At 39.8% G+C, this 992,729-nt stretch overlaps 7 protein-coding genes, 1 long non-coding RNA gene, 1 other non-coding gene and 3 pseudogenes across 21 annotated transcripts; 4 read left to right on the forward strand and 8 right to left on the reverse strand.

The window, feature by feature from the left end:
* Window positions 1–117,309: 117,309 nt before the first annotated feature.
* PIEZO2 (piezo type mechanosensitive ion channel component 2) lies at window positions 117,310–567,350 on the forward strand. Of its 4 annotated transcripts, XM_064379449.1 has the most exons (56): window positions 118,285–118,355; window positions 197,124–197,219; window positions 273,551–273,676; window positions 342,697–342,739; window positions 377,879–378,041; window positions 392,299–392,509; window positions 393,915–394,128; window positions 437,313–437,475; window positions 440,566–440,685; window positions 443,929–443,967; window positions 444,886–445,024; window positions 447,893–448,041; window positions 449,786–450,016; window positions 453,779–453,902; window positions 456,504–456,793; window positions 458,959–459,107; window positions 461,143–461,316; window positions 464,932–464,973; window positions 473,648–473,680; window positions 474,056–474,273; window positions 477,200–477,360; window positions 484,074–484,250; window positions 484,545–484,670; window positions 486,044–486,244; window positions 487,246–487,450; window positions 487,572–487,673; window positions 488,522–488,687; window positions 492,590–492,833; window positions 495,231–495,327; window positions 496,785–496,944; window positions 501,168–501,257; window positions 502,787–502,908; window positions 503,937–504,008; window positions 508,326–508,432; window positions 509,713–509,811; window positions 513,218–513,332; window positions 519,833–519,892; window positions 522,623–522,789; window positions 523,552–523,718; window positions 530,083–530,247; window positions 532,737–533,147; window positions 533,853–534,111; window positions 536,279–536,461; window positions 539,227–539,479; window positions 540,454–540,586; window positions 541,793–541,940; window positions 542,042–542,256; window positions 544,864–545,022; window positions 546,008–546,155; window positions 553,167–553,355; window positions 553,710–553,802; window positions 555,070–555,242; window positions 559,828–559,956; window positions 562,358–562,437; window positions 564,695–564,878; window positions 565,816–567,350. In XM_064379449.1, the coding sequence occupies exons 1-56, from the start codon at window positions 118,292–118,294 to the stop codon at window positions 566,066–566,068; spliced, it is 8,601 nt and encodes a 2,866-aa protein (XP_064235519.1). In that variant the 5' UTR covers window positions 118,285–118,291; the 3' UTR covers window positions 566,069–567,350. The 4 variants fall into 4 exon arrangements, with proteins under 4 accessions (XP_064235518.1, XP_064235519.1, XP_064235520.1 ...); XM_064379450.1 differs by lacking the exons at window positions 509,713–509,811; window positions 530,083–530,247; XM_064379447.1 differs by lacking the exons at window positions 464,932–464,973; window positions 473,648–473,680; window positions 530,083–530,247.
* Window positions 567,351–570,417: 3,067 nt separating this feature from the next.
* LOC110567613 (uncharacterized) lies at window positions 570,418–623,878 on the reverse strand. Its single transcript, XR_010343651.1, has 6 exons — window positions 622,916–623,878; window positions 606,737–606,890; window positions 605,923–606,102; window positions 604,573–604,711; window positions 593,348–593,637; window positions 570,418–570,979 (listed from the first exon to the last, which is right to left on the reverse strand). It is a non-coding gene; the product is annotated as an uncharacterized LOC110567613 (long non-coding RNA).
* Window positions 623,879–628,480: 4,602 nt separating this feature from the next.
* On the reverse strand, window positions 628,481–692,477 carry ANKRD62 (ankyrin repeat domain 62). Its single transcript, XM_064379454.1, is given in 16 exon segments — window positions 628,481–630,057; window positions 631,729–632,667; window positions 633,774–633,933; window positions 635,264–635,477; window positions 646,652–646,793; window positions 647,068–647,101; window positions 654,038–654,189; window positions 654,191–654,202; window positions 658,138–658,208; window positions 672,271–672,324; window positions 673,637–673,704; window positions 676,079–676,216; window positions 677,890–677,996; window positions 680,579–680,752; window positions 680,903–681,017; window positions 692,191–692,477. Coding segments are annotated over 16 exon segments (2,796 nt in total). The 5' UTR covers window positions 692,415–692,477; the 3' UTR covers window positions 628,481–629,865.
* On the forward strand, window positions 654,896–655,925 carry LOC135276043 (PHD finger protein 20-like protein 1; annotated as a pseudogene).
* Window positions 674,718–674,824, reverse strand: LOC135276108 (U6 spliceosomal RNA). Its single transcript, XR_010343677.1, has one exon. It is a non-coding gene; the product is annotated as a U6 spliceosomal RNA (small nuclear RNA).
* Window positions 692,478–714,201: 21,724 nt separating the features above from the next.
* On the reverse strand, window positions 714,202–752,658 carry CEP76 (centrosomal protein 76). Of its 5 annotated transcripts, none has more exons than XM_064379445.1 (13): window positions 752,223–752,376; window positions 750,697–750,852; window positions 749,586–749,661; window positions 748,424–748,648; window positions 746,196–746,381; window positions 744,279–744,376; window positions 740,982–741,110; window positions 736,007–736,195; window positions 731,881–732,047; window positions 729,647–729,980; window positions 726,565–726,782; window positions 725,418–725,533; window positions 714,202–714,404 (listed from the first exon to the last, which is right to left on the reverse strand). In XM_064379445.1, exons 1-13 carry the CDS (start codon window positions 752,283–752,285, stop codon window positions 714,385–714,387), a joined length of 1,977 nt encoding a protein of 658 aa, XP_064235515.1. In that variant the 5' UTR covers window positions 752,286–752,376; the 3' UTR covers window positions 714,202–714,384. The 5 variants fall into 5 exon arrangements, with proteins under 5 accessions (XP_064235515.1, XP_064235516.1, XP_012327952.2 ...); XM_064379446.1 differs by lacking the exon at window positions 714,202–714,404 and adding an exon at window positions 715,700–716,012; XM_012472529.2 differs by lacking the exons at window positions 714,202–714,404; window positions 752,223–752,376 and adding an exon at window positions 752,589–752,658 and having other exon boundaries at window positions 722,643–725,533.
* A 56-nt stretch (window positions 752,659–752,714) lies between these two features.
* PSMG2 (proteasome assembly chaperone 2) lies at window positions 752,715–776,276 on the forward strand. Its single transcript, XM_012472532.2, has 7 exons — window positions 752,715–752,886; window positions 756,221–756,392; window positions 763,850–763,908; window positions 769,727–769,845; window positions 771,592–771,765; window positions 774,942–775,062; window positions 775,977–776,276. Exons 1-7 carry the CDS (start codon window positions 752,830–752,832, stop codon window positions 776,067–776,069), a joined length of 795 nt encoding a protein of 264 aa, XP_012327955.1. The 5' UTR covers window positions 752,715–752,829; the 3' UTR covers window positions 776,070–776,276.
* A 711-nt stretch (window positions 776,277–776,987) lies between these two features.
* On the reverse strand, window positions 776,988–777,105 carry LOC135276169 (5S ribosomal RNA; annotated as a pseudogene).
* A 48,911-nt stretch (window positions 777,106–826,016) lies between these two features.
* LOC105730962 (peptidyl-prolyl cis-trans isomerase A-like) lies at window positions 826,017–838,904 on the reverse strand (annotated as a pseudogene).
* Window positions 838,905–854,351: 15,447 nt separating this feature from the next.
* PTPN2 (protein tyrosine phosphatase non-receptor type 2) lies at window positions 854,352–971,271 on the reverse strand. Of its 5 annotated transcripts, XM_064379451.1 has the most exons (11): window positions 971,107–971,271; window positions 941,858–941,948; window positions 910,971–911,071; window positions 906,704–906,802; window positions 900,246–900,380; window positions 891,771–891,980; window positions 889,199–889,351; window positions 870,488–870,669; window positions 863,311–863,412; window positions 862,407–862,495; window positions 854,352–854,717 (listed from the first exon to the last, which is right to left on the reverse strand). In XM_064379451.1, exons 1-10 carry the CDS (start codon window positions 971,173–971,175, stop codon window positions 862,411–862,413), a joined length of 1,227 nt encoding a protein of 408 aa, XP_064235521.1. In that variant the 5' UTR covers window positions 971,176–971,271; the 3' UTR covers window positions 854,352–854,717; window positions 862,407–862,410. The 5 variants fall into 5 exon arrangements, with proteins under 5 accessions (XP_064235521.1, XP_012327942.1, XP_012327941.1 ...); XM_012472519.2 differs by lacking the exon at window positions 862,407–862,495; XM_012472518.2 differs by lacking the exons at window positions 854,352–854,717; window positions 862,407–862,495 and having other exon boundaries at window positions 862,604–863,412.
* LOC105730981 (ribosome-recycling factor, mitochondrial-like) lies at window positions 872,214–873,171 on the forward strand. Of its 2 annotated transcripts, XM_021670086.2 has the most exons (3): window positions 872,214–872,732; window positions 872,765–872,767; window positions 872,828–873,070. In XM_021670086.2, the coding sequence occupies exons 1-3, from the start codon at window positions 872,266–872,268 to the stop codon at window positions 872,967–872,969; spliced, it is 612 nt and encodes a 203-aa protein (XP_021525761.1). In that variant the 5' UTR covers window positions 872,214–872,265; the 3' UTR covers window positions 872,970–873,070. The 2 variants fall into 2 exon arrangements, with proteins under 2 accessions (XP_021525761.1, XP_021525760.1); XM_021670085.2 differs by having other exon boundaries at window positions 872,217–873,171.
* LOC135276044 (ubiquitin-ribosomal protein eS31 fusion protein-like) lies at window positions 953,120–953,657 on the reverse strand. Its single transcript, XM_064379003.1, has one exon. The coding sequence runs from the start codon at window positions 953,616–953,618 to the stop codon at window positions 953,148–953,150; it is 471 nt and encodes a 156-aa protein (XP_064235073.1). The 5' UTR covers window positions 953,619–953,657; the 3' UTR covers window positions 953,120–953,147.
* Window positions 971,272–992,729: the final 21,458 nt, after the last annotated feature.

The raw sequence follows: 992,729 nt of genomic DNA on the forward strand, positions 1-992,729 counted from the left end.
GGGCTTGAGTTTGTCACTAAAAATAGCAAATAGGATCAAATGATTAAATGAGGCAGAATATTATCCTGTGATTGTTATCGAATCCATCCATACAATTTGTTTTCACTCTGGCATTTACAAAATAAGGAAGCATAATCAAAAAGTTCGAATATGTACTAAAATCTTACCATTTTATGTCAAACATTTATTTTGACATCCTGAAGACATGATGAAAGCATGTTTCACTCCAGGACTCACAACCACTGCCCACTGTTCATATTTCACTCTCCCTCTCATCCACTTCGATTGGAATTAGGGAAATGATCATTTTCCAAGTCTCGAAATGCCAGGAATGCTAAGAAAAATCTCAAAGAGATTTTCTCCAAGAGAGTATCTTAAAGAAATGGATCCTACTGGTGGAAGATGATATTAATTTATCTTCATTTCACCATTGTGATTGGGCATTCAGTTGTCAAGGATGTAAAGAAAGAAGTCTCAGAGTGGAGAAAAAGCTGGAAAACATTCATTTATTTCCTTTCTTTGATTTTGTAGATAGTACAAATCAACTATATTCTAGAAATGTCTTTCTAGTGTAGAATCAAAATTCATTCTTGACATTTTAAATTGTAGGAGCAGGAGATAGAAAAGATTGAAAGACATGGCCTATAATAGTCTGTCTGGCAAGATGAACATAATGCTTTCATTTCATCAAACTTGGGGTCCTCTGGCTAGGATGTCACAAATGTTCTCACGGTTTTTTGATTGATTTTTTTTGTAAAAAAAAAAAAAAAAAGGAACACTTTTAATCACAAGAATACATTTCTATAATAAATATGGCTTATATCATAATGGGATAAATTTTAAGTGCTTTAAAGATAAGTAATTTAACATGGCTCAAGACTTCAGACCATTTATAAGACAGTCCCTCACTGTGGCTGACTTATTCTCCAATGTGATTCTAAGATGTGAAATACCACAGAGATGATTGGTATCTACTTTATGAAAGGAATTTCATATACAGGGATAATTATCACTATTCAAGAGAAACCACATGGTTTATTATCCTGTAATTAACCTGTAATCACCTGTATTCACATACAGGGATAATTATCACTATTCAAGAGAACTTGCAGTGTTAAGTACCCTGTAATTAACTTGTATTCACCTAATTATCCCTGTATGTAAATTTTGTCCTGGGTTAGTTATGTCACCTCTTGCTCTTGCCTCAGTTTCTCTGTCGCTCAGCTAGGAAATAGAGGTGGTGTAATTGGAGAACTGGCATCTGCTGGTGATATTCGGGGTCATGCTTCTGGTAGAAGGGTGTTACTGATCAGATGGCTCCAAATTTGGCTCTTATAAAATGTATTTTTTGGGGGGATGGAGTCTTGCTCACCACACTAGAGTGCAGTGGGGTGATCTCAGCTCACTGCAACCTCCTCCTGCTGGGTTCAAGTGATTCCCTTGCCTCAGTCTCCCAAGTAGCTGGGATTACAGGCACGCACCACCACATCCAGCCTTTAGTAGAGACGGAGTTTCACCATGTTGGCCAGGATGGTCTCGATATCCTGATCTCGTGAACTGCCTGTCTCGGCCTCCCAAAGTGCTGGGATTACAGGCTTGAGCCACTGCACCTGGCTATAAAATGTACTTTTAAAAAACATTACTTATGCAGGAGATCCATACTTATTTGTGCTAAGTTAATATCAAAAGATTTTTTTGACCACTTTTAATACATACTGGAAATCCAGTGGGTGGCAGTCACTCAATTGGGGGTCGATAGTAATCCTCACTTTTCTAAAAGAAAAGTCTTATTCTTTGAGCACCTTTATCAACATAATTATTTTCAGTTCTGAGTGATCCAAGAATGTGGAACAAAAGATCTAGACAGAAAGGTACAATAGGACAATATTACTAGTTCAACTCTCACTTCCGCATTAGTAATAAAAAATTGATCTGTGAACTTTTGTTATTGAATGCAGGACAATAAATTGTGTTTGGTACAGATACATTTATTTTCCATTATACATTTTAACTGGTAGCCCTAACGTTAAATGTTTGAAAGAAGGGGAGTTTTAATCCCTTCCTGTGCAGACCAACTCAACCCCATCCAGAAGGCTGCATGTCAAGCAAAGGATCTCTTTGTTCCACCTGACTGATGGTGGTAGAGTACAAATTTAAAATAAAGTTCAACGTCAAACATTCCTTCGGGGTTAGGGAAGCCTACCGGTCTTATCTGTCCATACATACAGGAGAACTTTTCCATAGTGAAGAGATGTGCTTATAACATAACTCTTGTCAGGCCGGGCGCGGTGGCTCAAGCCTGTAATCCCAGCACTTTGGGAGGCCGAGGCGGGTGGATCACGAGGTCAAGAGATCGATACCATCCTGGTCAACATGGTGAAACCCCGTCTCTACTAATACAAAAAAATTAGCTGGGCATGGTGGCGCATGCCTGTAATCCCAGCAACCCAGGAGGCTGAGGCAGGAGAATTGCCTGAACCCAGGAGATGGAGGTTGCTGTGAGCCGAGATCGCGCCATTGCACTCCAGCCTGGGTAACAAGAGCGAAACTCTGTCTCAAAAAAAAAAAAAAAAAAAAAAAAAAGATAACTCTTGTCTATACTTCTGGAAGATAGATGGAGAAATAGATGGATGGATGAGTAAAATTACATAGATAGAAGTAAAAATCATTCAATAGTTTCAAATAAATGTATAGGTATTAGAGGTAACTGGATTAACATTGTCAGAAATCTTAGGGATTTTAGACGATTTCATTTGAGGTGACTAGATCTGGTTGAACGTAATATTATATATGCAATATACTTAATGCTACTGATGCTGAAATGCATGGTGATATAATGTCTGAAATTCGGAGTTCTAATCATACCTGTCATTTGAAGACCCTCTCAAACAGACTCCGAACTTGGTCCTGAGATTATGGTGGGGTTGCCCTAGCTACATTTCTGACGGGGAAGGTATAGATCTCAAGACTTGTTTTTGTTCATTGTTTCTTCTTCAAATTGCAAGGGTTCGTTAAAATATGCACTCCTGATATGTAGATTTGTAGCACAGACCTCAATAAAAGGCTCAGTACAGTGCCTTTCCTGTTCAGCAGGAGTGGCTCCAGTGTCCCGCCTGGTGGGGCAGCATAGCTATGCCTTGTGAGGAACAGTAGCGGTGCCTCTGCACGGCCACTCCTCCTTCCCACCTGCCACTCCTGTCAGACCAGAGACACCATGCCTGGGACTCTGCTCCCCACATCTTTCCCCATTATTTGGCTCCTACACGTCCTTTGCTGGGATGCATCTTCCCCCTCTAAGTGTCCAGCTTTTTCCCACAATGTGGGGCTCAGCTAAAATCTGCCTCCTAAATGAAGCCTTGCTAAAAAGCTGGCAAGAAGTACTTGCTCCTTCCTTTGGATTCTTTTAACTCCCCCGTTGCTCTAGAACTTGTCCTCATTTATTTGGCAACACCGAGCTTTATTTATCTCTTGTGTCCTATTATACTCAAAATTTCTTGACAGTAAGAACTACATCTTATAAGTAGGTTTTTATCTCCCACAAAGAACATATATTTGGGAGCATTTTAAGGGGATGCTGACATGTTTTGTGAATTCCAATCACTATCAGGTAAAGGCAGAATAGTTTTTGTTTTCCAAGTTACTAAACTCCAGTTCAATGTAATGTCCACACTCACATCCCGATTCCATTGGCACATGAGGCCAAACTCACCCTGGGAAGCCTGCAGTAGGAAGGGGTCAGCGCTGGTAATTTTTCTCTTTCTAGCCTCACATCCTCTTCTACTCATTGCTGCTTTGGAATCTGTCCAAGATTCTGGTTGAGGGCTGGGAAGAGAGGTAAGGAAGAGGAACTATCTTACTTATCTGGGTCTTGTGGATTCTAAGAGTTGGATTCTTTCTTTCTCAGGGGACCTGCTGAATTTTTTATTTGAAGACCAACTGTATCACTGGGTTCTCTTTTCTTGGGTGTGTCCTTCCTTCTCCAATTGGCTGCCTTTGATGTCTTTGTAAGACTTATTTCTTATGGTTTATTCTTTCTTGAATTAAACTCATCCTCCAAGCAGTCCGCTTGGCTGGAGTCTCTCTCAAGAGGACTCAGACTCTGCAATGGAGTTGGCCTCTTGCCCACAGAACTTTTGCAAGCTTTCCTGCTTAACACTGCCGTTACAGTTTTCCCCGCCCCTCACTCTGCCATCCCCAGGCAGCCAGCCAACACCCCACCTTTACAGTTCTCTGGTATGATTACGATAAAAGTACTTGCATCCTTTGTGTTCTAGGAAGCAAATGCCAAGCTGTTCCCTGTATGCCACCTTCGCTTAGATATACTTATCCCTCTGCCTTTGAGACAGGAAAACACAGGGCATAGGAATATTGATTTTCAATGGAATCCCAATTGCTGTTCTCTTCAGGCTCCATAGTGAATAATTTACCATTTCTTGAAATCTGGAGGTTAGTGATCGGCTGGTGCTGTAAGGACCTATTGTATAATTTCTTAGCAAGGTACTCATTGATGGTCTAGTGGCCTCTCTTATCATGTGATCAGACTTGGCAGATAATGTAATGATTTTGGGGTCTTAGCCAAAACCTCATACTTTGGGCCTTAGCTGAAACTAGGACAGCAGGAAAAATAATTTTAAATGTCTCCTTAGACCTGCGTCTCTCCCCTTTCTGGCTGAAAGAGCATGGTTTTGTTCAAAATGGTTCCCTCTGACCCCTGTATATCCTCTGTGCTTCATTGTGTGAATTAATGATCTTATGAGATGACCCTAAGTCTGATAATAAAAATTATATTCCTATACTCACAAATAGAATATATCACCAGATTAAGCCTGCTCTTAACATACAATGTTATTCACCATGGTTCTGCCATCATGATAAAATTTCTGCCTCACCTACCTCTATCTTTGGATGGGTAAACTGTGGACAGAGAAGATTTGATGGAAACTACTTCAGCAACTGAAAAACAGGAGAAGGAAAAAGTAACTATTTCAGAAATCACAGACACTTTTATCTCTATTGGCTTTCAGGCATACTTTACAAAATAACCATGAAGTCAGCTTTTTGGGTAAGATAAGAAGAATTTAATGAAGTTTTAGACAAAATATCCAATGGGTCTAGGGATCAAGGGTTAGCATTTCCCAATGAGCTTCATTTGTTTAGCATTTTTTAAGTTATTAATTTTAAATACACTAATGATGTAGACTAGTGCTTTCCAAGGCATGCTCTCTAGCCTGCATATGGGAATGGATTCTTTGCCCATTGTGTGTATATGTGTGTGTGTGTGTGTGTTAGGGGAAGTAGGGAGTGGTATAAACTAGGTTGAGGGAGGAAGCTAAAGCATAACTAACGATGCACCTTGATTACATCTGTGACACACAGAGGTAGACACTATTTTGTCCTAGATACATCAATAATTACTATAATTTACCCAGCATCCCTTTCCAAAAACTTCTCTGCTCAATCTCTATTCATGTGACTATTGTTGGAATCGCCATAAAAGTATGATAACCTCACTTTCTGGTTATTGGTTATTTGTCCAAGTGTCGGCATGAAACCCAATGTGGGTTAATGAAAATCCCCCCTTTAGAAATTTTAGGACAGAAAAATTAGGATCAGTCTTTTCTGGGTGCTTCCATCTTCTGATATGAAGGTCAGAAAGAGATGGTGGTGCAGCATACCCAGAAGCAGAGGGAGCTACCTGTCCTGAGGGGGAATCTCCTGCGTCTGAATGCAGGGAGAGGGAGAGAAAATCCTGCTGCTACCTGAGCCAGGGACCCAGCCACAAGCCTGCCCTCAGTCTCTGACCTCCCAATTTCTTCATCGTAAGCTTTGCCTTGTAGAGTTTGAGGTGAGTTGGTATTATTTGAAAATCTGAGTCCTAACTGATGCATTTATTTCAACAAATGAAATAATATAATCTTCTCGACCTCACAGATGCTCTTCACACTGGGAAGTCAGGGCAGCTGTGGCTCTGTGCACTCCCACGGGAAGGTGGAGAGATCAGCACACCCACTTGTGACCTGCAGCTTGTATTCTTTCCCGTTTAGCCTGCCATTTGAATTACATGCCACACGGAAACAAAAAGAAGAATTCCTAAATGTTCTCACATGCAAGAAATTCATAATTTGAAATTTCCAGAAGCAGATAGAGAACAGGTACAGGAGGCAGCTTCCTGCGTGGGAAAGACGGGAGGGGGAGAGAGTTAATATGTGACAGAAGTGAGTGCTCTAAGAGCTTAACACAAAGGCAGAGCCCAAGAAGCACTGAACATTTATGACTCTTGGCTAAAGAGTTTCTTGGACTTGATAAGTAAGAATTTTTCAAAATAAGCATATTTGCCAAAAAAAAGAGCATTTAAAAACCCTCAGTTAAGAACTCAAATTAGAGGCCCCCAAACAAACGGCAAATTTTTGGCAAGAAAACTGGAGTGGGAATGAAGAGACATCTCAACAATGTAAAAAGAGAGGGTGCCAAGCTCAGATCTCAGCTCAAAGGCAGAGGCTACCTTTAAGTAGTGACACCCGCTCATTCTGCTGTTTAAGTCCGTCTGTGTTACAACTTCATACCGTGGTTGTTTTATGGTACGTGAATGTGTCCAAAAGTGGTGACTTTGCTGATAACTACAATGTTTCCCAGGAAATAGAGGGAGAGAAAGAGAAAGAGAGAGAGAGAGAGAGAGCGAATGTGTGTGCATGTTTGTGTGTGTGTGTGGTGGGGATTTCACACTGGTGGTAGTGAGAGGTGTTGAGCTCACCAAAGCTCACTGGTTTAACTGGATGATGGATAAATTGTTCCAGCCATCACTTCTGTGAGTTTTCTGGTTAAAGGCAGAATATCCCAGGTTTATAGAATGCCTCTTCCCAAGTGATTCTCTTTGTGCAAAAAATTCCACTCCATCCTTCACTCAATTACTCAGTCACCATTCATGGATTATCTAATTTGTTGAACACTGAGTATGTGCTGAGTTCTGGAGATAAAGACAAGGCAGAGAAGAAAACCGGCAAGTGAACAAGATGCCCACCCCCGCCCCACCAGTCAAGGGCTCTTGCAGACCCATGCACAGGGTTCTATGGAGGGGCCTCACGTGGAACAGGCAAGGGTGGATGGAGATTGTAGGATGTGACTAGGAGCTCTGAGGATGACAGAGAGGCACCCAGGAGCTGTGTGAGGACAGAGCACACAGGCAAAGGCAGAGGCACCCCTAAGCCTCAGGGTGAGGGCAGCTTGGCCCACAGCATCAGGGGCACAGCTGCAGTGTAAGGAGTGTAAGGAGAGTGAGTGTGTGTGTGGCCTGTGAGAGTGTGGAGTGGGTATGGTGTGAGGAGTGTGTGTGATAGTGTGTATTGTGTGTGGAGGGGGTGAGGTGTGTGAGTGTATGGGCTGTGGTGTTGGTATGGTGTGAGGGTGCATGTGAAATTGTGTATTATGTGGTGTGAGTGATGTGTGTGGTGTGAGGTGTGTGTATGGGTGTGTGGTGTTGATATGGTGTGAGGAGTGCATGTGAGATAGTGTGTGGTGCATGTGATGTGTGTATAGTGTGTGGTGCATGTGACGTGTGTATAATGTGTGTTATGTGTGATGTATGTGTGGTGTGAGGCGTGTGTGTGGGAGGGTGTGGTGTTGGTATGGTGTGAGGAGTGTGTGTGATGTGTGTGTGGTGTGAGGTGTGCGTGTGGGAGGGTATAGTGTTGGTATGGTGTGAGGAGTGTGAGTGATAGTATGTGATATGTGTGATGTGTGTGTGGTGTGAGGTGTGTGTGTGGGAGGGTGTGGTGTTGGTATGGTGTGAGGAGTGTGTGTGATAGTATGTGGTATGTGTGATGTGTGTGTGGTGTGAGGTGTGTGTGTGGGAGGGTGTGGTGTTGGTATGGTGAGAGGAGTGCATGTGAGACAGTGTGTGTAGTGTGTGGTGTGTGTCAAGTGTGTGTAGTGTGTGGTGGGGATGTGTGTGATGTGAGGTGTAAGTGTGTGGGGTGTGGTGCTGATATTGTATGAGAAGTGTGAGTGATAGTGTGTAGTGTGTGGTGTAGATGATATTGTGCGGTGTGAGGTGTATGTGAGTGTGTGTGGGTATGTGTCTGTGTGAGGTGTGGGTGCTGCATGTGTGAGAGTATGTGTGTGATACTATGTGCATGGTTTGGGCATGTGTATGTGTGTGTGGTGTGTGGTGGGTGTGATATGTGTGGTGTGTGAGTGTGTGAAAGTGTGTGGTGTGAGGTGTGGGTGTGAGCGTGTGTGGTGTGAGGTGTAAGGTGTGTGTAACCATGTGTGAGGTGTGTGGGCATGTGTGTGGTGTGAGGTGTGTGGGCATGTGTGTGGTGTGAGGTGTGTATGTGTGTAGTGTGAGGTGTGTGGTGTGGTGTGAAGTATGTGTGTGAGCATGTGTGTGATATGAGGTATGTGTATGTGTGTGGTGTGAGGTGTGTGTTTTGACAGGTGTGAGGTGGGTGTGAGCATGTGGTGTAAGAGGTGTGTGAGAGAGCGTGATATCCAGGTAGTTGGTTCAGAGGAGCTTGCAGAGAGCCACAGGGCTGGTTATGATTGGCCGGGATGTGGGTCTCCCAGCCACAAGTAGCTCCACAATAACTGTGGGCTTTTTGGTAACCATGATCTCATGAATCCCCTCTATGCTGTAAGAACACAAGAAAATGCATGGTTTGCATTTCACAGATTACTGTTAACATTTTACAGATGAGAGCTTGGAACAGCAGGAAGAGGTGCCGACATAATTTACCGTAATTTCGCAGTGGCTCTCTGCTGGAGAGTGGAAGGCAGACTCGCCTTTGATTCCTTCAAGTAATCTCATTGCTCATCAGTGCCGCTGCCAAGCTCCTGGAAGAAAGAGCCGATACTGTAAATGGAAGATGTAGGGCTTCTCATTGTGCACTCGATGAAGGGCAATGACTTGATGGTCATCGATGTGTGCCCCTAATGACGGGGTGTGTCTCAGTACCTTAGAGGGCTTTTTGAGACAAAGTTAGTTGTTGTCTAGTAGCTTATGATTGTGGGACTGAGCAAAAATGCTTACATTATTAATTCTTGACCCTTACTACCTAAAGCTTTGATGGCATTTCAATACTCTCCAAATGTAATTTTGTAGCCAGTGCTTAGTAATGAAGGGTATTCTCTAGGGACTCCAGTCCCTTTGCCTTTCTTGTTTTCCCCTCCAAAATCTCACCCTTTGTCCGAGTCATCACATTACATCATTCTCAGAAGAGGCAAGAGCAGGGAGAAGAAACAAAACTCAAGATGGCCATTTTGTTCTCTTCAGTAGCTCTCAGAAATGATTTGATGGGACACGTACTCACTGGCTAAAATGCATTTCAGGGTTCACGTTTATGCATATGACTCCTTCATAGCCATCGTCTCTTCCATCCCAGACGTTCCCATGACCACCCACCACACACACACACAACCACAACTCTGCACACATTTCTTAGCAATATACAACTGAGGGTAGATTGTGGTTATCTAGAATTTATTATTAAGAAAGAAAAAATTAAGAGAAACATACCATATAACATACCATAAAAACCCTCTGGACTCAGAGTATGTTCTGGATCAACCACTAATGAGAAGAAGTTTGGCTTTGGGCATATAACTCACTGTCTCTGAGCCTCATTTTTCTCCTGCAAAGCTGAGAATGTTGGTTTAAATGCTGCTTAATTGCCTTCCAGTTCTGTGGAATTCACATGAGTAAAAGGAACTTTGCACTCCAGGACATGAGGAATATTCATCCGATGCTTAAAGTTAGAGTGTTCTTTCTTTGCTGTCCAACAGCTGGAGATAATTAATTGCAAATAAAAAATGGTCTGCAGCTCAGCTTTCAAGATGAGATACTTTGTCGATGTTATTTCCATGAACTTTGCAAGATGTATTAGTTGTGGAATACAGGTGGCTGAAATTGCCAGAATCAACGTCAAGGGTGGGATGGAAGCAGTACTTACAGAGGACAGACCTACCTAGGAAGTGATGTGTGATGATCGTAAGAGAGCTGGAATCTCCAGTTTTAATTGTTACAGTAAAACCAGTAGAGGTATGACCCACGAATTAAGCTAAATATTAAGTTTTTGATTTGAACTTTTACCAGAAATGGAAAAAAAAAGTTTTTCATTTTCAATCAGTTTTATGAAGTTATTTGGACATACTCAGATCTTTCCCCCATCTTTCCAGGAGTAAATTTAATCTTCAATTCCACATACAGGGAATAGCTCTATTCAACAAATTAGGCAAATTACAGCTGGAAAGTTGAGGGGCAAATAAATAAAAGCACATTCTTCAGAAGGGTGACTAGAAATACTCCTTTACAATTATTATCTGCCATTACTTTATTTTATATTAATGGCAGGGATATTATTCCAGACTACTACTTTACCCTCAGTTGATCTGGGAATAAAGTATTGCCTGGACTTTTAGGCTGTGTTTATACAAATATTTAGGAAAAACGTTAAGTAGTCCTTAAGTACGTAGATCTAAATTTCCTGCTATACAGCTCTGTTCTACTAAATATTTCACATTTTAAATGATCACATAATGATGGGGAAAATACGTGTGTGTGTGTATGTGTGTGTGTGTGTGTTGGGGGATGTCTTTGTGTGTGTGTTTGTGTGTGTGTGTTTCTGCTATACTTTGAATGTCTGTGTCCCACAGAAATGTATGGCAAAACAGTGCAACAGTGTTAAGAGGTGGGGTCTTTTGGGTAATGATGAAGCCACAGGGGCTCTACCCTAGTGACTGGAATTAATGCCCTCATAAAAGAGGTTTTAGAGTGTTTCCTGGTCCTTCCATCTCTTCTGCAATGTGAGGACACAATGTTGGTTCCTCTTTTTTTTTTTTGAGACGGAGTTTCGCTCTTGTTACCCAGGCTGGAGTGCAATGGCGCGATCTCAGCTCACCGCAACCTCTGTCTCCTGGGTTCAGGCAATTCTCCTGCCTCAGCCTCCTGAGTAGCTGGGATTACAGGCACGTGCCACCATGCCCAGATATTTTTTGTATTTTTAGTAGAGACGGGGTTTCACCATATTGACCAGGATGGTCTTGATCTCTTGACCTCGTGATCCACCCGCCTCGGCCTCCCAAAGTGCTGGGATTACAGGCGTGAGCCACCGTGCCTGGCCAATGTTGGTTCCTTTTGCTGTTCTGCCCTGTCAGGACCCAGCAAGAAATTGTCATCAATGTGGAACAGGCCGTCACCAGACACCAAGTCTACTGGTGCCTTGACCTTAAACTTTCCAGCCTTTAAAATTATAAAAAATAGATGTTTATTATTTATAAGGTATTTTGTTATAGCAGCAGAACTGGACTCAGACAGCTTTCATGTCTTTTTCTTGAAAGAGATTGGGAGGAAAAGGGAAGAAGCTGTAATTGTTGGGTTAATTAAGATTGGCTTTCTGCATCCTTAGTGAAGACTTTGAATTTTTTTTGTTGGTCCATTATCTAGCATGGTCCTACCATAAAAAAGAAGTTCTTCCTAATTTCAGAAATGACTTTTTATTCAATTATTCCATTCAATTATGTGTCAATAATTGAATAAAGATAGTTTTACTATTCTTTACTCAAGCATATTTTAGTAACTTTAGTATCAAGACGTTTGCAATAATTACATCAGTTCTTTAGCTTTCATAATGAAGTGACAAGCAGGAGAACGAACTGCAGTGGTCAAATGATAACTTGGCTTGGCATCCCTTACTTGGAGAAGAGAAGTGGTAAGACGGACAATATTGCCTAACTTCCTGCTAAGCTTCTGAAAGTTCCGTTTCTTGAGTGGTGACTACCATTTTGCTCATACAGAGCTTTCGTTCATTGAAGGCTACAAACAAATGTATTGGAGGTATTCCCCTTTGGTTCAATGACCAACTTCATGAGCACTGTCTCTCCTTGTTCACTGATGCTAAAACGTTCCCAGCTTCATTCCCTCCCAGAGTCAAAACAACTGCACGAGTTTCCTTACCGGTCTCTACTTTCAAGTTCTCTCCAATTTACTTTCATGAAACGGCAAAGTAATTCTTCTAACACACACTATGATCAAGTTCCCATCTGAAATGACCCAGTCACTAATTTTGTCTCAAACCCCGATTTCTATAGCAAGCTCCAGACTCACAAATCCCACTGCCTACTTAGCATTTCCTCATGGATGTCTCATCATCATCTCGTATTTAAAGTAGTCAAATTGAACTCCTGATCCCTCCAAACCCCTCTCAAATCATGCCCCATTTCACTAAGTGGCTCTCTTTGGCACCCTGTTACTCCATCTCCAAACCTTGAAGTCCGCCCCTGCCACACAAGCCACATCCCATTTCACGGCAATTCTCTTGCATCTGACTTTGAGGGGCATCCTAACTCAACCCCTTCTCAGGACTTGCTCTGCTCCCACTCCAGTACAGGCCACAGCATCTCTCTGGAGGCTCCTGAGACCGCCTCCCAAAGAATCGCTCTGTTTCTCCACTTACTGTCTTGGATATTCGTGTCTACACATTATGCAGAATGATTCTTTCAGAACATAACTCAGACTCCATCACTCCTCTGCTCACAGCCCTTGGTGGTTTTACCATATCACTGAGGGGAAGCTCTAGCCTTCACGATGACCCTTCGGTGCCTCCTTGATAGGATGCCTACCTCATCCCTGACTTCCTTCCCTACGGCCCCTTCACCCACGCTGCTCCAAACTCACTGACCTCGGTGCTGGCAGGACTTGGGGGGCCCGCAGTTTTATTTTTTTGCAGGGTAAGGAGTTTTCCTCTTGTTCCCCAGGCTGTAGCGCAGTGGCGCGATTTTGACTCACTGCAACCTCCGCTTCCCAGTGCAAGCGATTTTCCTGCCTCAACCTCCGGAGTAGCTGGGATTACAGGTGCACGCCACCATGCTTGGCTAATATTTGTATTTTTAGTAGAGATGAAGTTTCACCATGTTGGTCAGGCTGGTCTTGAACTCAGGTAATCCACCTGCCTTGACTTCCCAAAGAGCTGGGATTACAGGCGTGAGCCACTGCGCCCTGCCAGGCCCACAGTTTTCTGAAAGCTTTTGGTGTTTGTTCCCTCAGATAAAAAATCGCAACTCCCTTGCCCCTCCTGCTGGCTTCACTTAGGCCTCTTCTCATGTGTCCCCTTGTCAGATTGACACATCCAGAGCAGAGATCACTCCCCCAGGAGCACTCCACACCAGTGACCAAACCACCTGCCCATTTCCCTCTGTGTCCCTTACTCTGCTGGGATCTTCATAGCACATTTTCTCACCTGCACCATGTTAGACAAGAGCCCCCAAGAAAGGGACTTTATTTTACTCACTGCTCTATTCCTGGTACCTGGATTATAGTCTGGAACACAGTAAGTGCTCTGTAAATATTTATTGAATGAATGATTAATAGGGCCATTCCAATGCCACTAACACTGTCAGCTGCCCATTCATTCTTGGTTAGATGAACCAGGGTCGTGATATTTTTCTTTGTTCCCTATCTCCTTTGTCAATTCATATAGTGTATGTTATAATAAAAGTAATTTTACACCCTCATTACTCTCCCTAGTTATCTTCCTGTCCAGACTATTCATAAAAACAATGCCTTTCTGTCTGAATACATGCTTTTTATCTATTTACCTAATGAAGGCAACAGGTGGGTTCTACAATTTCTGGTATTTAAAAAATTATTATTTTTTTAAAATTCACATAAAATATACTCTATTGGTGTACAATTCTGAGTTTTAACATACATATACATTCTAATAACCAATGCCCCCATCAAGATACAGAATATTTTTATCATCCCAAAAAGCCCTCTCCCGGTAGGAGTCCCTACAAAGTCAAATCCTTCCCCACCTCAAGGCCCTAGCCATCCCCAGTCTCCTTCACTATAATTAGTTGTGCATGATCCAGAATGTCACATGAATGGAATCATATAGAACATAACCTTTAAATTGGTTTTCTCTCCATTTAGCATATTTTTGAGATCCATGCATATTCTTTTGTGCATTAGTTTTTTGATGTCATTTATTGCTTCATGGTATTCCATTATACAGATGTGCCACAATTTGCCCTTTGCTTATTGAAGGACATTTGAGTTGTTTCCAGTTTTCAAAAACTATGAATAAGGCTGCTATTTACATTTGTGTACAGATTTTTGTGAGAAAGTAAGTTTTAATTTATCTATGGTAAATGCTTGTAAGTGGAATTGCTAGTTCTTATGTTCAACTTATATAGTGTTTTGTAAAGACACTGCCAGACTTTCCCAGAGGAGCCCTACCATGTTGCATTTCAACTTTCCCGGAGGAGCCCTACCATGTTGCATTTCCATCAGCAATGTATGAAAGTTCAATTTCTTCATATTCTCAATGGCACTTGGTGTTATGATTTTAAAAAATCGTTATTGTAATAAGTAGGTAATGATGTCTTGTAGTGATTTTAGTTTCTGTCTCCCTAATGGCTAATAATGTTAAACATCATTTTATGTGCTTATTTGCCATCTTTATACCACCTTTGGCATCTGTTCAAATGTTTTGCCCATTTTTATTGGGTTATTTTTTTCTTATTTATCTTCAGAGTTTTTTCGTTTATTCTGGATATAAGTTCCCTGTCAGACATGTAATTTGCAAGTATTTTCATGCTGTCCGTAGTATCTCTTTGTTCTCTTAATGTCTTTTCAAAAAAAGGCATTTTTTTCATTTTGGTAAGTCCAATTTGTCTTCTCTCTCACTCTGTTTTTTTGTTTGTTTGTTTACTTTTATCGGTTACACTTTTGGTGTGAAATCTAAGAACTCAAGGTCACATAAATTTTCCCTAGTTTTATTCTAAACATTGTATAGTTTTATGTTTTACATTTACATCTATGAGCCACCTTGAGTTAACCTGAAAAATATTTTTGCATACAGTTGTACAATTGTTCAAAACACTAGTTGTTGATAAGACTAATCTTAGTCAATTGAACTGCCTTTTTATTTTTGTCAAAAAGTAGGGAATATTTGAATTGGTCTATTACTAAACTTTGTATTTTATTCCATTGACATACAGAAAGTATGACTATGCGTTCTCAAATAGCACACTATCTTGATTGGTATGACTTTGTTTTGTCTTAAAATAGAGTGAATTCTTCAATCTTACTGTTTTTCCAAAATTGTTTGCTTATTCTCATTCCTTTTTCTTTACATGTAGATTTAGAATCTGTTTATATTTGTAAATAATCCTCTTGGGATTTTGATTTTGATAATAATAGAAAAAACTGGAGAGAATTGACATCTTAAATCTAGTCTTTCAATTCGTGATTTATTTAGGTTGTTGATTTCTTTTATCAGCTTTGCATAATTTTTACTTTACAGATCCTGAACATGTTTTATTAGATTAATACTCAAATATTTTTTGAGAACTACTGTACGTGGTATTGTTTTTCAAATGTTGGTTTCTAATTGTTCTTATTATATAAAAATACAATTGATTTTTGAGAAATGGCCTTGTAAAACTTATTAGTTCCAGAAGATATTTTTTGTAGGTTCTTTCATATTTTCCAGTAGAAATTGTGTATTCTATGAATACTGACAGTTTTTGTTTTTCCTGTACAATATTGCTTTTTCTTGCCTTATTGCACTAAGACTGTGGTTACAGTGTTTTGTGAGATTAAACATACCTGTCTTCTTCTCAGTCCTGGAGTGGGTGGTGGGGGAGAAATATTCACTTAGATGTGGGCTTTCAAAATGTCTTTTTTTTTTTTTTTTTTTTTGAGACAGAGTCTTGCTCTGTTGCCAGATTGGAGCACAGTGGCACAGTCTCGGCTCACTTCAACCTCTACCTCCCGGGTTTAAGCGATTCTTCCATCTCAGCCTCCCGAGTAGCTGGGACTACAGGCACCTGCCAAACGCCTGGCTAATTTTTGTATTTTTAGTAGAGACGGGGTTTCACCATGGTGGCCAGGATATTCTTGATATCTTGACCTCGTGATCCACCTGCCTCGGCCTCCCAGAGTGCTGGGGATTACAGGCATGAGCCACCGTGCCCGGCTCAAAATGTCTTTTAAAAAATCAAGTTAAGGAAGTTTTTTAAAATTACTGCTTTGCAGAGAATGTTTATTATGAATGGATATTGGCTATTTTTAAATCCCTGTTCTACCTCATTTGATGTAATGTTATGTTTTCTCTTCTTTAGACTATGGATATGATGAGTTACTCTTTATTGATTTTGAATATTGAATAACCTTGCATTCTAAGAAAAACTGTACTTCTTAATGATGTATTTTTGTTATGTATTGGTGAACTTGACTGGTTAATACTTTTTGTGTAGTTATCTATGTCCATGAAGTGGTATTGGTCCATAGTTTTCTTTACATGAAATATCCAGTGTGGTTTTTATATCAGGGTAATTCCATAGTCACTCAATATACAAAATATAAAGAATTCTGACTTTCAGTTTATTTGAACATCCATTACTAAAAAGCACACTTCTCACAGCATTTTTGTTAAGAATTTCAATAGTTATCTTAAAATTATATAAACTCTAACATAATGATAACTGGAAAATCTCCAAATACTTGGAAATCAAACAGCAATCTTTAAAAGAAAGAAAGAAAAAAAAAAAAAACTTATCAGTCAAGAGGAAATCTCAAGGGAAATAAGAAAACATTTAAAATGAATAAACTGTTCCCTTCTCTTTTACTCTTAAACAGATTTGAGTAGAATTGGTGTTATTACTTCTTTGAAAGTTTGATAGTATTCCTGAAATAGTCTCTACATAGATGTTCTTTTTGCTAAGATTTTTAACTACAAATTTAAATTCTTTAACAGATATAAGACTATTTGAGTTATCTATTTCTTCTTGGGTGAAGTTTACTTTGCTCCTTTGTTACTTTTCCGACTTTTAAGGAAATGGCTCATTTTTTTCTAAATTATTAAATTTTTATGTAGAGAGTTACTGGTATAATATAATAATATAAAAATTAAGAACAATTAGAAACTGATATTTGAAAAATATCATGCACAATGGTTCTCAAAAATATTTGAATATCTAACAAAACATGTTCAGGCTCTGTCAGGTAAAAACTATGCAAAGCTGATGAAAGAAATCGAAAACCTAAATAAATCAGTGAATTGGAAGACTAAATTTAAGATGTCATTTCTCTTTAATTTTTTCTATTGATTTTCCCTTATTATTCTTATAATATCTATGAGTTTGTAGTGATATGCCCTCTTTCATTCCTTTTATTAGTAATTTGTGTCATTTCTCCTTTATATTTGTAAGTCTGCTAGAGGTTTATTATAGCATTATTAATCTTTCAAGGATTGCTGATTTCCTTTATTTTTATTGTTTTTAATTTCATTTATTTCTGCTCTTATTTATAATATTCATGTTTTTCTGTGAGTTTCGGGTTTATTTTCTTCTGCTTTTTTTCTGCTTTCTTGGTGCATAAGCTTAAAGTACTGATCTGAACTTTTCCTTCTTTTCTAATGAAACCACTGAGTGCTATAAATTTTCCTCTAAGTATTGCTTTAGCTATATCACACAAGTTTTGATAGGTTATACTTTTATTTTATTAAATTCAAATATTTGTAAATTTCCCTTGAGACTTTATTTTGACCCATGATATATGAAGACTTTCAGTTATTATTTTGTTAGAGTTCATATGATTTTAACATAACCACTGAAATTCTTAACAAAGACACTGTAGAAAGAACGTGTTCATTTGTTCAGAATTTCAGTGGTTTCTTTACATCCCTTTTTAATGTCTGCTATTCAGTTACTTAAATAATTTGAACCTTTCACTTATTTCCCACATCATTTCTGACTCAGCTACCCTTGCCTATTTTATTCTCTTCTGCAGAAAGTTACTGGATATTACTGGCCATTTGATTCCTTTCAAATTGTCCTATAGTCATGTGTTGCTTAACTACTGGGATACATTTGGAGAAATGTATCATCAGTTGATTTTGTCATTGTGTGAACATCACAGACCACACTTATACAAACCTAGATGGCACAGCCTACTACACACCTAGGCTGTATCGTATAGCCCATTGCTCCTAGGCTACAAAACTGGACAGCAGGTTACTGTGCTGAATACTGTTGGCAATTGGAACACAATGGTATTTGTGTATCTAAACACAGAAAAGGTGTAGTAAAATGTGGCATTATGGTATTATGGGACCACTGTCATATAAGCAGTCTGGCATTGACCAACACATCCTTTTGTGATGCACAACTGTACATCCACCACTCCCAAATTATTTCATATTCTTTTCTATGAAAACTTCTACTCTGTGTAAAATGTTCCTCTCTATTCTCAGTTCTCTAAAAACAATAGGCTGCAAGTCTGAAAATACTTGCCTTTTTCCTGTGCCTTAGCTCTTACATCTGCTGACAATTTGGTGCCCTTATCCTTTTTCTCCCTTGCCTATGTCCTGCCATTCTTTCAGAGACTAATTAATATTTTATCTTCCCTTCCCAAGTCCCTTTGACATTCATGACTACCCCTCAATAAACATTGTTATACATTAATGCAAAATGAAATTTCCAAACCAGATTATGCAATCCTTAGATGCTGGAGGATAACAATGTAATATTGTGCCTCTCAGTACTCTGCGAGTAGAATTCACTGCACATAGTAGCTTCTCAAAGTCTTGCTCTTTTTGCTCCTTTCTACTGGCAATTTGGTGGTGAGTGCTCACTAGGAAATAAAACCTAGATAATTCTTTAACCACAGAGTCTTTACCCAATAACACAAAATAGCATTTCTCCAAATGTGTGTAGGGGTACATAAGAGGTCAATTCCAATGCGGTAAAAAAAATTCTTTTCAGAAATTGTCGGGAAACTATGTGTGCCGATCACCTCCTATTCACTCCATTAATGGAAGAGGGACTCCCCACTTTAAATAGCACAAGATGGCCAAGCACACAACACTCAACACTGGGCAGATGGACTGCGCATCCATTTATTAGTCATACATGCTCACAGCCAGGGGAGGAAGGCATCACACACTGTGATGGGCCACATGAGAGCTGCATTCAGTGGCAGAGGGAGTCTGAGGGGCTTTGGGAAGCAGATCCATGTATACCAGGAAAGTGAGGCGACCTCTGGTTCCCATGAGAGGATATAATTGGCTTGTTTAATTTTACGACTGGTACGGAGCTGAAGCCCATTAGATTGAGGACCGGAAGAAGTGCAGTTGGCCCAGTTGATAGGGGAATTAGCTAGGTGGGGAGCTTATCTGATGATAATGGTCGGGGAGTGGGTAGGTGGGAGGTTAGGCCTTTGGGACCTTAAAGACTCAAAAAGGTCAAGTTAACACTTTTAAATTGATAAATAATGCTAAGCAGATTTGCATATTTACAGGACTTCTTAGAACCCTAGTGTGCTAATGTCAATGTACTTTCAAGAAGGGTTAAGACATGTGGTGCTCTGCAAACCTATTTATGCATGGTATAGTTGCCAAAGAAGAAGATTTTGTGGATTGGTGTTTAAGAAATTCATTTTGAAAAATCCTACTTTAGAACATTGATATATCCAACATGGTGGCTAAAATAGTTATGACTAAAGTGATTGTCCATTTAATTAACTTTTATTATAGGAAGTTGTATGGGGAAATAGAATGCTATCAAGTGCGTATTAACTAAACTAAAATATTTCTGTGTGCCTTTGTTTCATTTGAAAATTCCTGTTCTTATTTATGCTCAACCTGAATTTGTCTTTAGAAACATGTCGTTTCTATTAAGTGGTATTACTACACTACACAAATATTTTATATACAGTTTTATAAGATCATGTTTCAATTGTATAGTATCTGTAAGTAAAATTACAGGCTTTTTTAGAGGAACAAAGACCATGAGTAAAGCCTCATATTAACTTTATGGGATGTTCCTGAACACATTCAGCCCAGCCGAGGTCTAACATACATTCAAGGTAATTGGGTCCAAGGTAAAGTAGCAAATAGCTGATGTATTCCAATCTTCTCTCAAATTTGTTCTATCTTCACACACACAAGGTGCCTCATCCCCAGCCATTCCATTCAAGGCAGCTGCTGCTTTATAGTTTGCAGAAATCTTGTTGTAATCCTGAAGAAATTGACTATATAAAGGACCAGAATTGTGATTTCCTTCTAATATTGGCGTATGGAGATGGCAAAGTATCGAACACTGTTCAAAATGGCTTCAATGACTCCTTTCTATGCATCTGTTGTGCCATCTTGCTTTTTCCTACCTTTCTGCCTCAACTTTTCCAAATTCTATTCCCCGGGCTTCCCTTCTCCTCTTTGAAGAGTGTCTAAGTTCTGGTGTTTATGAGGCATCAATTCATATTTTATTTTTTCCCATAAATTGTTTCTTGACAATGCACAGATGTCCTCAGTAGCACTTATTAGTATGCTGAATCAAATTGTTTCTTTATTTATGTTGAGACCAACATTTTTGTTTTAGAGAGTCATTTATGGAATATAATTGTAGCTCATATTATGCTATAATTAAATATACAAATATTACATAAATATATTTCTGATAAGATCATTCCTGTGTTAAATAGCAAACACACCAAGATTTGGAATTTACCATCACTACTGTGGTTTAGAAGTCACATAAATATTTTATTAGTATTTTTTCTATTATAAGGAGTAAGGCCAGGCACGGTGGCTCATGCATGTAATCCCAGCACTTTGGGAGCCCAAGGCGGGCAGATCACCTGAGGTCAGGGGTTTGAGGACAGCCAGGCCAACAGGGTGAAACCCTGTATCTACTAAAAATAAAAAAAATTAGCTGGGGATGGTGATGGGCACCTGTAATTCCAGCTACTTGGGAGGCTGAGGCAGAAGAATCACTTGAACCCAGGAGGCAGAGGTTATAGTGAGCTGGGATCACACCACTGCACTCCATCCTGGGCAACAGAGCAAGACTCCATCTCAAATGTAATAAACTTAGACAGTGTTCTTCTTGATAGTAATGAAAAGTATAAATTTTTTTTCCTTTAAAAAATTATTTGTTGCCACAAAGCCACAAGTAGTGCATTGTTTTATAACTCATGAAATTAATCCAAATGTAAATCACACTAGAAAAAAATGGTGTAAATCATGGCAGAATGAGTAAAAGTCAACAGGTCCATAAGTATCAGAACAACCTGTGAAAAATGAGGTCAGGTGAAGATAACTCCCTGCAGTGCTAAGGGAGCCCTGGGCGGGGAGGAATAGGAAAGACAAGGGGTCCCTGGGAGTCACTCTGTCTAGTCTCAGGATCTTGGGAGACACTCGTGGTTTCCTGGGCTTTCCCCAGGAATTTGGCATTGAACTTGATGTTAGTCCAAGAGTTTCCAGTCCCTGACTGTAAGGCAGGATTAGGACATGTGGCCCTGAGGCTCAGGGCCTGTGGAGAGCTCAGGGCTGTAGGCCGACAAGGAGGTGGCCCCTCAGAGCCTCAGGGGCCTCATCCTGTCCAGAGCTCCACATGAGGTGACACCCTGCAAAAGAAACCTCTGACAAATAGGAGGGGCCTCATGTTGCCCTGGTGGATGGAAATGAACATGAGAGGCAGCATGAGACGCCTAGGATAGGGTCCCGCTGGGCCTGTCACCTCCTGGCTGAACTTGAGCAAGGGCTTGGCTTCTCCCTCATCTTTAAAGGGGATGATGCTACGTATTGTAGATGTGGAAGTGATGTGAATAAACCTGGCACATAGGACGCACAGGATTTATGATTGTTTTATTTTCTAAGTATTTATGGCTTATCACATCCCAAAGCTGCATGAAAGATTGCCAGGGAGTAAATATACAAAGACCTGTACAAAATTATGCAGACCTAGGAGCAGTGCGCCCTCTTCTAGGGGAAGAAAGACACCCAGTTGGCATATCTGGGCTGATCATGTAATTTAGAGTCCCAAGGGGAATTAGTCTGAAAGTGGGAAAGTTAGAGAGCATTAATTATGCCACCATAGTATATGCCAGAAAGGACTGTCCTAGCAAGCTGTGGTGTGTGGCCACCCTAAGCCTCAGCCAAGGATTCCTGGCCTCCTTGGACAAGGCTGGGCCTCTTGCCAGTGGCTTCTGTGACATTCTGCTGTCTCCATCAACACCCTAACTAAACCGTGTGGAGGTTATTAAGGCTCTGTCACATTAACCCAAAATAAGCACTTGCTTAGGTGTCAGATGAGGTGCAATGTTGGGGTCAGGAATGTGTCCATTTAGATACCTGGTTGAATTTTAATATTTATCTGTTGAATGATTGCAATGCTAAAGGTAGCTGGTATCTATAACTTTTGTAATTCAGAACTCAACTACATTATATATGTGTATATGTAATGTATATATATCATATGTGTATATATACATTACATATATATAATGTATATATGTAATTTATATGTAACATATGTAAATACATTACATTATATAATGTATATATACATAACTACAATACATATTATATATAAAATCTAAGCATGTGCTTTTATATAAAATGGAATCTATAATAGTATGTGTAAAATAAATTTCAAAATGAGTAGTACATTTTTTATGCTATTGAACAGAAGCATTTATAGGCTTCAGTAGTCAAGGTAGGATTATGAAGAAAATGTAAACTTTGTGCTAAAAAATGAAAAATGATTACTCTTCAGCCTTAAAAAAGAAGAAAATCCTGTTACTTGTGACACCATGGATGAATTCAGAAGATATACTAAGTGAAATAACCTGAGCATAGAGAGACAAATATGCATGATCTCACATATACATGGAATCTAAAAAAAAACAAACAAACTTATAGAAGCAGAGAGTAGAATTGTGGATACCAGGACCTCGGAAAAAGACAGGAAAGGACACTGAATTTCAATTAGACAGAAAAAATTAGAACGTTCTGCAGATCTATTATACAACATGGTGCGCATGGTTAATAACGTGTTGCATACTTCAGAATTGCTAAAAGAGTGGCTTTTCAAGTTCTCATTACAAAAGAATAAGATGTAAGGTAATAGACATGTTAATTTGCTTGATTGAATAATCTACAACATATACATATACCCAAACCTCTCATGATATACCATAAATATGTACAATTTTTGTCAATTAAAAGTAAATAAATAATAAAAATGGGGAGAAACGTTAATCTGAAAATATATGAGATAGAATGGAGTGTTTTATCCTGTGTGTTTTGTTTTGCATTGTTTTATTAAAAAGTCAATATTTTTCTAACTTAAAATATATTCCATGTTATAGTAGAGTTAATGAAAGTAATTATAGAGATTTCATCTTCATCTCTGTTGTTTTAAAAATAAGAGAGCCTTAAAATTATACTTCTTGTCTAGTTTGCTGCTTCACCTTTGTTGATATGATTATGGAGGATATTTAGATCCACTAGGACTTCTTTCCAGGGTAGAAATGTTTGTTTTTATGGTGCATTGAAGATTTTTGCATCAGGATTAGATTACACAGGACATATTAGAGTAAGTTTCCACTCAGTAGGAGACTTATTGATGCAATTTTTGCTTTGAAAGACATTAGAGTTATGAAAAGAAAGGTCCTCAGGTCATAGTAGTCATTTCTGATAGTAAAATCAGTTTTAAATATATTTGCATCAAGTTGGCAGTCTCTTGAATATCAAACTTCTGTTAAGTTTCACTAGTTACTCATGACTTAATCTTTTATTGTGTAGCAAATAGACAGAATACCATTTTTCCTTTAAAAAGTATATAAGATGCACATGATAGCAAAATGATTCTCCTGTATCCTTGATGGTTGAAAACACAGCCATTGCCTGTTTTATTACTCTAAAAATTTCCATATTTTTTTCTAGATGTTACTTTCTGATTTTCTTCTGCCTTCTTTCTCATTTAGTCTTAAGGCATAGACAGCTTCTGTATTTAAAAGCTATAACTGAACGTTTTTATTAATAATCTAAAAATAAAACTTATTTATGAAGTATGTGAAGAATTTATAGGAGAATCTCAGTACTTTAATTTTTACTGTGACTTGTCTCCAGTTGCTGCCAATTTTCTTTTAGAAATTGAAACAAAATAAAACCACAAATAATATAAAAATACTTTTTTATTTTAAGACTCACTCAATTTTTACCTTGGATTTCAACAGTAAATTCCAGTTACTGGACAACTTATTTAATTTTATATGTCTATTATACTTGATTTGAAAAGCAAAAGAACATAAATTCAAGTTGTCAAGTGAGAAATAAGATTGAAATTCTATATAGGAGGATTTTTGTATTGTTTCAAATTGGGTTATACATAGTCTACTATTTGTTTTTCTTTTTCCTATCATTTTGAAGCATGTAATTTAATTTTTTGTTTGTCCCATACAGTATTTTATTTTACTGTGATAAACTCCAACTGAGTATTTCACACTGTGTCCTATTTATATTGACTTTGAGAAAACGTTTATTTATGCATTGCAAAACAAGTCCTATGTAAACAAAGTGCCTTCTGTGGATCAGGTATTATGCTAGGAGCAGTGGATACAAAGATGTAAAAAGATGGGCCCCCTCCCTATAGGAAAAAAATAATAGGTCAGCAAGTGGGAGAGAAGAGAGAGACCCTAAATCACCAACCATAGCACAAGTGATACAGTTCAAAGAAGAAGAACATGCAAAGAGCTGTGGCAAGCTTGAAGTGTGGTCCCCTGAATTACATGATTTTGTGCATTATGAAGGTGTGTCTATAACTTGTCCTCCTTTCTTTATAATTTTGAGCAAACCTCTTGTTTTCTGATCTTTAGATTTAAAAATTCTTGGAATTATCATTAGGCTTTGTCGTATAAATATACATCAAGCTGTATTTGTTAGGGTCCTCCAGAGAAGTAGAATGAACAGGATGTATGTATGTGTGTGTGTGTGTATATATATATATATATGTGTGTGTGTGTGTGTGTATAGACATATGAACACACACATATATACATATATATGCAAATATGTACATACACATAAATGTATACATGTGTATGTTTATACATATATACTATGTACATACATGCATATACATATATACATACATGCATATACACATATATATCTGTATATGCTTGTATGTGTATATCTGCCTCTGTGTGTATTTTTAGAGAATTACGTTATACACACACACACATTAAATTGGAGACATATATATATATCTCCAATTCAATAAAGAATTGGCTCACGTGAATCTGAAGACAAAATCTCTAAGCACTGTAGTCTGAAGGCCTGAGAACTAGGAGATCCAATGGTGTAAGTTTCAGTCTAAGTCTGAAGGCAAGAGAAGACTAATGTCCCAGCTTGAAGACTATTCAGGCATAGAAAATGAATTCTCTCTTGCTCAGCCTTTTGTTCTATTCAGGACTTTAAGGCAGCGGTCCCCAAACTTTTTGGCACCAGGGACTGGTTTCATGGAAGACCAAGTTTCCATGAACTGGGGGCTGGGGGGCAGGGATGGTTTCAGGATGAAACTGTTTCATCTCAGATCATCAGGCATTAGTTAGATTCTCATTAGGAGAATGCAACTTAGATTCAAGGCATATGCAGTTCACAATAGGGTTTGTACTCCCATGAGAATCTAGTGCCACTACCCATCTGACAGGAGGAGGAGCTCAGGTTGTAATGCTCACTCACCAGCTGCTCACCTCCTGCTGTGTTGCCTGGTTCCTAACAGGCCATGGACAGGTACTGGTCCATGGCCTGTGGGTTGGAAACTCTTGCTTTAAGGGATTAGACGAGGCAGACATAATAGGGAGGCCCATATGCTTCACCTACTCAAATGTTAATCTCATCCAGAAGCAGACACACCCAGAATAATGCCTGACCAAACATCTGGGCATCCCACAGCCCAGTCAAGTTGACACATAAAAGTAATTATCACACTAGCCTATATGTGTAATGAAATCTTTTCAAAGAGGGAAATTACGGTAAATTATGTTTGAACATAAACAGGTGAATACCAGTCTTTTGGTCATCTTCTCTTTACTAGTCTTCCCAAACTATGCATTATTCAAGATTGTCCTTACTTATTCATATTCTTTTCCTGTATTTTAATTCTCTTTCTACTCGACTCCATCATTACTTGCCTTCTGCTTTTTTTTAGCAAATATAATGTATAACAGCCCTGACCATAATTGTCTAAAAAGCATAACATTTATGCCCTGCTAAAATTGTATTTATATTACTTGGTTTTGTTTTTATATACTAATGGAGATAGTTATCACAATCATACAATATCCAGGACTGAAAAATCACACTCCAGAAAAGCAATTAAAGTGATAGCTTTCAGATTATATTAATAATTGATAAAGTACCATTAAAAATGCATGGATTTGTGCATGTATATGCTCTCACACGTAGACACATGTGCACACCACCATGACCTATTTCTAAAAGAGATATAGTCCACATACGTAAACTCACTTTTAATCCTCTAACACCCACCTCACTTTATTGCCCTGCAATTACTTCATTTGATTCCTCAAGTTCTACTGTAGCCTTGATATAGAGAAAACAGAGAGAAGGAGGAGTCCTCTGCCTGGCATGTAAGATCCCATGGCTACTCCTGGTGCTAGAAAAGTTCCACTTTGCTCCTACCTTCCCAAATTGCTTTATTAAAAAAAAAAGAAAACAGATCCCATTATGACCTAAACTTATTGATAATTGAGATCCAACATACCAACATTCCAAATAGGCTGCGTCATTGATTTTCTTGTTTTAAAAGTCAATGTTACATGATTGCCAGTGGATAGTATATTCTATTTGAAGGTCACATCAGTAGAAGAATTAGTCTGTTTTGCAAACTGTTGTGAACTTATTTTAAAAAAATATGTATCAGGGTAGTTTTTAGGTTTACACAACAGTGCAGAGAGTTCCAGTATATTTTCTCTTCCCTGTCCCCCTTCTCCTCCTGTTTCCCCTACTATGAACAGCTTGCATTAGTGTGGTATATGCATGATAACTGATGAACCAGTATAGATACATGGTTAATAGCTAAAGTCTAAAGTTTACACTAGGCTGCATTCTGTTACATAAATCTATGGGTTTTGGGAAATGTGCATGGTCATGCATCCACCATTCCAGTATTACACAGATTAGCTGCCGGCATCACCCCCAGTATCCCCTACATCCCATTGTATATCCTCTGCATCCTTTCTCTAAACTGCTGACAACCACTGATCTTTTTACTATCTCTATAGTTTTGCCTTTCCCATAGTGCCATATGGTTGCAATAATATAGTTAGGTCTTTGATTTCCTCCATCAGAGTTTTTATAGTTTTCCTTACATAAATTTTTATACATATTTTGTTCAATCTATACCTAAGTATTTTGTTTGTTTGTTAATGCTAATGCAAAAGGTGTGGTGTTTTAGTTTCAAATTCTAATTGTTCATTCCTAATAAAGGGGAAAGTAGTTGACTTTTGTATATTAATCTTATATCCTACAACACTGATATAATCACTTATTGTAGGAGTAGTTTTTCTGATTCTTTGGGATTTTCTACGTAAATAGTTACATCATCTGCAAGCAACGTATGTTAATTTCAATCTTTTGTTACATTTCCTGATAACTGAGAAGCCATCCCTATTCACTTAACTGCCATAGCCACCTACAATGCTAGCTACCATTAATTTAGTTTTAGTGATCTATTAACTTTTTCAGCCATCACCATATTTGGTTGTGAATTAAGGAAAAAAGATTTCAGAAAAGGAGGGATAATTCGAATGTGATCACAGTGCAGGAACAATATTTTGTGTGTGTGTGTTCACAATGGAGTTTGCACTTCTATGAGAATCTAATGCCACTGTTCATGTGACAGGAGGAGGAGTTCATGTGGTAATGCTCACTCACTGGCTGCTCACCTCTTGCTCTGTGTGTGTGTGTGTGTGTGTGTGTGATCAATTCTGGTTTCCTCGAAAATGTTTGGCACAGAGATAGGGACAGAGGAGGAGGAGATTAGGCCAAGAAAGGGATATAAAAGAAGAGTACAAGAGGTAAAGATGAAAGATAGCAAATATGTATACATATACACATACATTATATATTACATATATATAATGTCTATGATATACATTATATATTACATATATATAATGTCTATGATATACATTATATATTACATATATATAATGTCTATGATATACATTATATATTATATATAGTGTATATATTATGTATTGTATATATTATATATGCTATATATTATATTGTATATATTATATAGTATATATAGTATATATATTGTATATAGTATATATATTGTATATAGTATATATATTGTATATATATTTTATATTATATACAGTATATATTATATATAGTATATATTATATAATATTTATATTGTATATATAATGTATGTATATATATACATATTTGCTATCTTTCATATATAATATACATGCAATATATATTATATATATGCAATATATATTATATATATGCAATATATATGTATGCAATAACATATGTATATTATTTACTGCATTTGTTAATAACAAACTCTTGCATATGACTTTACAGCATTCTGGGTTCTCACTCTTTCTTCATGAAATTTGTTTTATATTGAATTCTTCAAACATTTTATTGATTTAAATAAAGTAAAAAGCAAATACTGCTACTACATCGTGCTTAAGATTATAGAAATAATACATATGTTCAAGTAAATTAAATAATTATTTACCAAATTTTTATATCAACAGAAATTTTAACCTTCTATATAGCCCAATGTCCTTAGATTATAAAACACATACTTCTTAGTAAAATTGAATACTGAGATCTTACTAAACATAAGTTAAAATTACATGCTTTTGGCCAGGTGCGGTGGCTCACGCCTATAATCCCAGGCCCTTTGGGAGGCCGAAGCGGGTGGATCACGAGGTCAAGAGATCGAGACCATCTTGGTCAACATGGTGAAACCCCATCTCTACTAAAAATACAAACATTAGCTGGGAATGGTGGCCCGTGCCTGTAGTCCCAGCTATTCAGGAGGCTGAGGCAGGAGAATTGCTTGAACCCAGGAGGCGGAGGTTGCGGCGAGCCAAGATCATGCCACAGCACTCCAGCCTGGGTAACAAGAGTGAAACTCCGTCTCAAAAAAAAAGAAAAGAAAAAAATTACATGCTTTTACTTATTTTCATGTGCTATAATATCCTATTAATAAAGCCATTTCTGATTCCACTCAGGACGGAAGTAAAAGGGATGTATGTAGCTGTGGAAAATAGTGTTCTGTGCATTTACTAGCTTGGCTCATCTGCTGAAATACACACAACAGATATTTCTCAATTTCTACCACCCAGTTTTTTTCTTGTAATAAGAGTTAGTTTGCTTTTAAGTTATAACCTGTACTGGTAATTGAGACTCTATTATGAGGAATATTAATGGAGAAATCTAACTGTGCAAGTAAGGGCTACTTTTTTTGTTTAATATGTTCCTCATTAGTAAGTTAACAAGAATTTAGAAGAGTTATGTCATTAGGCTATTCCAGAAAGTTAGATAAGAGTAAAAAACAAAATCTGAATGCATATAGAAAGCTGTAGAAGGTTAGCAAATAATTTGTTTTGATTTACAACAGTGAATCTGAAAGATGCAATAAAATATATTAAAATTTTGCCAAAGTTGATCAAATTTTGATAGATTTAATCATAAGGAGATGAAAAAGTCCTGTGGAACTTATACTGCCAAATATCATTACGTTAAAACTTGGGTTTCTCTCTACTTAGATGGTCAATTCTTAGACACCTTAATAAGATGTATGAAAGATTTTTTGTTTTGGTTTGGTTTTTAACCTAACAGACTTGGTAGGAGAGATTCTATATTTCACTAGAATAATAGTTTCTTTTTTTATTATTGTATTTTAGGGTTTTGGGGTACATGTGAAGAACATGCATACTTGTTGCATAGGTACACACGTGGCAGCGTGATTTGCTGCCTTCCTCCCTTTCACCTATATCTGGCATTTCTCCCCATGCTCTCTCTCCCCACCTCCCCACCCCCCGCTGTCCCTCCCCTATTTCCCCCCAACAGACCCCAGTGTGTAGTGCTCCCCTCCCTGTGTCCATGTGTTCTCATTGTTCAACACCCACCTATGAGTGAGAACATGCGGTGTTTGATTTTGTGTTCTTGTGTCAGTTTGCTGAGAATGATGGCTTACAGGTTCATCCATGTCCCTACAAAGGACACGAACTCATCGTTTTTGATGACTGCATAATATTCCACGGTATATATGTGCCACATTTTCCCTGTCCAGTCTATCATCGATGGGCATTTGGGTTGGTTCCAGGTCTTTGCTATTGTAAACTTTGCTGCAATGAACATTCGTGTGCATGTGTCCTTATAGTAGAATGATTTATAATCCTTTGGATATATACCCAGTAATGCGATTGCTGGGTCAAATGGAATTTCTATTTCTAGGTCCTTAAGGAATCACCACACTGTCTTCCACAATGGTTGAACTAATTTACACTCCCACCAACAGTGTAAAAGTGTTCCTATTTCTCCACATCCTCTCCAGCATCTGTTGTCTCCAGATTTTTTAATGATCGCCATTCTAATTGGAGTGAGATGGTATCTCAATGTAGTTTTGATTTGCATTTCTCTAATGACCAGTAATGATGAGCATTTTTTCATATGTTTGTTGGCCTCTTGTATGTCTTCTTTTGTAAAGTATCTGATCATATCCTTCACCCACTTTTGAATGGGCTTGTTTGTTTTTTTCTTGTAAATCTGTTTTAGTTCTTTGTAAATTCTGGATATCAGCCCTTTGTCAGATGGGTAAGCTGCAAAAATTTTTCCCCGTTCTGTTGGTTGCTGATTCACTCTAATGACTGTTTCTTTTGCCGTGCAGAAGCTGTGGAGTTTGATTAGGTCCCATTTGTCTATTTTGGCTTTTGTTGTCAATGATTTTGGTGTTTTGGTCATGAAGTCCTTGCCCACGCCTATGTCCTGAATGGTTTTGCCTAGATTTTCTTCTATGGTTTTTATGGTGTTAGGTCTTATGTTTAAGTCTTTAATCCATCTGGAGTTAATTTTAGTGTAAGGTGTCAGGAAGGGGTCCAGTTTCTGCTTTCTGCACATGGCTAGCCAGTTTTCCCAACACCATTTATTAAACAGGGAATCCTTTCCCCATTGCTTGTTTTTGTCAGGTTTGCCAAAGATAGGATGGTTGTAGATATGTTGTGCTGCCTCTGAGGCCTCTGTTCTGTTCCATTGGTCTATATCTCTATTTTGGTACCAGTAACATGCTGTTTTGATTACTGTAGCCTTGTAGTATAGTTTGAAGTCCGGTAGTGTGATGCCTCCTGCTTTGTTCTTTTTGCTTAGAATTGACTTGGCTATGTGGGTTCTCTTTTGGTTCCATATGAAGTTTAAGGTGTTTTTTTCCAGTTCTGTGAAGAAGGTCTTTGGTAGCTTGATGGGGATAGCATTGAATCTGTAAGTTACTTTGGGCAGTATGGCCATTTTCATGATATTGATTCTTCCTAACCATGAACATGGAATGTTTCTCCATCTGTTTGTGTCCTCTCTTATTTTGTTGAGCAGTGGTTTGTAGTTCTCCTTAAAGAGGTCCTTTACATTCCTTGTTAGTTGTATTCCTAGGCATTTTATTCTCTTTGTAGCAATTGTGAATGGCAGTTCATTCTTGATTTGGCTCTCTTTAAGTCTGTTATTGGTGTATAGGTATGCTTGTGATTTTTGCACATTGATTTTGTATCCTGAGACTTTGCTGAAGTTGCTTATCATTTTCAGGAGATTTTGGGCTGAGACGATGGGATCTTCTAGATATACAATCATGTTATCTGCAAACAGAGACAATTTGACTTCCTCCTTTCCTATTTGAATACCCTTTATTTCTTTTTCTTGTGTGATTGCTCTGGCTAGAACTTCCAGTACTATATTGAATAGGAGTGGTCAGAGAGGGCATCCTTGTCTAGTGCCAGATTTCAAAGGGAATGCTTTCAGTTTTTGCCCATTCAGTATGATATTGGCTGTTGGTTTGTCATAAATAGCTTTTATTATTTTGAGATACGTTCCATCGATACCTAGTTTATTGAGGGTTTTTAGCATAAAGGACTGTTGAATTTTGTCGAAGGCCTTCTCTGCATCAATTGAAATAATCGTGATTTTTGTCTTTGTTTCTGTTTATGTGGTGAATTACGTTTATAGACTTGCGTATGTTGAACCAGCCTTGCATCCTCGGGATGAATCCTACTTGATCATTGTGGATAAGCTTTTTGATGTGCTGTTTCAATCGGCTTGCCAGTATTTTATTGAAGATTTTTGCATCTATGTTCATCATGGATGTTGGCCTGTAGTTTTCTTTTCTTGTTGAGTCTCTGCCGGGTTTTGGTATCAGGATGATGCTGGTCTCATAAAATGATTTGGGAAGGATTCCCTCTTTTTGGATTATTTGGAATAGTTTCAGAAGGAATGATACCAGCTCCTCTTTGTATGTTTGGTAGAATTTGGCTGTGAACCTATCTGGACCCTTGCTTTTTTTGGGTGGTAGGCTCTTAATTGCTGCCTCGACTTCAGACCTTGTTATTGGTCTATTCAGAGTTTCGACTTCTTCCTGGGTTAGGCTTGGGAGGAGGCAACTGTCCAGGAATTTATCCATTTCTTCCAGGTTTCCTAGTTTATGTGCATAGAGTTGTTTGTAATAATCTCTGATGATGGTTTGAATTTCTGTGGAATCTGCGGTGATATCCCCTTTATCGTTTTTTATTGCATCTATTTGGTTATTCTCTCTTTTCTTTTTTATTAATCTGGCTAGTGGTCTGTCTATTTTGTTGATGTTTTCAAAAAACCAGCTCCTGGATTTATTGATTTTTTTGAAGGGTTTTTTTTTGTGTCTCTATCTCCTTCATTTCTGCTCTGATCTTAGTTATTTCTTGTCTTCTGCTAGGTTTTGAGTTTTTTTGATCTTGCTCCTCTAGCTCTTTCAATTTTGATGATAGGGTGTCAATTTTAGATCTCTCCTTGTTTCTCATGTGGGCACTTATTGCTATATATTTTCCTCTAGAGACTGCTTTAAATGTGTCCCAGAGATTCTGGTATGTGGTGTCTTCTTTCTTGTTGGTTTCGAAGAACATCTTTATTTCTGCCTTCATTTCATTGTTTATCCAGTCAACATTCAAGAGCCAGTTGTTCAGTTTTCATGAAGCTGTGCGGTTCTGGGTTGGTTTCTGAATTCTGAGTTCTAACTTGATTGCACTGTGGTCTGAGAGACTTGTTTGTTATGGTTTCCATTCTTTTGCATTTGCTGAGGAGTGATTTACTTCCAATTATGTGGTCAATTTTAGAGTAGGTGTGATGTGGTGCTGAGAAGAATGTATATTCTGTGGATTTGGGGTGGAGAGTTCTGTAAATGTCTATTAGGTTTGCTTGTTCCAGGTCTGAGTTCAAGTCCTGGATATCCTTGTTAATTTCTGCCTCGTTGATCTGTCTAATATTGACAATGGGGTGTTGAAGTCTCCCACTATTATTGTGTGGGAGTCTAATTCTCTTTGTAAGTCATTAAGAACTTGCCTTATGTGTCTGGGTGCTCCTGTATTGGGTGCATATGTATTTAGGATCGTTACCTCTTCTTTTTGCATTGATCCTTTTACTGTTATGTAATGTCCTCCTTTGTCTCTTTTGATCTTTATTGCTTTAAAGTCTATTTTATCAGAGATGAGAATTGCAACTCCTGCTTTTTTTTGCTCTCCATTTGCTTGGTAAATCTTCCTCCATCCCTTTATTTTGAGCCTTTGTGTATCCTTGCATGTGAGATGGGTTTCCTGGATACAGCACACCAATAGGTTTTGCCTTTAATCCAATTTGCCAGTCTGTGTCTTTTGACTGGGGCATTTAGTCCATTTACATTTAGGGTTAATATTGTTATGTGTGAATTTGATGCTGCCATTTTGATGCTAGCTGGCTGTTTTGCCCGTTAGTTGATGCAGATTCTTCATTGTGTTGATGCTCTTTACCATGTGGTATGTTTTTGGAGTGGCTGGTACTGGTTGTTCCTTTCTATGTGTAGTGCCTCTTTCAGGAGCTCTTGTGAAGCAGGCCTGGCCGTGATGAAATCTCTGAGTACTTGCTTGTTCGCAAAGGATTTTATTTTTCTTTCACTTATGAAGCTTAGTTTGGCTGGATATGAAATTCTGGGTAATAGTTTCTTTCTTTACAGGCCTATTGGGCATTAATCAATTTTGTGTCTAAGCCAGAAATCTTATCGTCTCATAAAGTGCCTTTGCTTCTATAATGCTTTTGGAAGTGGTCATAACAACTTACTGGCTCCCCTTTAATTAATGAGTTTGAGAAAACATCTTTGATGTGTGCTTATTTTGTATTTGCCTGAGAATCATGATTTTGCATTTTTGAAAAGTACACTTTAACATTTTATTACTAATAAAGAATTAATATATTGATTAAGAAAGAATTAAGCTCCTGATTTTCTACATGAGTGATGGGTCATAGCCTGAGCCTAGGTTTGGGCTGTGTCCTATCCTAGGCAGAGGGCTGGTGAGACAGACAGTCCAGCAGATGGAGCAGGAGACGCCACAGCTGAGACTTGGGTTGTGGAAGTGTGAGCACGTGGGGAAAGATGTGATGGGGTGGCAGTTTTGGCTGAGACACCCCCATGGCAGATGGAGTCAATGACAAAAAAGTTACTCATCAAGTGAAAACTAAGCAGACTTGTGTGTGAGGACCTATCACACAGTCCTGAGCCTCCCAGAATGGTTCAAGTAAATTTTATGGAAGCTGGAATCTTCCAAATTGCTAGTGAGGGTGGGCCAAAGAAATGTTACTTCATAGCATTGTTCTTATCCTTGCTTACTCCTAGATTGATGTAGACTGAAAGAGGACCCAAGTTAACGACAAGATTTTTGTAATCAATTCCTTGACAGGAATGAAAACAAAATGTACCCTAGGTCCTGTTAAGGGCAGTGGCTGGAGTACTGGGACCTAGTGTTAGCTCCTCTCAGTAGCTGCTAGGCTTTAGGCAACACTTCTTGTGACCCAGTTTCTCATCTGTGCAAAATGGACCTGACTTCCATGACCGCCACAGGATTGTTACAAGGATCACACAAGTACACATGTGTTCCATGTCCAGTGACAGCCCATATTTCCATCTCACCCCCTAGGAACTTGGAGCTATGCTGAGTGTTTTTTATACAAAACTCATTTAATACACACAATTGAGGGTTATGAGCCCTAGGAGGATGAAGTATTATTGTCGCCACGTTATAGATGAGGGTACTTGCCCAAAGTCATGCAGTTTTGTCCTGGTGAAGCTATGTTTGAAACCCAGGAAATCTGTCCACAGTCCCTCTGCAGCTACCTGTTTCAGCATGCTAAATTTAGCAGAGAAAGCTCTTCAACACCTTGTAAAACTCTGTGTGAATGTAGAAAGTATTATTTTTGCTGTTATCCCTGTCCTCCAGGAATTCTCAATCTTATGGAGTGGGAAGATGGAGAATATTGCAACCAAACAGATGCCATTACAAAGAAAGCCAAACGTAACATGGTTCACCTTATCCAAATCTTCTTGTCAAAAAGGTTTTGTTAACTTTTATTTTCTGCCATTGATATGATGACACTAGGCCTTATAATTTTTTCCAATATAAAATTGCATGAAATTGAATATGCTTTTTCAAAGACAGAGGCCCCATCCCTAGGAAAGGATCAACCCACTTCTGCACTCCTGTAGAGAAGCAGCCTTTTAAATAAGTGCTCGCATGCAATTTCGGCTTGGGTTGAGAAGAGTAGGCAACAATGTGAAGTATTTCAGAATAAATAATAGCCCTGCATTGATGCCTACACGTGTGCAGTTCTACTTATATCATCATGCACTCAAAGTGTGTATCTCTTCTGAAAATTAAAACGTGGCATGCATGCACTTTTGCAAATGGCCCCCCAGATGGGAATGTTGGCACTTCAGGATGGGCTTCACATTTCACTGTAGAACTGTTGTTTTGAGGCTCCAGCAGTGGTATTTGGCCAGCCCTTTATCTGGCATACACTCCAGTCCAGTGCAGTTGGAAGAGGTCCAGAAATGTGGAATGCTTCAGTCTACTACCACGTGCATGGCCAGCAGCTGGCTGCAGACATGGTGGAGATGAACGGAGAGATGACCATGATCTTGCTACATGTGCTTTGCTTCAAGGATCCCGTTGTATGGGAGGGATTTTATGTTATCTTTTCTTTAGCCATTCTCTGCATTCCTACTTTTTAAATGCATACATTAAAAGTAACCTTTTCTCCTTTAGTTCAAAAGATACTCAAACTGTCATCGTCATCCTCCTGAAGGTGGGGACTCCTTGGACTTCAGCTGTAGTCTGAATGTTGCCCCCTTTCCTGGCTCCCACACACAATATTCAGGACCACTGGCATCTTACACAGGGAGCTGTGAAGCAGCTTGATACAGAATCAAGTCCCTTGGGATATGCGTTCTTCCATGGTCTTGGGATGCAGTTCTTACAATTAGGCTTTTGCCTTAGCAGTGGCTGAATCCATCTTTTGTTCATCTATCAATTCAGGTCCTTTAGGAGTGGATCTCCCCTTTGTTCATGAGTCTTGCCAATGTCGCCACCCCATCCCCACAGGACTCTAGGATTCTACTACCTTCTATCCAGCTTCTCTAACATCACTGCCTGACTGTTCAGACTCTCGAGCTTTGCCTACCCCTAGGTTCTCTGTCCCTCACTGTAAGAAGGACTGTCCTGGTGTGTTACACCCCCATACACCCCTTTACACTGGGGTGGTTCTTATTGGCTTCCATCTCCTTATGGTTCCAGTTTGACTTACATTCAGCTTTGGCAGTGGAAGCAGGCCCAGTGTGGGGATCCAGTAATTCCATTTTCCTTAACTGCACCACACCTATGGCTATATATCCCCTCATATGATTCAACTTAACATATTCAATTGATTTTTAAAGTTCTTATAACACATTCATAATTTTATTACAAAATTAATCATAAATTACTATTGAAAGATCTAATCCCTGCTTTATACCATTGGGAAAAAACAAGCTACCATAATTGCACATGAGATATTTTCACTCTTTCATTCCATCATCTGTGCTTTGGGTGAGGAATTTTGATCATTTTTCATGCTCTCTCTGAAGCTCTTGTTCCCCTAGCAACGGCACTCCATGATGGAGCAGACACTGGGGCAGGTGCAGCTCACATTTCAGATTCTGCCCTTCTCTTCCATGTGGTAGATGTTACTCTTTCTATGTTTCATGGAAATAGGGAATATCTTATTCTAAATATTTGACCTCTTAGTACTGCTACAATACAACTGAAATTTGACATCTGCACCCCATACTACCATTTCGTGGAGGAAGACATGCTGGACCAGAGAACCTTAATGGCAAGTATATCAAATAACAACAATATATTTTTATTTTCAAAAAATATTAGTAATACATAAAGAATAAAATAAAAATTAACTATAATTATAATTTCACATTCACAGATGATTATTGCTCCATAGTTTGATATATGTTTATTTCAAAAGTGTTTTTCTACAAGTTTACATGTTATATTTCTACATAAATGGCATAATCTTATGCATAACATTTTTTAAAACTATACTTTCCTTTAACAATATAGCCTAGATATTTTTATGTAGAAATCCACATCATTACATTGTATAAATACACAGCATTTAAAACAATCAACTCATTTTCATAGATGTCTATCCTGTATGGAGTCTTCACTTTTATAAGCAGTGAGTGCACCACTGTATTGGCACTGCTCCTTTGTCACTGGTTAGTAAACTACATTTCTGTGGGTCTGTTTCTTGACTCTGCGCTCTGTTCCACTGGTACACGTAGGCATTCTTTTGCAAGTATCATGGTGTTGCCTTGATTACCATTGTTTCATAAGTTTTATTTATTTTTTTTTTAAAGAAAGAAAAAAAAATGAAGAAGAGGAAGAAAAAGGAAGAGAAAGAGAGAGAGAGAATGGGCGTATTGCTTTCTTGCCCAGGCTAGAATGCAGTTTAGTAACGGGTATTGAAAACCTCTTTTATACCAATAATTATACTTGATGTAGACAGGAAGGAATAAGGGAATAAAATAACAAACAAGCAGCCAACCAATATTTCATTTAAAACCTATGAAATGCTATGCGATTACTAAGGAGTGATTTACTTCCAATTATGTAGTCACTTTTAGAATAGGTTTGAGGTGGTAATGTATGTTTTGTGTATTTGAAGTGGAGAGTTCTATAAATGTTTATTAAGTTTACTTGTTCTGGATCTGAGTTCAAGTCCTGGAGGTCCTTGTTAATTTTCTGTCTCGTTGATCTATAAAATTGTTAGCTCTTCCTGTTACATTGATCCTTTTGCCATTATGTAATGTCCTTCTTTGCCTCTTTTGATCTTTGTTGCTTTAAGGTCTACTTTATCAGAGGCGAGAATTGCATCTCCTGTTTTTTGTTTATTTGTTTATTTTTACTCTCTGATTGGTTGATAAATCTTCCTCCTTCTCTTTGTTTTGAGTCTTTGTGTATTGTTGCATGTGAGATGGGTCTGGATGCAGCATACCGATGGGTTTTGGCTTTTTTATCCAATTGGAATATATATAAGTTTAATACTGGCATTTGATGCTAGCTGGCTGTTTTGCCCATTAGTTAGTGTAAATTTTTCATTGTGTTAATGCTCTTTTCTTTTTGATATATTTTTGGAAAGGCTGATATTGGCTGTTCCTTTATATGTATAGTGCTTCCTTCAGAAGCTCTTGTAAAGCACGCTTGGTGGTGGTGAAGTCTCTAAGTACTTGTTTGTTCGCAAAAGATTTAATTTTTCCTTCGCTTATAAAGCTTAGTTTGGCTGGATATGAAATTCTGGGTTGAAAGTTGTTTTCTTTAAGGATATTAAATATTGGTCCCCACTCTTTTCTGGCTTGTAGGGTTTCTGCTGAGAGATCTGCTGTAAGTCTGATAGGTTTCCCTTTATGGGTAACCTGACCTTTCTCTCTGGCTGCCTTTAGTATTTTCTCCTTCATTTCGACCCTAATAAATCTGGCGATTATGTGCCTTGGGGTTGGTCTTCTTGAAGAATATCTTTGTGGTGTTCTCTGTATTACCTGGAGTTGAATATTACCCTACCTTGCCAGGTTGGGAAAGTTTTCCTGAATGATATCCTGAAGAGTATTTTCCAACTTGGATTCATTCTCTTTGTCACATTCAGGTACACCTATCAAACATAAATTAGGTCTTTTCACATAATCCCATATTTCCTGGAGACTTTGCTCATTCCTTTTCATCCTTTTTTCTCCAATCTTGTCTTCTCATTTCATTTCACTGAGCTGGTTCTTGACTTCTGATATCCTTTCTTCTACTTGATCAATTCGACTGTTTAAATTTGTGCATGCTTCGCGAAGTTCTCATGTTGTGTTTTTCAGCTCCATCAATTCACTTATATTCTTCTCTAAATTGTCCATTCTCGTTAACATTTCATCAAACCTTTTTTCAAGGTTCTTAGTTTCTTTGCATTAGGTTAGAACAAGTTCTTTTAATTCACAGAAGTTTCTTATCACCCACGTTTTGAAACCTGCTTCTGTTATTGGAACACACTTGTAATCTATTAAGCCTTGTTCCATTACTGATGAGGAGTTGCGATCCCCTGTAGAGGGAGAGGCATTCTGATTTTGAGTATTCTCTGCCTTTTTACACTGGTTTCTTCCCTTCATTATATATTTATCCTTCTGTCGTCTTTGTAATACTGACTTTCTAACTAGGTCTCTGAGCAGACGTCCAACTTGTTGATTCCCAGCGCCGAAATCTGAGCAATCCACTGCGCCGGCCAAAACAGTGGTGTTAAGATTGAAGGTCCTTTTCTGCCCGGGAATCTCCGGACTCTGAACCACAAACTGGCATGCTAAGGCACCGGCAAAATTGCCACGCCGGCCACAAGAGTCGCCCTGGTGACCCATGGGGCTCCTCTGCTGGGAATCTCCTGGTCCGTGAGCAACAAATATTCATCTGAAAGTGTGGCGTCCTCTCGTTCTCTGCACTTTCACTGGGAACTATGAGCCCAAGCTGCTAGTGATCAGCCATCTTGGATCTCTCTCCATTTCATAAGTTTTAATGTCAAGTAGTGTTAGTGTGCTGAATTTATTATTTTTCAGTATCGTGTTGGCTATCTTTTTTCTTTTACATTTTCATATAAACTTTAAATTCATTTTATCAATATCCACAAAATAGCTTGCTGGACTCTTAATTGGTATTGCCTTGAATCCACAGATCCTGTGGGACAGAATTAACCTGTTGAATATACTGGGTTTTCAAATTCATGAGCATAGAATATATCTCCATTTAATTAGATCCTCTTTAATTTCTTTTATCAGACTTTTATATTTTACTGTATATAGACCCTGTACATATTTTAATAGGTTTGCACTTAAAAATTTTATTTTTTGAGCAGTTGTAACTGGTTTCATGCTTTAATTTCAAATTGCAATAGTTCATTGCTGTATATAGGAAAACAATTGACTTTTGTATGTTAACTTTGCATTATGCAGTCTTGCTATGATTGCTTATTAGTTCCAGGAGGAGATTTATTTTGTCAATTGTTTGTGATTTCCTACTTAGGTACTCCAAGTTTTCTGAGTTTTTATTATTAAATGATGTTGGATTTTGTCAAATGTTTTTTCTTCATCAATTATTTTCTTGCTATAATAGATTATATTAATTGATTTTTAAATGTCAATCCAGACTGGCATACTTGGAATAAATCTCACTTGGTTGTGGCATGTACATTTTATTTTATTTTGTTTTTTGAGACAGAGTCTCACCCTGTTGCCCAGGCTGGAGTGCAGTGGCACTATCTCAGCTCACTGCAACCTCTGCCTCCTGGCTTCAAGCAATTCTCCTGCCTCAGCCTCCCAAGTAGCTGGAATGACAGGTGCACTCCACCATACCAGGCTGGTATGTACATTTTAAAAATACATTGTTGAATTTGATTTGTTAAAATTTTGTTGAGAATTTTTATACATCAATGTTCATGAGAGAGTTATGGTAAAGATACCTAAAGTTGTTATTAAATTTGGGTGAAAAGCGGAAAATAAAATAAAAGTACACTCATGCATTGCTTAACAACAGGGCTGTGTTCTAAAAAATGTGGCATTAGGCAATTTCATCATTGTGCCAACATCATAGGGTATGTTTTTACAAACCTAAATGGCAGAGCTTACTGCACACATGTTAAACAATGTAGCCTATTGTCCAAGGCAAATCTGTACAGCATGTGACTATGCTGAATACTGTAAGCAACGGGAACACAATGGTAAATATTTGTGTATCTAGACAAAGAAAGTAAAAATATGGTCTTACATTCTTGTGGGATCCCTTTCGTATATGTTGTCTGTCATTGACTAAAACATCTTTATGTAATGCATGACTGTATTAAAAGAGAAGGACGTTTAAATAGTCTTGTGAACTAGATAGGTAAGTAAGAGATTAACAGATTCACTAAATGCTGTTTTATTTTATTTTCAACAATTTTTCTTTTCTTTTTCTTTTTAAAGTTCCACACATCCATCTATCTAGGTAACTAGCTAAAATCAATATACTGTATTCCAGTTCCAATCTCTATAAAATTGTTAGAAATCTTAATGCTCTTAATCACCCATCTCCTGCATGTGGCCTAGCCTCAAGACTCAGCTCATTCCCCTACAGCCTGCTCTTGTTTAAAGGAGTCTTGTATCTGATTGTTTCTCACATGAGGTGGTAAAGTGTTCTTCAGCTCATTATCACTGACACGCTTCTTTGTGTCCTTGCCTGCTGCCTGCAAAGCTGCTTAAAGGAGCCTACTGCTTCTTTGGAGGATACCAAAACCCCCAATTTTTGAGTTTTGTCTACTTATGTTCCCCAGCCTCCATTTTGATTTGCAAGATCAGATTGGGGTCTATGCAGAAATGTAAAAACGACACTATCTCAAACTCTGTTCTAGTTCTTCACCTAGATGCCAACACAGTTCTACTTTTATTCAATTTCAAAAAGCATCTTCTGGAAACAGTTGATCACCCTAAAGATTTAAACCCAGTCCATAAGGCTAGACAAGGAGGGATGACATGCCATCTCTCAGCTCTCCAAAGCCTCGGATTCTTAATCCGCATAGGAGTGAGATAATCTCCACTCCAATAGGTTTCGGTCACTGTGCAATCTCAGTCCTTACCTAGAAAAGATTTTACCTCAAATGCTAAAGCTTAATCCAAAGGTTTATCCTCAGGTTCTTAAAGATTTGCATGAGGATGTTCTAATTTTTGTTTAAGCTTTGATTATTATCTAAACTCAATGATATATACTTAATCTGGACAATTGCCTTAAAAATAAATGCAGATACTTAACTTCAGAGCCTGGGTTAGCATTTCTGTTAAGATTATGTTTGATCAGAGAAAACTAAGTTGTACCAAGGAAGATTTTACAATATTTCAAAAAGAAAAAACATGACAAAAATTGAGTCACTGTTCAGAACACCAGCTTCTTAGTTTATTTAATGGAAAAGATCCTAAGCTATAGAGGTCAGCAACCTAATCATTTGGCTATGGAGATAGTGTATTGATTGATTGTTTCTTCTTAAATACCAACTTGAAGTTTATTCCCAGTAAGTGTAGCTATAATTATATAATGAAGAATATTTTTCTGTTTACAATTCTAGAGATAATTATATGCAGATTTCAAAAATTCCATAATGCTATCTTTTAAAAATAGCTTTCCACAACAATAGGAACTAATCTGTGTACAAATATTTCATTTGATTCTGGGAACAACTTATGAAGTAGTTTGTTCTCTTAGTTTATGGACAAAGAAATAGGGAGAACTGCTTTCCAAGGTCACGTGGGTGGCAAGAGAATAGTGCTCCTGAATCTTTCTTGTTTAGCAGAATCATATTCCTCATACTGCCTCCATAGTTTCCAAGGATGTTCCTGGTTTTCTTTTATTTAACATTCGCATCAACTTTTACAAGAATTTCTCATGATACGTTTAAAAATATACAACTGTGTATGTGATTAGCCATGATTTCATGGACCACTACCTTGCACAGTGTCTTTCATTCTCTGCCAACATCAGATTCAGTTGAGAGAAGAGATCACTCAGCCAAGTCCCCAGAGGCCTCATCCTTCCAAGACATCTGTCCTGTGTTCCTTGGAGAGGCTGGAAACAGCACTAGGATACCAAAGGGATTATGGATTCCTTCTTAGTATTTCAAAATACACAGGCTACCTGCTATTCCTTGTCTCTTATTTCTTCCAGGGGAAAAGCTCTGCTGCTTTGCTTAATGATGTGAAGTTATAATTCGAGAGTGGGGGAAAAATAGAGTTAATGTATTCTAAAGAAATGTATAAGAGTGGAAAAGACTTTGGTGAGATTTCCCCCATTGATGTGTATTTATTTGTATTGTATTATAAACATGATGAGAGGTTTGAAAAGCCAACTCCTTATTTCATGGATTTAGAAAAACTTTTTTTGTTAATTCATATTTTAATGTGGAATGCTTTTCCCTTGGACTGAATAACCCAGTTTGTCGATCACAAGATGATCTGGTCTAAGGGCCTGTGGTGTGATTGGCAAGATGTCAGGTAATTGATCTTTGTCCCAGTTCCCCAGCACAGAGCTCAGGGATGTGTTCGGATCTGGAGAGGCTGAGAGTGCCAGATGTAGCAAGACTGCAGTGCACTGTCTATGTCTGAGATGAGTGAGGCACATATGGCCCAGGTCAATTGATCTTTGGCATGTAACCACATGGGGCTAACCCAAGACAGATGATTTGAAGAGGATTATGTTAAGTTTGTCAGTCACAGACACAAGAAGCAAGAGTGACATGGTGCACATGACCCCAGAAGACCTCAATTCTAATTTAGACTTTGCCAATAGTGAGCCATGGACAAAAACAATAGGGAGCACTACTTTCCAAGGTCATGTGGGTGGCAAGAGAACAGTGTACATAATTCAACCCCTCACTTTCTTACCCAGACCTACACCTCCGCCTAACTCACCCCAAAAACCCTGTTTTCTTCCAGGCATCTACACTTGAAATCTTGGGTCACTCTGAACTCTCCTGTATACCTCAGCCCCATCACCCAATCAATTTCTGGCCTCGGGAAAGATTCAGTATCTATTTGTGTTTTTAAAATTATCCTCAAATTATAAATCACATTCTGCTATTTTTTTATTCGATAAAATATCCCCCCCGCCAAAACCCGCCCCGTCAACATCGTAAAGATGCACTTCCTTACATTTATCTGCCCTGGTCTTCCATAATACGTATACATCACAGCTTACCACCTATCTTATTGTTGGTTTTATTTTATATTGCTATTTATTCAATTTCTCACTTTTATGAACAATGTTGTGACATACCCTTTACATATTTTTTTGTGTGTGTGTGCATGTGTGAGCATTCCTATGAATTAGATCCAGGCAAGATAAATTTCTGCGTTGGAGGATATGGCTGTTTTAATGTAAACAGGGACTGCAAACTCCCTGGATGTTTGTGCCCAATTATACCCCTAAGAATACATCAAAGCCACTAGTGTCTCCATATCCTTACTTGTACCAAAGTATCAAAGTTTTAGGTTTTTCAATCCGGTAGGTGAGAAAAATAGAACCTTCTTAGGTTAGTAGGCATTTTATTTTTTTTTTTGACTGGTGAGTTCAACATATGCTATTTTGTTTGCTGGTTATTTATATTTCTTCTTAAGTGGTCCTCCTCTTCATAAACATAGCCCATGTTACTATTAGGTTATTGACCTTTATTTTAAGATTGAATTGTAGATTTCCCTTATGTATTCTGATCCAATCTTTTGTGTGTTTTCTATCATATTCTCACTACTGCTCTCTTTTTGTGTACTATTTTCTCTTTGTGTTGGACAGAAACAAGGTTAACTCTTGGGAAAATAAAGAAGCTGATACACTCATTGGGACATATTTTTCTTTTTAATGTACAAATAATGAAAAGCTCCCGAATGGCACTCTATAATTCAGAACTCTTTACCTCAAATTCATGATATGCTGGAACCCTATAAAAAAGAGTGTGCAAAATGTGGGTCATTTACATTTCTGTTCTTCCCTTAAATATAGGAATGGAAATCATAACAGATACTCTGTTTAAACCAGTTTAAAGAATGTGGTTGAGCTTGAATTGTTTATGACAGCATTTGCAGCACACAAACAAAATGCAATATGTGGTTTTTAAAAGCACTGAAGTTGTAGAAAAGAGATAGGCCTTCCAGTTGCTTTCATGTGCTCAATGTGTTGAGAAAAGGGGCTTAGGAAAATATACTAAGTGGACTTTTGACATAAAGCATATAGTTGAAACGTAGTCCAAATCGAGCCCATAAGTGGAATTGGCAAGAAGGACATGCAGAAGTGTCCTATCAGCAAAAGTGGGCACTTAGCCTGTGGCTGTCAACACTCTGTGGGCATTGGAATCTCCTATGATGCATTCAAAAATAAAGAGTCCACACATGGTCACAGGGAGGGGAGCATCACACACTGGGGTCTTTTGGGGGGAATGGGGAGGGACAGCCGGGGGGTAGGGATAACATGGGGAGAAATACCAGATATAGGTGATGAGGAGATGGAGGCAGTAAACCACATTGCCATGTATGTACCTATGCAACAATCCTGTATGTTCTGCACATGTACCCCAGAACCTAAAGTGCAATAAAAAATATATATGTAAAAAAAACGAAAACAAAGAGTCCATTGCCTGCTCCAAAGACTCTAACTCAGGAGCTCATGTTTGGAACACAAACATCTGCCTTTGGTGGAAATAAAAATCTATGCCTCTAGTCAAGGCTTATCTCCCAAAGTTCTAACCAGCTACTATCTGACTATTCCCATATGATGACTTTGTTGGTGAATGAAGTCAATATGTACATAATTCAATCCCTCACTTTCCCACCCAGACCTACATCTTCTCCTAACTCACTCCAAAAAGCCCTGTTTTCTTCCAGGCATCCACACTTGAAATCCTGAATCTCTCTGAACTCTCTTATGTACTTCAGCCCCCTCCTCCAGTCAGTTTCCGGGCCACTGAGAATTGTATCAATAACATCTATGCTTCTGCTTTTCCTGTTCCACCAGAATCTTAATTTATACTTTCAAAATATGGCCTCTGGATTACAAAACATTGGTCATACAAGATAGTTCCCAAAAGTTCAGCTTGAATCACTTAAATTTTTCACTCTAAAACTTTCACTGGTCTCACGTAACCTACAATTGAACAACAGTTTCTTTGGTCTGGTGCTGGAGGTTTGCTGCAGTATCTGTCGGATGAGCTTTCTGGTCTCATATACCACTGCTCTTCTGTGCACATATGTCACTTGCTCTAGATGAGTTGGATTGTGAGCTACCCTCAGAGTCTGTCCTCACTGTCGCAACAACTGGACTCATGCTGTCCTCTATTGGTGAACTGTCTTAAACCCCACCCCCTCATGATCACTCTGATCCTTGAAGGCCCATCTCTCAGGCACTCCCTCACGTAAACACTTTCCATTATTCCCAAAGCCAGACAGCTTCACAAGAGCAGGAACTGCATCTGTTTGCTTGCCTTTATACAGATGGACTTTCAGAATGTGGTGATAGGAGGTTTTTATACTATCTTAGCCCTATGGTTCTTTTATCCTCTCCATGACCACAAAGAAAATAACAATCACATCTCTTTATTGTCACCAACCCTGTATTTCTACTGTAGTTCCTCAAAAGGCAAGAAATGGAAAAGTGAAGGAGGGCATTTAATTTCCACTGTTGCATGAACATCATGGATACCATCTAAATCTATTCCATTCCTTCCCTGATCAGTAACATAGTTTGAATAAGCAGCTTAAACTCAAGGAGCAAGCCTGTTGCCAGCCCTCTTGTCTTCAGCAATGATTGTTTGAGATTAAGCATGCTGCCCCATTCTGGTCAAAGATGGGAGTGCTTTGATGGAAACTTCGGAGAAACATCTCTCTAGACACAAGCCAGACTCCCTGTCCCATTCTTTCCCTGATCTGGGGCTATCTATATACAAGGAAGCATGAAGAACCAGTCTGCTGTCTTATGACCATAAAGGAGGAGAGGTTTAGGATGATGCTGAGGCTGTAGTTGATAGACCAGACGGGTAGAAAGCCCTAGGTCCTAGACATGATGATTGAACCAGTAAATCAGTAACTCTGAAGACCAACTTGCTTCTGGATTCCCCAGTTGGTGAATAATAACATTCTTAAGTTGTGGCAACTAAAACTGGTTTTCTGTCACCTGCTGAAAACATCTTGTCTAAAAAAGGTGGCCGGTCATGGTGGCTCTTATCTGTAATTCCAGCACTTTGGGAGGCCGAAGCAGGTGGATCGGATCACCTGAGGTCAGGAGTTTGAGACCAGCCTGCCAACATGGTGAAACCCCATCTCTACTAAAAATAGAAAAAATTAGCCGGACGTGGTAGTGGATGCCTGTAATCCCAGCTATTCAGGAGTCTGAGGCAGGAAAATTGCTTGAACCCGGGAGGTGGATGTTGTAGTGAGCCCAGATCATGCCACTGCACTCCAGCCTGGGCAACAAGAGTGAAACTCCATCTCAAAAAGAAAAAGGTATGTCTTCTAAAACTATGTTTGGTACTGGGCTCTTTAAGATATGCAAGGTAGAAGCTGGGATTCCTTTCCAGAGAGAGATACCTTGAACCCACGTTCAAGGATCTGTTCAAGCTGACACCCCATGCTGCTTGTGTTCATTATCTGTTTATGAGTTCTTTAAAGAGTGTAGAAAACTTACAAGCTGTGGACAGATGGTGATTTCCCACTGCTGAGATGGGTACTGATGGGACCAATACTTCAAATACGTACTTCTTTTTTTGAGATGGAGTCTCTGTTGCCAGGCTGGAGTGCCGTGGTCAATCTCAGCTCACTGCAACCTCCACCTCCCAGGTTCAAGTGATTCTCCTGCTTTAGCCTCCTGAGTAGCTGACTACAGGCGCACACCACCATGCCCAGCTAATTTTTGTATTTTTAGTAGAGACAGGGTTTCATCATGTTGGCTAAGATGGTATGGCTCTCTCAACCTTGTGATCCACCCACCTTGGCCTCCCAAAGTACTGGGATTACAAGCATGAACCACCACGCCCAGCCCCAAAATATGTACTTTTGTAACCAATACAATCTGAATGTTTGAGATAATACCATCACCACCAGTTCTCACTTCAACTTAAAATATAGCCAACCAAACACCAACAGTTTTTTTTTTTTACCACCTCTGTTCTATATTCTCCAAAATTGTTTTGTCTAAATTTACACCTATTTTATATTGCGCATATAGTGGCCCCAAGTTTGTTTCCAGTGCTGCTTTTGAACACTCATGTGATCTGCAGTTTAAGCACCACATCTCAGAGAAGTTTTCTTTTCTTTTTTTTTTTTTTTACTTTTTTTAAATTGCATTTTAGGTTTGGGGGTACATATGAAGAACATGCAAGATTGTTGCATAGGTGCACACGTGGCAGTGTGATTTGCTGCCTTCCTCCCCTTCACCTATATGTGGCATTTCTCCCCATGCTATCATTTAAAAAATACAGACATCCAAGCCTACCCCAGACCCTTAAATCAGCATCTCTGAAGGTTTACCTAGTTATCTATGTTTTTCAGAGCTCCATGGGTGGTTTTGATGCATGGATGGATGGGTGGATGGATGGATGGATAGATAGATGGATATATGATTCTCCTCCAAATTCATTTACCTACTATAGATTCTTGTATTTTTCTTAGACCACTTGGCAACCCCGTCAGTTCTAGTTTTGTTGTTGTTGCTATTTTCTTTATTAAATGTTGAACTTCTTGAAGGTAGTAATTGTGAGATAAAATTATTTGGAGTTTTGCAACTTATTCAGTGCCTTTCATTAGTAGGTGAAGAAAGCACATTCCCAGGAATATAACACTTCTGTCTAGCATAATCCAAAAGTCTCTAGCTCAAAAATAAAAGGTGTGGCTACTTCCTAATGCTCTTGTCTCCTTCCCACTGGCTCTTTCAGTTTTAATGTGGCATATCCTGTCTTCTCAACCACAAATGGGGATGTGTAATCGAAGCAAGAGCAATGATAGTCTTAACCTGCAAGCCACACAGTTTGGTCTAACAGGTAGACATGTAACCTAAGCCAGGACAATGGTAAACTTCTCTGGAGTATTTGTAACTGGAGCTGGTGGAAAGGGAGAGTAGAGTTTTCCCTCCCAGGCCTGCATAAGTTAGAAGAATGTGAGTTTAAAGTTTCTTGCAATGCACTGTCTACTGCGTGATGCAGGTCTGTCTGCAAGAACAAGAGGAAAACTAACTCAGAGTGGAAAGCCAGAAAGAGAGCAAGAGAGACTCTGAGGTGGTGAGAGCGCCTGGTGAAATTGCTCAGTGCCAAAGAAGAGATTTATGCAGCCAACAAACATATGAAAAAATGCTCATCATCACTGCTAATTAGAGGAATGCAAATCAAAACCACATTGAGATACCATCTCACACCAGTTAGAATGGCAATCACTAAAAAATCTGGAGACAACAGATGCTAGAGAGGATGTGGAGAAATAGGAATGCTTTTACACTATTGGTGGGAGTGTAAATTAATGCAACCATTGTGGAAGACAGTGTGGCGATTACTCAAGGACCTAGAATTAGAAATTCCATTTGACCCAGCAATCCCATTACTGGGTATATACCCAAAGGATTATAAATCATTCTATTATAAAGACACATACACATGTATGTTCATTGAGGCACTGTTTAAAATAGCAAAGACTTGGAACCAACCCAAATGCCCATCAAGGATAGACTAGATAAAGAAAATGTGGCACATATACCCCATGGAATACCATGCAGCCATAAAAAAGGATGAGTTCTCGTCCTTTGCAGGGACATGGATGAATTTGGAAACCATCATTCTCAGCAAACTGACACAAGAACAGAAAACTAAACACCGCATGTTCTCACTCATAAGTGGATGTTGAACAATGAGAACACATTAACACAGGGAGAGGAACATCACACATGGGGGTCTGCTGGGGGCTGGGGGTATGGGGGAGGGATAGCAGGGTGTGGGAAGGTTGGGGAGGGAGAACATTAGGAGAAATACCTAATGCAGGTGAGTGGGGGATAGAGGCAGCAAATCACCAAGGCATGAGTATACCTATGTAACAATCCTGCACCATCTGCACGTGTATCCCAGAACTTAAGTATAATAATAATAATAAAAGATAATAAAGGAGAAAAAAGATAATAAAAGAAAAAAGAAAAGAAAGAAATTGCTCAGTGCCAGCTCCACCTCTGTTGGCCTATGGTTTTGGTAAACTCTCTCCTTTTCACACTTGTGTCAATTAGGCTCTGCTACTTATAAACAATACTTTCTGACACAAAACCTGAAAGGAAACCGGGGTCAGAGGGGCTTTTTCTCAGCTGATTCTTTTCTTCAGACAGAACACTGAGGGCATTCTGATTTTGAGCTAAGATGGGGGCATTTGTCTAATCGCTAAGCCACACATGTAGGCTTGATGCTTAACTCTGAATCCTTTATTATACCAGTTTTTAAGAAGAAAGTCCATGTTAGCATCTGTCCTTTTCTCTCTAGTGTCTACCTTTATTCAGGGGTGTAATTTTCACTATAAAATGCACCAGAAATGCATGATTCTATTTGAGAGATTCTTATAATGCTGTGAACAATTACATGACATTTTATTTTGAGCATGATTGAATTAGGGCCTATAAAATAAGGTAATGCTTCTATCTTGGTATCAGGTTGGTGAATTAAAGGTAAATGTATTGATAAGCACACACTTGCGTATTTTTCACTCCTTAAGGGCCACAATAATCTCTTCCATATGGGATGTAGTGGTGTTTATAATTTATTATTTTGCTGCAGGTAGAGGCTGCTTCAAGGGCTTCAACAGGAAACAAAAGGAAAAGAAAAGAGAAAGAAAATAGCAGATGACAGTGAACCATTGCAAACTTAATCAAATAGTAGCCACAATTCCAGTGCTATCTGCAAATGGCATGGCAGCAGACCAATGCAGTGTGAGGCTACTGAGGTCATGAGTGAGTTCTTTTCTATCTCCATCTGAAAGGAGAAAAGCCCTTCTGAACAGACAGCAATTGCAGGACACATTCCCAACCTTGTACCAGGGCTGAATCGAACTTCCTGCTTTCTTTCACAATATGCCCACTGATGATACATGCAGGTTGCAGAGTCAGAAATGAGCACTACCAAGTTTAAGGCAGCCGTCACGTCAGTGAAGTCTAGTCATATGGGAATTGTCAGGAATGTTCTTCCAAGGGGAAGAATAAGTTATTGTACCTTGCATCTTCTTCCACTAAGACAGAAACATAGTGCTTGGAGAGCCTTTTGGATTTGGGAGGCAGCATATACCACTTTGTAATGTGCTTCAATTCACAGACCAAGTGACATGAAAGGCTGCCAGTTTTAAGTAGAATCTATAAAAGAAGGTTCTGCAGCAGAATCGTGCTATGATGCATATACCCTTGTTACTTGGACCATGTGACCTATCAGATACCACAATACCACGGAGATATCCATGGTACATGAAGATGCCTACGGATTCTCTTGTGAACCCTATTAGGAGAGTCACAGTGCTGTTCATTGGGGTTCTGCAGCAACACCCTGCTATCTACTGAAGAGTATTAAATCCCTGCTGAGCAGAACTTCTTGTCATGCTATTGGGCTCTTGTAGAAAAGGAGCATATGGCCATGGGTCAATTCTAAGTGTCTCTGTGGTGAAAATCACTCATCAGGAGTTGGGTAAACATCTTCATCCTTCCCCGAAATGTCCTTGGACTCCTTTGAAGTCCTCCCACTTATCCCTTCCCTTTCAAGGGACAAGCACTTACCTTCTTTCTGTCACCCTAGATTAATTTGCATTTCCTAAAATTTTACACAAATTAAACCATATGCAGATGGTCCCAGACTTACAATGGTTTAACTTACAATGCTGCAAAAGTGATACACATTCCATACACACCTCAATTTATGATGGAGTTATGTCCAGATAAACCCATTGTAAATTGAAAATGTCCTAAGTCACTTTTAATGTAAGGTTTTGACTTAGGTGGACATAACCCCATCATAAGTGGAGAAGTATCTGTAGCAAGACTCCAGTTCTTCTGACTTTATTCACCTAGCACAATATTACTAGATCCATCTGTGTTGTGTGTATCGCTGGTTCACTTTCTTTTTATAGCTGTATGGAGATATCACCATGTGTTTATCCATTCATTTGTTAATGGATGTTTGGATTGCTTCCAGTTTTTGACTGTTACGAATAAAGCTGCTATCAATATTCTTTGTATGAATATGCTTTTATTTCTCGAATCAACATCTAGAATTGAAATTGCTGGTTCATATGAAAGGTGTAGGTTTAGCTATTTAAGACACTGCCAAATTGTTTTCAGAAAGTTGTTTGTATCACTTTAAATTCCCACCAACAGTGTGTGAGAATTCCAGTTCTTCCCCACCCTCATCAACTCATAGATGGTCAATCTTTATAACTAGACACATTCAAATAGGTGTGAAGTGGTATTGACATCTTCTTCGGCGAAGTTTGTTAAAATATTTTGCCCATTTTTATGGGGTTGTTTCCTTGTTATTCACTTTTAGAGTAGTTTACAATTCTGGATACAATTTTTTGTCATATATAGGATTTAAAACATTTTATCCTGGATTGTCTCTTCATTTTTGCTTTAATAAAGTTAAATTTATCTACTGATTTATGGATTTTGTTTTGGTGTCATGTCTAAGAAATCTTTGTCTAAATCAGTCACATTTTTCTCTTGTCTTCTTCTAAAAGTTTTATAAATTTAGATTTTGTATGGATATCATAGATTCATTTGAATTAATTTTGGCAAAGGTCATGAGGTATTAATTGAACTTCACATGTTTTAACTTAAGGATATCCAGTTATTTTGGGGGTCATTTATTTAAAATGACTATCCTTTCTCTACTGAATTCCCTTTGCACCTTCATCAAAAATCACTTGTCTATAAATAAGTGGTCTATTTCTGGACTTTCTACTTACTTCACAGTTTTAAATTGTCTGCTGAAACAATAATACCTTTCTGTCTTGAATATCATAGCTTTATAATAAGTTGAAATCAGATAGTGTTATTACTCTAACTTTTTTTCTACTTTGATGTTGTTTTAGCTATTCTAAGTACATTGTAATTCCACATGAATATTGAAATCAGCTGTTCAATTTTTTAAAAAATAAATGCTTGCTGTATCTTTGAAATTTCATTGAAGCTATAGATTAATTAAGGAGAGAAGTGACATCTTACTAATATTAATTCAGTCTTCTTACCTATGAACATGGTATATCTCTCCATTTATTTATACTTAGGCCTTTAATTTCTATCAGCAATATTTGCTAAGGTAGAGTGAGCAGGTCTTGCACATCTTTTGTAAGATTTATCCCTAAGTTTTATTGAATTTAATTTTTAAATGTGTATTTATAATATCTAGAAATACAATTGACTTTTGTATATTGATCTTGGGTCCTGCTACGTTGCTAAACACATGTATTAGTTCCAGAATATTTTTTGCATGCTTTATCAGATTCTCTAAACAGGTGTTCATGTTGTCTAAAAATAATTTTGAATTTTCCCATCCCAAACTTGATGCCTTTTATTTCTTTTTCTTGCGTGTTTTCACTGAGTAGACTCTCCAATATGATGCTGACTAAAAGTGGTGAGAGCATGTACGCTTAGGGGGAAAGCATTCAGCCTTTTACAATTGTGTCCGATATTAGCTTTAGGTTGGACATAGATTTTTTTTCAGATGGAAACAGTTCTCTTTAATTTCTAGTTTGCTGAGTACTTTTATCAGGAATGGATGTAAGGCTTTTTCCAAGTACTTTTTCTGCACATGTTAAGAGAATAATGTGGCTTATCCTTTTCAGTTTGTTGGTAGGGGAAATTATATTGCTGGATTTTCAAATGTTAGATCAACTCTAGAATCCTGAGACAAACCCCATTTGGTTGTGTTGTAGTATCATTTTGTATAATTGAAGTGGATTTGCTGGCACTTTGCTTACCATTTTTACATCTATGTTCCTGAGGGATATTGGTCTATGTTTTACTTTTTTGTAATATATTTGTTTTGTTTTCATATCAGAGAGTAATGCTGGCTTCATATGTAGATCTGGGAAGCATTGCTTCCTTTTCAATTTTCTAGAGTGTTTCTGTAGAAGTGAATCATTAAATTTTAATTTTTTTTTTTATAGATACAGGGTCTTGCTCTGTTGCCCAAGCTGGAGTGAAGTAGCACACTTGAACTTCTGAGCTCAAATGATCCTCCTGCCTCAGCCTCTTGAGTAGTTGGGACCACAGGTGTACATCATCATGTCCAGCTGCTACGTTTTTTAATAGTTCATAGAATTCACTAGTGAATACATCTGTTCCAATATATTTCATTGTGGAAATGTTCTCAATCCAAGGGTCTATATATATATATGTAGGAATATTTGCATAATCTATTTTTTCTTGAGTGAGCTTTGAGAAGATAGCAAATAATTTGTCCATTTCATATACTTTTTCAAATCTATTGGCATAGATTTTTCCATAATATTTCTTTACTATTCTTTTAATATCTGTAGAATTTGTAGTGATGACATCTTTCTAATTCCAGTTATTGAGAATTGAATCTCTTTCTCTTTATTTCTGATAAATGAGCTGAAGGCTTATCAAAATTTTTAATATTCTCACCACATCAGTTTTTTACTTTATTTTCTCTATTTTTTGTTTTCTATTTTATTTATTTATGGTTTGCACTTTATCTGTATTAGTTTTCTATTGCTGCAAGCCAAATTGCTAAGCTTACTAGCTTAAAACAACACAAATTTATTATTGAAGTATTTAATAAATGTATTCTTTATTATAATTTTTTCATGGGTCAGAAGTCTGGGCATGGATCCTTGTATAAAGATCTTACTATGCTGAAATTGAGATGTCATTTGGGCTGTGAGCTCATCTGAGGCTCAGGTCCCCAAGCTCACAAATTCAGAAACAAAAACAAGAATTCAGTCTCTTAAACAGCTGTAGTTCCCACGTTCTTGCAGGCTGTTGGCCTAGGGTCACTCAGCTTCTACGTGACACCTGTCTTCATTGTAGTTCACAACATGGCTTTGCTATCTTCTTCAGGCCAACAAGAAGCTTTTTCTGATGCTTCATCTTCTTTTAAAAGCTCACCTGATTAGGTCAGGTCCATGCAGGATAATCTTCTTCCTTTTGATTAACATACAGTCGATTGACTGGTAACCTAATAACATGCAGAATTTCTTTTGCCACACAAAGTATCATAATCCTAGAAATGATAGCCTATCATATTTATGGATCCTGCCCACATTCAAGAGGGGAGTTTTCTACAGAGCATGTATAACAAGAGGCAAGATTTCTGGAGGCCATCTTAAATTCTGCCTACCACATTATCATTTCCTTTTTTTCTTACTTTTGATTTAATTTGATTTTCTTAAAGTAGAAGGTGAAATCATTAATTTGAGATCTTGCTCTTTCCAAAACAGCGCTATAAATTTTCCCCATGTACTGCTTTAACACATTCCACAAATGTTGATACCTTATATTTTCATTGAGTTCAAAATATTTTCCAATTACTCTTTTGGTTTCTTCTTTAACCTATGACTTATTTAGAATTGTGTTATTTAGTTTCAAAATATTTTGAGATTTTCCAGAAATCTTTCAGTTATTGATTCAGTTCCATTACAGAGAACATGCTTTGTATGATCTGGATCTGTTGGTTTTAATTTACTAAGACTTGTTTTATTACCCAAAATGTCATTTACCTTGGTAAATGTTTCAATGTTCTTGTGCACTTGAATTCAGCTATTTGGCTGTTGTTGGATGGAGTGTTCTAGAAATGTCAATTAGGTCAGGTTGATTGATAGTGCTGTTTACATCATCTATATGCAAATGGTTTCCTATCCATCTGTTCTATCACTTATTGAGAGGGGATATAGATATCACTTATAATTGTGGATTTGTCTATTTCTTTTTGCAGGTCTGAGTTATTGCTTCCTGTATTTTGAAGCTCTGCAATCGGTATATAAACATTAAGGAATGATATGTCCTTTTGATGAATTGGTCTTTTGGTTTGAATTCAATATTTGATATAAAACAGACCCCTTTGCCTCATTCCTGATAGGTTTTGACATCCCACCATGTGGCTACTCTTTCTCATGATTACGACCGTCAGTGTGTTGGCAATGGCAGTAACTGCACAAGTGCAGAGAGAGGAACTGTGAGAACAGACACCTTAGACTCTAGGACTACCAGAGTGTGATCTCCCCTGAGAGGTCACCTGCGATACAAAAGCTTAGCACTTTTATCACAAATCTCTGATGTATGTAGGAAGAAAAAAAAATAGCATTTATTGAGCACTTGCCCTGCTCCAGGCATAGCAGTCATACTCGCATTACTTCTCCCCTTACTAATAATGATATGATTTGTTAATCTCATCAATTGTCAAGCCACTGTGGTTTTTTTTGTTTTTTTTTCTTTGAGATGGAGTCTTGCTCTGTCACCCAGGCTGGAGTGCAGTTGCATGATCTCAGCTCACTGCAACCTCCACCTCCTGGATTCAAGCGATTTTTCTGCTTCAGCCTCCCGAGTGGCTGGCATTATGGGCACCCGCCACCATACCCAGCTAATTTTTCTATTTTAAATTGAGACAGGGATTCACCATGTTGGCCAGGCTGGCCTTGAACTCCTGACCTCATGTTATCCACTCGCCTCAACCTCTCAAAGTGCTGAGATTACAGGCGTGAGCCATCGTATCAGGCCAGCACTTTTTACAGATAGTCTCCTATAGTCTTCATGGCAATTCTGTGAAATATATCTTAATTAGTTTCATTTTACAAAAGAAAAACAAGGTCAAGTTTCATTGAATTTAATGGATTAGTCAAGGACTACTTAGTTTATAAATCAGGGTTACACACATGAGTGGTAGGCAGAATCCTAAAGATACCCCTTCAAGATTCTCCTTCCCTGTTCATTCTATCAAGCAATCTGGTACTACTGTGGAGACATTTTGCAGATGCAGTTAAGGTTACTGAACACAGTAGTTGGCTTTAAGGATAGGAAGTGTATGTTGTACTATTCAGATGGGCCAATTGCAACAAGTCCTTAAGAGCAGAAGAGGAAGACAGACAAGTCTGCCAGAGAAAGGTAGCAGAGAGAGGTCAGAGAAGTTTGAAGCATGAGAAGGACTGAACTTGCTATGGCTGGCTTTGAAGATGAAAGAACAAGAGTGAGCCAAGGAGTAGGAGGCCTCTGAAAGCTGGGAATGAATCTCATTTGACAGCCAGCAAAGAAATGGGGACCTCAATCGTAGGACGATATGAAACTGAATTCTGCCAACAGTCTGAATGGCTTGGAAGCAGGGTCGCCCCCAGAGCCTACAGTTAAGGAGCAGAGCCCTGGGGATAACCTGATTTTGGCCTTGTGAACCTCAGAGCAGAGCAGCAGCTCAGCCGAGCTGTGATGCACACTGACTGTGAGATCGTAAGTGGGTGCTGCTTTCAGCCACTTCTCTGGTGGTATCTGTTAGGATAATAGACAAAGAACATGCATCTCTGCATGTCTCCGAAGTCCACGCCACTCCAGGGATGAAAAAAATAAATGTCTGAAAATTAACTTCAGTTATTCAAGAATAAACTGTATTTCATGTCAGCCCTACTGATGTCAGAAAGCTCAATTCAGATAATAATATGATTTAAAGAAATATTGATGTTCAGTATAAATGTGTACTTTTAACCAACAACTCTAAATTCAAGAGAGCTTTAGTGCCTTTTATTCATTAACATACAGAAACTAACATGAGAAGTTTGTTACGCTCACTTTATGTGGGAAAAATAGATCTAAACAAAGAATCCAAGTGTGATAAAGAGAGCAGAGAAATAGTCTCCCCACGCCCGTGTTCTGGCTTCATTTCACTTTGAATTTATCGTAATCCGTGGTTAGAAGCATGATAGTGAGTAAAAGTGCCACATGGGCAAAAATTGATTCCCTCTTCATTCCTATCTCCCAGTCACAACTCAAGACAGCCTCACCTGTTTACACTCATACCTCATGTGCTCTGCTTGGACCCAGTCATCATAGCTGTAGACCTGGCAGGGACATGCCAGTCTAGACTACTGAGGAAGGAAAACTTAAATTCAAAGTTTTTAAAGGGAAGACCTGTCCCTAATGTCTGGGCTTGGATATCACTTCTAGGTGCACTCCATAGGACAAAGGACACGTGTTTGAGAAATAGAAAAGGATGGTGGTTTTGAATCTTACTTAGCTCATACCCTTACTGGATGTATAGTACGGAGAATTATTCTATCTTCTTTTGGTTGCATTTCCTAATCTATAAAATGTGTAATAACAACTATAAAAAGTTTTTTAAAACTGTTCTTTGTAGCTACCATGTATGCAGGGCCTGCTTTTGGCCAGGCCACCATGATGTCAGGTGGCTACACTTGAGATAAACGCCCTCATCTCCTCTTGTTCCTGCCTGCTCCTCCGATTCTGCAGCCCAGGCTCCCGCTGCTCTTCCTCACTCGGTGCTCACGTCATCATGCACAGCATGAGCCTCAGAGCCTGTCTCCCTGTCTTAGACAGTGGATGTGGGGCAGACATGCCTGACCAGCAATCATTAAAGGACTGGCAAAGCTTAGTAAGTGAGTACAAAACACTCAGCAACTGTTATTATATGCAAGCTGCAAAACTCACTTTATCAGTTAAAGCTGCAAGTGAATTCACTGAAGGGTCTTAGCACACCCAGACTCTCTGAGATGGCCAGAGCTGAGGGCCTAGAGGCACCACAGCCAAGGTCCTGTCCAGACATGGCTCTACAGCCCAGACCTGAGGCTCACAATACCTGTATTGGGCTATAAAGCCAGAAACTCTGCTGCAACAGCCCCCCACACTCTGGTTGCCACTGCCACCACTGTCATCAGAAACAGACCCCGCAGGCTCCCTTATGGCCCTGTGCTCTGCTTTGAGGTTTCTTGCTGGTGCTTTCAGTTGAGATGGCTTCACCACATGCTGGCCCAGATCCAGAGGGAATGTGAGGAGGTGAATCCCCGGCCCTGTCTTGGAGATGTGGGGCTTGTAAGGTAAGAAATTCCTGAAATGTCAGATGATTGTTCAAATAATAGTGGGAAACTTCAACACATGATAGATGTTCTCTAATTTAATAACTAATTTAATTAGATGTTCTCTAATTTAAAAATCTGTATGTGCATTTGGTGTACTATGGAATGGAGGCAGTTCCGTGCTGAACATTGGTGTCAGGGGAATAAGAAAATACATGATAGAGTAGATTTCATCAAAAAAATGGGATCCTTTGTCCCTGCTGAGGCTGACCTAGCAAGCATGCAAGCCAATGTTTCTGCAGCGGGGTGAGACTGTGGCATGCACACAGACACTTATTTCCTCCTTGGTATAGATGAACAATACGGGCAGCTGGCACACTATTTGGAAAGTGAGGCCACAATGACACCTTCATCCTCCAGACAGCCAGGCTTCTGGCAGAACTTGTGATTTCAGAAAGAGCTCTTCAAATATTCAGCATAAACAAAAATAGAATGATAGCCAGATTAATAAAAAAGCATAAACAAAAATAAGAATGATAGCCAGATTAATAAAAAAGAAAAGGGAGAAGAATCAAATAGATGCAATAAAAAATGATAAAGGGGATATCACCACTGATCCCACAGAAATACGAACTACCATCAGAGATTACTACAAACAGCTCTACTCAAATAAACCAGTAAACCAGGAAGAAATGGATAAGTTCCTAGATACTTGTACTCTACCAAAACTAAACCAGGAGGAAGCTGAAACCCTGAATAGACCAATAACAAGGGCTGATGTTGAGGCAGCAATCAATAGCCTACCAACCAAAAAAAGTCCAGGTCCAGACGGCTTCACAGCCAAATTCTACCAGACATACAAAGAGGAGCTGGTTCCATTCCTTCTGAAACTGTATCAAACATTACAAAAGGAGGGAATCCTCCCTAACTCATTTTATGAGACCAAAATCATCCTGATACCAAAACGAGGCAGAGACTCAACTAAAAAAGAAAACTTCAGGCCAATATCCATGATGAACATCGACACAAAAATCTTTTTTTTTTCCAAGATCCTTATAGTTCTTTTTTTTTTTTAATTGCATTTTAGGTTTTGGGGTACATGTGAAGAACATGCAAGACTGTTGCATAAGTGCATACGTGGCAGTGTGATTTGCTGCCTTCCTCCCCTTCACCTATATTTGGCATATCTCCCCATGCTATCTCTCCCCATCTCCCCACCCCCCGCCGTCCCTCTCCTATTTACCCCCAACAGACCCCAGTGTATAGTGCTCCCCTCCCTGTGTCCATGTGTTCTCATTGTTCAGCACCCACTTATGAGCGAGAACATGCGGTGTTTGATTTTGTGTTCTTGTGTCAGTTTGCTGAGAATGATGGTTTCCAGGTTCATCCATGTCCCTACAGAGGACGCGAACTCATCATTTTTTATGACTGCATAATATTCCATGGTGTATATGTGCCACCTTTTCCCTGTCCAGTCTATCATCGATGGGCATTTGGGTTGGTTCCAGGTCTTTGCTATTGTAAACTGTGCTGCAATGAACATCCGTGTGCATATGTCCTTATAGTAGAATGATATATAATCCTTTGGATATATACCCAGTAATGGGATTACTGGGTCAAATGGAATTTCTATTTCTAGGTCCTTGAGGAATCACCACACTGTCTTCCACAATGGCTGAACTAATTTACACTCCCACCAACAGTGTAAAACTGTTCCTATTTCTCCACATCCTCTCCAGCATCTGTTGTCTCCAGATTTTTTAATGATCGTCATTCTAACTGGCATGAGATGGTATCTCAATGTAGTTTTGATTTCCATTTCTCTAATGACCAGTGATGATGAGCATTTTTTCATATGTTTATTGGCCTCATGTATGTCTTCTTTTGTAAAGTATCTGTTCATATCCATTGCACACTTTTGAATGGGCTTGTTTGTTTTTTTCTTGTAAATCTGTTTTAGTTCATTGTAAAATCTGGATATCAGCCCTTTGTCAGATGGGTAAGCTGCAAACATTTTTTCCCATTCTGTTGGTTGCCGATTGACTCTAATGACTGTTTCTTTTGCCATGCAGAAGCTGTGGAGTTTGATTAGGTCCCATTTGTCTCTTTTGGCTTTTGTTGCCAATGCTACAAAAATCTTCAATAAAATACTGGCAAACAGATTGCAACAGCACATCAAGAAGCTTATCCATCATGACCAAGTAGGCTTCATCCCGGGGATGCAAGGCTGGTTAAACATATGCAAATCCATAAATGTAATCCATCACATAAACGGAACCAGAGACAAAAACCACATGATTATCTCAATTGATGCAGAGAAGGCCTTCGATAAAATTCAACAGCCCTTCATGCTAAAAACTCTCAATAAACTAGGTATTGATGGAACGTATCATAAAATGATAAAAGCTATATATGACAAACCTACAGCCAATATCATACCGAATGGGCAAAAGCTGGAAGAATTCCCTTTGAAATCAGGCACTAGACAAGGATGCCCTCTCTCACCACTCCTATTCAACATAGTACTGGAAGTTCTAGCCAGAGCAATCAGGCAAGAAAAAAAAATAAAGGGTATTCAATTAGGAAAGGAGGAAGTCAAATTGTCTCTATTTTCAGATTTGGAAGATAGGGTGAGTAAACGTTAATGAATAGGAAGTAGAGATGCTGCCTGGAAAATCTATGGTATTTTGTTTTTAAAGTCATTCAGAAAACCTCAAATGTGTTATCAAAAGCTTAACATGAGCCTTTGACAAACTGAGAGTATACTCAAAAGACAAAACCCAGGAGGCAGAGATTGCAGTGAGTCAAGATCACACCACTGCACTCCGGCCTGGGTGAGTGAATGAAAAAAAAAAGGAAAAAAGAAACGGATGGTATTGGTTGCTAATTTAATCATACCACAATCATATTGTTTTATGGAACATCAGTATCTTAATCTAAAATAATAATCATAATAAAAATCTCAGGGATGATTTTGGAGCCCTCAGCCTTTCAATAGAAATGCTTTCAACAGAAAGATGCCTATGGATTGAGCCAGCCCTGTTACTTGGCTGGAGATTCCATTTCTCAATCAGATAGAGACCACTTGGAAAGGAATGGAACTGTAGGGCTCAGTTTGTTCTGGGTGGGACAGCTAGAGTTTTCCAGCAGGTCATAAACAAGGGACACGGGTATAAAAACACACACACAGATGCATGCGCGCACACACACACACACACAATGCAAATGTTGGCTTTCAAATGATTTCTATTTTATTTCTCATTTGAAATAAATAAATTAGATATTCATTTGAATATATTTTCTTAATTGAACTTATTAGCTAAACACTAACTTAAAATAATTTCAAAGAAGATACATATTTTCTCAACAAAAAGGCATCCCCTCCTTCCCATCCCACCAGACTTACAAGTGCCATAACACATAAGAACTTGGGGCCTGGCAGTAATCAGCGGCTGGAAGCCAAACTTCTGGCAAGGTGCATGTCTGGACATTAAAATTACAGCAGCAATATCGAGCCCCTTGGTTTGGATGTCTTTTGTTTAGACTTTTTTTGTTTGTTTCTTTTGCCTCAGGATAAAAAGAAAGAAAACTCTGCCTGAGAATTGTTTAACTGGCTTTGGCAGACGTCTCCAATCTGTATATATATATATAGAGAGAGAGAGTCTTATAACTCTGACCTAATGAACTGTACAATGACATAAATGCTAACAAGAAAAAGGCAGTAGGGGTGAGAATTGGTGGCAAAGAAAGATAGAACATGTCTCTTTTCACTTCACCACACTTCATAACTGTACCAAATGGTAGACATGAGGCTGAGAAGACATTCAGGGTGGGGTGAGGGACGCAGGGAGTCTGTTCTACTCCAGTGAGAACCGAGTCCATTAACAGAGTGTAATCAGATTCAGTTTTCCTAAGCCAGTGACTCTCAAGGTGGGATTCAAAATGTGGACTCAGGCTTTCTATAAATTTGTCAAGGGATTCATGCGGTCAGAGCTACTTTCATAATAAAACTAAAATGATATTTGTCTTTTCACCATATTGACATCTGTCTTAAAAGGATGAGAAAAAATGCTGGCATTTGAGCATGAATCAAACAAATGGCGAAAACTGCTCCAAAAAAAAATATTATGGTGAGATTCATGGCCACACAATCACAGTTAAGAAAAGAATGTCAGTTTCACTTAAGAATGCCATTGGTGAAAGAGTATTGATTACATAGTGACTTGTTACTGTCTTCTTAACATTTTGTGGAGAAATGGTGTCTGCTGCATGCTCAAGTAGGATGGACAGGTGCCCTGTGCAGCTCCTGTGACCACTTCAGTTGCAATAAATGCAATTGTTATTGAAATAACAACCAACAAGCTTCTGTTACTCAGACAGGTTTTGGCCAAAAATTTCCTCACAAAAATGAAAAGAGTCTGTTGCTTTAAAGAAAATGATGGGGGCTGGGTGCATTGGGCTCACGCCTGTAATGCCAGCACTTTGGGGGGCCAAGGCGGGTGGATCACGAGGTCAGGAGTTTGAGACCAGCCTGACCAATATGGTGAAACTCCATCTCTATTAAAAATAAGAAAATTAGCCAGGCGTGGTGGCAGGCACCTGTAGTTCCAGCTACTCGGGAGGCTGAGACAAAAGAATTGCTGAAACCCAGGAGGTGGAGATTGCAGTGAGTCAAGATCACACCACTGCACTCCGGCCTGGGTGAGTGAACGAAAAAAAAAAAAAACGGAAAAAGGAAAACGGATGATATTGGTTGCTAATGATAAAAGTTTTGAGTGAATATTAGAATTTTCAAAAACTTACAACCATCATGATGAACCTGGCGACTTCCTAGTTTTAAAGTATTTATAAGATATGTGGTGAAAATAACAATTGCAAATTTCTTTATATGGTATAAGGAAAGGTATCAACATTTATAAAATCAACATAAAGCTTTGAATTGATATTTTCCAAATGATAAATGTGTCATGTAACACAATCATGCAAAGATACATGATTCATTCCAAATGAAAGTTAGAACAATGAATTTCATGTAACAAAAATATTTCATTGATTTGGATACAGACTTCTCATTGCAGTTAAACTTTAAGAAATTTTCATTTGTCTAGTTTTGGTGTACTGTCAATGAAGAATATATATAATAAATGGAAAACTATTAATGTAATCTTTTATTTTCCAGATACATTGTACATCTCTGTGAGGCTGGATTTTCTTCATCTACTTCATCTTAAAAAACATGTTGCAACCTATTGCATGTGAAAGCAGATGTGAGAACCCAGCTGCTGTTTATTAAGCTATGTGGCTACACAGGGAGGGGGAACCCAGGGAGAGCCTGGTGGACTCCCTGAATGAAGGGATAAAATTAAGAGCTTGGGGAGGGCAACACAGCTGATTTCACAGAGAAGGAAGACCTAGAGAAGTGTTTCACACAAACAGTGAGCCCTGGAGATCTTTGCCCTTGAGTGTTCAGCTAAGTACTGATCACTGCACACACGTGAAAAAATTACCAAATGCTAGGGGGGAAAAAAACCAAAAGGAAAGGAGGAAATGAAGCAGGAGCTCACAGCAGGTGGGAATATTTCCTGTTCCCAGTAGCCAGGGTGAAACACCTCATAATTCATGGGGCATCGGGTGGAGTACTCAAATGTCCACACGGAACACTTCCTAAGATTGACCATGTTCTCAGCCATGAAACAAATCCCCCAGATTTAAAGGAATCCAAGTCATACAAAGTATGCTTTTTGCCCTCAATGAAAACAATTTAAAGGTCAAAAACAGGAAAATATCTGGAAAATCCCTAAATATTTGGAAACTAAGTAGCATACTAAATAGCCCATGGAAAGAAGGGAAAATAGAAAGTATTTTAAATTGAATGACAATAAAATTAACAATCACCTATTCAGACTGATAAGCAAAAAAGAAAGCATACAAAATGTACTAATATCAGAAGTGAGCGAGGTGACACAATAGACTACTGATGCTGAGAATAATGAGGGAAACATGGATAACTTATGATAAAACAAAATTAGTAATGAAGATAAAACAGAAAAGTCCTTGAAAGAGACTCCCTAACAATGCTTACTCAAGAAGAAATTGAGAAATTGAATGCCACTATATTTATTAATATAGTTGAAAAGGAAGCTCCAGGCTCAGATGTCTTCATTGGCTAATTCTACTAAGCATTTAAAGAAATAATAGCAATTATATACAGTTTCTTCCAGAACTTAGAACATTAGAGGATATTTTCCAATTCATTCCATGAGGTCAAAATTACTCTGATAAATATTCCTCAAAAATGAATAAAATCTTAATAAATGACATTCAATCATACATAAAATGGTAGCCCATAGCATAAAAATAATAAACACAGGGATTAATCTGGAAAAGGCTTGCAAGACTGACACACAAAAAAGTACAAAACATTGTGGAGAAAAAGTAAAGACAAAAATAAATGAAGATATCGACAAATTTGCAGATGAAGACTCAATACAGTTAAGATCTAAATTCTTCCCACACTGATCTATAAATTCAGTGCAATCTGTTTATAATCCCAGAACACTTTTTTGTAGAAATAAAAAAGCTGATTCTATAATTCAGATGGAAAGGCAAAAGACTGGGTAGCCAAACAGCTTTGCAAAAAATGTACAGTATTCAGGTCTCACATTACCTGACTGAAAAATCTCAGTATAAAGCTACAGTAATCAGTTGAGTATACTATTGGAATATAAATAGACAAATAGATTAGTGAAGTAGAATATAGAGTCTTGAAATTGACCCATGACATAGATAGTCAACTCACTTTAATTAAAGATACAAAGGTAATTTGGTGGAGAAAAAATAACTTAGTCAATAAATAGTACTGAGATAACTGAATATCTACGTGAAAAAAAAACCAGTGTGATTCAAATCTCACCGTTTGTCTAAATATTAACTCAAGAAGAATAATAGACCTAAATATAAAGCTAAAGCTATGAAACTAAAACTCTAAAAGGAAACAAAGGACAAAGTCTTTGTGACATTAGGTTAGGCAGAGATTCATATGGATGTATGTTGTTATTTCTCTTGGGTAAATACCTAAGAACATAACTTCTGAATTATATGATATGTGCATATTTCATTTTCCATCAATGACTGGACTATAGTATAAATGAAGAAATTATAAATTGTTATAATTGGTTTATATTGTTCTATTGATGAATTCATTGACAATTTTGGGTGTCCTTTAGTGACATGCCACAGCACTCTGCTCTGGAAAACTACAGAGGGTGCTGTCATGTCTTTGGCTAAGCACAGTTAATGAATGCATTAGAGGAAACTTCTCTTGACTAAACTAGGACAATCCAAATGAATTATCCAGATGAACAATCCAAGCAAATGGAGCAATCCAAACCAATGGAACAACCCAAACAGTTCCCTGAGGGCCAGGAATGGGTCCTGTTGTCAACAGCCAGAGTGGAAAACTCAAGGAAGATTATGGCAATGGATTCCCTGGGTTTTCTTTTCTTCTCCCAAATATCCCAGACTAGGTGCTGGAGAGATTTCCAACTTAGAATTACCAACAGGCATAGACAAAAAAAAAAAAGCCCAAGTAGAGTCTGGGCCAAAGGTCTGAGAAAGGATGGCCCAGCCAAGACAGCCTGTCCTGGCCCTTACTGAGCAGAAGGACATGCAGGCCCACACCTCCTACAATGCCAGCAGCAAAGAGAGACCATATTCTCTCTTTCCCAACATACCTCATCTGCCTCCCATAGCAGAAAATGGCCCAGCTAGGTGTTCTCTTCTCCAACAGCACTGCCAGAGATTAAGCTGGCTGCCCCCTGGAACCAAGTCACCTGGAGAACAGGCCCAGTGACCCTCATCCCTACCTGGAGGCATTGGGAATAGCAGGAAGCTTCTTCTGTCCCTGGGGGTGACACCATCAAGGATTGAGTAGGAGCCCTGTCAGCTCCTACTACCCTGCAGGGCTAAGTTCTCTCTACCTGCATCTTATATGTCCTACTCAACAGTAACAGGCCAGGGGAAATGCATTCTGCATTAGAATTATTCTGCAGATAGAACTGTCAAGGTCACCACATGCAGGGGTCTGTCCTGCAGACCCTGACTCAGTGACAAATGAATAAAGTAATTGACACACAGATATTATGCTTTTCCAATTCAGCTGAGGGTCTGTGGCTGCTTACAAACTCCCCAGAGAGTGCTGTAAACAGTTGCAACTGCCAGCCCCCACCAGCCAGAGAGACTTGCATTTATTTAGTAAAGTTTAATTGACAAAGGTTTGAGTCAATACCACTAGAGCAAAGAGATTAAAGGATAGGTTCTGATGCCCAAAGCAAACACCACTAGAGGATAATATCCCTGGTCAGCCTCCCCATGAAAGGGCCATCTGGCTCAAAGGTTAGTTTTAAGACCATATGAGTAAACAAGTTATTTAGGTAAACTCCCCCATATACCCTATTTGTTTTACTTATTAACTAAATGTAAAGGGGATTTAGGCTGCCTTCAGCCAAGAACTATAGAAAAAACCCTTAGGCCTTCCAAAAGGGTTTGAGACTATATTCTATGACTTTCTCTAATATTTTTCCCTTAATATTTTTGCCACCATCCTGAATGAATTCCCACATAGAACCAGCAGGGATTAAATGGTAGCCCCAGTGGGGCTCGGTGAATGAAGCTGACCAGAATAGAAGGGCAACAACTCTGTAAGCTAAATTATAATTGGACCCACAGCCCCAAAAGTCAGACCAAACCTATATGCTAAACCTAAACAGAGAGAATGCATGCTAAAATAGAGGAATTAAATAGGATCTAGATTATCCTAAAATAAAATCCAAAAATGCCCAGGATATAATTTAAAAATTATTTGTCTTAACAAATATGAAAAAAAAAATCTTACTGCTCTAAAAAATAAAATAGGGTGTGGCAGTGGCTCAGGCCAGTTGTCCTGGCGCATGAGGAGGCAAGGCTATGCGTTTGAGGCCAGCCTGGGCAACACAGAAAACTCTCATCCATTGAAAAATAAAATAAAATAATTTAAAAAAAATTTAAATCACAAAACTATAATCAATCAGGTGTTGGGGGTACCTGACAACTATTTTAAAGTAAGCATTATAAAAATGTTTCCATAAAAAATTGAAAAATACAAAATAACAGCAAAGAAATAAAATTATTAAAAAGAATAAAATGAAAATTATGTGAAAAATACAAAATAACAACAACCAAAAAAAAAAAAAAAAAACAAACCCTCACTGGATGAGCTCAAAAGAAGACTGGAGATGACAGAGGATAGAGTTACTAAATATGAGGACAGATCAATAAATAACTTAGTTAAACAATAGCGAAAGAATGAATAAAAAATTAGAGATTTTCAGATATCCACAGACAATAATAAAATACCTAACACAGATCTTATGGTCATTATATGGTCTGAGTCTCAGAAAGGGAAGAGAAAGAGTATGAGACTGAAAAATTATTCAGATAAATAATGGCTGGAAACTACCAAAATTAGGCAAACTATCTAAACTATATGTAACCTACAGATTCAAAAAGGCAAATGAAGCCAAAATAAGAAAACCAAAGAAATCCATGACAAAATGTTTCATAATTAAACTTCTCAAAACATCTTAAAAGAAGTCAGAGAAAAATGATGCATTACTTACAGGGAACACTGATTTGAATTACAGTTGATAATTCCTCTAAAACCAAGGAACCCAGAAGGAAGTGACAAACATATCTCAAGTGCTGAAAGTACTGTTAACTGCAAATTCTCATTTCAGCAATATGATCCTTCATGAAAGAAGGAAAATAAAGACATCCACAGGTAAAGGAAAACCAAGAGAATATTTCTCTTTATTTTAGTTCTCTTAATTTTTAAAATTAGAAGAATTACCAGCAGACCTACCCTTAAATAATGGCCAAAAGAACTTCTTTGAACAGAAAGTATATGATAATATAAGAATTACTGGAACCTCAGAAGGAAAAGAACAACAGAGGCGTAAAAATAGGAATAATAGAATATTATTCTCTAATTAATTTATGACATCATATTTGATGATTGAAGCAGAACTCATAATGCCATCTGACATTGGGATATATATATACACACACACACATATTATATACATATGCATATATACATATACATATATATGCATATATATATATATGAAGTCCTGAGACAATTATATTTTAAAAGTGGGGAAGGCAAAGGGAACAAAATGGAAGTAAAGGTTCAACACTTTATTCAAAGTGTAAAACATTAATACCCATAGGCTGTGATAAGTTCTATGTGTATGTTGTCACACCTAGAGAAACTGCTAAGAACATCATACAAAGCAATATGCCCAAAATCGGTATAAAGAAAACACAATAGAATCCTTCAAAATGTTCAGGTAACACACAGGAAGACAGGAAAAGAGAAACGGAGGAATTGAAAACAGAGAAAAAAAAGCAGAAAACATAAATAGCAGACATAAGCCTTAACATTTCCATAATATTCTTCTACTTTAAGAATAAATTGGCTAAACACACCAATTTAATACAGAGATTGGCAGAGTACATTAAAAACATCCCATGACCAAGCAATATGCTGTGTGCATTGAAGTCACTTCAAACATAACAACATCGGTAGGTAGAAAGTAAAGGGAAGGAAAAAGATACAGCATGCTACCTATAATAAGCAAATACAATCAACCAACTGAATCTAGATAACATGTATAGAGGAATACGCCACTGCAAAACAGCAAAATGCACATTTTTAAAGCATCCATGAAACATTCATCAAGATAGCCTATATCCTAGAACATAAAACAAACTTCATTAACTCAAATGAGTGTTAATGTCTACCTGGAAGTGAAAGAGTACTAGCCTAGATATAGCAGTATGGAGGCAGGGAAATATTGAAATCCTAGATCCAGTGTGCTGTGGTTCAAGTGGATAAGGTAAGTGAGGGGAAGGGATTTCCCGAAAAGCATAACGTGGCTGGGGAGTTGGCTTACATTGACATCTTCAGAATGAAACTGGAAAGATGTGAGAGGAAGATGAGTTCAAACATGTAAGGAGCCCAGGACAGTGCAGTAGGTGGGTGATGAGGGTCTGGAAAGGATGAGGGTAAGTGGGTGGATGAGAAGCCCAAGAAGTGGCTGACATTAGATACCTTAAATGTAAGCCCAGGGTTCTTTGGAGACAGGGATGACTCAACGTCTCACGTTGTTTCTGGCCTGATGTTAAAAGAAGAGTGAGATTGTTTAAAATTTACAGAGGGTTTCTGTGGTCGGTTACAGGGATGACTACTTCATGGACCTTAGTTCACCCAAAGAGCAAGTCCTCTGAGGAATAAGAGTCTGAGGTGTGTCCATGTAGCTGCCTCTTAAACATGCCTCCACACACAGAAAGTTCCCACAAATGATGCTTGCCATGATTGTCCATTACATACCAAGGTGGAATCTTCCCAAAACAAAGACACTTACTTTCAATACAATCCTCATTAAAAATGCGCATGCTTATGGAATAATTAAGAAACAAAATTGAGATATAGAATAAACTTTGGCAAAATAATGTTTTTAAAAATCAGATATTATTTTACCCATCAAAATGATTATACATGTATAGTAATTATGAAATGTATTTAAAAGTAATCTCTATATAGTGATATTTACCATGTATACATTCAATGTAGAGGTTTCAGATCAATTATATGTTCTTTAAAATTAAACTACAATAAAATTAACTTTATGGCACTCCAGATGTAATGGATACAGAACATTTGATAAAGCTGATTAGCAGTCTACAGAAATTTATAGACAAGCTTGTCAGATAATTTAACATTGCCAATGCTTGGGAGCTCTAAAGTTGCTGGGAAATCTTCGTTGAACAATTGACAGAAGCTGCAAAGCATTTTATTTAGCTTTAGGCAGAGTATTCACAATTGCTGACAAGGCTCCTATTTGGGTTTTTTATCCCGTTAACCTCCTAGAATTACTGAAATTGAACTTGCGAGTTCTAACACTAAAAGCCTCTTTATTTTCTTGATCTCATAATGTAATATTCTTTCCTCCCGAGGAAGATGAGCTAAGCAGTGGCTTTCTTTTATAATTACATTTTTGATGCAAACATTTTAGAAGTAGATGTTGCATGGGAAACAAGCCTTCTAACCATTTTCCTAAATATCTTAGGACTTTCTGTAGAGCCTGCATTTTCAGTCTCAAGGATGATGGCCCTCCCTATGATTCTGTCTGCCCTTTAATTGCACAGTCTCCTGAGCTGAGGTGTCTGGGCAGCGAGAGCTCGGGGATCCCTCCAGTCCCTGCCCCATCTCCCACACTGCCAAGACGATTTGCACATGGGCAGGCAACAAAAGTTAATTCTCTTTTCCTCCTTAAATCTGCCAGCAGTTTGGACCTTTTTCATAAACATATGGTATGTTTTTCCCAAAAATAAATTTAAAGTCACCACTCTTTTTCTTACTCACTTGCCTAAATTTGGGTATCCAGAGCAATTATGAAGTGTTGTGTGTGTGTGTATGCATGTAAAGCATAACACACTTTATAGATTAACTTCCAAGGGAGAAAAGTAACTATCAAATTATTACTTATATACACATGCATATATGTATACACACATAATTATACTTTATATATATAGGGAGAGTAAACATTTTCTTTTCATTGGTGGCATAACCCCTTTGAAAAATGACACTTTGCTGCCTCAGCAGAAGGAATGCATAGTACTGGAAACATGTAGCATAACCTTAACGAATAATCTCTAATATTTATTTTTGGGGGAAGCTATAAATTTCTTGGTAGAAACTTCCCCTGTATGACCAAGGTGCTTTTTCTTATTTAAAATGCTTAAGCTTATATTCTCTAGGATAAAAAAAATCATGCCCATGATATTCTCCCATTCCTACCCTCTGATACAGACACCCATTTTGTTTTAGTAATGTGTTAATTACAAATGTAGCCTTCTTCTTGCCGTAGTCAAATCTCACTAATCTGAATTTATCAAAATATGAGTTTTCAAAAAAAAAAATAAATAAAAAGCTTAGTGAACATAAAGTTCCATGGTGATGTTCTGACGTGATTCATGGGTGTGCAGAATGAGAAAGAATTCTAAATGCATTCTTAAAAGATAATCCCTTGTGAACATTTGTGGTCCTTTAGGAAAAAACATTAAGCCCTTTCAGAGAGTCTGCTAAAATTATGCTTAGTGAATTTACTCACTAAATCTTTAAAATTATGACATTGAGTTACCACAAATTATTTTGGAATAAATATTGACATAAATAAATATTACTATACTGTGACATATTAAGCTTAAACCATTTTTTCTCACTTGAACATGATGAAAAGCAGAAACTTGACAAGCCAAAATTCTCTACCATCATTGCTAACGCTGTATAAGAGCAAAGCTAGTGATTTTGCCAATTTAGCATTTGCTATGAAATAGCTGGGTTTTCTTCCACTAAGTGATGCCCTTTCTGGTTAGAAACTGGAAAGCATTCTAACTATCATGTCTCTGCTATATTGTGAACATTGCCATATTAAGTAAACGAGCTACCTAATAATACATGTAAAATCTCTTTTTTTCTGACCCAATTTTCCTCCTCACTTTCAAGTAGGAATAAAGTCAAGTATTACAAGCTTAGGTGAAGTTCAATAATTGCCAAATTCACTGTGTGTAGTTGTGTAGAAACAGAACTACTTCCTATGGCAAGCCTTGAGCAACTCAATCTGCCTATAAACAAACTTCACAATTCATGCAGAAGACAGGGATTTTAGATGAGATGACCTCGAGAGGTCATCCAGGCTTATGTTTGGGACACATATACAGATTTCATAGGCTCCAGTATTCAGTAAGCTCCCTAGCACAAGAAGTACTTGATAAATGTTTGTTGAATATATCAGCTGCTACTAATTACAGGCTGTTGGAGAGCTTGGGTGTTATCTTTATTGGATTATTGCTATATTCCTGTTACCTGAAATAGTGCCTGGCACATAGCTGGTGATCAGTAAGATTTGTTGGTTGATGAATTATTTGGCAAATGTATAAACTGCTGACTGTGCAGAATCATGGAGTGGTTGATTTGAGAGTATCAGCTCAATGTGCAGGTGTCAGGGTGCAAGTTGCAGCCCAGTCACTTAACAGGTATGTGTCCTGGGACCAAAGGCTACCAATGAGCCCAAGTTTTCATACAGATTAAATGGGAGCAGTGTTTCTACCTATCTTATAAGGATACGGGCAGAATTGATAAAGCAGATGGGAAGGAGAGGATGGGTCTCTGAGGCTTGGAGAAGCAGGAACCCTCCGTGGAATTGCGTTGGTGTCAAGGCCTGACCTCTCCAGGGGGTTGACAGGATGGTTTCCGGATGCCAGGAGTCCTGGAGGGCTGACCCTGAGGAAGAAACCTCAGGTGGAGTCCTGGGGAAGCAGCATGGGATCCCAGCCTCAGTCCTGCCCAAATGGTGTTTGGGATCAAGACGATCACACCACACCCAAGAGCAAAAACCTCACAGGAGCTCACTGTCCTGCAGGACGTGTGCAGACCGACATCAAAGAAGATGGTTCTAACTCCTCCCGCCCTCTCTTCTCATTGAGAAATGTAGCCACACCATGACACAGGCTTGGAGAAGAAGCCGGGAATGGGACTTAGCAAGGATCTCTGTCACTCCAATGCTGGCCTTTCTGGCCAAATCATTCGTTCAGCACTCCTTCCCGGATGTCCATGGCAGTGGAATTCTGCTGTATCATGCCTGGGCTCTGGCCTCTGCTCTGTCCTCTCTCTTGCTCTGTCTGCCATGTTTCTGAGGCGCCTACAGGCTTCTTGGTCTGGCTCTGTCTTCAACAAAGAACACTTTTGAGTTCGTCAGGGAGAAACTTTATGGAAAAAAAAATAGATGGGAAGGATACTGCGGTGTCCAGTGCATAACAAGCACTCAGTAAAGATTGCTATTATATGAGTCTGTTCTGGCTGCTACAACAAAAAGCCATAGACTGAGTGGTTTATAAACAACAAAAATTATTGCTTATCTGCCTCCATCATGGCATTCTGGAGGATGGAAAGAACGAGATCAAGGTGGCAGCAATTTGGTGTTTGGTGAAGATTCGCTTCCTGGCCCATAGGTGATCCCTCATCACTCTGTCTTCACATGGTGGAAAGGACTAACTAGCCCTCTGGGGTCTCTTTTAGAAGGGTACAAATCCCATTCATGAGAGTTTCGTTTCCATGGCCTAATCACCTTCCAAAAGTCCCACCTCTTACTGCCATCATCTGCCTTCATCATGGTGTCCGCCTCCTCCATTCTTCCTGGGCTTGCTGGGAACAGCAACAGTGACTCTTTGATTACATATTTGCTCCTACCAACTAAAAAGACTTCATACTTCATGACGTTTGCTGTTTGCAAAGCTGAAGGTCCCTAATGTAAACTATTTATTTGACAGATAATAGAACTGGATCGCAAAGAGATTTTTTGACTTTTGCCTCTAGAAAGCAGACCTACTGCCCGTATTAGATTTTTTACTGCTGCTGTAACATGTTACCATAATATAGATGCTTAAGACAAGGAAAGTGTATTAGAGTTGTATAGTCCAGAAGTCTAACGGGGGACTCCCTGAGCTAAAATTAAGGCATCAACAGGGCTGTGTTTCTCTCTGGGGGCTCTGGAAGAGAATCCATCTTCTTGACTGTTCCAGCTTCCAGAGGCCCGTCCTCCATCTGCCGAGCTGGGGACACCACATCTCTTCCATCCCATTGCTGTCGTGACTGCTCGTGCTGACTCTCTTCTTTGGCCTCCCTGTTTCACTTTTAAGGACCTTATGGTTACACTGGGCCCACACGGATAATCCAAGATGATCCCCGTATTTTAAGGTCAGCTGATTAGTGCCCGTGCTTTCCTCTTTCCCGTTTAACCCAACATACTCACAGGTATAGGACATAGGCATCTTCGGGGGCCATTATTAAACTTGCCTGGCAATTAGGATTTAAGGGCCCAGTGTTCTGACTCTAAGTCTAATGATTTTTCAACAGAAGTACTATTTCCAAATTAAAGATCTGCTTAACAGCCATCATGCTGTACAATTGTAGCCTACAGGTAAATATAGCAAATCAGGTGGACTCGAAATGGAACAAAAGTTCCAAATTGATTATGTGGCAGAAAGAATAAAGGAGGTTGTCTCTTGCCAGTTGTAGCTTTTGACAAAATAATTCTGGAGAAATTTGAAAGACTAGAGTAGGCTCAGCACTGGCTTTCTTGTTAATCCGTTCCTGCAACATGGCTGTGTCCTCATAAGTTACTTGGGGAGGAAAACCATCTCAGAAGATGCCACTGTGTACACACTCTCGAAGGCCCAGGCCATGCCACGTGTTCATGGTTTCATAGCTGTAAAGGGCAGCAATCCAAAAAGTGCTGCTCAGAGCCAGCGCATTTGGTCCAAGGGCAGACAGTCAAGATTTTCACTGCTTCGTGAAGAACTTCATGAAGTGAGTGAGCCCGAAGAGGACGAGGGGAGGAAGAAAGATATGACATCTTTGAAGGTGCTCATTTTTGCCTTTATCACTGTAAATTTTTCTTCTTTGATAAAACACAGAATTTTTGTACCATTTAACCCAAGATTTCTTTATAAATATCTCAGTGTAAACTAATTATGGGATGATATTAATATTGTATATTAGCACATAGTTTTTCTGGTACAAAGAATAACTAAATATTTGAACATTGTTTTCCTCAATTTGGCATAAATAAGATTGTTTTCATTAGAAAAGAAAACAAACAAACAAAACCCAGCTACCTAAAGGGTTTCTTATGATGCACCCCTCCCTATGCTTTGCCCAAAGTAAACAAAAAGTCTCTTAGATTATTCAACACTTAGGCTGTTGAATTATTGTTATAATTCTCTTCACCCCTATCCCCCAAAGTGAATTAAAGGCTCCATAGATCTGAATTTCATGTTGATTTGCTGACTTTGCAGAGCTCTGTGTAAAAAACTGGCATAGGCTGACAAAACATCCTGATCGAACAAAGACAATGTATTTTTATGTATTGACTTTTGTGTGATTCAATTTGCAGTAAGTATGAGAGTAATCTTTATAAACTGCCCTATGAACTTAAAAGCAAGTTTGCATTTTGTGGTTAACTTTTCTTTTACTGTATGACTTCCAAGCTGATGACCTAGCTTATGGGAGTTCTTGAAACCTTTTAGACAAGTAGTGAAAATGAATGGTTTTCCAAATGCTTAGAATCATAATCTAAAAGTTAGGTAGACTTTTGGGAAGGCAGACTTTATTAATTTATAATTGTTATAATTAAGATAAAAGATAAATTGTACTTTAATTGTTTGCATAGGAAGGCAATGAATGTTAATCTGCAATTCTATTTATATTTAAACTTTATTTTTAATTGACAAATAACATTTAGGGGTACAATCAAAACAAGGGGATGTTTTAACATATAATAAGTATGTAAGGGAATTGATTTGGTAATTAGTGTGATTAAATCTGTTCTTCTAAATGAAGTAATGGAGTGCTCATTTCCATAATAAGTAGGTATTTTTTATTTAAAAAGCCTATACTAGCCATTCAAAGCATACTGGTAATTTTTTTCCTTTTTCCACATTAGCAATATGTACAATTTTATACACATTTTCATCAGATTATTAAGCATTGTTCAAATTGTGTTCTGAGTCAATATTTCCTCTTTACTAAATTATGAATAATGCTGGAAATAAGTACCCATTCTAGGCTTTTAGTTCTATTATTTTCATTCTATTTCATGAGTTCCCTCTGGCCTAGTACAGATTTATGTGGAAACTGTGGGACTTTTCCTACTGAAATTTATTATTTTTATAGTTGATGAAACTAGTCTTTTTTAAATTATAGCTATTTTCACTAAAATTAATCAAAACATTATATTTTATTATTAACTTCCTGATAATACGGCACTTTTAGAAGTATTTCCTTATGTAAACAATATACATGCCTATATACTGTCAAAGGAATTTCTAGTTTAGTAACCTTGATACACAAACATATTCTTTCTACTTTCCATTCAGAATATTTCTGAAGCCAGGTGTGGTAGCTCACACCTGCAATCCCAGCACTTTGGGAGGCTGAGGCAGTAGGATTGCTTGAGCCTAGGAGTTTAAGACCAGCCTGGACAACATAGTGAGACCCTAGTCTCTACAAACAATACAAATATTAGTTGGGTGTGGTGGTTACACAGCTATGGGCCCAGCTACTCAGGAGGCTTAGGCAGGAGGATTGCTTGAGCCCAGGAGGTGCAAGCTGCAGTGAGCCGCCTTGATCGCACCACTACATTCAGCCTGGGAAACAGAGTGAGACTATATCTCAAATAAAAAAAAAGAAAGAAAGAAAGAAAGAAAAAGGAAAAGAACGTTTCCGGAAAGTTACAGTGTGGCAATTGAATAACCTGTACAGATAAAATGTTTTATTTAGCTTTGGGTAGTTTTTCATGAAAACCAAATTAGCAATAACCTCTTTTCTTATTGTCATATTTCTTTTGTAGTTATTTTAAAAAACAAAATCTCTGCAGTGAAATCTTTAGGAGTTATCAATTAATTATTAGCTTTTAAATCACTGCTCTGTTCTTAGTTTTATGGATGATTTAAGGATTATGTATAGGACCTGGAACCCATTTGGAATCAAGAGCTCTTTTTAACTGGCTATGTGGTTGCCTAATTATAAAACATGAAAAGTATCATGGATGTTATTACTATTACTATCACTCTTAATTAGAAAAGTTAAAGTGAGGCCTGGCATGGTGGCTCATGCCTGTAATCCCAGCACTTTGGGAGGCCAAGGCAGGTGGATGACTTGAGGTCAGAAGTTCAAGACTAGTTCAAGACTAGTTCAAGACTAGTCTGGCCAACATGGTGAGCCCCCATCTCTACTAAAAATACAAGAATTAGCTGGATGTGGTGGCATTCGGCTACAGTTCCAGCTGAGGTGGGAGAATTGCTTGAACCTGGGAGGCAGAGTTGCAGTCAGCCGAAATCACACCATTGCACTCCATCCTGGGCAACAAGAGCAAAACTCCGTCTTATGAAAAAAAAAAAAAAATTTAAAAGTGAATTGAATCAGTTAATTAGTGCATATTTGCATATCTGTTTCTGAACATTTGGTGTATTACAATTATTTAGCAGAAACTAATATACGGCAAGAAGATAAATTAGGCATTTAAATTAAAGATGAGCTTTAGAGACCAGTCCAAAGTGGTTTCATAAGTGTGGCTTATTTCTTGTTTTACTTTATCTGAGACTGAATAGGTCTACTATGTATTGAATAACAAATTTTACTCTTGCAAAAATTTCATTGCCATTCCTTAGGAGTTCAAAATATACAATTTTATGAAGGATAATCAAAAAAGTAAAATATGAGTGTGCTTTTCTATTTTACTGTACTAATCTAAAGGAAAATGAACATGATTACCTTGAAACAGATCATTTCTAGGATTTATTCTAAGCTTTACTTAACATTTAAAGATTTCTATGGTACACATGAGGAATCATTTCATTGTTTGAAATATTTTTATATCAGCCTTACCCAGTTCCTTTTTTGGTCATTTTAAATATTCCAAGACTCAGAGATCTTAGAAATATAAGTACCTAAAGTACACGTCATATTTAATATTCTTCTAAACAATCTGCCTCAATTATTTTCTATTTTAGTCATTGGATCCATGGCATGACATGTGCTACAAACTGAAACTTATAAATCATTCCCTCTTCTGTACAACTCTATTGAAAATAGAGAAAAGATAAACTCTTGCCTGTGCACACTGAGTTACATACCACATTCTTGGCTTGAATGATAGGTGAGCAGAAAAATTGACTGAACAATTTCCAATAAGTGTTAGTGAGGTAGGGAAAAAAGTAATAGTTATGGTTACAATGTGTCATGGTAGAATGAGATGGAAGAAGTTTGCTCATTACAATAAACTCTCTGAAAGTGACATTAGGAACATATGTTATTATCTATTGAGCTGGAGGTTTCAACCCATTAATGGGTCACAACCAAAAAAGTTGTTAACAAAGTAGAAAAAATAGCAAATAGACTACATCATATATAGTAAAAATAAATATCATTCCGCAAAATTTTGTTTCTGGTTTCACACATATGTATGTATGCATGGTCTAGAAGTAAAATGTATTTCTTCCAGTGGGTTGTAGTTTAAAAGGCTTGAGGGTGATTACCCTAATTCAGAGTTTCCTAACCATTACAAAATTAGCCTGAGCTCTTTTGCAAAATAAAATACTTGAGGCCCGCTTAGGCTCGTGGTGGTGGTGTTTTTCTTCAACAGTCTTTCCCAGATAATACCACGTCCAGAATATAAATTAACGAGATTTTTCACTCTTGCAGAAGTGTTTAGAAACAAGCAGTAGCTGGAGTGTGGGGTAAGAAAGTAAAAGTGCTCCTCAGACACCACAGGTCTCCCTTGGGCTCCTTCTCTGCAGGGCTCTGATCCTTCAAACCAGTGGTTTCTCCAAGTCTGGTCAGAGGAGAAGGACTCCACCTGCCCTCCCTCAGCTGGGATCCAGTTTATCTCCAAAGAAGACTCTATTTCTGAAGCATCTTGCTCTGAATGTATGAATATGATTAGTGTAACAGGTTGGATGAAAGCCCAATCTTTTCTAACAAGAAATTAGCTACATCAATAAAAAGTCTAGATTTGCTAAAGAGCAAACACAAGGTCCTCTGTGAGATCCTGATTGTGTCTCCTTCACAATCACTTTCAAGGAAGGTCGTCTGTGATCTGGGTGGAGAGAGGAAGTCCCTGCAAACAAATGCAGTCTCATAGAGTAGATATTCCTGGCATTGAAAAATGTGTGTGTGTGTGTGTATATATATATATATATATATGTATATGCATTTTTTCATATAAGAAATATATGCATATATAAATATTATTTATAAATCATTCCAAATCTTTGTTATTCTTCACATGTAATATGATAATAGACTCTGAAGGTGATTTTTCTAATGGCAGAAGAAAATCAACAAATTCCTCCTGAGCCTCCATTTGTCATCAATTATACCATCGATTTATTCATGTATTTTCACAGTTTTATTAATCTAAACATACAGTATGGGCAAGGGTGTGTGCTGATGGCCAAAAAAGAATAGGGCAAATAGGGTCCCTGCCATCCTAAAACTGAAAGTCTAACAGGAGCAAGAGGCATTAGAAATACCATTTGACCCAGCAATCCCATTACTGGGTATACACCCAAAGGATTATAAATCATTCTACTATAAAGACACATGCACATATATGTTTATTGCAGCACTATTCACAATAGCAAAGACTTGGAACCAACCAAATGTCCATCAATGATAAACTGGATAAAGAAAATGTGGCACATATACACCATGAAATACTAGGCAGCCATAAAAAAGGATGAGTTCATGTCCTTTGTACGGACTTGGATGAAGCTGGAAACCCTCATTCTCAGCAAACTAACACAAGAACAGAAAGCCAAACACTGTATGTTCTCACTCATAAGTGGGAGTTGAACAATGAGAACACATGGACACAGTGAGGGGAACATCACACACTGGGGCCTGGCAGGGGATGGGGGGATAAGGGAGGGATAGAAAAAGGGGGTGGAGGAATTGGGGAGGAATACCTAATGTAGATGACAGGTTGATGGATGCAGCAAACCACCATGGCACGCATATACCTATGTAACAAACCTACATGTCCTGCACATGTATCCCGGAACTTAAAGGATAATTTAAAAAAAGAAAATAGAAAGAAATAGATAAACAAATACAAATACAAATAATTAATTACTTAGTGCACTGAGGGAAAAGCACATTCACTTCTTGTCTGTGAATCAGTCTTCCAGCTCAATATTTATCGGTGTCATGCCAGGGGGAAAATGAAATGGGACAGGATGGAGATAGAAGTGCCTCTGCTTCTCAGCATTTCCCAGCCCCTGTGGTTTCCTGTCCTGGTCCCAGCTCTACGCCCAAAACCTCACTAGGCCCCCAGACTTGCCACTGTTTTTACTGGCTAGAGTTCCCACATGGTAAGAGAAGTCATCACCAGAGTCTTTCGGAAGGTTCGTCATTTGGCACAAATTGGTCACCCAGGGTCAGTTACCATGCAATGAACTGAGGAGTTGGTGGAGGTTGCATTTTCCCCACTAATATCCAAAGCTGTAACCTGGTCTTTGTAATAGAAAGATTGTTCTAAATGGTGCTTGGATCCAAAAGTACTATAATTTAGTTGTATAATAGATTAAATCATGCTGAATTAATCTATTACTTACTGATCTAATTGTAACCCACCTCTTTTTATTCTGGATTTAAAGGAAAAATAGCAGAAATATCATTAAATTTTTGGAACACATACCATCCTGCCAATGAGACTTCTTCTCTTAGATGTTTGAGATGGATTATTCTCAAGAAGAATATCACTACTGATGGAATGTATGTTTGTAAAATGAATGGATTTATTGTTGTGTTCCATAGGCTGACTCTTTTAAAATCACTAAAGACCTTTGCCATCTTATTTGTCTTTTAAAGCAAAGCATATATTATGAATGTATATAAATTTAATAATATCCCTATTAAGTTACTCCTATATTTTGGTAACAATGATTCAACAAAATTGACAAAGACTGAGTTCCTCAAAAATGAGTTTGTTTTTCTAAAACTGAGCAAGTCTGGATGAAAAATGAACCAAATATGATCTTTAAAACATTTGATTTACTTTATTTTCTGAGTCAAATATAAAGTAAACTCAAAGAGGAATGACGGCTTCAGAGTTTACTGCTATTGACTGCGCCACGCTCAACAAAGAAGGCCTGTGAGCCCACGGAGGGGCCTGAGAGCCGTCCCCACGCACCCCTGCCCAGCATTCATAATAACGACTTATGCACTCTGAGATGCTGTGCCCTAAACACACCAGAAAGCTGCTGAGTGTTTGACAGATCCATAAATCATCATGCCCACTCAGTTTTGCACCCTGTGGAGTCACTGGCCCTGGGGTTTAAGCCCTGGGTTTTGTTGCCTGCTTTAGAAGGCGAAGCCAGAGAATCTCTTATGGATATAACTGTGGCTTTCTTGTTCATGAAGCCTACGGCCATCTCATGCCAACCTGGTTTTTCCTATGGCTCTCTTGGACACTCGTTCCTTGAGCCATAGGTGCTGTGGCATGAAGATTTTATTCTACAAGTAATGCAGCCCTTCTCTCCTTGTAACTATGAGCTTTAAGGAGAGAAGTAAGGTTTCTAAATGGAAAAGAAAATGCAGAATGACCAGTTCCTACAAAAGGGGCATATCTTTTGAGCTTTAAGGAGAGAAGTAAGGTTTCTAAATGGAAAAGAAAATGCAGAATGACCAGTTCCTACAAAAGGGGCATATCTTTTCCTTTTCTTTTATTTATTTATTTATTTATTTAAGGGGCAAGTTCTCTCTGTCACACAGGCTGGAGTGCAGTGACATGATTATGGCTCACTGCAGTGTCAACCTCCTGGGTTCGAGTAATCCACCCACCTCACCCCTTCAGTAGCTGGGACCACAGGCACACACCACCATGCCTGGCTCACTTTAGTATTTTGTGTAGAGATAGGGTCTCCCTGTGCTGCCCAGGCTGGTCTCAAACTCCTGGGTTCAAGTGATCCTCCCACCTCGCCTTCCCAAAGAATTAGTATTACAGGTGTGAGCCGCTGCACCCAGCCTACTTTATTTTTATTTAATTCACAAAGCTCTACTTGGTACTCCTCAGGCCCTGGCATTTGTAAGGCCCCACAAAGGGTCATATGGACCATACCCTGGGTAGTCCCCTACGGTTCTCACCTTCCACACTCCGACTGCAGTCCTCTGTGAGAGCTGCCACATGGCTTCTCCTGTCTGCACCGAGCAGAGGTGGTGATGCTGGAGAAATGCCCACCCAGACCTCAGTTGGCTCCACTGTAAAACCATGTCTCTGACTTCAGCTGGTACCTAGCTGTGGGCATTCATGCCATCGCTAACCCCAGAGGAGAACTCTAAATGGTGACTGGAAGGCCTCCTGGGATTCCAGTGAACTGAACGGGAGGCTTTTGCCTGGCCTCACTGTCCTGAGATAGCAAGTTAGTTGTGAAAAGGCACCAGGCCCCAGAGGCACAAGAAAGGCTGCATTTAACCAAGTGTGTATTTTCCTATCTCTGCTGAGTGCCAGTGTGGCCAAAACTTGTCTGTTTCTCACATTCCAAAATCCCAAATAAGCATTCTATTAGGCCCCTTAAATTAGAAACCTCATCACCAAGACATTCAGCCAGCAACCTTGCCATTGCATAACAAGGATGGCTAGCCACTGACCCTCCTGCTCCATGGAACCTAAACCCGGCCAGCTGTGGGTTGTGCTGGGCAGAAATTACTGTCGGTTACTCTTGCTGTTTGATTGATTCTCCTGGTTGATTCAAGTCAGAGAGCACTGTGATAAAGCGACAAGAGAATGACACAAAGGACCTGGATGCAAAACCCGCTAGACCACTTATGTCATCAGGGATTTTCTGCAGCAGTGAATAGGATGGACTTGGCAATTCCCCTTGGGCCCCTGGGGCCATTGGCAAACCCCTTAATGAGGAAAATCATAGAATAAAAATACAATACATATGTTAATTCTTCAAAAAATTATCTGATCACACAATTTGATTTACCTACCAAGCTTTTCAAGTCCTCTGCAAACAACCTCTCCACGTCTTCACTGAAATGCAATCATCCTTAATTCTCTGCTCCTCACTCCCACATTCATTCATCTTTCTTTCCAATTTTAACCAGAATCTTTTTGATATTCTGTCTCCAGGATCAGTCCCACTCCAGACAGTTGGTAGAAAAAGTATTCTGAATCACAAATCTGATGAGGTTCTGCCTCTCTGCAATCCCCTTTAGGGCACCTCTATCCACCAGAGAAGCCGGGCTCCCCCTTCAGCTCCCGGGCATCTGACCCTGGCCTTCCGAGGGCAGCTTGACTTCAGCCAGCACCACCTTGTGTCCTGGGGTCTTTCATGTCTTTGCAGATAATGAAGATCAGCCACATTCTTCCACTCTCTTTGTCTCTCACAACTCAGATTAAACCTTCTCATCCCTCTCTCCCTCCTCGTAACTATAAGCAATGAGATCCACCACAGCCAGGCAGAAGTCAGGGCAAAACATGTCATAGCTCTCGGCCATTTTGGTCGCCTGTGCTTTCTTTCTGCTAATTCAGCTCCTTGAGGACAGGATGGGTGAGGTCTATGGCACCAGAGAGATGGGTTTCTGCTGTTCTCTGGGCTTGATTGTGGCCATCTGTCTTCTGACCTCTTTCTCTTTGAATAACCTCCTCTGTCAGCCGGAGATGAAGCCACCTGCCTTGCAGAGTTAATTTTAGGATTAAATGAAACAATGTAAAACCATTTCTAACACAGTGCCTGCAAAGCAGCAAGGCGCAAAATGATTTCTGTGTTAACGTCCTTATTCCAATAGACTGACTTCAGGAAGACCTGACAAGTTCTCCATTTAGCATTTATTCAGTCAGCAGCTATATATATATATTGTGTACCTACTATGTGCCAAGCACCCTACTGTGTTCTGGGTACACAGAGTTGAATAAGACACAGCCTTTTACCATCAGGCAGTGTAGAATTTCCTCTCGGGTGACAGTAAGGAAAGAGGCACTCACCATTGGGAGTGATAAGTTCCATGATAAAGATCATCATGTGATGCTTTCTGGACACTGTGCATATGACTAATGTTTTCATCAAAAGAGCAGGACAGGAGGAAGGAGGCAGGTTGCTTGTGGCTTTGTGGTGTTGCTAACTTGGTATCTTTTCAGTTTCTTCTTGGGGGCAGTCCAGTGTTTCTGTTTTCCAAGGTGTAATGCCTGTTTGATGCTTCCGAGGGGAATTGCCTGACCCGTACACTCAAGGTTATTTCAGGACTGATGTTCCAAGGAAAATGCATTATCACCTGATGGTTCTCTTGAGCTTTATTCAACTTTGCACTGCCGTCTGATGTTTTTGCAGGAGATGTCGGGGCCAGGGATGATCTGAGTCATATGGAATCACTTCAGACGGCAATCCTGAGAGCCTTATAGAGGGAGGGGGTGGATAGACTTTGCCAAATCATCATGGAATTTACCAAGTGGCATACCCTGAGAAATGCAAACATTCCAAGAGACACTTAATATTACTATCCTAGATAAGGAGGCACTTGCCAAGCTATGTCTGGGGTCCAGGTTGTAAATCTTAAGTTGCTATTACAGGTGTAAGATATTATGAAAAGAGAGTCTGTACTTGGACAGTGACGCTGAGAGATTCCCAAAGCTCTTCATGGTAGGAGCTTAGTTATTGCTTTGGAGCTCTGTCTCTTTCCTTTGTTGCTAACGTATCTACATTGCAATTTTTGCTTTGCATTTAATACACATATGATTATGTGGTTTCCTTTACTTTTCAAATAACTTTAATCCTGTTATAGAACACAGGACACCTAGAGGGAATTTTTCAATGCATTTTAGTTTCAAAGATTTCTTCATGCCTGCCTTCCTCAGGCTGGTCACTCACTCTAATTTCTGAGTCTGTCCAGGGCCTTGAGGGATGAACGGAGGCACAGGCCCAGGGTTCCAGGGTCCATGATGTACTATTTGAGCTCAATGATACTGTATATTGAACTGAAAGTGACAATGGGGCAGCAAAGGAGGCAAAGAAAAGGAGAGGGAAAGAGAGGTGGGAATACAGATGGAACAAAGGACTGCTCTTTCACCAAGAGGATGAAGGGGGTGGCCCACGGACTGGGCATAAAGTGGCAAAGAAACCTGTGCTGACCGAAGTGTGTGTCCTGAGCCCTGTTTGTCTTTGATCTTCCAGAAATATTTTTTTCTCTCATTTTTTCATAGGACGATCTCAGTCACTTTTATCTGTTCCATTCAGTTTTGAAAATGCTCCAGAGTAACTGAATTTGAAGGAAATAGTGAAAACTGTGAATTGGAAAAAGAAAGGAGAGAGAAAAGGAAAAAGTGTAATGGAGAATTATGTGAACATTTTACAGCAAGGCCTTTCAAAACCAGAAAGATCTATTTTTTATATTCATTTGAATTTGCAGATTCATATTAATTTAATACAATGGCTTCATTGCTGTTCCATTCTTTCTCTTAGCGAAAAGGGGTAATGAAAAATGGTTTGCTACTTATCCTCTTGGCTGCAGAATACAATTACAAAACTGTAAAAATATGATGTTAAATACCATAGCTCTGTAATTACCAAACCAAAACACTAGGTGCATACCAAGCTACACAGTCACAACATTGCTGCATAGTTCTCAGAAACTTCACAAAATCTCTCAAAATAATCTTAATCTTTTCCATTTTTAAAGTGTTGAAAATCAGAAGCTTTACCTGTGACACATATGAACAATCTTAAACGCTAAAGTCATTTAAAAATGCATACACAAAAGTACATAAACTGTTCAAAAAATAGAAGTCTTTTTGCTTTCATACTTTTTTTTTTTTTGAGACAGTCTCACTCTGTTGCCAGGCTGGAGTGCAGTGGTGCGATCTCGAGTCACTGCAACCTGCACCTCCCGGGTTTGATCAATTCTCCTGCCTCAGCCTCCAGAGTAGCTGGGGTTACAGGCAGTTAACTTTTGTATTTTTAGGAGAGACAGGGTTTCACCATCTTGAGCAGGCTGGTCTTGAACTCCTGAACTCGTGATCCACCCGTCTCATCCTCCCAAAGTGCTGAGATTACAGGAGTGAGCCACTGCACCCAGCTGCATTCATGGCTTTCTAAGGTCTAAGTATTTATGAGGCATAATTTTCTCAGATAATCTAATCCTATTAGCAGTTTTTCCCTTGGAGATAAGTAAATTAAAAGGATTATCTTAATGTCAACAGAGCTTTATTGAGCATTTTCTACATATTTGACAAAAAAGCATTAGATTTTTCCATTGTTTTGAAATTGATACTTATATTTTTTATAAACCTTTCAAAACGTTTTATTTATACAGAAAAAGTTAAAAGATAGTACAATAAACACTTGTATGTCCTCCATGCACATCCAGAAACTTTTAACATTTATTATATATGTACATATGTTTCCTCTCCCTCTGTTTCTGTGTCTCTGTCTCTGTGTATGTATACACATGTGATTATATATATTATATATAATATATTTGATGTGTGTATATGCACTATTTTTACTGCCTTAAGGATTTAAAAATAGATTACAGACATCATGAAATTTCACTCCAAAGAGTTCAGCAGGTATGTCCTAAGAATAAGGCCCTTCTGCAACAATGCCATTAATATATCTAATTTAAAAACTATAATTTAAAAATATAATTTATATAATATAATTTAAATATATAATATAATTTATATATTATATAATTTAAAAATATAATTTAAAAATATTCACATTTTCTCCAAAGCCCCAAGAACGTCTTTGTAGTGTGTTCTTTTTTTTTGATCCAAGATCCAAATCAGTGATTGTTCTTGTTAATGTTCAAAATTCCCAAAGCTCACCTAGGCAGATCCCTTCCAACTGTCTCCTGGGTTATTTAAGCCAATCCCTGTCATACTCTGATCCTTTGTTTTCTGTGACAAGATGTCAGAAGCTTACTTGGTACTTTCTTTGTCCCAGACCTGGGGCAGCCATTTCTCTTCTGAGTCTGAATTTCTTCATTTACTGAAAAATAGTTCTTAGAAAGCCAAAAATGGCACTGGTTTTCTAATTGCTACTCAGACATTATTGCTTCTTGACCCTTTCAGTGGAGAGCTATAAATACACATTTTTTTAAATTATGATCTAATATTGATGTTTGCAATTCAAATTTAGCACTACTGTTTTTCTTAAATGATTTTATTTTATATTTGAACTTATTTTTCTCACACTAAAGTTCTTGATTTTTAATAGTTTAATATTTATTTTTATTGTTTAATAAATAAAAATAGTTTCAAGACTGGTACTAATAATAGAATACTGAAAGAAATGTGCAGGGGTTTTTTTGCCCAGAAGGAAGTACATTTAGAATATGGTATTCAAAGCTTTCTTAAAAGAATTCTTTTCACTGTGTATCTATAAATTTCCTATAAAGTTAAGTTCATTTTTTTTCAGTTTTAAGATTTTCTTTTTTATCTCTTTTTAAGTAATTTTACTTCTTTAAACATATAAAACAATCACATATTCTATGTATATATCAAAATTATATAAAAATGTACACATAGAGAAGTCTTGCTCCCTTTCCACACTCTCCATCCATTCTCTTTCAAAACTTGCAACCATTAGTTTCTAGTTATTCATCATGTATTGTTTTTACTTAAATAAACAAACACAAACACACATACACACACTTCTTTCTTTCACAAAAGTACACTAAATTAATTGTTCTACACCTTGTTTCTTTTTTAACTTACCAGTACATATACTCTCATCCACTGTTAAACTGAACTTACTATTTAGAATTCTTTACTAAAATACAATCTTAAATATAATTTTAAAATGCAAGTTTTAACAATTTTTTACTTATTGGAACCTACTCTATGTAATACATTCATATAGTTCAAAAATCCAAACAATATCAAATTCATGTGTAAGAACACCTTGTTTTGTGTTGATTCACTTTCTGAAGCTTTGTGGATACCTTGTTTTTCAAAAATGAAGGTTTATGGCCCCCCTGATCAAGCAAGCCTATTGGTGGTGTTTTCCCAATAGGATGTGCTCATTTCATGTCTCTGTAGCACACGCTTTGGTAATTCTCACAATATTTTAAACATTTTCATTGTTATTATATCTCTTGTGATGAGGTGATCTGTGATCAGTGGTCTTTAATGTTACTACTGTAATTGTTTAAATGCCGTGAAGCATGCCCACCTAAGATGGTGAACTTAATCTATCCACCTTGCATATGTTCTGATTGCTGCACCCACCAGCCATTCTCCTGTCTCTCTCCCTGTCCTGAGGATGTCCTATTCCCTGAGACACAACAATATTGAAGTTAGGCCAACTAATAACCCTACAATGACCTCTAAGTATTCGAGTGAAATGAAGAGTCACAAGTCTGTTACTTTAAATCAAAAGCTAGAATTATTAAGCTTAATAAGGGATGAATATTGAAAGCTAACATGGTTCAAAAGCTAGGCATTTTGTGCCAAACAGTTAGCCAAGCTGTGAATGCAGAGGGAAATATCTTGAAGGAAATTAGATATACTACTATTTACAATAGCAAATACTTGGAACCAACTCAAATGCCCATCAATGATAGATTGGATAAAGAAAATGTGGCACATATACACCATGGAATACTATGCAACCATAAAAAAGAATGAGTTCACGTTCTTTGCAGAAACATGGGTGAAACTGGAAACCATCATTCTCAGCAAACTAACACAGGAACAGAAAACCAAACACTGCATGTTCTCACTCATAAGTGGGAGTTAAATGAGAACACATGGATTCAGGGAGGGGAACATCACACACCGGGGCCTATTGAGGGGTTGGGGACAATGGGAGGGAGAGCATTAAGACAAGTACCTAATGCATGCAGGGCTTAAGACCTAGTTGACAGGTTGAAGGATGTAGCAAACCACCGTGGCACATGTATACCTATGTAACAAACTTGCACATTCTGCACATGTATCCCTAAATCAAAGCCTAATCCAGAGCAAGGCCCTAATTCCTTTCAATTCTATGAAGGCTCAGAGAGGCGAGGAAGCTGCAAAACAAAACTTAGAAGCCAGCAGAGGCTGGTTGATGAGGTTTAAGGAAATAAGCCATCTCCGTAACATAAAAGTGCAAGGTGAAGTGACAAGTACTGATGGAGAAGCTGCAGCAAGTTATCCCAAAGATTCAGCTATGATCATTAATGAAGGTGGCTACACTAAGCAACAGACTTTCAGTGTCAATGAAATAGCCCTCTGCTGGAAAAAGATGTCACTGGACTTTCATAGCTAGAGAGAAGTCAATGCCTGCCTTTGTAGCTTCAAAGGACAAGCTGACTCTCTGGTTAGGGGCTAATACAACAGGTGACTTTAAATTGAAGCCAGTGCCCATTTGCCATTCTGAAAATTCTAGGGTCTGCAAGAACTATGCTAAATCTGCTCTGCCTGTGCTGGATCAGTGGAACAACAAAGCCTGGATGATAGCACATCTGTTTACAGTATGATTTACTGAATATTTTAAGCCCATTGAGAGCTACTACTTAGAAAAAAATAATTCTTTCAAAATATTTCTGCTTATTGACAATGCACCTACTCACCCACCTAAGAGCTCTTATGGACATATACAAGGAGATTAATGTTGTTTTCATGCCAACATACGCATTCTGTAGCCCATGGGTCAAAGAGTCATTATAATTTACAAGTCTTATTATTTAAGAAATACATTTTCTAAGGCTACAGCTGCCATAAATAGCAACTCCTCTTATGGATCTGGGCAAAGTAAATGGAAAGCTTTCTGAAAAGATTTCACCATTCTAGATACAATTAAGTGACTCATAGGAGGAGGTCAAATATCAACGTCATGACAGGAGTTTGGAAAAAATTGATTCCAACCCTCGTGGATGGCTCTGAAGGGTTCAAGACTTCAGTGGAGGAAGGAACTGCAGATGGGGTAGAAATAGCAAGAGAACAAGAATTACAAGTGGAGCCTGAAGAGGTGGCTGACTTGCTGCAGTCTCTTGATCAAACTTGAACAGACAAAGTGTTGCCTCTTATGGATGAGCAAAAAAAGTAGTTTCTTGAGATGAAATCTATTTATGGTGATTTTATGAACATTCTTAAAACGACAACAAAGAATTTAGAATATTCCATAAACTTAGTTGATAAAGCAAGCAACATAGTTTGAGAAGACTGACTTCAATTTTGAAAGAAGTTCTACTGTGGGTAAAATCCTATGAAAGAGTATTGAACAATGAGAACACATGGACACAGGGAGGGGAGCACTACACACTGGGGTCTGTTGGGGGGAAATAGGGGAGGGACAGCAGGGAGTGGGGAGTTGGGGAGAGAGAGCATGGGGAGAAATGCCACATATAGGTGAAGGGGAGGAAGTCAGCAAATCACACTGCCACGTATGCACCTATGCAACAATCTTGCATGTTCTTCACATGTACCCCAAAATCTAAAATGCAATTAAAAAAAAAGAGTATTGCATGCCTTGGAGACATCTTTCATAAAAAGAGGAGTCAATCAATGTGGCAAACTTCAAGGGTTTGTTTTAAGAAATTGCCACAGCCAGCTCAGCCTTCATCAACCACCATGCCGATCAGTCAGCAGCTATCAACATTGAGGCAAGACCCTCCATCAGTAAAAAGATTATAACACAGTGAAGGCTCAGATGATCATTAGCACTTTTTAGAAATAAAGTATTTTAAAATTAGGTATGCGCATTGTATTTTAGACATAATGCCACTATACACTTAATATGCATACAGTGTAGTGTACACAGTGTAGTTTACACATACAGTGTAGTGTAAACATAGATTTGTATGTATTGGGAAACCGAAAAAGTTCATGTTACTCACTTTATTTTTGATAAACAATAGTTGATAGTTACTTTATTGTGATGGTCTGGAATTCAACCCACATTATCTCCAAGATATGCTTTCATTAAAAATTCTCCCCCTCACCTCCGTTCCTTCCACCTCACATCACCATCTCTGCCCTCTTATGGGCAAGCCTTTTCATATTTTTTATGAAAATATGCTGTTATATTATAAATATATTATTTGGTCCACCTCTATACACAAAATGTATCATTCTATATGCATATTTTGCCCTTTCCTTTTTTCATTTAACATTATGTGGGAGATCTTTCCAGATTAGTACATAGAAATCCTCATCTTTTTTAATAGCTCCAAAGTGTTTTTTTCCTAACGTGTATTGGCAATACCAAAATCAGGAAGCACAAAGAGCAGAAGAGAAACCAGGAAGCTATGGTTAGCAAATTCCTAGCTGGCTTCCTTAGACATAGTGCATCCAGGGGAATGAGAGGAGCAGCAGAATTTGTGAGGCCAGAGACAGAGGGGTGGCTGCTCTCCTCTGGGACCACAGTCAGCATTGATAATTCTTGCCTGCTGCCAACCTAAGTAGACTTTTTGGCTGTAGGAGCTATAAAGCATCTGTTTTGTGTAAAGAAGCTGCCATCATTGAGTGTAAAAACTCCTAAAATATCCTTCATCTACTGTTGAAGGTTTCTACTGAAGTGCACTAGATACTGTGGTACCACTACAGACGATCTTTATTGGGCTGGGACTCCCATCACCCACTTGGTCTTGCTGCTCTGACTTCTCCAGGGAACTACCCTTTGTCCTTTCCTGATAGGATGCATCTATAGCCTCTTTCCTCAAGGGAGAACAACTCAGTAATGCAATACATGTTCCACAACTTGTCTGCCCCAGCCTGTATGTTGAATATTGTCAAACACTTTTTCTGCATCTATTGAGATAATAATAGGATTTTTCTTTGTTTGTTTATTCTATGGTGAATTATACTGACAGATTTTCAAATTTGAAGCATCCTGCAATCTGGAAATAAACACCATTGGGTTTTGAGTTATTATTATCTTTCTATATTGCTAGATTTAATATTTTGCTAAGAATTTTAACCCACATTCCCTGGGAATATTAATCTGTAGTTTTCTTTCCTGATAATGTTGCCTTTGCTGTTATGATAATGTTGGCCTCACAAAATCACTGGAAAAGTGATCCCTTTTTCACTATTTTTTTTGAAAGTCAACATGTAGACTAGGTATGATTTCTTCCTTAAATGTTTTATAGATTTGCCAATAAGACTATCTAGAAATACAGTTCTCTTTGTGGGAAGGTTTTTAGTTAAAACACAATTTTTGTAATGAGTATGGAACAATTCAGGTTTTCAATTTCTTCCTGAGTCTGGACAATTTTGAATTTTTTTAAAAAAATTGTCCTTTTTTTCTAAGTTGTCAAATTTTGGCATAAAATTCTTTATTTTCTTAATTTGCTTTTGATTTCCATATTATTTGTTGTGATTTCTTTTTTTATTCTCAATATTAATAATTTGTGTCTCTCTCTTTTCCTCCCTTGCTCACTTACTCTTCTTTCTTTTCAGCCTAATTAGAGGTTTATTCTGTTTTAAAAAATATTTCAAGGCAGCAGCACTGAGTTCATAACTACTTATATTTTTCTACTTCATTGATTTCTGCTCTTATACTTATTTGCTTCCCCTCTGCCATCTTTGAGTTAATTTGCTCTTTTATTTCCAGCTTCTTAAAATGGACACTTAGATGGCCGATTCTAGATCTTTCTATTTTCCTAGTATATATCTCAAGCTATGCAGTTCCTCCTAAGCTAAACTTTAGTTGCATTTCACAATGTTTTGGTATGTTGTATCTTTATTTTCATTTGATTCCAAATGTTTTCTGTTGTGATATTTTCTTTGTTCTGTGAACTATTTCAACATATTTGGGTATTCTCCAAAACATCTACTATGATTTTTAATTTATTAAGATCAGAATATGTACTCTGAGTGATTTCAATTTGTTTATATTTATATCAAATAATACTTTATGGCTTATAATATGATCTGTGATTGTTACATGTGAACTAGAAAAAGATGTGAATTCTCCAGTTGCTTATTACATCCTTCTGTAAATCTCAATAAGCCTCAAATAGTCTATAGTGTTTTACAAGTCTCTCATATCCTTACTGAGTTTTTGAAAACTTTTCTGTTGATTACTAGAAGGTGATGTTAAAATCTCTAAACATAACTGTGGCTTTCTCTATTTCTCCTTTTATTTTTGCTTTATGCATTTTGATGCTCTGTAATAGGGGCATACATATTCTTATTTTCTGTCTTCTTGATGTATTAATCCTTTTATCATTGGTAAATGTACCTCTTTATCCTTGGCAATATTCCTTCTTCTAAGTTGCCTGGTCCTTCTAGCCTATATGAGTATTTTTACTTAAAATAGATTTCATGTAAACTGGAGATAATTAGATCTCATTTTTTGTTCAGTCTGACAATATATAATTTTTAATGGGAATGCAAACTATTTACATATAAATATAATTATCAATATGGTTGACTTCAGATTCTACCATCTTGCTATCTGTTCTTTGTTCTGCTTTTGTTCTTTTCTCAACTAGCTCTTATAATGTGATTAATTTTTAAGATTGTATTTTATATCCACTATTGGCATATTAACCATACCTCTATGTTTTATTTTTTATTAGAGCAGTAGAGGTTATAATATGCATCTTTAACTTATCAAAGTCCATCTTAAAATAATATTACACTATTTATGAATTACAAGAGGTTATGAGTTATATGAATGTATTTCCATTTTCCTGCCATTATTTGTATTGTTATGTCATAATTTAATTTTGCATATGTTGCCTAACCCAAAATACATTTTTTTTAGCTTTAAGGAGTCAAGTGACTTTTTAAAAATTGAGATATAATTCACATATCATAAAATTTGCCCTATGAAATTGTACAGTTCAGTAGTTTTTTAGTATATTCGCAAAGTTATGCAACTACCACTGCTATCTGATTTCAGAATGTCTCACCATCCCAGAAGAAACCCCATACATATTAGCAATCATCCACATTCATCCCTTCTCCCACCCCGGGAAATACTAATCTACATTCTAACCCTATGAATTTGCTATTAAGGGTATAAGAGTAGAAGTACATTATCTGTGGCCTTTTGAGCCTGTCTTCTTTCTCTTAGTCTAAAGTTGTCAGAGTTCATCCATGATGGTGAATGTATCAATACTTTATTATTTTATGGCTGTATGAATGTATAATTTTGTTTCTGCTTTAATGAAATGATGAACACATGAGTTATTTCCAATCTAATGATGGACATTTGGGATATAAATTTAAAAATGCTATGAACATTCAGGATGAGTTTTTGCATGGAGATATGTTTTTAACTCTCTGGAGCATACACCAATGAGTAAAATTGCTGGTTCTTATGGTAAATCTGTGTTTAAAATTTGAGGAACTGTCAAACTGTTTTTCAAAACTGTTATGCCGTTTTTCAACAGCAATGTGCATTAATTCACATTTCTTCACAGCGCCTCATCATTTTAAATTGTGTCTTTTTTGTTCTTGAGATGGAGTCTTGCTCTGTTGCCAGGCTGGAGCGCAGTGATACAATATTGGCTCACTGCAACTTCCACCTCCCAGATTCAAGCAATGCTCCTGCCTCAGCCTCCCAAGCAGCTGGGACTACGGGCACATGCCACCATGCCCAGATAATTTTTTTTGTATTTTAGTGGAGATGGGTTTTCACCACGTTGGCCAGGATGGTCTCAGTCTTCTGAACTCGTGATCCGCTTGCCTCAGCCTCCCAAAGTGCTGGGATTACAGGTGTGAGCCGCCACACCCGGACTAAATTGTCTATCTTATTACATATAGCTATCCTAAGGTGTATTTGTACTTTTCAAATTACTAATGATGTTGATCACGTTTCTCATGTGCTTATTGGCCATAGCTTCTTTCAAACATGTTTATTCGGAGCTGTTGCCATTCTTCAATTTGATTATATTTCTTTTTTATTACTGAGTGGTAAGAATTCTTTATATATTCTGTGTAAAAGTACCTTATCTGATATGATTTGAAATTATTTTCTCCCTCTCTGTGGGATGTCTTTTCATTTTCTTAAGCATGTCTTCTTAGATATGTTTTTTTTTTTTTATTTTGAGGAAATCTAACTTTTCTATTTTCTGTAGCTTTTGCTTTTACCTACATGTCTAGGAAACTTGCTTCATTCAAGATCACAAGTATTTATGCCCATGTTTCTTCAAAGAGTCTTAAAGTTTTTAACTCTTACATTTCAGATTGAAATCTATTTTGAGTTAATTTTTGTATATGGTGTAAGGCAAAGGTCCAACTTAATTCTTTTGCGTGTGAATATGTAGTGGCCTCAGAACCATTTATTGAAAAGACTATTTTTTCACCTATTGAATGGCCTTAATACCCTTGCCAGTAATCAACATCAATTGACCATAAATGTAAAGATTATTTCTGGACTTTCAACTTCATTCCATTGATCTATATGCTATCCTAATGCCAGTACCATACTCTATCGATTACTACGGATTTCTATTATGTTTTCATATTGGGAAGTGTGAGTCTTCCAACTTTGCTGTTCATTTTCAGAATTGTTTTGACTATTGTAAGTCTCTTGTATTTCCATTTGAATTAGGTTCAACTCATCAATTTCTGCAACAAAGGCAGTGGGATTAATGATAGGGATTTGTTGAATCTGTAGATAAATGTGGGGAGCACTGCTATTTAACAACAATAAATCTTCTAATCCATGAACACTGAATGGCTTTCCATTTATTTTGGCTTTCTTGAATTTCTCTCAATGATGTCATGAGAAGTACAAGTTTTATATTTAAACTCTGAAATACTTTTTTATACTTAATTTTTTCCTAAGTATTTTATTCTTTTAGATACTATTAAAGATGGTATTCTTAAAACTTCATTGTTATTTTCTTCATGGCTAGTATATAAAAATACAATTTTTTTTGTATATATTAATTTGTATAATAATATAATTTGTGACACCTTGATGTAGCCATTTATCACATCTGAAAGTTTTCTAGTAGATTCATTAAGACTTCTGTATACAAGATCATGTCGTCTGTAATACAGTTAACTTATTTCCCAGTCTGAGTGCCTTCTGTGTCTTTGTCTTTTCTAATTGTCTTGGTTAGAATCTCCAATTGAGTATTAGTAGAAGTAGTGAGATTCAGCATCCTTTCTTATTCCTGACCCTGGGTAATAAAAATGTGTTCAGTCTTTTGCCAGTAAGAATGATGTTGAGTGTGAAATTTTCATAAAGTACTTTATCATGCTGAGGAAATTTTTTTCAATTCCTGTTTTTTTTCCATATTTTTTATCATAAAAGCTTGTTGGATTTTGTCAGATACTTTCTCTGAATCCAATACAATAAAGTGGTTTTTGTCCTTTATTTAATTGATATGGTGTATTAGATAGATTGATTGATTATTGTATGTTGAACGAACCTTGCATTTGTGGGCTAAATCCTACTGGGAGATGTTGTATAATTCTTTTAGTATGCTGTTGTATTCAGTTTGCTAGAATTATGTCAAAGATTTTTAGTTTTCTTGTGGTGTGTTTGGCTGGCTTTTGTGTCAGGGTAATACGGGCATTATAGAATAAGCTAGGAAGTGTTCCCTTCTCTTAAGTTTTCTGGAAGAGTTGGGAAATCATTGATGTTAATTCTTCTTTGTTTGGTAGAATTCACCAGTGAAGGCATCTGAACCTGACTTTTCTTTGTTGAGAAGTTTTTGATTACTGATCCAATCACTTGATTGAATATCCTGATTGAAAAACAGTATGCTTAAGTCATCATTTTAAAGTCCATATCTAGGTATCACAAAAACAGAAAATATAACAGTGATTACTAGACACTGGGAAAGGGAAAGGGGAGAGGAGGATGGGGAGAGTTTGGTCAACAGGTACTAAGTTACAATTAGAAAGGATAAGTTCGATGTTTTATTGAACTTGGGATGACAATGGTTAAATGTAAGGTATTGTGTAATATATTACAAAATTGCTAGAAGAGAAGCTTTTGAACATTCTCACCACACAAAAAAAATGATAAATGCATAAGGTGATAGATATGCTAAATACCCTGATTTGGTCATTATACAACATATGGATATGAAAATATCAAACTGTACCCCATTAATACATACGATTACAATGTGTCAGAAAAATAAAGTGCATGTGTACTCTAATATCACGACTTTCATATCTGGGTCCATTTCTACTGGTTTCTTCCAGTATTGTGTCATTTTTTGTTGCTTCTTTGCATATGTAGTAATTTTTAATGCATATTGCATTAATCTTATTTTGCAGAGTGCTGGATTTTGTTTTGCATTTTTGTTTTCCTTCCGAAAGTGTTAAACTTTGTTCTTTCAGATAGTTAAGTTACTTAAGGATAAACTTGGTTTCTTGGAGGCTTATGCTTGAGCTTTGTACAGCTCTAGAGTAGCTTTTACTATGGTATAAGAGAGCCTTATTGCAAAGTCATGACCATTCTGGATTCTCTACTGAATGCCCTGAGTGCTCAAGGACTCTTCACTGTGGCTTGACCAGAACTTAAATGTCTCCCAGTCTCGCATCAGCTATGGGAATTTCTTAGCTGACATTTTCATAGCAGTACTTCATCCAACCTCACGAAGTTTTATCTTCTGCCTGTAAAGCTAGTATTTGACAAGAGACTCAAATCCACACAGATTTCTGGAGTTTTCCATGCATGGCGACCTCCTTTTCAGTTCTCTGTTTCCACAAATCTAGTCACCTCATCCTCTCTGAACCGCTTTTTCTCCTTAAAATGCTCCTCCCTCTATAGCTATCTGGAAAGTGTCACTAGGAAACCTCTAGGGTAATCATAGGACTGACTTAATTTGTTACCTTATTTCAGTCCTGCACAGTTATTTAATGCCTTCTGTTCAGTTGTTTGATTGTTTATAACAGGAGGGGAATTCTGGTTCCACTAATTCCACTGTGGTGGAAAAGAGAAGCCTAGAAATTTCTTTCATCTAATCTGTTTTTGTTGTTAATATTGCTTAGAAATATTTCTAGGTGTCTGAAGCTAAAAGCTGGTTAGGTTCATTATTGTTTTACTGACCGGTTCACCAATGCACAGCATGGCTATACTTCATCCAGTCTTGATAACAATTTTCTAATTGCCTACTGGCAAGCTCCTGAGACCCTGCTTCATGTTTATGAGGGGCTTTGTTATAGAAGTATCCCACTTCCAGGTACTAATTTTTATTTATATCAAGATAGACTAAGTTATGCTATGGTAACAAACAACCTCTAATCTTTGTGGTTTTATTTAAATGGCAAACATTCATCTGTTTTTTTACACATATGATGAATCCAATATGGATGGACAGGAGTCTTGGCACTTTCTAGTCTCTTAGGTGAACAGGCTGCTGAAGTAGCCACCATCAAGAACACGACTAATCACCATGCAGGAAGGAAGGAGAGCTACCTATGTGCTCACACTAGCGATTCAATGCCCTGCCAAGCAGCGGCACACAGCACTCTTATTAAACTTCTATTCACAACTCATTAGCCAGAACAAGTTTCGTGATCCTGCACCACTACAAGGGGGTTTAACCAGTTGAACCCTACAACATACCCCGAAGAGAAGAGCCAAGTGAACAGTCTGAGAGGTTATTACAGGTTGGACATAAGAAACAGGTAGTAATTGCTTAGCTTAGGAGGATCTGGGTTGTTAGTGTGGACGGCTGGGAGTTTCAAATTATGTACATCTCAGCAAAAAGGACTTCATTTGCTTCTTTCATTGACTATAAAATGAGGATAATAATTCTTATGTCATATTACTTATAAGGATTAAGTAAATTCAAAGTTGTGTAAAGCACTCAGCATGGGATCTGCACATAGTGCTAAATAAATAGTAGCGGTTATTATCGTCGTCACTGTGATCATCGTGGGAATGAAAGCCACTCACTGCCCCTTTGGGTGTAAGTCCAGCTGCCTAGGATGTTATTGATCTCCTCCAGGGTTTGGGATCTGCCACAGAGATCTCCTTATTTCCTTGTAGTAAATAGGAATTTAATGTCAGCATATTTCTGTAGGCCCAGCATAGGAGGGTCCAAAGACATTTGGGAATTTCTTTGCACAAACATTTCTTTTTTCTTCCTCCTCTTCTTTTTCGATTTTACCAATTGAAGCATGACTCAGTTCTTTGTATCTTTAGCTGAGAGAGGAGTACTAAATCTCAAGGACAGATAGTGCTACTCACAGCATCCACACTTCTCTCACTGGCTTTCGAATCCCCACCTGCCTCTTCCCTCCACTGGTAATCCAGTCATTTTAATCAACCTGAAATTCCCTAATATTACCAAATTCCTTCCTGCTCCTGTTTGCTTGTACACATTGTTCCCTCAGTTTGGCCTGCCCTGTCTTCTTTTCAAGGAGCTCATCTGAGTTAGTTGTTGATCTATGAATTTATCCAGGGCAGAGACTGAGACCCCATTGATCTTGGTACTCTCAGTCCCTATTACAGTGCTTGGTAAAGAGTTGGGACACAATAGATTGGGACCCTTTGCAGACTTGACTGGTTTGATTCCATGAGATATTTATTAAGCAATGTCACTAGTATGGCAGAAATGAAAAGATAAGAGAAACCTCACCCTACCTTCAACCTTTTCGATCTGGTGAGAGAGCTAGGTATACTATCTAGAATCTAGTGAGAGAGAGCACTATGCCAGGATAGACATCAGCCATTGAACACAGGGGAGACCAGAGAGATCAGGAGCAGGGTTGACACTTTCCGTAAAGGGCAAGATAAATGTGTTAGGCTTTGTGGGCCATACAGTCTCTGTTGAAATAGCTACTCAACTCTACCATCCCAGTAAAAAGGCAACCACAGACAACATGTCAACAAATAAGCATGGCAGTGTCCCAATAAAACTTTATTGATAAAAACAATCAGCAAACTAGATTTGACCCATGGGGTGCAGCTTCCTGATTCTAATTTAGAGATATGGCTTTTTCGTTCTTATTTAATAAAGGAGAACAATTTTGGAAGGAATATACAGGTGACTGGAATGGGTCATTCTGCAGAATAAGCAAGTATGTGGGATGGGGAGAGGAGGCAGAGGGGGTGTGAGAGGAACAGGCAAGGAGGTCAAAAGTTAGAGTGATGGAACAGAGACAAGGTCAACCTTGCAGTTTTCCGCAAGGGTCTCTTATTAACCTGTGTGCTGGGAGCACTCCACTCCCAGTTGCCCACAGCCGAGTTAGTTTGTCTCTATTTCCTCTGCTCCAGCTGAGCTGCTAGCCTACTAGGGTCAGTGTCTCCCTTCAGGGAGAATGATGAAATGGGCACTAAAAAAAAAAAAAAAAAAAAAAGGCCGGGTGCAGTGACTCATGACTGCAATCCCAGCACCTTGGAAGGCCAAGGCAGGTGGATCATTTGAGATCAGGAGTTCGAGACCAGCCTGGCCAACATGCTGAAGCCCTGTCTCTACTAAAAATACAAAAATTGTCCAGACAGTGGTGGCATGTGCCTATAATCTCAACTACTCAGGAGGCTGAGGCAGGAGAATCGCTTGAGCCTGGGAGGCAGAGATTGCAGAGATCACTGCAGCCAGGATGACACAGCAAGACTTTGTCTCCAAAAAAATAAAAAGTAAAGCTATGAGAGGAACATGTCTACACTTACCTCCACCCGCCCCGCCCCACCCTTCTTGATGATTCTTTGTGGGGGATCCCCATGCACATAGCCTTGAAAAGTCTCCTCAGTGAGCACCGGCGTTTCACCTGCTCTGCACAAAAGGCCTTCGCAGGATGACTCTGGTGACCTGGCATGCTCAGACGCAGGCGTTCATCAGAGCAATCAAAATTATGTCTCATCCAAGGGACTTTGTTTAAATTCCACCAGTATTTTTTAAATTTACAAATACTTCTTCTCAAATCAAGAATCTGAAGTCTGCCCATACATAAGCATGGAAAAGTCATTCATGAAGACAAAATGATCCATCTAAGCAAATGATTTTAACAATTTTAGTGTGGGCAAATTCTCCCATTTTCTGTTTTCTCCTTTGTAGACATCTAATTTGAGCCTATTTTGATTTCCTGGATGATCAATGTCTTGTGGGCTGGAATATTTGTGTGTATGTGTCTCCAATAAATGTCATTTCTTCTTTGTGGATTACTAAAATAAGTCATTTCCCTTAGTCTTTCCTTTTCCCATTTGCAAAGACTTGTTTCCTTTGTGTCTGTGTTTATCAGAGTCTTGTCTTGCGTTTGGCGTTTAGGGTGAACATAAGTGGATGTCCCCATCCAAGGAGTGCTCAGCCTCCCGGGCGTTAGTGACGCCTTAAACGTGCGTTAGTGAGGCCCAGGCTGTTTGCTGGGAGCGGTGCACAAGCCCCTGCTCCGCGGGGCCCGGGGTGTGCCTGCGTCTGCCTCGCTTCACCTTGCAGCGCGGCCAGCAGGGGGCGCACCCGAGAACTCCAAGAGTTCTCGTTTTCACTTCCCCGCAGGGTGGAACCGGATCATTGAAGTGCAAACGAAGCAAACTTGGAGAACTTCAGAATAACAGTGAATCTGTACAGTTGTCATTCTGATTCAGTGGCTTCCTCTTACTGTAGCTATTCCTATCTATCACACCATTTCACAGAGCTCTACATATTTTACCTCTAAATCCAAGCTACAGACTAGCTTACATTCATTAAGTACTTGCCATGTGTCAGGTACTTATCTAAGCACTTAACACGAAGAAAAGCACTTAAATATCAGAATCACCCAAAAATAGAGGTACTATGCACATTTCCATTTTATTGATGAGGAAATTCCGGCTTAGAGGGATAGATGGCCACATAGCTAATATGTGGTAGTCCAGGATTCAAACCCAGGCTCACTCACTCCAGGCCCCACACTCTTATCCCACCCCACACTACCTCCTACATATTTAGCAAGTGTGTTTTCTATGTTAGGTACTCTGCTAAAAATTGCATATGAATAATGAACAAAATGCACGGGGCTTTCAGTCTGTAGTGACAGACAGAAATGAATAAACACACACACAAATAAAATTTAAAATAGTCATAAGTGTTAGGAGGAACATGAGCAGGGCACTGAGAAATGGAACAATGGGAGGAAGAGGGGGAGGGAAAGGAAGCTAAAAGTTCAGTTGCACGGTTGGAAAAGAATTCTCTCGGCCCCACCTGGTGCTGCATTCCAGACCCCCTGTAGACAGTGTCGGGTCACAAAGCCAGGTGGTGACCTAAAGGTGAGACGGAAGAATGAGAAGACAGGAAGAAAGAGCTCTCTGGGAAGAGAAACCAGATGTGTGAAGCCTTAAGAAAAAAAGAAAAGGAAAGAAGAACTTGATGTTTTCATGTGAAGTGAAATCAAAACCATTTGACCAGCTACAAGTCCAAGGTATTCAGCCAATATCAATGCCCACTTCTAATCCTTTTTAATATAGAAAGTATATTAGAAGTAAATGCTTGTTGTCTTTGGCCTGGATCTATGACTACTCTGCAAGGAAGGGTTGTCAAACCACATGTGGGCCACCCTGTGATTGTGATTAGCTGTGAAACAGGATTTGCTGCAACACATTCAATCAGAATGACCCAGCCCACATATCTGTCTAAATCTTGCAAGCGCTGCACAGCAGACCTAATGGAAGACCTTGCCTACATTGGGCGAAGGCCACTCAGTGCGAGGATTCTCAAGAGGTGCAGTCATCTGCAGGAGAGAAAACCCTGGCTTTGTGGCCCAGCACTTTCTGTGGTGGGGCCCGGAACCCTATGCCAGCTGGTGCTGAGTTCTTAAAGGTCCTACACTAGACTGGATATGAGGACAGGTGCCGTGGCTCCATTATTTACCAACATGCCCAGAGCCAAGAACTGTGCCTGAAATACAGTAAATGCTCATGAGAATTGTTGGATAAGCTGAAGAAAGGCATTTAGGCAAGTGGACAGAAGGAAAAGGAATAGCTCAGCCATTCTCCTTGGAGAATAGAGGGACTTTCATAGCTTCTACTGAACATCTTGTTTCACAGGATCAGTTAATTTATTATTTTTGTGTATTAGTTTGTTTACGGGTAGCTTAAAAGAGAAGGGAATGCGTTTGGATGAGGAAAGACTTCCCTGAAATGTGTGTTCTGGGAGAAATCATCAATGTTTTAAGTTGTCTGGTCACTGAAAAGAACAAAAAGCCAACCTCATAAAAGTTCTTGGTTCTCACCTTTGTGCCTTTCCCAGGCATACGATGAGCACTGGCTGATTGTGGTCACAGCTGCCCTTCTCAGAGCATGGCGCTTGGTTGCACTGAGGGGGGACCTCTCCAGAAAGGCTATGACCGCACCCCATACCCTGGGCAGCTCTTGACCAATAACTGACTGACAAAGGGGCACAAAAGCCTGCCTCTTTTCTCAAAGTGTGTCCATCTCTGTAATGTCTTTTGCATTTCCAGGTGCTCTCTGTGACCAGACCGAGGCTCTCATCTCCATCACACTCCCCATCCCTATTTAGCTTTCTTCCCCTGCCCCTCTGCCTCCCTCGCCCCTCTTCTCCTCAGCTCTTCCACCAGTCAATCACTTATATAAGAAGCCCCACTCAGGACCCTCACTGAGAACCAAGAACTTTCACCAGGTTGGCTTTTAGGGAACCTGAGTAAGGCTGGCAGGGTTCATCGTTCTTCCAGATATTGCTTTTCTTTCTGTCTGAGCTGATCCCCCAGCTGGGGATCCATTTCCCAAACTCTACAGGCCCGGGAACCTCCTGCTTACCCCTTATCTCTGTGACTATGGATGCCTGTCAAGGGAAACATTTTCTCTAGGAACTGCCTTGCTAATGGGATAAAATATTGGCGATCAAGTCTCCTTTTCTGTTGCACAGTGTTTGTTTGGTCACTGGCAAATACTCCTTCCCACTTCCCATACTTTTTTTTTTTTCATTGGCATAGTATTTCTTCAGATTTGTTAATATCTTAAATGGGAATAGTCAGACCATGTTGGCTCGTGCCTTATTTTCTGTCCTTAAGGTAACTTTGCATTCTGACTTCACCAGCTTTATGTTGATTTTATAGCTTAGTTCTAAAAGTACAATCATACTCCAATCATTGCCATGTGCTGGGGGATAAATCTCACATTTATTACACTAAATTGATGAAAAGGTTTGAATTTCAATTTGTCCATTTCACTTCTGGGAGTGAAACTCCATAAATACTTTCATTTGTCAAGAAATCAAGAAAGACTTTTATTACAATGACTTACTTTCTGGAAGGTATGTGTTATTTTAAAGATAACAAGAATCTGCAAATTAGTGTTCCCTAAATATGACTTGAGTAATATAGTAGTTTCTGTTTGCACAGAAGGTGTCAACTTTTATGGAGAGGATATTCCAACTTCTGGTTCTTAGTAAAGTGGTAAGCTAGAAACTTTTGTCTGGCTTCATTCCTATTTAACTCCCAGGAATGATTTGCAAATTCACAAGGTAATGTCTGAGAACCACTCTGTGCTCTTAAGAGAAAGGAGCCAGATAAATGCAATGTATCATCATTAGGGTCACTGCATTTTGCTTGATTTACACACTTCTGGGAAAATGATTAAATGACTTGGCTTCTTCCTTTCCCAAAGTCCTTTACACAGGTGGCCTATCCTTGCGGTAACAACTTTACCATTTTTTCTGTTCACACTTTATCTTCTTTATTTTAAGGAAAACAGAAATACAAAATGTTAGGTAACCCACCTTAGCTAGGACAGGTCCTGAGTGCAGAGGCTGGGATTTAAACATGTAATGCCTCCCCACTACTCATACACTTAGATTTTTTTTTACTATAGAGGATAAGAGCTAGCTTCCTTAATCTCAGTGATTTCATGTACTGAGAAGCTGAAAGAGGTTAAGGAGATTGAATGACACTGTGGCAGGTGCACTCATCTTGTGGTAAGGGATTAGGTACTAAGCATTCTCATATCCCAGTCATTCTTAACAGTTTCTATAGTCCCTTCAAAGTCCTGCTTTCAAGAACCACTGTAATCACAGTGCTCTGTAAATGTAGGTCATGGTGGATCTTAAGGTTAGTCCCAGCCAGGACATGGGTGCTGAGGGATAGGAGCACAGCCCGGGACCCCTGAAGAACACATGTGGTGCTGCACTTGGCATATATCAGTCTGCTGTCCTAGGCCGCTGTGGGCAGTGGAAAGGAACTCAGTCCAGAGTCTGCCTGCCTAGCTGCTGGATCTAACTCTCCCCACACTTGCTGTGAGACCTAGAGCAATTCATAGACCTCCATGCAACTCAGTCCCACATTAGTTGGGAATGAGGCAAAAGGTAGTTTGGAGGCAATCTTTTAACCTCTTAACAATCTCCTCAAAATGCAACTGGAACATTCGAAGCACTCAGTGAATATTCTGCTCTCTTGTCACTGTTCTCTTCCAGCTTGGAAAGTAGGCTTGCGTCTAGAGGTGCAGCTGCCATCTTGCACACAGGAAGGCCATCATGAGGAAGAATGTCAGTGATTCACGATGACAGGACGAGGGGACTAGAGCAGCTTGAGGCCCTGGGGGTGTTCTAGTGCTGCTGTGCCAGCCTAGGATAGCCCAGCTCTGCACACCTGGCATGAGAGGAAAGCTCATTCATATTTGTTTAGGCCACCATAGCAGGTTTTCCATAAAAGCAATGATCATTTCATCATAACTAACAAGAATTAGAAATGTCAATACTATCAAGACGTATTTGAAATATGTCTTATTTAATGATGAACCTTGCCTGTGTGTGGTGTGCCTTGATTTATTAGGTAATAATAATGATATATATATATACACACACATATATATGTATGTATATATTTATGTATCTCACTATTTTATATATATATACTCATATGTGTGTGTATATATCACATCCTATATTATAAACATATAATATATATAACTGTTACCAAGTATAGATAACATATAATCTTATATATCTATAATTTATAACTTGCAAGTATATAATTACTTGTTTGTTGGAGCTTTTTCTGATAGGTGTGTGTGATCCAGAAAGTATGGAGAGCATTTCTCACAAAGTCTCTAAGTGCCATGCTGACAGTTACACAAAGCTATGCAATATATAGGGCACATGATCTTTCTAACCATCCTGAGAAATAAGAGTTATTCATATTAATGCTCAGAGTTTATAGATGCTTAGTTCAGAATGTTTCCATATCCCTCTGCAAGGGAGCCACAGAGGCAAGCACCCTCCCACACCTTCTGAGATTTCAGCTCACAGCTTTGTCTGCTCAGCTGTGCCACTTTTCCATTCTGAATGGAAACCTCTTTGTGAAATTACTAGTGTTAACATACCTTAGAGATTATCTTCTGCAGCCCATCGTCCACTCCACAGAGAAAAGAAATGTCCCAAAGGCAACTCACCTTGCATCCAAGCTTCTACCAAATTGTCGAATCTGATAACGTCTGCCCATCTAGAGCATGAAACAAATGGAATTAAATCTCATGGGGAAAAATATGCACAATATGTGTTATTGGTTGGAGAATTCCCCTCAAAGTTGATAGTTTAAAAATAAAAACATTAATAATTATAATAACGATGATAATATTACATAGTTTGTGTAATATTTCACAGTTTGCAGGTAATGTTGGTCCAAATGTCTCATTTTATTTTTACATCAGTCCTAGATGTGAAATTGGCTTGCATAATTATGAATCAGTGTTATCATGTAACTACTATGAGAAAATTCAATGGTATAGGAACTTACACACAAAAATGGTGATTGCCCAGGAAACACTGTAAAATGTTGCCACAAGCCAAGGGGAAATAAAGGGTGAAAATGCTAAAATCCACCATTCACTGTAACAATTGGTTCAGCATCATATATAATGCAATCATAGCTTAGGGAGAATTTTTTTTTTTTTTTTTTTTTTTTTTTTAACAGAGTCTCGCTGTGTTGCCAGGCTGGAGTGCAGTGGTGTGATCTTGGCTCACTGCACTCTCTGCCTCCCAGATTCAAATGGTTCTCCTGCCTCAGCCTCCTGAGTAGCTGGGACTGCAGGCAAGCACCATGACATCCAGCTAATTTTTGTATTTTTAGTGGAGATGGGGTTTCACCACGTTGGCCCAGGATGGTCTCCATCTCCTGACTTCGCGATCCACCTGCCTCAGGCCTCTCAAAGTGCTGGGATTAGAGGCATGAGCTACCGCACCCGGCCGCTTAGGTAAAACTCTTTAACCTTACTTACCAGAAACACCTTGCTACTGATTATTTTTACAATTAAAATAGTTAATATTACACTATGAATAAACTATAAGTGAAATTTGTTAATCTATTTCGTAAATTCTAGATAGTCAGGTTATTTCTAATTTTTCCACTACTATCAAAAATGTTTTAGTGAAGATGTTATGACTAAAATTTCTTCCCTACTTTGGATTAGTCCTTTAAATAAATTTTTAGAATTTATTTGGGACATATTTTCCCACGTCTTTATAGAAGGAATCTTCAAATGTACTTTAGATGCAACAATAGATAAGTGTTTCCATGTCACCATAATTTTGCCAGCATTGATTATCACTTTTAAAGTTGCTAATAAACCATTTTGTGGGTGAAAAATTGTACTTAATTTTAGATTTAATTTTTCTAATTTTACCTTTTAGTGAAGTTATCTTTTCATGTGTTAGTTTATTTTTCTCTTAGGTAAAATTCATGAATTATTTAAACAATATGAATAGCAACTGCAACATTGTTGTGAATATTATCCTCAATCTGTTGTTTCTGTTACAATTTCAGTGTATATAATCATGATGATAATTCTTAGTATATGCTTATTTTTGTTCTTGAATGTTTAAAATGTGAGGATATTGAAAATTTTCTGAACAGTTTGTGCAAATCTAGCTTTTTATAGGTGTGTGTTGTGGGGTATGAGGAGTTTCTGGGGTGAGGGACATAAATAGGGACCAGGAGGATATAATTTTCTAGGGGCCAGTCATGTTACCAGGGAAGACTTGATACACACATACTTATCTTGACAGTTTAGAGTGGAACCTGGAATTGCATAGTTGGATTCTAAGGCGTACAGGCAATTGTACTGTGCTAGGTTTTAATTACATGAGTGTTTGGAATTCTTCTTGGAATCCAACTAGATGTCCAGGTGAATCTACACAAAGGACGCTGCTTAACACACAGCTGGAGCAAGAACGTCTTCCTGGGTACCTGGGGAAGACCACCTCCTCCTCCAGGGCTGACTTTATGGCATGCAGCCTGGCAAGTCACACAAGACCATGGCTCAGAGGACGCTGCACTTACTTTACTGCTATGCTCTTCCTGGCCTGAAAATCTGAATAATTTTACCTTTGAACTTGTGTTTTGCAAGCGAAGTCCATAGGACAATGGGGCGTGCACAGACCCAGAGGTGCACATGCAATATGCACCTGTGGTGCTCTTGCTGCGCCATCTGCATTTGGCTTCTAGATGCAGGTGAACGCAGAGCTATTGTGGAGCCCCTATGCCTGCAAGTTCAAGGTAAGCATATTACTTGTGACTGAGTGAGATGGGGAGCAGTAGTGATAGCCCCTGGACACCATGTTTTCCCTTTGAACAAGCATCTCTTCAAATGCAGAAAGACGACAATGGCATTCTAAGAATCACTGATGATCAAAGAAACCTATCATATACTTTCTTTTTAAAAGTTGGTATACAACAGTTGTACATCTTTTCAGGATGCATGTGACATTTTGGTACCTGCACATGGCCATACCGTCCTGAATGCGCCTGATCTCCTCATATCCTTTCTTACTCCTGTTTCTAATAGCATACGTGTTAGCCAGCCACTTATGCTGAAAATGATGACATGCAAGGAAACAGGAGAAAGGACACCCCAGTTCCTTTCCCTGTCAGCCCACTCTTACTCATCAGTATCCAGAGGCAGAGAACACTGGAAGAATGTGAGTATACAGAGAACTGAAATAAAAAGAGTTGAGTTTGTTCCATGCAGTCTGTCAACTGTTTTGCTAAAAACAAAATGCATGTGCCTGTACGAGCTACACAATACAAGCTGTGGATTTCCACAATGCTGCATATGAGTTGAATGCTCTTACATTTGCATTTAAAACTGACATTGTAGAATACAAATATTTTTGGTTAAATTATGCTAATAATTTAAGTAATTTTAACTTTCATTTAGAACATTAAATGGCAAAATAAAGTGCTATGGCAGATTGAGAGAGAGATTGTAGAAGAAAGGGAAAAGCTTTATATTTAAGGACTCTGAACGGCACTTGTTTCCTGTCTTTTGAATGAGGACCCCACATTTTCTTTGCACTGGAGCACACAAATTTTGCAGCTGACCCTAGACTCGTCTGAAGCGGGAGAGAAGTATCTTACGGAATCTCAAAACGTTGTCAGTGTTTTGAGATGTATAACACCAGAAACTTGAATTTTGGAGAGACATTTTATACAACTGGGGTTCATTCACCTCTAATTTTGTAGCATGTTTTGTTTTTTAAAAGGCTTGCTTTTCTCAGCTGTATTAACAGAATACAAGAAAACTCATTTTCTCCTTCTTCAGAAAGAGGGAAGGAATCTAGTGACAGTGATAACCCAGGCAAGGGGACACAAGGACTTCATCTCATGGAGAGGATTTTGATTCCAGAGGTTTTGCTTCTCAATTGAGGGGAAGGACTCTGGTGTTTTCTGCTTATTTCAGTTAGGGGACTGCTATGTCAACTTGAATGGATTGAAGGATGCAAAGTATTGTTCCTTGGCATGTCTGTGAGGCTGTTGCCAAAAGAGAGTAACATTTGAGTCAGTGGACTGGGAGGGGCAGACCCACCCTCAATCTGGGTGGGCACCATCTAATCAGCTGCCAGTGCAAGTAGAATAAAAGCAGGCAGAGGGACATGGAAAGACTAGACTGGCTTGGTCTCCCAGGCTATATTTTTCTCCCGCACTGGATGCTTGCTGCCCTAGAACATCGGACTCCACGTTCTTCAGCTTTGGGACTCTTGGACCTGCCACCACAAACTGAAGACTGCACTGTTGGGTTCCCTACTTTTGAGGCTTTCAGACTCGGACTGGCTTTCTTGCTCCTCAGCTTGCAGACAGCCTATTGTGGACCTCACCATGTGATTGTGTGACTCAGTACTCCTTAGTAAACTTCCCTTTATATATACATCTACCCTATTAGTTCTGTCCCCCTAGAGAACCGTAATACAGGGGCCATGTCCTCACATCCCAATACAAACAAGCAAAACTCTTGTGTGAAGGACCTAGAAGAATCTTAGACGAACTCACGATGTTTATCTTATCATTGGGCAAGTCAGAGAAAGTGTCACACTGATCCACGGAGAAAAGCTTTTCAGAGTCAGGAAGTTCACCCTCAAGGTCTGCTTTCCCGTTTGGGGTGTGTGGCTGAGCGTTTGCTCATGCCCGCAATGCCCTCCGTCTATGGAGGAGTAAGTGGATCAGAGGAATGTGCTCTTGGCCAGAGAAACTGCATCTCACCGGCTACAGCACTGCTGCCGGCCCAGAGGGCACATACACATTTGCTCTGCCTGTACAAAGATTTTAAAGAAAGCAGACTGAGCACACAAAAACCCCAAAGTGGGGAAACCCACAAAACCCAGAAAAGTCAAGCAATTTATTTAGCAGCATTTCAGCAAGGCGTTGCCAGAACTGAAATGACTCAAGTCTCTCGACTTCCTGCCAGTGCACTTTGGGTCTCCCATCTGGGAAGCGAACAGCAGCATGAAGACAAGACACTAAGGACGGTGATCTCCAGGTTTCCTGTGCGACGGTCCTTATTCCTGTGATCTATGTTCTGTCAGTGTCTGTTATTTTGCTTGTATTAAATGTTTACTACTGTTCCAACTTAATGGAAAATAGAGTAGCCTATAAATTGGAAACCATATGACCTGGCAAACTGTTTAAGCTGTGTGGGACGCCTAGTTGACGGAATATGGAAATTTACTGTGAACTGCTCTTAAATCCTTTAACACATAGTACTCCCTGCCACCTCTGGGATGTCGTCTGTTCTTTCTGCCTGGGAACATTATTTCTTCTCTTCTCACCTAGGTAACTCCTTTATTCATTCAAGAAATATTATGTGGTCTGTACTACAGGCCCCATGCTGTTTTAGGTCCTGGGGATACAGCCATGAACAACAAAGTCCCTCCCCCTTGGAGCTTACATTCTGGTGAATCCACACTCACCCTTCAAAATGTGACACACACCACCTTCTCAAGGGATCTGTCCTCCTGTGCCTCCCCCAGAGGGGGTTGGCTTCTCCATTTGTACTCTCCCATAAGGCCCAATGCTTCTTCATAGTTCCTTGCACACATGTACTATTTTCTTCATTATTTATCTATATTTGGTTAATGTCTGTCTTTCCTTGCTGGATGGTCACTTTATGAAGGCAGTGGTTGTGCTGGTTCTGCCCACTGTATTTCTGAGCCCATCAGCCTGCAATATGGGCTATAATCAGTTTGTTGATTGTGGCTAACTGCATGCTTTCTGCTAAAAGTACTTCTATGTTTTCAATATACTTCTAGCCAAAAGGTGGCACTGCAGGAGAATAAGTGAACAAAGCGTCAACCTAGTTAACTCCAGTCATTGCATGGGATCCACTAGTCCTAGTTACAGGCTAATGTTAAAACTAGAAATAGCTGATTTCAAAACTTGTACACACTCATATCCATACACATATTTGAAATCTCAATTAAACCAATGAACGAAAGTCACCTAAGCTTACTAAGAATATTAACATTTCTATGACCATTGAAGAGATCCAGATGTAGTTATAAACACAGCTAGAAGCCAAATTACTCTGATTCATAAACCAATAAACATCTACTTAGGACATGGACAAGTTGAATTTTTTTATTTTGGTGGTTACGAGTAAAGAAAAAGAACTGGTAATTTTTTTTTTTGGTTAGTACCTTGTTTTCACTTACTATATTTCACAGCAAAATTATCCTCCAAATTCTAGTTCCCTTCCATAAACGCTTCATAGAGTATGATAAGCCTTTCTGAAAAAAATGATATTACAACCAGCAGCCTCTTCAAAGGCTTCAAGAGAAAATACACAGACAGTAGCTAGACAACCACTAGATAAAAATCTGCTCATGATGTTGGCTGTAAATAATGAATGCTGGTTTCCATGTTTTAGCATCGGCCACCTGGGTGCCTGTGGTGCCCAAGGCAAGTCATCAATTTCAGCAGAGCACCCTCCCCCACAAATTTGGAATCTCTGCCTTTATGTGTTTACCTTCAAAAACTAAATACAAGTTTACATGCTTCTTTTATTTTCATATTAGATATTTCTTTCTTTCTTTCTTTCTTTCTTTTTTTTGAGATGGAGTCTTGCTCTGTTGCCAGGCTGGAGTACAGTGGCATGATCTCAGCTCACTGCAATCTCTGCCTCCCTGGTTCAAGAGATTCTCCTGTCTCAGCCTCCCAAGTAGCTGGGACTATTGGCGCACACCACCATGTACAGCTAATTTTTTTGTATTTTAGTAGAGATGGCGTTTCACCATGTTGGCCAGGATGGTCTCGATCTCCTGACTTCGTGATCCGCCCACCTAGGCCTTTCAAAGTGTTGGGATTACAGGCGTGAGCCACTGTGCCCAGCCTCATATGAGATATTTCTGGTGTGATTATGGGTGAGAGTGTGTGTGTGTGTATGTGTGTGGTTGTGTGGACATGCCTCTGTGTGTGTGTATGTGTGTGTGTGTGTGTGTAATGGAAATGTCTAAGTAGAATGATTCACTTGGAAATAATATTTTGCTTTATATCCTCTTTATCGATGAAATTTTATTCATGTCCTCATCCTACAAGCTAGTTGGAAAGATAAGGCCTAAACACACATCAGTTAGCTGCTTTTTCAAGGTTCTTGAACAACAGATACAAATCAGCAGTGTGCTTCAGATTCGGCATCCATATTACAATTCACAAACTGCAGTGAAAGCTATGATATTCATTTGAGATAGCCTTAGCAGGAAGATTCCATCAAAGGGCCAGATGTCAGAGACAGTGAATTTCACTGTGCGTTGCTCTGATGAAGGATAACTTCTTTAGCAGAAGTATAACCAGACCATGTCTCCAACACATTATTAGAAATTGTCTAGGTCTTTGAAATTTGGAGACTTCAAAAATACTTCTGCTGTAAACATTAAATTGATAGCTTTTTAAAAATGTACAACCTCAGCATATATTAGCAAGAAGAAGAAAGCCATTCAGCTTCCAAGTTTTCTTAAGAATGATAGCCCAAATCTCTGCGACCTCTAACAAAAATAACTTCTAAATAAATATTGTGCCTTACGACACAATGATAATTATAAGACAGAAGTAAAAATGTATATATTTTAAAATTTTTAATTAACATGTTGTAAGAAAAACACAGGTGACCAATGCTAGAAGACGTCCTCCTTAATTAAGTTAGTAAGAGGCACCACATTCTCCACAGGCTGGATGGCGTCAGTGGATTTTGGCAGATTTCACTGAAGGAAGAAAATGCCAGGTTGACAAACTTTATATTCCTTGTGGGAGACATTGTTTTGTAAAGTTCTCATTTGGGACAATATTCATCTCTGACATCTTTCAAAGGAAGCTAGCAAAGTATCCCAGAGTATAATTGACATACAGCTAAACATGACACAGAGATACACACATTATCTGTGTTTCCCTAGTAAGTGTGATACCAAAAAAATGGGACAAAGATGGAGTTTCTGAATGATTTTGTCAATCAGTACAATATTAAACCAAATTTAGAAAAGGTAAAAGCTAGGGCCGGGCGTGGTGGTTCACGTCTGTAATCCCAGAACTCTGGGAGGCTGAGGTGGGTGGATCACCTGAGGTCAGGAGTTCCAGGTCAAGTTGGCCTGTCTCTAATAAAAATTAAAAAACTAGCCAGGCATGGTGGTGTGCACCTGTAATCACAGCTACTCGTAAGGTTGAGGCAGGAGAATTTCTTGAACCTGGGAGTTGGAGGTTACAGTGACCCAAGTTTTCACCATTGCACTCCAGTCTGGGCGACAAAAAAAAAAAGAAAAAAAAAAGAAAGATAAAAGATAAACAGGTGAGATGAAATGCACACAAGGCACAAAGCCTTCTTCATAGAGAAAACCTTGAAAACTTAGGAAAATGTTGATCCGTTCTTAAACATATTGCTGGAAGCATAAACAAATTGCTCTCGTCTCGCAGCAGGTCACTTTGCTTTCACATAATTGCTTCCTAAATGTAGAGTTGGTTCTTGTTTTCCAATAACAACAATAATAGGAATAATAGCAGCCAATATTCACTGAATGATTACTATGCACTGGGCATTTCTCTAAGAACTCTGTAAATTGTCTCTGTGTAGGCTCCATATTGGGTAGGTTTTACTGCTTTCCTTAACTTTCAGATGAAGAAACTGAGGCACTAAAAGTCTTAATAGTGATAAAAAGAAGTCTTTGTTTGTCACTGTGGATACAGAGAGGCATAGGGTGTCTGGTGCTTAATTCATTACCAGGGCTAAACTGGTGATTATATACATCAGGTACTCATGAAATACCAAAATAATATGCCTACGAGTATTTTACATGTTTGATTTTCTCCCCAAAGCATTTTAAAACTCATATACTCTTTGAGATTTTGGGCAAGATCAGGCTTAGTTTGGGAGTAAAATTTGCCAGGCAAGCAGAGCTCCCAAACGCAGTGATCAATACCCTTATGGGCTGGTAAGTCATTAAAAACTAACCTGTCTAGACACCAGATACTGCTCCTAAGAGAGTAGGGAAAATTTAGGGTAAAACAGCCCTTGTAAAAACAATGCCACTGCTATCAATACGTATGCTGAAGTCCAGTCCAGTGTGAAAATACAGCTTCAGAAAGGTGGATGAGGTTTGGAGATGCTGGTTTGAAAGCCAATGGATTGTTTTCTGAATCTGGTATGTGAATGAGGACAGCAATCCTCACCCCTGACTGCATATTAAGAATCACTTGAGAACTTTAAAAGAAATACTGGTGTGGGGGCCCCATCACAGACCAATTAAATCAGGATTTCAGGGAGTGTGGAGACTGAGCATTTTTCAAAAGCTCCCCAGGTGGCTGCAACATGTAGCCAGGATGGAGAACCCTATATCAGATGTAGTCTAGACAGCTGAAACGTCCCCTTGAGTACATATGGTAGAAATCTCAGAACTGGGATGTAGTTGTTAAAATCTCTAAAGCCTGAACAGCCAAGTTGGTACACACTGTGGCAGAGAAAGCCTGAAGTGTATTTGGTAAGACCACCTACGTGCTGATAACCATACGCCTCCCAGCTTATGTTATTTTGAAAGATAATTATTGTGAAAAAGTCTAGACAGTTATTATTATGGGAAGCCTGTTAAGAACACAAGAAAATATTCAGAGAAAACAGAATTCATGTGATGACACAGTATCTTAAAATTCAGGAGTCCTTCCTCACCTATTAGCTCCCAAGCATGTGTTGTACAGGGGGTGAGGTGGGGAGGGCATGGATGTGAAGACAGACTTATGAACATCAAAATTAGTGGTAGATTTATACCAGGCTTCTACGAACAGGCTACACAAACCATTTCTTGGTAGCATTCAATGACTGGCTGCTAGTTTAAGTTCTATCCTCTCCTGTAGGTCTGCTGTTGAGCTCATGACTACACCAGGGTTTAGGTGCTATCTAAGCTTCTTAAGGATGGCAGAGCACATGAGTGATTTAAGTTTCAGGAAGTCTTCACAATATTCCAATTGTCTTGAGTCTTCATTCAAAAAGCAATGGTTCATAGTTTCTCTGTAATTCTCAGAGAATTTGTGAAGGCACCTGAGCTCAAACCACAAGCTTACCCTACCTCAAAAAAGGGACGTCCACGAAAGTGCTTCAGATGGCTAAAAAGACAGGGGTTTTCATGGTTTTCTTCAGCTCACTGCTCCATCCCCTCCAAAGAATGCAACTCAGGAATGCAGGTGTGGAAGGGAAGACAGGTCCTTCCCAGTGTGTCTTCCTGATGGAATGCCAGTCCTGAACAGTCATTTCTACAGATGCTAACAGCTTCTTCCTCCAAGTCGGGAAAGATCCCTTCTGTGCTCTAGCAAGTCTCCTCCACTCTTGGATAACAGGCAAAGAAAAGACCCAGGCACACTGCAGTCTCCCAGCTAGAGCCAGATTTCCCTAGAACTTGCCTAGAAAACAGGCAAAAAGGCGTCGGGGGAAAGGGAGAATATTCCCAGTGCCAACGCTCTCTTTCCCCAGAGCCACGACAAGCAAGGAGCAAACCTGAGGTGAAAACAAGAGTTCCCCCAAATGCACAAAGTGGGTGCACATCTGTTGGGAAAGACCCTGGATTTTCCAGAGCCCATTCAGAATGGAGAGTTCCTGCTAAGAGAAACATGGGCAGGGTCAATGATGTGGATGAATTCGGCTCTATTCCTCCTAATGCCAGTGCGAAGCCGGGGTCGCATAGTGCTGTTCAAGCCTGCGGCCTGTGCCTTTCTCTCGGACCTTAAGCGGTTCCCTGGGTTTGGGCAAGCTCAGGGCCCGGCCGGGTGGACAGGATGCCAGAGTGCACCACCCGAATGACAGGACCGTGCAGAGCCGCCGGGCTGCGGGAGGCAGCGGGCTTGGGTGCCCGCGGAGGGCTAGCCAAGGCGCGCAGCCCACCTGGCAGGCCCGGCCTCTCCCTGGCACAGGAGCCTCGGGTGGGGGTTCGCCCTCCAGGCCAGTGCCAAAGCTCCCGCTTCCCCGCCGCACAGGGGCGGGCTCCGCGCGCGCAGGCCCGGGAGCCGCAGTCCCATTGGCCGCGGGACACGCCCGTTCCCGAGTGAGGGCTTCGAAACTTTCATTGAAGGTGGAGAGGCGCGCGCCGCCGGGAAGCCCCGGCTGCGCCGCGAGAAAGAGGCTGCTCGGCGGCGGGCGGGGGTCGCGCTGGGCATCTGGACGGCGCTGGTTTTTCTCTTGAGTTTTACATTGAGGCGGTGGAGGAGGGAGTGGGAGACCCACCCACCCGATATGAGCTCTCGTCTCCATTTCTGCCTACGCTCGCGCTGTTCCTTCGAGTGAGGAAGGGACTCGCAGCGCCGCCCGCGGACGGGACCCACAAGGCGAGCCCAGTTGTGGCGGGGATGGTTCTGCGCGCCTGGCAGCTCCCGCCTGGGTCTCTCTGGCGCGAAGTAGCGGGGCGCAGGGGCTGAGCTGCGCCGCCGCTCGGGGATCTGCCGCGGGCCGCCCAGGAGCTGAAGGGTGAAACTCGGAGCCCGCCAGGCAGCTCCTAGAGCCGGAGCCGAGGCCAGAGCGCTGCAGCCTGCGTGGGCAGCGGGACAGAGGCTAGACAGCGGAGACGCGGTGGCTTCAAAGGGGCTTCCGCGTAGAAAACTCCCCAGCAGCCCCTGAACGACGTCCCGGGAACCAGGCGGGAGCACAGCACGCCCTTCTTGCCCCAGTTCCTTGCCGCGCCTCCTCCCAGGACCGTCCCAAAGCGTCCCTTTCCACGGCCCCGGCACCAGCTACCCCCTGAGGAAGCCGCCGCCGCTGCCGGATTCAGGATCTACACTTCATGGGCCCGCCGCAGGGGGTCGGGCGCCGGGCTAGGTGGCCGCCAAGAGCCTGGTGAGGGGCTACCCAGACCCCGGTGGGCTAGGGGCTGCCGAGAGCCCAGGGAGCGCGCCCTCGGGGCGGAGAGCGCAGCGGCCGGCGCCGAGGAGATGCTCGGGTGGCTGCGAGCTGCCGGCGGCGCGAGGCCATAGGCGGGCATGGGCCTGGCGTCCCAGCAGCCCTAGGGACCCTCGAGCCTCGCCCCTCTACTCCGACTCGCCGGACCGACGCGATGGCCTCGGAAGTGGTGTGCGGGCTCATCTTCAGGCTGCTGCTGCCCATCTGCCTGGCAGTGGGTGAGTTGGTCCGCTCACCGAGGGCACTTGGGGAGGACGCGGGTCGGGGGGGTAGGGGGCGTTCGGGTGGGGTCTTCCTAACCAAGTGAAGGGCTCTGCTGCTCTGGGGTTTGGTTCGGGAGGCCGGCGGCGTCAGACGCGCAGTCCCTGGTGCACAGCCGGGCTCTCTCACTTCCCACTCAGGGGCGCGCGATTAGGGTCTCTCTTAGCCGGATGCTTCGGATGGGTATGTGCTGGAGACTATTTTTGTTGAATTTAGTTACACATGGATTTTCTTTCGTGGAGTACTGACTTGTGCACGAAGGGTGGCCATTGCTGTGGCTGGAAGGCGGCTGCATCCCCATCGTAGGTACAATCAGGCTCCTACCTGAGTCCCTCGCCCCAGTGCCCCCTCAAGCACAGCATGCTGTGCATCCAGACGGCGCGGAGGCCATCTCTCTCAAACCCCAAGTCCCAGCAACCGTGAAGGAAGAAGTAAAGGATTTCGGTCATTCAGAAAAGAAAAAAAGGGACGAGGTACAGGGAGACAGTGCCTTGAAGTTTGTGACTTATTTTTTAAACCTCCCCAAAGACGCTACTACAAAAGTTCTGGATGCTAAAGCCCCCAACACCTAGTCCCGCCTCCCAGTGGCCGCCGTCTCCAGATTTTAAAGGGTTAGAAAGCAGGGTTGGAACTCCTTGGAACTGGTCAGGGCTCGAGGAGGACCGCACGGGAGCCTCCTCGACGCTCAAACAAGCACTGCACGGTTTCCACAGGACTGACCTGGGGTGCAAAGCAACTGGGTGCTGCGTTCTGGGAGTGGGACCATTTCTGAGTTTCTCCTCAAGCAGGCAGTGCCTGTAACATTGAATTCCTCTCCAACGAATGCCGGACCCTGGCTCCTTGCTCTCCCTGTCCCCAACAAGAGTTAGGAAGTAGAGCCCTTATCACCAAGTAGTAACCGTATTTGCAGAGGGCGTGGCCTTCGCAGAAAAGGCCACCTTTTTGCCTCTTGCCGGAGGTTGGTGACTCTGCATCTTGACAGAGGTTGATCACACCTGTGTTAAATGTTGTCTTTGTGCGAGCAGTCGAATGGGGGCTCTAGCGTGATTGGTGAGTGTCAGGACAGTTACTCGGAGAGTTTTGTAACACACTTCGTGACTGAAGTGTCTGGGAGGCGTCTTTTCAACAAATCTCAGCGGAAAACCCAGGAAGGAGCTCCGAGTGGAGGGAAAGCGTGGCCAAGAGGGGTCCCCAGGCAGCAGGAGGGACCCGCGCATGGATGCTGGCGTCGTTCTCTACTTTGCAGTTTGAGTTTCCATTTTGCAGGGGTCTAATCTCACTCGCGTAGATGAAGAGCTAAGCTTCCATAAAGCGGATATGCACCTCTCTCCTTTCCAGCTTGAAAAGCGATTTGGGAAAGGGATTCTTCAGGTGCCTTACACACAGAGAGTGTCACTGTTCAGGGATCATCTCTGTATCCTAAGCGCTTGGCACTGTGCCTGGCACAGTTACTATTGTGAATTGGAAGCTAGTGGCCGAGTTAACAAGGGGCTTTTATACTGAAGCGTGATTTATGGTCCTCAATGCAGACCGGGAAGGGGTCCTGGGGAGTGGCACTAAGGTTAAAGGCCACTCTCTTCCCTCTCAGTCCCTCCATCTCCCCTCCTCCTCACCACTGTTCCTGGAGGATGGACATCCTCTTCCCCATCCCTGCCCCCCTCTTCACAGGGCAGCAGCTCACTGTGAGTGTTGGGAGAGTTAGGCAGGTGGTTCCCTGAAGCCAGCTCTGTCCACTCTGTGACTTGCACCAGTGGCTGAATAAAATGCCAGCAGCGATTGCCTGCGACCTCGCCCTTAGCGTAGGCTCTTGCAGGTTGGGCTCAGCTGAGCTGGGATTGGGCCCCTGTCAGTCCTACGAAAGGTTGGTGGCCTGTGCTAAAAACTCCGTCAGAAGGGCTGTAGTACTCTGCCCTCCCAAGGGGAGGTGTCCTGGCTCAGGGCACTCCCAGCTTGGGTTGCTGGCAGGGGCGTGGGGTGATAACTCTGCAGCCGGGGTGGAGGTGAGGACTGGGGTCAGGACTCGGGTCTGGACTGGGGTCTGCCCTGCCTCTCCCCACTGGGACCCCCACCCAGCTTCTTCTGTGGTGCCAACACACTGTTCACCTCCTGCTGACTGGCTTGTGCCCCAGGGCAGGCTGGGGGCTCTGGATGCCTGATTCCACTTTTACCCTGGACTTTCTTGGGAGGAACTGGGCTTCTAGTGGTGCCAAGATCGTAACCTTGGCCAACCTGCAAACTGCTTCCTCCCCAGGGGACAGCTGAGTCTGCCCAGGAGATTCGGGGGGCTGCCTTCCTTGACCAAATCATTCTTAAGGACTCCCACACCTCTCTGGGTTCAGGGAGACTAACTCGGGTGTGTAAGTGTGTTGTTTGACTGTGTAAGAGGTTGTGTGAATGTGAATTTGAGTGCATGAATGTGAGTGTGCATATGTGTTATGAGTATGCGTGTGAGTGTGTAGGGGTTAGAGGGTAGTGATCCCCCTTGCTCAGCCTGAAACCTGTTGCTTCCCCCACCCTAGGAAAAGCCTAATTCAGGAGAAAGCAGAGGAGATGGACTGGCCCCTGGCCAGAAGAGAGCCTGAGCTCCCTGGGAGACCTGACCCTAGCGAGCCCCTTACATGTTGGCTGCTTAGGAAAGATCACGTGCATTCTGGAAAATTACTGACACCTTCTAATCATAATACTTACTTACAGGGACAAAAGAGGGCTGAGCAGATGCCACCTTATTGGAGCATTTGATTCTCTTCTGCAAGAAGTAGAGATTTCCAAGGTTATTGGAGAGTTTTCAGGTCTGCCTACTCCCAAGGTGCCACTAAGTCAAATATTCAGGTTTCTCTTCTGGGCATGGTGAGTGCAAAGGTCTGCTTGTCATTAAAATTGATTTTACATTTTAGCCATCTATTTTTGTATCTGGAAAAGGCAGCCTTCAAAGCTGAGCCTTTGCAGAAGCTCACAGAAATTTTTCTGCACAGAGATTCCTAGTCTTTTTAGTTAATGATAGATGTTAAAAATTAACTATTGTGTTCAATCTGATGCTTACAGATTTTTTTTTCTTTTTTCTTTTTTTTTCTATGAGAGAAATCTTAAGTGATAAGTGAAATCAGGCTTCTTTGACCCAGGTGTTATGTGATTCTTGAGTGTTAAAAGCAAAACAAAACCATAGTAGAATATGTTATTTACCATCAAAAATGAACATCCAGTGATAGGTATGCATATAGTTATAGCCACCAAAAATTTTAAATGTCTCCCAAATTATCTATGACTAGTTGCTAGCCATGTGATTTTTTTTCTTACACATAATACACAAAAAGGTAAAGACTTTCTATATTATGCAGTCTTTAAAAATTATAATGATATCTGATAATTGTTGAACATTTCACAAGTATTTTACATTTATCTTCTTTTAACATGATTCTACTATACCACCCATCTTTAGGTCTATGATTTGAGTTGTTTCCAGAGTCAAGAATGCACTGGCGTATTTGTTTTTAATTCATGATCTTGACCATTTGTTCCATCTTGCTCAGTGTTGCCTGGAGTTCCCTAATGTCTTGCCTAAAAGAAATGACTTACACATTTTCAGAGGTAGGAAAGGGGAAGTCTCGCTTGGGAGAACAGGGGATTAGAGACCATGGTTTTTGTGTCCCCTGAAACAGGCAACAAGAGCTCAGGAAAGAGCAGAGCCAGAAAGGGGACTGTGTCCCACAAAGAAGAATCGACTAATTAACTAGTACTCTGAAAAACAATACTCAAATCCGGGAAGAATCTCTAGAACTTCCTTTAAGAATAGTTGGATTGAAGTGTGAGTAAAAATATGGGCTCACTTTTGAAATATATATAGATATGGCTATCTAATCACAATTTGATCTTTATAGCCTGGTATATTTTCCCTGTGTAATAGATATCGTTTTGAAATCACAATTCCACACAGTCCAAGAATTACAAATGAAGCTAATGTTTATGTGATCAGCATTGGCCTCCCCTATCGCAGTGGCTGTAGCTCTCAGTGGTAGGTGATTGCAGCTGCCAAAGGATTCATGGAAAGCATTTTTATTAGCACCTTGCTTTTCCATCATGCTTTCTCAGCCTTATATAAGTAGATACTATTTATCAAGTTCAAAGATGAAAAAAGGAATAGTGGAAAGGATCGGAAATTTAGTTTATTTCTAAAATAAAATATTTCATCCACATAGAACGGCGTGAGCATGTAGTCAGTCTCCTGAGCTACGGGGGCTGGAGCTGTGTGTCCATCCTGTTGCTTTGCAAGTGTGTGTGTTTCTCTACAGGCGATGTGTGTTTGTTCATAGTCAGAGATAAGCAGATGGTTTTGGACTTCACCTTTGAGGGAGGATGGTGTTGTCACTGGGCAGTTTAAGAGACTCTCATTGACATCACAGGTCTGCCCTTCACTGTGTGATTGTAGAGTTCCTTTTGTTTGTTTCTCTTTTCTGTCTGTAAAATGGAGATGTTCATGTCTCCCTCCTTGGGTGGTTGTGAGATTGTGTGCAGAACACACCTTGTATAAAGCCTAACACACGGCAAGTGCTGCATTACCTTTATGAAGATGAGTAGAGAGCAGGGATGCTCAGGCGATGTCTCGATGTGTCAGTCAAAATTAATAGACTAGGAGGTAAGAGCATGGGCCAGGAGAAGGCTGAGCTGAGGATGTGGGGTTCATGGGAAGGCAACTTAGTGCCTTCCTAGAGCCAAATTATGTGAAAGTGTGTGTGTGTGTGTGTGTGTGTGTGTGTGTGTGTGTATGTATGTGGAGGATTTTTAATTATCAGGATTTTTCTCACCAGTTTTACTCAATATTCCAAATCTCTGCTGTTGCATTCTTCTGATTAATAGAATTTTAAAACAATATTGAGAACAATTAAATATTGCTGTAACGAGAACAATACTGATAATGTTTACTTTTATCTTTTAGGATCATTTTTGTAGTCTTTATTTAATGTGATTTTATTTTTAGCATGTCATTTTTTAGGGGTCCTTGTGCTACTAACAGTTAATTGTATGTGAAGTTACACAGTAATTATGTGTATAATATTGTGCTTTTTTGCATAAATATTCAGGAGAACTTAAATAGCATAAGCCCATCTGGATATTGACGAACAATTGATAAAGAACAATATGATGATACCATGTGTATAATCTACAACATTAGATCTTGTGATTTTTGATTTAAACAGTTGCTTTGAGGACATGGAATCAGTCGAACAAAATTTTAAAAAATACCATTGAACTCAGGCTAAACACAAAAGTATTAGAAAACATTTTATTTTTTGTTTTTGAGACATAGTCTTGCTTTGTCGCCCAGGCAGCAGTGCAGTGGCATGATCTCGGCTCACTGCAACCTCCACCTCCCTGGTTCAAGCAATTCTCCTGCCTCAGTCTCCTGAGTAGCTGGGATTACAGGCGTGCACCACCATGCTCCACTAATTTTTTGTATTTTTAGTAGAGACGGGATTTCACCATGTTGGCCAGGCTGGTTTTGAACTCCTGACTTCCAGCGATCCACCCACCTCAGCCTCCCAAAATGCTAAGAGTACAGGTGTGATTTTTTACATGTTTGGCTATCAGTCAAGGTTTGTCATATTCCTCAGAGCTTCCACTTGACCTTCCAGACCTGTTTAGGATGTGGCAAAATCAAAGTGATGAGAAGTACATACTGAACATCATGAAAAGCCCATCGGATACACAGTTTCTAACACATAATTTCTGAATGGTCTAGTAATTATCTAATAGGCATAGAACATTTAGCTAAATTGTTTTCAAAATTTAAGAGCAACATATAGTTTTGCATTTTTTTCAATGTATTGGTGGGTTTTTAAAAGAAACTATATATAACAGTTACCAGCTTATAAAATGTTTTCATGGCGCCTGCAGCATATACATATAATTTTTATTTGCCCTGCTTTATCATATGGGACTGTGAATTTTTCTGATTATCACTTGCTATTTTCAAATTTCCTTTCTGTGCTGTACTGTTTGGGCATAATTCTACATTAAACTAGGATATTGTGGATGGAAATATTTAAACTCTTTTTGTATATGAACCTGCAAATTATAAGTATATTTTATTAAAAAAGGGAATGGATTTGGCCTATCTGTGAGGTTAGTTCTGCCAGAAACTACTTAGGCTTTCTGTGGCCATTTCACCAGTCACCTGGAGGGGGCTGCTTTTGCTGAGACCTTAACTGCTCTCTTTTAGAGTTAGTTTATTCTGCAACCCAAACTCAGGTTATTGTCTCCTCAGTATTGCTGCCACCTCTGAACTCTCCACCCTACTTTAGATTCAACTTCGTCAACACCAAGCATCCTGTCTCCCCCCGGGGGCCTTGTCTGGTGTGCTCACAAGAATTCTAGGTCAAGTGAACAAGCCATCCCTCTGCTTCTCAGCCTGCACATTTGTGACAAGACCGTGGGTGTCACTGCTGCCTTGGGTGCAAGTGCTGTCCACACCAAGCACCTTTTTCCTGGATGCTCCTCTAAGTTTTACCCTCATGCTTTCCTCTCGGTCCACATACGTGTTGCATGGCTCTACATCCTGTGTGCCCCGCAGCATGGAGAACCTCAAGCCTCCATTCTGGCCTCTTGGGCTCATTCCATCTTTACGCTGTATGATGCCGGATGTGCCTTCCCCTGCCCTAAGCCCCCCAGAATCTGTTCTCCTGAGAAGGGTACTTAAGGCTTTTCTCAGTGGTCAATTACATTCCAGCCTTTACCTTGGTCAAATCAGGCAATTCATTGTTACCATTCTCCCTTAAATACACCACTTGGTCATTAGCCCAACAGGCTTGTAGTCCTGACTGGTAGCAAGTAGGCGCTTTTCTCCAGTTGATAGAAGGCCCTGTCAGCCAATTCTAAGAAAAGACAATTCTGTTCTTCTTGAGTTCTCTTTTCCATATAGGTTTCTCAGCATAATGATGCTTAGATAAGACAAACTTAGTCTCTCTCCTGTGATAGTCAAGATGTAGGTGATTGAAGCAGGTTTGTTAACTCTGCTCAGTGAAATTTCCCGGGGCTGCAGCCCATGTTCTTCTATCCCACATGGGTTGCACTCATCTGCATGGTTCAAGACAGCTTGTTGTCAAATCCACATTAAGCTGAAGACTGGAGGAAGCAGATGCAGAAGGGACAGTCCTTCCCCACCCTCTATGGGTACAGCCAGAAAGCTGCAAGAATCACTTCTGCTTACATCCTGTTAGCCTGAGTTTAGTAATCTTCTCCACTTGCCTAACTGCAAAGCAAGCTGGGAAATGTCATTCTTATTTTGGTTGATAATGTGCTCAACTAAAATGGAAAAAATGGGTCTGTGCCCATGACAGGGAGTGGATATTAGCATGCAATAACAATATCACCTGTGGCTCCTGTAGGTGAAGGTAACTTAGTGTGCCTTGCAGACACCACTGACATTTTTCTGAGGATCTACCCCAACACCCCTCTTTGCTTCTAGACCTGTAGCTACACTCAAGTCCCTGCAGGCCTCTAAAGATGAGGCACAAAGTATGACCCATGAGATGCACTCTACTCCAACATAACCTGATTTTCTCAATTTAGACAGAAATCAGAGGAACGTGTGTGGAAATGGGTATTGAGGTATGGAATAATGATGATGCAAGGAACATGAAGTTGGATCGGGTCAGTGTTGTACCTTCAGGGATTAGAAAGGGCTCTGACAGTTTGGATAGTGGCTGAAACATGCACCAAAATGTGGCCTACACTAAATGAAGTTGAAATGGCAGCTGCCTTGGTATGCTATAGCAGAAAGGATGCAAGGGCTTTGGGAGATTGGGATTTTATAGTGGATTTATCATAAAAGATCTGCTCATCCACCTTGGGAGGTTACAGAGGACATGCTTCCACCACAAGTGTGGGGAAAAATTTGTGAAGGGAACCTCGGGCATTCATGAACAGTTCTGGGGCTGCTCTTCTCTGCAGGTCAGAGATTGCAGTGGAAGCTGCTGCCACTGACTGGGGGTCCTTAACTGCAGTGGGGATGGTTGGATCCCAGGTGGCAGGGGCCATGTGATCACCAAAGACCAGATGGACACGATGCCATCGTGGGGGACAGCAGAGTCAAAGAAGCAATCTGAACAGTCTGACTTGAGACTGTTTCTGCAGCATTGGGTAGGTGGTCGTAGTGTCCCTAGAAGAGAACTCGATGGGAGCCTACTGAATTCTGACTTGATCTGTATAAGCCGAAGAATTCTAGGTCAAGTGAACAGAAGTCTAACTTGAATTATCGAAAGAAAGAGTCATGGTCCTTCAATCAATTCCCTGATTTGAGTCCCAGAACCCCTTAAAGGAAAAGGAGGCCAGTGACCATACTCCACTGATGATGACATTTTTATTTTACTTCTCCCAACCCATTTCTTTGAGTAAAAGATCTCTTCATTTGAAGTGCAAATATCTGTGGAAAGGTAAAATGGGCCATTTATAACCCGTATATTAGGTCAAATAGCTTATTTGCCCCCATCATCTAGTTGAGATGGGATGGACATTTCAAATAAATGGGAGAGTATTTAAATTGTGGGTACAGGTATGATCTACATGTCCACACACTTTTTAGGTGGTCTTAATATTACTGGACAATTAGAGGCTGATCAAGAAGGCTTCCAACACAAAAAGTAGCACATCTTTCTCAGGGCCATCTCTACATACCAGAAACAGTACAAAAATTCTTTATCTTCCTCCTTCTTTTATTTGCATTATGTGGTTTCTGATGTTAAAGGTAAAATGTACCATCTTGATTCAGAGCCTCAGCTCTAAAGCCAGATTATTTGAGTACTGATCTTGGCTCCGTCATTCAGCTGTGTGACCTTGTTCAAGTTGTTTAATCTCTATTTTTGAGATATTTCATGTGGAACATGAGTTGATAATAATAGAGCATAGCTCAGAGGATTGTTGCAGAGCTTAGATGTCAGTGCTTATAAAGTGCTTCGAGCAGTGCCTGACGTACAGTAAATACTCAATAAATAGTTGCTCTTATGAATAGCTCCAGACTCAGAAGTTAGGCATGATTATGAGTAAAACATTGGCTAGTGTGAGTTCCTTCTCATCAAAAGCAGCACAGTTTCAGTGGCAAATAGTTTAGAGAACCAATCAACTTACAAGCAGCTTTGAAACATGACCTGTTGAAAGTTGAGAATGATCTTGTGTTTGCTCCCTTCTCCCCAATCAGATACATCAGAAAACCTCTGTGCTGTTTTTCAAGGTTACCTTTGAAACAATGTGACATCTATTCTCCTTTAATTCTTCTTCCTAGCAGAAGGATTTGTTCCCTCTGCGTTCACTTGCAACTTTGTTCATACTCATTACAGAGTGTTGTATTAATACGTAAGTTATAGGATCACTCTCTTCCCTTCTACGTGTCTGTAGATTTAGAGACCTTGTATAGTCCTTGTTGATATCCCCATCATGGAACTTACTCCTCAACATATAGATAGCAGCCATTTCAAAACATATCTTTTGAGCTGGGCACGGTGGCTCACGCCTATAATCCCGGCACTTTAGGAGGCTGAGGTGGGCGGATCACCTGAGCTCAGGAGTTCAAGATCCTGTGCAACATGTTGAAACCCCATCCCTACTACAATACAAAAAATTAGCTGGGCGTAGTGGTGCACGTCTGTAGTCCCAGCTACTCAGGAGGCTGAGGCATGAGAATCATTTGAGTCCCAAAGGTGGAGGTTGCAGTAAGCGGAGATCGCACCACCGCACTCCAGCTTGGGTTACAGAGTGAGACTCCATCAAAAACCAAACCAAACCAAACCAAACCAAAACACATCTTTCAGACTGTAGGTTTTTCAGATTGTGAACATTACATCTGATCATTACACTTCAGCTGCCCAGCAAGGGCTGTAATACACAGGAACACTGAAGAAATATTTACCAACTGATTAATTAAAACATTCACTGCCTAAATTTTTTTTCTTGAACATCTCAGAAGTCTGAAAACAGAGTTAGGTCTAGCTTCCTATAACAATTGGTTTTTAAGTCTTTGAATATAAAATTTATAACAGCTTAATGTATACTCTGTGACTTTCATAAATGTGAATTATATCAGGATGGCAATTAACACCTTTTACTTGCTTTGCAGTGAACAGAGAGGGAAAAACCCATTTGACGATGGTAAAGCTTGACCGGAGTCACATCCGTGAAATGCATATTATTTTTTAAAATGTTTTTAGCTCTCCTGGAACCACACAAATCGATCTGTTTTCTCTTGTGGTCAAATCCTTTAGGTCAGCAGTATTGGCCACAGGTGCAGAAAAGGAGGAGATGGGCAGAGTTGGGGGTGTCTCTGCTCCTGCCACATCCTCCCTCCTGCTGCTTTCCCTGGACTGTCCCTGCCGGGCAGCACCGGCTTTGGCATTGCTGCAGGAACACGGACCCCTGCTAGGGAACCTAGACAGCACTCGTGTTGGAAAGGGCCCTGGCCTAAGGGTCTAATGAACAAATCTGGATCCTGTTCATAACGAGCTATGCAACTTTGCCAAGTCACAGAAACTCTCTATTTTTCAATTACATCATCTTCAGAATGAGGTGTTCAAGGCTAAGAAATATTTTCACGATTCTCAGGGTAATATTTGTGCACATGCCTTTTTAAATATTAAAAGTTATGGCCATAAATCACTATATTTTAAACTACATGCCAGAATTTTTATATCTAAATTGCTCTGGCCTCCTTAATAACCATCATATGTACATACTTAGGGCTTGCCCTCAAAGAAAGTTAGGAACTGCTAAGAACAATAATTTTTTTTACTATGTTAGAGATGTGGTTCAGGATTTTACAGAACAGTTGGTTATGAAGGAGAGACATTCTAGTTTAGGCTTTGCAGTTCTGATATTTTGATGATCCTCCCTCACTTGCTCCTAATAGAGTATCATGCAGACTGTACACACCAGTGATGGTAATAGCATGAACAAGATGTGTGAGCATGTTTAGATTCCAACTGGCTTTGTGTATTTGCAGAAATAAAGGAACTTCACCACCCATAGCTCATTATTAGACATGCCTTCACAGAAAACCAAGCTACATTATAGTTATTAATTGAAGCTAAACCATTCTATAGGAACATAGGACAATATAAACAATATATGAATCAGAAAAAGATACTGAGTAAAATACTGAATGTAATCAGTTGCAACATTACAAGGGCATTGTAGACTTTAGAGATCTCAGGTAGATAATTCTATTATCCATCAAAGGAAAGGGAAGGCCACATAGACACCTCAGGTGTGTGTAGGTCAGAGACTCACACTGGGGGCTTCCTACCCAGGTGTTGTTGTCATGGCTCCAGCACTAGCTATGGGCGTGTGAGCTTCCTGCTCTTCAACCCCCCTCCCTCTCATCACTTTCTTTTTCAAACTAAATATTAGAGCTTGGTCATGCCTAGTTATCCCTGACTCCTGTTGGCCTTGGGGCCCAAAATCAGTTTGGCTGGTAAGCAAAGAAGTACTCTTAGCTGGAGCCAGGCTTGCGTTGCAGGCCAGACAAGACTGCTATAGCCCACAGCCTCTGGCAACTCAGCCTCAGTCACGAGAGGATGAAAGGTCAGATTACAAGGCAGTGGGAAGAGGGATCCTCATAAAATGGGCTTTGTTTCTTGTCAGTCAGTGTTTTCTAGAAGCCTCCAGCTTCCTAGGATTTTTCATTAACAACCACAAACCTCTTTAGCAATAACTTTCAAAGCATGATCAGTTTTGCTGCAAAGCATCATTGTGGTTGCCATTGCATGGCCTTAGAGCCACACTGCATTTCTGATCCAAGGTGGCACTACTCGATGCCCATGCCTCATTCGCTGGACTCCACTTATCACGATATTGGGCTATTTTCAAACATTAAAAGCACCATCGAGTGCAACAATTTCTCACCATATAGGTTATTTTAAAAGATGTAACACAGTCCCTAAAGCATTTCTTAAATTGGGTATCAAACTTTTTTGAGCAAATATGTTTAGAATAAGGGTGTATCCTCCCAAAGTTACTACTTAGAAGAAAACAAACCTCAGATATTATCTCATCCTTGTGACACCAGTTGGTTATCTATTCCAATATATCCATACTCAGATTTCCAAATGGGTCTAATTCCAGGATCTATGTTGAAAATGCAGTGCTAGTCTTCCAAGGAAAGAGCAGTAGTTCAGTCAAACAAGCTCTTTTTTTAAAAAATTGTACTTTGGGTTCTGGGCTACATGTGCAGATCATGCAGGATTGTTGCATAGGTACATACATGGCAAGGTGGTTTGCTGACTCCATCCCCCTGTCACGTATATCTGGCATTTCTCCCCATGTTATGCCTCCTCAACCTCCCCACCCCTTGTTGTCCCTCCCCTTGCCCCCCAACAGACCCCAGTGTATGATGCTCCCCTCCCTGTGTCCATGTGTTCCCACTGTTCAACACCCGCCTATGAGTGAGAACATGCGGTGTTTGTTTTTATGTTCTTGTGTCAGTTTGCTGAGAATGATGGTTTCTAGATTCATCCATGTCCCTACAAAGGACATGAACTCATTGTTTTTTATGAATGCATAGTATTCCATGGTGTATATGTGCCACATTTTCCTTGTCCAGTCTATCGCTGATGGGCATTTGGGTTGGTTCCAGGCCTTTGCTATTGTAAACAGTGCTGCAATGAACATACGTGTGCATGTGTCTTTATAATAGAATGATTTATAATCCTTTGGATATATACCCGGTAATGGGATTGCTGGGTCAAATGGAATTTCTATTTCTAGGTCCTTGAGGAATCACCACACTGTCTTCCACAATGGTTGAACTAATTTACTCCCATCAACAGTGTAAAAGTGTTCCTGTTTCTCCACATCCTCTCCAGCATCTGTTGTCTCCAGATTTTTTAACAATCACCGTTCTATCTGACATAGATGGTATCGCAATGTGGTTTTGATTTGCATTTCTCTAATGACCAGTGATGATGAGCATTTTTTCATGTTTGTTGGCCTTATGTATATTTTCTTTTGAAAAGTGTCTGTTCATATCCTTTGCCCACTTTTGAATGGGTTTTTTTTTTTTCTTGTAAAGCTGTTTTAGTTCTTTGTAGATTCTGGATATTAGCTCTATGTCAGATGGATAGATTGCAAAAATTTTTTCCATTCTGTTGGTTGCTAGTTCACTCTAATGATTGTTTCATTTGCTGTACAGATGCTCTGAAGTTTAATTAGGTCCCATTTGTCTATTTTGGCTTCTGTTGCCAATGCTTTTGGTGTTTTAGTAATGAAGTCCTTACCTATGCATATGTCCTGAATGGTTTTGCCTGGGTTTTCTTCTAGGGTTTTTATGGTGTTAGGTCTTATGTTTAAGTCTTTAATCCATACAAACTCTTTTTAATATACCTTTGCTGGCTGAGGTGGGAGGATCATGAGGTCAGGAAATTGAGACCATGTTGGCCAACATGGTGAAAACCAAAAATTAGATGGCATGGTGCCTTGCACCTGTAGTTCCAGCTACTTGGGAGGCTAAAGCAGGAGAATCGCTTGAACTCAGAAGGTGGAGGTTGCAGTGAGCCGAGATCACGCCATTCATGCCATTGTACTCCAGCCTGGGCAACAGAGTGAGACTTTGTCCAAAACAAAACAAAAAAAACCTTAGCAATGTTAGCCACACTGTAATGTTTTATAGCTTTGAATATGCATATAATGCATTTTCTTTAAAAGAGCATATTTGAAGTGTAGCTTTAATAGCCCACTAGTGATTTTGTCTTTCAACTGCTTTTTAAATCATACTCTGATTTAGCTCAGTTTTTTCTGCTCCTCTGCAATGAGATCTTGTACATTCCCCACCACTACCATATGGTCATTCAAGATGTTTACGCACCCAGCCTTTCCTACCTTAAAATAGCCATGGCTTTTGTTTACTCCAAAGTCAAAGAAAATTCACGTCTGATTTTTTGCTGATCAGTATCTCTTTATCACTTTTCGACATTACTGCTTTCTAGGTTTCTTTTTTGGCTCTTGTCCAAAGGGAGTTTGAAAATTGTTTAAAATCTTATTTTGAAAGTCTCTAAATGTTATTTATGCTTTCCTATTTGTGTATTCTTTATACAATTGTTGGCACTTTGTCTCCATCTCTTTCTTAATAGAAACATAAAAAATGTTTTTTGTTTTTTTGTTTTTGCTTACTTAATTTCTTCTTTCCCTTTAACAAACAACATGGTGGGGGGGGGGTGTCAATATAGAGGAGTTCAAAGTTTATCCATGGTTTCCATAGTTCAGTGCCTATCCCTCTTTGGTACGGATTTTTTATTCTGTTTTCTTCACCAAATCATGCTTTGTTCTTTCTTCCCATGGAACACCTTGAATTTTATGATGTAATTCCTGTTGGGAAACATTTTTATTTATTTTTATTTACATAGACTTTAAGTGTATTCATCCAGTAATTTATGATAGTGAGATATTGAGTTTCTTGATTAGGTCTTTTTGAGAAATGCTGGACTCAAAGTTAAACGTTATACATGGCAAGACTGTTCAGAGCTTAGTGTCTACTACAAATGGTGAATTTCAAAGAGTTTAGTACAACATGCAGCATTTCCCAAACTTATCTGACCACAGAACCCGTATTTCTTCTCCTTGGCACCGATGTTCAGGAGCACACATTGGAAAATTCTAGACTTTTGGACTAACTAATAACCAATGAAAGAGTGTATCTTGGGAGGAGGGCCCTTTTAGAAGACCAGAAATCTCACTTTTCAGGTGTGAGCATGAAGCCAACACTGACTGGTGGTCACTGTCACAGCCATGAGAGGGAAAGACAATCAGGCCTGCCTTTTTCTTATGTGTGCTTGTGGACTCAGGTTTGTACTCTTTATTTTAGAAAAACAAAGTAGCCAAAAAGAGAGAAATGATCTTAGAAACTAGCTATTTTAGCAGCTGTAGAATGCCAGAAAATAACCAGGCTACACACATTTCCAGGTCTAGCAGCAGCATAGTGGAAAACCAACAAGGGAGTTAAAGTAAGTCACACAGCATACTGCACAACGCCTCGTGACTAGACTGCCACAGTGGCCTTCTGAGGGTCCTCCAGTTTCATATCCCCCTGGAATGTCCCTCCTCTACATGCTGACCACATGGGTCTTTTCAACACTGAAGTCAGATATTATTCCTCTGCCTTAAACCCTCCAGCAGTTTCTTGTTGCACTTAAAAAGCAAACCCTAAATCCGTAACTTGCTCTATAAAACCCCTGACTCCTGCACCCTCTAACCACATTGGAATTATTTTTATTGCTCAGTGAATTAGGGTTCTCTTAGAGGGACAGAACTAATAGCATATATATGTATATGTGCATACATATATGTGCACATATACATATATATTAAGTATATATATATAAATTTATTTAAGTATTAAATAAACTCCCCTCTCTCTCTATATATATATATGTATGTATGTATATATATAAAGAGTTTATTTAATACTTAAATATATATATAAAAAAAGAGGAGTTTATGTAAGTATTAACTTACACAATCACAAGGTCCCACAATAGGCTGTCTATAAGCTGAGGACCAAGGAGAGCCAGGTCCCAAAATTGAAGAACTTGAAGCCCGAAGTTTGAGGGCAGAAAGCATCAAGCATGGGAGAAAGATATCAACTGGGAGGCTAAGCCTGTCTCTCCTTTTCACATTTCTCTGCTTGCTTTATATTCACTGGCAGCTGATTAGATTATGCCCACCAGATTAAGCTTGAATCTGCCTTCCCCAGCCCGCTGACTCAAAAGTTCATCTCTTTTAACAACACCCTCACAGACACACCCAGGATCAATTCTTTATATCCTTCAATCCTATCAAGTTGACACTCAGTATTAACCATCACAAGTCCACCCCTTGTCAACTTGAACCCATACACATTTCCTGACATCTTCAAATAAAGGCAATAATAAGGTAATAAGTACACCTAACATAATACAACTATCCCTCGTACAACCGGAAATGCACCAATCCCCAACCCAAATACTATAACATAAAGTTAACAATACTTAAATGCTGATAGAAATCAATAAATCTTATGATACATGATTAAAAAGGGGATAAAATGAAGATTTTTTTTTTTTTAGTACAAGTGTATATATGCACAAATATGTTTTTAGAAAGGAAGGAGGAAATACTCATAACAGTTATAGTCCTCATTTTTGTAGCAGGTCACATGGTCATGGCTGGTATTGATGACTACCTTTTTCTATTACGCATTGTTCATTCCCTTTGCCTTCAGCAAGTACTCAACAGGTTGTAGTATTTTTCCTGGTGGAGTGACCCCAACCTTTATTCCTGAAGAGTCTGGGTCATTTGTAGTCCTGCCTGGATTGGGCTGTTATAGTTTCCCATTGACCTTAATCACAGGGCATGGTAATACTAAGAGATGCCCTAATGAATCTCCTGTGTTCCATGCATACTGGAGATGACACAGTGATTCCGGGTCAATCACCCCAGCCAACATTGTAACTCCCTTCTTAGCCTGTTGACTTAAAGGCAGGAGGAGCCAAAGTGTCCAGGTGGCAATCTTAGCTTCCAGTTTCATGGAATCGTTGTTGTGTCTCCTGGTGGCAGCATTCCTCCCTCTGGAACTAAGACCTCTAGGCCAGCAGAATGTAATATCATGGGAACAGGAAGCAGAAATTTTGCTAGTGGATCACTAGGGGTGACAGTGAATCACTAGAGGTGACAGTCACTTCTACTTTCACCTCTTGATCCCTGGACCTGTGAATCCTGGCTATGGGAGAAACAATACCATATACTGGATGCTGATTCAGAACATTCATGGCCTTCTGGAGAACTTTGCCCCAGCCCTGCAAGGTATTGTCACCTAGTTGGTGTTGTAATTGTAACTTCAAAAGGCCATTTCACTGTTCTATCAATCCACCTGCTTCAGAATGATGGGAAAACATGGTAAAACCAGTGAATTCCATGAGCATGAGCCCACTGTCACACTTCTTTAGCCATAAAGTAAGTGCCTTGGTCAGAGGCAATGCTGTATGGAATACCATGTTGGTGGATAAGGCATTCTGTGAGTCCACGGATGGTAGTCTTGGCAGAAGCATTTTGTGTAGGCTAGGCAAACCCACATCCAGAGTAAGTATCTGTTCCAGTGAGGACAAACCTCTCCCCTTTCTGTGATGGAAGAGGTCCAGTATAATCAACCTTCCACCAGGTAGCTGGCTGATCACCCTGAGGCATGGTGCCACATTGAAGGTTCAGTATTGGTCTCTGCTGCTGGCAAATTGGGCACTCAGCAGTGGCTGTAGCTAAGTCAGCTTTGGTGAGTGGAAGTTCATGTTGCTGAGCCCATGTATAACCTCCATCCCTGCCACCATGGCCACTTTGTTCATGGGCCCATTGGGTGATGACAGGGTGGCTGCAAAAGAGGCTGGATGATGTCTACAGAAGAGTAATCATATCCACCTCATTATTAAACTCCTCCTCTGCTGAGGTCACCCGCTGGTGAACATTCACATGGAATACAAATATCTTCACAGTTTTTGACCACTTAGAGAGGTCCATCCACATACCTCTTCCCCAAATATTTTTGCTGCCAATTTTCCAATCATGCTTCTTCCAAGTCCCTGACCATCTGATTAAACCATTGGCTACAGCCCATGAATCAATATGTAATTCACAAATGGCCATTTCTCCTTCCATGCAAAGTGCACAACCAGGTGCACTGCTTGAAGTTCTTCCCACTGGGAAGATTTTCCTTCACCGCTGTCCTTCAGGGATGTCCTAGAAAGGGGCCATAGTGCTGTAGCTGTCTATTTTCACATGATGCCTGCCTATCGTGCAGAACCATCTGTGACCCAGGTCCTAGTCTTCTCTTCCTCTGTCAGCTGATCATAGAGAACTCACCATGAGGCCATCAGCACAGGCTGGGGGAGAGAAGGCAGGGTGGCAGGAATGGAGACCACGGGCATTTGAGCCACTTCCTCATGTAACTTACTTGTGCCTTCAGGACCTGCTTGAGCCAGATCGTGTATATACCACTTCCATTTGATGACAGAATGCTGCTGTGCATGACCCACTCTATTGCTAGATGGGTCTAAAAGCACCCAGTTCATGATAGGCAATTTAGGTTGCATGGTGACTTGATGACCAATAGTCAAATGTTCAGTTCCCACCAAAGCTCAGTGACAGGCCAAGAGCTGTCTCTCAAAAGGAGAGTAGTTATCTGCAGAAGATGTCAGGGCCTTGCTCCAAAATCCTAGAGACCTCTTCTGTGATTCACCTATAGGAACCTGCCAAAGGCTCTAAACAGCATCCCTATCTGCCATTGACACCTCATGTACCGTTGGATCTGCTGGGTCATATGGCCCAAGTGGCAGAGCAGCTTGCACAGCAGCCAGGACCTGTTGCAGAACCTTCTCCTCTTCTGGACCCCCACTCAAAACTAGTAGCCTTTTGAGTCACTCTATAAATATCTTGGAGTAATATACTCAAATGAGGAATGTGTTGCCTCCAAAATCTAAATAGGTCTTGTGCCTCTTGGTTGTAGTAGGGGCCAAATGCAACAACTTATCCTTTACCTTAGAAGGAATATCTTGACAAGCCCCACACCACTGGACCCCTAGAAATTTTACTGAGGTTGAAAGTCCCTGAGTTTTAGTCAGATTTATTTCCCTCCTCTGGCACACAAATGTCTCACCAATAAGTCCAGTGTGTTTGCTACTTCTTGCTTACTGGATCCAATTAGCATAATGTCATCAGTGTAATGGATTAGTTTGATATTTTGCAGAAGTGAAAATCCATCAGGGTCTCTCTGAATAAGATTATGACACAAAGTCGGAGAGCTGATATACCTCTGAGGTAGGACAGTAAACGTATATTGCTGGCCTTGCCAGCTGAAAGCAGATTGCTTCTGGCGGGCCTTATGGACAGGAATGGAGACAAAGGCATTTGCCAAGTCAATGACTGCATACCAGATACCAGGAGATGTGTTAATTTGCTCAAGCAATGAAACCACATCTGGTACAGCAGCTGCAATTGGCATTATCACTTGGTTAAGCTTGTAATAATCCACTGTCATTCTCCAGGATCCATCTGTCTTCTGCACAGGCCAATGGGAGAGTTGAACTGGGATGGGATGGGAATCACTGCCTCTGTGTCTTTCAAGTCCTTAATGGTGGCACTAATCACTGTAGTCCCTCCAGGGATTTGATATTGTTTTTGATTTACTATTTTTCTACGTAGAGGCAACTCTGATGGCTTCCATTTGGCCTTTCCCACCAAAGTAGCCTTCACCCTACTAGTTAGGGAGCTAATGTGGGGCTTCTGCCAGCTTCTAAGTATGTATATGCCAATTATACATTCTCCCATTGGGGAAATGACCAAGGATGAGTCTGAGGACCCACTGGACCCACTGTAAGTTGAACCTGAGCTAAAACTCCATTAAGTACCTGACCTCCATAAACCACTACTTTAACTGGAGGACTGTTGATGATGTATTGGGTCTCCCAGAACCAATGTCAGCTCAGAGCCAGTGTCCAGTAGTCCTTGAAATGTCTGAACATTTTTCTTTTGTCAATGTACAGTTACCCTGGTAAAAAGCTAGACGTTTCCTTGGGGAAGAATGGGAGAAAGATTCACCGCATACATTTTCAGTAATGTAGTGGGGTCATTCCTCAAGGGGACCCAGCTTCCCTTTCATTCAAGGGGTTCTGAGTCTGTAAACTGGCTCAAGTCTGGAAATTGATTGAGGGACTGTGATTCTGTTTTTATAATTCAAATTTGTCTTTTGTCCATTTGACCTAGAAGTTTTCTGTTTGTATAGTTGAAGTAAGAATGCAGTAGGCTTTGATTAATTAGCCAATGCCAGAGCCCTACACAAGTGAGACTATTCTGATTGCTGCTTTGCCTCTGCTATACATTATGGTAGCTATGCCCACCTTGCCTTTGACAGTTGAGTGCTGCTGCTTGGCTCCTGCCACCTCGGGATTCAATTATTCTCATTGTATTTAAATTTTGCAGTTGAGTAACTGTGGTTCCCATAGTTAGAGCTGACATAAGCTAACATACAGAGAAGAGCAATTACAGGGCTCTTCAAAGATGCAGGTGCTGCCCTCACAAATCTGTTTCACAAGGCACTGGGCAATGATATATCTTCTGGCCCCTCCTAACTGGGATGAGTAAGTCTAGAGTGACTAATCCACTCCACCATCCAAATCTCTGAGCTTTTTGGTCCCTTCCTGTACATTAAACCAAGGGAGATCAGGCATTTCCAGCTCATTCATAGTGGGTCATCTTTTAATCCATATTTCAACAAACCAAGCAAATTCGCTATTAGAACCTTTTTTAACTCCCTGAGCTGCAACATTAAATGCAGAGTCCCTATTTTGTGGACCCAAATCAATAAATTCAGCCTGATCCAACTCTGTGTTCCTTCCCCCATTATCTCGTACCCTTGATATCCATTCCCATGCCTGTTCTCCAGATTGCTGTTTATATAAATTAGAGAACTCAAACAGTTCTTTTTGAGTGTAGTGCACCACCTCATGGGTCACACTCTCCACCTCACCTCTAGGAACCTGCTAGGACTTTAGTCTAGTTCTAGGTCTAGAGCAAACAGAGGTGTTCGGGCTGGCTTCTGAGGAGAATCAATATTATCTTGCCTGGCAACTGCCTCAGGGGAGGCTATCACTGTTGCCTTCAGGCAGTGCAGGGTTTATCTCCTCAGACAAGGGTGGAAAGGCTGATGACAGCATGGTTCAGGGAGGGGATGTTGCCACTACTGGGGATGGGGAAGCTGTTCCTTCTTGCAAAAAAGGTTCATCAAGGTTTACAAACTCTGTGTCTCTAGCTTTATCAGGGTCCTCCCACACGTCCCCATTCCAAGCTGCAGGGTCTCATTCTTTAACAATCAATGAATGCCCTCACTTTAACAGTAGACATCTGGTGAGACTGTGCATGCATCTTTTGTTGCAGGTCAGCCACTCACATGATAAGAGCTTGTGTCTGTTTTTCCACAATTTCAGCTCTTTCTCTACAGAAGATAAGACGCTTACTCAGATTTGAGGCTCAGTATGTGCTTCTGAAGCCTGGGGACAGAATCCCTGAGTTCATCATTTTCTTTCATCATTTTGTCCACTGAACTTAGGAGCAAATAAACAGCTTCATTATATTCCTTGGTTCTCCACATATGGTCAAAGGTATTACATATAGAATCACTAAACTCCTTGCCTCTCATGAGCAGTCAATCAGGAGTGTCAAAAGCATTTATTTTGCATAATTCTCTAAACAGTTCATGCCAAGGACTATCAGTGTTCTCCATACTGTTAAAAGTAGAGTCCTTAATCCTATTAAGCAGCCATTCCAGAAACCCCAAAACCAACGAAAGAACTGCATTCTTAATACTCTTGTTCCTCTAGAACCACTCCTGGTACCAAAATCTGCATTAATCAGGGTTCTCTTCATAGGATGTACATATATCCTATTAGTAAACTTCCATACATATGTTATAAGCTAAAGTATTTGGCAAAGCTCCCTTATATATATATATATGGACGTTTACTAAGTATTAACATAATCACAAGGTCCCACGATAGGCTGTCTGCAAGCTCAGGACCAAGGAGAGCCAATCCGAGTTCCAAAACTGAAGAACTTGGGAGTCTGATGTTGGAGGGCAGGAAGAATTCAGCACAGGAGAAAGATGTAGCCTGGAAGGCTAGCCAGTCTCTCCTTTTCAGATTTTTCTGCCTGCTTTATATTCACTGGTGGCTGATTAGATTGTGCCCACCAGATTAAGGGTGGGTCTGCCTTCCCCAGTCCACTGACTCAAATGTTAATCTCTTTTGGCAACAGACACACCTAAGATCAATACTTTGTATCCTTCAATCCAATCAAGTTGACACTCAGTATTAACCATCACACTCAGGTGCAACTAATTTTGCTTAAAGGCTGTTGCACTAGCTGTGTACTCTGAGGAGCATTTTCCCCTAGATCCCAGCCTAAATGTCACCTACTCAGGGACCTCTTTCTGCACCCCTCAAACGCTCCACCCTGGTCACTTACCATCACACCACACTTCTGTCATTATCTCCACAGGACTTATTCTGTCTTAATTCTTTCATGTTAATTAGTTTGGTTAGTAGTATCTGCCTCCTGCCTCATTCCATTTTCTTCAACTAAAGCATTTGTTCCAGGACAACAAGCTCCCACTCTCTGTATTATTCCCTGCTGTACCCACCGCATCTCGGGTAGGGACTGACCTGTAGTAAGCACCCAACAGTTAAGTGCATTGCCTTACATGTTCACACAACAGCAATGGAAATGACACTAGTATGTTCATTCATTCCTCCATTCATTTCAGTCTCTGTTTCCTCATCTGTAAAATGGAGGTAATAAAAGTAACTACCTCATAGGGTCACCAGGGCTTGGAAAAAAAGAAAACTGGTGTACTTAAGGTACTTTTACACAGTATCTGGCATATAGTAAGCATCTTATAAATATAAATTATGATTGTGATGTTGATCTTTCATTGATTCATTCAACAAACATTTCCTGATCTATCAATATGGCTTAGATTATGGGAATACAAAAAAAAAAAAAAAAAAAGAAATGTGTAAGGCATGGCTTCTGCTCTTGAAATCCTTTTTAAACCTTGTTGGAAGAGGAGTGCCTTTTGCCAGGCCTAGGGACCAGTAGGATGGAACAGTTGTCACTGTGGCCATGGGTGCTCAGGCTGGCACAGTGCAGTGAGATGGGTCCTAGCATGCGCACAGAGAGGACAGAGGGGGGTGATGCTGGGCAAGTAACAGACCATTCCTCAACACCACAACCCACTTCTGAAAGATAATTTAATTTAAAAAAAAAGAACTATGGCAGTAAAAACTTCATGTCAAACCTACTGGGAATATTGACTTTAAAAAGGGGAGGCAGAAACTTTAAACTAAAGCAACCAATCAATCTGTATGCGAGAGGGTGGCGTTTGGCTCAGCTACCTGTGCTGCAGGCCTCTGCGGGGCATGGGCAGGACTGCCTACTTCTACTTGCAAGGCAGGTGTAGGGGTAAGTACAGACTGAAAGTTAACATATTTGGGGACATAACTGGAGTCATTATGCATGCTTTGACAACACGCTGGATAAAATCATAGTCATGTGCTACTTGTCTGTCCACTTTCCGGCAGGCGCGGTTCTTCCTCTGCAGTTGTGCATGGGAGCTGCGCTGGCAGCCCGCCGGTTAGCAGGTGTGAATGACTCTCTGTGTATTTCTCTTGCCCTATCTTATCTCCGATTCACCCAGCCACTTCATACTTCAACTTCATACAATCAAATTGATGAAAGCCAAGGCTGGCAGGGACCTCCAAACACTTTGGAAAATTTGGCACTGCTAAGAGAGAGGATCCTGAGTTGCTGCAGTGGGGGCTGGAATGCATCCTGCCCTGAGCTAAACTCTCTTTTCCTGGCATCGAGCTACGCAATCCTGGCTTTGAAGTTTCCTTTCCTCTTTCATTATGCTTACAACAGGACTTCATAAAACCAGAATGCTCTTCCCTGCAGGGTAATCTTTATTTGGAATGTAGTGTGTCTTGGTTTCCGCAGATGTGTTGAGGAAACAATCCAACAATGTAATGAAGTGTGCTGGACTCTCAGCACTATATACGCCATTTGTCAGCTAAACAGAGGATTCTAGTTGTATATGTGATAGGAATGACTTGGTTTCTTTCTCAGGTATCTTCAGATAATGGCAAAAGTTGTATTTAAAAATTGCTGGAATGCCTCATTCAACATTGTAAGTGCTGTAAGAATGCTGATGACTTAATAGCAGTGTCCTTTATTTGTTGGACACATTGTAGTTTTTAAAACATATTTGCATACTTTTTGAATTACCAGCTCAAGAAGGGCTTATAATGGTTTTCTTGCTTATTACAGTATCCCCATCTGCCTGGCAGACGGTGTGTGTATTTTTTGTGTGTGCATGTGTGTGTGTGTGTGTGTGTGTGTGTATGTTCTTTTTCCCATTTAATACTTGCAAATGCTCTGTGAAATGAATATGACGCTTTAGATTTTACATGTGAGGAAATGAAAGGAGGAAATGGGTTTTACATGACAAAATAGAAACTCAGAAAAATTATCTTTTAGTTTGTGGTCAAATATCAATAAGGTGGTAGATTTACACCTGGACTTAAAGTTTTTTTTTTCTTTTTTAATTTGAGTCTTGTATACTTTCAGGTACAAAAAAGGTTTTCCCAACAAGTACTGACCTTTATAGTGCTCCGTAATCTGGCTCTTTTAATCTGTTTTCTCCATTTCTGCCAGAGTGATCTAAAGTGAAAATCTGACCATATACGATCCAGTGCTTAAAATGGAGCACTGCCAGTTAAAGTGTATTGCTTATTCTGAGGGGCAGGTAAAGGGCCAGGGTTCCCTGCTGGGTTTTTCCTGACTCTACCAACAGGAAAGATGATCTCATAATCTCTCTGAGGGTCTCATCCTGAGGCTTGAACCCTTCCTAGAATTAGGCTTCTGCTGGATACCAAGACACAGGCCTGCTAGTCTAGAGGGGCAGGTGGTGGTGGGTGAGTGGTGCTCCCCAAGTCCCCACAAAGGAGCTATCCAGTTTTGGGAACCCTTAGTTTTAAGTGCAAAGGTTTAAGATACTGAGCATTCTGTGCATATCTTTTAGAGGAGATTTGTGCATCAATGCATATCTGCAGGTATTTTCAAGTGGCATTTTGGGGTTCTTTTTACTATTGCACAGTGCTATTGTATTTCTACGGCTTGACACAATAAACGATTGCTCCCAGGCAAATATCAGTTTCCACCTCCTGGGTTCAAGCAATTCTCCTGCCTCAGGCTGTGGAGTAGCTGGGATTACAGGCATGTGCCACCATGCCTGGTTAATTTTGTATTTCCTTAGTACACACAGGGTTTCTCCATGTTGGTCCCAAAACAAATGCTGGGAAGGACAAGGAAGAAATCATTCTCTTCATTTCTTTTGAGTCTTTATGCAGTAACCATTGTGATCCTAGAGGAATGGAAAGTAGCCAAATGATCTGATTGCAAGTGGCTCAGTCTCCCAGGCAAATATTGAGCAACTCACATTTTCAACTGCAGGCTAGCCTATATTGTCTCTTATTGTATTTCATTCATTCATTCAATACATATGTGTCAAATACCTATTATCTGCCAGGCACAACATTACATATGCTTACCTAAACTCTGGTTAGTTTAGCTTTTTGTATTTATTGATTTATTTTAATTGACAAGTAAAAATTGTATGTGTTCTTGGTATGCAACATGGTGTTTTAATATAAGTATACATTGTTGAAGGGCTAAATCAAGCTATTTGACATTATCTCACATACTTTTCCTTTGTGGTGAAAACACTTAAAATCTACTTTTTCAGCAACCTTAATTTATCTTTATAATAAAGAAGACTGCAGCTCTCTGCGATGTACAGAGATGAACTTAAATCAATTTATGTTCTTCAAAAGGAAAGAATTCATTCCTAAAAATACTATGGTCACATTTCACATGAATATAGAGTGATCTCTACTAATTTTTTTTTTTTTTTTTTTTGAGACAGAGTTTCACTCTTGTTGCCCAGGCTGGTGTGAAATGGTGCAATCTCGGCTCACCTCCACCTCCGCCTCCCAGGTTCAAGCGATTCTCCTGCCTCAGCCTCCTGAGTAGTTGGGACTATAGGTATGCGCCACCACGACTAGTTAATTTTCTGTTTTTAGTAGAGATGGGGTTTCTCCATGTTGGTCAGGCTGGTCTCGAACTCCTGACCTCAGGTGATCCACCCACCTCAGCCTCCCAAAGTGCTGGATTACAGGCGTGACCCACAGCACCAGGCTGATCTTTACTAATTAACTTAATTTAGTAATGTTTTACTTGTCTAGAAATTTAACAGCATATGGCAGATTTTTCTTTGCTGAAGTTAGCATGTCTTCATTTCACTGGAAAGCATTAGTAATTGTAGCATCTACTTTACCTGCCCTGTTTAAATTAGCACTTTATTGGACGCAAAAGCTAAGTGTAATTATGTATATCTAGAAAGATTAATATTCCATTTAGTGCAAATGTGTATGAACCCCTATACATAACTCATAGTTAGCTTTTGTGATCTGTTGGGACACACTTTTCTCTACTTTGAGTTTCTCAGGAATCAGAATTATTTTAGAGTTGTTATAGTTAGCAGCATTTTCTTAGACTAGTTTAATAGATTCAAATATGTTCATTCCAATAGTTTAAAAAAGTACAATCCTTTTGAAATATATTATACACATAACTTTAATTCTCAGGGAAGTAAATGATAAAGACTTGTCATCTTGTTTGCTTTGAAACTTTGATGTCTAATGATTTTATAAAATTAAACTATCAGCCTATCAGAATGACCATTCTAGCTGCATATGGATAAAGAAAATTTTATCCACGTTTTTTATAGATAAATCTTAACATAGTCAAGGACTAGAACGCTGAGACTATCTCTCCTCAATAATGTTACTGAGTTTCACCTCGTTTTTTAATTAATAGAGATACCTACTTGTGAATAATGATTTTGAAAAGTTCATTTCAAAACTTTGGTTTGTTTTCTATGCATTACTGCTACTAGTTGTCATGTTGGTAGATGAAATAAAGGAAATGACCATATCAGATGGAAGATATTGTGTCAAGAGTTATTCTCAGGTCAGAATTTAGAGGAAGGAAAATTAACATTTTAATTTTTCAGGTAAAATTTGTGGAATAAAATTCTTAGTGATGATATTTATTGTCATTCACAACTCCTGAGGAGGTTACAAAAATAATTCCAGGCTAATTGTTTAAAATGAGACTGTTAAAAGGTAAATCTTGAAAATGTCTGTGAATGGCCTTGGGAAAGTTAAAAAGTTCTAAATAAGATTGAAAGAAGTCTTCTAATTTTGGTGCATGATTTTTATAATGAAGTTTATAAGTAGAATTCACATGATAATTGAACTTGTTAATTGAGCAGAGAACAAGGACAGCTTTTCTACAGATCAAAGAGAGGTTGAATGCACCTATATTTGGTCATGGGAATATGTCCTCTCATTGCTGGATTTGATAGTGTAATAGAGATCATTTTCACTGCTTAACCACATTTGCTATCAGAGAAGACTTTGACCTTTCAGACTAAAATCTTTTTGAATTCAAATGAAAGCCTTACCAAGAGATATTCGAGAACGCTGGGGAGCACTGCAATTACTGGGCAAGCTGAATTCCTCAGATATGTGAGAATGAAATCATGCTCCATCAGCTTTAAAATTGTTTTAAAACAGGGTCTTGCTCTGTTGCCCAGGCTGGAGTGCAGAGGTGCAATCATAATACACTGCTTTCTTGAATGCCTGGAATCAAGGGATCATTATATCCCAACCTCCCCAGTAGCTGAGACTACAGTTGTGCACCACCATATCTGGCTAATTTTGAAATTATTTTTAAATTTTTTTTAGAGACAGCGTTCTACTATGTTGCCCGGGCTGGTCAGGAACTCTTGGCTTCAAGTGATTCTCCTGCCTTGACCTCCCAAAGTACTGGGATTACAGGCATGAAATACTGTGCCCAGCCAATTTTTTGCTTGTTTGTTTGTTTTTGAGACAGTCTTGCTGTGTCACCTAGGCCGGAGTACAGTGGCACAATCTTGGCTCACTGCAACCTCCATCTCCTGGATTTAAGTGATTCTCCTGCCTAGCCTTGCGAGTAGCTGAAACTACAGGAATGCATCATGAAGCCCAGCTAATTTTTGTATTTTTAGTAGAGATGGAGTTTTACCATGTTGGCCAGGCTGATCTTGAACTCCTAACCTCAAGTGATTTACTCACCTCAGCCTCCCAAAGTGCTGGGATTATAGACATGAGTCACCGCACCCAGCCAATGTGCCCAGCCAATATTATATTTTGCAATAAAATGATTTGCTCAAATTAAAATGTGATTTAATTTACATATATTTGTGACTTAAAAAAAATTGCAAGTAAATTTAGGAACAGGAAAGATATATTCTTTCTCTGACCACAGGTCCCAGATCCATAGCTGCAATAGAAATAGTAATACAACCTTACATAGTTAGGTATTCAAGTCATAGTTACATGAATATCCTCAAAGCCCTGTAGCCAACATTACAAAGATATGTCATTAGATTTAGAGTTGATTGAATAATTAGAATTTTCATAAATTGATGGTACTTCTTTAAAGCTTCTTTTTTTTATTTTATTCTTTTTATGGTTTTGGGATTAGATCAGAGACTACTTAGTAGTCTTTTAACTCCATGGTATGTGGAATCATTTTCTTACTTGGAAACCATCTCTTTCCTCTCTTTCCACCTTTGCTCCTACCAAGGAATTTTGTAACATAGCAGCTGCTCAATAAAACCTGTGTCATTGTTTTCTTTCTGCCAATTTCTGCATTTGTCCTATTTAAATGCTAAAGTGACTAAGTTCCCTCAGGATGCAAAAGAGACACCAAAGAAAATTTAACTAACAAGGCAAATCAACAAACCATATATTTTTGAGAATAAAACCTATTTTGTGGTAAATATTTTTCATGCAAAAGATGCCACCGAACTTGCCCTTGAGCCATGGCAATATAATTTTACTAGTGCTTTGTAACAGATGAGAAGTTTCAAAGAAGACTGGGTGATTTATTAACCAAGTATTATTATATGATGAATTCTGGACTGGTGGTATCTGTGGCTGGTGGTCATTTTAGGGACAGATAGGTTTTGAATGCTGGTTGGCAGTATGATTGCAACACTGCCACATTGTTGAGGGTTTTGGTGCTCTGTGCTATTCTGATTGGTTCTGATGGATGTAGTCTGATTATTCTGATTATCTTATAACTATTCCAAGTTATCACATAGAGGTATGTTGATCTCTAAAGCTTACATTTGGGTACAAAAACCATTGCAATTGTATGAAGTATCAACTAGGTAATAATTTCAGGTTGCGGTTGATTTTTCATTGCTCTCGTATTCACACTATTGTTTATTTACTGTTCGAAACTCTGAACCTAATAGTTTAGGTATTTTAAGCCATGGAAAGGAAAGCTATTTTGCAACAGTTGCCTCCGGCATCTATTCCTCTGCTGTGATCTGGCACTGGCTATGACAAGAGGCAGTGTTCAGATGGAACAAAGGGCTAGATTCAGCTTCATGCAGGTGGTTCAAGTGCTGTATTTATACTCCAGAACCAAGTTTTGTTGCCTTCTCCCTACTCTACAACCCCTGCTATCTTCGTAATATTTCATTGTGTTAATATAGCTCATAAACCTAAATTAGCTTTTAGCAGAGAAAGTCACAAACACAGTTCTTTTAAAGTATAATTAGACAAGGACAGTTATCAGTTGATATTTTAATTGAGGCATAATAACTTGGTTTCATTTGTAATCATATGCAAGTATTTGTTCTATTGCTTTTCTTCCATTCACCCAAAGAACTATTCTTTTATCTTTTTAGTATTATTACAAATCAATGAGGGTGTAGATTCAACTCTCTTATTTTCCTCCTCCCAACCAATTCATATCCTTTTAGAGGTTCTACCAGGCAAACTGCAAGAGTAATGCAACTACACGATAGGTTATAAGTGTCCCTAAAGATAGATTTTCTATGCTCCAGTTGCTTTTAAGATGAAGAATTAAAAATTCTTCAGTAGAATTGTGTCTGTATTTCTTGCCTTGGGTCTAACTGTGTCTGCAACCATATCTAAGGTATTTACTTGTACTACAAATTTTTCCTGCAGAGTCAGAGGCTTATGTCTCTCTCTCTCTCTCTTTGTTGTAATTAATCTGAAGGATGTGATTTTCATTTGACCAATTTACTAAGTTAAAAACTCATTGTGAAACAATATTCTCAATCAGAATTTGTATCATTGATTTATCCTTAGGAAATTATTTTACAATAGATCGGGGCATGTAAAAAGCTTCTCATACTTTTCATTCCACTTCTTGATGGTATGTTGTTTCTTTTTACATTATTTCTGTTATGAAACATTCTAGCATTGATTGGCATTTGAATGAGATCCAAAGGTTAGATGCAATCGATCCTGCCTTACTATTTTGTCTAATGTTCTGATGCTGCTTGGAATAGTTTGTTCTCATCTTAGGCCAATTGGAAAGTAACGATGCTAACACGTCTCCGAGTTGTCACTCCAGGCATCCCAATCAGTTGTGCAGTGGAATAAAAAGGAAATAAGTATGAAAGAAGGGCCAGTCTGGGACAACACCTGTACTCCCAGGGCCCCTCCAGGTCATAGTGTTGGAGAGGCAGATTGTGTGGAAGTCAAGGTGCACTGTGGAACAAGACTGCTTGGATTTACATCCTAGCTGTGGACCGTGGGCTGTTTGCTTCAGCAGTGCATCACATGTGCCCATTTTTAGAGATATCTGTACCTCAATAAATCATTTACACAAGTCAAATGAGCAGATAATGAACTTAACAGAGGTGGATGCAAATGCCAACTCTATGGAATGTGTCAAGAAGTTTATGGGGATTGAAGGAAACATAAAAATTGTTACATGTGTGCTGACAACATAAACTTTTAGCCATTCAACTAGTACATAAACAGAAAGCTTAATATTCTTAGTCAAAGTAATAAAAGCCAACATGTTGATCTTAGGACCCTCTTTCAATGCAGCTACTGTATCCCTTGGCTTTCAAGCGACTATATTTGAGTGTGACTATCCTTGAGGAATTCAGTCTGTTGGAAGCAGAAGGCACTGACTTCACACCCCTCTGTGGCACTCCATGCTCCTGCTGAAGACTGACACCTAAAAAAGGGCCCTATTGATTTCATAGCCTCTCCCACTCATCATGTTTTAAAGGTTAGCTGGATCTTTCGAATAGAGATCACATTTTGATCCCATATACAAACATCCAAAGGGACATTTTCTGTCTTTCTCCACTAGAAATACTTAAATTCATAGCCTTCGGAAACTTTAAGATTTACTGATGTAGGAGCTGAGTAAAAGTTTGGGGAAACATTCTAAACAAACTTGCTGTATTACATTGAATTTATGTAAATCAGTACAGGATCTGTTTCTCCTTAGACAGAGAGAAAAGTTGCAATGACACCATTATTTGTGCCTTTGAGGAATTTCATGACTAGTTGGTAAGTGCTTTTGGAGTATCATGTTGAGAGTCCCAAAGGCTAGAATGTGTGCTCATCAACTAGTCAGACAGATCCTTGGTGCTGGTTATTTACAAATCAAATTGTGAGATCTGTATACTAGAATGATTTTGATTTATTTGGTTTTTTATTGATATATAATAATTGTGTATTTTCATGGGGTACAGGTGATATTTTGATGCAGGCAAATAATGTATAATGATCAAGTCAAGGTGTTTAGGATATCCATCTCCTCAGGCACTTAGCGTTTCTTTGTGTTGGAACATTTCAAATCTTCTCCCTTAGCTTCTTTGAAATATACAATAATTTTATTTTGAGACAGCGTTTCTTTGTGTTGGAACATTTCAAATCTTCTCCCTTAGCTTCTTTGAAATATACAATAATTTTATTTTGAGACAAATTATTGCTCTGTCGCCCAGACTGGAGTGCAGTAGAGTCTTGGCTCACTGCAACCTCCACCTCCTGGATTCAAACAATTCTCTTGCCTCAGCCTTCCAAGTAGCTGGCACTACTTATGTGTGCCATCAAGCCTGGTTAATTTTTGTATTTTTAGTAGAGAGGGAGATTCACCATGTTGACCAGGCTGGTTTTGAACTCCTGACCTCAAGTGATCTGCCTGCCTTGGCCTCCCAAAGTGCTGGGATTACAGATGTGAGCCACCGAGTCTCGCTGAAATGTGCAGTAAGTTATTGTTAACTATAGTCACCCTATTGAGCTATACATTAGCTGGAATAACGTACAGTTAGATGAATGGAATGACTTCTGTAGTGTTCCTAGATGGTATTGTAATTTTTCTTTCCAGGTGCTCAATAAACTCATAACTTGTACCTTTAGCCATGTTGATTATTTTCCTTAATTTGGCTTGTCTGCATCTATTTAAGCTTGAATTCTGAAGATTTTCAAGTTTAAGATTTCCTTGAGATTTAACCAGAACTCTTTTAACTTTAGGTATCACATTTCTTTCTCACAGGAGTAACTTTCGCTTTCATACTGTTGATGAGAGAGGGAAGTTTGCAAATTTTATTCTTTCACACCCAAGAAACATATCACTCAAGCATTGTAGAGGTGCATTTCCACACCGTTGGGCAGCTTCCTCCTCAAGATCCCCTTGTACATCTTCTATTAGAGGTTTTGGGGCTCAGAGAAACTCTGCCCTTCAGGGTATCCCCAAGCCCCTAGACATTTCCAAAATCAAATACTAGATAGTATTTGTAAAGCTGGATATTGAAGCCAGTGGGCATAATATGAGCACTGGTCATGTTTTTACTTGCATAATTGTCTTAAAATCTTTTACGGTGGATATTGGGAAGTAGCAATTATAGCTGCTGTATCTTTATATAGTACTGTATGAAGTTTATTATTTAGCTCTAAACACTGTGAAAAATACCTTTCAATTACAAATGTTTCCTCCTAAAACATGTTTGAGAAGTTTCTCCCAAACCAATTAAAACTTGAAAAAATAATCTATTAATATTTACATTGCTTTTCAAAATGTTTGTAGGTACTTGTATTTTATGTTGTTTATATTTTATCATTTAAGGAATAAAGCTTCTCTTCATAGGCTGTGACATTCATCCGTGTTTCTGTCTCTCTCTACTGGGACACAAACTTGTTAAATATAGCCCTTAGAGCATTTTATTTCACATTTTATAATACAGTACAAGAATTTTGTCTAATATTATCATTGTCAGATAAAAATACAAGATTCCCACTTAAATCTGAATTTCAGATAACAATTTTTTTAAAGTATAGCATGCTGCTTGCAGTATTTTGGACACTAAAGGTTACATATGTTCTCCATATTCATATATTTTTTGTTTAGGACTTTATACACATGTAAAATTCTGCATTCTTCTCTTACTAGTATTATATCATAATATTTGCCTCAATACATAGGCTTTATAGTTATTACTTGAATGACTGTATGCTATCATTATGGAATTAAATCTATGCTTATCTAACATTTCTCTATTTCGGACATTTAGGATGTCTCAACTATTTTTACCTACAGCAGAAATTTAAAACCTATTCTTCTTGACCTCAGAAGAATTTAGAAGGTGTAGATAGAGATGAACATAAAACAAGGATTTTGGTTCTTTTGTAATGTTTTCTTAATGTAATTTTCTTGTAGATTATTTTAAAGTTAACCATTTATAAAACTCAGTTTTCATTTAGCAAATGTGTAGCAAATGTACATATTTATTTACCTCAAACACTTAATATAGAAGCATTTGTTTCTGAATTCCATGTTTTGATGAATACTCATTCAATCTATAACTAAAATGTCATTTCTGAATAGTTGTCTAAATGTACCCAAAACTTCAAAGCCCTTTAAAATTACCTAGAAAACAGTAGAACAACCTGGAAAACATTATATTTGGGGAGAGACAGAATAAAAGAAGAGGAACTTAGTACTTAGGAATGTTCATGTTGCCCTTATTTATAATCAGATGTAGAAAATATCAACACTCCTCACCTATTTAGTTCAAAGTCAAACAAATTGCTCCTCTGTTGTTAGTTACCTGATTAAAGGGCTAAGTCAATGGAAGTATTGACATTCAGAAATGGCCTGTGAGCTCTTCTCTGTGTTTCTTTGATGATTTAGAAGCCCTCCAGCCTGATCTTACTCTTGGAGATAATTCCTGACAATCTGTGAAAATTTTGAGTCCTGTCCTGTTAACTATAGCTCTGTTTAATATTATAAGAGAGCTGTTGGCATCAGCTCTCTTTTCAAATATGTTGGGGGTGGTTGGGGGTGAGGGGAACACCCCAGCTGTCTTTTTTTTTTTTTTTTTATGAGACAGAGTCTCATTCTGTCGCCCAGGCTGGAGTGCAGTGGCTTGATCTCAGCTCACTGCGACCTCCACCTCCCAGGTTCAAGCAATTCTCCTGCCTCAGCCTCCTGAGTAGCTGGGATTACAGGCATGCACCACCACAACCAGGTAATTTTTGTATTTTTAATAGAGATGGGGTTTTGCCATGTTGGCCAGGCTGATTGTGAACTCCTAACCTCAAGTGATCCACCTGCCTCGGCCTCCCAAAATGCTGGGATTACAAGTGTAAGCCACCTTGCCCAGTCTTTTCTGCTAACTTTAGAATATCCCTTATTAGTGAAGACAGTTGTACATGCCTCTTTCTTGTCACTGTAAAGAGCTCTATCTAGTGTCCTAGGTAGATAAACTTGAAAAGTCATTTGAGAGGAGGTTTCTGAGAGTCTTGAGTGTCAGACTCAAAAATTTGGAACTTGTGCAGAGAGGCGCCATTACACAAGTGATAGCATCTCCCTAACCTACACATTTAATGTGTTTACATTAAGGCTATGTAATGCAACCAGACTAGTGTAATAACTAATTAAAAGAGGCATATAGTTTTTGAAGATTATCAACGTGGAATGATATTTGGTCAATTTAGTGCATCCATTACATCAATGTAGTGAACTCCACTATATATCAACAATGTTACCATAGACTTGGCTTTGCCATAGCTGTTGAAACCACATGAATATTTCATCACAGTCAGGATAGCACTGTGATAAATATTAAAAGAGGACAACACTAAAAAGTTACATCTGAAAGGATTATGTGGTTGAGAACACACCAAGAAAGCCAGGACACAAAGGTGGGCATTCTCCACTTCTGTCCTTTCTTTCTCGTCATGCCTCAGGAGCAGTTTTGGGGAATGGTGGCCAGAAGGGCCTACGCTGTCTCAGAGAATGTGCTAAGGGGATGACCTACTTGCTCATCTTTGAGTAGTTCCTTTTGTCAAATAAAAAATGAATTCAGATTCAGGTAAGGAGAGTCTTCTGACAAGACTACTGTGGTAGAGGGAAGGGTTGTGACCATGATACCTGCCAGGGCCTCCAAAGTCTGTAAGAAAGGGCTTTTCTGTGATACGGAGGAGTGCAGGAGTAAAGAAGGCTGTAAGGGTAGGCAGAGCAGGCAGCAGGATGGGACGGTGAATCCGCTCATCCCTAGGGTTTTCCCTGAGGTCGGTGGATCCTTAGGAGGACCTTCAGGAGGGGTGGTCTGTTGCTTGCTCAAGGGGGAGTCAAGGTCTTGATTAAAGTTTGGTCAAGTTGTTAGTGGATATTTTGTCCAGATTGGTCAATGGAAACAAACAGTTTGGCTGATAATTTATGAGACAAAGATTGAGTACATGGAGGGCCTGCCTGTGTCTGGCCTTGTAGGTAAATACGGTGTGCCGCTGTTAGTCCCATCTAAGTCACATGGGGAAGGGTGGTTCTTTGCAGTCAGCAGTTTTCTGGAAGACAAAAGGGTTTTTGGGGTTGGAGTGGGAGAGGATCTTAACTGTTGCTGTTTTCCAGGAGCATAAAGCTCAGGTGAAATTCAACATTGCTCCTTTATACCAAATGTCTATTTCTAGGATTTCATGATTCAATCAACCAGTTCAAGTCAACAGTTCTTGAGGGCCTACATTGTGCTGGGCACTGAGTTAAGTACCAAAACGTTAAGCACACCAGGACCTTTATCCTGTAGATCTGAATCTAGAGAGCAGATTGAACCTGAGAAAACCCTGGGAGGCAGTCTTAGATGGACCCAGAGACTGTCTGAGAGAACCTGAGGACCAGGATATTTGAATTCTGCACAGACTGGCTTGCTCCTTCTCCGTAGTGCCTCTTCCCCTTGTCGGTGACCTAACCGCAGAAGGAGAGAAGGAACCCACATTTCCAGTTCAGTCCTGGGGCATTACGCATTTCTCAGTAGACAGTAGAGTGTCATGTGTCCCTTGCATTATTTTCAGAAAGTTACATAGGTTTGTTTCTGTGCCTAATTTGGCAATTGTTGACCTACAACTAAGTGTGTAAATTTTCTTCACAACCCTGGTGAGCCTCTGACTAGTATGCAATGTTTATGTGGTTTCAATAGCTGCTCCAAGGCCAAACTGTGATAACTTTGTGGAAGTACAGAAGACTTATCAATCAGTGTAAAATTTGGAGATTTGACTGTCAGTAGCTCCACGTAAATAAATGATGGAGTTGGAGTACGTATTTCGGTCATGACACTTAGAAACTCCATCTTTAAAGTTTAATCATTCTAAGAAGTCTTAAAATCCTTTCAGTTGTGAAGTCATTAATATAAAGGAGTACAACACTTCATTCATGGCTCCACTACTGTTTTCCCTCTAAAGCCAGAACTGCAGAGGATTCAAGAAGACTCATGAAGTGGCCTGCCTAAGATCTTTTCTTTGAGATCTTGTGTTTTATCTTAAAAGAGACACATTTTTATTTGACTTCATAATCTATCAATGGTTATTTTGATCTAAAAATAATACATTAAGTTGCTTCTCATCAAGAATAACTTAACCAGACCCACTTTGGTGCCCCTCTTTCTGCAGAAGAGAGAGCTATTCTCTTTTCTCTTCCTTTCACCTATTAAACCTCACCTCTTAAACTCAAAAAAAGAAAGAAAAAACAAAAGAATAACTTAACCTACAACGAGCCTCCTGGAGGGAGCCAGTCTTCTGCTGTGCATGGTTTGGGTGCAGACTGGTGCCTGGCTACGGATTCTCTGAGGGCGTGATGGTGTCAGCTCAAGAAGCCTTGTCAACTTCTTAGATGCTATGTGAGCACAGAAGAGAGGAATTAGGGGGTGGCAGGAGAAGAACCAAATCAGGACTCTTAAGTTAAAGTCCCCACAGGGTTCCAGTAATGGTGGGCCCTGAAGAAGGTACAGAGAGTGGCCATGGCATCACAGATTTGGGGGTCCCGGGACACTGGCGGGTATGTGCTTCTTCAGAAAGGGCAGCCCATTGTTGCCATGTGCCACATGAACCTAGTTTTGACAGATGGTATAATTCTTTAAAAAGAAATTGGAGGCCAGGCACGGTGGCTCACACCTATAATCCCAGCACTTTGGGAGGCTGAGGCAGGTGGATCACGAGGTCAAGAGATTGAGACCATCCTGGTCAACATGGTGAAACCCCATCTCTACTAAAAATACAAACATTAGCTGGGCACAGTGGCGCGTGCCTGTAGTCCCAGCTACTTGGGAGGCTGAGGCAGGAGAACCCAGGAGGCAGAGGTTGTGGTGAGCCGAGCTCGCGTCATTGCACTCCAGCCTGGGTAACAAGAGAGAAACTCAGTCTCAAAAAAAAAAAAAAAAATTGAAAATCTAGGTTTTTATAAAAAGTCTTATACCAGTTAAGGACTTGGTTAGCAAAACAGATGCCACTGTATAGAATCCACTTATAAAGGGTTTAAATAGAGGAAATTGCAGGCTATACCATTGTTGAAAGGGATGGGAAATGAAGGCCAGGGAAGTTCTCACAGACCCCAGAGATCTCCGTCTGTGGGACTGAGGTGCCGCCAGAGTCCTGGACTGGCCTCAGAGCCCTCTGACACTCCCCGCTGACTGTAGCAGCTGGCAGCCCCAACGATCCTGCTCCTGAGTCTGAAGAAGCAACTGTAGGCAATGAGGTGGGCACATCCCTAGTGCTTGGGGAGGCTCCCTGTCTGTCCCTGCCCTGTCTGCCCTGTCTAGCCCTCTACCTTTCTGTCCATTTGCAGCTGCACTGAAGCATTTCAGCTTCTCCTCCTTTCCAAAGCCCTGCAGGGGCTCTCACGGTGGACTCTGATGCAGACCACGTGGAGGGGAGTGTGCCAGGCACAGCATCCTGGCCTCACTCGTGTGCAGAGCAGACCTCAGGAGGGGGTGGCAGTGACCCAGTGGACCACAGACAATCCAGCCTGCCCCTGGACTTCAAGTTTGAAACACTGTGCTGGCCAATGCTGTGTGTTCCAAAGAAAACACACACGTGAGCCAGAGCTGCTTGCGGTCAGCCTGATGGCGGCAAGACAGGAAGCATAGGACCAGGCGTCAGAGGGCGGGGAGGGGCAGAAAGGACAAGGAGGCACCATGTTAGATGCCACTGACTTGCTGGGCTGGCCTGGGGCTTCTCCCCAGCTCCATCTGCTCCCCTGCCCACCATTGCCAGCCTCTGCAGGAACAGTGGGCAGCTCCCCCACCCAGCTCTGCCATGTCTTTGTTGTTTGAGGAAAGCCCCAGACACTGACCTCAGGTAAACGAGTAGACTGAAGTCACATGGGGACCCATGGGACTTGTGAGGAGTTAAGGCTGCAGCGCCCATCCTAAAGCCCTGTCAGCCAGAATGCTGGGCAGGGCCAGCTCCCAGCATGGGCTGATCTTTCTATTGTCTTTTTAAATAAAATGATGTTTTTGGAGAGGAAAGAACAGAATTGAGATTTACCTTTTAAGACATTTTATGTGTATGTTTATTAAAAAATGAGGAGGCTTGCACCTTAGTCCTAGCACTTTGGGAGGCTGAGGCGGGAGGATGGCTTAAGGCCAGGAATCCAGGATGCAATGAGCTATGATCACACCACTTTACTCCAGCCTGGGTGATAGAGCAAGATGCTGTCTTTAAATAAGAATAACTTTAAAAAGAAGAGGACAGGCTGAAACTTCCCAACTTGTAATCTTGGGAAAATGAGGGCATTCCAGTCACTCCTGAACCTGCCATCGTCCACCCAGCGTGGAGATGGAAAAGGAAGGAGCATCTTTTCAGACTCACATAACCAAATGTTAACTTTCTCCCAGTTCTAGCCCTCTACCTTTCTGTCGGACTTCTGATTAAAAAAGAAATTCTTCCATTCCACTTTAAATGACTACAATGAAGTCAAGTCTAACTAGAAATTTTAATAAAGGAAATGCAAGAAAAGGAAGATCTGTAGAAAAATCTGTATATCTATCAGCATCTTACTTGTATCCAGAATTGACAATCACACATTTTTGCTTCTTCGCATTAAAGATTCTGTTTCTAGCACTTTTTTTTTTTTTGAGACAGAGTCTCACTCTGTCACCCAGGCTGGAGTTCAGTGGTGTGATCTCTGCTCACTGCAACCTCTGCCTCCCAGGTTCAAGCAATTCTCTTGCCTCAGCCTCCTGAGTAGCTGGGATTACAGGTACATGACACCACCCCCAACTAATTTTTTTTTTTTTGTATTTTCAGCAGAGACGGGGTTTCACTATGTTGGCTAGGGTGGTCTCGAACTCCTGACCTCAAGTGATCCACCCATCTCGGCCTCCCAAAGTTCTGGGATTACAGGTGTGAGCCACCATGTCTAGCTTGTTTCTAGTTCCATATTGAAATCAGAGATACACCCCCAACTCCCACCTGCCACCCCATCAAATAAATAGCTAAAGGAGAGGGCCATTAAAATACATGCCCAGTAATAGTGATTTTCATAGCACAGAGATTTGCTAAGGAGGTTTAATTCAGCAATTCCTTTGACTGGAGCTTTTACGTTCCTTAAATGATCATGTGGACCATAAAGTGCTAATAAAATCTCCAGCTGCATTTCCGTGAGGTTATGGACGCAGTGGAGTTGTCGAGATGTGTGGTTTGTAAGCTGTGCAGACTGTTTACTCAGTGTCCTTAGGAGAGGGATGCATAGATCCCTGACATGATGTCACCCTTTGCCCGGGTGCTGGAGACAGAGGGGCCTCTGGCAGCTGTAGCTGTTGGTGGGCTGGGCTCGCCCATACCTTGGTGCTGGTGGTGCTGACAGGGGGTGAGTTCTGCCCAAGGAAAGAGAACCTTGTTTTGTTGAAAATCTGTTGGAAAGAGTTCCTATGCAGGATGAAATCCACATGACTGTTTAACACCTCCTTTGGTGTTATTTATGTATTTTTTTACTGATGTGCTGGAGGGGCAGTGTGAACAGTGGAAGGAGCTCTGGTCCTCGGCTTCTCAGCCCTGAGCTCTGCTACAAACCAGCTGTGACATAGGCATTTCCCTTTGCACCTCAATTTTCCCTAACATGAGACAAACAAGACCCACCACTGAGTGGGTGTGAGAATAAAATCAGACAACGTATATGAAAATATGTTACAAGCTGTAAAATCAATGTCAGTTGTTACTCCTACACATGTTACATTTAACAGCTTTTCCTGCTCAGCTGATTATATTATGATCTTTCCCTTCTAAGATTTTGCAGGTAGAGCCTGGCTATTTTTTTTTAGAACAAAATATCATGCTTTTTAATTTGAGGCACATTTTTTTTGTTTTTGTTCTGTATTCTTCTTTGAATGAATGCAGAGCATACTGATGTTATTCACTGGATATAGAGTTCCAGCGAACATTTTTTGTAAGTAATTTCAGTGGTAAACAAGTAACCCTAACTCCTGTATTAAGTTAATATTATAACAAATACTAGTAAATGAGAATTTATATGTATTACTTGTTTCTGGGGAACCCAGTTGACTTTGATTTTCTCCCAGCTCTACTTTACTTGCAGGTAAAAATCAGAACAAGTGAATGTAAAGAATGTAGGTTTAGTAATGTATGTTGTGTACTTAAAACTGTTGTCAAGTTGCAAATCTGTGCTCTGGATTTCTGTCATTTTGCAGAAATGCTGAGAGAGGAGGATGTGTTTCCCTTTGCTGCAGGCTTCACTTTTAGCTTTCATAATTAAATCATACTTCCAACCATCTCATCCTAATGTAAAATTACCTTATGATTTATTAAAAGAGAAGGTGAAATTACAGGGATTCATAGTGGCCTCTTTGAAATTTATTAAAAATTTTAGGCAGGGCCAACATTTCAAACTCATTAATATTAAATGTGAGTCTCAGTGTTTCGAGTGTTCTTTAATGCCATCATTCAGAAGAATGTCTATAAAAGAAATCTACTATTTTCCTGTAAATCACATAGTACTGTAATAAAATTTTAGACATTTCTCTTGTAAAAACAGATTCAACTGAGTTTTTTAATATCTTGCTTTGGAGAAGCAGAAAAAGTTCTTTGTGCACTAAATTATTACATATTATTTTATTCAAATGCTTAAATTTTATCTGTTTATTTTCAGTTTACTGTTATCACCCCAGAATTCCTGATTGTTGGTAATCTGATAACACCCTCTTTCATATTTCCTCACACTTTGAGAACAAAGGAAGCTTATCATGATATTTGAAGTACAATAAGCGCAAACACTTCTATTTTATTTGTTGCATGCTATGCACTGTTCTAAGTCCTTTACATACATTTAATCCTCACAACAACTCTACGGATGCATAATATTGATGTGTACCTCATCTATCTTTAAAAGGATTCAGACAGCTTTTTAATCTATCTCTCCTTCCCCCTGCTAAAAAGGGTGTGAAAAATTGCTATCATTGAGTTCAGAGAAAAAAGCACTGTGGGGGGTCCAACAAAAACGTTTTTTGTCAAACTGAAGCTTTGCTTAGTTTCTAGTCAAGAGCTCTACTATCTGCTCAGGGCTTAGGGAAGTCCCTGAGTTGATTTGTTTCTCAGCTGAACTGCCTCAATTCCAGTAGGGAACTGTGGCAAGCCCTAGAGCAGTGACTTACGTGTTTGTAAGTGGCTTAACGTCCTAAGCCATTACTTCCCCAAGAGGTCTCAGGGAAAGGAGCATTGCTGGTCTCTCTTTGTGAAAAGATCTTTATTTGTGAAGACATTCATTGTATGCCACTGTCCTTGATATAGAGGGCAGGAAGGCAATTGTTCAGTGGCCATGAGGAGATGGCCTGTTGATAATGGCAGCTGCCAAGCTGAGTGTGGTGGCTCACTCCTGTAATCTCAGCACTTTGGGAGGCTAAGGTAGGAGGATCGTTTGAGCCCAGAGTTTGTGATCAGCCTGGGCACCATAAGGAGCCCTCCTCTTTACTAAAAATTAAAAAAAAAAATAGCCTGGTGTGGTGATGTACACACTTCTGGTCCCAGATACTTGGGAGGCTGAGGTGGGAGGATCCCCTGAGCCCAGGTGTTCACGGTTGCAGTGAGCTATGATTGCACCACTGCACTTCAGCCTGAGCAACAGAGCAAGACCCTGTTTCAAAAGAAAAAGAGAGAGAGAAAAGAAAAAAATGAGAAAGAAAAAAAAAATGGCAGCCCAGTGGGTTTCGGCCTAATGTAGCATTTTCAGGTATCTTTAGATAACAGCGACCAAAATAAATTTTAAGCATGTATTCATGATTGACTTTTCCGCCCATACCAAAAAGTGAAAGCTGAACATTTCAAATAAACAGAGAAACCCTTAGAATGACCTAAATCAGTCAGATAACCCCACAGAAGAAGGACTAGATTGTTTGGGAGTAATTGTGGCCCATTAAGCCAGTAATCCTTCCAGCTGAATCTTTCCTGGAGGAATCAATGTAAATGTGCTGCTGGTTGTTGTCCAACATGATTTTGCTTATCTTTTCTAATATAAATTTTATGCGGTTACAGAGCTTTACAGTCAAGCCTCAAGCAGCACCAGCATTCATGAAACATTCCCCAGCTCAGGCCGTCACAGGACACGCGATGTTGAAATATTGCTGTGTAGCAGCTTCCGGTCTTCTGTGGGACCATGTGGTCAGACTCCAGCACTGCGCGGGTGATTATGGTTGTACAGATAAGGGATGAGTATGTTCATTTTGTCAAAATCTCACACCTAAAGCTTTCTGAGCTCATAACAAGCAGGAAAGAATGAGATAGCCTGTGCTGAGATTCTCACCACATGGTAGTTTGAAGTGTGGAACTGTGTGGTGGTGATGAAGATGTGAGGTGCTGGAATGCATTTCTGACATATTACATATCCATAGATGCATCACAAATGGGGCATATTCTTGTCAATTTAAAAGAGTTTAGTTGTGTGGTTTATAGGCTAGAGGAATAACTGATTTTAAGTGCCCTTTCAGCCAAGACACTGAGTGTCAAATGGGTGATGTGAGTCCCTATCGGTTTGTAGTGTTGGGCTTATAGCTCTTTTTGGTTGCAAGTTTCAGAAGCAAAGCCAAATCTTGGTCAAAGAAAATGGGCAATTGATTGGTACTTCCTCCATCATAGAAAGGCCTGGGACCCAAACCTCACTCCCCTTTTCCATTTCTTGGCTGTATTTTCTTCTGTGGTGGTGTCATGCTTAGTCAAGCTATTCTTGCCATTTCATAGTAAGTGGTAGGCTAACAGACTTCAAGCTAGTGATTCTTATGACAAAAGTATCTCTTTTCCATTAGCTCCAGTGAAAGTCCCAGAGAGGACATGTTGTAGCCTTGCTGGGATCCCAGCACCAAACATTGCACCTGTGGAGGGGGCCTCATTAGCCCAACCCAGTCACACCTAGGACTGGAGTGGTTCAGCCACTCCTGGACCCTATCAGGCTTGATGGAAGAAAGTGGTCCCCAAGAGAAGCAGGTGCAGTTACACTGCACTGTAGTTATGTCCCAACATCTCAGTGGTTTGCAACAACAAAGGTTTTCTGTTGCCTGCCTTGTGTGTTCATGGCAGCTTGGCTGCAGCCCGGCCCCAGACCTGTTTGTTGTAGGTAGCCTGGGAAAGCAGCCGTCCCTGGGCACTGCCTGTCTTGTGACATGGGGAGAAGAGAAGGTGATTGACCATGTGGTAGCCCTTCTAGACAGTCTGCTTGGGCAGGACTTCAGACTTCTCCAGGCCAGACTTCAGACGACTCCAGACCAGCTTTCTCTCCCTCCCAGGAGCCTGTTGCTGCCCCACCCCTAGAGAGAAGGGGCAGCTGCACTCATTGATCTCTGTTGCTGATTCAGAATCCCTAGTTGGGAGAAAACTAGGGAAAACAGTGTCTCCCAAATCCAAAAGACACAAATCAGACACTGTTGGTCTAGGAGAAAGAGCGCCCTGCCCTGGCTTGAGGTGGGGTGACTGGGGCTAACAGCATAGCTTTCTGCATAGAATTCGTCCTCACAATATTCTCCCCACAATGCCCCCTTTTACATTCTCAAAGTATGTGAAAAGCCTCCAAATTCAGGGCTCCAAGTGTTACATATACCATCTCCTGTTGCATTGTGCATTTGCAGGGTCTGTCTCATACTTTGGTACTAGACATATAATCTATTGCCATGACAGTGAAAGCTGTGATAATAAGAATCCAATTTTAACATCCTATTACATGATTGTCTTCAACTGGAAATGAAGACATGAAAACTAGTAACTTTCAGTGATCTGAAAGTGAATTAAAAATATGACCACTTAGCTGGGTATGGTGGTGCGTGCCTGTAATTCCAGTTATTCAGAAGGCTGAGACAGGAGAATTGCTTGAACCCAGGAGGCTGAGGTTGCAGTGAGCTGAGGTTGCACGACTGCACTTCAGTCTGGGCGACAGAGCGAGACCCCATCTCAAAAAAAGCGCAAAAGTATATATGTGTGTATATATATATATATATGACCAGCATCTGTCTTTGTTAAGAAAGGCCATGTGCTTTTAAAGTTTGTTGACACCCATCCTTTGCTTTCCTTATTTGTGCTTGGTATTTTCTCTAGACCCAGGGGCACAGAAGCAATGGAGAGTCACAGTTTTCTATGACCTGTCACTGATTATGGTCACACTGGAAACTCTCCATAAGGAAATGGAGCCAATTGTTATAACGGGCTTAAGTCTTCATTTTCCAATATGTATTCTCCACTTGAGTTAAACTGAACTCACAAAGAACAGTGTTCTTTATAAAATCATTTTTTGTTGAAGTTCAAATTCTATCTGATATAGCAGTAGAAGCACATGATTTGACCATTTGGATGGATTATGAATGAATGGACCTTGCAAATCATGTCTCCATTACTGTTTTTCTTTTGTTTGTTTTTTTGAGACGAGTTTTGCTTTTGTTGCCCAGGCTGGAGTGCAATGGTGTGATCTCAGCTCACCACAACCTCTGCCTCCCAGGCTCAAGCAATTCTCCTGCTGCAGGGCTCCCTAGTAGCTGGGATTACAAGCATGTACCACCACACCTAGCTCATTTTATATTTTTAGTAGAGGCGGGTTTCTCCATGTTGGTCAGGCTGGTCTCGAATTCCCAACCTCAGATGATTCTCCTGCTTTGGCCTCCCAAAATGCTAGGATTACCTGTGCCCGGTTCCATTACTCTTAATAAATAAAAATTGAGTGTCAGAGATGATCCAAGACAGAGAGGCAAAACCAGCTGGCATGATCCTCCACCCCTGATGCTCCTGCTCCCCATTGTCCCCTCCCTCTGCTCTGCCCAAGGTGGGGGAAGGAAAGAGAATAAGGGTAAAGGCCGGCCACCTGCCACTGCACCAGCCTGATGGGGAAGAAGGTGAGATTTGATCTTCAATCAGGTCAGGGTTTTGTCCACTGACGGGATAAGACCACTCTACTTTGTAAATTGGGATTATGCTGGTAACTTATGACTAAAAACTGTTTGTTATCTAAGAGAGAGCAGAAAAGTCATGGGATATGCCCGGTTTTTATCTCAGGGAAAGGGAAGATTAACCTCACTTAATACATTTTAAATTAGACTGTATCTTTCATCTTATTAATTTAGAATAAGGTGAAAATAAAATCACATCTTGAAAACACCCCACAATTTGTGCTTGTTCAACCAGGGACTATGGAAGATGGTCACTCTGTGTTTCTTAGTTTAGAAGGGCTTCGGTCTATTGAAGAAAGATGATTACTATCAAGTTTTTAAAGTAAGCTATCCTTTCAGCATTTTCAAAAAGGGAGTACAGTAAAGGCATAGTTGAATGCTTAAGTCTATAGCCTCCAAATCAGGGCCTCAAGATCCCCAGGCACACAATCACCTTTTATGTTTCTTGGTCCATCAGAATGTACAGAGTTAGAGCTTTAAAAACTAAAAATATCCAGAAATGTTTACATACTCATGTTACAAATTAGTGTGTGGTTTCAAATTTGATAGCTTATAATTAGTATGCCAAGTACAAGAGCTTGTGTGCCCCCAAAATTTAGCTGGGAGTAGCAGAGGCCTTCTGCCTGGTTGGGTTTACAGTTTTCCTCGGGATTTTATCAATCTAGCATTTTTAAAAATAATAACCTAAGAGAAAATTGACCATCTTGACTTAAATATTTTAGGAAATTCTTTGTGGGGATATAAACACTGAACATAGTCATATATTTTTCAAATTGACAGGTTTGAGAAATAAAATGTCATGGGGAAAATGTCATATTTTCTTGCTTGAAAATTTCATCTACTGTAAATTAGAATGTCTTTTTAGAATTATTGATACATTAAATTTTGGGGCACCTTTTTTTCTCACTGGTGCATAAAAATAATGTTGTGTTTTATAATAGATGGTCACTTGTATAAAATGATACATGAATGAAGGAATTTGCTGAAAATAGACTTCTTTTTTTATGTTGTCCTATAACTTTAAGATAACCACTTCCGTTTCTGTTCCCGGGGCCCTCTGAGAGTGCTTCATAGGGCCAGCAAGTGGCGCATGGGGACCCACATACAGCACTCGGGGCCTCCGAATTGACTCTCCATTGAGTCCCAGAACTCCAGAGGAAGTTTGGAAATCGTAAGGAATGTTCTTGAGGATTAGGGAGGTCAGTAAAGGGCTTGGGCTAGCCCAGTTGGAAGGAGCCAAAAATGGGCTTGAGTGGATGAACCTGATTTAGGACTCCACTTAGCTGTGGGGAAGTTCATGAAACGTCTGAACCAAACTCTGGCCATATGGGACTCATCTGTCCCCTGGGGAAGCCATGCCCATTAAACACTCTCCGAAGCTGAATCTCCAGTGGGAAAGCCATTCCACCCACTGAATTCCTTGAGTTAACTCTGGCCCCCTGAGTTTAAGTTGGTCTTTGCCCTTCTTGGTATGACCTCAGGAATCCAAAGGCATTTGTTTAAGAATTATAAAAGTGAAAACGTGGTGAGCATGACCCTGAAATTAATCAAATAGAGCATCACGAGAGATAAGGAAATACCTTTTGAAATGGTGCAAGTTGAGGTTGTTAATGGGGAGATAGTCTTTTAAAATGTGGTGTCCTTGGTGTTTACTGTGGAGTTGGCTAAGTTCCAGCCTGTTAGATCTTCTCCATCATCACTTTAGTGTCAATGACTTTTAACTCGAATACATGAATATTTTTATGATAATTAATTCTACTGCTTTTCAGAAAAGCATTCAAATGAAAGAAAAAATCAAATGGACTAGTCTGTTGAAACATCAATTATTTTAGCAAGAGAATCAAGTGATTGTGGATTGAAGGCAATGAGTGTATTTAATTAAAAACCTCATTCTTTGAATAATTGTAGAAAACCCCTTCCAAGTCTAAACTTTTAAATCTGTCCTGTAGAGTATTCCACAACTTCATGTACGTTCAGTGAGAAAACAATCTGTCAATAAATTGATGCTTCAGTTTTCCATTTTATACATAATTATTGAAATCCATAATTTTGTTGATGTATTTTAAAATACACTTACTTTAATTAATATAAAAACAATAATTAAAAGTTTTTTATGAGGAAAGACTATAAACAAACTATAAAGACAAATGACATACTAGGAGAAAACATAATTATGTAATTAGCAAAGGCTTGCTTTCTATGATACATAAGAGACAATTCAGCTGGAATAAAAGAGAAATAACCTATAGGAAAACTAGAAAATAGTATTCATCAACAACTTACCAAAGAAGACATAAAAATCACTAACGAGTCAAATAAAAAGATCAACTTCATTAAGAATCAAGATGTAGGCCAGGCATGGTGGCTCACACCTGTAATTCCAGCACTTTGGGAGGCCAAGGCAGGTGAATCACCTGAGGTCAAGAGTTCGAGATCAGCCTGGCCAATGTGGTGAAACCCTGTCTCTACTAAAAGTACAGAAATTAGCTAGGTGTGGCAGCAGGCTCCTGTGATCCCAGCTACACAGGAGGCTAAGGTCAGAAAATCATTTGAATCCAGGAGGCAGATGTTGCAGTGAGCCGAGATCACGCCACTGTAACCTAACCTGGGCGACAAAGTGAGACTCCACCTCAAAAAAAAAAAAAAGAATAAAGATATAAATTAAAATGATAAGAAGAACTTGGATTTTGCCTGTTAAAAAACAAATGAGAAAAATAAATAAACCAATTTGGTATTGAGGGTGCATTTAGCAAGGAACTTCTATATGAGATATATAATTTTCAAAGTTTGTTTTTTGGAGACAAGTTTGATGTTCTCTGTCAAAATTTAAAGTATGCACACTTTGTGATCCAATAGAATGTTAACCTACGGAAATACTGGCACAAATGTGCGGAGATATGTGTATAAGACTTCTGAATGCAGGACTGTAAAAAATAGTGAAATGTCAGTCCAGTCAGGGGATTGATTGATTAAATAAATCAAGTTAACTATGAAAAATATGCAGTCTTTTAAAAGGCCAGGTGCAGTGGCTGATGCCTGTTATCCCAGCACTTTGGGAGGCCGAGGCAAGAGGATCTCTTGAGCCAGCTAGTTTGAGACCAGCCTAGGCAACATAGGGAGCCTCCGTCTCGACAAAAAACAAAATTGTTTTTAATTATACAGGCATGGTGGCACATGCCTATGGTCCCAGCTACTTGAGAGGCTGAGCTGGGAGGATCACTTGAGCCTGGAAGTTCAAGGCTGCAGTAAGCTGTGATGGCACCACTGCACTCCAACCTGGGTGACAGAGTGAGACCCTGAGCCATAGAAAATACTTAATTAATTAATTAATTAATTTAAAAGGAACTGCAATACATATATATGTACTAATATAGTAAATAGATTGTTTAGTTAAAAAGGCAAGCTGTCATAACAAGCAGGCTTTCATAACAAATTCCTTCTGAGATAACAACATTAACGCATTTATGGAGGGGGAGCTCTTAGGCCCCACCTCCCAACACTGCTGCATCAGGGATGAAGTTTCTGACACTTGAACTTTGAGGAACACATTTAAACTGTAGTGCACACAGTACATACTAATGGATACTTTTGTGGGAAATGGAATTAAGATGGGGGTGGGAGAACTTTCTTTTTATTTTATGTTTTTTAATTTTGGAAAATGTTATGAAAAACATGTATGACTTTGTGAAGAAAAAAATTAGAAAACTGGAAAATAAAGAAACATAGGAGAGAAAATTGTTACCATAGTTCCACCACCTAGATATAACCATTATTGACATTTTAGGATACTTCCTTTGCATGTTTATTTTTTCACGTGTTTGTGTGTGTATGTATCTTGCTTCTGAATTTTCCAATATATCAATATTTTTTGAAAAACATAATAATAGCTTTACAATATTCCATTACTTAAAATGTCATAACTAATTTAACTATTCCAAAGTATCTTGTTTATAATTTTTAAGTATTACAAATTTTGTTGAGATTGACATCCTGATACCCAAATCTTTGTCTCTGTTTCTGGTTGTTTCCTTAAAATAGATTCTTAGAAGTGGGTTTACTGGATTAAAGTATATGATCATTAGTTTTTATTACTAATTCATTTTTAGAGATGAGTATATTTTAATCTTAAAAATCATAGTATGGAAGACTATGAGGCAAAAAATAAAAGCTTCACAGTTTTTCTTTGTTGCCAACATGTAGCATTTTAAATTCTTTGAATAAAAAACAAACACAAAAGTCCACAGAAGTCTTTAGAAAACAGCCCAGTGGGTAGACCTTTTCTGACTTAGGAATATACATCTACCATACAACAGTATTTCCATATATTTCATTACAAAGTAATCTTTCTAATGGCTAATCAAGTGTTCATAAAATAAGTATATAGGAAATATAGTCAGGTTAAAATCAACTAAAGAGGACTTGAAATGAAACTAACATGGGGAGAGGAGCAGCCAGGTGAAGACAACTTGTTTTGGGGTGGTGATTAGGGTGTACTCCTCCAAATAGCTTTTGCTGTCTTCAAACTGTGAAGCAGTATGGCCAAGCCCTGTATTTTCTGATCAGAGGACTCCCCAGTTCAGGGCTTTCTCTGTACTAAATTCTGGACTCAATCTCTCTATGTCTGTGACTAGCAAACTTTTTCTGTGACGGACCAGACAGTTAATGTATCAGGCATTACATAGCATGCCGGCTCTGTTGCAACGCTGAGATATGCTATCAAACTGCAGAAACAGCCATAGAAAACACTTTAAAGAAGGAACCTGGCTGGGCTCCAAGAAAACTTCACTGATGGAAACTGAAATTGACTTTCATATAATTTTCATATTTCATGAGCTAGTCTTCTTTTCACTTTTTTTTCCCAATCATTTAAACATGTAGAAAGCATTCTTAGCTTGTGGGATGGGATTTAGCCAGAGGGACGTAGTTTGCAGACACCTGTTTGCAGAAAACGGAACGGGAACAATTTCCAAAGAGAGGATGAAATTTCCTTGGATACAAAAGATCATCCTGCACGGGAGACAGATTTAACTCATTAGCTGTTTTTATCTGACAGTGTCCTAGAGAAAAAGCCTTGCTGGCTTTGGATATTTAAATCCTTCCTAGACAAAGCAAGTGAAAATCCAGTGCCAGCTTCCTTTTCAAGGATGGGGATTGGAGGCCTGCAGAAGAAAGCATCCACCTTTGATGATTCTCTGCTGCTGTGGTGCCACCCCCCTGAAGTCCATGTTGTTCCCATTTTTTCTGGCAATGGGCAGCAGGGAATGCAGAAGAATGAGTGCTTTTATGTCAATGTGGTCAGCCTGAGCTACATAGGCAACTCACTGTCCCTTCTCTCCTAATGTCTCCCACTTCCACAGTTTTTAGACATATCTCCTTGAATGACAGAGGTAGATATGTGTGTGTGTTGGGTGGGGGAGATGAGGATGAAGGGCAGGAAATAAACCATAAATCTGAGAAATTTAAAGGTCAACCATTTCCTGTTTCTCTTGGAAATCCTTGCAGAAAAGAACAGGGAATGGCCACAGAGAATTCTTAGTAAAGCGTCTTGTTTCAATTTTATCAATGAGGAAACCAAAACCCAGAAACAGGGAGGCATTTGTTCCTGAGAGCTCTTAGGAGACAGAACCAGACGTGGAGCTTGGGACTGAGCTCCTGGATTTCTGTTCCGACCTCCACCTTTGTAAGCCTGCTGCCTTTGGACCGGGTTCAGCATTCAAAGCCAAGCAAATGATCATAGAAGCCAATGAAATGGTGTTTGGTAGCAGGACATGGCCCTTAATGCTTGGGCCCACAGGTTCCATTGGGTGGACAGGTTTGGTCTGGCAAAGGGCACGTGGTCCTTCTCATGGCTTCTTCACTCCAGGGCTCTAGATGACCACACCTCACAGGCAGGCTGGCGGTGTCTCAGCCACCTTGGGGAACAGAACAAGGGCTCCATGTGGACCGGCTTAGAGAGTGGAAGCCTCACTGGGACAGCTCCACTGGTTCCTAGCTCTTTCTATGCAATGGAGCAAGGCTGCCTCCCTCTCATAGTCTTTCATTGGGCACACACACAAGAAAGGTTTTTCAGTGTTGAATTTGGAAGAAGTAATATTTCTCCCTCCCGGCTTCTGAATTTAATTTATAGTCTTCTCCTTCAACTAACTACAAATAAACTTAAGGTCTTACTGAACGGCTGGGCCAGAGTATTATTTTTGGAAGTCATGGGGACCAGTAAATGGAAAGGGAAATGGATTCATTTCTATCTCTCTGATCATCTGCATTGGGGGATTTCAGGGCTCTTTAGACAAAAGCTTCCAAATCAGTTGAAGCCCTGAGTTAGGATCTAGGAATCATATGAAGTAGGGGTTTGTGTTGAGGTTATTAACTTTTATAAACCACAAAACAGGATATGCCTATTTATCTCCCACTCCCTTTTGATCCTTGCTTGGTATGAATAAAATAATTTTCACTAGTGTTAGATGACTTTGTTATGTATTATGCACTGTTCAGAAATATCTTTGGCCAACATATTGAATTAACTCTACAAATGGGAGGTGAAGCCAAAGTGTGGGCTGCGATGGAAGCAGAGCCAATGTTGACCTGTGTTCTAACTGAGCTCTAACCTGGAGCAAGTCACTTCATGTTGCAAATGAAAGCTGCTCCAGTGTAGTGCATGGGGTCTCTCTTAGGTTATGCACACTGTGATTCCAAAACACAGAATCAATGGTGTCTTTCTTCATAAGTAGTTTGTGTCTTCTTGGCATGGCAAGAAAGGGAACATTATTTTTTTCTCACTGGATTCCAAGAGAAAAGAGAAGGAAGCCAATGTCTAGACTTCAAGCCCGAGTGCTGATAAGGTTTATGCTTATATCTGTGACCTATAAATGGAATATGAAGTGTCTACCTGAGTTCTGAGTCCCAGCAATTAATGGCCATTTTCACTCATTCCATGTAGCAAACTTGGGAATCTCTCCATCATTCAAAAGAACTTAATCAGTGTCTCCCTGGCATGAATGGGAGCCCCTTGATGTGGGGCAAGCTTTGGCAGTGGACAGGGCTGCAGCAGTCTCCTTCCACCTCCCACACTTGGTGGCATAGTTTCAATGGTGCACTGAAAGTGGCCCTGGGCCTCCCCTTCTGGAGGTGACTTTTGGAGCTGTAGGAAGAGGGGACAGAGCTCCTTAGATGGCTTTCAGTCAGGCCATCCCTGTGGTGTCTCACTGAACATTTTATTAAGTGCTTCTAAATCTGCAGGCTAATGTTTACAAAGGAGAGACATTTATATGAGAACTGGAAAATGATCCCAAGCAATGTTTAAAGATATTTTATAATTTATGTAGAATAATCAACTCTTCATCCAGCTCCCGTTTTTCTTTCCTCTTAGAATCTGTATAGAAAATTCAAAAGGAATTTTTTCACTTTATTGAGAGAAGTGGAAGAGCAGCTGGAGTTAGGTAGGAAGGGCCAGGGTGCTGTTGCCATCTGTCTTCAGAGAGGTGGCAGCGGGGATTCTGAGTGCCTGCACACATTAATTAGTGACTGCTTTTGGAGAGTTGCTGGCTTGCTGCTGTAACTCTCAGGCACCTACAACTGTCTGAGTCTCCTGTATGTTGGTACTATGTCTTTAAGAGAAGTAAGTTGCTTTACTCATGAAGGCAGCTGTAAAATGGGGAAAAGTCATCAACTTGAGTCAAAGCCCTGATTTTGAGTCCTACTGAAGCTACTTTTCTCTTTGTGACACTGAGAAAGTCACTTTGCTTCAGCTTCTCCAGCTGTAAAATTTCAATGATAGATGGCTTTCCCAGTGGGTTGGGAGGATTAACAACTATACATATGTTCAAGCTGGAACATAAAGGAGCTAATCAAATTATCACAGTTAAGAGACCAGCCTGGCCAACACGGTGAAACCCTGTCTCTACTAAAAATACAAAAATTAGCCAGGTGTGGTGGTGAGCACCTGTAATCCCAACTACTAGGGAGGCTGAGGCAGGAGAATCACCAGAACCCAGGAGGCAGAGGTTGCAGTGAGTCTCTATCACACCACTGCACTCCAGCCTGGGTGACAAGAGCAAAACTCCTTCTCAAAACAAAACAAAACAAAAATCCCAACCATTTATCACAGCTGAAAATGTGAATAATTTTAGCTATCCAAGACTTATGCTGCTCCACATGTAATGTTCAGTCACTTATTCAGTGCTTACTGTGTGCTAGGCTCTGCCATAGGTGCTGAGGGGATGGGGTGACCAGAAAGGATACATTCCTTACCTTCATGATTTAGCCCACTGAAGCTAATAATTTGAAACTTTTAAAGTTTCTTTTAAGATAGTTTAAGATGCTGAGTGAATGGGCTAGATGTCAAGGAGAAATCCATCTTTCAACACGACAGAATTTGTAAAGAAAAAAATTTGTAGAACAGAGTAGTGAGAGTCCCAAACTGAAGTTGACTATGGTCATCTGATCCCATCATCAGAACAAGCTTGTTTTCTTCTTGCTGAATTTATATGGAGTCTGAAGACGATGGAAAAAATATATTCTATTATTGTTTCTTAAATTTTAAACATTGCAATGAAGTGATTTTAGAACTGCTTCGAGATATTCCTATTAGATAGACAGGTTCGCCATGCAGGGTGTTGGTTGGGGATCTGGCTTGAGGAGTGTGTCTAGGTCACTCCACCAAATGGCTGGCTCTGCTTTATCCAGGATGCATAGGGTTTGTGGAAATGACAGGTTACTATGCAATTGAGAGAGAAAAGGTACTGTTTTTAGCTAAGCTACCTAACAATCTACAGCATATTGTTTTTCCCGTGTATTACTCGTAATCAAAGCTGCTAAAGCTGCAGTGTTTCCAGAAATCATTCTCTTCTATGAAAATCTTCTGAAAACCAAATGGTCCTGACCTTAAACACACGCGATATTATAAGCTTTTGGGCTTGTTAGGCTTTGGGGTAAGTGAGAATGGTTTGGTTTAAAAGAACACCTTACACACATATTAAGCAAACTTTCTGAGAGGAGCAGTTCTTGAGGGGGACTAGCAAGAGATGTGAGAGCTGGCACTTGCTCCTTGGACAGATATGTGGCCCTGTGAGGGGACAAGGGGGCCACAGAAGCTCCTCACACCATAATGTTCTTAGTTCCAACCCCCAATCACTCAGGCTACATTACTAAAAGGCAAGGCTGAAACTCATTTGTGACCCTCTTTCTTGGTTTTACAAAGCTCTTTTTGTTCACATTTCTTTAGGATCCAAGGTTTGGATCAGGTTGCCCTGTCTAATTACGTTTATTCTTGGTTGTGTAAAATTGTGTCTAGGTTTTTTTCATGGGAATTAAAAAACAAAATCACATAGGATATAGTATTTTTAGTTTTCTATATTTATTTTATTTAACGATTTACTGGCAAATATTCTTTGTCAACCTAATTTCAAATGGATGAACAGTATTCCATAATACGGAATTTTCTTAGTATCATTTTCTTAGTATTGCCAACTATTTTCCCATCGTTATTTCATATTCTTTGATTTTGTAAATAGTCCTTGTAATGATGTGTTCTCGATCTTGGACCAGAATATGTTCCATTAATCTCTGTCCTTAGATCTCTTTCTATAGTCAGGTAACAGACAACCTTTCAAAAAATACCCTTTTAGCCACCTCTCTGAGTGAAATTAAGCCTTGCATCAAAGACCACATTTGCCACACCCTCCAAAGAGTCTTTTATTGGGATACTGGCTATGATTCACTAATAGCTTGGGGAAACCACGGTCTGCCTTTTACTGACTTGTGTGGTAGGAAACACTCTGCTTTAGGAGGTTGCCATGTGAAAGCAGAGCTCTGCCCTTGTGCTGTGTCTGAGTGGTGAGACTTGACTTGTGATCTTGAGTGGGGGCTGCTGCCATTGGGGTTCAGTTCCTAATCCCTGATTCAGAGAGTTGAATCAAAAGCTGGCAATGAGCAAATCTTCATCCCAGAGAACATGTTTCCAATAAAAACAACAACATTATGAACAAGAACAAACCCCTTTCTAGTGCTCAAGATGGACAAGCCCTATACCAGACATGTTCACGCCATCTCATTTAACCCCCACCCCGTCATCCGTGAAATAGTTAACCTTCTTATCCCCATTTTGTAGATGAGATAACAGAACCAGAAAAGTTCATACCAAATGAGGTTCTGCTCAATCACTTGATTGTTAAATAATTGTTGTTTAGAAACAATTTTTCAATGTAAAAATCTTTTATTAATGCCGGTGCTCAAAAGCTACTGTTCTTACAGCTTTTCTTCATTATACCTACACATTTAGTAGAGAATATTTCTTATAAAATTTCCAACAGAGGTTAGAGAGGTGACATTTCATGCATGCTAGCATAGCGATCTTAGAAGCACTGTGTTTGTGACTTTCTTAACTTTACAAATTGATCTTCTCTATGTAAATATACAGTGCTGCTTTTTAAAGAGCAATGTGCCCCACACCTACTCTTAAAGGAAGTGGAGGATGTGTTTGTGAAACTCTGATTGGAAAGATAAAATGGTTTTGCATCTATTTTTTGCCTTGTATTTATACGTTAAGCTTATTGGGCAGTTTGCCTAGAAGTAATTGACTTCCCTCGCCCTCTTCCTCTCCCCTGGCCACCCCTGACCCTTTCAGTTTGGAAATAGGTTTCCATAACATTTGGTCAGTCTGGTCAGTGGGTATTGTAAAGCCATTAGACTGTATCAAATTTGGTGCATCCTGCATGGAATCGTCTCTCATTCACTTCTATTTCTGAGCTTAAAGCCAAATATAAATACTAATGTTTCACTTTGGTTTTTTTTTGTTCAGTAGTTTGTATTCCTTTCTCCTTCCCTCCCTTTATTCCTTCCATCCTTCTCCCCTCTCTCTTTCTCTATTTCTTTCTTGTCATTTAATCTGACAAATAAAGCTTGGCAGCCAGCCTATCAAAGGTCAGAGGGGACCCCCATCTTCTGTTCCAGGAAAGAACACCATTACAGATGCTCTGTGATGGAGAATCCATAGAAAAGAGGAACCTTGGCTTGCAGAGCTGAGCAAGAGGCACACATACTGGCAGAATCCAGCATCGGGGCTGTTAGGCTTCCGGTTCACCACTCGTACCTTCTCTTAGAAGAGCTCTGCCAGCTGGTCATTACCGTGAGACTCACTTTAGAATCTCTAAACTCTCATGTACTTCCCTTCTCTGTAAGGAGAAGAGTAATTAGAAATGCATGAGATCAATTGGTTCTCTTCATAGGACTCAAAATGACCTGGACTTTTATCAGAGGCTAGGTCAGGGCTGCAGGGAGGGGCTAAGACAGAAAATGCTCGTTGGACGGAGCTGGAAGAGTTTGTATTTCACTTGTACTCACCTCCTCAGACACTGTAGCTGTGGAGAGTCTCCTTTTCCTCCTGAGGACCTGTGCAAAGCATTTGTGCATCAGACAGAATGTTAAGGAGATGGACACTCTGTCTGTCAACATCTTGTGCTACCAGCTGGATAAACTGTGTGCTCAACTGGAAAATGCTCTAATGGAGTTGATGGGAATTTAATGTGTACCTACCACACAGTGTTCAGAAATGCCAGTTGGAGGTTTTATTCCTTGAAAGAGGAATAGCTACCCTCTCTGCCTCTCTTCATTTGAAACTCAGTTATACCAGCTTATCTCTTAAAACAAATTTCAAGAGTTTGGGCAGGCACATTTCCTGTCATCACTCCTTGGATGCTTATCTTTTGGTGAAGTGAATGATATCTTGAACTCAATTATTAAACTCAATTACATCTTTTCTGTTGAAAGTGCTTGATGACATATTGATTTCTCCTATGTTAACCAAATGCAGTAACAGGTTTTAAGTCTTGCTAGATAAGCCTAAGCATTCTGTTGTGAAGACAGATTTAAGATGAATTGGGCTCTGAGAGCTTAGAGGGTGGTTATCAACCATGATATACATCTAAATTGCCTAAAATGCTTTGGAAAAATATAGTCATTGAGGTTCTGTTACTCCTGGGGATTTGGACTCAGGCAGTGTGGAGGGGACTGCCCCAAAGATTCTGACCTGTGGCCAGTTGTAAGGACCCCTGACTAGTAAAGAGTGCACATGTGCACATACGAATCCTAGGCAGACTGATAACTGCTGTTACTGACAGATACACAGTACACTAGGAGAGTGGTTTCTGTGATTATTTAAACTGTACTTTGCATGGTTAGCTGGCTAATTCCCATGTGGAGTCCACTCTTTACACCTCCTGGTCTACATTAAGTCTCAGGACTGTGGTTGGGTATTTTCCATTTGCTTCTCCAGACCATGAGCCACCCTTGTGTGAGTTAGGAGGCTGGCCTGTGTGGGTTCACTAAGATGCCTTCCTGCCTCCCAGCTTCTGACTGGATATAGCCATGGGGGTGGATGGGAGGTAGGGTGCCAATGGCTGCCACCATTGATAACCCTGTGGTTCTCTGGTGTCCTTTGCAGTTTCTTCTAAACCTGGACTACACCAATCAGTATCGCCCTTTCATTATACTCACTTCAGTCCCACAATTTGAGGGAACCATCTGTGTTCTGCCTGGGTGTGAGAAATGGTACATTTGATAAAGAAAGCAATTAATACATTAATTATCCTAGAGATCAAAGAAGTTTAAAAACTAGAACATAGGAAAACTCATCAATATAATTCAAGCAGAGCATGTTAGAACCTTAAGAGTTTCTCCTATGAAAATCCCTTATTTCTGCATTGCAGAGGTGAAGTGTTGTTTAAAATACAAATCCAATGAAGAGAAAGTCACAGAGAATGTTCTGAATTTCTCATTTAAGGAATGTGCTGTGGCACTTTTTTTCATCTGTGTTTCCTTGGTAAAGCAGCCTTTAGAAGAGAATCAAAGTGGGAGCTCTGTCCTCTGCTTACTGACTGGGTAACCCACTTTTCATGCGTTCCTTTCAGGACCTCCTCTGCATTAAGTTCCTGGGGAGACAGGGATGAATAGATCATAGTCTCTGCCTACAGGGGCTTACAACTGTGGGGGTGGGGAAGACTTGTAACCAAATAGTTCAAGTGTCGCAAGTATACACTAAGGTCTGCCTAAGGTCCAGGGGGAGCAGAGACCAGGCAGTGCCTCCCTCAGCTTCCTGTCCAAGTAGTGACTTCTTGAAGGAGATATCTGAGTGGCAGCATTCTTTATACAAAGATGAATAGAGAAACAGAAAAGAAGCAAAAGCAGCAGGGACTGCAAGCAGGCTGCTGTGCCTGAAGTTCCGTGAGGAAAGGCAGGCACTGTGGAAGGTGGCAGGAGGAAAGGCAGGCACCGCGCTCAGGCTGTGCAGTGCACGACAAGCCCACTTAATTGGCATGCCTCGATTCAAACGCGGGAGTAGCTTCCCTTGGAGAAAGTTGAAAACTTTACGGAGGTAGATGAAAGCACACATGAAAATCTGAAATGAGGATTTTAGTTGATCTTGATGAAAAACTGGAAAGAATGAGGAAGGGAAGGGAAGGGCAGGGTGATGAGGTGATGTTAAGGGACACATAAACAAGGTGGGAAATAAAATTATCAGTGTATTTAGATTGAAATGAAGAAAAGCCAAGTGCATTGCTTGGGAGAGAGATGCTTGTGTTACAGGGGATGCTGCCTGCAGAGAAGGTAGACTGGCCCTGTGCTAGCAGAAACCAAGCTCTGACAGTGCTCAGGGCTGAAAATGACAATGAGGGTGGTGTCACAGTCTGTTCCTGCCTCTGTACGTAAATTTCATAGACTGAGCAGCTTATAAACAACAGACATTTATTTCTCACAGTTCTGGCTGGGAAGCTTGAGGTATAGACACCAGCGGATTCAGTGTCTGGGGAGAGCCCATTCCCTGGTTCACAGACAGCCCCCTCTTGCTGTGTCCTCACAGTGTGGAAAAAGGAAACCCCCAGAGCCTCTTTTATAAGGGCATGTATCCCACTCACAAGAGCTCCATGCTCATGACCTCATCACCTCCCAACAGCTCCACCTAACACCATCACTGGAGATTAGGATTCAACATAGGAATTTTGGGGGGATACAAACGTTGAGACCATAGCAGGTGAATTAGATCAGTTTCCTGCCATGCTACACGTGGGATTGGCCACTCATTTTAATCTAAAGCATACACGAGAGACATTTTGTTTTCTGGGGATGGGAAAAAAACCTTGGAGGTTGAGGAACAATTTTGAATTAAAAATCCTGCTTCCTTTAAATATGGCATTTTTAGCTCTCTTACCTCTTCCCCTTAAAAAAAAAATCGAAATTATTTGTCTCTTTTTTTATTGTAAGAAAGTTTGGCTGGAGCATCAAGGATCCATTATAACAATAGAACAGTGTTTTTCATTATCTATCAATTCCTTCAGAATAGTTTCTGACAAATTTGTAAATTTGTGTGGATATTTCATAACAATACCAGATTCTCCTCCTGTATGCTATTCACTTATTTATCAGTCTCATTAGCCTGCTTTGAGACTTCTTCTTCTTTCTTTCTTTCTTTTTTTTTTTTTTTTTTTTTTTTTTTTTGACGGAGTTTCGCTCTTGTTGCCCAGGCTGGAGTGCAATGGCGCGATCTCAGCTACCGGCAACGCCCCCCGCTCCTGGGTTCAAGCGACTCTCCTGCCTCAGCCTCCAGAGTAGCTGGGATTACAGGCATGCGCCACCATGCCCTGCTAATTTTGTATTTTTAGTAGAAACGGGGTCTTTCCATGTTGGTCAGGCTGGTCTTGAGCTCCCAAACTCAAGTGATCTGCCCGCCTCGGCCTGCCAAAATGCTGGGATTACAGACGTGAGCCACCGCACCCGGCCCTGTTTTGAGACTTCTGTGTTGAATTTTCATATCATTAGGATAAATAAGATGCCGTTTTAAAAAGTCAGCTTCCCACTAAGTTAATTTTTATGGCACCAATAATGTTACTATTACCCAGTGTATATATATCAGTTTTTTAAAATCTGTGTATGCCATTATAAATATAATTTCTGTAAGTCATGCCAATTCAATTAAATACAACATATATTTATTGATCACTCACTTTGTGTCAGGATATTGAACTTGATGCTGGAAATGCAGGAGGATTAATTTATAGTCTCTGTCCTGGGTAGTACACAGGCTTCAGATGACCACATGTACCATTAGGGTTTCCATTATACTCCCTACTTCCCTTTTTTCTCCTGCCCCTCCCTCCTTTTTTCCCCCTTTCTTCCCAAAGTAGCATTTTTTTTGAGTGTCAGTAAGCATTACAATTTAAGTAAGCTTTTTTTAATTTAATTTTTCCATATTTTCATAGTGATATCTGCTGTTCCATATTTATCTTCCAGTTAATGTCTAGGAAATTGCAGCCTTAATAGAGTTGGGAGAAGGGGACTCAGGAGGAAGGAAGGGTAGGAGATCCATTTCATAATTGATCAAGATAGGAGTACTGGCTTTTAGTTTATTGCCAATGAACAATCTAAACATCAAACACTAAAACTTGAGTGTACTAAGAGCCCCCTAAATAGGGGTTGGATGTGGAAAGGACTGGGTGGAGAAGCTTGGTCAGCAAATGGGCTTGGAGCTGCATTTTGCCTGATACATTACAGGGGGAATGAAGAGGAGAAATATTCCAGGAAACTGGGTAGCATATTAAAAGGAAAGAAGGAAGGAAAGATGTTGGAGTGTCTTAGGAAGCTCAAGCAGGTGATGAGTCTGTGTTGTGATGAGGCCTGATGCATGAGAGATGAGTTGCCCAGATTTTAAAGTGTCTGGAATGCTGGGGCTGGGTAGTTGGGGTGGGGGAGAGTCACCGTGTGGAACCAGGAGGAGTCTGAAATTAAGACAAGTTGGTCCAGTTTTGATTCTTGGGACTGTAATCTAGGAGATCTATCTACCAATGATACTTAGGTCAAAATATGTATCCTCTCTGAGTCTTATTATGTTCATCTTGAAAATAAAAATGACAATACCTTGCGGAGCGTTGTGAAAATGAAAAAAATACATTCATGTGTTAATTTATTCCATTATTCACTCATTTACTTAGCAGCTGTTTTTCACATGTCTGCTCCATGGCAGCCACCTTCCAGGTGAAGGAGGTGAAGCAGATGAACCAAAGAGCCAAATTGTGTGAAGTGTCTGGCATAAGGACAGCTAATAGGTAACACAATAGATTTACTGCAATAATTCTTATTGCCATTAGTCTCTAACAACTTGTTGAGGCAAAGGAAAGGCCTGGCCACACTTGTGCACTAGAAAGCTGATTCTGGGAGCAGTGTTTCCTTCCATTGTGTCTCATACCTCATCTGAAATTCACAACTGAAAAGCTCAAAAGTGCTGGTGGGATGATGTCTGGTGGAGTTTCCATCATCTCAAATTATTGAAATGGAGTTATTGATAAAGAAAATAGCAAAGAAAACGAAGATCAAAGTTGCTAAGGGTAAATAAAATCAAATCATGTGGGGATTCACACTCAAACCAACTCCATGTATTCAAGCGGGAGGGATGGCAGAGGAGGAAGCTGTGGGAGGTGAAGAAAGGGGGCTCCTCCTGGCATCACTTGATCTCTCTTATCTCCTGTTTCTTCCTTCCCTGAAAGGAGAATGATGCCGATTCCGACTTCACAGGTCTCTGCTGCAACTCACCTGAAAGAAGGGCTTGTAGCCTAGCAGTGCTAGCAGATTACTGTCCCTGGCACTTGGCACATGCCCTACAAAATTTGACTGATTCAACAAAAGATGATAAAGAGAATATTTAATTCCACCAGGTATCAAATATGTAGGATCCCTTTCCTACCTCTCCTTTCTTTTCTTTTCTTTCTTTTTTTTTTTTTTTTTGAGACAGAGTTTCGCTTTTTCACACAGCCTGAAGTGCAGTGGCACCATCTCGGCTCACTGAAACCTCTGTTCTCTGGGTTCATGTGATTCTCCTGCCTCAGCCTCCTCAGTGGATGGGATGGTAGATACCCATCACTATGCCTGGCTAATTTTTGTATTTTTAGTAGAGACAGTGTTTCTCTGTGTTGGCCAGGCTGGTCTTGAACTCCCGACCTCAGATGATCCGCCTGCCTCAACATCCCAAAGTGTTGGGATTTACAGGTGTGAGCCACTGTGCTTGGCCTTCTTCTTTAATTGAATTGATTGATTATTTAACTAAAATTAACTAAATAGACTGGTTGTTTTGATATCAAACACGTATACAGCTGGCTGTCACATGAAGCTTTCCTGTCCCTTGAACCTCAGTTACAGAGCCTGAGAGAGCCCAGAGATCTCAGGACAATTTCTGCAAATTCTCAAAGTCTTCTGCCTGAGGATTCCTACTAAATGTCCTAAAAGATTCTGCTTCACATCAGCTTAAACGCAAAACTCAGTGCCTTCAGACTCTTGCACCAAGCCTTTGATGAGTAACTCTCAAAGTTCTGCATGTCACAGAAAGAGCTCACATAATGCCCTGCAGGACTGGAACCATCTGAGTGGCTTCCCCTTTGTGTGCAGGCTTCTCCTCTCTCTGGTTCCTCTCCATTTCCCGAAGCCACAGCCAGCATCATTCCCTGGAGGAGAGCATTTCGGCCCTTATCTGGACTCCTTGGGATCTCTCCTTCTACCCCAAGAATTTACCAAGGAAAACATCCAAACAAATATAGTTCCTCTTCTGAGAGAAATTCTGATCCTGGTTTCTAAGTGAATACAAATATTTCCCTCTTATCATAAAAAACCACAAAGCAGCTCTTTAGAGTAGCTGGACATAAAATGAAGTTAAAACACATAAGTCATTTGGCCCTATGGTCTTCATCTATAAAATCAGCATATTCACATTATAAGCTTCATCTGTAAAATCAGCATACTCACATTATACCAGCTGCAAGCAAGGTATGCAAAGGTAGAGAACAGTGATGGATGCTTAGGGTGGGAATCCCATGGGCCACTCAGAACCATAAGCAACTGCCTAAGTGAACTCTGCAGAATAAACAGGTGACATCCCCATTCACTAGGGCGACTTCTGTGAAAAGCGGTGCCACCTCCGATTCATAGGATGCTGCTGATTCTATCAGTCAGGTGTGGTTGGCATTCCTGCATCCTATGTGTTTGGTGTAATATAATAGAATCAAATTGTAGTCTTTTCCTTTGAAATGTCCCTCATTATTACAGTCTGGAGAGAGGCATTTTGGGGTCCCAGGGTGTATTTTTAAAGAAAAACAAGAGGCTAGAGTTTGCTTTACTTTGGTTTCCGGGTTGTAATTCTGGGCAATCTACAACAAAAATTAACATGTTTCAGATGACAGCAGAGGAAATACACACTCATGCATACACACACACACATATACACACACTCACACACACATACACACTCTCTCACACACACGCACACACACATAGTCTAATTTTTTTTTCTGAGAAAAAACATTAAGAATTATTTGTTTCTCAGGATTCATTTGTTCCAGGGAAGGGCTACCCAAGTTTAAAACTATGTGAAACAACTTCAAAATGGTATATATTCAAGTAGAAGAAAATTAGTATTTGTCATACATATTTCCTTTCCTTTGCCATCCTAAGTTGTCACTATATATAAAGTCTTAGTTAGATTTCCTATATTAGACCTTACTGACAAAGTGACTGCATGCAATTTACCCCAAACTGTTTGTCTAGTTTTGAAAGTTTCCTCCCCATTTTTATCTGTGGGAGAAAGAAAAAGAACTGAAGTTGAGGCCGGGCATGGTGGCTTATGCCTGTAATCCCAGTACTTTGGGAGGCAGAGGTGGGTGGATCGCCTGAGGTCAGGAGCTCAAGACCAGCCTGGCCAACATGGTGAAACCCCGTCTCTACTAAAATTATAAAAATTAGCTGGGTGTGGCAATGTGCACCTGTAGTCCCAGCTACTCAAGAAACTGAGACAGGAGACTCACTTGCACCTGGGAGGTAGAGGTTGCAGTGGGCCGAGATGGCACCACTGCATTCCAGCCTAGACAACAGAGAAAAACTCCATCTCCAAAATGAAAAAAAATAAAGTTGAGTAGGGTGTGTGCTTTCAAATGGCCAATGGGAAACTTTTGGTCTTAGTTCACAGTTCATCTTTGCTTCCTCTGCACAGAACACCCCCAAGTTAGACATCCAAGCCTGGCCCACAGATCATGCTGGCTTAGTGCTGGGAACTCAGTCCCTCTGGCTGTGATGTGGACCCAGCATGGCTCAGGAGGCCAGTGAAGTTATGGCAGTGCATCCCATGTGTTAGTTAAGCACTTCTGATGGAACTAGCTTTTAGTAACATTTAAACAGTTACACATGGTTTGGTTCCATTTTTGTGAAGTCACCTTGAGGCTTAAGATATTCATGGACTTGATTAACACAGCTTGACTGGGATTACAATTTTGATATCCTCTTCTCCTGGCTGCCCAGTGGGACTCATGCCACGAGGCTCAATATTTCCTAATGATGAGCATTGGAAAGTGTATTTTTCCACTTTCTTTGTATATGTGATTAATAAATATCTTTATTACCCCTGCAAGCTGACCAAAGCCTCAAAGAGTCCCTGTGGTTAAATAGAATTTGCATTGAATATATTTGTAAGAAAAACATGGTTAAGGCATGGAGCTTAGCTCCACACACGTTTTCCTTTCAAAAGAACCTCACTGGGCTTAAGTTCTTGTGATAAAAAGAGCTTCATGACTCAGGAAACTTTCTTGTTTCTTGCCTCTTTATGGATGCCTAAGTAGAAATTATTATCCAGATACTGTTTTTCCAGGACTTTTATCAAATTCCTTTTTAATATTGTTAGTGTAACCATGTCATTATGTTAACCAGATAGAATGTTGTGGAATAACCAAATTGGTGAAGCTTTTGGATATTGACTCCATTGGTCAGGTGTGACAGCTTTTGTCTGATGCCTCTGTGTTTTTTTGGTTTTGTTTTTTTTTTTTGAGATGGAGTCTCGCTCTAATGCCAGGCTGGAGTGCAGTGGTGTAATCTTGGCTCACTGCAACCTCCATCTCCCGGGTTCAAGAAATTCTTCTGCCTCAGCCTCCTGAATAGCTGAGACAACAGGTGGGCACCACCATGCTCAGCTAATTTTTGTATATTTAGGAGAAACACAATTTCACCATATTGGCCAGGATGGTCTCGATCTCCTGACCTCGTGATCCACCTGCCTCAGACTCCCAAAGTGCTGGGATTACAAGAGTGAGCCACGTGGCTGGCCTGATGCCTCTGTTTTTAAAGGCCAAGAAAGGTAACCCCTTTATTTCTATATTCATTCTGCACTGTCATCACATGCTTATTATGTGCAAGGCACTACACTAGTTTCTCTGAGAACACAACAATGGCAAAGCCCTACTCTTAAGGGGCTTACAGTCTGACCAAGGAAGTAGCATGTGTACACAGTGAAATTCTACAAGGCCAAATGTAATGCTGTCACAAGAGTGTTAAAACCAAAATGCTATGGGTATTCTGAAGTGGAAGAGACAACCTTTTCCTTAGATTTAATTTTATTTTTTAGATACAAAATATACACACAGACATCACGAAAAATTTTAACATGATAAAGATAAAACACCACAGTTCTCCCTCCTTAAATTCTTCTCAGAAGCAACTACTATTGATAGTCTGTTATTTTTATAGGTGTTTTCTGTGTAGATGAGAGAGGTAGCAGAGCGGAGTGGTTAGGAGTAGGGATCTTGAGATCGCTTAACTGGGATTAGTTTCCAGTTTTTCCTTGACACTGGACAATTTATGCATCCTTCTGAGCCTTACTTCCTCTAAATGGTGGATATTGACAGTATCTACCTAATAGGTTGGTCCTACTATATACAATTTGACAAGCTATTTTTTTCTACTTGTTGTATTGTGAATATCATTCCATGTCCACGCACATTGCAACAGTCATTCTTTGTGACTATTGCACAGAATTCCATTGCGTGATAACCCTTACTGAATTATTTCTTTATTGCTAGAAATATGGTTTTTTAATTCAGAAAATGTTACTTTTCTTTGAGGTTATGAGGGCATTCTGAGGGAGGAGACAAACATTTGAGCTAATTTGAAGGATGCTTATGAATTTGTGGTTTACTGTTAGGCAGAGGGCATTCCAGGTTGGCAAAGAAAGAGGCAGGAATTAATTTATTCTTTCAGTAAATATTTACTGAATGCTTACTGTGTGCAGAAATGAAGTAGAAACTAGAAATAGAGTAATGAACAGGAAACAGTCCCTGTTCCAAAGTGGCCTTGGGCCTGGTGATATACATATTTGAGGAATCGCTAATAGAAGAGTGTGGCTAGAATCGGAGGTGCATTTAAAAGAGAACATTGTTGCTTGACTTTTTCAAGTGATAGGCAAAGAGCGGTGTGTTCTGCAACCTCCCTGTCCCTCAGTAAAAATTTGCCAAGTCATCTAGCAAAGATATTTGTGGAGGTAACTTAGCTCCTGTGGAATTTTGACATAAACCAGCCATCTTAATCTCATAGGGGCTCCTGAGTCATATCTACTCTTTGGAGGTAGACACTGATACCAAAGCAGCCTCACTTTAGGAGAAAAGAGAGAGAGTTGTGAAATATTATGCATCATTTAAGTAAATGTATGGCAGAACAATGGGACAGGGAAAGTGAAACAGCATCTATGCCTGGGTTGAGGAGATCTGAGATTTTTTTCAATCTAGTGATCACAAAATCAAACAATCTCAAGTTCATGAGCTGGGGGAAACACTGTAGTGAGCTCAAAAATGTTTTTGGAATACTTACTCTGATTTTCTGAATAAAGAATGCCACCAGCAATTTTTTAACTACCATTACTTTCTAAGGTATGAGAGTGTGGTGTAGACCGAAAAGAAGGGTAATAGAGCAGAAGGCTGAGGCAGCCTGGGAAACATCTCTTTAGATTGTTCCCTGCACGATTTCTTTTTCACCCTTCTCCATCCTCAGTAACACAGACCCCGTGATTCGATGAAACGCAAGGCCAAAGACACTGAGTAGGTAGAGACTGCTTGAAGAGATCTGGCAGAAGAGGTTCACTTTGAGGCATTCATCCAATTCATCGCTATTTGGATGTGGTTCTGGGAGCAAGGCTTTCACACTGTGGTCAGAGGCCGCATGTGTCTCATTAGTATGGTATCATAAGTGTAAATCCCAGACATAGTCCAAGGCTGAATTCATGCCATAAAAGGTGTGTCTACTTCTCTAGCAACAGAAATATTTGAAAGCAATAGCGATGGTTCCATATATGTCAAAGAAGAGGATGTTCCCAGAAAGAAGCAGACAATGTCAAAGTAAACTTATCAAGATAAAACAGTAATTTAATCAATTTATGGCCATATTGTTAAGATACGATGTTGGATAGCATCGTCTGCTGGAGATGGAAGAAATAGGACTTCATTACAGTTAGTTGAATTGATTTCTTTTCATGTTAATGCACACCTTAGTCCAAGGAGCATGCTGCCAAGAATAATATAGAATATTCTAAAGTCTACGGTAAAAGTCTACAGAAATTTCTATTTTTACTAAGTTCTTGAAAGAAGGAAACTGTGGCAGGCAATAAATTAATCCTGTTATAAAAAGCCACTACCACTTACATAAAGCCTGTACAAGTGTGTGTGTGTGTGTGTGTGGTGTGTGTATATGTGTGGGAGGTGTGTGTGTGTGGTGTGTATGTGTGGTATGTGTTTGTGTATATGTATGTGTGTGTGCATGTGTGTGTATGTGTATGCATGTGTGTGGTGTGTGTATATGTGTGCATGTGTTTGTGTGTATATGTGTATGTATGTGTGTGGTGTGTATGTATGTGTGGTGTGTGTATGTGTTTGTGTGTCTGTGTGTATGTGTTTGTGTGTTTGTATGGGCATATGTATGTGTGTGCTTTGTGTATATGGGTGCTTGTGTTTGTGTGTATGTTTGCGTGTGTATGTGTGTGCATGTGTTTGTGTGTGTGTGTATTCTGGCCTTGGCTGTCACCTCTTTTTCCAATGCTGTTTCCAATTGCTTAAGTGTAGCATTTGAATGTTAGGGGACTGAATAAGATTGAAACTGATTTCTCTTGTTTTTGAAAATAAAAAATGATACTTATGCTCTACTTTGTAACACAGTCTAGTAAGCCATTTCTGCTTTATTTTATGTTGAACTGAACGTGTTAATATCTACCTGTTTTCGACATATAAAACTACCGAGGTCAGTGGTTCAAAGTTTAAAAGTACTAATATTAATGAAAATGGAGGGACAACTTCCCAAACTTGAAATCTCTATGAATCTATAAATAGAAACCTTTGGAAACAGACTGATTAACAGATCCATGGAAGCAGAAGCCCATCCTGAAACCTGGCCTTACTTTGAGGGTCCTAGGCACTTTTAGGTTTTTCAGAGAGCCAATGACGCAAAGATCAAGCTATCATGAATTTTTAGTATAATAGAATTTATATGTATCAAGAAGAGAAATTAACCTCCAGGAAAATTACAGATGAGTAGAGTAAATTAAAAATAAGATACAGTTCATAAAGACAAAGTTAATTAAAAATAAAAAACTGAGGCCGGGCGCGGTGGCTCAAGCCTGTAATCCCAGCACTTTGGGAGGCCAAGGCGGGTGGATCACGAGGTCAAGAGATCGAGACCATCCTGGTCAACATTGTGAAACCCAGTCTCTACAAATACAAAAAAATTAGCCGGGCATGGTGGCGCGTGCCTGTAATCCCAGCTACTCGAGAGGCTGAGGCAGGAGAATTGCCTGAACCCAGGAGGCGGAGGTTGCGGTGAGCCGAGATCGCGCCATTGCACTCTAGCCTGGGTAACGAGAGCGAAACTCCGTCTCAAAAAATAAAATAAAATAAAATAAAAAACTGGAAAAACAAAGTTAAAGCTTGTTATATAAAAATAAACATGATTGTTAATTTATTTTAATTTTTTTTTTTTTTTTTTTTTTTTGCTGAGGAAAGTAGGTTTTAAATTCTTCAAGAGTAATTGCATTTTACAGATTACAGCTTAATGGTAATTAATAATTATGGAAAACTAAGAGGTTTTTCTACATTCTTCTGATATGAACCACTAAAGAGATACAGTGAATCACAGTTATGTAAATTGTTGAATTATTTAAAAGTGACAAGACTAATTTAAAAAGTACAGTTTTCACATGAGAATAAATGATTAGTGATTCCCACCCCCCACCCCACCCCCCCGTTTTTTTTTCTTTGAGGCAGCTTCTCCATTGCCCAGGTTAGAGTGCAGTGGTGTGATCATGGCTCACTGCAACCTTGAACTCCTGGGCTCAAGCAATCCTCCCACCTCAGTGTCCCAAGTAGAGTAGCTGGGACTACAGGCATGCACCACCATGCCCAGCTATGTTTTTTATTTATTTGTGGAGATGGGGGTCTCACTATGTTGCCCAGGTTGGTCTCAACTTTCTGGTCTCAAGCAATCCTCCTATCTCTGCCTCCCAAAGTGCTCGGATTGTAGGCGTGAGCCACCACTCCTGGCCTGATTAGTGATTTTGAAATCAGCAAATACCATGACACAAACCAAAGCAACTTACCAAGTCCTTCAGTCTACAAATGCTAACTCTTCACTTTCATAGAAGACAAAGCCACTAAGATGAGTGGGCTAAGAAGCAATTTTAATGTTGGACCTTTTCTTAGCTCCCACTTGGCCCCCTAATTATTCTTATTCATTATAATGGTAAGGGAGCAAGTTTTATTTTGGTAGGCTTAGGAACCGTGGATTTTAATGCAGGGCTCTTTATACTCATAATGAAATAGATCTAATTTCTAGTATAATTTGTCAGATAGTTTAAGAAATTATGTATGAGCATAAAAGCTTTATTTCCTCATGTGCAATTATGAGAGGCAATGTGTGGTGTTACTCTCTCAGATCAGAGACAATTATGGAAGATAAACATGGTCAAACTTGAACACAAGGATTTGGGTTTTAAGTACAACTTTATATGGGTGTATTTGTAAGATGATGAAGAACATATTAAAAGATATTTTAAAGGAGGAAAACATTGCTATTCTTTCTCTAGAATTCAAACTGTGTTCAGTCAGGATGAGTGTAGAAAACTCAGTGAAACTTTTAATACTGTTACTAACATTTGATATGACATACTGTTTAATACTGTTACTAATATTTAATATGAAAATATATATGTACTATTACTAATATATAATATGAAATTACATATACTGTTTAATACTCTTACTAATATTTGATCTGGTATGTACATATGGTAACATAGATAACAGAATTCTACCTTTGTATACTAAATTAAAAGGCAATGAATTTTTAAACTAATGGCTAAAAAACCAAACTAAGATCTTATAATCATCTGCTCCAACTCATAGTTTACAAATAGTATTTCCAGTTGTTTGGAGAAAGCAGAAAATTCAGACCAAAGTCTTTTTTCCTTTATAAATAAGATGGTTTTGCCAGATTTTTTCCTTAGATTGGCTTCAAATTTTAGTAAACTGAGTAGTAGTTATGATTTTCTAATACAAGTCCTTATAATCTGTTACCCTGTAAAAGTCTGGTTTTCTTGAGGCTTTACCCTAAAATCACATTCTTTTAAATAATTTATTAAATGAAATCAATGTAGAATACAATGTTTCTGTTTCTGTTTCTTGAAGTGTGAGGAATACTTGACTGATGAATTCAGCGTTGTGCTGACACACTGCAGCAATGTCAGCCTTCACACATCTCAGGATAAAAATATAATGTTAAAACATGTCTAAATGGGAGAGCATATTTTCTTACTTGAAATGTATTTCTATTAGCCTTTCCTGTCACAGATATGTGAGCATGTTTTGGTGTGCTTTAAGAATCTAATACAGGAGCTACGTGAATAGAATAGGTATGTAAGCATATGTCTTGCCTTTCCTAATGGTGATGGGAGAGACTAGCATCATCCTTCTTGAAGAAATAATTTTTCTTCTACTTTTTGAAGGAAACACCTGGGACAAGACCTCTAGTGGGTGCGGAGGTGAGACTAGGGGGAGAGGAAGAGAATGTTCTTGTCCCGACTGTCTGCTACTCTAAAGCATCACTGGTTGAGACATTTATAATTTCAATTGGTTGTAAAACACAGAGTAGATGATGGGGGAAAGAATTCTACATTAATAGACAATGAATCGGGTGACATAACAGCCTTTTTCCTGTCTCTGATTTCTTTGATAGATTTACTTCCTTAGGAAAAAAACCTACAGTTGTTTAATTTTTTTCCTGCTCTATTGTAAACACTTTCCAGCTGTTTCTCTTTTTTTTTCCGTTTATAAAATGACCATATTTTTGAAAGAATGTCCTCTTAAAAGCAATCAATTGCTTCAGAGTACAGAAGGAAAATTATTAAAGATACAAACAATTTCTAGAATCACTGGATTGACAGAACTATTTTGTCACTTGGCATTAAAGTTTCTTATTCGGAGTAATGTTTACCCATCTACTGCTGTGGCAACTGTTAAAATAAACAAAGCTCCTTGAGGCAATAAAGAGCATTTAAAATATACTTAGTAGAAATGGAGGTTCTAAGCATTTAAGGCACTGTTGCCTAGGCCATTAATAGTGAGACCTTGTTTGGCCTTGCTCAAGGGATAAAGGAACTGGGAGGGCACATCATACAAAAAATTCAGCTCTGAGAGCACTTACCTTTAATAGCATCATCTAAAATTACTGCCTTGAGCTACTATAGAATGGCAAATTAAAGTGCGTAAACCTCTCTGTGATCATAGTGCAGTAATAGGAAAATTATTCTATATATATTGCAACACAAGTATTTTTGCAAATGTTATGTGGCCACCTTAACCATTTCATATTTGCAAGAGATTTTCCCCCTTTCTATATTGATACATTGTAAGTTGTTAAAGTCAAATTGATCATTTTTCCTGCTTCTAGAGTTTTTTCCAAATTGCATACCATCTTTCATCTTCAGAAAATAACACTCATGGGGCTGGCTGGGCGCAGTGGCTCATGCCTGTAATCCCAGCACTTTGGGAGGCCTAGGCAGTTGGATCACGAGGTCAGGAGTTTGAGACCACCCTGGCCAAGATGGTGAAACCTTGTTTCTACTTAAAAAAGAAATTAGCTGGGTGCGATGGTGGGCGCCTGTAATCCCAGCTACTCAGGAGGCTGAGGCAGGAGAATCACTTGAATCTGGAAGGCAGAGGTTGCAGTGAGCCAAGATCTCATCACTGCACTCTAGCCTGGGTGACAGAGCAAGACTCCATCTCAAAAAAAAAAAAAAAAGGAAAAGAAAAGAAAATTAATGAATGAGGCAGTCCAAATGTTTACAATTCACATGGCAGTATTAATATTTATAAAGCAGGTCACTTGATAACTTGTTATCTCAGTTTTTGATTGTGAGCTCTTCAGGCCTGGTAAGGTCTTTTGTTTGGAGAATTACTGTCAACTAGTTGTATTATTTTGGATGGTTAAAACCAGGTAGAAATAGTGGAAATGACAGTATTGAAGCACCTTAGCTAAAGCAAATAATCTTTTTCCTTTGAACACATTGGCCTGAATTTTTGTTGTTCTGTCAACAGTAACACTGTTGCTGCCAGAGGATGGTGGTACAGCTCCCTGAGAGGCCACAAAAAGGTAGGGTATCAGGACGTTGTGCAGCAAGAATAGGATCCCTCCTTATGGAAACGAATGAACGTGCTTTAAATGTCTCCAGGTCTTGAACAAAGGCAGTATGACACTTGATAGAGAAGCAGTTGTTATTTGCCTTCTAAGGCTTTTCTAGCTTGAGTGTGCCATATTGCCAAGTTCAAAGGCATATTTTGCCCTAGATAGAGATAACTCACTTAAATAATAGCATTTAAAGTCCTCGTAGATTTGGATAACTCCTGGGTAGCATCTTCTCATACAAGTAAAGCAGAGAATTCAGCATTGTGACTGTCATCAGTCAAATGGGATGATTTCAAATGAAAAGTACGTGAAGCTGGAGTTTTGGAGGTGGTTTGTCTTTTATTTCTTTTATTTATTTTTTAGTTTAGGCATTAGTTATCTATTGCTGCATATAAACTGCCATATACATTTAGCAGTTTAACACAACAAACACTCTCAGAGTTCTTAGGAGTCAGGGCTCCAGGTGTGGCTTGGCTGGATCCTCTGGTGCCGTGTCTCTCCCAGTTGTAATCCAGGGACACCCAGGTGACCACGATGTCAGAGCGGACCTGCCTCTAGGCTGACTCGGGTGGCTGTTGGCTGTAAACCTCAGTTTCTTGCCACACGGTCCTTTCTTTAGGATACATAGCATGGCAGCTGGCTTCCCTCAGGGTTAGCAAGGGAGAGGGACGCTCAAGACAAGCCTCAGCCCTTCTGTAGCTTAGCTGCAGAAGTGCTACCCCAATACTTTTACTGTATTCTGTTCATTAGAAGTGAGTCTGTAGGTACAGCCTACACTCAAGAAGAGGCAGTCGAACAAATGACCACGCTCCACCCTTGTCCTCTTCATAGCTTGTTGGACTTTGCTATAAATAATGGTAACTAAAAGGTTGTGATGTGGGAAACCAAGACCAGTCTCTGTTCTTCCACCTCCCAAGCTAATCACAGGAAATCTTCCTTTTAATATACGTATTTTGATTGCAAATAATATAAAGCCTTACATAGCACAGTTATAAAACTTTGAAACAACAACATCCATACAGAGCATTTGCCATCATGTTCACAGAAGGCCCTGTGCTAAGTGCAGAGGGTGTGCGAAGGGGTCTGAGGCAGTGGGCCCGGCCTCGGCCTTACTGAGCTCTTGACATTTAACTGGGGAGAAAGATACACAGAGTAACAATGTGTATGGTGATGAGGTCATGCGCTTCTTGATGATAGCACAGACTCAGGGTACCAACTGCAGGGGCTGAAACCTAAACCAGGCTACATAGTTGTACCCACTGGGCCTGCTTCTTCACATGTAAAAAGAAATGACAGACTCTGTAAAATGAGGATAATAATTACAAGAGTTAATGGACATGAAATGCATAGATCCAGACTTGACACACAGTAAGCACATTAGTATGAGCTATTACTAACATAAATGAATAGATACATGCACTATGCATGCTCTTTAAGAGGGTAAGATCAGACAAGTAACTTTTATTTTTCTCTTGATCCAGAAATTCACAGAATTAGATAATTTTATTGCCCAACATGGATTAACATTTAAAAATCTCACCTAGGCTAAAAAAAAAAAAGAGAGAGAAATGTTCCCATTTATTACATTTTTATTTGGGGTCCATGTCAATTGGTATGTTGTTATTGCCACCAGAAATTCTGCATACCTTGATACCCTGTGGCATTTTTTAAGACGTCCTCAAGTTGTTTTCATTCATTCATTCATACATTTTGTAAGCATGATTCCCTACTCTGGAGCAGATACAGTAATGGGTATGGAGATGACAGAGATAACAAAGGTTCTACCCTACCCCGAAAGGCCTCACTGACGTAGAAGTACATGCAAGGGGTGCTGGATGAGATGTACACTTGAGGGGGCACCGGGGAGTAAGACATCTCATTGGAGGAGGATATGGTCCTGGTTAGCTTCCAGGAAAGGAAACGTGAGCTGTGCAGGAAAATGCCTGATGCAGAAAGGACAGGACAGACTCAGGTGATGTGGTTTTGCAGTAGCATGGAGAGCAAGATGGGCACAGGTGGGAAGCTGGAGCTGCTAACATAGCAGGAGCCGGGCAACCCCAAACACAGGGAGAGAATGATTACTTCCATGGCCACTCGGAGGGAAAACCAAAGTCCTCAGAGCCCTCGCAAGGCCCAGCACGGTCCGGCCTCCTGGAGGCCTCTGTTTGCACACTGGGCTCTCTGGGGTTGTCTTCGGCAGGTTAGAGTGACCAGGCTTGCTTCCACTTTGCATGAGTGCTTCTCCCACGAGAATTGACAGGGATTACCTCCCTCACCTCTGGGCTTCAACCTCACCTTTCTCTGTACACCTCCTTCACTGCTCCTGAGGCAATGAAGCCTGCCTCCCCTCCCCTAGGCTGTGGCTTTCCCTTCTCTGGCTGGACTTCTTGTGGACATAGCACTTCCTTTCTGACATACCACATGCTTTGCTATTGACTATGCTCATTATTTACCACTGTCTCCCCACCAGAACGTCGGCTCCCAAAGGCAAGGTACATTCTGTCATTTCCGTTTTGCTCTCTGCTGTAGCCCAAATGCCTAAGACAAGGCCCTCCACACCGCGTGTGCTCACTACATGTTTGTTGGCAGATGAATGACCAAATGTCTCTACAATGTTCTGTAAGACACTTCAACTCTGGATGAGAAATAAGAAGCAGAAGGGGAAAAGCAGCTGGAAAGAGAATCCGAGCTTGTGCTCTTGTTGTAGATTGCCTGTTTTAGGTGTTTGCCTGTCACTCCAATCTGTGGTGTTGATTTTGTATTTTGCAACTTTACTGAATTAAATCTTTCTAACTGTTTTTTGGTTGAGTCTTTAGGGTTTTCTCTATATAAGATTATGCCATCTGCAAACAGGCAAATTTGTTTTGCTTCTTCCTTTCCAATTTTCATGTACTGATCTCTTTTTCTTGTCTAATTTCTCTATCTAGGACTTCCTGTATCACAATGAATAGAAGTGTCAAGAGTAGGCATCCTTGTCTTGTTTAAATTTTCATTGCTGAGTGTGATATTAGCTGTGGGTGTGTTATATATGGCCTTTACTGTGTTGAAGTCCATTTCTTCTATGCCTAATTTGTTGACAATTTTTACCATGAAGGATGTTGAGTTTTGTCAGAGTTTTTCTGCATCTTTTGAGACGATCATATGGTTTTTGTTCTTCATTCTGTTAATGTGGTGTATCACATTGATAGCTACAGGTGTGTTGAACCATTCTTGCGTCCCTGGGATAAAGCCCACTTGATCATGGTGAAGGAGCCTTTTAATGCATTGTCGAGTTGGATTTGTTTATATTTTGTTGAGGACTTTTCCATCTATGTTCATCAAGGACACTGGCCTGTAATTTTCTTTCTTTGTATTATCCTTGTCTGGTTTTGGTATCAGGGTTATGATGACCTTATAGGATGAGTATGGAAGTATTCTCTTTTCTTTAATTTTCTTGGAAGAATTTCAGAAGAATTGGTATTATTTCTCTTTAAATGTTTGATAGAATTCATCAGGTCCTGGGATTTTATTTATTTATTCATTTATTATTGAGGGGAGACTTTTTATCACTCATTCCAATCTCCTTACTTTTTACTGGTCTGCTCAGGTTTTTTATTTCTCATGATTCCGTCATGGTAGGTTGTATATTGCTAGGATTTTATTCATTTCTTCTAGGTTATCCCATTTATTGATGTATAGTTGTTTATAGGAATCTCTTATAATTATTAATGTGATATCAATGGTAATGTCTCCTTTTTCATTTCTGATCTTAATTTTTTGCATCTCCTCTCTTTTCTTCTGAGTTTAAAGTTTGTGGATTTTATTTCTTTTCTAAAAACCAACTGTAGTATTGTTGGCCTTTTCTATTGGTTTTCTAGTGCCTATTTTATTTGTTTCTGCTCTGATCTTCATTATTTATTTACTTCTACCAACTTTGGGCTTAGTTGCCTTTTCTTTTTCTAGTTCCTTGAGGTGTAATGTTAGGTTGTTTGAGATCTTTCTTATTTTTCATGTAAGCATTTATTGCTATAAGCTTTTCTCTTAGAACTACTTTTGCTGCATTCCGTAAGTTTTGGTATGTTGTGTGTCCAATTTTGCTAATCCCAAGGTATTTTCTAATTTCCCTTTTACTATCTTACTTTCTTCTTTGACTCATTGACTGTTTAGGAGCATGTTTAATTTCCACATATTTGCAAATTTTCTGAAAATTTTCTTGTTTTTGATTTCTAGTTTCATACCATTGTGGTTGGAAAAGACACCTGATATGATTTCAGTCTTTTAAAAATTGTTGACACTTCTTTTGTGACCTAATATATGTGCTATTCTGAGAGTCATCCATGTGTGCTTAAGAAGAATGTGCATTCTACTATTGTTAGATAGAATGTTCTGTATATGTCTCTTAGGTTCATTTGGTCTAAAATGTAGTTTAAGTCTGATATTTTCTTATGAATTTTCTGTCTGGATGCTCTGTCCATTTCTAAAAATGGGTATTGAAGTCCCCTACTATTATTACATTGTAGTCTGTATTTGTTATATCCATTGATATTTGATTTATATATATAGATGTTCCAATGTTGGGTGCATATAATTTACAACCATTACAATTGATCCCTTTATCACCATATATTGACCTTCTTTGTCTCATTTTACACTTCTTAAAGTCTATTTTATCTGATATAAGTCTAACTATCTCTGCTGTCTTTTGGTTTTCATTTGCATGGAACATCTTTTTCCATTCTTCCACCTTCAGTCTCTGTGTATTCTTAAATATGAAGTCAGTTTCTTGCAGGCAGCATATACGTGGGTCTTTTAAAAAATTCATTCATTCATGCTATGTCTTTTGATTGGAGAATTTAATCCATTTACATTCAAGGCAATTTTTTTTTTCTTAAAGAAAGTATGCTTACATTTGTCTTTTACTGCTAGATTTCCCCATTGACCTAACCGGACCTAATGAAGAAAAAAAGTTCTTTTTTATTTTTATATATTTAGTTGGTACAAGTGCAATTTTGTTACATAAATATATTGCCTAGTAGTGAAGTCTGGGCATTTAGTGTAACCATTACCTGAACAGTATACATTGTATTAAGGTAATTGTTGGCAGTTAAGGACTTACTATTGTCATTTTGTTTATTGGTTTTTGATTGTTTTGTACTTCAGTTTGTTCATTTTTTTTCTCATTTTCTGTCTTCCTTTGTGGTTTGGTGATGTTCTCTAGTGGTATGCTTTGATTTTGTACTTTGGGTCTTTTTTTGTATCTACTGTAGGTTTTTACTTCGTGGTTACCATGAGGCTTACATAAAGCATTTCATAGTAGAACAGAGTATTTTAAGTGGATAACAACTTAACTTCAAATGCATATAAAAAGTCTGCACTAGGCCAAGCATGGTTGTGCTCGCCTGTAATCCCAGCAATTTGGGAGGCAGATTACTTGAGGTCAGGCGTTTGAGACCAGCCTGACCAACATGTTGAAACCCCATCTCTACTAAAAATACAAAAATTAGCCTGGTGTGGTTGCATGTGCCTGTAATCCCAACTACTTGGGAGGCTGAGGCAGGAGAATCACTTGAATCCAGGAGGTGGAGGCTGCAGTGAGCCAGGATTGTGCCACTGCACTCCAGCCTGGGCAACAGGGTAATATTCTGTTTCAAAAAAAAAAAACAGTCCGCACTTTTATAATCCATCCCCAATGACATTTTATGTGTTTGGTGTCACAATTTATGTCTTTTTATACTATGTATACCTTAAATTATTGTAGCTATTATTATTTTAAATAATTTTGTCTTTTACTTTCTTCATATTTCTTGGTTAGATTTTAAGAGCAGTGATGATGTATTTTAATTATCTGTTTCTCATCTTGCCCAACATAGTGAGGAACATAGAATAAATACCCAGTTTATTACTTTTTAATTGATATGTCTATTTAGGAAGTGACACTGATCCAGTGACATCTGATACCATCTTTTGTTATGCACCCCTGGTTTTGTCAACCTGCCTTTGTTAATAACCTTCTCATTCTCTTCTCTCTTTTCACCCACAGCATGTGCATTCCGATACAATGGTCTCTCCTTTGTCTACCTTATCTACCTCTTGCTCATTCCTCTGTTCTCAGAACCAACAAAAACAACGATGCAAGGTAAGAGACTTTTGCTATTCTATACCACAGAGTTATATACAGTCTGAATGCATTTTGCTGGGCTCCCTGGAATTGTCATTATCTAATGGCAGAGATGGTATCTGTCCAGCAGGGCTAGTACGGCATGGAGTGGATGTCAAACATTTTAACAGTTACACTAAGTAGAGCTGTATAGAAGTTGTTTGTGATGCATGTTTTTGTCACTTACTTACACAGTTAATAAATTCCCTCTTAGGACTTCATAGTAAACATGGCAGTATCACTGGAATGTTTTGGCTAGTTAACACTAACTCAAAGTATTGTCAATAAAATAAGACAAATTGGATGAAAACATTGGCACATGCATTTGTCTGTTGGGTTGTGGAGAGAATATGGTGGCAATTGGAATAGGCAGAGCAGTATTTGACGTTTCTGAGCCACTTACCAGGAGAAGGACATGGGAAGCCTGGTCCCAGCCGTAACTTCCTACATTAGTTAAAGCTTCTTAAATAAGTCTCAATAACATAATGAAAGAGAATAATTTGATTTGGAGATGTAGTTCCTTAGGTGTGTTTCCGCAACACTTTAGATCCTATTCTGGTTACTCTATAAGAATCTCAAGGCATAGAATACAGAGTAGTGACTATAATTTTTAAGGTTCTAATTAGGAAACATGTTCTGGCTTGTAAATTTTTCAACTTGAAGTTTTTCACAAGTATTAAAATTAAATGATAGTGAGTTAATTTAATAAATTGTTGTTCTTCAAAACACCACCATTATGAGAAGTATGGCCTGTGCCAAATGTCTTAGGTGAGTGCAATGGCCATATGTTTACAAGAAAGGAAAAGGAAGTTGTTTGACCCCATCTATGGAGTGGTGTGGGAAAGGTCATTAGTGATTTCCTCGTTAGTAATGAACTCTTTAGAAAAAGAAGTGAAACCCACAGTGTGCACAGAACAACAAATTATGACTTAATTTTTCCCATTCTCCCTGATTCTCTGTAAAATTCATAAGGCATATTATGATCATTCATCATAGTAGTTATGACTGCAGATACCATGTTGATTTTCATGTCTCTAGATAACAGTATTTCTAAGTCACCTAAATCCATAATACACAATGTATATAAAGGGTAGAGACATACGAGTTTATGCAAATCCTTATAAAACAAACATACATTGTTAATTGGACCCCACCCACCACAGCCTCATTCCTAAAGGATTCAGCATAAACAGAATAGTTTCTGGCCTGAAACAAGATGATAGCATACAGGCAATGACTATTCTATGGTTTGGAGCTCCTTTTTCAAAGAAGGTTGTGTGTGTATTCACAATAAAGTGCTTTAAAGGTGAGTATCTTTAAATATCCAGTTAAGTTATCTATCACTTTTACATCAATGTGGCTCTTTATTGTTTTACTAGGAAATCAAGTAACTGGGATTTCCCCTTACATACTTCTGTGATGACCCCTGACTTTTTCTTTTTCCCAAACTAACCAACCCTGAATATGCAGTAATGTTAGACATGGCAAACAGTTTACAGTTTATGGACATCAGTTCATACTGAGGTATGCCAGGGACTGACATTATCAGGGAGAACATAGGTGAAACATAAAATCGAAAGAAAAAAATGAATCCTCTCTGCATAAGGAAATATGAAGTAACAAAATGTTACAAGGTCAGTGCACAAATAGGTGCACAGGTGTCTGCTGGCCTCCTCATGATAAGAGAGGAGGGAAGGAGTTGGAAAAGGAAATCCACACACATCCTTCCAGTAAGCATCTGAAAGTAGCATTCAGATGACTTATTTTCCTTTTTCTCCATTTTAGCACCAAGAACCATGACTGACATGCAACATAACCTCATTTATGTGTTTGTTTATATAATTGCAAAGGGACTCCAAGTAAGGATATCATAATATTTTTTTCTGAACACATAGGATTCAGAATCCATGCATTTCTAAATCTGTGTTTTGAGACATCTTATGTTAGACAAAGCTTGTCCAACCCATGGCCCATGGGCCACATGCGGCCCAGGACGGTTTTGAGTGTGGCCCAACACACATTTGCAAAATTTCTTAAAACATTATGAGATTTATGGGAGGACTTTTTTTTTCCTCATCAGCTATCATTAGTGTTAGTATATGTTATGTGTGGCCCAAGACAATTCTTTTTCCAATGTGGCTAGAAAAGTTAAAAGATTAGACACCCTGGGTTAGACATTACTTGTGGTGCAAGGTCCTATGTGGAGTCAATGTATGTGAGTGATGGATCTGGAATAGTGAAAGAAGCATGGCTTTCTAGGGAAACTCAGGTTCAAACATACTCAGACTTTCCAGTGTGTGTTAATACACATTTCTATAAATTGTAGGAAAGTACATTGGCAAACTGAAGGGACTGTCAGCAAGTCCTGCCCTCCCTGCTTTCAGACAGCCTGCACCTGAAACAATAAGTTTGAATTAGCCTTAGGAGCCTGTTAGGCCGCCACATATTGCTGGCAGGGTGTACTAATGCAGACTCCACCTGAACTGAAGTGAGATTCATACATGTAAGCGTGGCCCCATGGCCCACTGCCCTCCATTTGGTCTGATGAGGTTGTTTTCTTGTGTGACTATTTTTCCAACATGTATATCCATAGAGGTAGGTGCCCAGGATGTGGAGAATGTTAGTGTCATAACTTGGAAGGCAGTACTTTGCTATCATTCTTGAGGTGGTCTTAAACATAAAATTCCAGTCTCTCCACTATTCTGTAGACCAGGGTTGTCTACTGTTTTGCTCTCAGTGCCATCAATAGGACAAAGAATATCTGAGTATGATTAGGTGCTTTCCGTTGCCTATGTTTAAGCTGAAGATTTGTTGCAAAGCCTTATATACTACTGTGCTGTAGAAGAAGGAAGATGATCAGCAGTTATATGATGAAATGTGAAAGAATTGTTTTTAAAAATTAGGGTGATGAAAAATGCTTGGAGGCTCAGTACACTTAACTCCTGGATATTATCTGATTAGTGAGGGCTGCAACTTATAGAATCATGGATTTCTAAAGTTGGAATAGCTTTTAGAAGTTATCAAGCCTATTCCAGTAACCAATGGTAGAATATTCTACAGCAGCCACATTGGGGGGTCACATGGTTTCTTCTCAGATGCTAATGGTGCCAGGGAGCTATCTGCGGCCCTAGGAAGTCTATAGTATTATCAGACAGTTGAATACTGTCTGAAATCCACCTGATTTGAATCAACCTGAAATCTACCTCCCTGCAAATCCAAGCTATTGTTTTCAATTTAAAACAGCAAAGAAAGAATTAACAGAGAACCAGAAAATCACTTTATAATACTGTTGTGAAGGAAATTATCAAAAGATTGGGATTTGACTAAATGACTTCCTGTTTTTAGAAATCTAGGTTTTTAAAATTCTTGATTTACTATTTCACATCATAACGTGTGTAATTATCTCAGTAGGTAAGTCCCCAACCAGAAATCAGGACTCATTCTAAGCATTTTAAAAAGAGAACATTAAACAGAGAGGATTGGTTACTGAAGGGGATGGAAGAGCCAGGAAACCAAAAGGAATGTTGAAATGACTGGAACATCAGCAAGGCAGGAAGGCTGAGAGAAGCCAGTGGGGCGGCATGAGCAGAGCTCAAGAACAAGGGTCATCCAGGAGCGCTAGACCCTCAGGAGAAGGTCCAGAAATGGCTCTATGTGCAACCAGGCCTTGCCTGGGCCTCTTCACTGTCAGCTGTGGCCATCAGCTGTGGCCATCCCAAGCTAGTCATCAAGTACCCATCACTTATCTAATGTCCTCTGCCTTCAGTCTCTTCATTCAATGCACAGGATATTCCTAGTTACTAGTGGATGGGATTTCTGGACTGTCTGATAGTGGTTACTGTTGAAACCAATTGAAAAGGGCTATAGACTTTGGACAATTTCAGAATCAAAAACTAAGAGTTTTTTATTTCATGCATAACTGAAGGAAGCACCTATCACAGATTTGTGGGTCGGACCTCCCATGGACACCTGGAAAGGCTGATGGACACAGCTGACAGGGAAGAGGCCCAGGCAAGGCCTGGTTGCACGTAGAGCCATTTCTGGACCTTCTCCTGAGGGTCTAGCACTCCTGGATGGTCCTGGAAAGGCTGATGGACACAGCTGACAGGGAAGAGGCCCAGGCAAGGCCTGGTTGCACGTAGAGCCATTTCTGGACCTTCTCCTGAGGGTCTAGCACTCCTGGATGGTCCTGGAAAGGCTGATGGACACAGCTGACAGGGAAGAGGCCCAGGCAAGGCCTGGTTGCACGTAGAGCCATTTCTGGACCTTCTCCTGAGGGTCTAGCGCTCCTGGATGGCCCTCGTTCTTGAGCTCTGCTCATGCCCCTGCCTGTCCTGCCTTGCTGATGTTTCAGTGGCTTCAACATTCCTTTTTGCTTCCTGGCTCTTCCATCCCCTTCAGTAACCAAGCCTCTCTGTTTAATGTTCTCTTTATAAAATACTTAGAGTGATTCCTGATTTCTTGTTGGGGCCTTAACCTACTGAGATAATTACACACATCAAGATCTAAAATAGCAACTCAAGAATTCTAAATGTCCAGATTTCTAAAAACTTAGTTCCATCCACACTGACTTCCTCTCAAGGCTCTTCTCTCTGTGAGAATCTCTTCTGAAGAGCTGTGCACAGTGTATGCTGTGGTGTGAGTTGGGAATTCCCTTTCAGGATTGAGCCTCCCATTCCAGCAGCTGGAAGGTGCTTCTTTGACCACTCTCCACAAAACCCCTCCCTGGGGATTGGTGGTGGCTGAAGGGTGCTGCTTTTTTTTTTTTTTTAAATAAGAGATGGGGTTTCACCATGTTGGCCAGGATGGTCTCAAACTACTGACCTCAGGTGATCTACCCACCTCGACCTCCCAAAGTGCTAGGATTATAGGCATGAGCCACCATGCCCAGCCAGGGAGCTGCTTTACACAAACTTCACCTCACCAGCCATAGGCAGCCTGGACCCAATGACTGCTCAACACAGAGTGCCGAGACCTCAAAGTTGGAAAGTCTCTGAAGGGCTGTGGCAACTCCAGAGCATCCCAGCAGCTAAGGCCCCCACTGCAAGTATAAAACTACTACACAAATAGTCACTGTTATTAGTTGTAGAAATCACCCTGGTTTGAACTGACACCTCTGTGCTGTCACAGCTCCCTTTGCCTGAAATTCTCTTCCCCAGATTTTGAATGATGGTCTCTTCCCAGAATTCAGGTTTATCTTAGATGTCCCTCCTTAAAACCCTCTTCCCTCATCCCCTTAACTAAAGCTGTCTTACCCTAGACTCATTTTTATTTTTCATGCCATGGACAGGTTTTGTTTTTCTTGGTATTTATACCTTTCCAAAATTATTTGTGAGACAAATCCTTAGCAAGAGCTGGACTTGCAGACCCTGCCACTCAGCTCTTCTATTTCTCCCCTTGATTCTTCCCACAAACCTCCTCTATGGCGCGACCCTGCCCCTGCCCCTTCTTGAAATTCTAAGCAGTCCCCAGAGCTCCTGCCCTCCTTTCTCAGGCGGGAGTGCCTCATCAGTCTAGCAAGTCCCCCAAACCCCAAGATCATCTCATCATGCTCCTCTCCCCGGGCTTGGCGTTCTCTCAGCTGTATCCAACTCTCAGCTTCCCCAACACTGATTCTTTCATATCTCCACTCGGTGGGGGCTACAGGTTGAAAATAAATGTTCTTTTTCACAGTATTCATTGGAGAATGAGGGAGTGTTTGGCAGGAAGCCTTGGTTCCTCAGTCTTTTAGGAAGGTCTCACTGTAAACCAAGTCAGGGTTTTATGTTAATACATTTATGTAGAGTGTCTTTCCCTTCTAGTATATAAATATCAAGATGGCAAGGATATGTGTTTTTGCGCAAAGGGTGCCAGATGCATATAGCAGGTGTTCAGTAAACATTTGTAGAATGAATGAATTTTAGTTCCAGTGTCTAGAATTTTAGATGAATGTATAAACCTAATTCTTACGCTTATATCAATCTTCATAATAGCAAACATCAGAGAATAGTTATTGCATGCAGCAGTCCTCTGGAGACAGAAGCTTAGGGTATCATAAGCCATGAGATTTGGATTTAGATTTAATCAGGATTGCAGGATCATGAGTAATTAAAGAAATCAAGACTCTTAAAAATGTTTTATGCTTTCACTTACAAGAATGGGCATTTTATTTAAGTATGCAATACTGTAGGGAAGGAAATGAACATTTTCTTATTGTTCACAAACTGTGCTTTGCATTAGGATTGAGACCGTCCCGCATTAAATTTGTTAACTAATGTATAATTAACTTCAGATCGCCCACGAATTGCAACTAATGAGGTATTAAGTTTTTTTGGTTAGTTTGTTTGTTTTGTTTTGTTTTTGTTTTTTGGGGACAGAATCTCGCTCTGTCGCCCAGGCTGAGGTGCAGTGGTGCAATCTGGGCTCACTGCAGCCTCTGCCTCCCAGGTTCAAGCTATTCTTTTGCCTCAGCCTCCCAAGTAGCTCAGATTACAGGAGGCACACCACCACGCCCAGCTAATTTTTGCATCTTTTTTAAAGTAGAGACGGGATTTCACCATGTTGCCCAGACTGGTCTCGAACTCCTAACCTCAGGTCATGCACCCGCCTCAGCCTCCCACAGCGTTAAGATTACAAGTGTGAGCCACTGTGCCCAGCCCAAGGCATTGTTTTTTAACCCGATATATTACAGATTCCTTATACCTTATGATATAGTGAGTACCACATACTGGACAATATGGTAGAAGAGTTTGTATTTTGTTTGCATGGAGTATAAATATTAAAACATATGCAATATGGCAGAAGGTCACAATAAGTGCTCAGTAAATATTGGCTAACATGCCGAACACAGTGACATGTGTCTGTAGCCCCAGCTGCTTGGGAGGCTAAGGTAGGAAGATCTCTTGATCCCAGGAGGCCAGTCTAGGCAATGTTGCAAAACCCTGTCTCTAATAAATTTTTAAGTAGGCTGTTATTATTATTATTTTGAAGCACAACATTGTTACCTTGAATGTCAGAGTTAGAAATGCTAGACTTAGAAATCTCATTCTCATTTGTGTGACTATAGCCAGTCTTTACTGGAGAATTTTACTAGCACTCTCTAAGTATTAGTGAAGAAATATGTAATTTCCAAGGTTTTTTGGTATACTGCTCCAAGATACAGCAGGTATGTCTAATTTTTTATTACATAATATTTAGGTTGGTTGACTGATTAATAATAAGCCAAGAGCCCTCTCTACTAAGTTCTTATAATTATTTACATGAAATTATTAATTTAATTTTCACAACAAACTTTTAAGTGAGATGTTCTTATGATCAATAATCCTCATGGCACAGACAAAGACTGAATTCCAGATGGGTTCATAGCAAGCCACAGGACACCCAGGTGCTGCGTGGGTGAGACACACTCTTAGCCACTGTGTTGTTCTGACTCATGCCCTTGACAGAGCTAAAGACTGCAAATTTGCAAGGGAAGAGGGAAGCCTAGTCACTTAATAGATACTTGTTGGCTGACACATCACCAAGATCAGGGAACAAGGGTCTGGAGAGGTAATGTGAGTATACTTAAGGGAGATATTTTAATATGCATTGGTATAGATTGATGACATACGTGTATGTTACATAGAAAATATATCATATTAAGTGTGACCCATTATTTCTTTCACCAAATAATTTTTGAAAGATTGTTCTTCACAATAGACTATATTTGGATTTGTGGAGGATAAAAAAGGTGGAGAAAGCACTGCTCTTAACTAAAGTCACTTCTTAAAATGTTTATATTGGATTTTATGTATCTTATGGAGTGGTAACTCTGTCAATATAGCAATCTTAGAAAGCCACCTACTTATTCCAGTGATGCTGTTATTTCTGTAAATTGATTAAATTTGACTTGTCAAATTAAAAAAAAAGACTAGTATAAAACAAAGAGTTCAAAAGTGACTCCTTATCATGAATGTGGAGGCTTGAGGTTTATTTGAATGAGAACAGCCTGGCGAATACAGGTTGAGTAACTATGTAGTTTTCCATAAGGAATATATATGATCTCACACGTTGTGAAATGAGACACCCAGGTGAGAAGGCAGCATCCTGAGGAGGTGTCAACTCACTGGATTCATCCTGGAATCTTGACTATAAAAGTCAAGCAGTATCCATGTGGGAAAGCCCAGAGTCTCAGAGATTCATCTGGAGAGGTTCTTTATCCGAAACACCGACTTTTATGTCACATTTCTATGTGCCAGGTACTGTTCTAAGCACCCTCTGTACACTAATTTTATTAGAGAATAGAAAAATCATTTATTGCAAAGGCAGAATCTCTATTCTGAAATGGAAAAAAAATGTTAATTGGAGTAAAAGTCACTTAAACTAAGAATACCACATAAGGAGGCACTGCTATTTATGCTCTTCCCTCCTATTAAAAAAATGAAACTGCCTCAGTGAGACCTGGTACACTTTGGTCAGCCTACTTTCTGCTTTTCTTTTGTGGCTTCACTTCACCAAGCCTTTCCAGATGTCCATGGAGGTCCTACCCACAAAGCTGCATAGACGCTTCCTTTGGTCATGCACCAGATCATAAATTCTCAGTTTTTGATTCTGAAATTGTCCAAATTCTTAGTGTTTCATTCTGAAATTGTCCAAAGTCCAGAACCCTGTTCAGTTGGTTTCAACAGGAACTACAGAAACATCCTCCCATTTACTCACAATAATTGATAGTTCTAATATTATCAGTAAAGTACCCACAGTCTGAGATATGAGACACGCATCCAGCTACAGTGTGACATTTGCTCTTTGCTGCAAATTGTTTCTGTTTGCTTTCTTAGTCCTGCTGACAAGCTATCTTTGTTAATATGTGCTCTTGCAGGCTGTAGTAGATAGACAGGTCATATCCACTTCTTTATAGAGAGAATCAGTTATTTATTGGGGGCTAGTTGAGAAGAAATATGCTCCAAATTACAAGACTACAACACTTCCTGGGCACATTAGTCATTGGTCTACAGCCAGAATATTTTAGAAGAATCATCATCTAATCAGTTCATATATGAAATGTTTATGTTACACACACACACACACATCCTAAGTGATGGTTGCTGTCTAAGGTGTGTTGATTATACCTAAGAATAAAGTTGTCTTCTTATCCAAGAACCCATCCTCAGTCTGAGAGCCTTTGTTCTGAACGCTCTCTAAGATGGGACAACGCTGTAATAGATGAGAACAAAACCCTCACTGGTAGGTGAAAGAGAACGACTTCTGTTGCCTGTGCAGGTCTGCTGGGTTGTGATGGCTAGTTCCCCTGGAGCAACCAAAACACAGATGGTGGGCCCAGTGTTTTGCTGAGACCTATAAAATGGCCACAGGAATAACAACAGAACCGCACACTGCCAGCCGTTTCAGGCTTTGCCCCCAAAATATTTTTTCAATATGTGCTTTTGTAGAGACGATTTTTCTCTTCCTTGTTTGGAAAGGAGTAGGTCTCTAACATATCTTTTGAGGTCTTTTTTTTTTAATTTTTTTTAACCTGGTAAATTTTGCTTTGTTATTTTGAGCATGGCAGCAATTCCTCTGTTATATTTCCTTGCATTTATACTCAAAAGTTATATTAATTATATACACTTTTTTAAGGATCTTTTCCAACATTTGGAGAGGCAGAATTAGAAAGGGGTAGGTAGGGAGGGGCTTATTGTGCTTTGTTGACAGTTGTGACCAAGTGAAATTTTTAGCAGATCAATTTAACTTTTGTAACCTGTTGTCAAAGTCCTAAGAAGATAGAAAAGCATATTTTATTCTATTCTGCTCTGAACAAGGGTCCTACTTTAAAAGGAAGCTGTACTAATCCTGTAAGTAATCACATGTGTGTGTAAAATAAACACCAAAAGCACCTTATCCTGAGGCTCTGACCCAGCATACACTTTGCCAGATCACTAATGGTCCCCTGAGAAAAGAAAAATGATGCTCCATTTGCCTGCATGAAGAGGCAGTGCAGTCTGTAACTTGTAAAGACATGTTTAGACATCAGAAAGGAAATAGTAGCAGATATTTAAAACTACTTGCATCTGGTTTTGGTTAAAAATAGTCCTTATGCCATTAGGCTTATTATTATGTTTTACTATTTCATAATAAAGCAAAACACAGGAAAATACTTAATTGAGTGAATTATTAGGTGTTTTATTATCAATATCAGCTCGCCACCAAAAGGAATGCTAAAAAAATTAGATGCCTGTTTCTTGAATTTTTAAAAAAATTAATGTGTTTAATTTTAGTTGTTCTGTTTTGAAATGGTACAGATTTCATATCCCATTGTTGCCTTATACTGGGCATACACTATTCAGTCAGACAGAGAGAGAGTTTCAGGCAACATATAATTCTCAGTCTAGGAAACACTAAGTCATATTATGTTACTAAAGAACATATTTCGGAAGCCCCAAGCTTTTTGCTTTATTTGGCTACGATAAGTTTATCTAAATTATGATTTCACCTTTTGTATTAGTCCATTTTCGTGCTGCTGATAAAGACATACCTGAGACTGGGTAATTTATAAAGAAAAAGAGGTTTAACAGACTCACAGTTCCACTTGGCTGGGGAGGTCCTACAATGATCTACAATGATGGTGGGAGGTGAAAGGCACATCTTACATCGTGGCAGACAAGAGAAGAAAAGCCAAGCCGAAGGGGAAATGTCTTATAAAATCAATAAATCTTGTGAGACTTATTCACTACCATGAGAACAGTATGGGAGAAACCATCCCCCTGATTCAATTATCTTCCACTGGGTCCCTCCGACAACATGTGGGAATTATGAGAGCTACAATTCAAGATGAGATTTGGATTAGGATGGAGTCAGACCATATTACCTCTTATTTAAATGCTGCCCTGTTATTACAGTTGAGTCAGTTCACTTGAGTTGGTATCAGTTTGTTGATCAGCTCTTCAAGTTACCATTCTTTCATTTATTCATTCGACAAGGATTACCTGGTGCCTGCTCTATCAGGCCTTGTACTAGGCAGTTGGACATACAAAGGTAAAGAAGATGGGCCCTTGGTCCCCTGAATAGGAATCTGATTCTGCCATCTATTTACTGCGTAATCTAGGGCAAGTTGCTTGAATTCTCGGATTCCTGCTTCCTCGAATGTTGAGTGCTTCACACTGGTCCTGGAAGGAACATTGAAGGGCTGACAGTGCTGTTGTTCACAGGAGCTCATCAGGCCTGATACGTGCTAATGAGATGGATAAAGTGCTCAAGAGGAGGAAATCATAGCTCCTCTTACTTCTTAGGCTATTTTCCCTTTAAAGGTGTTTACCTGAGGCTGATTTGTTTACATATATTTTTTTTTAGTCAATTGGTTTAGTTTTTTTGAAGCTGGCTTGCTTCAAAGGCTGGATGAGACTAATTGCTGATGGACTCATTTATTAGAGCATCTGAGCTTTGCTTTATGTGTAGCTATTTTGCCTAAGCAAACCCACTTGGACTTGTATTGATCCATGGGAAATAGCCTTTTGATATGAAAACTTACATTTAACTTTCAAAAAGTGCTGATTATTAATTACAAGAAGAATAAACAGGAAACACAGTGCTAGCTATATGTCAGGCAACTATCCCAAGCTTTCTACATAGTAATTCATTTAATGCTTCCATACCCCATGAGACAAGTATTGTATTATTTATGTTTTACAGATAAGGAAATTAAGAAACACGCAGAGGCTACTGAATAATTCCTCAAACTGTCAGTTTTAAAAATTGGTTCAATGAGTGAAAGCTTCTGATATAAATAATTCAGTTTTCTATATAAGCATTTCCCTCATTCTGCTATATCTTACTATAAAATTAATAGTCAGGGAAGATAAATGTAGAGATTACGCATGTTGTCCACTTGCCGTCCAACATGTAAGTAGACAAAAACTGTACTTTAAGCTGCCTTTTAGTATATTTCTTCAGCATTAAGTAGGGAAGACAAATAAGCACACTGAGAATACTGGTACAAAATACACATTCATTTCCTTCGGTCACTGAATAAGCATTATTGCGTGTCTGAAATGGGCCAGGCAGTCCACTTGGCACCAGAGCCACAAGTAACTGTAAGACACGTCTTTTCAATCTTATAGGTCACCATTTAGTCCTTCCTTCTTTCCCTGTTCCCTTTCTCCATTTTATAAAAAGTTAATTTTGGATAAATTTATTTTCTGCATTTTAGCTTGCCAATATTATGTGCACTTAAGGGGTATTGGGGAAAGACACTGGCGGTCTCCTCGGGCAGTCAGGAGTGGGAGCTTTCAGACTTGAAGAGGTATCACATGCTGTTGTTGGCAGTGGCTACCTCTGTGCTCTTTACTGTCTACGCTGGCTCTAGCAGGTGGCATGGGTGGGTTGGCCTGAAGCCACTTTCAGAGCTGCAGACCTTGCAGGAGAAAGGCCTAGAGTACATGAGCATGTGTGTGTGCAGGATTGCTTGTGGATTTCACGTCCTCAAGATGACTCTTTTTCCTCTTTCCTGGCAACCTGGCTTGCCATTAACTCTTACAGATCCCTTTGCAATTGGGTCCAAAGGAATGTCACTCTCAAACATCAGTGTCGCCATCATTATATTCCCATTCTCAGGGGTCTAACAGCATCTACAGAATGATAACTGCTCTTTTAGGATGTAGGGTCACCTGGCAAAGCCATACTCTGGTTGCTATGGAAAAATGCCCTAATTCCCATTGTAGTGACTGCTGTAGTGCTCTCCCCAGACTCCCCCACATTCCCCTCCTTAGGACCAAGACTTAGATTCTCCCTATTGCCTAGAGTTTTGCTGAAAGCTCATAACTGTGGCTGTTCTCTGAACTGTTCTCAGCTAAAAGGATCTGCCTTATCCAAGCTTTGCCTCCTCTTTGTTGTGAATGTGGCTCCCATTTCCAAGAGTGGTCTTTGTGGGATGGGAAGGGAGGAGAGGAGCCCCTGTCCCCTTGCCCTTTGCTCTGTTCTAGAACAACTCCGCAGGGCCATCTTGTGGGATAGGCAAGAGCCTCTGCTGCACTGCGCTGCTCCCTGACTCCTACTCCATTCCAACCTTGCTCCCTACTCCCATCCCACTGCTGTTACTGAATACTCACCCAATGAATCATCCACTTGCCAGTCTCCACCACAGTGTCTGTTTCCACCACCTTAGCTGACCATCAAATAGCTTTGACAAGTTTGCATCCATCCTCTGAGAGCAAGGGCAGCAGCAGCGGGAGGGGAGGTACCATGGAGTAAGGGGGACCCCGGGGAGGCACATGCAGAAAATGGGCTCCTGAGTGTGGCTGGACAGGCTGCGCCCTGCACAGGCCCCCACGAAGAGGATGAGTGAAGGCGGAAATCTGGTCCTTGTTTCTATACCAAAACCTAATACTGTAGTTCTGAGTTGCATAAATTAGAATATTAAGGAGTCCCATGAGTGAGCTAGCAGTGGCCCTGCAGGAAAAAGTAAGAGAGAATATATCAAACACAAGTTTTGGAGCAATTCACAGCTTCCTGAAGATGAGCTCTGCCTCCCCGAAGATGCCCCTGTAAATTTCCTCTCCCACCTTCCTCAGCCCTCTTCTGTGGTTTTTCTACAGCCCAGCTCCTGCAGTGCTGCACAGTAGATCGCATCTCTCAAGTCCCGGCCTGCCTTGGCCTCCTTGGCATTACCTTTCCATGCAGAACTAAATAGTCAGCATGATTCCTAACTGCTTTATACTATATTGAGAGTTAGAAAGGGGCCAGGCCCTTAGGAGAACAAGAAACAGAGGGAGCCCAGAAGGTGGTTCATACAGAGGGAAGACCTGAGCGAACACCCAGTGGAGCCATAGAGCAAAGCAGCATCTGCCATGTAGCTGTGGACACTTGCTCTCTTTCACTTCAAGTACTTGTTAGCTGACTGTGCAGTAGGTGAGGATTGATTATTTATTTATCTTCGGGCTCATTCAACAGCCAGGTTATTAAAAGGGCATGATGAAGGATGCAGGCTGTGCTGACCACTTTTTCATAAAAAAGGGAATTCAGCCAACACATGTCCCATAGGAGTGAGACATGTGACAAGGTGCTGATTGGGCTGCATCTGTCTTTGAATAGCAGTAACTGATTCTATCATTCAACCATATGTTGCTCATCAAATATTCAGCAGCCAGAGCTTTCACAAAGGCTTTTTGAAGGCCCACGCACATGCAGCAGGGAATAAGGAGACAGGTTTCTGAAAGCTGGGCTGGGCTGGGCTTTGTGTTCAGAAACGGGGGACGAGCTACTTGAATCGGGGAGGAAGTTAGGGAACAATTGCCTAGGAAATTTTTAAATAGTTGGGTCCAGAGTTTTGCTGAATTTTGACCTTCCATGAAAAACTCTAACAGAATCTGAATGAGCAAGTCCTGTACTTTTATTCATAGGACAACCTATTGCATAAAGGTAGCACTACACTGAGTATGGACTGTGGGTTGATTGATTCATACAACAGCAAACAAAACCAGACATAGCCCCTTTCAGCCAGAAATGGACTGTCTAGTTGGTGATCTTACACTTTAAGATCTTACACTTTAATAGTACTGAGTATATTCTAAAGTCTAAATATTGTTAATCCTCATTATTTACAGATTCTGTATTTGTGAATTCATGTCCCTGCTAAAATGTATTTGTAATCCCCAAATCAATACTGTAAGTGCTTTCAAGGTTATTCGTGGGCATGCACAGACCACAAAATATTTGAGTTCCCTGAGGCCTATGTTCCCAGCTGAGGTGGTACAACGTGGCACTCTGCTCTCTTCCTTTAGTTCTTATACCATAAACAAGTGTTCTTTCATCTATTTGGTGCCACAGTTTTTACATTTTTTTGTGTGTGATTTGTTGGTTTAAAATGGCATCCACGCATGGTGCTGAAGTGCTATCTAGGGTTCCCAAGCACAGGAAGGCTGTGATGTGCCTCATGGAGAAAATACATGTGTCAGATCGGCTTTGTTCAGGCTTGCCTCATTGTGCTGTTGGCTGTAAGTTCAATGTTAATGAAACAATGTATGTGGGATAAGTTATCTTTAAAAAAAAAAATTTAGAGATAAGGTCTCACTGTGTTGCCCAGGCTGGTCTTGAACTCCTGGTCTCAAGCAATCCTCCCACCTCGGCCTCCCAAAGTGCTGAGATCACAAGCATGAGCCACTGCAGCCAGCCAATACGTTTCCTTTAAACAGAAACACCCATAAAACAAGGTTAGGTATTGATCTGTGGACAAAAATGTTGTAACCAGAGGCTCACAGGAATCTAACCTTGTATTTCCTCTAGGAGCAATGGTTCAGTGTTTGCTAATTCTGTGTTCATAGCAACATTATGGATATAATGACCATGAATAGCAAGAATCAGCTGTATACATTTCCCTGTAGAATGTGAGGGTTAGATTTGCAGTGACACAGGCTTGCAAAAGGAAAGTATGACTATCATACTGTTTGCGAGACATTTCTTTAAGGTAGTTATGTATTCATAGCTTGCAAAATAGTATGGCCTAGGAGAGCCTCCATAAAATGCCTACAACTTCCTCTTTAGTGAAATGTTCTCTGTATTTGATTCACAATCAGTGGTAACTTTTCTGAAATGTTTTTTAGAAGGCCTGGAACTTTAAACTTAAGACTCAGGTCTACATCTGAAAGTACCATACTGTGTTAGATGAGTGTTATACTTACAGGTGCAAAGAGGGAGTGTGAAAGAAACTTGCACTTGTGTTTTTATTTTCAATGCTTAAATTATTATTAATATTTGTTTTCACATTTCACAAAGACTTTTTACTTTCATTATTTGTTATAATACAATAATATCCTGAGGTAGTGTTATTTAAATCTATATGTATAGTATAATATATACTAGAGTAGCATATGTATATATATATTTATATATATACATATATATACAGTATATTAGTATACACACACACAAAGAAATTTTTCCTTTAAATTTTTGTGTCTCAATTTTGGATTCTAAAGTATCCCAGTTATTGAAATGCATGAAAGGAATAATAGCGTAAATCTCAGAGAATGTCAGTACTAACATACTGATGAGATCATTTTTACTTATAATAGTATTATTTTTAAAAATGTCGGCCAGACGTGGTGGCTCACGCCTGTAATCCCAGCACTTTTGGAGGCTGAGGTAGGTGGATCACCTGAGGTCAGGAGTTCATGACCACTCTGGCAAACATAACAAAACCCTCCATCTTTACTAAAAATACAAAAAGTCAGCCAGGCGTGGTGGCGCGCACCTATGGTCCCAGCTGCTCAAGAGGCTGAGGCAGGAGAATCTCTTGGAGGCAGGAGAATCTCTTGTACCCAGGAGGCATTGGGTTCAGAGCAAGATTGGGTGACAGAGCAAGATTCAGTCTCAAAAAAAAAAAAAAAAAAGACAGTAAGCTGTAGCTCTATGTGTATTTTGGAAAGTGTATATGTTTAGGGAGAATACAGATACTTTTTTTCCAGTGAATTTCATGCTTGTTTTCTTACTCTCAATTCTTGTTTTACTAATAGATTTGTTGTCTCTCTCTTGCTCTCTCAACCTCTCTCTCTTTTACCCACACAGACAAAATTTCCAAAATTAACAAAAATTACTATAGTCCACACACCTATTATTACATGTGCTTGTGTTGTAGTTATGATTGCCAGATAAAGCACAGAATGACTAGTTAAATTTGAATTTCAGACACACAACAGGCAATTTTAGCATAATCATACATGGGACATATTTATACCAAAATAACAATTATTCATTTGTATTTCAAGTTGAAATTTAAATGCATGTGCTGTATTTTATTTTCTAAATATGGTAACCCTAATAATCATACATATATGTTCTCTGAGAGTGTGTGTGTGTGTGTGTGTGTGTGTGTGTGTGTGTAAAAGGAGGAGATATTTCCTCTTTTTTCAAATTACCATTTGCTTGGCCCAGTTTGGGCTCCATATAAGCATTTGTAGACTCCAGTCTTCAATTTAATGCAAAATGTTGACCTACTCTACTAAGCGTTCATTTATATAGACATCATATGTTAGCAACAAGACATATTAGAAATTTGATCAGACTGGGATTATGGTTAGCCAATTAGACTTATATCTAGAGTACCCCTCTTTTCTAGGCCCAAACAATTTTTTTGGATAATATATTTTTGTCCTTAGAGCCAAATTCCTCATAAAACCAGTAATTATCCTCAGATTCTTCTTTGAAGTAGTATTTTCTATATCTCACTTAACCATAAATTTAATTCAACTTGGAGGTTGGTTAGCATCCCTGAGTTATTAGCTTGAGTTACATATTGACATTTTACAATCTACTTAATGTGCTATGGATTTTATTTCTGGCATTTCTTTTCCTGCCCCCCAAGGGTGCATGACATCTGAGCAAATCTGAGACTAAGCATGCTGGTCTGGTGACAGTGACAATTAACTTTCTAATGGGTAGCCTCCTCTCAGGCACTCAGACGCAGTAGCATGTACAATGGAAAGAGTCCACATCTGTGCACAGGTCACCCTGCTTTCCAACCTCATCTTACCCCTCTGCCTCCCACCTGAGCGAGTCTAGCTCAGACAGCATTATCTCAGGGCATCACTGTTTTGCAGACAAGAAACTGCCCGGTCACTGGTGATGTTTATTCATTCATTGGTGAGCCTTTGAATGCTTTTATTGATAAAGTAGTCAAAATTTCTCTTCTCACACTGGATATCTAAAATGTGGCCAAACAAGGGTCAGAGAGGACTGTGTGTACGAAGTGCACATAGCCATTCCCAGCCTGCAGACATGTGTGGGTGGGATCTGACCCTGCGTGACTGAGCTGTGACGGCTGCTCCTGGCTCCCCATAGGAGCCCTCCTCCTGAGACTGGGGGGATGAAGGCTGGAGCTGAGATTCAGAGCCCATCCTCCAAGAAGTCATCTCTACAGGCAGATTTCTTAGTGTCTCTCATTGGCAGAGGCAGGCTTTTCCTTGTGTGACCTCAGTGAAAGCATATTTGATCATCCTTAAGGGAGATGACTAGATTATGGTGCTCCATATTGTCTCTCCCCAGAACACTGCTGAGAAGCAGCATCTTTACTAGAGAGATGATTTGGACTTCAGCAAGTAATCTGAAACAGAAGTGATGAATAGAAGATGCTAGCCAACTAGGAGCTCAGAGAAGGTGGTCATTTAGACAGAGATACCTGGGGCATGGTAGTCCTGGAGAAAAGTCACTTTCACTCTTTTTGCTCAGTCTTGGAGATAGTTTTTAGTGCCACTGCATTTTGTACTAAGTGGTAATATAGATTATTGAATGAATGAATGTTATTCTGTTAGAGATTTCAATAAAGAAAGAACAAGTGGATTCCTTGTTGGGTTTTACTCAATTTTCCAAATTAGTATAGCATTTACATTCATTTACATTTTTATAAGTTGTCTTCAAGCAACAATAATTTGTATTTTTTTTACATTAAGAAGAACCATACAAATTGGCATCACAGAAAAATGATGAAAAAATTTTGTCTAAACAGTAAGACCACAGATGTGGAGAGATAATGTGGTGAAATAAACAATGACTAACATCATGATTTCCTTCATTTCCAACTCTTTAGTTTAAAACCCGCTGACCTTTAAAAATAATGAAAGTGGCTGTGTGGAGCACAGGATGGATTCTATACGGCTGAGTTTGCTTTGAAATTCATGAACTTGGGGCCGAACTGCCAAGGTCACTCTTTCCTCCAGTCTGCACAGACTTTCACAGCTTCTGAGCTCGGTGTTTAATTGCCCTTTCTCTTTATTCTTAGGGCTCTTGATTAAATTTGGGGAACTTGTGAATTATGTGGTCCCATCTACTTAGCAGCTGGAGGGCAGCTTCTCTGAACTGAATTTTGCGTATTTTGCACGTATTAATACATGACTGTTCAGGGTTCCCTGGCAGCTTATTCCAAAAACTTTTGAGCAGTGATTAGAACAGTTTAATTCAAAGACAAACCATTTGATAGTTCGAGTTTTAGAATTCATCTGTTCTCCCACCTGCTTCAGACTGTCCGTTTTCAGAGGAGGCCCTAATTTTCCATGTTGTGCCGGGTCTCACGGGTCTCACCCAGAGAAAGGGTTCTGCTTCCACCAGAGGGAGCTGTTTTGTAGAAAACAGTCCAATGTGGCATTTTAAGGACTTTCAGACCGTTCCCACTCACCCCATTTAATTGGCCTCATTCCTAATTTTTTTAGAACAATTAAAATTTTAAATGATCTTTTATTTTAAATGTTATTTGAGGTTTGAATTGTGGAAAAAAGTAAGAATGTTTTTCAGGAAGAAGACTAATGGAATACAATTTCATGAAAATCAAACTTAAGGGAAGAAAAGTGGCTCTAAGAACTGACTTAATGTGAAGCCAAAATATCCTTTTTTTCACCCACATTGAGGATAATTATGGGGCTGAGGATCAAAAGATAGGAGAAAAGACTTCAGAAAGAGATGTCTCTACTCTAGGTACAAATGCAGCTAATATGCAGGTACATAGATCATAGTAGTATATGTATTTTCTATATGAACAATATAATCCTGAAAATTACATAGCATTCACATTCCAAGCCAACTACTTCTGTGCTGTCATTCAAAAACAGCAACAAAACATCCACTAATGTAGCTTAATTTAATTATACCACAGAAATGCTTTATTTATCAATAGTCAAGATGACAGTTATAACCCTGATTATGTTCTCATCAATTTACTCATTACCTCCCCAAACTTTATTGGAGATTTTCTTAGTTAGGACTTACAATAGAAAGAAAAATAAATGAAAGAATGTCTCTAGACTCAAGGAGTTCAAAATCTAATTCTGAGGTTTTATTTAGAAATAATGTTAAAGGAGTAAGCAGAACGTGTCAATAATAATAATAGAAGAAGTAGCTGAAGTTTATTGTTCTAAAAGGAAAGAGGATGGACTTGTTGAAGGGGATCTGCTGAAAATTCTGATTTTGGTTTGACGTAACTAACAAGAAGTCTTTTTTTTTTTTCCAGATGGTATTTAGCCAACAAAAACTCTATCATTTTTGAGGCTTTTCCTGAAAAGCTAAAGTAGGTCCATGTCATCTGTAGAGGTGTATTTGACTCTGGACTACAGTTTAGCCAAAGGGCTGTTCCAACTTGTACAGCTCTCATTTAAAAGCAGAGTCTGTGTGTCTATATGGGAGGGAAAGGGTTGGCAAACTTAATGCAATTGTATTTCCTTTTCATAATAATGCATCAGGAAGATGCATTATTGAGGGTATCTTAAAATATCAAATATTTCAGCTTACTCTGTTAGTTTTTAATTCTGAGGGTGGTGACGGAAAGGGGAAGACTGTGTGTGTGTGTGTGTGTGTGTGTGTGTGTGTGTGTGTGTCTATTTAAAATAGATCCAACTTAAAAAGTGAGGTTATATAGGTTAATGGGATGACATCTATTATCATGCAGTCAACCAATAAACATATGGGATAATATATGTCATCCCATTGACCTATATAACCTCACTTCTTAAGTTGGATCTATTATGTATGGATCATATATATATATATATATATATGTTATATGACATATATAGTTTATGTATATGTCAGTTAGAGGAGAATGAGAAAGGAGTATTCAGGATATTTGCTTGAATGTTTGACAGGAGAGCACCATTGTTCTGTGACATAAAGCCAGAAAATGGAGCATAACAAAAATATTCCTCAAAGCAGGCTAGTTTAAGAAGAACTCTGTTCAAATGATGTTTATAGTATCTTGGAGCCTGCAACAGCTTCCCCCCACCTTTCTTCCTATAGAATGTTCCATTTGTCTGCTGCCTTTTCTCCTCTGTGCCTGTAGAATGTTCCATGTGTCTGCAAAATTAAAGTCAGTGCATGTGTGTTATCTTCTGCGAAGAGTGTGCTGCTGTCACCCAATCGCTTGTTGAGTCCAGCACTGCAGGAGGGATTTTATGCAAGCAGACCATGCTAATGAATTTCTATGTATTACTTTAAGCTATAGAAGTTGTATACTCCCATTCTATTCTTTCCTTTCCCTTCCTTTCTGTTCCCTTTTGTTTCATTTTCAGCATGGGATCTTACAGGCTGCCTGAGCTTGGTTGTTAAGACTAGTTTTGTGAATTAGACATACCATAAACAGTATCTTTTCCTCAGTTATTTTGCTTAAGGACATATCTAACACCAATCCACCTATCTCTAGTCAAAGCTACAGTGGTTTCAAAATCATGATTCTTACTGTCTTCTCTATCTTTTATCTTAAAGAACTTGGAAAAATTGAAAAATTCAAGCATAGCCCTTTATAATTTGTTTAAGTTTCATATGTTATCTAATTTGTGTCTCACCACTTTATCTACAGGTTGTATACAGCTGATTTTATTTGTATGTATGCATGTATTTTTGCATTTAATCAATGAAGAAGTTGAAATGTTGAGAAGCTACATAATTATCCAAGGACACTTATTAAGCAAGTGGTAGGGCCAGTTGAGGAAGACACATTTCTGAGCTCTGATAAAACGCTCTTTCCTGACTACCATGCTGCCCCTCAGCTGCACTGTGGGGTGTTGGGGTGTTCATAGGCCCCGGATGCTTTCAGTCTTCATCCAGGGGGTTTGCAGAAGGAGTACCGCCTCCCACATCTCCATGGGTGTTGGAAAACGATGAGTGAGCAGAAGAAACTGCATTGGACCTAAAACTTTTGGAATGGATGCAAATTCTTAAATAAGGGCCTCTGGCTTACACTTGGCATGGGAATGGTTACCTTTTAATTTCCTGTCATTGAGTAAGTTTGAGTTAAAAATTAAGGAAGGAAAATACAACTTAGAAATAATATTGCTCAGCTAAGCAGTTTAAAGATTTGTGGCTTTTTCTTGCAAGCAATTTATATTATCCAAGCAGAATATGATGAATTATATGTGAATGGGTGGTATTATTTTTATGGCTGTTATTGTATAGTGGTTATGGTGACTGGGACCTAAAGAAAATGAGAAAAGTTATAAAGACTCTAGTTTTACTTAAGTTCTCTTTAAGTGTGCAGAGCATCTTTTACAATGTTTCGAGCCAGTGAAAAACAAGTGTGACTTCCTCTATCTTATCTTCCATCTCTCCTACTGTTGTTTAACTCAGAAGTCCAGGTGGATGTAAATGCATGCATGTGTGTGTGTACCAATGGGGTATTCAGGTTCTTACTCTGAGTCTTATTTGGTCCAGAAGTGTTTTTGATATGGAGAAAGTCATACCTGGAAAAGAAAATTAGTTTGCAGAAATAATTTAAATGCCTAACAAGCTTATGTGGATGGAAACATTAAGAAAACTTTGCATATTATAGCCCCTGTTACTTTGACATAGAATCATAATTCTGGAAGAAATCCACAAAGGTCAGCAGGATTTTCTTTGTTTTTCTTCGGTAAGCACCAAGTCAAACAGACTGTCAGAGTCACTGGCCTGTTATTTCACATGCTTTTAACAGTGAAGTGGTATTCTGGAAGGAGGGCTGGAAATAGAAAGAATACTTTCAGAAATGGCACAGTAGGTTACCTTCTTTTATGAAGTTCCGTCTTATTCCAATTCGTAATAATCTCTCTCTTCTGAACCCATATAGGACATAAAGTCCGTATTTCACAATTTAGGATTCATAATCTACTCTAATTGCTCAGATTTTAAAAAGATAAGTGTGAATTGTGCTAAACTGGATTGTATTTTTCTTCTAATCTATTTCATAGAACATAGAATTGGAGCTCAATAACTATTTTTAGTTTAGCTTGTTTGCAAACTGATCAATACATTATCAATGAAAGTTTTCACTTCCGTTTCTTCTCTCCTCTTATGTGCCATACAATTTCTAGGATATAGCTTTCAGTTGGGATAATGAATTGTTGTGATAAATATGTAAGTTATCTGTAATAAATATTGCAAAATAAATTCCATACTATACTTTTCTGTTTTATAAGCTACAGGCCAAGAATGCTTTAAAAAGTTCTGACTGGCTAACATGGTAAAACCCCATATCTACTAAAAAAAATACAAAAATTAGCCAAGTGTGGTGGCGGGCATCTGTAATTCCAGCTACTTGGGAGGCTGAGGCAGGATAATCGCTTGAACCCAGAAGGTAGAGGTTGCAGTGAGCTGAGGTCGTGCCATTGCACTCCAGCCTGGGTGACAGAGTCTCACTCTGTCTCACCAAAAAAAAAAAAAAAAAAAAAAAAAAAAAAGTTAAGGGAAAAAAAAGTTCTGAATGCAAGTATGAAGTGCCTGGGTCCAAGCAGAGTTTATATCTATTGCAATATATTTACGGGATTTTAACACATCACTATCAATCAGAGGACATAACCATTGTCAGTACGTGACCTGGTTTGGCATGCAGATACTTACCAATTAGGAGAACAAGTCAGTATCAAGGAGATATCAAAGTAATTCAATTTTATTATGATTTTAATGGTACTTTCTCCAAATTTATCCCATAACACAAACTCAATAGAGCCATATAAGTTAGATTGGTGAAACCAGTTTTAATTATTCAGTGCCTTCAAGTCTGTCAGAGTTTTACATAAAATAAAATATGTATACATTTTATATCAAATCTAAATATTTGATTTCTTTATGTCTTATTTTATTCCACATAGACTGTAAAGTGGCTTACAAAAATATATGCAGCATAACATAAAGCATAGCACGGGAATAAAGATATATCCAAGGATAAAATTAATACCCACAATTGTACAGCTTTACCAGAGGGAGGTTTGTCAGAAATTCCAAGTGTTTTAGCAGCCAAGTCAAAGAGAGAAATAGTTATGTACAGAATTCAGAGTCCAGAAAATGAAAAACATTAGGTTTTTCAGCAGTGTAGCAATTCTTAATGTTATGGCCTGGAATCAATTCTGCTTATTCATTCCCAGGAAAAGGACACAGTGAGATGCTGTGAAACCACATTCTTATAACCTCTTCAGCAAATAAAATAACCGAAGCTATTTTCTTGCTTACCTTAGACCTAAGATAAAATTCAGGAACTCCAAGGGAACAAAGGGCTGTATTTGCTTTCAGCCAAGGGGTTCTCAATGCTGCAGGCACATTAGAATCTCCTGTGAACTGTGACCTGGGCCTCTAATTATAGGGTCAGAGTCTCTGGATGAGGGACGGAGGCCTTGCTTGTGTTGACAGATCCCAGGTGACTCCATGGTGCGCCCCCAGCTGAGCACCTGTGCTTCAAGCGTGCTCCAGGGGTGGACTTCTTGCTAACAAGCAAACATAGGAAGTGACAGATCTGGAGTTCATTCCTCTGACAAATATCTGGAGTACATATATTATTTGCTGTTCATTAGGGGAGAAACCCATGGGCTTTAAGAGTCAGGGTTTCATATTATTTTAGGGGTTAGCTTATTTACAAACGTGTGCTGCACCTGTTTAGTACATTTTCCCAGAGGTAATTAGTTTTGTGGAATAATAATTTCATCATCGTAATCATACTTTCCAACCCTCTGTGTACTATTTTTCAGGGGTAAGCGTGGCTTCCTATGCATACTAGAGCTCTTTGCTCTTTTTTCTTTTTTCTGATAATTAGCCTGCAGACCCTCCTCTGTGTGGTAGCTGCCAAGTAAGCTGCACGTGTCCCCGTCTCACAAGACGAGTTGTGTAGCCCATTTTGCATTGCTCTAAAGGAATATCTGATGCTGGGAGATATGGAATTGAAAGAGGTTTATTTGACCCACAGCTCTGCGGGCTGTGCAAGCATGGCGCTGGCATACTTCTAGTCAAGATCTCAGGAAGCTTTTACTCATGGTGGAAGGCAAGAAGGGGGTAAGCCTGTTGCATGGTGGCAGAGGGAACGAGAGGGAGAGAGGAGGAGGTGCCAGGCTCATTAAATAACCAGCTCTCCCTGAACTAACAGAGTGAAAGCTCTCTCATTACTGCTGTGACCAAACACCTCCCACTGTGCCCCCACCTCCAACATTGAAGATCACATTTCAACAAGAAATTTGAAAGAGGATGCTATACAAACCATCTCAGGGATCGAAGCAGCCCTCAACTCCATCGCCGTCTACACACTCTATAATAAATTGCTTTCGAAAGTGAATGAGCTTGCCATGTATTTTGGAACTGGGGTTGCTTCTGCTTTGCTCTGCAGGCTAAGAAGACCTTGAGTTACCTCCTGACTCATTCCTAGAGTTGGTGAAAAAGAAACCTGTCTGGCAGTCAGGAAGTTGGGATCTTGTGAACACATGATACACAATTTAAAAACGATTATGATGCTGGATACTTGATTCTTGGAGAGTCTTTCACACACACAAAAGCCTATGTGTTTGTTTTAGTTCCACCAATAGGTAGTGGTAGGAGGATCTGTTAAGATCAAGTGGAGACAAGACTAAGAAATGATACATTTAATTTAGTAAATAGACCTCCCTTCTCACCCATTTTTTTTTAACAGAGAAAATGACATTGCTTCTGTTTGAGTCAGAATGGAGTAAATTAAAACTTCTGACTGAACTGTTTTGGGTACAGGAACAGCACAGTATGAATCTGTTGAAGAAGTGTACAAAGATAGGTAGGAGCACTAGCGTCCCGTGGGAATTCGCACGCATAGCATCGGGCGAGAAGAGGCTGCCAATGACGTCCAGCCAAAGCTTTTGGACTTTTAAAGACTGTTGACACTTTTTAAAAATCTGAGATTTTTTTTCTCTTCAGTTTCAAATCAGCACAACATTAGCTCATATAAGTTTTTCAAGTATTAAAGTTATAACCAACCCGGTAAAGTCTGCAGAAATTATTTTGGGGGGAAAGTTAGGAAAAAACGTTACTTTGTCAGCTTTGCACATTCTTAGCAGTCCGTGATTATGCACTCCATTATTCTGAGCATCCCAAACTTGTTTGGTCGGATGCCAATTTTAAATCAAATTTTGACTTCCTCCGAGAGCGACTGTTTTGAGCGCAATATTTCTACTCTTGGTGTGACTGGTTCACATGACAGAAAGTGCTTCATTTCTGGCGTGTGCTATATATGTCTGACTCTTGTTATGTGGTTTATGTTTTCAGACTAGCTTTTTTCAGTAACATGCAGTATTTTGACATTCAGCATCAGAGAAGGTTTCCCAGAGTCAAACGTGTCATGCAATGTGTCCCTTGGGTGTGTCTTGGAAGCAATACTGTAAAAAACATGGCAAAATGTCACTTTCTTTAAATCAACGTTATGCTAACTTTGACATTAATTGCAGTCTAAATACAAATCCGTGACAGATAGAATGCTCACACAAATCCAGGGGTGTGTCTGCCTTAGATGGGCAGGAGAAACCTGCACCAGTGAGACTCTGCGCTCTGGCTGTAGTCCTGCCCTCAGTCCTGGTGGTCTAGTGTCTACACCCAGGAATGATGTGAACTTACAGTCAGTCCTGCCTCCTCCATGGGCCAGCCTTAGGGCTTTAGGTAAGTCACTTTAGGCCTCTCAGTTTTACTCCCCTCATGTGTGAAATGAAAGTGAGACTAGCGCCCACATCTGTGTTGTAGAGAGGACTCAGTGATGTAATGTGTTGGGCTCAGTAAATGTTCAAAAGGTGCTCTCTATTATTATTATTTCTCTCCACTTGACCATAACTGACAAGTCAGAAAAGGAATATCTGGGCGCCAGCAGATTCTGGAACTCTGTCTCTGTATGCTTGCCCTGGAAGACAGGGAGGCAAAAGCCAACCTCACTCATTTCTCATCTACCTTGACTGTGCGTCCAGTGCCATCCATGGCTAGGAGGGTCTCATCAATGCTCTCCTCTGTCTTCTGAGCCACCCAAATATTCCATTCATTATGCCTGTTATATGCTTAGGGTGGGTTACTTAAACAGGCGAGGTCCAAAAGAGTTCTTATAGATCTCACTTCAAAAGCTTTTAAGAGGAGTTGGGAAACGTATCCTTCCTCTAGAAAGTTCTACATCTGTATGTGTGTACATATTCACACACACACATGCATAGAGAGAGATTTCTGCTACTGTGAACAGTAACATTTTAAAATTGAAAGGCATTTGTCTTATTGCTCAGAACATACCACCTTTTGGAAAGGCACAAACCCATCATTTGTATTTCAAAATCTCCAGAGATATTTGTTGTGCTTATGCTTGTGCTCTTATGACCAGAGTAGTCAGAATCCCCACCCGTCATCGATAGCCAGCCAGACTGGCTAACACATTTACACTTACTAGAGAGCAAGCCAAGAATAGCTCCGTATTCTAAGAGAACAAGAGCTGAAATTCAGCAAATCTTTATTCCCAGGTGAGGTAAGGATATAATGGAGAGATGCTATTACCTTCTGTCTGCAGACACGGAAATGAATGTCCAGGAGTGGTATAAATGTCACTTACTCCTTTGCAGAAATCTCTATGGTCCAGTTAAGATACCACTGAGTAGCATTTGTTCCAAATGCAGTCCTCTGTCTTGTAGAACACACTGGAGATCTGAGAATCAATGCTGGGACATAAGGCTCTCTGCTGCTGTGTTCATTTGGGTTTTGATGTTTTGCCATTCAGCAGCATTTCACTTCATAGTTTGTTGCTCAATTTAAATAGCACGATTGGGGCCATGTAGCACATGTTTTTGTACATGGCAGGTCCTGAAAAATGGCAGCGCTTGTCATCATTACTTTATTGCCATCATCATTGGAATCAGCTGTAAACATCTGTGTGTGTGCATATGCGTGTGTGAGAGAGACAGAGAGAAACGGAAAAAGACAGAGAGAAAGAGAAAGAATTTTGTCTCATATCTTGGAAATGTGATGGTGAGAATAAAGGGTTGGGCTAATATTCAGCAGCCAAATGAGTTATAAAATATTAAAATGCACCCAATAGATTAATAAATAACCACTGCCCCGAGCTTGCCAGCACCTCACGCCCCATAACCTAATGTCTCAGTTCTCACCTTCTCTCCCAGGGACAATGGAATCAGCTTACAACACAGCAACCAAGAGTTATATCTGGCTCCTCTGGAAGCCTCCAGAATGCTGCCCTGGGATGCTAGCATTAGTTATGAGTAGCTGGTGTCTATATTAGACTGGTGGTTAAATATGTTGAGTATTGTACCTGGGTAATTATAAAAATATTTTAAAAGTATAATTTGAATATAATCTCTGTGAAGATTATTAAATTATCAAATAGTATAAGTCCTAGTGTTATAAAATTCAGCTATTTTGAAGAAATAACTAAACCAAAATGAAAACTCTCTAGTAGTGTTCACCAATTTTTTTTCTGTTGTAAAATGTAAGAATTAAGAGTGGAGTATATTTTTAAAAGTCATGATGTAGGAAATGTATTTTCTTGGAGACTAAATATAAGCTTACGAACGGTCCTGATGGGCCTATTAAAAACAATTCCAGAAGCAAGTTTTCATTGCAGTGAAGTGGTCTACTTGAGATCGCTTTGCAAATCTTGCTAATCTAATCGTATAAATACATTTTGCGGAGACTAGTGCTAAACCTGAGTGAATAAAAATATGATTATTAAGTGAAATGCTTTTTGTCTAGAGGCTTGTTTTTATAGCTATACTTTATCATCTCAATCAACGATTTCTCTTGGATGCTCCTAGCCTGGAATAGGTCTTGCCAGGAATCTAAGACTGGGCAGCACCATCCCCTATGGAGGCCTGGGGTCCTTGTCCTATATGTCGAGGGACCAGCATTTCTAGCTCTTCCCTGGAGCATGAGCCAAGCTGACATTGTTTTGGCTTTCGGAAACCAGGACAGAAGTAAAACTTGACTACAATATCAGGTGAATAAATGCCAGAGCTTTCTAATCACTCCTCTCAGTAACCACTATAAGGTTGTCTGTCTGACCTTGGGCAAGTCACTCCTTTGGGACTCAGTTTTCTCATCACTAAGTAAGGGAGTTGGGCTTAGAGAATACTAGCGACCCTTCTAGATAACTAAATGAAACGTGGTCCCCAAACTTTCATTTTATAGAGAATAATAAAAAGCAATACTCTCTTTTCTTGATTATCAGGTATTCTACCCCTTCATTTTGGCATTTTTTAAATTACTAAACATCTTATAATTGTGGAGTAAGTTGCACTATAGTTGTCATTTCCATCACATCTGTGAATGTGGCCATAAGTAGTGAGTGTTTATTCAAACAGTTGGCACCTTAGTTGTATTTATTTCCATTAGTAGCACTACAAGGGGTTGGCTTCATGGCTAGAATGTAGATGGTAACCTGACTTTTAAAATTCTTTAGGAAGGTCACAGTATGAGAAGCATTCAAATAAAAGATGTGTATGCAGAATATTGCCTTCTTATATTACTTAAAGGGAGTAAAAGTTGCCTACTTTTTCAAAAGAGATAAAAAATATTTTCCATCTAGTGAAGGTTGTTCAGATCAATTCATAGAGCTTGCAGTTGGGTGGGGAACTCAGATGATAACAAAGGAACATGGCCATGGTGGAATTACAGGTTGAATTAGCTGCTGTGAAGACAATGAAGGGGGCTGTATGGGAAACAGGTGGTGGAAGGGTTCACCTTCTGGAGGGGTCAGCAAGACCTCTCTGAAGAGGGAAGAGCAACCACATGAAGAACGTAGAGGCAGAGAGAAAGAGGGGTCTTCAAGGCAGAGAGGATGGTAAGTGCAAAGGCCCAGAGGCACAAAAAACTTTGGCCGGAGGAAGAACTGAAGGAAGAACTACCTGAGCAGACAGAGGCTGAAGCTATAAATAGTGGAGGGGTTTGCTTTAATCTAAGTACCGTGGAGAACCATTAAGAGATTTTAAGCAGGAGAATAGCATGGCCTAATTTGCTTGTTTGAAAGACCCATCTGAGCCTGAGTAGCAGGAGGGAACCACCTAAGGAGGCTACAGAAGTGAGTTGGAGCAAGGACCAGCATGGAGATACAGAGATAGAGAAAAGGGCACACTTCCCACATCTAATTTGGAGGAAAACCCAGCAAAATTTGAAGATGAATTTGATATGGAATGTGGTAGGGAGGCACTGGGAGAGATTAAGGAAACGTCCATGATTTCAAGTTTTAGCAACAGGCCGGTGGTGGTGACATTTGCTGAAATGGGTAGCTGGGTCTGGAGCAAGGCTGATAAAGGGAAAACCAGAGCTGTTTTTTGGACGGAATGTGTTTGCATTGGCAGGAAACCTGCCAAGTGGGGCTGTCATGAGAGCACAATTCAGATGCATTCTTAAATTGAATATGAAGAAGGCCTACACTGAATTTTAACTGTGACTATGAAAAGTTAATGTAATTCCCAGTTAATTTTATGCTATTACAAACTAATAAAATGTTTACAGCAAACATGATGTTCCCCTAAATTTTTATTTAAGTAATTGATGGTGCAGCTTAAAAGCGGTGTTGTTTAAATGCAAGGTTAAATGTTACATGTTATCTTGTCTAAAATGTTTTTCAACTGTTTCCTATGACACCAAATGTATTCTTTGGCACAGGGCAATTGATGACTATTTGCTGAAGAAGTGAGCCAATAGACCTACCTATAGAGTACCAAGCACAAGAAAGACCAACCCTGATGAGCTGGGCACCATGGCCAACACTGGATGATCAAGTATTATTTAGACCTGATCAGATTCTTGCTTTTTTCTCCCTTCAGAATATGTGAGGATCCATCTAAGGAAACACATATCCCTAATACTGCACAGTTTTACTGTCCCCAACTCCATTTAGTCACACATTGTCACAGGGGTGTTCAGGTAAAGCTCAAGGACAGTGTCAGTGACCATAGAAGATGGCCATGTATGTGGACATCTGGGCATGGTGGCTCATGCCTGTTATCCTAGCACGTTTGGAGTCCGAGGCTGGCATATCATCTGAGGCCAGGAGTTTGAGATCGGCCTGGCCAACACGGTGAAATCCTGTCTCTACTAAAAGTACAAAACTTAGCCAGTGTGGTGGCACATGGCTGTAATCCCAGCTACTCGGGAGGCTGAAGCAGGAGAATGATTGAACCCGGGAGGTGGACGTTGCAGTGAGCTGAGATCGCCTCATCGCACACTAGCCTGGGCAACAGAGTGAGTCAGTCTCAAAAAAAAAAAAAAAAAAAAAAAAAGACCATGTACAGAAAAGCCTAGCTTCCTTACTTGCATTTGGTACTGGAAGAAGAACTCGAGTTATAGTTTGTAGAACCTGCAGCTAGTGATGCCACCTCATGCAAATCAGAAAGTGAGAATCGAGATCTATCAACAAAAGCAACTACTGCTTGTCCCTCTGTGGCAGCACTTGGACCAGCCACGGGGACACTTAGCGGGTTACCCTGCACTAATCATAATAAAAGGTCTTCCTGGTCTGTGAGATCATTCTCAGAAAAAGTGTTTGAAGAATTTATCAAAAGAATACTCTATGAAGGCTCTTCTAGTATATTTAACAACTGTTTCTTTAAGCCTACTTTTGCTGTTAAAAGCAAAACAAAACACAAAACTCTCAAATGGAAAAACCACTCAGTCAGTTCAGTACTGAAATTTCAGTCATAAAATTCAGTGTGTGCTGAATTAAAAAAAATAAAATTCAGTTTATGACTGAAATTTCAGTATTGAACTGAAACTCTAAATGATAGATCAAGATCATTATGAATCTCGGCATTAGCGTGAATGGCTATTTTCAGTTAATGCTAATGATTTTTACATTTATTTATACAACGTAATTGTGAAAGAAGACCCCAAATGGAACTTAAACCCCACTGAACTCCCATTTGTTCATCAACCAGTTACCTAAGACAGTTATTTAAATTACATTTTCTACAGTTAAAAAAAAATACAGATAAATTGTGGAGTTAAAGATTATTGCAGATGACTTTTAGGTATAACTCTCATGCAAAGCCTATATTATCTTGAAAATTAAATTTTAAATGATTATATTTCCTGCTTCATTGCCAATTTGATTGCTTTCCTTTTGACCACTGGTACCTTATTCCCAGAGCTCCTCAGTGTGCCCCCTTTGCTCTGACCAGGAGGTCCCTGCTTCACTTTACTGGTGAATTGACTGTCGCAGTCCTTCCTTTATCACGCACATGTCCCACATAGCCCGGTTGTACCCAAACAGGAGCTCAGAGTTTAGGAGTCACGGCTCATGCTGTTCCTTTGTCACAAATGCCGTTTGCTTTCGTCTCTCCAAGTTTTACCCACATTCTGAGGTCTCTTCAAATTCCATCCCCAAGCCCCTTGGATTCTGGCTCCTACTTTAGTTTGTCCAAATCGCTCTCTGTCATTTAAGTGTAGCTGTGTGCACACTCATTCTTATACTGTTCAGCAATTGACTGTTCTGTGACATTTCATATGCATTGGCTTATAAAATACTTTGGGGAAGAGCCTTGTCTAATACGCATAAATCCTGTGCGGAGCTTGGAGGGGAGCTCCCATTAGTTCATGTGATGTGATAGATTGGTAATTTGTTTCTTTTTCTCTTTTTCCTGTGTGGTTCAGTCCCACACACATGCCTCTTTTTTCTGTCTTCCTATCCGGGAGCTAAATATACAAAAATGAATGTGATCTGGTCCATATTCTAAGCCACTTATAGGTTAATTGGATGACAGATCTATTAACAGATAATTTAATGCATGATAAAAGTGATACAATTTTGAAGAGGGTGCTGAGGGAATCAGAAACTGGGCATTGGGTCCCTTGGGAATTTAGGGACAGACTGAGAATGGCTCACAGAGAGCAGTGGAAGGGGCATTCAGGCCGAGGGAGCAGCCCAGCAAGGCTGTGCGATGGTTTAGTATCTGTATCTCTGTCCACCCGGAGTGCAGGCCAGTAGCACCAAGAGCACAGTGCATCAGTGTCAGCACCTGGTGCTTCGCTTTCTTTTATTGCTTCCTAGAAAGTGTAAGACAAGGAGTTACAGGTGGCGGAGACATGGATGGGATTAGAGTATGGATGGTGCTGAGGAGCCTGCAACCACTCAGGGCCCCGGGAAGTCACAGAAGGGACCAAGCAGGGTGCAGAGGGCTAACTTTGTGTCTGTGGATGAGACTGAGGCAGGGCTGGGGGCGAGGCGGGGAGGCGAGCAGTTTCTGTCCTGGCTCACTTTGTACTTGTGCAGTTGTGGAGTTGACTCTATGCAACTACAATTTTAATATATTAATAAAAATAGAAATGATGTGTGAAAATGTGAAGACAGTCACCCAGAACCACTCCAAACTACCTCCCTCTTCGTTTTTTTGCTGACCATGAATATTGACATTGACCTCCGGTGCAACTCAAATGCATGTTTATAAAGGTGCCGTTCAGCCTCCCCTGGCAAACCGGCAAAGCAGTGCATGCTTCTGATCTTAATTACCAGTTCAGGAACAGTCTTCACTTCCTACTTGTGATGATGCTGACCGGCTCTGAAAAGGGGGCTTCAAAAGGGACTCCTGAGAATCAGGAGGCTGAGCCTGAGGACTAGGTTATTCCCGCGGCTTGGTGCTGCTGCCGCAAAAGAAACCCAGAGCTGACAGTCTGCAGAGTTAAGCTGAACTCCCTCTTTCACCCTTACTGACTCAGCAAGAGTTGTGCAATACCCACATCAGGGCAAGCGAGGTCTTCCCCAGCCACTCAACCGGCAGAGGAAATGATGAGGGGTGCTCTCATTTTCTGGACAATTGTCATCATGGACTCTGAGTAACTTCAAGGACGGGGCCTCTTCCCGTATCTGTGTCCTCAGGGCCTTACTCATTGTATTGAACATTCAGGAAATGTCTGTGTAAAAAACAGAGAATCTTTTTATTACAGAAAGGCACAAAGCACATCCGTCCTGAGACAGAGAGGAGTTGGGTTTCCTGAGTTCTCTTGCCAGAAGATCTCCAGGATAATGAAATGGGATTGCCAGTGCACTGGGCCCTTTGAAGCCCAGGGTTCCATTCAGAGTATGCTCTGCACTAACTGGGAAGACCATTTGGAGTCAGGAAGCTGGAATTCTGGCCCAGTCCCCACCAGGAACTTGCTTTGCATCCCTAGGCAATTCATGGAAACACTAAGCATTTCCCATCAAACAAAAAATATGGATATCTGCCCTGTTTACCCAGCATCAGATTTGTAAGGATCAAAAATAACAAGAAACATATATGAATCACTCACTATTTAAAAGACACTGTTTTCAGAGGGTTATATATTTTAATTGTAACCCCAAATGTAGTGGCTATTGTTATTTTCATCTCCATTTCCTGGATGAGAAGGCAGGGCAGAGAGTGTGTTGAGCCTCACCACTTTGAAGTAAAGGGGCTCAGAGATGAATGTAGGCAATTTGGCTTGAAAGCCTACATTCCTAATCAATGCATTCCACCCCTGAAGAGAGAGGATGCCTATAGATATGCTTCCATGTAAAATGCACTTCCATTGCATGCAGGCTGTGTACTACATTCAACTTGGAGGCAAAAATCATGTTATAAATATTATTTAAAAAACAAAAAACCTTGGCCGGGTGCGGTGACTCCTGCCTGTAATCCGAGCACTTTGGGAGATTGAGGCAGGAGGATCACCTAAGGTCAGGAGTTCGAGACCCTCCTGGTCAACATGGTGAAACCCCATCTCTACTAAAAATACCAAAATTAGCCAGGCTGTGGCAGTTGCCTGTAATCCCAGCTGCTCAGGAGGCTGAGACATGAGAATCACTTGAACCCAAGAGGCAGAGGTTGCAGTGAGCTGAGATTGCACCATTGCACTCCAGCCTGGGTGACAAGAGTGAAACTCAGTCACAAACAAAACAAAACCTTAAACGGACCTTATATCTTTTTATCTTCCCTTCTACTCTCCCATTCTTTCCTTTTTTCTTGTTTTTTTTTTTTTTTCAGCAAAGTATAGATATTTGTGTAATCAAACAGTACTTTGCACTATCATAGCCTAGTGTTCTATGCACATGCAAGGTCATACTATTTTATAGTAGTTATGAACTGAATTCTGTCTCCCTTAAATTCATATGTTGACATCCCAACCCACAATGTGACTGTATTTGGAGACAGGGCTTTTAAAGAGGTGATTAAGGTTACCTGAGGCCATAAGCCTAGCACCCTAATCCAGTAGCACTGGTTGCCCTATAAGAGGAGGAAGATAGCAAGGATGTGTGCACCCAGGCCCATCTGCACGCCAAGGAGAGAGGCCTCAGGAGAAACTAACCCTGCCAGTACCTTGATCATGGACTTCCAGCCTTTACAACTGAGACAATCAATGTCTGTTTTTGAAGCCTCCCAGTCTGCAGCGCTTTCTTTCCTACCACGCCCCCAGCAGGCTAACTAGGTGTATGCCTCATGTACTGCCTTGATCTTTATTGATTTTGCTCCAAGTGTAAATTTTTTTGAGTTCATTTTTTTTTCTCAGAACAAGAACTAAACAATTTCCTTACAGACGCTGCTACTGTCAAACCCCTTCCAAAGGTGAGGCCTGCTCAGTGATAGGGCTGTGCCACTGCACCTGGATGTGCATGAGAAGGTGCAGCTTCTACGGCCCATGGCATGCCGGCTGAGGCTTTGGCAGCATCTATCCTCTGTACCACCACCCCTCATAGTCCTTATTTTAGGCAGTGTCCATTTGTTTGAGTGAGTGTAGGCAGAGATCAATTACAAGGTGTTTCATGTCTGGCAGCTGTAGGAGATTACAACCACAGGCGCATGCCTGGGTTTGTTCTTGAGAGACTCCACTGCAAATCCCCTTCACACTTGGTGACCCTGCAAGGGACACAGGGATTTAGGAACAACTAGGAAAGGGAAGTTCAAGGGGTGCCATCAAGAAAAGACACCATCTGGATTCTGTCATTAAAATATAGAAGAATGGAACTGCATTGGAGCTGGGCATTTTGCTGGTTTAAATCTGCAGTCCCCCAGTGTCTAAATGATGCCTCACACACTGCAGGTGCTCAGACCCATACACTGAATAGAGTGAACTTGTGAAGGCCTGAGCGGGAGGGACATGGTTTCTCATTCATTCCATCAGTGCAGTTCCAGCATGAGCTGTGTGTTGGATCACCAGATCTGTGAGATTCAAAGCCCCCCAGGAAAACCGCTTGGTAGTTTTCATCCAAGATGGTGACTGTGTCCCTCCTCACGAATGCACAAGGAGACTAATAGCCATTGGAGACTGAAGAAGGAGAGTCTGCTCAGAAGCTCAACTCACGTTTCCGATTTTACCAGCAAGAAAGCATTCACATGGAGCCCTTGCAAGGGGGGAGGAGGACGGAAGGAAACATTGTTTCAGAAACACCCAGATTGCATTGGAATACAAGCTGTGGGATGCCTTTGTAGAAGGAAAAAGAAAATGTTTTCTTCAGAATAGAGGAGATTAGGAAACAGAAAGTAGGAACATCACACTGACTGTGAGTCCATTGAAAACCAGTTTGGGAGTTCTTTCCAGGGGGCTTAGCCATCTCCTTGACACCCGTGACTAGCACTGTTGAGTTGGGTTGTAACTTAGAGCTGGTTGAGATGGTGTGGTTTGGAGATCAGGTGGAGATGATTAGAGTTTCTTTTGTTATGTAATGGAAGAGAATCATAGTCCAGGCCCCTGGAGTTTGCATCTCTCTTCCTAGCTCCAGACAAGTCACTTCCTCCAGTGACCCTATGAGGGTTGGTGCTTTTCTGCTGAGCAATAATGTCGACTTCAGGCAGTGGAACAGCTTTTAAGCCCCATCTGCATTTCTTACCTTTCACCTTCTGTATTTATTTGATTTGTAGGGTGAAAGGCGTTGTTTATTTCTTGAGTTTTTCAGTTTGGAAGATAATTAATAAATAACTTTAAGTGTAAGATGAAAGAGCATAGTAGCAGAATAGTAACTTCCATATAAAACAATGAATGTCAAGTATTCTGAAAACTGTCTGCCAGCCTTCAGGTTTCAGCAAAGTATTAGCTTAGTGAGACCAGCCAATTGTTTAAAAATAAAGAGCTCACTCTGAAAAATAGAAAGTGTCATTTTGCCTGTCCCTTCCACTTAACTTTTATTTAGTGGTTGGCAAAAGGCTAGTGGCATGTAATTTTCATATTTTGAGAACACTACTGTACAATTACTGGGGAGTTTAGGCAGCAGTTGGCTGCTGTGATCTTGTCCACAACCCCAAGAGCTGTGAGTGTTTATTTTTCTAGAAAAATCCATCAGTAAAAATCCATCGGTGCCAGGTATTGACAGGAAAACAATTAGTCTGCAAATGTGCAAATCAGAAATACCTAATTTTGCATTTTGCCTTGAACTAATGATGGGAAATAATTGTACCCCAGGTGCCAATTCAGTATAAGCAAGCAGAAAAGTCATTGCAGGAAGTCATTTGGTAAAGACTGTGAAATCAGCAAGAGCATCAGAGGCGTCAAGCTGGGATAGTGATTCCGAGATGTTAATGGAGCCTATCAGACAGACAAAAGCTGAGATCAAGTATTACAAACTATGGAATTACATAAAACATAATTAAAAGTCACAATCTTATCTTTTAAAAGTGATCTCTTCTGTGTTGACTTTTCTTGCTGTGGAAACAATTGTGTGTGTATTTTTTTAAAATCACTCCCCATTAGAAATTCGAAGCTGAAGTTTCTAATTTGTTTCATGTAAAATATTTTCTTAAAAGAGAAGATTTATTGGGTAAGATGAAGAATAGATAAAATCAGCCCAAGAGAGTTCATGCACTCATTACACAAACACTTATTGTACATGTGCTCGGGACAGTGTTCAGTAGTGGAGACAGACAAGGTGCTGATATGCCTCCTGTCTCCATGGAATTATTCTGTAGTGAGTGCTAACAAACAATCAATTCAATAATTTCATTACAGATTGTAATTAGTACTATTAAGAAAACAAACAGGATGATGAAATAGAGTATATCAGTTGCCTTCTGCTTTGTAACACATAATCACAATATCTCAGTGGCATACAAAAATCTGTTTTTATTGCTCCCTCGTGTCTTGGGGTAGCAGAGTAAGTGCACTCTGTCCAGCCTGAGGATGGCAGAGCATCAGTGTAAAACACTGCCACAAGGGAGCCCTGAGTGGAGCCATTCAATAGGTCACAAGAGGAACTAGAAAACTGTCTTCTGCGCAGGAGTTCTGGGAGGGCTTTCTGAGTAGGAGACACCTCAGTGGAAATATAAAGGTGTAAAAACAGCCAGTCATGTCGAGAATTGGGGAGATGAGTTTACATGCTGGAAGTACAAAACTCCCAGGTGATAGCAAAGAGTTACCTGTTCCAGCATTCTGAAAGGATCCCAGTGTGAATGGTAGGGGATGAACTGAGATCAGGTTGGAAAGGTAGGCAGCCTGGGCCTTGGCGGACATCATAAGGGATTTTAGTTTTCATGCTAGGAGAAGCCCTAAAGCATTTTAAATAGCGCATTTAAAAGACATATTCTTTAATATGTCTTTTAAGACATATTATGTGTCACATATATGTCTTATGTGACAAGACATATTATTTAATAGATTTCTCTGGTACCCATATGGAAAGTGCATGACAAGGAAGGAAGAGTTACAAGGAGGACCCTTAGATGGCTGCTGCCTTCTGCGGTGCAAGGTAGAGTTGGGGGAGGCTTGGACCTACATCGGTGGAGAGCGAGAAGGGCTGGATTGGACGTAAGTTACATCGTGGAGGTAAAAACCAGCAGAGTTTGCTGGTGGATTGGATGTGGACTAGGAAGGGCACAAAAAAATCAAGGCTCCCTCCTGAATTTTCGGGTTGATCACACACACACACACACACGAAACACCATGTGATGGACTGTGGTGACATTTACTGAAGTGGAGAAAAATAGGTGAAGTGTTTTGGGATAGAATTAAGAGATTCATTTTAGACATGTTGTGGTTGAGATACCTGTTATGGGTAGAACTGTATACCTCAAAAAGATATGTGAGTATGAGTGAACTCTACTCATCCCTAAAATAAAATGAGATTTCTTCATGGAGTTCCAAAAGGAAGGAGATATCATTTCTGTTCCTTGTCTCAATAATGCATCTTCCACTTAATGACAGATGTCAGATTAAATGGACAAGACAAAATAGAAATGTCTTTATTAGGAGCAAGCTGCTTGTGTCACCAGGTATGCACGTGTGTTCACAACCGTTCAGTGGCTGCGGGCAGTTCTTCAGTGGGATTCACATTTTGGCCATAAATGAGACACCACAATTATGTCAAACTTTGATTAATCTTCCTGCCAACAGATCAGGAATTACATGTTAATCCTGATCCAAGCTCGTGTTCTTCCTTTATTTCAACACACACACACACACACCAGCACCACACACACACACACACCAGCACCCCTCCCACAAACACACACACGCACACAAAAGATATGTTGTGAGTCCTAACCACCAGGATCTCAGAATGTGACCTTATTTAGAAATATGGTCTTCGCAGATGTAGTCAAGTTAAGGTTATACTGAAATAGTATGGGCCATCAATCCAATATACCTGGTATCCTTATAAGAAGAGAGAACACACACACACACACCCCACCATCACCACCACCACCACCAGCATGTGATGACTGAGGCCAGGACCGGAGTGATGCAGCTGTAAGCAAGGACCACCATGGATGAACAGCCGCTACCCAAAGTCAGAAGGGGCAGGGAACAATTCTACACTAAAGCCTTCACAAGGAGCAGGGCCCTGCTGAAACCCTAATTGCAAACATTTAGCCTCCAGAACAGTAAGGCAATGCATTTCTGTTTTTTATTGTTTGGTTATTATTATTATTACTTAATAGAGACAGGGTCTCACTCTGCTGCCCAGGCTAGTCTGGGACTCCTGAGCTCAAGCCATCCTCCCATTTTCTCCTCCCAAAGCTCTGGGATTAGAAGTCATTTCTGTTCTCTTAAGCCACCCAGTTAGTAGAAGATTATTAGAGCAGCCATAAGAAACTAATACAATGCCTAAGCACTTGATCAAGATATGAATCTGAGCTCAGAAGAAGAGGTCTCTATCTGAGGATAAAAATAGTCTATCATTGAAAAGACCCTGAGGAAGAATGTTCCAGACAGAGGGAAGAGCATGGCTGTTTTTAGCATGCTATCTCTTTTATACAGAAGAACCGTTCTGCAATACAACACCCATAAACACTGATAAAATAAATGGGTATGAAATTGTATAGCATGATTTCCATCCCTGGAATGATTGAAATAGATATTACCTGAATATACTATGTTAGAAATTATATTATATATACTCAGTAAAAAAGAGCGAAACCCCGTCTCAAAAATGAAAAGTATTCATGCTTTCATAAAGATTGTGTTTCTTGTAATGAAATGTGTTATGGTGAGAGTCATTTGTGGTTATTTAGAGTATTAAAAGTATCATAGATTTTCAGAATTGTAAGGGACATTAGAGGTTATGTCTTGAAGAACTCTATCTTAATGCTCAAGTTTTCTACATTACCATTAATAAGATATCACTTAATTTCTGCTAAAATACTTCCAGTAATATAAGGAGCAGTTTGAATTCCAGGGCAACCCAACCAATTGACAATTAGAAATTTTGACCATAGAGGGCAAAAACACATCTTTGTGACTTTATTAGCTTGTCCAAGTTATGTTCTTTGAAAAAATCTTAAAGTTAAATCTCATCCCTCTAAACTGGAAATTCTTTTAGATGTTTGAATGCTCAAACCAGGGTCTTGTGACGGTTTTCTCCAGGCTGGTGGACCTGGTTCTTCCACCTGAGCCTGTTTTTAACCCTGACCCATCAATCCTGTGGTCTTCTCTGACCTTCCCTCAGCTTGTCGGTGTCTCTCCCAACTCCCTGTTTAAACATCACCAGGACAAAGTAAATAATGCAATAAACAATTGTAGAAAGCAATAATTAAGGGAGAAGGAAATAACAAAAGGATGAAGTTTTTCCAACAAGAGCATTAAGAAGAAAAATCTAAATAAATATATCAAATCCACATGCATGGGGATGAAAACTGGGAAGGAATTTGCCTCCAGTGAAAAGACATTACATTATGTGATAGAGTACCAGCTCTTGTGCATTTTTGGTTTTGTCTTTTCTAGGGTTGGATTCAGAATCGCAGCATTTGTTTCCTTTTCACCTTGAGTTATCACTTGTTTAAATGAATAACTTGTTACTTATTTTTGATGAATGAATTGCATTTCTCAGGCACTCCTCTTTATTAAGTACCTTGACCCCACCCCCTTCATGTCCATCTCTTGCAGGGGGTTCTCAGGGGTTCACTTTCTCTCTGGGGCCCCTGAAGGAAATTGTCTGGGTTTTGGTTCCTTTGTGTTGTCAGTGCCCTCCAGCCTCCTTTCTGCCTCTGGATCTCGACCCGTGTCCTTGCTCTGTGCCTGCTTTTTCCCTCTGACCCTCTCTACCACCACATTCTGTGTCTCTCCCACGATTCTGCCGACAGTCATCCCATTCTCTTACCTACTCCGCCCACTCTTGGCTGGTTTCTTTCCCTGTCGAGTGACAACTACAAAGAGAGTCAGGACTCAGTTCCTTCCCTCTTACCCACAGTACAGATTACATTTGCTAAATTGAGGTATTGATAAGAGGTCCTGTTGTTGTTGGTTTGGGTCTACAGAAACAATGAGAAGGAAGAAGAATACAGCGGAAAGAGGCCAGAGTAGAAAGGGAGAACAAGGAAAAGGGGAGAATGTCACCAGAACTGCCTAAGCTATTTCTAACTGATGTGCAGTTGATGGGCAAATTGTGACTGAAAAAAAGAAGCATTACAAAAACACTTGGAAAGTTTTCATTTTCAAAATAATGTTTAAAACATGAAGCTGAACGTGTGTGCATGTGATCAATTTCAATTTAAACTGTCAGCCTTAAAGAGTTTTTTGTTCATGTTTATTATTTTCCATAAGAAATTCAAGTCTACCATAGAGCGCTATGCAAATAAACAGATCTTTACAAATACCAGGGCTGCAAGGATCATTCCTGTTCTGCAGCTTAGTGTACATAGAAATGAGTTCCTTCCCTTACAGTCAAACAGCCAAGCAAATGGAGTGGGAAAGGGGCCCACTCCTTTAGATCTGACCTTACCTTGGCATTGATTATCAGGGCATTCTTTTAAAACATGATATTATTGATATATTCTAAAATTTTCAGATTAAGTATTTTATTTATTTAATCTCCATAATTTGTCAATATATTATTTTACAAGGCAAAAAGGACTTTAGAGATGTAAGTTAATTACCATTCACTTCCATCTTTATTGCCACGAGAATATTCTCTCTTGAGCCTTCTATGAAATCAGGGAAGTTTGGTGAAGCACACAGAGAAGGAAGACAGAAGGAAGAGCCAGCCAAGGTGGCATGCCCCACATTGAGGAGTGAAGGGATCTCGGATTGCTGTATCACCCAGGGCGATGTGCCTATCGCTGAGGAATGAGGGGGCCCCAGATCACCATCCCACCCAGGGTGATGTGCCTGCCACTGAGGAATGAGGGGGCCCCGGATTGCTGTCCCACCCAGGGTGACCTGCCCGCTGCTGACAAATGAGGGGGCCCCGGATCACTGTCCCACCCAGGACAATGTTCTTGGTATTGGGAAATGAGGGGGCCCTGGATTGCTGTCCCACTCATGGTGATGTTCCCGGTATTGAGAAATGAGGGGACCCCGAATTGCTGTCCCACCCAGGATGACATGCCTACTACTGAGAAATGAGGAGGTCCCCAGATTTCTGTCCCGCCCAGGGTGGCGTGCCCACCACCAAGGAATGAGGGGGTCCCAGATTTCTGTCCCACTCAGGGTGGCATGCCCGCCACTGAGGAATGAGGGGGGCCCTGGATAGCTGTCCCACAGGGTGGCATGCCTGCCACTGAGGAATGAGGGGGGCCCTGGATTGCTGTCCCACAGGGTGGCATGCCTGCTGCTGAGGAATGAGGGGGCCCTGGATTGCTGTCCCACTCAGGGTGGCATGCCTGCCACTGAGGAATGGGGAGGACCCTGGATTGCTGTCCCACAGGGTGGCATGCCTGCTGCTGAGGAATGAGGGGGCCCTGGATTGCTGTCCCACCCAGGGTGGCATGCCCACAACTGAGGAATGAGGGGGGCCCTGGTTTGCTGTCATTTGGACTTCGCTAGCTCCTACAGCAGGTACAGGTGCCTTAGAACTGTAATGGTCAGCAGATGCTGCAGGGTTACCCAGGGACTGGGTAGATGGCCTCTACATTCATGACCCAGCAAACCATCTCTTGGTTTCTCAAACCCCACTGCAAGGTCCCTAAAGTCCATTAGCTTCCTTGTATTCCTCAATAATGCCTTGACTGAGGATTTTGGAACTTTATGTTTTTGAGCGACCTCTACTTTAGGAGAAATGACACATTTGAGAATTAAAATAGTACAGTCTTTGGGAAACACTCCAGCTCATTAAAAAGCCTCTGTAATGGGCATCTCCTAGTTTCCCATCTCACCACATAAAAGGACCATTTAATTTCTGATTAGATCTTACATGAGACCATCCAGGTGGACTCTAAATGTTCCTAATGAATTAGAAAGTTGCATCTCATTTTTCTCCATCAGGGAGTGAGCACGGGAACGCTGATAGGGCAGCTGCTGGTCCACCTGCTCTACCATAGCCTTCCAAATTGTTTTAAAATTTACATTTTTCTGGTATGCGGATGACCTTTGATTAGTAATTCAAGTTAATAGAATGGCAAAATCAAGATCAAGTGTTGATGAGTCTTTACTGTATACTTTCCTATTGCTGCTGTAATAAATTACTACAAACTTGGTGGCTTAAAACAATACAAATATATTATCTTATAGGTCTATGGGTCAGGAGTCTGAAATGAGCTAAAGTCAAGGGCTGGAGTCCTTTCTGCAGGCTGTCCTTTCCAGCAGCCACCTGTCTTCCTTGGTTCCTGGCCCCTTCTGTCTTCAAAGCCAGCAATGACTGGTCTAGTCTTCTTCATGAGGCCACCTCTCTCCTGCCTCCTTCTTTCCCACGTAGGTACCCTTGAGATTTCACTGGGCCCGCTTGGGGAGTCCTCAATCATCTCTCAATCTCAACATAATGAACTTAATCATACCTGCAAAGTCCTTTTTGCCTTGTAAAGTAACATATTCACAGGTTCTGGGAATTACAGAAATAAAAAAATAAAATATTTAATCTGAAAATTTTAGAATAAATAACTTTTTTTTAAAGACAGGGTCTTACTCGGTTGCCCAAGGTGGAGTGCAGTAGTGCAGTCACAGCTCACTGCAGCCTTAACTGCCCTGGCTCAAGCAATCCTCCCACCTCAGCCTCCAGAGTAGCTGGGACCACAAGTGTGCACCATCACGCCTAGCGAATTTTTAAATTTTTTGTACAGATGGTTCTCACTGTGTTGTCCAGGCTGGCCTCGAACTCCTGGGCTCAAGTGATCTTTCCACATTGGCCCCCCCAAAGTATTGGAATTACAAGCATGAGCCACTGAACTAGGCCTAAATGAATAACTTAATATCTTTAAAGAATGCCTTGATAATCAGCACCAATGTAAAGTCAAATCAACTATTACATTGGTTTACAGACTAGTAGATAGAAAAGGATGGCTGCCTATTTTCTGGTTTAAAGATACTTTTATTCGCATAGTCTCATAATGAGGGGTTTTTAAAAAATCGCCGAAATCAGTACCTGAGCTGGTGCCCAAGAATGTACAATGAAAACCAGACATTTACATTTAAATTGTCCAAAGAGGTGTTTACATCTATGTAATTATTAAATGGAAATTAAATTTGATTAAAAGTTATTAGAATCCAAAGAACTCTGGTGGGCTTCTTACATTGTCTTTGTGGAGGTTAAGATACTTGATCAACATTAAACTGCTCTAAGTGTCCCATGTGCTTGGAATTTAGATTGTTTCTTATTTTAAAGCTATTCCTCTAGTTTATGGAAATATTGTACACGAGAAAAAAAGCTACTCATTAGACACTGTGGTAAATACTTTAGCTGATGTTTAGATATCATAATGGAGCACTTACAGAACTTAAAGGGGATGCTAGAAATGATTTTTGAAAGCTATTAAGTAATAATCACACAGGTTTATATACCCTTGAAAATATTTTGCCTTCAAAGATAGGGCACAAGTTGCTAAATTCTCCCCTAAAACTTTTTTTTTCTTTTGCAAAAAGATAAGACAATAAACACCATTGATGACCTACCTTTCTTCAGTTATGTAGATGTTTGTATTTTTTTTTAAATTCTTTTTAGAGTTAGGATCTTGCTCTCTTGCCTAGGCAGAAGTGCAGTTATGTGATCATAGCTCACTGCAGCCTCAAACTCCTGGGCTCAAGTAATCCTCTCACCTTGGCCTCCCAAAGCACTGGGATTCCAGGCGTGAGCCACTGCACCTGGCCATGTGGTTTTGGTGGAACATAGCTATGTAAACAGTTCTGGAAAATATTAATTTTCCTTGGGAACTAAAAGTCAAGTGGCAGCTCTGTCTTTTTGGTGGCAATTTCCTCTAAGGGATTACAATGGCTTCTCCAGGTGTGGACATTTTTTAGAAAGTTATAGCAGTTGAGAGATAAAACGTAAATATGGTAGAAAAATACACATATAAAAAACATTGTAAAGCATTATATTCTATTTAAAATAGGATTCTAATCAATTCTATTTAAGAATATTAAAGCAATATTATCCAGCATATTTAAAGTATAAACATCACCCAAATGCATTTATTAATAAGGATTTTATTAGCTATGGTAGCCTTGGGAGGGAAGATATTAAATATTTGTAAGTGTAAAGGAGAACGATTAACATGCATTTTTGCTTCAATTTACAAGAGAAATAAAAGTCAAACATGGCATAGTAGATTTTAATTACAAGGGGAGACTAGCTCGATATTGATATTTACAACCTTAACTCCATCATATTTTTTTAATTTTTGGCAACATAATTTAATTGGGACCATTTTTTAAAATACAGTTGTAGGACACAAAGATCAAGTGTAAATAAATCTTGTTGAATAGATGAATAAATAAGGAAAGAAAAGATTTTATCTGAAAACTAAAATATCAAAGAAAGACACAAATATTTTAAAAGTTTCTAGGTGTCATTTCAGCCACTAGGAGGCTGTTGATGTGTTGTGACTAAAGGACTGGATTGTAACCAACTATAGAGTGGTTAAGGGCCAGCCATGCCTTCTTTGTGTTTTCACACCACGTAGCATGGCATGGAGCCTTGTGCTTGGAAAATGTGCAATGAACTGTTGTTGCATGAACACATCAATTCAGTCCATTGAAAAACTAATATAACATTTAACTAGGAAGCTGAAAGGCAGTAGATTCACTAAGAAGGTGTGCATACACTAATATAATTATTCTTTTAACAAATATTGACTGGGCTTCCTCTCTGAGCCATATAATTCTCTGGGCTAAATATATAAATATGTACAAATAAACATGGGCCTCATCCTCATGGAAGTTGCCATGAAGGGCAAAGTAATGGTTTGACATACTCGGATTCTTTTATTGTGTAATGACACTGGATGTTCCTGAATATTTTTGCATATCCCATTTTCTCAGAGTCCCCATTTCAAGTTGGTGAGTTTTTCAGAAAAAAAAAAACAAAAACCAACCAGGACTAGAGGATAAATAAGGAGCTTAACCAGAACCCACCCTTTGAATGAGTGACTCAGTCAGGTGCACTTCCAGGGCAGATGTGTTTTGTTGCTTCGTTTCTATTCCCAGTAGTGTTGTGGACCCACATGAAGTTTGCAGAGTCAGACTTGGCTCTTAGAGGGTGTGATTAGGTGTCTGTCATTCCCAGGTTTTGTACAGTGCGTTAACACTTCTCAAAACATGTTGAGTGCATTAAATCATCATCTGCTCACAGGGACCCTGTGGAGCGTACAGGCAACATTTTGGATGGTACTACTTTACGACTTTGGAACCCAAAGGATGAAGTGATTGTGCTTTAAAGGTCTTAATTTCCCTCTGGTTTATGTGTTACTCAAAGACAGGTGCTATCCATAAGCATCTAGCACAATACCAGTACCTAGTAGGTGTTTGGTACATGGTTATCAAACTAAAGATACACAGAACTTTGAAATGTGTCTTTGATTAGGTTAAGAAAATCTTGAGGTTTCAGGAGCTCCTTCACAGTTCCGCCTTTCTTTTCATGCAGTGCCCTTACATACTCATTTACTCTCGCTGCTGTAACAAAATGCTCTCAACTGAGTGGCTTCAACGGCAGACATTCATTATCTCACAGTTCTGGAGCCTGGATATTTGAGATCAAGGTGTCTTCAGGTTTGGTTTCTCCTGAGGCCTCTCTCAGATAGCTCTCTTCTTTCTGTGTCTCCCTGTTGTCCTCCTTCTGTGCCTGTCCGAGTCCTAATCTCCTCTTCTTATAAGGGCAGCAGGCATACTGGATTAGGGCCCACCTCTATGACCTCGTGCTACCTCAATTACCTCTTTATCTCCAAAGACAGTCACATTCAGAGGTACTGGGTGTTAGGACTTTGACATATGAACTTAGCATATGAAGGGGACACAATTTAACCCACAACAACACATTTATTTTTATAGTACCCATATATATTATTATTCTGCATGATACCAAACAAGTGTAATGATCTTGAAAAAGTGAGACTCACTTAAGTGTTTAGTAAGAAGAAGGGTGCTGCTACTCTCATATGCCGCTCTCATGCGCTCCTCAAGCAGTTCATGAGCTGAGCTGGGCTCAAGCCCCCTTCAGCCAGAATCTCCAGCACAGGGTTTCTCAGCCCTGGCTAGCTGTGGAATTACCAGGGGAAATTTTATAACATACCCATGATCTCACCCCCACCCTAGAAAAATGAAATCATAACTTCTGGGGGTGGAGTCTGGATATCTATCCTATTCTTAAAGATTCACAAGGGGCTTCAATGCACAACAGGGTTTGTGAAGCCCAGCACTCTTCAGAGACTCAGTAATTAATTTAAAATTATTTAATGAGGGTCCTTGGGATACACTGCCCAGATAAACAACAATGACCCCACAAAAGCGACCTACCAGGATTCCTACCCTGAGACAATTGCCAATTGTATGTAGCAAGAGAGTAAGTCACAGAGATTCTGAGGACTTAAACTATCACATAAGTAGTTAAGTAACAGAATTCAATCTTCAACACAGTACAAAGGATAATATGAGAAGTCAGTAAAAACGATTTTTATTGTATGAAAAGATTTCTTTGTCTGTTTCCCCTATTGAATTAATCAACTGAAAGATTTATTATTATAGATGGCAGGAGGACTCCAAAATATTTATAATCTTTATTGCTGCTGTAGAGCAACACACAATTCTTGGAACCTTAAGTCTTTAGAACACCCACGTACCATTAAATCAACTAGCTGGCCCGTCACCCCCTCTGAAACTTGAGGGCGTCCAGTGCAGGGACTGGGTGTTGTTTTGCCTCTGTTACCATAGCAAGTAACATAATTCTGGCATGTAGCATGCAGTCAGCAATTGTTACAATGGTCAGGAAGTGATTAAGAGATATGCAAAGGATGGAACTTTGGACCACAAAAGCAATTTGGAATCTAGGTAGTCAGAGCTAGAGGTCCAGAGACATCAGATACTAAGGGTCAGAAGCCGAGTTATGTTTTGGAAGCCAGAACTAAATCAAAGAGTGAGCCAGTGGATAGCCAAAGACAGACTGATGCAGGCAAGCAATCTGGGAACTGGGGAAGTTGTTGCTGGTCCATGACATGTGCAGTTGGCCAGGAAGTTGTCTTGTCCTGAGGATTAACTAGCAGCTGACCATGTGAACTAATTAAGACAAGGGTGTGTGTTTGGGATTTGCTTTTATATGTCTTGATTGGACACTAACTGGTGCTAGGGTGTTGTGGGCCTGTTTTCAATTCAGAGACAAGCATCTTGCATGATTAGCACCGAGGTTGCTGCTGTGGCTGGAATATGAATTGCTGCTCAGAGGCAAAGGTAGTTGGTCATTGTCTAGACAACTTAGCAAAAAGATTTCTTTTTAAGACAACATTTTGAAATTCAATGAATTTGCTGCCCACCAAGTGATTGATGGGAAAAAAAAAACTGTTTGTAAAAGGATTCCCAGGCTTATATATTCCTACATATATGCATATGCATATATATGTATATATGTCAAATACAGAAGTCCCTCTCAAGTGAGGAGGAACATGTGCCTTTTTGAAGGAGGTTGGGAGCCAGTGGGACTCTGCCTGACTTCAGCTGGCGGGGCACACGTTTTATATTTATTCACATATTTGCCATTTCTGTGCTCTTCTTTTCTTCCTGTAGATCAGAGTTACTATTTAGTGTGATTTTCCTTCCTGAAGAACTTTTAGCATTCCTTTCGGCTGTGAATCCTCTTGGATTTTGTTTGTCTGAAAATATATTTATATTTACCTTCATTTTCAAAGGATAATTTTACTAGATATAGAATTTTTGGTTGAAATTTTCTGCTACTCCCCTCAGTTCAGCATTCTTACCTGTTGTTCCAACATCTCCTAGCTTCCATTGTTTTTGATGATTTAAGTCATCAATTTTTTCATTATCCTCCCTTACTTAATGTATTCTATTTTTCTGACTTCTTTAAAAACTTCATTTTAATCTTAGACTTTCAGTAGTTTGACTATAATGTATCTGCGAGTGATTCTTTTCTTTGTGCTTATGATACCTAGGGCTTACTGATATCCTTAAATCTCTGGAAGAGGTGAGGACTGAGTGAAAGGCATATGAGAAACATTCTGAATAATGTAAATGTTCCAGATCCCGATTCTCATGATGGAATCCTAGATGCATAATTTGCCGAAACTCATTGAATTGTACACTTAAGATCTGTGCATTTCAACTTATTTAGCCTATATTTTCTGCTGGAAAAGAGACTTGAAGCATTAATGTTAACAAATGTAACTTTATGAAAGCTGTATTTATTAACTTTCCTTAAATAAGTCTGTTATGACTAAATCTGGGAATTCGATTCATCATTGTTTCTGAGAATACTTTTTAAATCTCACACACTTTTCATCTTCTAAATGATAGAAGCCCTGGTACAAAAATACAGTTAGATGGAAGGATTAAAATCTAGTGTTTGACAGCAAAATAGGGAGACTATAGTTAACAATAATTTATTGTATATCTCAAAATAAATAGAGGAACAGTTTTGGAATGTACCCAATTCAAAGAAATGATCAATGTTTGATGTGATAGATCTCCCAGTTACCGTTATTTGATCACTACACATTGTATGCTTGCTTCAGAATATCATATGCTTGATAAAAATGTCAAACTATTGTGTACCCATAATAATTAAAAGTAAAAATATAGGTAATATAATAAAAAGAAGGAAAATTTATGATCATTTTTTAGACTACTAGGGAATAATTTTTATACTAAGAACATACTGCATAGTCAAATAATAGATAAGACAGAAAAGTATGCACCTGAAGATTCATATACCAAGGAAGGGAGGGAGAGTGTGAGGGAAGGAGAGGATGAGGAAAGAAAGGAAAGAATAGACTTGAAGATGATGGGAAGGAGGGATTTGTATCCTTGGGCTACTCTGTTTCATAGCAGATGTGGGAGTGTAAATGGAAGGCTAATAGACCAATACACGATGAAGTTTGGATCTCCACGAATTTAACTCTGAGAAGGCAAAGACTGCTTGTTCCCTTCTTTTCCATATACTAATATTCTGCTTTCTTCAGTCTTTTCCCCCCATGAGAGCTAAAGATTTTACATTGTGTTTCCTAAGATCCTAAGCCTCAAGGCTGTGCTGATTAACATATGACTTATAAACTTCACCTGATATATTTCATTCATTTGTTCAATTATTCAGTCAATATTTACTGTATGCTGCCTCCTAAGCCCTTTACTATGCATTGGGAATTCAATGGTAACCAAGAAAGACAAACAGAATCCTTGCACTTGGGAAACTTACATTTGAGAGAGTAAGCAATTAAAAAAAGGATAATTACAAGCAGTGAAGTGGTGAAGTGTACAAAACAGGGTATTGTGTGATAAAAAGCAGCTAGGGAGATGGTTCGAATTTTAGATTGGATGACTGGGGGTCTTCCTGAGAGGTCCAAGTCTGTTCCAAGACCTGAGCCAAGGGAAAGAGATAGGCATGTAAGATCTAATGAGAGAAATTGAATTGTCTTCCTACCAGTTGATAGGTAAATGAAAAAATATCATTATAGCAATGAAGACAAATTAATAAGAAGGTTCGTTTCCAAAAGTGTGATGGAACGAGAGGTAGAGGATAATCTAAGCCTTTTATTGGAGATTCCCTTTGCAGATGAGTCACTTCTCTGTTGCGTGTGCATACAGACAACACACAGAAGACCATGCAGGCTGACAGCTGCCTGGCCTGGCTTCCAGGGCATGAAAGCACAGTTCAGGGTTAAGGAGAATAAACACAGCAGGTCACAAGGCAGTTAGTCATAGTAACCTGGTGTGTGTTCTCTGTGGGAAAAACAAGAAGATAATAGCACAAAAAGTCCCTCCTCCTGGCCAACTAAGCTGGGCCTCTCACACCACTGAGAATGCATAAGTGAAGGAGCTTAAAGAAGATGGGAAGCAGGCTGAAGCACATCAGCAGTCACTAATCTATACCTGTCTTTGATGAGCACCCTCGCAGGTGTGTAATGACACCCTAGCACCCCGGATACAGCTTCTTGATCAAGGCTCTGAACCTCAATCTAATCTATGTGAACTGGAGGCAGGAAGTCCTTCTTTCTGTAACTGCTCAATTCTGATACTCAATACATGTTGAGCTAAACTACACTTCTTACAAAGATAATGTCAAAGGAAAAAATAAAAGACAAATACAAAGTTATATTGGGCACAAGAGAATGAAGTGTAGCACAGTAGAAACTTTTTATCAGAGTCAAATTTATTATTTTCCTAAAGGAACTGCAGGATAACTCTGTACAGGAGACATCTCTAGCTAATTGCTGGAAGAGTGCTTCATGGGAAGAAGTCTGCCATGAAGGGGAATTGACTTAATAGCCTAATTGTTTTTCCCCCATTGATAACCATTTTTAGGTCCCTTCGGGCAGAATTTGGCAAACTGGATGAATAAAATAACAAGAAGTCTGAGGACTTCTTGTTGGCTGGAAGTGAAATGTTCTTGCCAACATATATTGAAATTAGCACGTAGAGATCACCTTTACTCATTATTGTGATTTGCATTTATTATGATGGCCTCTCAATCAGCATTTAATGTGATATCTTATCACATATGTGCAAAGCCTCATGCTAGACTCTCAGGAATGTCCAGAGAGGCATGGCACTTGGCTCCGGCTTTCAAGAAGCTTACAGTCTGGTCACAGTAGGAAATGCATAAATCAATTACCTGAAATAACATGGAAAGGACTTCTCTGACAAAACTGCATTTTGTTGAATGTCATGACAGTTCACTTTGGGAAAATACACATTTTAGTAGGATGTTTTTTTCCTCCTTTGAACAATGGATTATCAAGAGAATTGAAGTTCTCAGAAATGAGACCCATTAGCCTCAAAATTTCTTCACAAAAGAGTCTCCCTTCTGATTTTGACAGCATCATCAACAAAGCAGCCCTTTCTTGTGTATTATTGGTTGATTTTGCATTTTCTCCCTTCCTTATCCTTTCTAAACTAATTCCCGAAGGTAACTGGGTGGAAAGCAACTGTGTGAACATTAAACCATACTTTTCATTTTCTGAATCATCAAAAAAATGACTCAGATCTTTTCTTCCCACATGGCTACTCCTTGAGACAGATGGGTTGATATGTAGTCCTTTGAAGAGAAATATGGGGTGGCGGGGAGTGGGAAGGGTGGCAATGCAGTCTGAAAAATGTATGAAATCCCAGAATCAGAGATGGGAGTAGGGCTAAGCCCCCGGTCTGGAAATTTTGAAGCCATATCTGATAAATATCTACATTGATTCCTCTCTCTTCTGTTCCTCTCTGAAGTCTGCAGGATTTCTATCCAGGGGGATTCAGGAATGATATACCTGGACACCCTCACAGTCCTCAGGGGTGCCACTACTCACACCTCTAACCCATGCACTTCTCATAGATCCCTGGGAACGAACAGGGTATGAAACAGGAAATTCCTGCAGTAAGGAAATGTCTGCAGTCAGGGAGTTTCTGCAGGCCCACGCTTACTCCCTACCCCTTCTCAGGCCTTTGCAGAAAAACATGGAAACCATCATTTGTTTAGGGTCAAAGTTGTGGAAGTCATAACATGGGTTAGAAAAAAGTAAAATCAACAAAAAGAGTGACTATTAACTCTCTTCCCTCAGTCCTATTTAGCAGGTCCTTGAATAATGTGGTTTAATGTTGTTTTGTTCTAACATTAATGAGGGGAAAAACATCGCTTTTCTTCCACCTACTGTCTGTGTGGAGTTTGCTTGCTCTCCCCAGGTCTGTGTGGGATTTCTCTAGGTACTCCGGTTCCCTCCCACGCCCCAGAGCTGGACATGTTCAGTAAATTGGTGTGTCTACCTGGTCCCGGTCTGAATGCCAGTGTGTGTGTGTGCCCAAGATCAGATGGCGTCCTGGATAGGACTGGTGCCCGCCTGGTGCCCTGAGTTTCCAGGTTAAGCTCCAGCCACCTGCAACCCTGAACTAGAATAAGCCAGTGAATTATCATCTGACTTGCTTTTATCAATCTTTCTTAAATGTACATGTAGTTCACATTTATTTCAGTGTTTAATAAAGTGTTTTGTCCTTATTTAAAAGTTTGATGATGTCTTTGTGACCAGAAATATGCCTTAGTAATTCAACTTGACTATAGTTAAATTGTTTTCGCTATACATTATTTTACTTAAAGCCACAGTTTCCAAGAACCTACTGATGATGAGTGAGGACTTACTATGGTTTGTTAAGTGAATTGGAAAAAAAAAACAACCCCTAGATCAGAGGTTTTTGTTTTACATGGAAACTTATCTCAATGCCCAAGTTAATACCACACACATCCTGGAACCTCACTGCATCACACAGCCTCCAACTACCATCCTGGCTACTGGAGAAAGACCCAGGAGGGCAAGACAAAGTCATGTCACTGGTACATCTCTTAGGTTAGAATCTCCCTTTGCTTAAGCCTATCCTTGACTTCATGCAAGGGACATTGGTCATTCAAGGAGGAAACCTCTGGTAGCTGGAGCGCCTCTTGCCTCACTTCCTCTGTTTGAGTGGGACTGATTGATCAATTGATTCTACTAAGTAAAATTCTTTACATTCACATTGGATGTTTGTATTGGCCTGTTCTGTGCTAAACCTGCCCGTGGAGGACCATAAGAATGTGCAAGGAAAGCTATTTTATTAGGGTGTTTGAAACTGGATTATCCAATTTGGCCTGTTTCCCACAGTTCAGCTTTTCAGACTTTAGCAGGGAGTTGTGTGCTTACACAAGGTTCTGTGTGGACTAACACATCTCTGCCTGAATGTCTTTTTCCCCCCTCCAATAAAACATTGCAACAAAGCAACTGCCTCATAATATTAAGAATATTAAGCATATCTTTACAAATTGAGCTCTGATATGTTTTCCGATTTCCTTCTGGAAATGGTGAAATTAGAGAAAGTGGAAGTGTGTGGGGGGTCTTCTCCAGGGAGCTGAGCCCTATGAATGCACACAGTGAGTGCTGGTGTTTAAGAAGTGCTGCAAATGGGTCAACACTGTGCTTTGTTTGCTCCGCTTAAGTGAGGACTGACTCTCAGATATCATCAATGGAATGCCTCCTAGGCAATTTCTTGAATATCAAAGCACAGTCCTTTTTGTTTCTTTTTACTGATGAACATTTTACTTTCAAGTATGCTTTCTCTAGCAAGAGTAGGGGGTCAGCAAATTGCAGCCTGCAGGTCAAACCGGCCTCTACTCACCACTGTATTTTGTATGACCCAGGAGCTAATAAATGGTTGAAAAAATCAAGAGAAAAATATTAATTATTTTGTGGCACATGAAAATTATCTGAAATTCAAATATCAGTGTCCATAACTAAAGTTTTAATGGACTAAAATCATTATTAATTTGTCTATGTGTTTTTCTATGACTATCTGCTACAGTAGCAGAATTGGGTCATTGTAAGAGATTATATGTCCCACAAAGCCTAAAATATCTACTCTCTGGCTCTCACAGGTAGAAGATCTAGAATTTCCAACTCTGCTGCATGTTTTGGCTCCTTCCTAGTCTTTCTTTCTTTCTTTCTTTTTCTTTTCTTTTTTCTTTTTTCTGAGATAGAATCTCGCTCTTGCTCAGGCTGGAGTATAGTGGCTTGATCTCAGCTCACTGCAACTTCTGCCTCCCAGGTTCAAGCAAGTCTCGTACCTCAGCCTCCCAAGTGGCTGGGATTACAGGTGTTAGCCACTACGTCTCTAGTTTTAATTTTTAGTAGAGACAGAGTTTCACCCTGTTGGTTAGGTTGGTCTCCACCTCCTGACTTCAGATGATCTGCCTGCCTCAGCCTCCCGAAGTGCTGGGATTACAGGTATGAGCCACTGTACCCAGCTTCCTTCCAAGTTTTGTAGCTGGGACTACAGGCATTTGACACCACATCTGCCTTATTTTTTGGATTTTTAAAATAAAGATGGGGTTTTGCCATATTGCACAGGCTGCTCTTGAACTCCTGACCTCAAGTGATCTTCCTGCCTCAGCTTCCCAAAGTGCTGAGATTACAGGCATGAGCCACCATGCCCTGCCTGACAAAAGATTTTAGAGGAGCAAATCCTTACTTCTAATGTTTGGAAAATGTGCACACGCAACACATAACAAGAAACAGCTACATAGGTGAATGGAGGATAATCACAGTCCTGAATTTCACTGTCTCACAGTGAAGTCATCTCTAGCAGAGTCAAAGAAGACCAATAGCAGAAAGAACTTACACTTTCACTGTGCCTTGGGGTGACTGGTTTGCTTTAGAGATCCCTGGAGGAATCTCTTTTTCTGTGGTGCATGCCTAGCAAGACGTGCTGACTTCTGGCCTTCTCTACTATCTGCTGAGGAAATATGGCCAGATGACCCATGCGTAGAAATCCACCATTAGCCATAAAGTACCTTCTAAGCTGGAGACCATAAGCTAGACACAGCCCTGCCTTCAAGAGGCTTATGCCCTACCTGAGGACGATCAATGTCCAAATCAACATGACCGAAACAGCTCTGTGGTGTGCCACCCAATCCCCTCCATGACCAAGACACATATTCTTTCAGGTTCCAGGGGTGGTTGACTCATGCCTGTTAACAGCTGACTTCCTTCCCAATTGTTATTTGTCTTTAACTTGTTAATTGTCTTTAACTGTAAGAAGCTGTCTTGCCCAGGTAACACCCATGTCTGGGGACAGCCCATGTTCAATTTCTGGTTAGTGCTGGGGGTGGTGTTGGGTACAGAGGCTCAGCACCCTTGTCTCAATTCTAGACAATTCTGAAGTCTCCAGAGCTCCCTGAAGGACTGGCTGAGGACTGTGTTCCCACTGCCTCACGTTCAGCTTCTGGTTTGGCTCAGTCTGCTCCCAGAACTCTCCATAGGTGTCTCTGCTGGGAGCCACACCAATGACTTCCTGCACTCAGTCTCCATCTCAGAATCTGTTTCCTGGTAATCCAGCCTAGGACAGACACCAACATTACATGTTCCCAAATGTCAGATACAGTATGCAGTGTAGGAGTCAGAAAGAGATCCCTTTGGTTCAGAGTTGCAGGGGACTATGTTGTAGAAGCAATGAGCTCTGCTCATGAAGACACGTTCAGAAGGAGGAAAGGAGAGGCAACTGGTGATGGTGGCAGCTCCCTGTCCTCTTCCCTTGTCCCTGAACTGTCCTGCTTCTGTACTCCTACAGCACTGTCTTCCTCTCTGGTTATATCAGTTTCATTGTGAGGTACATTTTCAGATTTTACAGCACTTTAAAGTGATTAAATAATTGGATATAAAGCCAGGGTAATAAACGATAGATCCAAATGGGAGGGAAGAGGAAAAAACCTACTTTCTTTTGGCTCCATAGTATGCCAATAAAAAATTGGAAATAGAAAACTGAACTTTTGCAAGGAAGGATTTAGAGGTGGGGCACAGTGGGGAATTCCATATTCCACTTGAAGGCATGCGGTGGAAACTTTCAGTCCAGTTTGTGAAGGTAGAAGGATCTAGAGGGGAAATGATGCTGTCATTTATTCTTCCATTTGCTTTTGTGATGTTCCCAGAACAATTCTCTGTGATTCACTCCTTTTAGCAAAAATGGATTTTGAAGCATGCTGGAATGAGATTTCCAATGGAATAGAAAGTAGACATGTGTTCTTTCTCTCCAATTATATGTGTTCTTTCTCTCCATTTATATTAGTTTGATACCAGTGAAATGGCCATTTTTATAAGTCAGCATGGTTAAGTACTAGCAACTTCATGTACTCGACCTACAAGCTTGACTGCTTAGTTTATTTCAAAGTCTCCAGCACATTCTTCCCAGCTCATAGGTGTCTGTATTTAATCTCATTAGGAATTTAGAAGAAAACCCTCAGTTTTATGTATCAATTTGCTTTTAATTTGTTCCACCTGGAGCATAAAATTGTGGGAAATCCCTTAAATATAAATACTTGCTTTCCAAGATATTTTTTTCTAAATGCAAGGTATTTTTTCTAATGTAGTCCAAGTACATGAAATACACAGTACAGTTGTCCCTCAGTATCCATGGGTGATTGGTTCTAGTATTCCCCAAGATGCTAAAATCCATAGATGCTCAAGTCTCTTATATAAAATGGCTATTTGCTTACTTATAACCTATGCTCGTCCTCCCATAATTTAAAATAATCTCTACATTATTTATAATACCCAAAACTACATAAACACTATCCAAATAGTTGTCATACTATCTTGTTTAGAGAATAAGGACAAGAAAAGGAAAGGTCTGTGAATATTCAGAACAGGCTAAAGCATCTTTAAATAAAAAAAAAACATTTCATCCACAGTTGGTTGAATCTACCGGATATGGAGTCCACAGATGTGGAGGGCCAACTGTGCTTTTCCTAGGTTTTTCTAATTGAGCAGTAAATAAATGATCAAAATATCAACTTGGAGGAGCTGAAGAAGACTTTCAAATACATATAGAACTCTTCAAACTCTATACAGATTTTGGTATTTAATACATTAACTAACCTATAAACTAATTTTGTTTTCTATTTCCTTTCACTTGAGGAGGCTCAGAGTTCTCCTTTAAAAATTTCTAACATTTTTTGGCATGGATTGTTTCTTAAGTGGAAAATTTCAAACTTAGTTTTAAAAATTGGCACAATCTGAAGAACCATGGATCCTCCACATTTGCATGCTGCATTTAAATCATTGAAAGCTACAGAATGGGAAATGTTGGCTAAGGAAATAGCCTCTGAATTACTTTCAGAAGTAGAGTAAATGAGGCATTAGATTTATACCTTTGTTTAAATCCCAGTTCCTGACTGGAATCTATGTGGTGATAATAATCTTTTTTAATTTTTTGCTGTATTTGAGAAAATATATCAGAAATAAATGAAACGTATGAGTAAAACAAGTTAAAATTTATTTAAAAACTCTACTTCCTTTCCTTCTTGTTATTTTTCTCAGTTAATATTAATATCAAATTTCTTCTGTTTTGTCATTCTGATAATCACAGAAAAATTGTATATAAGCATACAGTTTGGTATTATGCCATTTTAGCCATTGATTACTTATTTTGCAAATCTGTTGTCTGGGTTACTTTTGGAAATCATTTTAAAGTTAGCATGTGTATTTTCTATCCTTTTTAATATATGCCAATTTCCTCACTCATATTTCTAATTATGAGTGAATATTTATTAGGTGACACATGTTTGGAAACTTTGGATTTAAATATACTCATATTTCTTATATAAATTAGGGTGCTTAGTTAAAACACGTGGGCAACATAATATACCCTCAATTATTTCTGTATACACTGAGTATTTCCAAATCCAAAAAGAGAGAATTTTTTTTCTAGAAATTCCATGAATTAACTGGAGTAAGGCTGTAATTAATGTGGGATGTATGCGTGTGTATATATACGTATATGTGTGTAAACAAACATCCTTTCTTTTTTTTTGAGACAGAGGCTTGCTCTGTTGCCAGGAGTGCAGTGTTGTGATCTCAGCTCACCGCAACCTCCATCTCCCAGGTTCAAGCAATTCGCCTGCCTCAGCCTCCCGAGTAGCTGGGACTACAGGCGCACGCCACCACGCCCAGCTAATTTTTGTATTTTTAGTAGAGACACGGTTTCACCATGTTGGCCAGGATGGTCTCAATCTCTTGACCTCGTGATCTGCCCACCTCAGCCTCCCAAAGTGCTGGGATTACATGCGTGAGCCACTGCGCCTGGCCAACAAACATCTTTTTAATCCAATTCTGTTGTTCTTCCTCATTTCATGAATTCCAAGTGTTCCTTTGGTACCATTTCTCTTCAGGCTGAAGAACTTACTTTAGCATTGCCTTGAAAGCAGGTCATAGTTTTCCTTCCTCTGAGAATATCTTCTTTTTGCCTTGATTCCTGAAGGATACTTTCACAGGATATAAAATTCTAAGTTTAGAATTATTTTCTTTCATAAGTTTAAGATGTTGTTCCGCTGTATTCTAGTCTTTATGGTTTGTGATGAAAAATATGTGATCTTTAAACAGTTATCTCCCTACACATAATGTGACATTTTTCTGTCTTCACTTTTTAGTTATATTAGTTTTTCAACAGGTTAGGTATGTAGCTGGGGGTGGTATTTTTGGGTTCATCCTACTTAGGATTTGCTGAGCTTATTGAATATGTACATTATGTCTTCACCAAATTTCTGGAATGTTAAAATACTGTATTACCCAAATTTCTTTTCTGAACCAATCTTTGTTCTCACCTTTGATAACTCTAATGATACAAATGATAGATCTTTTTATTTTGTCCCTTAGATCTCTGAGGTTCTATTGACTGTTTTCAATCTTTTGGTCTCTGTTTTTCAGATAGAGTAGTTTCTATTCATTTCATCATCATCAGTAGCTCATTTTTTTTTCCGTTATTTCCACTATGGTCTTGAGACCATTAGGTGAATTTTTAATTTCAGATACACTATTGTATTTTTTTCAGTTGTTAAAATTTTTATCTGATTAATTTTTGGTAGTTTGTATTTCTCTGCTGACAACATTTATCTTTCTATGTATTTCAACATGGTTTACTTTTACATCATGGAGCATGGTTATAATGGTTTGTTTAAAATCTTTTTTTATTAACTTCAACAGGCGTGTAATTACAGCATTGGCATTTGTTGATTATCTTTTCTATTGAGAATTGATCAGATTTTCCTGGTTCTTTGTATATCAAATAATTTAGGATTATATCTTGAACATTTTGAATATTATGTGACACTGGGTGATATTAAAATCTTCTGGAAAATGTTTATGCTTTCATGGTTTTTTTTTTCTTTTCTTTTTGTAGGCAGTCAGTCTGGTTTGCCTTAGGCTGAAAGTTTTGTCTTACTCTCTGAGTAGTGGTTCCAATGTCAGTTCGGTACTGAAAACCTTTAGCATAGTATTTGGGTCTCTCCTGAGCATGCTTCATTTAATTATCAGTTTGGAACTTGGACAGTTCTTTATGTCACAGTTCAGGTTTCAAAGCTTTTTGAGGGCTGTTCGATGAATGAATAATTTGGGGCAACACTGGGACTCTTATTGATTTATAACAAATTAGATGATATCTTTTCTTGCTCTCTTCTCATAAGTATCTTTTTCCTTAATCTTTAATTCTTTGGACCCCTCTCCATGGTTCCTTTGGTCAGAGAGATAAATTTGGGATAGGGGAGTTAGATGCCTTCAAAGCAGCAGAAGCAGTTCACTTTTGCAACTGGAACTGTCTTTGTGACAGGATAACAAAAAGAAGGAAAAAAGATATTGAGAGAATATGTCATTTGATAGGTTACTCCAATCAATCATTCCAGCCTTATTCTTATTTCCCAGGACTAGATATACACACACTATATATATATATATATAGATATACTCACACTATAGTGTGTGTATATCTGTGTATATATATATACAGAATAAAAGAAAAACAAGTCATAATACAAAGTGTTTTGAAATGAAAAAGAAGACATCAGTGAAAATGGCAAAGCAAGTAGCTCCAAGAGCTGTCCCTCCACAGAAACATTTAAAAATCAAGCAGTACAGCTTGAAAAATTCCTAGAAACACAGAAAATACTAAAATTGACACAAAAGGAGAGAAAAAATATGATTAGACTTATAAAGTAAAGAGGTCAAATAAGTAATTAAAAATCTTCTAACAAAGAAAAGTTCTTGACCAGATACCTTTACTGGTAAATTCCACCAAACGTTGAAAGAAAAATTAACATCAATCCTTTTCAAACTTTCCCACAAAAGTAGATGGGAAGGGGACACTTTCTGTGAGCCTATTCTGTGAGACCAGTGTTACCCTGATACCAAAGCCAAAGAAAATACAAGAAAACAAACTACAGACTAATGTCCCTTATAAATACAGATGCAGAAATTCTCAATAAAATATTAGCAAGCTAAATTCAACAGCACATAAAAAGGATTGTACATTGTAACCAAGTGGGATTTATCCTACCATGCAAAGGTGGTTCAGCATAAGAAAATCAGTGTAATACACCACATAAAAAGAACAAAATTTGAGAAAAAAATTTTCTTAATTGATCATCTCAATTGACAAATAAATAACATTTGATAAAATCTACCACACTTTCATCATAAAGGCACTCAGAGGACTAGAAATAGAAGAGAAGTTTCTCAGTACAGTAAGAACAGTAATGAAAAACCTTCAGATAACATCATACTCAGTGGTGAAAGGCTAAACACTTTCCTTCTAAGATCAGAAACAAGATCAGCAAAACTGACAAATCTTTGTCTGCTGTTGTGGTCTGAATTGCGTTTTCCCAGAATGCAAATATTGAAGCCCCGATTCCCAGTATACCATAATGTGACTTATTTGGAGATAGATCCTTTAAAAGTATAATTAATAATGGCTCATGCCTATAATCCCAACACTTTGAGAGGCCGAGGCAGGCAGATTGCCTGAGGTCAGGAGTTTGAGACCAGGCTGGCCAACATGGTGAAACCCTGTCTCTACTAAAAATGCAAAAATTAGAGGCTGGGCATGGTGGCCAAGGCGGGTGGATCATGAGGTCAAGAGTTTGAGACCAGCCTGGCCAACATGGTGAAACCATGTCTCTACTAAAAATAAAAATAAAAAAAATTAGCCAGTTATGGTGGCCTGTGCCTATAATCCCAGCTACTCAGGAGGCTGAGGCAGGAAAATCACTTGAAGCTGGGAGGAAGAGGTTGCAGTGAGCCAAGATCTCGCCACTGCACTCCAGTCTGGGTGATGGAACGAGACTCCGTCTCCAAAAGAAAAAAAAAGTGTGATTAAGTTATTAGGCCATTACAGTGGATCCTAATGCAATCTGACTGGTGTCCTAATAAAAAGAGGAAATCTGGACACACAGACATCAGGAATCCACATGCATGAAGAAAAACCAATGTGAGGGCACCGCAAGAAGGTGGTCATCTGCAGGCGAGGAGGGAGACCTCAGAATAAACTATCTGTTAACACCTTGATCTTGGACGTTTACTCTTCAAAACTGTGAGAAAATAAGTTTCTGTTGTTTAAACCACCACCTATAGTACTTTGTAACATCAGCTCTTGCAAGTGAATCCAGATTTTGGTATAGGGAGGTAGAGTGTTGCTGTAACAAATACTTAAAAATATGGAAGTGGCTTTGGAACTGGCTAATGGGTAGAGGCTGAGATTTTTGAGATATATTTATAAAAAGCCTAGATTTCCTTGAAGAGACTTTTGATAGAGTTATGGATATTAAAGGTGCTTCTGGTGAGGCCTTAGATGGAAATAACTTGCCTGAATTGTGTTCTGCTGTTTTGTGGAAGGTAGAACTTGTGAGTGATGAACTTCGATATTTAGCAAGGGTGATTTCTTCCTCTCCTCTCCTCTCCTCTCCTCTCCTACTCTCTCCTCTCCTCCCCTACCCTCCACTACTCTCCTCTCCTTTCTTTTTCCTTCCTTCCTTCCTTCTTTCCTTCTTCTTTCTTCTAGAAAAGACATTTCTTACTGAGACTATAAATTTGAGGCAGCAGGTGGGATGGAATTTCTCTCTGTCCTCCTGGGCCTGGATTCTGACTTCCTCATTTTGGGGCTCCTTCTTGCAGAGCACCTTAGACTACAGGTAGAAGGAGCCACACATGGATTTATCATTCACCTTGCATAAGTATTCAGAGTTATTCTGGACCTTCTTGAAGCTCAGCTTGGAGATGTTGGGACCCTGCTGTGCCTCTTGTAGGCTGACGCTGGAGAGGTTGGAAGTAGATGAAGACTGGCACATTCCCAGGCATCGGCTGCTAGCCAGCTGGCTGCAAACTTTTGCCAAGAGGCCTAGATGAAGGCCCAGCCCCACCATCTGCACCCCCATCATGGCAATCTGGGCCAGGCACTTGGCCATGGTAGCTGCTCTGCCTTGATGGCATGGGCTCTGGCTTCCTCTATCCAAGGCCCCAGCCTAAGGGCAGCTTGTAGGTCCAGCAAGGGAAGTTTCTAAGCATAATGTTGAATGTGAGGCCTGGTTTCCTCTTACCTCCTATAGTGAAATGCAATAAGAAAAAGAGAGATTGAAGAATGATTTGATAAGCAAAAAGGATCCAGAACTTAAGGATTTGGAAAATTCTCAGCCTATCCATATTTCAAAAAATGAGGAGGTGTGTTCTGAAGAGAACACCAGGGGTGTGAACAGACAATCGTATGAAAAAGACATTATGGATCCAATCAACAATCTTAACAGAAACACTGCTAACTTGTACCAAATGGAACAGAGAAGGGACAAAATTAAGAGAGCCTGTCAAACTTCTGGATTCTAAGTAGAGTTCTCTGGTTGAAAATATGCATTATCTTTCAAGAAAAGGGAAAAATAACCCAAAGGCAATTCAGAGAGTGGCAGAGCTGCCACTGTCACTACAGGCTTCCAGGGTACAACCCTGTGAGTGGGGACATCTACTCATTGATTCCAGAGGGCAGGACCACCTCTTCAATTTTAGGGGCTGAGCTGCCACCACCTGGGGTTTCAGGGTGACACTGCTACCCCAGTGGACTTGGAAGGCAGTGCATTAAGCCGGAGATGATTATTCTTGAGCCTGAAACTTTATTGGAATTCGCCTTGCTAGGTTTTGTACTTGCTATATACCTATGACTTCTTTCTACTTCCTGATTTCTCCCTTTTGGAATGAAAATGTCTATCTTTGCCTGTCCCACCACTGTCTTTTGGAAGCAGATAACTTACCTGGTTTCACAGACTGACAGCTAGAAAGACATTTTGCCTCAGGATGAATCATACTTCACTTCTCACCCACACTTGGTGTAGATATTTAGATGAGATTTAGGACTTTGAGTTGATGCTGGAATGGGTTAAGTCTTTTGAACTTTTAGGACGCGGGTGAATGCATCTTGCCTGTGAGAAGGACATGGATTCTAGGGTCCCAGAAGGTAGAGTTTTATGGGCTAAACTATGCCCCCACCAAATTCATATATATGATTACCTACTACTCAGCCATAAAAAGGAATGAATTAATGGCACTCACTGCAACCAGGATGGGACTGGAGACTATTATTCTAAGTGAAGTAACTCAGGAATGGAAAACCAAACATCATATGCTCTCACTCATAAGTGGAAGCTAAACTATGAGGATGCAAAGGCAAAAGAATGATAAATAGACTTTGCGGACTCAGAGGGTAAGTGTGGGAAGCGGGCAAGGGATAAAAGATTACAAATTGGGTTCAGTGTATACTGCTTGAATGATGGGTGCACCAAAATCTCACAAATCACTATGAAAGAACTTACTTGTGTAACTAAATACCACCTGTTCCTGAAAACCTATGGAAATAAAAAATTTTAGGTCAGGCACAGTAGCTCACACCTGTAATCCCAGCACTTTGGGAGGCTGAGGCGGGCGGATCACAAGGTCAGGAGATCGAGATCACTCTGACCAACATGGTAAAACCTCGTTTCTACTGAAATACAAACAATTAGCCAGGCATGGTGGCAGGCACCTGTAGTCCCAGCTGTTTGGGAGGCTGAGACCTTGAACCCAGGTGGCAGAGATTGCAATGAGCAGAGATCACGCTATTGCACTCCAGCTGGATGACAGAGCAAGACTCTGTCTAAAACCAAAAAAAAGTTTAAAAATTGAAAAAAACAGAGACACTCAGTAGTCTATTAGAAAAAAAAAAGAAATAATGTAAGTTCTTTTTAGACATGTATGTGTGTGTGCACATGTACATATTTAAATATAAAATTATATCATATACATATATTTAGCACATATTTTAAGTTTTAAGTAAATATGTAATATATTTATAGACATATAAATCTATAGATGTATAATAAAATTATCATTTATATACTTGTCTTATAAATAAATTTTATATGTAAAATTTTAGTTTCAAGAGCTTAGAGCTTGTCTAATTAATACCCCAGCGCTGCATGGGAAGGGGCAGACCAAGGCCCAGAATGTTCAGTGTGTATCTACTCCTCTCCAGCTTTGAGTGAAGAAAGTTGAAGCAATTTACTGTTCAATTCGCAGAATAGCTTTATTAGAGGATTAACTAAAGAGCTTGTCTTATTTACTTACTCTTATTTTTTCACACCCAGTTCTCACTCTTTTTTCCTGTCTCCCTATATGAAATTAATCAAATGTGTCTGATATACATTTAAAATATACATAAAAATATTTTTGAGATACAGATTATGTTATTATGTCCATATCTGTGTACTGAATTTGCCGAAATGATTTTGTGCTATGTCTCATTTCATTTCTTACCATTTTAACATAACATTTTTCAAGAAACAGCTATGTTGTTTGATGTTCTGCTTTAATGCCTCTAATTGTTAAAAATATTTCAAGATGCACATTCACCACATTTTTACATATTCATCTCTTCAGCAATGGAAAATTAGTGTATTTCTGATTCCCTGCTCCTACACACGATGCGATGAATGTCATTACTCATCTCCATGTAACTCTGCTGTAAAAATTTCTCTGGAGTTTATAACTAGGAGTGTGGTTACTGGGTCAGAGAATTTCCAGAAAGGCTGTACCAGTTTTACTCTACTACCAATATGTTGTTTCTCCCTACAAAAACTCCCTGTTATGATTTTTTTCTAACTTTTGCTATTCTGAGGGGTGTAAAATGTCACTCATTTGTGATTTAGTTATAAGTTCTCTACAATAGCTTTAGCCTCTCTGAATAAACATATTGCCCCCTCAGATTTTCTCCTGTGAGCTGCTGACTTAGATGTTTTACACACATTTTTGTGGGTTGACCTGTCTTCTTGTTGACACACAGAAGTTCCTTATCTATTCTAAATATTAATTTCAGGTACATTTTAGATGCCCCAGTTATTCATCTGTCCATAAATATTATGTATGTTGGCATTTGTTGAATCTCCAGTTTTAGTGCCATCAAATCTCTCTCTCTCTCTGGTTTTTTTTTTTTTTTTTTTTTTTTTTTTTGCCTTATAGCTTATGTTTTTAGGTATTGTTTTAGAATTCAATCATCACTCCAAAGTCACATTTCATATTTTCATATTTTTATCTATTAACTCTAGAATTTAATCTTTCAGATTTAGGCCTTTATTTACCTAGAGACCACTTTTGTGGCAGGGATCCAGTATTTTTTTTTCTATATGTATTGATCTAGTTTGTCTTCTATATAGCCTATCTTTTTCTTTTTTAAACTGCTTTATTGAGGTATGATTCTCATAGAAAAATCTGTACATAATGTAAACATTTCAATGAGTTTTGATAAGTAGACACCCATGAAATCATTGCCACTATCAAAGCCATAAACATATCTGCCATCCTACAAAGTCTCCTCCCTCTTCCTTTATTGTTTTAGTGTGTTTTGTTGTTTGTAAGATCTCTTAACATACGATCTCCCCGTAGGAATTTTAAGTGTACAGTACAGTATTGTTATCTTTAAGCACTATGCTCTATAGATCTTCAGAACTTCCATATCTTGCACAACTGAAACTTTGTACCTTTTAACAATCACCTCCCATTTTCCTGCTCTACACCCTCAGCCCCTTATAACCACCATTCTACTCTCTGCTTCTACAAGTTGGAAAATGTGGAATATTTTAGATTCCACATATAAGTGAGATCATGCAGTGTTTGTTCACGTCTGGCTTGTTTCTCTTAACATAGTGCCCTCCAGCTCTAGTCATATTGTTGCAAATGGCAGGATTTCCTTCTTTATTAAGGATGAATAATATTCCATGTATGTATATACCACAATTTCCTTATCCATTCTTCCTTCAGTGGACATTTAGAATGTTTCCATATCTTGGTTATTTTTCATAATGCTGTAGTACACATGGGTGTGCAGATAGGTTTTTGAGATCCTGATTTCAGTTATTTTGTATACATACTTGGAAGTTCGATTATATAACAGTTCTATTTTTAATTTTTAAGAACCTCTACTATTTTTCTTAATGGATCTACAAGTTACATTCTCACCAGCAGTACATAAGAGTTCTCTTTTCTCCATGTCCCTGTCACGAACAAATCTTTTGATTTTCAATAATTGCCACCTTAAAAGGTGTGAGGTTTTTGTAGTCATTTGTGCTACTATAATAGCACCTTGAGGATATTAACAGCACCTTAAGGATATCACAGCCTGGGTAATTTACAAAGAGCAGAAATTTATTACTCATAGTTCTAGAGGGTTGGAAGTCAAAAATCAATGTGCCTCCAGCTTTGGTGTCTGGCGAGGGCCTGGTCTTTCTGCTTCCAATATGGCACTGTGTTGCTTCATCCTCCAGAGGGGATGGACACTGTGTCCTCACATGATGAAATGGCTGAAAGGGAATGAATCCACCTTCTCAACACTTTATATAGAGACCCTAATCTTATACATGAGAGCTCAACCCTCATGTCTTGATTACCTCCTAAAAGTCCCACCTCTTAATACTGTCACATGGGTAATTAAGTTTCAACATATGAATTTTGGGGGTCACATTCAGACCACAGCAGAGGTGGTATCTCACTTGTGGTTTTGATTTGCACTTCCTTCATAATTAGTAATATTTAGCAGTTCTTTGTATATTCACTAGTTCTTTGCATGTCTTCTTTGGAGAAATATCTAATCAGGTCCTTCACCTATTTTTTAATGTGGTTATTTGTTTTTTCATTATTCAGTTGTTCCTTATATATTTTGGATATTAACCTCTTGCCAGATACATGGTTTTCAAATATTGTCTCCAATTCCATATATTACCTTTTCATTTTAGGGACTGTTTCTTTTGCTGTGCAGAAGTTGTTAAATTTAATGTGATTACACATATTTTTGTTTTTGTTGCCTGTGCTTTCGGTGTTATAACCAAAAAGTCATTGCCAAAACCAATATCAAGGAGTGTTTTCCTTGAGTGTTTTGTAATTTCATATATTTAATACATTTTGAGTTGATTTTTATATATAGTGTAAGATAAGGGTCCAATTTTATTCTTCTGTAGATGGTAATCCAATTTTTCCAATACCATTTACTGAAGAAGCTATCCTTTCCCCATTGGGTATTCTTGGAGCCCTTATCAAAAATTAGATGACCGTACATTTGTGGGTTTACTTCTCGTGTCTCTATTTCATTGTTCTATGTGTCTGTTTTTATGCAAGTATCATACTGTTTTAATTGCTATAGCTTTGTAGTATAATTTGAAATCAGAAAGTGTGGTGCTTTCAGCTTTGTTCTTCTTGCTCAAGATTACTTTAGCTATTTGGGGGTCTTTTGTGGTTTCATACATATTTTAAGATAATTTTTTCTATTTCTGTGAAAAATGTCATTGGAATTTTCATAGAGATTGCATTGAATCTGTAGATCCCTTTCGTCAGTATGGACATTTTAAATACATTAATTATTCCAGTCCATGAACATGGAATATATTTTTTATTTATTTGTATTTATTTTAATTTCTTTCAACAATGTTTTATACTAATCAATGTCCAGATCTTTCACCTCTCTGGTAAATTTACACTTAAGTATTTTGTTCTTTTTGATGCTATTGTAAGTTGTTTTGTTTATCTTTCTCTGAAAAACTCACTGTCAGTTTATAAAAGCACAGATAATTTTTATATGTTTATTTTATAAACTGCAGTTTTATTGAGTTTTTTATTAGTTTTAACAGTTTTTTTGGTAGATTTTTTAGGTTTTTCAAAACATAATATTATATTATCTAAAAACAGAAACAATTTAATGTGATCCTTTTCAACTTAGATGTCTTTTATTTCTTTTTCTTGAATAACTTTTCTGGTTAGTACTTCCCATACTATGTCAAATAGAGGTAGCAAGAGTGTGCTACTTTTCCTGATGTTAGAGAAAAAATTTGCAACTTTTCACCTTTGAGTATGATGTTAACTGTGGTATTATAATATATGGTCTTCCTTGTGTTAAAGTACATTCCTTCTATAGCTAATATGTTGAAAGTTTTTATTATGAAAAGATGTTGAATTTTGCTAAATGTTTTGTTTTGCATCCATTTTGATTTTTATCACTTATTCTGTTAATGTGGTATATAACATTTATAGATTTGCGTATGTTGTATCACCCTTACAATCCAGAGATAAATTCTGCTTTATTTTGGTGCATAATCCTTTTAATGTGCCATTGAATTCAATTTGCTAGTTTGAGAACTATTACCCTTATGTTCACCAAGGATATTGGGCTGTAATTTTCTTTTCTAGTAGAATTCTTTTCTGTCATTGATATCAAGGCAATGCTGGCTTCACAATGAGTTTGGAAGTGTTTCCTTTTCTTTAATTTTTTGGAGGAGTTTGAAAAGAATTGCTGTTAGTCCTTCTTTAAATATTTGGTAGAGTTCAATGGTGAAGCTATCTATTCCTGGGTTTTCTTTTGTGAGAGTTTTTGACTTAAAGTGTATTTTGTCTGATATAAGAAAAGCCAATCCTGTTCTCTTTTGATTGCAGAAATATCTTTTTCCATCCCATTTTCAGCCTATGTGTGTCCATAAAGTGCGTTTCTTGTAGACAGTGTATAGCTGATTTTTTTTAATCTGTTCAGCTACCCTGTATATTTTAATAGGAGTATTTAATCCATTTACATTCAAAGTAAATATTGATAGGTAAGGACATATCATTGACATTTTTGTTAATTATTAACTGACTGTTCTGTAATTTTTTTCCTCCCTTCTTTCTCTCTTGCTGTCTTATTTTGTGATTTGCTAATTTTTGTAGTGGTATGCTTTGATTCCTTTATATCTTTTGCATATCTACTACAGGTTTGTCTTTTGTAATTATCATGAGTCTTACATAAAATGAACCACAAAAGGCCCCAAAATAGCTAAAGAAATCTTGATCAAGAACAAAGATGGAAGCATCAAACTTCCTGATTTCAAAATGTATTACAAAGCTATAGTAATTAAAACAGCATGCTACTGGCATAAAAAACAGACATGTAGAACAATGGAATAAAATAGAGACCTGAGAAATTAATCCATACATGTATGGTCAGCTAATTTTTGTCAAGGGCTCCAAGAATACACAGGAGGAAAGCGTAGTCTCTTCAATAAATGGTATTGGGAATATTGGATCACACATAACAATCTGTTTTAAGTTAATAGGAACTTAATTTCAATCACATACGGAAAGTACCTATTCACTCCCATGCATTTTTTATTAGTGTCACAATTTACATCTTTTCTATTTGTATCCATTAGCAAATTATTTTAACTATAGATATTTTTAATACTTTTATATTTTAACTTTTATATTAGAGTTCAATGTGATTTACGTATCACCATTACAGTATTCTGAATTTGAAAATGGACTTATTTCTACCACTGAGTATTATACCTTTATATGTTTTTATGTTGCTGATTAGTGTCTTTCAATTTCATTTTGAAGAACTCCCTTTTGCATTTCTTATAAGACAGTTCTAGTGGTTATAAATTTTCCAACTTTTACCTCCCTGGGAGTCTTAGTTTGTTCTTCATTTCTGGAGAACAGCTTTGACAGGTGTAATATTCTTAGTTAGCACATATTTCCTTCAGCACTTTGAATATCTTATCCCACTCTCTCCTGGTCTGTAAGATTTCTGATGAGAAATCTACTGATAGCGTGTTGAAGGTACTCTTGTATGTAACAAGTTGCTTTTCTCTTGCTGCTTTCAAGATTCTTTGTTTTAGACTTTTGACAATTTCATCATGATGTTTTTCTATAAAGACCTCTTTTTACTCAACCTCTTTGGAATCCTTTGGGCTTCCTGGATCTGTATGTTTGTTTCACTCTACAGAGTTGTAAAGTTTTCTGTCATTATATCATTAAGTAAGCTTTCTTCCCCTTTATCTTTCTCTACTTCTTCTTGAGCACCAATGTTTATATGGGTTCACTTGATAGTGTCCCATAAGTCCCATAGGCTTTTAAAAATTGTTTTTCATATTTTTTGTGTGGTTGTTCCTCTACTGGATAATTTCAAACAATCTGTCTTTGAGTTCATAGATGTTATTCTGCTTGATCAAGCCTGCTGTTGAAACTCTCCATTAAATTTTTCAGCTAAGACATTGCATTCTTTAGCACCACAATTTTTGTTTGGTTCTTTCATTTGTTTCTTAAGGTTGAATGTCTCATTTTGTTCATATATTTTTAAAAATTTAATTTAGTAGTTTATCTTTCTTCCCTTGTAGCTCACTGAGCTTTAAGATGGCTATTTTGAATTTTTTGTCAGCTAATTTGTAAATTTTCATTTCTTTGAGGTCAGCTACTAGAGCTGTATTTCATTCCTTTGGTGATGTCATATTTTCTTGAATCTTCATGTTTTGAATTTCTTAATTTTTTTTGATTCTTCATTTTCTTGAATTTTAAAAAAGATGTCTTCAAATTTGAAGAAGTAGTCATCTTCTCCAGTATTTACTGACTGGCTTTGGGTCAGAAGTATCTTTACCAGTGAGCCTGGTTAGGGATTCTGGGAGTCTCTCAAAACTTTCCTATGGATGCAAGTGCTCTATTCTTCTTATTCCTTATTAAGAAAGAAATCTTAGGATTGTGTGCCTTCTCTCTATCCCACAAAACCAGGCCTGGTACTGACAGCATTCAGCTTATATTCCCTAAGGCAATACCCTGAAGTGCTTAATGTTGTATACCTTCTCCCTCACCAGTAGAGTCAAGCCAGATGCCAATATCTGTACCTGTTGAGATCCGTGTGCTATCTGAAGAGCTTGTGCAAGCCATGCACAGGGATGTACAGGGTGCTGTCCATAGGAGAGAGTGGCACAGGGTGCTGGGGAAGTTCATCACTTGGTTGTGGGGGTCCTCATACAAGTCATCCTGTGGAGTTCAGTGGTGGGTCACTTGGAGTCTATGAACTGATTATTAGAGATTGTGACTGGCTGTACAGAATTGCACACCAGCTGTTGTGCATTCTCTTCTCCCTGCTCCTAAGCTTATTCCTTCAGTGTTCTGGGTCAAGTGAGACAGAACAGACCTCTCAGCTAGCAATTCACAGGACTGGAAAAGTTAGGACACACATCACTCACTTTCCCTAGTAGTAGAAATTGCAGGGCAATCAGGTCTCTCTCGGTACCAAGTTGTGCCACCTTGGGGGAGGGGTGACATGGATAAAGTGAAGCTACTTATCCTGTTTAAGGAATAAAATAAGAGGAAAAACTTATCCTGTTTTTGCTCTTGGATTTTTTTGTTCCACTGTCGTGCTGGAAACTCAGCCGGACTCTGGGACTTCTACAGAAGTATTCCTGTCCATGGGTGGTTACCATAATTGGTGTTTCTGTGGAAATGAGAGCTGAAACCTCCTAGTCTGCCATCTTACTGATACCATTTCTGTCCTTTTTCCTTTCAATTTGTAGAGTTGACTTTGACATTTATCAAGTTAATATAAATAAACTGATATGTTTCTGAGCACTATATGGTATTCCAATTGACTTTTTCCTTTCCCTAAGGAATCTAAATTTCTGTTTGTTTAAACTTACAGTTTTGGCCAGGCACAGTGGCTCATGCCTGTAACCTCAGCACTTTGGGAGGCTGAGGCAGGAGGATCACTTGAGGTCAGGAGGTCGAGACCAGCTTGGTCAACATGGCAAAACCCCATCTCTACTAAAAATACAAAAATTAGTCAGATGTAGTGGTACACGCCTGTAATCCCAGCTACCTGGGAGGCTGGGGCATAAGAATCTCTTAAATCTGGGAGGTGAAGGTTGCAGTCAGCCAACATTGCACCACTGCACTCCAGCCTGAATGACAGTGTGAGACCCTGACTCAAAAAAACTAAATAAATAAACAAATAGGTTTTATTGTATACTTTAATGTCTGTTATGGTACATCAACCTCACCCACTTTTGATTTTATTCTTCAAAATTTCAAAATGAATGTGGCAATTCAGAGTCTTATTTTTCCGAATGTATTTTTTAAATGTTTGTTGAAATCTTCAAAGCATTCATTTCTTATATGTTTTGAAATATATTTGTAGAAGGTGTAAAAGTTTCTGTTGGCATTTTATTTTAAGTTGTCCTGAATTTTTGGACTAAATTGGAGGGAAATTGACATTTTTGTCACATTGAGTCATCTTATTCACTAATGATATGATATAATATAATATATCTCTTCATTTATTTATACCTATTATTTGTTTTTCTATTTTTTATAATTTTGTCAATAAAGGTCTTAAGCACTCTTTTTTGGATTAATTCTTAAGTACTTTTATCACCTCGTGACTGTGTAAGTCAATACTCTTTAATAAACTCCCTTTCATATATGTATCTATTCTATTAGTCCTGTCCCTCTAGAGAACCCTAATACACCTAGTAATGGATATTTACAAACAAATAAGCAAAAAGCTCCTGCAAAATTATGCATAATAAAACTTTTGAAAGCTTTCTCTTTGAAATCAAAGACAAGACAAATATGCCTACTGATGTAGTTTTGATGTTTGACATCTCATCACATCTCATGCTGAAATTTGATCCCCAATGCTAGAAATGGGGCCTGATGGGAGCTATTTGGATTGTGGGCTTGGAATAAGGAAGCCAGTCCAAGTCCCAAAACTTCAAAAGTAGGGAAGCTGGCAGTGCAACCTTCAGTCTGTGGTTGAAGGCCCAAGACCCCCCAGGGAAACCACTGGTATGGGTCCAACAGTCCAAAAGTTGAAGAACTTGGAGTCTGATTTTGAAGCATCCAGCATGGGAGAAAGATGGAGACCAGAAGACTTAGTCAGTCTAGTCCTTCTGGGTTCCTCTGTCTGCTTTTATCCCAGCAGCTGATTAGATGGTGCCCACCCAGACTGAGGGTGGATCTGCCTCTTCTAGTCCACTGACTCAATTGTTAATCTCCTTTGGCAACAACCTCACAGACATGCCCAGGAATAGTACTTTGCATCCTTCAATCTAATCAAATTGATTCTCAGTATTAACCATCATACTAGGTTAAAGAGATGCTCTTTTATTCTTAGTCATCCATAAGAATTATAATGCCTGGATGTTGAATTTCCTTAAACGCTTTTTCCTTCACTTAGGTAGAATATCAAATGCTATTTCTCTTATAATTTGCTAATATGATGAATTACATTAATTGATTTTTTTATTTATTTATTTTTTATTTTTATTTTTTGAAGAAAGAAATAAAGAAAAAAAGAAGAGGAAGAGAAAGAGAGAGAGAGAATGGGAGTATGGCATTCTTGCCCAGGCTAGAATGCAGTTTAGTAATGGGTATTGAAAACCTCTTTTATACCAATAATTATACTTGATGTAGACAGGAAGGAATAAGGGAAGAAAATAACAAACAAGCAGCCAACCAATATTTCATTTAAACCTATGAAATGCTATGCGATTACTGAGGAGTGATTTACTTCCAATTATGTAGTCACTTTTGGAATAGGTGTGAGGTGGTAATGTATGTTTTGTGTATTTGAAGTGGAGAGTTCTATAAATGTTTATTAAGTTTACTTGTTCTGGGTCTGAGTTCAAGTCCTGGATGTCCTTGTTAATTTTCTGTCTCGTTGATCTATAAAATCGTTAGCTCTTCTTGTTACATTGATCCTTTTGCCATTATGTAATGTCCTTCTTTGCCTCTTTTGATCTTTGTTGCTTTAAAGTCTACTTTATCAGAGGCGAGAAATGCATCTCCTGCTTTTTGTTTATTTGTTTATTTTTACTCTCTGGTTGGTTGATAAATCTTCCTCCTTCTCTTTGTTTTGAGTCTTTGTGTATCGTTGCATGTGAGATGGGTCTGGATGCAGCACACCGATGGGTTTTGGCTTTTTATCCAATTAGAATATATATAAGTTTAATACTGGCATTTGATGCTAGCTGGCTGTTTTGCCCATTAGTTAGTGTAAATTTTTCATTGTGTTAATGCTCTTTTCTTTTTGATATATTTTTGGAAAGGCTGATATTGGTTGTTCCTTTATATGTATAGCGCTTCTTTCAGAAGCTCTTGTAAAGCAGGCCTGGTGGTGGTGAAGTCTCTACATACTTGTTTGTTCACAAAAGATTTAATTTTTCCTTCGATTATAAAGCTTAGTTTGGCTGGATATAATTGATTTCTTAAGTTAAAACAATCTTGCAGTTTTGGGATTAAACCCAATTTAGATACAATATATTATCTTTTTCATATATTAATGCATCTAGTTTGCTAATATTTATTTTATGGATTTCATATCTATTATATGTTATATAAGATGCCATTATTTTATATGTCACTATGAAAGAACAAAAATACTGTCAATGAAACTATGACACAACACTTTAAAAAGAAACAAAATTTTTTATAATTCTGATACTGGTGGGACTATGTCTAAAATTCCACTATAAACAGGATGTTTGTTTTGTTATGAATCTTTTAAGGATGTTTCCTTGTATTTCTATTTTTCTTATGTTTTTAAAAATTATAAATAGGTTTTGAACTCTATGAAATATTTCTTTGGTACCCATTGAGAAAATCATGATAGCAACCTACTAGTGGGTGAATTAACTTATTGATTTGTTAATGTTAACTACACTTTTAGGGGTTTTCTCCAATAAACCTTAGCCTATGTATTTTTTTTTTTGTATGCTATTTCTGTTGGTTAATACATTTTAAAAAATTATCTAAGTTATGAGTAACATGGGCTTATAATTTTCTTTTCTAGCCTTATTTGATTTAAAATTAAAGTTACTGTAACTTCATAAAATTTTTTAAGTAACTTTTCTTCTTTTCCTAATTCCTGGAATTATTTTTCTAAGACAGGCGTTATCTGTTCCTTCAAAGTTGGCAGCGCTTTTTTATATAATTTTTTGGGCCAGGACCTATTTGTAGTTCCATTGTAATGTGTCATATGATAAATAGGAAATCATCTTTCTTTTACAGTGAATTTTAAATAAATATAAACCCAAATATATGATATTACAAAGGGAATAAGATACCGTTTAGCTATAGACTAAAATTTAGATGATAATTAGTGCACTACATATACTTTTGAGTCAGTCTACCTAATGGGTTATACAGAAATATGTACAATATTCAGCACCAGTGTGTTTCATCTTAAGCTCTCTCACAATCTCTGCACTTTTTACCCCTTAGGACATACAGGACGGTTATTAAAGTCTCTCTGCTTCACCAGTCTTTCCTTCCTGTTGCTGCACATCATCTTCCACATCACTTTGGCGAGTCTTGAAGCTCAACATCGTATTGCACCTGGCTACAACTGTGAGTATTATGGTGATTTCTTTTTTTATGTTATGTACGTGTGTAATAAAGCTGTGTGTTATCACACACATAGAAACCTATGCAGTAATTAAATTATAAAATTCATGGAAATTTTTGGTCTTTGGCAATGCAGTGTAAATATATAAAAAGAAGCTTTGCCATAGAAAATTGGGTCATGAGACTAAGTTTATTAATGACTTTTCAGCATGTGTTGGAGAGCATCCCCTATCTGCATATAAATCATTATCATTGAACTTAACCTAAGATTCAAGAGTTACAGACAGCCCTTGGAGCTTTCAGTACAGTGAGTAAAAAAAAAAAAAAAAATGTACAATTTCTAATGTAATCAATAGAGTATAAAAGTTGAATAATATTATATAAAATTATATGACAATGACATTAATCCTATTATAAAGTACAATGTAAGATTTCTCATGTTTTTATGGGAAAAATGTAATGACACATGTAGCTTCTTTTTCATATTGGAAGTTTTTTTAATTGGTATTTAAAGGGAAGCAGTATTTCTTAAACACGTTATATTTTGAAGTTATGATCTGAAAGAGTCAAAATACATGTTTTATCTAGACAGTATTATCTTTTGAAAATGTACCTGTCATTGGACAAATCATGCTTCAGTTTTTTTAGGATGTGTGATTGTTACTTGAAAAAATAGAAGCATTTCAAGTAGGTAAAGGCATTATATGTTTTCAGTTAAGCTAAGGAAACCCTGAGATATTTGAAATAGACTATAATAACGGTTGTAACTTTTCAGTTTTTCTTTGAAGAACCCATTTGTGGGATTGAAATTTCCTGACCTTTCACAAGCATAGGTAATATGAAGCAAACCACTCTTCCCTGTAAAGTAAAAAGGAAATAAAAATTCTTCACGGATCAAAGAGTGTTTAAATACAACGAGGAATCCTTTAGTAAAATTTATATTCATAAACTATCCATTATCCCTCACTGCATAGATGTTAGAGAGCTAAAGTTAGTATTCATTTCAGCCATTTTATTGATTTCAGAGTCATTTTGATAACAATGCCTATCAAGATGATTTTTTAAGATCTATTTTTAAGGTTTTTTTTAATTGAAATATAATTCACACATCATAAAACTCATCCATTTGCCTAATATATAATTCAGCAGTTTTTAGCATATTCAAAAGGTTGTGCAGCTATCACTACTAATTCCAAAACACTTCCATCACCCAAAGGAAACTCCATACCCTTGAATAGTTATTTTCCATTCCCTTTCCAGCCATCTTTAGGCAACCACTAATCTACTTTCTATCTTTATTAGATTTGCCTATTCTGGACATTTTATCTATATGCAATCACACAATCTGTGACTTTTGTATATGACTTCTTTAATTTAGCATAAAGTTTTCAAGATTTGTCAATGTTGTGGCATGTATCAATACTTTAATCCTTTTCTTGGCAGTATAATATTCAATTGTTAAAATGTAGTTTTCATGTTTGTTAAAAACCACGTTATCCCATTATTAAAGCCTTGATGAAACACAGTGTTTAAATAAGGGTATTTTGGTTATGTTATCTTGATAAAAAGCATTTACTATATTTGATCAGGTTCAAATCTTTCTGGACTTAGTAGAAATGTTAGCAGCAACAATGCTGACAGTAGTATTTCTTATAAGATACAGTGCTTATTAACCAAAAATCCTTTGGCTGTTTCTTAATAAGGCACTCTCAGGACCATAAGGAAGAATCTTATAACTAAAGGTGTTGTCCAGATAAAAGGCTTTTTCAAAAATGATGAGTTCTTCATCATTAGAAATATTTCATTATAGGATGCATTACAACATCAAATTTTTAAATTTTGAGCATATATATATAACTTATTCATGTCTGCAAAAAATTTTAGGTTGCTGAGTAATATAGGAAGGTGGGTGGAGGGTGGAAGTGAAATTTATGATCTCTTTTGACTCACGGAGTCTAAGAGTTTCTATTTTGGATTGATGATTTTCCATAATTCTACAAAGATCAAAATAAAAATGCAATATGAAATGCTAAGACAACATTGTTTCCTCTGCATTTATAACTGCAGTTACTCTGTTTATGTTCTCCATAGGGTGTAGACAGAAAGGCAAGCTTACACACACACACACACACACACACACGCACACTTGTTCTTGCTTTGGCTCCTTCTCAAGCAAAAATTCAAAATACTTGGACACTTCAGGTGGGACCTCTACTAATACCAGGCAGAAGTCTGTATTTTCCAGTGGTGAAGGGAGGTGGCCATCTCAGGTGTAGTCACAGCTGGCCCCTTGACCTACCTCTTCCCAAGCCTTCCTTGCCCAACCAATATTAGAGGAGCTTGGTCTGCCCCTCCTAACGTCACTCCTAAATATATGGGCTTTGTGATATTATGATATTTCCATGTCTCTGTCAAAGATATTTTTTATTCATGCACAAATGCCCTCTACACTCATCCTATACTGCGATATATTTGAACATGTCAGTGTCTAACATAACATCTTCCCTTTCCTTTTTCTTTTGCTGTCCCCAGATGAAAGCTCTACGCTGTTATGAGTCAATTTAATAGAGGTCATAATAGTAAACTTTATTTCCACAAAGTTAAATTCCAATTTGAAGTTTATTTCTACAAAAAGTTATAGTTCCAATTTCAAGTTCCAGTATTTTTGATGAAGTAACCAATAGAGAAGGCATATGTGAAAGATTGAGGGGGGAAAAAATTGAGTTTTTTACTTCCAGCCATACGAATCTTGAAGGTGCATTTATAGAAATCATAAATTTCTCCTGAAAAACTAGTGATGCCTGTAATCGCATTGGCTCGTCAGGTGTTGCAGATTTTTTTGGTTTAGTTTTATGTGTAGCATTTAAAATTAATATATTCTTGAAAAGGGATAAAAGAGAAGAACAAACAAACTTCAGAGCTTTGCAAACTAATTTAGTCCAAGATTGACACAGACCAGGTTTTCAGCCCAGAGCACTTTTTAATGATCAAATTATATAAACTGAAAATACTGTTAGGGTGGGTAATGGAAACACTGACTTTTTAATTTAGAATTGACTTCACTTCACTAATGTTATTGTTTCTCAAGCATTTGGGATTATTATTATACCATCAGAGTTGTAAACACAAACTCAATTATTGCAATATCCCAAATTTGAAGTTTATCCTTTTTTGGCATCTGCATAGATAGCATAGATAACATAGCAAAAATTCAAATAAAAAGACAAAGGCTGTCTTGGCCATCAGTGTCGAACATTTTGAATGTTTTCTCTATCTTCAAGACATTGGTAAATTAAAATTAAAACCCAGGTAAGTCAGGTTACCGAGTCATATTCAAGTAGAATTCAAATTCGAGATCACCAAGTGCTCCTTTATGTGTGCTGAATTTTGTTTTCCTAACTACTTCTTTCCCCCATTTAAAACGCATACCCTCACCCTCATTATCGCAAAAGGTCCCAGCATCTCTTAGGAATCTGACATAAGTTTTGGTGGGACAACAGTAGCATTTATAAATATGGAGTCATTGAAAGTTCTTGTTACCCCAGAGTCCTGTGAATATTAACTGGCAGTAATAAAGATTTTTTCAAACCACCCTATTTAGATTTTGACTAGTTGGCAGGTTTGATAAAGGTGCCATTGTGCAGTACTGTAACTTAACACCACTCCCTTCTGCCTTTTTTTTTTTTTTTCATTTCCAAAACAGTGTTCTTATAGGTAAGTGAGGAGTCCATGGGGCAGGGGAGACCTCTGTAAATACTGCTCAAACATATGTTGTGCCGCTTACTAAAATATTTTCATTCCACCAAAACTATGCTACTTAAATAAATGTAAACCCGGTTTCAATTATGTCATTACAGATTACATAGAAGTAGTTTGTTTGACTCCCTGTTAGATTTGTGGCGATGTTAGTGAAATTTGAAGGCCGGTCTGGATTCTTGTGCTGTGCTTAAAGCATGCTATTGATTGAAAGAAACTTTTGAGTTAGAAACTATACAGGAAAAATTTGTGATCTTAATATCTCCTGTTTATAGAGCATTTATGAACCATAAGACCCCATGGATTATTCTATTCCTTTTTCAATTTATGACTCCTTCCTTTCTTGTTCCAGGCAGGCTTTGCTATTCTCTAAGTAAGACACTCCCTGTATCCATGCATTGCCCTATTCATTCTCTAAACAAGTCCTCAGGGTGGGCAGGGCTGTGCAGCTGGACCACTGCCGTCTGTGTGCAGGCCCCAGCCTGAGGAGGAACTGAGCAGGAGAGTCCTTTGTTAGGCTCCATCCAGTGGGAGGCAGTGGAATCCTTTTATTTATGTCAAGAGGCTGGTCTCCTGGCCAAGCCTTGCCCATGGAGGGCTACGCCTTTGTGTAGTCTCTTCTCTCCAAGATGGTGCCCTTTTTCTGTATAAACGCAGTGCCCAACTTGCAGGTAGTGCTGAGGTAGGGATTACAATGAAGAAACAGGCGCTAGAGGCCAAATGAGTTGCAGGAAGCCATTACGTGTCTCAGCTGGAGTCTCAGCACAGATCTGTCTGGCTTTCCACCCTTCTCCCATCTTTACGGAGCTATTTATTCATCGTGTGTGTAAGATTGTTTCCTCCACTGTGGTTCCTAGGACTTTAGATAAGTCTATTTTCAAAGGACTAAAATTAGCTATTCTCATATTAGTCCAACTATTTTCTTTGCTTCCTTCAATGGCAGCATTCCTGGTTGGATTCAGCTTCCCCCAAAGATTACCCACTCAGATACATTGCTCTTTCACCCTGCAGGAGGGGGGACATCCAGAGTTTCATCCTTTCTCATTCTACAAGCACATGGAACTTGGTCCAGAAGCCCACCAATCAAGAATTTAGGACAGGCCTCGTTAGTTTTTTTTCCTGACATGCTTCTGTCCTTGAAATGCACAAGGCTCCCAAACCAAGGATCCAGGTATCATGCATCAGCCTGCGACAAGAAGACTGAGGGATAGACCCAGCCTGGCAGTTTATCCTCCCATCCCGAAGACTGTGGGGAGGACCACAGAGTAAGCCACTGTTGTGTACACTCTGCTTGCCAGTGCAAGTGCTGACTCATCCCTTTGCACACAAAGCTGTAAACTTCACCCCATGCTTCGTTAGTTGTGCTAATTGGAGATGGATCCTAGATTTGCAGTCACCTGCTGGATCCAACCTCATACAAATAATTCCATCCTCATACAAACAAAATTCTTGATGTTAATTTTTCGTATTTGAGACAGTACTGTGGAGAAAGGGGCTAATAAGTGTGAAATGGGAGACAAAATATATGAAAGCAAACTCATACCCTGCATGTTCTGATTAGCGAGGCGAGGTGGCATCGGTGGAGCCGGGTTCCTTACCTCACCCCGTTCCCTGCTCTTTCTATTTCCTAACTCATTCAGGCGCCACACATGGCCTCTTCTCTCCTTGGGCCAGCATCCTGAAAGCGGATGTTGCCGCTTCATACAACAATTTAAAAAACTGGTCCAAGCTGTAACTTTACTTCTGGCCACCGATGCATGGAAAGATTAGGACACCACTAACTTCTCTGAAAAGCATGTGGATTGTATATGTACCTTCTGATCACGTATAGGAGACCTTTGCCTTAAGTGCTATTTCCTTCCACCCCTGGTAAATAAGGTACTGACTCATGGAGGTGCATGCCAACCTAGATGGAGCCTACTGCTCTGCGCAGTGGGCAAAGACACATTTATGATCATTAGACTCTGGATGGAAGCACTGCTGAAAAAGAACTTTGATAGCCCAATATCTGATGGAGTCAATGCTCTTGGAATAATGAATACACATTGTATTTACTGCCAAAAGCTAGGCACAGGCATGAAGGTGAGCTGAGGGGTGGTACCGCATGACACCCATCCGTGTGGACAACCCTTAAGCCGGTGCCATGTTGATATTTTGATTCACCTTTAGTAATAGTAAGAGAGGGATGCTCATTTTATGTAGCAATTTTCAAATAGAATATCTCATTTTATCGTGACAAATCTTTTTTATAACAATTTTTACACTATTTAATATATAACTAAGTTTAGGATCTTCCTTATCTCTGTGCTTCAGCTTCCTCGACTACCAAATGAAGATAACAGTCATCATCTCATAGGCTGTTGTGAGGGTTGAGTTACTATAGGCAATGCCTTTGGGACTGTGCTTGACCCATAGTAAGTGCTCAGACAGTACAAACTGTTCTTCTTGTTGCAATTATTAGAGAAGTCCTATTGCTTGCCCAAGGTCAGAAACTACTACAAGATAGTAGAGACAACTCCAAATCAAATCCTGTCTCCAAATTATGCACAGCCACATGGATGAAATTTGAAATCATAAAACCTGCATGGTACCGAATCATTCTCTGTGATAGTCTTTTTCAGTTTCTTGCCAATACCATTATATTTGGGTTAGTACCTACTCTATATAATTAGAATCCAAAATATAAAGGCTAAATGGCACTGGGTGGAAGGCAGCATCCATGATGTGTCTCTTTAGTGACCCTGTGTTTTCCTTCCGGAATTTTCCACTCTTCTCAGCAACCTCCCCAATGCAATCTCTCACTTCAGCTGCCCCACAACTGCACCCTTGGGCCTGGACTGGTCTTCTGAATGTTTTACAGCCTTCTTCTCATTCCCTCATCTACCTGAAAGCTTGTCATCTGCCCCATGCCCTCCAGCTCAGAGGAATAGATAATAAATATATCATTCACTATTTATTACCATTCTACATGGTAGAATTTTAGAAGAAAGAGGAAAATGATGGAAGAGTTAGGAGGAGAATGAATTAACAGTTTTGTGTAAAGTAACACTCTGCCATTATTATCTCATTTAATTCTTAGGGTATCTCTTAAAAGTATTGGCTTTCACTATAGGATTACTGGTGGGGAAAGTGAGACCCAAAGACAGAAAATGTCTCACCTTAGGCTGCTCATTAGTGAGCAACGGAGCCGGAATTAAATTCAAGTCTCCTGGACTCCACAGTCTATACTCTTTCCAGTACACCCTGCACCCTCATACGTGTGCTGGGGAAAATTTTATGCAGGGTTGGAGTTTGGTTAATTAGATTTTGAGGCATAGATATGATTAGGATACATAAATTTTGGAGGCTGTGCTGGGTGAGAGGACAGTTAATCTAATATACTAACTCTGGTAAAAGTATGAATGGCCGGAAGTGACTGCACATGCTTCACAGGGTAATTGATACTGGCCTTTAGGAATATCTTCACTCCTACGAGTGAGTCACGGGGCAAGTGCAAGACTGCATGACTGAGGAGCTGGATGTGCATCCATCATTGGGGATATGTTTTCCCAGCCTCCTTCAGTCCACTGTCCCTGCCACCTCCTCCAAGCGGGTCCTGCCATGGCCTTGTGTCAACTTGTTAACAACCAAGGTCTCCTGGCCTAAGATGCTTTTAATCTGTATTTTTAAAGCCTGAGGAAATTGGAGATGTTTTTCCTAAAGATGTAAATAAATCAATAAATCAATAAATCAACAAGAATGTACTGGATGGCTCTTGATGTTCAGAAATTTACTTCCCTGAAGTGTGTGGCCATAAGATTCTAGATCCTGAGGCTGTTCCCAAAACTATACATAGGTGGTCTAATCCGTTCTCTATACAACAGTCTTTCAAAATTTTGAAGACAGCTTTGATGCCACAGCAGTATTTTTTCAGGTGCCTCTTGAACCCTTCATCCTCTGCTATTTGCCAAACTTGGTCAGTATCTTATGGCCGATTGGTGAAAAAGCCTCAGTGTCTGGTCATGGGAAGTTGCCAGGGCCTGATTAATGCCAAACATCGAGGGGCAGTGACTTTCCTTGTTCTGGTAACTGTCCTTCCCATCAGGGGAAATTGTCATATTGTGGATTAATGTAGAACTTTTCTGACCTGAAACATCAGATGTGTTTCTTGTGAAATCCTATTTATATTTCTTTAAAAGCAGATTGCTCCCATCTTTGATTTGGGATTTTGATTCTCCCTGTACACAGAGCCTCCTTTCTTACTTTTTATCACCTTCATCTCATCCCTTAATAGGGCAAATTTTCTAGAGTTCCTGTCATAGATCAAGCAGTCCAGTAAGCCTTCCTTTTCTTCCTTTCTCCTGCCTCACTGCATCTCACACCCAGCTCTGTGTGTGTTTGCATGAGTGTATGAAACATCTTTTCAGTTGTAAGTTTTGCTCCAAATCAGTAATGATAACAGCTTCCATATATAATTGCCCACTGTGTTCCAGGTATATTTTATTTACAATGTCTTGATTCTGCATTATAGTCCTGCTAGGTCTTTGATATTTTACTGATTTTCAGATAAAGAGACTTAGGAACAACAGAAAAATTTGGGGAAAAAAATGAAGAAATGTAGTGATAGCATGCAGGGTGGCCCAGGGAGGGTGCTGGGGCCCCATGCAGCCGCGTGTATGCAGGGCAATGGGCTCTTCCAGATGGGTAGAAGAGCTGCAGGGAAGCTGTATTTCTCTACTTCTGCCTACCCCATGGTTGTCATCTCCTCCCTCCCATTGCCAATTCCAATAAGCTTTCTATTGCCTTGCCACATCTTTGGCCATGTTAGTCCCCAGGAGAATGTCCTTACACTGCCAGTCCTCTGCCAGGCCCATTCTCCAATACTGGCTGCTTCCTCCCGATAACCCAAGTTAATGCCCCCAGGTAGATGGGGTCAGATGTCTTTGAGCTCCCCAAATATCTGACGTCTCAGTCATTAAACATGTCATATTGAGTGATAATCACTGACTTTATATGTTCTTCCATTAAAATATGATCAGATTAAAGGTAGAATCTCTGATATTTCATTTATTTTTGTAACCTGAGCCCTGACCACAGTGGCTGATGTATAGCATACTGTCTAACAATCGAAGAATGAATAAATGAATTAATAGCAGCCAAAAAAAGAAAAATAAAAGTGCGGCAAAGGCAAATTTGATGACTCTCTTGCTTTGTTTTGTGACCAATTCTCAGTGGTGTCCTCACCTGCTGGACCCGTGAGTGAGTCATGGAGGAGAGCAGCTAAGCTCACCCACGTCCTCTCCTGGTCAGGAGCTCTGTCCCCTCACTTCTCTCCTACAGGTGCATACCCCAAATCCTGCTCAGATAGTTGTTCCCATTTCTCATCTTTTTAGTTCATGAGGAAGTATTAGAACTACACATTTTATTTCTCTTTAGAACTTACTTATCAAATAAAGTTACTTGGTATTTATTTCCTTTGCAAAAGAAAATTTGGATTTCCATTTAAATTTGCGAAAATTAGGGCAGAAAACTATATATGAGAAAGCTACAGTTAGAAGTAGCAAGGAAGGAAAGAGAAGAAAAGGAGGCATAGGGGCTGGATGTGCTTTAACAAGGTTTTCCTCAATAAGAAGCGAGGGGAGAAGAGCCCCCAAATGAGTAGCAGTGGAGTTATGATCCTTGTGCCCATCTGCTCCCCACCAAGCTGACCAGTCCTTGCTGTAAGATAAATCACAGAGCAGGAAGTTTAAAATGATTTGGGATTGATTTAGTTTGCTTAAATAACAATTTCTCTAACCTCAGCTTCATGATGCAGCATTTCTAGTGTAAATTATTTACAATAAAAGCACTAAGGCAAGTCTGTGTGGTATGGAAGTAAACGCAACCTCAAAATTATAGGCAAACAACATAAAGCTATAACTGTATGTTTCAGAATTTATGGCATATGGAAGGACATTTCAAGGGCCTATGGAAGCAGCAGAATTGGGCTAAGTATAATCATGACATTCTAGAAAATATTAATTGTGTGACACAAGCTTCGTTATTTTTCAGACTTACAACATTGATATATATTTTATGGCTTGGGTATGTGGATTTGTAAATAAAAAACATTTCTTTCCTGTAATCAAGAGTTTGGATTTAAAAATTTCTTCTTGATTTTGAGTATTGAGAATACATTTTAGGCATCTAAAAGCTTGGGAAATCAGTTGCTAATATCATTTATGCCTTACATTCATCCATTTGAGAGACATTTAAATATATCATTGTGATTCATGTTGCAGAATATGAGCACATATAAAACATTAACATATAATATTAAATATTAATATGAAAGTATGATACATTATAAACAAATATTTTGCATATTTATTTACCATTTATTTTTTGATAAAAGTGTTTTCTTTGTAAATGTATATCACATTATTAATAATTATTATTTTAAATATTTTTTCTTTACCTTGCATTCACATTTAGTATATAATCTCTTATTATTTTAAAATGTACATAACTCTTGAAGAACCCCAAACTATTGTTAAGAAGCAATACTGTAGAGTAAGATTTGATGGCAGAAATCCAGCACTTCCCATCAGTATACCACCATCATTCTTCACAGAACTAGAAAAAAGATTCCTAAAATTCATAAGGAACCAAAAAGGAGTCCATATAGCCAAAGCAAGACTAACCAAAAAGAACAAATCCGGAGGCATCACATTACCTGACTTCAAACTATACTATAATACTATAGTCCCCAAAACACCATGGTACTTGAATAAAAATAGGCATATAGACCAATGAAATAGAATAGAGAACCAAGAAATAAAGTCAAATACTTAACAGCCAACTCATCTTTGACAAAACAAACAAGAACATAAAGCCGGGAAAGGACACCCTATTTGACAAATGGTGCAGGGATAATTGGCAAGCCACAGGTAGAAGAATGAAACTGGATTCCAATCTCTTGCCTTATACAAAAATCAACTCAAGATGGATCAAAGACTTAAATCTAAAACCTGAATTCTAGAAGATAACATTGGAAAAATCCTTCTAGCCATTGGCAAAGACTTCATGACCAAGAATCCAAAAGCAAATGCAACAAAAACAAAGAAAAATATATGGGACTTAATTAAACTTGAAAGTTTCTGTACAGCTAAAAAAATAATCAGCAGAGTAAACAGACAACCCACAGAGTGGGAGAAAATCTTCACAATCTGTACATCTGACAAAAGACTAATATCCAGAATCTATAAGGAACTCAAACAAATCAGTCAGAAAACAAGTAATCTCATAAAAAAAGTGGATTAAGGACATGAATAGACAATTATCAAAAGAAGATAGACAAATGGCCAACAAACATATGAAAAAATGCTCAACATAGCTAATTATCAGCAAAATGCAAATCGAAAACATAATGTGATACTACCTCACTCCTACAAGAATGACCGTAATAAAAAAATAGTAAATAAATAGATGTCAGCATGGGTGTTTACCAATAGTGTAAACACTTTTACACTATTGGTCAGGAATGTACACCAATACAACAATTGTGGAAAACAGTGTGAAGATTCCTTAAAGAACTAAAAGTAGATCTACCATTGGATCCAGCAATCCAGCAATCCCACTCCTTGGTACCTATCCAGAGGAAAAGAAGTCATTATATTAAAAAAATACTTGCACACACATGTTTATAGCAGCCCAATTCCTAATTGTGAATACACACACACACACACTGTGGAATACTACTCAGCCATAGAAAAGGAACAAAATAATGGCATTTGCAGCAACCTGGATGGAACTGGAGACTGTTCTTCTAAGTGAAATAACTCAGGAAGGGGAAACCAAACATTGTATGTTCTTACTCGTAAGTGGGAGTTGGGCTATGAGAACACAAAGGCATTAACAATGATACAATGGACTTTGGGGACTAGGGAAAGGGCAGGAAGTGGGTGAGTGGGTGAGGAATAAAAGACAACACATCGTGTGCAATGTACACTGCTCGGGTGATGGGTGAAACAAAGTCTCAGAAATCACCACTAAAGAACTTATTCATGTAACCAAACACCATCTGTTCCCCAAAAACCTATTGAAATAAAAAAAAATTAAAATTAAATTAAAAAAATAAAAGCTACCCTCATGATTTAATCTGCACTCAATATTGAGGGCTCCTAAGGAAAACTATAACAAGAAATGTGGGATTTTCTTATGGGCAATAGGAATAATTTAATAACGTTCATATAGGAAAAAGAAATGTAAAGCTTTGTGTTATGGAACAATGCACTCTGGCCATCTGCATGGAAAAGGGATTGACAGTGGAGAAGACTGTCAGCAGGAAACAGTTGTACAGGCTGTGACAGTAATCCATGCGGAAGGAATGGCAGCTTTAGCTAGGGTGGCAATGATGTAGCAGAGAATTGAAGATGGTAGAGAGATAGTAAGGATGAGTCAAGTGTTTGGAGAATGAATGGCTTAGGAGTGGGCTATCAGGAAGGGGGAAAGACCTAAAATGATGCCCAGATTTCTGGCTTGAGGAGCTAATGAAGGACTGTACTTCCTGAAACAGGAGCTGATGAATTCCAGCATGATGGAGGAAGGTTTGGATTGAACTCCAGGTGTCAATGAGGGACCTGGTTGGATACTTTCATTTTTGCATATATGTTTTTCATTTTATGTACATTATGATTGACATTCTGTATTTTTTATTGCATCCATTTCTTTATCCATTCAGCAAACATTTATGAGACTCTATTCTATACCAGACATCTTTTTAGCTTTAAAATACTTTGGTAAAAAAGTCAAGTATCCTTCCCCTCATGAACCTTATATTTCCCTACATCTGTATTCCTAGGATTGTCATCAAACCTGGGTGAAAACTAGAACATTTAACTGCTCTGTGTCATTTTTCTACATTTCTACATAGTCTTTATAAATACTTCATTTCTGGCATAATCTTTCCTCACACTGTTAGATAAAAACATTTCAAATCTTTCCTCGGGTGGTTTTGATTTTTGTCATTCAATATTGTGAACATTTTCATATACAAATTTATTGTTTATTTCCTCAGGATAAATTTCTAAGAGTGGATTTATGAGGTCAAAAAATGTATTTTCACTCTTTCTAGACTGTACCATACTGTTCATCAACATGCTTGTACTTCTTAGAATGCCACTAGCCATGACAGATAGACAGATGTTTTTTAAAAGAGCACCATAATATTTCAAGACTTTGAACCCTTTGAGCCTGAGAAATCCTTACTGACAGCCTCACTCCAGTGTACTACTGAGCAAGAAACACATTTAAAATGCCCTACATTATTAGTCATTGTGGATGTACAAATCCAAACTGCAATGAAATATAGTGTTACACTCAATAAGATGGCTATAATTTAAAAAAAATTTTTTTAAAGCCTGACAATAATATGTGTTGATGAGAATGTGGAGAAACTGGACCTCTCTGCTGGTGGGAATGAAAATTGTACACCCACTGTGGAAAACAGTTTGGCGGTTCTTCAAAAAATTAAACATAGAACTGCCACATAATCTAACAATTTCACTCTTAGGTATACACACAGAAGAATTGAAAACAGATATCCACATAGATACCCGTTTACAATTCATGTTGGCCAAAAGGTAGAAATACTCCAAATATCCATCAAAGGGTAAATGAAATTTTACATATATATTTTACATATATGTATATGTGTGTGTACATATATATACACACACACATACAAATATAAAATGGAATATTATTTAGCTATGAAACTAAAGTATTGGCAAATGCTATAACATGAAAGAACCTTGAAAACGTTATGCTAAGTGAAGGAGCCAGACACAAAGTTCACATATTTTTTAACTCCATTTAGATGAAGTATCCAGAATAGGCAAATCCATAAAGACAGAAAGCAGATTGGTGTTGCCAAGGGCTATGGGTAGGGTGGAATGGGGCACAATTACTTAATGGGTAGTGTTTCTCTGGAGTGATGATGGTGTTCTGGAACTACAGCACCATCATCACAGTGTTTTGGGCGGTAGTTGCATGGCACGGTGAACACGTACTGCCATCGATTTGGGCGAACATCACTGAATTGCTCACTTTCAAATGGTTCATTGTTTGATATGTGAATATTTCCCCTTAACAAAGGAGAAAAAATGTATACCGTATTCACTGAAGTCTCACTAGCATTTCAATAAAGCTTTTGCTAATTTAGTAGATTTTAAATAACCCAATGCTTCTTTAAAAATAATTAGTGAAGATAAATATTTTTCCATGTGTTTACTATTTGTGTTTATTTCTGTGGAATATTTGCTCATATTATTCTCTGCAAACATATTTTGCAAGGCTGATTTTTGAGAATTGGCTTTGTTGATTTTTTACTACGTTGAGTTTTTAACGATATGATAATCCATTGTCCCTATTTTTTCTTATTGCTTCAATGCTGTACACTCAGAGTTGATATGTATTATACTCTTTTTTTGCTCATGTTTATGATACATTAATTAATGTGGAGGTTATTTGGTATAGAGACTCTGAAAAGTGGGTTTTTCTCCAAAATGGCTGTTTTTTCCATCATCATTGATGAAATAATTCTTCCTTTGATAGCCATACATGAGCTTCACTCATTCACAAAGCAGCCTTCTCTGAGGTCTGGTAGGAAGACGGTTTCTTGGGTACCTTGTAGACTCTGTGTCTCTGATACATCTTTTTCTTTACTTTCTTCTTGTTCTTCACTTTCTACACCCCTTTCTCACCTTCCTTTTTATTGTGAAACCTGAGGTTCTATTTGGAAAATATTCTGAATAAGTCTGAAAAGACAAAATTCAAGTGGAAAATATAGGTCTTAGAGGACTTCAAAATGCAGATAACAGCCTAAATTAGCATCTACTGAAATGCTCAGTCATCTTCATTTCTGAGTAAGGTATAAACTATGCGTATGTCTCAATACCAAACCAAAACATTGACAAATAGCTTTTGTTAAGGTAATATTATTCCTTATATATTATAAGACTCAGTTTAACCTTAATTTATAGCTGTTCTTTGTCTCTCACTCTATCATGAATTAAGTTAGTTGGGGAAGTACAGCCATCTATTTGGGAGAAACAGAAGATAAATGAAGAAAATGAATTGAGTTATTTTTTCTTATTGTTATCTAATGTAACCAGTTAATGTGGAAAACCGTTTTTTTAATCTTTTTCCAGATGTTATGCATCTAATCAATGTCTTGACCTTAAATTTGATATGTATTTGGTGAGATTTTTCTATTGTACTTGGGTAGAGATACAGAAATACTACTTTTAGTCCAGAGAGTCAATGCCGCTATCTTAAGAGCTACCCAATATCTCACTGCAAACTGATTCTTTCTAATGATATATATATATTTTTTGAGACGGAGTCTTGCTGTGTTGGCCCTCTGGAATGCAGTTGTGCAATCTCAGCTAACTGTAACCTCTGCCTCCCAGGTTCAAGTGATTCTCCTGCCTCAGCCTCCTAAGTAACTGGGACTACAGGCTCATGCCATTATGCCCGGCTAATTTTTGTATTTTTAGTAGAGACAGGTTTTCACCATGCTGGCCAGGCTGATCTGGATCTCCTGACCTCATGATCCACCCACCTCAGCCTCCCAAAGTCCTGGGATTACAGGCGTGAGCCACCGCACCTGGCTGGATTATTTCTATTTAATTTTTACAGGAGGAATGATTCTGGGTAGATGTATAGCCCCAGAACCAATTTTAGTCTTTTAAAGTTTATAAGATGATAGAAGTGTATGCATTTCAAGACAGAATTTAGCTTTCAGGTTTGTTAAAACAAACAGCTCTGTGGGAAATGTCATCCCTCACATTGCTAGCATGGGCTCATAGAATGTGATCACTGGAAAGGGCCTTAGCAGCCATGACCCTTCCATTTAAAGAGTTTAAATGATGGATTTATCTTGGGAATAATATTACAAATTAAAAAACTGAGCTGATACTGCATCTGGCCTACTGAAAGTTTGCTTATGAAGAAAGCAATTTGTACTTGGTAAGAGGAAAAGTCAAAGAAAGAGGGGCAATGTAGCACAGCTGAATGAGGCAAAATGCCTGGTCCAGAACAACAGGAAATAAAGTCACCTGAAGTGATGGGACTTGTTGATGGGGAAATATCACACCTGCAGAAACTGGAGGAAACGTGACCACGAATCCCACACCTAGGAGCAAGGAGAGAGGCCTGTGTGCAGCTCTTGGGGTCCCAGGCTTTACAGTTGTCCCCTCACAGGAGTGTTAAGGCACAATTGAGAACATGTGGGAGGAAAATGCCAGTTGTCAGTATGAGGCTGTGGGGAGCCGAGGGAGGGCAGTGAGCACCCAGGAAAAGCTGCAGGCGGGTAGAGGGGAGATTCAGAATAGATGGGAGAAGGGCTATGACTGCGAGTCTAACCCGTTGCCAACGTAGCCTGAGATCGCCATCCTTTTGCATTATTTTTAAGACTTTCGTTGAACAGAGCATCTGGAAATAATTCTAATTCATGGTAGTTTTGAGGATCACTATAATCTCATGATATAAAGAATGTGTTGTCATGCTAATATAGTTGATTGCAGTCTTTAGTCCCAGGTGCTTGGACAGAAAACCCTGAACGTTTCAAGAATCAGGGTTGCATTTCTAAATAGCTTTACAGAGAGCCCATGGAGTGCAGCAGTTCACCTGAATTTATACACACCCTCCAGGGAAAGCCAACACTCTTCCACGCTCATGTTTCTTGTGAGATGTTTTCATTAATGGATCTCTAGGGAAAGTCCTTGTGTCTATTTCTTTTTTATTTGTTTATATTTGTTTCATCTTAGACATAAGAGCTATCTAGCTATATTAACTTTAAAACTTACAGTTGGATAACTGTGGCCTTAAATCACTTGTGGAAAAAAAAATCCTTTCTTACTCAGTTCAAATTTTCTTTGTGGAGTTGGATTCCCAGCACTATAAATAAAGAGTGCAAAACTGCCATTATTCATTGCTAACTTAAGAGCATACCTGGAAGTGGCACTACAAATGAGAATCTCCTGAGCAACATATTCTAAATTTTTTTCTTTTTTTAAATTTTTATGTTTTTAATTTTATTTTTCCATAAGTTATTGGGGTACAGGTGATTTGGCTACATGAGTAAGTTCTTTAGTGGTGATTTGTGAGATTTTGGTGCACCCATCACCCGAGCAGTATACATTGCACTGTATTTGTAGTCTTTTGTCCCTCGCCCCCCTCCCACTCTTCCCCACAAGTCCCCAAAGTCCATTGTGTCATTCTTATGCCTTTGCATCCTTATAGCTTATCTCCCACGCATCAGTAAGAACATACAATGTTTGGTTTTCCATTCCTGAGTTACTTCACTTAGAATAATAGTCTCCAGTCTCACCCAGGTCACTGCAAATGCTGCTAATTCATTCCTTTCTATGGCTGAGTAGTATTCCATCATATATATATGTATATGCCACAATTTCTTAATGAATCTTCTATCAAATGGAACATTTCAGATGTCACAGTCCAGTCTTTCATTTTAGAAATAAGGAAACAGAGACACAGTAGTTATGTGATTTTTCCCCCCGAGGTCACTGAGAGAGATGATTGCAAAGATTGCAGCAGGACATTTAGCCAATGCTCATTTTTTAATATTTTTGAGAAAATCTAGAATGTAACTTTTAAATTAGGATTGGAGGACTTTTTTTTAGTCTGAGTGATCAGCTCAGGAAAAAAACCTCAAACACACAGTTGATATATAGAAACCAATCAAGTGAAAATAGGTGCCTGCTCATTCAGAAAAAAAAAAAAATGTCTTTGTGGCTACAGCACTGTAGCTGCTGCAACTTTATCAGTTCTTAATGTCACCTAAGGTGTTACGATATGCTGTGTCTATAAATGACTTTTGTCGGGGCTTGGCTCTTTCACCCTTCCTGTTTTTAATACTTTTTAGAGTTTAAATGAAAATGATTGAGAGTATAAAAACAATATCTTTTAGACTAGAGAATTTCTACTGTGGTAGAATCTAGCTGTGTTTCTCGAAAAAGATAAAAACTGAACATAGAAGAAGTTTTGCTTTCTGCTATACTAAAGCTAGCCCTTTTAAGCTATACTTAAAATACTTCAAACTACTTCTGGAATATTTGGTTGAATAAAACCAATGTTAATAATTAAAGTACATACTATGTTGGTTTGGGATTTTGTAACTTAAATAAAAAGACACAAAGCACTACCATTTCTGTAAAATCAAGCTTACAGCCTTATGATGTCAAATATCCCAAAGCTGATAAAAGCATCATTTACTTGATAATTTGCGAGCTTTTACAAATATAAAAAGATGAATATCTATATATAAAATAAATTTAAGTTTCCTTCATGCTAGAAATATTGCTGTTTTAACAGTCATTCAGGTAAGAGTCGGTATTTGGGAAATGGGAACTGTCTCTCTTTCTTACAGGTATTTCCAAGTATCTAGGGTGCAGTAAAGATTTACTAATATAAAAACACTTTGTGATGAGATTGAAGTTTATGTCATTTATTTAATTTTATTATAGATGTGTTAAATAAATATTTTATTTAAAAGAAATGTATATGTCTGTTATATTAGTACCATACATTTCGTCTAGATCTGAAAATCTTCTTTTTACCCTTGGACAAGTCACCATTCCTCAGTGGGACCTTGTAACGAGTAGGCAATGGAGCACATGAACCAATTGCATTATTTCATAGCAGGCGTTGGCATACACACGCAGTACCAAGAAACTGATAAAGTGAGATGCAGGGTCTAAGTAATAAATTTTAAAAATTGTTTCTTTATGCCTTGTTGAGTGTGTTATAAGACATCTCATGTCAACATTACTTATAATGGATTGTCTACATGTGATCTTTTTTGACATATTATTAATGAACTTGGACATGTGACATTTCTCTCAGTTAAAATAATTAAATAATCCAAAATTAAATTATTACCTATGAGCCTGTTTTTAAATAATTGTAAGCTTAAAATAAAAAAAAGAATGTGAAGTTTTTGATGAAATCTCTGTAAAAATCACTTGCCTTTGTTCATGAACTCAGATGCAGATAAAGTATACCTTTTACTGTGAAGACTTTGAGAAAAGAACAAGACAAATACATTTTCCATTTAAAACAGATCTTTGATTTATTAGTTTAAAAATTTGAATCAATATGCTAGTGGTGTGCATTTCACTAATAAGCATACATTTCACTAATAAGATTGAATCATTAATACATATTTTTGCTGACAACATATATTTAATGTCTTCTCTCTGTGCCACAGTTATAGGCAGACATTGTCAACAGCCGTGGCATTTATTTTACTCTTGGAATTATTTATTATTAGCTTTGAGTCATGGTAGTAAACATTCTAAATAATGATGTAATTTTTAAATTTATTATGCTTTAGTAACTGTACCAGTAAACTTTATACTCAATAATATACAATTCTCACAGAGTTGGTATTTTTATTTATGTTCAAAGTCATAGTGGCCAAATTTATGCCCTAGACTATGTCTATATTTTTATGGTTTTAACAGTTATTTTAAATGATGGGTTGCCTGAAGCACATTAATGCACTTCTGGGAAAAGTAGCTTTTTGTTTCTATTTGGGCAAAACTGACAGGCATTATTATTATTTAAATTTATTTTAAATTGACAAATAATTATTGTATATATTTATGGGGTGTGATACCTTGTAAAAAGATTTACTCTAGCTAATTAATATATCCATTACTTGATGAGCTTATTTTTGTGGTAAAAATGTTAATAATTTATTCTTTTAGCCAATTTGAAATAGGTAATACAATAATATTATTACCTGTGGTCGCCATGCAGTGCAATAGATTGCAAACACTTCAGTCTAACTGAAAGTTTGTACCCTTTGAACAGCAAGTTTTAAAGTCTCTCTCCTTAACTTCCCCTCTCTTTGCCCTCTCCTCAACTTCCTCCTTTCCCCCAGCTTCTGATGGCAACTTTTCTACTTTCTGTTTCTATAAGATGGACTTTTTTAGATTCCACATATAAGTGAGATCATTCAGTAGTTGTCTTTCTGTGCCTGGCTTATTTTACCTAGTCTCAAATGGCAAAATTGTTCTCTTTTTAAAGACTGTGTAGTATTCCACTGTGTATATACTTTTATACCACATTTTATTTATTCATTCATCTGTTGATGAACACTTTTTAGGTTTTTGAGGAGCCTCTATACTGTTTTCCATAATGGCTGTACTAATTTACATTCCCACAAACAGTGTGTAAGTGTTCCCTTTGCTCCACATTCTCTCCAGCATGTTACCTTTTAGCTTTTTGATAAAAGTCATTCTAACAAGTATGAAGTGATATCTCACTGTGGTTTTAATTTGCATTTCCCTGATGATTGAAGATGTTGAGCAGTTTTTCATGTATCTGTTAGCCATTCAAATCTTCTGAGAAATGTTTGTTCAGATCCTTTGCTCATTTTTAATCAAGTTATTTGTTTACTTGCTATTGAGTTGCTTGAGTTCCTTATATGTTCTGGATATTAGCTCCTTATCAGATGTATGATTTGCAAATCTATTCTCTCAATGCATGGGTAGTCTTTTCTCTGTGTTAGTTGTTTCCCTTGCTGTGCAGCAGCTTTTTGGTTTGATACAATCTCATTTGTCTATTTTTTGCTTTTGTTGCCTGCACTTTTGGAGTTCTATCCAAGAAATCACTACACACACTAATGTGGAGCTTTTCTCTTATTTTTCTTTCTCCTAGTAACTTTACAGTTTCAGAGGTCTTACATATATATCTTTGATTCATTTCAGTTGATTTTTGTATATGGCATAAGAAAAGTATATAATTTCATTCTTCTGCATGTGGAAATCCAGCTTTCTCAGCATCTTTTATTGAAGAGACTGTCTTTTCCCCATTTGTGTTCTTGGCACCTTTGTTGAAAACAAATTGACTATATATATTTGGGTTTATTTCTGGATTGTATATCCTGTTCCACTGGATGATGTGTCTGTTTTTACGCCAGTACCATACTGTTTTCATTACAATTCCTTTACAATATATTTTAAAATCAAGGAATGTGATGCCTCCAGGTTTGTTTTGCTTTGCTCAAGATTGCTTTAGCTGTTTGGGGACTTTTGTTGCTCCATACTAATTTTAGAATAATTTTTTTCAATTTTTGTGAAGAATGACATTGGAATTTTGAGAGAGATTGCATTAAATCTGTAGATGGCTTTAAGTAGTATGAACATTTTAACAATATTAGTTCTGCCAATCCATGAACATTGGATATTTTTCCATTTATTTGTGTCTTCAATTTCTTTCATTGATGTTTGTTTTACAGTGTATAGATCTTTCCTCTCCTTGGTTAAATTTATTCCTAAATATTTTTTATTATAATAAATGTAATTGTTTTCTTAATTTATTTCTTGGAAAGTTTTTTTTTTTTTTTTTTTTTTTTTTTTTTTTTTTTTTTTTGAGACGGAGTTTCGCTCTTGATACCCAGGCTGGAGCGCAATGGCGCGATCTCGGCTCACCGCAATCTCCGCCTCCTGGGTTCAGGCAATTCTCCTGCCTCAGCCTCCTGAGTAGCTGGGATTACAGGCACGCGCCACCGTGCCCAGCTAATTTTTTTTTTTGTATTAGTAGAGATGGGGTTTCACCATGTTGACCAGGATGGTCTCGATCTCCTGACCTCGTGATCCACCCGCCTCGGCCTCCCAAAGTGCTGGGATTACAGGCTTGAGCCACCGCGCCCGGCCGGAAAGTTTTTTGTTAATACATAGAAACACTACTGATTTTTGTATGTTGATTTTGTAACTAAAGGGTATTGTTATTAGGTTGTTGACTTTTTTTAAAAATCATGGATTAAACTGGATCAAGATAAAGCTAATCAGATGAAAACTCATTTCCAGATAGCCACGACAGTCAAAACCTTATATATGAATTCCATAAAATATTAATAATAGTGGAAACTGTACTTAAGCAGAGAGAGAATTGCTCCCTCCCCAAAGAAAGGATGTCAAAGATTTAGGAAAAGCACAACTCAGGTTTATTCATTCATCACTGAACAAATATTTATTGATCACCCCCTGTGTTTGTAGCTACTGTTCTAATGCTGGGGATATGGCAGCTTAAAATTAACAAAAAAATTTAAATCTTTGCTCTCAAGGTATTCTATAATATGGAAGACACATAAAAATAAGCATGATAATATTCTAATGGTAATATTCATTAAGAAAACATTAATCCAAAAGGTAGAAATAAAATAATGGAGTCCTCTATGCTTGAAATTTTACATAGGTCATGACAAAACAGAAGTGGAAATGTGGAAACTATAGCAGAGATCTTCTTACATGGACCCCTGTATTAGCAGACATTCTGCTCATACACAGGGCTCCTGTTTTAGGGCACATCTTTCTCATACACAGGACTCCTGTTTCAACAGTTATCTTCCTCATAACATGGAGCTTTTATTTTGGGGTTAGTTTACTTCCAAAGCATGCACTCTCTAAAGTTGTTACACAGAACTGACATGTTCTAATAAACAGATTGAAAAAAAAACTGAAATACAAGCACTTCATTCTAGTGGCTGCATGTTCACATCTTCCTCACCTCAGAATCTTCAGATAACAGGTAACCAAGAGAGAAAACCTCCATACTGGATTCAGGGACTACAGGCCTCCTACACACAGAGCACCAGGCCACGCCCGTGGCTGTCTCCATGCTCTCCTGCTCTTCTGTTTTCCTTTTCCTGCCAGAGCCCAACCTTGATTGCTCTTTCTCAAGTCCTTTTTGTCAATGGGGATTAAGGCTGATGTTGACATGAATGTAATTTAGCTCGATTTCTAGAAACTCTTTCTAATTAAATCCACATTTTCAATTCCAGCACAAAATACAATGACAGGAAACTTTTGTTCTCTTGGAACTGTTCAAGTAAAGCAACTCCCACATCCCTCTCGGCTCTCCTTTGCCTCCTCTTTCTTCCTTTTGTGCCCAGCTTTCTCCTTTCTTCTCTTCTTTCTTTTTACTTCCTCCTCCTTTTTCTTATTCTCTTTCTTTCCTTCTGTCTTATTTATTGACTGGCAACAATTTTAGATGTATTATCTAAAGGGCAAGAATTAATTTTAGTGAACCTAGAAAATATACTCAATCTCATGAAGTTTATACTCTTCTGGAAAGATCAAAGAAAACATTACTAACATCAGAGAGAAATGAGAATAGTAGGCCGTGCACTCTAGGTTCTCTGTTCCCTTTAGTGTCAGATGCTTCTCATGTGTTGCTTCAGGTCTCCCAGTCCCCCCTGTCTCTGGGACCCATGGCCACTTGTTTCTGCTACAGGCACCACCATAGCAACCAGTCCTAAAAGTGGACTGCAATGAACTTCGAGTGGCACCATTGCTGAACCTTGACCCTTCTTCTTCTCCCTTCCCCCTCCTTCTTCTTCTTCTCATCATTATTGTACATGTATAAATGATTCCCCTACCTACATAGATATGTAAACAGTCAGAGACATCATCAATGTAGAATATTTCAAAAAGTCAACATCACAAGATGCAAGATCAACATACAAAAATAAATTGTATTTCTACATATTGGCAATCAAAAACTGGAAATAGATATCTTTTTAACAAAATGTTATTTACAATAATACAAAAAAATACTTTATATAAATCTAAAAAAATGCAAGACCCATATGCTGCAGAAATAAATTGAACAGCTGGGCATGGTGGCTCACGACTGTAATCACAGTACTTTGGGAGGCCAAGGAGGGTGGATCACGAGGTCAGCAGATCAAGACCATCCTGGCTAACATGGTGAAACCCCATATCCCATCTCTACTGAAAATACAAAAAATTAGTTGGGCGTGGTAGCACATGCCTGTAGTCCCAGCTACTCAAGAGGCTGAGACAGGAGAATCGCTTGAACCCAGGAGGCAGAGGTTGCAGTGAGCCAAGATTGCACCACTGCACTCCAGCCTGGGTGACAGAGCAAGACTCTGTCTAGAAAGAAAGAAAGAGAGAGAGAGAGACAGAGAGAGAGAGAGAGACAGAGAGGGAGGGAAGTAGGGAGGGAGGGAGGCAGGAAGGAAATCAAACAAAACCTAAATAAATGCAGAGATACATTGTGTTCATGGATTGGAAGACTCACTATTGTTAAAATGTCCTTTCTCTCTAACCTGATGTATAGGTTCAACACAATTCTAGTCAAAATCCCACCAGAATATTTTTGTAGAAATCAACAAGCTTACTCCAAAATATATATGAGGAAAAAAGAAACTACAATAGCCAAAGTAATTTTGAAAATGAAAAATTAAAGTTTTAAGATTTACACTGTCTGATTTGAAGACTGAGTTATGTAGTGTGAGGCATTAAATTTCATATGCTGTCTTACATTTTTAAGCCACAAAGGACCCTAAAGGCCATATTGTAAGTTCCCTGCTTTCAGCAGATGTGACCCCGTGCAGGGGACTAGCTGGACCAGCTGTACTCCACTTGGTCCTCAATCTAACAGGCTTCAGTTCCCTGCCACCCACAAATCATTAAAACAAGGCAGTATCATCTTCACATAGTAACTGGGGGCACCCTGTGCTGTTGATATCCAAAGCCTGCCTCTCTCTCACTCCCCCTGCTTGTTCATCTGTTCCCAAGTGCTCTCCTGTGTGGCCCTGCATGGTGTACAGTGTCCTCCTGCAGGGCTGTGAGTAGATGTGGATAATAAGATACTTCCCGTTTGATCTGCTCAGTGTTGTGTGTTATGGGTTCAACCATCTCGTTCTGTTTAGGGCAGCGGATCCCTTCCTCTAATAAGGTGACTAAGAGGTGATCATAGCACTATAAAGTCACAGTAATCAAATCAGTTTGCTATCGGTCAAAGAATAAGAGAGTGCAGACATAGATTCACATGAATATGTGTGCCCACTTGATTTGCAATACAAACATAATTTTGTGGAGAAAGAATACACTTTTCAACAATAGTTTTTTTTCTTTTTTTCTTTTCCTTTTTTTTTTTTTTTTCTCACAGAGCAGGCTGGAGTGCAGTGGCGTGATCTCAGCTCACTGTAACCTCTGACTTCCTGGTTCAAGCGATTCTCCTGCCTCAGTCTCCCAAGTAGCTGGGATTAGAGGCATGCGCCACCATGCCCAGCTAATTTTTGTATTTTTAGTAGTGATGGGGTTTCACCATGTTGGCCAGGATGGTTCCCATCTCCTGACCTTGTGATCCTCCGGCCTCAGCCTCCCAGAGTGCTGGGATTACAGGTGTTAGCCACTGTGCCTGGCCAATAGTGTTTTTTTCATATTAAAAAAAGAACTGAAATTCTTAATTTGCTCTGTATACAAAATTAATTAACTCAAAGCAAATCACAAACCTAAATGAAAAGACTGAAACCATAAAACTCTTGCCAAAAGTGAAAAAGAAAGGAGAAAATGTTTGTAATCTTGGGTTAGGGAAGGGCAAAGTTCTCTTAAATACAACATCAAAATCATGACTCATAAGAGAAAAAATTGATAAATTACACTTCATCGAAATGAAGTCAACTTCTGCTCTTCAAAATCCAGTGTTAATACAATAAAAAGGCAAGCCACAAATTGGAATAAAATATTTACAAATTATGTATCTGATTAAGGACTTACATCAAGTATTTATAAAGAACTCTCAAAACTCAATACTAAGAAAACATCTCATTTTTTTTTAAATGGACAAAAATTTTGAATAGCCACTTTGCCAACGAAGATATACAGATGAATAAACACAAGAAAAGATGTTTAACATCATAGTCATCAGGGAAGTGCAAGTTGAACACAGAAGGAAGGGAGGGAGGGAGGGAAGGAAGGAAGGAAGGAAGGAAGGAAGGAAAGGATGGAGAGAGAGAGAAAAACCAAGAAAGAAAGAAAAGAAAAGAAGGCATTCCAAGTGCTGAGGAAATACGGAGATGTAGAACACGTAGAATTCAGATACATTTCTGGTGGGAATGTAAAATTATATAGACATTTTGAAAAATAATATTTCAATATATTATAAGTTTGACCATATAGTTACTCTTTAGCCAGGGAATCCCACTGATTGATAATTCTTCCAGTGAAGTGAAAATTTGTGTTTACACAAAAATTTTAAGCAAATATAAAGCAGCTTTATTCATAATTGCCCCAACTGGAAACAACGTCAGTGTCTTTCATCTGGTGAATGGATAAACAAACTTGGTCCCTGGATGGACAACATAAATGAACAATAAAAAGCAGCAAACTATGGATACATGCAAGAGCATCTCAATTCAGTATTGTGCTCAGTGAATGCAGACAGAATCAGAATGCTACATACTATATGATTACATTACAATCATTAGTGAAACTCTAAGGAAGGAAAGTGCATCAGTGCTCACCATGGGGTGGAGGATCAGGGGAGTGGCTGGCTACAATAACCGTGGAGAGCTTGGTGGGCTGATGGAACTTTACATTTTAACAGTAGTGGTAGTTAAATGACTACATGGATTTGTAAAAAATTGAGAAATTATACATGCAAAAATTTTAATCTGTGTAACTTATAATCTAATGAGAAAAATATGTTTTAAAAAAAGCCAGTGACCATCGTGGTAACACATTGGAATTTTCCCCTCACTGTTTGTTTTGGGACTCTACTGAAGAGTAGAGATCAGAGCAGTAGATTCTGGTCTGGCTCTACCACTAAGCAGCCACAGATTCTCAAGATCATGATTACTTCCCCAAGAGATATTGTGGAGGCCAAATTAGATAATGCTTCTGAGACAGTTTCACAATGTAAGAAGCCCTATACTTGACAAAGTACAGTTATAATTATGGATAATATTTGGCAGTGATGAATTCTTCACAGCATTTTCCTGTTTCATATCTCATAATCATTTATTGGCAAATATTACTTAAATATTTGGGCACACTGGTGTGCTAGCCCCAGGGAATGATAGATAAGCAAGCTACAGTCCACTGCCCTTGGGGAGTTCAGCATCAAAGGTGAGAGAGGTAGGCTTATCAACAAATCATGTAGTAACAAATGATGAAGTTGTTAGAGATAAATATGAGATAAAAAGAAGTGGTCCCCAAAAGAATGATTAAAGGACTCCTCCAGTGGTGGGTCTTGGAAAGTAATCCAAGAACTTGGAAAATGTTGGATATCATTTATAGGATTTTAAAATTTAGCCTATAAGTAGAAGAAAGCCACTGAGTATTTTAAGCAGTGGTAGCAACACAACAGATGATGTTTTAGAAACATTTATCTGGCAACAGTGTGAATTTTGGTGCACATACATGTGCAGGTGTGGGCATCTATGTGTGTGATAAGGTATTTGGGCACTGGAGGGAGAAAGACACGTCAGGGACTTGTCGAAGTTAAATAAAATATGTAGAGATGAATCCCTAAACTTAATCCTTAAATTTCATTTGGGATACAAGAATTGCAATTTGAGAAATAGACACAGACCAGATGGTTTTTGGTATGTCTGAGAAACAAAAAGGTTTTATAAAAAAGGAAAATATTATGTGTTGTCTTGTGAGAAGTTCATTGTATTAGTAAAGTTTTGGAAAGTTGGAAAGCTCTGATTGGTCAGTGACAGCAGTGGGTAAAATTAGTCATAGAATTGCAGCAGGTGATGTCAGCAAATATTAGATAAAACTGGTTTCAGGTTACCGCAGATAGTTTCAGCAGCTAGACTTGCAGAGAATTACATTTTTGTAGCAATGTTGTGTGCCCTGAGTGTTTTTACCCCCAGCTTCAGCTTCTCACCTGTTTCAGTTGAGTATAACAAGAACGACCCAATTTGTGTGATTGACTTTCACAGACTGTTGGGTGAAAAACGATGAGAATCCAAACTAAGGCAATTACAGAGGGGTTTTAGAAAAAGAGACTGCTTCAAGACGTATTTTGGGAGTAAAATCAGCAAGACTTATTGTCAAATTCCATGTTGAGGAAAGAAAGAGAAAAACCAACTCAGTGGATGGAGATACCATTCAAACAGTGTAAGGCCCATATGAGGAAGCTCAGATTTGGTACAGAAGAGGGAAGTGGAGGTGGGGAAGGGAAAATGTTTGACAGGTTTGTGTTTGAAATCCTGAGATCAATGTGCATGCAAATGGATTGATGGCTCAGAAAAGATATCTTAGAGATACCAAGTTGGGTATTACCAGAATAGTGGAAACAGATAAAGCCACATTTACAATAACTTACTTTTCTTGTTCTGTAGTTGAAAGAAATAACCAAAGACATGAGCAATATTCACCTGGTGATCAGATATCACAAGTGAAATGACAGAGTATCATGCATTAGTTTTTGTGAGTGTAGATTTATTCACTCCTTGTCTTCCATTCTGTCCTTCAAGCTTGTGTTTTGTTGTGTTTTTACATCTGCCTCCTCCGCTAGATTGTGAACTATTTCAGAGAGGCTTATTTCTTTCTTACCTTCAGCTGTAAGCATGGTGCTTGGCACACAGCAGACACCCAAGTTTTTAAGCGATGTGATGACTGGTGATTATCTATTGATTTTCCCCTAGTCTCATTATATAGAGCACACTAATTTGCAAATGAAGTAAAGTGGGCTTATCTATACTAACCCCTTGGCTGGAGTTAAACTCTAATTTATTTTCAGTATTAACCCTCATTAAAATATATAGGGTAATGCGAACATTTTAGAAACCCTTAACAAATGTAAATTGAGTTCAACCTCTGGTTCATTCATTTTTTGAAAGTAATACTTGTTTTTCTTTCTTTTCGTAAGATTTAAAACAAACCATCATTATTGCCCCAGTATTAGTCATCCAATATATTTTTGGTGAAGTGTTTGAAATGTATTGCTGTCTCTCAAGGACACTATTGGAAGGCCTTCTGATCCTGAGAAGGGTGCCTTCTGATTATTGATCTTGTTATCAGTGACAGTCATTGTGGAGGATGTAACTTGAGAAACAGAAGACACATCACTTTGACCACAACTCTGGGTCAGTCTCCTGAATGATTTTCCTCCTGTTTTGAAGTATGTGATAATGCCTTCTAAGAGGGACTGGGAAAAAAACACCCTTTCTCTGCATTTCCCTTAGATACTCTGCATAAGCTGGCCTTGTTGGTAGTATGAATGCAATAATTTTATAACCAATTGTGTCTAGTGTCACAACTAATTCGATGCATTTCTGAGATTGTTTATCTAGATGGAATAGAAAAGTGTGGTGCAGGGCTGCTGTGTGGACCTGGGGGCCAGAATGGCTGACTTTTACCCCAACCTTACTTTGTCCTTGTAGACAGACAGTGGGAATCCAGGTTCTTGGAGCTCTTCTGTCTCCCCTGGGCTAGAGAACAAAGCCCTTGGAAGATCCCTAGGAAGAATGTTGAGAAGTGTGCTTTCTTTAGTCCAATCCTTTTTTTTAAAGCATTATTTCAGCATGTTCAGGTTGCTTTAATGTAATTTGTTTGATTTTTCTTGTTTTTGTAGGGTGTGTTGCATTGATTATGTGAAGGGCAAATGTACATAGACGCATCACTCATATCCTGCATTAGTATTGATTTAGACTGCTACAAACTGGCAGGAAATGAGAAAAAAATGTTTCCTACTTCTCAGCCATAAGCCAATTAAAAAATTCAAAATGTATACAATTTCTTCCTCTGAAATTTTATCTCAAAATAGATATAGCTACAATTTCCACAAATGACCATCTCTGTATGATGAATACTCAGAGTTCTAATATTCAGCCTTCTTTTAAGGACTTCTGACATTGCATTGAGATAGACACATTTCATCTATTATTTTGGAGCAGAGAAAACATCTTTTCATAAAAGCAACTTATTTACAAAAGGCTGGCTATTATAAGCAGACCATAACACCCTCACATATATTTTCATGAAAGTCGAGGTATGCATCTGTATGTATCCATACAAAACACACCATTTAATTTATGTGCATATTTGTATTTCTGTATCACACACATTATAAAATCAACCTAAGGTCAAATTCTCCATCATAAGTGTGGGTTGACAGAGAGGAACATATCTTTGTAAAACATTATTATGAAATTATATGGCATTTTGGGAAAAAAATCAATTGTGGTTTTGTATCTGTTTCCAGACATTTCCCCCTTTGCAAGCTTAAATTTGCACGTGGTACCCCACGTCACTAGAGCAAGTATTTCTGGTCTGTCCCCAAGTGATTTCTATTATGTCCTAAACTCACTAGTGAACACACTCACAGACTCTCAGCACCCATTCTAATCAAGAAGCAAGAGAACAAAATGCATCAATCTTAAAATATCATCAGTGCAACAAATTAGGCACTAGGTCAGATTTCATTAGGGTTAGTTGGCATTTGCTGGTAGTGAAAGATTGCATTAATCCAAAAAAATGCATTATGGGAAATTTTTTGGAACACATATCCTCTAGTAAGTATTCTAAGTTTACAAAATTAATTTTATCTCATAAAGAAGCTTTGATAAATAAAGAGCTACTGGTCAGAATATATAGTTCAATCATGTATACATGAGTATAGTTACAATAATTTTAATATAATATTGTCTTGACTCATCCACATATATTTAAATTTTTATTATATATTGAAATTATGTTTAAGATATGCAGATTAACAATAAAACTAAACAATTACCTATGTTTTAGAAATCTTGGTGTGCTTCTCCACATACTTGAGACAATTTCCATTTAATGTGATAATTGCTATGTTTAAACTTGTCATCCACTATTTTTTCTGTTTGCACTATCTGTTCTTTTCTCCCTTTTTTCTTTTCTTATCTTCTTTTGTAATGTGTATTTTAAAAATTCATTTTAATCTTATTTGTGTCATTATTTTAGTGGTTTTCTTTGGATTTATATAATTCACCTTTAACTTATCACAGTCTGTCTTCATGTAGTGTTAAACCACTTCATTTATGAACTTTGCAGTAGTATAATACTAGCATTTCTCCTGTCTCAGCCTTTATGCTATGAATGACACATGTTGTACTTACATATTATAAAGTCCATAATACACTGTTATATATTTGCTTAAACATTCATTTTTCAAAGAGATTTACTTAATGCATAAAATATCCTATCTGCTTACCCATATAGTGACCATTTCTAGAGCCCGTCATGTCTTTTGTACTCCAGCATTTTCATTTGACATTATTTCCTTCCATCTGAAGGACTTTCTTTTTTTGAGAGTGAACTTTCTTTTTTCAGAGCAATTTTTTGAGAGATTCTGCTAGTAAAGTATTTTAGCTTTCTTCCATCGAAAGTAATCTTTGACCTTCACTTTTCATTGACGTTTTCATTGGCACATCTTTGCCCATATTTTTCCTTGCAGCCTCTTTATTTCCCCTTCATTCCTGAAACATAATTTTAAAAGACACAAAATTTACAATGAACAGCACTGTACTTGAAAAATATTGTGTCATTTTTTTCTGGCCTCCATTGTTTTAGGTGAGATATCCATTCTAATTTTAAATGGTATTCCGTTAGAAGTAATGCATCATTTCTCTTGGGCTGCTTTCAGTGTTTCTTTTCTTCCCAGAAGATTGTTTGTTCTGAAATATATTTTATTTATTTATTTCAGTTTATTTTCTGATATTTTGTTCAGATTAGGTAAATTCTACAGATTTTTTTTCCCTTCAAGTTCATCATATCAATTTTATCGTCTATCATCTCTTTCCATTCTACTGTTACAACTTTCTAATGTGTTTTAAGATTTTAGATTGGTAACTTTTTATTTCATAAGTTCCATTTAGTTGTTTTTGATAACTTCTATTTTGTATTAAATTTTTTTTTAAGATAATTCATAATTGGTGGTTGAAGTATGTTTATGATTTCTGCTTTAAAATCCTTACCAGATAATTCCAACATCTGACTTATCTTAGGGTTAGTGTCTGTTAGTGCCCTTTTCTTACTCAAGTTATAGTTTTCCTGCTTCTAGGTAGGATGAGTGATTTTTAATTGTATCATGGATGTTTTGGCTATTGTATTATGATATTCTAGATACTATTTAATCTTGTTTTGAACCAAGAAGTTCTCTTACTGAGGTGTAGTATAAGGGCCAAGTTAGTATCTATGTTCAGCTTTCCACAGAGCTCTGCCAGCACCAACCCAACAGAGTGGAGCTCACTCACACTGCCTTGTTGCAGATGGGTGAGGTGTGATGACACTACCTTAGTGACTACTGAGCACTGTCTCTCACCATCTTACTGCCTTCAAATGGGGATGTAATCTCAGCTCCTTGCTGAACCCTGCTAACACCAGGGAGAGAAGTGGAGGCTTGACTCACATTGATTTGTTGCTGCAGGGTGGGGATAGAATCACATTTTCCCAGTGGTCATCCCTTTTATTTTTTAAAGATATTTTTTAAAGATATTTTTGTAGGGTATAAAAATTATAAATTAACAGATATTTTATTTTTCTCCTAGTATTTTAAAAATGTTGCTCCACTGTCCTCTCACTTCATTGATTCTGATTAAAAAAATATGCTGTCATTCCTATCTTTGTTTCTCTGCCTGCAATATGACTTTTATCTCTGGCTGCTGTTAAGATTTTCTATTTCTCATTGATTTTGAACATTTAAATTATGATATGCCATAGGGTGATTTTCTTTATCTTTCTTGTTCCTGGAGTTCACTGAGCTTCTTGGATCTACACATTTATGGTTTTCATCAAATTTGGAAAATGTTTGGCCATTATTTTGGGGTCCGATTTCATGTATACTGTGTCACTTAAAGTCATCTATACTTCAGTAATACTCTTTATTTTTATTGATTGTTTTTTCTGTGTTTCATTTTGGTTAGTTTCTGACGTTATATCTTCACATTCACTAATCTTTTCTTTTGCAATGTCTAATCTGCTGTTAATATCCATTCAGTGTGTTTTTAATTTCTGACATTATAGTTTTTATCTCATGAAGTTCAATTTTTTCTTTTAATGTCTTCTCTATATCTGCTTAACTCTTTGAACACGTGGAATGAAATTATAATAACTTTTTATTTTCTTGCCTTCTAATTTGAACACCTTTGGCAGTTCTGGGAAGATTTTGATTGATTTTTATGCTAATTATGGGTCATATTTTCTGCTTCTTTATATATGTGGCAAATTTTTTTTTTTTTTTTTGAGACGGAGTTTCGCTCTTGTTACCCAGGCTGGAGTGCAATGGCGTGATCTCAGCTCACCGCAACCTCTGCCTCCTGGGTTCAGGCAATTCTCCTGCCTCAGCCTCCCAAGTAGCTGGGATTACAGGCATGCACCACCATGCCCAGCTAATTTTTTGTATTTTTAGTAGAGACGGGGTTTCACCATGTTGACCAGGATGGTCTCAATCTCTTGACCTCGTGATCCACCCACCTCGGCCTCCCAAAGTGCTGGAATTACAGGCGTGAGCCACCCCACCTGGCCCCGGCAACTTTTTATTGGATACCTAACTTGTGAATTTTACCTTGTTGAGTTCTAGACATTTTTATATTCCTATACATTTTTTAAGCTCAGTTTGGGAATGAGGGTAAGTTTATTTGGAAACGCTTTGATCTCTTAAGGGTGTTTTGATTAAACATTTGTTAGGCAGGACCAGAGCAATATCAAATCTATGAGCAATTTTTCCCCACTACTGAGGCGGGACCCTTTTTATTATTCTGCGCGACGCTGGCTGTTAGGAGTAGACAGTATTTCTCTGTGAGAAAGGTGGGTACTGTTCTCTCTTAAGGAATAGAGGTTTTTTCTGAGAGTTTCACCCAGGTGCAGTGGCTCACATGTGTAATCCTAGCACTTTTGGAGGCTGAGAGATGGGAGGATCCCTTGAGCACAGGAGTTCAAGGCTGCTGTTAGCTATGATTGTGCCACTGCACTCCAGCCTGAATGTCAGAGAGATCTTGTCTCTAAAAAATATCAACTAAAAATCATAGTACTTCTTCCTCAGATTCAGGTCGTTTCCTCACATGCATGTGCTGGTCACTACTAGGCTGAATGCACAGATCTCCGAGGCCCTTATTCTGCACTGCTGTCTACTCTCTAGCACTCTTCCTTGTGAACTGTAGCATTCTGACCTCCCTGGATTCTCAGTTCTGTCTCCCCTACTGAGGGAGTCCCCTGAGCTCTGCCTGGTTTCCTCTTCCTTCCCTGCACTGCACGTGGACATTATCTCATGGCAAAAATCTGGGAGCTTCAGTTAGCTTTGCTTCACTGACCCCCTCAGGAACCATTGTCTTTTGTTGTCTGAAATTCAGTGTGTTGAAAATACTTGTTTCATAAATTTGTGTTTGATATGTATTTATTTGTTTCATTTTTGGTTGTCTCTGGTAGGAAAATAAATTGGAATTCTATAACCCATCTTGGCTGGAAGTGGGCACTCTCTTATCAATTTCAAGATATTTTACTCACTCTTGCCTTTAATGTTGTGTTCCGGCTAATTTTCCTCATTTTTAGGCAATCTGCTTTTTTTATGTCAGGCTGATTTTAAGATATTTTCTTTGTCTTTGGTGTTCTTTACTTTCACTAAGATATATATATATATATATATACACACACACACACACATACACACACACACACATTAATCTGTCACTAAGATATATCTATATATATGTCACTGAGATAGATAGATAGATATGTGTCAATTTCTTTGTATTCATTCTTATTTGTGTTACAATAGGCTGTCATAATACAATTCAAGAATTGATGTTTTCATCAATCTGAAAAAAAAATGGTACACATTATCTCACAGAATATTGTTTCTTTCCTGTTCTTTTTATTCTTACTTTTTATAAAAACTCTGATTAGGGTGGAACTCTGTCCTTCATATTATATTTTGGATAATTTCTTTTGAGCTTTCATTTCCTGATCCCCTATTCACTTGTGTTCAAACTGATGATTGCCTCACCCACTGAGTATTTGTTTTAAATATTTATGTTTTTATTTCTTATTTTATTTTTTGTACTTTAAAAGATTCTCTTGTCATTGTATTAGTCTTTCTTCATGCTGCTGATAAAGACATTCCCAAGACTAGGTAATTTTCAAAAGAAAAAGATTTATTGAACTTACAGTTCCACATGGCTGGAGAGGCCTCATGATCATGGTGGAAGACAAGGAGGAGCAAGTGACATCTTACATAGATGGCAGCAGGCAAAGAGAGACTTGTGCAGAGAAACTCCCATTTCTAAAACCATCAGATTTCATGAGACCCATTCACTATCACAAGAACAGCATGGGAAAGACCCGGCCCCAAGATTCAGTCATCTCCCACTGGGTCTCTCCCACAACTCACGGGAATTGTGGGAGCTACAAGATGAGATTTGGGTGGGGACACAGAGCCAAACCATGTCGATCATTTTGGTCTTTTGCTTCCTATTTACATTTTCTTTTTTTTTCTTTTTTTTTTTTTTTAATTGCATTTTAGGTTTTGGGGTACATGTGAAAAACATGCAAGGTTGTTGCATAGGTGCATACGTGGCAGTGTGATTTGCTGCCTTCCTCCCCTTCACCCATATCTGGCATTACTCCCCATGCTATCCCTCCCCAACTCCCCACCCCACCGCTGTCCCACACTGTTTTCCACAATGGTTGAACTAATTTACACTCCAACCAACAGTGTAAAAGTGTTCCTATTTCTCCACATCCTCTCCAGCATCTGTTGTCTCCAGATTTTTTAATGATCGCCATTCTAACTGGTGTGAGATGGTATCTCAATGTAGTTTTGATTCGCATTTCTCTAATGACCAGTGATGATGAGCATTTTTTCATATGCTTGTTGGCCTCATGTATGTCTTCTTTTGTAAAGTATCTGTTCATATCCTTCGCCCAGTTTTGAATGGGCTTGTTTGTTTTTTTCTTGTAAATCTTTTTTAGCTCGTTGTAAATTCTGGGTATCAGCCCTTTGTCAGATGGGTAAGCTGCAAAAATTTTTTCCCATTCTGTTGGTTGCCGATTCACTCTATTGACTGTTTCTTTCACCGTGCAGAAGCTGTGGAGTTTGATTAGGTCCCATTTGTCTATTTTGGCTTTTGTTGCCAATGCTTTTGGTGTTTTGGTCATGAAGTCCTTGCCTACGCCTATGTCCTGAATGATTTTGCCTAGGTTACCTTCTAGTGATTTTATGGTGTTAGGTCTTATGTTTAAGTCTTTAATCCATCTGGAGTCAATTTTAGTGTAAGGTGTCAGGAAGGGGTCGAGTTTCTGCTTTCTGCATATGACTAGCCAGTTTTCCCAACACCACTTATTGAACAGGGAATCCTTTCCCCATTGCTTGTTTTTATCAGGTTTGTCAAAGATCGGGTGGTTGTAGATATGTTGTGTCGCCTCCGATGCCTCTGTTCTGTTCCATTGGTCTATATCTCTATTTTGGTACCAGTATCATGCTGTTTTGATTACCGTAGCCTTGTAGTAGAGTTTGATGTCCGGTAGTGTGATGCCTCCCGCTTTGTTCTTTTTGCTTAGAATTGACTTGGCTATGCGGGCTCTCTTTTGGTTCCATATGAAGTTTAAGGTGGTTTTTTCCAGTTCTGTGAAGAAGGTCATTGGTAGTTTGATGGGGATAGCGTTGAATCTGTAAATTACTTTGGGCAGTATGGCCATTTTCACGATATTAATTCTTCCTAACCATAAACATGGAATGTTTCTCCATCTGTTTGTGTCCTCTCTTATTTCGTTGCGTAGTAGTTTGTAGTTCTCCTTGAAGAGGTCCTTTACATTCCTTGTTAGTTGTATTCCTAGGTATTTTATTCTCTTTGTAGCAATTGTGAATGGCAGTTCGTTCTTGATTTGGCTCTCTTTAAGTCTGTCATTGGTGTATAGGAATGCTTGTGATTTTTGCACATTGATTTTGTATCCTGAGACTTTGCTGAAGTTGCTTATCAGTTTCAGGAGATTTTGGGCTGAGATGATGGGGTCTTCTAGATATACAATCATGTCGTCTGCAAATAGAGACAATTTGACTTCCTCCTTTCCTAATTGAATACCCTTTATTTCTTTTTCTTGTCTGATTGCTCTGGCTAGAACTTCCAGTACTATATTGAATAGGAGTGGTGAGAGAGGGCATCATTGTCTAGTGCCAGATTTCAAAGGGAATGCTTCCAGTTTTTGCCCGTTCAGTATTATATTGGCTGTCGGTTTGTCGTAAATAGCTTTTATTATTTTGAGATACGTTCCGTCGATACCTAGTTTATTGAGGGTTTTTAGCATAAAGGGCTGTTGAATTTTGTCGAAGGTCTTCTCTGCATTGATTGAGATAATCATGTGGTTTTTGTCTTTGGTTCTGTTTATGTGGTGAATTACATTTACAGACTTGCGTATATTGAACCAGCCTTGCATCCCCGGGATGAATCCTACTTGATCATGGTGGATAAGCTTTTTGATGTGCTTTTGTAATCGGCTTGCCAGTATTTTATTGAAGATTTTTGCATCTATGTTCATCATGGATATTGGCCTGTAATTTTCTTTTCTTGTTGAGTCTCTGCCGGGTTTTGGTATTAGGATGATATTGGTCTCATAAAATGATTTGGGAAGGATTCCCTCTTTTTGGATTATTTAGAATAGTTTTAGTAGGAATGGTATCAGTTCCTCTTTGTATGTCTGGTAGAATTCTGCTGTGAACCCATCTGGACCTGGGCTTTTTTTGGGTGGTAGGCTCTTAATTGCTGCCTCGACTTCAGACCTTGTTATTGGTCTATTCAGGGTTTTGACTTCTTCCTGGTTTAGGCTTGGGAGGATGCAGCTGTCCAGGAATTTATCCATTTCCTCCAGGTTTTCTAGTTTATGTGCATAGAGTTGTTTGTAATAATCTCTGATGATGGATTGAATTTCTGTGGAATCTGTGGTGATATCCCTTTTGTCATTTTGTATTGCATCTATTCGGTTATTCTCTCTTTTCTTTTTTATTAATCTGGCTAGTGGTCTGTCTATTTTGTTGATCTTTTCAAAAAACCAGCTCCTGGATTTATTGATTATTTGAAGGGTTTTTTGTGTCTCTATCTCCTTCAATTCTGCTTTGATCTTAGTTATTTCTTGTCTTCTGCTAGGTTTTGAGTTTTTTTGATCTTGCTCCTCTAGCTCTTTCAATTTTGACAAAAGGGTGTCAATTTTAGATCTCTCCTTTCTTCTCATGTGGGCACTTATTGCTATATATTTTCCTCTAGAGATTGCTTTAAATGTGTCCCAGAGATTCTGGCATGTGGTGTCTTCATTCTCGTTGGTTTCGAAGAACGTCTTTATTTCTGCCTTCATTTCATTGTTTATCCAGTCAACATTCAGGAGAAAGTTGTTCATTTTCCATGAGGCTGTGCGGTTCTGGGTTGGTTTCTGAATTCTGAGTTCTAACTTGATTGCACTGTGGTCTGAGAGACCGTTTGTTATGGTTTCTGTTCTTTTGCATTTGCTGAGGAGTGATTTACTTCCAATTATGTGGTCAATTTTAGAGTAGGTGTGATGTGGTGCTGAGAAGAATGTATATTCTGTGGATTTGGGCTGGAGAGTTCTGTAAATGTCTATTAGGTTTGCTTGTTCCAGGTCTGAGTTCAAGTCCTGGATATCCTTGTTAATTTTCTGTCTCGTTGATCTGTCTAATATTGACAATGGTGTGTTGAAGTCTCCCACTATTATTGTGTGGGAGTCTAAGTCTCTTTGTAAGTCTTTAAGAACTTGCCTTATGTATCTGGGTGCTCCTGTATTAGGTGCATATATATTTAGGATCGTTAGCTCTTCTTGCTGCATTGATCCTTTTACCATTATGTAATGTCCTTCTTTGTCTCTTTTGATCTTTGTTGCTTTAAAGTCTATTTTATCAGAGATGAGAATTGCAACTCCTGCTTCTTTTTGCTCTCTATTTGCTTGGTAAATCTTCCTCCATCCCTTTATTTTGAGCCTTTGTGTATCCTTGCATGCGAGATGGGTTTCCTGGATACAGCACACTGATGGGTTTTGGCTTTTTATCCAATTTGCCAGTCTGTGTCTTTTGATTGGGGCATTTAGCCCGTTTACATTTAGGGTTAATATTGTTATGTGTGAATTTGATCCTGTCATTTTGATGCTAGGTGGCTGTTTTGCCCTTTGGTTGATGCAGATTCTTCATTGTGTTGATGCTCTTTACCTTTCCGTGTGTTTTTGGAGTGGCTGGTACTGGTTGTTCTTTTCTATGTGTAGTGCCTCCTTCAGGAGCTCTTGTAGAGCTGGTCTGGTGGTGATGAACTCTCTGAGTTCTTGCTTGTTCACAAAGGATTTTATTTTTCCTTCACTTATGAAGCTTAGTTTGGCTGGATATGAAATTCTGGGTTGAAAGTTCTTTTCCTTAAGGATGTTGAATATCGGCCCCCACTCTCTTCTGGCTTGTAGGGTTTCTGCTGAGAGATCTGCAGTGAGTCTGATGGGCTTCCCTTTGTGGGTAACCCGACCTTTCTCTCTGGCTGCCCTTAGTATTTTCTCCTTCATTTCAACCCTGTTGAATCTGATGATTATGTGTCTTGGGGTTGCTCTTCTAGAGGAATATCTTTGTGGTGTTCTCTGTATTTCCTGGACTTGAATCTTGGCCTGCCTTGTTAGGTTGGGGAAGTTTTCCTGGATAATATCCTGAAGAGTATTTTCCAGCTTGGATGCATTCTCTTCGTCACATTCAGGTACACCTATCAAACGTAGATTAGGTCTTTTCACATAGTCCCATATTTCTTGTTGACTTTGTTCATTCCTTTTTACCCTGTTTTCTCTAATCTTGCCTTCTCGTTTTATTTCATTGAGTTGATCTTCGACCTCTGATATTCTTTCTTCTGCTTGGTCAATTCGGCTGTTGAAACTTGTGCATGCTTCACGAAGTTCTCGTGTTGTGTTTCTCAGCTCCATCAATTCGCTCATATTCCTCTCTAAGTTGTCCATTCTTGCTAGCATTTCGTCAAGTCTTTTTTCGAGGTTCTTAGTTTCTTTGCATTGGGTTAGAACATGTTCTTTTAGCTCACGGAAGTTTCTTATTATCCACTTTCTGAAAGCTGGTTCTGTCATTTCATCACACTCATTCTCCATCCAGTCTTGTTCCCTTGCTGGTGAGGAGTTGTGATCCCTTGTAGGAGGAGAAGTGTTCTGGTTTTGGGTGTTTTCATCCTTTTTGCGCTGGTTTCTTCCCATCTTTGTGGATTTATCCACCTGTTGACTTTGAAGTTGTTGTCTTTCTGATTTTGGTAATTTTAAGTCTGCAGTGGCAGAACTCATAAACCCCCTGTTCTTCCCCCCAGGTGTTCTGTCGCAGGGAGTTAGGGTTTTATGATGTTCCCCTGTGCGGTTGCTGTTTTCCCTGCCCACAAGGTGGCAGCCTAGTCACACTCAGCCTGCAGAGGCTTCGCTAAGCTGCTGTGGGCTCCGCCCAGCTTCCGTGTGAACTTCTGGGTGTAGTTAGAACTGCTTCTGTTATGTTGGCCCGCCCCTGTAGTGACGGATTCTCTGTAGTGGCGGGTTGCCTTGGTAGATTGCCCTGGGAACAGCAGGGTGCCTATGGAGAACGCCCCTCCTCCACAGAGCTGGACCGTCCCGGGTTCAGTTGTGTTTGCAGTGGCGCTTTTTTTTTTGCTCGGGAATCTCCTGTCTTCACTCCCTGTTTCAGGTCCTCTTGCAGGCTAAGAGGGGACACCGTCTCATCTGCTCTGCCTCCGGAGCCGCTGCGTTGGCTAAAGCCGCGGCTCTGAGATTCGTGGCGCTGGCCTGGCTCCCCGTTTCAGCTCCCCTTGCTGGCTTATAGGGGACTCAGACTCTCTCACTCTGTACAGTGAGCCGTTGCCTCAGGGTGTCGGCCCAGCGGCTGCGCCGTTCAAACCAGCAGCGCTGGCGTCCCGTGTGGCTCCTCTGCCTGTGAATCTCCTGGTCTGTGGGCAGTAAAAATCAGTCTGGAAATACGGCGTCCACTCACCCTCTGTGCTTTCTCTCGGAGCTGCATTCCCGAGTTCCTCCTAAGCAGCCATCTTGGATCGATCTCCCCTATTTACATTTTCAACCTTCATTTTGTGTTTATTTAAATACATTAAACAAATTTATTTTATATTCTGACTCGAATAATTCCAATAACTCTCAGTTGTTACTTTTGTTTTCCAATTATGTTGCTTTGGGTTCTTGAATGTTTTCCTTCTGTTACGTTCATCTCTTATTCCTGGAAAATTTGTCTTAGAGAAATACATAGAGGCTAAGAATTAAAATGTATTCCTTTTTAAAAGAATGTGTTTGCTTCTACTAGGCAATTGAGGGACTTTACCAACCTTATAGCACTTTAAAATAAATTCTCAGGTAGAATCTTTTTAGATCACATAGGATGTGTGAATTTGTGTTGAGTTCATTTCCAGTTAAAATTTATACTAAATGAGCAATCATTTTGGGTACGAACTTTATTATGCAGATGTCTTCATTTTACTGCCTACTTGGGGTGTAATCAGGGATTGATAATCATCTCAGAGTGTTGTGTATTATTATCTAATATTACAAGGGAAAGGGAAGAGGCTTCTAGAGTGCAAGCCTGCTATAAGCTTATTTTTTGGCCTCTAAGGATTCCGTACTTTCTCTAAGGATTCCTACTTTCAGTCACTGATGCATTTAAATGTTTAAAAACTGTTAACCCTAACATTTTTTTATTTTTTAGTTGGGATAATTGTTTAGGGTATCTATTTGGCCATACTGACAAAAATAGAAGTCCCTTATGTTTAAATTTTGAGACAATTGATATTTTCAAATCAGTGTCTCTGCCAAAGTTTTTTTTTTTTTGTAAATTTTATTTTACTTTAAGTTCTGGGGTACATGTGCAGAAAGTGCAGGTTTGTTACATAAGTAAACATGTGCCATGGTAGTTTGCTGCACCTATCAACCCGTCGTCTAGGTTTTAAGCCCCGCATGCATTAGCTATTTGTCCTAATGCTCCCCCTCCCCTTTACCCCCACCCCCTGACAGACCTGGTGTGTAAATAAACCCAGACAAATTTGGTCATGTACAATTGTTAAGTTATTTTTAGTAAATACCAAAAATCCTTGTTATTTAGAAAAAATGTAGAGCCATATATATGCTCTCTATAACCTTGCTACAGTACTGAGTAACCATGAAAACATATCTCACACTGAATTCTTTTTTTTTTTTTGAGACAGAATCTCAACCTGTCACAAGGCTGGACTGCAGTGGCACAATCTTGGCTCACTGAAACCTCCGCCTCCCAGGTTCAAGTGGTTCTCCTGCCTTAGCCTCCAGAGTAGCTGGGACTAAAGGCGTGCACCACTATGGCCAGCTAATTTTTGTATTTTTAGTAGAGACGGGGTTTCACCATGTTGATTAGATGGTCTTGATCTCTTGACCTTGTGATCTGCCTGCCTCGGCCTCCCAAAGTTCTGGGATTACAGGTGTGAGCCACTGTGCCCGGCCTGAAATCTTTTAGACATGCGAACATTATTTGCAGGCACAAAAGCAGTAATGCATCCTGACCTGTATTTTTCATAAAGTCCTGTTCCTAGTCCTAGAAAGAACTACAAGGATACCTTACATAACATGTTCACTGGAGGAAAACATTAAGATATTCTACAGGTAAGATTTGGTTATGTTGTTGTTGGCATCCATGTAACACTGATCCTGTGAAATCAGTAGTTAGACCCAGCTCCCTTACAGAATCACGTTACCCAACTAAAAGGTGCCACTCTGTTAAGGTGAAGGAGAAGAGCTCACTAGATTTTTTTACCTATTCATGCCAGGGCTTTACAAGGTACTCACAAATCCATGCATCTTGAATATCAGCAATCACCAATGAACACTCACTTTAACATTTATTTTAATAAATAACAAATTTGTGCACTAATCAGAGCTAAAGATGGCTGAAGCCTCCTCTGGAGTATAGATTTTTGTAGGTAAGGCTGGCTAACCACTCTCTGGAGTTTGTTTCTGATGAGGGGAAACTCACTGTCCCGAGAGTATAGATAATAATGAACTAACACAGTCATGTCACACTGCCTCTGCTGAAGTATTTTTTTTTTATTTTATTTTGCTTTATGTTATGGGATACATGAGCAGAATGTGCAGGTTTGTTACATAGGTATACATGTGCCACGGTGGTTTGCTGCACCTATCAACCCATCATCTAGGTTACAAGCCCCACATGCATTAACTGTTTGTCCTAATGCTCTCCCTCCCCTAGCTCTCCACCCCCTGACAGGCCCCAGTGTGTGATGTTCCCCTCCCTGTGTCCATGTGTTCTCATTGTTTAGCTCCACTTATGAGTGAAAACATGCAGTGTTTGCTTTTCTGTTCCTGTGTTAGTTTGCTAAGGATGATGGTTTCCAGCTTCATCCATGTCCCTGCAAATGACATGAAGTCATTCTTTTTTATGGCTGCATGGTATTCCGTGGTGTATATGTGCCACATTTTCTTTATCCAGTCTATCATTGATGGGAATTTGTATTGGTTCCAAGTCTTTGCTAGTGTAAATAGTGCTGCAGTAAACATACATGTGCATGTGTCTTTATAGTAGAATGATTTGTAATCCTTTGGGTATATACCCAGTAAGAGGATTGCTGGGTCAAATGGTATTTCTGGTTCTAGATCTGTGAGGAATCACCACAATGTCTTCCACAATGGTTGAACTAGCAAACTACAGGCTTCTCACAAGTATACATTTTTTATTAGACAGGTACCACTTTCGTAGTAGATAATGTAAACTTTTTGCATCCTCATTGTCAGTTCCAGCTATTCTACTGCCATATATCTATAAGCTAAACAATGGCTGAGAATTAAAATTTGGTACAACCTAAAATATAAGATTTATGAAAACTCCCACTTTTTAAAGAATTGTTTCATGAAACCATGTTAAGAATGCAAACTTACTTTTGAAATGTGAATAATCGTCACCTAGTTATCTCCTTCATGTTAAAGAAATGTGCTTTTTGAAAAGTCATCTTCATTGTTCAACATAAATTAATTTATAAAACCCATTGAATATTCTCTTTTTTTCTGGTCATTAAGAATCTTTCAGCATATTTATAGTCATCTATTAGAACAATATATTTTATTCACGACAGGTAAAGCCTAAATAATTAATTTGCAGTATTTTTTCTGGAATTGTTCAAAGCTAATTAAAACTGCAAGCTAAAAATATTAAATCTTTGCTGACTTCCTATGGAGGCCTCTTAAGAAGACTAATTTATAAGCCTTTCCTTCCTCCATCTAGCTCTGGATTTTTGGCAGAAGTCAGTGCTTAAAATAGGTGTTTGCTTGTGGTCAGACCTTGCTGCTATTAATACCTATTAGATGCCTAATATATTAACTTTTATTTAGTACTTTATATTTCTGTAGCGCTTATCTCTTTGCAAAGTACTTTTCACACAATTCTTTTAAGTTTTGCAAAGAAACATACGAAATCAGTCTTAGTAACCCCATCAAACAGATGAGAAGTCTAAGACCAATGGCCTCGATCCCAGTTAGTTCTGTGGGCGGTTGAATTGAGATAACCATATGTCTTCTGATCCCAACTGTTACTCCACAGTGCCTTACCTCCCAGTTTGGTGAGTTAGAGTGGAATTGAATTTAAACTGAGATCTTTACATGCCATTTCAGATGCTAAATTATTCGCACATTAGAGGCAAAACCTGCCTTCTATGTAGATGACTTATTTGAAAGTCACCTGCATAATCTCTTGCTAAAAACCATTTCTCTCATCTCTACCGAATTCTCTGAACCCCACCATTTGTGTCACAGCTGGTTGAATTAAAGCAGTTTTTTAAAGGACCACTTTAATGTGACAATTTATCATTTTCCTAGATAACCACAAGCCCAGGCAAAGGCTATGAGAATGTAGAGCATAACTCAACAAAATGTCAGGGAAGAAGGTGTGAAAAAGGCTCCTGGCACATCCTGGATTGCTCAGGAGAGATTAGAAGTGGCACTGAGGGATTATTTGGGAGACAAAGCATTAGGGAAATGAGAGAAATGAGGAAAAAATTCCAATTTTGTGGAAATTCAGCTTGACTCTTTAATATAGGGTCTGTTTTTTGATTGCCATGTAACAGGTGAAACTGTTACATGGAGCACAAAGACATTATAATGAACTAGCTCTGTATATAGGGGAAATAACATACAGATGTTTAGGCAAATCTGTGAGAATTCCCAATAATCTGTCAAATCCCAGCCACAGGATGAATATGGACCTCATCCTTCCTGTATGAAACTCACCACCAGTATTGTGGGCCTGGGATATGTGAGATGTCACATGCAGAAGCTGCTCCGAAGGACATCTCCAAAGTGTTTAGGATGACCTAGTAAAGATGCCGGACTCAAAATCAAAAATATTTCATGAAACCTTCTTATGTTTGCTATGAAAGAACTCTGAAATTTTTCATAAACCCATGGGAGGTCACTCTTCATTCATTCGCATAGTAGTTCCTGGCATTATTGGCTCCACTGAACTATTGCAAGGAGCTGTGTTTAATTTTGTGCCATCTCCTGGTCATTACATGTAATTTTCTAGTAAATAGTTTACTCTTCATAAAGTAAATAGTCATTTCTCTTGATGACAGTAAGCTGGATAGTCTATTGTAGGAGTTGTCATTGTGGAAGAACCAGAGTAGACGAAAATAAAAATTCTAAACAAGCTTAAAAACTGCCCAGATCTCTAGGGCTGTAAAGAAAGAAGTCATGAGGGGATACACAAGGAGGGAATCGGTAGCTAAAGGGCTCTAGCACTATGCCCTGTGAACCTGATTTCACAGCAGGATTCCTGCCAGACCAGCTGCACACTGGTAGGAGCACTTGTTGGTTTGTCTGCACGGTCCCACAATTTCGTCTTCAAAATAGAACCCCGCAAAATTGAGCTTTCGGTAGTTTGTTTTTCTTATCTCTAGCAAAGATATATTGCACTGGGCTACGTTTCTAATTGCCTGTCGTGCAGTGATGACATCTGACTGTTTACTTCCTACATTCAAGCACTGGAATTCTAGCCCCAGGTCTTTTAGTTTTGGCAGAACTCTTTCAACTTAGCTTCCAGGCCCTTAACTTCCCCCAGCCAGAAAAATTAGCCAACTAGCACATCAGCAAAAATGAAGGGACAGTGGTAGGCAAGATTTTTGCATCAGTAGTGCTGGACCAAGGACTTGTCACAGCCTGGTTGTTGCAAAGCCTCCATTCTATGGCTTCCTAAGACTTTCTCTATTTTTTTTTTTTTTTTTTAATTTTCGGAGTATGTTAAAAGGCAATCTCAATGAGGCCAGACTCCAGGAGACATTCCAAGACAAGCTCCACCTTTATAAATCCAATGAAAGTTTATGAGCTGTAAAGTTTGCATTACTTTTTATAAAAAAAAGAAATTGAGACAGTGCAATTTCAGAACTCAGATGCTAAAACTATGCTGACCAGAAAGTAAGGCAAGGCCCCAAGGAGAAGCATTCATGCTTTGAGAAAGAAAGCATCGCATTTAGTTCTAGAAACTGCTGCGAAGGCAGATGCAAGCTCACAGCCCTAATAGACCTCCACAAACAATTGCTTCTCTTGCACTGAAAAGTAATTGAAATTTTGGTTCCTATGCAAAGACTTCCCAAGATATCCCCAAAGATATCAACCAGTAACCCTGTGTAGAAAGAGAGTTTTGAGAATGCCATTTTAAATGAATTACTTCCCATTATGGCCCACTACCAAATCTTTCTTCCAAAGTCGTAAGAAAAATAACAGTACTGAAACTTGGAGTGTCCTTCCAAGTAACTGTGGATTCAAGAAAGCCACACGTGAGGAAGGTGATGTTACTCCAGCCGCTGCCGGGGCGTTGCTGCTGGCAAGGCAGGAGCAGGAGCCGTGGTCCTGCTGCAGATGAGAGAAGGCGCAGTCAACAATGGCGCATGCTCGATTCACCGGCGGCAGAATTAAGAGTCCTGGCACTTCAACAGTGGCCCTGGTTGCTCTTAGTGAACAAAGTTTGCCTTACTAGAAGCCAAGATTTGTTCATGGTTCTAATCCAGCCAGTTTCTTTTATGCATACTAAAATCTCTTTTTCATAAAATCGTAGGTTCTGAAGACTTGAAAGAGCACTGTGCCCCATTCCTTCCGCCTCTGCACTGAATTTTATCTACGGTACCTGAAGCAGAGTCTTTTCTCAAACAATACAGAGTTTTCATCCAATTCTGTTAGGCAGTTCTTCTTTAAAGGGAACAAAATCTACCTCTGTTGTTATTTTCATCCCCAACTCCTAATTCTGCCCTCTGAGTAGCTCTCAGCTGCCTAACTGCTCTTCTGGATAGGAGCACTGAAAATCTGAATGCAGTTACCTTCCTATTTGTTCATTACTGTGAAACAATTCAGGCTTCTTCCAGGCAAGCAAATATTTCTATTCATAATCACGTGTGACTTCGCGGAGAACATTTTCTGCGGGTCTCCCACAGCATACTTTCCTTAAGAAGAAAACCAGGAGTTCTACCATGATATGCTCCTCAGATACAAAACATGGCATTTTAAAAATGATAACAGTTATCTATATAATTTGATGGAATTAGGTAAGGACCAAAACAGAAACAGTTTGATCAGAGAAACAACCCTGTAGCATGGTGGTTAGAGCACAGACATAGCAGCCAGATGGACTGCATGGGAATCCTGGCTTTTCTCCTTAATGATTGTGTGATCTTGGGCAAGTCAGTTAACCTCTCTGTGGCCTCATTCCTCACATCTGTAAAGTAGATATAGTAATAGTCCTTGTCTTATGTAGTAGACATGAGGACTAAATAAAAGGAGTTTGTATTTGTAAAGCCTTAGAATAGTACCTAAGGTGAAATTGTCCTACTGGGTCAGGTCTGAAGAGAAGCGAGGAGCAAGGCATTAAATTAAACCCTTTGTTCCAGAAGGCTTAGGTGCTCTTGGCTATACCCAATGAGCCTAACACACACACACACACACACACACACACACACACACTACTAATTCCTAACCTTCCTCTTTTTAAATTTTCATACAATTCAAGTTACTGACTGAGATCAGCCAGAATTCCTTAGCATATCAACAAATGCTCTCTGTAATTTAAAAATAGGAACAAAAATGGGTTTTCTATGTGACTTGGGGTGGGACTGGGATCACAGAAGCTCCTTTTCATACTTTTCCGCTGAAATGCGCACTCCACGAGTGCCATGGGAGTGTGAGTGCGCACCAAGGGCTGCAGGACCTGAGCCCAGTCATTGAACTGCTTCTGCTCCTGGCGAGGACCCTGCAGAGAAGGACTTAACCTCATTCCTGGATGTGAAGGCCTCACAATGTGCCTTTCCTCACCTATGTACTGGGGAAATTACAGTAGTCACTACCTCCATAGTCTTTAGAACATGACAGGTTTTCAATTAATACTCAATTGTTAGTTGAAACACTTCAGTGGAATCTCATTGGTGGCATATACCAGCTAATAAATTTAGAAATATCTTAATAGGCTGAAATTGTTTCCAATATTGAAAAGTAGTGGCATCATGCCATCCAATCACCTGAATTACCACCTGTATTAGTCTGTTCTCATGCTGCTAATAAAGACATACCCTGGACTGGGTAATTTATAACAGAAAGATGTGTAATTGACTCACAGTTCCACATGGCTGGAGAGGCCCCACAATAATGGCAGAAAGCAACAGAGAGAAGCAAGACATATATTACATGGCAACAGGCAAGACAGTGCTTGTGCAGGGGAACTCCCTTTTATAAAACCATCAGATCTTATGAGACCTACTCACTATCATGAGAACGGTGTGGGAGAAATCACCCCGATATTTCAGTTGTCTCCACCTGGCCCAGACCTTGACTTGGTGATTATTACAATTCAAGGTAAGATTTGGGTGTAGACATAGCCAAATCATATGACCACCCTTTCATTCAAATCCATAAAAAGATTCTTTCCATGACACGTCTACCTGGCACCCAGTGATTGTATTCAGGGTTCTTAAGTTCCTCCAGCAAGTGTATGGATGGATATAGAGGAGGTACAATCCCATCTTCGCAAATCAATGGAAAATGGGATATCTGATATAGTGTATTCCATGGTGGTAGTGGGGCTCTGTGTAGCATGCAGCACAGTCACTTTCATAAGGGACACATAATAAACTCTCTGTTAAAAGGCAAATAACAACTAACAGGTTAAGAAACATATTTCAAAATAAATGCATTATTAATATTCCTATATGTAATCTTAGAAATGAAAAAGAAATTACTCCAATAGAAAAATGAAGAAAAGACAAAAATAGGAAATTGAAAGGAATTTTAAGTGGCCAAGGTAATGTAAAAGTTTAGGTCAGTTATCATTAGGATAAAGCAATGTAAGTTAAGGAAAACACTAGATATCTGTTTTTTTAACCTATAAAATTGGTAATTATGTGAAAAGTTAATTGTCCACTCTGATCTCCAACCTTGTTACCTTGTCTCCGATTACAGATTTTTGGCCATTCTTCCCTTTTTTCCAAGGAGTTCTTACATGGGCTAATAGGTTTCTTTGTCTCCAGGGTCCTCACCCTCCTGTTTGCTTGGCCTGAAATGTCTTTCCTCCACTCAGCTTGCTGTGCCTAAATGCCCCTTCCCTAAGTCCCTTCTCAACTTAGAGTGTTGTCTCCTTTCCTTTTCTTTTCTTTTTTTTTTTTTTACTTTTTTTAGAGACCGGGTCTGGCTCTGTTGCCCAGGCTGGAATGCAGTGATATAATCATAGCTCACTGCAGCCTCAACCTCCTGAGCTCAAGTGATTCTCCTGCCTCAGCTTCCTGAGTAACTGGGATGACAGGCTTGCACCACCACACCAGACTAATTTGTAAAATTATTTTGTAAAGATGGGATCTCCCTGTGTTGCCCAAGCTGGTCTTGAACTCCTGGGCTCAAGTGATTTTCCTGCGTCTGCCTCCCAAAGTGCTGGGATTATAGGCTTGAGCCACCACACCTGGCTTCTCCTTTTCTGTAATTTTCAATCATGCCACTTCTTGTCTTTATTGCATCTCTTCTGCTCTGGATGTAACTGGAGAAGGGCAGGACCATGGGTAGTGTGCTCATCCCCATAAACACAGTGACTGATATGCTGCTTACATTATGGGAGCTACTTGATACATATTTTCCAAGCAGGTGGAGAATTTATGGCTATGTGATGATGTGAGTTTTGTTTTGTTTTTGAGTCAGGGTCTTCCTCTGCCTCTCAGGCTGGAATGCAGTATTGCAGTCATGGCTCACTGCAGGCTTGACTTCCCAGGCTTAATTGATCCTTCCACCTTAGCCTCCCCATTAGCTGGGACCACAGGCATACACCACCATACCATGCTAATTTCCATATTTTTTGTAAAGATGGGGTTTTGTTATGTTGCCCAGGCTGGATGTGAAGTTATTAAGTCTCTCAAAAAGTGTTCTGCTTATAATATGTTTAGTCATATGATAGTGTTGTTTTGTAGGAAAAAATGCTCAAATACCACCAATTTTATAAGGTTCAACTTATAACCTAATACAATTTTCAGAAGACATTTCTAGTTATAAGTATAAAAAGTCATAAGCAAGGCCATTCTTTCACTATGTCTTGATCTAAAGATATATCCATATCTAAGGCTGTATAAAGAGGCAGCTGTAATCACAGTGCTATTTGTTATTAAAACAACCAAAAAAGATGAACACAGACTGTGCCCAATTCAGATGAACTAGCTAAATAAATTAAGGGACATTAATGCATTGAAATGGTTGGTGGCCGTTACAGTTGTGCTTTTTAAGAATATGGGTTGCCCTGAAATAATTTTATTACATGAAGTTAAGTCTGTTACGTTGCAGTCTGTGAGCTTTCTCTCTTTCTCTCTGTCTCTCTGTCTCTCTGTCTCTGTCTCTGTCTCTCTCTCTCTCTCACACACACACACACACATAGACATAGAAAGAGAGGGAGAGAGAATAGAAAGAAGTCCTGAAGGAAATGTACCAACATATTAACAGTGGTTAATTTCTGTATGGTGGGATTACTCATGATTAAGTGAATATACATTACTTGTGTAATTAGGAAAAACCCTTTGAAACTACTAAATTTTAGAGGCTATTAAAATTATAAGTAGATATATATTTAGATAGCTGGATGACAGATAACTAGAGAAGAAAGAGATTAGGAAGAATTATAATTCAATTGAGATCTACACCTCAGACCCTACCAAATCGTGAGTGACTGGCACCTAATATAGTTGTATATCATAGTTCTTAATTTTATAATTGCAATCTAGAATAGTCAATATAAAATTCTGCCATTTAAAATAAACTATTCTTTATTTATTTTAAACTAAAAAGTCTTAGAAAAATCAAGGATAGCATCCAATGTCATACTACGTTGCTTTTAGACAAACAATAGGAGGTTACTTATGGAGACATCAAAGATCTCTTTCTCTGAATTTAAGACACATTTGCCTTTAAAATAGAATTTCAAAAAAAATTATCTTTAATAACTGCCTATGTATTTGTTTTTGACAAGATGTTTTAGTTATTTTACTATCTTCAAAGGATAGAGAGAAACTCGTGAAGCAAATATGACCAGATCATGTAGGTTTTATCCATAGTATTATAAACCAAAAAGTATCTGAAATATGTCTCAATCAATTTAGAGGTTTATTTTTTCCAAGGTTAAGGATCATGACCCATGACACAGTCTCAAGAGGTCCTGAGAATATGTGCCCAGACTGGTTGGGTTACACCTTGATTTTATAGATTTTAGGGAACAGAAATTATAGGTAAAGACATAAATTAATATAGATAAGGTGTACATTGGCCAGCCCAGAAAGGTGGAACATCCAGGTCATAGGTGGATTTAAAGATTTCCTGATTGGCAATTGGTTGAAAGGGTTAAGCTCTGCCTAAAGCGTTGAAATCAGCTTTAATTGAGGTAAGAGGGTGGGGGTTGTGAAAGCCAAGTTCTTGTCATGTAGATGAAGTCTCCAGGTAGCAGGCTTCAGAGACAATAGATGCTAATGCCTTTTATGGGATCTTAAAGGATGTCAGACTCTCCAAAGAGACCTAGTAAGGCAAGGAGATTCTCTATAGAATGTAAATTTCCCCCGCAAGAGACAGCTTTGCAGGGCCATTTCAAGATATGTCAAAGAAATATATTTTGAGGTAAAATATGTAGATTTACTTCAAGGCCTGCTATCTGTCAAGTGATGCTATACCAAAGTCAGGTTGGAATTTGGCATCTTATTGCCACGAAAAGTCTGTTCTGTCAGTCTTAAGATCTCTGTTTTAATGTTAATGCTGTTCAGTGGTGCCTGAACTCCAAAGGAACGAGGGTATAATGAGGCATGTAGGACCCCACCTTCCCCTCATGGCCTGAACTGGTTTTTTAGGTTTCTTTGGGTCTCCTGGGCTGAGAGGGGCTCCATGCAGTCTGTTTGGGACCTTAGAATTTTATTTTTGGTTCACAGTATCATAAAGGAGGATCCAGAAATAATAGCATCTCTCCCACCACTCTACTTTTATAAACCCAAGATCTTCCTCAGGTCAAGCACATACATTCGAACATTCCGTCCATCTGCTCTATTGTGTCAAACTCCATTAAACACTGTAAAAAAGGGTTTTTTAAAAAATTATGGGAGAGGATAGCAGGATAGCAGCATCTGTCCTGAGGGCTGGCAGCAAATGAGGCCCAAGAGGTTGGTAGAGGCATTTTCCTCTCACAGTCTTGCCAATAACTCTTCTCAGCCCCTCAAAGGATGTGGATGTGATTCTCTGTCTACTCCTTTTTTGAAATGGTCTCAACATGCAAATTTTGAAATGTAAAATTTTTGTTTACAGTAAGCAATTGGCAGGGGCATTTTATTCAAACATTCCAATCTTACTTAAAGATACAGGAAAGCATGTCTGAATCTGATCAAAATAATTCAGAGTTTCTTTGCTCTGGTCTGGAATCTGTACTATTCTGAATTGCTTCAGTCACGACAGCATATGTGGGATACCCACACGTGCAGCACCATAACGCCTTCATACTATCTGTGCACATTTGCAGCTCACTCACACACTTTTCTTATAATTTCTTTTATCGAGTTCTCCATTTCAGAAGGGCAGTGAGTTGAGATGCTCCAGCTCATCACATAAACAAGAGTGTTTTCTATGGCTCTAATTTATATTGCAGCTGTGGGTAATGCTGTGAGTGTTTACATAAAGACTGATGCATGGATACCTTTTCAACAGCAGCTGGGAGACTACAGTCAGCCAAAACCTCAGCAAAGTACCGTAAATCTTTTTGAGTCGGCACTGAGACAAACCAAAAAATCTTTTTTCTCTCTTCCCGTTAATGCATTTGAATTAAACCATTAAACAGGGATGAAGGTAAGTGTTGTAAAAGTTTTGCACAAATAGGACAGGGGAATGTTTGACTTTGGACACGGTGAGTAGACTTGTATTACTCTGCACCTTTCATCCCAAATGCTTCACATGCTAGTTCCAAATGTTTCTCTTCTTTGAATTACTGCCTGGGAAGACATGTTTTGGCCAGTAAAACAGGGAGAAATGGATGCTCAGAGGAAGATGGCCACAAATCTCTTTAGGTTACTAATAAATAAAAGGAACTTTTGGCTATTTTAATTTGGATCCAGAAAAATCTGAATTTAATATGTACCTGTGGAACAGGATGTGATGGCATGAAGGCCCGGAACCTGAATGGCTACATCATTTGTTCCACATTTATGACATTTATCAGTTTACAACAAATCTTTTGTTTTTATTTTGTTTATAACATTTATGTGCCAGGCACTGTTTAAGAACTGGACGTTAAAAAAAAAGATAAAATAAAACTCTGGCTCCCTCCCCTCGAAAGTGAAGTGCAGAGTGCTTGGTGGAAGAGGGAAATCGCAATACAATACAACGCATCAAGCATGCCTGTCAGTGAGAGATCTAAGCTGGCAAATGAGTTCACTGAGTATCCAGCAGCCCCTCTCTGCTTGGAACAGCTGTGCCTCTGTTTTGCCTTTGATAAGATTTCTGCCTGTTTGACAGGCTTGATGAAACGTTTCTTAGATTACAGTGGACTCTGGAATTAGAGTCCATGGAGCCTCCTTTGATTTGAAGCCTTCTGGTTTTCCTTACTAGTCCCCCTTTCCCTTTCTGTAATACGGAAACTGATACTTACTCAAAGCTAGAGACTTCATCCTTTCTTTCATAATGGCGTATGTGAGCCTCCACGTATTGCTTCCGTGTGAGATCATAGCTACAAGGCTGCCTTATGAATGGGGCATCACTATACCAATGTATGGTATTGTTATTAAGGACGGGTGTACTTATGAAATTTTGAATCTTCCTTAGACTAAATACATTAATCCATGTCTAAGTTCTTTGGGGTTTGCTCTCCTGCCCTCTTTCTTTCTACACATTTTATTTCCCTAAAAATGTTGTTTTTATATCTCCAATTTGACCTAAAGCGAATAGAGTATAAAATAAAATAAAGTGAACCTGTTATAGTTATCAACTCTAGAAAAGCTTACGAGTTGTAGACAGCGCTAGTCTGGCTTGCTTTGAGCTTGACTACTGGAAAAACCACAAAAAGAGAGGAAAATTCTGTAGTTTGTCTAAGAATGCTTTATCTTTCATTTTACGTACAATTAAATACCTCAAATTTGAAAAACACTATATATATATACTTTTTAAAAGTATGATATTTGCTGCATTCTTTAAATGTGTATTGATGGATTTTCAACTGGTTCAAATTTGAAACTCAGGGATTCTATTCTGTGCCAAGAGATTAGTCAGACATTCTTTTGTGTGAATGTAATGTTCACAATATTTATCAGTAAAGAGCATGAATCTGAAGAAAAGGCTTGGCTGTCACAGAGCTGTTACATCAGCCCCTCTCCGATGGCCTGGGGGAGCCAAGGCCTCCCCCACCCTGCAGCCTGTCTTCTTTAAACAGAGCTGGAAACTGCACCCCTTGAAGTAGCCCATCTAACCCATTTCAAGTTTCTGTGCTTATATCTGAACCCCCTTGGAAGGCTTTGTTGACCTAAGACCTTGATCTTCCAAAAGAATCACGTTTAAAAAATAATAATAATAAAAATAGAGAAAACCAAAGCAAAACCCTGACCTCTCAGAGATTTGAACGACGAATCAGATAAGAATACTTGGAAAAGTGGCTGCCAGTCTCTGAAGATAACAGAGGATGCTAAGCAAAGACATCCAGGAAGTGTGCAGCTCACCCTCTCCTCCTGCCTGTGACCCAGGTCACAAATGCAGGGCTCCTCCTTGGTCCTTGTAGCCACTAAGTGAAATAAAACCAGGAGTAAGACATTTGTATTATTTCTTTCATAGAAGGAGATGGGGGAGATTGTGTGGCAGGAAGTGTCTGTTTCACTGTTAGACTGCATAGTTACTTAGACACATATGATAAAAACCTCAGGAAATGAACTAATTCAAAAAGGTGTTCAGTTTAATTATGTTTCCTACTAATTATGTTTTCTACTCAAGTGACAGCATTTTAAGTCCCTGCTGTTGAGACGCTTTCTATTATGCCTTTGTCTTCTTGCTCCAATAAGAACATCTCAGAGTCATGGTGGCTGCTCATCTTGGCAGGCTGATCCTACCAAGAGGACATGGTATTTTGCCAAGTGTGCAAAAAATGGCCCAGACACGATATTTTTCATCAACTCTTGCTTTCAGCTTTTTTTCATTTTCAATTATTTCTTTTCCTAAAAGCTGAGTACTAAAAGGAAAAAATGCTCAACTTAGCATAAAATGGAAGTCTGATTGTTGAGGGGGCTACCTAGGCGGAGTCACTGTAAACTGATTTTTTCTATAGTTGATTTATTAGGCCCAGATTTTCTTAGGCTCCTATTTTAAGCCTGTTTCATCTGCTTGATTGAACTGAGCCCATCCAGCTGCTAAGATAGTCACAAAAATATGTTCCACCCACTAGTGCACTGCAAATTTGTAATAACCAGATAGTCATGGAGAAAAGATTTGGATTGCAGTATTTACTGATATTCATGGCATAAATACTCCTAACACGGATGATGCCAAGCTGTGAACGTGACAACACTGAACGTGGAGTTGGGCAGAAATCCCAAGCAGCTGCTACAGCCACCAGCACATCAGCCAGGAATGCCCTGAGGGCCAAGCCCTGAAGCTCTATGACCTCCTACACCCTGACTCAAGTCAACACGTGAAGGCATGAGTTTTCTGTAGCTTTTTCATCCCAGTGCTCTCCCTGAAATGCAAACTGAACCAGAGAAGAAAGCCTGGGGAGCCTCTGCCTAAGATCTGAAATGAAGAATGACTATTTCTCTAAGTAACAGCAGCCAGTTGGAGGGGGTATAGCTAACTTAGAATAAGTGAAAGAATATGAAATCAAACCTCAGATTACAGTTCATCCATCACCTTTGGAAAAAAGAAAACACTGCTTACATAAAAAACTTTCACTTTCTGTATAAACCCTTGCATTTTGACATTTATTTTCCCCCTCTTTATTTTCTTCATGGAATGTGTGTGCATACAGCCTGATTATTTTTATTATCTGTTCCGTAGTATGCTACAAGATTTGTGTTCACTGCTGTATCCTACTGCCCATTATGTATGAGGGCTCAATCGACATTTGTGGAATACATTGAATGAGTGTCTTACTATTATCTGTCTCATGGATGTTATTAAATTAGGGGTCCGTTTTATTTCCAGCATTTTAACCCAAGGGTATAATACCTGACATTTAAGAGCAAAGCTAATTTAAATGACAGAAATAATCATGTAAAAATATGCGATGTTCTCAGGAATATGGTACTTGAAATAAAAATCTTGAAATGTGTGACAGATGGTAAGATTTTTCTATATACATCTAACAATACATTTAATGTTTTATTATATATCATGGTGTATATTTTTATCAACTGTATTAAAAATGAAGAACTATAAACCACTGGGCCCTCCATATGATAAATAAACATTATAGTCTTTTGTCTGAACTTTGTATTTGACATATATTCAGGGAAAACAAGAAATAAGCTGCTATTGCAAGTTTAAACTAAATGTACTTCATGAGTGTTTCTTTTCCATAAAATTTTTAACCATCAAAGTGTCTACAGGATTTCTTTATTTAATTTTAACAAGTGAACATTACTATTTGGCACACTCTTCTGGCAAGGTGGAGTCTGTAGTTAGTGTAAAGAAAGCCACAAGCTGTACAAAGCAATTGTAATGCCTTATAAGATGCCCCAAGGAACATAAAAGAAAAAATGCTCCCCTTATGGAAACTGAGAATGCTCCATTGAAATGCTTGCCAGGATTATATAAATAATGGCAAATAAGAAAAATGAAATTACCCTATTTTCTTCTTATTTCTCTCAAAAGAGAAATTTTTATGGGGCAAAAACACAATTGTTTCTTAAGACACCTTGTTGGTCGATTTTGCATGTGCTCATCTTCTCATGCCTCTTGCGTTCCTAGCACACATGTGGGGCCACAGCATAGGACCTCTTTTAACTTCTGCACAAACGACAGAATCCCCAACATTGGATTTACGTTCTCATGTGAATTTTTAAGGGACAACCTCATAAACACCACCGACCTGAATGTTTTTATAAGCTTGGTATGCTCTTTATGAAGGATTTAAGTTTAAATGAATGAGTTTCTTATGGATTTGACCTTAATACAAATTCTATGCTTTTCCCCTAAGATAATATTAAGGGAGTTTTGGCAAACAGACACTGAAAGGGAAAGTGTATAATGCAGCATGGATCAACTGAAACACCACAAAACATAACGGTGTGCCAAAGCAAAAAGAAAAGTGACACTAACGTGCATTTATGTTCATTTTAACTCATGCTTTTGCTAATGTTGTGAGGGTTGGGTGTGTGTGTTGGGACGGAATGGAGAGCAGGGATTGGGCTGTGGTGACTTTGAACAATATATGCCCTCAGGCTCCTGAGCCGTGCCTGTCTGGCAGGATTGTTCATTTAAGCACTGGCTGAGAACCTTCTAGTAGTGGTGACTACCATTTATCTACTACCTACTTTGTGCCAGACACTGCTCCGATGCTTTGATTACATATCCTCACTGTAATTATGGGAAGAGTGTGTTGATCTTCATTTTAGAAATGTGTTGACTGACTCATAGACTTACAGCCCATGTCCTAATATGATATATGACCCATGGCAGGGAGGGAAGTGGGGATTCAAGCCAAATTAATTTTGCCACAAGAGTTGAATCACTGCCATCTGCCCTACTGAGATTGCAGGCACAGGTACTTCATTTATGGTTCTGAGAGAAAACTGACAGAGGGAGATGAGCATCATGGGTGCAATTTACTCAAAGTATATGCAATAGCAAGCTACTCCGAGGAGGGAGAAAAGCTGAGTGTCATTGAAGTTACTGAAACTTTTTATATTTGAGGCCTAGAAAATAAGCACATGTGAAGCAAATATTAACTTACAAAGTTTTTGTGGCGTTTAAGGGTCAAGACCGTCAAGGTGTCCTCAGGGAAATTCCCTAACATGGCCTCGTGTACAAACACAGCTCTTTCCTCTGCTGCACTGGACCACATGCCGCTCATGCCTCATTGGCTCTCTGAGATTCACCTTTGTTCCTGAAAGCACATCCCTGGAGGTGGAGTACACACTAGGAATTATAACAATTTCACTTTCTAGTGATTTGTCACTTATGAAGTAATTTCCTAGAGATTTTTATCTCATCACATTTTTGTCTCATCATATCATGAAGTTATATAGGAATGAGTAAGATGAAATCTTGTGCAAGTGTCTTAGAATTTCATCTAAACCAGAGGACTGATCCATTATAGAAGCAGAGTGTAATAGCAGTCTCAAGTCAAGTTTAAGCTGTTTTCTGGGCAAATGTAATGCTTATGAGACGGTGCAGGCAACTCCCTATTCATCTAGCTTTGAAACCATTGAAATTATAGTTACTGGAAATGTCTTCTGTAGTCAACTTTTATGAGAAAGAGACAGAAGACAAATAGATATCAGAGGTTCATTTTTTAAAGTAGCTTTTAGAGCATATCATGGAGCCCATTCAAAGGCAGCTCAGAATTTCAGACTTATACAATAAAGGTCTATTCTTCATAATGAAGAACATGACCATATGCTTAAGTATTTTCTAGATTGTCTAAAACAGACGGATTTATTTTATACCGTTTTGGCATTCTGCATGTTATAGTTCCTTGAAAAGTATAATCTATGTATGGATTTTGTAATAACTGAATTTATGCAAATATGCAGTCAGCATGCCTCTCCATGCACGCACAGCCAGCATGCCTCTCCACGCACTCACAGCCAGAATGCCTCTCCATGCACTCACAGCCAGCATGCCTCTCCATGCATGCACAGCCAACATGCCTCTCCATGCACTCACATCTCATGAGCCCTGCCTGAACTACCTGCCTGCCTGCCCATCCCCTGCTGCACATCTGGCCCCAGGACAGTCTTCTCTGTTTTCTCTGCCCTCACAGTCCTCTGTTCATGCCATGCTCCTCTACCCGTGCTCAGGGTCTTCTCCTCGCTCAGCTACTAAGGAATCATGAAATGTCTTTCCCTCTGTGTTGTCACCCTCTGGTCAGCCCCTGCTTTATACTTTTTAGTTTATAAGGACTCCCAGGGGTCTTGTGTTAAAGGGCCACCTTGTATTTTGGCTTCACCTCCTCTTCCAGTTTGTCTGTCTCAACTCCCACCTGCATTCTCATCCCTTTCCGTCTCCAGTTTTTCCAGCTTTTTCAAAGAGAAATCTGTCCTCATTTTCTTCCCTTCCCTATTTTCCATTTAGTTCACAACTCATTGCTCCGTCACAGTTATCTTTTCCCATAATTCTACTGAAACTTTTCTGATACACATCACCGATCTTCTCCAGAAGGCCTATGATGAACGGATCACCTCTAATCAAAGCTGGTCTCTACTGAATTTGACTCCCTCTTTCTTAAAACTCCTCCTAGCACATTATTTGTTTTTTTGAGATGGAGTTTTACTCTTGTTGCCCAGGCTGGAGTGCAATGGCAGGATCTAGGCTTACTGCAACCTGCGCCTCTCAGGTTCAAGCGATTCTGCTGCCTCAACTTCCTTAGTAGCTAGGATTCCAGGTGCCCACCACCATGTCCAGCTATTTTTTGTATTTTTAGTAAAGACAGGGTTTCACCGTGTTGGCTAGGCTGGTCTTGAAGTCTTGACCTCAGGCGCTCCACCTGCCTAGGGCTCCCAAACTGCTGGGATTACAGGTGTGAGCCACCGTGCCTGGCCTGCACATTCTTATACCTCCTTTTGTTGTCTTAAGTAATCTCTCTTTCTTGATCTGCTCTTTAAATATTGTCAATTTCCCTCAGATTTTATGATTGGCCATCTTGTGTCTCTAAATACTCTTGCTGAAGTAGCAGCAAAAGGAACACAAAACTTGAAGTCATGGAAACCTGGGTACGAATGAGTTGTAACAGCATGTTGACTGTATTTTCAACAAAATTGCATGAAGTCTGTGTGTCTGAGTTTTCTCATCACATTTTATCAAACATCTAATTTTAATGTCACATACTACCCACTTTATATATAAATAGCATATATAAACATTTTATAATTACTTCATATTTAGGCTATTTCCGGTGTTCATATTGGATAATTGCCAGGAATTTTCAGTCCCTAACTGTTCCTATAACTTTTTACTGATGAGTGTTGTATGTCCTAAAAGACACTGGGCTGTGGGGGTTGGCTTCCTTCTTTCTTTCTATGATTCCCAACACACATACACGCTCTCTCTAACTGCCCCATTGCCCCATTGTTTCTGAGACTGGGACTAGATGTAGAAAAATATAGAAGTCAGGGGAAGGCGGGGTGTCATGATAATGGTAAGAGCAAAAGTCTGGCTTTCTCTGAAAGAGGCTTCTGTGCAGGAAGGACACAGTTGCCCAGTTTCTATTTAGTGTAAATCTTGTGTTTCTGAATTAGGGGGAACATTGTGGGAAAAGAATGAAATATACTTGTGTCTTCTTTAAGGCTGGCTTGTTTACTTGGTTTCCATGGGAGACGTATGCATACAACACTATAATTTGAGTTTTACAATTCAGTTAAATTGACCTACTAGTGAAAATTCCTTTAAGATTCTATTTCCAAGTATTTTCAAGAACTATAACATGCATAAAATCCTTTAAGATTCTGTTTTTAAGAATCTTAAAGGAATTTTTACTAGTAGCTCAATTTACTCTGTGTGTGTGTGTTTTTGTGTGTGTCTCCTTTCTAGTGTATCTATGGCTACTTTACTGGGAAGTTGGTAGAGGAAGCATTACAGACTGCCAAGCAGAACCAGTCATAAACCAGGAATCTTGTAGTCTAGGGTTATCCATTATTTGATGATGGAATTAATTATTTAGGATTCATGTTCCATTTTAGAGTAATATAGAAATAATTTTTAAAAGAAACAATTTTAAGATGTTGCAGCACTCTTCATGCATAGATGAGAGTGTTGAAGCATGGATGTTTGTGAACAGACTTACCCTAGTCACTACAAAGAGTGAGTAGTGTGGCAGGGTCTTTTCAGCCTAACTGGCCAACCCAAAATGAGGGCATAGCACATGTGTTGAGCTCATTCAACACCTTCTGAAATTGAGATATTTAGATATTAAAAAATTTTTAAGGATCAAAAAAATATAATATTTGTTTGCACTTATTGGGACAACAAAAGAAAATTGAAAACTGAAAAGCTAAAATGGTAGAAATTAATAATGATAAACATTCATCAGTTCTATTCGGGGAAGTTAATATATGAAATTTTGAACCTAAAGGGCAAATGTATTGGCTGCAGATATGCCATATTTGGGATTAAAGTATTAAAGACAAACATCTAATAGACAGACAATGGACATGAAGACACAATTCACACAACACATATAAAATGTTAGAATTGCTAGTAAACCTAAGAAAATCTGTTTATTTTATTACTAATTATAAAAATATAAGTTAAAATAAAATGTTTTATAAAAGATAAAAAAGACTTATAAAACTCAATTCAATTAAGCACATATATTTGAATAAATATGAGGGTTAAAATTTTGATAGTGTTAATCAAAATTTTACATGTACATATAATTATACTTCTAGGAATTTGCCCTAAAGGAATGATTGAATGAATGTTCAAAGACATAGGTAAAGTTATTCATCACCTTGTTATGTATAATAGGAAAAATGTAGATGTAAATTTACATATTAAATTTTGTTAAATTATGGAACACTATATCAGTATTAAAGTGATTACATGGCTATATTTATAGACATAGAGTTAATTATATATTAATATGTAATTTAAAGCAGGATTCAAGATAGAGTGATCATATTGTATATGTGCTGGTCTTAGTGTGTGGGGGTGTCAATGCAAAAATAAAATTTTTAGTATGTTCATGTTTTGCAATGAGCTATGTTATTTTACAAATAAGAAAAATATAAAGCTATTCATTTTGAAAAGTACACTGTTGAACATATGTTGATAGTGAAACTGATGAATTCTGACTTTTGTCTTTTATGAAGGGACCACCCACCCTTTATATAAGATGATAAAATATTAAAATGTTATGAAAAGAACTGACAAAGAATACATGGGATGAAACCCAAAATATAAACGTAACAGCAATTGTCATCTACTTAAGGGGGTGCCATCTAGATATTTATGATCAGATCAGGGGAAAATCAACATTGTAATGATATTAGGTAGATGTGACAATGATATTTTAAAAACTAATGTAAGTCATTAAATATGAAAACGATTAATTAAGGGAAGGTTAAATAATGTTTTTTCTTATCTCTATCTTTTACAATTATTTTTAATCTGTTAATAATAAATCTCATGTGGGAAACAGGGCTTGGACAATTTTACAGAACTCACTGTTTAACCCAAAAGACTGAAATTGCTCATTTGCTGAGAAAATTGTATTACTTGGGTACATATCATCCATTAGAGCAGCCATTTCTGGCGTTAAACAGATTTCAGCTAAATTTCAACAGAAGATCATCTTAATCCTGGCAAAGTAAAATATCACTATTGGTTAATTGAGAAGAAAAATCTATTTATCTCTTAGAATTTCACATTATGTTCAATGCATGGTAAAAAAAAAAAAACTAAGCTCCTTTGATTAGATATGAAAATCTTTTCCTCTCAAGAGTTAAAAATAATGTAAATGAAGCTTTTGGCAGAAAAGTTATGTGTGGTACAATTTCCTGATATTTTAATTTCATCACCAATTTCTGTGCCAGGTCACATGTTCAGCTGCCTGGCAGCCCCTACAGTATGTGAAAATATTTCCCTTTTTATAGGAATATGCTGGCAACAAACCACCACTTCCATGAATTATTAATTCTTTTGTGCTGATTATTCTAAAAAAGCAGAGGGGCAGGTCCACATTCAAGTGGCTCTCAGTGGCTGAGACATGCTTTGTGAAAAACTGTTGAATTAGATCAAAATTGTGCCTCCTTTGACCACCAGTTTTACCACTACATTAGGTAACCTAGAGGGAAAACAAAGTTACGTTTTTCTGTAGTAAAAACTGAGCAATGAATCCATTGAAAGAATGATTGGTAAAAGTAATCAATGAAGAAACATGATGACCACATGAGTAGCGAATTTACAATATGAAGACAGAGTTGTCTGCTTTTCCAGTGATGATGTTTATGAAAATATAAAATTGCTAAATGAAAGGAGCCTGTTAAAAACCCTTTCGTGTTATATTAAGAGAGGAGAAAGACCCAAGAGTAACTTGTCTAAGGAAATAAAGATGACCAGAAGCAGAGCTGTTGTTATAATTCAGATATCTGATTTCAAGTAACGAGCAAAGCCCTGTGGTTTTAAACCACTATTATAGAAAACTTAGAAGAAATAAAAGATAAGCACCATTGTTCCATCATCTGGGGAGAGTATATTGGTGAATGACCTTTTGTCTATGTATGTTTGTACAGAACGAACTCCCCTGTGCTTGCAAAGTGTTAAACAAAATGAACGCAGAATTCTCAAGGTCTGGATGGAAGGTCGTGTGCAAACAGATTTGATGGCAGAGAACTTCTATGGTCATTCATAGGCTTCCAGAATTAATCATCAGACACTAAAACTTTGTGGAATAAGAAAGGTTTTTGTTTTTTTTAAATTTCATATTATAACCAGAAGGCAGGAGTCAGGAGATACATGATAGGGAGAAGAACAAAAACAGGAATATGGAGAAGGAAGGGGAGACTAGAACACAGTCCCCAAGATCAGACAATGCAATGAGTAAATAAGTTAAGAACATTGGCCCTGGGGTCCTTGATCTCTAACCCTTGGTTTCCTCGCCTGAAAGGGGATGTAATAGTAGTACTAATTCATGGAGTATTGGAGAAGCTTATGTTAGCTAATGTATAGGAAGTTAGCATCTACTTGGTAAGAGATTAGTCAATGTAAACTGTTATGTTGCTATGTTAATTTGGGGGAAATGCCACTCTTGATTTAAAATAGGATTAAAGATGGCTATACATGCTTTCTTTAGTACCTAAAATTTGGATGTTCAAGGAATTGTTCTTATTTTCATTGTTCATATTGAGTGTTCTTTGAGATACAGGTATCAGAGCCCCGACTTAAAATGAGAATATGTGACACAGTTTATTTTTTCTTTCCTATAACTGGGAAGTGAGGGAAGGTGAGGGCATCCTGATGAGGGCACAGAGACAGATGGGGATGCTATGAGGAGTCACCCTCCTCTCTCCATCCCTGCTTCCCTCTGCACACGTGACCCGTTCTTCCCTCTTACACACAGGCTGTTGCATGTGGCGGCAAACTTGGTCATGGGTGAGCCTGGGTTTCTTGCAGCTGAGGAGAGGGAGCTTCCTACCAGATAGGTGGAAAAACTGGCAGAGGTTCCATCTTGACCCCATGTAGCTAATCGTGGTGCAGCAATGTTATCAGAGAGGAGAGCAAATGGAAGCCACAGAGGTTGATAGGTAGATAAGGTGGAAGAGGGAGGGTGAGAGGAGAATGGACAGGCAGAGCTGGTTCATTTGTAAAGGAGTGATGGCTGGCCTACTTATTGAGGAGGAAACATCCTACCTGGAAGGAGCTTAAAGGCTGGTTTGTCACCCTGGACTCACATGGTTGACATAGGACTTGCTCTGGAGCTGAATGCCATGTAATCTAAGGTTTCTTTATTTTATTTTATTTTATTTTATTTTATTTTATTTTATTTTTATTTTTATTTGTTTTTGAGACGGAGCCTCATCTTGTTGCCCAGGCTGGAGTGCAGTGGTGCAATCTGCTCACCACAACCTCTGCCTCCCGGGTTCAAGCTATTCTCCTGTCTCAGCCTCCCAAGTAGCTAGGATTACAGGCATGTGCCATCTCACCTGACCAATTTTGTATTTTTTGCAGAGACGGGGGTTTCTCCGTGTTGGTTAGGTAGGACTCAAACTCCCAATCTTAGTTGATCTGCTCGCCTCGGCCTCCCAAAGTGCTGGGATTACAGGGGTGAGCCACCGTGCTCGGCCAGTTCAAGGTTTTTTTACTGTCTCTGTTGACTGGATACTGGATCTATAAAGGACAGTTTTGAAAGTGAAGAATCGTAATTCATTATTTCTAACTACTTCACCTAAGATTTCAAAGGAAAAAATCCCTTCTATAAATTACAGTTGGCCCTCCATATCCATGGGTTCTGCACTCATAAATTCAACTGATCTCAGATCAAAATTATTTGAAAAACCTTTTTGAAAAAAAGTACAACAATAAAAACAATACAGAGGTAAAAAACAGTACAATATAACAACTATTTACATAGCATTTATATATATTACTAGGTATTATAAGTAATTTAGAGATGATTTGAAGTACACAGGAGATGCAAGGTTATATACAGATTCTACATCATTTTATATCAGGGAAATGAGCACCTGCAGATTTTGGGGTTTAAGGGGTCCTGGAATTAATTCCCCGTGGATACCAAGAGATGACTGGACATCCATTCTCTATGCTACATATTTTCCTTTTAATTATTGTTGCTGTTTTAGTTTTCCTGAAAAATATAACATGTTTTAAACTTCTCTATATTATAAATCTCATTTTAAAAGTGTTGAATTAAGGAAATCTGCCAGCTACTTTTGTTTCCTCTACTTCTTTCCCCGCATTGGACTGTTTTGGCGAAAGTGAATAATATTACCTTACCATGTAAAGCATGGTTAATGGCTTTAAAAGAATTCCCCAGCAACTGAATAATGGGCTGACAGAAGTATTCTTGGTGCCAAAGGATCTGGATATGTCTGTTCCATTTATTGTGCGTTTCTTGTTTCGTCCTAAGTGCTCACAAAAGACATAAAAATCCAAACCTCTAGTGTATGTGGAGTTTGAGGGCATAAACCGTATTTTAATATATCTAGTCTCATACCTAGCATGTATTAAGATGGTTAGGAAAGTGTCAGTGACAAAAATGATGAGCCTGTGGTATGTCAGATGCTGAAATTATTAATGAAGTTGATTTCTGGTGAATAGAAAGTAGTTCTGCCACTGCTATTGTGCCTGGTTCAGTGGCCTAATGTTTATTCTCAGGAGTACTGAATGTCTTGCACCAATGAATATCTTTTGGCTTGTCCTGCCTGTTTGAATAAGTTTACATTTCTCAGAAATAGGAAGGTGAGCTTATTTTTAAATTAAAACTCCCTGTTAAAAAAGCCTGACAATGTAGTATAGCAAAATCATTTACATTAAAACATTTACCTAAATAATAAATTGAACCTATTAAGAAAAATATTGAACCCATTAAAAATAAAAAAATAGGAATAATACTGAGAAAGATCTGAGAAAACAATGGAAATGCAGAAAAATGTAAAAGGTGCTTTGTTTCTTCCATGAAACAAGAGAAGCCAAGACGAGCAACATCTCAACCTCCTCACCACCCAGCCCTTCCCTCACCCTGGGGACCGTCCATGCTTGCCCTGTTCTTGGCCATCTGGTTCTGAGTTTGGTAGGAGACTCTCATCTCTCCCACCTCGTAGTCTAGGCAGGCAACTGCCAGCAGCCTTGAGCACATTGTGGCTTCCACAGGTTATGTATTCTCTGCCAGTGTCTTAATTGCTAGGATTTCAGGGGCAGGATAATTGTCTGAGAATTACACATCATACACATGTATCAAAATATCACACTGTTCCCATAAATATGTGCAATTATTATGTGTGAATTAAAAATAACAATATGTTTAAAAGAATTCCTGAGAGAGGGATTCTTTATTGTTTTGCATGTGACTCACAGGACAGTTGACATTCACATGGGACCCACTCCCCTGGGCCAGGGGCCAAGAGAAATTCCTGGGCTGGTTAGCTGAAAGTCTGTGTTGTTTTTTTTTTTTTTTTTTTTTTTTACTTCTACTCAGCAAAGCATATTGGAATTCAGCCAAAGAAGAGTGACTTCATCTCAGAATATAAGCCTGAATCTGCTTTAAGTGTGTATGTGTGTGTGTCGTATCCATATCTTAAATTTAGTCCTTAATTATTTATAAAAATTATTTAAAACACTCCATCATGACCAACTAGTCTGAACCCAGGTCCCCTGGCAAAACACCATGATCATGCTGTCTTGGGACTAGTTCAGTCCTTAGAGAAGGACAGAGAATTGGCCTTGGAGCCTCCTACTCCTCTTGAGGAAGTCTGATGTCGAGGAGACACTGAGTGGCCATCTGAAGATACAGCCTCTGAGGCAGAATTCTCAAGAAATAAACTAAGCATGGTACGAGTTTATTTTGACTTTAGGAAAAGAAATCAGGTAGCTTTTTAGCTGCCTTTTAGCTGGGGACTCAGTGCTGAACCCATCATTTCTTGTTTATAGAAGTAAATCTAACAGAAAGGCAGTAATTATCAGTAACTATTTGCTGTGATTATCAAGTAACTAGTCCACAACACAATTTATGAATTTAGGGCTAGGTGGGTATTTACCTGCAGTAGTCACTAAAATCAAAATATGTTTGCCATTGACTAAACATCAGGAAAACGTAAAAAAAAAAAAAATGCCATGGATTAGCACAAATCCTTAATTTTGGTAAATGCAGAATTTTTGTTAAAATGCTTTTTAAATTTAATTAATTCATATTTAATTATATTTAATTAATTTATATTTAAATAATTAATTTTATTAAAAATTAGCACTTTTCCTTATGTCAGGTACTCAGAAAATCATTATATGCATATGATTTAGGGAAGAATGGTTACATAGAAAACTTGTATAACACCTTTTTTATACCCAGCTGTCCCTCTCTTGTGGATTTGGATATACTGTTCTTGATATCAGTTAGAATAGCATTTTTATGTTCTTCTGATTTAATATATTTAGCTAAGAAAAGAGAGAAAATTTGAATTCTGTGCTTCAACACTGGTAAGATAAAGCCATGGTGTGTGATGTGTTAGAACTTCAGTGTCACCTAGCTTTCTGGATTGCTCCAGAAAATTAAAAGTTAAATTTTAGAATGTATAGCTGTTTATGCTTAACAGAAGAGTTCCACTCAGATTCTTCTGAGCAGGACACACTTAGATTTTTAGAGAATGATTGGAGTGGCCTACTGCTTTACCAGAGGGTTGGCGTGGAGAGTTCTGTCACACTGCAGATTTTGTTGTTGCTGTTGTTTTGTTTTTTTGAAATGGAGTTTTGCTTTTGTCACCCAGGTGGAGTACAGTGGCACAATCTTGACTCACTGCAACCTCTGTCTCCCAGGTTCAAGTGATTCTCCTGCCTCAGCCTACCAAGAGCTGGGATTACAGGCACCCACCACCATGCCTGGCTAATTTTAGTGTTTTTAGTCAAGATGGGGTTTTGCCATGTTGGCCAGGCTGGTCTTGAACTCCTGACCTCAGGTGATCTGCCTGCCTTGGCCTCACAGAATGCTGGGATTACAAGTGTGAGCCACTGTGCCCGGCCACATTGCAGGTTATATGCACTTAAAACCCTATGTGGCTGGGCACGGTGGCTCATGCCTGTAATCCCAGCACTTTGGGAGGCCATGGTGGGTGGATCACAAGGTCAGGAGTTCAAGACCAGCCTGACCAACATGGTGAAACCCTATCTCTACCGAAAATACAAAAAATTAGCCAGGTGTGATGGCAGACACCTGTGATCCCAGCTACTCGGGAGGCTGAGGCAGGAAGATTGCTTGAACCTGGGAGGCAGAGGTTGCAGTGAGCTGAGATCACACCACAGCACTCCAGCCTGGGTGACAAAGCAGGACCCTGTCTCAAAAAAAAAAAAAAAAAAACACCAAAAAACCCTATGTAGACTCAACTTCTGTAAATGCTGACTTTTTATTAAATTATCTGTACTCTATAAAGTCCATCTGAGACTGGGGGTGGGGAGTAATGCATTTGAGGAAAAACCAGTCATCCTACCTAAACATAAACCCATATATCTCGCATGTGTGCGGAAAAGCTGGGCAAAGCTATCTGAGTCCTTGATGTGCACTGATTATGTTTCTCCCTTCCGTTACAGGCTCAACATGGGAAAAGACATTTCGGCAGATCGGCTTTGAAAGGTAAGCAATGGTTAGCATGCCTCCATTTTAGTTACTCTTGCCCCAATTTATTCTAAGTAATTTATTGATTATAAATCAATAGTCCTGTCACAACTCTTTCGGTAACTGTATGACCTTGATCAAGTCATCATTTTGTCCTCTAAGCCTCAGTTTCTTTGTAGAGTGTTACTTTATAAAGCCTTGCCTGCACACAGAGTAGAAATAAAGATGGAATGGAGCAATTAATGTGAAAACGCTTCTTGAACTGTAAAACAGTATACAAGGTAAGTTGTGTAATTAGAGAATCCCAGGAAATGGTAGACTCTCTCCTAACTTCATCACTTCATATATCATAATCAATTCTACAGTTTTAGTACAGAAAAGTTTATAGTTGTATTGATGTCTTCCCAACTATTAAAATTGTTAGATCTTATTAGCCTTAAGTGAAAATCTGAGATGATGTTGTTCTTAGCTAAAAGCATCTCTACACCAGCATCTCCTCAAAAGAAACAAAAATAGACTCATTATAACATCAGAAAATGTGCTGGTAGGTCAATGCAGTTTCTTTTTTTTTTTTCCTTTTCTCTTTTTTTTTTCTTTTTTCTTTTTCTTTTTTAGACAGAGACTTGCTCTGTCACCCAGGCTGGAGTGCAGTGACATGATCTTGGCTCACTGCAACCTCCACCTCCTGGGTTCAAGCAATTGTCTTGCCTCAGCCTCCCAAGTAGCTGGGATCTCAGCTGCCCACTACCATACCCAGCTAATTTTTGTATTTTTAGTAGAGATGGGGGTTTCACTATGTTGCTGAGACTGGTCTCGAACTCCTGACCTCAGGTGATCCACCCACCTCAGCCTCCCAAAGTGCTGGGATTACAGGCATGAGCCACCACACCTGGCCGGTCAATGCAGTTTCTAAACTACCTGCCCTTGGCATTGAATGGCAGCATTTTGGACAGCTTTCTACCAGTGGCATTTAGCATCTTATCTCAAATGTTCAATGTAGATAGAGCTATTAAAAGAAAAAAAGTCATTTTAATTTTATTTTACTCTCACATAGGTTTTGACTAGTCCTTTTATCATACTGAAAATGTATTTTTTTCTGTGTGGAACAAGCTGACAGAGCACTTAAAGCATGTGAAGGAAATAATAAAACACTTGAAAATGCATTATTTCTCCTGTAGCAATAGTGAATAGCGCATCACTGACCCACTGTGATAGCACTTTCTTTGCCATTTGTTAATTGTTTCAAAGATGATTTATTTCTCTACCTATACTTCCAGTCACATCAGCACCATCATTGTTTGCTATCACAGTAAGTGCTGATAATAATTAAGGTATTTGCAGGAAGTTGATTTTGGATGGTCAGATCCCACAGACCAACTTAAAACCAAGAATGGAAAGTCATTCACGGCTTCAGTTCCATGAGAAATCTTTTTCCAAAGCATCTTTCCCTTGATCCTTCTTTCATATTATCAAACATCTTAAACACACACAAAAATAGAGATAATAGCAAAAAAAAAAGGTCACTTATCTACTCCCCAGCTCCAATAAGTCTTTGTCACACTTACTTTTATTTATTTATTTTTTGGCTGAAACATTTTAAAGAAGATCTCAGATACTATGTCATTTAATCCCTACATAGCTCAGCATGCATCTGGGCCATTTCTTCCAGAATCTTAGTGCCATCATTACATAATACAAATAAATCTTTAGCATCATTTAATACCTAGTTGATACTTACATTTCCTGATGATCTCAAAAATGTCATTTGTATTGGTTGTACCACCACGCTACAGAAGCCAAGACCTTAAGCTTCTTTATTTAGATCAGTGCCCCCCAAGCTCCTCCAGCTTCCTTTCATTTTTCTTCACATCATTGACTTCTGAAGAAAGCAGATCAGTTGTCTTACAGCATGTTTTACTTTCTGGATTTGTCTGTTTGCCACATTGTTTGTTATTCGAATCCCCTATTTCATGTAAATTCAAATTATTTCACGTTCAGCCTTTGAGAACATGAACGTGTTGACTTCTCGTCCTTTTGACACAGACCCACCACTCTATAGTTTTCGTGTTTCTGGCACAGCTAGATGGCCCAAGCTCTTCCCCTGCTTCCCCTTGGCTCAGCCTTTCCTCTCAGCAGCCATAGACAGTGGGTGTAGCAATATTTCACTAAAACTTTATTTACAAAGACAGGCAGCAGGCAGGATTTGGTGCTGACCATCATTTGTTGACCTCCACTTGTAGACTTTGGTCATTGCCTTCCAGGAAAAACTCCTGAAGAAACCACGTAGGCTACCCGTACAGTCATAGCCACACAGCCACCCTAACAGTTCCAGGTTTACCTGGTTCCAAAGACTGAGCTTTTAACACCATACCACATGGAATTCTTGCATATGTTTATTTTTGAGCCTATAGTTTCAGCCATTACTTTTCAGTACTTACAGTATGGGTCCATTGAGGGTCTTTGGTGATCATTCTGGTTTTTAGATGTCTTAACATGTTATCCTGTGTTTTCCCATGTCATCTCATGTTTTCTCATTTAAGAGCTGACAGTATTCTGTACATTGCAATAAGTGTCTTAAAATATAAGACAGATAATGATCTTTGGGGTTCTTGTACACTTACAGGTGCAAAGACTAAGTGTCAGCAGTACTATTATATATGGCTTGTCTTTCTTCGTCTCAGGTTTAGCCTGTTCTTTCTCTTAAAGGGAAATTCCAATTATATCTTAAATACGGCTATCTGGTTCTTTAAAGCAATCGTAAAAGCTATTGATCCTTTCATCACTATGTCCTTCTTTGAAGTTCATCCATCAACCTGCTTGCCAGCAGATTATTTTAAAGGGATCACATCTAAAGGAAAAGTAACTGAGTCAGCTAAAGCTGCAAAACTTTTTCTCGAAGAATAAAAAAAGCCAAGACGCTTTCTGTTGTACATTATGTAACTGAAAGGAAGACCTAGAGGACCTGCCCTGCCTACCCTCCCTACAGTAACACTAGATGTGATAGTGGTGGACCTCCCCTGAGACGGTGTTAAGTCATCTCTGGAAACCGTGTGATTATATGCATCGTCTCAAGATAAATACACATTGTCACAGTTTATGTGGCTGAACTCATGATAATATGTCATTTTGTCCTTGCAAACAATCACATTTTCCCTCTGTGGGGCTACTAGTTTATTTTAGGACTTCATTACAGAAGTGTGCTGTTATACAGGAAGGAAATGTTGTAATGTAGGTTTGTGTATCTTCTCAGTCACCTCCCACTCCTGGTACTACATTATTGACAGCTACATAACAAAAGCAGACTTAATCGTTTTTTATTATAGAAAAAAGAATCGGTGCCTAACATATTTTGGTTTCAATCAGCTCACCTTTCTGTGCAGATTTTCTAAGCTTACAATTCCAAATCACAGTCATTTATTAGTCTGGGATAGAGTGATGCCAGGTGGGAGGGCATGGTTTTGTAAATTTATGGACACCCTCCCTGTGCTAATCATGTGTAATCAGTGAGGGTGGCTTTGAAACCAAAAAGCTTTGGAGCTAAAATGGTCCGAATTCTTGGTGGCTTAATACAACAAATGTTTCTTTCTCACTCCTGCAAAATCTGATGAGGAGAATAGACAACTCTATGAAGCAGCTCACCTCCATGAGGGGTGTCATTGTCAGGTTACAGTCTCATGGTGCTTTTATCTCAACATGACATTTGAGACAAATACATCATTTTTTTTTTTTTGAAACAGAGTCTAGCTCTTGTTGCCCAGGCTGGAGTGCAGTGGCATGACAATCTCAGCTCCCTGCAACCTCTGCTTCCGGGGTTCAAGCAATTCTACTGCCTCAGCCTCCCGAGTAACTGGGATTACAGGACCTTGCCACCACACCCAGCTAATTTTTATATTTTTAGTAGAGACGGGGCTTCGCTATGTTGACCAGGTTAGTCTTGAACTCCTGACCTCAGGTGATCCACCCACCTCAGCCTGCCAAAGTGCTGGGATTACAGGTATGAGCCACTGTGCCCCGCCCATCTTTCTTAATTCCGTGATTAACCCTGTTCTTATGGTGGTTTTCTGAAATATGGGCTTCTAAATTCTTTAATTCTTTCAGATAATACACAAATATTTCTAGGAAGTATAGCAACCTATTCTGAAATTATAAAATTTCAAAGTTCATTTAGGCATTGAAAGAGGGCTTGAACAATTTCAGACTGGATTTTAAATGCTCCCTCTGGAAGTGCCATTTGTCACCACATCTCACAGTACTCCAGCCTCAGTAACAGAGCAAGACTCCGTTTTAAGAAAAAAAGAAAGAAAAGAAAGTCCTTATAATATCTGTCATAATCATCTCTGAGTGAGTTCTAAACATGGTTTTCTCTATCCAAGACTGCACTTTTTATCTGAGAAAAAAATATGTCAGCAAGTAAATAGGCTTGAGTATAGTAATTTGCCAGCAGAAATAAAAGTTTTTGCTTGCTGGGAGATCATATTGCTGTCTATTTAAAAATAACAATATTTTACTGATCTCTTGCCCATTTTTAATTAAAAAGCAAAGAAGATATTCTCAGTCAATCTGTGTAATCAGCACAGTGCTTCAGTTTACTTTATGATTAGCATTATTATATGGGATTTATTTGATGCTCTACTTGGATAGTGGAATGAAATATCTTGCTCCTTCAAAGAACATTTTAAAATAGAAATCATTCTGAAAATAGCCTGCTGCAATGAAACAACAAATATTCCTAGTTTTTTTTCCTTTATTGTAATTCAAAAGGCATAGCTCTGTATTTTGGGGTGATCGCAGCCTTCCACAGCTCTGTCAGCACGCCCCTTCCCCAGCATCTGTGTCGTAAGAAGTTTCTACCCATCTCTCAAGTTTTAGATACTATTGCTCAGAAAACCTGTCTTGATGGCTCACTTTCAGGAGCACGACCTCTTATAAATCTTTTCACATTCTTGAGCATGTGAGGAGGAGACTTTTAATGCCCTGGTGCCCTGGAGACTGCCTGATATATACTAGCTAATCAGATGTTTGTGGGATAAATTAATGACTCCTTAATAGGGAAATTGGAGAGTGCCTATGAAAGAGTGGGCTTAGGAAAAAGCCAAGAGAGAAGGGCCCCACTGTCCTTTTGTCATTACGTTGCAGCAGCTTCTAGGATGATAGGGCAAACTGGAGCCGGAGCCAGCTCACTCCTGAGAGTAGAGGGAAAAGAGTGTGGTCAATTTTGTAAGTGTCTAAGCCGGCAGTTCTTTGCATAGAGAGGTACACAGAACCTCTGTGTTAATGCAGTGATTAGCCCTGTTCTTAGGTTGGATTTCTGTAAAATGGGCTTCTAAATTATTTAATTCTTTCAGACTGTATGTGCATAAATATTCCTGAAAAGTTTAGCAACCTGTTTTGAAATTATACTGTAAAATTTTGTCAAAGTAGCTTATAATCAGTGAAATGACTGGAAAAAATGATTTTTTAAGTATTTAAGATTAAGACCAAAATATTAATTTATTCTCTTATTTGAATATTTTTAAGCCTCTGCTTCCTGCCTCCCCCCACCCTGGGCTATATTTGGAATCTTCAAATAAACATCACAGGAAGGGAACTGTGATATATCAAATACTTATCCTATGCTGGCCTCTGTGTTCTCACTTTGCTTTAGGATTTATTGAATTCCCACAACTTCCAGAGTCTGATTCTGCTGAGGTATCCTGGACGAACAACCCTGTATCTCAGTGACTTACAAGACCAGAGGGTGATTTCTTGCTTGTATTAAGTGTCAGCTGCAGAGGCTGTGGATCGACTGTGGCTCTTATCCAGGGCCTGCTCCATCCTGGTATCCAGGCTAAAACAGAGCCCTGGTTTGGTACATGGCTTTCTTGTGGCTGAAGAAATGCCATGGCCACACCAAGCCATGGCTCTTGAAGCATTTGCTCGATGTAAAGTATGCCACCTCTGCTTACTCCCAAGTGCCAAGCTCAAGGCCTATGAGCGCAGAAGCAGTCTCCTCCCACAAGGTTCCACTCTAAGCCACACATCACACACAGGGATATGAAAAGGAGACTAGGGGAAAGTACTAACATGATCACACAGTAGACCTTTCCCATCTTACAAATGAGCAAAATAAAACCATAGAAGTTGAATATTTTACCCAATACCACACAGCTAGTGAGTGGCAAAAGCAAGAGGTAACTTGGTTTTATGGACTCTACCTTCCATTCATTCATAATCCACCATGCTGGCTTTAATACTTCATGTCCATAAGGATTTGCTGAGCACACATTATGACAACATGCTGGGTGCTAGGGATGATAGGAAGAAAAGGTCTTGGTCTTAGAGATGATACCATTTATATTTTATGTTTATACATGTCTCCTCTATGTGTAAACGTAAGGTACATAACTAAATGGTAGCATGAATCTCACTTATATATCTTATGTTTACATATATCTTCTATATTTATGTGTTTATTTTATATGTAAAAATAAAATGTAATGAGTTGAAAATGTTGTTGGAGCAGCTGCTATGTAGCAGGTGCCATTCTAATGATATATATATTACAGAAGTGGAAAGGGGAGTAGGTCAGTGTGTGGGGTTGAGGTGAGGCGTGGCTGCATAGATGGGGAACAGGAATGGGGTTGTCTGTGAAAGCTTAACGTCAGAGGACATCTGGGCAGGATTTTGAAGAATGACTTCATTGGCATTCATCCACCTGAACCATTAGGGATGAATTGTGAAGTCACATATGGTAAGACATGAAATCTGGGTATGGAGTGGAAACCATGTCGGGAAGTACCTTATAGGCAATGCCAAGAAGTTTGAATCTTATTCATTAGTACTGCGGAGCCATTGAAGGGTGTAAACCCCAGAGAAGATAAGCTTAGATGTGCTTCTAGAATGTCACTGGAGCAGTAATACAGAGCAGATGAGCCAAGAGTTCAGCTAGGAAACTGCTGCAATTTTTTAGGAGAGTGATTATAATGTCTCAACCAAGACAGGGACAGTGTGAGTGTGACATGCTGATGTATGCCTAATGTATTTTCGGTAAGTAGAATTCAAAGTTACAACTTGGTGAATAATTGGCTGTCAGCATGTAGGGGAGAAAGGATTCTAGAATGAGCACAGCCCATGGGTTAGTGCCACCCTATAGCTACTGTCTCCCCACCTCATGCCTGCAGGTCCTTCTTCTCTCCCTGACATTTTTCTCTAGGCTCTTGGAAGCTTGCTGTATCCACACACAGGGAAGCCTGGAAGGCCTGGGAATAAAAGCCCTGCTGCCCATCAGTGTGCAACAGAAGTACTGGACAAATGCTCTAGCTCCCCATTCAATTCCTTGGACAATTCAAGGCACATTGCATAGGGTTCTGCAGAAGCTTCCTAGAAACTCTCTCTAATAGTAACCCACTAGCAATGCATTCTTTCTTGTCTTCTGTCTCTTCTCTGTCCCTTTCTTTTGAATTTTCCAGGAGGACTCCCAAATAAACCACCTGCACCCAAGCCCTCCATTCAGGGTCTGCACTTTGGAAAACCTGAACTATGATATCAGTGGTAAACTCTCTTAACTGATACGAAACTAAACAACTTGGATTCTAGTTTTATCTTTGGCTTGGATTTACTCTATTAAGTTACAAAATGACACTAATATTATTTATACTATTACTTTAATCACCAATTATACACCTTCATAAGTCCTTGGCTCATACATTTTTGGGAGGAGGGGTGTCATGTCACAGATCCCTAGAGAATCTGATGAAAACAATGGGCACATAAACAGAAAATTTTGCATTCAGTGTCAGGGAATTCAAAGAACCTCAGAAACTCACTGTCCATCTATCTCAGTTTAAAATCATGTTTTAGATGCAGATATCGGTGTATTTCTTTCTCAGATGACAAAATCTACAAATGTTCATTCATGCCCTCTATCAGTTCCCTGGAAGCAGATGAGCAGTGAGTTAAACTTCGGTCACAGCATTCTGCAATTTGAGTGCTCCAGACACCCTAGAGCAGTGGTTCCCAAACTTTTTGGCACCAGGACTGGTTTTGTGGAAGACAGTTTTTCCACAGATAGGGGTGGGGGTAGGGATGGTTTCAGGGAAGCTGTTCCACTTCAGATCATCAGCCATTAGATTCTCATAAGGAGCATGCAACCTAAATCCCTGGCACACGCAGTTCACAATAGGGTTCTCACTCCCATGAGAATCTAATACTGCTGCTGATCTGACAGGAGATGGAGCTCGCCTGCCACTCACCTCGTGCTGTGTGACTTGGTTCCTAACAGGTAATGGACCAGAACCAGTAACAGTCCAAGGCCCAGGGGTTAGGACCCCTACGCTAGAGAGTGCCTCTCCCTTCTTTTGCATACGATGACACTGAGACATAGAGAAATTAAGCAGAAGAGCTGGAAATGTGATTTTTGTGAAGATAGTCAAAATCCAGATCTGACTTTGTATTTGATAGATCCAATGAGATGGAGTTGTAATGAATTCATTTTGCTCCCATTTGATAAGAATGATATCAATAATAATAGTAATAATATTCTACTGAGCACTCTAGGCCATACTATATATTCATCATTTTTATTAAATTCCAAAATGCTCTAAAGTGGCTGTTGGCATCACACTAGTTTATGGACATAGAAACCAAGGCTCAGAGCACCTCACCCTGTGACCACCCAACTCCGAAGAAGAAAACAGCAGATTTGAACTCTGAACACCACCATCCAACCTACTTTCTTGCTTTAGGTCACAGTGGCAGTTTTCAGAAATAACTCTATTGTCCCTTATTCTTAGTGCCCCCTGCACTCTGTGTGTGTGTGTGTGTGTGTGTGTGTGTGTGTCTTTCTCTCTGTGCATTCTTGAACTCAAAACCTGAATTCCCAGGTGATTACCTTGGCACATTGTTCTAGAAAAACTAGAGGTGTTAGCATGAACATTGTATGTTTCACGAGGGGCATGAACAGATGAACTATATATCACTGAAAAATTTCAAGTCATGTAGACAGCATGTTGAACAGTAGACAGGAATTTCATGCTGCTTGATATGGAGGTAAAACTTGGGTGTTGAGTGTATAAAATAGAATGTTTTGGGAAATTGTCCTAACAGGCAGCTACAAGAGAAAGATTCATGTTTCTTATTTGTACTGCATCCTACCTTCAAGTCTGAAATTAGCTCACTCATATCTCTAACCACCATAAAATGCCTTTTCCGTAGGCATTTTATGCTGAGAAAGCTCAGCCAGTGAAGCACCTTACTGAAGACATAGACATTATTGTTCAGAAAAAGTGACAGCTTCTATTAGGTGGATTTCATAGGAAGTGTTTGAATTTTCCTTTGAGATCTTTAGAACTACATTATCCTAGATAGAGTGGAAATAGTTTCTTCCTGGTTCTTCATTTTCCTGATCTACCTCTACACACACACACACACACACACACACACACACACACACACACCCCTTCCTAAGTTTATACAAAATATTTGAAGTAGCAAACAATCACAAAATTGTCCCCGTATTGTACCACTTCCATATCTTAGTAGTTTCATTCCCATAGGTCAGTGAAGATTCCAAGAGGTTGGACACCTGAACCAAGGCAGTTAGGTCTTTGTGACTCTAGAGTCCATGCTTCCCTTTGCTAGTCTCCACAGATGCCACTAGGGTCTGATTATGTCAGGTGCAATCCCATTGGCTGAATGTGAAGCTGCCTAAGTATCACGTTGTATTCTCTGCCCGGCTGCCTTTCTTGGCTTCCAATAGTTATCCTTCATTGCTTAGGGACCCAGGGAAGCTTTGGTCAGGCAGGACTCCCAGCCTTCATATGTTTGCTTAATCCTTTTCTTTCAACCCCAACTTGGCATCGCTGAGCCCCTCACCCCACTCCTTGGCATTGCTCCTGTACCATGCTGATTTGCATCTCTGATAAAAACGCCTTCCTGTGGCTGAAAGATTGATATTCACTCCTCTTTTCAACAAACTTCCTGCTATCCTTACTCAGGTATAGGTTCACCTTCCCTTCTAGGGGATGGTAATGGCCCTTCCCCTGATCTTAAGCCTCATTCCAGTATTTCCTTACGTCATTCATCCTAGACAGAAACATAAAATTATTTTTACTAAAACACAGCTATAATCCAATCTTTCACCTATCTACTGAATTAATTTCTAACTCCCCAACCTAATATTCAGGACGTCCCCACCCACATTTTCATCCAAATTATCTCTCACTACTTCCTTCTGCAAACATTTTAACTTTCCTAATGGTTGCAGTCTGACTTCACCCCACACTTTCTATCTCGTATTTCTCTCTGGAATGCACTTTTCCTCATGCCCTATTGTCAGAATCTTGTCACCTTACAGGCATCTCCTTATATCAGCTCACCTTTGAAACCTTTCTGATGTCTTTCTCTCCTAATTTCATCTATATACATTATTTTACTAAAACTCTCTGTCTAAATATTTACAGAGTTTCTCTTAGGTAAAACCTTTACCTCTTAGATTGCATCCACACAAGGGTGGCATGACCTTGTGCTTAGCACAATGCCCTAATGCAAAGCAGATATAAAATAAACATTTGTTACACTGAATTTAACAGACAGTTTGTAATCCAGAATTTTATGTCAAATTTTTTTGTCTGTGTAACTAAGAAGGACTTGAGGAGTTTGCATCAGCCTACCTCAATATCATTCTATAACAGAGAAAGTCTTTAAAGGCAGGATATTTTATTAAAATGGAGTAATCATTTCCTGTTAAAGAGGAACAGTACTTTAGAAATATTTAAATTATTGTATTGCATTAAAGACTTGTTGCCCTTAATTCAGAAGGGATATATTAAATAGTTACAATTTGTTAATAACAGATTGGATTTTCCTTTCACCTTGAGAGTACACTTTTAGAAGTTATACATGTGCATATAAAAATGTTTAAATGTATTAGTCTGTTCTCATGCTGCTGATAAAGACATACATTAAGTCATTAGAAACTAAAGAAAAAAATGAATATTTTCCAGTAGCAAACACCTATTGATGGTGTGGCTATCAGAGTAGGCAGTGATGTTTAGCATTTTTACTTTTTCATTCGGGGGTCTTCGGATTTGGGGGAAGACATTGCATCACTCTATTGCTACAGTGAATTAGGAGTGACTCACCTTATGTGAGGTGGTTGAGAGACTTTCTTTCAGCATAGACTGTGTGGAAGGCCATGGCAGAGAAGCGAATAATCCTGCATACCACACCTCACCCCCAGCTCTTTTTGGCACAGTAAGTGGTGAGCAGAACCGAACCAACAGAAACCTGCCTCTCAGGCATGAGGTGGAGGCTGGTGGTGCCGGACCACACGCACAGCAAGGAGCAGTGAACTAACATCCTGTAACTTGTGAGCCATGAGACCTGAGATGGTGTCATTCAGAGGGCAAATGGCAAACCCTGGTCAGTTGACTACTCAGTAGCACAGGGAGGCAGACACATTAAATTAGGAAGTCAAGGAGGCCTCACATGCGGCTGCCAGTGGCTTCTCCCAGATGCTGTTTATTGACCTGCTTGCCATAAACAGAGAGGAAATTGTTTTCACTCAGCCATCATGAGACATGTTTGGGTTTGAAAACTTCTCTGCACTCTACTCTGACCAGTTAAATATATTTATTTAGAAATGCACACAGATAATCAAATTCCATATTGGACTGAGTGTAATTTCAGAGAATTTGCTGGTGTTTTTGTATTAGAACACTAATGGATAGAGACTGCAATACAGGGAGGATAAGAAGACACCTGTCCTTAGAAATCTGAAACCCAATGCTCAGGCTTCACTCCATATTGTCAGATGGTCACCAGAACCTTCCAGAAAACAGAAGTTTAATTTTTTTGAAGAAAAATAGTGGCAGGTAATATGAAGGCTGCCCTTTTTGAGTCATTCACTATAACTAGGACCCATGGTCTGAAGGAAAGCTAGTGTATGTTCAGAGTCATCTGCACATTGCCCTGAGTTACTTTTCTTTTTTTGAGAGGAAGTTTTGCTCTTTTTGCCAAGGCTGGAGTGCAATGGCACGATCTTGGCTCACTGCAACCTCTGCCTCCTGGGTTCAAGTGATTCTCCTGCCTCAGCCTCCCACATAACTGGGATTACAAGTGTGCACCACCACGCCCAGCTAACTTTTTGTATTTTTAGTAGAGACAGGGTTGTACCATGTTTGCCAGGCTGGTCTCAAACTCCTGACCTTAGGTGTTAAACCCACCTTGGCCTCCCAAAGTGCTGGGATTACAGGCGTGAGCCACCGCACCCGGCCCTGAGTAGAAACAAACGACATCAGCACCCATTTCTCCTGTTGCTGGTGGTTCGTAGGGTAGGGATGACATGTGTGGATCTGAGGGAATGTGCCCATTTCCCCGGAGTTACACTGAGGTTCAGTCTTGACGCAAATCTTGAGTGAGGCACCCCTACAATCACCAACCCCACATGGCACTGCTGCTACTGCACAGGTATCCAACAAATGGCACCAATCCCCGGCACTCTGTTCCACCTAGGGGCTCTGATGTGGTCACTGAGCAACCTCATGAGGCCATTTACTTTATTTTTTGACTTACCTTATTTTTTTTGAGATGGTGTCTGCTCTGTTGTCCAGGCTGGAGTGCAGTGGTGCAATCTCATCTCACTGCAACCTCCACCTTCTGGGTTCAAGCAATTTTCCTGCCTCAGCCTCCCGAGTAGCTGGGACTACAGGTGTGTGCCACCATACCTGGCTAATTTTAGTAATTTTAGTAGAAGCAGGGTTTCACTGTGTGGCCAGGCTGATCTCGAACTCTTGAACTCAAATGATCTTCCCGCGTTGGACTCCCAAAGTGCTGGAATTACAGGCATGAGCCACCACTCCTGGCCATCAGACCATTGACTTACTACCAAACAAGCTGGAGGGAGCCAGAAGCCAGTGGCACCTAAGTGCCTGGTGGACATATGTTGTCTCTGGGCAAACAACAGCCCATTGCAGCTTCACGGGGAGGAATGACCATGCAGGAGCTCGGGAGTATTCTTCCCCATTACAGACTCTCTTCTCAGGAAAGAGAACACGGGATTGTGGAATCTGCAGACTTCTAACAACAGCATGTTAGTGGTGGCAGATATCCGAGTTACTGGCAGCGAATCTATACAGGTCTGCGGCAACTTCAATTCTTGCCTCCTCAGATGAAAGAATTGGACTGAGGGGCACAAGGCAGAAAAAGAGGCCAAAACAAGTTTTAGAGCAAGAGTGAACGTTTATTAAAAAGCTTTAGAGCAGGAATGAAAAGAAAGTAAATTACTCTTCAAAGAGAGCCAATGAGCATCTTGGAGGACAAGTGTGCGGTTTGACCTTTTGAGTTGGGGTTTTTTACGTTGGCACACTTCCAGAGTCTAGCGTCCCTTCTCCCCTGATTCTGCTTCCCTTGGGGTGGGCTGCCCACATGCACAGTGGCCGGCCAGCACTTGGGAAGGGAGTATGCACAGTGCGCACTGGAGTTGTTTGCACGATCACTTGAGGCGTGCTTCCCTTTCCCTGCGGAATGTCCCTGGAAGGTCATACTCTGCCATTTTGCCTCTGAGACGGAGTCTCGCTCTGTCGCCCAGGCTGGAATGCAATGGCGCAATCTTGACCACTGCAACCTCCGTCTCCCGAGTTCAAGCGATTCTCCTGCCTCAGCCTCCGGAGTAGTTGGGTTACAGGCGTCCGCCAGCAAGTCCGGCTTATTTTTTTGTATTTTTAGTAGAGATGGGGTTTCGCCATGTTGACCAGGCTGGTCTCAACTCTTGACCTCAGGTGATCCACCTGCCTTGGCCTCCCAGAGTGTTGGGATTACAGGCATGAGCCACCGCTCCCGGCCTATTTTGCCTCTTAATGCACATGCTTGAGCCCATTTACTCAACTCCTGGGATTTTATCAGGAAGCTGCTGATCACCAGTTTTGGGTGTTTTCCTGACTATAGGGAGATGACCTATCCCTGGTGTTGGCTGCGAACAATTATTATTTTGAAGAGATAGTTAACAACCACCCGACCATCACCTGATGCTCACCTGACTTTCCTAGTGGGGGGTGGGGGTAACCCTCTCCTGCCTCACTCATGCCTGACTAGCTAACAAAAACACCTGGATATCAGGAGGAAGCTGTAGGGTCATCACAGTGCCTAGCATTTAGTAGATGCCCAAAGAATATACAGCACATGCTTGTGAAATTGTATGCTAAAGGGGAGATTCATTACAGTATAAACAGCTGTTACTGAACATTTGGTGCCACCAAATTTATCAACTATAATAAATGATGATTTCTTATACCATTCAATTAAAAGGTATTTGTTAAAGAAGTACCTTATACTCAACATGGAGATGAGCATGAATGACAAAGTAGATAAGAAGAAATGGTCTCATCCTGAACTGCTCACCCATTTGAAATAGATGCCCCAAAGCTCACTGTTGTTATGGACAGCATTTACTTTAATTACCAAGGAACCCATGCAGAGAGACCCATGCATCTGGACTGGAAGGGAGATTATTACTGTGGAAAGCTGGATTCATCATGGTGAATCAAAGAGGGGTCAGTATTTGCACAGGGAAGGGAAGAGTCTGTAACAGTCAGGGACAGCAGTGAGGGTGCGGTGGGTGTGACCTGCCTGAGAATCACTGAGGAATCTGACCTGGCTGGAGCAGAAGGCTTACATCTTGCAAATGAGATAGAAATGTGTACTGTTCAAATGTGTAGGCATACAAATCTCAATGGCCACAGCTCACTCTGGGAGTGTTTATTTTATTTTATTTTTAATTTATAACAATAACAAATCTTTGTTTAGGAGAACGTCTCATTAACCTAGACATAATTCCATAAATCAACGATTTTGTAATAGATCTTGAACTACTAAAACATAATTTCCCAGAATTTTAAGCAAAGGGATTCGCAGTAGAAACTGTTTCCTCTGAATCCAGCATTGTTAATTTTATCCTGGTCATAAATTTTCTATTAGGGAAATCCCCAGGGAGAAACCACTGAAGCGGCTCTGTTGAAATACTGCAGCGAAGGGCTCAAAGACCTTTACTGACCATATTTCTTTCTGAATGTTGAGCTGTCATAAAACAATGCCTACCATTTAGTACAGTTTCTGCTGTTTTCAACAGCTACATATTTACAGATGTAGATTGTTTAAAATGTTTCATTTGTAGGAAGTATTTGTTAGATTTTGGTGTTGGTTTCTTCATTCACATTTTTACGTTTTCTCACATTTTGCTTTTCCTCTCTATTCCTACTCACCACACTTGTGGTCTTTATTGTTTCATGCTAAATTACTTCTGTACTTCCCTCACTCCCACCCTTCTCCCCATATTTTTCTCTCTCTGTCTCTCTGGTTCACTGAAGTGCAGTTTACTCTCACAAAATTCCACCCATTTTAGGTGAGTAGTTCTATGAGTTTGACAATATACACAATCATGTAACCACCACTACAGTCAAGCTGTGTAATATCTTCATTATCCCCAAAAAGATTCTCCTGCCCTCTATAGTCAACGTCCCACCTTTTTTCCCAGCCCCTGGCAACCACTGATTTGATTTTTCTTCCTCTGGCTTTACCTTTTCTAGATTGTCATGTGAACAGAAACATGGAAGCTATGATTTTTTGTGTCTGGCTTCTTTCACACAGCATATACCTTTTAGATTTATCCATAGAGTCTTAAGTATTCATAAGTGATTCCTGTTTAATTAATTAATTTTTATTTATAATTAACACATAATGATTGTACATATTTATGGGATACAGTGTGATAATTCCCTTTTATTGCTAATAGTATTCCATTATATAGATATGCCAGTTATCTACTGATTGGTTGGTCAATAATTGGGTTGTTTCCATTTGGGACAATTATGAAAAAAGCTGCTATGAATGTTTGCAGCCAGGTGTTGGTGTGGACATCATATTTTTCTTTCACTCCAGGAGTCTCTTTATTGGCTGTTCTACCTTCAGTCTGAGCGCCTATCAGTCAATCCTGCATTATCCTAAATATGTACCGCATACATTTCTGAAAATTAAAGCACATTTGAACTGCATGAGGAAACATATTTAAAGATATTCTTGGGTGATTCTATTTATAGTATGGCTATCACTCTATTGTTTGTGCTTTACAAATTTATATTTTCAGTTATTTTATTTGCTTAACAGAAACTTTACCTTTTGACAGTTAAAACTTCAGAGATACTTGTCACTCATTTGATTACTATTTTATTTCTGAGAAATTTGGATTTTCTTTATAGCTAACTACTTTTAGCTTGTTATAATAGATTTGAGTACAGCCTTTGAGATCTTTTGCCAGCAATCTCAAAATTGCGATGCTCTGAAAACAACAATTTAGCCTAGTTTTGTGATGGCAAAACCAGACCTGAAGTCATCTGATAGCTGAAGAGGGACTATTCCCGTGAGTGTTAATTGTCCTCGTGTGTGTTTGAAAAGGGCCAAGCCTAGTGTCTGTATCAAGTGGTACATCATGTACATAACATGTGTCTTTCTGAATTCTGGAAAAGGATGAATTTTGAAGCGCATTGGCTCCAAGAGATTTAGAAAGAGGATTTGTATTGTCTTTACCTGTTCCCTACACAACCGCCTTACCTGTTTGATATAACAGAGTTTGGCCAGATAATGGTTTTCAAACTTTTTACTGTGACCACAGTAAGCAATGCACTTTTTTCTTTTTCTTCTTCTTCTTTTTTTTTTTTTTTTTTTTTTGAGACAGGGTCTCACTCCGTCTCCCAGGCTGGAGTGCAGTGGTACAATCTTGTTCACTGCAACCTCTGTCTCCCAGGTTCAAGCAATTCTCCTGTAGTTTTAGTAGAGACAGAGTTTCACTATCTTGGCCAGGCTGCGCTCGAACTCCTGGTCTTAAGTGATCCTCCTGCCTCATTCTCCCAATGTGTTGGGATTACTGGTATCAGCCACCACATCCGGCCAGCAATGCACTTTCTGTTGTGATCTGGTACAACATATAATTTCAAAGTTTCCAAGGAAAAAAAAATAGTTACTCTTACCACATGCAAGGAGATTTGATATATATTTTGTTCCCTTTTGTTCTAGTATATTACAGAAAAAAAGAAAATGCTGGTTGATTCCCACTGTTTATTTTATAATAAACTAATTAGTCATGACCTGCATTTGGAAAAAACAAGGAGCTAAAGAGCAATGCTCAGGAGGAGGGATGGTATGCGCAAAGCAGATTAGAAGTTTACTCCTTGACATCATTTGGCTGTGTCACCACCCAGATCTCATCTTGAACTGTAGTTCCCATAATCCTCATGTGTCATGGGAGGAACCTGGTGGGAGGTAATTGAATCATAGGGGTGGTTTCCTCCATGCTGTTCTTATGGTAGTGAGTGAGTTCTCATGAGATCTGATGGTTTTATAAGGGCTTTTTCCCTACTTCACTCTGCACTTCTCTTGCTGCCTCCAAGTGAAGAAGGACATGTTTCATACATGATTGTAAGTTTCCTGAGACCTTCCTAGCCATGCTGAACTGTGAGTGAATTAAACCTCTTTTTTTTTTAAAATAAATTACCCAGTCTTGGATATGTCTTTATTAGCAGCGTGAGAATGGACTAATACATTCCTGTTATAGTTGCTTACTCTGAGCTGTTCCCTGAAAAAATGGCAAATGCTATATTTCACAGCAGTTGCAGACTCAGCCACATTAACAAATGAGGCCTGGTCTGCCTTAGAATGTGTACTGTGCATTACGTTCATAATCCTCACACTTTAGTTCAAGCAAATGGAGAGCTTGAGACTGTGTCTTCACTAAATTGAAGTAAATCAATGGCCTCCACTGTGTGGGCTATAGTTTAGACAGAGAAGATTTTATTGGCTTTCCTTTTGCAATAATTCATAAGAGCTTTGCAAGCCCATTAAAGCATCACAGTAGGAGCTGGTCAGTTGGAGTTTGGTGGGGGAGCAAATTTGCTCTGTTATGGGATAAAGAATTTGTCTCAGGAATTAGACTGTGCACAATTATGGACTGTGCACAATTATGGACAGTGCTGGGGAAGCCAAGGTCCAAGAGGAAAGACAGAGACATGGAGGCCAACCAGTCAACCTGAGACGTCAGAAGTTGAAGTAGGACCCCAATGGGGAGCCCCTGGAAAGGTCCTTGGGAGCACTTTCTTCTGTGTGGCTACCGCAGCCATGGGGTGGCAGCCAAGCATCTGGCAGTGGACCTGGATGCTATGGTCCCATGGGCAGCTCTCAGGAGGAGAATGAGGTTGAGAGAACCTACCTGACACCTCTTTATTAGTCTGTCATTGCATCCACTGTGTAAAGACCTTCAAAAACGGTTGTCCTGCTTCACTTGTACCTTCCAGGTCACACTCAGGTAGATGTCTTTTTGGGCATTTCTCATTCAGAGTCATGAAGGGTTGGGATTTTGGGAACAACCCTTAGCTTGACCAAATTAATAAAGAACAGCCCAGCACCTATGAGATTACCCTAAAATGCAGATTATTATTCTAAATGCCCTTAACCATCATCTTCCAAAAATGTAGTCTGTATACTCATGATAAATTTCCCAAATCTGCAAATAAAGACATTAAAGTCACATTTTATAGTTTTCAGCGTCAACCATTATGTCCAAAAGCCTTAAAATAACTCATTAGCAAAATCCACAGGTTGCTCAAGGTGTAACTTAACGAGAACACTCTTACTTTTACTAAACAGACAGCAGTTCAGATTAAGTTGCTACTATTTTCCTAAACTTGAACATTTGCTCAGTGGTAGTTTAGTCAATAGACAAGTTATGGAGTGGTAGTGATAGTGCTGGGGAGGAATAAAAGTTGAATTTGAAACCTGGAACATTGCTGGTGACAGAAGTACCTGTGCACACCCGGGTGGACCTGCATGTGTCCTCCTCTCTCTTTCTCCATCTCTTCTCTTTCGCCATCTCTTCTCTTTCAGCTTCTTACCAAGAGTGAGTGAAATGCCTTTTCATCATTCCTTGCCTTTCTATTTTTCCTTTCTTCCTTTTCCCATCAAGCATTGAGATATTGGTGTCTACAAAGTGTGCACATTAGGGGCATGAAATGACCCCTTGAACTTTTGGCTGTAGCAGCATGCTAGGTTTCTGAAAAACTGGGTTGCTGAAGGAGAGGGGTTGTATGGAGGAGTTGGTGGAAGTGTACCCAATGTGAGAAAGTGGCTCTGTGTCAGGGCTTGCGGAAGTGACAGGTGGATGAGATAGTTGCCATGGATTGGGAATTATTTATATTAAACAAATCATTGATGGGGCAACTTCACTAAATATATTCAGGATAATGGGAGCCAGGTTTCTCACTATCAGAGCAATGATTTACAAAGCAGAGGCTAGAAGGAATCCTGAGCTGTTAAGCTAAAGTTGAAAGTACCATAGTGAACACACGGGTTTTAAAAATAAAGATACACAAGAAGATGATATGGAAATAGTTGTAAAGACATATGCATGTGTATGGGAATGTATGTGAATGTCTGCCTGTTACCTCTGTCAAATAAGAAGACCCAGAAGCAATGAAACCCCAGTAACAATGCCCACTTCAAGCTCCCAGCTCTGAATACCAAGGTGCACAAAAAGAAAACAGGACTTTCTGAAGGAATGGAGCCCAGAGAGCAGAAAGGCTTGGAGTAGAGAAAGTAGCAGATGAACCTAAAAATCTTACTGTGTCAGAAAGTAGGACAATGCTCAGTGAATGACAAGGCCATTTTCCAGGAGCCAGCATGGAAGGGCCCTCACAACTTAGGGACAATTTCAGCATCAAAATGGTAGTTTCAATACAGCCTATCTAATAAAAGAGAAGTTCATGCATCCACACTGATATTACTTAGCTGAGAAATTGATTTACTGGAGGTAAGGGGAAGTGCTTACTTGCAGCTTAATACCAATTTGTATTTAGAGGCACCAATAACCACCACTGGGCAGCCATCATAATGACAGTTGATAGAGGCAGGAATCTTTAATGTCTGCTAAGGTTGGTGGGTGGAAGTTTGATAAGGAAGAGGACATTGATACAATTTTGGAACATATCCTCACAAAGTTCAAATCACATACAAAGTAAAAATGGTGATCCAGTGGAGAAAGCTGGTGAATGCCAACTCAACTGGGTGATCACAATGGGATGGGTCGAGGTCATGTCCCTCCCAATGTGTTGCACTGAGAGCAGCACAGCACCACGTCTGTGTATTTTTTGCAGGAAAGCTTGAGCCAGGTTGAGGGTCATCCTCTATAATGAAAGACAGTACTCAAGATTATCAAGGGCATGAAAGGCAAAGAAAGACTGAGGAGTTGTCCCAGAATGAAGGAGGCTGGTGAGACGCAAAAAATTGAATGCAAGGCATGCTTCCTTTCCTATGGGATCTCAGGCACAAACAAGTATAGGATATGGTGAGCATGTGTGGCTAAATGTGAATGGAGTCTGCACATTGGATGCCGGTGTTATGTCTTTGTTGGTTTCGTGTTTGGGAAGATTGTATATTGGTTGATATGGTTTGGATATTTATCTCCACCCAAATCTCATGTTGAGTTGTAGTCCCCAGTGCTGGAGGTGGAGCCTAGTGGGAGGTGTTTAGCTCATGGGGGTGGATCTCTTAATGGCTTGGTACTGTCTTTGTAATAGTGGGTTCTCAGGAAATCTGGTCATTTAAAAGTATGTGCCACCTCCCCGCTCCCTGCCAACTCTCTATCTCTCTTGCTCCTGCTCTGGCCATGTGATGTGCCTGTTCCCCCTTTACCTTCTGCCACAGTTGAAAACTTTCTTAGGACTCCCTAGACACCAAGCAAATGCCAACACCATGGTTCTTGTAAAGCCTGCAGAACAGTGAGCCAATTAAACCTCTTTTCTTTACAAATTACTCAATCTCAGGTATTCCTTTATAGCAAGACAAGAAAGTCCTACTACCATGGTAATGTATTAGAGGGTCCTCATTTGGGGTAAGTACGGTAGTTCCCCCTTACCTGCCATTTCACTTTCCATGGTTTCAGTTATCCATGGTCAACTGTGATCTGAAAATAGGTGAACACAGCACAATAAGATATTTTGAGAGGAAGATAAAGAGATCACATTCACATAACTTCTTTCATGATATAGTGTTATAGTTACTGTAATTTATTATTAGTTATTGTTGTTAATCACTTGCTGTGCCTAATTTATAAATTAAACCTTATCATAGGCATGTGTGTATAGGAGAAACATTATATATATTATATATATATATGGTTTGGTACCATCTGCAGTTTCAGGCATCCACCGAGGATCTTGAAATGTCTCACCCCAGTATGAAAGTGGATACTCTGCACACACTGCAAAGGTCTTGTCTTGACTTATCTGACACAAATGCATAAAACACCATCAGCACACACTTCCTGAATATGGACTGAGCTTCCGCTTGCTTGTGTGTGTGTGTGTGTTAGTGATTTTGTCTTTTTATCTATCTTGCAAACTACTTGTCTTATTTACACATTCTCTCTTGCTTAAGGTTTTCTTCAGATTCTGGCTTTATTTTCTTCTGGATTCTTTGGACTTGACATTTTGTTCACTCCTTGCTTCTAAACCTATGTACTTGACTTGAATAGGAACAAACACTGACTCATTTTTAATCAATGCCCACAGCCCTGTCCACTCCCAAACCCAGGCTCTGCCACTCACCTGAAATTCTCTTAGCAGGCCATCTAGGAACAGAACAAATATCTCAGTTTACTCTCACATCCTTAGGAGGGATGTATTATTTTATTTCACTTTATTATTCAGGAAAGTGAGAAGCTAAATCACATAACAAGAGAGTGGCTTATAAATGTTCCCCAATACCTCTCCAAACACTTAGGAAGACAGTCAAGGTTCACGCTGACCCTGACCCTGGTACCTTTCAAACCTACGTCCTACCATCGGTTCTCATTTCTAGATCACAACAAAATCAATTTGCTTATAATTCCCTGGACACATCATGTTGTTTCAGACTGCCTTTAAACCCCACCTCATACTTTGCCAACTGAGGGAACTGTTCCTATTACTTCGTTGACAAATGCAGTGTTTTATTCCCTCTTTATGCTGAGCTTGCCACACAGGGTAGTGTTGCATTCATCTGTTTCTCGGGAATGTATTTGCTTCCATATCAGCCTCTCCTAAGACACACAGACCTATACAAAGCACACTGGCTTTCTCAGCACTGTCAGCCTAGGGCTTGGCAAAATGTCTGTGATACGATAGACACTCATATATATTTGTTGAATTAAATGAGAAGGAATGGGTTCAATTTGCGGTCTTTAAGTCCAAAGTTCATGCTGTTTTCTCTCTTCCTTGTTATCGTCTAATAGTGACATATACAGATTCTTGCTTTTTTTTCCTGACCCAGTGTTTATAAAGAGGATAAATGTGCTACTCTGTTGCAGCCACCTACTGTTTATCTTCTTTTTAGCAAAATTAATTTTGTTTTATTTTTCTCAAGTTGTTCAATGCACTAATTTCAGCAGGGGGACATCTGATGTGATGCACTGTGTTCACTGCCAGTGTGGTAGAAGGATGGAGATTTCTGATAGTCGTTAATGGTGTCCTTATGCCCCACCTCCAAGGAGCAGGCAGCTCACCAGCTGGGCAATGTGGCCAGTGCTTTGCTTCTAACTTGGAAGGCAAGCCACTTCAGGATGTGAGCCATGTGGTATGGCTCTTTTTGTAAATGTTATGGTGGTGTTTCCCCCTTTGTTATATATAAAGGATTTGAGGACTCCAAACAATAATATATAGGAATGAGTAGGGTTGGGAGAGGACGGAATAGCCTTTACAAATGCAGAGAAAGTAAGAAAAAGACAATGCGTTGCAGCACTAATCACAACGGCCAAAACAGGGAATCGATCTGTGTTCATCAATGGATGAATAAGGAAAATGTGGAATAAATGCACAATGGAATATTATTCAGCCGTAAAAAGAAGGAAGTCCTCTTATTTGCATAACCTGGATTAATCTAGATGACATTATAAGCCAGGCAGAGAAAGACAAACACCACATCATCACAATCACATGTACATGTAAAATCTAAAGAAGTAGGACTCATAGAAACAGGGTAAAATGACCAAGGGCTGGGGTGGGGAGGATTAGAGAGATGCTGGTCAAAGGATGCAAAATTTCAGGTACACCAGGAAGACTAAGTTGAAGACCTCTAATGTACATCATGGCGACTCTAGTTACTAATGTATTGTTCTTGGAAATTGCTAAGAGAGTAGATTTTAAGTGTCCTTCCCACAAAAAGAAGATAAGTATATGAGATGATGTCTGTGTTAAATCACTTGATTTCTGTATTCCTCTATTTAATGTATGGATGTGTATGTATATATATATAAAATGTATATCTATTTACATCATAAATATAGTTTTTATTTGTAAATTCAAGAATAACAGTAACAATAGCAATAAGAGATGCTGGTGAGGATAAGGAGAAAAGGAAACCCTTGTACACTCTTGGTGGGAATGTAGATTAGTGCAGCCACTGTGGAGAATACTTTGGAGGTTCCTCAAAAAATTAAAAACAGAATTACCATATGACACAGCAGTCCCACTGCTGGGTATATACCCAAGAGAAAGATAATTAGTAGGTCAAAGAGATATCTATACTCCCATTTTATTTCAGCACTATATGCAATAGCCAAAATATAGAATCAACCTGTGTCCATGAACAGATACATGGATAAAGAAAATGTGGTACATACACACAATGGAATGTTATTCAGCCACAAAAATAATAAAATCCTGTCATATGCAGCAACATGGATAGACTTAGAGGTGATTATGTTAAATGAAATAAGCCATGCACAGAAAAACAACTATCACATGTTCTCATTCATATGTGGGAGCTAAAATAATGGATCTCATAAAAATAGAGTAGATTAGTGGTTACCAGAGGCCAGGGAGAGAAAGGAGAAGGAGGGGATGATAGGAAAAATATTTTAAATTAAAACCTTTGCATAAAAAAGAAAGAATTGCTCTGATAACATATGTTTTCTGTATTTCACATTTGAATGTAATTGTATTTATAAAATGAAGGTAATATATTAGATTTTTAATGTCCTTACCAAATACAATGTGTCAATTCCCAAATGTTGTTTTTGAAATATTACTAGTTAAGATTAAAAGATTTGAAACTAGAAAGGAAAGCAGAATCAAATGCAAGAAGAGGCAGAACAGTTCTCTCGAATTGGGCAGATGGCGACTGGAGAAAGGCCTTGGGTCACTGAATTCTTATCATTATTTTTCATAAACAATAATAAAGTATTTCGGAGGGTATTTCAGGATAAAAAGAGGCCCCTGTGGCCTTCCCTTGGTGATAGTCCTGTCGTGGTCACAGAATCAGCCAAATGAAAACATGGGGTGTTCTCAGATGCCTGGAGAAAGTTGCAGGATGAGAGACAAGTGGATACTGTGTATGACTTTGTCCGTACCTGAATGTTGTTCAGAAAGCACACATTAGTTTTGATTAGGATAAGTGTAAAAGAGGCAGGTGAAAATTCAAAGTGATAGAAACTGCATCAGCAGAGATCTGGATGTTGGAATGACTCTGTCACTATCCTGTGATGATGAGGAGCCTGGAAGAAGGAGTGCTGGTTTAGAAGCAGCAAGAAGCGAGATTGAAGATGGCAGAAAAGAGCACCGGGGTGGGGCTGATCACTAGGTCGGGGGAGGACTTTGGATTTGATGCTGTAGGTTTTGGGATATTTTTAATGACTTACCTAAGAGAGCAAAAGGAGTGTTATTGTTTTGAAGTTGTTTTGCTATTGTTGTTGTTGTTAATTTCTCTTGTTTGTTTTAGTCATTCATTAGCAGCAGTGGTGTTTTGGTAAATGTTTAACAACTGGCTCTCTAGGAAAAAAAATACCTGATTTGCAGCATTTGCTAATTTCCATGATCTAATGCTCCCACTGTGGTAGACTCTAAGCTAGTAATATACTCTCATGGAGCGTGGAATTGGAAAGAGTCAGTCCCAGGCAGTTTCAGCAAACGCCTGAGGAGCAGAATGCATGAGGGCAAGTAAGCGATGATCCCCTTGGCCCTGCATCCTACTCGCCTCTGTGAATACCCTCCACTGGGGCCAGGGAGTTAGGACTCTTTTAACAGACCTGCTGCCTCATAAAAAACCAGTTACCCTTCTAGGAGAATAAGGTACTGTGTATTCTAAATGGAAATGAGCAACTGTCACAGTGAGGATAGTACATTTAAATACTCAATCAGTGTTTTACTTTGAAAATAAACAAATCCAGGCACCATTGTAAAATACATACATACCTACATATCTGTTTATCTCCTGAAAATCCAGCAATAATTCATACCTTAGGGTAATTAGATATCTGCATAGAATGACTATATGGTATAAAAAAAAGCTACTAATTTCACAGAAACAAGCTATTTGTTTTCTCTAATGCATCAATCATTAACTGTGGAATCCCTTGATTTAAATACCGGAAGTGATTCTCAACAAATGTTACATTTCTTTCCAGAGTTTATAATCTAAACCTTTCTCTGTTTACACCAAATATATTAGTCTTGCCATATGTGACTTGCTAGTCAGATATTAAAGAAACATAGTCTCTCCCTCTCATATCAAAATTATATCTATCTATCTATCTATCTATCTATCTATCTATCTATCTATCTATGAGACATGTGGGAAACAGTTGAAATCAAAATCAGGGGTCCTATCCTTTTATTGAACTTTTGTTATTATATATACATTCACTTTATTTGTCTACTTTTAAAGTTATTGAAGCCAAGTGACTAAAGACACCTGCATCAGAGTCATATTTAAGACAAACCAAAGTAGACTCTCTCTCAGTGTGTGAACTGCAGAAACCACTACGGAACCATCTTAATAGTTCTTATTTGTTTAAACAATGGTCTTTTGATATTTTATTCATGTTGTTGTAATTCAGTTGAAGCTGACCTTTCTACCAATTCTGATTTGCCCCCCAAAAGAGTTCCATGATTGAGATATTCTTTGTGAACTTCTGAAGATGACCGTGATGATCCTCTCACCTGGATGCTTCCCAGCAATACCTGAAACTCCAACGTTTTTCTTCTTTCCTGGTCTCATCTAAATTGTATTGCCTCCTTATTTTGGGTATTCATGGTAGAAATGAAATTTTGGAGTTGGAAAGGTCCTAAGAAGTCATTTTGTAAGGTGAGAAATTAAAGCTTAGAAAAACAAAGAAATCTTCTCATGAGTATCCACCTGTCTCACTTCTTCTCTGGTCTTTCACAGGAGAATGGCAATTGAATTTGATTACTAAGTTTTTTGGACCAAATTCAGCATGGCCATCAGTGCCTCAGTTGGTCATTATCTATCCCAGTCAAAGTAATTGATGTAGTATCTTTCATATTTGTTCTACACAGGAAAATCTAAGCAGTATGACTGTTGAAACTTTTAAAAACAATATGAAGTATTAAAGATACACTTTGTATCTACCAACCAGTTTTCACCAAGCTTAGGAACTTGAGCATTACCAATAGAGTTAATTATATCCCTCTCCTCTGCGCTGAAATAGGTGTTTGTCACTTTTGCATAGTTTTTACGCATGAAGCCCTAAGCAATCTGTATTTTGCATATTTTGACTTTCTTGCTCACCATCATGATATACACCTGTATCCATAGATGTAGATCTATATCACACATGCACTTGTACTTACTTATTGCTGTGTAGTATCTGATTTTATGGATATGCCATAATTTAATGCCTAGTCTCCTCTTTATGGACAGTCCCTTTCAAGGGATATAATCACTGTCTGAACGAGTAAGATCAGTATAACTCTAACAAGATTGGAAAAAACTTTTTTTGCCTGTTCAAGAGAACATGATGTTTGAGGTAGGTTAGTATGTGCTTCCTGTATAAAACATGTCATTGTCATGCACCTGAAAAACAGTGCAGCTTAGGTTATTTTATGGGAAAATGTACACATTGATCTCATTAATTTATTAAAATCGGACTTCATCTACCCAAAACCTGGTTAGCCTGATACCATGCAGAATTTGCTTGAAATAAAATTTAATTTATTGTTAAATGCCCTGTAATACATACTTACAATTAGGTTAGAGAGCCTTACATACATGCTTATGCTATGCACTGTCCCTAGATAACCTAATTTACTCTGTTGACTTTAGCCAACACAGGTGAGAAGAAAACTCTCAAACCTACCCCATCAGCCATGACTTTGCTCCCAGGCACAAACTCCATGTGGTTTTCAGTTTAAACTCTCACCTCTGCACCTGAAAGTCCTGACCACACCTGACACTCACCGTGAAAACACAGCCTGCACTACCAGCAGCCACATCACTGTTTCTCCTGTGGCCTTCATTTCCTTGGTGATCATGTTTCTCCTTTGCTTCGAGTCCTGTAGTTCTGGTTATGTCATTTTTTTTTTTTTTTTTTTTTTTTTTTTTGCAAAATCTCCAAGCTTTTTATGGCCTAACCTTCACAACCAATACTCCATGCTTAGAGACAGTGCCTGGCATATAGTAAATGCTTAACAATTTTTTTTGAATTAGTGAATTAAAAATTCTGTCAAATTGAGCCATTTAATGTTCATTAGATACACTTCATATGTTTTGTTCTTGAAATATTTTCTCCAACATATTTATTTAATAACTATGAACATATGTTTTAATCACTTATAACTTCCAATTTTGACAATGAAATCTGCATGTGCAAATAACTGAAACTTTATTTGTAAACTCTCTGTGATCTCCATGCCATTACCAGGCAACAGTAATGTTCCCTCCTCTTAGTGTTTGTGTATTATCTTCCCCGAACTGAATTACAATGCTCTTTGTGATAGGTGTCTCATCTAATTTTTCAACAGTGCTCTGCACAAACTATCGTGATAAGAAGAAAAGGCCAAATATTTGAAGAGGCAACAATATGTCCTGGAGCTAGCATGCATCCAGGCAGTCTTTACTGATGGTTTACACTGCTCCACCTACCATGCTGGTCCCCAGGGAAATAGAGATGAAACAGACATGGGCTTCCATCAGGCAGATTGGTAAATCAGTGAATGACACAGTGTTAAACATTCTACTGATGGAGCATGTGGGAAGGATGGTGGTCGATTCTGTTATGGAATGAGTGTGAAGTGGGCAAGGTAGGAAGGGTTTCACAGAGGATACATGGTAGGTGAGTTTTAAGAGATGAGGAGAACCTGAAGCATACTGAGAGAAGGGCATTGTTGGCCAGGGGAGAAGACCGCACACTCACTCAGAGGGAAAACACTAGCATGTTCTGGATTTATGTATTCAGTATGACTGGAATTTGAGGTCGAGGGAAATGATGGCAAATGATAAGGCAAACCAGACCTGGGACGTGGAGGGCCCCATGTCACGCTCAGGAATGTGGATGTTTCCTGTGGGTCGTGGGGTTGAAATGATCAGCTTTATTCTGCTAAAAAGTAAACCCTGATATTAATGTGAAGGCCTGACTGGCACAGGGGACAACCTGAGATGAAATCATCAGGATGCTGCTGCAGTCACCCAGAAGCCAGACTGGGTTGTGGGGATAAAGGGGAGGGCTGGGAAGGGAAATGTTAGGTAGTCAGAATCTCCTCCAGTCTTTCAGTGAGAGAATGGAAGCTTCCAGATTCTGTCTTGGTCACTAGGTTGATGATATAACTGTTTTCCAAAATTAGGACTATAGGAGAGCTGATTTGGAGTAAGAATAACATTGAGTGTAAAATCTGTGGGATACTGAAGTATAGATATCCAGTAGGAAAATGGATATATGCTGACGTTTCTCAGTGGACAAATTGGATTGGGTATGTACATTATTTGCCCTTGAAACCATTTCTTAAGAATTTCATCTAACACTATTACATTCTACAGAGCTAGTGTTCATGAAACAGCTTTTGGGAATTGGTGTACTGGAGAATGTTCATTGATCTGTGATTCTGATTGAAATGAACAAATAAGTCACCATGTGGGTGCTGATTAGGACCTTGGGGATAGATATATCATCCAGGGTGACCATGTAGAGTGAGAAGGAAAACAAAAGAAGAACAGAATTTCATGGACTCATCAACATTTGAGGAGGACATAGAGAAGAATCTGGTGGCTACTACCCAATTCAGAATTTCTTAGTGGGACTTCCCAGCAACATGAGTTTTCAGGGATGTTCATAGGAGGGTAGAGAATTAGATGAGAGTGTAAGAAAACCAAGGGAAAGGAGATTTGAGAGTAGAAGGGGTTGATCTTGCTTGTCAAATGCAGCATGGAAGTGGAATGTGACGAGAATTGGAATGGGTCACTTGAGCCTTACAGTTGGGAGAGCAGGGACATCCTGAGAGGACAGCTCATTTTCTGAGCAATGGTGGGTGATGAGGCCTGTTGCATTAGGAGGAAGATGGGCAAGGGGAGCCCATGATGTAGTGAGTGTTGCCTCCCAAGACAAAGTGAGAAGGTAAAAAGCATGAGCTTGCTGTCAGTCTCTGTCCCTAACTGTGTATTTGAAGCAGCCATTCAAAACTCATTGGTTTCCACGATCTGTAAGATGAGAAAATGGACTAGACTATTTCCAATTCTCATCCAGCTCCATAATTTTAATGACTGACTTAGTGAACAGATGAGTAGTAGGGCAATTAGATGATGGAATGAAATGAGATGTTACTGACTTCTGAATTATTAAAGGCCTATTAAAACTAAATGTATACAGAATGTATAACATATATATTACTAACATAATATATATGTTAGTATAGTTTCCAAATTATTCATTCATTTTAAAGAAAAATATAGATCAATGAACATTCTCTAGCCGAGCACTTCCCAAAAGCTGCTCCTTGCACACTAGCTCTATAGAATGTAATAGTCTTAGAAGAAACTTGTAAGAAATAGTTTCCCAGTCTAATAAATGTAATTGTTTTACTACAGAATTTCTCAAGTCTTTTAGTATAATGGTACGCATTGTGAGTTTCTCATATTTACTGGACCAATGACTGTTTCTTTTTTCTCTTTTGTCTTGTTTTGCTTTGTTTTAATGCACAGCATTTCTGAGGACTGGCATTTTGATGAATGTACTTTAGTAAGCACTGAAGAAGGAAACATTATAGATAAGATGGTCTCCAAATGACATACCAGTCAGACTATGACCTGTTTATTGTACATACTTTTCAAAAGTATCATTGTTTCTGCAATGGCAGTATTATGAATGCACTGCTTTGTTAACTCAGCAAGCCAAAAGTAGTAGTTAATAGTTTAGCACCTCTATGGCTGAATGATTCCATTCTAAGTACGGATCGCAGCCCAATTCTGGATTCAGTAGCTAAATTCTATCACAGCAGGTGGAGTGATTGCTTTAGCAAGCTACATTCATTTATTCCCTTAATATATGTATGCTATAAAATGTCTCTTTGGGGACCAAGAAGCACAAAGCTGAGACTGTTGCCTCAAAGTGACTGTTTGCAAATTGGAAGCTTAATGCAATCCACAGGTGGGAAAGGTATAAGGCTCCGACTTTCCTGCTCTGTCTGTTGTGGTGCAAGAAGCAGCTGAGGCCACAACTGGAGTTCTTATTACTTTCACTTGAGAAGTCTTTTCCTCTCCACTCTACTTGGATGATGCTTTTCATAAAATGACACAGTCAATTTGTTTTCCATGAAAGAACTGTAATAAACTATTGCCAAAAATCCACCTGAGTAGTACCAGCCTGCTACTTCTCCTGACCTCAGCCCCACACTGAAACAGTCACTGAAGCCTGGCCTTTGTTCTTACTGATTTCTTTCCTTGCTCCCCATTTTTTTCTCATTCTAATGATATTAATTCTAGTTTATTCTGTTCAGTCATGTTAGGTAGACTTTAAAAGTATACAATGAATCTCTGCAATTTTCCTATGATAAATTCAGTCATCAGATTTCATTACTATAATATAAATGTACTCTGGATGAAGCTCCTTAATTGAGTTTTCTTACTCTTTCTCCAAATAAAAGGAATTTGCTATATTTTAAAACCTTTATTACAAGCATTTTTTTAATGGAGTAAGAGTTTATAGGCCATTTGTAAAAATGAAGCTTTCACAGGGCAGTCCCTCTTTCAGATCATTTTTTAAGTTGATGTGTAATAATTGTACATATTTTGGGGTACATTTGATACATGCATATAATATGTAGTGATCAAATCAGGGTAAACATTTATGATTTCTTTGTGTTGGGAAAATTTTAAATCTTCTCTTCTAGCTATTTTGAAACATACAATAAACTATTATTAATAATATAGCCACCCTACTGTGCTACTGAACACTAATTTTATTCTCATTAACCAGTTACTCCTCACTCCACCTCCCTGCCATCCCTCTCAGCCTTTGGTAACCACCTCTCTATTCTCTGCCTCTATGAGATCAACTTTTTTAGCTCAGACATATGAATGAGAACATTGTCTTTGTGTGTCTGCCTTATTTCACTTAGAATAATCACCTCTAGCTTCTTTCATATTGCTGCAAATTACAGGATTTTATTCCTTTCTTAGGGCTGAATAATATGCTATTGTGTATATGTAGCACATTTTGTGGATCCATTTATCTGTTGATGGACACTCAAGTTGATTCCATATCTTGGCTATTGTGAATAGTGCTACAATAAACATGGAAGTGTAGATATCTCTTAGATATACGAATTTCTTTTCTTTTGGGCGTATACCTAGCAGTGGGATTGATGGTGCTATTTTTAAGTTTTTGAGGAACCTTCATACTGTTTTCTATTGTGCTCACACTATTATACATTTCCACCAACAGTAGGTTCCCCTTTCTCCACATCCTTGTCAGCATTTTTTTTTTCTGGTCTTTTTGATAATAACCATTCTAACTAGGATGAGAGAGTAGCCCATTGTCGTTTTGATTTGCATTACTTTGATGATGAGTGATGTTGAGCAATTTTTTTTACATAAGCTGTTGGCCACTTGTATGTCTTCTTTTGAGAAATGTGTGTCTGAGTCATTTGCCTGTTTTTAATTGGTTATTTATTTTTACTATGAGATCGTTTGAGCCCCTTATATATTCTGATTATTAATTCCTTTCCTCTGGATATTTTGCAAATATTTTCTCCTATTTTCTAGGTTGTCTCTCCACTCTGTCAATTATTTCCTTTGCTGGACAGAAACTTTTTAGCTTGACATAATCCCGTTTGTCCACTTTTGCTTTCATTGCCTGTGCTTTTGAGGTCTTACCCAAAAAAATCTTTGTCCAGACTAATGTTCTGAAGTGTTTCCACAGGGTTTTTTCCTAGTAGTTTTATAGTTTTCTTCTAGGAGTTTTCATGTTTTCTTCTAGTAGTTTCATAGTTTCAGGCTAGACCATTTTTAAAGCAAATCTGATTGGATTGAGAATTGATTCCTAGGAGATCCTAGATTAGATGATTCTTCAAGTTTTAATTTTTATGTCTATTATAGTAACAAATAAATGGAAACATTCTATGTATAACAGTAGTTGACAGTTAAATAAATAGTCTGTCCGTTAGCATGATGATATATAAAAATAAATCATCAGTGAGTTGTAAAAATGTTAGTGACATGTTAAATGAACGAATTAGCTTGAAAACAGTAGGTAAATAATGAACTTAGTTTTGTTAACTATAAATGTGCACAACCATGTATAGAAGGAAGATTGGAAAGGAAAGCCATGTGGATACATACATGAGAAAGCAGTTGAAAGCATAAAAGAGGAGAATGGAGTATATATAATTTTATTCTCTCTCTATGTGGCTTTTGGGAAGTTAGATCGCCTTTTGCAGCCTTAGTCTTCTCATATGTAAAAGGAGAATAATAATGCCTAACTCAATACAATGATTGGTTGTATTAATTAATAATGTGTCTAAAGTTCTTAGCATGAAGTAAGTGTTCAGGAAATGGCAGGTATTATTGATAACTTTTATTTACCAAAATGTTAACAGTAGCTATTCCTAGATGCTGAGGTTCTTGCTATTTATTATTTTTAAGTGATTTTACCAAAATATATAGCATATAATGTAAATAAATACAGTGTGTAATCACTTAAAGTATATATGAATATATATACACATATATGTATGTATTTACATGGTATATTGCTCTATATTTTGCTTCCTTTCCCTGAATAAGTTTTATCTCCGATAAACATTTTTTCAAAGACTTAACCCTTTTTTGAAGTTTTATGCTTAATTTTTCCGTAGATCATCTTATCTTCCCTGGAAGTTTTTATGCTGGTACAGACTCTTGACTCCTCTGCATATATATTTCCTATTTTAAACTCATTTTGTAAACCTAAGTCTGTATAACTTTCTCTTCATATCACCTACTCATTTCATTAGCTTTTTCTTGCTACAGTTTATTTTGTATTATATGAGTGAGCAGAGAACATGCCAGGAATCGCTCTTCATGTGGCTTTTAATAATAGTAATAGGTACTGTGGTTACAGTACTACACATCGCTACAACACTGCAAGCCCAGTTGCTCAGGGTTGCAGAGGCACACAGGGCAGGCGTCTAGCACCGGATGAGGGACGTGGCTGGCCCATGTCGTGTGCTAAATGGTGTGAGAAGTCTGCCAATGGCTATTAAGCTCTGATGTCTTGCAGCAGAGTGAGCTTAGCCAGAACACATTTCAGCTGAGGTGATGTGTGCTGGCCAGCTATGCTGGCAACTCAATATACTGCCTCTCATTCCCATATTCATTACCCCTGGATGCCTCCCAAAATCACAGATGGTGTTTGTATTACCTTCCCAGACAGATCTCTCCTCCTCTTCCAGTTGAAGCTTTTTCTCCTCTCCACTTCACCTTCTGGCCTTTGCTGCCTGCTGTATTATTAAATATATTTGTTTCAGGATCTGAGTTATAACAAAAATGCCCTATATATGTGAAAATTATCTAAATGTCAATTGATGCTGCTCTTCTCAAAATGCAGACTTGAGTGAAAATATGTGTTTCATTCTTTACAAAGAACTTTCACAAGCATTATTTCATACATATGTATTTATATTTTCTTCTAAAACCGTGGCCTAGTATCTCATGTCACTTGAATAAAATAAGGAAGGCAAATAGTATTACTTCTTCAGCACAGCAGAACAGGTGACTGTGATAAGCCCGCAGTAGGATGCAGCTACTAAGTTTCAAACTTAGACTTGAATTCAAATTTTCTAAGTTCAGTGTTGCTTCTCTAGGATTAAAAGAAAACGTGTACTGGATCCACCTTTCTTGGAATAATACAGAAGACAAAATCAACCAAGTATACAAAATAATGAAGAGGTCCTGGATTTCAGGATTGCTTTAACATTTTCTCTATTTTCCTTCTAGCTCTGACTTATATAAAAAGTAAAATGTCTTTTTTTTTGAGATGGAGTTTCGCTTTTATTGCCCAGACTGGAGTGCAGTGGTGCAATCTCAGCTTACTGCAACTTCCACCTCCTGGGTTCAAGAGATTCTCCTGCCTCAGCCTCCAAAGTAGCTGATTACAGGCATGTACCACCAAGCCCGGCTAATTTTTGTATTTTTAAAAGAGACGAGGTTTCTCCATGTTGATCAGGCTGGTCTCAAACTCCTGACCTCAGGTGATCCACCCGCCTCAGCCTCCCAAAGTGCTGAAATTAAAGGGGTGAGCCACTGCACCCAGTTTTCTATTTTTTTATTTTTTTTTATTTTTTTTTTGTATTTTTAGTAGAGACGGGGTTTCACCATGTTGACCAGGATGGTCTCGATTTCTTGACCTCGTGATCCACCCGCCTCAGCCTCCCAAAGTGCTGGGATTACAGGCGTGAGCTACCATGCCCGGCCCTGCATCCAGTTTTTAAAAGTAAAATATCTTCTAGCTGCTAGTATGTATCTAGTTTTTAACTATCTTCTAGTTGCTAGTATGTATCTACTTTTTAACTGCTTCAGCGAGATTGCAAACAACTGCATTTCTACTGGACATGTGGTTTATTTAACAATAACATAGTCTATTAGCATGTTTTAGGAGTGAGAATTGGTTCAAGAGTTCTTTATAATATTTCTGAAACTCCAGGGAACACTGGAATCTTCCTGAATGTGTAGGTTTTAAAAGACACTGAGGTCAATAAAAAGCTTTCTGGTACCTTCTAGGGAGAAGTTGAGCATCTTTAATTTTAAATCATTAAGAAGACCGAAACATCCTATAAGGCAGTTTAACCACAGAAATACAAGAACTAAATTTTCTCCCCTTCCTTTTTTTTTCCTTTATAGCTTAAAGGGAGCTGATGCTGGCAATGGGATCAGAGTGTTTGTACCTGACATCGGGATGTTCATTGCTAGTCTGACCATCTGGCTTCTCTGTAGAAACATTGTTCAGAAACCTGTGACAGACGAAGCAGCACAGTGTAACCTGGAGTTTGAAAATGAAGAATTGGTAAATCCAACTCCATATCTCTTCCTTCTTTGATTTCTGAGGAACTTGACCCTTAATAAGTTGCAGAACTATGATAATAACAACTGAGCATGCAGAGCACGTTATGATTCACAGTGCTTGACTTAATGTTAATAGTCACTTTGCATGACACTCTCATGCAGTGCCAGTGGGCAGACACTCTGGTCCACTCCTTAGCAATAAGGAGACTGGCTCAGGGGTGTTCATAGGTTAAGGGACAGGCTTTGACCCTCCACCCCAAACTATCACCTGGTATTATCTCAGAGACTGACCGTGTATAGTGTTATGGTCCAACTGGTCTGGATATTTTAGTTATTGCAGAATATTTAAAGAAGTAACATCTGGTTGTTTTAGGAGAAAAAACAAATTCCTCCTTGCAGGGCAGGTTTCCAGTCTGTGCATCTTGTCCTGCTCAGTGGAGTGGTGGTAACTTGGCATGCTTTGATAAAGTTGTTTTGAAGCACTCCAAGGGGGAAAACATACATATTTGGAAAAGTGTGAGAATTTTAAAAAGGCAAAAATAATGAATGAAATGTATGTTTGCTAGCTGGTGGAAAGGTTTCAGGAGTAACTGCTGAATTGGAAGCTTGTCATATTTTCATCCTTGAGTATGGGAGATGTCAGACAGCTCTGACACTGCCCCCTGACCTGCCTCAGGACACTGTTATGTTCTAATAACTGTACTTTGTTAGGTGAGATTAGGTGACATCAATTTAAAAAGTAATTGATTTATTAGTGGAAAGGTAACATTTACAAAGGAAAAAGTGACTAAAAATATTTGATTTGGACATTTGATGCAAAACACTTGCAAGTACTAAAGGTTTTCAATCATAAGCTTTGGCAAGATATTAAACTTGTAAAACTGAAGTTAATTGAAGTTACCTATATTGATAATGTTAACCACTAAGGCATTGAGAGAGGAAAATTCTCACAGAAAATGATTTATGTGGTTCACAAAAAAGCAGACAATTGCCTTGTATGCTTATTTAAAAAACAATAAAGAGAGGGTATAATTCAATAAATCTTTGCAAACTAGAAATGATACTGCCTAGCAGGCACGATGGCTCACCCCTGTAATCCAAGCATCTTGGGAGGCCAAGGTGGGCAGATCACCTGAGGTCAGAAGTTTGAGGCTAGCCTGGCCAACATGGTGAAACCCTGTCTCTACTAAAAATATAAAATAATTAGCTGAGCACGATGGCATGTGCCTGTAATTCTAGCCACTTAGGAACCTGAGGCAGGAGAATCGCTTGGACTGAGGACGTGGAGGTTGCAGTGAGCCAAGCTTGCACCACTGCACCCCAGCCTTGGTGACAGAGTGAGACTCCATCTCCAAAAATAGAAATGATATTGTCTAAAATTCTTGTGGGTAAAAGGTAAGTAATCACCTTGCATATCAATGTTCTGCTATTTTTAAGGCAAATGTTAAAATGATGCTTGGTGTAAAAGTAATTACAGTTAAGATCAAAGTCACTACTAACTGCTTACATCTTACATTCAAGACTTCACACCAGAAGGCATGCATTAATATTCTAAAAATGGAAGAGTGCTTTCTCTTCTTGTTGACATTACAATTTTAAGATGGAGGATTTAAATTTTGACTGCTTTTTACATTTATAGTTTGAAAATGACTTTACTTAAATAATCCTTACCAAAATTTGCCTAAGTTTGGTGAAAGTAAACCAGTAACTCTGGTTCTTCAGGCTGGGGATTTTTTAGTTTTATTATTTATAAAGGCAAGATTTTGTTGTTGTTTCTGTTGTTTACTTTAAGTCCTGGGATACATGTGCAGAAAGTGCAGGTTTGTTACATAGGTATACATTTTGCCATGGTGGTTTGCTGCATCCATCAATCCTCCATCCAGATTTCAAGCTTTTGTTTCTGACCCAGGCTTTATAAACTATAAATTATCTATCCTCATAGATAATAACTATAGAAGTAGGAGAAAGGATAATTATTAAAAATTAAGTGGACTTAGAAGTCAGATATGGAGGCTGCCTAGTGTGTGATGCTGAGACAATTGTTTATTCTCTTTCTTCTTCTGCAAAAGACAGTTACTAATACTATATCACATAGTTATTGTGAATGCTAAATAAAATATCTAGTAAAAAGCACAGTGCCTGCTCATTTTGCTTGCTTAAATAAATTTCTGTTTGCTCTGCTCATTTTGTCCTTCTCCAATTTGAGAGGTAGTAGAGCAATGCCAAATTCCAATGATCCTCTTAGAATTATAGAAACTTAAATAGGAAGACATTTCCCTTTAGAATTATGGAAACTTAAATGGGAAGATATTTTGAGGCCAACTCACTCAGTAAAAGAATCTCTTCTGTGCCATTCATAACAGATAACCATGATGAGTTACAAAGCTTCTTATAAAAAGAACTTATATGACCAAGGACAAATGCTCTTTACCATAGGACTAAGAAAGCCTACATTGATCAAGAAAAAGCCATGACTGTGAGGCCATGATTAGGTGCTATACAGCTGATGAAGAATATAACACAATGCAGTCACATGGGTTAATTCTAAAATCATATTTCCTTTCTGATTTTGATTTTCAGAGACAGATTTATGACTTCACTTCCATTTGAAATTTGCTTGAATATGCAAGCCTTATGTATTATTAATCACATTATTTAAAGATAATAAGATGGACAGATACTCTAAACATTATTTATTAGGAACATTGAAAATACTAAATGTCTTAATTACGGCATTGTTTTCCTTCTCAGTTAAATTTGTTTGGGGCTATTTTAGATACTGATTTTTACTCTCTTGGCACATTCCAGCCCATCAGGTAGCCCAGGAAGAGCAGAGGGGTGGGTGAATCTTCTGAGATTAATTCACAAGGAAAAATTGCTTCCATGTGGCAATCTGGACTTGAATCTGAAAGGAATATAAGCACCTGGCCAAAATAAGCAGGGGATTTATTTTATTTTTGACACCGCAACATACTTCCTGCTGCTTATAAATCTTGGCGTTTGCACTCTAGAATGTTTGGTTTTTGAGGATACTGGAAGAACAGTGTTTTCTGGCATTATTTCTTCTTTCATTTATCTCAATGGAGAAATGGCAAGATTAATCCACTGGTGCCTGGGAGAATTCCTTTTCAAATGCAGTGTTGTTTTAAAGCAGCAACTAAGCCCTGGGAAAGACTCTTAGGTCTTCTGTAATCTTCACTGATTTGATAAGGCTCAAGTTTGGTGTTTTAAAGGTGTTCATAAATCCAAGGATTCCCCATAAAATCCCCAGGGGAAGTGGAGACAGCAGTGCAGTGGGAGCCTGTGCCTTGCTCCTGCATTTTACCAAGAGCTGACTTCAGACAGGAAACACTTCTCAAATGCCATCAAACGTTCTTTCTCATCTGACACATCTGTGGTCTTGTTCACTTTAATTCAGAAGCAGATCTACCAATCAATCATAACTGGGAGAAAGATTCCTGATCTGAAATCTTAAATAAGAAGAGTTTTATTATGAAGATTAAATTGAGTAGAAAACGGTTATTTACATAATAAAACCATGTATAATTTCACAAAACTGGTATTATCTTGTATAATCCTATGCTTACAACTCCTTCTAGCTCTTACATGAGATTTGAGGCCTTATTTTTTAAAACAGTATTTTAATGTATTATTAAACCAAATTTCTGATAAATTAAATAGTTATTCAAATATGAATTGCAGTCATGACAGCTTGTGTAAAGAGGCATCTTCTTAACAGTCTGACAAGTCAAATATGAAGGATAAAAAGAATATTCCATTGTAAGTCATCCCCATCTGCTAAAAATTCAGGGATGCAAAATTAAGTTCTGCTAATGTTATTTGGAAATTTATTCTGAACCTCAAAGATTGCACATTGCTTTCTAATTCCTAGTATCCATTAACCTATCACAGCATCTGAACATTCTAGCACATGATATGACCAATTGGGCTGTGTTTCAAGTCTCAACTCTGTGGTTCAAGTTGCAGTTATATTAAAAAGCAAGAGACAAAGAGTGAGAGAAATCTGTCATTTTATTGTCATCTTATAATTAGGCTTTCAACATCTGCTCAGTTTTAGCCTGAGATTTAGTTCAAAGTCTCCTGCTTTAAATTTCCTGGATCCTATTTCTTCAAGTCAGACTTGATCATTTGAAACATGGAACCATTCAGAATGGTAAGATGTTGAATGGCTGCCCAGATTCCTTGCAAACCTTGCACTTCATGACTTAGGGTGAATGAAAAGCCTTCTTTGTGGTTGTCCTAAAGGCTGTCACTGCCAATCTTAGTGGTAAAGTGGGTGACTCCCTTTGTTGGCCCTTAAGGTCATTTTCAGAAACTGGGCAAAACTTCCTGTCATACATACCTCAAAATGCCGGACACTTGGTCTGCCTTCTTGGGGTGAAACACATTCACAATTTGGGCAAAACTTTTAATTCTAGCAGTTTTAGATGTCATTAGTTTAAATAGAAGAGAGGATTTTTTATTGGAGGAAGTCATGGTCCTGTTTATTGACTTCTGGAAAGTTTTAGTATTTATCACAGACTTGTTTACTCTGAATCTATGACTGACTTTATTCCCCCAGAGTCTTCCAGCCACATCCCTGGTCACCAGATGAGAGCATGGATGCCCACTTATCCTGTCCTCTGATATCAACACACCTGTGGAACAGGCCCTTGGGACAGTCAGTCAGACCCGTCTTCATTGCATAGAAAGGCAGGGATATTATTATTGACAATATGTTCATTGAGTGGACATTGCCTAGCATGGATTTGAATATACAACTCATTATAAAAATGATTTAAAGAATTATTAAAGAGGAAATCAGCTAAAGCATCTTTAAACTATTAAAATGAAATCATTATAGATTAATCTTCATTTTTATTTCACCCATTTTTTAATTCATTTAGCAACCTTTAACAGCTTGTACCTCTTCTCTGCCTTTTTCAAAGAATCAAAGCTCCAAAAAAGCCTTTCATGTTTAACAATCTTTTTAGATTAATATTTTTACAATTTCTTGGAATATGTTGTTCTATCTTTGTAGCATTTGGTAGGTGATTTTATGCATTTGAATTGCAAATTTTATGCATTTGAATTGCAAATAACCACAAATACCCACAAGGAAAACTTGTGTGAGGCAATTGCAGAGCTCCTGTGTTCCTTTCTTGGGGATAGAGTAGGCAGTCAGGGCTGAGATGAGAGGAACCAGAGTCCTACCTCTCATGCCATCTGTCCTAACTCCAGAGAACCTGCATCACTCAAGGAATCCCAGTCACTTCTTTGTCCTTCTTTCCACCTTTAATTTGTAAATATCCCTGAAATAGAATTTTCACCAACTTAATGTAAATTAGTTCCCCATATTGTTTTGAAAATATTAGTCATATGTCTGGGAGCAGGAGATACAGTTCCTGCCCCTACCTCTACTCATTCTTCCCACTGACTTCCCCATCAAGTTTAATAGAAGCTCCATCTACCCAGCTGGTTGAGTCAGAAACACTGATGTGATTTCTTGGGGCCTTTATCAGTCACCACCAACAAATCCTTTGACTTCTGCCTTCAAATTATGTCTGAAGTCAGTCCACTTTTCTCTTCTCAGTGCCACAATACAATGACTATTGTGGCACTGAGAAGAGAAAAATGGACTGATTTCAGACAGTGTGGCAGCCATTGCCTCTCAGCTAGGCCTGGAAATATGTTCTAAATGGATCTCCCCATTTCCAGCTTCTCTTCTTACCCTATCCAATAGATACTGCACACACATCTGGATTATTCTTGTAAAATTAAAATTAAATTATGCCACTTCCCTAGATAAAAACACTTCTTTGGTTTCACCTTAACTTAGAATAAAATTCAGTCTCTTGATCTTGATGCTCATGGCTCTGCATGGTTTGGCCACATCCTACCTTCATGTCCTCACCCTGTGCTTTTTCCCTACTCCCTCACCGTGCTTAGCCACTCTGCCCTTCTGTCTGTGTCTACATGGGGTAAGCTCTCTTCCTGCTGGGTCTCTTCCAAGCAGTTCATTGTCATGCAGATGTCTTCTCCCCACTCTTGTTCTTCTGGTGTTCTGCTATGCAATTCACTCTTGTGCAGATGCTCTTCTCTCTACTCTTGTCCTTCTAGGACTCTACTGTGCAGTTCACTCTTGCACAGATGTTCTTCTCTCCACTCTTGTCCTTTTGGGGCTCTGCTGTGTAGTTCACTCTGCGTGAATGTTCTTCTTCTCACTTTTGTTCTTCTGGGGCTCTGCTATGTAGTTCACTCTTGCATAGATGTTCTTCTCCTCACTCTTGTCCCTCTGGGGTTCTGCTGTTCAGTTCACTCTTGTACAGATACTCTTCTCCCTCTTGTCTTTCTGGAGTTCTGCTGTGTAGCTCACTTTTGCATGGATGCTCTTATTCCTACTCTTGCCCTTCTGGGGATTTGTCAGGGCACACTTATATATAAGTGAACCTCTCTCTCTTTGCTAGGGCTTCAGAGAAGGATTTTTTTTTTAATCTATAGGCATGTTTATTTATTCAATATGTCTTTACTGAGGGCCTACTATGTTCCAGGATAAACAAAAACTAATATTTAACAAGAATTATTATTATTATTAATTTATAGTGAGTTGATTTTTTAAAATTATACTTTAAGTTCTGGGGTACATATGCAGGTCATACAGGATTGTTATATAGGTATACACATGCCATGGTGGTTTGCTGCATCCATTTCCCCATCACTTATATTAGATATTTCTCCTAATGCTATCCCCCTAGCAGGGTGTTAGGGGATTGGGGAAGGATACCATCACTCCCCAGTGTGTGATGTTCCCCTCCCTGTGTCCATGTGTTCTCATTGTTCAACACCCACTTATGAGTGAGAACATGTGCTGTTTGGTTTTCTGTTCTTAACAAGAATTATTGTTTTTGTTTTCTTGCTTTGCTTGCCAAGACATTTATCCTTCTTTTAAAAGAAAATCACATTTGCCTCGGGAATAACTAGACTAGGTCATTCCAAATCCCTGTCAGATATAATCCCTTTTTTCTCTCAATGTCCATAGGATCTTATATTCTAAATTTATAAGTTGTTATATCTTCCCTGGGTAATTACTGGGGTCCCCCAGAAAACCACTGGGGTCCCATGTGGATTTTCATTTGTTATTCTGCCCTGGACCTAGCACTGTGCTTGAAGCAGAGCCTAGCCTTGGTTAAAAAAGTGCTGAGTGGAGGGAGGAATAGATGGACGAGAAAGGAAGGAATGCTGTTGATTCTGAAACAGTACCATCTCTGCTCAATATTTTGACACCTTCATAGCAAAGATATGAGTTTCATTTGCATCTTAGTCTATCACAAATAGTTACATGGGTTATGAATCTTTCTGGAAATTTTTGAGCACCAAGAAGGACTTAAAATGCTGCTTTTGTCATCAATGTATAAATTATTTCTAGAGTAAGTACCAGGCTGAATCATTTAGAACAGCTACACTTAGCTGGTTCCTACAAGAGAAAATAGGTGGTTCAGGGTGAGCAGTAATCTCTGGAACTAATGGTGAACTGATTAGATGACATAGGGGTGTGCATGTGTGTGTGTCCCTGCTGATTTGTTTCGATAGTGTTCCATTAAGTGATTTTTGCAAAAATATCTTAAAGAAGAAAGCCTTTAAAATAAACAGTCAATTGTATTTGGCTAGTCTCCATTGTTCATTTCCCTTTCAAATAATGTTCAGATGATTCTTAAAGACTACTGCCATTCTAAGTAGGTGAATTTACCTGGGAAGTTTTTAAAAGTTCAAGCGCAGGGTCAGAATAGTTCCTAGACCTATGAAGTCAGAATCCCAGGGGTAGGGGTGTATGTGTGGTAGGAATTGGACTACTTTTTTTCAAAGTTCCACAGATCCTTTAGGCATTGGTCTAATTGGCCACGGTCAGTTGATTCAGTTTGTCCTTCCCTGACCTTTATTAAACTTTAATTGTTTTGTTGGTGGTAGCTGAAAGCAATACCTATATACTCACTTTTCCAAATGAAATAGGGACTGCTTAAGCTGATTTTATGAGTTTGAAAAAATAATCTTCTCAAAACAAATCTAGCAACAGAATAAAGTATTTGCTCTATCCATTAAATGCTATAATGTTAGGCTTGCATAAGGTATACAATAGCATTCAAACACATTTATCTTTATTTCTCTTACTTCTTCCTTTCACAAGGGAATCCTGGGAATAACTTCTGCAGTGAGTCACAACACTTGTTTTTTCCTTCCTCTGGCTCTTCTGTTGAGATAAACCCATTATGTTAAGATAAATTGTTAACTTTTAATAATAAACAATGAATAAACAACTGGTGACACTTTAGAAAAATGCTCCTTTTGTCTCCCAGATCTTTTGGCTCATTATACATGACTTTGATACACTCTCATAGACATGTTTTTAGAAGCTTAGTTTTAACCATGAAGAAGAGAAAAAATGGATTCAGCTGCATGAAAAGCTCTGCTCTGAGGTCCAAAGCTTGACTAAAACCTAAAGGAAGTTCCAGAGATAAATTATTTCAATCTATTTTCTCAATAAGGGAGTCTGCTAGGATATGATTCAAACAAAATATTTTCAAATTGTGCCTATTCAGCTGAATCCCTATGGAGATTTCATTGATCAGTGGTTTCCAATGTCAGCCAAGGCATGGATTCTAGAGGGGCTGCTTCAGATCACCCCAGAGAGTACTTTAATCATACAGATTCCTGGAATTCATTTTAATAATTTCTGATTTAGTAAGTTTGAGTCTGAGCCTGGTCATCTGCCCTCTTAAAGGTTATTCTTAGTATTTATTTCAACCCAGTTGGATTTTTACGGTGCTTGGGAGTAATGAAACATGGATGTTTGAGTCCTATCAAAAGTGATTTATTATGTCTTTTTTGCCCAAAATTGAGTGGAAATCATGGTGGTTGTCATGCCTTAATGGAACCAGTGCTGCTTTAGCGTGAGAGGGGGTTATGGGATGAGATGCAGAAATGCAAAGGTTTAGATCTCATCTCATTGTGGAATGAAAGCTTTGTGTTTAGGCCTTTATTCAGGGCCCTAACAGAGAATAGACTGGCTTTGTATAAAGTTGATTTCATAACACCTAGAGCTTCCGTATGTGAAATGAGAGATGCTACACTAATACATGTTATCAAATGTTGAAATCAGTAACTTTTATCCATGTATTTTATGTTTCTAGTATTCAACTATTTTTATTTTATTTTTAATTGATAAATAACAATATATATAGTATATATTTATGGGGTACAATGTGGTGTTTTGATACATATATACATTGTGGAAAGAGGAAATCAGGTTAATTAGTATATTTATCATCTCAAATACTTATTTATTTGTGTTGAGGACATTTAAAATCCTCTCTTTTGACTATTTTATTTTTTATTATTTTATTTCATTTTTACATTTTTTTTGAGATGGAGTCTCATTCTGTCGCCTCGGCTGGAGTGCAGTGGTGTCATCTCTGCTCACTGCAACCTCTGTCTCCTAGATTCCAGAGATTCTCCTCTCTCAGCCTCCTGAGTAGCTGGGATCACAGACATGCACCACCACGCCCAGCTAATTTTTGTATTTTTAGTACAGACGTGGTTTCACCATGTTGGCCAGGCTGGTCTCAAACTCCTGACCTCAGGTGATCCTCCTGCCTCAGCTTCCCAAAGTGCTGTGATTACAGGCATGAGCCACCAAGCCCAGCCAACTATTTTGAAATACACATTAATAACTACAGTTACCATGCAGTACAATAGATCTCCCCAAATCATTCTTCATGTCTAAGTGAAATTTTGTACCCCCTTGATCAGCATCTCCCCTTTCCAGGTCACCAGCCTCCTTCCCCAGCCTCTGGTAGCTACCTATTTACTCCCTACTGCTATCAGTGCAACTTCTTTAGATTCCACATATAAGTGAGATCATGCCTTGTTTAACAGTCTTCCTGTGCCTGGGTTATTTCAATTAGCATACTCTTCTTTAGATTCATGCATGTTGTTGCAAATAACAGGATTTCCTGTTGAAATCAGGAATTTTTAAAAAGGCAAGATAAAGGACTTAAATGTCTTTAAATAAGTTTTAGATTTTGACATGGTCAATAATCTGTGTAATCATTTATTTGACTTTTTAAACTGTAAAGAGTTTATTTTGTCATCAGGTTCTAAGATGGCTCGGGAACCAAGGGAGTTAAATCTTTATTTATAGCTTCCCCTCCTCCTTAGCATCAAGGCCAGATTGAAGTTTTGTTCAAATGCAGGGACAGCTTACAGCTCCAGCAAGCAAGACTGCCTATTAGTAAACATGTGAGTCCATGCTCTTTCAGAGCGTCAGTGTTTATACTTCAGCAGACGAATCACTTGGGGGAAAGAAGCCTGCCTGTTAATAAGCCAGCCTGATGTGACTAATGGCAGTTCTGGCCCTGACCTACCAGGACAGTAGGGGCTCACAGAGTCTAACCCGTCTCGCTCTTGGCTCTCAGCTTGGCAAATTTAAAAAGTATTTCCAACTGACAGCCCCAGGAATTTCTGAATAAAAATGCTGAAAAACCTAAAGTACAGTGGTATGTTTATAAAAATCACAAAGTCCCAGTCTTGCCTAAGACAGGTCAGGGAAATGCATTTGTATAACCTCACAAAGGCATCTTGATCAGAGATTTCTTTTTTTTTTTTTAATTTCTTATTTATTTGTTTGTTTGTTTGTTTGTTTGTTTGTTTGAGATGGAGTTTCGCTCTTGTTACCCAGGCTGGAGTGCAATGGCGCGATCTCAGCTCACCGCAACCTCCGCCTCCTGGGTTCAGGCAATTCTCCTGCCTCAGCCTCCTGAGTAGCTGGGATTACAGGCACGCACCACCATGCCCAGCTAATTTTTTGTATTTTTAGTAGAGACGGGGTTTCACCATGTTGACCAGGATGGTCTCAATCTCTTGACCTCATGATCTACCCGCCTCAGCCTCCCAAAGTGCTGGGATTACAGGCGTGAGCCACCGCACCTGGCCCAGAGATTTCTATTTGATTTAATCTACATCCGTAGCAATTCTATAATTGAATAAGAACACATTTATTATGAAAGTCACAGGTGTGTTTCTGACTCTAACTCAGGCAGCCCTGGCTGTGTTCTTTCTTTTGCTTCTTTTTCAAGTGCAGTGACTAAAGGTTTTGGCCAAACTTCCTTCCTAGAGGGAGATTTTTAATATGTTGCTCACCTGTTGTAATGGGGAAAGAAGCAACAGATGCCTGATGAGCAGGTTGTTTGTGTGTTGATGATGGTGTGGGTGTCCTTGGGATAGCTCTGGTGGGTGGATATCTTTGTGGGGAGATGGAGTAAGCTGAATGGAAGAGCTGCCCTGGGATCCAGGCCTCAGGAGCTGGAGAAGGCATCCCAGGGATGTAGGGGGGTAGGGGGAGGTAGCCTGTCCCACAGCAAAGAGGCAAAGATAGCCTGTGGATTCTGGGTTCTGCTAGTCATTTCTTGCAAGGAATGCTGACAGGCAAGGAGATGACATAAGCCTGGAAAGGCAGAGTGGTCTCAGGGCATTAGCACCTGGAGGAGGGCCATCTCTGTATTCTCTCCAGGTAACCTCGTTAGGCCACTGACCTTAAAACCGTCTTATGCTGGCACATTTCAAAGAGCCCTCTTCAGCTCCCGTCCCTCTCCAATACTCCAGACTCCTGTACTAGCTGCCTACCGGACATCTCCAAAAGGAATGCCTGAATGGAGTCTCAGAACTGAATTTTCAAAACAGAAATGTGGACTCTCAGTCTCCAACCTGCCTCCCTCCTGGCTGTCCCTGTAATGACAATAAAAACAAAAATAGAGGAGCCGCCTCTGATTCTCCTCTATCCCTCCTTCCCACTTTAAACTTTCTAGCTGGTCCTACTAATCTGACCTCCAAAATAGACTTCAAAGACAGGATCTTCACTTTAGCCCCACCACTCCCTCCCCTCTCCTCCAGCACAGACATTACCTCCCTGCTGCTGCCTCCCTCTACTCCACCCCAGGCAGCAACTAGAATTATGTGGCAAAGCAAATTATGTGTTCCCCTCATTAGACAGAGTGGTTGGAGATCAAAGTCTGATTCGAGTAGGTTCAAGAGAAATTAGGTATGGGAGCATTTTTACTATAAATGGAGTGGTGAGTCTAGTGCACTCTTCTGGAGAGTTTCACCTTAAGATACAAGTGTGGGTTGAAAGGGTATGCTTCTCTAAGGTGAGACAGCAAGGTGCCCTTGCCTGTTAACGGGGTGATCCAGGAGAAAGCAAGCACATTGTGATGTGGGAGAGAACCCAGGATGGCTGGGCTGTTCTCTCCCTGGTGTCCTGAGCAGATGGGATGCAGTCACCATGGCTGGAGCACATGCAGCTCATCCTGTTACAAGAGAAAGGCAGAGTGTATGCATGGCAGGCTGGCTGCAGGTAGGTGGTCTGATGTACTGACTGGAGTTGGCAGCTCCTCTCTGGGAGCAGTAGAAAGCAAGGTGATCCTCTGAGAATTAGGTGGGAATTGTTCTCTAGGGAAGTGGAAGTAACCACGGGCCTGGGGACACTTACTGTCTTTCTGCACACACCACAAAGCCTTGGACCAGCTCTTTCCTCCACCTGGAATGCTCTTTTCCAGGACTTTCACAGGGCTGGTAACTTTGTGTCATTCAGATCTTAACTTAAATGTCACCTACTCAGAGAGGCTTTCCTTGACCTCTGAATCAGAAACAACCACACAGTTTATCACTATCACATGATACTATTCGACTTCTCTGAATGGCATTTATTACTGTGAAATATTTAGCTGGTTAATATTTTACTTGTTTACGTGTTTATTGCTATATCTCTTCCTATAGATGCTAGGACACACTAGGCCTTATAGGGATAGATAAATCTTATTGATTGAGCATGAGATACTCCTTTTTCTTCAGGAAAAAAAAAATATGTCATGATGAAATTCAGTAGAAGTCAACTTGAAGTGTCCCAGGATTAAACCCGTGTGTGTGTGTGTGTGTGTGTGTGTGTGTGTGTGTGTGTGTGTGTGTGTAGGTGGGTGGAGAGCTGGCTAGGTGCCTCCTGTAGCCTTGGCTCAACAACAGTCAACTCCAGTCACCTACTGTGTGCACCCTCCTAGACACACAGAAGGCCTCTGAGTCCTGAAGGCCACTCCATGCTTGACTCGAACTTGGCACTGGCTCTCCGGTGCCTGCCTTCCTCCTGTGAACTTGGTCGTAGTGAGGAGTCAGACACCATCAGTGAGTATTATGTAAATATCTGAACTAAATATTTCAAAAAAGAATCATTAAAAATGGGAAAATGGAGAGGCCAGACCCTTCTCTTTAAGTCTTAAATAGATGCTTGAACTGGGCTTAACAATAGTTTCTTAGCTCTGTGAGAGACTAAAGATATGAAGTCTGTTGGCCTAGGGAAAAATACACACAAAGTTTCATGACTCTCAAACAGACTCCTTTTGACTTAAGGTGATGGTTTTATTTATTATTTGTGTTTTTTTTTAAGCCCTAATACTTCTATGGAAATATTCTAATCAGCCAAAATTTTCCCCATTTATTTTTTATTTTTTAAATGCAAAACAAGCAAAAATGCCTTAGCATACACAGTTTAAAATAATATGTGGAAATATGCATATGTGCTGGTGCATGTGTTTACTCCCTAAATCCCTGCTGATAGCACTGAGGTGCTGAGCTGCCCAGGCTTAAACCAGTGTCTCTGAAAGGATAAGATAGGAAGCAGCTCTATATTTAGCCAAGTAGCCCAAGACCGCTCATCCTTCCACGGTCAGGAAATATGGAAATAGCGAACAAAGATAAACTTCAGAAAGAAACAGAATTTCCTAAGCACTGTTCGGCCCCACCCTTTCAGTCAAAGCCATGAGAATTTTATCAAACCTCCTATCTCCTTGGTGGCCAACTCTGTAAATTTGAAGCCCAAAACCCAGATTGATCTAAACTAAACTTGTTAATAGATGTTTCATACAGATTCTTCTTTGCCTATAAAAAAAAAAATAAGCACAAATAGGGAACATGACATGTTATTAGGGACCCTATAATTGCTATGTTTCCTGTTTATGTTTACTTCTTCAAGAAAGATCAAAGTTTCTTGGGCTTATATAGAGATCATTAGAGACCTAAGGGGAATGAACTGGTCGTCTGCCTTTTTCTCCCGATCTGTGAAATTCACTTCATTGACCCATGAATCAGAAGCTCTATAATCTGCTGGCTGGATAGGCAGAGTCCTGGACTCAAGTGTTTCTTGTTTGTCATTTATTTAGGCTGAAGGGGAAAAAATTGATTCAGAAGAGGCACTGATCTATGAAGAGGATTTAGATGGAGGAGATGGTGTTGAAGGCGAGTTGGAAGAAAGCACAAAGTTAAAAATGTTCCGCAGGCTTGCCTTTGTGGCCTCCAAGCTCAAGGAGTTCATTGGCAACATGATCACCACTGCTGGGAAAGTCGTTGTTACCATCTTACTGGGCTCCTCGGGTGAGTGTCTCCCACGCTGGCTGCACATCATGAAAGGCACAAGCAGTGCTTTGGTGAATGTGAGAAATGGTTGAAGAGAAAATGAAGGAAACAATCTATACCGCAACACGAAAATAATAACTGTAGCTCTTGTAAAACTGGCCACATGTACAAACCACACAAAATAATTTTTCCTGTTCAGTTCTAGTTTTGATGTTTTTAGATGGTTTCTGTTAACCTCTGCAAAATAATCTTTTCTATATATGCTAAGCAAATCCATTTTCTAGGTTTAGATTAGAATAACAACAATCCTCTTCCTTAGAGCTTTGGAATGGTGACCTGCTACACTTAACAATGTGTGTGTACACATCACAAGCCATATTGTGGGCTCTGGAGGCCTGTCTGCTTACATGAGTCCACAGTCACCTTAATATAACTCTCCAGGATAGACTATTTTTTTTCCTAAGTTAGATTGTAATCTTCTAACACAGACGCTCACTTCCTTTAAATTTTGGCCTTGGACCACTTATTCCATAATAATGTTATCTTGATCTTTTCCCTCCTCCCATTCCACTGCTTACCACTGCTCCAGAGCTACGAGGGGCATATTAGACTCAAGCAAACTGCAAAAATGCAGCAACTTAGCTGTTTTTTAATAGGGGAAAAAATGGGGGAAAAGACAGTAGAATTTCTCAAGAAATAAACCACAACATTTTAATGAGGAGTCATTTCAAAATGCCCAATAAAACAGACTCCTTTTGTCTTAAGATGATGGCTTTATTTATGATTTCTTTAAAACACTTTTAAAGGAGTTATTGGCCAGGAGCAGTGGCTCATGCCTGTAATCCCAGCCCTTTGGAAGGCCAAGGAGGGAGGATCACATGAGCCCAGGAGTCCAAAGCAACAAGGTGAAATCCTATCTGTACAAAAAATAAAATAAAATAAAAATTAGCAGTGCATGCTGAGAGTTTAACTGGCCAGGATGTACTAGTTAACTAAAAAAAAAAAAAAAGGAGTAAATTATTATAAACAAAATAGTGTCAGGAAAGGTTGGAATAGACACACAGGTACATGAATTCTTGAAAATTTGGGAGAAGTAGAAAGATGGAAACAGGCAAGTAAATGTGCAAATGCTACTGGTAAGAAAAATAGATATTTACTTAGTTCAAACACCACAGGTAGAATTTTTTAATCATCTGGTATATCCTTGTGTTCACAAAATTATCACTTCTTATGTGACTTTTTCACAATAAACATAGCATTAATTTTTATTACATAAATGAAATATGATTATTAAAAATGACTATTTTTAAATACCTAAAACACATGAAGGAAAGTCACATAATTTCCAGTAGTCACATTCACTGAATGATAAGTGAATTTCCAGTTCGAGCTGACTTTCTGTGATTATGTTTCTTTTCCTTAGGTATGATGTTGCCATCTTTGACATCATCTGTGTATTTTTTTGTATTTTTGGGTCTGTGCACCTGGTGGTCCTGGTGCCGGACGTTTGACCCATTGCTATTCAGCTGTCTCTGTGTTCTGCTGGCTATTTTCACTGCTGGACATTTGATTGGACTTTATTTATACCAGTTCCAGTTCTTTCAAGAAGCAGTTCCACCCAATGACTACTATGCAAGGTAAGAGAAATTCTTAGGGCATTTCAAAGAAAAGTTGTTCCCCCTACGCATTTGGGATCTTGGTCTGGCATTGTGAATTTACAGGGAGTATTCTTGATGGCAGGCAATTGCTGTGTTAAGTAAAGATTTTGTGGGGGTGGGTGAGGCAGTCTAGCACTTTCATTGTATTGGATGACACAGTCTGGAAGGAAGACAGAGGTCTCCTCAGATGGAGATGTTGCTGGGATGTAGGAGGATAGGGAGCTGTCATGGGCAGATACAAAACAGACATAGAGTCTCAGCTGGGGAAGAAGATCCAGGAAGAACATTTTGCAATAAAGAACAGTAAGGATGTGCCACAGTATCCAGCTAGAAAGGCATCTCATGGGCCCAATATCCAAGAACCAATTGAGCATCAGAAACAATAACTAACTATAAAAACTTAAAAATAAAAGTCCCAGCCTGGGCAACATAGTGAAACCCCACATCTACAAAAAAATTAGCTGAGCATGAGGGTACACACCTGTTGTCCCAGCTACTCAGGAGGCTGAGGTGAAAGGATCACCTGAGCCTGGGAGGTCAAGGCTGCAGTGAGCCATGATCACACCACTGCACTCCAGCCTGGGTGACAGAGTGAGACCTTGTCTCAAAACAAATAAATAAAGAAATAAAAATGAAAATATGTAGGTCCCTGATGTGAGAGAGAAAGGGAGAGAGAAACATCGAATACTTTGCTTCAGTTTTGAGATGACTATTACACCAAATCCTTACTATGAAAATGAGAATTAAAGGTAAAGAATCCAGCATTTACTTTTACTGTTAAATAAGTCATTCTCAGTGAATGAGAGAAAACTCCTCTGTACAGGATGATGTTAAATAATGATAGGCAAATATATAATAGAATTAGAGAATTACTATTTATCAATCCTTAATGAAATGTTCTATTATGGCCACACCTGAAATAATTACTCTAGAGGTTGTGGTGGTTGCATAATGACAAAGTCTACCCTTGTTGATGCTTGCTAATTGCAAAGAAAAAAATAACATCTTTACAAAAGTGTGGTCAATACCTTGAGGAATTTACTGAAATCAACATTATCAAAAATGAGATGGCTCAACATTTCACACCTCTCATTGTAATGCAATAGATGAGATATACAACATGATATTGTTAAGGCTTTTGACCTAAACTTCCATTTACACAAAATATAAAGGCTAGGACAATTTAAATAGCTCCACAAGAAAAACAGTAAAAAAATTCAACATGTGGATTCTGCAAGGCAAATGAATGGGTCTTTTAAAAAATTAGCATGAAAAAGAGGTCTGCATAAAGAGTGGAGGCAGTAACTGTCTAGCTGAGAGAACAGGAGATACATAAACGTGTGAAGCCCAGCTGTCGATCAGATCTTGGTTCAACAACAAATTTTTAAAATATATTTTGGGGTTAAATCAGGGAAATTTCAATGTTCATTGGATATTAACTGATAATATAGAATTATTGCTGATTTCTTAGGTGTATGATGGTTTTGTGGGTAGACAGAGAAATACCATTATTTTAGGAGATATTCGGTGAATTAATTTAGAAATGACTGCTGTATGTTTGCAACTTAAAAGTGGTTTAACAACAAACAGAATAGATTGATAGATACAGACATACACAGATATATACATATGAATAATTAACAGATATACACATAGGAATACTTAACAGAGAAAAGACAAATAAAATTATTTAAACTAGGTGATCCATATTGGGTTATCCATTATCCTATTTGAACTTTTCTTTATATAGGGAAAGGTTCATAATTGACAGTCCAGAAAAAGCAAGGGGACAGAAATGGTAGTGTTAGCATTTCAATGGTAACATATCTGAGATATGTTCAATGGAACATATCTGCATCATGCAGCACCGAAGTATGTTACTGGCAGCAAATCCACATGGGTCTGCTTCAACCTCAATTTTTGCTTCCTTAGAAAAAAGAATTCTACTGAGGTGCATAAGGCAGGAGAGACTGAGGCAAGTTTTCTAGTAGGAATGAATGAAAATTTATTAAAAAGCTTTAGAGCAGGAAGGAAAGGAAGTGAAATACACTTGAAAGAGGGCTAAGCAGGCGACTTGAGAGATCAAGGGCATGGTTTGACCTTTGACTGGGGTTTTATACATTGGCATGCTTCCGGGGTCTTGCATCCCTTTTCCCCTGATTCTTTCCTGGGAGTGAGCTGTCTCCATGCACAGTGGCCTGCCAGCCCTTGAGAAGGGTTGCATGTACAGTGTGTCTACTGGAGTTGCGTGCATGCTTACTTGAAGCATTCTTCCCTTACAAGTCAAATGCTCCTACAAGGTCATATGCCAGTTAAACTGCCGTTTTACCTCTTCGTGCACATGCTTGAGTCCACTCACGCAACCCTTGAGCCCACTCACCCAACTCCTTATCGAGAAGCCGTTCAACATATTTTGTTTTGTTTTGTTTTTTCTATATATTGGGAGACCGCCTTTCCCTGGCCCCAGCTGCAACCAATTATTATTTTAGAGAAACAGTGTAACAATCTCCTGACCATCACCTGGTGGTCTCCTGACATTCCTGGTTGGTGGGTAGAGGAGCCCTCTCCTGCCCTACTCATGCCTGACCACCTACCCACTGTAACAGTAGAAAAGGATGTGTGTTAGGTGAAGACAGTGCCAGATTTCTCTCTGCTGTGCCTCTGAGTGGTAACATAGTGCTTCTTGTTTTCTTGTTGAGAAATGAGGAACCTGAAATTTAAAAGAACTTGAATAATATTACCATAACAGCAATACAAGTTTGCATCCTTCTTTTGAGAGATCATAATGTGGTTTTGATGTGATGGTAAATTATAAAGACAGAATGTGTGGGAGGGCCCAGTGGCCTTGCTTTGATTGATTGATGTGTAAATTGGCCGTGGTAAAACTAGTTGTGGCTGACTGTATCTATACAGTGCTAACAGAAAGAGAGAGAGAGAGAGAGAGAGAGAGAGAGAGAGAGAGAGAGCGCTATTCAGTCAAATCCTAAGACCACTTAAATTCAGTTAAAGTAAGTAAAAGTTGATGCCGGATACACACATCCATACCCCCGCACACACACCATCTACCTCATTCTAAATCCAGTTGGCTCAGCTGATTGTATTAGCCTGGAAATGGGAGAAAAGCAGTTCAGTCTAATAAGAGAAAAACTTTGTACAGACACAGTAAATCTGGGGAGACTCTTTAATAGTGCATATTCACATAATATTTACTTTAGGCAGAAGTGAATAAATGCTAAATTTCTGTGCGGACATTATTTCGAGACTAAATTAATGTTTTCGTAGTTTGTTTTAAACACTTAATTTTTGGTTTATTGAACACATATAGAAAAAAATTTTATACTGCTGAAATAACCGCCTTTTAGAGGATGACTTAATTGAAAATGTAAGTATCCTCTGTAGGGCAGAAGTTTTTTGGTTTTTGGTTTATTCTTCTTACTAGCTTAAGGATATTTTATGCCATCTAGCGGCTGAGGGTAGAAAATGCAAAGAATCTTCAGAGCTACCTCGAAAAGGCTGGATCAAGCAAACTTTCTCTGTAAAGCTCAGTAAATATTTAAGGCTTTGAGAACCATATGCTCTTTGTCACAATTCTTTCAAGAAGTCATTATAATGTGAAATCAGCTGGGCATTACGTATAGTGGTTGTGTTCCAGTAAAACTACAAACACTGAAATTTTCATATTCCTTTTTACATTTCATGAAATATTATTTTTCTTTTGATTTTTCCCCAACCATTTAAAAATGAAAAAATCATTATTAGCTCATAAATGGTACCAAAACAGGCCCTGAACCACACCTGGCCCAGGGGCCGTCATTTGTCATCTTACAGTACAGATGAATAACAGCTTTAATAGTGTAATAACATCATATTTGCTCCTTATTTGAATTGTCATAAACCTAAAATTATAATTTATTACAGATATCTTGGTACATCAACCCTTTAACAATTTAAAGGATCTGTTATTATAATCTCATAGAGTAAAAGTCATTGGAAGTTAAGTTGCTTATCAGGGAATAGAAAATGGGAGCTAGAAAATGCAATGTGTAAACTTTCTTGTAGATTTCCTCCCCATTAACTTGGCAATAACGGGACATTACATCTTATTCCTTTAAAGTGTGGAAATTCGCACCTTTAAACTATAGCTTTATTCTAAGGCATAATTTCAGTGTATTGTTGTTAACCCCATACTCTTAGTTGGAAGAAAACAGACTGCAGACTGGCAAAAAGAAAGAAAGAAAGAGACAGAGAGAGAAAGAGAAAGAAAGAGGGAGGGAGGGAGGGAGGAACGCAGGGAGGGAAAGAGAGAGAGAAAGAAAGAGAGAAAGAGAAAGAAGGAAACAAACATACAAAGAAAAAAACAAAGAACCAAAGAACGAAAATCACCATGTGTGCGTGTTTATCACAAATTTCATAACCACAGAGTCTCCAGCCCTTATATCTCACTTCCTGGATAGATAAAGCTGCCCTTAAAAGAGCCCAACAATTTTTATCTTCTCGTAGGCTTCAAATGTGCTCTCTGGTAAGAATTAACCTTATTTTTAGAAACATTGAATTGATTTTTTTTGTCACACTGTTATACTAAACACATGTTTTTTGGTGATTTGGAAAAATAAAATAAAAAGAAAGAAACACTTAAAATTGTAATTCTTATGCCCAGAAATAAATACTATTTCTTTTTGGCCAAATTTTTTCAGTACCTTTCTTATGTCTATAGGTACTTTTTAAAAACAAATTTTGAATCATACTGCACATACTATTTTATAATTTGCTTTATTCACATAAGGTGTGCATTTTCCTATCTTATAAAATGTTCTTAAATGTAATTTTCATAAAGTGTAAAGTGATTATGTAGCTACACTATAACTTAGTCAACCTGAGTTTTAACCACATAGATTATTTCACATTTTTGTTCTCATGAATAATGCTGCAATGAGTGCCCACATTACTTCTAAATCCAAACAAAACTTACGATGAGCAAGTTGCAACCCCATGTCCTCCCAGCTATGAAAAAGCCTCTGCAGGGCTCTGGGGTGCTTGTTTCTGCTGGAGGATGCACAGGTGTCCAGGTCCTAGGCCAACATAATGTTAACTAACTTACCGGTTTGCCATGCCCTCCCCACGCAGATGTTGTAAACTGAAATCCCATGCCTATGTGTGGCACAGGGCTGGGGTTTCATTTTTCTCTAGAGTGATCCCTTCTTTTCATCTGATGGTCCCAAAACATCATATGCTTCTTTCCAGTTTCATCTATACATGTGGTGGAGTTTTTGCATTACTTTTATCCAGGGGAGGGTGAGAATCAGTGATTCCCTTCCATTTGTTCACACAGGTGTGGCATGAGCATATTTTCCAAAACAAAATGTAGGACTTATTATGTGATGAGCATGTGTGTGCCTATGGGGAGGTTAAGAGACTGGATCTGAAACTGAGATTATTCTTCCCAAATCTGAAGTGCTGTAGTCTATTATAACAACAACAACAAAATCAGTGACCGCACTGAGAAGTTGATCCAACAGAATAAAACTTCACAGTGCATCCACATAACTAAATATAAGATTAGTAATGCACCATTCAAAACAGTCTGTTTAAAAGAATAGAACCCTATGACAGCTGTTATTCTGGCAGGTCTCCCGAAGAAAAATGGTGAAGTACACAAAATTGGCCTCAGCTAATGCAAAGTGTAGTTTCTTCCAAAGGTTTTGTATTTTCATAGGGAATTTCTGTAGACAGCAAACACCTTAAATTTTGCAAGACGGCAAGCAAGAATGGGAGAATTAATGTTATGGGGCTGAGGTTCGGATTGCCCCAGTTCAATGTGTGCAAATCCTCACGCATTTCCTACCTGTAGGGCTGGCCCGGCTGATGAATATGGGATCCTTGGGTGGCTTCTGTCCTGCAGGCATCCTGCATTAACACTGCAGATGGTGCCCTGAGTAAGCACAGGGGCCAGGGCAGGAGGGCCCAATTCCTGCTTCATTACTGGAACTGTGTGGCTTTTGAGAGGCTTTAAAACACACCTGTATGTGATAAACTTGTGATTTTTCTCTACTCATTGATGATTTTAGTTAAAAGTCAATTTTAATAGTTTGGCAGAGTATCACGGCCTGTGTCCTTGTGAAGAAGATACCTAAAGAAATTCCGGGTGGGGATAGGGGCTGGGAGCAGTGGCTCATACCTGTAATCCCAGCACTTTGGGAGACCAAGGCAGGTGGATAATACCAGGAGTTCAAGACCAGACTGGTCAACATGGTGAAACCCTATCTCTCCTAAAAATACAAAATTAGCTGGATGTGGTGGTGCACACATGTAATCCCAGCTATTCGGGGGGCTGAAGCAGGAGATTCGCTTGAATCCAAGAGGTGGATGTTGCAGAGGTTGCAGTGAGCCAAGATCACGCCACTGCACTGCAGCTTAGGCGACAGAGCAAAACTCGGTCTTGGAAAAAAAAAAAAAGGAATCCTGGGGTGAATTCTTCTAAAGACAGTTCTTGACAAAAAAAGGGCTTTTTGTTTGCTTGCTTTTTATCTTGTGTTATCTGGATAATTCAGGTCAAAGTTCTGAAATACATGAGTGGTGGGAATGGCAGGTGGCTGAAATGGATGCCTACGGCTGAAATGGATTTCCTTCATCATAATGTAAACACTTGGAACCTATGTATTTTTTCCTAGATCTTACTAATGAGCATTTAGCGTATGTTCAGCATGGAAATGAGCATGCAACTTTGAATAATTCTTTAAGTCGTCTCTTCTAATCCTTGACTGGCTTTCATTCCAACTCATGAACTATCTCTAGATCATTCGCAAGAGTCACTGCAAGGGTCGGACTTGTTTGCTTGAGTTCAATTTGTTGTTCCGCTGCTTTTTTCACCTTATAATGTGAGGTTTCAAAATGAAGGCTGGGAAGGAACGGGAAAGATTCTCAGCCCATTCTCTATGAAAATAGCATTCTCCCTTAAATAAATATACAATGATTTTCCCTGTTATCCTTTTTTATCTTCTACTTCAATACATCATGATAATTAAAAAATGAATTGTTTAGTGAAGGAAAACCTCTTGCTTCTGTCAGTATTAAAACAAAGTAAAAAACAGAAACAGCGAAGCCTCAAACTCTAGCATTATGAGTTTACTCTAAAGTTAAAAAACAAACATTCAAGCTGCAATACCATTTGTTATTATAATCTTTTTATAATAGTCATAAAATATCAACTATATGTAAGGAGAAATAAATGCCTCAATGCTGTATATCTTTTTCTTCTAGTTTAGAGAAGCCAGCAGGGTCTTCTAGGAAATGAAGGAGTGCGGTCAGCTCTTCTGTTAGGTCTGCCGCGGGCCTGCTTTGCAAGCGGCTACGTAATCTAGGTTATTGACATGAACGTACTTTTGCAGCCCAGCAAGATTGCTAGAGTGTGCCTGTCTTGCATTAGGGTGATCTGAAGTTTAATAAACAGAAACAGCACAGAAAGACTAACTTGTGTTTAATGGAAACCAGTTGGCAAAACCTTCATCTGAAATTAGTCCAGTGTGTGGAGAAAAACAAATGTAAAGCACATTATTATAATGCTAAGGAATGCAAATAAACCCAACCCAAGCTACCACTTTCCCTTCACTTTTTTGTTAGAAGATGGTACTGGCAGCAGTTGATCTCTAGTGCTGTTTAATTTGTGAAGTTGAAAAATGATACATGTTAAACCACTGTTGGTTTCATTTTGAAAAGACTCAATGATGAAGTCTTAGTCTACAGGTCGCATTCAGAGTTCATTTGTGCTTATCTGAAAAGTAGAATTAGGAGCCCCAAGAGAAACTGACTTTCAACAAATAAGTGGAAATTCAACAGAACTTAAATACTTGAACCCTGAGTCCATTTGGACCTTGGTATCACTTGGGGCCTATGTGGGTGTGGTGAGGACGGGGATCCTAGGACAATGAGGTGTCCCACTCAGCCATGACACCTACACTGAGTGCAAAAGCAACTGTGGCTTCTGATTGAGCCCATGGACCTTTGCACAGCATATTTATCCAGCCCAGGGACCTAAGACTTCCCCACTGCACCTTCCAGACTCTAAGCCTGGATTAAATGTTATGGAGCAGATTTCTCTCCTTTTGCCCACTGAGAGCATCTCCAGGATCTTCCTTTCAGTTTTTACAGAGAAGATGCCTTATTCTCTGTGGGCACCTAGAATTCCCCAAAGTTAGCCAGACTCAGTGACTCATTCTAAAGGGTCCATACCTAGGAGTGCAGCTCACCTGCAGACACCTGCCCCAGCTGCCGTCATCTGGCCAGCCAGCATCACATGGGGTTCACTGATTTAATCATACAACACTAAGAGGATTCTGCTAATGCTCAGCAGCTCATTCCCTGGAGTCCACGGCTGGGGACTGAACCTTGCTTGGCCCTGCTACTTTCTAGGCAGAGCACCTAGCAGAACTTTCTCTCTGTGCCTCTGTTTCCTAATTTATAAAATAGGGTTGAAGATAGTGCCTAGCTCAGAGTGGGGGGATGTATTAAGCAGGAGAGAGCATGTCAGTTGATACTGATTTTTATTGCTGAAGTCATCAAGTGTTTTTATTATTTAAAATCACTTCCCCATTTCTAACAGTTCTAGCTTTATCTCCAAATTCCCCTGTGCACATAAAGTGATTCCATCCCTGGTATTGTTTCCTTTGCCAGAAATATCCTGCTCACTGCTCTCACTGGCTCCTACTTGTCCCTTAAACCTATGCATGCACCTCCTTCCAGAACCTTCCATGTTCCTTCTGTGAAGAAGAAGAATTATCTTGTAGGCAATTATTCTATGCAAACTTGCTTCATAACATCAGCTGCACTGGGCCATAATAATCCCTTCACGTGTATGTCTGACCCACTAGGACCTAACTCTTGAGGGCCATGATCAGCTTCTTTGGCTTTGGTACTCTCAGAATTTAACACAGCTCACCATACATTGGCCTCTCAGGAACTCTTCCTTGGAGCGTGTTTTCTCTCTCCATTTCCTAAAACCATTGTATTTTATCTCCTTGCATATCTGAATAATGTAAAACTTGATTTTCTTGAACTCTAAGTAATTAGATTTGGCTATGGCCCCACCCAAATCTCATCCCTCATGGGCGGTAATTGAACTATGGGGGCAGGTCTTTCCTGCACTGTTCTGGTGATAGTGAATGAGTCTCACGGATCTGATGGTTTTAAAAATGGGAGTTTCCCCACACAAGCTCTCTCTTTGCCTGCTGCCATCCATGTAAGATGTGACTTGCTCCTCCTTGCCTTCTGTCATGATTGTGAGGCCTCCCCAGCCATGTGGAACTGTAAGCCCATTAAACCTCTTTCTTTTATAAATTGCCCAGTCTTGGGTATGTTGTTGTTAGCAGTGTGAGAATGGACTAGTACACTAAGCTTCAGATGTGGCCACTGGCTATTAGATGTATGGGGAAATTATTTTCCAGAAAGGTCACCATCAATCTTCATATACCCACTGCACTCCCACTGCCTCAATCCATCCACATTTTATTGAATATCAAGCTCTGCTTAGGAACTAAGTGAGGCTTAATGGTGTAAGTAGCCATGGTTCTTAATGTGGCGTTGGCAAATATTTAGTTTTTGCTTCAGAAAAATGATGGGTTTTAAAAGTATTTATTTGAGAAACTCCAAAATAACTTTATCCTTGATGCTTAAAATAAACATGCCTAAAGTAGTCAGTAGCTTTCACTTTTGAAGACGTGAGAGATTTCAGTTTCTATTTAGTATATACTTCACAGACCCAGTTTGCTTTTCATTGTTGAGAGACATTGGGTAATGTTTCTTAATTAATTTGGGGGCCCTCGTCTTGAAAATGGGACTCCTTTACCTGCTGCAGAGCATTGTGATAGGAATTAGTGAGATAATATGCCTGAGGGCTGCCCACCCTTGTAACCAGGAAGTAATCAAAGACTGTCAGTTCCACGTTCCTCCTGTAATTTTCTGTAGAAACAAATGTATGTGATTTTTTTGTATTATCATTAAACCGTTACATGTGAGGGTTAAGTCAGGATGTCTTTCTGTATCTACTGATTTCCAGTCTGTGTGGAAAATGATAGTTTAGTAAAATGTAATCCAACCAAATAACTCTTCTTTCATAGTCCCTTAAAAGCCTAACCACCATCCTTGTATTGCTGACACAAAAAAATCAATCCTGTCTCTGGAAAAAATTAGTATTGTGTTTCTTGGGATTCTCCCTGTGAAACAAAACATGTTCCTTAAACACAGTTGAAGTTGTGTGTGTGTGTGTTTATATATACACACACAATGGGAAAATTACAATAATAATCATTCCCCATAGGTTTGTTATGAATATTAAATGGATTAATATTTGTAAAACAGTGTCTGGTATGTATTAAGAACTATAAAGAGGTATTTGTTAAATACATTCATTAAATACATTGTCCTTATAGTTAATTAGACATTCATCATTTGATAAAAACTTTAGTAACATATAAATATACTCTGCCATATATCTCATTTTTAAACCGTGATTTCAAACAAATTTTGGTTTTAAGCAATCTACTTTTAGGTGCTTGTAACCTGACTAGAAAGTCCTGTCATTATTTCATCAGTTACTTTGTATGAGGCACTTGCTGAATGTCTTGCATTTCTATTTAATTCTCATCATAACCCTATGAGGTAAGTACTATTATTTTTTATGTCCATATTTTAAAGGACAAAGCTGAAACTTACAGAAGATAAACAATACAGAAAAGTCACCTTTATTTTTTATTTTATTTTATTTTATTTTTTGAGACAGAGTCTCCCTCTGTCACCCAGGCTGGAGTGCAGTGGTGTGATCTTGGCTCACTGCAACTCCTGCCTCTGAGGTTCAAGCGATTCTCGTGCCTCAGCCTCCTAAGTAGCTGGGACTATGGGCATGCATCACCACACCTGGCTAATTTTTGCATTTTTTGGTAGAGACAGAGTTTTGCCATGTTGGCCAGGCTGGTCTCAAACTCCTGGCCTCAAGTGATCCACCATCCTCGGCCTCCCAAAGTGCTGGAATTACAGGTATGATCCACTGCGCCCAGCCCACACCTTTATTAAATGACAGAACCAGAGTTTGAGCCCACTTCTCTCTGACTTCTAAACTTGTGCCCATATGACCTACACTAGTCGTAATCACCTTCATAACATAGTAATCTGACATAGTAATATGTTTCTACTGCCTTCCTAGAATGTTTATGAAGACTCCATTCCTACCACCTTGTTCCAGAACAACTTTGTGGTAAACCAGCCTTTGCACCTTGTCACATAGAGGTTCAGAAGCTCACCAATCTGAGCCCACATGAGGGACATCTGTAGGCATAACGCCATGAGGCAGCCCATTGGTCTGGACCTAATGGGTGTGGAGTGAGCTATTCTTGTTGGTTGCACAGCATTGGAACCCTGGCAGGTAGCACTGCTAAGGAATTTGCCTGGGAACTCAAGGTCGGAAACAGTATCTCATTGATCTTTGTGTCTCTCCGTATCAAGTACCCTGTCAGCATTCCCCAGGTACCAATGAATGCTTGCTATGTGAAAAAATTACCGTTTTTACATTTAGTCTTTCAAAATATGAAGGGGATAAAGATTAGGCATGGTTCACAGTTATATTTCTTTCTAATTTTCTCCAAATGATTGTTATGTATGGACATATCACAACTATGGCTGGATAGGACATTTAGGAGCTCTCAAGTTTTAAAATTAATAGCAAATTAGTGGTGGTAAATTTCTCGAAGTAGAAAGATGACTGTTTTTTCAAGTTAAGAGAATAGCATAGAGGAAATGAAATCTAAAGGGATATTTTGAGAAACCTCATTTTGTAATGAAACAATTATTCAGCTATCAAACTCTTTACTGGAAAGTGTGATCATCTTGTTTGTTAGAGTTAAGATCCTCATCCATGTTCTGTATTTTAATTGATTGCAGCAACACCTCATTAATTTTTCAGTTTGATTGTAGATAAGCCAATTTGGCTGCTTTGTGAAGTATTTTGAGAATAAATATACCAAGATATATTGCCTCATAACTGCTTGGATTATTGAAGTTCAGAATGTTGCTTATGCAGTAACTTCTGCTGTTTTATCTGCTTTTCAGATCCAAGTAGCTATGACTCAAGGATAAGAGATTAGCTCTGAAAATGAGAAGCAAGATACTTTTAATTTTCTCTTCAGAATTTGCTACAAAAGCTTTCTGCTAAGATAATTTGACAAACATTTTCATAAACTTTCTAGTTACTCATTACTGAGTTTTTCTTAACAGCTTTGTTGAGGTATAAATAATATGCAGTAAACCACATATTTTTAGTGTCCAATTTGATAAGTTTTGCCATAAACACGTCCATGACCCCACTATCATAAGCAATATAATGTCTTAGTCTGTTGCTATGAAGGAGTACCTGAGGCTGGGTAATTTATAAAGAAAAGGGGTTTATTTGGCTCACAGTTCTGCCAGCTCTACAAGAAATGTGGCACCAGCATCTGCTTCTGGTGAGGGCCTCAGGCTGCTTCCACTCATGGCAGAAGTTGAAGGGGAGCCAGCATTTGTAGAGATCACAGGGTGAGAGAGGAAGCAAGAAAACAATAGAGAAAGTGCCAGGCTATTTTCAACAACCAGCTCTTGAGGGATCTAATAGAGCAAGAACTCACTCACTTTCCCTCCCCAACCCCTCAAGGAGGTCATTAATCTATTCATAAGGGATCTGCTCCCGTGACCCAAACACCACCTCCAACATTTGAGGTCAGATTTCAACATGAGATTTGGAGGAGACAAACATCCAAATTATAGTAGATATATGTACATAAGTGTATGTTAGGCTGATGCAAAAGTAATTGCTTTTTTTGCCATTAAAGGTAATGGCAAAAAAAAACAAACACGCATTACTTTTGCACCAACTTTTTTTTTTTTTTTTTTTTTTGAGATGGAGTCTCACTCTGTTGCCCAGGCTGGAGTGCAGAAGCACAATCTCAGCTCACTGCAACCTCCACCTCCCGGGTTCAAGCAATTCTCCTGCCTCAGCCTCCTGAGTAGCTAGGACTACAGGCGCATGCTGCCACCCTCAGCTAATTTTTGTATTTTTAGTAGAGATGGGGTTTCACCATGTTGGCCAGGATGGTCTTGATCTTTTCACCTCATGATCTGCCCACCTCAGCCTCCCAAAGTGCTGGGATTACAGGCATGAGCCACTGCGCCCAGCCTTGCACCAACCTTATATATATTAATGTATGTGTGTGTATTTAATCCTGTAAAAAATTAAATGGAGTTACAAACCAAAATTACAACACTGTTAGCTTTTATAATTGCCCATGTATTTACCTTCAATGGAGATCTTTATTTCTCCACATGGCTTTAAGTTACCATCTAGTTTCCTTTCATTTCATCCTGAAGGAGTCCCTTTAGCATTTCTAGAAGGGCAAGCCCCGCTCAGCTTTTACTTATTTTGAAATGTCTTAATTTCTCCCCTAATTTTGAAGGACAGCTTTGCCAGATGAATAAATCAACCCTCTGCCTTCTGACCTCCACATTTTCTGATGAGAAATTAGTTTATAATCTTATTGTGGATCCCTTATACATGATGAGTCACCTCTTTCTTGCTGCATCCAAAATGTAGCTGCCTTGGCCTCCCCAAATGCTGCTCAACTACAAGCTACATCTTTTCAGCTCATGGAACTTACCAAACTCTTCCTGGGTTTCCCTCCCAGCACCAAGAGGGGGAATTTAGTGCTGGAAACTCTCTTAATGCAATAAGCTTGAGGAATTTTAGGGATTGTCTTGTTTTTCTCTCACCCTTAAAGATTGAGATCTACTCTGGTATATCTCAAAGATTAAGGTTTCCATTTCCTGATGTGCAATGTCTATCAAATCATTGTTTCATATATTTTTCATTGTTCCAAGCAGGAAGGCAAATCTAATTCCCGTCACTCACCTGAACGAGAAATAAAATTCTGTGTAGCTATTATTGTTATGACAAAAGTTCAAAACATTGTCTATCCCTTCCTCTAAAGATCATCTCAGATCTTGATGCTGGCAAACACATTTAGGAAACTTTCCTTTATCAGGAATCGCATATGGCTCTCCTCATACCCCACATCTAACTAGTGTGTCTGTGTCGTCTCTGATGGGAAGGAGTTGGGCAATAATCTGAACACCTAATTAAAATTCACTGGGCAAGAGGAATGCATGTTTTCTAACATTTTTCTTGCTTCTCTGCAGAATCTGGTCTCCAGACCCCAAATATAACTGTCAGAAAGAATCTGGCCACAGTGACAGCTATGACTCTAGTTCATATAGCAGATCTGGTCCATTTATGTAGAATATCTGTTAAAGTGACTTAATGGATTCAATTCCAGTATTATCCAATTACATATTTTCTGAGAGGTGGAATGAAATAATCTTTTTACTTTCACAAGTGGGTATTTTGGATGTTTGTTTATTATAAATAGATTACTTGTATTGAGCTAGATTTTTCTCATCTATTATTCAAGAGACTGTTTTCACTTAAAATTATAGAAGAAATCATACCTAACATTAATGTTGATAGAAAAATTGTGTAGTCACCCTCCTTCCACTCCTACTTTGAATAAAAAAGGACCAGCTCTAACATTCATTCTCATGATTTATTGGATTAGGAACTGGTTAATGTGGCTACTAATTCAATATTTTACCCTTCTAAACTTTTAAATCCCATTATGATACTAACATGTGTGGCATGAGCATGCATCTGAGTGAAAAAGAGTAAATTCTATATCAATTTTATCTCTATGACATCAAACAAACAAAAAATTATTATAGGATGAGTTAATAACTTACACATTTATTTTTTAATAAAGTTAATATTTGACTTTCTCTAAAATTGCTTTCAGCTATATTTCCATGATACATGTTACATATTAAAATACGCACACATTTATTTTTTACTAAAGTTAATATTTGACTTTCTCTAAAATTGCTTTCAGCTATATTTCCATGATACATGTTACATATTAAATTACGCTATGTATTCCTTAAAAAGTTAATTCTCAAGAATGATCCTTTTGACTCATACTTTTTGTCAGGTCATGCTACCAAAATATTTCATGAAAAGTTTTAGCTATATTTCATGAGAATATACTGGCTACTACTGACTTTATCCCCCAAAACAGAAGTATTTAACCTATACTTGAAGTGAGAAGATGTGAGTTTTTGTGAGACTCAGCCAATTGTTTCTTTTCCTAGATATGCTTGTTTCTTCCTGAGCATTGTAAGTTTACATACAACTTTTCTTATAGAAGATTTATTGCTTTCCCCTGTTACAGCACACCTCCAAAAAATGAATTATCCAGTCCTTTTCCTTAGCTTTCTCTGATCCTTCTGGTAAAAAAAATGAAACTTCTGGGCTGGGCGCGGTGGCTCACGCCTGTAATCCCAGCACTTTGGGAGGCCAAGGCGGGTGGATCACGAGGTTAAGAGATCAAGACCATCCTGGTCAACATGGTGAAACCCCGTCTCTACTAAAAATACAAAAAATTAGCTGGGCACGGTGGCGCGTACCTGTAATCCCAGCTACTCAGGAGGCTGAGGCAGGAGAATTGCCTGAACCCGGGAGGCAGAGGTTGCGGTGAGCCGAGATCGCGCCATTGCACTCCAGCCTGGGTAACGAGAGCGAAACTCCGTCTCAAAAAAAAAAAAAAAAGAAAGAAACTCCTTAGTCAATATTCACAGGCTTATATGTAGTGTCCTTCCTATAGATTAAAATGCAAGTGCAGCAAGCTAGCTACTATCCTGGGGTTGAGATCCTCTCTTGGAGTCAGTGAGCAGCCTCTGTGCCCTTCAGGGTTGACTCCTGCTGCTTTACTGCCAAGCCAGACATGCGGCCAGCCATCATCTCTCCACTTCACCAGCACATGAAGTAGTCTAAGCAAAGTAATTCTAAGGGAGGAAAAGCTTGACAATCATCTGCCTAAGGGCTTAACAGACCAGAGCTACTTGCCGATAGCATTCTACCATGGTTGAGTAGTATTCCCTCTAGAATGCAGTGCTCTTTGATGACAAGGGTAGTATCCTGTTTATCTGGACATCCCCACTATTGAAGGTAGAACCCAACACGGAGTCAGGACACAGCACATGCTTCCTGAATAAAAGGACAAATTAATAAATGAGTCCTGTAATGGAACTACCCCAAGACTAATGCTTTTTTTTTAAGAGTTTTCTGATACTTTGAAAAACATCACATTATTTCATCTGAGAAATAGGGCAGTGGAATGATTTGAAGCCAGAAGACCTGGACTTGTGAGTTTCACTATTTACTGTTTTTTCAGTCCTGTGACCCTCAAATCTCTACATAGTCTAGAAATAATAGCACATGCCTTGTAGAGCTATTGGAAGACATGTAACTCATCAGAGGAATTCTCCACTTGCCATTACTCTCCTCCTCCACGTTGTAACTTTACCAGTTATTGACTATGTAAGACTTTAAAATGTGGCATTTAACCCATATTTATATTATAGCTACTTAGGGGAAATTATATTTGTGGATAATAGACGGGCCTACAATTGTGACCTCTCATCTTGGGCTTCTTGATAGGGGAGGTTGCCTGGCTCACATGTTGAGCTATGTCTTGCTGTCATAAGAAGTAACCCAGGAGTGTGGAAGACCAGCTGGTCATGGGAGTTCTGGTTCTGACTCATTTCTCACTTTTCTCTCAGAGGCGACAGTGTGTTCAGGCATGGGAAAGAGGCCATAAATTTGCAACACTCATAGAATATAAACATTCTCTTATGAAACTTACAGGTGACATCAGAGAAAGAATGCCTGCAATAATTAAATGTAAGTCCTATCTATGTGTCCTCTGTTCATCCACCACCAATCACAGTTCTGAATACAGCACACCTTGTACCTGGTGCAAAGTTGTCCTGAGAACAGATTGCTTTTTATCATAAGGCAGTATCCTGCAAACATAATATAAAGCCCAATTACAGTAAATTGGCAAATCGTTAAGACACATATGTGCCCCCCAAATCTTCAAAGGCATGATACAGAGCCCAGGGGACTCAGTGCAAAGTTTTTCCAAGCTTGAAAAAACAATGTAGCGTGAAATCTGTCAGATTACAATTTTCTCGCACACAAAATAAAATATCTATGGGTTTGGCATGGAGACATGTTTAAAGCATAAGTAAGAAACCAATAAAAAAAAAAGATGGTTACACGTTGGCTGTGTTTTTCATATGAGGCAAGGCAGGGGGTAGGGTGGGAAAAGTAATTAGAAGCCAAACTAGCAAAAACTTATGTGTAAAAGACAGTATTATACTCATAGGATGGGATGCCACAGGAAATGGAGAGAAACTTGCTGGAAAGATACCTTAAAGATAGTTCTAGCCTGTTCCCTTAGACACATCTGTCCAACACTGAGGAAATTTTTCCAGGTGCATTGGCTCAGGCCTGTAATCCCAGCACTTTAAGAGGCTGAGGTGGACAGATCACCTGAAGTCAGGAGTTTGAGACCAGCCTGGGCAACAGTGCGAAACCCCATCTCTACTAAAAATACAAAAATTAGCTGAGCTTGGTGGCAGGCACCTGTAATCCCAACTACTTCGGAGGCTGAGGCAGTAGAATCACTTGAACCTGGGAGGCAGAGGTTACAGTGAGCCAAGATCGCTCCATCACACTCCCTCCTGGGTGACAGAGTGAGACTCTGTCTCAACAACAACAAAAAAAAAATTGAGGAAATTTTATAAAATGGTTGGGAACACAAGCATTGCTTTGTGTGGATATCTGACTACCCATGCCTTTTTGGTGGTGTGTCTTTGCTTACATTCATATGTAAAAATTAATTCTATTCTGTCCACCAACAGTTAGATTTTAGGCCTTTTCTTACATAGATTGTACTATAGAATTTTAGATTGGGAAGAGATGTTGATAACATCTACCAGTGGTTCTCAAGCTTCCTTGCTGGTCCCAACATTCTAAAGGATGTGCCTGGTGGTAACGATGGGTCATCTTCCCCTGCCACCCATCACATTACCCCCATTCCAGCGAGTCAAGCGTGATGGAGCACTCAACAGGTAACTGGATCAGGATGGTGGGGTGGAAGGTGAGAGAGGCAAGATGACTGCAGTTGGAAAAGGTATTCTCAGAAGATCCTGTGTTCCCCTTAGAGGGGACTTATTTTCTTCCCTTGAGATCAGTGAACCTAAAGGCTCTTCTCATTCTAGACTTAGAAAAGAATAAAAACAAAGTTAGTGAAAGCTGTCAAAATAAAGTCTCCTCAACACATTGATTTCCATGTTCTGTTACCATCCAAAACAAGGTTGCACACCTTCCTCTCCTCCTCACAGGCTTCTTGGCATGAAAAAGTCGTGAGTCATCGCTGTGCAGTGTTTCTTTGCCTAACATAAGAAACTAACATACAGATTATGAGTGTATAAGAGTGCTAATATCCCACAACAGAAGAATATATGTTTTGCTGAAACCAAGCCACAATTGTGAGTATCCTCAGTGGCCCTTCCCCTTTCTTTGATCAGATTACCAAGATGAAAGAAGTATATTTTTCTTGGTGAAGGGCCTAATATTAATAGTGGAACATAAAACAATGTTGTAAATTCTGTACATGCTCTCAACCACCTCCCCAAATCCTCCCAACCTGTTCCAAATATTACCCCCCCTTAAGAGACCCAGTTCAGCTTGAGAGGGATTGAGGAGGTTCTATTCCATCTTAAAGAGGACACTTGTATCCTCTTGTTTGTCAATGCCATCAATATGGTATTAAGCTCTGACCCGGGCATTAGCCAAGTTTATGTTATACATTATCGTAATAATGATATAGTAGTAGCCAGAATTTCATGAGCAACTATTATGGGACATGGTCTGTGGTGTGACTTTATATGCATGGCATATACCTCATTACCTTAATCTAGTAATTAGCAACAAAGTAGTGGAATTAACAACAGATTCACAATAAACAGTTCCAAGTGATCTGGTTTCTAGTTGTAGCTCTTTTTCTCAATATAGTAAGTGACCTTGAGCAAGTTACAGCTGGGCTAGCAAAGCGGGGAGGTATTGGGTAGAGACGGGGAGGAGACAGGAGTGGAAAGGGAGAGGTCAACAATTGCTAACATTTTTTTCGTCTCAAAAATATTCATGATTTGAAATAGATCCACAAGTCTTAAAATAAGTGAGCCAATAAGCTTGAGATGGGATTGTTTGCTTAGATGGGAGTCTACCCACTATTGAGAGTCAGTATTATAAATTCCAGGAATCATCAGTCACAGGAGAAGAGTTAATGTAACTCCCAACTTTCAAATTTGGAGATGAAGGGAGTGTTCCTAGAGAGTGTGCCGAGAGTAATTTTATTCCATTTTGTGGTACTTTGTTAATGTAATCCAGTACCTGGGGGAATTATCACAAACTGTTCGTTAGGTCACAGGAAGAAAATAAAAGCATAAGCAGCATAGGCTTATTTGGACCTGTTTACATTAGTTTCTGACACTGATATTACACTGTCAGAGTGAACAAACGTTTTTTCACAAAGGACATTAATATAAAAACTTTCATCGGATCTTTGTAATCGAACATTTGCTAAAGTCCTGCTAGTCAGAGTTGGGTTTCAATACAAATTACATGGAATTTAAATGATCAATGTAAGAACTCAGGCCAGGACTCACACCTGTAATCCTAGCACTTTGGGAGGCCAAGGCAGGTGGATCACCTGAGGTCAGGAGTTCAAGACCAGCCTGGCCAACATGGTGAAACCCCATTTCTACTAAAAATACAAAAATTAGCCAGGTGTGGTGGCATGTGCCTGTGATCCCAACTACCTGGGAGGCTGAGGCAGGAGAATCTCTGGAACCCAGGAGGCGGAGGCTGCAGTTAGCCGAGATTGCACCACTACACTCCAGCCTGCGCGACAGAGCAAGACTCCATCTCAAAAAACAAACAAACAAAATGAACTTGGTTAGGAGTTCTACTGTGTAGCTAAGTTTGGTCCCAGGCATTTTGCCATTATACCATGATGTGCATATTTTAATGAAATGATGGTGTAAAGAATGCCAGAAAAATATGATATCTGGAAAGTTTCTCCATCTTTATAGAAAGGTGTTTTATGTTTGACAACAAACACTCTTCCGTGGCTTGTTCAGTATTCTAAATTTGGAATGTCTCTTTTTCATCCTGTGACTTCCACCTCCTTATCAAAAAAAACAAAATGAGGTTATTGAGGAGGCTTTTAACCTAGGAGAGCTGCAGAGACCATTTGGGCTGCTATAATAATATACCATAGGCTGGGGCTTACACAACAAACATTTATTTCTCACACGTCTGGAAGCTGGAGAGTCCATGACCAAGGTGCGAACAGAGTCAGTGCCTGGTAAGGGCCCTCTTCCTGGTTCACAGACAGTACCTTCTAGATGTGTCCTCACATGATAGAGAGGTGAGAGAGCTCCTGGGGTCCCTTTCATAAGGGCACAATTTCCTTTCATGAGGGCTTCACCCTCGTGACCTACTCATCCCTCAAAGGCCCGACCTCTTAATACTTTCACATTGGGAATATGGCTTCAACCTAAGAATTTCAGAAGACACAAACGAAACAAGAGCTTATGATCATGCCCTTGTGAAAGTGAGAGTGATGGAGGCAGTTGTGGGAAAAAGGCACTGGAGTTGTCTTGCGCAAGCCAGCAGGGAAGAAACTTAAAAAAGAGTCTTTCTGAGGCTGGTGTTCCAGGCACCCAGGCACCCTGCCTTTTCCAAGAAGTCTGGTTTCATGGAAAGGGAAGGGGCTGTGGAGTTCAGACAGGCCGGGCTTCCTCTCTGATCTAGCCTCTTGGGGCTTTGGCTTCTTCGCCCTGCAGTTGTTTGCATGATACCTACCGCCTGAAATCAGGGAGGTGTTAAAACAGGCTGTGGAGGTCAAGTGCCTGGCATCCAACAGGGATTCAATCACATGTCACATTCTGCTGCATTCTTCCCAAGAAGTCTCTGTGACTCCATGATGAGGGAGGAAAGGGAAAGCCAGCACCTGCATCACAGAGTGGGGCTGGGCTAATAGTGATCATATTATAGTTAAAATGGTAAGGTGCATTGAGCACTTAGTATTGTCAGGTGCTAGTTAATTCATTTAATCTTCCCAATAACTCCATAAGATGTGGTCTATTTTATTATGCCCAATAAATGGCATAATGTCTTTTCCTAAAGACAGGAAAGTTGAGTTGTAGATAAATGATATGCCCCAAGTCACATGATGGAGGTGGCAAAGCCAGAGTGTGAATTCAATTCTGACTCTTTAAGTATTTGACAGCACAACAGAGTGACTACAATCAACGATAATGTCATGTATATTTAAAAATAACTGAGAGAGTGAAAATGGAATGTTTCTAACACAAGGAGGTGATCAACACTGTAGATGATGGACACCCCAGTTACCCTGATGTGATTATTACGCATTGCATGTCTGTATCAAAACATCTCCTGTGTCCCATATACTCCGACCCATAAAAAATAAAAATAGAAATTAGCTTAAAATGTTTAAAACTCAGCTGGGCATGGTGGCTCATGCTTGTAATCCCAGCACTTTGGGAGGCCAAGGTGGGTGGATCACCTGAGGTTGGGAGTTCGAGACCAGCCTGATCAACATGGAGATACCCTGTCTCTACTAAAAATAAAAATTAGCCGGGGGTGGTGGCGCATGCCTGTAATCCCAGCTATTCTGGAGGCTGAGGCAGGAGAATCACTTGAACCCAGGAGGTGGAGGTTGCAGTGAGCTGATATTGTGCCATTGCACTCCAGCCGGGGCAACAAGAGTGAAACTTCATCAAATAGACAAATAAATAAAAATAAAAAATGTTTAAAATTCAAATTCTGAAGACCATATTCTAAATTCTTCCCCTATTCTGCTTTCCTTCTGCACGGAAAGGTTTTAAGGACTGTAAAAAACCACAAAGACAAGAATTAGGAGGACTGTGGTCCAGGGCCAAGCCTGCCTTCACAAGGGCAACCTTGGCTTCAGGGAAAGGGTAGCCTAATGCGTTTTCCCAATAAAGGATTTGCAGATGCATTTTTGTAAGCAAGTCTTGAGGTTTCAAACTGAGGAACAAATACATGTTTGATCCAAAGCTGAGGAGGAAGAAGAAAGTGTTTCTCCAGAGAGATCTGAGAAGCTGAGAGGGCTTGGTTGAAGCCTGAGGGTAGACATAGATTGAAACTGTACCTGCCTCTGGAAGCCTCTGTGAGGCGAGGTCCTCACAGCTTGCGTGGTTCAGGTGCAGTTTGGGCTTAGAATCTCTCATCCTTGTAGTAACTGTAGGCACAGTTGGGTTATTCTGGACTCCAACAGAAATAAGAACCCACTAGGGAGTGAGCTTTCTGCATGTTCTGCCACTTTCAGCCCCACCACAGGAGATTCCAGGGACTCTGGGGCAGGGCCCAATAGCAGTGCTTTAGAAGAGCTCCATGTAATTCCAACAGGAAAGGGTGAGGCTGCAGGTGTCACAGTGGGCTCCAAAGTACCAGAGGAAAGAGAACACGGGAAAAATATGTGAATCCCAGCACCTCAGAACTGTGTTTCATCTCTGTGCTGTCACCAACACACCTGGGGCACCTGTTAGCCTGGGCTTCTTTCTGTTCTCTGAGCACTTAGCCATGCTGCATGTGCCATGTTTATGACTGCCACATCCTGCCACCATGTTCCTTAGGTATTGCTGCCTCTCTGCCAGGCAAAGCCACGTTTATCTCTTCTGGGGCTGAGATTTCTGTCACAGTCACGTCTGCAACAGCTGCCAGCAAGGCAGGTTCTGGAGAAATGCCTTTAGCATCCCTCAGAGCCTCCAGTATCCTACAGTGGGCTCATAGGAGCAGCTGTGTGAGGAGTGTGCACCCCATGGAAGGCAGGCAGAGGGGTGGAAATGTGGACTCCTCCAGCCTAGGAACCCACTCACCAGTGTTTTTCAAACTATGGTGAAGACAGGAATTACCTGAGGTACTGATCAAAAAAATGCTTATCCCTGGGCCCCACCTGACTTGGAAACCAAGAATGTCCAGGGCCCAGGTCTGAGAATTGGTATTTTAACAAGGAAACCACAGGAAGGAGCACTTCATATCACATAACCCTGGGCAGGTGGAGCTACCGTGTGTCTCCTGCTTTTGTTCTGTCATTGAACAAGTGCTGTTATTAAGCATCTCCTCTCCGTTCTTACTAAAGTAGACAAAACACCCTTCCTATCACCACAGGACCAATTGGGTCTCTATCCAAGTGTTGCTCAGCTACTTACTGGGCACTGTGGGCATTGAGTAAATTACTTAACCTCTGTGTGCATGAGTATCTTTGTTTCTCATCTTAGCATAATAATGGTAACCACATCTCATGTGGGTAGCAGATGCTCTACATGGGCATCAATCAAATGAATAAAATACCCACATTATAGCTTGTCTACACGTGGTAGCCCTTCCCTTCATATATATACCCCCTTCCCACAATTCTAATGAGAAATTAGAAATGTTCTAAGTCTGATGAGAGTGTTTCCAACTCTGTTTTTTTGTTTTGTTTTTTGAGACAGAGTCTTGCTCTGTCACCCAGGCTGGAGTGCAGTGGCACAATCTCGGCTCACTGCAACCTCTGCTTCCCAGATTCAAGCAATTCTCCTACCTCAGCCTCCCAAGTAGCTGGGATTACAGGTGCCTGCCACCACGCCTGGCTAATTTTTTATTTTTAGCAGAGACAGGATTTCACCATATTGGCCAGGCTGGTCTTGAACTCCTGGCCTCAAGTGATCTGCCCACCTCAGGCTCTCAAAGTGCTGGGATTATAGGTGTGAGCCACCAAGCTTGTCCTCCAACTCTGTTTAATTTGTGTCTATTCAGCATTGCTTTGGGAAGAACATTGAGCTAATCAGTGCTTTGCAAGCTATGGTAACCTGAGAATCACGGAGGTTAGGGACCAGAGGGACGTTTGAAAAATGCTCACCCCTGAACGTCACCCAGACTTAGGAACACAGAATACCTAGAGCTGGGCTGTGAAATGGCATTTAAAATTTTTCTTTCATTTTTAATTTTTGTGGGTACATAGTAGGTATATATATGTATGGGTACATGAGATATTTTGATTCAGGCATGCAGTGTAATACATAATAATCACATCAGGGTAAATGGATATCCATCACTTCAAGCATGGATCATTAACACAGATGGGCATTATCATGTCTTTGTGTTACATTTGTAACACAAATGTATCTGTGTAACACAAATGATCATTTCTTTGTGTTATAAACATTTCAATTCTACTCTTGTAGTTATATTAAAATGTACAATAAATTATTGTTGACTGTAGTCACCCTATTGTGCTATCAACTACTAGATTTTATTCATTCATTAATATCTCCACCACCCCACTACCCATCCCGGCGTCTGGTAACCATCATTCTACTCTCCATCTCCATAAGTCAGAATATAAAAATTTTAGCTCCCACATGTGAGTGAGAATATACAAAGTTTGTCTTTCTGTAACTGGTTTATTTCATTTAATATGATGACCTCCAGTTCCATCCATGTTGCTGCAAGTAATAGGATCTCATTCTTTTTTGATGGCTGAATTGTGCCATTGTGTGTAAGTGCCACATTTTATTTATCCATTCACCTGCTGATGGACACTAAGGTTGCTTCCAAATCTTGGCTACTGTGAATAGTGGTGCAGCAAACATGAGAGTTCAGATATCTCTTCGATATACTGATTTCCTATCGTATGGTAGCTCTTAGTGTTTTTGAGAAAACTCCATACAATTTTCCACAGTGGTTATACTAATTGACATTCTCATCAAGAGTGTATGAGAGTTCCCTTTTCTCCACATCCTTGCTAGTATTTTTTATTGCCTGTGTTTGGATAAAAGCCACTTTAACTGGGGTGAGATAATATCTCATTGCAGTTTTGATTTGCATTTCTCTGGTGATCAGTTATGCTAAGCACCTTTTCATATGCCTGTTTGCCATTTGCATGTCTTCTTTTGAGATATGTCTATTCATATCTTGGCCCAATTTTTAACCAGATTATTAGATTTTTTTTTCTATTGAGTTTTTTGAACTTTTTATATAGCCTGGTTATTAATTCCTTGTCAGATGAATGGTCTGTAAATATTTTCTCCCATTCTGTGGGTTGTCTCTTTACTTTGTTGATTGTTTCCTTTGCTGTTCAGAAGCTTTTCAATCTGATGTAATTCCTTTTGCTCATTTTTGCTTTGGTTGCCTGGACTTTGGGGTATTACTCAAGAAATCTTTGCCCAGACCAATGTCCTGAAGAATTTTCCCAATTTTTCTTTTTTTTAGTAATTTTATAGCTTGAGGTCTTAGACTTAAGTCTTTATTCCATTTTAATTTGATATTTATAAATGGAGAAAAATAGAGTTCTAGTTTTATTCATCTGCAACCAGAAGCATAAAAGGGGATAAGGACATTCTCTTCAATAAATGGTGCTGGGATGTGTTGGCTGTCTGTGCTTGTTGGGTATCACGCAAGAAATCTTTGCCCAGACCAGTGTCCTGGAGATTTTTCCCAATGTGTTCTTGTAGTAGTTTCACAGTTTGAGGTGTTTAAGTCTAATTCATTTTGATTTATTTTTGTGCATGGTGAAAGATAGGGGTCTAGTGTCAATCTTCTGCATATGGATATCCAGTTTTCCCAGACCATTTATTGAAGAGACTGTCTTTTCTCCAATGTATGTTCTTAGCACCTTTATCAAAAGTGAGTTCACTGTAGATCTATTTCTGGGTTCTCTGTTCTGTTCCATTGGTCTATGTGTCTGTTTTTATGCCAATATCATACTGTTCTGGTTACTAGAGCTCAGTAGTATAATTTAAAGTGAGATAATGTGATTTCTCCAGTTTTGTACTTTTTGCTCAGGATGACTGTGCCTATTCTGGGTCTTTTGTGATTTCATATAAATTTTAAACTTATTTCTTCACAGAAATAGATTCTGTGAAGAATGTCATTAGTATTTTGATATGGATTGCATTGAATCTGTAGATTGCTTTGGGCAGTAAGAATATTTTAACAATATTGATCCTTTTAATTCCTGAATATAGAATATCTTTTCATTTTATTGCATCAAATTTTTCATCAATGTTATAGTTTTCATGGCAGAGAACTTTCACTTCTTTGATTAATTCCTAGTTATTTTATTTTGTTTGTAACTCTGGTAAATGGGATTACTTTCTTGCTTTCTTTTTCAGATTGTTTGCTGTTGGCATATGGAAATTCTACTGATTTTTGTATGTTGATTTTTGTATCCTGTAAGTTTATTGAAATTGTCAGTTCTAATAGTTTTTTGGTGGAGTCTTTAGGTTTTCTCAAATATAAGATCATATAATCTGCAAATAAGAACAATTTGGCATTTCCCTTTTCAAACTGGATGCCTTCTATTTCTTTGTCTTGTCTGATTAGATAGCTGGGACTTCCAGTACCATCTTGAATAACAGTGTAACTGTGGGCATACTTGTCTTGTTCCAGATCTTAGAGGAAAGGCTTTCAGTCTTTCCTCATTAAGTATGATACTATCTGTGGGTCTATCATATATGGCTTTTATTGTGTTGAGGTATATTCCTTCTACATCAAGTGTTTTTTAGGGTTTTTGGTACAGTATTTTAACAGCTTCTCCAGGTGATCCCAAAATATCCTATTTTGAAAAACACTGAGTTAAATGATCTGTGTGATGCAAATAAACATAAGTTATAAAACTTGTATTTTAGAGAAGTTCAGGTATCACTGAGAAGATGAGTTCTTTATACACAGAAGTATTAAATTAATATTAATTAAGTGAGATAAGGCATGTGAAGGAACTTAGGTGAAAAATCATTTAAAAAATCATTAAAATGTAAGGGAATGCCTACCACTTAAATTAAATAGGGACTGAATGGTTGAGAGGAGAGAGCCCAATGAAGACATGACATGCTGAAGGCAGGCCTCCTGGAGGAAGCAGCAGCATGAACCAGCAGCAAAGCTCTGCTCTCTCTATTGTTAATCTCAGCGTATATTGAACTCATGAAATTATCAAGAAGCATCCACCCAACACTGAGGATGCAGCAGCTTGAAACTGATGGGATGAGATGGAGCTCTGGGTGTTAGCTAGTAAGGGAAGGAAATGTATTATAATACTTTCATGCCCTTACAGATGCTTAGACTTCAGACAGTAGTGTTTCTCTGAACATATGACCAGTATTACCACCTGCATGGTGCTATTAATGGCATAAAGATTTGGTATTTGCAGTTCCAGACCCTCTGTGGGCATCAATATCTCACATATTTTGCAATAATTCAATGATCCACCTAGAACTCATATCTTTATGTATCTTTTACCTTCTACTTTCAGTTTTTCCAGGGTCATTTAGGAAACAATGGAGGAAAACATGAATCCATTAATGAAGAAGCTGTTAAAATGCACAAAATCCCCAACCATTTTGTTAAAATAGTAATTTCTTCAGGGCAGTAGCTCCATTTCTCATTCTGAAGAGGTTTATTGTCTGATGTCCAAGTTAGTTAGTGGGCATCCAAATTCTAACAACTTTAAATTGTTAGACTTGGGGAGATTTTCCATTATTAACAAGCTTTTAAGAAGATAGGGAAAAGTTTGTATCAAATAATATTTCAACATCCTGTCTCAAACTATTGAACTGTGAGGCTAAGTGAAACTTATGACTACCTATAGGATTAGTTTTACTGTAAAAAAAAAAAAAAGGCATCATGCTATTTAGAGTTTGTCTAGGTTTATTCAATGCTAAGTTTGCCTTGGGGTAGCAAAAGTTTATACGTTTATTCATCTTTTGCTTATAAAATCTCCATCAACCTAGTAACCTGGGGTGACTTTTGCCCATGAGATTTAATAGTTTACTTTTTTATGTTTTGCACAGAACTGATCCTTACCATAAGTCAATTTTCCAGTAGATGTCATTGAAGAAAACAATAATAAAATAAAAGTTAACGGCTTTATTCAACAGCTACATATCAAGATGCCCCTTAGCATAAGCTTGCTCTCTAAGATGAAGCAGTGTTGGAGTAGGACAGGTAGAGAGAAGAGGAGAATATGTGGCTGTGACCTTGTTCAAGGTTGTAGTTGTCTTTATCTGTAACTGCTGCAAAATCTGTGTTTGAAATGATGGAAAGCTGATGCCAGTGGTTCATGCCCTTTTCTTGAGATGGTTGATGCAATCCCGTCTGGTAGTTCTCAGAGCAGTTCTTTTGAAAGCTATCTTTGTCAGCCTTGTGAGTTGTCTGTTGACTGCCTAATACCAGTTAAGCTTCAGGAGACAAGATGATACAAAAGAAATAAAGCCAGGGGAGCAGAGAGAGAAAAAAAGGAGGCAAATGTTGGTTTAAGCAAGAAAATCAGGTTGGTTTTGATTTGTAAATATTAAAAATGGGTAAAATGTATGATTTAAAAAGAGTTCTGTTCTGTGTTTATTATAAAAGATTTTAATCAAAAGTATTTGTAGTTACTATAGAAATGAAAACTGAGAAATATACAAGAATGTGAACATAGAAGGAAAACAAAGGCGGAAGAAAATGGCATTTTTTTAAAGGTAATCAGTTATTTAATTAGGTTCTTAAGATATCTAGAACGCCAATTTGTGAGGATAAATTCCATTCGTCAGGGCAGACACAGATCACAGGCCCTGGAGCTGAGGAATAGCTTTGATTTTTGTTAAAATTTGTGAGCCCACAGCTTTCTGATCAATCTTGCACTGCTCTGTAATCTCATATTTCTGTTTTTTTGTGTCGAAGATCTCATCTTCCCGGTGTCTGGGCTTCCGCAGCTGCTTCTTCTTGAAGTAAGCATCAGTAAGATTTTTGGGATTTTTACATTGCTGATATCAATTTTGGTTGAGGTGGCAATGACAAATTTCTGGTGTGTTCTTTGTAGAGGAACTCGATTGAGGACCAGAGGTCCAGTCACAGGTAACAAACCACTAGCCAGCTGCTTCAGGAAAACCAGCCTCTTGCCCCAGTGGCATCCAGTGAGGATGATCAGAATGGTCCGGGGGGGTAATGCTGGCTCATAGTTTTCTCACGTGTTGACAAGTTTTTTTGTTTTTTTGTTTTTTGTTTTTTGTTTTTTTTTTTTTGCCATGGCTCAACAGCTTTCAAGGCACATCTTCAGTAGGATAATAACTAGGCATTTTGCAAAGTTTAACCATCAGGGTACTGCTGTTCTTGTCACCACAAACTGGTTTTGTAACAGTTGCAAGAACCTTCTCCTTCTTTTTCTTTTCAACCTTGAATTTAGTGGCTGAGTACTTCCTCTTATACATGGACTTTCTGGAATACATGGCAGATAGGGAATACCTGCCAATTTCTCTGACAAGGACAGGATTGCAACTGCAATGGGGCTTCCCCTTCTTGGACTTTTTAGCCTTCAGGTTACCCTTTTTCACTTTGCCACCAGCATCAGCCTTCTTGGCTTTAGGTTTCTTCTCTTTAGTATCCAGCTTCTCAACTTTTTCACCGGCCATCTTGCAAGATAGGAAAGAGCAAAAATGGCATATTTTTAAAAAAGAATCTTTAAAATTATAGTGGATGCATACTCATTGGAAAAAAAAACTAAATATTTCAGAAAAAAATAAAGAGCATAAAAATTGAAAGCCTTCCTCCTATAAGTTGTTCCTAGAGTGAGGCTGAGAGGATGAATCTTAAATGCATATTGCTAAGTGAAAAATCCAATCTGTGAAGGCTACATCTGTATGATTCTATTTGTATGACTTTTTGGAAAAGAATAAAGAGATGGTAAACAGTTCCGTGGTTGACAGAAGTTTAGGGAGAGAAGTGGTGGAAGGTTGAATAAGTGAACCACAGAAAATATATTAGGGTGATGACATTATTCTGTATGACAGTGCAGTGGTGAATACACAACACTATACGTTTGTCAAAACCCATTGCACTTCATAGCATACATAGAATACCTTAATGTCTTCAAATTAAAAACCAACCAGTTAGAGGTTGGAAGATCTCAGAATGGAATGTAGACCAGGACAAGAAAAAATCTAAGCACATTAAAAATGTATGTTATTTCACTGAAGGAAGTTGGAAGAAAGGTGCTGACTTAGGTCACTGGAAATGAGTGGTGACTGTATGACTAAAGACAAGAGGAACTGCATATAAGCACTGTGCTTTTGTTTATTAAATAGTTTCTATATGAGTGCACGTTTTCAATTTTGAAATCACTATACATGTATAGAGGGAATAAACAAATAATTAAATAGATGGCAGATGAGGCAGCAGATTTCTTCCTGTTTGAGAGGGAGGTTACAGATAAGCAACAAGGGAAGGCTAGAACAATATGATAACAGGTTATAATTGGAGTCATCATTATGAACTCATATTTAATATAAATATAGATGGTGATATAGATAAATATTTCTAGATTTGTGTATGTGCACACATATTTTCTTATTCTTTCAGCTGAGCGGGCCTAGAAGCAATGAGGAGCAGTAGCAGTGAGCACAGCTAGTGCCCACATCTTGGTTTCTAAATACCATTCTATTAAGGGCTCCTTGGAGAGATGGCTGACACTAGAGTTTGGTTGGGGTAATGGTCAAAGATGGAATAATTTGAGGAACAAAATAAATAAAGTCATATTGAAGTAAAACCTCAGGTATGAAACACATACTGTGAGTTTATACTGATATAAGTAAACGATCGAATAAATAAATAGGAGATAAGAGGCAATTCTGTCTCATCTGGAAGAATTCTTGTGCATAGTGACTTTCTTCCAAAGTATACAGTATAGAAAGTGGAGGTTGCATGCAGTGGCTCACACCTGTAATTCCAGCACTTTGGGAGGCTGAGGTGGGTGGATCACCTGAGGTCAGGAGTTCAAGACCAGCCTGGCCAACATGGTGAAACCCCATCATTACAAAAAATACAAAAATTAGCCGGGCATAGTGGTGGGTTCCTGTAGTCCCAGCTACTTGGGAGGCTGAGGCAGGAGAATCACTTGAACCTGGGAGGAGGAGGTGGCAGTGAGCCGAGATCACGCCACTGTGTTCCAGCGTGGGTGACAGAGCAAGAGAAAGAAAGAGAAAGAGATAGAGAGAGAGAGAGAGAAAGAAAGAGAGAGGAAAGAAAGAAAGAAAGAAAAGAAAGAAAAGGAAGGAAGGAAGAAAGACATTAGGTGAAAACTAAGAAGATTTCAATGAAATATGGACTTTAGTTTAAAATCATTTATCAGTTTGGTTTGTTAGTTGTAACAAATGTACCATACTAATGTCAAGATTTAACAATTGAGGAAAATGGTTATAGAGAATTCTCTGTAGTATATTTTCAACTTGTCTGTAAATTTCAAATTGTTCTAAAATTTAAAAAAATACTTGAAATATATCTTGGAGCTTGTTTTATGTCAAGTATAGATATGGATATATAGATAGGTAGATTTTTTATGATTTTAAATGAATGCATAATATTTCATAATACACATATATGTCATAAATTATCTAGAAATTTAAATCTAAATTTCCCTTTCATGTTCATTTAAAATTTTATTAGCTTTGCAGTATTACTGTTCATGGCCAATACATATCTTTAAATATACATGAAAGCATATATGCAATAACTTGTCTATATCTAAATAAAGCATAAAACCTGAAAAAGTTTTGCAAAACTCCAGCAGAGAGAGAGCTGCAGATGGGAAAACAAGGCTCTGCAGATATTGAGATCTTGAAGGCCTTCATGTCACCTTCATGTTGCCTTTATTTTACATACATTTTTTCCCCCGACAGATTATGGAGACGTGTATCTTGCTGCTCTTGTAAATTATTCCCTGGCGCTGGATTCCAAGAGTAGTCTGTGGTTTATTTATGCAATGAAATACTACCCAGAAGTTAAAATGAACTATATTATATATGTGCATAAATATACAAAATATATATGGTTAAATTCATAAACAACTGTATGCATTATTTACAGGTACATACATATGTAGAAAAAGTGCATTAAATATTCATGGGAATGATACACACTAATCTCAGCATAAGATTTGAGGAAGAAGGAAGAGGAGGAGCAAAAGAACTGTAGGCAAGGCTTTAGCTATGCCATGAAGTTTTTGTTTCTTTTTCTTAAGTGTGCTGCCAGAATGAAATGTGGCAGAATGTGAATACCTGCTTCATCTGAGCAATGGGTGTCTGCGTGTAAGTTTTATAAGTCCTATAATTATATTCAGTTAAAAAATGGAAAGCCATTCACAACACATGTCAGTCTCTTGTGTTGTTGGCAAATTATTGTAGGATTCTTTTTCCTTCTGATACTTCAAAGATTGGCTTTATGTTGCTTGTTTCTGCACCTGTTTTGCAATTACATTTAACCCTCCCCTCCCTTTTTTTCTCCACATACTCTGTTCTTTTTGAACTGGCTTGTTTCAGTTTAAGGAAGGCCATATTTGAGAATGAAAACTAAACATATTTGCAGATGCTTGAATGAAAAAATTGTTCTTTTGAGCATTTGCCAAAAAGATGCACAACTTCAGTTCTTTTATTTTTCACATTTTCTAGATAACAGATGGCACTTTAGGGCCATTAACAGGATGTGTGAGAAAAAATTCAGGGCTATATGTAGTGATTCTCTTAAATATTCCCATTGTTGAGTGGACTATTTAAGTCATCATAGTTGTGAAGGGAATAAAAGAGAGGCAGCATGTTGTTTTTGTTAGACATAATCTCCAAAACATAAAATAAGAAAGTAACAGAAAATTTCCTATCTTTGCAAAATTAAACAATCTGAAAACTCAAATCAATTATTCTTAATAAAAAAACAAAAACGCTAAGACATGAATAAAAAGCATCTTTTCTGTCTAGAAAGAGAACCTAGACATTTCAGCAAACCAGTGCAAATTCTTTCAAGCTCTCTACCTCTACCTGTTCGGTACCTCATGATGGAATTGATGTTCCTGGCAGTAGCTCTAAGGTCATAAAATATCTTAAATACTTTCTGAATAATGAGAGAAAAAGTTATATCATTTTCAAATCATCTTAGTATTTAGAGATAGTCTATTTGTTTTAAAATAGCAACCTCTATAATGTCTAAGAACTTCACAGACTTCAATCTAGCTGAGCTCCAAAGGTTTGTTGAGCCGCTCATTTTTCTGGGTTAGATATAAATGTTAATTTCCAAGTTTAATTTATGAAACCTAGCTTAATCACAGTAGCAGCCTTCTATTTCTTTTGGTTTGTACTCCCAGCTAGAAACCTGGCAAGTAGACGTTCATTAGCTGCTTAGTGCACCCCAACCCACACACACTAGATCCAAAATTGCAAAGAGAAGCATTGATAACATCTAAGAGGAAGTGTGGTGAGCTGCCTCCTGCTGTCCCATTCTTTAGTCCACAGGTTCACTCCTTCCTGATTTATGAAAGCTGATTCCACTAGGCTGATTGGAGGCCAACAGACACTGGCCTGGTTCCCTCCATGCTTTCCAGGGCCGGGACTTAGCAGGAAGGAGACAGTGGTCTGGTGCGCCCGCATTCCTAATCAGGGAGCTTCTCCAAGTAGCTGTCAGGCTCCCTAAGACATAATGGGAAGTTTGTTTCAGTGTTTTCTCAAAAGTAATTTTAGACGTCACTATCCTGGAAAAGGGAATTTTAATTACTATCATTGATTATAATGATAATTTTAAGAATATTAATTTTATTAATTTTATTAGAAGGAAAAGGTTCAGCTACTTATTTCCAATATAAAGCTGTAGAAAAGGTTAGTTAGGGATGGGTAAACCATTAGAGAGAGAGTATTGACAATATTCTGACTTAATACTCTAAGTCACTGCTATCCCAAGTGGCAGTCTATGAATTGTTTGAAATGGGTTTTCAATAAGTTAAATGCAGAAATTGAGAGAAAGCACTTGAAACTTACATAGCAGTGTAACATTGTGGTGATGTCACATACAGGCATGTGATCATTTTCTACTAATTATTTTTTGTTACATTTACAAATGATTAGAATACAAGAATAGAAAATTTTAATGGGTCTCATAGCTTGAGAAACACATTTTAGAAGGTGATAAACCTGTTAGTAAATCTATTTTCATCACAAAATGTGTACATTTTGATTTTCTCTGACACAAATTTATACTAGCACTATTGCATTTGTAATCAATGACTTTAATCACTTTTAAATTTACAAATAATATAACAAGAAAGTAAAAAAAGGAATTTTCTTGAGATTGTTTGGTAAGAATTCAAGAAAGACAAAAGTGTGGAAGAATATGAAAGAGGATATGTGTTCCCATGTTGTAAATGGTGAGAGACAGGGAGGGCGCAGGACGGGCTGTGGGTAGAATCTCTGATGAACAAGGTGGTGGCGGGGGATATGTGACTCATATTTTCTGGTTCCAGCAACGTGGAAGACTTCTAGGTTGTATCTGAAATGAGGTAAGAAAAGAGAAAATGAGGCAAGATGTAATTATTCATTTTAATATATTAGCTTGTTACAAATCCAGACACTCAATAATGTAGAAATAGCATTGCTCAGCCTCCAATGGAAAACTTTTAGACATGTGAAAAAGCAAGAGAAAATTTAATCAATGAAAATTGAACTACAAGTGAAACTTCTTTAAAACAGCTTTTTAAAATATTTTCAAGATTAAAGAAAATGGACATAATAAGAACAGAAATGGAATTTATAAAAGAGAACTGAGGGACAAAAAGAACAAACAAACTGAGGAGCTACAAAAAATACCGTAACTGAAATAAAAAATCTACTGAATGAGCTTAAGAGCAAATTAAATACCGCAGAAGAAAAGCTAGATGAACTTGAAGATAGGATGATAAATCCTACCCAAATCGCAGCACAAGAAGAAAAGAAATTGAGGAAGAAAAAAAAACCGAACCACATAACCTATAATACAGCTTCGAGAGGTTTAACACAAGTGTAATTGGAAAAAAGATGTGAGCATAGACAAATGTATATTAAGAAATAACATTCAAATGATTCCCAAATTTGATGAAAAATATAAATCCCCAGGTCCAAGAAGTTTAACAAACTCCAGTCTAAACAAACAAAAAGAACAATATTAATTAAAATTTTGAATATCAGTGAAAGAAAAAAATGTTTAAAACAGCCAAATGAAAAGACACATTATGTGCAAGGGAACAGTGGTAAGAATTATCACACTTTTCTCACCAGAAATGGATGCCAGTCAAAAAGCAATAGGATAACATTATTAAAGTTGCTTCTCAAAGGGAAAAAAACTATGAATCTGTGATTCTGTATCTGAGGATGTAGGTAGAAGAAATGAAGGTCAAATAAAGATATCATTAGACAAGAAAGATAGAGAATTTTGTACCAGCAGACCTGCACTACACAAATGTTAAAGGATGCTCTTCAGACTTAAGGAAAATTATTTCAGGTAGAAACTTAGCTGTACAAATTAAAAGCTGTTGAATGAGATTTACCTTTCCTCTACCTCTGTATGAAGTTTTGTGAAGGTGATATGTCTTCACATCAGAAGCTACAGCAGTTTCTTGTGACCATCGGAGAACAAGCACGAAGATGGACACTGACGATGCACTGAGAACAACATTGAGAAAATACTTGCGTGACTGTGCACTGAATTACTAACCTCGAACTGCTCATCTTTAGACTTTTTGTTAAGTGACATGTTAAACATTGATAGAGCAGTCAGTATTAAAATCTGATCAAAGAAACAGGCAGTTTCACATCCTTCATAGCTCTTTGGAATACACTGGTAATGCTTACATTCTCAGCATTATTCTTTGATTAGTAACTGAAATCTAAAATCTTTAATTTTTTTTATTTTTAAATAGTCATTTATTAAAATAATGAAAGAGAAAATTTATATTTTAAGAATTGGTTCTACTTAACATTTTTAAAGATTGCCTTTTTATCCAAAAAACAATTTATATTTTAAGAATTGGTTCTACTTAACATTTTTAAAGATTGCCTTTTTATCCAAAAAACAATCTGCCATTTATAAATATTTAACTGTATATCATACAAATGCCTCCAGTTTTATCCAAATCCATGGTTAAATTCCCATGTAATTATTCCAGTAGAAATCACTATACCTTTTTATTATTCATTTCATTAACTCTTTACTGGAAAGAGTCTAGATGTGCTTAAATGCAGTTCTCAGAGTTTTTGTTATGGTGATTAAACAGAACATTTCCATATTATTTTGGGAGGGATGTATATACTTACTAAGTTAAAGAGTAACAGAAAATTATTAGCCACTAACAACATAGATTTTGAAAAATGGCCATTAGACTTACTTTAAGGCATGCTTAATTCAATGATTTCAATAACAATGTCTTTTTATTCCTATTTCCATTAAAATGAGTCCAATGATTCAGTTATATATTCTAACTGAAAATGAGACTATGAAATGATAGCCCTTTTCTCTAATCTTTAACAACAGGAGAATAGTTAAGAAAAATGATGCATTGACATAAAGCAAAATGATTGGGAGACACGCATGAGGCTACTCTAAACAAATATTTTGAGACTAATATGCACATAGAATACTGTATGTAAATGAAAATTCCAAACATATATGCTATTTACTGTCCTCCATCAAACTCATTGAGTTAAACAAGGAGTAAAGATGAGCTAGAATTTTTAGTAATTTAGCTAATTCTCAGTATTTAGTCCTTATTCTTTCCATTCCTTTTCTATTACATTCCTGTGTTACTGTTGATTCTCCATTTTCAAATCAACAAAAATGGCTATTCAAGGCTTTCTCTGTGCAAGCATTCATCTAGAGTAAATTATTTTGATACCTCCCTGCCAAGAATTCCCAGGAAAATATTGGATATACACAAGAGTATATTCAAGACATATTCAAGGGTACAGATAGAGTTTGTTCAGTTTCATTCACCTGCCGTGAAATGGGCTACAAATTAACCTCTTATTATTTTCTTGTGTAAACCACCTTCCCCTCAATTCCTTTTAAAGTCATGCTGAATTCAACATCATTGAAGGTCAACATGGAGTAGTAATCAAAGTATTTCAAGAAATTTATTGTATCTAATCTAATAGTATTTTGGCAGAACAGAGATGGCAAGGAACGTGAAGTATGACTACTTAAAGGGTATACATCGTGATTTTTACGTCCTTGTTGATATTCCAGAATCTATTTAGTCTATTTATTTGTATGTTTTCCAAGGGACAGAGACACAACTCAAAAAAATAAGAAAAACATTATATACTTTACTCAGCTTATGTTGTAATCAGAATAGGCTATGAAGGAAAACATTTAATTCAGGTAATAAATTTCATAGGAACATTGTAAAGTCCTACTATTTTGAAGAATGTTTCTGTCTTGTACAATCTTAAAACATGAAAAAATAAAACACGGCCATGGAAGAACTTTAGAATGTCATAATCAAATTGTCTTACACTGTGTAAAACTACGGTGTGTAAGTTTTTTATGAACAAGATAGATTGTGCCTTATAAATTTTTTACACTCTGCCTTTTTCTATGCTAGTGCCATGTATCTAGCCTTAATAAATGGATACTTTGGTATCATTTCATTGGCCTTATATTTAATGTTCAGAAAGTTGTGTGTAAATGTTTAGATTGTGACTGTAATGTACCACCGAAGACTGTTCTCCTTTGTTTGTTCCTCAATAAGAAATCTAGTGACCCAGTGGCTTACAATCCAAAACAATTGTATATAGGATATCTTCAAACTCCATTTCCACATTTCTAAGTTGACATGTCATGAAAAGCATTTCAAAAGTCGCATGCCTATCATTTCTAATCTTCACATCATCTCTCTGAGATACATTATTTACCTCACACCCATTAGGATGGCGACTCTCAAAAGCATAAAATAACAAGAGTTCTCGAGGCTAAAGGGAAACTGGAGGCTTTGTGCACTGCTGGTGGGAATGTAAAATGGTGCAGCACCTATGGAAAATGGTATACCAGTTCCTCTATTAAAAATAGAATGACCATATGATCCAACAATTTCACTTATGGCTATATATCAAAAAGAATTGAAAACAGAGTCTTGAAGAGATATTTGTATACCCATGTTCATAACAGTGTTATACACAACAGAAGGTGAAAGTTACCATCAATAGATGAATAAACAAATGGGATATACATATATGGTGTAATGTATATATGTATGTATATGTATATACAGTGTATACATAATGGACTATTATTCAGCCTTAAAGTGGAAGGAAACTCTGACACATGTTACAACATGAATGAACTTTGAGGCCATCATGCTAATGTAAAGTAAGATGGTCACAAAAGACAAATATTGGATGGTTCCATCAATATAAGGGTAACCGGTAGTCAAATTCATAAATATAGGAAGTACAATGGTGGTTTCCAGGGTCTGGGAGGAGAAGGGAATAGGGAGTTTTAATTTAATGTGTACAGAATTTTAGTTTTGAAAGATGAAAAAGTTCTGAGATTGGTTGCACAACAATATGAGTGAAATTAATATCACTGAACTATGTTCTTAAAAATGTTTAAAATGAGCCAGGCACGTTCTCTCATGCCTGTAATCCAGCACTTTGGGAGGCCAAGCAGGTGAATCACGAGGTCAGGAGATCGAGACCAACCTGGCCAACATGGTGAAACCTCATCTCTACCCAAAATTAGCTGGGCGTGGTGACAGGTGCCTGTAATGCCAGCTACTCGGGAGGCTGAGGCAGGAGAATCGCCTGCACTTGGGAGGTGAAGGTTGCAGTGAGCCGAGATCCTGCCACTGCACTCCAGCCTGGACTACAGAGCAAGACTCCATCTCAAAAAAAAAAAAAAGTTTAAAATGATCAATTTTATGTTATGTACAGTTTGCCTCAAATTAACATTTTTTTAAATGTGCTGTTATTTTCAGTATTACGTATTTCTTGCAAATGGCTGGGATCCTGTATTACTACAGACAGAGCAGATGTGGTCTGGAGTGCACCTGAAAACAGGTGGAGGTTTTATAAATCTGCCAACATGTGCGAGCAGAAACAAGTGCCCTGCCAATTCATAATCACCACATGTTGTCAGATGTTATGAGTGCTTTGGAGGCAGAGAAAAAAATGCAAATAAGTGCTCCATGAGGAGTGGAGGAGGCCCCCAGAGCTGAAAGAATCAGCCGTCCGTCGGGCCCCAGGCAGAAGAGTCAGCACAGCGCTGCGATGAGCGACACTTCCTGTTGCCGCGATGTCCTCTTTCATCACAAAGCATGGAATGAATCCTTTTAAACTTTTATTATAGTTTCAGGGGTACACGTGCAGGTTTGTTGTACAGATAAGTGGCGTGTTGCAGGGGTTTGGTGTACAGATTATTTCACCAACTGGGTGATGAGCATAGTACCCGATGAGTAGTTTTTCCATCCTCACCCTCCTCCCACCTTCCACCCTGAAGTAGGCCCTGGTGTCCTGTTATTCCCTTTTTTGTGTCTGTGTGTTCTCAAGGTTTAACTCCATTTATAAGTGAGAACAACAAAGCATGGAATTAATTTTTGTGCATAATAATCTGAGTAAAGCGCAGTTGAAGGATCTTGGACTCATCCAGGCTTGCTTCATATTTTATTCCTATTGGATATTTGAGTCTCATTGTTTCTTCATTATAAACCTGGATTCTCAGTTTAAAAACACTAGTGTTATTTCTGAACCATATACATTTGCTTATTGCTTTATTCAGAAGGTAAAATTCAAAATCCTTGTTAATAGCCAGTGGAGAACAAAAATAACTATCTACTATGTATGACCTAAGATATACTTCAGGTAATTAAAGTGTTTTTTTGTTGCTTTTGTTACACTCTTATTCTGTGTTCTTATTTCCTAAACTGAAGCACTAAATAATGGATGTTGAGATTCAAGCAGCAGTGATTTTTCTCTGAAAATTCCAGAATTTCCTTGTATATCTACAGTTTCTTACCTCTCTTTCTTTTTCAAAAGTAGGAACTTTGCCATCCTTTAATCTCTTCTTCTACCATAACGGCAATCACCTACTTATTCTTAGTGTATTTAATTTAATTTAAAAAGCTTACCTTTAACTTCGAGAGGCTGAGGCAGGTGGATCATGAGGTCAGGAGATGGAGACCATCCTGGCCAACATGGTGAAACCCTGTCTCTACTAAAAATACAAAAATTCAAAAATTAGCTGGACAAGATAGTACATGCCTGTAATCTTAGCTGCTCGGGAGGCGGAACACTGCGGGAAGAGAATCACTTGAATCCGAGGTTGCAGTGAGCTGAGATTGCACCACTGTACTCCAGCCTGGTGACAGAGCAAGACTCCGTCCAAAAAACAAAAGCTTACCTTTAAAGCCTTCCATACCCTGAGCCATAAAGGCAAGATGAAAAAACATACACCCTTTTTGGAAGACATTAAAATCAAAGCCTGTCCTATTCCCTGGATCTTCATTGCCAAGGAGTGGGTAAAGCTCACCTGGTACATACACTTCTAATTCTTGTTTTGGTGACTCCAGAAAAAAGCATGTAAACTAACAATAGCAGAAATTCAAATTATGACTGCGAATATCATTGTTGTGAAGGCATAGGGAAAATTGATTCTAAGAAGGAGAATTCGTAGACATTTCCTGGAGATGGTGACTTTGGAGCTAGATCTTGATGATGCCGAGGATGTTAACAACCAGCAACAAGAAGAGATAGGAGGAGAAATGTGAATGAAGTGTGCTGGGAAATGGCTTCAGGGTACTGGCTAACATTAACCATAAGGAATATTGGGTTTGAAGGAAAGAATGAAGAAGAACCAATACTTACAGCAAAACTTAATTATCATAAATTAGCGTGAATGTTCAGATGATAGGCCGTGGATGTAATATAATTATGCATCCTAAACAGCTGTTATCCTGTGTGACCCCTGCAATATTTTGGAATGATTGAGGATATCTGGAAGGAATACAGTGATATGCACATATTATGGGATTGCAGTTGGAAAATGATTGAGGATATCTGGAAGGAATACAGTGATTATGGGATTGCAGTTGGAGAATGATTGAGGATATCTGGAATGAATACGGTGATATGCACATATTATGGGACTGCAGTTGGAGTTGCGGGCTGGGAGGTATCAGAGTCTATGAAGCTCTGCCTGTCCTATTCCTTGGATCTTCATTGCCAAAAAGTGAGTAAAGCTCACTTGGTACATACACTTCTAATTCTTGATTTGATGACTCCAGAAAAGTCATAGCTACTGAAAAGCCTCCTAGTAAAATGAGTAATAGCAACACTAAAGGGACTGAAATTTTATGGAAAACCCCGAATAGTCCAGCATAGCCAAGGTTTTTGTCTGGGAGAAAAGGAGACCAGGTTGCTGAAGACCTCAGGGATGTTTTTCTGGGACTCAGGATTTTTCTCCAGGAAGTGGGACAACAGGAAGTAGGAAGAGCAGGATGGGTTGGAGAACCTGAGCTTTCCCAAGGAAACTCTGGAAGCTGTCACAATGTGGAAGGAAGAGAAATAGAGGTAGGGAGACTGCCCTTGGCATAATAAGTGTCCAAGAAGAGACGTGAGGATATCTTACGGACAGGAATGCTGGCAATGAAACAGACAGCAGTGCAGACAGACCAGGTACCAAATTGGGAGTGTGGGCCCCAAGGGTCTGATGTGTCTCTACTGGGAACTGATAATCACTTGGGGACCTATCTTCAGCTATCTTGTGAAATAGAATGTGTGAGTTCTTAAGTATTTAACATAAGATCTTCTAAAAACTGTCCTTTCTTTTTCATATGCTTGCGTTCTCACTCCACCTATCAACGTTATTCGATTTTATTAGAAAGTGAATGCTCAAAGCATTTTATTTCAAATGCTAACTCGAAAAAAAAAAATCTGCCTGAGACTTAAGAAAAAAAAAAGATTTCATAAGAGCAAGTTATGGTATAACTTACTTGTTTCTGATAAAACTGAAGAAAGTTAGTTTCATTTCTATTGAGCTTACTTTAAAATCTGTGTCCATCAATGCACTAACATTGTACTTGCATTGTGATAGAAAACAGCATTTGCACTGACAGATTTTACAAGTGAAGGACATTTTGCCTTTGAAGATTCTATAACTGAAGAATGTAAGATAAAAATTAAAGGAAATTCGCATATAAAAGATGCAAACAGGCTGGGTGTAATGGTTCACACCTGTAATCCCAGCACTTTTGGAGGCTAAGGTGGGAGGATCACTTGAGCTCAGGAGTTCAAGACCAGCCTGAGCAACATAAAGAGACCTTGTATCTACAAGTAATTAAAAAAAAAGTAGTTGGGTATGGTGGTATGTCCTTGCACTCGCAGTGACTTGGGAGGCCGAGGTGGGAGGGTCATGTGAGCCCAGGCAGTCGAGGCTGCAGTAGGCTGTGATCATGCCTCTGCACTCCAGCGTGGGTGACAGAGCAAGACCCCATCTCAAAAATAAAAAATAAAACAAAGATGTAAACAGTAGAAAGGTATGAAACTCACTTAACCTATAAAAGTTTTGTGCATTTAGTAGAGTTTTTTCTTAGAAAAATCACCCATCAAAATGAATTTCTAAATGAGTCATATTTTACACCATTTTCCATTATATAATCAGACACATTCTGATTGTATAGTAGAAATCAGCATAAAAATAAACCATTTCAAAATGTAACAAGACCCAAAGTCATATTTCAAAAAAATGATTAATTACTATGCTTTGAAAAAATCAAATTGCCTGTAAATGAAAGTTGACAGAAATATATCTTACAGAAATTTTACTAATATTTGACTTTTATGGCTAAACTGTAGAACTATCTCCAGTTTCAATATTTGCCCAATAATGCCAACACTAGCTGCATAGCTAATGCTGAACCCAGCCAAAAACAAAATATTTGCTCATTTAGCTAGATCTAGTTACCACATACTTGGCAGTTCTATAATGCAGGGTTTTGATAGCACTGATTAATAATTAAAAATAAATTTCTAATAGATGTGCAAGAATTTAGTATTAGCTGGATTTCTAAACTGATGCAAAGATCATCTGGTTAATGTTAATGTCAATTTTATATAGACATATATGATTTCAGAATGTATATATTATATGCATATTATACATACATGTCTACAAATATTCTCTAAAGATGTAGTCACATATACAGAAGCATAATTGAAATAGCTACAATAGAATGGATCAACCTAGGAATAGCTCACAAATGTATCAAAAACAAGGTACTTTTACTCAATGTTGGAGACATACAGCTTATTGCATCTTTTAATCATTTTTCTTTGTTTTTTAACAGGTTGTTTGGTATCAAGTCAGTAATTCAAACGGACTGTTCCAGTACTTGGAAGATCATAGTAAACCCGGACCTGTCATGGTATCACCACGCCAACCCTATCCTGCTGCTGGTGATGTACTACACGCTGGCCACTCTGATCCGCATCTGGCTGCAAGAGCCCCTTGTAAGGACAAAAATGTTTTCATGATCTTGTCTGCAAAGTAGCCTAGAATCTCCAGATGAAATGATTCACTCCTGTTCTTTACTGACTAATCAATACTATATTCCAACACAACTTTAGTGTTCTGGGTATAATATTTTAATTCTACAAAGAGTATTAGGTGAATATGAACACTACTAGATCAAAGACTAGCTTCCCTTTACTAACTAATACCACAACATGCTGCTAAGAATGGCAGATGGTGAGGAGAATGGAAGACTCATTTTTGCTGATCACTTACTGTAATATGTCAGGTAGTTGTCATACATTATCTCATTTAATACAGTAAATAACTCTGATCAATAGAATAGGTATTATACCCACTTACAGATGAGGAAAATGAGGTTAGAGATGTCAATTTTTCTAAAATCACACATTTACTGGATGGTATAAATCAGATTCAAACCCATGTTTGACAGCAAGTCTTGGTTCTTAGAGACACACACCCCTGCTATCAAGCGGACTGGTGTTTCCCAAATCTCCTCCAACCCTCTTAGCCTGTGCAGACGTGGGAGTGACAGCCCAGCTCTTTCTTGGTGTTGCCTGTTGCCTCCTGAATATCCCATTGCGAGGAATGGAGGTTTGGATATTCCTTCCAGCACAATTGAGGGTGTTTATTCCCTATGGGAATGTGAACAAGGACACAGCATTTATGAGGGAGGGACTGAAGCCTAGGTGGCTTCTTTTCTCTCTTTTCTCCCTCAGTGAAAGAAAACGTCAGCCTGCTTTTCTTTCTCCTAAATGACTGTCAGGAGCCCAGTTGCGAGGTAGCTTACTGATATATGAAGGAGACAAGCTGTGTAGACAGGGTCATCACACCTTTTCATGCCCCACCTGCAGGGAGCCCCATAGCTGGGGACAGTTCTCTTTAGCACAGCCCAGCCTGAGTTTCTGCATTCCAATCCCGCCTCCTCCAAATTGCTATCCCCACACGCTAATCAGTAAGTCAGTCAATGAGTATTTATGGAAGGCCAACTGTGTCTGACACTAACCTAGGGGCTAGCATAGAGCAATAAGCTCAGTCAGCAGGGCCCCACTTAGAGAGCTGTGCATTCTGAAAGAGAAAAATTGGTCCAAAAGAGCAAACAGCATGTGAATCAGATAGTGACTGTAAAACGGCAGGAGGTGTCCCTCCGGTCATCCCTGGCAGAAGTGCCACCTGCGGAAAGGAGGATGGCGCTGTCTTCCTCCTGTATGGTACCTCTTCCCCATTGCAGGGGCTAACAGCCATCTGTGGGGTTAGGGCCTCTGAGGCCATCCTTGTTAGCAGGGTTCTTGTGGATCATCTTTCTTTCAGGCCACTGATGACAGTTGTATAGTAACAAAATGCTTCATGGGTGGTGAGGAATCCCAGTCATCTTGTGTTATATTTTTCTTCAATTTTCTTATAAAATTTGACTATATCAGTAAAATCATTAAAATTGTGTTCAATTCCTCCACAAACATGCATATGAATATGTATATATTCACAAATAAAAACATGTACATAAAAAATTAAATATATGTGTATATATATTTTTTGAGATGGAGTTTCACTCTTGTTGCCCAGGCTGGAGTGCAATGGCACTATCTCGGCTCACTGCAACCTCTACCTCCCGGATTCCAGAGATTCTCCTGTCTCAGCCTCCTGAGTAGCTGGGATTACAAGTGCCCAACACCATGCCTAGCTAATTTTTTTTGAATTTTTAGTAGACATGGGGTTTCACTATGTTGGCCAGGCTGGTCTCGAACTCCTGAGCTCAGGTGATCCACTCACCTTGGCCTCCCAAAGTGCTGGGATTACAGGTATGAACCACTGTGATGGAACTATTTCTGAACAATGTCTTACACATTGTGGAAATTTACTTTAAGGCTTTCTGGTTATTAAGATTTCCCAGCCCCTTTGCTTTCTCTGGGGTATCCCATGTCATCCCCCAGATAATGCAGTAGCTTAATGAGGGCTCTGTTATAACCTTTAGGTCCGTGCAATATCCTGCTTCCACTGCCATGTGCTGTCTGGCGAGCAAAGGCAGACAGAGAGAGCGCCAGAAAGACCATCCAGGCTATAGGCCACACAGCAATAGCAATATTACAAATCACAAGGTCTGCAGGGCTATGTGGAGAAAGGGGCTTAACACTATCATCAACATGTCAGGTGGGCTGTTTTTTAAATGGGCTGGGACAGAAGGCCTGTTGCATTGAGGCAATGAGAAAAAGAAGCTGATTATATCATAGTTCCAGATGATCTGGTGCATTTAATGAAAAATGCCAGCCACCAAATGTAAGTGCTGAGGTAGACGTCTGTGAAACATATTTGAAAAGGAGAGCGAGAAAAGCCAGTGTCAAGGCTTCAGTGTAATATATGACCCCGCCTGGCAAGTTTAACCCCCCACCCACAGAGTTAGGGTGTCCCGCTTAGAAATTCTCCCCTGCTGCACTGGGACCCAGGAGTTGGGCAGTGAGACTAAGTCCACACCACTCCAGTATCAGCGACACGTGACTGTCCTTTTTACTAGGACGCTTTTGTTGGGAAAACATGCTAAGGCACTGAAGTGCTTTTGTTCCTCGTATTCCTCTCTATCACCTCTCCTAGATCAGTTGTCTAATTTAGGCAAATGTCTCATGTGCATTAGATATGCTCTTGCTTAGTACTGTGTGAGCTCTAGATGATCTGCCTTTAATACATCCAGTCTTAACTGAAGATTGCTAGTGGCTGGCTTACACGGGCAACTGCACACCTTTGCGAAAGCTCTTACTCTAAGAACCCTGTGTGTAGCTGCTTCTGAGTGCAGTTGAGAACACACATGGAAAAGCTGTGGATATTTAACCCTGGAGTATATTCTGTAATGAATAGGGCTTAGTAGAATCAGGGGACATTTAATATTGATGTGCTTATCAAGTACAGGGTAGCACTTTTGTCATTTTTGAAAGTGTCTTGATAAAATCCTGCATTCTGTAAATATTCACTTTGAAAAATCATCATATTGAGCCAAAATGAAAAGCTCTCTCTTGGCCACCTAGGCTGCCTAGGGAACTGCCTCAGGAAGCAAGGCTGATCCTGTTTCTGTGTTTCAGGTGCAGGATGAGAGGACCAAAGAGGAGGACAGAGCCCTGGCTTGTAGCCCCATCCAAATAACAGCGGAAAGGAGGCGGAGCCTGTGGTACGCAACCCACTACCCCACTGATGAGAGAAAAGTAAGCCATGATGAAAGGGATTTCCATTCCCTAATTTTTCTATTTTTATATTTTACTGTTGAATATGGGCCTTATACTATCATACATATAATATCATACTCAGGTTGCTGGTACTTTATAGAAACAGTTTGATTTAGGAGGGTTAGTATCAGAGAGAGAAAACTATTTCCAAAGGAAATAACCAGGTCCCATCAAAAACATCATTTTATATTTCCAGGCTTTCTACTGAAATCTCTTAACCTTAAAAAGAGTTTTCCTAATTAAAAAAAATTGTAATTAAAACAAATAAAAATAGCAAAGCAATCTGTTAGCACTGGAGGGTAAAAATTTCAGTGCTGAACTGTATTGCAGAAAATAATTTTACTCTGTCAGGTAGCTGGCCACAGTGGGAACTCAGTGACCACCTAGAGAAGACCCGAATGGGAATGTGACTAAGGATCTCTCACTACTTTGAGGCAAATAAGTGTATTGACAAGGAAAAGTGGGTCACAATTGGATAATTCAGATAACTCATATAGCACACATAATATAGAACACATAACTCATATAACCTTTTGATCACGTATTGGCCATTTTGGACTGAACTCTATCAGTGCTATATTGACTTGTGAAAATGGCCTGTTTACAATGTTGTAAACACAAATACTCTTAGAATTTTTGGATGGGATTCTAGAATTGAGGAGTGGGTTCTCTGATGGTTTTTGTGGCAGTGAGTTTCTCTAAGACCCACAGCCCTACTCTCAGCACGGCTACCCTGTGTTGAGCGAGGGGACAGTAGTAAGTGAGCTGTCTTAGGGGGACAGCACTGTGGGGCAGAGGTGGCACCCTAAGGCATCTGGGGATTTCCCAGCTCTTTCCTCTATTGCACCTCACCAGGTTTCAGGTTATCTTACGCATTCCACTAAATGACGAGGAAAGCCCAGCTGCTTTTAAAGTGAGGCCTGTGGATCTGTGGGGGGTCCTGAGACCTTTGCAGGGATTCTTAGGCTCAAAACTATTCCTGTACTAATACTTAAGATCTTTGCTTTGATGATATCAAAGCAGCGGTGGGTAAAACTACGGGCTTCTAGCACAAACCAGGGCCAGGGCACCAAAGTGCAGAGCAGTGATTGTAGATCGAGTCCTTCACTGCCACGCTCTGGAGAAAAACAAAAGAAAAAGGCTAGTTTCAAATAAGAAAATTGTGATGAACCAGAAGAGTTATTACTTTTTTTAAATCTCCACCTTGGCATGCTTGTCTTTTTAATATTCTGTGAGACAAAATGAGAAGTCTGTGTAACATGCCTTATGTGAAGTGTGACAACTGTCCCTATGAGAAGTGCAGACCTACTCACCGAAAGCATTGTGAGCTAAACTCACTGTGTTTCTGCAGCAGCCTTTTACCTGAAAGAACAGCTCGTGGACTGACATAGCTGTTCTATTAGAGTTGGGTATTTGGCAGACAACTGCTTGAAAATAAATGAAGTGAGCTCATCACTTTGAGGCAAATAACTGACAGTAATTGTTACCAGTGATAAAATTTAAGCATTTGAGGCCAGGCGCGGTGGCTCAAGCCTGTAATCCCAGCACTTTGGGAGGCTGAGGCGGGTGGATCATGAGGTCAAGAGATCGAGACCATCCTGGTCAACATGGTGAAACCCCGTCTCTACTAATACAAAAAATTAGCTGGGCATGGTGGCGCATGCCTGTAATCCCAGCTACTCAGGAGGCTGAGGCAGGAGAATTGCCTGAACCCAGGAGGTGAAGGTTGTGGTAAGCCGAGATCGCGCCATTGCACTCCAGCCGGGTAACAAGAGCGAAACTCCATCTCAAAAAAAAAAAAAAAATTAAGCATTTGAGTAAAAATTTAAATTTTGTAAAACACATCCAATGAAGGCTTAAAAACTTTCCAGTATTTGAGGACTTTTCTGATGAGTTAGGGGTGATATTGACAAATGTGCTTTTTATGCATCGCATACTGAAACATGTCAGTATTTGGTAAAGTCAATACCTGTAACTCACTGAAACAACAGTTTCCAAATCACCACCACCTGATATGACAGTGTGTGGGTAAATAATCCAGTTGGGGTGCATGATATGCCAGTGGCACAATCTTGGCTCACTACAACCTCCACCTCCCAGGTTCAAGCGATTCTCCTGAATCAGTCTCCTGAGTAGCTGGGACTACAGGCACATGCCACCATAGCTGGCTAATTTTTTTGAGTTTTTAGTAGAAAGGGTTTTGCCATGTTGCCCAGGCTGGTCTCGAACTCCTGAGCTCAGACAGTCTGCCCGCTTCAACCTCCCAAAGTGCTAGGATTACAGGCATGAGCCACCGTGTCCAGCCCTAAAATACTTCTATTTGACCAAACTGCAAATTTATATGAAGCCAGATTTTCTTTGTCCACTTCAACTGGAACACCACATCACAGCAGATTGAATGCAGAAACAGATATGAAAATCTGTTTGCCTTTTATTAAACTAGACATTAAATAGATATGCAAAATTATAAAACAATGATACTCTCTTCACTATTTGTTTTTTAAAAAATAACTTATTTATATTAATACATAATGGGATTTTAAATTTTTTAATGAATAAATACGTAAGTAAATAAATACCTTGTATAACTTCTAGTATGGTAGATATTGATAGCTAGACCCACATAAATACAGTCTCTTTGGAACCGTCAGTGATTTTTAAGAATGCAAATGAGTCTTGATCTAAAAATGTGATAGAACCACTTGCTATGCTAATTATTATTTGGGGGAAATGGAAATCGTCTGGTAATAATGTATTAATAGTTAAAAAGTAGAGTCATATAATAATCATTTTGTTGTAGACAGTACATAAATCTTAATCTCAAACCACATTACAAATCAATTTTTCTTTATTATGAAAATTCTATTTCTTGAAACGTAAATACATTCAGAATTCTGCAGATGTCTCAAAGGAGTATAAAACTAAGCAGCTTATTCTTGTAGAAGATCACCCTTGAAAAACCTGGTAACATTAATAGACGTGTGGTTGCTTACCTGTTGTTATAACTGAACATTAACATCAGGAGCTGTGAAATAGTTGTCCTAAACAGCAGCATCCAGTTCAATTATTTGTCCCTTTATATTTTGCATGGCAATTTTAATATACTAGCATCCGGCAAGTTAAAGAGAATGGGTATGTGCATAGTAAAACTTTATAGATACATAAACAGTAAAATGCTTTCAGCTTCCTTACTAACATGCTTCCCTGCATTGCTTTTTGCAGCTTTTATCCATGACCCAGGATGACTACAAACCATCTGATGTTAGTATACCCTTAGAATTATCATTTATGCATGTGTAAGTGATATAAAAGTGACAGAAATGAAAGTCGCTCCTTTAAGTCCATTTTAATGATCTATAAAATTTCCATAAGCTTTTCCATTTTTTTGGCATAAATTATATCTGGTAGATTGCTGTTAAAATGAGATTGAGTATAATCATACAAAATATATTTAAATTTTAACAAGCTTTGTGGGCTTTTTAAAAAGCATTTTGTTCTGTAGCTATACTTATTACATAAGTGGGAAGTTTCGCATGTCCCTGGGCTCACATACACATACGTATAGGTGGGTGTTATGTTTATCTCAAAAATTGTAGAGTCAAAGAGACAGAAGGAGGAAACAGGCAATTGCACTTAGTGGTGTAGTAAGGACATTGCAACGTCCAGTCAGGCAGAGATCCCCAGAAGGTGACCCCTCAGCTAAGGTCCAAGGATGTTTGCATTAGTCCTCTGCAGAGCCACATAGGGCATAAGGCAGGACAGTCCTGGACCATGGCCCAGGAAAGGTCTAGAATCCCATATAGCTGGAGGGATGGCTGAAAGGTGGACAGCAGGAAAGACTGAGGCTGGAAAGATCTGACTAAATCTTGAAGGCCTCCTTTAGCCTTTTACAAGAGTTTGCTCTTCATTCTGAGGACGGTGAGTACATAGCACGGTTTATGGCAAAGTGCAACAAAATCAGATGCACTTTTTCCAGCGATCACTCTGTGGAGACTAGAATTGGAGAGGGAATGTACAAGATTCCTCTTACTAAAATAATTTGGGCAATTGGCTAAGTTATTTAGCTTGCAATTGACTCCTCACTGTTTGATTAGGGTGGAGGAAGGGAGGTGGGGGTATGCCTACATTGACAACCCAGACCTGCTGTGACAAGTGTCCCTTTCCCTGCACTCCTGGCAGGGCCTGCTAGTGACTGTGAATGGCAACCCCGTGGATTACCACACCATCCACCCCACGCTACCCATGGAGAATGGCCCCGGCAAAGCTGACCTCTATTCCACCCCTCAGTACCGATGGGAGCCATCTGATGAATCCTCAGGTAGGAGCCAGCCCTGGGGGCACATGCTGTACTCAGGCTCATACTTCTCCCGCATTTAGAAGCTTGGCCTTTCTCTGTCTTTTTGTTGTTGTTGTTGCTTATTTGATTTTTTTTTTAAACAGAGGTGTTATCTTTCATGTCAGTATCATTAAGCTCATTTCTTTAAGTTCTGCCTGCATTTTGCCCCAGCATATTGCTAGTTGTGTTCTATCCTTGTATACAAAATAATTGACTTAACTGGGGCAAACTTTGAAAATAAAAGGTGAAAACAATATTTTAAACATGTTAACTTAGGTATAGCATTTATATTATGTATGTCATTCTTTCTTTAGTTGATATTATAATTATGGTCAGTGGTTTTTCTGGTTAATTCGTACGTGGGTTTTTTTTTTTTGTGTGTGTGTGTGTGTGTGTGTGTGTGTGTGTGTGTGTGTGTGTGTATTTTAGAGACGTTGTCTTGCTCTGTCTCCCAGGCTGGAGTGCAGTCGCAAGATCTCAGCTCACTGCAATCTCCACTTCCCAGGTTCAAGCAATTCTCCTGCCTCAGCCTCCCAAGGTGCATGCTGCCACGCTTGGCTAATTTTTTGTATTTTAGTAGAGATGGGGTTTCACTGTGTTCCCCAGGTTGGTCTCGAACTCCTGTGCTCAGGCAATCTGCCCACCTCGGCCTCCCAAACTGCTAGGATTACAGGCATGAGCCACCACGCTCAGCCGAGTATTTTTTAAGAGTCCCTTTTTGTCTATTTAAAAAAAACGAAGTTGTCTAAACTTTTACAAGTCTTTTTCCTCCCTTTTCTTTCAGTTTTTTATGTTGAAGAAGAGCATTAATACTAAAGATGACAAATTGGTAGCCTGTAGCTAAGTTTCACTCTCAAATTTCATTTTTGGTCTGCGCGGCATTTTAAAAAAGTTTAAATAGCCATCACTTTAAAAGCTGCACCTCTGACCTAGAAATGGACATTTCTGGAATCCCTTGAAGAATATGAAGGTCTGGCAACACTAGTCCCTCAACTCTACCAAACAGCAGTTAGCTGAACCTCTATTGCCATTGTCCCTGCAAGGGACCAATTGCCAGTCACCAATCCATAAAGACAGAATTACAAAGTGACTGTAAAACTCGAGTGGATTTGCATCTCTATTTGTATGTAATTACAGTCAGAGTTCTCAGACCTTGTCCTGCCTTAGTGAGTGGCCAGCACCTCTCCAATTTGCATCTGTGGTACATCATGCTTACTCCAGGAGCCTTTTTTCGTAATTATTTATCAGACCTATTCTATTCTTCATAATTCTGTATCAGTACTTCCTGCAATTTCTCCACAGGGCTTCTTAATACTTAACTGTACAACTGGTTAGTCACATTATCCAACATTCCTCAGAGAGGTTAAATCAAGGTCAGGCACCGCCCCCACCCCACCCTCACATCCAACCCCTGATGGCACCTGATAGCTGCTCAGTGTTGAACTCTGCTGGGTCATTCCCCATTTCTGCTTCCGGCGTGCCTGTGTTTTAGTTTGCAGCTCAGGCTTAAAAGGGAAAGTTCAAGGAAACAGTCCTTTCGAGTGTGCTCTTCAGAGCATGGGCAACAGAAGCAAAGAGGCGGGGCCCTAGAATCGCCATGTGTGGCTTCCAACGTTTGAGCTGTTGGGGTCACAGCCTAGACACCCTCCTACTTACCCATTCCTTTCATGAGAACAAATAAATAGAATTTTCACTGCTGACAAGGACAACCCAGACATACTAAAATCATAAATGGGCTTTCAAAAGTGAAACAAAAGCAGGAAAGGTTTTAAAAATTGAATCTATATACACAAAAAGTGTCACAACAAGAAAGGTAGTGTGGTAGTAACTCTAAAATCCATCAGACTTGGCATTTTCACCCCTGTCTATGACCCAGGGGCTTTTTTTTGTATAAACCCCAGGCTCATCCAGTCCTACTGCCAGAGTAATGAGAGCCAGTGGGCTTCTGCCAAGGACATGCCATAGTCTCATTGTGCAGCCCATGTGGGGTAGTATGCACAGTCACTGATTTTTCAGTCATTTATACCTCCTCTGTATGCTGCTAGGGAACTTTCTGCTGTAACCCACTTATACATAGCCCATTTGATTTGAACAAGAAAGACAGAAAGCACGTTCTACTTACTGGCTTAGAACAGCACTTAGTATGGCCACTTTCTCTGGACTAGGAACCTGGGCATCACTAAGCTGGTTCCTCTGGCTCAAGGCTGCTCATGAGGTTGCAGTCAAGCTGCTGGTTGGGGCCGCTGTCTCATCTGAAGACTCACCTTGGGGAGAATCTGTTCCCAAGCTCACTTGTATAGCCTCAGGCTCTTGCTGATGTCTGACTGGCAGAGCCATCAGTTCTCACACTTTGGGCTCCCCATAGGGCAGTTTACAGCATTGTAGCCAGCTTGTCTGAGGACAAACAGGTGAGAGAATGAGAGAGAGCACTCAAGGTGAAAGCCACAGTCTTTTTAAATGGAATCTTGAAAATGACCCTTCATCCACTCTGAAGCACCCTATTTGTATTAGAAGCCTGTCACAGATCCCACCCACATCAAGGGGAGGGGTCAGACAAGAGCATGAACACTGGGAGGCAGGGTCTCTGATGACGGGCTTATAGGCTTCCATCCCTACCCTCTCACATGGAAATTTTCCTTTCTCAATTACTACATCCTGGGTCCCATTACACTGACCAGGCAGAACTTACTGATTCTGCTTGAATTCTAAGGGCTTTATGAATAGGAAACAATTTCTGAAGTCTTAAATAAGATGTTATACCAAAACCATACATGTGTTTCATTGACTGGAACATTTATACAACTGTCACATTTTTGCATAAATAGTTAAATAAAGTATTTGTCCACCTAGAAAAGCCAGAGGAGGAAGAGGAGGAGAAAGAAGAATTCGAAGAAGAAAGGAGCCGTGAGGAAAAAAGAAGTATCAAAGTTCATGCCATGGTCTCTGTATTCCAATTTATTATGAAACAGAGTTACATCTGTGCCCTTATAGCTATGATGGTATGTATGATATGATGGTATGTATGATATGATGATATGTATGATATGTATGATATGATGGTACATATGATATGATGGTATGTAAAATATGATGGTACATATGATATGATGGTATGTGCATTATGATATGATGGTATGTGTGATATGGTATGTATGATATGATGGTATATATGATATGATGGTATGTATTATATGGTATTATAATATTATATGATATTATATGATATTATGATATAATATGGTATGTATGATATGATATATGATATGGTATGTGCAATATGATATGATGGTATATGTGATATGGTATGTATGATATGATGGTATACATGAGCAGCAGCTGCCAAAGTGCTAAAGAAAGGAGACCACAGCCCCACTGGCTCTAAGTGCTGTTACCCTCTCAGGGCCAGCAGAAGTATAGGAATCTCCCTGATGCCTTGGCAGAGAAGAGTCAGCTGTGTTAATTTTTCATAGGACAATTGTACTACAGTTTGTAAAATTATGTCCTTTTCAACTCTATTTATCCTCCTTTTAAGTATTAATACATTTCTTTCAAATTAGCTTATCAAATCAGACTATCCCTTATTTTGCCAATTTGAGAGGACATAATAGGCAGTTTTTCTAAATAAAATTGAATGTCTTCAAGGTTAACATAGGCTGCTTTTATTCCTTTCAGATAGTGAGAGTTATATTCACATCTTTTCTTAGATTTGGATGAGATGTTATTCCATCTTAGCTGCAATAACATTTTACCAATATGAGCATCAAGCAACTGTGCAGTTCCCTAGAGCGTCTTCCGATGTGAGCTCTCAGTGTATGCGTGTTTCTACTCACCATCTGCAACATCACAGCTTCAAAACAGTCCCTTGGCCCATAGATAGAAGACAAAAGAAGGTCTAACCTCTCCCTTTCCTAAAAACAAATTTTCTCAGAAAATTTGATTTATTTTTGAGAAACCTAACATTCTTGTTTAAAATACAACTCTTCCAAATTTTGTGGTCAACAGTGAGACCCTATAGACACCTCTGATGATAAAAATAAAAACATTCTATAACTCAAGGGAAATAAAATCTAGACACAGTTTCCCCAGGCACTCAATCCAGGTGCTTTCTAGATGAACCTGTGCACTGCTCAACTTCAGTTTCCAGTAAGGAACACAGCCACATTTGAGAGGAGGCTGTGAAAAAGAAAGCACCACAAAATTGCAGGTGCTAATTTGGGGATTGTCAACACCATTCTTTAAAGAAAATTAGTTCTGTGTGTTTTCGTTATTTTTTGATGTTTTCTGTACATCAACCGCTACTTTAAACTGCAGCAAATCTCTAATTCTGAACTCAGAAAAGTATTCTCTTTTTTTTCTCTCTCTCTCTAAGCCAGATAATTTGGGTCTTTTCTTTAAAGTAAGAGAACTAAAAAATAAATAAATAAAATAAAATATTTGATTATACATTTTCTTACTAACTGAAATAAATCTATTGTAAAAACAACACAATTCTTTATTAAAGATGTGCCCTCGTCTGGTAGCATTCTGCGGTGTTAATGCAGCCACAGTATTAATACTTTAAGAGCTCCTGCCTTCCAAGCCGTCACTCCATGACTTGGGGTCTCCGTCACTCCACCACAACTCTCTGCTCTCCCTGGTTTGCATATTATTGACATTTTCTTTTTAGATAGCTTTTACCTTACAGGATGGGGGGACTGAGCATTGTATTGACCAAGGTGTTGTTTCCTCTTCTGTCCTCCGGAGGCCTGGAGCATCACTTATCACAGCTGGCTGACCTTCGTGCTGCTGATCTGGTCGTGCACTCTTTGGATGATTCGCAACAGAAGAAAATATGCCATGATCAGCTCTCCCTTCATGGTGGTTTATGGAAACCTACTGTTGATATTACAGTATATATGGAGTTTTGAACTTCCTGAAATTAAAAAGGTTCCAGGATTTTTAGAAAAGAAAGAGCCAGGAGAACTTGCTTCCAAGGTAAGTGAATAGAATACAGTATAACAAAGCAATGACACAAAACCACAATCATCATCATCATATTCAAGAGAAACCTTACAAATATTCACTGCTTTGTAAAAATGAATAAATATGAGACTGTAAGAAACAATTTATGGTGCTTAGAGGTCTCCATAATTTAAACATGAACATATATTACACCATGATTTAGCTTTTACTTAAAAATGTTTTTTTCACTCAAAGAAAACTTGTATACATTTTAAAATATATAGACATATATTTTTAATATATTCTACTAAAGTAAAAATTAGATGTGAAAATGGAAAAATGCAATGTAAAATGTGTTAAGGGGTTACAGGGCTCTCTTTGATTATCAATTTATAAAACATACTTAGCACATTAGTGTTACAGATAAGTATTGATTATTCATATTTTTCTCCAATTCTGTCCTAAAGAACATTTTAACAGCAAAAATTAAGTATGACACTCGCTTTTTTTCTTCTACTGATTATATTATATGTCTTTATTTGAGTTAGAATGTTCATACCCTTTTCATTACTCATTTGTTTTCATGGGCCATTTTAATAGTTTTTATTTCAAAACATTAGGTTTCCCAACTTACTGTTTGTTTTGTTAACAAAGCGGCAGACTAAACACACATTCCCTTTGTGTGAATAATTTTGTTTTAAGACAGTAAAAATAAACGTGTGTATGTTGAATGGGTCTTGGAAGTTAGTATCTCTGGAGGAGGCAGTCATTTACATCACATGAAATTCACCTTTCCTGGGAGCAACTGCCTGCTTTAAGGGTTATCGCACGCTCCATATCCAAGGTAATCAGGTGTAAATGGGATAGAGTAGACTAGGGCAAAGTTTGGTCTTCATAACAGATTTTTGGGTGAAGGGCTACTGGGGTAAATGAAACACATTCTAACAGGTGAATTCTAGTGACAGCTAGAGGTGAGAACATAACCCCTGTGTTCATGTACCAAGGGAACTTCATTCATTGATTCATTCATCCCAAACTCCCATGCCTGCTTCTTCTCCTTACCCTGCTCCATGCTGGAAAATCCCATGCTATACTCTCACTTACAAATCAGCTTTATCTAATACTCTTACTCTCTCTCCCTCTCTTTCCTCTTAAACACAGACCCACACACAGATATTCACACACAACTGGTTACATTAGTTGTCTTCTATTAAAAAAAAATCGAAATTATATTCTTTTGACTGTGTAAATTCATCACAGTCTGACTCTGAAACTGCTAAAAATGCATGCCAACTTACTAGTTGAATTATCTCCTGTCGAGTCTAAAAGTAACAGTTCTTTAGGAGGAAAACATTATTTGGGAAATAAATTTGTTACTCATGGGAAAAAAAAGTTATTCTGGGAATCTAGGTCTGCACTTATATTTTAATGCACCCAGGAACTCAAAAACAGTGAAAAGTTTTGTCATAGGGGATAGCAATACATCTCCAGGCTTATAACATTTCTATTACAATGCCATTTGTAAAACACATTTTTAAACACACGCTGTTTATGGAGTACTGGATGAGTCACTGTGATGGAGAGAGAACAGAATCTCGCCCTCAGTCCTCAAGGGTCTGAACTCCTTCCATGGAGCCAGACTCATGTGCTTGGCAGCATTCCTCAGTCCCAGAGCATCTCATTTCTGGCTCCATCAAGCCCTATCAAGACCTTTTATTAAATAACTCACCTTCTCTAAGAATGATGTCCCACCTGCTCTCAATTACTCTTAACCTCTCTGAATATGCATTGGAGAAACAATTTTTTCCCAATTTGCAGCTATAGTTCAATTCATAGTGACTTCCAGAATTTTAACTTCAGATTTCCATAAATGTAGGCACTCTGGTTCTTGATTTCATTAGGCCTTGGGCATATTAACCAGGACTTACTGGCACTAGTCTATATTGAAAGTAAATGATAAGTAGACATTTATGGATAGATAAGTGGTCAATTCAAAGTGAAAATGATGCATTTATATTTATTTATACTTTATTTTATTTTATTTTTTCAATTCATTGGCAAATATTTATAAAAAGCTAACTATGAACCACAACGAGATACCACCTCATGTCTACTAGGATGGCTGTAATTTTTTTAAAAGGCAGATAATAACCAATGTTACTGAGGACATGGAGAAGTTGAAACTGTCACACACTGCTGGTGGAAATGCAAAATGGTACAGCAACTTTGTAAAACAAAGTTCCAATTCCTCAAATTATTAAACATAAAATTACCATAAAACTAGTAATTCCAGTGGTAGGTTCATGTACCCAGGAGGATTGAAACCATCTGTCCACATAAAAATTTGTATGTAAATGTTCATAGCAGCATTATTCATCATAGCTAAAATACAGAAATGATCCAAATGCCTATTAACTAATGAAAGAATGAAACATATGTCCATGCAATGGAATATTATTGGGTGATTTTAAAAGATAAAGAATTATACATGCTACAAGTGGATCAACCTTGAAAACATTATGCTAAGTAAAAACAATCCATTTATGAAAGTCTACATAGTACATAATTTCATTGATATGAAATTTTCGGATTAGGCAAATCTATAGAGACAAAAAGTGAATTCATGGTTGGTTGGCTAGAGCTGAGATAAGGAGAAAAGGAAGTAACTGCTGTGGGGCTTCTTACACAGGGTTGATGAAAATGGTAGTAAAATGGATTGTAGTGATGGTTGCACAACTCTGTGAATATACTAAAAACCACTGAATTATACAATGCAAATGGGTGAACTGAATTATACAGTTCAAATGTGTATGTGAATTATATCTCAATAAAGCTATTTTTAAAAACCTAGTGTGTGTGGCCGGGCGTGGTGGCTCATGCCTGTAATCCCAGCAGTTTGGGAGGCCAAGGTAGGCTGATCACTTGAGGCCAGGAAGTAGAGACCAGCTTGACCAACATGGTGAAACCCCATCTCAACTAAAAAAATACAAACATTAGCCAGGTGTGATGGTGCATGCTGTAATCCCAGGTACTTGGGAGGCTGAGGCAGGAGAATTGCTTGAATCCAGGAAGCAGAGGTTGTGTTGAGCTGAAATCGTTCCATTGCACTCCAGCCTGGGCAACAAGAGCAAAACTCCCTCTAGGGAAAAAAAAAAAAAAAAAAAAAAACTACTGTGTGTTAGGTACTGTATTCCCTAAACAATGGAGTTCCCCAAAATCAAAAGGTGTTTGGTTTCTAGTCCTCAAGAAAATGTTACTATAAAAGATTGGCACTTAGAACTAATCTCCCTTCAGCTTTAGAAGATTAATGATAAGGAGTTCTATTTTCCGGGATGAAGTTTTCCTTTTCCCATCTATGGAATTCTTAAAAATAAGGAAGGTTGCAGAGTCAAGGGAGTATTATGCAATATTATGCATGAAGTATATCTTCCTCTTATAATTGTAATGATGTCACAGTCAGGAGGGAATCAACCAAGGACCAGCATCTCAAGGGAGACCACTTGCCACAGCTGATTTCCTGCCCAGGTGGAAGTCATTTGAAAGATTGGGTTCATCTTCCTTGGGCCTTGCATGGTGCTCCTGGCACCCAACACAGGCATGGGAGCATCCTTGGATAAGGGACTTAAAAGCAGTGAATTTCAGTTGAAATCAAGTGGGTGCCCTGACTCTGTCTCCAATAAAATGGTTTATTTTTTGTTCTTTCACTGAAATGTGGAGAAAATGTTATATTTATTGAAACATGTTTACATTCCAAATAGTTGCTTAATTCTTGTTTTGCTGCCTCTCTACTTCCAGATTCTTTTCACCATTACTTTTTGGCTACTGCTGAGGCAGCACCTCACAGAGCAAAAAGCTCTGCAAGAAAAAGAAGCTCTTTTATCGGAAGTCAAAATTGGCAGTCAGGAAAATGAAGAAAAAGGTAAATTAGTGCATATGCTAAGTGGCTGGAGAGTTTAGTGCTCAGCAAAATTACAGAGAAAGAGCCCCAAAATACAGCAGGAAGCTTCAGAATAAATGGAAGTGGAATGTAAACTTGGAGTGTTAAGTGACATTATTATAGCTTGTAACTTCTGAAGTACACATGAGAGTTCCAAAGGAGTGTTTAAAATGTGCCATTTGAGTCTCACAAAGGTGATTCCCAATGAAAGAGAAACTGAGGCTCAGAGAAATTAAATGGTTTCTCCCAGGTCATACTTTTAGTGAGTATTGGAACCAAGAAACTGATTCACATATTTTAAATTTAAAACTTCTTTCTTCTTTCTTAAAAATAATAAACCACAATGTAAAAACAGAGGATGATGATGGTATCAACATTGATAGGTTTTAGACCTGCTATATAAGCAAAATAAGAAGAGCTTGTTCCCTAACTCCCTGAATACACCAATAATTGTAAGGTTAATATTTGTAGAATGGATTGAAGACTATTAGTGAGGTTAAGAAGCACTATCTGTGAAAAGAAGTCTATAAATGTCCACAGAAGCTGGGCTGGTACCTTAAGACTAAACCAGTAACCGTAAGAATCAATGCAGACCAACATATATATATATATATATATATACACACACACACATATACACACACACACAATATGTATATAAAATATATAATAAAAATATTTATTTGTATCACATATATTTTTATATAATATAAATATATGCATAAATATGTATCTATATAATATATATTACATATAATATTTATAAAATATATATTATATATTATATATGAAACATTATATATAATATATATGTATTATATTACATAATATGTATTATATTACATAATATGTATTATATATTGTATATAATAGTATATGTAATATGTTATATATTTTATATAATATATATGTATTATGTATTATATATTATATATGCAATATATAACATATAACAAAAAAAGCATAAATATATAGTATAAATACTTATATATAAAATATATAAATATATATTATTTATATTATGTATAACAGAAAATATATAAATATATTTATTATAGATATTTATATATAAAATATATAAATATCTATAATAAAATAATATATATTTATATTATATAATATTTTTTATACATATTATATATTATTTATTTATATATGTGTATGGAGATATTATATATATCTGTATCATATACAGATATATATTTATGACACCCTACACAGGCATGGGAGCATCCTTGGAAAAGGGACTTAAAATCAGTGAATCTCAGTTGAAATCAAGTGGGTGCCCTGACTCGGTCTCCAATAAAAAGATTTATTTTTTGTGCTCCCACTGGAAAGTGGAGAAAATGTTATATTTGTTGAAACATGTGTACATTCCAATAAAATACGTATATTATTTATGCACATATCTATCTATAGATAGATATATATTTATATAAAGATAAATATCAACATATATAGATATATACATAACATAATCTAATATATAGATACATATATTATATACATAGATTATATGTTGTCCATATATATCATGTCTATATATTTAGATATATATTAGATATTTAGATATATAGATATATATCATATTATAATATATTATATTGTTATATATATAATATATATATCTACATACACATACATCCATGCACACACACACCACACACACACACACACACACAATTATGTTTAGTTTCTTATTTAGACCTAACCGATGAGTTGTTTTTTAGTGACAAAAGTCTGTCTATAAGATTTAAATCTTGACTATATGAGTTTGGATGTCTCTGTTCAACATAGTGATTAAATTAATCGACTAATTTTGGTAAAAAATGGTTAATTTGAGATCAACAATTGCTCTGAACCCTCACTTGATTTTCACTCTCCTCACTTTGTGAAGCTGCTAGTTGTTTGAATAAATTATTCCAATTAACCCAAATAATTATTTTGAAATAATTATTCAAGTTCTTCAAATATAAGGCTTTGTAACACAGAGATGAGTCCTATGTATTAGCATATTTTAAAGCAAGACAAAATAAGTTTTTTATTTCAATCCACTAAATTGTTTTATACTTAAATTACAATTACTCTTTCAATCTAATTTAAATTAAATTATATTTGGTTGTAACTCTTACATTTCTAGTTATTTGAAAGCATGCTTTTTGGTTAAGATTGTTAGCATTAACCACATTTGGTAAAGTACTACTTGGATTGTCTAGTTGTGAAACAATTAGAATTTGCAATTGATATAGTCATTTTGATTTGTGCTGTTGTTGCCTATTTATTTTTTACATCTCACAGTACTTAAAGTTAACACTGGATATCAGAAATAAAAAAGATCTTGTATATAAATTAGTATTACCAAATTAATTTTCTTGTAAACTATATTTTGGGAAGGTTATGAAAATCGACTTTTAATCTAATCATGAATGTTGCCATGTTTATGAGAATAGTCTAAAATCATTCAAATCATATAATAACTTAGAAAATACATGCCTCTATATCCTACATATATCACACACGGTCAAAGTGTGGTTCTGCACAGATAACCAGCTAAGTATAACAGCATGGTTTTCTATTTTGAAGATGAGGAACTTCAAGATATACAAGTGGAAGGAGAGTCCAAAGAGAAGGAGGAAGAAGAGGAAGTGAAGGAAGAGAAGCAAGAGAGAAAGAAGGCAGAGGAAGAGGAAGTTGAAGAAGAAGATGAGCAGGACATCATGAAAGTCCTGGGCAATCTGGTGGTGGCCATGTTCATTAAGTACTGGATCTACGTCTGTGGAGGCATGTTCTTCTTTGTCAGCTTCGAGGGTAAAATCGTAATGTACAAAATCATCTACATGGTGCTGTTCCTGTTCTGTGTGGCCCTGTATCAGGTAGGTACACAGTTGTTCATTTTAATTCTCACATCTGTCCCAGGTATATACATGAGATACCTTTGCAGAGGTTCTAAATCACTAGACTCTCATGAACATAGGTCAAGTGAGTGGCAAGATGCAAACATTATATCCCAAGAATCCTAAAATGGAAAATGACTGTCTTCAACTTATTTACTATTTCAAAATTTTAGGTTTGGGTACAGTGGATCATGCCTGTAATCCTAACACTTTAGGAGGCTAAGGCAGGAGGACTGCTTGAGGCCATGAGTTCCAAACCAGCCTGGTCAAAATACTGAAACCTTGGAGCAACAAAAAATTTTCTTAAATTAAAAAATTAGCCAGGTGTGGTAGCCCGTACCTATAGTCCTAGCTTCTTGGTAGGCTGAGGCAGGAGGATCACTTGACCCCAGGAGGTCAAGGCTGCTGTGAGCTGTGCTAGTACCACTTCACTCCAGCTGGGCAACAGATTAAGATGCCACCTCTAAAAAAAGTAAAAATAAAAATTTTAGGTTGTTGAAAAATCAGGGAAAAATTCGTACATAAGTTTTCCAAAAATTATTAACCAAAAAATCTGTAAAATAGAATTACATTTCTATTTATTTATCTTTCTTTCTTTTTTTTTTTTTTTTTTTTTTTTGAGACAGTGTCTTTCTCCATCCCTTAGGCTGGAGTGCAGTGGCATGATCTCTGCTGATTGCTCTCAGCAATCTACACCTCCCAGGTTCAAGTGATGCTCATGCCTCAGCCTCCTGAGTAGCTGGGATTCCAAGGATGCGTCAACATCTCCAGCTAATGTTTGTATTCTTAGTAGAGACAAGGTTTCACCATGTTGGCTATGCTGGTTTCAAACTTCTGGCCTCAAGTGATCTGCCCACCTTGGCCTCCCAAAGTTCTGGGATTACACACAGGAGTCACCACACCTGGCCTGTAAAATTGAATTATATTTTAAAACAGTAATTTAAAAGCTAGATAATCTGAAATAGTGGAGTATTCTTAGGTATACTTTTGCATTTGAGGCTTTGGGGTCAGCAAATGATATGTGTGTGTGCATGTGCCTGCATATGCATACACATATATATGTACAGTGCATTGACTGCTTTCATATTTCATTAATTAAAAGGATTTCATTCATTAAAATAATTTAGCATATGAAATACATTAACAGACTCACTTTCAACTGATGATAAGAGAATCCAATAATAGAAACACATAGAACAGTAAATTATCTTGCAGGTAGCCAACGAAACAAATAAAGGAACTACAGTAAACAAGAGTGTGTCACATGTCAAGATAAAAAACTTCAAAAGAAATCAGTGAACTTTTGAATACTCTTAAAAATTCAGGATGATGGCCAGGTGCGGTGGCTCACGCCTGTAATCCCAGCACTTTGGGAGGCCAAGGTGGGCGGATCACGAGGTCAAGAGATGGAGACCATCCTGGCCAACATGATGAAACCCTGTCTCTACTAAAAAAATACAAAAATTAGCTGGGCATAGTGTTGCATGCCTATAGTCCCAGCTGCTTGGGAGGCTGAGGCAGGAGAATTGCTTGAACCCAGGAGGCAGAGGTTGCAGTGAGCTGAGATCGCACCACTGCACTCCAGCCTGGCGCCTGGCAACAGAGCGTGACTCTGTCTCAAAAAAAAAAAATTCAAGATAATGTTCTCTAATGAATATCCACAGCTTATGGTAAAATGAGATGTCTTTTTTCTGTGGTTGTTCACACTTTCATTCATACAATATTGCTTTCAATTTCAAATGGATGTGGTTTTCTCTGAGTAATGATAACCATAATGACAGCAGCACCTACCCTACTGTTCCTTGAGTGCCTTCTATATGCCAGATAGCTAGCAGGAACCTATAAATATTATCTATTTCATCCTCATAGCAACCCTGCAAAATAGGCACTTATGGAGAAGCTCAGGAAGGTTCAACCACTTCTCCAAAGACACAGTTAGCAACCACGCATAGAACTGGAGTTCTAACCCAGAACCACTCCAATCTGTTAGGCATGGAACATTAAAAACCAGACATGAAATAGACTTTATTTTCAGACATTTGTAGATGTAATCACTTGTCTTAATTGAATGAAGCAAATATTTTTGTGAGTTTTTCTATAAGTAATTTTTTTCTCATTTGTTTTTTTCAATATCTGATTTGCAGGTGCATTATGAATGGTGGAGGAAAATTCTAAAATATTTTTGGATGTCTGTGGTTATTTACACTATGCTGGTGCTTATCTTTATATACACATATCAGTTTGAAAACTTCCCAGGCCTGTGGCAAAATATGACTGGATTGAAAAAAGAAAAGTAAGTAATTTTGAGTTGAAAATGATGAACAAATGAAGACTTGAATGCATATTGTTCAAAACATCTTTAAGGAATATTTTAGTAAAGCATGATGTCATCAATGTCTGTTAAGTTCCTCAAGAACAGAAATTAAAACTAGTCATTTTTGTGTTACATTTAGCCCTTAGGAACATGTAGGCACCCCATGAATTTTCAGCCCCATTTTAGTGAAATAATATTTTCTAATGTTAGTTTCATGTGAAACAACACACCTAGCACTTAGCCATGCTTTCTGCTCTCCAAATTGGAGCTCAGTTCTTCAGTTAATAAGTAAGTTCATGCACTTATAGCATAAAGCAGCAGCCTTTGCTCATTGATGTTGCTAGGTGCTTAGGTTCTAAGAAGTGTTTAATGCCATAAAGAAAGAAATTTCTCTGAGTGCTAATAGACTTGTGATGATAAGATGGTTTTTCCTGTGGATGTAGTAGATAGTTCCCTATCCTTTTCTAATTTGCTTCTGTAAACTTCTGAAATTACTTTGGAAATCCAGCCAGCATTGGGTTTTGAGTTGAATATATCAAAGTGGCTGAGAGAAGGGTTTAGAAGGGAAGGATAACTGAATAACTTGACCAACACAGCTGAAGTGTCTATACAATAAGCATTTATTAAATGCTGGCTATGTGCTGACACTGTTTTGCATCTGGGACATGACAGGGAACAAGACAGACAAAAATCTAAGCCCTGTAGATCTTAAATTCTAGCAGAGGAGACAAACAAGAAAACTACATAGTATAAAATTTATTACAATTTGTGACAGGTCTGTGAAGGAAACAAACAGCAGGCTGAGGCAGTGAATAAGGGGGAACTATAACGAGTGATCAGGATGGGCTTTGCTGAGGAGCTGGTTTAAACTCCAACTGAAGCATAAGAAGAAGTTTGTCTTAGGAAAAGCGTGTGAGTTGGAGGCCTGGGTGTGGAGGGCATTTCTGACAGAGGGAACAGCACATGCAAAGGCGCTGAGGCAAGTCAGTTTGGCACAGTGCATAAGAGGAACTGAAGAAAGCCAGTGAGTGAACAGAGAAGAGGGGAGAATTCAGGCAGGCAGCTGGAACGTGCATGGCTTATAGGTAGCATGATTTGTGTTTTATTTTTGGTGGAATTTTCCAATCTTTAAAATTGACTAGCTGAGAAAAAGCAATGTGTAGGAGTAGAAACAATGAGACAAGTTAGTAGGCACCAGCAGTGGTCTTGTGAGAAATGATGGCAGCTTCCTCTAGATTGAGTGGGGGCAGAGATGGATAAGAGGAGCTGGCGATTCAAGAGGTGCTTAGGATGCTGAAGGAAATGAAGACGAATGAGATATGAAAGAACATAGGAGACGTCTGACTTCTCAATTGCACAGGGTAGACAGTTGTACCATTTATTGGTCCAGGGATACTAGAGTGGGGAGAGGGCTGTGGAGGACAGCTTTGCTAAGAAAAATAGGAAAATCAAGAATACTATTTTGGAAGCACTAAATGTGAAATAACTGTGAAACAACTGAATTCCAATAGCAATTTGGGCATGAGATGCTTACAGGAGGAAGCTATGCTGTAGATGCGCTTCGAGTCCTCAATGTAAGGATGATGTATAAATCCATGGAAGAGGTGAGATTACGTAGGGGCAGAGCACAGCTGGAAGATCAAAACTGAGTCCTGGGGATATTTCAGCCTCTAGAGATCCAATAGAAAAGGAGGAGATCGTGGAGGAACAAGAAACCATGATAGTGTGGTGGCGTCAAGGCCACGCATGCTTCAGGGAGGACCAGAAGTTTAATTAAATAAAGCTAGAGAAGTAGCCTTTGAATTTGGCAATGTCAAGGTTTTTATTGACCATTGTTAAAGTAGGTTAGTTGGATTGATGGAAGCGAAAGCCATATTGCACCCTATGGGTGAGAGGGATGCAATAAACGATAGAGCTGACAGGAGTGTAAGACTGTGATGTAATTTATCACAAAGAGTCTGTGACTTCATTGCTTAAGAGAAGTTCCTACTTTTTATTGTGTTTTCTTTTGCAGGCTCGAGGATCTTGGCTTAAAGCAGTTTACCGTGGCTGAACTATTCACTCGCATATTCATCCCAACCTCCTTTCTGCTGGTGTGCATTTTACACCTGCACTATTTCCATGACCGGTTCCTTGAACTCACAGATCTCAAGTCCATTCCCAGCAAAGAAGACAACACCATCTACAGGTGAGCCACTGAAAGAAACAGACTTCTTGTTAACAGGAAGGCAGCCTGTTTAGGTTGGTCACCTTGCAGGAAGCCAGTAATCTAAGAGTTTCAGCCTTGAAATTTCCATGAGTATCAACTTGTGAGAAAAAGAGGAAGACATGTGGAAGTCTATGACACGTTCTGAAACAATGGGTAGTGACTTATGACTGGTTAATGTAAAGTGATCTTGATAGTCCTGTGACACATTCAGAGTAGCTGTGGAGAGTAAAATATTTTAGAGTTGATGTGTGTATTTGTGTCTAGGCTGGTTACATATATTTTTGGAACATTTACATAATCTGGCTAATTCAGACGATTTTTCCATTATGCCGACCACAGGTACAGAAGTCTTATGAAAGCATAGCAAAAGATGATGGGCAGAGTTTTCCCTTCCATTTTGGAAATGAAAAACTTTGGCTAAAAGGACAGAATCTGCAGTTGACTAGTAACTACAATCATATTTAAGAAGAGAGCATGATGACAATATCTTCTTTTAGCAGCTTATTGTTGTTTTCGCCTCATCAATAAATATAAATTATTTGCAAATAACAGATGGGATATTACTTTTCCTGCTCATATTTGTTCAGACTACAATGGGGTATCACAAATCCTTCACTGTGTTCCATCATGGGGAGATTGCAAGCATTCTTCTAGTGATTGCTGACAGTGGTCTTCCTCTCTGCCTCATGTTTAGCCTATGATTAAGTCATTGGAAAAACACTTGTTAAGCAGCTAAGGGAGCAAAGGGTTGTACTGAGAGGAGCACAGAGGTCACAGATGAAAATAATTAAGGTCCCCTTAATTATTTGACTTTAAGGGAAAGAAATGAAGATATCAATAGAAGATGAAGTAAGAGTTCTTCATATGCATTTCTTAAAATGCTAAATTTTCAATGTTCTGCTGTGCAGGAACTAGAGTTACGGATAGGGATAGACCTGAACACTTATTTAATAATGAAAAACATTGTATGCTATCTAGCCACCATGAAAAATCAGGCTCTGCTAAAACCTCTCTGCTCCCAAGACCCCAGCAGGGAGGAGGGCATGGATGGGGTCAGTGGCTTACCCTCTTCGTATATGTACTCATACTTCCTTCAGTGATGATCAAACATTAGGAAAAATAGTTATTAGAAGTGTGGGGACCTCTAAGAGATATTATTCATAGAGAAACTTGACGGCAGTGAAAATCACCCCCAGTTTAAAAGTTTCCAAAGACAATGCCTGCACATAAAAGTGAGAATTGTCAATAATCAGAAAAAGGATTTTTTTTAATCATTCTTTTGGCATTGCTTGTGATGTATGTGGATAAAACTAGTATTTGATATTTAATTCTGACCATGTGACATGTTTTAATTTACTATAAGCCCTCACCATTCTTTTAAAGAGTCCTAGTCAATAATTACAAAATTATTTAGTTGGCCAAGCCAATTTGTATGTTTGTGAAGGAGTTGTAATTATTAAGCATTGCTAATAAAACCTTTTTTAAAAATTTTTTATTCCAAATGCCATTTCTTCTCTTGCCTATTCATTTTTTTCTCACTAAAAGTACCCCCAAGTACGTCCAGCATGCAGGAGGCTTTTTCTTGCCATTTTTCTTAATGTGGATGTGTCTGAGTCTTCTGTCATGTTATCAGACAGAGATATAATTCACCATCTATCCAAAAAAGTAGAAACATTCAGGGCCACAGTTTTGTGGAAAAATTGGCTCAGCAAAGATTTTACCACCCTACAGACTCCCAGGTTTTGGACCTAGCTTATGTGGAAACTGAGTTTGTCCCACAGAATTCCCTTCAAGCAGGTATAGCAGTGTTTAGCCTATGCAGACTCTGGGAAGGACTGCAGCCCACGTCAAGATGTGTGTTCTCTGTTTCTTCAGCTGCCTCTTCACAGCCCTTACCCTGAACCCCATGGCAGAGAAGAAAGATCTAACTGCAGCGATATGAGTCCTGACTTGCCTTCCTTGCAGCTGTGGCTTAACCCTAAGCACTCCCTTAACAGTGAATTTTCCAAGTAAATGTAAAGGGCGAGGAAAGAGTGTATAATGCCAGCTCTCTGAAAAGTTTAAGCATATGGGATTTCATTTTTAGTTCTATGAAGAAAAGTTTTCTAGAACCTTAGGAAATTTGAAGAAGGCACTCAAATTTGGTATTTCAGACTTTTATACAACAGTTTGATATAAAGTCCCCAAATTTGAACTTTGAACATTATATGTATCATCTTTTTAGCAACTCATTCTCATGGTAGTATTTTCCTTACTCATAATTTTCACGTCACAGTACTTTTTTGTTCCTGGAGTCCTAATACAATGGCCATATTAAAATCAAAATGATGAAGATAAGGAATACTTTGAGAGTTAGAATTGACTGTCAGGCTTTGCTTTCTCTGCTCCCGCCTCCTAAACAGATGCTTAGAAGAAATGGCCTATAGATTGGGAATAACTGATTGGCTGTGTTCATTAAGCTGATTTCCACACTATTGTCTCTGGAAATATGCGACTGTTCTTTTCCTATTTTGTCACTTTCTTGCGTGTATGTGCTTGTGTACACAGATGTAATGTAGGCATATGTCACTTGTGTATGAAGCAGAATTTATTATGTTTAGTCTTACAGAATTTACAAAGTTAGCCTTATGAAAATATAATAATATAGAAAGAAATTATTATTTCTAAGTAGGTAATCTCAGGAATATTATTTCACCTATATATTGATAGAAATTCATATTATAATTATAATGTATAACATGTTTATTATATAATATGTAATTAGCAATGCTGTACAAAGGACTATTTAAATATTAATTTCTTTTATATCTCTTTAATTGGTTTTAGAAAGTATTATGCATAGAGAAATAAAATGACTTTTTTAAACTATAGTTTAAGGAAAATCTTAGAAACAGCATGCTGAATATGGCCACTGAGTAACATTTTTTTAAAAAAACTTCTGGGATAGGAGCAAAAATTAATTTTTTTAATTATATTTTATTTGGCAAAATATACTTTGAGGCCAGGCACAGTGGCTCACGCCTGTAATCCCAGCACTTTGAGAGGCCAAGGAGGGTGGATCACCTGTGATTAGGAGTTTGAAACCAACCTGTCCAACATGGTAAAACCCTATCTCTACTAAATATACAAAAATTAGCCAGGTATGGTGGCATTTACCTGTAATCCCAGCTACTTGGGAGGCTGAGGCAGGAGAACCACTTGAACCCAGGAGGCAGAAGCTGCAGTGAGCTAAAGATCTCATCACTGCACTCCAGCCTGGGTGACAGAGCAAGACTTTGTCTCAAAAAAAATGTATCTTGAAAAATTTAAACGTTGCAGATTTGTAATAAAGTTTGTGAGATGAGGAGGGATGAGAAGAATAGAGAGGCTTGTTATCTTCAGGCATTCTTCCTGAACATGTCTGATTAAATGTTGCTACTGAATCTTGCTGTCTAGACTCTTTTTCAAGGCATGAAGCCTGTGTGGGTGGCTACACCTGATGCTAGGAAGCTCAAGGAAGTCCACTTTGTTCATCTCTGTCTAACAATCTCCTCTCTTTCTCTCTCCAACCTGTCTCCTCATTGCATCCCTGTGCTTCCGTCTGCCACCTCGTAGCCATGCCAAAGTCAATGGTCGCGTATATCTAATAATAAATAGGTGGGTACTTCAATGTTTTCTCTCTTATTTTTGTTTAAAGCTGTTTCTTGCTGTGTTGAACTCTTAACTGCTTTATAAATGAAAAATCGTGTCATCAGATAGTGGACAGTGGTCTTCAGGTATGCTCACGGATGTATTTGCAAACCAAACCATTTGGTGTCTGTACCGAATGGTGCCGCCAAGTGGATGTGTTGAGGGTCTTCAGCTGGTGCTCAGCCTTTGGCCTTGATTCAAATTATGTCCCGTCCATTCTGTTCTTTGGTAGAAGTAGTGCAAAGGCTTGCCTGAGAACTCCTCTCCCTCTTGAACACATAATTGAGAGCTCAGCTCAAGAACCACCTCCTCCACAAACCCTCCCATAAATGCCAACATTCCTGCTAAGAGTGATCTGCCTTCCCTCCGAATCCCCATAGCACTCAATCACTGATGCTGTCCTGACACTTGCCTTCCAGTCCTCTGTCTGATCTCCTGCCTGCTTGTCTTATCTGCCTTGCTAGAGTAGGGGCATAACCTCCTCAGATCTGGACTCCCTCTATGATTCACCAAAATGCTGCCATGTCACCTGGCCCAGGGCCTTACCCATGAAGTGATATTCAATAGAAATTTCCTAAATGAAATGAAAGTAGTCACAATATATGGTTTTAAAAACATGACTTTCTTCAAGTATATCTCTACTTGAAAGATCACCATATCATTGAAAAGGGGTATTTTACATCACCAGATTTCATATGTTTGCACAGCACAAAAGGCACCGAGGTGACACTGAGACATGGACTTACTCTGAGATGCATATCACCTTGCTGAGGAGATAAAACATAGAATGTCCACACAAAATAAAAAGCAAGCTTTGATAAATGTTATACAATTGGGTTATCTTCCAGAGTTATCCTTTGGGATCTAACTTACTAAAACTATTTTACTTTACTGAGTAGGTGAATTAAAATATTCACTCTTGTAACTGCATATCATTAGTAATAAAGCTAGTAATTTTATTAAGAGAAATATGTCTTGCCATAATCCCAGTTAACAAAATAATTATTCAAAAGATTTGTTGGTTTTCTGCCCCATTCACTTTTCTTGTAGGTAAAATCCTAAGGCAGACAACCAAATCACAAACCCTAAGAGGCAGTACTTCTAACAAAGTGCAAAAACATAGAGAGTCACTGTGTAGATTGCTGAGGGAGGAGGAATGAACGAGGACTGTCAGCTTTCTTGGGGGCTAGTTTTTGACAACCTGAGAGAAACATCAACATCAGGTTTTTCAGTTGATAGGTAGAGAAGTAAGACACAGACTCTAGCCAGAAATCTTGAGCAATAATCCAAATCCTATCCCTCCAAACATAAGGAACTCCTCACTCTTTTTTTCTCTGTGTTTCTTATGAAGCATTTAGCATTTGGTTTGAGGCTGAGACACGTAAGAGGGTAGGAGTTGGTTTGATGGGCTCCCTTAGAAGCAACTGGTATGACTGTTGATCCCGAAGGACCAGACTTATATCATGAATGGGAGTTTATGCCCATTACCCCAAGCCACAAGGCCAGCTAATTTAGTCAGGACCTCTTAGAAGTATCAAGTTCAAAGCCACCCCAAATGATAAAAATCTTGCAATATGCTATATTTATATTCTTTCCAGTGAAATCTCATATTTTTGCACGAATATTAACATGTTAAGAGCAGCCAGAGCTATGCCCCAAAGGAAATATTATCAAACAAGCCTGTCTCTCATTTTATAATGTGTGCTTCCGAAATGCTGTATGCCATGTTGAATAGGACTGATTATCCATTAGAATGACAGGGCGAATCCTTTTATAAAGTATATAGGCTTACTTTCTCCCATAATTTATTTCTTTATGTTCAATTTTGTTTTATAAGGAGAATAAAGTATTATAAATGTTAGTTCTGGGGTGAAAGAGGGGGCATACCTACAATTCAACTTAAGAGCTGATTAAAATTTAGACATGACCTTACAAGATATAAGATAGGGTAGTGTATTGAGGACAGTAGTTCACTTTGATAACATTTAAAAAATGTGGATAATTTTGGGTAAATTGCAACTGATTTAGTAAACACTATACATGTTACCAATGTGCATAATTAAGATATGATATTCGTTTCACAAATTGAACGCTTATATGTGAATACAATCTTCTAAAAGTGGTTTCAAGTTCTAGAGAATAATTTATCTCAAATGGTAAAATTATTTTACTTTAAATGTTACTTATATGAAACACTACCTATGTGCAAGTCAACTTTCTGCTAACAGTCTAATGATAATGGTGTCAGTGCAGTTTACGTTACCACATATTCCAAATTAGAATCATAAGAACAAATGACATTCAGACTACGGAGATTTTACAATGCTAGAATTTCCATTTCCTCTAATGGAAAGTAGCTTACTATGTAGCTTTCCAAAGTCAGATCTTTGTACAGAATTAACCCTCTTCAAGGGTCCCTGTCACATAATTTGTTTCTTCTGTTTCAAATAAGGACGTGTCTCCAGGGCATAGAATTTCTTCATCCAAGATTCAGTGAATTATAGTGTAACCAAGCACAGTACCACATTTTTTAAGGATGTGATGAGTAGTGTAAGTGTGTCTTCAAGAGGAAAGTCCCCGGAACTCGTAATTAGAATAAAATGACAGAGTCATAAATGGAAAAACACATACATTGGGAGCTCCACAAAGCCATGGTAGTGTAAAGAGTGCGTGAAGACACAAATACTTGTCATCTGCTTTGTCAGAACATGAGAGTCATTTTGTTCAATGGTCAGTGAGAAGGTTAGCGCTCAGAGCCTGAATCATAACAAGAGCAAGGAAACAAAGTTATCAGTAGTGTGAAGAAAACCCAAAGAGAAGAAATGAACTTCCTGTGGAGAAAGATATCCAAAGCAGCGTGATTTAAGGCAGGGGAGGAGGGGCTTCTTCGAGAATCCTGTTCATCGCCACTGTTATTGTTTGGAGTCCCAAAGTCAAAATCCTTCATATGACCATTAGGTAATTTGCACCTGATGTTCAGTAAAGAATTGCAAGCCTTGTAAGTTCCTTAGCCTGAAGTTTCCAGGAATATTTTTACTAGAGTGGGTTTTTAAATTTTGTTTTTGGAAAATCAAGATCCATTTTCTTTTTATTTGCTAGGAAGAAAAAAAAGCTGCCTGGTACGGTGGCTCACGCCTGTAATCCCAGCACTTTGGGAGGCTGAGGCGGGCACATCATGAGGTCAGGAGATCGAGGCCATCCTGGCTAACACAATGAAACCCCGTCTTTACTAAAAATACAAAAAATGAGCCAGGCGTGGTGGCACAGGCCTGTAATGCCAGCTACTTGAGAGGCTGAGGCAGGAGAATCTCTTGAACCCGGGAGGCAGAAGTTGCAGTGAGCCGAGATTGTGCCACTGCACTCCAGCCTGGGAGACAGCGTGAGACTCCGTCTCAAAAAAAGAAAAAAGAAAAAAGCTGAATTAAAATTAAAATACACAGGTTTTCCCGGAGAGCCCATACAGCTGTTGCTTCTAGCAACCTCAGCTGGGTCTGCCTCGGAAGCTTGCATTTGTGCAGAACTGCCTCTGCCGCTCCCAATCCTCAGGGAATGCAGTAGTTGAGATCACACTGAAAGGAGTGAACAGAGCCCTGAGACCACTGGGAAACAGATTCCTGAGGAGGACATGTTTGCTCTTTTTCTTCTGAATGGCTTTCTATAAAATATCCAAGTTCTGTTAAAGAGGGTGCAGATGACAGAATTATAGTCTAATACCTTCCCTATCACCCATCACTGTTTAGTCCCTTGCAAAAGCATGTTTCTAATTCTGCTTTTTCTTTAGAATGAATTTATGGTGCAGGTTATCAAAGCCTAATATATGAAAATCTACCAGTAGAAGATGGCTCCTTACGTTAAAATGTTTCCTGTGTGATTAACCACTGTGTTAAATGCTTGGTAGAAACCACCTTAATTTTTACAACCTCCTACAAATAGGCAGTATTATTTCAGCTAACTGAGACTTAAAAGATAGGTTAAATAATTTTGCCAAGTTTTCTGGTGAAGACTTGAACCCAAGTCTCTTAACATTCTTCTCTATGGCCTCCAAAAACAATGTTATGACAAATATGAGAAAAAGAGAGAGAAAAAATAAAAGGATTCACACAAGTATCTTTTTGAAACACTACACTTTATCATGTGTTTAAAATATTTTTACCTATTTATGTTTTATGCACACAGTTTTTTTTTTTTTTTTTTTTTAGAGAAAGAGAGAGAGAGAATAGGAAGGAGAAAAAAGGAAGAGAAAGAGAGAGAGAGAATGGGGAGGAGGGAGAAGGAAAAGAAAGAGGGAGAGAGAATGGGAGTATTGCTTTCTTGCCCAGGCTAGAATGCAATTTAGTAATGGGTATTGAAAACCTCTTTTATACTGATAATTATACTTAATGATGTAATCAGGAAGGAGTAAGGGAAGAAGATAACAAACAAACAGCCAACCAATATTTAATTTAAACCTATGAAATGCTATGCGATTACTGAGGAGTGATTTACTTCCAATTATATAGTCACCTTTGGAATAGGTGTGAGGTGGTAATGTATGTTTTGTGTATTTGAAGTGGAGAGTACTATAAATATTTATTAAGTTTACTTGTTCCGGGTCTGAGTTCAAGTTCTGAATATCCTTGTTAATTTTCTATCTTGTTGATCTGTAGAATCGTTAGCTCTTCTTGTTGCATTGATCCTTTTGCCATTATGTAATGTCATTCTTCGCCTCTTTTGATCTTTGTTGCTTTAAAGTCTACTTTATCAGAGGTGAGAATTGCATCTGCTGCTTTTTGTTTATTAGTTTATTTTTACTCTCTGTTCAATTGGTAAATCTTCCTCCTTCTCTCTGAGTCTTTGTGTATTGTTTCATGTAAGATGGGCCCGGATGCAGCATACCGATGGGTTTTGGCTTTTTATCCAATTAAAATATATGTAAGTTTAATACCAGCATTTGATGCTAGCTGGCTGTTTTGCCCATTAGTTGATGTGAATTTTTTATTGTGTTAAAGTTCTTTGCTTTTTGATATATTTTTGGAAAGGCTGATATTGGTTGTTCCTTTATATGTATAGTGCTTCTTTCAGAAGCTCTTGTAAAGCAGGCCTGGTGGTGGTGAACTCTCTAAGTACTTGTTTGTTCGCAAAAGATTTAATTTTTCCTTCGCACATAAAGCTTAGTTTGGCTGGATAGGAAATTCTGGGTTGAAAGTTCTTTTCTTTAAGGATGTTAAATATTGGTCCCCACTCTTTTCTGGCTTGTAGGGTTTCTGCTGAGAGATCTGCTGTAAGTCTGATAGGTTTCCCTTTATGGGTAACCTGAACTTTCTCTCTAGCTGCCCTTAGTATTTTCTCCTTCATTTCAACCCTAATAAATCTGGCAATTATGTGCCTTGGGGTTGGTCTTCTTGAAGAATATCTTTGTGGTGTTCTCTGTATTACCTGGAGTTGAATATTACCCTGCCTTGCCAGGTTGGGAAAATTTTCCTGAATGATATCCTGAAGAGTATTTTCCAACTTGGATTCATTCTCTTCATCACATTCAGGTACACCTATCAAACGTAAATTAGGTCTTTTCACATAGTCCCATATTTCCTGGAGACTTTGCTCATTCCTTTTCATCCTTTTTTCTGCATTTTTGTCTTCTCGTTTCATTTCACTGAGCTGGTCCTCGACTTCTGATATCCTTCCTTCCGCTTGATCAATTCGACTGTTTAGACTTGTGCATGCTTCGCGAAGTTCTCGTGTTGTGTTTTTCAGCTCCATCAATTCACTTATATTATTCTCTAAATTGTCCATTCTCATTAACATTTCGTTAAACCTTTTTTCAAGGTTCTTAGTTTCTTTGCATTGGGTTAGAATAAGTTCTTTTAATTCACAGAAGTTTCTTATCACCCACGTTTGGAAACCTGCTTCTGTTATTGGAATACCGGTGTAATCTATTAAGCCTTGTTCCGTTACTGATGAGGAATTGCAATCCCCTGTAGAGGGAGAGGCATTCTGATTTTGAGTATTCTCTACCTTTTTACGCTGGTTTCTTCCCTTCATTATATATTTGTCCGTCTGTCGTCTTTATAATTACCGACTTTCTAACTGGGTCTCTGACGTCCAACTTGTTGATTCCCTGCGCCGAAATCTGAGCAATCCACTGAGCCGGCCAAAAGAGCGGTGTTAAGATTGATGGTGCTTTTCTGCCCGGGAATATCCGGACTCTGCACCAAGAACTGGCGTGCTAAGGCACCAGCAAAACCGCCACGCCGGCCACAAGAGTCGCCCTGGCGACCTGTGGAGCTCCTCCACTGGGAATCTCGTGGTCCATGAGCAACTAATATTCGTCTGAAAGTGTGGCGTCCTCTCGTTCTTTGCGCTTTCACTGGGAGGTACGTGCCCGAGCTGCTAATCATCAGCCATCTTGGATCTCTCTCAGTTTTTTATAATACAAGATAAAAGTATCTGAAATTTCTCAAGATAGTTAACAAACTCCTAGACTAGTAAATGTCAGCCTGATACAGTTTTCCTCTTTTACTAGTCTGGGGTTTGTAGCTTTAAGGTCAGAGGGCATGAGCCATGTTAGATGCAGAGATTCCCTTCTCATTTGTCCCTAGCTGCATCTAGTTCTGTTACATATTTCTAGAAGTCAACCTTGTGGACCTGCTTCCGAAAGGCTTACTCCAGGGTCTTCCTTTGATTCTTTCATTGAACGATCTCTCCTCAATGTGCCTGCCTGTGGCATGGCAGTTTGGGGGCATTGTTGTCTGAGGACATCTGCTGTGTAGCTGTAGTAGCAGCTGCAGAAACAGCCTCCCCTAAAGTTTCACTCCCCTTAATAGCAGTAATTGTTAGAAAGTAGTTTTCTTGTCATTTGAAGTTGCAGCAGTGTCGAGGTAGACCTTTAAGATTCACTCTGAAGTGGTCACACCTCCACATTGAAACTACCAGATTTCTTGTCTTAATCATAGGTATCTTTTCATTTATAAAATGTATCCCTTAAGAGAACAAATACATATTGATGACTTTGCAGCAACTGACCACTTCCACATTCAATAACATTTCATATGGAGCGTCCTGACCAAGCAGGAACAGCAGATATGTACCCTGAGAGTTGGTATGTGGCACTGGTGTAGATGATATGGGTTGCAGTTTTAAGAGTGGCGAACTTCTCCAAAGTCTAGAGGGTGAACTGACTAGTTTAGGAAAATAAAGAAGTAGTATGTCAGTATAACTCCTACCGATGTAGAACTCTCCTCAGATTCTCTCTCTCCATTAAGTTAATAATCTGTTTCTGGCATATTATGATTTACCTGCTGGACATCCTGTGCAAGGGAGTTGTTTGAGTGGTAACCTAAAAATGTAGGACAATGTGGATCCCTTACAACAGTTACTCAGAACGATAGGCATGTTTACAAATATCAAATCAACAAGTTGAAAGTAAACATTTTATCTACCCAAACTTCCTCATTTTGTAGAAAATTAATTAACTTTCACAAAGTTAAATAATTTATTTAGAGCCTTCAATTATCCAGATAGAATAATATTATTAATTGTCTGTCTCATTAGAACCCTGCTAAGGCTGGGCGCGGTGGCTCACGCCTGTAATCCCAGCACTTTGGGAGGCCGAGGCAGGTGGATCACGAGGTCAAGAGATCGAGCCCATCCTGGTCAACATGGTGAAACCCCATCTCTACTAAAAATACAAAAAATTAGCTGGGCTTGGTGGCGTGTGCCTGTAATCCCAGCTACTCAGGAGGCTGAGGCAGGAGAATTGCCTGAACCCAGGAGGTGGAGGTTGCAGTGAGCCAAGATCGTGCCATTGCACTCCAGCCTGGGTAACAAGAGCGAAACTCTGTCTCAAAAAAAAAAAAAAAAAAAAAAAAAAAAGAAAACCCTGCTAAAAATTTATGGGTTAATTGTGATAAATAGAGAAGACTACCAGTACGTCCAGTAGGCTTTTTCTTAATATAGACTACATTGCCCACAAGTTCCTTAAAACATTAATTTGTGTTTAAATGAAGAGATGTGCTTTTAGAAAAATGTAGAAGGATGGGACTTGTTATGGTCCACTATGAAATAAACTGTAACATCCCAGGCTGCTGAGTGAGCTCACTGGAAGCTCTCTCTGCCTGCATTCTTTCTCTGGCTCAAGATCTCACACCGTCTTCCCACGGCTGCCAATCAACAGTTTGCATCAGTAACTCTCAGGTGGGGACATGATGTGGATGTCTCACTCCGGAAAACATTTAGCTTCCACGGCATATGCATTAGATGGCAGAGTGGGATTCATCCACACAAAGGTTGACTGAAAGCATATATTCTTTAAGAAATTTTTAAAAACTTACCGAAAATGTGAATGACTTGATTCTTGCAAGATGGTTTGTTGCGTTACTAAAAAAAGCATGATATAATTTGCCTCAGCAGTCTCAGTATGCTCTCTCCTTTACAAACCTGCAATCCTGTCCACTCTCAGGTCAGTTGCCAAGCCTAGGGTTCAGAGCAAAGCACGCTATTGATGCCATCCTGGAATGCATTTGGCATTAGGGCATTACTGCAACTGGCATACAGGAATGCAATAGTGGTTGATTTGTAGCATGATATGTGATCTCTGACATTTCTTATAATTCTTCTGTTCTCATCTCCTTTTTTTCCTTTCTATTTCAATTACTTTGAGCAGCATCAAGAAAAAATTACCAATCCACCAAAATGAGTAAGTCCCCCTGTGAAGCCATGAAATGCTTGCTCTCCATGATGCCATTTCATGCTTCTACACCCTAAACTCTGACCATTTTCTCCTCCGGGAAAAATGTCAAGTTTAGGTGTCGATAGCTCTCATTACCAACTAATCACTAGAATCTGAATTAGAAAAGCTAACAAAACCTAACAGAGTTTACAGTTTGTTTTTAGAAAGAACTTAAAACAACAAACAAACCAACAAGAAAGTGACAAAACACTAACACCCCACCTTGTGAGGTCTTCGTACATGCACTGATTTCGTTTGTGTTTACCCTCCTTTTACTTGCCCCTCACTCAAATCTCTCCCGACATCCTTTCCGCTTCTGACTCAGCTGCTCTCTGCCAACAGACTGGCCCACCCTGAAGGAAGCCTCCCGGACCTCACCATGATGCACCTGACTGCCAGCCTGGAGAAGCCGGAGGTGAGGAAGTTGGCTGAGCCTGGGGAGGAGAAGCCCGAGGGCTACTCTGAAAAAGCCCAGAAGGGTGAGCTTGGGAAAGACAGCGAGGAGTCAGAGGAGGATGGAGAGGAAGAAGAGGAATCCGAGGAGGAGGAAGAAACATCAGGTAATCAGCCCACTGCCAGCAGCTGCTCAGAGAATGCTGACTGCCAGACTGAGTGAAGGAAGCATTGACTTGCTCCAAAATAATACGTATTTGACCCAGTTCATGAAATAAAAATTGGAGTGGTTTTTGTTTGGTTGCTATAGTCACAATATTCCCGTTCCAATTGCTCCAATTTTCTTTTAATTCTGACTGAGAAGAGACCAGATGGCTGGTTATCAGTGACTGACACACAAGTAGTGCTCCTGTTCGGACACTGGCAGGCCATGATGCTGACCACGTGCTCAGTCAGAGCCTCTCTGATTCTATCAGATGCAGGTACAGCCTGCTGTGCAGAATCTCCAAGGGCTCTAGACACTGCCTTTACGAATGCATGCTCAAAAAATCATTCTGAGACTTTTCCAGGACACCGATAATTAAGAATATATTTCTAGCTCTGTTCTGATTCCTAAGGACATGGGAACTGGAGGAGAAAGTTAGCAATTGGATAATTATAATTTCAAGCCAACTCCTAGAGATGTTTTTGTCAATATTGTTATTTTAGGGGTTTTACTCTTTGTTCTTTGGGCTCTTCTTTCCTACTTCTCTTCCTAGATTTGAAATATTGTTTTAATAGGGCATGATGAACATCAAGCATCCTCAGTGATCAGGAAATGTTATTGGACAGAGAATAGGAAGTATATGTAGCAGTTTCCAGAAAGTCTGGGACAAACCAGAGAGTATCATCTCTGGTGTGAGGTTCTGGGGCTATGACATTAAGATACTACATTTGTCTTTGCTGATCAACTGGGCTTAACAAAAGTAGAAAATTTAAAAAGTAGCAGGAAGACCCCTTCCAAAGGTTTGTGTCCCTTAAGCCTGGTCTCCTTTCCCCACTCATCTCAGAACACAGGAGAGGACCAGAAATGCTCTCTCCATATCTGAGCGTTGTGAATTCCTCAGTGTGAAGGGGAGAGCCCAGCTCTGTGAGGCCAAGTATTTAAGTCTAGGATTTTATTACAGTACTTTAAGATGGATTTTGAGCTTTACTAATAGGGTCCTGTCCAAAATTGCATGGCCTCTTTTCTCTCACTCCCTCATTTATGTGCCAGCTACCCCTCTAAATCATGCTCATTTATTATCTATACCTTTTTATTGACTACTATTCAAGTCACTCTCTAAATATAATAGTCCTGCCTTAGTCTTGGGGGACATGTTCTAAGACTCCCAGAGGATGCTAAAAACTTGGATAGCACCGAACCCTTATAAACTCTGCATGAATTTCTTTTTCCTTCTTCACAATTACACAGATAAAAGACTTGTTCTTATCTTAAATCTTAGCAACCTTAGCATACATTTTTTTCTTTCCTTATTAATAAAATTGAGAATTGTTACCATTCACTTAAAGGCAGCATTTTATGGCTTCTCTCTGGCATATTCGAATTGCCAGCATCACTACTTTTTCACTTGGAGCCATTAGAAATTAAAATAAGAGTGAATTGAACACAGCACTGTAATACTGCAGCAGTCACTCTGAGAACTGAGACAGTTACTAAGTGACTGATTACTGGGCAGGGAGTGTAAATAGCATGGCTATGCTGGACAAAGGGATTCACATTCCAAGGGGAAGGACAGAGTGGGACAGCATGAGATTTTATCCTGCTATTCAGAATAGTGTGTAACTTAAGACTTCTGAATCATTTCTGGAATTTTCCATTTACTATTTTTGGACAGTGCAACCACTGCAGGTAGCTGAAATCATGGAAAGCAAAGCCATGGATAAAGGAGAACTACTGTAAGCATATTTCACAATAACTAGAACCTTACTTAGCTTTCAGAACCAGGTACAGTAACTGTTGCATCTACCCAGGACAGGTAAAGAAGCTATTTAGAGAGACACTTAGGACTTGTAATCTGCTAAGATAGACTTGTGAGCTTTTGTTCACAAACAGGACAGCCTGATAGTACAAAAGAGTCCTGTTGTAACTTTCAATCAGGAAAACGAGCCAGCAAAGTCCTTCTAGACAGAAAGAAACATGACTCCTGTGTTAGCACAAGGTAGAAATAATAAAATGAGTAATTTGATTAAAAATCATTATTTGAGTGAATCTGACAATGTTTCAGAAAGCCAGAGAGCTTTATCTACTCACCAGTTGAGCCTTGTACAAAGAGACAGACCACTTATACAAGTGCTGTTGTGTCAAGAAAGATGTCATTTAGAGGGAGTTAGGTTATTTGATATTCCCAGAAAACTAGGGAATTACAGTTTGGTCTTAAGAGTAAGTAACATTAAGGGGGCTGGGCATGGGGGCTGACTCCTGTGCTTCCAGCACTTTAGGAGGCTGAGGCTAGCAGATCATTTGAGGCCAGCCTCAAGAGTTCAAGACCAGCCTGGCCAACATGGCAAGACCCTATTTCTACTAAAAATACAAAAATAGCTGGGTGTGGTGGTATCTACCTGTAGTCCCAGCTATTCAGGAGGCTGAGGCACAAGAATAGCTTGAACCCAAGAGACAGAGGTTGCAGTGAGCTAATATCATGCCATTGCACTCCAGCCTGGGCTACAGAGAAAGACTCTGCCAGAAAAAGGAAGGAAGGAAGGAAAAGAGGGAGGAAGGGAGGGAGGGAAAAAGGAAAAGGAAAGAAAGAAAGAGAGAGAGAAAGAAAGAAGAAAGAAAGAAAAGTAAATAATGTCAAAATTCTTCTTTACACTAATTCAATCAAAAGGTAGACAAAAGTCACATTGTCCCTCCAAGTCTCAGTTTATGATATCTGTGTCATCATGACTTGGGATTCTTACTTCATCCTTATTCCAGATTTGGGTTTTTTAAGAATTCATCCACTATAATTATTTTGCCGCCTCTCATTCTTACTTGAAAGTTACAAGATATGCTTTAAATGATAATATTTTTAAAATGTTATGCTCTTGGTTGTACTTCCTATTTTGCAGATTTAAGGAACAAATGGCACCTGGTGATTGACCGCCTCACTGTGCTCTTCTTAAAATTCCTGGAGTATTTTCACAAGCTGCAGGTGTTCATGTGGTGGATTTTGGAATTGCACATCATCAAAATCGTTTCCTCATACATTATCTGGGTTTCCGTGAAAGAGGCAAGTGAACATTTGTCCTATCATCAGGCCGAATAGAACCACAGTAGGTCATCATTTTCTTTTTCCAGTTGTCCATGATTTTTTTAATGTAATGCCCATTACATTAGGCTATCAAGACTCCAAGATAAGTACATACACTTACTGAAATCCAGGGGTCAGTGGCACTGAGGAAAAGGATGGAGACTCATGGCTGAGTTTCTCATTGGCTTGGTCGTATTACAAAAGCTACTTATTTTCATCTAGTCCTTAGGGAAGTGTGTGAGAACAGGCAGCCCTTCTGCCCCTGCCTATGGGAATCTATCTCCCTAAATTATCAGAGGAAAATGAAATTCCAGTTTACATTCCCAAGGAGAAAAAATAAAATCTTTGGTAGAGTTCACGTTGTTTACGATTGGATTTCTTGAGATACAACACGAAGTCTTCAGCCATGCAGCTGTATTGCACTTCTGTTTCCTGGATTGTAAAGAAGAGAGTCATCATCCAGTCAACAGATCATTTAAAGTTCACTGTGGAGAAATTAGATTTCTTTCCATTTCTTCCACAAATAGTGTTTGCATCTTTATATATGCCTGGACTATTTTTAAGTAGGTTACAATTCAAGGAGTCTTTGCCCTCTAAAAATTAATAAAGGAACTACTGCCTATAATCTTTAAAAAGTTATATCTATAACAGTAAAATATCATAACTATAACACCACAAACCTAAAATGTTTCACAAATAGGTAGCTAAGAGATGAACCTTAATTTGAGCTCTGTAATCTAAACTAGAACTTCTCCCCCAGTTCATACAAACCATCTGAAATGGTCAGGGGATCATTGCCAAGTGGGAATGAAAACAGAAGCCACTGTCTCTGTGAGATTTGTGGGGGACATGGCAGCAGCTCCATTGTTAAGTCACTGGGTGTATACATTAATTAGAGCCAAAATCTAGCCTAGTATTTATATTCATTGAGAGCAAATATTTAAACATTTTAATGGTAGAGGTGAATTGAACAGTTCAAATTTGAGGATTCGACTATTAAAGAGAAATGGAAAAGAACAAGAAAAGGCATTTGACAAAAAATGCACAAAGACCATTTCTGAACAAATCCAATCTGGGGTACAGATGACTTCTGATTCGTGAGAAGCTGTGCTGCAGGTGTGAAGGCATGTTCAGACAGTGTAATGATGGGGGTGGACATTAGGGGAACAGAATTCCTGGGAGTCGGACACAGAGAATCTGCTGTCATAAATCCATCCTGTTGTAAATCCGTCCATCAGAAAAGGAACCAAAGCATTAAAGGATGCAATTTCTTATAGATTTTAAACAAAAGGTAGACATAACTTCTTCATTATAATTAATGAGTCTCCAGACATAATCTTGTTAACAGACCAGCAAATAACAAAGGATCTAGTTACTCTAGTTAGCCTTCCACAGAGTATCACCACTCTCTTTGTGATTCATACATTGTGCAGACTTTCAGAATTTTCATTCCTAATTTCATCTCTCTCACCTTTAACTTTAAAACAAGTGAGACTCATGAGGATAGAAATCCTCCTTCTTCTGCTGCTAGCGTCTGCCAAATCCCATTGCTGTAAGATCGTTTCAGCCACTCGTGTTGTGCATGACATCACCCACCTGCATGAGGGATTTCCCGCCCTGAACTTTGGTCTCTGGGCTCTTGGCAATGTGTGCACTGCTGGCTCTTTCTAATGTAGTCGGCACACCGAGTGACTAACTTGGTGACATCTAATCAAAAAACTTCTCTTCAGACCTGCATTGTCCCTTTAAAATGCATCCTACAGGGAAACTTAACCTCCATGTCCCTGAACACACTGCACTTGCTGATCATTCCTAACAAATGCAGAATCTTACAGTGATGTTAGTGAGCCAAGTCTGGCTTCATTCGTTAAAATTCTGCAGCCACAGAGAATCATCGTGACTCGGGTCCTTCCCCAGATAGAATCTCCTCCTTTCCTAGATGATCCTTTCTTTCTCACTCACACTTCCTCCCCTCCTAATATCTGTAAGGAAGTTCTTTATTTAAAAAAAATCCACCTCATGGAGGTTCTTTAGTCTTCTTTTATTTTATTCCTTCCTGGGCTGGAGCTCAGACTCACAAGCTCAGGGCAAGTCCCCCTGGGATGGGGATGTTGTGACTTGGCCTGTGTCATCCCATGATGGCCTCACACACTGGGCTGGTAGCTGGCAGGTAAACCTGCCCTTGCCCTCCTGGAGGCTCCTTGGTGGGGCATCCAGCAGCCACTCTTGACCAGCACTGGGACCTAGCCCCTGGTTTCCCAGCACTTCTTCTGGACTCCGCTGTGGAGTCCTACTGCACTTCCAGACAGCCTTCCCTGCAGTCTCAGAGCAGCTCAGCACTCTGTGCCTCCTCATCAGGTCCAGGGGCCACCCTCACACAGGCCCCGCTCTGCTTGCACACATGGAGCCCAACAGAGAGACTCTCTGCACCCTGTGGCCAGAGGCCTTCATCTCTTCTGGCCTCATGGGTACCAGTGCTCAAGCTCTGTGCCCAAGCTCCAGGGTGCACACGTCAGGCTCCCTGAGTCTTCCCCGTTAGCTCCTCACTCGGGCTCTATGCAGAGGATGTTCTCCTGCCTGCATCCCCACCTGCCCCATCATCTTGGCATTGAAGAGACAGGCAGGACACAGCCCCTCTCCACAAAGAAAGCTCTTCAGGAGCTGTGGCAGCACGCTTTGGGTTCCAGACATCCTCACCCAAGGCCTCAGTAAGGGTGCTTGTTTTCACAACTTTTGGGTTCATCTCTCCTACAAATATTAAACCTTTACAAAGTTATCATCATGAGTCATCTGAAAAAGAAGCCTCTGGAAAAGAAATTGTTAGAGAAAGCTTTATTTTACATCAGCACATTATTCAGGAGTGACACTGCTTTGGAATAATCTAGAATTAAATATATATATTTTTTTATTATATACATACAACATTCTCTTCTCCTTTTGAATTACACAGCTACTTTCTAATTCCAAGGCTGCTGGACAGCTCTGTGAGGTCAGGTGATTCTTGAGGAAGAGGCCACGCTTTCTGTTAGAACCTCAGCTCCCTCCTCCCTGGGGCCTGGCCAATCAGAGAAGCTCCATGTTCACAGACTGAAGGAAGGAACAAAAGAACTTTGCAAACCTAAGGTTTCTCCTTCTTGTCAGTTGAGGTTTCAGTTTTTCTCCTTCTTGTCAGTTGGGGTTATTATTTTTACTCTCACTAAGTATTCATTGAGCCTTTATTAAGCACTTATAGTAAAGTGAATGTGTACATGGTGCTAGGTGCATGAAAGACGCACTTTTTGTCTGAGCTCACAGCCTGATGGGAATGGCTGCTAAATAAAACTAAAAGTGACAATAACTGCTGTGCTAGAGGTGTCCACAGTGAGTATTGGCTGCACACGGAGGAGTATCCCTTTTGGGTGGTTGCAGCCTGAAGGTGATAGTTGCAGCTGGGATTCTCTGAGAGAGGGAGGCCAGGGACGGGTAAGCCCAGGCCTGGCAGGCTTTGGTTCTCAGAGGCCCCTTCCCCCCAGACAGGGCCCTCAGGCCCCACAAGGTTATATTCGGATAGGATGGCAATCTGTGTGCAGTGCTTTCTTATGAAAGCATTATGACATAAAACTGCTACTCAAAATCCTTGACAGTAAGAATCACCTGGACACTTGTTATATATCTGGACCAGCACCTATTTCCCTAAAATTCTAATTCAACAGGTGTTGGTTGTGGCCCAGGTATTTATCATCCTCCTCCTCCTCTACCTCCTCCTCCTCCTTCTCCTTCCCTTTCCCCTCTCCCCTTTTCTCCCTCCTCTTCTTCTTCCTTATCCCTCCTCCTCCTCCTCTTCTTCCTTCTTCTTTCTTCTTCTTCCCTTCCATGAGATTCTTACCATCAGGGAAATGATGTGATCGTGATCTCCTTAGATGATGGGGCCGTGAGAGAGCATGGGTTTGGAACAGGTGCACTGAGCTTTGCACTAGCCTTGCTGTTTGTATGGAATGAAGTATCATATTTCCCTTAGCCCCCATTTTTTTTATTTGTAAAATGATACCTCACAGAGGCTCTTCAGTTCTCCTCTGATTTGACGTCTCTAGGATGCTGGGGACTGGGGAACCTTTCCTTGTCATTGCTCTCCCTCCTCTTGTTTTGAACCTCAGCTCGCCTTCCTGGCCCCTCCCCACAGCTTCTTCAGGTCCTTCCTGCCTCATTCCTGGGCTCCTCCTGCCCTTCCCACCAGCTTCCTCAGCGTGTTCCTCAGGCTCTGTCCACAGCCCGTTTCTGTTCTGGACTCTCATGGGTGAGCTCACGAGCTCACAAGCACAGGACTCTGGTTCAGTTGCCCTCTGCCAGCTGTGAGTCCTAAAATCTGTGTCAACTCAGTGCTGTGAACTCCAGGCCCCTGTGTCCATGTGACAGCTGGGCCTGACCCACTTCTTCAGTGGCCCCAAAGCACTTTTGAATGTCCTACTCACTGCCTCTACCTCCACTCCCCCTTTAGATTACTCTTACAGATTCCAAGTTTTTCTCAATCTTTTCTCCTTCCAATATGTATTCTACAGTGCAGCCAGAATAGTCTTCCCACAGGGTAAATATGATCATGAGAACCCTCTACCTGAAACCTTGCTGCAACTACCTCTCATCTTCATGGTAACATGGTATAATACTCCCATGATGCAGCCCAGATCACTTCACCTTTGCCATCCCTGGACCCTCTAGGACGCCAAGTGGGTTTTAAAGTCCTCTGACAGGTTCCAGATCACACTTCTTTCATTATTAATCACTTGCTTCTCCAGAAATGGTCAGTCCGTGCTCTCTCATGTCTGGAAGGGCCTTGGACCTGCTATTTCTCCTGCCTGTCTTTATTATTCTGGTCTCAGTCCCCTAACGCTGTCACCAAGTGCTTGTGTGCCTCCATCTGTCCCTCTTACATGCCTCCTGTGGGCAGGGAATCCTCAGGGAATGTGTCACCTTGAACCTAGTTAAGACCTAATGAAGGTTAATATCTTTCTATCCTTTTCCCCATCACTCAGAAAACTGAAAGTTTTGAGTAAATTAATTGTGCTGTCTTTATACTAAAGGCCTTAGATACATGGTAAGAGACATAACAGGGTTAATTTCACAGCATCTTTAATAGGGTTTGCTTTTATATCCAAATTGACGTTACACTTGCTAATGACTATATGGAGGCAGAGTCAATTCGCTAATCTGTTTTGTTAAAAGGTAACATTGATTATGTTTATGAGTGAGTCATGGTTTCCAGAGCCTTTCCATGTACAATATTTCTTTCATCTTCAACTAATTCTATAAGGCATCTCTTCGTACCCTAATATATCCTGCAGAAGTCTTCGCCTCAGCACTTAATTCTCAGAGAGTTTCCTTGCCTTGGACAGTGACAAATAGTTGAATAGAAGAATAACAGGTAACCAGGTAACAAATAGCAGAATTAAATACTGTCATGCAGTCTCCACATTTTCTTCTTTTATGGTTTTATAAGCCAAGTAGGTAACTCTGTCTCTTAGCACCCACAGGCTTAGCCCACAATGCTTGGTACATGTTCAGTTGTATCAAATTAGAGCATGCTGTTATTTCTACCTGATAATATTAAACATCTCTAGGATATTACAACAATATTCAAAACAAATGAGCATTTTCTATGCCTGAATAAGATGGTGGTCCTTCTATACTGTCCAACGAACTATTAACTATAGAGAATTGCTAGAAATGTGGGAACATCCAGCCTGATCAGTGAACTCACATGCAGCCCAAAGTCAACAGGTTCAAGCTGAGCTCATTGTCCTTGCTGCTCCAGCCAGCTTCCCTGTCAGCACTGCTGTCTCAATAATGGCACTGTCATCCACTCAGGCTCCCAAGTGGAAACCTGGGAGTCACTCCTTGAACTTTCTCCCCTACCCACCGGCCCACCAAGCCAATCAGTCATCAAGGCCAGCTAACTTTGCCTCCCATCTTGAATCCTCACCTCCTCCCCATCTCCCTTGGGCAATTACAGCAGCGCATGAGTGGGTTTCCCACCTGGTGTCCAATTCCGACAATGCGCCCTCCATTCGTCAGTTATTCATCTCAGTGAGAGGCATATCTCACCTCCGAATTCCCAGCGTAATACCCTTCCACCGCTCTCAGTTTTCTGAAGAATGGGCTCCTGTGCCATACCATGGTACAAAAAGGATCTACCAAAACTGAGCTGTAGCTGCATCTCCAGCCTCACCTACTGCTGCACTTTATACTTTGAACCCTGAACTTTGCAGCTGTTTGTGGTCACCTGTCCCCATCATGCTGGCTCATGCTTTCCTGCCTTTGCTCATGCCTCCTTTACCTGGAATGCACCTCTCATTCTTGGCCTGGCTCAGTTCACGTACTGTCTCTTCTTGAAAATATTTCTTGACCTCCACATTCAACCGAAGACCTTTTTAGGTGTTCTCATAGGAGCCTACCCACTTCAATAGTTTAGCCAGTGCTACATGGTATTGACGTCACCTGATTATTTGTCTGTCTGCCATACAAGACATAATGTCCTTGAGGGGTGAGACCACAGCTCGCCTATTTTAGTACCCCAGCACCTAGGGCAATTCCTTGCACATGCTAGGAATCCAGTTCACTTTTGCTGAACTGAGTAAATCAAGTCATCTTGTTTTGTGGATGGCCTGTTTGTTATGCCATGTTACATATTTTTGTCCCCATTTCTGGTTTTATGTTTTCAGGTGTCTCTGTTCAACTATGTATTTTTGATTTCTTGGGCTTTTGCTCTGCCGTACGCCAAGCTGCGCCGTCTGGCTTCTAGTGTCTGCACGGTCTGGACATGTGTGATCATCGTCTGCAAAATGTTGTACCAGCTCCAAACCATTAAGCCTGAGAACTTCTCTGTTAACTGTTCCTTGGTGAGCCTCAGTGATGGGGGAATATTCCTGACTGCCCTTTAGTGAAGCGAGTGAGGTACTTGGGGAACCTCCAACCCCAAGTACATTTGGCCTGGCCTGGCTTGTAAGTCACCTCTCCCTGACTGGACGTGCTCTGGCCCTGTGTTAAGCCTCCTCTCATACTGAGGACTCCCCCGAAATGAACCTGTCCCTCCCATCCCACCATTGTCCCTTTGCTCAAAGCTGAAGAAGAAATAACCCAAGCTCTCCTAATCTGTGGAGCTGTTTTTTTTACTCCATTTTCTCTCTTTTCAGCCAAATGAAAATCAAACGAACATCCCCCTTAATGAGTTGAACAAGTCTCTGCTCTACAGTGCTCCTGTTGATCCTACAGAGTGGGTTGGCCTGCGGAAGTCTTCTCCTCTGCTAGTCTACCTGAGGGTAATGACTTTGTCGTTCTTAGTTTGGGCCTCCACGCCATTGTATAACAGTTCAGAATCCTTTTCCCTGAGATGTTTGACATCCATTTGATAGTAACCTCACCTTCTCATGTGGGATTTGGCATCGCCTTTGCAACAAATTCTAGGTGTTACAACCAATATTGTGGCATGTTAAAGAGAAAATGACCAAATGGTCTGAGACTGCTTGAATAAAATATGATAAATGCATTCATTGGAACATTATACAATCATTTTAAGATCATTCCAGGATTAAAGTCGATGGGTGCATTAGAATTGAAGCATGTCTAAAATATATTAAGTTTTTTAAAAAGCAAATTTCAAAACACTGTGCATAGTGTGATCTCTTCTAGACACAAAGAAAAATATTGAATAAAATATACCAAATGCTCAATAGTGATTATTTCTGAGAAGCGTATTAGCCTTATAAGACATTTGTGCTGTGTAAATTGTTTCTCTATAGTTTTTAATAAAGAGCATCTATTACATCTAGCAATAATGAAGCATATATTTATCAAAGGAAATTTGAGTGCAAATAGTCATACAAACATAATGAAAACCACGTGCCTCAGATTTTTCACATCTTCTTTTCATTGATGATCTGAGCAATCCTAATCATGTTACACTGGCATGCACTTAATATTACAACCTCTGCACTTAGCACCTGGAATTTTAAGATGTATTAAGCATCCCATTTTCTCTTTTTACCTTCTAGTTTTTTCCTCATGTGGTAAATATCTTTTGTGCCAGTACTCGCCATAAATAGCTGTTATGAGAATAAAAAAATCAGTATTTGAAAAAGGTGATAGAATTGTGTCTGGAAGCTATGGTTCCATAAATGTTAGCTATTTTCATTATCTCAAATAATAGTTACGTCATCACTACTATTACTTTACTGTCAGCATGCTTCTCAATCTATTGCTCTCTGTAGCCAGATTTCAGTATTCAAAAACTTCCCCCCAAGCAGCTCCCACTCGTCTAGCTCAGTGTGTTTCCCAGGGTGTCTCTGTACTGTTTTGCACTTCTGGTTGCCAACAACGCTGAACTGCCCTCCTTGGATCACTGGAAATTGCTTCCTTGTTATGAGCTGTGTAGTTTTCAGAAACAGGAATGAGCAGCAGCATCTTAGGTCTAGAGATTCTAGATCCTATTATTTTGGAAGTTAGCCTGATTTCTTAATGGAGATAATGTGACAATAAATAAGACAGAGAAAATAAATATTGAGCTCAAAACTGTTTAATAGAGGTGAGCTTTTATAAAACATTGTCCTTTTAGTTGTCAAGAATATGAGGATTGCTGGAAATTACCAAATCATAAAGCATCTGGCTGACACAGTTGTGTTTTCTTGCTTTGTAGAATAACCTCCTGATGCTGGCTATCCTGGCCTTTGAAGTCACCATTTACCGCCATCAGGAATACTATCGAGGTCGAAATAACCTGACAGCCCCTGTGTCTAAAACTATCTTTCATGACATTACAAGACTACATCTAGATGATGGACTTGTTAATTGTGCCAAATATTTCATCAATTACTTCTTCTATAAGTTTGGTCTGGAGGTGAGTTTCCTTGCTGACATGTTTTATTTCTCTTTTCCATGAAAATTCAAAGGACTTCTTCCAGCCAACTGACCACTGGAGCTTTGTGATACATCTCCAGGCATGATGGCTATCTCCTTGAGAATAACAGGAAGTGTACTGATGGTTAACTGGCTTGACTGAAGACTTTCCAAGATTGGGTGCCAAACACCCCCTCCACAGCAGTGCCTTGGCCTCGCTGGATCTCCAGAGCCATCTAAATGCATGGCCATCAGTTTCCGTGTTAACAGGTTTCTTTTCAAGAATAAAGTATTAATCTTCTGGCCAGGCGCAGTGGCTCACACCTGTAATCTCAGCACTTTGGGAGGCTGAGGCAGGTGGATCTTCTGAGGTCAGGAATTTGAGACCAGCCTGGGCAACGTGGTGAAAACCCATCGCTACTAAAAATACAAAAATTAGCCAGGTGTAATGGTGTGTGCCTGCAAACCCATCTACTCTGGAGGCTGAGGCAGGAAAATTGCTTGAACCCAGGAGGCAGAGGTTGCAGTGAGCCGAGATCACACCACTGCAATCCAGCCTGGGCAACAGAGCGATATTCCATCTCTAAACAAATAAATAAATAAATATTCATCTTCTTTTTGTGAATTCTGAAAGCATAAGCTGCAGCCAAAATTAACTATTTTAAGCTAAAATGGTTGTGATAGTGCCTGTGCCTTCATAGAATGAAGTAGCAATGGTCATGTTTCATGAAGAGATAAAAATTGTTGTTCTCTTTATTGTCCGAAGTGGTTATTATACCTACTTAGTCAGTTTTTCCCTTGGTAGTAATCTATACAGGATTTCTGTCTTCATGCTAAGACACTCAAAAGAGCAAGCGCTGGTGAATCTGTGCAGACAGTCTGGCCCTGAGGGATGTGGGTCTCCACCACCTACACAGACCTGACACCTATCACCAGTCCCCTTTCCCATAAGCCTGATTTTTTTTTTTTTTTTTTTTTTTGCTTCTCTTCATCTTTACACAGACCTGTTTCCTACTGTCAGTTAACGTGATTGGCCAGCGAATGGATTTCTATGCCATGATCCATGCCTGCTGGCTGATCGCTGTCTTATATAGACGCAGAAGAAAAGCCATCGCGGAGATCTGGCCCAAGTACTGCTGCTTCCTGGCATGCATCATCACCTTCCAGTACTTCATCTGCATCGGCATCCCACCTGCTCCTTGCCGAGGTGAGCCTGCCCTTCCCTGGATCCGTCTACTTTTAGAAGAAGCCATTACCAAGTGGACGGCTGGGAGAAGAGTGGTGAAGAAGAGTATTGATTTTGCTGTTCACCACTTCCTTTTCTGCAGATTACCCATGGAGATTCAAGGGTGCCAGCTTCAACGACAACATCATAAAGTGGCTGTACTTCCCAGATTTCATTGTACGGCCCAACCCTGTGTTTCTCGTCTGTAAGTGTTTCTACTGCAGGGCCACAGAGTGCTGGTATCCAGGTTTACTGCTAATCGTTCTTCACGTGCTATGTGTTAGTGCCTTTGTGTCTTCCACCACACTTCGTAATCGTGTAAAGGCTTGTCTTACACATTAATATCACAAGTCATTAATGGCTTCTACTCGCCCTATTAGATTTGCAAAATTCTCCCTGAACATGAGACAGTGGGTGCTGGAAGATGCTTCCCAGATTTCAGGTGCTCTAGAATTGGGCTGCAGCCCCAAGGTCTTCACAGGGCAGCTGGTGATCCAAAGGTCAGAGCAGCTCCCCAAAGACCAGAGTACTGGGTGTTGAAGAAAATGCAAATGACTGCCCTGCCTAAACAAGTTTAGGTTTAAGAAGCAAGGAAGCAGCTTGTGTGCAGGCTGCTAGGCAGGCTTGGCCTGAGGCCTTTGTGGGCAGTTGACTGGAGGACAGCTCTCAGGCTGCTCTGTGCTCTCATGCACGGTCCCCCATCTCCACCTGCTCGCACCGCATCTGCAGTGTGGCTTATGCTCTGGGGAGAGTCTTTGGTTAGAAATGCAAAGGGGGATGGAAAAGATAAAGAAAAATGAGTGTCTGCATCTGCCACATCCATGGCACTCTATGCCACATCTGCCACATCTGTGGTCACTCTATGCCCTGCAAGGTGGAGAAGGTATGACTTGACCCCGACATTGGACTCCAGGATGAATTTTACTATGAACTTTTGGAACACAACTCACTTAGGAGCTGGGGAGTGGCTGTTGCTGTGTGATGACTGTGTGTTGCATTATGTAAATCAGAAGAGGACAAGGCTGCTTAGTGATCTCACCTCCGTCTTGCCAGATGACTTCATGCTGCTTCTGTGTGCCTCCCTACAACGGCAGATTTTTGAGGACGAGAACAAGGCTGCAGTGCGGATCATGGCAGGTGACAATGTCGAGATCTGCATGAACCTCGATGCAGCCTCCTTCAGCCAGCACAACCCTGTGCCAGATTTTATTCACTGCAGGTAACAGGAGCTTCACATTTGCTAAAAGCCACTTTCGTGTGTGTGGGTTTCCATTACATTGCTCCTCTATACTTTCTCTGCTATACTTGGAAAATAGATCTGCTGAATTGTACACATTGAAGCTTAATAAATGCTGGACAAGGTTGGTCAGTAGCCTGGAAGCTGAGTCTCTGAATTGTAGCAGTGAATCTGCTTTTGTCGGTGTAAACCACCTCTTTATGGCCTCAGTTCTCCTCCTCTTGTTCACATAAAAACTGACTCGTGCCATTAATACCAGCTCTTTAGTGGAGGGTCCTCCTTCTCATCCCTTATCCCTCCTCCGCATCCCTATAGCTCATCCTCATCTTCCCTCCTCCTCCTCATCCCCCATCTTTCTTCCTTATCTTTCATCCCTCATCTTCATCCCCATGGCTCATCCTCATCCCCTATCCCTCCTCATCTTCTATCTCTCCTACTCATCCTTCATTTTTCTTCTTCATCCCCATAGCTCATCCTTATCCCAACGCCTCCTCCCCACCCTCCAGCCTTCTTCCTCATTTTCATCACTTATACTCATCCTCCATCTCTTGTTCTTATCCCCATCCCTCCTCATCATCCCTCATTTTTCTCATCCTCCACTCCTCCTACTCATCCTTACTCCCTCATCTCCATTCTTACTCCTCATCATGCACTCTTCCATTCTCCATCCCTCATACTCATCCCCGTAGCATGTCCTCATCCCTCTTCCCTCCCCTCATCCCCATCTTTCCTCTGTAAGTGTTCCTCATTCTCTACTCCTCCTCCTCATCCTCCATCCCTCATTCTTATCCACATAGTTCATCCATATTCTCCATCCTTCATTCTTATCCCCATCCCTCATCCTTATCCCCTATCTCTCCTCCTCATCCTCCATCCCTCATCCTTATCCCCTATCTCTCCTCCTCATCCTTCACCCCTTATCCTTATCCCCATCTCTCCTCCTCATCCTCCATCCCTCATCCTTATCCCCTATCTCTCCTCCTCATCCTTCACCCCCCTCCTTATCCCCCATCCCTCTTCCTCATCCTCCATTTGTCTTCCTCATCTCCCCTCTCTCCTCTTCATTCCTTTTTCTTATCCTCACTTTCTGTATTCACCAGGCACTGAGGAGGGATGGCTCCCTAGATTCCACCCTGTGCAACTTTTCCGTCCTCCACCATTCCACCCACCCTCATGACAGCTGATCTGGGCCATGTTTCCCTCACGGTGTCTGTGTTTAAACCATGCCAGACTTCTCCCTGTGCACTCACTCTTTCAGCATTCGCTGAGTTTCCATGTTGAGATTTTGTCACCCAAGGCCCACTTTACGGAGGGCAAGCCCACTCTGCCTCTGCAGTGAGGTCTTCGGTCTTTAAATGCCTCTAAGACTCCACTCAGCTGCCCACTGTAGTCAATTGTCTGAGGGAGCTGCTGTGACTTTTTATACCCTCTTATTAGCTGTATGTTGTGGGACTCATTTCATACCCGTATGCCATCCACGTGGAGACAGGTCGCTGATAGTACCCTAGCCGGCCAACCCCACACCTGAAGTTGCTCTCCAGCTTCTGGTCTTCTAGAGATTCCTGTTTACATGGTGTGTATCATCTTCTGCCTGGTGTTGGTAAGCTGTACGCTTAGGGTGAAGATCACACCTAACTTGCTTTTGCACTTGTCCCCATCCCCACTCATACAGTTCTCAGCCCACAGTTCATATACCAATACAGATAACTGTCAGTCACCTGGTGCTCCCTTTGCACCAGGCTCTGTTCCAGGCTTTGCACACATGGAGCCATTTTACCCCAACCCTAGGAGGTCATGCTATTATCCCCATTGTGGAGATGAGGAAACTGGAACAACCGGATGAGACATAGGCAACAGTAGAACTGGGGTTGGAACTCAAGCAGTCCAGCGCCCAAATCTGAATGTTTAAGCACTTGAGTGTCTCTTGGTAGCACAAGAGGCTCAATATGGACTGAGTAAATCAGGAAGTGAGTTTGCTTCAAAACCATGTGCTATATAGACTTGACCATTCTATTTGTGAATTAAGTACCAGACTAGGCACTGATCTAAGGTAGGACTTCCATTTTTTACTTTTTCTCTATGATGCTAAGAAGACAGTCAGTCTAACCCAATATTTTTACTATTACAAAGAGAACATAAGTATTTCAAATGTATTCATGAAAAACCTAAATCGTAACTCAAATGAAAAGCTTTTGTGTGCCATTGATTTTTAAAGCTGATTTTTTTTTTAGTTATTTCAAATTTTTGTTCTATTTCTCAATGAGGACAGCCAGCAAAGTGACCCCCCTCAGGAAGTGGCCTGTCAAATGCCACAGCAGTGAGTAGGAAGCCAGTGCACACGCTTGCTGGTGAGAAGCACAGCCGTGCTCACCTCTTCCTCCCCCACAGGGGTCAGCTCCACAGCAGACTGGGATCTCTGGAAAGTGGCCAGAGTCCCTGATAGTTAGGTGGCCCCTTAGCCACAGTACCTGTCACCAGGGTTCAGTCTCTCTACTCAGAGATCCTTAAGGCTCCTTGTTGAAGCATGTTTACTGGGTTTTTTTTCCAACTTATCCTCACAAACTTAGTTTGATGAATTCTGGACTCAAAGTGGGTTCAATGTGAAGGCCGGGACTGGTAAAGCAGGAATTGACTGCTGCAAGCAAGGAAGGAAATGTAAGGAAAGAATAACCTGCACTCACAGGCACACATGGGCCAGCACGCATACCCAAAATGCCAGCAGCCCAGTTCCACCGAATTCAAATCACACACACTTCAGAAGGCCCCCAGGCTCATCCAGATCATTACCTTTCTTTGTGATGATCCAGGGATACAGACAGATACTGACATTTCATTCCACTCTCCATTAGGAAGTCAAGGAAGAGTTTTATGTATTTTAGAAAAAAAATTATAAAAATATTTAAGTGTTTTCCTTTAAAAAGAGTAAAGGTTAAAGGTTCACTTGCCTGAAAAATGTACCAAGGCACAACTCAAACTGATCCCCTAATAATGCTGGATAGCTCAAGTGTAGTGCATATTTTATTAAGCAATTACATATTAATGTCCTACAAAACAAGAATTCATTAATCAAAAAATTAATCCAGAATTTGTTCTCCTATGCTTCTTCCCAAACGTGGCAAAAGGAACTACCAAAACAAAGCCCCCAAAACCAAAAAGTTCTGATCAAGAAATGCAGTTGGGACTTGACCTGCAGGTGTGACTGCTGTCAGATGACATTGACCAGTAGGCTAGAGCTGCTGCTTGTTGCAATACTGACACCTGAGCGCTGGCCTCACCTTCCATCAGGAAAGCAGCAGGGATGGGTGGCCCCCAAAAGGGAATCCTGACTCAGCCAGAGAGCCTCCGAAACCAGAGTACTGAAAAGAACAAAAAAGGCCCACCATGGTTGTGGATAGTTTGTCAGAATCACTTCTCATCTGTAGAGAAAGATTTCCACCTCTAATAAAAGCTTTGTGTTCAATATAAATTTATTTAACTTCTAGTTTATCAAAGGAATTAGTTCATCCATTCTTAGCTTTTCTTTCACTAGACAGAAGGCATCTGTATCTTAGAATTTCTTTTGCCATGCTATGATTCATGCCTCGCACAGAAAAATAAAGGAGAATTTTGAATACTCAAGTGGTAAGCAGAAAATGTTGTTTGTGAGAAATTTGGCTTGAATAAGGTGGTGAGAAGCATATACACGATTTCCACAGCTCATCTATTGGTCCATTACTAACTATTTGAGGGCTTCCTAGATACCAGGATTAAATTAAAGCTCGTAGTCTGATTTGCAAGTCATAGTGGAGAGCGTGAATTTCTTCCCTTGTTAAAGGAGACTTTCCTGACTCTGCTTCTGTTCGTTTTGTTGTTGTTGTCCTTCTGTCGCTGGCTTTGTTTTCCAGATCTTACTTAGACATGTCCAAAGTGATCGTCTTCAGCTACCTCTTCTGGTTCGTGCTCACCATCATCTTCATCACTGGCACCACCAGGATTAGCATCTTTTGCATGGGGTACCTGGTGGCCTGTTTCTACTTCCTGCTCTTTGGGGGCGATTTGCTGTTGAAACCCATCAAGAGCATCCTGCGCTACTGGGACTGGCTGATTGCGTACAACGTTTTTGTGATTACGATGAAAAATATCCTGTCAGTAAGTGGTCCCCATTGCATAACACATTTGTGATTTCCATGTAAGAGTAAACAACCCACTCGTGGTTATTAAAAGCCCAGTGCTTGTCATGTTGCTCTCTTAAAAGCCCCAAATAAGATGCTGCAAATTCAGAATTCAAAACCCATTTATTTCTCTCTGTCTTGCCATGTTAAACAGAATCCTTTTTGCTCATTTTCACCATTTCAAGGGCACGTGGCTAAAGGATATGTGTTCATAGGAATAAATTCTAAAATGTCTTTTACTAATTAAAATTCTGTCTCTTCTGAGGAATAATTTGTCATCACTGTTGCTGTGAGTTATGAAGTGGCCCTGTTAAGAGCTGAATTGGAGCCATTGAATCTTTTCAAAAGCTGTTTCATGTTGGCAAAAAGCAACCTTCTTATCTAGAAAGAACTGTAGAAATATGAGATATAATGAGCTTGGTTCTCTACGACACTGGTTGGGGTAGGAATGAGGCAGAATGGGCTATTGCAGGCAAGAATGTTTTATGCACTCATAAGATGTGGGTAGATAGAAGAGAAAATGCAGCTTTCTGGTTCCCACTGAGTACAGACATCCAGATTAGGACACTTAGAGCAATATAAGGTTAATGGAACCCCTACCAGGCCCCGGCAAAGCTTGGCTGCTCTGCTCTTAAGTAGCTATGTTTCAGAGCAAACTCTTCCCCTCACATGACAGGTAACTCACACTGCCCACTGGTAATTCCAGAGTCACATCAACCTATCAGGACACAAGGACACCATTTCAGTGATTTAATGCTGCAGGAAATTAAGCAACAACCTCTCCTGAGCTGAAGGAGTTAATAGCTCTCTGGCTGGTGCCCACTTAAAGTTTATCCCTGTGCCTGCACCTCCCAGGCCGTAACTGCTTTTGCACTGAGAGAGCAGTGAGGAAATCTCCTTCCTAGCTACTTAGGGATGAGCTCCCCGGGCAATTCAACTGTGAAAGCTCCTTGATTTTTGGCAGGGGGGCGTGTATCTCTGTGTCTAGAGGTCTTGGAAAGCCAAGTTTATGTAGCCATGAATAGTCATTTGGATAATTTATTTTGTCTGAAGTCCATTGAAAGTCCATTTTCTAGGTGACAGTGAAAGTGACTTTTACTGGGCGCTTTTACCCCTCTGACAGCAATTTACATTTGGAGAAGCATTGAGAGTTGTTGAAGAGAGCATGAGAAAGGACAACAGAACGCTGGGTCATTCTAAAGCCAGTCTGATGGTGAGGGATCTGTTGCCAGAGGCTGATTTCACAGCCATGCTTGGAAAATGTATGGATTCAAAGTTCGTTTATTCATTCGTTCTGTAAACCTGTATTGTAGACCTGTTTTTTGCTAAGCACTATTTGATATATTGAAGAACTAGAGCTAAACAGGTCTGAAGTTTTGCCCTCAAGGAATTCACATTCTAAAAAGGAAGGTAGACCTACTTATAAATAATTATGATGCAGTATGTTAATGATAATTATCACAACATTTTTGAGAAACAAAGCAAAAAAAAGGATGCCTAATATCTAGCCTAGAGAAGCTGGGAAGAGGCTTCCTGGGGACAATGCCATGTGAATGCATCAAAGACTCATAAATAGATTGAAGGGTCTTCAGGGAGACAAAGGAGGAAGGCATTCTTAGCCTGGAAAATGGAACAAAAACAGGATATGACAGTGTAGGACTGGAATATTCCTAGGGTTGGGGAATCCATACTGAGTAACCACTACTGTGGGAGCAAATCCTAATGATACTCTCCTTCCTCACATGTTCCCAGGAAATACACACAATGCAGCTGAAACTTTTATGTGTTAGCTTGCAATGATTCATACTTGTACAAACATTTTCCAGCTCAAGATTTAAACTTAACTATAACAAGAAATTCATTGTTATGGGGCAACCACCTGCCAATCTACAAAAAGTATTTCTTTACCAAGAGAATCAGTCAAACAAGATTCAAAACACATACTCTGTTCTGTTCTAAGAACTACACCCTGCAGCTTAAGTCTGGGATGACCTCTAGGGAACAGCATAGTTATATTTATCTGGATTTTAAGAAAATAATTCTACCAAATTCCAAGTTCTAGGGTTCAATGCACACCCATTCATTATCACAGAGTTGAGATTTATTTCTATGATCACACAGGATTTCCTCTTGAAAAAGTGGTGCTTCCAAGTACAGAAAACATTACATAAAAGACCTGTCCTTTACTCATTCTGTTTAATTTTCCCCAGGAATTTACATTGCTCCTGAAGCACTACCACAGGGTGACTGAATTTTTAGGTACAATTGGCATCTCCTAGAATCATTACCACTGAGACCTTGTGAATACTTATAAGACACCACATTTCTTTCTGTGTGCAGAGCTTCAGCATTGTGCCCCGCTTTTGTTTTTCAGATAGGAGCATGTGGATACATTGGAACATTGGTGCACAATAGTTGTTGGTTGATCCAAGCTTTCAGCTTGGCCTGCACAGTCAAAGGCTATCAAATGCGTAAGTATGAAAAGCAAATGTGGGACCAGAAGGGCAGAAGAGGGAGGATAGTTGTATTGTTCTAATTTTAAAAGCGGGCCAAAGCCAATAAAGAGATAAAAGTGGGATCAGTTATCTCCAGATGGAGGCTATAGAACTGTACATTGTGAATCTATTGTCTATAATATGAGATGCCTTATGCTAAGCCTCTTTGATCATCTTCTTGAAACTTCTGAAACTCTGAGGACTTAGAGTCTGTGATCTGGAGATTGGATGTAGTGTTGTAGCAACTCCCCAGACTTTTTGAGTCATAATTAGGAAGGATTCCAGAATCCCACTCAAACCTGCTGTTGCTCCACTTAACATCTTGGGTCATCAAGTAACTCTGACTTCAGGCTCCTCTTGTCCTTAGGAAGCTCAGAGAGCTTCAAACTCGGGGAAACAGTTGAGAAGAGCATGACGATTTCCAGAATTAGACTCCTGCTGAGACAAAGGTGGAAGTGTCATTGCCACCACCCTGCCTCTTGTACCAGAACCCAGGATGACATCACACGTGGTCTACCATGGCACCCATGGGTGTTACTTGGACACAGTGCTCTCTCTGCCTATTTATTTTTTATTATTTATCCAGTTTTTTAAAAAAATGTTTTGAGGCAGGGCCTCTGTTACCCAGGCTGGACTACAATGGCACAATCATAGCTCACCATAATCTTGAACTCCTGGGATCCAGTGATCCTCCCACCTCTGCCTCTGGAGTAGCTGGGACCACAGTAGCTGCCTCCTGAGTAGCTGTGCCACCGTGCCTGGCTAATTTTTTAATCATTTGTAGAGATGTTGCCCAAGTTGATCTTGAACGCCTGGCCTCCAGCAATCCTTCTGCCTCATTCTCCCAAAGTGCAGAGATTACAAGCGTGAGTCACCACACCCAGTCTTTTTTATAAAGATTATTTTTTTTTATTATGTGGCTTCTATTTCTAGAAGGCTATGCTTTGCTGAAGCCTCACTGGGACTTTGTTTTTCACTTAAGATAAGACATACTATTGATATTCCTTCTTATAAACCATGTTGTTTTCATTATTTTGCTGGTTACCCCTGGGTATAGCCCATTCCCAGAATGGGTGTTTTCTTTTGTAGGAGAGTATTTCCTCTGGCACTGGATATTATTTCTCCATGGCCCTTGTTGAGGGTCTCTTTCTTCTTAAGAGAGAGATACTCAGGAGGCCTCCATGTTAATGTGGCCCTCCTGAACCGTATAGTATGATGAGTTCGATACGTGGTCAGCCTTATGAATCTATGTTGATATTGGATTGGAAATGTGTGACCTCCTTGTAAATAAATCAACTCATAAATAAGTCAGAGCTTCAGAATGCTGCTTTTATGCCTTTATTTCCCAAGCCTGACTATACCCCAGATTTTATAAAATGACAATGAAAACGGATGTTAATTTTAATTTGTGTTTTTCTACTTTGTTGCCACAGCTCCTGCTAATTCACCCTGTACACTACCCAGTGGGGAGGCAGGAATCATTTGGGACAGCATATGTTTTGCCTTCCTCCTGCTGCAAAGAAGAGTCTTCATGAGTTATTATTTCCTACATGTTGTGGCTGATATAAAAGCTTCCCAGATCCTGGCATCAAGGTGGGTCAGGCCATGGAATCAGGTGGTTTCTCCCAGGAAACTTGCCTGAAATAATATTGCACTATGTTTTCTGTCTGAGCTTGCTTTCAGAACTCACAAGAAGTTAAGAAATCCCTTCCAGCAAAACCAATCCAAGAAGAATTTAGCATAAGACCTTTAAAATAGAACGGTAACAGGAAAACCTATGTAACCCTCAGGCTTCACAAGGAATGGGGATGCCATGGAAGGCCAGAGGTTCACTGGTCAATTTGAACCTCTCAGAATCCACCAGTTCTCTAGGAGTGGCTCAGTCTGGTCTCAGACAAACAGCAATGTATGCCACGTTGGTCTAGAGTTCAGTCCACTTACATCTACCTCCCGCTACTCACCTGCTTTTCTTCTCTGAACCACTTACCTGATTTGCATTACTACCCATTTGTTTCCCCTAGACTCCATTATTCTTTCAGTTTTTGCCCTTGATCTTGAAGTTTAGGGAAAAAAACTGGGTAGAGGTAATAAAGTGAAGGGCCCTGAGGTGGGGGTGGGTGTTGATGACCAGCTGTGTAGCCCCCAGCTGCTGTGTGTGCTCCTCTCAGAGACTCAGACTGTGCCTAGGTCCCATCAGATTCTCAGTGCGAATCAGCTGATGGATACTGGGTAGTATTATATGAAATTACCAATATCTATTATTTAGCTTGGGGTTTAGACTAATACATCTGTGTTTACCTATAGTTTCCCTAGAGTCTGTTCTCTTTTCCTGCCATGATAAACACAATGTTTATTTTGTTTATTTCCAAGGTCCATTTATATGATGGCAGTTGTCAGCCTCTGTTACCTAACTTGGAGTCAAATAGAAAGATCCCTATTGTCAAAGGAGCCTTGTGGCATGCCCAGCCCTCATTATGTAGGTGACAAAGACTTTATTTTATGTACAGCATTGCTCTGGAATTCATTGTTATAATCATTTTCTAATACCCAGGACATCATTTTCAGAGCAAAGTACAATGTTTCATCCCAATAGTAACCTTATTTACTTGTACATAAACAGCTGGTATTTTGCAGGTAAATGCATCTGTTTTGACTTTCCCAAAACATTTGGTCTGCAGAAGTCCTTACATAACCTATCTGATGAACTTCCACTTGGAAGCAGTCTTCCTCAGGCTCCTGAGGCAACGTGCTCTCCTAATTTTCCTTTTCCTTTGTGGTTCAGGCTTCTAGGTCTTTTTTGAAACCTCTTTTTTTGCCCATCTCTCAAATATGAATGTTCCTCAGTGTCTTTTTCTCAAAATTGTCACAGTTGTTTAGAAATTGTGCCCTTCATGTTATAGTGAGAGTGATAACTGTGGCTCAGAGTACAGTTCATGCCAATTAAAGAAAAGCCATGAGTTGATCAGTAAGCATTGAACTCATAATGGTGTGTCCAAAGAATTCACATTCATTCATTCATTTCTTTCACTGCCTACAAAGAGGTGATGCTCACCTCTGCCCTCACAGAGTTTACAGACTAACAGGAAAGTGGCACATGAGCGAGAAATTGTGCTACAGTGTACCTGGTATTGTCTCAGTCCATTTGGGCTGACATAACAAAAATACCATAAAGCCGGTGATCTGTAAATAGTATACACGTATTTCTCACAGTTCCAGAGCCTGGGAAGTCCAACATCAAGGTTTGGGCAGATTCAGTGTCATCCAAGGGCCCACTTCCTAGTAGATGGCCATCTTCCCACTGCATCCTATTTTGGCTGAAGAGGCAAGAGACTACTTTTGGGCTTCTTTTATAGAGACAGTAATCCCATTCATGAAAGCTCTGCTTTCCCGCTCAATCAACTCCAAAAGGCCTCACCTCCTGTCCATCACCTTGGGAGTTAGGAATTCTACGTGTGAATTGTAGGGGATGCAGACATTGAGACCAGCAGGTGTTACAGTAGGAGACACTCAGGGAACCATGAGGTCACATTAAGGGAATATAACCAGCTGCAGGGGCATGAACCAGGTGGCCTTCCAGTCCCAGTGCAGGCTGAAGGATGAAGAGGAGTTAGTCAGAGGAGAAGGCAGAGGAAGCAGCCGAGTGAAGCTACGGAAGGAAGTAGCCATCAGAAGCTCACAGTGACTGCATCACGGAGACTGGAAGATGAGGATCGTGAGTCGTGAGGGATAAGCTTCAGGTCAGGAGAGGCCAGGTCCTCCGGGGGCTATCAGCCAGGATTATGTCTTTAGAAATATTCCCACAGTCTTAGGAAGGCCTTGCAGTGTTTAAACAAGCAAGTGTTTTGACTGTGTTTGCATTTCAGGAAGCTCACTCTGTTTGTGGTACGGAGAACAGATGGGTACAGGCAGCACTGTAAGGCAGAGAGACAGCTAAGCAGCTGCCATGATAATCCAGGGTAGAGATACCAGCTAGACCAGGAGAGGATCACTGAGAAAGACATTCCAGAGGCAAAATAGGCACAGCTTGAAAACTGTTGGGAGGGCAGGGAGACAGTGATGGAAAGGGAAGCATAGAGGGTGATGTGCCCAGGATTCTGGCTTAGCCAAACAGTGGTGCCAGTTCCAAATATAGGAACTCAAACAGGGAGAGAAGACTGCAGCTGTGGAGTTGTAGGTCCTGTGGGCACATGAAACTCAACCAGTTGGGAAGTCCACTAAGCAGCTGCATGGACAGGTCTAGAGGAGTGAGTAGATGGAGTGCCACCATCACGCAGATAGTATTGGAGTGGGTGAGTTGCAGCTGCTGAGAGGGAGTATGAAGCATGAGAAGAGAACCCTGGGGAACATTCACGTTTGGGAGATGGGCAAAGAAAGAGATTGCAAAGAAGACCAAGTGGCCTGAGCCACAAAGGAAAAAGGAAAACTAGGAGAGCACATTGTCCTAGAAGCCTAAGGAAGAGTCTTTCCCACTGTAATCCATCAGATAAGTTATATAAGGATAAGACTTATCTGATGTTAACAACTGAACATTGAAATCGGTGACCTTGACAGTGGGGTCAAAGCCAGACAGCAACGAGCAGAGGTTGAAGTTGTAAAGGCTTAGAGACATGACTGTAAGACATTTCACTGTGAAGGGGCAGTGATGTAAGTTCCTACATAGGAAAATGTAGGGGGGTAGGGGGTGGGTTTCTTTTTCATTTTTTTAAGGTTATCAAGACTTGAGTACATTTGCTTGCTTATGGACAGAATTCAGTTCTAATGGAAAAATTGGAAATGCAAGAAGAGAGGAAGAAACAGGAATTGTCCCCTAGGCTGCAAGTGGGGAAGGGACCTGGAGCCCAGGGCAGACCTAGGCAGGCTGACGGTACCTCTTCCACTATCCCTGCAGGGCAGGACACCTGTGGGACTGATGGTGCAGGAAACTGAGAGACTTACTGCCCTAAGATTTGTGTTCCCTCTGGGAAGCAGGAAGCTAGGTCATTTACTAGGAGTGAAAAACCACTCAACAGACTTTAAGACTTGAGAAAAATGTAGCCGAGTTTGAAACAGCCACTGTAGAGAAGCAGAAGACTTTCCAAGGAGTCGGGGGCTCTGCAGAGAACCATCTGCCCAGGCGGGCATTTTTTCCAGCGGCTGCCAATAGCCCCTCCCAGTCCAGGGCAGCATACCGTCAGGTTCCTGCAAATTTGGAATTTGCCAAGCACATAACAGTGTGAGAGTTGAGTATGTGAAGAAGTTTGAGGAGATTTATGGGGATGCTGAAGTTAGTCTGAGAAGTGAGAAAGAACAGCAGGGAGTGGAAGGACAGGAAGAAGAGAATCAGAGACAAGAGACTAAAGTCCCACAGTTGGAGCAGGAACTTGGCCTTCACATATTCCCTAAAGAAATCCCCAGTTTCTGCTCGTTGAAGAGAAAATGAATCTGAATGTACCCCTTTTTGCAAATTTCTCCCCTTGATATAACTATAATAAGGTCAGGTGAGGACGCTTCACTGAAGTCTAATGTTTAGTGGGACAGGTTTGTAGAGGCTCGTGGGCTTCAAAGTCTTGGAGAATACAAAACACTTTCCCTTCACTGATCTTCACCACTGGGCTTGTGAGCAGCCCCCACAGTCCTGGGGGAAGCCTGTGTCCTGTTCACCCACGGGGGAAAGGCTTCTAGAAGGGGCCTTGTTGACTCCCGCTCCCAGCCAGGAAACTGCAAGCAGCTGCCATAAAGAGATGTAATGTTTTCTAATCCTTAGGAATAATTTTCAGGGAAAGGTGAACAACAATAGCAAGAATACTGACTTGTTCATGTTTCTAATTTCCCTTTAGAGGAGCTGAACTTTTCCAGGCCACAATTGTAAAAGCTGTAAAGGCAAGAATTGAGGAAGAGAAAAAGTCCATGGACCAGCTGAAGCGACAGTAAGGATGCTGTTGATGCTCATCCTTCTTCCGTCTTCTGATTGTGTGACGACATTCAGCTGGCACTCCACTCTTGGGGAGCCTCAAACCCCTAAAAAATTTATATGTATGGGCTTTCACAACTTCCTATATATTTATTCTTGTGCTGGGGCAATGGCTCATGCCACTAGACTGAAAGTGAAAGTGGCTTAACATGATAGCTCCAGCATGGTGGGGTTGGGTGCTCTCCTGCAGAAGACCAGGGATCAATTGCTAGCTCAGTGACTTACTTCAGAACCTTGAGCAGGTCATTTAAGTTCTCTAAATTTGAATTTTCTGTTTTTACATTACAGCTCACAATTCTGTCTTCCTGGATTTTTGTAAAGATTAAACTGGCTGATGAATGAGACAGGGTCTTGCTCAGTGTCAAGCACTTGCTATAAGCATTCGTTACATCTGTGGGCTAAGCGGGTAAATGTGGAGTCAGCTTTGGAAGCACAGTTTTAGATAATATTATCCAGTCTTTTTGGAAAGAACTGGTAACCCTGGTATTAGATGACTTAGTCAGCACTAACTACAAGCTAGAGTTCCCTATATCCCATCCAAGGCTTTTCCCACCATCCCATTCTGGATAGCCCAAGGGGTAGACTGACTCAAATTTCCCAAGGAAATTTGAGAATTCCATGGGAAAGAATTTTCTTCTAGTGAAATTTCCAGCAATAATGGAACCTCTGAGGACTGGTAGTACCTCATATGTTTGGGGGCCAGGTTTAAAAGATGATGGCCATGGAAATCTAACCTAGACACTTTCCCCAAGAAAACGGAGACACCATCTGCCCACTAGGAAAGTTCCCTAAGTTTGCTAGGGCAGTTTCATCTCATTCTGACCTTATTTCCCAGCGTTTTTCCCAAGCAAAAATATTTCCTAGTGTAAATTAGATTATTCCACAGCATAATTATTTTCATAAAGATGTAAGTTATATCTAAAAAATTATAATGTAAATGCAATATGGTTCAGCTGTTTTTATTGTTGTTTCTAGTTATCCAAATCAGGTCTAGAAGAGTAACACATTTGGACCCATGTTTAGAATGTGTTCCTAATTTCTGATAAGTGAAGTCTATTACTGTAATTCTCTTTGTTAAATCTTTCCATTTGTTTAAGAATGCAAAACTTGGGAGAATAAAGGACTTGTGTTTCACAATATGCAGTGTTCAAACTGGCTATGATAGAAGATGTGAGTGGACATCAAATATAGCTTGCCTAACTTTAGCATAATTATTATTGGTCATATTGTTAAGACTAGTATCTATGCAATGCCAAATAACATGGGAATACACACCCAAACACACACACACACACACACACACACACGTATATAAAAGAAAGGAGATACTTGTTGCTAATGAGCAACGATTTTACAATTCCCAAGTATTCCAAAGTAATTTGTCCGTGAATATAGCTATATACATAACAGCGTAAGTCCAAAGTACTGACCACATGAGAACAATGAATGTGTTCTTGGCATTACTCATGTTATTTTCCTTTATAGGATGGATCGCATCAAGGCCAGGCAACAGAAATATAAAAAGGGTAAGGAGAGGATGCTGAGCTTGACCCAGGAGCCAGGGGAAGGCCAGGACATACAAAAACTCTCTGAAGAGGATGATGAAAGTACGTCAAGACATTTTCCTCTTTTTCAAGTTTCTTATCATTGAATAATGGCATGATATTGAGTAGGGTTGTAAAATAATATTACTTTTTATTTTACCAACATTATCAATGCATTTTTGACTCAGCTTTATTTTCCCATTGTGAATGGATATGTTCATTAGTTTCATAAAGTATATATTTGATGGATCAATTACCTTACAAGTGTCTACTCTTCAGCAAGATAGCTTTAACAAACACATAGCCTAGCTTTTGTTCCACAAACATCTGTTTCTGCAGTAGATTATCAGAATTTTGCTTAATTTGTTTCTTTAAAGGATATATTTCTGATATGCAGTTATCTTTTATTTCTATACATTTTATATGGAAGTGAAATATGTATGTGTATTTTATGTGGCACCTGAATATTGGTAGCTAAAATATCATTCAATTATTGTCCATTCCAATGAAACTTACCATGAAATGTATATTGATTATATCTAATTATAGATTGATTATATCAAATTAAAGTTTAAAGGATCTTTTATAGAGGCTTGCATGCTTGTCTATGTGAATGGAGTGGAGAAATAATGCATGATATTTTCCAAGTTCATAGTATCTATTCATAACCAGTAAATTTATATTTTCCAGCCATGAATTAATATAATCACAAGAAAAAACTTATTGTAATTTATGTACTTTAACAAAATATTTGCCAGTAAATGGTTCTATAAAATTTGGGGGATGCTTTGTTTCTGTTAATTCAATGGAGTATTCAATGTGAGATGTATTTTTTATATGTCTTTATATGTCCACAGTTACTAAGAAGAAAGTGAAAATGTAGCATACTGTTAAAAGAACAATTAGTATTTATCTTGTGAAATTGACCGTTAATACATGTATATTTTTCAGATTCAGTATAGTTCCTTTACCTGACCTCTGATATACTTTTGCAATTTATCTAGATTTGACAATTGAGTTGTTAAAGCGTGGTTTTCAAAATTTGTTTTCTCACTTTATACGAATTAATATTTGGACATATTTTATTTTAGGAGAAGCAGACAAACAGAAAGCCAAGGGCAAAAAAAAGCAGTGGTGGCGGCCTTGGGTCGATCATGCTTCCAGTAGGTTTTCTCGATCCTCTTACAACCTCATCGACTCTAACCCTTATATCCTTGACCAGAATTCAGGCGTTCCCATGACCCATGTGTTTCATGCATGGTTTTATCCTTGTGACTTGATAGGGGGTCAGAGTGTAGGAAAATTCCAATACCAATGGGTCTCTGAGCCCCAGGTTCAATTCTTCCAGAAACATCAGCACAGACATTCCTGTGCTGGCTGAAGAAAGCCAAACACGTGGCTTACAGATTCTAGAGCACAATTTATGGGCTCAGAAAGGGAAGAACTGAATATTACACTACCCAATTCTGAGGTCTAGAGCCCTATTCATATGTATATTTTATGGCTAAATACCCTCACTAAAAATGAGATTGAGCTCCACCTCGGACTCTGATTTAAGGCTGATCATTCTATTCAAAGTGTCAGTGACCCTCTCTGTAAGGCACTAGGCATGGATGCCAGTGAGCCTCCCTTCCCCTCATTCCCACAGCTTTGATTTTATTTGCATTTAAGAATTTTTAGCAATTTGTTTAATAGAAAGATGAGGGATAACTTAAAATACACTCACTTTCTCACTCTGCCTCCTCCTCAATCTAAAAAAGGTACTCCAAATTCCAATGCCCACATGTGGCACAGCTTTCAAGCCACCCATGCTCAGAGATGATCAATTAACATCAAAACCCAGAGAACTATTTTTAACAGCAGATCCTGATAGCCACATAGAATGCAGTGTGTTTCCCTCCTGATCATAAAGATGAATGAGGAATTCTGGAACTCAGTGGCTATATTTGCTCTGCTTAGCAAAGGAAATATCACTATAGGCCAATGGCATTGTAGTGGAATGACCCATTCCAACCCAGTCCTCTTTAAATTTCTTGGAATATTGAATAATTATTATTTTGCAAATTGTCTTCAGTTTTTTATATCTTATGCAATGTCTCCATACTTGTAGCTACTTTAATGGGACAAGGAATATCACTGAGACAAATAACGTCACACAGTTGTAGTAGTGAATCTACTAGGAGGATATTTAGAATCACTAGGAAATCAAATAAATCAGAGCTTCTTCCCATACCTAATTCTTGGTTTCACATAGATCTGACATTGGCCTCTCTCTCCCAAGACATAATTTTCTAATTCAGCAAGCTAGTTTAATGAAGCAATATTGAAATTTGCTCAGTATATCTGGATGTAATCAAATTTAATCCTAAATATTGAATTTCAACATTATGACAAAAAAATGAAAAACACATGATTATAAAGAGTTTTATTTAATCTTCCTCCCAAGTCCAAAGACAAAAGATTCTAGTCAGAGTCCAATGTGACTCTTCAATTTACTGTTCAGGGCATGACGGTCATGCTAACAATGTGGTAATGCAGTGCACAAGATGCCTGTTTCTATCAAGTCACAAGTAAACTGTGCTTGTCTTTGTGTTTTTAAAGGGCCTCTGCTAGTTTAGAGAGACCTATCCATTTCAAAATCATGTTATCTTGAATGTTTTTTCACTTCACCTGGGGTACGTTCCCACTGCAATCATTGTGGTTCTCTTTCCTTTCCTCATCTAAAAATTGCATTTGCAAAGGAATTGGATATGGTCTTTGATAACTATCTTACAAGTTGTAATAATTTAAAGAACTTTCTATGAAGGTTGTTGACTTTAGATTTTCTGGTTCATTTCACCCTCATTATATCAAGTTCTTGAAGACTGATGTTAAACTAAATGTGCCTTGTTACAATACCTTATGATGCAATAATGCAGAAATGTGTGTGATCCATAGTTTGGAATCATTCAGACTGTGGCATTAATTTTTTTTCTTCAAAATGTATTTGTCCTTACAAGCATATAAAGATCAAAAGGGAAAGAATGTGTGCTTTATTTTTGTGTCTTGATGATGAGTTCTAGAGCTTATCTTTAGATCTGGAAGTACTTTGTTCAAAGCCCTTAATTGGATCTTTTGAGTGACTGGGCTTTCAAATAGCTATTTCTTAGAGATGCTGAGTGTAAGAATTAGCACAGTTGGATACACATGTGTAATCTATTGATAATGCAAAAATGTTGCTATGTTCTTGATATTATTGGTAAGCAGTGAAGATCTTAGTGTGGTCTGTATAGAGACAGATCTCCTACTTCCATACCTATGTGCACACATAAGATTGCATTATTGCTGTTCAATGATACCTTCCATTCCAGTGCTGTATGTTTCAATATTGGTTCGGGACTGCCTAAATTAATACCAAGCTTCATCTTATTGATAAATATCTGAAACAGAGAGCCAAGTTCTGAGGATAAAAGTTGTAGAATTTAAAAAGTTAATTTCAAACTTAGTAATTTAGCAATAACATCAACATCCGTGATATGCATGCGGACACAGGCTGGAGTCAGGATCTCCATCTGCGCTAACAAACATATGTGTAAGAGCTTTTCTACTAAGTATTTGGCAGATGGCATGAATGAAAACATGCTCTATTATTTTCCTAGTTTCATTTCAATAAAACTTTATAAGGAAATAAGAGACTTCTTTCGTTTTATTTTTTATTATGTGATAATTCCACTAGCTCACATAAATATTGGTGGTTTCTAATGATAAAATCAATATTACAACTGCTTGAGATGAAAAAACCTTTTGAACTTGTACATATGAATGAAAGTTATTGAAGGTATGATTGAATACAATTTAAGCTAATGTTGATTTTGGAACCTATAATGAGGGTAAAATGCTCAATCTTATAATAGTCTGTGTTTTTCTCAAACGACCACGTGATGTAGAGTCCACATCACTTTCCTGCGAATCTCTCGGCTTATGTGAAGGCATTACTTTAATGGTCTTCTTCACTGTCAAATGTAATGCTGTAACTTTGGTTTGTTCTTGCTTATTCTTACTTATGTTGTATTGCATTTATTTCCTAAGGCCTGGACCCAGTACTCTGGGCCTGGTTCTTTCTTCAAAATGAAAATAACAAATGACAGTGCTTCTGTTCAAGGATATAAGGCCCAATTCATTCACTCTGTATCTTCATGAATGGAGGCTTCAGATTCTTCTGAAATCATGGGCAAAATTACTAAACTTTTGGCCATGTGAAGTGATATTCAAGCAACTAATTTTAAACAAGCCAAGGTTTTCCATTACCTTACAATGTATAGGCCCAAAAGATAACTTAAGACATCACAATATGTCATCCAAAAGATGCTTGAGCATTTGAAAACCTGAATATAATTTGAAAGTATATTTTCCTGCTTTTCCTGCAATGATGGGACATTGCTTGTAGCATCAGAAATGTTATATACTGGGCCTCTTTTCTCTGATAGACTTAAAATAATGAACAAACTGATAAAGATTTAATTTATTAAATTTTCTTAAATCTCTGTGCATTGTAGTTTTCTCTGTTTCCAACTCTTGACCACAGGCATGATGTTCTTGCAGGGAAAGTATCAGACAAGGCAAAGACAATCCATATTGTTTGTGCTTTGTGTCTTATGGTCAGTAGAGTGCTTCCCAAATTTCAGTAAACTGCTAGGGAGTTCCTTGTTGACCAGAAGTCTAGCGGTGCTAAACCCTATGGACCCTGTCTGCCGTTCTCAGTCTGTCTCAGGGTCACGACACTTAGAAGCAGCCAGAGCGTTGTTGGTGGTGGTGTTTTTGTTATTGCCATTGTTGTTATTATGTTGTGTCATTTTGTTTTCAATGTTACCTGCCAATTTCATCCTCATGGCAATGTATGTGTGTGGTTTTTTTTTTTTCACCTGTCTCAAATGTCTTGCCATGTATGTTTTGTGCCTTGTGTTACATGTGGAGAAGTCAGGTCTGCACAGTATAAAGTGAAGTAGGAGGTTGGTGACACTGACCGTGGTCCTGAATCATCCTGATTGGCTTATCTGCAAAGGTTTGGGCTCATTCAGATAAAGCCTAATCCTCCACCTCACTTTGGCCTTGTCTAAAGATCAAAATTGCCGAATTTTGAAATGATAATTTTCAGTTATTTTGGTCATCTCGGTAACAAAACTGGTTACTGCAGAGTTGATCTACTTCATCTATGTAAAATTTACAATGAAGAAGGGAGAACATCACAGATCCACCCTGTAGTGGCCAATTCTCTTATATGGCAAAGACAAGGCCTCATACTCTGTGGACTCAACATGCCAACACACGTAGCATTAGCCAAGATGAGTTCTCTTCATCTCGTGTGTTTTCCTCCCTGCCAACATCTCTCATTGTGCTTCTCTTATGGACAATTTCTGTATCTTTAGGGGACATTTCATTAATAAGCCCCTAATTTCCTCATATGTCTTTCAAGAAATAAGTAAATATTTTGTTTTGCTTAGTGGTCAGGAGTGGAGATTATTATTTGTTTGAAACGGATAGTGAAGAGGAGGAAGAGGAAGAATTAAAGAAGGAAGATGAAGAGCCTCCCCGAAGGTCAGCGTTCCAGGTAATCATGGGAAAAACCTTTCCTTTGCTAGTTGGAAGAGCTTTTCTTAGTGAGAAACCTTGATTGCAGGCCTAGGTACCTCCTACCATATTCATATGTTGTAGCTCCCCGAAGCTTCTGATTTACATCTGTAATTCTTTATTTCTAATTAAATTGTAATGATGCTTGCTCCCAGCAACCCCGTAATTAGTACCGAGCAAGAACCATGTTCAGGTCAGGTTTTCATTCACTTGCAATGAAACAGTTTCTGATATTATAAACAAAAAAATAAAGCTTCATTGGGTGAGCTCAGTGTTTTTCTTGCAAGCAGGAAGTGAAAAAGACTTCTCTGGCATTGCTTTGGATTGCACGAATGGACTTATATTTCAATATGTGAGACAGTAAATAATAAAAACAAAATCCTTGCTTTGTTTTGCAGTAAATTATCTTTTAAATGTTGCTTCAAATTTTGAAAACTGTTTCATATATATTGCTAAAGATTTGAGAATATATTGAACTAGTAATAAAAATATCTGGCACACTTCTGTTTTTTTCAGCTTAGCTACCTTTCTATTTTAGAAACTTCTGTCCCATTCTCAGCTGTAGCTCATCACCCTAATATAGCATATTGGGTGAATGTGAGTCAATGCTTGTTAAAGATGAGGCTTTGTCATTAGAGTTATGTATGGGGTGAAAATTGGTCTGCATTTCTTTTATCAGTTAACTACATACGAGGACTGTTATTTCCCGTTTGTTTTCCTACCAGGCACATAGAATGATGTCCATCGAGTCACATCATATGCCCGTGATAAGGCCTCAGTTTTTTGGGCAGGTCTTCTCAAGTGGGTGGGGTCCATCCATGCTTGTTTTCCCAATGACATTGAAAAACTCAATTCTTCGTGGAGACATCTTGGTCTGATGCTTTCTTTCTTCCTCCATTGCTTCTTGAGTATGTTTCTTCATGACTGGGTTTGTGTGCATGTTTGCAACTGGCTTGTCAAATACTAATGACTTAACTTATTTATTTTTATTCAAAAGAGTTTTATTCTAACCACCACTCATCATGCAGCAAAGGAGAGAACATGAACGTCTTCACTATGTTGGATGGATTACATGCAATGATTGACTATTTACTTTATTTCTAACTTACAAACAGAGCACATTTTATTCTAGCTTCAGAGACTGGCACCTTTTAACCTACTTCGTGTAATTGTAGAGACAAATTCATACTGACATCATATATTAAATTGCTAGTTTTTGGTTTTTCCTACTAATTACTCTTGCTTTGTCCTTCTTTGTAGAGAGCTATTGGGAAGTTTGCGTCAGCCATTTTAGCCTTGCCAAAGTCTGTCATTAAACTTCCCAAAACTATTCTTCAGTATTTAATCAGAGCTGCAAAGGTATTTGATGTTTTACTGATGTGTAGTGTGTGACTCTCTGCTCTGTAGAACTGTAGACAAACATACTTTCATTGCCCTATTTCTGCATTTTCTTGGTTCTATAGATGGTACCATGAAGGAATTACAGGAATTTAATATATTAGAAAAAGTTTTCCAAAACAAGTTCTTAGAAAGCCAAAGTTCTTATTATTTGACTCTTGTTTTTAAGTGGACATCAGAGACTATCGAAAAATAGAAAGAGAAAATGCAGATACAGTTATACTTTCTCTCCTTCTCATGGTGTTGCCTAAGTCACATCTCATTTTGAAAGGATCACATCTGGTTGCATGCATCAGTTCTGATGATTAAAAGTGTGATAATTTTTCTCAGAAAGCTGGTAAAATTCCGGAAAGCTAATTAAAGATGTCTTTTACTTCATCCGTCTTTCGTCTCCCTTTCAACCTCTGTCTTCCAGTTTCTGCACTGGGTACAGCCAGCTCCTCCCTAGGCTGATCAACCCAGTGCAGTCTGCGGGTCTCCTCACTCTGACAGATCCATGCTAGGGCTTTTGGATGCACTGTCAAGAATTATTTGTTGATTAATCTAATGCACAATTGAAGTTATTCAGCTACCTATGTTGTAGTCACTTTGTTACAAAAAAACACTAATAATGAATTCCTAGTCTTACGTTTTATAGAAACCCCTTTCTCCTGAATTCAGTTGGGGCAGCCACTACAATGCTTTGGTCTGTATGTCCCTCATAGTTCAATAGTGATGTAGACCAGTGCTTCTCACTTTTTACCCTGGGATTTTATTTAAATGCGTGTTCTGATTCAGCAGGTTCTATGGGACCTCAAATTGTGCATTTCCCTCAAGATCTCATGTGAAGCACAGCCGTGGCTCTGCCATGAGTAGCAGCATCCACATCTCTAGGTTCCTTCTGTTTTTAAAATGCCAGGATCCTAATTTTTGGTGTATTTACCATTTCTGATTCCCCCAAAGTCTTTTCCTTTTCTTTTATATGACTACCATATGACTTTCTCAACTCATATTTAAGAATTTATTTAAATGCAAGATTACAACGTAGCTATCCCCATCTTAATTTAAATATATATATATATATATATATATATATATATATATATATATCATCTTACAGACAACATAAAGAAGGTGCTAGACCATACCTGAATCAAAGGACAGATAATGAAACTTCACCTATTTCAGTTAAGGATCTCCACTTCGATAAAGCTCTCCCCATCTTAAAGAATAAGTGCATTTTCACATAATAAGTTGTTAGTAGAGTGAATCCTATTTTCCCCTGATAAATATGGTAAAATTTAAGATAGAGTCAGGAATGCATACTACTGGTAGTAGCTGTTTGGAGAGCTCAGAGGTCTTTCATGTAAATTTCCATGTATTTTTCTACTCCTGGTTTGTGGAGCTTGTGTCTGATTTTCCAGGGAGGCCCATCCAGCTGGCTGACAGGTGCAGCTGCAAAGTAAGAATTGGGAAGTTCGGTAAGAGCCTTCCATTTCTTGACTCAGTAAGGATTGGGACCTTTCCTCCTCCGCTTCATTGTCAATGTTTTTCTAACCCTTATTAATAGTTCCTGGAACTGTAAAATGTTTCTATTTCAAAACATCAAAGTTAAGATAATTTACCTTCAAATAAGGAATTGCCCTATGACTCTCCTCTCTCCGCTTTCCCCGATATTTGCATACCTCCATTGCCATGATGGTGAGGCAGCACTGATGTGCTGCTTCTTTAGGGATGCTTTGTTGAGCCAGGAGTGCCCTTTTATAAGCCAAAATGTTAATGGCACCCGCCCTTTCTACAAGACTTCTTCGATTCCACCCTTCACATCCCTTTTCTTCTCTCCTTTTCCTCCCAGTTTTCTTTTTCTTCAGAGAAAAAGAATTCTTCCAACTCGTGCTCCTCTTTACATTCACAAATCCTCAATTACTTTTTTGTTTTCTATTTTTGGGATTCATACATTATCTAAAAATGATATTGTGATAACACTTTTTTAAAGGAAATGTCACTGTATGTTGCTTTTAAACCTGAAAATTTCTTACATTCAATAATCAGATTCTTTTAAAACAACCAATGTTGCGCTGAGGCAAGTTTGCTTATTAATATACTATGCTGTAAACATATTCCTGATAGAATTCCCAACTAACATAGCCAATGAACATCTACCAAAAATTTCTTTATTCAGTCCTTCTACTGCAAATTCCAGTTCATCTTCCCACTATTTAAAATATGCTTTTGGCATAAAATAGAAGAAATTTTTGCCTTCTAGAATTTGTTATTCAGAAATAATGCACATGTTGCATGTGTTTTAATTTAGCATAAAATTCAGATTTCTACCAGTGAGAAAAAAGAAACAGTTTTTCTCTTGTAATAACCTATGACCCTTCCATTTCCATACATGGAAAAGTTGAATCCCTTTTTACTTTCTACTGACTTCACAATGCCACTGGTTTGCTTATGCTGTGTTTTTAAAAGAGTTCAGAAATCTGAAAATAATATAGAATAAGATGAAAAGATCTGGGTTAAAGAGCTCCCAGAAAACATTTATTTAACTTTATCATCATAATGGAAAACCCAGCTTCCCTGAGACCCAGGTGTGTTTGTGGTGCATGAGAAGCATGCCTGCTTGGCTCCGTGTTGCTAGATGGCTTTTTCTATCAAGGTCTTCTTTTTGTTCTTTCTGCATGATTTGGGAGACTCTTTGTCGGTGGGCTGTTCACAATTGCTCTTTCCTGGTTATCAGTTATAATGTACTAATACAACTATTTTCAGCTCTTGAATGAAAATGACAAAAGGCAACCAAAAGCCCCACAGTTTTTCTTTCGTGATGTTCTGGAGTAACTCCTTAACCTTAATATCACTTTTTTTTCTTGCAAAGTACTAATCAATCTACACATCCCTTTCTCAAGTCGCTGGTAATAGCTGTTATTCAGAAGGGAGAGTATTAAATATGCAAAACTATTTTCCCAAAGTAAATAAGACTATTAAAGATGTTATTTTGCTTTTGACTCAAAGTTTATTTGTGATGGGAGAAACTACCCTACTAATACTGGATGAGGCTTCCAGCTTATTCCTATTGTGTACAGTACAAAAGCTTCAGTAAGAAGTATCACAAATGGTGGTGAGATGCAGGGACTTGGGAAAAATAATGGTTTGTATGGTATATCCAAAGTTTATCTCATGATATCTGTGGAACCAGATGAAATATATTACTACAAAATCTGTTATCTTTAAAAAAAAATTGAATTTCATGATAATAAAAATAGCACAGGGATGTTTAGTTTGTGTTGGGAGGAAAAATTATTTCAAAAGTCAGAAAGCTTGGTGTAGCTCCCTTTTTTTATTTCAAATTATTAAAAGGTCAGAAAATAATTGAACTTTCTCTCTTCAGTTTGTTTATCAAGCCTGGATTACTGATCCTAAAACTGCACTCCGACAGAGACACAAAGAGAAAAAAAGTTCTGCAAGAGAAGAACGGAAACGAAGGCAGAAAGGATCCAAGGAGGGTGAGTGGTGGGTGGGTGGCTGCGGAGGGTGTGGCAGATTACAGAGAGTGACTGGTAGGTGGGTGGCTGCGGAGGGTGTGGCAGATATCAGAGGGTGACTGGTAGGTGGGTGGCTGCGGAGGGTGTGGCAGATTTCAGAGGGTGACTGGTAGGTGGGTGGCTGCGGTGGGTGTGGCAGGTTTCAGGCTGCGCTCCCCAGCCTTGTCTGCAAAGGACAAAAACTTCTGAGGGATTAAGATCTGAAGAATGCCAAGAGTTTTAATTTGTCTTTAATTGGCTATTTCTGACACTTGGAATAAATTAAAGCACAAATTTAAGATATATTTTTTTAAGTAGGGAAAAAAAGAGAGGTGCAAATGAACTCCCAAAAAGTAGAAGAAAACTATTTTTTTACGTGGATATTAGGTAATTAAAAAAAAATTACAAGACATGACCTGATCATTAAGTTAAAAATTGTTCTTAGAAAAAGCAAATAAGAAAGATGAAACTTTTACACTTTAATCAAGAAAAAGGGGAAAGCACACTTAATACTCAGAAACAAACAAGCAAACAAAAAGAACATATATTCAACATTATACCAATGTATTTGGAAACATAAACACATCTCTAAGGGTAAAAATATTTCAAACTATAACAAAAAAACATCAAAAGCGAAGTTGAAGTGCAGGTGGTTCACTCAGGAGTAATATTTTATTGTACATAACAGACTAAAGATGAGTATTCTATATATGTTAAGAACTGCTAGAAATCAAGAAAAGAAAAATTCAATTCAATCAATGAGAGGGTACGAAAAACAATTCACAGACCAGAAAACAAAAATGAACAAAAGATGCTCAGTATAATACAAGAAATACAAATGAAATATTTTGACATACTGTTTCCTTAACCCATTGGATTGACAGGAACCTAAACATTGGATAATATCACTGCTTGGGATCTGGTGGGAAGATAAGTACTCACATATACCATGAGTTGTTGTGAAGTAGTATATCTACTTTGAAGAGTTGTGTGTCATTATCTGCTAAAAGCTTGAATGTTACGTATCATACTACAGATCAGTCCCATACCTAGGTGTTTGGCTTAGCCTATAGCAATACTTGCAGATGTGTACAAACACGCATGTCTAAGAACATTGATCAGACGCTATTTGTTAATAACAAAAAAAATTGGAAGCATCCTAAATGCCCACATAAAGAAGAAGAGTTAAATAAATTATGTTACCAATATATTATGGGATGTTATTCAGTAGTTTACAAATGAGATGGATAGCTTTGAACTGGCATGAAGAACAATTCCTGATATTATTAAGTGAAAAACAATACATTGCAAATAGCTCGCACATGATGAAACGATGAAACAAATGAAGTCAGAATAGTACCTCAAGACAGTATTTTGAATTTTTAATGTGTGCATATACTAGCTTATAAATGCAAGAGAAAGATCAGGAGGAATACTCACTCGTCTTATTAATAACAGCGGTTACTTCTTGAGAAAGTGGAGATTAAGTGGCATGATTAAAGATAAGTTTCATCTGTTATATTTTGGCTGGAGTGCAGTGGTGCAATCTTGGCTCACTGCAACCTCTGCCTCCCGGGTTCAAGCGCTTCTTGTGCCTCAGTGTCCCGAGTAGCTGGGACTACAGGCGCATGCCACCACACCTGGCTTAATTTTGTATTTTTGGTAGAGACAGGGTTTCACCATGTTGACCAGGTTGGTCTCGAACTCCTGAACTCAAGTGATCCATCCACCTTAGCTTTCCAAAGTGCTGGAATCCATCCACCTCAGCTTCCCAAAATGTTGGGATTACAGGCGTGAGCCACCATGCCCGGGCTATATTTTGTTTCTTTACAAAGGAAATGCATCCATAGATGGCTTGTGAAATTTAAAAGGCATTAAAAAATAAAAAGGAAAAGAAATTTCTAATAGAACTCTTAATTGCAAAGTCTCTTCTTTTTGACCCTTCTTCCCCCAATACATCCTTATTGCTAAATTTAAGAAGACAAAATTAATACATAATTGCTGCAACAAGTCAAGCAGTAAAGAGGTAGATGTATAATCTGCCCAAACCCAGTCACCTCAAATCCTGTCCTCTAAGGTTACAAATCTTAACAGTATATTGTGTTCAACTTCTTTTCTCACGTGCAGACATGTGTATGCAGGTTGTTTCCTTTATTGTTTTTTTGTTTCAAAAGTAATTTCACACTCCACAAATTACGCTTGCATTTTCATTACCAATGTCATGAACATTTCTCCAATTATTTATAAAGTCATATCATTATTCTTTAATAGATGCAAAATATTCTATAGTGCAGATATGCATAATTTATTCCACCCTTCCATCCTTAATGGACATAAAGTTGCTTCCAGATTTTTGCCACAATGAACAATGCCATAATAGATATCATTGCACAAACATTTATATGTAGTAAGACGTGTGTGTTTAAATGCTTAGCAAAGGTTAGGAAGAACACGCATTTTCCATGGAACAGATTCTCAAAAGTGGGATTACTGACAGAGTGTGCCTGTTGTTATTTTCATATATATTTTTCTGAAGGGTTTTAGGACTTTGCCCTTCTCCATGTGAGGGACAAGGGTGTCCAATTTCCTTTAGCCTCACACCACAGGGTTGTACTGCTCTTTTTATCATTTTTTTCCTAGGGATGACAAATGGCTTTTATTTTCATTTGAATATAGTTGAATTCTTAACCAGTTAAACTGAGCATTTTTATTTCACATTTTGTTGGTGAGTTTTTGTTTTCAGGTCTAAGGTTTAAACACTTTCAGCATTTACCCGCATTGTTCTGTCGGCTTGTTTGTTCTTTTCTTATCAATTCGTGCTATTTATATGTCAGACTTCTTATCCCTTTTTCATGTGTTTCAAATATTTTGTCCAACCCAAGGCTTATATTTTGATTTAGTTTATGGTACATGTGATTTAGGCAATTTTTAGTTTTTTTCTGGTATCAAATGGGTCTAAATTTCCCCTTGCAGTTTCTAGGTTTCTGTCTTGCTTTTAAGAACTTCTCTCAGCCAGGTGTGGTGGCTCACACCTGTAATCCCAGAACTTTGGGAGGCCGAGGTGGGCGGATCACAAGGTCAGTAGTTTGAGGCCAGCCTGGCCAATATGGTGAAACCCTGTCTCTACTAAAAATAGAAAAAAAATAGCTGGGTGTGGCAGCACACATCTGTAATCCCAGCTACTTGGGAGGCTGAGGCAGGAGAATTGTCTGAACCTGGGAGGCAGAGGTTGCAGTGAGCTGACACAGTGCCACTGCACTCCAGCCTGGGTGACAGAGTGAGACTTTGCCTCGAAAAAAATAAATAAATAAATAAAGTCTCTCCTCCCAAATGTGATGCAGACGCTTCCTAGATTTTCTATTAATTTTACTGACATCTTAAATTTTTATTCTATGGAGATCTAATTTGTTCACTTTTAGATGGATAGACAGTCATGTTATTCCCGTTTATTAAGATGATTCATCCTGTTCCTACTGGTTTTAAGTGCTGCTTTTGCCAGTGTTAGCTTCCCGTTTCTCAGGTATGCTTTTGGACTCCGTATTTTGATGTGCTCTCGTATTGTCTCCCTCTGGGCCAATGCCACATGCTGTTGAGTCCAGTAGCTATAGGGTTAGTTTTAATTTTAAGTGAGGTAAATTTCTTTCACTACCTTTTTTCTTTTTTCAAAATTGTGTTTGCTGTTCTCAGACATTTGTCCTCCCAAAATGTTTCAATCAGTCATAAAAATTTGTTATTCGGTCATCTTGAAAATAGCTCATTGCTCTGTGTCATGAAAATTATTTATTGTGCACATGCAGCACTCTCGACCTACCCACCAAAGACAGCAATAATTTAAAGATTCCCTTTTAATGAATATTTACTCAGCACCTTTTTGGTGCGAGGCATCATGTCTTCCAGGTTTCTTTCAGATAGATGAAACACATGGATCCCATTCTTCCGAAGTGCCAGGTGTTGTCATATGTGTCTTATGTATACTGTAGTAACTAATTCAATCCTTGCAACAGCACAGGGTCATTTTATTATCCCTGCTCTATAGAGGAGCAAATAAGGTCCCAGAGAATGAAGCAACCTGCCTGAGGTCACACAGCCATTCAGTGGGTACCGGGTCTAGGATTCCTGCTGGATTTCTTTGTTCTAAAGCCTTTCATGGAAACTGGTAGTCAAGACAAGTATAGGGAAAAAATTCCTAATGATATCAAAACTGCAAAGTTTCATTTTAAAAAGTAGAGATAAAATAATGTGGGACTTGAGGGAGAATGGATTTCTTGTAGCCAAGCATGTCTTCAGGGAATGTTCCATGAAGAAGGAAGTATTTGCACAGAGCCTGACATTCTAGTTGAGGAAAGCAAGTCCCTGCATAAAAAAATAAATAGCAGGTCAGCTGAGCTGGTCAAGACCAGATGTGGAACAGCAGTAGTAAAGAGGATAGCAGAAAATAAGTTTGAGAAGATTCCTGGAGTCAGATCATGAATGACTTTAGATAGGATTACCAGATAAAATGCAGGAAACTGAGCCAGGAGCTGTGGCTCACACCTGTAATCTCAGCAACTTGGGAGGCTGAGGTAGAAGGATCACTTGAGGCCAGGAGTTTGAGACCGCCTTGGGCAATATCTCTAAAAAGATTTTTTCTTAATGTAGTCGGATGTGGTGGTGTGCACTTGTAGCCCTAGCGACTTGGGAAGCTGAGGAGGGAGGATCACTTGGGCCTTGGAGGTCAAGCCCGCAGTGAGCTATATATATAGAGAGAGAGAGAGAATATATATGTCATATCTATATAGAGAGAATATATATATATATATTATATATTTCCTGGGCTTCATATATATATATGAAGCCCAGTCTGAGTTTTTAAGATAGCAAATAATGCTTAGCTTAAGTATAATCTGGACATATTTCATGGAACATACTTATACTTTAAAAATAGAAGATTTCTTAAAGAACTTAACATAGGACTACCCTTCAATCCAGCAGTCCTACTACTACATATATATTTAGAGGGAAGAAAATCATTATATCAAAATGGTACCTGCACTCACATGTTTATTGCAGCACTATTTACAATGCATAAATATGTGATCGACCTAAATGTCCATCAGTGAAGGACTGGATAAAGAAAATGTGATATGTGTGTATGTCATGGAATACTACTCAGCCATAGAAATGAATGAAATCATGTATTTTGCAGCAACATGGATGGAATTGGAGGCTATTATCCTAAGGCAAATAATGTAGAAACAGAAAGTCAAATACCTCATGTTCTCACTTATCAGTGAGAGTTAAAAAATGGGTGCTCATGGGCATACAGAGGGGAGTCATAGACACTGGAGATTATGAAATATGAGAGAGTTGGGGAGGGGGGTTGAGGGTTGAAAAATTACTGGTTGGGTACAATGTCTGCTGTTTGGTGATGGGTACACCAGAATCCCAGACTTGCCCACAACACGATATGTGCTTGTAAAGAATCTGCACTTATCTTCCTAAATATATTTTAAAATTTTCTTAAATTTAAAATTTCTTGTTTATCTTACATTCAAATTTAACTGGCTATCCTGCTCTTTTATTTGTTATATCTGACCATTTTAGCCTTAAATAAGAGGATATGAAATGAAATGAAATCCTATAATGTCATTTAAGATATGACAAACTTTTTCTGTAAAGAACCCTACAGTATTTTATTTATTTATTTATTTATTTATTTATTTATTTATTTATTTATTTATTTTAGACAAGGTCTCCTTTGCCCAGACTGGAGTGCAGTGGCACTATCATGGTTCACTATAGTCTCCACCTCCCAGGTTCAAGCAATCCTCCCACCTCAGCCTCCCAAATAGCTGGAACTACAGGTGCACACCACCACACCCAGCTAATATTTTGATTTTCTGTAGAGATGAAGTCTTACTGTGTTGTCCATGCTGGTCTCAAACTCCTGGGCTCAAACGATCCTCTCACCTCAGCCTCCCAAAGTTCTGGGACTACAGTTGTGAGCCACTGCACCCAGCACTGATAGTAAATATTTTAAGGTTTACTATTCATGAAGTCTCTGTTGCAACTCAAATCTGCCATTATAGGGCAAAAGCCGCTATAGATAATTTATAGACAAATGGGCATGACTGTTAAATTTGAATGTCACATAATTTTCACGTGCACCAAATATTATTCTCCTTTAGATTTTTTCAACTATTAAAAATATAAACACCATTCTGAACCCACAGACCATTTGATAACAGTCAGCCCGCCAGTACTGGCCAGTACCCACCAGCAAATGCATTTTACTCATCCTTGGTTTACATAATTTTTATGCAGGCACAGAGTAAAATAATCTAAGAGCTATGAATTCTAACAACGTTTTTCCCAAGAACTCTTAAAATAGGCAGAATGTCCTAGAGTTAATTATAAAATTCCTTTTAATCTAGAAGAATAATATTGGCATTTAATTTATTCTAAATGGAATTTAACTCATGTTTATTGAACACATTTGGCAGGTCCTGTGGAATGGGAAGACCGAGAGGATGAACCAATCAAAAAGAAATCTGATGGGCCAGGTAACATAATAAAGACAAATATAAGCTGTGGGAACTTTGAAAATGATACCAGTCCAGATGGTATATAATGGAAGACTGCCTGAAAAATTGTGAACTGAACACTGCTTTCTAGACTATGACTAATCAGTATCCCTTGGAATCTCATCTCCACTGAGATTACAAAATGATTCCTAAAAGCAGGTCTGGACTTTACACAGTTGGATAAAATGTTGAATGAGAGTTGGTTTGTAAATTCCTTTATGCAAGGACGTATGAAAGAGGCTTTTAGGGAGAAAATTCTTAATATCCCATAGAAGCCATCAGAATGAGGGCACACACACAAAAATACTGGCAGCTAATTTTAAAAAACACAGAAAGGAGAAGGTAAATAGGACTGGGGAAATTAGAGATATTCTAGAAAGTTAGGGCCAACCTCTTTATTAGGAGGGGAAAACCAAGCTGCAGTGAGTTTGTGACTTGTTCTGGACTCCATAGATAAGTAACAGAGTCAGAGATAGAACCCTTGTCTTCTAACTCCCGGTCCAGTCACAGTGCCATTTGGGCTCCTCATAGTATGTGATTTGGGGGAAGGTATCTTTATGCAGGACGAAAAAAGGCAAAATAAAAGCCTCCAAGTGAAACAAACTCAATTCTCTCTAGCCCTCTAATCATGCCATTTCCTCATCTGCTTTAGAGCACCTGAGCAGGTATCTATCAGCAGGCTAGGTGTCAGGCTCTTTGTCTCTCCACACAAATACTCCCAAGCCTGCCCTCAGCTGGCATGAAGGGAGACTTACTGAAGGCCATCTAATGCCCTCCACCATGCCAGTCCTCAAACCCAGGCTTCCATCTCTAGTAATTGGACACATGTACATGTGGACCTGGACACTCTATTATTGCACCAAAGCCTCACACCATAACAGCAACCAACACTTCAGATCACGTATCTTGTTTCTCAGGCATTTTTTCAGGAGTTTGGGGCATATTAACTTATTTAACCCTCTCAAAACAGGGAACTCAGGCAGAGAGAGATTAACAACTTAATCTCTTGGCTGTATTAACCAAGCCTATAAAACCACTAAAGGGTAGAATTGGGATTTGAACCCAAGGAGTCTCAATCCAGAGTGTGTGCTTGTGATGAGTATCATGTTGGGGTCACTACCTGAGATGTTGTTTCTGTTGGGTCTCCTCACACTGGAGCACCGGCTGTGGAGTCGGTCACATCAGTGTCCCTGTTCAGGTGCCAGCTGTGATGAGTGTCATGTCGGGGTCACCACCAGAGATGTTGATCACCACTTGGGGAGGTCTGTCCTGCAGACCCTGACTCAATGATGGATGGATAAAATGTGCTCACACACACCAGAATACCGTGAATCTGAGTGGGCTAGGGATGGTCATCAGCTGCTTTCAGAGGATGATTGCAGCTAACTGACAATCACTCGCTGCTCCCCTTCACATTTATTCAATATAGATTTAATAACAGAGGTTCTAAGTCAACATGCTTGTGGATAATTAACATGGTTAAAAGAGTGGTTTTATGTATGATAAAAGGTCTTGGTTCGCAGGCCCAGAATAAACCCCATTAACAGGTAATTCCCCTTCAACCTTCCCCTGAGAGGACCATCCAGCACAAAGTTTACATGAGTAAACAGTTAAAGACAAAGGAATGTGAGGTAAACAGACTTAACTGGGGAAGCTTTATTATCCTAATCTTACCCTATGACTTAAAGTTCTAACATAAGAACTGACTGCCTTCAGCCCATTCAATTAAAACTTTTCAGCCTTCCAAAAAAACTGAGACTATAATCTATAACTTTCCCTAACATTTCCCTAATATTTTGCCAGCCACCCTGAGTGAATCCCAACATGTGCTCTTAACCCCTGTGCCCTACTGTCCCTGTGGTTAAACTCAAAGCCTCATTTTCCCTGTTGGTGAGTGGTCACCCTGCATTTCCCTGTTGGTGAGTGCACATGATTCATGTCTCCAGTGCAGTGGCTGCAGCCTCACCATCAGGCCCAGCATAGCAAAACTATGCAATAATAATGTTTATCTTCATCCTTTCTGTGAAAACAATTGTAAATATGAGAAAAATACGTGTCAAAAATATAAGGAGCTGCTAAAGTTCACAGATGGGTATAACTCCAAGTCTTTCATCCTCCAGAGCCAAGCTTCCCTTCTGTGTCTACACAGAGCAGCTAGAGGCTCTATCTGAACGAGTGTAAGAACTACATACCTTGCTTGAGATTTTGTAAAGAGTATGAGGAAGGCTGGGGAGGGAAACTTAGGTGCTCATGGCATCTCCTGTTTAGCATCCGCAGTGACTCGCTTCAAGCAGCGGCCGTTCTCTTCTGTGTCTCCTCACTCAGCAAAAGATACCCTCTCTTTTCCTTGCTTCCTAAACGTACCTCATGGAAGACTCTTAGGTGTGACACTGTTTGGAGGAGGTTTGGGTGTCACCGGGGTAGTGACAACCCAGGTGGGAAACAGTCTCACACAGAACATCAGACGTCACTATATACACGTATTATGTAAGTAAGCTACAGAAAATGTCATGAAGAAAATCAGAAAGTAGAAAAAATACAGTTAATATTCAGTAAGTGAAAGTGGACCATCATAAAGCTCCTCATCCTTGGTATTACATGTGAAGGGCAAGAGCCAGGTCAGGCTTTGTAAAACATCCCTGTGCTACACAAAAGCAAAGTCAATGGTATTTTCTTCCTTTAAAATCTTGTTGCTTTTCTTCCTCCTAGATAATATCATCAAGAGGATATTTAATATTTTGAAATTTACCTGGGTCCTATTTCTGGCAACAGTGGACAGTTTTACTACTTGGCTTAATTCCATTTCAAGGGAGCATATTGATATATCTACAGTTCTAAGAATTGAACGATGCATGCTGACCAGAGAAATTAAGAAGGTAACACTGTTGATGTAATTCTTTTTGCTTCTTCCCACATTAAGAAGAGATGAAAAGTCAATGTCCAAAACTCCAGGTAGGATAAGACAAAATCCTTTCTTTCCAGGCATTTTTTGCATAACCCCTTTGCTTATCTGTATATTTAAATCTATTCCACACTAGAATTAAAATAATCATATGTACATGCACATGCACCTATACACACACACACACACACATACATGTCACAGGATCATGGCAACTTTTATTCACCCTATCCCTCCCCTCACCACAGTTTGCAGGAGTACAGACTTTGTCCTGGTTCTATATCCCTATATCTAATAGAGAATTATAGTTTTAGTCTAGAAAGTGTAGCAAGTGTTTTTGGGTTTGTTTTTGTTTTGTTTTTTTTTTTTTTTGTCTCCCTCCTGCACATTGAAGTCTGGAAAATTTGATCTGAAACTTTTTTATAAAGTAGGACATATGCAGAATAACAAAATACACGGTTTAAAGATTGCATTTAAAAATAATAGTTCATTTCTTGAAAAGTTACTATGATTTAGCAAAATTGTCTACCTATAAGAAGACATTTACTTAGATCTAACTAGTAATATTGGAAACCACTTATTAAATGAGTCGACATCAATCCCCACTTGCCTAGCATGGTCCTAATCCTTATCCAGGCATGAATGGGTATGTAAAGCTGTCTGCGTTGAGAAAGGCCGGGTAGCTATGCAGGCGGGTTCCTCCCTAAGAACTGTGGTAATGTCTCCATCTCCTCAGGGCAATGTTCCAACTCGGGAGAGCATCCACATGTACTATCAGAACCACATCATGAACCTTTCCAGAGAGTCGGGGCTGGACACCATTGATGAGCATCCCGGAGCTGCTTCAGGTGCACAGACAGCCCACAGGATGGATAGTTTAGATTCACATGACAGTATCTCCAGGTATTTCACGTTCTAACAATGGGTTTGCTTTTGACAAAGGTAAATGAGGTGGATGTCATTAAATATAAGAAACGAATGTGTGAGGTGAAAGTTAATCAAAACCATGCATGGACCCCCATCCTCTTCCAGCGGTCTCCATCTGTACAGCAAACTAAAAGGAATATTGTCCTCATCTAGAAGGAACCAGATAAAAGCAGATAACAGTAAGACACTGTTAGCTATACCCATATGACCCAAAGGCACAGTAGAGAGATTTTCAAGCTGGAGGTAAGGAAGAATGATCCCTCCCAATCCCAAGTGATTACTTGTGTCAAGGGCTACATCTTTAGTGCTTTTCAAAGTAGCTGATTCACAAAGTGTCTTCTACCCTAGCGTCTTCTACTTCTGTTTCTATCCTTGATCTTTCCCTTCAGAAGTATTACCTTAAGGTTTATAATAAAAATTCCCAAAAAGTATTCTGTTAGCTTCCATCTTCTCTGAGTTTGCTATTGTATGCATTATTTCACAACAGGATTGTCAGATGACACAGTACTAACGGATTCACCAGGGGCCAGCACTAAGCACCATACTGAGTTACCTCATTTTATCCTCTAAGACCCTACAAGATGCATGCTCTTGTTACCCCTGCTTTGCAAAGAAAGAATTCAGTTACAGAGAGATTAAGAAACATACCCAAAGTCACACAGCTAGGTTGTATATAAAAGTGGACTCACAATCCAAAATCACGTGGTTTAGCTCAGAACCCAAGTTCTCAACCACCCTAGTATGCTGTCTCTCATGGCCTCTTCCTGCACTGCAGAGGCCAGCTTACTGCCTGTCCCAGAAAAGCCTCAGAATTCTTTGCATTACAGTGTTGTGGATAGATGCTGACAATTGTACAGAGTTAGATTCTAAGTTAAGCAGAAGACCCTGTCTTATGAGGAAAAATCAACTTGCTCAGAGTGAAGAGCTAGACCAAATGAATTACACCATACAGCCACCTTCACAGGTAAAGAATTGTATCACTGAGAACATTCATGCTTCATCTTTTTTTCATTACACATGTTGAAAATCAGCTATTCTGTGCCAAGCCCTGGGCTTGATTCTTGGACAGGCATCTAAAGATAAGAATAGTCCTCTAAATGGTTTGAGCCTCAGAAGAGCTGAGATAAGGCTATTACCTCCTAAAAGGCTTGCCCTAGGGAGTTCAGTAGAGATTCGTGTCTCTGACTGCTGGTCAGAAACTCCTGGATGGTGTTAGAGTCACACTTTAGAGCAAGGCACTAATGACTCGTGGAAGTGATTGTCCTTCACAAATGCTGGGTGTATTTCCAGATGAAATAGGAGATGGAGCTGGGACCATATTACTGACACCAAACCCAAAATAGACAACTGGATGTTAGAATTATAAACCAAGTGAGGAGACGTGGGTAAAAAAAAGCTTTACCCTAAAGTGCTATTCAACTGTTGCTGCATTCCTGTATTTGAGCCTCTCTAATTATGCCTATTATTTTGCTACCCAATAAATATCATTGATGCAGATCCATATTTATTTGTATGAAAAGATCTTTGTGATATATATACACAGTAAAATTTATACATATATTTAATAAAAATTCAAATTTTAAAATAAGATATATGCTAAGCCCAATTTAAAATATATATATTCATGCCTACATTAAATTTGAAGTAACATTTGTAGAGATTACACAGTGCATAAATATAACCCTGCCTGCCCTTCTAAAGTAGGTATTGATTATTTTAAAGTCTTTTGAGGGATAATAAGAGACTATATTTTTCTTTTAATTTGTTAATAATCTTTGCTTATTTACGAGTTCCAAAGACACAGATATTTCATCTATTACTGTACATTTTTGTGGAAAGAAGAAACATTTAGTACAGAAACTCTTTATGATTTCAAAGTCAAATATTTGTTTCCTAATTGAGATTCTGTTTAAAGTTTTAATTTATAGAATAAAATAATTTATCATTAGAAAAATGTGTCATGATAATAAAACTTTGTTTTTCAGTGTCTTTCTACCCAAGAATATGCATGTTTTTCAATTATTAATTTCTGAAACCATTAGTAAAATCAAAAGTTACAAAGAGAAAATTTAATATCGTATCCTTCCATTGGTGAGTGTTACCAGAGCCTCATTGTGTCTTCCTAAGAACTTCCCACAATCAATGTTTTGAAAGGGGAGCTTCTGTCTTTCTCTTTGACAGATTCCATTCAGACAAAAGGTCATTCTTTATTTTGAATTTAATTTTTATTTTTTGAAAACTATTACAACCATTCTATTTAGAAGCTTTCAGATGTATTAAATTCATTCTTATTGCAACAATTCTCTCCCTACCAATAGATCAATGTATTTAAACTGAATCATTCTCTCTTTAATTTAATTCAATGCATTTAATTCATTTTAATGCTAAAACTTAAAATCTGTGTCCAGCCCATCTTACCTAAGCTCTTACATAGTCCCTTCATTCTACAGGGACCCTGCATGAGCAAGTCTCTGAAAGCTGACAGGTTTGTGCAGCAGGGTGTGGGAGAGCCAAGATTTGTCCGAATGTAGTGGGCACTCAAGATGCTGACTGGGGCTGCTTCCTAGTTACAGGGTGAATGAAGGGAAATTGGAGAATCTAAAAGTTTCTAAATCTACCCACTTTAGGAATTATTAGTGATCAAACAACCATTTTTCAAAAAGTTAGAGAATGATAGGATGAAAGGAATGCTGAGACTCTCTGCACATACATGTCCCAAATGATGTTTCTTTTATTCATTCATTCATTTTTACATAACATTCACATGCATCCCACTACTCTCAGCTTTGGACTGTGCTGCTCTGTATATATCCAATGTGGACTGGATCTAATTTAAACTGTGTCTTTATTAATTCTAAATTCTAAAATAAAAGACTCAGACAGCTCTAGTGAACTTAAACAAAAGTCATGACCATATTCAACTGGAATCATTTCTTCCTGTGCAGTGAAAACTACGATCATATACATGTGGAGCATCGAGTTTGACTATTGCACCTTTGCATCTTTCTTCAAGAAAATATGCTGCCCCATCATGTGATTTGTAGAAATTTTCAAATGCCTTTTTTTAAACCTCCCTTCTTACTTCATTTTATAATACAGAGATTTTTTTTGAATCTCCAAGTGTGGCAAGTGAAATGGGTAATGAATAGAATAGCCTTTCTTCATTAATTTGTGATGACACTAACAGTAATTGGTGACATTTTTTAATGAACTTCTTTTGAAATTTCATGAAGCCATATAGTCTCCCACAGGGAAAAATCATACATAGATAAAAAATATTTTTCATACAATCTCAAGGGTTTTGCAGGCCTGCTGAATATCACACATAAGACTGGCTTGAAAAAAGCTGCTCTAGAACCAAACTCTGAATCAATGGCCTCAGAGAATATTTGAAGGTGAATTGAAAATAAATTTTTCATAAAATAAACATAGGTGAATCCCATCTTTATGTCTTTTAACTTGCATAATAATGGACAATATGCCCCATTAAGAAATTAAATATAAATCACAATTAAGGAGGAAAAAAACTGGTTAAAATAAAGTCAAATAACTGCCTTTAAATCTGACCTCAGATTGCAGATAGGAAACCATATTCATGATGAAAAATTGTGAGTTAGGAGGTAAATTCATCAACTGCTTTTTAACAAAGACTGTCAAAATATCCTCCCAATTTTAAAATGGTCACTCAATAAGTACAATGACTGGTAGGAAACCGGCACCTTTAGAATTAGGTTTCAATGTATTTTTATGTTATTTTTCAGCCGAAAGAAAGGGGAGACAGAATAGGGCCCATCTTGTTGCCAGTAAAGGAGTTACCATACTTGCCCTTTTTTGCAGTGAGCCATATTCCTAGGTTCTCTGCTTTAGAAACTTTCAAATCTCCAAATAATCATTTGTCTACACTGGAGTCTCCAGGACGCCATGCTGATTGTTGGAAACTTAGTAACCCTCCCTAGAAGAGGTCCTGCAGTGGAAGTCATTGAGAAGGGTCTGGTGGCCACGTGGTTGCCACTCCCCAGTGAGGCTGCACTCACCTGGTGTGGCCAGTGCCCTTCATGGCCCCTGCTCTGAGGCCAGTGGCATGAATTTTGCCTTTCAGCAGACAGTAGATGGGGTCTGGATGGGAACCTAGCAAGTGGATTTGTAGTCCCTTTGACTTAGAAGAATAGTCACAGTTTCTTTCAAATCCTTATGTTAAATGGCAAACATTATTAAATGGCTGCTTTATATAACCAGATAACATTACCTTCTTAGAAAATATATTAGCTTAAATTGCTACAGGAAACAGTTAAATTCTCAGGGGCATTTCCAGATATGAAGGAGGTGGTTATTATCTTAAATCTGTCCCCTGAGGGTTGCCCCCTCTTCCTGTGGTGGTGTTGAAGTGGCTCCCAGTGGGGGGCTGTCAGGGGAGTAATGGCAGCCATCCCCTCGGGCCTGCTATCTGGGCCTATTTAATACATTTCCTCCCCTTCCTATTCACTTTTAAACTGTCCTGGATTGGGTGACTTATTAGTTGCCCTACAGGAAACCCAATTGTGTGGGATGGTGTAATTTCTGAGAACTCCACCCAAGAGTTAACAAGATAAACAGGGATTTTGAATTAGAATCTTCAGTTCCCATGAAGAAAACCTAAGCAAAGTTTCAGGAGACTGCACAGGCTGTGAGGTTGCATCTCTGCAAATATTAAATGAAATACAGAAGTGTGAAGTCTCTTCATCACAGAAACATAAAATTGGGGCCCCAGAAAGGGGCACTGATTCATCTAAAACCCAACAGCCGATTAATGTCAGAATGTCAGCATCCCAGCCCTCACTTTGTTCATCCAATGCTTTTCTCATTTGTCTTGTTATTATCTCCTCATTTTGTCCAGAACATGGTGACATGGTGACATCTAAAGGAGTTAGGGGGAAAAAAACAGCCTCCATCTCCTTCTAGAGAGTATTTTGGTCACTCGAGGCTCATGGCCCTCACTGCCTGCCCCTGTCTTGGCCACATAGCTGTGACATGGACAGCAGCACAGCCGGCCCCACTGGAGCAGTTATGTCTTGTGCTCCAGCATATGGGATAAAAAACTTTTTAACAGGTTCCATGAGAGAATAACTCAAATTCCCTCCTCCCAGGCTTGCAGTGGTCATTGCATCCAGAACGCCTTCCGCCTCTGTCCCAGGATCCTTGGCTGACAGTGTATGGCTGTGCAGGCCAGACACCTAGTATTCTCCTAGTGAGTTCACTTGATGACAGTGTTCAGCTTAGCAGGTTCAGCCTGGAAATCAGGCATTCTGTATCCCTAAGGGTCTGTTTCTGTTCCCTGGGTCAGCCAGTCCATGAGCACTAAAGTTGGAAGATAAAGTATTCCAGTTGCCTTCTGTAGAGGATCTTCGGGCTGTCTGTCCCTCTTTGGGGTTGAATCATGTGCGGAAAGCGGAACTATGCCTGGGTCACACCTCTGTGTGCTTCCTCTCATGGGGCATCCTCCTCAGTAGCATCCTAGGCTTGAATCTGCCATCCTCCCTCCCCACTCACTGCTCCGTTGGGTACCAGGAGATGAGGATTTTAGGCAGTGGGTTCTCTCCACCATGGCATCCACCAAGCCCTAAAACATGATGCAGAAGAAAAATTAGGCACAATGAAAAGTTAACAGACAAAATGACCCTGCCATTGCTCAAGCTCCTTTGTTCTTTCCTTTACAACCTTTTATTTTATTTCTGATGTTGGTTTATATCCATGGCATATTAAACCAGCATCCCTACTACATGCAAAGCATCTCATTTGGCTTAACTGAATATCACTCCAAAACTGGGGTGCAAAATTCAGTTTGTTGTCATTCCTGAGTTTCCCCTCTCTCATTTTGAAGACTGTGTTAAAAAGAAAAAAAAAGATTGAAATTTTTTATATAAATTCTACATGAGCAGTTATCTCTGCTTAAGCGAATTGGTTAATAAATGCTCTCAACTCAGGACTGCAAGCTCCAAATAAAGCATATTTTCTTTCATTTAAAAAAACCCTCTGTTATGAAGTTTAACTATATAAATTCTACTTTGTGAGAAAAATATTGGGACTTGTCATTTTTCTATTTCTTACTCCCACCCAGAGAGCACCATTTTGTAATATGTCACTAGCCGATATGTTTTCACAATCCAGTACTCTTGTGTTTTAAGGTCCTGCACACAGGTCCTTCCCTGTCCCTGAGCCCCGCTGCGGTGGCCTTCCTTGTCGGTGGTGTTGGTGTCATGTGTGGTTTGCTGCATGGCAGTGTGTTGGTCAGTTCATCCATGTGTAACCTGATGTAACACTTGGTGTTTTAACACTGTGTTTCTGTAACTGTTTGCGCTGCTAGCTGCTACACTGAAGCAACCATGCTGTTCTCAAGGCAGTCCACCCTTGATGATTTAGATGGACAAGAAATTCCTAAAACAAGCGAGCGCGCTCGGCCTAGGCTCCGTAAAATGCTCAGCATGGATATGTCCTCCTCTTCAGCTGACAGTGGCAGTTTAGCATCAAGGTGCTTAACTTGTGCATGCTTTGTTCTGTCATTTTAATCACCTCTTCCCCCATTTATATCACTGCAAATATAAGTTCTGGTGACATATGTTTTTATTTCATTTTTATTTTAAGAAACTGCATGACTAACAAAAGCATAACCACTGCCCTCTCTGAGATGTAATTGTTCTCAAGACAGCATTATATTAAACTAACAGCTCTTTAGTTTTTGACCATTAGGAATGTTTTCTAACTCCTTATCATAAACATTCTCCTCCATTTTTTCAGTATTTCACACTTTCCATTTTCGGAGACATAAGCATGTTTCCTTTATAATTTAGAGCTTCTGTGGACACCACTCAAAGGAGGAAATCTGTTAGCAAAGGTAGAAAACTTTTTCTCATGATTTAATCAAAAGATGCATGCAGTAGGAAGAAACCTAAAAATGTGTCATAGGTAGTCATTTTTAGTGAATATTGAATAAGTCTACATGTTATATGCCTAACTGACATGAAAGTCAGAATATAGTTTACCACTGGTTTTTAACAAGAATATTATGCAGCACAATGCATCACCTTTGTAGCCAATAACTTGTATTTTGGGAAAAAAAATTACTGTGACTTAAGTTCTCTCAAATCCCACCCCAAACAGTATTCATTTAGGAATCAAATTATTTGCGTACAACCCAAAAACTCTTTTTGAATTGCCTTAGGATGGTCATAGAAGTCAGCAGCTACACTGTGCTTCTCCTGACATGAAAACAGCCGAATCGAAACTGAGTTTCGTATTGTCTGCTCACAGTGGCAAGTCAGAGAGCATCTTCTTTTCACTGGCAGCTGTATATCTCAATGCAGCCCTGCAGTACACTGGCACCTGGCATTGACGGGAATGCCCTGCCATTTGGCAAGTCCTCTGGCAGGCACATGCCTGCCATACCAGTCCATTTTCTTGACCTCTAAAGGTACCCTCAGCTCCTTGGTGCCACAGGACATCCATACCAGAGGGAGCGTGCTTAGGATTGATTAGTCTTACTGGCCATGAGATCTGTTGTAGGATTGGCTCCAGTAGTCTGGAAGTTCCCTGGGCAATCAGTTAATTGCATGGCCTTCCTAGGAGGAATATCTAATTGAGGCAAGTCTTAGCAAAAATCTGGTTTGGCCTGGCATTTCAACAGCCCCTCCATGATGTGCGTACTTGAGGACACAGCCCTGGGGATTCTGAACACCTGAGCGGGCATCAAAAGCTCATGCCAATCTGGTTCTTCAGTTACAGGATGCCGGGAACAGCTCTGCCAAGGTTCATTCATTCTTTCACTCATCTACATGTCTACACTGGCATCTGTGGCAAGAAACATGGGTACAGTCTATGCATTTGAGAATCTCAGTGTTTATGGAACGCAGGTGGTCACACATGCCATTCAGATCACAGTACATATTTCAGAGTCTAACATATCATCCTCCCACATCCTCCAGATTCCCAGTCTTCAGGTGGGCTTTGCCCCTCTCTCTTCCATGTGTCCAAGGTAGAGCAAGCCATGAATGTCACCGGCTGCCCTCTTGTCATGGCCAACCTTGTCTGCATGGACCTGACAGGGAAAGTTAAAAGAATAAAGGAACAAAAGAAGGAGATGAAGGATATGAGAGAAAAGAACAGAATGCCAAACAGGGAGTGAGGATGAGAGTAGAGAAACTTCTGGAAAAGGAGCACTCGCAGAGGAACTGGTAGAAGAAAATAAGTAAAGTTGTCGGGAGGAGAGAACAGAAGCGCACCCTCGGGTGGAGTGGGCAGCGGGAAGGGACAAGGGCCTAGGAGAGCTCACACGGGGAGAGTGGCTGGAGTCCCGTGGGGAAGGGAAGCCCTGGGCGCAGTACAAGGAGCTGGGGCCAGGGTGGAGATTCCGCAGACATAATGCACAGAAATGCAAAAAAGGCAAAGGATGGAAAAGCAGGGAGGAGGAACAAATGTGAAAGAAGGGTGGCATTTTTTATCAAGCACACAGCTGTTCAGTGTAGCCAGTATTTAATTATTCCTGTTCCCCACTTATGGTCTGGGCGGGTCTGTTGTGTAGGATGGAGCGTAGAATAGCTATTTGATAAAACTTAGCCTCGGTCAAAACCTTCAGAGCATCTCCCCTCCAGAGATGCTCCTTGAAGCAGACAGAGCAGTGGGTAAGCTCTGCTGTGTTGATAGGGAAACAGACTTTGGAACCCGAGGCTGTGAATCTGGATACTCCACACTTGTTACGGGGGCAGGTTTTGCTCTTTGAGAGCCAAGTGACTGGCTCTCGTTCTAAACTGTGTGTGTGCACTGTCAACATTTGCACTGGGGAGGCTGCTGTTTGTAATGTCTGCAGAACACAAGTGATTATTCTAAAAGAACAAAGCAGATGGAATGCAAGAAAAACAATGGGGCATTTCCTCAGGAGTTCTGATGAGGTCTCAGGCATAGGAAAGAGCCCCAGGAGTGTGGATGCTAAGACATGGGCTCTGTGCCCACCCTTTCTCCTGACAGCGAGCCCACGCAGTGCACCATGCTGTACTCACGACAGGGGACTACTGAGACCATCGAGGAGGTGGAGGCTGAGCAGGAGGAGGAGGCAGGGAGCACGGTGCCTGAGTCCGGGAAGACCAAGGAGTACGAGGCTGCCGGGTACGATGTGGGAGCCGTGGGTGCCGAGGAGGTCAGCCTCACCCCAGATGAAGAGCTGACACAGTTCTCTACCCTGGACGGGGACGTGGAGGCCCCTCCTTCCTACAGCAAGGCCGTGAGCTTCGAGCACCTGTCATTCGGCTCACAGGACGACTCTACAGGCAAGAACCACATGGCAGTCAGCCCTGATGACAGCCGTACCGATAAGCTGGGGTCCAGCATCTTACCTCCCCTGACCCACGAGCTGACGGCCAGCGAGCTGCTGCTGAACAAGTAAGGGTCCGGTGAGCAGATCAGACATGTATTCTGAAATCACCACTTAAACATATGTTTTAATTCTGTATACAGAAAAATTCATATATAGGAAAAAGTTCACCTAGACACTTAGAGCAAATAGACGATTCCAGGACTTCCCGCACTACAAGTACAAAGCAAACTTCAGTCCTCCCATGACTGGTTCTAGAACCAGCAAAACCTGTCAGTAGAGCCTTGTGTTGATGTTTTTCTATAATAAAGTCTGATATTAGGTTGTCTCTGAAGGAAAAGTGGGGACATAGGAAGTGGGGGACATAGCAGGAAGGATGGTACTAAATGAAAATCAGTAATTTGAAGAAATTAAAGACAGATATGGCCAGGCACGGTGGCTCACGCCTGTAACCCCAGCACTTTGGGAGGCTGAGGTGGGTGGATCACCTGAGGTCAGGAGTTCAAGACCACCCTGACCAACATGGTGAAACTCCCTCACTACTAAAATACAAACTCCCTCACTACGTAAAAATACAAAAAAATTAGCTGGGCATGGTGTTGGGTATCTGTAATCCCAGCTACTCGGGAAGCTGAAGCAAGAGCATCACTTGAACCTGGGGGCAGAGGTTAGAGTGAGCCAAGGTCACGCCATTGCACTCCAGCCTGGGCAACAAGAGCAAGACTTCATCTAAAAAACAAAAAGGCATATTATCACATGGTTTACTTCAACAGGATGTTTCATGACGATGAGCTTGAAGAGTCAGAGAAATTCTACGTGGGGCAGCCTCGATTTCTGCTGCTCTTCTATGCCATGTACAACACCCTGGTTGCCCGCTCGGAAATGGTGTGCTACTTCGTGATCATCCTCAACCACATGGTCTCGGCCTCCATGATCACTCTCCTCCTTCCCATCCTCATCTTCCTCTGGGCCATGCTGTCCGTCCCCAGACCCAGCCGCCGGTTCTGGATGATGGCCATCGTCTATACTGAGGTAGGCCTGGGCACAGACCCCTGTGAATGGCTTTGGGCAGCTATGCAAGGGGAAGCATACCCTGTGCCCCTGTGCCCTCTCTCGAGATGGGCCTTCCCTCACCCTGGACAGCTTCACATGGAACACGCAGTTCCATAGACATTCTTAGGTACACAAATCATACAGCACCAACAGTTACCTAGCACTCGCAATTCTAAAAATCTTTTCACACTTCACACCTCATACACAGTGGATGCTGCCATCATTCCCGTTTTAACAGATAAGGACACAGCATCAATAAGATTAAATAAATGGCCCAAAGTTGCCCAGTTGGTGAGGGGTGGGGAGGCTTTTGAAGTCTAGTTGCCTTTCCTAAAATATTAACCACTGAGATGATAACAGGCTTCTGCAGAGCTGAGCACAGTGGGCGCCACAGGGGGTTCAGTGAATGGACTGTGTTAAGTGATACCATCCAGTACTTAGAACATAGTTTGAACACATCACACATACTTTTCATGTTTAAATGTAAAAGTAAATTTCCATACATTGCAACACAAAATTGTACAAGCACCCACTTGGCATCTGAAGGGTGGATGCCAGCCTGTTTACCTCCAATGTGAGGTATGAGGAGCCTTCTGCTCACTCTTCTGGTCCTGCTTTTCTGTCCTGCCCCATTCAGCATAGACAGATCACAAATGCCCATGAAAACCATAAAGGAACTAAAAGAAAAGCTTGACATTCTTGGTGCCTGGAAGACTGTGGTGCTTTGTGTTCTCAGGTTTATGAAGAGACTGAATTTTTCCCCTGACATGTAAGGAAAAGTTTTCACTTTCAACAGTGCTGTAATTACTTCTTATATGACAGTGCTCATCCTAGATGCACACTCAAAGCCTAGAAGTTTTGTAGGTTATAAGTAATTCAGTAGCAAAATTAAAACAAAGCTATGCACTAAACCATCTCAAAAGAATTTGGTTTAAAGTATTGATAGCATGCATCTTGTTTCCATAAGGAAAATACAGGGTGTGAAGTCAAATACATATCTCTTGCTGAATTGGCCGATCCAAGTTAATAATTCCTAAACTTTACTTTCATTACATCATTTCAGGATGTGAATGACTCCCCGTTTAGGGAATGCATACCAGTCTATAACAATGTGAGTACATTGATCAGATTCCCTTTCCTACCTAGGGCTGAAATAAGAGGAAGTACCAAGAATGTGGAAAAGGGAACAAGAGCTTCTTGTATAGCTTTCACCTTAAAAATAAAATATTTCTGGCTGTAATCCCAGCACTTTAGGAGGCCAAGGTAGGAGGATTACTTGAGGCCAAGAGTTCAAGACAAGCCTGGGCAACATAGCGAGACCCCATTTCTACATCTGTAGTCCAAGCTACTCGGGAGGCAGAGGTGGGAGGATCACTTGCACCCTGGAGTTTGAGGTTGCAGTGAGCTATGATTGTGCCACTGCACTCCACCATGGACAACAGATTGGACCTCATCTCTAAAAACATAAGTAAAATATTTTTATATAAGTTAAATTGAGGCTCTCTCTTTTCTTGTCACATTGCGCTGAGGACTGAAATAAGTGGGAAATTCTTGATGTTGATTTAGTCTATAATACAAATCACATGCCAGAAACCAAGAACCCTGCTAGGCACAAGTATACAAAGATGAGCAGAAAGCAAGTAGCAGCTTCTGTTTTTCAGTGGCTCCCAGACTAACGTGGCACACAGATACGATGGAGGAAAGTGAAAACTGCATACATCGTAACCACGTGATATGCTCCTATAGATTAAGAATTAACAAAATACAGAAACTAGAAAGATGTTAATATGTTCCGTTCGGGTTTGCCCTAAATACCATATTTAATAGCTGAATAATTATATAAATACCTAATTAAATCAGTATGAATGCCAACACCTCAAAAACAGAGGAATGACCAATCAAAGTGGTGACCTGAGGAGCCTGACTGGCCTTGCTTGATCCACAATGGAAGACACCATGACAGTCAGACACTGCTTCTGTTTTGAAGTCAATAGTCTGCAAGAATGATGATGTTACTATTCCACACCATCAAAACTGTGAAATGTGGCTCTCTTCCTTAATTTTTATATTGTTCTTTTCCATAGACAGGTATCTCTATTCCTAAAAGAAGGAGTAATTTTTTAAAACTTCTGTCATCTTTATGTAGGTGGCAATTGTAGTCAAGTATTTCTTCCAATTTGGGTTCTTTCCCTGGAATAAGACTGCGGAGCTGAACAAAGATAAACCGTACCACCCCCCGAACATCATAGGAGTGGAAAAGAAGGAAGGTTATGTTCTTTATGACCTCATCCAGCTCCTGGCTCTGTTCTTTCATCGATCAATTTTGAAGGTACAGCATGTTAACAGTTAATCAGTTCAAGTTCGAAGTTGGTCATCGCAGCCCCCGTAATATTCGTAGATAATCTGGACACAAGATTGGTGATGGGGCTGAGGGGCCAGTGGGTGGCATCTACTCATATGTTCTTTTAAAAAAAGAAAAAAAAAAAGAAAAGGAAAAGGTTACATTCATTCAGTGGACATTTTTTCCAACACTTATGGTGCTCAATAGTGGAACTTAAAATGAATCTGGGATAATATTTACCCATGTGTCCAACCTAGGTTAAATGTGTGAACATTGCTTGAATGATGTGTAATATCTTAATGCCAGATACACTAAATTCAGCCCCTGGTTTAAGCCAGAGCATCAAAGAGCCACAATGTCCATGGATCATATTGTCTCATCTCCATGCCAGCTTCCACCTCCCTTCTTCTAGTAGACTTGCTTTCATTGGGTGGTTTCTTGTCATCAAACCATTAGCTGTTGGGGACAGACCACATATTCAGTTGCCCAGTGAAGCCCAGAGCTGTGCTTCCTCCTGCTTGTTGCAGAAGAGATCACTCATGACCCTGTTGGAGGAAGACCTTTACACAACATGGCCCTGCCTCAGCCCCAGGGACTCCTGTCCTACCGAGCGACTTCGTGGGTCTTTCCTTCTCATATGCTGTGAATTATGAACTAAGCCTGCAAATATGCCAGTTAATTCTAATAAATAGAAATTATTGCATAGCATACATTTTATGTATGAATGTACTTGTCACAATCTTACTTTCTATCTCTCATTTTAACCTTGTCTTCTTAAATAAAATATTTAAATTCCTTTTATCAAGGAATATCTTTCTTAGTCCCTAGAAGTCTTTTTAGAACAAGGCTTGGCGTGAGTTAATACATACACATACATATACATACAGGCACACATAGATAAGTAACAGTGTGTTTAACTTCTGCCCTAGCTCAGGGAGCTATATCAAACTCGGTTTCATCTGAGTATACTCTGGTCAGCCTCCTCACTCTAGCTTCCATCACTTTGCGAAGCACCCAAGCCCTCCATTTGGAGGGAGCCTTAGCTGGGTCACTGGGTTGTGGTGGGTTTTTGAAAGCTATGTTATCTAAGGAAATCAGTTAGCCAAAATGGAATTATTTGCCTAAATTTTACAGTTCTTCTAATGGATATGTTAATTACTTGAATTTATTTAGTATACTGATTTTTGTTATGAATATATTAGTAAGTGTATTGACCTTGATTTTTAGTCTTAGAAATTCATTTTTTGTAAATTTTGGTATTTAACATTTGATGGTATAATTTTGACCAATTCAGAATTCTCTTGAAACCTTTGCCTTCTTTTGCATCATTTAAAACTATCATAACTCTTTAGGGCATTTTACTATCTTTTCATCAATGTTTAAATGGCTTAACTGCTACAATTTTATATTCTAAACATATAATAAAATCTTTTTGTTTCATATTGATGTTCTTACTCTTTTTTAGAAAAATTCAAATATATGAATGTATGTGAGATTTGAGGTAATGGCATTATGTTAAAATTTTAATTAAGGATATAAAAATCCTTTTTGGAATGATAGATCTTTTCTTAAGAAGACAACCTACTCCATAGTTTTGAAAAAATATATCTTTCATATAATGTTTCCATGAAAACCAAACAATTAAAAGTGCAGAAGTTTCAAAAGTGCTTGAAACCATCCTATTTAATATCAAATTGCTGTATATTTGATAAATAATTAGAAGAATTAGCAAACAAGAAAATATGCTTCTGAGAAAGTTGCAAAAGAATTTAAATATATGAATGTTGGCAAAAGAGGAAACAACTCTTAAAATAATTGGAAAGAAATCCATATAAACTGAAAAATCCCATTATGAAAAGCTAAAATATTTCTTACGTTTATAAGAATACATTCATTGAATATGTTTAAGAATAACACATTTACAAATAAATAAGAAACATCTGTCCATTGAGTGATCGGTGGACTGATCATTCTCGGAGTTGGTTTTGACCAACTGATTTCTGACACATTGGCCTGGAGCTCTTGTCCTCCACATATGAGTCAGAGGGAGGACCAGGCAATGTCTTGGGGAGCAAATGCATGGCCAGATAAAGAGTTCAAGGGAGAGCTTTGTCCAACAGCAGCAAGGTCATAAGGGTGACTTTCCGTCCAGTAAGTCAAGTCATTATAATTTCATCCTGAGTCCTTCTGCCAAAAGTTATCTGCCTCCATTTTAATTATCAGCTAAAATCTTATTGTCTACACTCACCCATCTGTCACCTACTGGGATCCTCATAAAGCACTAGACAAGCTTTCTTTTCTTGTGTGTTAGTCTGTTTTCATGCTGCTGATAAAGACATACCTGAGACTGGGCAATTTAAAAAAAGAGGTTTAATGGACTTACAGGTCCACATGGCTGGGGAAGCCTCACAATCATGGCAGAAGGCAAGGAGAAGCAAGTCACATCTTATGTGGACGGCAGCAGGCAAAGAGAGGAGGGCTTGTTCAGGGAAACTCCCTTTTTCATAACCATCAGATCTGTGAGACTCATTCACTATCACTAGACTAGCATGGGAAAGACCTGCCCCCATGATTCAATTACCTCCCATGACACATGGGAATTCAAGTTGAGATTTGGGTGGGCCACAGCCAAACCATATCATCTTGTTTTTCTAATCTTGAAGGACAGTTTGTTGGATGAGATTTTGTAGGACAGAATACCAAGGTTTCCACCTGAAATAGTAGCCTCAATTGTCCCTGTTCCTGCTTCTCAGTGCCATGGCTTATGGGATGAAGATGACATTACTGAAAGTGGCATGGACAAGGAGGAATCAGATGATGAGCTTTCCCTCAGTCATGGCAGGAGGGACTCCTCCGATTCTCTCAAGTCCATCAACCTGGCGGCATCCGTGGAGTCAGTGCATGTGACCTTCCCAGAGCAGCCGACAGCTGTCCGGAGGAAGCACTCCAGCACCGGCTCTGAGCCATCCCAGAGATCCAGCTTTTCTTCAAACAGATCCCAAAGAGGTATCTGTCAACACAATATATCTAGGCTGTAGTTAGCCCCAGGTAGCCTCTTTTTTTTCTGGTGTCTGTGGGTCTGGGGCAAGATGGTGTATTGGGTGCCATCAAGAGACAGACATTGTTATATGAAAAGAAAGGGCTTTGAAATCAGAGAGACCTGAGTTCAAATCCTGCCTCAGCTGTGTAACCCCTCTACTCAAAATCTTATTATCTCAGGACAAGGGTTTCAGACAATTGTGAAAAGTGGCTGGCACACTGCCTTGTCCCTGATAAATGCCAGGCTTATGATAATTTTTAATTTACATGCAAAAAATCTGCAGGGCTTGTCCAGAGTGCTATCAATCACAATGTATTTTTTTAAAGATATTTAGATGTAATTAAGGAGAACTTCTAGCCACACTATGCAGTTATCTCCTAGTCTAGTAATTAATTTCCTCCTAAACAAGGAGTATGATCAGGAAGTAGATAGGCCTCACAGCTGTCCCTGTTGAAATCACTGGACTTTTGTATCTATGGGGCTCCTGTCTGAAGCTTTGTATTTACGGGGCTCCTGTCTGAAGCTTTCCATGCAGTGGTGTATAGTCATTTTCAGAACCTGCTTTTGAGGCAGATACTGTCAGATTATGTCATATTCATTTTACAAGTAGAGAAATAAGGATATGAAAACAGACATGGGACATCCTGTCTGGAACATCTGCATCCTAGATAGCACAATAAAAACCATCCTTCCAGTTTGTTTACTTCTGGAACAAAGATTGCATAACAATCCAGGAAAGAGTCACCATACTGGGAGCAGAGTTGAGAGGACATCTCAAAGGGCTCAGTAATCTTTCATAAATGCATCCTTGCATACTCATCCTCTCAAGCAGTTGTGAGCTATCCCTCCACCATGTGGGCTCTGGGGGCTGCTTCTGGGATATTTAGGTGAACAAACGCCAGGCTTCACCATATATCTTGTGATCTCTTTTTATTTCTAGGCAGCACAAGCACCCGAAACAGCAGTCAAAAAGGAAGCAGTGTTTTGAGTATTAAGCAAAAAAGCAAAAGGGAACTTTATATGGAAAAGTTTCAAGAACATTTAATCAAAGCAAAAGCCTTTACCATAAAGAAGTGAGTCCATGAGAACATTTGGCTTGTGTGCTTTATTTTAGGGTTTTGGGCTTTATTATTTCCTGTGAACCAGGGGCAAAGAGCAGAGGAGTAACTTCTCATGTCACAAACGTTATGTGCAGAAGGCAGAATGAAATTACCCCTTTCTGTCTTGTTTTTAAAAATCATTTTTCCGTAAGTGTGATTCATTTTATATCCACTGCATTTATGCGTATGCTTTTTCTTTTTGAACAGAGCAAATGGGTCACTTCAATGGTTCATGGATGGTATTCTTAGGCATTATGGGGAAGTCCAGCCAGACTGAGAGGAATACAGTGTCAAAACTGGAAGGGCCTTAGAGCTGCACTCTTATCCTGAGAAGGGGATGGAAGTGCATGGTGGAGAAATGCTTTGTCCAGGGTTACATGCCTGTTCCAGGCAAACTGCACAGGTCCCTCCACCTGCTGGGGATGGAAGTGGTGCATGGGACTGGGACTGCAGTGGGAGTGGAGCCCTGAACAGAAGCTCTGACAGCAGGAGAGCCAGCCACACCTGAACATGGCATTGAACCGAAGGCAGGTCTCAGAGCAAAGATGGGGCAAAGGCTAGACAGATGAGCAAGAGCCAGCAGGACACAGCACTTAGGCACAGAGCAAGGCACAGATAAAAGGCCAGGGCAGTATGTGGGAGCCAGGATGGACACAAGCCCTAAAACAGGAGGAGCAGGGGTGTTGCACATTCAAACACACACGGACCAAGCACTCCAAGTCTGAGCACCCTCCCTCTTACATTCCCTCATTTAGTTCCCACCTTGGTCATAGGCATCAGGTCTTGTTATCACTCCAGTTTTACAGATGATGAAACTAAACACAGAGAGTTACATAGCATGCTCATGGGTCTTGCAGGTGGAGAGCAATTGAATCAGGCTACAAACCCAGCACCTTGTTCCCAGGGCATCATACCATTCTATTATGCTTCAAGCAAGAGGAGACGCTTGTGGTGCCATCAGCAGAGAGGGCTTCAGTACCTATCTTGGCAGTAAATGTGTGTACGCTCTTCATTAGAGCAGGAGCCACCCCCAGCGGCTTATCCTGAGGCTAAGAGAGGATGGTGGGACCTGGCTGGAAAGGGGAATGCAGAGGAATGGCATGATGGCAGTGTCTGGTCATTTCTGCCATCCTGCCCCTCCTGAAACAAGCGGGTTGGTGGGGGGTTTCCATTTTGCAGGACGCTGCAGATCTATGTGCCCATCAAACAGTTCTTTTACAACCTCATCCACCCGGACTATAGCGCCGTGACTGACGTGTATGTGCTCATGTTCCTGGCTGACACGGTGGACTTCATCATCATTGTCTTCGGCTTTTGGGCCTTTGGGGTAGGTTAGGGCAAAGGCCACAGCACCCACTCTCCCCCACGGTGATGGTGCTCCCTCCTGTGAACTGCCTCTTGGGCATGAACTTCTTGTCTCTTCCCCAGAAACACTCAGCAGCCGCAGACATCACCTCTTCGCTGTCGGAGGACCAGGTCCCGGGGCCGTTTTTGGTGATGGTCCTCATTCAATTTGGAACCATGGTGGTGGACCGAGCCCTCTACCTCAGGAAGACTGTACTGGGAAAGGTCATCTTCCAGGTCATTCTTGTGTTCGGAATTCACTTCTGGATGTTCTTCATCTTACCCGGCGTGACTGAGAGGTAAGTTCTTCAGAAGCTGGAGGCACCAGCCCACCTTTATGCAAATGTGTTTCCTGTGGTGACACTCACATGTATTGCACAGCAGAACTGCTGGCTGCAGGCAGAGCCTTGGCACAGCAGCACCACGAGGCTAGGAAAAGCTAAAGGTTTGGGTCCATAGTTAATGCAAATCCAAAGTGTGAACTGATTACTCAAAAATATTTTAATTAGATTTTATCCATATTTGTAGAAATAAGTTTTCTATAAGTAAGAAAGGGGACAGCCTTAATGACCAGAGCAAACCTGGGGTCTTTATGCTGTGTTTCTCTCTACGCCTCAGCAGAGGTGGAGGTAAAGTGGAATATGGTCTCTGGGGCATTTTTGAGGAGAGAGAGCATAAGATGAAGTCATTCGAGAAATAGATGAATAATTGGAGGCTGCTTCCTGGACAGAAGAAAAGATAAAGGAAGAGCAAGGAGGAGCAGATGATAGAGTCTCCATATAGGAGACTGGTGGGGGTCAATTGCAGCAGGGTTTGAAAGCACCTAGCAATGTTTCAGCTCACGGTGAGAGAAGCAGGTGGACTCATCCTGCCGGATGCTGCTGCTGTTAGTACAACTCGTACCACTGACCAGGGCATCCTGAAGCTGTCAGGAAAGGGCTGGTGAGATCCTTCAAAGTAGCTGCTGTGATCCCCTCTATCACCTAGAGCCCTAAGGAAAGGTGTTGGCCTTCAGTTCCGCAGTGTACCTGGTGTCTCCAAGCTCTGCTCCCTCCCCTTCTTCTCCCTAGCCTCCAACCCAAAGTCTACTTCCTCCTTACTCTCTAGATCTCTGTTCAGATGACACTTCTCTACAGAGTGTCTCCTGCCCCATGCCTCCAGGCAAAACAGTGCTTGAGACTGTTGGTGCTAATTACATGAACAAATGATCCAGTCAGTTCGGCAAAGAAAAACAAAGTGGTGTTTTATAAATGGGGAATATCAGCTCTGTTAGGTTATGAAAGAAAAGACTCTGCAGAAGGTGAATGTGGCCTTGTCCGTATGATGTAGCAGGAGCAGGAATTTTTAGTAAGCATATCTGATTTTATGTATGCAAGCAAACGGTAACTCTTTGTCACTGGCCTGGGGAGCCACGTACCTAATCCAGTGAAGCTGCCATCATCTGCTGTGACTCTGAAAACCTCTGGAACTGCACTCCCAGACTGTGGCATGCTAGTTTTTTTTTTTTTTTAATTACTTATTTATTGCTTTTAGGGACAAAATCTCACTCTGTCATCCAGGCTAGAGTGCAGTGGTATGATCATAGCTCACTGCAACCTCAAACTCCTGGGCTCAGAAAATCCTCCTGCCTCAGCCTCCAGAGCAGCTGGGGATACAGGTGCACACTACCAAGCTTGACTATTTTTCGTTTTTTTTTTTTTACTTTTGGTAGAGATGAGGTCTTACTATGTTACCCAGACTGGTCTCAAATGCCTGGCCTCAAGCACTCCTCCTGCCTGGGCCTCCCAAACAGGAAGGGGAGGGGAAGGGAGGGAAAAAGGGAGGAGAGGGGAAGGGAGGAAGAAAGTGACAGGAGGAAGAAAGGGAAGAGACAAATCCAAAATATGGCACCAAAAGAAATATGCTGCTTGTATCAAAACCTTTAAGTGTGGCTCTTAAGTTTGAGGACAGAGAAGATTATAACAAACTCTCACCAAGGCAAAAGTTTTCCTTTTATTTCCTTTTTAAAATTTTCACTGACCATATTTAAGACATTTCCATAATGTTGCATTTATCTAAAGTTTAAGGTGGTCCTACAGCTCATCATTCTTTAAAACTATATTCTAAATTTTTTTTCTAGTGTGAAATTTATTTCTACTAAACTGTTTTCAAACTTGTGCTAGCAGTCATGAGCTGTACACCACCACATGTCTCTTCACTCTCTATTCACCTGGAGAAGAGACTACCATCTGTATTGTTGAGGAGATCACTAAAAATAAATAAAAGTTCGGTCACAGAGTTCTAGATTTGCAGAACTAGGAAGAATGTCAAAGACACTGATGTCTTGAGAAATGATGGCTTGGGAAACAAGCCCCATAACATATAGACAGAACTGGAACCAAATCCAGGTGTTTGCAGTTTGTTAATCCATTATCTATGTTTATAATGTATAGTAAAAAGAGATTGAGAGTCCACCTATCAGAATTCTTTCTCCTGCATATTCCAAATTATGAATCCTCTTAAGTAAATATACATATGTGTTTATATATATGTTTATATAAAACATATATATCATGTATATAGTTTTTTTTCTTTCAGGAGTGTAATTTGGACTATGGTAGCTGCATCATCTACATAGTGAGAAAATATGTATCAGTAAATTCACTTAATAATTTATTTTAATTATGGCTGAAACAATGGAATAAGATATATTGGAGGAACCATTCAAAGGAAATTGTTTTTATTATTTAATTTTATATCTCACTTTTTGCCTTTGAAGTGATCCATGATGTATAGACAATTCATTAGAATTGGATTTGAGTGATGAAGCAGAAATTCTGTTGGCTTGTTGTTTTAATTCGATACTGCCGTCCTTTTGTTTCAGAAGGGTATGTCATTTCTTCACTTTCTGCATTTTTACATTTTAGGAAATTCAGCCAGAACCTGGTTGCCCAGCTTTGGTACTTTGTGAAGTGCGTTTACTTTGGGTTGTCTGCTTACCAGATCCGCTGCGGCTACCCAACGCGAGTCCTGGGGAACTTCCTCACCAAGAGCTACAATTATGTCAACCTCTTCTTATTCCAAGGGTAGGGACACTGCATTGTCACAGTCACTTGTAGGGGGAAGTACAGCCATGGAAAGGCATTTAATTTCCCATCTGGGAAGGATGGGGGAAAGGACAAGTCCAGCAGTGTGAATCATTGCAGAACTCTTAAATGTTGGCAAAACTCTTTCTATGTTTAATTGCCACACGCCTCCTCAGCACCAGACGGAAGAGGTGTTGAGTGTTTTCAGATGCTGTGAAGCGCTGTGTGTGGAATAGTGTTTTATGCAGTGCTAGCCTGGGACTGGGCCTGATGTTTCTTCTGAGGATTGGATTTATATTCACTTGACAGTGCTGAGGCAGCCTAGGGGAGAGTTTCTGAGTAGCAATCCACACTGCTGTGAGGGCTCTGGGAGAACCCAGGTTCTCCAGGCTGGGAGAAGCTCTGTGTCAGTCAAGAGACAAGGAACATTCTTCAGAGCCTGGAGGAGCCCAGCCCAACCCCTTCTGAAACAAAACTGAACCACAGAGGCTGAGCCAAGACCATCACCCTGGTACTCCAGCAAGTCCTACGGCTGAGGAACCTCACACCCTGGCTCCCCACAACTCCTCCTCCCTCTGCCTCTATCCATTTGCCCTCATCTTTAACCTACCAGATGCACCGCCCCTACTAATTCATCCAACAGCAGAGGCACAGTCATTCAGCACCCCATGGCCAACAGAGTCTTGTAATATGAACAAATAAATGTGAAAGAAGCTGAGTCACCTTCACACTTACTTAAAAGGGAGATCCCGGTTGGTTATGATCATCAGGGAAAAGGAAAAACAATGAAAAAGATACAAATCCATAGATTAGACTTATAATGAAAAGCAGTTGTGTTCCAAATTGGGTTTTACTGAAGGGTCACCTGGAGAATTTCTCCTGAGACACAGGCTTAAAGCTGTAAGGAACTGCTTGAGTTCCCGGGTGAGCAGGGTGATGGGGGCCACCCACGAATGTCTCTCTGACAAGATGTGTTTCCTGCCAGGTTTCGCCTCGTGCCCTTTTTGACTGAGCTGAGGGCAGTGATGGACTGGGTGTGGACAGACACGACCTTGAGCCTGTCCAGCTGGATCTGTGTGGAGGATATCTATGCCCACATATTCATCCTGAAGTGTTGGCGTGAGTCAGAGAAGGTAAGAAGCCAGGAGGAGTGCCTTATTCCTGTTTGCTTCTCTTAGATACAGGCTGGTTATGAATGCCAAATGAATGAAGGCATGGTGCAAAACTACCACAACCTATAAATGTCCCAGTGATTTCCACCCATTAGATTTGGGAATTTTAGACTTACTGCCGGTATAGTCATCAATAGCATCCAGATGTTTTCACAACTTCATATTGTAGTGATTTTTTAATATTAATGGTATATTGCTTGATATATTCCAACAACTCTTAAATGGCTCATTTGGGAGCAGAAAGGAATGTGATGTTGCAGAGAAAAATGGGGTTGGTGGTGGCTTGGATTTATGCTTACTTCTGACTCACTCTTTGATGAGGGATGGACAGTTTAACCTCTTCGTGCAAAGAAAATTGAAGTGCAAATATCTGATTATTCTGCTAGGCTGAATATTAAGGTTTAAATATGTCTAGATTACTATTATTTATTAGACTTTCAAAAGTTTAATATATGAAAGAAGAGTCTGTTGCATAAGAGCAATGGAAATACCCAACAAACATTAGCTGGGGTGGTATGAAATGTCTTTGTTTCTCATCTCAAAATACCCTCCTTGAAAAAGGCCGTTCTGTATGATTCCTGGTATGTTCTGCAGCTTTCCTGGGAATTTCAGCGTTACAGTCATCAAGCCTGTTGTACTATGGTCTCCGTGTTTATGGGTTTGTGGAGTGAGGGAGATGGGCCTGGTAGTATATTTAAAATCATATTTGCTTGTCCTGATTTCTAAGGAGCAGAGGAGTTGACAGGACACCAGAATATGAGAGTCTCTCTACCAAAGGGAAACTGAGGGTAACAACTAGGGTGACAAAGGGTCTGGAAATCCTGACACATGAGAAAAAGTAGGAAGAACTAAGGATTGTTTGGTCTAAAGTAGAAAAAATATAGGGGTATGTGTGCAGAAAAAGTAGATGTTTTTAACAATTAGAAATGTTGAAAAGAGTTGAGAAATTGAAATTAGTTTGTGAGACTTAAGAAAAACAGAATTAAGACAAGTAGGCAAAAGCTTCAGTATGTTTCAATGGAATATGAAGAATTTCTAACCATCAAAGCTACCCCAAAGTACATGCAAAGGATCACACAGAGGAGACTCATCATGAAACCTCTGCCCTAGGTCTACTTCAGACTCGGGCATCACTCATTCTGCAGATATATCCATTGTCTGTTGTTGCTAACAAACTACCTCCAAATACAGTGGTTTAAAAAAACAGACCTTTTATTGTGGCACATATACACCATGGAATACTATGCAGCCATAAAAAACAATGAGATCATGTCTTTTGCAGGGACATGGATGAAGCTAGAAGCCATCATTCTCAGCAAACTAAAACAGGAACAGAAAACCAAACACCGCATGTACTCACTCATAAGTGGGAGTTGAACAACAAGAACACATGGACACAGGGAGGGGAACATCACACACTGGGCCCTGTCAGGGGGTGGGGCATAAGGGGAGGGAGAACATCAGGACAAATACCTAATGCATGTGGAGCTTAAAACCTAGATGACAGGTTGATAGGTGCAGCAAACCACCATGGCACATGTATACCTATGTAACAAACCTGCACATTCTGCACATGTATCCTGGAACTTAAAGTAAAATGAACAAAACAAAAAACCAACCATTTTGTTTGCTCACAATTATGTGGGTCAGCAGTTTGGGCTGGGCTCCACTGGAAAGTCTTGCCTGGAGTCAGTCCTGTGGCTGCCATCATCTGGTGGCCCAATTGGATGTTATTCGATGGTGTCACTCAGATGCCTGAAGGTTGCATCTGGCTAGGCCTCTTTCTCCATGTATTCACTCATCCTTAGGGAGGCAAGTCCAGGCTTCTTCCCCTGGTGGCAGCACATTCCCAGAGAATGAGAGGGAAACCTGCAAAGTCCAGTGAGGACTAAGCTCAGAGTTCTACCACCAGTACTTCCACCACATTCTACTACTTCGAACATGTTTAAGGGCCAGCCTAGATACAAAGGAACGGAGAAACTGATTGCAAAGGGTCATGCATACAGGAATGAAGTGAATTTGAGGCCTTCATTTTTGCAGCCTACTATAAACATTGACTAAGCACATTCTTATGTGCCCAGAACTCTGCTAAGCATAAGAGTAGAGTGGTGACCCAAACATACAATGCCCCACCATCATGGAACTGATGGCTTAGTGGATGGAAACAGGTGTTAATAAAATGGTGACACAAGCTGAATGATGAACACACATGCACACATGGAATGGAACAACACACACTGGGGCCTGACACGGGTTGTGGGTGGGAGGAGGGAGAGCATCTGGAAGAATAGTTAATGGACACTGGGCTTAATACCTAGGTGATGGAATGATCTGTGCAGCAAACCACCACGGTACATGTTTACCTATGTAACAAACCTGTGCATTCTGCGTATGTATCCCTGAACTTAAAATAAAAGGTAGAGAAATCTAAAATGATGATGCAAATAAATGTACTATTTATGACAATGCTTTCACAGAGGGGCACATGATACTTTGAGAGCATCAGGAAGGTAGGGTGTGGGTCTCAAACAGAGAGCTAATGAAGAGTGTAAGTTGACGGGGTACAGGGCAAGAATCTACATTTTTGTTTTGGTTCCTGGGTCCTTTGCCCTGACCCTTGTCACCTCTCCTCCACTCTTACAGGGAGTGATTCAGTGGCTCTTTTGTCTCCATTTAATAAAGACCATATCTTTATTTGCAAGGCCTTGACACATCTTTGCACTGTCTGAAACATCCTGCTCACCTCCTCATTGCCTAAGTCCTTCCCAGCCTCCAGATGCCAAGGTAGACACCTCTGTTTCCATGGACCTGCCCTAACCCCTCAAGTCTAGACCTCATCTTTCACTATGGGCACCAACAACCCTCTAAATTCAACCCATCTAGTACTTAACACATTGGGGCTTGTCTCTTTATTTTTCTCTATATTATGAGCTCTATGATGATAAGCTCAGTGTCTGTTCATCCATATATGGCCTAGAAATCACTTAATACTTTGAGCCTAGACATGCAATAAATGTTTGTTGCACCACAATAAAAAACAGTTAGTTATTTACAAATGCACATATCTCAGTTCCTCCCTGTGCTGTCCTGGCTACCTGAAATAGATCCACCCATCTTCTCCTGTCTCTGGCTCTCTGGAGTTTAATCTACTGGCTCTTTCCTGGTTTACCTCCTACCCTATTCCTCTATCCTCATCTATTCATTCTTTCCACATTTTAAGACCCAGAGACAGAACAGAAATTCAAGAAGCCAAATATGCAGAGTTTGAGATACGTGAATACTGAGAATAGATGTTGAATCTTATATTCACTGGATAGCTGGTGATCTTTGCACAGTCAGTTTCAAAGGTAGAATGGGTGCTGACACCGACACCCAGCTGCAGGGACTTAAGAGCTCACAAGAGGCAGCATCTTGGAGGAACCAAGCCCAAGCAAGGGCATGGACAAAGAGAGAGAATTCAAAAGAGAAGCAAGCCCAGAGGATAATTTTAAAATGGAGAGTGTTTGGACCTCTGTAGATGGTAAGGAAAGGCCCAGATGAAAAAAGTAAAAATTCTAGTATCAGAGGAAGTTCCAACAGGGGTGTGGAGATTGTAGAGTCAGAGGTATGAGTGAGCAAGTCAGTTGTGGCAAAGAGCCATCACCATCCTGCAGAATGGAGGAGGAGAGGCCAGCAAGGAGCAATCCTGTGCCTGCAGCCTGTGTTCTCCATAAGATGGGTGAGTTCCTCTACCAAGAGGACGAGAAGATGAGGCCCTTTGAGTACAAGAGCTTCCAGAAGGCTGGGAAAACTGACAGTGAGACAGTGTTTCACCTGAGTGAACAGGCAGTGCTTAGGAAGGGGGCTTCTGAATCACAAAAGCCCCTGAATGATCCCACCCAGTGTGATCATCTGCATGGATGCAAGGTCTTGTTTCTTGGAAGAAGGGGCAGCTCCCCTGCTCTTCAGCTCACATGTGCCATTCCCCGCCTTGGAGCCACCAGGTGACATTTTTCACACTGTTATGACGTGGTTGCAGCCACCACCTTGCCTCCCACAGAGGGAAAGCTCATTCTGGCCTGTAACTTGAGGCATTTCTGCCAACAAAGACTTAAATTAACTTTTTATTTTATTTTTAAGAAATAAAAAGCCTCATTTTAATGTATCACAATGACTTAAGTATATACTTCCATTCTATGCAAAACCAATATCTACTGCAGGATATTAGCCTTTGAAATCATCCATGGCAAAACTTCCTGAGACATTTAGGTAAGTGAGAGGTGATATTGGGGAGTCCAAATGAATCTGGCACTGGTTAGTACTAGTCTGAAACATTACTAGTATTGTCTGAAATGAAGTGGAATAATAAACAGCTCTTAATAGTAACTCTTCTTGGGTATGATTCTACATTGAATGTCACACACTGCAAGGGCTTTACAAACACACTTTATGAAGCAAGAGCAATAATCTGAAAGGCGAAATGCTGGTGTGAGCACACACAGTGCAGGCCACTCACTCTTATTCTGCTTATACCAGAAATTCCATGCACCACTTTCCAGAACATTTCAGGAAGCTGATTGGAAGTGCAGTGCAACAGGAGCCCCAAGCAGAAGCATAGTGAGGAGTTGAGTTCCCCGCGGCTACAGTGAGCCATGATCATGACACTGCACTGTGGTCTGGGGTGTAGAGCAAGACACTATCTCAAAAATAAAGAGTTGAATGGTCTAGGAAAGGGGTGATGGAGCAGCGCAAGATGGGAAGGGGACAATGCCTTTGAAAAGGAGAGGAGGGTCGGGCACTGTGGCTCAAGCATATAATCCCAGCACTTTGGGAGTCTGAGGCAGGCAGATCACTTGAGATCAGGAGTTTGAGACCAGCCTGGCGAACATGGTGAAACCCCGTCTCTACTAAAAATACAAAAAATTAGCTGGGCACAGTGGTGCGTGCCTGTAATCCCAGCTACTCAGGAGGCTGAGGCAGGAGAATTGCCTGAACCCAAGAGGCAGAGGTTGCAGTGAGCCGAGATCGGGCCATTGCACTCCATCCTGGGTAACAAGAGTTAAACTCCGTCTCAAAAAAAAAAAAAAAAAAAACTACAAAAATATTAGCTGGGCATGGTGGTGCGCACCTATAGTCCCAGCTACTTGGGAGTCTGAGGCATGAGAATCGCTTAAATCTGGGTTGCAGAGGTTGCATTGAGCTAAGATCGCAGTACTGCACTCCAGCCTGAGCAACAGAGTGAGACGCCATCTCAATTTAAAAAAAAAAAAAAAGAATGAAAGGGAGGGGAAATTTGGCTTTATAATTTAAGATGGGTCAAGAGGGCTTTGCCCTGTTCTGCCTGGGAAAAGCAGTGAGAGGGCTGAGCAGAAGGAGAGAGGAGCCTCTGGGAATTTTTTAGATAAGCCTCGAAGAGACTGACCCAGGAGAGGAACTGATATGGTCCCACTTCAGGTGGAACAGAGTAAAACCGTCCTTGGCAGAGATACATTGATCTTCTTTAACTTGCAAAACTCTCATGATGTAATGTGGGTACTGCTGGAGAGGAGTGGCCTGTGATCTAAATTTGCCTCACTCAGAAAACAATGAAAGAGCAAATCTATACACATCTGTTTGCATATGTGTGTATGTGTGAGTATATATATTTGTGAATATATATTTCATATTTTTAAATATGAGACCCTACTCTTCTTTCAATATAGAAAATTGGGAAAAAATCAAAATACACTGCTACTTCTCTCTGTATTTGATGCTGTAGGAAATAGTTAACAGTATCAAATTCCATTGCAAAAATATCAAAATACTCTGCTACCATCTGAACTTCATGCAGTTTCCATAGTGCAAAACCACAGGGAGTATTACCTTATGCACACTGAGTGCGGAGTACACTGGCCCTGGCTCAGCACCCGGTCAAGCCTCCATTGTCCTGTTTCCAGCACCATCTTTGGCACTCAGTGTCCAGGCTTGAAAGCTACTGCATTCATGTCCTGTATTGATTCCCAGGCCTGTCTCTTGGTTTGTAACCTACAGCTGGTGCCTATGCGTAAATGGTAGACTATTTTCCCTTACCTTAATCTGCTGAAATGAATGGATCCCTCCTGAAGATAAATCACAATGCAAAGTTGGGGAGTGGGGTTGACCCTGTGTTCTGCATGTAGCTTGGCCTGAGGGGTAACCCTGAAAGGACAGAAGGTCATGGAGCAGCAACACTGAAGTAAGGAACACACATGTAGACCAGAAGCAGGCTCAATGCCAGACAGCGCAGCTCCAACTTCCACTTGTCCATAGCCTCTAGGCAGGGGGCATAGTGGGTCCTTCATGAATATGTATTAAAGCAAACAGAAGCACACCCAGCCTTACCGGTGCACGGGCTCCTGTAGGAAAGCAAGCACCTGCAACATGCATCTGCCCCCCCACGCCCACTCCCTGCAGCCAGCATCCAGAAGGGACACTTCTAATCATACAAATCTTACTTTAGGACTAGAACAACATTGTCTTTAACAACATGTATCATGGATTAAATTAAAAATCATGTTTTTCTACCCTCCAAGGGCAAGGAGGGATCAACTGAAAGGCACAGATTTTAAATATTCAGGAATTGAAAGTAAAATATCTTTCTTTCACATAATCCCTTAAGACCAGAAGGTTCATTCGCTCAGATATTTGATCCCTTGGTCCATGAGTTCATCACCAGCAAAACCCACCCACAGTCTTGAAGGGAGAAGGCCCTTCCAGTTCTGCTGGCCCCTGTGGAACCACCGGGGGGTACATGGAGCAAGTTCAGGAGAGCATCACATCACTACCTAACTTCATTTTGAGGTTGGGACAAGGTTGCTATCCCCATTTCAGAGCAAACAGAAAAAAATTAGGGGCCAAATCCATGTTTCCAGCACCTCAGGAAGAGCACCTCACCCTCCACCAATCCCACTGCCTTTAGGGACAGTGCCTGAGCCTGAGCCTGAGCCTGAGCCTTGTCTGAACGCTCTGTTGCAGAGATACCCTCAGCCACGGGGCCAGAAGAAGAAGAAAGTGGTGAAGTATGGCATGGGAGGAATGATCATCGTCCTGCTCATCTGCATCGTCTGGTTTCCTCTTCTCTTCATGTCGTTGATCAAATCTGTGGCTGGGGTCATCAACCAGCCCCTGGACGTCTCTGTCACAATTACCCTGGGAGGGTATCAGGTGATCTCTGTGCACACCCACTTACCAGAGCCTTGCCCGCGTCACCCTCCTTTATGATAGCTGCCTGTAGGGTATTTAGTTATGGGCTGCTGACCTCACTATCCTATCTACATCTTGACTGCTCAGCAAATATGCAATGTATGAAATGAGGTGCTGAAGATGTTGAGAGAATAGTTCACCTCTGGTCTTGAGCATCAGAGTAATCACTCCAAAAAGAGATCTCAGATGCCATTTGTCATGGGATAAACATATCCTACAAAAATGGGCAATATCCTACCTAAATGTTTTTCTTTTGACTCAGGATGCAGAGAAGAGCTGGGGAATATTGACAACACTGTTCTCTTTGTTTTCCAGCCTATTTTCACAATGAGTGCCCAACAAAGCCAGTTGAAAGTTATGGACCAGCAGAACTTCAATAAATTTATACAAGCTTTTTCTAGGGACACTGTAAGTAAATCCCTGTAGTAGATCTCCATGAAGACCTGTCATCTAGATGAGCTCACTGGTTGTCATCTCATTTGATACTTTCCCATGGCCTGAAGTGGCGGGAAGGAGGACATTTCAGGGTTTATCAGTTACATACAGCAGATTCCTGGCCACTGGCCACTTTGATAATCTAAGAAGTTATGTCTCTGTTATTGGACATTAGTGGCAGTAAACATTTAAATATTGATCCGTTTTTAAAATTGTTCAACTTTTTAAATTGTGGTATATGTTGATCTCTTGACTAGTAGGACTACTCTGGGAATCTATCCAAAGAAGTACTTCAAAATATGAGAAAGCTCTATCTAGGCACCGACTTATGAGTGCATTCTCTGTATTAGCAGAACTGGAAGCAATTTGAGGCTCACCAAACAGGAGCTGGTTGAGGAAATTAAGACAGATGAATGAAATGAATTTGATTAGCACTGGATACCCTTGAGTGGACATAATGTGAGAAGGGGCTTCCATTTTCCATTTTATTTACATGCCATGTTGTCCAAAGATTTTCTAAGCAACTTATTTTGTAATTAAAAAAAAACATTACAGAGACTATAAATGACATGACCATTTCTCAAGCTTAAACATAAATTAAAAAGAGGCTATTTTTTTTAAATTATAAAAAATAAGAAATACATCCCCCACCACATAAAACAATGTTGATGTTCTGGTGGCAAGTTGTGGCTCTTATCTATATGCCACACTTTTCATAAGAAAACATCATCCTCATCATTACCATTTCTCTTACAAATATTTTTTTTATTTACGAGAGTGAATAGGTAAGGAGATGTTTATCTCTTCTGTAAAATAAACTGATCTTGAACAATGAGCAACTCTTCAGAGAGGGTTGGGATGTTCTGGGCAGATTAAGTTTTGTCTCTCTCATAAAAGGGATATTCCCCCATAGGTGATAACATTTCCTTTTTGGTAGAAAGGAAAAATCACACTAAATTATCTGTTTTTCCTTTATTGTTTAACTGCAATGATTTCGTAGCTGTATTGCTGGTAGCAACCACTGGGTTGCACAGTGTAAATGGAAACTGTCCATACCTGTGGATGAGGGAGCTGAATTATTGCAGTGGAACACTCAAGACCATCCATTATATATTAAAAAAAAATCCCTTCAAAGACAGAAACTTTTTCCATACTGCCAGTTAAAAGGAAGAGTAACTGCTTTCTTTATACAGCATGATGCATATAATCTATTTACGCATGTGCATTTGTGCACATACAGGGTGCTATGCAATTTCTGGAAAATTATGAAAAAGAAGACATAACAGTAGCAGAACTGGAAGGAAACTCAAATTCTTTGTGGACCATCAGCCCACCCAGTAAGGAGAAAATGATACACGAACTCCTGGACCCCAATAGTAGCTTCTCTGTCGTTTTTTCATGGAGTATTCAGAGGTAGTTACTGTATTTCCATGCATAATTTCTCCCTTTCCCCAGTCTAAACTTGGAGTTGGGGGTGGAGGGTGTGGTGGGATGGAAGAATGGAAACTTTAGATAAACGTGGATCTTACTTTGTCATTACAGCCTTGGGAACTTACCTTCAATGCCAAAGCTAACATTTTTGTTTATTAAATAATGGCTTGCCCAGGAATCACCAACCAGACTAAGAACTTTTCAGTTTCCCTTTTTTGTTGTTTTTAGCTAATTTTAGTGTTTTGGTTTTGGGTTTTTTTTTGCATTTCAAAATCCACTGTATTTTATTACCTTAATGTACAATTAGTGAAACAATTAACATTTAAATTTCAAATGGTTCTCTTACTATAATGCAAAAGAGTATTGCTCTGAACACCTCCCTCGTGCATCACTTACAGTACTATTGTAAATCTACCACAGGGAGCCTCTCCACTTAGATGTTCCTCATGTGCTTTACATTTTACTGTCCATAATATTCCATGGAAAAGGAAGTGAGTGATGCTCACCTGAGACAGAAGGGCCTCTCCTAGCTCTGATGCAGCAAGAACTGACCATGTGCCTTCACATGAACACTAGAAATGAAGACAGATTTCTAGTGGTTTGAAAGTTGATTTAAATTAATATGTGGTTTTTAGAAAATCTAAAATTGTTTCAATGCAAAAAAAGAATTTGAATGTAAGTGTAAGTCTCCAAAAAATCAACATCCTGCTTCTTATAAACTGAAATCCAAATAAATTATCTATTTTAATGTTGGATTTTTCTAGATAATAACTTTAGTTTTTAAAGAGAGGCTGGCAGTGAATTCTGTGAGCAAGAAAGAGAGGTAGAGAGACAAGAAGAGGCAAGGCAATGATTTACAAAATGAAACAGTCTGGGTGAAATTTTACAATTTTCATGAAATGCTCAAGTTTCATCTTAATGACAAAGAAATTTCAGGCCAGCTGTGGTGGCTCACACCTGTAATCCTAGCACTTTGGGAGGCCAAGGCAGACGGATGACTTGAGGCCAGGAGTTTGAGACCAGCCTGGTCAACATGGCGAAACTCTGTCTCCACTAAAAATGCAAAAGTTAGCACAGAGGTAGTAGCACATGCCTGTAATCCCAGCTACTTAGGAGGTGGAGGCAGGAGAATCGCTTCAACCTGGGAGGCGAAGGTTGCAGCAAACCAAGATCACACCACTGCACTCTAGCCTGAGCAACAGAGAAAGAGTTCATCAAAAGAGAAAGAAATTGAAAGAAAGAAAGAGAGAGAGGAAAGAGAAAGAAAAATAAAGAAAGAAAGGAAGGAAGGAAAGGAAGGAAGGAAGGAGAGAGAGAGAAAGAAAGAGAGAAATAAATAAATTAATTAATTAATTGCACCCTCTGGAGGCCCAGATTATCACTTGCATTCCACCAATGTTGGGGAAACACTACCTGACCCTCTCCCCAAGTGTGACATGAGAAGGCAGCTTGGCTGTCTCCAAAGGGGGAGACTTCCTGAGGGTCCTGCTTGCCCAGCCTGAGCCAGTGGCCACCACATGGCCCCTGCTTTGTTTTTTCCTTGGGTTGGTAGAAAGATCATATCTTAGCAGAAGTTCTCACATCCAAATACTCCATCCAAAGCCCAACAGGTTAGTGACGCAGTTTTGGGAACCTGAACATAATACACTAGTTGATTAGCTTAGTTATTTCATTACAGTTTTGAGATTTAGGACTCTAAGCAAGCTTATTTGGGTAGGCAAGTAGTAGATTCATTTGGGTCTATGAGACCAGCTTCTTAGTTAGAATTAAGAAAGAAGTGTGACAGATACAGAAGAGTGCCTTCTAGAATCTAAAATGTACAAGGAAATAGTAAAAAAAAAAAAAAAAAAACCAAAGTGGGGCTGTTTAGAAAGTAAAGAACTCCTTCAATCCCACTTTATCCTTTTAAGTGTCTCAAATTCCTCATATCCAATTCTGCACGAAATTAGAGCTACCAAAACAACAACAACAAAACAATTCAAATTCTGATTGAATATTCCTTTTAACACAGAGTCTGTTTCTTGTTGTGAAGACTAACATCATTGGGTTAATAAAATAATATTTTAGAAACTCATATTAAAACATCAAGATGGGAGACAGGTTCTCTTTTGGTCAGCAGGCTCCTCCTCTTTCTCACCTTCAACTCTGTTTTAAAAGTGTTTGTAGCCTCCCTGGGTTCTATTAACTTGATTGTCTAAGAAGCTGAGCATTGAGATGAAATGGACTGAAAGAGTTGGGACTGACAATTGTAGACCCAATGAAAACTTGGTGAAATTAATCAAATTAAGAGTTAAATATGAGAGAGGAGAGAGATCCAAGATGGCTGATCACTAGCAGCTCGGGCTCCTAGCTCCCAGTGAAAGCGCAGAGAATGAGAGGACACCACACTTTCAGATGAATATTTGTTGCTCATGGACAAGGAGATTACCAGCAGGGGAGCCCCACGTGTCGCCAGGGCGACTCTTGTGGCTGGTGTGGCAGTTTTGCTGGTGCCTTAGCGTGCCAGTTTTTGGTGCAGAGTCTGGAGATTCCCAGGCAGAAAAGCACCATCAATCTTAACACCGCTATTTTGACCGGCGCAGTGGACTGCTCAGATTTCAGTGCTGGGAATCAACAAGTTGGACGTCTGCTCAGAGACCTAGTTAGAAAGTCGGTAATAACAAAGACAACAGACGGATAAATACATAATGAAGGGAAGAAATCAGCGTAAAAAGGCAGAGAATACTCAAAATCAGAATGCCTCTCCCTCTACAGGGGATCGCAATTTCTCATCAGTAACGGAACAAGGCTTAATAGATTACGAGTGTGTTCCAATAACAGAAGCAGGCTTCAAAATATGGGTGATAAGAAACTTCTGTGAATTAAAAGAACTTGTTCTAACCCAATGCAAAGAAACTAAGAACCTTGAAAAAAGGTTTGACGAAATGTTAACGAGAATGGACAATTTAGAGAGGAATATAAGTGAATTGATGGAGCTGGAAAACACAACACGAGAACTTCGCGAAGCATGCACAAGTTTAAACAGTCGAATTGATCAAGTAGAAGAAAGGACATCAGAAGTCGAGGACCAGCTCAGTGAAATGAAACGAGAAGACAAGATTGGAGAAAAAAGGATGAAAAGGAATGAGCAAAGTCTCCAGGAAATATGGGACTATGTGAAAAGACCTAATTTACATTTGATAGGTGTACCGGAATGTGACGAAGAGAATGAATCCAAGTTGGAAAATACTCTTCAGGATATCATTCAGGAAAATTTTCCCAACCTGGCAAGGCAGGGTAATATTCAACTCCAGGTAATACAGAGAACACCACAAAGATATTCTTCAAGAAGACCAACCCCAAGGCACATAATTGCCAGATTTATTAGGGTTGAAATGAAGGAGAAAATACTAAGGGCAGCCAGAGAGAAAGGTCAGGTTACCCATAAAGGGAAACCTATCAGACTTACAGCAGATCTCTCAGCAGAAACCCTGCAAGCCAGAAAAGAGTGGGGACCAATATTTAACATCCTTAAAGAAAAGAACTTTCAACCCAGAATTTCCTATCCAGCCAAACTAAGCTTTATAATCGAAGGAAAAATTAAATCCTTTGCGAACAAACAAGTACTTAGAGAGTTCACCACCACCAGGCCTGCTTTACAAGAGCTTCTGAAAGAAGCACTATACATATAAAGGAACAACCAATATCAGCCTTTCCAAAAATATATCAAAAAGAAAAGAACATTAACACAAAGAAAAATTTACACTAACTAATGGGCAAAACAGCCAGCTAGCATCAAACGCTAGTATTAAAGTTATATATATTCTAATTGGATAAAAAGCCAAAACCCATTGCTATGCTGCATCCAGACCCATCTCACATGCAACGATACACAAAGACTCAAAACAAAGAGAAGGAGGAAGATTTATCAACCAATCAGAGAGTAAAAATAAACAAATAAAAAGCAGGAGATGCAATTCTCGCCTCTGATAAAGTAGACTTTAAAGTAACAAAGAGCAAAAGAGGCAAAGAAGGACATTGCATAATGGCAAAAGGATCAATGTAACAAGAAGAGCTAACGATTTTATAGATCAATGAGACAGAAAATTAACAAGGACATCCAGGACTTGAACTCAGACCTGGAACAAGTAAACTTAATAAACATTTATAGAACTCTCCACTTCAAATACACAAAACATACATTACCACCTCACACCTATTCCATAAGTGACTACATAATTGGAAGTAAATCACTCCTCAGTAATCGCATAGCATTTCATAGGTTTAAATGAAATATTGGTTGGCTGCTCATTTGTTATTTTCTTCCCTTATTCCTTCCTGTTTACATCAAGTATAATTATTGGTATAAAAGAGGTTTTCAATACCCATTACTAAACTGCATTCTAGCCTGGGCAAGAAAGCAATACTCCCATTCTCTCTCTCTCTTTCTCTTCCTTTTTCCTCCTCTTCTTTATTCTTTTTCTTTCTTTCTTTCAAAAAGAAAAAAAAAAAGAGTTAAATATGTTGTAAATCTCTTTTCTAGACTTCTGAATAATCATTGACATTGAGCTTTTTTTTTTCTTCACAGAAACTTAAGTCTCGGTGCAAAAGCGGAAATAGCAACAGATAAGCTTTCTTTTACTCTTCAAAATAGTACTCGAAAGAATATTGCTAAAATGATAGCAGGCAACAACACAGAAAGTTCAAAAACACCAGTGTAAGTTTATCTTTCTTGTTAATAGAGTTTTGTTAGGTATATGCAGCTGGTACAAAATGTCCATCTACGGATTCATGTGTATGAAAAATGCAACTTCATTATTTGGTAACACAAAGTGAATTTCTATTTGGAGGCCTCATTTTGCAAGATTAAAGAAACTTAATCTCAGCTGTTGAGTTTTCTGTCCACTGTCCCCAGGGTTATGTCTATGGGTTTGGGCCAGGCATGGTGGCTCATGCCTATAATCCCAGTACTTTGGGAGGCTGAGATGGGTGGATCACCTGAGGTCAGGAGTTCAAGACCAGCCAGGCCAACATGGTGAAATCCTGTCTCTACTAAAAATACAAAAATTAGCTGGGCATGGTGGTATGTGTCTCTGTAATCCCAGCCACTTGGGAGGCTGAGGCATGAGAATCACTTGAACCCAGGAGGTAGAGGTTGCAGTTAACCTAGATCACACCACTGCACTCCAGCCTGGGCTACAGAGCAAGACTCTATCTCAAAAATAAATAAATAAATAATAAATAAATACATGAATGAGGGTTTGTATGGTGCCAGGCTCCAGGAAGCTCATCAGGGCATGGAAAGTGCTGGCCCACTGGGCTTCCATTGAGAAACATTATTCTTCCAGGTCTGTCTTAAGTCTGCAGAGTGGCTCTCTCCCTCAGCTATTGGGACCCATTTTGGGGCACACTGAAAATCATCATACTGATTCTCATGCCATTTGGAGGTATGGGAGCTCCGGCAGGTCCACCTGGGTTCACTTGGCCCAACATGTGACCAGTGGTGCCCCATTCTCCCTGCCCCAGTGGGTACTGGGCTCTTGCTGCCTCCAAGGTCCCTACTCAGGAATGGGACATGGGACTGCACTAAAATGTCCCAGATCTCTTGTCATTCACATCTGCCACCTGATCATGGGTACCCACTTCACCTGTCCACCCTCAGTTGAAGGAGGTGGGACTCAAGGTTCCTTTTTAGGAAGCCACTAGAGTCAAGCACATTCTCCTCCCACTCTCTGTCCACCTGGCACAGAAAGAATCGATCACATCTCTGAATGGCAAACCTTGCTCTTATCTGACCATAAATCACCGAAAGCCAGGCAAAGACCCTCTGAGACCCTTTTCTACTATTATTCCTGCCCCTGGGTCTCTGAATGGGGTAGAGTGTAGAGGGTTGAAGAGGACATGGATGAAAGATAATTTGGAAAAAAAATAGTATATATCTCAAAATATTATCCTGCCACTTATGTACTCCACTTCCAACAGAGGCAAGCTGAGATGTTTAAATTCTAACATATGAACTACCAAGAAAAAAAAAAATGATATGGGTCTAAAACTGCTAAACAAAATAGTTCAGACATCCACCAACAAGGCCCCCAGTTTTATCCTCTTGTCTGCCTTGCCCCCATTTTAATGCATGGAATTTACAGACCACCATGGTGCAGGCATTAGAAGAGTTCCCAGACTAAGATACGTTTTGCAATTCACTAAAGTTGAAGGGCCGTTGGAGATTGTCACATCCTCCCCCATCACTTCCGAGATAAGAACATATTCAAGGTACTGGGCTTGTGGGAGGCAGAGGTCACTCGAGGTCCAGGTCACCAGCTCTCTTCACCCCTCACTGTCCTCTAAAGCAGTTCATGCAGTCTACTTGTGTATTAGTCCATTCTCATACTGCTAATAAAGACATACCTGAGACTGGGTAATTTACAAAGGAAAGGGGTTTAATGGACTCACAGTTCCAAATGGCCAGGGGGGCCTCACAGTCATGGTGGAAGGTGAAGGAAGAGCAAAGGTACATTTACATGGTGGTAGGCAAGCGTGTGCAGGGGAACTGCCCTTTATAAAACCATTAGATTTCATGAGATTTATTCACTATCATGAGAACAGCATGAGAAAACCTGCCACATCATCCAGTTATCTCCCACTGGCCCCTCCCATTATACCTGGGGATCATGGGAGCTACAATTCAAGATGAGATTTGGGTGGAGACATAGCCAAACCATATAAGGTTGATTATAGATGTTTGAAAATCTAAAAATTAAAATGTAAAGAGTGCTCAATGGTATGGATAAGAATTAGAGGATCCAAGCAAGAAAGAGAGCACCTTGGCTTCACAAACAAGCCACAGAAATGGGAAAAGGCCAGTGGCTGTTTGTAAGCCATCACCTAGCTTGCTATACAGACTTACATGTAGATCCAGTTAAAGCTCAGTGAATTTGCTCAGCATCAGAGAGTTTTGATTGTAACAGAAACCTATAAATTATGATGTCTACACATTGTACAGATATACTAAACTTTCACCATTATTTGGTGATATGAGGTCAAAAATAACAAAAAAATCAATTTTAGGTGGATAAAACAACTAAAATATAATTATATCTTTTTTTCTTAATATACAGGACCATAGAAAAGATCTATCCATATTATGTGAAAGCACCTAGTGATTCTAACTCAAAACCCATAAAGCAACTTTTATCTGGTAAGAATGAGAAAAATTTGTTTCAGAATTTTTAAAAATCCTACTTTTATTCAATGTCAACAGTTTGTGTTTGGGGCCTTCATCAAACTACCTTCTAGTTATCTCTTCCTGTGTATCAAGAATTATAAAACCCCTGCCTTCCTTTACTAGCCCAAAGGAGTTACTCACTCAGCTGGGAGCCACATTCTTCATTTTCTCTTTTCCATTGATATGGAACTTGATTAACTTAAATTCACACCAAGTTTCTTATAGTACTGATTAATTAGACTATTGACTTGTTTCTATTAGCAGCCAGATTACTGACAGAAAACTGCTTCCTACATTGTGAAATATGTCTGCCCCTCACAATAAGAACAGTAAAAAGATACCATGAAGTGTACTTGATTCATCCCAAGGGTTAATAAGTATCAGTAGTGGCAATTTGGTGACTGAATTTTCCCAATATAATTTGGATGGTATAATTTCATGTTTCCTGTTTCTGGATTCTATTAATTATCAAGAACTGCTTGACTTCATGGCTTGAACCAGAAGCAGATGTATAGATCTGGACAATGTGGAAAACCAATGCAGTTATCTGGCACACATTCGTTCATTCTCCAACATGGGCTTTTCACTATGCACCAGGCTGTAGGCCAGGCACTGGAGCCTGGGCTGCTGTGTTTAGCTGGAAAGACACAGCATAATTAAGATTTGGACACATAATTAAGATTTGGAAAGCCACACAGAGATTGGGCTGGTAGAGGCCTAATGGAGGGCCCTGGGGATGGGCACAGGCTGGGCCCCACATCCACACACATTTCTTCCTCTGCAGTAAATAAGTATGTCTTGCAAGGTATTTGCAAGATGCATTGAGAAGTTTGCTATTTCCCTTTCAGCCAGGAATGGTTCTAGAAGTTTTCATCTGTACATGCAGATTGCTCAACAATTACTCATTCCCCATGAAGTAACTCTGTCCTTCCACAAGCTCTTTCCATGGTGACTCTATGCTGCAAGCTCCTGAGTTTCCTCCTTATAGCTGTCTCTGGACTTTAGAACCATCATTCTTCCTGTTCTTGTGGGTTCTGCATTGTTGATGTTCTTCCTTGATAAGGACTCTAACAGGATCATGCTGTGCCTTACTCTTCTTCTTTGATCCATCCTTCCATGCCATAGAATATTTTTTGTCAAGCACCATTCTTGGATTCCTACCATCTAGGATAAACTTGTCCAACCTGCAGCCCACAGGCTGCCTGTGGCCCAAGACAGAATTGAATATGGCCCAACACATATCCGTAAACTTTCTTAAAACATTATGAGATTTTTTTGTATGACTTTTTTTCAGCTCATAAGCTATCGTTGGTGTTAGTATATTTTTTGTGTGGCCCAAGACAAGTCTTCTTCTTCCAGTGTGACCCAGGGAAGCCAAAAGATGAGATACCCCTGATCTAGGAATTTAGTATGAAATGATGCTGATGTGGTTCCCACCTTCACAGAGTTTACAGTTCACCACCATGTTTCTCAGGAGAAGCACCAGCATCATTGGCAGGAGTGATATCTTCTTAGAAGGACCTATGCAATGTCACTACAAGCTTTTTTCCTCTATCTTCTATGAGTCTTTTGCTTTCACCCTAAATTCCAAGGAAAGTAATCATTAACCCGATATTATAGTTCTCAGAGATTTGCTGAGCTGCATGACATCACTCTTCCTGAATTGAGCTCCTCTCCTCACTCAACTTCACCTATTGAAGTTCTCACTTGGCAAATCTCAGCTTGGAAGTTATCTCCTCTGTGAATCACCCATGGATCATATTAACCAGAAATGGTCTCTCCAAGCCAACACATGTTGTCAATGCTGGCCCTATGGTAGCTGTCATGTGCACATAAATTGTGCTCGTGTACATAGTCTTTTCCCATGGAGATAAGGAACAACGTTATATGCAATTTTAGAACCCCTTAGTACATAATTGAGTGCCTTCTTCCTATAAAACATTCAGTAAATTCTGATAATATGAATGAATTGGTTCAATCATGAGTCAGTGATTTGGGTTTTTAAATGTCTATAGAGTCATTTGGGATTATCAGCTCAGCTGCTCAGGTGGTGAATCCTCCACTGTGGGCCCACTCTTCTTTGCCCACTCATACTGTTAGTATGTCCATGCATCCTTCTCATCCTAGAACCTTATGCTATAGTTAGTAACCAGGTTTTGCCATCTCAAAACTGTTGCATTAAACCCTAAAACTCTCATGCTGACTTGATTTTGTGTTTCTACCCTTCTAGAAAATAATTTCATGGATATTACCATCATTTTGTCCAGAGACAATACAACTAAATATAACAGTGAGTGGTGGGTTCTCAACCTGACTGGGAACAGAATATACAATCCGGAGTCACAGGCCCTGGAACTGGTGGTCTTCAATGACAAAGTCAGTCCCCCAAGTCTGGGGTTCCTGGCTGGCTATGGGTAAGGACTCATTGAACAATTCACAGTTACGTGAGTCCACTTCTGTACCATATAAAGTTGAGAGCCTTTTATCATATAAAGTTGGGAAGCCTTTTATCTTAGAATATTCCAATTGTAGAGCTGTAATATTAAAATGCACACATCCTTGGCCCTTCATTTCAAAAAATGAGGCACCAGAGTCCCATAGAGATCAACACGCCAAGTGTGACTCACACAGCCCAGGCATATGGCTTCTTCACTCTTCATCTTACTGTTATGGCACAGTTTAATGCAATTCAGTGTCTACATTTAGAAATTGGCATAGAAATAATCACTTTTATGCTTAGATTTCCTTCTAACACTTAGCAGATGGATCTATTAGACATCTCAGTTTTGAACTTCTGAACCATCTCGTAATGTGTTGATGCTTAAATCCTAGGACACACGCATCCCCAAAGACACAAATATAAAATGTATTTCTCGAAGTTAGCCTCATAAGAAACTATTTTCACCCAGAATTTTATTATAAAAATTAATCTCTGAGAAAGATAGTATTGCTAAAAGGAAAGAAGATAATTATATACAATTACATTTATACCAAATATATTATATGGTTTATGCATTTAATATATGCAATAAAACCACCTAAAGTTCATACATGAAACAGTTGGCATTGATTATTTTCAGAATGTGATACTGTAAAGGACTTTCATTTTTCAAGTCTAATAGTTGTTCTGTAATACACAATTCTATTTTCTTAACAAAGAACATGAATTATCCTTTTAATTACAGAAAAAGTGAATTTTTTAACCAAAAGGAAAAACCATATCAAACCAGATTTGATATGGTTATTTCTTCTATGGAATTTGAGGGAAAATAATATTATTTTTTCTTTTAGACATGCTTTATGAACCATATTTAACTGCTATATCCAATTTCTACTTGCTGTTTTTTTCAGTATTATGGGATTATATGCTTCAGTTGTCCTTGTGATTGGCAAATTTGTCCGTGAATTCTTCAGTGGGATTTCTCACTCCATCATGTTTGAAGAGCTTCCAAATGTGGATCGAATTTTGAAGTTGTGCACAGATATTTTTTTAGTTCGAGAAACAGGAGAACTGGAACTAGAAGAAGATCTCTATGCCAAATTAATATTCCTGTATCGCTCACCAGAAACAATGATCAAATGGACTAGAGAAAAAACAAATTGAAACCTTAGAACACAGACTGCAAATAATGTTAACATTTGAATTTTTTAAAAAGCACAATATTCTCATAAGAGCTAAGCATTTCTAGTTCGATGGAAATGGTTTGTTTCTCTTCTGACAGGTAGACAAAAGGAGCTGATCTCCTTTTACAGTAAAAGTTACCTTGCAAGTTAAGGCACTGTTGAAAATAGTATGTGTCACTCCATTTCTCTGAGATCAGAGCTACTTGCTTTATGTTTTAGTCAACAGTGTCTTGCATTCTGATTGACCATGTGAAGGAATCATTTATGGGCCCAGTCCCTGAGAGAAACAGAAGAGAAGTCAGAAGGAAAGATGCTTGTGTTTTCCTCTGCAGGGACTGCACCCTTCCTGAAGAGAGGCTACAATGCAATATACAGCACTCCATCCCACTGGGGAAGCTGCTCTGATGAGACTAGAGGAGCCTTCAACACACTCAGAATATGCAACAGCAATAGGGGGCAGACACTCCTACCCATGTTTCTAGGGGCAAAAGAGAAGGAACTAATTGCCCATGAAGATGCCAGTGGAAGGATCAGCCTCATTCTAAGCAAAAACATAACATTAGTGATACTATTACTGCCTTATCTTAACCAAGGACTAATAAGATACCTTTCCATTAAACACCAGTGACTTCTCAGGAAAAAAAAAAAAAAGCAGAAAAACAAATGATGTGGACACCTGCTCTGTTGGGGTCCAGCCATGACCGGCTTCAATGAGGACAACCATTCTGGAGGGCTGCTGTCTCCCGTGCAAATGGATGTGAGGCAGAAGAGTAAAAAGGCCAACCCAGTGGGACCTGGAATACTTTAACTGTAACTCTTCAATAACTGAGATCAGGACCGCTCTTCTGCCTTTCCCATCCTTCGACGTGCTTTTTCTCATTTCCATGATTTAAGGCAATGGTTTTTCCAGTATGTGACATTTTCCTTCCTGTTTTTCAGGTATATCAAAGAGTTTACATATTCCAATTCACATTTTTACATCTGAGACGGGTTTTTTAAGTTCATAATTATGAAAGAAATATGTATATTGAGCTTGGGGAAATAAAAATGGCCTTTTCTTAAATTATTATTATTGGTAATACAACCTCTTCATTAAATAACAATGTAGCATGAAAAATTTATGATTGAAATGTAGTTTTCATTCCATATTAAGATACAGTTTCTGAGAAAAATCATTGAATGGACTAGAATATGTCAAAAAATTGATCCTGTGTGGTTTGGGTTCAGGGCTGACTTAAAATAAAGCACATCCTGCAAAGTCATTTTAAGAATACTCTTTATTTGGGCTTTTTGCATGAAATTGAAAACAGATTGTTTTTGATACAATGTACAGAGTTTTTTTTTTAACAAACTGAAACAAGAATCCACTTCTTGCTGGTTCTATTTTGTTTTGTTTTGTTTTTCTCATATAAGCAGGAAACAATAATAAAATAATTTCCAAAAAGGAAACAATTACAGTGAATATGGAGCTTTTAAAAAAGTAGTAGACTTCAAATGATGTCGTGTGTTCTACAGAATTTATTAGTGCATATTTATTCTTATGCTGTGCATGCCAGCATGCTTCCGCAGACAGAATGAATTAGTGCATATTTATTCTTATGCTGTGAAAGCCAGCATGCTTCCCCCTGCGGAGATAAACTGCTTCCAGCATTGCAACAATAAACTCAAACCACTTAGTGGAACTTGCATGATGGTCTGATTTCCCAACAGCAGAAAGAATCATGGGGCATAACTGGTTGTGAGTTCTTTCTTTTAAAAAGAAGTCAACAGGAATTTCCAGAAAGCAAACTGTAGCTCATTCAGGAAAGATTAGGCATAGGAAAACGCTCATGAGAAAAAAATGTAAAGGCCAGAGGATACCAGAACTGAAATATTCCTCAAGAAAACAATTTCCAGGGTGTAAGGCAAAAGCCTCCAGATGCATAAGAGAGGAACGTATTTCAGGAAAGAGTGCTGGGCAAAGAGGACATTCCTTTCAGGACTGGGTGTGCTGGACTGGAAATCACACAGAGAGTGCCAAAGCCTGGCTTCTGGTCCTGGCAGACCTGGACAAATGGGTCTCTCACCCTCCCCAAGCCTCCTTTATCTGATGCCATCAGGGATCATCAAGCTCTAAACAACAACATGCTAAGCCTCAAAGGGTGCTTACCCCAGCCAAGCAGCCTGCTGCTACCTTAGATTGGGTTCTTTAGAGATAAACTCTGAGACAGCATTACCTGAGGTCATTTTAGGGCAGTGAGCACAGATCATACAGGTCAGGGAGGAAGGCAGGACCAGGCACAGAAGAGCCACAGTTGCAACTGAGCCCTGAAGCCAGGGTGGCCCTTCCTTTATCCCAAGCTAAGCCAAGGGTGTTGGGATCCTACACCAGCAAGCCATTGTCATAGCCATCCCCTGGGCAAGGACTTAACCTTTCATGAGACAACTCCTTGCAGGCTAGAGGTTTTTGCCTTTGAGGGACAGGGGTAGTCATGGGCATGTAGGTGTCCATAGGGGATCCTAGGAGATCACAGTACCATCACTGTCTACCCTAGAACACTGGCTTCTACAGTAAGCCTGTGAGATCTTACCTCTCTTGCAAGGGAAGAGCAAAGTGAAAGGAGTTACAGGCCTGCCCGTAGCTGGTTTCACGGTCAAAGTGAGACTCATCATCCAGCCCTCCTCCTTTCAAGATCCCTTCACCCGTGGCCAGCAGTCCTGGTGGGATCAGCCAGACCCTAAAGCTGAGGGTCCTGAGGTCTTGGTTTCAAGCCCTCCTCAGGTCCTGGTGATAGCTTTGCCTCTTTGTCATTCAAACTGGGCATCAAGCACCGAAGAGGGATGATCCCCTGAGCACCAACACATTCTTCCTGCCCAGCTGGGTGGCAACAACCTCCTCGTTCTGCTGACCTGGGTCAATTAGCCTTGTCAGTAAGGTGACCCCTTCCCTTGCTATATCTGTGACATTTGTCCCCTTGCTATCCTTCTGAGTCATCCCTTCTGAAACCATGTTTTACACTATCATTAATTTCTTCCTGAATTCTGCCTCATTTCTGAGTTTTCTAATTCTGATTTTTATTGTTCTTTCATGTCTTCTATTTTTTATGAATTTATATTAGTTCATTTTGAAACACTGGATTGTGGTGTGCACCCATTGGTGAGCATATCTTTCTGGCAAACTTGGACAGTCTCAAGGCCACGATCCCGCCCCTTATTCTTTTTCACCAGCCACACTTGGTGTTGGACTGACACACAGTCCTTTTCTCTTGCTCCTTTGCGGGGGACATTTGTTGCCCTGACTTTAGGGTAGGAAGCTCTTCCAGCTTCACAGCTCTGGAGGCCCCTCCACTGTGGTTTTCACTGGTTCCCAAGTGCACCCTTCTTTCCTGAGACCTCTGCTCTGTCCCCTTGCCCACTCTGTTTGGGCTGTCTCTCCCCAGTAGCAGCTGGTCTGTGCCACGTGGACTCTCTCCCCAGCAGCTTCTTCTCAGGGCCAATGCAGCACGGGGCCTGATCCTGGGAGGAAGTGTCAACCTGTCACTTTGGAGAGTTCACAGACCCAGCCCTGCACAGCCCCTTGCCCACCAATAAGCATGGGAAAACTGCCCTCCAAGGGTCCAGGGGCTGTGGTTGTGTGGGTGACCTGACCCTGGCTCTGCGAGGCCAGGCTGACCTAGCTCCTCTCTTCTCCTGCCTGTGATGAGCTTATCCTGCTGGCATCCTGTCATTCCTTGGAGTCCAGCTTTGTCCTGGCCTGGTTCTCATCTGCATTTCTTTTGTTTGTTTGTTTGTGGGGGATGTGATAGGAAGTGGTTGAGGAAGTGCCAAGCTCTAGGATGCCACTAACTTTACCTGTCCAGAATTCCCTTACACAGAGTCTGTAAGCACAGTATTGAATGAGGGAAGAATACATTGAATTTCACAGAGATAACAGTCTGAAATTACATTGGCCTAGTTAGATTAAGTATTTAGCATAAAAGCACTTGGTATGAACAGTGCACACAAATGATTAGTTCTCAGAGTCTACACTGTTTTGAACAAAGGGCATTTTTAAAAAATTAAAATATGATTCTTAATCAAAGTGTTAAGACATAGGTATCTGTGATTACATTCCCACATATTTTTATTGAACATTGCCTATTAGTCTATTTTTTAGGATTTTCAGAGTAGTTAAGTGGTTTTCCCTATTGTTTATTTGCTTTCTAGTTTATAAATCTGTTTTTGTCTTTCTTATTTTTTTTTTACTTGTGTTGTTCTTTTTCTTCTGACTTTTAAAGATACATAACTCAGTATTGAGCTGTCTACAATGTGTCCCAAATCAGAAATATAAATGCTGCAAACTCACAGAACTCATCATTTGGAAGTTTATTTAACTATTCCACATTTCTTCAGCTTTGCAGATTTGAGTATTACATTTCAGCTTTTAGGCTGCATGTAAGACCATGACCAGATGTTCATCCAGACCTGCGGCATGGCAGAGGCCTCGGTGTTTACTGTCTCCTTCAGACCTTCTGACGCAGGATATTCTTTGAAGGATCTTCATAGGCAACCTTCCGGTGGCTGCTGCTTCTCTGTGTTTGCAGTTTGAAAATGGACTAGAGACACTAGCACAAGACATTGTTCATCTTGAGTGTCCATAGCAAAGAAATTAGTATCTTAAATGTTTAAATTATTATGCTTTACAATCTTGCCTTTTCTAAGTTAATAGTATTTATACTTCTAACACCATTACAGTTTAAACCTGCAGTAAGACCTTTGGGAAACCCTGTGTTTTCTTCCACATAAGACTAAGTTCTGTACCTGAGGGCTTCGCAGCAGGGTTGTCACAGACATCCAGAAGCACAGCAGGTGTGGGTATTGGAACAAACCAGACCATGAGGAAGGGGAGAGAAAGGCTCGCAGAGAGAATGTCCTGGAAGGAAGTTCAAGGAGACAGAGGAACTTCAGCAATATGCTAGCATTGCAGACCTGACCCCTGCTGGAGTTTCCTTAAGGTGTTCAGGGAAAGCCAGATAGAACTGTGCCTGCCTCTCCCACCCAAACACTTACTCCATGTGCAGAGGGCAGAGAAAGATTGCTGGAGATGGCTTCAGGAGCTGATACACTAATAAGAATATCAGTAATGCTCCAATATTTGCTCTTATGATTATGTATCAAACCCCGTGCTAACAGTATGAGCAGTTGGAAACAGAAAGAGGGTTAGAGACTTGCCCAAGGTGTGGTGGAGCCAGGACTTGCCTTGTTTCCCAGAAAGCCAGTCTGCCCTGTGAGCCAGCCCTCCTGCTGGCACTGCTGCTCCACCAAAGTCTCCTGTGGCCATCTGGCGAGCACTAGCTAGTGAGCACCCCCACGTGTCAGACCATGCCTTGAACCTGGATTCTCACGTGCCTGCTTGGTATGGTCAGTGTGGGATTGGGTACTCGTGAGTCATTTTCCTCTATCCTACCTCTATGCCTTCCATGTTATTTATTCCCAGGCTAATGAGCTTCCAATAGGGAAACGTGCAATGATTTTCAACCTGCATCCTTTCCCACACAGAGAATTACTGAATTCTTGAAGTAATGAGGGTGATGGAGCTGACTCACCCCTGCACCTCAACCAGCTCTGTCTCCAGCCCCTTGGCTCTGAGGTCAGAGAGTCAGATGGCTGCAAAGGCTGAGAGTATTCTAAGACTGAGAGGCGTGTCAGGTCTAAAGTGCCACCCAGGTCAAATTTGGGTGATTGGACAACCCTCCAAAAACCACTAGGACCTCTGAGGTTTCATAGTAAACCACAGAATCATACTTTTGTACTTGGTGGCCTGGTCTTTGTATATTCCTTGATAATCTCGCAAATTAGTTTACTCATTAGTATGAGTAAAATAATGCTTATAGATATGGGTGATATAGAAAAATATGACTATTATTAAGATAAATGCTTTAACAGATTCGGTTTTGATGTCTTTTCTATCCCAATCAAAATCAGACTTGGAAGACATCATTTGACACTGGCAATTGGTGAAATCTTACCCTGCGCTTCACCAAGTGCCCCATTCTGCTCACACTAACAGTACCCATATGTGCTTCAAAGCTGCTACTGTCAAAGGGAAGGCAGCCCTCCAGCTCTGCCCTGCCCTGGGGAGCTCCTGTGCTCTACTCATCTCGTGGGTAACCCCCCCATATAGGCACCGAGGAAGGAGAGCTAAGCAGAACCCTGGCACAGTTAGGGCTTGAAGAATATCTCACTTTATAGTGTTACTACTCAGCAATGTCTTTTTATATAATCCTTTATACAATCATATTAGTTTATAGAATTAGGGCTTGAAGAATCCCTTTATATAATCCTCTATATATAATCATAAAATAGTTGATAGTTTGAATGCCTAAAGAATATTTCCCTACATATATACCTATAATTATATCTTAGTTCATAATCAGAGGAATGCCTAGAGCAGACACAGTGCAGGGCATGATTTAAGGGAAAACAGTTATACCAGGACAAGAATCCATGGCCCAGGTGGCAGTGTGCAGTATTGTAAAGATACCCATTGTATGGCAGGCTTGGGGCAAGAGCCACTCCTCCTGATAAAGGAGTTGTAGGACCTTGTTCCAATTCTTGTGGAAGGCTACCCTCAGACCGGCAATCCACCTTGGTGACTGTGAACTTTATCAGCTCTTGCTACTGTGCTGCTCAAAAAGCAACTTCCCATAGAACTCATTGGAAGCTGCCAGAAGGTGGCTGTAACCTTGACAGCTCTGTCACTGTTATGTGACTTTAAGCATCCTCCTATAAATCTTCTTTTGCCCATAGATAGAAGTATTGCACACTGCACCCTCTTTACTGTTCACAGCCCACCTTCAAGCCTCGGTAACCGAATGGAGGTGGACCCCTTACTGCACATGGCCCTTACCTTCATAGGAACAGGCCCCTTGCTGTGCACTGTCCACCTCCTGGCCTAGGTGACCTAATGGGGGTGGACCCCATGTTTTATTGCTCATGACCCTATCACTATCCTTAAAGATGATTTCACTCACTGCCTTGCCCCCTAACATAGACACAATAAATACTCATGCTTATGGACATTCGGAGCCTCGCCTGACTCCGCTTATAGGTGGCGTGACCCCCTGAGCCCAGCTGCGTTTTCCTTGTACTGCTGTGTCCTGTCTCTTTATTTCTCAGATCCTGCACCTCAGCACAGCATAAGGCACACCCCATGACCCTCTGGGGCCTTCAGCCCTACGCACCTGGATAAACCAAGCCCAGGGACCCTCCTTGGTTTGGCCCCTTGGTTCTCAACCCCACATAGAAGGAACACTTTCCTAAGCCACTGAGATTGCCAGACTTCCCTGGGGAAAGTCTACCACTTGAATCAGCCAGAAGGCATCAAGTAAAGGGGAGAAATTACCTTCCAGAATGAAGGTTGTCTCTCTGTTTCCAACCTTGATGAAGTCACCAGAAAATAATGTTTAACAGAGAGGCTGAGCACTTTCTGCTGTGTGCCCTTTAGTCCCAGGGAAACAACATGCATTGGAGTTTTCATGGGGGCAGGTGCCTTGCTAAGTGCTGTACGTAGACGATCTCATTCATGCTCACAGCAAACCCAAGGGTTGGGTACTACTTTTCTCATCTTCCATATGTGGAGACAGACACACAGGGTAAGTGCTGCTCAGTAGGGCATGGCCAATGCTCAGAACCACCTGTGCTTCCTGGTAGCAGGTAACCACCATGCTATGTGACCAAATCCTAAAGTCTGTCTGCTAGTTACTGATCCATTGTTATATGGAGAGACAAGGGAAAATAGCTGAAAACATAGAAGATTGCTTCCAAGTAACTTTTTGGGGTGTGAAGTAAAGTACCAGAATTATGATAATGATAAAGTATAAATGGGAGTCTCATTCCTAGTCTGTCCCTGTTGGTCATTCCTACTTTTCCATTTGTCTTTGCCTGTAGATTTAATGTTGGCAACAAAAGAGTATGGGAATGTTAATTTACCTGAGAAATGTGGGTATCTCAACACTACAGTGTTATGATTTCTGCAGGTGTCTATTACTGAGTAGAAGCCACAAGGTGAAATAAACAAATCCATAGGTTTAAAAAGTATTTCAACAGTAAATATGAATGGTGTGCATAACATAAAAAAAGAAAGAATTGTGTTTAGAGAAAGGGAAATGGAGAGATTCAGAGGGATTTTTTTCAATGAGTTGGGAGATTTTCCCCAAAGTCTTTTTCCCCCCAGTATTTATTTCCACACATTCACATTTCTAATTCTCATTCCTCTGAGCAATGCAGTAACACCAGCAAAATAATGTGTGTGATGAGCAAGGACACACCTCCTGGGACTTGGCCCTCCTGCATCTCTTAGCAAAGCCCCTGCTGCAAGCCCAGCTCTGCACCTCAGGCCCAATCGTGGGATCTGAAAGGCTAAGGGGTTGGGACTTGGTGAGTTCCCACCTTACTCAGGGATGTGGGGTGTGTGCCCACCTCATCTTTCTCACATGTCTCCACATCTACAGCATGAGCATCTTCCTTAATATGTAGGAATTAGGGAGACAAAAAATGTTTACAGCTAATACTAAATGTTAATTTAAAATCCTTTGCTCAAAAGGAAGGAACTGAAGCTAAATGTCCCAGGCAGCGATCACACAAGAGGAATGGGAATTGCAGATGGTATTTCAATTGCTTTGGGCCCCAATTTCCAGACTCTCTGATCCACACTGAGGTCGGGAGAGAAAGGGCTTCTGAAACGCCACTGCACCCAGGAAACCTGAAGCTAACCAATCAGGTGTTTCTATTGTCAGTCCATGGAGAGAGTGGTGCCTCCCTCAGAGCTGCTAGAGAGCAAGGGTCGGGTGGGGGGCTCAAGAGAAGAAGCTGAGGATGTGGCTTGAGTCCCAGGCATGGTCAAAGGAGCTGAGCTTCTGGAGGAGAATTCTGGAAGACCTCATGGGCTAGCCATGCGAAGGCACTGTAACACAGCTGGCAGCTTGCTCTCCAAAAGATGGGCTGGCACCCAGCCTCAAGTCAGCAAATTCCTGGATTTTGGAAGAGCAATCAGTCCACATAATGCACCAGGATCAAGCAATGTGAGGCGCCCAGAGAGAGGTCCCCTGGGTTGAGACTTGGAAGAGGTGGCCATGTTCTATTCTCTGCACCTGCAAGTTTAGTGCCTGGGTGCAGCCTCAGACACCTGGAGCCCATCAGGTGGCCCGTGTCCACCACTATATGTCCTGTGGTCATGTCCTCTGCATACCTCTTGCCTCCCTCAGTCTCTCAGCCCCCGTCCATATCTTTACTCCTCATGGAGGCCTGTCTCATGTTCTTTCTGCCTTTGGTATGCATTGTCTTCATTCACTGACAAGTCCAGTTTCAGCTGCTAGTTTTTTGGCGGTGGGAGGCAGAGGTGTAAAATTGGGAAAATGCTGCAGAACCAGCTTCAGTTTCCCAGAATGGAGGAGGAGATGGAAAAGAGGCTTCAACATGATCTGGCCTCCAGGTAGAAACTCAAAAAGATAACGGGACTCTCCTCATGCCTCTGGAGTTGTCTTAGTCCCCTTCCCAGTCGAGTTCCATTTGTAAGGTAGAACTGTCCCCTTTCACTTCTCAGCAGTCATCAGGCTCTGGGCTTCTGAATGACATGGTTGCCTTGGGTGTGGAGAGGGTATTCACCAGGCTCCAAACCAAACTCAGAGTCCACCTGGGGAAACTCAGACCCTGATGAGTCTCAGGATCACAGAGTGTGTGTAAAGGGTCTGCCTCTCAGTGGAGGATCAATTAATGTGAGCTCTCCCGCAAAAGTAGCCTGAGAGCAGCCCCAGGTTCTAAATAAGTCATCATCCAACTAAGCCAGATCTGTTCTCATGGACTCCTGTGCACCCAAAATATGAAACCACCGTTTGAGAGGTACTTAACATTGGCACCAAAAGCTGCTCCAAGGATTCGTCTTTCCCCTGATGGCTCTGTCTCTCCTACCAAGCTCACCTTATGGGTGATGCATGTCAACATCAATGATGAGGGTCACCATCAATGATAAATTTCATCCATGCAAGTGGATTTAATTCCCTCTCACCCCTGGCAGGTGGCTCCAGGGACTCTTAATTGATAACCCTTTGGCACCTCAAACTCAATATGCCCAATACCAGTGCCATGATTTCCTCCTCCAGGCTCCCTTTATCCTGCCTGCCTGTTTGTGAATTCACTCAGGCTGAGCACCTCGGAGATGCTGAATCCTCGTGGCTCAGGCCCTAAACTCTGATGTAGGGGCAAGGTCCAAGAATGGATGTCAGTTTAACCAGTGCAGGTGATTCTAACATCAGGGAGGCATGAGGGTGCTCCTCTCCCACAATGCTCTCTGCAGGATCCCCGCTACATCTCTCTGCATCTAAGATACCTTGCTACCTTGTGGAGGATGCTCAGTAGACACTGCTTCTGCCTCTCTCCCAGCCAGAATGGCCATTCCCTGTGCCAGGCCCCAAAGACTTCTCCTACTAAGACCCTGAGAAACTAAAGCTCCAGACATGGAAGCCACATGTTCATTTACTCAACATTCACTTCCAAATCATTTACACCTTCTCAGGTGTAGATCAAATGCCTAATGAGAAACTTAGGTCAAGTTTACTGAGAAACACAAAGAATATTTGCAGCCTCTTAAAAAATGATGGCCAGTAGCTCAAAACCAAGTGGCCAATAATTGGAAATGTCTGGTTGAGACCTCATTAATAGATATTAAATGAAGCAAAACCAGTGGCCCCAGGCCTGGCCTCTAATCTTACTAGCAAAGGCAGTGAGTTGCCTACGTGGAATACTTTCAGGAACACTAAATCTCACATTTCCCCCAAGATCATTCCCTTCCCACTGCGTTACACCCAAATGGATTTTGAGAGAAAAAAATAAATTTGCTATCCCTAGCTAGAGAGAATGACTAAATGCAAGCACCAGGAAAAGTAGCACATTGCCTTGAAGTTCTGGTAAGGGGTGGGTTGTCCCTGGGAGATGTTTTGATGTATGGGAGAGAAACGAGTGAGTAAATGACAAGGTGAGAGTAGGGAAACTGCGGTTTCCCCAGGCAGGCACATTACCCAGAAAGAGTGCCTGGAAAGCCGCCTGACTCTCTATAGGATGCAGTAGTCTCTAAAGTTACAAATTAGGAAGTCCTTTTACCAAGTCTAAAACAATGCTAAATCATAACTATATGTACCTCCTGGTGTGGGAATATCAAATAAAATTGGGTTTCATCTGCTAGCTATTTTTCATAATTCATTTATCTTTTGACATTTTTGGTACCATCTCAGTCACAGCAAGTTTCTTTCTAGGAAAATGTTTATTTTTCATGAATTTCCTTCCATCTCACAGAGGATGTTTTATGCAAAACAGGCAGAGTAAGCTGAGGGAAGTTGCAGGGTTCCCTCCCCTAACTCCCAGGGACTTGGCTAACATTCTCCTCTCCCAGCCCGGAGGAGCCACCCACCAAAAGTCTGACCTCTGAGGCCACTAGCACACATGCAGGGAGTTTTTGGGGCCAGGACTTCCTAACACAGTCATGATACATTATAGAATGCATGCCAGCAATCCTAAATTATGAATGATGCTGTGCTGTGGCACCCAGGTCAATGCAAAGCAGTGAACTATTAGTGAACCTTGTGGATGACTGCATCTCACACCATCCATCATGTTGCCCTGAGCCCCCTGAGCCCCACAGCAGGTTCATAGCCAGCAGTTTCTGTTGTGCTGCACTTAGGACAATTAGCACAGAAAAATAAAAGAAAGAGACAGAGAGAGGGAGGGAGGAAGGGAGCAAGGGAAAAAGTGAGAGGGAGAGAAAGAAGGGAAGGAAGGAGAAAAAACAACCCAGAAAACAGAGAAAAGACCTCTGAAATGAGTTCCTACATGGAAAACAGGGCACCTCTACAAAATAGGCAGACAAGGGCTCTGCCACAGAGTGGTCCTTGCAGACCATAGTTGTGCTGGGAGCCTAATCAAGTCCCCTTCCCAAGCTAGAATCTGGGACATAGAGAGCACCAAAGTTGATCAGGCTTCACAGGCACTCCAGAAGGGAATTGAGCCAAAGATTCAAGAGAAGTAGAAACATAAATCATCAGTTCCAGGGACTGATTAATGGAAATCTGCATGAAAAGAATGTAGAGAATGAGCTACAGAAAAGGGGATACATGTTTCAGAGAAGGAATTAGAAAGAAGGAGGTATAACATCTAGGGAAACCTCTCCACAGAACTGCTGCTCCTCACTCCCTTCACCTTTAGCTCCTCCTGAGAACAGGGGAGTGAGAGGCAGTTTGCCCACCCACCATGGCTTGCCATTTCTTCAGGTGGCCAAAGAACCCAAATGGGTCATTTCTAATACAAGAATTTGCACCAAAGAAATCCATCCAACCAACCTCTAGGGAGATGTGTCTTTCATGGTTCCCTGGCCTCCACGTGTTGGCCTGCCTTGCCTAGAATCAGGGTGGGCAGAAGACAGAGCCCAGACTTTGAGGCTCTTTGTGGTCTGGGGTTGTGGCAGGGGCACAGCTGCACAGCCTTCCCCAGTCTCTGTGTGCTCCAGAGTAAGTCATGTAACAAGCCTGTGGTGGCCTTACAATGGTGCTAAAGAATAAAACAAGATGTTGGATAGCCAGCTACTAGTAACTACGAGTGTCAAGTCCTGACGATTAGCAAAGATGATTAAGAGGAAAATTATATATCCTCTTAATCAGCATTTGTATCAATTTTGATAAAGATAAGAATACAGAACAAATGTACATAATAATAAACTGGACCTAACCATATCACCTTCAAACATACATAAACATAGCTGCAAGGAGAAATGAGCAAAACTAGTCAGAGCCATGGTAAGAGATTACAATACCACTCACTCAGAAATGTATAGCTCAAGCTGAATAAATAATCAGGAAATGGTTATCAATTGATAACCTGCTGTGCTGTTTACTGGACACATTCCTCCCCTCTTTCAGTCACATGGTAGGGTGGCATGTCTTACCTCCACCTACTATGCATGGCTCTGTGTGATGAATTCTGGCCAATGAATGAAGAGCAAAATGGGTATGTGTTACTTTCACCCTGGAGGGTTTAGGTGCCCATGGGGAAATCCTCCAGAACTCTCTGTTCCCTTCTCCCTTAACCTCTGACAAGGCAACTGGCAACATTTGAAATGTGGTTGCTCCACCAACCTGTGCCTCTAGGAGCTTCAATTAGCAGTCCCCTGCATACCTTTAATACTCATGTAGTGTACGTAAGATATAAATTTTATTGTTTTAAGCCACAGAGATTTAGGGGTTACTTATTTACCATAGCATGATTTAGCCTGTTTTGACTAATGTGTTCTTAAATCAACATTAAATTAAATTACAAATCATTAACCAAAAAGATTTATTAAATTATGGCAGAAAATACACTTCTAAATAACTTAGGAGTTTAAAAATGAATTGCAAACATGTCAAACTCATCAAAAAAATGTAACTGCTACATATCTGTTGTAGTCAGTTGGGTTGCAATTGATACAGGAGCTAAAAAGAAATTATTTAGGCAGTTAGTGAGGCAAGAGAGTCCTTGGAAAAGCTTCCCTTTTAACAAAAAGCAGCCCCCAAATATTTCTTTTCTAACAAAGAGCAGCCTGTAACATCAAGCTTCAGACACAGAGAAGCAAGCTGGAAGCTTGCATGGGTAAATGCCGGCAGCTATGCCAACAGGAAAAGAATACCTGAGGCCAGGCATATTCAACATGGAGGCTCAATCTTCCCTTTTCTTTGTCAACTACGTGTGCAATAAAGAAGCAGGCAAGATGGTGTTGGCCAAGTAGAGAAGCAATTTGCGTAATAAAGACTAGGGCAGGGCAACCGCCTATGTAAATGACAGGCCTAGTCCAACCAATCTTTTGGACTCTATGTAAATCAGATACTGCCTCCTCAATCTCATCTGTAAAACCCCGTACATTTCACCATGGAACCGGAAGACCCACTTAGGTTCCCCTCTCTCTCTACAGGAGAAAGGGCTATTCTCTTTTCTCTTTCTTTTGCCTATTAAACCTCCATTCTTAAACTCACTTCTTGTGTGTCTGCATCCTTGATTTCCCGGGTGTGAGACAATGAACCTCAAGTACTACCCCAGACAAATGATGCCGCTTCACCCTTTCAGTAACAAAGTACCAAAAGGGTGGCTAACGGTGATGAAGACACTTATTTCTCAGTCCCAGAAACTGGAAGTCAGAGATCAGGGTGCCAGCATGGTCAGTTCCTGCTGAGGGCTCTCTTCCAGGTGCACACTACCAACTCCTCCTTATATTTGCACACAGCAAAGAGCAGAGAGAAGCAAGTCCTCTAAGCACTCTTTTAAGGACACTAGTCCAATGTTATTTTCATGAATTTTGTTCCATCTTATGGAGGAAGCTTTATGAAAAAACAGGTGGAGTAAGCTGAGGGAAGTCCTCAGCTTGAGATGGGAGGCCTCATGGCCTCATCTAATCCTAATCACCTCCCAGAGGCCCCACCTCCTAATACCATCACATGGGTCAGGGGAGGATTTCAACATTTGATTTTGCAGGAGATACAAACCTTTAATTCATAACAAAATCAAAGCTTGTACAATGTAAAAATAATAAATAAAGGCTGGCTGTGGTGGCTCATGGGAGGCCAAGGTTGGCAGATCACCTGAGGTCAAGAGTTCAAGACCAGGTTAGCCAACCTGGTAAAATCTTGTCTATTAAAAATACAAAACTTAGCTGGGCATGGTGGTATACACTTGTAATCCCAGCTACTTGGGAGGTTGAGACAGGAGAATCACTTGAATCCAAGAGGTGGAGGTTCCAGTGAGCCAAGATTGTGACACTGCACTCCAGCCTGAGCAACAGAGCAAGACCCTCTCTCAAAAAAATAAAATAAATAAAAATAATAAATAGAAAATCAAATTTAATACCATATATGTTTTAAAAAGAGTATATCATGACTAAATAAGGTGTATGCCATTAATCCTGGGAAGGCTCAATAACAAATAAAATGAGAGTAGCAGTAAGATCATCACACAGTAAATTCAGAATAGAAGCATTTGCTAAAATTCAATGCTTATTTATAACATATAAAAATATCTTAGTGAAGTAGGAACAGAAAGGAGCTCCCTTGAAAGAGTAAAGGTCATCTAAAAAAATGTAATAGTAAAACTTTAAAGATAACCCAGCAAAGTTATAAACAAGGCAAGGATACTCATTAGCAATGATTCTAACCAAATTATACTGGATTTTCTCAAGAAAGCACCAGGACATTGAGACACTAAAAGAAATAAGAAATCTTAAACATTATGAAATGTTTTTAAAACCCTGAGTTTATTGATATGATTGTCTATTTTAAAAATCCAAGATAATCTGCACAGAAAACAAATAATACTATTAAGAGGATCCAGCAAGGCTATTGAACAGAAGTAGCAAACTATGAAATGTAATAGAAAAAAATAACACTCCAATCATGAAAAACACACGGAAAGGCCTTTAATAGGAAAAAGCCTAGCCATAAAACCCAAAAATGGTGTGTAAAACCATTTTGGATAAAATTTTAAATTTACTTAAAGTATCTAAATAGAACTAATAGATACCATCATATTTACAGAAGTATAATTCAAAATCATAAAGCTTTAAATTCTTATAAAATTTATTTATAAAAGTAATACTTTAAAAAATAAATATCATAGATCAACAGCAGCAATGAGAAAAGATAATTTTAAAAATGAGTGAATTTCAAGATAGACAAGTAAAATTGTTTAATCTAAAGAACAGGGAGGGGAATAAAAAAGGATGGAGAAAAACAAAGAAAGCCACAGAAACCTGTGGCACAAAATCAAGCGGTCAATATACATATCATAGATTCCCCAGAAGGAAAAAAATAAGCTGGGGGGTGGAAGAAAAACTACTTGAAGAAACAATGGCTGAAAGTTTACCAAATTTGAATAAACATTAATTTACAGATCCAAAAAATCAAAAGATTTGAAATAAAGTACACACACACACACACACACACACACACACACACACCCCTAGACCTAGACATATTATAGTAAAACTTCTGGAAGCCAACTATAAAAAGAAAATCATCTGAGAAGACAGAAGGGAAAAAAAAAATCACTTAATCGATCCAGGAACCAGTGGTATGGTTAACAGTTGACTTCATATCAGACACAATGGAGGCCAGAGAAATTGAAAAGACATCTTCAAAGCGCTGAAAGAAAACTGTTTAATAAGAATTAAAAATCAATTAAAACTATCCATCAAAAATAAAGACAAAACAAAAGAAATTTTCTAAGAAAAAGAAATCTCAAACACTAAAAACTGAGAATTGATTGCTGGTAGACCTGCAATACAAAAAACAAAAGTAAAAACAAGTCCCTCAGGATGAACAGAAATGACATCAGAGGATAATTTAGATATACAAGAGAAATGAAGAACATGAGAAATGGTAAATGTATAGGATAAACTTAAGAGACTATATTTTTTTCTTCTATTTTTAAGATGTTTAAAGTAAAAGTTATAACACTATTTTTGGATCTATAATTTATAGAGAGATAATATAGAATACCATGGCAAGAGTCCTATATTTTAACAGAAATAATTTAATATTAACTTTAAAAATATTTTTATAAATTAAAGAAGCTCATTTAATCCCTAGAGTGAGCTCCAAAAATAATGCAGTAAAATATAGCTAAAAAGCCAATAGATAAAATAATTTGCTTAACATCCCCAAAAAAAGACAACCAAGGAAATGGAGATGCACAGAAAACAGATGGAACAAATAGAAAACAAATAGCAAAGTGGCAGACCTGAATACATACATATAATGCAATTAAATGTATAATTAAATAAATATGAAATTGTACAAGCATGTTACCAAATATAAATGAACTATGCATCCTAATCAAAATCCAGAAGCTGTCAGACTGTATTAAAAAGGAAGACTCAACTATATGTTCTCAATAAGAGATGAGCTTTTTTTTTTTTTGATGCAGAGTTTCACTCTTGTTGCCCAGTCTGGAGTGCAATGGCGTGATCTTGGCTCACTGCAACCTCTGACTCCCAGATTCAAGTGATTCTCCTGCCTCAGTCTCCTGAGTAGCTAGGATTACAGACATGAGCCACCATGCCTGGCTAATTTTGTATTTTTAGTAGAGATGGGGTTTCTCCATGTTGGTCAGGCTGGTCTTGAACTCCTGACCTCAGGTGATCTGCCTGCCTCAGCCTACCAAAGTTCTGGGATTACAAGCATGAGCCACCATGCCCAGCCAAGAGACAAACTATATAGAGAGAGACACAACATGGTTGAAAGTGAAAACATGTAAAAAGCTATACCACACAAACTGTTAGTATAAGAAAGTTAGCAATCTTATATTAATACAGACTTGACTATATGAAAAAAAAAAAAAGAATTACCAGAAGACAGAGGGGTATTACATAATGATAAAAGGATCAATACAGCACTGCCATATTATAACTATAACTATATATCATTTAATAATATAGCTCCAAAACAGATGAAACAAAAGCCAAACTGGAAAGAGAAATACATATACCAACAAGTTATATAGAGATTTTAGTCAGATGTTTTAAGAATCCTCTCAGTAACTGACAGAAAATTTTTTTTTCTTTTTCTTTTTTTTTTTTTTTGCAGAAAAAGTATTTTTAAGATATCAGTAAGGATATGAAAGACATGAATAACACTCCCAACCAACTTAACCTAATTCATATGAAGAGGATGCTCCACCTAAAAACAAATTACAAAAAATGTTATAATGCTATAACTTTCACCAAGACCATCTGTCAGGCCATAAAACAAGGCAATATATTTAGAAAAAATAAAAGCACATAAAGTCTGTTTTGTGATCACATTATCAAGAAATCAAAAATTGAAATATATCTGAAAAATTCCCCAAATAACTAATAGATCTAGGGAGAACAACACAAGGTAAATTAGAATGTAATTAGAAATGAATATACATGTCAACACTTGAAGGACACAGCTAAGGCAGTACTTAGAGGGAAATTTTAGCTTTAGATGCTTGTTAGATAACAGAAAAGATATAACAACACAAGGTAAATTATAATATTATTAGAACTGAAAACACATGTCAACACTTGTAGGACACAGCTAAGGTAGTACTTAGAGGAAAATTTTAGCTTTAGATGCTTATTAAATGGTAGAAACGGTATAAAATGTATGATCCCAGCATCTCTCTTAAAATAAAAATAGGAAAAGAAGAGAAAATTAAATCAAAGAAAATATACAAAAAGAAATAATAAACTTAAAAACAGAAAGCAAAGAAATGGAAAACAAACAAATAATGTAACCAAAATCTGGTTCTTAAAAAAAGATCAATGAAACTGATAATAAGGATAAAGACACAAGTTAACAATATCAGGAAGGAAAGAGGGGACATCACTCCAGATAAAAGATGTTGAAAGGGTAAGTGGTTATAAATATTATAAACAAATTTTGGTCAGTACACTTTAAAACAAATAAGCAAATTTCATGAAAGATACATTGCAAAAAAATTTTTTTAAAAAAAGGTCCAAAATGAAACAGAAAAAAAAGAATAGAATAGCCCTATACCAACTGAAGAAACTGAACTCATAACAGAAAGTCTTCCCACAAAGAAAATCCAGGCTCAGATGACTTCACTGATAAATTCTGGCAAAACATTTAAAGAAAAAAAAAGCCGTCAATTCCTATACAATCTCTTTCAGAAAATAGAGAAGGGAGGAATACTTCTCCACTCACTTGATTAGGCTAGTATTATACTGATTCCAAAATCATCAAAGACATCACAAGGAAAGAAAACTAAAGAAAAATACCAGTCATAAACATAGCCAAAACAATCTTTAATAAAATATTAACAAATATAATTCAGCAGTAAACTAAAAAAAAAAACCCTATCATTCTTAAGTGGATTATATACCAAAATGCAAAACTGATTTAACATCAGAAAATATATCCTTGTACTTCATCATGTTAAGAGAATAAATAATGAAATTATTAAATCAACTCAATTGATGCATGAAAGTTTTTAAATGTTCAATGTCCTCTTATGATTAAAAAAAAAATCCTCTCACAAAATTAAGAAGATAATTTTTTCTACATAATACCTTGCATAAAAGGTATCTACAAAACCAAACAAAACCTTTAGCTAATGTCTTACTTAGTAGTAAAAATAAGTAAGTAAAATGAATCTCACTTCATCCCAGAGATCAGGTTAACTACTTCTATTCAACATTATATTTAATGTCTTAAGTCATTGTGATTAGGCAGGAAGAAAAGCCATGCAGACTGAGAAGGAATAAGTAAGCTATTTTAATTTGCAATTAACATGACTTTGTAAATAGGAAAACTCTAAGGAATCTCTTTTCTAAAAGCTAGTACAACTATAAGGGAATTTAGAAAGGTTGCAGAATGCAGGCTCAATATATGAAACTCAATATATTCTATATATCATCAGTCAACAACTGAGAAATAAAATTTGAAAAAAATCTGATATCATCAAAAATTCTTTTTTTCCTGTTTCAATTATTATTATTATTATTATTTTATTGCATTTGAGGTTTTGGGGTACATGTGAAAAACCTGCAAGGTTGTTGCATAGGTGCATACGTGGCAGTGTGACTTGCTGCCTCCCTCCTCTTCACCTATATTTGGCATTTCTCCCCATGCTATCCCTCCCCAACTCCCCACCCCCCCGCTGTCCCCCCAACTACCCCCCAACAGACCTCCGTGTATAGTGCTCCCCTCCCTGTGTTCATGTGTACTCGTTGTTGAAATCCCGCCTATGAGTGAGAACATGTGGTGTTTGATTTTTTGTTCTTGTGTCGGTTTGCTGAGAATGATGGTTTCCAGGTTCATCCATGTCCCTATAAAGGAAGCGAACTCCTCGTTTTTTATGGCTGCATAATATTCCATGGTGTATATGTGCCACATTTTTCCTGTCCAGTCTATCATCGATGGGCATTTGGGTTGGTTCCAGGACTTTGCTATTGTAAACTGTGCTGCAATGAACATTCGTGAGCATGTGTCCTTGTAGCAGAACGATTTATAATCCTTTGGATATATGCCCAGTAATGGGATTGCTGGGTCAAATGGAATTTCTATTTCTAGGTCCTTGAGGAATCGCCACACTGTTTTCCACAGTGGTTGAACTAACTTACACTCCCACCAACAGTGTAAAAGTGTTCCTATTTCTCCACATCCTCTCCAGCATCTGTTGTCTCCAGTTTTTTTAATGATCGCCATTCTAACTGGCGTTAGATGGTATCTCAATGTAGTTTTGATTTGCATTTCGATAATGACCAGTGATGATGAGCATTTTTTCATATGTTTGTTGGCCTCATGTATGTCTTCTTTTGTAAAATATCTGTTCATATCCTTCCCCCATTTTTGAATGGCCTTGTTTGTTTTTTTCTTGCATATCTTTTTCAGCTCGTTGTAAATTCTGGATATCAGTCCTTTGTCAGATGAGTAGGCTGCAAAAATTTTTTCCCATTCTGTTGGTTGCCGATTCACTCTACTGACTGTTTCTTTTGCCGTGCAGAAGCTGTGGAGTTTGATTAGGTCCCATTTGTCTATTTTGGCTTTTGTTGCCATTGCTTTTGGTGTTTTGATCATAAAGTCCTTGCCTACGCCTATGTCCTGAATGGTTTTGCCTAGGTTTCCTTCTAGTATTTTTATGGTGTTAGGTCTTATGTTTAAGTCTTTAATCCATCTGGAGTCAATTTTAGTGTAAGGTGTCAGGAAGGGGTCGAATTTCTGCTTTCTGCATATGGCTAGCCAGTTTTCCCAACACCACTTATTGAACAGGGAATCCTTTCCCCATTGCTTGTTTTTATCAGGTTTGTCAAAGATCGGGTGGTTGTAGATACGTTGTGTCGCCTCCGACGCCTCTGCTCTGTTCCATTGGTCTATATCTCTGTTTTGGTACCAGTACCATGCTGTTTTGATTACTGTAGCCTTGTAGTAGAGTTTGATGTCCGGTAGTGTGATGCCTCCCGCTTTGTTCTTTTTGCTTAGAATTGACTTGACTATGCATGCTCTCTTTTGGTTCCATATGAAGTTTAAGGTGGTTTTTTCCAGTTCTGTGAAGAAGGTCATTGGTAGCTTGATGGGGATAGTGTTGAATCTGTAAATTACTTTGGGCAGTATGGCCATTTTCACGATATTAATTCTTCCTAACCATGAACATGGAATGTTTCTCCATCTGTTTATGTCCTCTCTTATTTCGTTGAGCAGTGGTTTGTAGTTCTCCTTGAAGAGGTCCTTTATGTTCCTTGTTAGTTGTATTCCTAGCTATTTTATTCTCTTTGTAGCAATTGTGAATGGCAGTTCGTTCTTGATTTGGCTCTCTTTAAGTCTGTTATTGGTGTAGAGGAATGCTTGTGATTTTTGCACATTGATTTTGTATCCTGAGACCTTGTTGAAGTTGCTTATCAGTTTCAGGAGATTTTGGGCTGAGGTGATAGGGTCTTCTAGATATACAATCATGTCATCTGCAAATAGAGACAATGTGACTTCCTCCTTTCTTAATTGAATACCCTTTATTTCTTTTTCTTGCCTGATTGCTCTGGCTAGAACTTCCAGTACTATATTGAATGGGAGTGGTGAGAGAGGGCATCCTTGTCTAGTGCCAGATTTCAAAGGGAATGCTTCCAGTTTTTGCCCGTTCAGTATGATATTGGCTGTCGGTTTGTCATAAATAGCTTTTATTATCTTGAGGTACATTCTGTCGATACCTAGTTTATTGAGAGTTTTTAGCATAAAGGGCTGTTGAATTTTGTCAAAGGCCTTCTCTGCATCAATTGAGATAATCATGTGGGTTTTGTCTTTGGTTCTGTTTATGTGGTGAATTACATTTATAGACTTGTGTATATTGAACCAGCCTTGCATCCCCGGGATGAATCCTACTTGATCATGGTGGATAAGCTTTTTGATGTGCTGTTGCAATCGGCTTGCCAGTATTTTATTGAAGATTTCTACATCTATGTTCATCATGGATATTGGCCTGTAGTTTTCTTTTCTTGTTGAGTCTCTGCTGGGTTTTGGTATTAGGATGATGCTGGTCTTATAAAATGATTTGGGAAGGATTCCCTCTTTTTGGATTATTTGGAATAGTTTCAGTAGGAATGGTACCAGTTCCTCTTTGTATGTCTGGTAGAATTCGGCTGTGAACCCATCTGGACCTGGGCTTTTTTTGGGTGGTAGGCTCTTAATTGCTGCCTTGACTTCAGACCTTGTTATTGGTCTATTCAGGGTTTTGACTTTTTCCTGGTTTAGGCTTGGAAGGAGGCAACTGTCCAGGAATTTATCCATTTCTTCCAGGTTTTCTAGTTTATGTGCATAGAGTTGTTTGGAATAGTCTCTGATGATGGATTGAATTTCTGTGCAATCTGTGGTGATATCCCCTTTATCATTTTTTATTGCATCTATTTGGTTCTTCTATCTTTTCTTTTTTATTAGTCTGGCTAGTGGTCTGTCTATTTTGTTGATCTTTTCAAAAAACCAGCTCCTGGATTTATTGATTTTTTGTAGGGTTTTTCATGTCTCTATCTCCTTCAATTCTGCTTTGATCTTAGTTATTTCTTCTCTTCTGCTAGGTTTTGAGTGTTTTTGATCTTGCTCCTCTAGCTCTTTCAGTTTTGACGATAGGGTGTCAATATTAGATCTCTCCTTTTTTCTCATGTGGGCACTTATTGCTATATATTTTCCTCTAGAGACTGCTTTAAACGTGTCCCAGAGATTCTGGTATGTGGTGTCTTCGTTCTTGTTGGTTTCGAAAAATGTCTTTATTTCTGCCTTCATTTCAGTGTTTATCCAGTCAACATTCAGGAGAAAGTTGTTCAATTTCCATGAGGCTGTGTGGTTCTGGGTTGGCTACTGAATTCGGAGTTCTAACTTGATTGCACTGTGGTCTGAGAGACTGTTTGTTATGGTTTCCGATCTTTTGCATTTGCTGAGGAGTGATTTACTTCCAATTATGTGGTCAATTTTAGAGTAGGTGTGATGTGGTGCTGAGAAGAATGTATATTCTGTGGATTTGGGGTGGAGAGTTCTGTAAATGTCTATTAGGTTTGCTTGGTCCAGGTCTGAGTTCAAGTCCTGGATATCCTTGTTAATTTTCTGTCTCATTGATCTGTCTAATATTGATAATGGTGTGTTGAAGTCTCCCACTATTATTGTGTGGGAGTCTAGGTCTCTTTGTAAGTCTTTAAGAACTTGCCTTATGTATCTGGGTACTCCTGTATTAGGTGCATATATATTTAGGATCGTTAGCTCTTCTTGTTGCATTGATAGTTTTACCATTATGTAATGTCCTTCTTTGTCTCTTTTGATCTTTGTTGCTTTAAAGTCTATTTTATCAGAGATGAGAATTGCATCTCCTGCTTTTTTTTGTTCTCCATTTGCTTGGTAAATCTTCGTCCATCCCTTTATTTTGAGCCTTTGTGTATCCTTGCATGTGAGGTGGGTTTCCTGGATACAGCACACTGATGGGTTTTGGCTTTTTATCCAATTTGCCAATCTGTGTCTTTTGATTGGGGTATTTAGTCCGTTTACATTTAGGGTTAATATTGCTATGTGTGAATTTGATCCTGTCATTTTGATGCTAGCTGGCTGTTTTTCCCCTTGGTTGATGCAGATTCTTCATTGTGTTGATGCTCTTTACCATTTCGTGTGTTTTTGGAGTGGCTGGTACTGGTTGTTCTTTTCTATGTGTAGTGCCTCCTTCAGGAGCTCTTGTAAAGCCGGGCTGGTGGTGATAAAATCTATGAGTACTTGCTTGTTCACAGAGGATTTTATTTTTCCTTCACTTATGAAGCTTAGTTTGGCTGGATATGAAATTCTGGGTTGAACGTTCTTTTCTTTAAGGATGTTGAATATCGGCCCCCACTCCCTTCTGGCCTGTTGGGTTTCTGCTGAGAGATCTGCTGTGAGTCTGATGGGCTTCCCTTTGTGGGTAACCCGACCTTTCTCTCTGGCTGCCCTTAGTATTTTTTCCTTCATTTCAACCCTGTTGAAACTGATGATTATGTGCCTTGGGGTTGCTCTTCTAGAGGATTATCTTTGTGGTGTTCTCTGTATTTCCTGGACTTGAATATTGGCCTGCCTTGCTAGGTTGGGGAAGTTTTCCTGGATAATATCCTGAAGAGTATTTTCCAGCTTGGATATATTCTCTTCATCACATTCAGGTACACCTATCAAACGTAGATTAGGTCTTTTCACATAGTCCCATATTTCTTGTTGACTCTGTTCATTTCTTTTTACCCTGTTTTCTCTAATCTTGCCTTCTCGTTTTATTTCATTGAGTTGATCTTCGACCTCTGATATCCTTTCTTCCACTTGGTCAATTCGGTTGTTGAAACTTGTGCATGCTTCACGAAGGTCTCATGTTGTGTTTTTCAGCTCCATCATGTTCCTCTCTACGTTGTCCATTCTCGTTAACATTTCCTCAAGTCTTTTTTAAAGTTTCTTAGTTTCTTTGCATTGGGTTAGAACATGTTCTTTTAGCTCACAGAAGTTTCTTATTATCCACTTTCTGAAAGCTGATTCTGTCATTTCATCACACTCATTCTCCATCCAGTCTTGTTCCCTTGCTGATGAGGAGTTGTGCTCCCTTGTAGGAGGAGAGGTGTTCTGGTTTTGGGTGTTTTCATCCTTTTTGCACTGGTTTCTTCCCATCTTTGTGGATTTATCCACCTATCGACTTTGTAGTTGCTGTCTTTCTGATTTTGGTAATTTTAAGTCTGCAGTAGCTGAACTCATAAACCCCCTTTTCTTCCCCCGAGGTGTTCTGTCCTGAGGAGTTAGGGCTTTATAATTTTCTGCTGACTTGCAATTGTTTTCCCTGCCGACAAGGTGGCAGCCTAGTCACACTCAGTCTGCAGAGGCTTCGCTGAGCTTCTGTGGGCTCCGCCCAGGTTCCGTGTGAACTTCCCTGCAGTCCTGTTTATATGGGTGTAGTTAGAACTGCTTCCGCTATGCTGGCCCGCCCCTGTAGTGACGGAGTCTCTGTAGTGGCGGGTTGTCTTGGTTACGGCAAATTGCCCTGGGAACTGCAGGGTGTTTCCCGGTGGGGGACGCCCCTCCTCCACAGAGCTGGACCTTCCCAGGTTCAGCCATGTTTCCAGTGGTGCCCTCCTTGCCTGGGAATCTCTGGAGATTCCCAGGTTTGACTCCCTGCCTCAGCTCCCCTTGCTGGCCCAGAGGGGATCCAGTCTCGCTCATTCTGTGCAAGGAGCCGCTCCTCCCTGCACCAGGTGCAGGCCGAGCGGCCACGCCAGACCAACCAGCGGTGCTGGCAACTCGTGGGGCTCCTCCACCTGTGAATCTCCTGGTCTGTGGGCAGTAAAAATCCGCTGCCCTGTGAGCCGCTCTGAGATTCGTGGTGTGCTCTTGCCCGGGAGTCTCCTGGCTTGAATCCCTGCTTTAGCTCCCCTTGCTGGCTCAGAGGGGACTCAGTCGCTCTCGCTCTGTACAACGAGCCGCTGCTCCCCACCCCAGGGCGTAGGCCGAGTGGCCTCGCCGCTCAAACCAGCGGCGCTGGCGACCTGTGGGGCTCCTCCTCCTGTGAATCTCCTGGTCTGTGGGCAGTAAAAAATCGTCTGGAAATGCGGCGTCCACTCACCCTCTGCACCTTCTCTCAGAGCTGCAATCCCGACTTCCTCCTAATCAGCCATCTTGGATCCCCTCCCAAAAATTCTTATAGCAATAAACAATAAAAATTATGTAACTGAAATATATAAAATTATCATTGATTAAAGACCTGAATAAATGCATAGAGTTACTGTATTAATGAATTGAAAGATGCAACACTGTTAAGCATTGATCATCCCTAAATTAATATTTAGATTCACTATCACACCAATCAAAAACCCAGAAGACTTAATTGTTGTAATTGATAAGCTGATTCTAAAATTTATAAGATGATATATCCTGAAGTGGCAAAAATAATTTTGAAAAAGAAGAACAAATTTGGAGGATTTAGAGTATCTGAATCCAAGGCTTTTATAAAGCTGTATTAAACAAGACAATATATTTATTGAAGTGGCTGTACTGGGTTTTCTATTCTATCAGTTTATGTGTCTGTTTTTATATAGATCTCATACTGTTTTTGTCACTGTAGCTTTATAGTATATTTGGGTGTCAGGTAGTGTGATGGCCTCCAGCTTTGTTATTTCTGCTCAGTATTATTTTGTCTATTCAGATTTCTTTGTGGTTTCATAAGAATTTTAGGATTGCTTTTCTATTTTTGTGAAGAATGTCATTGATATATTGATAGGATTTCATTGAATCCATAGATTGCTTTAGGTGGTATGGCATTTTAACTATATTAATTAGTCTGATCCATAAGCAAGGGATGTCTTTCCTTTTGTTTGTGTCCTCTTCAATTTCTTTAATCAATGTTTTGTAGTTTTTGTTGTACCGCCTTGCTTAAATTGTTTAAATTCATTCCTAGGTATTATTTTTTGAACTATTATAAATGAAACTGCTTTCTTGATTCCTTTTTCAGCTAGTTCATTATTGGTGTATGGACACATTACTAATTTTTAAATGATAATTTTGTACCCCGCAGCTTCATTGATTTTGTTTATTACTTCTAGGAGGTTTGGTGGAGTCTTTAAATGTGTCTATATAAAAGATCAGGTCATCTGCAAACAGGAACAATTTAACTTCTTCTTTTACAATTATTTAGATGTCTTTCCTTTTTCTTGCCTGATTGCTCTGGCTAGGATTTTCAGTACTATGTGGAATAAGAGTAGTGAGAGTGGGCATCCTTGTCTTATTCTAGTTCTCAGAGGAAAGGCTTTCAACTCAGCATTTTCCTATCTAGTTGCAAGTTTGTTACATATGTCCTTTGTTATGTTGAGGTATGCTCCTTCTACCACATCAAATTTGTTGAGAGTATTTGTCATGAATTTTATCAAATTCTTTTTCTGTGCCTATTGAGAGGATCATATGGATTTTGGCCTTCATTCTGCTGATGTGATGATATTGGCATAAAGATACATATAAAGATCATTGTCATAGAAGAAAGAGTCCAGAAATAAACCTAAAATTGGTTAACTGATTGTCTATGAAAAAAGCAACAGAATTAAATTAGGACAGAATAGTCTTCAACAAATGCTCTACAACCAGATAACTATATGGGAAAGTGTTTTTTTAAATCTGTCACCTTTTTGACTCATAATACCAAACAATTAACTTGAAATAAATCCTAGACCTTAACATAGGAGCTAAAATTATAAAATGTATAGAAAAAATACAAGAAAAATATTACAAACCTAGTTTAGACAAAGATTTATTAGACACATAAAGGCCAGGTGCAGTGGCTCACACCAGTAATCTTAACACTTTGAGAGACCAAGGTGGGTGGATCACAAGGTCAGGAGTTCGAGACCATCCTGGTCAACATGGGGAAAACCCATCTCTGCTGGTGGTGGTGCCTGCCTGTAATCCTAGCTACTCAGCAGGCTGAGGCAGGAGAATCACCTGAACCAGGGAGTTGAAGGTTGCAGTGAGTGGAGATGATGGTGCCACCACACTCCAGCCTGGTGACAGAGCAAGATTCTTTCTAAAAAAAAAAAAAAAAGGACACAAAAAATGCAAACCATTAAAAAAGACAATTTGGACATTATCAAAATTAAAAAACTTTAAGAAAACAAAAAGATAAGCCACAAACTAGGAGAAAATATTAGCAAAATCAGTAACTGACACAGGACTTACATTCAAAATATGTAATTAAAACATCTCAATTTTTTAAATGAGAAAAAGATCTGAAGATACTTTGCAATAATAAATGAGTACCCAATAAGCACATGAAAGATGTTCAATGTCTCCAATCATCAAGAAAAATGTACATTGAGACTACCACATTAAACTGCCACAACTTCACACCCACTAGAATAGCTAAACTTTACTTTTTTTTATTTATTTATCTTTATTTCAATAGGTTTTTGGGCCAGCAGGTGGTGTTTGGTTACATGAATAAGTACTTTAGTGGTGATTTCTGAGATTTTGGTGCTCCCATCACCCAAGCAGTGTAGACTGTACCTAATATGTAGTCTTTGATTACCACTACTCTCACCTTTTCCCTTGAGTCCCCAAAATCCATTGTAAAATTCTCAAGCCTTTTCATTTTCATAACTTATCTCCTACTTCTGAGTGAGAACATACAATATTTGGTATTCCATTCCTGAGTTATTTAACTTAGAATAATGATCTTCAATTCCATCTAGGTTGCTGCAAATGCCATTATTTCATTGCTTTTCATGGCTGAACAGTATTCTATGCTGTTTGTGTGTATATGTGTGTGTATATATATGTTATATATTTATATAACATTATAATGTATATACATATATATTACATACATTTATGTAATATATTTATATATGTAATATGTGTATATATTACATTATATAATGCATTTATATATTTATACATTGTAATGTAATATAATATATATACATGCATATATTACATATACATGCATATATATTACATTATAGAAACATATATATTTTATATATTACATATTTATATATTATATAAATATATATGTAAATATATTATAAATATATAATATGCAAATATATAATACACTGTATTATATATACATTATATATTTATAATATAAAAATATAATGTATATATTTTATAATGTAATATAATATATACACATATATTACAGAAATACATGTATATTTATATTATTATGTATTACATTATATATTCATATTTAAATATATATTTATATGACATTATCAAATATATGCAATATATTTTATATATGACATATAAAATATATGTAACATATTTTGTATATTACATATATTTTATATATTACATGCATAAATATGAAATACATTTTATAATATAATATATAAATACATATTTAAATATAAATATATAATGTAATATATATTACATTTTAAAATATTTATAAATATATATATTTAATATATATATATGTGTATATATGTTTATATGTATATATAATAATTATATTTAGAATATATATGGTATATATTACATATTAGATATAAATATATGTAAATTATAAAAATATAATACATAATATATCATATTCTAAATATAATTATTATATATACATATAAACATATACACATATGTGTATATTTAATATTCTGTATATATTACATTTCATATATATTATTTATATTATATACATATTTGAATATACATATATATATATATATATATTATATTTTCTTTAGCCACTCATTGGTTGATGGGCATTTGGGCTGGATATGTTTGCAATTTTAAATTGTGCTGCTAAAAACATGTGTGTCCAAGTATCTTTTTTGTATAATGGCTTATTTTCCTCTGAGTAGATATCCAGTAGAGGGATTGCTGGATCAAATAGTAGACCTACTTTCATTTCTTTAAGGAATTGTCACACTGTTTTTCATAGTGGTTGTACTAGTTCACATTCCCACCAGCAGTGTAAAAGTGTTCCCTTTTTACCAGATCCACACCACACCAACATCTATTATTTCTTTATTTTTTGATTATAGCTATTCTTGCAAGAGTAAGGGCATATTGCACTGTGGTTTTGATTTGCATTTATCTGATCATTAGTGATGTTGAGCATTTTTTCATATGTTTGCTGGCCATTCGTATATCTTCTTTTGAGAATTGTCTATTCATGTTCTTAGCCCACATTCTGATGGGACTATTTAGGTTTTTTCTTGTGATTTGTTGGAGATTCTAGCAGATTCTGGACATTAGTTTTTTTGTCTGATGTATAGATTGTGAAGATTTTCTCCCACTCTGTGGGTTGTCTGTTTACTCTGTTGATTGTTTCCTTTTGCTGGTCAGAAGCTTTTTAGTTTAATTAAGTCTTATCTATTTATCTTTGTTTTTGTTGCATTTGCTTTTGGATTCTTGGTAATGAAGTTTTTGCCTAAGCCAAGGTCTAGAAGAGTTTTTTCGATGTTATCTTCTAGAATTTTTATGGTTTCAGGTCTTAGATTTAAGTCTTTAATCCATCTTGTGTTGGTTTTTGTATAAGGTGAGAGATGAGGGTCCAGTTTCATTCTTCTACTTGTGACTTGCCAATTATCCCCACAACATTGGTGGAATAGGGTGTCCTTTCCACATGTTGTTTTTGTTTGCTTTGTCAAAGGTCAGTTGGCTGCAAGTATTTGGCTTTATTTCTGGGTTCTCTATTCTAGAACAGCTAATATTTTAAAGCACAATAGCAAATGCTGGCAGAAATGTGGAAGTCAATGGAACTTTCATATAATACTTATGGGTATTCAAAATGATACTGCTACTTTGAAAAACAGTTTGACAATTTCTGATAAAGTTTAGCATCTGCTAGGTGTGATATCTACCCTAAAGAAATAATGATACATATTCAAGACTTTAAAGTGAATATTCACAGTAGCCTTAACTGGAAACAACCCAATATCCATGAACTGGTAAATGAATAAAGAAATTTCCGTCTATCTGTACAATAGAATACCACTTGGCAAAAAAAAAGAACACTATTAATTGCATTTGGTTCTTTGACTTCCTTGCATTGCTAGCTAATTATTCAAGTATTAGTATTATTCCCTTCAATAATTATTCCCTTGAATATTATTATTCAAGTATTATCTTATTCCCTTCACTAGACTAGCAAACTTTTTCTTTTAAGTGGTATATAGTGAATGTTTTTGGCTTTGCAGGCCATACTGTTTCTGTTATGACTATTTAACTCTGCAATTGTAACACAAAACAGCAATAGACAGCACTTACAATAATGACTGTGGCTGTGTTCCAATAAAACGTTACTTTAAAACATAAGTCGCAAATGTGGTTTCTGGTTCTGACTGTAAGGAGCTTGGAAGTTGCTACTTCCTCCTAACAATTAATACAAATCAGCACAGTCTGAAAAATTGACAGCTCTTTCTGGGTCCATAAGAGATATCAGGACACAGTAAACCACTGCCCACAAGACTGGAAGGACAGGTGAACTCAGAGAGTCCTGGATTCCTGGAGCACAGACTCCTACACAGAATCCATGATAGAAATCACTGTTGGGCAGGAAAACCTGAACTGTACTTTACGAATTGCTGGAGGTTCATTGTGGACAAGTCTAAGAGCTAAAACTCTAGGAAGATCCAGTCATGGGGGCTGGCAGAGGGGTCTTCACACTTTTGCGAGTTTTATCTCTAGGAGTTTGGTCAGGTTCTTACAATAAAAATTGAAGGAAAATATCTTCATGCTTCTGGCAAGGAGAAGAGACAAAGAACCATTTTAAAATACAGAAGAGCACTTTGTTCTTAATAAGGTCTGCCCTAATCTGTTGGGGTTTTATCAGAACCTAAAGAACCTGATAAAAAGGAAATGCCCAACTCCAGCCCACTCTAGCTTACCTGTCTTACCTAAGGTGTGTGTGGGGGTCAGGGAGTAAATTAGGGGCATGTGTGAAGCTCACATCCAGAGGCATGTGTACATTAAAAGACTGAGACATAAGTACAGGACTCTAGAAAGCTTCCCTTCCCTTCCCACCTTACTATCACATCACTAAAGGCCTATTTGGAGCAGTTCATCTGGCTATGCAAAAAAAAAAAAAAAAAAAAAAAAAAAAAAAAACTACAAGGAATATTGAAAAGCAAAAAACACAATTTGAAAGACAGAGCAAGCATCAGAACCAGACATGGTGGAGATGTTGGAATTACCAGACTGAAAATTTAAAATAACAATGATTAATATGCTAATAAGGGCTCTAATTAATAATAAAGAGCAAGAACAGATGGGCAACAGAAGAACAGATCCTAAGAAAGAAAAAACAACAACAACAAAAAAGAAAGCTAGAGATTAAAATTACTGTACTAGAAGTAAAGAATGCCTTTGATGAACTTATTAGTAGACTGGAAATGGATGTGGGAAGAATTTCTGAGCTTGAGAATATATCAATAGAAATCTTCAAAACTGAAAAGCAAAGAGAACAAAGACAAAAACAAAACAAAACAAAACAACAGAACAGAATATCCAAATACTGTGGGACAACTACAACAGGTGTAACATACATGTAATGGAAATACCAAGAGAAAAGAGAGAGAGAAAACAGAATTTTTTTTCTTTTTTAGATGGAGTCTCACTTAGCCACCTAGGCTGGAGTGCAGTGGTGTGATCTTGGCTCACTGCAACCACTGTCTCCCAGGTTTAAGCAATTCTCCCATCTCAGCCTCCTGAGTAGCTGGGATTACAGGCACATACCATCATTCTCGGCTAATTTTTATTTTAGTAGAGACGGGGATTCACCATGTTGGCCAGGCTGGTCTTGAACTCCTGACCTCAGGTGATCCGCCTGCCTCAGCCTCCCAAAGCACTAGGATTACAGGTGTGAGTCACTGTGTATGGCCAAAAAGAAGAATATTTGGAACAATAATGCCTGAGAATCTTCCCAAAATTAATGTCAGACATCACACCACAGATCCAGAAAACTCAGGGAAGCAAAGCAGGGTAAATGCCAAAAAACTACAACTGAGCATATCATTTTCAAATAACATAAAATCAAAGATTTAAAAAAAAAAATCCTGAAAGAGGCAGGAGGAGAAAAAATCTTACCTATAGAGAAATAAAAAAAAAAAAATAGCATATCCTACTTCTCCTCAGAAATCACATATACAAGAAGAAAGTAGTATAAAATATTTAAAGCATTAAAAAAAATGAGAAAACTAACAACCTAGAATTCTGTACTATGTGAAGTTATCCTTCAAAAGTAAAGAAGAAACAAGAAGTTTCTCAAACAAACGAACAAAAATTGAGGGAATTTGTTGCCAGTAGACCTGCCTTGTAAGAAAGGTTAAAAGAAATTATTTCAAGAGAAAGAAAATAATATAGCTCCGAAACTTGGATCTTCGCACAGAAAGGAACAGCATCAAAAAAGGAAGAAGAGAAGATAAAATGAAAACTTACTTTTCTTACTCTTAATTTTTCTAACATACCATTGTTCAAAATAATAGCAATGATGTATTAAATTATGTAATATATGTTAATATCATATATTATATATATGTTTATATATAAGTAAAATGAATGCCAGCAATAATACAAGGATAAGAAAAAGAAATTAGAATTATTTTGTTATTATAAAGAACTCAGACTACCTGTGAAGCAATATAGAGTTATTTGAAAATGGACTTGGAATAGTTACAAATGTATATTGCAAACTCTAGGGCAACCATAAAAAAAGAGTAACCAGCCTAGGTGTGGTATTTCATACCTGCAATCCCAATACTTTGGGAGGCCGAGGTGGGTGGATCATAAGGTCAGGAGTTTAAGATCAGCCTGGCCAACATGATGAAACCCCGTCTCTACTGAAAATACAAGAATTAGCTGGGCATGGTAGTGCATGCCTGTACTCCCAGCTATTCGGGAGGCTGAGGCAGGAAAATAGCTTGAACCCAAGAAACAGAGGTTGTAGTGAGCTGAGATCGTGCCACACTACACTCCACCCTGGGTGACAGAGCAAGACTCTGTCTCAAAAAAAAAAACAAAAGTGTGACTAATATACTGAGAGAGAAACCACATAAAATGTTTGATTTTGGTAACTTACACCAAACATTTAAGGAAAAAATTATACCAATTGTCTACAGTCTCTTTTAGGAGATCAAAGCGTAGGAAATTCTTCCCAACTGATTCTATGAGGCCAGTATTATCCTAACACCAATACCAGAACAAGACCTTAAAAGGGGGAAAAAAAAAACAAAAAACCTCACACAGACCCTTCATGAGCATCAATCATGAAAGAAATCATCAACAAACTATAAACAAACTGAATTCCCACAATGCATTACAAATTATATATAACCAAGAAGTGGGTTTTATTCCAGATATACAAGACTTGATCAATATTCAAAAATCAATTAACATAATACATTACATTGGACTAAAGAAGAAAATCACATGATTCTATCAATAGATACAGAAAGAGCATTAGAAAAAATTCAACACCCATGATTTTTTAAAAACCTCTGAGTAAACTAAGAATAGAGAGGAATTTCCTCAATTTAAAAAGGATAACTATAAAAAACCTACAGCTAACATCATATTTAATAATATAATTAACAAAACCAGAAGCTTTCCCTCTAAGATCAGAAACAAGGCAAGGATATCTCTCTCACCACTCCTTTCCAACATCATACTGGAAGTCCTAGCTAATGCAATAACACAAGAAAGGAAAGAAAAGTGCAGATTGGGAAGGAAGAAATATAGCTATCTATTTTTGTTCACAGAGACATGACAGTCTAGGTAAAAAATCTGAAAGAATAAAAATTAAAACTCCTGTAACTAAGAAGTGAAATAGCAAGGCTGCAGGATACCAGGTTAATATACAAATTAATATCAAGTACCAGTAATAAACAAGTGTAATTTGAAATTAAAAACACAATACTATTTACATCAGAACCCACCATAAAATTTTTTCACCAAATGAAGAAATGTATCTTCAAATGAAATACATCTTCATTTGATGGGTGAACTCAATATATCAGATTAAATATATCTTCAGTAAAGAAGGAATACAGATGGCAAATAAGCATGTGAAAAGATGTTCCACATCATATATCATTAGGGAAATGCAAATTAAAACCACAAGATACTACTATACACCTATTACAATGGTCAAAATCCAGAACACTGACAACACCAAGTGCTGACAAGGATGTGAAACACAAGAACTCTCATTCATTGCTAGTGGAAATGCAAAACAGTACAGCCATTTTGGAAATCCGTTTGGTGGATTCTTATCAAACTAAACCTACACTTACCATGTAATACAGCAATCATAGTCCTTGTTATGCACCCAAATGAATTGAAAATTAATGTCCCTACAAAAACTTGCACAAGGTTGTTTATAGTAGCTTTATTTATAATTGCCAAAACATGGAAGCAACCAAGATGTCCTTCAGTAGGTGAATAGATAAACTGTGGCACATTCACACAATGTGATATTATTTAGCTTCAGTGCTAAAGAGAAATGTATCAAGCCATTAAAAGATATAGAGGAGACCTATGCATATTACTTAGTGAAATAATCCAGTCTGAAAAGGCTATATTCAGTGTAATCTCAACTATATAACACTTTGGAAAAGGCAATATTACGGAGACAGTAAAAAGATCAGTGGTCGGGGGTTGTTTTGGGGTGATGAGGAGCAAAAATGGATAAATAGGTGGAGCGCAGATTATTTTAACAGTAAAACTACTCTGTGTGATACTATAATGCTGGATTCATGTCGTTATACATTTGTCCAAAACAATGAATGTGCAGCACCAGGAGTGAACCCTAATCTAAACTACGGACTTTGGGTAATAATAATGTGTCATTGCATATTCATCAATTATAGCGAATATACCAACGCTGTGCATTGTGGGGAGGGGGAAGGGAGTATATGGGATATCGCCATAACTTCCTCTCAATTTTGCTGTGAACCTAAACTGTTCTAGAAAAAAAATAAGTTTAAAAAAAACCCAAAAAAAAAAAAAAACCAAGTGGCAGGCCACGTTTGGTCCAGAGACGTCATTCTTTGCTGCCCTACAGCCTACAGGGTCTCAGTGCTGGACTGAACTCATGGGAAACTACCAGGCATATACACTGCTCCTCCGAGCAGATGTCAGAGCAGCTAATGGGGGAATTACAAATCTATCTGACTTCTCCATGTTTTTCTCCAGAGACAATATCCGACTGAAGCCAGTTTACAGTCTCTCAATGAAGGATGATGGCAAGCTTTTGGTTTCATTTTGGTTTTTGTACTAACTTTCATGCCTCAGCGATCTGTGGCAATCCAAGCACCTAATAAAACAACCCTGCTGTTCCTGCCACCACTGAGGTTCATTCCTGATGAAATTGTGGTCCTTCAATGACCACCCAGCTGTGGGGTCTTTGCTGCTAAAGAGAAATAAGACACCATGAAACACTCAAGAGTGTGGGCAGGAAGGGAGGTCTCCAAAACCAGCAAGAAAAATAACCACTGGAGCTTCCCTTCTACAGGAAGGAGTACAAATGACTGATGAGGGGTGTGAACGCTTGGCAGGCTGAGACTAGAGGAAAAGGATCTCTGTTTAATATTTCCATGGTAAATGGTGTATAATCCAGAGATCACTACTTCCAAAGTCAAATTTCACTAGAAAGCCAGCTTCCTGTGCAGTTATCACAGAGATCTGTGTGAGATCCTTATCGTAGCTTTGTTTACAAACATAAATTTGACTTTTGCAAAGAATACAGCAAGTATGAGGTTGATCTTTTGGGTTACTGAAAAATGGTTTTCTCACAAAATTTGGAAGGTTTACAGACAATGAGATAAAGGAATTTTCCGAGGGCCAGACACCCCCATGAGGATGAGTCAGGGCTCCTGGCATCCACCGAGGAAAGGTTAAGGTACCTTGCTGAGATTTCTGCAGATTCCATGTCTGGAGCTTGCTCCAGTGGCTCCTCTCCAAGTGTAAAGCCCAACTTGGAGTTTATTTTACTTCTCAGTAGCCAAGTTTCTTTTTTTTTTATTTCATTTTTATTTTTTAGATGGAGTCTTGCTCTGTTGCCCAGGCTGGAGTGCAGTGGCACCATCACAGCTCACTGCAATCTCTGCCTCCAGGTTCAAGTGATTCTCCTACCTCAGACTCCCCAGTAGCTGGTATTACAGTTGCACACCAGAAATGTAAAAAAAAAAAAAAAATACATTTTTGTATTTTTAGTAGAGACAGGGTTTCACTGTGTTGGTCAGGCTGGTCTCAAACTTCCAGCCTCAGGTGATCCGCCCACTTTGGCTTCCCAAAGTGCTGGGATTACAGGCATGAGCCCTGCCAAATATAATCTCCTAACTCAATAATTACATTGCCTATTTGGAAGGAAGCAGGGTCACATTTTTTTTTTTTTAATAGAGATGGTGTTCTCACCATTTTTTAAAAAAGTGCCTAAGCTGTGGCAATAAGTCGAAAATAGTGATTTTCCTGCAAAGGAGACCTGGAGAGGAAGTTTAAAATGCAAAAGATAATGTAACAGAAATAAAGGTTGTAAAAGAGGCCTCAGGTATTTTAGGACCAATGCTATGTCAGTCTGGAGATGCCTGAACATAACTGTGTGTGCTCTATAGCTCTGAGGACTGAAAAGAGACAAAGCAAGGCCCCTAGCACTTCAGATATTATAGGCACAGGAATACTGAATGACAGCTAAAGTCCCTTGCTTATATGAGGCAAAATCTGGAATTGACAATGTATATAACCACTATGTGTCACAAACTCAGATATAATTAAGCTTTTCTAATACTCTGCAGTTTTTAATGTCTATTTAAATATTTTGTCAGAGTTTTAAAGAATAATTGTACTTAAAAATAAAATAATAATATCTCATTTAAAACTAAATGCTTAATTTATAGGCAAAAATCATCTATAATGATTCAGAGATCCAAGTAGAAGAAGATGCCTTAATTTTGATATAATTCTAAAAGAATAATTATACTATACCAAATGGAATTTACTGAATGCACAAATGCTTTCATATTGAAATTAAAATAGGAGGCACTTTTTAAATGTTAACCAAGGAGCACACAGTGAAATGACTGTGTCCAACGCGCTGCAGATATGAAACATAAATGAGATAAAATATTGCAGAATTAAAACTGAGTTACTATTAATTATAAAGAAAATCACATTGATGAGTGCAAAAATGTCAAAATTATTTCAATGTCAAAATTGTTAAAAGTGTTAAATATGTCTATTATGCAAAAGGAAAACTGGCAGAAATATTTGTTAATTTAATTAAGTTATATAGTACCAAGTAAGTATTGAGCTTGGAAATACAATTCGAACTTTTTTGAAACTACTAAAAGTATCACAATATACGGCAATTCTGAAAACTGCTGATGCAAAAACTTAAGGTAATCAAATTACCTTTCTTTGATTTTTCTAATACCAAAAAGTCTAATCATAATTTGCAAATGTCAACTGTTCTCTGTCATCACTAGATCACTGTCTCCACTAAATACAAAATATACACCAAGTAGGTATGAAACCTATACATATTTACTATTTCTGAATAGAATAGGGTAAATCAACTGGATACATCCTATACATTATTACTGGCATTGTGAGGTATTGTAGAAATACCTCTACTAATCCTAGAAATGTTCTGACACTTGTAGGAAAGATAGAACATCTAGCAGATTAATTTCCAAATTATACTAGAGAACTTTAAGAAGACAGATGTTATGGCTTTATACATCTCAATCTGACAATGATCAACAGTGAGAATTACACAAAATTAATTTAGGAGCACTTACGGATTGGCTTATGGTCTTGGACATCCTTTACTTCTATACAAGTTAAGCTCATGGTTCAGTAATTATTTCTATTTTCCTGCATGGCTTTGATGCTGGTCAGCTTGTAGCCCAGAAAACTCTCTTTTCCAGAAAACAGTACTTACTCTGTTTACTGATCCACATACTTCCTTTTCCTTGCAGACCTGGCCTCACAGATTGAAATATAAACTACTCACCTGATTTCCTTCTACTAATGGGAGAATGGGCTCTGGTTTGTAGTCACTACAGCCAGTGAGTGTGTAGGAAGGAGGTCTGAGATGTGGGTTTGTGATCCTGTGACTTCACTTCCCCAGAAAACTACAATTATCACTTCACCTGTAGATAGAATGGGAGTACATATTTGAAGAGTTAAAGTTATTTTCAGAAAACCAATTACCAAAAACAATGACAATGTTCTAATGTGCATCTCCAGAGACATAAAAATATTTGGGAGAGGTGAAAAATTTCCACAATATCTGGAAAAAAATGGGCTCCGGAAGGAAGGAAGGGAGCAGGAAGTGATGAGTCTGAGACATGAGAGACTGAAGCAAAGCATGTGTGTCTTACTGAATTCTGTGCTTCCCTGGGTTATACATCTGCTGAAAATCTAATTTTCAGCTAATCTCCAAACTATGGAGCCAAACTGTTCTTTAAACAGATGGGATCACACAAAGAGCTTGAGAAGGAGATGTCAACAGTTTACACTGCAGAGAAGAACTTAAAGCCAAACATTAATATAAAGAATAAATAGAAAACAAATTATACAATTCAATGCAAATTAATATTTAAATGTAGATAATATGTATTCTAGGAACATATATTTTATCAACATTTACCCCATAGAGACAGAGATTCTAAACTAAATATTTATAGAAGAAACAGAACATTCACTAACGACCCCTCCTATCCATAAAAATGTACTGATTTTATGGATTCCAGAAGAAAATTCTACTCATGTACTAATGAATATACCAATATATTCTAAAATTTTTAAAAGCTATAATTATTCTTCCAATCATTTTTAGGAAGGATAAATTGATATAAGAACTGTTTGCATGGGCAATAGAATATCACAAAGAATTAAAAGGTATGAATATGAAAGTAATATTTTTACATATTAGAAACAATTGTGTTAACACATTAAAATATTATAGCATTATTAAGTGCCCTTTATGCCAGAAAGGCAAGTGAGATTCATTCTCAGGAAATTCTATAATACAATAAATTACATTAATTGAATTAATGAGAATGTCATGTGCTCATGTTCATAAATGCAAAACAGATGTCAAAATGTCACAGAAAATTATATTTTAAATAATGTAATCATTAAGAAATTAGCAGAAAATATTTTTAAACACAAAAATAGATTTGTAAAATGAAAAGTCACGAAGTTACATGATTAGACAGGAAGAGTCAACATTATTAAGAAATCAAAAATACTTTTTTTTTTTGAGACAGGGTCTCCCCGTCTCATCCAGGATGAAGTGCAGTGGCACAATCTCAGCTCACTGTAACCTCCACCTCTTGGGTTCAAGTGATCCTCCTACCTCAGCTCCCCAAGTAGCTGGGATCACAGTTGTGCGCCACCATGCCTGGCTTTTTTATTTTTTGTAGAGCCAGGATTTTGCCATGTTGTCCAGGCAGGCTGGTCTCAAACTCCTGAATTCGAGTAATCCACCTGCCTCAGCCTCCCAAAGTACTGGGATTACAGACATGAACCACCATGCCTGGCCAAGAAATAAAAAATACTTTAATAAATAGATTTTAACTCCAACATAGCTATCATCTGTTTGTATTCTAGAGATAGAAAGTTTACTCTAAAGAAGAATAAACAAATAAAAATGTCCATGAAAAGTCTGAAAAGAGTAAATTCTCTCATAAAATATTGTAGACTTTGAGATTAAAATTGTGTTGTGTTAATTCATAAACAGAGTGAGAGACCACTGGAACGTAAAATTCAATAGTGGACTAATATGAAATACACTGTACAACAAATGCAGCAGTGGTGAAAGAAGCCATGCAAGCTCAGTGTGTCTCCCTGGGGACTGAAGCTCACAGACATGCAGCACAGATTTTGTCTCTCACTGTGTTTGCTCCCTGCAGGTCTGATATTTCTACATGTGCAGGAAGAATGCTTTGCCTTCCTGCAAGAATATTTTTAGCTAAAATCTAATGAATGTGATTCCTACTGACTTAATACTCATTGTAACCTGTTTTCAGAGCCCATAATATGCTTCCTGGTGAGCTGAGATGTCACTGCCATTACTAAAACTTTATTACCTGCAAGTGACCCATGTCTATGTTTGTGAATTATAGAACCAGTCAGATATTATTGTAGTAATTCTGTAGTTGGTGACTTGCCTGGTGCAGGACTATCTGGGGGCTTTTTTCCTTACTAGGTCTGCAGGTGAAGAGAGTCTAAATGAAGCATTCAGAGATACTGGGATGGGCCACTCCAAGGTGTTATGCTCTCAATGTATACCCCAAACTAACACAGGCACAAAGTTCCATGTCCCTTTAGAAGAAGAAAAAATACATTTGGAAAGAATAATCATCATTGGTTGTGAAACAGAAAGTCTTCAGAGCATGTGCTAAAAAACAAACAAACACTAACAGATGTTCCATGGCTGGAATAAAAGTGTTTGTTAATAGACGCTGGTGAGGCTGGATGGAAAAGGGAACACATACAGAGTTGGTGGGAATTTAAATTAGTTCAGCCAGTGTGCAAAGCGGTTGATTTCTCAAAGAACTTAAAACAAGTACCATTTGACTCAGTAATCCCCTTACTGGTGCTGGGTATGGTGGCTCACACCTGTAATCCCAACACTTTGGGAGGCCAAGGCAGGTGGATCACCTGTGGTCAGGAGTTCAAGACCAGCCTAGCCAACATGGGAAAACCCTGTCTCTAGTATAAACACAAATATTTGCTGGGCACTGTGGAGGGGACCTGTAATCCTAGCTACTCAGAGACAGAGACAGGAGAATTGCTTGAACCCAGAGGAGGTTGCAGTGAGCAGAGATCATGCCACTGCACTCTAGCCTGGGAGATAGAGCAAGTCTCCATCTAAAAAAAAACAAACATAATAAAAGATAAAAATTCCCATTACTGGGTACATACCCAAAAGAAAATACAACATTTTACCAAAAAGACACAATGTAAACCTGCATATGTACCCCTTCTATCTAAAATACCACTTGAAAAATATTTTAAATAAATATTTGTGAAAAATGTTATCTCACTGTAGGAATAAAGAACTTTCTAACTAACTTAAGAAGCACACAGCCAAAACTAAGAACTAGTAGCAGGGCTAAGGAAAGCCAAAAGTGTCAGCATGCTTGGCACAAGCTGATAGGTATTTGCTGAAATGACAGCTGCCCTGGGGAAATGAAAAAGTGTTATTCAGACACAATTATTGATTCCTCAATTTCTTGATTTTCCTGGGACATCTTTATCATTCTCTGACCTCCTGAGTGTGGTCAGACATCTGCCTCTTAGAGGTGACTTGTTGGCTGCAAACTGTGGCATTTATTACTGTCCTTTGCTCAAGGAAGAGGGACCTCTCTAATCCTAGAAATGTCTACATCTGATGAAAGAAATCAAGGAACTAAACAAATGAAGAGATATACCATATTCATAAACAGAAAGACTCAGTATTGTTAAGATGCCGGTTTTTCCTAATACACAGATTCAATGCAATTCCAATCAAAATGGAAGCAAATAAGTTCGAGAATATAGACAAACTAGCTCTAAAGTTTATATAACTAGGCAAGAGACCTTCAATAGCAAAACACAATTTTGAAGAACAAAATTGGAGGACAGACTAATCAACTTCAACACTTACTATAGAGCTACGTTAATCAAGAGTGTGGTATTGATGAAAAAATAGACAAACATATTGGTGAAACAGGATAAAGTTCAGAAATAAACACATATACTCAGTTTATCTTTGAAAAGGAAATAAAGGAAACATGATGGTGAAACAAATATTTTTTTTTCAGGAAGGGGTGCTGGAAAAACTGAACATCCACATGCAAAAAATAATAATAATAATAAATCACAAACCTTACATCTTAACCGAAATTAACTCAAAATAAAGACCTAAAAGTGTAACAGAAAATGATAAAACTTACAGAACATGACACAGGAGAAAACAGATTACTGGGTTTGATGATGACCTTTAGAAAAAACGAGAGTTGCAGTTCATAAAAGAAGTAATCGATGAGCTAGATTTGCTGAAAATGTAATTTTTTTCCCCCCCGGGGGAAGACACTAAAAAAAAAAAGAAAAACAAACCACAGACTGGAAGAAAATATTTGCCAAAACCTATCTGATTAAGGGCTTTCACAGAAATATATTAATATTCTTAAAACTAAACATTAAGAAACAACTTAATTAAAAAATGAGCTAACGGGCAGAAGTGGTGGCTCACATCTGCAATCCCAGCATTTTGGGAGGGTGAGGCTGGTGGATAACTTGAGGTAAGGAATTTGAGACCAGCCTGGCCAATATGACAGGAACCCTGTCTCTACTAAAAATACAAAAATTAGCTGGGCATGGTGGTGCACACCTGTGATCCAAGTTATTTGGGAGGCTAAGGCAGGAAAATCACTTGAACCTGGGAGGTGGAGGTTGCAGTGATCCAAGATCGTGCTGCTGCACTCCAACCTGGGTGATGGAGCAAGACCTTGTCTAAAAATGGAGCTAAATACATTTAACAGGCACATCATCAAATAAAATATACAAATGAAAAATAAGCATATGTAATGATGCTACACAAAATACTTCCTCAGGGAAATGTAACAATGACATGCCACTGCACACTATTAGAATGACCAAAATCCCAAATACTGACACCACCAAATACTGGCAAAAATTTGGAGAGAAACTCTCATCCAATGCTTTTGGGAATGTAAAATGGTGCTGTCATTTAAAAATTTTATTTATAATTTCAACTTTTATTACAGATTAAAATAAACACATGCAGGCTTGTCACATGGGTTAAATTACATAACACTGAGGTTAGCGGTCCCAACAATCCCATCATCCAGGAAGTAGGCATAGTACCCAACAGGTGGTTCTTCAATTCTGCTGGCCCTCCATCCTTGCCTTGTCTAGTCATCCTCAATGTCTATTCCCATCTTTATGTTCATGTGTATTCAATGTTTAGCTCCCACTAGTAAGTGAGGACATGTGTATTTGGTTTTCTGTTTTTGCAGTAGTTCACTAGGATAAGTACCTCCAGTTCCATTATGTTGCTGTAAAGAACATGATTTTATTCTTTTTATGACTACATAGTATTCCATGGGGTATATGCACCACATTTTCTTCTTTATCCAGTCTACCATTGATGGGTGCTGCCATTAACATGCATATGAATGTGCTTTTACGGTAGACTGGTTTATATTCCTTTGGGTATATGCCTAATCATGGGATTGCTGGGTCCAGTGGTAATTCTGTATTTAAGAAATTGCCAAACTGCTTTCCACAACAGCTGAACTAACTTACATACCCACCAGCCATGTATGTATTTCTTTTGCTCCACAGCCTTGCCAGCATGCTATTTTTTGACTTTTGAATTATAGCCATTCTGACTGGTGTGGGATGGTATCTCCTTGTGGTTTTGATTTGCATCTCTCCACTGATTAGTGGTGTTCAACATTTTTTCGTATGCTTGTTGGCATTATGTATATCTTCTTTTGAAAACTGTCTGTTTATGCCCTTTGTCTACTATTTAATGAGGCTGTTTTTTGCTTGTAAATTTGTTTCTTTTAGATACTGGATAATAGACATTTGTTAGCTGCACAGTTTGCAAATGTTTTCTCCCATTTGGTTGATTGTCTGTTTACCTGTTGATAGTTTATTTTACTATTCATAGCAAATGTTCAAAAGGGAAGCTCTTTAGTTTAATTAGGTTCGATTTGTTGACTTTAGTTTTTGTTTCAATTGCTTTTGGCATCTTCATCATGAAATCTTTGCCAGGTCCTATGTCTAGAATGATACTCCCTAAGTTATCTTTGAGGGCTTTTATAGTTTCAAGTTTTACATTTAAGTCTTTAGTCATCTTTAGCTGATTGTTGTATAAGATGTAAGGAAGGGGTCAAGTTTCAATCTTTTGCATAAGTCTAGCCAGTTATTTCAGCACCATTTACTGAATGGGAATACTTTCACCATTGCTTGTTTTTGTAGATTTTGTCAAAGACCAGATTGTTGTAGGTGTGCAGCATGATTTCTGGGCTCTCTATTCTGTTCCATTCATCAATAAATCTGTTTTTGTACCAGTAACATGCCGTTTTGGTTACTGTAGCCTTGTACTATAGTCTGAATTTGGGTTATGTGATTGTATATATACCACATTTTAAAATCCACTTATCTATTGTTGGACACCTAGATTGAATTCATATCTTAGATACTGCAAATAATACTGCAATAAACATGGGAAGGCATACACCTTTTTCATATACTGATTTTAATTTCTTTTTGTATATTCCCAGTAGTGGAATTACTGGATCACATGACAATTCTATTTTTAGTTTTCTGAGGAAACTTTTGTTTTCCAAAATGGCTATATCAATATACGATACCAATAATGGTGGATAACAAGTCCATTTTTTCCCTCAACTTCTCCAAAACTTATCTTTCATCTATTTGCTAATTGGCTGTCAAACAGATATGAGGTGACATCTCATTGTGGTTTTTACTTTGTATTATCTCATGATTAGAGATGTTGAGCAATTTTTCATATGTTAGCCATTTGTGTGTCTTCTTTGAGAAATATATATTTAGGTCTTTGCCCTTTTGAGACAGTGTCACCCAGGAGAAAGTGCAGTGGTGTGACCAAGGCTTAATGCAGACTCAACCTACCAGGATCAATCCTCCTACTTCAGCTTCCTGAGTAGCTGAGACAAGAGGAATGTAATTCACACTTGCCATGGTGGTTTGCTGACTCCATCCCAACATCCCTTATATTAGGTATTTCTCCCAATGATATCCCTTCCCAATCTCCCCACCAACCCATCCCTCCGCTAGGACACCACCCAGCAACAGACCCCATTGTATAATGCTCCCCTCCCTGTGTCCTCATGTTTCCATTGTTTAACACCTGCCTATGAGTGAGAACATGTGGTGTTTGGTTTTCTGTTCTTGTATCAGTTTACTGAGAATGATGGTTTCCAGATTTATACATGTCCCTGCAAAGGACATGAACTCATCCTTTTTTATGGCTGCATAATATTTCATGGTGTATATGTGCCACATTTTCTTTATCCAGTCTATCATTGATGGGCATTTGGGTTGGTTCCAGGTCTTTGCTATTATAAACAGTGCCACAATGAACATACATATGCACATGTCTTTATAATAGAACGATTTATAATCCTTTGGGTATATAATCAGTAATGAGATTGCTGGGGTATTTCTATTTCCAGATCCTTGAGGAATCACCACACTGTCTTCCACGATGGTTGGACTAATATATACTACCACCAACAGTGTAAAAGTGTTCCTATTTCTCCACATCCTCTCCAGTATTTGTTGTCTCTAGATTTTTTAATGATCACCATTCTAACTGGCATTAAATGATATCTCTATGTGGTTTTGATTTGCATTTCTCTTAATGCCCAGTGATGGTGAGCATTCTTTCATGTTTACTGGCTGCATAAACATCTTCTTTTGAAAAGTGTTCATATCTTTTGCCCACTTTTTGATGGGATTGTTTTTTCTTGTAAATTTGTTTTAGTCTTTGTAGATTCTGGATGTTAGCCCTTTCTCAGATGGGTAGCTTGCAAAATTTTTTCCCATTCTTTTGGTTTCTGGTTCACACTAATGATTGCTTCTTTTGCTGTGCAGAAGCTCTTAAATTTGATTAGATCCCACTTTTATATTTTGGCTTTTGTTGCCATTGCTTTTGGTGTTTTAGTTGTGAAGTCCTTGCCTACGCCTATGTCCTCAATGGTATTGCCTAGGTTTTCTTCTGGGGTTTTTATGGTGTTAGGGCTTATGTTTAAACCTTTAATACATCTGGAGTTAATTTTTGTATAAGGTGTAAGGAAAGGATCCAGTTTCCGCTTTCTGCGAATGGCTAGCTAGTTTTCCCAACATCATTTATTAAACAAGGAGTATTTTCAATGGAGAAAAGGCAGTCTCTTCAGCAAACAGTGTTAGAAAAACTGGATAACCACATACAGAAGAAAAAAAAATTGTCAAACATTAATTAACTGCAGCTGCATCAATTTATTTCTGTGCTATCTCTCAGAAGATAGCACAGTTGGTATGTCTGTGTTGATGCTACCGCCATGGGGTTTTGATGACTACAGCTTTGTATTGAAATCTGGTAGTGTGATGTCTTCAGCTTTAATATTTTTGGTCAAGATTTCTGGCTATCTAGAGTTTCTGTGGTTTCTTACAATTTTTTTTCTACTTCATCAGAGTGAAATTGGAACTTTAATAGAGATTGCACTGAATCTGTAATATTGCTTTTACTATACACTCTTTTAAACAATATTAATTCTTCCAGTTCATAAGCATGAGATAGAGATAACTTTTTCTTTGTTTCTGTCACATTGAATACTTTTATCATACTATAAAACTACAAACCAATATTACTGAAAAACATAGATTCAAAAATCCTCAGCAAAATAGTTTGAATCTGTATTCAACAGTACATTGAAAAGGATCATTCTCTATGACCAAGTGGAATTTATTCCTTGGTTGCAAGGATGATATAACATGTTAAAATCAGTAAGTGTGATTTACAATTTTTTGTAATGTTTCATAGTTTTTAGTATATCTTTCACTTTCTTGATTAAATTTACTCCTAGTATCTTATTTTGTTTCACTGTATTTCTTTTTGTCAGTTTTAGTGTGTAGTAACACTTTATTGTTGCTTGTGCATCCTTGTCTTGTTCCTGATCAAGAGACACAAGAAAAGGCTTCAACTTTTCACCATTGAATATAATGATAGCTGTAAACATGTCATATTTGGGCCTTATTGTGTTCAGAAACATTCCTATTATACCTAATTTATTAAGAGTTTTTATCATAAAATGATATTAAGTTTTGTCAGATGCTTTTCATGCATCAATTAGAATTACTGTGCTGTTTTTGTCTCTCATTCTGTAAAAATGTTAAATCACACTAACTGGTTTTAATATGTTATGTCATCCTTGCAATCCAGGAATAAATCCCATTTGGTGATAGTGAATGATCCTCTTTAATGTACTGCTGAATACAGACTCATACTATTTTGTTGAGGATTTTTGCATCTATATTTATCAGTAATATTTGAAAGAGTTTGACAACAATTGGGATTAGTTTTCCTTTAAGTATTTGGTAGAGCTTAGCTGTGGAGATATCTTTTCCTAAAATTTTCTTTGGTGGGAAATTTTATTTACTAAATCAATCTCGTTATTCTGTTAAGACCTACACCTTCTTCATGATTCCATCTTGGTAGGTAAGAAGGTATGTACATCTCGTTTGTCCAATACATTCCTGTATAATTGTTCATAGTAAGTCTCATGGGCCTTTATATTTGTCTTATCAATGACAATATCCCATTTTATGTTTATGATTTTATTTGAATCTTCTCTTTTTTCATAGCCTAGCCAAGCATTCATCAATTCTGTTTACCTTTTCAAAATACTACACACATCTTAGTTCTATTGATATTTTCTATTTTTTTCTAGTCCTAATTTATTTCTGCTCTGATCTTTGTTACTTCCTTTTTTTCTGCTAAATTTTGACTTAGTTTGTACCTTTTATTCTAGTTTCTTTAGGTGTAACTTTGGGTTGTTTATTTGAGATCTTGCTTTTATTGATGTAAGCATTCATCGCTATAAAATTTCCCCTTAAGAACTGCTTTTACTCGATAAAACATGTATTGAGAAGTTGTTCACACATTTTCATTTCTCTCTTTTGTAAATTTCTTATTTAATTTCTTCTTTATGCAGTTTCTGTTAGTAGTTCAGGAGCATATTGTTTAATTTCTACATATTTGTTAATGTTTTATGATTCTGTTTTGAATTTCTAGCTTTATAATATTGTGGTCAGAAGAACACTTGATATAAACTCAACACTGTCAAATTTCTTATTACTTGTTTTATGGCCTAGAATATGACCTATCCTGGATAATGTTATATGTGCACATGAAAAGAATGTGTATTCTGTTTCTCTTGGATGGTATGTCCTACATGTGTTCATTAATTTCATCTAGTCTAAAATGTAGTTGCAGCTCAATGTTTCCTTATTGATTTTCCATCTGGATTATCTGTCCAGTGTTGAAAGTGGGGTACTGAATTTCTCTAGCATTATTGTGTTGCAGTCTATGTCTACCTTCAGATCACTTAATGTTTCCTTTATATATTAAGATGCTCTGTTGTTGGGTACATACAGATTTACAATTGCTACATCCTGTGGCTGAATAGACTCTCTTATATCTATATAATGATATTTATAGTCTCTTTTTACAGTTTGTGACCTAAAATCAATTTAGTCTCAGATAAACAGTCACCTCTACTCTCTGCTTTTGTTTTCATTTGCATGAAATAACTTTTTCCATTTTTCACTTTCACTCATGGATGTCATTTCGCATTAAGCAAGTCTCTCATATGCAGCGTATATTGCATATTGTTTTACGTTATTTACTAAGCCACTCCCTATCTTTTGAACTATATTAGTTTGTTCTTGCACTACTAGAAACAAATACCCAAACTGGGTACTTCATAAAGAAAAAAGGGTTAACTGGCTCATGGTTCAGCAGGCTTTAAGCATGGCTGGGGAGGCTAGATCTTAAAATTATAGTAGAAGGCAAAGAGGAAGGAAGTACATCTTACATGGCTAAAATAGGGGGAAATGAGAAAGAAGGGGGAGGTGCTACACACTTTTGTAAACAGCCAGATCTCATGAGAACCATCATAAGTAACAGCAAGGGAGAAATCCACCCCCATGATCCAATTACCTCCCTCCAGGCCCCTCTTCCAACACTGAAGATAACTGATGCACGAATTCCGTAAAGTTGAAGGATAACAAAATAAGCTAACAAAAGTAAGTAGTGTTTCTATGTACCAATAAACAAACTATCTGATGAAATTTTGGAAAACAATCCCAAGTACAATAGCAACAAAAGATTAAATACTTGGGTATAAATTTAACCAAAAAGATAAAAAGGCCTGTATATGAAAAACCTATAAAATACCAATGAACTACAGTTTAAAAACACAAGTAAATAAAAAGATATCCTATGTTCATGAATTGGAAGAATTAATATTGAGAAAATGTACAAAAGGTAACGTATTTAATGCAATCACTATCAAAATGGGATGCATGGGATAACTGAACAGAATGGAAAACTCAGAAATAAACCCACATGCTTACAGTCAACTTATTTTTCACAAAGATGCCAAAAACACACAATGAGGAAGGGACAGTCTTTTCAATAAATGGTGTCACAAAAATGGAATATCCACCAGAAAAATAAAATTAGACCCTTAACTTACATCATATTAAAAAATCAACTCCAAATAAAGACTTAAATATAACACTTGAACTGGAAAACTATTTAAAGAAAACAGGGCTAAAGCTCCATGACATTGGTCTGAGCAATACTGTTTTTAATATAACCCTGACAGCACAGTCAACAAAAGCAAATATAAGAAAAATTTGTTGTAGCTTATGTTTTGAATTTCTGGTCATTACTCAACCTGGTCATTACTTTCCGTCACTTCATGGTTGAAAACACCAGCCAAGAGGTGCATCCACCTCCATACCTGCAGGATCTGAAAATAACTGCGTGTTTCATCCTCTGCTTGGTGCTTTCTGGCATTCTTGGGATCTATATCCTGATGGAAATGTAATGCTCTGGAACCCTGGACATACATGAACTAGCCACATGTACATAGACTTTACTAACAGGCAGCAACACAGTTGGAAGTATAATAATCACATTTGGACAGGAATAAATATTTTATATCTGCTTCTTAGAGATCTGGATTCTATTAAAATGGATTCATGGGTGTTGAGGAATGAAAGATATGAATTGATAACAAATATTTCCCATTTCAGTAATAAATCAACTTACAAATAAAAAAAGAGGAGAGATCCAAGATGGCCATATAGGAACAGCTCTGGGGTGCAGTTCCCAGAGAGAACAATGCAGAGGTTGAGTGATCAAAACATTTCCAAGGAGTTTTTACTGCCCACAGACCAGGAGATTCCCAGGATGAAAAGTACCGTGAGTTTCTGGCATGGCTGTTTCAGCCGGCACTGAGGGTCTCTGCATAAAAACTTGCACAAATCTGGGTGGCCATTTCAACTGGTGCCTGGAATGCCTGGGAGACAGAGCCACCCATTCAACTGAGAAAAATGGGTCTGAAACAGGGAGCCAGGTGATCTGGCTCAGCAGGTCCCACCCCAACAAAGACCAGCAATCTGAAATGCTCTGGATTGAGAGTTTCACAGCAAGCACAGCTGGACCCAGGATGGTCACATAGCAGCGAGGCAGAGCCCACAGCATCTCAGCAACACCTCTTCTGGCAGACTGTGACTAGACTACCTCCTTGCCGGGCAGGGTATCAGCACATCAGGAACTTATAAATAAAGCCCCACCTTCCCAGAACAGAGCACCTAGGAAAAACAAGGTGGTTATGAGTTCTGCTGCAGCAGACTTAAATACACCTGCCCAGCACCTCTGAAGGGAACAATGGAGCTCCCAGCTCAGCACTTGAGATCCTATAAGGGACAGATTGTCTCCATAAGCAGCTCCCTGACCCTCATATATCTAAAGACACACCTCATAAAACAGAGCTCAGGATGACAGCTGGCGGATACCCTTCTGGGACGAAGATAACAGAAGAAGAAACTGGCAGCAACCCTTACTGTTCTGCAGCCACTGCAGATGATCCCCATGCAAGCAGGGACTGGAGTGCACCTCCAGCAGTCCTATAGCAGCGAGGCCTGACTGTTAGAAGGAAAACTAAAAAACAGAGAGAGATAACTTCAACATCAACCAAAATGACGTCACTTAGAGAACCCTTCTGAAAATCACCAACTAAAAAGACCAAAGGTAGATAAATAAAAGAAGATGGGAAGGAACCAGTGAAAAAAAGACGAAAACACCAAAAACCAGAATGCCTCCCCTCCTCCAAAAGATTGCAAATCTTCACAGCAAGGGAACAAAGCTGGATGGAGAATGAGTCTGAAGAATTAACAGAAACAGGCTTCAGAAGGTGGATAATAACAAACTTCTCTGAGCTAAAAGAACATGTTCTAACCCAATGCAAAGAAACTAAGAACTTTGAGAGAAGGTTAGACAAAATGCTAATGAGAATAAACAGCTTAGAGAAGAATATAAATGACTTGATGGAACTAAAACACAACATGAGAACTTCGCAAAGCACACACAAGTTTCAATAGCTGAATTGACCAAGCAGAAGAAAGGATATTAGAGATTGAAGATAAACTCAAGGAAATAAAATGAGAAGGCAAGATTAGACAAAAAATAGTGAAAATAAATGAACAAAGCCTCCAAGAAATATAGGGTTATGTAAAAAGACCTAATCTACGTTTGACAGGTGTACCTGAATGTGATGGAGAGAATGTATCCAAGCTGGAAAACACTCTTCAGGATATTATCCAGAACATTCCCAACCAAGCAAGGCAGGCCAACATTCAAGTCCAGGAAACACCACAAAGATATTCCTCAAGAAGAGCAACCCCAAGGCACATAATCATCAGATTCACCAGGGTTGAAAAGAAGGAAAAAATGCTGAGGGCAGCCAGAGAGAAAAGTCTAGTTACCCACAAAGGGAAGCTCATCAGACTCACAGCAGATCTCTCAGCAGAAACCCTACAAGCCAGAAGAGAGTGGGGGCCAATATTCAACATCCTTAAAGAAAAGAACTTTCAACCTAGAATTTTATATACAGCCAAATTAAGCTTCATAAGTGAAGGAGAAATAAAATCCTTTATGAACAAGCAATTGCTCAGAAATTTTGTCAGCATCAGGCCTGCCTTACAAGAGTGCCTGAAAGAAGCACTAAACATAGAAAGGAAAAACCAGTTACTAGCCACTCCAAAAATGTACCAAATGGTAAAGAACAACAACACAATGAAGAAACTGTGTTAACTAATGGACAAAACAACCAGATAGCATCAAAATGGCAGGGTCAAATTCACACATGATATTAACCTTAAATGTAAATGGGCTAAATGCCCCAATCAAAAGATACAGACTGGCAAATTGGATAAAAAGTCAAAACCCATTGGTGTGCTGTATTCAGGAAACAAATCTCACCTGCAAGGACACACATAAGCTCAAAATAAAGGGATGGAGGAACATTAACCAAACAAATGAAGAGAAAAAAAAAAAAAGAAAAAAAAAGGAGCTGCAATCCTAGTCTCTGATAAGATGGCCTTTAAACCAACAAAGATTAAGAGAGACAAAGAAGGGCATTACACAATGGTAAAAGGATCAATGCAACAAGAAGAGCTAATGACCCAAAATATATATGCACCTAATACATGAGTACCCAGATACATAAAGCAAGTTCTTAATGACCTACAAAGAGATTTAGACTCCCACCCAATAACAGTGGGAGACTTTAGCACTCCTCTGTCAGTATTAGACAGATCAATGAGACAGGAAATTAACAAGGACATCCAGGGCTTCAATTCAGATCTCTACCAAGCAAATCTAAAAAAAGACATCTACAGAACTCTCCACCTCAAGTCCACAGAATATACAGTTTTCTCAGCACCACATCACACCTACTCTAAAACTGACCACATAATTGGAAGTAAATAACTCCTCAGCAAATGCAAAAGAACGGAAATCAAACTGTCTCTCAGACCACAGTGCAATCAAATTAGAACTTGGGATTCAGAAATTAACTCAGAACCACACAAATTCATGGAAACTGAACAACAGGCTCTTGAATGTTGACTAGATAAACAAGAAATGAAGGACAAAATAATGATGTTCTTCGAAACCAACGAGAAAGAAGACACAACGTACCAGAATTTCTGGGACACATGTAAAGCAGTGTCTAGAGGGAAATTTATAGCAATAAACACCCACATGAAAAGCAAGGAAAGATCTAATGTCGACACCCTATCATCAAAATTGAAACAGCTAGAGGAGCAAGACAAAAAAAAAAAAAAAAAAACTGAAGAGCTAGCAGAAGAAAGGAAATAACTAAGATCAGAGCAGAACTGAAGGAGTTAGAGACACAAAAAACTCTTCAAATAATCAATAAATCTAGGAGTTGGTTTTTTGAAAAGATCAACAAAATAGACAGACCACTAGCCAGATTAATAAAAAAGAAAAGAGAGAAGAATCAAATAGATGCAATAAAAAACGATAAAGGGATGTGATAGCACCACTGATTCCACAGAAATTCTATCATCAGAGATTACTACAAATAACTCTGTGCATAAAAACCAGTAAGCCTGGAAGAACTGGATAAATTCCTGGAGACTTGCAACCTTCCAAGACTAAACCAAGAAGAAGTAGAAACCCTGAATAGACCAATAATGAGGGCTGAAGATGAGGCAGCATTTACTAGCCTACCAACCAAAAATAAAGCCCAGGTCCAGATGGGTTCACAGCAGAATTCTAACAGATGTACAAAGAGGAGCTGGTACCACTCCTTCTGAAACTATTCCAAAGAATACAAAAAGAGGAAACCCTTCCAAAGTCATTTTATAAGACTAACATCGTCCTGATACCAAAACCTGGCAGAGACTCAACAAGAAAAGAAAACTTCAGGCCAATATCCATGATGAACATAAATGCAAAAATCTTCAGTAAAATTCTGGAAACTGATTGCAATAGCACATCAAAAAGCTTACCAATCACGATCAAGTAGGCTTCATCCCGGGGATGCAAGGTTGGCTCAACATACACAGGTCTATAAACATAATCCACCACATAAACGGAATCAAATAAAGAAACCACATGATTATCTCAATAGATGCAGAGAAGGCCTTTGACAAAATTCAACAGTCCTTTATGTTAAAAACTCTCAATAAACTAGGTAGTGATGGAACGTATCTCAAAATAATAAAAGCTATTTATGACAAACCCACAGCCAATATCATACTGAATGGGCAAAAACTGGAAGCATTCCCTTTGAAATCTGGCACTAGACAAGGATGCCCTCTCTTATCACTCCTATTCAATATAGTATTGGAAGTTCTAGCCAGAAATCAGGCAAGAAAAAGAAATAAAGTGTATTCAGTTAGGAAAGGAAGAAGTCAAATTGTCTCTACTTGCAGACAACATGATTGTATATTTAGAAGATCCTGTCGTCTCAGCCCAAAATCTCCTTAAACTGATAAGCAACTTCAGTAAAGTCTCAGAATACAAAATCAATGTGCAAAAATCACAAGCATTCCTATACACCAAAAACAGACTAAAATAGAGTGCCAAATCAAGAATGAACTGCCATTCACAGTTGCTACAAAGAGAATAAAATATCTAGAAATACAACTAGCAAATGATGTAAATGACCTCTTCAAGGAGAACTACGAACCATTGCTCAAGGAAATAAGAGAGGACACAAACAGGAAAAAAACATTCTATGCTCATGGTTAGAAAGAATCAATATAGTGAAAATGTCCATACTGCCCAAAGTAATTTATAGATTCAATGCTATCCTCATCAAGCTACCTATGACTCTCTTCACAGAACTGGAGAAAACCACCCTAAACTTCATATGGAACCAAAAGAAAGCCTGCATAGCCAAGACAATACTAAGCAAAAAGAACAAAGCTGGATACGTCACGCTTCCTGACTTCAAACTATACTACCAGGCTACAGTAATCAGAACAGCATGGTACTAGTACCAAAACAGAGATATAGAACAATGGAACAGAACCAAGTCCTTGGAGGCAACACTGCACATCTACAACCATCCGATCTTTGACAAACCTGACAAAAACAAGCAATGGGGAAAGGATTCCCTGTTTAATAAATGGTGTTGGGAAAACTGGCTAGCTGTGTGCAGAAATGCGACCCCTTCCTGACACCTTACACTAAAATTAACTCCAGCTGGATTAAAGACTTAAACGTAAGACCTAACACCATAAAAACCCTAGAAGGAAACCTAGGTAAAACCATTCAGGACATAGGCACAGGCAAGGACTTCATGACTAAAACACCGAAAGTATTGGCGACAAAAGCCAAAATAGACAAATGGGATCTAAGTAATCTCCAGAGCTTCTGCACAGCAAAATAAATAATCATTAGAGTGAACTGACAACCAACAGAATGGGAAAAAAATTTTGCAAACTACCCATCTGACAAAGAGCTAATATTCAGAATCTGCAAAGAACTAAAACAGATTTAGAAGAAGAAAACAAACAAACCCATTTAAAAGTGGGTGAAGGACATGAACAGACACTTTTCAAAACAAGATATATATGAGGCCAACAAACATATGAGAAAATGCTCTTCATCACTGGTCATTAGATAAATGCAAATCAAAACTACATTGAGCTACCATCTCATGCCAATTAGAATGGCAATCATTAAAAAACCTGCAGACAGACAACAGATGCTGGAGAGGATGTGGAGAAATAGGAACACTTTTACACTGTTGGTGGGAGTGTAAATTAGTTCAACCATTATGGAAGACAGTGTCTCAATTCCTCAAGGATCTAGAAATAGAATTTCCATTTGACCCAGCCATCTCATTACTGGGTATATATCCAAAGGATTATAAATTGTTCTATTATAAAGACACATGCACAAGTATGTCCATTGTGGCACTGTTTACAATAGCAAAGACCTGGAACCAACCCAAATGCCCACTGATGATAGACTGGACAAGGAATATGTGGCATATATACCCCATGGAATACTTTGCAGCCACAAAAAATGATGAGTTCATGTCCTTTGTAGGGACGTGGATGAATCTGGAAACCATCATTCTCAGCAAACTGACAAAAGAACAGAAAATCAAACACCGCATTTTCTCACTCATAGAGGGTGTTGAACAATGAGAACACATGGGCACAGGGAGGGGAGCTTCACACAATGGGGTCTGTTGTGGGGGACTAGGGGAGAGACAGTGGGGTTAGGGAGGTTGGGGAGGGATAACATGGGGAGAAATGCCAGATAGAGGTGGTGGGGGATGGAGGCAGCAAACCACATTGCCATGAATGTACCTATGCAACAATCCTGCATGATCTGCACATGTACCCCAGAACCTAAAGTACAAAATATATACATAGAAATAAAAATTTATATATATATACACACACATATATCAGTATCTTTGGATATTGATATAATCTCATGTACATATATCTCATATATATTGATATAATCTCATATACATATATATATATATATACACACACACACACACATATACATACATATATATGAGATTATATCAATATCCAAAGATGTCATTTCTGGAAAGCTGATTTGGAAAATATGGATTAATGCCTTGACAAAAAAAAAAAACTTTTCAAATATTTCCCCCAGTCTTGACTTTGGAACCTGAACAAAGAAAAGTTTCACCTGAAGAACAGACACTTACCCACTTAATTCAGGGAAGGTCTTCACTTGCCTTCCATCTCTCTTGTGCAGAGTCCAGAGGAGAGATCAGATGAGCTCACTGATCACTGACATATTAACCTTACTGACATGCAAACATGGAACAATGGATGTAAAATTTCCTATCCACCAAGTAAGTGACATCTCCTGGTTCTGGGAATGAGCCAGATCAATGTGGAGAGTTGACAGTGTTTCTATTCAACACTTGGGAGAAGACAGAAAGTCTTGTCAGTGGGAAGACAAATGCAATTGGGAATGGAGGTTGGTATGTGTTTCTCATTACTGACTTTTTTCATTCATCTAGTATATGCTGAGTGTTTCCCCTAGAAAAATTGACCTTCAGAAAGATGATTCCCCTCACAATTGCGTTATTTTTGTGCCGAAAAACTGATTTTGATTTGTGTTTCACATAGTGTGCATTGAAATAATGGGGGGAATCTCTGTATGAAAGGAAAACAAAGTTTTTCTTTCCTCCTCAATATTTCCAGAGACATCTGCTCAGATTATCTGAGTTTTCCCATTCATGGGATGAGTCTCCTCAATAAACTCCACAATTCTGTGTATGATCATTTAGGTATAGATCAGAGTGACACTTGGAAGCATGGTATAAAAATATACATATGTCAAATAAAAATATAAACAAATGTTACAAATGGAAAACAGATGAGTAAGACAGGGACTAGCTTCTAGTTATGTCAACAGGGACAAACACTGCCGTTTCAGTAAAATATCTGCTATCTTTGTAGTAGAAGATTTTGACATGTAAATTCTAATTTTGTTTCTTTATAAGTAACTGTGATGCTTAATGACATGGCAGCTTTTAGTATCTTAGGCCATTTACTGAAGGCCTATTAAATCATTTCCAGGCATGTAAGCCAGTGCTTCTGAGAAAACAGTGACATACGTGCTTTCTCCTGATTTCTCCAACTTTGTAAAACTTCATTAAAGCTATTCCTGAACAATATAAAGGAAGTTTCTTCAGTAACATAAATCTTCCCAATCTTTTGCCCCAGGAGAGAATGTGGATTATAGAAAAATAGTGGGTGTGAGTAAAGTGGGAAATTATTTGGGTAATGAGAATATATTTTTTCTTTTGGACAAGGAAGGAAATCATTGAAACAAGATTGGAATACAGAAATATGATACTAACATATATGGTAAGTTCTTGAGAAAAGAGGCTGATAAAACAAAAATTTAAAACACAGAAACAATAATATTAGATTTAGAACAAAGTTTATAAAAAAGTGTAAAAAAAATACATTCTTGTTCAGAATATATAAAGAACTCTTACCAATCAATAAGAAAAAGGCAATCAATTAAAACATGGTCAAAAGATAACGACCAGGTATTTCATCTAAGAAATAACAACTGGCCAGTAACCACAAGAAGATATGCTCAACATCAAAGGGAAATGCAAATCAAAACAACAATGAGGTACCACTCAACACCACTAGAATGCCTATAATAAAAAGATGAAAAAAAAAATACTGGAAAAGATGTGGAGAAATTGGAACCCTCAAACCCTGCTCGTGGAAATGTAAAATTATACAGCTGTGTTGAATAACAGCCTGACAGTTCCTTGAGATTAAACAATGCCTATAATAAAAAGATGGAAAAAAAAATACTGGAAAAGATGTGGAGAAATTGGAACCCTCAAACCCTGCTCGTGGAAATGTAAAATTATACAGCTGTGTTGAATAACAGCCTGACAGTTCCTTGAGATTAAACATAGTTACCATTTGACTTAGATTCCAACTTGAGTAGTTACCCAAGAGAAACATGTGTCTGCATACATGTCCACAGTGCATTATTCATAATAGTAAAAACCTGGAAACAATCCAAATGTCCATCAACTGTTAAATAAAATGTGGTATTTCTCTGCAATAGAATATTAATCACAAATAAGAGGAAACAATCTACTGATACATGCTGTACAATATAGATGAGCCTTGAAAACATTATGCTAAGTGAAATAACCTAGACACAAAAAGCCACTATTTCATGATTTTACTTATATACTATACCTGGCATAGGTAAATTCATAGAGACAGAAAGTATAATAGAGGTTACTAGGGATAAGGAGAGGGATTATGGAAAGATATTATTTAATGCATACAGAGTTTCTGTTAGGGATTATGAAAAATTCTAGAAATTAATAATGTTGATTATTGTATGACATTGTAAATGTATTTAATGCCATTGAAGTATGGAGTTAAAAACTGTTAAAATGTGAAATTTTGTATTATATATATTTCACCAAAACTTTAAAAAATAATTGACAATGCTTAGCATCTTTTAAACAGAAGATTTAAAATAAAAAATTTCAAGAAAAAACTGTTTAAACATTATTTTGAATTAAAAATATGAACTTAACCTTCTCCCCCAAATCAATCTTATATTAACAATATTAAAAAAAAAAAACCACATATGTATTAGATGCAGAAAAAACATGAGAAAATTGAACATTTTTCATTAAAAAAAAATCTCAGTGGGGCCAGGTGTGGTGGCTCACACATGTAATCCCAAGACTTTGAGAGGTTGAGGCAGGCAAATCACCTGAGGTTGGGATTTTGAGACCATCCTGACCACCATGGAGAAACCCTGTCTCTACTAAAAATTATACAAAATTAGCTGGGCGTGGTGGTGCTTGCCTGTAATCCCATCTATTCACGAGGCTAAGGCAGGAGAATTGCTTGAACCTGGAAGGCGGAGGTTGCAGTGAGCTGAGAGCGGGCCGCTACACTCTAGCCAGGGCAACAAGAGTGAAACTCCATCTCAAAAAAAAATCTCAGTAAACTGTGAATACAGGAGAATTTCCTGAACATGTCAAAGGGCTTCTTTAAAATACCTAATGCTAACATCCTACATAATGATGAAAGACTGAATGTTTTCTCCTAAGACCAAGAATAAGACTGGCATGTCCGCTTTTACCACTTCTGTTCAACGCTGTACTGGAAATTTGAGCCACTGTAAGCACTTTTAAAAGGGAGTCAGGAGAAAGAAGAAAGGAGGGAAGGAAGAAAGGAAGAGTGGAAGAGAGGAAGGGAGGGAGGAAAATAAAAGGCATTTAGACTGAAAAGAAATAAGTAAAACTGTCTTTATTCACAGACATAATCATCTGTGTAGAAAACCAAGTGAAATCCATTGCAACATTACTGACACCAGTAAGTGAGTTTTGCCACACTGCAGGACACATGATTGATATAAAAAAATCAACTGTAATTCTATATGTTACAAATAAACTGTTAGGAATTGAAATTTTAAAAATAATACTATTTATAATAGCATTAAAATATAAAATTCTTGGGAATATATCTGACATACTATGCAAAATATCTGTACAATGATAACCAAACAGTATTGTGGAGAAAAATCAAAGAAGATCTAAGAAAATACCTTATTCATAGGTTGAGAGACTCAACATTATTAAGATGTTCATTCTTTCCCATGACATAATGCAATCCCAGTCCAAGTCCAAGCAGGTATTTTGTAGAAACTGACAACTGATTTTAAGACTTCCATGGCATGTAGATAACACAGAAATGCACAGTAACTCGGAAAAAACAAAGGAATAGATTTAGAGAGCAAATACGATGCAGTTTGAAGAATTATTACAAAGCTACAATAATCATAACAGTGTGATTTTGACATATAGATAGATCAATGGAACAGAATAGTGTCCAGAAACCAGGTATACATCACACTCACACAGACACACACACACACACACACTTAAAATGTCACTGGTGAAGTGACTGCTTATGAACAGTAATTGCTTGATACACTAATCTAGGATCTGTTGGCCTTAAATCACTACCATAACCTTGAGAAGTTGATGATGTCTTTGTTTTCTGAGAACAGTTTCAGTGTGCAAGCTGATGGTTCCATAGAGATGGCAGAAGAAAGTGTAGAGCCAGAAAAAAAGGGATACCCACAGACTTCTTGAGATTTTTTTTAAAGTTATAAAACATGATAAACTAATGAGGCATAAGTATACTTTTCATTATGAATGTTTATGTTTTCACATCTTTCAGTAATGTGTATCAGAAAAAGTATTTAATGTAGTATTTATTAACAAAGCAATGGAGAGGGATGACATTCACTATTTACAGTTCATTTCAGAAATCAATGATTTAAATTTAATTCATAATTTTTGGCAACATACTTTCATGTACTTCTGCAGTTATGTTCTCTTGCACACCTGCTGTATTTGAAAAAGTCAAATATTATTAATAATGTTTAAATTAAACAAGAGACATTCTCATGTAGCTCCATTGTAAGTCAAGGAGTATCTCTACTCTGGGTTGATCATCCCTAACCTGAAAATCTGAAATCCAAAATGCTCTACAATCTGAAACTTTTTGAGCACAGGCATGTTATCCCAACTAGAAAGGTCCACACCTGACCTCATGTGACAGGCTGTGATGAAAACACAGTTAAAACTTTGTTACATGCAAAACATTTTTGTAAAACGTTGTACAGGCTGGGTGTGATGGCTCATGCCTATAATCTCAGCACTTTGGGAGGCCAAGGCAGGTGGATCACCTGAAGTCAACCAGCCTGGCCAACATGGTGAAACCATCTCTACTAAAAATACAAAAATTAGCCTGGTGTGGCAGCACATACCTATAGTCCCAGCTACTTGGGAGGCTGAGGCAGGAGAATTGCTTGAACCTGGGAGGCGGAGGTTGCAGTGAGCTGAGAACACACCACTGCACTCCAGCCTGGGTGACAAAGCAAGACTCTGTGCCCCACCGCACCCACTCTTCTCTTGCAAAGAAAAAAGAAAAAGAAAAATATCGTATAGAATTATCTCCAGGCTGTGTGCATAAGGTATATATGAAACATAAACATATTTCATGTTTACACTTGGTACCATTCCCAAGGTATTTCACTAGGTGTATACAAATATTCCAAAATCTGGAAAAAATCCACTTTTGGTCTTCCCAATAATTTTAGACAAGGGATATTCAATCTGTCCTACTAGAAAAATAAAATTCCTTTTCAATGTGACAGAAATTAAGAGATTGTCTTATTGAACTTCAACTTACCAGAATTTTCTGAAGCTGCTCAATTTTGTTCGCTTGCTCTTTCGTTCTAATTTTTAACATGACATTTTCCAGTTTAAGCCTAAAATACATATATTTTAAAATAATTATTTACAGACATAATTTTTAAAAACAACATATAAATTCTGAAAAAATATCTGAAGAAATAATTACATAAATTCTGAGACATCTGAAAATTAGAAAATTGAGCAACTGCCATTTTTCTACCTTCGTTTTTTGGATGTGTAAAATTAAAAGTAAAGTAGAAAAACTATGCATTTCAAAATAGCTTACAGCTGAAATTTTTTCTTGGCTTCACATAGACATACTTATTATCTTAACTGATATAGTTATCATACTACACTACTCATTTGCTTTATAAATACTCAAGATATTATGTGTGCTCCTTTAAATTGTACTTTTGCACGTGGTCTGGTATCTCCTCATCATATCTTAGAGTCTCTGTGAGTTGATCCTGGATTTCCTGTATCTAAAACAAAGAATTGAAAACAACCTTTAGGTGTGGAAACCAAATGCCTATCAATAGGTGAATGAATGAACAAAAGATGGTATATATAAAATACTGTTTTTAAACTATCAAAATGTATTTTATTAAAAAATGGTAATAATCTAGGACAAATCAATCTATTACCTGTTTTTTAACTAAATTTTATTGGAATGCAGCCACACCCCTGCAATCTGCATATTGTTTATGGCAACATTTGTGCTGTAACTGCAGTGTTGAGTTGTTCCAACAGGGATCTTATGGCTCACAAAGTCTCCAATAATACTACCTGGTCCTTTACAGAAAAATTTACTAACCTATGCTGTAGGATTAAAATACAATATTTTTCTTGCTTTTAATTTATATTTTATCAGATACTCAAATTTATAAATTTGGTTAAATGGGGAAAGAGAAAATTACTTTATGGTAAGCATTTATATTTTTAAATTCCAAACACCACTACCACATCAACTATAATTTTGTTTCTTTTTTGTGTGTATGCATTTAATTTTGTTGTAGCAAGGCAACTTATACATTTTTAATATTTAAAACTAAGCATCATCTTTCTTCTCCAGGCAAACCACAAGAAAATTTAAAAATAAACGGGAACATAATTAAAATAGACAAGATCAATTTCAAATAAGATCCTACAGGTTCTGCTGATTGAGTAGCAGGGCTCACATCATCACTAGGAGAGAATTTATTTACAAGTGTCATCTTAAATGGTAGGGATGTCCATTAAACATGCCAAAGGATAAGCCATGTTATCAAAATGCCAACTTGACCCACGTAAACATCTCAAACCTACCCGTTGCTGACCTTCTATAACTCCATTTTTAAAGTTTTTTTTTTTTTTAAAGTAGAGAAAGTAGACAGACACATGTTGGCAAATGCTAACTGCTCATAGTCATATGACTATGACTATAGCCCAATATAAAGTCAGAGCAAGGATTTTTATCAAAACAAAAATTTATTCTGTAGAATGGCCTTTCTGTACAAGTTAAACTGAAACCCATGAAATAAGTAAGCACAAGTTCTTTATTCACACAGAAAAGTAGAGATTAAAAAAAGAAAAATTTCTGAAACATTCCATTAGGAATTATCCTCTGAATTAATCTGGCTTGTATCCCCATGGCAATACAAAAATCACTAAAAATATACTGTAAGCAGAAAAAAAAATTATCTAATCTATGAGAAATGATGTGTAATTCTCAACTTTCTTAACTGGAAATATTATAAAAAAATATTTATTATTATAAAACATAGCAGAGATTGAGAAATGAGTGCATTCATTATAAAGATAATAAAATTAATTATAATTAAAATATGAAAAAAGCTGTCCACTAAAACTAGTATCCTACAACAGTTGATATTAACCAGCTACAGAGTAACTGTTGACATGCTAAGTTTCATACATACCTGACTTCTCATCAGTCCGAATTTCTTTTTTGTATCTCGTGTCTCATCTTCTAAAGTATTTTGACGTTGTGATGAAATCTCTAGCATACCTTCTGACAGTAATTGTTTGTTCAGGGCATCACCCAGTTCTCGTTTGAGTTTTCTCACAACTACCTGATAAGATGTTATTTTTGTTACAGATTTTACACATCACCTTATTATTAAATTGTGTTAGTAATATTTAACTCTAATGTATACACTTAGAAAAGTTATCACCACACATACAGATTCTTTTTTTTTTCCCTCATGTGTATACACTCCTGTTTATTAATGAATCCAGTTAAGGATAAAGAAGGTGTTATCTTCATGCCAAACTGCTGCTGTGTTACTCATACAACAGATTCAGTCCACTGATGAATATGCACTGATTAAAAACCTCAAAAAGAAACAGGTATGTGGGTGGGACTGGTGGTAGTGAATTTTACACTGTGCAATGTTTTCTCTCTTTTTTAAAAGAAGAAGCTCAAATCAACCTCAGAGTTCCTCACCTATTCAGTCACCTGCTCATATCCTTCCAACAGATTTCCATCTCAGAAGAAAAGTAACATTCCAATGGCCTTCAATGCTCTAGGTAACCTGGCTTCTACCTCCCTCCCTGACCTCGGATGCTATGTCTCTCTTCCCTACTCCCTCTATTCCTACCACCCCTCATTAATCTGAAAATGGGGATCCAACGTGAAACTAATAAATCACAGACAGCTAAGCTTATCTTTGTACTGGACAACATTATATCCAAGTGAGAGTCACTGAGCCTTGAAATAAAAATTATGACCACATTTTTCATTAAAAAATCGAAAGTAAGTCATAAATGCTAGTGGGAAGATTAAATCAAATCTAGTTTGGTAACATTTACCACATTTTCACCATATTATAATGTAAGAAAAACTAGATGTCTTTGAAGAATGGAAAGGTCACATCAATGTATAATTTAAGATTGAATTATTTTCAGATTTAAGTGAAATTGACATGAATAAAAATAAAATTGGCCAGGCACGGTGGCTCATGCCTGTAATCCCAGCACTTTGGGAGGCCCAGGTGGGCGGATCACTTGAGGCCGGGAGTTCAAGACCAGCCTGACCAACATGGTGAAACCCAGTCTCTACTAAAAATACAAAAATTAGCTGGGAGTAGTGGAAGGTGCCTATAATCCCAGCTACTCGGGAGGCTGAGGCAGGAGAATCACTTGAACCTGGAAGACAGAGGTTGCAGTGAACGAAGATCGCGCCATTGCACTCCATTCCGGGCAACAAAGTGATATTATAAATAATATTATATTATTTATAAAATAATAAATAAAAAAATTATACCAACTAAGATACATTAAAAGCTATTGAAGAAAAATAATTTTAAAATAGGGATTACGCTTTTGTTCATCTGGGAAATCTGGAATTAATGGTCAAAGTAATCCAATTAATTGAATCAATTTCAAAATAACACTTTAGGTATGAATATTTCTTTATACCTGTGTTAACATAATTCTAAAATGTGGCAACATACAGACATTAAAATTATTTCAGTAGTGTAAGACTACATTATAAATATTAGTCTATATTAACATTTTGTAACTGAAATGCTTAAAATTTCCTGAGTGTCACATTGTCACATCTCTTAGCTCTAACTTTTATTTGCTGGAAACAAGTTACGTTTTTTAAGGTGATACAGCAGATCTGTTTATCATGTATATACTTTCATATTCAACTAGATTCACTGTTTAGCCATAACCAAATATTACTTTAAATTTTACTTCAGGAAGTTTGAAAAATATGTATTTTTCTTGATACTTACTTCTCCTTCTTCTTTCTCTTTTTCATACTGGCATTGCCTTTCTTTTAAAAGAGCATATTCCTCTATCAACCCCTTGTTGTTCTCTTCTAGCAGAATACAGTGCTTTCTACACTCAACTTGAAGTTTCTCTACAGTATCTTCACATTTGGCTTCGATATTAATTATTAATTTTTCCTGATTGTCAGCTTTCTTGTGAGCATCATTAAGTTGCTGTTGATACAATGCATTTTGGCTTTGTATCTGAAATAGTTCGTCCTCTACAGATTGTTGCTTTCTCACATATTTTTCCACTATATGTTGGTCATTTTGGTACATGTGTTCAATGGCCTTCAATTGACACTGTGTTTGGCTTATGACTCTTTGCATGTGTTCTATAGCCAACGTCTTTTTCTTGAGAGCCTCTCTTTCACAATGGAGCTCAGTTTCCAGGCCACTGGATTTACTCTCAGCTTTAGAAAGTTGCTGAGAAAGAATCTGAATATGAGAATTCATATTTTCTTGTAAATGACACCACTGATTTACTGTGTTCTGGAAAGCAAGCTGTAGGTCTCTTTTTGATGACTGACTTTGATCACGATCACATAGACCAGCAGTCAGTCTACAACTGTATAATTCCAATTCTGTTTCCAGTCTTTGCTTTCTTTGTTTTTCCTTCTCTAGCTCAGAATTGAGCACTGTATTCTTATCCAATGTCAGAACATTAAGCTTTTCACTATACCAGTTTATCGTTTTTGTCAATGTTTCCTCATTCAGCTTTAGAGTCTTTTCAAGGTCTTCACTCTTTTTCTTTATAATTTCAATATCCTTGAAATACGTATTTTCATTTTCCTGGTTCTGATGTTTTATTGTGTCTATTTCTAGCCTGAGTCTGGCAATTTCATCCTGCATCAAGTGATTTTTCTGCCACAGGTCTCTTTCTTTTTCATGAGTACGAGAACTCTAAATAAAACAAAGAAAACTTTCAACTAGTACCCAATAAAATGACACATTATGACTTCTTCTGAAACTAAATAAGCAATAACCCGTACATTTATACAATGAAAGAATTGTCGTCTGGATATCCAACTGGAAAAGAGAAGCTGAATCAAAACTTCAAACATTTTAGAGCATAAATTCTCAAAAGTTCAAAAATGTATTTCAAGACAATTAATTTTAAAAAAGGCTTTTACTGAATTTCAACAAACCCAAAGGCATAAATGATTAGTAACTATGAGTACATTTAGAAATTGGGTTTACACACTAACATCTAACCTATAGTTTTCCCTATAGTGTAAGAGCCTTAGCTCTGCAGATATTTGGACAGATGAAATTTTCCAAATTCCTTTTCTTTTTCCTGCAAATATTTTATAGATAATTCTACTTTTCTTACATTTTTAGAGTCAGTTTTAAGAATGACAGGTATTGATAAATGATAAATGTAGGCATTGTACTAAGCACTTTCATATGCATACATCAATTCACTCATTTAGTTATCACAATTCTGAAGGGAAAGTTTAAAAATACAAGAAGCTGCTGGATTTTCCCCAGGTCTTCTGACTCCTAGTGCTCCTCCACCAGATCATGGTTACTTCTATGAAGTAGATATGCAAATACAATAAAAACCTTTTCTTTCAAAACACCAAAAGTAAAGAAGATAACATTTATAAAGCTCTTCTTAGGACATGATGAGATTATGTACTATTATGATAACTTTTATTTCATTTTCACAATGTTTGAAACCATAATTAATGTGAAATAGAAAAAACTACATTGAACTATATCACTAGGAACAAATTACTTATCTATAAAATATCACTAAGTATATATTATGGAATATCATTGTTTTCCAAAGGTCTTTGAACTGAAATAAAATACTACTTTGATGCCAAGATTTATAATAAATAAATGTAGCTATAAGTGTCATTCATTTTTAAGATGAAATAAAATTTGTGGTTTTAGAACTAAATATATATTAAGTCAAAGGGATATTATAATATTAACAAAATAAAATTAGAAATATAAAATTTTACCAAATGTTAATGTAACTGATTTAAATTATTTCTTACAGTCTTCAATTCCATTTCCAATGATTTGAGAGTCAGTTGAAGTTGTTTTTTCACTCCAGCTTGTGTCCAATATTGCTTTTCCATTATTTCGAACTCTTCTGTACCTTTTTCATACTTCTCAGGCTTTCTTCTTTTTTCTTCTTGTTGTTGTAAGATTAATCTGTAGTTAAATATACTTATCTTAAAATCCTTTAAAAACAAAGCACTTGTATGCTGGTTTATTTTTCTAATAAAGTGCTCATGCTCTTGAATATTTTTTCTTTCTGGTTTTCATGTTAATTTCTCACTTCAATGTCTTCCAAAGGACAAAGGACATTGAAAATTATTAGGTAAAGTTGCAAGCTAAAAATTACCTTTTCTTCACACATTAATAATTACTCCTCAGTCAAGATGAATCATTTAGAATTAGCTAATTAAAAAGAAGTTATTTTTTATAAATAAGTTGATACCTTCAGCAGAAATAAATTTTCATATTCATGAAATATTGCAGGTATCCCTAAACATGATTTGCATTGTAAGATAGCACCTTCAGGTGTCTTCTTGCAACATTTATCTGCAGATGACTATCATCCAAGCCTAGGCTAAGGAATCTAAGATGTTACCCCATACTTTTTATGTTTCTTTTTTTAATAACACTTTTAACTTATCCTATTGATTATTATGTATTTTACAATGTTAAAATCCATTCTCAAACAAGACAAAATTTAATATTTAAACAGTAAAGAGTAATATGTGCTTTCAGCATAGAACCTTGAATTAATTTAATCTCTGTAGCAGAGACAGATGTTGACCAAGCTAATCAGTAATCACTTTCCATTTTACTTTTAATTCCTTGCATACTAAAAGTAAAACTAGGCCAGGCATGGTTGCTCATGCTGTAATCAGTGGATAATTTGCAGTCAGGAGTTTGAGACCAGTCTGGCCAAGGCCAGTGGATAACTTGCAGTCAGGAGTTTGAGACCAATCTGGCCAACATAGCAAAACTCTATCTCTGCTTAAAAAAAAAAAATTAGCCAGGCATGGTGATGCATGCCTGTAATCCCAACTACTTGGGAGGCTGAGGCACAAGAATCACTTGAACACAGGAGCAGAGGTTACAGTGAGCTGAGATTCCACCACTGCACTGCAACCTGGGTGACAGAGCAAAACTCTGTCTTAAAAAAATAAATAAATAAATAAAAATAAATAAAACTGAATAATTTTAAAAATAATTACTCTGGGTGGAGAAAAATATCCATGTCATACTCTGTTGAATTATAAATTAATATAAACTTTCTTAAGAAAAATTTAAGAGAAATATTTAATTATTAGAGAAATATTCACAATTAAGAGCTTGTGATATTATATCCAAGAAGTTCACATTCCACAATTTTAAGAAGTTTTTTTCTCTATTAAACCCTAGAAGGTAGTAAGTCAACTATTACAAAGGTTATCCTGCATATCTTTAGTATAAACAGTTCAAATATTTCTTTAAAACTAGAATGTTTGACCATAAATTATGGAGCTCTTGTTTCCATTCAAGTTTCTGATGCTCTAACTGTGATTTGGTTTTGTCTGTTTCAGATAGTTCCTTTTGTAGTGTACTAATCTTATTTTTCATTTTTTGAAATTTCACTGTAAGTTGTTCACAGTAATATCTTTTATGTTCTACTAATCTTTGATGTGCAGATGCTGCATTCTTGATTTTCAATAGGCTAACAAAATATGTAACCAAGGGAAAACAAAATAGAGATAAAATACATGAGTATGGTTTTAGATATAAAGGACTGTGGATATCAACATGGCAATCATTCATACACTGAATGAGTATGAATATATTGACTGCCTGCAATGTGGAAAATATTATAGAAAGAGCTTCAGATAAAACAGACAACACGTCCGACCTTGTTTAGCTTAAAGTATAGTGAAGAACAAAGACAAAGGTGACAAATATAAATTCAGATAGCTGCTTTAAGAATACATAGTTTTATAATCACGTAAGAGAATTTGACCTATAATTGCCCAAGGGAAGATTTCCCTGAGGAAGAGAAGGCTACACTGAGAAATGAAAAATGAGAAGGAAGCACTTGAGCAAAGGAGGAAGCAGAGCACTCTGGCTAGTCTGATGCATGTTCTGGAGCTCTGCTGCAATCTGCTTCCAGCCAAGAGGGAGCAACGGGTGCTGATTTTCTTTCTTACCTGAAGCCAAAAACAACCAGGAAAAATAATGAAACAATGCCTTTCAACACAGTGGACTTCAGTAATGAGGATGGTAATCACTGAAAGACAAGAAACAAATGTAGGCCTTACAAAAGTCCCAGCTTTTTGTGTGGACAGAGCTCCCAGGCCATGACAAAGGGAGAAAATCTGACACAAGATTCCCTGAGCTGTGGTGGTGACGCTAAGAGTCTGGTAAAATGAAAGCAGAGAGAAATCACAGGACAGAACATTTGAGAGGAGAAAGCAGCAGAGGAAACAAACCCTGGACATCTGCAGAGGTCCACTCTAAAGTATTTAATAGAATAATGAAACAAATCCACATGTGCTAGGAAACATCCTAAGACCAAGGCGGCAGGGAAAACAATAGAACAAGATTAGAAGAAACAGTGTCTGCTGTTCTCGAAGTGCCCAGAAGAGGGTCCATTCCCAGAAGCCAGGCCCAAAAACTCATACTTCACAGGACAAGAAATAATCAGGAAACTCTTGCCTCAGGAGTGGCAAATTACCCAAAATCTAAAAGCAAGAAAAAAAAAGAATTCTGTTTGTAAGTAAATGACTGTACCTCCAAAAAACTTGCGACAATAAGTGGAGGCATATAAGATATTTCTTTAAAAATCAAACCATACTTGCAGAAATGCCAATTGCAATGTCAGAGGTAAAAACGACAGAGGATGAAAATAAACACAGATTAAACATCGCAATCATAAATTTGACATGATGAACTATGAGAAACCTTCAAGCAACTAATATATGTCCCCAAATTGGAAGAAAGACAGAAAAGAAAACTGAAAAAAAAATGGCCCAAAACATTCTAAACATGGCAAAATCCATAATCCCACAGATCCAGGAAGGAACTGTCTGGGAAAAAAAATAAAAGGGTACCATTGTCATTTTCTTATGCCATCTATGATGTGGTATAACATCACTTGAAGGCAGACTGTGATAGGTTAAAATTATATACCATAAATCTGAAATAAGCCACTAAGAGAGCAAACAAAGAGTTATATATAATCAACCAAAAAAGAAATGTGAAATTAAACCATAGAAAATAGCTGACTAATCTAAAGGAAAGCAGAAAAAGAAGAAAAGAGGAACAAATAACAGCGAGACTAACAGCAATCGAACAGCATAATGACAAAAAAAGTAACTATATTGATAATCACAATATAAATGAAACTGGTTTATAAGCCTCAATTAAAAAGCAGACTGACAGACTCAATAAGAAAGCAATACCTAACCACATGCTGTCTATACGAAGTGCACTTTAATTGTAAAGACATAAATTGGCTACAAGAATAGGAAAAAAATACATGCTAACACTTGTCAGAAGACTACTGAGAAGAAATGGTTGTATTAATATTAAAGTTGATTTCACAGCAAAAACATTTCCAGCAATAAATAAGGTCATGTCATAATGATAAAAGTTTCATTTAATCAAGAAGACATAATAATCCAAAATGTTTATGCCCCTAATGTCATAAGAAATTCAAAATGCAGGAGGCCAAAGTGGATAGAACTACAAAAAGAAATAGCCAATTTCTAAGTAATCTGAGGTTTCAATACCTTTTACTCAAGAAGTGATAGAACAAGGAGACAGAAAATTAGGAAGAACAGAGCAGACATATCACCATGCTTTTCAAGTACCTATGGAACACTTATTAAAACAGACAATATTTTAGGCCATATAATAAATCTCATTAAAAAGATTTCAGTAGAAGAAGGCCAAATAGGAACAGCTCCGGATTGCAGTTCCCAGTGAAAACGCAGAGGGTGAGTGATTACCGCATTTCCAAATGAATTTTGAATGCCCACAGACCTGGAGATTCCTGGACCAAAAAGCACCACGAGTCTCTAGCGCAGTTGTTTCAGCTGGTGCAGTGGGTTGCTGCAAAGAAACTCAAAGAAATTCAGGTGCTATTTCAACTGGTGACTAGAACGCCTGAGACACAGAGTCACCTGTTCAACTGAAAAAAAGGGGGCTGAAACAGAGAGCCGGTTGAACTGGCTCAGCTGGTCCCATGCCCACAAAGACTAGCAATCTGAAAGCTCTGGACTCAGTGTTTCACAGCAAGCACAGCTGGACTGGGGATGGTCCAGCTCTGCGGGGGGAAGGGCGTCCGCCATTACCGAGAAAATCCTACATTACCAAGAATTAAAACCATTAAATCCACCATTACAGAGACAGTCTGCCATTACTGAGGCAGACCACCATTACCGAGGCAGTTCTAACTATACCCCTATAAAAAAACTGCAAGGAAGTTCACACAGCAGCTGGGCAGGGCCATGGCAGCTCAGCAACACCGATGCCGGCAGACTGTGACCAGGCTACCTCCTCGCTGGGCAGGGCATCTCTGAAAAAAGGCAGCAGAATGTCAGGAACTTATAAATAAAGCCCCACCTTCCTGGGACAGAGCACCTGGGAAAAAAGGTGGCTATGAGTTCTGCTGCAGCAGACTTAAATGTACCTGCCCAGCAACTCTAAACAGAACAGAGCTCACAGCTCAGCACTTGAGCTCCTATAAAGGATAGACTGTCTCCTCAAGCAGCTCCCCGATCCCTGTATAACCAAAGAGACACCTCATAAAGGAGAGCTCAGGCTGATATCTGGCGGGTATCCTTCTGGGACAAAGATAAAAGAAGAATAAACTAGCAGCAACCCTCACTGTTCTGAAGCCACTGCAGGTGGTCCCCAAGCAAGTAGGGTCTGGAGTGGACCTCCAACGTCCTATAGCAGGGGAGTCTGACTGTTAGAAGGAAAACTAAGAAACAGAAACAAACAACTTCATCAGCAACAAAAATGACATCCACTCAGAGACCTCATCTGAAAATCAACAACCACAAAGACCACAGGTAGATAAATGCACAAAGATAGGAAGAAACCAGTGCAAAAATGATGAAAATACCCCAAACAAGAATGCCACTCCTCCTCCAAGAGATCGAAACTTCTCACCATCAAGGGAACAAGTCTGGATGGAGAATGAGTCTGATGAATTGACAGAAAGAGGCTTCAGAAGGTGGGTAATAACAAACATATCTGAGCAAAAAAGTCATGTTCTAACCCAAAGCAAAGAAACTAAGAAAGTTGAAAAAAGGTTTGAAGAAATGCTAATGAGAATAAACAACTTAGAGAAGAATATAAACAACTTAATGGAGCTGAAAAACACAGCACGAGAACTTCGCGAAGCATACACAAGTTTCAATAGTCGAATCGACCAAGCAGAAGAAAGGATATCAGAGATTGAAGATCAACTCAATGAAATAAAACAAGAAGGAAAGATTAGAGAAAAAAAGAGTAAAAAGAAATGAACAAAGCCTCCAAGAAATATGGGATTATGTGAAAAGACCTAATCTACGTTTGACAGGTGTACCTGAATGTGATGGGGAGAATGAATCCAAACTGGAAAACACTCTTCAGGATATTATCCAGGAGAACTTCCCCAACCAAGCAAGGCAGGCCAACATTCAAGTCCAGGAAATACAGAGAACACCACAAAGATATTCCTCAAGAAGAGCAACCCCAAGGCACATAATCATCAGATTCACCAGGGTCGAAATGAAGGAAAAAGTGCTAAGGGCAGTCAGAGATAAAGGATGGGTTACACACAAAGGGAAGCCCATTAGACGCACAGTAGATCTCTCCATAGAAACCCTACAAGCCAGAAGAGAGTGGGGGCCAATATTCAACATCCTTAAAGAAAAGAACATTCAACTTAGAATTTCATATCAGCCAAACTAAGCTTCATAAGCAAAGGAGAAAGATAATCCTTTATGAACAAGCAATTGCTCAGAGATTTCATCAGCACCAGGCCTGCTTTACAAGAGCTCCTGAAAGAAGCACTAAACTTAGAAAGGAACAACCAGTACCAGTCACTCCAAAAACATACCAAATGGAAGGAGCATTGACACCATGAAGAAACTGCATCAACTAATGGACAAAACCAGCTAGCATCAAAATGGCAGGATCAAATTCAAACATAACAATATTAATCTTAAATGTAAATGGTTAAATGCCTGAATCAAAAGACACAGACTGGCAAATTGGACAAAAAGTCAAAACCTATCAGTGTGCTGTATCCAGGAAACCCATCTCACATACAAGGATACACATAGGCTGAAAATAAAGGGATGGAGGAAGATCTACTGAGAAAATGGAGAGCAAAAAAAAGCAGGAGATCCAATCCTAGTCTCTAATAAAATAGACTTTAAACCAGCAAAGATCAAAAGAGAAAAAGAAGGGCATTACATAATGGTAAAAGGATCAATAAAACAAGAATAGCTAACGATCCTAAATATATAAGCGCCCAATACAGGAGCACCCAGATACATAAAGCAAGTTCTTAATGACCTACAAAGACACTTAGACTCCCACACAATAATAGTAGGAGACTTAAACACTCCACTGTCAATATTAAACAGATCGACAAGACAGAAAATTAACAAGGATATCCAGGACTTGAACTCAGACCTGAACCAAGCAAACCTAATAGACATTTACAGAACTCTCCACCCCAAATTCAAAGAATATACATTCTTCTCAGCACCACATCACACATAAAACTGACCACATAATTGGAAGTAAATCACTCCTCAGCAAATGCAAAAGAATGGAAATCATAACAAATACTCTCTCAGACCACAGCACAATCAAATTAGAAGTCAGAATTCAGATACTAACTCAGAACCGCACAACTTCATGGAAACTGAACAACTGGGTCTTGAATGTTGACTGGATAAATAATGAAATGAAGGCAGAAATAAAGATGTTTTCTGAAACCAAATGAGAATGAAGACACAATGTACCAGAATCTCTGGGGCACATTTAAAGCAGTGTCTAGAGGAAACTTTGTACCAATAAATGTCCACAAGAAAAGCAAGGAAAGATATAAAATTGACACCCTATCATCAAAATTGAAAGACCTCAAGGAGCAGTATCAAAAAAACTCAAAAGCTAGCAGAAGACAAGAAATAACTAAGATCAGAGCAAAACTGAAGGACATAGAGACACAAAAAACCCTTCAAAAATATCAGTAAATCCAGAGGCTGTTTTTTTGAAAAGATCAACAAAATAGACAGACCACTAGTCAGATTAATAAAAAAGAAGAGAGAATAATCAAATAGATGCAATAAAAATGATAAAGGGGATATCACCAAAGATTAAACAGAAATACAAACCACCAACAGAGATTACTATAAACAACTCTATGCACATAAACCAGTAACCTCGAAGAAATGGATAAATTCCTGGACACTTACACTCTTCGAAGCCTAAACCAGGAAGAAGTTGAAACCCTGAATAGACCAATAACAAGGCCTGAAGTTGAGGCAGCAATTAATGGCCTACCAACCAAAAAAAGCCCAAGTACAGATGGGTTCACAGCCAAATTCTACCAGACATGAAAAGAGGAACTGGTACCACTCCTGAAGCTAATCCGAAAAATCCAAAAAGAGGGAATCCTCCCCAAATCTTTTTATGACACCAATATCTTGATACCAAAATCTGGCAGAGACTCGACAGGAAAAGAAAACTTCAGGCCACTATCCATGATGAACATAGATGCAAAAATCTTCAATAAAATACTGGCAAACTGATTGCAACAGCACATCCAAAAGCTTATACATCACTATCGAGTAGGCTTCATTCTGGGGATGCAAGCCTGATTCAACATATACAAGTCTATAAACATAATTCACCACATAAACAGAACCAAAGACAAAAACCACATGATTACTGCAATAGATTCAGAGAAGGCTTTTGACAAAATTCAACAGCCCTTTATGCTAAAAACTCTCAATAAACTAGGTATGGACGGAACGTACCTCAAAATAATAGAAGCTGTTTATGACAAACCCACAGCCAATATCATACTGAATGGGCAAAACTAGAATCATTCCCTTTGAAATCTGGCACTAGACAAGGATGCCTTCTCTCTCCACTCCTATGCAATATAGTATTGGAAGTTCTAGCCAGAGGAAACAGGCAAGAAAAAGAAAGTGTATTCAATTAGCAAAGGAGGAAATCAAACTGACTCTATTTGCAGATGATATGATTGTATATTTAGAAGACCCTATCATCTCAGCCCCAAATCTCCTGAAACTGATAAGCAACTTCAGTAAAGTCTCAGGATACAAAATCAATGTGCAAAAATCACAAGCATTCCTATACACCAATAACAGACTTAAAGAGAGTCAAATCAAGAGCAAACCACCATTCACAATTGCTACAATCTCCTTGAAGGATCTCTTCAAGGAGAACTACAAACCACAAAGCGGGAGGCATCACGCTACCTGACTTCAAACTATACTAAAAGGCTACAGTAATCAAAACAGCATGGTACTGGTATCAAAACAGAGATATAGACCAATGGAACAGAACAGAGGCCTAAGTGGCAACGCCACACATCTACAACCATCCAATCTTTCACAGACCTGAGAAAAACAAGCAATGGAGAAAGGATTCCCTGTTTAATAAATGGTATTGGGAAAACTGGGTAGCTACATGCAGAAGGCAGAAACTGGACCCCTTCCTGACACCTTATACTAAAATTAACTCCAGATGGATTAAAGACTTAAACATAAGAACTAACACCATAAAAACGCTAGAAGAAAACCTAGGCAAAATCATTCAGGACATAGGCATAGGCAAGGACGTCATGACAAACACCAAAAGCATTGGCAACAAAAGCCAAAATAGACAAATGGATCTAATTAAACTCCAGAGCTTCTGCACAGTAAAAGAAACAATCATTAGAGTGAACTGGCAACAAACAGAATGGGAAAAAATTTTTGCAATCTACCCATCTGACAAAGGACTTACATCCAAAATCTACAAAGAACTAAAACAGATTTACAAGAAAACAAACAAACCTATTCCATAATGAGCAAAGGATATGAACAGACACTGTTCAAAAGAAGACATATATGAGGCCAACAAACATGAAAAAATGCTCATCATCACTGGTCATTAGAGAAATGCAAATCAAAACTACATTGAGATACCATCTCACGCCAGTTAGAATGGCAATCATTTAAAAATCTGGAGACAGATGCTGGAGAGGATGTGGAGAAATAGGAACACTTTTACACTGTTGGTGCGAGTGTAAATTAGTTCAACCATTGTGGAAGACAGTGTGGCGATTCCTCAAGGACCTAGAAATAGAAATTCCATTTGATCCAGCAATCCCATTACTGAGTATATATCCAAACAATTATAAATCATTCTATTATAAGGACACATGCACACGAATGTTCATTGCAGCACTGTTTACAATAGTAAAGACTTGGAACCAACCCAAATGCCCATCGATGATAGACTGGACAAGGAAAATGTCCAGGACCATGGAATACTATGGAATACACCATGGAATACACCATGGAATACTGTGCGGCCATAAAAAATGATGAGTTCATGTCCTTTGATGGAACATGGATGAATCTGATTTTTTAAAAAGGAAAAACTCTCAGGAAAGTAAGAATCCAGGGACCTTCATCAGCATGATAAAGAGCATCTATGATGAACCCACAGCTAACATGCATCATGGTGAAAAACTGAATATGTTCCCCAGAAGATGAAGAACACAAGAATGTTTCCTTTCACTGCTTTTATGTTGCATTGTTCTGAAGATTCTGGCTAGTTTAGTTAGGCAAGAAAAAGAAAAGTCATCCCAGTTGAAAAAATAAATAAATCTGTCTTTATACACAACCATGATCACACAATAGGTTTGAGTAAATTCTAACCTATGGGCCAGCTTCTTGTCTTTGTCAATGATCACAGCTATGTTCATTAATGTACAGGTTGTCTATGGCTGCTCTTATTCTACAATAGCAGAGTCAAACAGCTAAAACAGAGACCCGTTTTTCCACAAGTCTTTAATAAGAAACTACTTTAAGAAAAAGTTTGACAGCCTTTGGTCTATATAGAAAATCTGATCAAATCTTCCAAGAATGTACCAGAACTACTAAGTGAGTTCAGTAAGATTGGACTATGTAAAATCAACATAGAAAAACCAATTGTATTTCTATATATTAGTGAAAAACAATCAGAGTAAAAATTTTTAAATATCATTTATGACTATATCAAAATGTGAAATACAGAAACATCTGATAAAACACAAGAAGACCTATATACTAAAAACTACAAAATATTACTGAGAAAATTAACTATGACCTATATAAATGCAGACATACACTTCTTCAGGAGTAGAAGGATTCATTATTGTTAAGATGTTCATTCTCCATAAATTAATCTATAAATACAACACAATCCCAACCTAATGTCCAACAAGCCAGTAGGCTTTTTTTAAGTTGACAAGTCAATTCTAAAGTTCGTGTGGAAATGCAAAGGTTCTAGTACAGCCAAAACAGAACAAATAACAAAATTGGAAAACTGATTTTGAGAATTATTATAAATCAATAGTAATCAAAACAATGTGCCACTGGTACAGGATGAACATCCCTTATTGAAAATGCTTGGGACCAGAAGTATTGCAGATTTTGGATTTTGGAATATTTGCAAATATATAAAATGATACCTCTAGGAGATAGGACCCAGGTCTAAACATAAAATACGCTTATTTTTCATACACACCTTATACACAAAGCCTGAAAGTAATTTTATTTTATTTTAATTTTTGAGATAGTCTTGCTCTGTCACCCAAGCTGGAGTGCAGTGGTGAGATCACAGCTCATTGCAACTTTCACTTCCCAAGTTCAAGCGATTTCTTGCCTCAGCTACCTGAGTAGCTGGGATCATAGGTGTGCATCAACACGCCTAACTAATTTTTGTATTTTTAGTAGAGATGCAGTTTTGCCACGTTGGCCAGAATGATCTCAAACTCCTGACACAAAGTAATCCTCCCGCCTCGGCCTCCCAAAGTTCTGGGATTATATGCATGAGCCACCGTGCCTAGCCTCTGAAGGTAATTTTAAATATTTTATAATTTTTTGCATGAAACAAAGTTTGTGTACATGAGCTCAGATATGGGACTTTCCACTTGTGAGATCAGGTTGACAATAAAAACACTGGATTTTACAGCATTTCAGATTTGGGATTTTTGAATTAGGGATGCTCAACCTATATAAAGAAAGTCAAATACAGACAGTTTCGAACTTAAGGTGGTTTAATTTAGTAACTTTACAATGGGTTTAATGAAGTACCACTTAGCTTTTGGCTGAAATCAGAAGTAACCCTACCATAATTTGAGGAGCATCTGTAAATTAATAGAATTCAATAGAGTCCACAGGCAAATAGATGACATACAGGCAACCAGTTTATTTCTGACAAAGGCAGGACGGCAATGTAGTAGAGAAAGGATAGCCATTTCCATACATGGTGCTCAAACAACTGGCTGTTCATATCCAAAAAGTTAACTTGAATCCATATACCTCATTCTATATATAAAAATGAACTCAAAATGAAGCATACATTTAAATGTAAGACCTAGAACTATAAAACTTCTAGAATGAAGCATAGAATAAAATTTTTGTAAAAATTTTGAGAAAATTACTTGTGCTAGGCAAACATTTCTTAGATATGACATAAAATGCAAACTCTGTAACTAAAAAGAGTTCATCAAAAGTAAAAACTTCTGCTCTTTAGAAAAGACGCCATTGAGAAAATGAAGTCAAGCCACAAACTGGAAAAAATGTTCTTGTAAAGTAATAGTGTCCAGAACTCTTAAAATTCAACAAGCAAGAAAACATCCACCTAATATTGTAAATGGAAAAAGATATGAAAACACAGTTCACCAAAGAGGATGTACAGATGGCAAATAAAATATGGAAAGATGTTCAACATGTTTAGTCATTAGGATCATGCACAAAATCCACACCCATGAGAATGCTACAAATAAATACTGCAATACTTAGTGTGACAACACAGCAACTGAAACTGTCCTATTCTGTTGATGGCAATGGAAAATGGTACACGTTTTGGAAAACAATTTAGCAGTTTTTCTAAAAAGGGAACATAAAGCAGCACAGGACACTTTCACGGGTGATGGATAAGATAACTATGTTCATTATGGTGACAGTTTCACAGGTGTATACACCTATCAAAAAACTTATTAAGTTGTACATCTCACATATGTGCACTTTAACATATACCAACTATACCCCACTAAAGCTAAGGATTGTATGAGCAAACACCTGGGACACTGGCTGTGACATGGAGAGAAAAAAGGACAATAAATGATGCAGTATAAAGCTAAATAAAGCTAGAGTGCTGACATGTCTACCTTATAGCAATGACAAGTGGCAGTTGGGTGTTAAGCAAGCAGGTAACATGATCAGATGTAAACTTTTAAAATGTATATAATTATGGTTGCAGAATAGAACATGGTTTTGGAAGGTGGAACAGTAGGGAAAAGAGTTGAAAAAGAGTTATCACATTATTCAACATATGACATAATGACCTGCCCCTGGGTAAAGGCACAGGAGAGAAGTAGAGTCAGGAAAAAGATTGGGAGTGTCATTCACACTGAGAAAAGTACAGTGGAACGATCACAGCTCTTTGGTTAAGAGTATACAAGACAGAGCAGTTCTCATTCCATATTCACAAAAAGCATGTTTCTGAGATGAACATCCCTATAACACATCAGTGATCTATGGTACAGTGTCAAGCAATGTGTGCAAACATTACTGTAGGCTAGGGAAAAAGCCTTATATTTATGCATTGGTCCTACCTTTACACTCCATTCTATGTTGTTCAATGAGTAACATAAAATTCTTATCATCAGAGTAAGGCAACTCATCATCCTCTGAGGTTGTTTCAGATGACTGAATTATGTCATCGAGGTCATCCTTGAAATATAGATGTCTTTTAACCTATAAAATAAATAACACTGTTTCAAAATGTCCCCCAAATATTTATAGCATATATTAAATGTACACCAGTGGGAATTATTCATCTTTTTTTAAGAGCAAAACCAAAGTACTTCTTAAAATAGTTAATAGACTGTGGTTAAAAGGGTACCTTTATGAATGGTTACTGCTGCTTTTTCAAAGCCAGTATCTTTACTACAAAAGATTGTCTGTTTTTTTAAGTGACCTTTAATAAGGGATTTTCAACAACATTCTTGACAATTTACTTTTACAATACCTTGTTCTTTTTATTAGATGTTTTCTTTGCAAGCCTAAAAGAAAAAATTACAATCAGGCAAATAGTAAATATGTAAAATACAAAGACTATAACTATTTTCTATATAAAAGCTCTATATTTATGATTTCTCTCTCCTATTCATAAAGTTTACGGGTAATATTTCACAGGTGATGTAAAATACAATCATTTTCTACAAGGGGATAAAGTAAATGGAAAGGGTAGCATTAGTTTTCTGACAGCCAAAGAAAAAGAAAAAACATATTACTTGCATTATTTGATAGAAAAAAAAAATATATATATATACACACACACACACACACACACACACACACACACACTAGGTTTTTCTCTTGTTGCCCCTATTTACTTATTTATTTATTTATTATTTATTTTTTGAGAGAGTCTTGCTCTGTTGCCTGGGCAGAGTGCAATGGCATGATCTCGGTTCACTGCAACTTCTACTTCTAGGGTCCTAGTGTTTCTCCTACCTCAGCCTCCTGAGTAGCTGGGATTACAAGTGCCTGCCACCACACCTACTTATTTTTCATTTTTTATTTTTTTGTATTTTTAGTAGAGATGGGGTTTCACCATGTTGGCCAGGCTGGTCTTGAACTCCTGAACTGAGGTGATCCACCTGCTTTGGCCTCCCAAAGTGTTAGAATTATAGGTGTGAGCCACCGCACCTGACCTTATTGTCGTTTTCTATACAAACAAGATTTAATTGGTACTAAGACTTATTTGATAAATATTGCTTATGTAACAGAAACACTTTTTAAAATTATGACATTAGTGAGCTTTTCAGGACATACGGTGCAGACACTATGTACTATTCTAAACACTGTACAAGTGTTTAAGTCACTTGAATCCTCCCAACAATTCTGTGAGGTAGATAACATACTAGGCATCTTATAAAGTAAGAAAGTAGGCATGGAAAGGCCATATAACTTGCCCAATCTCATAAAACTTGTTAGTAGCAGATTAAGCATTCAAACCCATGAACTCTGGCTCCAAAATATGTGTTTCAGGATACTCTATAATACACTATAAAAGTAATATTTATTTTCAAGTGTTTACAAGTAATATAATAGCAGATGAATTCATATTATCTTTCTATTTCTTTCTATGATTACAAATAATAATCCCTGAATCTTGAAATTTTTTAAAAATTAGATTTTATACCTATGCAGCTTTGGAAACCTGCTTTTAATAAACTGAAAATTTGGTTTCTCTAAAGAAATTCACAAAAAAAAATCATTCATCCATTCAACTATTTATTCATGCATTCAACCGAAACTTGCTCAGTGTACAAGACATGTCAACGACACTGTTGGTCCACAGAAACATTTAATTTTTACATTTGAACTATACAGTCCAAAAGTAACAGTCTGCAATTATTTTTTCAGTAGTTTGCTTTTCTATTATTAATTAGAAAGCTTCCCTTTCCCAGCATCTGAACAACCATAAAGGAAACATACCTGTTATTTTAGACTACCTTAGCACAGCGATTTGTGATGCTACTTTCAAAGGTACTGTGATACATAAATCATCAAGGCAAATTTAAATTCTATCCAATATGACCTAGTGTTTGTATGTTTATTATTATAGAATTTCTAAAAATAAATGCATGTGAGTTTAAGTCATGATTTTCATGTACCATTACATTAAAATATTCCATTCCTGAACCAATTCTGAAAAAAGACCACTTCTGATAAAACTAAACATGAATAGAAATTGTATGAATAATTGATTTACTATAGATATTTAAAAGATAACTTTCCAATCCTCAGACATGCAAACAAAACCAAATTCAAAAAACACATTTCTTCTCTACCAGCTCATTCTGAACAGCAAACAAGAATACTCTAACAGCTTCCATTTTAAAACTGAAAAAGAAACAAGAGTCACTTGAATCTCGCATTCTTCTTCTTTACTTGTTACCCATTTCTCTACTCCCTTTTGCAGTCAAAGTTCTCTCAAGATTTGTCTGTGCTTAGCCACTACAGTAAGGGTTCCATGGCAACCAGTTGAAACACATCGTTTTAATCAGTCTTCCAGCAGCATTGACACAGTTGAGTATTCTCTAGATTAGTCTGTCTACACTATTTTCTTTCTGGAGAAAGTAATCACTGCTAATATTCCTTTACAAGGAGGTAAGAAAATTAGAGATTTTATTCTCCTTCATCCTTAACCATTTCACTAAAACTGATATCATTATTTTTCTGGAAGACTACCAGAAAAAATTATATATGAACATGAGAAAGACATTATGGAAGAGGCAAAAGACAAGAGGAGCTCACCAGGCCAAAACAAAAACAAAAACAGTAGGAGAAATCCATTTTATAGAGAGAACAGAATGTGAGCACAGGGATTAGGCACATGGCATCCAGTTGTTTCCTGGGAAGTTGAAAGGTAAAAAAAATACATGAAAGCAAACACCGAAAGAAGAATGCTACACTAAACTTGAATGCTACGCTAAAAGGCTGGAGCTCGCTGCCTGCAAGGCAATGACTCTTAGACATGGGGTCATAGTTGGATTTGTGCCATAGTTATTGTTTTAACATGTTTCATTTAAATTAAGTTTTCAGAATACTATGAGGCACATATAGCCTGAAAGAAACTGTAAAATTATCTTAAAGGGAAGAAACACTTGCTTTTAAAATACCTATGTGTCTTTATATGTAGTTCAAAAATAGCACTATTCTGATTAGTTTGAATTTTGTTTGAAATGATTTAGAAACTTTTGTATACTTACAGTGTGGTATCTATTCCAAATATGAAAAGCTGGATTTATCAGCAGAAAATGGTAAACGTGAATAAGAATATCACTATCATGTACCTACATAAATTTACAAAAAGGCTGAAATTTCCCATTGGAGATTATTATGTAGGAGTTCAGCCTGAGCCCCTAAAAACACAAAAAACAAAAATAAATCCAGCAATTTTACCAAAAATATATGTACATGAGTCTTCTGTTTAAGACTAAGCTTCTAAAAACTATATTTCTCAGATAACAAACAATTTCTCTTGACTCAAACTTAAAAAATAAGTATATAATTCTGGAATATAAAATAGTGTTCATTTGAGCATAGTTGATAGAAGGCAACTTTCAAACAGAAAACATCTGATTAACATTGCCACAAACTAAGGAAAACTGACCTGTAGCCATGGTAAGAGGTAGCCACCCAGAACCAATTTTTAATCTAGTCAATCAATGACCACTGGCCTCACTAACACCAACCAATGAATGTCAGCCACTTGCCTCTGAAGACATCCAGAGACAAACTCATTCCAATCAGCATGCCTGGAAGTGCCAACTAATCCACAACAGTCTTACGCAGATAACCACATTACTCCAGATGATGTCAACCCAGTCATGCCTATGAGAGTCAGCCAAGCCTTCAACTTCACTATTCCACAAACCTTTTTTAAGGCTTAGTAGCTGCTTCATTACAAGAGACTGTGCCTATATACACCATGGAATATTATGCAGCCATCAAAAATGATGAGTTCCCGTCCTTTGTAGGGACATGGATGAATCTGGAAACCATCATTCTCAGCAAACTGACACAAGAACACAAAATCAAACACCGCATGTTCTCACTCACAGGCGGGTGTTGAACAATGAGAACACATGGACACAGGGAGGGGAGCACTACACACTGGGGTCTGTTGGGGGGAAACAAGGGAGGGACAGTGGGGGGTGGGGAGTTGGGGAGAGATAGCATGGGGAGAAATGCCAGATATAGGTGAAGGGGAGGAAGGCAGCAAATCACACTGCCATGTGTGTACCTATGCAACAATCTTGCATGTTCTTCACATGTACCCCAAAACCTAAAATGCAATAAAAAAATAAAAAAAATTTTAAAAATTAAAAAAAAAGAGACTGTGCCTGACCAGCACAGACTTACTAGAGAAAGCAATAAATCAAACTTTTTTTTTTTTTGAGACAGGGTCTCGCTCTGTTGCCCAGACTGGAGTGCGGTGGCAAGATCTTGTCTTACTGCAAACTCTACCTTCCAGGCTCAAGCAATTCTTCTGCCTCAGCCTCCCAAGAAGCTGGGGTTACAGGCGCACCAATACTGACAGCTAATTTTTGTATTTTTGGTATTGATGGGATTTCACCATTTTGGCCAGACTGGTCTTGAACTTCTGACCTCAAATGATCCACCTGCCCTGGCCTCCCAAAATGCTAGGATTACAGGAGTGAGCCACCGCACCTGGCCAAATCCAACTTTTATCTGTTTATTTCAGAAGCTAAAGGCTCATAATCCTTTGAAAAGAATTTTTACATCCATTGCATTCACCACACGAATATTTTAATATTCCTGATAAAATACCAGTGAAGTTTGCAACTCCTATGATTCCTTATACCATGATTCAAATGATCATAATTACCAGTAATAGAATGGTGAATGACCACAATATTGGACTTTTCTCCCTAATTAGAAAACTATTAATATAGAGAGTATAGCTCATTAAAAAGAGCCAAAAGAGTCCATAAAGAGCATAAAGAGCATATAATTGCCAGGTAAAATTGTCAGAATGAACCCATATCAAACTGTACTTTGAGTATTAATGTTTAAAACTGTACACCAGGATAAACCAGACTAGAAACGCAAAAGCTTAAATCAGGAAAATAAGAGGTCAGATACTGTGCTGGCTTTTCAGTATTAGGAGAAAATTTGGCATGTATTTTGAGTGAAATGAGAAGGAATTAGAAGTTTTTAACCAAAAGAGTGACATAATCTGACATGTTTTAATAGGTTCACTGGTTAAGAATTGATGAAAACAGGATTAAACATGGAGAAACAGAAGACCAATTAGCAGTCTATTATGCTAATCTAGATGGCCGATCAGATGATAGTGGAGTTGCTTAGACATGAAAGATGTGACTGGTTTTCAGATATATTGTGAAGTTAGACCTGACGAGATCTGCTAACATCTTAGCTGTGGAGTGTCAGAGGTGGGGGTTGGGGGAGGGAGACAGAGAAAGCATGTGTGAGTCAAGGATGACAGCAGGGTTTTGGGCAGAGCATTTACAAGAGTTATGATTAATGGAACAACAAAAGACTACATGAGGGGCAGGTAGGAGGAAGACCATCAGTAGCTAGATTTTGGACCTGATAAATTTGCTGTACCCAATAGTTAATCAAGGAGAGATGTCAAGTAGACAGGTTGATAAATAGGCCTGAAATGGGCTGGAGGTATAAATTTAAAAATTATTAGCATATACAAGCTAGTAAAAGTCACAAGAAAAAACCTCAAGAACTGAGCCCTGGGTCACTTCAATGTGTAAAAGGTAGAAGATGAGGAGACATAAGCAAAACAGGCTAAGATGGATGGACTAGAAAGTCAGGAGGAAAATCTAGGTGAGTGAGTGAGATTCTGAGGGCCAGTGAAGAAAGTGTTATAGAGGAGAGAGTTTTCCATTGGGTCAAGTATTGCTGATAAGTTACATAAAGCGAGATCTAAAAAAATTATGTCTAGATGTACTACAGTGAAAAATCAGTGACAACCTTGAGAATAACAATTTTGGAGGAGTGGTGAGAGTGAAAATTATAGCAGTGAGTTAGAGTGAATGGAAAGGAAATTTGAGTCCATGAGTACAGACAGGTTAATTTTAAGGGCATTTTCAATCATTTCATAATGATTAATAATGATTAATGATTAGTTACATAGTATGTTTTAATATCTTAAAAGCTTTTAAAAATTATACACACACAAACACACACACATGCACACACATACACACACACGTATATGTATGTCAAGCCAGACATATATGGCAAGTCAGACCAAGGTACTAAATAACATCATAAAATTATAGAACTAAAACACCCCTTGAACATTTCTAGATTATAAAGCTGGCTATCATTTTGGTCATGCTTATAAAGACCACAGAAAGACTAAAGGGCAGTATTTCTTACTTGAGAAAAATCACTCAACTCTGAGATATTTTATCATCAAATATACAAAATGGTTAGTCATATTAAAATAATAAATTCTATAAGATGAAAAAAGGTAAAAATTCAAATCTAATTTTGTCTACTGAATCTTATAAATTATATAATAGGAAGTCATTGTTGTAAAATACAGTGTTGTACATACTGAAATATCTTTTGAAAGGATAATGGGATGCATTCAAAGTGCCTCAAAAGAGGAGGTTCACTGCATTAGCAGCACCTTGGTTTTGGCATAGGAGTCAGCAAATCAGTACTTGTGGGCCAAATTCAGCCCACTGCCTGTTTTTGTAAGTAAAGTTTTCTTGGAACACAGTGCTACCTATTTATCTATTGTCTATGAAAGATGTCAGAGACCTTCTGGTTCACGAAGCCTAAAGTAGTTACTCTTTACAGGAAAAAACTGGGTGAACTACTGACTTGGTAGATCAAAGATCCTTTGATATATTTTAACAAGTTTTACCAATACACTGAATATTTACATGGAATATAGATCCCCATGTGAAATCCCTTGACAATATTCAGATTATCGTGAGAATCAATATTTGAGCACTCATGCATTGAGAACAAGAAACAAATGTCATAACTAGCAATTTTGTTGGTAATGCAAAGTGCCAAGGTAGCATGTAGTTTCCTTTTGCAACTCAGTAGATATTACAAGTATCAAGATATTACAATATCATATTCTGACAAAATTTACTTAAGATGTGTTATCAAACTAAATGTTTCAAATATACATTACTGATGAAGTAATCAGTATACTATAGATCCAATCTAATTTTAAAAACAGGGTTGCATACTACGTTATTTAATGGGTACGACGATTTACCTATTTCCTTATTAATGGGATTTTAGACTATCTCTAGTTTTGTGATATGATGATGCTATAATGAAAATTCTTAACATATATAAGCATGTAACATATATAAAATCCTTAACACAGATTTATTATACTTAAGATGTTTTATATTATTAAATATTGCTACTATTAGATATTGCTATAGGCTTACCTATTATACTTTTCACTCTTCTGCCTGGGAAATTGATGATTATCAGGTTTTCTGCTCCTTCTTTCTTGGATTAATTCATCATCATCACTGTCACTGTAATCGGCATGTAGGTTTCTTGACACTTCCATTTTCTTATTTCTGCATGTTTTCATTTTTTTCTGCAACCTTCAATGAAAGTTTAACACTGATAACAATTGCCATTATTTTATCTAATAGAAAGAACTTTTTTGTTTTCATTCATTTTATCACTTGACTCTGTCATGATAATGGTCATTAAAATATTTTGTATTTAATTTTATCACTATATAATTATTAGCATAAATTACGTTATGATTTTTTCATCAATATTCATATAAAGTCTGAATCATTTCTGTCTGAGTGAATAAAACAAAAATTTCCACACTTTCAAAAAGGGCTCATTTGAAATTTGTGCTTTTATTCCCTCCACTCTTTGCTGTCTAATATAAATTTTCACCCCCTGTGATGAGCAGAAATAGAGAAATAAAAGGACAAAGCCATGAAATCTGTCCCCTTCTATCTTTACCTCCTGGAGTTTACACTAAATGGCCAGATTTAGAGAATGTGGCATTGTGGGGCTTCAGGAACAGAAAGGAAAATTTCCCCTTTCTGCAATAAGCTTTCCCAACTGTCTTTCATTTTTCTTTTTTCATTTGGATCCTAGGATATCAAAAATGTGAAGGTGCTTGCTGAAAAACAGGAACCAAAATTTGAAACCACAGAAGAAGCAGAGTGAAACCGCTGAGATGCTAGGATAGAGTTCTGGAAAATGAGATGCTTGCTGCTGTGCAGAGAGAAGGCGAGTCGTGAAAAGAAAATACTGAAGAACAGGATCTCAAGATGAGTAAAAAGCCCCCAAATCACCCTGGAATCACTTTTGAGATTGGTGCTCATTTGGAGGCACTGCACTACTTAACAAAAATGGTTTACATCTGTTAAATGTACACTATGTCTTCTATACCTTTGACGATTACCAAAATCAAATGAGAAAACATAGAGAAAAACAGTCAGCACTCAGTATCCATCACGAATTGAAAAAAATCGACTATGAGGAGGGCAAGATGTTGGTCTATTTTAAGCACTGGAGTCATCGTTATGATGAGTGGATTTACTGGGATAGCAATAGATTACGACCCCTTGAGAGACCGGCACTAAGAAAAGAAGGGCTAAAAGATGAGGAAGATTTCTTTGATTTTAAAGCAGGAGAAGTTCTGACTCGTTGGACAGACTGTCACTATTACCCTGCCAAGATCGAAGTAATTAACAAAGAAGGAACATTTACAGTTCAGTTTTATGATGGAGAATTCGTTGTTTAAAAAGAATGCACATTAAAGTCATGCCCGAGGATGCTAAGGGGCAGGTGAAATCCCAGCATCCACTAAGCTGGTGTTGTCCTATCGACCCAGCTGGATCGTGTAACCAGTCTATGGGAAGTGAGGATTGGATAGCTTTAGTCAAAGCAGCTGCTGCAGATGCAGCCAAGAACAAAACAGGGAGTAAACCTCGAACCAGCGCCAACAGCAATAAAGATAAGGATAAAGATGAGAGAAAGTGGTTTAAAGTACCTTCAAAGAAGGAAGAAACTTCAACTTATGTAGCCACACCAGACGTAGAGAAGAAGGAAGATCTGCCTAAATCTAGTGAAACATTTGTAGGACTTCATGTAGAGAACGTTCCAAAGATGATCTTTCCACAGCCAGAGAGCACATTATCAAACAAGAGGAAAAATAATCAAGGCAACTCATTTCAGGCAAAGAGAGCTCGCCTGAACAAGATTACTGGTTTGTTGGCATCCAAAGCTGTTGGGGAGGATGGTGCTGAAAAAAGGGAAGATTACAGTGAAACAGCTCCAATGCTGGAGCAGGTATGAAATGGTAGCGTTTGATTTTTTTCAAGGTTCCAACTGGAATGATGATGGAGCTTTAGTATCTACGTCATTGAAATTCCCCTTTTGATCAGATATGGGAATAGGAAGCTAATTAATTGATGATATATTTTTCACTCTGCCTTCTCCAAGATATACAGATAACTACAGACTTCATTAATGTTTGATTTCAGTAGACTGGCATTAAAGCCTTTGTCTCCAAAATTTGAAGGCCTGGAGACAGGCATCCCAGGGTATAAGCTTCCAGCTGGATCACCTTTAACTAGCTTACAAAAAGACCCTTACACAAATACTTTTCATTTCTGAGTTAAAACAGGGTTTTTTTGACATCTAATAAAGCTTCTTTTGTAAGAAGTTTCTTTTATATCGTAACAATTGGTGTTGTTAGATTGACTATGTGTTTTATGAATTGATTAATGAGCCATACATTTTTGCTAGGATGCATATTTTAATAACTACAAAAAAAGAGAGTTTTAAAAAACTATTAAGGATCTATCTTTAAACCACCTAATAGAGGAATTTAAAAGTGAAGGTTGCAGTTACTAGATTTTGCGTTGGCTACCTTCAGATTCCCACAATACTTGTACTTAATGAATGGTGCATGCTTTTACATTCTCTAAGGGCTTAACTTCTTAGGCACTGTAAGACTATAAGAACACAGTAATAGCCATAACTGGATTTCCTTGGTTCTCCTGTTTTAAAATCTGAGCCTTAACATAGTTTTAATATATCCTTTTTGTATTACTTTTCTTTATTAGTAACCTAATAAAGACGACTTTAGAATGAGTATCTTTTGCTCTACTCTAGATGCGTTTAAAAAAATATTCTAAATTTAGTTGATATTGTATTGAGTTTTTCAGGGTTATTTTAGGCCTGATTTGATAACAGTGCGTTGTTTTGGTGCCTCCATTAATGTTGTATGAAATCAATGGGTCTTTTAAATTGATTAATATGTCACTGAATCATATCTTCTGATTTTCTGTGATCATCAGACGGTTAAGTCTTTGCTGCTATTCTCAATATATCAACCAAATTTTAAATAACTTTACTGTGTATTACTATATTCAACATCCCAGTTATACAATATTTTGTATTTTCATCACTGTTTATGGTATTCTCAGAGTGCGATAAATCAGGGACTTGGGTAATAAAATGTTTCTGGAAAATTCAAAAAAAAAATATATGCATTAGCCTAAAATAGGGGAAAATATAAACCATCAATCTTAACTTTGTAACTGTGTGTTTGGACTAAGATTAATTCATGAAGTGTTTAATTTACCAAAAATGAATTAAAAGATGATTTGCAGTAGTATTATAAAGGCATCTTAAGATTTTATCTCACTGTACCTGAAATAGTGATACTGAACAGTGCACACCTGAGTGCTTTTTTTTTCCAAACATTACTACTTGGAGTAGGCAAACTTTAAATTAATAGAAATCAAAATCAACACTAATCAGAAACAAAGCCAAATTCTTACAATTTAAATTCAAATTATATACTGTAATATGATAGTGTTATATAGCTATTCTATACAGGTTATAGTGTTAAGTTTCAATACATTCTAAGGTCCACTAATGACAGTGGATTAAAAATTTTTTAACCATAGTTACAAATTTCCTATATTGAAATAAGTTAGAAAGTTACTCTTTGTGCCCTAACACCAAAGCTTTCATTCTGCAGTCTGGTTCTCTTGATAGGCGGTTGGGTTGACTTTATGACCCTATTCTCTCCTTGAACATAGATGCTGCAGTCAATTAAAAATCACAATGGAGAATACATTTTTAATCATGGTATTAGTGACTAGTAATATAAAGTTGCAAATTTTGAACCATCAGCAAAGATTACTCATTTAACATGAACCCAAGTTGGCAGCCATCCCTATTGAATTGTTCATAATTTTGATTGCTTGAAATTATAATTCAATATTTGATGTTTCTTTATTAGTTAGGAGGTTATAAAAAAGGAAAAGTAAACAATATTCAGGAACTTTGGGCTTTACTTTGAAGGGAAAAGATTAGCTGTAAATCACTATGCATTCTGAGAATATTTTAAGATTTATAATGAGGTAAAATGGTTTAAAATTAAATATTATAATCAACTGATTCTAAAAGGACAGTTCAAAGGTAATTTCATTTGAAATATGCTATGTTATGAAAGCAAAGAAAACCAGAAATTTGAAATTAAAGTTTTACATACCTGTTGCTGGTTATTTTCACATCCTTGAAGCTTTTCTTGTTCTCCCTCTGATGTCATTTTTAAGTCTTGTTCTGGTCAAAAAAAAATCCATATATTTCATTAAAATGAACTACTTAGAATAGTTAGATAAAAGCTATAGTCTTTATAAACATAAACTTAAACATTTATTTTTCTTTTATAAAATCAGAGTTTAAATAAAGCTTAATCTGTGGTGGAATATTTGCTTCTTTTTTTATTTATTATACTTTAAGTTGTGGGGTACATGTGCAGAACCTGCAGGTTTGTTACATAGGTGTACATGTGCCATGGTGGTTTGCTGCATCCATCACCCTGTCATCTACAGTTATTTCTCCCAATGCTATCCCTCCCCAATCTCTCCACCCCCTGCTATCCCTCCCCTAGCCCCCAATCCCTCAACATGCCCCAGTGTGTGATGTTGCCCTCCCTGTGTCCATGTGTTCTCATTGTTCAACAGCCACTTATGAGAACATGCAGTGTTGTTTAGTTCTTGTGTAAGTTTGCTAAGAATGATAGTTTCCAGCTTCATCCATGTCCCTGCAAAGGACATGAACTCATCATTTTTTATGGCTGCATAGTATTTCATGGTGTATATGTGCCACATTTTCTTTACTCAGTCTATCATAGATGCGCATTTGGGTTGGTTCCAAGTCGTTGCTATTGTAAACAGTCTGCAATGAATATAGCGTGTATTTGTCTTTATAATACTACGATTTATAATCCTTTGGGTATGTACCCAGTAATGGGATTGCTGGGTCAAATGGAATTTCTATTTCTAGATCCTTGAGGAATCACCACACTGTCTTCCACAATGGTTGAACTAATTTACACTCCCACCAGCAGTGTAAAAGCCTTCCTATTTCTTCACATCCTCTCCAGCATCTGTTGTCTCCTGACTTTTTAATGATTGCCATTCTAACTGGTGTGAGATGGTATCTCATTATGGTTTTGATTTGTATTTCTCTACTGACCAGTGATGATGAGCCTTTTTTCATGTTTGTTGGCCGCATAAATACCTTCTTTTGAAAACTGTCTGTTCATATCTTTTGCCCACTTTTTGATTTTTTTTTTCCTTGTAAATTGGTTTAAGTTCTTTGTAGATTCTGGATATTAGCCCTTTGTCAGATTGGTAGATTGCAAAAATTTTTTCCCATTCTGTTGGTTGCCAGTTCACGCTAATCATAGTTTTTTGTTGTTGTTGTTGTTGTTTTGCTGTGCAGAAGCTCTTAAGTTTAATTAGATCCCATTTGTCAATTTTGGCTTTAGTTGCCCTTGCTTTTGGTGTTTTAGTAATGAAGCCCTTGCCCATGCCTATGTCCTGAATGGTATTGCTTAGGTTTTTCTGAGGGATTTTATGGTGTTAGGTCCTATGTTTACATTTTTAACCCATCTGGACCTAATTTTTGTATAAGTTGTATGGAACAGATCTACTTTCATCTCTCTGTCTATGGGTAGTCAGTTTTCCCAACACTATTTATTAAATGGAGAATCGTTTCCCCATTGTTTTTGTCAGGCTTGTCAAAAATCAGATGGCTATAGATGTGTGGCTTTATTTCTGAGGCCTCTGTTCTGTTCCATCGGTCTACATCTCTGTCCTGGTACCAGTACCATGCTGCTTTGATTTAAGGTGGTTTTTTTCCAATTCAGTGAAAAAAAGTCAGTGGTAGCTTGTTGGGGATAGCATTGAATTTATAAATTACTTTGGGCAGTATGGCCATTTTCACAATATTGATTCTTCCTAACCATGGGCATGGAATGTTTTTCCATCTGTGTCCTCTCTTATTTCCTTGAGCAGTGGTTTGTAGTTTTCCTTGAAAAGGTCCTTCACATACCTTGTTAGTTGTATTCCTAGGTATTTTATTCTCTTTGTAGCAATTGTGAATGGGAATTCACTCATGATTTGGTTCTCTGTTTGTCTGTTATTGGTGTATAGGAATGCTTGTGATTTTTGCACATCAATTTTGTATCTGGAGACTTTGCTGAAGTTGCTTAGCAGCTTAAAGAGATTTTGGGCTGAGATTATGGGGTCTTTTAAACATACAATAATGTCATCTGCAAATAGAGACAAGTTGATTTCCTCTTTTCCTCATTGAATACCCTTTATTTCTTTTTCTTGCCTGATTGCCTTGGCCAGAACTTTTAATACTATGTTGAATAGGAGTGTTGAGAGAGGGCATCCTTGTCTTGTGACAGTTTTCAAGGGAATGCTTCCAGTTTTTGCCCATTCAGTATGATATTGGCTGTGGGTTGCTTCTTTAAGAAATACTTATTCTCTAAAACTTCAACAAACCACTTGGCAAGACACTAGATGCCACCAGATTCAAGCCATATAATCATCTCATAGATTCACTGACAATTTCATCCACTCAACACCAATGAACAAAACTGTCAGAAACAAAAAAGTTAAAAATCCAAAAGAAACAGATAAAGTAACACTGTATATTTTCCTTTTCTTTACAGCCTACTATTTAGTACTGATAATTTCCAATGTGACTTTCTTTTTACCCCTTCATCAGTTTACACTTTGTTCTTTATATCTGAAATGTTTTCCTCTACTATTCTGACAAACATTTTTTAAAATTATACTTTCAGTTCTGAGGTACATGTGCAGATTGTGCAGGTTTGTGACATAGATATTCATGTGCCATGGTGGTTTACTGCACCCATCAACCCATCATCTACATTAGGAATTTCTCCTAATGCTATCCCTCCCCCAATCTCCCCAATCCCTGTTATCCCTACCCTATCCCCCAACCCCCCAACAGGCCCCAGTGTGTGATGTTCCCCTCCTTGTGTACATGTGTTCTCATTGTTCAACACCCACTTACGAGTGAGAACATGCAGTGTCTGGTTTTCTGTTCTTGCTTGCATCCTGTAGTTTGGCCTTGTCTTAAAGTTTCTTGACCCACTCATGCAAGATGGTATATTAAACACATCACAAAATAATGTATAAGCAGCTTTCAATGTGTAAATATTTATTGCAAAAATAAAATTTTCACACTCATTATAATAAATTTTTATATTTCAAAATCAGTACAATGTTTATTGAAAACATTAGTTTTGTTATTCAAGGAATAAATCCTATACTTTTTGTTTCTGAAATTACTGTGATTGAGTATACCATACTAGTCTTTAAAGTACGTTTATGGAATAGGCATCTAATCAAAACAGCTTTCTTAACAAAAACAGTGAAAGTTCTTCAGTTCAAATGAATTCCATTTGATTACCTAATATAAATTTAACCTATATCTTTGATGTGTGATATAAAGTAGAGCAATGAGTTGCTGTGGTTTACCCCAATTCTTGCACTCCCTCCTCCTTCCAGTAATTTCAAGGGCAGTGATAATCTAATGTCCTGAGTGCAAACATACTGAAGCCATCTGAATTGACTTCTCTCAAGTGTCCTCATCACTAACTCTATAACTACTGTGATAGCTTATTTCTTTCCTCTCGCATTCCCCTTTCACAATCCCCTTGTCTTTGGAAAAGCCTCTCAATTTGTGGTCTTCCTTTTCCTTGCATATACGTCTCCTGGATTATGCCCACCACTTCTTTCCTCTTCAAGCAATGGGGAAAGGACTCCATGTTAATAAACGGTGTTGGGAAAACTGGCTAGCAATGTGCAGAAAGCAGAAACTGGACCCCTACCTGTCACCTTATACTAAAATTCACTCCAGATGGATCAAAGATTTAAATATAAAACCTAACACCATAAAAACACTAGAAGAAAAAGTAGGCAAAACCATCTAGGACATAGGCATAGGCAAGGACTTCATGACTAAAACACCAAAAGCAATGGCAATAAAAGCCAGGATAGACAAACAGGATCTAATTAAACTCCAGAGCTTCTGTACAGCAAAAGAAACTATGATTAGAGTGAATTGGCAACCAACAGAATGGGAAAAAATTTTTGTAATCTACCCATCTGACAAAGGGCTAATATCCAGAATCTACAGAGAACTAAAACAGATATACAAGAAAAAAGCAAACAACCCCATTCAAAAGTGGATGAAGGATATGAACAGACACTTTTCAAAAGAGGACATATATGAGGCCAACAAACATTTGAAAAAATGCTCATCATCACTGGTCATTAGAGAAATGCAAATCAAAGCCACACTGAGGTATCAACTCACACCAGTTAGAATGGCGATCATTAAAAAATCTGGAGACAACAGATACTGGAGAGGATGTGGAGAAAAAGGAAGACTCTTACACAGCTGGTGGGAGTGTAAATTAGTTCAACCATTGTGGAAGACAGTGTGGCGATTCCTGAAGGATCTAGAAATAGAAATTCCATTTGACCCAGCAATCCCACTACTGGGTATATACCCAAAGAACTATAAATCATTCTACTATAAAGACACATGCACACGTATGTTCATTGCAGCCCTGTGTACAATAGCAAAGACCTGGAACCCACTGAAATGCCCATCAATGATAGACTGGATAAAGAAAATGTGGTACATATACACCATGGAATACTACACAGTCATAAAACACGATGAGTTCATGTCCTTGTAGGGACGTGGATGAATCTGGAAATCATCATTCTCAGCAAACTGACACAAGAACAGAAAGCCAAACACCATACATTCTCACTCATAGGTGGGTGTTGAACAATGAGAACACATGGACTCAGGGAGAGGAGCATCATACACTGGGGACAACTGTGGGGGTAGAGGAGAGATGGGGGTGGGGAGGGTGGGGAGGGTGGGGAGGGATAACATGGGGAGATGTGCCAGATATAGTATGAACCTAAAGTAAAAAAAAAAAAAAAACCCTATACTTTTGTGCATGCTTCAGATGTTGCTGGAAGAAAAAGCATAAGACTCAGATGCTTTGTTGCAAAGATTCAGATGATTTGTCACAAAACATTCCTTTGGGAATATACCTGGAGCCTACACTAGAATCACTATTAATTATATCAATTGTAGGCAATTGGTATCTCCTACTTCCCTTCCTTATATGCTCAATGTGTATTTATCAAATGCAAAGGAGAATAGAATTTATCAAAATTTGATTCCTTACAAGTGAACCACAGTATACAATAGTCATAATCCTAACAGCTGTATCAGGCTGACAGAAAATGGTATTATCGACAGAATCAGTATCATAAGTAGACAGTGTGAAACTTACAGAGCATGATTTCTTGACAAGGGAACCAGGAGCAGTAAACCAGGGTACACAGTAGTCCCTTATCTGCTCTATGTGTAGGAACTCAACATACGCCTTCACCCCACAACAGTCATCAACACCAAAGACTTCCATGACCAAATGTGTGGGGTTTGCAGTCAGTTCACCACATGGGTGTCCTCTAATTAAATTCTGACACTTTATACCTGGAGATAGTGTCAGATCTCACAGGTTGAGGGGTCAGTCTGACAAGGCTGCTCCCCAACACCAGCCAAAAACTCTGGGCCTGCAGAACTGACCAACTGGCTTCAATTTGGGGTTCCCATGACCCCGCTTTTGGTCCAATTTATGAAAGTATCTCAGAGAACTTGGGGAAACACAGTTGTCAGTTTGTTATAAAGGATATTACAAAGGATGCAGATGCAGAGATGCACAGGGTGCTCCCATGGCTTACTACCCACCGGGAGCATCCGTGTATTTACCTATCTGGAAGCTCTCCTTACCCAGTCCATGTGACATTTTATGAAAACTTCATTACATAGGCAGGGCTGATTGCATCAGTGGCCATTGGTGGTCAACTTAATCCAGCTCATCACACCTCCTAGGAGGTTTTCAGGGTAGGACTGGAAGTCCCAATCCTCTACTTATGCCATGGTCTTTCTGGTAATTAGCCCCATTCTGGAACTACCTAGAAGCTGCCAGCTATCACACAAAAATACATCATGTTGGAGATTCTATGCCAGAAAATGGGGTTGAAGACCAAACATATATTTCACAACATCACATTGGTGGTTTTGCTTTATGTGGATTTAGTTATCCATGGTCAACCACTGTCCAAAAATATTAAATGAAAAATTCCAGAAACATACAAATCAGAGTTTTAAACTGTATACCATTCTGAGTAGTCTGATGAGATCTCAAGCCATCCAGCTGCAGTCTGTCCAGGATGTAAATCACCCCTTTCTCCAGTGTATCCATACTGGGTATGCTATCTACTCATTAGTCACCAACATGGCCTGTTCCTAACATCCAACCATCAATATCATCATGGCTCAAGGACTCAGGACATGCAACGCAGATGATCCTTTCTGACACACAGTCAGTCAGAAGGCCAACAATAGCCTAAGACTACAAGATGATGCCAACCTCATTTGTTTCACTTCATCTCATCACACAGGCATTGTCATCTCACATTGACACAAGAAGGGTGAGTACAGTACAAAAATGTTTTCAAAGACCATATTTATATAACTTTTATTATAGTATGTTATCATTGTTCTATTTTATCATTAGCCATTGTTATTAATGTCTTATTATGCCTAATGTATAAATTAAACTTTATCATAGATATATCTGTATAGAAAAAAATTGTATATATAGGGTGTGACACTATTTCAAGTTTCAGGAATTCATTGGGGGTCTTGGAACATATCCTCCAGAAGGGACAATTACTGTACTTATTTTGTTGAGACACAACACAGATTCTTCAGCTCTTCGGTTTAAACTGCTTGGTTTAAGATAAACACCTTATCATAAAGTTTACGTCTATGGGCACGGTCCTATGTTTTATAGCAAAACATAGAAAAGAGACCAGGGACAAATATCATTGCAAAGACTTTCCAGATATCAGTGGAGCAAAGCCTAAGAAAGACCAATGGACTTACACTAATCCTCTCCAGGTGAAGATGTCGGCAAAGTTACTTAGTTCTAGCTATTTTCTCACCCTATGTATGGTACAAACAAGCTTCAAACCCACCTGGTATTTTACCTCCCATGGAAAGAGCCACATGAAAGATGATTGCCTCATAAGCTTATTCATTTTGAACCAGCCTACTCAAAGAGAACCTTACCTCCTAGTCAGAGAGAAGCTTAAGAACTCTGAGGTGGTATGGCAAGTGACCAAGGAGTACTATGTGATATGAAAAATCTACACAAACAAATTAGCCACTCACTTGAGCTACCGGGATGTGCTGATGACTGTCTCTCTCCCTAGTGGGAGGAAAAAGTCTTTGTCACTTATTCATGTAAAGCAAAGTAATATGACTTTTTTGGCATTCCTCACGAGAGAATCTAGTTGTAGGTGAGCCACATTACAATAATATAGACTGTTTTCAAATGCATCCCTCAAAGGAAGAGGGCTAGTAAGGAACATATTTATTTACCTATAGTATTCACTGTCTGGTCTTATTTCTGATTGCAAGGTGTTAAAGACTTTGTGATTCCAGTTTTATAAAGTACAGCTTCTTGAGATTGTCTCCTTCCACTGCTGGAGAGTCTACCTGAACCCACCTCATAGACTAGGATGGTCCAGTTAGTGCTTGGTAGTATATAGCACGATGTCATTTTCTTCAACCCTTCCTACTATGTGACAAATGTCTATAGAAATCATGCTTTCTCGGCATGTAAAGCATATATCATCAGATCCTACATTAATAAGAAAAAAGAAACAAAGCAAAAGCAAAAACAGAGGACATCTTAAATGACTACATTCAATTGCCTTGAAATATTAATTCAAATATTCAGAAGAATATAAATTGTATTATTCCCACTATATGAATATGCAGGAAAAAGCAAAACTATAGAGACAGCAGAAAGATCAGTGGTTGCCAGGGGTTAGTGGGGAGGAAGGATTGAAAAGGCAGAGTACAGAGGATTTTTAGAGCAGTGAAAATATTCTGTCTGTGATACTACAATGGTGGGTTCATTCCTTATACATTTGTCTAGCCCCTCAGAACGTGCAACACCAAGCATGAACCTGCATATAAACTATGGACTTTGGGTGACTATGATGTGTTAATGTAGAATCATCAGTCATTACAAATGTACCACTGTGGTAGGAGATAGTGATCACTGGGGAAGCTATATCTGTGGAGGGTGGGGTATATGGGAAATCTGTACTTTTAATTTCACTGTGAAACTAAAACTGCTCTTAAAAAGAAAGTTACTCAATTTTAAAAAGACCTTTACTGAATCTGCTATTCCCATTTATTATTGCAAAACATAGTTGCCTTGAAAATTTGAGATCATTAAAGACCAAAGTAACAGAATATGGTTATCTCCCAAACTTTAGTATATAAAGTAATTTTATGTAAGTAAATTTAAGCAAGTAATTTTAATTACATAGTTAGGCAAGAAAATATTCAATAAAAATGATTGAATATTCTCTTATTTCATAACCATAAACAGGGATTTAACACAATATGAAACAGAAGTGGACCATTTATATAATTCAAATAAAACAGATGGGATCATCATGGCAGATGAGAGGGCAGGACTAGATTGCAGCTCCAGACAGAGCAGCAGGCAGGGGCTCACAGTGTGAATTTTAGCTCCAGATCAGATCGACTGCAAGAATCACTCACCAATCCCAGGAGGACCCACAAATCCTCTGAAGGAAGTGGACTGCTTCTGCAGGACCCAGGAGATCCCCCCAAAACTGTGAGTGCCCCAACTGCAGAATTGAGAAAGGGAGACCCTCCTCTCCTGAACACATACTCCCATTGGAGAAGTTGAAGGTCTGTTTGTAGGAAAAGTTTCTAACTTTACCTGGAGCTGAGTCAATTTGGAGAGACAGCAAAATACAGGGGTAGAGGAAGCAGCAGAAAGGCCCTGGGAGCTTGCTGGGTCCCCTAGCAGGCCATTCCTGCCTGGCACCACAGGAATCCAACAGGAGAGGAGCAGGAGATAAACTCCACAGGGAGAAGTAAATCTCTAGCTGAACTTTGTAACAATTTCAACAGGGTGAAAAGACTCTTGGCTAGAACCTGCGGAAGGGCACAAATACAGTGTGTAGAATTCTCCAAGGGGGAAGACCGAAGCCCTTTTCTTTCACAGCTGGGAGGCGGGTAGCCTAGGGCAGGTTTTCAAGCCGATATGGCTCTCTGCTAAACTGGGGGCTGTTAGGGAGGGCACAGTAGGAGTGAGACCAGCCCTTTGGGTTGCGTGGGAGTTGGGTGACTGCTGGCTTTCCCTCACTTCCCTGACAACCTGTAGGACTCAGCAGGGGCAGCCATAATCCTCCTAGGTACACAACTCCAGGGACCTGGGAATCTCACCCCCATCTCCCACAGCAGTGGCAGCAAGACCCACACAAGGACAGTCTGAGCTCAGACACATCTAGTCCCACCCCTACTTGATGGTCCTTCCCTACCCACCCTTGTAGTGGAAGACAAAAGGCAAAAATTCTTAGGAGTTCTAGGGCCCAGTCCACCACTAGTTCCTCCCAGTACTACCACAGATGAGGCTCTCTAGGAAGCACCACCTTTTGGTAGGAGGCCAACTAGCACAAAAATAAAGCATTAAACTACTGAAACTAAAAACTCTTGTGGAATCCACTGCACCCCTGCCACCTCCACTGCAACAGGCTGGTATCCATGGCTGAGAGACCCATAGACAGTTCACATCATAAGACTCTGTGCAGACAATCCCCAGTACCAGCCCGGAGCCAGGCAGACTTGCTGGGTGCCTAGACCCAGAAGAGAAAACAATCATTGCAGTTTGGCTCAAAGGAAGCCACAAACATAGGAAAACGGGGAGAGTACTATATCAAGGGAACACCCCATGCATGGGACAAGAGAATCTGAAAAAAGGATCTTCACCTTGGCACATTGTCATCAGGTTATCCAAAGTTAAGACAAATGAAAAAAATCTTAAGAGCTGTGAGACAGAAGCATTAGGTAACCTATAAAAGGAACACCTATCAGATTAACAGGAGATTTCTCAGCAGAAACCCTATAAGCTAAAAGGGACCGGGGCCCTATCTTCAGCCTCCTCAAACAAAACAATTATCAGCCAAGAATTCTGTAGCCAGTGAAACTAAGCATCACATATGAAGGAAAGCTACAGTCTTTTTCAGACAAACAAATGCTGACAGAATTGCCATTACCAAGCCACCACTGCAACAATTGCCACCTCTTGAAACAAATCCTGGAAATGCATCAAAACAAAACCTCTTAGATCCCATTTGTCTAATTAAACTTAAGAGCTTCTGCACAGCAAAAGAAACTATCATTAGAGTGAACTGGCAACCAACAGAATGGGAAAAAATTTGGCAAGCTACCCATCTGACAAAGGGCTAAGAACTAGAATCCACAAATAACTTAAACAAATTTACAAGAAAAAAACAAACAACCCTATCAAAAAGTGGGCAAAGGATATGAACAGAAACTTTTTAAAAGAAGACATTTATATAGCAAACAAACATATGAAAAAAAAGCTTATCATCAGTGGTCATTAGAGAGAAATGCAAATCAAAACTGCATTGAAATACCATCTCATGCCAGTTAGAATGGCGATCATTAAAATATCAGGAGACAACAGATGCCGGAGAGGATGTGGAGAAATAGGAACGCTTTTACACTGTTCATGGCAGTGTAAATTAGTTCAACCATTGTGGAAGACAGCGTAGCAATTCAACAAGGATCTGGAAATAGAAACAGCATTTGACCCAGCAATTCCATTACTGGGTATATGCCCAAAGGATTATAAAACGTTCTATTATAAAGACACATGTACACATATGTTTATTGTGGCACTGTTCATAATAGTAAAGACTTGGAACCAACCCAAATGCCCATCAATGATAGACTGAATAAAGAAAATGTGGCACACAAAGTAATCTATAGATTCAATGCTATCCCCATCAAGCTACCTATGACCCTCTTCACAGAACTGGAAAAAACCACCTTAAAACTTCATATGGAACCAAAAGAGAGCCCACATAGCCAAAACAATCCTAAGCAAAAAGAACAAAGCTGGAGGCATCACACTACCTGACTTCAAACTATACTACAAGGCTACAGTAATCAAAACAGCATGTTACTGGTATCAAAACAGATATATAGACCAATGGAACAGAACAGAGGCCTCGGAGGCAATGCCACACATCTACAACCATCCGATCTTTGACAAACCAGAGAAAAACAAGCAATGGGGAAAGGATTCTCTATTTAATAAATGGTGTTCGGAAAACTGGCTAGCCATGTGCAGAAAGCAGAAACTGGACCCCTTTCTGACACCTTACACTAAAATTAACTCCAGATGGATTAAAGACTTAAACATAAGACCTAACACCATAAAAACCTTAGAAGAAAACCTAGGTAAAACCATTCAGGACATAGGCATAGGCAAGGACTTCATGACTAAAACACCAAAATCATTGGCAACAAAAGCCAAAATCGACAAATGGTATCTAAGTAAACTCCAGAGCTTCTGCACAGCAAAAGCAACAATCATTAGAGTGAACCAGTAACCAACAGAATGGGAAAAAATTTTTGCAATCTACCCATCTGACAAAGGACTTATATCCAAAATCCACAGAGAACTAAAACAGATTTAGAAGTAAAAACAAACAAACCCATTCAAAAGTTGGCAAAGGATATAAACAAACACTTTTCAAAATACATATATGAGGCCAACAAACAAATGAAAAAATGCTCATCATCAATGGTCACTAGAAATGTATTCTAAAAGTGTTTTCTTTATGGATGAAATTCAAAAGGAAGCAGTAGAAGTGCAGATACCAGAAGACGCAAACAAAGAGGGAATTGCACTAAGAAAAAGAACCAAGTACTGGCTTTTTTACCGATGTCACCAGAATGCTGAGAAATAGTATATTCAGCATATCACCTTATATTTTTCTCCATGATATTATATAAAAGATGTCAGTTTCTCCAAATTCCTGGTCTGCAAACTACACTTGTGTTCAAAACTTGAAACTGTCAACACATGGCTGTGTTATAATTCCACGACAAAGAGAGGGTATGTGTCTGACAGCAGGTTTTAGTTGCTGCTACTATATTTAAGCTTCAAAACATATCCAGAGGAACTTATCAAGGACTTGAATATAAATCAAGTTTTTCACAAGAAGCAGATAAGAAAGTCAATACTTCTCCTCACACATGATCTTTAGGTTTTGACAACTGTGGAAAAACGTTGGCACGTGTACTCATCAGTCTAGATTATTTTCCCTGACCCCTTGTACATAGATGCTGTAGTTACCAAGAAGTTAGGTAGGATCTTGGTAGATTTATTCTTTCATATTTGAACACCAGAAGTATGAATCACATCAATAATAAACCTTACAACTCTAAAATGATTCTTTTGGAAAGGGTACCACCAAAGAGCTTTTCAAAGTTACATCCATTTTATTTTTTAGTAATCTTAATTGTTAGAATTGATATTACCTTCTTGAAATTCTCACGTTTTAAATTTCTGCAACACCACTTCCTCTGACTCCTCTCCTACATTTCTCTAGCTACTGCTCATTCTCCCTTACCCACGCCCTTTTCCTTTGGAAAATGTTGCTATGCCTAGGGTCCTGTCACTGGCTTTCTTGTCATTATACAACTTCAGCTCATTGAGATCTATGAGTTTGCTTAATAATTATAACAGGATCATTCTATGTTGGCAACTCCCACCTCAGAATTTCATCTCCAGCTAGAAATACCTATTATCCAATTACCTACAAAAAGTATCCTCTATGATTGTTCCATTAAACTCACATTTGTCTTCCTTCTTCCCTACACTTCTCTATTTATCTGAAATTCCCTGTTCCTCTAGCATAGTATAAATGTTAGTGCACAACTTCAAACCTTATAATCTAAGATTTCTCTCTGCCATCTAACATTTTACTTTCAACAATCACTAAATCATATTAACTCCGCCTCTTTTCTGCCTTGAATTTATATTTTCACTGCCACAACAGAAATGTTTATATTTTCTAGTTAAACATGGCCTCTAAATTGATGTCTTTCACAAGGGAAAAAAAACCCTACCAATTATTAATATTTTCTAAATAAAAACTAAGAAAAAAATGAAAAGAGAATAAGGGCAAGAAAAAAATAGATATTTTAAAGTGAATAAACTGAGCTTCTTATAATTATTTCACCTTGGGTGGGTGAAAATCTCATAGTAGATTAAGACTAGTGCAACGACTGGTGATAAGGAAACTATAGTTTTGACCATGGCCAAAGTTTTCTTTGTCTCCCAGTCTATGTGGTTACCTTTCATCTACCTTCTAAGTGAGGGGTCAGCAAACTACAGGTCATAGGCCAAATCCAGCCTGCCATATGGTTTTGTACATAAACGTTTTTTGGAGCACAGTCTATCTATGCCTGCTTTCACACTTCAGTGGCAGTGTTTAGTAGCTATGACAGAGACTAAAAGGCCTAAAATATTACCTATCTGGCCCTTTACAGAAAAAGCTTACCAATCCTTGCTTTATATAATAACCAGAATGCCCTAATCCTCAAATCTTGTGACTTCCCTTCTGAAAAATTTCTAGTGAATCCCTGCAGCAAACATTGCTGGTTCCCTATCAAGTAGTCATTCCTTATTCTTTCTTGCTGAAGAAATGCAAGTTTACCTGGATATTCATTATCCAATATCCCTCCAAGCTCCAAAAAGAGAAATAATTATTCTAAGCGAATCACAGTAATTACATTTGCTTTTCCAGTGCCAGGTTTAGGAATGAGCAGCTGGTGTAATCAAGCCAATAAAATGTCACAGGAAGTCCAATGCAAGCTTCTGACTTTTCTTCCTTTTCTAAAAGGAACACTTGAAAAAAAGTAACCCTTCCAGCCTTTAGATACTCTCTTGTGAGAACGTGATGTTTGAAGCTGTTGCTAAGTAGCCAACCATGAAAGGAGATATCAACAAAACACTGCCAACAGCACAGCTGAAAGAGGGACAAGTGAGATAGGATGGTATTGCTGAACCACCAAAACAGCTTTGGCTCCCATTGTTTTAGCTATTGTTAGTTAGATCATCTAATGTTTGCAGTCACAAGCACTCTAAGAATTTTTCCATGGCCTATGGATAAGATCTATTCATTTCAATATGTTTAAAAAGTCTTTCCTAAGCTTAACTTAGCTAGATATTCAAATCAATCCCAACCACTCTCATATTATACTTTTTTTTGCACTAGCAAAACTGTACTAACTGCTCATAAACTCTGTGAAGTTCCCTCAAGCATCTTACCTTTTGCACTTGCTTTTCCTTTTGGGAAATGTGCGATCTTGTTAGCTGTTCCTTCTGCCAAAAATACAATCTTGTTAGATATTCCTTTTGTCAACCATCATTCTTCGGCTTCTTTACCTGGCAAATGTCTACTCACTCTGCATGCTTACCTTAATCCTACCCATGTTTTATTATAATAACATTTTAGCTAATGGTAACAGAGTGTCTTCTTCTAACAAAATTGATGTTATGACAATTAACTAGCAGATGGAACAAATCTCATTCTAACAAAGTACATATATCTCATTTGATTTCCACTTGGGGGGAATTAAATCAATACTAGTGAGACCTTGTTGGTATAAGAATATGTAACATGACCTGTGCTTCTCAATAAGGAATTTATTTTCTGACTTCACATAGTAGGTATCTTTAAAAAATATTATCCTATTGGTATTGGTACAGTTCTTATGGATGTTTCTTCATGGTACCAGAAAAGTCTCATTGAAATTCTGGTTTTGAAGAGAGTTACCTTTTCAGTGACACAAATCACTCTGTCAGAGTTGACCTCTGAACAACAAAGGTTTGAACTGCAGGGGCCAATTATCTGCAGATTTCCTTCTGCCTCTGCCACCTAAGACAGCAAGATCAATCTCCATCTACTTCCCCCTCCTCCTCAGTCTAGCCAACTTGAAGACTCTCAGGACGAAAAGCTTTATGATGATCCACTGTCCACTGAATGAAAATATATTCTTTCTTCATTATGATTTTCTTTATGTTTCTTTTGCTCTAGTTTATTGTATTAACAATACAGCATATAACACATATAACAATAATTAAGATATAACAAATATGTCTTAATTGACTTTATAATCAATAAGGCTTCCAGTCAACGATAAGCCATTAGTAGTTGAGTTATGGGGGAGTTTAAAGTTATACACAGATTTCAAAGTGAATAGGTGACTGACACCCCTAAATCCCACACTGCTCAAAGATCAGCTGTAGTATATATTTACTAAATACAAAGCATTTATTTTACAGATTAGAATATCCAATTTTACAAGTCCAATTCATCAAAGTGACTATAAAGAAAACATACTACATACTAACTTAAAAATCTTTTTTCTTATTTACACAAAAATATCATCTAGAATTTTAGAAAATAAGATAATGAATTGTTTTTTCAGATAATATGGCTTGAGATTATAAAATTGCCTACAAGTAACCTTTTAAATAATTCTGAAATCTAGATTACCAAAAAAGTAATTTAAAAATATACATTCAATTTACACAGTGTTTTTTTTAAACTGCTGTTTTGTGATCACGTCCTCCTCTTATATTTTTATCTATGATAGGACCATCGAGAGGAATGCACTGTCACAAGTCTTACCTGGATTGCTATTTCGAAGACTTTTACATTTCTTGTTTGCTTTATATTCAGAAATTAGTCTGCGAATGCTATGTATAAAAATGTAGTAAATACAATTAGTATTTTAATGCTGATATGAAAAACATTTACCAAATACATTAAATTCTTAGAGTATATCAAACAATATCAGAACTTTATCCCACATACTTTTAGTTTTTAAGCTCTACAAAATTCTTATTAAGTTTCTAATTAACGAAGAAAAAAGTAAAGTACTTATGAAGTGAGGACAGTAAAACTCAGTAAATTAACGCGTAAGGTTGACATAATGGAAAACGATCTGACTCGTAAGTCCTAGCTCTGTAACCAACATGTATTTGTTCTTGGACAAGTTCCTTCTCTTAGGCTCAATGTCTTCTTCTAAAGAATGAAGGTTTTGCTACTTTATTCACTAGGTTGTTATAAATGTTTAATAAAATAACATTTTAATGTGCTCAGAGAAATAGTAAAGCAATGGAATAATTTATTCTTGAACTTTATTGTTGAAATTATTTTGGAATTACAAATGAAACCCAATGTGTAGTTTCCCATATGTCTTAATATTAAAATGTTGTGATCTTCTGAAAATGTTGTTAAGCCTTAATTTTGCTTATTAGTTGTTCTATTATTTGTGGCTTATGATTCGGGACATCTCAATTATTTCATAGTTTGTGTTTGTAACTAAATTTATTAATAAATAGATTGTCTCATTAGAATAGATAACATGACTTTAACTCTGAGCCAGCAGATCTTTCTTAGGATGATGCTTTCTCTCCATGGTCATCTAAAACTGACATGGAAGACAAAAACTCTAATTTTTTCAAGTTTCATGAAGGAAATGTAAGTGAGTATTTTCTCATTTCTGAGATACATACTACCAATATATTTGCACACAACACACCACGGGTTACTCAGCTCCATTCTCATTTCATAAATTACCTTATACCAATGTTTTTGTAATGAAAATGCATAATTTCACTATTGGCTAGCACCTGTTTTGCTCTGACTCACACTGTTTTCTGGGAACTTGCCAGAAAACTAGTCAGATTACCTTTTTGTAACTGTGTGAAATATGGAATGTTTCACAGATTAGTGTGACATGCTTATGTAGGGGCCATGCTAACTTTCTCTGTATTGTTCCAGATTTAGTATATGTGCTGCTGAAGCAAGCACAAAGCCCTACTTTTATAAATGGATGCTGATGAATCATGGATGAAGCTTGGCTCTGTTCAGTCCAACTCACCTACCTAAGACTCAAGTCATTCTGATAATGGCTTCCTATGAGGTAGAATTTGAAGATATTTTAAAAACTTGAGGTAGAGAAGCAAGTAGCTTGGGAGATTTTTATTATCGAAAACAGATTCTTTGAGGGGCCAGGCACAAGTTGGTGCCCACTGCTCCGGGAAAGGATAACATGGGACCTTCTGCTATCTAAGAAAAGCTGCTACATAAGATATAAAGGGGTTTGGGGTAAAAATCTGGTAGCAAAGAAGAAAAAACTTTGATATCTTTCTGCAACACTATCTGAACATCTCTAATAGCTTAGAACTATCCCAACTAATATTTGGTGGAAAGAAGACAAACAAGGGACTCAAAGAATAACTTACCATCAATATCTAGGATTCCAGGCTAAGATGTGGGCTCCACATGAAGTTTTGAGTATGGGAGGAAGGGTCAATTTGCTCACTATGTGTGTGGGTAAAGCTAGGATGTCTAGAAGCCAGAGCAGGGTACTGGTGCTTTGGAAACAATGGCCGAGCATATAAGCATATTTATGTGAACTACAAGTTGTGACTTGGAAGCCTATGTATAGATTACTATAAAGAATGAGGGATCTAAATCAGAAGGGGCATTCTTGTGGCAAAGGTCAATCTTTACTGGACTGCACAAGTAGTTTCAATGACAAAAACCAGTTAACAGAATCCATGGAAACAACAGAATAATTAGAATATCCTCCCCTTTCCACTCCTACTGACTTGTAAAACATGATTGTCTTCTTTGAACTTAGGGGACCTCTTAGGTTCTTGAAAAATTCAAGGTAGAGGGTATAGAAGACAGCTCCCAGGAGATAGTCCAACATTTTCTGATAAACTGGACATTTCAAGACTCAAATAACTAATTATAAAAATCAAAGATGTGAAACTATTTTATCCCATGCACAGGGGTTATACTTGGAATGAAATAGAAAACATTAGGACCCTTAAGCATAAAAGTCTTTAAGAGTCTTGAGTTAAAGAATCCTGCACTCATTCCTACTTCTAACTAGTCTAGTCTTATGCTTGATTTCCGGCTGATGAAGTGGACTAACTCACTGCCACTCCAAACCTATCTGAACCAAACAATGAAATCTCACCTGATGTATAAGATGTAATGGTTACAATTATTTTAAGCCTCAATTTACTGTTCAGTGGCCTTTTAAACACTTACTCTTGAAAGTTATAAGCAACAGCATAGTCTTCCGCTGCCCATCCAGATATATCTTGGAAAACGACATCAATATTGTGCTGAAGAAGATGGTCGACTACACTTGTTGATCCATTACAAGCAGCAAGTATGAGGGCTGTTCTAAAATAACAGAGAGATAATTTCATGTTTAGGAACTTTAGCAAAGTTACATTAAAAAATATATTTATATACTTTACCAATTTAATATCTTGTCTGACCATGTAGAATTAACCAATTATATACACTAATAAACACAAGCATCTTGGGAGCTCAAGGGTTCATGTTTGTAAATTGCAACCAAAGCCAAAAGGAAGGGACAAGAAAGCCTCTTGTCCCACTGGGATATGAAACAGAAGAAGTTGCTAAAATAAAGTCCTTTGATGAGCAGGATACTATGCTCAGGTCACTTATCTAAAGTAGCTAAACATTTAAGTGATGAATTATCCATTTCTTCCCTAGTCTGATATATAGTAATTCAAAATCAGCTTGGGGTAAGTAAGAGCTATCTGTAGGTTTAAAACAATAAAAATAATGCTAATAATAGCCAAAATAGTTTCAGTTAATAATACTCATAATCATGTGCAAGGCACTAAATTAAATGCCATATATATATATATATATACATATATACACACACATTACTCATAAACAACCACCATTGAAAGAGATATTTTCTCTTTTTCACATAGAAAAACATACTTAGTGATAAGCAATGTTCCCAAGGTCACACATCTAGCAAGTAGAAAAGCGACAAATTAAACCCAGTCTTGGGTGAATCTAAAGCTTATCCTTTTTTTTTCTCATTGTCAGCCACCCATGGCTTGTATTCATGAAAATAAAAGTTTATCCATTTAAAGCTATCTTTTTTCGCTCTGTCCATACTAATAAAAAATAACGTAAAAATACACTAGAAGTAAAAAGAAGAAAAAAACCCAATGAGCCCACAGTATCTTGCAACAGCAATTAACAGTCACTCAGGAATAACCTAACATTAAGATTCTTGAGAGAAAGCAAGCTAAAGCGAAGTCATGCAAAAGACAAAATGATTTTCAACTCTAATTTATCTTTAACATAGTATTTTTAAAGGAAAAGTATGTAAGAAGCAGAGGTTAAAACTACTATAAGAGAGTTAAGAAATTTCAATATTGAGTCAAAGTAAACTACAAGTTGAAGTCCACACTTTTAAAATAAATAAAACCAATATGAAATCCCTTTAGTTAATGTAAGATCATATGACTCAAAATATCACCTCATCTGTCAACAGTCAACATAATAAGAGAAGATGAATCCTACAATACAGACTTTTTATGTTGCCCAGTGTAAATAATTGTTTACCTGATGATTTGTGTTGATATTTCTCTCTCTATCCCAATAAGTTAATCTTATCAATTTAATATTTCTGATGAGTGACTGTTACCACTCTAGAACAACACTCAGGTTTAAAAATAAACAAAAAAGGCCGGGCGCGGTGGCTCACGCCTATAATCCCAGCACTTTGGGAAGCCGAGGCGGGTGGATCACGAGGTCAAGAGATCGAGACCATCCTGGTCAACATGGTGAGACCCCGTCTCTACTAAAAATACAAAAAATTAGCTGGGCATGGTGGCGCGTGTCTGTAATCCCAGCTACTCAGGATGCTGAGGCAGGAGAATTGCCTGAACCCAGGAGGCGGAGGTTGCGGTGAGCCGAGATCGCACCATTGCACTCCAGCCTGGGTAACAAGAGCGAAACTCCGTCTCAAAAAATAAATAAATAAATAAATAAATAAATAAACAAAAAAAAAACTATCGTACCTTTGAAAATTATCTATTGCAGTTAAATCTGGTTTTTTCTTCAACAAAAATGCCACCATTCGCTCTTTTTTCCTATTTATGGCAAGTAAAAGTGACGTAAGTTCACCCTGTAAAGCAGCAAAAACAATTTATAATTCACAAAATTACGTATTTCTCAACTGAACTGAAAACCTTATGTAAGATCCTATGAACTTAAATGTATGAAGTAGAGAGTAAATAAAAAGCAATCGCTTCCTTCTCACTCCACTGTGCTTCCCCACATGCTGTTCCTTCCCTTTCAGATACCCCTCCTAGGGTGCCTGGAAGGCACAGTAGCAGACTGGAGCACATATGCCTCACATAAAGGGGTAACCTCTGCACAGCATACTGAACAGTGATATGAGCTCAAGGGAATTCAGATGTGATCCTTTAAGAGAAGCCTGAAATCCAGATCTGTGTATGAGTCGTCTGAATTTTACATGCTGACACATCTTATGGAGGTAAACTAAACTAAATCTATGGGGCACATTTAGACTACAGACCCTGTGTTTTCATCTTTGCTATGAATGTATTTTTAAATAGTTGTATGTAAAGCAAATACTTGCATGTAAAATATTTCCTTTTAGTTTCAGATGTTTTACCAAAAACCTCAAGCCCAAAAATGCAATAAAAATTGCCATTAAGATTCATAATTGCCACTTCAAGAACTTTTCCAACATTCATTCATTTACATTCTATTTGTATTTAACTTTCCCAGCTCATTTAAAAAATAGATAATTAGTTCACACGACTGCTGTAACTAAGTTACTGAAAGAATACCTATCTGTATTCTTACTAACTTCATGGTTTTCAGTGTTTAAAACTGCCATCCTAACCATGCCAAAACTCTACAAATCTAATTACATACTGAGATAGTCCATAATACAGCTTCAACTTTTTAAAAAGGTGAAAAATTTGCTACTATTCTAATGGGAGAACCTGCTTATAACAATGATTTCTTGACCTACTCGCCTGAATGACAACTAAGAGACAAAAAACCCTGAAAGGGTCAGCCTCTGCTTATTAAAAACTATCTCAAAGCAATTTCTAAAGACCTTCTGAATGGCAGTGAACATTCAATGGTGTCAAGGAAAAGGTATTATTCTGTAAGCTATTAAGATGTTGCAAATAATATCATTTGAACTTCCCACCCACAGAGGTAGAGAAAGATAAAAGTCAAGCTAATATTCAAAGAAGGAATTTTCAAGCTAATATTCAAAGAAGGAATTTAAAGGCAGTATTTATAGTGCCTATGAAACTCCGAACTCTTTAGAAATTTCTTAGGTTTTTGAGATAGGGAAATTTCTATTACACTTATCTGTTCACTTGGTTCTTACCCAGAAGTGTATCAAAACATCAAGGAATTTTGTGGTAGTAGCTGCTGCTACTGCTGTTGCTAAAGACAGAGTCTCACTCTATTAACCTGGCTAGACTCCAACTTCTGGGCTTAAGCAATCCTCCCACTTCAGCCTCCCAAGTAGGTGGGACTACAGCCATGCACCACAAGGCCTGGCTTCAAGGAAATATTCTTAAACATCCATTTCCAGGCTTTAATAGATTTACTATATCAAAATCTTCAGGAGAGAGCTGAGACTTGTAGATTTCATTTTACTGTTCCCAGGTTACAGTGATGCAAAATTCTAGCTGAGAACCAGTGCAGTAGACAATCACTTCAGTCTCATCTCTCACCCAAATAACTAATTCCCTTTATCACTTAGGGATTTGGCCAAAAAGAAGAAACAGTAAGAGACAGAGTCATTCACTGCACACACCATTCAATTTTCCTGTCTAGGGTGAAACGGACTAGTAAACTCAAAATCCAACTTGATTTTGCTATTTGTAACTCCTCATCTCCCATCTTCCATCAAGATATTCTAGACTTGAGAGGGCAATTTAGATGCTTATCTAAGTGACTCTTTCTGCCAGAATAGAATAATATCCATTAATTGTGTGTTCTTCCCTCTGCTGAACTGCTTCCTACTTCATCAGCACCCATTCATGCCAATCTGGTTTCCTCAGAGTCCTACCAAAATTGATCTCGAGGCAATTTTACAACTCAGTCTCCCAAATTAAGACTTATTATTCCCCAAACTGAAGAGAACCTTGTCTAGACATATACACTGGAAACAAACAAAAAAGACAAAAACCCTCTTCTCAGTATTTGTCCTCATTGACTAATGTCCAAATCAGCATGCATATTTCTGATGGCTGTTCTTTACCCTGTCCAACCTTTCCCTCTTGTGCCCTTGACCAAGAGCAATCAATTGCTCTCACATAAATTATTTTTTGGGGGAAAAACTGTCAACAGCAGCAAGGATTATACTGATTGTAAAATACTTTAATTTTCTTTGAGATTTAAGGGCAAATTTTGCTTTTCTGGGTCACCTTATGCTAATCAGAGGGGAAAAAAAACTTGGGTGGAAAAATGTTTTAAAGTATTACCTTTCACAAATTCTGTTTTCACAAATATTTGTAAGTGCATATGCTGCATCCTCTAGTGCTTTAAAAGCTTCCATATTTATAGGAAAGTCTTAGATAATTACATTATTTAAAAATATCTTCACTTAGGGAGTACTTGAGCTTCCAAATATAGAAAACTGACCCTTACATATGTCAATGGTAAAACAAATACACTTGAAATACTTTGAAAAGAACACCAGTTGATCTATACCTGGCTTCTTGCTTCAATATCTGCACCATATGCAAGCAGTTTTCCTGCCATTGATATATTCTCATTGTCAATGGCATAGTGCAGGGCAGTGTTGCCGTACATATCTGTAATATTTGGATTGGCGCCATGTTCCAGGAGGATGGATGCACAAACTTCTTTCTGACATTGTACAGCCTGTCAGTATTAGACCAAGAAATAGATTGTAAATTCTAGGAAATCTTCCACATGATTCAACAACTAGTTATATTCCAATGAGATTAATTCATTTTATTCTGTGATTTTAAATTAAATCCATTCCATGCTGAAAAAGTTGACACCATATACCTTGATCAGAGCTGTCCTGTTTTCACTGTCAGTGAGGTCAAGCTGGCATTTTCTGGCCACCAAGTGAGTTACCACTCCTGGATGGCCATGGGCACATGCCCAATGTAGAGCAGTCCTATTAGAGTGAGAGGACATTTTAGGCAATTGTAGTGCACTATCCCAAAACAAACAATGATGCATTTAATTGTAAACATCAAATAGTATGTTATCCCTCTGCCTTAAAAACTAATAGTTACTTTGCTGTGAAGAAAGTTCAATCTGTGTTAGCACTTATTACCCACCACATTAATGAAAGAGCAGGTTGCTTAGTAGAAAGGGCTTAGCCTTTGGATTCAGTTCAATTTGGGCTTGATTCCTACTTTAAGCTCTGTCACTCATTCACTGCTAGTGCGCCCTTATGAGCCTCAATTTCCTCATTAGTAAAATACAGATGAGAATAGTAGCTATCTCCCAGTGTGATGCTTACATGAGAATCTATACAAAGCATTTACAACAGTTCTCAGCACAAATAACCGCTCAATAATCGTAAAGCATTACTTACAAAAACATTTTAATTAAGTAAAATATTACAATACCTACTTTGAAATATGTGTTAAGGATTAGAGGTATCATTGTATTTCAACTAAGAAGCTCATTTTGTCACATTTTAACATTTCTGACTTTGGAATCCTGCTTATAATTCATGATTTATTAAGACTATCATTGGCAGCATTTCATTTCATTTATTTGTTTTTGAGATGGAGTTTTGCTCTTGTTGCCCAAGCTGGAGTGCAATGGTGTGATCTTGGCTCACTGCAACCTCTCACTGCAACCCTGACTCCTGGGTTCAAGCGATTCTCCTGCCTCAGCCTCCCGAGTAGCTGGGATTACAGGGGCATGCCACCATGCCCGGGTAATTTTTTCTATTTTCAGTAGAGATGGGGTTTCACCATGTTAGCCAGGCTGGTCTCAAACTCCTGACCTCTGGTGATCCTCCTTCGTTGGCCTCCCAAAGTGCTGGGATCACAGGTGTGAGCGACCATGCCCAGCCTATTGGCAGCATTTTAAACATTTTCTTACTGATACATAAAATAATGTGGCATCCCATAATTCACGGTGCCTTACACTGAGATACGGTATATAGAACAGGCAGCTCTACTCATATGATTGGTATCAAAATACATTTTCATTCTTATAAGTACCACAGAAAAAGAGGGCTGACATGAAAATAACAACACATTTTTTTTTTCCAAAGATCTTTTAAAATTATAAATCAATCTCATTTTTATTTTTTTTTTAAGAGAGAGGGAGAATAGGAAGGAGGAAAAAGGAAGAGAAAGAGAGAGAGAGAATGGGGAGGAGGGAGAAGGAAAAGAAAGAGGGAGAGAGAATGGGAGTATTGATTTCTTGCCCAGGCTAGAATGCAATTTAGTAATGGGTATTGAAAACCTCTTTTATACTGATAATTATACTTAATGATGTAGTCAGGAAGGAATAAGGGAAGAAGATAACAAACAAACAGCCAACCAATATTTAATTTAAACCTATGAAATGCTATGCGATTACTGAGGAGTGATTTACTTCCAATTATATAGTCATCTTTGGAATAGGTGTGAGGTGGTAATGTATGTTTTGTGTATTTGAAGTGGAGAGTTCTATAAATGTTTATTAAGTTTACTTGTTCCGGGTCTGAGTTCAAGTTCTGAATATCCTTGTTAATTTTCTATCTCGTTGATCTATAGAATCGTTAGCTCTTCTTGTTGCATTGATCCTTTTGCCATTATGAAATGTCATTCCTCGCCTCTTTTGATCTTTGTTGCTTTAAAGTCTACTTTATCAGAGGCGAGAATTGCATCTCCTGCTTTTTGTTTATTAGTTTATTTTTACTCTCTGTTTGATTGGTAAATCTTCCTCCTTCTCTCTGAGTCTTTGTGTATTGTTGCATGTAAGATGGGCCCGGATGCAGCATACCGATGGGTTTTGGCTTTTTATCCAATTAAAATATATATAAGTTTAATACTGGCGTTTGATGCTAGCTGGCTGTTTTGCCCATTAGTTGATGTAAATTTTTTATTGTGTTAAAGTTCTTTGCTTTTTGATATATTTTTGGAAAGGCTGATATTGGTCGTTCCTTTATATGTATAGTGCTTCTTTCAGAAGCTCTTGTAAAGCAGGCCTGGTGGTGGTGAACTCTCTAAGTACTTGTTTGTTCGCAAAAGATTTAATTTTTCCTTCACTCATAAAGCTTAGTTTGGCTGGATAGGAAATTCTGGGTTGAAAGTTCTTTTCTTTAAGGATGTTAAATATTGGTCCCCACTCTTTTCTGGCTTGCAGGGTTTCTGCTGAGAGATCTGCTGTAAGTCTGATAGGTTTCCCTTTATGGGTAACCTGACCTTTCTCTCTGGCTGCCCTTAGTATTTTCTCCTTCATTTCAACCCTAATAAATCTGGCAATTATGTGCCTTGGGGTTGGTCTTCTTGAAGAATATCTTTGTGGTGTTCTCTGTATTACCTGGAGTTGAATATTACCCTGCCTTGCCAGGTTGGGAAAATTTTCCTGAATGATATCCTGAAGAGTATTTTCCAACTTGGATTCATTCTCTTCATCACATTCAGGTACACCTATCAAACGTAAATTAGGTCTTTTCACATAGTCCCATATTTCCTGGAGACTTTGCTCATTCCTTTTCATCCTTTTTTCTGCATTCTTGTCTTCTCGTTTCATTTCACTGAGCTGGTCCTCGACTTCTGATATCCTTTCTTCTGCTTGATCAATTCGACTGTTTAAACTTGTACATGCTTCGCGAAGTTCTCGTGTTGTGTTTTTCAGCTCCATCAATTCACTTATATTCTTCTCTAAATTGTCCATTCTCGTTAACCTTTCGTCAAACCTTTTTTCAAGGTTCTTAGTTTCTTTGCATTGGGTTAGAACAAGTTCTTTTAATTCACAGAAGTTTCTTATCACCCACGTTTGGAAACCTGCTTCTGTTACTGGAACACACGTGTAATCTATTAAGCCTTGTTCCATTACTGATGAGGAATTGCAATCCCCTGTAGAGGGAGAGGCATTCTGATTTTGAGTATTCTCTACCTTTTTACGCTGGTTTCTTCCCTTCATTATATATTTGTCCGTCTGTCGTCTTTATAATTACCGACTTTCTAACTGGGTCTCTGACGTCCAACTTGTTGATTCCCTGCGCCGAAATCTGAGCAATCCACTGAGCCGGCCAAAACAGCGGTGTTAAGATTGATGGTGCTTTTCTGCCCGGGAATCTCCAGACTCTGCACCAAGAACTGGCGTGCTAAGGCACCAGCAAAACCGCCACGCCGGCCACAAGAGTCGCCCTGGCGACCCGTGGAGCTCCTCCACTGGGAATCTCCTGGTCCGTGAGCAACTAATATTCGTCTGAAAGTGTGGCGTCCTCTCATTCTTTGCGCTTTCACTGGGAGGTACGTGCCCGAGCTGCTAGTCATCAGCCATCTTGGATCTCTCCCACATTTTTAAAACAAAGTAATTCTTACTTTTTCAGAAAACTTAGAGCCAAAGAAAACTCAGAATTCAAATGAATAGGAATATCTATTTTGTTAATACTTAGTTTATAGAATGTATTGAATCAAGTAATTACAAAAATTAATAGTAGTATTTAACACTGTTGGTATTTAAACTTCTGTGAGCTAAATTTAAATTTTCAGAAGGGTATTTAAAGGTTATCTTTTACAAATATTTTCTAGCTTCAGAAACACTTTCATTTGAAAAAAGGGAATAAAAGCTTCAGTTGAGATTTAACCCTAATAGTCCAATTTTAAATCTCTCAGCTTGCTCAGGCTGGGCAGGTAAATGAAATTTTTAAGGATGGAAGGGGGTCCTGAAAGATGGAAGAATGTGTCTGCTACATGAAAGGTATTTGGCTTACGTTGAAGAAATAAATGGAGTGAAAGAATGAATACACAGAGCTGAGGAGTTCATTATTATTGTTTGCATATATGTAATAAACTTGTATATAATAAAAATTATATATACAATAAAATGTATGCGGAAAAACCTACAAGCACACATAATAATGTCCCCTTTACAAGGAACAGATCCAAGATGGCCGATTAGGAGCAGCTCAGGATTGCAGCTTCCAGGGAAAGCACGGAGGGTGAGTGGATGCTGCATTTCCAGATGGATTTTTATTGCCCACAGACCAGGAGATTTGCAAGCGGAGGAGCCCCATGAGTCACCAGCACGGCTGTTTTGGCTGGAGCTGTGGTTCTCTGCACAAAATACATGGGTCTGGGCGCCATTTTAGCTGGCGATTGGAGCTCCTGGGAGATAGAGTCACCCATTCAACTGACAAAAAAGGGGGCTGAAACAGGGAGCCAGGCCAGGAGATTCCTGGGCAAAAAAGTGCCATGAATCTCAGAGCGGCTGTTTCAGCCGGCGCAGTGGGTAACCACATGGGAAATCACACAGATCCCAGAGCCTTTTCAACAGGCGACTGGAACACCTGTGAGACAGAGTCACCCATTCAACTGAAAAAAAAAGAAAGAAAAAAAAGGGCTCTGAGGCAGGGAGCCAGGTGATCAGGCTCGGCTGGTCCCACCCCCAAGAAAAAACAGCAATCTGAAACACTCTGGACTGAGAATTTCACAGCAAGCACAGCTGAACCTGGGATGGCCCAACTCAGTTGGGGAGGGGCGTCCGCCATTACCGAGGCAGTCCACCACTATGGAGGTAGTCCGCCATTGCCGAGGCAGCCCACGATTACAGAGAGAGTCCGCCATTATAGAGGTGGCCAAACATTGACGAGGCAGTTCTAACTATACCCGTATAAACAGGACTGCAGGGAAGTTCACATGGCAGCTGGGCGGAGCCCACAGCAGCTCAGCAAAACCTCTGCAGCAGACAGTGGCTAGGCTGCCTCCTCACTGGGCAGGACAGCCCTGAAAAAAGGCAGCAGTACAACAGAAACTCATAAATAAAGCCCTAACTTCCTGGGACAGAGTACCTGGGGAAGAAAAAAAGGGGGTTTATGAATTCTGCTGCAGCAGACTTAAACGTACCTGCCCAGCAGCTCTGAATGAACAATGGAGCTCATAGATCAGCACTTGAGCTCCGATAAAGGAGAGATTGTCTCCTCAAGCAACTCCCTGACCCCCGTATATCCAAAGAGTCACCTCATAAAGGAGAGCTCAGACTGACATCTGGTGGGTATCCTTCTGGGACAAAGATAGCAGAAGAAGAAAGTGGCAGCAACCCTTACTGTTCTGCAGCTGCTGCAGGTGATCCCCAGGCAAGCAGGGCCTGGAGTGGACCTCAGCAGTGCTACAGCAGAGGGGCCAGACTGTTAGAAGGCAAACTAAGAAAAAGAAAGAAATAATTTCGTCATCAACAAACTGGATGTCCACTCAGAGACCCAATCTGAAAGTCAACAACTACAAAGATGACAGGTGGATAAATCCAGAAAGATGGGAAGAAACCAGCGCAAAAAGGATGAAAACACACAAAACCAGAACGCCTCTCCTCCTACAAGGGATCACGACTCCTCACCAGCAAGGGAACAAGGCTGGATGGAGAATGAGTGTGATGAATTGACAGAATCAGGCTTCAGAAGGTGGGTAATAAGAAACTTCTGTGAGCTAAAAGAACATGTTCTAACCCAATGCAAAGAAACTAAGAACCTTGAAAAAACATTTGACGAAATGCTAATGAGAATAAACAAGTTAGAGAGGAATACAAGTGAATTGATCTAACACACAACACGAGAACTTGGTGAAGCATACATAAGTTTCAACAGCCGAATTGACCAAGCAGAAGAAAGGATATCAGAGGTCAAAGATCAACTCAATGAAATAAAACGAGAAGGCAAGATTAGAGAAAAAAGGATAAAAAGGAATGAACAAAGTCAACAAGAAATATGGGACTATGTGAAAAGACCTAATCTACATTTGATAGGTGTACCTGAATATGACGGAAAGAATGAGTCCAAGCTGGAAAATACTCTTCAGGATATTATCCAGGAGAACTTCCCCAACCTAGCAAGGCAGGCCAATATTCAAGTCCAGGAAATACAGAGAACACCACAAAGATATTCCTCAAGAAGAGCAACCCGAAGGCACATAATTGCCAGATTCACCAGGGTTGAAATGAAGGAGAAAAATGCTAAGGGCAGCCAGAGAGAAAGGTCGGGTTACCCACAAAGGGAAGCCCATCAGACTCACAGCACATCTCTCAGCAGAAACCCTACAAGCCAGAAGAGAGTGGAGGCCAATATTCAACATCCTTAAAGAAAAGAACTTTCAACCTACAATGTCATATCCAGCCAAACTAAGCTTCATAAGTGAAGGAGAAATACAATCCTTTATGAACAAGCAAGTACTCAGAGATTTCATCACCACCAGGCCTGCTTTACAAGAGCTCCTGAAAGAGGCACTATACATAGAAAGGAACAACCAGTACCAGCCACTCCAGAAACATACCAAATCGTAAACAGCATCAACACAATGAAGGAACTACATCAACTAATGGGAAAAACAGCCAGCTAGCCTCAAAATGGAAGGATCAAATTCACACATAACAATATATAAACCCTAAATGTAAATGGGCTAAATGCCCCAGTCAAAAGATACAGACTGGCAAATTGGATAAAAAGCCAAAACTCATCGGTGTGCTGTATCCAGGAAACCCATCTTACATGCAAGGATACACAAAGACTCAAAAGAAAGGGATGGAGGAAGATTTACCAAGCAAATGGAGGAGCAAAAAAAAGCAGGAGATGCAATTCTCATCTCTGATAAAATAGACTTTAAAGCAACAAAGATCAAAAGAGACAAAGAAGGACATTACATAATGGTAAAAGAATCAATGAAACAAGAAGAGCTAACGATCCTAAATATATACGCACCCAACAGAGGAGCACCCAGACACATAAAGCAAGTTTTTAATGACTTACAAAGAGACTTAGACTCCCACACAATAATAGTGGGAGACTTTAACACCCCATTGTCAATATTAGATCAACGAGACAGAAAATTAACAAGGATATCCAGGACTTGCACTCAGATCTGGACCAAGCAAACCTAATAGACATTTACAGAACTCTCCACCCCAAATTCACAGAATATACATTCTTCTCAGCACCACATCACACCTACCCTAAAATTGACCACATAATTGGAAGTAAATCATTCCTCAGCAAATGCAAAAGAATGGAAATCAAAACAGTCTCTCAGACTACAGTGCAATCAAGTTAGAACTCAGAACTGAGAAACGAACTCAGAACTGCACAGCTTCATGGAAACTGAACAACTGGCTCTTAAATGTTGACTGGATAAACAATGAAATGAAGGCAGAAATAAAGATGTTCTTTGAAACCAAAGAGAACGAAGACACAACATACCAGAATCTCTGGGACACATTTAAAGCAGTGTCTAGAGGAAAATATATAGCAATAAATGCCCACGTGACAAGCAAAGAAAGATAAAAAATCGACATCCTATCATCAAAATTGAAAGAGCTAGAGGAGCAAGATCAAAAAAACTCAAAACCTAGCAGAAGACAAGAAATAAGTAAGATCAGAGCAGAACTGAAGGAGATAGAGACACAAAAAAACCTTCGAAAAATCAATAAATCCAGGAGCTGGTTTTTTGAAAAGATCAACAAAATAGACAGACCACTAGCCAGATTAAAAAAAAAGAAGAGAATAATCAAATAGATGCAATAAAAAACGATAAAAGGGATATCACCACAGATTCCACAGAAATACAAACCATCATCAGAGATTATTACAAACAACTCTATGCAAATAAACTAGTAAACCTGGAAGAAATGGATAAATTCCTGGACACTTGCATCCTCCCAAGCCTAAACCAGGAAGAAGTCGAAACCCTGAACAGACCAATAACAAGGTCTGAAGTTGAGGCAGCAACTAATAGCCTACCAACTAAAAAAACGCCCAGGTCCAAATGGGTTCACAGCCGAATTCTACAAGGCAAACAAAGAGGAGCTGGTACCACTCCTTATGAAACTACTCCAAACAATCCAAAAAGAGGGAATCCTTCCCAAATCATTTTATAAGACCAACATCATCCTGATGCCAAAACCTAGCAGAAACTCAACAAGAAAAGAAAACTTCAGGCCAATATCCATGATGAACATAGATGTAGAAATCTTCAATAAAATACTGGCAAACTGACTGCAACAGCACATCCAAAAGCTTATCCACCATGATCAAGTAGGCTTCATTCCAGGGACGCAAGGCTGGTTCAACATACACAAGTCTATAGATGTAATTCACCACATAAACAGAACCAAAGACAAAAACCACATGATTATATCAATAGATGCAGAAAAGGCATTTGACAAAATGCAACAGCGCTTTATGCTAAAAACCCTCAATAAACTAGGTATTGATGGAACGTATCCCAAAATAATAAAAGCTACTTATGACAAACCAACAGCCAATATCATACTGAATGGGCAAAAACTGGAAGCATTCCCTTTGAAATCTGGCACTAGATAAGGATGCCCTCTCTCACCACTCCTATTCAATACAGTATTGGAAGTTCTAGCCAGAGCAATCAGGCAAGAAAAAGAAATAAAGTGTATTCAAATAGGATAGGAGGAAGTCAAATTGTCTCTACTTGCAGACGACATGATTGTATGTCTAGAAGACCCCATCATCTCAGCCCAAAATCTCCTGAAACTGATAAGCAACTTCAGCAAGGTCTCAGGATACAAAATCAATGTGCAAAAATCACAAGCATTCCTATACACCAATAACAGACTTAAAGAGAGTCAAATCAAGAACGAACTGTCATTCACAATTGCTACAAAGAGAATAAAATATCTAGGAATACAACAAAGGATGTAAAGGACCTCTTCCAGGAGAACTACAAACCACTGCTCAAGGAAGTAAGAGAGGACACAAACAGATGGAGAAACATTCCATGTTCATGGTTAGGAAGAATCAATATTGTGGAAATGGCTATACTGCCCAAAGTAATTTACAGATTCCATGCTACCCGCATCAAGCTACCAATGACCTTCTTCACAGAACTGGAAAAAAACACCTTAAACTTCATATGGAACCAAAAGAGAGCCCGCATATCCAAGTCAATTCTCAGCAAAAAAAAAAAAAAAGGCAGGAGGCATCACACTACCGGACTTCAAACTTTACTACAAGGCTACAGTAATCAAAACAGCATGGTACTCGTACCAAAACAGAGATATAGACGAATGGAAAAGAACAGAGGCCTCTGAGGCAACACCACACATTTACAACCATCCAATCTTTGACAAACCTGACAAAAACAAGCAATGGGAAAAGGAGTCCCTGTTTAATAAATGGTGTTGGGAAAACTGGCTAGCCATGTGCAGAAAGCAGAAACTGGACCCCTTCCTGACGCTTTATACTAAAATTAACTCCAGATGGATTAAAGACTTAAACATAAGACCCAACACCATAAAAACTCCACAAGAAAACCTAGGCAAACCATTCAGGACATAGGTGTAAGCAAGGACTTCATGACCAAAACACCAAAATCATTGGCAACAAAAGCCAAAATAGACACATGGGACCTAATCAAACTCCACAGCTTCTGCATAGCAAAAGAAACAGTCATTAGAGTGAACTGGCAACCAACAGAAAGGGAAAAAATTTTTGCGATCTACCCATCTGATAAAGGGCTGATATCCAGAATCTACAAAGAACTAAAACAGATTTACAAGAAAAAAACAAACAAGCCCATTCAAAAGTGGGCAAAGGATATGAACAGACACTTTACAAAAGAAGACATACATGAGGCCAACATATGAAAAAATGCTCATCATCACTGGTCATTAGAGAAATGCAAATCAAAACTACACTGAGATACCATCTCACGCCATTAGAATGGCGATCATTAAAAAATCTGGAGACAACAGATGCTGGAGAGGATGTGGAGAAATAGGAACACTTTTACACTGTTGGTGGGAGTGTAAATTAGTTCAACCATTGTGGAAGACAGTGTGGCGACTCCTCAAGGACCTAGACATAGAAATTCCATTTGATCCAGCAATCCCATTACTGAGTATATATCCAAAGGATTATAAATCATTCTACTATAAGGACACATGCACACGAATGTTCAGTGCAGCACAGTTTACAATAGCAAAGACCTGGAACCAACCCAAATGCCCATCGATGATAGACTGGACAGGGAAAATGTGGCACATATACACCATGGAATACTATGCAGCCATCAAAAACGATCAGTTTGTGTCCTTTGTAGGGACATGGATGAACCTTGAAACCATCATTCTCAGCAAACTGACACAAGAACAGAAAATCAAACACTGCATGTTCTCACTCATAGGTGGGTGTTAAACAATGAGAACACATGAACACATGAAGGGGAACATCACCCACTGGGGTCTGACAGGGGGAAATGGGGGAGGGACAGTGGGGGGTGGGGAGTTAGGGAGAGATAGCATGGGAAGCAATGCCAGATAAAGGTGATGGGGAGGAAGGCAGCACATCACACTGCCATGTGTGTACCTATGCAACAATCTTGCATGTTCTTCACATGTACCCCAAAACCTAAAATGTAATTAAAAAAAGAACATAAAAACAGAAAAATAAAGTGATGTATATACTTAATTTTGTTAAATCACTTTAAAATGGTTTATAAAGTGCTCTATAAGGGGAATGATGAGTAGATCAGAAACCAGCTAAGCGTTGTTTTTGTTTTGCTGCTGAGAAAGATGGCTTGGGTGCTCCACCCCCATGGCAAAGTTTCCACATCCCAAGTGCTACTGAACCTGCCAGGGTAGAGAGCCCAGTGCCCTTTATGACGGCACTCACCTCACCCCCACCTTGCATTCTACCCACATTCTACCCAACTCTGTCCCTCACCAGTACCCCACTCCATCCAACCCTATCCCATTCAACCCCCCACACCACCCCACACCCCATCCAAGCTTCACTCCACTCCACTCCTGACCAGTCCTCATCACATCCAATGCCCTCACCCACCCTCCACCACAGTTCCTCATCCCATTCAACCCTCACTCCACTCCACTCCCCACCAGTCCGTCACCAACGCTACACTCACCATAGTCCCCCACCACATCCAACACCACCCAACTCCACTTCCTACCACAGTCCCTCACCCAACTCTACCCCCACCACAGTCCCCCCATCTGCCCACCCAACTCCATCCCCAGCCTGACTTCCACCCCACCCATGCCTTCACCCCACACCATATCTCCTCTACCCCAAAACCAGGAATGGGGGCTTCTCCCCTCTCCCCAGGCCTCCCTTAGCAGACCCCGACCCCGGCCATTACCTCTTCTTCTTGTCTCCGCCGTTTATCTCATTCACCCGGAGTAAGAGGATCTGGTCCACCTTGTTGACATCACCTGCGATGGCAGCTTTGTGGATCATGCCTAGATCCTTCTGCCGGATTCGGTACCGGGTGTTCGAGAAACCATCGCCATCCTTGTGATGATTCTTCCTCCAGCTAGCCACGCGTCTCCTCCAGGCCCTCAGGAACCACTCCCCGACCCCCATCCTGAAGCCAAAGATCTCCCAGGCTAAGGGACTGGCTTCAAGACAACTCAATTCCTACTGGCTTTCCGCTGCTCTGGAGCAAAGCACCCGCAGGTAATCAGGTCCAGCCACAACCGCCGCCAGGGACACTCGAGTCTCCAGCCTCTGAAAGCAGCACCTAGCCGAGCAGAACCGTTAGGCACCAGGGCGCATGCGCGCGTTAACAGCCAGCCGGCGGGCGCATGCGCGCGCTGACAGCCAACGAAGGAGAGACCCCCCTCCCCGCACCGTACCCCTACCCGCACGGCGGAGAAACGGCTCTGAGCCCCGCTCTTGCGGGCGCCGCCTGCAGGCCGGCAAGGCCCTCGGGCTGGTAAGCAGGCTCCCTGGAGCGCGCTGCCGCCCTGCCCCAGGTTTCCACTGACTGCTCTGCTGGTGCCTGCTGCTCGGACATGACCCGGTATGCTCGGCAGCTTCCCGGATGATGGCCGCTGGCACGGACGACTTCCCGACTTAGCCCACACCTGAGCAATAAGACCAGTCCCTCCTCTTCCTCAGACTATCCAACATGAAGATGAGGATGAAGACCATTATGATGATCAATCTCCACTTAATGAAATACAAATATATATATATATATTTGAGACGGAGTCTTGCTCTGTCACTCAGGCTGGAGTGTAGTGGCATGATCTCAGTTCACTGCAATCTCTGCCTTCTGGGTTCAAGCGATTCTCCTGCCTCAGGCTCCCGAGTAAATGGGTCCTGTCTCAGCCTCCCGAGAAGCTGGGATTACAGGTGCCCGTACCATGCCCGGTTAATTTTTGTATTTTCAGTAGAGACGAGGTTTCACCGTATTTGCCAGGCTGGTCTTGAACTCCTGACCTTGTGATCCGCCTGCCTCAGTCTCCCAAAGTGCTGGGATTACAGGCACGAGCCACCACACCCAGACCTCTATTTTAAAGTAAGCTAGAGGGAAAAAAAAAAAAAGAAACTCGGCCCGGCACTCGAAACTGCCACAGACCAGAAGAAACTAAGGAGACATAATGACTAAATGCAATATAGTTTCTTGAATGGGATTTCTGCAATAGAAAAAGGACATTAATAGAAAAACTGGGGAAACCCAAATGAAGTCTGGAATTTAGTTAATAGCAATGCATCAATATGGCTTTTTAGTTTTGACAAATATACCACAATAAGATAAGATGTTAACATTAGGGAAACTGGGTGAGGGGCAAATAAGAATTATCTGCATTATCTTTTCAACTTTTCTATAAGTCTAAAATTATCCCAAAATAAAAGTTTGGTCACACCCACAATCTCAGCACTTTGGAAGACTGAGGCAGGTGGATCATTTGAGATCAGGAATTCAAGACCAGTCTGGGCAACATTTTTCTCTACAAAAAAATAAATAAATAAATTAGCCAGGAGTGGCAGCACACACCTGTGGTCCCAGCTACTTGGGAGGCTGGGGTAGGAAGACCACTTGAACACAGGAGCTGGGGACTGCAGTGAGCTATGATCATACCACTGCACTCCAGCCTAAGCCACAAAGACCCTTTCTAGTTCAAAAAAAACTTTTTTCACTAAAAATTCCTACTACATTTGGTAACACAGTATTTCCTTCATAGTTTTAAACAAATATCTGAAAGATATTTTCCTTTTTTCTACTTAGCCAAGTGGTAAAAGGGAAATTATAAAGCTCTAATGATACTGTTATAAAAGTAGGATGAGAACTGCTGTTATTTTACAGAACCAATGATGCAGGAGAGTGAATCTGACCTTCCATATACAACAAGCAGAGTGCAACTCATCTCTTATCAACATATAGTCCTTGATAGGTCATTGATTTTTTTCTTCTAAAGTTTAAAGCTCTTATCAAGGCCAATGGTTTCCTAAGAGTACTAACTTACTTGAGGACTAACATCTGTAGATGACTAAAATCTTTCTGCTGTTTCCCTCTGCAAAAGTAGAAACACAGATACAAAACCACAAATGCATTATTCCAAAATTTCTCCCCAAAACTCCTGGACTCCTCTCTTATAACCCAACACAAGCAGAAATACACTGCTGGGTAAATTGGAGCCAAAAGTGACAGCAGGCCAGGCTTGGTGGCTCATGCCTGTAATCCCAGCACTTTGGGAGGCCGAGGCAGGCAGATACTTGAGGCCAAGAGTTAGATACCAGCACAGGCAATATGGCAAAACCCTGTCTCTTACTAAAAATACAAAAATTAGCCAGGCATGATGGCACACACCTATAATCCCAGCTATTTGGGAGACTGAGGTACAAGAATTGCTTGAACCTGAGAGGTGAAGGTTGCAGTGAGCCAAGATCGTGCCACTGCACTCCAGCCTGGGCGAGAGTAAGACTTATCTGTCTTAAATAAATAATAAATAAATAAATAAATAAAAGTGACAGCAGACCAGGCATGGTGGCTCACATCTCCAATTCCAGCTCTTTGTTAGGCCAAGGCGGACAAATCACTTCAGCTCAGAAGTTCCAGACAAGCTTGGGCAACATGGCAAAACCCCAGACTCTAAAAAACTGTATAAAAATTACCCAGGCATGGCAACACATGCCTGTAGTCCCAGCTACTCAGAAGGCTAAGGTAGGAGGATTGCTTGAATCTGGGAGGTCAAAGCTGCAGACCAACCCACAGCACTCCTGCCTGGGTGTCAGGGCGAGACCCTATCTCAAAAAAAAAAAAAAAGTAACAACAATCTTATCCAATTATGGCTAAAATCTTAATTTTGCAAATGAACATCTAAACATCCTGTTAAAGCTCCTCCCACACACTTAGAAGGGGCCTGTGTAAATAAAGGGACTTGAAGTTTAAGACACATTATATTCATGGTAAATTTACCACTGTGTTTATGTTTTATTTTCTCTTCTTTAATGACTAGAACTACTTACCCTTATATAGAACACTACTTGTACACAGTAGGAACTCAACGCATATTTGTTAGATTGAATTAACCTGACATATTTGAACTTATTATTCAGAGAGGACAATTCTTATCTATTACTGTAACTGATAAGGCATTTTGCCAATCTCTAATTCTACCATTCACCCCCACTATCTACTCTGGAAACCTACATATATACTTCATATATTCCTTTCCTTTAATGATCAGGATGAGAACACAAGAAATACAGAACAAGTGGACCAAAAAAAAAGTGGTTTTTTTTTTTTTGGTTTTTTTTTTTGAGATGGAGTTTCACTGTGTTGGCCAGGATGGTCTCAATCTCTTGACCTCATGATCCACCCGCTTTGGCCTCCCAAAGTGCTGGGATTACAAGAGTGACCCACCACACCCGGCCCAAAAAAAGAGTGTTTTAAAACATTTTTCACTATTTCAAAATATTTATTCTCTCTTTAAAATCAAATAGGATATTATTCCAAGACCATCTTCCCCTCCAAATTAGCATGAACCTTGATGAGAAGCTTGACTGATCATATCCTCTTTTCTTTTTCTTTTTTTTTTTTTAATTATAAGATGGGGTTTCACCATGAGGGCCAGGCTGGTCTTGAACTCCTGACCTCAGGTGATCCACCCACCTCGTCCTCCCAAAGTGCTAGGATTACAGGCGTGAACCACCGCGCCCGGCCTTCCTCTTTTCAAAACCCAAGCAAAGCCTGAATGTTCCCTATACCAAGAAACCATTCTCAAGGGATCCCTTTATTAGTATGCACACAGGCATTCATTGTTCCTTTCAGGAAAACCTACTACCAACCTTAAGATTATTTTAAATCAATATATGGCCATAATTTTAAAAATATTCTTTACACACCTAAACTGAAGGTACATCAAAAATTTTGAAACCAAAATTTAAAATAAATGATTGTTGTCAGATGGATATTTAAGTCCCGAAAGACTATGAGACCACACATGATTCCAATCTCTAATACTACTGCTTTTAATAATTCTTTGTGGCATCCCAAAAAAGCAAATGCTTTTTAACCATGTGAAGATCTAGACTATAACCTAAATTGTATCAGTTACTATCTTATAATGACTCCAGTTAGGTATACTTATGAGTATACAAAGAGCCTTCGTGTATTTAACCCCTGAATTAAGGGTGTGAAAGTTAAAACTTCATCAACTTGTACCTAATAAACTTTCCCAAACAATCAAGTCCTATTATGTCTACAACTGCATAAACGCTGGAGAAAATAAAATGTTAAATAAGCCACCTAATAAGAATCATAAACTCTTGATTCTAAGCAATGTATCCTCCTGTCATCACAGAAACACTTCTTAAACATACTGTTCATTTTAGGATTATATTCATAATTTAATCATTTTTACTTTTAGATCCTCTAAAGAGCTAGTCTTTCCTTTTTCTTGAATTTATCTCCTTCTGTCCTATATCACACTGCTTTTATGGCCAGGCTAGCAATATGGCTCTAAGTTTTATCTGAATGCTAAATAAACTAACTAATTCTTCATTTTTTTCCTTCATTGGTCTCATTTCCATGCCTCCGACACCTTTCATCATTTTTCTATTTTTCTTTAGTACATTTCTACTTATTTCATTCAAATTGAATCTAACCATTCTCAGATGTATCAATACTGTTAAAAGTAAACAAGAATTAAAATCAGTTACTACATTCAGCCCCCCAAAAAGTCAGTAAAGCCTATGGAGTGCTATTTCTTCCCAAGGACTAAATGGAGTGATACTGCTGGTACTGGCGAGAACCAACACGACTCATTCAGCTCAACGACAGAGTTGACAATGGCCTGTAGAAGGATTCACTCACATGAGGATTACAGCCAGGATCCATTTCTCCATCCTGAACACAATCCTGGGCACCATCATCATTTGCTAGACCAGTGGTTCTTAACTGGGATGATTTTGCACCCTAGGGAACATTTGGCAATGGATAGAGACTTTAAATGCCACAGTTGCAGGGGAGGGGCTTCCTGGCATCCAGTGTTAGAGATTAGATCACAGACTCTGCACAGGACAGCCATCACAACAAATAATTATTCAGCCAAAAATGCCAATCGTGCCGTAGTTAAGAGACTCTGACCCTGACATTTACCCCAATTCTTGGTAAACACATAAAACAGCTGGAGACTAGAGACAGTATGGTGGTGAGAAAGGACCACAGGATTAGGGGAAGAAGGAAACGAAAACCTACTGAATACCTGCTATACAGGATTAGGGGAGGAAGGAAACTAAAACCTACTGAGCACCTACTACACAGCAAGTCTGGTCACTTGACATCTATTATCCTCATTTATACCCCTACCCTGTGAAAACAACAATATATTCTGCTTTTACACAGAAGGCTATACTCAGAGGGATTGGGGAACTTACTCAATGTCGCTCATCTAGGAAGGGGAGGAATCACAATACAAATTCAACCAAATGTCTCATTCCACAATACTACAAAGCCTAGGAACTAAAAGACTGAGATTTGATTCAAAGAATTACTAATCATTTAACTTCCCTGAACCTCCACTGAGAAAATAAATCAGGCTGGGCTCCTCATGCCTATAATACCAGCACTTTCGGAGGCCTAGGCGGGCGGTTCACCTGAGGTCAGGAGTTCAAGACCAGCCTGACCAACATGGAGAAACCCCGTCTCTACTAAAAATATTAAATTAGCTGGGCATAGTGGTGCATGCCTGTAATCCCAGCTACTGGGAGGCTGAGGCAGGAGAATAGCTTGAACCTGGGAGGCGGAAGTTGCGGTGAGCCAAGATGGTGCCGTTGCACTCCAGGCTGGGCAAAAAGAGTGAAACTCCATCTCAAAATAAATAAATAAACCAATAAATAATATGTGAAAACATAAATGTTGCAGATTGCTAACTACATATAATCATAATAAATACAAGAAAAAGAAAGTGTTTTTAAAAAATGTATTTTTACTTATTTTCCCCAATTCTTCCCTACAATGGAAGTCTTATGAATACAAATACTCCTTAAAAACAGAAAAGGAAGGCCGTGGTGGCTCATGTCTGCAATCTCAGCACTTTGGGAGGCCAAGGCGGGTGGATCACAAGGTCAAGAGATTGAGAACATCCTGGCCAACAAAGAAAGAAAGAGAGAAAACAAAAAAGGAATACATTTTAAGTGTGCACAACACCAAATTATTCAAGCTTAAGAATCAAGATAAAATGTTCAGAAGACTTTGTATCTTCCTGAGCCATGCAACTATTCTTAAATCTCATGAGAAATAAACTAATATTTTAGTATGAACTTCCTAAATAATTTTAGTTATTAGAAAATGGTCAAGTCTGTATCAACAACTTTGATTAGGCCTTCTCCATAACTGGTAGCACAGGTCATGAGCAGAACTGAGAAAGAGAATTAAAAATCTATTAGGAATTGTAGAGAACAACTCTACTCACTATTCACTCCATAAAGAGTTTATTATACTGAGGTCAACATGTTATCACTCACACTAGTGACGTAAAAAATAATCCATTTCAACATAAGGTTCAGACCAAAAAAAAAAAAAACCCACCCACCAGAATCTATCCATCTTTGACAACAAAAGTACACTACTTTGAGATTAAGTGACAGCCAATGTAAACTGGGGGGCAGGGGGCTGCTCTCTCCAGAAATCACCACTACCAATGCTGCTTCTAAAAGCAGGTTGCACACAACCATTTTTCCTCTGGAAATAGCTAAATCCCAAGGCATGACATTGCTGGGTTTTTTTATTTATTTATTTATTTTTTTTTTTTTGAGACAGGGTCTTGCTCTGTTGCCCAGACTGGAGTGCAGTGGCATGATCTCAGCTCACTGCAGCCTCTGCCTCCCAAGGTCAAGCAATTCTCCCACCTCAGCCTTCCGAGTTGCTGGGATTACAGGGGCACACCACCATGTCCAGCTAATTTTTGCATTTTTAGTAGAGACGGGGGTTTCACCACGTTGGCCAAGCTGGTCTCAAACTCCTGACCTTAGGTGATCCACCCACCTCAGCATCCCAAAGTGCTGGGACATGAGCCACCCCACCCGGTCAACAATGCTGTATTTTATAAATGTATGTTTTTATACCAATAAATACACTATAAATTATAATTGCAAGTATTTCCCACTAAGATTAAGTCCAAGTTTAAAAGCAATAAGCCCAATAAAAAAACTATTTGAAATAGTTTCAAAAGAATCATGAAAGATGGCTTTAAATAAACACATTGTTTACCTGACACTAAGAAATAAAAGATAAAAACATATTCTGGCGGAACTGAAAGAGTAACCACAATCTTGAATATTGTTCAAATCAAGTTAGACAAGGGTTTTCATTAAATGTCATTTTACTAATTCGATACTACATCTTTCATCTCAAGCATTTTGACACTTCCATCAACTTTTTAAAATTGAGGGTGGATTGTTTTTCTATGTTTTTAATAGACTTGCCTCTCGAATGAATTAGATAAAAACTGATGTGAGAAATCTTTTCTCAACCTCTGCCTCCACTTCGTCAATGAGCATCTGAGTAAACCTTCGCTATAAATTACTGTTTAGTTCATAATCCCAAAAAATGTACATTGGACAATGACGTAACTAAAGCGCATTTTCTCTATATATCCAGACATCCTGTGAACTTTTTACTCCACAAGCCTGTTTTTCATCACAACGAATTTTCACATACAGGAATGTAATCGGTATTTTCTCATGTCCAGGAGCCAAAAATAATTTAGTCTATTTTTCCATTTCTCCCCAAATACAGAATTCTCCTCAAGATTCAGAATCATCTTTACATTTCTGAACCGAGAAAAGGTTGTCTAATGTGAAATACTGCTAGCTTCCGGGAGGAGTGAGGTATTCCCGACAGCGGCTCTGAGGACCCTCGTGGAGCCCCTGTGTGAAGCCTGTGGTGCCCTCCCCACCCCGCGAACCTGGCCGTGCGTCAGCAGCCACGGAGTGAGGCGCACTGGCAGCTGGTTCCGAGCAGGGCCCAGCCCACTGCTCCCAAACGCGCCGCGAGCAGCTGTCGTGCGGGCTGCACAATGACGAGGACCCCCCCGACCCGCAGGCCCAGGCCCACCAGGCCCGCCTCGACGCCCTCCGCACAGCCTATTTGAGCCGCAGCCCGCCCCGAGGCTTTGATCTCGGAAAAGCTCCAGCCGGGCCATGGCCTGACGCCGCCCTCCCCTAGGGGCGCGGCCAGAACCTCCCGGGGGTCTCCTATGGCAAACTGGGGGTGGCAGGGGCGGAAGGGACAGGGACGGTGAGGGAAAGCGGCCTGACAGGGGGTGTTCCTAGAGACTGCGAGGGAAAAGGGCCCGGCGACGGGAGGCGGCTCTCCCGCGTCGTCGGCCGCGGGCACCATGGTCACGGCGCCGTCCCTCCAGACGCGAATCTGCGCAGCCGAGCGCACGCGGAGGCCGGGCTGGCGGCGGCGGGCGGCAGCGCGCAGGGAGCCGCAGCACTGGTAGCACACGGCCCACGCCTGCTCCTCGTTGATGGGCTCGTTGTAGAGCCGCAGGATCTCCTCCAGGTTCAGTGCGTCCTGCGAGCCCCCGGCATCGCCGCCGGCTGCCCCCGGCTCCCGCGGCCCCTCGCCGCCCACCGCCTCAGCCCGCGGCTCCCCGCCACTTACCGGGCCGGCGTCCTGAGCCATGACGCTGGTGTGCGCTGCGCTCGGCAGTAGCGCCGTGTGCCGGCGTCTTCTCTGCTCCGGAGCATCGTCTCCACGCGCCACCGCAGCCTCATTCACCGAACCGCCGCCGCCGCCGCCGCCGCCGCCTGGACAAGGCGAGGGCCCCGGAGGCGTGGGCGATCAGAGGACGGCGAGGACCCAGCTGCAGACCCAGTCACGTAGCGTCTAGCATCCAGCGTCCAGCCCCGCCCCGCGCCGCCTCGCCCCGCCCCGCCCCGCCCCGCCTCGCCTCGCGCAGCCCAGCGCCCGCCCTTCAGGGGGCCGCACGGGCCGTGGGTTGCGCGCTCGGGAGGAAATGCACTGGCAAGAGGGCCTCGAGGCGGGATGGCTGCAGGATCTGGAGCGGGCCGCAACCCACAGGGCTCGCAGAGTCACAGGTGGTGATGCGCGGTAGCAAAGGACGCACAGCTGGGGTCGCTGGGGTGAGGGCGTGCAGGGTGGTGGGGCGTGGGAGACACTTGGGGCCAGGGGCGGGAGGGCGATCCGGAGCTGCGGTCGGAAGCGAAGGGGCAGTAGGGGGGTCGCATTTATCAGGGCCGCCCCCGGCCGACTCTGACGGGGTCCTGAGCGCGCCAACCTGGGTCATTGCCCTGCATAGCGGGAGAAGTCACCCTTTGACGTTCCCTACGCGCTGGATGGCCGAAGATCTGGTTGAGAACTTGAACCCGCCTGGAGCGGATGCCTAAGAAAACGCAGGCCCACTGAAGCCTTCCTGCTGGGCCCTAGGCCCTGAAAGCCTCCCGCAGTTTACCCTGACCCCGCGCCGGCTCTGTGCGTTTTCCGATTTCTTCTGGGTTGAATACCTCCCTCTCCACTCCCAACTTCAGGGTAAGCCCCATGAAGACTGGGATCTTTACGAGTTTTGCTCACTGACTTCTCCCAAAAGCTAAATCAAGGCCTGGAATATAAGCATCTAGTACATAATTTGCAGGTGCTCCAGTACCACACTCACCACAGCATGTGGAATGAATATCACAGTGGTAAAATTGAACTGAGGGCAATTAGCCATAGAAAGAAAAAATTCCGGGAGCGGTGGCTCACGCCTGTAATCCCAGCACTTTGGGAGGCTGAGGCGGGCGGATCAGGAGATCGAGACCATCTTGGCTAACCCCGTCTCTACTAAAAATACAAAAAAAATTAGCCAGGCGCCTGTAATCCTAGCTACTTGGGAGGCTGAGGCAGGAGAATTACTTGAACCCAGGAGGTAGAGATTGTTGTGAACCGAGATTGTGCCACTGCACTCCCGCCTGGGCGACAGAGCGAGACTCCCTCTCAAAAAATAATAAAAAAGTAAAAATAAAAGAAATAATTCTGCCCCTCAACCCATTAAGTATGCAATAAAACAGTTCTTAACCACTCATTTGTAGGTGAATTTAATGGATAAAATTCCACCGAGGCTGGTTCTGTGTGAAAGCCCTACAGAATGTTGAAAGTATCAACCAAGTAGGCGATGTATAAGTTCCAGTAAACTTTTTACGACTGTTTTCTGTAAAATGTTAGAAATCACGCTCTCAAACAATTGCATCTTACAGTAGAGACTACAACAGTCTATTAAAATTATAACAGTTTATTAAAATAAGATACCATCTTATATACAGCTGGAATGGGGAGGAGGATGAAAAGCAACAGGACAAAAAGGAAGATAAAGAAATTGAAAGAGGGCCGAGCACAATGGCTCACACCTGTAATCCCAGCACTTTGGGAGGCCGAGGCGGGCGGATCATGAGGTCAGGAGATCGAGACCATCCTGGCCAACATGGTAAAACCCTGTCTCTACTAAAAAAATTAAAATAAAAAAAAATAGCCAGACATGGTGGTGCGCACCCGTAGTCCCAGCTACTCGGGAGGTTGAGGCACGGGAATCGCTTGAACCGGGAGGCGGAGGTTTCGGTGATTAGAGGTCGCGCCACTGCACTCCAGCCTGGTGACAGAGCAAGACTCCGTCTCAAAAAAAAAAAAAAAAAAGGAAAAGAAATTGAAAGAGGGTGGTGCTCAGTGGCTCACGCCTGTAATCCCAGCACTTTGGAAGGCTGAGGCAGGTGGATCACTTGAGGTCAGGAGTTCGAGACAGCCTGGCCAACATGGTGAAACCCTCTATCTACTAAAAATACAAAGAAAATTAGCCGAGTGTGGTGACGAGCACTTGTAATCCCAGATACCCGGGAGGCTGAGGCAGGAGAATCGCTTGAACCTGGGAGGTAGAGGTTGCAGTGAGCCAAAATGGCACCACTGCACTCCAGCCTGGCGGACAGAGCGAGAGTCTGTCTCAAAAAAAAAAAGAAAGAAAGAAATTAAAAGAGGAGAAGAAAGCTCCCCAGGCAACTTATTATAATTTCACTACAAGAAATACAAAACAGGCCGGGCGCGGTGGCTCAAGCCTGTAATCCCAGCACTTTGGGAGGCCGAGGCGGGTGGATCACGAGGTCAAGAGATCGAGACCATCCTGGTCAACATGGTGAAACCCTGTCTCTACTAAAAATACAAAAAATTAGCTGGGCATGGTGGCGCGTGCCTGTAATCCCAGCTACTCAGGAGGCTGAGGCAGGAGAATTGCCTGAACCCAGGAGGCGGAGGTGAGCCGAGATTGCGCCATTGCACTCCAGCCTGGGTAACAAGAGCAAAACTCTGTCTGAAAAAAAAAAAAGAAATGCAAAACAACCCTTTAAAGTAGCATGACTTTATTATTGGTTCATAATCTCATTTGTAAAAATGCAATATCTATGTGTGCCAAAGCCTAGAGAGGCAAACATATAATTCCTTATATGTGACACTATGTACATATAAATATAGCTCTGTCCTCTTGATTAAAAATAAACGTTCTCAAATTTTGCTATTTCAAAAGTTTATCCTGTGTGGATTTTGAAAATACAGACTGGCTTAAAATATTTTGAACAAGCCAGGAAAAATAAAAATGGTCTACTTTTATGGACAACACTACCACCTACTGGCTTTATGGGAAACTGCTGTCCATTGCACATGGACAACTACAGCCAAAAACGTTATCTTTGCCTTACCCACCAGTAAACAAGATAAGTGGGTTAATAAACTGAGGAATCTACGAGCCATTCACCTGCTAACCCCAGCACAGGGCAGTAAATAAATCTTGAAGACAACACAGGGAAGGAGCAAGTGAGTGAAGCAAAGAAAAGGAAATCCAAACTTTACCTTTTAACAGATTTTTTTTTAATCGTCCCTCTAATCAATGGAAAAAGATTCATTCTTTGTTTGTTTGTTTGTTGTTTGTTTGTTTGTTTGAGATGGAGTCTCGTTCTGTCACCCAGGCTAGGATGCAGTGTTGCGATCTCGGCTTACTGCAACCTCTGCCTCCCAGGTTCAAACAATTCTTGTGCCTCAGCCTCCCAAGTAGCTGGGATTACAGGCACACACCACCATGCCTAACTAATTTTTGTATTTTTAGTAAAGACGGGTTTCACCATGTTGGCCAGGCTGGTCTCAAACTCCTGACCTCAAGTGATGCACCCACCTCAGCCTCCCAAAGTGCTGGGATTACAGGTGTGAGCCACCGTACCCAGCCAAAAGATGCATTCTTAAAAACAAATTTGCAACACTAGGATTTTCCTTGAGTGATGATTTTTTTTTAATATGTACACATTTTAAGAGGGGAGCATTACTGCACTGAATCACAGGAAGGTTATATTCAACAGAAGGGCCTTTTTGTGTGTGTGCCAAGTACCAATTCATGGCTATGATATACTTAAAGTAAATATTTTGCCCTTGTGAGCATATATGTAATTAAGTTGAGGCAAGATGATAAGTAGAATGTTGTGTCATATTCCTTCTCTACACAAAATAAAGGAAAATCTTTAAAATCCTAACTGTCTTCTAAGTATAGTTATACAGCAGGAACATTTGACACTTTTTTGGTATAAAGACTATAACTTACTAACTTCTAAATGATTTTCAGTGCTCCTTAAAATTTTGATAAGCTGGCCAGGCACAGTGGCTCATGCCTGTAATCTCAGTACTTTGGAAGGCTGAGGTGGTTAGATTACCTGATGTCAGGAGTTTGAGACCAGCCTGGCCAACATGGTGAACATCTCTACTAAAAATACAAAAAGTACCTGAATGTGGTGGCAGGTGCCTGTAATCCCAGCTACTTGGGAGGCTGAGGCAGGAGAATCACTTGAACCCAGGAGGCAGAGGTTGCAGTGAGCGGAGATCCCACCATTGCACTCCAGCCTCTGCGACAAGAGCAAAACTTTGTCTCAAAAAAGAAAAGAAAAAATTGATAAGCCTTACCATCATCCATCATCACAACACTCTGAACGTGACTGCCGACCACTCAAAGGCTACCAGTGATTGATATCTTCTCCGTAGAGTTCAAGCAACCATGTGGAATAACAGCACCTTCCCGGTTTCTCGTTTTCAATTCAAATGCAAAGATTTGGGGCCAGGTGCAGTGGCTCATGCCTGTAATCCCAGCACTTTGGGAAGCTGAGGCAAGCAGATCACTTCAGGCCAGGAATTTGAGACCAGCCTGGCCAACATAGTGAAATTCCGTCACTTCTAAAAATACAAAGAAAATTAGCTGGGCATGGTGATGCATGCTTGTAATCCCAGCTACCCAGGAGGCTGAGGCAGGAGAATCACTTGAACCCGAGAAGCAGACATTGCAGTAAGCCAGGAGTGCACCACTGCACTTCATCCTGGGCAACAGAGCAAGACTTCTTCTCAAAGGAAAAAAAAAAAACAAAAATCCAAAGATTCAAATGCCTTTATGTTCAGGATATTTTGTTCCTAATTTTAGTCATTGATTGTATTTTTACTCTGATTTCACATTTAAAATGTCTGAACGACTCAAATCAACATTTAAATGTCTTTTTTAGAGGGCTGTGAAGTCCAGCGTGTTACTCTGATTATGATTTTGTTTTTGTTGATTTTATTTATTAAAAATGGAATCCTCGACTTTTTAAATATTTACTTATTATTCTTGTAGAATAAATGTGCTTCATGCTTCATACTCTGGAGGTACTGGCTACGCTGCTCCGAGTCTTTCAGGGAGCACCATCACCGTGCAGCCCAAGCTTTTCCCATATACTTCTGGACAGGTGTTCCTAAGAGGCACATTCACCTAGAAAAGTGCACCAGAAAGGAAAAAAAAGCGTATTTTTCAATGTATTTTTTTGTAGAGACGTTGTTTCACCATGTTGCCCAGGCTGGTCTGGAACTCCTGAGCCCAAGTGATCTACCCGCCTCTTCCTCCCAAAGTGCTGGGATTACATGTGTGAGCCACCACAACTGGCCACAAAAGTATTTTTATTTTGTAGCAAAGTTTGATGTTTGACAATAATTGCTTAAAAATGGAGACTTCTAGATAAAATTTTAACACACCAGAGTTTTGTGTAAAGAAAAGTGTTCAGACTGAATTATACTTTGCTGATGAAACAAGGCAAAAAATTTTTTTCACGTCTCTATTTAATTTTTCCTGATTGTGTACGTGTGTGTGTGTAGAGACAGAGTCTCATTCTGTTGCCCAGGCTGGATGGAGTGTATTGGTGTGATCATAGCTCACTGCAATTTTAATTCCTGTGCTCAAAAGAATCCTCCCACTTCAGCCTCCTGAGTAGGCTGGGACTACAGGGATGCACCACCACGCCCTGCTAATTTTTAAAAACTTTTTGTAGGCGGGGCACGGTGGCTCACGCCTGTAATCTCAGCACTTGGGGAGGCCAAGGCAGGCGGATCATATGGTCAGGAGATCAAGACCATCTTGGCTAACACAGTGAAACCCCATCTACTAAAAATACAAAAATTAGCTGGGTGTGGTGGTACACACCTGTAGTCCATCTACTCAGGAGGCTGAGGCAGGAGAATCCTTTGAACCCAGGAAGTGGAGTTTGCAGTGAGCCAAGATCCCAGCATTGTACTCCAGCCTAGGTGACAGAGCAAGACTTCATCTCAAAAGATTTGTAGAGAAGCGGTCTCAGTCTGTTGGCCAAGCTTGTCTCAAATTCCTGGGCTCAAGGGATCCTCCCGCCTTGGCCTCCCAAAGCGCTGGGATTATAGGTTTGAACCACTGTGCCTGGCTAATTTGTCCTGACTTTTTTGTTGTTGTTTTTTGAGATGGGGTCTCGCTCTGTTGCCCAGGTTGAAGTGCAATAGTGCAGTCTCAGCTGATTGCAACCTCCGCCTCCCAGCAAGAGGTTCAAGCAATTCTCCTGCCTCAGCCTCCCAAGTAGCTGGGATTACAGGCACTGGCCATCACTCCCGGCTAATTTTTGTATTTTTAGTAAAGACCAGTTTCACCATTTTGGCCGGACTGGTCTCGAACTCCTGACCTCGAGTGATCCACCCACCTCAGCCTCCCAAAGTGCTGGGGTTACAGGCCTGAGCCACCACACCCGGCCTGTCCTAATCTTTATCGAGGAGAGATGGCCCTGTCTTGTTGCTCAAAAAAGGTGTTTTTCCCTAATGTACAGGTAGAGGTCTAGAGCTGCTCTTGGCTCTTGTATTCTACTTTGACCCTGTGAGAGCCTCATTTCTCTTCCAAGGTCAGCATGTAACCAACTTACATATGGCTTCCCTTTAATTCAACTAGTTATTTAATGAATTCAGCACATTCCAAATGTGCTAACATGCTAGGCTTTAAGCTTTGCCTTAGTAATTTTTGTAGAAGCGTATAGGTAAAAGTATAGGTGTGGTGGCATGTGCCTGTGGTCCCAACTAGTCGGGAGGCTGAGGTGGGAGGAGGAGGTTTCAGTGAGCTGAGACCATGCCTTATTCGTTAGTTGTGCTTTTCCCTTAGGATTTCCCCCAAACTATTCTGTTAACTGGAATTCTTGTCCTCCTGATCTTTTGTATAAACAGCCACTGATGGAGCACCATGTCCTCCCCTTATGTGCCATACATGTTCATGCCTCTCAGGAGCTAGAAATGTAACCCTCGCTCCGACTCTCAACCTAGCAGTCATAATCCTTCTTAAGAGATGTTGAAAGAAAAATTATTGACATTGAAATTCATAAAAACGTGACATCCCAGAGCTTAACCTAAAGTTATAAGAGAGTAAGTTTTTTTTTTTTTTTTTTGAGATGGAGTCTCACTCTATCGCCCAGGCTGAAGTGCAGTAGTGCGATCTCGGCTCACTGCAACCTCTGCCTCCCGGGTTCTTGCAATTCTTCTGCTGATGCAGAAGTTCCAGCCTCCCGAGTAGCTAGAACTACAGGCGCACGCTGCCACACGTGGCTAATTTTTTGTATTTTAGTAGAGACGAGGTTTCACCGAGTTGCCCAGGCTGGTCTCAAACTCCTGAGCTCAGGCAATCTGCCTGCCTTGGCCTTCCAAAGTGCTGGGATTACAGGCGTGAGCCACTGTGCCTGGCCAAGAGTGAATCTTTTAAACAAACTTGACACTATTTTTTTTTTTTTTTGAGATGGAGTTTCGCTCTTGTTGGCCACGCTGGAGTGCAATGGTGCGATCTTGGCTCACCGCAACCTCCGCCCCCTACAACACCCCCCACCACCACCACCACCGTTTCAAGGGATTCTCCTGCCTCAGCCTCCCAAGTAGCTGGGATTACAGGCATGTGCCACCATGCCTGGCTAATTTTGTATTTTTAGTAGAGACAGGGTTTCTCCATGGTCAGGCTGGTCTCGAACTCTCAACCTCAGGTGATCCACCTCAGCCTCCCAAAGTGCTGAGATTACAGGCATGAGCCAGCATGCCCAGCCAACACTATTATTTTAATGGTATCAAAATTATTCCTTTGCAGCTGGGCACAGTGACTCATACTTCTAATCCCAGCATTTTGGGAGACTGAGACAGGAGGAATGCTTGAGGCCAGAAGTTAAAGACCAGCCTAAGCAATGTAGTGAGACCTCATCTCTACAAAAAATAAAAAAAGTTTAAAATTAGCCAGTCATGGTGGTATACACCTATAGTCCTAGCTACCTAGGAGGCTGAGGCAAGAGGATCACTGAACCCAGGAGTTCTAGGTTAAAGAGCTGTGATCATGCCATTGCACTCCAGCCTGGGTAACAGAGTGAGACTCCGACTCAAAAAATAAAAAATTATTATCTTGCAAAAATTTCTAAGTAATGATAATTATTCAGTTGTGATATTGTCATAATGCCATGGACGTTTTCAGGGTTAACAAAATTGTACAGTATTCTTTTTGTTGTTGTTGTTGTTGTTTGAATCACGGTCTCCCCTGTTGCCCAGGCTGGAGTGCAGTGGTGCAGTCATGGCCCAGGGAAGCCTCGCAACATCCTGCCTCAATTATTCATCCCACCTCAGCCTCCTAAATAACTGGGACTACAGGTGCACACACCACACCTGGTTAATTTTTTTCTATTTTTGGTAGAGATAGAGTTCTGCCACATTGTCCAAACTGGTCTCAAACTCCTGGGCTCAATTGATCCACCTGCCTTTGCCTCCCAAAGTGCTGGAATTACAGGTGTGAGCCACTACACCGGGCCTGAAAAAAAAAAAAAAAAAAAAACTTTTGAATAGATTTATTCTACCACATTTAAAACAACCTCTACTTATCATATACAATCTTAAAAATTCCATATATTATTGAAATTAAGCTAATATAAATCTCAATCTGATTCTGACAAATGAAGATGTATATGGAAAACAAACACCAAACAAAAATAATATGTATATGGAAACCCTAGAGCAAACACTAAAACCCTCAAAAATTAGTGATTTTTTAAAAAAAGACAAAAAAGTGATAAAAATCATTAAAGAAATTAAAATGTTAAATTATAAAATATTCTTTTGGGCTGGGCATGGTGGCTCACGCCGGTAGTCCCAGCACTTTGGGAGGCTGAGTCAGGAGGATTGCTTGAGGCCATGAGTTTAAGACCTGTATTTGAGTGAGACCCTGTCTCTACAAAAAATTTTAAAAGTTAGCTGGGTTGGTGGTACATGCCTGTAGTCCCACCAACTCTGGATGCTGAGGCCGGAGGATCTGGTGAGCCCAGGGGATCTGTTGAGCCTACGAGTTTAAGGCTGCAGTGAGCTATGATCTCACCACTGTACTCTAGGCCTGACTACATATTGAGACACTGTCTCTTGAAATTAAGAAAATATAATATTCACTTAACACAGAAGAAAGCAGTAGACCTGCAGGTGCTTTCTGAACTTTAAAAAAAAAAAAAAGAACAAGAAAGCACTAAGGGAGAAATAAAGGGGAAAAAATGCATGAGATAAAAGGAAACTAAAATGGCAAACACAAATCCAGCCATATCAATAATAACATTAAACGTGAATGGGGCAGCCAGACATGGTGGCTCAGGCCTGTAATCCCAGCACTTTGGGAGGCTAAGGCGGGAAGATCACAAGGTCAGGAGATCGAGACCATCCTGGCCAACATGGTGAAACTTCGTCTCTACTAAAAATACAAAAATTAGCTGGGTGTGGTGGCGCATGCCTGTAATCCCAGCTACTCAGGAGGCAGAGGTTGCAGTGAGCCAAGATCGCGCCCCTGCATTCCAGCCTGGCAACAGAGTGAGACTCCATCTCAATAAATAAATAAATAAATAAATGCGGATGGGGCTGGACACAGTGGCTTATGTCCATAATCCCAGCACTTTGGGAGGCCAAGGCAGGTGGATCAGAAGTTCGAGACCAGCCTGGCCAACATAGTGAGACCCTGTCCCTATGTGGTGATGCAGGCCTGTAATTCCAGCTACTTGGGAGGCTGAGGCAGGAGAACCACTTGAACCTGGGAGGCAGAGGTTGCAGTGATCTGAGATCTCACCACAGCACTCCAGACTGGGAGACAGAGCAAGACTCTGACCCTCCCCACCCCCTTAAAATAAAGTATATGGAGTCTGGGTGCAGTCCCAGATGCCAAAAATCCCAGGACTTTGGGAAGCCAAGGCAGGGCGGATCACTTGAGGTCAGTGTAAGGGCAGTTGCCTCGCCAGGAGCTTGGACGCACACCCAACTGCTTTGTCCGAAAGCTCGGACATGCTTGGGCATGTTCCCTTCTCCCTTTCTCGCACAGCCTGGCTTTCCCTTAAAGAACCCAGTATGCAAGCGGGGTCTTGTGATTCTAGCCAATAGTAGCCAAATCTTTCTAGCCAATAGCAGCTGAGTCTTTCTAGCCAATAGCAACTGAGTAATTCTAACCAATAGCAGCCAAGTCCTGTATGCAAACAAAGGCTTGTAACCTTATCCAATAGTAGTCCTGCTCTCCCACAACCAATCAAGCTCCTTCACTCCCTATAAAACCCCACTTCTGAAAGGAGTCCGTGCAACTTCTCTGGCCCCTCCTGTCAGACCGCAGAACCTGGCCCAGGAGCCTGAATAAACCCTTCATATTGGATCTTCTTGTGTTGGCCTCAGTTTATTCCTTTTAAACTCGGCAAGAACAAACTTTACAAATGGTGCTGAAACCTGGGAGGAGTTGTAAGACACCTCCTGGGGGAAACTGACTCCTCCACACAAAGCCGGACCGGGGAGCTGCTGTTTCACCACAAGGTAAGACTTCTATTGCCCACTACCCCACCCGCTGTTCTCGGGGATCCCTGTTCGAAACCGTTGCAACGTCAGGGATTCCTGCTGTGAGTACAGGACTCCAGCGCTATGAGTTCAAGACTCTGGCTTAGGACCTGAGTGTAAGAGGAGACGTCCCTACACTCTTGTTCTCTCCCCGTGAGGGGTTTTTAGGGTCAGGAATTTGAGGGAAGTGTCCCCACTTCCCTGAACCCTCACCAGCGACTAAGGTGTGGGTACTCAGAAGCCCCATTCAAGCAGCCCTGCCTTACAGCAGAGCCAACCCCCCAGGCTTATACCAAAATCTTTATTTTGAACGAGCCCATTGGCATAAAAGGCTCCCATTAAGTAACAAACTGTATTTTCGGTTTCTTTCTTTTTCTGTTTCTCTCTTTTTTTCTCTTTTCTTCTCTCTCTCCCTCTCTTATATGTGGTACTGTCTTTATTGTAGCCTCTAATTTTACCATGTGGCAGATAGCCCTAGCCCTGTCTTTTTTTGTCTTCTTCCTGATTATAATCATTGTAAATGTGCAGGCTTTCGGGTATCTTTGTTCCCGCCCCACCCTCTGTTCCTCTTGCACCACTGCCCAGGTGCTCCTAGCCAAATAAACCTTCTCTACGCCTTTAGCCCCTCCACCCTCCTTCTCTTCCTTTTCCAACCCCGACGCGCCTGAGGAACTCTCCTTTCCGCTGGCCCGACCCAATAATCCTCCGCCTTATGACAGACCTCAACCCCCTTCAGCTCCTCCACCTCCTAATTACAACCTGGCCTCGCCTGTTAGTGCTCACACCTGCTTGCACTGTGCTCCTAATGACGCCTCCTAGCAGGCATGCAAAGCACAGCCCAGAAGGTAGTTAATTATGATAAGCTGAGGGAAATAACTCAGGGCCCTACTGAAAACCCCGCCGCCTTTCTCCACCGACTAACTAATGCTATGATCCTCCATACCCAGCTGGATCTGGCCTCTTTAGCGAGGGCTACAGTTCTAGCCACCCACTTCATCTCCCAGTCGGCGGCTGATATAAGGAGGAAACTCAAAAAAGCTGAGGAGGGCCCCCAAACTCCCATACGGGACCTGGTAAACATAGTATTTAAAGTTTTTAATGGCCGAGAGGATAAGGCTGAGGCCACCCGACAGGCCTACTTACAGCAGAAGGTAGGTCTCCAAACCCAAGCTCTTGTAGCAGCCCTGAGGCCGGCAGCCCCCTGAACATCCGGTGGGGGAGGTCCATCGAAACTCTTCCAAAAGGCTCCAAGGACCCAGCTCAGGCCCTGTTTCAGATGTGGTCAAGAGGGACATTGGGCCCAGCAGTGCCCCTGTCCTCGTCCACCTCCCAGACCCTGCCCAAACTGCAAACAGACTGGACACTGGAAGGTTGATTGCCTGTTCTGGACCACAGGCCCACTCCCCACACCTCTACATGAGGAGCAGGCTGGTCCACAGGAAGCAATCCCTTTGCCTGAATTTCTCAGCCTTATGGATGACTGACGCAGCCTGGACTCGAGGACCCCCATCACCCTTGCCGAGCCCAGGGTAAAGCTGCAGGTAGCGGGTAAGTCCATTTCCTTCTTAGTGGATATGGGAGCTAACTATTCTTTCCTACTCAGGGCCTAGCATACCTTCTCAGGTCTCAGTCCTTTACCATTCCTCTACACTCTGAGTCTTACTTTCTCTTTAAAAATCCTTCAGTCAGCCTTCATCCCATTTCTCTACTCAACTCGGCTACTTTGTTTCCTCTTCTATCCCATTCCCCCTCTCCAGCCCATTCCTGTCCTGAACAAATAGATACATTTGTTACACATTGGTAGGGCCTGTCTAACTTTCCTCTCTCTACCCGAGACCTCACCTTTTCACCTCCAAGAGAATACTTTTGGTGTAATCGGACCCTAACCAAGGTTATAAGTGCCTCTCTCCCCTCCCCTGTGTGCCCGTTACTCTAGTCTTGCAGTTAAAGGTATACAGGTAAGCTGAGCTTATCTCTCCTTACGCCTCCCTCTGCTCCCCGAAACAAATGAGCAGTCTGTCTTCCTCCCAATAGTTGTTGGTCTCTCTCTAGCATCCTCTCTAGCAGCAGCCGGACTCGGGAGCAGTGTCCTAGGGTACAGTGTCACTTCAGCTGCGCAACTGGAAGACAAGCTCCATGTGGCCATTGAAGCATCAGCCGCCTCTCTGGCCTCCCTCCAGCAACAAATCACGTCACTGGCCCAGGTTCCTACAAGCTCATATGCGAGAAATTGGACAAGTGGCTGTTAACCAAATGCTGCTTCATCCCTTCGTCCAATTCTCAGTCAAGGCACCAGCCAACTGACCAGTCCCCCTTACTCTGTCCCTATTCAGCAGGAAGTAGGAAGAGTGGCACCCTCTCTCTATCATCAAAAGGTCAGAATGTAAGGCTGGTTGCGTCGCCTAGAGCTCAGACACAACCCCTCCCCTCACCGGGAACTTGGACATACCTCCTTCCCTTGCCGGGAGTTCAGACACACACCCCCACCCCAGGAGCCCGGGGAAAAAAGCCCCGCCAGGACCTACCTGATAGCATTTTGTCCCATCCAGGCCCCACTCCCCACCATTTTGTCCTATCTGGGCCCCACTCCCTGCCTACCATTTTGTCCTATCTGGGCCCCACTCCCTACCTACCATTTTGTCCCATCTGGGCCCCACTCCCTGCCATTTTGTTCCTTCCAGGCCCCACTCCCCACCATTTTGCCCCACTCACCTTGGGCACAGCCAATCAAACGCCTCCACTCCCTATAAAACCCCACGTCTGAGAGGAGTCCGCGTGACTTCTCCAGCCCTTCCTGTCGGACCGCAGAACCTCACCTGGGAGCCTAAATAAATCCCTTCGCATTGGATTATTTTCATGCTGGCCTCAGTTTCTTCGTTTTATCCTCGGCGAGAACAGACCTTACAAGAGTGAGACTCCATCTCAAAAAGAAAAAAAAAATGATGGAACAAGATAAATAGCAATCACAAGAAAGCTATAGTGGTTACAGTATCAAACAAAATATATTTTAATACAAAACGGTTATATAGATATAAGAACATTTTTAATGTTATGAGGTCATCCAGACAGATACAGACATGCATAACATAGCACCAAATAATTATAAACATGCATGACAGAGCACCAAAATATCAGGCAAAAACTGACATAAATGAAGGGAGAAATAGACAATTCAACAATAATAGTTACAGACTTCAATACTCTACTTTCAATAATAGAACAACTAGGATGAAACAATGGACAGATCAATAAGGAAATACTTGAATGGCACTCACCAACCAGACCTAACAGACATCTATAGAATACTCCATGCAACCATAATAGAATATATGTTCTTCTCAAGTGTGCATGGAAACATCCTCCAGAATAAACTGTATGCGAGGCCATAAAACAAACCTCAATAAATTTAAAAGAGCAGAAATAATACAAAACATGTTTCCCAACCACAGTAGAATGAATTACAAATCAACAGTAGGGAAAAGAAAAACTCACAAATATGTGAACATTAAACAACACACTCCTGGCCAGATGCGGTGGCTCACACCTGTAATCCCAGCACTTTGGGAGGCTGAGGCAGGCAGATCACAAGGTCAGGAGTTCAAGACCAGTCTGGCCAAGATGGTAAAACCCCATCTCTACTAAAAATACAAAAATTAGCCGGGCACGGTGGCAGGCACCTGTAATCCCAGCTACTCACGAGGGGGAGGCAGGAGAATCACTTGAACCTGGGTGGCAGAGTTGCAGTGAGCAGAGATCGTGCCACCGAACTCCAGCCTGGGCAACAGGGTGAGACTCTGTTTAAAAATAAAAATAAAAATAAAAATAAACTCCTAAATACCCAATGGATTAAAGAAGAAATCAAAAGGAAAATGAGAAGATACTTTGAGATGAATGGACAACATAACAAAACTTATAGGATGCTCCAAAGGCAGCGCTTAGAGGAAAATGCATAGCTCTAAATGACTAAAAAAAGAAGTAAGATCTCAAATTAATAGCCTAACCTTCCACCTTAAGTTACTGGTGGAAAAAAAAGAAACTAAACCTCAAGTAAAAATGAAGGAGGCCAAGCACAGTGGCTCATACCTGTAATCCCAGCATTTTGGGAGGCCAAGTCAGGTGGATCACTTGAGCCCAGGAGTTTCAACATGGTGAGACCACATCTTTACAAAAATTAGCTGGGCACAGTGGTGCCTGCCTGTAGTCCCAGCTACTTGGGAGGCTGAGGGGGAAGATCAATTGAGCCTGGCAGGTCCAGGCCGCAGTGAGCCATGATCCTGCCACTGCACGCCAGCCTGGGCGACAGAGAGACACGCTGTCTCAAAAAAAAGTAAGGAAATATGCCTGGGAAACATAGCGAAATCTTGTCTCTACAAGAAAAAATTAAAATTTAGCTGGGTACAGTGGAACATGCTTGTAGTCCTACCTACTTGGGAGGCTGGGGCAGGAGGATCACTTGAGCACAGGAATTCAAGGTTGCAGCAAGCTATGATCATGCCACTGCACTTCAGCCTGGGTAATAGAGTAAGACTCTGCCTCAAAAAAAGAGAGAGAGAGAAAGAGAGAAGGAAGGAAATAATAAAGATCCACAAAATGAACAAGTCTATCTAGATTGACTGAGAGAGAGAGATATGACTCCAGTTACTGGAATCAGAAACTAAACGGGACATTACCACTGTCCTTATAGAAATAAAAAGGAACATAAAGAAATGCTATGAAAATTAGATAACTTACATGAAATGACAAATTCCTACAGAGAAGCTAACTACCAAAACTGGCTCAAAAAGAACAGGCAATCTGGTGTAACAAGTGAATAAAGTGAATTAGTAATCAAAAAACCAACTACAAAGTAAAGCCCAGACCCAGATGGCTTCTGAATTCTACCAAAGTAAGAATCAATATCACTTTTTCACAAACTTTTCCAAAAAATGGAACTGGAGGGGAACACTTTCCAGCTCACTTTATGTGGCCAGTATTACTCTGATAGCAAAATCAGATATACATCACAAGAAAAGTAAAATACAAACCAGAAACTTTTATGATTATATGTGCAAAAATCCTCAACAAAATACTACCAAACTGAATCTAGCAACATTTAATGATTATGCTAAAGCATTAGCACCATATTAGCGGAATAAAAATAAAAAATCACATGATCATCTCAACAGACACAGAAGGAGCATTTGACAAAATCCAACACCTTTCCATGATAAAAACAGTTGAGAAAGTCGGGACAGAAGGGAACTTTCTTGACCTGATAAAGGGCGTCTATGAAAAAAGCACAGTTAACATCATCATACTCAATGGTGAAAGAATGAATGCTTTTCCTCTAAGATCAGGAAAAAGACGAGAATGGCTACTCTCACCATTTCTATTAAACATTGAACCAGGAGGTTCTACCCAGGGCAATCAGGCAAATAAATGAATAATTAATAAGACAACCAGGTTGTAAAGACAGAAGTAAAACTATATTTGCAGATTGCATATACATAACAATGCTAAGGAATCCACTAAAAAAAAAAAAAAAAAAACTATTAAATAAGTTCCACAAGGTTGCAGGATAGAAGACCAATATAAAAAAATCAATAGTCGGCCAGGCACGGTGGCTCACGCCTGTAATCCCAGCACTTTGGGAGGCCGAGACGGGTGTATCACGAGGTCAAGAGATCGAGACCATCCTGGTCAATATGGTGAAACCCTGTCTCTACTAAAAATACAAAAATTAGCTGGGCATGGTGGTGCACGCCTGTAGTTCCAGCTACTCGGGAGGCTGAGGCAGGAGAATCGCTTGAACCCAGGAGGCAGAGGTTGCAGTGAGCCGAGATCACACCATTGCACTCCAGCCTGGGTAACAAGAGCGAAACTCCGTCTCAAAAAAAAAAAAAAAAGAGTCTTTTTTTTTTTTTTTTTTTTTTGAGACAGAGTCTCACTCTATTGCCCAGATTGGAGTGCAGTGGCACAATCATGGCTTACTGCAGCCTCGACCTCCCAGGCTCAGGTGATCCTCCCACCTCACTCCCAAGTAGCTGGTACTACAGGATCTCACCACCACATCTGGCTAATATTTTGTATGTTTAGTAGAGATGGGGTTTTACCATGTTGCCCAAGCTGGTCTGGAACTCCTGGGCTCAAGGCTATCTGCCTGCCTTGGCCTTCCAAAGTGTTGGGATTACAGGCATGAGCCACCGTGCCCAGCCAAAAATAGTCTTTTTAATGAACTTGCAAAGAATGAGCTGAAAGTAAAAAATAAAACAATTCCATTTGTAATAACATGGAAAATAATAAAATAGGAATAAATTTAACAAAAGTAAATGCAAAATTTATACTCTGGAAACTACAAAACAGTATAAGTTGTTGAAGGAAGATCTGAGTTAGTAGAAAAACAAACCACATCCATGAATCAGAACTTTTAACATTGTTAAGATGGTAATATTTCCCATCAGAATCCCAGCTGAGTCTTTTTTAGAGATAGGGTTTTGCTCTGTTGCCCAGGCTGGAATGCAGTGAAGTGATGATGGCTCACTGCAGCCTCAATCTATGCTCAAGAAATCCTCCTTCCTCAGCCTCTCCCAATAGCTGGGACTACAGGTGTGCATCACCATGCCCAGCTTTTTTTTTTTTTTTAAATAATAATAGAGATGGGGTCTCACTATGTTGCCCAGGCTGGTCTCAAACTCCTGGGCTCCTAGTGATCTTCCCACCTCAGCCTCCCAATGTGCTGCGATTACAGGTGTGAGCCATCATGCCTGATTTTTTTCATTTTTTGTAGAGATGTGGTCTCCCTATGTTGCCCAAGCTAGTCTCTAACTCCTAGGCTCAAGTGATCCTCCCACCTCGACCTCTCAAAGTGTTGGTATTACAGCTATTACAGCCTGGTATTACAGCCAGGACACCCAGCTCCAGCTCACTTGAAGAAAATGACAAGCTGATTGCCAGGAACCCAGAACAGCCAAAGCAATCCTGAATAAAGTTGGAGGACTTTAAACTTTTAAAATATGTCCCAATTTCAGCACTTACTACAAAGCAGTGGTAATAAAAATGTGTGGTACGGGCACAAAAAATAGACTGGCACATTAGGAATAAAATACAGAGGCCAGAAATAGACCCACACATCTATGGTAAAAGGATTTTCAATCCATTCAATAGGGGGAAAAATGACCTCTTCAAGAAATGGTGCTGGAATAACTGAATATGTATATGCAAAAATTAACTGAAAATGGATCAAAGACCTAAGTGTGACTGTTCAAACTAGAAGAAAGCACAAGGGTAAATCAAGACCTTGGATTTGGCAACAAATTCTTCTATATAACACCAAAACTATGAACAAAAAAAATAGATCGAATTAAAAACTTTTATACTTAAAAGGACACAATGAAGAAAGAAGAAAAACAGGCTGAGTGTGATAGGTCATGCCTGTAATCCTAGCACTTTGGGAGGCTGAGGCAGGCAGATCACCTGAGGTCAGGAGTTCGAGACCAGCCTGGCCAACATGGCAAAGCTCCTCTACTAAAAATACAAAAATTAGCTGGGCATGGTGGCTTGCACCTGTAATCCCAGTTACTCGGGAGGCTGAAATGGGAAAATCACTTGAACCTGGGAGGCAGAGACTGCAGTAAGCCAAGATGACACCATTGCATTCCAGCCTTGGCGACAAAGCAAGACTCCGTCTCATAATAAATAAATAAAATAAAAATAGGCATGATGGCAGTGACTGTAGTGCTAGCTACCTGGGAGGCAGGGGTGGGAGGATGACCTGAGGCTGGGAGCTCGAGGCTACAGTGTCATGATCAAGCTACTACATTCCAGCCTGGGTGACGGAATGAGACCCTATCTCAAAAAACAAACCAACAAGCAAACCTGAATTCTAGAACTCATATGCTACTAGAGATATGTATCCTTGGGCAGAGAACTTAACTTTTTTCTATCTCCATTTCATTAGTCAAGGAATTAAATGAATTGGAAGACCTAAGATTTCTTTCAAGTCCAAAGTTCTATAATTCCAGACCATGAAAAAAAAAATACTCTAAAAAATGCATAGAGTATGTTTTAGAGCACAAATCTAAATTCAGTAGAATCAGAAAAAGAAATATTTCATTTTATAGAAATATACTTAGCAGCGGCCGGGTGTGGTGGCTCACGTCTGTAATCCCAGCACTTTGGGAGGCCAAGGCGGGCAGATCACACGGTCAGGAGTTCAAAACCAGACTGGCCAACATGGTGAAACCCTGTCTCTACTAAAAAATACAAAAATTAGCTGGGCATGGTGGCTCGTGCCTGTAATCCCAACTACTTGGGAGACTGAGGTAGGAAAATTGCTTGAACCGGGACCCGGGAGGCAAAGGTTGCAGTAAGCCAAGCTTGTGCCACTGCACTCCAACCTGGGCTACAGAGGGGGACTCCATCTCAAAAAAAGAAAGAAAGAAAAAATATACTCAGCACCATAAGACAGAGCGAACAACAAAAATGCCAGTTAAGAACATTCTCCCCTTTTCTTCTAACAACCATTACTTTTTTTTTTTTTTCAGATCGAGTCTCCCTCTGTCGCTCAGGAGGCTGGAGTGCAGTGGTGCAATCTCAGCTCACTAAAATCTCTGCCTCCCAGGTTCAAGTGATTCTCCTGCCTCAGCCTCCTGAGTATCTGGGATTACAGGCACATGCCACCACACCCGGCTGATTTTTTGTATTTTTAGTAGAGATGGGGTTTTTCTGTGTTAGCCAGGATGGTCTTGATCTCCTGACCTCGTGATCCGCCCATCTCGGCCTCCTAAAGTGCTGGGATTACAGATGTGAGCCATCACACCCAGGCCATCCATGACAATTAACACTGGTATCAAGTAGTTAATACACAAATTAAGTATGTCAAATGTAATTACAATAAATATACCACCCAAATCTCTGAAGGTTAAACATTCAATATCCATACTTACATGCACCAATGATTATAACTGAATTTGTGCTTTAAATGTAGAATATGCTATATAAACAGTATGTCAGGGCTCTTCAAAATGGGATGGCCTCTTGTCTATGTGTTTGGCTGTTTTAAGATTTTATATAGTCTTTAGCTAATCTCAAATTAATTCTCAAATACCTACTGCTAGAAAGCAATACTACTTTCACTGATTAAAGGTTAACACTGTTCAAAACAGATCATCTAATTCCTGTATTTACCTACTTAAGTTGAAAGTGTTGTTATCTGAGAATCACAAAAAACTTATCAAATTGCAAACTGCAGTACAACCTAAGCTATTTTCTTGTTTAGTAGGGCATGAAATCAGAAGTGTGAATTTAAACAACTGATGGTCATAACTAATGCTTTCTGATGGTCAGATATCTAGCATAGAATATTATTTTATTAACCACTGTTAAGCAGTAGAAAAATGGGTTTCAAATGTGTGTACTTTCTACAACTTCCAGATTACAGATGTGTTTTTGCACATCCTAATTAAAAATGTACACCTCAATACTAGAAATAAAATTTCTTTTTGGGACAGAATCTTGCTGTCTCCAGGCTGCAATGCAATGGCACCATCTCAGTTCACTGCAACCTCTGCCTCCTAGGTTCAAGCAATTCTCCTGCCTGGGTAATTTTTTGTATTTTTAGTGGAGATAGGGTTTTGTCATGTTAGCCAAGCTGGTCTCAAACTCCTGACCTCAGGTGATCCACCCACCTCAGCCTCCCAAAGTTCTGGGATTATAAGTGTGAGCTACCATGCCTCAACCTAGAAAAAATTTTGAAGTCACTTGGAGTGTTCAGTTAGTTAAGTAAACTTCAGCAAAGTTTTTTTGTTTGTTTTTGAGACAGGGTCTCACTTGGTCCCCCAGGCTAGGAGTGCAGTGGTGAGATCAGAGCTCACTGCAGCCTTGAACTCCTGGGCTCAGGGGGTCCTCCTGCCTCAGCCTCCTGTGTAGTTGGGACTAGAGACATGTGCCATCAAACCCAGCTATGTATTTTTTGAAACGGGAGTTTTGCTCGTTGCCCAGGTTGGAGTGCAATGGCACAATCTTGGCTCACCGCAACCTCTGCCTCCTGGGTTCAAGGGATTCTCCTGTCTCAGTCTCCCAAGTAGCTGTTATTACAGGCATGCACCACCACACCCAGCTAATTTTGTATTTGGGGTTTCTCCACATTAGTCAGGCTGGTCTCGAACTCCCAACCTCACTTGTTCTGCCTGTCTCGGCCTCCCAAAGTGTTGAGATTACAGGTGTCAGCCACCCTATCTGGCCCCAATGTTTTATTTTTCATAGAGATGCAGTCTCACTATGTTGACCAGGCTGGGCTCAAATTTTTATTCAATAGGTTCATGCTTGAGTAATGAAAAATGAAGTTTCTGGGTTTCCGATATTTTTCGATTAAATAGACATAGATAAAAATACGCATATAACATAGAGGGGATTATTGGTACACCTAATGTCAAGAGCAACACTTCAGAGACATTGTTTTTAAAATTTTACATTTTTAATAGAAAAACAACTTTTATGACAGCTAAATGTACAAGGTAAATTTAACTCTTAAAAAGAAAAATTGGCCAGGCGTGGTAGTTCCCAGCACTTTGGAAGACCAAGGCAGGTGGTTCACTTGAGGTCAGGAGTTCGAGACCAGCCTGATCAACATGGAGAAATCCCGTCTCTACTAAAAATACAAAATTAGCCAAGCATGGTGGTGCATGCCTGTAATCCCAGCTACTTGGGAGGCTGAGGCAGGAGAATAGCTTGAACCCAGAAGGCAGAGGTTGTGGTGAGCCAAGATAGTGTCATTGCACTCCAGCATGGGCAACAAGAGCAAAACTCTGTCTCAAAAAAAAAAAAAAAAGAAAAATTATTAGAATAGCAGACTTCTAGTGGTAAATGCACTGAAATAACCTATAAGTCTTTTTTGTTTTGAGATGGAGTCTCGCTGATACCTAGGCTGGAGTGCAGTGGCACGATCTCAGCTCACTGCAACCTCCACCTCCTGGGTTGAGGTGATTCTCCTGCCACCATGCCCGGCTAATTTTTGCATTTTTAGTAGAGAAGGGGTTTCACTATGTTGGTCAGACTGGTCTCGAACTGTTGACCTTGTGATTCGCCCACCTCAGTCTCCCAAAGTACTGGGATTATAGGCGTGAGCCACCGCACCTGGCCGAAAATAAGTCTTTAGAGAAAAATATTAATGCCAGACTCTATTAAAGTGCATAAAAAGCATATTTATTATAGAGTTTATATCAAAAGTACATTTGAAATACATGTTACTGTGCTACAATAAGGCAGGAAGCCCAGCCTCAATGCTAATACAGCCTTGATCTTAATATAGTCTGTCTCTTAGTACATACCTCATAGTTTGTCTCAAAAGTTGAAAATTACAAGCAATTTTCTGTTAGCTTTATTCATAATTTTGGCAAAACAGTTTTTAAAAAGTTTTTGTTTTTTTCTTTGAGATAGGGTCTCACCCTGTCATCCACGCTGCAGTGCAGTGGAACAATCTTCCAGGCTCAAGTGATTCACCCACCTCAGCCTCCCAAGTAGCTGGGACCACAGAATGCACAAGCACACTATGCTATTTTTTAAAATTTTTTGTAGAGATGGGGCCTTGCTATGTTGCCCAGGCTGGTCAAACTCCTGAACACAAGAGATTCTCCTGCCTCAGCCTCCAGGTCAGTACTTCAGAGTACTGGAATTATAGGTGTGAGCCACTATGCTCGGCCAAAAAAAAAAAAAAGCTTTAATTATTATTTTGCTAATTCTCTACAGTCATGTCAGTCTCACAAGAAACATCTGATTACCATTTTTATGAAAATTGTGGAAGAGGGATTGTAATATTTTCAGACTTTTAAAACAAACTGAATCATAAGTATTTATTATATACATAAAATAAAACAGAAAGTAAATTCATTTTTTATGTAGATGGGGGGTTCTCTCTCTATGCTCCCAGACTGGTCTTGAGCTCCTGGCCTCAAGTGATCCTCTGGCCGTAGCCTCCCAATAAGATTTTAATTTTCAAAAAACAAAATCATTTTCTTTGTAGGGGTGAATTAAAATGATGAAAAGAATTAGTAACTTGGATGGCCAACTGGTAGAGTTACTTTCTTAAGACCAATGGATGAAGCAACTAAATGAAGAACTACATACATCAAAGTGAACGAAGATGATTTGGAAAAAAAAAAGACTTAAAAAGAACTTGGGCCGGGCGCGGTGGCTCACGCCTGTAATCCCAGCACTTTGGGAGGCCGAGGCAGGTGGATCACGAGGTCAAGAGATCGAGACCATCCTGGTCAACATGGTGAAACCCCGTCTCTACTAAAAATACAACAAATTAGCTGGGCACGGTGGCGCGTGCCTGTAATCCCAGCTACTCAGGAGGCTGAGGCAGGAGAATTGCCTGAACCCAGGAGGCGGAGGTTGCGGTGAGCTGAGATTGCGCCATTGCACTCCAGCCTGGGTAACAAGAACGAAACTCCGTCTCAAAAAAAAGAAAAAAAAAAAAAAAAAAAAAAGAACTTGTACAGAAGTGCTAAACTGACAGTCAAACCCCTCATATCACATATCATGCAGCTTCTTGCAAAAAGTTGAATTGCTAGTCTTTTTTTTTTCTTCTTGAGATGAAGTCTCGCTCTGTCACCCAGGCTAGAGTGCAGTGGTGCAATCTGAGCTCACTGTAACCTCCACCTCCTGGGTTCAAGCTATTCTCCTGCCTCAGCCTCCCAAGTAGCTGGGATCACAAGGTGCGTGCCACCACATCCAGCTAATCCTTTTGTTTGTTTTAATTGAGATGGAGTCTCACTCTGTTGCTTATGCTGAAGTGCAGTGGCATGATCTCGCCTCACTGCAACCTCCATCCACCTCTTGGGTTCAAATGATTCTCCTGCCTTAGCCTCCCAAGTAGCTGGGATTACAGGTGTGGGCCACTGCACCCAGCCTAATTTTTGTATTTTTAGTAGAGACAGGGTTTCACCATATTGCCCACGCTGGTCATGAACTGCTGACCTCAAGTGATCTACCTGTCTCAGCCTCCCAGAGTGCTGGGATTACAGGCATAAGCCACTGCACTGGGCCTTAAAAACTTTTTTCAGTGGCCTCACACAATCAATCTCTCATTTAGATTAGTCACATATATGCTGATGTTTTCATCACAATGAAAAGAAGGAAAAAAGAGGTTTCAGAAAATAGAATCCACGAAGAGGCTAGTAATCAATCCTCTGACCACAGAAAATCAGCGATACACTGCTAAGATCACAATATCATAACAAAGAGATATAATAAATTTTTTCTAAAATACCCAATTCATTTTTACAACAAATCACACTGATAAATGTTTCTAAATGATTCATGTATTTTCATGTGAGGTTATTAATATTTATGCTTTTCTGGTATTAGTTTTTTCCTACTCTTAAGGTCTGACCATAAATTTCTGCACTGTCTCAAATATCCCAAGAGCCAGGAATAAACCACAAATGTGGCAATTCATCAACATTTGTTTTCACCAATGCAATAACTAAATCTGTCATGAGGTTAATTTCTCCTAATTTGTATAAAATAATCCCATTAATCTATGAAAAATCATGATCATATTGATTTTTCTAGAGCTTAAACCCTTAGACAAATCTCTTTGATTACTTTTTAGTGTAAAGAAAACTGAGTGCATTTTATGTTAATATTTAAACTACTGATACCTGTAAACAAAGTAGCATTTATTAAAATAGAATATACACTTAATTTATACTAAATTCCAGGGTGATTTATACAAATTTTTCATCCTTAATTTTTAAAGGAACACAACATGATTTTTCTAAACACTACTAGTCAAGTATATACAAAATTGAAATATGCCATTCAAGCCAGATTGTGATTTTAAAATAACAAACCTCTAAATAGCTAAATAATGTACAATGTGTAAAATTCCAATTAAATACAGGTATAATTCTTATTGAAATGTTGGCCCTATAATACCGAGCGATATTTACAAGCAAACATGATCCAAACAGCACATGCAGATTCAGGGTAAGTAAACACTCGGACACGAACTGCCAGTCGCACTTGGTCTCCACGGCAACAGATTATTTCTTCACAGAAAGGAGATCTATTTAAGAAAAAATATATATTCAATTAAGAAGTGACCATGCACTTTACTTTCTTATTTCCAAGTAAATCAGTATTTAAAATAATTTTTTCAGGCTAGGCACTCTGGTTCATGCCTGTAATCCCAGAACTTTGGAAGGCTGAGGCAGGTGGATCACCTGAGGTCAGGAGTTCAAGATGAGCTTGGCCAACATGGTGAAATCCCGTCTCTACTAAAAATTACAAAAATTAGCCAGGTGTGGTGGCAGGCACCTGTAATCCCAGCTACTTGGGAGGCTGAGGCAGGAGAATCGCTTGAACCCGAGGGCGGAGGTTGCAATGAGCCAAGATTGTGCCACTGTACTCCAGCCTGGGCATCAGACTGAGACTCCATCTCAAAAATAAATAATAAATAAAATAATTTTTTCAAATTCTGTCAATGCTATCAAAGACACTGTAATTTTGGTCAAGCTATTCAAATCATAGACTATTTCCATATTGTCCAAAAAAAATCGGAGATACCTGACTGAGATTGTACCAAAATCACTGGGAAAATAATCCCAGACTATCTAGGGCTACATTTCAGACCTAACAAATCAAAATCTGTGGCAAGGAGGGTAAGTCACTGTAAAAGATCCCATGTGACTGATGTCATTCCTAAATAACTACCGGATTAGGCCAGGTTCAATGGCTCATACCTGTAATCTCAGCACTTTAGGAGGCCAAGGTGGGAAGACTGCTTGAGCCCAGGAGTTTCAAGACCAGCCTGGGCAACACAGGAGGACCCCCATCTCTACAAAATAAAGAAAAAAAATAGCCAGGTATGGTGGTGCATGCCTGTGGTCCCAGTTGCTTGGGAGGGTGAGGTGGAAGGATCACGGGCTCAGGAAGTCAAGGCTGCAGTGAGCCATAACTGTGCCACTGTACTCCAGTGTGGACAGCACAGTGAGACCTTGACTTTGAAAAAAAAAAAAATGAAAATAAAAAAACCCCTACCAGACTGATCTCTAAGATTCCTAAACTGAAAACATGATTCCATAAATTACACCTTACCGAAGACATGTGGCAAATGCACGTCTTGCATTTCTATACACAAAATGTATTGGGAACCCTTTAAATGTATGACCATCAGGTACAGCCCTTCTTATGGCATCTTGAAATTCTTCATTGCCTGCTGATATACTTGTTGTACGCTCAAATTCATAAGAAGCCAAAGCTGGTGATAAAAGGTAGGACAGCTGGTCTTCCCAAACAGTAGTGAGACCAAGATCCTATAAGCAATCAAGAGAAAAAGAAAAAATGAAATACATTAATATTTTTAAAACCAGCTAAATAAAAATGTTGATTATTTTAATGTATACCAAGAAAAGATTTTTAAAAGCTATCATAATATTTTAATAATAATTACAAGGATGCACAGAAATAAAAGTCAGATAAAAGGAACTATAGGTGATCAGATTTTACTTCTTAGAAAAACCAAACATTCAAAACAATGATGTTCATGAAGGCTCCAAATCCTGTACTTCTTTAACATCTACTAGAGAATACTGTATGAAACAGTCCTAATATGGAGGAGACAGTGTTAGTGAATTTTGAGATATTTTACTTAACTTTAAAGAGTTTATTAAGATTGAATCTGTTTACTAAAGACTGTTCCTATAAATTCAACTGCAGAGGGGAGCAAAGTCAACAAATGAATCCTATATGTAATTAAACAAATATTTACTGAACATGTACTCTATAAAACTTAGTGTAGGAGATAAAAAGATGAAGACATGTTATAGGCCCTTAGGGAGCTTAAAACATATTTCTAAGGAACGTTAAAAATAACATAATTCCATTTATTATTATTTTTTAATTTTTTGAGACAGAGTCTTACTCTGTTGCCCAGGCTGGAGTGCAGTGGTACGATCTTGGCTCACTGCAACTTCTGCCTCCCAGGTTCAAGCAATTCTCCTGCCTCACCCTCCCGAGTTGCTAGGATTACAGGTACCTGCCAGCACACCCAACTAATTTTTGTATTTTTAGTAGAGACAGGGTTTCACCGTGTTGGCCAGGCTGATCTCAAACTTCTGACCTCAAGTGTTCCACCCACCTTCGCCTCCCAAAGTGTAGGATTTACAGGTGTGAGCCACTAAGCCCAGCCCATGATTCCATTTATAACACCAAATGACCTATTGCTATCTAGACACACGAAGTTAAAAATAATACTATTACAAATATAAAAAATTCTCAAAATTCTAGATATTTTGATTATCATAATAGATGTTTGGCATTTCCTTATTTTACATTCAAGGTAACTCGTCACAAATTATCTCAGAGGTCCATTAACAATGCTTTTCCTGTGGCAAAATGTGAACCTCTGCTGATTTACAGGCACCCTTAACTTAAGTAATGATCAACATCGGCATCTATCACAGCTTTGTTTTCTTTTTCTATAAACAGTAATTCCTTTTTTTTGAGACAGGGTCTTACCCTGTCACCCAGACTGGAGTGCAGTGGCATAATCTCAGCTTACTGCAACTTCTGCCTCCCCAGCTCAAGTGAGTCTTTCACCTTAGCCTCCATGTAGCTGGGACTATAGGCATGTGCCACCATGCCCGGCTAATTTTTGTATTTTTTGTAGAGATGGGGTCTCACCCAGGCTAGTCTTGAACACCTGAGCTCAAGTGATCCAACCATCTCAGGCTCCCAAACTGCTGGATTACAGGTGTGAGATACTGTGCCTGGCCAAAAGTAATTCTTATAAAATAAAATATTGCTTTTATTTATAAGCAGAACTTAAGAAAAAGAAAGCTAAAGGTAATACAAGTGATGGAAGGAAAGAGAAAGTAATAAAGGGCTTTCATTTCCAGCAATATAATGGACCAGAGGTCTCCTGATCAACTCTTGCTTAAAAACATACTACAAACTCCAGATTTTCCAAAATATACATTTAAATGCTTTGATGAGTTGACAAGCAAATAAGGAATATATATACATATGAATACACACACACACACACACACACACACACACACACACATAAATATGTATTTTTTAAGACGGAGTTTTGCTCTTCTTGGCCGGGCTGGAGTGCAGTGGCATGATCTCGGCTCACCAAACCTCCAATTCCTGGGTTCAAGCAATTCTACTGCCTCGGCCTCCTGAGCAGCTGGAATTACAGGCATGTGCCACCATGCCTAGCTAATTTTCTATTTTTAGTAGAGACAGGGTTTCTCCATGTTGGTCAGGCTGGTCTTAAACTCCCAACCTCGGGTGAACTGCCCACCTCAGCCTCCCAAAGTGCTGGGATTATAGGCATTAGCCACCGTGCCTGGTCTGAATAAGGAATATATTAGAGGCCAAAGCTAAGAGTAACTGGGAACCCAGAGAACATGTTTGATAAATCAGTTTGCCTTTGACAGCCTCAAAGAACACAGAAAACACCCAAGGTAGAGAGTGGAATAAGGAACGCCAAAAGGTGAATCAGAAATAAATCTTTTATAGGAATTTTGGATTCTAGTCTTTTGATGGTAATATGTATTACAAATAACTTTTCCCACTCCATAGCTTCAATCTCTTAATGTTTTCTTTCGATGAACTTAAGTCTGTAAAATATATTAATCTTTTCCTTTATGACTAATACTTTTTATGTGTTCCTTAAGGCACTTTACAAAGGAAATCTACATGCTATTAGACAAGAAGCTTGATCTGGCTGGGCGCAGTGGCTCACGACTGTAATCCCAGAACTTTGGGAGGCTGAGGCGGGTGGATCACTTGAGGTCAGGAGTTCAAGACCAGCCTGACCAATATGGTGAAACCCCATCTCTACAAAAAATACAAAAATTGGCCGGGCATGGTGGCACATGTCTATAATCCCAGTTACTCGGAAGAGCGAGGCAGGAGAATTGCTTGAACCTTCCTTTCTAGGAGGAAGTAATACATTCTATAAGCATTAATGAATTTGGAGATTTCTGAGTCTTAGAACTTGAACTCTCATGACTTTCAAAATTACAATGTTAATAGTAGGGACTGTAGTTGCTGTTTGGGGCTAGAATACCGACTGGCACTATCACGCACACCAAAAAAAATAGTTAAATACATAAAGAAATGAAAAAAAGTATGAAACTACAACTATTTCAGTGTGAATTACCTTCCTGTGTTCTGATACTAGGAGCCTCAGTTGCATTTCAATTTCATTACTGGTTGCTGACGCGTCAATTGTGGATGCACACAGAGGTGGAAAGGGAGGAAGGGATGTTGTAGCTCCAGGAGCACACACAGATTTAATTGCTTCCTCACTCATGGGTTTCCATTTGGATTCATCATTCAAATCAAATACACAGGTTTCTACTGCATCAGAGGGTTGACAATTTCCAAGGAACATTTGATGGTTGAAAACACAACCAATTGTTCGATATGGGTACAATGGTTTGGGCTGTTCAGCAACTGGAGGTTCATCAGGATTGGTAGGTTTATGGATGTACCTAAAAAAAATTAAATAATTTTATATATGAGAACTTAAAAATTAAGAAGGCAGCATTTTACTGAGAAAATTATTCTAACACTTAAGGCCATTACTACTTCTCAGAATTAGAGTTTAATACTTGTTTTTCCTTTTTCTATTTCCACAATTTGATTACTCTGTATTAATTGTATGGTACATCTTATAATAATGAAACCAACTCTACTCCTTTAACAATAGAATATATTCTATGTATATTGTTAAGATCAAATGCCAGGTGTGGTGGGGCTCATGCCTGTAATCCCAGCACTTTCGGAGGCTGAGACAAGTGGATCACCTGAGGTCAGGAGTTCAAGACCAGCCTGACCAACATGGTGAAATCCCATCTCTACTAAAAATACAAAAATTAGCCAAGGGTTGTGGCATGCGCCTGTAGTCTCAGCTACTTGGGAGGCTGAGGCAGAATTACTTGAACCCAGGAGGTGGAGGTTGCATTGAGCCGAGATGGCGCCATTGCACTCCAGCCTGAGCAACAAGAGTGAAACTCCATCTCAAAAAAAGAAAAAAACAAAGTCTGTCTCAGATAACACAATTAAAACAATCTGGCTATGCATTATTAGGCATGACTAACCAAAGCATTATTAGGCATGATTATCAACCAGGGAGAAAGAAGACTCAGGGAAATGAAAAGCGGGCCCAGGGCTGGGCCTCTAGACCACAAAACATTTAAAGATAAGATGAAGGAAAACTGAGAACAGCCAGAGAGGAATAATGAATACTCAAAAACAATGATAAGAAAGAAGCTAAGGAAAGAGAATGTTCTAGGAAGAAAGAAGTGAGACAGCCAGGTGGAAAAGGGTCCCCAGAGAAACTCCAACCAGCCTGTGCACTGAGAGGAGAACACACTGGGATGGAGCCACAGAAGTCTGAGCAGTTTGCAGTGGGGAGGAGCCTGGCCCCTCCTCTTCCTGAGTGGAACCTGGAATTCAATCTGCGAGGCAGGAAGCACACTAGCAGTAACTCTGGCTTTGGAGGGTACCTGTTTCCCTTTTTTTTCCTTTTTGCCCAATAAATTCCATTTTTCTCCCTGTTCAAATTGTCTGCAAGCCTAATATTTTGTGGCCATGTGACAAGGATCTGGCTCTTAGCTGAACTAAGGAGGAAGTCCTACAACAGAAGTACTCAGCTCTTTCAAAACCTAATGACAGGCTAAAGTACTCTGAAAAATGTGTCCAGTGGAACTGCCAACATGGAGACGGTAACCACATCACATTTTCAAAAGAAATCATGATTTACAATTTGAACTTATTTTCAGGCTTAGGGATGATCATTAGAAAAAAACATATGCCAGCCAGGAGTGGTGGCTCACGCCTATAATCTCAGCACTTTGGGAGGTTGTGGCAGGCAGACTGCTTGAGCCCAGAAGTTCAAGACCAGCCTGGACAACACAGCAAAACCCCATCCCTACAAATATTAGCTAGGCATGGTTGTGCACACCTGTAGTCCCAGCTACACAAGAAGCTGAGGTAGGAGGATCACCAGAGCCCAGGAGGGCAAGGCTGCAGTGGGCTGTGACTGTGCCACTGCATTCCAGCCTGGGCAACAGAGTGAGATACTGCCAAAAAAAAAAAAAAAAAAGATAAAACTGAAAAACACATATGCTAATCATACAAAACTAAGAGTAAATATAATTTGCTCTTTACCAACATGATGTTGGTAAAGAATATTTGAGGTAAAAGTTTTCTTAGAGTTCATTTACTTAGCTGCCATGATGGAAGTATTTTTTTACATAATCACTGAAAAGGCTCTAACTAAAATCATCAACACGTACCTTCAAGTAACATCAATATGGACAAAAAACTCTTATAATTTAAAATACTTATAGCTTCATTTTAATATCCTTGTAAACTTAGTAGACTAACCTGTGTCCTGTTAAACTCTCCCAAAAAGTAATGGTCCCATCAGTTCCACAAGTCATAACCCATGCATGAGGTACTCCTTTTGCCTTGGTTCCAACACAGACAAATGCTTCTAATCCGTATCCAAGAAGAAGGCTGCACAGAAGGTTAGCATGATCTTCACAGTCACCCTGGAAGATAAGATAAAATGAAGTATTCATTCTTCCATATTGTTTCTTTATTACATACTTAAATACAAAATTATAATAAAAATGTATTGGCCAGGCATGCTGGCTCACACCTGTAATCTCAACACTTTGGAAGGCCAAGGCGGGTGGATCACTTAATGTCAGGAGTTGGAAGACCAGCCTGGCCAACATGGTGAAACCCTGTCTCTATTAAAAATACATAAATTAGCTGGGCATGGTGGCACAAACCTGTAGTCCCAGCTACTCGGGAGGTGAGGCACAAGAATTGCCTGAACCCAGGAGGCAGAGGTTGCAGTGCAGGGCATGAGCTGAGATCATGCCACTGTATCCCAGCCTGGGCGACAGAACTAGACTCCATTTCCAAAAAAACAAAAGCAAAAAAAGTTTATAATGAACTCACGCAACATAGAAAGAAAGAGTAGAATTTTTTTTTTTGAGACAGGGTCTTTCTCTGTCACCCAGACTGGTGACATGGCTCACAGGAGCCTTGACTTCCCAGGCTCAAGTGATTCTCCCATCTCAGTCTCCCAAAGTAGCTGGGACTAAAGGTGTGTGCCACTATACCTAGCTAATTTTTTGTATAAATGGTGTCTTATTGTGCTGCCCAGGATGCTCTTGAACTTCTGGGCTCAAGTGATCCTCCTGCCTCAGCCTCCCAGTGTTGAGATTACAGGTATGAGTCCCAGTGCCCAGCCTGGAATATTTTCATAGATTAATAGCTGAAGGATATGAACAAATAAGCCAACAAGTCATGCAGCAAGAAATGCAAATAAATGGAAAACACTCAACCAATGACTGATGCTATCTATATGTGTTAATTTCTAGAAAATATATACACAGGAAAAATGGCAAGAACAACAACAAAATCCCAACAATGGTTATTACTGGGGACAGTATATATAATTTTCCACTCTATTTTCCAGATTTTCTTTGATGTGGTTATATTACTTTCAATTTTAAAAAGTTGTAAAGACCTATAAAAAAATAGAAAATATCAGCTGGGCGCGGTAGCTCACACCTGTAATCCCAGCACTTTGGGAGGCCAAGGTGGGTGGATCACCTAAGGTTAGGAGTTTGACCAGCCTGGTCAACATGGTGAAACTCCATCTCTACTAAAAATACAAAAATGAGCCAGGCATGGTGGCAGATGCCTGTAATCCCAGCTACCAGGGAGGTTGAGGCAGGAGAATCACTTGAACCCAGGAGACAGAGGTTGCAGTGAGCCAAGATCATGCCACTGCACTCTGGCCTGGGTGACAAGAGCAAAACTCCATCTTTAAAAAAAAGGAAATCAGATAGACAGTAGCAATATATGGAAAAATGTTCATAGCATAATGCTTAATTATAAAGCAAGATATGAAATTTTATTTACATTAATTATACTTATGGAATACATGATACATATACAGGAAAAATATGTAAAAAGAAATGATAAACTCGGAATAGAATTATGGGTAAAGTTTCACCATTACTGTTGTAATGCTCTTGTTTATACAGTAAAAACCTTTTTTTCTTTTTTTTGAGACAAAGTCTTGCTCTGTTTCCCAGTTTAGAGTACAGTGGCACAATCTTGGCTCACTGTAACCTCCACTTCCTGGATTCAAGCAATTCTCATGCCTCAGCCTCCCAAGTAGTTGGGAGTGCACCACCATGCCTGGCTAATATTTGTAGTTTTAGCAGAGATGGACTTTTGCCATGCTGGCCAGGCTGGTCTTCAACTCTTGACCTAAGGTGATCTACCAGCCTCAGCCTTCCAAAGTGCTTTCCAAAGTCCTGGGATTACACACGTGATCCACCACGCCCAGCCTATTTACCTAATTTTAAATATGTACCATTCCTGCTATATTTTGCAATAAAAAAAAGCTTAGCTCTACATACACAATGTTTGGGAACTACAGCTTGGAAGTAAATCAAAATAGTTTTGATAAGTAATGTTTAACTCGTTTTCAATTGTCTTTAAGACACAATTTTTCTAATTGACAAATCAACCTCTCATCCAAATGTTTTTTTCCACCTATGAGCTTTATCTTGTGAATACTCATACTATTTATACAAATTCAGAGTAAACAAAATTAATTCAAAAAAATCATGAAGGAAATACATTTTCTCATTTCAACTGAATTGAATGCTAAAGATAATTTTACTTGTTTGTTATCATACTATAGACATTTTTAGAACACAGATTAGGAAATATCCCGTAATCTATAAAATTAGTTTACTGAAATCAAATCACAAAAAGTTTAACATCAATAACATTACATTTGTATTTAAAACTAAACAAAATATCATGTAATCGAAGACTTTTTTCTTTCTTTTTTTTTTTAAGACAGTTTCACTCTTGTTGCCCAGGCTGGAGTGCAATGGCACGATCTGGGATCAACGCAACCTCCGCCTCCCGAGTTCAAGCAATTCTCTTGCCTCAGCCTCCAGAGTAGCTGGGATTATAGGCCTGTGCTACCACACCCAGCTAATTTTGTATTTTTAGGAGAGATGGCGTTTCTCCATGTTGGTCAGGCTGGTCTCGAACTCTTGACCTCAGGTGATCCACCCACCTCGGCCTCCCAAAGTGCTGGAATTATAGGCGTGAGCCACAGCATCCAGCCTCAAGAATTTTTTCTACATTAATTTTGTACTGCCATTTTCTCTTTTTAAAAAATATATTATCTGAGCAAACTTTAACACAACAATGGTACCGGAAAGCCATGGTCTGGTCCTGGTGCTGTCTCTAATTCATTCTATAACTTCATTTCTCACACGTTAGTACTTGTAGGTCCCTACCTCACAAAAATCACAAAAAGTTAAATAAAAAACTACATGAGAAAATAAAATGCTGAGTTTTCTCTTTATGTATTGATATTTAAATGTTATGAAAAATAGTGAGAACAAGGTTCTGACTTGGTCAAGCTGACAGCACAGTTGTCTCACAGTATCCAAAGGGAGTTAGTTCTAGGACCCTTGTGAAACAAAATCCATGGATACTCAAGGCCCTTATATAAAATGGCATAGTATTTTTTTTTTTTTTAGATGGGGTCTCACTCTGTCCCCAGGCTGGAGTGCAATGGCACAATCTCAGCTCACTGCAACCTCCGCCTCCTGGTTCTAAGCAATTCTCCTGCCTCAGCCTCCTGAGTAGCTGGGATTACAGGGGCTTGCCACCACGCTCAGCTAATTTTTTGTATTTTAGTAGAGATGGGATTTCACCATGTTGCCCAGGCTGGACTTGAACTCCTGACCTCAGGTGATCCACCTCCCTTGGCCTCCCAAAGTGCTGAGATTACAGGTGTAAGCCACCACGCCCAGCCAAAATGGTATAGTATTTTATATATAACCTAAGCTCATCCTCCTATACACTTTAAATCACCTCTAAATTACTTAAAACACTCAATACAGGCTGGGCACGGTGGCTCATGCTTGTAATCCCAGCACTTTGGGAGGCCGAGATGGGTGGATCACGAGGTCAGGAGTTCAAAACCAGCCTGGCCAAGATGGTGAAACCACATCTCTACTAAAAATACAAACAGTAGCTGGGCGTGGTGGTGGACACCTGTAATCCCAGCTACTTGGGAGGCCGAGGCAGAGAATTTCTTGAACCCCTGGTGGCAGAGGTTGCAGTGAAACGAGATCAAGCCATCACACTCTAGCCTGGATGACAAAGTGAGACTCCATCTCAAAAAAAAAAAAAAAAACACACACTCAATACAATGTAAATGCTATATAAATAGTTTTATACTTCACTGTTTTTTATTTGTATATTTTTTATTATGTTATTCTTTACTTTCATTTTTATAAATATTTTTGATCTTCAGTTGGTTGAATCCACAGATACAGAACCCATAGGTACAGAGTGCTCACTATATGTACATTTTCCTAAGGCATTCTTTTACAAATGTATTATAAATTTAGAGTAACTGCTATTTAATTCTATTTTGTGTGTGTAATACCTTGTTTCTACAAAGAAAGGCCAGCAGAGTGCACCACTGCTCCTGTTTACCTCCTCCTCCAATAACAGGGGCTCGTTCATAACCAAGGACATTAACAAATCTTGCTGCTTGCCTTGGAGTATCAAGAAGCCGTCCAGCTCGAAGTGGTTTAACATAGGAACAAACTGGTCTATTTATCCCATTTTCATCCTAGGGAAAAGGGAAAAAACATCCGTAATGACATATTAATCATCCCCAATAATAATTTTTTTTTCAAATACATTAATGTAGGATAAAATAATTCAGCATACCATTGAGTGCTTACCTTGTATCCAGTATTAGGCTGCAAAGTGCTGTGTATATAATTTCCCTTTAATTGTCATAACATCTCTATTATTTTTATTTTACAGATAAAGAAAACTAAGGAGCTACAGCTATTATGCAACAGAGCTACATTTAAGCCCTGAGCTGTTTGACTCCAAAGGCTGTGGCAATAAGAAGTCCTCTGAGAAATGGATGGGCAGGTATGTAGGGGAGGGAGAGGTGCTCTAAGCTGAAGTATTCTTTCATATTACCATATAGAATTTAACAATATATAGCCGGGAGTGGTGGCTCACGCCTGTAATCCCAGCACTTTGGGAGGCTGAGGCGGGTGGATCACAAGGTCAAGAGATCGAGACCATCCTGGTCAACATGGTGAAACCCCGTCTCTACTAAAAATACAACAAATTAGCTGGGCAGGCTGGTTCATGCCTGTAGTCCCAGCTACTCAGGAGGCTGAGGTAGGAGAATTGCCTGAACCCAGGAGGCAGAGGTTGCGGTGAGCCAAGATCGCGCCATTGCACTCCAGCCTGGGTAACAAGAGCGAATCTCCGTCTCAAAAAAAAAAAAAAAAAAGAATTTAACAATATATAGATTGGCTGATATAACGGAAATGATCATAGCTTGATTCTAGTTTGTTTCCATCAGGGCCTCAAATTTAGAGATCCACAGGAAACAATAATTTGTTAACCACGTCAACTCAAAGCAAAATTTCAAAAAACACTCTAGAAAAAGTTTTACATTCTAAATACAGGATGTATCTTAGTGTTGGTGCTGAATAACTTGTGTGCATATAAAGGTCTCTGATGACTGTTTAGAGTTAGCATTACCAAAGCCCACGATATCTTTACCTTCATGATTACTGATAAGGCAATGTGAAAGGCCCACTTACTATTCAAGATTTGGAGATGACCTACCCTCTACTCTGATAGGGCTCCTCAGGACATAAGATCTAACTCAGCCAACAGAAACATCATCTGTTTGAATTATCAGAACCACTGATAACTTTCTCCACAACCAAAACATCTTTTTCCAATATAATCCCATACTTTAGCAGGAAAAAAAATCTCACCTATTTACATTTGATCATAGTGAGAAAGATCATGATTTTTTTTTTCCAAACCAAGTTTTGCTCTTGTTGCCCAGGCTGGAGTGTATTGACTTGATCTCAGATTATCACAACCTCTGCCTCCCAGGTTCAAGCGATTCTCCTGCCTCAGCCTCCCAAGTAGCTGGGATTACAGTCATGCACCACGATGCCCAGCTAATTTTGTATTTTCAGTAGAGGCAGGGGTTTCTCCATGTGGTCAGGCTGGTCTCAAACTCCCGACCTCAGGTGACCCCCCACCTCTGCCTCCCAAAATGCTGGGATTACAGGTGTGAGCCACCACACCTGGCAAGATCATGAACTTTTATGTTGCAGAGCAAATTGGCTCTAGATTCCACTCATACCTATAGTTCTCAACTCTAGAAATCAGCAATTTTTTTTTTTTTGAGACGGTCTCACTGTTGTACAGGCTGGAGTACAGTGGCGTGATCTCAGCTCACTGCAACCTCCACCCCTCAGGTTGAAGCAATTCTTGTGCCTCAGTCTCCTGAGTAGCTGAGATTACAGGTGTGAGCCACCACACCTGGCTAATTTTTGTAGAGATGGGGTTTCACTCTGTTGACCAGGCTGGCCTCAAACTCCTAACCTCAAATGATCCACCTACCTCAACCTCCCAAAGTGCTGGAATTACAGGTGTGAGCCACCATGCCTGGCCTAGAAGGCACCAATTTTTTAAAACAGAGGATTATTATTTGAATTTGAGGGGGATGTAGAGAACTATGGTTTTGTTTTACATTAATTTAGCATTATTAATAATCTAGTGTTGTATGAGAATACTAAGTCCAGAAATCACAAACTAAATATTAAAAGGATATCCTCAATCCTCAAGTGATTTACAACATTTTCTTAAAACCTAGTAGCCTTGGCCGGGTGTGGTGGCTCACGCCTGTAATCCAAGCACTGTGGAGGCCAAGGCGGGCGGATCACCTGAGGTCGGGAGTTCAAGACCAGCCTGACCAACATGGTGAAACCCCGTCTTAAAAAAAAAAAGAAAAAGAAGAAAAATAAATTAAAAAAAAAAACCTAGTAGCCCTAAAGTTCAATTTCTGTAACTTAAAGTTTCTTGCACTAAAAAATTCAAAAGGCGTAATTCAGTGAATTACTATTATACTATAGCAAAACCAGCTAACAAAAGATAAAAATAATAATGAATTATTAAGTATTACGGCCACAGTGAGTCTAGATCTTTGGTTAGGATTGAGGTAATAAACTCAGTTCCTGTGTGGGTCTGTTACTCCTATACTTACAAATCCACTAATAGGCAAGAAAAAATGAGCACATCAAAACTGTATGCATTTGCCTAAATCAATCATCAATAGTAGCATTTTAGAATGTAAGATGTATCATTGTTTCATTACAGCAATATTCTAATATTATTCTAAATATAACCCCACAAGTTATTTAAGTGTTTTGAAAATTTAATATTTCAACCTCTGAACAGGCACTGTCCAATAAGAAAATCACTAACCATTATGAGCTATTTAAATTTTAATTAAAATTAAATAAAATTTAAAATTCAATTTTTTTTTAGTCATAATAGCCACATTTTGAATGCTTAGTATATGGCTGGTGGCTACCATACTGGTTAGCATAGACACAGAACATTTCCATCATTGCAAAAAGTCCTTTACTTTTAGTGCTGCCATTAACTTATTTCTTTTTGGGCCTGGATACATTGGAAATTTTTTCAGACCATGTATATTAATGTTTTGGTTTATAACTATTGCTTTTATAATTAGATTGACTGCTTTAAACTGTCATTCTTTAATTTCATAACTAGTCAAATATAGGAAGCAGCAGCAAGAAACAGTTCTAGGGAATCTAAAATCAGCATTTTATTTACTGTATGTATATGGAAAAAAGTGGCACAAACCAAAAAGGCACCAGTTGAAACTACAATTTAATATAGACTTTGCCATGACTGAGTTGCTGTTTGGCCTTGGAACTCTTCACTTCTCTAACCTTCATACTGTTTACAAAAAGAGCCAATGACTGGCCACCTGATAATCTTATATGTTTACTATGAGAGTAAATTACCTCTATGGTTTAAATCTTACAATGAATTCTGAGAAAGAGGAACTTGTTTATTTCCTAAAAGAAAATCTCACTTCCTTGACTTCCTTATTGCATCTCAACTTCTTCCTCCTTTTTGAGCCTGCCATTTCTCTGATTTACTACCTCACTCCATCCTGAGTCCTCTCTGGTTCCTGACTCCACGTGGCAATGAATAAATGCCTCAGACTATATAGAGAGCAGGGAAATAGGGGTGTGTGTGTGTGTGTGTGTGTGTATGTGCACACATATGTATGTGTGTATATATATATATGTCTATTTGTTGTTGTTGTTTTGAAATAGAGTTTCATTCTGTCACCTAGGTTGGAGTACAATGGTGTGATCTTGGCTCACTGCAACCTCCACCTCCTCAGTTAAGCAATTCTCCTGCCCCACCCTCCTGAGTAGCTCGGATTACAAGCGCCTGCCACCAAGCCTGGCTAATTTTTGTATTTTTAGTAGAGACAGGGTTTCACCATGTTGGTCAACTGGTCTCGAACTCCTGACCTCAGGTGATCCACCTGCCTCAGTCTCCCCAAGTGATGGGATTATAGGCGTGAGCCACTGCACCTGGCCAGAAAGCCAGTTACATTTTGACTGGTTTCTCCTTGCCCTTGTCCTGATAATGTTGCTACCTTGCCAACCAGTCAGTCAATATATAAACAATGCTATTGGAAAGTCAGAAGCCATTTCCGTCATTCCCACCTCTAGCCAACCTCTTATTCCCAAGCTCCCCAATTGGAAACTAAACCACTTTTAGCCTGTTTCAAAATCTAGGGAAAGTAGGGTAAAGCTAGATGAATGTACAGGATCCGAGAGACTTAAAATAATACTACACTATACTTATATGAAAGCATCTATATGAGGCTGAATATATACAAAATATTTGAACTGCTCCTTAGGAGCAACAAAAAAATATGTGAACCTGATCATATATTTTATGTTGGTCTGTTGAAGAGAGAAAATGGGTTTAGGACTCAGGAAAAATGGAGGCAGAAGATACATAGTTGAAATACTCCAGTTAAATATTACTGGTCACTGGCTTAGAAATCTTGGTTATATAGAATTTTTTTTTAAATCCTAACAAAAATATACGTATGTCCAGAGTCTCCGTTCTGCACACAAGACCTGGATTTGCATATAAACTGCAAAGTGCCCAAATGGTTATTTAGCATTAAGCATCAAGCAAATACACATTCCACATTAAAAATGGATTTTCATTTACTTTAAATCAAATATATTCAGAAAGAGTTTAAAACACAATAATCGATTCAACCTGCGAAAGCTGATTTTTAAAAACCCACAATAATTGAAACTGAAAACAAAATAAGACAAAGATTGATTTCGCCACTCACCTATGCAGTGAGAGAGAATATTACAAAATCAGCATTTTATTTTACAAATACACTTTAATTTTTTGGAGTACGTTTTACAAATAAATATTAAATGAAATTTACATACATAACAGAAAATCTCAAATACAGGCATAAAACTATTCTAATATAATTTACATACCTGTGCAAAAATCTTCACCAGTCGTGAGTTGTGTGAGGGTCGAATCTGCAAATATTCTCTCCACCACTGCTTAGCATATACAAGAAATAATCGCTCTTTCTCTGCAGTTTTCTGACGTTCCAAAGCAAGCTTGAAATTAAAAAAAAATATTTTTCAATTTCTATTAATTATCCTTAATTACTACAAAATATGTAACAAATCTACTTCTTTATATCATTACCACCACCCTAATCTGAGCCATCATCATCTATAAGAGCCTCCTGACTTCCTTGTTTCTATATTTACCCCTAGTACAATCCACTCTCCATACAATGTAAGTCAACTTTTTTTTTCTTTTAACTCCCAGGGCAGAAATTTTTTAAATAATAAATCATACAGGCCAGGCGTGGTGGCCCATGCCTGTAATCTCAGCACTTTGGGAGGACAAGGCAGATGGATCATTTGAGGTCAGGAGTTCGAGACCAGCCTGGCCAACATGGTGAAACCCCATCTCAACTAAAATAGAAAAACTAGCTGGGCATAGTAGTACATGCCTATAATCCCAACTACTCAGGAGGCTGAGGCAAGAGAATCACTTGAACCTGGGAGGTAGAGGTTGCAGTGAGCCGAGATTGTGCCACTACACTCCACCCTGGGCGATGGAGTAAGACTCTGTCTCAAAAAAAAAAAAAAATCGTCCTGTCATTCTCTTCTTTAAAATACTTCATTCTCCATCACATTGCAAACTGCCTACCCTGGCCTACGAACTCTGGACAGACTATCGCATTTTCTCCTCTCTCCCCGACCCACTATGCTTTAGCCACACAGGCCTTTTGTTCCTGCATAGGGGTTTTTGTTCCAGGCTGTTCCCAGTACTGAAAGCTCAGCCTCAATCTTTGCATGGCTGGCTACTTCCTGCTGTTTAGACCTTTCCTAACCTAGTTACTCAAGCTAGAATCAGCCACCCAATAACCACTCTATCATATCACCTGTAATAATTTTCCATAAACACCTTCTACTATCTGATTATTTTGTTTGCTTATTGTTTCTCCTGCACCAGAATCTAAACTCCTTGAGAGCAAGCTATCTACCTATCTGCTGCCCTGTATACAGATATATCTCCAGTGTCTGGAACAGAGTCTAGCACATTTTAACACCTGTTTAGGATCCATACATATTTCTGACTTTAATTTCTTTTAAGAGACAGGTTCTTGCTCTGTCACCTAGTCTGGAGTGCAGTCGCGTGATCATGGCTCAATGCAGCCTCAAATTCCTGGGCTCAAGTGATCCTCCCGCCTTAGCCCCCCCAGTAGCTGGGACTACAGGGATGCACTACCATGCCCAGTTAATTTTCAAAATTTTTTGTAGAGATGAAGTCTCGCTATGTTGCCCAGGCTGGTCTTGAACTCCTGGCCTGAAGTGATCTTCTTTCCTTGGCCTCTCAAAGTACTGGGATTACAGACATAAGCCACCACGTCTGGCTAAAATTTTTAATAACAGTGCAATTTTAAAGAGAAAATTAGAAGCAACTTATCAGAAATAGAATAAACATCTTTTAGTCACTAGAAATTATAAATATGACAGTGGAAAGATGAAAAAATATATATAAAATAGTGTTAACTTTAAAAAGTAGAACCTGGCTGGGCACAGTGGTCCGTGTCTGTAACCCCAATGTTTTTTGAGGCTGAGACAGGAGGATTGCTTGAGGCCAGGTGTTTGAGGTTTCAGTGAGCTATAATCACACCACTTCACTCAAGTCTGGGAGTCAGAGTAAGATGCTGTCTCTAAAAAAGTATAATTTAATTTTTAAAAAAAGCCAACTTACTACCCCAAAAAAGTAGAGCCCAAACATTTACTTTATATGTCACATAAATATAACATGATTGAAACTCATGTATACACATATGTAAAGGTGTATTTACACCTTTTATTTAAGAGACAGGTTGGAGTGCAGTGGTACAATCACAGCTCACTGTAACCTCGAATTCCTAGGTCAAGCAATCCTCCCATTTCAGCTTCCCAAGCAGCTGGGACTATAGGCATGTACCACCAATGCTCAACTGATTTTTAAAAATTTTTGTAGAGACAGGGTCTCATTATGTTGCCCAGGCTGATCCTGAACTGCTTGGTCTCAAAAGTGATCCTTCCACCTTGGCCTCCCATAGGGCTGGGTATTTATTTGAGTAACATCAAGGTTGGTTCCCACTATGTGTTTTCAGATATATATATATATATCACCCATGACACATCTCAGATGCTAGAGATTAGAGAGAGATCAGAGTTTACAAAAGGAAGGAAAAAGAAGTTTAAAGAAAATAGGGCAGGACACTGCCTGAGGGAGAAGCACTAGCTTCTAACCACGGGTCTGTAAAAGGAACAATATGACAGGCAGGGTAGAGTAAAGGGTGGTATACGTAATCAAGAAGAACTATTCCACAGGTGCCATCCCAGCAAGTCAGCAGATAATCAGAACCTCCAAACTAAAGACTGGCAAGAACTAAACAGGGATGACAAGTCCAATGTGAAGGAATGAAAAAACCTGCCAATCTTACAAGACCCAAGAAGAAAGTAATTTGGTCAGAGACCTGACAGTGGAATTAGGGGGAAAAAAACCCCTCTCCAAACACACTCTAGAAGTGGCAAGTTGGGCCAGGCAAGGTGGCTCACACCTGTAATCTCGGCACTTTGGGACGCTGAGGCAGGTGGATCACCTGAGGTCGGGAGTTCGAGACCAGCCTGACCAACATGGAGAAATTTCATCTCTACTAAAAATACAAAATTAGCCAGGCATGGTGGTGCATGCCTGTAATCCCAGCTATTTGGGAGGCTGAGGCAGGAGAATAGCTTGAACCCAGGAGGCGGCGGTTGCCGTGAGCCGAGATCACGCCATTGCACTCCAGCCTGAGCCACAAAGGCAAAACTCCATCTCAAAAGAAAAAAAAAGTGGCAAGCACTTCTACCCTGAGAGGGCAGAGCAAAAAGACATAAGCAGCAAGATTTCGATAATAAATGTCTATGAAAAAACGTTAAAATCCCACCCCACTGAGGTTGCACTTTACTTCTTTAGCCTCTTCAGCTTTATCCTGTAATTCTCATGTTGTCTCAATAAATTTTCATCGTCTTTCCGAAACTAGACTCCAGATTCTCCCAGGAAAACAAACTTGTCTTTATTTTCTTTCTCATCCTTTCCGTAAACCTTTGAGTGCTAATCTAGAAAGTAATAATTTTCTAAAGATAAGAGTGCTTTCTAGGATCAGCAGGTAAATACACTTCTATGAAAACACACACACAAAAAAAGAGAAACTCATTATTATTTACCTGTGTGTTCACTACTTCTTGAGATAACGTTTGATTGAGTGGTGGATACATTTCAAGTTTTATATTTAAAATTCCCACAGAAACTTTTGATTCTGTGCCTATAAACATAAATATTTAGAACTTCAGAGATTTCAATATTATATATATTTAGCCAACCAAAGTCTAACCAAAATAATTTAGGCACTTGGTGTTTTATCACTTACATGAAGTAAAGATAACATTCGACATTACCTTTAATATTCATATTAAAAATGAACCAAATCAAAATTTTTTTTAAACAAAGATGTTTAATTATAGGATTATTTTTTTAGCTTTCTAATACGTTTTTTCTTCTTTAAGTAGAGATGGGGTCTCCCTACATTGCTCAGGCTGGTCTTGAACTCTTGGACTCAAGTGATATTCCCACCTCAGCTTTCCAAAGTGCTTGCTGGGATTACAGGAATGAGCCACAATGCCCGGCCTTTCTAACATGTTTTAATAAACTTTTCTGACCTAAAGGATTTCAGATTCCTATCTCCATTAAATGTAAAATGTCAACCAGACTTACATTAAATTCAAAGTCAAAGCAACTGTTAACACCTCATTCTGTCCCCACACACAAAAAAAATTAGAAAGCATTTATATTGTCACTTATAATAACTCCCATTTATCACTCCCCATTATCAAATCACTGGCTGAGTAGAAATTTTGAAAATATGCCTGGATTCAAATTAGAAAACAAATATACATCACATCAGAACTATTTAATGTTTCCAGGTCACTGCTATACTATCATATTAGGCTATTTTTGAAGACAAGTAATTGGGTATTGTTTTTTAAAATAAATTTCCTACATAAAGAATACTTTTTCTATAATTTTTCTTTTTCTTTTTATTTATTTATTTATTTTGAGACAGAGTTTTGCTCTTGTTACCCAGGCTGGAGTGCAATGGTGCGATCTCAGCTCACCGCAACCTCCGCCTCCTGGGTTCAGGCAATTCTCTTGCCTCAACCTCCTGAGTAGCTGGGATTACAGGCACGCGCCACCATGCCCAGCTAATTTTTTGTATTTTTAGTAGAGATGGGGTTTCACCATGTTGACCAGGATGGTCTTGATCTCTTGACCTCGTGATCCACCCGCCTCGGCCTCCCAAAGTGCTGGGATTACAGGCGTGAGCCACCGCGCCCAGCCTATAGTTTTTATTTAAAGAAAAATACATTCTTGGTATGACCTATTAAAATCTAAATTACTAAGCCTATGCTGTCCACTGACAAGGTTTAACTCTATGACTAAGTTTCAAAACCAAAGCAAGTCCATTATATGTTATAGGTAAAACATTGGTAGGTTTTGTTTTTTTTTCATTTTATTAGCAAATATATGTTATATAGCAGGCAGTGTGCAAGATTCCAAGAAGACTATGGCAATTAAGATAGGCACCATCTCTGCCCTCAAGGAGTACTTGATACTGACACTGAGCAAATTATTACCTCTTCTAGGTCTCACTTACCCACTGTAAAAGGTTGGGAGAACACCTACTCCATATTTTGCAAGAATCACTGGTACTAAAGTGGATGTATTCCCAGGTGTGCTGTCTGGACACACCTAAGTTTGTATGTGTGTCAAGAATATTAATTTTCTTTATTAGCCTATATTTAATAAAATGAACTTGAAAAAAATTAAAACCCTCAAAATTCCTATATTCATTTTCCAGAAAAAACACTTCTCCTAAGGCAAGGTTAGATTGTGAAGTGCTATACTGATACTATTCTTTAAGACATTTCTCAAGACTAGGATGCTGGAATCCAATTGTAACTCTAATGAAATTATATTTTACAGGTCTCCCTCTTGGATTATAAAAGCATTTTAAGGACAGAAAATATATTGCCAAACAAACTGTGGCTATAAAAAGGTTAACAATGATATAGTAATCATCATACCTACACCCATAAGTTCCACAGTCAGACTGGTCACGCCATTTTCTGAGCCCAAAACTGATCGCCATTCCAGAAAATAGGATGCTACTAAAGTCGTCTCACCAAATATGTCTGTTTTGATCAGCACCATATGAATTGGATCACTTATTGATAGCATTGTTGTTGAATCAGCCATTCTAGTTCCATCACCTAACAATATAATCCAAACGAAATTATACTACACTACATATTCAGTTAGGCCAACATAAAAGAATACTTTTATTAAAGAGTATACGAAATAACAAGCTTATATAAAACCAAATAGAACAATTTGGTAATGTTTCAGAAAGCATGGAAAAAACTGGAAATAAAAGCACAGTCCTATTTCTATCACTAACTTTTGAGGACTGGCAAATTATGATGAGTTATCCAGTAACTTACAGCATACCAATGCTTTCTGATCCATGAGACAAATCTGTTCTTTAAAAGTACTTAACTAAAATATATGCTGCTACAAAAAGAGCCTTCAACTATGTCAACATTAATCCCCAAACTACCTCCAGAAATCCCCTTAACCTCCAGAAATTATCACTATATAACCAACATACAACTGAAAAATAAAGCACATTGAATCTAGCAATTTATCCTATGAAATGCCTTATTAGGGTAACATCTTCCAAAGAGAAAAATAAATAAATTTTAGTAATGTTTCACTCATTGTTAAATCTAAAATTCTGAAGGCATATTCCAAAACTTTGCTTAGCTTACAAATATAAAGAGTTCTATATTGACAACTAAAATGTACAAAACCCCCTTACTGAAAGATAGTGTAAAACAATTACAGGAATCAAGTAGTGTAAAATTTACCTATGAGAATTATATGCCTTATTGGTGAAATAAGAAAAAAAAATAGGGGGAGAAAAAACCAAAATGAGAGTTATACATTCACATTTAAATTTTGACTTATTTGTTTGTTTGTTTAAGAGACAAGGTCTTGCTCCTATCACCCAGGCTGGTGTGCTGTGTGTGATCACAGCTCACTGCAGCCTTGAACATCTGGCTCGAGTGATCCTCCCACCTCAGCTTCCCAAGCGGCTGGGACTACAGGCACACGTCACTGCACCAGGCTATTTTTTATTTTTATTTATTTATTTACTTGAGACGGAGTCTCACTCTGTTGCCCAGGCTGGAGTGCGATGGTACGATCTCGGCTCACTGCAACCTCTGCCTCCTGGGTTCAAGCAATTCTGCCTCAGACTCCTAAGTATCTGGGATTACAGGCATCCGCCATCATGCCTGGCTAGTTTTTATATTTCTAGCAGAGACAGGGTTTCATGATGTTGGCCAGGCTGGTCTTGAACTCCTGATATACCTGCCTCGGCCTCCCAAAGTGCTGAGATTACAGGCATGAGCCACCATACCCAGCCTAATTTTCATTTTTTTGTAGAGACAGTGTCTCACTTTGCCCAGACTGGTTTTGAACTCCTGGCTTCAAATGATCCTCTCTCCTAGGCCTCCAAAAGTGTTGGGATTTCAGCTGCGAGTCACCATGCCCAGGCTAAACTCTGACTTTAAAAAAAAAACAAAAACATAGTCTTGCTGTCACCCAGGCTGGAGTGTAGTGGCATGCTCTCAGCTCACAGCAACCTCCACCTCCTGGGTTCAAGTGATTCTCCTGCCTCAGCCTTCCAAGTAGCTGGGACTACAGGTGCACACCACCACGCCCAGCTAATTTTTTTTGTATTTTTAGTAGAGACAGGGTTTCACTGTATTAGCCAGGATGGTCTCGCTCTCCTAACCTCGTGATCCGCTTGCCTCAGCCTCCCAAAGTGCTGGAATTACAGGCATGAACCACCACGCCTGGCCAACTTTGACTTTTAAAAGTTACATAACATCATCAATATGGTTATGTTTTATAAATGAGAAGGATCATGGCTCATTTTCCACTGTATCATCCCAGCACCTGCCTAGCATAACACTATGCACATAATAGGTATTTAAGTGTTTATTACTAAAGAATCAACAATTAAAACAACCAAAAAATAATCTCCAGGGAAAATAAATAGCAAACAGAATATCGTAAGAAGGTGGATAGAAAAGTTTAAATTGAAAAGAGCAGTGGGATACAAAAGACTAGACAGAGATTCCTTCATTACAAATCTCTCCTTATAGAGTAAGTCATTAGTGTTGTTTCACAATAAAAGGTAACAAAGATTTACTCAATTAAGTGACAATTTATTACTATTTCTTACCCAAGCTTTCTCTGTGTACTTCAAGCAAAAAGCCATCATGAAAATCTGGTTCACAGGCACATGGAACAGGTTTAGAACGAAAACGTTGGTTTCGATAATGTAAACATAAAGTAAATGTTGAACAAACTTGTCCAGGTAAAGGCTCAGGTTCTTGCAGATGTTCCAAGAAAGCTTTTCCACCCAAAACCTGAAGGTAAAGATACCTCCGTGTTGGATCAATATTAGCTGTAAAGTGTAGCAATATACATGAGGAAACTGCCAAATAACTAAAAAGAATGTGATCAAGACATTAGGAAATAAAAAGTTGACAGATAATAAACCCAAAACCAAAGACTAAAAAAAAAGCAAAAGAGTAACAAATTTATTACTGTATATAATGGAATCAATTGCACCCTGGGGAAAAGATACATATAATGTGATATTCTTTTCTTTTCTTTGAGACAGGGCTCTGTCACCAGGCTGGAGTGCACTGGCGCGATCTTGGCTCACTGCAACCTCCACCTCCCGGGTTCAAGTGATTCTCCTGCCTCAGCCTCCCAAGTAGCTGGGACTACAGATGTGTGCCACCACACCCAGCTAATTTTTGTTATTTTTAGTAGGGACGGGGTTTCACCATGTTGGCCAGGATGATCTCAATCTCTTGACCTTGTGATCTGCCTACCTTGGCCTCCCAAAGTGCTGGGATTACAGGTGTGAGCCACCATGCCCAGCCTATAACATGATATTCTTTTCTGAGTTTGAATCCGATTACTTTCTCCCAGCTGGAAAGGCATCAGAGCCAACGTGTAGTATACCTTTGCTTTTTAGCTGCTTATCCTACATTCCTTCACTTTCATAAACTCATATAATAATCAATTCAGCAAGTGTATTTGTCAGACAATTATATTACCATTTAAAAGCAAGGTTATACAGTTTTTATAAAACATATTATTAAAACACAAGAAACTGGTGATTCTGTTTTTGCTTCTACTGTACTATACATTAACTCTTCTGACATACTTCATGTAAAACAGAATCTATGTTTTTGGCTAACTAACCATAAAATTTTAAGTATTTTATTTTGGGGGGAAAAAATGGAAATGTCTTCTATCAAACACCAAACACTACAGAACATCAATATTTACTATTAACCACAACTAAATGAATGTTAAAATATACATACTTTTTTTTAATGTTGATTGTCTATCAAAACAAATAGGTTGTTTTGGAGAAGAAGGGAGTTCTTGCTCAACACTGTCCTAGAAAGGCAGGAAAAAATATCAAATTAGAAAAAAATTATAGGTTAAGAAAATGTCAATAAACATGACTAAGCACTGAACCAAAAGACAACAGGATAAGGCCCTCTCAAAGAATCCCTTATTTTCCTAGCCTAATTAAAATAATGAAAATAAAAACGTACATAAAAGATAATATAACTGGTCCCTCCTAAAATCAAATGCTAAGGAATTAAACTGTCTTCAAGTAATACTATCCACATAAAGCTAAAAACAAATCCTCAATATCTTTAACAAGGTTAAACTTTCTGTAAACCTTATATAACAGCTGGCTTATAATTCCACCATGAGCTGATTTTTAAAAAGTGTCATCACACAGTGGAAGCTGTTATTAAGTCGGTTTATAACAAATGGGTTCATAAACTTCAAAAACCAAAAAAAGGTACTGAATTAAAATACTTATTCCCTATTGTATTATGAAGTCCATCCAATTTTCACATTATATTACCCATGTATTGAGGTCACAGTTTTCATTATTGCCTCATTTTCAAAAGAAGGCCTACTTACTAATTTGCACTGAGAGACTATCATCCCATTATTGACCTATTTGTATGAAAAGATTTGAAGATTCTGCAGTTAATTATTTTCTTAAAGAAATTTATAATTTAAGCATAGAGAATATAATCCTAAAAGAGTGCTTATTTTAAAAATAAGCTTAATCTAAAAAAATTACAGATCATAGTAAAAAAGAACTTTGTTATGGTGAACTAATTTGACTAAGGTATGTACATTCAAAATTTACAGACCTAGAAAATAAGAGAAAATTCTGTCACTGTAGAGAGAGGAATATGATATGTAACACAAATTTCATTGATACACAAAACTATTTGGTATACTCAAGGGCAGAGTTAGCCTATACTTGAAACTGGGACACTACTAAACAGAATGACCTTAAAGTGGTTTTACTAAAAGGAAAGGCCCCACATGGGAACGGTAGGAACAGGGTTATGCATTAGTATATACTTATACTCTCACTTATTTCCCTAAAAGATTACTCACAGTAACAAAATTAAGTTCTTTCATCACATCATCAATAATTCCTCGACGTCTAAGGGCTTTGATCAAATCTTCTGTTGATAAATGTTGCTGATCAGGTGCCAGTTCTTCCCGTATAGTCTCAGCAAGGATTTCTCTTATTCTGCCATGGACATCCATCTATGTAGAAAACTTATATTACAATTTATAACATCACAAAGTAGTCAAATATTGCTTCTGAAGTTTTAGGCTTCTCCAGCTAACAGTAAATGTACAATTGTTACCGCAATTGAATGAGAAGAAAGGTGAGCTTTTAAAGAATGAAATTATTGAGTACAAATTCTAGAAATAGTCTCCACTGGTTATCTGCCACATTCGTTACCATTTCTCCACAAATAACACTCAACCAAAAGGAATCTTTTGAGGAGTATACTATAATCAAAAGAATATAGACTGGGAGTAGGCAGATCAAAGTTTGATCTTATTACTCTCATACTTTTTTTTTTTTTTTTGTGAGACGGAGTTTCGCTCTTGTTACCCAGGCTGGAGTGCAATGGCGCGATCTCGGCTCACTGCAACCTCCGTCTCCTGGGTTCAGGCAATTCTCCTGCCTCAGCCTCCTGAGTAGCTGGGATTACAGGCACGCGCCACCAAGCCCAGCTAATTTTTTGTATTAGTAGAGACAGGGTTTCACCATGTTGACCAGGATGGTCTCGATCTCTTGACCTCGTGATCCACCCGCCTCGGCCTCCCAAAGTGCTGGGATTACAGGCTTGAGCCACCGCGCCCGGCCTACTCTCATACTTTTATCCGCCTACTGGTAAGGGAATCTTACTAGCTTTCAACTTAGATGTATAACCTCGAACCAACTTATTTATCCTTTATGAATCTGTTTCGTCACCAATAAGAATGGAAAAACCTAATGTAGTGCCCTCCCACAAAAGTGTTGTGAGGATTAAAGACGCTAGACACCTAGCACAAAGCCTGGCACACGAGGGCACCATAAATGGTGGCTTTTATCACTTCAGCATCTTGCACTCAGTCAAGCGCTTCAGAAACTGAAGGTTCTTCTGGAGCGCCTAAGTATTAACAAATACTGTCGTTACAAATCCTTTAGTAACTTCTCTTCCATGAATTGCTGATTGAAGGTCCTGGTTCAACTTCACTGACATCCACGTTTCAGCCGTAAACAACAAAAAAAACCCTGATATCTTACAGCAGAATATAAACCTCCAAACACAACTTACATTCGATCTGACTTCCAGAAGTCGCTCGCTAAGCGCTTCATTCTCACAGCTGTCCTATAACGCCAACAGCGCACATTCTATCGCCCCAGACTCTTGCTAGCACCTCCTCGGCTCGCTCTCTTTCACCGAGGCTAGGACGCTCTCCTGCCTCAAACCCAAAGCTCTGCCCGCCCCGCGCGGCGCACCCCACAGTCCTCGCTAGAGTCCCGGCAAGCAGGTGCCGCTGTCTGTCCGGGGCCGCCTGGCGGGAGGGAGAGGTCCTGGCTCGGCCCGGCGGTCTCTCCCGGCGCCCGCGGCTCTCACCTTGCTCAGTTGCTGGTGGATGAGCTGCTTCAGCTCGGAGGCTTTCTCCGGAGGCAGCGACATGCTGGCAGCCGGCGACTGCCCGCCTCAGACGCCCTAACTGCGCGGCCCCGGCGGGGCCAGGGAGCGTTAGGAGCAACTGGAGCACAAAGCGCTGCGGCCGTTCGCCTCACGCAGCTCCCGGGGGACGCGACGCTGCGTCAGGCCGGGAGCTGACCTGGAACAGAGGCCCCGGCGGCGGCGGCGCCAACTGTTTTCAAACAGTGGCGGATAAACAGGGCTCGGGGCTGGCCCGCGCACTGCCTGATCGTTTCCGCCCACCAGTCCACCTCCCCGCAGGCCCCACACCCCAAGACCTCAACGCACCCCATCGCCTGGCTTGCCAGGATATCCGAAAGCACTGCTCGCCCCTCTTCAAGGGTCCCCGACGGCTTCTTTCCGTCCTCTGAACCGGCAGGTAGCTGGACGGACCCTCAGGGCCCGGCACAGGGACTCGAAGGACACGCCCGCGCTCCGGTAGGCTCCGGGGACTCCGGCTTCCGCCTTCCTGCTGCCCTGGTTCTTTCCAGGGCCTCGCTCAGCCCCTGCTGCCCACACCACTGCGACCATGTTCGTTCCCTGCGGGGAGTCGGCCCCCGACCTTGCCGGCTTCACCCTCCTGATGGTGAGTCTCCGCTTGCGCTCGGGGCCGCCGCCTCGCAAGGCCCCTGCGGTGTCGCCACCCGGACCCGGGGTGTTTGGTGGGGCCTTGAGAGAAAGAGGGCACTTGTTTCTATTTTAGGTTTTCCGCCGGAAAAAACAGGAAGGTTATAGCCGGAGGCAGCTGGCAAATAGAGCCTTTGTCGGTTCTTGCAAACGTAATCAAGTCTACAATTTGTAGTCTCTCTTGCCTTTAAAACGTGATGTGTTCATACATTCTAGATACACTGTACTTAGGTTATGCAGGGCATCCTTCAGTTTTATCCTAGGAAGTCTTTCTACGTCTCGTTTTAGAATCAGTCTTAAGCTAGCATATTAAGGTTAATCGGAAAACTACTGATAGGGTAATAAACGTAACTCTTGCCGGTAGTTAGCACAGTTTTATCGCTCTTCATATTCATTTGTTATTTTAATAAAGTCTATTATGTGCGAGTATTAGAATAAGACTAGGTGCGTGCCCTCAAGGAATTTATAATGTAGTTGGAAACACATGTGATCAGTAAGAGCAATAAATGCTAGGATAGACATTTGAAAAGGATATAGAAAGGCCCTGAGATAATTGGGAGGGGAGGGACAAGAGAGCTTGTTAAGAAAGGCTCATAGAGAAAGCAGTATGTAGAAGATGGAAGGGCTGTGGGTTGGGAGTAGGGGAAAGTAGGCATTTCAGAAAGATGGATGTCTAAAACAGCGTCACTTCAGCATGGGGAACTTAAGAGACTACAAAGAATTTGGAATGACAGGTTGAAAGAGAATGAGGAGCTGTAGGCCCTGTGAACCCAGAAGTCACCATTGGAAAATGCACTGTTTGGAGTGGTATAAGGCTGGAGCCAAAAGCTGGAACTATCATTGTTACTCACTGCATATGAAACACACAGGCCGAGCGCAATAGCTCACAACTGTAATCCCAGCACTTTGGGAGGCCGAGGTGGGCGGATCACGAGGTCAGGAATTTCAGACCAGCCTGGCCAGCATGGTGAAACCCCGTCCTACTAAAAAAAAATATATATATACACACACACACACACACAAAAAAAAAAAAATTAGCCGGGCATGGTGGCGCACGCCTGTAATCCTAGCTACTTGGGAGGCTGAAGCAGGAGAATTGCTTGAACCCAGGAGGCGGAGGTTGCAGTGAGCCGAGATCCCACCACTGCACTCCAGCTTGGGCGACAGAGCGATACCCCTTCTCAAAAAAAAAAAAAAAAAAAGGAGGGAGTGGCCATGTCAAAAGTAGCCCAGAGATGTGTAAGGTAAAGGGTGAAGAAAGTATATGTTTAGATTTAGCGACATGTAGGTTAATGGTGGTCACCTGAGCAAACCAGTTACCAGTGAAGTGGCAAAGAGGGAAACCATATTGGAGTGGGTTGAATGAATGGTAGAAAATAAGTAAGATTTTGTTTGTATAATATATATTCAGTCATTAATTCAGAGACAAGCATGATGGCTTAAGCCTGTAATCCCAGCACTTTGGAAGGAGTTCAAGAGCAGCCTTGGCAACATAGTAATACCTCATCTCTGCAAGAAAAAAAAAAATAGCCAGGTGTGGTGGCATGCATCTCTGTCTCAGCCACTCAGGAAGCTGAGGCGGGAGGATCACTTGAGCCCAGGAGGCAGAGGTTGCAGTGATCTGAAATCATGCCACTGCACTCCAGCCTGGGTGACAGAGTGAGACCCTGTCTCAAAATGAAATTATTTTGAATAAGAGATAAAGTTTCTGCTTACGTTTTTATGGACAACTTGGAGAATTTTTGCTATGTAGAGACAGAAGAAATGAGGTTGCGGCTAGAGGGCTATGTGGGGTCAAGGGAGAGTCTTTTAGAATGAAAGATATTAGAGCACGTTTACATGCTGATGAGAATAATACAATAATTAGGAAAAGAAAGTGCAGAATAGTTTAACTCAAGTAGCAAAATTGTTGAGAAGGGAATTACAGGCGGTAACTAGGCAATTGGTAGGTGACAACAATGAGAAGTGGGAGAACACTCAGAGGGAACACCCTGAAGAACAAAAAACAAAAGGAATTGTTGGAAGAATGCAAAGGAGGAACTACATTAAAAGGATACTTTGGAGATAGCCTCAATAAAAATTAGTCATATACTAGATGTAGTTGGTAAGGGAATGGAAAGAAGTTTAGGTAGAGTGAATAATGTTGCTCTTTTCTAAAATGCAAAATACGGGGACAAGTTTGGGCAAAAGTTTATAGTTTTGGACGTGTAGAATGTGAGTTGCCTATGACTTAATCATGTGGAGACATCCATTAGGTTGTGGAGCTCCTACATCTTCTGGGATGTACGTAGGGATTTGGCAGCTTCATTATTAAGTCATGGGAAAAAGAGAGAGAGAGTGTGTGTGTTTGTGTGTGTGTTTAGTGTGAAAAGGTCACTTCAACCTTTGAGAATGGGTAAAGAGGCACTAATAAAGCAAATGGTAAGAAGACCCAAGAGTGCTTATGTTCCTATCTCGTAGCCTTTATACTTGCTTTCCCACTGCCTGGAATGTTCTTGCCCAGATCTCTGTGTGTCTCTATCCTTTACCTTTTTCAGGTCTCTAGTCATTTGTCACCTGGGGTAAGTCTTTCCTTGATCACTCTACTTAAAATTGCAATCAGCTATGTACACACATCCTTAAACTCACTTTATTTTTCTCCATAGCCCTTACCACTGTATATTTTACTGTTTGCTTATTGCCAGTTAATCACTCTCTCACTCGAATGGAAGTTCCATGAGGGCATGAACTTTGGTTGGTTTATTTTACTGCATTCCCATTGCCTAGAGCAACAATTGACATGTAGTAGGCATCCAATAAGTATTTGTTAAATCAATAGTCTCGAAGGTGGAGGAGGCCCCAGCAGTTGTAGTTAATGAAAATCAATATCTAGCTGTGATGCTATGATGCTTTCACTACTAGTACTATGACTATTGTCTTCTGTCTAAACTTTTTAAAGTGCTGCTGGCTGGGTGCGGTGGCTCATGCCTATAATCCCAGCACTTTGGGAGGCCGAGGCGGGTGGATCACCTGAGGTCAGGAGTTCAAGACCAGCCTGGTCAACATGGCGAAGCCCTGTCTCTACTAAAAATACAAAAATTAGGTGGGTGTGGTGGTGCACACCTGTAATCACAGCTGCTCAGGAGGCTGAGGCAGGAGAATTGCTTGAACCCAGGAGGCGGAGGTTGCAGTGAGCTGAGATCATGTCACTGCACTCCAGCCTGGGAGACAGAAGGAGACTCCGCTCAAAAAATAAAATAAGTTAAGTGCTGCTAATTTTGTTGACTTACTGAACATACCTTTTATAATTTCAGCCAGCAGTATCTGTTGGAAATGTTGGCCAGCTTGCAATGGATCTGATTATTTCTACATTGAATATGTCTAAGATTGGTTACTTCTATACCGATTGTCTTGTGCCAATGGTTGGAAACAATCCATATGCGACTGCAGAAGGAAATTCAACAGAACTTAGTATAAATGCTGAAGGTATGTAAGACTTCACCTTGTATTGTTCTGCTATAAGGTAGAATTGTTTTAAATTAGAAACAAACTTTATTGATAACTGTTTTGTAGCAGATGTTTACTTAGTGCCAACTTTGTGTAGAATTCACAGCCCAGTCACATTGTCCTATTCGTTTACATCCTTTTTTTAGTTCTTAGCCTTTTCTAAATGACAACTCTTACGAAGGTTGAGGGTAAGATCATACTTGTATCTTTTTTTTTGTCTTTTTTTCTTTGTATTTTCTGTTCATGCTTGTATCTTTTATAGAATTTAAAATTTCCTTTGTTTCCCAATATGGATTTTTTCCTTCTATCCTCAGTTTTATCTTCTGTTGATGGTATGTATAACCATCACTAATACTATGGAAAGACGAAAAGAAGATTGTACTGGGCTCAGTCCTGTAGGTTTAATATATACTACATCAACTAAGCCTTATCCTCATAGTCATCTTCTTCCATTATAGGATCCATAATAATAGGGTATAGATAAGGCTCAAAGAGATTGATTTGCCGGATGCCACCAGCAGGTGTAGGCTTTTCCCATGCTGTAAATCTTCATAATTCCTCATTGGACTATCAGGCTTGATTAATCATGGAACACTGGTTTCAATGCAGCATAGCACCAGGTGAGTAAGAGAAGAGCTCCTGTTGATCGTGAAGCATGGATGCACCATGAAGCATGGATGCATCCAGTTACTGCCTTTGATGGCTAACTGTTCCGGTGATCTTTCAGCCTTCTGTTTACCAGCTTAAGGTCAAAGCCAGAGGTGATAGAAGAGCAGGAAAGGCCTTTGGTGAATTGAAAGGCAAATGAAAAAGCATTTTGGTTTTTGTGTCTTATTAACCATATCATTATTCTTAGCTTGCAATAATGAAATGTACATTTAAAGAATCACCTTACTGTTGAACTTCTCTACAGGACAGATGGCTTTGTTAACACAAGACTAAATTTTAGTTACTGCCTCAGAGGATAAAGGACTATAAATGGTTAAAACCAGAATTCAGGACCAGGTACATTGGCGCACATCTGTAATCCCAACACTTTGAAAGGCTCAGATAGGAGGAACACTTGAGCCCAGGAGTTTGAGACCAGCCTGGGCAACAAAATGAGACCCCATTTCTGCCAAAAAAAAAAAAAAAAAAAACAGAAAAAATTAGCCAGGCATGATGGCATGTACCTGTAGTCCCAACCTCTCAGGAGGCTGAGTTGGGAGGACTATTTGACCCTGGGGGGTTGTAGCTACAGTGAGCCATGATCATGCCACTGCACTCCAGCCTGGGTGAGCCCCTATCTTAAAAAACAGGCCAGGTGCGGTGGCTCATGCCTGTAATCCCATCACGTTGGGAGGCTGAGGTGGGCAGATCCCAAGGTCAGGAGATCAAGACTATCCTGGCTAACATGGTGAAACCCCGTCTCTACTGAAAATACAAAAAATTAGCCAGACATGGTGGCATGCGCCTGTAGTCCCAGCTACTCGTGAAGCTGAGGCAGAAGAATCGCTTGAACCTGAGAGGCGGAGGTTGCAGTATGCCAAGATTGCACCACTGCACTCCAGCCTAGGCAACAGCGAGACTCCATCTCAAACAAACAAACAAACAAACAAAACTCTAGAATGTGTATACTTTCCACTAGTGATAGCAGCCATCTTGTATTCAGTATTACTGTGAGCTGAATGGCATGTGCATTTACATTTAGTGATTCATTTAATCCTTACAACTATTTTGTAAGGTAGTTTTATATATAAGAAACCATGGCACTTAACCAAGTTAAGTATGTTGTTCAAGGTCATGTGATTAATAATTGATATAACTGAGACTCTAACCAAGACAGTCTGGCATAAGACCTACCTTCTGGTATACCTCCCTATTAATGCACCTTCACTCAAGTAGAAGACCCATGGCTTTCCTTTCACATAAACTGGCAGCAAGTCAATTGTATGGATATCATCCTTTTTTTTGAGACGGAGTCTTGCTCTGTCTCCCAGGCTGAATGCAATAGCACAATCTCAGCTCACTGCAACCTCCATCTCCCGAGTTCAAGCGATTCTCCCTGCCTCAGCCTCCCAAGTAGCTGGGATTACAGGCACCTGCCACCAAGCTTGTCTAATTTTTGTAGTTTCAGTAGAGACAGGCTTTCGCCATGTTGGCCAGACTGGTCTTGAAGTCCTAACCTCAGGTGATCCACCTGCTTCGGCCTCCCAAAATGCTGGGGCTATAGGCATGAGCCACCATACCCAGCCATGGATATCATTATTTAATATACTTTTTTTTTTTTCAGATGAGATAGTGTGAAATAAATTACAGACATCCTGACATTCTACTTCTTAATATATAAATATGTGGCCGAGCGCAGTACCTCACACCTGTAATCCCAGCACTTTGGGAGGCTAAGGCGGGCAGATCACGAGGTCAGGAGATTGAGATCATCCTGGCCAACATGGTGAAACCCCAACTCTACTAAAATACAAAAATTAGCTGGACATGGTGGCCACATGCCTGTAATCCCAGCTACTTGGGAGGCCGAGGCAGGAGAATCACTTGAACCAAGGAGTTGGAGGTTGCAGTGAGCTAAGATCACACCACTGTACTCCAGCCTGGGTGACAGAGTGAGACTCTGTCTCAAAAAAAAAAAAAATATATATATATATATGTGTGTGTGTGTATATATATATATATATGTTTCTCTGGAAAGATGGAACGTTTCCTTACATAGCTAAAATGACATTACTATAACAAAATTATTTATTTATTAATATCTCCCTATATCTTACCCATATTCAAATTGGCCCAGTTTACCCTAAATTATTGTCTAAAGTTTAGTTTGTCCAAACCAAGACCTATCATATGAGGAGACTTCAAAAAGTTTGTGGAAAAATGAACAAAATGATAAAAACAAAAAATATAAACTTCATTTCTCAACGTCAACTTCGTCAAGTTCCACATACTTTTGTAAGCAATGATAGCAGCCATTTAGTCCATCCCTAAAGAACTGAGCATCCTAGGAATTAAACCATGTCAGTGCAGTCTTTTTTACATTATTAACTGAAGAAAAATGGGTACCCACTGCAGATTTTTTAAGATTAGGAAACAGAAGTCAGAAGGACAAAATGGATACCTAATGGTTTCCCATTGAAACTTTGACAAAGTTGCCCTCATTTGATGGGAGGAATGAGCAGCAGCATTGTTGTAACAGACAAGGACTCTCTAGCAAATCTTTTCCAGTTGCTTTTCTGAGAAAGCTTTGGTTGACTTTCTCCAAACGCTCTCATAGTAAGCAGATGTTATCTTTCTTTGGCCCTCCAGAAAGTCAACAAGTAGAATATCTGAAGCATCCCAAAAAACTACCATGACCTTTACTCTTGACTGGTTCACTTTTGTTTGGCTGGACCACCTCTGCCTTGGTAGCCATTGCTTTGATTGTGCTTTTTCTTCAGGATTATACTGCTAAAGACATGTTTCATCAGTTACAGTTTGTAAAATGTTTCAGGATCTTGCTGTCACTTGTTTAAAATTTCCATTAAAAGCTGTGTCGGGCCGGGCGCGGTGGCTCACGCCTGTAATCCCAGCACTTTGGGTGGCCGAGGCCGGTGGATCACGAGGTCAAGAGATCAAGACCATCCTGGTCAACATAGTGAAACCCCGTCTCTACTAAAAATACAAAAAATTAGCCGGGCATGGTGGCGCGTGCCTGTAATCCCAGCTACCCAGGAGGTTGAGGCGGGAGAATTGCCTGAACCCAGGAGGCGGAGGTTACGGTGAGCGAGATCGCACCATTGCACTCCAGCCTGGGTAACAGGAGCAAAACTCCGTCTAAAAAAAAAAAAAAAAAAGCTGTGTCGGTAGCTGACTGGACACAAGGGTTTTGAACCCATCAAGTGGAAAGTTTGCTCGGCTTTAATTTTTCAGTCAGAATTGTGTAAGCTGAACCAATTGAGATGTCTGTTGTTTCTGCTGTCAGTCGTCAGTCCTCTTCAATTAGGGCACAAATAGGATGCATTTTCTTTACAGATTGATGTAGATGGTGTGCTGCTGTTTGCTTCGTCTTTAACATCATCTCATCTCTTTGTAAAATGAGTTACCCATTTGTAAACTGCTGATTTCTTTGGGGCATTGTCCCCATAAACTTTTTTTTTGAGACAGTTTTGCTCTTGTTGTCCCAGCTGGAGTGCAATAGCACAACCTTAGCTCACTGCAACCTCTGCCTCCCAGGTTGAAGCAATTCTCCTGCGTCAGCCTCCCGAGTAGCTGGGATTACAGGCATCTGCCACCACGCCTGGCTAATTTTTGTATTTTTAGTAGAGATGGGGTTTCCTTTTTTTTTTTTTTCTAAGATGGAATCTCTGTCACCCAGACTGGAGTGCAGTGGCGCCATCTCAGCTCATTACAACCTCTGCCTCCTGGGTTCAAGGGATTCTCCTGCCTCAGCCTCCCAAGTAGTTGGGATTACAGGTGCCTGTCACCACGCTCCGCTAATTTTTGTATTTTTATTAGAGGCGGGTTTCCCCATGTTGGCCAGGCTGGTCTTGAACTCCCGACCTAGGGTGATCTGCCTGCCTCAGCCTCCCAAAGTGCTGGGATTACAGGTGTAAGCCATTGTGCCCAGCACCCGTAAACTTTTTTATTTTATTTGTTTTTTTATTTTTGAGATGTCTCGCTCAGTCACACAGGCTGGAGTGCAGTGGTGTGATCTCAACTCACTGCATCCTCTGCCTCCTGAGTTCAAGGGATTCTCCTGCCTCAGCCTCCCAAGAAGCTAGGATTACAGGTACCCACCACCACGCCCAGCTAATTTTTGTATCTTTTGTTTGTTTTGTTTTGCTTTGAGACAGAGCTCACTCTGTCATCCAGGCTGGAGTGCAGTGGCACGAACCAGGTTCAAACTATTCTCCTGCCTCAGCCTCTCAAGTAGCTGGGACTACAGGTGTACATTACCACACCCAGCTAATTTTGTATTTTTTAGCAGAAGCAGGGTTTCACCATATTGGACAGGCTGGTCTCAAACTCCTGACCTTGTGATCTGCCTGCCTCGGCCTCCCAAAGTGCTGGGATTACAAGTGTGAGCCACTGCACCCAGCCTAATTTTTGTGTTTTTAGTAGAGACAGGGTTTCACCACGTTGGCCAGGCTGGTCTTAAACTCCAGCCCTCAGGCAGCCCACCTGCCTCAGGCCTCCCAAAGTGCTGGAATTACAGGCATGAGCCACTGCGCCCAGCCCTCGTAAACTTTTTTAAAGCATCAGTGATTTCACCATTTATCTACCCAAGCTTCACTATAAATTCGATGTTTGTTCTCCCTTCAGTTCAAGCAGAATTCATGTTGCTTTGATAGGGGCACTTAATGTCTTATACTTCTTAGCACCTCAAACCAGATCCTTTTCAGGCATGTTATAACAAGTCAGTACAAGTTTATTTTGGTGCAAAAATGTTTTCATAAATACATATTCTCTGTGACTTTTTTGAAGACTGCTCATATATCCAATTGTTATACTATGCCATTGAAATCTCTTTTACTCTAGAGCAGTCTCTTTTTTTTTTTTTTTTTTTTTTCCCCTATCACAAACTGATTGATTGAAGAAGAGATTGGGCCCATTGTCTTATATAATGTCCCACTTTCTGTTTTGTCTGATTATGTCCTCATGTCATTTGGCTTGTTCTTCTATCCCCTGTATTTTCTGTAACTGGAGTTAGCTAGCTCTAAAGGCTTGATTAGATAAAAGGTTAATGTCTTGAGGCAGAATACATAAAAGGTATTGTTGCTTTCATGTTGTATCACATCAGAAGAAAAAAGTACTAGGAAACAGGAACCTAACGACAACAAAAAATTGCATAGGCCAGCTGCGGTGGCTTACACCTGTAATCCTAGCACTTTGGGAGGCCGAGACGGGTGGATTGCCTGAGCTCAGGAGTTCAAGACCAGCCTGGGCAACACAGTGAAACCCCATCTCTACTAAAATACAAAATATTAGCCCCGGCATGGCAGCATGCACCTGTAATCTCAGCTATTTGGGAGGCTGAGACAGGAAAATCGCTTGAACCCAGGAGGTGGAGGTTGCAGTGAGCCACTGTCGCACCATTGCACTCCAGCCTGGGTGACAGAGCAAGACTCCGTCTTAAAAAATAATAATACAAAAATCAGCCACGCATGGTGGCGTGCACCTGTAATCCTAGCTACTCGGGAGGCTGAGACAGGAGAATCACTTGAACGCGATTCTCGAGAGCTTCAAGAGATGGAGGTTGCAGTGAGCCAAGATCACGCCATTGCACATCCAGCCTGGGTGACAGAGTGAGACTCTGTCTCAAAAAAAAAAAAAAGAGAATTGCATGATATACTGATGAGGAGAGTATTGCTGTTACTGCAGAAGGGGTAGCTTACAAAGCTTAGCCTGCCCACTCCCTACAGATACATTCTTTTTCAAACCTAGGTCTGTTGTTGATTTGGACTACATGTGTTTGTCAAAGATAGGTTAGAGACTGAGTAATCTGTACCTAAGTCTCTTTTTTTCTAAATTTATACCCTTTTCCCCTAATTCCTAAACTTCCTTTGGACTGAATATACCGAGTGCTTGCTAAATTTGCTGAGTTCAGCATGCCCCTCCCACCCCCTGTCATACCACATCATGCCAGCCATAACAATCTCAGACCTGTAACAGTAGAGACCTGATCCACCAAAGGATTTGCCCAGTCTAGGGTTATTTGCAATCTGTTTATAGTAACCAACACTTGCCTCTTAATGCAATAGTAATCCTGTGTCCTTACAGACTATTTTGTCCCTGACTCAGACAGGAGCTTCTCATTCTTAGAAGTGAAGTTGGGCAGGGAAGCCTTAAGCATCTCTAGAGTGGGCCCTTGTAGCCCACTGATGAAAGCTGTGGATCCTTTTCCCAGAAAGAAATACAAACACATTGACTCACAGGACATTTTACATGTTATTTCAGATCTTTCAAAAAGTTCTGAGGAACACACATGTACCTGTTTCAGGGATTTTATTACGTGGCTAGCATTGTCTTACCTTTTACTGTTTCTTCTATTAATCCCAATGAGTGTTGCTGTTTTTGGAGACAAGAGGGGAGAATATCAAAAGCCAAAAAGTTCAGTTTTCTTAAGGATGATTTTATTTACCATAATACCAGAAATTTTCAGGGGAATACTTCTCAATTTTTACAGTTAAAGTCAGAAGAAAAATAATTTTTTATATTCTCTTACAGTTAACTTTTCAGAAATGAATCTGTTCCATAGATTAAAACTCACTGGCTCATTTTAAGGTACTTCTAAAATGTCTTATTTTAGCCAGATGACATATATGTTCCATATTTTAATTATTGAAAATATTTAAATGCAAAAGGTATTAACAGTTCACTGTTTATTTTTTATCATAATAATTTCAACTTGTATAACTTCCTCATTTTAACTATTGTATGATTTCATTTTCTTCTTGTTTTAATAGTATATTCATTGCCTTCAAGAAAGCTGGTGGCTCTTCAGTTAAGATCCATTTTTATTAAGGTTAGTATGTTGTAGTTGACTTTTTGTTTACTAAAGTGTAATGAGAAAATACCAAGTCAGTATCATTAGGAATTAACATTAAAAAATTAGTACTGTTTTATTGTATGTACAGTTAAGAAGATCTGATTCTATAGAGAAATAATCTTACAGTATTTCAGATGTGTTTCCATTTTTTCATAATTACATAGAAAGGAAGTAGGACTTTTATCTTGAGTGTTATATACTTTGAATTCATGGTGAAAATGTTTAAGCGTATGAATAGTAGAGGTTTATTCCATTTGTATTACATTTCAGCTGGTGGCATCTACATATAAATTATATATCTATCAAATTATGTATGTGTCATAAAATATTCTGAATCCGACTTCTTTCCTCCTCCACTGCTACCACTGAGTCCAAACCACTGTAATCTTCATGCCCCGACTCTACTCTTGCCCCAGCTACCGCCCACAAACAGCAGCACCAATGATCCTCTTAACCTACACCACATCGCTACCCTCTTCAGAACCCTCCTGTGGCTTCTCTCACTCAAAATGAATTTGTGATCCAGGAAAAGGGGCTTGCTGCATGATGCACTATGACACCAAGTTTTTGAAAAAAGAAAGGCTTTGTAAATTTTCAAAATTCTTTTGAAAAAGGAAAGGCTTGCAAATTGACTCCCAAGGAGACAGGAGTCAAGCTCAAATCTGCTTCCCCATGTTGGCTTCAAGGCAGTGTTTTTATTAGAAAAGGTTCAGAGGGTAGATTCTGAGATTAGTAGATTAGCGATGGAAGGAAAGGGGAGATCTGGAAAGTCCTTTGGCATGCACAGTTATCTCTTCATGCTAACTCATAGGGCCCATGTGCCAGTTCAGGGGAATGAGCATGAAACATGGCGGTGGAGGGTCGGCTTGTGACACCAGCAAGCTTGTTCTGTGCAGACTTCAGTTGGCCATATTGGTTCCAACCAATTTCAGCCAATGCTTTTATCCCGTAAGGGGAGGAAGTTTCAGTATTTTAGCAAGTTGTTTTTTATCTACTATGCTGCAAACTCAATCATTTCTTTCTTTCTTTCTTTCTTTCTTTTTTTTTTTTTTTTTGAGACGGAGTTTCGTTCTTGTTACCCAGGCTGGAGTGCAATGGCACTATCTCGGCTCACTGCAACCTCCGCCTCCTGGGTTCAGGCAATTCTCCTGCCTCAGCCTCCTGAGTAGCTGGGATTACAGGCACGCGCCACCATGCCCAGCTAATTTTTTGTATTTTTAGTAGAGACGGGGTTTCACCATGTTGACCAGGATGGTCTCGATCTCTTGACTTCCTGATCCACCCGCCTCGGCCTCCCAAAGTAGTGCTGGGACTACAGGCGTGAGCCACGGCTCCCGGCTCTTTTTTTTTTTTAGACAGAGTCTCCTCTGTTGCCCAGGCTTAGGTGCAGTTATATGATCTGAACTCACTGAAGTCTCTGCCATCCAGGATTCAAGTGATTCTTCCACCTCAGCCTGTAGGATTAGAGGCATACGCCACCACGCTGGTTCATTTTTGTATTTTTAGTAGAGACAGGGTTTTGCCATGTTGGCCAGGCTGGTTTCCAACTCCTGGCCTCTAGTGATCCACCCACCTTGGCCTCTCAAAGTGCTGGGAGGATTTCAGGTGTGAGCCACGCCCAGCCCAAACTCAGGAATTTCTGTCATTGGTTTCTTTAACTCTTTGGGGATGGTTTCAAATTCACAGCCCTTACTGGGGCCTATGAGGCTCTATGTCTGTGCTATTTAATACGGTAGCCACTAGCCACATGTAGCTATTTAGTTCCTCAGTCACTCTAATCATGTTCCAAGTTCTCAGGAGCCCCATATGGCAAATGGCCAGCATAACAAGAGTCATGCTCACAGGGAGCTCTGCCAGACTGCTGCTCTGTGGAGTCTAACCTGCAGCCACACTGGCTTCCCTGTTGTTAGACATTAAACTCATCCTGTCTCAGTCTTTCCACTAGTTTCTCTGCCGAAATTCATTTTCTTAGAGACCCAAATGGTTCACCTCCTTTAGTGTTTTCTTAAATGCTTCCTCATCAGAAAGGCCCTCCTAGACAGTCATTTCTTCCTTTTTTGAAACAGGGTCTCTTGCTCTGTCACCCAGGCTGGAGTGTAGTGGCGTGATCTTGGCTCACTGCAACCTCCGCTTCCCAGGCTCAAGCTATTCTCCCATCTCAGCCTCCTGAGTAGCTGGGATTACAGGTATGCACTACCACGCCCAGCTGATTTTTGTGATTTTCGTAGAGGTGGGGTTTTGCCATGTTGCTCAGGCTGGTCTCAAACTCCTGAGCTCAAGCAATTCATGTTTTGATTCCCCAAAGTGCTGAGATTATAGATGTGAGCCACTGTACCTGGTCTCTCTCTTTTTTTTTTTTTTTTTCCTGAATCAAAGTCTTGCTCTGCCCAGGCTTGGGTGCAGTGGCACAATCATAGCTCACTGCAGCCTCGACCTCCTGGGTGCACCACCCTGTCTGGCCAAATTTTTTAAATTTTTGGTAGAGAGGAGGTCTCACCATGTTGCCCAAGCTGGTCTTAAACTCCTGGGCTTGAAGGATCCTTCCACCTTGGTCTCCCAAAGTATTCAGATTACAGGTGTGAGCATCTGTGCCCAGCCCCTGACAACACTTTCTGTCTCCTTTTCCTACATTAACTTTCTTGAAACTCATCACTGCCTGGCAAGTCATCGATAGATTGAGGTGGAGTCTTGCTTTGTCACCCAGGCTGGAGTACAGTGGCACAATCTCAGCTCACTACAACCTCCACCTCCTGGGGTCAAGTGATTCTCCTGCCTCAGCCTCCTGAGCAGCTGAGATTACAGGTGCATGCCACCACGCCTGGCTAATTTTATATTTTTTTTAGTAGAGACGGGGTTTCAGCATGCTGGCCAGTCTGGTCTTGAACTCCTGACCTCAGGTGACCAACCCTCCTTGGCCTCCCAAAGTGGTGGGATTACAGGCATGAGCACCTGTCCCTTTTTTTTTTTTTTTTTTTTTTGAGATGAAGTTTCACTCTTGTCACTCAGCCTGGAGTGCAGTGGCGAGATCTCAGCTCACTGCAACCTCCACCTGGGGAGTTCAAGCGATTCTCCTGTCTCAGCCTCCTGAGTAGCTAGGATTACAGGCGCCAGCCACCACGCCTGGCTAATATTTGTATTTTTAGGAGAGTTGGGGTTACACCATGTTGGTCAGGCTGGTCTTGAACTCTTGATCTTAGTTGATCCACTGCCTTGACCTCCCAAAGTGCTATGATTGCAGGTGTGACCCACTGGGCCCTGCCGAAAGTAAGCTTCTGAAAAGAATGATCAAGTGTCATTTACTCTTATATCCCCAGCTCCTAAGATAGTGCCTTGCACATAGAGAATCTCTCAGTAAATATTTGCTGAGAGATTTTTTGGAGTGACCTGAGATATCATCTGTTCAGGAAGTTAGAAATACAGGATTTTAGTGACATGGTTAACTGCATAGTACTTTTAATGAAATATGACATACATGAGAAAATTGCACAAATCATAAATATACAGCTTGGTGAATTTTTACGCAGTAAACCCTCTGTGAAACCAGCTTTCAAATTAAGACATAGAGTATTGTCAGCATTCCAGAGGCCCCCATAATGCGTCCTGGTCAATATTCTGTTGGTGGAATCCTGTGGTCTGTACTTAGGGCATCTGGCTTCCTTTCTCAACATTCCATTTGTGGGGTTCACTCATGTTGGAAGTGACCAAAGTTCTTTCATTCTCACTTCTGTGTGGTGTTAAGTTGTATATGTAAGCCATAATTCATCCATGGTACTTTTGACATTGCATTTTATTTTTTCCAGTTTTAGACTATTATGAATAGTGCTGCTAAGATTATTTTTAATTCTTATATTACAATCACTGCTTTCTTTAGTTAGCAACATTATAAACTCAAAGTTTTGCAGGGAGAGTTCATAATATTTTTACATTGTGCCACATGGCTTTTTGTTCTCTTCCTAATCAATGTAAGTTAAAAAATTATTTAACATATAATTAAAATTTTTGGCAGCTGGAAGTAAAGAGTGATTTAAAAATAGCGAACATTTATTGAGCATTGATTCTTTGCACTGATACTGTTCTAAGTACCTTATATTTATTACTTAATCCTCACGACAGTCCTATGAGACAGGTACTAGTATTATCTTCATTTTTCAAAGGAAATACTGAAGTACAGAAAGGTTAAGCAGTTGCCTGAGACATGGTCTGTGGGAGGCAGGACCAGCATTCTAACCCAGGCAGCCTGGCTCCAGAGCCTGCCTCTTCTTTTCCTTTTTTTTTTTTTTTTTTTTCTGAGATGGTATCACTCTATTACCCAGGCTAGAGTACAGTGGCACAATTATGGCTCACTGCAGCCCTCACCTCCCAGGCTCAAGTGATCCTCCCACTTCAGCCTCCTGAGTCGCTGGGGCTACAAACGTGCACCACCATGCCTAATTTTTTTTTTTTTAATTTTGTTTTTATTTTTAGGAACAGGGTCTCACTATATTGCCTAGGCTGTTCTTTAACTCCTAGGCTCAAGCAATCTGCCCACCTTGGCCTCCCAAAGTGTTGGAATTACAGAAGTGAGCCACCATGCCTGGTCCAGAGCCTGCCTTTCTTAAGCTCTATACTAGACTACCTTCTTATTTTTAAAAGTTTGCCTGCATTTCTTACTTGCATTTTAAAATTTATTGAATAGTTATTTTGTGAGCAGTCTTTGAAAAGTTTTCATAAAGTGGGCTCCCCCAAAATTTTATCACCCACATTCCAGATTTACCAACTGTTAACGTCTTGCCACACCTGCTTGATCTCTCGCTTTCTGCGCATCTACACACAGTTTCCTTCTTCCAAACAATCCAGAAGTAGGCTAGCAACATAATTGTGTCATCCCTACATACTTCAGCACACCTCTTACAAGAACAAGGACACCATTACCCCACCCAGGAAAACCAACATTTAATGAATTATTCAATAGTATCATCCAACATATTCAAATTTCCCCAGTTGTTCCCAAAATATCCTTCAATTCTGGATCCATTCATGGTTCTCAGGTTGTGTTTGGCTGTTAACATCTTTTTAGTTGTTATCCTTCAGAGTTGAATTGGCCTGCCCCTTTCTTTCTTTATAATATTGACTGCTTTGAGGAATCAGGGCCGGATGTGGGGCATTCTCCATTCATCTGATTGTTTCCATGTGACCAGATTCGGGTTACAAATTTCTGGCAAGAGCCCCTCACAGATGACTGTGTATTGGTTATTAGGTAACAATCGATTACTTAAGTAGAGAACTGGAAATTCTCCTTTGTCCTCATGATTCATTGATTTTTTTTTTTTTTTTGAGACAGAGTCTTACTCTGTTGCCCAGGTTGGAATGCAATGGTGCAATCTTGGCTCACTGCAACCTTCACCTCCCGGGTTCAAATGATTCTCCTGCCTTAGCCTCCTGAGTAGTTGGGATTATAGGTGCCCGCCACCACGCCCAAATAATTTTTGTATTTTCAGTAGATACGGGGTTTCACCATGTTGGCCAGGCTGGTCTCGAACTCCTGACTTCAGGTGATCCACCTGCCTCCCAAAGTACTGGGACCACAGGCATGAGCTACCATGCACGGCCATTCATTTCTTAATTATAAAGATACTTTAGGTAATTCACTGGTCTTTCACTTTCATTTTAAACACAGTAAGTGGATCGGAAAGTAATTTCAGTGTATATAAATGATATATCATCACATAAAGTTGGTGAAATATATAGAATGTTCATGTGTTCTAAGACTAACTTTTAGATTTTTTTTTTTTAATTCTCTCAATGGTATGCAAAGTATAAATCAAAGCCATTCTGTGAAAAACTGCTTTCCTGGGTGAAAAGTAGCAGCTGTGCCAGAGTCATTGTTCTTTCAAGCAGTCATTCATATCAGCGTAATGATCTGCAGCTTCGTAGGTATGTTCCTGCCTCTGGAAAGTTATTTTTGGTATGAGTTATACTATGATAATTTCCCTATTAAAAAGTTAAACTTTAAAAGCCATGTAGATCCTTACCTCTCCTCACTGGAGTTTAGAAAGAGGAGGGTAAAAGAAAGTCAGGAGGTGGGAGAGCAGTTATGCAAATCTTTTCAGTTCCTGTGAACTGGGTAGAGTTGGGGCACAGGAAGACTTAGTTTAAAGAGAGAGAGAGATTGGGAACCATGCTTTAGTGTTTCCTGTCACAGGCATGACAACATCACAGAGCTCAGCTAAGAGAACAAGGAGAAAAGGTACTCAAGATTTATTGGTTGATAACTTTTGAAAGATTAATATTTTCACTTATTTCCATATATGCAATCATTTTTTTTAAAAAACATTTACTTTTTAGGCTGGGTGCGGTGGCTCACTCCTGTAATCCCAGCACTTTGGGAGGCCTAGGCAGGTGGATCACGAGGTCAAGAGATTGAGACCATCCTGGCCAATGTGGTGAAACCCCATCTCTACTAAAAAAAAAAATACAAAAATTAGCTGGGCATGGTGGCACGTGCCTGTAGTTCCAGCTACTCAGGAGACTGAGACAGAATTGCTTGAACCTGAGAGGCGGAGGTTACAGTGAGACGAGATTACACCACTGCACTCCAGCCTGGCGACAGAGCAAGACTCTCTCTCAAAAAAAAAAATTTACTTTTTATAGAGACAGGGTCTCGCTGTGTTGCCCAGGCTGGTCTCGGAATTCCTGGGCTCAAGCAATCTGTCTGCCTCAGCCTCCAAAGTATTGGGATTGCATTCGTGAGGCCACTGCACCTGGCCACATGCTACCATTTGTATTTGCAGAAATCCATTTGCCTAAAGTGTAGCTCCCTGGCATGTCAGAGTGAGTTCTTAAATGGAAGACAAAGTATCCCAGAAATAGAACTATAAGCTATCGTTATCACATAAAATTGGTAACATATCATATAGAATACTCTCATACTCCAAGATGTAGCTTTTATTTTTTGAGACAGAGTCTTGCTCTGTCACCCAGGCTGGAGTGCAGTGGCACAATCTCACCTAACTGCAACCTCTGCCTCCTGGATTCAAGCGATTTTCCTGCCTCAGCCTCCTGAGTAGCTGGGATTTACAGGTGCCTGCCACCATGCCCAACTAATATTTGTATTTTTAGTTGAGGCAGGGTTACACAATGTTGGCCAGGCTGGTCTCAAACTCCTGACCTCCGGTGATCCATTTGCGGGCCTCCCAAAGTGCTGAGATTACAGGCATGAGCGACTGCACCCAGCCCCAAGATGTAGCTTTTAGATAATTTATTTTTTATTTTGGGGGAATGGATTCTCGCTCTGTCACCCAGGCTGTTGTGCAGTGGTGCAATCTTGGCTCACTGAAACCTTTTTAGATCACATAGATCATAACTTTTATCATTTATACACGTATAAAATAAGGATGAAAAAATACTAGTAAGCCAAGTTACCTTTCAAAATGAGCTAATTTATAGAACTTTCACAAAAGGCATTATAGGCTTCATGGCAGAAGGGAGCATAGCTGTGGGAAATTTTTGCAGTGAGCCTGCCTAAGTGTTTCTGTCTCATTATGTTGTCTCCTAATTATGTAAGTAGCAAATCAGAGCAATATTTTTTACTTAAGTCAGCTGATACTTGCTTTTTGCGATGTTTGCCTTCGAGTTCATATTTGTGACTTTTTAAAAAGTTAACTATATGATTATTTCTAGTACTCCATTCCGGTACCTCCTTACACCTTCCATGCAAAAAAGTGTTCAAAATAAAATAAAGAGCCTTAACTGGCAAGAAATGGAAAAAAGCCAGCGTATTCCTGAAATAGATGATTCCGAGTTTTGTATCCGCATTCCGGGAGGAGGTATCACAAAAGCACTCTATGATGAAAGGTGAGTTTGTTTGCCTGCTCATTCGTTTCCCACTTTACTTAAAAATGAAATTAGGCTGGGTGTGGTGGCTTACGCCTGTAATCCCAGCACTTTGGGAGGCCAAGGCGGCCGATCCTGAGGTCAGGAGATAGAGACCATCCTGGCTAACACAGTGAAACCCCATCTCTACTAAAAATACAAAAAATAAGCCAGATGTGGTGGCACACGCCTGTAGTCCCAGCTACTCGGCAGGCTGAGGCAGGAGAATCGCTTGAACCCCAGAGGCACAGATCGCAGTGAGCCGAGATCGCTCCAGCCTGGGTGAGAGAGCAAGACTCCGTCTCAAAAAAAAAAAGGAAATTAATGCAGTGAGCTGAGATCGCGCCACTGCACTCTAGCCTGGGCGACAGAGATTCTGTCTCAAAAAGAAAATGAAATTAAGACAGTCGGAATATATTGGATAACTTATTGAAACTTTGAAAATATATTTATAGAACAGGCACTATTTTAGAGCTCGTATTTAGGAGAAAGATTTAAACTTGGTTATAGAAGAATTGTTTCCTAAAAAGACATATTTAGTGCTTTATTTTGTGTGACTTTTTAGGGCTTCTGATAGTCTTTGCAACCTCTAACAGGCAAACTTATTTCTCTATTATTTCTCTCTTCTCTAATTTTTATTTTCTTCTGCAGCTTTGGGTTTGGTTTGCTCTTTTTTCTCTTTCCCAAGGTGTCAACTTAAGTTATTGATTTAAAAGTTTTTTCTTTTTTACTGAATATATTTACAGCTATAAATTTCCCTCTTAGCACTGCTTTCACTACGATTTGACATGTGTTTTCATTTTCACTTATCTCTCAGTATTTTCTCATTTCCCTTGTGTTTTTGTTGTCCCCTACAAAAAGGTAGGTGCAAACACCTACCTCCTTTCTAAGAGTCAGCCCATGCTTCACCGCCTGTCTGCAGCCTTGCCTCTTCCTGTCTTCTAACAAGGAAGTTGCCAGTCTCTGCACTCCCACTGCACTCTACCTCTTCTATACTTTGTTGCACTTACCTTACAGATCAGTCCTCCTAGACTTTTGCTTCTGACCATGACAGAGTCACTAATACCAGACTTGCCCTCCTGCCATAAAAAAACTGGAACTGGACAGAATTTATGAAACAACTGTTTTCCAGACATTGGACTACAGGCAGCACACAACTATCATCTCTGAGAGAAGGCAAATTTTAAAAGTCTACAGTTGCCCGACTTTCTGCTTGGAAATACCTCTGGACTGCAGCAAAGGGAGGGGAACCCAAACAGAGCACAGTGGTCTTGCTGAGTGGAGATGAGTTAAGACTAGAGGAGGCTGAGGCAACTGGAAATACAGGGCAGAGAACCAGAGGGCAGGGATGGCTCATAAGAGGCCGGAGGTCTGTCTCCTTGGGTCTTTTTCTGAATTCTAAGCCATGAGTATAGGGTGAAACTATGAGGCCAGGGAAAGAACAGCTTCTGGGTAGCTATAAGCTTGCCCACAAAGTTAACAGTGATAAACAGAAAATATTTTAAAAGTTAGACCTACTCAGCATCGAACATTCTGGAAATGCAGATTACCCTAAAGAAGCAATATTTAAAATACTCAGTTGTATCAACCAGAATAAAATAGTTCCAAATAAAAAAGTAATAAAATAGTCATCCTCTGCCTTTCTTTCTAACACAAGGCCAGAGGGTACTAGTAAAATGATTATCCCACACTGTGTTACAAACTAACAGAGGCGCAGTAAGCTGAAGAGCAGGTAAGCTGAAGAGCATGCTCTGCACTTTCCAAGTTAAAGCCTTGAAAATGCAGGCACAGCCTGGGAGCCAGCCTTCTTCAGGCGAGAGCCTTGCCTCAGGCCATCACTGCAGAGGCATTTAGGAACTGGAATTTTCTTAGCCATCAGAGCTCATAGTGCTTCCACACAAAGATTGAGAGCCCCTATGGTATTTGAGAACCAAGTACTGGGCTAGTGTGGATGGGGCTAACAGTTTGTACTTTCTGGTTTTTAGAGACTGAGATACTGTGGTAAGTTAGCCTGGTATCATCTGAGACTTCCTAACATACACACCAGTCTCCTCTGTGTCTTAAATCCCTTTCTTAGAACTTCGCTCACTTTTATTTCTGTAGCTCTCTGTCAGTCTCATGCTTTCAAGTTTTGGCATGGCATTTTTCTCATAGTTCTTGGTTTTCGGGTATTAGGAATAATTTTTGCATTTACTAGCAAGCAGGACACTTTTTGCATTGGTATATCTTCATCTCACTAGCTTGAGGTGTTTATAGTATGATAGGAGACTTACATTTTGGAGCTAGAGAGACCTAAGTTCATGTACCATCTCTGCCACTTACTAGATATACAACTTTGGGCATGTTAACTATGTATTCAATCTCTTTAAACCTGTTACCTCAGAAAAGTAGCTAATAACCTCTGTGATATTTACTATGTGGTCACTGTTTTAAGCATTTTGCCTCTACTACCTCCTTTCAACCTCACAACAACCCGTGAAGTAGGTTCCATTATCATCCCCCTTTTATAGAAGAGGAACACCCCTGGTTAAGTAACTTGCCCAACATATCTGGTAAGTGGAAGACCTAGAATCTGAATCCTGGTGTCTATCCTTGTTCCCTTTATTCCAAACTGATTGATTTATAAGATGTAGCTAATTATAGCTTCCTCAGGATTATTACAGGGATTGAGTCATAAAATTTGCAGATAATGCTTAACACGCAATAATCACTCAACCATTTTTTAGAAGTAGTAACTTTTCTTTAATGATTCCATTAGCTTCCACAGTTTCCCTCACTGCTTTAGATTATTAGTAACTAGGTGTTACTTTTTTTCAGCCTCTGCTGTAGTGCTTCTGAAAATTACTGTCTTCTGAAGTAGGTTTGAGGTGTACATCAGAACATAACATATCTGCTGTAGCCAAGGACAGAAAGGCTGCTTTTTATGCAGCCGTGGGGTGAGGCATGATCGTGCATGTTCCCCAGTGGGTGTTACAGAGGCCTGCTCTCACAAGTAGAAAACATTATGTGGGGCAAAGGGAGATGATAAGTGATCTTATAATGTGGTATCTTTTCCTTTCCTAAAACCAGGAAGGTTATCGTAGCTGTAAAAACAGACACAGTAGAGTCAGCTGTTGTACCTGTGAAAATATACTGATTCTTATTTTTATTTCTTTTAGCTGTTCTAAAGAAATCCAAATGGCAGTTCTGCTGAAATTTGTTTCAGAAGGGGACAATGTCCCAGATGCATTAGGTCTTGTTGAGTATCTTAATGAGTGGCTTCAGATAATCAAACCACCTGTAAGTTTTATTATAGCTTAAGCCCCTTCTTTGTCTGATTGTGTGTATTCATTAACTTGCATTTTATATACTACCTAAGTAGACCAAATAAGGTTTATATTAAATATAGACATATCTTTACAAAAAATTTAGTTTAAGCTGAACTTTTGAAAATGAGAGGACAGTTAACCAACCTATTATTTACAGTTGTTTAATTAAAGCTGACTTTCTGAGGCGGGCGGATCACGAGGTCAAGAGATCGAGACCATCCTGGCCAATATGGTGAAACCCCGTCTCTACGAAATAAATAAATAAATAAATAAATAAATCTGACTTTGCAAAAAGGAAAATCCTTAATTCTTCATTGTACTTACTGTTCATGTTACATTAATTATGCCAGACATAGTCTTGCAATAATAAACAAGCCTTCTTTGGAATTCAGGAATTTTTTTAGGAAAGTAAAAAGTATTGCTATGTCAGTAATACTGTAGCTATTGAATATGTATTATAGTTGGTATTTTTCTCTATTATGAAATGAGAGCATTATACCCAGGGAAGTGAGTTAGCCTTTAAGCATAACAGAACACCCCATAAGGCTGCTTTATAAGGTGGGTAACTGGCTTTTAAATTCATGCTTTTGCCAAGATACAAATCACATGATGCTGATTTTTTTTAAACCCCTATTCTTTTTTAATGTGATTTTCCCTAATAGATTTCATCTGCAGCCTTTCTGGCATATCTTTATAATTTGGAACTTAAAGAAATTTATCTTCAGTTGACATGAAGACAAAGAAACTTTATTTCTCCTTAACAGTAAAACCTGGCTATAAAAGTATCAACCAAATGAAACACAAAAGGAGAGTTTTATAATAGATGTTAAAAGGAAATTTGATGGTGAAGTTGAAAGATTAAAATATTTTGTTCTTCAATTACAGAATGATGACCCCACAGCAGCTACTTCACGGTGGAAAATACCAAGTTCTTGGAGATTACTCTTTGGCAGTGGTCTTCCCCCTGCGCTTTTTTGATCTGTTTTCCTTTTTAAACATTATACCCAAAACACTTATTACCAACACAACTATTAAACATTCTATACAGAAAATTGTATGATCTGAGAATTGTATTAGGAAATTACTTTCACGGCAAATATTAAAGAAAAAAAGATTAAGGGTCATGCTTTTCATTAAATACAACAAATGTAAATTTTGTATAATAAAATTTTATATCCTAAGTAATTTTGTCTTAAATGTATTTTTTTACAATTCAGACTCTGTATTAGCTTCCTAGTCCTGCTGTAATTAATCACCACAAACTTAGTGACTTAAAACACACGGTTTAATTTGTAAATTAATCAATTTTCATTGTGTATTTTAAGTAAAATGAGGCGAGTTCTTGCCATGTTGCCCAGGCTGGTCTCAAACTCCTGGGCTCAGGTGATCCTCCTGCCTCAGCCTCCCAAAATGCTGGGATTACAGGCATTACACCACCATGCCCAGCCACAAATTTACTTTTAAATTCAGACTTCTGAGTTCTAGAAGTCAGAAATCCAAAAATGGGTTTGACAGGGCTAAAGTTGGGGTGATTGTAGGGTGGTGCTCCTAAGGAAGGCCTTAGGGAGAATGTGTTTTCTGCTGGTTTCCAGCTTTTCGGGGCTGCCATATTTGGCTCGTGGGCCCTTCTATCTTCAAAGCCAGCAGTTTAGCATCTTCAAATCTCTTTCACTTACAAGGACCCTGTAATTACATTGGGCCCACCCCAATAATCCAGGATAGTTTCCCCATCTCAAAAGAATTTTAGTATAAAAGAAATAATAAAAATAGTCATTTTAAAGTGCCTGCTGCATACCAGTCACTGTTCACCCCTAATCTTCGGGATCTACGATTTCACTGTGTTACCTCTGCCTTGGCTTTCTCTCTCTCTTTTTTTTTTTTTAATATTGTTGTAAAAGCCTACAGCACCCAGTATTCCCAGGTGGTCTCCCATCGAAGTATTAACCAGGCCCGACCCTGCTTAGCTTCTGAGATCAGACAAGATCGGCACATTCAGGGTGGTATGGCTGTAGACTGCCTGGGCTTTCTCATCTGTAAAACAAGGGCTTGTAATATTTAAGGATATACCCTACTTACCAGCACTCAAATATTTCCTTTTGAAATGCAAATCATTCTGGATTCTGTGAACTAGTTCTCTTTCCCTTTTGGTTAAAATATGAAGTGGGGGTTGACATCAGCAAGATGGCAAAATAGGAAGTACCAGTCACCATTACCCCACAGAAACACCCATTTAATTTATAGACCAAGATACCAGAACACAGTTCAGTTGCAGTACCACCCAGGTGAGTGCAAAATTAAGAACAGCCACGTTGAAATTAGAAGAGTCATTTCGAGGGTGCCAAGATGGCTGGGAGAAGCCAGCACCGGAAGGCAGCTCCCAGTGATTGAGACGCAGAGGGCTAGAGGACTTCATGATTCCAAACGAGGTGCTGGGTTCTTTTCTGTGGGACTGATAGGGCACTGGAATTAGGCCCAGGGAAGGAGCCACAGGGCGAGAGCTGCCCACTGGGGCAAATCAAGAGAGCAGGGGTTGTGTCCCCACCTGAACGGTGCAGCCAGCTCAGAGGGTCGGGGAACTTAACCCCCTCGGTGCTCCGTTCCGCATCCTGTGCTTACCTCATCCCTCCTGCAACCCACGGTCCACAAGAGCCCTGCCAGACAGTGGGGAGCTGTGAGTAGTCGATGCAAATCTGAGCAGCGACAAGTCGCAGGAACCTGGGCGGGAGTTTGGACTAACGTCAGCAGGACCGACCCTCCCACAGAGGGAGGCAGAATTGAAAGCAGGGAAATAGACCATGGGCCTGGCAGGCCCCACCTCCACAGAACTCAAACTGAAGTCCCCACTAGAGAGCTTGGCAGCAAATACACCAGCTTGACCCCAACCAGGAAGATCGAGCTCTGGGAGAGACGCCATTGGGAAGGTGGGGCTAATCTCACCTGCAAACAAACTCCAGGGAAGGACCACCCACCCAGCAACCTGACTGAACCTGAGAGAGCCCAGCAACGCCCTCTACATGCCAAAAAAAGATACAACTCCAACCTCAACAGAAAAAAAGTCCACTCAGTGACTCCTCCTGAAATCACCAACTTCAAAGATTAAAGGGAGATAAATCCACAAAGATGGGGAAAAAACAGCGCAAAAATGATGAAACCACCAAAGAACACCTCTTCTCCCAGGGATCACAACTCCTCACCATCAAGGGAACAAAAAAAGAGAATGACTCTGACGAATTGACAGAAGCAGGCTTCAGAAGGTGGGTAATAACAAACTTCTCTAAGTTAAAAGACCATGTTCTAACCCAATGCAAAGAAACTAAGAACGTTGAAAAAAGATGAGATGAAATGCTAACTAGAATAACCAGCTTAGAGAAGAACATAAATGACTTGATGGAGCTGAATAACACAGCATGAGAACTTCACAAGGCATACACAAGTTTCAACAGCCAAATTGACCAAGCAGAAGAAAGGATATCAGAAATAGAAGATCAAATCAATGAAATAAAATGAGAAGGCAAAATTAGAGAAAAAAGAGTGAAAAGAAATGAACAAAGCCTCCAAGAACTATGGGATTATGTGAAAAAATGTAATCTACACTTGATCGGTGTACCTGAATGTGACAGGGAGAATGAATCCCAGTTGGAATATACTCTTCAAGATATTATCCAAGAGAACTTTCCCAACCTAACAAGGCAGGCCAACATTCAAATCAGGAAACACAAAGAACACCACAAAGATATTCCTCAAGAAGAACAACCCCAAGGCACATAGTTGTCAGATTCACCATGGTTGAAATGAAGGAAAAAATCCTAAGGGCAGCCAGAGAGAAAGGTCGAGTCACCCACAAAGGAAAGACCATCAGACACACAGTGGATCTCTTGGCAGAAACCTTGCAAGCAAGAAGGGAGTGGGGGCCAATATTCAACATCTTTAGAGAAAAGAAATTTCAACCCAGAATTTTATATCTGGCCAAACTAAGCTTCATAAGTGAAGGAGAAATAAAATCCTTTATGGACAAGCAATTGCTGAGAGATTTCATCGCTATAAGACCTACCTTACAGGAGCTACTGAAGGGAGTACTAAGCAGGGAAAGAAAAAACCAGTACCAGCCACTGCAGAAAGCGTACCAAATTGTAAAGAATAATGACACACTGAAGGAGCCACATCAATTAATGGGCAAAAACACCAGCCAGTAACAAAATGGCAGGATAAACTTCAAACAAAACAATATTAACGTTGAATGTAAATGGCCTAAACGCCCCAATCAAAAGACACAGACTGGCAAACTGGATAAAAAGTCAAGACCCATCAGTGTGCTGTATTCAGGAGACCCACCTCACATGCAAAGACTCACATAGACTCAAAATAAAGGGATAGAATAAGATTTACCAAGCAAATGGAGAGCAAAAAAAAGCAGGGGCATCAATGCTAGTCTCTGATAAAATGGACTCTAAACCAACAAAGATCAAAAGAGACAAAGAAGGGCATTACATAATGGTAAAAGGATCAATGAAACAAGAAGAGCTAACTATCCTAAATATTTATGCATCCAGTGCAGGAGCACCCAGATACATAAAGCAAGTTCTTAAAGACCTACAAAGACACTTAGACTCCCGCACAATAACAGTGGGAGACTTTAACACTCTACTGACAATATTGGACAGATCAACAAGACAGAAAGTCAACAAGGATATCCAGGACTTGAATGCAGATTTGGACCAAGCAAACCTAATAGACATTTACAGGACACTCCACCCCAAATCCACAGAATACACATTCTTCTCAGCACCACATTACATTTTTTTTTTCTTTTTTGAGACAGAGTTTCGCTCATGTTACCCAGGCTGGAGTGCAATGGCGCGATCTCGGCTCACCACAACCTCCACCTCCTGGGTTCAAGCAATTCTCCTGCCTCAGCCTCCTGAGTACCTGGGAGTACAGATGCGCGCCACCATGCCCAGCTAATTTTTTTTTGTATTTTTAGTAGAGATGGGGTTTCATCATGTTGACCAGGATGGTCTTGATCTCTTGACCTTGTGATCCACCTGCCTTGGCCTCCCAAAGTGCTGGGAGTATAGGCATGAGCCACCGCGCCAGGCCACATTGCACTTACTCCAAAATTGACCACATAATTGGAAGTAAATCACTCCTCAGCAAATGCAAAACAATGGAAATCATAGTCTCTCAGACCACAGCACAATCAAATTAGAACTCAGCATTAAGAAAAGCACTCAAAACCACACAATCACATGGAAACTGAACAACTTGCTCCTGAATGATGAATGGATAAACAATGAAATGAAGGCAGAAATAAAAATGTTCTTTGAAACCAAAGAGAATGAAGACACAACGTACCAGATCCTATGGGACACATTTAAAGCAGTGTCTAGAGGAAAATTTATAGCAATAAATGCCCAAATGAGAAGCAAGGAAAGAACTAAAATCACACCCTATTGTCAAAATTGAAAGAGCTAGAGGAGCAAGATCAAAAAAACTCAAAAGCTAGCAGAAGACAAGAAATAACTAAGATCAGAGCAGAACTGAAGGAGATAGAGACACAAAAAACCCTTTGAAAAATCAATAAATCCAGGAGCTGGTTATTTGAAAAGATCAACAAAATAGACTGCTAGCTAGATTAATAAAAAAGAAAAGAGAATAATCGAATAGATGCAATAAAAAACAATAAAGTGGAGATCACCACTGAGTCCTCGGAAATACAAACTTCCATCAGAGATTACTACACACAACTCTATGCACATAAACCAATAAATCTGGAAGAAATGGATAAATTCGTGGACACTTGCACACTCCCAAGACTAAGCCAGATGGGTTCACAGCTGAACTCTACCAGATATACAAAGAGGAGCTGGTATCATTCCTGTTGAAACTATTCCAAACAATACAAAAAGAGGGAATCCACCCTAACTCTTTCTATGAGACCAACATCATCTTGATACCAAAATCTGGCAGAGACACAACTGAAAAAGAAAACTTCAGGCCAATATCCATGATGAACATTGATGCAAAATCTTCAATAAAATACTGGCAAACCGATTGCAACAGTACATCAAAAAGCTTATCCACCGCGATCAAGTAGGCTTCATACTGGGGATGCAAGGCTGGTTCAACATATGCAAATCCTTAAACATAATCCACCACATAAACAGAACCAAAGACAAAAACCACATGATTACCTCAATAGATGCAGAGAAGGCTTCAACAAAATTCAACAGCCCTTTATGTTAAAAACTCTCAATAAACTAGGCATCTGGTGGAATGTATCTCAAAACAATTAAAGCTATTTACAACAAACCCACAGGCAATATCATACTGACTGGGCAAAAATTAGAAGCATGCCCTTTAAAAACTGGCACTAGACAAAGATGCCCTCTCTCACCACTTCTGTTCAATATAGTATTGTAAGTTCTGGCCAGAGCAATTAGGCAAGAAAAAGAAATAAAGGGCATTCAGTAAGGAAAAGAAGAAGTCAAATTGTCCCTATTTGCAGACAACATGATTGCATATTTAGAAGACCCCATCATCTCAGCCCAAAACCTCCTTAATCTGATAAGCAACTTCAGCAAAGTCTCAGGATACAAAATCAATGTGCAGAAATCACAAGCATTCCTATACACCAATAACAGACAAACAGAGAGCCAAATCATGAGCAAACTCCCACTTACAATTGCTACAAAGAGAATAAAATACCTAGGAATACAAGTAAAAGGAGGTAAAAGATCTCTTCAAGGAGAACTACAAACCACTGATCAAGGAAATACGAGAGGACACAAACAGATAGAAAAACATTTCATGCTCATGGTTAGGAAGAATCAATATTGGGAAAATGGCTATACTGCCCAAAGTAATTTATAGATTCAATGCTATCCCCATCAAGCTAGCATTGACCTTCTTCACAGAACTGGAAAAAAACATCTTAGAGTTAATGTGGAACCAAAAGATAGCCCACATAGCCAAGACAATCCTAAGCAAAAAGGACAAAGCTGAGGCATTGCGCTACCTGACTTCAAACTATACTACAAGGCTATGGTAATCAAAACAGCATGGTACTGGTACCAAAACAGAGATATAGACCAATGGAACAGAACAGAGGCCTTGGAAGCAACACCACACATCTACAACCATCTGATCTTTGACAAACCAGACAAAAACAAGCAATGGAAAAGGATTCCCTGTTTAATAAATGGTGTCGGGAGAACTGGCTAGCCATATGCAGGAAGCTGAAACTGGACCCCTTCCTTACACCTTATACAAAAATTAACTCCAGATGGATTAAAGATTTAAACATATGCCAGGCGTGGTGGCTTACGCCTGTAATCCCAGCACTTTGGGAGGCCGAGGCGGGTGGATCACGAGGTCAAGAGATCGAGACCATCCTGATCAACATGGTGAAACCCCATCTCTACTAAAAATACCAAAAAATTAGCTGGGCATGGTGGCGCGTGCCTGTAATCCCAGCTACTCAGGAGGCTGAGGCAGGAGAATTGCCTGAACCCAGGAGGCGGAGGTTGCAATGAGCCGAGATTGTGCCATTGCACTCCAGCCTGGGTAACAAGAGCAAAACTCCGTCTCAAAAAAAAAAAAAAAAAAAAGATTTAAACATAAGAACTAACACCATAAAAATTCTAGAAGAAAACCTAGGCAAAACCATCCAGGACATAGGCAAAGGCAAGGACTTCATAACTAAAGCACCAAAAGCAATGGCAACAAAAGCCAAAATAGACAAATGGGAAGAGAGAGATCCAAGATGGCTGACCACTAGCAGCTCAGGATTGTAGCTCCCAGTGAAAGTGCAAAGAACGAGAGGACGCCACACTTTCAGATGAATTTTTGTTGCTCACAGACCAGGAGATTTCCAGCGGAGGAGCCCCACAGGCCGCCAGCACAACTCTTGTGGCTGGTGCAGCAGTTTTGCTGGCGCCTCAGCGCGGCAGTTCTTGGTGCGGAGTGAGCGGGACTGGGTCCCCTTTTGGCTGATTCCCGGGCAGAAAAGCACCATCAATCTTAACACCGCTGTTTTGGCCAGTGCAATGGATTGCTCAGATTTTGGCACTTGGAATCAACAAGTTGGACGTCCACTCTAATTTGAAAGTCGGAAATCACAAAGACGACAGGTGGATAAATTTACAATGATGGGAAGAAACCAGCATAAAAAGGCTGAGAATACCCAAAATCAGAATGCCTCTCCCTCTACAGGGGATCACAGTTCCTCATCAGCAACAGAACAAGCCCTGATGGAGAATGAGTGCATTCCATTAACAGAAGTAGGCTTCAGAAGGTGGATGATAAGAAACTTCTGTGAATTAAAAGAACTTGTTCTAACCCAATGCAAAGAAACTAAGAACTTTGAAAAAAGGTTTGATGAAATGCTAATGAGAATAGACAATTTGGAGAGGAATATAGGTGAATTAATGGAGCTGAAAAACACAACACGAGAACTTTGCAAAGTATGCACAAGTTTTAACAGTCGAATCGATCAAGCAGAAGAAAGGATATCAGAGTTCGAAGACCAACTTAATGAAATAAAATGAGAAGTCAAGATTAGAGAAAAAAGGATAAAAAAAGAATGAGCAAAGTCTCCAAGAAATATGGGACTATTTGAAAAGACCTTATCTACGTTTGATAGGTGTACCTGAATGTGACGAACAGAATGAATGCAAGTTGGAAAATACTCTTCAGGAGATTATTGAGGAAAACTTTCCCAACCTAGTAAAATAGGACAATATTCAACTCCAGGTAATACAGAGAACACCACAAAGATATTCCTCAAGAAGACCAACCCCAAGGCACATAATTGTTAGATTCATTAGGGTTGAAATGAAGGAGAAAATACTAAGAGCAGCCAGAGAGAAAGTTAAGGTTACCCACAAAGGGAGGCCTATCAGACTTACAGCAGATCTCTCAGCAGAAACCCTACAAGCCAGAAAAGAGTGGGGGCCAATATTCAACATCCTTAAAGAAAAGAACTTTCAACCCAGAATTTCATATCCAGCCAAACTGAGCTTCAAAAGCGAAGGAAAAATAAAATCTTTTGCAAACAAGCAAGTACTTAGAGATTTCACCATCACCAGGCCTGCTTTGCAGAAGCTTCTGAAAGAAGCACTATACATATAAAGGAGCAACCAGTATCAGCCTTTCCAAAAATATATCCAGCTAGCATCAAATGGCAGTATTAAACTCATATATATTATTAACTGGATAAAAAGCCAAAACCCATCGGTACGCTGTATCCAGACCTATCTCACATGCAACGATACACAAAGACTCAAAACAAAGGGACAGAGGAAGATTTACCAACCAAACAGAGAGCAAACATAAATAAATAAATAAAAAGCAGGAGTTGCAATTCTCACCTCTGATAAAATAGACTTTAAAGCAACAAAGATCAAAAGAGGCAAAGAAGGACATTACATAATGGTAAAAGGATCAATGCAACAAGAAGAGCTAACGATCCTAAATATATACGCACCCAATACAGGAGCACCCAGATACATAAGACAAGTTCTTAATGACTTATAAAGAGACTTAGCCTCCCACACAATAATAGTGGGAGACTGTAACATCACATTGTCAATATTAGACTGATCAACGAGATAGAAAATTAACAAGGATATCCAGGACTTGAACTCAGACCTGGAACAAGTAAACTTAATAAACATTTATAGAACTCTCCACTTCAAATACACAAAACATACATTCTTATCAGTACCATATCACACCTATTCCAAAAGTGACTACATAATTGGAAGTAAATCACTCCTCAATGATTGCATAGCCTTTCATAGGTTTAAATGAAATATTGGTTGGCTGCTTGTTTGTTATTTTCTTCCCTTATTCCTTCCTGTCTCCATTGTTAAGCACAATTATTGGCATAAAAGAGGTTTTCAATTCCCATTTTTAGACTGCATTCTAGCCTGGGCAATAAAGCAATACTCTCGTTCTCTCTCCCTCTTTCTCTTCCTTTTTCTTCCTCTTCTTCATTCTTTTTTTTCTCCTTCTCTCTTTCCTCCTTTTTTTTTCCTTCAAAAAAAACCCTAAATAAGTAAAAAGGAAGGCCAAGTCCAAGACCACCTTCTCTGGCTACTCTCATCCCCCACACTCAATGCTGCGTCTTCCATGACGCTCCTGGAAGAACAGGACCACAATCCTGTTCCCTTCTGCTCTTGCCTCAGACTGGAGCAGGCACAGCGAGCTCCTTACCCGTTCCCTTGGAAGCAGAAAAGGCTACAATTGAATGGTAGACACAATAATGGCCCCCAAAGATGTCCATGTCCTTATCCCTGGAAGCTGTTATCTTAATATGGCAAAAAGGACTGGTAAGGACCTCTGTAGGTGGGAGACCATCCTGTATTTTCTGAATGGGCTCAATTAAAAAAAAAAATAGACAAATGGGACCTAATTAAACTTAAGAGCTTCTGCACAGCAAAAGAAATAATCATTAGAGTAAACTGGCAACCAACAGAATGGGAAAATATTTTCAAAATCGACACATCAGACAAAGGGCTAATATCCAGAAACTACAAAGAACTAAAGCAGATTTACAGGAAAAAAAACAAAACAGCGGCCGGGCGCGGTGGCTCAAGCCTGTAATCCCAGCACTTTGGGAGGCCGAGGCGGGTGGATCACGAGGTCGAGAGATCGAGACCATCCTGGTCAACATTGTGAAACCCCGTCTCTATTAATACAAAAAAAAAAAAAATTAGCTGGGCACGGTGGCGCGTGCCTGTAATCCCAGCTACTCAGGAGGCTGAGGCAGGAGAATTGCCTGAACCCAGGAGGCGGAGGTTGCGGTGAGCCGAGATCGCGCCATTGCACTCCAGCCTGGGTAACAAGAGCGAGACTCCATCTCAAAAAAAAAAAAAAAAAAAAAAAAAAAAAAAAAAAAAAAAAACAAAACATTCAAAAGTGGGCAAAGGATATGAACAGAAACTTTTCAAAAGAAGACAAATATGCGGCCAACAAACACATGAAAAAATGCTCATCATCACTGGTCATTAGAGAAATGCAAATCAAAACCACGTTGAGATATCATCTCATGCCAGTTACAATGGCAATCATTAAAAAATCTGGAGACAACAGATGCTGGAGAGGATGTGGAGAAAAAGGAACGCTTTTACATTGTTGGTGGGAGTGCAAATTAGTTCAACCATTGTGGAAGACAGTGTGGCAATTCCTCAAGGATCTAGAAATAGAAATTCCATTTGACCCAGCAATCCCATTACTGGGTGTATACCCAAAGGATTATAAATCGTTCTATCATAAAGACACATGCACACATATGTTCACTGCAGTGCTGTTTACGATAGCAAAGACCTGGAACCAACCCAAATGTGCATAAATGATAGACTGGATGAAAAGAATGTGGCACATATACACCATAGAATACTATGCAGCCATTAAAAACCATGAGTTCATGTCCTTTGTAGAGACATGGATGAACCTAGAAACCATCATTCCCAGCAAACTGACACAAGAACAGAAAACCAAACACCACATGTTTTCACTCATAGGTGGGTGATGAACGATGAACACTTGGGCACAGGGAAGGGAACAACACTCACAGGGCTAGGTCGGGAGTGGGCAGGGGGGTGGAGGGGAGGGGAGGGGGGAAAGCTGGGGGTGTGGGGAGGAGGGGGAGGGATAACACCTGGAGAAATGCCTGATGTAGGCAACGGGAGGTGGGGGGGTTGAGGGAGAAGGGGATGGAGAGAGCAAACTACCATGGCATGTACGTACCTATGTAACAATCCTGCAGGATGCAGGACATGCACATGTATCCCAGAGCCCAAATAGAATAAAAATAAAATAAAATAAAATAAAATAAAAAAGAAGAGTCATTTCACTTTACCCCACCCAGGATGACACAGCCCAGCATGATGGTGAGAGTATGCCAGCTCCTGGCTTTTCCCTGGGTTGAAGGGGGTGGACTAGGGGAGGGAAAGAGGTAGGGAAGGTTGGAGCATGTGACCAAGATTCTGGTTCTTTCGACTTGTCTGAGTTAGAATACTGACTGACAGAACTGGCATGCTTTGGATGCCGGGGGAATGCTAAAGCAGAGGAGAGCAGAAGATAGCTTGCTGTGCCACCACAGCCTGTAGTGCCACAGGCCAGTGTGGCTGGACACCATCAAGAGAAATCACCCAATTCACATTTTCTCTCCCAGAAGGAATGGAACGTACACTCCAGCATCCCAGCTTTTTATAGTGCTGCCCAAGAGACTGTTGCCCATCTCGTCTAACTTGGGGTGCTTATAGGAAGCTGTCATGCTTTGCCAGGGGACCACTGAGAGCAAAGGGGCAACTTGCCCTGCACCACCAGAGAACGTGCAATTCTGAAGACAGACACCAGAGGGAGCAAGAGATTACAAAATGAAAAACCAGCAACCTTTAGTTGGGAAATTACACAATCCTAAGAAGTTGAGCTTGGAAAAACATTTAAGAGATTCCAAGGCCGGGGGCGGTGGCTCATGCCTATAATCCCAGCACTTTGGGAGGCTGAGGTGGGTGGATCACGAGGTCAAGAAGATCGAGACCATCCTAGTCAACATGGTGAAATCCCATCTCTAGTAAAAATACAAAAATTAGCTGGGCATGGTGGTGCGTGCCTGTAGTCCCAGCTACTCTGGAGGCTGAGGCAGGAGAATTGCTTGAACCCAGGAGGTGGAGGTTGCGGTGAGCCGAGATCGTGCCATTGCACTCCAGTCTGGGTAACAGCCAAACTCCGTCTCAAAAAAAAAATAAAGAGAAATTCCAGAATCTCTACCCGGAGTAGTTGGTGAAGCTCTCCCCTGTACAAAGCCAGTATGCAAAGACTGGGAGTGGCTTGAAGCGGTGGCTCACGCCTGTAATCCCAGGCATGAGGATCACCTGAGGTCAGGAGTTCGAGACCAGCCTGACCAACATGGCAAAACCCCGTCCCTACTAAAGATACAAAAAAATAATTAGCTGGGCGTGGTGGCATACGCCTATGATCCCAGCTATCTGGGAGGCTGAGGCAAGAGAATCACTTGAACCCGGAAGGTGGAGGTTGCAGTGAGCCGAGACTGCACCACTGCACTCCACCCTGGGTGACAGAATGAAACTCTGTCTCAAAAAAGAAAAACAAAATATGAAGCTCACTGGCAAAGTAAATACAGACGAATGCAGAATCTTTCAGGACTGTAATGGTAGTGCATTTTTAATTTTGGTACAGAATTTACAAGACAAAGCATATAAATACCTGTAACTGGCCAAGCGTGGTAACCCACATCTGTAATCCCAGCACTTGGGGAAGATAACTTGAAGCTGGGAGATAAAGACCAGACTGGGCAACAAAGTGAAGCCCCATTTCTAAAAATCAAAACAAAAAAACTGTAACTGTAAAAATATGTTAAAATATCTTATGGATACACAATATGTGAAAGTGTAATTTGTGACATCAATAATTTTTTTTAAGCTTCTGCACAGCCAAAGAAATAATCAGCAGAATAAGCAGACAACCCACAGAGTGGGAGAAAATTCGCAAACTATCCATCTGACAAAAGACTAATATCCAGAGTCTACAAGGAACTCAAATGAGCAAGAAAAAAATAATCCTATCAAAAAGTGGGCAAAGAACATAAATAGGCAGTTCTCAAAAGAAGATATACAAGCAGCCAACAAACATGAAAAAACGCTCAACATCACTAATCTTCACGGAAATGTAAATTAAAACTGTAATGAGATATCACCTTACTCCTGCAAGAATTATCATAATTAAAAAGTCAAAAAAACAATAGATGTTGGCATGGATGTGGTGAAAAGGAACACTTCTACACTGCTGGTAGGAATGTAAATTAGTACAACCAATATGGAGATTCCTTAAAGAACTAAAAGTAGAACACCATCTGATCCAGCAGTCCCACTACTGGGTATCTACCCAAACGAAAATAAGTCATTATATGAAAAAGATACATGGACACGCATGTTTATAATAGCACAATTCACAATTGAAAAGATATAGAACCGACCTAAGTGATCATCAATCAATGAGTGGATAAAGAAAATGTGGTATAAATTCATCATGCAGTACTACTCTTCAGCCATAAAAAGGAATGAAATGTTTTTTGCAGCAACTTGGATGGAGCTGGAGGCCATTATTCTAAGTAAAGTAACTTGGAAATGGAAAACCCACTATTGTACCTCTCACTTATAAATGGAAGCTAAGATATGAGGACACAAAGGCGTAGAATGATATAATGGACTTTGGCAGGCCAGGCGCAGTGGCTCACGCCTGTTATCCCAGCACCTTGGGAGGCCAAGGCAGGTGGATTACTTGAGGCCAGAAGTTCAAGACCACCCTAGCCAATATGGTGAAACTCCATCTCTAAAAAAAAAAAAAAAAAATTATCTGGGTGTGGTGGCATGTGCTTGTAGTCCCAGCTACTAGGGAGGCTGAGGCATGAGAATCATTGAACCCAGGAGGTGGAAGTTGCAGTGAGCTGAGATTGCACCACTGCACTCCAGCCTAGGCACCATAACAAGATTCTGTCTCAGGGAAAATGGAAAAAAAGAAAGAAAGAATGATATAATGGACTTTGGGGACTTAGCCGAGGAGGTTGGGGTCGGGTGAGGAATAAAACACCGCATATTGGTTATAACGTACACTGCTCAGGTGATGGGTGCACTAAAATCTCAGAAATCACCACTGAAGAACTTTTCCATGTAACCAAAACTACCTAGTTTTCCATGTACCCCAAAAACTATTGAAAAGTTTTAAAATTTTAAAATTTTTAAAATAAATTTTTTAAGATGAGGTCTTGCTATGTTGCCCCGGCTGGTTTTGAACTCCTGAGCTAAAGCCACCCTCCCACGTTGGCCTCCTGAGCCACTGCACCTGACCCTACATCAATAATTTAAAAGTAGAGTTGTAAAAGTGGTTTTTGTATATGATTGAAGTTAAGTTGTTATCAGCTTAAAATGGACTGTTACAAGTATAAGATGTCTCATGTAAGTCCTAGGATAACCACAAAGTAAACACCTATATCCTTTCAAAATTGAAACCAACCCTCTCAAACCCTGCCACTGTTTTATTACCTAATATTGGGATATTTATGGAATATCCCAAATCCTTTGTTGTCATTTCAACAATGTGCACAGCACTTTCACCAGGAGTAGATTACATCTCAAGAAACCACTTTCTTTACTCATCCATAAGAAGCCATTCCTGATCTCTTCAAGTTTTATCATGAGATTGCAGCAATTTATCCACATCTTTAGGGTCCACTTTTAATTTTAGTTCTTTTGCTGTTTCCATCACATCTGCAATTACTTCTTTCACTGAAATCTCGAACTGTTCAAAGTCATCCATGAAGGTTGGAACTGATTTATCTTAATGTTGATAGTTTGACCTCCTCCCATGAATCAAAATGTACTTAGTGGCAGCTAGAATGGGGAATCCTTTTCAGAAAGTTTTCAATTTACTTTGCCTAGATCATCAGAGGAATCACTATTTATGACAGCTATAGCCTTAGGAAATGTATTTCTGAAATAAGAAAACGTGAAAGCTGAAACTACTCCTTGATCTATGGGCTGCAGAATGGATGTTGTAATGTTGTATTAGCAGGCATGAAAACAACATTAATCTCCTTGTGCATTTCCATCAGAGCTCTTGAGTGACCAGGTGTATTGTCAATGACTGGTAGTATTTTGAAAGGAATGTTTTTTTTCTGAGCGGTAGGCCTCAACAGCAGGATTAAAATATTCAGTGAGCCATGCTGTGAACAGATGTGCTGCCATTCAGGCCTTGATGTTCCATTGATAGAGCACAGGAAGAGTAGATTTAGCATAATTCTTAAGGGCCCTGGAATTTTTGGAATGGTAAACATTGGCTTCAGCTTAAAGTCATTAGCTGCATTGGCCCGTAACAAGTAAGTCATCCTGTCCTTTGAATCTTTGAAGCTAGCCATTGACTTCTGCTTTCTAGCTATGAAAGTCCTAGATGGCATCTTCCAATAGAAAACTGTTTCATTTACATTGAAAATCTGTTGTCTAGGGTAGCCACCTTCACCAATTAGCTGAAGCTTCTGGATAACTTGCTGCAGCTGCTATACAGTACTTGTTGCTTTACCTTGCATGTTTACGGTTTGAAGGCAGCTTTTTTTTTTTTCTTAAATCTCATGAACCTACCTCTGCGAGCTCCCAACTTTTCTTCTGCAGCTTCCTCACCTCTCTCAGCCTTCACAGAATTGAAAAAGAGGTAGAACCTTGCCCTGGACTAGGCTTTAGCTTAAGGGAATATTGTGGATGGTTTGCTCTTCTATTCAGATCACTAAACTTTCCATATTAGCAATGAGGCTGTTTTGCTTTCTACCATTCGAGTTCACTGAGGTAGCACTTTTTTTTTTTTTTTTTTTGAGATAGAGTCTAGCTTTGTTGCCCAGGTTGGAGTGCAGTGGCGTGATCTCAGCTCACTGCAACCTCTGCCTCTCGGGTTCAAGAGATTCTCCTGCCTCCTCCTTGAGTAGCTGGAACTGCAGGCACACACCACCACGCCCAGCTAATCTTTTTTTTTTTTTTTTTTGTATTGTCAGTCGAGACGGGGTTTTGCCATTTTGGCCAGGCTGGTCTTGAACTCCTGACCTCAGGTGATCCTCCCACCTCGGCCTCCTAAAGTTTTGGAATTATGGGCATAAGCCACCACACCCAGCCTGGAGTAGCACTTTTAATTTCCTTCAAAACCTTTTTCTTTACATTCACAACTTGGCTAGCTGTTTGACGCAAGAGACTTTGTTTAGGGCCTATCTGAGCTTTTGAATGCCCTCCTCACTAAGCTTAATCAGTTCTAGCTTTTGATTCGAAGAGAGAGACTTGTGACTCTTCCTTTCAGTTGAACACTTAGAGGCCACTGTAGGGTTATTAAGAGGCCTCATTTCAATATTGTTGTATCTCAGGAAATAGGAGACCCAAGGAGAGGGAGAGAAATGGGAGAACGAATGGCTGGTTGGTGGTGCAGTCAGAACACACACATTTATCAATTAAGTTATTTATCTTATATGGGTGCAATTTGTGGTGCTGCGAACCAATTACAATAAGTAACATCAAAGATCACTGATTGCAGATTACCATAACATATAACAATAATGAGAAAGTTTGAAATATCTTAAGAATTACCAAGATATGACACAGAGACCCAAAGTGAGTACATGGTATTGAGAAAATGGCTCAATAGACTTGCTTGACGCAGGGTTGCCACAAACCTTCAATTTGTGAAAAAGCACACTAGTGTGAAACACAATAAAGGGAGGGGCAATAAAATGAGGGGTGCCTGTACTAGCAACCCAAATTCAACAGCACATTAACAGGATTATATACCATGACCAAAAGGAATTCATCCCTGGATGTGATGATGGTTCCGCATATGGAAATCAATAAATGCACTACAACACATTAACAGAAAAAAGGGCAAAAATCATATAACTATGTCAATTGATGCAGAACAAACACTTGACAAAGCTCAACTCCCTGTTCAAAAGACTCAACAAACTAGGACTAGAGGGAAATTACTTCAGCCTCGGTAGTAAAGGTCATACGTGAAATGCCTACAGCTACAGTCACACCCAACAATGAAAAACTGAATGCTTTTCTTGCAAGATTAGGAACCAGGCAAGGAAACACACTCTTACCACTTTTATTCAGCATAGTTCCTAAGTCCTAGCCAGAGAAATGTGCAAGAAAAAGAAATAAAAATCATCCAGATTGGAAAATAAGTAAAATGTTGTCTGTTAGCAGAGGACATGAACTCATATGTAAAAGCCCTTCAAAATTCCACAAAAGGTTAAAACTAATAAATAAATTCAGCAAAATTGCAGGATATAAAATCAACATTTAAGCATCAACCGTGTTTCCGTACACAAACAATGAACAATCCAATAAATAAATAAATATCCCATTTACAATAGCATAAAAGAGAATAAAATAGTAATAAACTAAACGAAGGAGGCAAAAGAGTTATATAATGAAAATGATAAGACATTGCTGAAAGAAATTAAAGAAGACACAAATAAGTGGAAATGTATCTCATATTCATGGATTGGAAGACTTAATATTGATAAGATGTCCATACTACCCAAAGCAGTCTACAGATTCAATGCAATCTGCATGAAAATCTCAATGGCATTTTTTGCAGACATAGAAAAAATTCCTAAATTCATATTGAATCTAAAAGGACCCCAAAAAAACAAACTTGAAAAAGAACAAAGCTGGAGATCTCACACTTCCTGATTTTAAAGCATATTACAAAGCTAGAGTAATTGAAACAATATGATACTGGCATAAAAACAGACATATTGACCAATGGAACAAAATACAGAGCCCAGAACAGAATACAAGGCATATTACAAAGCTACAGTAATTGAAACAACATAGAATTGACATAAAGACAGACATAGAGACCAATGGAACAAAATACAGAGCCCAAAAATAAACCCTCATGTTTACAGTCAAAGGTCTTCAACAAAGATGCCAGGACAGCTCTTCAGCAGATGGTACCAGGAAAATTGCATATCTACATGGGAAAGAGCAAAAGTGGACCCTTATTCTACACCATATACAAAAATCAATTCAAAATTTATTTATTTATTTATTTATTTATTTTTGAGATGGAGTTTTGCTCTTGTTACCCAGGCTGGAGTGCAATGACATGATCTCGGCTCACGGCAACCTCCGCCTCCTGGGTTCAGGCAATTCTCCTGCCTCAGCCTCCTGAGTAGCTGGGACTACAAGCATGCGCCACCATGCCCAGCTAATTTTTTGTATTTTTAGTAGAGACAGGGTTTCACCATGTTGACCAGGATGGTCTCGATCTATTGACCTCGTGATCCACCCCCCTCGGCCTCACAAAGTGCTGGGATTACAGGCGTGAGCCACCATGCCCGGTAATTCAAAATTTATTAAAGACCTAAACCTAAGACCTGAAACTATAAAACTAAAAGGAAACATAGGGGAGAAACTTCATGACAGAAGAAGGGCAATGACTTCTTGGCTATGACACCAAAGGCACAGGTAACAAAATATAAAATAGGCAAATGGGATTACATCAAAAACTTCTGCACAGCAAAGAAAACAAACACAGTGAAAAGGAAACCTACAGAATGGGAGAAAATACTTGAAAATTATTTATCTGTTAAAAGGTTAACATCCAGAATATATAAAGAACTCCTAATACTCAATAACAACAACAGCAACAACAAATGCTTTTAAATGGTCAAAGGATACCTCATTTACCCTGATATGATTATTATACATTGTATGCTCATATCAAAATATCCAAAGTACCCCATATATATACCTAGTATGTACCCATAAAAAGTAAACATTTTTTTTAAATGGGCTGGGCGCAATGGCTCATGCCTGTAATTCCAGCACTTTGGGAGGCCAAGGCAGGCGGATCACCTGGGGTCAGGAGTTCAAGACCAGCCTGGCCAACATGGCAAAACCCTGTCCTTACTAATAGCAGGGCATGTGCCTATAATCCCAGCTACTTGGGAGGTACAAGAATTGCTTGAACCAACCCAGGAGGTGGTAGTTGCAGTGAGCTGAGATCTTGCAACTGTACTCCCTCCTGGACAGCAGCATGAGACTCTATCTCAAATAAATAAATTAATAAATAAAAATAGGCCAGGTATGGTGGCTCATGCCTGAAATCCTAGCACTTTGGGAGGCCGAGGTGGGCGGATCAGCTGAGGTCAGGAGTTCAAGACCAGCCTGGTCAACATGGTGAAACTCCATCTCTATTAAAAGTACAAAAATTAGCCGGGTGTGGTGGCAGGTGCCTGTAATCCCAGCTACTCAGGAGGCTAAGGCAGGAGAATTGCTTGAACCCTGGAGGCGGAGGTGCAGTGAGCTGATATCACACCACAGCACTCCAGCTTGGGAGGCAGAGAGAGACTCCATCTCAAAAAAATAAGTAAATAAAAAAATAAATAAAAATTTAAAAATAGGCAAAGAATGGACATTTCTTCAATGAAGATATATAAGTGAGCAAGTGTATGAAAAGGTGTTCAACATTTCTAATTATCAGAGAAATGCAAACTAAAGCCACACATGGTCTATAATCCCAGCACTTTGGGAGGTTGAGGCGGGAAGATCACAGGAGTTTGAGACCAGCCTGGCCAACAGGGTGAAACCCCAACTCTACTAAAAATACAAAAATTAGCTAGATGTGGTAGTGTACACATGTAGTCCCAGCTACTTGGGAGGCTGAGGCAGGAGAATTACTTGAGCTTGGAGGTAGAGGTTGCAGTGAGCCGATATTGCACCACTGCACTCCAGCCTGGGTAACAGAGCGAGACTCCACCTCAAACAAAACAAAACAGGCCTATGCAGTTGCTCACACCTATAATCCCAGCACTTTGGGAGGCCAGGGTGGGTGGATCACCTGAGGTTAGGAGTTCGAGACCAGCCTGGCCAATATGACAAAACCCCGTCTCTACTAAAAAAATACAAAAATTAGCTGGGCATAGTGGTGTGCACCTGTAATCCTAGTTACTCTGGAGGCTGAGGTTGGAGAATCACTTGAACCTTGAAGGGAGAGGTTGCAGTGAGCTGAAATCGTGCCACTACACTCCGGCCTGGGCAACAGATTAAGACTCTATCTCAAAAACAAAACGAAACAAAAAACTATGTGAGGTGTCACTTCATACCCATTAGGTTGGCCATTATTAAAAGAAAAAAATACAAGCACTGATGAAGACGTAGAGAAACTTGAACTCTTGCACACTTTTGGTGGCACTGTAAAATGGTGCACTTGCTATAGACAGCAATACGGAGGTTCCTCAAAGAATTAAAAATAGGCATAATATAACCTAGCAATCCTACATCTGAGGTATATGTCCAAAAGAAGCAAAATCAGAATCTCAAAGAGTTGTTTGCACACCCATGCTCATTACAATGTTATTCATGATAGCCAAGATGGAGAAGCAACCTAAATGCCCCAGGACAGATGAATGGATGAAGAAAAGGAAGTATAACAGATAATGGAATATCATTAAGCCTTCAATAAATCCTGGCATATCATACAATCTGAATGAACCTGGAGGGCGGTCTTAGTCCATTCAGGCTGCTATAACAAAATACCGTATACAGGCTGGCTTATGAACAACAAAAATTTATTTCTCACAGTTCTAGAAGCTGGACCCTCAAGATCAAGGCAGATGTGGTGTCTGTAGAGAGCCTTGCTTTCTGCATAATAGATGGCACCTCCTCACTGTTTCTCACATAGAAGGGGCAAGGAGTCTCCTTGGGGCCTCTTTTATAAAGGCACCAATCCCAGTCATGAAGACTGCACCCCCATAACTCACCTGATCACCTTTCAAAGACCCCACCTCTTAACACCATCAACTTGGGGGGTAGTGTTTCAACAAAGGATTTCAACATAGGAATTTGAAGAGGGGACACAGACATTCAGACCATAGCATCAGGAGAAACCAAACCTTTGAACCTAAAAGATTTGGTAGCTACATCAAAAATAATGTGGTTTACTCTTAGCTTTCTTCTTCCCTTTCTTTAGGAGGTATTTTTAGTTCCCTGTGGCATATATAAAGGTAGTAATGTGTGGGAACAGGGAGGAGATGACCCTAAGTCCGCCTGGCTGTTCCAGTGGGAGGAAGTGATGTCTGAGTGCAGTAAAAGTTAACAAAACAAACTGAGGATGGGGAAGTGGGCACCGGGCCGAGAGAACAGCTTGGACGAAGGCAGGGAGCTGAAAAGTGAAGCAGTGGGGTTGACGCCTAGCGGTGCGTCTCACCGTGCACTCGCTGCGGGGTTGATGCCCAGCGGTGCGTCTCACCGTGCACTCGCTGCGGGGTTGATGCCCAGCGGTGCGTCTCACCGTGCACTCGCTGCGGGGTTGATGCCCAGCGGTGCGTCTCACTGTGCACTCACTGCTGACTTCATCTTTGCACCCTACTGCCTGATAACAGCATTTGCTGAGTAAAGGTCTGCTAAATGAGTAAACAATAATATATGTAGAGATTTTCATCTAGAAGAGTCCAGTGAAAATGAACAATGAGCAGAACATATTAGGCACACTGGGGGGCATTATTATTATGTATGTGCTTTTTAACTGTGGTTACGGGGAGTAGAAACTGTGAAACGAGCGCTCTGAATGAAGAGACCCCTAAACAGGCTTTGTGTGAGTAACATGGCTGCTTATTCACCCGGGTGTGGGCAGGCTGAGTTCAAAAAGAGAGTCAGTGGAGGGCGGTGGGATAGGAGTTGGTTTTATAGGTTTGGGGTAGGCAGTGGAAAGTTACAGAAGTTACAGTTCAGGGCAGTTTTTGCAAGCTGGGAGGGGGTCCTAGGGTCTGGAGTCATGAGGTTGACCAAGGTCGGTTACAAAGTCCAGTGACCTTATCAGTTGAGGTGGGAATAAGGAACAATAGAAGAATGTCTCAAAGTTAATTAGGCACTGAAGGGGTTGGTCATTCTTCCCCTTTTTGTGGTTTTCCAGTTGCTTCAGAATTCCCAGTTCCAGGAACTCATCTGGAGTGTATGTGCAGATCACAGAGGTTACCAGGTGGTCCATGGTGCGGTCAGTCAGTCTAAAAGACCTTACAGAAACCAGATCACTGAAACTGCTCCATGCATGAAAGGAAGGAAGGAATTCTTTGTGGCCCCTAAGGAGGAGGGGAGGAACCTGGTCATTGAGACAGACTTAGCTTTGTGCTGGTGCTGCAGGACAGAGCAAATGCCTGGGACAGCTGAAGCATGGGTAAGGTTTTTTTTGAGCCAGAGTTTCACTCTTGTTGCCCAGGCTGGAGTGCAATGGCACAATCTTGGCTTATCGCAGCCTCCACCTCCCAGGTTCAAGCGATTCTCCTGTCTCAGCCTCCCAAGTATCTAGGCTTATAGATGCCCACCACCGTGCCTGGCTAAGGCTGAAACTTCTAATTGCACCCTTTTCCCCAGGTTTGTACCTTGTTCACAGGGACCTCTATCAACTCCCCCATCACCCTGGCCATGTGGCCATGCTAACAAACCTTGTTAACATTTTTGTTTTCCAATTCCAAATGGTTGTTGGGTTGCACTAGATACATTCAGATCTTTGATTAATTCTCAAATGATCCAAGTATTTTTAAAAGGTCTAGATTTAGTTGTTGATGTTACCAAATTTGCCAGCCCTGGGTAACTTTTCATATGACTTTGAAGGCAAGGGACGGATGTGTGGTGATTATGCTATTAGGAATGAATGGAGGCCCCAGGCAAAGCTCCTTCATCCCCCACGCCTCTCTACCAAGGTCACCTACGTAGCCACACCTCAGGACAGGGACCCATCTTGATGGAGCAGCTGCCTCTACTAGCTAGAAGATGCAGCAGGCAGGCCATGTCTTCCCTCCTGACTCCTGTGGTGTTTATTGGCCACTGTGATTTCCAGTTGCTCTGGGAACACGCAGACCTGCAGGACAGCCCTGTGCAGATACCCAGGCTCTGTTAACACAGGAGAACTCCACATCCATGCTGACCCTCTCTGCCCAAGGAGAGCCATCTTGTTCTCACACAAAGTGGGCAGCTGTGTTTTCCACATGGATTGTGTGAGAACAGGAATGAGAACTACATTTAAAACATTCTTGTTGGTCCCAGGCTTATTATAAGATATATTCATTTCAATTGTCCTGAATGCAAACATTTTTTTTCTTCAAGATAGGGTCTCACTCTGTCGCCCAGGCTGGGGTGCAGTGGCAAAATCTCAGCTCACTGCAGCCTCTGCCTCTCAGATTCAAGTGATTCTCCTGCCTCAGCCTCCTCAGTAGCTGGGATTACAGGCTTGCACCACCACACCCACCTAATTTTTGTATTTTTAGTAGAGATGGGGTTTCACCATGTTGGCCAGGCTGGTCTCAAACTCCTGGCCTCAAGCAATCTGCCCTCGACCTCCCAAAATGCTGGGATTACAGGTATGAGCCATGATGCCCAGCCCTGAGTGCATACTTTAAAGAATAAAAGCACCCAACTGCCCAGCAGGTACACATGAGGATGAGTGAGGTTAAAGAGGACACAAACTGTTTCTTAGATCTTGATGTCAAATAAAAGGTCAGTTATTGGCCAGGCGTGGTGGTTCACATCTATAATCCCAGCACTTTGGGAGGCCCAGGCCAGCGGATCACCTGAGATCATAAGTTTGAGACCAGCCTGACTAACATGGTGAAACCCTGTCTCTACTGAAAATACAAAAATTAGCCGGGTGTGGTGGCAGGCGCCTGTAATCTCAGCTACGCAGGAGGCTGAGCAGGAGAATTGCTTGAACGCAGGTGCCGGAGGTTGCAGCGAGCTGAGATCACACCACTGCACTCCAGCCTAGGTAACAGAGTGAGAAGAGAGAGAGAGAAAGAGAAAGAGAGAGAGAGAGAAAGGAAGGGAGGGAGGGAGGAAGAAAGGAAGGAAGGAAGGAAGGAAGGAAGAAGGAAGAGCTCAGTTATCCTGGATTCATATAACAGAATCCTTTATTTCCCTAGAATAGAATGTCTGCATTCCATTTTTAGGAGAAAGAAGAAACAGTTACCAGAGACTTAGTTAAGGCAACTCTCCCGGGCTCTGTCCTGGAGTCCTGTGTGGTGGGAATAGCTCGGGCTCCAGCCCTCCGACACTTTACTTCATTTTCTCTGTGGAGAGAACTAAAGATTGGACTGAAGAACCTCTTCTAGAATATTCAATTCTTTTTTTTTTTTTTTTTTTAATAGAGACGGGGTTTCACCATATTGGTCAGGCTGGTCTTGAACTCCTGACCTTGTGATCCACTTGCCTCGGCCTACCAAAGTGCTGGGATTACAGGCGTAAGCCACTGCACCCAGCAAGTATTCAATTCTTAAAAACAAAGTATGACTACATTCAGTGTACTTTACTTAATTCATCAGGACTGCTTTCAGAAAATTCTTCAAAAACAAGAGCATTCTCTTATTATTATTGTATGAGTCCTCAGGAATAAGAGTGTTAATAGGTGGCTGATTCGCAGTGAACAGTTCACCTACTTGGCCTTTCATTGTACTTCCCCAGCAGTTTGTCCATCTTCCCGCATTCCTAAGAAGAGAAAAGGGATGATTTGGGGTCTAAACTGTGTACTTTCTCTCTTTTTAATTTTACAATTTGCATACCATAAAATTATCATTTTAAATACATAACTCAGTGTTTTTTTTTTTTTCAGTATAATCAGAGTTGTGCAACTATTACCACAATCAATTTTATATCTTTTATCTCAGAAAGAAACTTCTTACTCATTAATCTGGTAAACTTTATTTATTTATTTATTTTGAGATGGAGTCTCACTCTGTTGCTCAGGCTGGAGTGCAGTGGCGTGATCTTGGCTCACTGCAAACTCCACCTCCCAGGTTCAAGCAATTCTTCTGCCTTAGCCTGCCAAGTAGTTAGGATTACAGGCACCCACCACCATGCCTGGCTAATTTTTGTTTTTTAGTAGAGATGGGATTTCACCATTTTGGCCAGCTTCGTCTCAAACTTCTGACCTCAAGTGATCTGCCAGCCTTGGCCTCCCAAAGCGCTGGGATTACATGCATGAGCTACCATGCTCAGCCTAGCTGGTAAATTTTATAAGCTGTTATAAAATTCTTCTCCCCTCCCTAACCCCTGCCAACAACAAATCGACTCTCTGACAGTATGTATTTGCTTATTCTGAGCATTTCATAGAAATGAAGTTATGGAATATGTGGCCTTTTGTGGCTGGCTTCTTTCACTTAGCGTATTTTCAAGGTTCATCCATGCTGTAGCACATGTCAGTACTTCATTCCTTTTTCCTGCCAAAAAATAGTCCATTCGTGGATACACCATAATTTGTTTATCCATTCTTCAGTTGATGGACATTTGGGTTGTCTCTTACTTTTTGGCTTTTATGAATAAGGCTGCTATGAACATTTCTGTCTAAGTTCTTAGGTGAATATATGCTTTCATTTGTCTTAGATGCTATATTAGACTGAGTTCTCCAGAGAACAAAAACAGGACTTATAGGGTACATGCACGTGCACACACACGCAGTATATATACACACATACATATAGATGCATGTATATACACATATACACAGTATACACACGCACATGATTTACTATCAGGAATTGGCCTGTGTGGTTATTGAGGCTGAGAAATTCAAGATCTTCAATCAGCAAACTGGAGACCCAGGAGAGCCAATGCTGTAAGTTCTGGTTCAAGTCCATGGGCTGAAAACCAGGAGAGCCAATGCTATAAGTCCCAGTCTGAGTCTGATTCTTATTTTTCTTTTTTGTTTTGTTTGTTCGAGGCATGGTCTCACTCTTCCACCCAAGCTGGTGCAATCATAGCTCACTGCAGCCTTCTGAGTAACTGGGAATACAGGGGTTTGCAGGTTGCTCAAGCAACCCTCCTGCCTCAGCCTCCTGAGTAACTGGGAATACAGGGGTTTGCCACCACCTTTTTTGTTCTTTTGTTTGTTTGTTTGTTTGTGACAGAGTCTTGCTCTGTCACCAGGCACCAGGCTAGAGTGCAGTGGCGCGATCTTGGCTCACTACAACCTCCACCTCCCGGGTTCAAGCAATTCTCCTGCCTCAGCCTCCCAGGTAGCTGGGACTACAGGTGCATGCCACCATGCCCAGCTAATTTTTTTTGTATTTTTAGTAGAGACGGGGTTTCATCATGTTGGCCAGGATGGTCTCTATCTCTTGACCTCGTGATTCGCCCACCTCTGCCTCCCAAAGTGCTGGGATTACAGGCTTGAGCCACCATGCCCGGCCTACCTTTTTTGTTCTTTACAGACCTTCAGTGGATTGAATGAGGCCCTCTGGCTTTGGGGAAGCCAACCTGCTTTACTCTGTATACTGATTCAAACATGAATCTCATCCAGAAGCATATATACAGATACCCAGAAATATGTTTAACCAAACATCTGGGCACACTGGGGCCCACTTATGTTGACACAAATTTAATCATCACAGCTACACTCCTAGGAGTGGAATTGATGGGTCACATGATAACTTTATGCTTCACTTTTTGAAAACTTGCCAAACTGTTTTTCTACAGTGGCGGCACCATTTGACATTATCACCAGCAATGTATGATGGCTCCAATTTCCCCATACCTTGCCATGCCATCCTGGTGGGATGTGGCATCTCTTTGTGGTGGGAAGTGGCATCTCTTTGTAATTTTGATTTTCATTTTCCTAAAGACTGAGAAGACTGATCATCTTCTCATGTGCTTGTTAGCCATTTGTATCTTCTCTGGAGAAACGTCTATTCAGATCCTATGCCCATTTTTAAATTGAGTTATTTATCTCTTTCAGTTGTAAGAATTCTTTTCACCTTCTGGATAATAGAATCTTATCAGATATATGATTTTCAAGTATTCAATTGTGTGGCTTGTCTTTGTACTTTCTTGATAGTATCCTTTGGCGCTCAAATGTTTAAAATCTACAATGGATTCTTTTTTTTTTTTTCTTTTGAGACAGTCTCGCTCTGTGGCCCAGTGCAGTGGAGCAATCTCAGCTCACTGCAGCCTCCACCTCCCAGGTTCAAGTGCTTCTCCTGCCTCAGGTGGAGATTCCCAAGTAGCTGGGATTACAGGTGCCCACCATCGCACCTGGCTAATTTTTGTATTTTTAGTAGAAACGGGTTCCACCAAGTTGGCCATGCTGGTCTTGAACTCTTGATTTCAAATGATCCACCCACCTTGGCCTCCAAAAGTGCTGGGATTACAGGCGTGAGCCACCATACCTGCCTACAATGTATTTTTAAGTTGAGTAATACAAGCCCTGCTTCCTCTCCCCTAAAGACGCTTGAGTCAAACCTATATTGCTCATTAATGCGTTAATGTGAGTACATTCCTTTGATATTGAGACCATACGAGAATACTTGCCTAGGAATTCACAGAAATCTAGCAGCTTGGGTTTCCCCACACTGTAGAAATGGGGTTCGAGGAACTTTATTTCAGCACAGGTCAAGGGGCTCCAAATGAATTCAGGTTATGCAACTATTAGGAAATGTTTATTCACTATTATTCATTGCAAATATTGTTTACTACTTTTATTTAGTTTAGCTAAATTTGGGGTTAGACAGACTTTTGAGAAGCCCAACTTGAGATGCACATTGAAAGCATTATGCCTATGAGATGATGTTTCAAGTTCTAAGTAACCACGCAATAGAAACACACAATCCGCAAATAAATAGGGACTTCCTATATATGATTTCATTAGTTATCTCAGTAATTCAGTTTGGCAGATTTTTGAGTAATCAAATTTCCATCTTTTGCAACATGTGCTTCTTTTTTTGTTGTTTTGTTTTGTTTTTTGAGACATAGTTTCATTCTGTTGCCCAGGTTGGAGTGCAGTGGCATGATCTTGGCTCACTACAACCTCCATCTCCTGAGTTCAAGTGATTCTCCTGCCTCAGTCTCCCGAGTAGCTGGGATTACAGGTGCCTGCCACCATGCCTGGCTAATTTTTGTATTCTTAGTAGAGACGGGTTTTCTCCATGTTGGCCAGGCTGTTCTTGAACTCATGACCTCAAGTGATCTGCCCATCTCGGCTTCCCAAAGTGCTGGTATTATAAGTGTGAGCCACTGTGCCTGGCCTACAATGTTTGTATCTTAGGGAATAAACTCTTACCTAAATAACTGTTAAAAGCACATAATGAGTATGTTAACAATAATTGAAACAAGATTATTTTCATCAAAAGAAAATACTTTTATGTTCTAATTTTTAACAGACTTTTAAAACTTTTTCTTGATAAACAGAATCAATTTCTAATTATAAGCCTGAGTTTGGTATGGTGACTCACATCTGTAATCCCAGTACTTTGGAAGACACAGAGGATCGCTTGAGACCAGGAATTCTAAACCAGCCTGGGCAACATGGTGAGACCCATCTCTACAAAAGTAAAATAAAATTTAAAAATTAGCTGGACATGGTCATGCATGCCTGTAAGCCTTAGCTGCTTGGGAGGCTGAGTTGGGAGGATTGCTTGAGCAAGGTTATAGCAAGACTCTGGCTCAAAAAAAGAAAGAGAGAGATGCATGCTTATTATAAGATATTCAGAAGTCCAGGCATGGTGGCTCACACCTGTAATCCAAGCACTTTGGAGGCCAAGGCAGGCAGATCACCTGAGGTCGGGAGTTCAAGACCAGCCTGACCAACATGGTGAAACCCCGCCTTTAAAAAAAAAAAAAAAAAAAGATATTCAGAAAGTACAGTTCAAAAGAATATATAAAAATAATACAAATATCCATAATCCTTATAGCCAGAGTTAAAATTGTTACTCTTCTGGTGTGATTCTACCCAAACTTTTGAAAATATACATATAAATGCATATATATGCATTTTAAAATGAAATTATATAGAATTGTGTATGTTGCTTTTGAACATTCTTCATATAAGTGATGAATACAGCCCCACTATAAACGGCTTCCTAGCTGGTCCTTCCTGCCCTGTGCCCCTCCTCCTGAGCGACCTACTTCCAGTTTTCTGATTGCTCTCCGACTTTTCTGTGCATTCACAATATGAAAGAATATGGTATGATCAGCTTCCTATTAAACCTTCAGTAGAGGGAACTGTTTGACTCTTTTCTCTTTTGATGTGTGAGTTCTATTTCTTTTTTCTTTATGGAAGTCTAAAAATCTTGTATGTCGTTTCCACAAGGCAGTATGGTATATCAGATTGTAAAGTTAGCTCTACTGAGTAGTTTCTAACCTAAATAACGTTTTTAAATCTTATATTCCCCCTTCAGCTTTTTCACTGGTTTGTTTGTGTTTTCTTTGACCTTGAGATGACATGGTTTTTAAAGGATATTGTATATTCATAGCGAAAAAATTCATTACTGCTGGCAGAAATATAATTGTCTTTTTCCTTTGAGAAGAAGGTAAATCAGTTAAAAGGAAATAAGAGGTGAGGAAGAAGCTTAATTTATCTGGCAGTAATTCAATTTAAAATTCTAAATATATTAAAACTATACTGAAACAAACAAAATGGCAATTTTTTTTTTGAGATGGAGTTTCGCTTTTGTTGCCCAGGCTGGAGTGCAAAGGTGCAATCTCAGCTCACTGCAACCTCCACCTCCCAGGTTCAAGAGATTCTCCTGCCTCAGCCTCCCAAGTAGCTGGGATTACAGGTGCCCACCATCACACCTGGCTAATTTTTGTATTTTTAGTAGAGACGGGGTTTCACCATGTCAGCCCAGCAGGTCTCCAACTCCTGACCTCAGGTTATCCACCCACCCTGGCCTCCCAAAGTGCTATGATTACAGGCATGAGCTACCGCGCCCAGCTGACAATATTTTTTTTTCTTTGAGACGGAGTCTCTCTCTATTGCCCTGGCTGGAGTGCCATGGCGTGATCTCGGCTCACTGCAACCTCCACCTCCCGGGTTCAAATGATTCTTGCACCTCAGCCTTCCAGGTAGCTGGGATTACAGGTGCCTGCCACTACACCTGGCTAATTTTTAAATATATTTTTAGCAGAGACACTGTTTCACCATGCTGGCCAGGCTGGTCTCGAACTCCTGACCTCAAGACATCCGCCTGCCTCGGCCTCCCAAAGTGCTGTGATTACAGGTATGAGCCACCATGCCCAGCCTCAGCCAACATTTTTTTAGTTTCTTTGAATGGAGGTACTTTGCATTTAGAAACTCTGAAAATATTTGTTTTTCCAAGATAATAAATTCTGTGAATATAAATATTTTCAATAATATTTTATGTAAATTTTACATATATATAATCTTTTTTTAAAAAATTCCATAGCAGTTCTTAATTAAGAGAGCTTGGCAAAACCCGCCGGCATCTTCAGTCTATTGTGATATGATTATGATGGTTTTGTTCTCACAGCTGTTAGCAATTTGCATATTAACTAAAATACCCTTAAATGGTGTGGTTAGGCAGTGAAATGTCCTAGTTATGAGAACTTTCCAAATAACTGACACTCATTTAAGTGCCAACACTTTTAATTTTGAACCACTGGAAGGAAATCTCTCTCATGAGATTCAGCTTCTAAAATAGGGGATATTGAAACCTATGTTTTGTTATTGTTGACTGTGTTGTATTTTAATCCCTATGGGATTGTCTGTGTGCTCTTTGACCAGTGTTTTTCTCCCTAGCTGGCTAGGTGTGTTTGCACAGTGCCTGTATGTATCACATGCTTAATGAACATTTGATGAATAAATGAATGACAATGATGAGACTGCTGCTCTCCAACTATCACTTTGCATGTAGCACCAGGCCCTGCCCACTTGGCCATTCATGCTCCCTATTCTCCCAGCTCCCTCCCTTCCTGAGCCCCCCACCTCTTAGTTTGTCACATATAATCTGCTATGTACAAAAACAAAATAGCCAAGGGTATTTATTAAACTCGTATTAAGAGTTAATGAACAGTGGAGCTGAAAGTGGGAGCCTAATGAACTTGGCCTTAGGAGCCTCTATCAGCCATTGTTGTTTCTAAAACAGATCCATCTTTCCGAAGCAGGCTGGGCATTGCTTTTTGAAATGTGTGAGTAAGTTATACACAAGGATGTTATAAACAAGACATTAGTCTGGGTGTGATGGCTCACACCTGTAATCCCAGCACGTTGAGAGGCCAAAGTGGGAGGGTCATTTGAGCCCAGGATCTCAAGGCCAGTATGGCCAACATGGTGAGACCCTGTCTCTACAAAAAATACAAAATATTCACAAAGTGTGGTGGCATACAACTGTAGTCCCAGCTACCCAGGAGGAGGGGGTGAGAGGATCACCTGAGCCTGGTGTCACTTCCAAACATCTCCTGAACGTGACCCTGTCTCAACATTGTCACTGTCGCCTGGCCCAAGCCACTATCATCTCATGTCAGAATTGTCTTCTGGCCCTAACTCCCCTCTGGTCTCCTGTGGGGGACCTCAAAGGCCAGAGTTGCCTGGAAAGGATGGGTCGATGGAGCCTACTAACCTGGTCCCTGCAGGGCAGCCCCTGGGCAGACACAGGGTGAGGGTGGGTGGAGAGAGACCCAGGGCCACCAGCAGACCCTAGGGGCTCAGGCCCTGCCCTGCATGCCTGAATGTGGTCACTTGCTCCATAGTGTGGGATTTTTCAATGCATATAAAGTGTCATCCTCGGTCAGACTGTCATTGGTTTCTTATAAAACTTGCGCCACGCATTTGAAGTGCACAAGACCATTTCCCGCTTAATACTGGGAAGATTATTACTTTACAGGACACACCAGGCATTCACGTGTAGTGGGAAGAGAGAAGTTTTGGAAAGAAAGGTGGACTCCGTCCATAATCAACATCCCTGAGACGGTGAATGGGGGCAGCCAGGTTGGCAAAAGGACCTGCTGAGGAAATGGCTGGCATCTGTGACCCCCGTGGCCTGTGCTGCTAGAACAGGCACACACCCTGCTGCCGTCTACCAGCAGACGGTTCTTATTTAAAGTCAGTGATGATGGCACAGTGGCTCACGCTTGTCATCCCAGCAATTTGGGAGGCCGAGGCAGGCATATCAACTGAGGTCAGGGGTTCGAGACCAGCCTAGCCAACATGGTGAAACATCGTCTCTACTAAAAATACAAAAATTAGCTGGGTGTGGTGACAGGTGCCTGTAATCCCAGCTACTTAGGCAGCTGAGACAGGAGAATCACTTGAACCCGGGAGGCGGAGACTGCAGTGAGCTGAGACCTCGCCACTGCACTCCAGCCTGGGTGACAGAGCGAAACTCCATCTCAAAAATAAATTAATAAATAAAGTCAGTGACAGTGGCACATGTCACATAATATAGATGTGCACATACACACTGCCTCAGGGTTTAAATGTAAGATGAGGCTGAAAGTGTAATCCCAGCACTGTGGGAGGCCGAGGCGGGTGGATCACTTGAGCCCAGGAGTTTGAGATCAGCCTGGGCAACGTAGCAAGACCCTGTCTCTACAAAAAATACAAAAATTAGTCAGGTGTGGTGGTGCACCGGTAGTCCCAGATACTCAGGAGGCTGAGGTGGGAGGAGCACTTGAGCCCGGGAGGTTGTAGCTGCAGTGAGCTGAGACTGTACCACTGCACTCCAGACTGAGCAAAACAGCAAGACTCTCTCTCTCAAAAAATAAAAATAAAAATAAAAAATTAGTAAATAAATGTAGGATAATACACCGAGTTTCCAGTAGGTAGGCATGTCTAAGGCTATTTTGTTCTGTGCTGAATGACCAGTGTTTGAAACTAAATTTGACATGCTGAGAGGCCATTCTTCACTGAGCTTTTATTTGGGGGGAAAATAATTGGTGGTTCCTGAATAGAGGCCAGCACTGTGGTTTTGTCTAGCAGCTCTTCATTCCCACCCCAGGATGGTTTCCCACTTCCCTTCAACTGCAAAGTGATTCCTCCTGGTACAGCTGTGGCCAGGTCTCCCAGTGAGACCATCTTTCTCACTGTCACGGCCTTTAGAAAATAGATAAATTCAGGCAGATGAGTTTCAATAGAGAGTAGCTCACTCTTAGTTTTCAGTATCTCCCTTTTCAGTATTTGGCATTTTAAACAGTTTTTGGTCTTAAGACAAATTTGAAAATAGTAATCATTCAGCACTTATTGACTGAGCATCTACTATATACCAGACACGGTTCTAGGCACTGCAGGCCCCTGCCCTCTTGGGGAGCTATTTTAGGCAGGTGATAGACATGCGTGAGGAAAATGTGCTCTGGTGACTGTAGTTAGAACAGTGGATAGCATAAATGAAAATTGCTAACAGTAGGTTGGGCGTGGTGGCTCACAAAAATCCCAGCACTTTGGGAGGCCTAGGAGGGCGGCTGTCTCGAGTCAGGAGTTCGAGACCAGCCTGGCCAACATGGTGAAACCCCTTCTCTACTGAAAATACAGAAAAATAGGCCGGGCGTGGTAGCTCACGCCTATAATCCCAGCACTTTAGGAGGCCGAGGTGGGTGGATCACGAGGTCAAGAGATCAAGACCATCCTGGTCAATAAGGTGAAACCCAGTCTCTACTAAAAATACAAAAATTAGCGGGGCATGGTGGTGCGCGCCTATAATCCCAGCTACTTGAGGGGCTGCGGCAAGAGAATTGCTTGAACCCAGGAGGCGGAGGTTGCGGTGAGCCGAGATTGTGCCATTGTACTCCAGTCTGGGTAACAACAACAAAACTCCGCCTCAAAAGAAAATACAGAAAAATTAGCCGGGTATGGTGGCAGGCACCTGTAATCCCAACTACTTGGGAGGCTGAGGCAGGAGAGTCGCTTGAACGCAAGAGGCAGAGGTTGCAGTGAGCCGAGATTGCACCACTGCACTCGAGCCTAGGCAACAAGAGCAAGACTCTGCAAAAAACAAAAACAAAAATTGGTAAGAGTAGCATTGAAAAGGCCGGGCGCGGTGGCTCAAGCCTGTAATCCCAGCACTTTGGGAGGCCGAGGCGGGTGGATCACGAGGTCAAGAGATCGAGACCATCCCGGTCAACATGGTGAAACCCCATCTCTACTAAAAATACAAAAAATTAACTGGGCATGGTGGCACGTGCCTGTAATCCCAGCTACTCAGGAGGCTGAGGCAGGAGAATTGCCTGAACCCAGGAGGCGGAGGTTGCGGTGAGCCGAGATCGCGCCATTGCACTCCAGCCTGGGTAACAAGAGCGAAACTCCATCTCAAAAAAAAAAAAAAGAGTAGCATTGAAGTGTTCTCACCACACAAAAATGGTAGGTATGTGAGGCTGTGCTTATGTTATTAGCTTGATTTCATACTTCAGCAATGAATACATTTTGAAACACAATGTTATATTTTGAAACATAATGTTATACACCATAAATATGTATAATATTTATTTGTAAAAAAAAAAAAAAAAAAAAAAAGATACTCTTGCATACCATGTTGAAAAGTAATCTGGAAAAAGCAGATCAGTCTGGGACAGTCACCATCGCCAGATTTTTTTTCTTTTTTCTTTTTTGGTTACTTTCTTGGTCAACAATCTCTGATGCTTCCTTTAGTTTGTCTCTCAGCCTTTGTGTCTGCGCCCAGCCTCCCCTCCAAGCTCCACTGGGACTGGCTGTTCGCCCAAGCTCACCTCAGGCCTGGTTCTCCCATCTTCCACCCTCCCTTCCAGTCCTAGCACTGGCTCGGCTTGTTTCCTCACTCTTGGAATCACTCTCACCTCTCGGGCGTGGTGGCTGCTTCCTGAAGTCTCTGGACACACGCGGCGCACACGCTGAGCTCCCACCCTCTGGACTTGCTGGTGTCTGTGTCCTGCCCCGTGACCACACCTCCTCGGATGCTACTTCCAGGTCGTTAAGCCTTGTATGAACTATTTCCCCATCCACCATCCACATCATCTCCAAGGGGAACTGTCACCCCCAGGATTTAACTCAGCTGCTTTCCATAGACATAATAAGCTCTCAGAAAAAGTCCTGTTATTGACCAAATGGAAGATAAACCATTAAGTAGACACATTCATATACAGCTTCTAAATAAATCTACCAGATCTTGTCCCCTACTCTTAAAAGAGATAAACAAGTAAAGATGAATCTTTATTTTGTCACTCTATCTATCTGCCAGACATCAGTTATTTTGTTTTTTTGGGTTTTGGGGTGGGTTTTTTTTTTTTTTTTTGAGACAGAGTTGTGCTCTGTCACCCAGGTTGGAAGGCAGTGGTGTGATCTCAGGTCACTGCAACCTCTGCCTCTGGGTTCAAGTGATTCTCCCACCTCAGCCTCCTGAGTAGCTAGGATTACAGGCACCCACCACCATGCCTGGCTAATTTTTTGTATTTTTAGTAGAGATAGGATTTCGACATGCTGGCCAGGCTGGTCTCGAACTCCTGGCCTTAAGTGATCCACCCACCTCGGCTTCCCAAAGTGCTGGGATTACAGACTTGAGCCACCGTGCCCAGCAAAGACACCAGTTATAAATCTTGGAACAACTGATTTGACCTGAGATTATATTTTCAAGGGATTTGGATTTTTTGTTATTACTCTGGAAGGATTTGGTAAATAATTTTTGGCTGTTTGCTTCTAAAATTCTAAATTATGGCCTGCTTGGTTGTTAGTTAAGTAATTAGAATCCCACAAATTTTTTTTTTTTTTTTGAGATGGAATTTTGCTCTTGTCACCCAGGCTGGTGTGCAATAGCGCGATCTCGGCTCACTGTAACCTCCACCTCCCAGGTTCAAGCAATGATTCTCCTGCCTCAGGCTCTCAAGTAGCTGGAATTACAGGTGCCCGCCACCACGTCCAGCTAATTTTTGTATTTTTAGTAGAGATGGGGATTCACCATGTTGACCAGGCTGGTCTCGAACTCCTGATCTCAGGTGATCCACCTGCCTCAGCCTCCGAAAGTGCTGGGATTACAGGTATGAGCCACTGCGCTTGGCCTCACTCAAATCTGTGTCATGATAAACAGCATCACTGGCTGTCAGACAAGCCTGTGACTTTGCACAGCCATCCCAACGCCATGGCAAGGACTCGGAATGTGGTGAAGACAGTGGAGATCCAGAGAATCTCTTCCTTTCCCCAAGAGGCAGTGAATGTGAACAGACATGTTTAAGAACATTTCCCCCAGGGGATGCTGTTTCAGTGACTGCGCCCTCAAATGCCGAGAAGAAACCGCAAAAGGCACAGATGTCAGCAGGATCAACAGCCTGCTCTGGGAACCCGGGGTGTTGCTCAAGGGAAGGCAGCCACAGAAATGATGTGTTGTGGACAACACTCGCTTGAAACTGCTCTGAACTTGAATACACAAGCTGCATATAACCAAGGCACCAACTGACAAGGTTGTTAAAAAAAAAAAAAGTTAAAAATGATCATTTGGAAGCCTGCTGGAGGCAAGAAGACAAAGAATGACGTCACATGCCAAGGTCGACAGAGCAGTGCAGCGATCAGTCTGTTACCCTGAGTCAGACACAGTTGAAGCTTCTGCAGACAACACGTGAAATCCTTAAGGCTTTATCAGTTTGACCTACATTCAAGGCCATGCCTGTGCAAAATCGTGAAGAGACAAAGTGGCCCTTGGTGGCTGCAGTGTCCACATTTGCCTGTCATCCTCCTGTTCCCCAAAACTTTCCACCTTCTTCACTTTCTAAGTCTCAGGGAGATGCATGATACCAACAGTGGATGTAAATAGAGTTATGGCTTAGCTCAGGAGGATCTGGAGCTGGGAATTGGGAGTAAAACATGAAGCCTTAGGCTTGGGAGTTCAAGGAAAGGTCTCACGATAAAGGACTTAGACTTGGCACCAGGTGGAGGAGGTGTCACGTTAGGCTCGGGACAGAGACCTGTGTGTCAGGCTGCTCCCGGGGATTCTCCTTCTGTCTCTACTCGGGTCCTTGTCCTCTTCCCCAGCCAGTGCTGGCCTTGGGCCTCCCACCTCGGCAGTGCTTCCCGCCGCATGCACTGGTGGGTGGTTGGAGAAGAAAATGAGAGCCCACACCCAGATGCACCCGGGGTGCCAGTGCCATGGGCGCCCAATTAGGACAAATAACTGAAAATGTTTCGCCAACCTTGCAGCAGCTTGCGCTGGAAGAAGCAAAGCCCGGGATGGTGCCCTTGCTTTGCCCTGAGAGAATGTGCTTGGCCCACCACGGGGAGCGTGTGGAAGAGGCTGTGTCCCCAGAGCGCAGACCAGGATTCACCCACACTTCTCCAGCGCCAGCGCCAGAGGCCGGAGACCACCAGCAAATGCACACAGAGGGGTCTTCAGCTCAGGGGTGAATATATGCAACATGCATGGGTGAAGCACGGCTGACTCTAAACTCCAGAAGCTACCATCACGTTCCTCCAGTGTGCTGCACTGTAACTTTGTGTGTGTGTGTGTTTGTGTGTGCGTGCGTGCACCCCTGAGTATGTAGAGGATAGCATGGTCTGGTGTTGTATATGGTAAGTTGACTCCTTGGTTGCAAGGTTGCAAATGACAATTGATCTCCAAATGACTTAAAATAATACAAGAAAAATTGACCAATTACACTATGGGGATGCAATTTAGCTTCAGACACAACTGGATCGGGGGTTCTAATGATGTCCTCAGGGCCTGGTGCCTCTCCAGTGGTTGGACACAGTTCGGTGCTCTCTCCTGTGGGCGGATCCCAGCAACTCCAGGCTGACACCTTCCCAGCCTCACATCTGGGGAAAATGTTCCTGTTCTCCAAAGTACCTACAAAAAACCTCAAAAACGGCTCAGCACAGTGGCTCACACCTGTAATCCCACCACTTTGGGAGGCCGAGGCTGGCAGATCACCTGAGGTGAGGGGTTCAGGAGGCTGAGGCAGGAGAATCCCTTGAACCTGGGAGGCGGAGGTCGCAGTGAGCCGAGATGGCGCCATTGCACAACAAAAAGGAAACTTCTCAAAAAAAAAAAAAAAAAAAAAAGGAAAAAAAAAAAACTTGGGAACTCCTAAACTAATGACCACATCTGGAATTAGTCACGTAATGCACCTGAGAGATGGGAATCAGAGGACATCAGCTCACCCAAAATGCATACGCTGGGGTGTGCAAGGGGAATAAAGAACTGTACCAGGAGGCTGGCTACGATGCCGGGCAGGCAGAAACATCGGAGGCCCATCGGAGGCCCACTGTGAAGGCCCAGCTCTACATGCTGCCAAGAGGAGTTCTGCTTTGAATACCTGCTTCCAGACGAAGGCACCCCGTCTCTCCTAGGACTGCTCCCTCCCACTGGCTGACATGAGGATGCATGTGACACTGGTCATCTGGTGACCTCAGCAGGCCTGGGCCTCAAGGTGAATCCAGGCTGCTGAGGATGGAGTTGGAGACAGAATGAATCGAGGGCCCGTGTCAGCCCTGAGGGTGGGTTACACTCACCTTGGAGCATGCCCTACTTCTGGAATCTTTTTTATGATTTAACCGGATTTATATCAAGTTGTTTGTGACTCACAATGAAGAGCATTCTAACCAATACACCTGTCATCAGAAAGGCAAGGGAAAAAGCACATTACTTTTTAAAACTATATCATTTTTAGATCATAAATTTTCTGAGCCTGAATATCTAGCTCTGTCTCCAACATGACAATTTGTTTCAGAGCACTCTGCAAGTTGTCCTAATTTTTCTCAGCTCATTAATGCAAATATTTAGAGCAATCTTGAGCTCTGAAAATAAAATAACTCAATCACAACTTAAAAGCCATGTGTTTACAGTGAGATCTTCTCCCCTGGCCCTAAATGAGTGCTTCGGCATCGTCAGTCTTGGACAACCAGGAATAATGTGCATTGAATAGAATGCCATGGGCAGTTGACACCATCACTCCTGAAGACTGGCCACACAGGGTTAACTGAGTCTAAGGAAGACTTCAGATCTATATTCTAATATGAGAGAAACACAGGGGATAGAGGAGTAAGTTAATATCACAAAGAAACAATCAGATACATCTCAAAGGTGGAATATTTTGTAGGACAGTAAGTGTACTAAGCCAGCTCTCGGGCTGCTGTAGAAAGATACCGCAGACTGGGCGGCTCACACAGTCTCACAACTCTGGAGGCTGGACGCCTAAAACGGAGCTGCCATCTGGGCTGGTTTCCGATGTTTCTGGCTTGCACACGGCTGCCTTCTTGCTATGTCCTCCGTGTGTGCAAACAGGGCATGGGGGAGGGTAAGGGACTCATGGGTCTGATGCCCCTTCTCTTCTTTTTTTTATAAATTTAAATTAAATTTTTAGGGCCAAGCACGGTGGCTCCCACCTGTAATCCCAGCATTTCGGGATGCTGAGGTGACAGGATCACTTGAGCCCAGGATTTTGAGAGCAGCCTGGACAACATGACAAGATCCTGTCTCTACAAAAAATTTAAAAATTAGCGGGGGCATGGTGGCACGCACAAGTGGTCCCAGCTACCCAGGAGGTTGAGGCGGGAGGATCGCCTGAGCCCAAGAGGTAGAGGCTACAGTGAGCCATGTTTGAACTGCTGCACTCCAGCCTGGGTGACAGAGTAAGACCCTGTGTTTGTGCTAAAAAATGATAATTATGTATATTATTTTATATATAATATAGTAATATATAAAATAATACTATAATTTAAAAATATTTATTATATACAAATATATTAGTATATAATATATGTATAATTATATAATATGTTATATAATAATATAATCTATTATATATTATAAATTATCTTTTATGTATTTATATATTATATGTATTTAATATATAAAGCAATATATAGCATACATTATATATAACATATAATATGTAGTATGTTAGATATTACATAATATGTATTATATGTATATAACATATAATTGTTACATATGTTAACATAAAATTGCTATTACATGTTATAGATAGCATATGTAACAGCAATCATAATTATATAATTATGTTATATATTACATATATATGTTATATATGAAATATATAATATATAATGTGTATGTTATAGTATATACATCATATATGTTACATAATATGTAATGTATAACATATAATTGTTATATAATTACAATTGTTATTGCATATGTTATATATAACATGTAATATGTAATATGTATATTATGTAATATATAACATATTACATTATATATTAATAACATATTACATATATGAAAAAATACAAAAATATACATATATGTAATGTGTAATATATAATATGCTATAATGCTTTGTAATATATATGTTATATATGTTTTATATATTATATATAACATATATTTAGATATAATATTTATAGAATATATTATTTTATATATATTTTATAAATATATATAATGATTTAACTGGATTTATATCAAGTTTTTTGTGACTTTTAGAGACAAGGTCTTACTCTGTCACCCAGGCTGCAGTGCAGTGGCATAATCATAGCTCACTGTAACCTTGAAATTCTGGACTCAAGTAATCCTCCTGTCTCAGCCTCCCAAAGTGCTGGGATTACAGGCATGAGCCACCTCACCCAGCATCTTCCTCTTTGTATAAGGTCACCAGATCCATGGGACCAGGGCCCCACCTTTATGACCCCATTGAACCTTAACCTTAATTACCTCTCGTGTATTAGTCATGGTTCTCTTAGAGGGACAGAACAAATAGGATATATATGAGTTTATCAAGTATTAACTTATGTGATCACAGGGTCCTACAATAGGCTGTCTGCAAGCTGAGGAGCAAGGAGAGACTTTGAGTCTAAATCTGGAAACTGAAGAACTTGGAGTCCAATGCTCGAGGGCAAGAAGCATCCAGCACGGGAGAAAGGTATAGACTGGAAGGCTAGGTCTGTCTCTCCTTTTCATGTTTTTCTGCTTTATTTATTTATTTATTTATTTATTTATTTATTTTGAGACGGAGTCTTGCTCTGTCACTAGGCTGCGATCTTGGCTCACTGCAACCTCCACCTCCTGGGTTCAAGCTATTCTTCTGCCTCAGCTTCCCAAGTAGCTGGGACTACAGGCATGCGCCACCATGCCCAGCTAATTTTTTTATCTTTTAGTAGAGATGGGGTTTCGCCATGTTGGCCAGGATAGTCTCGATCTCTTGACCTCGTGATCCACCCACCATGGCCTCCCAAAGTGCTGGGATTACCGGCGTGAGCCACCACGTCTGGCCTTTTCTGCCTGCTTCATATTCCCCGGAAGCTGATTAGATTGTGCCCACCAGATTAAGAGTCGGTCTACCTTCCCCACCCCACTGACTCAAATGTTAATCTCTTTCGACAACACCCACCTAGACACACAGAGTCAATACTTTGTATCCTTTAATCCAATCAAGTTGACACTCAGTATTAACCATACCCCTCCCTAAAGGCCCTGTCTCCAAATGCAGTCACATTGGGGGTTAGGACTTTAGGACATGAATTTTGGAAAGACACAATTCAGTTCACAACAAGTCTCTTCAGTAATTCAATGACAATTTCACAAAGATGACAAGGAAGACTAAAAGATGCTAAAGAGACATAACAGCCAAATGCAACGTGTGGTTCTTATTTGCATCCTAGTTTTAACATATCAATTATGAAAGATGTTTTGGGAATAATTGAAGAAATATTAACATAGATTGGGTGTTAGATGATATTAAGGAACTTTTAATCTTGTTAGATATTAAAATAGTATTGTGGTTATGTAGAATTTTTTTGTGTTTTTTCGGAGCTGCACACTGCAGTATTTAGATGTATATATGTGATGTATGTAATTTATTTCACTATAGTTTATAAAAACAGATAAAGCAAATATGGAAAAGTAATAATTCATGAATCTAGTTGATGGGTATATAACTGTAAAATATTCTCTATACTAAAATTATTCATATGTTAAAAAAAATTAAGGCCAGACACAGTGGATCACACCTGTAATCCCAGAATTTTGGGAGGCAGAGGCAGGAGAATTGCTTGAGCCCAGGTGTTCCACCAGCCTGGGAAATACAGCGAGACCTCATCTCTACAAAAAATAAATGAAATTACCTGGGTGTAGTAGTGTGCACCTGTGGTCCCAGTTACTCAGGAGGCTGTGGTGGGAGGACTGCTTGGGCCCAGGAGGTTGAGGCTGCAGAGAACTGAGACTGCACCATTGCGCTCCAGACTGGGCGAAAGAGTGAAACCCTATCTCAAAAATAAATTATATAAAAATATATTATATTATATTATTATATTATATTATATTATATTATATTATATTATATTATATTATGTGATTGTGCACACCTGTGGTCCCAGCTACTGGGCAGGCTGAAGCTGGAGGATTGCTTGAGCACAGGAGGTCGAGCCTGCTGTGAGCTCTGATTGTGCCACTGCACTCCAGCCTTGGCAACAGCAAGACCTTGTTCAGGAAAACAAACAAACAAATAAAACACACACACACAATTATTTTCAGGTAAGTATTTTCATAATAGTTTTCTTAAATTGACCATAATACTTCTATATGCAATTCTGCTGGATTATTTTTTGAATTAAAAACAACAAGTGGGCCGGGCGCAGTGGCTCATGCCTGTAATCCCAGCACTTTGGGAGGCCGAGGCGGGTGGATCATGAGGTCAAGAGATCGAGACCATCCCGGTCAACATGGTGAAACCCCGTCTCTACTAAAAATACAAAAAATTAGCTGGGCACGGTGGCACGTGCCTGTAATCCCAGCTACTTGGGAGGCTGAGGCAGGAGAATTGCCTGAACCCAGGAGGTGGAGGTTGCGGTGAGCCGAGATCGCGGCATTGCACTCCAGCCTGGGTAACAAGAGCGAAACTCCATCTCAAAAAAAAAAAAACAAACGAACACGTGTATTAGTTTTCTTAGGCTGCCAAAACACGTTACCACGAACTGGGTGCCTTAAAACAACAAAAATTTATTCTATCAGCAGGGCCACACTCTCCCTGAAGGCTCTAGGGGAGGATCCTCCCTGCCTCTGGCAGCCCTGTATGTGGCTGACAATCCCAGGCACTGCCTGGCGTGCAGCTGTGTCCCTCCGTCTGCTTTGTCTTCACACGGCCTTCTCCCCTGTGCCTCCTTGTCTCTCCTCTTCTTTTCATGAGGATACCAGTTATACTGGATGAAGGGCCCTCCTTACTCCAGTGTGACCTCATCTTCCTTAACTAATTACATCCTAAATGACCCTATTTCTAAGTAAGCTCCCATTCTAAGGTACTGGGAAGGAGGTGAATTTTGGTGGGAAGCACTCTTCCACCCAGTACACATGATCTTAAGAGCTGTGCACAGCTTACATTGATACCTTAGGCCAGGCTTTTCCCAGCAGGCCATTCTCTGGCTGTCTTGCAGTGTTTCTAAAGAGCTAAGTTATCACTGGAAATGTTGAAATAAGATTTAAACAGAATGGCTCAATATCAGACCACTGATGCAAATTCTAGGTTTGTATCAGATATGCCATGAAGATAGCCTCTCTGGACTATTACTTTTTTCCTTCTTCATCATATCAGTGTTTCAAATCAAGAAAGTTTAGAGGGTTTTATAACTTTTCAAATACAAAGCATTTTTGGTCTTAGAGTATATTTGCTCAACTGAGTGGAAAGGATTTAGAACTGAGACATCCTTGGAATCAGCTAAGAGAGAACAGCTCAGACATTGCACATGTATTTGGTTTTAGGACTGAGAAAAAATTTATTTGTGAAAGTGACTATTTAATGGTTTGCTTTCTTATTTTTTTTCTTTTTTTAATAGATGGGTCTTGTCATGTTGCCTAGACTGGACTCAAACCCTTGAGCTCAAGCAATCCTCCTGTCTCAGCCTCCCAAAGTGCTGGAATTGCAAGCATGAATCACTGCGCCCGGCCAGGTCATGCTGTTTTTGAGGAACACTGAAGTTGTCTTCAGTTTTGTCAAGCTTCATTTATCAGAGAGTTTTCAGCTGTCAATACCCTTTTATTAGCAGTAGTTTTGATAAAAGTTCATTAAATGAATTTGGAAAAATAAGGGTGGAAAGCAGAAACAAAGCAGTTAGTTAAAGGAATATTCAGATTTTCTAACAATTTTTTTCTTCTTTAGTTTTATCATTGACACTAAAATTAACAAAATATTAAAGAAGAAAACCAAAGGGAACATCTGGTTTCTGGTCTTGCATGTAAGAAGCATGGAAATCATCACTCCATCCTAACAAGGGAAAAGCTGAATAAATGGAAAAATCAACAACTCTTCTTAGATCCATCAAATAAATGAGGTCATAGGGCAAACCACTGCCCCTAGAATTGGAGAGACAGACAGATGGATACAAAGAATCACAACTCAAAAGAAAAAAAAGAATCACAACTCACCAGAGCAGAAGTTCCCACAGGAATGAGACCAAAGTAGGACGGCCTGCAGTTAAGGAGGTCTGAGGATTAAAAATACCAGAGGGGCCCAGTCACAGGGAGGGACCCACACTTTTATGAGTTTTACTCCCACAAGCTTGAGCAGCTTCCTATGGTAAATATTGGAGAAAAATCCTCTCATCCTTCCAGCGGAGAGAAGGGAAAAGAAACCATTTTGAAATATACCAGAGCATTCTGTTCTTCTTAATAAGGTCTGTTCTCAGGTGAAACCTAACCCTATCTCTAAAAAAAAATTTAAGGTCCAGTTTTCAACAAAAAAATCACAAGGCAAACAAAGAAATAGGAAAATATGGCCCACCCAAATGAATAAAATAAACCAACAGAAATTGCTTTAGACCGAATGTGTCTCCAAAATTTATGTCTTGAAAGATTTCAAGACATAAATTAGATATGCCCAGTGTGGTGGAATTTGGAGGTGAAATCTTGGGAGATGACTAGTTCATGAGAATAGAGCACTCAGAAATGGGATTAGTGCCCTTAAAAGGGACCCCAGGGAGCTCCCTCATTCCTTTTATCCAGTGAGAACACTAGAAGGCAGAAGATAGCTGTTTATGAACCAGGAGGTGTGCTCTCACCAGACAGCGAATCTTCCAGTGCTTTGATCTTGGACTTCCCAGACTCCAGAACTAAGACATAAATTTCTGTTGTTTACAAGCCACTTAATTTGTGGTATTTTGTTATAACATCTCAAACAGACTAAGACATGGTCTCTGAGAAGAACCTGATGACACATCTACTAGACAAAGACTTTAAAACAACTGTTTCAAAGATGCTTAAAGAACTAACAGAAGATATGGAGAAAGTCGAGAAACAATGTATTAATAAAATGGAAGTACTGATAACAAGATAGAAAACTCAAAGAGAAACAAAAAAGAAATTCTGGAGCTGAAAAGTACAATAAATGAAATGAAAAATTTACTAGATGGATTCAAAGACAAATTTGAGCAGGCAGAAGAATCCTTTTTTTTTGTTTTTTTGAGACACAGTTTCACTCTGTCTTTCAGCTGGAGTACAGTCTCAGCTCACTGCAACTTCTGCCTCCTGAGTTCAAGTGATTCTTGTGCCTCAGACTCCTGAGTAGCTGGGATTGCAGGCACGTGACACCACGCCTGGCTAATTTTTGTATTATTAGTAGAGATGGGTTTCGCCATGTTGGCCAGGGTGTTCTTGAACTCCTGACCTCAAATGATTTACTCACCTCAGCCTTCCAAAGTGTTGGGATTACAGGCATGAGCCACCATGCCTGGCCTGAATCAATGATCTTGATAACTATGGAGAAAAAAAAAATTAAAGAAAAGTAGGCCAGGTGTAGTGGCTCATGCCTGTAATTGCAGCACTTTGGTAAGCTGAGGTGCAAAATTGCTTGAGTCCAGGAGTTCGAGATCAGCCAGGACAACATGGTGAAAACTCATCTCTATTTTTAAAAATAACAATCAAAAAGAGGCTGGATATGGTGTCTCATGCCTATAATCTCAGCACTTTGGGAGGCTGAGGCAGGTGGATTGATTGAGTCCAGGGGTTCAAGACCATCCTGGACAACATAGTGAAACTCCATTGCTACAAAAATACAAAAATTAAGCTGGATGTGATGGCACGCACCTGTAGTCCCAGCTACTTGGGAAGCTGAAGCGGGAGGATTGCTTGAGCTGCAAGGTAGAGGATGCAGTGAGCCAAGATTGCACCGCTGCACTCCAGCCTGGGTGACAGAGTGAAACTCAGTCTCAAAATAATAATAATACAGAAAAGTCAACAGAAACTAAATGAACATGTGAGACACAATGAAATGGACCAACATATGCATTGTGAGAGTCCCAGAAGGAGAAGAAAGAAAAGGCCAGAGAGAATATTTGAAGAACTAATGGCAAAAAATTCCCAAATTTGATGAAAGTCAAATTTGAACACCCAAGAAGCTCAAAAAAACACCAAGTAAGACTAATACAAATAAATCTGTAATTAATCTCATTGCAATCAAATTGTCAAAAACCAGAATCAGGCCAGGTGCATTGATTCACATTTTTAATCCAGGTACTTTTGGAAGCCAAGGCAGGAGGATCACTTAAGCTCAAGAGTTTGAGACCAACCTGGACAATATAACAAAGACCTTGTCTTGACTAAAAATTAAAAAAAAAAATTATCTGGATGTGGTGGTGTGTGCCTGTAGTTTTGGCTACTTGGGAAGCTGAGGGTGGGAAGAGGATTGCTTGATCCCTGGAGATCGAGACTGCAGTGAGCTAAAGTTATACCACTGCACTCCAGCCTGAGTGACAGAGTGAGACCATCAAAAAAAAAAAAAAAAGTGAGCTATTTGAAATCAGCAAGAGAAAACTGACTCATCACATACAAGAGACCATCCAAAAGATGATCTGCAGATTTTTCATTAGGTACTTAGGAGGCTAGAAGGCAGTGATTCATGTATTTAAAATGCTAAAAGCAGAAACCTGGCCAGGTGTGGTGTCTCACGCCTGTAATCCTAGCATTTTGGGAGGCTGAGGCCGGCGGATTGCCTGAGCTCAGGAGTTCGAGACCAGCCAGGGCAACATGGAGAAACCCTGTCTCTACTAAAAATACAAAAATTAGGTGGGTGTGGTCTACAAAAGACTCATTACTTCTTTCTTTTTTTTATTTTTTATTTTCTTTTTTTTTTAAGTCTTTTCTGGATGGGGCACGCTCCACCACGCCGGCACAGGCCCGTGGGCACCCCCGCACGCTCCCGCTCGCCCCGGCACCCTTTTGCTCATGGGGCACGCTCCCCCACGCCGGCACACGCCCGTGGGCGCCCCCGCTCGCCCCGGCACCCTTTTCTGGATGGGGCACGCTCCCCCACGCTGGCCCACGCCCGGGGGCACCGCCGCCCGCTCCCGCTCGCCCCGGCACCCTTTTCTTCATCGGGCACGCTCCCCCACGACGGCCCACGCCCGGGGGCGCCCACGCCCGGGGGCACCCCCGCACGCTCCCGCTCGCCCCGGCACCCTTTGCTTCATCGGGCACGCTCCCCCCGGGGCGGGCGGGAGCGTGCGGGGGTGCCTTCGGGCGTGTGCCGGCGTGGGGGAGCGTACCCCATCCAGAAAAGGGTGCTGGGGCGAGGGGGGAGCGTGTGCGGGGGTGCCCCCGGGCGAGTGCCGGCGTAGGGGAGCGTGCCCGATGACGAAGAGGGTGCCGGGGCGAGCGGGAGCGTGCGGGGGTGCCCCCGGGCGTGGGCCGGCGTGGGGGAGCGTGCCCGATGACGAAAAGGGTGCAGGGGCGAGCGGGAGCGTGCGGGGGTGCCCACGGGCGTGGGCCGGCGTGGGGGAGCGTGCCCCATCCAGAAAAAAGGATGCCGGGGCGAGGAGGAGCGTGCGAGGGTGCCCACGGGCGTGTACCGGCGTGGGGGAGCGTGCCCCATCCAGAAAAGGGTGCCGCGGCGAGGGGGAGCGTGCGGGGGTGCCCACGGGCGTGGGCCGGCGTGGGGGAGCGTGCCCGATGACGAAAAGGGTGCCAGGGCAAGCGGGAGCGCCCACGGGCGTGGGCCGGCGTGCGGGAGCGTGGCCGATAAAGAAGAGTGCCGGGGCGAGCGGCAGCCTGCGGGGGTGCCCCCGGGCGTGGGCTGGCGTGGGGGAGCGTGCCCCATCCAGAAAAGGGTGCCGGGGCGAGCGGGAGCGTGCGAGGGTGCCCATGGGCGTGTGCCGGAGTGGGGTAGCGTGCCCGATGATGAAAAGGGTGCCGGGGCGAGGGGGAGCGTGCGGGAGTGCCCACGGGCGTGTGCCGGCGTGCGGGAGCGTGCCCAATAAAGAAAAAGCAGCGTGCGGGGGTGCCCCCCGGCTTGGGCCGGCGTTGGGGAGCGTGCCCGATGAAGAAAAGGGTGCCGGGGCGAGCGGAAGCGTGCGGGGGTGCCCCCGGGCCTGGGCCGGCGTGCGGGAGCGTACCCGATGAAGAAAAGGGTGCCGGGGCGAGCGGGAGCGTGCGGGGTGCGACAGGCATGTGCACGGCGTGTGGGAGCGTGCCCATGATCATTAAGTGACGATCATTATTTATTCTTTTTTAAGAGACAGACTTACTCTGCCACCCAGGCTGGAATGTAGTCGTGTGACCATAGCTTACTGCCACCTCAAACTGCTGGGCTCAAGAGATCCTCCTGCCTCAGCCTCCTGAGTAGCTGGGACTCCAAGCATGTACCACCATGACTGGCTATTTTTTAAAAATTTTTTAGTAGAGACAGGGTCTCATTATGTTGCCCTAGCTGGTCTCGAACTCCTGGCCCCCCATAACCCTCCTACCTCAATCTCCCAAAGTGCTGGGATTATAGATGTGAGCCACAGTGCCCAGCACTAAGAGACTCTTTAGGTCCAGAGACACAAATAGGTTGAATATGAAGCATGGAAAAAGATAATCCTCACAAACAGTAACCAAAAGAATGCAGGAGTGGCTATGCTAATAGAAAAATAGACTTTAAGTCAAACTGTCACAAGAGACAAAGAAGGACATTATATATTAATAAAAGTTTCAATACAACAAGAAGATATAATAATTATAAACATTTATGTACTTAATAACAGGCCATTTATATATAAAACAAAAACGGTCAGAATTGAAGGGATAGACAGTTCTACAAAAATAGTTGGAGATTTCAATACTCTATTTTCAATAATGGATTAACAATGCAAAAGGAGATAAGGAAAGAGAGGACTTGAAAAACATAATAAGCCAACTAGATATAACAAACATATACAAGACACTCTATCCAATAATAACAGCATACTTATTCTTCTCAAGTGTGCCTGAAACCTTTTCCAAGTTAGACTACAAAGTAAGTTTCAATAGATTTTTTTTTTTCTTTTGAGCTGGAGTCTTACTTCACCACCTAGGCTGGAATGCAATGGCATGATCTTGGCTCACTGCAACCTCTGCCTCCCAGGTTCAAGTGATTCTCCTGCCTCAGCCTCCCAAGAAGCTGGGATTACAGGCACTCACCATCATGCCCAGCTAATTTTTGTATTTTTGTAGAAATGAAGTTTCACCGTGTCAGTCAGGCTGGTCTTGAACTCCTGACCTCAGGTGATCTGCCCACCTCGGCCTCCCAGAGTGCTGAAATTACAGGCATGAGCCACTGCATGATTAAATAAGATAAACGTATCTTGTTTAATCACAATGCCATAAAATTAGTAATCAGAAAAAAATTAAAAATAATTTTAAAATAACTAGAAAAAAATGAGTAACAATAACAAAGAAAACTGGAAAATATACAAATTCATAAATCTAAACAATACATTCTCTTATTATTATTTTTTTTTATCTTGCTCTGTCACTTAGGCCAGAATGCAGTGGTGAGACCTCAGCTCACAGCAATCTCAACCTCCTGGGCTCAAGTAATCCTCCTGGGCTCAAGTAATCCTCCCACCTCAGCCTCCTGTGTAGCTGGGATTACAGGTGCACACCACTACACTTGGATAATTTTTTTCATTTTTTGCAGAGACAGGGTCTCACTTTGTTGCCTAGGCTGATCTTGAAATCCTAGGCTCAAGTTATCCTCCTGCCTCAGCCTCCCAAGTGCTGAGATTACAGGAATGAGCCACCAAACTCAGCTTAAACAATGCACTCCTAAACAACCAATAGAATCAAAGAAGAAATCACATGCCAATAACAGGACACAGAGAAACAATGCTGAGGGGGAAACTTATAGCTATAAACAATTATGTTAAACCATATGAAAGATCTCAAATCAATAACCTATCTTTTTGTTGTTGTTATTTAGTCTTTATTTCATAATCATAAATGTAACTCTGCAATCCAGCTAGGCATGGAAGGGAACAAGGAAAACATGGAACCCAAAGGGAACTGCAGCGAGAGCACAGATTCTAGAATACTGTGAGCAAATGGGGTAGAGGGGTGCTCTCCTGAGCTAGAGAAGGAATGGTCTGGTGGTTGAGATAAAACACAAGTCAGCCGGGTGCAGTGGCTCAAGCCTGTAATCCCAGCACTTTGTGAGGCCGAGGCGGGCGGATCACGAGGTCAAGAGATAAGACCATCCTGGCCAACGTGGTGAAACCCCGTCTCTACTAAAAATACAAAAATTAACTGGGCATGGTGGTGTATGCCTGTAGTCCCAGCTACTCAGGAGGCTGAGGCAGGAGAATTGCTTGAACCCGGGAGACAGAGGTTGCAGTGAGCCAAGATTGTGCCACTGCACTCCAGCTTGGCGCCTGGTGACAGAGTGAGACTGTCTCAAAAAAAAACCAAACAGACAAACAAACAAAAACACACACAAGTCAAACTTATTAGAGTTGTCCACAGTCAGCAATGCTGATCTACCTGCTGGTCTTGCCATTCCTGGACCCAAAGTGCTCCATGGCCTCCACAATATTCATGCCTTCTTTCACCTTGCCAAAGACCACATGCTTGCCATCGAGTCACTGAGTCTTGGCAGTGCAGATGAAAAACTGGGAACCGTTTGTGTTAGGTCCAGCATTTGCCATGGACAAGATGCTGGGACCTGTATGCTTTAGGATGAAGTGCTCATCATCAAATTTCTCCCCGTAGATGGACTTGCCACCAGTGCCATTACGGCATGTGAAGTTCCCACCCTGACACAAAAACCCTGGAATGATTCTGTGAAAGCAAGAACCCTTATAACCAAATCCTTTCTCTCCAGTGCTCAGAGCACGAATGTTTTCTGCTGTCTTTGGAAACTTGTCTGCAAACAGCTAGAAGGAGACGAGACCCAAGGGCTCGCCGTCGATGGCAATGTCAAAGAACACCATGGGGTTGACCACGGCTGATACTACAAGGCTCCAGGCAGCAGCATCTGCAAAGCCCAATAAGCTATCTTTATAATTTAAAATACTGGAAAATAACAAACTAAATTCAAAGCTAACAAAAGGGAGGAAATAAGATAGAACTGAGATAAACAAAACTGAAAATTAAAAAAAAAAATGGAGAAAATCAATGAAATCCAAAGTTGGTTCTTCAAAAATATCAACAAAAAATTGACAAACCTTTAACTAGATTGAGTAAGAAAAAGGAGAGAAGACTTAAATTACTAAAATCAAAAAGGAAAATGGAAAAAGTAACACCAATTGTACTAAAATTAAAATGACTATAAGCGAGTACTATGAACAATTCTATGACAATAGATCAGATAACCCAAATGAAATGAACATATCCTATAAAACACAAAACCTACCAAGACTAAATCATGAAAAAATAGAAAATCTCATTAGATGTATAACTAGCAAGGAAATTGAATCACTAATCAAAAATCTGCTGACAAGGAAAAGCCCTGGACCTGATGACTTCCCTGGTGAATTCTACCAAGCATCTAAAGAATTGACAACATTCCTTCTCAAGTTTTTCAAAGACATTTAAGAGAAGATAACACTTTCTAACTCTTTCTATGAGGCCGGCTTTACTCTGATACCAAAGCCAAATAGATACTATTAGGAAATAAAACAAAACAGAACAAAACTACAGACGCAACATTCCTTATGATTGACACAAAATCCTCAACAAAGTACTAGCAAAACGAATTCAGATGCACAGTATAAGGATTATACACCACAACCAAGTGGGAATTTATTTTACCCTGGATTGCAAGGATGGTTCAACATATAAAAATAAACTAATGTAATACATCATATTAAAAGAATAAAAAAAAGTGATTATCTTAATTGATGCAGAAAAAGGATCTGACAAAATTCAACACATTTCACAATAAAAACACTCAAGCAACTAGAAGTAGAAGAAATTACTTCAATGTAATAAAACGCATAATGAAACACCCACAATGCTGGAAGACTGAAAGCTTTTCCTCTAAAAATGGGAAAAAGGCAAGGATGCCCACTCTTGCCACTTCTATTTAGCACAGTACTGGAAGTTCTGGCCAGAGCAAGGAGAAGAAATAAATGACATCCAAATTGGAAAAGAAGAAGTAAAATGATCTCTGTTCATAGATGATATGGTCTTATATGTAGAAAACCCTAAAGATTTAACAAGAGTTAAGACCAATAAAAATAATTCATCAAACTAGAAAGATACAAAGTCAACAAATAAACGCAGTGGCATTATTATTATTATTTTTTTTTGAGACAGAGTCTCACTCTGTCACCCAGGCTGGAGTGCAATGGTGCAATCTTGGCTCACTGCAACCTCCACCTCCTGGGTTCAAGTGATTCTCCTGTCTCAGCCTCCCGAATAGCTGGGATTACAGGCCCCTGCCACTAAGCCGGGGTAAATTTTTTTTGGTATTTTTAGTAGAGACAGGGTTTCACCATGTTGGCCAGGGTGGTCTTGAACTCCTGACTTCAGGTGATCCACCGCCTTGGCTTCCCAAAGTGCTGGGATTCCAGGTGTGAGCCACGAAGCCCAGTCCACAGTGGCATTTCTAGTCAATAACAATAAACAGGCTGAGTGCAGTGGCTCACACCTCTAATCCCAGCATTTTGGCAGGCTGACGCAGGAAGATTGCTTGAGACCAGGAGTTTGAAACCAGCCTGATCAACATAGCAAAACCCCATTTCTACAAAAGAAAAAACAATTTTTTAAAAAATTAGCCAGGAATAGTGGCACATGCCTGTAGTCCTAACTACTGGGGAGGTTGAGGCAGGAGGATCTCTTGAGCCCAAGGATTCAAAACCAGCCTGGGCAACATAGCAAGATCCCATCTCTACAAATAAAACAAACCAATAAATAATCCAAGTAGAGAAATCAACAAAAAATTCCATTAACAATAGCATCAAAAATAAAATACCCAGGGATAACTTAACCAATAAGGTAACAGACTTTTTTTTTTTTTTTTTTTTGAGACGGAGTTTCGCTCTTGTTACCCAGGCTGGAGTGCAATAGCGCGATCTCGGCTCACCACAACCTCTGCCTCCTGGGTTCAGGCAATTCTCCTGCCTCAGCCTCCTGAGTAGCTGGGATTACAGGTACGCGCTACCATGCCCAGCTAATTTTTTTGTATTCGTAGAGACGGGGTTTCACCATGTTGACCAGGATGGTCTTGATCTCTTGACCGTGTGATCCACCCACCTCGGCCTCCCAAAGTGCTGCGATTACAGAAGTGAGCCACCGCGCCCTGCCGGTAACAGACTTTTACAGAAAGACTACAAAACATTGCTGAAAGAAATGTAAAAAGACACAAACAAATTTAAAGACATCACATGTTCATGAATTGGAATATTTAATATTGTTAGGATGTCAATACTGCCAAAAGCAACCTACAGATTAATGTACTCTTTATCAAAATCCCAATGACATTTTTGGTGGAAATGGAAAAATCAGTTCTAAAATGTATATGGATTGTCAAGGGACCTCAATTAACCAAAACAATTTTGGAAAAGAAGAACAGAGCTGGAGGACTCACATCCTAATTTCAAAATGTCCTACAAAGCTACAGTAACCAAAACAGTATTGGCATAAAGACAGACCAATGGAATAGAATTTAGAGCCCAGAAATCACATGTGTGGTCATGTGACTTTTGACAAGTGGGGCTAAGATGATTCAATATGGGGAAAAACAGTCTTTTCAACCACTGATACTGGGAAAATTGGATACCCCTAGGGGATAAAAATAAAGTTGGATTCTTATCTCACACCACATATAAAATTAACTGAAAATGGATCATAGGCTGGGTGAGGTGGCTCATCCCTGTAATAGCACTTTGGGAGGCCAAGGCAGGTGAATCACCTGAGGTCAGGAGTTCGAGACCAGGCTGGCCAACATATAGTGAAACCCCATCTCTACTAAAAATATAAAAATTAGCTGTGTGTGGTGGCGCACGCCTGTAGTCCCAGCTACTTGGGAGGCTGGGGCAGGAGTATCACTTGAATCTGGGAGGTGGAGGTTGCAGTGATTCGAGATTGCATCTTTGTGCTCCAGCCTGAGCTACAGAGCGAGACTCCATCTCAAAAAAAAAAAAAATGGATCATAGACCTAAACCTAAGACCCCAAATTGTACAATTTTACAAGAGAACACAGGACAAGAACTTCATGACATTAGATTTGGCAATTATTTCTTGAATATGGCACCAAAAGCACAGTCAACAAAAGAAAAAATAAATTGGACTTCATAAAAATTTAAAAATTTTGTATATCAAAGACACTATCAACAGAGTAGAAGGATAATGTGCAAAATGGGAGAAAATATTTGCAAATCTTATATTTGATAAGAGATTAATTTTCAGAACATGAACTCCAAAAACTAAAAAAAAATCAAATTTAAAAATGGACAATGGACTTGAATAGATATTACTCCAAAGAAGATATATATATATCTGATTTTCTGATTTCATGTACGTATTAGAACATGAAATATATATATGTATATATATATACACATATATATATGGCTAACAAGCACATGAAAAGATGCTGAACTTCACTAATCATTAGGAAAATGCAAATTCAAACTACAAGATATTCCCTCAAACCCATTAGGATGACTACTGTAAAGCACACACACACACACAAACACAAACACACAAAAACACAACCAAAAAAGGAAAACGAAAGAAAAAACAGAGAATATCAAGTGTTGGTAAGATTGGAACACTTGCACGTTGTTGGTGGGAATGCACAGTATATCCACAGTATAACAGCTGTGGAAAAAGTATTCCTTAAAAAAATTAAAAATAGAATTACCATATGATCCAACAATTCCAATTCTGGGCGTGCCCAAAAGAATGGAAGAGAGGATCTCAAAGATATATTTGTACACCAATGTTTATTGCAGCATTATTCACAATAACTAAAATGTGGATGCAACCCAAGTGTCCGATGATGAATGAATGAACAAAATGTTGTCCATGCATACGATGGAATATTATTCAGCCTTAAACAGGAAAAAGGAAAGAAATTCTGGCCAGGTGCAGTGGCTCATGCCTATAATCCCAGCACTTTGGGAGGCCAGGGTGGGTGGATATCTCGAGGCCAGAAGTTCGAAACCAGCCTGGCCAACATGGTGAAACCTCATCTCTACTAAAAATACAAAAAGTTAGCCAGGCATGGTGGTGCATGCCTATAATCCCAGCTACTCAGGAGGCTAAGGTAGGAGAATCACCGGAACACAGGAGGCAGAGGTTGCAGTGAGCCGAGATCGCACCACTACACTCCAGTCTGGGTGACAGAGCTCAACTCTGTCTCAAAAAAATAAATAAATAAAAATAAATTCTGAACATATGCTACAACATAGATGACGCTTGAGAGCATTATGCTAAATGAAATAAGCCAGTCACAAAAAGTCAAATACTGTTTGATTGCATGTATATGAGTGACATGGTTTGAATCTCTGTCCCTGCCCAAATCTCATGTCGAATTGTAATCCCCAATGTCAGAGGCAGGGCCTGGCGAGAGGTGATTAGATCATGGGGGCCATTTCTCATCAATGGTTCAGTGTCATCCCCTTGAAGCTGTTCTCATAATAGTGGGTGAGCTCCCATGAGATCTGGTTGTTTAAAAGTGTGTAGCACCTTGCCTTCCCCTCCTGCTCCTGCTCCTGCTCCTGCTCCTGCCACGTAAGATGCCTGCTCCCACTCTGCCTTTGCCATCATTGTAAGTTTTCTGAGGCCTCCCCAGAAGCCAGCGCCGTGCTTCCTGTTTAGACTGCAGAACTGTGAGCCAATTAAACCTCTTTTCTTTATAAATCACCCAGTCTCAGATATTTCTTTATAGCAATATGAGAAAGGACTAATAGAATGAGGTACCTAGAATAGTCAAAATTACAGAGACAAAAGTAGAGTGGTGGTTGTCAGTGGCTGGGGGGAAGGGGGAATGGGGAATTATTATTTAATGGGTACAGAGCTTAGTAAGAGAGTTCTGGAGATGGATGCTGGTGGTGATAGTTGCATAACAATATGAATGTACTTGACATCACTGAACTGTACACTGAAAATGCTAAAGATGGTAAATTCTATGTTGTGTATATTTTACTACAAAAAAATAGAAAAAAATTAAAGCAGAAACAAGACTTTCTTAGATAAACAAAATTTGAGGGAGATTGTTGCCAGTAGGCCTGCCTTGTAAGAAATGTTTAAAGAAGTTCACACCTGTAATCCCAGCAGTTTAGGAGGCTGAGGTGCTGGATTGCTTGAGGTCAGGAGTTCAAGACCATCCTGGCCAACATTCAAAACGCTGTCTCTACTAAAAATACAAAAATTAGCCAGGCAAAATCAGGGGTGATGACATACACCTGTAGTCCCAGCTACTTGGGAGACTGAGGCATGAGAATAGCTTGAACCAGGAGACGGAGGTTACAGTGAACCAAGATTGTGCCACTGGGTGACAGAGTGAGACTGTCTCCAAAAAAGTAATAAAAAGAAATTCTTGAGAGAGAAGGAAAATGATATAGATCCAAAACTCAGATCTAGATGAACAAAGGCAGAGCATTACAGAGAGAATAGATGATGGTAAAATAAAACCCAAAGGGAATAATGGGTTTCCCTTCTTTTCTCTCTTCCTACAAATGCAGTCAAAGGTGAGTTGTAATCATTTCTAATAATTTGTGTGTGTTCTTATAAATATTAAATTACTTCATACACATTATAGGTAAACATATATATATTTCTAAATTATTATTGTTTAGATGACAATTTTTAGTTAATTCTAGTGAAATAAAGATGTCAATTTTAATCTACAAAACTACAATTACCTAAAATTATTTTTGTCCCTTCTCTACATACTCTTGTTAGGAAAAAATTATGTGCTCTTGATTTAACAGAAATTTGAAATCAAGAGAACTGATATGCTGCTATTTTCCATAGAAGGTTTTGGACTGGCCAGTTTGCATCAGGGAAAATCGTTATTTTTGTGCTTCGAATCGCTGCAAAACTGCTTTTCAACTTCCTCAAAGCTGACAGATAGTGAACTCTCTCTTGTTTTTCTTGGCATGCTGGTCTCCTCCATGGTTTTAGGTGGGCCTAGAGATCTAAGTCATGGCCTTTTTTTTTTTCTGAGACAGAGTCTCGCTGGCCAGGCTGGAGTGCAGTGACACGATCCGGGCTCACTGCAACTTCCATTTTCCTATTTCAAGCCATTCTCCTGCCTTAGCCTCCCGAGTAGCTGGGACCAGAGGCACACACCACCACACCCGGCTAATTTTTTGTATTTTAAGTAGAGACGGGATTTCACCATGTTGGTTAGGATGATCTTGATCTCTTGACCTCATGATCTGCCCACCTCAGGCTCCCAAAGTGCTGGGATTACAGGCGTGAACCACCACGCCCAGCCAGTCATGGCCTTTTTAAAAAGCTACAGGCTGAGCTGAGCGAGGTGGCTCATGGCTGTAATCCCAGAACTTTTGGAGGCTAAGGAGAGTGGGTCACCTGAGCTTGGGAGTTCCACACCAGCCTGGGGAACATGGTGAAACCCTGTCTCTGCAAGAAATTTTTTTAAAAAATTAGCCAGGAATGGTGGCGCACACCTGCGGTCCCAGCTACTTGGGGGACTGAGGTGGGAGGATTGTTTGAGCCCAAGAGGTTGAGGCTGCAGTGAACCAGGATTGTGTCACTGCACCCTTGCCTGGGTGACGGAGTAAGACTCTGCTTAAAATAATTAAATAAAAATAAATACATGCATACATACATAAAAAGCCATAGGCTTGTCTGAGTGCAGTGGTGTTCAGAACTAATCGATGACAACCAGTTACAGACTTTTTCGTTTTTCTTCCATCCCTATAGCTTCATTTGACTAGTTAAAAAAATTTTTTTTTGAAAAAGAAAAGCTACAAAAATATTGTATGAAGAAAGAACAGAAGACACCAGATGAGCTGTGCATTTTCCTTTCCAGACACAGTGCACTGAGCATGCACGTGCATGGGTGTGGCCCACACATCCCCCTGGTACACCCTGTGAAGATGAGACTGGCTGTGGTGTGTTTCTGCTTCTCTGTGATCTAACGTCCCTTCCCTCAGCAGGTGCAGAGGAACAACACCTTGGTCACAGCCCCAAGGTCACATCACCCAAATAATAGAATAGTACTGCAATATACTAAAGCCGAGCTTCAGAATAGATAGATAGAGATGCAGAAGAACAATGAAAAAAATGAAACACTGGGAGATGTCGAGAAAGAGCCTCAGTGTCAATCCGAGGCAAGGCATCAGAATACAGAATGTCTTTTCCTTTTAAATCTGCTGGACATTGTTTAAACATTTCATTAGTTTTCCTTTAAAATGCCTATGTCTATCTCCACAGCCAATATCTGGCATAGAGTGATTTCTCTGAAATGACGGTTTTCTGTGAAATGATGTTTTATCATTATAAGAGTTACTGACATTCTCCCTGTCTTCCATTAATGAGAATCCCTAGCTGAGTCTCATTGAATAATCTGCTCTAAACATCTACAGTTTCGATTTTCTTGAAAGTGAAAAAGGACCCCATAAATGTTCCTAAAGGAGCAAGTCTGAACTGAAGTTACAGGAAGTGTCACGCTGCAGTTTGTTCCACATCTCGACCTCAGTGGACACAAGATGTGTTCTCTTTTTTTTTTTTTTTTTGAGACGGAGTTTCGCTCTTGTTACCCAGGCTGGAGTGCAATGGCACGATCTCGGCTCACCGCAACCTCCGCCTCCTGGGTTCAGGCAATTCTCCTGCCTCAGCCTCCTGAGTAGCTGGGATTACAGGCATGCACCACCATGCCCAGCTAATTTTTGTATTTTTAGTAGAGACGGGGTTTCACCATGTTGACCAGGATGGTCTCGATCTCTTGACCTCGTGACCACCCGCCTCGGCCTCCCAAAGCGCTGGGATTACAGGCGTGAGCCACCGCGCCCGGCCTAAGATGTGTTCTCTTTTTCGCCCATGTTTAGGATTCTTTAATACACTCCCTATGTATTACTTCACAGTTGCAATTTCCTTGCATTTAAAAGGGTTTAGATAACCTATGAAATTGAGCTTAAAATTATGAATGAAATTTAGCACAGCAGAAAAAGTTCAGAACCCAGAATCATCATGCTGGCAAAATATTTTTGCTAGGTAGAGTTTTCAATTATGAAAGTGTGAAAGGAAAATAAATCTTGGGACCCCAAAATCACTAAGCCAAAGGGCAAAGTCGAGCCGGGAACTGCTTAGGGCAAAGCTGCCTCTCATTCTATTCCTAAACAAAGACAGCTGCTAAGATAAAAAAGGGACACACCTCCCTCACAAGGAACTTCCTTGTGGACAAAGACAGACAGAACTCAAATTCATCCTTCTGCCCACTGAGATAAATGCATATCTGATTGTCTCCTTTGGAAAGGGCTAATCAGAAATTCAAAAGAATGCAACTGTTTGTCTCTTACATACCTATGACCTGGAAGTCCCCTCCTGTTTCAGGTTGTCCCACTTTTCTGGACGGAACCAATGTACTTCTTACATATATTGATTGGTGTCTTTCGTCTCGCTAAAATGTATAAAATCAAGCTGTGGCCAGACATGGTGGCTCACGCCTATAATCCCAGCATTTTGGGAGGCTGAGGTGGGCGGATCACCTGAGGTCAGATATCCTGACCAACATGGAGAAACCGCCTCTCAACTAAAAATACAAAATTAGCCGGGCATGGTGGTACATGCCTGTAATCCCAGCTACTCGGGAGGCTAAGGCAGGAGAATCACTTGAACCCGGGAGGCGGAGGTTGCGGTGAGCCGAGATCGCGCCATTGCACTCCAGCCTGGGCAACAAGAGCAAAACTCCGATTCAAAAAAATAAATAAATGAATAAAACCAAGCTGTGCCCCGACTACCTTGGGCACATGTCCTCAGGACTCCTGAGGCTGCGTCACCCGCACACGTCCTTAGTTTTGGCAAAATAAACTTTCTAAATTGACAGATCTGTCTCAGATATTTGGGGTTCACAAAAGTAAGATGCTAGTTGCCAAAATTTCCAACAGAAAATGTGTGTAAAAACAAAAAGGATAAGACCCTGAAGATCCCGACCAATTTCCATCCGAGTACCCAGAGTAAGTTTTTGGAGTGACTCTTTCCAGCTGTTTGCATGTGCGCATGTGTGTGCATGTAATTTGCTAATCATACTATACTCACTGTTAGTAAATTCCCTTTTTTTTGAGATGGAGTCTCACTCTGTCACCCAGGCTGGAGTGCAGTGGCACGATCTTGGCTCATTGCAACCTCCGCCTCCTGGGTGCAAGCAATTCTCCTGCCTCAGACTCCCAAGTAGCTGGGACTACAGATGTGTGCCACCACACCTGGCTAATTTTTGTATTTTTAGTAGAGATGGGGTTTCATCATGTTGGCCAGGATGGTCTCGAACTCCTGAACTCAAGGATCTGCCAGCCTTGGCCTCCCAAAGTACTGGGATTACAGGCGTGAGCCACCATGCCAGGCTCAGTAAACACTCTTTTTAATTAACAATATATCAAAGACATTTTTCATGTAATTTGTTTACGTATGTATTTTTTAAAACAAGATTGTGCTCTGTCACCCAGGCTGGAGGGCAGTGGTATGATCATAGCTCACTGCAACCTCGAACCCCTGGACTCAAGTGATCCTCCTGCGTTGGCTTCCCAAAGCTGGGATTATAGACGTGAGCCACTGCACTTGGCTCACGTAGCTTTAAATATATCTTCTGAAGAAATATTTAATTCTGCAGATTTTATTTTTAAATTAATACATGTTCATGGTAAAAAAAAAAAAAAATTGTGAATAGCACAAATAGCTGTACTCCAACCTCACTTTCCAGGCTGCCAGTACCCCTGCCCAGAAGCAGCCATGCTGTTTGGGCTCTTTCTTTCTGGTGAATCCATCAAATATATGTTCTACTATTTCAATATTAATCGAAGCTCTCCCAAATCCCTCTGCAGGTTACACAGTGACCATCTACCTCTTTGGCTAGACACATGCAGTGCTTCAGAAATGGGATTGTCCTGATAAGAACAGGACAAAAAAGAGCCCATGTCTAGCACTGGATTATAATCTAGGTTTCTGAAACCTATAGCATTGTCATAAAAGCAAAGATTTTTTGCTAGTAAGGTGGCATGGCTTGGATTTGTGTCCCCACCCAAAACTCGTGTCAAATGGTAATCCCCAATGATGGAAGAGGAGCCTGGCGGGAGGGGATTGGACCATGGGGGCAGATATCCCCCTGCTGTTCTCATGATTGTGACTGAGTTCTCCTGAGAGCTGGTTGTTTTAAAAGTGTGCAGCACCTCCTGCTTCACTGTCTCTTCCTCCTGCTCCAGCCATGTAGGATGTGTTGGTTTCTCCTTCACCTTCCATCATGATTGTAAGTTTCCTGAGGCGTCCTAGCCATGCTTCCTGTACAGCTGTGGAGCACAGTCAATTAAACCTCTTTTCTTTATAAATTACCCAGTCTCAGGTAGTTCTTTATAGCAATGAGAGAACAAACTAATACATAAAGGTTTTTTTTTAAAAAAAAAATAACTATACATCATTGAGTAGTAACATATAGAGATGGTAAAGTGCAAAAATCTCCAGTTTGTAGCTTAATGTTTACATATGTGGACATTCATATAATCCTATCCAGAATAAAATATGAAACATTTCCAGACACCTGGAAAGAAGGTCAGCTTTCAAGAAGGAAACAAGGTTTTGAGTTCCAACAGACCAAGAATCCAAAAGGATTAGAGTGTAACATTCATACATTAAAATGTCTCTCAGAAGACATACTGCACCCTGCACCATGCTTCCAAGAAGGGGACGGGTAGGGTATTGTGGACTGTGTTGGCCCCTGGCCCCATGTGCCAGTGTGCAGAGGCAGAGCCTCTAGAGAGGTGATTAAGGTTAAATGAAGGCCTAAGGCTGGGGCCCTCACCTGATAGGGCTGGTGACCTCATCAGAAGAGGGAGGGACAGGAGAGCTTTTGCCTTCTTTCTAGGTACAGGCAGGGGACAGTGCAAGCCCCCTAGAGACGCCCTGGCACCACAGAGCAGGCAGAAGGAGGGTGGTGAGGTGCTCCCAGGGTTCCCACACCATGCTGACATTTCCCAGGCTCCTAGAGGCTAAGGGAGAATGGCAGGGTCCTCAGGGATGGGTGTTTCATTCTAGGCACTGCAGGCTGGACAAACTGGGTGCCAGGCAGGACCACGGACTCCCATGGGAGACATAGCAGAAGAGGATCGCCTGGTGCTCAGGCTGGCCCACAGCACCCCCTGTGCTAAGACACAGGTGCCAAAGCAGAGGCCACCATGGAGAGGAGGAGGTTCACATCCTCCTGCACTGCAGAGCCTTCACTTCACAGCCTAAATGCCCCCGAAGAGCCACATTTACCTGAAAAAGGCTACCTGGTATTTCCCACTTGTCAGGCAGGCTGAATGCTCAAGGCAAAAACTCACAACATAGGAAAACATGTAACATTGTTCTACACCCAAGCTGTGATCTGTGAAATCTGAAGTAACGATACCACCGCGGTTGGGGCTGCGTGTGCATATGTGTGTGTACCCACACCTGTACCCATCTCCCCACACAGCTGCAGTTTTTCTAGTTTACAAACAGTTTAGATTTGGATTCTGGAGAACCCAAGATAGATTATTTTCCTCTGAAAGGGGCCAATGAGCAGACCATCAAAAGCTGAAGTCCTTCCCTTCCCCTGCAGATCAGGGGACCATCAGAGCAAGGATGTTCTAGCAGGAGGCCATCCCGATATACCTCGCAGCACCCGCAGTCCTGTCCCTTCCTAAGTCTGATGGGTTTCAGCTGAAGGGCAGTCTTGGAGGCTCACAGAGCCGGTCTGCACCATCTGGGAAGGGGCCTGACCAGCTATAGATATGATTGCTTACAGGGATACCCCTGCAAGGAGGGACTCTGAGGAAATAAGTCATTTCCACTCTCTCCAGATACTGGTTTATTTTCTTAGGGTTTTGTTGATCTGGCTCCCGAGAGTCCTTTGTGATATCTAATCCTAGTATGTAAAGAAGGCATTGCAGTGGCTTTCGAATATGTGGTCTAGGTGAGACTGAACGACGTTTCCTGGCTTTGCTTCCTTGTATGTTTCCATTACGGTGGTTATAAGGGCGCACTTGTCGGAGATCTGAGGGTGGAAGTGAAGCAGGAGGTGTCATATGTGTCGTACACATTGTCACCTGCCAGTGGGCTCGCCTCGGGAGTATGGGAAGGCAGCTGCGGCAGGGCTCCACCTTCCCTGAGCCAAGCCCTGGGTCAGGTGTAAATGTCAGTTCAGTGACAAACAGCACCAGCTCCTCCTGCAGGGACACTCGGCCCATTGGAGCCGGGAGAGCTGCCACCTCAGTCTATCCCTGCGGCTCCAGCTCATGCTTGTCCCTGGACCCTGCCGCCTCGCCTTACATCCCCCTCACCTCTGCCTGCCCTTGGAGACAGCCTTGGATAGGTGACTTACCAGCTCCCACCATTGCAGAAGGCCAAGTCCCTGTGACAAATAATGTCAGATGCACCAACATATGTCCCTGTCTCCAAGAGGCTCAGCTTCTCTGATTCATTCCTGACTGATAGCAGAATTTGGTAATGGAAATGGGCTGGTCCTAGAGAAATGGAATCTTAAAGATGAATTCTCTGAGTTGATTCTGGGTTTTCAGGAATTGGTTATCTAATCTGATTAGGCTTAAAATTTAATGATTCTGGCTGGCTGCTGTGGCTCATGCCTGTAATCTCAGCACTTGGGGAAGCTGAGCCGAGCAGATCAATTGAGCTCAGGAGTTCAAGATCAGCCTGGGCAACATGGCAAAACCCTGTCTCTATAAAAAATTAGCTGGAGGTGGTGTGTGCCTATAGTCCTAGCTACTCCAGAGGCTGAGGTGGGAGAATCGCCTTGGGAGGCCAAGACTGCAGTGAGCCATGACTGTGCCACTGTTCTCCAGCTTAGGCAACAGAGAGAGAGAGAGAGAGACTCTGACTCAAAAAAAACCAAAAAACCAAAAAACAACAACAAAAAAACCTTATCTCCTGTAGCAACAAACGGAGCCAAGATACCTAAAAACCACATCCAAAGTCTAACCGTGTGTGTGGCTGAATTACAGCACAAATGGACCCGCCACTGCCTGTGTCTCTTCTGCTAACATTAGGACACTGATCAGGAGGGAACGAGACCCAGGGTTGGAATAAGGACATATAGGCAGGCTCCAGTGATGCAGGGGACCTTAAACCCTGCCGAGTCCACCAAGACTTCTTTGCCCACAGAAGCAGATCTTCATCCCCTGGCCAAGGACATCCTTATACCCCAGCCTGGGAAGACACTGCTTACCTTCCTGAGAACCACTCCTTTTTCTTTCTTTTTTTTTTTTTTTTGAGACGGAGTTTCGCTCTCGTTACCCAGGCTGGAGCACAATGGCACGATCTCGGTTCACCGCAACCTCTGCCTCCTGGGTTCAGGCAATTCTCCTGCCTCAACCGCCTGAGTAGCTGGGACTACAGGCACGTGCCACCATGCCCAGCTAATTTTTTGTATTTTTAGTAGAGATGGGGTTTCACCATGTTGACCAGGATGGTCTCGATCTCTTGACCTCGTGATCCACCCACCTCGGCCTCCTAAAGTGCTGGGATTACAGGCTTGAGCCACCGCGCCAGGCACCACTCCTTTTTCTAGACCCAGAACCAGCCTCAAGTCCCAGCAGATCCCTGAGGGAAAACAAAAGAACTGCCTGATTTTGCCAATTTATATTGACAGAAGCCTGGGAAATTAGTGTGGAAATGGATCTTAAGGGTGTGAGATGGAGTTTGAATGAATGTAAAATGATATTAGGTCGAAGTTATCGTTGTGGGATCATTAAGCTGCCTCCAGATCCAATGTGTTAGTTTGAGGCTGGGGGCGATCTCAGTTTGCCTGCAACATTTTCTGAAACATGGACCTGAGGGGCCCACACCAAATGAAATGGAAGTGCTGGGCTTCCTTGGTGTGCTCCAGAGGAAGACGGGTATGCAGGGGCTTTGGGAGATGGAAATATCAGAGTGCATTTATCATGTGAGATCCACTCACTCACCCCTCCCAGTGTCCCCTAGGTGGGCCCAGAAAACATGCTCACCACCAGGGTGCTGAGAATCAGATTTGTGAGGGGAGCTCCAGCATCCCCAAGGAGCGCTGTGGTGGACAGGAATTATAGCAGGAGGGGAGCTGTTTGATGAGTACCACTAATCCCACATGGATGATGGGTTCCAGGGTTGCAGAGATTAAAGGGCATTATTTAATCATCAAAGACAAACTGGGCATGGTTACTGTAACAGACACAGAATCAAAGCAATCTGACTCATAGGGACCCACAGTGCTGGCTGTTGGTCAGGATGACCCTAGAACTGAAACATAGTGGAGGCCCACTGATGTCCTATCTGAGCTGTGTAATCAGAAATGCTTTCCATTTAGTAAACAGAAATCTGACCTGAATTTCCTAAAACAAAGTTAAGATTCTTTGGTCACATCCCTGACACGATCCATCCCACACACCCAGAGCCCCCTTTATGTAGGGAACCAGGTCTCCTGAAGGACCCCACTACACTGCCAAACATTTCTATTGTTGGTCTTTATCTCAACCTTCCCTAAAGGGGACTGCACCCATTTTCTAATGTGACTGTGCACTGGAGAAGGCAAAAGAATCAGATGTTAGAGGACTAGAAGCTGGCTCTGAATTGACACCAATTCCTGGAGATGCAAAACACCACTGAGGTCCCCCGGTCACAGTAGGAGCTTGTGGAGGGCAGGTGACCAATGGTATTTTGGCTCATGTTTCGTCTCATAGTGGTGTCCCCAGTTTTGGAATGCATAATATTTGGACTAGATATGCTCAGGAATTTGGAGAACCCATACATTAGTTGCCTGACTTGTGGTACAAGGGCAATTATGGCAGGAGAGGTCCAGAGGAAGCCAGTGAAACTGCCTCGACCTAAGCAAAACTCTTAAACCTGAAAACAGTATCACATTCCTGGAAAGACGATAGAAATTAGTGCCACCAACAAAGCAGAGATGCAAGTGTGGTGATTCCTATCACATCCCCATCCAAATCTCTTATTTGGTCTGCACATAGACTAATGTATCTTTGGGGATGACAGTGGATTGTGCCTCAGTCAGGTGATGACTCCACTTGCAGCTGCTATTCCAGATGTAGTTTCATTGCTGGAGCAATTAACATATTCCTTGGCTTCTATATGGAGCTATTGATTTGACAAATGCCTCTTCCCTTTAGTAAATATCATTAGAAGCAGTTTGCTTTCACTTGGTAAGGCCAACAATACACCTTCACCGCCCCAACTCTGGCTATATCAGCTTTCTAGCCCTGTGCTGCAACTTAGCAGGAACCTTGATCTTTCCATTCCACTAGTACATTATATCCAGGAAAACATGCAGTTTGGACATTTGAGCAGGACATAACATGGAGTAGCAGCTACTTGTGTCAGAGTTTGAGTAATCAAACCTCCAAAAATGTTAAAGGGTCCAGTGGTCTGGGGCATGTCAAGATATCTCTTCCAAGTGAAGGACAAGTTTCTGCAACTGGTCCCTCCTACTGCTAAGAAAGAATAACAACACTGAGTGGGCTTCACTGGATCTTGGAGGCAATGCATGACTCATCTAGGCATGCTACTCCAGCCCACTGACCCAGTGGCTGTTCCAGACGCCAGTTTTGTTTTTTTTTTTTTTTTTTTTTTTTTGAGACAGAGTTTTGCTCTTGTTACCCAGGCTGGAGTGCAATGGTGCGATCTCGGCTCACCACAACCTCCACCTCCTGGGTTCAGGCAATTCTCCTGTCTCAGCCTCCTGAGTAGCTGGGATTACAGGCACGCACCACCATGCCCAGCTAATTTTTTGTATTTTTTTAGTAGAGACAGGGTTTCACCATGTTGACCAGGTTGGTCTCGATCTCTTGACCTCGTGATCCACCCGCCTCGGCCTCCCAAAGTGCTGGGATTACAGAAGTGAGCCACCGCGCCTGGCCCAGACTCCAGTTTTGAGTAGTGCTCAGAATAAGAAATATCTCTGTAATAGGTCAGCTTGCCAGCTGCTTTGCATTTGGGCTGTGTGACTCTGCAGAACTGTTGGGGCTTAAACTGTCAGTGATGGATAAGGAAGCAGCATGGAGCCTTTGGCAGGGTGAAGGCAGTGAAAACCCTCAGATTGTTAGAATACGCTCTCCTCAGTGAATACTCTCCTTCTGAGAAACAATTTTTGGCTTGCTACCGGGCTCTAGTAGAGATTGAATGACCGTAGGCCACCATGTTCTCCTGTGGCCTGAGCTGCCCATCATGAATGGGTGCTGACTCACGAGCTATCTGCTGGACGTGCACAGGTGCACTCCATCTTTAGTGGAATACACGGCATCAGGCTCCAGCAGGTCAAGAAGGAACAAGTTGCATGAGGAAGTAGCTCAGATGCTTGAGCCCTTACTCCTACCGCGTGGCCATCTTGCTTTCCTCCCATGCCTGTGGCCTTACAGCGATTCCTTATGACCTTGAATTTCATTCATGTTTTAAACTCACTTTGGCGGGCGGTCACCTAATGTAATAGTAATTAATTTTCAGTCTTGTTTTCTAAAATAAGGGTCTGTTGACACCTGCCCTGCTGTTAGTGTGCCCCAAAGGATCTGTAGATCTCTCACCTGGGGCACTCTCAGGTGACTCTAATGCACTCCCACGAGGAGCTCCAGGAGCTGTATCTGTCTCCATCTGCAGCCTCCATCATGCCCCTCAGGCTATCAATGAGTTCCTCTGAAACACCCAGCAACACGGTCCTGACTTAATTGTGCTTCCACTGGGATTTGGATTTCACATGGGGACTCCTAGACACTATTCCTCTTAACCCACAAGAATGGTGAGAATTTTAGGCATAATAGGAGCAATAAGGAAGTTGAATTCCAGTCATTTTTTTGGTCATGTCATAAATATCAACAGCAAGACTTGCTCTGATTCAAATAATACGGACATTAGTTAGGCAAACTCTGACTATAAACTAAGTAGCGTTTGGAGACTGGGTGATAGGGTTCATTTCACTAAAACTGGGCTAGAAGCTTCTAAGCAGCACAGTGAGGGAGGGTTTCTACAGGGGAAGCCCGGGCACAGACTGCCGAGGGCCCCACAGAATGTCACTTGAGGGAGTCACCTTGGCTCCAGGTCTGTCCGTGGCTTTGTCATCCCATTAATGTCCCCTTGTCAGTGGCTTGGGATTGATAGGACCCAGGGTTACTGACTTGTGACAACTAAACTCATAAAATGCCAAGCTGTGTGGTCAACTGAACCAATTTGCTTGTTGAAAAAAATCACTGTGCATTCTTCTTAATCTGGCCCATGAATGTTTTACCGGGAGGTGGAAAGCTTACCTGGAAGTGGGCTAGTGAGTGTGGAATCAAAGCAAGAGTGGCTGTCATTGGACTCAAATGTTTCACTGCATCAGGTACTTGTGATGGATGGATGGATGGATGGATGGACGGACGGATGGATGGATGCACAAGATAGGAATATTCTGCCATGTTAAATAGAGACTTCCTTCTGTGCTTCGCCACCATGCTCTCTTCTTTACCAAACTCCTTCTGATGAACACATTATTTCTTCAGGCATGTTACTACAGACAGCTAGATTTTAGTAGTGTTTGGTTTGGTTTAAGAGCCAGTTTTCTTTCTTTCTTTCTTTCTGTTTTTTTTTTTTTTTTGAGACGGAGTTTCGCTCTTGTTACCCAGGCTGGAGTGCAATGGCGCGATCTCGGCCTCTGCCTCCTGGGTTCAGGCAATTCTCCTGCCTCAGCCTCCTGAGTAGCTGGGATTACAGGCACGCGCCACCATGCTCAGCTAATTTTTTGTATTTTTAGTGGAGACAGGGTTTCACCATGTTGACCAGGATGGTCTCGATCTCTTGACCTCGTGATCCACCCGCCTCGGCCTTAAAGAAACAAAACAAAAGCAGTTTTGTTTCTTTAAGCGACATTCAATACGTCTGACCTCATCCTTATGTGACTTTATCCATTTTCAGAGAGGAGCGGTCTTCAGTATCTCTTTCCTCGCCTTTCTAGTATTTGCTTTTGCCTGTCACAAAAGGATTGGTACACCTGCTGTGTACCAAAGGTGCATCACTTGAAAGAATCAAAAATAACAATTGCTACATGCATTTAAGTACATAAAAATATACGAACTCCAAATAATATCTTATAAAAAATTGCCATTGGTGCTTTCTAGAGCACTAAGTATTTTGAAAATTGATAAATAAAAGGAAGGAATAAAGCATCATCTATCCTGTTTTGACAGTACCAACCGTATTTCAGAACACCTTAGTAGTTGATGAAGGAAAATATGTTTTGATTTTAGAGATAAGGTCTCACTCTGTTGCCCAGGCTGGAGTGCAGTGGCATGATCACAGCTCACTGTAGTTTCAACTTCTTGGGCTCAAGCAATCCTCCTGCCTCAGCCTCCCAAGTAGCTTGGAGCATAGTGCCTGCCACCACCATGCCTGGCTAATTTTTTATTTTTTGTAGAGACAGAGTCTTTCTGTGTTGCCCAGGCTGGTCTCAAACTCCTGGCCTCAAGTGATTCTCTGACCTTTGGCCTCCCAAAGTGTTGGGAATATAGGCGTGAGTTACCATGCCTGGCTTAAGGTAAATTGTTTATAGAAAGAAAAATCATTGCCAGTAAATGCAGGAAGAAATGGAATTAGAAAGTTACTATGTTGCTTTCTCTAATGAAATAAAGATTTAGGCAAGGATCACCAATGACTACTAAAGTCCATCGGGTGAGAGGGTGAAGTGGTGCTTCATAGCGATGGGTCAGACACCAACTGTGTCGACCAATCAATCATAGTTTTAGTAAAAGTAGGACAACTAGACATGAAGTGCCTCCAGATGTGATACTAAAGTGCACAGCACCAACCGTGAGGGTTCCTGCCAAGAACGTCACACAGCAATCTAATGGGCACCCAGACATAATGATCAGTTTACAGGAAATAGAGGAGAGATGGACTGACAAATGTCACCACAAAGATGTCATCACCACATCCAAATTGTGGAAAATTTTATAGGACAAATGACCCATGTTTTCCCTCAGGAGTAAATAGCATGGGGGCCAAAAGGGAAAGGGCATTGTTACAGAGGAACAGAGACCCAGCTGCCACTTGCAGGAAGTGCGCTGGGTGGACTGAGCTTGGATCCTGATCCAAGCAAATCAACAGCAAAGACATGTTTTTGAGATAACTGTGTAAAACTGAAGACAGGCCAGGTGTTAGAAGATATGAATGCAGGCCGGGCGCGGTGGCTCACGCCTATAATCTCAGCACTTTGGGAGGCCGAGGCGGGTGGATCACCAGGTCAAGAGATGGAGACCATCCTGGTCAACATGGTGAAACCCCGTCTCTCCAAAAAAAAAAAAAAAAAAAAAAAACAAAGATATGAATGCATAAATATGGATCTTGCTGAATGGGATAATGATATTGCCATCAGGCTAACCAGTTGTAAAGAGCCCTTATTGGAGTGATGAGTAGAACGTTACAGGACACCTGGGGGTAAGTCTGTGAGAAAAGCAGTGCTGAGAATGGCTGAGGCTGGGGTAACCCATGGGGTTCATGACACGATTCTCCACACTGTAGTGTATATTGGAAACATTCTGTAGTAAGTTTAACAAATTAAATCACATTTGAGGCCAGGCGAAATGGCTCACGCCTGTAATCCCAGCACTTTGGGAGACCGAGGTGGGCAGATCAGCTGAGGTCAGGAGTTCAAGACCAGCCTGGCCAACATGGTGAAACCCCTCCTCTACTAAAAATACAAAAATTAGCCAGGCATAGTTGTGTGCACCTGTAGTCCCAATTACTCGGCAGGCTGAGGTAGGAGACTTGCTTGAACCTGGGAGGCGGAGGTTGCAGTGAGCTGATATTGCGTCACTGTACTCCATCCAGCCTGGGAGACACAGCAAGACTCCATCTCAAAATAAATAAAGAAATAAAAAATAAAAATAAATTGCATTGAAAAAAGAGACCACTTTTGTCAGTACCGAGTGACTGTGCGATGCCTGGGAGCTGGCTCAGGGAGCAGCTTGGAAGGCTGCAGGACTCCCAAGCTGTTGACACAGGACAGCTCCAGACATACCCCATTCATCAAGCACAGACTTTAGCAAACTTCTAGCAAGGGCCAGAGAGCAAATAATTTTTGTCTTTGCGGGTCAGATAGTCTCTGTCACAACAACTGAACTGTGCACAACTCTACACTGGAGCACAAAAATAGCCATAGACAATGTGTAAACAAAGGTGTGCTGTGAGCCGACAAAACTTTATTTAGGAAAACAGGGCGAGATCAAATGTGGAAAACTCGTGTTCTAAGGAATCCAGGTCAGCCACAGGAAAGGAAACATCTGGCCTCGATGGAAAAGTGATAGCAGGACAAAATATAACTACCAATTGGCAGTGGTGCATGGCTGCGGTCCTAGCTACTCGGGAGGCTGAGGCGGGAGGATCACCTAAGCCCTCTGGAGGTTGAGGTTGCAGTGAGCTGTGATGGCGCCACTGCACTCCAGCCTGGGCAATAGAGTGAGACTCTGTCTCTTAAATATCTATATCTATATCTTTATAGATATAGTCTCTTAGTATGTAGTTTCAAATTATTTTATTTCAGGAAACTTTTCTTGACTTAACAATCGTAGTGTTCTATTCACTTTGGATTTCTTCTTCAGGGACTTCTATTATCTGTATGTCAGCTTCTTCCCCTGTCTTCAGTATTATCACTTTCTCTTGAATCCTTTTTTCAGCCTTCCTGTCTTTCTTTTTAATAATTGTTAAATTTTAGATTAGCTGTAGATTTATAGAACAATTGCAAGGCGAACACAGAGTTCCTATATGCCCCACACCCGGTTTCCCCTCTTGTTAACATCCTACATTAGAATGGCAAATTTGTCACAATTAATGAACTAATGCTGATCCATTGTTATAACTAAAGGCCACCATTTATTCGGCGTCCCTTAGTTTTTACCGATGTCGTTTTCTGGTCTGGGAGACCGCTGAGGATGCCCCGTTGCAGTTGGTGGTTGTGTTCGTCTCCTTAGGCTCCTCCCGGGCTGACAGTTCCTCACACTTTCCTCGTTGCTGATGACTGTCAGTTTTGAGGACACCTGACCTGCTATACTCTCAGCTAGGATGTGTCTGATGTTTTTCTCATGATTAGATGGGGTTTAGTGTCTGGGGAGGGAGACCATAGAGGTAAGGTGTTTTTTCACACATCACGCAAAAGCACACACCACCAGCATGGTTCAATGCGTGGGTGCTAACTTTGGTTACCTGGTGGAGAGAGGGCCTGATGTATTTTTTATTTTAATATAAATAGCACATTCTTCTGCTGCTAATTGCAGTACCATTCTTGAGTATTTAGGTGCTAGATGCTGTGATAAGCACTTTAGATCTTACTTCTTCCTGTCAACAACCTTGCAAACTATAGGTACCAATGTTATTCCCATTGTACAGATAAACAGAACTTTTACTCTCTTTCTCTCTCTCTCTCACACACACACACACTCTCTCTCTTAATTGTGGTAAAATATACATAAAACTTACTATCAGAACCATTTTTATCCTGCACAGCTCAGTGGCTTCAGTAGCTTCCCATTGCTGTGCAACCACCGCCCTCCCTCTCCAGTGCCTGCTCATCTGCCCCACGTGTTTGATGTCTCGCCCCTTCCCAGCGACACCAAGGCTTTCGGTCTTTGGGAGATTCAGCTGGCTTCAGAGCAACAGGCCCACCCTGAATAGTCCTGGGGCCAAAAGGGAACAAGCTTCTTCCTTTGGGTGGGGAACAGTTTATGGTGCTGCTCACATGTCCCATGAAGGCTGGCACGGAACTCGATTCCATATAGTCACAAAGGACTTGGGCCAGCTGACTGCCACCTTGTAACTCAACATCCAGGACACCGGCCTCATCAATCACCTGGGCAGGGAAAGCAACGGGAGGACTGTGCATGGCTGTGCACACCTCCCGCATCCCTGTCAGAGCAAGCCATGTGCCCCCGCCAGCTGCTGGGAGCATGAGAAATGCAGAGGAATAAACAGCACCACTGACCCTGTATCTGCGCAAGATTGGCTTCCAGACTCCTTTGGATACCAAAATCTGCAGATTCTCAAGCTCTGATATAAAATGGTGTGTGTAGCACTGCATATAACCTGTGCACATCCTTCTGCATACTTTCAATTATCTCCAGCTTGCTTATAATACCTACTGCAATGTCAATGCTAGGTAAATGGTTACTATACTGTATTTCTCATTTTATTCTATTTATTTATTTATGAGGTGGAGTCTCGCTCTGTCGCCCAGGCTGGGGTGCAGTGGCGTGATCTTTGCTCAGCAACCTCTGCCTCCCCCAGGTTCAAGTGATTCTCCTGTCTCAGCCTCCCGAGTAGCTGGGATTACAGGTGCCCCCAACCAGGCTTGGCTAAAATTTTTGTATTTTTATTAGTGATGGGGTTTCACCATGTGGGCCAGGCTGGTCTCAAACTCCTGACAGCAAGTGATCTGCCCACCTTGGCCTCCCCAAGTACTGGGATTATAGGCATGAGCCACTGTGTCTGGCCTGTGCTGTCTTTTTTATTTGTTTTATTTTTTATTGTAGTATTATTTGTTTTCTTTTGATCTATGGTGGGTTGAACCCACAAATGTCAAATGTGGAACCCACAAATGTCAAATATGGAGCCCACAAATATGGAGGGCCACCTGTATTTGGAGAGGAGTAAATGTCTCTGCCACTTTTTCCACACAAAGCTAGACTGCAGATTTGTTAGCATTAAAATCAAGTCATCCTGCGGGCATTTGAATAAAGATTTTTTTTTTTTTTGAGATGGAGTCTCACTCTTGTCACCCAGGCTGGAGTGCAATGGCACAATCTCGGTTCACTGCAACCTCTGACTCCCAGGTTCAAGCGATTCTCCTGCCTCAGTCTCTTGAGTAGCTGGGATTACAGGTGCGCATCAGTACGCCCAGCTAATTTTTGTATTTTTAGTAGAGACGGGGTTTCACCATGTTGGCCAGGCTGGTCTTGAACACTCGAACTCAGAAGATCTGCCCACCCCAGCCTCCCAAAGTGCTGGGATTACAGGCCTGAGCCACTGTGCCCAGCCAGAAAACTAAAAATTCTTAATTCAGTCTGAGCGCAGTGGCTCATGCCTGTATCCCAGCACTTTGGGAGGCCAAGGCAGGCAGATCACGAGGTCAGAACGAGACCATCCTGGCCATGGTGAAACCCTGTCTTTACTAAAATACACACAAAAAAATTAGCCAGGCATGGTGGTGTGTGCCTGTAGTCCCAGCTACTCAGGAGGCTGAGGTGGGGAATCACTTGAACCTGGGAGATGGAGGTTGCAGTAAGCCGAGATTGAGCCACTGCACACCAGCCTGGTGACAGAGCAAGACTCTGTCTTAAAAAAAAAAATTTTTTTTCTTTTCATTTTCTACTTAGAAGCCATTATTTTCCAAGCAGAAATTAGTTTATATTATGTCTTAATACCAATTTCTTTATTTGTATTTTTCTCACTCATTTAGCATGCAGTTTTCAGAGCTCCAGACACAGCTCTTTCCCACCTTAATCTGTAAGGGCAGCAATGTTGTTTCAGACATGCTAATATAACTACTATTAAAACTGACTCTGCTTTTCCCCCTTGCAGTCTAATTTTCTGCCCCTGACTTGGGAGGTTATAGCATTTCTCTCCTCCACTTTCTCCTTTCCACACCTAACAGCAGTTATTCAACGTCTGCTTGGAATGCCACCGTATGCCAGCAAGAAAGGGTGTCTTTGGGGCCTCCCTTTGTGCCACTGACAAATTTGGGGAATGTTAAGCGTCTCTACTGCCTTGATTAGGAGAAGCTGAGTGATTTGGAATGTCAACTTGACTGGATCAAGGGGTACGCACATAGCTGGTGAAGCACTCATTATTCTCAAGGCTTCAGGAGGCGCTGCACCTGTCCTCTTTTGCCTAAAGGGAAACCCATATGGTCTGACATTTGGTTAGATTGGGCTGCCTCAGGTGTGCCCGTGAGGGTCTTTCTGGAGACTGGCGTGCGAGTCAGTGGACGGAATAGGGAAGACCCACCCTCAACATGGGCAGGCACCATCCAATCAGCAAGAGGCCTGGATGGAGTGAAAGCCAGGGTAAAGCAGAGAAAGGCAGAGAAAGGTGCATTCTCACTCCCTTCTGGGGCTGGCACACTCTTCTGCCCCTGGACGACACTTCATTCTTTGGCTTTTGGACTCTGGGACTCTCACCAGTGGACCTCCAGAGTTGTACTATTAATATTGGACTTGGACTGATGCACACAGCCGGCTTCCCTGTTCTCAACTCGCCGGAGGTCAGTTATAGGACTTCTCAGCCTCCATGATAGAGGTGGCCAATTCCCCAGCCCCTCCTCACCTTGCTCTATCATGTCGGTTGTCTCTCTGGAGAACCCTAAGTGAAACACCAGGGAACTGTGCGCTGGACTACTTTGTCTTCGCCTCAGCCTCCTTACATTATCCACTGGGCCAATTAGAAGTATGGGAACATTTGCTCTTCGGGGTTGCTTTCAAAGGGCCCAACCACTCAAATGTCGCACGCCACATGCTGTCTGGTCTCCGTCTGGCAAGTTAGTTCAGGGATCACTCCTTCAGTTTCCCGACACTCCTTCCAGTCCAGACGTGGTGGTGGGTTTTCACACCAATCCAATTTTCACACCTGGAGCATTTCAGGTGGGCCAGGAACTGTTGAGAAGAGATCCACCCAAACACCCACAGGGTTAAGTTTCTGATTCTATTGGTTAAGATACTGGTTTTTCATCAAAAGTAAGGTGACTGCATAAGGTAGTGGCAGACATGTCTTATTTTGGAGATGCTTCTTGTGGCTTCCAGAGCTGCCTTGGGCATACATGCCTGTGTGTCCTGCAGACCACAGGGTAGAGTCGCATCCAATCTGGAAAGCTCAAGTCTTGCCTTGCCACTGCCTTTCCAAACTGGGGGCTTATGTGGCCATTCCAAAAGAATGTTCAGAGGCAACTACTCCTAGTATCTCTGCTTCTGATTTCATAAGCCAATTTCTCCACATCTAAGTAGTTATCAATTCATTTCTGCCACAGCACTCATGACTGGTTAAATTGTGTATTTGCTTACTTACAGGCTTATTGTTTTAATTCTCCCATAAGACCATAGACCACAGTCATGCTTTTCCCCATCACTGAACATCCACTGTCTCCTATAGTGCCAAGCATGTGTGTTGAATAAATACTCATTGAATGAACGAGCAATATTCCACTAATTCCAAATAGTTTGGGATAGCTGCAGCTAAGGGTGCCTTATCAGGGTAGGCAGGTAATAGCCAGAAGACGCACTGGTGCACACAGCATGCTGAGGCTTTGTGATTTAAAACAAAGACAAAATTGTCTAAGGTGCTATTAGCGAATTTTTAGGAGGGCAACAGTCAGATCTTTAAATTAGTTGGGAATTGTGTGAAGTGGATCGGCAGGTGTGCCACCCTAGGCAGGAACCTGCTGCTGTGACCCGCACACACAAGGAAGGTTTAAACCAGGGGGGTCCAATCGTTGGACTTCCCTGGGCCACACGTAATATGCAGTTAACAATCAGGTGAGCTTAAAAAAGAAAATTGTTAAAAACCCCTCATGTTTTAAGAAAGTTTACAAATTCATGCTGGGTCGCATTAAAGCAATCCTGGGCGGCATGTGGCTCATGGGCCACAGGTTGGACAAGTGTGGAACTTTAAACCAAGGCAAGGGCAGTGGGTGTGAGAGTCACTGTGCAGAATTAACAGGACTTTGTGAGCAAACTAGACGTGAAGTCTAAGGGGAGGAACTGAAGATGAATTTCAGGTTTCCAGGGGGTTCCACCAATTAAATGGAATACAGAAGGAAGAGGAGATGAAAGGAAGAAATCATGTTCAATTTTTGAGGGTAAGGAATTTATGCAATGACCATTTTGGGAACTGGATATATGGTTTATAAGTCCTAAGTGAGATCTAGCCTAGAGTTTGCATGTAATCAGCTTATAGGTATTAAAGACTTGTGAGGTAGGCCTCACAAGTCCCCTCTCACCTGTAATCCCAGCACTTTGGGAGGCCAAGGCTGGTATATCACCTGGGGTCAGGAGTTCGAGACCAGCCTGGCCAATGTGGTGAAACCCTGTCTCTAATAAAAATACAAAAATCAGCCAGGTGAGGTGGCGGGCACCTGTAGTCCCAGCTACTCAGGAGGCTGAGGCAGAATTGCTTGAATCGGGGAGGCAGAGGTTGCAGTGAGCCGAGATTGTGGCACTGCACTCCAGCCTGGGCAACAAAAGCGAAAACTCCGTCTAAAAAAAAAAAAAAATCAGATCATCCAACGTTAAGTGTATTAAAATCAAAATAAAAGGGCCAAAGATGGGGTCCTTGGAAACCCCAATATTCCAGAGTCAGGCAGAAGAAGTGAGATGAAGAAAACCCAGAGACAAGCTTATGGAGTCTAAGGAGAAAGTTTCAAAGACAGAGTTCTTAATGTTGCTGCCAAGAAGTCATGTAAGGGAAGAACTAAACAGCAGTAGCTTTATTAAGCTACAGTACAAGCTAAAATGACGTTTCTGGGTCATCTTGGGAGTGGGGGTAGAGTATGCAGGAAGAAAGCAGATAGAGGCAGCCGAGTGTAGATGATTCTTTCCAGCAGCTTTGTGGACACCATGGAAAGATTATCTTTTTGTACTACTTTGTAGTGTAATAAACTTTTCATGCATTCTTCAGGAAATATATAGCAGAAATAGTTTATGTACTCCTAAAACAGACCCAGAAAACCTGGCATATAAGGCAAAAAGGAATCTAAGTCATTTAAATTTAAAGAGATGAAATAGATGTATTTGTGAATGATATATGAATTTCAAAGTTGGCAAAACAAAAAAATTATGTTGTTATACTCTTAAAGTGCTCAAGCAGAGGGCTGAGTGTCCCGGACAACAAAAATATCACCAAGAATCTAATAACCGATCAGACACACAGCCCAAACACATCACTTGGCTGGGACATGAGATGGCAAACAAGCTGAGGACCTTTATCAGGAAGGAATCTTTCTTATAATGGGAATTGTTTGGGGAAAGCACAACAGGAATGGCACTATGATTTTAAAAACTGCATTGAACTGCTGTACTTGTCTGAAATTAATAACGACCTTAAGGCAATACCATTATCCATATTAATATTTTCCCAAGTAACAAAGGAATATAACTATTATTGCTTTCATGTAACCTGTACTATTAAGGATAGAAAGACTATTGAAGGGCAACTAAAAATATATATTTTTTAATATATAATTTTTTTGAGACAGAATTTCACTCGTCACTTAGGCTGCAATGCAGTGGTGGCGATCTTGGCTCACTGCAACGCTCCGCCTCCAGGGTTCAAGTGATTCTCCTGCCTCAGCCTCCGAAGTAGCTGGGATTACAGGCACCTGCCACTAGGCCCAGCTAATTTTTTTTTGTATTTTTAGTAGAGATGGAGTTTCGCCATGTTGGCCAGGCTGATTTTGAACTTCTGACCTCAGGTGATCCGTCTGCCTCAGCCTCCCAAAGTGCTGGGATTACAGGTGTGGACCACCATGCCCAGCTAAAAAAATCTTTAAAAAGTGAGTGGCCAATGTTTTGAATCAGTTTCAATTTAAATATGTCATTTGCTTGTTACAAAAATTTGAGAGTAAACCCACAGCAAAATATTCATTATTCAAAGCAGAGCTGTCCTAAGATAATGCACACAAACCAACATAAGACTATTTAACAAAAATATTTAATGCTGCCAAAAAGTATAAAAATACAGTAGGAATGGCAGTACAATACAAAGTAATCTCTCCTAATTTATTTCTTGTACATCTTTCTACATTTCATACACGCATTAAAAACAACAACACGTCCAATTAAAGGTTCTGCAAAGTCTTCTGCTGGTGGGTGCTCTTCATCCCCTGGATGTAAAGTTTACTTTGTAAACAAACAACTGTGAGGCAATCTAGAGGGTTAGCAAGCCTCACTTTAGTTTCCGGAGTGGGCTTCAGGTCTTGCTTTGCACATCAATGGTTCAAAATTTATAGCTGCAGAATATTCTCAAGTCATGAATATTAGGTGTCTGTCAATCTTGGCCTAAAACATAAAATAAGAAGTCATCTATTCAATTCATATTTACCAAACACACAGACGAACATAGATACACACAACATAAAAGGACTAACAATGAACTGAAAAGGTAACCAAAAATCATTCCCACATGACACATTCAACCACACTAAGTGCTTCACTGTCATCTTGGTAAAATGGCTGAAGTGCTGGATTTCCAAATGGTGGTGGTGTGAGGTGGCCTCATGTGGAAGCACCGTGACTCATATTCTTCTTCAGGAATTACTGTGAATTTTTAAGGCCATCTTGTTTTACTCAAGAAGTGACCTCTATGTGATACTGACAGACAGACAGGTTTTAAAAAAAATGTACCCACAAGAACTTAGCAAGACTTTATAGTATGTGCTAGACTTACCAATACTTCGGAATTCAATGCAAATGTCTAATCCAATTTGAACCTCCACTGTATAATACAGCTAAAAATATTATCAACATAATGTTTGGACATAAAGTTGGCCTATATTTTTAAATCACAGGTTGTCAGCAGATCCTTTTTGCCCTGAAGGATATTAACAATCATATCTATTGAAATGAACTGACCCAACATTTAAGCTACTATAAATATAAAGACATAAAATAATTGACAGATTTATTGTATTTTAATGCCAAAAAGTAAAAATAAATGAGAGTTTAAATAAACAACAGACAGATGGAATAACTATTCTAAGGGCAGTTGAGTTTATGTCACTTCACAAAATTTGCAAGTAACTGAACTTTTTGGGAGGCCAATGGTATTTCCCGTCTTCACCCAGCTCCCCTCAGTACCACAAACCCTCCAAATCGAAATACTTGTCATATTGTATCTTCACATATATATAAATAACTAGAAAATATAAACCATATTCACACATCTGGTCAAAAACTCCCAAATACTGAGAATTAGGCTACTCGCACTAAAGACAGGGTACTTGGCATAATTGTACCAAGCACCTTGGTGTTCTGAACAGTCCTTTTTTCTCTGATTATCCAGCACTGATGGAAAACTGTCAAGTCATCAAGAAAACATTCTCATTAGGTATCTGTGAGTCAAAAACTACTATGGATGCTTATTACACAAATCTTCAGAACCCTGAACAAAAGTGGCTGAAGAAAAGGTACTTTTTATTGATTGTGTGTGTATATATATATATATTGATTCTGTGTATATATATACATATATACGTGTATATATACACACACAGAATATACGTGCATATATACACACTCAGAATCAACATGTATATATATTTGTTTTCTATGCATTCAGAAGTTTTTTAAAAACGAAAAAACTTAATCAAAGTGAATGAAACAATGATCTGGTTTAGAGAATACTCTGATGTTCTAGTATTTCTCTGTTGCAGTGGTAGTTTAAACTGGTGCAAGTTTTAAAAATGTGCTCCATTAAAAAAATAGAGAATTATCCTGAACTTTAACAGGTAAGAGTGGTTATTATTTTCCCACTTAAATATCTCGTTTAAATATTCCATTAAAAACAGAGTCAGTGTAATGTAATAGAAAAAGCATGAGGTTTAGAATTACTGGAAGCCTACAGATTGGAGAGTGAATCTCAGCTCTCTGATGTACTCGCTGGGCAAACTTGGGCAAGTTACTTATTCATTGACTCAGTTTTCTTATCTGAAAATAGGGAGAATGTTGTCTACCTAGAAGAGGTGTTATGTGAGTTGAATTTAGATTATGTATTTAAACTGGTTGGCAGAATTGTAGGTGTTCACTAGACCCCATGTCCTTCCCCAGTATTTTGTTACAGATATACTTACCAAGAATGAACTATCATTTATAACAACTGACAGTGTTTTTTAAAAAATTCATGTATTATTTCTTTGTAAATATTATTCAGGGAGGGGGTAAGAAACTAAGGTTAAATCATTGGGAGAGTTAACTGTTTTAAAGACTTTATTTGCAAGACTGAAAAGACAAATAGGCTTCATTTTAGAAAATTCTAATAGCTTCACTTGAATCAATTTTTGCTATTTTTATTTAAAAGTGCAAAGGCAAAAGAAATGGGTTCAAACAAGTCAAATGAAACAAATGTGGTGCTTTCTGTGGAGATGGCGGCCCTCACACACTGCTTTACGCTGGAAAGGCGTAAGGACCATGAAGTGTGGACAGAGGGTCCACTCACAAGTCAGCTCTATGCCTGAGGCCATGGAAAGCCAAACTGCACCAAGAATAGGTCTTGTCACCAAATATCCACACTAATACCCTACTGAACTGAATTGAGGCTAATCAGAAACTTCTCTAAGGTGAGCAAAGATGCCCTACAGATGACCTACCTAGGTTCCCTCTCCTGAATTCGCCAAACTCAAAATAAGTTTTTAATAGTAGAAATCTGACATGTCAACAGCAACCTATGTCTGAAAAAAATGCCAAATTAGAGCCCAATAAAGAATAATTTGATGTGTCTTTAAAAAACAGTCTGTACAAATAAAAAAATTCCTGTGCAATTCTTGGAGCTCCTCAAAACATACTGTATAACATAAAACCAGAAAGTCCTGAAGTAGTCTCTGTAACATCCTCACCAAATTGCACAATTCCCACCTTCCATTCTAAATTTAAAAAATAAAATAAGAGTTCAAAAGTTTGGGCTGAGTGGTGGCTCACACCTGTAATCCCAGCACTTTGGGAGGCCGAGGAGGGCGGATCACAAGGTCAAGTGATCAACACCATCCTGGCCAACAAGGTGAAACCCTGTCTTAACTAAAAATATAAAAATTAGCTGGGCGTGGTGGCATGCACCTGTAATCCCAGCTACTCGGGAGGCTGAGGTGGGAGAATCACTTGAGCCCAGGAGGCGGAGGTTGCAGTGAGGGGAGATCGTGCCATTGCACTCCAACCTGGGTAATAAGAGCAAAACTGTCTCAAAAACAAAACAAATGTTTGAACTTTTAATTATCCTGATGGATTGCCCAGAGACGGTCAGGGCTTTTTTTTTTTTTTCTTTTTCTTGTTACAAAGAGATGGGATTTCACCGTGTTGCCCAGGCTGGTCTCGAACTCCTGGGCTCAAATGATTCTCCAGCCTCAGGCTGTCAAAGTACTGGGATTACAGGAGTGAGTTACCAAGCCAGGCCTGGTCAGTCTTTGAAATGTTTTCCTTGTCAGATTGTTACCCATTAAAGACAAGGCCTCACCAACCAAGTAAACACTTCTATCCATCACTTCTTACAGTCGGTGATGGCTCTGTGCTGGGCTAAACCATACACAGCAGGAGAAAAGGCTCAGCAAGGGCAGTGAGGAAAAATGCTCCCCTCCCTGAAGGATAATGAGTCTTTCCAGACCCAGACGCCAGGGGAGACAGCCATTTCTCAGCAGAGTGCTGGGAGAAAGCATGTGTGCAACATTGCTCAATGCTGTTCTTGGAGCGATCTGAATGTGCTAAATATTCAGAAAATTCCTCCTGCAGAGGAAAAAAGATAACCAAACTCATACTATTTTCCTAGAAGTTCTTACCTGAATACTACTACCCAAAGAGGAGTGAAAAAGCTTAAATTCTCAAATCCGGATAAACAACATAATGGCCATATTAGGACCAGGCACACAGAACACAGCAACTGAGTGTACAGTGTTGGAACTGGTGAGCTCTTGGTAGAGGAGGGATTGAGGAGTTCACACAACCTGAGCTGCTTTCCACCAAGGCATGTTACCCTTATACATATTCACTAGAACAAAGACAGCTGTAATTTCTAGTGTGTCTCTGCTTCTAGGGGCTCTTGGTGATGCTGTCCCATAGACACTGCTTTGAAGATAGATACAAGGGAAAATGGAATCGAAACCAAACAAACTGGGGAGAAAGATGAATGGACCAGGTCAACTCCAGAGTAAATCACACAGGTGACAACCATGCCTGGCATTTTAAATCATGGACAAATACTATGCTTCTGTTTTTCAAAATTTTCTTTATAAGATTCTAGGCCCCTACCATCTAAATATGCCAAAGCCAAATAAGGGCTTAAATGTAAAAGAGACTTTATTAGTTGTTGATGTATAAATGGGAATGCAGAACAGGCACTTCTGCTATGCATTTGTTCTGCTATGCACTGTGCGTCAAGCACAGCCAGGCTTCAGACACCTCTCCCACTGCAGGGTGCAATAGTCTGAGAGGAATCTATGCCCTGGCTACACATCACTGAGAACCCATGTGTGCACCCGCTAGAAAAAACACATAAATGAATGTTTACAGAACTGGAACTCTTGCCTGAACATGGAAAGAAATGGACTACATGCCTAATGATATTTGGCTCATAATAGACTATATTAAAAAAATTCTTCACATATATATCTTTAATATATCTTTTATATCTATTTTATATATCTTTGTGTGTGTGTGTGTATATATACACACACTCTCTCTATATATATACACACACACACATATAGAAAGAGAGAGAGAGAAAAATAAATATATATATAGAGACAAGTCTCCTCTATTGCCCAGGCTAGTGTGCAATGGCTCCATCATAGCTCACTGCAGCCTCAAACTTCTGTGTTTATGTGATCCTCCTGCCTCAGCCTCCCAAGTAGCTGGGACTATAGGCATGTGCCAACACACCCAGCTAATTTTTTTTAAGTAGAGACCCAGGGTGATCTCAATCATCTGAGCCCAAGCAATCCTCCCACCTTGGCCTTCCAAAGTTCTGGGAATACAGGTGTGAGCCACTGTGCCCAGCCAAAAATGTCTTTAAACATCTGTATCTGAAAGTAAAAATAAAGGCGGACTAGATTTTTAAATCTGTGCAACAAGCAGGCAGGCAATTTGGAAATGTAGGTACTCATTATGGTACACAATAGTCAACCAAAACATTTTTAATACCACCAGCTTCTGCTCTGGAACTAGAAATGTAATCTAGTCAGTGATATTTTTCTCAGAGGGAAATGAGTTGCAGTTGCAGTCTTCCTTTTTTTTTTTTTTTTTGAGACAGTTTCACTCTTGTTGCCCAGGTTGGAGTGCAATGATTTTGGCTCACTGCCACCTCTACCTCCCAGGTTCATGTGATTCTCCTGCCACAGCCTCCCGAGTAGCTGGGATTACAGGCATGTGCCACTACGCCTGGCTAATTGTGTATTCTGAGTAGAGATGGGTTTCTCCATGTTGGTGAGGCTGGTCTCGAATTTCCAACCTCAGGTGATTCGCCCGCCTCGGCCTCCCAAAGTGCTGGGATTACAGGCGTGAGCCACTCCACCCGGCCTGCAGTTGCAGTCTTTGAGAATTATCTAATTCTAGGATACGTTACACATGAGACTTTTCAATGACAGCACCATAAACCAATGGAGAAATGCCAGTTTCAGGCTGATTAACAACACCTACTTCATAAAATTGTGCTGAGGATTAAGTAGGGTAATACGTAAAGAAAAAATACAGTGCCTGGCATACAGTAAACCATCAATAAATGGTACTTTGAACTGAAAGCTGAAAGCAAAGTAGTTGATATAACAACTGGAAGACCGTTCCATACCCTAAACTGCCTTTTAAACCAATATACATTTTTCGATTCATACCGCCAATCTGAGTTTGAGACAAAGAGGACAGGCACAAGTGCATATTAAGAATCAGAACCCCTTCCGCTGAAACATACCATTAAAAGAAAATCATTAACACATTTTTTTAAAATTCCTTTCTCTTTTCTTGTTCATTCCTTGGTAGAAATATTAAAACATGATGAAATGGACTAAGAAGATAAAGGACCAAAAGGCAGAAAACCTGACAAATGTATAAAGTCTCCTCTAACATAAAAAATGGTTTTTATATTGCTCTAAATAAAATCCTCCATGTACTTATTACATGTTACTTTTTTTAACCCTTTAAGAAAGCAGAAAATGGGTATTATTTTCATTTTTATATGGATAAATTAAACATGCAGAATTATATTTTTACATTCTATATACGTGCAAGCATGGATAAAAATCAGTCACAGGCTAACATAAAACAAATACTTGGCTAACACTGGAAAGGAATATGAAATTGTTGGTGTAGCCAGAGAACATGGCATTAAACCAAAGGTTGCCGTCAATCTATTAGCAGAAATAGATGTGAGCGGAAATGAACTAGGTATGAATTATAAACTTTCCTGAAAATAAAAAATCCTGTTTTTTAAAAATGTTTCTTTCTTAACCTATTGAAAAAGCAACACTATCTCATTCAAGTCAAACTATGTATCTGATCCTTAAAATCTGTTAAAATCAGAAAATATTTAATATTATGAGGACCTAAGGATACAACAAGTTTTTTTTTTTTCTTTTTTAAGATGTAGAACCCATCTAGAATTGCTAACTTTCTTTCTCTGGCCATTACCAGAGAAGTCAGCCATGTCTGTTTGTCTCTTGACCAGCACACCTCATTTAAAAAAAGGTCGGGATGATGACCATGGGCAAAACACGATGTCAAGTGTTTTCACACCATCTAGTGAAATATGTTATCACTGGTAAAAAACTGAACACTATTTAAAGCATCCACTGTCAACACCCTTCTCAAGGATCTGCTAGAAGAAGGAAAGATGACTAACCCTACAAGTGTTCACTACACTGAATGTGGTTTTAAAAATATGTGCAACAGACACCACCCAGAAGGACAGAAAGCAAAGCATAAGCCGATGAAGCACATTCAGCTAGCAGAGGAGCGAGGCATGTCCTCCCTGGCACTGGCTTCCTCAAGTCTTAACCTGTGTACTAAAAGCAAGGCAAGCTTCAACTGGAAAAGTCATAAGGCCTAGCTGTATTTGACTTGCAGAGTAACATACTGTATTTAGCAAAGACAAACCAATGCAAACTGGAAAGAGATTTTAAACCAGTAACAACCTAAAATGTAAGGGTCTTGGATGCCTCAACACAGGTTTAATGCAGACAGATATAAGAAAATGTCCCTCTTACCTCCTCTCCATTTCAAGGTTACAGGACACAGTAATACTGAATCAGGACACAGGCACATGTTATAGAAATCTTATTTAATATGTAGTACCGCCTACATCCTGCTTTCATGCTTTCAGCATAATTTAACACATTCAAGGAGACTATGCAAATCAATTCAAAATATCTATCTATACCAGTGGTTTTCAAACTGTTTTAAAATGATAACTGCCCCCTTTAAAATACTTAAGCCTTGTGCAGAAATCTTACGTGGCATATAAAAAGAGACAGGCAGAGATGCTGTGGTTGAAAGTAACCTCTTGATGACCCTCCCGCACATCTAATTAGCATAGTTTGAAAACCACTGAAATAATGTATGCTATCCATAGTATCACATGCTATCCATGCCTCCTAGCAATTAAATTTATAACAACAATTTCAAGTTTAAGACAAATTAAACACTGAAAGGAATGTTGAAATCTGAAGAAAACTAGCACTCAAATGAGCAGTTAAATTCATTAAACAGTATGCTTTAAAAAATACTCATTAGGAAGCTGAAATGACAATGTAAGGTTTGCATATCATTATACTATTTATTGAAGTAGAAAGAACCTGAAAAATGTTTACTTCAAAACTTCAGTCTAGTAAACTGAAATCATGAATCATAAAATGCTGCTTCTTACTTTTACTTCCTAAATCATGATTTACCCCAACTATAAATTAGGGTAATTACATTGAAATTTTCATGAAAAATGAACATATTAATAATGGGATTTACAGAAACCAATTTCTTTACGATGTCTTGACCAACTGTTACCTGACTAGCCCAGTAAGGAGAATTTTCCTTCAAAGATATTTTTAGGAAAAACTTTTGTTTCTTTGCTTTTCTTTTTAAAATGGGGAAAACTGTAAAACATAAAAGAAATGCAATATATAGTAGAAATTGCTTATTCCGATTTCTAACTGCCCATATCAAACTTCTCTTTAGAAAAATGGAAAATGTATCCAGTACAATTGAATCAACACACAATTTATTTTTTTATGTAACAGATTTTTCAAATTGAGCTTTTAAAAAGTACAGTTAACTACAAAAGTAAGATTAAATAGATATTTATAAAATATATTTACCCTGAAATGGTTAAGAATATAAAGTGTTGATGCCCATGTCAACAGTACATTATACATTACACACATTAAATGTCATTTTCTTTCCATTAATAACGTAGATAAAACCATAATATTTATTGCTTATATCAAGTGCAGGTTAAAATCCAGATAGCCTCCAAAAACAAATCCTGTGATAAAGGATTTCTCAATGTTGGTCAGGTGAAATACTGTATTTGACATGTATGAATACAGTTGCAAAATTTACCAGTTTTTAACAAACATGAATGTCTTTATTTTAGACAGCCATTTACAGTTTGGGTTTCAGAGGAACCTGCAGTGAAGAGTCCTGAGATGTTGGGCTTGTGACTGTAAATATCACTTATCTGGCTGATGTCTATTCTACTGCACCATTTTTGGGATATGAGGCGTTTGCAAACGAACCCCTATGATTAATGTAGCACTGTCAGCTACTAGTGCAGAAGCTTGCTGGGCAAAATTAATTGTTTATTTATAGGGCATTTTGCTGAAAAAACAGTGTCCAGCAAACAAAAGCGCCAACCAAAATGACTGACACAAACCCCATCTTAGTGAGAATAGGTTGCCAATATAACCACCTTTTTCTTTTTCGTTCATTCTCATTTAGCCTCTGTTTCATCTGCTGCACCTTCTGAGCTGTGGTGGCCTTTCTGTCCTCTCGAATACGCTTCCGTAGAGCACTATGAATAAATAAAAACAAGTAAAAGGAAGTGCACACAGAGCAGGACTTAAGTACTCTAACACAGAGGATCTAGGTGCAAATAAAACCATACATATCCACATAGGTTTTACCCTACTTGAACACTGGAATAATGAGGGTTAAAGTCTCAATATTCTTTTTTTTTTTTTTTTTGAGACAGAGTCTTGCTCTGTTGCCCAGGCTGGAGTGCAGTGGTGCAATCTTGGCTCACTGCAACCTCCTCTGCCTTCCGGGTTCAGGTGATTCTCCTGCCTCAGCCTCCCAAGTAGCTGAGATTACAGAAAAGCACCATCATGCCTGCCTAATTTTTTGTATTTTTAGTAAAAACAAGGTTTTACCATGTTGACCAGGCTGATCTCGAACTCCTGATCTCAAGTGATCCGCCTGCCTCAGCCTCCCAAAGTGCTGGGATTACAGGCATGAACCACAGCACCTGGTCTCAGAAATTATGTTTCAATGGAAGCTCTCCAACTCCCAAGATACTTGGTCTTGGTTCTGTATAAATAATAATGCCACTCAGCTACTCAGGAGGATCAAGTCCAGCTTGTGAGATATAGCAAGATCTTGCCTCTCGACAAACCAACCAACCAACCAGCCAAACAACCAACCAACCAACCAACCAACCAACCAACAAAAAAACCCACAAAAAACAGCCAATGGCAACATATAGGTTACTGTTTCTTCCATCCCCTCTTTTTACTTTTCTGTATTACAGCAAAAGTTTAACCAGCTTCCCTGCCCTCAAATTAAACATTACTGACATGGTAATTTTTCTAGAGCATACTCCTGGACATGTAGCTTGATTTAAAGAATTTTTTCTTTTTTGTTACAGGGCTTAGTGCACAATGGTGCTTAAAAATCTCAAACGCTTCTTCAATGTCTCCTACATTGAGACTACCTTTTTCCTGGCCAAAATGTTTAAACTTAATTTAACTATGATAAACAATAATTAAACAAATGCATTGTATGGGGCATTCTAAAAGATAACTGGTATAGAAACTTCAAAAATACAAATGTCAAGCAAGGAAGAAAAAGGTAGGGAACAGTTCCAGATTAAAAGAAACCAAAGAATCACATCAACCAAATACAGTATCAATCCTTGATTAATCTTGAAATATTTTTTTTTTGAGACAGAGTCTCGCTCTGTCACCAGGCGCCAGGCTCAAGTGCAGTAGCGCGATCTCGGCTCACTGCAACCACCACCTCCCAGGTTCAAGCAGTTCTCCTGCCTCAGCCTCCTGAGTAGGTGGGACTACAGGCACTCGCCACCATGCCCAGCTAATTTTTTGTATTTTTTAGTAGAGACAGGGTTTTACCATGTTGGCCAGGATGGTCTCCATCTCTTGACCTCGTGATCTGCCCGCCTCGGCCTCCCAAAGTGCTAGAATTACAGGAGTGAGCCAATGTGCCTGGCTTCTTGAAATATGTATTTTTAAATAGCCACAGAAGTTGAGATCAGAAAAATGTTCTAAAATTAGATTGTGGTGCCAGCTACACAATTTGGTAAATAAATTAAAATTCACTGAACTGTATACTTTGAATGAGAGCAAACTATGACATGTAAATTTATCTCCATAAAGCTATTTAAAAAGCTATATGGTGAACCTTTTAGACAAGAGAAATCTGAATTGAACTATGGCATCAGAATATTTTATTTAATCAATGTTATACTTTTTGGTATACTGGAACCTTCTCTACCCAAGAGATTGTTAGTGGAAATGTAAAATGGTTCAGCTGCTGTAGAAAAGTTTGACAGCTCCTCAAAAAGTTAAACATAGAGCTACCATATGACCCAGCAATTCCACTCCTAGATATGTACTCAAGAGAACTGAGAACACATGTCCATGCAAGCACTTGCCAATATTCTCCTACTATGCAGAACTTTGTTCTTGCCATTTTTTGCTGTTCTCCAAATTTGTTCCCCACTAAAATAGAAACCTTCCCTTCTCTCCTGTCCTGTCATTTCAATTCTACTCTTCAATTCTCCTTGCTCCACCCACTCTAGCCCTTCTATTCATATGGCATTTAATTTGCAGTAAGGAATGTATAATTTACTAATAATGTGCTAACTTGGGTACCTGTTTTATCTTTATAATATATTCTGCAACTTAAGGATGGACTGTGTTTTGCTATCTTTGTACATCTTATTGTGCTTTCTCATGTCTTTTTAACTTTTTGTTATTATATATAAAGGTATCCCTGGCTGTCCAAAACTCCATCTGAAAATATTTGCTATGATAACTTGCAAAAATTCTTACCCAGAATTCACTCTCTGAATTGAAAATTCAGTATCACAAATATGCATGTACCTGCTAGTGAAAATATTTGTATTCAAGTGTAGGTAAAATATGTATAAAAATAGAGAGGGGGGGTTAGCCTTCCATGGTCCCTACATTATTTCATTTTTTAAATTTTCACTGTGGTATAGAAGGCAATTATAATTTGTATCTAGTATTTTGTCATTTACTATATAAGCCCAATAATGAGTCCATTAAGTCTTGCATGATTTAATTAGTGTTTAAATGCTATACAGTTTAAAAGGTTTTGTACTATATTTGGGGGAAACTGGTTATGGTTTCTGGTTGGGCTGAGAACACACTATTTTTCTCATTTAAAAGAATGGAACAGAGGTTCTTGTTTTCCAAAAGTGTACTATATAATTCAGAAATGGACTAAAGACAAATACCAAGAAATGCCTTTATCTAATTTAAGAACACAATTCCAGAGGACAGACTACTCTCAATTTGTGATAAAATAAAATCCTGTCTTTCTTAGTTGGGCCTAAGGAAATTATGTCTGTGTTATGACTTACCAAGTGGGACCTGTCCAGGTTTTCCCATATATTTATGCAATTTAGGCTATTAACCAACGTGAATGCCTCCTGTGGACCCTTGGCCATGGAAGATCATGTGGTGTGATCATGGCTCCCTGCAGCCTCAACCTTGGGCTCAAGCAATCCTCCCACCTCAGCCTCCCTAATAGCTGAAATCATAGGCATGGGCCAATACACTTGGCTACTTTTTGTATTTTTTGTAGAGATGGGGTTTGCCATGTTGCTCAGGCTGGTCTTGAACTGCCAGGCTCAAGTGATTCATCCGCCTCAGCCTGAGTGTTGGGATTATAGGCATGAGCCACTGTGCCTACCCCAGACTTCTCATGTGTTCAAGTTGTTTCTCACTCTCAGTGATCTGAGTTTCTGGGTCGTACTATATATAATTGAGAACACTGGCTTTTCGAACTCAGACTGTAACATACAGTAAGAAATAGCATCACCACAGAGTAACCTCACACACACATTGACATATGTAAACAATGTATATGTAAATATATGGAATTTATATATGATACATACATATATAAAAACAGGTTGAAAATTCTTTTTTTACTTTAAGTTTAGGGGTACGTACATGTGCAGGCTTGTTACGTAACTTTGAAACTTGTGTCATGGGGGTTTGTTGCACAGATTATTTCATCACCCAGGTATTAAGCCTAGTACCCATTAGTTATTTTTCCTGACTGTCCCCCTCCTCCCACCCTCCATCCTCTGATAGGCCCCAACATGTGTTGTTCCCCTCTCTGTGTCCATGTGTTCTCATCATTTAGCTCTCACTTATAAGTGAAAACATGTGGTATTTGGTTTTCTGTTCCTGCATTAGTTTGCTAATGATTAATGGCCTCCAGCTCCATCCAAGTCCCTACAAAGGACATGATCTCATTCTTTATTATGGCTTCGTAGTATTCCATAGTGTATATGTATCACATTTTCTTTATGAGGTCTATCACTGGTGGACATTTAGGTTGATTCCATATCTTTGCTACAGTGAACAGTGCTGCAGTGAACATATGAGTGCATGTGTCTTTACAGTACAATAATTTATATTCCTTTGGGTATATACCCAGTAATGAGATTGCCGGGTTGAATGGTATTTCTTTTTAGTTCTTTGAGGAATCCCCACAATGTCTTCCACAACGGTTGAACTAATTTACACTCCCAGCAACAGTGTATAAGCATTTCTTTTTCTCTACAACCTTGCCAGCATCTGTTAAATTCATAGTTACTATTTGTGATATGCTGATAATTTCTATTTTACTCTATTCTATTTTCTTCTTTAAAAAATATTTATAATCCAATCAACTTCACGACTATGGGATTCAACCTTCAATTTGAAAAACATTGCTTTGGAGTATATTCAACAATGAAAATGAATACAAGAAAGTACTGTGTCCTATTTCTTTTGAAAGTTGAAATTCTTTCGATAAGACTATTTTATTAGGATCTTTAATGCAATGTTATCTATAGGTACTAAAAATTACTGGGACTGACTGATAAAACTGGTCAGAGTAACCTTTATTTCACACCCCCGATCCTATGCTCCTCTTTTACATTTCTTTTTTTCTTTTTTTTGAAACAGAGTCTTGCTCTTTTGACCAGACTGGAGTGTAGTGGTGTGATCTCGGCTCACTCCGACCCCCTGGGTACAAGTGATTCTCCCACCTCAGTCTCCCAAGTAGTTGGGCATGCGCTACCATGTCCAGCTAATTTTTGTACTTTCAGCAGAGACAGGGTTTTGCCATGTCGGCCAGGCTCGTCTCTAACTCCTGACCTCAAGTGATCCACATGCCTTGGCTTCTCAAAGTGCTGAGGTTACAGGTGTGAGCCACTGCACCCGGCCTCCTCTTCTCTATTTTTGTAACCTTGTTCTTGCAATCAGTCTTCTCAGCTTAGAAATCTGACTTTTCTGTTGGGACTCCTCTGCTTTCAAATATGCACCGGTCTCATCAGACAGAAAATGAAAAAAGAGAAAGAAGAAACCACCACCACCACCACATGTGAAAACATGTACAGGCACAAAAACACACACATAGACCCCATAAAATAGCCTCTTGCAATCATTCTATAACTCCTGAGTGGTTTTACTAGTCTCCTCTGTATTGCCAAGCTTGGATGAGTGATTTAAGTCATTGAGACTGTTAATATGGTTGGTCTGAATCTTGGTGGATTAAAACTCAATACTTGTGAAATACTAAGAATACCATTTCAGTCATCAAGCCATTTTTCATTTAATTCTGCAGATAGTACTAGATAAAAGGGAGGAAAAGACAATAATACTAAGAATCTAAAAGTCTAAATACTGAAAAAGCTAAGGTAATTTAAAACTATTATTTCCTGATTTAAAGGTATTCTATTTAAGATGAAAAAAGGAACCAAAAAAACATTATACTTTCTCTTGTAGTCTAAAACTACTGGGCCAGGCGCAGTGGCTCATACCTGTAATCCCAGCACTTTGGGAGGCCGAGGCAGGCAGATCACCTTAGGTCGGGAGTTCGAGACCAGCCTGACTAACATGGAGAAACCCCGTCTCTACTAAAAAATACAAAAAATTAGCTGGGTGTGGTGGTGCATGCCTGTAATCCCAGCAACTCAGGAGGCTCAGGCAGGGGAATGGCTTGAACCCGGGAGGCGGAGGTTGTGGTGAGCTGATATCGCGCCATTGCACTCCAGCATGGGCAACAAGAGTGAAAATCCATCTCAAAATAAATAAATAAATAAATAAAACTACTGAGGTCAAAAATTAGGAATAACATTGCTAAGTCATAATAAACTCTTCCACTATAATATCACATGTAATATATATAGGAATATGTTAGCATTTATAAAATTTCAGGTATTTAATTTTTATATTAGGAAAATAGAGCAGTGAAGCTATAATGTACGGCAGACCGTAACTATTTTCACTCCAATCTAACAAATATAACCATAAGACAAAATTCCCCAAAATAAGAAGTACGTTTTGCAAAAAGAAAAGAAGAAAAGTTATTCAGAGATGCAGGAGAGAGGAAACAAAAAGCTCATTCACTTTGCTAAGTGACTCATATCAGGTTAGAGCTTAGTAATGTGTGAGAGACAGTCCTAAAAATGTAGTTGTAACTTAAAATTCTGAATAGATGGCACATTCATATGGATTTTTAAAAAACGCCTTTTTCTTCCTCCAGTAATGGAATTAAGCTTACATATTTAAATGTTTTATTAAAGGCATATTATCAGTTACATTATAACTATATTACAAAAACTCTGTAACTGTACAAATGGCAGGTATTCATACTACTTATTTTCTGTACCATACATATATTTTAGCACCTACTTATATTAACTTTTGCACTCAATCATTATTATTTTAAAGGATTTTCGAACTAGTTCCGTTTATAAGTATTGGCTTTTTATAGAACTGAAAGCTCCTTGAGAACACCTGTGTCATCATTCATCATATACTACCTAAATACCCTCAGGTAAGAAATAAAGGTTATATTAATTTGGCCAGACATGGTGGCTCATGCCTGTAATCCTAGCACTTTGGGAGGCCAAGGTGGGTGCATCACCTGAGGTCAGGAGTTCAAGACCAGCTTGGTCAACATGGCGAAATCCTATCTCTACTAGAAATACAAAAATTAGCCAAGTGTGGTGGCACACGCCTGTATTCCCAGCTACTCAGGAGGCTGAGGCAGGAGAATAACTTGAACCCAGGAGGTGGAGCAGTGAGTGAGCTGAGATTGTGCCACTGCACTCCAGCATGGGTGACAGAGAAAAAAAACGGTTATATTAATTCAATAAATTAAGGGCATATATTATTTCATATCCACATAATTTATTTATTAATTATTATTATTTTTGAGACAGGGTCTTGCTTTGTCACCAAGGTGGGAGTGCAGTGGTGCTATCTCAGCTCACTGCAGCCTTGACCTCCCCAGCTCAAGCAATCCTTCCACTTCAGTCTCTGGAGTGGCTGCGACCACAGACTCGCATCACCACACCTGCCTAGTTTTGTTTATTTTTTTTGTAGAGATAAGGTCTTACTATACTGCCCAGGCTGGTCTCAAACTCCTAGACTCAAGTGATCTTCCCGTCACAGCCTCCCAAAGTGTTGGGATTACAGGTGTGAATGTATTCTCCTAATATAAAAATTACGTACCTGAAATCCTATGGCACTTGGCCCCATAAAATTTATTTTTAAAATAAAAAAGCCTCATCTTTCAGCATGTATTTATAGAAAGCTTACCTCTCACTGTTCTCCTCCATTGTATCTTGCATTTTAGAGGAAAGTCCTGTACATCGGTCACCTGTCAGTTTTTCTTCTTCTAGACCTATTCTGTTTCCATTGTATTTTTCAGTCGTTATTTTGTTTGGTGAATGATCAAAGGCAGGAGATAAGTCTTCCTTAGAAAGTTCTTTCCATTGTTTCTAGGTAGGTAAGAGAAATGAAAAACAAACACAAACAGTAAAAATTTACTTTCCTTATATAAAAATAACATACGAATTAAAATCCTATATTCAGGTTAAGAAAACCCAATGATGCTAAAAGATGAGTGAAAAAGAAAAAAGCATATTGCTATACTGTAGCCCATAACTATGCTTATTTTAATTTAAAATTTTATAATAATAAAGCATTTAATATTATGTACATCAGTATACAGTTGCATATAATAATCTTAATAAAATCTCATGAACTGTTACCTATTTGAGACAATCTAGGACCACAGTCAAATATCAGTCATAGTGATACGATTTTAATATGGGTATCTAGATCCATGAAACTCACAGGACACTAAACACACTCAATGCAAAGAGGTCCTCTCTCTGAGGTACATTATAATAAAGTCATTCAAAGTCAGACATAGAGAATTCTAAAAGCAGCAAGAGAAAAGGATCAAGTCACATGTAAGGGAACCCAGCAGGTTTCTATCAACAGGTTTCTATCAACAGATTTCTCAGAAAACCTGTACATGCCAAGAAAGAAATGGCCTGTAGAGAATGGGACAATATATTCAAAGTGCTGAAAGATAAAAACTACTAGCAAAGCTGTCTTTCAGAAATGAAAGAAAAATGAAGTCTTTCCCAGACAAGCAAAAGCTGCAAGAATTTATTACCACTAGACTAGCCTTACAAGAAATTCTTATGGGGGTTGCTTCATCTGAAAGCAAAAGTATAATCACTATCATGAAAACATATGAAAATATAATCTCCCTGATAGAGGTAAATTAATTACCAAATTCAGAAAACTCTATTGCTATAACTGTGGAATATAATCTTTCAAATCTCCATTATGAAGGTTAAAAGTAAAAAATGGTCAATGGTAACTATAGCTAAAAGTTGTTAAGGACCACACAATATAAAAAGATATAAATTAATCAAGAAAATTGTAAGTTGTGAGGGAAGGATAAAAGTCAAAAATATTTTATGAGATCAAGGTTATTATCAGCTTAAAACACTCTATCATAACTATAAGATGTTTAATGTAAAACCACAGTAACCACAAAAAAGTAACTACAGCAGATACACAAATGAGAAAGAGAAATAAATCAAACCTTATCACTAGAAAAATCACCAAACCACAAAGGTAAACAATAAGAGAGAAAGAAAGAAATAAAGAATATGCAAAGCAAACAGAAAACAATTAACAAAATGGCAGGAGTAAGTCCTTATCTATCAATAATACCCCTGAATGTAAATAGATTAAATTCTTCAATGAAAAGATATAGTGGCCAAACAGATGAAAAAACAATAAACAAAATCCAACTCTGTGTTGCCTACAAGAGACTCACTTCACCTGAAAGGACATGCTAAGACTGAAAGTGAAGGGATGAGAAATGATATTCCATGCAAATTAAAACCAAAAAAGGAAGAGGATTAGCTGTATTTTGATAAAATAGACTTTACGTCAAAAACCGTAAAAAAGAAACAAAGGTCAAAGGGGTCAATTGCGTCGCTGCTGTCGCACGAGTCTTTCCTAGTAACCTGGGCAATAGCTGTGGATGTTTCCAAGGATCGTCTTCAGTCATGGCCTTGGGAGCCTTGGGATTAAAGTGCTTCCGCATGGGCCACCCTGCCTTTCGCAATTACCTTGCTGCCTCAATCAGACCTGTTTCAGAAGTTACACCGAAGACAGTGCATGAAAGACAACATGGCCATAGGCGATACGTGGTCTATCCAGCTGTACCAGTCCGCCATTTTGTTACCAAGAAAGCCAAAGTCAAAGGGAAAGGACAATCCCAAACCAGAGTGAATATTAACACTGCCTTGGTTGAGGATATAATCAACTTGGAAGAGGTGAATGAAGACATGAAGTCTGTGATAGAAGCACTCAAGGATAATTTCAATAAGACTCTCAATACAAGGACCTCACCAGGATCCCTTGACCAGATTGCTGTGGTAACTGCTGATGGGAAACTTGCTTTAAACCAGATTAGCCAGATCTCCATGAAGTCGCCACAGCTGATTTTGGTGAATATGGCCAGCTTTCCAGAGTGTACAGCTGCAGCTATCAAGGCTATAAGAGAAAGTGGAATGAATCTGAACCCAGAAGTGGAAGGGACACTAATTCGGGTACCCATTCCCCAAGTAACCAGAGAGCACAGAAAAATGCTGGTGAAACTGGCCAAACAGAACACCAACAAGGCCAAAGACTCTTTACGGAAGGTTCACACCAATGCAATGAACAAGCTGAAAAAGTCAAAGGATACAGTCTCGGAGGACACCATTAGGCTAATAGTGAAACAGATCAGCCAAATGGCCGATGACACAGTGGCAGAGCTGGAGAGGCATCTGGCAGTGAAAACCAAAGAACTCCTTGGATGAAAGTCTACTGGGGGCCAGCAATACTCCAGAGCCCAGTTTCTGGTGGATCCCATGGGTGGCACACATTGACACCTCTCTCCCTCCCCCATCCACACAGAAGGCTGTGACCATGCTGACAGAAGCTGTCCTTGTGAGGCTCAGTCTTCCAGTGGAACACTCAAGACTCATTCATTCTCTTCCTCCTTCTGCTCTGGGCCTTCTGGCATGGGTGGCTCTCAGAAAATATTTGCTGCTGGCAAAGGGCCTTTACTCAGGCATTTGCTTTGACTTGATGTCGCCAAGGGACTGAGGCCATTGACAGGCTTCGTCCCACCTGCTCCTCATCTTAGGAGCCTCTTTTTCTTTTCTTTTTCTTTTTCTTTTTTAGGAGCCTCCTTTTCAAACAGGCTCTGTTCCCATTTTAAAACTCTGTTTGGGCTGATGTTGGCTGTGACTGGGCACTTACCAGAGGCCCATTTTCACCAAACAATAAAATCTAAATAAATCGGAAAGAATAACAGCCACAAAGCAAAGAATAGAGTTGGTCTGGATTGATGATCACTAAGAATCTATATGAAGCACCCAGAAGAGTAGTTTTGCCTATGAGTCATCTTCATACATGCTCTTTTCTCTGCCTGCATCCCTCTTCCCCTCCTTACCTGGCCAGTCCTGTTTATCTTCAGGCCTTGTCTTAGACAGCACATCCTCTGGAAGTCTTGCTTTCCCCTCTAACCTAGGACCCTCATTACTGGCTCTCATAGAACAGTCTACTGCTTTATATGAACTCTACGTATTCTTTTTATTAATTAGCCTGCATATCCTCAGAACTTAGTATAATGCCTGGAGAGAGATGTAACGATTTTAAATGTCTATGCACCCAATATTATACTGGTGCACACAAATATATAAAGCAAATACTATTAGGCCTAAAGGGAGACACAGACTGCAATACAATAATAGTAGGAGAATGGTACATCCCACTTTCAGCAATGGACAGATCAGCCAGACAGAAAATCAATAAGGAAACATTCGATTTAAACTGCACTCTAGGCCAAAAGTACCTTACACACATTTACAGAACATTCCCTCCAACAGCCACAGAATACACATTCTTCTCATCAGCATATGGAACACTCTCCACGATGGACCATATGTTAGGCCACAAAACAAGTCTCAACAAATTTAAAAAAGAAAAAAATCAAAATCATGCCAGGCAGGGGACTCCCACCTGTAATCCAAGCACTTTGGGAGGCTGAGGCAGGAGGATCACCTGAGGACAGGAGTTTGAGACCAGCTTGCCCAACATGGTGAAACCCCGTCTCTACTAAAAAATATAAAAATTAGCCAGGCGTGGTGGTAGGCACCTGTAATCCCAGCTACTTGGGAGGCTGAGGCAGAGAATCACTTGAACTCAGGAGGCAGAGGTTGCAGTGAGCCGAGATTGCACCATTGCACTCCAGCCTGGGCAACAAGAGCAAAACTCTGTCTCAAAAAAAAAATAATAATAATCAAAATAATATCAAGTATCTTTTCTGACCACAACAGAATAAAACTGGAATTCAGTAACAGCAGGAACTTTGAAAACTACACATGCTCCTGAACAACAGGGCAATTAAAAAATTAAAAAATTTCTTCAGAAAAACGAAAATGGAAACACAACATACTCAAACCTATGGATATGGCAAAAGAAGTTCTAAGAGTAAAGTTTACAGCAATAAACATCAAAAAAGTAGAAAGACTGCCAGGTGCAGTGGCTCATGCCTATAATCCCAGCACTTTGGGAGGCTGAGGCAGGCAGATCACTTGAGGCCAAGAGTTCAAGACCACCCTGGCTAACATGGCCAAAGGTGGTCTCTGCTAAAAACACCAAAATTAGCTGGGTGTGATGGTGCACACCTGTAATCCCAGCTATTCGGGAGGCTGAGGCATAAGAATCACTTGAACCCAGGGGCAGAGGTTACAGTGAGCCAAGATTGTGCCATTGCAATCTAGCCTAGAGGTCAGAGTGAAACTCTGTCTCAAAAAGAAAAAAAGTAGAAAGATCTCAAATAACCTGATGTACCTCAAGGTACTAGAAAACAATAAACTAAACCCCAAAATAGCAGAACAAAGAAAATAATAAAGACCAGAAGAACAGAAATAAAGTGACTAAACAAAATCAACAAATCTATAGCAGACTAAGAAAAAAAAAAAAGACTCAAATCAGAGATAAAAAAGGAGACATTATTACTAATACCACAAAAATACAAAGTATCATAAGAGACTATTATAAAAAACGGTATGCCAACAAATTGGAGAGCCTAGAGGAAATGGCTAAATTCCTGAACATATACAAACTATCAAAACTGAACCATGAAGAAACAGAAAACCTAAACTGACCAATAAAGAATGAGATTGAATCAGTAATAAAAAGCCTCCCATGGAAGAAAAGCCCAAGACTTGATGGCTTCATGGCTGAATTCTACCAAACATTTAAATAATACTAATTCTTTTCACACTATTCAAAAAATTGAAGAGAGAAATCTTCCAAAATCATTCTATAAGGCCAGCATTACCCAGATACTAAAACCAGCCAAGGACACAACAAAAAAGAAAACCACAGACCAATATTCTTGATGAACAGATGCAAAAATCCTCAATGAAATAATAGCAAACTGAATTCAACAATACATTAAAAACATCATTCACTATAACCAAGTGGGATTCATCCAAGGGATGAAAGGATGGTTCAACATAGGCAAATCAATAAACATGACCTATTCCATCAACAGAATCAAGAACAAGAACCATATGATCATTTCAATAGATGCAGAAAAAACATTTGATAAAATTCAACATACCGGCCAGGCATGGTGGTTCACGCCTGTAATCTCAGCATTCTGGGAGGCCAAGGTGGGTGAATCACTTGAGGTTAGGTGTTCGAGACCAGTCTAGCCAACATGGTGAAACCCCATCTCTACTAAAAATAAAAAAATTAGCTGGGTGTGGTTGCGCACACCTGCAATCCCAGCCACTTTGGGTGGCTGAGGCACGAGAATTGCTTGAACCCAGGAGGTGGAGGTTGCAGTGAACTGAGATTGTGCCACTGAACTCCAGCCTGGGTGACAGCAAGACACTGTCTCAATCAATCAAACAAACAACCAACCAACCAACCAACCAACCAACCAACCAACTTATCTACCTTCATGATAAAAACTCTCAACAAATTAGGTATGGAAGAAATTGTGCCTCAACACAAAGCCATGTATGACAAACCCATAGTTAACATCATACTGAACATGAAAAAGTTGAAAGCTTTTTCTCTTAAGATCTGGAACAAGACAAGGATGACCACTTTCAATAATTTTATTCAGCCTAATACTTTAAGACCTAGCCAGAGCAATTAGGCAAGAGAAAGAGAAAGGGTATTCAAATTGGAAAGGAGAAAATCAAATTGCCTCTGTTTACAGAAGACATAATCTTATATATAGAAAAACCCTATAGACTCTACCAAAAAACTATTAAACTAATAAACAAATTCAGTAAAGTTGCAGGATACAAAATCAACAAATAAAAATCAGTAGCATTTTTTTACAATACTAGCAAACTATCTGAAAAAAAGAATCAAGAAAGTAATTCCATTTTAAAAAACTGCCTAGGAATAAATTTAACCAAGGAGGTGAAACATCTCTATAATGAAAATTATAAAACATTAATGGAAAAAATTGAAGAGGATATAAATAAATGGAAAGATAGCCTATGTTCATGGATTAAAATTAATACTGTTAAAATGTCCATACTACATAGTGATCTACAGATTCAATGCAATCCAATGAAAATAGCAATGACCTTCTTCATAGAAACAGAAGAAATAACCCCAAAATTTGTATGGAATCATAAAAGACCCCAAAAGCCAAAGCAGTTTTGAGCAAAAAGAACCAAGCTGGGGGCATCACACTACCTGACCTGAAAATATACTGCAAAGCTATAGTAAGCAAAACAGCACGCTACTGTTATAAAAAAAGATATAAAGACAAATAAAACAGAAAAGAGAGCATGGAAATAAATCCACATATTTACAGCCAATTTATTTTCGAGAAAGACCCCAAGAACATATACTGGTGAAGACCAGTCTCTTTGATAAATGGTGTTGGGAACACTGGATATCTAGATGCCTAAGAATGAAACTAGACCCTTATCTCTGACCATATTAAAAAAATCAACTCAAAATGGACTAAAGACTTAAATATAAGGACCCCTAACAAATATAAGTGCTAGAAGAAAAGACAGAGAAAACACTTTAGGACATTGGTCTGGGCAAGGGAAGGGTCTTTTGTATAAGACCTCAAAAGCAAAAACAGACAAATGGGATTACATCAAACTAAAAAGCTTCTGCATAGCAAAGGAAGCAATCAACAGACTGAAGAGATAATCTACAGAATGGAAGAAAATATCTGCAAACTATCCATTTGACAGGGGGTTAATATCCAGAATATGTAAGAAACTCAAACAAAATTCAATGGCAGAAAACACAAATAATCCAATTAAAAAATAGGCAAAAGACCTGAATAGCCATTTCTTAAAAGACGTACAAAAAGCCAACAGATGTAAGAGAAAATGGTCAATATCACTAATCATCAGAATAATGCAAATAATACCACACTGAGATATAACCACACCCCAATTAGAATGACTATTATCAAAAAGACAAAAAATAAATGCTTGCATGAATATGGAGAAAGGGGAACTCTTGTACATGGTTGTTGGAATGTAGTACAGCCATTTTGGAAAACAGTACAAAGGTTCCTTAAAAGATTAAAAATACAACTACCATATGATCCAGCAATCCCACTACTGGGTATTTATCCAAAGGAAATGAAATGAGGATTTCAAAGAGATATCTGCAATCCTGTGCTTATTGCAGCACTATTCACAATAGTCAAGATATAGAATCAACCTAAATGGCCATCAATCAATGAAGGGAGAAAGAAAATGTGGAATATATACACAATGTAGTACTATTTAGCCATTTTTAAAAAAATCCTGTCTTTTGTGGCAAAACGGATGAAACTGGAGGATATTAAGCCAAGTACAAAAAGACAAATACTGTATGTTCTCACTCATATGTGGAATCTAAAAAAGTTAATCTCACAGAAGCATAGAGTAGAATAGTAGTACCTACCAGAGGCCTTGGAGGATAGAGAAGAGGTGGCATGGGGAGAAACTGAACAATTCAACAGGGGACTAAGTCTTGGTGTTTTATTGCACAGTAGAATGACTATGGTTAATAATATTTAATATTTCAGACAGGGCATGGTGGGTCATGCCTGCAATTCTAGCAGTGTGGGAGGCTGGGGCAGGCAGATCGCTTGAGCCCAGGAGTTTGAGACAAGTCTGGGCAACATGGTGAGACCAGATCTCTATAAACAATTTAAAAACTAGCTACGTGTGGTGGCATGTGCCTGCAGTCCTAACTACTTAAGAGGCTTAGGGCAGGAGGATCACATGAGCCCAGGAGGTTGAGGCTGCAGTGAGTGAGCCATGATTGTGCCACTGCGTATCTGCCTGAACAACAAAATGAGACGCTATCTCAAAAAAAACTTATATATATATATAAAAATTATATATATAAATAGAAAATCCTCTCTTCCAGCTATTTTGAAATATTCATATATATACTTATATATATTTCAAGTACTATGATATATATAATATATATTATGAAATATATATTTCAAAATCGCTGGAAGAGAGGATTTTAAATGTTTTTACCACAAAGATAATAAGGTGAGTAAATATTGATAGATGTGCTAAATATTCTAATTTGATCATTACATAATGCATAAATGTATCAAAATATCACACTGAACCCCATAAGTATGTACAGTTACTAGGTGTCAATTAAAAACAAAATAAAATATAAAGTGGCATTGCACAAAAAACCCAAATTTTAAAAAAAGATTTCAGCCAAGGCAGATTTTGCTTGAATTGTAATCCATTTCTAATCCACAGGTATGTAACACTGGAGTAGTAACCATGATGGTGTTTGAATGTGATCTGGAACCTTCTTGCTCCTTGCCACTGTTCAGTCTAGGGAAGAACCAACAGTGAAATCTCCAAGCAGGTCCTTATGATGCCAAAAGACTTTAATTTGGTTGTGCCTACCAGGTACAGTAGCAGCTCCAGGCAGCTGGGTAGCCCACTTCCCATGCTGGAAACATCCTCCAGCATGCCTCTAGCAGGCCGGGACTTCAGGAGTAGATGGCAACACAAAGCAGGATTCAGACTAAGATGAGAGAAATTTCTGTTTCTTCTATGAAACAGGGTGTCATCACCTACCTCCGGAGACGGTTACGATTAATGAGATGGCATGTGAAGAGCCCAGCATGATGTCTAGAAAATACATTTCCTGTGCCCTCACTTGTCATCATTCCTAGGGACAAAGGTAGAGGAAGAAGAAGAGGTACAGAGTATATCTGGGTGGGCCCCTGCAGATGAAAGCAGTGACAACTGTATATGCCAGAGAAGAAAAAGGTATATATAACCTACACACTGGGACTATAGTCTCTCAAGTCCTTGAAAGGATGAGAACATGACCGCCATTTATGTACCTGCCAGTGGCAACTGGCAGAGTTAGAAGCAGTGGGAGCCAATGCTTTGATTACCTATGACTGACACTGGCCCTCTTTGAAGATCCTATCAAGGAAGCAAGAAATCTTGGATCTAATTAATAAGGAATACTCTATTTATTGCCTGATGAGTTTAATAATTTTAGACATAGATGTAACATTGCAACTTAGTTTTTGGAACTTATGGAACATTTATTCCCTGAAGTTACTCTTGCGCAATATGGTACTGTTAAAAGCAATGCCTGCCGGGCACAGTGGCTCACGCTTGTAATCCCAGCACTTTGGGAGGCTGAGGCGGGCAGATCATGAGGTCAGGAGTTCAAGACCAGCCTGGCCAACATGGTGAAACCCTATCTCTACTAAAACTACAAAAATTAGCCGGGAGCGGTGGCAGGCACCTGGAATCCCAGCTGCTCAGGAGGCTGAGGCAGGAGAATCGCTTGAACCCAGGTGGCAGAGGTTGCAGTGAGCCAAGATCGCACTACTGCATCCAGTCTGGGCCACAGAGTGAGACTGTCTCAAAACAAAAAAAAGCAATGCTTGTATTTAGATCTTTAAAAAACCTCTGGGAAATTTATTCATACAATGAATAAACTAGTTTCTAATTTGTCTCATTGTCATCATATACCACAGGTATTAAAAAGAAAAAGTCATGCCTGTAATGCCAGAACTTTGGGTGGTCAAGGTGGGCAGATAATTTGAGGTCAGGAGTTCAAGACCAGCCTGGGCAACATGGTGAAAGCCTGTCTCTACCAAAACTACAAAAATTAGTTAGGCATGGTAGTGCACATCTGTAATTTCAGCTACTTCGGAAGCCAAGGCAGAAGAATTGCTTGAATCTGGGAGGTGAAGGATGTAGTGAGCTGAGATCATGCCACTGTACTCTAGCCAGGGTGACAGGGCGAGACTTGGTCTCAAAAAAAAAAAAAAAAAAAAAAGGCATTTTTCTACACTTCACCTTTCCCAAATATGGCTATGTTACTTAGCTGCATAATTAAGGTATCTCTTTTTGTTTTGTTTTAGAGGTGGTCTCTGTTGCCCAGGCCAAAATGCAATGGCATGATCATAGCTCACTGTAACCTCAAACTCCTGGACTCAAGCAATCCTCCTGTCTCAGACTCCTGAGTAGCTGGGACTGCAGGCGAGCACCACCACAGCTGGCTCTCTTTTTGTTGTAAAATAGTTGATTTACAAAAGATTTAGAGAGTGTGAAATTCTACAATTTGTTGTGTTCAGAAAACAGAGTAGTACAGTTTGGTACAATTTGTCTGGAGGATAGAGAACACGTAGAGCTTGAGTAGGAGAAATGAGGCTGGAAAGGAAACAGACCTCAGGGAAAGAAGTCTCTGAACTTCATAAGGAGTAGTGGTTTGGAACTGAAAATCCTGAGCCCTAAGAGGGCACAAACCATGTCCCGGAATAATACTGTGCCAACAGTTAAGAAACTACTATATAATGGAACATAAAAGTAATTAAGGGCATCTTCGCTTAGATGACTATGTTCATTTTCTTTGTTCCTTTGTTTGTTTTCTTAGTCAGTCAGAGTATCTTTTACAGTGAAGACATGGAGCACTTGTGACTCCCCATGCCGTATTCTAACACTTCAAATGTGCTAGCTCTGAATCCTCACAAGTAACTTTAGGAGATAAGCACTAATACTAATATTACCATTATTACACCCTTTTTACGGGAGATGTGGGAGAGTGGTTAGGTAACTTGCCTGAGGATATGTACCTAACAAATAGTAGGGACAGAATTTTAACCTAGGCAAGTCTGGGTTAATGATTATGCTGTGATCTCTCAAAGATCTGTGTACCTGAAAAGCTTATGAATTGTAGAAACTCGTTAGTTTAAGAAAGTACCCCACAAAAATGTTAAATTGCCTCCAGAATTATACTGGTCAATTTTTGAAGTTTCCATTTTGACTGAGACCTAGTTATAGCAACTTGGCCTTATAGTTGGGCAATACTCAACAATATCAACAAATAAGATGATGCCAAAAATCAAGTCTTACTGGACTACTTCCCAGAATATGCAACAAATTCAGAACATGTTGACAAGAAAAGCACCTGGCAGAGAAAGCAATAAAAGAGATATTTAATGCTAGTGAATTAAAAAAAGACCCACAAACCCAACAATGCCATTTTGCCTTGCCTATATTGAGCAAACTTACTCATCTTTGTCCTCCCTATGACATACAAGTGAGCCAGAAATCCTGAGTCACCTGCCCCAGATCATTACTGCTGACTGGTGAAGCCAAGGAATTCCATTTCACTGAACTATAGCCTCACAGGAGCTCTCATTTTGAGGCCTCGTACTGTTTCATCTTTCTTTCTAATTCTGTGCTCATGTTGAACCACCCCCATGAGTCACTGCCACTAGGAGTAATGCCCCCCACACTGCCTAGAACCTCAACTCTACCCATTTTTCTCACTGAAGAAAGTTTTAAGTGATGCAATTAAATTTGAAATCCTCTGTAATTTGTTAAAAGTTTATCATTTACCAGACGGGCGTGGTGGCTCACGCCTGTAATCCAAGCACTTTGGAGGCCAAGGTGGGGGGAAAACCTGAGGTAGGGAGTTCAAGACCAGCCTGACCAACATAGTGAAACTCCGTCATAAAAAAAAAAAAAATTTTTTTTTAAAAAAAGTTTATCATTTACATTTAATACTTTATTGGTAATATCAAATTACCAGCTAGAGATCTTACAACATTAATTCTGAATTGCCAAACTAGATATTTACTCTGGGAGGTTTACTGTCATCATCAATACTGGGAATTTGCTAATAAATATGTGGTAATACCAGCAACCAGCTTAAGTATTTATGCCTGACCTTGTGCTGAAAGGCAAATGGAATAGTCTATATTTCTATAGGAAGGTCAAGGTCATTGGAAGTTTTCTGTAAATGAATACATGCTTTATGATGATGATTATATATTTTTATAGACTTAAGATACAATCACTCTGTGCAGTAGCTCATGCTTGTAATCCTAGCACTTTGGGAAGCCAAGGTGGGCAGATACCATGAGGTCAGGAGTTCGAGACCAGCCTAGCCAATGGTGAAACCCCAACTCTAATTAGCTGGGTGTAGTGGCGGGCACCTGTAATCCCAGCTACCTGGGAGGCTGAGTGGGGAGAATCACTTGAACCCAGGAGGCGGAGGCTGAAGTTAGCCGAGATCGTGCCATTGCACTCTAGTCTGGGTGAAAAGAGTGAAACTCTGTCTCAAAAAAAGGAAAAGAAAACAGTAACAGGTGTGGTATTTATTAATCCAACTTTATCAGTAATCACTTCATATGCCAATGGTCTAAAAGCACCAATTAAAAGAGATTCTCAGAATGAATCAACAAAACAAAAATCAATACTCAACTACATACCATCTATAAGAAACCCACTTTAAAAATAAAGATATATATACATTAAAAGTAAGTGGATAGGAAAAAAAATATGCTGACACTAACCAAAAGAGAGCAAGAGTGGCTATATTAATTTCAGTGTATAGCACAGACTTCAAAGCAAAGAACATTATTAGAGAAAAGGAAGGGCATCACATAATGATGTGTACGTGCCTAACAGAGCATCAAACTATGTGAGGCAAAAACCAATAGAACTTCAAGGAGAGACATATAAACCCACTTTTATAGCTGGAGACCTAAACACCCCCTATCAGAAATTGATAAGATGCAGGAGTCAGAAAATCAGCAGGGACACAGTCAAACTCAACAACTTGATCTACCAACTAGTTGACATCTATGGAATGCTTCTTCCAGCAACAAGAGAATACTATTTATCTGAAGCTCACGTGAAACACTCATCAAAATAGACCACATTCTGAACCATAAAACACAGCTTAGCAAATTTAAAAGAATAGAAATCAAACAGTATTGCTCTCAGATCACAATGGAATTAAGCTAAGAAAGCAGTTAACAGGAAAATAATGGGAAAATCCCCAAATACATGGAGATTAAACAACACACTACTAAATAACACAAAGATCAAAAAAGAAATCAAGAGAGATTTAAAATGAATTCGAACTAAATCAAAATAAAAACACACTCATCAAAAGTTGTGGGATGCAGCAAAAGCAGGGTTTAGGAGGAAACTTATAGCTTAGAATGCATTATTAGAAAAGAAAGAACAAAAATCATGTAAGTACTGTGTTCTAACCAGTTGCACCACTGGACCTCCAAGAACTAAAATCAATATTCTAAGTTTGCACCTTAGAAAAGTAGAAAAAAGAGCCAACTGAATACAAAGTAAGAAGAAAATAAAGAATAAGAATTAGAGAAATCAATGAAACTAAAAACATGAAATCAACAGAGAAAAATCAAGGAAACCGAAAACTTGTTCTTTGAAATGATCAATAAAATAATGATCTTCTAACCAGGCTAAAAAAAAAAAGAAAAAAGACACAATATCAGAAACAAAAGAGGGGACCATCACTACAGATCCCATGGACATTAAAAGGATGATGAAGAATCATTATTAACTCTATGTCCATAAATTTGATAACCTAGATAAAATGGACCAATTCTTTGAAAGGCAATTTGCCAAAACTCACACAAGAAAAAATAAGACAATCTAAATAGACCTACATATACTTAAAAATTTTGAATCAAAATTAATACCCTTCTGAAACAAAAAGCATCAGGCCCAGATGAGTTCACTGATAAATCCTACCAAACATTTAAGGAAGATATACCAATTCTCTACAATCTCTTTCAGAGGACAGAAATAGATGGAATACTTGCTAACTCATTCTATGAGGCTAGCATCACCCTAATACCAAGACCAGACAAAATTATTAGTAGAAAGACAGTTCCTGGGCCACACAGGTTCAAGTACGTCCACACTGCATCATGCCCATACTGCCCACACACACACATCTAATGATGTACTATATACATCATTAGAGCCTTGCCAAGCTTTTTCCCATCTTCTTACAAATACTTATTTTTTTTTCCCCAAAAAATTCAGGCAAAGAAAAGGAAGAGGATGTATGAAGAGAAAGAAGTCTTTTAATAAATTGGCTGTCACATCCTAGTATGTCAAACAAAGTATTTTTATGGGCTACAGTTATATGTATAGAGTTTAGGTTTCCACATTAATAAAGGTCAAATTTTAGATCTTTAGAATTCTGAAGTTTTACAATTTAAGATTTTGAGGAACTTCTTTTAGATTTCTGTTCCAAACAAAGGTTCTAGCACAGCACTGTCCAGTGAAATATAATGTGAGCCACAAATATAAAAATGTTCTAGTGGTCATGTTAAAAATAGGAATTTTGGCCAGGTGTGGTGGCTCACACCTTTAATCCCACCACTTTGGGAGGCCAAGGCAGGTAGATGACTTAAGGTCAGGAGTCCGAGCCTAGCATGGCCAATATGGTGAAGCGCTGTCTCTACTAAAAATACAAAAATTAGCTGGGTGTGGTGGCGGGCGCCTGTAATCCCAGCTATTTGGGAAGCTGAGGCAGGAGAAATGCTTGAACCCAGAAAGACAGAGGTTGCAGTGAGCCAAGACAGCGCCACTGCACTCCAGCCTAGGCGACAGAGCAAGACTCTGTCCAAAAAAAAAAAAAAAAAAAGAATTTTAATGTCACATTAAACTCAAAATATTATAAATAGTACCATCTTAACACATAATCGATGTTTTAAAAATTGAGATATTTTGGCTGGGCGCGGTGGCTCAAGCCTGTAATCCCAGCACTTTGGGAGGCCGAGGCGGGTGGATCACGAGGTCAAGAGATCGAGACCATCCTGGTCAACATGGTGAAACCCCGTCTCTACTAATACAAAAAAATTAGCTGGGCACGGTGGCGCGTGCCTGTAATCCCAGCTACTCAGGAGGCTGAGGCAGGAGAATTGCCTGAACCCAGGAGGCGGAGATTGCGGTGAGCCGAGATCGCGCCATTGTGCTCCAGCCTGGGTATCAAGAGCAAAAACTCCGTCTCAAAAAAAAAAAAAAAAAAAAAAATTGAGATATTTTACACCTTTTTCTGTATTAAGTAAATTTTGAAACTCTGGTGTGTAGTCTACACTTTAAGAACATCTTGATTCACATAGTCACACTGCAAGCACTCAACAGCACATGTAGCTAATGGCTGTAGTTCTGGACACTGGTGTTGTAGGAGGAGAAATAGAAAAAAGTGTCTCATCATTATTTATAAAAAATAAAAAGATCTATATACATAAACACACATAAGCTATGATCCAAATGTTTGTGTCTCTCCAAAATTCATATCGAAACACGAAGCATAATCCCCACTATGGCAACGTTAAGAACTGTGGCCTTTAGAAGGTGCCGGGCACGGTGGCTGACGCCTGTAATCCCAGCACTTTGGGAGGCCGAGGCAGGCGGATCACGTGGTCAGGAGATCGAGACACCATCCTGGCCAACATAGTGAAACCCCATCTCTACTAAAACATACAAAAATTAGTTGGGGGTGGTGGCGCGTGCCTGTAGTCCCAGGTACTTGGGAGGCTGAGGGCAGGAGAATTGCTTGAACCCGGGAGGCAGAGGTTGCAGTGAGCTGAGATCGTGCCACTGCACTCCAGCCTGGCGCCTGGCAACAGAGCAAGACTCTGTCTCCAAAAAAAAAAAAAAAAAAAAGGTCATAAGGTGATGAGGGCTCCTCTCTCATGAATGGGATTTATGCCCTTATAAAACAGGCCTGAGAGAGCCTGTCTGCCCCATCAAACGAGAGGTTAGAAAGAAGGTGCCATCTATGAGGAATGAGCCTGTACCAGAAACCATTATCTGCTGGCGCCTTGATCTTGGACTTCCTTGCCTCCAAAACTGTGAGCAGTAAGTTTCTTTTGTTTATAAATTATCTAGTCTAAAGCATTTTGTAATAGCTGCAAGAACGGACTAAGACAACACACATCCCAAAATGGTTACAAATTTGGGGTTGAGTTAACGAGAATTTCCACTTTGTACATGATATACTTCTATGTTCTTTGAAATCTTAGATAGCCAACATGTACTTATTACTTATATAAATAAAAAAATACACCATATATATGTATGTCCATACATACACACCCATACCCACTTACCCCCCATACACACACATCTAATGATGTACTACATACATCATTAGAGTCTTGCCAAGACAATTTCTGCAGAAATTAACCCCTTGGAATGGGTAGCATGCTTTTCTGATCCTAAGTACCTGAAGGATAAAGATGTTTCCAATGTCCTATCTGGAATACGGGCAGAAAATGCCTTAGAATTGAGAGTCTGATGACTATACCATACCAAGTAAATTAACCACAAAAAAGAGTCCTTCCTAGTCACAAACTGCACTGTCAAAGATTCCACAAAGAAGTGTGTCTAGAAAAACCCATCTCTGTGATAATAAAAAAGATCCTCAGATAAAGCATGTATTCTCAAACTAAACACACAAAACTTAAAAACAAAACAAAAAAAAGCTGTGACAGGAAAGACACAATCCAAAGGACAGTACATTTCCCAAGTTACCCATCTCACCACAGCCAGGAAGCAGGGAGGGAAGGCAGCATGCAGGCTGTAAAGGTGTGGGGAAATCTGATTGAACTATTTAATTTTCTTTTTGAACTCCAGATTTAATTTGGTGAAAGCTTACTGTGATTAAAAAGGGAAATTTTCTGGCCAGGCGCAGTGGCTCATGCTTGTAATCCTAGCCCTTTGGGAGGCCGAGGTGGGCAGATCACAAGGTCAGAAGATCAAGACAATCCTGGCCAACATGGTGAAACCCTGTCCCTACTAAAACACAAAAAATTAGCTGGGTGTGGTAGTGTGTGCCTGTAGTCCCAGCTACTTAGGAGGCTGAGGCAGGAGAATCGCTTGAACTTGGGAGGCGGAGGTTGCGGTGCGTCCAGATTGCACCATTACACTCTAGCCTGGGTGACTGAGGAAGACTCCATCTCAAAAAAAAAAAAAAAAGGTAACTTTTCCTAATCTTAAACACCTGAAATAACTTTTATTTCACCTAAATCACTGATCACTGCCAAAGTGATCCAGGCACATCCAGTGTTCCCAAAGTCTGGTGTCTGAGCAGGACATGTTCTGTGGGCTGAGTTTTCCATACATTGAGTATTTTGGCTCTGAGTACCCTTAAGTTTCTACTCATTAAGAATATTTTAGGGCAGGCGCAGTGGCTCACGCCTGTAATCCCAGCACTTTGGGAGGCCAAGGCGGGCAGATCACTAGGTCAAGAGATTGAGACCATCCTGGTCAACACAGTGAAATCCCGTCTCTACTAAAATACAAAAATTAGCTGGGCGTGGTGGTGAGCGCCTGTAGTCCCAGATACTCGGGAGGCTGAGTCAGGAGAATTGCCTGAAGCTGGGAGGCAGAGGTTGCAGTGAGCCGAGATTGCGCCACTGCACTCCAGCCTGGCACCTGGCGAAAGAGCAAGACTCTGTCTAAAAAAAAAAAAAAGAATATTTTAATGCTACAATAAAGATTTGGAAAAAATCTTTTTAAATAAACCTTTATTCTCACACCAATGGTCCAATCTAAGTTATAAAAGAAGGCTTATTCAAAATATTCCTGTATTGGCTAGTAATTACAGAAATGAAAGTGTTAGTATGTTCACATGAGAAACAAAATGAAAAGAGAGCCTATCTTCTTATATTATCTATCAACTTACAGTATTTACTTATATCCAATACTATGTGATAAGACCAGACAAAAAATAGAGTCTATGGTTGTTTCTATTTTACATTTTACTACCGTAGTACATAACACAGACTTCTGATCAGTCTTTGAATTTAGGTTCTACAAATATGCAATAAAAATAGCTTCATGAGAGGCCGGGCGCGGTGGCTCACGCCTGTAATCCCAGCACTTTGGGAGGCCGAGGCGGGTGGATCACGAGGTCAAGAGATCGAGACCATCCTGGTCAACATGGTGAAACCCCGTCTCTACTAAAAATACAAAAAGTTAGCTGGGCATGGTGGCGCATGCCTGTAATCCCAGCTACTCAGGAGGCTGAGGTAGGAGAATTGCCTGAACCCAGGAGGCGGAGGTTACGGTGAGCCGAGATCACGCCATTGCACTCCAGCCTGGGTAACAAGAGCGAAACTCCATCTCAAAAAAAAAAAAAAAAAAAAAAAAATAGCTTCATGAGAATAAAGCTACCAACCAGAAGAATATAACATTTTGCTGATATTTCATTATATCTGCCATAAATATTCAAGTTGCTTGCTATAAAGTCAAATATTATACAAACCAAGTAGTTAGTTGTTTAATAGGGCAAAAGTACCTGAAGTTTTCAGTTACTTTAAAAATTAAAAGCTTAACTACCCCCAACTTGAAAAATTAAGTTTCCCTAATGAAATCTTGTTTCTACAAGGGCTTTTAAGTCACATACAGGATTGAACCTGAGGCTGAGTATATATAAGGAAGCTGGCTAAAATTTTACAATGTTAAGACAGACAGCTGGATTTACTACAAAAATTTAAATACACTTTTTGAAACAAACAAGGGCTCAAGTGAAGCACAGTTATTTGATGCTATGTGTATTTAACAAATAGATATGATTTTAAACCTGTATAAAGTTTACCTGTATACTAGAATCTCCCTTTATACATTTTGCTCCTTCTATTATAGCCATGTATGAGAATCTCAGTTGATCTGGGGTTTGAATAAGACCCATTCGGTATTTTCTCATGTTCAATAACACTTGTTTAATGTTAATATCATCTCCTTTTTCCATCTGCAAGAAAGGCAAAAATGAGTCAAGTCTTTCGTTTTTGGAACCCAGGAAATAGAATCAATGCAGGATCATTGCTAAAATTTTTGCTATGCATTTTCTCCTCTGAAAGAACAAGTATAATTTAACCCTGCAGCTGTAATGTTATTTATACAACTATCCAAACCTCCTCATTCCTCCCCACATCTCAATCCCTCAAGTAGTAGATGGAGGAGTTTGATTCTTTAAGTCACAATTGATTCCAAGTTAATCACTGTAATATCATTCCTTCTGGCCAGTCATTGGTCAAAGGAAAGATTTAGTTCTGGCTAGTATAAGGACTTTTTTTTTTTTTTTAAAGCCATGGCAGGAGTCAACCTTTCTGCTCACTGCCCCTCTGCCTTCTTCATGTCTGCACTACAGACACAATGTCTGGATATACAGCACCCATCTAAAGATGGTGTAAAAGAGGCCAGGCATGATGGCTCACCCCTGTATTCCCAACACCTTGGGAGGCCAAGGAGGGCAGATCACTTGAAGCCAAGAGTTCAAGACCAGCCTGGCCAACATCTTAAAACCCCATCTCTAATAAAAACACAAAAATTAGCTGGGTGTGGTGGTACACACCTGTAATTCCAGCTACTTGGGAGTCTGAGGCAGGAGAATCACTGAACTCAGGAGAAGGAGGTTGCATTAAGCCTGAGATCGTGCCACTGCCCTCCAAGCTGGGCAACAGAACGTGACTATCTCAAAAAAAATAAAATAAAGAAAGATGGTGGAAAAGAGAGTCACTAAAAGCCCAGATCCACAATAACACTGCTGAGCTACAGCACTGCCACTCTGGTCTATTGACCTAGTGTTAGAATCCCTGACATGTAGGCCCACCCCAAAAAAAAAAAAAAAAAAATTGGTGAAGTAATGGTTGGTAGGGATTAGGCATCATCAACAAAATAATCACCAGAGTTTTTAAACTTTAATGTAACAATCTAATTTTGATTGAAGTATACTATATATATACAGAGTGGTAGAGTAATACAGTAGATGTGTTAAGACTCAACCATTCCTAATTCCTAGCTTTCATGAGAGATACAACATCTGAAATGTTCTACCAACAACATCAGTCCATTGATTAAGCTCCTTGTGTATGTGTTTACAATGAATAGCATCATCATATTAATATTAATTCACCTGAGAATCTACTTTGTGCTAGCAGTCATGTTGGAAAGCATAAGAATGATGATACAACTGCAATGAAGCATAGAAGAGACAGATAACAGAGGGCCTTAAAATCAAGGTGAAGAACACCAGTCTAGTGTCAAGTGTGGTGGCTCACACCTCTAATCCCAGCATACTGGTAGAGTGAGGCAAAGAGGATCACTTGAGCCCAGGAAATTGAGACTAGCCTGGCCAACATAGTGAGACCCTGTCTCTACTAAAAATAAAAAAGTAAAAACTAGCTGGATGTGGTAGTGCAGGCAGCTACTTGGGAGGTTGAGGTGGGAGGATCGCTTGAGTCCAGGAGGTTGAAGCTGCAGTAAGCAGTGATTGCACCACTGCACTCCAGCCTGGGTGACAGAGCAAAACCCTGTCTCTAAACAAAAACAAAATCCCCACCAGCCTGAATACAAGACAAGCTAAATTGCCTAGGTTACTGATAATCTTAGAACATGCTCAGAAAGCAGGAACTAAGCTACAGGGACTACTGAAGGAATAGATGGCATGGAAATCAAGGCAGATAGTCTTACTGGTGGGTTTGATTCAATAATAAAAGGAAGAAGAAAGAAGACAGAAGTTAGAAGAAGTACAAGGGCAAACAGAAGAAGTTCCATGTATCTGAAGTAAGGAAAAAATAAAGGTCCTAAAAAGAGAAGAAAAGATCTAGACTGTATAAAGGCTGGGACTGGGAATGACTGGTGGAGAAAGAATCAGCCCTTGGGGGCACAGACAGGAACCTCAGGGGAGTAACAGTAATACTGACATTTATGGAATGCTCAGAAAACACCAAGGACTCTTCTAAGTGTCCTAAATGTATTAATTCATTGAATTCTCTCAGCAACCCTGTGAAGTATGTCTATCATTATCGCTAGTTTTTAAATTAAAGAATGAGAAAGTAGTTGTCTGAGGAAGAAGGAATTCAATATTACATATGAATTTATATTTGAAAAAATGGGGGGGAGGGACCTATTATTTTTACATTACGAAGCTACCAGGAAGAAAAACATCTTCTTTGGGATCTCTAAAATCATCTTGGATACATTCCCACCGGTCATGAATAAGAGGCAGTTGCAAGGGTAGAAATGAGATTTTTAGGTTTTTCCAAAAGAAGTAGAAGTTTAAGTTGAAAAACCTCAGTTCTGGGATACATCAGAGCTTATTCCTTGCTAGTGGAAACTATTTTTAAAAAAATCAATGAGATTAAAATGAGAGCATTAGAAGCACTTACCAAAACAAGACAAGTGTCTACCAGAGAGAAGGTGCCAGAGCGCCCAATGCCTGCACTACAGTGGATCACCGCAGGCCCGTGGTTGGGGTTCAAGGAGCCAGATTCTCTCACTTTAAACAAGAAATTGAGAAATGAAGCTGGTGATTCAGGGACTCCAAAATCTGGCCAGGTAGTATAATGAAAGTGAGATATTGTTCTGGTTTCACCACTCTAAAAAGTGAAAATCAAGGGAGGAGAAATTAGTTCTAACTTTTTTCTTTTAAAAAACTACTTCAGAAAGATCACGTGTTTCGTGTAATCCTTTTAAGCCAAAGGGATGTTTATACTATAATTTTTCTCCATTTGTTTTCTGACAATCCCATATACAAATTAAGGAAGATTTTCTTTAGTGGAAGTTTGGGATGTATTAATAACAGCTAACACATACAACACTTATTATTTTGGAGGCCTGTTCTAAGCACTTTACTTATGAACTCAATCCATATAATAATCCTATTAAAATCTATTTTTCTGATGAGGAAACTGAAACAAAGGGTAAGTAGTTTGCCCAAGGTCACATAGCTGGAACATGGCACAATCAGGATTTGAAGCAGCCTGGGGCAGCCTTTGGCTTCTCAGTTACTAATCTGTACCTTACACATTACCAGTATTTTCTTTAGTTCTTGCATGAGTGGGCTATTTTTTTTCTATTTAAAAAAATTTCTACCAGTGTAATTTTACATTAATGTGTTCCTTTTTATGAATTTCAAAGTTTATTTTTTAAATACAATGTCTCATTTACATGATTTATCTTTTAGATTCTGCTACACAGGCAGAGAGGAGCAACTCAATAATTAATCTAAAGAAATAATCTTTATATTTTTAATTGGAATTGTTCCTCCAATTGTTGCCTTTCCCCATGGCAATAATTTCCAATCCTAAAGCTGTTTGTATGCTTTGCTGATGTGCTAAGATGGCTTACCAACATGCTAAATATTTCCTGTCTCTTAAGCCTGCCTGGCATTCACTATCGCTTCCTGGATATTCCTGATGATCTGAATTTCTAACTCATTATGAAAATGTTCCTTAGCTTTTTGCCAATTGCCTTTTGCCCCAAGGAGCACTTCTCTGCTTTATACTCTTCATTTGTGTAAACGAAGCAGTGGTCTTTCACTAATACGTCTTTGCGTAATTTTTCAGTTTTATTGTAGGACTTTTTTTTTGAGGGAGGAGGCATAGAAACAATGTAAAAAACCTTGACATGTTTAATGGTTAACAGCTAAAGATTATTATAATATCCTCCTCCCAATAAAAGTTTTCAAAATTACAAGTTAGCTTTCATTTTAAAAATACAAATTTTCCTATTTTGCAGTAGAAATGAAGACCCCTAAGTCCTAGACTTAATATATAAGGTATAATACTAATAAAATACAGTGAAAAAGTATTTTAAAAAGTATATACTTTTAGTGGCCTTTTAACATCCAGCCTTAATAATTTCAAATACATTGTGATCCACAAGTTCTCAACATACTAAAGGCACTAAAAAATTTCTCCATTACAAATTAAAATGAACATGGTTTCTAGATTTCAAGGCATTTCTTTTTAAATTAATTATGCTAAGTGAACAAAGTCAGACTAAAGGCTATATACTATACTATTCCATTTATATGACATTCTAGAAGGCAGAATCACAGAAACAGAAACTAGATCAGTGGTTGCCAGAGGCTGGGGGTAGAGGACAGGACTGACTGTACACAAGCGGCACAAGAACACCCGGGGCAGAGGAGAGGTGACAAAACCAATTTACATTTCTGTTGTGAGTGGTGGTTACACAACTGAATGCATTGTCAAAAGTCACACAACTGTACACCGAAATGAGTCAATCTTACTGTAGGTTAAAAAAAAAAGGTGAATTAAATTTATTGCATTAAAAAAGGAAATTCAAAACATTCCAAAATACGAAGGGTAAACTGCTTTCACAAAGCAGCAGTTAGGCAGTTAACAAGGTAAAACCAACACAGGAATGGGCTAGAGAGGTGGGTTCTTAACAGTGAAGGGGATACAGTTATCTCAAAGGTTTTTCCTTTAAACGGTTACGATTCCAATGGACGTTCATAACTCACTTTGTTTCTTACTTGCTGTGGCCATCGGAAGGACCAGACTCAGTCTGTGTGGGCCTTCATGAGGTCCACTCTGAGCAGGGATCTGCAGTGCTTTGTGGGCTGTGGCCCAGCGCTCCTATGGGGTCCTGCACACAATTACTTCATCATGTCCTGGCTCAAACATATGGTTACCCCACAGTCTTAGGCATTGGCTTGCTTTCTCTTTGCTTGGATGATTTTGACTCAAGACTATTGGTCTCAATTTTTTTCAAGTTCAGGTCATGCTGCCTGGGATATTGGAAGCCAGTTCCTAGAAATGCTCATGACTATCTGTATAATACAGTCTTCCCCACTAATAGATTTTTGAAAATCAGTTGTTTTTTTCCCCCTATAGAACCAGGACTTTTTTGAAAGGTTAATTTAATTTATCCTTACGGAAACAAGATTAAAAAAACACAGCTTTCCAAAAATCATATAATTCACAGTTACAAAGAACCATACGAAGGCATAAGAGTCATATGTTTACTACTCTGGTATAGAAATGTTTGCATGCATGGATGTACACCTTTCCCTCTTTTTCATGCAGGAAAAAAAAATGAGGGGAGAAAAAAAGGTTGCTAAAGGATAGAGAGCTAAAACAAAATTCACCTTTATTCCAAACAAGGTCTGCATTTATACTTTACAATATTTGGCAAACTTCTTATTTTCAAAACTGTGGAAGCACCCTTTTCTTCTCCTTGGTCACCGAGTCACACAAGTTCTCCTCTGGTCCCCAGCTGGCCTCCCCACCCTTCTCCCCACATATACCCAGGTTGCACCCACAATTGTAGGCTGTCCCTGTCTGCAGCCATTCCACACATGCCTGCCAAGTTTCCTGTGTAAAACTTTGCATTATGTATACTGCATTCTGCACAAAATGTCAGTGGCTTGCTGTTCTTTTCAAGGCAAAATCCCATTTACATTTTTAAAAGAGAATTCTAAATTTAAAGTCTTTGAATAGGGATGTCAAACTTGCATATATGAGGCCAGGAGGATAACCTGTGAATTGAGCAGATGTAACAACAGGAATTGTTAGGCCACAGCAATTTAAGTGTAGCCCTGTTCACAACCTTCAAATGCATGTTAATAATCATCATAAATACATAATAAAATTATACACTTTCCAATAATCATAAAAAATCTATACAGCTCTATGACCCCAGGCCCAATTACTTTCACACTTTAGGTATGTATGGAAGGTACCAAGATTTTGTTTCTAAAAGACTTTCACTAAGTCCCAGTTTTATCATCTGTAAACAGGGTTAATACTACTACTTACCTTACAGAACTGTTATAAGGAATAAATGAAAATTAATGCGAAGTGCCTGCCATATCCCTGCACATGGTAAATGCTTAACAGATACTGGCTATTTTTAAAACAACTATACTTACTAATTGCCTTTATTGTGGCCCCTAGAAAGATCCAGTCAATTGTAAAACTCAACACATTTTCAACCTCTTCATTGGGTATTTCCTCTCTACACCTAAACAGTGACAAAGTCTGTCAACCCTATCTCCTAACCAGATGTCAAATCTGTACCTTCACTATCACTGCCTTAGTTGAGTCTCTCATCAATTTTTGCCAGGGTCAATATTTACTGACTGCAATTCATTGTGAAAGACAGACTGAACTCACCAGATCAGGAAGAGTGGCAGAAACAGCTAGGGGCAGGCTTGCATTCCAAGCAAGGAGAAAGCAATATGCAAAGGCACGCCACCTACTGCCACCAAGGAATTAATAACTTATTAGAGAAGTCTGTCTTTTAGCTTGTACAAATCCTGGGTACCCAAAGGAGGAGGTAGATGAGGAGGCAAGGACCAGGCTGAGCTGGGTCATGGTCTTGTGCACTGGACAGAGACTTTTTTGGTAACCAATGGAAGCCACAGAAGGATTCTTAGAGGGTGGAAAGATTGCCATCTGTGTTTTACAACAATCACTCAGGTACAATGTGCTTAAAAATGTACTCTGTGCAACGGCAAGGGAGTACCAAGGCAGCAGGTAATTTCCAACCCCTTGGAAGTTAAAAACCTCATGATGGAGTCAAGATTTATATATAGAGAAGTACTGAACAAGCCAATAGAACAGAAAAAGTGTTAAGAAGAATCACAGCTGTTAGGGATGAATGTGTCATAGATATATGTTAGGAGAGCCCTAAGTAAGAAGTAGGCCACAGGGGTTACTGAAGGACATGTAGGATATAAATAGGCAGAGAAGAGAAAGGACATTCTAGGTAGAATAAACTGTTTAAACTATTTTGAACCAAATCCCAGCTGAGCATCATAATAATCAGATTCATCTTGCTAATCTACAGGGACGGGAAAATAGAAGTCAGCCAGCATCTAACACTATTCCTGGAACTCACTAAACATAAAGCTGGCCAACATTACGGAAATAGTGAAGGGCAACTAAAAACAAAAAACTGAAAGACAAATAAGTATTCTAGATGACCCTATTTTTCAAAACCCCTTAAAACTGTCTCCATAGCTTAAGCCACAGGCCACTTTGAAAGCAGAGATGCAATGTCTTCGTTAAGGGGCAAGAGTTCAAACTTTTAGCTTTAAGTAAGTCACTGTAAAGGGCTCCCGGTATGTCAGTTTGCTGCTCCATTAGACTGGAGGAGGTACAGGACTTGCTGAGAACACAGCTTTACCTCTGGACTTGTTAACAGACCCAAGTCAGACTCCCTTAGAAGCAAACTAGTTCTCTGCACCCCAGGGACCTCAATAAAGACATAGATCTGCGGGCTGAGGTTGGCTATCAGCCCCTACTTCATCATCACTTTCTCTCATTCCCTTGGTTCTTTTTTTCTCTCTAAACTTATCCTTTTCAACTACCTCCCATTCCTATTGTCCCTTCCAATTCATCACTATTACAAAAAGGAAACTGATAAACTAAAAAAGTAATTGTGGCTCCCACATTATGTCTTAGATACTGTCATGATATTAACTCACTTGATTTTTAGAGGAATCCTGTGAAGTAGGTATGTTATTACCCTCATTTTACCTATGATAAAACAAACACTGTTTATCATTTATAGTAAAATAATGTGACCTAAGTCACTTAGCAAGAGTGGCAGAGTCAGGATTTAAACTTAGGCTATCTGATTCTAGAGTTTATCTACTTAGGCAAATGTAATTCTACCTTTCATACTGAAATGTTACTTTAGCCTTCTAAAGAATAAAGAATCCCTAGTTCTTATGAAAAATTATAAGGTAGAACACAAACAAATTCTTGCTATTATATATTACATTATGGTATGTTCTAAATAAACCCAGGCCAATAAAAAATCCAGGGATCATGTCATTATACCACACAGTTGCTAGCAACTAAAACACCATGGCTGGCCAACTCACATGATGGCCTCAACTCCAGAAAGATGCTTCAGAATCGATAATCTCTCTTTACAACAACTGGCATCTTTTCAAAACGACTTATCCCCATGTCAAAAGTTAGGAGATGGCCAGACGCGGTGGCTCATACCTATAACCCCACCAATTTGGGAGACTGAGGTGGGCAGATCACCTGAGGCCAGGAGTTCGAGATCAGCCTGGCCAACACAGCAAAACCCCAGCAGTACTAAAAATACGAAAAAACAATAGCCGGGTGTGGCATTGCACACCTGTAGTCCCAGCTAGCTACTTGGGAGGCTGAGACAGGAGAATCACTTGAACCCGGGAGGTGGAGGCTGCAATGAGCCAAGATCATGCCATTGCACTTCAGCCTGGGCAACAGAATGAAACTCTGTTTTAAAAAATAGAGGGGATCAGGAGAACTAATGAGTTCAGTCTGTCACTTATTAGCTAAGTAATCTATGGAAAAATTCCTATAACTTAATGGATTTAATATAACTATTATTTTTTATAATATAAAACATGGGGATAATAAGAATATTTACACTATTCACACTAACTGAAGACTATTGGCCAAATGATATATATGTGAAAGCATTTTGCAACCTGATAAAATACAAAAATCATTCTTTTCTATTATTATTTAAGGTATAATCAATTCTTAGTAAGGACTGTTTCAGAAATAGAGAAATACATCTATGCCCTTCATCTAAATCAATTTTAATGCCATAAGCAAATGAGTAATTACCTAGGCTAAATACCAAGAGAAGATGATTCAGAGTACTGTGAGAACCTTGTGAAAATACAGTTCTGTTTCTGGGAATAAGCAATGAGCTCATTAGCCACGTGTGGCAGCACACACCTGTAGTCCCAGCTACGCGGAAGGCTGAGACAGGAGAATCACTTAAACCCAGGAGGTGGAGGCTGCAATGAGCCAATGCCATTGCACTCCAGCCTAGGCATTCTGTTTCTGGGAATAAGCTCAGTCCAGCATCAAAGAGTTATTGATATATCTCAACGCAGTATAAGACACATGTCAATGGAAACAGTTGGGACAAAATAAATATACTAATGGGAATTTATAAATAAATCTAATAATTATCATTCCTAATTTTGAGCCTTTTTTTTTTTTGAGACAGAATCTCGCTGTGATGCCCAGCCTGGAGTGCAGTGGCACAACTGCAGCTTACTGCAACCTCCACCTCCCAGGTTCAATCGATTCTCCTGCTTCAGCCTGTCAAGAAGCTGGGATTACAGGTGCCTGCCACCACGCCCAGCTAATTTTTTTGCATTTTTAGTAGAGACAGGATTTCGCCATGTTGGTCAGGCTGGTCTTGAACCCCTGACCTCAGATGATCCACATGCCTCGGCCTCCCAAAGTGCTGGGATTACAGGTGTGAGCAACCGTGTCTGGCAATTTTGAGCCTTTTTAGGTGACTCCAGAGACTGCATAATAAGCTTAGTTATAGATGTCATGGGAAGCTGGACAGAAGGAAAACCAGAACCTAGGCCTTACACACACAGCATGCACCTGTGCTTACTCAAGTGCTTACTCAATGTAGCAAAAAACACAAGTGTTCCAAGGGATCAACCATAAAAGGAACTGCCACACATCTAAAAAGCATGTATATATAACCCTTCTCTTTAAAGCTTTTTTGTGCTGTTAATAATCACTTAATTTACTTAACGGCTAATTAAAACAGTATTTCACTTGTAGACTACATAAATTCCTAAAGTCATATTAGGCTAAACAATTTTCCTATTTTTGAGCTATCATAGTTTCTATTAACATCTCAGAATTACTCTTATTTCATATTTTCTAGCTTATTCTAATTATAACACAAAAAAGGCAAAAGAAGTAAATGGGAAAAGAGGAAGCAATGCCTTGATCAACACCTTGGCAACAGCAGGTTCATAACCCATTATGTGTATGTATCTCAACCAAGGCTCAAGGAACAGTTCATATGTTTCTGGGAAAGAAAAACGCAAGTAAGGCCTGGCACAGTGAATCATGACTGTAATCTCAACACTTTGGGAGGCCATACAAGGACTGCTTGAGCCCATGAATTTGAGACTAGCCTAGACAATAAGGCAAGACCCCATCTCTACAAAAAAAAAAAAAAATGTTAGGTGTAATGGCTCATGCCTGTAATCCCAGATACTCAGGTGGCTGAAGTGGGAGGACTGCTTAAGGCCAGGAGTTGGAGGCCACAGTGAGAGCTATGATCATGCCACTATACTCCAGCCTGGGTGGCAAAGCAAGACTGTCTCAAAAACCAACTAACCAAACAAACACCCAAGTAAATGTTCTTGAGACCACATGCTACATTTATACATGTATATGTACACGTATATATATGTGTGTGTGTGTATATATATATACACACACATATATCACACCATTATATGTATATGTGTATACATATATGTCACATCATTTTTTTCCCAACTCAATAAGGACAAATTTCTATGTTGTGAATCACTTAACAATAGTTTTCTAAGTTATTTTCTTGCCTGTCACAAATCCTGGGAGCTACTGCTTCCTGGGTATCTACTGAGGTCAGGTGCTCTGCATACACATCTTCATTTGACTTTCAGGACAGCCGTGGAGGGGAGGCATGGTAACCTCCATTTTACAGATCAAGGAAGGGCACAGAGAGAGTGGGGAACAAGTCTAAAGTACACCTCTACTAAGGAGGAGAGCTGGATTTGAATTCAGGTTTGCCAGATTCTAAAGCCCTCTCTATTAATCCCCACGTATTTCTATTAATTAATTTTAAATCCCCAAATATCAACCTCAACTTCGAAATTCTTAGTTTCTACTGTTTCTTCAGAGTCTTTAGAAAGCTACTACATGCAGGCACACAATCTAAAAACAAATGATTATGACTAGATACTACAGGTATTATCCAAATGCATGTGCTTATCAAACTTCAAATCTAATAATAAATAATTCTTTAAACCATCATATAAAGTCCAGACTTTTGGGCAAGAAAGGTCTTACATTGATATTTTCTAATTGTAGTAGATGTACTGTATAATACGACTTCACATCTTCTGACAAGAGCTTCACACTGAATCCTGTTTCTTTAAACAGCATCTCTTGGTCATCTGTTGGCCAGTACTGTGCACATTTAACCTAAATTTAGAAATATGTATAGGATTTTTTTTTTTAGTTTATAGATACCATGAAACCATGAAGTTAAAAAATGAAAACAAACCACACATGTACATGCTATATTTTTACAAGTACCCAAAACTATTAAGTCACTACTATATTCTATGCTTAACGTATTAGTAAGACTGAAATTTTATAGCTGGGCGCAGTGGCTCACACCTGTAACCCTAGTCTTTGGGAGGCTGAGGTAGGTGGATCACCAGAGGTCAGGAGTTTGAGACTAATCTGGCCAACATGGCAAAACCTTGTCTCTACTAAAAGTACAAAAATTAGCTGAGTGTGTTGGCGGGCACCTGTAATCCCAGCTACTCGGGAGGCTGAGGCAGAAGAACTGCTTGAACCTAGGAAGTAGAGGTTGCAGTGAGCAGAGATCACACCACTGCACTCCAGTCTGGGTGACAGACCAAGACTCATCTCGGGGAAAAGAAAAGAAAAAAGATTAAAATTTTATAAATAATTTTTTTTTTTTGAGATAGAATCTCGCTCTGTCACCCAGGTTGGAGTGCAATGGCATGATCTTGGCTCACTGCAACCTCTGCCTCCCAGGCTCAAGCAATTCTCCTGCCTCAGCCTCCCGAGTAGCTGGGATTACAGGCACCCACCAACACACTCAGCTATTTTTTGTATTTTTAGTAGAGATAGGGTTTCACCATGTTGGCCAGGCTGGTCTTAAAGCCTGACCTCAAGTGAGCCACCCACCTCAGCCTCCCAAAGTGGGAGGACTACAGGCATGAGCCACCACGTTTGGCCTTATAAAGCATAAGTATTCCTGTAACTTATAAACTAAAAAAGCCATAAATAGATATATTCATTAAATAAAAATTTATCATTTTTAAAGCATGATTACCTATGTTTTAACATCATAGGACATTCACTTTATGTTTCTAAAATTATCAAACCCTTGCAACAATTTTATCTTAAAATAAATGTTGCCGAAGAGGTTTTATTTTACAAGTATTTTCCATAAATGCCTATGAATCTGCTACTCAATATTCCATCTAGGGCCAGGCACATGTGACTCACGCCTATAATCCTAGCACTTTGGAAGGCTGAGGTGGATGTATCACTTAAGCCCAGGAGTTCGGCCTGGGCAACATGGTGAAATTCAGCCGGGGCAACATGATGAAATCTTGGATCTACGAAAAACGCAAAAAATAGCCGCGTATGGTGGCGCACTCCTGTAGTTCCAGCCATTCAGGAGTCTGAAGTGGGAGGATGACCTGAGCAAGGACAGCAGAGGCTGCGCCACTGCCCTACAGACTGGATGACAACACTGAGACCCAGTCTCAAAACAAACAAAAAAAATGACATCCAGAAATAACATTATGTATTTGCTTACTAAAATTAAAGTTGGGGAGAGAATGAGAAGATAAGCCCCTTTTACCTAGAGTAGCTACATTTGGCAGAACTACTGATAAGAAATTAAAATCTGTGACAATAAACACATCTTCCCAAATGCCAAAGTATGAAGCCAGCAGACTGAAGCAAGGTGAAATAATAATTTCACTAAGAAAAAAATACAAGAAAAAGTTATTTTTAAAAAATGGCCATTTCTCTTTTTCCAATTCACCAACAGCTACAAACAATAAAAATTCCTCCAAAACCAATAACTACTATGAATTAATTCTTTAAAAGGTGCTAAAAGATAAATAAATGATATAAGAAGCAAAAGAGTAGAAATAAGAATTAGAACAACTCAGAAACAAGGTGACAGAAGATAGAAAAGTTCAAATAATAGAACACATCATTTCAGAAATGAGGATTAAACTAGAAGGAAAAGAGGAATAAATATAGTAGATAATAATATCTTAAGAGGAAAAGAAAGATTTTTTTTTTAAAGGAGAGTCTTGCTCTGTAGCCTAGGTTGGAGTGCAGTGGGGTGACCTTGGCTCACTTCAGCCTCAAGCAGTACCCCAACCCCAGCTGGGACTCCAGGTGCATGCCACCATGCCTGGCTACTTTTTAGTACTTTTTGTAGAGGCAGGGTCTCACTTTGTTATCGAGGCTAGTTTCGAATTCCTGGGCTCAAGTGATCCTCCTGCCTCAGCCTCCTAAAGTGCTGGGATTATAGGTGGGGGCCTTCAAACTCGGCCAGAAAAAAAAAAATTTAGATAAAACAGAAAAAAAGAGAGAGATGGATGGGCGAGGTGGCTCACGCCTGTAATCTCAACACTTTGGGTGGCTGAGGTGGGCTGATGACAAGGTCAGGAGATAGAGACCATCCTGGCTAACACCATGAAACCCTATCTCTACTAATAATACAAAAATTAGCCAGGTGTGGCGGTGCACGCCTGTAGTCTCAGCTACTTGGGATGCTGAGGCAGGAAAATCCCCTGAACCCGGGAGGCGGAGGTTGCAGTGAGCCAAGATCACACCACTGCACTCCAGCCTGGGCGACAGAGTAAGACTTGGTCCCAATAAAAAAAAGAGAGATAACAGGATTAGAGAGAATGTGACAAATAAAATAGGCAAGGAAAATCCAACACATGTCTAATAGGAAGACTTAAAGAACACTAAAGCAAGCAAGGGAGCAGAACAAATACTAAGGACTGTAATTCAACAAATAATTCTTTTAAAAAAAGTATTTAAAAAATAAGAAAAAAGTATTTGAAGTCGAACACTCAAGAAGGCATCATGCACCAGGAAAAACTGACCCAGAATGACCGATCACTAAGACATATTTTTGCTAAAACTAGTATCAGAAAAGAAAAAAAAAGAATTATTTGGGTGGTGTAGGTAAAAAGAACAAGAGACTTATAAAGAAAATAAAAAAGATGTCCATTAGACTTTGGTAGAATACTAGAAGGAAATGGAAAATGTTTACGTTGTTCAAAGAATAGCACGTGAGCCAAGGATTTTATATCCTGGCAAACTGACTTTCAGATATTACGACAGCAAATGAACCATCACTGACGTAAAAAATCAGAGACGCTGGGTACGGTGGCTCATGCCTGTAATCCCAGCACTTTGAGAGGCCGAGGTGGGTGGATCACCTGAAGTTGGGAGCTCAAGACCAGTCTGACCTACATGGTGAAACTCTGTCTCTACCAAAAATACAAAAAATTAGCTGGGCATGGTGGCACATGCCTGTAATACCAGCTACTTGGGAGGCTGAGGCAGGAGAATTGCTTGAACCCAGGAGGCGAAGGGTGCAGTGAGGGGAGATTGCGCTATTGTACTCCAGCCCGGGCAACAAGAGTGAAACTCTGTCTCAAAAAAAAAAAAAAATTCAGAGACTATAATGCCCACAAGTCCCTCCTTAGGATCCACTAAAGAATGAGCTTTAGTCAGAATGACTGGAGAGAGAGCAACAAAGACTGTTGATGAATATTTAATAATACTTGTTTGTAGAACTAAGATTCTACAAGAGACGCAAGGGAGAGACTACAAGGTTGTAAAGTACAACTTAGAAACACCAGGAAGAGAATGAAAAAACATATCAAAAATTATAAACCATTTTCAGCCGGGCTCAGTGGCTCACATCTGTATCTCAGCACTTTGAGAGGCTGAGGCAAGCAGATCACAAGGTCAGGAGTTCAACATCAGCCTGGCCAAGATGGTGAAACCCCATCTCTACTAAAAATACAAAAAATCAGTGAGTGGTGGCATGTGCCTGTAATCCTAGCTACTCAGGAGGCTGAGGCGGAGAAGTGCTTAAACTCAGTAGGCAGAGGTTGCAGTGAGCCAAGATCACGCCACTGCACGCTAGCCTGGGCGACAGAGTGAGACTCCGTCTGAAAACAAAACAAAACAAACAAAAAACCATTTTCAGTAATTATTTTGGTAATAGATGATATCATGATTATGATTATGTTTTGTGTATGTGATATGGGAAGAAGGAAATGAGTCATTATAAGATAGTTTACATCTCTCATATCTTTGAGAAGCAGGATTCTTGGTATGAAAAAGGGAATAGCAGATATAAGATGGAAGGAGCTAGGCAACTGTTATAGTCCCAAATTTGAATTGTAAATATCATTATGAACTCTTCTGGTATGTTATCTTAATATACACATATTTTTCCTGAGCTTCTGTCCACTGAAAAATCATAAAAACAATGTCCAGTCCAATAGCAATACATATCCTTATTTTTGTTGTGTGAAATACTATTGCCCATTAAAAGAAACCAAAGCTCCTTAGAGAAATGGCTGGTTCCAGGTCTGGGTGGCAAGCTTGAGATGAGTCTGCAATACGCAGTCACTCCACAGAGCAAGGAAAAAAAAATTTTTTTTTTTTTTTTGAGACAGGGTCTCACTCTGTCACCCAGGCTTGAGTGCAGTGGCATGATCACAGATAACTGTAGCCTCAACCTCCTGGCCTCAAGCGATCCTCCTGCCTCAGTCTCCCAGGTAGCTGGAACTACAGGCACATGCCACCATGCCCAACTAATTTTTGTATTTTTTTGTAGAGACAGAGTTTCACCAAATTGCCCAGGCTCCTGGGCTCAAGTGATCCGCCTGACTCGGCTCCCCAAAGTGCTGAGATTACAGATGTGAGCCATCGCAACCAGCCAAGGAAACTATGAAAGGTTTGTTAAAAAAGACTTAGGGAGGGGTGAGGTGGCTCACAACTGTAATCCCAGCACTTCGGGAGGCCGAGGTGGGCAGATCACTTGAGGTCAGGAGTTTGAGACCAGCCTGGCCAACACAGTGAAACCGTCTCTACAAAAATACAAAAATTAGCCAGGCATGTGGTGGGTGCTTGTAATCCCACTTACTCAGAGGCTGCAGCAGGAGGATCGCTTGAACCCAGGAAGCAGAGGTTGCAGTGAGCTGAAATAATGCCACAGAGCAAGACTTTGTATCAAAAAAAAAAAAAGGATTCAGGACCCAAACTAAATAGATTGCTGTTAGCCAATGACAGGATAATTTGATCAAAAATAAGGAAAATAACTGCAAAGGAGTGAAATGAATCCAATATGTTTAAATCCATAATAAATCATCCTCTCCTGCCACTCTCCACCAGAAAAACTCCTAATTGGTCATCTGTTGAGGAGAGATGACCTCAATAGGGAATCAACGCGTTTTGGAAAATTGCTTTTAAGTGGTCCACTAGAATGGGAAGTTTCTTTTTATAGAATAAATATTCCAAAAAAACCGAAGAAGTAATGACAGAATTGAATTATCACCATCTTTAACCCCTAATGAATTAAGGAGCTGAGTACTGACCAATAATGGCTGTTAATGTAATAAAAAGAACAATAATCAGACATTATGGGTCTCTTGAGGAATAACACATTACCCACCACCTATGAAGTAATCATCCCCAAAATAATTAAACCTGACTCTTGTTAACCATCTAGGTCCAACCACCATAAACTTGATTTCTAAATTCTGGTGGCAGTGTTATCTTATTATAATTATACTCCAAAATAAGAGAAATAAAATGTGCAAATCATTTAGTCTGCAATGCTGCTCAAACTGACAATGTCATAATCCTTAACTTTTTTTTTTTATGGAGTCTCATTCTATTGCCCAGGGTGGAGTGCAGTGGTTATGAGATGGATTCTCACTCCGTCATCTAGGCTGGAGTGCAGTGGTGCAATCTTAGCTCACTGCAACCTCTGCCTCCCAGGTTCAAGTAGTTCTCCTGCCTCAGCCTCCCAAGTAGCTGGGATTACACCTGGCTAATTTTTGTATTTTTAGTAGAGATGGGGTTTCACCATGTTGGCCAGGCCGGTCTGGAACTCCTGACCTCAAGTGATCTGCCTGCCTCAACTTCCCAAAGTGCTGGGATTATAGGTGCGAGCCACTGTGTCCGGCCTAATCTTAAATGATACTGAAGATCAGGAAAAACCATTGTAAATGACTATGCTGACACTGCTGGAAATTCTGGCATGTCATTGCCACATCCTGATTAGAAGTGGATTAGGAAATTTTCATCATCATTAAAAACCAGCAATTATGAATGTAGAATAAAGTAAGAAATCTGAAGTAGAACAGTACAAGATCTTAAAGCTGGAAGAGACCTTACCGACAGTACTTCCTAGGCATTCTAAAGATCTAGTTATCACTGCTAGTCAGTATTTATTCCATTATACTACTATCTTGGAGATGAGAGGTCTGCAACTGTTATATAAATACTTAAGGGAAAAGGATACACGAGTTTTTCTGTCAGAAACACTTTGACCACCAGCCTTTAGCAACGAAAAGCATCTTTAGGCCCGATGTAACTCCTTAGCAATTAAAAGCCAAAACTAAGGCATATTGGCCTGAAAATGACAATCTTTACATGCTAATGATCACATACAGCATACTAAGTTGTAAATATTAACTATTACTCACCGATTCTTTCTCCACTGTGCGGTTCAGCATGACAACTGCTTTGGTCTTCTGCTGCCAAACCATAAGCCAGAAATGGCAGCATGTGTTAGGAAGTGGACCCTATGAGGAGAGAGGAGAGAGGACAGATGAGGGAAGGAGATAGAGCAAGGCTCTAGGAAGGCCTCATCAAGTCTGCTCCTGGCATGTTACAAGACAGACAGTGGATGGGCTTATAAGAAGTAAACCAGGACTTCCAATTCACCTGATTTCAAAAACAGGTCTGTGCCAGTTAGGATTTTTGGTTATAAATGATCAAAACTGACTTTTATTTTCTTAGGCAAAAAAGGAATTGTTTAAGGTATCAGGTGGCTTTCAGAGTTGAGGACTAGAGAGCCAAGCTTGGGTAGAAACCAAGGCACAGGCAAGGTCCTGCTCCAAAGAAAGTCAACCTGGGACACTGTTCTTGATACTGTCACTAATATCCCCTTGTTTTTGGTGGCACTGCCATATGAAGGTGGCTGTAGTACTGACATATAATCTATAGGCGAAGCAGAGACAAAAATCACAGTAGGAGTATCTGACTGATCATGTTCTAGCTGCAAAGAAGGTAGACAAAGGAAATTTCTGTTCTCTTCATTTTCTATAGCAGAAAGAGAAGACCTGCCTCCCACACATCATAGAAGATCCATGAGTAAAGAAGTCTGTACCATCAATGGCCAGCCAACCAACTTAAGTCAGATACAAAAAGATTTCTAGAAAAACTAGGAATCATTAAAGTACTTGAACCACAATGAAACCGTTAATCTACAAATGTACAGTATGTACGGCCTCAGTGGAAGAATACTGGACAGAGTTTAAAAAGGTCAATAGTCTATGTTACAACAATGCCATGGAGATAAAAGCAAAATATTTACATACTTCCAATTGCCTTCATATTTTAATGACAGCATAGGGTAAAAGAAAGGACTAAGAGATGAAAAGTCTATGCACAAATTTTAACTAGTTTTAAATGAGAAGGTTAAAATGAAATGTCGTTTTGCTATACCTAAAATAACTCTGAACATGCATTCAACTTACATGGAATGTGGTAGAGTGGTAATAGTTAGGAGCAGAGTCAAGAGTGGGGGCCAGGGCTACCCAGAGCTTCAGACCCACATGCAACAAGGGGGTTAAAGTGGTTCTAGACCACTTTAAAAAGCATCTTTTTTTGTTGTTTTTTTGAGATGGAGTCTCTGTCATCTGGGCTAGAGTACAGTGTTGTGATCTCAGTTTTCTGCAACCTCCTCCTCCCAGGTTCAAGCAAGTCTCCTGCCTCAGCCTCCCAAGGAACTGGGATTATAGGTAACCACCACCACACCTGGCTAACTTTTCTATTTTTAGTAGAGACGGGTTTTATCATGTTGGCCAGGTTAGTCTTGGAACCCCTGACCTCAAGTGACCCATCTGCCTCAGCCTCCCAAAGTGCTGGGATTACAGGTGTGAACAACAGTGTCCAGCCAACTAAAAGCATCTTTAGGCCTGGTATACTCCTTGATATACAGCAGATATTCAATAAATATTACTTAAATGAATAAACCAAGGTTAAGTTGTAAAAATGCTGAAAGTCTACTGAGGATCCTGACAAACTACAACCTACTATTTGAGAACGGTGTTTCTCTCACTCAACAGATTTTTCTATTACTTGATCTGCTTCCAAAACAAAACATACAGTCTAAAGGTAAAAACAGCAATGAGGAAATCCCTAGTAAAATGAATGCCCTTTTCTTTAATCTAAAAAAAAAAAAAAAACCAATGGATGTAGTAATTTGCTTGGTATGTACACACAATCACACCCCATGCCATTCCACTGGTGATTCTAAACTAAATAATAAACAGCAACACAGCTGCTATAGTATAAAGGAAACTGTTTGTTTGTTTTTCCAAGACAGAGTCTCACTCTATCACCCAGGTTGGAATGCAATAGCACGATCTCAGTTCACTGCAACCTCTGCCTCCCAGGTTCAAGCAACTCTCCCTGCCTCGGCCTCCTGAGTAGCTGGGATTACAGGCATGCACCACCATGCCAGGCTAATTTTTGTACTTTTAGTAGAGACGAGGTTTTACCCTGTTGGCCAGGCTGGTCTTGAACTCCTGACCTCAGGTGATCCGCCCACCTCCGCTTCCCAAAGTGCTGGGATTACAGGCATGAGCCACCGCGCCCTGCCACAGGTTTTTAAATCAGAGGGACAGAGATTCACATCTCAGCTCTTCCATTTACTAGCAATGCTACCAATTTTCTTTATCTGCAAAATAGACATAATAGACCAAGGAGCTGACTTTTAAAAAATACTAACTCATAAAACTCAGAAGAAAAAGATGTTTGAAATAATAATCTACAAAGGACAATCAGAAGAGCTTATTTCGCATCTCTAGGTTTCTGTATCCCCCATTCCAAACAACCTGCCAAGTACAAGGGTAAGAGCTAGACTGAGATGCAGACTTGGCTCTCGAACAGCTTGCAAAGGAGGCAAGGAGAAGTACTTGTATGACTAATGGACACAGTTAAGTACCATAAAATTATGGGTAAATTAAACCACCAGGTCTTAGGGAGCAGGAGAGGCTGGGAAGGAAACTACAGAAGAATCTCAAAAAAGGTCCTAATACAGAGGGGGAATGCAGAAGAATGGGAGGCAGCTGAGGTTGTAGTGAGCTGAGATCGCACCACTGCACTCCAGCCTGGGCAACAAGCATAAGGCAAAGTGCATGAAAATTTAGGACATATTTGGGAAAAGACAAATAGATCCGTGAGGTGGAAGTGGACGGATGTAGTCAGCAACTACACCACTAGAGTGACAGGGATGGTGGCAAGGGGAGACCTTAAAAAGCTGCTGCAATAGGACAAGTGTAATTGAAGAGAGCTCTGAAAAAGGGCAAGGGCAACAGAAGATCAGAAAGAACTTAGTAGATGATGAAGACAGTTTCAATCCCAATGAAAAAAATAGGAAGGCAGCTAGCTTGGTAAAAAAGATACAGAATGTGCAGATTTTGAAATCCAGTAAAAACATCCAATAGAAACCTGAAAAATATGTAGAGAAATTCAGGAGAGAAGAAAAATCCAGAGACAGGCTTCTGAGTTCTTGCATTAAATACGCAGGGCTCCTTCAGGACACACACAGCAATAAGAGTTTCAAAAACAATCACTAGGAGGCTGGGCGTGGTGGCTCAAGTCCGTAATCCCAGCACTTCAGGAGGCCAAGGCAGGCGGATCACCTGAGGTCGGGAGTTAAGAGACCAACCTGAGCAACATGGTGAAACCTTGTCTCTACTAAAAAATGAGAAATTAGCTGGGTGTGGTGGTGAGCACCTGTAATTCCAGCTACTCGGGAGGCTGAGGCAGAAGAATCACTTGAACTTGTGAGGCTGAGGTTGTAGTGAGCTGGGTGACAGAGTGAGACTGCCTCAAAAAAAAAAAAAAGGTTATTTAACGACTCTGGATCTCCTTAGATTCCTCATGTATAAAATAAAGGCAATACTATTTACCACAGAGGGTTGTCCTATAGTTTAAATTACACAAAGCATGTAAAAACAGTCATTCTGATTCAAGTTAGGTTTTCAAAAATCTAAATATTATGGTGTATCTTTTGAATACTTAAAAATCTTTAGGGTGAAATGACAGCATCGTTAATTAAGTCTTTATTGATGAATAAACAGTAGCTGCAGATACACAAAAATCTCTCCTATTATCTCAGAATGGAAGGAAAGTCATGGTTATACACGGATGTGGCTGATGTGCTCAGAGGCAATCGGGCAGAAGGCCAAAAGGAGCACAGGGCCTTACAGCTGGGCCTCTGGAGCACCTGGTCTCAGTACCCACACAGGTCCTCGGAAGACGACCAGAAACCATCTAGGGCTTGGCATAGTCTCTGAAGGGGGAGGAACAGAAGAGCCGTCCAGGACCTCTGGTTTCGCCACAGAGTATGGGAGGAGAAACAGAAGAAGCTAAGAAGAATTAGCAGAGCTCTGTGTCAGATACAATATGAGGAACACAATCTGCCCAAAGAACTGGCCTAAGCCATTTCATAAGAATTTTCCTTCACAGAACACATAATATCAAAAATAACTTGGCTTTTATCTTAAATACTCAAAGGTGCAAAACTTTATGATGTCCATAATTTATTACATCGCCAGAAAAAACTGAAATACCATTTCATTTCCAAAAGAAGTCAAGATATACTTTTACCTATGATTTAAAGCAGAACAACCACAAACACATCATTTTCAGGCATTTGCTTGGTATTGTACTACTTGCCTGTGTTAAGATGTAACTCCTTTGTGCCTCTTCTATGTCAACTAAGCTGGCATTAATATAATCATTCTCAGCATTTTGCAGTTTAACACGACTGTGATCATCTGAAAATAGAGAATGATAAACCACAACTGTCATTTCAAACTTATTGTTTTTTAAATCTCCATATTAATATTCTAGGTATTTATAAAAGGATAGAAGAATTAAGAAAAATAAATTAGCATCATAGGAGAGTTGAGACAAATCCTAAATTATTCTCTACTTTTTTGTGTGGAAGTATAAAATGTAATCTTGTTTGTTACTATAGTGCTGGAAGGGAAGTGCTTCTATTTGTAGCTGTTGTGACTTGAAAAAAATTGACTAGAGTGAAACATAGTAAAATGAATAAAGTACTTACCTTCCTAAAAGTAAAAGGATAATTCAGATTCTTGGTACCTAAGAATTCATCAGTCTACCTACAAAATGATAACTAATCTCAAATAGATGAGACTAGATGTCCAAGGTAACTATATTTCACCCTATCCATTTCTCAAAAGATATTAATTCTACCATGTTTAAATAAATTTTAGCACTGAACTGTGTTTAGGTTAAATGCTGAAAATATTTAAAAACAGTTGGAATATTCCAACTGTATTCTTTAAAAGACCACTGAAGATACTTCACTACTTAGACTCTGTTAACAGTTCAGATATTTCTAGTTTTTAAAAGTAAAAATCTCATAGACTGCGAATTTACGCTAATTTGAATGTGAAATACAAAACATGACCTTATACATTTAGATGGGAAAGGAAGAGAAGTATGACACAAGGAGAAAAAGCCCATGCATAACAATAGAATTAACTCAGAATCTTCAACATACAACTGCTGGATGCATATCACTGAATTGTAAATTAAAAACATGGTGTCTGATGTTTAACTCTAGAGAATGCATACTATTAAAAAGTCCATCTCAAAGAAATCTATACTAAATAGCCAGTCTCTCCTTACTTTGAAACTAAAAAAAAAGTTTATATTATCTCCATATGAAAGAAAATGTTAAATGGCTTTAGTTTCACACATCAATTTATCTGAGATGTTTCTGCTGGACTGAACCCAAGACCTCTGTAAATATTACATGTCATTTGCCAACAGGAAAACTAAGATCTTGTTATAGTAAATCACACATACTAGTGTTCTCGGAAAGATGATGTCAACAAGCACTTTTTCTAAAGTCAATTTTTTTTAACAGTTTAATCACCCTTTAACTGTTATATTATGTGAAATAATACAATGGTCAGCAATCTAATTAAAATAAGACCACATAACTCCTAGACAACATACCAAAAAAATAATGCCTGGTTTTAAAATACTACACAATTTTAAAATTAAAGTTCCACTAAAATATCACACCAAAGGAATGTATTTCCTCATGTTGTAATCACAGAAAGAACACAAACCACAGGCTACTCATATCTATTGCACAACTGAAAACAGCTATTTGGCTAACATGCTGTAGGAATCCGTAAAACCCGGGAAGGTCCACCTCACAGGGTGCTGGGAAGCCGGTTACCCCACATGGCACTATCCCACATCCTTGCCCGGCTATGGAGGAAGTAAAATTGAAGAAAGACCTTCAGCAGTTTGGCTTTAAGAGTATTTGATACCCCACCCTCAGGACTCTGAACTAAAATTCACTGCTCTTTTTTCTTCAGTCTGTAAAATATGCACCAGGTGTTACCTCAATGCTCTATAAGCACAGTAACCACACACCAGAAAAGCACAGATCCAGTTCTGGGAGGCAGTGAGGAGGAGGGTGCTACCTGCAGGGCACTGGGCCTGCAGGGCTCAGCCCCGGGCAGTGGCCTCGATTCCTGTCTAACATTAATTTATACAGAGTCAGCAGAAGCAAAGCAACAGTGAATTTTCTCAGGAAGTTTCTTTTTTTTTTTAATTTTGCTATCAGATAATAAATACTAAAAAAGAAAGGTAATCCTTGGGAAAACTCTATAGCTATTTAGAACTGGCTATAAATGTTGTTTGAGCCTATATTTTCTTCTCAAGGCTGATTAAAAACAAAACTCAAATACCTACATCACTAGATATTATTTTAATTCTTCTCTTCTATTAAGAATAATACATATGAAGGAAAAATGAAAAACAATTTTAAAAGAAAAAATCTTAAAGCAAAAAGGAGAAATAAAACTAATATAAATTAAAAATTAAGTTATTTTAAAAATTTTAAAAGATTAATACAGAATAAAAAGTATATATAACTTTTTGATTTAGAAGAGACTGTAGAGAAAAAACATAACTAAAACACATCGCTTTAAAATAACTATCGCAAAAGACTGTGAATATACACATTACAGGAAGTGAAACTATCAAAGCCTTTTTATGAGAAACTGCGTGTGACTTTATAACTTATATTCTTTAGTGAAGATAACAAAGAAGGGCACTGCCTATTCTCCAATTAAGAATCACAACACACAGTTTCGAGTTTGTGACAGCATATACAGGTTCCCTTAAAACTAAGTCACAGGTCTCTTTTCCCTGACCAGATACTATCAGCCAGCCCCAGATCTGTAAACTAACCACTAAAAACCAAACTTTTGACCTCTTAATGAGAAAACACAGAAAGGTACATCCTTTCTTCTCTTCCATAGGAACCTCTGAAATGAGATTATCACAACAGCAGCGTCTCATAACCTTTGGGCTATGTAAGTAAGTCCCAAAGCCCACAATACTTTACCATCAGCATTAAGTCTGGCTACCTCCCTCTTTCCAATCTTTTAAAGGATCCAGTAAAGGGAGAAAAATGAAGCTAGTTCAAACTCTTTTGCATGAGATACCACAAAAGCAACCAAACCACACTTCCACAGGAAATCTTATTTTTCAACCTCTACTAGCACCAGTAGCAGACCTATCAAGAAATACACTTTTTTTTTCTACAGGCATCATCTGCCTTAATTCTTGTCACTGAGTGAATGAAGAAATGCAATACCCAAATAGAACTGTGGGTTATAACTTGAATAAAAATTAAGCCAATTTCTGACAAGGAGTCCATTCACCTCCTACCCTTAAACAGCGTGTTTTCTGAGAAACAGCTCCACCTCTCAAGAAATGACTACTGCTAGCCATGGCTGTGCTGACAATACAGATTAGTTTCCTCTTTCAATACTGTCATCATAAGTTTCAAAAAAAAACAAAACCCACAGGTTTTACCAAATATATCGTTATTGTAAAGATATCTCCTTTTGGAAAGTTTTCTAGGTCAAACAGAGAGGAGGATTTGTATTCATTGTAACTGGTTACAATTCATCCTCAACAGGTTACATCCCAGCAAAGATTAAGAATCCTTAACTTACGGCCGGGTGCCGTGGCTCATGCCTGTAATCTTAGCACTTTGTGGGGGCGAGACGGGTGGATCACCTGAGGTCAGGAGTTCAAGACCAGCCTGGCCACCATGGTGAAACCCCGTCTCTACTAAAAGTACAAAAACTAGCTGGGCATGGTGGCAGGCGCCTGTAATCCCAGCTATTCAGGAGGCTAAGACAGGAGAATTGCTTGAACCTGGGAGGCGGAGGTTGCAGCGAGCCGAGATCACGCCTCTGCACTCCAGCCCAGGTCACAAGAACGAAACTCTGTCTCAAAAAAAAAAAAAAAAAAAAAAAAAATCCTTAATTTGCAAGTCAGGCAAGAAGATAACCAATTCTAATAGCATAGCGTGAACCAGTGACTTTTCCCCTTTAGATGTTCCCATTCTCAACTGAGGGTAATCAGTGTGTTTTCAAATAGTGATGTCCAAGAACTCAAAGCATTTTCTAGATATGTCAACTATCTTCCATTCTGCAAGTAAAAGAGTCGAAGAACAAATATTATGCATTCTCTCTCATAAATTGAGCAATGAGCCAAAAACAAAGCTGGCACGAAACACCAGGTCATCATATACTCCCTCATATTAATGAAGAATACAAACGTTGTACACATAGAATATTAACATTTCAATTGTTTGTGCTGCAAAGAAAATTCTACTTGATGAAAGATTTCTAACTGATCAAAAAACCAACCAGAACTACTGTCTAGAATCACTTGGTGTTTACGACATGTCAGGTTTGTGTGACACATGTCATTGGCTACCTCTCAGTCCTTACAGCTCTATGAAGTGGATATGAATATGAATCACACTCATCTGTCACTCAGGGAAGTCAAGTCACCAGTGTAACACACTAGAGCATAAAAATGAAACCTAGGTTTGTGCAATTTAAGAGATTACCTATTTCTCACATTCTGCATTCCATGTCTCCCTGATCCATCCAGTTGGTGCCTTTACCATCCTTTCCATACACCCTGAGTTCTTGCGGACATCACCTTCCACATTGCTCTCCATTCAGGTGTGATTTCCATCTCCTTTCTCACATAAACTCCACTTTCATGACGATGCAGTTCATGAGATATCTGCTGAATATTTTCAGCAATCATACACAATTTTTAGTCAACATATTTTAACTGACAGTAAGACAGTATTTGTTTGAAGCTTTTGAAAAGGAAAAAAGAAATTCTATTAAGCAGTGACTCTGAGCACTGATAAGTTATTGCACAAAATATTGTGGGAAGGAGCTTAAGCAGCTGCTGCCTGAATAGGCCTAGTGAGATCAGCAGGAAGGAGAAATTCCAGAAGGCACATCGTAAACAGGAATGAAAGGGAATGGTGTAGTGTGCAGGACTGTCAAATTCAGAAAGGCTCATGAGCTAAGTAGAGAGGTAGGTCCCAAACACATTAAAGGCAGACCCTGAAGGGCGTGTAGGCTGTGCTTACAGGCACAGGCTCTGGACAGGGTCCCAATGAAGTTATTTAAAGGACATTTTCATGAAAATAACTCCCAACAGCATGTAAGATGGACTGAACAAGGAGGAAGGCAAATTTATATACCAATACACTGAGAGCTTAATCAAGAGGTGACGAGGCTTGAATCAAGTAGTGGCAGTGGGAATGGAAAGAGTATTTCCAAGGCAGCACATATAGCCTTGTTAATAAAGTATACATTGTTTAGGAAACATTTGGTAAGTTCAACCTTTTCCAAACAATAGTTACTGTCATTGAAATCGTTTGTCTCTCTCAACCCATCATGATTTCAAGATCCTAAACTTGACCAGGACAATGTCACTAATTAAATTCTGATTCCACAAATCTCCTAATTGAAAAAGTCCTCTTTAACCTGTCCCCAAGAGTATGCGACAAAAAGAACACCCAAGAAGTGTCTTTACAAAAGAGGTAAAATTCATTAACGTAGTTTGGAAAATGGACATTTTTCCTCTTTGGCAGCTTGTATAAAATAAGGCATACTAATCTTCACTTTAAATTAATCAGTATCTCACCATTTTCTTTGAAACTCAGAATCTCTGCTTCTGGGAGAGGTAGAAGCTAAAAAAAAAATTGTGGATAGAAGACTTAGGGAAAAGAATTTCACTTTCTTTCTTTTCTTTTTCTTTTTTTGTTTTTGAGACACAGTCTCGCTCTGTCACCCAGGCTGGATGGAGTGCGGTGGTGCGATCTCGGCTTACTGCAGCCTCTGCCTCCTGGGTTCAAGCAATTCTCCTGCCTCAGCCTTCCATGTAGCTGGGATTAGAGACTCGTGCCACCATGCTTGGCTAATTTTTTTGTATTTTTAGTAGAGACAAGGTTTCACCATGTTGGCCAGGTTGGTTTCAAACTGCTGACCTCAAGTGATCCGCCTGCCTCAGCCTCCCAGGCATGAGCAACCACGCCCGGCCAAGAATTTTACTTTCATCACATCCAAAGACCCATGAGACACCACGCAAACAATGTGGACCAAATATCTATATTGGTGATATAGCAATAAACATAACTAAATAAAGTATATGAGTAATAAATGCTACGAAAAAAGGTTGGGATTCAGCCCTGGGGAGAAGGGCAGGTTACAACTCTAAACAGTGTGGTTAGAGTGGGCCTTGTGACTGCCCACCCAGGGTGGGTCACATGTAAGCACAGACGTGGAAGGGGTCAGTCTCGTCAGTCTTAAGGATATTGTAGTTAGCAAGCACAGAGAATGGCAAATGCCTTAAGTTGATACATACCTAACATGTCTGAGGGGCATGACGAATGTGGCTTGAGCCATCGGGACAAAAGGGAGAGGAGCAGTCTGCAGTTTAGGTTCGGAGCATCGAGAAATCTTGTACTGATTCATTTCTCTCACCTCCCAAATTTTACTATCAGGAAAAAAGGGCTGCAACTTTCCATTTTCTCAGAGTGCCTACCTAGTAGAGTGTCATAACAATTTAAGTCAGCAAGTATTCAAACACTGTTTATATGATGAATTTCAGAATATTTTCACATATTCAAATTGCTAAACCTGCTAAAATTTTGTCAGAATGACAAGTCACTATCAATCCATTCTGAAACGTAAGCAGGAAATAAAAAGGCGTTAACTGACTTTCTTAAGCGTAAACTAATTCAGCAAAAAGGAAAAGCGCAGAAGCCTCCAGTACAGGTATCTGAAATTCTGTGGTGCAGATGAAAAACATGGGTGAGGGGAGGTTTGAGGGATCTAAAGATGTGGATTCTGATCTCTGCTTTGGTTCTACCAACCTACATGATTTCAGACATAGCCACGATTTCCCAGAAAAGGGTGACTACTACTTGAGAAACATTATCAGCATCCCAGTCACTAATAGTCCTGTGATAAGGAGTGCTCTGGGGTCTGTTTTCTTGTCTGTCAAAATCAGTGGCTCAATTGGACCAGTCCTTCTTGATTATTTTCACTGACAGACCCTCTTTAATACCTTAAGAGGGTATTAAAGTATAAAATTCCTTGGTAATTCCTATTTTACCTTAAAAATTTACCGGAATTTCAAAATTCTACTTGATCATATGCCTGCATTTTAATCTACAAACAACCACACCCTCGCCCCAATCCTGAGTACAGCTGACCATCCTGGACTCTAGCATTCTCCCTGTACACTTCCGCAGCTCCCTCCACACTTCCCCAGCTCCCTCCGACCAGCGTAAATGCTCTAGGGCAGACCACCCCACCCAAGGTACTGTGGGTGGGGTGTAAGAGGGGTCTCTTAGGGCAAGATTCTGATCAGCTTCACTGGCAGAGGGCAGCAGTGGCACCCAGGCCTGGCCAGTAGCAGCCTTCTTGCCAGAGTTAAGCTCTTTGCAGCCAGGGACACTGTCGGGTTCACCACAGAGTCCCACTTCTGGCAATGTGCTGCCCAGGCCCCCAGTTCCAGAAAGCCATCAAATTCAGATGCGTGAAAAGACACTACTACAATCCGCAGACCTTATTCTGATTTCTCCAGTTCTATAGGCACTCATTTGCGTGTGTACAGTTCTATGCCATTTTACCACAAACGAATTCAGATGATCACCACAAGACATACCAATTCCATCAGCACAAAGGTCCTATGTGCCCCTTGGCAGGCACACTCTTCTCCATTCCACCCCTAATCACTAATCTGCTTTCCCTCTCAAGAATTATCATCATTTCAAGAATGTTATATACATGGAATCATATACTATGTCATCATTGAGGACTAGATTGTTTTCACCTGGCATAAGTCCTCTGAGAGCTATCCATGTTATTATATCAAGTTTCTTCCTTTGTATTGCTGAGTAGTACTGTGTGGCATGAATGTACCATAGTTAACCACTTGAAGAACATGGGGGTTGTTTCGAATCTGGAGCTACCACAAATAAAGCTGTTGTGAATATTCATGCAAACACTTTTGTGTGGACACATGACTGCATTTCTCTGGGATAAATACTCAGGAGTGCAAGTGCTGGGTAATGTCAGCTAAGTATACATTCCACTTTTTAAGAAACTGCTGAAACTGAAATTTTCCAGAGTGGCTGTACTACTCTACATTCCCACCAGCAGTACATGAGATCCAGCTTCTCTGCATTTTTAGGGTATTGTAATCTCTTTACTTGAGCTGTTTTAGTAGGTGTCTAGTGACATCCCACTACCATGATTTTAATTTGCATTTTCCTAATGGCTAATGAAGTTTTTTATATGTTCATATGCTTATCTGCCATCTGTGTCATATGTTTTGCCCATTTCCTAACTGAAGTTTTTGTTTCTTTTTAGTGTTACATTTTGAGAGCTCTATATATAGTCCAGATCTACGTTCTTGGTCTGATACATGGCTGACGTTTTCTCCCAGTCTGTAATCATCTTTTCATCCTCTTAACAGGGTGTTTTCAGGAGCAAAAGTTTTTTATTTTGATTTAGTATAATTTATTGATATTTTAAATGAATTGTGCTCTTGGTGTCATAGCTAAGACCTCTTCAGCAGGGCGCGGTGGCTCACACCTGTAATCCTAGCACTTTGGGAGGCTGGGGCAGGCGGATCACAAGGTCAGTAGATCAAGACCACCTGGCCAACATGGTGAAACTGTATCTCTAGTAAAAATACAAAAATTAGCTGGGTGTGGTGGCGCCTGCCTGTAATCCCAGCTACTTTGGAGGCTGAGGCACAAGAATCACTTGAACCCAGGAAGTGGAGGTTGCAGTGAGCTGAGATTGCACCACTGCACTCCAGCCTGGTGACAGAGCAAGAATCCGTCTCAAAAAAGTAAAAAAGAACTGGTGGCCAAATAGGAACAGCTCTGGAGTGCAGAGAACAACACAGAGGGTAAGTGATCACTGCATTCCCAAATGAGTTTTTACTGCCCACAGACCAGGAGATTCCTGGGCTGAAAAGTACCACAAGTTTCCAGCACAGCTGTTTCAGCCAGTACTGCAGGTCCCTGCAAAAAAACTCAGACAAATCCGGGCAGCGGTTTCAACAGGTGCCTGGAACACCTGGGATACAGAGCTGCTCATTCAACTGAAAAAAAGGGGGCTGAAACAGGGAGCCAGGTGATCTGGTTCAGCGGTTCCCACCCCTTGCAAACAGCAGCAATCTAAAACACTCTGGATTGAGACTTTCGCAACAAGCACAGGTGGACCTGGGACAGTCCAACTCTGTGGGGGGAAGGGCGTCAGCCATTACCAAGGCAGTCTACCACTACCGAGGCAGTCCATCATTACAAAGGTAATCCGTCTTTACTGAGGCACTACGCCATTAACAAGGCAGTCCGCCATTACTGAGGCAGACCACAATTACTGAGACAGTTCTAACAGGAAGTTCACACAGCATCTGGGCAGAGCCCACAGTAGCTCAGTAACGCCTCTGCTGGTAGACTGTGGCTAGACTACCACCTTGCTGGGCAGGGCATCTCTGAAAAAAGGCAGCAGCACATCAGGAACTTATAAATAAAGCCCCACTTTCCCCGGACAGAGCAACTGGGAAAAAAGGTGGTTAGGAGTTCCGCTGCAGCAGACTTAAATGTACCTGCCCAGAGGCTCTGAATGGAACAATGGAGATCCCAGTTCAGCACTTGAGCTCCAGAAGGGAGACTGTCTCCTCAAGCAGCTCCCTGACCCCAGTATATCCAAAGAGACACCTCATAAAGGAGAGCTCAGGCTGAAATCTGGCAGGTACCCTTCTGGGATAAAGATAACAGAAGAAGAAACTGGCAGCAACCCTTACTTGTTCTTCAGTCCCTGGGGGTGATCCCCAGGCAATCAGGGTCTGGAGTGGACCTCTAGCAGTCCTACAGCAGGGGGGCCTGACGGTTAGAAGGAAAACTAAAAAAGAGAAAGAAAGAACTTCATCATCAACAAAAAGGACGTCCACTCAGAGACCCCATCCGAAAGTCACCAATTACAAAGACCACAGGTAGATAAATCCACAAAGATGGGAAGAAACCAGCGCAAAAAGGATAAACACACCAAAAACCAGAATGCCTCTCCGCCTCCAAGGGATCACAACTCCTCACAAGCAAGGGAACAAAGCTGGATGGAGAATGAGTCTGATGAATTGAAAGAAACAGGCTTCATAAGGTGGGTAATAACAAACTTCTCTGAGCTAAAAGAACATGTTCTAACCCAATACAAAGGAACTAAGAACCTTGCAAAAAGGTTAGATGAAATGCTAACGAGAATAAACAGCTTAGAGAAGAATATAAATGACCTGATGTAGCTGAAAAACACACAAGAGAACTTGGCAAAGCATACACAAGTTTCAATAGCCGAATCAACCAAGCAGAAGAAAGGATATCAGAGACTGAAGATCAACTCAATGAAATAAAACAAGAAGGCAAGATTAGAGAAAAATGCATGAAAATAAATGAATAAAGCCTCCAAGAAATATGGGATTATGTGAAAAGACATAATCTACGTTTAATAGGTGTACCTGAATGTGACAGAGAGAATGAACCCAAGCTGGAAAATATTCTTCAGGATATTAACCAGGACTTCCCCAACCTAGCAAGGCAGGCCAACATTCAAGTCCAGGAAATACAGAGACCACCACAATGACATTCCTCAAGAACAGCAACCGCAAAGAACATAATCGTCAGATTCACCAGGTTTGAAATGAAGGAAAAAATGCTAAGGGCAGCCAGAGAGAAAAGCTGGGCTACTCACAAACAGAAGCCCATCACACTCACAGCAGATCTCTCGGCAGAAACCCTACAAGTCAGAAGACAGTAGGGGCCAATATTCAACATCCTTAAAGAAAAGAACTTTCAACCTAGAATTTCATATCCAGCCAAACTAAGCTTCATAAGAAAAGGAGAAATAAAATCCTTTACGAACAAGCAACTGCTGAGATTTTGTCACCACCAAGCCTGCCTTACAAGAGCTCCTGAAAGAAGCACTAAACATAGAAAGGAATAACCAGTACAAGCCACTACAAAAATGTACCAAATGGTAAAGAGCATCGAAACAATGAAGAAACTGTGCCAACTCAGGCAAAACAACTAGCTAGCATCAAAATGGCAGGATCAAATTCACACATAACAATATTAACCATAAGTGTAAATGGGCTAAATGCCCCAATCAAAAGACACAGACTGGCAAATTGGATAAAAAGTCAAAACTCATCAGGATGCCGTATTCAGGAAACCCATCTCACATGCAAGGACACACATATGCTCAAAATAAAGGGATGGAGGAAGATTTATCAAGCAAATGGAGAGCAAAAAAAAAAAGCAGGAATTGCAATCCTAGTCTCTGATAAAATAGACTTTGAACCAACAAAGATCAAAATGGACAAAGAAGGGCATGGCATAATGGTAAAAGGATCAATGCAACAAGAAGAGCTAACTATCCTAAATATATACACACCCAATACAGGAGCACCCAGATACATAAAGCAAGTTCTTATGACCTACAAAGAGACTTAGACTCCCATAAAATAATAGTGGGAGACTTCAACAATCCACTGTCAATATTAGACAGATAAACGAGACAGAAAATTAACAAGGATATACAGGACTTGAACTCAGATTGGGACCAAGCAAACCTAACAGACATCTATAGAACTCTCCACCCCAAATCCACAGCATATACATTCTTCTGAGCACCACATCACACCTACTCTAAAACTGACCACATAATTGGAAGTAAATCACTCCTCAGTAAATGCAAAAGAACGGATATCATAACAAACAGTCTCTCAGACCACAGTGCAATCAAATTAGAAATCAGGATTAAGAAACTAACTCAGAACCACACGACCTCATGGAAACTGAAAAAATGGCTCTTGAATGTTGACTGGATAAACAATGAAATGAAGGCAGAGATAAAGATGTTCTCCTAAACCAATGAGAACGAAGACACAATGTACCAGAATCTCTGGGATACATTTAAAGCAGTATCTAGAGAAAAAATTGTAGTAATAAATGCCCACATGAGAAGAAAGGAAAGATCTAAAATCTACACCCTAACATCAAAATTAAAAGAGCTAGAGGAGCAAAACCAAAAAAACTCAAAAGCTAGCAGCAGATAAGAAATAAACTAAGATCAGAGCAGAACTGAAGGAGATAGAGACAGAACTCTTCAAAAAAATCAATAAATCCAGGAGCTGGTTTTTTGAAAAGATAACAAAATAGGCCATTAGCCAGATTAATAAAAAAGAAAAGAGAGAAGAATCAAATAGATGCAATAAAAAATATTAAAGGGGATATCACCACAGATTCCACAGAAATACAAATTACCATCAGAGATTACTACAAACAACTCTATGCACATAAACCAGTAAACCTGGAAGAAATGGATAAATTCCTGGACACTTGCACCCACCCAAGTCTAAACCAGGAAGAAGTTGAAATCCTGAATAGACCAATACCAAGGGCTGAAGTTATGGCAGCAATTAATAGCTTACCAACCAAAAAAAGCCCAGGTCCAGATGGGTTCACAGCAGAATTCTACCAGACATACAAAGAGGAGCTGGTACCATTCCTTCTGAAACAATTCCAAACAATCCTGGGAGGGAATCCTTCCCAAATCATTTTATGAGACCAACATCATCCTGATACCAAAACCCGGCAGAGACTCAACAAAAAAAGAAAACTTCAGGCCAATATCCATGATGAATACAGATGCAAAAATCTTCAATAAAATACTGGCAAACCAATTGCAACAGCACATCAAAAAGCTTATCCATCATGATCAAGTAGGCTTCATCCCAGGGATGCAAGACTGGTTCAACATATGCAAGTCTCTAAACGTAATTCACCACATAAACAGAACCAAAGACAGAAACCACATGATCATCTCAATAGATGCAGAGAAGGCCTTCAACAAAATTCAACAGCCCTTTATGCTAAAAACTCTCAATAAACTAGGTATCAATGGAACGTATCTCAAAATAATAAAAGCTATTTATGACAAACCCATAGCCAATATCATACTGAATGGGCAAAAACTGGAAGCATTCCCTTTGAAATCTGGCACTAGATAAGGATGCCCTCTCTCACCATTCCTATTCAAATAATATTGGAAGTTATAGCCAGAGCAATCAGGCAAGAAAAAGAAATAAAGGGTATTCAATTAGGAAAGGAGGAAGTCAAATTGTCCCTATTTGCAGATGACATGATTGTATATTTATTTAGAAGACTCCATCACCTCGGCCCAAAATCTCCTTAAACTAATAAGCAACTTCAGCAAAGTCTCAGGATACAATATAAATGTCCAGAAATCACAAGCATTCCTATACACCAATAACAGACTAAAAGAAAACCAAATCAAGAGTGAACTCCCATTTACAATTGCTACAAAGAGAATAAAATACCTAGGAATACAACTAACAAAGGATGTAAAAGACCTCCTCAAGGAGAACTACGAACTACTGCTCAAGGAAATAAGAGAGGACACAAACAGATGGACAAACATTCCATGCTCATGGTTAGAAAGAATGAATATTGTGAAAATGGCTATATTGTCCAAAGTAATTTACAGATTCAATGCTATCCCCATCAAGCTACCTATGACCCTCTTCACAGAACTGGAAAAAACCACCTTAAACTTCATATGGAACCAAAAGAGAGCCTGCATAGCCAAGACAATCCTAAGCAAAAAGAACAAAGCTGGAGGCATCATACTACCTGACTTCAAACTATACCACAAGGCTACAGTAATCAAAACAGCATGGTACTGGTACCAAAACAGAGATATAGACCAATGGAACAGAACAGAGGCCTTGGAGGCAACACCACACATCTACAATCATCTGATCTTTGACAAACCTCACAAAAACAAGCAACGGGGAAAGCATTCCCTGTTTAATAAATGGTGTTGGGATAACTGGTTAGCCATGTGCAGAAAACAGAAACTGGACCCCTTCCTGACACCTTACACTAAAATTAACTCCAGATGGATTAAAGACTTAAACATAACACCTAACACCATAAAATCCCTAGAAGAAAACCTAGGCAAAACCATTGAGTACATAGGCATAGGCAAGGACTTCATGACTAAAACACCAAAAGCATTGGCAACAAAAGCCAAAATAGACAAATGGGACCTAATTAAACTCCAGAGCTTCTGTACAGCAAAAGAAACAATCATTAGAGTGAACCGGCAACCATAAGAATGGGAAAAAATTTTTGCAATCTACCCATCTGACAAAGGGCTAATAACCAGAATCTACAAAGAACTAAAACAGATGTACAACAAAACAAGCCCATTCAAAAGTGGGCAAAGGAACTGAACAGACACTTTTCAAAAGAAGACATATATGAGGCCCAAAAAACATGAAAAAATGCTCATCATCACTGGTCATTAGAGAAATGAAAATCAAAACCATATTGAGATACCATCTCACACCAGTTAGAATGGCAATCCTTAACAAGCAATGGGGAAAGGATTCCCTCTTTAATAAATGGTGTTGGGAAAACTGGCTAGCCATGTGCAGAAAGCAGAAACTGGACCCCTTCCTAACACCTTACACTAAAAATTAACTCCAGATGGATTGGACTTAAACATAAGACCTAACACCATAAAAACCCTAGAAGAAAATCTAGGCAAAACCATTCAGGACAAAGGCATAGGCAACAACTTCATGACTAAAATACCAAAAGCATTGGCAACAAAAGCCAAAATAGACAAATGGGACCTAATCAAACTCCACAGCTTCTGCACAGCAAAAGAAACAGTCATTAGAGTGAATCGGCAACCAACAGAATGGGAAAAAATTTTTGCAATCTCCCTATCTGACAAAGGGCTAATATCCAGAATCTACAAAGAACTAAAACAGATTTACAAGAAAAAAAACAAACAAGCCCATTCAAAAGTGGGCGAAGGATATGAACAGACACTTTACAAAAGAAGACATAGGTGAGGCCAACAAACATGAAAAAATGCTCATCATCACTGGTCATTAGAGAAATGGAAATCAAAACTACACTGAGATACCATTTCATGCCAGTTAGAATGGCAATCATTAAAAAATCTGGAGACAACAGATGCTGGAGAGGATGTGGAGAAATAGGAACATTTTTACACTGTTGGTGGGAGTGTAAACTAGTTCAACCATTGTGAAAGACAGCGTGGCGATTCCTCAAGGACCTAGAAATAGAAATTCCATTTGACCCAGCAATCCCATTACTGGGTATACATCCAAAGGATTATAAATCGTTCTATTATAAGGACACATGCACACATATGTTCACTGCAGCACAGTTTACAATGGCAAAGACTTGGAACCAACCCAAATGCCCATCGATGATAGACTGGACAGGGAAAATGTGGCACATATACACCATGGAATAATATGAAGCCACTAAAAAACAATGAGTTCAGGTCCTTTGTAGGGACATGGATGAACCTAGAAACCATCATTCTCAGCAAACTGACACAAGAACAGAAAATCAAACATCGCATGTTCTCACTCATAGGCGAGTGTTGAACAATGAGAACACGTGGACACAGGGAGGGGAGTATCACACACTGGGGTCTGTTGGGGGGAACTAGGGGAGGGACAGCGGGGAGTGGGGAGTTGGGGAGGATAACATGGGGAGAAATGCCAGATATAGGTGATGGGGAAGAAGGCAGCAAACCACACTGCCATGTGTGCACCTATGCAACAATCTTACATGTTCTTCACATGTACCCCAAAACCTAAAATGCAATAAAATATACACATATATATATAAAAGAAAAGAAAAAAAATGTGGAGACAACAGATGCTGGAAAGGATGTGGAGAAATAGGAACACTTTTACACTGTTGGTGGGAGTATAAATTAGTTCAACCATTGTGGAAGACAATGTGGCGATTCCCCAAGGACCCAGAAATAGAAATTCCATTTGTCCTAGCAATCCCATTACTGGGTATATATCCAAAAGATTATAAATGGTTTTATTATAAAGACACATGCACAGGTATGTTCACTGTGGCACTGTTTACAACAGCAAAGACCTGGAACCAACCCAAATGCCCATCGATGATAGACTGGACAGGGAAAATGTAGCACATATACACCATGGAATACCATGCAGCCATAAAAAACGATGAGTTCGTGTCCTTTGTAGGGCCATGGATGAATCTGGAAAGCATCATTCTCAGCAAACTGACACAAGAACAGAAAATCAAACACCCCATGTTCTCACTCATAGGCGGGTGTTGAACAATGAGAACACATGGACACAGGGAGGGGAACATCACACACTGGGGTCTGTTAGGGGGGACTAGGGGAGGGGCAGCGGGGGATAGGGAGGTTGGGGAGGAATAACGGGGGAGAAATGCCAGATATAGGTGACAGGGGGACAGAGGCAGCGAACCACATTGCCATGTATGTACCTATGCAACAATCCTGCATAATCTTCACATGTACCCCAGAATCTAAACTATAACAAAAATATATATATAATAAAAATAAAAATAAAAAAGAACTTTTCATGTAGCCTTACATTCTGAATTTTTTCCCATTTTTTTCTAAAAGCTTTTACATTTATGATCCATCTATGATCTATCTTCAGTTAACTTTTGTGTAAGGTGTGAGATTTCTTTTTAAATTGCTTTACATCTTTGTCAAAAATCAGTTCACCATACTTTTACAAGTCTATTTCTGGATTTTGTTCTACTGACTTATGTATCTATCCCTCTGCCACTATCACACTGTCTTGATTACTGCAGTTATGCATTAAGTTTTAAAATTAGGTAAAATAGGCTAGGCGCAGTGGCTCACACTTGTAATTTCAGCACTTTGGGAGGCCGAGGTGGGTGGATTCTCTGAGGTCAGGAGTTCCAGACAAGCCTCGCCAACATTATGAAACACCGTTTCTACTAAAAATATAAAAGTTAGCTGGGCATGGTGGTGGGTGCTTGTAATCCCAGCTACTCAGGAGGCTGAGGCAGGAGAATCACTTGAACCCAGGAGACGGAGGTTGCAGTGAGACAAAATTGTGCCATTGCACTCCAGCCTGGGCGACAAGAGCAGGACTCCACATTAAAAAAAATAAAACAAAATAAAAATTAGGTAGAGTGATTCTTCTACTTTTTCTTTTTCAAGACAGTTTTAGCCATTTTATTTTAATTCCTTTGCCTTTCCACATAAGTTTTAGAATAACCTTATTTATATCTACAAAAAAACCTTCCTGAAATTCTGATAGAAATTGTGTTAGATCTTTAGAACAATTTGGAGAGAAGTGACACTGTGAGTCACTATAGATCTATAGGACAATTTGGAGAGGACTGACTCACTATGCTGAGTCTTCCAATCTATGAACATGGTAGGCCTTTTTCATTTATTTAGTTTACCTTCTGTTTTCTTTTATCAGTGTTTGGTGTTTTCAACATATAGGTCCTATACATGTTTTGTTAAGATTTATTCCAATATATTCCATTTTCTTAGAGCAACTGTAAACAACAATGTCTTTTTAATCTTGGTTTCCACGTGTTCATTGCTAATATACAGGCATACAATTGGCTTCTGTATGCTAACCCTGTATCCCACAACCTGGTTTAACTCACTTACTAGTTCTAGGACATTGTTGGGTAGATTCTTTGGGATCTTTACATGTCATCTGCAATAAGGACATTTTTATTTCTTCCCTTCCAACCCCTACGCCTTTTATTTCTTTGACTTCATGTACTGGTTAGGATTCAGTACCCCAAGTTTATATATATTTTTAATTTGTATTTTGAAATAATTTTAAAACTTACAGAAAAATTCCAAGTACAAAGAATTTTCTTCCTAAGTCATGACAGCAAGTTGCAAACATACCTGATTATTCCTATTTTTTAAATCTTCCACAATGACATAATCCTACTTACCCACAGTATAACCATCAAAATTATAAAATTAATAGTGATACTTTACTAACCCAGACCCCATTCAAGTTCCACCAACTGTCCCAATAATGTTCTTTAAACAAAAGGACATAGTTCTTTCCTGGTCTTTTTTAACCTTTTGAAAACTGTAAGTCAGTTGTTTTATAGTGTTCCTCCATTTGAGTTATCAGATATCTATCTTCCCATGGGTGGGTTCAGTTTGTGTATTTTTGGCATCTTCACCTCAGAGCAATTCTATGTGCTCACTGCATTTTATCGGGTAGTTCAGGATTCTAATGTGATATGTCTTATTACTGGTCATGATCACATATGTAAGGCTGGTATTGACCAGACTCCTCCAGTATAGAGTTACTATTCCCCTTATATTTAATAAGTATTTTATAAAGAGATACTTCAAGATTATGTAAATAACTTGTTCTTCACCAAATTTTCATCTGCCAAGTTTAGCATCCATTTCATTTTAGTTGGCAATCTATACAAAGTTAGAACTTTCCCTGTCCCTCATTTATGTATTCATTTGTTTCTTTACATTAAAACAAGCATATTAATTCCTATTTTATTCAATAGGTTGTAATCATTATTTATTTTCATGTTCAGATTATCCCAGATTTGGCCAGTGGACTCCAGTTGGCTTCTACATCCTTGATATGCCTTTATCATTTTTTGAGCATGTCTTTATGTTCCGTCACTACAAGACATTCCAGGCTATTCTTACACTTTCCCTGTCCCAGACTTGGAACCAGCAATTTCACCAAAGCTCTATTTTCCTCCTAGTGGAGAATGAAAAATTTAAATATAAAAAGCTAAGCATGCCCAATGTTAATTAGGTATCACGGCTCTCAAAACTTCTCAGTGGACAGGGCTAAGAAATATGTATATATAGACACACCTATGTTCCTATCTATCTGTGTATCTATATTCATTGAAAACCTGCATTCATACCTGGATACACCAATGTTAACCCAATATCACCAGCTTCTTCAAGGACATTACCACCTTTACTTACATGGCTTCCACATGTGGGCCCAACCTCATGTGCTTTTAGATTTAATTACTCAGGGAGAGAGAAGAAGCAGCTTAATGATATCTTTAATACCCCCTTTACTAACCTACTATTCAGAGATATAACAAAGCCATGTACAAAATTTTTGTTATCAGTCAAAAAAGAAAGCCGCACCGGTTAAGGAATTAACAATGTAATAGGACAGAAAGGTGAATGAAGGAAGGTGAGAAAGAGATGAACAGGGGCAAGAAATGAAGCATACAAGAAATAGATCAAAGTGATCTAATGCAACCCTCTATAATTCATTCACAAATATTCTCTAGAAGATCTGACAGTGAGAAATTCACCCTCTGCATGAATACCTCCAGTAAAAAGTGTACTAGTTCAGAGGGTTCATTTGTAGGTTTTAAAACAGCTCTTAAGAGTTAATGTTTGCCATGTATGCACCTATGCAACAATCTTGGATGTTCTTCACATGTACCCCAAAACCTAAAATGCAATTAAAAAAAAAAAAAAGAGTTAATGTTAACCTGAAATTTGCCAATGCTATTATTTGCTCATGAACCCTAGTTCTATATTTTGGCCTTAACACAGAATAAAGAACTTCTTTTTCCAGGTAAAAGTTCAGGTATCTGAAGTCCGCTATCATGCTGCCCGCTTTAGGTTTTCTCTTTCCCTGTCTAATCAATGCTAGCTTTTTCACTAAGAGTTCTAGTTCTTCTTCCTTGGAACCAATCCAGTGCATCAATGGCCTGTAGAAATAAATTAACATAAATAGCTTTGATTAAAATTGAAGATTTTTTTTCCCCCAAGATGGAGGGGTTTTTTTGCTCTTGTTGCCCAGGCTGGAGTGCAACGGTGAAATCTCAGCTGATTGCCACTTCCGCCTCCCAGGTTCAAGCAATTCTCCTGCCTCAGCCTCCCAAGTAGATGGGACTGCAGGTGCCAGCTACCATGCCTAGCTAATTTTGTATTTTTAGTAAAGACAGGGTTTTACCATGCTGGCCAGGCTGGCCTTGAACTCCTGACCTCAGGTAACCCACCCCTCTTGGTCTCCCAAATTGCTGGGATTACAGGTGTGAGCCATGTCACCCAGTCAAAATTGATTTTTTTTTTAAATTGAAAATAGAGTTAAAGACTCTAACACTGAGAGAGAAAATCTTTAAGTAATAAAAGCTGTCAACAATGGATTTTGAGAAGGTAAAGCACTATACTGACATCTAGTCTTTATTTTCAAACTTCAACGGGATAAGAAAAAATGTTAGCAAATATTTATGTGATAGTTACCATAAAATTTAAGTTAAATCTATACTTATTAGTATTATTATTATAGAACTACTAAGTTTTTATCTAAATCTGCTATTAGAAGGATGACAAGCACTTTTTTGTAAATATAGAAGTTTCTTTTAATAATATAAAGGTCTATCGTCTTATAATTCTGAGACTATCAAAATGTTTCTTAATAATTCTTTGACTTGTCTCCACATTTCTGGGGGGTTATCTATGAAGAAACTCATATCATCCATAATTGTGATGGCTTTAAAATACATCCACAACTCATTGACAATTTCTTCCATCAAACTAATAAGAGTATCCTTGAATAGCCTTAGTGAGTCACTTCTTACAAACAGAATATTGTGGAAGTTATTTGTGACTTCTAAGGCTAAGTCACAAAAGGCAATAAAGTTTGTGCCTTGCTCTCTAAGAATGCTCACTCTTGAAACCCAGCTGCCTTGTGATTAAGTCCAGGTCTCATAGAGATGCCTTGTGTAGGTGTTCCTGATGACAGTCCAGTTGAGGTCACAGTCAACAAGAGTAAAGAAGTTGCTTCTTCAAGGTGACTCCAGCCCCAGCCACCATTTGAACTGCAACTACGCAAAAGACCTTGAGTAAGAATCACCTATCTAGGGTCAGTCAACCCTTAGATTTGTGAACAAAATAAATGCTTCCTATTGTTTTAAGTTACTGTTTTGGGGTGGTTTGTTATACAGCAACAGGTAAAACTTTTATTCCTTTTACTGAACCTTCCTGGTTTGGCTATGAAAGTTCTATACTGGCTTCATAAACAGATTAGAAGACAGTTTAATTTCTTTCTTTCTAACCCTTATGCCTTTTATTTCTTATCTTGCTTACTGTACCAACTAGGACCTAGAGTATAATGTTAAGTAGAAGTGGTAAGAGTGAACATCCTTATCTTATTCCTCATTTTTTAAAAACAATGCTTTTATCATGTCATCATTATGAGTGATGTTGTTGCAGTTATCTCTTAGAAATCTTAGAAATTCCCTTCTGTTTCTAGCTTGTTATGTGTCATTTTTAATCATGAACAAGAACTGACTTTAAATAATCTTTCTACACTTATTGAGATAAGCATATGGATCTTTTTCCTTTACTTTGTTACTGTGGTGAATTATATGATATTCTAATGTTAGCTACCCTTATATTCCTGAAATAAACTTACTGTGAAAGTGATATATTATCTTGTTAATACACTGCTGTATTCAGTTTGCTAATCTTTTGTTAGGATTTTTACATCTATATTCACTTGCATTCATTTGCATTATTATAAAACATATCTGTAAAACCAATTGGCCCAGTGTTTTCTTTATGGATTTTTGTTTATTAATGTCTTTAATTGTTGTTTTTTTTTTTTTTTTAAAGAGAAAGAGAGAATAGGAAGGAGGAAAAAGGAAGAGAAAGAGAGAGAGAATGGGGAGGAGGGAGAAGAAAAAGAAAGAGGGAGAGAGAATGGGAGTATTGCTTTCTTGCCCAGGCTAGAATGCAATTTAGTAATGGGTATTGAAAACCTCTTTTATACTGATAATTATACTTAATGATGTAGTCAGGAAGGAATAAGGGAAGAAGATAACAAACAAACAGCCAACCAATATTTAATTTAAACCTATGAAATGCTATGCGATTACTGAGGAGTGATTTACTTCCAATTATATAGTCACCTTTGGAATAGGTGTGAGGTGGTAACGTATGTTTTGTGTATTTGAAGTGGAGAGTTCTATAAATGTTTATTAAGTTTACTTGTTCCGGGTCTGAGTTCAAGTTCTGAATATCCTTGTTAATTTTCTATCTCGTTGATCTATAGAATCGTTAGCTCTTCTTGTTGCATTGGTCCTTTTGCCATTATGTAATGTCATTCCTCGCCTCTTTTGATCTTTGTTGCTTTAAAGTCTACTTTATTAGAGGCGAGAATTGCATCTCCTGCTTTTTGTTTATTAGTTTATTTTTACTCTCTGTTTGATTGGTAAATCTTCCTCCTTCTCTCTGAGTCTTTGTGTATTGTTGCATGTAAGATGGGCCCGGATGCAGCATACCGATGGGTTTTGGCTTTTTATCCAATTAAAATATATATAAGTTTAATACCGGCGTTTGATGCTAGCTGGCTGTTTTGCCCATTAGTTGATGTAAATTTTTTATTGTGTTAAAGTTCTTTGCTTTTTGATATATTTTTGGAAAGGCTGATATTGGTCGTTCCTTTATATGTATAGTGCTTCTTTCAGAAGCTCTTGTAAAGCAGGCCTGGTGGTGGTGAACTCTCTAAGTACTTGTTTGTTCGCAAAAGATTTAATTTTTCCTTCGCTCATAAAGCTTAGTTTGGCTGGATAGGAAATTCTGGGTTGAAAGTTCTTTTCTTTAAGGATGTTAAATATTGGTCCCCACTCTTTTCTGGCTTGTAGGGTTTCTGCTGAGAGATCTGCTGTAAGTCTGATAGGTTTCCCTTTATGGGTAACCTGACCTTTCTCTCTGGCTGCCCTTAGTATTTTCTCCTTCATTTCAACCCTAATAAATCTGGCGATTATGTGCCTTGGGGTTGGTCTTCTTGAAGAATATCTTTGTGGTGTTCTCTGTATTACCTGGAGTTGAATATTACCCTGCCTTGCCAGGTTGGGAAAATTTTCCTGAATGATATCCTGAAGAGTATTTTCCAACTTAGATTCATTCTCTTCATCACATTCAGGTACACCTATCAAACGTAAATTAGGTCTTTTCACATAGTCCCATATTTCCTGGAGACTTTGCTCATTCCTTTTCATCCTTTTTTCTGCATTCTTGTCTTCTCGTTTCATTTCACTGAGCTGGTCCTCGACTTCTGATATCCTTCCTTCTGCTTGATCAATTCGACTGTTTAAACTTGTGCATGCTTCGCGAAGTTCTCGTGTTGTGTTTTTCAGCTCCATCAATTCACTTATATTCTTCTCTAAATTGTCCATTCTCTTTAACATTTCGTCAAACCTTTTTTCAAGGTTCTTAGTTTCTTTGCATTGGGTTAGAACAAGTTCTTTTAATTCACAGAAGTTTCTTATCACCCACGTTTTGAAACCTGCTTCTGTTATTGGAACACACGTGTAATCTATTAAGCCTTGTTCCGTTACTGATGAGGAATTGCAATCCCCTGTAGAGGGAGAGGCATTCTGATTTTGAGTATTCTCTACCTTTTTACGCTGGTTTCTTCCCTTCATTATATATTTGTCTGTCTGTCGTCTTTATAATTACCGACTTTCTAACTGGGTCTCTGACGTCCAACTTGTTGATTCCCTGCGCCAAAATCTGAGCAATCCACTGAGCCAGCCAAAACAGCGGTGTTAAGATTGATGGTGCTTTTCTGCCCGGGAATCTCCGGACTCTGCACCAAGAACTGGCGTGCTAAGGCACCAGCAAAACCGCCACGCCGGCCACAAGAGTCGCCCTGGCGACCCGTGGGGCTCCTCTGCTGGGAATCTCCTGGTCCGTGAGCAACTAATATTCGTCTGAAAGTGTGGCGTCCTCTCATTCTTTACGCTTTCACTGGGAGGTACGTGCCCGAGCTGCTAATCATCAGCCATCTTGGATCTATGTCTTTAATTGTTAAGAGAACTCTTCAGACTCTTCTTCTGCTTGAATCAGTTTTGGTAAGTTATGTTTCTCTAGGAATCTGTTCCATTTCTTCTAAATGATCATATTTATTGCCATGAAATTGTTGGCAGTATTCACGTTTTAACAATAATAATTATTATTTTTGGAGACGGAATCTCACTCTGTTGCTTAGGCTGGAGTGCAGTGGTGCCATCTTGGCTCACTGCAACCTCCGCCTCCCAGGTTCAACTGATTCTCCTTCCTCAGCCTCCTGAGTAGCTGCAATTACAGGCACAAGTCACCACACCTGGCTAATTTTTGTACTTCTTGTAGAGACGGGGTTTCACCATGTTGGTCAGGCTGGTCACGAACTCCCACCTCAGCTTCCCAAAGTGCTGGGATTACAGGCATGAGCCACCGTGCCCAACCCTAATTCTTTCTACACCAGCATTTATGTGCCCACTCTTTCTCCTGATATTGTTTATATGCGCCTTCCCTCTTTCTTGTTTGATTGTTCATGCTCAATCTTGACAGAGTTAATCAGTCTTGCCAAGGAACAAACATTTAGTTTGGTTGGTCTCTTGTGCTGTAACTGTGATTTCTATTTCTGCTGTTTTGTTGTTGTTACTTCCTTTCTGCTTTTTTGTGTTTATTCTCCTTTTTACTGTAAATTAGGTTAGACAGCACATTAATTTTAACTTTCATTTTAAAATACTGGGAGGGGGAAGATGGCTCATGCCTGTACCTAGCACTTTGGGAAGCTGCAAGGCAGGGGGATCACTCGAGGTCAGGAGTTCAAGACCAGCCTGGCCAACATGGAGAAACACTGTCTCTACTAAAAAATACAAAAATTAGCCAGGCCTGGTGGCACACTCCTGTAGTCCCAGCTACTCGGGAGAGGTGAGGCAGGAGAATTGCATGAACTCGAGAGGCAGAGGCTGCAGTGAGCTGAGATCACACCACTGCACTCCAACTTGGGCAACAGAACAAGACTCTATCTAAAAATAATAATAATAAATAAAATAAAATGTAAGTATTTAAGACAATGTATTTTCTTTGCAGTACTGTTTTGGCTGCTTTACACAAGTTTTGATAAGCAGTATTTTATACCTTGTTTATTAAGTATTTTTAAGTTTTCATTATAATTTTGTCTTGACCCATGATTTAGAAATGCTAAAATTTTCAAATGTATGGAAATGTTTATCTTTTTATTAATAACCTATACGTCAATTGCATTAAGATAAAAAAATTATGGGCTATAAGATAGGAATTCTTAAATTTTAAGATTTACTTGACAGCCTAGTCAGTGGTCTTTTTACAAATAGTCCATGTAAGTCCTAGAAAAATGTGCATTTCTAATTGCTGGATATAGGATTCTATATATTTTTCTTCTTATATTAAGGTTAATAGTATTATACAATTCTATTTATTTACAAATATCTTATGTTATTAAGACCATGAACATGGATTTGTCAATTTCTCCCCACAGTTCTATTCATTTTTGCTTAATACATCTTGGGGCTACTTTATTAGCTGCGTACAAATCTCAGAGCTGATAATGACATTTGCATTCAAAGTAGCTATGCCACTTGCTGAGATCATGGGGGGAGCGTGCAGGAAGCATACAAGTTTTCCCTGGCTTCTTGCCCCTCTAGTAACTCATTTAAACAGTATGTTTATTTGAGAATCTTTTTGTTTCATAGCAGCAACAAACCATGGACTATGTAACCTGACACACTACAGAATCATGAGTCTGTTAATTTCCTTTAAAATCTGACTGTTTCACATGGATGAACCTTGAGGACAGTATGTCAAATGAAATAAACAGTCACAGAAAGACAAATACTGCATGATTACATACATATTCAGTGTCTACAGTAATCAGACTCATAGAAACAGAAAGCAGAATGTTGGTTGCCAGGGGCTGGGGGAAGAGGAAAATAGGGAGCTGTTCAATGGATTTAGAGTTTCAGTCATGCAAGATGGAAAAGTTCCAGAAATCTATTTACAACAATGTGCACATAGTTAACAATACTGTTAATACACACCTAAAAGAAATTTATGCCATATGTTTTACACACACACACACACACACACACACAGAGACAGAGGGAGAGAAAGAGAGAGAAAGAGAGAGAGAGAGATTGTTTCATGGCCAGTGAAAAGACATGACAGTTAACTCAATTGCTGGCACTCCCTTTTAGACCAAATAGTAAACTGGGATTTCTACCTGTACTGCAAATATGAAGATTTCAAAATTTGGCGGTAGTCTCTAACAGTATAAAGACATTTCCCAAAGTAACCATTACAAGCTCCTCTCTTTTCTAACAACCAAGTTCTTGTCCATCTGTTATACACTGTCTCAGAGTTAACTGAGACAACTGAGGCATCTCTGGGTCGTAGCAAGTAGATAAAGATTGTGAATGTCCTCAAATCCTTTCAATTTCCTTCCTTTTTTTTTTTTTTTTTGAGACAGGGTCACACATTGCTCAGGCTGGAGTACAGTGGCACAATCACAACTCACTATAGCCTCGAACTCCTGGGCTCAAGTGATGCTTCCTCCTCAGCCTCCCAAAGTGTTGGGACTAAAGGCATAAGCCACTGTACCCAGCCCAAATTCTATTTCAAAATATCCTTTTTCCTTTATGTTTCTCATATTCAGAACTCCAAGCGTAGTTTCCATATGTTAGTTTGAGGAGTGGTGCCAAGGTGAGTGTAAAAGAAACATGTTAGAAGATTGTTTAAAAATAAAGATTTCCAGACTGGCTGAATCCAAATCTAGAAATGAAAGATCTGGGACTCTAATTTTTAAAAAATTCTTTTTCCATTCCCTTTATTTACCTAGCTTGGGCCACCATTCTTTTTCTTAAAAGTCATCCGTGCCTCCTTAGGCAGAGCCTCTTCTCAGCTCCACGGATGCACTGCTGTATCTTACGATATCTGTAACATGTTTATGTGTGAATCTCCCCAAGTATACCATAAATTATTCAAAGGGAGATTGCATATATTCAACATTGCATCCTCAATACAAAGCACAGTATCAGATATATAGCTGGTTTTCAACAAATGTTTTCTGAACCAAATCAACTGTCAAGTACTATGTATAGAAACGCATTTCAAAAAATTTTTGAGACAGAGTCTTGCTCTGTTGCCAAAGCCGGAGTATAGTGGTGCCACCGTGACTCACTGCAGCTTCAAACTAATGCGCTCAAGTGATCCTCCTGCCTCAGCCTCCCAAGTAGATGGGACTACAGGCATGCATCACCACGCTCAGCTAATTTTAAAAAATTTTTGCATAGATGGGGTCTCACTATGTTGCTCAGGCTGGTCTCACACTCCTGTCCTTAAGCAATCCTCCTGCCTAAGTCTTCCAAAGTGTTGGGATTACAGGCATGAGCCACAGCACCCAGCCAGAAATACATTTTTTAATGATATAATGACTATTGGTCAGAAAAGGTACATCATCCCAGCTTTTTAAAAATACTCATTCCTGAGCCGCTCTGGACTTAGTGAACAAGAACCACGACCTCGACTGGATGAGATTACCACTCACAGGAAAGAGGTTGTTGAGCTGGTATCTGCAGAAGGAGAACTTTGACTGAGATGGGTCAAAGAGAGGATGGGAAGAATATTTCAAAAAGAGAATGACTTACCTGAAGACACTGAGGTGTTAAAAACCAGTCACACTACAAGAACTCCAAGTGGTTGTTTTACTAAAATGAGTAATTTCTAGGAAAATGGCTAGAAAAGATTTAGGGAGGTGTGTAAAGGGGTCAGTCCCCAAAAGGTCCAGTAGGATAATGCTAAAGTAGTTTAACTTTTTAATAAAAATTGTACAGCACTATTGGAGAGGGGAGTGGAAAACAGATTTGCATCATACAAAGGTTACTCTGGATACTATGAAAATGGACTAAGCGGGAACAGAAGGGAAACAAAGAGACTGGTTTAGAGGCTATTATAATGACCAAGGAAAAGCGTAATAGGGCCTGAACCAAGCCAATGTGAACAGAGAAGAAAATGGATTTGAAATACATTATGGAGGCTGGGCACGATGGCTCACACCTATAATCCCAACACATCCGGAGGTCGAGGCAGGTGGACAGCATGAGTCCAGGAGTTCAAGATCAGCCTGGGCAACATGACAAAACTCCATCTCTACAAAAAATTTAAAAAATTAGCTCAGCGTGGTGGCCTGCACCTGTAGTCCCAGCTACTTATGAGGCTGAGATGGGAGGATCACCTGAGCCTGGGAGGCAGACGCAGCAGTGCGCCGAGACTGTGCCACTGAATTCTAGCTTGAGTGACAGAGCAAGACCCTGTCTCAAAAAAACAAAAAAACCATCATGGAAATGGAAATTAGTATTACTTAGTGATGTGGGAGCTGAATGAGGGAGGAATCTGTTTCTGGCTTCAAAAAATGTGTGAATAATGGCACCACTTACGAACATGGGGAATAAAGGAAAAAAGGCAGGTTTGGGGCTAAGACCAGTGAAATGTGTCAGGGAGGAATGCTCACTCAGTGTGCAAACATACTGAGTCTGAGGTGGCTACAGGACACCCAGACAGAGATGATGACTTGCACAGATGGGCCTAGATAGAAAAGACCAAGACTGCAATGAGATTCAGGGTTACAAGCGAAGAGATGGAAACTACGCCCATAGCAAATGAGATCATTCATCCAAGTGTTACAGTGAAGAGGAGAGAGAAACAGATTCCTGAAGAAATAAAGGCAAAGTAGGGAGGAGATGCCCTGAAAATAGGGGAACCAAAGAGGAAAATCAGAAAAATTATGGGGTTAGGAAAGAAGGCACGGTCAGCTGGGCTCAGTGGCTCATGCCTGTAATCCTAGAACTTTGGGAGGCCAAGGTGGATGGATCACTTGAGGTCAGGAGTTCAAGACTAGCCTGGCCAACATGGCGAAACCCCGTCTCTACTAAAATTACAAAAAAAATTAGCCGGGTATGGTGGTGCATGCCTATAATCCCAGACACTTGGGAGGCTGAGGCAGGAGAATAATGTCAAAAGTCACAGAGGGGTAAGAGAAAGGAAACCAGTGGAAAGTCTCTTATTTCATTTGACAACTAGAAGCTACAGTGCTTTAGAATAAAAGTTTCAGTGGGGAGGCTGGGAAAGAAGCATGGACTGAAGCATGCATAGTGGGAAGGGTGGAGAGACAAATGACGCAGTGCATTCTTTTAAGCCTGTGTGTACCTGTGAATAGATGTAGGTAAGAAATGTCTATCCATGTAGGTAAGAAAGGAAGCGGGGGCTGGGGTGAGATATAAGGGTTGAGACAAAAGAGACTGAACATTTATACAAAAGGGAAGAAGTTATGAGACAGAAAGAGGCTGAAAACACACGTGGGCCTGCACAAGCCTTGGAAGAGATCATTTCCATTTGCAGGCTGAAGCGCACTGGCTCAGACTAGAAAATCCTGTGGTTACGCTGGACACAAGAACGAGCAGTTTCCATCTGAGAGATCCGGAGAACATGGCTTACTAGGGAGGCGTGTGTGGGGAGGGAAGGGGCAAAGAAGAACACTAGGGAAAACATGCACTTAGGGCTGCTCCCAGCAAAGCACAGCTACAGAAGACACCCACTGTGTGGTCAGCAAGAGGGAAGCTCCGTTCTTTCAAGGCTAAGTGCTTTTCTTTTTTGTTTTTTCTTTTTCTTTTTTCTTTTTTTTTTTTTGAGACAGAGGAGTCTTGATTGCCTAGGCTGGAGTACAATGATGCGATCGGCTCACTGCAACCTCCACCTCCCAGGTTCAAGCAATTCTCCTGCCTCAGGCTCCCAAGCAGCTGGGATTACAGGTGCCCACCAACACGCCCGGCTCATTTTTGTATTTTTAGTAGAGACGAGGGTTTCACCATGTTGGTCAGGCTGGTCAAAAACTCCTGAACTCGTGATCTGCCCACCTCGGCCTCCCAAAGAGCTAGGATTACAGGCGTGAGCCACCACGCCTGGCCAGCTAAGTGCTTTTCAATGAGAAGGCATACAGGAAGAGCCTGGTACCAATGATGATGGAGAGAGGCCTGATACGCACATTTTAAACAGAGTCTCCCTGCAGCCTTCAACTGCAGGTATACAACCTAAGTCTAAAAGCTTAGGTGACAAATCATAAGAGTTTTATTGATGTGTATACTTGAGGATAACTTAAGTTACAAATGTTTCTGCTTAAAATAAAGTGTCTCAATTGCAATTTAAAAAAAATTATCAGTCGGATATGGTGGCTCATGCCTGTAATCCCCGCATTTTGGGAGGCCAAGGCAGGTGGATCACTTGTGGTCAGGAATTCAAGACCAGCCTGGCTGAGATGGTGAAACAGGGGAACAACCAGAAACAAGCAAAAACCAGCACATGATCAATTTGATACTGTTTTTTAAGTCCCTCCTAACAAGGAGCCCTAAAGAGAAAACCTATGTTTAGCCCACTAAAATCAAACACAGGGAAACATGCTGAAGCAGGAAAGAAGCCCAATTCAATATCTGAATAAGTTGCATGAATCAGAACAAAAAATAAAATCACTGCATGATGAATACACCGAAGAACTCTAACATTACAATTGTTCACACAAGTGTGTATGTCTGGGGGGGGCGCCACTCTATGAGGATAGTCATGGGACTCATTTCAAATTTCCTTAAAATAACAAAAATATATTTTAATATCCCTCTTCAATTTTCCACAGCAAGACCTATCTTCCCAGTCAGTGTAAATGTATTATTTACATCATAATCTAAATGTCTAACCGCAAGGGAACTTATGTAAAAGAATGGTATATCCAAAGCCACTGTCAAAGCAATTAAAAATTGTATTTATAATAAGAAAATGTTTACAATGTACTGCTAAGTAAGAGCTACAAATGAGTATGTGAACGGTTCTAATTTTCAATTTAAAATGTTTATTTTTAAAAACTCCAAAGAATATAAACCCAAATTATGATTTATTTTTAAATAAGTTTGTTCCTTATACTTTTCTATGTTTTGTAAGTTTTCTACAGTGCGTACATACTACTCTTGTAACTTGGGGAAGGAAAAAACCAAACTACACCAATAACTATTTTAAGTAATACTTACAAAGGCCATGTAGTAAGATGAAAAGGAAATATATATGGATATTATATATACATATATAATTACAATTATTTTAAAGAAAAATTGTGCATAAGAAAAACAGGTTGGTGGGCAATACATCAAAATTAATGGTGCCTATGTTTGAAGGATGAATAATTACCCATTATTTTTCCTTTTACTACTCTACACCTTTAAATTCTTCTTTAAAGAATGTGTATCATGTAAATAGGAAAAAATTACTATATTTATCAACAATGACCCCAAGCCCTCCTTTTCACTACATCCTGCCTGCTAACACAAACCAAAAAATACACATGCACACAAACCCATAAGTACTTACATGGGCTTACATCTCTGTATCTGTTTCGATTTCTGTTTTCTGGAAACTTGGCCACTCTATGAGGATAGTCATGGGACTCATTTCGAATTTCCTTAAAATAACAAAAATATATTTTAATATCCCTCTTCAATTTTCCACAGCAAAACATATCTTCCCAGCCAGTGTAAAATAACATTAAGGACTTACGATACGTCAAGTACTATGCAGAGCACATTGCCTACATCACCTCATTTAATCCTCACAATACTAACGGAAACAATTTTCTTCCCCATTTTATCTGTGAGGGATGAAAGGCTTTCAGAAGTTAAAAAATCCAAAGGTCCCACAGCCCCCAAGATTGAACCAAGGTCCTTCATATGCCAGTCTGTGCTCTAGATCTGTTTATTTACTGCTAATTAGGCTCTATTCAACACCTACAAGCAAGCATCAAACACTTTATGAAGCAGAATCAATGCAAGGGAGGTATCTATGATCAGTCATATCATATTCAAATTTTGACTAAAACTCATAGCATCTACCTAAATTTTGGAGTTATACCTTTAAAAAATTTATTTCGGCCGGGCGCGGTGGCTCAAGCCTGTAATCCTAGCACTTTGGGAGGCCGAGGCGGGTGGATCACGAGGTCAAGAGATCGAGACCATCCTGGTCAATATGGTGAAACCCCGTCTCTACTAAAAATACAAAAAAATAGCTGGGCACGGTGGCACGTGCCTGTAATCCCAGCTACTCAGGAGGCTGAGGCAGGAGAATTGCCTGAACCCAGGAGGCAGAGTTTGCGGTGAGCCGAGCTCGCGGCATTGCACTCCAGCCTGGGTAACAAGAGCGAAACTCCATCTCAAAAAACAAAAAACAAAAAACAAAAACAAAAAAAAATTTATTTCATCATCTTCATGCTACTTAATTGTTACTTCATTTTGAACTCAGAAATATCCTCAAATATTATTCTATCAGGTTTGTCATTACTTCTCCTTCAAAAAAAATTACTTCTAGAGCCATAAATGTTCAGTAACTGGCTGGGCAAGGTGGCTCACACCTGTAATCCCAACACTTTGGGAGGCCGAGGTAGGCGGATCACCTGAGGTCAGGAGTTCAAGACCAGCCTGGTCAACGTTGTGAAACCCCAGCTCTATTAAAAATACAAAAATTAGGCCGGGCGTGATGGCTTATGCCTTTAATCCCAGCACTTTGGTAGGCTGAGACAGGTGGATCACAAGGTCAAGAGTTCAAGACCAGCCTGGCCAAGATGGTGAAACCCCATCTCTACTAAAAATACAAAAATTAGCCAGGCGTGGTGGCAGGCACCTGTGATCCCAGCTACTTGGGAGGCTGAGGCAGAGAATTGCTTGAATCTGGGAGGCAGAGGTTGCAGTTAGTCGAAATTGAACCACTGCACTCCAGCCTGGGTGACAGAGCAAGACTCCGTTTCAAAAAAAACAAAAACAAAAACAAAACACAAAAATGATCCAGGTGTAGTGGCAAGCGCCTATAATTCCTGCTACTTGGGAAGCTGAGTCATGAGAATCGCTTAAACCCAGGAGGCAGAGGTTGCAGTGAGCTGAGACACCCAGCAGGCCTGAGGCTCATCCTAGGTGCTTTCAGGTTTTCTGCATTTCAGTGTGGAAGACATTCTGTAAGGCTATGTCCACACTAAGCTCTCACTACTGATGTATCCATTATGGCCAGGTTTGATCTCCCAGGAAACAGTGTTCCAAGAATTCAAGTAAAGACAGAAGTGTTAGAAAAAACTAACAAATGAAAATCATGCTTTAACAGTAAAAAGTAAATTGTGCTTTTGCTCACACTATCACATGTAAGAAAAAGTATTTTAAAAGTTAGGTGCCATTTTGTTTTTTGTTTTTATAGAGACAGGGTGTCACTTTTTGCCCAGGCTGGTCTCAAACACCTGGGCTCAAGTGATCTGCCTGCCTCTGCCTCCCAAAGTGCTGGGATTACAAGTATGAGCCACCGCGGCCAGCTGAGTATCCAAAGTTTTTATTTATGGAACACGATGCACACATTTTTAATATGAAGCTCCTCCACTTTTCTGAAAGTGAATGAACTGGTAAGAGTCCTTTTGCAAGACCTAAGACAGTGTAGAAGATAAATTTAATTTTATCCTGTCCAACTGGAAAGTTAATTGACTTAATACCATTTATTGGTTTCTGCATTTATCAGTAACAACTGCTCTATAATAAACCAAGTTTCGGCACACACAAGGATCTGTTTCTAGACCCTCATTCTACTTCACAGAAGCATTTGCTTGCCCTTGAGACAGTATCAAATTTTAGTTACTACATCTTTGTAATTTATCAATATACCTATAAGGCAAGTTGTCCCCTATTTATTCTCCCCAATTGCACTGTAGTTCATGGTATTTCAATTAATTTTGTAGTTTTCTTCATAAAGCTATGCTAAAGGTTAGCATAAATGTATCATAAAGGTTTGTTCTCAGAAACAATAGGCTTTGCTGCTACTGCAAATGGGATTTTTAAAAAAAATCTATTGGCCATTACTAGTGTATAGGAAAGATACTGATTTGCGGGGAGGTGAGGCGAGGCTTAAAACCACAGGCAGAGAAGGTAGGACTCCCTTCCCTTCTTCCACTTCTGTGATGCACACACACCCATTTTCCAAACTTAAGGCCATCTGTCAGGTGCAGATTCCTATTTTTAGCCTAGAGAAACACACTTCTTTGTGTGCACTATACAAAAGAGGGTAGGGTCCCTAGCATAGTGGTAGGGAGCTTTAAAATTTACAAAACACAATATAACAGCCAAGTTCTTGGGGTTAAGAAATACATTCATAACATAAATACATTTTATTTTCTCAGCTAATAAGAAGATCTCTTGCAGTGAGTCCATTCTTTCAAATCTCCAATATTAATCATTTGTTCTACTTACTTTATAAAAAAATTTCAGTGAACTTAGAAGAACCAATACTTCAAAAAGCAGCTCCCAGAGGTTCATATTAGCTGTTTATTTTAATATCCTTTCTTTCTTTTTTTTTTTTTTGAGGCAGAGTCTCACTCTGTTGCCCAGGCTGGAGTGCAGCAGCACAATCTTGGCTTACCGCAACCTCCACCTCCCAGGTTCAAGAGATTCTCCTGCCTCAGCCTCCCAGGTAGCTGGAATTACTGGCATGCACCACCATGCCAGGCTAATTTCTATATTTCTAGTAGGGACGGGATTTCACTATGTTGGCCAGGCTGGTCTCAAACTCCTGACCTTAAGTGATCTGCCCACCTCAGCTTCCCAAAGTGCTGGGATTATAGGTGTGAGCCACAGCACCCAGCCCCAATCAATATCCTTTCTTTCTTTCTGAAGGTATCTGCTTTTGTTTTCTGACCACAGTAAGCCCAACTGAAAATCTATTTTCTCGAGCCTCTATGGTCCTGTGACAGTCTGGCCAATGGGAATAAGCAGAAACCACTGGGTTGGGCTGCAGGAAAATGTTGACAAAGAGGACTGGTTCCAGGTACCTTTGCCCTTCCAACTGCTGCCTGCCTGGAACACAGGTTTTGCTGTAGGGGGTTAGGGGTGGGAATAGGCAGGAGCGGTTAGGGGTGGGAATAGGCAGGAGCCATCCTGTGAGAACAAGGTAAAATGCACATTCAGAGGAAAGCTAAGCAGAAATATCAGCATTGGGTCCTGAGTGGCATCAAGGAGCCACAGTAACAGCCCCTCTCCAGAATTCATATCATATAAGAAACATAAACTCCTATTTGTTAAATCAGCTACTGATTAATTTTCTTTCCCAAGTAGCTAAACCACATCTCTAATATACACAGCATAACCAAATCTCAACAACGACTAGATCTGACATTGATGAGGCATTTTCAGGAATACTCAAGACACAAAAATAAAAAATTTTGGCTGGGCACGGTGGCTCACACCTGTAATCCCAGCATTGGGAGGCCGAGGCAGGTGGATGATCATGAGGTCAGGAGATCGAGAACATCCTGGCCAACATGGTGAAACCACATCTCTACTAAAAATATAAAAATTAGCCGGGTGTGGTTGTGCACGCCTGTAGTTCCAGCTGCTCGGGAGGCTAAGCAGGAGGATTGCTTGAACCCAGGAGGTGGAGGTTGCAGTGAGCTGAGATCGCATCACTGCACTCCAGCCTGGTGACAGAGTGACACTTTATCTCAAAAAAATAAATAAAATAAATAATTTTATAAGCACATTGCATAAGCAATAAAATATATGGTGTCTGTCTAAATGGCATTGGGAAAGCAGACAGTTGAGCTATTCACTAGGTCTATCACATAAGGCCAAGTCAGTTCTACTTATGTTCTGGTGCTAAAACTTTCCCCTTTTATCGCAGATAAATTCCATGAACATTAGCCATAAATACTACATCAAGAATGTTTCCCTCTGGGCAGATGTTTGAGAGATCTACTTTGGGGGGCCCAAGTGGAAGGATCACTTAGGGCTAGGAGTTTGAGGTCAGCCTGGGCAACACAGTGAAACCCCAGCTTTACAAAAAGTTTCTTAATTAGCCAGGCATGGCAATGTGCACGTGTAATCCCAGCTGCTTGGGAGGCAGAAGCAGAATTGCTCGAACCCAGGAGTTCAAGATCGCAGTGAGCCAGAATCCTGCCACTGTACTCCAGCCTGAGCAACAGAGTGAGGCCCTATCTAAAACAAAAAAAAGAATGTTTCCCATCAGCAGTGAAACCTGTTAATCCAAGGTCTCTCAGCCTCAGCACTACTGACATTTTAGGCTAGCTATTTTCAGTGGGAGGGTAGGGGGGCTGTCATGTGTATTGCAGGATGTTTAGCAGCAGCATCCCTGGCCTCTACTCATTAGATATCAGCGGCACCCCTCCCTGTATCTGTAACAACCAAAAATCTCTCCAGACATTGCCAAATGTCCTTCGCCAGCAAAATCCAGCACAAACGTATCCCCGAGCAACACACAGTTGAGAATCACTGTTCTTATTTAATACCAAAGCACACCTTTAATCAAAACTACACCTAAATGGCAAGGATCTTTGCTTTAAAGTATAATTTAACCAAAAATTTTAAATCTTATTCTTTGTAATATGATTTTTGCTTAAAAAGAGCAAGGAATAATTGAGTCACTAGATATTTCTTAGTGGCAATGATCCAAAATGGAGGCAACTCATAGCACAAAGATCTCTTTTACAGTTATTTATAATGTTGAAAGGCTTTAAATAAACTAAACGTCTAATGACAAAAGGCTGGTTGAATAAATCAGGGTACATCCAATTGAATATTATGTAGCTTTTTTTTTTTCTTGAGACAGAGTCTCGCTCTGTTGCCCAGGCTAGAGTGCAGTGGCGCAATCTCGGCTCACTACAACCTCTGCCTCCCAGGTTCAAGCGATTCTCCTGCCTCAGCCTCCTGAGTAGCTGGGATTACAGGCAGACACCACCACACTTGGCTAATTTTTGTATTTTTAGTAGAGATGGGGTTTCACCATGTTGGTCAGGCTGGTCTCCAACTCCTGACCTCATGATCCGCCCACCTTGGCCACCCAAAGTGCTGGGATTACAGGCGTGAGCCACCACGCCTGGCCCATGCAGCGATTTTAATAACAGGCCCTCATACCAAATTGCTAGTAGCATTAACTCACAATCTCTTGGAAGGATAATATATGACATAAACAAAGGAATAACAAATCAGTAAATGGAACTGAGCTATTATTAATACATGTTATTTGGTAGCAAAAAATCCACTTAGCTCCTTAACTGTATTTGAAATTTATACACACATGTTCATTGCCTACATTAAGACCATGCACCACATCTTTTTCCAAAGTAGTCTAATTTTCAGAACATTATGAAATGGTCCATTCTCATCAATGGCCTTATAGCTTATCTCCAGGCCCAAAGACTTTAAATTCTGAACATACCTACTCTCAATGTGTTTACTTTCTCCTCCTACTTTGCCTCCTAATATTTTCATATAATATTTAATCCCTCTTGAATTTTGATATATATATGCACATACATACATATGCATATATATGCACATATATATATATTGCTTGAAATAAGGAACTAAACTGACTGTACTATAGAAGTAATTTTGTTGGGTTCAAATAATGCTGAATTGAAATGTAAGAGTAAGATTTTTTTATTCATCCAGCTACTCTTCATTTCATAAGGAGTAACTGTGCCTACACAGTACTATTTAAATTGATGAATTCTCAAAAGTCTCAGGACTTCTGCTTAAGAAATTCCAAAAGTATACTTCACATAAAGTCATCACCATACTTCTTCACTGCAACAAGCCATTTGTAAAAGTCACAGAATTCAGAAGGTCATCTTTAAGCAGACATTCATGGAATTCTCAAAGTAACTTGGTGTTACAGGATGGTCTTTAAAGAAGCTGAGGCCAGGCGCTGTGAGTCATGCCTGTAATCCCAATACTTCAGGAGGCTGAGGCGGGAGAATCACTTGAGACCAGTCTGGGCAACACAGAGAGACTCCCATCTCTACTTAAAAATTAGCAAGGGATGGTGGTGCACCATCTGTGGTCCCAGCTACTTGGGAGACTGAGGTGGGAGGATCACTTGAGCCCAGAAGGCCAAAGCTGCAGTAAGCCATGATCATGCCACTGTACACCAGCCTGGGCAACACAGCAAGATTCTGTCTTTAAAAAAAAAAAAAAGTGTGGGAGCAAGACAAAAGAAAGAAAAAAGGAGAAGGAAAGAGGTGAAAGGAGGGAAGAGGGGGAAGGAAATAAGCAGGGAAGAGGAGGGGGGAGGGAAGGAAAAGGAGGAGGGAGGGAGGAGGAGGGAGAAGGGAGGAGGTGGGAGGAGGAAGAAGAAACTGGTCCAGGAAGGTATGCCTTATGAGTGTTTTATTCCCTCACTAGAAGGTACAAGATTTCAAACAAGCAATGCTCAGTATTAAAGCTAAACATGTCTACCATATGACGCAGCAATTACACTCCTGGGTATTTCTAAGAAAAAAAGAATGCATAAGTCCATGAAGAAAAACACATTTATATTTATGCATAATACCAGAACCAGAAGAAAAACTCCAAATGTGCATGAACATGGATAAACTGTAGAAGAATCACACAATGTAATATTACAGGGCAGGGCACGGTGGCTGGCTCACATCTGTTAACCCAGCTACTCTGGAGGCTGTGGTGAGATGATCGCTTGAGCCCAGGAGGCAGAGGCTGCAATGAGCCAAAACTATGCCACCGCACTACGGGCCAGGCAACAAAGATCCCGTCTCAAAACAACAACAACAACAACAACAACAACAAAAACATCAGAGCAATCTAGAAGGGCCTTCAGGATGAAATCATGTCATGTGGAAAAAAAAAAAAAAGACTAAGCCTACTGTTCCATGCAGCAACAAGGATAAATTTCACAGACATACTGTGGGAAAAAAGCAGCCAGACACAAAAGAGAACACACTTGAAATTTCCATTGATGTGAACAAGCAGCAAAATTATTCAATGGTGACAGAAGTCAGAATAGTGGTTACCTCTAGGAAAGGGAATGAGGCGGCCTTCTTAGGTAGTAGACGTGACTAATTTTGGGATATGTTTATATTTTGATTTGGGTGGTGATTACAGAGATATGTACATTGTAAGGATTCACTGAGCTCTATGCTTTTAATTTGTGCATTTTATCTATCATATATATAACATATGCCCAACATATGCCTCAAATAACTAAAGGTTAATGGCTGGGTGTGGTGGCCCACGCCTTAATCCTAGCACTTTGGGAAGCTGAGGTGAGCAGACTGCCCGAGCTCAGGAGTTCAAGACCAGCCTGGGCAACGTGGTGAAACCCCATCTCTACTAAAATATAAAGTTAGCTGGGCATCATGACACGTGCCTGTAGTCCCAGCTACTCAGGAAGCTGAGGCACAAGAATCACTTGAACCCAGGAGGTAGAGGTTGCAGTGAATTGAGATTACGCCACTGCATTCCAGCCCCATCCCACCCCCCAAAAAATCAAAAAACAAAAAACTAAAGGTTAAAATGATGTAGCCACTTTAGAATAGCAAGTGCTAAACAAAGAGTTAACATATGAACTAGCTATTCTACTCCAAGGCACATACCCAAGAAAAACAAACACATACGTTCACACAAAAACTTGTACACATATGCTCATAGTAGCGCTATTAATAATAGCTAAAAGTAAAACAATCACTTGTCCATCATCTGGTAAACAGATAAACAAAATATGGTATATATCTATAAAATGGAATCTTACTAACTTAAAAGAAGAAATGAAGTAATGAGCATACAACACAGATGAAACTTTAAAATATTGTGCTAAGTTAAAGAAACCAGACACAAAAGACTACACATGGTATGAGTCCATTCATGGAAAATGGCCAGAAGAGGCAAATCTGGAGATGGAAAGTAGGTAAGTGGTTGTCTGAGGTTGGGATGGAGGGGAGAATGGGACATAACTATATGTACCCAATCTCTCCTTGCGGTTTTGAATATATTCTGAAATTAAGATTTAGTTGCACAACTATGAATACACTAAAAACCACTAAACTGTATCCTTTAGGTATGTGAAATATATCTCAACAAAATTGAAAAAAATTAAGAACTCAAAATTGATGTGTTGTTCAATCAATGAAATGCCTAACAATGAAGTACTTATTTTCAACCTAACATACTGGCATGGACAAGAAAATAATAAGAATTATGTGACCAGGTGTGGTGGCTCATACCTGTGATCCCAACACTCTGGGAGGCCAAGGTGGGAGGATTGCTTGAGCCCAGGAGTCTGAGACCAGTCTGGCCAACATGGTGAAACTCCCACCTCTACAAAAAATACAAAAACTAGCCAGGCGTGGTGGTATACATCTGTAATCCTAGCTACTTGGGAGGCTGGGGTAAGAGGATCACCTGAGCCTGGAAGGTTAAGGCTGCAGTGAGCTGTGATCACTCCACTGCATTCTAACCTGGGTGACAGAGTGAGACCCTGTCTTAAAAAAAAAAAAAAAAAAGAAAGAAAAAAGTAAAGGTTCCAAATAACTGATATTTTTTAAAGTACAAAATACTCACATTTTCATAGAACTATTTCTGAAACTCATTACATTTGTCTCCGAAAACAAAAATATATAAAATATCGTTTAACCTTTTCATCACACATTAATTTAAGCCTCAGGGGACTGTTCAAGCAAATACAGTTCTTTATCTCTATGAGGCCACTGAGTGCTTTGAGTTTTTATGTGTGACTTGCTTGGAAAGAAACGAGTATCTTTATCATTTTTTTTTCTTTGTTTTCCTGGAAGCCCACTGAATTTCTGATACCTTCACCCCTCACCTTTTTTTTTTTAATCTGTGTGAGACTGTCTACAATTTCTTTACCTTTTAATAAATTAATATATATTCGCTGTTAGAACTTAGGACTCTATTGATAAGCCAAAAGGAAAATTAGTCAAGTCTACTACCACAAAAACATGGTGAAACCACCTATCTACAAAGAAAAAAAAAATTTTTTAAATAGCAAAGTGTGGTGGTGTGCCTGCAGTCCCAGCTACTTGCAAGGCAAAGGTGGGAGGATCACTTGAGCCCAGGAAGTCAAGGCTGCAGTAAGCAGTGACCCTGTCTCAAAAAATGAATAAATAATAAAATGAAATAAAAATAGAACTCCTGAATCAAGAGCATATTTTACCAATATTTCTTAAGAAAGACTGAAAGTGAGGTTTTGCCTCACACTCAACAGTAACTGTACTTTTTTTTGGTCTTCAGATGCTGTCAAGATTTTTCTGTACTGCTTACTCTTTCAGATGTACCTTAAAACTTTCTTTAGGCTGACTTAAAAAAAAAAATACGTTAAAGATATGTGCCAACTCTTCGTTGGAACTGGGTTAGTTTCTCCATCTGAGTCTTCCTGGTCACTCAATAGAGTTTCACTTCAGTCTCCTCTGTTCCCTTTCAGGAACTCCTACCACAAACGGGGAAGTGCTCTCTCCTAACGCTCATTTCTCACACCTTTTTCCTGAGTTCTGAGAGATTTTTCTCAAGCCACCTCAGTATTCTGGACTACCTGCTCTGCTAGTTTGTACTAAATTTTCTATTTTAACAATTGTGTGTTGTAACTTTAAAAACTCTTTACTATTCTCAGTTTCTATTTTCTTTTCTCCACCTGCTCTTGCATTTGGAAACCTGAATTACAGCTTTCTCAATCTCATACTATTTTGCATGCTCCCAGTGATCTTGGGGTGAATTTTTCATGTCTAACAATGTATGTTTGGTCATCTTTACAGAAAGTGAATGCATATATCAGTTCTTTACCCACAACTGTGTGGGTACTTACACTGTTCACTATCAAAATTCCTTAAGTCTCAAATATGTGGGAACAACCCTTTTCTAGTGTCAAGCAATTAATCACACAGGCTTGTTATTACCACTGTGCTTTGGTCACTTCAATGATAAATTAGAACACAACAACAACAACAAAAGCTTCTAGTGCGTGTGATTAAAAGACTTTAATAGTTCTGGGAAATTATACCCATTTGTCATAGTTTTTTCTTTTTTATTTTTTGAGACAGGGTCTCACTCTGTCGCCCAGACTGGAGTGCAGTGGCATGATCTCAGCTCACTACAGCCTCCGCCTCCTGGGTTCAAGCGAATTCTCCTGCCTCAGCCTCCCGACCGGCTGGGATTACAAGCGTGCACCACCACACCTGCCTAATTTTTACATTTTTAGTAGAGAAAGGGTTTCTCCATACTGGCCAGACTAGTCTTGAACTCCTGACCTCAAGTGATCTGCCTGCCTCAGTCTCCCAAAGTGCTGGGATTACAGGCATGAGCCATCATCTTCATTTGTCATAGTTTTCTATCGCCTTTCTTGCTGTCAATTTTTACTGTTATTTGTACAATTATGCCCAATAACTTTTCCTTTCTTTTTTATTTATTTATTTTATTTTTATTTTTTTTGAGACCAAGTTTCGCTCTTGTTACTCAGGCTGGAGTGCAGTGGTGAGATCTCTGCTCACTGCAACCTCTGCCTCCTGGGTTCAGGCAATTCTCCTGCCTCAGCCTCCTGAGTAGCTGGGATTACAAGCATGCACCACCATGCCCTTTTTTTTTGTATTTTTAGTAGAGACAGGGTTTCACCATGTTGACCAGGATGGTCTCGATCTCTTGACCTCGTGATCCACCCGCCTCGGCCTCCCAAAGCGTTGGGATTACAGGCGTGAGCCACCGCGCCCGGCCCTTCCTTTCTTTTTTTTTTTTTTTTTTTTTTTGGTGCTTAAAAATCATTCTTTATAGCACTGCAATAAAATCCAAAAATAAATGTTAGTTCATGTCGTTTATTAACTCAGTTACTTGTCTTCTGGTTTGTTGAAGCAGTAAGTCAGACAACATTTGCCACAATAATGTCTGTCAAAGTGGCTTGCCATAAACACTCCAGCACCACATTCATCAGAAGGGCACTCTCGACGAAGGCGACTGATTTTGCCATTCTCATCCACCTTATAGTATTTCAGGACAGCCAGCTTAACCTTCTTTCTCTTGTGCTTATTCTTCTTGGGAGTGGTGTAAGACTTCTTCTTCCTTTTCTTAGCACCACCACGAAGTCTCAACACAAGATGAAGAGTAGACTCCTTCTGAATGTTGTAGTCAGACAAAGTACGTCCATCTTCCAGTTGCTTGCCAGCAAAGATCAGTCTTTGCTGATCAGGAGGAATTCCTTCCTTATCCTGGATCTTGGCCTTTACATTTTCTATCGTATCCAAGGGTTCAACCTCGAGGGTGATGGTCTTCCCCGTAAGGGTTTTCACGAAAATCTGCATTTTGGTGGCGGCCCCACCTGAGGCTCAGATGGCGGATAGAAAAGGCTCCTTTCTTTTTTAAAAAAGCAAACTTCAAATTTTTCCCTGAGACATCTAAGGAGCCACTCTAATAAGTGCCATGGAAAAAGTATGTTCATATTTAAAGGAGACACAGGAGGAGGATTTATTTGTGCCTGGGGGAGTGAAAGGCACAGTGTATGAATGGGCCTGAAGCTTGGGCAGGAGTGTGTCATATCAACAAGCAGGGAAAGGAGGGCCATAGGTAAAACAGCTGTGCAAGCCAGGCACGGTGGCTCACACCTGTAATCTCAGCACTTTGGGAGGCCGAGGCAGGTGGATCATGAGCTCAGGAGTTCAAGACCAGCCTGGCCAACATGGTGAAACTCCGTCTCTACTAAAAATACAAAAATTAACTGGGCATGGTGGTGTGTGCCTGTAATCCCAGCTATTCGGGAGAACTGCTTGAACCTGGGAGGCGGAGGTTGCAGTGAGCCAAGATCATGCCACTGCACTCCAGCCTGGGCTACAGAGTGAGATTCTGTCTCTAAAAAAAAAACAGCTGTGCAGACACAAGATGTGAAGGAAGCACGTTTAAAAAAAAATGAAGGAAGGGGCCAGGCGCAGTGGCTCACGCCTGTAATCTCAGCACTTTAGGAGGCCAAGGTGGCAGATCACTTGAGGTCAAGAGTTCCAGACCAGCCTGGTCAACATGGCAAAACCTCGTCGCTACTAAAAATACAAAAATAATTACCCAGGCATGGTGGTATGTGCCTATAATCCCATCTATTGGGGAGGCTGAGGCAGGAGAATCGCTTGAACCTGAGAGGCGCAGGTTGCAGTGAGCCCAGACTGCACAACTGCACTCCAGCCTGCTCGATGAAGAGAGACGTGTCTCAAAAAAAAAGAAAGAAAGAAGGAATAATAGGTGTTACAACTACAAGCAACACAAGACTTGTGTACAAGGGAAGGAAATGCCAAGAAATGAAGGTTAATAAGTGGAGAAAGAACAGATTATGTAGACAATTGTTCATGCTTAATTCACTCAATTCACATATAGGAATTCTGTAAATTAGAAAGATAGTATTGTAAATGGGGTAAGAAATGGATAACGGATTATTTAAAAAATGGTATATTTTATTTTTAAAAATACTAACTAGTTAAGAATAAGACAAGAATGTCTATTTCACTACTATTATTCAACACAATCTACATGTTCTAGCCAGAGCAATTAGGCAAAGGAAAAAAATAAGTATCTAAATTGGAAAAAAAAAAAGATGTTAAACTATCTCCACTCAAAATGATATCTTATATAGAACACCGTAAAGAATTCACAAGAAATTGTTAGAGCTAATAAACAAATCCAGCAAAGTTGCAAGATACAAAATCAACACACACAGTACTTCTGTATACTAGCAATCAACAATACAAAAGAAATAATTAATAAGGCAATCCTGTAATCCTAGCACTTTGGGAGGCCAAGGTGGCCAGATCGCTTTGAGCTCAGGAATTCAAAACCAGCCTGGGCAACATTGGGAAACCTCATTTTCTTGAAAAAAAAAAAAAAAAAAAAAAAAAAAAATTATATATATATATATGGCCAAGTATGGTAGCTTGTGCCTGTGGTCCCAACTACTTGGGAGGGTGAGGTGGAAGAATGGCCTGAGCCTGGGAAGCAGAGGTTGCAGTAAGCCAAGATCACACCACTATACTCCAGCCTGGGCAACAGAGTGAGACCCTGTCTCAAAATAATAATAAACAATAAATAATAAAGCAATCCTATTTTAAATAGTATTGAAAAGAATAAAATAGTGGTGAATAAACTTAACCAAGGAGACAAAAGGCTTACACATTGAAAATTATAAACATTGCTAAAAGAAATTAAAGACAAGCTAAATAAAGACAGCCCATGTTCATGGAGTTTAAGACTTCACACTGTTAAGAGGGTTAATACTAACCTGGCGTGGTGGCTCACGCCTGTAATCCCCGCACTTTGGGAGGCTGAGGTGGGTAGATTATTTGAGGTCAGGAGTTCAAGACCAGTCTGACCAACATGGAGAAACCCCTGTCTCTACTAAAAATACAAAATTAGCCAGGTGTGGTGGCGCGTGCCTGTAATCCCAGCTATTCGGGAGGCTAAGGCAGCAGAATCGTTTGAACCCAGAGGGCAGAGGTTGCGGCGAGCCGAGATCAAGCCATTGGACTCCAGCCTGGGCAACAAGAACAAAACTCTGTCTCAAAAACAAAGGGTAATACTCTCCAAAGCAATATGCCAGTTCAATGTGATCTCAATCAAAATCCCAATGACAATCTGCAGAAGTGGAAAAAGCCATCCTAAAATTTTACATGGAATTTCAATTTTAAGGAACCTTGAATAGCCAATCTTGAAAAGTAGTAACAAAGTTAGAAGACTTGGCCGGGTGCAGTGGCTCATGCCTGTAATCCTAGCACTTTGGGAGGCCGAGGTGGGTGAATCACCTGAGGTCAGGAGTTCAAGACCAGCCTGGCCATCATGGTGAAACCCCATCTTTTTTTTTTTTAAAAAAAAAAGAAGACTCACACTTCCTGATTTCCCAATTTCAAAGCTTACTACACAGCTGCAGTAATCAAAATAGCACTGTAATGGCATAAAAAACATCTAGTTCAGTGGGAACAGAATACAGTCCAGAAAAATTCTCTATTCTACAGTAAACTTATTTTCAATAAGGGGGCCAAGAGTATTTAATTGGAAAAGAACAGATTTTTTCCAACAAGTGATGCTAAGAAAATTGGACATCCACAAGCAAAAGAATGAAAATGGACCCCTACTTTATCCTATATACCAAAATTAACTAAAAATTAACCAACAGACCTAAATGTAAGAGCTAAAACTATAAAATTCTTAGAAGAAAACATAGAGATTGAAAATCTTCATGTATTTGGATTTCATAATGGTTTCTAAAATATGACACCAAAAAGCACAGGCAACGAAAGAAAAACAGATAAGTGGCTTTATCAAAAGTAAAAACGTTTATACACCAAATGACTGTATCAAGCATGTAAAAAGAAAATTGATAGGAGAAAACATCTGCAAATCATATACCTGACAAGAAATTAATCTGGAATATATATTAAAAATTCCTACAATTCAACACAAAAATTGGGCAAAGGATATGAATACGCATTTCTCCAAAGGAGATACACAAACGGCCAAAATACATATGAAAAAAGTGTTCAACATCTTTAGTCATTGGGGAAGTGCATATCTAAACCACAATGAGATACCACTTCATACCTACTAGTGTAATTATAGTCAAAAAAAAAAAATGGAAAATAACAAATGTTAAGTGGAGAAATCAGAATCCTCACACATTGCTAGTGGGAATGTAAAATGGTGCAGCTGCCATGGAAAATAGTTTGATAGTTCCTCAAAAAACTAAACCTGGAATTACTGTAGCATATTATCCAGCAATTCCACTTCTAGGTCTATAGCTTTAAAAAAAAATTGAAAAGCAGGCCAGCCACGGTGGGTCATGCATGTAATCCCAGCACTTTGGGAGGCCAAGGCGGGTGGATCATCTGAGGTCAGGAGTTCAAGACCACCCTGACCAACATGGAGAAACCCCCATCTCTACTAAAAATATAAAATTAGCTGGGCGTAGTGGCACATGCCTGTAATCCCAACTACTTGGGAGGCTGACGCAGGAGAATTGCTTGAACCTGGGAAGCAGAGTTTGTGGTGAGCTGAGATAGTGCCACTGCACTCCAGCCTGGGTAACAAGAACAAAACTCCATTTCAAAAAAATTAATAAATTGAAAGCAGGGACTCAAACAGATACTTGTATATCAATGTTCATTGCAGTATTTTTCATAATAGCCAAAAAGTGGAAAAAATTAAAGGCCTATCAACACATGAATAAACAAAATGTCTATATTCAGATGGTGGCATACTAATCTGCAAGATAAAGGTATGCGGTTTTGACACATGCCCTAACATGAATCAATCATTAAAACAGGGATCCCCAGCAGGTGGGCTGCACAGCTGGAGGTGACCAGAGGTGGGTGAATGAGCATTACCGCCTGAGCTCCCCCTCCTGTCAGATCAGGAGCAGCATTAGATTCTCACAGGAACCCACACCCTACTGTGAACCGCACATGTGAGGGAAGCAAGATCCTATGAGAATCTAATGCCTGATGATCTAAGGTAGAACAGCTTCATCCTGAAACCATTCTCCCACCACCCCCCAACCCTCAGGTGATCTGGCCACCTTGGCCTCCCAAAGTGTTGGGATTACAGTCATGAGCCACCACGTCTAGCCCCTGATTTATGTTTTAACAAACGAAGCTATAAAACAAAGGTTCACATTCTGAATTTTAAAGTCTTTTGGGCATGGTGGCTCTCGCCTATAATACCAGCACTCTGGGAGGCTGAAGCAGGAGGATCACTTGAGGTCAGGAGTTCGAGACCAGAATGGTCAACATGGCGAAACCCCATCTCTACTAAAAATACAAAAATTAGCTGTACGCAGTGGTATGCATCTGTAATCCCAGCTACTAGGGAGGTTGAGATAGGAGAATCACTTGAACTCAGGAGGCAGAGAATGTGGTGAGCCGAGAACGTGCCACTGCACTCCAGCCTGGGTGACAGACCAAGACTCTGTCTCAAATAAATAAATAAATAAATTTTTAATTTAATTTTATTTATATTTTTGAGACAAGGTCTTGCCTTGTCACTGAGGCTGGAATGCAGTGGCATGATCACGACTCACTCCAGCTTTGACTTCAGGGGCTCAAGAGATCCCCCCACCTCAGCCTCCCAAGTAGCTGGGACTGCAGGTGCACCGCCACGCCTGCCTATTTTTTATTTCTATTTGCTGTGTTACTTAGATTGGTCTCAAATTCCTGGTTTCAAGCAATCGGCCTGCTTCGGCCTTCCAAAGTGCTGGTATTACAGGCGTGAGCCATGGCGTCTGGCCTTGAAGTTTTTATTTTAAAAATCTATATTACTGTAACTTAATTTCCATCATTATCAGGGTGAAACAGTTAACAATATTTTATTAAATAATGTCAAATAATATTTTTAGTATTTCATACATAGCTTTGTTCTACATATGGCATACAGAAAACATTACATTGTTGCACCATATTCTCCCTTTAACTATTACGATGTAGTAGCAAACAAGAACTTAGGAAACTGGAAAAGAATAATCTTCTATTAATTTTATAATTTTATAAGGTAGGACCTTAAGATAATCCCAAATTAAAAAAGAGGTCCTATTTATGGGATAACATACCTAAGTTTCTTTCTTTATACTTTAGATCTCTAAGTGAATCCTAAATTATATGATGGAAAGTGTTCACTTTCTGTTGTTAGTCAGATGTTTGTGCATATATTCTCTATAAAGATGCTGAGAAAAGAACACAGTGAAGTATGAAGTATCTTGCATACTTTGAAACACCATTACTTTAGGATAGTAACCTTTCACTTAACTTATAGCCTTTAATATGCCTGATACTGGTTGGGGAGAGAAGATCCCTGGTGGAAAGTTCTTTTCTTCATCACATTTTTTTTTTTTTTTTTTTGAGAAGCTCTCTTTGAGGAAGAGTTTGGAGAATAAAATAGCTCACTGTCACTGAACCCTACTGTGTATCAGGCATGTGCTATGTGCTTTTATGTGTGTTATCTAAGAGGTGGTTACAAATGAGAAAACAGACTCAACTTCCAACATTATACAGCAGTTAGGTAGCATTTCCAGATAGGAATCCAGTACTTAACTTTAGCACCTATATATTTTTAATTTACATTTATATATATATGTATATACAAATGCTCATATGCATATATAGATTACATGGGCATGGCAAATATTAAACCGTACAAAAGGGTATAGAGTGAAAAAGTCCCCTTCTCTTTTCCCTCCATCCTTTACCTTAGGTGATAACTGTAACCAGTGTCTTGTATATTTTCTGAGAGATACTCTTCTCCATGTATAAGCCAGCCTGCCTTCCTCCATCCCACCCTCGCAAACAAATATTAGCATACTGTTTTGCACTTTGCTTTTTCACTTAGTATATACTAAAAATACTTCTATACAGATTATAAGTTCTTTTTAACAACTGAGGGCTGAGTGCGTTGGCTCACACCTGTAATCCCAGCATTTTGGGAGGCCAAGGCAAGTGGATCATCTGAGGTGAGGAGTTCAAGACCAGCCTGGTCAATGTGGTAAAACTCGCTCTCTGCTAAATATACAAAAATTAGCCAGGTGTGGTCACAGGACCTATAATCCCAGCTATTTGGGAGGCTGAGACAGGAGAATCACTTGACCCTGGGAGGCAGAGGCTGCAGTGAGCCGAGACTGCACCATTGTGCTCCAGCCTGGGCAACAAGAGTGAAACTTTATCTCAAAAAAAAAAAAAAAAAAAAAATGAACAGTATTCATTACTTAGCCAGTTATCTATAATGCACATATAGGTTATTTCTAGGTTTTACCTATTATAAATAATGCTGCTATGAATAACCTTTCAAAAAAGTTATATCAATGTATATATACTGTCACTAATCATGTAAGAAAGTGCCTGAGCTTCACCTACCCTATTAACAAACATTTTGCTCTTTGTCTGATAGATGAAAAATGGTCTTGTTATAGTTATAATTTGCAATTCTGTTATTATTGTGAAGGTAAACAGTTTTTCTTGTTTTTAAAAGCCATTTGTATTTCCATTCTCTTTTTGGTATGTAGGAGCTCTTTACACATTAAGGAAGTTCAGTTTTTGTCATATATTGCAAATACTTAAAAATTTAAGTTATTTTTTGACCTATAAAGGTTTTCATGTCAAAAATTTGAATTTTTATAAAATCAAACTTAAACCTTTTTTCTCTAGGTTTCTGTGACATGGCATAAAATCATTCTGTTGATTACAAAAAAGTTTTCTCCATTGTCTTCTTTTTTTTTTTTTCTTTTTTTTTTTTTTGAGACGGAGTTTCGCTCTTGTTACCCAGGCTGGAGTGCAATGGCGCGATCTCGGCTCACCGCAACCTCCGCCTCCTGGGTTCAGGCAATTCTCCTGCCTCAGCCTCCCGAGTAGCTGGGACCACAGGCATGCACCACCATGCTTGGCTAATTTTTTATATGTTTAGTAGAGACGGGGTTTCACCATGTTGACCAGGATGGTCTCGATCTCTTGACCTCGTGATCCACCCGCCTCGGCCTCCCAAAGTGCTGGGATTATAGGTGTGAGCCACTGCGCCCGGCCTCCATTGTATTCTTATATAATTTTATGGTTTCATTTCTTTAATGTTTAGATTATTGCCCAACCAGGACTTTATCGTAGTATAAAGAATGAGGTAGGTTGGGTGCAGTGGCTCATGCCTGTAATCCTAGTACTCTGGGAGGCCAAGGTGGGCAGATCACTTGAAGTCAGGAGTTCGAGACCAGCCTGGCCAACATGGAGAAACCCCATCTCTATTAAACATACAAAAATTAACCATGTGTGGTGGTGCACACCTGTAATCCCAGCTACTCGGGAGGCTGGGGCAAGAGAATAGCTTGAACTCAGGAGGCAGAAGTTGCAGTGAGCAGAAATTGCACCATAGCATTCTAGCAGCCTGGACAACAGAGCAAGACTCTCTCTCAAAAAAAAAAACCATAAATCAGAACAGAAGCAGTTCCCACTATTACAAAGTTACTCCAACTTTCCAGGGCTATCCTGGCATAACAGGTCCTTTACTGAGACTAGAGGGGTACAAACTCTAGGAATCCTGTAGCCTTACCTTGAACCACAGGAAGAATTCCTTCAAGTACTATAAGGAAACCATAAAGAGGAACTGATAGCTTTCAGAGTATGAAACTGTACAAATACAGCGAAAGAAGAAATAAAATAATTCAGTATCAGATTTTCCTTAGGGGAATGACAGAAGTTTGAGAAAAGTTTATAAATATTTGATCAGTGACATGAACCAAATGAAACTGATAGAGAACAAGGGGCATATTAAATCAGAAGTACTGCATTTAAAAAGTTATTTATTGCATTCCCTTCCTCCATTCCTTTTGTTTGAAAAGAAAAAAAAAAAATCACACATAAATCTACCGCCACATTGAAAAAGAAATCCATAGATAAAAGTATCTAACCTTGAATCAGTTTCTTTGTTTTGAGACAATGTTGGGATTACAGGAGTGAGCCACCAGCCTGGCCCCTGAAATCAGTTTACTGACCACAACTTTTTATCCTGGGGATCACCAGGTAGGCCTATGAACCTACTAAAACCACATGGTAAGTTTGGGGGATTGTATTTGTGTGGACATTTCTCTCATAAACGAGTTTCATCTGAAAGGTGTCTCAAGGGGTCTATGATCTTTTTAAAAGCAAGGATTTCACTGTTAAGTCAAAACAACTTCCTGAACCATTAGTACTACTGTGACATATAAAGAACATTAAATAGGCACTACATTTAAATACATTAAAAAAGGCATTACATTCATTTTCAAAAGCTATTTCAGACAATGGCACTGCAAGACAATGTTATTTCAACTAAGAATATAACAGGCTGGACTCAGTGACTCATGCCTGTAATCCCAGCACTTTGGGAGGCCGAGGTGGGTGGATCACCTAAGGTTGGTCAGGAGTTCGAGACTGGCTTGGCCAACATGGCAAAACCCCGTATCTATTAAAAATACAAAAATTAGCCGGGCGTAGTGGCACGCGCCTGTAGTCCCAGCTACTTGGGAGGCTGAGGCAGGAGAATCACTTGAACCTGGGAGGCGAGGCTGCACTGAGCCAAGATCACGCCACTGCACTCCAGCCTGGGTGACACAGTGATACTCCATCTCGAGGAAAAAAAAAAGAATATAACAGAAGTTTAGTTTTCTTCTTCTCAGGAGAATCAGCACTTACATTCTTTAAAGTTAGCCTGTGGAACTGTATCTCTTCCTCAGTTATCAGTTGCTATGTCTTAAATTTTATATGGTAAACTGATTTAGGATTTAGTATATGGCTAATCACTATTATCCAAAGTAAGGAGGGTATTTTTAAAAGTTCCAGTTTATTAGTTGGTTTAAATATCCTCTGACTCTTAACAGCTTTCCATTAAGAAAAAACTACCTTAACGGGGCATTAAGTGGAACTACAACACAGTTAATAAATAGAGTAGAGAATCTAGATGAGGATTTCCAAGAGAAACAAATCATACATAACGTTTATTCGAGAAAGTGAAGAGCACACTTATGTTAATTTTAATTTCGCTTACCCAGACCTTATCTGTCCATCTCTCTGGTTTACCCAGATTATTTTAAGGACCAAAGGAAAGAAAGCGAGAAAAGAGTGGGCAGATAAGAAGAAAAAGATGACGCAGCTAAAAGAACAGCAGAAGACTGAGAGAGCTGTAATGGTTCTCCAACTGCGAATGAGGAATTCTCTGCATAGTAACGATTTGGAAAAAGTAAATAAGGGCTTTTAAGATTCTTTTTGGCCAAGTACTGTGGTTCCCTAGTACTATGAGAAGGCGGGATGGGAGGATCACTTTAGCCCAGGAGTTCAAGACCAGCCTGGGCAACATGGTGAAAACCCGTCTCTACAAAAGATAAAAAATTGGCCAAGCAGCTGGGCATGATGGCTAATGCCTGTAATCCCAGCACACTTTAGGAGGCCGACGTGGGTAGATCACGAGGTCAGAAGTTCAAGACCAGCCTGGCAAACATGGTGAAACCCCGTCTCTACAAAAACTACAAAAATTAGTCGGGCGTAGTGGCACACGCCTGTAATCCTCAGGAGGCTGAGGCAGGACAGTTGCTTGAACCTGGGAGGTGGAGGTTGCAGTGAGCCAAGATCGAGCCTCTGCACTCCAACCTGGGTGACAGAGTGAGACCCTTCCTCAAAAAAAAAAAAAAAGATTCTGATTAAAATAAAAAAATCAAACAAGAAGCAACTAGAAGAGCTAGGGGACAAATGCAACTATCTGGATTTCTGTGATTATAGATAATAGTAATCTATAAAACACATGGCAAAGGCAAAACAATATGATTTCTAGGTATACATTCCCCATTGGGGCACCCTTCCAAAGGCTACTTTCCCTTCCAGCAGTGGTCTTTACCTTTTGAGGGGTCACAGACAGATCCACTAAGAAACTGATATAAGCTATGGAATCACCTAGAAACGAAATACCTGGGAACACACATACATAATATTTGGCATAGTTTCAGGAGATTTGCAAACAAGTCTGATTGATCTCTGAATCCCAGATACTGTTTTAAAGGCCTCAAGTCTCAAAATGACCCTACCTATTATAACACATCCACTCCCTCCTAGCCATCAAAATTAAGATGATTCCTTCTGTGCCACTGATCTCAAATAGATCATAAAAAGAAAGCAATGTAGGCAGTCACATGGATAAATTTGGGTAGTGCTGAAATGAGAATCAGAAATACTAGATTTGGGTCCCAGTTGTGTCACAAACAGATATTGTAACATTAGGTAAGTCACAACACTATTGGCCCAGTGTTTCCTCGGCTATAAATTAGGGGTTTGGAATAAACTCAGGTGTTAACATTTTAAAAGGGAGCAGTTTTCCTGTATTTAGTGAACATTTACTGAGCATCTAACATGTTTCAGGTCCCATAAGTAGATGGTGGGAAAACAAAGGAAAAAGACCACCCTCAAGGAGATACACAGACAAGTAGACAGTTACCAAACAATGTGGTTCATATTCTAATAAAAGAATATAGAGAACAAAGAAATGAGAGAAGGAGGAGCATATAACTTTGCCCAAGGAGACTAGAGTCTAGTCTTGAAGATGTTTCCCAAATAGATACAGTAGGCATGGAATATATCTAACATGTGAAGCCTCCAAATTGTGAGAGAGCAGCCGATCTTCAAGGGAATTCAAAGAGTTTGTGTAACCATGTAAAAATACTGAGATTAGACAGCAGGCAGGAGAATGCGTAACTAGTAGGCAAGGAAAGTGTTTTAGAATAAGAGAGTTTGATTCACCTGCCTAACTGGCTGCCCCACTGTAAGTATGAGAAGAACACCATGCATTTGATATCTGACTTTTAAAAATTAGCTGACTCACAAATGGTAAAAACTGTTCTCTAACAATAGTTGAACTATGAATTTCTAATAAAGAAAAAAAATTGACCAGGCGCAGTGGCTCATGCCTGTAATCCTAAAACGGTGGGAGGCTGAGGTAGACAGATTGCTTCAACTCAAGAGTTCAAGAACAGCCTGGGCAAGATGGTAAAATCCTGTCTCTACAAAAAATACAAAAAAAATTAGCCAGGCCCAGCTAATTGGGTGGCTGAGGCAGGAGGATGTCTTTAGCACAAGAGGTTGAGACTGTAGTGAGCTGAGATTGCACCACTGCACTCCAGATTGGGTGACAAAGTGAGACCCAGTCTTGAAAGGAAAAGAAAGAAAGAGAGAGAGAGAGAGAGGAGAGAGAGAGAGAGAGAGAAGAAGAGAAGAGAAGAGAAGAGAAGAGAAGAGAAGAGAAGAGAAGAGAAGAGAAGAGAAGAGAAAAAAAGAAAAATGTGTAGCCAGGCATGGTGGCTCATGCCTGTAATCCCAGCACTTTGGGAGGCGGAGGCGGATGGTCAAGAGTTCGAGACCAGCCTGGCCAACATGGTGAAACCCCATCTCTACTAAAAACACAAAAATTAGCAAGGCATGCTGGTGGGTGCCTGTAATCCCAGCTACTCGGGAGGCTGAGGCAAGAGAATTGCTTGAAGCCGGGAGGCAGAGGTTGCAGTGAGCCAAGATCGCACCACTGCACTCCAGCCTGGGTCACAGATCAAGACTCTATCTTAAAAATAAATACATTAAAAAGGAAAAAATGATCAGTCAGGAGTTCCATTGTTTATAAATCCTGATTCATCAACCAAATTCCAAGAGGCTCACCTGAGCCCAGGAGTTAGAGGTTACAGTAAGCTATGACTGCACCACTGTACTCCAGACTTGGCAAGAGATCCCATCTTTAAAAAAGAAAGCAATTTAAAAATAAATAAACAAAATTCCTTCTGAACCATCACTTCTTAGAAACATCCCATAACATGGCTTTTGTGATTCTCCAGTTTTACTCTTTTCTTCAGCAGACTCACAGATGCCATTCCTTCTTTCTGCCTTTCTCAAAGCCCAGCCTGATGAAGACAGTAATCAGCAGTGATGAAAGGAAAAGGCAAGAAGCGATCACCAACGCTGCTCAGAAAATCAGAATTAACCTCATACAATCAGACCAAATTAAACTTGTCCAACTGTACCCTTCATTGTGTGGTTCCTGTTTTAGAGACAAGATCTCACTCTGTCACCTAGTCTGTAGCACAATGGCACGATTCTGGCTCACTGCAGCCCTAACCTCCTAACCTCAAGTGATCTTCCCACCTCAGCCTCCTAAAGCGCTGGGATTACAGGGATGAGCCACTGCCTGGCCAGCATTCTTTCACAATCAATTCTTCCACTTTTGCGCTCTTGGTCCCATTGACTCTTGCTTTCCAAGAAGATTTCTGGCTCCAACAATCATCCCTTCTATTTCAACCTCCACCTCTCTCTAGGTTAATCCCTGCAATCACATAAATATATCAAGTTGCTCTTTCCTCCTAAGAAATCAACACATATTTATCAAGGGCTTACTAAGCACCTGATACTATGCAAAGCACTGGCACTGCCTTCATGAAACTCTGAAGAGGTAGTAAAAATATAAACTCAGACTAACAGAGTCTGTTCTGCTTCAACCCAAGAATTCATTTCTAAGAAACCTCCTATTATCAAAGTAATGAAATAAAAGACACTGTTCAAAAGGAGCAAAAAGGACTAAGGGACCAGATAGTTTCAGACTCAAAATACTAAATTCATTTTACCTGCAAGAATTTCAATAAGGTATCAAGTTATCCTACCACTAAGCAAGTCCAGCTTTTAGTTGTATTCAGTTTTTGCTCAAGAGCAAAGTCTTTCTTTTCCCAGCTCAATTAGCATTACCAAAAAAAAGTATCAGAAACATCACCCATTGTTGTGATAAACAAAGCAGAAAGCCACCTTAAACATTTTTTTCCTACCCAACTTGTGTTACTTTCGATAGTGGTTGGCTTAATGCAAATCGTGTTCCCGACATCATTTGCTGCTGTATGACATCCAATTCCCGCTATAAAAGGGGAAGTCTTGGGATGCTAGAGAAGTAAGCCAAGGGGCTCATACCCAGCATGGGCAGGTCAGGAAGGCCTGCCAAGGAAGTGAGACTTCAGGGATGAGTAGGAGGCAGTTAAGCAAGAGAGGAAAGGGAAGGGGGAAAGTTGTGCCAAGGCAAAGAGAACAACATTTACAAAGGCCCTAAGGGGAGAATGGACACACACTTCCAAGAACACAACACAGTGGAAAAGAGGGAGGACAGTGACAGGGGAAATCAAGTGAGAGGCAAAGGCCATGAAGTCCTGTGGGCTGAATTTACATTGTGAGCAACAAGAAGCCATTAAAGGGTTTAAGTGAGAGGTCACACAATCTTGCTTCATTTTACCTACCTCTCCTCACTTCTTCCCTTCAAGTTCGGCTTCTAAAAAGAGCAGTGTACACTTGCTAGTTTGCATTTCTTCCTGCCTTCTCTCCTATACTCCAGTTATCTGTCTTGTGAAATCCGCTGATATGGCTCCCTTTAAAGTATCTGTTAATCTAGCTGCTCAATGTAATGGCCCTCTCAGGCTGGCCCTTAACTGTCATGTGGCCCTGTTGACCCTCAACTCCCTCCACTGCTTTCCTCCCCACTTCTGCAGCTGTTCCTCACCAGTCTTTTTAGCAAGCTCTTCTTTCTCTACACATCCTTTTTTTTCTTTTTGAGACAGAGTCTCGCTCTGTCGCCAGGTTGGAGTGCAGTACCGTAATCTCAGCTCACTGCAACCTCCACCTCTGGGGTTCAAATGATTCTCCCTGCCTCAGCCTCTAGAGTAGCTGGGACTACAGGCATGGGCCACCACACCTGGCTAATTTATGTATTTTTAGTAGAGACAGGGTTTCACCATGTTGACCAGGACAGTCTGGATCTCCAGAAGTCATGATCCGCCCACCTCAGCCTCCCAAAGTGCTGGGATTACAGGCATGAGCCACCGTGCCTAGCCCATCCTATTAAATGTTGTATGTCCAGATTCTGTCCTTGGCCTGTGGTATTTCCAAACGCTCTGTATCTTCCCTGGATGATCTCATCGATATCTAAGACATCAAGTATCAACCATGAGCTCATGATTTCAAAAATCACATTTACTCAGACCTCTCTCAAACTCCAAATTTATACATTCAACTAGCTTCATTTCACTGTCTTGCAGGTACCTCAAATGGAATTAAACAGTTTCAAAACCAAGCTTACATATAACTTATACCCCTTTACCATCTCATCTCAAATCTCTATCTCCCCTCCATCCCTCCTGCCACTGCCTAAGTGCAGCTCATCATTTCTCTTCAGGTTTACTCCAACCAACTACTGCCCTGTGCTGCATGCCTACATTTTGCCCATTCAGCCCACTAGCAGTCAGAACAATCTTGCTAAGATGTAAAATGATCTGCAGGGCACAGTGGCTCACTCTTGTAATCCCAATACTTTGGGAGGCCGAGGCGGGTAGATCACCTCAGGTCAAGAGTTCAAGACCAGCCTGGCCAACATAGCAAAACCCCGTCTCTACTAATAAAGTACAAAAAAATTAGCCGGTCACGGTGGTGTGTGCCTGTAATCCCAGCTACACTGGAGGCTGAGGCAAGAGACTCGCTTGAATCCAGGAAGCGGAGGTTGCAGTGAGCTGAGATCGCAACACTGCACTCCAGTCTGGGCGACAGAGCGGGACTCCATATTAAAAAAAAAAAAAGAAGTAAATATGATCACGGTATTTCCAGGCTTACAATTCCACAGTGAGTTCCTATCAACCAGCTCAAATTCCTTAGTCTGATCTACAAGGGTCTTCTAGGCTCTGCCTTATTCTCCAGCACCTTAACTTCACATCAGTCTCCAGGCTAAACTGTGGGTGGTTCTCTCAGCATTCCACCCTGAGTGCCTTTGTGCACTCCCTCCTTCCTCGAACACTAATTCTCTTCACCTCCCTTGTATTCTTTGCCTGGCTAATGTCTTTCAAGACTCAGGTGAGGTCCTCCCTCCCCCAAAAAGCTTCACCAGAACTCCCATGTGCACCTCTTTTTGAAAAATACAGGACTCCTAGGTACTCACCTCTACAATACCCTTAACTTGAAGCTAGCTTTACATGTATCACTTTTAAGTTTTCATCTGCTTACCTATTTACAGGGCTGCATCCTTAAAAACTGGGACTCTGTCTTTCAACAAGAATCCTAAGTGTCTAATACTAGCATGTAACAAGCATGTTATGAGTGAATTAATAAAATTACGGAACTGCAATGAGGCCCGAAGACAACAAACCCCAGAGTGTGAGCACCTCGAGGGCAGGAACTTTGTCAGGAGCAATTCTCTGCTGAATCCCCAAGGCCCAAAGTAAAAGCTGCAGTCACTGGAGGTCCAGGCATATTTGTGGAATGGCTGAATGAATGTTCTAAGGCCACAGGAAAACACATAGTCCAAACTTCCTGACTTGCTTTCCATTACTAACTTTCTTGGTTTGTGACCTACTTTTACTGTAACACCAGTAAGCATGGCATGGTTTCTACTGACCAAACTAATGGTCTTGTTTTTCCATTAGGAAAAAATAATAATATGAGCATTGACCAAACAAGTAAACTACGGGATTCCTCAGTAAGAATCTATAGAATCCTCAGTAAGAAACTATAGAAGGATTTCCTGATCTCTTTGAAAATGAATGTGAAATCTCCAGTGGATGCAAGTTTATTTTTCTGGAAAGAGTAATCAAAATTCTCATTGAATTTTCAAGGATATTAGTGATACCAAAGAAAATCAAATTTCTTAAACCAAAATGTTAAGCTGAATTGTTATATTCATTTTTCTCTTTTCAAATCTATTTTGATATATAACTTAACCCTTAGAGACAGCAGTCTCTGCTAAAACAAATGTAATTGGAGAAGATGCAGCTGGCAGGCTCTCTCTCACATTAAGATTCCTACTAGAATTTGCATTTCAGATTGTCTATAATTGGAAGAGTCCATACCAGCATACTTTAAAACTTAGAGCCCTATTCTAACATACTCTGTATCATGGGAATCAGGATATTTATAATTCCCTACTAATGTGTTCAAGAAGAAAACGTTACTTTCTGAACACATTTTTTCGCTGTCATCTAATTAAATGGAAAGGGGAAAAACCCAGGATTATCCACATTTACAGGAAAGCCCTTCTTTTACTTTACACAGAAAGAACCAAACATCAGAAGCGGCATTAACTTAACCGTCACCAAATTCAATCTTGGGAAATATATGGCGAGAATTAAACGGAGGGGTAAGCAATTAGGTCATTTTAAAAGCAAGTTTTTTTTTTACTTTTTTTAATGTAATTTCTTTTCTTTTTTTCCCTAGACTGCTCAGCAGCAGTTCTGTTTGAATTAAAAGGTAGTCTAGTTGACATAAAAAAGTGAATCACAAGTGTTCATACTACAGATTGCATCTATGTGAGCTGAATAGGCACAATTACTCTTGGGCGATAGGCGTCGTAACAGGGTGCCCCCGGGGAGGTGATGAGGGCACTTTCTCAGGACACGGAAAGGTTATTTTGATTTGAGAGGGCCTGCAAGGGGGATTCATTCGTGACACTCGTTTGGGAGCACACACGAGATCTGCGTTTCACTGTAGGGAAAGTATACCTCAGCAAGGAAAACTATAAAGAGAACGACACGCTATCACTGGACGAACAGAAGCCGAGCCTCTCTCGTTCCGAAAAGGCTCTATGGGGGACCCTACGCTGGGCGCCGCTGGGCCGCGACGGAAAATGAAGGCGGGGAGGGGAGTCCCGGGAGCGAGACCACTGCCAGAGGCCACGAGCCACCCACAACCACCGCGGTTCCGCCAGGAGGGCTTCGCTTCGAAGAGGGCTGAGGCGGCGGGCCCGGCGCCTAGAGCGTCAGCTCGACTAGGACATCGCGGCCCTGCTCGCCCGCCCCCGCCCTCCCCGCTCCCGGGGCCACCCGCTGCCCGCCCCCGCCACAAAACACCCAGCCGAAGAAAGAGCTGTCCACAGCGGCGTGGGAGCGACCGCGAGGCTGCAGCCCTGAGAGCGCGGCCTGCCGCCCCAACACTGACTGCCCGTGCGCCCACACGGATTCCCCAAGGACCCCAGACCCACGCCGAGCAACGCTGGCGGTATTTCCACGCGCTACACTAGACGCTGCTGGGGCGCCGCCTTCCAGAACAAACTGCGCTTGCGCTAACCATGAGGCCGCTCAGCTCAAGTCTGCCCTTTTTTTTCCTTTTCCCCCAGGAGCAAGAGAGCGGTCAGCGCAGGCGCGCCCCTGACGCGGCCCGCGCCGCCACTTCCGCCCGGAGCGAGAAGCGGGGGAGGCGGGAGGGAGCTTGCGGACAGGGCACGAGTCCGGGTCTCGGAGGAGGTTGGCGACCGCTCCGCGGCTCTGCGACTCACCAAGTACAGCGGCTGCCAGCGACGATGAGCATCCAACTCCTCAAACTCCTGCTCGATGGTGGTGGGCATGGCGGCGGGAACGAGCTGGCGCGAGCAGAGCCTGCGCCGGCTGTGAGGCTCAGGCCCCGCACGATCCGCGGGGAGCGCTCTCGCTGCGACGCATGCGCGGTACGCGTCGCGCCCCGCCCCCACGCCAAAGCCTGGCCGGCTGTGGGGAAAGTACCTGGAGCGTCGGACGTCAGCGCGCAGACTCTGCGCCCTAGCGCTGCGCGGAGTCGGCGGCGGGGCGGGGGCGGGGCGCTCTGGGGGCGGTGGGGGGCGGGTTCGGAGGTCGCCCAGGTGGGAGGGGGCGGGGTCAGGGGACCACCCGTCAGCCTTGGTCCTGGCGCGCGGAAGGAGGGGGCCCGCCCCTTGGCTCACGCCTTCCGGCGGTAGGGAGGCGGTGTTGTCGGTGGCGCGCGGTTCCTGGAGTAGGACTCCCTCGTTAAGTATCCTGAGATTCGCCGGCACGCTCCGCCTTCCTTCTTGCTGTCCCTTTTCTCGTTTTCTTCTTGGCCTTCGTTTTTCAAGTGCGGCATTTGAATTTTATTTTAAACGTCGTCAAGGTCAGTTTAGCGGCCGGTGACCAACTTTGGAACAAATTCCTCATGGTTTTCTGGCCTCGTGTCAGCTCTTCTACGCATGCAGATTTTATGCCAAATAAACCGCTGTAGCAGAAGGAAAGGCAGCTCTCCCTGTGTTTGGGAGAATACACCTTGTTAAGAAAACGTTCTACAACTTAAGAATTAGTGTTAACTGTAAAAAAAAGAGCACGTCGTCTTTTACCAAACGTGTTGGTTAGGGAAATCATGTTCCTTCAGATTTAAGATAGTTCATTGTTAGTGAACTCAGCTGCTTGCCCTATCCTACTATATAATCTTCATAAAAAACATGAAGGGTTAGGAAAGGTTTCGCTGTGCTGTCCAGTATTGTAATTTAAATTTTAGATATTAAATTAATTCAGTCCCTCACTGACACCAGCCACATTTCTGGTGCGCCATAATCACATATGACTTGCTATGTGGCAAAGCAAATATGTAAAACATTTCTATCATGGAAGACAGTTCTTTTGGACAAGCTAGCCGAGAGGACTAAAGTACCTGGGGCAGAAAGGTGTCCTTAATCACGTAAAATAATGAAAACCCTAGCCAGAAAAAAAAGCTAGAAGAAATCGTATTAACAAAAAATTAAGCATTCAGCAAGCTTTCTACTTACATAGTGTGATTTAGGGTTACAGGAAAGCTTCCCCTGAAAGACCCCACAGTCTCTAATGGTCCTTGGTTTTGAAATTCTGTCACTGAATCTGATTATTTAGATGAAAGGCATGGTACCTCCCAGAATATCCTGTGACTGTTCTCATTAGTCTGCTCATCAGATTGCTTTCCAACCAAAAAAATTCTGTTCTACCAAGGGAAGACAAGTCGCCCACCTAAAATCAAGGTTGGCAGTGGTGGGGGTGTTTCCCTGAAAAGAGGGGCATCTTTATCTCAAAGCAGCAGTTCTTGTCACCAGGTATTCAGCATCCCTTTGGAACTCACTTGTCAGCTTCTCTGTTTGGGGCGCTATATTTGCCCTTAATATAGCGTTAACTGTAAAAAAGTTTGCTGAGTGCAGCTAAGAATCTAGAGCAGTGGTTCTCACACCAGCATCGTTTGCAGCCACTGTGAGCTTCTTTAAAATGCAAATTTGAAGGCCTCACCCTAACCTACTGAATCTGAATCTCTGGTGCTGGGGTCCGGGAGACTACCTAAGCAAGCTCTTCTGGGGATGCCTATGCCTCTTCTGAACGTTGCTCCAGAAGAATACCTGTACAGGGCTGCACTGAAGCCCTGGGATAAAAAGAAAACAGAGATTAACTTGCTTCGAGATATCCTGCTGATAAGGTATGACTTGTTCTCTCTGACGGATGACCCTCAACCCAGCTAGTTCCTAGCTTGCTGTTTCTGAAGGACCCCACACCTAGACTTTTGCCCCCTTTGAAGTCAAGATCAGAAATTCTCAAGATTTTTAAATGTCGAGCTTCCCTATTGCCCCCAAATTGTTCAGATTCCCTTGATAATAGGCGTACTTTTATGTGCATACTCTATATATTTGAGGAAATACATAAAGAATAGGGTCTTTTAAAAATTACAAATTCATTTAAAAGATATATGAAGTTAAGTAGCCATGTATATTTTTACATAATGGTACATGTATGTATGAGATACTCGTTTTACAGATAATACTTGGTGGATTTGGATTCATAGCAATGTCTTCAGCTTACTTCTTGGCCCCCTCAATCCCTGCAGCTCACAGTTTGGGAACCATTGCTCTAGACCAAAGGAAATGAAGCGTAGCAAGAGTTTGGAGTCCCTTCTTTTAATTGGAACAAAGTCTGCCTTCTGCATTTTAGCGTCCTATTCAAGAGGACCCTCTCCCCTCAATGAATAATTTATATCCCTTTCAGAATTCTACTTGCTACCCTTGGCCCCTCCTATGGTTTGAATAATGGTGTCCTCTCCAAAATTCATATTGAAAGTTAATCCCCATGGTGGCAATATTAAGAGCTGGGCATTTGGGGAAGTGATTATGAGGGTTCTGCTCTCCTAAATTGATTAGTGCCTCATGAAAGGCCTGGAGGGAATTAGCTTAAGCCCTTTTTGCCCTTCTGTCAGGCCATAAAAAGACACCTAGGTGACACCATGAGGAATGGCCTGCCCTTCAGCAGACCAAACATGCTGGTGCCTTGACCTTGGACTTCCCAGCCTCCAGAACTGTGAGAAATAAATTTCTGTTATTTGTAAATTGCACCGTTGCAGATATTTTGTTACAGCAGCACAAACAGACTAAAATGGCCCTTATAGTTAGTTAGAACTTCAGAAGGACAAACTTATCAAAATATAGCCCAGAAGCCTAATATCTACAAGAGCTATACATTTATAGAGTTGGGCAGACATTTGTTGTATAAATTCAGATTGTAGATTCCAGTGAGAATGGAACCTCAGTTAAATATATGTATTTTTTAATAAACTTTGAAATATACACAAAAACACAAATCATAAGTATATAGCTCTGCGAGTTTTTACAGAGTGAACATAACTGTCTGTCAATACTCAGGCCAAGAACAGGAACTTTATCTGTCCTCCAGAAAGCCCCTGGAGCACCATCCTAAATCTTCCCCTCCCCTTTGAGTAACCAGCCCCATGCCCTCTAACGCCATAGATTAGTTTTGCCTTTTTTGAACTTTATTTAATTATATAATATGTGCTTTTTAATGTCTGACTGCTTTATATATATATATATTTTTTTTTTATTGTATTTTAGGTTTTGGGGTACATGTGAAGAACGTGCAAGATTGTTGTCTCACTGCTTTTGTTCAACAAGTTAGTGAGAGTCATCCATGTTGTAGGAATAGTTGGCTCATTCTTGCTGCTAAATAGCATATGATCGTTTGACTTTACTACCATTTATTCTGAATTCAGTTGTTTCTAGTTTGGGGTTATTATGAAGAGAACCATTAAGGACATGCATGTACTTGCCTTTTAATAAACATACACTCGTTTCTTTTGGGGATATATCTAGGAGTGGGATTGCTAGATCGCAGTGTGTCTCTGTATGTCCAACATACCGTGCTGAACAGTTTTCTGAGTGATTGCATCCTTACTTGAGCTTGAACACAGGAAAAGGATGCCCACTATCATCACTTCTGTCCAACATTGTATAGCCATAGCAACAAGTGAGGAAAATTAAGAAGTGGTATAATGATTGGAAAGGATGAAACAAAGTTGATATTAATGTAGCGAATATAATGTACACAGAGAAAATCCGTAGTAATCTACAGGCCAGGTAAACTATTAGATTAGTAAGTGAATTCAGGCTAGGTGCAGTGGCTCACACCTGTAATCCCAGCACTTTGGGAAGTCAAAGTGAGAGGATCGCTTCAGGCCAGTAGTTTGAGACCAGCCTGGGCAACATAGTGAGACTCCATGTCTAAAAATAAAAAATAAAAATGACTGGGTGCAGTGGCTCACACCTGTAATCCCAGCACTTTGAGAGGCCAAGGCAGGCAGATCATGAGGTCAGGAGTTTGAGACCAGCCTGGCCAACATGGTGAAACCCCATCTCTACTAAAAATACAAAAATTAGCCAGGCGTGGTGGTGTGCACCTGTAATCCCAGCTACTCAGGAGGCTGAGGCAGGAGAATTGTTTGAACCCAGGAGGTAGAGGTTACAGTTTGCCAAGATCACGCCACTGCACTCCAGCTTGGGCGACAGAGTGAGACTCTATCTTAAAATAAATAAATAAATAGAAAAAAATTGAATTTAGCAATATAATTGAATAAAAAGTCAATATAAGAAAAATCAGTTGTATTTCTACATAGAGCAGCAACTAGAAAATTTTAAACATTGGAATATAAACTATTCAGGAAAATTCTTAGCAAAAGATTAGCAAAACCTCTAGTCTGAAAACCACAACATATCACTCAGAGGAACCAAAGAAGAACTAAATAAATCGAAGGATATATGATGTAATGTCTTGGAAACTTTAGTATTGTAAAGTTGCCAATACTTCTCAAAGTCATGTATGAATTCAGTGCAATCCCAATCAAAATCCCACCATATTTTTAGTGGAAATTGACAAGCTGATGCTAACATTTACAAATAAAAATGCAAGGGGCCAAGAATAGCCAAAATAATCTTAAGGAAGAAGAAAATGGAGGTTTTACCTCACCAGATAATAAGATTTACTCTAAAGCTACAATAATTAAAACAGTGTGTTCTTAGTGTGAAGATAGACAAATAGAAAAATGGAACAGAATAGAGTCTAAAAATGAATTCAAGGGCCAAAAATAGCCAAGAAGAAGAACAGATCTGGAAGACATTATCCCTCCAGGTATCAAAATCTCTTATAAAGATGTGTGGTATTGATGCAAGAAAAGGCAAGCCGACCAATGGAACTAAACAAAGTCCAGAGACAAGTTCACACATAGAGTCATCTGCTGTGTATCTTTGTGTGTGTGCATTTCACAAAGGCTAAAGTAATGTGTCTTCAGTAAATGGTGCTGCATCCAAAAGAGCATTACTATATGTTTCTATGTATATGAAGTTCAAAAATAGGCAACAGAATAGTGATTACCTCTGGAGGCAGCTTAGGTAGGGTGGGGGTGTTGCCTGGGAAAGAGCGTGAGAGAATCTTTAGGGGTCCTGGAAATATTCTATATCTTGATCTGGTTGGTGGTACACCAAATATTCTATATCTTGATCTGGTTGCATATGATATACACATATTTGTACCTGTGTATATAAAATATCGTTGAGCTCCACATTTAAGTTTTTGGACTTTGTTGTATGTATGTTAACCTCAATAAAACTAAAAAATTCCTCACTCAAGGTAAGAGTGAAAAACATTTTAATTTAAATAAAAATAAATGGTGCTATTTCATTTAGAAAGGGAAACCACACACATTATCTTACATGGTATTTCATAAACTACCATCACTTACGGGATATAGCAAAAGACTGTATATGGCTTCAAAGCCATACAGTGCACCTAGATTCTCTAAAATTGCCAGAAACTACAAAGTGATAGATATGAGCTACATGGGATTAAGATGGGGATTCACTTATTCCATATTTTGTAACCACAAAGTAGATCTGCTGCCTGGGTTTGGACCAAATGCAATTAATGTATCTAACAAAAAATGCCACTATTTATTCAGCTTCACACACAGCCTCCAAAAGGTTAGTAAAAGACCAAATAAATTATGTTTTTTTAAAAAAACTTTCAGGCTGGGCATGGTGGCTCACACCTGTAATCTCAGCACTCTGGTGGGCCAAGGTGAGCCAATCACCCGAGGTCAGGAGTTTGAGACCAACATGGTGCAACCTGGTCTCTACTAAAAATACAAAAAAGTTAGCTGGGTGTAGTGGCCCACGCCTGTAATCCCAGCTACTCAGGAGGCTAAGCATGAGAATTGCTTGAACCTGGGAAGCAGAGGTTGCAGTGAACCGAGATGGCACCATTGCACTCCACTCTGGGTGACAGAGTGAGACTCTGCCTCAAATAAAAACATTTTTTTCAAAAATAACTACCTAACCCAACTACGCAGAATATGTGGTATGCCTTCCAATGAACTATCATAGTACCTAAATATGTCAGTTACCAATTTATTGACAGTAAGTTCAAGGCTTCCTTTTTCACTTTCTCTATGAGAATGGATCTGGGCCTTTCAAATACTTTTGCTTTGCTAGCTGACACAGTATTAAGCTTTGTCAGTAGAATGAGTGGAGAGACACTTAAGGAGAAAGGGCTTGCTGGGAACCACACAAGGGAACTGTGCTTGCTGGGCTGGCTCCAGTGACCAGTGGCCTCCCCCAGCACCCTGCTCCTGAGGTGCATCTGTAGCAGAGTACTCCAGTGAGACATCTCCCCATGAGCAACTTTCCCATACACCTAGAGGGCAAAAGATTGAATGGGGGCCTCCCAAAAATGTGTCTGCCTGGAACCTGTGAATGTGACCTTCTATGGAAAAAGGCTATTTGCAGTTTGAGCTATGGATCCTAAGATCAGATCATCCAGGATTATCACGGTGGTCCCTAAATGCAATGACAGGTGTTCTAGGGGAAGGGCAGGGAGAGGTTTGAGACAGGAAAGGGCCATATGAAGATGGAGGCAGAGGTTAGTCACTCAGCCATGGGGAACACCTGGAGCCCCCAGAGGCTGGAAGAGGTAATGAAGGGTCCTCCCTGAGCCCTTCCAAGGGAGCAGAGCCCTGCAGACACCTTGGTTTTGGACTTCTGGCCTCTAGAACTAAGTGAGAATAAATGCTGTTGCCTTAAGCCACCAAGTCCGTGGTCATTTGATATGGCAGCCAGCTGTATGAGGTTTCCAGCAAGTTCCACAAAGCAGCCCCCCAGGGATGTCTTTCCATGCGGTGCACCAGAGGCACACCTTTTCTAAGGAGGTCTGGGGCTCCTTAGAGCTTCATCTCTCAGCCTCTTAATGAAAAAAATTCTTCAGCTTCTCAATGAAAAACTTTTGAATTGAAGTACCTTAAAATTAAGGATTTCTGTTCAGCAAATGACAGCATTAAGGGAAAGGGTGACCTGCAGAGTAGAAGTTTGGCAATGAATACATCCTAAAAAGACTCAGGTCCAAAATAAAGCCTACAAGCCAGATAGCTTACGAGAAAGATGACAATACAAAAATGGGCAAGAGATTGGAGTAGGCATTTTGTGAAAAGGATATCCAAATGACCAGTAAACATATGAACCTTACCCTCAGTAGTCACTAGAGAATGCCAGTTACACCTGTAATGAGATAATACCTCGCCCCAACAGAGTGGCAGGAACAGGGAGTAGCTATGGGTCTTATACCTGTGGGGTGTATTTTGATGGGAGTGAAGAGTATAACTGGGCCCCTTGAGATTTCAGCATGTGACATTTTTAGTGACTGAAACCATGAACATTCTGATCAGGCCCTTGCCTTCTTGCACATGTTAACTGCCTGCTTTCTGCCAGTATCCCTTGCTCCCAGATATAATGAAAAACTGCTGATGTGCTGTTTCTTTGTCAAGAGGAAGAGATAACTTCAAGGTCACAGAAAAGTTTTGCAGAGGCAATGGTTGCCGTTAGGGATGTCACAACTAGCTGCTGACGCCCAGAAGTCTGGTCGTTCAAAGCACTATCTGAGACGGAAGAAACACAGACTTTCCCATCAGTTCCCTGAACCCCACCCCCCTTTTGTCTAGCTGCATAAAAACTCCCTGCTTCATCTTTTTGTAAAGACGGATTTGAGAGATCTTACCCTCCTGCCTTCTCGCCTTGGTCAAATTGAATAAACCTTTCTCTATCTCCAAGTACCAGTGTCTCAGTATTTGGCCCCAGCTGCCCATGGGGTATACAGGCCTGAGTTTGGGGTTCTACAACAGCAGTACGGTCCTAGCAAGTCAAGCGGCGATGAACCATTCCAGAGGACAAAGGGTGGCATAAAAATCTGTTGGAAGAGAAGTTACAAGAGAGTGACAGATATTTGCCACATCGTTAAGGTAAATACCACAATTTTGCCTTGATTAGTCTTGGAAGGAAGAATAAATAATGGATAAAGGAAGATGAGAGCTAGTTGACTTTGATCAGGATTCTAAAAATGATTTGTATATACAGGATATTGCTCTGTCTTCCAGTCTGGGATACAGTGGTGCGATCACGGCTTACTGCAGACTCCAATTCTTGGGCTCAAGAGAGCCTCCCATCTCAGCCTCCAGAGTAGCTGGGACTACAGGCATGCACCATGCCCAGCTAATTTTTAATATTTTATTGTAGAGATGGAGGTCTCACTACATTGCCCAGGCCAATCTCAAATTCTTGGCTTCAAGTGATCCTCCTGTCTTGGCCTATCAAAGCATTGGGATTATAGGTATATGCCACCATGCCAGGCCCTAAAGTGATTAGTTTTTGAGTACTTCATTAGAACCATATTCCTTTGTATGTGTTAGATGGTTCTCAAGTCCTTTAATTCTTAAAATCTAGGGCTTTTTATTTATTTTGGTAATTTTAAGTCTGCATCCATCACCGTCCCAGAGGATGTATAGTTGTGAAACAGTTGGCACACAAAAAAAGATAATTAAAGAGTTTAACGACAGAACAGTTTACAAAGTTGTGGACAAGATTAGAAGGAATCAGTAAAGCAGGGCCAAACACTCAGGGTTAGCAACTGTGCAGAAATTCTACCAATCCATGGGTCTGAAGGTACAAGGGACAGGAGCAGTTACCAAAACCCAGAGAGGGCAGGAGAGGGCTGCAAGATGGTCACTGTGGCTTTCTTTGAAGGAGCACAGCCACAAAAGGCCCCTGACTTGGCAGGAACACACACTGTATTCCTGTATTCCTTTCCTACTGCTGCTGTGACAATGACCACAAGGAGTCTAGGGGCCCTGGCTTATATTCAACTAGTATGAGGGCTCATAGATGTGAAACAGTGTTGAAGCAATTAAAGGTTCTCCAGCTCAACTTACCACATCTGAATTCAAGATCTTGCTATAGGCCAAGTGTGGCAGCTCACACCTGTAATCCCAACACTCTGGGAGGCCAGGCAAGCGGATAACCTGAGGTGAGGAGTTCGAGATCAGCCTACCAACCTGATGAAATCCCGTCTCTACTAAAAATACAAAAATTAGCTGGGCTTGGTGGTGCACCCCTCTAATCCCAGCTACTCGGGAGGTTGAAGCAGGAGAATCCCTTGAACTGGGGAGGTTGATGTCACAGTGAGCCGAGATCATGCCACTGTACTCCAGCCTGGGCAACAAGAGCAAAACTCCATCCCAAAAAAAAAAAAAAGACCTTGTCTATAAAACCGTCTTTTTCTGTTTCCCCATCACAGTTAATGGCATCACTTATTCAACCAAGCTACAAACCTGGAAGCCATCTTCAACAACTCTTTATTCTTTATCTTATGTATCTAATGGGTAGCTGGTTTCTGTTGCATCTTGCCTTCTAAGAAATCTCTCAGATCAATGCTCTGCTCTCTTTCTCCCCCTGCTGCTCCCTTAGTAACGATTTCATCCTCTTCCTGTCTCCTGCTCAATCCCAATGCTCAACCTTTGCCTGGGTACCATTGGGTACCGTTGCGAACCAGTATGGTGCCTGATTATGGCAGATGAAAAGTCGATGTGATTGCAAGAATAACAGTGAATCTTTGGTGGATGTTCTGTTGTTTCCAAATTTCCTATTTTATTACATAAAAATATTGTAATAGCTTTTTTTCAGACATAACTCTTCCCTTCTTTTTAAGGATTTTTCCTTGGGATAAATACCCAGAAGTGTAGTTATTGGTCCAAAAGGTTATTAGTTATCTCCATTTGGGTTTGTTTAGAAGCAAACCCTGAGGTGGAGATTTGATCAAGTGTCTTACATGGGAGGCAATGCCAGAAAACACTAGTAAGGGAGAGGGTAAGGGAAACAGGGAAAAGAAAAAAGCCAATGCCGTGTTTATTAACAACCAGTTAGCACCATGGACAACAAGAGGACTTCCAGCCTGCTGGGAAACTCTGGGGAGCAGTAAAGAACATATTGTCAAATTTTCCAAACCAAAGGGCAAGGAAGCTCGGTCTTAGCCACTAACTCCCCACCTGTTGTGGTTTGAAGACTGTATCTAGAGCTGCTTAGCTCTCTGGCACCCCTACTTTGCTCTGTGGGTAAGCTGAGCTTGTTTCCATAGCCAGAAAAAAAAAAGTCTAGAGCAGAAAATAACCTCTGGATGTAGAAGTACATGCTGAAGTCATGTGTGAAAAGCACTGAAAGCATCTGCTGCTATTTTTTTTTTTTTTTTTTTTTTTTTTTTGAGACAGGGTCTTGCTCTGTCACCTAGGCTGGAGTGCAGTGGTATAATCTCAGGTCACAGCAGCCTCTACCTCTTGGCTCAAGCTATCCTCCCACCCCAGCCCCCCGAGTACCTGGAACCACAGGTATGTGCCACCATGCCCAGCTAATTTTTGTATTTTTTGTAGAGAGGGGGTCTTACCGTGTGGCCCAGGCTGTTCTTGAACTCCTGGACTCAAGCAATCCACCTGCCTTGACCTACCAAAGTGCTGGGATTACAGGCAGGAGCCACTGCACCTAGCCTCCCGGTGGCTAGTTCTCAGATGCCTGCCTGCCTTTCTTTCTTTCTCTCTTTCTTTCTTTCTCTCTCTCTTTCTTTTTCTTTTTCTTTCTCTCTCTCTTTCTTTTTTTTCTCTCTTTCTTTCTTTTTTGAGTTGGAGTCTTGCTCTTGTTGCCCAAGTTGGAGTGCAGTGTTGCGATCTTGGCTCACTGCAACCTCTGCCTCCTGGGTTCAAGTGATTCTCCTGCCTCACCCTCCCAAGTAGCTGGGATTACAGGCATGCACCACCATGCCTGGCTAATTTTTGCATTTTTAGTAGAGATGGGGTTTCTCCATGTTGGTCAGGCTGGTCTTGAACTCCTGACCTCAGCTGATCTGCCCATCTCAGCCTCCCAAAGTGCTGGGATGACAGGAGTAAGCCACTGCGCCCAGCCAAAATCTTGTGCCTTTTTTTTTTGAAATGGAGTTTTACTTTGTCACCAGGCTGGAGTGCAGTGGTGTGATCTGAACTCACTGCAACCTCCACCTCCTGGATTCAAGCGATTTCCCTGCCTCAGCCTCCCGACTAACTGGGACTACAGGTGCCTGCCACCATGCCCAGCTAATTTTTTGTATTTTAGTAGAGACGGGGTTTCAACATGTTGGCCAGGATGGTGTCAATCTCCTGATCTCATGATCTGCCCACCTCGGCCTCCCAAAGTGCTGGGATTACAGGTGTGAGCCACCACGCCTGGCCTCAGATGCATTTCTTAAGGCTCCTTAGAAAGTCCCAGTGGGGGCCAGGCATGGTGACTCATACCTGTAATCCCAGCACTTTGGAAAGCCAAGGTGGGTGGATCACCTGAGTCAGGAGTTCGAGACCAGCCTGACCAACATGGTGAAACCCTGTCTCTACTAAAAATACAAAAATTAGTTGGGGCATGGTGGCAGGGACCTGTAATCCAAGCTACTTGGGAGGTTGAGGCAGGGGAATTGCTTGAACCCGTGAGGCAGAGGTTGCAATGAGCCAAGATTGCACCATTGCACTCCAGCCTGAGTGACAGAGCGAGACTCTGTCTCAAAAAAAATAAATAAATAAAAATAAAAAGAAAGTCCCAGTGTGAACAAGCATCATTTGTGCCTAGTGATTGATGTGAGAAGGCTTTCTTCTGTATGCTTTTCCTCCTCACCCGTTCATCCCCCTACCCTGCACTGCTCCTCTCTATAAGCACTTTCCCAAATAAAGTCCTTGCACACAAGCCATAGTCTCAGAGTCTGCTTTCAGGGAACTCAGGCTAAGGTAATTAGTCACAGACATGGGCCTAGGAAACAAACTTTCAGGATGGGATTTTGGAGCTGGGTAACACAGAGCTAAGAAACACAAGAGTGGAGTGAGTGGCATCTGGTAACGTCACGATCACTAAGGATCTCACCTGTGGTGGCTTAGGATGAGGTGTAGGTGGAAGGTAAAGCACTGGGCTGTGTGGCAGCTCTGGCACCTCAGTGGTATTGGAGTGAGGGGAACTATAACGATTTTGGAGGTTCCTGGTCTTTGTTAAATGCTCTGAAAGTCTTGAAAAAAAAAAACCAGGTTTCCACCTGCAACTGTCAACTTGAGGCAGGTTGTGGAAGCAAAGGGGCTCCATAACCATATTCAAGGAGACACTCATCTTCTTATTCATAGAGTGTGTGGTTGAAAATCAGGCACAGCACTGTGTTATTAGGAAAACAGAGATGCAAAAGGAGCATGAACGCACAGCCATAAACGGTCTCGTTCTCAGATCGTTGACTTGAGAAATACCTAGGGGAACTTTGACCAGCCTGAGAATCTTGCAACCCCAGGTTTTTTTGACTCCTCCAGGCCAGCAGATGCCCACCCAAATTCTTACTAGATTTACAGAAGCCCTCACGTAAGAAGGTGTCTCAAATGATGCTGTATTTCCCAAGAACAACCCCTGCCACCACCTGTTACCTATATACTGAGCAGGGTCTGATCCTAATACAGCTTGGGTGGGATAAACAGTCTAAACTCCAGGCAGAAAGCTTATACGTCCAAAGAATTGTAAGAGCTGGCTAATGTGGACCAACAGGAAGGAGAAGAAAATGGGCAATTATAAAGCTTAAGATGTTGAGCCAAGGAAGAGGCAAATCTAAGGATGAGTAGAGGAGGATTTATTGATATAAGAATATACCCCTTGGTTTGGGAGTCTTAGTGAGGGCATCTGAGTCCACTTCTCATCCACTGCTGGGATAATTTCCTGAAGCTTGGGCAGGATGATGACCTATAATGAATGAAGTAAGGATGCTTTAATTTCCTTGGCAGAATACTAGAAGAGCTTGGGGAAATTAGACATTAGAATAGGCTTAGTATGTGGGATCAGAGACTCACTTCCTGGCTGTGCTCTTTGGGAAAACTCAGAAAAGATTCCCTTCATAAAGCATAGAGACCCACTGGTGAGGGAGGCATGACCAACTTTGAGAAGGCTTGTAGGAAGTGTCCTTTGCAGGCCAGAGCCGGCCAGTGGGAGATGCTGCCAATGGATGCCAGGTATCAATGGGCATCATGGGATTCTGAAATCACAGAGGGGAGGCGGCAGCAGAAGGGGAATGAAGTTACTGTCACGGGCAGCAAGGCCAGCATGGTAGTTAGGCTGCTGTGACCTGCTAGGATCTGTGGGCTCTGTTCTAGGGGCTGAGATGGGTGAACAACAATTAGGATGTGACTTGACTTGGACAATTTGAAAAAAAAAAAAGAAGTGCTGGAAAGCTGAAGTTTGAAATTAGCCACTGCAATGGAAAATCACAATCCTTCATTCAATTTCCAAAGCTAAATCAGTTCACAGATCTAAAGGACATTGATTTAAGGGAAGCCTGCCAGCTCTGTAATGAAAGACCATGCAACACCACTAAAAGTACAGATGATAAATATTACCCTAGTCCTTCAACAATGGAACCTACAGCCATTTAGCAGCCCAGTGGTGCCAAGAAAATGAGTAGAAAATCCGGAAACTTCAGATACCACAGGACCTGAAATCCCATTATGTTCCTCCAATTCCACTCAGGGCTTTTGAAAGGCAGATGATAGATACATGGAGTTCTGACGCAAGTATACCCTGCAGTAGGTCTACTGAGTCCAGGAACATGGCCTCTGGTTATTTTCTCAGCTCCCACATGTATAATTAGAATAGATATATATCTAGAAGTTGGCAGAAACCTTACAATGATTTCTTGACATGTAGACATAGGTGAGAAGACACAGGGAAGACACAGGGGAGAAGCCCCTGAAAAATCAGAAGCTAGAAAGAATTGCAATTGCAGAGATTAGCACCACCATAAGTGACTTCAAGGATGGAGGGTGGCAGTCCCCTTCAATTTACTCAAGTGGCCCTTACAAAAATTACATGGATCAGGCAGATAAAGGTGGACTACTGTAAACCTAACTAAATGGATCCCTGGCAGGTGGATCACCTGAGATTAGGAGTTAGAGACCAGCCTGGCCATCATGGTGAAACCCTGTCTATACTAAAAATACAAAAATTAGCCAGGCATAATGGCACACGCCTGTAGTCCCAGCCACTCAGAAGGCTGAGGCAGGAGAATTGCTTGAACCCAGGAAATGGAGGTTGCAATGAGCCGAGATCGCTCCACTGCACTTTAGCCTGGGGGACAGAGTGAGACTTTGTCTCAAAAATAAATGAATAAGGCCGGGCGCGGTGGCTCACGCCTATAATCCCAGGACTTTGGGAGGCCGAGGCGAGTGGATCACGAGGTCAAGAGATCGAGACCATCCTGGTCAACATGGTGAAACCCCGTCTCTACTAAAAATACAAAAATTAGCTGGGCACGGTGGCGCACACCTATAGTCCCAGCTACTCGGGAGGCTGAGGCAGGAGAATTGCTTGAACCCAGGAGGCGGAGGTTGCAGTGAGCCGAGATCGCGCCATTGCACTCCAGCCTGGGTAACAAGAGTGAAACTCCGTCTCAAAAAATAAAAATAAAAATAAATAAATAAATAAATAAATGGAGTCCCAATCATAGGTGGTATAGACTGTAGTATGGACTGAACGATGTGGTATGTAGTGTGAAAAATCAACATAGTTTCCAAAGCTTGTTATATGGCTACTGAACCATTAATATCATACTTCTCAATATCTGCCAATAAAGAGGATCAAAATAGTTAGTTTTGACTTGGAATGAACAACTTTCATCACATGCGCTGTCTTGCCCCAGAACTTTTATGTTCTGGGCTATGTTCTGTCACAACATAGCCCACCAGGATCTTGGTATTCTTGGCATCTGCAGAATGTCACGTCAGCCCACTGTTTGAGAATGTCATGTTAACTGGACCTGGTAAGTGGGAAGTTGCAAGTCCTCTGGCTGCCTTGGCAAGACATGTGTATTAGAGTGTAGGAAGTACACTGTAAATATTAAGAACTCCATCTAGGTGGGTGTGGTGGTACGCATCTGTAATCTTGGCTACTCAGGAGGCTAAAGCAGGAGAATCCCTTCAGCCTAGGAGGTGGAGTCTGCAGAGAGCTGTGATTTTACCAGCGCACTCCAGCCTGGTTGACAGAGCCAGACCCTGTCTTGAAAAAAGGAAGGTGGGGGAGGGGAGGGGAATTCATTACATGTTAGAGTTTTTAAAAGATGAAATGATAGGAGGCATGATGAAACAAACATTCTAGTGTAAAGAACATATCATTGTACCTTGCCCTCCCTACCAATGAGAAAGAGGCAGAGCCTTTGGAAGTCCTCTTTGAATTTTGGAGGCATCATATGCTACACTTAGAAATTTTGCTTCAACCCCATTTGTCAGATGACTTCCAATTCTGAGTGGCGCCCAGAGCATGACAGGGTTTTGCATCGAATCCAAGTCCTGGTGCCCCTCCTCCCCTCACTGCTGGAGGTTTCTTAGCTGCAGTTCATGCTCTCTGTCTGGTTCCCTATAACTCCTTTCTCAGCCCATTGCCATCTGGCCGTACACAGTCATTTTTTTTTCTTTTTCCTGCTATAGCCTCCTTACTCCTCCAGACATGATCTGAGATCACCCCAGCCAGCTCTCTCTTTCACGTGGCCCACACTCTGGCCACAGAAAGCAGCAATGCATCTTTACCCTGACAAGCTTGAGGTGATAGTTAATTTTATGTATCAACCTGACTGCACCATGGGATGTGCATATTAAACATTATTTCTGATGTGTCTGTGAAGGTGTTCAGGATGGGACTGACATTTGAATTGGTGGCTCAGAAAAGTTGATTGCTCTCCATTCGATCCATTAGGGGCCTGAGTAGAACCACAGGGGGAGGGTGGGGGACTCACCCATTGTTTTGGCCCTGCCTCACTGTTTGAGCTGGGGCACAGGTCTCCTCTTGCCCTTGGACTGGAATTTACACCACTGCCTTCCCTCGTTCTCAGGCCTTTGGACTTGGACTGGAATTACAGCCACGGTTTTCCTGGTTCTTGAGCTTTCAGATGGCAGATCATGACACTTCTTACCTTCATGCTCATGCAAGCTAGTTCTTCATAATCTCTCTCTCTCTCTCTCTCTCTCTCTCTCTCTCTCTCTCTGTGTGTATGTGTGTGTGTGTGTGTGTGTGTGTGTGCCTGCGCACATCTATAATCATATGCCATATAACAAGGTTTTGTTCAACAACAGACTGCATATATGATGATAGTCCCCTAAGATTATAATGGAGCTGAAAAATTCCTTTCACCACAGGGGGAGGGTGGGGGACTCACTCATTTTTTTGGCCCTACCTCACTGTTTGAGCTGGGACACAGGTCTCCTCTCACCCTTGGACTGGAATTTACACCACTGCCTTCCCTCATTCTCAGGCCACTGTAACATGTTAGCACAGTTCATTGTTCTTGTGTTTGCAGTGGTGCTGGTGTAAACACACCTGTTGTGCCGCCAGTCATATAAAAGTCTAGCATACAATTATGTAAGGTATGGTGCGGTGGCTCACACTTAAAATCCCAGCACTTTGGAAGGCCGAGGTGGGTGGATATTTTGAGGTCAGGAGCTTGAGACCAGGCTGACCAACATGGTGAAACCCTATCTCTACTAAAAATACAAAAACTAGCTGGGCGTGATGGAATACGCCTATAATCCCAGTTACCTGGGAGTCTAAGGCACAAGAATTGCTTGAGCCTGGAAGGTGGAGGTTGCAGTGAGCCAAGATTGCACCACTGCACTCCAGCCTGGGTGACAGAACAAGACTCTGTCTAAATAAAATAAAATAAAAATACAATATGTAAGGTACATAATACTTGATAGTGGTAATACATGACTATGTTCCTGGTTTATGTCTTTACTTTTATACTTTTAAGCATTATTTTAGAGTGTACTCCTTCAACTTGTTAAAAAAAAGTCAGCTATAAATCAGCCTTAGGCAGGTCCTTCAGGAGGTATCCAGAGGACTACATTGTTATCCCAGGAGATGACAGCTCCATGCATGTTTCTGTCCCTGAATACTTCCAGTGGGACAAGATGTGGGGGTGGAAGACAGTAGCTGATGATCGTGACCCTGTGTAGGCACAAGCTAATGTGTGTGTTTGTGTCTTCGGTTTTTTTTCCCTTTTTTTTTTTTAAGACAATGTCTCACCATGTTGCCCAGACTGGTCTCGAACTCCTGGGCTCAAGCAATCCTCCCTCCTCACCATCCTGAAGCTCAGATTACAGATGCACGCCACCATGTCCAGCTTGTGTCTTAGTTTTTATCAAAAAAGTTTTAAAAGTTTAAAATAGTTAACATTAGGCCAGGTGCAGTGGCTCACGCCTGTAATCTCAGCACTTTGGGAGGCTGAGGCAGGTGGATCACCTGAGGTCGGGAGCTCGAGACCAGCCTGACCAACATGGAGAATCCCTATCTCTACTAAAAACACAAAATTAGCTGGGTGTGGTGGTGGGCACCTGTAATCCCAGCTACTTGGGAGGCTGAGGCAGGAAAATCACTTGAACCCCGGGAGGCAGAGGTTGCGGTGAGCAGAGATCTTGCCATTGCACTCCCACCTGGGCAACAAGAACGAAACTCCATCTCAAAAACAAACAAACAAAAATAAAATAACATTTTTAAAAAGAGAAAAATAAGTTTTCAGAATAAGGACATAAAGAAAAAAATTTTTGAACAGATGTACAATGGATGTTTTATTTGCTTATTCACTTTTTTTTCAATTGCCCCAGAACTAAGCAGATATCTATTCATTTGTTTTTTTGAGACAGGGTCTTGGTGTGTTTCTCAGGCTGCAGTGCACTGGTGCAGAGATAGGAGTTCAGCAGAACTGGTTTTGCAACACGGAAGTCACAAAGACCCCGATGAGGTAAAGAAGCTGACCCAAACCCATCAAAGCCAAGATGGTGAGGAAAGCAACCTCACTGCTCATTATACACTAATTATAATGCATTAGCATACTAACAGACACTTGCACTAGTGCCTTGACAGTTTAAAATGCCATGGCAACTGTAAGGTCTGTTCTCGCCGAGTTTAAAGTGAAGAAACAGGCCAGCTCAGTTTCTGATGCGAAGGAATTTATTCAGGCTCCCGGACGAGGTTCTGCTATCCAACAGAAGGGACCAGAGAAGTCGCATGGACTCTGCTCAGACAGGGGGTTTTATAGGGAGTGAAACAGCTCGATTGGTTGTGGGAGAGCAGGATTGCTATTGGGTAAGTTACAAGCCTTTACCTAGGACTTGGCTTGTTGTTGGTTGGAATTACTCGGCTGCTATTGGTTGTTAAGACTCGGCTGTTACTGGTTGTTAAGACTCGGCTGCTATTGGTTATTAAGACTTGGTTGCTATTGGTTGTTAAGACGCTAGGGTTACCACACTTTGTTTGCATACTGGGCTCTTTTAAGGGAGGGTCAGGCTGTGTGAGCATGGGAGAAGGGAAAAAGCCTGAGCATGTCTGAGCTTGCCTGAGCTCGTCAGGGCTCGTCCGGGCTCGTCCGAGCTTTTGAAAAGAAGGAGGGGTGTCTGCATCCGTGCTCCTGGCGAGGCAACTGGCCTTACAGCAACATCAAGAAGTTACCTTGTATGGTCCAAAACGGAGGAAGGCCGGGTGCAGTGCCTCATGCCTATAATCCCAGCACTTTGGGAGGCCGAATGGGGTGGATCACCTGAGGTCAGGAGTTTAAGACCAGCCTGACCAACATGGTGAAACCCTGTCTCTACTAAAAAAACAAATACCAAAACTAGCTGGACATGGTGGTGGGCGCCTGTAATCCCAGTTACTCAGGAGGCTGAGGCAGGATAATTGCTTGAACCCAGGAGGCAGAGGTTGCAGGAAGCCGAGATTGCACCATTGCACTCCAACTGGGGCAACAGAGAAAGAATCTGTCTCAAAAAAAGGGGAGGGGGGCTGGGGAGGAACCCTCAGTTCCAGGAATTGCCCACCTTCTTCCAGGGAAACTTGTGAATAATAATAATCCATTCCCTGTTTAGAATATGGTCAAGAAGTAACCATAGAAATAGCCCATCAGCAGCCCTCAGGCTGCTCTGCCTATGGAGTAGCCACCCATTCCTTTACTTTCTTAATAAACCTGCTTTCACTTTACTTTGCTGGCTCATTCTTGTTACTTCTTGTGTGAAGCCAAGAACCCACTGTGGCCTTCCAGGCTGAACCCCAATTTTGAGGTTTGCTCTGTGACGGCACAACCAAGGCTCACTGCAGTCTTGACTATATGGGTTCAAGCCATTCTCCCACTTCAGCCTCCCAAGTAGCTGGTGTAAGGTTTGTTCTTGGGTTCTTGCCGCGTTTAAAATGAAGAAACTGAGGCCAGCACGAAGATAATCCAATGCGAAGGAATTTATTCAGGCTCCCAGGTGAGGTTCTCCGGTCCGGACAGGAGGGGCCGGAGAAGTCGCAACTCTTCTCAGGCACGGGGTTTTATAGGGAGTGGAGGCGTCTGATTGGTCGTGCCCCAGGTAAGTGGGACAAGATGGAGGGGAGTAGGGCCTGGATGGAACAAAATGGAGGGGAGTGGGGCCCAGATAGGACAAAATAGTAGGCAGGGCGTGGGGCCCAGATAGGACAAAATAGTAGGCAGGAAGACAAAATGGCAGGCACGGAGTGGGGCCTGGATAGGACAAAATAGTAGGTAGGGAGTGGGGCCCAGATGGGACAAAATGGTATCAGGTAAGTCCTGATGGGGCTATTTTTCCCAGGCTCCCGGCAGGGGGTGGGGGGGGTGTGTGTCCAAGCTCCCAGAGAGGGAAGAGGGTGTGTCCGAGCTCCCGGAGAGGGAAGGGGGCGTGTCCGAGCTCCCGGGGAGGATAGAAGGCGTGTCCGAGGTCCCCGCGAAGGAGGGGGGTGTGTCCAAGGTCCCCGCGAGGGGAGGGGGTGTGTCCGAGGTCCCCGGGGGGGCGTGTCCGAGGTCCCCGCGAGGGAGGGGGGTGTGTCCGAGGTCCCCACAAGGGGAGGGGGTGTGTCCGAGGTCCCTGCGAGGGAGGGGGCATGTCCGAGCCCCCAGCGAGGCAACCGGCCTTACAGCTGGGGCTACAGGCACACACCACCCCACCTAGCTAATTTTTAAATATTTGTGGGGATGAGGTCTCACCATGTTGCCCAGGCTGGTCCCAAACTCCTGTGCTCAAGGAGTCTTTCTGCCTCAGCCTTCCAAAGTGCTGGGATTATGGGCATGTGCCATTGCGCCTGATGGGTTTATGTTTTAAACTATTATTACAAGAGTCACAAGGTTTAAAAAGTGGTAGGGCGCAGTGTTTCACACCTGTAATCTCAGCACTTTGGGAGGCCGAGGTGGGCAGATCACTTGAGGCCAGGAGTTGGAGACCAGCCTGGCTAAGATGGGGTAACCCCGTTTCTACTAAAAATATAAAAATCAGCTGGGCATTGTGGCACACACCTGTAGTCCCAGCAACTGGGGAGGTTGGGGCATAAGACTCACTTAAACCCATGAGGCAGAGGTTGCAGTGAGCTGAGATTACACCACTGTACTCCAGCCTAAGTGACAGAGTGAGACTCTGTCTCAAAAAAGACAAAACAAGGCCGGGCGCGGTGGCTCAAGCCTGTAATCCCAGCACTTTGGGAGGCCGAGGCGGGTGGATCACGAGGTCGAGAGATCGAGACCATCCTGGTCAACATTGTGAAACCCCGTCTCTATTAATACAAAAAAATTAGCTGGGCACGGTGGCGCATGCCTGTAATCCCAGCTACTCAGGAGGCTGAGGCAGGAGAATTGCCTGAACCCAGGAGGCGGAGGTTGCGGTGAGCCGAGATCACGCCATTGCACTCCAGCCTGGGTAACAAGAGCGAGACTCCGTCTCAAAAAAAAAAAAAAAAAAAAAAAAAAAAAAGACAAAACAACCCCCCTCAATAATAAGTAAATAACAGTACAAATAAGAGCATTTGGATACCCGTTGTCCAGTTTCCTTACAGAGACACCATACTCATCCCCTTCCCATTGGCAGCGTGCTCTGTGTGACCAAGCCTGGAAATACAAATTGGCCTTGACTACCAGGAGTACCCCGGTGAGCAGCATCCTGGACAAATGCATATAGCTTGTTCTAATGCAAATATGTACACAACTTGTTTTTAAAATGCATTGCAAAATTCATAGGCCCACATGATGTATATGGATTTATTGATAAATTATTATTATTATTATTATTTTGAGGTGGAGTTTCACTCTCGTTGCCCAGGCTGGAGCGCAATGGCACTATCTTAGCTCACTGCAACCTCCACCTCCTGGGTTCAAGCAATTCTCCTGCCTCAGCTTCCCAAGTAGCTGGAATTACAGGCATGTGCCACCATGCCCAGCTAATTTTGTATTTTTAGTAGAGATGGGGTTTCACCATGTTGGTCAGGCTGGTCTTGAACTCCTTACCTCAGGTGATCCACCCGCCTTGGCCTCCCACAGTGCTGGGATTACAGGCATGAGCCACCTATTGATAAATTATGATGGATTTAGAATAACAGAGAGAGAAGAGGGACTTCTATATTTAATCATCCAGCCAATGCACATGAAGGTTCTCTGTAGTGTCCAAGCACCGCCTCTCCTGCTCTTTATCGTC

The sequence above is a fragment of the Aotus nancymaae genome, unplaced genomic scaffold (genome assembly GCF_030222135.1).
Source record: "Aotus nancymaae isolate 86718 unplaced genomic scaffold, 86718_ANA_hifiasm-v0.15.2.pri h1tg000020l, whole genome shotgun sequence".
NCBI classification, from domain to species: Eukaryota; Metazoa; Chordata; class Mammalia; order Primates; family Aotidae; genus Aotus; species Aotus nancymaae.

Bases quoted from the DNA above. Each gene is read 5' to 3' on its own strand.
- PIEZO2 (XM_064379449.1), top strand. From the start codon at position 118,292: ATGGCCTCGGAAGTGGTGTGCGGGCTCATCTTCAGGCTGCTGCTGCCC. The intron at 473,681-474,055 runs GTAAGTCCCCCT...CTCTGCCAACAG, and splicing joins TTACCAATCCACCAAAATGA to ACTGGCCCACCCTGAAGGAA. The intron at 508,433-509,712 runs GTAATCATGGGA...CCTTCTTTGTAG, and splicing joins CCCGAAGGTCAGCGTTCCAG to AGAGCTATTGGGAAGTTTGC.
- CEP76 (XM_012472528.2), bottom strand. From the start codon at position 752,285: ATGTCGCTGCCTCCGGAGAAAGCCTCCGAGCTGAAGCAGCTCATCCAC. The intron at 749,662-750,696 runs GTGAGTAATCTT...CTGCCTTTCTAG, and splicing joins AAGAACTTAATTTTGTTACT to GACAGTGTTGAGCAAGAACT. The intron at 732,048-736,006 runs GTATTACACACA...CTTATCTTCCAG, and splicing joins CCTTTCTTTGTAGAAACAAG to GGTGACTGTGAAGATCATGC.
- PSMG2 (XM_012472532.2), top strand. From the start codon at position 752,830: ATGTTCGTTCCCTGCGGGGAGTCGGCCCCCGACCTTGCCGGCTTCACC. The intron at 769,846-771,591 runs GTATGTTCCTGC...GATTATTTCTAG, and splicing joins AATGATCTGCAGCTTCGTAG to TACTCCATTCCGGTACCTCC. The intron at 775,063-775,976 runs GTAAGTTTTATT...CTTCAATTACAG, and splicing joins TTCAGATAATCAAACCACCT to AATGATGACCCCACAGCAGC.
- LOC105730981 (XM_021670085.2), top strand. From the start codon at position 872,266: ATGGCCTTGGGAGCCTTGGGATTAAAGTGCTTCCGCATGGGCCACCCT.
- LOC135276044 (XM_064379003.1), bottom strand. From the start codon at position 953,618: ATGCAGATTTTCGTGAAAACCCTTACGGGGAAGACCATCACCCTCGAG.
- PTPN2 (XM_012472518.2), bottom strand. From the start codon at position 971,175: ATGCCCACCACCATCGAGCAGGAGTTTGAGGAGTTGGATGCTCATCGT. The intron at 911,072-941,857 runs GTAAGTACTTAT...CTCTATTTTCAG, and splicing joins ATACAGAGATGTAAGCCCAT to ATGATCACAGTCGTGTTAAA. The intron at 900,381-906,703 runs GTGAGTAATAGT...TTCTAAATTTAG, and splicing joins GCACAGTGGAGAAAGAATCG to GTTAAATGTGCACAGTACTG.